At 35.3% G+C, this 1,153,433-nt stretch overlaps 1 protein-coding gene and 2 pseudogenes across 1 annotated transcript; 2 read left to right on the top strand and 1 right to left on the bottom strand.

Annotated features, from left to right (window-relative positions):
* Positions 1-232,313: 232,313 nt before the first annotated feature.
* Positions 232,314-1,136,226, bottom strand: LRRTM4 (leucine rich repeat transmembrane neuronal 4). Its single transcript, XM_057558684.1, has 3 exons — positions 1,136,152-1,136,226; positions 1,133,044-1,134,627; positions 232,314-232,535 (listed from the first exon to the last, which is right to left on the bottom strand). Exons 1-3 carry the CDS (start codon positions 1,136,224-1,136,226, stop codon positions 232,314-232,316), a joined length of 1,881 nt encoding a protein of 626 aa, XP_057414667.1.
* Positions 340,455-341,017, top strand: LOC103000431 (pleckstrin homology domain-containing family B member 2-like; annotated as a pseudogene).
* Positions 388,174-388,495, top strand: LOC102998507 (NADH dehydrogenase [ubiquinone] flavoprotein 3, mitochondrial-like; annotated as a pseudogene).
* Positions 1,136,227-1,153,433: the final 17,207 nt, after the last annotated feature.

Here is a 1,153,433-nt window from a genome sequence, read left to right as displayed (position 1 = left end):
AAGTGATTCCAGAATCCTCAGATTGATACCAAAAGAAGAAAGGAGCATAGAAAGATAGAATAACTTTCAGTATCCTTTTGTACTTTTCACTATTGCCTCTGGTTGATCTTGGCTTCATCAAATCTTATGTGGAAAATTAAATTATTGGTACTGATTCTTCACTTTCCTATTTGAAAGTGGGTATCCACATCCTTACCATGTCATCATGGTGAAATTCCACATACTTTTACTTTGGGCTTGGCTATGTGACTTTCTTTGGTCAATGGAATGTTTGTTAGTGGATGTGATGCTAACAGAGGCTTGAATTATGATTGCTTATTTTGACTTGCCTTTTATATTTGATAATTTGCCATGAGGAAAATATACACCAGATAGCAACAGACCAAAGGAGAACGAGAGGCATATAGACACAAGCTTCAGCTTTCAGTTAAGCCCAGCTAACCCACAGTCCGAAACAGTGCCATAAAGCTGCACAGCTGAACCCAGCCTGTGTTATTAGCAGGGCTGCAGTTGTCCTACAAACCCAGAGTAAGAAAATGCTTACTGTTATAAAACACCAAGTTTTAGGGTCTTTTTTTCACAAGATCAGTATATTGAACAATAATAGTAAACCATGCTTTAGTAATGCCTTCTCACTTTTTCAGAAAAATCTTTTCTTGTTTATTTCTTGAATATCAAAACAATACATAATCAATGCAAAAAATTTAGAAAGTAACTTTGTATATTTTACCAAATATATGAATATATTTAAGCTTATAGCAATTTTGACTTGTATACATATAAAAAGCAAATAAAATAACATTGTGTCTGTAAAAATAAGTCCATATTAAATAACCCTACTTTCACAAATAATTGCATCTGTATTGTAGATCTACAAAGAGATATCAGAGTTGAAGTTAGTCTTGAGCAGGAAGAAAAATTCCTTGAATGTGGACTAATTTCAAAAAGGTTATAAGCAGAACTTATTATAGTGTTTTTAATGGAAGTAAATAATCAGGTTACTTTAAAAAATTTGAACTAAATATTGACAGATTCTGTGTATATCTGAAAATATAAACTTGTGGAAAAATTCTGATAGTTGAAGAGATAGGTCTGTTACACACTCTCAAAAATGAGACCCAATAGTTATACATAATTTTCTTAGTAATTGTATTTAAAACTGTAATTTTAATTGATTATTTACTCCATTTTAATTTTACTCAGGTGTGCAAAAATACTTTATTTTAAATTTATAAATTTAATCTGAGCTGTTATTTGTAATATATTTGCACTGAGTTTTTTCTACTCTCTGAGTTTGCCAGGCCATATAAAATCAAACCATCTCATATCAGATGGTCAGTGAATAATGTGTGAAGAGTATGCGATGCTATATCTAGAAACAAAATTACATGTTTCAAAACTTGTATATTATACAATGATGGAAATAATATTAATTGTAAAATGCACCATTTTTTGAAGTGCTATTGTATGCCAAGCACTGTGATAAGCATTCTACATGGATTATTTTATTTGTTATAGCAGCACTTTGAGTAGGCCCCATTAATATTCTCATTTTAATAGCTGAGGAAGTTATGGCAAAATTCTCCATTTTTCTTAGATTTGCTTCCATATTGAAGCAAAAATGTTCTTGTGTCTGTTATCAATATAAGCAAAATATGATCTATTGAAAACAACTGATTTACATAAATAACTGCTCTTCATGTTAGACCACCATAGAATAGGGTAGGGATTGGTGTGACCCCCATCTTCCAACCCTGTTATCATTGACATTATGTCAAAGACTTTCCAAATATCTGCCAACCCTCTAATAAGTATAGACTCGGCCACATTTTTCCTTGTTTGTTAATGATCAATGGTGTTAATGGAACAGCATTGAAAATCTTGTTAACATCAAGATATATTTAATCTATTGCTTCTCCTTGATCTCCTAAGTCACTCTGACATATAAGGAAATTAGATTAATCTGACATGATTCATTCTTTATACAGCCTTTTTTATTACTCCCCAGTACGAGTTAGCTGCTGATGTTCATTTAACTGTTGTCAATTGATTTTTGATGATAAGTTCTATCTTCATTTTATGTGTTGGATTTTAGTTAAAATGTATCATTACTTTGTGACCCTTATTTTAGATTGGGAAAAGGGTATAAATATATTTAATTATATTGATCAGTTTTATTAAGAATTCTTAAAATTTAGTTTGTTGATTCTTTAATTTAAAAACTTTAAATATATATATCATGATTCAATTAATATCTTCATTATCAGAGGCTGTTGGTCACTAGAAACAAAAGGTTTGAACACATAAAATTCAGTCCTAATTTTTAACTCATTTAAATTTACTTCCTTCCACTCTGGATCAAGTGTAGCATTGTTGTTTTTTTTTTTTTTTCTTTTTTCTTTTTCTTCAGATTACTATAGTGGGGGTTTTAAAATAAAACTGAAGACAAAAATAACACTAAAAGTTTTGTGTTTTGAATGTTCTTTCTGTGTGTGGATACTTCAAGTTTGATAATTTAGCTAAACAACCATTTTAGAATTAATTTTGAGAATCCACCACATTATTCTTTACTCTAAAAGCATTGTGACCAAAGCAAGATGTATAATGCATTATATTTGTCTTCAAAGAACTTACGATGTTTTTTTAGTCAAAATAAACCAAGTAATTAAAGGATAGATTAATATCAGGTCATCAAGGTGCATAGGTCTGAAAACCTTGATGAAAAACTTAGTTCCTCTGATGCCCTACACTTATTTTACAGACAGGGAAAAGGACATCCACTATTCTTCGGAGAGGTAGAACAGGGGTTGAATTCTTGTGATCATTTTAAATCTTGCTCGTTCAAAAAAACCTATATAGAACAAAAAATATTTCTGCTTAGGGTGGGAACCAGATATTTATGGCCCACCTAGTCATTTCCTGGTCCTATTGTCCACTAGTTGTCCAGATCTTTGGCCAACAATGCACACTACACTTTCCATGCAGCCACTCTCTGGATATCACTTATATTTCATAGAAGTCTCCTAACCAGTCCTTCTGGATGCCAAAGCTTCAAAGGTCAAGCACTATTGGGAAGAAGAAAAATTATCTAAGATAATAATAAATAATATTTAAATCTTTAAAAACAAGAAAGCAGAACAGAGGAGAACAATTGTGTCTCAGAAAGAGTAGAGAGTAGGGGTGTAGGGACAATTTTATGAGCATGAACAGAGAGGTACCTAAAAGTTCTGCCATCACTCTCGCCCCCGTCCATAAATATGCACAAAGAATCTCATTTCCAAGTTGCCTCTAGATAATCCCTTGTTAATCTACTCTAAGGTGTTATATTTTTCAGTCAGTACTCTCAGTTAAACTTTTCCCAATTTGGCAGCACAAAAAAAAAGTATGAAATTAAATGAAATAATGTAGGTTGACAGTGTTTGGCACAGTTGTTGAATATAAATACAGTACTCTTCAATATATTTCTAAAAATTATCTTTTGGGCTTAGCTTTTCTGATTGTATCCTAATGTAGTATATTTTTTTCATTTTTCATGTTTTTAGGGAAAAAGCCCTGTAGTATATATTTAGCTTTATACTTCTTCCTACCCTTTCTTCATAGCTTGGTGTAGGGGCTGGAATGTTTTGTCATCTAGATATCAGTAATTTTTAATGATTTTCCTAGACTCTTCTGATGCTTATACTGCATTTCCATGGATCATCATCTCCTGTGATCTCCATTAAATCCTCTGAAATTCACTTTCTAGCACAGTATACTGAAAATTTCTAATGGTCTGAAAAGTGCACAGAATGACATCAGGTTGAAGAAGCAAAGAGAGGAGCTCAACAAAAAATCTCACTTCAAAAGTTCAAAGCCCTTTTATGCATTCAGCTGACTATTCACAGAGATTCTTTCTTCTACTCGGGTGTTGGAAGCAGCTTCTGAAGAATTTGCAGAGGTTGTCTCATTATATCTAGCTAGGCACATTGAAAACACATACAAAAAAGTGGTTCTATTATTATATGTTACATTTTGTGCCCAATAATGTTAACCATGGAAGAAAACATATATCAAACTCTGAGGTCAATTAAATCCTGGTAGTTAAGTAGGTGAGATTAAAAAAAAAAAACCAAAACAATGTATGTTTTTGAATATTATCTTTTTATTATCACAATGAAAGTAACTTAGAAACAATAGTTTTTTTCTAACACCAAAAAAAGAAAAAGAAAGAGGAAACTTCAAGAAATGCCTCTGGTATGTACACTTTTTGAAAAAGAAGAGAGAAAAATGGTAATTTTTATCAAATTAATTTTCTAGGTCTTACAATTTTAATATTTGTTCTTTAAACTTGTTTCCTATGCATGTGGTACTTTTCCCTAGTTTATTAATTTATATTTTATCTTTATTAGAATGATTATAACTGTAACCAATTTTGCCCGCCCCTTCCACCCAGATGCCTTTGTAATAAATGAGGAATTGAATTTGCTTAAAATTTTAGAGGTTTGAGCCCAGTGAGATCTAACTAAGCTAATATTAAATTTAATCACAACTCATTTAATCTTTTAATGTTTTTCAGTATGGTATTCAATATGATTAAAATGTAACAAATAATAATAATACAATTGATAGTCAAAAATGTGAAGAAGGGAAAATATGGATCATAAACAGGAACTATTAACATTTGTTCATCATCATTCCAGTTATTTCTATCAATGGACAGATAGGAAGATAGTAAACATATAGGTAGATACATAAAACATTTATTAGTATTTAATGATATTTTTAGTTAAATATATTAACTTTTGCATGAATATAAGAGGATATAATAAACCTGAAATGAAAAGGAAGACATTGCAGAACTTAAGGTCACAAGTTTTTCATGAGGTAATAGTTCCTTAAAAATAATCCCTCTGAAGCTAATGGGGGCAAAGAAGTCTTGAAATACGTCAAAGATTGGAGTTATTGTAGTTTGTCTTTTATCCAAGTGTTCTCCAAATGTCTAGCATTTCCAACATTTTAAAAATTTCCAGTATTAACTTCCTGCCATGAAAGAACAAAAACCAGTGTATTGATACTTTTACTTCCCTTTCTCCAACCCTATTATCTTATGTGTTTATTATTTTTTACACTATTACATTTTTTTATTAATTAATTAATTTATTTTTTGGCTGTGTTGGGTCTTCGTTTCTGTGCGAGGGATTTCTCCAGTTGCGGCAAGCGGGGGCCACTCTTCATCGCGGTGTGCGGGCCTCTCAGTATCGTGGCCTCTCCTGTTGCGGAGCACAGGCTCCAGATGCGCAGGCTCAGCAGTTGTGGCTCACGGGCCAGGTCGCTCCGTGGCATGTGGGATCCTCCCAGACCAGGGCTCGAATCCGTGTTCCCTGCATCAGCAGGCAGACTCTCAACCACTGCGCCACCAGGGAAGCCCACTATTACATTTCTTAAAGTATAACTTCCACAGTTACAGGACTTTTGTCATTTTTGTGATTCACTTTTATTTCTTCTTTCCTCCATTACAGCCTTTATAGTTTTGATATTTGTGAATCTGTCACACTAGTGCTCAATAAATACTATTTTTCTTTTTTCCTTCCCACCAGTAATACCAACTGATTTGCTCCATTACAGATCAGCTTTTTCTTTCTTTTTTTTTTAGCTAACTTTTACTCTTCCAATGATTTCTCTGAATTAGTGTTGTGGGCATTTGTATCTCTCTGAATATATTATGATGAATCGTTAGAATTCTTTTTTCTCTGTGTCACATGTAAGATTTGCATGCACAACAAAAGCACAAATCATTACTTTTTTTTTTTTGTTATTCACATAAAATGCATTCGGGGGGTGGGGAAATCTAAATTACAATGATTTAAAAGAATGTTCACTTCCCAGGAACATACCAGGAAGATTATTTCACTGTAGCATAAAAATGACTGATGACCTTGTAGGAATATATCATCTAAATAGTTTTGTCTTTGCAGTCTGTATTAATATGATTAGTAAACATTTGGGATTTATATTATGCTTGATAAACTAAAGCATCATAAAAATAAAACACATAGCTGATCTTCATTTTTGAAATGAATAGAAGTAATAAAATAATGAAATACAAGAGATTCTATATGACATATTTTTGCATAATTTAGAATAATTTTATTTTAGAGCAATAGTTTTGCAAGAAGAATTGCATCCACACAGAAGTGACATATCTTTTGTTAGTTATTGCTCCCCTCAATTCCAAGTTTAGTAACATTGATAGTAAGAAAGACTAGTAACATATATTTCTACTGCTTTATCTTCTAGAGGCACACAGACTTTCAATAATTGTGATTTTAGCAAGTATGATGTTCATCTTTGCAATAGCCACAGAAAGCAAATGGTAAGTGGTAAGAGAATCATAACAAGCAAGTAGTAAAAGAATCACAATGATCACTGTCTTAAAATGATTTTAAAGGCCAAATAAGATGTCCCAGAATAATTTATAACATAATCTAAGATTTTTAATTCCAGTTAAAGATGCTGAAGCAGAAGGAAGGGGCAAAGTAGAAACAAAATCCATAGAAAAGGGGAAGATAAAAAACACACACATGCATATACACAGGTGCAGGCATCCAAGGATATTTTAGGTTTTCAAATAAGACTAAAAAATATTATTTATATCTTCTCCTAATATCTCTTAATTAAACATGTCCAACATAATAATATCAGTAACAAATCAAGTAAATCACCATACATTTTACATATTTAAACTACCAAAGAGTCTTAGATGTATAAAGATACTTAACAATAATAGTATTACTCTGGTGTAAATTTTGCTAACTGCTCATTATTGGAAAATTTTAGTATTTTCAATGTCTTCAAAATGTTTGGAGTTCTGCATTTTTGCTATTAGTTCAAGGAATCCCCTTTTCTGAAACTTTCTGATGTGAAAAACCATGCTATTTTACCTAGTCTTACAATGGTAGGCCCCATTTGTTTTATTAAAAGCTTAACATTTATTGAGAATTCATGAAGTGAAAAAATTATAAACACATTAGAAATAATTTATAACTAAATATTAATCTATATCAGAGAAGTCTATGAAAAATATTTTTATTGTCCTGATTTTATCTAGCTTTGTTTGGGTTGAAAATCTAAAAGCCCCTATTCTGGATATTTTCTGAACACATATGACTTTTCTGACTCTTAAGACAGAATAAAATAATATAATGATATGTTTATAGTTCAGATGTTAAGCTAGTATAAGCAGTACTCTTTTTTTTAATTAATTATTTTTGGAGTATAGTTGCTTAACAATGTTGTGTTAGTTTCTACCGTACAGCAAAGTGAATCAGCTATACGTAGACATATATCCCCTCTTTTTTGGATTTGCTTCCCAGTTACATCACCACAGAGCACTAAGTAGAGTTCCATGAGCTATATAGCAGGTTCTCATTAGTTATCTATTTTATACATAGTATCAGTAGTGTATATACATCAATCCCAATCTCCCAATTCTCCCACCCCCTCCTTTCTGCCCTTGGTGTCCCATACGTTTGTTCTCTACATCTGTGTCTCTATTTCTGTATTGCCAATAAGATCATCTATACCATTTTTCTAGATTCCACATAGATGTGTTAATATACAATATTTGTTTTTCTCTTTCTGACTTAATTCACTCTATATGACAATCTCTAAGTCCATCCACACCTCTACAAATGACACAATTTCATTCCTTTTTATGGCTGAGTAATATTCCATTGTATATATGTACCACATCTTCTTTATCCATTCCTCTTTTGATAGACATTTAGGTTACTTCTATGTCCTGGCTATTGTAAATAGTGCTGCAATGAACATTGGGGTACATGTATCTTTCTGAATTATGGTTTTCTCTGGGATTACTGGGTCATATCATTGTTTTATTTTTAGGTTTTTAGTTCTATTTTTAGTTTTTTAAGGAACCTCCATACTGTTCTCCATAGTGGCTGTATCAATTTATATTCCTACCAACATTGGAAGAGGATCCCCTTTTCTCCAAACCCTCTTTCTTGTTTGTAGATTTTTTTATTGATAGTCATTCTGACCAGTGTGAGGTAATACCTCATTGTAGTTTTGATTTGCATTTCTCTAATAATTAATGATGTTGAGCATCTTTTCATTTGTTTGTTGGCCATTTGTATGTTTTCTTTGGAGAAATATCTATTTAGGTCTTCTGCCCATTTTTTCATTGGGTTGTTTGTTTTGGTTTTTTTTTTGATATTGAGCTGCATGAACTGTTTGTATATTTTGGAGATTAATCCTTTGTCAGTTGCTTCATTTGCAAATATTTTCTCCCATCCTGAGTGTTGTCTTTTCATCTTGTTTATGGTTTCCTTTGCTGTGCAAAAGCTTTTAACTTTCATTAGGTCCCATTCGTTTATTTTTGTCTTTATTCTCATTACTCTAGGAGGTGGGTCAAAAACGATCTTGCTGCAATTTATGCCAAAGAGTGGTCTGCGTATGTTTTCCTCAAAGAGTTTTATACTGTCTGGCCTTACATTCAGGTCTTTAATCCATTATGAGTTTATTTTTGTGTATGGTGTTAGGGAGTGTACTAATTTCATTCTTTTACATGTACCTGTCCAGTTTTCCCAGCACCACTTATTGAAAAGGCTATCTTTGCTCCGTTGTATATTCTGACCTCCTTTGTCATAGATTAGGTCACCATAGGTGTGTAGGTTTATCTCTGGGCTTCCTATACTGTTCCACTGATCTATATTTCTGTTTTTGTGCCAATACCATACTGTCTTGATTACTGTAGCTTTGTAGTATAGTCTGAAGTCAGGGAGCCTGATTCCTCCAGCTCCATTTTCTTTCTCAAGATTGCTTTGGCTATTTGGGGTCTTTTTTGTTTCCACACAAATTAAATTTTTTTGTTCTAGTTCTATGAAAAATGCCACTGTTAATTTGATAGAAATTGCTTTGAATCTGTAGATTGCTTAAACTCTACTCTTGTCTAAGATACTTTTGTGCTAGTTAGCTTGATCTCAATTTTAAAATCTTTGAACTTTTTGCATGGCCAAAGCTTTCCTCCCTATATTAAACCATGAGGTCAAGCCCCTCTCTGCTTCAACTGGTTATTAGAAGGAAATAAGCTATTAAAGAAAAAACCTCCACTTTTAATGTCATGGCACTAATTCAAAACCACATGGAGAGCTAGTTCTACTTTGAAAGACAGGGTGTTGGGACTTCTGAGAGAAGCTACTATCAATCAAGGGCTTGTGATGCTATAGAGCACATCTCCTTCTGTCAAAGATGGCTAAATAGCCATCAGGAATTCCTGGCATTTTCCCCATAAAAATGTGTCAAGTAACAAACAATGGAAGCACAACATAGAAAAGACCCATACAGGTGGGCCTTGACTATTTGTGACTGAGGAAAAACATCCAGTTTGTGAGACTATTTTACCTTAGGATTTTCTGTGGACATCACAGAAGTAGTAATTAGAGCCATTTCTATTATTTCATTTTTGCCTTACATTTCCTTTAAAGTGCCTGGCATTAAAATATAACTAGATTTAGCCATGGGGTGAGTGTTTTTAAATTAAACTCACCTAAAAACCATTCTGTAATTAAGATCACATTCAGAATTTATCAGTTATAAATATCAACATATATCATTTTGACTGGACAGCAGTACTTCCTGTGAAATACAAAATATGTGAAATACAAATGCACTCAATTCAAATTCACTTTTATTAACCAATGCAGTTGTGACAGCACAACATAATTAGCCTAGGTTCCAATTATAAGAAGTTTGATATTACTTGCCATAAGCATAAACTAATATTTTATCTTTGTCCATCAAACATAGACTTTATGGTGAATGCCCTCTAAGTGCTTACATGTTGAGAAAATACATTGAAGACAGTTTTTCTTATTCTGCTTTTCTTATCCAAACAAACACTCCTGATTTTGCTACATTTTTAAGCCACAGCAGGCTACTCTGAAGGGTAGAAAAAGCCTGGTTTGGCTCATGGGGTTTCAGTGTCTTTACCCTGTGTTTCCACAGTTCTTTCTAAAACACTTTGGCTTACATTTCTTGTATTCTAGCTCTTTGCTCTAATGCCTGATTTTACACCATTGTCCAGTTCCAGGAGACCTGGGTTTGTTTGTTTTTTTCTTATTCATTGTCAGATAAATCCTAGAAGCTGACTCAATACTTTGCTAATATTGGCTCTCATACATATTCAAGAATAGATAGATTAATTAGTCTAGCAAGATCCTGAAATGTCAAACTTAAACTTAAGGCACATTCAAGCCACCACTGACAAGCAAATAAATTTATTTAATTAATCACTGAAGTATGGAGCACAAGCCTAATTTATGTACCTCCAGTGATTTCCCTTCAGCAATAGTTATAAAAATAATTTTCTATGTCATTTTGCTGAGATTCCATCAAATATAAATCTCTAAAATAGAAGAATGGACATAAAGATGCAGCAAGAAGATGAACATTTGTTAGAGCTGCAGACCAGTAAATATGCCTGCTCATAAGTAATGAATCCATTTTATATTTTATCTCACTGGCCTCTCCAAAACTCATGCCTCAATTTTTTGTTTTGCCTCTTGTGAGTATCTTCTAAATATCTAAATATCTTTTTCTCTTAAATAATAAAGTTACATCTTATTGTTGGCACTTTATTTTCCCCAGGGTGAATAATTGAAAATACTAAAAACTGGTGAGACCAAGAAGCAGGTGTATTTCTTATAGCATTCTACAGTGTTCTTTCCATCTGTCCAAGTTTTTGATTCAACTTGACAGGAACTAAATATGCTTAATTCCTGTGAGGAATAAAGTTCTCCTGGCGATCACCTTCAACCAGAGTTGGGAACATGCTGTAAGATTGAAAGCCAGGATTTTATTTTTGCTTGCCCTGGTGATCTTGTTTCCCCAAAGGCAAAACATATATCTGAGGAAACATCGAGGAGAATACTGTTTTACTTGGTGCCATGGACTCAAAGTAGATGTATGTTGATCTTCAGTATTTGTTTATACATACTGTCTTTAAATATAATGAGAAATATAGACTGTCTCTATTCTAAACTATTTCACTGCCTGCCGAGATGAAATTTACTCAGATTTATTGTTGCAGGGAGAAAGTTGGGTATTTTCAAGAGGTTGTTTGATTTGGCACCTGACTTTTCCTGTTTGTGAAGTGGGTAAATAACACCTCCCTTATAAAATATTTGTGAAGACTACATGAGAATGTAAATACAAATTGAAAGTGATATGTAGATTAAAATGCCTAGAACAGTTCTTCAAAGAGTGAAATTGCCCCCCCAAATATTAATCTCATCATTCCATCCTTTTCATTTTTAATTTAATTCATTTTCATTTTTAATGTTTTCCTCTATTCCATTGGGAAACTGAAAAAATATTAGTACTCAACTGTAATCTGAAAGACAGAAAAGAAACACGTAGTACTGTTGAGCTGCCATGTGACTAGATGATCAGTTAGGACAATGAGCCAAACTGAAAGTAACAATCAAGCCTTTCTTCACTTTCTGTGATAGTGCAATCAGGAGGCAAAAATAAGCTCCAGCTTTCCAGTGTTTTATTTTCCTCAAGGAGCAGCACTGGTTGAGGAACGGATGACAAGGATTGTAGGTACAAGAAATCTTCCCACTGCCCAGATGCACTAAACAAAAGTCTTCTGTCTTATCATGGATCCAGGGTACCAGGGGTGGGGAAGAGAGGCAGGGTGTGGAGTAGGAGTGGAAAAAGACTGAGTCAGAGTGGACAAAATGCCTCAGCTAAGGGCCCCTGATACAAAGTTCTCTGTGATGCACCTGGAGTAGGAGTGCAGATCTGTACATGACCATGGCTGAGTGGGGGGAGGGGGTACTGAGTCCTTAACTGCAGTTCTCTCCAGAAAGCAATGCACTCTCTGTGCACCAAGTCTGGTGTGAGGAGGGTAGTCTTTCTCCTTGAGATCTGCCAGGCTAAACCTTATCTTTGCCAAAGGTCAGGCTTGAAAATTTACACATAAGATTTTTGCCTGGAGTTGGACTTCTCAGTTACTTTTGTGAATGCGAAATTGGAAAGCAGCTAATCCGTATTAGAAAAAAAATGTATATTCTAGAGAAAAGGTCCTTGTAATTCTAAATTACAAAGTAGACATAAATGACTTCAGGAAAAAATGAATGTGCCCAGTTTTGGGGCAATAGTTAAATAGATTGTGGTTCATCTACATAATGATATATTAAGTAGTAGCTATGAAAGGTGTTTTCAAGAATATTTAATGATGTGTGAAAATATTTGCAGTATAATGTGAAATAAAGACTAGAGTACTCTATGTGATATAAAGCAGGAGCAAGTACCCCAATTTATAGTTATATTGGTGTGCATGTGTGAAACCTTGTGAAAGCATATCTAATGTTAAAAGTAGCTATTTCTGGTTAATTGGATTATGAAAAAAAACTTTGTAACTTCATGAGACTTAACAAATTCTCAATAATGAGCATATATAACTCATAATTATTAAGTATATTATTATAAAGGCAAGTATAAAAACTTTAAATATATGGTGTCTGAGTAAAGGGAAAAGGAGCTGAGAGCTTACACAGATGCACTTGTTACTACTCTCAGCACAAACAGATGGAGCAGATGAAAAAAGGTCCCAGAGGTGTAAAGGAACATTCATTGGAAGCTGCCTCTCAATGAAACTTATGTCTGCTTCTTTTCTGGGCTTTTAGCTCACCCTTTTTTGTGTGTGAAAATATTGTACATACATATAGTAATTTAGTAAACTAAATGTGAATTGACTTATAACAAATGAGCAGTGATGTTTGGAAGGATATGGGGGAAGAAAGCACTTTTTGAAATAAAAAGTGGGATTATGACTGTTAATTATGAACGAACCACTTCTTTACTCCCTCCTTATTTTCTCCTAGATGCTATGCTGCCTTCCTTCTTCAGGAATGTGTGCCCAGCTGAGTAGAATCCTGATTCTCTGGGTGCACACCTGAGAGGCTTGCTCACACTGTCTCTCTGCAGATGTAACCTCTGCCATTTTAGTTGTGATACATGCTATTGACAAGCAAGGGTATTGGAGAACATCACTGCATTTTTTTCTATTTTGCATCATCTTGACAACTTAAAATGTCCCCTAACAGCACAATCCTTCCATTACTTTTTGACTTTAAAATTTAAAATTAGAGATTTGTTTCAGAGGATTAAGAACTCTTCACCTCGGACTCACCCTTTCCTAATCAGTGGTCTTGATCCTGACATTCAAATTTTATTTTCCTCAAGAAATTCGAAGGCTAAATTACTGCCATTTAACAAAGCAAGAGGAGCAGATCCTGAAATAACAGAGGAGGACTATGAAAATTTTTCCTGAAAAACTGATGTAGAACTGATGCCATTAATGCTTGTGTTTCTTTTCAAAATAATTCTTTGTGTACACAGCTGTTCCCTTCCTGTTCAAAATAATCCGAAACAGAAGCAAGTAAGTTTCAGAATTCCTGGAAGCTCAGCTTGTAATCATGGAGCAAGTTAATCAAGAGAACACATTTATATCAATATGAATATAAATTTTTAACAAATTCCATGTGTAATGAGTATAGACAATCATGTATTCATTGAGGAAGGCCAAAAGGTTGGATATTTCACTTTATTGTTTTTCAAAATTGCCTTTAACCTTAGTAGCCACTATTTTCTCATTTGGATAGATACACAATAATGGAAATTTTAATATTTTAATAGCTTTGATTATGTACTTCATTTCATTCAGACAAGAGGAGAAATTGGTGCATAGCTCCAAGGTATTTTAGAAGAGTAGGCCATCTCATAGATATAAGGATATAGTGGAGCCCCAGGCTATGAAGATAGGTGGAATGTAGTGTTTTCAGTGAAAGGAATAATGGATGTATACACAGACATGAAGTAAGCAGCTTGTATTCTTTTGCTTTTTTTTCTTTGATTTATCTTGAAACCCATTATCTCTTGTAGACTATGGTAGGCAGCCCTCTACTGTGTTTGAGGCAACCCTGCCTTTGGAAAGTCACACAGGAGCCAGGATGGAGACTGAGGGAGACAAGAATCTGTCCTGACTCCTCTCTAAACCAAGAGGGAAGAATATTTCTTAGACCCTCTGGTATGTGACCAAGCCAATTTACTTAGAAAGAAGATGAGGTAGAATTTAGAGGGTAAAAGCCTGTCAATTTAATTAATTTCTTATCATTCCAACTCATTTTAGCTGCAGGATGAGTGAGTTAAAATCCTGTCTCTACTATTCATAGTAGTGTGATATGGTTACGTGTTTAACTAATCTGGCCATCAGTTTCCTCATCTGTAAAATGAGGCTACTACTTTGTACTTCCCTCAGAGGGTTGCTGAGATGATTAAATGAGTCAGCACATGCAAAGCGGGGCCTGACACATGCTGAGAACTAGGTATGTATTTGTCTTTTACCATTCCCTTTCTCTCTTTAGCTGGTTGAATAATCTGCATTCTGGCCATTTCTTTACTTAGAGAAATGATGAATCATTTCAAAATGTCAAGTTAATTGTCTCATCTAAATCACTGCTACTTTACACTCAGCTTGGGTCTAGTCTTTGGCTAAAGAAATGGCATGGTACCATGGACATACTGTGGATTTATGAGAATGCAGAGCAGTTACTTCTCTGATCTCCCATGGATCAAATTTAAAACAGTTAAGTAAGCATTAGAGCAAATTGATTCATTTAAAATGTTTTCATTCCATTAATGTTATTTTTATTATTTTTAATAATGTTAATGTTTTGTTATAATTTATTTCAGATGCACAAAGTTGCTTAGTTCATGGTGCACTGGTAGCCTTGGTTTGCAAAATGCTTACCCCTCATTTTATTGTTATTATTATTATGTCATACTCCATCTCCTATCTACTTTGTTTCCCTCTCCTGTAAAGACCTTGGGCTAGTCATCACCTGTTAACTCTCAGATCCAACCAGTCTGCATTTCCCTCTGCCTTTCCCTTGGTCTGCTTTTTAACACAAGGAACTGACCACCCCCCTCCATAGAATACATGTCCAGGCTCCCTTACCCTCTGGCATCAAGTTAGGCTGGGTCAATGGAAGGCACAAGAAAGGAGGGAAGGGGAAAAGCCTGGTGATTCTCCTCCTGTCTCTCTCTCTATATTAAACTACCTGACATGGATTCCATTTTCCTGACTGGGCTCTGACTATATATACACAAAACTAGAGTATTAAAATATATTCTAAGTTATGCATGCATTTCTAAAAATTATATGCTGATATTTGTGTTTTTAAAATTAATATTAATAGTTTTGTGCTTACTTTAAACTTATTATTTTTTAAAATCTAATCACGGTGCTGTATAAATTTTACTTCTTTATTTTAGACCACTTTATAGTAGTTCATCCTTTACAAAGACAAAATTTCTAGTATTGTTTCCCATAGTAATAGATATCTCAATTGTCTTCAACACCCCACTACACATTCGGATAGCAGGAAATTGCCTATATCTCATCCTAAGGTAATGCATTAAAAGTTCTGCTATTATCAGTCAGGGTAGGCTATTGCTTTTTCAAAATACAAATATTCCCTTTTTCTCCTTATATTCTGGAGTTTTCTATCAGAGATTAGGATTGAACTTTATTAAATGCTTTTTCTGCATCAATGAAATGATCATTCTTCTCCTTTAGTCCACTAATAGGATAATTTACATAGATGATTTTCTGATGTTTTAACTAACTTTCCCAGAGATATAACCTACACAATGATGTATTATGTGCTTCATATATTATTATGTACTTCTAGTGTTGATTAACTAATAAAAGTACTTCTTACTAGGCAAATCTATTCTGCTCCTGAGTTTAGAGAGCAAAGATTCAGAAAAAATCTTAATTTTCTACTCTTACCCTCATTGTTTCTTATTATTTCTATCCTTCCTGTTTCTTTGCATTTACTTTTTTGCTCTTCTTCTATCTTCTGAAGTTTCACTAATATTTTTCTCAAAGGCTTAGCTGTATGCCATACTTTTTTATTTAGATTACTTCATTTTATTCAATACTTCATTGTCTTTCTTCTTCAATGAAGAATTATTTAATATAATATTTTCAATATATGGAATTGTTTAGCTATAATAAATTTGCTTTTATATTGATTTCTAATATTATTGCATTATGGTAAAAAATATATAAATATATATATAGAGAGAGAGAGAGAGACTATATGTGGCATATTTTGTGATCCTGAACAGATCCAGTTTTTGAAAATGTCATATCTTGCTTTTATATCTTATATAGTTTGCTTAATTTAAATCATTTTGACATATTAGTTTCTAAGTATTAGAATAGAATATTAAAATTTCTAAATTCTAACAGATATTGATTTATTTATGATTTTATTGATAGGTTACATACATTCAGATTTTTTGATAATCTATTTTTTATTATTCCTTTAGCCAATATAGTATTCCTCTCATTTTCTCTTTTGATGTTTATCACCTAAAATTACACTTTTTTCTAATATTAAGATTGTTATCATGGCTGACCTGTATTTGGTTTATACAATCAGAGAGGCTTTCTCTTTTAAATTTGCAGTCTAATCCTTTTATAGTTATTATAATTACAATTATATTAGGACTTACTTTTGCCTTTGTATGTCAGATTTTCTATATATCATATTTATTTCAGACTCTAGTTACTTCATGTTCTTTCTTCTTTCCTAACTGCATTAAATAATTTAAATTTTCTTCCTCTTCTGATTTAAAAGTTTGTTCATTTGATTTTTACTCTTGGTGACTCATACACATATATATTTTTATGTATACTTATGTATATTTTTTCCCATCTCTTTCTTAAGGTCAAAAATATTCATTTCTTTCTTCCTTCTGCTTAATAGATAACCTCTCCAAGTCTATTTTTCCTCTCTTTTCTTAATTTTAGGACATTATTTATTTAGACCACTGTAGAGCTTTGTTGACCCACTTATCCAATTTTATCTTCTAAATCTTGTTTCTTCCCGAATCCATTTCTATTTTGAGTACTTCCTCCAATATTGTTTTCAAAGAAAACTTTGCATAGTAAATTTTATGAAGTCTCATATGCCTGAGGATAATATTTTGACTTCACATTTAAATTATAGCTTTACTGGATAAAAATAAATGTTCAAATTTCTCTTCCATCAACACGTAAATATTATTCCATTACCTTCTGGCATGAAGTTTAGCTGTTGAGCTTTTCTCTCTGGAAGCCTTTAGAATGTTCTCTGTATTGGATGATCTCAAATATTATAATAATATACATATGTGTGGGCTTTTACCTTTATGTTTAATGCTATATATGCATTTTCATCTTCTTTTAAACTGAAGATGTTTTATTGTTGTTTCAAATGTTTCTTCATTTCTACCTTTTTTTCTCCTTCTGCTATATGTATGCTATGGATGATGAAACTTCTATTTTTATTCCATATCTCTAGACTTATTCTTTATTTTGCCATCCTTTTAATATTTTTGTGTGCTTTCTGTAAAATATTACTTGACCTCATCCTCCAGCTACTAATTTTTTTCTTTATTCTATTTTTAGTTATCTATTTCCTATTTTATATTATTCATACCATCATTTCCAATTGGTTCTTCTTTATACAGCTTACATGTCTGCTACTAATTTTATGGCTTATCTGAAAGAATATATATGCTGTGCTTTTTAAGTTCAAAATTTGTATGCTTTATTATTATTTTATTTTTCTGACAAGTTATTCATTCTCTTATTTCTTTCATAGACCTTGAGCTCTTAAATGTCTTTCATTTTTTCCTATGATTTCTTATTCCCTTGGGGTGTCAGCTATCTTGTCTTTATTGTTTAATTGTTGTTGTTTGTTTTGTTTTGTTTCATTTTTAACTTTTTATTTTATATTGAAGTATAGTAACACAATGTTGTGTTAGTTTCAGATGTACAGCAAAGTGATTCAGTTATACATATACATGTATCTATTCTTTTTCAAATTCTTTTTCCATTTAGGTTATTACAGAATATTGAGCAGAGTTCTCTGTGCTATACAGTAGGTCCTTGTTGGTTATCCATTTTAAATATAGCATTGTGTACATGTCAATTGCAAAATCCCTGTCTCCCCCCCTCCCCCCGGTAGTCATAAGTTCATTCTCTAAGTCTGAGTCTTATTTTGTAAATAAGTTCATTTGTATAATTTCTTTTAGGTTCTGCATATAAGTAATATCATAATATATTGATATTTCTCTTTCTCTGTCTGACTTCACTCAGTCTGACAATCTCTAGGTCTATCCATGTTGCTACAAATGACCTATCTTGTCTTTATTGTAAACCTGGAGAAAGGGTGGAAGCCACAGTCTTATGCTAGGCTTGTCAAGGTAAGTTTAAAAGTCTTTGGGATAAGACTTCAAGGCCAAGAACTTCTGGCATTCCGATCAGGTCTCAACTCCATTTCCATCAGGTGACCTTGCCCATCAGAGAGCAGCAATACTTGCACTCCTATTTTCCAAGTGTTCTTTCCTTAGGTTGACATTGTGTGACTCCTGGGGTTAAGATGTGGGGGAGGCAGGATCATTCCAAGCCATCAGTCTTGTCTCCTACCCCAGCTGGACTACATTAGTTTACGCTGTCACCTCCTCTTTGTGTTCAGTTGGCGTTGATGGAGGAAAGAACGGAGCACACCAGAAAGCTCTTCCGCAGCGTATTCTCTCATTTGGCTCTTGGCCCTGCTCCACCTTGGGTCCCCAATTTCTTCCCTCATAATGACCCTACCAACTTCCATTTCCCCAAAGGTCTTTCACAGTTTTGCCTTATGCTCCAGATTCCATCAACTTCTTTCTAACTTCTGTGGTATGTTTAAGGCTAGTTTCATCAGCAGCTTAAACAGAGCTCTGATTTTGTTTCTTATTTTATTTAAAGATGCAGAAATTGTGTTCCTGGCATATGTTGATAACACTTGGTAATGTGTCACTCCCTAGCAAACTGGACATATATTAAAGCAGACCAGAGCCCTGAAATGGAAGTGATTTGTTTTCATAAGAGGTCCAGATTTATATGTAAAGTTGAGTGATTATGCGGTAGCATTCAGTGTTTTCTTTTTCTCTCTTTTTTTATGTTCTGAATATTTTATAATTTGGAACTATTCAGATGAAACTTTAGAGCTGTGTTGAATTGTTGTTGGTAATTTATTGATAGTAACTAAGTGACTGTGCCTGGTAGCAGAGCCAAGATACTCTGACATTCTGAAAACAACTAATATTTGTTTAACATTTTGCAAAGTATTATCATAGTAGCTGATACCACAAAACTGTAAAACAAGCTTTATTATAATTCTCACTTTATCGATGAGGAAACCAGGGTTAAGAAGGGCTTTTTGACTTTTCAAAATCATTCAGCCAAGAATAAAAGACAGGTAAATAGCATAAAGAAAATAACAGAACCTGGGCTGCCTCAAATGCTGGATTAAGCAGGCACAAGTACTGAGTATGCTAGTACTAAACCAAGCCAGCAAATGCAGAAGGGAGCAAATGCAAGAAATAGATATCTACTTATGGCTGCAAAACCTGAAAGAACCAAGCTGGTCTGGCTGCCAGAATTTAGCCTCCTCTATATCTCTATTTAATATAAGAAAAATACCTAGAAAATGTAAGACAACACACACTTAGTTTAAAATTGTCTTAGCAGTGGGGAAGCAGTGGGTGGGAGGGACAGGACAGTGGGAGGGGGAACAACTCAGGTGCTTTCCCCACAGCTTTCCAAAGAGGAAAACATTTTGGTTACTACACTTATTTTTAAAATGTCAAAACAATGGCATTTTCCTTCTCTCCACACTACCCTGACTTCTGTTTCTATCTCACACTTTCCTTGACTGATTTTTGTGCTACATCCCTTCTACCTCCACACTTCTTTACCCCAGAAATTTCTATGCTATTAAGGTGCTTCTCCTATTTTCCTCTATTTTTTCTCTTATTATTCTCTTCTGTTTCTCTTTAATCCAGCATCTGGATCATAATTATTCTACAATGATACATTAGGATCACCAACTCTGCAACATTTATGCCTAAAAGAAAGCTTTACAGTATTCTGATATTTGAGTTAATTTCACATTTTTATGTGTTCTTTCCAGTATGTAGATATTTTATTATTCCTAAATATTATTCCATTATCTGGGAGATTCTGAATAAAAGTGATGAAAGTGAGAGTCTTTATCTTTTCCCTGAGTTTAACAAAAATGATATATACCAGTTGTTCTGGGTATCTTATAAATATCTAAGATTTAGGAATTGTCTTTCTATCTTTACCTTAGTAAGTCTTTTGAAATTTATTTTGCTTTTAAATCAAAACAGGCATTTAAAATAATTTTTTAAAAATATTTTTATTGTATATTAAGATAATCATCTTTTTAAAAAATTAATCATGAGCATAGTAACTCATGATAAATAATTGCTTCATTCTTAAGAAAAAGCTTACCAGGTACTATTTGTAAATATTATATTTAAAAGTTTAGCTTTTTGTTCATAATTTATATTGATCTATGAGTTTTCCTTTATGTGCACTACTTATTCAGATCTGATTTCAGATTTGCTTTAGCCTCCTTCAGGAATAAGTTGTTTTTTGTTTGTTTTTTTTACTTTCCGTTTTTCTTAAATTTGTTTCTAACACTGATGGTATCTCTTCTTGAAGTTTTGGTGAAACTCATCTGCAAACTGTCTAGAACTGACATCCATTTTAGAGGTAGTACTTTCCATTGAAATTTTTTTTTTCAAATTCTGTGATTATTAGTTTATTTAGTTATTTTAATTCTCCTTGAATTTTAGTATCTCTTTGTTAATGTATATTGTCTTAAAATATTAATTTAATTAAATTTAGTGACATAAATTTGCCTGCAGCAGTATCTTATTTTTTATAACTATTTTAATTTATGTAACTACTATGTTTTTAAGTCTTTTCTTCCAGTTTTGTTGTTGTTTGGTTGTTTTGGTCTTCTTCCATTTTTCTTGATCAGATTTCCCCAAGGCTTGCTAGGCTATTGATCTTAAATAAGTTGTTTAAAAAAATAAAATAAAATAAGCTTGTTTATAATAACCAATAACATTGTTTCTATTATATTCTTTCTTGTTTTTATAATTGTTATGCTCTCTCTATTTTTAATTTATTTTGCTTTTCTAACTTCTTAAATTGAAAATTGATTTGATAAATTTTCAAACTTTTTTGTTTTCTATTATATATATTTAAAAATGTAAATTTTCTCTGAGTGCCATTCTGGTCTCTGCCATGTTTAAATATACAAGTGATCTCATTGCCTACCATTTTAAAGTACTTGCTAATTTTTACCTCATTTCTTCTTTAACACAAGAAAAATTTAGTGGCATGTCACTTACTCTAGACATACACAACACTGGGAGAAAGGAGAGGAGGAAATGTTATTCTTTTGTTGAAAATGTCCAATTTTTCTCACAATGTTCATACAAGTAACATCTGCTTTGGGAAAGTTGTTGAGTTTCTTTAATGCCCAATATATGATCTGGTTTATTGACTGCTCTAGATTTATTTGAATATAAGTTTATTTCCAGTTTTTTGATACACAATTATATTTACCTGTCTATGACTATAAGCTGGTTGTTTTATTAACATCTCTCTATAATTTCTTTTAAAATGTGTTATCTCAGTTTCAGAGGGAGGAGAATTAATAAGATTTAATTATAATAGTGAATTTGTCAATTAATTTGTATAATTATCAAAAAAATGTTTTACTGTATTACAACAATTTTTTTAGGCCTAAATAGGCTTCTTATTACTATGGGTCTTCACAAATTAAATCTTTAATGAACATTAAATAATATTGAACATTTATTGAGCTTCCTACATAACAGGCTGTGTTTAAGTACTTTGCATTTCTACTAGGTTGATAGTATCATTATTGTTATTACTATTTCAATTTTACAGAAAAAAAACCTGATGTAAAGAATGAATACCCAAAGTTACTCTCAGCTAGCAAGCAAAGAGGCTTCCTGGACCCAATCCCACTGGCTCCAGAGTCATGTTCATTAATTATCACAATATGTGACTCATCATCAATATCATTCACAATTTTGTCTTTTTCTTGAATTCTATATTGTCTTTCCTTTATATGGTGGTTGTCTGGCCTACCTTTTCCCGTTCTTTTGTTTTCAACCATTTTGTATTAGGTCCAATGCTTGTTAACATCATATAACTGGATTTTTAAAAACCAGTTTGATAGTCCCTCCTTTAATAAACAACAGAACCCCCCACCACACACACACACATTTTAATTATGGGTATTTTGACTTAATGTTGTTTTATTTTCCTATTTACTATACATGTATTAATTTTTAAATTTATTTTTTCTTGTCAAATGTTCTTTACTAAATAATATTCATTTACCTCTCCTAATTTTCTTCATTACTCTATCTTCATGAATGTCATAATCCTCTCCAGTTGTCTAATGGTTAGTTCAACATTTTATCTTGTGTTTCTCTGAAAAGTCTAAAGAAAATCAGCTTTTATTTCTTCCTCTGAAACAGGACAAGAAATTTAAAATATCTAACTCTACCAACATATTCTGGGGGTAATTTTGTGCCAGAGTTATTTTTTTAAATATTGAATATTATCAATAATTTATAGTTAATTGAAAATATTACTTTCGTCTCATCAAGGTTTCTTGCATATAAAAATCTATTCTTTTGGCTGTGCTTTTGTAAGACCAGAATGTCCATCATAATAACCTCTTTCATTTGAATAAAATTTTCTGTTTTCATTCCCTTTTCTTCTGTCTGACCTGTTCTGGGATTTCTATTACATAAATACTAGATTTCTTCAATTACTCTTCCAACTGTCCCATGTTAAGTGCATAATTTTCTTATCGTTATTCAATTCATTTTAGTTCCAGGGAAAATACATTGAGCTGATCATAAAATATCTGCATTTCTAAATTGTTTCTCAGTATCTCCATGGCACTTGAAATTTCTGTCTTTAATCTCCAAGCAATCCACTTGTTCTTTCATGACTTCTGGCTCTAGGTCATAGGTGTATCTTTTTTTATGTTTTAAAGATTAAATTTTCATTTGTTTCTTTGAATAAGTCTTATTTGTAAGGAAGTTATTCTTCCAACTGACTCCCCCAATTTGATAAATCATTTTACATGTCCAATGGTTTTTTTTATTTGCTTTCACTTTCTATCTTCTTCTATACATTGATTATAAAGACTGTGCTGAGTCTCCTCCCAGATAGTGTGAGCCTTTGATTTTCTCATGTCCAGCCAGATGGCACACATATTTTGAAAAAGTAACACCCTTTTTTGATGACTAGAAGTGTGAAATGGAGATGGCAAGAGAGGGTTGAGAGAGAGGAAAGAGGTCAGAAGTACTCTTCATATAATGAGCAGGGGTTATTTTGCACACCAGAGGAACTGTGGTAATGCCTAGAGGCATTTTAGTTGTCACAACTTGTGGGGAGCTACTGGCATCTGGTGGATAAAGGCTAGGGGTGCTGCTAAACCACCTACAATACACAAAACAGCTCTCCAGATTAAAAAAAAAAAAAAAATCTAGTCAAAATGTCAATAATGTGGAATTTGGGAAACTCTGGTTTATAGAAATGAAAAGGAACTCACGGTTGAGGAAAAGCAGCAGCAAAATAGTCAAAGAAGGGTCAGTAAGAGAGAACAAAGATCATTGCCACAAGAAGAATAAATACTGAGAACAGAATGTACCGGCAATTTTACATTCTCCGATAGAAAATAAAATGTGATCCTTTTTTAATCTCCTCAAGAACATTTAATAAAAATCCATATTGTTGAACCTACTTTGAGTGTTGCATTTCTGATGTTTTCCTATTTGATTTTTCAAAATTATTCTAAGAATAATTCCCCAGCAGGTGAAGCAGAAACTGCCGAGCAGTCCTTGTAACAGTATCATTATGCTTAGAATTATTGTAACCATATCAGAAGTTTCCTAGCTTCTGAGAGATAGTTGGAGAGCAACAGCTAGAAAATATGGCAAATAAGCTGAATTTCCATGTCTTAACACAAAATAAGTGGATTTCTATTTAGGGCTAATACAAGTGGTACTGGTCAGCAAAAGTCTCCTTCCATGATAATTTAGGTTCTGTTTATTTTTGGTTGGGCCATCCCGGAGACTGCAGCATCAAGCCCGCAAATGGAAGATGAAAGAGTGAAGAAAGAACACACCCTTCTTAAATGCCTAAACCCAGAATTGATATACATTACACTTTTTCACTTTTCATTGGAGAGCACCAGTCACATAATGCCACCTAGATGCAATAAATGTAGGGAATGTAATTCTTGATTGGGAAGCCACTTACCAGCAATTACTCTAGATATTAAATGGAGAGCATGTATTTTGATGAACAGTTGATACACATCATGAGATTTTTCATGTCCTTGAATTTATTTATTATTTTTATATTACCTGTGATAGCTTGACTTAACTGGGGAAATTCAATTATTCTCTTATTGACATACTTTTGGCCTTATTAGGAGGAAATGCTTAAATGTTCTGTTCCTATCAATAAGAACATGGTCTAGGTGTTGAGAAGGAGTCTCTCTTTTATCAGTTCTGTGTTGCCAAGTTTTCCTCCAAGTGGAAGAAGTCTGAGAAGTTCTACTTCTGGAGAGGTGTTTTTTATTCATTGTACAAATATGCAATGCATTCATACGTGTATAAGTTGTGAGTTTTTTGACCCTAGCCTCAATCTTACCTTACTTACATTATAACCTACAGAAACTCAAACATACTTGGAATGTATAGATTGTACCTTTATCTAGTTTCTATGAAACAAAAACTTTAAAAATTAATATTCATTTTTAATAAGAATTAGAAGAAAATGGTATAAATGAATGTGCTCAAAGTGTGCACATTCCTTATGCTACTGAGAGCACTACTTCTTCCAACATCCTGCTCTTGTTAGCTCCAAATATGAAAACATTTGAAGTGTCAGCCATTATTGCATGCATGGGATTCCAAAGTAAAACCAAGGAAGTTCCTTATCATATTAAAATATGTGTTGATTTCCTCACAGTTCCTGCTGGAAATGAAGTGAATTTAGTTGTTTCATTTATGAAAGGACAGAGTTGTAGGCATCAGTTTTAAGTTGTGAGAAGACCACAACAGTGGTTTGCAACGAGCAAGATATTTAATGCGGTCTGATTTTTTTTGTTTGTTTGTAATCACTGCTGTATGCATTCCAATGAAAGTGTTTTGCATAAAAGGGCTTGAAAAAAAAAGTGTTTACATGGCACTATCACAAACAGAAATTATCGCAAGCAAATATGTATCTCATGCCTTTTCAGAAATGCAGAGCATCCCTTTGAATCAAAAGGACTTTATTTAAAGATCATTAGATCACATAGAAAACAGTGTAATAAAAGTGCTTCACATTTCTTTACTGAGGACACAGAGAGCATATGTATATCTACCAGGGTATCACACCAACTCAAGGGACACCAAGGGCATAGGGCTGGCCAGACCTAGATGTTCAACTCAGCACAGTTCTGGGATTTTACTGGTCTTCGTAAATATGTGTTAGGTTTAAGATAAATAACAGAAACAAAAGAATAGGCAGAAGAATAATTTCAGGGTGAAAGTTAGAAGACAGATTCTTAGAGATCACAAAATTAGAAAATGGCATTAACAAGCAGAATTGATCCATTTTAATACAGTACAGTTTTCTCTGGGTTATACTCTCTCTGTCTTGACTTATTTGTGCTCAAAGATGACAATTGCAGCCAAACAGAATTTAGGGTAACTCACTCATGATTGAGTAAAGGAAAGATATGCCCATTTGACTTAACATAAATGAATCTTAATAAGACCATAAGATTGAGTAACATTAAAGCCAGATTTTACTAATAGAAAATATTGTTTATTCAGCACCTACTCAAGACCATGAAGAGGAAACAACAATCTATAGGCATGTGCAAAATAAAAGCTTATAGACTACAGCAGAGTAGTTATGGCATCCACACCAATAACTGTATTCTAAGGTGCAAATTAATAACTGCCATAAGATTTTTGAAGATGAAATGATTTCAGAAATTCAGAAAACAGGGACACTGCTTGCATATTGTGGGAGATGTCAAAAATATCATGGAAAAAGACATCTGAAGAGAGCTTAAGATAACAGGAAAAATAAGTTTGGAGAACTATATTTAAGGTATGTTAGTAGAGATCCTCATACCCTGGACTAAAGAGTTGAAACTGTTTGGTGCCCAACTGACAACAAGTTCTGAAATTCTAGGAAGAGGGATAGGGAGTTCTACTTTAGGGAGATGCATTTTGCAGCACTGTAGTGTAATTAGAGGAAAGGAGACTATGAAACCAGCAAGGGCCATTAGTAGCTTATTGCAACAATTATGGTGGTGAAAGTCTGACTGCAGTAGCTGCTGTAGAATGGATACAAAAAGTGACTGGTAGTGGTGTTCCAGAACACTTGGCAGAATGTGATCACCATTGTGGGTGAGTACTGCAGAATGATAGCACTGATGTTTCAAATCTGGATATCTAAAAGGACAGGAATTCTCTTAGTTTGGGTAAGGGATATACAAAGAAAATATGGTTAGAAGTAAGTTTAAATACTAAATAAGTACTCAACATATTTAAAAGATATTTTAACACATAAAATAATTTTTAACACAACTTTTTAAGGATTAAAACAATATAGCATGAACAAATCATATTTCCAAAGGAAAGTGAACACTGATTAATATATCTACCAATTCCATCCATTATCTATTTTAACACCTGATAATATTTATATAAATCATCTCATTGCTATATTCTGTGCTTTACTTGATTGAGAAGATTTATCCTTAAGAAGGCCAAAGGACTCTAGTTATGTGAATATTAATGGCTAAGTTGGTTTGTTAAATTATTTTTGCAAAGTAACCTTTGGCTTTTAATAACAATTAACAGTAAAAACAATGGTCATGCCCTTTGCAGATATATAGAATTTTTGACCTCCTGGGGAATAAGAATAAAATGATATGAAAGAAAACTGTCATAGTGTGATTAGAAGAACTTCTAGAGCACAAAGAAGGCCATGTTGTCTACATCAATTTGAGAACAAAACCTTTCAGCTAAATAATCCTTAGTACCAAGATAGGAGTTAAACATAGACTGGAGGAATTGGGAAGTGGAACCCAAAAGAATTCTAAGATTTAACTGGCAATTTTTTTTCCTGTAAAAGTAATAAAGAGACCCTGAAGTAAATTTTCACAATGCACAAAACACACATGCACAAATAACCTCTCCAAAATTAACATTTCAGTACTTATCCTTCAAATCTTTTTTAGGTACATATATTCAGATGTTTAAGGCATGCATTCATTATTAAGATCTAACTCTGTTCAATATGCTGATCTAAATCAGTGGCTCTCAACTGAGGGCAATTTTGTTCCCCAGAGGACAATTGGAAATGTATGGAGATATATTTGGTTGTTATAATTTGGAGTAAAACATGCGACTGGCAACTAGTGGGTAGAGGCCAGAGATGTTGCTGAACATCCTACAATTCACAGAACAGCCCTCACATCAAAGAAGTATCCAGTCCCAAATGCCAGTGGTGCTTAGGTTGAGAAACCGTAATATAGTTGCTAGGGATTCAGTAGTTTATAAAACAAAGTCTCTGTTTTCATAGAGATTTTCTCTATTTGCTAGAGTAACACACACACACAAATACAAACAAATACATAAGATGGAGACAATATAACTAATAAAAGTTATTACAGAGTGATGATATGGGGTGCCACTTTTATAGGATGCCATGGAAGTTCCCTAAAATTCGTTATCATCCGAGCAGACATACGTAATGTAAAGGAGCTAATTATATGGGCATCTCAGCAAAGATACCACTGGGCAGAGGGTAAATAGGCACATATCCTGAGAAGGAAATGTGTCTAGTGTGTTCAAAGAAAAACAAGGTGGCCAATGTGCCTAGAATGTAGTAAGGAGGTAACTGGAAAGAAACAACGTCAGAAGATAAATGGCTGCCGGTAGCGTATTACCTTGTTAAGCATGACAAAGGTTTGGGGCTTTTACTCTGGATGAGAGGGAAAGTCATTGGAAAGTATAAACAGAAGAGAGATATGATCTAATTTACATTTTTTTGTAAAGGATTATTTTTATTAATTTTATTTTTTTATTTTTTTATAATCCATCATTTTTTTTATTGGAATAAAATTGCTTTACAATGTTGTGTTAGTTTCTGCTGTACGATGAAGTGAATCAGCTACATGTATACCTATATCCCCTCCTTCTTGGACCACCCTCTCTCCCTTCCCTCCCCCATCTAGGTCATCACAGAGCACTGAGCTGAACTCCCTGTGCTATACAACAGGTTCCCACTAGCTATCTATTTTACACATGGTAGTGTATTTATGTCAAACTTAATTTCCCAGTTCTTCCCACCATCCCCTTCCCCCCTGTGTCTGCATGACCGTTCTCTACGTCTACATCTCTATTCCTGCCCTACAAATAGGTTCATCTGTATCATTTTTCTAGATTCTACATATATGTGTTAATATACAATATTTGTTTTTCCCTGTCTGGCTTACTTCATTCTGTATGACAGACTCTAGGTCCATCCACATCTCTACAAATGACCCAATTTCATTCCTTTTTATGGCTGAGTAATATTCCATTGTATATATGTACCATCTCTTCTTTATCCATTTATCTATCATTGGACATTTAGTTTATTTCCATGTCCTGGTTATTGTAAATAGTGCTGCAGTGAATATCGGGGTACATGTGTCCTTTTGAATTATGGTTTTCTCAGTGTATGTGCCCAGTAGTGGGATTGGTGTGTCATATGGTAGTTCTATTTTTGTTTTTAAGGAACCTACATACTGTTCTCCATAGTGGCTGTATCAATTTACATTCCCACCAACAGTACGAAAGGGTTGCCTTTTCTCCACACTCTCTCCAGCATTTACTGTTTGTAGATTTTTTGATGATGGCCATTCTGAACAGTATTATGTATTACCTAATTGTAGTTTTGATTTTCATTTCCCTAATAATTAGTGACATTGAGCATTTTTCCATGTACCTCTTAGCCATCTGTATGTCTTCTTTGGTGAGATGTCTATTTAGGTCTTCCACCTATTTTTTAATCGGGTTTTTTGTTTTCCTGACATTGAGCTCCATGAGCTCTTTGTATATTTTGGAGATAAATCCTTTGTTGTTTCATTTGCAAATATTTTCTCTCATTCTGAGGGTTGTCTTTTCGTCTTATTTATGGTTTCCTTTGCTGTGCAAAAGCTTTTAAGTCTAATTAGGTCCCATTTGTTTATTTTTGTTTTTATTTTCATTACTCTAGGAGGTGGGTCGAAAAAGATCTTGCTGTGGTTTATGTCAAAAAGTGTTTTTCCTATGTTTTCCTCTAAGAGTTTTATAGTGTCTGGTCTTACATTTGGGTTTTTAATCCATTTGGAGTTTATTTTTGTGTATGGTGTTAGGGAGTGTTCTAATTTCATTCTTTAACATGTAGCTGTCCAGTTTTCCCAGTGCCACTTATTGAAGAGGTCGTCTTTTCTCAATTGTATGTTCTTGCCTCCTTTGTCATATATTAGGTGACCATACGTGTGATTTGCATTTTTAGAAATCACTGCCTGCCATGTGAGTAGACTAGAAGGGAGATTGGGCAGCCAAATTGGATACTGTCCAGCCAAAAAAAAATATTGTGATTTGGGCTAATGAATAGTAATAGAGATAGTAAGAAATTATTGGATTCAGTATATGTTTTGAAAATAGAGCTAAAGCATACCATCCTTGGGGACTAAGAAGTCCAAATAGTAGAACTCAAGGCTGTCAGGATGAGAGTGATGTTGAATCTGGCCTCTGTACCCTGACACTAAATTAAATCTCGGAGACAGAGTTTTGGGTGCAGTAGAAAAGAATAGCTTTATTGCTTTGCCAGGCAAAGGGGGCCACAGCAGGCTAATGCTCTCAAAACTGTGTGTCCTGACCTGGAGGGGGTAGTGAAGAGTTTTATAGTAATGGTTCAAAGAGGAGGGCATGATTGGGCCATGGACATTCTTCTGATTGGTTGGCAGTGAGGTAAGTGGGAATCAGCAACATCAACCTTCTGATTCCAACTGATGCTTGTGGGCAGCATAGTTAACTTCTTTCACCGGGAAGGGTTTCAGTATTTGCAAAACAGCTCAAAGATATTGCTATGTATATCTCTTGAGGGGGAACCAGGACCCTGCCCCAAGGCTGCACTATTGTTTCTTGACTGCTCCTCCCTTGTCTCCATGTCTCCTCCCTTTCTGGATTAGCAACTGTTTGAACCTGCCCACTGGAACTCAAGGAAGATCATGGAGGCTGAATGAAGCCTATTTCCTATAATCAAGAACTGGGAACACAAAAAGACTTTTGTGCCCAGAAGCCCCACAGGGTTCTGCTCGATTTCAGCAGCAAAGATTCTGTGAGTGGTTACTAAGTATTTTAGTGTAAAGAGACAGTTCTACTCTATTACCCACTGATTCCTGGGTTCATGTATTCTGGCTATGAAAGGGAAGTACCATTTAATGTATATGGTTCAAGAACATATATACTTCATTGGGTAAGCCCATTTTTTCAGGGAGTTGTTTCCCAAATGGATCTGTAAATGAGTCTTTTGTAAGCCATCTTACCTTTGATTAGCCTAGCTGCTTCTTGGTGGTGAGGAATGTGGTAATCCAGTTAATTTTATAAGTATGAACCCACTGCTGAACTTTCTTTGCTGTAAAATAAGTTCTTTGATTAGAAGCAATTTGATGGGGAATGTTCTATGAGCCCACAGGTGGTGGTGCTGGCAGAAACATTAGGGGCAGTGAAGGCAAATCCATTTCCAGAATGCATGTCTATTCCAGTGAGGTTTAATCTGTACTCCATTGTAATCAACCTGTACCAAATAGTTGGCTAGTTTGCACCAGGTAATGGTGGCATACCAAGAAGAGTGGATCTCTGCCTTTGACGGATTAGGCATTTAACAGTAATGTTAACGAGGTCATTTTTGGTGAGGAGCATGTTACCAAGTCCAAGTTCGCTCTGTTTGCTGCATGGCAGGCCAATAAATTAGGAGGGAACGTGTTGAGGCAAGGAACAGCAACTTTATTTGGAAAGCCAGCAGACCAAGAAGATGGTGGACTAGTGTTCCCAGAAGCCACCTTATCAGGGTCTGGATGCCAGTTTCTTTTATAGAACAGAGAGGGAGAGGAGGTGAGGAAGTAAAGTAAAAAGGCCATTAGTTTTGCAAAATATCTCCTGGCTCGGGGCCAGCATCAGGGAGGGGATGTGTTAATTTCTTCTTTTCTGCAGCCATTCACAGGTGGGCAGGGTCAAATTGTCTCCCTGTGAGCTGAACAAAGGCACTTTAGTTTAACATTCAGGCAGAGGGGCAGGGTTCCCTAAGGCAGGCCATTATGTATGATTATAATAGAAAAAGCAGTGGAAAGCAAAGGTTAAAGTAGAAGAAACAGATCCAACATGGAGTCAGATTTTGCTCTTCCCTGTTACAAGAAGATTGTGTTGTTGAGCCCAAAGTATAACTTCTAACCCAGTCACCACAGCTACTTTGTTCATGGGTCCATTAAGCAAACAGTGGGGTAGATAGAGAAAGAGGCTGATTAATGTGCACAAAGGGTATATGTCATTTTGTCTACCAGATTAGTAGGAGTCTCTCATGCAGTGGACACCTTTTGATGGGTATTCACAAGGGACACAAATATCTTCACAGTCTATGCCCATTCTGAGAGGTCCATCCACATACTTCTTTACCAGACTTCACTGGGACACAGTGGCATTTTGAGTCTATGCAAATGAGCATCAATTCAAAGCCAGTAATCTCTGAAAAGTCTGGATATTTATTTTTCTTCAATGTATAGTCATTTTGGTAAAGAGGCTTTTTGGAAAAGGGTTGGAGAAGATTTAGTATGGTGGGTGTTTTTGGCAATACTGCAAGTTCTTTCCTCAAAAGGACCCAGTCTTCAATTAAAGGATCTGTGAATTGACTTAGAACAGGAAACTGGATGAGAGGCTAAGACTCTCCACTGTGATTATTCAAGTCAGATTTTTGGCTGTCAGACTTAGTTTTTTCTTGTATATTGATCAAGCAATAATCCAGTGGGCTGTCCAACTATTTCATTTCTATAGATTTCATGATCAAATAGCCACTGTCAAATATCTCTGCACACCAAGGCATACTGATTACGGGTATGCCCTTGTAGCATTTTTCAGTAGTTATGCTCTTTCTGTCTTTGATAGTTAAGTGCCTCTAGGTGACCTCTGGAACTTCTAGATTTCATTATCACCTTTGAAATCAGGGAGATCATCCCAATGGTGGTACCTAGGATCACAACTCTTCTGATGGAAAACCACACTTTGAGGTGGCTGGGAAGCTGCTGCCCATTGGTCACTGCTGGCTGCAATGGATCGAAAGAGCCTGGCCAAATGATTAGACCAGAGACAGGAATAGAGTCTTCTTCCTCAAATGTCCCTCTAGTGTCCTCTACTGACCAAGTAAACACTCTGCTTAGTGACCAAAAAAAAAAAAAAAAAAAAAAATTTATAGGGTTCAAATTCTTTATCACAGAAGGGTGGATTTGAAACTAAGAAACAATGCATTGATAACTAGCATGCTCTCTACTGTAAACATCCAAGTATGAGAATTTGGGGGTTTATCTGGAAGCTCCATAGTTGGGCAATCAGAATTTGTATTTTCTTATGCCCTCCACTTGGTTGAAGATGTTTTAAGACCACAGCCAAATACCGGAAAACAACATGGAGGAGGAAAGAGAAGCATGCTTCCTTTTTTTAAAGCAGTGACTTGGAATTTGTACACATCACTTCCACATGCATACCAATGCCCAGAACATAGTCACCAGTACACAATTAGCTACGGAGACTGTATTATACAGTCCTTAGCTAGGCAGCCTGTGATCAGCTAAAATTCAGGAGCTTAATCCCTGTAGGAAGAAAGAATGGATATTAGGAGTCAACTTATTTTCTTCCTCTGTTATATTGTTTGAAATGCCTATTAGATATTCAAATGTCTGCCTCATATATGATTCCTAAACAGAAATCACACAGTACATGTTTTATAATTAATTTTTGTACTTAAAATGTATGATCATATTTCCATAACAATACCTCAATCTGAGATCTAATATTGCAACATGCTTTGTGTTGTTGCAGGAAGGGGGACCCCTTCCAGGGCCCGAGAATGGGCTCTTGTCTAACATTTGGAAATCAATTGTCCTAGGAGACACTTGCTGACAAAGCAAGAAACTTTATTGGGAAGGGGTGCCTGGGTGGAGAGCAGCAGGGTAAGGGAAACCAGGAGAACTGCTCTGCCACGTGGCTCGCAGTTTTGGGTTTTATGGTGATGGGGTTAATTTCTAGGTTGTCTCTGGCCAATCATTCTGACTCAGGGTCTTTCCTGGCGGTGCACGTATCACTCAGCCAAGATGGATTCCAGTGAGAGGGATTCTGGGAGGTTGATAGGACATATGGGCTGGTATCTCCCCTCTCCTTTTGACCTTTCCTGAATTCTTCCAGTTGGTGGTAGCTTGTTAGTTCCATGTTCCCTACCAGGACCTCTTGTTGCTAAGATAACTCATGAAAGTGGGTACTATCTTGCCTGGCCAGGGAGGGCAGTTTTAGTCAGTGGTTCCCCAACAGTGTTACTAACACCCTATAATGTGCTTAATCTGTCCCTTAATCCTAGACATTTTTACTGCTTCCAATTCTCAGTAGTAAATTAAAGCTTCATATAGACAAGACCCTGCACACGTGTTTAATTTTTGTTTAAAATGCATTCTGAAAAACTGTATTACCAGTCAATAAATGTGATTTTTAAAAAATTTTATGTGTTGACAAACTATACTCTTATAATATAAACAATCTAAAATGATCTGTGAGAATGCCCATTTCATCACACTTACACCACACTATTTTTATTTTGTTTTTATTATTTGTCCATTTGTTTAAGTCACTTGCAATTTTTCTTATCTATGTCTTCTTAAAGTACTTTATAAAATATATTGTCAAGTATCTTGATCAGAGATATGTCAGACATATAAGTATGGTACGTCTCCATCACATTTTTAAATGGAATATTTTTGGTATATAGAAATTACTGATTTTTACATACTCACTTTTTTTCCGTCGCAAAGTACTTGCTTCTTCCTGAATCTCTTTTGTTTTCCAGTTTAATCTCATATCAACTAAAAATAATAGTCAGATTGCCATCACTGTAATACTCCAAATTTCTTTTTTTTTGCTCTTTCCTCAGCTAAAACTTCTAAAACACTATTAAATAAAAGTGGGGGGCTTCCCTGGTGGCGCAGTGGTTGAGAATCTGCCTGCCAATGCAGGGGACACGGATTCGAACCCTGGTCTGGGAAGATCCCACATGCCGCGGAGCAGCTGGGCCCGTGAGCCACAATTACTGAGCTTGCGCGTCTGGAGCCTGTGCTCTGCAACAAGAGAGGCCGCGATAGTGAGAGGCCCGCGCACCGCGATGAAGAGTGGCCCCTGCTTGCCACAACTAGAGAAAGCCCTCGCACAGAAACGAAGACCCAACACAGCCATAAATAAATAAATAAATAAATAAATAAATAAATAAAAATTAAAAAAAAAAAAAGTGGGGACACTAGTTGACCTTGTCTAGTTTCCCAATATAATTAAAATGCCCATTTAATTTCACCACTAAACATGATAATGGTATTGGTTAAAACTGTTATTTTTCTTTATAACTGAGAAGGATCTTTCCATTAACAACCTGTCAAGACTTCATTGTCCAAACTCATGTACTTTTTCCTAGTCAAGGCAATTATGTCAGCAGTGATCCAGGTAAGATCAGGCTGCATACATAATAAAGTCTCTATAAAGTTGTAGAGATGGTGGGATGGGTTAACAAAAGTTACTGGTGAGTATTACAGGTAACTCATTACCTGGTTATTTGGGTTTTTAAATTTGGAGGCAGTGACCTGACACAGCCATACCTAAACTGATGGAGACAATGACAAGAATGACCTGGAATTACAAGTCAAAAGAAAGCCAATCTCAACCACATGAAAAATTCAAGAAACTTTACTTTGCATTGCCTTTATATATAACATACACGTCTATTTTAACTGTAATATCTAAGTGAGAACTTGGAACATAGTAGGCACTCAATACACATAGATGACTGAATTTGGAGATTATATTTTTGAGAATGTTCTACACACACAAAACTCATTTGTAATATTTATTAGAGAAAGAATTGAGGCAAAGGGTTGTTCTTAGATTAAGATGGTTTAGAAAAAAAGACCAGCTATTTCTGTCTTCAAAACTAACACATAATAGAAGAAAAGAGTGAAATACTCAAAGGAGACTCAAGGAGACACTTTAGAATCCATTTATTATTTTTTCTGCATCCAGAGCCAGACTGTGTTCCAAATATGACTTATGACTTAGTTCTTTGACCCTTTAATTAATTTTGGGCATGATAATTATATCTTTTCTGAATGTTCTTTTATGTAATAATTCCACTTTTTAAAAATGTATTAGAATGTTTTGTCTTCGGCAACTCTGGAGAAAGTAAAATACATAACTCTTAATAAATGTCTCTGAAACCTGAGCCTTGTTTTCTATTTCAAAGCCTTATGTGCTCACACATACAAGTAAGTGACCTGCCCCACTTCAGGGCAATAATTCAGATATAATGTCAAATAAATATATTGTCCACGTTGAAGCTTTCAGTAGTCACTCTGCCTGCCAAAGCAAGACTCCTTTGGGAGACAGCCTTTTTCAGCATTGAGTCAAAAATTTCTATGCATCACACACATTTCACTGTCCCCACCATCTGTCACCAGAGGGAAAGTCCATGCCCTTTCCCCTAATAATCTTCTTACATTGATAATCATAGATCAAGAGAAACAGACTTCACATGCAAGCCACATCTTAATAGAGCTTAAATTAGCTGAGCTAAGTTTAAACACTTTTAACATATACCTGATGGTCCCAGTAAGTGATCATAAGTGGTTTCTGTGGTGCTGGTGAGTAGAGAAATCTTGATGTCTGAACTGTACTTGTATAAGTTCCAGATATTATAAAAATGCAAATGATTTCAACTGTAATCATGGTCCACACCACCGCATGGGAGCAACCCAGAGGACATTAACACTGATATAAATATTCAGCAAGAGACTCATTTCTGGCACATTTATGAGTTATTACTTTTATAAAAATATGTATATAAAAACATACTTCTGTTATATTATTATTAGCCTCAAATTTAAATAGTGTATAACTATATTTTATTTAACTAGAACATGGATTTCAATAAAAGTATTAAGGAAAGAAACAATAAACTAGAAAATAAATGATTAATAATATTTGCGAATTAATATTCTTGCTATGCAGAATAAATTTTTAAATCAAAAGTTAAAAATTTAACAACAATATAGAAGTAATATTGGAATATTGACTCACAAAATAGGAAATACAAATGGTTAATAGGTATTTGGGGAAAAAAGAGGTTTTAACTTTAATATAAGAAATACTTTTTTTTTAAAGAAACCATTTTTCTTAACTTCTAAAATACCCAATGTTTTAAAAATAATCATCTTCATCTTCAATGAACTGAGAACTCTCATACAGTTCAGATAACTGGAATAACATTATGGAAGACAATTAAGATATATATTCATTGCAATATTGCATATATATATATACATGGGGGGGAGGAAGAAAATTTTCTGTACCTTTTAGGTTTTTCTGATGGTTTAAGAATTAAACTGACATGAGACAGATTAACAGGAGAAAATCAAACAAAGTTTAATAAGATGTATATGTGAGAGAGACCAAGAAATACTGAGTCACTGGCCTAAATGGCAGAAGCCCTCACCTTAAATACTATTTTCAGCTAAAGACAAAAGAGGGTGTTGGGGGTAGGGGTTTGGGACTTCAAAATGGAGGAAGGGAATTCACATTGATAAATGGAATATTTCATGCCACATCAGTAAACAAAGGATGTCACAGTCATCAGTGATTGCAGCCACCACCAGACAGTGAGCTGGTGAACCCTGAGGGAACTCAGGAAGGAAAAGAATACCTGCCATCTAACAGCCATCAGACTGCAGCCACTTCCTATGGTGAGCCCTGAGGAAATTCAGGATATGAAAACACATCCTGGCCCCAGATAGCTGAGGTACATATCGAAGGAATGATTTCAGTGAACCCAGACTCTTGTGTCTTACCATATAGAGAAAAGTGTTAAATTCTTTTACTTGAGATTTCTAGTTTTCTTTAACTAACAATAATCTTTTGATGTTCAGACTACCTGTCCTTTGTTGCAAAGCTCTTATATATCCTGGCTCCTCCCATTTCTCACCTCTTAGGAACAGTTCTCAGGTTTACTTGAGATGCTGTCTCCTGGGCTTGAAGTCCTAAAAATTCCCACCAAATAAGACATAATTCTCAAGTTTTAGGTTGTGAATAATTTTTTAGTTGACAGCATGAAGATGGAAAAGCAAATATTTGATAAACAAATGAGCCATGCAGAGACAATGGGGCACAGAGAGGCTCTGATCTCTATGCTCTTCTCCCTCCAACACACTTAATGTATACAGTTGTAGGAAGAGGAACTCCTTCCAGGGCCCAGGAGTGGGCTCTTGTCTAACACTCAGAAATGAATTGTCCAAAGAGACACTTGCTGACAAAGCAAGAAACTTTATTGGAAAGGGGCGCCCGGGCGGAGAGCAGCAGGGTAAGGGAACCCAGGAGAACTGCTCTGCCACATTGTTCACAGTCTTGGGTTTTATTGTAATGGGGTTAGTTTCCAGGTTGTCTCTGGACAGTCATTCTGACTCAGGGTCCTTCCTAGTGGCATGCTCACTGCTCAGCCAATATGGATTCCAATGAGAAGGATTCTGGGAGGTTGGAAGGACATATGGACTGGCGTCTCCTCTCTTTTGAACTTTCCTGAATTCTTCCAGTTGGTGGTAGCTTGTTAGTTCGGCATTCCTTACCAGGACCTCCTGCTGGCAAGTGGTTACTATCGGGCCTAGCCAGGGAGGGTGGTTTTGGTAGTGGTTCCCCTAACAAAATTATAGTTATGTATGTTGATAGCTCCCTTCCTGGAACAGGTTCTCTGGTTACACTCTTTAATCAGTTAGTGAGAAGGTCAAAGTTTCTTTCTGAGTCTTTTGAGCCTTGACTGTTTACAGCTGAAAATAATCTGCATGCCAAAGAGACATTTTGGAGTGGCAAGTTTTGCTCCCTTAATATGTATATGACATATATATATATATATATATATATATATATATATATATATATATATATATGAAACTATCTACAGAGATGATAATGGAAGCTTTGAATCATCATTAAATTGAAAATATCCTAAATACCCAATAATAGGGCAATAGGTTATTCATTTATTTAATAAATATTTAATTTGACAATATGTCCAGACATTGTGTTAAGGGTTCTATGAAAGATAATACTTTTTTTTTTAGTAATTACTCTATGTCAGATGTGTTAAATAAGTTGCATATATGTTTATATTTTTCTTATCTCCTTTAATTCTTGCAAATGATATGTGTTAGTTACTTTTGCTTCAATTTTAACTTATGAGAAAACTAGATATAAGAGTTTAAGTAACTTGTCCAAAAGTTTATAGATAGTACATGAAAGAATCTGGAAGTGAGTCTAAAAGCTTAAGTCCATGAATTTAAGCAATAAACTTTCATAATAATAACAAAGTTAGGATGCACTTTCTATATGCCAACACTGTTCTGAAGCCTTCAGGTATATCATTTCATTTACAATGATAGCTTAGTAAGATAGATACTATCATTATGCTAGTTTATCACATGAGAAAACCATGGTACAGAATGATAAAGTAATTTGTCCAAGTTCTTCATCTAGAAACTGAAAACCAGGATTAAAAATAGGCAGTCTGATTCTAAAGAATAAACTCTTTAATTTCAGGGGCAATGCTTAATTAAAACCCCATTATTGAAAAAGATTTAAAACTTTGATAAATTGTTTCTAACTGATGAATTGTATTGACCAAAACCTATAATTTGATAATATAATATAGACTTTTTTCATCAAAATAAATACTAAAAATAATTACACAAACTACTAAAAATACAGAAATTTATAAAACTGGAGCTCAGGAAATACAAAGAAGAAATAATAAAATAAATATAGTAGAAGAAAACTTCCTTGAAAAGGTCGGTGTCTTCAATTTAAAAGAGCCCCTTAAATACTTGTAAAACTAATTAAAAGACATACTGGCCTAAGTGAAATATAATTTCACTTTTCTAAATTTCAAAAATAAAGACTAAAATACTTAAATTTATTCAGATAGAAAAATATAGGTAAAATATAAATATAAAAAATATGCATATAATTATTACTTTTTCAAATACTAAATGTTGAAAGACAATGGAGCAATGTTTTCAAAATTTAGTATAAAATTGTACTCAGCCAGACTATATGTGAACTTTATAGAAAGATATGGGCTATTTGTTGAATCAAAAATTTTCACAAAATATATTACCTTTTCTGGAAAGTAAACTCTTGACCAAGTACTCCATATAATCAAGAAATTCAAACACACACACACACAAAAATCCACACACGAATCAAAAATAAGGAAGACATGATATAAAATTATAAGCTGAGACTAATAAAAATAACAAAATGAACATTAACTTCCAAAGAATTATTAATAACTTTTACTAAACAATGAAATATGCAAGGGCATTTTTGAAAGAGAAAATATTATGCTATATAAAGCAACTAATTAATAAGTTGGGTCTAATAATAACAGATTATTTCAATAGATCTGGAGCTCAGAATTGTTGGGAAAAGTTGAAGACTTGCTAAAGGTCTTAACCTATTAAGAGAGATCTTTTAGAATTTTTATGTCTTTCACACATTAATGGAAAATCATATTCATTTACAGTTCAATAGATAAAAAGTAAAAAATAAAAATTCATAAATAATTCATAAAGGTAGAGAGATATTTTAAAGAAAATAGCAAGAATTTGTGACATGTAGAAAGCATGACATAAAGCAAATGGATAGGGAGAAACATTACATACATAAACAATAAAAAAATATGGAGGGAGTAAAGATAATATTAGACAAAATGTACTTAAAAAGAAAGAATATGTAATTAAGGTTAAAAAGGTCTTTAGATTAAATACTTATGTATGTATATTTATAGTCAAATATTTATATGTTAAATAGTATAATATTTATAGACAGGTTTATTTATATCCATAAAATATAACATTCAAAATTAAGTTATAAAATTCCTGGATGTGGATATATATATATATATATATATATATATATATATATATATATATATCCTCAAACACACACACACAAATTGAAATAAAACAAAATGATTGCTCAATAATTATTTATGGAGCATATATTATCTTAAGAGTAATGTAATTACTCAAAAAATGATAGACTTTTTGAATAAACAATAACTAAAGTAATCTAACAACTTTGAAATAATGAAATTAAGTTTACTTTGGTTAAAGAATTAATCAAAATTGCAAATTGCATTTCAAAATAATCACAAATTATTATCAATGAGAATAACAAGATATTGGGAAAGCTGTACCAATTTATTTATTTTTAAGTTTTTAAGCAAGAAAAAATAAAAAGAAGAAAGTACAGTAAGATAAATGGAGTAAATGTAGAAGGAAGTAATTAATAATGATAGATATAATATCAGCATGTAATTTATTCAATAACAGAAGAAAAAAGAATTGACTAAATAACACTTAATTTGTTAAATAACATCAATAAAATAGACAAAGTCTGTTAAGATCACTCATGACACAGTATGAAGGCAAAATTACAGTATATTATGTATGAGAAAAGGAATATATTAACACTGATATGTTTATTATATTAAAAATATAACCCAAAAATGCTAATTTGAAAATTACAACGAAGTAGACTATTCTGAAGGAATTTATAATTTAAAATGTTATTCAAGAACAGGTAGAATAACTTAACAACTAATAATAATAGTTGAATGATAACGTAAGAAACTGTAAGAGTTGTCAAAGAACTAAGCAGAAAAGTGGTATCTCATACAAATAGTTTTAATACTAGGTTTTATGAAAATTCATTTCTATTATATTTTAGCTGCTCAGGGCATTTTTTAAAATCTTATTAAAAAAACACTCATTCACATACAAAAAATTATGGCTGTGCCATACATAGGGAGTCCAAAATTCTAAATATATTAGCAAACAAAGCCAACTATATAATTGAGATCTACTCTGAGACTGGAAAGATGGTTGACTATTAGGAGATACATTAATAGACTTTATTATATTAAGTACACTGTATAGGAGAAGAGAGAATCTTGTCTGTTTTTATATACCACTTTATCCCTAATGACTATAACAATGTCAATTTTATATTAATTGATAAATACTGTCTGAATGACTTTTCATCATCAATAAGCAAAGGAGAAAAAATAAATGTATAATAACACTAGCATTTTATTGATTGCTTACTTTTTAAGAGGTACACTTACCTGTGAAGTGGGTGCAAAAAATACTTGAGTAAAGGGAGGTATAGAACCAATAATTTACATAGTCAAGTGATGAGTAGTCAATGAAGGTAGTCTGGCTCTAAATTCCTAGAAACCAGACTGTATTGCTTATACAATTAACATGCCAGAAGGGCAACTGATGAATTCAATATTCTTTACTGTTTAAAAAATGTTTTTAAAATCTGTTTAAACAATACTACCAGATGGATTTTTCTTAAGACCAAAAAGAAAAAAAAAGATAGATAGATATTAGATAGATAGATAGATGATAGACAGATAGATAGACACACAGATAAGCCAACATTATAGTGAACTATCTTAATGACTATGAAACATCAGAAGCATTCTTTTCAAAATTAGGAAATGATATACAGAATTACTGCAACATTATTTAGGAGTATATTGTAGTTTTCAATGAATTCATAATTAAGAACTCACACATAGTAAAGCAGTCAATACCGTTGCTATTTGCAGATAATCTTATTTTGGTTTTTATATAAAATTTTTTTACAAAATATTCAAAGCACATAGATAATGACACCATTCTATCCTCTGCCAAAATGAAATAGATATGAAAAGTTTGCCCGGTGACTTCCCTGGTGGCACAATGGCTAAGAATCCACCTGCCAATGCAGGGGACATGGTTTTGATCCCTGGTCCAGGAAGATCCCACATGCCGTGGAGCAACTAAGCCCATGCGCCACAACTACTGAGGCCCACGCGCCTAGAGCCCATGCTCTGCAACAAGAGAAGCCACTGCAATGAGAAGCCCACACACCACAACGAAGAGTAACCCCTGCTCACCACAACTAGAGAAAGCCCGTGCACAGAAACGAAGACCCAACGCAGCCAAAAATAAATAAATAAAATAAATTAATTAAAAAAAAGAAAAGCTTGCCCGGTATTTATCTGATCTCTTTTCTATTAAAAACAAATTAAATGGAATATTACAGGTAAAGCTAAAGCTCCACCCCTGAAATACACTAGACACTGTCTCCTACACCATTTCTAAGTTCCTATTGCCATCTTGGTATTGCTATGAGCATTTCCCATACATGCTTATAGTATTTTCCTACATAAATGTGTATCTTACCAATGATAGGTAGTTTTATTTACAATTTTTATGATTTACATAAGTGGATTTGTTGTTTTCTTATATAAAGTCGCTTTCACAGCAATATATTTTTGAGTATTCAGGGACTTGATTTATTCATTTTAAGTGGTAAAACTATATTTTTCCATGTGAACACACTACAAATGGTTTACAATTCTTTTATAAAAGGACATGAACAATAAACATCATTGCACAGGTCTCCTGTGCACATACACAACAATTTCTGTAGAGTTGTCCCTTGGAAGTGAAATGTCAGAATTTGATAATGTAGGCAACTGCAATATAGTTAGACATTGCCAAAATTGTTATACAAACTTATCCTTCTACCAGAAAAGGGTTACAACTCTGTTATCCCCATCAGCTAATACTTAGTTTCCCACCCTGATTGGCATGGAATGTATCATTGACATTTACATTTGTATTTCTCTGTGTTGAAACGCGTCAAAATAAATGTCTAGGCCCAAGACGGGGCTGCTTTTGCCTTGTGCCATGTCAGCAAACCGAAACTTGGGTAATTTTCAAGCTACTATAAATTCTCTCCTGGACCAGAAACATATTATATGCAGTCAGCCAATCCCCAAACAGCCAAGCCAACTCTGGGCTCTATGCTTATTTCCTGTTCCTTATCATTTTCTATTTTTCTCTTCCCTGTTCCTTATTCTTTATCCTGCCTTCGACAGTATTTTGCAGCTCTCTGCACCCTTCTAAGCAGAGAATGTCTGCTTCACAGAGTGTTAAATAAAGTTTGTTTGTATCACCTGACAAATGACAAAACTAAAACAATTTTTAATAACGGGTTTAATGTTCTTTATTGAAGGGAGAACAATCCATAGACTGGGAGAGTTCAGTGCCTCACAAGAGCCAGGGCCAAGAGCCAGTTTTACAGAGGTTAGAAGAGGCAACATGGAAGCAGAGCATGATGGGTTAGGAGGTCTGGATTTCCTTAGAAGGTGAGCAGGTTCTTCTTTCTAGTATACAGAGAGCTAGAGAAAGAAGGGTTAGAAGATTGTGCTGGGTGTATGTTAGGTTTACTAGAGGTATGTTTCCTATAAATGCAACTGATTTAGGTTTGGATTTGTGATGTGGGCAGGACCACTGGGGCAACCTCCATTTTGTGGGTCTCCATATGAATTAACTTTATCACACCTAAATTGTCTTCTTTGATCATTTTTAACATGTATAATTTACAGACAACAAGATTCACTCATTTTGAACATACCATTTCATGATTCTTGACAATCCAGGTATACCAAATATCTATCATCCCACAATATTTCCTGTATCACTTCTCAGTGAGTATCTCCCTTCTCCCCAACTCCAGGCTTTCTGTCACTATTGACTAGATTAATATCCAACAACTTTTGGTCTTTGTAGGTAATTTTTTTTCTAGTTGCTTTTACAACTATGCTTCGTTCTGCAGGTTCACTCTTATGTATCTAAGTTGAGATATATTTTAAAATATTTTGCTTAAGAATTATTTTCCTTGAAACTTTCACCAATCTTGGAGAATTCTCAGCCATTATCTATTCTATTTGAGGAAATAAAAGTTCACATTTTAAGAAAAGAGAAATTTAAACATAAAACTTTTTTTCTGTCTTTGGCCTCCTCCCTCTCCTCAAATGTGTGTTATGCTTCTGTATTATGTGTTAACCAGACTTCCCCAATGGCAGAAATACCTGCTCAACAATAAAGATCAATTATTCTCCTTCTGACACCAACCATGTAGCTCCTTAGAAGATAACATTCCTTTTTGAATCCTGGAAGGGATCACGATGACCCACCACTCACCTCGTATGTGCAGATATCTTTGGTAAACTTTATGTACAATGCCAATATATCATTTCCTTTAGAGATAGCGATTGGTGCAGAACAGACTGGTCAGCAGATGTGGGGTGACAGTAGGCCACACCTAATGGATGTTCCTAGCTTAAATACTTACTTATGACCTTACTAATGTTATTAGCTATATTACTTGAATTCTGCCTATTTTACAAGGTTATAGTCTCTTGCATTACCAAATGTGTGACTGAGCCTCAGGTAAAATTAATGATGATTAGGCAACTTGAAACGATTGACCAAACATGGAGTCCTATAAGATCAATTTTTGTAATAGTGTAACTCTACATATGGGAAGAAGCAACAAGGGAGAACCATTTCCTGGACCATAATAGACTAATAAAACAGGTGGCACAGAGGCTTTTGGTTACTGTTAACAGAGCTTAGCCAGTAATAGCACATTGAGTGGCCTATGAGGAAAATCCTTGCCTAACCTGGGAATGAGCATTCCTAGTGCCATTGGACAAACTGGTCACAAATTGCCTCCCAAACCTAGGTTGAAATTAAGACTGAAAAGGAAGGGATTGTAAAATAAAGAATGTTTCCTACCATCCAGTTCTACATGAGTCAAGTCATTGGTCACTGCAATTGCTGAGCTTCAATACTGAAGATTGGGATGAAGCACTCTGTGCTCTGGAAAAACTGGCAGAATAGCCTTCAGATAGATACTTTCAGGAGAAATTTTTTATGAACTTGGATTCTTATATTTTCCCATACTCACAAAAACACCAAAATCATTAACTAAGAAGTCTGTTCCTCCTGGCTAGCTGCAACCTTCTATTGAGATGTGTGCTTGGTTGTGTGTATCCCCTTCACCAAAATCACATGTATACTGACCTTCCCCCTTACCTCTTCAGAAAAGTTCTCAGAGCTCTCTGAGAAGATGTCTCCCAGGTTATAATCCTCAGCTTGGCTCAAATAAAATTTTCCATTTCTTTTTTTTCCCAGATAAGGCTTTATTGGGACCCCTGCTGCAGCAGGGGGGAGCAAGAACAAACAACAGGTTCCCTTGCTTGCTCACTCCCCTCAGGGAGTCCTCAGAGGGGTGAACTTTTTCCTTATATGGGGTAAGGGTAGGGGTGTATCCAGGCGTTGGGCCAGAGGGGTGACCTAGGTGTTTTGCCCATCTCTTAGGTGTTGTTGTGTGCAGAGGCATGCGTAGTACCCTGCCTTTGCTCCTAACCCCCTGCTTTTGCTCCAGGCTCTTCAAAAGTGGCAGTTCGGTTTTTTGGTCTCTTTGAATCTTTTGTCCAGGATTTGCCCTAACTGTGCATGCATGCAGTTATTTTTAGTCCTATATAGTTTCCTTGTATTTTGTTGCTCAAGGAGAGGTGTGTCCGGGCACAAGCATTGCAGCACTGTAGCAAAGGATCCCAGGTCCCAGCCTGTCTCATTCCCCCCGAGAGACTCTACACCCTTATTCTTAAGGGGTAAGGGGCCAAAGTTCTCTTCTTCTGAAACTTCTTCCTGCTGGACAGGGGCTGCAGACCCTAGCCTACCCTAGAGATGTAAAAGCCCCTCAGTGACTGTTCCAAGAACCTGTAGGGACCTGGGACATCCTCCTCTGGAATGGGTTGAACTCCTTGAGCTATCATGAGCCTTACTTCAAACTGCTGGAGCCTAGAAGACACAAACTCAACCAAAAGGTTAAATAAATAAGGGCTAGAAAGGAGAAGAACAACAATAGCCATTAAAGGGCCCAGAAAAGGAAAGAACAAGGTTAACTTTGGGTTCCCTTAACAGTTGACTAGAAAAGGGAGACAATATTGCCCCTGCCAAAATTATGAAGCCACTCTGCCTGAGGGTATATTTCCTTAATGGTAACTTTTACCTGCCCTGTTAGGTTGATCCAAGCGTGGCAGGAAGTATTACTTATTGTTCCATTTCTTTCTTAGATTGACTATTGATTGATGTTTTTTCTTGACATATTCTTTCCCACAATTTTCTTTCACACAGTTTCTTTATCATCTTTATCTCTAAACCGTAATATTCACATGTAGTATTTTCTCACTTCATCCTTAAAACTCATATTTTATAACAGTTTCATTCCTCATAATTTCCTCAGGTCTAACTTGAAATTGATAAGTTCTATTCCTAGACTTGTCTAATTTATTATACAATTCACCTACAGGTTTTAAAATTCATTTATATATTTAAAAATTTTAAGACATTCTGTTTAGCTCCTTTTCAAATCTAACTTTCTTTTTTTTAAAGTTGTGATTAAATAATTTATGTGCTTAATCATTGTGAAAAAGTATTTCATATTCTCTTCCTGATGTATCTGAAATCCATGTTTTCTATTATTGCTGTTATTTCCTATTGCTGTTTACACCTTGTGTTTATTCTTGCTTTGTGTATTTGGTAATTTCTGATGGTTAGTTCATATTTGCCTTCTATTTTTTTCTTTTTTAATTCCTTGTGCCTAAGGTTGTCAAAGTATCTTTCCAGAGTGATTCTGATTGTCTTCTGCCAAGAACAAAATGCATATAATTGGTTCAATAGCACTCTTCATGTTAATTTCTCAGATTGTAAATTCCAGGGCCACAATTGAAACATCAAATTTAAGCAAATTGTATACTAGAGGTTTTAAATTCTTAGAGCAGAATTTTCTACACCAGACCTCAAGCAAAGATGCATATTTTTGTCATCTTAAATCAATTTTTAATATTTATATTTATTTATGAAAGTGAACAAAGTTTCTGGATCCAGGCAGGTTATCATTATTACAGAAATAACAACATCATTTTCCCTTTTCCCCAATTCTTCCCTCTTCTAAAGTTATGCACGACAGGAGAGGGACCTTGAACTAGGAATTTGGGAGTTTTTATAAGAGAGCTTGCACAGCAGCCCCTCCTCCCCTCCAAGAGAGGAGTGGAATAGTTTGTTTATCAGTATAAACAAATCCTTTGTAATGTAAATGATAGCTCCAGATATAATCTCTCTTTGAAATGTAAACATATACCTCCAGGGAAGTAAATCTCTGTTCCAGAGACATCTAAATCATCTTTTAACTTGCAAGACTCATCCTTTAATCCAAGTTTCAATTTTCTTTGTTTGGAAAACCCTAACCATGCAGAAACATCAAAATATTTTCTCAACAGTCTTATAGTTTCCCAGTGTAAGTCAATTTTTTGAATATTCCCTTTTCATGAAGGGTGTATGCAGACTTTCAAATAGTCCCAACCAAACATAGGGCCTTCATACCTACTCCACAACTCACTCAATATGAATGCATCATTTGTTTTACCTGCATGGGTATTGAAACTCCGGCCTTAAATTGCCAGAATGAATAATAGCCTCAAATTCCACTCTAAGGCAATTATGGTAATTCTCAGTTCTTTATTCCTGGCACCTGAGGATTTTCCTTTGCTTTTTACCAGTTCTTTTATGCATCATTTACTTATTTATGTTCAAAAATCTCATACAGTATTTCTAAATATATCTGAAAGATATTCAGGTTATGTTTATCACATTGTCAGAAACGAGCAACCAATGATTGCGTTTTGTAATTGTAATAATAGTAGGTCCATGAGGTGGCTGCATAAAACATAAATTCAACAGACGTTCTATATGCCAGCATTAAGCAGTGTGGACAAAGAATGACACCTACCCTTTTAATAAACAAAGGATGTTTTAGCTATAAAGCATCAGCTACTGCAGCTGCCCCCTGATGGTGCACCCTGAGGAGTATTCAGGATGGAGAAAAACAGGATACTGGCCCTAGATAGTTAAGGTGTATATCAAAGAAATAAATTAAATAAGCCCAGACTCTTGCATCTTTCCATTCATAGAAAAGCACTAAAATCATCAACTTAAGATGTCTGTTTTTTGTGATTAGCAGTAATCTTTTGATGTTCAACTACATGTTTTATTTCTCAGCAAATTCCTATATACCCTGGCTTCTCCCATACCTCTTTGGAACATTTCCTCAGATCTAAGAGGCTGTTTCTAGGCTATAGTCCTCAATAACTCCCCAAGTAAAACAAAATTCTCAACTTTAGGTTGTGCTTTTTTTTTTCAGTTGACAGCTGATAAACAATAGTGATGAAATCCCATTCAACATAGTAGCAAACATATGCTCAAGGTTATCCAGTGTTCTGCAGAAAGAACTGGGGAAAGAGGCACTCTTGATGGGAGAGATTTGGCACTTTCATGTAGCAATTTGCCATTTTCATGTAGCAATTTGTCAATGGTCATTAAATATCCTCACAATATTTATACTTTCTGCTGTATTAATTCATACTCTAGAAATTTATTCTAAGAAAATTATGATGGATATGTGCAAAAATGTCTGTAAAATATGTTTATAAAAGTATTTTTTATAGATAAGTAGATCTGATTGATAAAAATGAAAAAAAAAAACACCCCTAAATGCTCAACAATAGGGTATTAGGTAAATTATGGTATGCAGTAGTAAATAGCATGTAAAAGTTTTAAATTATATTATACAGAATATTAACATGAAGAAATATTCATAATATAACAATTCATTAAAAAAGCAAGAAACTGAAGTATATGTAGAGTTCTACATGATTTTTCATAAAATATATGAGAATGCTTAGAAAATTTACTTAAAATACATAAAAACTTTAAACAGTATTTATCTCTGAGCGCTGGATTCTACTGAATATTTTACATTTATAAATATTCTTGTTTCTTTTCTTGCATTCTGCAACAGAGATATGTAATTTTATAATTAAAATATAAATTTTAACGGCATAATAATTCCACTTTTAGGAATATGTTAAAGCAATATTTATAATAGTGAATCACTATTTATAATAGTGAATCACAATATTTATAATAGTGACTCCAACTCTATTATATCTCCATGTAAAGAAATAATATGCAACGATTAACAAAATGTTCTTAAGGAATATGTAAGATTGTGAGAAAAATGAAAACAGTATAAGGTTAGGTTAAAAAGTACATGATTGAAGATCATAGCATAATTTTCATTTATGTTCATTTCTTTTTTTATTTTATTTTATTTTTGAATTTTAGAATTTTACTTATTTTTTTATACAGCAGGTTCTTATTATCCATTTTATACATATTACATTATCCATTTTATACATATTAGTGTATATGTGTCAATATGTTCATTTCTTAGATAAAAGTTTATAAATGGTCTTCAAGATTTTAAATAATAGCTTAGGTTATCATAAAATATGTTCCTTTTTGTATAAAATACTTATTTATATTCTGTGAGATTTTACAGGACTGCAATACCCTAGAAGCAATCACTGTGATCTTATAGTTCATTAGAAGATATTTTGTCCCCTAGATAGGACATACTCCTGTAGGTCTTTGAAATTTAATCACTGAGTCAAATGCATAGCTTGTGCTGTACAATACTGTTGTCACTAGCTCCACCTGGCTATTTAGATTTAAATTAGTTAACATTGAATAAGATTAAAATTGTGTTCCTTATGTTACAGCAGGTAGGTAGCTAGGTAAGAGCAGAGAAATGGGGGCAGGGGCCAGGTGGCAGGAAATCATGCTTCTTGTAAACAGCGGGGGTCCATAGGCAGACAAAGGAAAGCAGGAACCTGCAGACTGACGAGAAACCACACATTTTGGGTGATAAGTGTCTGGGTAGCAGAAAAAGAAATGTGGGAAAAAGCGGGAACCTCCTGAGTCTGAATGTAACCTGTTGCTCATTATGTTCTTATTACTATAAAATTAGCCTTACAGATAAGAAGTACCCATCATGCACTGACGCCATGACACTTCTGATCTAAGCTAAATAAGTACAAAAATCCCTCCTCTGCTCTGGAAAATGAAGCTGGGATGAAAATCAGGGAATGCGACCCCCAAACTCCCCCTTCCCCAGGGAATATTCCACCCCTTCATTTGTAGGCCCCTCATAACCAGCTTGCCAAAAATACCCCAGGGCAACAGCTCCTCACCTGTCCGCCCGCTCTCCCTCTGAGAGTGTATCCTTGCTTAAATAAACTCTCACTTTACTTTCTTAACCTCTCTCCTTCGCCTCTGAATTCTTTCGTGACGAAGAAAGAACCTTAAATTCACCGGGAACACTTAGTCACATAGCCATGTTTCAAGTGGTCGATAGCCACTTGGGACTAGTGGTTGCCGTAACAGCAGTTAGCCTAAGAGCAGAAGTGCCATTATATAATATTTCTATCATTACAGAAATTTAATGGGAGAGTGCTACATAGACTTTTCAAAATAATTCCCAAATGTCTAAGGAAATATAAAATAAAATAAATGATTAAATCTTCATATTTAAGGGAACAAAATTATTATTATTTTTTTAACAATACTAGTTATATGCTGACTCAGAGAACAGTCAGAAAAATACAAGCCACCCTTGACATTTCAACAAGAAGAGATTTCATGCAGGGAATTGGCACATAGATATTTAAAGTTTGAATAAACAAAAGGGTACCAGATAATATAGTTACTGCAAGAAGCAGATATTATTCATACGACTATGGTAACTTAGGTAATAATAACTGAGGAATCTGAAAAATGGAAGAGGTAGTGGTATCTAAACCTAGGAACTCATAGGAGGGGCCCCAGATTGCTGCTTCTTGGACCTCTGCAGGATACGTTACATGGTTGGTACAAGGATTGCTGAGGGAAGCATGGCCAGCTGGGGCTGGTACTTCCGGGGCTGGAAGGACCAAAAGAAGGAGATGGAGGATGACCTTGTAACAGTCATCTGAAACTGAAGTGATAGTAACATGAACTGTAAACAGAAGGGAATGTCTATTCTCCCCTCATCCTGCTTTCCTATCTTCTTCTAATACAGCTTCTTATAGAGCTAGGCGGACATCAGTAGTAAAGAGATGTGAAAATTGTAGTTTGCAGATCTCTGTGAGCGTCCCAGAGCCAAATACGGAAGAGAGGATTTGAAGCTGAAATATAATAGGTAAGTCGCCTATATACACTTACACAAAATAAACCTGAAATCACCTCATTATGTATGGTCCTCTAAAGAGAATAACTGCGTTTAAATAAAACAAATATATATACTCATATATATAATATATTAAATGTACATACACATGTATATTATATATATATATACCCCCACTAGTTAAAACATACTTCATGGAATAGCTTTATTAATATTTCTAATGGCAATGTTTAGGATTTTGTATTCAATATTAATATTAAAACATTAATTATTTATTAATTAATTTTTAATTGCACTACTTACGTAGGTACTCTTTACATGTGTTATCTCATTTACTTGTAACAAAAATCCTATAGAGTATTATTTTACCATTTACTACATGTGAAACTTAAGTTTGGTAACATTCCCAAGAATTCACATTCAGGAAGAAGAAGACTGATATAAAAACTGAGCAATTAACCTCAATGGCCATCTGGCAATAAGGGATAGTCTGAGGTTATATGTTCCTATCACTCATTTAATATGTAGTATTTTGAATAATTATTGCTTAAGAAATGAAGGCAAACAAAACAATCTAATGATTAAAGTGTTAATACAGTAGTAGGCACTTAACAAAGATTCATGTAACTGCATGCTAATTTTGACTTCCCTTACATAAGGCCTTGGAACATTTAGGGTACTCTATTAGTCAATGTATGAACATTGCATTTAGAGCAGTTTCCCCTGTCATTTTTATTTCCCATAATGTATCCTTTTATCTATAATGTTAGAATAATTTTTCCATGGTCATCCGGGGAAATCATCATTTTGGAGATCATTACAACTGATTTTTATACTATTTTTATTTTGACTAGAGATTATGCATGTGTCAACAAGTACAAAAGAGCATTGTCTTTTGGTAAAAACAAACTTCCAAAAATCATACTATCATTGCATCTAGAAGCATACATATTTCTAGGACCATGAATTTTTGTACAGAACTGAAATTAAGAATCTGTAAGTGAGTAGAATAAGAAAATGAAAAGGAATTACATTTTATTGCATTCTTATTATCCAGCAAGTGTTCTGAATATGTGCTTTCCATTAATCATCAAAGTACGCTTTTGAGAAAAATATATTATTTTACCTTTGATACGTGATAAAACAATTTCAGAGGGTGGGATGAGTACTTCTGGCAAATCTAGAGCTGGGAATCCAGTCCAGTTGGACCCCACAGACAATATACTCTCCTCAACACTAGGTAGGATTCTAGCTATTCATTTGGTGCTGGCTTCACTCTCCATTCATTGATTGAACCCAATTGTAAGAACCTAATATATTAACTAAGCACTCTGCTAGTAACTAGAGATGCTGAATGCATTGAGACAGCATTCCCAACAAAAAGAGCTCTGAGCCAAAGGACATAGAGGAGACATGCAATCAGACAAGTGCATCCCAGTGAGATAATTACTAATAAGAGGGTAACCTGAGTCCTGTAGGGGAGATAGAGGAAGCCTACTTTTGCTTTTGAGTTTGGGAAGGCTTTCTTGAGGAAGTGGTAGACATTTACAGCACAGCAGAGTATTGTCTATTAGATGTGGAAAGCTTCATGCCTAGTAGGTTCCTAAAGGCAGCTGCAAGTTCTGACCACACTCCTCTGTACCATCCCCGTTTAAAGTTTGCTGTGATCTCCACATGGGAATAATGCAAATTTAAAGTAATATATTTAACTTTCAGAATCTCATACCCCACTTGGAGATTTCACAATTACCATTATCCTTGGTAATATCAAAGATTTGAAGAAATATAAAATAAATCTTATGTTTCTCTCTCACTATTGATTTGATACAAAACTCTATCTACAGAACTCTCTTTTCGCCCCGATTCAGTATTCAACACTCAAAAAATTAAACCTAGATAAGCACTGATATAAAAAATTATGTAATATATATTAGATACTGAATAAGAAAATAGAAAACTTTACAAATATCTTCTTAAATGTTTTAGGATATCCTAGGATAAGCTATTTTATAGCATAATCAGCTTATGTTACTTAACCTCAAATATGTCTCCAAGTAAGAGCTATCCTTCTACATCCAACCTCATATCTGAACAAAACCAAGTTCAACATCTTTTCTCCTTTTGTACTCCAGAACCTGTTTTTTTTTTTTTTTTTTTTTTTTTAATCAACATTTATTCAAGCCGTAAAAATGAAGAAATGCTAGACACCTTCTTCAACTGCACCCAATGGGTCACCTTTTCCAGTCAACTGTATTTCTTTCTCTATACTTGCATAACAATTACTATCATTTGAATCTTCATTATTTATCTTATGTTTACTCATAAATGGATCACTGATATTAATCTTACCTACAGGTACCTTAGTTCAAATACTCATCATTTCCCTTCTGAATTTTTATAATCACTCCCTAACTGGGCTCCATGTTTAACCTCACTTTGTTCCCAATGCAAATCTAATAACATGATTATCTACTAAAACAGTCCTATATATAGCCCTTATGTGTGAAATTAGTTCTATGTGACTTAGCACAACATGCAAAGTTCTGCATAATCTATCTCATGTCTAATCTTTCCCATTGCATTTTCCATCCATGAACATCATCCCATGCTTCCAAACTCCAACCCATATTAAGTTTCCCCATTTCTCAATGAGCTCTTCTCTTCTCTGACTTTACATCTTTTCCTTTTCACCTATTGTTCCTCTGCTTGGAATTCTCTTCTTATTTCTCAAACTCTTCAGCACTTCAAATGTTACCTCTAGTGCTTTCTTCTCCGGCCAAACCCTTCTACTTCACCAGGTAAAGTCATGTATTTCTTATTCTTTGTGTAAGTTTTCTGGAGTGTATTTGTTTGTGTGGGTTCTGCTTAAGTGTTCCCCAACAGCTCAGCATTTTAAATAGGGTGACATTAACAACAATGTCTCCTATTTTTTTTTTTTTTTATTTTTTATTCCCAAGTTCTACTTCAGAACTCCATATTACTGATGACCTCTTATTACTCTGGTTGTCCTTAGTTATATCACATCTGTCTTGACAAATAAGGCTGTTTAGCTAAAATATATTAAAAAATAACAAACTCTTATGACTTGTGTGATATTTTGAGGTTGAGAGCAGAGACAAAACTACTTTCAGCCCTCCTCCCCTTACACTGCTCGGTCCACTGATGTTTTCCATTCCTTAATACCACCTCAATTTCCAAGTAAATCTTAACTCAAGTAGTCAGCATAAAAATACATGCTGGAGAGCTTAAAAATAAGTTCTCCAACCAGATGGGGATTTAGGTTTCCTAGCGTGAATGTTAGGCTTGTTTATTTTTCTCAAGAGCTCTCTGAACCTTAGATATCATGTACCTAGGAAAACCTTCATGTCCATGCTCATTGAAAATCATTACTACACACCAACTGAGGGTCCACAAGTGCAGGTCTTGCTTTCCTGATTTAAGCTTTTGAGATATAAGAATAAGCCAGATAAATATTTGTTAAAAGATAAATTAAGGATATATCAATTTGTTTGGAGTAAGCAATGTTATCTAGATACGGTGAAATAATTAGCCTCACTTTTCTGATTTCTCATCTATGGCCACATTGGCTGATTCCCTAGGTTCTGATCCTCCCCTGTCTCCTATTCTCAGCTCTCTTCTATACTCAAACTCATGGCATCTCCCATTAACTTTGGAATATTCAGACTTTGGGGACCATTGAACCTCTACTTCCAGCATCACAAACTGAGCCCATCACCTTCTTGTTATTGGCTGATGCCTTTAACTACTTTCCTTCAATTTTTACTCTCAGCCTTCTCTGTTCCAAATTATCATAAACTTGTATACAGGAAAGTACTGCAAAGGAAGTCCTAAATAGATGATTTTATCTTAACTCATTACAACCCAACTTCATCAACCTTGTCTTTGAAAGCTGCCTAGATGTTATAAAAGTTAGTGGTAAAAGAAAAAACCAACGTATTATAAAAATTAACTTTTAGTTTATTTTTCTTAGTTTATTTTGTTTATTTCATACATAAAAGTACATATTCATTTCATTTAAAAAATCCTTTAGTGCCCCATGTAATTAAGAACACTGTAAGTCTAAATACAGTTTAGAAATTATTTCTCTACTACTTTCTAGTAGAGTCTAGTAGAGTTTTGGTTGTAATGAGTTAATATTAGGAAAGATGATCTGTAAGCTGCCTATTCTTTTACAATGGCAAACTATGTCTGCCACTAATAAAATAACAAACTTAGGACTTCCTTTTCAGTACTTTCCTGTCTCTAAGTTTATTGTAATTTAGAATATAGACAGAAGGCTAAGTGAAAATTGAAGGAAGTTTATGAATAGTCAGTATCAGTCATAACAAGAAAATGATGGGCCTCGGGTTTTTAATGCTGGAAATAGAGGGTGAATGGTCCCCAAAGTTTGAATATCCTAAAATAAATGGGAGATCCCATAAATTTGGCTATTGAAGTTCATATATTACCATATATTCATATTACTATATGTAATGTTTCATGTTTGCAGTTGATGACAATTAGCCCTAAATCCAAGATATATATGGTGATTGAACTCCATATATAAAGAAATTTCTTAAGTTTGATTGTCCATCATTATCAACAGATTACTTCCTTTACAAGCTATCAAGTTGACCTTCAGATCCTGGACTATCTCCAGTGGCTCAGAAGAGTTTGAAATACCACTGAACACACTAGTCTACCATTTAGAATAGCATGGTTTGAATGGTTTTGTTTCTTTTAGAAGACTTGTAGGTATAAATTGCCAGCAAAAGGCAAACCATTATCTTAATAATAAATATTCACTTTAGCACAAGTTTTTTTCTTTTGAACTACTCTCCAGAAAGAGATTTCTACTTTGATAGTGAACTACAGCATCTGAAGCAGAGCCAGAAATAATATCTCCCATAGTTGCTACCATTGCTATCTGGCTCTCTTGTCAGCTACTCAGTTTAAAGTATTTTATTAGCCAATTTCCCAGTTTTTCTCTATTTATCAAGCTGTGCTTGGTAAGACATGGGAGAAGTTGCCAGTTTCTAGGATTTCCATGACATAACCCATGCCCAACTGTTACATTAAATGAAAAATAACTATTGGATAGCTTACAAAACATTTGGTAAGGTACAAATAGGTTAATTTGATTTTACTAACACATAATAATCTTATAGCCAGTTTCCAAGTTTACTTGTGCACTAAACAAAAATTTTCAATTTACTAGAGCTCAGCAAAATTCATCTTAAATTTTGACTCTTGTGCATCAGACTAAAGCTATTTGGATTTTCAAAATTGTATTTTATGGCACACAGAAACATGGCCATATCAAAAGGTCACAATTTAGTTTTGTCCCAGACCCAACAAAAACTCAATAATTATCTTTCAAAGTATTATTTGAGCAGAGAATGCAGACATATCTTCATATGCTTATTTTTCCCTTTACATCCAAGGGGAAATGTCATATGCAAGCATGATAATTGATCAACTGATTGCTTATTTTGGACTTATTTAAAAATTATTGCTCAAAATTATTGGTGATAATAGAAAATGTAAAGCACAGCCCTTGTCCTCAGTGAGCTCAAAATCTGAACAGAGATGAAAACCAGTTCTTAAAAAATTAATAAATAGAAGAAGCTAAGGACTAAATTGGGTGGAAGGATGTTGGTAAGCAAAAATTCTAAAACAAGGAAGGTTTCTTGAAAAAGTTAGAAGTTAGGGAGGCTATGAAGACCAATTGAAAAGGAGAGCTCATGCAATGGCAACATAGTATGGGATTCTTGTTCTCAAAGTCAAGTCACACAGGCTCTCAGAACCTCTCAAGACCTTGCTATGTCATTATTAAGTCAGTTCAATGCACAGTGGTAGATATTCATCTGTGAGAGAAATAAACTCTCATTATTGCTTCCTATGTGAATATGTCTCTAATAGAGTTTTCATAATGTAAATAAAAGTATTTCTGTTTTTATGAGTTTCTTTCTATTACACAAATACACACACATCCAAATATTTAGTTTTCAAAAGTATATACTTCTCTTTTACCTTTGTTTTCTGTCGTTTGCTATTCAGATTTTTTGTTGTTGTTGTTATTGTCTGAAGTTATTTGATTAGGGAGGCCTCAGGAGTAATCTGGTTACAGATTTGTTTTCTTTGTCCATTGATGTTTTTAGAAATTGGATTTATTCCCGTTAGAGAACATCTATCCAGTTAGAGAAGTCCCCAATAGATCCTATTATTTTATTGCAGTCACTCTGTCTACTGAAGGAGCCTTTATTCTCCTCCTATATGTCTTTAAATTCTCACAAGAAATAATTTTAACAGTCTGAAAACATTATGGGTTTTATATTTTAGAGTTAAAGATAAATATCATTTAGCAAAATACTTTTCTGATATATGACTAAACAAAATTTCTTCATCTCATTACTGAAATGTCTACCTGTAGGCTTTTTTTTTTTTTTAATTAACCTGGGATCTTAGGCCTAATTTATTGTTAATTTTTACATAAAATATATTGTCACGCAAAAATTACTTATGCATTATTTTGTATCCATATTTAGAAGTGATTTAATTTATACTATGTTTAAGAGTTTAGTGTCTGAATTTTCCTATATCATTTATTTTTATTTATCTATTAGTTGATAGTTGTACTTACTTAAACATATATACACTTGTTTGCTTTTATTCCTGTTGACCTTGTCTCTTCTTAAGAATAACCATCATCCATATATTTGATATCCATTGTCTGTCCCCTTTGTCTATTGTATTTTGATGTTCCTTTCTTTTATTTTTTACTCCTTTTCTTCTATCTTCTGGTAGAAAGTATATACCCTGTTCCTGATTCAGTTCTTCTTTTTGTTAATTTCTATTTATATCTTCAAATAAAATATATTTGACTTTGTTAACTTTAGTTTACTTAAAACATTTCTTTAATCTATATAGTTCTTTTATATCTCTTCTGCATTCTTCTCATCATATTCTTTACATGTTTTATCTCACATTTTATCTGCTTTCATAGACTATACATTTCATTGGATTTTTTTGCAAGTAAAAAATATACTTTTTTTCCCTCCTTCTCAAGCATACTATTTATCTCTGTCATTTGCTTGCCAAAATATTTTGTAGGCTCACATTTTGATTTTGTTTTTAGGTGCCAAAGACTTTATTCTTTATTTGAGGTAGATCTATTATGGTTTGTTTTGTGCTACAAAAGAGTACAGAGCATTCTCCTTGATTTCTCCCAATCATAATAGAACTCTCCTTATACATACTAAATTAGAGAAGTGGTTAATAGACCAATTAAGAATAAGAAAAATAAAATATTTTATGTAATTTTCATTCATTACTTTTCTAATGCTCTCCCTTTCTTTTCATAGATCTTAATTTCTGACTGATACCATTTTCTTTCTTTTTGAAGAATTTATTTTAACATTTCTTGCAAAGCAGGTCTACTGGTAACAAATTTTATCAATTGTATTTTTTTTTTTTCTGGGAAGTTTTTATTCTTTTTTTTTTAAGGGTAATTTCACTGGATATAGAATTATAGGTTGTTTTTTTTTCTTGCTTGCCTATTTTCTGAAGAGAACTCTGATGTAATTTTTTTTTTTTTTTTTTTTTTTTTTGTAATTTTTATCTATACTGTTCTACAGGTAATGTTTTATTTGTTTCTTTGTTTCCCAGCTTCTTTCAAAATTTTCTTAGAAAATTTCTTTGTCTTTTATTTTCTGCAATTTAAGTATGATATGCTCAGTTATAGATTTTGTAGCATTTTGCATGTTTATTTGTCTCTGAGATTCCTGAATTTGTGGTTTGGTTTCTACATTAGTTTTGGGAAATTCAAACTCATCAATTGCTTCAACTATTTCTTCTGCTTCTTTCTCTTTCTTCTTCTTGTGGTATTCCCCTTAAGTATATGTTACATGTTTTGTAGTTTTCCCATAGTTCTTGAATATTCTGGATTTATTTTAATTCTTTTTTTCACTTTTTCAGTTTTTGAGGTTTCTATTGACATAGGTTTTTGTTTGTTTGTTTTAATTTATTTTTTTATACAGCAGGTTCTTATTAGTTATCTATTTTATGCATATTGGTGTATATATGTCAATCCCAATCTCCCAGTTCACCCCACCACCCCCCCACCCCACCCCCGCTTCCCCCCTTTGTGTCCATACATTAATTCTCTACATTTGTGTCTCTATTGTGCCTTGCAAACCAGTTCATCTGTACCATTTTTCTAGATTCCACATATATATGTTAATATATGATATTTATTTTTCTCTTTCTGACTTACTTCACTCTATATGACAGTCTCTATGTCCATCCACATCTCTACAAGTGACCCAATTTCGTTCCTTTTTATGGCTGAGTAATATTCCATTGTATATATGTACCACATCTTTATCCATTCATCTGTCAACGTGCATTTAGGTTGCTTCCGTGCCAGGCTATTGTAAATAGTGTCACAATGAATATTGGAGTGCATGTGTCTTTTTGAATTATGGTTTTCTCTGGGTATATGCCCAGGAGTGGGATTGCTGGGTCATATGGTAATTCTATTTTTAGTTTTTTAAGGAACCTCCATACTGTTTTCCATAGTGGCTATATCAATTTACATTCCCACCAGCAGTACAAGAGGGTTCCCTTTTCTCCACACCCTCTCCAACATTTGTTGTTTGTATATTTTCTGATGATGCCCATTCTAACTGGTGTGAGGTGATACCTCATTGTAGTTTTGATTTACGTTTCTCTAATAATTAGTGATGTTGAGCAGTTTTTCATGTGCCTCTTGGCCATCTGCATGTCTTCTTTGGAGAAATGTTTATTTAGGTCTTTTGCCCATTTTTTGATTAGGTTTTTTTTTTTTTTTTTTTTTTTAATATTGAGCTGCACGAGCTGTTTATATATTTTGGAGGTTAATCGTTTGTCCATTGATTCGTTTGCAAATATTTTCTCCCATTCTGAGGGTTGTCTTTTCATCTTGTTTAGAGTTTCCTTTCTGTGCAAAAGATTTTAAGTTTCATTAGGTCCCATTTGTTTATTTTTTTGTTTTTATTTCCATTACTCTAGGAGGTAGGTCAAAAAAGATCTTACTGTGATTTATGTCAAAGAGTGTTCTTCCTGTGTTTTCCCCTAAGAGTTTTATAGTGTCCAGTCTTACATTTAGGTCTTTAATCCATTTTGAGTTTATTTTTGTGTATGGTGTTAGGGTCTATTGACATAGCTTTAAGCTCACTGATTTTTTTCAGCTGTGTCCAGCCTATTAAAAAGCCTATCAAAGGTATTATTTGTTTCTGTTACAGTGTTTTTGATTTCTTGTATTTCTTTTTGATTCTGTTTTAGACTTTCCATCTGTCTGCTTACATTACCCATCTGTTCTTGCATGTTGTTCACTTTTTCTATTACAGCCCTTAGCACATTAATCACAACTGCTTTAAATTTCTTGTCTGATAATTGTAACATCTCTGCCATATCCCTGTCAGGTTCTCCTTCCCCTGTCTCTTCAAACTGAGTTTTTTGTCCTTCAGTGTGCCTTGATTTTTTTTTGTGAAACCTGGATATGATGTACTGGGTAAAAATATGGGAAGTAAATAGTATTTTAGTGTGAAGTTTGATGTTTACCTGGCTAGGAGTATGACTGTGTATATTATTGCTGTGGCTGCAGAACAGGAATTCCCAAATTGGCAGCATTTGGTAGAGGGCAGCCTGGTCCCATTGGGTCATACCTTAGGGAAAATCATAGAGTGATATACATTTTGAGACTTGTCACCTCTGCCAAGATATAGAACAAAAAGTACTGTCAAGCAGATTTATTAACTGGCTTAGGGTTAAAGTTAAGGCATCTAAGGGCACTCATCTGCAGCACAATATGGCATGTGTGGAGTTTGTCAGCTGAATTGTGTTTTTTTCATTAACAAGGACAAAGTATTGCACAGAGCCAAAAAGTTTTAAACAATAACTTTGCATACAAATGAATAAAATATAATATTTGATTGGAGTGTTATAGTAAGTAACCAGCAAGCTCAAACCCAGGAATAAAGGAAGAATCCTATAGACTCTAGATATAAGCCTGCAATCACTTTTATTACCATAATCTCCTAAGAAGCTCAGAACTAACATAACTGGCTGCAAACAGATTCTTGTGAACACAGGTCCATAATAATAAATGAAATGACATGTTTTCAAACAGGTTGGAGTAATGCTTAATATACATTTGTTAGAAGCTCAAGTGTCTAAACAATGAAAAAAGAGAATTATGAGTTAGACTGGCAGTTGAACACTTGAGTCCATGTTATGATATTTATTGGGCTGCTCCTGAAGGCTGTAATTGTGCACATTTGGTTGATTACATAAACAGCTGCTGATATTCTGACTAAAATCAGGTTTGATATTTATAAAGGTTTTATTGAATATTATAGTCATTGGATTTGGCTGAGCAATAGGTTCCAATGCTTACTGACCCATCAGAATGAAAGAACACATTGGTTAAGTTTTACAATGAGATACATACTTTTACTAATTATTTGAGTCAGTAATGCAGATAAAGAATTTGCTAAAAACAGAAAACACATTAGTTTGAGACGGAAGTTCTGTACTCTACTTCTACATCTATGACTCCTCTTAGTTTGGTCTCATGTTCCCATTTGCAAGTAAGAAGCTGCATTATATGACCTCTTAATGTTTTTTTTTCAATCTTGATAACTCATCAAACATATTTGGCAAGGTTTTGATAAAACTAGGAATACTTAGTTGTCATCTAGGCCAATGGGAACAGACTAACTATCAAGGAATTAATCCATTTATTTATATATTATTTTGTTTTCTCATTTTCTTTCTTTTCCTTTTTTTTTTTTTAATTCTACAAGTGACTCTGTTGCATAACCAACATTTAGAACCCCTCCTGTATGTATCCTCTAAGTTCAAAATGGATTAGTGTACAACTGGGCATTAGTATCCCTAATAAATTTCCTATCCATGTGGTACACCTCAAGAGAGTAAGGACTAAATCTAGGAACAACCTGAAGCAACTACCCAGGCAAAGATCGTGACAAAGAGTAACAATTAAATCATAAGTAGGAAAAAGTATATGGAAAATTTAAGGCAGCTTCAGACGCCTTAAGTGCCCAAGATTTGTTCTGATTTCAAACATTGGGAATCTAGGGTTGGGGTGCATTTCAGCGAATTGAAATTAAGAATCTTCAAGGTCTGATGCAATCCAGATAATTAATCAAGATCATCAATTTATGCAAGACAGGGAAGTCAATAGAAAGTGTACAACCCTGCGATAGAGCTGGTAAGTCTTAAAAAAATAGGACAGGTTCTCATTAGATGACTCCTTAACCAGGCTTAATATCCCTGGAGGGTAGACAGTAAGTCTCCATTAGTTTTCCCACATCAAAACCACTGTAGTTGGGAAACTATATATATGGGAGTGAGGAGGAGAAAATGTTAGATTTAAGTGTTAAATTAGTTCTAAAATGCCAGAAGGAGGACCTTAATTAGGATTTGGTGTTTTAGCCCTAGAGCAAGAAATTTTCTAAACTCTATTATTTAACACAACAACAATGTATTTCTTTCCAACCTGTCACATAAAATCTAGTTAAATATTTCTCAATTATCTTCCCTCATCTCAAGTCCTCACTTGTTTGTCCTAGTCCAAATCCTTCTTATCTCCATCCTAATTAGTGCTCCAGCTTCCTCACTGGGTTGCTCTGTCCACTCTCTCCATCTTGCAGCCCAGTTCATCTTCCATATTCACTGAAGTAAGTTTTTTTTTTTTTTTTTTTTTTTTAATGAAATTTGAGATATGGCTTGAAACTTTTAGTTGTTGTCTGTCACCGACAGGACAAATATTCTCTGCCATGTGAGGCTGGTCTTTTACCATCTGCTTGCTTCTCAAGACTCTTTTGATGTGTCCTCTATAAGTGCTCAGTTCCAATCAGGCACATCCACTTGACTATTTCCTCTTAATGATCCATGTTGACATGGCAAGTGGAGGCTGAAAATGATAATCCCCCAAATTGGAATGAGGAAACCAAGGCTTCTGGGGAATAAGAATAGGGATGCCAGATATAATTGTGTCAGCCTCTTCCCTGTGTCACAGAAGAAGACCCTCCCCAGTCATCTACAACCCCCTCAGGGCCAGGGAGGCCAGTTGCCCTTTGGGCCCCTGTTTGGTTGTGTTTTAATGACTAATTACCATATTTCTGGCTCAGATGATTCCTCCAAAGATATGAAGAGAGAGCATTGTTGAGTTCACCAAGTCCAGTAGAGATGAGCCTAGCTTCATGGCAGGACTGATCCCCAACTTCTTTCCTGAAGAGACAACTCTTTTTCCAAACTCCAACTTCATAAACATTGATTATTTGCATTGAATCAATAGGAAAGGCAGGATTCTCTGAGTTACTGAGGAAGAGGTGAATCTCTATTGATACTGACTTACAAAAATGACACAATAGAATTCTGATCTTTGCAGGAGGAGGCACTGGGTGTCAGCCATGCTGCCTCATTACAAAGTGATGATCTCCAGATGCAGAGACACAGAGTTGTAAAATGGATAAGTATGAGAAAATAGTCAATGATAAAAATTTATGTTAATGCCTACCTTATTTTATGTGTGCTAGTATTCTTTTTCCTAGTGGTCTTATTAGGCAAATAGAAAGTGACAACAATGTCAATTATCTTTTTATCTTCTCATTGTGCTGCTTTATTATGTTTGTCTGTCTGATACCATTGAATAATTCTAATTGAATCAAAACTCAGAAGTTGGGACAGAATTATAGTTTATTGGTCTCCCAAATTCAGTCATCTGAGGAAAATGTACAAAGTATATCAGAATTTGTACATTAACTTATTACACATTTTGTTTCTAAGTAGAAAAAGAAAACTGCCTTCTGATTATGTCACCTTTCTTTTCACCTTGTCTGTGGAAAAAAATACAGTGGTTAGACCCTAGTATGTATTTTTATTCAGTATTTTTATATGAAATTAAGAAATTGGCACTCTTGTTGCACGTAATATTTTCTAAATGTGTTAATCTGGTTACACCACAAACTTTATTGTAATCACCTTTCAGATTTCCCCTCAAATTCACCTATATTTTGAATAGTTTTAAGAGAATGTAATAGTTTAATAAAGATGAAAACTAAATAATATGCTTTCTTAACTCTAAGAGCTCAAAGTACAAGATCTGTTTTGCTTCCCAATGATAATTGTTTATATATGTGCAGCACTCCTGCATATATTCCCAATTTTTATCCTCAAAAGGATGTTTTGAAAGTAGCAGAGCAAATGTCAGTCCCTTTTTTACATTTTACAGAAGCACAAACTTGGAATTAGATGGGTTTGAAGATATGCCTAAAGTCACTTTAAAGAGTAAAAGCCATTGAAAACCAAGCCTTACAAGACCCAAGCGAGGCCATCAGAGTACCTGGGTGTATTAATTGACGCTTTTGGTGTGCAAGTGCTAAAGATGTTTGTTTAGGTAGTTGACATGACTTAGAGCTCTAAAATGAACACACTGGGGAAGTGTCACAGGGCCTTGATGAGAGAAATTGCAGGATTTTACATTTTTGAAGGATCATTCTGGCTGCTGTTATGAGAATAGACTGTAGAGGGTGAAAGATGGAAGTAAGGACACCTGTTGGGTGACCATTGCAGTTATCTACGTGAGGGATGATGGGAGCTTGGACCAGGGAAGTGAACAGTAAAGATTCTGAGAAGTGATCTGACTAAATATATTTTAAAGAAAGAGTCAATAGGATTTTCTGATAATCATGGGACATGAGATAAATGAGAGGAGTAAAAGATAACTCAGCTTTTCATGTGTGAGATGCACAAAGTATGCAATTAATTAAGTGAAATGGGGAATAATGCTGGCGGAGAAACTTTGGAAAGGAAGATTAGAATTTGAGGCTTAGACATGTTATGTTTGTTAGAAACATTTTTGGACATCTAAGTCAGGATGTTAAGTAGACAGTTGTCTATGTAAACCTGGAGTTCAGAGGAGAGGTCCAAGTGGAAATATAAATTTAGGAGTCCTATCTGCTTTGTCCTTCTCTCTCTGGAGAACTTTCTCTGCTCCTTAGTTCACAGAAGGTACTATGCACTTTTTTCTAATTAAGAAGCAGCATAAACAGAGTAAAATTATTTGGTCCCAATTCTAATTTATTGAAGAGAATACCTGATTGGCCCAATGTTACTGAGGGGGGTCTACACTTTGACCAACTAGTTGCAGCCAGGGAATGGAATGATGAGGCAGACACATGGTCTAGCCCTGTAGGAGTGGAAAGTAGGTCCTGAACAAAAGTTAAATAGGCCACCCTGTAGGTGACCACAATACACAACCAAGAGTTTTAATAGGTGAGAGAGCTTAGTATATTTATTAATGAGTTACAAGAAAAATGAATGTAACTAACTTTGACAGGGTAGAGAGAAATATATATTAAAGGACTGTAACAGAGTACAGACATGTATAATAATTCTTGATTTAAAATAAATCATAAAATGCAAGAAAAATTGCAGGGAAAATAATCCAATCAACTTTCACTAATGTCAGCCTAGACAAAACAGTATCTCAATAGCAGATGCTTTGTTACATTCTAATTTGATAGCCAAATTCATATTCAAATTTGATCTGGTGATAATGTTGAGACTCATTATTTGCTATCAAATTTGAATATAGCAGCCATTAATGAGTCTCAATATTATCTCCAGATCACTAAATTCTCATTAAATTTTACTTAAAATAAACTTTTGTTATAGTTGTTTAAAAAATTATAAAATGTCTTTCTCTTATATCCTACACCTTTTTTTCCTTGATTTTATGTGTGATTTATGGAAAAGATGCATTTAACATGTAGTAAAAATAAAATTATAAATTTCTATGTATGCAGAATTAATGATTAAAATTCCTTATTTCTTTCTGTTCAAAAGGCTGAATATCCATTCCATGTTAATGACGACCAAGGCTGATATTATCATTGACATGAACCCAACAACTATTTTGTAGGTCAAGCTATCAGAGAGGTGGCAACATAATTGATTAATAGAGCCAAATAATGGTTTTGGAAATCATCAAAGATCTCGTTATTTTAAAGACAAGATTCGTGTTAAAGTTGCTATAAAAAGTGATATTGTACTTCCTTAGAATAAAAATTACAATGTGTTGTTAATACCGTCTGTCCCTTTCCAAAAGTAAAAATAAAGATTTTTCTGTAACATCTCTTCTTAGAGTGTGGCCTCAACAATACATTTGTGCTAAAATTACATATTTCTTTGTCTCACCCAGATCTCTGAGGTAAGACATAGTGTGAAATTTGCATTTTTAACAAGCTCTCAAAGGTGACTCTTATGTGCAATAGTTTAAAAGCCATTTGCTGAGAGTCAATATAACTGAATTTATTTACAAATTCAGTATAAGCCAAAAAAAAAGCCAAATGGAGAATGAGATGACAGGTCGTGTTTCACAACCTTAAATGTTAGTGAGGAAAGAAGTACAAGTGTTATGATAAAAGTGGGCAAAAAGCCAAGATCATTAAAATTCTGATTGGGTTCCTGCCTGATTTCCCAATGACCTGGTCATATTTTAAGCAATTCATCAATCAAGAATAAATATTTAGTGAGATGTGTGGCATGTTCTAGGTGTGGTGTGATTTCTTCTGGTCCCTGGACATATGTTATATTTGCATGATTGATTATGCATGATATCTCAGTATTTATCCACCCCGTTGGCAGGATGAAACTGCTACTATACCCAAATTGCCTTTAACAGGCTAGTTATGAAGGGAAGGAAGAAAAAAAACATTAAGTAAATAAATGTGTAAGGTTTACATATTAGGTAAATCCAATAGGACCATGTTGAATGCTGCTAAGATTTTAAATCCGTTTGGGGATGAACACAGAGAGCCTGGACTTTGACAGCATTCTCTGACTTTTTTATCACATTGACTAAACCATCTATTGAAACTATATTGATTAAAAATATTTGTTATACAGACCAGCTGAAGTTTAAAAAGCAAACAATTTGGAATTCAATGATCTGGATTTAAGCTTGACTTTCTCCAATACGTTATCTTTAAAATGAGGAAAATTATGAGTTCCTTACGGAACTGCTGGGACAAAGAGAAAAAAAAAAATGTATCAAATGGTGAAGCATCATGTGAAGGGCTACAAAAATGTTATTTGAAAGAATCAACTGTTCATTTCAGGTAGACCCATGACAAGAACTGAAGTTTAAAGCTTGTCACTTGCACTAGGATTTGATAACATGCCCTGTGAAAACTATGATAAGTCAGAAATTGGCAGGATTTTTGGCTCAACGTGTAGGAATTTTCTGAGGAGATGCATAGGGCTAAGATCCAATTAGGGCAGAAAATATCCAGCAAACAACAGGCAAATGTGATGCTAGGAATATCTTGTGGAGTTTCACCACCCTTAGCTCCAATACGACCATTGTCGTTCATTATAGTGATTTTATCTGTCATTTGTCATTCTTGGTATATTCTCTTGGTTCCTTCATATTTATCTATTTATCTTCTATTTATCTATTATTCACTACCACGTACTGCACTGAGCAATTTACTTGCAATAGGTTATTTAATCTTTATAACACCAATCTGAAAAAGACACTAAATTGGCACCATTTTCATTTATAAAGAAAGTGAACTCCAGTAATGAGAAGTAGCTTGTCCACTGTTATACAGAAAGGAAAATGTGAAGCTGGAATTTAAAACAAAACCATCTTTACTCTAGAATGCACACTGTGAAATACCTCATTATACTTCCTCCTAGGGTTTTTAATTATTTTGAATAACATATTAAAAGATGTGTTAATTATGGTTTTTGTTTACATTTTCATAAATGTCATGTATCTCAAATTTTTTTCTATTGAAATATTTTTAACAATTTAAATTGGATTCCTTACATATTGAATTCTAAGCTCTAGAACTGGTTCTCAGAAATAATTCATTATACCTTTAATAATAAATAAATGGGTGATACACCTTACATTTTATAATATTGATTTTTTTAACATTAATTTTTTTTTTCAATAATATGTTTACATCTATTTCTAGGGTTAAAGACTCCAGAATGTAATCTTCCCTCTGAACTTTATTCCTGTCCCCAAAATAGACACGTAAAAAAGATAAAGTTGTGAGAAGTTTGTTCCTCAAGTCAAAGGAAATTAGTGATCCAAAGTGAGAAAAGATCCAGGCATGGAGAAATAGGGAAAGAATTGAATAAGGCCTGCCCATCACACCTGGATAGACTCCAAGGACTGGTAGGCCAGAGGGAGCACTATCCTCTTAGAAATGAGCCTGCAGAGTCTTAGCCAGCCCCTCACTGCCAGTAGGTAGGATGGCTAAATATGGTCCAGTGTGCTGGGAAAGAAATGATGTAATCATCTAACTAAATCACAGATTATATGCTAAATATTCTTTTTTATAATATGACTGTTGACTTGAGTCCTAGTCCTGTCGTTAGCTATTGAATGATCTTAAGAAAGATACTTAAATAATCTCTACCTAAGTCTCCTCAGGAGTAAAAGGGGCTCATAATAATGCCTACTTCATTAAGTTATTGAGAAGAGAAAATTAATTAATACATGCAAAAAATAAACAGAAAGTTGTCTGGTCCATAGTAAGTACTCAGTAATTGCTAGCTATTGCTTTTATTACCTATTTTTGTCTATCTAGTCCAGACTGCACTGCATGGAAAGATGAGCCTGGCACAATACTTGGCACAGAGATGGTGCTCAGTAAATGTCGTTGAATTAAATAATATATTTAAGCTTCCCCCAGTGAAATTACTTAACTATTCATAAAAGTATTAAATGATCTATATTATAAGAAATTCATTAGGTTAGAAAGAATTCATATATAATCTTATCTTTATTGGTTACTGCTAGAAATGTTTTTGTTTTAAATTTATTTAGTTTTATTTATTTATGGCTGTGTTGGGTATTCGCTTCTGCGCGAGGGCCCTCTCCAGTTGCGGCAAGCGGGGGCCACTCCTCACCGCGGTGCGCGGGGCGCTCACCATCGCGGCCTGACCTATTGCGGAGCACAGGCTCCAGACGCGCAGGCCCAGCAACTGTGGCTCACGGGCCCAGCTGCTCCGCCTCACGCGGGATCCTCCCAGACCAGGACTCGAACCCGTGTCCCCTGCACCAGCAGGCAGACTCCCAACCACTGCGCCACCAGGGAAGCCCTAGAAATGTTTTATTAAAGTCAAAGCTAAAGCTATTTTCATGAAAATTCCACAGCTGATGGTCTTCAAGGTATATAAATCTTTAGATTTCCAATAAAAGAGCTCTGATGAGAATGAAAGATTTGCCTCTGCCTGCTCTCTTCTAGAAGAATTCTGAGCTACTTGCCTGACAAATCATTATTAACAGAAATGCCTGGCTGAGACACGATTTGTTGTCAGTAATAGGACTGTCTTTCAAAGGAGGTCTTGTAGATTTTTAACCAACAAATTAAGCTCAAGAAAACGTGTTTAATTGTATTTTTTCTCTCTCTCTTTGTCTTTCATAAATTGTATCCTCCTACATTACTGTATTAGAGGGATATAAAATAAAATCTCTAAGCACTAAACATACAAGCAAGTTTGGTCTCATATCCACTCCAATTTTCCAGAAGTTTAGCCCAAAGAGATACATTTGGAGGGGTCTCTACCTCATACTACAAACCTAGAGAAACGCACTCAGCACTTCTCTTTGTTATATAAATATTCTCTCTCTCTACCTGAGACAGCTTGAGTTTACTTGAATCCACCAGTCCTCCTCTAAGTGATAAGAGAACAGTGCACAGCTTGTATATGCTTAGTATTATTCACTAGAACTGAGAACACTGACAGCCTCCCCAGCACCCACTTTCCCCTCAGCTGCCAGTAGAGTTGATGCTGCCAGTGTCTGTAGCTGTTTCACAAGTCTTCCTTACACTTGTTCTTCTTCCAGAAAGACATTATATTTCATGAAAGAAGCCTGATCAGGCAGTCAGGGACAAGAAAGTAGAAAGAGAAATAATAGTGTTCCAGGTTTATTAGAAGTAAACTAGTAAGAACAGAGGTGCAGCAGTGGTGGTAGAAAGCATTCTCTAGCCCAGGGCTGCTTCCTCTGCTATCAAATTTACAGTACTTTGGGCCAAGGCAAGACCTCGTTTATAAACTTAGTATGTTAAATTAGGTGACCCCTTAAGTCTTTTCTCATTCAAAAATTACACTAATTTAGAAATTCAACTAAACTTTGGAGTTTTCAGTGAGAAAAGGAGTTCAGTGTGCCCTGAGTCCTATATGGAATTTGTTATATAGGCCAACATGAAAAAATGTAGTCAAACAACTTCATTTTACGAAGAATAAAACTAAAATCCAACAAAGTTAAGTAGGATAGACTCAGGATTATAACTTAGTTGATCTAATTTTCAATCTAGTGTCCTTTCCATAAAACTTCATCAAAATTCCCACTGGACTGTTTCCAGGCATTATCTGGTAAGTTGTGGAAAGGGTAATTTAAGATTTAAAAAAAAAAAAAAAAAAAAGACCTTTCTGAAGTCACTTAATTCATTTTGTGGGATTTATCCTGTATTCAGTTCTTAAAACACTCAAACCAATTGGCGTTGGCTTTTGTAGGGCTGGTTTGTTCACTTTATATGGGAATGCCTATAGGACAGGTGACAAGGTAGAGATGTCCAATCCCATAGGTTACAAGTATAATACATGTCTCTGAAGGTAAAGTCTGGATAAATTTTACCTCTGGATAATATTTTAAGTAAACATAAGCAGCTGAGGATTATATTTTGAAAGATTTCCTGTCTTTTGCCTCCAGATTTCAAGAACATATTCAAGGTATTTATTCTACATGATTTTATCTCAAAATATATTCACTTTTACAATTTTAACTTTGAGAAATTTATTCTTTAGTGCCTCAAATTTAGAAAATCTAGAATAAAAATTTCCTTCTAAACACCTATACTGGGCATCTGGGCTGAACTGAAATCCCTGATATAAATGAAGTCCTTGGAGATGATCATTGTGGTCTCCCAGGGAAGTCAAGACATCTTTGTTCAAGTTTTCTCATGTATAGATCATGAAGTCCAGACAGGGAGCCAGTCTTTATGAATTGTAGCCAGTTTAGAGCTATACACCATTTATAAGCAGGGCATTGTATCCTTCACTGTGTGTATATAAAGAATGAAAATACATAATTAAAATAGATCTGGTGAAGAGTAATGAGGTATTAGGTGAGAAGGAGACAAGGCTAAGTAAGTGAATAAATTATCAAATAAAGAATAATATTCAAACTCTTTTTTATTCTCTTAGCCTGAAATAAACCATTCCCTGAGTAGATTGACTATATCAGTTTAGGCTAAATTATGAAATTATAACAAACAACCCAAAAATCTCAGTGACTCACAACGTGTTTCTCTCTGAAATTACGTGTCAATCATGAGTTGGCTATGATTCTTTTTCATGTTATTTTACTCCAGTATTCAGGCTTACAGTAGAGCCCTTATGTAAGACATTACCAATCTCATGTAGAAAATGTAAGTGGGAACTAATGCAGAAATAATTTGTGGGAAATAGCATTGGCATTTTCTCTTAAATCTCAGTGGTAATTGATTGGTCAAAGTAAGTTATGTGTTTGTGTTTGAGGCCAATAAAATAAGAATTATACTCCAAAGGTAGGGTCACCACAAAAAAGAATGCCCAAGAAGGGGCAACAAGTATGTTGAGCCATAATGCAACTTACCACATTGACCTATAAGTCAGAAGAGGAATGAATTACAGTTGAAATTGTCATGCAGTCTCACATCATCTCTCAACAAAAATAGCTTTGAAAGTACATATCCCTCCCTCAAAAAAAAAAAAAGAAAGAAAGAAAGAAAATCAAGACTTACTAGACTTACTACCAACCAAATGCCAGACTCTTGATTGATTGATTGATGGCACTAGACCAAGTAAACAGATAATCAACTAATAGTTTGTGCGTAGCATGACCATGTGTCCCAGTTTGCCAGGGATAATCTCCTTTTACTGTCAAAAGTGTCTTGCAGTTGTATGTTAAAATAAATTTATAATGAAATGTTAAGGAAAAAAATGTGTCTCAGACTGATGGTCAATTATATGGTCACCCCTAGGGATATCTAATGACTGTCTGGACATGCTTATGTGCCAGATATATAGGTCTTAAAGTCATGGAATTTGACAGCCTTCAGCTTGCCCTGGGATGATGTCTATGAGGGTCTGGAAGGGCTCTTTTGCCACATATCCATGTGCTAATATCTTTCTGCAGTTTGATAGCAATAACTGAACAAAACTGAACTATCACTATTAGACCAAGCAGAAGTAGTGAAGAAGTAGTCCAAAATGACACTGTAAGTGTGACTGAATACAGGAAGAATATTTGGAAATTGTTATCTTTATTTCCTCCCTCAAGTGCAAGTACAAGAAAGTCAGGCTGTTTAAGAGCAGAAAATGAAACTTTTTCACAAAAGATGAGTAAAGGGGAACAACACTTTACAAAGGACAATTTGTTGATATTAATTCTAATTCTAAGCAATGAACATGCCATTTATTTCAACAATTTTTCTTCCAGAAATTTATGCTAAGGAAACAATCACAGCTATAAGCAAAGAGTTGAAGCAATTACTTTCTATACCATTTAAAAAACACAATGGGCTAAGACAGTACTAAGCACTTTACACACATTTTTAATCTAATACTGACAACAATATTAAGTCCAAATGATCATCTCCTTCTTCCACTTTGGTCTAAAGACTTTTTTTTTTTTTTTTTTCAAAGAGGTGAGCAAGAGGGAAGCCAAAGTCTTTTTTTTTTTAATTATTAGCACCTTTAATTATTATTTATTTATTTATTTATTTATTTATTTATTTTGGCTGTGTTGGGTCCCCGTTTCTGTGTGAGGGCTCTCTCTAGTTGCGCCAAGCGGGGGCCACTCTTCATAGTGGTGCACGGGCCTCTCACTATCACGGCCTCTCTTGTTGTGGAGCACAGGCTCCAGACGCGCAGGCTCAGTAGTTGTGGCGCACAGGCCCAGTTGCTCTGTGGCATGTGGGATCTTCCCAGACCAGGGCTCAAACCCGTGTCTCCTGCATTGGCAGGCAGACTCTCAACCACTGCGCCACCAGGGAAGCCCTGGTCTAAAGACTTTTAATGTCACTTATCCCATAAGCAGAAGTGGGAGAGTAAACATTTCAATCCAGATATATCACAACAGCTTCCCTACACTATTCTCAGAAAACTAGATACTACCTAAAAGGGAAAAATAACCATCTATTACCCACATTATATTTCAAATATTTTACAAGCAGTAGATAATTACAGTTTTTACAAAGATATTTTAGAAGAGACCACTAGAACAAATGGCAGAGTAGGTAGCTCCAAGAATTCATCCACAGGAACATTGAAAAATGAAGCAAACACTGTTAGAATCAGTTTTGTCAGAATATTAGAAAATAGTCAAAGGATTACAACAACTAAATCAAAACTGAATGAAGAAAATGATAATTTAGAAAAGTAGAAAACTCCATGGTGTTTTTGCTTGCATTTGCCCAACCCCCTCCCTGGCTTAAGGATGATCTTGAAGATGGCAGCCTACTTCCCAGTATGGAACCCTGGTCACTGGTTCCATAAGGAGCATAATAGACCTTATTCTCAATCATGTTTATCTGTTCTAACATGTATGGGGCTACATGAAGACTGACATAATTTCTTAATTTCATTTTGCCTAAAATAGAACTCACACAGTATGGAAAGTTGTAGGCATTTCAAAAAAAAAATTTTTTTTAAGGCAATTGAACAACTTTAATTGAATTTAGCCTGTGGTTAAAGATTACAGTTATGGTAAACAGTAAAATATCTAAATTCTGGAATAAAAGTTGAGGAGAGAGGGTTTTTTTTTCCTTTTTTTTTTTTTTTTTTTTTGGTTTTTTTGTTGTTGTAGTTTTTGGAATCCAAAAAGGCTCATGTGTACTGGAGACTTTAGAAAGCCATGGGCACCCCAGGGCAGGACACATGCTCATAAAAGACCTGAGAGGACTCAGTGCTGAGGTGAGACTGTGTGAATACAGACCTTACAAAAATATTGTAGAAAAGTTGCCAAATAAACAGCTAAACAACACAGCAAACAAACAAAAAAAAAAAACAAAGACTGAAGATGGGGGAAATTTGACTCCAAGAGTTATCACATTATATAACTTAAATGTCCAATATTTTACAAAAAAATTAGAAAGAATGAAAAGAAACAAGAAAGCATTGCCCATTCCTAGAAGAAATTTCCAGAAACTGTAGGCAAAGACTTTAAGTCAACCATCTTAAATACGCTCAAAGTATTTAAACAACACAATCAACCTATTATTTTAAAAGAGATATACAGAACACTCTATCCCAAAACAATAGCATGCACATTCTCTTCAAATGCAGGGACATTTTCCAGGATAGACCATATGTTAGGCCATAAATTAAGTCTCCATAGATTTAAAAATATAGATACTCTACAAAGTGTCTTCTTTGACCATAACAGGTGAAAGTTAGAAATCAACAAGAGGGACTTCCCTGGTGGTCCAGTGGTAAAGAATCCCACCTTACAGTGCAGGGGACATGGATTTGATCCCTGCTCGGGGAACTAAGATTCCACATGCCAAAGGGCAACTAAGCCTGCGTGCTACAACTACTGAGCTCATGCACCTCAATGAGAGAGGCTGTGTGCCACAAACTACAGAGCCCATGTGCTCTGGAACTCGCATGCCACACTACAGAGTCCACGTACCCTAGAGCTTGTGTGTCACAACTAGAGACAGGAAACTTGCACACCATTGCTAGAGAGAAACCCACATGCTGCAACAAAGAACCTGTGCACCACAACAAGAGATCCCATGTGCCTCAACGAAGATCCCACATGCCAGAACTAAGACCTGACACAGCCAAAAATAAATAAAATAAATTTAGAAAAATAAAATAAATTAAAAAAAAAAAAAGAAATCAACAAGAACTGGAATATTCATAAAATTTTGGAGATTAAAAACACACTTTTAAACAACCAATAGATCAAAGAATAAATCACAAGGAAAATTAGAAAATACTTAGAAATGAATGAAAATGAAAATACAACATACCAAAACTGTGAAATACAGCAAATGCAGTGCCAAGGAGGAAATTTATGACTATAAATGCTTACATACTAAAATGAGAAAGATCTCAAATCAATAATCTAACTTTACAACTTAAAGAACCAGTAAAAAGAACAAACCAAAGCCAAATTGAGAAGAAGAAAGGACATATGATTACATCAGAGATGAATGAAATAAAGAATAGAAAAATAATAGAGAAAATAATAAAACCAAAGTTGGTTCTTTGAAAATATTAACAATATTGTTAAACCTTTAGTTAGATACTAAGAAAAAAGAGGGAAGACTCAAATTACTAAAATCAAAGAGGGGTCTGGGCAAGATGGCAGAAGAGTAAGAGGTGGAGATCACCTTCCTCCCCACAGATAAATCAGAAATGCATCTACACGTGGAACTGTTCCTATAGAACACCCACTGAATGCTGGCAGAAGACGTCAGACTTCCCAAAAGGCAAGAAACTCCCCACGTACTTGGGTAGGGCAAAAGAAAAAAGAAATAACAGAGACAAAAGAATAGGGATGGGACCTGCACCAGTGGGAGGGAGCTGTGAAGGAGGAAGGGATTACCACACAGTAGGAAGCCCCTTCACGGGCGGAGACTGTGGGTGGCAGAGGGGGGAAGCTTCGGAGCCACGGAGGAGAGCACAGCCACAGGGGTGCAGAGGGCAAAGCGGAGAGATTCCTGCAGAGAGGATCGGTGCCGAGCAGCACTCACCAGCACGAGAGGCTTGTCTGCTCACACTCCGGGGTGGGCAGGGGCAGGGAGCTGAGGCTCGGGCTTCAGTCGAATCCCAGGGAGAGGACTGGGGTTGGTGACATGAACACAGCCTGAAGGGGTTAGTGCACCACAGCTAGCCTGGAGGGAGTCCGGAAAAAGGTCTGGAGCTGCCGAACAGGCAAGAGACATTTTCTTGCCTCTTTGTTTCCTGGTGCGCGAGGAGAGGGGATTCAGAGCGCTGCCTAAAAGAGCTCCAGAGACGGGCGTGAGCCGCGGCTATTAGCGCGGACCCCAGAGACGGGCATGAGATGCTAAGGCTGCTGCTGCTGCCACCAAGAAGCCTGTGTGCGAGCACAGGTCACTATCCACACCGTCCCTCCTGGGAGCTGGCGCAGCCCGCTACTGCCAGGGTCCTGTGATCCACGGACAACTTCCCCAGAAGAATGCAAGGCGCACCTCAGGCTGCTGCAACGTCATGGCGGGCTCTTCCGCCGCAGGCTCTTCCTGCATCCGTACCCCTCCCTCCCCCCAGCCTGAGTGAGCCAGAGCCACCGAATCAGCTGCTCTTTAACCCCGTCCTGTGTGAGTGAAGAACAGACACCCTCAGGCGACCTACAAGCAGAGACGGGTCCAAATCCAAAGCTGAACCCCGGGAGCTGTATGAACAAAGAAGAGAAAAGGAAATTTCTCCTAGCAGCCTCAGAAGCAGCGGATTAAATCTCCACAAACAACTTGATGTACCTGCATCTGTTGAATACCTGAATACACAACGAATCATCCCAAATTGAGGAGTTGGACTATGGGAGCAGAATATATTATTTTTGCCCCTTTTCCTCTTTTCCTGAGGGTATATGTGTGTGCTTCTCTGTGAGATTCTGTCTGTATAGCTTTGCTTTCATTATTTGTCCTAGTGTTCGGTCCATCCGTTTCTGTTTTTTTTTTTTTTTTTTTTTTAACTTAAAAAATTTTTTTTCTTAATTATTTTTTTCTTATTTTTTATTTTAAAAAATTTAAAAAATTTTTTCTTAATAAATTTTCTTAATTTATTTATTTTTTATTTTAAAAAATTAAAAAAGTTACTTTAAAAAATTAAAATTCTTTTTCTTAATAATCTATTTATTATTTTTTATTATAATAGCTTTATTTTATTTTATCTTACTTTATTGTATTTTATTTTATTTTATCCTCTTTCATTCTTTCTTTCTATTTTTTCTCCATTTTATTCTGAGCGGTGTGGATGAAAGGCTCGTAGTGCTCCAGCCAGGCATCAGGGCTGTGCCTCTGAGGTGGGAGAGCCAACTTCAGGACACTGGTCCACAAGAGACCTCCCAGCTCCACGTAATACCAAATGGCGAAAATCTCTCAGATATCTCCATCTCAACACCAAGACACAGCTTCACTCAACGACCAGCAAGATACAGTGTGGGACACCCTATACCAAACAACTAGCAAGACAGGAACACAGCCCCATCCATTAGCAGAGAGTCTGCCTAAAATCATAATAAGGCCACAGACACTCCAAAACACACCACCAGACGTGGATGTGCCAACCAGAATGACAAGATCCAGCCTCAGCCACCAGAACATAGGCACTAGTCCCCTCCACCAGGAAGCCTACACAACCCACTGAACCAACCTTAGACACTGGGGACACATACAAAAAACAATGGGAACTACGAACCAGCAGCCTGTGAAAAGGAGACCCCAAACACAGTAAGATAAGCAAAATGAGAAGACAGAAAAACACACAGCAGTTGAAGGAGCAATGTAAAAACAAACCAGACCTAACAAATGAAGAGGAAATAGGCAGTCTACCTGAAAAAGAATTCAGAATAATGATAGTAAAGATGATCCAAAATCTTGGAAACAGAATAGACAAAATGCAAGAAACATCTAACAAGGACGTAGAAGAACTAAAGAGGAGCCAAGCAATGATGAAAAACACAATAAATGAAAATAAAAATACTTTAGAAGGGATCAATAGCAGAATAACTGAGGCAGAAGATCAGGTAATTGACCTGGAAGATAAAATAGTGGAAATAACTACTGCAGAGTAGAATAAAGAAAAAAGAATGAAAAGAACTGAGGGCAGACTCAGAGACCTCTGGGACAACATTAAACACACCAACATTCGAATTATAGGGGTCCCAGAAGAAGAAGAGAAAAAGAAAGGGACTGAGAAAATATTGGAAGAGATTAGAGTTGAAAACTTCCCTAATACAAGAAAGGAAACAATCAAATCCTGGAAGCAAAGAGAGTCCCATACAGGATAAATCCAAGGAGAAACATGCCAAGACACATATTAATCAAACTATCAAAAATTAAATATAAAGAAAACATATTAAAAGCAGCAAGGGAAAAACAACAAATAACACACAAGGGGAACCCCATAAGGTTAACAGCTGATCTTTCAGCAGAAACTCTGCAAGCCAGAAGGGAGTGGCAGGATATACTTAAAGTGATGAAGGAGAAAAACCTACAACCAAGATTACTCTACCCAGCAAGGATCTCATTCAGATTTGATGGAGAAATGAAAACCTTTACAGACAAGCAAAAGCTGAGAGAGTTCAGCACCACCAACCAGCTTTACAACAAATGCTAAAGGAAATTCTCTAGGCAAGAAACACAAGAGAAGGAAAACACCTACAATAACAAACCCAAAACATTTAAGAAAATGGGAATAGGAACATACATATCAATAATTACCTGAAATATAAATGAATTAAATGCTCCCACCAAAAGACACAGAGTGGCTGAATGGATACAAAAACAAAACCCATATATATGCTGTCTAAAAGAGACCCACTTCAGACCTAGGGACACATACAGACAGAAAGTGACGGGATGGAAAAAGATATTCCATGCAAATGGAAAACAAAAGAAAGCTGGAGTAGCAATACTCATATCAGATAAAATAGACCTCAAAATAAAGACTATTACAAGAGATAAAGAAGGACACTATATAATGATCAAAGGATCGATCTAAGAAGAAGGTGTAAGAATTGTAAATATCTATGCACCCAACATAGGAGAACCTCAATACATAAGGCAAATATTTACAGCCATAAAAGGGAAAATCGACAGTAACACAATCATAGTAGGGGATTTTAACTCCCCACTTTCACCAATGGACAGATCATCCAAAATGAAAATAAATAAGGAAACACAAACTTTAAATGATACATTAAACAAGATGGGCTTAATTGTTATTTATAGGGCATTCCACCCCAAAACAACAGAATACACATTTTTCTCAAGTGCTCATGGAACATTCTCCAGGATAGATCATATCTTGTGTGACAAATGAAGCCTTGGTAAATTTAAGAAAATTGAAATCGTATCAATTATCTTTTCTGACCACAATGCTATGAGACTACATATCAATTACAGGAAAAGATCTGTAAGAAATACAAACACATGGAGGCTAAACAATACACTACTTAATAATGAAGCGATCACTGAAGAAATCAAACAGAAAATCAAACAATACCTAGAATCAAATGACAATGGAGACACGATGACCCAAAACCTATGGGATGAAGCAAAAGCAGTTCTAAGAGGAAAGTTTATAGCAATACAAGCCTACCTCAAGAAACAGGAAGCATCTCGAATCAACAACCTAACCTTGCACCTAAAGCAATTAGAGAAAGAAGAACAAAGAAACACCAAAGTTAGCAGAAGGAAAGAAATCATAAAGATCAGGTCAGAAATAAATGAAAAAGAAATGAAGGAAACAATAGCAAAGATCAATAAAGCTAAAAGCTGGTTCTTTGAGAAGATAAACAAAATTGATTAACCATTAGCCAGACTCATCAAGAAAAATGGGAGAGCACTCAAATCAACAGAATTAGAAATGAAAACGGAGAAGTAACAACAGACACGGCAGAAATACAAACGATCATGAGAGATTACTACAAGCAACTCTATGCCAATAAAATGGACAACCTGGATCATGAGAGATTACTACAAGCAACTCTATGCCAATAAAATGGACAAATTCTTAGAAATGCACAACTTGCCGAGATTGAACCAGGAAGAAATAGAAAATATGAACAGACCAATCACAAGCACTGAAATTGAAACTGTGATTAAAAGTCTTCCAACAAACAAAAGCCCAGGACCAGATGGCTTCACAGGAGAATTCTATCAAACATTTAGGGAAGAGCTAACACCTATCCTTCTCAAACTCTTCCAAACTATTGCAGAGGGAGGAACACTCTCCAAATCATTCTACGAGGCCACCATCACCCTGATACCAAAACCAGACAAAGATGCCACAAAGAAAGAAAACTACAGGCCAATATCACTGATGAACATAGATGAAAAAATCCTCAACAAAATACTAGCTAACAGAATCCAACAGCAGATTAAAAGGATCATACACCATGATTAAGTGGAGTTTATTCCAGGAATGCAAGGATTCTTCAATATATGCAAATCAATCAACGTGATACACCATATTAACAAATTGAAGGAGAAAAACCATATGATCATCTCAATAGATGCAGAGAAAACTTTCGACAAAATTCCACACAGATTTATGATAAAGGCCCTGCAGAAAGTAGGCATAGAGGGAAATATCCTCAACATAATAAAGGCCATATATGACAAACCCACAGCCAACATTGTCCTCAATGGTGAAAAACTGAAACCATTTCCACTAAGATCAGGAACAAGACACGGTTGTCCGCTCTCACCACTATTATTCAACATAGTTTTGGAAGCGTTAGCCACAGCAATCAGAGAAGAAAAAGAAATAAAAGGAATCCAAATCAGAAAAGAAGAAGTAAAGCTGTCACTGTTTGCAGATGACATAATACTATACATAAAGAATGCTAAAGATGCAACCAGAAAACTACTAGAGCTAATCAATGAATTTGGTAAAGTAGCAGGGCACAAAATTCATGCACAGAAATCTCTTGCATTCCTAGACACTAATGATGAAAAATCTGAAAGTGAAATTAAGAAAACACTCCCATTTACCACTGTAACAAAAAGAATAAAATATCCAGGAATAAACCTACCTAAGGAGACAAAAGACCTGTATGCAGAAAATTATAAGACACTGATGAAAGAAATTAAAGATGATACAAATAGTTGGAGAGATATACCATGTTCTTGGATTGGAAGAATCAGCATTGTGAAAATGACTCTATTACCCAAAGCAACCTACAGATTCAATGCAATCTCTATTAAACTACCACTGGCATTTTTCACAGAACTAGAACAAAAAATTTCAGAATTTGTATGGAAACACAAAAAACCCCGAATAGCCAAAGCAATCTTGAGAACGGAAAATGGAGCTGGAGGAATCAGGCTCCCTGACTTCAGACTATACTACAAAGCTACAGTAATTAAGAGAGTATGGTACAGGCACAAAAACAGAAACATAGATCAATGGAACAGGATAGAAAGCCCAGAGATAAACACACGCACATATGGTCACCTTATCTTTGATAAAGTAGGCAAGCATATACAGTAGAGAAAAGAGAGTCTCTTCAATAAGTGATGCTGGGAAAACTGGACAGGTTCATGTAAAAGTATGAAATTAGAACACTCCCTAACACCATACACAAAAATAAACTCAAAATGGATTAAAGACCTAAGTCTAAGGCCAGACACTATAAAACTCTTAGAGGAAAACATAGGAAGAACACTCTATGACATAAATCACAGCAAGATCCTTTTTGACCCACCTGCTAGAAAAATGGAAATAAAAACAAAAATAAACAAATGGGACCTAATGAAACTTAAAAGCTTTTGCACAGCAAAGGAAACCATAAACAAGACCAAAAGACAACCATCAGAATGGGAGAAAATATTTACAAATGAAGCAACTGACAAAAGATTCATCTCCAAGATTTACAAGCATCTCATGTAGCTCAATAACAAAAAAACAAACAACCCAATCCAAAAATGGGCAGAAGATCTAAATAGACATTTCTCCAAAGAAGATATACAAATTGCCCACAAAAACATGAAAGAATGCTCAACATCATTAATCATTAGAGAAATGCAAATCAAAACTACAATGAGATATCATCTCACACCGGTCAGAATGGCCATCATCAAAAATCTAGAAAAAATAAATGCTGGAGAAGGTGTAGACAAAAGGGAACACTCTTACACTGTTGTGGGAATGTAAATTGATACAGCTACTATGGAGAACAGTATGGATGTTCCTTAAAAAACTACAAATAGAACTACCATATGACCCAGCAGCCCACTACTGGACATATACCCTGAGAAAACAATAATTCAAAAGGAGTCATGTACCAAAATGTTCATTGCAGCTCTATTTACAATAGCCAGGACATGGAAGCAACCTAAGTGTCCATCATTGGATGAATGGATAAAGAAGATGTGGCACATATATACAATGGAATATTACTCAGCCATAAAAAGAAATGAAATGGAGGTATTTGTAATGAGGTGGATGGAGTTAGAATCTGTCATACAGAGTGAAGTAAGTCAGAAAGAGAAAAACAAATACAGTATGCTACCACATATGTATAGAATCTAAGGGAAAAAAAAAAAAAAAGGTTATGAAGAACCTAGTGGCAAGATGGGAATAAAGACACAGACCTACTAAAGAATGGACTTGATGATATAGAGAGGGGGAAGAGTAAGATGTGACAAAGAGAGAGAGTGGCATGGACATATATACACTACCAAACGTAAAATAGGTAGCTCGTGGGAAGCAGCTGCATAGCACAGGGAGATCAGCTCTGTGCTTTGTGACCACCTAGAGGGGTGGGATATGGAGGGCGGGAGGCAGGGAGATGCAAGAGGGAAGAGATATGGGAACATATGTATATGTATAACTGATTCACTTTGTTATAAAGCAGAAACTAACACACCATTGTAAAGCAATTATACTCCAATAAAGATGTTTAAAAGAAAGTACGAAAAAAAATTGAAAAAAAAATAAAATTAAAAACAAAAGTTTGCACAGTACTACCAATTCTGCAAAAATAAAAAGGAGTATAAGACAATATTATGAATAATTATATAGCAAATACTTGTATAACCTAGATGACATGGACAGATTCCTAAAAGAGCAAAACCACCAAAGATAAACTCACAAAGAAATAGATGATCTGAAAAGTCCTATAACTAGTAATGAGATTGAATCTGTAATCAAAAATCTTCTAACAACAACAACAAAAAAAGCCCAAGACTTGATGGTTTCACTGAGAAATTCTACCAAACAGTTAAAAAATAACTACATCAACCCTTCTCAAACTTTCCCAAAGAGTTGAAGAGAAGACAATTCTTCTTAATTAATTCTATGAGGCCAGTGTTACCCTGATACCCAAGCAAGATGAAGACAGTACTAGGAAATAAAACCATAGACTAATATCTCTCATGAATATGGATGCAAAAATTCTCAACTAAATACTAGAAAACCAAATTCAGAACCATATTAAAAGGATTATACACCATAACCAAATGACATTTATTCCTGGAATGCAAGGATGGTTCAACATATAAAAATCAATCAGTATAATACATCACATTAACAGATGGAAGGGGAAAAAAACCCACAATTTCCTCAATTAATGCAGAAAAAGCATTTGACAAAATTCAAAACTATTTCATGATAAAAATACTCAACAAACTAGGAATAGAAGAAATTATCTCAACATAATAAAATCCATGTATAAAAAAACTCATGGTGAACATCAAACTCAATAGTGAAAGACTTTTCCTCTATCATGAAGAAGCAGGCAAGTATGCCCACTTTCACCACTCCTATTTAACATAGTACTGGAAGTTCTAGCCAGACCAGTTAGGCAACAAAAAGAAATAAAAAACATCCAAATTGGAAAAGAAATAATATTATCTCTATTCGCAGATTATATGATCTCATATGTAGAATACCCTAAAGATTCCACCAAAAAAAACCTGTTAGAAGTAATAAATAAATTCAACAAAGTAGCAGAGTACAAAGTCAATACATACACACACACTCACACACAAAATTCTAGCTATACACTAACAGTGAACAATATGAAAGGAAATTATGAAAATTATTAATTTATAATAGCATCAAAAATAATGAAACACTTAGGATTAACTTAACCAAGAAAGTGAAAAATGTATACAATGAATACTACAAAACATTGTTGAAAGAAATTGAAGAAGGTATAAATAAATAGAATACATCCCATATTCATGAATTGGAACACTTAATATTGTTAAGATGTTAATACTACCCAATAAAATTTACAGAATCTATGCAATCCTTATCAAAATTCCAAAGAATTTTTTTTTCTTTTTGCAGAAACATAAAAACCCATCCTAAAATCCATATTCAACCTCAAAAGAACCTGAGCAGCCAAAACAACTTTGAAAAGGAAGAACAAAGATGGAGAACTCATACTTCCTGATTTGAAAACTTAATATAAAGCTAAAACAATTAAAACAGTGTTGTAGTGGAATAAAGACAGACATACAGAAAAATTAAAAACAATAAAGAGCCTGAAATAAACCCATGCATATGTAGTCAAATGATATTTTACAAGGGCATCAAGACCATTCAATGGAGAAAGGATAGTATTCTCAAGAAGTGGCACAAGGAAAACTGGACACCCAAAAAAAAAAAAAAATATGAAGTTGGAACTTCACCTAACACCATATACAAGAATTTTTTTTAAATGTTTCAAAGACCTAAAAGTAAGAACTAAAACTATAAAAGTCCTAGAAGAAAACATAGGGCAAAATCTTCACAACTTTAGAGTTGACAATGATTTCTTGGACATGGCACCAAAGGGAGAGACAACAAAACACAAAATAGACAAATTGCACTTTATGAAAATTTAGAATTTTGTGCATCAAAAGACAATATCAACTGAGTAAAAAGGCAACCCACAGAATGGGAGAAAATATTTACAAATAATCTATCTGTAAAGGGATTAATATTCAGAATGTATAGAGAATTCCTAAAACTCAGCAACAGTAAAATGAACTGCTCAATCAAAAAATCAGCTAATGATTTGAATAGACTTTTCTCCAAAGACATATGCAAATGGCCAATAAGCACATAAAATGTTGCTCAACGTCACTAAGGAAATGCAAGTCAAAACTACAGTGTGGGGGAGACCTTCAAGATGGTGGAGGAGTGAGATGTGGAGACCGTCTTTCCCCACAAATACATCAGAAATACATCTACATGTGGAACAACTCCTACAGAACACCTACTGAACACTGGCAGAAGACCTCAGATTTCCCAAAAGGCAAGAAACTCCCCACGTACCTGGGTAAGGCAAAAGAAAAAAGAAAAAACAGAGACAATAGAATAGGAACAAGACCTGCACCACTGAAGGGAGCTGTGAAGGAGGAAAAGTTTCCACACACTAGGAAGCCCCTTCACTGATGGAGACGGGGGTGGTGGTGGGGGAAGCTTCAGAGCCACGGAGGAGACTGCAGCAACAGGGGTGCAGAGGGCAAAGCAGTGAGATTCCTGCACAGAGGATCAGTGACAACCAGCACTCACTAGCCTGAGAGGCTTGTCTGCTCACCCACCGGCCGGGATGGGTGGGGGCTGGGAGCTGAGGCTCGGGCTTCAGAGGTCAGATCCCAGGGAGAGGACTGGGGTTGGCTGTGTGAACACAGTCTGAGGGGGCTAGTGTGCCACAGCTACACAGGAGGGAGTCTGGGAAAAAGTGTGTACCTGCCTAAGAGGCAATAGACCATTGTTTCAGGGTGCGCAAGAAGAGGGGATTCAGAGCACTGCCTAAACAAGTTCCAGAGACGGGTGCGAGCCATGGCTATCAGTGCAGACACCAGAGACTGGCAAGAAACGCTAAGGTTGCTGCTGTAGCCACCAAGAAGCCTGTGTGCAAGCACAGGTCACTATCCACACCTCCCCTCCAGGGAGCCAGTGCAGCCTGCCACTGTCAGTCCCGTGATCCAGGGACAACGTCCCCAGGAGAACACAAGGCATGTCTCAGGCTGTTGCAATGTCACTGGGGCCTCTGCCCCTGCTGGCTTGCTCCACATTCCATACTCCTCACTCCCCCTACCCTGAGTGAGGGAGAACCCCCTAATCAGCTGCTACGTTAACCCCGTCCTGTCTGAGTGAAGAACAGACACCCTCAGGCAACCTACACGCAGAGGTGGGGGCAAATCCAAAGCTCAACCCCAGGAGATGGGCAAAAAATAAGAGAAAGGGAAATCTCTCTCAGCAGACTCAGGAGCAGCGAATTAAATCTCCACAATCAACTTGATGTACCTGCATATGTGGAATACCTGAATAGACAATGAATCATCCCAAAATTGAGGCAGTGGACTTTGGGAGCAATGATATATATATATATATATATATATATATATATATATATATATATATATATATATATATATATTTTTTTTTTTTTTCGTTTTTCTCTTTTTGTGAGTGTGTATGTGTATGCTTCTTTGTGTAATTTTGTATGTATAGCTTTGCTTTTACCATTTGTCCTAGGGTTCTGTCTGTCCGTTTTGGTTTGTTTTTAGCATAGTTTTTAGTGTTTGTTATTATTGGTGGATTTGTTTTCTGGTTTGGTGGCTCTCTTCTTTCTCTCTTTCTTTCTTGAATTTTTTATTTTTAATATTTATTTTTTATGTTTTACTTTAATAACTTTTCTTTCTTTCTTTCTTTCTTTCTTTCTTTTTTTCTCCCTTTTCTTCTGAGCCATGTGGCTGACAGGGTCTTGGTGTGCTGGCCGGGTGTCAGGCCTGTGCCCCTGGGATGGGAGAGCCAAGTTCAGGACACTGGTCCACCAGAGACCTCCCGGCTCCACATAATATTACATGGCAAAAGCTCTAGCAGAGATCTCTATCTCAACACTAAGACTCAGCTCTACTCAAAAACCAGCAAGCTAGAGCAATGGACATCCTATGCCAAACAACTAGCAAGACAGGAACACAACCCCACCCCTTAGCAGAGAGCCTGACTAAAATAAAAATAAGGTCACAGACACCCCAAAACACACCATCGAATGCGGTCCTGCCCACCAGAAAGACAAGATCATGCCTCATCCTCCAGAACACAGGCACCAGTCCCCTCCTAAAGGAAGCATGCACAACCCACTGAGTGAACCTTAGTCATTGGGGGCAGAAACCAAAAACAATGGGAACTACGAACCTGCAGCCTGCGAAAAGGAGACCCCAAACACAGTAAATTAAGCAAACGGAGAAGAGAGAGAAACACACAGCAGATGAAAGAGCAATGTAAAACCCACCAGACAAAACAAATGAAGAGGAAATAGGCAGTCTACCTGAAAAAGAATTCAGAGTAATGATAATAAAGATGTTATAAAATCTTGTTAATAGAATGGAGAAAATACAAGAAACGTTTATCAAGGACCTAGAAGAACTAAAGAGCAAACAAACAATGATGAACAACACAATAAATGAAATTTAAAATTCTCTAGAAGGAATCAGTAGCAGAATAATGGAGGCAGAAAAACAGATAAATGACCTGGAAGATAAAATAGTGGAAATAATTAACACAGAGCAGAATAAACAAAAAAGAATGAAAAGAATTGAGGATAGTCTCATATACCTCTGGGACAACATTAAATGCACCAACATTTGAATTATAGGGGTCCCAAAGGAAGAAGACAGAAAGGGAGTGAAAAAATATTTGAAGAGATAATAGTTGAAAACTTCCCTAATATGAGAAAGGAAATAATTAATCAAGTCCAGGAAGCACAGAGAGTCACATACAGGATAAATCCAAGGAGAAACATGGCAAGATGCATATTAATCAAAATTTTAAAAATTAAACACAAAGAAAAAATATTAAAAGCAGCAAGGCAAAAATGACAAATAACATACAAAGGAACCCCCATAAGGTTAACAGCTGATCTTTCAGCAGAAACTCTGCAAGCCAGAAGGGAGTGGCAGGACATGTTTAAAGTGATGAGGGGGAAAAACCTACAACCAAGATTACTCTACCCAGCAAGGATCTCATTCAGATTTGATTGAGAAATTAAAACCTTTACAGACAAGCAATAGTTAAGAAAATACAGCACCACCAAACCAACATTACAACAAATGCTAAAGGAACTTCTCTAGAAAGGAAATACAAGAGAAGGAAAAGTTCTACAATAACTAACCCAAAACAACTAAGAAAATGGTAATAAGAACGTACATATCGATAATTACCTTAAATGTAAATGGATTAAATGCTCCAACCAAAAGACATACAATGGCTGAATGGATAAAAAAATGACCCGTATATATGCTGTCCACAAGAGACCCACTTCAAACCTAGGGACACATACAGACTGAAAGTGAGGGGATGGAAAAAGATATTCCATGCAAATGGAAATCAAAAGAAAGCTGGAGTAGCAATTCTCATATCAGACAAAATGGACTTTAAAATAAAGACTGTTAAAAGATGCAAAGAAGGACACTACATAATGATCAAGAGATCAATCCAAGAAGAAGATATAACAATCGTAAATATTTATGCACCCAACATAGGAGCACCTCTCAATATATAAGGCAAATGCTAACAGCCATAAAAGGGGAGATTGACAGTAATACAATCCTAGTAGGGAAATTTAAAACCCTACTTGCACCAATGGAAAGATCATCCAACATGAAAATAAATAAGGAAACACAAACTTTAAATGACATATTAAACAAGATGGATTTAATTGATATTTATAGGACATTCCATCCGATAACAACAGAATAAAATTTCTTCTCAAGTACTCATGGAACATTCTCCAGGATATATCATATCTTGGGTCACCAATCAAGCCTTGGTAAATTTAAGAAAATTGAAATAGTATCAGGTATCTTTTCCAACCACAATGTTATGAGACTAGATATCAATTACAGGAAAAAAATCTGTAAAGAATACAAATACATGGATGCTAAACAATACACTACTTAATAACCAAGAGATCACTAAAGAAATCAAAGAGGAAATCCAAAACTACCTAGAAACAATTGACCATGAAACACGACTACCCAAAAACTATGGGTTGCAGCACAAGCAGTTCTAAGAGGGAATTTTATAGCAATACAATCCTACCTCAAGAAACAAGAAAAATATCAAATAAACAACCTAACCTTACACCTAAAGCAATTAGACAAAAAAAAAAAAAGAACCCCAAAGTTAGCAGAAGGAAAGAAATCATAAAGTTCAGATCAGAAAAAAATGAAAAAGAAATGAAGGAAATGATAGCAAAGATCAATAAAACTAAAAGCTGGTTCTTTTGGAAGATAAACCATTATCCAGACTCATCAAGAAAAAATGGGAGAAGACTCAAATCAGTAGAATTAGAAATGAAAAAGGAGAAGTAACAACTGACATGGCAGAAATACAAACGATCATGAGAGATTACTACAAGCAACTATATGCCAACTAAATGGACAACCTGGAAGAAATGGACAGATTCTTAGCAAACCACAACTTTCCGAGACTGAAACAGGAAGAAATAGAAAATATAAACAGACCAATCACAAGCACTGAAATTGAGACTGTGATTAAAAATTTTCCAACAAACAAAAACCCAGGAACAGATGGCTTCACAGGATAATTCTATCAAACATTTAGAGAAGAGCTAACACCTATCCTTCTCAAACTCGTACAAAATATAGCAGAGGGAGGAACACTCCCAAACTCATTCTACAAGGCCACCATCACCCTGATACCAAAACCAGATAAAGATGTCACAAAGAAAGAAAACTACAGGCCAATATCACTGATGAACATAGATGCAAAAATCCTCAACAAAATACTAGTGAACAGAATCCAACAGCACGTTGAAAGGATCATACACCATGATCAAGTGAGGTTTTTTCCAGGAATGCAAAGATTCTTCAGTACACGGAAATCAATCAATGTGATACACCATATTAAAAAACTGAAGGAGAAAAACCACATGATCATCTCAATAGATGCAGAAAAAACTTTTGACCAAATTCAACACCGATTTATGAAAATAACCCTCCAGAAAGTAGGCATAGAGGGAACTTTCCTTAAAATAACAAAGGCCATATATGACAAACTCACAGCCAACATCGTTCCCAATGGTGAAACACTGAAAACATTTCCTCTAAGATCATGAACAAGACAATGTTGCCCACTCTCACCACTATTATTCAACATAGCTTTGGAAGTTTTAGCCACAGCAATCAGAGAACAAAAAGAAATAAAAGGAATCCAAATTGGAAAAGAAGAAGTAGAGCTGTCACTGTTTGCAGATAGCATGATATCATACATAGAGAACCCTAAAGATGCCACCAGAAAATTATTGGAACTAATCAATGAAGTTGGTAAAGTTGCAGGCTACAAAATTAATGCACAGAAATCCCTTACATTCCTATATACTAACAACAAAAAATCAAAAAGAGAAATTAAGGAAACACTCCTATTTACCATTGCAACCAAAAGAATAAATTACTGAGGAATAAACTTACCTAAGGAGAGAAGAGACCTGTATGCAGAAAACTATAAGAAACTGATGAAAAAATTAAAGATGATAGAAACAAATAGCAAGATTTACCATATTCTTGGACTGGAAGAATCAACATTGTGAAAATGACTGTACTACCCAAAGCAATCTATCGATTCAATGAAACCTCTATCAAACTACCAATGGCATTTTTCACAGAGCTAGAATAAAAAATTTCACAATTTACGTGGAAACACACAAGGCCCCAAATAGCCAAAGCAATCTTGAGAAAGAAAAACGGAGCTGGAGGAACCAGGCTCCCTGACTTCAAACTATACTACAAATCTACAGTACTCACCACAGTATGGTACTGGCAGAGAAACAGAAATATGCATCAATGAAACAGGATAGAAAGCCCAAAGATAAACCCACACACATATGGTCATCTTATTTTTATAAAGGAGGCAAGAATATACAATGAAGAAAAGACAGCCTCTTCAATAAGTGGTGCTGGAAAAACAAGACAGCTACATGTAAAGAATGAAATTAGAACACTCCTTAACACCATACACAAATGTAAACTCAAAATGGATTAAAGACCTAAATGTAAGACCAGACACAATAAAATTCTTAGAGGAAAACATAGGCAGAACACTCTATGACATAAATTACAGCAAGATCCTGTTTGACCCACCACCTAGAGAAATGGAAATAAAAACAAAAATAAACAAATGAGACCTAATGAAACTTTAAAGCTTTTGCACAGCAAAGGAAACCATAAACAATACGAAAAGACAACACTCAGAATAGTAGAAAATATTTACAAATGAAGCAACTGACAAAGGACTAATCTCCAAAATTTACAAGCAGCTCATGCAGCTCAATATCAAAAAAACAAACAACCCAATCCAAAAATGGGCAGAAGACCTAAACTGACATTTCTCCAAAGAAGATATACCGACAGCCAACAAACACATGAAAGAATGCTCAACATCACTAATAATTAGAGAAATGCAAATCAAAACTACAATGAGGTATCAACTCACACCAGTCAGAATAGCCATCATCAAAAAATCTACAATCAATAAATGCTGGAGAGGTTGTGGAGAAAAGGGAACCCTTTTGCACTGTTGGTGGGAATGTAAATTGATACAACCACTATGGAGAACAGTATGGAGGTTCCTTAAAAATCTAAAAATAGAAGTACCAGATGACCCAGCAATGCCACTACTGGGCATATACCCTGAGAAAACCATAATTCAAAAAGAGTAATGTACCACAATATTCATTGCAGCACTATTTACAATAGCCAGGACATGGAAGCAACCTAAGTGTCCATCGACAGATGAATGGATAAAGAAGATGTGGTACATTTATGCAATGGAATATTACTCAGCCATAAAAAGAAACAAAATTAAGTTATATGTAGTGAGGTGGATGGACTTAGAGTCTGTCATACAGAGTGAAGTAAGTCAGAAAGAGAAAAACAGATACCATATGATAACACATATATATGGAATCTAAAAAAAAAAAAAAAAAGGTTATGAAGAACCTAAGGGCAAGACAGGAATAATGACACAGATGTTGATAATTGACTTGAGGGCACGGGGAGGGTGAAAGGTAAGCTGGGACAAAGTGAGAGAGTGGCATGGACTAATATATAATACCAAATGCAAAATAGATAGCTAGTGGGAAGCAGCCGCATAGCACAGGGAGATCAGCTCGGTGTTTTGTGAACACATATTTGGGTGGGAGAGAGAGAGTGGGAGGGAGACTCAAGAGGGAGGAGATATGGGGATATATGTATATGTATAGCTGATTCACTTTGTAATAAAGCAGAAACTACCACATCATTGTAAGGCAATTATACTCCAATAAAAATGTTAAAAAAAAAATCTACAATGTGATAGTACCTCATGCCCATTGGGATGGCTACTGTCAAACAAACAAAGACAAAGAAATTAAGTGTTGGAAAAGATACAGAGAAATTGGAATCCTTGGCACTGTTGGTAAGAATGTTAAATGTTACAACCACTGCAGCAAACAGCATGACAGCTTCCTAAAAATGGAAAATAGTTTTACCATATAATTTAGCAATTCCTTTTCTGGGCATATATTCAAAAGTATTAAAAGCAGTCTTGAAAAGATATGTGTACATATATGTTTGTAGCAGCATTATTCACAGTAGCCAAAATGTGGAAGCAACCCAAATTCCACTGATACATACAATGGAATATTATTCAGCCTTACAAAGAAAGGAAATTCTGGCATTTGCTACAACATGAATGAACCTTGATGACATTATGCTTAGTGAAATAAGCCAGTCATAAAGAGACAACTCTATGATTCCACTTATGTGAAGTACTTAGAGTAGTCAAAATCCTAGAGACAGAAGTACAATGGTGGTTGCTAGGTACTGGGAGAAGGAGGTCATAGGGAGCTATTTTTTAATGGGTATAGAATGTCAGCTTTATAAGATGAAAAGAGTTATAAAGATGGATGACGTTGACGATTGCACAACATTATGAATGAGTTTAATACCACTGAACTGTACACTTAAAAATGGTTAAGATAATAAATTTTATATTATATATAATTTATTATAATTATTTTTTAAAGAAGCCAAACAGAAATTCTCAAACTGGAAACTAAAATAACTAAAGTGAAAAACTCACTAGATCATTTTAATAGCAGATTTGAGCAGGCAGAAGAAAGAATCAGCAAGCTTGAAGATAGGCCAATTGAAATTATCCTGTCTAAGAGGCATGTGGGACATAATCAATCACATTAACATATACAAAATGCGAGTCTTAGAAATAAAGGGGGAGAGAGAAATGAACAGAAAGAATATTCAAAGAAATAATGGCTGAAAATTCCCCATATCTGATTAAAAAAACATGAATATACACATCAAAGAAACTAAACAAATTTTAGCAAAGTTAAACTAAAAATATTTATGCAGACACATTAAAATCAGATTGTCAAAAGTCAAATACAAAATGAGAATCTTAAAATCAGCAAGGGATATGTGATTGTCACATACAAGTGATTCTCAGTAAGATTAATAGTCAACTTTGCATCATAAACCATGAAGGACAGAAAAAAATGGGACAGCAGTTTTAAATTGCTGAAAGAATTATCTGTCAACCAAGATTTCCATATCCAGCAAAATTCTCCTCCCAAAGTGAAGGGGGTATAAAGACTTTCCAAGATAAACAAGAATGAAGTTAGGTTCCTACCTTGCATGATACACATAAAATTCTCTCAAAATGAATCAGATACCTAAATATAAAACTTAGAACTATAAAACTCTTAGAAAAGAATATAGGGTTAAATTTTTATGTCCTTGGATTTGGCAATGGAGTTTTATATATGATACCAAAATCATGAGCAACAAAAGAAAAACAGATAAATGGACTTAATCAAAATTTAAAACTTTTATGTATCAAAGGGCATTATCAAGAAAAGTAAAAAAAAAAAAAAAACAACCTAAATAATGGGAGGAAATATTTGCAAAATCATGTATATAATAAGTGTCTAGTATCTGGAATATATAAAGAATTCATGACTCAAGAACAAGAGACAAAAAGTTAAATTAAAAAATTGGCAAAGGACTAAAGTAGATATTTCTCCAAAGAAGATATACAAATAGGCAATAGCACAAGAAAAACTGTTCAATATTAGGAGTCAATAAGGGAATGCAAATATAAACCACAATGAGCTATCACTTCACACCCACTAGGATGACTATAAGTTTTAAAAATTGAAAATGTGTTCAAAAGGATATAAAGAGATTGAACGTTTTGTACATTGCTGATGGGTATGTAAAATAATGCAGCCACTAACAAAGCAGTTTGGTAGTTCCTCAAAAAGTTAAATACAGAATTATTATGTGACTCAGCAATTTTCTTCCTGTATATAAACCCTTAAAAATTTAAAATAGGAACTTAAACAATTACTTGCACATGAATGTTCATAGCAGCATTTCTCACAACAGCTGAAAGATGGAAACAACACAAAATCCATCATCTGTTGAACAGATAAAATATTATATATATATATATATGGAATATTTTCAGCCATAAAAGGAATGAAGTGATGATATGTGCTAGTACATGGATGTACCTCAAAAGCATTTTGCTAAGTAAAAAAAAAAGTCAGACACAAAACATCACATATTGCATAATTTCATTAATATAAAATATTAAGGATATTCAGAAATATTCAGAGATAAAAACCAAATTTGTATTTTCCAGAAGCAAAGGGGTGGGAGAAAAGAAAGTGACTGCTTACTTGATATGAGATTTTTCTTTTGAGGTCATGAAAATGTTTTGGACCTAGATAAAGGTGATGGTCACAAAGTGAATGTATCAAGTGCCACTGAAATGTACACTTTTAAATTGTTGATTTTACATTACTCCTTTATTTTACTTCAATTTTAAAAACACAATGTTTTAAATATTTTATGACACAAAAATTCTAACCATGCATGTTGTTAACAGAATATGGATTAGGACGTTATGTGTGTATTTATGTACCTGTGTCTCAGATTATATACCCTATAGGACAGAGGGTTTTTGTTTTTTTTAAAAATCTGTTTCGTTTACTACTATATTGCCAGGAACTGAACCTGACATTAGTATGCACACAAAAACATTTGTTGAATGAATGAATAAATCTGTGAATTGATGGAAGATAAAGAGACAGACAATTTAGGTAAACACCAAAATGCCTGTTGCTATCTCTCAGGGAACTGTGGATGGTTTTTATTTTCTTCTACTTGCTTTTTTGTACTTTTCTAAAATTTAGTTCCTTTACATAAATATGTATAATTTTTGTAGTGAAAACTGATTAACAACAAAAGTCTTTTAAAAGGAATCGAGGTTTTTAAATTAAGGATCCACAGAATTCAGCCCCTTCCTATTCCAGTTAAATAAAAAAACAACAGCTAAAGAGGCAGATTCCAGCTATATATTTTAGCAGCACATAATACAAAACAGCCAATAAATCCTTCATGAAAGACATTGAAAATAATTTTCTTTGGGCACTACTAATAATGTCTTAGTGCTCCAAATATGAAGCAGTTATTTCTTTCGAGAAGAAAAAAAACTAGTGATGAATAGTAAACATTTTCTAGTAGAGAGATCTCTGATATAAAAACAATAACAGAATTTGATGATCATGTCATCATTGTGCACACAAATTGCTGAAAATATAAAACAGCAAAAGCAAGGTCAATAGAAATTAACATACAGTTATTCAGAGCCCCAAGCAGGCAGATTAATGGGCTACTTAATAAAGTACAAGTCTGTCAAAGCTGGCTGTTTAATGAACAATTATAGCATCCCAGATATTAGAGAAAGGATGGAAGACAGCATAGTATTTTGGAACTCATAATGAGTCCGGATATAATGAAATCTACTTCAGTAATGAGATGACAATAGACCTGAAACATGGATCCCTGAAGCAGTGATGAGTTAACCTTTAAAAATCATTTGTGAGATCTAGTTAAGAGAAAGAGGTGAAAGCTCAGATTCTTTAATCTCATTAATTGGAAATTCCACTGCAACACTAAAAATCAGGTTCATTATAACTGGAAGTCTCAACTATATAGGAATAAAAATTGTCTTTACCAGGATATTATTTGAAACTAAACTCAGGAATTTAAATTAAGGAGGAAAGAGCCTTAAACATTCATGTTCACTGGGAAAAAATAGATTAAAGCAACATTCTGGACTGGTTTCATTTTATCAGAATTTACTTTTCTACTTCAGCTGGAGGCTGTCATATTTCTCTAGAGAAATCATTAATGATGTATTTGGAGTTCTAATAAAAATTTAAAGTGAGAATATAACAGGAGCTCCCTGTCCATGATGGCAATTAATGTCAACATGTTTAATATGACATTATCTTTCCACATCTGTACTGAAATGGCCAAATATAGTAGGAAAATCCAACGTATCATCTAGAGGTTTTAATTGCAATCAATAGAAAACCTGAAATTTATTGGAAGGATATTAAGTCACACACAGAACCACCAGGTATCCTTAAGGTCATACTTGGAAAACAATTGGAATTAAGAGCAACTATACACTATGAGATCTATCCAGTGCCACTCTCATTAAATGCTGGCTGTTCTAGCTTGCTCCACTGATGCTAATGTGCAGGATACAGGATGTCACCTTATGCACTGTTGCATCTGGAAAGCTGATATTGCTGCCATCACCACCATCACCAAAATTGAGTTTATGATATTTCCACATCTATGTATCACTAACTCCCATGTCAGGTTCAGAGTGTGTCTCTAAACGTTAAGGCTTAAATCCTTTGCCTGCCCTTTTGGTGCAAGAAAGGGTGTTTTCTCGGTTTCTATAGGGGACAGGTGATTCTGGTTCCCATGAAGACTTAAACACAGTTGCCAAACATAAAAGGATATTCCAGTGATGAATGGGTAAAAATTATTAATGTTACCTACAATCTAAAACTTTGGTTGTTCAACATCAATGTATGTTTTTTGCACTTCAAAACAATGATCTTGCTTATCACAATTCAACTATCTCATATTGCAAGCAAAATACCTCACCTTATCACCAAAAGGAGGCATCCAAATCATGGTATGTGTTGTGTCACCATTATCTGTGGGAGATTTGTGTTTCCTTACTTTGGCCTGAATACCACCTGTATATAGGCAAACTACTGACTAAGTCATACAGGTAGCCAAACCCATTTTATTCAACAATGGGTAAAATGAGAGAAATTAAAAAGAAAAAGTCTGTCTCCCAACACACATACACACATGTATGGGAAGGAAGAAAACATATTTATAGTATAATATAGTCCTTAATTCTGTGACTACTCATGAGAGAATTTATTATTTCCCTTATCTAATAACAACTAAAGATTACTTCTGTTTTCACCAAGCACCTAAACTGATCAGGGATCTGTTTACGGTGGGATAGACCAAGCCTTCAGTCCTAACAGATCTGAACCCTTAGTGGTTCCACCTGTGTAGCGTTGCAGCGGTCTTATATTACTGTTACTCTTGAACCTAGTAGTAAAAACATGTACCCTAGGGCATCCCATGGGTGCCATCTGTGCTCCCCTTTGACTCCACAACACAGATGCAACCCAATTGCCCCTTGATATTTAAAATATATCACCTGGACAACATAATAACACCTTTCTGGGGGCTTATGTATAAACTGACCTCAGAACAACAAAGTGGCCCTGTAACAGACTTACTCAGCTTCCAATTCAGGGGAAATATTGTTATGTCTTTAGTGGAAATATTCCCCATAAGCATTAAAACTTCTGAACAGAGTTCAGAACAGAAGCAAGAATTTTACAAATAAAACCTGAGGGCTAATCATGAAATGTTCTACCCTGTAGATATCAGCCTTCTCTAAATGTCCCTCCCAAATACAGTAGACTTCAGACTGGCAAAAATATTTTGCTTTTCATTTTATCTCAGGTAAAGAGCATATATACATGTACCAAAAGTACCCGCATACTTTCTGCTACCCAAAACACAAAGCCCTAGTTGATAATGCAGGTGTTTGAATCAGACAGCCCTGGGTTAATTTTAGTCAAGCCAGTTACTGGCAATGTGATCTTAGACAAGTCACAATATCCTTTGAGTTTTAGTTTTCCCATCTGTAAAATGGAGATAACACCAACTATTCATGGATGTTGATTTCTTTTTCTTGTAATAAGATTATATAGTTAAAGTTCTTAGTGCATTGCCTGCTAATGTGAGTGCTTGATTCATAGAAACAGAGGTAATATTTAAAATATTTTGCACATCATAGTCACAAATCAATTAAAGCAGATTCAGGTTGTGATGTTAGAATAAGGTCTTGGGGGTCTGGCATCATCCCTTTTGATAGCAGACATTAGGGAGGTTCAGGGAAGGGGCTGGGACATCAGGAGCCATGTGAGGAGCTCTAGGGCAGCCGTATTTTACTAACCATGTAGGAGTATTCAGTGCTATATTAACTGGTGCAGCTAGAGTATAATAACTGATAACCAGCCTCTCATTAGAGACACGTAGTAGTAACAGGGATGGTGAAGGTGGTAGTGGGAGCTGTAATAAAACATTCTCTTAGTAAGGATAAGCAGAAAGAGATGAATCATCTAACACATGAAAAGCTAAGAAAAAACACAATGGGAGTAGGATAAAAAACGAGGACAGTCATAACTTGAATGCAAATGATGTTCTTGAAATTTCAAAGCAGTACAGTTGTTCAGTAGTTTTTAACTGAATAAAAATGTGACTCATTATTCTTAGAAATAGGAACACTCCATAAAGTTTGGGGTTTTCTTTATGAAACAATTAATTTTTAAGGGAAATTTAATTTCGTTTGCCAGTGTTTTCTTCTAGCCAAATAGAAAATTCTTACCAAGAGTTAATTATATTTCACTTTCTAAAATGTGTGAGAAAAGAGGAAAACAGTTTCTGAGCCATGTGTTCTGCTGCACAGAAGAAAATAATACTTATAATCAACTTTCAATGTTAGTTTTTATATGTTTATATTTTAAAACAATAGCTATAATTAAAGATGTATTCTTCTCTTGAGAGACTATATTTCAAGTCACATTTATTGAGCATCTACTACCTATTAGGTAGACAATGGGGTACTGTGATTGATAGATCATGGTGTTTGTTAGGGAAACCACCATTTCAGCTCAATGACGTCCAACATGATAGACCAGACCCCTGGCTATCTCTCTGAACTCCTATCAATTCCTCCTTATTTACTATGTTCCAGAAAGATAGTTTTCCAGTCCCTGGAGGAGGCCTAGCTTATAGTTGCCTTAAGGTCTTTGCATTTACTCTGTCCTCCCTCTGGAATACTCTTGTCATGACTGTCTTCTTTTCAACATTTACCTGAAAAAAACCACCTTCTCAGAGAGGCCTCATATGACAATCATAGCTAAAGTAGCAACAATCCCCCAACTGTCACACTCTATCTCATAACCTTGTTTTGTAGACACTTTTAAGAGATACTTACCATTATCCAAAATATTTATGCTTATATATTTATGATTTACCCTTGAAATAAAAACTCTAGTAGGCCAAGATTTTGTTGTGATATCCTTAGTAATATGAATAGTTCTTGGCACATAGAAAGGTTCATAAATAATTATTTAATAAAAGTAGTGACACAAAGCAAAACTAAATCACTTCATTTTCAGCTATGTAAGTTTTGAGATTGTTTGAATTTTACACCACATTAGAAAAAGGTTAACTGCCATTGTATGCATGAAGTACTTGAAGAAACAAACATGAAGCTATCCTTGGGAATGGTATGTGTGGCTATTCCATGTGAGTTCTTTGACTATACTACTACATCTCAGTAGTAGATAGGGCTTGTATTAAAACAATTAAATATAAGCCTCAATTATGTTTCTTAGAATTTTCAACATTTTAGAGACCTGTTCCTGAGACCTTGAACTAATTTGCACTCATCTATTAATTATGGTGCCACTGTATGCAATCCCATGCTGTGAGGTTGTGATAATAATGGTTTATTTAATTTTTAAATCCAGTGTTCAAAGGGGAAACAAGCATTTTTCTCCTCTGGCTCCTTGTGGGGAGATAAAATGACTCAAGGGATGAAAGAACAGTAGATCAAATGTGAAACCACACATCTAAAGCTAGAGGAAAAAGTCAGAAAAAGAGATAGCCATATACCAAATTTTAAAAAGAGAGATATTTATATTAAAGAAAGATAAGAAAAACGGGGAACCAGTTCTGCTGTATAAACTTTTCCACAGCTCATAAAAATACAAAAAAATTATGCATTTTAATGTTTAACTAGCAAATCATTGTCATTTAATTGCTGACACAATTTTAAAAGATTGTGCACATAATAACAGTATTTAAATAACAGGTAACTGATAGAAAATAAATATCTCAAGTACAATAACAAGAAATGTAATATGCATAAAAATATCATAACAATAAATGAGAGACATATATAGAAAGAATAACAATACCCTATTGATGTCAATAAATTAAAAGGATTTGCTTGCTATTATTACTGAATAGTATGAAATATGTGAAATATATGAAAATGAAACCCACATTAGTTGAGTTTAGTTCAATTCAAGTTAAAATCCTAATTATGCATTTTTTATAAAGTTTTACAAAATTATTCTAAAATTCCTCCAAATTCAATATTAAAATGGGTGGTAATTCTCTCTAAAATAATTTTTATGTAATTTATTCCAGGGAAAATATTTATGATTGATTTTGGAAAAAAATGATTGAAAATTTAAAATTGGAAGAAAAATATAAAGACTACATGAAGGCTAGTCTTAAATAATATAAAAGTTATCTATGCAGTTAAGATAATCTAAATAATATGATTCTGGCAATTGGAAAACTAAATAAGGAAATTGAACAGAAAGCCTAGAAATAAACCAGAATATGTAACTATTTAGTATATGAATGAGATGGTATTAAATACCAAGTTAGCATTAAATAACCAAGTTACTCTATAAATGGTGTCAAACTAATTGACCAGTTCTCTGGGGAGAGGAAAGATGTTTACCTCACTTTGTGCATCAACATAAATTTCAAAATGATTAAAGAATTAATAGTAAAACACTAATCCAAAAATATTACTAGACTATAAATGTTAATATAGAATTTAATCCAGAGAAGGCCTTTCTATACGTGACACCAAAGGTAGAAATTATAAACAGTATTGATAAGTTAAAATCTTCCTCATCAAAAACATACAACTAAAAGACAATGAAAAAAAATTAGAAAAAAAAAATGTCATTCAAAATTAACTAACCTTTATTCTTTTGTAGAATTCATAAAGCTTGCTGTAAAATATTAAAACAATTTGTAAAAGTATAAAGAAATCAAGAAAAATTACTTTCAAACACACAGATTATTACATAGTTAGCATTTTGATAAATTTCCTTTCAAATATGATCTTCTCTGCATTGATATACATCAAATTGCAAGAATATAACTTTTCTTTTTAGATATGTTGTTCTGATAACCTACTTTTTCCAAAAAATATATTTTGGAACAATTATTTATATAGCATTTACATTGTATTAGGTATTATAAGCAATCTAGAGATGATTTAAAGTATATTGGAGGATGTGTGTAAGTTATATGCAAATACTATACCACTTTACCCTTTTTATAAGGGACTTGAGAATTCCTGGATTTTGGTATCTGCGGGGAGTCCTAGAACCAATCCCACACAAACACCAAGGGGTGACTTGTATATTATTCCATCATACAACTTGTACTAAAATTCAATTAATCAGTCCCTTTTCTTCTATTATAATATGTGTAATTATTTCTTAACATTTTCTTCCTTGCTACATAGTGAGTGTCCTGACAACAGAGATGGTCTCTGTAATTTTTTCTTGCTGTAATCCCAGCGCTCATTGTGGGACCCAGCTAATGCTGAGTTCTCTAAAAGTAGTTATTGGGTAAAAGGATAGAGGTAGATTAAATATGTAAGGCTACATAATTTTGAAAACAAAATGGAGACTCTATATAGTCCGTGGGGGCCAGTAACAGGATTTAAAACCCAGATTTTTTAAGAATGAGTGGTAAAGATAACAGGTGATAGAAAAATTATGGGAATTGTTCTCATCAAACCATGTGACCATGAACCTGACTTCATTATACCCTTGATGAAACTAAGGGACAAAGTAAGTTTTGTTAATTAATTTATATCTGTTACTAATAAGATAAATTACATATTGGTTTTTCAGCTGGGGTCAACCATGTAGCTAAGGGAATTAATACACAAGGACTCCACAATTTTGGCAAAATAATCTCTTTTTTTTGAGTTCCTCACAATGGAACTGGGTAAGGAGAAGGAGCTCACTTTGAAGTCACTAGCTGACCCATCACCATTTCCCTACAGAAACTTCAAGACAGTCAAACATTAATGTACAAAGATTGTAGAGCAGAGTTACTAATAATAGAAAAATGATGGACAAAGCCTACATAAACAGTGATGAAAGAATGGTTTAATCAAGTCTGTGATTAGCAATGTCTAATCATAAAATGAGGAAATGGTGACTAGTTTTCTGTCTCTAGAGCTCCTCAAACTATCGGGTGTAGATTTTTTTTTTTTCAATTTCTAATTTATTTCAGACTTATGTTTTATAAAATACAATTAAAAATTTTCAGCAATATCAAATTGCTGTAAATTTTCTTAGTGTTTCCCCTGATATTCTATACTTATCCGTTTGTGGACCAATTACAAACAGTTCAGAAACTGTCATCAGTCCATGGACCACACTTTGTGTAGCACAGTTTTATACAACTTTGGTAAACATGCTCATTGATTCAAAATGGAAATGTCTTAAAAACATTTTCAATCTCAAATATACCAAATATCACATGAACTTTCTTGGAGTATTTTCCATTATGGTATATTCATCTTAAAGTGGCAGTGTGTAACACTGACTACACTGGAGAATATGGAAGTTATTTGTCATCAACTGGTTTTGTGTCACAAATATCAAAACTGGGAACTTTGTTGTTACCCAGGTTTTGTATAGCAACCAGGAGTTGATATTTAGTATACTTTATGATATATATAACTATTCTTTTGCAGATAAAATATCTTGACTTTTACTTTGTCCATTTTCCCTCTATAAATAAAACTATCATTCAAGTCTATTCTTGAGAAAATGTTAGCTAGGGTTCATGTACAACAGGAAACAAATAACTACTATAATCCTGGCCAGGAATTGTTTCCAAAGAGCTAATTAACTCCGAGTATTTGAAGCCGACAGGATTGCCCACCTTCACCCTAGAGAGGGCAAATAGGCCTTATTTCCATGTAATACACTCATAGCCTCTCTTAAAGTCTGGCAGTAGAAATCCAGCGGTTGAGTTTTTAGTGCTGTTAGATTATCCCAGGGCAGCATCAATTTCTGGCAGTGATAATGCATGCAGTGGCTTTCCGGCAGGACACAGCCACAGGGTTCCTGGCAAAGCTACTGAGCAAGGTTTTTATAAGCAGATCCATATCAGTTTTGACAGGGCTAACATATGGCTTTGAATTTCTGGCCAAAGCCTGCTTCATGGTTGCTATCAGAAGAAACCCTACATGCTCTCTGGCAGCACTGCCATGCAATGTAAAGAATTTAATTCCTGGAAGTATATTGCCACTATGGTTTGCTACAGAACAAATTTCGAAGCTGGTTTCCTGCCAACATAAAATTCTATAGGTCATGTCAAGGCCAATACTGCAGTGAGTTTTCAGCAATAAGATATTGACCTGATCTTTTAATAGCCTTCATACTCACATTTTGCAATACTCTTTAAGTGTTTCCACGTATACTGAATGTAAATGAACTATTTTCTACATGAAAGGATATTGCAGTCAGTATGTGTTTTGTGCATTGGCTTATATGAGCATTTTCCAGCACCTCTCACTTGTCCATCTAATACAATGAATTGCAATTATTTCACACTTTCACTTTAAATTGTAAAAGAACCAACGCATGTTCATGTTAACAGTAAGTAAAGAAAGAACAACATCCCGCAGTTGAAATTGCAGCTTAATTCTTTCATCTTTTTATTCTGACCACAGGCTAACTCAGCAGCTTAACTGACTGCAAATATCTGAGGGGAAGAAGCCCTGGCTTTGAAAGGTGATTAGAGTTCAAGATATAGGACAGAAAGTAGCAGTATATCCTTCAGTGAGAGTGATGCATCATTGTTTTTTTCCTAAAACAGAACTATGCACAGTGAATATATTTAAAACACTGTTCTAGTACTGCTTTCATGATACTGAAATTGACAATGCCACATGACATTTTCCTGATAATTTCATCACAACTGAGATCATCCTGCTTAGGCTTAACTTAATAAATACTGATTCAGACAAGAGATTTATCAAAGATCACAGGATCATTACATTTCATTTGATTTATATAAAATACTAAACAAACTAATGAGAAAAGCAAGCTCAAAATAAAAGTGCTTTTAAAAATGGTTATTATGGGGCCTCCCTGGTGGCGCAGTGGTTGAGAATCTGCCTGACAATGCAGGGGACACGGGTTCGAGCCCTGGTCTGGGAAGATCCCACATGCCACGGAGCAACTGGGCCCGTGAGCCACAATTACTGAGCCTGCGCGTCTGGAGCCTGTGCTCCACAACAAGAGAGACCGCGATGGTGAGAGGCCTGCGCACCGTGATGAAGAGTGGTCCCCACTTGCCGCAACTAGAGAAAGCCCTCGCACAGAAACGAAGACTCAACACAGTCATAAATAAATAAATAAATAAATAAACAAATAAAAGAGTGTGAATTTCTTTAAAAAAAAAGAAAAAGCAAACTGGGCTATTCATTTCAGTAACAGTCAAGTGGTCTTAGTTTGCATTCAATTTCCAATCAGTTTCTCAATCTAAAAAAAAAAAAAATGGTTATTATGCAACTAAAGCAAACAAAAAATTATTCTAGGTTACTTCTTGTCTGTTTCATGGTGCCGCTGAAGTCTTATTATAACAATTAATTCAGGGTAGTTTTTTTAAATCTGTTTATTATCATTCTTATAAAAACACTGTCCCCAAACCAAAGGCTAGTCACATTTGAGTAACCCTTAAGATATATGTGGATTAACTCTAATGTGTAAAATGATTTGTGGGCAAAACGTCTCAATGAAATATAAAGCTATAAAACTTACAGGCAAATTAAGGTTATATGTGTGAGACTTGTTTCTTTGTTGTTCATTTTGATATGCCTAAGGAATATAAAGTTTAGAAACAATCAGCAAGAATATTTTCTGAGTGCCATAGACCAGAGCACTGTACTGATGGATGTACTATAGTTTTAATTCCAAATCAGCTCTTACCTCACTAGAGTCCCTTCAACAAAGCCTGAAAAATATCTTTGAAGCTGATGTCTCTACTTCTTTTTTGTCAACAGCTGCAAAGACATTCTGAATTAGGTGAAACTCTGGTTGTTCTTTCATAATCATTCTAATAATTTGGAATTGTCTTACTATATCTGATGCAAAATTTGACATGTGTCACAAACCCTCAATATTTCATTCATTTATTTGCTCAATCAATAAATAATAACTGAGTAGCAATTATGTGCCAGGTACTTAAGATTCAGTGATTGGTATGGAGTGTCCTCACAGGATTCAAAAATCCTGAACCTCATCTTTGGACCATTATAAGGGAAACCTTGGAAGTTATAATTAATTTTTGCCCTACCAAAAGAAATAGGTCAAAAAAGAAGAATGAAAGGGTAAGATTTACAGTCCAATGAAGTTGGAAGATCTCAAAATTTTCCAGTAAATCACGGTTTAATTTGAAAAACAGCATGTCATACTACTCTACTAAATACATGTACAATGTAATTTACTGCAAATAAGATATAAGAATTTGGCACCAGGAAAAAGCAATAACTTACCTATTACTAACCAACACTTTATTTTACAATTTTCTGTTAATGCAGGACCATCTCATACAACTTACTAAGTGCTAATGTTTCAGTCAAAGAGTTCAAGAATCACTTATCTGGCTGGTTCATTCAACAATGGCTCAAACTCAAAAGACAGCTAAAACACAGAGGAGCAATAAATCTGGCTTGGCAAAATCACTGAAAATGACAGTAGCTCTCAGGTGATAGGAAAAGACTCTTTGTCTTTGGCCTTTCTTTGACTTTGTATGTTATAACTTTGCATGCCTGGGTTTCTTGGTAGGTAATTATAGAGCAGTAGGTCAATAACGTGTAGGTTCATCCTTCTGAAGACTGAGATATCAAAAGGGAGTCAAACTCTCTCCCACCTTTGACAGGACAACAGGAAGGGACCACCCGGTAAATTGGTCAGAGTTAAGTGAACTACTACAAGTGTGATGAATATGTTTTTAAACAAGAACAATGGAAAAGACTTTGGGATATCAAATGGAAATATGCACCCTTTTCCCCTGAGAAAAGGCAATCACTATGATTTTCAAAGCACTTACTAGGCACTAAAGAAAATTTTCAGATATTATTATGCTAATTTAAGAATGAGAAAAGCATTCTTACAAGTTAAATAAATAACCCAAGAATGCAGAACCAGCACCTGGCAGAGGCAGTGTTGGCATGCAGCAGGTTGGTGTCACTTAGATACAGCTGCACCCCACCCCCCCAACCAGACCTTCCCTAAGCTTGTGGTTCTTTTTTACCACTGGGAGTGAATGACAAAGGCATCATTTTCTCACCTATTTTAGAGCACAGATTTGCTAACTATATTTCTCATTTCCATTCTCACAAAGCACCCAAAGTGCTTTTGTATGGGGTCAGGAATATCAGATTTCACCAGGAAACCCTGGATTCTTAAACACATGATGTTTCTTTTTTTTTTTTTTTTAATTTATTTATTTATGGCTGTGTTGGGTCTTCGTTTCTGCGCGAGGTCTTCCTCCAGCTGTGGCAAGAGGGGGCCACTCTTCATCACAGTGTGCAGGCCTCTCACTATCGTGGCCTTTCTTGTTTCGGAGCACAGGCTCCAGATGCGCAGGCTCAGCAATTGTGGCTCACGGGCCCAGTTGCTCCGCGGCACGTGGGATCCTCCCAGACCAGGGCTCGAACCCGTGTCCCCTGCATCGGCAGGCAGACTCTCAACCACTGCGCCACCAGGGAAGCCCACATGATGTTTCTTTTAACAATTTTTTCCATAATTAAAAAATAATGACCATAGGATAAACAATATTAGCAAATCCATTAATTAGGGCATTTCCTCCCCTAGGAAAATAATTTTAGATCAACTGTTCAGCCATTATTAAAGACTTTACATTCTATAGAATAGAAAATATGTTTGAGCTTCCCACTGCTGTGTTTTCAGTTGGATTGTCTCCTACTCCACATTTTATCAAACTATGGTATAATCAAGGTACAGGTTAAGGTAACACATTATTAGGCTTCCCAAGAGAAGTGTAAATGAACTCTGATCTGTAAATTGGCCAATTATTTTTGTGCTACACCATTAGCTGTAGAAAGTCTTTAGACTCAAATGTATTATTGACAGAAAAGTTCAAGCCTATCATTTATAAAAGGGACAACAGATATTCAAGGACATGTAATAGCTGAACCATGAAAGAATTTCTTTAATTCTTCTTAATTTAAATTATTTTCTTACTCTAAATGTAATAACTGTTCATTGTAAAAAATATAGGAAGATGCAGAAAACCACAAAGAAGAGAATAAAAATAGCTTGAACCCCACAACTCAGAGAAAACTACTATTACCATAACCAGTCTTAAAACATATATATATTATACATAACATATAAACATATATATGTTTAAACATATATATATGCAAATGTATTTATATGCTTACAAAATTGGGACAATAATAGACTACTGGTTTATAGCCTAATATTTTTTTTCATTTAACAATAAACCAGGAGGTCTGGGCAAGACGGCAGAAGAGTAAGACGCGGAGATCACCTTCCTTCCCACAGATACAGTGGAAATACATCTACACGTGGAACTGCTCCTACAGAACACCCACTGAACGCTGGCAGAAGATGTCAGACCTCCCAAAAGGCAAGAAACTCCCCATGTACTTGGGTAGGGCAAAAGAAAAAAGAAATAACAGAGACAAAAGAATAGAGATGGGACCTGCACCAGTGGGAGGGAGCTGTGAAGGAGGAAAGGTTTCCACGCACTAGGAAGCCCCTTCGTGGGCAGAGACTGCGGGTGGCAGAGGGGGGAAGCTTCAGAGCCACGGAGAAGAGCACAGCCACAGGGGTGCGGAGGGCAAAGCGGAGAGATTCCCACATGGAGGATCGGTGCTGAGTAGCATTCACCAGCCCGAGAGGCTTGTCTGCTCACCCGCCGGGGCGGGCGGGGCTGGGAGCTGAGGCTCGGGCTGCGGTCGGATCGCAGGGAGAGGACTGGGGTTGGCGGCGTGAACACAGCCTGAAGGGGTTGGCGCATCACAGCTAGCCAGGAGGGAGCCCGAGAAAAAGTCTGCAGCTGCTGAAGAGGCAAGAGACTTTTTCTTGCCTCTTTGTTTTGCGGCGCACAAGGAGAGGGGATTCAGAGCACCGCCTAAACAAACTCCAGAGACGGGCGCGAGCTGCGGCTATCAGCGCGGACTCCAGAGAGGGGCGTGAGTCGCGGCTATCAAAGCAGACCCCAGAGATTGGCGCGAGCTGCGGTTATCAGCGCGGACCACAGAGACGGGCGTGAGACGCTAAGGCTGCTGCTGCCACCACCAAGAAGCCTGTGTGCGAGCACAGTTCACTCTCCACACCACCCCTCCCGGAAGCCTGTGCAGCCCGCCACTGCCAGGCTCCAGTGATCCGGGGACAACTTCCCCGGGAGAACGCACGGCACGCCTCGGGCTGCTGCAACGTCACGCCGGCCTCTGCCGCCGCAGGCTCGCCCTGCATCTGTACCCCTCCCTCCCCCCTGCCTGAGTGAGCCAGAGCCCCCAAAGCAGCTACTCCTTTAACCTCGATCTGTCTGGGCGGGGAACAGACGCCCTCAGGTGACCTACATGCAGAGGCGGGTCCAAATCCAAAGCTGAACCCTGGGAGCTGTACGAACAAAGAAGAGAAAGGGAAATCTCTCCCAGCAGCCTCAGAAGCAGCAGATTAAAGCTCCACAAACAACTTGATGTGCCTGCACCTGCTGAACACCTGAATAGACAACGAATCATCCCAAATTCAGGAGGGGGACTCTGGGAGCAGGAGATATTAATTTTTCCCCTTTTCCTTTTTTTTGTGAGTGTATATGTATATGCTTCTGGGTGAGATTTTGTCTGTATAACTTTGCTTTACAATAGCTTTATTTTACTTCAATATATTATTGCCTCTTTCTTTCTTTTTTTCTATTTTTTCTCCCTTTTACTCTGAGCTGTGTGGACGAAAGGCTCTTGGTGCTCCAGCCAGGCATCAGGGCCGTGCCTCTGAGGTGGGAGAGCCAACTTCAGAACACTGGTCCACAAGACACCTCCCAGCTCCACGTAATACCAAACGGCAAAAATCTCCCAGAGATCTCCATCTCAACATCAAGACCCAGCTTCACTCAACGACCAGCAAGCTACAGTGCTGGGCACCCTATGCCAAACAACTAGCTAGACAGGAACACAACCCTATCCATTAGCAGAGAGGCTGCCTAAAATCAAAATAAGGCCACAGACACCCCAAAATACACCACCAGACGTGGACGTGCCCACCAGAAAGACAAGATCTAGCCTCATCCACCAGAACTCAGGCACTAGTTCCCTCCACCAGGAAGCCTACACAACCCACTGAACCAACCTTAGCCACTGGGGACAGATACCAAAAACAACGGGAACTACGAACCTGCAGCCTGTGAAAAGGAGACCCCAAACACAGTAAGATAGGCAAAATGAGATGACAGAAAAACACACAGCAGATGAAGGAGCAGGCTCAAAACACACTGGACTTAACAAATGAAGAGGAAATAGGTAGTCTACCTGAAAAAGAATTCAGAATAATGATAGTAAGGATGATCCAAAATCTTGGAAATAGAATAGACAAAATGCAAGAAACATTTAACAAGGATGTAGAAGAACTAAAGAGGAACCAAGCAATGATGAAGAACAGAATAAATGAAATTAAAAATACTCTAGATGGGATCAATAGTAGAATAACTGAGGCAGAAGAAAGGATAAGTGACCTGGAAGATAAAATGGTGGAAATAACTACTACAGAGCAGGATAAAGAAAAAAGAATGAAAAGAACTGAGGACAGTCTCAGGGACCTCTGGGACAACATTAAACGTGCCAACATTCGAATTATAGGGGTACCAGAAGAAGAAGAGAAAAAGAAAGGGACTGAGAAAATTTTTGAAGAGATTATACTTGAAAACTTCCCTAATATGGGAAAGGAAATAGTTAATCAAGTCCTGGAAGCACAGAGAGTCCCATACAGGATAAACCCAAGGAGGAACAGGCCAAGATACATATTAATCAAACTGTCAAAAATTAAATATAAGGAAAACATATTAAAGGCAGCAAGGGAAAAACAACAAACAACACACAAGGGAATCCCCATAAGGTTAACAGCTGATCTTTCAGCAGAAACTCTACAAGCCAGAAGGGAGTGGCAGGATATACTTAAAGTGATGAAGGAGAAAAACCTACAACCAAGGTTACTCTACCCAGCAAGGATCTCATTCAGATTTGATGGAGAAATGAAAACCTTTACAGACAAGCAAAAGCTGAGAGAGTTCAGCACCACCAAACCAGCTTTACAACACATGCTAAAGGAACTTCTCTAGGCAAGAAACACAAGAGAAGGAAAACACCTACAATAACAAACCCAAAACATTTAAGAAAATGGGAATAGGAACATACATATTGATAATTACCTTAAATGTAAATGGATTAAATACTCCCACCAAAAGACACAGAGTGGCTGAATGGATACAAAAACAAGACCCATATATATGCTGTCTAAAAGAGACCCACTTCAGACCTAGAGACACATACAGACTGAAAGTGAGGGGATGGAAAAAGATATTCCATGCAAATGGAAATCAAAGGAAAGCTGAAGTAGCAATTCTCATATCAGACAAAATAGACTTTAAAATAAAGACTATTAAAAGAGACAAAGAAGGACACTATATAATCATCAAGGGATCGATCCAAGAGGAAGGTATAACAATTGTAAATATTTATGCACCCAACATAGGAGCACATCAATACATAAGGCAAATACTAACAGCCATTAAAGGGTCAATCGACAGTAACACAATCATAGTAGGGGATTTTAACACCCTACTTTCACCAATGGACAGATCATCCAAAATGAAAATAAATAAGGAAACACAAGCTTTAAATGATACATTAAACAATATGGACTTACTTGATATTTAGAGGACATTCCACCCGAAAACAACAGAATACACATTTTTCTCAAGTGCTCATGGAACATTTTCCAGGATAGATCATACCTTGTGTCACAAATCAAGCCTTGGTAAATTTAAGAAAATTGAAATCATATCAAGTATCTTTTCCGACCACAACGCTATGAGACTAGATATCAATTAGAGGAAAAGATCTGTAAAAAATACAAACACATGGAGGCTACACAATACACTACTTAATAACGAAGCGATCACTGAAGAAATCAGAGGGGAAATCAAAAAATACATCGAAACAAATGATAATGGAGACACGACGACCCAAAACCTATTGGATGCAGAAAAAGCAGTTCTAAGAGGGAAGTTTATAGCAATACCAGCCTACCTCAAGAAACAGGAAGCATCTTGAAAAAACAACCTAACCTTGCACCTAAAGCAATTAGAGAAAGAAGAAGAAAAAAAACCCCAAAGCTAGCAGAAGGAAAGAAATCATAAAGATCAGATCAGAAATAAATGAAAAAGAAATGAAGGAAACTATAGCAAAAATCAATGAAACTAAAAGCTGGTTCTTCGAGAAGATAAACAAAATTGATAAACCATTAGCCAGACTCATCAAGAGAAAAAGGGAGACGACTCAAATCAATAGAATTAGAAATGAAAAAGGAGAAGTAACCACTGACACTGCAGAAATACAAAAGATCATGAGAGATTACTACAAGCAACTCTATGCCAATAAAATGTACAGATTCTTAGAAATGCACAACCGAGACTGAACCAGGAAGAAATAGAAAATATGAACAGACCAATCACACGCACTGAAATTGAGACTGTGATTAAAAATTTTCCAGCAAACAAAAGCTCAGGACCAGATGGCTTCACAGGTGAATTCTATCAAACATTTAGAGAAGAGCTAACACCTATCCTTCTCAAACTCTTCCAAAATATTGCAGAGGGAGGAACACTCCCCAACTCATTCTACGAGGCCACCATCACCCTGATACCAAAACCAGACAAAGATGTCACAAAGAAAGAAAACTACAGGCCAATATCACTGATGAACAAAGATGCAAAAATCCTCAACAAAATACTAGCAAACAGAATCCAACAGCACATTAAAAGGATTATACAACATGATCAAGTGGGGTTTATTCCAGGAATGCAAGGATTCTTCAATATACGCAAATCAATCAACGTGATACATCATATTAACAAATTGAAGGAGAAAAACCATATGATCATCTCAATAGATGCAGAGAAAGCTTTCGACAAAAATTCAACACCCATTTATGATAAAAGCCCTGCAGAAAGTAGGCATAGAGGGAACTTTCCTCAACATAATAAAGGCCATATATGACAAACCCACAGCCAACATTGTCCTCAATGGTGAGAAACTGAAACCATTTCCACTAAGATCAGGAACAAGACAAGGTTGCCCACTCTCACCACTATTATTCAGCATAGCTTTGGAAGTGTTAGCCACAGCAATCAGAGAAGACAAAGAAATAAAAGGAATCTAAATCGGAAAATAAGAAGTAAAGCTGTCACTCTTTGCAGATGACATGATGCTATACATAGAGAATCCTAAAACTGCTACCAGAAAACTATTAGAGCTAATCAATGAATTTGGTAAAGTAGCAGGATACAAAATTAATGCACAGAAATCTCTCGCATTCCTATATACTAATGATAAAAAATCTGAAAGTGAAATTAAGAAAACACTCCCGTTTACCATTGGAACAAAAAGAATAAAATATCTAGGAATAAACCTACCTAAGGAGACAAAAGACCTGTATGCAGAAAATCATAGGACACTGATGAAAGAAATTAAAGATGATACAAATAGATGGAGAGATATACCATGTTCTTGGATTGGAAGAATCAACATTGTGAAAATGACTCTACTACCCAAAGCAATCTACAGATTCAATGCAATCCCTATCAAACTACCACTGGCATTTTTCACAGAACTAGAACAAAAAATTTCACAATTTGTCACACAAAAGACCCCGAATAGCCAAAGCAATCTTGAGAACGAAACATGGAGCTGGAGGAATCAGGCTCCCTGACTTCAGACTTTATTACAAAGCTACAGTAATCAAGACAGTTTGGTACTGGCACAAAAACAGAAATATAGATCAGTGGAACAGGATAGAAAGCCCAGAGATTAACCCATGCACATATGGTCACCTTATCTTTGATAAAGTAGGCAAGCATATACAGTGGAGAAAAGACAGCCTCTTCAATAAGTGGTGCTGGGAAAATTGGACAGATACATGTAAAAGTATGAAATTAGAACACTCCCTGACACCTTACACAAACATAAACTCAAAATGGATTAAAGACCTAAGTGTAAGGCCAGACACTATCAAACTCTTAGAGGAAAACATAGGCAGAACACTCTATGACATAAATCACAGCAAGATCCTTTTTGACCCACCTCCTAGAGAAATGGAAAGAAAAACACAAATAAACAAATGGAACCTAATGAAACTTAAAAGCTTTTGCACAGCAAAGGAAACCATAAGCAAGACCAAAAGACAACCCTCAGAATGGGAGAAAATATTTGCAAATGAAGCAACTGACAAAGGATTGATCTCCAAGATTTACAAGCAGCTCATGCAGCTCAATAACAAAAAAAAACAAACAACCCAGTCCAAAAATGGGCAGAAGACCTAAATAGACATTTCTCCAAAGAAGATATACAGATGGCCAACAGACACCTGAAAGAATGCTCAACATCCTTAATCATTAGAGAAATGCAAATCAAAACTACAATGAGGTATCATCTCACACCGGTCAGAATGGCCATCATCAAAAAATTAAAAACAATAAATGCTGGAGAGGGTGTGGAGAAAAGGGAACACTCTTGCACTGTTGGTGGGAATGTAAATTGATACAGCCACTATGGAGAACAGTATGGAGGTTCCTTAAAAAACTAAAAATAGAACTACCATATGACCCAGCAATCCCACTACTGGACATATACCCTGAGAAAACAATAATTCAAAAAGAGTCATGTACCACAAACGGCATTGCAGCTCTATTTACAATAGCCAGGACATGGAAGCAACCTAAGTGTCCATCATCGGATGAATGGATAAAGAAGATGTGGCACATGTATACAATGGAATATTACTCAGCCATAAAAAGAAATGAAATGGAGGTATTTGTAATGAGGTGGATGGAGTTAGAGTCTGTCATACAGAGTGAAGTAAGTCAGAAAGAGAAAAACAAATACAGTATGCTAACACATATATATGGAATCTAAGGGAAAAAAAAAAAAAAGGTCATGAAGAACCTAGTGGCAAGACGGGAATAAAGACACAGATCTACTGGAGAATGGACTTGAGGATATGGAGAGGGGGAGGGGTGAGATGTGACAGGGTGAGAGAGTGTCATGGACATATATACATTACCAAACATAAAATCGATAGCTTGTGGGAAGCAGCCGCATAGCACAGGGAGATCAGCTCGGTGCTTTGTTACCACCTAGAGGGGTGGGATAGGGAGGGTGGGAGGGAGGGAGGTGCAAGAGGGAAGAGATATGGGGACATATGTATATGTATAACTGATTCACTTTGTTATAAAGCAGAAACTAACACACCATTGTAAAGCAATCATACTTCAATAAAGATGTTTAAAAAAAAACAATAAACCAGGTGCAGATCTCTATGTTATTAAAATATTTTGTATAAAGTTATATTTATGTCCATAAAATTCATAATGTACCAAAACGTTTAGTCAATATAATTATTTATTTATTCATTTTCAAGTTTTCAAACTAGTATAAACAATCCCAGGAGGAATAAACTTAAAGGAAACAAAATGACATCAACCTCTATGATGACTTCTTAAGAATAAATTAATGGAAAGAGTCAAAGAATATGTATTATTAATTTTTTTTTCCCCAAATGTCATACCAGTTTAATATCTACCGACAGGGAGGTAAGATTGTTGATTTCTCTATCATTGCCTAAAGTGGCTATTATCAAAACATTTAAACTCTTCCCAATTTAACAGATTAAAGGTTTTATCTTGTTTTTATTACCTGGAGGTCTCTGACTATTAAGTGGAAAAATTTTCAATATAGTCATTGGTTATCTGCAATGAATTATATTTTACTTTTTTGTTGTATTCATTTCATCATTCATTGTTCATCCATTTATTCATTTAGTAAGTACCTACTGTGCTTCAGTCAGAATTCTTTCAGTTGCTAGTGAAGAAAAACTTCTGTTCACACGCTTCTGAAGGGAGCCAAATAATAAGCAAAATATCAAAAAATAAGTTACTTTTGGATTACTTGTATTAGTTTCTTAGGGCTGCTGTAACAAATTACCACAAACTGGGTGGCTCAAACAACAGAAATTTATTCTGTAACAGTTCAGAAGGCTAGAAGTTTGAAATCAAGGTGTCAGCAGGACTGTGTTCTCTCTGTCTCTAGGAGAGAAAATTTCCTTGTCTATTCTAGCTTCTCCTGTCCCCCAGGCATTTACTTGACTTGTGGCCTCTTTGCTCCAATCTCTGTATCCATCTTCTCTCTGTGTGTATCCTCTATGTCTCTGTGTCCAAAGACATCCCTCCTTTCTCTTATAAAGATATCAGTCATTGGATTTAGAGACTACCCTAATCCACTATGACTTCATTTTAACTTGATTACATCTACAAAACCTTATTTCCAAATAAGGTTACATTTACAGGTATTGGCGGTTAGGACTTGAACATATCTTTTAGGGGAGCAAAATTCAATCCGCTAGACTGTGACAAACACTAGGAGGAAAACAAAGGTTTGAATTAAACTTCTATGATAGAGTGTGATCAAGCATGGGCTGGGAGACCTATTTCGATGTAGTGTTCAGGGGAGACATCTCTGGGAATGTTACCACTGAACTAAGACCTGAATGATGAGCAGAAGCCAGTCATGCAGAGATCTCCAAGCAGCAAAAAAACAGCTAGTGCAGTGTCCCCAAGGGGTGGAGTGTTATGGGATAGGTAGGGGCTGATCATATAGGACTTTATAGACCATGGTGAAGAGATTTTATTCAATCAGGGTAGAAAATAATCTTTTAAAATAACTATAATTGGATGGTTACTATATGTCAGGAAATATTGAAACAAGTTTTATATACCATACCTCATACATACAGAGAAAATAATTTATTACTCTCTTCAAGAATAATAAAGGCTCAGAAATTCTAAACCAGTATTTTTTAAGGTTAAAAGATAATTAGGGGTCTTCCCAGGTGGCACAGTGGTTGAAAGTCTGCCTGCCAATGCAGGGGACACGGGTTCGGGCCCTGGTCTGGGAGGATCCCACATGCCGCGGAGCGGCTGGGCCTGTGAGCCATGGTTGCTGAGCCTGCGCGTCTGGAGCCTGTGCTCCACATGCAACAAGAGTGGCCGCGATAGTGAGAGGCCCGCGCACCGCGATGAAGAGTGGTCCCCGCTTGCCACAACTAGAGAAAGCCCTCGCACGGAAACAAAGACCCAACACAGCCATAAATAAATAAATAATTAAATAATTTAAAAAAAAAAAAAGATAATTAGGAACATTTCTAATCGTTTCATCAGTACTTTTTCTATATTAAGTATGCTAATCTATGTTTCTTTTGATGTGTAATTTCCTTTAATTAGTCTTTGTGCTTTTCAACCAGTACATACTAATACAGTTCTACCTATAAATGTACTTAGCTATCTATTTATATACCTACTTATCTATTATTTTATGTTATGAGCTCTTCCTTGCCTTGTATGACTAGGGAAAAGAAAAACCCTGCAACATCAGGGATTAAAATAAATGATGGTCTACATTTTATCTTTTCTGTTTGTTTGTTTGCTTGCTTTTTGTTTGTTTTTCATTTATTTTATATGTACTTCTTTCATTCATCTGGAAAATATTTTTGAACTAGAATTCATTTTGATATCCTGACCATTATATCAGAAAAAAAGTGGTGTCATAACGAAGGCCTTCTCTCTGGTACAACATTTACCCAAAGCCCATGCACACAACTGCCCCAAACCTAAATCTGCAGTGGCAAAAAATCATTTTCTATACCAGGGCATGACATAACCCCATCTTGGTCACTTCAGGCTGCTATAACAGAAATACCATAGACAGGGTGACTTTAACAACAAACATTTATTTCTCACAGTTCTGGAGGCTGGGAACTCCAAGATCAAGGTGCTCACGCAGCCCATGTCCATTGACAGTCCTTTTCCTGGTTTGAAGATGGCTATCCTCACTTAGCATCCTCATCTGATGGAAAGAAGAAAGAGGAAGTTCTGATGTCTCTTCCTCTTCTTGTGAGAGCATTAATCCCATCATGAGGCCTCCACCCTCATGAGCTCCTCTAAAATGAATTACTTTCCAAAGGCGCCATCTCTAAATGCTTTCATATTGGGGATTCGGGTGTCAACATAGGAATTTGGAGGGACACAAACATTCAGTGCATAGTAAATATCTAGTTCTTGAATTTTCAAATCACAGAGCATTAATGTGGCTTTGTAATAATCTTCTCTACTGGCTTTCTGAAACACCACATTTCTTTCACAGAGGGAATGTTGTGAGTCAGCTTTTGGCATTTGCTTTTGTTTATATTTTGTCCCAAAGCAATCTTATCTATCAGATTTACTCTGAATGCAATTACTATTTACCTGGACTCCAAAAATGACTCAGGTTTTTCCCTTCTTTTCCTTTGGTCATTTCAATAAGGTTTGAGAAAAAGATGGCGGAAGTTGTGTTCTTGGGCTAATATTTTTATTTGATATTTAAAATTAAAAATATTTCAGTATTACAACATATAGAAAAACATAGCTTTCAATGAACTTCCAATTTTTCATCAAAATGATAGAAATAAGTAATTTTCATTTTATTTTCAGAGTTAAACTTCTACCATAGATACCACTGGCTTCAATATAGTGTCTTACTTGTTTTCCAAATCAATCATTCACCACATTTCCAAGTATCTCCTAGTTGTTAATTCTTGGTCACATTGTGAGGCTTTCTAACAGAATCAAACATCAGATAATATCAGAAAGAAGGCCAATGAAATTGTTGGTTGGGTGACTGATTTGGCAGAAAATTAGTATTAAAAATCTGGATGCTATAAATTATTTCAAAATATCTGACAATATATAAACTGTTTACTCAAAACAGTGAAACACATGATACTGGGTCAATAAGAACATCAAGAAGTACAGATCTATAAAACAGAAAATGGCATGTGCTGATTCTTAGTCACTTATGTGTGACAAAGTAGCTAAATCTTAGTTTGGCAGAATTCAAACACTACCAACTCCAGACCCAAAAGAGAAAAGAAAGATGTGACTATTGGTATAAAACTCAGTATGGAAATCAGACAGAGAAACAAGAAAATCCTACCAATTTTCTCATGTAGAAGAAACTGTTTAATCAGTTACAACAGATCCATTTATATAGTTGTAAAATATGGATGGTTCACTTTAAGTTACAGATTCTGAAAACTGTGCTCAGAATCTTATAGGAGTTAATATTTTTTTTTTATTTTATGCCATTGTGATTATATTTTTCCCTAAGTAGTAACTGTATATGCACAGTCCTCAAAACATGATAAATAAAATTTGAACTATCCTATTATATCCATCAATATAAACAAGGAAGTTAAATGATTTAGTTTTGTATGCATTACCTCTATTTTACTTGATTAGATCAGTTTAGAAGCTGAAACTATCTATCTATCTATCTACCTATGTATCTATCATCTATCTATTTTCCTTCTTCTTCTATGTCATCTGGGTAGGCAAACCCAATTAGCACATGTTGAAAGCTAGCAACACCTTTTTCAACATTTCAAAGTTCTGGCAAACTCTAAAAGTTACTGTGTCACATAAAAGCTCATTTGGCACAATGAAGGGTTTGCAGTATGAATTTATCACATGAAATGATCATTTTTTAAGTGCATTGAGAACACACAGATCAATTGGATTTGGAAAGATCAGTTGAAATAAACGTCATTATTGTGATCCTAGGATCAATCCATTCAATCTCTTTAATGGAGTTCTTCACCTTCTCTATTTATACAAAAGAGAAAAAAACATGATCCAGAAGAGCCCTGGCCTTGGTCTGAGATGGTCTCATTTCTGGCACTAAATCAACTCACTAAGAGAATCTGGGAAAGGATGGAGATGAAGGCTCCAAGTTTACACTACAGGTTTTATAAAATTCCCAAATTCCTAAGTCTTTCTCATTATGTTAATGGTTTCCAAATCTCCTCAGAGATCAGCAATCCGTTTTCCTCAGTAATTATATACCTGAAACTGGCTGCCCATTGGGCACTAGTTTTTCTCTTCTACTTCAGTAACATGCATTAGAGAAATTCTCTGGTGTATTAACATTTGTCTGTTTTGATATATATGCTATATTGCCTTGTTGGCCATTTGTTCCAAATTCCTTTAAGGGTGACTTCCTTTATTCAAGAGGCTGGACAGCAAAATATTACATTTCCCAGATTTCTTTTCACCTGGAGTTCCAGATGTAATCTAGGATCCTCCATTTAGATACACTTGCCTGAGCATTGGATCTATAATTAAGTTAAGTAGGGAGACAAGCAATAGCCCTTGAAACATGCATTTCGCTGTTGCATCTCAAGCAGCCATAACAGGGCTCTGGTGCCACCAGCTCTGACATCAACTCCCTATCCCATTTTCAAGATTCTGGATTGTGGCAGAATTGTCACTTCTTTTGGTACACCAGTTCTATGGTGTTCCTATGCAGGATCTTTCTGTGTATGAATCTCAGCCAACACCCTGCTCTGCCATCATTTCCAGTGATTTGTGTGAGCCCTTACTTCCGAGAATTAAATACCTTCATGTTTAAAAGAAGTAGTTTTCATCTGTACTGGATTCTGACTTATAAAGTCGTAGTCTACTACAGTGAGATTACTATGTCCTTGAAATCAAATTACCTTTATGAAGTGATTTAAGCTACATCACATATTCTCTTTTATCTCCTTCTTGCACACACAGATGAGAACATGAGGAATTATTTTGGAATTAACAATATCACAGTAATTCAAGAAGATGTCTTATTCTAAAACTAATACTTTTCCAGGTCCCTATCAGTATGAAGGATTATACTAAGAGCATACAACACATACCTTCATATATACATACCCATATTTTAACTACCCACTTCATACACCTGTTTGAAATCTCCATTGTAAACCAGCCCCCTCCTCATAATCTAAATCCAAATGTTCTCTAAAACCAAAAACACAACTGACACTGAAGCTAATGTTACCATTTCTCTACTTATGGTCATATTTTATTATTACTTTTAAATCATCCCTAATATCTAAACAGACTCTGTCTTATTTACTCTTTTATCACAACCATTCTTCATTAAGGGAAGCATGATAGAATGGAGCCAAACAGGCCCTACTCTGCCACATTCTAGCTCTTTGTCAGTGGCATCCTCTCACTCTCCTTAGTTTCCTCATCTGAAAAATGGGCACACTAATGTCTACTCTATAATGTTTGGAGGCAATTAAATGAGAACACTAATATATCAGTGGTAACTGGCTTGGTAGGTGCTTAATAAATTGTTGCTTCTTGCCTGCTGTCATCATTCTCATTCAAGCTATTATCATTTCATAACCATGTATTGTAATGACCTCTGAATGTTTCTGGCTGGGGCAAAAGATGTTTAGATAGACCATCATATAAGAGGACTTTAGGTGGGAAGAGCAAGGTGCCTTATAGGAACACATGTAATCTTAGGTTTTCTCCATAAACTCCTCCTATAATGCCATCAAACCAGCTGTAAGCTTTTACTGATAACACAAACCATTGGAAATCTCTTCCTCTTTCAAACATTTGTAATCTTTAACTCATGTAATTCCTACATTTTCACATATTTTTGTTTTCCTAATTATACTATAAGCTGGGCCCAGAGCTAATGCCACAGTGTTCATGCTCCATTACTTGCTGAATATCACACTATAGGTACCTCAAAAAGGTTTTGGTTGATCTAACCTGAAATCTGGAATTCTAGAATAAGCCTCATTCTTGAATCATTATAATAGTTTTAAGTTTCAAAATAATTCCTCATGCCCATATCTCTGTCTTTCATTTTACTTTTTGGTGCACTCTTAAAGTACAACTTCTCTTTTTCACAAATAGATAACCTGTTACTCAGACATTTTGCTACTAGAATTGAAATCTGTCCAGTCTTATAAAAATAGCTATTTCTGAAATTATACTCAGTCTCAAAAACTCTGCTTTACTAGTTCTAAAATGCCATAATTAGAATTATCACCTTGTTAGAGGTGACCAGAGCCATACTGAATGAAATCAGCTCATCATGAGCTTACATCAGATTGTCCCAATATGATCTTTTAAATGACTGATGCATCTCAACTGTGTTAAGTAGGATGTGTTAGTGCATTAAAAATAAATAAATAAATGTCAGGAAGATCCTTAAAAGCACAATGCTTGCAATAGATAAAAGTTTGTACTGTTTTTTTTAAAAAAAATAGATTAGAACCAATGATGGCTCAATATTTTAAAGCAAATATCATTTCTCATAATGTTTAGTGTATGGTTTTACGAGGTTATTAATAAACAACATTATTTACTGTTAGAGCTTAATAAAATATCACAGTGTCATATATCATCTACATTGTTCTGAAGAGACACAGTCATAGGCAACTCTGATGTGTAAAAGTTGCCTAAATGTTCATTTGGGATTAGTCAGTTTGGGGCTGAAATAACAATTTACCAATTCCACTAGTGGCTTAAGTAATTGAGCATGTTTATAGGGCTATGTCTTTAAAAGTGTCCTTGTTTTTCTTATACATCTTGCAAATACTTATGCAATGTGGGCACTGTTCAAAAGGCTAATTCCCACAGGGAAAAAGAAGAAAGCCAAAATTTGAGTTCCCAAACTGAATGAAAATGTGTTCATTCCTCCCACTTCAGGGAGGTGTCAAAAAAGACTGTCAGTTTCATAATTATGCCTCTTGAGCAGATGGGCAGTAAGACATTCTGTGACATTTGAGAAGAAAATAATTTTAAAACCCTAAAAATAATAACAAAGGAACTTCTAAATAAAGTGCATGCTCCAACACACAAGTAAAACATCTTAAAGTAGGAATGGAGTTTTAAAATGACTAGAGATCCATTTGTTAGCTAGACCTTTCTATGTTTACAGTACACACACCATCAGGTTTACAGCAGGTCATAACAAAAGACAACCCTGCAGAATGTTCTGGAATAGCTACATAAGTTTGGAACCAATGAATTTATGTAGTATGAATCCACAGTTTGCTCCCACTTTGAATCAACCACAAGAAATAGCTGCTGCAGTAAACAAGGTTAAAATTACAATATGAATCTGGGGTTTGAGGAGGGTTGGTAAAACTCACAGCTCAAATTCCTATCAAAACCTGAAGGATACCTGGTTTTCTGAACTGCCGGTCTATTGACAGACAATAAAGATGTCAAATCCCTAAATCATCACACCCTTTCAGAACATAGTATTTTCTTTACAGTGTTTTTTTTGGGTACACTGGATGGATAAACACCACAGCTTTAGGTGTGAACAGTCTATCTGGAGAAGCATGAAAAAGAATATTGACAAGTCATTTGTTGCTTCTGTCTTTTGTGTCAGATTCAGAAAACCAAGGAAGAGCAAAAAAGAAAGCAAAAACAAAACCCAAAACAAACAAACAAACAAAACCAAAAAGATTTCAAAGCCCACATCAAATTTTGGTTGTTGAGTCCTGCAACCACTGAACAGATGACCCTCAATTTTTCAATATAATACATTTTTAAATTATGAAAGTAATGTATGCTTATTATAGAACAGATAGAAAGTAAAGATAAGCAAAAAATAATAAAAAAAAATGTGTTCATAATTCCATTACCTAGTGGTCAGTCAGGACTATAAACACTTGGTGTCAGTTCTTTTGGTGTATTTTTCTATATACACATAACTATAATGAAAATATAAGATCATTTTTATTACTCTTCTATAGGCTGTGTGAAGGTTAAAAAGGAAAAATCTCGCTAAAATAGTCAGGAGACCAGAAGCGGGAGGTCTCACACACAGACCACTCCAGGTCAATACAGATCCCAATAGGAAGAGAGGTACCTTGCATCTCTGGCAAGGAAGTGACACTACTTTACTACCACCAAGAGGAGGAAGAAAGAGTTTTTCCCCTTTGCCTGGCAAGAGCTAAACCAATGAGAGACTGTCACAGCTCAGCCAATTAAAATCCACTATACTTTGAACTCCCAGTTTCTTCCAAAGGCTTTTTTTTTTATAAGAGCCTCTTCCAACTTTCCCTTCTTCTCTGTAAAAGAATTTCCTTTCCTTTGTTTTAATGGGCTTGCATGTGGTTCTCCTCCTGTCCTGAACTACAATTCTTTGCTGCTCCTGAATAAACCCATTTAGCTGTTTTTTTGTTGTTTTTTTTTAACCAACTGTTTTACTAGGTTAACAGGTGCTTTTTCCATGTACAGTTCTTGAAAACTGTAAGTGTCATTTGAGTTCTGTAATTTTAACAGCTATATATTGCTTATATGCATATATAATATACTAACATATTATATAGGTAGTTATAAATATAGATATAGACAATTCCTATTACATTACATATGCATTTAATGTTTTGATATATTCCTACTACATTCCAAACAACATTAGGTATTTCACTTGGATTATTTCTAATGATTTGATATAAATACTGCTGAAATGAATTTTCTGGTATATACAGCTTTTTAAATAAATTTTCTGAATAACTGAAATTGTTTCCTTAGAATTCTTAGGAGTAGAATTGCTTGGTCAAAGAGGATGTATACCCACATTTACAAAGATTTTGATATATATTACTAAATTTTCTTCCAGAAAAGCTGTGCCAATTTAAGCTACCACTAGCAATTATTAGAATGCTCACTCTACACCTTGTCAAACCTGAACTTTATCTTTTCTAATCATATAAGAAAAATGCCACTCATAATTTTTTCTCTATTTATATTATTTGGTTACCAGTGAAGCCAAACAATTATTAACAGTTTTGTTGGCAATCTATTTCTTATTTAATGAAGCCTTGCTCATGACTTTATTACTTAGAATTTAGTTGCATATAACAGAATAACTACAGCTCTTTCAAGCAATTGAAATATAATCAGGGTTTTACATGCTTATAAAATCATTAGAAGATCTGGGAACACAGACTGGAGGCTGAACATATACAGTAGAGTGGATGTTACTGATGACCCACATGATTCCTCTTACCAGTTAGGATACCATGCCACAGAAGTTGTGAGAGTTAGTTCACAGCTGCCTACTTCTTTTAAGAATTTTCTTTGGCTGAATGGGAGCCACCTCACCCTGGTGGTTAGGTTACCCTACACCCCCAAAGAAGCTGGCAGGCAATAACTGACTAACATTAGATATAAAAGGCCAATAACATTAGATATAAAAGGCCAATAACATTAGATATAAAAGACCATTAGATATAAAAGGCAAAGATCCCTTGCCTCAAGGTGGTGCAACTGATGACTCAGAGTTTCCCCCACAGCCAAAGCTCCCCTTAGGTACAGGCAACATCCTTGTTTAGCCTCTCCCCAACTCATCCTGCTATCATAACCCTCCCTTTCCTAGGAGCATTCAATCAGTAAATCACTCACACAAAAATCCCCATCTTGGCTCTGCTTCTGCAGATCTTGACTGAACACAATGACTGTGAGGACAATACTGCATAACTGGCCCTCCATGGAGGCTGGTGGACCAATTCAAAAGCTTGGGAGTCAGGAAGGCTGCTTCCCCAGTACTGCTCAAATTCCAATACATAACAGATACCCTGGATCCTGTGTCTTAATGTCTACAAGACCATGGAGTATCCACTGTGGCCATGACTACTGTTGCTACCATAAAACCAATGACTTCCACAAACAAACTTGCCCACAGAAGCAGCAAGAACAGCAAAAACATGGCTTCCACTTCATTTCTGTGCTACTTTTTTACTATCCACCTTCTTAACTGCAGCTTGGACCAAAAGCACTAAGAGAGTCTGATGAAGGTGGTCTCTGGCTTCCCGGTCTCTATCCAGCTTTAAGGCTGGCTGCAAGAGTTTGAAAGCATTCCTACAATTCTCAGCTTGCCACTTGTGGCCTAATATTGCTTATGATAATTTTTTACATTCAGACATTTTTTTTTTTCAAATTTGCTTTTTCCTTATAGCTTCTCTTTGATGTCACCCTTAGAATGTCTTTCCCCAGAAAGTTATAACAAAAATCTTTCCTATACTCAGTTCTAATCTTTTCATGGTTTTATCATGCATATTCAACTATTTGAAATTAGATGAACATATGCAGTAAGATAAAGATTCTACTAAACATTTTTTTTCAAATGTAGGCAGCTAAACATATGGGTCCAGATTATTGTACTCACTACTTTGATTTGGCTTGCTTATGCCTTTTGTATTTTTTGGAAGTGTTATTTTTCTTAAACCATTTTATTGAAGTATGATTTATAAACAAAAAGCTGTCTATACTCAATGTATACAACTTGATGAGTTTGCAGATAAGTATACTTTCATGAAATCCTCACCACAATCTATGCCATAAACATAGCCATCACCTCCAAAAATTTTGTATTTTTATATTGCCACTCATTCTTTGATTTTTAACCTTTCTCAGTTATTTCATTTAAAATGATGACATATAGTGGGGATTTTTTAACATAATCTAAGATGTGTAGAAAAAAGCAAGCACACTCACTTAACATGACAAACCAAAAAGGAGAGAGGAAAAAAGAGGTAACAGTTTGACAGCTGTGGGGGAACAAAATATTCATTTTGCACAGAAGGAAGTCCATAGATGGATTGTGAATAAAGTTAGAATGTCAAAAAATAACAGTGGAGAACCACATTACCTAAAATTTTGAAATAGTTTGTCAGAAAAATCAGGTAAAATATTTAAAAGTTTTTAAAGTGAGTACCTCTGAGGAAGAGAATAGCATACCACTGTTCTTTATTATACTCCTTGTAAATAATTTCACTTAAAGTATGTAAATGCTTTATTTTGATAAAAATAAATTAAAAAAACAAAACAAAATACATTGATTGATAGATTGATAATAAAAATATTGCATCATTTAAGATCAAAACGGTAACCCTTTGAAGACTGAGAGACAAAAACCATTAACAGCCTTTGAGGAAAGGAGAGGGGCTAGAAAAATTTGCATTTCACAACTTCCTCTACTCTTTGATTTTTTTACATCATGCACACACATCCATTCCATAATATGGGTGTTAGATATCTGCTTTTTTTAAGCTTTTAAAAAAAGAAAATGTAGGAAATTTTTAAAATAGAATAAAGGAATTTTGTTGAACTAGAGTAAATAAGCCTATTTAGAGAATTGTACTTTATTTTATGTTGTGGATGTATAGCTAAAATTTGTTCATAGTTTAAATTATTTTAAATAAATTAGGGATCTGGATACTTTAAAAAATTCTGTGTTACAGTGGCTTGGAAGAAACATGACCACAGAAGAATTTTCCTCTGACTAAAAGAAGTTTCAGAAGCGGGCGTGTGAAAGGGTGAGAAAAGCATGGGGAACTTTCATAGTTCCCCAAAGTAGCCCGCAGAGGATGGGGTAAGTTTCCTAAAAGGAACAGCTGCCTGGTGCATCCTGGAAGAGAGAAATTACAAACAGCTTACTCAGATGTGCCTCTGCCCCAGGCGGGCACAGGGCTGCAGAAGTCTGCTGGAGGATCAGGCAGAAATGAAGGTAACATCTCAGTGGGTTCCTGTGTAAAGCACTGAACAGTGCATAGCCCTGGATTGGTGGGGGGACCCCAGGAATGACTGAGGTTTCCTGCAAATATGAAAGAAGGTAGGCTCGCAACTGCAATTAAATTGATTTATAGAAAGTACAAAAAAAAAAAAAATCTGTGATAAACTCAAACAGGAGATACATATCTTCTTATTTGTATGAAATTGCAACTAAGACTTATGACTGAGAGCTGTATTAGTTATATAAACAGTTGACACTTGAACAATGCAGGGTTTAGGGGTGTAGTAAAAGATCCACTTATAAACTATAGTTGGCCCTCCGTTATACAAGATTCCTTTGTATCCGGGGATTCTGCCAACCTCTGATCATGTATTATTGTAGTATTTACTATCGAAAAAAATCTACGTATAAGTGGACCTGCTCAGTTCACACCCATGTTGTTCAAGGCTCAACAGTATGTATGTATTATTATACTTGTCTTCATATATATGTATATATGTATAATATTTATCTTAGTGAACAAATAGATCTAAATCTTCCCTTAATTCTAGTTAGAACATCATTTCTCTGTTCTTGGGATCTTGGGGTCTTCTTTTCCAGTGATTTTTCTTTTCAGCTATTATGCTTCTTCAAATAATGTAGTATGAAGGTTACATAATGGAAAATATCCTAATGGTGTGCATATTTGAGAAGGTTTTTTGCTACCTTTATACTTAAGTTAAAACTTGACCTTTAGAATCTGTCCTGTCAGCACTTCACTGAGAGAAAGGGAAATGAAGACAGGGCTGGTTTCTAGTTGTCAGATCTGTCAGCCTTTTGGGAATGGTGGGAAGGGATGAAGGTCATCTCAGCAGGACAGCTTCATTGCTGGGAGATTTAGTTTATGTATTTACAATACTTGTGACTGCTGTCATTTCTGTTGCTACAGCAGACCTACATACTCAAGAAGCACCACTGTTCTTTCCCCTTCCACCCATTTCTTTACTTATAGGCCTAGGGATTGTGAAGCTCCAACTGCTTCAACTTCCTCATGCTCAGTGGGCAAATATCCTCTAAATGGTATGTTGACCATGGGTCTTCCTTACCATGGGTCACCATTCTTGTCTCTAGTCTTTGATTCTCTAAGATAGGACCTTGGGGAAAAAATCAACCCCCGTATATTCTCTATTGAATTCTGCTGTGTTATGATGCATTTGGGGAATGATGAGTTTCATGTTCGCTCTGAGTTCTCTTTATATCCTGTACCATTTACACTGCATTTGGTAGAAATTTTTAGTGTTTGGCATACAGATAAAACTAATTCAAACATCAATGCAGGGTTTTCACTCTCTCTTTTTTTTTAAAGATTTGTGTTGGAAATAATATAATTGATTCTTTCCGGAAAACCCCTCCCCTCAAATATTTAAGAGCTACATTTAATTTATTTGCAATCTCAGAAGTTAGAAGAAAATTTATTAGATTTCACTAATTAGCTAGGTAAGCAATCTTTTTCATTTATTTACATTTAGATCAATTTATCACCCTATGGAGGTTTTACTTAATATAAGAGCAAAACTTTCATGTAGGAAGTATAAATGAGTTTATGAGGTGGATGGAAAAGGACTCTTAACTGACTTAATTGTGCATGTGAAGATATTTTGTGTAAATAAATGGCTAGAACACTGTATTTGTTTTCTAGTGCAGTTACAGCAAGTTGCCAAGGGCATAACAGTTTAAACAACACAAATTTATCATTGTATGATTCTCCAATGATTCTGCAGGTCAGAGGTCCAGCATGAGTCTCACTGGGTTAAAATCAAGATGTTGTCAAGGTTAGGCTCCTCTCTGGAGACTCAAGGCAAGGATCTGTTTTTCTGCCTTGTCCAGTTTCTAGAGGCTGCCTGCATTCCCTGGCTCATGGACCCTCTCTCCAGCTTCAAAGGCAGCAACGTAGCGTCTCTCTGATCCTGCTTTCATCATCATATCTTTTTCTCTGAGCACAGCCAGGAAGGATTCTTCGATTTTGAGGACTCATGTGCTTAGATTGGTCTCATCTGGCTAATCCAGGATAAGCTCCCCTACCCAATGTTCTTAAATTGATCACATCTGCAAGTCCCTTTTTCCACGACAGGTAACATAGTCACATGTTTCAGGCACTAGGATGTTGATAGGTATGAAGTTCTACAAATAAATGTCCAGAAAAATTTTAGAAAAGTGTCTTGATCAATCTGCCTTTCAGACCTTAGTATGAATAGTTTTCAGATCATTTTCTCAGACAAAGTTTTAACTTAGAGTTGATGGGATGTTGCATTCTCCCCAACAGGAGAAGGTGGGGCCTTTGGGCACAGATAACATATTGCTCAGTAAATCCATAGTAATATTTCAGAGTTATTTTATAAGTAATCCTGTCCCTTGACAGGACCTCCAAGATTTGTTGATATTTAAAATGGTGCATTGCTCAGTATGAGAAACACTGGTATTTAGAATTTCATATAAATGTTCGTTCCACCATGCAACATAAGACCTGTCATGTTGTGTGGACTCTGATGGAGTTGAGCATGTAATGGTTCTCCAGAAAGACTTACTCCCTAGGCAAAGCAGCTCCCCTGTTGGATGCAGTGGTTGCCACACATATGATATCAACTCCGGAGTCTGCTGTTATGTTTCAGCTGCTATGATTACATTTCCTACACAGGTATCTTTCCAGTTGGTAGCTAGATTGAGAGGAGTGTCTCTCTATCTTAAAGAACCCTCTGGATGATTAACCCTTCATCAACTCCTCCCTCCCAAGCTCTGGGGAAAGCTGAAGGACACACATGCCCTCAAAGCCCTTGCTTAGTATGCTATGTCTTTGCTGCTCTCTTCCTACAACCTCACCACACGTGCCAAACATCGGGCAGATGTGCTCATTCTGCTGCCTGTTTATTTTTCTTGAAGTGGTTTGCACAGCAGATTTTCCAGTAAGTGTTTTCTCCTTCAACTCTTTACAATTTTGCTACAAAATAGAAACTGTACACATGCTATTTCCCTTCATATTTTCAAAGAGAAAACTCTTCACACCCCCCTTTATACCTCAGTGGAAACTACCCTTTTTTTTTTTCCTGGGCACAGATGTAACTTATTTGGAGAGTGTGTCCCATCATGCTTATTTCATCAGCATCTTTCTTCACTTCCAGGTGCCTTTCTCTACAGCCTGATTACTGCATAGTTATTTAATTTCAGATTTCTCTGCTTTTTCTAACCCAGCAGCCTGGTTAGCAGAACAGTTTTGTCATATCTGTCCTTTTCATCCTAGCACTATTCTTAGTCCTGCATGCTAATCACCCAGCTTTTGAAAATGGTATCACAAGTTCAGATACCTTAGAAAAAAAAAGTTTATTACATTAAGTGAACATCTCTGTTTATTATAGTAATATCACAATAGTTGTGGTTTAAATGATCATATATGTGCATTTTATAAACTATTTTAATCAAAATATCAAATCCATTAAATAAGTTATTGAAATGCATTTACTCAATCATTCTACGAATATTTCATGAGAGGGTGAAGTTCTCAAGTTGAAGAGTCAAAGAGAGCTGAGGACAAAATGTTCATGCCAAGCACGGCTCATGTTAAAGTTAGGCAGAGATCTAAACAGTGAATAATGCTTTAGTATTCTCAAATTTACTTCAAATATTACACAGAACATACTTATACTTATTTGTGGTTTATGTGAAAATCAAATTTACCTGAGAGTACTATATTTTAATGGGCAATCCTACCCTCAGTTTATGAAAAGGTAAGAAAAATGGAAGAAGATGGTCTAGTGTGTTCAGCTGAGTAAGTGGGCTTCCATTAGCATTAGAGTCAAAGTCGTTGCTGATTTGGGGTATCGGATTTTTTGTTTTTGTTTTGCTTTTTGCTAAATCTGGCAACCTATGTGAGGAGGATTCCTCTTAGGTCATTGCTTCTTACCAGTATTAAAGGCATTAATAAAATCCCTTTGTAACCATGTTCATGAACAGAAAACAAGGACCTGGATCAGTGTGGCCTTAAAAACACCTCATGAAAACCATTTGGTTCATCTGCAAGTTCTAAAAAGAAAGTTCCTGAAGTGATTCCTATGCACACAAGTTTTGGAAAACTATCTAGCATGTGAATAAATAAGTTAATATTTTCAACTGTATTATCCCCATTAACCTTCACAAGAATCCCATGTGATAAATACAATTGTTATTACCACTTTACAGGTGAGAAAACTAAGGCAAAGGTATTTTAAATCCCTTGATTTGCCTAGAGCTGGGATTTGAGCCCAAGTTTTAACGTTTGGATTATGTACTTATAAACACTATGCTATTCTGTCTCCAATTAATGTAACTTAAGGAATAATATTCAAAATTTTATATAAAGACAAGAAATCATATCTCTTTCTACTATCTCAAAAATTGCTCGAGTATATTATCTAAGCTCATTCACCAACATGAGCCAGGTGACACAATATGCCAAATTATAATAAATACACTAGAAAATGCTTCAAATTGGTCTTTACTTTTATCAAGCAAATTTTTTGTTTCCACAGGTAAATTAAATTGTAAGTCCAAATTAACTCCCTACTCTCATTTCTTCTTATATTGCTAATTCCCATGCAGAGGGCCTATGCTCAGTCTTGTTTGGGCTGTAACAAATGTTGCTTCTTCAGCAATAAGTGATCACTCTAATGCCAAATCACTAATGTCTCCCACGTTTCTGAAGTTCCAGTGAATCAACAAAACACATATCATATACAAATATCAGAACATCAGCCCTGAGCTCACAGGAATTCTAAAATATGATCAAATCTCAAACTAGTTTCCTATCAGATCTCTTGGAGATATGCCATTCATTATTCATTTCATCTTTTATGTTTAAAAGCTTTTGTTTTCCCTTTGGCTTCTGCCTTTCTGGCATTTCAGTGCTGGATTGATATGAGCTCTGTATAGGGGAAACAGTCTTAATTCTTCTATTGTAAGAGATCCCCGTAATTTGAATAGGCAACCTCCCTGACTCAGTATTCTTGCTTTGAAAAGTCCCCAAGACTTTTGTACCCCAGGCTCTTTCTAAGGGTTACTCCTAAAGCTGTGACCTTTAGTCAAGTACTCTTCTAGAAACCATGCCTATCCTTGGTTTTGGAAATTTGTTACTCCAAAGACAGCACAAGTGTTTCATTCCAATCTCATTTTTCTACTGTAGCATACCCCTTTATTTTTTTTCCTGGGTTAACATTTCAGCCATTAGTCCCAAGAGGAAAGGAGAACTTTGAATTCTAAACACAATGTCACCCACTGTTGCCTGGACCCTCCAAGCCAGATCCCTCCAGTGAAGTTCCACAAGGCAATGCTTCTCTGTTTTAGGAAATAAAGCCCTAGCTCCATCAAGGCTTTCTCTCCATGGAGGACTCTGACTGAATAGCAGCTGCCTTGTAATTTGAGACCCTATTTAAGTCTGCCTCAAATCCTAAAATTAAATCTTCCTTCCCAGATCGGATTCCATCTTCTAATTTCTTCAACCCCACATGAGATCGTGTCTGCAAGAAATGCAGTTAGTTGCAATAGCAGCTTGAATTCTAGCAGAAACTTTCCCAGCCTCAAAACAAATATCCCATCCTCATAAAGGCAAGATCCTTTTAGGGACATGTAGGCTATTTCTCAAGGAAAATGCTCTGTCAGCAGATTGAGATGTTATTACCAGTTGTTCAGGTAGGGGTTAGCCTCCCAGTTCCCAGTCTATTCCATATATTCTTTTATTTTTAAAAAATCTTCCAAGAACATTTGTTTATTTAACCTCCTCCTCTTCCTCCCAATAGCACTTAGTATGAACACAGCATTGTTCTGAGGGCTTTAAGAATATTAACTTGTTTAATTCCCACCCATGAAGTAGATCCTAGTATTATCCTTATTTTACAGTGGAGGAGCTTGAGGTTCAGAGAGAGGTTAAGACACTTGCCCAGGGCCACACAGCTGGGATGTGGTGGGGCTGAGAACTGAACCCAGGCAGCCTAGCCCAGAACCTTGAACATACCACACTGAGCTCTGTCCACAGACAGATTCATGCTGATGTGAGCTCTGGGCAGCAGTGGGCCCTGGTGCTCCGTGTGGAGTCATCCTCACTGCCCCTCACACAGCCTGGTGGGGCTGGTACTGCCTTTCCAGCATGCCCCTGCCTCACTGACTGGGCCCCCAAGCCCCTTTGGTCCAACATAGGCCCCTCCAGACCGTTGGCCACCAACAGCTCCACCAGGGGGCGCTGTGGTCCCACGTGAGCCGCTGCGTGTTTCTTAGGCAGCTCCTACCTGCCCGCCATTTTCTCCCTCCCTTTGCCAGACAGACTGGCATTTTCCATCCCCTTCATGCACCCTGGGTACTCACCCCTTCCATGGAAGGGCAGTGAGCTGTGGGAAGCTACAGTCAGATGAGGAGGCTTAGGGCAAGGCTCCCTCCAGGAAAACGGGCTCTCCTTCCATCTCCTCTTTTTCCTTTTCTTTCTAAAGGATCCTAAGGGCAGAGGAGGGTGGGGTGGGATTTGAGGGGTGTTGGGAAAGCCCTGAGATTCCTCCCTTCACCAAAGTTTCACCTGAAATCCCATCTGCACCCCTTCATTTATGTCTTGCTGTCTGATCATTTTTTAAAATGATGTGCAGAAAAGGCCATGGACTGAGTTCCAATTCAAACTGCCACATGTGTGAGTCAGATGCGCTCTCTGGAGGATCAGTTTTCCTACCTGTAAAATGTTTTCTTATCTGTAAAATAGAGGCCAGAGTGGAGAGGTGTGTTACAGCCACTCGTCATCATTACAGCAGAAATAACAAGCGTTTTGTAAATAAGCTAATTTGTACCATTTTTTTAGATTCTACATATAAGCAAATGAAGTTATTTACAAAACAGAAATAGAGTCACAGATGTAGAAAATAAACCTATGGTTATGGGTGGTTGGGGGGAAGGAGGGATAAACTGGGAGATTGGGATTGACACATACACACTACTGTATATAAAATACATAACCAATAAGAACCTACCGCACAGCACAGGGAACTCTACTCAATACCCCGTAATGATATGTATGAGAAAAGAATTTAAAAAAGAGTGGATATATGTATATGTATAACTGACTCACCTTGCTGTACAGCAAAAACCAACACAACACCATAAATCAACCATAATCCAACAAAATTAATTAAAAAAAAAAAAAAAGAACAAGCTCTAACAGCACTGTCAGGTGGGCACTTAGTCAAGTGTGGGCATTGGCCTGGGCCAATATGGCCCAGGCATTGAGATTTTTTTTTAACACCTGTATTAGAGTATAATTGCTTTACAATGGTGGGCCAGCCTCCTCTTCACAACAAAGTGAATCAGCTATACATATACATACATCCCCATATCTCCTCCTTCTTGTGTCTCCCACACACCCTCCCTATCCCACCCCTCTAGGTGGTCACAAAGCACCGAGCTGACCTCCCTATGCTATGAGGCTGCTTCCCACTAGCTATATATTTCACATTTAGTAGTGTATATATGTCCATGACACTCTCTCACTTCGTCCCAGCTTACACTTCCCCCTCCCCAGGTCCTCAAGTCCATTCTCTACATCTGCATCTCCATTCCCATCCTGACCCTAGGTTCTTCAGAACCTTTTTGTTTGTTTGTTTTTAAGATTTCATATATACGTGTTAGCATACAGTATTTATTTTTCTCTTTCTGACTTACTTCACTCAGTATGGCAGTCTCTAGGTCCATCCACCTCACTACAAATAACTCAATTTCATTTCTTTTTATGGCTGAGTAATATCCCATTGTATATATATGTGACATCTTCTTTATCTATTCATCTGTCGATGGACACTTAGGTTGTTTCCATGTCCTGGCTATTATAAATAGAGCTGCAATGAACATTGTGGTACATGACTCTTTTTTGAATTATGGTTTTCTCAGAGTATATGCCCAGTAGTGGGATTGCTGGGTCGTATGGTAGTTCTATTTTTAGTTTTTATAGGAACCTCCATACTGTTCTCCATAGTGGCTCTATCAATTTACATTCCCACCAAAAGTACAAGAGGGTTCCCTTTTCTCCACACCCTCTCCGGCATTTATTGCTTGTAGATTTTTTGATGATGGCCATTCTGACTGGTGTGAGGTGATACCTCATTGTAGTTTTGATATGAATTTCTCTAATAATTAGTGATGTTGAGTATCCTTTCATGTGTTTGTTGGCAATCTGAATATCTTCTTTGAAGAAATGTCTATTTAGGTCTTCAGCCCACTTTTGGATTGGGTTGTTTGTATTTTTGATATTGAGCTGCATGAGCTGCTTGTATATTTTGGAGATTAATCCTTTGTCAGTTGCTTCATTTGCAAATATTTTCTCCCATTCTGAGGGTTGTCTTCTCATTTTGTATATGGTTTCCTGTGCTGTGCAAAAGCTTTTAAGTTTCATTGGGACCCATTTGTTTATTTTTGTTTTTATTTCCATTTATCTAGGGGGGTGGGTCAAAAAGGATCTTGCTGTGATTTATGTCATAGAGTGTTCTGCCTATGTTTTCCTCTAAGAGTTTGATAGTGTCTGGCCTTACATTTAGGTCTTTAACCCATTTTGAGTTTATTTTTGAGTATGCTGTTAGGGAGTGTTCTAATTTCATTCTTTTACATGTAGCTGTCCAGTTTTCCCAGCACCACTTATTGAAGAGGCTGTCTTTTCTCCACTGTATATTCTCGCCTCCTTTATCAAAGATAAGGTGACCATAAGTGTGTGGGTTTATATCTGGGCTTTCTATCCTGTTCCACTGATTTTTATTTCTGTTTTTGTATCAGTACCATACTGTCATGATTACTGTAGCTTTGTAGTATAGTCTGAAATCAGGGAGCCTGATTCCTTCAGCTCCGTTTTTCTTTCTCAAGATTGCTTTGGCTACTCAGGGTCTTTTGTGTTTCCATAAAAATTGTGAAGTTTTTTGTTCTAGTTCTGTGAAAAATGCCATTCGTAGTTTGAAAGGGATTGCACTGAATCTGTAGCTTTCTTTGGGTTGTATAGTCATTTTCACACTGTTGATTCTTCCAATCCAAGAACATGGTATATCTCTCCATCTATTTGTATCATCTTTCATTTCTTTCATCAGGGTCTTATAGTGTTCTGCATACAGGTCTATTGTCTCCTTAGGTTGGTTTTTTCCTACGTATTTTATTCTTTTGGTTGCAGTGGTAGATGGGAGTGTTTCCTTAATTTCTCTTTCAGATTTTTCAGCATTAGTGTACATGAATGAAGAAGTTTTCTGTGAATTAATTTTGTATCCTGCTGCTTTACCAAATTCATTGATTAGCTCTAGTAGTTTTCTGGTGGCATCTTTTGGATTTTCTATGTAGAGTATTATGTCATCTTCAAACAGTGGCAGTTTTACTTCTTCTTTTCCGATTTGGAGTCATTTTATTTCTTTATCTTCTCTGATTGCTGTGGCTAAAACTTCCAAACCTATGTTGAATAATAGTGGTGAGAGTGGGAAACCTTGTCTTGTTCCTGATCTTAGAGGAAATTGATTCAGTTTTTCACCATTGAGAACAATGTTGGTTGTGGGTTTGTCATATATGGCCTTTATTATGTTGAGGTAAGGTCCTGTTATGCCTACTTTCTGTAGTGTTTTAATCATAAATCGGTGTTGAATTTTGTCAAAACATTTTTCTGCATCTATTGAGATGATCACATGTTTTTTCTCCTTCAATTTGTTAATATGGTTTATCACATTGATTGATTTGTGTGTACTTAAGAATTCTTCTATTCCTGGGATAAACTACACTTGATCATGGTGCATGATCCTTTTAATGTGCTGTTGGTTTCTGCTTGCTAGTATTTTGTTGAGGATTTTTGCATCTATGTTAATCAGTGATATTGGCCTGTAGTTTTCTTTCTTTGTGACATCTTTGTCTGGTGTTGTTATCAGGGTGATGATGGCCTTGTAGAATGAGTTTGAGAGTATTCCTCCCTCTGTTATATTTTGGAAGAGTTTGAGAAGGATAGGTGTTAGCTCTTCTCTAAATGTTTGACAGAATTTGCCTGTGAAGCCATCTGGTTCTGGGCATTTGTTTGTTGGAAGAGTTTAAATCACAGTCTCAATTTCAGTGCTTGTGATTGGTCTGCTTTTATTTTGAATTTCTTCCTGGTTCAGTCTCAGAAGGCTGTGCTTTTCTAAGAATTTGTTCATTTCCTCCAGGTTGTCCATTTTATTGGCATATATTTGCTTGTAGTAATCTCTCATGATCCTTTGTATTTCTGCAGTGTCAGTTCTTTGTTCTCCTTTTTCATTTCAATTCATTGATTTGAGTCTTCTCCCTGTTTTTCTTGATGAGTCTGGCTAATGGTTTATCAATTCTGTTTATCTTCTCAAATAACCAGCTTTTAGTTTTATTGATCTTTGCTATCATTTCCTTCATTTCCTTTTCATTTATTTCTGATCTGACCTTTATGATTTCTTTCCTTCAGCTAACTTTGTGGTTTTTTTGGTCTTCTTTCTCTAATTGCTTTAGGTGTAAGGTTAGGTTGTTTATTTGAGATGTTTCTTGTTTCTTGAGGTAGGGTTTTATTGCTCTAAACTTCCCTCTTAGAACTGTGTTTGCTGTATCCCATAGGTTTTGGGTTGTTGTGTTTTCATGGTGATTTGTTTCTACATATTTTTTTGATTTCCTCTTTGATTTCCTTAGTGATTTCTTTGTTATTAAGTAGTGTATTGTTTAACCTCCATGTGTTTGTATTTTTTACAGATCTTTTCATGTAATGAATATCTAGTCTCATAGCATTGTGGTCAGAAAAGATACTTGATATGATTTCAATTTTCTTAAATTTACCAAGGCTTGATTTGTGACCCAATATATGATCTATCCTGGAGAATGTTCCATGAGCACTTGAGACGAAAGTGTATTCTGTTGTTCTTGGTTGGAATGTCCAATAAATATCAATTAAGTCCATCTTGTTTAATGTGTCATTTAAAGCTTGTGTTTCCTTATTTATTTTCATTTTGGATGATCTGTCCATTGGTGAAACTGGGGTGTTAAAGTCCCCTACTATGATTGTGTTACTGTTGATTTCCCCTTTTATGGCTGTTAGCATTTACCTTATGTATTGAGGTATTCCTATGTTGGGTGCCTAAATATTTACAATTGTTATATCTTCTTCTTGGATTGATCCCTTGATCATTATGTAGTGTCCTTCTTTTTCTCTTGTAATAATCTTTATTTTAAAGTCCATGTTTTCTGATATGAGAATTGCTACTCCAGCTTTCTTTTGATTTCCATTTGCATGGAATATCTTTTTCCATCCACTCACTTTCAGTCTGTATGTGTCCCTAGGTCTGAAGTGGGTCTCTTGTAGACAGCATATATACAGGTCTTGTTTTTGTATCCATTCAGCCAGTCTATGTGTTTTGGTTGGAGCATTTAATCCATTTACATTTAAGGTAATTATCAATATGTGTGTTCCTATTACCATTTTCTTAATTGTTTTGGGTTAGTTATTGTAGGTGTTTTCCTTCTCTTGTGTTTCCTGCCTGGAGAAGTCCTTTTAGCATTTGTTGTGAAGCTGGTTTGGTGGTGCTGAGTTCTCATAGCTTTTACTTGTCTGCAAAGGTTTTAATTTCTCCATTCAATCTGAATGAGATCTTTGATGGGTAGAGTAACCTTGGTTGTAGGTTTTTCCCTTCCATCACTTTAAATATGTCTTGCCACTCCCTTTTGGCTTACAGAGTTTCTGCTGAAAGAGCAGCTCTTCATCTTATGGGGATTCCTTTGTATGTATTTGTCATTTTTCCCTTGCTGCTTTTAATATTTTTTCTTTGTATTTAATTTTTGATAGTTTGATTAATATGTGTCTTGGCATGCTTCTCCTTGGATTTATCCTGTATGGGACTCTCTGTGATTTCTGTACTTGATTGAAAACTTTCCTTTCCCATATTAGGGAAATTTTCAACTATAATCTCCTCAAATATTTTCTCAGTCCCTTTCTTTTTCTCTTCTTCTTCTGGGACCCCTATATTTTGAATGTTGGTGCATTTAATGTTGTCCCAGAGGTCTCTAAGACTGTGCTCAATTCTTTTCATTCTTTTTTCTTTATTCTGCTCTGCAGTAGTTATTTCCACTATTTTATCTTCCAGGTTACTTATCCGTTCTTCTGCCTCAGTTTGTGTGCTATTGATTCCTTCTAGAGAATTTTAAATTTTGTTTATTGTGTTGTTCACCATTGTTTGTTTGCTCTTTAGTTCTTCTAGGTCCTTGTTAATCCTTTCTTTTATTTTCTCCATTCTATTTCCAAGATTTTGAATCATCTTTACTATCATTACTCTGAATTCTTTTTCAGGTAGACTCTTTCCTCTTCATTTGTTTGGTCTGGTGGGTTTTTACCTTGCTCCGTCATCTGCTGTGCATTTCTGTGTCTTCTCATTTTGCTTAACTTACTGTGTTTGGATTCTCCTTTTCACAGGCTGCTGGTGCCTAGTTCCCATTGTTTTTGGTGTCTGCCCCCAGTGGCTAATGTTGTTTCAGTGGGTTGTGTAGGCTTCTTCTTGGAGGGGACTAGTGCCTGTGTTCTGGTGGGTCGGGCTGGATCTTGTCTTCCTGGTGGGCAGGGCCGCATCCAGTGGTGTGTTTTGGGGTGTCTGTGATCTTATTATGATTTTAGGTAGCCTCTCTGCTAATGGGTGGGGTTGTGTACCTGTCTTGTTAGTTGTTTGGCATAGAGTGTCCAGCAATGTATCTTGCTGGTTGTTTAGTGGAGATGGGTCTTAGCGTTGAGATGGAGATCTCTGCTAGAGCTTTCACTGTTTGATATTATGTGGAGCCAGGAGGTCTCTGGTGGACCCATGTCTGAACTCTGCTCTCCCACCTCAGAGGCCCAGGCCTGATACCCGGCCAGAGCACCAAGACCCTGCCAGCCACACGGCCAGGTATGTGGCGAGTTTCTTGGCTGTTGGGAAGTGTGAGCTCTTCTGTCAGCATTCAGTAGGTGTTCTGTAGGAGTTGTTCCTCATATAGATGCACCTGTGGTGTATTTGTAGGGAGGAAGGTGATCTCCATGTCTTACTCCTCTGCCATCTTGAAGGTCTCCTGTTCCATATATTCTTAATCTGCTGAGCCATGCAAGACCATATTTGGCTGGGGAGATAATTATATTACATCTGAAACTGAAAATACAATTAATTACAATATCATGGCCTATTATATTTAATACTATTAATATTCCATTATGAAATCAGAGCTTTATAAAAACTATTGCAGAATTACAAAGAATTTTTTATACTTGGTAAAAATGACAGATGAAACACTCATATTAAATTTGAGTCCCTCCTGAATTCCTGTATAATATAAATAACAGAATTTTTTTGAAGGCATAATCTCATAAAGGAAAAGGAAAGAAATTAACAACATTCAGAAGCTGAAAGCAGAAGTGTGAGAGGTACCTGACTTAGTATATAGAGCCAAACTGGAAAAAGCTTGGAAATTACCAAGAAGCCCCAGAAGTTGTCAGCAACATGTCCTCTGGAAGTCAGAGTGAAGATGGGGCTAAAAACAGAAAGATCCAAATCTGGAAGAAAAACATTAGGAAAAGTTTTTAAGAACATTAGGAAAAGAAAAACGATATATTAGGGCAAGTAACGAATGTTGTCTTTTAGTATCAATACTGGGTACGCTGGCAATAAAAATTTCCCACCCCAACTCTGCAGCTGAGGGACTGCCCCTTCCTTATCCAGGCAGAAGAGGGTAAGCTAGAGTATGACTATAGAAACCACAGTTGACAGCAGGTATGTGTACTTAAAGAAAGGAATTAAATGAATATATATTAAATAGTGAGACAACCAGCCCTCTTCTCCCTCTCATGTCCACAGAACTACTGGCTAGATCAACACCCTCTTAGCAGGACATTGGATAGGTCCTCTCTGAGGAATCTGATTAGCGCCAGAGAAAGATTTAAGGAACCTGATATCAGAAAGGCCACAACAAAACAGCCCAGAGAGATGATCTTTCAGAGAAACTCATATCTCAATCCATATTTATAGCGCTGCTATGAGCTTTCTAGACAGACACAAAGCAACTGAGGATCAACAGGAGTACAAGGAAAACTTCTAAGATGAAATTTAGAGGCCAAAACAGAGAAAAAGGCAGTAGGAAATTGGAGAAAACCATGAAGGGAGAAAAAAATTCAAAATTTATTGTAATATAAATATAATATAAATTAAACAAATATATTTTAATCTATATACCTATATATAAACTGTATCTAATATAAATATGTAAAATTAAATGTATGAAATATTTTATAAAAGAAAAAAAGACTGACAAATGAAAAAATTACCATGAAGAGTGGGTTCATGGAACTCAATTTTAGAGCTTGAGAGTATTACAGAACTTTTGAATAAGCATGCAGTTCAAATGCCTCCTTCTTTAATCATTTTTTGAGATTGGGAGGGTTAATTTCCTCCTTTGTGTCCCTCATTTGTAATATAAGGATAATAGAATATATCTCTTCTCAGTGTTTTGTGGATTAAGTGAGAAATGAATGTAAAAGTCTGAGGATGGCTTTTGTTGAATAGGAGATAGTTTTGATAACTATTATTTATTATTACTGTTATTGTTACTATTATTAGTCTTAATAAAGCAAAATTAAAATTAATCAATTTATCATTGCCAGTATAAAAATCCACGTTATCTATAAATACCTGTATATTTCTGACCACAAACAAGAAATCATAAACTCTCCTAGAATAGAGGTAAGTGCATTTTGAGGCCAGGAGAGTTCCTACTCACTGCCATCTCTCCATTCCTCAATGAATGGTGTTAGACTGAATTCATTAATCTTCAGAGCAGGAAAGGCTGGAGAACACAAGGAATATATGTACAACATTTAAAGAACACAGAGAATGTAGGAGGGTTCCATCACACTTCAGAGAGCCCACACTTGCCCTCCCTGACTCTGCTTTCACTCTCCACCCATCTTCAGAGCACAGTGGGCTTTGAGAAGTGTACATTCATGGAGTGTTCAGCCCCTCACTGGAGTATTCTATTCTACCAGTCCTTCATCAGGTGTTTTGAGACACATTCACAGGTGTAAACTGAATGAGATTATATGGTTGAAACACAACAGATCTGATCAGTACTGAGAATAAAAGCAAAGCAAATAAAAAAGTAAAACTCAAAGGAAATGTCCTAATGTAGCAGAATCAGAGATTACTATCTAAAGCACAGCTACAGCTATAGCCAAATGAATTCTCCATGAGTTAAGGTGATTTTTTTTTTTTTTTTCCCTGCTGGCATTGTTGTCAGGTTTGGCTGACCCACAGCTTATCCCATGATGTTTTGCTACATTAGTCTGCTGCTACTGTCTCACACACCAGAGGTAGCAGCCTTTGAGAAGTAAAACTACTTGACACAATTTGATAAAACAAAACAAACTGTTCCTTTTCTCAGTGTTTCAGGACATGAACCCAGGCAGGTTTTTAGTCCTATCTGTTCTATTATTCGTTCTCTTTCCTACTCTTTTTGTCCATAGTGTAAAAGATGGATATATATCTATATGTCTATAGATATATGTCATAAACATTTATATAAGTATATTCATATCAATAAAAATATACATTTATATTCAAATACTGGAAAGCATCCCTATTACAGAATACGGTGCAAGTTCTGCTGCAAAGAAAGAAATAGAATTACTAGGTAGGTGTTTAACTTTTCAAATATAAGCAAAAGGGTTATCTTTTTTTTCCCAAATAGATATGTCCACACGAAGATTTTCTGTTTTGTTAAATAAGGTTTGCATCACTGCAGGTGACAACAGAGATATCATGGAGAAAAATGGTTCATTGGAAGAGAGTTTAGTGACTACATTCTCTTGCAATTTTGAGAGCTCCTTGTTGTGTAAATAAGCACCAATTTGAGAAATAAAAGATATATTGTAATTTCAGATGTGATTGATACTTAAGAACCCCATCGTCAGTACTTTTACAATTTGTTTTCAAGGCAAATTATATTTTAAGTTTACATAGGTCCATCTTCCACTGCCCTGGGTAGCAAATGTAATGCTACATCCCTTAATTCAAAAGAAGGAAAGGCAATGGGCTTTATTCACTATTGATTGCCAGCTCATTCTTCCCAAGGCACTGATCTGCTCTTGATACTTTCCAAAATTAAAGTACAGTTGACACTTGAACAACATGAGTTTAAATTTAGAGTGGTCCACATATACCAGATTTTTTTCAGTAGTAAATACTACAGTACTACACAATCCACAATTGGTTGAATCTTGAATTGGCAGATGTGGAACTGTTGATACAGAGGATCCACGGACACAGAGGGCCAACTCTAAGTTATAGGGTCAGTGTCCCTAAATTCCCCATGATATTCAAAGGCCAACCAGTAGTTCCAGACTTCTGAGCCTTCCACCGCCTGATCATGTCTTCTTATCCAGCCACACATACCCATTTGCTCCAATCTCCCTCCACTGTCTCTTCATCTTGTCTTGCCTTTGTATGTTTTAACCACTGAGCTAGATATTTTTTATAGATTATCATAACACAAAGTCTTACAAAATATACATTTTAATCTTAAATTTCAACTCAGATCTGTCCAAATTTTTCAATGTACTATAGTGTGTCTTACTTATAGTTCACAATTTGTAAGATATCTTGGCAATTTTAGATTTTTCCACTTTTATGTGGTTAGAACATACAATGAGGATATTAAAGGTAAAAGAAAAATTGTTATAGAAAGTCACAGTTATTGCTGTTATTGGCAAACACGTAAAATAATAGATGTTCATTCAGAACTAAAGAAGAAAAGCCACAGAATAATTTAAAGGCTATTAGTAATCTGGTCCCAAATGACATCACCACAGCCACATGACAGTCCCTAATGATAAACTTTTAAAAGCTCTCTACCAGGCATTTACAGGTCACACAACATCCCAGAACCAAGGCAGTCAGGTTTTATATTAAAGGACAAGTGCAATTTAGTGTTAAGACGCAATTCAAAACGATGAGGCTAATGGAGTATTTTCAGATATAAACCTGCAAAAGCCTTGGTCATGCATCTTTGCATTGCTGCAGGGTCTACACAGAGAAAGAGAGAAAAACAACCAGGCTGCAGGTTCAGACACATTCTACAGTTGTGCCCATTAACTCTTGGAGAGAATACAGACTCACCACCTAATGATAGCAATTTCCAGTCAATCTAGCAAAAGACATGACCTGTTCTGGGTTTCCTGGAGGTTATAAGAACATTGACTAATTTACTGAGCCACTATAATAAGATAACCAGATGGAGAAGCTAATGAGCTGAGACAACGACAGTTAAACATTATTTGCTAACATCAGTACAGTGGGAAGTGGAGTATATTATAGGCCAGTACTTACCTTTTAATTAAAATAATACTGTTTTCAGCATTATTTTAATACAGCAGTTAGGCAGCATGGACTCAGACTACCAGCCTTATTATTATCATTATTTTTTAAGCCTCTTTCGGGATGACTGAGCAAAGTCAGACAGCTTGAATGTCACAGTATTTTGATCCAGCTGTTTAAAGTCTAGTTTGTTGCTTGTTTAACCCTACCAAGTTAATAATTTAAAGAAAAAGAAGCAGTATAGCAATATTCACAAAGATCGAAAATCTGAGAATTGAAAATAAAACCTTTAAGGATCATTAGGTACAATCTCTACATGCCATCTTTGAATACCTTCTAAGAGTTATTCAACAAACCATTGAAATTTAAAATATCCCCTACAGGTTTCTGTTTTTAAGTACTTCTAAGTTGTTTACTAAGCAAGACATGAAGACATTGCCTTAAGCAAATCCATTTCAGTGGCCCAACACTCTTCTACACCCAATTCTGTGATGAATATTACAAAAAATCTTGAAAAAACATTCTCATCATCTTACACCCAGAGTCTGATCAAATCGTACTGACCACATGTGTCTTAGATATTTTCTTGTACCACAAAGCCTTGAAGGTATCTTTCTATCCCCTTCCCATTACATAGCTTTTTCTTTAATCTTTACCTATGATCTTGTTTCAAACTTTTAGTTTGAACAAATGAAACACATGCTATCCCAGCTTCCCCTTTGTTGACTTATTCTATCCTCCATCGTTTTTCCTGTGAGCTTCATTCACACTTATTTTTAACTCATTCTGTCTCTCTACCCTTACTTTTACTACTTTATCCCTTTCTCTGTCCCTCAATTATCCCTTCATTTCTCCCTTGAACTACTTTCTCTCTTTTCCTCTTTTTTTCCCCCTTCAGTCTTCTGAATTTACTGTCTCATCACTCTTATTTCAGTACTTGGTTTTACTTTTACTTTTCTGGCTTTAAACTTTGAAAGGCAAACACACACTAGCGAAACCAGTGATAATAAATACACACACACACGAATAAAAAATCTTTATTTCTCTTTCCTCTTTTCCTTCTTCCCAGAGGTAGACAGAATGTGGTAAGAGCCAGTCTGAATTAATCTAACTTTGGCCAACTGAATAGTATTTGTAAAATTATAATTAAAGAAAAGTAGTACTTTTAGAGACTTAGTTTAAGTCGACTATTTTTCTCTGTGCATTCATCCAGTATGGGAGATAATATTCCACTATAGGTACCTTAAATAACAAAACTATATAGACCTCTTGTGTGGTCTGTGCTGCCACTACTGTATTGATTTGTTCTCCACTATTTTTTGTAAGGAATCTGTAAAGTACTCACTCTCTAAGGCTCTGGACCATGAAGCATTAACTCACCTTAAGGAAACTGTCATCTACCAACCTCCGAGTCACTTTGCAACTACTGAAGATTCTTAAACATGACTGGAAGTATTTATCTCCACTCTTAGTTTTGCTGGTCATTTGTTAACTCTGTGGGTTTAGAGGAGAATGCTAGTTCTCGCTACAAATCAGTTTCTCCATCAGAAAATGGAGAAAAAAGAGTACTTATGTCACAGGATTATTGAATAAGACTTACTTAATGGCAGAATAAGTAATTTAGATGAAGATTTCTGATGAGGACAACTATAAAAGCTGTATAAAATATTTTAAAAATCCACATGAGGTCATCAGAAAACTAGCAAGTTAGTGAATTATTATTATTATTATTTTTTTAAAGAAGGCAGTTAATTTATAGCTACTTTATTTATTTATTATTTATTTTTGGCTGTGTTGGGTCTTCGGTTCGTGCGAGGGCTTTCTCTAGTTGCGGCAAGCGGGGGCCACTCTTCATCGCGGTGTGGGGACCGCTCTTCATCGCGGTGCGCGGGGGGGCCTTTCACTATCGCGGCCCCTCCCGTTGCGGGGCACAGGCTCCAGACGCGCAGGCTCAGTAGTTGTGGCTCACGGGCCCAGCTGCTCCGTGGCATGTGGGATCTTCCCAGACCAGGGCTCGAACCCGTGTCCCCTGCATTAGCAGGCAGATTCTCAACCACTGCGCCACCAGGGAAGCCCGTGAATTATTTTTGAGCCAAGATCCAGGAGTGGTGGACAGAGGTTTAGGGAATTGATCTCATTAGGCCCGCTCTTCCCTTTGGAGACATTTGCTGTTATCAGAGGAAATGGTTGAGAGAGTTAGAAGCTTATAAACATTTTTGAGAACCTCATGTGACAAGTGAGACAAGAATTGGAATTTAGAGTCCACCTAAACAGGGATGTGGTCCTGGAGACACCCCTTTGTTTAGGTTGGAATCTTCAGGGGCTCATACCAGAACTAAGAGTGAACTGGAAATTAACATTCTATTGCAGGGTACTCCAGTTCAAAATTCTCTCCATCTCTTCAATTGACGTGCAGGTCAATTGTCTAGGAAGGGACTCGCTGGTCATGGGGAAACTAGACCCACTACTGAAGATCTTGCTCTGTCTTTTCTCTATGTGAGTAGAGCATTGTTCTATCCAGTACTCAATTGCATTGTGTTTTCCTTGCTGATTCTGATACCAAGATACAGTAGGCAGAAGCACTCAGACTTTTATTCCTGGTGATAGGCAACAGATGTCCTTTGCCAACAATCCAGATTTCCTCAATTTTTACTTAATGTCCTTCTTCTACTCCAGGATTTTATACAGGATACCACATTATGTTTAGACATCATGTCTTTTTAGACTCCTCTTGGTGGTGACTATTTCTCAGATTTTCCATGATTTTAATGACCTTGATAGTTTTGAGGAGTACTGGTCAGATATTTTGTAAAATGCTCCTTTGCTGGGATTAGTCTAATTTTTTGTCTTGTGCTCATATTCAGTTGTAGTTTTTTTGGGGAAGAAGATCACAGAAGTAAAGTGTCATTTTCATCTCATCATATCAGTGATATGTGACTTATCTCTGTTAATGTTGACTTTGATCACCTGGCTGAGATAGTGTTTGTGAAGTTTTCTGTTATAAAGTTACCCTTTTATTCCCCTTTTTCATATCATATTCTATGGAAGGAAGTCTCTATGCTTAGCCCACACATAAAGAGTGGGGAGTTATGCTCTACCTCCTTGAGGAAGGCGTATCTACACAATTTATTTAGAACTCTTCATGGGAAATTTGTCTCTCCTCTCACATGTATTTTTGTTTAAAAATTTATTTCAGTATGAACTTATGGATATTTATTTTGTATTTTGGGTTAAATACAGTACTACTATATTTATTTGTTTCACAAAATTTTTCCATTTTGGCCATTGGGAGCTCTCTTAGCTGACTTCTGTAACCCTTGACCTATTCCCTCACTGTGTGTGTGTGTGAGTGTGTGTGTGCATGTGTGTGTGTGTGTGTGTTTGTGCATTTCCTTACTTTCTGGCACTGAAAGATGCCCAGGCTTATTTTGTACAGCTCTTGTCCCAGCCCTAGAATAATCCATTTCTTCAAAGAGCCCTGATTCTTTTAATTGGAAAATGGTATTAGAGATCAACATCTGGATGCTAACTGTGGTTATTGCAACTGAGATGTTGTTTCTAGGCCCTTCAGCTGATTGAACAAGGAATATGTGTATTATATATATGTATATTCATATATACACACCTAGAAATATTTATATATGTAACCATGCGTCTATATTAAGATAGGCATGAGTTCATACTGATGTCTCCCACTCTAAATCATTACTACATGAATCATTTTAGATTCTTCCCTTTGCTTATTTGTAAACTTCCAATCCAACAGTGAGAATCACCATCAATTTATTTCATTATTCAATTCACAATACATGTAGAGTAGTATTAGAATTGTTCCCTGTGGGAAACAACTTTGTTAACTAAATACAATGTTTATATTGTTTCTTTTGCCTTTAGTCTTGCTGATTCTATTCATTTCCAAAGTTATTTAGGTCGACATCTTTTTCATTTATAATACGGTAAAATTTTGCATTTTATTCAATAAAATGGCCAGCTAAATGATTTTTTTAATTTGCATACATTAAGATTTATTCCTTGACTGCGTGCATATCTTCTCAGACCTTGGCCTCAAGGCAGAGACCACCATCACTCCAGGGAGAAGTGGAGGTAGCTCAGATTTGTGGCTCCAGCCCCTTGGGCCATGGTCCCATTCCCAACCAAGGTGGAGACTGCCATTGCTTTGAGGAGAAACTGAGCTCCCTCAGGGTTCATGCCCCTGAAAGGGCAGCAACTGCTGTCAAGCCTGGAAGAAACCCTGGCTCACACCTTGCTCTGGCTCTAGTGCCTCCAATTCCAGCCCTTTGCCTCACCAAGGTGGCTGTAGCCAGTGCACCCTGGTAGAAATCATGGCCAGTGACTTCAATCCAGCTATCCCCCTGAAACCATTGAACATATGCAGACTGCACAGGGATGCTCCCACATAAGAATACACCTCCAAGACCAGGAGAGGTAACAGTTTAACTTAATTTTGAAGAGACAAACAGAGAAAGTCAAACAAAATGAGAAGTCAGAGGAATATGTTCCAAAGAAAAGAAGAAGATAAAACCACAAGAAAAAAAAAAAAAAACTAATAAAAGAGAGATAAATAATTTACCTGATAAAAAGTTTAAAGCAGGAGGGGGATCAAGATGACAGAATAGGAGGATGTGGAGTTCACCCCCCACCCACCAACAAACACATAAAAAAAAATATATCTTCATGTGGAACAATTCTTATGGAAAGTTAAGTGGAAACTGGCAGAAGAACTCCTATGCAAACAAACTAGAAAGAGTTCCATGTAATGGGTAGAACAACAACCAAAAAAGGCATCAGGTCAGGACCTGTGCCTCTGGGAGGGATTTGTAAGGTAGAGGAGGTCTACATGGGTGGACCCTCATTCTGGGGAGTGAGCAGGCTGAGCTAAAATCTGGCATTCCAGGCTTGGAGGCCTGCATTAAGGAAACAAGCCCCCTTGCCTGTTAGAAAATCCAATGAGACAGATAAAAGGGCTGGAGAAGCCCAGATTCTAATCGTGAGGAGTGCACACATGCTAGATTGCTAACAATCAGGGAGGGGAAAGCTTTGTACTATTGGCTGCCATCTCACTGCACTTCCCAGTCTGAAGAGGCAGACACCTCAGCCTCACTCACTCTGCACCAGAGCCTGGCATGAGATCTGGGCAAAGACTTGATCTATCTATGCAGAGACAGACTGGGGCAACATGGGTATGACTCACGCAAATCCATGGAGGCCAGTGCTACACCCTGGGCAACAGGTGTAGCCACAGGGACATTGTCAGAGAGCATACAGGGCAGTGCCACAAGGGCTTGCACAGCTAACTGTTGAATCTCCAGCAGACAGGTCCTGGGAGAAGACTCCATAGAGCTAAGCAGAGAGACAGCCTGGAGAGTCTGGGGAGTTGTCCAGCTGGAGCAGCATCAGCCATTGTCAGCATGCTCAGGAATATACAGTTGTTCCTCTCCCAGCCAGAGCACTCAGACGAAAGCACTCCACACTACAGCTTAGCACTAGATCTGGGGAAGATAGGTCCTGGGAGAAGTCTGCCACAGAGGCAGCCCAGATCTCAGGCGACAGCACAGCCACCTCAATGTCTACAGCCACAACACCCTAATCTCTGGCCCAGTCTATTCCATGTCACATATTTGCACTAGATCTGGGACAACACAACAGAGAAAGGGACATGGCCATGGGCTGCTTTTGAATGTAACTGCAGATGCCTGCACAGCCAGATTATAGGTCCTCTGTGACTTCATGGGCCTCACTTGCTTCAGCAATCATCTCCTTTTTGGCAGGGCATATGCTCAGGGCAAGGAAGCTTGATTTAACATGACTCTCAGAGCTTCTACCTCAACAACTGGAGAGCAGACACCACCCCTAACAGGTGGTAATAGCCACAGAAGAGAGAGGGAGCCTTACCTCACACCCAGCACAGGTTCTAGATCCTACAACACCAACAGCACCCCCTATTAAGGGGATAATGACCAGCACACCCTGAAGAAAGACTTGGCTGGTGTCTATACCAAAATCAGCCCTTGCACCAAAAATATTGAAGACACACAGGCTGCACAGGGACACTCTCACATAAAAACACCCCTTCAAGACCACAGTAAGTGGGACTTCCCTGGTGGCACAGTGGTTAAGACTCTGTGTCCCAATACAGGGGGCCCAGGTTTGATCCCTGGTCAGGGAACTAGATCCCACATTCATGCCACAACTAAGAGTTTGCATGCCACAACTAAGGAGCCCACATGCTGCAACTAAGGAGCCCACCTGCCACAACTAAGACCCAGCACAACCAAATAAATAAGTAAATAAATAAATATTTAAAAAAAGAACACAGTAGGTAACTGATTCTCCTTAATTCATAGAGACAGAGAAAGTTAAGTAAAATGAAAAGGCAGAGGAACTACTCCCAATTAAAAGAACAAGTGAAATCCCCTGAAAGAACAAATAATGAAACAGAGTTCATCAGTCTACTACACCCCAAGTTCAAAAAGGAAGTGATAAAAGTGCTAACTGAATTAAGAAAGATTATTGACAGAAATGCAGATCATTGTAACAAGAAACTAGAAGCTACAGTATAAATATGAAACAATGAAAAATAGAAATTCTAATTCTCAAGACAAAAACCAATCAAGATGCAATGAATATCAGACAAAATGACACAGAAGAACAAATAAGTGATCTGGGAAAATAATGGAAATCACCCAATCAGAACAGTAGACAGAAAGAAAAATTTAAAAAAATGAAAGCAACGTATAAGATCTATGGAAAATATAAAACATGCCAACCTATGCACAATAGGCATTCCAGAAAGAGGAGAGAGAGATGGGGAACAAAAATATATTTGAAGAAATTGTGGCTGAAAACTTTTTAAATCTAAGAAGGAAACAGACACCCAGGTACAGGAAGTACAGAGGGTTCCAAGCAAGATAAACCCAAACAGACCCAGACCAAGACAAATCATAATTAAAATGTTAAAAGTTAACAATAAAGACAGGATTCTAAAGGCCGTAGGAGAGAACACAGTCAGTTAAAAGGGAAGCCCCATATGGCCATCAACTGATTTTTCAGCAGAAACTTTGTAGGCCAGAAGGGAGTGTCATGATATATTCAAAGTCCTGAACAGGAAAACCCTGCAACCTAGAATATTCTACCCATCATGATTATCATTTAGAAGAGAAGGAGAGATAAAGAATTTCTCAGACAAACAAAAACTAAAAGAATTCAGCAATTCTAAACCTACTCTAAAAGAAATATTGTAGGCTCTCCTCTAAATAGAAGGGAAGCAAGAATACATAGGAAAGTGAAAATCACAATAGGAAAGGCCAATATATAAAAGGATTGAAGATCACATAAATAAGCCAGGTCACAGATTAAAAAATGATAAAAACTTGTAAAAGTGACTATAACTAAAATTAGCAATAGAAGTATAAGCATGAAGACGTAAAATAAGACATCAAAATCACAAAATGTGGTGGAAAGGAGTATAAAAATGTAGATCATTTTTAATGTGTTTGAACTTGAATGACTATCAATTTAAAGCAATTAGATATAGTTATAGGTCAACATACTTTAAAACCAAGGTAACCACAAATTGAAAGCACAAATAGATTCACAAAAACTGAGCAGAAAGGAACTCAAGCATACTACAAAAGAAAGGCATCAAACTACAAAAGGAAAAACAAAAAGAAGAAATGATCAAAGAAGAACTACCAAAACAGCTGAAAAGCAAGGATTAAAATGGCAATAAGTACATATATGTAAATAATTACTTTAAATGTCAATAGACTAAGTGCTCCTATCAAAAGACAAGTGGCATATTAAGTAAAAAAACAAAAATGTATAATATGCTACCTACAAGGGACACACTTCAGGCTGAAAAGTACACACAGACTGAAAGTGAGGGGATGAAAAAAGATATTTCATTCCAATGGAAATGACAAGAAAGAGGGGGTCACTATACTCATATCAGAAAAATAGACTTTAAAACAATGGCCATAAAGAAAAACAAAGAAGGGCATTATGTACTGACAGAAAGATCAGTATCAAGAAGAGATTATTACTCGTTAACATATGTGCACATAATATAGGAGCAGCTAAATATATAACACAAATATTAACAGATATAAAGTGAGAAACTGACAAGAATACAATAAGAGCAGGAGACTTTAACACCACACTGACATCAACGGACAGATCATCCAGACAGAAAATCAATAAGGTAACAGAAGTCCTAAATGACACTGTAGACCAGTTGGACTTAATTAGTATCAACAGGACACTACATCCAAAAACAGCAGAATACACATTCTTTTCAAGTGCTCATGGGACTTTCTCTAGGATAGAAGAAATATTAGTGCACAAAAAAGGTTCAAGAAATTCAAGATAATAGAAGTTATTTCAAGCATCTTTTCTGACCACAATGACATGAAACTAGAAATCAACCACAGAAAGGAAAATGGGAAAATACTAAACACACAGAGACCAAACAACATGCTATTAAAAGACCAATGGGTCAATGATGAAATCAAAGAAATCAAAAATTTAATACTTCAAGACAAACAAAAATGAAAACACAACCTGACAATTTCTATGCAATGCATCAAAGGCATTTCTAAGAGGGAAGTTCATAGTTATACAAGCCTTCCTCAAGAAATAAGAAAAAATCTCAAATAAGCAATCTAACTTACTGCATAAAAGAATTAGGAAAAGAAGAACAAACAGAACCTGAAGTAAGCAGAAGGAAGGTAATAATGAAGATCAGAGAGGAAATAAATAAAATAGAGATCAAAAAAAACGAAAGAAAAGGTCAATAAAACCAATATCTGGTTTTCTGAAAAGATACAATCTACAAACATCTAACCAGGCTCACCAAGAAAAAAAGAGGGAGGGCCCATCTGAACAAAATAATAAATGAAAGAGGAGAAATAATAACTGTTACCACAGAAATTAACAAATCATAAGAGAATACTATGAACAATTAAATACCAACAAATTGGACAACCAAGAAGAAAAACTGGACAAGTTTCTAAAAGCGTACAGCCTACCAAAACTGAGTCAAGAAGAAACAGATAATTTGAACAGACCAATCACTAGAAGTGAAATAGACTCTGTAATAATAATAACAATAAAACTCCCAACAAGCAAAATCAGGACCAAAAGACTTCACTGGGCAATTCTGCCGAACATACAAAGAAGAACTTATACCTATTCTTCCCAAACTATTCCAAAAATTGAAGAGTCTGAACACTCTCAAATTAATTCTATGAATCCACCATCACCCTGATATCAAAATCAGGCACAGACACTACAAAAAACAAAAATTGCAAACCAATATCTTTGATGAATACATATGCAAAAATCCCCCACAAAATATTAGCAAATCAAATCCAACAATACATAAAAAGGATCATACAATATGATCAAGTCAGGTTCATTCCAGAGTTGCTAGTATGGTTCAGCGTACACAAATCCATGAATGTGATACACTGCATTAACAAAAGGAAAGACAAATACTGAATGATTATGTCCATAGATGCAAAAAAAAGCATTTGACAAAGTTCAACATCAAATTATGATAAAAACTCTCATCAAAGTGAGTATAGAGGGAACATACCTCAACATAATAAAAGCCATTTATGACAAATCCATAGCCAACCTGCCACTCAATGGTGAAAAGCTGAAAGCCTTCCCCCTAAATTCAGGAACAAGACAAGGATGCCCACTCTCACCACTCCTATTCAACATAGTATTGAAAGTCCTAGCCACAGCAAGCAGACAAGAAAAAATAAATAAACAAATAAACGGTATTCAAATTGGAATGGAAGAAGTAAAAATATCATTATTTGCAGATGATATGATATTCTATATAGAAAACTCTAAAGTCTCCACCAAAAAATATTAGAACTAATAAATAAATTCGATAAACTTGCAGGATAAAAGATTAATATACAGAAGTCTGTTTATTTTCTATACCCTAATAATGAACTATCAGAAAGAGAAATGAAGAAAAAATACCATTTAAAATCACATAAAATAATAAAATATCTAGGAATACATTTAAGGAGGTGAAATACTTATACTCTGATAACTATAAAACATTGATGAAGGAATTTGGAAATGATAGAAAGAAAAGGAAAGATATTCTGTGTTCTTGGATTTGAAGAATAAATATTGTTAAAATGTCCATTTTACCCAAAGTAATGTACAAATTTAATAAAATTCTTATCAAAATATGCTTACCCTTTTCTCATAGAATTAAACAAATAATCCTAAATATATATGAAACCATGAAAAATCCAATTGCCAAAGCAAACTTGAGAAAAATGGACATAGCTGGACGGATCATGCTCCCTGGCTTCACGCTATAGTACTATGCTACAGTCATCAAAACTGTATGGTACTGCCACAAAAACAGACACACAGATCAATGGAACAGAATAGAAAGTTCAGAAATATACCCATGCATCTGCCATCAATTAATCTACAACAAACGAGGCAAGAATATACTATAGAGAAAAGACTGTCTCTTCAATAAGTGGTGTCGGGAAAGCTGGACAGCTACACATAAAAGAATGAAATTAGAATACTTTTTCATATTATAGACAAAATAAACTCAAAATGGATTAGATTTAAAACCTAAATGTAAAACTGAAAATCACAAAACTCCTAGAAGAAATAGGCAGAACAGTCTGACATAAATCATAGCAAAGTTTTATTTTTGGATTCATCTCCTAATGCAAAAGACACAAAAGCAAAAATAAACAAATGGTACCTAACTAAACCTAAAAACTTTTGCACAGCAAAGGAAACTGTGAACTAAGTGAAAACACAATCTACTGAATGGGAGAAAATATTTGCAAATGGTATGACCAATAAGTGATTAATATTCAAAACATGTAAACAGCTCAACTTGGTTAAAAGAAGTTTAGGGGAGTTGGATAGATATTTTTCCAAAGAAGACATACAGATGGCCAACAGGCACATGAAAAATGCTCAGCATCACTAATTATCAGAGAAATGCAAATCAAAACCACAATGAGATATCACTTCACACCTGTCAGAATGGCTTTCATCAATAAGTCTACAAATAACAAATATTTGGAAAGGACAAGAAGAAAAGGGAATCCTAGTACATTGTTGGTGGGAATGTAATTTGGTGCAGCCACTATGGAAAATAACATAGAGGTTCCTCAAAAAACTAAAATACAACTACCATATGATACAGCAATTCTACTCCTGGATATATATCCAAAGAAAATGAAAGCATTAATTCAAAAAGACACATGCACCCTAATTTTAATAGCAGCATTATTTACAATAGCCAAGATAGGGAAGCAACCTAAATGTCCATCAACATACAAATGGATAAAGAAGATATACATACAATGGAATACTACTTAGGAATAAAAATAATGAAAATTTGCCATTGTAACAATGGGAATGGACCTGGAGGGTATTATGCTTAGTGAAATAAGTCAGATAGAGAAAGACATATACTGTATGTTATCACTTATATGTGGAATCTAAAAAATAAAATTTATGAATGTATGAGAAAACAGAAACAGACTCACAGATACAGAGGACAAACTAGTGGTTAGCAGTGGAGAAAGTGAAGGATGGATGGGCAAGATAGGGGTAAAGGATCATGATATACAAACTACTAGGTATAAAACAAATAAACAACAATGATATATTGTACAGCACATGAAAATAAAGCCATTATTTTTAATAAATTTGAATGGAATATAAAAATATTGAATCATTATTTTATACACCTGAAACTAATACAATATTGTAAATCAACTATAGTTATAAAAAAAGAGTTTTTGTGCATCCTTGCCAAAATTGGTATATTTAGGTGTTTCAATTTTAACCATTATAGTGTGTGGTGGTAACTCACTGTTGTTTTAATTTTCAATTCTTTGATACATATGATATTAAGCACTTTTTCATATGCTAACCTGCCATCAGTATATGTTCTTTGATGGGGTGTCTGTGGAGATATTTTTGCCTATTTTTAGTTCAATTATTAGTTTTCTTATCATTGAGTTTTAAGAATTCTTTGCATATTTTTGGTATATATTGCTTATGAGATGTGTGTTTCTCAAATATTTTCTCCCAGTTTATCTCTTGTCCTTTTATCCTCTTAAACATGTCTTTTGCATATCAGAAGTTTTTTATTTTAATAAAATAAAATTTTCTTTTATTAATCATGTTTGGTGTTTCATCACCAAACAAAACTCATCACCAAACCCAAGTTCATTTTTTCTTCTATAATTTGATCTAGAAGAATTATAATTTTGCATGTTACTTTTAGGCCTATGATCTATATTTAGTTAATTTCTGTAAAAAAATGTAAGATCAGCTTCTACATTTGGTTTTGTTTTGGGTTTTTTTTTGCATATAAACACTGAATTTTTCCAGCACCATTTGTTTGTCAAAGATCAACTGATTATATTTGTGTGGGTCTATTTCTGGGTTATTTTGTTACATGATTCTGTTCTATGTGTCTATTATTTGTCAGTATGACCCTGTCTTAAAAATTATAGCTTTACAGTAAGCCTTGAAATTGGGTAGCACATATTCTACAACTTTATTCCTCTTCAGTATTATGTTGTATATTCTAGGTTTTCTGAATTTCTAAATAAACTTAGAATCTTTTTGCCAATATCTACAAAACAGTTTATTTAGATTTTGATGGAATTGCATTAAATCTATGTATCAGAGTGGGAAGAATTGAAATCTTAACAAAATATCTCCTTTTATTAGACACTCTTTGATTTCTTTCACTAGTGTTTAATAGTTTTCCATATGTATATCCTGTATAAATTATACTAAATTTATACCTAAATACATCATTTGTATGTGTTTGTGTATACTAATGTAAATGGCATTGTTTTTATTTTCATATTTTATTTGTTCATTGCTGGCATATAAGAAAGCAATTGAGTTTTGTACATTAACATTGTATCCTGCAAACTTGCTGTATTGGTTTATTAGCTCTGGAATATTTTGTCAATTCTTTGAGATCTTCTACATAGCAACCATATTATCTGAGAATAAAGAGAGTTATAGTTCTTCCTTCTAATCTGTACACTTTGAATTTCCTTTTTTTGTTTTGTTTTGTTTTGTTGTACTATCTAGGTCTTTCAGTACCATGTTGAATAGAAATGGTGAGAAAGTGCATCTTGGCTTGTTCTTGATCTTAAATGATAACATTTTTCACTTTAGTTAGTGGATTATAAAACTTATATGCTAAACAAACACTCAAATTGGGTCAGAAACAAAGCACAAATCTGTACTTTAAAAGAGGCAAAGTTAAAAATAAAATCTTAGAAAAATTAAATATAAAATAATGATTTTTAGAGAGCAATGTTAGGTAATTAGGAGATGCTCCTACCTTCTAATCAGAGAAAAAAATCAATGCTAATGTCACATCTTGCAGAGAGTAGCTGATCCCTCTACTGTCTCTTCTGGAATCCCATGTTTACTCTGAAAGGAGAAGAAAAAAAATCTAACTCCAAAATGATTGAAAACTTTCTCTAACTCTCAAAAACATCTGAGTTTTCTCTGTGACCTGGTTCTATGAGAAAAATTTTAGAAAATTTAATGAGAACTTCTATTGGAATAAGTGAGTCACAGTGAAATAATACATATGATTAAAATATTTAAAAAATAAAAGCAAGCCAAGTACACAATTCAAAAGTAAATTTCCAGTAGTTTTATTTCTGTCACTATTCATGAGGCCATCATTCATGCAACAGAAAAACTTAAAAAAAGAATAATTTTTTTATGTTTAGGCTAAAATACTTATACTGTAAAGTTACCCCTCTCTTCCCCAATTTTTCTTTTCTCACTGAAGATAAGAATGTACAAGATTTTTAGATCATCGGGGGCAAGATGGCAGAAGAGTAAGACGTGGAGATCACCTTCCTTCCCACAGATACAGTAGCAATACATCTACACGTGGAACTGCTCCTACAGAACACCCACTGAACGCTGGCAGAAAACGTCCGACCTCCCAAAAGGCAAGAAAATCCCCACGTACTTGAGTAGGGCAAAAGAAAAAAGAAATAACAGAGACAAAAGAATAGGGACAGGACCTGCACCAGTGGGAGGGAGCTGTGAAGGAGGAAAGGTTTCCACGCACTAGGAAGCCCCTTCGCGGGCAGAGACTGCAGGTGGCAGAGGGGGGAAGTTTCAGAGCCATGGAGGAGAGCGCAGCCACAGGGGTGCGGAGGGCAAAACGGAGAGATTCCCGCATGGAGGATCGGTGCTGAGTAACACTCACCAGCCCGAGAGGCTTGTCTGCTCACCCGCTGGGGCGGGCGGGGGCTGGGAGCTGAGGCTCAGGCTTTGGTGCTAGCCAGGAGGGAGTCCAGGAAAAAGTCTGCAGCCGCCGAAGAGGCAAGAGACTTTTTCTTGCATCTTTGTTTCGTGGCGCACAAGGAGAGGGGATTCAGAGCGCCGCCTAAATGAACTCCAGAGACGGGTGCAAGCCGTGGCCATCAGCGTGGACCGCAAAAGCGGGCGTGAGCCGTGGCTATCAGCACGGATCCCACAGCAACAGGGGCACAGAGGGAAAAACGGACAGATTCCTGCACAAAGGCTTGGCCCCGAGCAGCACTCACCAGCCCGATAGGCTTGTCTGCTCAGCCACCAGGGCGGGCGGGGGCTGGGAGCTGAGGCTCGGGCTTTGGTGCTAGCCGGGAGGGAGCCTGAGAAAAAGTCTGCAGCCGCTGAAGAGGCAAGAGACTTTTCCTTGCCTCTTTGTTTCGTGGCGCGCAAGGAGAGGGGATTCAGAGCGCCACCTAAACGAACTCCAGAGACGGGCGCGAGCCGCGGCTAACAGCGCGGACCCCAGAGACGGGCGCGAGCCACGGTTATCAGCGCAGACCCCAGAAATGGGCAGGAGACGCTAATGCTGATGCTGCCGTCACCAAGAAGCCTGTGTGCGAGCACAGGTCACTCTCCACACTGCCCCTCCCGGGAGCCGGTGCAGCCCGCCACTGCCAGGGTCCCGTGATCCAGGGACAACTTCTGTGGGAGAACGCACGGCGCGCCTCAGGCTGCTGCAATGTCACGCCAGCCTCTGCCGCCGCAGGATCGCCCCGCATCTGTACCCCTCCCTCCTCCCGGCCTGAGTGAGCCAGAGACCCCGAATCAGCTGCTCCTTTAACCCCGTTCTGTCTGGGCAGGGAAGAGACGCCCTCAGGGGACCTACACACAGAGGCGGGTCCAAATCCAAAGCTGAACACCGGGAGCTGTGCGAACAAAGAAGAGAAAGGGAAATCTCTCCCAGCAGCCTCAGAAGCAGCAGATTAAAGCTCCACAAACAACTCGATGTGCCTGTATCTGTTGAATACCTGAATAGACAACGAATCATCCCAAATTCAGGAGGTGGACTTTGGGAGCAGGATATATTAATTTTTTCCCTTTTCCTTTTTTTGTGAGTGTATATGTGTATGCTTCTGGGTGAGATTTTGTCTGTATAGCTTTGCTTTCACCATTAGACCTAGGGTTAGGTCCATCTGTTTTTTCTTTTTTTTTTTACTTAAAAAAATTTTTTTTTCTAATAAATGTTTTCTTAATAATTTTTTCCTTATTTTCTATTTTTAGAAATTAAAAAAAAAATTTAATAAGTTTTTTTCATTTTTTTATTTTAAAACATTAAACAAATTTTTTTCTTAATAAATTTTTTTCTTAATAATTTTTTTTATTTTTTATTATAAAAAATTAATAAATCTATTTTGAAAAATTAAAAAAAAATTCTGAATACATTTATTCTTAATAATTTGTTTCTTATTTTTTATTATAATAGCTTTATTTTATTTTATTTTATCCTCTTTCTTTCTTTCTTTCTAATTTTTTCTCCCTTTTATTCTGAGCCGTGTGGATGAAAGGCTCTTGGTGTTCCAGCCAGGCATCAGGGCTGTGCCTCTGAGGTGAGAGAGCCAACTTCAGGACACTGGTCCACAAGAGGCCTCCCAGCTCAACGTAACACCAAACAGCGAAAATCTCTCAGAGATCTCCATCTCAACATCAAGACCCAGCTTCACTCATCGACCAGCAAGCTACAGTTCTGGACACCCTATGGCAAACAACTAGCAAGACAGGAACACAGCCCCATCCATTAGCAGAGAGGCTGCCTAAAATCATAATAAGGCCGCAGACACCCCAAAACACACCACCAGACGTGGACATGCCCACCAAAAATACAAGATACAAACTCATCCACCAGAACACAGGCACTAGTCCCCTACACCAGGAAGCCTACACAACCCACTGAACCAACCTTAGCCACTGGGGACAGATACCAAAAACAACGGGAACTATGAACCTGCAGCCTGTGAAAAGGAGACCCCAAACACAGTAAGATAAGCAAAATGAGATGACAGAAAACCACACAGCAGGTGAAGGAGCAGGGTCAAAACACACCAGACCTAACAAATGAAGAGGAAATAGGCAGTCTACCTGAAAAAGAATTCAGAATAATGATAGTAAAGATGATCCAAAATCTTGGAAATAGAATAGACAAAATGCAAGAAACATTTAACAAGGATGTAGAAGAACTAAAGAGGAACCAAGCAATGATGAAAAACACAATAAATGAAATTTAAAATACTCTAGACGGGATCAATAGCAGAATAACTGAGGCAGAAGAACGGATAAGTGACCTGGAAGATAAAATAGTGGAAATAACTACTGCAGAGCAGAATAAAGAAAAAAGAATGAAAAGAACTGAGGACAGTCTCAGAGACCTCTGGGACAACATTAAACGCACCAACATTCGAATTATAGGGGTCCCAGAAGAAGAAGAGAAAAAGAAAGGGACTGAGAAAATATTTGAAGAGATTATAGTTGAAAACTTCCCTAATATGGGGAAGGAAATAGATAATCAAGTCCTGGAAGCGCAGAGAGTCCCATACAGGATAAACCCAAGGAGAAACACGGCAAGACACATATTAATCAAACTATCAAAAATTAAATATAAAGTAAACATATTAAAAGCAGCAAGGGAAAAACAACAAATAACACACAAGGGAATCCCCATAAGGTTAACAGCTGATCTTTCAGCAGAAACTCTGCAAGCCAGAAGAGAGTGGCAGGATATACTTAAAGTGATGAAGGAGAAAAACCTACAACCAAGATTACTCTACCCAGCAAGGATCTCATTCAGATTTGATGGAGAAATTAAAACCTTTACAGACAAGCAAAAGCTGAGAGAGTTCAGCACCACCAAACCAGCTTTACAAGAAATGCTAAAGGAACATCTCTAGGCAAGAAACACAAGAGAAGGAAAACACCTACAATAACAAACACAAAATATTTAAGAAAATGGGAATAGGAACATACATATCAATAATTACCTTAAATGTAAATGGATTAAATGCTCCCGCCAAAAGGCACAGACTGGCTGAATGGATACAAAAACAAGACCCATATATATGCTGTCTACAAGAGACCCACTTCAGACCTAGAGACACATACAGACTGAAAGTGAGGGGATGGAAAAAGATGTTCCATGCAAATGGAAATCAAAAGAAAGCTGGAGTAGCAATTCTCATATCAGACAAAATAGACTTTAAAATAAAGACTATTACAAGAGACAAGGAAGGACACTATATAATGATCAAGGGATCGATCCAAGAGGAAGGTATAACAATTGTAAATATTTATGCACCCAACATAGGTACACCTCAATACATAAGGCAAATACTAACAGCCATAAAAGGGGAAAGCGACAGTAACACAATCATAGTAGGGGACTATAACACCCCACTTTCACCAATGGACAGATCATCCAAAATGAAAATAAATAAGGAAACACAAGCTTTAAATGATACATTAAACAATATGGATTTAATTGATATTTATAGGACATTCCATCCAAAAACAACAGAATACACATTTTTCTCAAGTGCTCATGGAACATTCTCCAGGATAGATCATATCTTGGGTCACAAATCAAGCCTTGGTAAATTTAAGAAAATTGAAATCATATCAAGTATCTTTTCCGACCACAACGCTATGAGACTAGATATCAATTACAGGAAAACATCTGTAAAAAATACAAACACATGGAGGCTACACAATACACTACTTAATAACGAAGTGATCACTGAAGAAATCGAAGGAGAAATCAAAAAATACCTAGAAACAAATGACAATGGAGACACGACAACCCGAAACCTATAGGGACACAGCATAAGCAGTGCTAAGAGGGAAGTTTATAGCAATACAAGCATACCTCAAGAAACAGGAAACATCTCGAATAAACAACCTAACCTTGCACCTAAAGCAATTAGAGAAAGATGAGCAAAAAAACCCTAAAGCTAGCAGAAGGATAGAAATCATAAAGATCAGATCAGAAATAAATGAAAAAGAAATGAAGGAAACAATAGCAAAAATCAATGAAACTAAAAGCTGGTTCTTTGAGAAGATAAACAAAATTTATAAACCATTAGCCAGACTCATCAAGAGAAAAAGGGTGAAGACTCAAATCAATAGAAGTAGAAATGAAAAAGGAGAAGTAACCACTGACACTGCAGAAATACAAAAGATCATGAGAGATTACTACAAGCAACTCTATGCCAATAAAATGGACAACGTGGAAGAAATGGACAGATTCTGAGAAATGCACAACCTGCTGAGACTGAACCAGGAAGAAATAGAAAATATGAACAGACCAATCACAAGCACTGAAATTGAAACTGTGATTAAAAATCTTCCAACAAACAAAAGCCCAGGACCAGATGGCTTCACTGGCAAATTCTATGAAACATTTAGCGAAGAGCTAACACCTATCCTTCTCAAACTCTTCCAAAATATTGCAGAGTGAGGAACACTCCCCAACTCATTCTACGAGGCCACCATCACCCTGATACCAAAACCAGACAAAGATGTCACAAAGAAAGAAAACTACAGGCCAATATCACTGATGAACATAGATGCAAAAATCCTCAACAAAATACTAGCAAACAGAATCCAACAGCACATTAAAAGGATCATACACCATGATCAAGTGGGGTTTATTCCAGGAATGCAAGGATTCTTCAATATACGCAAATCAATCAACGTGATACATCATATTAACAAATTGAAGGAGAAAAACCATATGATCATCTCAATAGATGCCGAGAAAGCTTTCGACAAAATTCAACACCCATTTATGATAAAAGCCCTGCAGAAAGTAGGCATAGAGGGAACTTTCCTCAACATAATAAAGGCCATATATGACAAACCCACAGCCAACATTGTCCTCAATGATGAGAAACTGAAACCATTTCCACTAAGATCAGGAACAAGACAAGGTTGCCCACTCTCACCACTATTATTCAACATAGCTTTGGAAGTGTTAGCCACAGCAATCAGAGAAGACAAAGAAATGAAAGGAATCTAAATCGGAAAAGAAGAAGTAAAGCTGTCACTGTTTGCAGATGACATGATGCTATACATAGAGAATCCTAAAGATGTTACCAGAAAACTATTAGAGCTAATCAATGAATTTGGTAAAGTAGCAGGATACAAAATTAATGCACAGAAATCTCTTGCATTCCTATATACTAATGATAAAAAATCTGAAAGTGAAATTAAGAAAACACTCCCGTTTACCATTGCAACAAAAAGAATAAAATATCTAGGAATAAACCTACCTAAGGAGACAAAAGGCCTGTATTTAGAAAATTATAGGACACTGATGAAAGAAATTAAAGATGATACAAATAGATGGAGAGATATACCATGTTCTTGGATTGGAAGAATCAACATTGTGAAAATGACTCTACTACTCAAAGCAATCTACAGATTCAATGCAATCCCTATCAAACTACCACAGGCATTTTTCACAGAAGTAGAACAAAGAATTTCACAATTTCTATGGAAACACAAAAGACCCCGAATAGCCAAAGCAATCTTGAGAACAAAAAATGGAGCTGGAGGAATCAGGTTCCCTGACTTTAGACTATATTACAAAGCTACAGTAATCAAGACAGTTTGGTACTGGCACAAAAACAGAAATATACATCAATGGAATAGGATAGAAAGCCCAGAGATAAACCCACGCACATATGGTCACCTTATCTTTGATAAAGTAGGCAAGCATATACAGTGGAGAAAAGACAACCTCTTCAATAAGTGGTGCTGGGAACATTGGAAAGGTACATTTAAAAGTATGAAATTAGAACACTCCCTGACACCATACACAGAAAGAAACTCAAAATGGATTAAATACCTAAGTGTAAAGCCAGACACTATCAAACTCTTAGAGGAAAATATAGGCAGAACACTCTATGACATACATCACAGCAAGATTCTTTTTGACCCAGCTCCTAGAGAAATGGAAATAAAAACACAAATAAACAAATGGGACCTAATGAAACTTAAAAGCTTTTGCACAGCAAAGGAAACCATAAGCAAGACCAAAAGACAACCCTCAGAATGGGAGAAAATATTTGCAAATGAAGCAACTGACAAAGGATTAATCTCCAAGATTTACAAGCAGCTCATTCAGCTCAATAACAAAAAAAACAAACAACCCAATCCAAAATGGGCAGAAGACCTAAATAGACATTTCTCCAAAGAAGATATACAGATTGCCAACAGACATATGAAAGAATGCTCAACATCATTAATCATTAGAGAAATGCAAATCAAAACTACAATGAGGTATCATCCCACACCGGTCAGAATGGCCATCATCAAAAAATCTAGAAACAATAAATGCTGGAGAGGGTGTGGAGGAAAGGGAACACTCTTGCACTGTTGGTGGGAATGTAAATTGATACAGCCACTATGGAGAACAGTATGGAGGTTCCTTAAAAAACTACAAATAGAACTACCATACGACCCATCAATCCCACTACTGGGCATATACCCTGAGAAAACCATAATTCAAAAAGAGTCATGTACCAAAATGTTCATTGCAGCTCTGTTTACAATAGCCAGGACATGGAAGCAAGCTAAGTGTCCATCATCGGATGAATGGATATAGACGATGTGGCACATATATACAATGGAATATTACTCAGCCATAAAAAGAAATGAAATGGAGGTATTTGTAATGAGGTGGATGGAGTTAGAGTCTGTCATACAGAGTGAAGTAAGTCAGAAAGAGAAAAACAAATACAGTATGCTAACACATATATATGGAATCTAAGGGAAAAAAAAAAAAAAAAAAAAAGGCCATGAAGAACCTAGTGGAAAGACGGGAATAAAGACACAGACCTACTAGAGAATGGACTTGAGGATATGGGGAGGGGGTGGGGTGAGATGTGACAGGGTAAGAGAGTGTCATGGACATATATACACTACCAAATGTAAAATAGATAGCTAGTGGGAAGCAGCCGCATAGCACAGGGAGATCAGCTCGGTGCTTTGTGACCACCTAGAGGGGTGGGATGGGGAGGGTGGGAGGGAGGGAGATGCAATAGGGAAGAGATATGGGAACATATGTATATGTATAACTGATTCACTTTGTTATAAAGCAGATGCTAACACACTATTGTAAGGCAATTATACTTCAATAAAGATGTTTGAAAAAAAAAAAAAAAAAAAAACAAAGAAAAAAAAAAAAATAAAGGGACCAAAAAAGAATGGTGTTCTCCATGAGTCTCAAAGCACAGGATTGGTAAGAGCTAGGGAATTAGAAATGTGGTAAGGTGGGTAAGAGTAGTCAGAATTATATGTTAAAATTGAAGATTTTTAAAATGGAGAGAAAACCAAAAGATGGCAAAATTTATGCTGTTGCTACAGGTGTGGGTGCTATAGGGAGGAGAGGATAAAAGTTTCTGAGGGAAGGGTAAAGGATCTCTGAGGCCAGCATGTTGGATGGGCCACAAACACATAGGTTTAAGTCATAGATACGGTCTCAAAGGAGATCTTAAATGTGGAATTTTGCAGGTAACAGCTGCAGGGATAATAACTGAATAGTGTCAAGGGGGAGAAGTTATTTTCTCTCTTTCTTCTTTTTTTAATGAAAGATTATAAAACAATTGTAGGGAAGCTGCAGAGAGGGGCCAAGAGTGTGCTTTCTCCTTTCTCATGTCCCTGAGATAGAGGGGAAAGGAAGTTTTAGCTGGAGAAGTTAGTGAGACCATACCAACCAAACTCCATTGATAGAAATGTCAGGAAAGATCTGACGTGAAGGAAATGTCTGTGCTTCTGCTCATTATGGCCAAACCTTGGTTAATTTTAGAATGCACTCTCTGCCACAGGTGAATCAGTTTGTTTTCTCTAGCCCAGGATTTGGCTCAAAGCCAGATTTCAGTGAATGCTTTTTTTAACATAATGTTGATTTATAGATATTTCATTTGTGTAATGAGAAGCATATTCTCACACTGAAAGAGATATGACCTGTAAACACATCAGCACAGTGCTCAGTCCTTAGGGTATCTTTGGCATTTAGGCAGAATTTGAAGTTGAATGTCACAGTGCTTCCCATTTTGATTTTCTTATTGAATCCTGATACACTTGTTTTCAAAATTCAAAATCAAACTAACTTTATTATTTGACTATATCATCATCGTTATGCTTTATATGCAACTTATTAAAATATTTTCTACATTTGTCTTGTCTTTTAATTGGCCATAATACTTGAACTTAGGAAACATCAAGGTTAAGCCGCTTACCTTGATATAGAAAAAGAATGAAAAATTATGACAGCAGGAATTGTATACTATATGCCCTTCTATTCAATCATGTGCAACATGTCACTTCTCGTCCAATTTATCATGAGAGCCATTGAATGTATATGACAGGACATATATTTGACTGCGGGAATGATGGACGTCTTTGAATGTGTGGACCTGGCTTGATGAGAGAAGATTATGAATGTGTGGCATCGAAGGCAGGTTCCCAGCAGAGGAAACGGAATTTCTACCTGATGCTGCACCGAGGTTCGGGGACATTTGCCTTAATATGATAGCTGACAGTTTGCATGTGTTTTAACTCTGGCAGTCAGTCAACCTGCTCTTGATGGGTAATTGCCAGCAGGAACCTAAGTTTTTCACATCAGTTGTCACTCATGTCTCTAATATTCTTATTCACCATTAACTAGATTGACGACGTTGTTTCAGACAAGAAGGAAGGAAAGGTTTCACTTTCTTCCTAGAAAGACACATTAGTTCAGCTAAATTATATAAGTAAAAAGCTAACAAATCTTTGGAGTAGGCACTGAAGATTAAAATAAATGATAATGTCCAATGTCACATTCATGCATTGATCAGTATAAAATTGCTACATATTTTGTTGATGTACACGAAGTCAAGTTATTTTAGCTTGTGGAACAGAGATCCATGGATGCATTTTGAAAATAGGATCTTTTGAAAATACATCCACTTGATGTGGATATATTCTCTTTAAGTTTTAAATGCATTTGAAGCTAAAGCAGATTACTTATTTTTCTAATTAAATTATTAGTAAGATAATAAATACCTCTATTAAAAAGAATATATGCATGTAAGAAAGTCTGGAAACAAGATGAGAATTGATATAATGAAGAAAATACAAAATATTAATTATTTTATCACAGGATAACTTTTGATATATGAATTTTCAGATATAAATACACACATGCATATGTTATCATTACACATTATCAAGCTAATGCGTGTTTCGTTTCACCAATTTTCTTATTGCACATTTGAGTTTTTGTTAATTTTAAACTTTTATAAATTACGTTTTAACAGATAACCTTGAGATTACATGTATGAAGACACCTTTATTACTTATTTATGCTAAATGACAATAAAAGGAATTTCTGGGATTAAAGATATGCAATTTTAGACTTTTTATATCTGATGTTTAATTTCTCAGAATTTAAACTTCTAGTAGTAGAGTGTAAGAATTTCCACTTTCTCACATCAAAAGCTATTTTTTCTTTGACAACTTAATAAATTAAGAAAAAATAGGTTACCATTGCTGTTTCCATTAGGCTTGATTACTGATGGATAAAACGTGATTATTGGGCATTTTTATTTCTTGTGTGTGTATTTCCATACGAATGTGTGTATGAAATGGTTGTTTTCAAAATCTTGACCATTTTCTTCATATTTTTCTTTGTAATTTACTTTTTAAAGTTTTTGTTTTGAGATAATTATAGATTCCTGAGAAGCTGCAAAAATAATGGAGTTCTTATGTAAACTTTACCTTGTTTTCCCAATATTTACATCTTACATAACTATAACACAATATCAAAACCAGGAAATTGACATTAGCACAATATGTGTTTACAGTTATATACCATTTTTATCATTTTGGGTAAATATCATTACAATCAAGGTACAGAGCTATTTCATCAAAACAAAGATTTCTCTTTTGTTATCTCTTTATAGTCACACCCACCCCTCTCTCTCCTACATTCCTGAACCCTAGACACCACTAATCTGTTCTCCATCTCTATAGTTTTGCCATTTCAATAATGTTATATAAATAGAAACACTAACTTATCTTTTTTGGACTCTTTGTATATTAAAGATATTACATAATTGTAATGATTTCTTTATGTTGCAAATTCTTCTAAAGGACCATTTTACTTTGTGGGGTTTTTTTGAGACATTCCTTTTACAAAGTTTTATATTTTATTTATTAAAATATCATTTTTATGGTTCCTGCCTTTAGTGTTTTCCTAATATCATCCATTTACTCTATATTATTCTTGTGGACTTAATGCATATACATTTAATTTCTTAAATTATTTAAAATTTCATATTTAAATATTTCCACTTTGGTTTTATTTTGACGCATGTTGTAAAGTAGAAATTTTAACTTTATTTTGTTTCTGAAGCAATTTTCCCAATATAAGTAGTTGAAGTATGTATATATATATACTTATCTGAAATATGAAGGAAATATATATATATATATATATATATTCTCTAATTTGAAAAAGCCAAATTTATAGAATATTTAATTATATATGCACACACATACATATACATATACACTTCTTTTATTCTGCTGGGTCTGTCTCTAGGTTTCTAAGTTTTATGTGAACTATTTTTCTCTTCTAGCAACAGTGTAGCCTTCTCTTAATTACTGTGGTTTAATTATATTTTAACTTCTGAAGATGTAAATTTACCTTTATTATGCTTCTTTCTGAGATTGTTCTTCTCATGTATTTTTGAATCCTTGTTATGATATTGAAAAATAGAAAAGTCCCATTGGGATTGTAAATAACAATAATACAAATTAAGAACTTAGTTTGGAGAGGATTGACATCAACACAGTATTAAATTCTCTCACTTAGTAGTAACCTCCAAGTCTTCTGCTTTTTTTCAATCTGCTGTCCTACAATTTATGTGTGGACCAATGTTCATATGAGGCTTATATATTTATTGTTAGGTAAATTCCTAGGTATTTTATAAGTTGTACCCTCTCACCTCACCCTAATAGGCTCTTGCCAGGCAGTGCCACTCAAAGACCCCCAGTCACTTGCACCAAATGGAATCTGAAACGAAGGAGTGTTACCCTGCCATCTGGGTGGAAATTAGACAGCCTTCCCCAAGCAGGGTATTACAGGAACTCAGCAAGCTCATCTTGCTGACTTTGCAGAGTTCCTGCCTTTCAGGGGAACTTACGGGGACAAGCTGGCAAAACAAAGGCCCGGTGTGTGGGGGGGTGGGGCATGGGGGCTCTCACACAACATAGAAGTGCTGTCTCCTGCTTCTCCTAATTCTCCCAGCAGTTAGGTGGTGTTTCCATAGGGAGCCCTCCATCCAAACTTCACAGTAGCTATTTTTAACCTCTACCTCTATTCTCTTCCCCCTCATTCTCTGCAAATGACCTGTTAACCTACTTCACAAATAAAAGAGAAACTCTCTTAACACTCAACTCCTTTAACTTCCCTCCATGTACCTGCCACCTACCAATTTTCCTGAGTCTGCACCCACCTACTTTTTCTTTTTAACTGCTGTAATAAAAGAGTTGTCCTTCCTTTTTATAGCTTATTTCTCAACCTGGGCTATGGCTTTCTTGGAGACCTTGCTCTATTGATTTCCCTTCTTGTATTTCCTCAATACAGTTCTATCTACTGTCCTCTTTCCTTCAAATTTAGAAAATTTCAAGTGTCTTTCATCTTAAAAAATAATCCAATTTTCACATCATCTCAAAATACAGGTCTCTGTGGTTATATGACATTTGTAATTATTCATTCTATATAGTGTTTTCTAGCTAGCCTTGTCAGAAGACTGTCTACTATACTGATCTTTGCAAATAACCAGTGCCAATATTTCTTCATCAATTCTTAAGTGTTTGTATTTTCCAATTTGTTAATTTTGTTTTTACTCTTCCTCCTATTTTTAAAGCATTCTCCCTCCACCTATATTTTTAGTTATAGTCTTTAGAAATAGGGATATTGTTGTTGTTTTTCTTCTCACTTATTTAATTAAATGTGAAATTCATTAGTAATTGTTTCTTGTTTTATAATGAAAATATTTATTGCTCCTCTTTTTCATCTGATTTTACCTTGAGTTGCGTCTCATATGCTTTGAAATATAGTCTTGTTATTTTCATTGTCTTTCTTTAAAGCCTTTAATTGCAGCTTTGATCTCTCTTTGACCCAAAAGTTATTAAGGATAGTGCTTTTGGTTTCCAAGTAGTTTGATTATTTTGGTTTATTTCTTTATTACTTTCTAGAATCATCTAGTGGAAGTCAGATAATATGATCTCCATAAGATATTCATTGTTATCTCAATTTTTAAAAACATTTACAGACATTAAAAAACAGTATATATTCTCTGTAGGGTACAACATTTTATATAAAACTATTAAAGCAACATTATTATTAAAGATAATATTCCATCACTCATTTTTTACTTTTTCTTTTTTTAGTTTGTCAAGTCTAACAGAAGTAAGTCAAAGTTTTCCAGTAAAATTGGGGTTTGGGCAATATTTTCATGCATTTGGATGCTACATATTCAATTGTATAAACTTTTATGACAAAACAGTTTCACTCTGTAGAGAAGTTTTAATCAAAAGGATATAATCCTTTTTATCTAATTTGTCTACCTGGATTACTAACTTTCCCATTAATATTGATATTGCTAATATGGTTTGCCTGATATGGTTTTGCTAATCTGTTTATGGTTATTTTTGATAGATGGTCTCATAATTACCATACAGATACATTTTGTATTTTGACTCATTTTGAACTATATTTTAATAAAAATTTACTTACACATGTATTTATTAAATAGCCAACCTTTTGGAAAGTTGCAAAATTCAAAAGATATACATTGGTATAAGTGAAAAAAAATAATCTGTGTCCCTCCCCTGTACCCAAGTACCCTTTTACTGTTCTCAGAAGTCACACCATTAACTCATAACCATCTGTTGTATCTGAGATAATCCATGCATTTACATACATTTGTGCATGTGCTTCTTTTTTCAAACAAATTGTAGCATATTCTTCACACTGATCTTTTTTTTAACTGATATATTTTACCTAGCTATATGACTGTACACAATTCCTATCTGTTCATATATAACTACTCTATTCTTTTCAGTAACTACAAAATATGTCATTGGTTTCTTGTGTCATTTCTGCCAGTTTTCTTTCTTTCCCTTCACACATCTAGCTTCCATTAAGATTCTTTTTTTTTTTTTTTTTTAGTGTAGATGAATTTGGTATGATTAATAAATCTGAAAATAATAATTAAAATTAGTCTAAAATTAACACATGCACAGGAATAATCCAAATGTGTTTTAAACTTGGCACTCTGTCATTCTGAGCTACATAATTGTGTAATCAAATTACTCTTGTACCAGAAACATTGACTGTATTGACTAATTGATGAAGAGGCATAAAAATTTCTCACAGTAACACTTGTTTCTTCAGGCTATTTTGCCACACAGGTAGAATCCTAGCATTCCTCAGGTCAAGATTCAGCAGAGGTGAAATCTAACACCATTTGCATGAAACACATGTATCTTAACACTCAAACACACTCACTATTTGTGTTACTGCTACAGAATTTTGCTCTCTCTATAAAATAATTACAATTTATATTACTTTGGTTAATTTCACTATGAAAGAAATAAAAATATGTCTATAATTACAGATACTTCATTTTCAAGTATATTTTGATGGGAGCAAATTTCTATTTTAGTTAGACTCCAAGACACCTGAATCCTGGACATACAGTTTTATAAATCTCAGATTAGAAGAAGTTTTCACAGATTAGCATCTGCCTCCATACTTTTCAAAACTTATTTCTTCTCCACTATTCACAAGTTTCTAAGGACAGGTGCTATGAGGCATGTTCATCTTGTGATTTGACCACTTGCCCTACATCTTCAACTATGAATGAGTCAGCAGAACAGGTAGCTGGAGTATTCTTAGAAGCCATTCCTACTCTGGGGCAAGGTGCTATAACTTAATTGTACATAGAAGCTACTATGAAACACATAAATATATCCCTCTAAACCCAACCTACATGTATTCACTACAAAATTTCCTCTTTGCCTAAGTATTTTAAATCTTCTTGGTACCACTGACCTCTTTGGCAATCTGAAGCCTGTGGACTTTTCAGAATAATAAGTGCATAAAATAATATACTAATATTAAAAACTAAATCAATTATATTGAAATCCATATATAAATAATAAAGTTGTAATATATTAATATAGGTGTGTCTTTATTATTACATTACAATTAAAGGATTTTATCCCTATGATTTCAAATAGTGATAAGCAAAGGATATGCAGAGTTAGCTATTATGACTCTATGATGATACAATATATATGTAATGTCAATGAGAAAAAACTAGTCACAGATATTGTTAATTTACTGTGGTTTAATGCTTTTGTTCATAAGTAAAGGAAATACTAAGTCATTGTACATAAAGATGTACTTTTTTTCACGCAAATTCACACATAAATTCTGAGTTCTACTCATTCATTTATATGTTAAGACCAAACAGAACCAAATTGTCCATGGCCACTCTAACATGATTAGAAGGAGAAGAATGGAGAGAAAGTTAAAATGGAACAATGTAGCGATTTAACAAATTCCAGTTAAAGTTTATTTTTTTCAGAGTCTTTTCCATTATAGTTTATTATAAGATATTGAATGTAGTTCCCTGTGCTGTACAGTAGGACCTTGTTGTTTATCTATTTTATGTATAGTTGTTTGTATCTGCTAATCCCAAACTCCTAATTTGTCCCTCCTCACCTTTCCCCTTTGGTAAATGTAAGTTTGCTTTCTATATCTATGAGTCTGTTTTGTAAATAATCTCATTTGTTTGTTACCATTTTTTTGGATTCCACATATTAGTGATATTACATGATATTTATCTTTCTCTTTCTGACATACTTCACTTAATATGATAATCTCTAGGTCCATCCATGTTGTGGCAAATGGTGTTATTTCATTTTTTTTTTTTTTTTTTGTAAACATCTTTATTGGAGTATAATTGCTTTACACTGGTGTGTTAGTTTCTGCTTTATAACAAAGTGAATCAGTTATACATATACATATGTTCCCATATCTCTTCCCTCTTGCATCTCCCTCCCTCCCACCCTCCCTATCCCACCCCTCTAGGTGGTCACAAAGCACAGAGCTGATCTCCCTGTGCTATGTGGCTGCTTCCCACTAGCTATCTATTTTACGTTTGGTAGTATATATATATCCATGCCACTCTCTCAGTTTGTCACAGCTTACCCTTCCCCCTCCCCATATCCTCAAGTCCATTCTCTAGTAGGTCTGTGTCTTTATTCCCATCTTGGCACTAGGTTCTTCATGACTTTTTTTTTTTTTCCCCTTAGATTCCATATATATGTGTTAGCATACTGTATTTTTCTCTTTCTGACTTACTTCACTCTGTATGACAGACTGTAACTCCATCCACCTCACTACAAATAACTCCATTTCGTTTCTTTTTATGGCTGAGTAATATTCCATTGTATATATGTGCCACATCTTCTTTATCCATTCATCCAATGATGGACACTTAGATTGCTTCCATGTCCTGGCTATTGGAAACAGAGCTGCAATGAAAATTTTGGTACATGACTCTTTCTGAATTATGGTTTTCTCAGGGTATATGCCCAGTAGTGGGATTGCTGGGTCGTATGGTAGTTCTATTTTTAGTTTTTTAAGGAACCTCCATACTGCTCTCCATAGTGGTTGTATCAATTTACATTCCCACCAACAGTGCAAGAGGGTTCCATTTTCTCCACACCCTCTCCAGCATTTATTGTTTGTAGATTTTTTGATGATGGCCATTACGACCGGTGTGAGATGATATCTCATTGTAGTTTTGATTTGCCTTTCTCTAATGATTAAAGATGTTGAGCATTCTTTCACGTGTTTGTTGGCAATCTGCATATCTTCTTTAGAGAAATGTCTATTTAGGTCTTCTGCCCATTTTGGATTGGGTTGTTTGTTTTTTGTTATTGAGCTGCATGAGCTGCTTGTAAATTTTGGAGATTAATCCTTTGTCAGTTGCTTCATTTGCAAATATTTTCTCCCATTCTGAGGGTTGTCTTTTGGTCTTGCTTATGGTTTCCTTTGCTGTGCAAAAGCTTTTAAGTTTCATTAGGTTCCATTTGTTTATTTTTGTTTTTCTTTCCATTTCTCTAGGAGGTGGGTCAAAAAGGATCTTGCTGTGATTTATGTCATAGAGTTTTCTGCCTATGTTTTCCTCTAAGAGTTTGATAGTGTCTGGCTTTACACTTAGGTCTTTAATCCATTTTGAGTTTATTTTTGTGTATGGTGTTAGGGAGTGTTCTAATTTCATACTTTTACATGTACCTGTCCAATTTTCGCAGCACCACTTATTGAAGAGGCTGTCTTTTCTCCACTGTATATGCTTGCTTCCTTTATCAAAGATAAGGTGACCATATGTGCGTGGGTTTATCTCTGGGCTTTCTATCCTGTTCCATTGATCTATGTTTCTGTTTTTGTGCCAGTACCATACTGTCTTGATTACTGTAGCTTTGTAGTATAGTCTGAAGTCAGGGAACCTGATTCCTCCAGCTCCATTTTTCGTTCTCAAGATTGCTTTGGCTATTCGGGGTCTTTTCTGTCTCCATACAAACTGTGAAATTTTTTGTTCTAGTTCTGTGAAAAATGCCAGTGGTAGTTTGATAGGGATTGCATTGAATCTGTAGATTGCTTTGGGTAGTATAGTCATTTTCACAATGTTGATTCTTCCAATCCAAGAACATGGTATATCTCTCCATCTATTTGTATCATGTTCAATTTATTTCATTAGTGTCTTATAATTTTCTGCATACAGGTCTTTTGTCTCCTTAGGTAGGTTTATTCCTAGATATTTTATTCTTTTTGTTGCAATGGTACATGGGAGTGTTTTCTTAATTTCACTTTCAGATTTTTCATCATTAGTGTACAGAAATGCAAGAGATTTCTGTGCATTAATTTTGTATCCTGCTACTTTATCGAATTCATTGGTTAGCTCTAGTAGTTTTCTGGTAGCAGCTTTAGGATTCTCTATATATAGTATCATGTCATCTGCAAACAGTGACAGCTTTACTTCTTCTTTTCTGATTTGGATTCCTTTTATTTCTTTTTCTTCTCTGATTGCTGTGGCTAACACTTCCAAAACTATGTTGAATGATAGTGGTGAGAGTGGACAACCTTGTCTTGTTCCTGATCTTAGTGGAAATGGTTTCAGTGTTTCACCATTGAGGACAATGTTGGCTGTGGGTTTGTCATATATGGCCTTTATTATTTTGAGGAAAGTTCCCTCTATGCCTACCTTCTACAGGGCTTTTATCATAAATGGGTGTTGAATTTTGTCGAAAGCTTTCTCTGCATCTATTGAGATGATCATATGGTTTTTCTCCTTCAGTTTGTTAATATGGTGTATACAGACTTCATTGGGAGTTTCTCCCTGTCTTTTCAGCTTATTTCTTCCATCTTCATTTACAATCACATCCTGGTCTAAGAGAGACAGCTTTCTTTTCAGCAGAACACCTTTCTCTTGAGCAGAGAGTGAAGGTTCTGAGGACACTCTTTTTAAACAATCCTCTCTGGCAGGCATGTCTGTTGAATTTATAGCCTGTGCTGACCGAGCATGGTTTAGGTTTCCTTTGACAGTCTCTGAAGTGACCTTTGCTGTTTCTTCATTCTGCTCTGGGCTAAGCTCACTGGCACAATGAGACTCTTCTATTACTGAAGGAAAACCAAAAGGTTTGTTTTTAATACATGGTAATGAAATCCAGGAAGAGTCCTTCAGGCCTTCTTTTAAGCTTTCAGGTGATAATAAATCACATAAAATCTTGTCTACTTCTAGCTTTGCAGGTGCGAAATCTTCATCAAGCATTAAGCCCTGAAGAAACAGTTGTAAGGCATCACCTAAAAAACCAACATCATGGAGGACTTTTCCTTTCCTGAAGTAGACCTCAGGCCAATTTTGCAGTTGAAAGAGAACTGCATTTAAATCTTCTATGGCTGCTTTAAACTCTCACAGACCAGCATATGATTCAGCTCTGTAAATTTTCAGAGTCAAGTCACTGGGCTCTGTTCGCAGCTCCTCGCAGGTGGCGGCCAGGGCCTCCCTGTAGCGCCCCTGGTGCAGCAGCTCCCAGAGACGCCCGGCCACCCAGGCTCTCTCCTGCTCGCCCGGGTACCACTTTTTGTCCAGGTGTTTGAGAACGACGCTAGTCCTGAAGCCCGAGGTAACGATGGCGGTGGCCAGAGGCGGTGGCCGCGGGGAGGTCCCCTCAGCATCAGCGGCCATGGCGGGTGGCAACTGGTCTCACTCTTTTTTTTATAGCTGAGTAATATTCCATTGTATATATACACTGCATCTTCTTTATCCATTCATCTGTCGATGGACATTTTGGTTGTTTCCTTGCCTTAGATATTGTAAATAGTGCTGCTATAACCATTGGGGTGCATGTATTTTTTCCAATTAGAGTTTCTCCAGATATATATGCTTAGGAATGGGATTGCTGGATCATATGGTAGCTCTATTTTTAGTTTTTTAAGGAACCTCCATACAGTTCTCCATAGTGGCTGCACTAATTTACATTCCCACCAACACTGTACAGGGTTCCAACTTCTCCATACCTTCTCCAGAGTTTATTATTTGTAGACTTTATGATGATGGCTATTCTGACCAATGTGAGGTGATACTTCATTGTATTTTGCTCTGCATTTCTTTCATAATTAGCAGTGTTGAGCATCTTTTCATATGCCTATTGGCCATCTGCATGTCTTCTTTGCAGAAATTTCTATTTAGGTCTTCGGCCCATTTTTTGATTGAGCTATTTGTTTTTTGTTATTGAGCTGCATGAGCTGTTTATATATTTTGGAAATTAGGCCCTGTTGGTCATATCTTTGGCAACTATTTTCTCCCAGTCCACAGGTTGTCTTTTTGTTCTGTTTATGGTTTCCTTTGCTGTGCAAATGCTTATGTTTGATTAGGACATATTTGTTTATTTTTGCTTTTATTTCTACTGCCTTGGGAGACTGACCTAAGAAAACATTGCAATAACTTATGTCAGAGAATGTTTTGCTTATGTTCTCTTCCAGGAGTTTTATGGCATCATTTCATATTTAAATCTTTAAACTATTTTGTGTTTATTTTTATGTGAGCTGTGAGGGAGTGTTCTAACTTCATTGATTTACATGAGGCTGTCCAGCTTGCCCAACACCACTTGTTGAAGAGACTGTCTTTTCTCCATTGTATATTCTTGCCTCCTTTGTTGAAGATTAATTAGCTGTGGGTGTGTGGGTTTATTTCTGCTCTTTCTATTCTCTTCCGTTGATCCATATGTCTGTTTTTGTGCCTATATGATGCTATTTTGATTACTGTAGGTTTGTAGTATTATCTGAAGTATGGGAGGTTATGCCTACAGCTTTATTCTTTTTCCTCAGGATTGCTATTGCAATTCTGGGTCTTTTCTGCTCCCATATAAATTTTAGGATTATTTGCTCTAGTTCTGTGAAAAATGTCATGGATAATTTGGTAGGGATAGCATTGAATCTGTAGATTTCTTTGAGTAATATGGCCATTTTAACAATATTAGTTCTTCCAATCCAAGATGGGATATCTTTCCATTTCTTTGAATCATCTTCAGTTTCCTTTATCAATGCTTTATAGTTCTCAGCATATAACTCTTTCATCTCATTGGTTAGGTTTATTCCCAGGTACTTTTTTTGATGCAATTTTAAAGGGGATTTTTTTTCTTTTTACTTTCTCTTTCTGATATTTCATTGTTAATGTAGATATGCAACAGATTTCTGTACATTAATATTGTATGTTGCTACCTTGCTGAATTTGTTTATTAATTCTACTATTTATTGTGTGGAGTTTTGTGTTTTCTATGCAGAGTATTATGTCACCTGCATATAATGACAATTTTACCTTTTCCTTTCCAATTTGGATACCTTTTATTTAATTTTTTTCTTATCTGACTGCTGTGGTTAGGACTTACAATACTATGTTGAATAGAAGTGGTGAGAGTTGGCATCCTTGTCCTTTTCCAGATTTTAGTGGGAAGGCTTTCAGCTTTTCACCATTGAGTATTATGTTGGCTGTGGGTTTGTCATAAATAGCTTTTTTTATGTTGGGATATGTTCCCTCTATACCCATTTTGGTAGAGTTTTTTTTTTTTTTTTTTATCATGAATGGATGTTGAATTTTATCAAATGATTTTTCCACATCTATTGAGATGATCATGTGATTTTTGTCTTTTCTTTCCTTAATATGGTGTATCACATTGATTGTTTTGTATATGTTGCATCATTCTTGTGACTCTGGGATGACTCCAACTCGATCAGGGTGTATGATCCTTTTTATGTGCTGGATTTGGGTTGCTAATATTTCGTTGGGGATCTTTACAGTATATTGATCAAGGATATTGGCCTGTAATTTTCTTTTTTGGTAGTCCTGTGGTCTGGTTTTGGGATCAGTGTGATGGTGGCTTCAGAGAATGACTTTGGAAGTGTTCCCTTCTCTTCAATCTTTTGGAAGAGCTTGAGAAGGATTGGTATAAATTCTTCTTTGTATGTTTGTAGAATTCTCCCTTGAAACTATTTGGTCCTGGACTATTGTTTGCAGGCAGTTTTTTTTTTTTTTTTTTTTTTTTTTCTTTAATTACAGATTCTATTTCACTTCTAGTGATGGGTCATTCAAATTATCTATTTCTTCTTGACTCAGCTTTGTGGACTGTATGTTTCTAGAAACTTGTCCATTTATTCTAGGTTGTCCAATTTGTTGGCACATAATTGTTCATAGTATTCTCTTATGGTTGTTTGTATTTCTGCAGTATTGGTTTTTATTTCTCCTCTTTCATTTCTTATTTTGTTTATTTGGGTCCTCTCTCTTTTCTTCTTGGTGAGCCTGGCCAGAGATTTGTCAATTTTGTTTATCCTTTCAAAAAAACAGTTCTTGGTTTTATTGATTTTTTTCTACTGTCTTTTAATCTTTATTTTATTTATTTCCTCTTTGATCTTTATTATTTCCTTCCTTCTGCTGACTTTAGGTTTTGTTTGTTCTTCTTTTTCTGACTCTTTTAGGTGGTAAATTAGGTTGTTTATTTGAGACTTTTCTTATTTTTGGGGGAAGGTCTGTATTGCTATGAACTTCCCTCTTAGGACTGCTTTTGCTGTATTCCATATAATTTGTATGGTTGGGTTTTCATTATCATTTGTCTTAAGGTATTTTTAAATTTCCTCTTTGATTTCATTGTTTACCCACTTTTTTTTTTTTATAGCATGTTGTTTGTTCTTCATGTAATTGTTTTATTCTCATTTCTTTTCCTGTGGCTCATTTTTATTTTCATTTTATTGTGGTCAGAAGAGGTGCTCGAAACAATTTCTATTCTCTTAAATTTATTGAGGCTTGTTTTGTGAACTATTACGTGGTCTATCCTAAAGAATATTCCATATGAACTTGAAAAGAATGTGTATTCTGGGGGTTTTATTGGATTTAATGTCCTGAAAATATCAAATAAGCCTAACTGTTCTATTGCGTTAGTTAGGATCTCTATTGATTACCTTATTGATTTTCTATCTGAACGTTCTGTCCATTGATGTCAGTGGGGTGTTAAAGTCTCCTATTATTATTGTATTCTTGTCAGTTTTTCCCTCCATGTCTGTTACTATTTCTGTTATATATTTAGGTGCTTCTGTTTGGGACCATATATGTTAACAAGTGTAATATCCTCTTCTTGTATTGATTATTTTATCATGATATAGTGTCCCTCTTTATCTTTATTTATGACCCTTGTTCTAAAGCCTATTTTGTCTGATATGAGTATGCTACCCCTGCTTTCTTGTCATTTCCACTTGAATGAAATAGCTTTTTTCATAGTCTCATTTTCAATCTATGTGTGTCCTTCACCCTAAAGTGAGTTTTTGTAGGCAGCATATTGTAGGCTCTTCTTTTGTTATCCAGTCTGCCACTCTATGTCTTTTGGTCAGAGCATTTAGACCATTGACATTTAAGGTAATTATTGATAGATATGTGTTTATTGCCATTTTCAACTTTGTTTTCTAATTGATTTTGTATTTCTTCTTTGTTCCTTTTTGTTTTTCCTTTTGTGGTTTGACAGTTTTCTTTTTGTCATGCTTGAGTTCTCTCCTTTTTGTTTTTTTGTAAATCTATTGTATGTTTTTGATTTTTGGTTACCCTGTTTTTCAAGTATGTAAACCCATTACTATATCTACATGCTTTAGAGTGATAGTCATATAAGCTCAAACACATTATTAAAAAAAAAAAAATCTACATTTTCTTACTCCCCTTCCCCACATTTTATGATTTTGGTGTCCTTTTTTACATCTTCACATTTATCCTTTTTCCTGTTCATTGTAGTTATAATTGCTTTCCCAAAAGTATTTTGATTTTTGAAAAAAATCTGTGTACAGACTTATTTAAGTGATTTACTTTCCTATTGTAATTTTCTCTTTCCTGTAGATTCTTTTTTTCTTTTCTTTTCTTTTCTATTTAGAGAAGATCTTTCAGTAATTCTTTTAGAATAGGTTTAGTATTGCTCTATTCTTTTAATTTTTGCTTGTCTAAGAAATTATTTAATTCTCCTTCTTTTCTAAATGATAATCTTGCTAGGTAGAGTATCTTAGGTTGTAGGTTTTTCCCTTTCAGGACTTTGAATATATCTTGCTATTCCCTTCAGGCCTGCAATATTTCTGTAGAGAAATCAGCTAATAAACTTATGTGGATTCCCTTTTAAGTAACTCTTTGTTTTTCTTTTGCTGTCTTTAGAATCTTCTCTTTTTTGCCATTTTAAGTGTAATATGTCTTGGTGTAGGTCTGTTTGGGTTCATCTTGTTTGGGACCCTCTCTGCTTACTCTATCTGGATAGCTGTTTCCTTCTTTAGGTTTGGGAAGTTTTCAGCTACAATTTCTTCAAATACATTTTCTATCTCCCTTTCTCTTTCTTCTCCTTCTGGGATCCCTATCATGCATAGATTGTCTCACTATATATTATCCCATAGGTCTCATATATTGCTTTTTTTTTTTTTTTTTTTTTTTTTTTTTTTTAATTCACGGTCTTTTATTTATTTATTTATTTATTTATTTATGGCTGTGTTGAGTCCTCGTTTCTGTGCGAGGGCTTTCTCTAGTTGCGGCAAGTGGGGACCACTCTTCATCGCGGTGCGCGGGCCTCTCACCATCGCGGCCTCTCTTGTTGCGGAGCACAGGCTCCAGACGCGCAGGCTCAGTAATTGTGGCTCACGGGCCCAGTTGCTCCGTGGCATGTGGGATCTTCCCAGACCAGGGCTCGAACCCGTGTCCCCTGCATTGGCAGGCAGATTCTCAACCACTGCGCCACAAGGGAAGCCCTTTTTTTTTTTTAATTAGTCTTTCTGTCTGCTGTTCTGTTTGGGTGATTTCCATTATTCTATCTTCCAGATCACTTATTCCTTCTTCTGTATTATTTAATTTGCTAGTTATTGCCTTAAGCTAGATTTTCATCTTAGCCAATGAGTTTTAAATTTCAGCTGGCTCCTCTTTATAGTTTCTAGTTCCTTATTACAATGCTCTGCATTCCTGTCAATAACCTTTCTTAATTCCTTCACTATTTTTATTACCTCCTTTTTGAATTTGGGGTCTGGTAGTCTGGAGAAGTCTGTTTTATTGTTTATTCTTTCCGGGGAATTCTCTTATTTTTTAAATTAGGAGTGGTTCCTCTGCTTATTCATTTTACTTTTATTTATCTGACTCTATAAATTTAGGAGAAACAGTTGTCTACTGTGGTCTTTCAGGGCTGCTTTTATGTAGGAGGGTCCCTGTGCAGCCTTCATGAGTCTAATATGTTTGGTGCAAGAGCTGTTTTTAATATGGATATCTGCCACATCTTTCCTCAGTGTGTGCTGGCCATTATCCCTTTGATACCCCAATTGTGATTGGTGTTGTGGTGACAAGAGTCAGCATGGGATGTTGGGCAGGGCCTCCTCTTTACTCTGTGGTTGTCACAGAAGTTCCAGGGACAGGGTCTGCTCCCCAGCTGTTGGAGTAGAAGACCCCAGATCCAGTTCTAAGCTGCAGTGTGAGGTAGGCAGTAATGAAGTGCTCCTGCTTGGAGAGGAGCCACTGAGTACTCCTCCATAGGAGTTGTCCACCAGGAAGTGCACCTTGTGGCATTACCTGTCACCCATTGTGAGAACTCACAAATTACACTGTTTTTGGCATTCCCCTTGACTCTGCCTCAGCCTTGGGAATGCAGGAAATCTGCCCAGATCTCCCTCAGGCACTGTGCTCACAAAGCTGCTGGTGCAGATCCGTTTATGTCCGGCATTGGGACCTGCCGTAGTAATACACATGGACCTGCCCTGGGAGCTACAGAATCAGCCCAGACCCCAGCCCTGCCTCTTCATGTTCACACCCACAAATCCCATGGCTTCTAACATCAGACCCAACCCAGCCATGGGAGCAGCAGTAATTTTCTTGGATGTCCTGGAGGCACTGTGGTTACAAAGCTAACAGCAGAGTAAATCCGCTTAAGTCACAGAGCCACTGGACTCAGGTCAGATGTTAGCCCTGCTTCAGAACTCCTGATGCCACCAGGGATCATTTCAGATTTCAGCCCCACCTCTGTTTGTGGGCAACCCTCAGAAGCTGTCATGCTCTTGGAGCTTGTAGAGGCAAAGCCTGGCACCCTGTGAGCATGAGGCTATGGTGGGCCCTGCCTCTCTCTTCTCATGTGGTTTAACAATGGGTCTTCTGTGGTGTACCTGAGCTCCATCTTGTGAACACCCCCAGTTGCAGCCTGGACCACACTCCAGTCCTTTCAGGTTGTCTCTGTGCAGTCCTCTCCCCAGGTCTGTTCACTGAAGCCTGAGTCTCAGTGCCCAGCCACCGTGCACACGAGCAGATGCACGTCTCTGGTTGTGAAGTGCATGAAGTGGCCAGGACAGTCTGTGTTGGTTTCTGTCTGTTCTGCCTGCTGCAAGCCAACTGCTGCCTCTCCTCTGAATCTCTGAAGTTCCCTGTCTGTCCCCCTGGTCTCCTAGCTGGTGGAGGGGTTTCCCAGGGTAAGGGAGCCTTTCCTCTTTCACAGCTCCCTCCCAGAGACACAGATCCCAACCTGATTCCTTTTTTTTTCTTCGTCTTACCCAGTTATGCGGTGAACTTTCTTGCATCTTTGGTTGTATGAGCTCTTCTGCCAGCATACAGTAGGTATTCTGTGAAAATTCTTCCACATGTAGATGTATTTTTGATGTATTTGTGGCAGGAGGTGAGCTCTGCATCCTTCTATTAGCCATCTGATATCCCTACTTAAAATACCTCACTTTTGTAAATTTTATAGAATTCAATGACTATGTGGGCACATTGTTAGATTCTTTAGAAGAGGTCCATAAAAATGTGGAACACTGAAGCTTAAGGTCCATTTAGCTTCTTGGTAAATTCATCTTGATTTAGATTCAAGGCAAATCCACTTGTGCATAATATGTATATTTGATTTCTTTTTCTCTATAGGTCTTACCTTCTGACTCTGTATTTTCATATTTCATGCTGTGAAAATGGCTCTAATTAATCAAAATATTCCAGTTATTGAACATAATGCCATTTTCTGTTTGATCATTTTCACTGAGGTATGTATAAACCGATCCTATAGGAACCTGAAGTGAACCAAAGGAGGTGTGAGTTAAATTTTGGACCCTTTAGTGCAGAATATGAAATATGAGAATGGTGTAGAATCATTGCAATTTTATTTCCCCAATGAGAAAAATAGCAACCTGTATGATCTTTTCTTAATTGAAATATAGTTTATTTACAAAATTATATTAGTTTCAGATGTACAACATAGTGATACAATATTTTAATAGACTATACTCTTTTTAAAATTATTATAAAATACTGGCTATATACCCTGTGCTGTACAATATATCCTTGTATCTTATGTACATTATACATAATAATTTGTGCCTCTTAATCCTCTACACCTATCTTGCCCTTCCCCCTCTCTCTCCCCACTGGTAATCACTACTTTGTTCTCTATATCTGTGAGTCTCTTTCTGCTTTGTTGTATTCATTCATTTTATTTTTTAGATTCACTTAAAGGGAATAACATACAGTTTTTGTCTTTCTCTGTCTGACATTTCATTAAGCATAGTAACTTCTAGGTCCATTCACGGTGTTACAAATGACAGATTTCATTCTTCTTTAATGGCTGAGTAATATTTCACTGTATATATCTTCTCTACCCATTCATCTGTTTATGGATACTTACATTTTTTCCATATCTTGACTCTTGTAAATTACACTGCTGTGAACATTGTGGTACATGTATCTTTTCAATTTAGTGGTTTCCTTTTCTTTGGATATACACCCAGGGTGGTACTGTTCAACAAAAAGGTACTTATATTTTTAGTTTTTGAGAAACCTCCATAACGTTTTCTACAGTGGCTGCACCAATTTTCATTCCCACCAACAGTGTATTAAGATTCCCTTTTCTCTACTTCCTTGCCAGCAATTGTTATTAGTGGTCTTTTTGATGATAGCTATTATGACAAGTGTGAGGTGATATCTGCTGGGGTTTTGATTTGCATTTCTCTAATGATTAGCAACTTGAACATATTTTCATGTGCCTGTTAGCCATCTGCATATCTTCTTTGGAAAAAATGTCTATTCATGTCTTCTGCCCACTTTTTAATTTTTTTTTTTTTTTTTTTCTATTGAGTTGTATGAGCTGTTTATATATTTTGGGTATTAACAGTTTATTGCTCATATCACTGGGAAATATTTTCTCCCATTTTGTAGTTTGTCATTTTGTTTTGTTGATGATTTCCTTTGCTATGAAAAAGCTGTTAAATTTCATTAGGTCTCATTTGTTTATTTTTGTTTTTATTTCTTTTTCATTCAGAGACTGATCCAAAAAATAATGCTACAATTTATGTCAAAGAGTGTTCTGTCTATGTTTTTTTCTAGCAGTATTATGGTTTCCAGTCTTACACATAAGTCTTTATTTCATTTTGAGTTTATCTTTTTATATGGTGTAAGAAAATGTTCTAATTTCATTCTTTTACATGTAGCTGTCCAGTTTTCCCAGCCCCACATGTTGAAGAGACTGTCTTTTCTCCATTGTATATTCTTGCCACCTTTGTCATAGATTAATTTTATGGTACGTACATAGGTTTATTTCTGGGATCTCTTTCTATTGCATTGATCTATGTGTCTGTTTTTTTGCCAGTATCATACTGTATTGATTATTGTAGCTTTGTAGTATAGTGTGAAGCCAGAGAGCATGATACCTCCAGCTTTGTTCTTTTTTCTCAAGTTTGCTTTGGCTATTTCTGTTCTTTTTTGCTTTCATATACATTTTAGGATTATTTGTTCTAGTTCTGTGAAAAATGTTTCGGGTATTTGCATAGGAAATGCATTAAATGCATACATTGCTTTGGGTAGTACGGATATTTTAACAATATTAATTCTTCCAATCAATGAACATGACATATCTTTACATTTATTTGTATCATCTTCAATTTCCCTTATCAATGTCTTATAGTTTACACAGTAGAGTTCTTTCACCCACTAGCCGCCCTTCTGTGACTAGGTTTTCCAATACTATTTTAAATAGAAGTGGTGAAGATGGGCATCATTATCATGTTCCTGATTTTAGAGGAAAAACTTTCAGCTTTTCACCATTGAGTCTGATAGAAGCTGTGACTGTGTAATAAATGTTCTATATTATGTTGAGATATGTTCCCTCTTTGATGAGAGTTTTTATCATGAATGGATGTTAAAATTTGTTAATTGGTTTTTCTGTGCCTAATGAGATAATCATGTGATTTTTTCCCTTCTTTTTGCTAATGTGGTGTATCACATTGATGTATTTCTGAATATCAAACTATTCTTGCATTCCTAGGATAAATCCTACTTGATCATGGTGTATAATATTATATATATATATATATATATATATATATATATATATATATATATATATTTAATTTTGTTAACTATTTTATTGAGGAGTTTTACATCTGTATTCAAAAGAGATATTGACCTGTAATCTTTTTTTTTTTTTTTTTTTTTTTGTAGTACATTTGTCTGGTTTGGTATCATGGAAATGGTGTTAAAGTCTCCTACTATTATTGTATTGTCAATTTCTCCTTTATGTCTGTTAGTATTTGCTTTATATATTTAAATGCTCCAGTTTTGGCTGAATATATGTTAACAAGTGTAATATCCTCGTCTTGTATTGATCCCTTTATCATTATATAATGCCCTTCTTTGTCTTTTGTTAAAGACTTTGTTTTAAAGTCTAATTTCTTTGGTATGAGTGTTGCTACCCAGTTTTCTTGCTGTTTCCATTTGCATGAAATATCTTTTTTCCATCTCCTCACTTTGTCTTTGTTTGTCTTTACCTCTGAAGTGAGTCTCTTATAAACGGCATATAGAGTTTTTTTTTTTTTTTTGATTGTTTGTTTTGTTTTTTTATCCAATGAGCCATCTTATATCTTTTGATTGGAGCATTTAGTCTGTTGACATTTAAAGTGATTATTGATAGGTATGTACTTATTGCCATTTTGTTACTTGTATTCTGATTGTTTATGTAGTTCTTCTCTGTTCTTCTTTTAGGCTCTTCCTTTGTGGTTTGATGATTTTCTTTAGTGGTATGCTTGTGTTCACTTTCGTCTAGTTTTTGTGTACCTATTATAGGTTTTTGATTTATGGTTACGATTTGTTCATATATCTTGACCTGTAACGGTATCTACTTGTTTTAAACTGGTTTTCATTTAAGTTCAAACACATTCTAAAAGACCTCCATTTTTTTACTCTCCTCCCCAACGTTTTGTGTTTTTGATATTATATTTCACATCTTCATCTTTATCCCTTTATTTTTTATTGAACTTATAGTTGCTTTTAAAATTTTGTGTTTTTTAATCTTTGTGTTAGCTTAACTGGTTGATTCACAGCCTTTACTATATATTTGCCTCTTTAGTGGGATTCTTCCTTTTTAATAGATTCTTACTTTTTGATGTAGCATTTTATTTTCCACATAGAGAAACCTCTTAACATTTATTTTAGGATAGGTTCAGTATTGATGAACTCTTTTAGTTTTTGCTCCTCTGAGAAGTATTTTTGTTTTAAATCTCTTTGAATTTTAAATAATAATCTTCCTGTGTAGATTATTCTAGGTTGCTGATTTTTCCTTTTCAGCACTTTAAACATATTATGTCACTCACTTAGGCCTGCAAAATTTATGTAGAAAAATCAGCTTATAGCTTTATGGGTGTACCTGTATGTTATTCTCTGCTTTTCTTTTGCTGCCTTTAGAAAGCTGTATGATTAACTTTTGCCAAGAGGGTGTCTATGGGTGTGGGCTCTGTTCACAATTTTTCTGTTCCTCTGAAGTCTTCCCTAAGGTTATCCTAAGTCAAGTGAATCAGGAAAGTAAATGAGTTAGTGAGAATTAAGAAGCTTTTGTGGAAGAGAGCAGAGTGGAAGGATGTGAGTTCACCTTTTCTTACAGAAACACCAAAACCACAACTAACTACTGAACAACCATTAAAAAAAAAAAAAAAAAAAAACCCTGGAACCTACCAAAAAAGATACCCTACATCCAAAAACAAAGAAGAAGCTACAATGAGATGGTAGGAGGGGTGTAATCACAATAAAAATCAAACCCCATACACACCGGTGTGGGTAACCCACAAACTGAAAAATAACTATACCACAGAAGTTCTCCCACAGGAATGAAAGTTCTGACCCCCATGTCAGGCTCCACAGTCTGGCGGGTCTGGCAACTGGAGGAGAAACCCCCAGAGAATCTGGCTTTGAAGGCCAGAGGGCTTTGACTGCAGGAATTCCACAGGACTGGAGGAAACAGAAACTCTACTCTTGGAGGGCACACACAGGGCCTTGTGCACACCAAGAACCAGGGGAAAAAAATGGTGACCTCAAAAGAGCCAGACCTACCTGCTAGTATTGGAGGGTCTCGTGTTGAGGTGGGGGACATCAGTGGCTCACTCTGGGGACAAGGACACTGCCAGCAGTAGTTCTGGAGAATAATCATTGGTGTGAGCCATCTTGGAGGCCACCATTTTCTCACCAAGACCTAGCCCCCCCCCCCAACAGCCTGTAGGCTCCAGTGCTGGGACACCTCAGGCCAAACAACCAATAGGGTGGGAACACAGTCCCACCCATTAGCAGGCAAGCTGCTTAAAGTTTTCTGAGCATCATACTCAAAGGTGAAAAGCTGAAAGCATTTCCTGTAAAATCAGGAACAAAACAAGGATGTCCACTCTCACTGCTTTTATTCAACATAATTTTGGACGTCCTAGCCACAGCAATCAGAGCAGGAAAGAAATAGAGGAAATCCAAATTGAAAAGAAGTAAAACTGTCACTGTTTGCAGATGACATGATACTATACATAGAAAATCCTAAAGATGCCACCAGAAAACTACTAGAGCTCATCAATGAATTTGGTAAAATTGCAGGATACAAAATAAATACACAGAAATCTGTTGCATTTCTATACACTAACAACCAAAGATCAGAAAGAGAAATTAAAGAAACAATCTCATTTACCAATGCATAAAAAAGAATACAATACCTAGGAATAAACCTACCTAAGGAGGCCAAAGACCTGTACTACAAAAACTATAAGATGCTGATGGAAGAAATCAAAGATGACACAAACAGATGGAAAGATATACCTATCATGTTCTTGGATTGAAAGAATCAATATAGTCAAAATGACTGTAGCACCCAAGGCAATCTACAGATTCAATGCAATCCCTATCAAACTACCAATGGAATTTTTTTACAGAACTAGAACAAAAAGTCTTAAAATTTGTATGGAGACACAAAAGACCCTGAATAGGCAAAGCAAACTTGAGATAGAAAAAAAGGAGCTGGAGGAATCAGATTCCTTGACTTCAAACTATAATACAAAGCTACAGTAATCAAGACAGTATGGTACTGGCACAAAAACATAAATACAGATCAATGGAACAGGATAGAAAGTCCAGAGATAAACCCACACACCTATAGTCACCTGTTCTATGACAAAGTAGGCCAGAATATACAATGGAGAAAAGACATTCTCTTCAATAAGTGGTGCTGGGAAAACTGAACAGCTACATGTAAAAGAATGGCATTAGAACATTCTTGAACACCATACATAAAAATAAACTCAAAATGTATTAAAGACCTAAATGTAAGACAAATACTATAAAACTCTTAGAGGAAAACATAGTCAGAACACTCTTTCACATCACAGCAAAATATCTTTTATGATCCATCTCCTAGAGTAATGGAAAAAACACAAAAGTAAAGAAATGGGACCTAATTAAACTCAAAAGCTTTGGCACAGCAAAGGAAACCATAAACAAAATGAAAAGACAATTCACAGAATGGGAGAAAATACTTGCAAATGATGCTGACAAGGGATTAATCTCCAAAATTTACAAACAGCTAATGAAGCTCAATATCAAAAAAAAAAAAAACAAAAAAAAACACAACCCAGTCAAAAAATGGGCAGAAGACCTAAATAGACATTTCTCCAGAGAAGACATACGGATATCCAAGAGATACATGAAAAGATGCTCAACATCACTAATTATTAGAGAAATGCAAATGAAAACTGCAATGCATTATCACCTCACACCAGTCAGAATGGCCATCATTAAAATGTCTACAAACAATAAATGCTGGAGAAAGTGTGGAGAAAAGGGAACCTTCCTACACTGTTAGTGGGAATGTAAATTGGTACAGCCACTATGGAGAACAGTATGGAGGTTCCTTAAGAAACTAAAATTGAATTACCATGTGATTCAGCAATCCCACTCCTGGACATATATCTGGAGAAAAGCATGGTTCAAAAGGATGCATGCACCACAATGTTCATAGCAGTGCTGTTCACAATAACCAAGACACGATGCAACCTAAATGTTGACAGAAGAATGGATAAAAAAGATGTGGTACATGTATACAATGGAATATTACTCAGCCATAAAAAATGAACAAAATAATGCCTTTTGCAGCAACATGGATGGACCTGGAGATTATCATACTAGGTGAAGTAAGTAAGACAGAGAAAGACGAATATCATACAATATCACTTTTATGCTGAATCTAAAAAAATTATACAAATGAACTTATTTAGAAAACTGAAGCAGACTCACAGACTTAGAGAATAAACTTATAGTTACCGGGGGGAAGGGTTGTGGGGAGATAGATTGAGAGGTTGGGGTTGACATATACACAATGCTATATTTAAGACAGATAACCAACAAGGACCTTCTGTATAGCACAGGGAACTCTGCTCAATATTCTGTAATAACCCAAATGGGAAAATAATTTGAAAAAGAATAGATACATATATATGTATTACTGAATCACTTTGCTGTACACCTGAAACTATCACAACATTGTTAATCAACTGTATTCCAATATAAAATAAAAATTAAAAAAAAAATAAAAAAAAACTTTTGCTATTTTAATTATGATATGTTTTGGTGTGGACCTCTTTGGATTTATCTTGTTTGGGACCATCTGTGCTTCCTGTAATTAGATATCTGTTTCCTTTTTTTAGGTTTTGGAAGTTTTCAGCCATAATTTCTCAAAAATAATTTGACCCCTTTCCCTCTCTCTTCTCCTTCTGGGAGAATGCTGGTACTTTTGATGTTGTCCTAGAAGTCCCTTAAATTGTTCCCTCCACCTTTGCTTTAATTTGTTTTTCTTGTTTATTTTGTTTTGATTGCATGATTTACACTATTCTATCTTCCTGACCTCTTATGTGTTCTTCTGTATCACTTTGCTGTTCATTCCTTCTAGTGGGTACTTCATTTGAGTTATTGTATTCTTCAATACTGACTGGTTCTATTTTCTGTTTATTTGTTAAAATTCTCACTGTCTTCATCTATTCTTTTCCCTAATTCACTTAGCATTTTTATTAATAGTGCTTTGAACACTTTATCTGATAAATTACATTTTTTTCTGTTTCATTAGTTGTTTTTTAGTGGGGTTTTTGTTCTTTCATTTGAAATAAATTCCTCTGTTCTCTCATTTGGCTTAACTTTCTCTGTCTTCATGAAATTAGGTGAAACTGTTAACTGGTCTAGTCTTGAAGTCATCTCCTTATATGGGCACATCCCTGTATCTTCTGAGTGTGCTCAGTGGCTTAGGTGGGAGAGCTGGAGTCATGCTTTTCCCCAGGGTGCACTAGAAGCTCTCAACTTGGTAGGAGGTGCAGCTGGAGTTAGAGGGGCTTGAACCAGAGGCAGGTGTGAGCTGAGGCTTCTCCTCTCCTCAGTGGCCAATATCACCCTATTGGGGTGGGGTCAGGTCCCAAGCTGCTGGAGCAGAAGCCCTGTGTGTCAGGTTCATTCTGGCTGTTTGCTATAAGTGAGTGCTTTACCCCTCCCAACACTGGCACCATTGCACCAAGGGAAGCTATACTGGAGCAAGAGGGGCCAGAACACACTGGGCATGGGTCAGGGTATGGGCTGTTGTGGCCCCAGCACCAGAGTCTCAGACTACTCCTGACTCTCTGCCTCCATAGGCTCCAGCAAGACTGCCCATGCCCCCTTTGTATCCTGCTCTGGGACCAAGCTGGCTCTGTCCCTCAAAACTGTTCACTCCCCTCAGTGTGATACCCCTCACCCTACGGCGGAGCTGCATCCTGGAGCAAGAGGGGCTGGAACATGTGCTTGGCTCAGGCTGGGGTACACGCCATGACAGTCTCAGAAAACTGACCAGGGTCCTGGGAAGTTTAAATCTGCTACCTCCACCTTGTTTTGGGAATAAGCAAGTGTGTGTATGCTCTTCACAAGCAGAGTCTAAGTTTCTTTCAGCCCTGCTGTCAGTCCTACAAGTTTTCAAATCAGCTAAAGAAGACTCATCCTCCTGGTGTTGCACCCTAGAGCTGGGGCACCCAATACGTGGTTTGTACTACTTACTTCCCAAGGAGGATCTCAAAACCCATGTAATTCTCCTCCTCTTCTGTGTCCCCTCCCAGTGGGTGCTTGTTCTAACCTGATGGTTTATCTTCTCTTCCTACTCAATTCTGTGTGGATCTTTCTTACAGCTTTGGTTGTATGAGTCTTTCTGCCAGTCTCCAGTTTGTTTTCAGTGATAAGTGCTCCACATGCACTTATTTTTTGATGTGTTTTTTTGATGTGTTTGTGGGGGCTGGGAGCTCTGCATCCTCCTACTCTGGCATCTTGGTCTCCCCACAATGTGTGCAATCTTGATGGGAACTCCAGGTGGAAGTTGTTGAGGCAAGGCATGTATTCTTCCCACTAAGTAAAATATTTTCTATATTTGTTGGGTTAGCTAAAACTAGATAGGGCCAAGCATCCTCTACTAACTCATACAGTTGATAATGTAAGTGGTATCCTGTGGTAAATTGAATTAGTGTTTATCCATAATTAGTGCTTCTCAATTCAATTCCCTTCCCAAGGAGAAGATTATATATTCTCAAACTGCTGAAATTTGGTCTTGCCATGTGTCTTGCTTTAGGTCAGTGATTTTCAACCAGGAGCAATTTTGTCACCAAAGAGACCATATGTCAATATCTGAAGACATTTTTGGTTGTCACAATTAAGGGAGGGGTTATTACTGATTCTGAATAGATAGAAGCCAGGGATGTTGTTTAAAATTCTGAAATGTACAGGACAACTCTTTATAACAAATAATTATCCAGCTCAAAATATCAGTAGTGACAATGTTGAGAAACCCTGATTTAAACAATAAAATGTGAAAATAAATGATGTTTTTTCCTTCCAGGAAGAAGATTTGAGTGTAATTTCATTAGTTATTATATCCCCTGATAATATCTCAGAGACAAGCTGCTCCATCAGCCTGGCTTCTATAGTAAAAACAACATGGAACCGTAACCAATTATGAAGGGTCTGAGCTTTTACTCTACTTGCAAACATACAATTTCATCCTCCCACTGTTTTAGAATAGAAGGTATGAGACACTTGAGTCAGAGAAAAAAATTATTATTACTCACAGTACAGGTAAGCAGCATGAGCATCATGTTTCATGTCAGTTTAACTTGTCCCCAAGTTCCCCTTGGGGGTGACATGGAGGTGGTCAGGTTGAAGAGCACATGCATGGTAACCTCGAGTTAGGAAACCCAAATCTTTTATAATTGATTGAAACAAACATGCAGGGCATTTTTCCTGGAGGGATAAATTAACTTTATTATACTGGGCATTAAACAAGCACTTCTTTTGCTTCAGAGGGAGATACTTTCTCTATCTTCCAAGGCTGTTCAACATACAAACTACTCTGAAAAGATAGTCCAGAGTGATGTCCAACAATGTTTCTGCTCAAAGACAGCGGTGTGAGAGCACCATGGAGGACTGTCTTCCAAAAAGAGTAGAACCTCAGCAAAGCTGCACTGAACCTATAGCATGATCTAGAAATAAACTTGTAAGGTAAGCAGCTTTGATCTGGGCCACTCACTATGTTTGCTGGAAATCGTATGACTTCTTACTCTTGATCCATTTACCAAATTGTCACCAGCTAACTAATTCCAACAAATTACTGATCCTTCTACAGCCCAAACTTATAATAGTTGCAGTCAGTCTTCAACAGGAAAATGAAGGAAGAAGATCTACAGAGGATCCCCTAACACTCTCTTGATATATATTTGTGTCAAGCTGTAAAGTCTCAACTGCCTGGATGACAACTAACTTGTAAATCACTTACAAATTACTTGAATTAATGAGTATAAAATTAATATTTGAGAAATTGATACATTGTAAATATTTTACAAGGGATTTATTTGCTATTCATTATAATTGTATGTATTCTGTTACATGATAAATCATTTCAAAAGACTAGTGTGTCTTGTGAATGATTTATAAATATTTGCAAAAATTTGTCTCATACATTGACCCATAAATAATATGTCTTTTACATGTTACCACATACTTATGATCTTTTGTTTACCATAAATATTTGAATTCCTGAAAATGCATTTAATGCTACTGAGCTCCAAAATGATCTTTTGTAGCTTGCTGTGACTGAGAAGAATAGAAATAGCTTTGTGGGGGTTTGTTTGTTTGTTTTAATTTTAACAATTACATATATATTTATGCCTCTAAGTGTTTAAAGGATGTGACTATTAATGGTGAGATTGCTAATTTTTAACAATAACAAAGAGTTTATAAAATTAATAAACATCAATTTTCAAACTAACATTTTTTGAGACCTACATTCTTTATCAAGAAATGTTCCTGTTTCAAAATTCACTTCTGAAATCCTCTTTAGAGTGGTCTTCTTCATAAACTTGAACTTTTTCTGTGTTTAGTTAATAAACCTACCAAATTTATTTAAAAAGAAAATTCCCAAATTTCTCTACTTTCCTCTCCATGTGCTATTTCTGTCACTTACAAGTAACTTATTTCCTTATTACAACATTCACTCTTGAACACACTAAACCTGTGTTCCCCATCAGTCTTCCATCAGAAATAGTTTTTTTAAATGATAACAAAATTTCTCATATATATATATGTATATATATATATATATACATATATATGTATATGTATATATATATATATGAGTATTTTCTAACTGGAAAAGTAACATAGATTCACCATAGAATTTTAGACAGTACAGAAAAATAAAAATAAGCAAATCTTTGCCATTAGAAATATATTCCATTGTTACTTTGATGAATATCCTGCATTCTGTAGTCTTTCTGTTTTTTGTAATATAAATGTATATATTCTTACACAAATTTGCAGATGACACCAAATTTTATATTTATTTGCAGGCTATGAAGATGGTCTTTGAGGACATATACTGATTCAGAAACTGGGAATCTAGCAAATCTAGCTGAGGAAACTAGCAAATCTTAGACAGTGTATTTTGAGCATTTTTAGCTGTGATCTATATTAAGAAATATGTTTTTCATTGTGATCAATTATACACACATTTATACACACATTTTTAAAAAGTGTCATAAAACAATTCCCATTGTAACGACATCACTTTTAATATTTTCTACTCTATTTTCTATTTTAAAGTAACAAACGGTTTCATTAGTAGGTCGTGGACAGTGGGTCACAAATTAGTAGTTTAGAAAACAATAATCTATGAGATGATTTATTTCCGGATCTGATAATAGACTCCTAAGTACTAATTCTGTTATCTTTGGGAGCTCATGGCTTCATTCAGTTTATCTGTTATAGCAGTCTCCAGACCTCTGTGACCACCTGGAGTGAATTACCACTGATTCAATCTCTGTTCCAGAGCAGAGTTTCCCAGTATTTGTTTCAGTTTTAATCAGTTTATGTCCTGACCTTACTAATCCACAGGTGTTTTAACAAATCAAAACACTATATCTCAACAGTAGTACTACTGATGTTTTGGGTTGAATAATTTTGTTATGGAGGGCTGTCTTCTACATAGGATGTTTAGTAACATTCTTTTTTTAAAAAATTTTTATTGGAGTATAGTTGATTTAAAATGTTGTGTTCATTTCTGTGGTATAGCAATATGAATCTGTTATACATATACATATATCAACTTTTTTTTAGATTCTTTTCCCATATAGGTCATTTCAGAGTATTGAGTAGAGTTCCCTATGCTATACAGTAGGTCCTTATTAGTTATCTATTTTATATATAGTAGTGTATATATGTCAACCCTAACCTTTTAATTTATCCCTACTCCCCTGCTTTCCCCCTTGGTAACCATAAGTTTATTTTTTACATCTGTGACTCTATTTCTGTTTTGAAAATAAGTTCATTTGTACCATTATTTTTTTTAGATTCTACATATAAGCTATATCATATGATATATGTGTTTCTCTGTCTGACTTACTTCAGTCAGTATGACAATCTCTAGGTCCATCCATGTTGCTGCAAATGGCATTATTTCATTCTTTTTTATGGCTAAGTAATATTCCATTGTATATATGTACCACATCTTCTTTATCCATTCCTCTGTTGATGGACATTTAGGTTGTTTCCATGTCCTGGCTGCCCTAAATAGTGCTGCAATGAATATTCGGGTGCCTGTATCTTTTTGAATTGTGGTCTTCTCTGGATATATGCCCAGGAGTGGGATTGCTGCATCATATAGTAACTCTATTTTTAGTTTTTAAAGGAACCTCCATACTGTTTTCCATACTGGTTGTACCAGTTTACATTTCCACCAACAGTGTATGAGGGTTACCTTTTCTCCACACCATTTCCAGCATTTATGTTTGTAGATTTTTTGATGATGGTCATTCTGACCAGTGTGAGGTGATACAGGTTCTGCCTGTTTCCCTCTAAGAGTTTTAAAGTGCCTTACATTTAGGTCTTTAATTCATTATGAGTTTATTTTTGTATATGGCATAAGAAAATATTCTACTTTCATTCTTTTACATGTAGCTGTCCAGTTTTCCCAGCACTACTTATTGAAGAGACTGTCTTTTCTCCAATGTATATTCTTGCCTACGTTGTCATAGAATAGGTGACCATAGGTGCATGGGTTTATCTCTGGACCTTCTATCCTGTTCCATTGATCTATATTTCTGTTATTGTGCTACTACCATACTGTTTTGATGACTGCAGCTTCATAGTATAGTCTGAAGACAGGGAAACTGATTCCTCCAGCCTCATTTTGCTTTCTCAAGATTGGTTTGGCTATTCAGAGTCTTTTCTGTTTCCATACAAATTGTAAATTTTTTAGCTCTAATTCTATGAAAAATGCTATTGAGGGACTTCCCTGGTGGTGCAGTGGTTAAGAATCTGCATGCCAATGCAGGGGACACGGGTTCGAGCCCTGGTCTGGGAAGATCCCACATGCCACAGAGCAACTAAGCTTGTGCACCACAACTACTGAGCCCACACGCCTAAAGCAGGTGCTCCACAACAGAAGAAGCCACCAAAATGAGAAGCCCACGCACAGCAACGCAACTAGAGAAAGCCCGCACACAGCAACGAAGACCCAACACGGACAAAAATAAATAAATAAATAAATTTTAAAAAAATGCTATTTATAATTTGATAAGGATTGCATTGAATCTATAGATTGCTTTGGGTAGTATAGTCATTTTGACAATATTGATTCTTACAATCCAAGAATATGGTATATCTCTCCAACCGTTTGTGTCATATTTGATTTCTTTCATCAGTATCATATAGTTTTTGAGTATAGTTTTTTGTGTCCTTAGGTAGGTCTATTCCTAGGTATTTTATTCTTTTTGATGAGATGGTAAATGGGATTTTTTCCTTGATTACTCTTTCTGATCTTTCATTGTTAGTGTATAGGAATGCAAGTGATTTCTGTGTATTAATTTTGTATCTTGCAACTTTTCCAAATTAACTGATGAGCTCTAGTAGTTTTCTGGTAACATCTTTAGGGTCTTCTATGTAGAGTATCATGTCATCTGCAAACAGTGACAGGTTTACTTTTTCTTTTCCAATTTAGATTCCTTTTATTTCTTTTTCTTCTCTGATTGCCATACCTAGGACTTCCAAAACTATGTTGAATAAAACTGGGAGACTGGACATCCTTGTCTTGTTTCTGATCTTAGAGGAAATCCTTTCAGTGTTTCACCATTGAGAATGATGTTAGGTTTGTCGTATATGGCTTTTATTATGTTGAGGTAGGTTCCCTGTATCCCCACTTTCTGGAGAGTTTTGACCATAAATTGGTGTTGAATTTTGTCAAAAGCTTTTTCTGCACCTATTGAGATGATCGTATGGTTTTTATTCTTCAATTTGTTAATGTGGTGCATCACAGTGATTGATTTAAGTGTATTGAAGAATACTTACATCCCTGGGTTAAATCCCACTTGATCATGGTGTATGATCCTTTTAGTGTGTTGTTGGATTCTGTTTTCTAGTATTTTGTTGAGGATTTTTGTATCTATGTTATCAGTGATATTGGACTGTAATTTTCTTTCTTTTTTTTTTTTTTTTTTTTTTTTGTCGTATTTTTGGTATCAGGGTGATACAGTCAGGCTTCACCTCCCCAGGAGACACTTCAAGACCCCTAGGTAGGTTTAGCCCAGGTTCCTATGGAGGTACTGCCTTGTGGTTGTTCCCAGTGCATGTGAGACCTTGTGTACATCCTCAAAGAGTGGAGTCTCTGTTTCCCCAAGCCCTGTGGAACTCCTGCACTTAAGCCCCACTGACCTTCAAGGCTAAATGCTCTGGGGGTTCTTCTTCCTGATGCCAGACCCCCAGACTGTCTTGGAGGGCTATTTTTATTTGGGAATGTCCCTGTGTAGCCTGAGTGGGTTTAATGCTTTTTGGTGTGCGTGCTCTTTTTGTTATAGATATCTGCCACCTCTTTCCTCAGTGTATGCTGGCCACTATCCCCTTGCTAGGAGGTGTGACTGATGTTGTGGTGACTAGAACCTGCCCTGGATCTTGAGCAGGGTCTCCCCTTTGCTCTGTTGGTGTCACTGCCCTGTCAGGAGCAGGGTCTGCTCCCTAGTTGTTGGAGCAGAGGCCCCCAGATCCGTTTCTTAGCTGTGTTTCTGATCTGCAATGAGAGGTAGGTGGAATTGGAGCATTCCTGCTGGGAGAGAAGCCACTGAGTGTCCCTCCTTTGGAGCCATTTACCTGTGGGTGCACTCTGTTGTGTCACCTGTTACCCATTTTGTGAGTTCTCAGATTACACTGTTGTTGGCACTGCTCTCAGCCCCACCTTAATCATGGAGATGTTGGCAATTGGCCCTGGTGGCTCTCAGGCATTGTTTTCACCAGGCCACCAGCTCAGATTCACTGAAGTCAGGTCCTGGAATTGCAGTAATCATGGATCTTGGATCTGGACATGCTATGGGCTCTATGGGGGCAGCTCAGACTCTGGCCTGGCCCTACCCCTGTGTGTACGTGCCCACAAAGTCTACAGCTGCTTAAGTTAGACCCATCTTGGCTGCAGGAGCACCTGTTGTATTTTCAGATGTACTGTAGGTGCTGAGTTTACAAAACCAGTTGTGGGTGTGGCAGTCCACAGTTTGTGCAACTGTGAGGAGAGATTTCAGCTTTTCTTCTTTAGTTGTATGGCCCCTGGGGCTCGGCTGTGGTTTCAGCCCCACCTCTGCGTGTGGACCACCCACAGGTATCTGCTCCCAAGGCTGCCCCAGAGCACACAGCCCACCCTGGCGAGGAGGGGGGAACTGGCATCAAGGGCACGAGAGAACCTGCGCCAGTGGGGATGGGGCTCAGAAGAAGAGGCGGCTGCTGCCAGGGTTGCAAGAGCACCTGCCTTGATGGGAGCCTTTTCTAGTGCTCAGGAAGCAGGGGCTGGTGCATGGGAAAAGAAGCTGCAATGGCAGCCCCACCCTTCGTGCATCACTCAACAGCGGCACTTCACTTTTATGGCAGTCCCGGTTTCCTCCACACGCATTCCCGGTTGTGGATTTCCTCACTCCCATCTCCTCAGGCCATGCCCTCACAGCCAACAGCAGTCCTCTCCCTGGGTCTGCTCTCCAATCCCCATGTTCTAGCAACCAGCCTCTGTCCACACTTGTGGACACACCTCTCAGGATGGACTGTGCAGGGCTGTGGTAAGGACCATCTGTGTAAGTCTCACACTGTCCTGCCTGCCACAGATAAGTTGCTGTGCCCTCCTCCAATAGTCCCTGAAACTCCCCTTCTGTCCCAGCTGATCTTCCCACTGGTGAGGAAACTTCCCAGGATATAGGAACATTTCCTCTCCTTCAGCTCCCCCGCAGGGGTACAGGCCCTGTCCTGCTTCCTCTCCTCTTCCTTTTCCTTCTTCTTTCCTTCATGCTACCCTGTTATGTGGGGATCTTTCTTACCCTTTTAGGTGTGCGAGGTCCTCTGTTAGCGTTCAGCAGGTGCTCTGTGAGAATCGTTCCATTTGTATATATATTCTTGATGCATTTGTGAGGAGAGATGAACTCCATGTCCTCCTACTCCTCTGACATCTTGACTCTTCTCCTAGCAACATTCTTGTCCTCTACCTACTATATGCCTATAATAATCCTTGACATATGCCATTTATGATAATTAAAAATATTCACATACTTTATCAAATGTGCCCTGGGAGGGTGAGAGCAGAGCCATTCCAAGTTGAGAACCATAGCTCTATATGGTCAGGCATTTAATCAGGAAAAACTTATAGGGAGACAAAAAATGAAATTCAAAGTCAGCCCCACAGTAGGTCATTGTCATAGCCCCTACCATAACCCCAGCCCTTACCACCTTTTGTTTAGCTCACAAGTACCAGGAGACAATATGTTCACCATGGGCCTATATCATATAATTCTGGTGTGAAAGAGAATAATAATAGTAATAATATACATTTATTATGCACCAGACACTGCTCTACATGCTTTAGATAACAACCCCATCCATGACTTGGAAAAGAACAGGGCACTTAAATGTCTTGTTTATTATGACCACAGAGGTCTATTAAGGATGGAGCCAAGATTTGAACCCAGGCAGTATGGCTTCAGAGTTTACACATTTAGCTATCCTAACATAGTTGTCTCAAGAATTCTGCACCTATAACTTGATTTTTAACAGACTGGTTTCTAGACATCTGTGCTCTCAAATGATCAGATGTCTGCAGAAGAGGGTTCCTGCAAAAGGGAGACACAATTCTTCCACTATCATCTGGCTATAGATTGTCCCTTTAGCACAATTCTTAACTAAGGTCATAGGGAGTAATTAATTCAGTACACTCTACCCATATTTTACTTAAAACTTTGCCCTCAGTGGATCTCGTTCTCTAAAGAATGTGTGTAATATTAAATTAGCTCCTGGTATGGTAGAATCCACTTTGCTTTCCAGCCTCATTCAGCCAACCTTTCACCTCCACATGTATAATCTGACAGCTCACATACAAACCACAGACTGTCTGTGGTCTTAAGAGAAATGTCTGATGGATTCTTGGCTAATTAGTGGACTCGTGGATCTTGAGTGACAATATTTCATGTTTTATTAATTAAGCCTGCGGTGGAGGATGAGTTGGTGTAAGAGGGTTCAAGTGATACATCACTTCCAGTGTCTGAGCAAGGCAGTTATATTGAACTAACTGTATTTGATTGGAAAATTGATTGTCATGTGCAATTCAGACAGCCATCCCTTTTCCCCCAGTCTGTATTTCCCATGCTTCCTTCTGAATTACATTAAGATCCAATCTCTTAGATCTAAGTTAATCTTTCTAACCTTAGAGAAAAATACAGTCACAGTTTGGCTAGAAGGCAAGAAACATGTTTGAGTGTCTGTGCTATGATACATGTCATTTTCCTAGGCTGTTTTCAAACTGCCTTCACCTTCTCAGGTGTGTCTCTTTCTTTTTGGATGGAAGATTTTTTGTTTTTGTTTTTTTGGTTTTTTTTCTGACTGTGATAAGTATGTAACTCTATTTTAGAATCTTCTGTTTTATGAGTCTTCCAAAAGCAGGAACACTCTCAAGCATTGAAAATTTCATTTGTTTTAGACTCATATACATTGTTACAGTATATTTTTCAAAAAGATAAATTGTGATTCCAAGGTAAATATCAAATGAATACATGAAAATATTTTACTTAACTCATTAATTAATGAGGAAGCCAGTAAGATGTTATGGCCAGTTCAAAAAGCATTTAAGGAGAAACTTATTTATAGTCTATTTGACAAAGAAGTATCAAATTAACCTGCAAGTTAGATAACTTTGCTAAGTCTGGGACTTTTAATAAAAAAATAAACAATGAGATGAACTACATACATAACCCCAGTCACTTCTTGGGTGGCCTTATCTGCCATATGATATTGAAAGATTGTGTCACCTACCTTTTCTGCCTTATTTCCAATACATGTGTAATTTTTGTATAGTATTAAAGTCTTCTCTATCATGAAATTTTCTATGAATTCCAAACTTTTGGAAATAAAGTGCACACAACTCAAGATTCAATTCCAAGATATAGAATCAAAGATCTAATTACATTTCCTTTCATGCCTTCCTTCTAATTTGTCCTTTGTAACACTTATAAGTATGCTTCCATGAAGTATGTATTTTCCCTTAAGCATAGATCTTGCCTTTGAGTGTGGTTCCTGTCTCATCATTATTTGCCCTTCTCAACTCGGTCTCTAAAATGCCATTTTTGTTTAATATTTTATCCAAGCAAGAGACCCAAAAGATAAGTCGGTATGGTATTTGATGAACTTGGACCAGATTGCACAATAGAATATTTGGAGTGTTTATGAACATGTATGTGTGTATACGTATTTGTATTACTTAATAACTGGAAGGAAGTATCAGATAAATTGTTATATATAATACCGACTACATTGTTTTACCCTGAATCAGAAGTTTTACATCATACTAGAAGCTGATGCCAAATGGATCTGAGGCTGCTAAAGATTCAGTGGATGATCGAGTCTTGACCATTTAATCTATATTGGCAGAGATGATCTAAAGCCCCCTCATAACTTATTCTTCTGTAGTAGCATGTCTATAAATGTAAATGCTGCAAAATTGGAAATATTGTTAAATGTGTACTTCAGGGACAAAAGAAGTAAATCTGCCATAGCACTTTTTTTTGGGAGTCATTATGTCACACCAACGAATCTGTGATAAACAAGACTTGGAAGCATATTCTGTAGACACTCATGCATGTTGAACAGAAATTTGCTTTGAGCTGTACTCCAAGTAGAAGGACAAGCACATTATTTGTTCTGAGAGATCTACCCACGTGAAGAGCTGCTGCTTCATACTTGTGACTCTCTTGATCTCCTTCAATTCTAGGGAGTTACTGAAGTTTTTGGTTTTAGCTCTAAGACAACCAACAATACCAGAGATGGTGGCTGCTCCATCATTCTGTGTCTCTTAGTACCTAATGATTAGCAGAGCCCCCTGCCGGCATGCAACGGGCATACAAAATGAACAAGAAATAAACCTGTGCTGTTTTAAGCCACTGAGATTTGAAGATTTTGTTACTGCAGTATACCCTAGCCACTCCTGAGGTAATACAAAAATGGTTTTATCATTAACTTAAAAGTCAATGAATAAACAAGTAGAAATAGACAAAACAAGCAGAAAATAGTCTATAACAGTTATTCGTTTCCTTAATGTGTATCAGAATCACCTGGAAGGCTTGTCAAAGCCCAGATGGCTAGGTCTCACTTCCAGAATTTCTGATTCAGCAGGTTTGGGGGTGGAGTCCAGGAATTTGCCTTTTCAACACACTCTCAGGTGATGCTGATGCTTCTGATATGGAAATCACACTTTGAGGACCTCTAGCCAGAAATACTTTCAAAAGAATATTAATGATGGTGAGAATGCACATATATTATCATACAATAAAATTCCAATGATACAAGCAGGCTGGTTCTCTGATACCAAGGAATACATAAGTTAATGAATTGACTAAAAGGAGCAGAACCATATATAATAATATATGTATATGTTTTACTATTGTGATCTAAATACAAAATGATTTTAATTTCCTAAAACTAGTAATAATTGAAAGCATATTTCCTCTTGAGCAACTGACCTTTTTAATGATACCTTCATCCGATATATTTATTAAAAGAAAGTCAATTGAATTTAAAAAATAAGTGGTACATATAATTGAAAGTTTGCTCTCTTCTCCACAACTTTCTCATTCCCAGCTTCAGTCTGAACTTGCGGAGGGAAGGTCATCTCCCCATCAGCAGTCACAAACTTGCTTCCTAGTATCTGCTTCTCAAGTTAGAGTTAGATGGAGTACATTCACTGTGACTGTCTGGTGTGTCAGCTGACCTCTTTTTGTTTGTTTGTAATTGTTGTGATGTGAGCAATTGCATATCTGTGTGGTGGCAATGATCTTAAAATGGTTATCTGTAAGGCATTAGGCTTTGAGTGTTGGTGAAAACCCTATGAAGGATGATTATTAATATGATGGGAAATTTAAACCCAAGCTGCTCAGCTGGTATTTGTGGTTCTTGGTAGTACTCAGCTATCTTCAGGCTCACCCATTCATTTATTTGAAGCGAGTTTCTCTTCATGTGTGCCACTCTATCAGTCCAGCACACCTGCAGAGCCAGTTTCCACTGTTCCATGCTTTCTTATATGATACCAGGGTAACTTTTGGGGTCTGCTTTGATTTTTAAGTTCTAAGTGAAGAGATGATCCTTTTCTTCAAAAGTGTTACTTAAACTTTTCCAGAACTCTTAAAAAGTAATGTAGGAAAGCAGCAATTTTGTCCTGACGAGGGCTGCTACTCCAGGGAGACAGTCCACAGAGCTTCATGCCTTTAGAAACGTTCAGACCAGAGAAAAACACTCACTTCTATGTTTAAGAAGAGCCAACATTCAGTGGACACACATTCAGCATAAATGTTCATCACTGTGACCTGGAGAGGGAGTAGGGCTGCTGTAGAGTTTAAAAAAGCAACACTCAATATGAAACTTCTAGGCTCAAAGTATGTCCTTCCTGATTCTGACCTTCTCTCTCAATGTCTCCTTTTTGACTTTTCCTAAGGTCCCTTATATTGCTCTTGAGGTGTATTGGGAGTCATTTTGCCAAGAACCAGACATACATTGAACTTGGCCTTGGAAAATTTGGTAATTTTATTTTCAATAGGCCAATTTTCTCCAAGATGACTCCTATTATACTTTGTAAACTCCCAGAGCAAAAAGAATCTTAGTACTTCACACCATCATGTTATATAGTACAGTTATCGTGCATTACTTGATAAATGTGGTGTTTTTACTTAGTGAGGAAATAAATATTTCATATTGGGTCCTGAAATAATTGATTAACACTTTGAAGAAAAAAATATATATTGAGGGTAGCTTATATTTACTAAATGTTTACAAAGCTTTGTGCTAAAGCCAATACTTTTAATGTCTTATTTGTTCCTCACAGTAAAAACAAGAAGTGAGTCATATAATCAAGGCTACATTGCAAATGAGGAAACTGAGGTTTGTAGAGGCTAAGAAAAATCATTAAACTCTTGGTTTTGACTGTATGTCCAAAGTGCTTAACCAGGTGGTTATAAGTCAAAGTGAGTTCTAGATGAATTTTAGACATAAAAAATGAAGCCCTAATAAACACAGATGCACTTACATGTGAAGATGATCATACTGCTTAGATAGACAGTAAATCAGATCAAATTAACTACATAAAAATTTAATATTAACAAAAAAATACATCTGAATTTCTGTGTTGGCCTAGATCTGGATATATCTGAAATAGATTTCAAAAAAAGAAAAATAAATAAATAAACAAAACATTCTTATCCCAGATTTGTCATCATCATCTGTGGAACTCATGAAATGATCATTCTTGACATAAGGTCTTTGAAATAGTGATTAGAATGGTAAGATATGGAATCTCCCTGTGACGACCTGTGACTATAAAAGAATATTATGGATAACTATTTTTGACATAGAAAAATATTAGTAATATGCTAGAAACAAACAAAGTTGAGTATGAAAACCATTTTGAAAATTTTAAAAAATATTTGTACCAAAAGTAAAAGCAACAAAATCAAAAATTTAAGAAGGGACTACATCAAACTAAAAAGTTTCTGTACAGCAAAGGAAACCATCAATGAAATAAAAAGGCAAGCTACTGAATGGGAGAACATATTTGCAAATCAAAAATATTTGTTAATATCCAAAAAATATATAAAGGACTCATACAACTCAAAAGCAAAAAACCAAACAGTTAAAGTTAAAAATGGGCAGAAGATCTGAATAGACATTTTTTTTTCCCAAAAAAGACATACAGATGGCCAACAGGTACATGGATGGATGTTCAATACCATTAATCATCAGGAAAATGCAAATCAAAACCACAGTGAGATATAACCTTGAAGTTGTTAGAATGGCTATTATCAAAAAGAAAAGAAATAACACGTGTTGGTGAGGGTGTAGAGAAAAGGGAGCCCTTGTACACTGTGGGTGGAAATGTAAATTGGTGAAGCCACTATGGCAAACAGTATAGAGGTTCCTCAAAAAATTAAAATAGAAATATCATATGATCCAGCAATTTCACTTCTGGGTATTTAACCAAAAATTATGAAAACTCTAACTCAAAAAGGTATAAGCACCCCCATATTTACTGCAGCACTATTTACAATAGTCAAGATATGGAAACAACTTAAGTGTCCATCAACAAATAAATTGATACATTATATATATATATGTACACACACATTATTCAGCCATAAAAAACAATAAATTCTTGCCATTTGCAACAACATGGATGGACTTTGAGGGCGTTATGCTAACTAAAATAAGTCTGACAGAGAAAGGTAAACACCCTATGATCTAGCTTGCATGTGGAATCAAAAAACCAAAAACCAAAATAACAACAACAACAACAAATCAAACAAACAGAAAAGCTTACAGATGCGGAGAACATATTGGTGTTTGCCAGAGGCAGGGGTTGGGGGGGTGGGAGAAATGTGTGAATGGGGTCAAAGTTAAAATAAATAAATAAATACACACACACACACACACACACACACACACACACACACAAATCTTAGATGTATTTAGTAGTTTTTTTCTTTTCTGGACTATAGAGATTATAAGGAATTGTTTCTTCATATTTTCCTTTTTTACCCAAGAGTTCTACATTTCAGTAATAATACTCATAATTAGAAAAAATGATTTTAAAATTCTTACTATATTTGCTCTCCAATGTGTTATTTAACCTCTTTTAGAAATATTAAAAGATAATGTTGATGGAAATGGCAATTATGGTACATGTAGTGGAGGAAATGTGAGGAAGATAGGCCATGCACGTCTGACTTACTATACCTCTGCTTTTCCAACACCTGTTCTCAGACACCAATTGAGTGTCCTACCATTCAATTTAATTCAACTCTGGTGTTAACTGCCCAGAGTTAGCACAGACCCCACAGGTCAAGGATTCAGTCCTACAAGACTGCCTCCATTTTAGATGCTAGCCACAATTGGGGTTCCCAGGCTACCCACACTTCTGTCTGACTCATCTACAATTTTAGGGATGCCCATGAATCCCCTTCAAGTTCAATAATTTGTTAGAGTGACTCACAGAACTCAGGAAAGCACCATACTTACCATTACAGCTTTATTCTAAAGGATAAAACTCAGGAATAGCCAAAGGGAAGAGGTGCACAGGGCAAGGTAGGGAGGATGGTGCAGAGTCAGGTGCTCTATTCCCACAAAGAATCAATGTGTTCTCCAAACAAGAAACTTCCTGAAGCTCATTGTTAAGAGTTTTTACAGAGGCTTTATTACAGAGACATGATTGGTTAAATAATTGGCCATTGCTTACTAAACTCAATCTCCAGCTCCTCTCCCCTCCAAAGGAGTTATTAGGGGGCAGGACTGAAAGTTATTGGTTGTTATGGCAACCAGATCCTATTCTGAAGCTACCTAGCCTCCCCACTCCCCACTGCACAGGAGTTACTCAAGGATTTCAAGGATTTGTGCCAGCAACTGGGAGGCAAGGACCAAATATATATTTTTTGTTATACTACAGCCACAGTTAAAATCTATTAATTATTTGGTGAAAGATATATTTATAATGATTTCTAGAGATAAAACAAGAAAGATCTTAGTAAGCAAAAACAAACAAAATGGGACTTCCCTGGTGGCACAGTGGTTAACAATCCACCTACCAATGCACGGGACACAGGTTTGATCCCTGCTGGGAAGATCCCACATGCCACAGAGCAACTAAGCCCGTGCACCACAACTACTGAGCCTGTTAGCCACAACTACTGAAGCCTGCATGCCTAGAGACCATGCTTCACAACAAGAGAAGCCACTGAAATGAGAAGCTTGAGCACCACAACAAAGAGTAGCTCCCGTTCGCCACAACTAGAGAAAGCCCGTGTGCAGCAATGTAGACCCAACACAGCCAAAAATAAAAAAAATAAATAAATAAAGTAAGTAAGTAAATTTATTAACAAACAAACAAACAAACAAAAAAAACCCCCAGAAAACAGGATTTCAAGCCTTCTCTGTAACCTGGAAGAAAATCAGTAAAATTTATTTCAATCTCCAATGTAAAACTCAGTAAAGTTGTCCTTCCTAGTCAGCCAAATCATGATGAACTTTGTAGCACAGAAAACACAACTTTGATATGGGTACCATGGAAAATCATTTTTCTCTCATTAAGAGGTTTAACCACTTCACCTGCCATCTAACATCTGATGGACGATTGTGAGTTATTGAATCTCCTCTTTTTAGACTTTGTGAACCAAACAATGTAGGATAGATGGCCTGCTCCCCACTGTGGCCACATCCTCCTTGAACAATTCCTATCTCTTAGCCATTTTGGCCTGTCCTGTCTCCTTTATTTACAAAATTCTTAAAACCCATTCAATGAATTGATGATTAAAAATCGATACTTAGGTATTCTTTGCATCATTAAAGCAAGCAGCAGTTAAAATGTTACCATCATTGACTATGTTTGTCCAACAAGTTCTAAGATTGTAAATAATCTTGGCATCACAACTTAATTGTGATCAACCTGTACATGGGCACGTGGGCATATACCTTTGGGGTACTTCATCCATTCTGGGTACAAGCATCTACACAGATTTGTAGAACTATATAAAATTGGGAGGTTGTTATTAGCTATATGTTTTATGAGACTTTTTAAAATTACATTTTACTATGCAACAGGCTTTATGTGTTATAGAGATTCTGTTCTGTAAGAGTTTAAATGTTAGGTAGGGAGTCAAGAGTTACAAATAAATTATGTTAAATAACAATATAGAATTAATAAATGTCTAAGACAATAATAAAAGGGGCTTATAAATTGGTGTCTGATTAAGTACAAAATGAACAGTACAAAAAATAGCAGGAATTTAGGAGAAAAGAGCATTTAATGTGAATCTATTTTTGCACTCAGAATCTTAAAGTATAACCTTTATCAACAAAAGACTATCACTGATTTGTAATTCAATCTAAAAAAGAGTATAAGTCATATTTTTAAAAATTATTTCCAGTTTTGCAGCACCCAAATGTATCTGTCTCATCAACAAACACTACAATTTATAAACCAACCATAATTCTTGCTTCAGAAGGTAACTGTTTACTACCAAATTAAAGACAATTTAAGCAGGTGCCACATATAATTTAACAGTTCATTATATTTCATTATTTTCTTATCTACACCTTGAAGAAATCACATTAGTATTTGGGTTGATGTTTTAAATTTTTGATGTAGTTGTACTGTTCTCTGTTAAAAAAGAGATTGAGATTGAAAGGTTATAAAGTCTTGACAATATATTTTCATAAAGGACAATACTTGGAAAGGAAAATTACTTCATTCATGCAGCAGCAAGTCAATAATTCCCAAATTTCTACACTGAGAGTAGGATAGAGTTACACTTATCCAGTAACAGTACTTCAAATCCTGAAGGATCTAACAAAGCTGATTGTAAAGAAGTAATGATTTCAAATATAGCTAGTTCATTAGCATACATGCAGGCAATTTACTTTGCTCTTTGATATAAGTAAAGATCTTGAGAATAGACATACACATATTAAAGCCATATTCCAAGCAAAGTAATTTATCTTACTTTTGAGGATACATTATTTTAAGTTCTGTGATTGATCTGGAGATAATTTCTAATGTCATGGCAAGGGAACCTGTGTCTCATCCCTTTTGATAGACTCATATTAAGAAGGCAGATTCTAAAAGGTGAAGTATTCTTTGAAAAACATGGAAGGTAGATAAAAAAGACAAAGAGCTTAAAAATAAATGCAACATTGAGAAAAGTAAGTGTACCTTTGGGATGGGTGAGAGCAATCAAGGGATTTTGGGGGAAGAAAATCAGAAAGGATCATTATTAAAAAGAGCATTTAAAAATACTACATCAGTGGATGAAAGGGGACTTTCAAGATAGTGGAGAAGTAAGACATGGAGATCACCTTCCTCTTCACAAATGCATTAAGAATACATCTACATGTGACCACAATGTTCATTGAAGCTCTACTTACAATAGCCAGGACATGGAAGCAACCTAAGTGTCCATTAACAGATGAATGGATAAAGAACATGTGGTGGCACATATATACAATGGAATATTACTCAGCCATAAAAAGAAATGAAACTGAGTTATTTGTAGTGAGGTGGTTGGACCTAGAGACTGTCATACAGAGTGAAGTAAGTCAGAAAGAGAAAAACAAATACTGTATGCTAACACATATATATGGAATCTAAAAAAAAAAAAAAAAGTTCTGAAGGACCTAGGGGCAGGACAGGAATAAAGATGCAGATGTAGAGAATGGACTTGAGGACATGGGGAGGGGGAAGGGTAACCTGGGACGAAGTGAGAGAGTAACAATTGATATATATTCACTACCAAATGTAAAATAGATAGCTAGTGGGAAACAGTGGCATAGCACAGGGAGATCAGCTTGGAGTTTTGTGTCCACCTAGAGGGGTGGGATAGGGAGGGTGGGAGGGAGATGCAAGAGGGAGGAGATATGGGGATATATGTACATGTATAGCTGATTCACTTTATTATAAGCAGAAACTAACACACCATTGAAAAGCAATTATACTCCAATATAGATGTTAAAAAAAAATACATCTACATGTGGAACAACTCTTACAGAACACCTACTGAATGCTGGCAGAAGAACACAGACTTCCAAAAAAGCAAGACAATCTCCACATACATGAGTAGGGCATAATAAAAAAAGAAAAAAAAAAAGACAAAGGAATAAGGATGGGACCTGCACCTCTGTGAGGGAGCTGTGAAGGAGGAAAAGTTTCCACACACTAGGAAGCACCCTCACTGGCGGGGACAGTCAGGGGGAGCTTCAGAGCCTCAGAAGAGAGTGCAGCAATGTGGGCATGGAGGGCAAAGTGGAGATATTCTCACACAGAAGATCGGTGCCAAGCAGCACTCACCAGCCTGAGAAGCTTGTCTGCTCATCTGCTGAGGTGGGTGGGGGCTGGGAGCTGAAGCTCAGGCTTCATAGATCAGACCCCAGGGAGGGGACTGGGGCTGGCTGTGTGAAGACAGCCTGAAACTGGCTAGTGCACCACAGCTAGCTGGGACTGCTACCACTGCCACCATTGCCACCAAGGATCCTGTGTGCAAGCGCAGGTCACTACCCACACCCTCCTGGGAGCCTATGCAGCACGCCACTGCCAGAGTCCCGTGATCCAGGGCCAAATTCCCTGGGAGAACACACAGTGCGCCAGAGGCTGTTGCAACTTCATGCTGACCTCTGCCACAACAGGCATTCCCCACATCAAAATTGTGACTACCATACCTCTCCCTCTCCCCATCCTGAGCAAACAAGAGAACACTAATCAGCCGCTGCTTTAACGCCCTGATGTCTGTGTGGGGAACAGATGCCAGAGGGTGGCCTACATGCAGAGGTGGGGCCAAAACCAAAGCTGAACCCCAGGAGCTGTGCAAACAATGAAGAGAAAGGGAAATTTCTCTGTGCAGCCTCAGGAGCAGAGGACTAAATGCTCTCAATCAGCTTGGTAAACCGTGTATCTGTGGAATACCTGAATAGAAAACAGTTGTTCCTAAAATTGAGGCTGTAGACTTTGGAGGCAACTGTGGACTTGGGGTTTGCTTTCTGAATTTGATTTCTTTTTGGTTTTATGTTTATCTTAGTTTCGTTTTAGTGTTTGTTTTCATTTGTGTGTTTTCATTTGTGTCTATTGGTTTGGCTGAACTCTTGCTTTTTTATTTTTCCCTTTTTGGGAGTGTGCATGTGTATGTTCTTTCTGTGTTTTGTCTGTTTAGTTTTGCTTTTACCATTTGCCTTGGGGTTCTGTCTTTTCTTTTCTTTTTTTTTTTTTTAAACTTTATTTATTTATTTATGGCTGTGTTGGGTCTTCGTTTCTGTGCGAGGGCTTTCTCCAGTTGCGGGGAGCGGGGGCCACTCCTCATCGCGGTGCGCGGGCCTCTCACCATCGCGGTCTCTCTCGTTGCGGAGCACAGGCTCCAGATGCGCAGGCTCAGTAATTGTGGCTCACGGGCCCAGTTGCTCCGTGGCATGTGGGATCTTCCCAGACCAGGGCTCGAACCCATGTCCCCTGCATTGGCAGGCAGATTCTCAACCACTGTGCCACCAGGGAAGCCCCTGTCTTTTCATTTTTTTTCTGCCTTTTCTTCCATACCATGTGGCTGGTAAGGTCTTGGTGCTCCAGTTGGTTATCGGGCCTGAGCCTCCAAAGTGGGATAGCCAAGTCCAGAACACTGGACCACCAGACACTCCCCAGCCCCATGTAATATTAATCAGCAAGAGCTCGCCCAGATATCTCCATTTCAACACTAAGACCCAGCTCCACCAAATGGCCAGCAAGCTCCAGTGCTAGACACCCCATGCCAAACAACTAGCAAGACAGGAACACAACCCCACCCATCAGCAGACAGGCTGCCTAAGTCATAGTAAGTTCACAGACACCCAAAAACACACCACCAGACATGGCCCTGCCTACCAGAAGGACAAGATCCAGCCCTACCCACCAGATCACAGGCACCAGTCTCCTCCACCAGGAAGCCTACAGAAGCCAATGAAACAACGTCACCCACTGGGCACAGACACCAAAAATAATAGGAACTATGAACCTGCAGCCTGTGAAAAGGACACCCCAAACACAGTAAGTTAAACAAAATGAGAAGACAGAGAAATATGCAGCAGATGAAGGAGCAAGGTAAAAAACCACGGACCAAACAAATGAAGATGAAACAGGTAGTCTAACTGAAAAATAATTCAGAGTAATGATAGTAAAGATGATCCAAAATCTCGGACATAGAAAGGAGAAAATACAAGAAACTCTTAACAAGGACCTACAAGAACTAAAGCTCAAAAAAAAAAAAAATTGATGAACAGCACAATAAATGAAATTAAAAATACTCCAGAAGGAATCAATAGCAGAATAACTGAGGCAGAAGAACGGAGAAGTGACCTGGAAGATAGAATAGTGGAAATAACTGCCACAGAGCAGCATGAAGAAAAAAGAATGAAAAGAATCCAGGAGATTCTCAGAGACCACTAGGACAACATTAAATGCACCAACATTAAAATTACAGGGGTCCCAGAAGAGGAAGAGAAAGAAAGGGTTCAAGAAAATATTTGAAGAGATTATAGTTGAAAACTTCCCAAACATGGGAAAAGAAATAATCAATCAAGTCCATAAAGTGCAGAGAGTCCCATACAGGACAAATCCAAAGAGAAACATGCCAAAACACATGTTAATCAAACTAACAAAAATAAAATACAAAGAAAAAATATTAAAAGCAGCAAGGGAAAAGCAACAAATACCATACAAGGGAATCCCCATAAGTTAACAGTTGATCTTTCAGAGAAACTCTGCAAGCCAGAAGGGAGTGACAGGACATATTTAAAGTGATGAAAGGGAAAAACCTACAAACAAGATTACTCTACTCAGCAAGGATCTCACTCAGATTTGACGGAGAAATTAAAACCTTACGTACGAACAAAAGGTAAGAGAATTCAGCACCACCAAACCAGCTTTACAACAAATGATAAAGAAACTTCTTTAGGCAGGAATGACAAGAGAAAGAAAAGACCTATGAAAACAAACCGAAAACAATTAAGAAACTGGTAATAGGAAGATACATATCGATAATTACCTTAAATGTAAATGGATTAAATGCTCCAACTAGAAGAAATAAACTGGTTGAATAGATGCAAAAACAAGACCCATATACATGCTGTCTACAAGAGACCCACTGCAGACATAGGGACACATACAGACTGAAAGCGAGGGGATAGAAAAACATATTCCATGCAAATGGAAATCAAAAGAAAGTTGGAGTAGCAATACTCATATCAGACAAAATACACTTTAAAATAAAAACAGTAACAAGAGAAAAAGTAGGACACTACATAGTGATCAAGGTATCAATCCAAGAAGAAGATACAGCTGTAAATATTTATGCACACAGCATAGGAGCACCTCAATACATAAGGCAAATGCTAACATCTATAAAAGGGGAAATCAACAATAACACAATCATAGTAGGGGACTTAAACAACCCACTTTCACCAATGGACAGATCATCAAAAATGCATATAAATAAGGAAACACAAGCTTTAAATGACACATTAGACCAGATGGACTTAATTGATATTTATAGGACATTCCATTCCAAAAAAACAGAATGCACTTTCAAGTGCTCATGGAACATTCTCCATGATAGAACATATCTTAGGTCACAAATCAAGCCTCGGTAAATTTAAGAAAATTGAAATCATATCAAGTATCTTTTCCAAATACAATGCTATGAGACTAGGTATAAATTACAGGAAAAAAACTGTAAAAAATACAACAGATGGAGGCTAAACAATACACTACTAAATAGCCAAGAGATCACTGAAGAAATCAAAGAGGAAATCAAAAAATACCTTGAAACAACTGACAATGAAAACACGACTACCCAAACCTATGAGATGCAGCAAAAGAAGCCCTAAGAGGGAAGTTTATAGCAGTGCAATCCCAGGTCACGAAACAAGAAAAATATCAAATAAACAACCTAACCTTACACCTAAAGCAATTAGAGAAAGAAGAACAAATGGATAAATAAATAAATAAATAAAACAAAAACAAAAACAAAAGAGCAGAAGGAAAGAAATCATAAAGATCAGATCAGAAATAAATGAAACAGAAATGAAGGAAATGGTCACCTTATTTTTGATAAAGGAGGCAAGAATATACAATGGAGAAAAGACAGCCTCTTCAATAAGTGGTTCTGGGAAAACTGAACAGCTACATGGAAAAGAATGAAATTAGAACACTCCCTATCACCATACACAAAAATAAACTCAAAACGGATTAAAGACCTAAATTTAAGGCCAAACACTATAAATCTCTTAGAGAAAAACATAGGCAGAACACTTTATGAGATAAATCACAGCAAGATCCTTTTGACCCACATCCTAGAGAAATGGAAATAAAAACAAAAATAAACAAAAGGGACCTAATAAGACTTAAAAGCTTTTGCACAGCAAAGGAAAACAAGAACAAAACGAAAAGACAACCTTCAGAATGGGAGAAAATATTTGAAAATGAAGCAATGGACAAAGGATTAATCTCCCAAATTTACAAGCAGCTCATGCAGCTCAATATCAAAAAAAAAACAAACAACCCAATCCAAAAATGGGCAGAAGATCTAAATAGACATTTCTCCAAAGAAGACATACAGATTGCCAGCAAACACATGAAAGGATGCTCAACATCACTAATCATTAGAGAAATGCAACTCAAAAGTACAATGAGGTATCAACTCACACCAGTCAGAATGGCCATCATCAAAAAATGTACAAGCAATAAATGCTGGAGAGGGTATTGAGAAAAGAGAATGCTCTTGCACTGTTTGTGGGAAAGTAAATTGATACAGCCACAATAGAGATCAGTCTGGAAGTTCCTTACAAAACTAAACATATAACTACCATATGACCCAGCAATCCCACTGCAGGGCATATATCCTGAGAAAACCATAATTCAAAAGAATCATGTGCCACAATGTTCATTGCAGCTCTATTTACAGTAGCCAGGTCATGGAGGCAACCTAAATGTCAATCAACATATGAATGGATAAAGAAGATGTGGCACATATATACAATGGAATATTACTCAGCCATAAAAAGAAACGAAATTGAGTCATTTGTAGTGAAGTGGATGGACCTAGAGACTGTCATACAGAGTGAAGTAAGTCAGAAAGGGAAAAATGGATACTGTATGTTAACACATATCTATGGAATCCAAATATAATGGTTCTGAAGAACCTAGGGGCAGGAAAGGAATAAATACGCAGACATAGAGAATGGAATTGAGGACATGGGGAGTGGGAAGTGTAAGCTGGGATGAAGTGAGAGAGTAACAATTGACATATATACACTACCAAATGTAAAATAGATAGCTAGTAGGAAGCAGCCACATAGCACAGGGAGATGAGCTCAGTGTTTTGTGACCACCTAGAGTGGTGGGATAGGGAGGGTTGCAGGGAGATGCAAGAGGGAGGAGATATGGGGATATATGTATATGTATAGCTGATTCACTTTGTTATAAAGCAGAAACTAACATACCATTGTAAAGCAATTATACTCCAATAAAGATGTTTTAAAAATATAAAAAAGAAATGAAGGAAGCAATAGCAAATACCAATAAAACAAAAAGCTGGTTCTTTGAGAGATAAACAAAACTGATAAACAATTAGACTCATTAGGAAAAAAAAGGGAGAAGACTCAAATCAACAGAATTAGAAATGAAACAGGAGAAGTAACAAAAGACAATGCAGAAATGCAAAGGCTCATGAGAGGCTACTATAAGGAACTATATGCCAATAAAATGAACAACTTAGAAGAAATGGACAAATTCTTAGAAAAGTACAACCTTCCAAGACTGAACCAGGAAGAAATAGAAAATATGAACAGACCAATCACAAGCACTGAAATTGAAACTGTGATGAAAAACCTTGCAAGAAACAAAAGGCAGGATCAGATGGCTTCACAGGTGAATTCTGTCATACATTTAGAGAAGAGCTAACACTTGTCCTTCTCAAACTCTTCCACAATATAGCAGAGGGAGGAAGACTTCCAACCTCATTCTACAAGGTCACCATCACCCTGATATCAAAATCAAAGTTTTCACAAAGAAAGAAAACTACAGGCCAACATCACTGATGAACATAGATGAAAAATCCTCAACACAATACTAACAACCAGAATCCAACAGCACGTTAAAAGGATCATACACCATGATGAAGTGGGGTTTATCCCAGGAATGCAAGGATTTTTTGATATATGCAAACCAATCATTGTGATACACCATATTAACAAACTGAAGGATAAAATCCATGTGATAATCTCAATCGATGCAGAAAAAGCTGTCGACAAAATTCAACACCACTTATGATTAAAACCCCCCAGAAAGTGGGAATAGAGGGAATCTACTTCAATGTAATAAAGGCCATATATGACAACCCACAGCCACCATCATTGTCAATGGTGAAAAACTGAAAACCTTTTCTCTAAGATCAGGAACAAGACAAGGGTACCCACTCTTACCAGTATTATTCAACATACCTTTTGAAGTTTTAGCCATGGTAATCAGAGAGAAAAAGAAATAAAGGGAATCCAAATTGGAAAAGCAGAAGTAAAACTGTCACTGTTTGCAGATGACATGATACTATACATAGAGAATCCTAAAGATGCCACCAGGAAACTACTAGAGCTAATCAATGAATTTGGAAAAGTAGCAGGATACAAAATTAATGCACAGAAATCTCTTACATTCCTATACACTGACGATGAAAAATCTGAAAGAGAAATTAAGGAAACACTCCCATTTACCATTGTAACAAAAAGAATAAAACACCTAGGAATAAACTACATAAGGAGACAAAAGACCTGTATGCAGAAAACCATAAGACACTGATGAAAGAAATCAGAGATCATAAAAACAGATGGAAAGACATACCATGTTCTTGGATGGGAAGAATCAACATTGTGATAATAACTATACCATACAAAGCAATCTACAGATTCAATGCAATCCCTATCAAACGACCAATGACATTTTTCACAGTACTAGAACAAAAAATTTTACAATTTGTATGGAAACAGAAAAGACCGTGAATAGCAAAAGCAATCTTGAGAAAGAAAAATGGAGCTGGAGGAATCAGGCTCCCTGACTTCATACTATACTACAAAGCTACAGTAATAAAGACAGTATGACACTGGCACAAAAACAGAAATATAGATCAATGTAACAGGATAGAAAGCCCAGAGATAAACCCACGCATATATCATCACCTTATCTTCGATAAAGGAGGCAAGAATATGCAATGGAGAAAAGACAGCCTCTTCAATAAATAGTGCTGGGAATCTGGACAGCTACATAGAAAAGAATGAAATTAGAACAATTCTTAATACCATACAAAAAAATAAACTCAAAATAGATTAAAGTCCTAAATGTATAGGCCAGATAGTATAAAACTCTTAGAGGGCAAAATTGGCAGAACACTCTATGACATAAATCACAGCAAGATCGTTTTTGACCCACCTCCTATACTAATGGAAATAAAAACAAAAATAAACAAATGGGACCTAATGAAACTTAAAAGCTTTTGCACAGCACAGGAAACCATAAACAAGATGAAAAGACAACCCTCAGAATGGGAGAAAATATTTGCAAATGAAGCAACAGACAAAGGATTAATCCCCAAAATATACAAGCAGCTCATGCAGCTCAATATTCAAAAAACAAGCAACCCAATCCAAAAATGGGCAGAAGACCTAAATAGACATCTCTCCAGAGAAGTTATATAGATTGCCAACAAACACATGAAAAGATGCTCAAAGTCACTAATCATTAGAGAAATCCAAATCAATACCACAATGAGGTATCACCTCACACCAGTCAGAATGGCCATCATCAAAAAATCTACAAACAATAAATGCTGGAGAGGGTGTGGAGAAAAGGGAACTCTCTGGCACTGTTGGTGGGAATGTAAATTAATACAGCCACTATGGAGAACAATATGGAGGTTCCTTAAAAAACTAAAAAGAGAATTGCCGTATGACCCAGCAATCCCACTACTGGGCATATACCCTGGGAAAACCATAATTCAAAAAGAGTCATGTGCCACAATGTTCATTGCGGCACTATTTACAATAGCCAGGACATGGAAGCAACCAAAATGTCCATCTACAGATGAATGGATAAAGAAGATGCGGCACATATATGCAATGGAATATTACTCAACCATAAAAAGAAATGAAATTGAGTTATTTGTAGTGAGGTTGATGGACCTATATTCTGTCATACAGAGTGAAGTAAGTCAGAAAGAGAAAAACAAGTACAATATGCTAATACATATATAAAGAATCTAAAAAAAAAAAAAAAAGGTTCTGATGAACCTAGTGGCAGGACAGGAATAAAGATGCAGATGTAGAAAATGGACTTGAGGACACAGGGAGGGTCAGGGAAGGGTAAGCTGGGACGACGTGAGATTGTAGCGTTGACATGTATACACTACCTAGTGTAAAATAGATAGCTAGTGGGAGGCAGCTACCTAGCACAGGGAGATCAGCTGGGTGCTTTGTGACCACCTAGAGGGGTGGGATAGGGAGAGTGAGAGGGAGGCTCAAGAGGGAAGAGGTATGGTGATATATGTATACATATAGCTGATTCACTTTGCTATACAGCAGAAAGTAACACAACACTCTAAAGCAACTATACTCCGATAAAGATGTAAAAAAAAAAAAAAAAAATAGTGTAAAAATAAATAAATAAATAAATAAATAAATACAAATACTGCTTCAGTGGATGTTAATATTCAGAATTTGTCTAATTTAATACTAAAGTAACTGGCTAAAGGTCATAGAGACCTCCTTGTATGTAACTGAGAAAGTAAGTGTTGTTTGTGAATATTTTGGTATTAGTATTAGTCATAAGAAGTTAAGCTTTGCAGCAGTAACAAAGCCCATTCGTTCTCGGTGGCTTGGCACAAGATTCCAAATACCAGAGCTGTTGGTTGTGTTCAGGTGGCTGCATTTAGAACCTGCTCCTTCCTTAATGGTAATTCAGGAAGCCAGGATCTTTCCACAAGCCATGGATACAAAAGAGAGAGGATGAAGAATTCAATGAAGAATTCCAACCTGTTTTTAACTGTCTCAGGCCACAAATAACAGATGACTTTCACTCACTTTTATACTGGCAGAACCCAATCATATGGTCCAAATTTAACCATCAGGGCTACTGAGAATTGTAGTTTTTCAGCTTTCCATAGGAAAGGAAAATGATGTGGTAAACACATAACATAGTCCCTACCACAGTACTCTGGGGAATATAGGAAGAACTAGGTGAGTTACCAAAGGCTTTAAAAAATATAAACTTGAAAGGGAAAATTACTTCATCCATGAAGAAGCTAGTCAACATTTCACAAATTTCTACACAGAGAGTACAGTATTTTGTTTAATTAGTTGATACAGCATTACAAATTGCCAAAAGCAAGCTTCCTTGGGCCATATATATATTCATTAATTTGTTTTACCTACCAGGAGAAAGTGGACTTAAATATATAAATTTATACATACAAGTTTACCAGTGAGGAATAAAGGGGAAGGACAGATGAGAATCATTCTTCTAAAAGGAGAAAAATATTGATTATATAGTATACTATAAAAAAGAGCATTGCTAAGTGCTGTTGTCATAGAAATTTGTGTTAAGTATTAGTCATATAATTTATGGGGCCCAGTAGGGGCCCAGAAGTCTTAGTAACCACAGACAATGCTTATTCTGTTTGGGTTTTTGCTTTGGTTTGAATGTTGAGACTGATGACACCTCACACGCACCAAGAGGGTATGAAAAAGTTTATTACTCACATAATGAGACTTTCTGGAGAGAAAAGGGCAGGCTCCCAAGCTGGTTCAAAAATGGTCTTGAGAAAGCAGGGAAAGGAGAGTGGCATGGGATTTATGGTAGCTACAGGGTGGGGCTGGGCTTGGGTCCCTGCATACAGGATGGGGCTTGCATGGTTTTAATTTCCCACTTGCTCCAAGCATTCAGGTTTTCTTATTAGCTAACCCAGGTGTAGGAGAGAAGGGCAAAGGGGAATGGTAAGAATTCAAAACTATCATCTGTCAAACATAAAAATGGTGTCAGACTTTATGACAGTTTTTCTGGATCTCATCTAGTGTGTTTCAGTCATAAATAAACAGCATCTAATCCTACTCTTACTCAACATTTCAAATTGTGTGTGTTTTGGGGGAAGGATTATAAATATTAATAAGATATTGGAAAATTTATTTTTTATGACCTGAAAAGATTCCTTAAGCAAGCTATAGAAATTGTTACAAACATATATATTTAATATTAAAGGTAAAAATTATGAGACTACTCAAGTAATCATTCTGTTTCTGGCAGGCAGGGTCCTTGATATTCTTTGGGGTAAAAACCCACAATGGAATAAATACTGGAAAGTATTATGCAGCTAGAAAATTAAAAAGATCTGTATTCATAAATAGTATCTTCACACTGATTTCAAACATGAAAATTATACCATGGATTTGTTTTATTCTTTCATTTCTAACAAATGTTTATTGTATACCTACTATATGCCAGGCTCCAGAATGTTGGCAAATTTGAAAACACCTGAATAGTTCATATTCAGTTTGAAATAAGTACTGTAGAAATTCCCTAGTCATTCAATATTTAATTTTGAGACTGGAAAGTTTGACAAATAATACGTTTTATTATACTTATCCCACCTAGCATAACTGCATACCAAATTAAAAATTAGTAGAAATTGAAACTGACATAAATGAACTTCAGGATGTGTTTTCTCATCTCAAGTACTGAAAATAATCACACAGTTTGGGAATCTGGGGATATATATCATTTTGCCTTTAATGGAAAAATGTACAGCATCATTAGAATTTAGAAGGAACCAAGATGTCATTTAGTTCAAACTCCTAACTATTGCAAACCACTTTATACACTATTCTAGCAGTTGGACATCAGATACCCACGTTAATATTTGTACTAACAAGTTTTCACTACTTGCCAAGACAGGCCTTTATGTTGTTTGCCAAAGCTGGAAAATTCTCTCCTTCAATGAAATCTATAATTCTTGTTATCCTGATGTTTTTCCAGGTAATCCTTTTGATTCTCCTTTAATGGCACTTTTTCTGTTAACTAGGGTTTTGATATGGTCCCACTTTCCTTCTCGATATACACACAGTCCATGATCCATTTCTTCAATTCCCGTGGATTCAATATTAAATGCTAATATACACACCCCTACCATTCTTTTTTTTTTTTAAACATCTTTATTAGAGTATAATTGCTTTACAATGGTGTGTCAGTTTCTGCTTTATAACAAAGTGAATCAGTTATACATATTCATATGTCCCCATATCTCTTCCCTCTTGCATCTCCCTCCCTCCCACCCTCCCTATCCCACCCCTCTAGGTGGTCACAAAGCACCGAGCTGATCTCTCTGTGCTATGTGGCTGCTTCCCACTAGCTATCTATTTTACGTTTGGTAGTGTATATATCACCCTTACCATTCTTAATTTCAGATATATCTATCTCACTAGTCCCTGAATTGCACTAGTTGAAAATTCTCAAGTTTTTTTAAAGTCAACAAGTCCAAAAGAGAATTCATTATTTTCTACCACAAACCATGTCATTCCTTCTGTGGCTGCTATCTTAGATAATAATATCATAATATGTAATAATATGTTCTTAGTTGCTCAAATCAGGAATATGGGCACTATCCTCAGTACCTCCCATTTCCTCAATTTTTGCCTGCTCCCTATTGCATGGTCCTGCTGCTTCTACTTCCTAGAAAGCTCACATGTGAAGTCCTAAAATGTCATAGAGCATAGGTGCTAACAGAGCCTCTCTCTTGAGGAGACTTTCTGGATTAGAATAATGCTTCTGTGACTTACTACCTTAACTTCTCCATTTCTTGCATTCTTATCTGTAAAATGAAGCTAACAGTAGTGACTATATGTCAAAGAATTGTTGTGGGTCATTAAATACAATTATTGGAACAGTGCATGGGACACAGTAAGCACTTTATGAATCTTTACTATCCTCTCTATTGTTTTCTGCTCTTAACTCCCATTGGCATTTTCATAAGTCATTCATCATCTCTCAAGTGACATATTGAAGTAGACTCCTAACTGATCTCCAAGGTTCTCGTCTGTCTCACTTCACCCAGTCTTCATACCAAAGCCAAAATATGTTTACTATTCTTATTAAGATCCATTTATGACACCCTTGTTGCTGGAGTATAAATTCTAAACTTAAGTTAAAGCCCAAATGCAGCATAGCTGCCTTCACATTGCATGATCTGGCCTCTGATTACTTTTCTAACTTCACCTGATACCACCTCTTTCTTCACTTACTGCATTCTGTTTCCTTGAACCATTCATGTTCTTCTTACCTCTGAGTACTGTTGCCCTCTTTTGAAAACTCTTTCCATTTTGCCGACCCTCAATGTGGTATTTCCACTTTTGCCAATTGTGTCACTCTAGTATGTGTTCCAATTCTATCCCCTTCTTTATTATAGCACTTCTGACATGGAACTAAAAATTGCCATCTAGATTTTTTGCATCTGGGAAAAGGAGCAAGCACACTTCCCCTTTTTATATTACTATCATCTCAATCATTAAAGACAGGAATGTTTTACCCTACCTGAATCTCTTCTTTATTCTCAGTTCTCCAGTTTATTCCACAATACTGTTATGATTTCCAACATCCCAAGAGTCTACTCATCATACTCTATGTGAATTTCAAAGTGTAAGAAAACACAGTATATCAATTATTTTCAAACCATGATAAAATATTGAGAACTGAGATACTCTGCTTGTGTAGAAATTGGTACTCCATGCGTTGTTTGTATAATATACTCTGACAAAAAGCTCAAAATATTTACTTTGATGACAAATTAGATAGCTCATTTTTAGAGTAGAATATCTTCCAGAAAGTTACATTTTTAATGTGAGAATTTTATACCCACACTAAATTCTCCTATTTCTCTTCCCTTCATTGGATAGCTCTTCATTAGGCAAAAAATGTGTTCCTAAATGTACTCTGTGTAAAAGTAACTCTACAGGTCTCAATAACTGTTATTTCAATGAAGAATATTCCAAAATTCAATAACGTTTGGGAAATAATGGATTCAAGCACCCTCTTTACTATAGAAATTCTCAAAGATTTTAATATATAAATGAGCATTGAGAATGTCTGAGAGGGTGGATAAAACATATGGCTTTCCCTTAAGGTTACTTGACCTTGGAACACTTTTGTGCAAAGCACATCATGGGACTAATGTAAAACCAATTTGGGACTTTTGTTTTTCTAAGTGATAGATTTCTTTAAGAACTCTAAGATGATATATAAAACTTTCTTAATTACCTCCTCTGATGACCTTATTAAGATCTATATTAATACTTCATTTGGCCAAAACAAAGTAGACCTATATTATCTATAAATATATTTAGAGTTCATACTCACTCAGAACCCCAAATAAACTGCATTCCCCTCAAGAATTCTTCTTCTAGAGTAAACTGGCTCTTTCCCATATATAAATAAATAAAGTGATTCAGTTGAATCATTCTAGTAGGTATCCTGCAGCTGATGTTTTTCTTGGTTTGGTTTGGTTTGGTTTCCTGTCTGCTATCGACTGAACTGCATTCCCACCAAATTTATATGTTGAAGTCCTAATCCCCACAATGAGTCTGTATTGGGAGATGGGGTCTATAAGGAGGTAATTAGGTTTAAATGAGGTAATGAGGATGGAGCCCTGATCTGATAGGATTAGTGTATTTATAAGAGGAAACACTAAACAGTACATTCTCTCTGCTGTGTGTACAATATCAAGAAGGTGGCTGTCTGCAAGCCAGGAAGAGAGCTCTCACCCAAAAGCAAATCATGCTGGAGCCTTGAGGTTGGGCTCTTCAGCCTTCAGAACCATGAGAAAATAAATTTTTGTTTAAGCCAAACAGTTTATGGTATTTTGTTATGGCAGCCTGAGCAGAGTAATCCATTGCCTGATTAATCCACACATTAGTCATCCTCCATCAGATTTCCTCCATTATCTAAAATCAAGTGAGTGCCCTGCTAAAGGGGTACAGCAAAACTCAATAATTTTGATAATATGAATATTTTTGACTCCAGGGAATACTCATCATATAGTTCTTCCATCATTTCCATTAGGGTAGCTTTTATAACATGTGCAAAATCTGAACTCATGTCTGATCTCCTTTCAATGCATTTTTATTCTTATATTATTTTGAAAAGCAAACAATAATGAGCATAGGAAATGTAAAATGCTTTTTAACACTGCAATTAATTCCTTGGATCTGCTAAGGAAATGACTTAGATAAGATGAACCAAGGCCCATGTTTGGTCCTCTCACCTCCCCTTCTACCAGCAATCTTATTTCTTGTCTGAGGATAAACTCTAGCCCAGAAAACACAGATGAATAAATGACAGCACCTGAGGCTAGTGACTGATCAGGAACTTGTCAACTCAGATAATAAAGGCTTCCCACATTACTGTGTGCTTTTGTTGATTTATTATGATTTTCCAATGCCTTACACAGCAGAAACAATGGGCCTAATCTCCAACAAGGGAAGAGGAATGTAATATATGGAGAGATCTATTAAATATTTTCCATTCATGATACCAGGGTCTTATCATATTCATTCTCATTTAATCCAGATGAATTTGACATATGCTCTGTTACTAGAGAGATTAAAATATATTGTGTTCTTAATTTAAATAAAAGCCTCACTGAATCTCAGAAGTAAAGAGTACATTATGTTATTTGTAAATGTGGAAATAGTTATTTGCAAAGGTACATGCTTTCCTTGATGGGCAAAGTAAGAGCATTCTTTAAATCAACATTTACAAACTCAGTTCTATAGAATATTAGTTCTGGAGGATTTTGTTAGGTAGTAAATTAGAGAAGGATATTGTGTTGGGACACATCTATTGTAGAAAACCCAGGATTAAACCAAGAGAAATGGGTTTCTTGACCACAATATTTCTGATATCTTTAAATGTTATAGGGCCTTGTGAATTTCCAAAGGGAGCATGTCACATGCAACATTTTATGAATTTAATTTGAACATAGGAACCTCTTTTGTTGTTGTGGTTGTTGCTGATGTTTATTTTTTGTTTCTTTGCTTTTATAGAAACCATCTTCTGTTAGTATTACACAGCACATTATAGAACATGCTCTGTACAGAAAGGTATAGGCCTCTCATGTTACGTGATTACATAATGTTTCCACTTAAGTCAATTCTTATTTTAAAGATTCATTTAACATTAAATTCTAAGTAAATATGAAATATAAAGTTGAGTCCTCACACAGAGTCATCAGCCTACAAGAATATAAATATCTATGCTCTATAGCAAAGTGGTTCTCAAAATGTTGTCCTCATACCAGCAGCACTGACATCACCTACTAGGAATGAATATTATCAGACTTCACCCATGACTTAATGCATCAGACGTGCTGAGGGTGGGGCCCACCAATCTGTTTTAAAAAGCCTTTCAGGTAATTGTCATGCATGCAACATTTGAGAACCTGAAAACTACTGCATATTATAATCTAAACAGTGACTCAGACCTTAATCGAGTAGAATGGGCAGTTTTTTTGAAACTGGATTGTACCCCGCTGTAGTACAAGCTCAACAATAGTAGACAGGGAATTGAGTAGCTAGCTAGCAAGGTATCATATCAAGAGGATAGAGCACCTGCCCAAGAGGTACTACAAGCAGAAGCAAAGGCTGCAGCAGACCACATTGGATGTTTGAGAAACTGAGGTCATTTAGAGATCAGCAAAGCAGGTTTGGTAACAAATGACTGGGATTCATAGGCAGAAATCAGGTGCCTAGTAATATGGGCAAGAAAAAGACATTGTTCAGCCTTGGAGGAACCTGGATCCTAGAGATGTGCCAAGGCAGGAGGAACTCAGAACTCCAGGGAACAAAACAGAAGGCAGTTACAGAATTTTGTTATAGGAACAATGCCAAGGTCCTGACACTACATGCATGCACCTGGACTAAGTAAAATTAAAACTTAGTTTCAATGATAGATAACTTGAGTTTCTGAACTTAGACTGGTGATGCTGGTTATGCTCTTCTGATTTAAAGGCAATTCAAGGTTATACAACATGCAATATGGTAAATATGCCTTTATGAGATGCCATGAGGCTTTAGAAATTAGAGAGGTGTAGAGATGAGGAGCTTGACAAGGATCTAGGCTGGTTATTGCCATGAAAGTCTTGGAAGCATCAGCTAAATAATCAATTACTAACACTGTGTGGCTGTCATGGGCCTGTAGAGCAGAATGAATTTTCTTCTCTTTGCTTCTCTTCACTGTTTGATTATCTGTAATTCTTTAATAGCTTCATCCAATGAATGGTCCTGCTTTCAGTGCTTCAATAAGCAAGGATATATGCTATGGATTGCATAAATTTCAATATTCTGTTTATTATTCTTGTAGATGTCTCCTTGCTGATATAACACTGATACTGAATTCCAGGTGTGGTTTGACTAGTAAAGCTTAGATTCAAACAATAACATTCTCTATTTTGGACATCTCTATGACTTGTTTTCTTTGGTGGTCTTGTTGTAATTCACATGCATTGATTGCTCAAAAAACACAAGGGTTTACAGATTGGGATACTACATTTTCTTTCCTTTCTCAGTTTCATGACAGGGATCACTTTGTAGTGTAGATCTACCACAACTTCACTCAAGCTACTGGCAAAAGTGTGGCATGAAGGCCAATGGCAGATGCCAGGGGCATCCTCCTAGAGGTCTCCTTCCCCTCACACTGTCTTATTATTGAGTGAAATTATTTGATATATTATGACTTAGTCTACTTTTAATTTTCAAAGTATTTGGGTTTTTGGCATTCTGCAAATGATGACTCATCATTTACATCTTTAGTCTCAGAAGGTCATATATGAAATATTGTGAGAAGAGCTACAATAGAATGAAAATTTAAACAGATATATATATATATATATATATATATATATATATATATACACACACACAATATTTATAGTTTCTGATTTTAGATATTTCTTTATTGCATAATACAATAAGTAAAAGCAAACTCAGCATTACTAAGAATATTTATGAAAAATGTAATCAGAATGTTCAAATAATTGACCATTCCAGTCTGTATGTATCACATTCATAATTCCGTTTAGGCATGGTTTCCATGTCCTTGCTCTATAAATACTCCATGATATTCCTCAACCTGCATAGCTTTCAGAGGTTCAATAAATATTATAGTATAAAATCAAATTACTAATCAGGATGGTCTTGAAATAGAGCATAACTTGTTTTAGGGCTCTTTAACATTTTAACATGAAAAATAAGTAAAATCAAAATAATTCCTGGGCTTCCCTGGTGGCGCAGTGGTTGAGAATCTGCCTGCTAATGCAGGGGACACGGGTTCGAGCCCTGGTCTGGGAAGGTCCCACATGCCACGGAGCAGCTGGGCCCGTGAGCCACAACTACTGAGCCTGCGCGTCTGGAGCCTGTGCCCCGCAACGGGAGGGGCCGCGATAGTGAGAGGCCCGCGCACCGCGATGAAGAGCGGTCCCTGCACCGCGATGAAGAGTGGCCCCCACTTGCCGTAACTAGAGAAAGCCGTCGCAAGAACTGAAGACCCAACACAGCCAAAAATAAAAAAGAAATAAATAAATAAAGTAGCTATAAAATTAAAAAAAAAAAAAAAAAAAAAATAATTCCTGACTTTTAGAAGACAGTAAAAAAAAAAAAAAAACTATGTTAGCTATAAGTAGAGAAAAAAAATCAAAATGTCTCTAGAGGTATGATATATTTCTTCCACTGTACGCTAGGAAAATACTAAGTGTGTCGTTTGACTCATTGAATGCCACCTTTTAATGGGGCCACAATCCCAAATTTAAAACTCTCTTCCATGTTGAGGGAGAAGGGGGAATCTAGGGCAATCAGTTTGCATAGCACTTGAATGAACCAGACATGGTGATGAAAGTGACCTGAGGGGACAAGTTTGCTCCATATCATTGAGGAGTCCAGACAATAATTTAGTCTGAGTGGTGACTAACAGAAACCTTGCATCCTCCTTGTTTACACCAGGCTTTCAGCATAGATATGATTGACTTTTGTGTTTAAAGGATGAATAATCCAATATTTGGTTCTTAAGTCATCTGCTGAAATATCACTAATTTTTTCAAGAAGCTGTTTTCTCTAAAAATCTACTTGATCTCTCATACAATATCAAGCTTGAATTTTTCAGTTAAGAACTTTTCTAAGCCTACTTAAGCAAAGATTTTTTTTAGGTTTTTTGGTTTGTTGGGTTGGTTGGCTGGTTTGGTTTTTTGTTTAATCATCAATAGAGTTCCAAAGCTCAGTATAACTTGTTCTGGCATATGTAAATGATACTAAAAAAAAAAATTATTTGAAAGTTTTCCTATTCAGAGGGTATAGCCTTGTCATAATGTTGTCTGTTTTGTTAGCAGTTCAGTATTTCACATTAGACTTGAGGAAACAGTTGGCCAAATATGGCAGTTTTAAATAACATGAAGAATATTATCAATTTAGGACTCTCTTTTGTTTACAAGAAACAGAAATAAACAGAATAAATTGTTGATTTAAGCCAAATTTGGTCAAGATTTTTCAGGTATGACCTCTAGTAAATCACTTCAGGCAGGGGTGGGGTGGCAGATGGGATATATGGCTGATGTTGGATAAATGGAGAAGGTGGGAAGGGTTAAGAGAATCCTTGTAATTTGGGCAGGCACTCCAAAATGTTCTGCTACAAATCTGTTAAATAATTATTAAATTAAAAAATCAAAATGCCAAAGAACTATCTTTAATTTTTAAACTCATAGTCAATTCATTCTACTTGAATAGTTAGGAAACATGGCCAGATATAATATAATCCAAATTTATAAATGTTAGCAGGAAGGTTACAAGAATCTGAGAGCAACAGCCTGTGTTCCAATGTGAAAAACTTCCTTTGATTTAATTTTCTTTAATATGACATAATTGTTTAATCAATTAAGATAGAATTTAACTTCAAATCTAATTTAAAATCATAGTAAGACAGAATGACTTTGAGAAAAAAAAAATTCTTATACTTTATGCTTGTTTACTTTGATGTGAAAGTAATTGACAAAGCTCTTTTATTATTATTTTAGGAGAATTTGGAATTAAATGGATGCCAGCTATCTATTTAGTTCTTCAGAAAACCCACTAGTACCACCACATGCTAGCACCATTCAGAATGCAAAATCTCACTTAATAAAGGATGACATAGACTATATAATTTCAATTTGTTTTAAAATATCAAATCAGACCAGTGGTTAGATCAGGATAATGTCCATAGTGAATCAGAGAATTGATGAGATATAGCATCACAGAACCAAGGAAGTCAAGTGAAAATGGTTCAACTGATGTGTTCATAGGTATTTCCTTTGTTAAAAAAATGGGTGATCACTATGCTTTTTTCAGATTAGTAATCAATTTCCGCACAGTTCTCGCTCTCCTAGAAGATCATTCAACCTCTAACCCTTTCAAGGACACTTACTTTTTTCTCATATTGTTATTTAATTCTGTTTGAGTTACATCATGTCTCCAGAAGTAATTATGAATCCAGTTAGTTCATAAGGTATCTCATACTTCTTTTTTCAGGACTTCCTTACCTGAGGGTGGAACATACAGAAGGCACTTGATAGATACCAACATATTCTTCTTAAATTGCTCTGATATAGACTAGAAAGATTCTATAATATAGAGACAAAGCACTCAACATTAGGTGGGCTGTGGTGTACCAATTGCAAAATAATATGTTTATTTTTCTAACATTTTTTTCTTTTATTGATAAAAATTACACAAAAGTTAATTGATAATTAATTTAAAAACCAAGGTTACACATTATCTTGTGTTTAGAAATTTGTAGCTTGGCAGTTTCATTCATTGACCACATGACCTTTGTTCTTCATATACCCCTAGTCCAGGTGAGAATATTTCTGGTTGTCTTCTCATTTGGAGGTCTTCACGTCTTTTTATTCACCTCTCACACAGTGAAAACTCACAGTGAGGACTGCCAGTAGGAAAAAAAAAAAAAAAAAATCAAAACTCACATTGTATACAATGTGCCTTCAAGGATCATTTGCCCAGATTTTGTTGGATTTTCATTCCAGTAGCTTTGTCAAACTTTGTGGTCAACTTTATTTCTTTGTGGTCTGTGGTACACCAAATCTTCTTTTGGTACAACATAAGTTTGAACACACATGTTTAGAATTGGGAACAGCATTGCTTGACCAGGAAAAAAAAAATAAAACAAACCAAACATGAACAAATGACATTTTTAAAAGAAAAATGAAATGAAAGCAATTTTAATAATCTGTTACACACACCTAACAAAGAAAACTGTATTGTTTCCCCAACTTCCCACCCACACCTGGTTTGATGCTCCCCCCACCCCCCACCCCCTGTGGTTCTCCAGCCCAGGAACCATGCAGTGTAGAAAAAGCAAAATATACAAACAAACCTATAGGTAGCTAAGGTGAAATCTATTTTTATAAGAACTTGACACTTTTACTATTTACATCCAGGAACATTTCTGTTTGTATGTTTTAAAGCAAAGAGAATTCTGTAGTTCTCCTGGTTATGCTGCAGGTGCATCCACTGCCCTCTTTAAGCAGTTTTTTATTTGTTTGTTTCCTTTCGTCTATGTCATAAATGTCTTAGGAACGATGAGCAGGCTGGATTGCGTGATTTGGACACCCATTGTCCTTTAAAATGAAGGCCTTCCTTCCCCGCGTCGAGTTCCCCAATGAGGAGTTAGTTGCCTTTCACGTTAGTTTGTTATTCTCTCAAGGTAAATGGCTGGGGCTGCAGACCTGGCTATGGTGGCGATGAAGCTGTGGTCGGGCCCGAGCTCCAGGCTGGGAGTTTCGTCCTGCTCTGGAGACACTGCTTCGTAGCCCTTGTTGACATGGAGTGGCTGGTGAGCCTGGCAGTACCTGATCACCGGCTGGTCGTAGCTATAATATGGCAAGGGCTTCACGTGGTGTAGGATCTGGTTATGAGAAAGAAAGATACTGATTATAAAAATGCTTTGGATGAGAAGATGACACTCATAGGATTGTATTTTGTTCTCTTTCATGGTGTTTTAAGTCATCACTTTCTGATCCAACTATAAATAAACATTAAACAAAATAATGCTTGTTAGTATGTAACTCAGTATTGTTTTGTCCATTATATATCATTTTACGTACAAAGTGTATATATACCTTGTATATGAAATCATATATAAAGACTTTTCAGTGTGTGTCCTATCATCTGTCCATCCATCATTTATCATCTATCAACATAGCAGAAAGTTAGAAACAACCTAAATTCCCATCAAAATTTAACATAATTATGTTATGTTAAATAATTTTAACATATATTATGTACATGTACATTTGAATGCAGATAATACAAAGATTGGGGAATATCAACTTGTGTAATATGGTAAGATATGATATTAAGTGAAAAAATTAAGTTGTAAAGAATGTATAGTAGGATCCATTTTGTGTGAATAAAACTGAACATATAGATTTTTTTTTTACTTTCAAAAATATCTTTATAAATCATTGAAATCTTTATTATGGACATATATAACTTTTATTTAACTTTTTTTAAAATTACAGTTTCTCACATATTATTACTAACAATTCTATAATTTCTGAACAAAAGTACTCTAGAATCATGAAAGGCGGCACATCTTTGCATTCGTAATAATAATGTTGTTGATTTTAATCTAATAAGCTAAAATGTGTCTAATGTTAGAATAATAAACCTGAATAATGGTCTATAGAAATCTCTTTAATAAGAAATGCTGAAAATGTTAAAATTATAGTAATTTTGATTCTCTGTACAGCTTTTAATTATATCACAAATTTCCGATAAAGAAAAATGTCTCAAAACTAGAAAAAGGAAAATGATGATTGCTTAATTCTTGCTTTCATGCTACAGCATTTCTCATAACTCACTAGATCCAATATGACTCTTGATAACAGTCCACAAATGATAAAATTGCAAACCCTTCACTGTCCTGTAAGGTTAAAGGTAGTAGTGGCCTAAACCTTTGTCTCTTGGCTCCAGCCCCAGTTCTGCAGTTGGCTTTATGATGCTGGACAGGGGCTTTGCAAATCACATTTCTGTTTGACCTGCTGCTCCCTGTTAAACTTTGCCAGTGGGGACCACTGGAGGGAGATGGCAAGACTAGAGAAGATAGAAGGACTGCTCTCTGCTTTTTCCTGCTCCAGATATTTACCCCAATAACACTTCTTCATTCTGGCTGCAGCAGTGCCTTTCCATAACAGCAGGTGATTCTGGTTTGTAATCTTTTCAACATTTGCATTTCCAACATTTGATCTCATCATGTCCGCCACAGAGACTCTAGCACCAGGGAAATATGAGGTTCATCTCCACAAAGCTCCTCCTCCAAGTATTTGATTTTTAATGATTCCAACATGTTCCTTTAGTTCCTTAATTCTATAGGTGGTAGGAGTGGCAGTATTTCCTGAAGTTGCTGTCTATGTTATACTATGACACTGTCTTTTAGCCTTTGCATGAACTTAGCAAAAATTCTGTATTTACTTAGCACTACTTTATAAAATTCTTTGTAAAAATCTCTGATAGGTTGTCTGTCTCCTGACTGGGCTATATCTGGCTCTTTCTGTAGGTTAAACTGTGGAAAATGATAAGTTGTTATAATTTTATAATTTAGTAGAGAAGTTAACTGTGGCTTAATTGTTCTGTAGGAAGTTAACTAGTCTTATATCTCACTTAGCAACCTTATTTTCAGAATCCATTCCTCCAATTACTATATAAATACCTCAAATGCTCTTTAAACTAGGTCTTGTGTTTTCTTCCTGATATCCTTATTAATGTGTTGAATAAAATTTTGACACAAATTCACTGTCTTTTTGTATGAGAATTGTTTTTAACACTCTATACTTATTAAGATAAAAGTCACCTCCTCACATTTTTAAAGATATAGATCAAAACAATGTTTTCTATGGCAGATCACAACTCATTAATGAGTTATAAAATCAATTTAGTAAATCCAGATAAACATTTTAAAAATAGAATTAATTAGAATAGAAAGTATCAGAGTATATCATATGAGTAAAGGTAAGTTGTTTCATAAAACTTTTGTTTCACATTTGTGTGTACATATGAGTATGTGTCTACTGAATCATACTGTGATTTTTTAAAAAATTGGGAATCACCATAAAAGATGCTTTTTAAAAATAATCAGAAAACATATTCAGATTACATATTATTATAATGTGATTAGCAATAGCCTGAATAAATTTCCTTCCTGCTTTTAACTATTCTTTTTTTCCTAACTCATAATTCACTGTTTTTCTCAATGAATGAGAAAATTAAACTAATATATATTGCTTTGTTTCTATGATGAGGCATATTTACTTCTAATGAAAAGCAAACACTGTTTTCATCAAGTATTTTAAGAAATATTGAGGAAGAGGTAACTTCTTTATACTTTGATATAACCTGAATATACAATTCCATCCTCAAAAAAAAATCTGAAAAAAATACATACTAGGTCAAAATTGGGGTTTATACAGAGATTTTTTTAGATATTAGACATTAATTTCTCTGCCCATAATGAAAGCAAGGAACAAATTATAAGACAACATGGCCGAATTACCAAATACTAAATATAAAGTTAGGTCTACCCCAAATCAATAGTTTTTTTTATTTTTTTCTTTTTTTTCTTCTTACTCATATAGACCTGTGTTTGTCAGCAAGTTCTATTTTAGGAAACCTCATTGGATTTTGAAGTGTGTTGGATAGGTTGAGATATCTGTGATTGGTGTCATGGGTCACCAAAACTCTGAAAAAGTGTAGAAATCAGATCATATTATTCTGACATTTCAGCAGGAAGAATTTTATGAAGAAGACCTCCTTATGAGTTACATAGTCCACTCTTACTTTTGTTGTTGTTGTTGATAGGTGAAATAGTATTACTTGAAAATATAAAAATTCACCAAATCATTTCCAATGACAGCAACATTCACTGGGTATAGAACATTTTTTGCACACTTTCATTTAAAGGAATGACTCATTATCTCCAAATTAACCAAATACCAAAAGACATCAAAATAAACGTTAAGCATGGATTGTGATTTTGTTCACCATCTTGTATCCTCATGTATAGTCTTTCTCCAGTCATTGCAGTGAGAAGACACTTGAATCTACAAACATGTATGAGCAGAGAATGTGAGAATAAGACAGGGTCTTAAAGACCCTTCTGAAAACCAGGTTAATCTACAGATGAAAACCATTAGCTCATTTGTGAACATGGTTGAATTTCCAGTATAAAATAAAATCCCTAAAGTTGAACTATAATAGGAAAGAGCAATCCAATATCTAAGATACCGTGGTATTTATCTTCAAACTTGTCAAGGGACTTCCATTAATTTCAGAGGCTTAGGTTTACATATTGCATCACCTCTGAACTCAGAAAATTTGTTTTGCTGTAACAGTTGTACCAGTTTATTTTTATGTCAATGAACAAGGGTTTCTGCCATTTTCTCTATTGTTTTTTTTTTTTTTTTTTTTTTTTTTTTTTAAAGTTTTACTTGATTTTATTTATTTATTTATTTATTTTTGGCTGTGTTGGGTCTTCGGTTCGCGCGAGGGCTCTCTCCAGTTGCGGCAAGCGGGGGCCACTCTTCATTGCGGTGCGGGGACCGCTCTTCATCGCGGTGCGCGGGCCTTTCTCTATCGCGGCCCCTCCCGTCGCGGGGCACAGGCTCCAGACGCGCAGGCTCAGCAATTGTGGCTCACGGGCCCAGCTGCTCCGTGGCATGTGGGATCTTCCCAGACCAGGGCTCGAACCCGTGTCCCCTGCATTAGCAGGCAGATTCTCAACCACTGCGCCACCAGGGAAGCCCTCTCTATTGTTTTTGAGACAAGCTTAAAACCTCTAGCAGAGTGAAAATATTGTAAAGTTATCCTTCACAGCAGCCCGATAGCAAGACTTCAAAAGCCAAGTGAATTGGCAAGCTCTGAAAGAGTATCTGCGATGTTTGCTCCTTTACATTTAAAGTCTATTCTGTAGGGCATTGTGTAATCAACTCACTTTGTGGTTTCTGAGGAACTGAGAGACTGAGGTTTTGTACTTCATAATAATAATGTACAGTACATTAACCACCTGGGTCCCTGTGTGTATCGTTGTTTCCAGCAGTCAAAACAAAGTTTGCTTAAGTTCCTCTTAATGTGTATTTGGTATTTTTGTAAATGTGTTCTTAGAGCTTTTCCAATGGTCCCCATGTTCCATCAGCTCTCTGATGGACTTCACTCTGTAGCACAGCACAACAACATTGCTTAAATATGGCCTCATTCACATGCTTGATTGCTCATTGACTGCCTTGGAAGCTGCACTTTATTTACAGATACTGGGTGTGTTATGTGGAATGAAGGGAACTCATTGGGGGAAATATACTAAAATTCTGTTTGTTTCTCTCGAGAATATGAATATTTCAACTCAACTGCATTTAAACTTTTATAGAAACATATAAACTTCTATAGAGACATATTTCATAACTAAATTTGAGGTAGGTTACAAAGGGGAGGAAACATTATTATCACTAATTATGTCTCTTTAATTATCCCAAGTTTCCTGTGAATCCACTGAAAGAGGGAACAGTAATGACACCTCTTTTACCTCTATAAATTTCAGATAACTCTGAAAGTACTCCCTGGTTCTCAAGAAAGAAGAATATACTGAAAAGGCATATTCCTACACAAATTTTATTCAACTTTGATAGTGTCTTTCCTGGAAACTGTGCCCTGTCTTTTGTTTCTATTCAGAGAGATGCAAGGACATGAAGGGTCACAGAGTGGCTCATTAACAGGGGCTTTCATTCCTACTTTGTGCATTCAGAAGCTTAACATCCTTAGTCTGTGTGCCAGTTTTCTAAAAACATTATTTACCTTTTGCCTAGAATATGTTTTTCTTCCAACATACTGAAGGGAATATAAAAGGACACACTTGTCTCAATTACAGTGGCCCATAGTGTTAGAGATTCAAAGAGGGAAGAGAAAAAGGGGATATTTTTAAATCTTAGGAGAAAGAGCAAAATTATAGAGGGATATGTGGCATTTCAAAAGTCTGAAAATTACTTCAGATCCCAGAGTTTTATATCCATAATAATTATATTTAAAATGAGAAATGAATGTCTCTAGATAGTGAATGTGAGAGCAACGTGGACTCTTGATATATGTGATCATGAAAGGCTTCTGAAGTTCAGTTTTGTTTTGAGCATGAAATTCCAATATCATTACCCTCTTTTCTCAAAGGTATTAACATTAGTTATAAGTAGTTTAATAGCCTGATCATTCTAAAATTACTATGCACTATCATTAGTTTTATTTATTAACTTTTCATGAACATTGTTCACATTTCAGTATGAGTTCTTTCAATTGAAGTCATAAAAATTTGATTTTCAATTTCCTAAATGACATTCGGTCTCTAATTTTTAGAATTAAAGTGTAGTGTCTGACTACTTAGACCATCTAAAAAGTACCATCTTACAAATCTGGATGAGGAATTAAATATAGTTGAGTTGCTTAATGAAGATGGACACTTGGTTTATTGGAAATAAAATTGAAAAATGAAGGGCAATAGCTAAATGAATATATAACTTAGCCTTTATTCTACTTAATATATTAGTATTAGACAAGAATGGACAGGGAATAAGAAAATTTAAACAAGTTTGGGTACAGGTTTTTTGCAGGATTTTGATACAAGCTGATAGAACCTCAACTCATTTAAGTTAGTTAGGTAAAATGGAGACAATTGACTCATAGACACAAGAAAGGATTTAACAGCAACACTGAGGGAAGTTCAAGGTTACCACTAAGTCTCAGAAGCAACTGAAACTAGGAACACAAATGTTACCAGGGTCCTCTCAGTCAACCATGCCTTATAATCTCTGCAAGTTATCTTCATGCCCTATCAGTTTCTCCTACATGACTACGACAGCTCCAAAGCTGTACATGTTCCAGACATAGTAGATTCCATAAATGACCACAGTTCTTAGTAGCTCCTTTCATCCAGAAATTAGAGCCTATTTCTCTTTGCCTTTAATACTGGCTGTCCTTGTAACTTTCTTTGGGCAATAGAAAAGTGGCGGCAACACTGTTTGGGTTGCAAGGCACTTAGGATCCTGGCCAGGCTAGCCACCACCATGAGAACAAGCCCAGGTTAGACTATTGAAGGATGGAAGGCCTTGTGGATCAACTGAGGCATCTTAGACTAGCTAGCACCCACTACAGCCCAGAGAAGCTCATCACAGGCACATAAGCCAAAGAGCAAAAATCCCAGAGGAGGTTATGAGCATCTGACTGAGCTGTAAAATTAATAGTTCCTACAAACCTGATTCCATCCTTCACATCTCAATTGAGAGAATTAACAATTACCTTTTCATAAATTTTACCTCCTTGGGTTTTGAATATCTAAAGACATTTATAATATAAAAGAAAAGAGACACAATAAGTAAAGAACCAAAATAGTTTTATCAAATGACATTTTTAATCCCATTCTACAATGAAACATTCTTATTCATTTTTTTTAAATACAGGCTTGCTTCTTCATTAGAAAACACTGATTATCTAAGCATTTAGTTTCTGCTAATTAAAAAGTAAAACTTTTAATATCACATGACATTAAAAAAAATAGAGATGTTTGTGTTTTTCTATCACCATATCAAAGACTCTGAGAAATTCCTGCAAGACAGACAGGAGAATGGATCAAAAGAAAACTTTACTAGCATATAATTCAGTGCAACTGGAGGAAAGCTAGTTTGGGCTGGGGGAAGGTCCTTTGCAAACCTATGAGACACTCACCAGCTTTGAGTATCCAGGATGGTAAGGAAGGAAGAAAACTCAGGATTTAGAACAATTCCTTGGCCAGGAGTAAAACCAGAGAGAGATGCAAGAAGAGAATAAGCCATCACTCCCAGGATTCACAGCGTGGGACATGAAGTCAAGCAAGGGTGTGCCTGAACCAGAAAATTCACCTTCTATTTTAGAAAATGGTGAGTTTTTCAAGTGACAAAAGTGAAACAAAACTCTGCCTGCTGTTTTATTTCTTGTTGTTCAGCTGCCTTCATCAATAGCTTCTCTCTCTCTCTGCGACCTACAAACTTCAACTAATTCACTAATTAATCAAAATCTATACACACACACAAAGACCTTCCTCCCTAAGCAGTAACTATAACAGTGAAGAATCTCCAGAAACAAGAAAGATTCAAGAATTCAAGAGAAGATGATACATCAAGGGATTAAAGGGCAAGATTTGTTAAAAATGAATAAAAATAATTTTAAATGCATTCTTATTGAACTTCATCATCTAGACACTGATTAGGTACGTAGTAGGTATTCACATATTGATTGAATGAAAGAACAATAAAAATCTTATCTTTCCCCTACTTTGTTTTAAAGATTAAAATAAGTCATAAATGTGAAAAACGTAAAATAATCTATTAATATTTGTTAACTACACTCATTAAACGTATGACCTTTGTTTTAGAAAAACTTTAAAGGAAAACAAAATGATAATGGTGCAAATTAATAACTGCCCAACTTCCATTTTGTTTACAGGCTTTAGCCTGTACACAAAGGCTTGTACACAGAGTTGTACACAGAGTTGTGTGTACAGCAACTCTGGCACGTAAAATGCACAATGCTAGACACACTGCATGTTGACTTTTTATATTGACTGGACTCTTTGGACCATTTCAAACTTAAGTTCTGACAAAATTTACATGGTAGCATTTGTTTTTCTTTTTCTGGTCTTATTTAAAAGTGGGAATGTGTAGTATTTGTGCACTCATGGTTGTCCAAATTCTAACTTTTAAGTCAGTGATGGGAAAACAGAACAGAACATCCACTTACAGCTTTATTGCTCTCTTACCAGGATGCCATGTTTGTGAGGTGTCCAGAGAGTTGATTAAGTTAATGAATGAGTACTAGCCATTCTTTGAAGTTCACTTTGACTCCATCAACAGGGAAGATTATTACATTAGCAGCACTCTCAGCATTCACTGAGGTTTTGGACTAAAAAGCTGGGTTAAGTAGCTAATACTAACATCTAAAGGCTTTCCTCCTGTAGCTCTGGCCCCTGAATTTGAAGAAGTAAGGTGTCCCCAATAGTGCAATGAAAATGAACATACTATTTAAGTGAAATCTATATAAATTTGCTTCCAAAACACTTAAGTAAAAAATAGAGACAATAAAATATCAAAACCCACATTTTTCCCCTAAAAAAATATGGAAGTTTCAACGATATACAATGATGTGCAAAAGACAAGTCTTTTCTATAACAGAACTTGAGTATGAATCTACTTCCCAAAACTTGAAAACAAAACTATACAAAAGAAAACAAACAAAAAGAAAAACAAAACATCAGCTCATGAAACACATTCAATTTAAGATTTACTTTGTAATCCTTTCTCAGAAATTTGGAAAAGGAAATAAATAAAAGGCAGCAGGAATGCCAATACTAGGAAGGTGCAAGCAACAGGCATTAGAGCCATTTTCTTTCCAAGTTCACTTCCAGTTTCTCCACACTGTTCAGAGTAGCTTATTTCTAGTTTCCATATGAAATTTTGTAGTATGTATTTTGTATGTTTTTTTTGTTAAATCATTAATAGTGTCTTTAACTTGCTTTATACAAGAGTGTATCTCTTCCAAATGTGACCTGTTCTGTTTTTGAAGATATACTCACTTTGTGATCCTCCCAAATAACCAATTCAAATAGTGCAGTGAGTATTCAGTAAAAGCTAGAATATGTTTAAAAATGTAAAGATAAAATGAAATGAAATTCACAAATAAGGAAGGTGATTGAGTTTCTTGCAGTCATGTATCTTTTCAGAGCAGAATTGTGTATCACAGGGTAAAATGTTAGAACCAAATGACAAAAGCAGAAGGAAGAAAACCCCAGAAGGACATACACATACTTGATAGAATGAGATGAGCAACCTGAGATGAGTAACAGAGTTTAAATAGAACTTTTGGGGGAACTGGCCGATCCTCATGAAAAGGAAGCATAGTGATGTATGTTTACTTACAAAAATCAGAGAAGCCCATTTAGAAAACAAAAAGTTTTTATTCTGGTTGCATTTTAGACTAGCACAGCAGAGTGATGCACAAGTCATACTGGTCTCATATTTTTTAATAAAATGTGTTAAGACTGAAATTAATGCCTGGATCTCTGCCAGGGAGTACTTCTGAGGAGTAATTACATAAAAAGTAAATTTGCCATTATAGTTCATTTATTTATGTATTCATTCATTTACATGAAAGTTACTTGTCACAGAGGTTGGCAAACTTTTTCTGTGAAAGGCCAGTAGTAAGTAGTAAGTAAGGCTTGTAACCCATATAGTCTCTGCCATAAATAGTCAACTCTGCCATGATAGCATGAAAGTACATAGGCTTTGACAAAATGTAAATGAGTGAGCATGGCTCTATTTCAATAAAATTGATTTATGAACATTGAAATGTGAATTTGATATAGTTTTCAGGTGTCACAAAACATTTCTATTCTTCTGTTTTTTTCAACCATTAAAAAAGTAAAAATATTCAGGTAGTGATCAATTTACTGTATACTATGCATTGTAGTAAGTAAGTATCTGCGAGGTATCTGAAGAGGAATAAAATAAGGGTATTTTACTCAAGGAGCTTATTCAGAACTGATAGAATGAGGCAAACCCAATTCCACTTCCCTGTGTTTTATATTGCATAACCCAAATCAAGAAAGCAGAGTGAGAAAAGTGTCCAGCCAGCGGGAATAGCAGGTTTCCTTGTGAAGATCCAGGTCTTCCACTTAACAGCAAAGCTCTCAGCTGATCCAAAGAGCTGGACTTACACAACCTCGGTACTTAGAAGTCAGACTTAAACCTCCAGGTGGGAGTTCTGAAGTCACCATTCAAGTCATTTAGAGCAAACATGCTTGGGCAGAATAAATATCCAATGACCCTTTAGTGAAGACCTTAAGCAACACTCTTAAGCCAGTGAACATGCCCCTAGGTGTATGATGGTTTATAATGCAAAGCCCAAAAGAACTTTGGTGATTTTGTAAAAGAGGTTAGGTTCACAGGTCATCTAATTATAAACAGGTTTTTGTTTTGTTTTGTGAAAAAGTTAAAAAGCCTTCTTTTCATTTCTCAATCTCACCAAGCCTTTATCCATATCTGGGTCTTTGTACTCACCATACCCTTTGCCTGGGATATTCTTCTTCCAACTCTTTGCAGTGAAATTATGTTAATCTCTTGGGGCACAGTTTAAATGTCATGTTTCTAGAGGGGCCTTCTCCAATCACTTTGTCTAAAATGCCATCCCATCCTTATTCACATACGTAAGCCATACCTTGTTTCAATTCTCTGTTGTTGTTGTTTTCCCGTCACAGCATTTATCAAAATGTTAAATATCCATGATTATATTTTATTTCTGTGTTGGGAACCAGCTGCAAGCTGACACAGTTCTTGCAGCTTAAAGCATGGCAAAGTCCTGCTTAATTCTTGACAGGACCCGAAAGAGTTATTAGAGAAGATATGAGTCTTGGCCCGTGAGGTTGCTTGAGGTTTCTCTAACTATAGTTTGTCCTTGGCATGTTTCGGTAATCACAGTCTGTTCTCACGCATGTTTATATTCTGGTTCGCAGAATGTTTTGTACTATAACTTCAACATTAAGGAAATACTGTCTGATGATTCTGTCTTGTGATTTTAACAAAAACATGTGTTGCCTACTGCAATCTATAAAAAGGGTTTTGATGGGAAATAATGTGTGTGTGTGCTTGTACACAACCCTCCTGACCCCGTCTCTTCTTAATCCCCTCACCTGCTCTCAGGACTTGTTCCTCAGTCTTACAGCGACTGACAAGTGGCGCCCGAACAGGGACCTGAGTACGTGGGCTGTTGAGAGGGACCCCGGAGATACTTCGCGTGCACGCATGAGGTAAGTGAGATTGTGCCGGGGGATGTTTTAGATGTAGTTTTTCTTTCTGTTTTGTTCTCATCAGGAGTAAAAATGGGGCAAACTGGATCTAAGGAACGACAACTTTTCGTTCAGCTACTGTACTCTATGTTTTCCACTCGGGGCGTTAAGGTTACGCATAAACAGCTTGATCGTTTTCTTCATTTTGTGCAGGAAATTTGTCCATGGTTCCCAGAAGGAGGAACTGTTAATATTCAAACATGGGAAAAAATAGGTCAGCAATTGAAAACTTTCTATTCACTTCATGGACCTTCTAAAGTTCCTGTAGATACTTTTTCACTTTGGAATTTGATAAGGGACTGTCTTGACCCAACTCATGGGATTCACAAGTTATTTAAAGCAGCGTCTTTATGCCGCTCTCCTTCTGCTCCTCAGTTACAAAATTTGTCTGAGGAGCCTGAGCCTGTCTCTCCTACTGCGCCTCCCTTGTCGGCGAACGTGCCATCCTCAGAGTCCCTGGAGGACGATGATAAATTATCCTCAGAGGATGAGGCTGAATTGGAGGAAGAGGCTGCACGATATCACAATCCTGATTTTGATGATGGCATTTTTGCAGCTCTTAAGAATGCACCTGCGGGATCTGAAAACTTCCCTATATTAGATAAAACTTCATTTACTGCTCTAGCCCAAGCTTTAACTTGTGTAAAACATTTACATGATGTTACTCAAGATGCTTCCCTAGCCCCTGTTGGGCATTCTTCTGGTTTTTTCCTTGCCAGTGAAAGTTCCTGATGAGTCCCCCTCAGTAGATCAGGGGTCTGTTTCTGTTTCTTCTACTTCCTGTCTGCCTGTGAGTCTTTCTTCTCCACTCCAAACTGCTTTATTTCAAGCTTCTAAGCAGGGGGAAGATATATCTTCTTTGGGGTTTAAAATAAAGAAGGGGGAATATACCACAACCCCGCACAATTTATTGCAACGTTCTTTATATACTTTAAATTTTTTGAACGTAGATAAGCAAGGACAGACAGCTTCAGAAAGATTTTGGCATCCTGGTGCCTTGCCTTTTGCTGAAGTCCGTTGGCGGGATCCTCTTACTAATCAATGGAATGGTCCAGATCCTGTATTAATATGGGGACGAGGGCATGTTTGTGTGTTTCCTAGGGATGCTGAGGATCCTCGTTGGGTGCCTGAGTGCCTGGTGAGATTCTATGGATCCGGACCAAATGGAGAATTCCCTTCCCTGCATTATGGATCCAGACCTGATGGCGAATTCCCTCCCCCACCATATGAAGAGAATGCGACTCGACAGCATACTGTTAGGAATTTAACCGCTTTTGTTATGGCTTGTGTTCCATCACACTATGCTATTCTTACTGGTTCTGTGTACGTTTTCCAAAAAAAAAGGGTTTGATGACATACGTTGTGATAATTGTAATTTGACAAATTGTATAACCACGGGGGAGTCCAATCTGAGATTTCTTCTTGTTCATCAGCCTCCGTTTGTTATGCTCCCTGTAAATGTTGCAGGTCCTTAGTATTCTAATTCAGGTTTGCAGGTCATACATGAACTTTCCCTTCTTTTACAATGGCCAAGCGATTTTGGGGGCTACTTATAGCTGGAATTACAGCACTCATTGCAGTTATCGCTTCTGTAGTTGCTTCTGCTACTGCGCTGACTCAAAGTATCCATACTGCCACATTTGTGAATAACTTAGCCACTATTGTCTCTAATCCTTTGGGAACTCAAGAATCTATTGATAGAAAATTAGAAAGTCGTGTTAATGTGCTGGAAGAAGTTGTTCTTATTCTTGGAGACCAGTTAGCTGCTTTAAAACTGCCTTTTCTATGCGTTGTTATGCAGAATTTTCTGCAATCTGTGTAACCTCTAAGCCATATAATCATTCGCAATGGCCTTGGCCTCAGATTAAGAATCATTTATTGGGAATTTGGTCTCATTCCAATCTATCCCTTGATATTGTTCATTTACATGAGGATATCACAAATATCCAGCATGCAGCTCCCCTAGATGTAAATCCAGTGGAAATTGCTCAAGACATATTTACCCAGATTACACATACTTTTGCCCCGAGTTCGCTTATTAACCTCCTTTATCCTATAATTGTTATTGGTATTTTAATATTATTGTGTATTTGTTGTTTTCCAGTCCTCCTGCGAACTGGCTTATGAGCAATTGCAGAACTGCGAGTCGGAATCTACAACCTTACATTAAAAAATAAGGAAGGGGGACATGTCGGGAACCAGATGCAAGCTGACACAGTTCTTGCAGCTTAAAGCATGGCAAAGTCCTACTTAATTCTTGACAGGACCCGAAAGAGTTATTAGAGAAGATGAGTCTTGACCCATGAGGTTGATGGTGGTTTCTCTAACTATAGATTGTCCTTGGCATGTTTCAGTAATCACAGTCTGTTCTCATGCATGTTTATATTCTGGATCGCAGAATGTTTTGTACTATAACTTCAACATTAAGGAAATACTGTCTGATGATTCTGTCTTGTGATTTTAACAAAAACATGTATTGCCTACTGCAATATATAAAAAGAGTTTTGTTGGAAAATAAAGTGTCTGTGTGCTTGTACACCACCCTCCTGACCCCGTCTCTTCTTAATCCCCTCACCTGCTCTCAGGACTTGTTCCTCAGTCTTACAGCGACTGACATTTCTGTACTGTACTGTTTTCCCCCAATACTGTCAGAGAGCTTTTCTGATTGGTTTGCTGCTTTCTGGCTAGAATATTCCAATAAATACATGGTAAAAGAATGTATGAATTTATGAGAAGTATTAGAGAATTGGGTTTTATTTGGAAGAGGTTTGTCTCAGAAACTGTGAACTCCTCCCTTTCCTTTCTCTTTTTCCACTGTCTGTCATCCATTCTCAGCTTTGAATATAAAAGAGATGTACGATAACACACGAACATTTCTATCTACAAAAATTTGCATGCCTGTCATTGTGCTGAGACCTAAAGGTATGAGTATGACTACAGGTATCCATGACCTTAAGGAATCTATAGCCTAATATGGAAGACAAATGTGAGCAGATTTACAATGTAACATCACTTGTGGTAAAATGCAATACTGGAGGTGTATGAACAATGACAAGGAAGGAAAGAAGAGAGAATAAGATGCTTATCAAGTGGTTCCTGATTCAAAGAACAAATGTTTATGGAGTCACCAAGAGAAAGCCTGGTACCACATGTAGCTTCAATATAGAGTCAGTACATACATATTGCCATGGCACATGGCTTCCTAAGTGCCATTGAGAACCTACTTCCCAAGTGGTGTATAACAAAAAGCTACTTTTTAAAAAATCTTAGCAATCTACCCAACTTACCCACAACTTGCCCTTGTACAGAATGGATTCCTCACCCTCAGTCTCTTCAGCCATTGTCCACACCTCTCAGGTCAACATTGCAAATGAAGTGTTGCAAATGAAGCATCCCAAAGTTATATTAAGCAGTGAGAGTTACCATACCTCTGGAATATGGAGACAGCAGGGCATTGCTACAAGCTGCTTTCTCAGCTGTTGCTGAGAAACAAAACAATCATTAAGCCACCCTTAATGGAAGCCAAAAAGTACTGCACTTAAAGCAGTAGTTCTCAGGCCTGGCTGCAACTTTGACATCTGTGATGATTTTTAAATACTTATGTCTCATCCCTACCCCAGATTAACTAAATCTGAATTTCTAGGGTATGGCCTATTAAAAAACAAACAAACAAAACAACAACAAAAAACAACAAAACACCTCAGGTGATTCAAATGTGCAACTACGGTTGAGAACACTGCTTCTTTTTAAATTTAGAAGCCTTTCCTTTAAAGAAGTAGGCCCAACAGGGAGTATACAGTTTGATTTAACTAATTTCCCACACCTGCCTGGCTCAAAACAAAGCTGATTACTTCCCAATCAGAAGTTGACATACATGTGCACATAGGTGTGCCTTCTTTTTTTACCTTTCCAATTAAGTTTTTCTTAAGTTCAATTCATTACTGCTAATTATTCTGTCTCACCAATTTAAGCTTCTTCACTTGGCCCTATTCATATTCTTGTTGGTGATTATTCTGTCATCCTTTTAGTTATCATCAATTTGGCTATGTATATATTCTACTCTTTTGTCTAAAGTTAGGTGTAATTCAGTTAGGTAGGTTTAACAACTATTATTATACACATGTTTTTTAAATAGCTACTTGTAGGGTGAATTTACCTTGCCTTGATGGCGAAGTGCCCATAAATGTTCAGTCAGCTGGAGAACTCCTTTGGCTAAACATTTTCACAATCTATTTATTTTCTTTTTTTAAAGTAATTTAATTTACTGGGATGGTAGTAATAGCCCATTCCACTTTGCACTATGGGTAAGAAAGGATAATTTTATCTACTTAAAAGATAATAAAGGCTCCCACTGTTGAAAAATATCCACACCTCCCAATTGTTTCCATCAAGTGATAAATTTAAAAGAAAAGAAAAAGAATTAAAACTCAAAAGTGTTAGCAAGTAAGCAATAATGACTAAGAAAATTCTTTGGGAAGGATCATTAAATTCATCTTTGCTTTAAAGCAACCTGATACTCAATTACATAGGGGGCTGTAAAAGGGGGTCTTCTACTGCTGAAATTAGTAAGAGTTGACTTATAATTGATGAAATTCACTATCTGTGGTAGTAAATCAGAGGAGGAAATGATCTGCAGGTATGAGACTACAGACATCAGATTGAAGAAGCTGTTCTTCCACCCTCCACCCATCACACCCACTGTCAGCTGCCACCCACCCCAAAGATCACAGGACTTATTTACTTGCCTCTTACTACCATGTTCCACCATGGGCCACCAGGTACACATGCTTATAGTTTCCCAGCACTACGGAGTATTAACTTTTATAGACTACCTCCATAGGTCCCTATTTTATTTATTTATTTTTTAATTTAATTTTTTAAATTGAAGTATAGTTGATTTACAATGTTGCGCCAATCTCTGCTGTACAGCAAAGTGACTCAGTTATACATATACATTCTCCTTTTTATATTATTTTCCATTATGTTTTATCACAGGATTTGAATATAGTTCCCTGTGCTATACAGCAAGACCATGTTGTTTATCCATCTTATATACAGTAGTTTCCATCTGCTAATCCTATACTCCCAGTCTTTCCCTCCTCCATCCCCCTCCCCCTTGGCAACCACAAATCTGTTCTCTATGTCTGTGAGTGTGTTTCTGTTTTGTAGATAGGTTCATTTGTGCCATATTTTAGATTCCACATATAAGTGATATAATATGGTATGTCTTTCGCTTTCTGACTTACTTCACTTAGTATGATAATCACTAGTTGCATCCATGTTGCTGCAAATGGCATTATTTTGTTCTTTTTTATGGCTGAGTAGTATTCCATTGTATATATGTAACACATCTTCTTTATCCTTTCACCTGTTGATGGACATTTAGGTTGTTCCATGACTTGGCTATTGTGAATAGTGCTGCTCTGAACATAGGGGTGCATGTATCTTTTTGAATTATAGTTTTGTCCAGGTATATGCCCAGGAGTGGGATTGCTGGATCATATGATAATTCCATTTTTAGTTTTCTGAGGAACTTCCACAGCATTTTCCATAGTGGCTGCACCAACGTACATTCCCACCAACAGTGTGGGAGGGTTCCCTTTTCTCCACATCTTCTCCAGCATTTGTTATTTTTAGACTTTTTAATGATGGCCATTCTGACCATGGGAGGTGGTACCTCACTGTAGTTTTGATTTGCATTTCTCTAATAATTAGTGATGTTGAGCATCTTTTCATGTGCCTACTGGCCATCTGTATGTCTTCTTTGGAGAGATGTCTATTAAGGTCTTCTGCCCATTTTTTGATTGGATTGTTTGTTTTTTTGTTGTTGAGTTGTACGAGCTGTTTGTATACTTTGGAAATTAAATCCTTGTCTGTCCCATCATTTGCAAATATTTTCTCCCATTCCATATGTTGTCTTTGTTTTTTCTTTTTAATTTTTTAAAAATAACTATTTATTTTATTTTATTTATTTTTGTCTGTGCTGGGTCTTTGTTGCTGTGGGCAGGCTTTCTCTAGTTGCGGTGAGCAAGGACTACTCTTCGTTGCAGTGCACCAACTTCTCATTGTGGTGGTTTTTCTTGTTACAGAGCATGGGCTCTAGGCACGCGGGTTTCAGTAGTTGTGGCTCATAGGCTCTAGAGCGCAAGCTCAGTAACTGTGGAGCATGGGTTTAGTTGCTCCGCAGCATGTGGGATCTTCCTGGACCAGGGCTGGAACCTGTGTCCACTGCATTGGCAGGCGGATTCTTAAGCACTGTGCCACCAGGAAAGCCCTGTTTTTTTCTGGCTGCCTTGCTGTGCAAAAACTTGTAAGTTTGATTAGGACCCATTTGTTTACTTTTGTTTTTATTTCTGTTACCTTGGGAGACTGCATAGGTCCCTATTTTAGAATGAAGCTAAATTGAGTAGCTGAATTGACACAATCCAGAGGAGTTGGGTGAATCCATCATGCTGTGGTTCATTTTTTTTTTTTTTTGGCCAACACCCAAAATCTAAACTCTTCTGGGTGTCTAAACCCACTCTACACCATGACTATAAAAGTATTTTCCCCAACCCAAATTTCTTTTCTGTATTTCCTAAAAAATTCCACCCTGGCTTCTTGAATTCTGATTCGATCATTAACTACCCTTTATCTTAAACCACTTCAGTGAATTGCATGTAGCTTCCTCAGCTGTTTATTATAATTCACATACCTTTTACTTCTGACTGTCTCAGCAGATCACTTCTAATCTACTGTTGTGTTCTAGTTTTATCTGTTTCTTTTAGATCCTGATTTCTGGGTGCTTGAACCTAGTCAAGGTATTTAGCCTAGATTCCTAATTTCCCACTGCTCTTAATAGTTCGATTTGAAAGCTCTTATTTCTGAGCTGTATCTTAATACAGATAAATCATAACATTTAACAAGGAGGCTGAAACTTAGTGAATATGACTAAGAATGCTCAATAGAATGACTAATTTTTTAAGTGCCAACTTAATTGTGGTTTACTGGTTTACTGTTATCACTAATAATACTTATTATTTATAATAGTGTTATAAATAAGCTTATATATAACATATTAATATAAGTTGTATTATTATTTCATCATGAATTTAGACCCTCAGAGAAGCTCTAGATGCCTGGAATGGAGTCTAGCATTGAGAATTTGGTAAGAAAAGAAATCACAATATTCTTGGAAACATTTAAATATATATATATTTTTTTACATCTTTATTGGAGTATAACTGGTTTACAATGGTGTTTTAGTTTCTGCTTTATACCAAAGTGAATCAGCTATACATATACATATATCCCCATATCTCTTCCCTCTTGTGTCTCGCTCCCACCCTCCCTATCCCACCCATCCAAGTGGTCAAAAAGCACTGAGCTGATTTCCCTGTGCTATGTGTCTGCTTCCCACTAGCTATCTATTTTACATTTGGTAGTGTATATATGTCCATGTCACTCTATCACTTCGTCCCAGCTTACAGTTCCCCCTCCCCCCATCCTCAAGTCGATTCTCTACAACTGCATCTTTATTCCTGTCCTGCCACTAGATTCTTCAGAACCATTTTTCTTTTTTTTTTTAGATTCCATATATATATATGTTAGCATACGGTATTTGTTTTTCTCTTTCTGACTTACTTCACTCTGTATGACAGACTCTAGGTCCATCCACCTCACTAAAAATAACCCAATTTCGTTTCATTTTATGGCTGAGTAATATTCCATTGTATATATGTGCCACATCTTCTTTATCCATTCATCTGTTGATGGACATTTAGGTTGCTTCCATGTCCTGGCTATTGTAAACAGAGCTGCAACGAACATTGTGGGACATGACTCTTTTTGATTTATGGTTTTCTCAGGGTATATGCCCAATAGTGGGATTGCTGGGTCGTGTGGTAGTGCTACTTTTAGATTTTAAGGAGCCTCCATACTGTTCTCCATAGTGGTGTATCAATTTACATTCCCACCAACAGTGCAAGAGTGTTCCCTTTTCTCCACACCGTCTTCAGCATTTATTGTTTGCAGATTTTTTGATGATGGCCATTCTGACTTGTGTGAGGTGATACCTCATTGTAGTTTTGATTTGCATTTCTCTAATGATTAATGATGTTGAGCATCCTTTCATGTGTTTGTTGGCAATCTGTATATCTTCTATGGAGAAATGTCTATTTACTTCTTCTGCCCATTTTTGGATTGGGTTGTTGTTTTTTCATTATTGAGTTGCTTGTAAATTTTGGAGATTAATCCTTTGTCAGTTGCTTAATTTGCAAATATTTTCTACCATTCTGAGGTCTGTCTTTTTGTCTTGTTTATGTTTTCCTTTGCTGTGCAAAGCTTTTAGGTTCCATTGGGTCCCATTTGTTTATTTTTGTTTTTCTTTCCATTTCTCTAGGAGGTGGGTCAAAAAGGATCTTGCTGGGATTTATGCCATAGAGTGTTCTGCCTAAGTTTTCCTCTAAGAATTTTATAGTGTCTGGCCTTACATTTAGGTCTTTCATTCATTTTGAGTTTATTTTTGTGTATGGTGTTAGGGAGTGTTCTAATTTCATTATTTTCCATGTAGCTGTCCAGTTTTCCCAGCACCACTTATTGAAGAGGCTGTCTTTTCTCCATTGTAGGTACTTGCCTCCTTTATCAAAAATAAGGTAACCATATGTGTGTGGGTTTATCTCTGGGCTTTCTATCCTGTTCCCATGATCGATATCTCTTTTTGTGTGCCAGTACCATACTGTCTTGATTACTGTAGCTTTGTAGTATAGTCTGAAGTCAGGGAGCCTGATTCCTCCAGCTCCATTTTTCGTTCTCAAGATTGCTTTGGCTATTCGGGGTCTTTTGTCTTTCCATGCAAATTGGGGAATTCTTTCTTCTGGTTCTGTGAAAAATGCCATTGGTAGTTTGATAAGGATTGCATTGAATCTGTAGATTGTTTTGGTTAGTAGAGTCATTTTCACAATGTTGATTCTTCCAATCCAGGAACATGGTATATCTCTCCATCTGTTTGTATCATCTTTAATTTCTTTCATCAGTGTCTTATAGTTTTCTGCATACAGGTCTTTTGTCTCCTTAGGTAGATTTACTCCTATGTATTTTATTCTTTTTGTTGCAATGGTAAATGGAAGAGTTTCCTTAATTTCTATTTCAGATTTTCATCCTTAGTGTATAGGCATGCAATAGATTTCTGTGCATTAATTTTGTATCCTGCTATTTTACCAAATTCATTGATTAGCTCTAGTAGTTTTCTGGTAGCATGTTAAGGATTCTCTATGTATAGTATCAAGTCATCTGCAAACAGTGACAAATTTACTTCTTCTTTTCCAACTTGGATTCCTTTTATTTCTTTTTCTTCTCTGGTTGCTGTGGCTAAACCTTCCAAAACTCTGTTGAATAATAGTGGTGAGAGTAGACAACCTTGTCTTTTTCCTGATCTTAGAGGAAATGGTTTCAGTTTTTCACCATTAAGAACGATCTTGCCTGTGGGTGTGTTATATATGGCCTTTATTATGTTGAGATAAGTTCCCTCTATGCCTACTTTCTGGAGGGTTTTTTCATAACTGGGTGTTGAATTTTGTGAAAGATTTTTCTGCATCTATTGACATGATCATATTGTTTTTCTCCTTCAATTGGTTAATATGGTTTATCACATTGATTGATCTGTGTATATTGAAGAATCCTTACATTCCTGGGATAAACCCTATTTGATCATGGTGTATGATCCTGTTAATGTGCAGTTGGATTCTGTTTGCTAATACTGTGTTGAGGATTTTTGCATCTATGTTCATCAGTAATATTGGCCTATAGTTTTCTTTCCTTGTGATATCTTTGTCTGGTTTTGGTATCAGGGTGATTGTGGCCTCATAGAAGGAGTTTGGAAGTGTTCCTCCCTCTGCTATATTTGGAAGTTTGAGAAGGATAGGTGTTAGCTCTTCTCTAAATGTTTGATAGAATTCTCCTGTGAAGCCATCTGGTCCTGGGCTTTAGTTTGTTGGAAGATTTTTAATCACAGTCTCAATTTCAGTGCTTGTGATTGGTCTGTTTATATTTTCTATTTATTCCTGTTTCAGTCTCAGAACGTTGTGCTTTTTTAAGAATTTGTCCATTTCTTCCAGGTTGTCCAATTTATTGGCATATAGTTGCTTGTAGTAATCTCTCATGATCCTTTTTATTTCTGCAGTGTCAGTTGTTACTTGTTTTTCATTTCTAATTCTATTGATTTGAGTCTTCTCCCTTTTTTTCTTGATGGGTCTGGCTAATGCTTTATCAATTTTGTTTATCTTCTCCAAGAACCAGCTTTTAGTTTTATTGATCTTTGTTATCATTTCCTTCATATTTTTTTCATTTATTTCTGATCTGATCTTTATGATTTCTTTCCTTCTGCTAACTTTTTTTTTTTTTTTTTTTCTTCTTTCTCTAATTACTTAACGTGTAAGTTTAGGTTGTTTATTTGAGATGTTTCTTGTTTCTTGAGGTAGGAATGTATTGCTTTAAACTTCCCTTTTAGAACTGCTTTTGCTGCATCCCATAGGTTTGTGTCACCCTGTTTTCATTGTCATTTGTTTCTAGGTATTTTTTGATTTCTTCAGTGATGTCTTGGTTATTTAGTAGTGTATTATTCAACGTCCTTGTGTTTGGGTTTTTTTACAGATTTTTTCCTGTAATTAATATCTAGTCTCATAACGTTGTGTTAGGAAATATACTTGATATGATTTCAATTTTCTTAAATTTACCAAGGCTTGATTTATGACCCAAGATATGATTTATCCTGAAGAATGTTCCACCAGCACTTGAGAAGAAAGTGCATTCTGTTGTTTTGGGATGGAATGTTGCATAAATATCAATTAAATCAATCTTGTCTAATGTATCATTTAAAACTTGTGTTTCCTTATTTATTTTCATTTTGGGTGATCTGTGCGTTGGTGAAAGTGTGGTGTTAAATTCCTTACTATGATTGTGTTACTGTTGATTTCCCCTTTTATGGCTGTTAGCCTTTGCCTAATATATTGAGGTGTTCCTATGTTGGGTGCATAAATATTTACAATTGTTATATTTTTTTCTTGGATTGATTCCGTTATCATTATGTAGTGTCCTTTGCATCTTGTGTTTATTTTAAAGTCTATTTTGTCTGATATGTGAATTGCTACCCCAGCTTTTGATTTCCATTTGCACGGAATATGTTTTTCCATCCCCTCACTTTCAGTCTGTATGTGTCCCTAGATCTGAAGTGGGTCTCTTGTAGACAACATATATACGGGTCTTGTTTTTATATCCATTCAGGCAGGCTATGTCTTTTGTTTGGAGCATTTAATCCATTTACATTTAACATAGTTATCGATATGTGTGTTCTGATTACCATTTTCTTAATTGTTTTGGGTTTGTTATTGTAGGTCTTTTCCTTCTCTTGTGTTTCCTGCCTAGAGAAGTTCCTTTAGCATTTGTTGTGAAGCTGATTTGGTGGTTCTGAATTCTCTTAGCTTTGCTTGTCTGTAAAGGTTTTAATTTCTCCATTGAATCTGAATTAAATCCTTGTTGGGTAGAATAATCTTGGTTTTAGGTTTTTCCCTTTCATCATTTTAAATATGTCTTGCCACTCCCTTCTGGCATGCAGAGTTTCTGCTGAAAGTTCAGCTGTTAACCTTATTGGGATTCTCTTGTATATTATTTGTTGTTTTTCCCTTGTTGCTTTTAATATTTTTTCTTTGTATTTAATTTTTGATCGTTTGATTAATATGTGTCTTGACATGTTTTTCCTTGGATTTATCCTGTATGGGACACTCTGTGTTTCCTGGACCTGATTGACTATTTCCTTTCCCATATTAGGGAAGATTTCCACTATAATCTCTTCAAATATCTTCTGAGTCCCTTTCTTTTACTCTTCTTCTCTTGGGACAATTATAATTTGAATGTTGGTGCGTTTAATATTGTCCCAAAAGTCCCTGAGACTGTCCTCAATTCTTTTCATTCTTTTTTCTTTATTCTACTCTGCTATAGTTATTTCCACTGTTCTATCTTCCAGGTCACTCATCCATTCATCTTCCTCAGTTATTCTACTATGAATTCCTTGTAGATAATTTTTAATTCATTTATTGTGTTGTTCATCATTGTTTGTTTGCTCTTTTTCTTCTAGGTCCTTGTTAAACGTTTCTTGTATTTTCTCCATTCTATTTCGAAGATTTTTGATCATGTTTACTGTCATTACTCTGAATTATTTTCCAGGTAGACTGCCTATTTCCTCTCCATTTTTTTGTCTGGTGGGTTTTTCCTTGCTCCTTCATCTACTGTGTGTTTCTCTGTCTTCTCATTTTGCTTAACTTACTGTGTTTGGGGTCTCCTTTTCACAGGTTACAGGTTTGTAGTTCCCATTGTTTTTGGTGTCTGCCCCCAGTGGGTAAGGTTGGGTTGTGTAGGCTTCCTGGTGGTGGGAACTGGTGCCTGTCTTCTGGTGGATGTAGCTGGATCTTATCTTTCTGCTGGGCAGGACCATGTCTGGTGGTGTGTTTTAGGTTGTCTGTGACCATATTATGATTTTAGGCAGCCTCTCTGCTAATGGGTGGTGTTGTGTTTCTGTCTTGCTAGTTGTTTGGCATAGGGTGTTCAGCACTGTAGCTTGCTGGTCTTTGAGTGGAACTGGGTCTTAGCATTGAGATGGAGATCTCTGGGACAGCTTTCACCGTTTGATATTATGTGGAGCCAGGAATTCTCTGGTGGACCAATGTCCTGAAGTCAGCTCTCTCACCTCAGAGGCAAAGGCCTGACACCCAGCTGGAGCACCAAGACAGTCTCAGCCACATGGCTCAGAAGATAAGGTAGAAAAAAAGAAAGAATGAAAAACATAAAATAAAATAAAATAATTAGAATAAAAAATTACAAAAAATATTAAAAATAAAAAAATTAAAAAGTAATTAAAAAAAAAAAGAAAGAAGCGAGCAACCAAGTCCAAAAACAAATCCACAAATGAAAACAAGCACTGAAAACTATACTAAAAAACAAAACAAAACAAAAACGGATAGACAGATTCCTAGGAAAAGTGGTAAAAGCAAAGCTATACAGACTAAATCACACAAAGAAATATACACGTACACACTCTGAAAAAGAGGAAAACGAAAAAAATACATATCTTTATACTTAAAATAAAAAGGAAGAGAGCAACCAAATCAATAAACATATCTACCAATGAAAATAATCTCTAAATACTAAACTAAGAAACATAAAACCAGAAACAAATTAGATACAGAAAGTAAACTCCAAGTCTACAGTTGCTCTCGAAGTCCACCGCTTCAATTTTGGGATGATTCATTGTCTATTCAGTTATTCCAGAGATGCAGGGTACATCAAGTTGATTGTGAAGATTTAATCCACTGCTCCTGATGCTGCTGGGAGAAATTTCCCTTTCTCTTCTTTGTTCGCACAGCTCCTGGGGTTCAGCTTTGGATCTGGCTCCACATCTATGTGTAGGTCAACTGAGGGTGTCTGCTCTTCTCTCAGACAGGACGGGGTTCAGGCAGCAGCTGATTAGTGGGCTCTGGCTCACTCAGGCTGTGTGGAGGGAAGGGTACAGAATGTGGGGCGATCCTGTAGTGGCAGAGGCTGGTGTGACATTGCAACAGCCTGAGGTGTACTGTGTGTTCTCCCCGGGAAGTTGTACCTGGATCACAGGACCCTGGCAGTGGCAAGCTGCACAGGTTCCTGGGAGGGGAGGTGTCAATAGTGACCTGTGCTTGCACACATGATTCTTGGCGACTGCAGCAGCAGCCTTAGTGTTTCATGCCCGTCTCTGGTGTCTGCGCTGATAGCCATGGCTCACGCCCATCTCTGAAGCTCATTTAGGTTGTGCTCTGTATCCCCTCTCCTCACACACCCTGAAACAATGGTCTCTTGCCTCTTAGGCAGTTCCAGACATTTTCCTGGACTTCCTCCTGGCTAGCTGTGTTGCACTAACCCCCTTCAGGTTGTGTTCATGCAGCCAACCCCAGTCCTCTCCCTGGGATCTGACCTCCGAAGCTGGAGCCTCAGCTCCCAGCCCACACCCACTGGTGGGTGAGCAGACAAGCCTTTCAGGCTGGGGGGGATCCTCTATGTGGGGATCCTCTGTGCGGGGATCTCTGTGCTTTGTCCTCTGCATCCCTATTGCTGTGCTCTCCTCCATGGCTCTGAAGCTTCCCCCCACCACCTCCCATCTCTGCCAGTGAAGGGGTTTCCTAGTGTGTGGAAATTTTTCCTCCTTCACAGTTCCCTCCCAATGGTGCAGGTCCCATTCTTATTCTATTTTCTCTGTTTTTTTCTTTTTTCTTTTGCCCTACCCATTTACGTGAGGAGTTTCTTGCCTTATGGGAAGTCCTAGGTCTTCTGCCAGCGTTCAGTAGGTGTTCTGTAGGAGTTGTTCCACATGTAGATGTATTTCTGATATATTTGTGGGGAGGAAGGTGATCTCCATGTCTTACTCCTCTGCAATCTTGATGGTCTCTTGGAAACATTCAATTTTATATGGCCTCTTTAGGCAACCTAAGTACCATTTTCCAGGATGATAGGAAATTTGTGTTTAACTAACTAAAAACATGAAAAGGCCCATTATTTTTTTAGCTAAGCATGTAGTAAAACCTCATCGATTCAGATAAATAGATGATCACTTAATGAGAATTATAAATTATGTAGCATTTTTTAAAATGTAGTGAACTTAATTGAGTGAAATGGAAATTTGTTTCACTAACCTAAGGTCAACAAGCTACTAGTGTATGTAGACCATGCACTTTCTTACCTCCATCACCTTGATGGATAGTGAGTTTATGTTAAGGTTAATTAAGATTAAATGAGCTTATAATGGTTGGGGTCCTGAATTCATAAGATTAGTGTCTTTATAAGAAGAGATGCCAGAAAGCTTGCTCCCTTTTGCTCCATGTGCACATAAAGAAGAGGTCATGTGAGCACGCAGTGAGAAGGTGGTCACCTACAAGCCAAGAGAAGGAGCCTCAGAATGAAACCTACCTTGCCAGCATATTTGACTTACCAGCTTCCAGAACTGTTGTTTAAGTCAACCAGTCTGTGGTATTTTGTTATGGCAGCCTGAACTGACTAATATAGGCACGGTCACTACAGAATGGTGAGGTTTTGCATGAATATTGCTGGATGCTCTCACAGTGATGGAAGAAATGTGGCTGTAGTTGATGGATCATTTTGTGAGAAAGTGTTGTTAATTCTTCTACAGAGATCCAGAAAAAAATTCTTAAGAGAGATGAGTGAAATCCTGCTATTTAATAGCAGAGTACATGGGTTTTAGTTGTATTTATCTGATTTCTCAATGCTGGACTGCAAAGATCAATATATTGACTCTCACAAGATGCTGAGATCTCTCTCCTAGAAAAATATCTATGAGTTTAGGACAGAAATAACAGGAGCATGATGATTTGTATTCTTTTTTGAACATCTTCTCCCTTCCTCCATTATATAATGTTAATCTTTGTACTATTTAAGTGAAGCTAGAGGTGGGAGGGGGTTATATATGAGGGTTTTTTTTCCCTTCCTTCTGCCTTATTTTTAATGTTCGCTTGGAATCCAAGCTGAAGACATTTTTATACATCTAAGCTGTAGTTCTCATAGTGTCCAGCTGGGGACCTGACATCGATACAGTTTCCTAGGAACCTACAAGTCATGGTGCTCCTTGTCTTTTCATGTTACACCAAAGGCTTATGACTACTGCAAAAGGGACCAGGTAACTCTAATTTAATGCATGCCTTTGGACTGTAAATAGATTATTTTCCTTTTGTCCCCTCAGAATTCTTTCTGCTCTTCCATACTCTACTATACCCAAAGAATCTCAATTTATAACTAGACTGCTTCACCAAGCTCTCTTGCTTTCCAGCTTTGATTAGTTTCAGTAATGAGAGGTATCCAGTTGTGGTGGGAATGGTAGGTCAGAATATTTAGTACTTGACACACATTCTGGCCTTACCACAGTTCTGCAGTGTCTGGTTCTTCTACAGCAGTGGTTTTCAACCTGGAGGAATTTTATCCCCCACCCTCACCCCATGAATATTTAGTGGTTAATATCTGGAGGTATTTCTATTGTCGAGACTGATGCAAGACAAGAGATTGTCAGGCCTGAAATATTACTGGAATCTAGTGTAGAGGCCAGGGATGCTACTAAGCATCCTACAATGCACAAGACATCCAACAACAACAACAGAGGATCATCTGATTTAATGTTGAAGTACCACTGTCAAGGCGCCCCGTGCTGTAGTTACAGCTCCTTTTAAATGGACCCTTTTTCACAACTATAGTGCCTACTTAGATCTGATCACACTGTATCTTCCCTCTGCTCCTTCAGGCCTTGGGGGTAGGAGGTCAGGAGAAGCTTCCAGCTTTTTCTGTTTGAATTCTTCACCATGCTTTGCAGATCTCCCATTAATGCTGCTCTCATTTCTATACAATTCCCTTCACTAAACTCTCTTTGATTAAAACTTTTAAGTGTACAATGTTTCTTTGTGGGATTCTAAGTGACATGGAATTTTAGATTTACATGTAGCAATTGATATGAATATTTAACATCGTGTTCATTTTGCTTAAATTAGAAACTTCCACCAGTACTAATTGCTAACAGTTATTGAGTGGTGTCTTTGGGCCACCCATCTTTATAAGTGCTTGATGTGATCAACTCAATGTTCACAAGAGTTCTATGATTTGGGTGCTAATGTGACTTTCATTTAAAAGATGGTAAAACTGAGGCACATGGGTGAACTGACTTGAACAAGGTCACATACTGAAAATGGCTCTCAAGCCTGGGTGTTTACTACCTCAAGCAGTGCACTCTGTCTTCAGAAAAAAAAAAAAAAAAACTGTATAATATCTATAACACAAGAAGCTATAGTTGGTGCTAGTGAATCATTCAAATAATCACAAAGAAATTTTCAGAGAAGCATCCAGGGCAACTCTTGGTGGCATTCTATACTCCACTCTGCATGTCCTTTGTTCCTCTTTCCTTTACTTCTCTGTCTTTACCTTCTTCTTGCCTCCTATCTTTCCTCTCATTTCCTTTTTGTTTCTCTTTTCCCTTTATTCTTGCATGCCTCTCCATTTCCACTCAACCCTCCCATTGCCTTGCCTATTTTAACAAAACTTGGTCTTTCTCTGGCACCTAAATATTAAAATAAACTAGGTTCATTTCTTAGTCAGAATGGCATTCAAACCATCAGGAACAGAAACAATGTATGAAATATTAATTAAAGCTATTCGTGGGATTTAATGAAACGTTAAATATAAAATCAAACTTTATTTTTCCAAGTGCTAGTGTCTTGAAGCAACAATATAGCCAATTTCATAAAGAATTTTTGTTATGTAATCAATTGAATCTTAAAGCTTATACTTTAAAAACACAGAAAAAGCAGGTTTTAATTTATATTCATATTATATAGAGATATGAAGCTTTTTAAAAAGGAATAGTTTTTTTTTTATTATGAGGGCTTTGTTTTGAAAATATGAAATGCTGATATTTAAAAGTAATAGTTTCTTAGAAAATACTTTTTAAAAGTGGGCAAATTGATTCATTCTCTAAGGAATTATGACGGTAAGGGAAAAAAGTATACTCGTGTTTTACATGCAACAATCCTAAATATGTAACATATTCTATCCCTTTTTTATAACAAATATGTACAGTACTTAACACCAAAAGCTGAGTTGGCCTGACACTTTGATAAATGGATGCATTGGTGGATGAGTGAAATAGGATTTTGTCTTAGAGGAAATACTGGCTTTTTATTAGGTCAACTGAGAATTTATAGTATGCAAAGAATTGGTGTTATTCTAAAAGAGGTTTAAATACTCTTTCTAAAGATATACAAGTTATTTTTTCCTAGGGAAATTATTTCCAATTTCTATGACTAATTGAGAGCAATGCACAACATGCTTGCCCTAAGCTTACATATAGAAAGAGTTAAGACTGGAAGTTTATGCTTGTAAATTCAAAGTGCTCTTCTAACTCTGTCTTCTTTATGGACAAAAGTAAATCCTCAGAAATAAGAAAACAAAGCACTCTATTTCTCACGGCAATTTTCTCTGTAAATAACCCTCTCACAAGTCAAAAACAAAGCATTCTCTTGGCATTTCAGAAATTTAGCTGAAATCAGGATGTGATTCCTCCTGCCTAAAACTATCCAGGATAACTGAAGAATTGGGAGAGATTAATTGCCTTGTTCATTCTTTGCAGGGAATAGAATGTGCTGGGGACAGGCTATATTGAAATTCACGTGAAACTGACACAGAGAAATGTCTCCTTTTGATGTGTACAGCACTCTAACTAATGTTATAAAGAGGTCTGAACAAAGATATCAAATGAAGCATCCTGTGGTACTGCTTAAGAAATGACTCATGTTTCTTTGAGGGCTGCTCATAATCACCAACTAGTTTCAGGCACAGTGGGGCTATAAAGTATGTATTTCAATTAATTGCCATAAAAAGAGGCAGGTGAAGATCATTAACTTCTCCATAGGACTTGAAGGATCATTCTGCTACCTTGGTTTCATAAACTGTCATTGCTACCTAAGGAACTCCTCTTCATTAAAATGACTAAATGTACCCTGAAAAAAACAAAAAAAATATTTTTCTAAAATGATTCTACCATGTTCTTCTTATTCCCAATCTGATGTAGAACCAGAAAAAAAAATACTGATAAGTAAAATGAAGGGATTAATTTAGAAGATATTTAAGGTCCACTTTGACTTATTGTATGTTTTCTGTGAATACAAAGAATTTTTGTTTTTCTTTTGGGAGTAGTTGACAGTGATAATATAACTGAAGTAGTGAAATTAATTAGATGAATTTGGAATTTGAAATGTCCCTTAAAAGAAGTTCATTTGTTACTGAAAAAAACACTAATATTTATGCTAAGGTGATATATTCAATGTCCTTTAACACCTCGCTCCTAGTAGTCTAGTCCACACCACCTAGGAGCTTGTTGGAAATCCAAAATCTCAGGTCTCACCCCAGACTTAGTGAATCTGAGTCAGCATTTCAACAAGGTCTCTAGATGCTTCATATGAATGTTCAAGTTTGTGCCACACTGCTTTAGCAGATCGTTTCATAGCAATCATCTACCAGAATGGTGATGGTATTTATATTGGATGACCCCAATATCTCCATCATGCCTAGATCAAAAAAGAAAAAAGAAAGGAAAGAAAAAGAAATCATTTTTTTTTAGATTCCAGAGAAGTGGTCGTCTGGACCAGTAACAGCAGCATGACCTGTTAACTTGTTAGAAACACAAATAATTGTATCCCTCTCCAGACCTACTGAATCAAACCTATGGGGTCAGGGCCCAGGAACCTGTGTTTGAACAGGCCCTACAGGTGATTCTGATGAACAATGTGACTATGAGAATGGGAGCTGAAGACTCACCAGATGTAGGTAATCAGGATGAAAAGCGGTTAACTGGAGTTACCAAATAAGAAGAAAACAGAAGTTCCAAAAAGAGGCTGAGAGTAAAAGGAAATATTTCCAAAAACAGTGCCATGTTTTAAAGGATTAGTAACATAATATATGCGGAATGGACTATGATTGTTATATTTTCTTCAACTCCATAAATTTTCCTTCAAAACTCATAAAATACTAGCTCCTTTAGAGAACACATTTCTCCCAAACAGCATTTCTTTCTGTTCTGAACTTGCATCCCCATTATCTGTACAAGGAACCCTGTGGGATTGCTTCAAATATAAAAGTTCTAGAGGGTAGATATTCGGTCTTATACCTATGTAGCCCCCAGGCATCTAGCACTATACCTGGGATACAGTTGGTGTATAATATGTGTTTTCTATTTATTTGTTCATGTTTTGTTTTAGGATGAAAAGGCCTATTTATTTTCCTGGTTTAGAAGTCATCCTATTTTTTTTAAGACGAATAACTACCTGTAAAATACACTGAAGTCCTCTGATTAAAAATAAGCTATGTTAAGAATTTCTCCTTTTATATATTAAGCATTAAAAAAATCCACAAACAAAGTCATAGAAGGTCTTTTACCCCCCAATAGTACAATTGAAACATTTGACATAACATAAAATATGTCTCCATTTTCATCCATTTAAATTTCTAATTGTTTCTGGGTCCCTTGGAGAGCTTTTCTAGATCAACTAAGTACTCACACTGTGCTACATGTTCCAAGAGTCCAAGTTAGTCTCATCTCTGTAATCCTCAAAAAATAGGATGCGAACAAATGCTCCTCTTTTATACAACAGTTTGAAAAGATCTAAAGAAAAATTTGACTCTTCGTTAAATACAAGCCCTTGCAGGTATTAGGTTTCTTATTAACAATGTTATTCCTAGCTCTCTAATAATTTCCCTTTTCTCAGGTTCAATCCTGAAAAACAAAACAAAAATCATCAACAACAACAAAATGTGGCAAACAATTGTTAAAAATACAGTGATATGATCACAAATGCCTAACCCTCATCATGTCTCACTTTCAACTCAAAGAAATGATTAAAGGATGAAAAAGTGTGTGTGTGTGTGTGTGTGTGTGTGTGTGTGTGTACATGCAGGGGCTTGAATTGCTGTACCAGCTATTTGGAAACAGTGTAAAGTATTACCTTTTTGCCATGACCTTAGAGGACTTTGGGGCAATTTAATGCAACAAGAGACAGATAGAAGGAAAACAATGGCTGATTCAGAACTACTCAATCTGATTTAGATGAGATTGACATAAAATCTCACTAAAATGACCTTATTCATGAGAATGAGGAATGGAAGTGGGGTGGGGCAGAAGCAACAGCTCCATGTGGAATCCTTTTAACAGCCATGCTTCCACAGTATTCTTAAGTAGCTGCCTGGGAGGTCCGAGACCCATTGCTGTCACTTCAAACAACTTTGGCTAGAACGCTTCCCTGGAGCATCAAGAAGGCTGTGTGTTGCACCTTGAATCATTGCCAGATGAATTGAAAAACAGTTTGGTTTAAGACTGACCTGGAATACACCTCGTGACAAATACAGTACAGAAGTGAGTCCAAACCAACACAGAGAGGACCTTTCTCTTGACAGACCCCAGGGACTGATCTCTTTCTTTGCCTCTAATGCTATAGAATCCTGAATTTAGAGTCCCTTCCACCTAATGTCCAGAAGGACTCATGCTCTCCATGGGAGCAATGAGGGATCTGAGGAAAAACCCACCCAGGTGATTTTGATGGAAATTTCAGCCCAGAATTTTTCTCATGTCCTCAAAGAGAGAGGAAAAGAACAAAATAAACATGAAAACATAGATGCCAGGTGTGAGACAAATGCAAAAATTTACAGGAAATTACTTAAGAATAAGAAAGAAGTTGTTGTGGGCAAAAAGAACAAGAAATTTAGCAATGTCTAAATAAATGTTGATGGTGTACTAAGTACTAAAATAATGGAAAAGAATTATGAAAAAAGACAAATATGTAAAAGAAATAATAAACTGACCAAGAGAGCCTTTGCCTTCCCCTAAGCTGTACTAAACTTTTTTTTTTTTTTTTTTTTTTAATTTATTTATTTATTTATTTTTGGGGGGCTGTGTTGGGTCTTCGTTTCCGTGCGAGGGCTTTCTCCAGTTGCGGCGAGTGGGGGCCACTCTTCATCGCGGTGCGCGGGCCTCTCACTGTCGCGGCCTCTCCTGTTGCGGAGCACAGGCTCCAGACGCGCAGGCTCAGTAGTTGTGGCTCACGGGCTTAGTTGCTCCGCGGCATGTGGGATCTTCCCAGACCAGGGCTCGAACCCGTGTCCCCTGCATTGGCAGGCGGATTCTCAACCACTGCGCCACCAGGGAAGCCCTGTACTAAACTTTGATCCTTCCAGACTATAGGCCACGTCCTTACCTTTTTTTAGAGCATTTACTTTAGAAAACTTGAAATTATAAATTCTTTCTCTGTGCTTGTGAGATGTAAGTCTTCTCCCAGCCTCTTGGCAGTTTTACAACCCAGGAATATCTTTCTCAAGGACATGGAGCCACACCTTTGAAATATACTCATTAAAAAATGGCCTAATCATATTGATCAATCTCCCCCGAATGTCCTCCAGTGACTTTCCACTAGCTCACAGAGGGCTTACAAACTGTCTGGTCTTTGTTTCAGCAGAGTTCAGTTCTATCTCTTTTCCTTGTTGCTGCAGTCTTTGGTAAACTCTTTCTTACCTATTTAAGTCTGTTTAGTGGAATTTTTCTTTGACAAAACATATATAGTTTTAATAAAATCTATATATAGTATGGGCCACATACAGTATATGTGGGTGAGTAAAATGATAAATTTTTCATCACCATTTCATACAGGTATGTAGTTTCACTCTAAAAGTTGAACTGAAAGAAAAAAATGCTAATTCCAAAGTAGAGTCAAAGGAAAGAAACAACTAAAAATAAAGAATAAAAGGTAAAAATTTAAATTAAATTAAATTTAAATTCTCAAAGTTGTGATATTTACACAGAATAGTACATCAAAGAAAGATATAAAATCAAAATATTTTAGGGGAAAAATCCCTAGAAACTCAATGAAAAATTGAATAGTTCCTTTCAGTTTTCCATAGACCATGTGGACAAAATAATAAAGGCTATAAATGGTTTAATCTTGGAATCAATGTTTTGTTTACTAGGAATAATACAATTTTAGAATTCTTAAATTCTTTTGTTCTCAAATATATCTTAAATTTAAGATGAGGATAGTTGTCCAGAGGGAAAAATTAAAATATAATAAATACAACCATATTAACATTGATTTTAAATTAGTTAATGATTTCTGAAATTTTAAATTGTTGCTGGGGAACCAATTTAAATTGTGAGGGCAGCATATATTAGAAATGGGGATATACCAAACACATAGCAATTACTTAAGCCTTCATTAAAAATGGCTTTTAACCTTTATTCTTTTTTTATTCTCTAAATGATGTGTATATATATATATATATATATATATATATATATATATATATTTATATATATCTTAGAGATATTCATGCTTAGGTGCAGGGAGTTACATGTACAAGAACTGACAGAGAACATTATTTACAAATGGCCAATGTTAATTACTATTGGGAATAATTCATATCCCACCAACACAGAATCAATAAATAAACTGTATCATTTTCATTTAGAGGAAAATGTAGAACCTTAATTTTTTTGGTATTAAAAAAATGAAAGCAAGCAAACTTAACATTTGCTTCAAGAAACTAAAACAAATTTTAAAAGATAATGAAATAAATCTGTAAGAAAAAAAGATATCTCAAGAAGGGATTTAACAAATTATTGAATAACATAAAAGAAAACAATTAAATATTAATAATTTAATTTTTTCTCTGAAAACTGCTATAAAATAATGACAAATACATTTTCCTTCTGTTAAACCATATAGTCTCTTTTTTTTCCTGCAGTATTTAACAAATACCTTATTTAACAATTATTTAATTGCACTTTCCACTAAATCAGACCTTGGGAGATAGATATATGGTAAACAAAACAGGCAGGGTTTCTGTCTTATACAATGATGTTTTATGATCAAGTGAAAAGGTCGGGTTGGGAAGACGGCATTTCTGGCAGAAGAAAAACAGGTGCAAAGGCATGAGGCAAGAGAACACAATAGCATTTTTGAAAGAAATTCAAGGTGACAATACTTGTGTGTGTGCATGTGTGTATGTGTGTGTGGTGTACTTTAATTGCAATGTTCAATTAGTGTTTCAAAATGAGATGGAAGAAAGATGTGTATGAGCTTATAGTAAAAGGACTCATAACACAAGTGACTAGTAATATATAGATTATTCATTTATTCATTAGGAAAAATGTAGAACTGGCGGGTTAACAAAATGTTTGAATTTTCAAAAAATGTAAAATTGTCTTGCATTTTCTTTATTTTATTGTGAAAGTGAGAGAATGCAAAGAATTATTTTTGGAAACTAATTTCCAAATAAGCTTTTATATTTTGAATTAAAATATCCCTAATGTTAATGATATATTCACATTTATCTAATTTAATGTTCAGTCATAACTATAGATGTATCACAATAAAAGATGCATAGGTACCACTAGATTAATATTTCTGAAAAATAATCCCAGTTTCTTCAGTTTAGATGTTATTCAGATAAATAACATATACTACATTAATTTATGCATTGTAATCCTATGCAGATGGAAGATTATGATGGAAACATATTTAAGGTCAGGAAAAAGCTTTCATATACATGCCAAATGAAAAATGGAGATCAGAAATTACTATATTTCCATTAAAATAAATCCAGCACATATGCCTGTGCATAGATATGTGAGTATTGTGTTTTTCACTGGGTGATGAATTTGAGCTGATTTTTGTGCTCTTCTTTTATAATCACATAATATGAATAAATGCTATCTTTTTAAAATTATTTATTTTATGTAATTTCATTTATTTAAGTTGTACTTATTATTGGGTACCCCTGATTTTGAAATGATAAATGTAATGTTCTCCTCATTTCATGCATGAAGAGCTTCCCATAATCTTATTAATATCATAATTACACATATGAATAACTTCTTAAAATACCAGTAACTGTGTTGGCCAGTAATTTTGTGAAGACTGAATTTCTTTCCATGTCATTTTTTATTTACTCATTTTCACAAAAATAAAATACTAAGACAGTTAAGTAAATATGCCTTAAAGAAAACTGCTCAGCCCAGCATGTAGTGAAATGTTTTAATTGTGAAATCAATTATTTTGCACAAAATTCAATTCAAATAGAAGTTCACAATAACTTAGTGGCAGACTGCACTGTAGGATGCATTGTAGCAATTTGGGTCTTTGTATTCTATCCCATCCTAATCCCTTAGAGGCAGTGTTCTCTTGTTGTTTACAATATGACTATATCAACGTTCAATTATTTCTGCAGTTGAAAATAAACTATCTAGATGTTAGTCCTCCAAAGATTTCTTGCTACATGCATTCTTGAAGAAGAATGTAAGAAAGTATAAACAACTATTTGAAAATTCTGATCTTGTGTTTACATTGGTGTCTATATTTTGAATAGTCTGAATAAAATTTAAGAATAAGAACTTTTTAAATAGTTGAATAGCAGTATTGTAATGAGAAAAATCTTTTCTCAAATGTCTGGCTACAGTTTTCTTTCTGAAGTTAAGCATGTGGTAAAATTAATAATTTGAAGGATTAAGCAAAATAGAGAATTAATTTCTAATTATGTGCTTTATAATATCAATAGTATTTTTTAAGTGGCTCAAGAAAACTTCTAATAGAGCCAAATTTCATGAGAGTGAATTTTGGTTGGAAAACCAAATAGTCCATATCATATTTTAGAAGCAGATCATCACTAATCACCTTTTGTATGGTAATCCTGGAAGGATCCTTTTTTATTTAATTTAGAATGTGTTTCTATTTTCTACCAATAATTTAAATTATATCTATATAACATATTATTAATAATCTTTTTTCATAAAAACATATAAGTAGAGTAAATGGTTTATGGTATATATTAAAATATTAAAGTAAAAAATATTTTTTTACCCTCTCAGATTTATATAATTGAGTTGCTGCAAATACCTGGTGGAAAATAAAATTGATTTTGATGTACGAGAAATTTAACAATTCTATATTTAAACTGTTAGCACGGCTTGAATCAATCATGTTCATGAATTTATTTATAAAGAAGGGCATTAAAATGCAAAGACCAGACATATAGAAATCTATAAATTTGGATGAGGAAGAAAAAGTATTGCCTGTTGGTAAACCAGAAACAAAATGAACCATGAGTAGAAATATCTTCAACAAGAGTTAATCAGTGACAGTGCACTTGACTGATTTCTGAGCAATATGCACTTTAGCTGAATGATACCTAGCTGCTCCTATCTCTTTAATAGTTTGTGACTCCAGAAAACATAAGCTATATGAGTATCTTGGCAAGCTATATCTTCAACACTCACCTCAAATTCAACTTCATCTGGGAAACCTGCCATAATTGATTGGAAAAGAAGTACAAAGTTTTTCCTATTCATAGAGCAATAAAGAAAGCTTCTAGCTTATTTTCCAAAATGAAACATGAACCATTAATAAGCTACACTTAACCTTTTCCAACTGATCAATTTTCCTTAGATTATAAGTTTGAAAATGGCAGAGAGTATATTGATTGTGAATATTTATAACATGTGGGGAAAAAAATCAAGAAAACACAAATTATAAATGAGTAAATTGATTGTCTGGTTTCCCAACATCTCTAACACTTTCTTAGCAGTATTTGTATAATATTTTCAATTCTATCATAGGTTTCATTGTCATAATATTCTAAGAATAAAAATTAGTTGTAATTAAATTTAATGAAAACTTTGAAAATTTCTAATGTAACTCTTTTAATCCTTAAGGGAGTTGTCTGATTCAATTTTCCTTTACCTTTTCTCCACTCTGTCCTACAGAGGAGCAAAATAACAAAAGACCTCAGAGTAGAGAGGTAATTTAGTTTTAAAAATATCTACGGGAGGTGCAGATGAATTCAGACAGTTTCTATCACTTTGATTCCTGCTCTCTAAGTGGCCTCCTTTCAACTTTTTATCTTGTGTCAACAGGCTATATGATTTCTGCAAAGTAATACAACATTTTCTTCGTTGACAAAATAAAAATAGCTTGCTTAAAGAATGCAGAGGGAACAGGATTTTCATACTGTTTCCCTTGCTGTTTTTCTTTTTTTTCTTCATGCTAATAGCATCATAGTGAAGCCATTCTAGTCAGCAAGTTCCTGACACTTTGATTGGCTGAACACAGTGAAAACTTGCTGAGGAGCAAATTTGACTGTCACTTTTCTATTTCCTTCCTTGGCCAGGTGACTTGGAGACCCCCAAAGGCATATGGAAGGGAAATACATATGAGTGCTCTGGGGAAAATTCCCATCTTGCTATCCACAGCTGGAGAAAGACAACATGTGACCAGGGAAAGGAAAAACAGTATCCATGCTATAAAGGAAGCAGTGAGCTGTCAGGTGGCCAATGATATCTCTAATAGAAAAGAGAGAAGAGTGTGGAAAATAAAAATGATTTGGAAAACATGATGGTTGGATAGAGAAAAATCGCTCCAGAGGTAAAGAGTGAACAACTGGTATAAGGAGATTTGATTTGCGCTAATAATATATAACTTGCCATTACTGGCAATTTTCAGCCTATGCTGATCTTTATCTCTTTAGATTATTCCTGTGTTGACATATGCAACCTGCTCTGCATAATCTCACCAATGTCAACAATTCCAGAGTTCAAGATCAACAGGTAGGAGGCCCATTATCTATTGAGTTCAACACAGAATATTTAATGATTAGGTGTTGAGTTGAAAATAGAGAGTGGGGGTTAAAAACATGGAACAGGAAAAAAAAAAAAGGAATCTTTTATGGAGTGAATAGGAAAATTTAGTACTTTGGTTAAATTTAACAAAGATAGCCTATTTTGTGAAAATTAAAAGAGTTACAGGGAAAAGTCTGTGTTTCAGTGGAAAATTATGCATTTCCCAGAGTATACTTTTCCAGGTTATCTATTCCTGATCCCACAGGAGTTATTTTACAACTATGTAAAATGATTCTTATCTATAGACAACAAAGACAGTCTTTCAGATGGAGGTTCAGTTGACTTCTTTTCCTCTCCATGGAAAAAGCCGCTTTCTCTTTATAAAATCATTTCACCAGTCCTTTATATAAATTTTGTGCTTGTTTAACTTCTTTGAACAAGTTGTAACATCTGTCTAGAATCTTCATTATGAGTTAAGTAAAATCTTTAACACATGTTCATTTTGCCTGTATGAGGTTCATGATTTTACCATATAAAAATTATTTTTTAACAGAGTTAATATGTGTAAGAACAATCAGAACCTCGTCTGGTATAAGGAGAGGTGAATAAATGTTGCAGTTGTTACTATTATTTTTTATGAGCTAGCATTCGTGATTCTACGTGATGGGCCCAGTCATGATTAGAACTGAAGAAGGTCAGAGCGTAGTGAGGTAATCAATTAAATAAATAGTCCCAGTACAGTGTGTTAAGAAATGTAATTGAGGTAAATGTAAGTTCCTGTAGAAATGTGGATAGAACAGCAATTGACTCTGCCTTAAGTTCAAGAGAAAAACGGGTTTGGGCTAGCGCAACATTTGAGAGTTAGTTTAGAAACAGAGTTAGCCAATCACATTATTGTACCTAGCTACCCTTGATAAATAACTATAATCAGACACTGTAATATTAAACACAGAATCAGGACAAAGACAATGAGTGAAAAAACTCTCTTTCACTCAATCAGAACTAAAATGAATTTGAACACAAGGTCACATTTACTAGAACTAGGAAGCGAGCAAAAGTACTAAGTGTTCTCTATTTGTGTAGATTTAGGAGTAGCTGAGATTAATCACAGCAAAGAAACACAAAAGACATAATTTAAAAATAAGTGCAAGGAAGCTTACAAAGCGAGGTTAAATTTAGATAAAAATTTAAGGCCAACTTTTTTTAAGGGTAATTACATAAGAAGGAAATCACATAAGGAGGAAATCACATAAGAAAAAAGTAATAATGCAAATTTGAAGCACTGTGTCTCTGTTCAATGTCCTCTTATATAATTATATCATTGTAACCTTAGAAAGAAGATCCTGTGAATTCATGTGAAGAAGAGAATATTAAAAGTTTTATTATAGTTGAGGACTCGTAAACATAGGTTTTTATGCTAAGATCTGTGATAATAATGCTAAATGCTTTTATGTATATGGAACTTATGGTCTCAAAAATATTTTCTGTATACAATATTTCCTTTAAATCCCTAACCACTGTTAAAAAAGAAATTTTATTGAGAAAACTGAGTCAGACAAATAAATGCTCTTATACCAAGTTAAACAGCAAATACATCCTGCTTTTCTGGTTCTGCATTCTGTGCTTTTTCTACTACAAGCTACTTCTCAGTAAAAATGGAAACTTATGCTCTGGAGATGCTTTGGAGTCATAGAGTTCAGGGTTGAGGACCCATTAGGGATAAGGATAGGAGCTTTGTCCCTAATTCCTAACTTCTTTAAATTCCAGAAGAAGGGTGGGACAGAGATGGCAGAGGAGCCAATAAGTTACCCTTCTGTCTTGTCCCACCCTCAGACCATGATACCTAGAGGCAATAAAGAAGAATTGCATGTTATAATCTTTTATCCCAACACTATTATAGTTAGTTTACTTTTTGCCTTCTAAAAGAAATGCATTTTCTTTTTTAAAAAATGACACAGCATTTTGTTTTAGTTTACAGAAAACATGTAAAGATCAAGGCCAATCCTAACAACCCCTACATAACCATACTGGTTTCAATAAGGTTATTGTTTAACAAAGAAAACTGTGTAGTATAAGACTATAGCTTTCTTGTTTATCTTCCTTTTATAGGACCAAGAATGCTAACTTGTTCTCAAATTCAGTTTGGGACATTGTTAGATGATGCATGCCTGGGGTATTGACTAATTTATCAACTTGCAGAACCACCACCTAGGATTTGTCAGGCTGTGCCCTTCAGAAATTGCCTAGACAAACAAATGAGGGAACGCAATTCCAACCCACACTCCACCTACACTTTCTTCCCCATGGGGAGCACCTGCCTGGAGTTGGACTGCAATTATTTGGAGGAGATGCTCACTGTTATTTTATTCCCACTGAGATTCTGTACTTGCTAGCATATGTAGTGATGAAAGGGAATACAAATAGCAGGGAAGACACTGGAAAAGTGGTCAAGGAGGTGAGGTTTGTCTTTAGAAACCCCTGCTTCTCTTTCCCAAACCCCTTCTGTAGCTCAACAGTCTCTTCTCCTCCTCACTCACTTCCATTCTAGTGTTCTCTCCCTCTTCCAATAACACTCATCTTCAAAGAGTAACTCAAAAAACATGATTCGTCTAATAATCCTTCTTTGGAAGGGCTTCTCCATTGCTAAATAAATCACTAAAGAGGGAAATTCTAAAAGTTAATGGGATTTAGTTTTTAAGCTTCAGTGACATTCTAACTTTATACAATTTTTATTTATTTTTTATTTATTTTAGCTTAGTGAGAACTTAAATTTCAAGAGGAGTTTATGACATCTCCGTTATGGTTGCCATGCACCATTCATGCTTGAATATTAGTCACAGTCATGAAGAAAGAGTGTTGATCTGGAATAGCCAAATTCTAGGTTCCCAAGCCTATGGTTAAATGTTTCAATGTCATGGAGCTAAAGGGCATGATCTCTTTCCATTTTTTAATGTCCTTCTCTTCTTAGAAACCTGATTTGGGCAATAACACCTTCTGATTGGACCCCAGAGAGGATCATGGTAATCAATAAATACTGTGCTACTACAATGGCAGGGCATGTTTCTTTATCTCACTCTAAATATGGAAAAAAAGAAAAAAAAAAAAAAACACTCCAAAGTTCTTTTCTCAGCTACGTGGTAAGCCAGTTTGATGTTACAATGACAAAGAGATAATTTACCAGGTATATAATTTGTTGGCTATTACTCTGATGGCCTCAGAGGACACAGAATCAATATTCCCTTGCATCCAGTGAGTTCCCTGAAGTAATGCAGGGTTACCTCTTCTCAAGTCAAAATTGGAATCAGAGAATGATAGAACCAGCGTCCATTAAAGCTGCAAGTGATCAAGGGAAGGATCTTGCCAAAACCCTGTTACAGCTAAGATATGTGGAAAGGGCTTCACAGAACACCTTCTAAACCTCTATGGTAATAATTTCAACAATTCTAGAAGTCAGTGTTAGGAGGCATTATCTAATTGAGGAAACAAAGCTCCTTGCCCAAGTCTATCCATGCTCTTTAATAGGTTAGAAAATCAAGAGAAGGGCTTTTGATTACAAAATTGGAATATAAGACTGTTAGTTGATTATTAAATAATTTATCAGCAAATTTAGAAAAGAAGTAAATGAGAATATCATGTAAACACCAAGATACCATAAAGAAGACAAAGGGCTCAGGAACTTAGGGCCTCTACTTCAATATAAATATTCAATAGAGCAATAAATCCAATCCTACCAGACATGTAGGAAAATACAGTAGGACACAGTGGATACTTCTGAATTGTATACACAGTTTTCTTAAACTGTGAGGATCAGCTTAAGACACAATTTCAGTACCTTTTATGTTATCATATGGAGAAATGTCATAATGCAAATTGGTGAGAGAATCAGCTACGCAGAGTTACACATTCTATGGATACACAACAGAAAGGAACTTCTGGTTTCAGAGCTGTATTTATTTATTTTGCCAAAAAATTTTGTCATAGAGAATCAAGTCAAAACATTGTAACAAGTTAGTTTCCAATATGAAGCTTTAAAATCCCAGAGAATTCTTGGGGAAAAGCAAAAAATAAAAACCAAACAAAAACTTCTTAACTAGCTTAGCTTATCACCCACTCATGTTTCTGTATCAGATCTGGGTCATAAATTTTATTACATTCCAGTTTTCTCTATTATAGTGTTCTATTTCAGAAAGAAAGTCAGCTTTTGTTTATCTAAGCACATAAACCTAGAGGCAGGCAGAATACATAAAATACAAATGTCCATATTTAATAAAAGGGGGTTTTTCTGGTCATAAAACAAAGAACTTGCAGACTAAGAAAAGAAGATCAGATATGTGGTTTTTGATATTATGCTCCACCTATATGTAGCATTAGTTTGTCTCAGCATTTTAAAAATGTATATTAAATCATCTCAGAAAGAAAAAAAAATATCCATAATAACAACACCCTCTTTCTGGGCAAGAAGGAAGTCACTTTATACATTAAATTAAATACTAGCCCCCAGAGATCAGGAATATATAGAAATTCTACCAAGGGCCATAGAATGCTAGTGTTCAACTCCAGGAAACATTTATTTGGCATATAGTCTGTACAAAACACTTGTTAGGAACCATGGTTGATTTAAAAGTAGAAAGACATATATCCATACTTTAAGAACTTAGAGTATACTAAGAAAGACATGTGTGTGTGGACATGTGTGTGTGTGTGATGGCACAAGGTAAGCTTTTCTAAGTCTTCTAGCAGCTATCAGAGAACAGAGTATTTCAGGCAAGAAAAACTGCCTTATGAGTAGCAATGTTGATGCCGTGAATGGTCACTCTTCTGCTGAATTCTTGATGGAGACCCTCTACAGATCTCTGGAATTCTCTCTTCCCCCTTTTTAGTATTTTTTCCTGTAAGTGCTAGTAGTTACAGACACTCAGCTCTGTTCCTTCATTCAGGGAGTCACCTGGGGTCTCCCTGGGTACCCCCTCGCTGAACTGTGCCCTGGAAACTCATTCAAGGCAGTAAGCCAGAGCAATCACAGGGTTCACCTTGTTTGTCTCCATATCTCAGGGATCACTGTCTTTCATTGCTTGATGTCTAGTATCTCGAAAACCATTGTTTTATATATCTTGTCTGAGTTTTTATTTGTTCTGAGTGGGAGGGTGAAACCTATCTATGTCACTCCATCTTGATGGAAAGTAGAAGTCTTCATTGATTCTATACTCTCTTAGAAGAAATTACTTATTTGCCAGTGAAGAAACCAAAGCTTTATCAATATTAAATAACTTCCTGAATTTCACACAGAACATGGAAGTATGAGTTAGTATTCACACTCAAGTTTTTAAGAAAGTAGGGTGCAGGGTCCTATATAATGAAGTGAATGGCTTATGCCATTTGGTTTCAGGGAAATTGCTCTCCCCTTGTTATGCTTCATATTTGTTCAGCTTTCCTTGACTCTTCCCACTATCAGAGTACTTAGATACAAACAATATTCTTTATTCTCAAAGCCTGCTTTCTTTCTGGGAGTCTAAAATCTTGATCATGGTGATTTTTTTCTGTATGTCATAGGCTTGGTTTTCAAATTTTTTATAGTTTCTTACTTATTTGGGTATATTGTTCTAACTTTATTTTTCTTAATTATCTATAATGCACATTCACTGACTTTTCATAATATTTTCTGTCTACATAACTAGTATATATGTACATTGTTTTTGAAAGAAACAATTCATAAACTCATAAAGAAAAGAATCACCTAATATCCAATCAAGAGTTGTCCTTTTCTTTATCTCTTGATGCGTACACATACTTTATGCTTTTTTAAAATTTGCAAAATTGCTGTCGACATTATTTTGGCACACTTTTTTATTTTCCTGAAAAGTAAAAACCAGTATTTTGAAGGCCACTACCAAATTTCTAGAATTGGTACAGAATGATTTTGGAATCTACCATTATGTGCATCAGTGATGTGGAATGTTTCATGGCCAGTGACTTTTCTTGGAAAACATTTAGTCAGGAAACTCAAAAATGCTATGGATTACTGAGAATTTTCTGCTGGAATTTTTTTAATGTTCAACACAGAAAATAGATGGTAATCTTCTTATTTTAAAGAATGTTTTCTTCCATTTCTTTCCCATTTTAGCAGAGACAGTAAAGAATTCAGATTACATAATATCTCTGTCCTCTAGACCAGCTGTGTTTTGTTTGTTAAATGTTTCAAGTGATTTTCAAACAGCTGGGCTTTCTCAGCCATATTTTACCCCAATTATATTTCTCCATGATCTCAGAGCTATTTGAAATGATTTTCCCCTTCATTCAATACACATGTTTACAGTAAAAAAATTGGAAAATGGAGAACAAAGTGATGAAGAAAATCAGTCAACTATAATTGTAGTAACCAGTGATAAATAACGTAAACATCTTTTTATCACTAGTAATTTTTCTATACACATACACACAAGTGCAATCCTATTGTACACATTGTTTTATACAATTTATCCCACATACTATAGCTTTAACAGTTTCCAGTTTTGTTACATATTCTTCTAGAGTATGAACATTAATATTTGCAATTCATTGCTACTACTCTACAACCACCTTCCTTTCCAAGGTCTCCCCCTGTCAGTTATGCCAACTTCATACCTCAATTGCTCACGCCTAAACCATGGACTCTTCCATGACTCTTCCCTTTCACAACCCACATCCACTCATCTTTTTAACTTTACCTCAAAAAAATCCATAATCTACAGACTTCCTACCCTCCACTGCTAACTCCTTAGGCAGACAATTTTTCTTTTTCCTTTTCTAGTCGACAACAGAAGGCTCCCTTCTTCCGCTTTACCACTCCTACCATTGGTTAAATAGGTCAGACCATGTACTCGTCTGCTTAGAATCCACCAGTGCCCTTCATCACACTGACAGTAAAACCCCAAATACATGCCTTGGCCTACAAGAACCTGTATGACTGTCCTGTGGCTCCTCTTTGATCAATCTTTATCCTTCTCCCCCTCTCACTGGACTCCAGCCACAGCTGTTTTCTTAAGGACGCTTGAACATGCTATACTTCCTTCTGAGAGCCTTTGCACTTTCCATTTGCTCTGGCTTTAAGATCTTTTCCCAGACCCTCATGGCTCCTTTTCTCACCTCATGCAGTTCCTATTCAAATGTTATCACCTCAGATACCAACCTATAAAAAATATCACCTGTGACTTGCTGTTCTACATTTTGCTTTATATTTCTTCACAGCATTTATCACCAGCTGATATGGTATACATTTATGTACTTGTTTTACTTACTTTCTATATCCTTCATTAGAATGTAAGCTGAATGAAGATAGTGACATTGTCAGTTTTTGTTCATTGCTATATACCCACCACCTTCAAAGTGAGTGACACATAACAGTCACTCATAAATTGATTAAACCATTTTCTTTTAACTGCAGTTTTTATTTTCTCTTATAGACAATGATTTTCATTCTTAATTATAACTTAACAGTAAACCCTAAGAAGTAAATTACGCCATTTAAAAGATGTTAACATTTTGCAAAACATTTCTTAATAACAGGTTTTCCTAATTTATGATTCCACTAATAGGGTATGAGAATGCCTATATTCCCATAACCTATGAACGCTGAGCTTTATCATTTTTTTCTCTTATATTTTCCATTTACTTGTGAGATAAGATATTGTTTTTGCATTTTAGGTATTACTAATGAAACTGCTTTGAGATCATTTATCTAAATGGCCTGCTACATAGTGAGCTATCAGTACAGGTTAGTGATTCAAAAAAATATATATATATAAATGGTTGTTTTTCTAAAAAGTCTTAAAATCTAAAGAAATTGTATTCCAAATATAAAAGACAGGTTTTCAGCCTGTTGCAACAACTTGCTTACTGAGTTTCTCATTATTTTCACGAAAATACTTAAGTCCCTGCTTCAGTAGGATTATTGGCGTCTTGATAGAAACTGTGCCTTGAGATCAATGGATAAACCACATTACAAAAGCATGCTGATTAGGCATGAATGTGTTTTCTCAAGGAACTAAAATCCAGGAGGCTTATTTCTAGTTATTATTCAATATTACAAACTCCCTCTTAGCATTTATGAATACTTGGGGTTATTTTGAGAGATACTGCACTATTTCACTAGTGTGGTAATATTGTAAATTTTCATTAAAATATTATGAACTAGATCAACTGAAAATAAATCAGGAGATATTTGGACATGATTCATTTGAGAGAGATATGGAAATGAAAAGTCCTTCTTATTTGGACAAAGTCCTCCAACCATCCCACCCCCACCTTAGCCCCATCCTTTCTTTAGGGTGCCAGCCACAGACCTTGAAATTTCTGCATTTAGAAGCATTTCTTTCTGTTATGGCTTTGATCCAAAAGGCTATTATCAACATGCTTGAATAGAGTTCCTGACACCTTGTAAGCAACCCCAAATTTTCTTGAGTATTCATGAATCTATGTTATTAAAGAAAAACAAACATCAGCACTCCATAACCCCTTAGCCCACATATTTTATCTAATTTCATAGTTGTCACAAAGCAGCTTTCAGAAGCTTGAAGCCCTAAAGACAGATGAATAGACATTTTGAAGAGTGAAAGATAAATGAGGGCAAACCAAAATGGCTGGGGGCTCTTGGGCTTCCAAAAGGCAGCAAATGTACACTGACTACTTGAAAGGAGGGCCGCAGGCCACCTGAAAGCCCAAGGGAACAGCCACACCATCACATATCTCTACATTGTGAGTTTATTTACGTGTGAGTTTATTTATTTCCCTTCTACCTGAAGGGAAAATCCATTCTTTCGTGGCTATCATTTTAGCTAGGTTTGTCTGCCTTTGTTGCTGCAATGTCTATATCTGGTAGATGAATGCGTTCATGCAAGAAATCAGCATAAGAAAACTGAACACCAACAGAACTGACTTCATGTGTGTCTGACCTGTGTCCCCCCACACTTAGAAGGGCCTCATGCTTGCTCTTTTAATTATTTGTTGAACAAAGGCCTCACGTTTTCATTTTACTGATCCTAAACACGAAGGAGGCAGAGAATTAGAATCCAAATTCTCAGTGGTTGAAAGTAAGCCTTCATTTCATTTGGAAGGTAGGAAATCGCAGGGATACAGTTGGAAAAGAAAAATCACACACACACACACACACACACACACACACACACAGAGAAAAAACTGTATGTTTTTCTACCATGATCCTATTCATTGTTTTTATTGCATAGTAAGTTTACTCCTTTACTTTTCTTATGTTAATCTCCCATTTTCCTTACTCCCATTATACTAAATATGTTTCATAAGAATTAAATTTCAAACACTGACCTTTTTTTCCCTATAGCAATAAAACATTAAAATAACTTATACTCCTTTTGATAAATGGAGTTATTTGAACTTCATAAAGCACTAAGAAAAAATTTATAGTGTAACTGAATAATAAACACAGGTAGTAGAAGTCTTTGAGGTCTGGAAGGAGGAATGAAACAATGTATACTTCCTCCCATTTCATATATCTAATCCAATTTTCAGATCTAGGATCCATTCTAATCACTTAAACACCACATAAACTTCTTTGACATTTAATTATATTATGTGTATGCTTGGTACTATAGAAAGACTGACAGAATGAAAACTTCATTGAGTGTTTTCCTGGTTGCCAACCAATGAAATGCTCTGTAAGAACGGACAGTGGTTAACAAACGCCTGGCCTGGCAGTAAATTCTCCAGTCTTAAGAGAGTTTTGGAAAGGTCTGAGAGAGGCAGCTTGCTAAAATGTGGTTTAAATTGACTGGGGATACTTGTTAGGATTGAAATGAGATCTAATAGGCTCGCACAACCTTGATAAGAGTCTGTTTCACCAAGAGACACAATTCAGAGTAATTATTGGTTTTTAATTATACTTGGGTCGCCTCCAGCCCCAGTGCTTTCCTATGAAGGAGACATGAAGAAGCTGTTTTGCAATAAGGTAGACTTTTTGTGCCTAGGCTGAAGGTGGGATAAATATTTAATCTGAAATGGTGCATTTACTGCATTTCTGCATTAAAATAGGCTTTTTCCAAGGTCAGATTTAGAGAAAGTTTGCATATGTTTTTGCTAAAAAATACTCAGATCCATTAAAGGAGGAATATGTATACATATTTCATGTGGAAAGGTGTGCATCAGGAAATCACCTCACTGGGGAATTGTTTATAGGAACTATTTTTCTTTACTTAAATCATGAATGGTATAATCTTGCTTTTGTCAGACGAGGCCTATCTCTCATCAGCTGTTTCATCAGATGTCTTTCATCAACCCTGGGCTTGCCTGACTTTCTCTCATTTCAGGGGAATATAAAAGCCCTGGGTCTGTCTCAAGACATGAAATCCCCAAGACATAGAGTATGAAAATATCTATTAATATTTTGTTCTTTTTAATTTGTCATATTCTTTCCATTAAAAATATATAATTCATGTGTTTTAGATGTAAACTACTCATTTATGTGAGCAGTAGAATAAATAATCCCAGGCAGCAAAAAATAATTAAGTAGTCCAAGTTAGCTTTTTGCACATTTCTTTCCTTTTGAATTTCAGATTAGGTTTGGTTGACAGGCTTTAGCTTTTATTACCCCTGCAGTGGTAGCAGGGGGCAGATAAGGAGGAGAGAGGGGTGTTATTTTTTAAATAAACTTTTTTAAAGAATAATTTTGGATTTACAAAAAAATTTAGAAGAATTTTTACCAAAAAGATAGTATAGAGGGTTCTCATATTCTGCACAGTCTGTTTCCCCTATTCTTAACATCTTACATTAGTGAATCCTTGGTATTACACTGTCACAGTTAATTGGCATAATATTATTCACTAAAGTCCATTCAGATTTCCTTATTTTTTACCTGATGTCATTTTCCTGTTCCAGGATCCTGCATTACATTTAGTCTTTATGTCTCCTTAGCCTCCTCTGGGCTGTAGCAATGTCTCAAACTTTTCTTGTTTTTAACGACCTTGACAGTTTCAAGGCGTACTGGTAGGGTATTTTGTAGCATGCCCTAAACTGGGATTTGTCTGATGTTTTTCTCATGATTATACTGGAATTATGGGGTTTTCAAAGGAATATCACAGAGGGAAAGTGCCATTCTCATCAAATTTATCAAGGGTACATAGTATCAACATAACTTATCACTGGTGATGCTAATCTTGATCCCCTGTTTTAGGCAGTGTTTTTTGGATTTATACACAATAAAGTTACTCCTTACTCCCACCCCTTTTCCATACTGTATTTTGTGGAAGGAAATCACTATGCATGGCAACACTTAAGGAATAGGAAGTTATGATCTTTCTTCTTGAGAAGGAGTGTCTACATAAATTATTTGGAATTCTGCACTGGACATTTTTCTATTCCCTCTCATCTCTTAATCGATCACGCATTAATATTGGTATGACTCATGGATATTTATTTTACACTTTGGCTTACAATCTATGATGTTTATTTTGTTGTTTAAATTGTTCCATGTTTGGTCATTGGGAGCTCTCCAGTTGGCTATTTTTATCCCTCTGACATGGGTATATGTTTTTTTAATAATATAATAATGGGGCTTCCCTGGTGGCGCAGTGGTTGAGAATCTGCCTGCCAATGCAGGGGACACGGGTTCGAGCCCTGGTCTGGGAAGATTCCACATGCCGCAGAGCAACTAGGCCCGTGAGCCACAATTACTGAGCCTGCGCGTCTGGAGCCTGTGCTCCGCAACAAGAGAGGCCGCGATAGTGAGAGGCCTGCGCACCGTGATGAGGAGTGGTCCCCACTTGCCACAACTAGAGAAAGCCCTCGCACAGAAACGAAGACCCAACACAGCCATAAATAAATTAAAAAAATAAATAAAAATTAAAAAAAAAAAAATAATATAATAATGATAAAAATAGTGAAAAGGCTTAAAAATCTGAAGAAATGCAAATTTATCATTCCTCTGGTCAAAGCTAAAGCAGAGGTTTTGGTGAAAAGGCTGTTTTTCAACTTCTGCTCACTCTTTACATCAACTCTTACTATTTTATTTTATTTTATTTTATTTTTTAACTTCTTTATTGGAGTATAACTGCTTTACAATGGTGTATTAGTTTCTGCTTTATAACAAAGTGAATCAGTTATACATATACATATATCCCCATATCTCTTCCCTCTTGCATCTCCCTCCCTCCCACCCTCCCTATCCCACCCCTCTAGGTGGTCACAAAGCACTGAGCTGATCTCCCTGTGCTATGGGACTGCTTCCCACTAGCTATCTATTTTACATTTGGTAGCATATATATGTCCATGCCACTCTCTCACTTTGTCCCATCTTATCCTTCCCCTTCCCCGTATCCTCAAGTCCGTTCTCTAGTAGGTCTGTGTCTTTATTCTCATCTTGCCCCTAGGTTCTTCATGACCATTTTTTTTGTTTGTTTTTTAGATTCCATGTATATGTGTTAGCATACGGTATTTGTTTTTCTCTTTCTACTTACTTCACTCTGTATGACAGACTCTAGGTCCTTCCACCTCACTACAAATAACTCAATTTCATTTCTTTTTCTTACTGGTTTTAAAATCCCCAAGCAATGATAAAAGGAAGTAACACCTCCACTACCCAATTATTTCATATATATTTCTCCACAAATAATGAGAATATTGTGAGAGAACACTCTCTCACCAATTATAAGAATATTAACAAATTCCAGGACCTATCCATAGATCCTAGGTTGAAAAAAATAGTATATTTACCATGTAAATAAAACACAAATGAAGAATAAGCAATCCCTATAATGTACACTGTCTCTAAGTCAGATGTAGGAAACATCTGGTGTTGACATCACCAAGTGTTTATCTTTTTTAATTTTTATTTTATATTGGAGCATATTTGATTAATAATGTTGTGTTAGTTTCAAGTGTACAACAAAGTGATTCAGAAGACCTAAACAGACTTTTCTCCAAAGAACACATAAGATGGTTAAGAAGCACATGAAAATATGCTCAACACCAAGTGGTTTTAATGGTGTGAGTTACTGGCAGGTGGAAGTATAAAGAGGGTCAAATGTGTCCTTGAAAGCAACTCTTCCCTCTTCTTCTTTCCTGCTTCATTTTTTTTCCCATTTCAGCAGAAAATTCCTCACCCCAGGGCACTTAGTGATTTCTGGCTGCCAATTTGACCCTACCTGTCATAGAGAAAAGCATCTGGTAAACCAAATAACAGAGCACACAATAAATCACCTAATGCTTTGACTTATTACTTAATGCAATTTCACTTGGCAGACATTTATGGAGTAGCAATTTTATGCTAAACAGGGGAATCGTGGAAAACAGCACAGCCTAGCAAGTGAGGCAGATACATACATAATCATGATTCAGTGAGATTAGAGATATTTAGTACGTATGCCTCCCTAAGAGTTCATTTTTACCAATGGGATTTATGCGTGTTTTTTTTATTATTATTATTCTATAGAGAGGAAAATGCTTATTTCAGGTGAATCATTAATTGTAGAATTTTAGGCCTTAGAGGGTGTGATGATATGGAATTAAAAATGGGCATTCCCTTCATCTCACAAATGAAACCTAGAAAACTGACTATAGGTATTGTTTTAGTTACATGGGACTAATCTTTTAAACACCTCTTCATATTCTCACACACAAGTGCATATTTATCATTGTATCCCTAGTACTTAGCACAGAACCTGATAATACATTTTTATAATAGGTGTATATGCAATAAATATTTTTTGTTCATATACCTTTTTTGTTTCTTTTTATTTCACTTGGACATTAAAAATAGAGTGTATTTTTTAGAGATGTTATAAGTTCACAACAAAACAGAGCAGAAAGTGCAGTTCCCAGATACCCTTGCCCCTACAAATGTACAGCCTCCCCCACTATTAAAATTCATTTGAGAATGAGAGGGAGAAAGGAAGAGAATTCGAGACGGAGGGAACAGGCTGAAAGCAATGGTGAGTGCCAGGAGTAGGCATGGTTGTTTCTAGCATAAATGAGCAAGCAGTCTCAATAGCCTGTTAATTCTTTCTGATGTATAGTGGGCAATGATATTTCATGGGTAATATGGGATCAGATTGGAAGTTCAGGTTAGGTTGTTGCTGAGTTTGAGGTTATATAAATGTACCAAAGTCGACATGATTATTATAGAAGTAAAAGACATGAGGATTGAGGCCGTGTAAAATGGAGTTGGGGTCAGGATGTAGAAGAAGGAGCAATTAACTAACATTTATCAAATTACAATGCTGGGAATGGAATGAGTAATACCTTGTTTAATCCTCACAAGAATGGAAGAGGTTAAGTAACTTATCCAAGGTTGCACAGCTAGTAAGTTTATGAAATCACATTTTGTTATTCCATTCTTGACACTAGGAGTTCTGGGGAGCAGTTAGAATTGTAGCCAGAGAGTAAGGCTATGCCCATAACATATCTACTCAAGTCCTCAGCAACGTTCTTGGAAAACTTCCTTTAGTATCATTTTAAAATGCAAAGTGTTTTAAAATACTACTGTATGCTTAAATACTCTTTGAACAAGAGACATTTTTAATAATCCTATCAAATTTGCATTAATGAATCTGGGCTTCAGAGTAACATCATCTTGCTTCAGATATTCCAGTTTTATACCTTTCAGGTGAAAGGATTGGTTTTCCTCTGCAGGGAAAAAGAGATGTTGTATTTATAATAGAGCATATCATCATTCATAAAATATAATCATGTTGGACATAACACTACAGGGTTTTATGCTCTCTTAAACTCTGAATGAATGAGTATCCAGAGCAAGTTCTTTAAAACGTTAAGGATACAGATAGCAATAGAAGCATGGACATTGTGGTTTGTAGCCTTTGGTCAAGGAAAGGAAAAACTAAAAGCTACAGTGCATTATCCTTTGTAATATATACTTAAGCTGATGACATATTTCATGACCCTTAAAGATACTTTTCAATTTAAAAAATAATAAGACAAAAAGCAAATTAAAATTAAAAAGTAAAATTAACTTTTACTTTTAAAGTAAACTTTTAAAGTAAAATTAACTTTTTAATGGAAATATTTTCTTTAAACTTAAGTTAAAAACATAGTGTTTTATTGATTTGTTGTGTTCCTTTAGTCAGTGAAAAGTACAGTAGAATTTACTTACTAGGACATACCCTCATATAATATCAAACTTCTACTTTAAAAACTCAGAAAAAAATACATGAAAACTATGATCTCCTCAGAGCCACGACCCATCGTATTACTGAACATGAAGTCTGAACTAAAACAGTCTCTCAAATTCCTCAGCTAGAATGAGCAAATGCTAAGATGTAAAATGTATTGTAGAGTGAAAGGAAAGTGGTAACCAATCCTCCCTTTCTCAGTTCCTCACAAATAAAATATTGATACGTTCCAAATGTGCTCAATTCAATTAATATTTAAGGTCATTAAGGAGATAGCCTTGAACATGAAAGTTCACTCATGTATCACCACACCCACACCTGCAGACAGCCCTCTACCAGACAGGTTATTGTCCACATATGTTTCCTAAGAATATCATTTTTAAAAAACTGGTTAATCCTCCCCCAAAAAAATAAAGAGACAAAAATCATATACACTACATAAAATTAAAAGGTGAGAAGTCATATACATTAAATATTAGTGAAACAATTAAAAATAATGTCCTAAATAATTGTTGACATGGTTATGAAACAAAGCAAATAATAGAACAGTTTTTGAAATACAAAAAATGCAATAATATTGTGTTTAAAATTCCATATTATATTATCAAAAATTGATAAAATAAAATTATTAGTCTATTTTTATAGACTAAAATAAAGCTAAACATATTACTTTATAATTTGGGAATAAAGGTAATCAGTAATAATAATAGCCAGTATTTATTGCTGTCTCATACCATATGTGCATTACTTCATTTAATCTTCATTCAATAAAATCACCTGAGGTAGTTAGTAATATTTTCTTTATTATACAAATGAGAAAGCTGAATCATAAAAAAGTTACATTATTTGCTTGAGGTTATAAAAATAGTATGTATACATCCCAAATCAAAAGGCATAAATAGCAAATCAAATGTCATCCTCAATGTAGCAAAACAGAGCTAAGGAAACTAAGAAAGAACAACGAAGCATTTTGTAATTAAAGTAAAAACTGACCAATTGGGCCTGGAAAGCAAAGCAACAAGCAAACTGTATTTTAACATTCTGTTGATAAGTGAGGTACTTAAACATTGATAGATATCACTTCATAACATTAAAAATATTACTATTTCAAGAAAATAATGGGTAAAATTGAAAATCAAAGACTTTGCCACCCGACAGTGATACTTTCATAATTTTCCACTCCTAAAACTGTGATTCACTTTCTAGATTGCTATTCTCAGCCTACCACTGCCATTAAACCTTCAATTGAGAAAATTAATAATATCACGTAGAACTTGCTCAGATGCCAGCCATCCCAACTAAAATTTAATTTTCATGTGCAACCATCCTTTTTTCCTTCCTCCAATTTTAGTAACCTCCCTGTGAAAGGCCAATCTATCAACTTTCTGCTTTTTCAGGAATTCCAAACCATCAGTATACCCACTCTGTGATCTGAATCTTCAACTTCTTTATCTCCTTGGCACATTTTAATAGTGCCCATTTTAGCAACAATGGCAACTACAACAAGAAAAACTTCTGAATCCCACATGCCTTTCCAGGTACACATCTCACAGTTCTCTTGCCCTTTAGTAGAATGTCTTAAGCAAAAAAACAAAGGAAACTTAACATAATCTACTTCTCTTATTCTCATTCTATTTAAATCAGGCTTTTGCTCATGCTACAACAATGAAATTGCTTTTTAATTGTTACTAAGTTTATTTGGTGCTTTTAAAGTTCTCATCTTGCATGGCCTCTCTCTCAAACTCTGTTGGGTAGTCAGCCTTCCTACCTGGACTCTCAATATTGGCATTTCTGTGGTCTTCATCTTGGGACTCACTTTCTTCTCATTTAACATTCTTTCTCTAGGCTCTCTAACTTCCTGCTGCATCAAATTAGAAAAGACAGTACTGAAGGCCAGATCAGGGCCAGGGCTATAGTTAATTCAGTCGGATTGGAGGAGACTGGAGAAGTTAAAGATTGCTTCAGACCTCCATAGGAGTGGGAGTAAAAGCAAAACAGAAATCTAGGGTAAATCATGGTTTCCTATTTAGACTTAGTTACTGGGAGGCAGAATCACTGGAAGAAATTTGTCATAAAAACAATGGACTATGTTTTAGATATGTTAATCTTTAAGGAATTATGAGACTTCCTTGGTGGTCCAGTGGTTAAGAATCTGCCATCCAATGCAGGGCATGCGGGTTCGATATCTAGTTGGGGAACTAAGATCCCACATGCAGTGGGCAACTAAGCCCATGTGCTCTAAAACCTGCACACACAACTAGAGATAAGCCCGCACTCCACAACAAAAGATCCTGTGTGCCGCTGACACAGCTAAATAAATAAATATTTAAAATAAATCTTTAAGGAATTAGATAGATCTGCTTACCCAACTATATATGACTATCTTTAGTGTATTTTGCTTATAGAGAACTACTTATAATACATCGTCAATTATCAAAAATATTAATTGAGACTGAAACTCTTTGTTAAAAATAATAGAAAAAGTAAACTTAAGTATCAGGCTGGCAATACTGCTAATGTTCAGTTATAATCTAATACTATATAAAACCATGAATGCTATTATTGCACTAATAAAATAAAAAACCACTGAGGCAAAAAAGGAGCTGGAAGCCATTGCAGCATATTAATTCTCCATGATATCCATTCTTTGGAGACTGGAAATAAGGGCAAACCAGTAGGATATCACCTAATGCATCTGACATTCATTTTTTGAACTAAAAATGAGGTGATTAGATGTATGTTTTGATGTAAAATCATGGGTTATATCAGCATACTAAGCATGGTGCTATATCCCAGTGATGCTATGAATATAAAAACTAGATGATTTATGTCATAGAGTGTTCTGCCTATGTTTTCCTCTAAGAGTTTGATAGCATCTGGCCTTACATTTAGGTCTTTAATCCATTTTGAGTTTATTTTTATATATGTTGTTAAGGAGTGTTCTAATTTCATTCTTTTACATGTAGCTGTCCATTTTTCCCAGCACCACTTATTGAAGAGACTGTCTTTTCTCCATTGTATGTTCTTGCCTCCTTTATCAAAGATAAGGTGACCATATATGTGTGGGTTTATCTCTGGGCTTTCTATCCTGTTCCATTGATCTATATTTCTGTTTTTGTGCCAGTACCATACTGTCTTGATTACTGTAGCTTTGTAGTATAGTCTGAAGTCAGGGAGCCTGATTCCTCCAGTTCCCTTTTTCTTTCTCAAGATTGCCAAAAAACCAAAAAAAACAAAAAACTAGATGAGGTGTTGATGAATATAAGAAATAAATGGAAACTGATTTTGAGCAGCCTGTGACCAAGGTAAGAAAAAATGAGTTGCTGCTACAACATAATGTGTCATATAATTGTGTAGCAAAATAAGGCCAAGCTTTTATGGAAGCACACATTTAAGAAGGGATGTAATCATCCCTTCTGCTTTGTTTAAATGCATTTTGAAACCAAAGTTCAACAGCTTGAGAAAATCATAAAATGTGAGTAGGATAATTCAGATTTCTGGTCCTCTCTTCTCCAAGTGAAATTAAATTAAAATGGAAGAAAAATTGAGTGCATCCCTGGGTATTATGTACAATTGAGGATAGATGTCTGTCACCATGCTGCCCTGAGTTTTAATGTAATTACTGTGTTTTTTTTTGTTTTTTTTAGTTTTCATAATTTCTGAAACATGATGTATTCATCTAGGTATAAAGCTCATAGAACCAGAATGAAAGACCTCAGAGACCAAATGCATTTCAATGGAAATCAGGAATCCAGTGAAATAAAAATAAATAACAGATATTGACATAATTTTGCAGCAACCGGCATGGATCATTTCCTTTGACTCTTCAGTCCCCTTGGTTTTAACTACTTTGAAAAGAAGTACACTAAGGAAATAATGTGCTGGTACATCCAGCAAATGCTCATTACAGTAGGGGAAGTGAAAAGGTGGGCTTTCTCCCTGAAACAGCTTCATTCCTACCTTATTAAAGTGGAGTATAAAGAAAATACAAAAATTTTACCAAATATGAGGGCAAAAAAATGTACCAATAAATTTATTTATTGACCATCCTTATAGTGTACTGCCCGGTATGTATTGGAACAGAGTCTAATAACTTTTTTTGAGGAAATCCTAAACAAATTAATCTATTCTGATTTTGGAAAATAATAGAACTAAATAAATGCTTACAATTTAATGAGTGAAAAAAAAAAAAAGAATTTGGTCCATGAAAATATTCAGTAAAATTTTGATAGAGATGATAGTACAGATTCAAACAAAAATCATATATTCAGAAAAAAATGCTTTAGAAAAACAATAATGGGGAAATGAGAAAAGCAGAAATGGGACAAAATATAAATAGTTTTTATTATTTTACATTGAACAGAGTGAAAAGATCATATATTAGTCTTGATGCAATGATTACAAAATGAAATGATCAGGTAATAAAGTAAAAGTTACCATGGTAAAATTTAAAATAGGTTACACAACATACAAATCACAAGAGGAAATTAAAGAAGCATACCTTGTCCTTATAGCAAAAGACTGGAAAAATATATCCAGGTAGAAGAGAACAGAGAAACAAGTAAACTAGAAAGAATTAAGATGAGAAAGTATGACCAAATAAAACATCTTTAACTAAACTGACTAAAAACTTTAATTAAAATAAAAGGCTCTCACATTCAGTTAATGTGGTGATTTAAAAATATATTCACAGATTCTCTTATACTGCTCCCTTCAAGAGGTGAAGGCTAATATATTATAGTAATGCAAACATAATTATTATCCATAGACATGCAAATTCTGTCTTATCTGGTAGAGATTTAATTGACTCTTCCCAAACTCCCTTTCCAGTTTTTCCTCCATTTACATAATCATTCAATATTCTTGATCTATAAATGTATCTGTTTTTTGCATTCTCTTTTGACCAGTTATGATATCTACCTGGTTTCCTCATAAATTAATGAGTAGAATAAAAATTAGAATGTGTGTATTTTATTTTTGCATTATTGCCATAATTTTATTTTATTTTCGTGAAAAAAAATTGACATGATTGCTTCAGGGAAAAAGAAAAGCTATTTTCCTTCAACTGATACTCATAGACTCTTGTAAATATAATGTTTTCAGGTTCTCATTGGAGTGTCTTCATGTTCAACCAATTAATTATAAGCCATTTAATAAATTCTTATTTTGAGTGGTATCAATACACTCACTTCATTAAATTAACCATCGGGTTGCTTTATTTTGAGTATTGCTTCTGTTTGTAACATTAATGCAAAAGTAGACAGTCAGCAACAAGACATAATCCTTTCCTTAGGGAAATTTAGAATCTAAAGAGGCACCTAGTTATTAATTATTATCTGTACATATTAGATGGTTTGTCAATATTTGCTGAATGAATGATCAGTTAATGATGATTCCAGTTAATAACAAAAAAATACTAAAGGAGTGTTAGCACTGTTTCCTAGCATTTCAGAGGCAGATAAATGTGATTGGTCACAGAAGTTTCTAATGGAAGGATAGGTGTTTGGGATTGCATTTATTGGACCATCAAGAATGGGTAGGATCTGAATAGTTGCAGAGCGTGATGGGATGCTTTCCAAATAGGGAAACAGTGTGAAAAAAGGAATTAAGACAGATTTCACAGAATGTACCCAGTGAACATCAAATGACACTTTAAAAACACCCAATGCATCCGCTTTGGGGTACTGTTTATTCATTTATTTATTTACTTTATTTAGACATATTTGCTAAACATTTACAATGATTAGAGGAAATTTTCCAGGAATTAGGGATACAGTGACGTGAACTAGATAGGAAAGTCCCAGCTCTCTGGTAAGGCAGATAAAGAGTAAACTTTAAAAATAAACACATCCAATACTTTTAGAATGGTATGTGTTATATAGTAAAGAAAGTAGAGTAATAGTAGAGAATGACTAGAGGCAATGGCTCTTTTAGATTCCCAGGAAATTTTAGACAGTCAAAGAAGTTTTCCCAAAGAAGGAACATTTTACCTGAGACCTGAATGATGAGAAGTAACAAAGAAGAGGATTAACCAAGATGGCGGAGTAGAAGGACATGCTCTCACTCCCTCTTGTGAGAACACCAGAATCACAACTAGCTGCTGGACAATCATTGACAGGAAGACACTGGACTTCACCAAAAAAGATACCCCACATCCAAAGACAAAGGAGAAGCCACAATGAGACGGTAGGAGGGGCACAATCAGAGTAAAATCAAATCCCATAACTGCTGGGTGGGTGACTCATAGACTGGCAAACACTTATACCACAGAAGTCCACCCACTGGAGTGAAGGTTCTGAGCCCCACGTAAGGCTTCCCAACCTGGGGGTCTGGCAACGGGAGGAGGAATTCATAGAGAATCAGACTGTGAAGCCTAGTGGGAATTGATTGCAGGACATCGACAGGACTGGGGGAAACAGAGACCCCACTCTTGGAGGGTGCACACAAAATAGTGTGTGCATCAGGACACAGGGGAAGGAGCAGTGATGCCAGAGGAGACTGAATCAGACATACCTGCTAGTGTTGGAAGGTCTCTGGCACAGGTGGGGGCTGGCTCTGTTTCACCGTGGGGACAAGGACACTGGCAGCAGAAGTTCTGGGAAGTACTCCTTGGCGTAAGCCCTCCCAGAGTCTGCCATTAGCCTCACCAAAGAGCCCAGGTAGGCTCCAGTGTTGGGTTGCCTCAGGCAAAACAACCAACAGGGAGGGAACCCAGACCCACCCATCAACAGTCAAGTGGATTAAAGTTTTACAGATCTCTGACCACCACAGCAACAGTCAACTCTACCGACCACCAGATCCTCCCATCAAGCCTCTTAGATAGCCTCAACCACCAGAGGGCAGACAGCAGAAGCAAGAAAAAGTATAATCCTGCAGTTTGTGGAACAAAAACCACATTTACAGAAAGATAGACAAAATGAAATAGCAGAGGGCTATATACCAGATGAAAGAACAAGAAAAAAACCCAGAAAAACAACTAAATGAAGTGGAGATAGGCAACCTTCCAGAAAAAGAATTCAGAATAATGATAGTGAAGATGATCCAGGACCTCGGAATAAGAATGGAGGCAAAGATTGAGAAGATGTAGGAAATGATTAACAAAGACCTGGAAGAATTAAAGAACAAACAAACAGAGATGACCAATGCAATAACTGAAATGAAAACTACACTAGAAGGAATCAATAGCAGAAAAACTGAGGCAGAAGAATGGATAAGTGACCTGGAAGACAGAATGGTGGAATTCACTGCTGCAGAACAGACTAAAGAAAAAAGAATGAAAAGAAATGAAGACAGCCTAAGAGACCACTGGGACAACATTAAACGCAACAACATTCGCATTATAGAGGTCCCAGAAGGAGAAAAAAGAGAGAAAAAGGACCAGAGAAAATATTTGAAGAGATTATAGTCAAAAACTTCCCAAACATGGAAAAGGAAATAGCCACCCAAGTCCAGAAAGCACAGAGAGTCCTATACAGGATAAACCCAAGGAGAAACACGCCGAGACACATAGTAATCAAATTGACAAAAATTAAAGACAAAGAAAAATTATTGAAAGCAGCAAGGGAAAAATGACAAATAATATACAAGGGAACTCCCATAAGGTTAACAGCTGATTTCTCAGCTGAAACTCTACAAGCCAGAAGGGAGTGGTATGATATACTTAAAGTGATGAAAGGGAAGAACCTACAACCAAGATTACTTTACCTGGCAAGGATCTCATTTAGATTTGATGGAGAAATCAAAAGCTTTACAGACAAGCAAAAGCTAAGAGAATTCAGCACCACCAGACGAGCTCTACAACAAATGCTAAAGGAACTTCTCTAAGTGGGAAACACAAGAGAAGAAAAGGACCTACAAAAACAAACCCAAAACAATTAAGAAAATGGTCATAGGAACATACATATCAATAATTACCTTAAACGTGAATGAATTAAATGCTACAACCAAAAGACACAGGCTTGCTGAATGGATACAAAAACAAGACCCATATATATGCTGTCTACAAGAGACCCACTTTAGACCTAGGGACACATACAGACTGAAAATGAGGGGATGGAAAAATACATTCCATGCAAATGGAAATCAAAAGAAAGCTGGAGTAGCTATACTCATATCAGATAAAATAGACTTTAAAATAAAGAATGTTACAAGAGACAAAGAAGGACACTACATAATGATCAAGAGATCAATCCAAGAAGAAGATATAACAATTATAAATATATATGCACCCAATATAGGAGCACCTCAATACATAAGGCAACTGCTAACAGCTATAAAAGAGGAAATTGACAGTAACACAATAATAGTGGGGGACTTTAACACCTCACTTACACCAATGGACAGATCATCCAAAATGGAAATAAATAAGGAAACAGAAGCTTTAAATGACACAATAGACCAGATAGATTTAATTGATATTTATAGGACATTCTATCCAAAAACAGCAGATTACACGTTCTTCTCAAGTGCGCATGGAACATTCTCCAGGATAGATCACATCTTGGGTCACAAATCAAGCCTCAGTAAATTTAAGAAAATTGAAATCATATCAAGCATCTTTTCAGACCACAATGCTATGAGATCAGAAATGAATTACAGGGGAAAAAACGTAAAAAACCCAAACACATGGAGGCTAAACAATACGTTATTAAATAACCAAGAGATCACTGAATAAATCAAAGAGGAAATCAAAAAATACCTAGAGACAAATGACAATGAAAACACGATGACCCAAAACCTATGGGATGCAGCAAAAGCAGTTCTAAGAGGGAAATTTACAGCTATAGAAGCCTAGCTCAAGAAACAAGAAAAATCTCAAGTAAACGATCTAACCTTACGCCTAAAGAAACTAGAGAAGGAAGAACAAACAAAACCCAAAGTTAGCAGAAGGAAAGAAATCATAAGGATCAAAGCGGACATAAATGAAAGAGAAACAAAGGAAACAATAGCAAAGTTCAATAAAACTAAAAGCTGGTTCTTTGAGAAGATAAACAAAATTGATAAGCCATTAGCCAGACTCATCAAGAAAAAGAGGGAGAGGACGCAAATCAATAAAATCAGAAATGAAAAAGGAGAAGTTACAACAGACACCGCAGAAATACAAAGCATCCTAAGAGACTACTACAAGCAACTCTGCCAATAAAATGGACAACTTGGAAGAAATGGACAAATTCTTAGAAAGGTATAACCTTCCAAGACTGAACCAGGAAGAAACAGAAAATATAAACAGACCAATCACAAGTAATGAAATTGAAACTGTGATTAAAAATCTTCCAACAAACAAAAGTCCAGGACCAGATGGCTTCACAGGTGAATTCTATAAAACATTTAGAGAAGAGCTAACACCCATCCTTCTCAAACTCTTCCAAAAAATTGCAGAGGAAGGAACACTCCCAAACTCATTCTATGAGGCCACCTTCACCCTGATACCAAAACCAGACAAAGACACTACAAAAGAAGAAAATTACAGACCAATATCACTGATGAATATAGATGCAAAAATCCTCAACAAAATACTAGCAAACAGAATCCAACAACACATTAAAAGGATCATACACCACGATCAAGTGGGACTTATCCCAAGGATGCAAGGATTCTTCAATATATGCAAATCAATCAATTTGATACACCATATTAACAAATTGAAGAATAAAAACCATATGATTATCTCAATAGATGCAGAAAAAGCTGTTGACAAAATTCAACACTCATTTATGATAAAAACTCTCCAGAAAGTGGGCATGGAGGGAACCTACCTCAACATAATAAAGGCCATCTATGACAAACCCACAGCAAGCATCATTGTCAATGGTGAAAAACTGAAAGCATTTCCTCTAAGATCAGGAATGTGACAAGGATGTCCACTCTCACCACTATTATTCAACATAGTTTTGGAAGTCCTTGCCACGGCAATCAGAGAAGAAAAAGAAATAAAAGGAATACAAATTGGAAAAGAAGAAGTAAAACTGTGACTGTTTGCAGATGACATGATACTATACATAGAGAATCCTAAAACTGCCACCAGAAAACTGCTAGAGCTTATTGTAAAGTTGCAGGATACAAAATTAATGCACAGAAATCTCTTGCATTCCTATACACTAATGATGAAAAATCTGAAAGAGAAATTATGGAAACACTCCCATTTACCACTGCAACAAAAAGAATCAAATACCTAGGAATAAACCTGCCTAGGGAGACAAAAGACCTGTATGCAGAAAACTATAAGACACTGATGAAAGAAATTAAAGATGATACCAGCAGATGGAGAGATATACCATGTTCTTGGATTGGAAGAATCAACATTGTGAAAATGACTATACTACCCAATGCAATCTACAGATTCAATGCAATACCTATGAAATTACCAATGGCATTTTTTACGGAGCTAGAACAAATCATCTTAAAATTTGTATGGAGACACAAAAGACCCCGAATAACCAAAGCAGCCTTGAGGGAAAAAACGGAGCTGGAGGAATCAGACTCCCTGAGTTCAGACTATACTACAAAGCTATAGTAATCAAGACAATATGGTACTGGCACAAAAACAGAAACATAGATCAGTGGAACAAGATAAAAAGCCCAGAGATAAACCCACGCACCTATGGTCAACTAATCTATGACAAAGGAGGCAAAGATATACAATGGAGAAAAGACAGTCTCTTCAATAAGTGGTGCTGGGAAAACTGGACAGCTACGTGTAAACGAATGAAATTAGAATACTCCCTAACACCATACACAAAAATAAACTCAAAATGCATTCGAGACCTAAATGTAAGACTGGACACTATAAAACTCTTAGAGGAAAACATAGGAAGAACACTCTTTGACATAAATCACAGCAAATTCTTTTTTGATCCACCTCCTAGAATAATGGAAATCAAAACAAAAATAAACAAATGGGACCTAATGAAACTTCAAAGCTTTTGCACAGCAAAGGAAACCATAAACAAGATGAAAAGACAACCCTCAGAATGGGAGAAAATATTTGCAAACAAATCAACGGACAAAAGATTAATCTCCAAGATATATAAACAGCTCATTCAGCTCAATATTAAAGAAACAAACACCCCAATCCAAAAATGGGCAGAAGACCTATATAGACATTTCTCCAAAGAAGACATACAGACGGCCACGAAGCACATGAAAAGATGGTCAACATCACTAATTATTAGAGAAATGCAAATCAAAACTACAATGAGTTATCACCTCACACCAGTTAGAATGGGCATCATCAGAAAATCTACGAACAACAAATGCTGCAGAGGATGTGGAGAAAAGGGAACCCTCTTGCACTGTTGGTGGGAATGTAAATTGATACAGTCACTATGGAGAACTGTATGGAGGTTCCTTAAAAAACTAAAAATAGAATTACCATATGATCCAGCAATCCCACTACTGGGCGTTTGCCCAGAGAAAATCATAATTCATAAAGACACATGCACCCCAATGTTCATTGCGGCACTATTTACAATAGCCAGGTCATGGAAGCAACCTAAATGCCCATCGACAGATGAATGGTTAAAGAAGTTGTGGTACATATATACAATGGAATATTACTCAGCCATAAAAAGGAACGAAATTGAGTCATTTGCTGAGACGTGGATAGATCTAGAGACTGTCATACAGAGTGAAGTAAGTCAGACAGAGAAAAACAAATATCGTATATTAACGCATGTATGTGGAACGTAGAAAAATGGTACAGATGAGCCAGTTTGCAGGGCAGAAGTTGAGGAACAGATGTAGAGAACAGACATATGGACACCAAGGGGGGATAAATGCGGTGGGGTGGGGATTTTGGTATGCTGAATTGGGCGATTGGGATTGACATGTATACACTGATGTGTATAAAATTAATGACTAATAAGAACCTGCATTATAAAACAAACAAACAAACAAAACAATTAATACTAAACTTTCATTGGGTTATTTGTATGGAAATATGTTAATATAAATGTTTCAGACATTACATGAAATTTCTAAAAATCTTATATGTTCTGGTATAATGTTATAAGTCACAATTCTAGTTATTACCTTAATATGTATGTCTCAGAAATAACTAAATTTCCTTGTCAATTGCATTATTATGAACTTTCATCAAATCTTTAACCATGGTCATTTTTAAGTCTTTTGTCATTTACAGACAGTTCTGGGTGTACTGTGATGCTTTTGCAAATATGTTCCTATAAAAGGGTTTCATCTTCAAGGAATTCATGGAAAAGACTCTTGACAAGTCCAGGTTTCTGGTAACTGACTGTACTGCTGAACTGGATGAATAATCCTTTTCAGAACTCTAATGGAAATTGATGAACTCATAAAAGTGCTAACAAAAGATCAAGATAAAAAAAATAATTACATGGGACTGAGTAAACTCATGAGGATGATTATAATTTTTGTGACTTTCTGTTTGAATTAAAAAAAAAAATCCCACAAGGACTCAGAGGCAAAGAATATACAAATCAATTTTCACTGCAAAGTAAAGGAGCTGTTACAGTGGAGGATTACTGGACTGAATGTCAATATTATGACATAGCATGAGTGTGTTTCATGTTTGGTAATTGCAATCATTGTTGTTTTTGTTGTGGTCATCCATTTACAATGCTTGGTGTCAGTCTATTTATCTCTTGTAAAAATAAAATACAGTGTGTGTGTGTGAAGAAAAAAAAAAAAGAAGTAACAAAGAATAATTGAAAATTGAAAAGTACAAAGACACAGTGGGGAATGACTGTGACCAGAATATAAACAAAGGAGTGTGGTTAGTATGTGTTGAGCAACATGAAGAAGTGCAAAACTGAGTGGGGAAATCCCTCTCTCAGAGATGAAGGTAGTGATTTGTGGTAAGATGAATATGGCCCCTCAAAGATATTCATATTCTAGCCCCCAGAACCTGTGATGTGATTAAATGAGGAATCATGAGATGTCGAGATTATCCTTAATTATATGGGCAGGCCCAATGTAATCACAAGTGTTCTTATTAGAGGTGAGCAGGAGTCAGATAGAATTAGATATTTTAGAATCTTTTAGATAAGGATAAAACGTTTATATTTAATATTAAATGTGATAAAAGAGGAATGGAGGGAAGTAGAGAAGATTAAGGAGAAATTAAAAACGACCTGCTTTACATTTTTAAAAGTCATCCTAGATGCTGGGTGGAGAATTGGAGTGAAGGAGTTACGTGCTGAAGCAGAGAGGACACTTAAGAGGCTATTGCAACAATCTAAGCTAGAGATAATGGCTGATTGGGCCATTCTGGTGGTACTAGGTATGTAGAGAAGTGAGTGGGGAGTAGTGGAAATACAAGGAAATGTTCTGATTCAGAATATATTATGAACATGGAGTTAGTTGATATACTGCTGGATTGACTGTAATGGAGAGAGAATGGTATCATTGATGACTTCTAACTATGTGACTTGAGCAATTATATGAATGATGATGCCATGTAGTGAAATGAAAATGACTAAGGGAGATGCAAGAGTGAGGTTTTCAACATGATGGCTATGGAAGCAAGTTTAAAAGTCCATTTTGTATGTATCAAGTGTAAGATGCTGGATAGACATCTGGCTATTGAATACACTGGGGAGAAGGCAGAGCGAGAAAAACAAATGTGTGCATATAAATGATGTATAAATTCATGAGACTGAGTGAAGTCACCTAGAGAGAGAATGCAGGAGTTGAGATGAAGAAGACAGAGGACTGAGCCTGGAACATTAAAACATTAAGAGGATAAGTGAAGGGGAAACTACTGCAAGAGAAGAATGAGAAAGAGCTGGTGGTAAAATAGAAGAAACCAAGAGACTATGGAATTGTAGTCTCCCAAGAGCAGAAATTATTTAATAAAGGAAGTATTTAGGGAGATCTTCAAGATGGCGGAGGAGTAAGACGTGGAGATCACCTTCCTCCCCACAAATACATCAAAAATACATCTACATGTGGAACAACTCCTATAGAACACATACTGAATGCTGGCAGAAGACCTCAGACTTCCCAAAAGGCAAGAAAATCCCCACGTACCTGGGTAGGGGAAAAGAAAAAAGGAAAAACAGAGACAAAAGAATAGGGGCAAGACCTGCACCTCTGGGAGGGAGTTGAGAAGGAGGAAAAGTTTCCACACACTAGGAAGCCCCTTCACTGGTGGAGATGGGGAGTGAGGAAGGGGGAAGCTTCAGAGCCACAGAGGAGAGCACAGCTACAGGGATGCAGAGGGCAAGTCAGAGAGATTCCTGCACAGAGGATCGGTGCTGACCAGCACTCACTAATCTGAGACACTTGTCTGCTAACCCACTGGGGCGGGTGGGGGCTGGGAGCTGAGGCTCAGGCTTCAGAGGTCAGACCCCAGGGAGAGGACTGGAGTTGGCTGCATGAAGACAGCCTGAAGGGGGCTAGTGCACCACAACTAGCCTGGAGGGGGTCAGAGAAAAAGTCTGGACCTGCCTAAGAGGAAACAGACCATTGTTTCGGGGTGCACGAGGAGAGGGGATCCCTGCTCCATGTGCCCACAGATGGCAGAATGCCACCTAAGTAAGCTCCAGAGACGGGCACAAGCTGTGGCTATCAGCTTGGACCCCAGAGGTGGACATGAACAACTAACGCTGCCGCTGCTGCCACCAAGATTCCTATGTGTGAGTGCAGGTGCAGCACACCACTGCCAGGATCCTGATATCCAGGGACAACTTCCCCGGGAGAACACATGGAGCACCTCAGGCTGTTGTAATGTCACACCAGCCTCTGCCATCGCAGGCTCAACCCACATTCTAATTATGACTACCGTACCTCTCCCTCTCCCCAGCCTGAGTGAGCAAGAGAGCTCTAATCAGCCTCTACTTTAACCTCCTATTGTCTGGGCAGGGATCAGATGCTTGAGGGCACCCTACATGCAGAGGGGGGCCAAAACCAAAGCTGAACCCCAGGAGCTGGGCGAACAAAGAAGAGAAAGGGAAATTTATCCCAGCAGCTTAAGGAGCATCAGATTAAATCCCCACAATCAAATTGATGAACCCTGCATCTGTGGAATACCTGAATAGACAAGAAATATTCCTAAAATTGAGACAGTGGACTTTGGGAGCAACTGTAGACTTGGGGTTTGCTTCCTGCATCTGATTTGTTTCTGGTTTTTATGTTTATGTTAGTTTAGTTTTTAGTGCTTGTTATCATTGGTGGATTTGTTTATTGGTTTGGTTGCTTTCTTCCTTTTTTTATTTTAAAAATTTTATTTTTTTTTACTATTTTATCGTTTTTTTTTTAATCTTTTTGTGAGTGTGTATGTGTATGCTTCTTTGTGTGATTTTGTCTGTTTATGTTTGCTCTTACCATTTGTCCTAGGTTCTGACTGTACATTTTTTGTTTGTTTCTCTTTGTTTGTTTTCTTTGTATGAGTGGGTGTATGTATGTTTCTATGTGTGATTCTTTCTGTTTAGTTTTGTTTTTACCATTTGGTTTTGGATTCTATCTGTTCTTTTTCTGTTTGTTTGTTTTCTTGTTTTCTTTTTTTTCTTCCTTTATTTCTGAACCCTGTGGCTGGCAGGGTCTTGGTACTAGGGCCAGGGGTCAGGCCTGAGCCTCCGAGGTGGGAGTGTCAAATCCAGGATATTGGACAACCAGAGACCTCCCAGCCCAACATAATATCAACTGGGGAGACATCTCCCAGGGATCTCCATCTAGACACTAAGACACAGCTCCACCCAATGGCCAACAAGCTCCAGTGCCTGACGCCCCATGCCAAAAAACTAGCATGACAGGAACACAACCCCACCCATTAGCAGACAGCCTGTCTAAAAATCATACTAAGTTCACAGACACCCCAAAACAAACCACTGGACACGGTCCTACCAACCAGAAAGACAAGATCCAGCCCCATCAACAAGATCACAGGCACCAATCCCTCTACCAGGAAGCCTACACAAGCTAATGAAACAACCTCACCCACTGGAGGCAGACACCAAAAACAAAAGGAACTACAAACCTGCAGGCTACAAAAAGGAGATCTCAAACACAGTAGTTAAACAAAATGAGAAGACCAATAAATATGCAGCCAATGAAAGAACAAGGTAAAAGCTCACCAGAACAAACAAATGATGACCAAACAGGCAATCTACTGGAAAAAAGAATTCAGAATAATGATAGTAAAGATGATCCAAAATCTTGGAAATAGAATGGATAAAATACAAGAAACGTTTAACAAGGACCTGGAAGAACTAAAGAGCAAAAAAAAAAAAAAAAAAAAAGATGAACAACACAATAAATGAAATTAAAAATACTCTAGAAGGAATCAATAGCAGAATAACTGAGGCAGAAGAACGGATAAGTGACCTGGAAGATAGAATAGTGGAAATAAATACCAAAGAGCAGAATAAAGAAAAAAGAATGAAAAGAATCAAGGACAGTCTCAGAGACCACTGGGACAATATTAAATGCACCAACATTCAAATTACAGGGGTCCCAGAAGACGAAGAGAAAAAGAAAGGGACTGAGAAAATGTTTAAAGAGATTATAGTGGAAAACTTCCAAAACACGGGAAAGGAAATAGTCAATAAAGTCCAGGAAGCACAGAGTCCCATACAGGATAAATCCAAGGAGGAACATGTCATGACATATATTAATCAAACTATCAAAAATTAAATACAAAGAAAAAATATTAAAAGCAGCAAGGTAAAAGCAACAAATAACATACAAAGGAATCCCCATAAGGTTAACAGCCGATCTTTCAGCAGAAACTCTGCAAGCCAGACGAGAGTGACAGAACATATTTACAGTGATGAAAGGGAAAAACCTACAACCAAGACTACTCTACCCAGCATGGATCTCACTCAGATTCAATGGAGAAATTAAAATCTTTACAGACAAGCAAAAGTTAAGAGAATTGAGCACCATCAAACCAGCCTTACAACGAATGCTAAAGGAACTTCTCTAGTCAGGAAAAACAAGAGAAGGAAAAGACCTACAAAGACAAAACCCCAAAATTAAGAAATTGGTAATAGAAGCACACATATCGATAATTGCCTTATATGTAAATGGATTAAATGATCCAACCAAAAGACACAGATGGGCTGAATGTATACAAAAATAAGATATATATATATGCTGTCTACAGGAGACCAACTTCAGACCTAGGGACACATACAGACTGAAAGTGAGGGGATGGAAAAACATATTCCATGCAAATGGAAATCAAGAGAAAGCTGGACTACCAATACTCATATCAGACAAAATACACTTTAAAATAAAAATTATTACAAGAGAAAAAGAAGGACTCTACATAATGATCAAGGGATCAATCCAAGAAGAAGATAGAACAACTGTATATATTTATGCACCCAACATAGGTACACCTCAACACATAAGGCAAATGCTAACAGCCATAAAAGGGGAAATTGACAGTAACACAGTCTTAGTAGGGGACTTTAACACCCCATTTATTACCAATGGGCAATCATCCAAAATGAAAATAGATAGGGAAATACAAGCTTTAAATGACACATTAGACCAGATGGACTTAATTGATGTTTATACAACATTCCATCCAAAAGCAGTAGAATACATTTTCTTCTCACATGTTCATGGAACATTCTACAAGATAGATCATATCTTGGGCCACAAATCAAGCCTCCGTAAATTTAAGAAAATTGAAATCAGATCAAGTATCATTTCCAACCACAACACTTTGGGAAAAGATATCAATTACAGGAAAGAAACTGTAAAAAATACAAACACATGGAGGCTAAACAATACGTTACTAAATAACAAAGAGATCACTGAAGAAATCAATGAGGAAATCAGAAAACACCTAGAAACAAATGACCATGAAAACACGACGAGCCAAAACCTATGGGATGCAAAAAAGCAGTTCTAAGAGGGAAGTCTATAGCAATATAATCCTACCTCAAGAAACAAGAAACATCTTGCTTTAGAGAAAGCAATTAGAGAAAGAAGTACAAAAAAAACCCCCGAAGTCAGCAGAAGGAAAGAAATCATAAAGATCAGATCAGAAATAAATGAAAAAGAAATGAAGGAAACAATAGCAAAGATCAATAAAACCAAGAGCTGTTTCTTTGAGAAGATAAAAATTATTGATAAGCCATTAGCCAGACTCATCAAAAAAAAAAAAAAAAAAAGGAAGAGGATTCAAATCAACAGATTTAGAAATGAAAAAGTAGAAGTAACAACTGACAATGCAGAAATACAAAGGATCATGAGAGATTACTACAAGCAACTATATGCCATTAAAATGGAAAACCTGGAAGAAATGGACAAATTCTTAGAAAAGTACAACCTTCCAAGACAGAACCAGGAAGAAATAGAAAATATGAACAGACCAATCACAAGCACTGAAATTGAAACTGTGATTAAAAACTTTGCAACAAACAAAAGCCCAGGACCAGATGGCTTCACAGGTGAATTCTATCAAACATTTAGAGAAGAGTTAACACCTATCCTTCTCAAACTCTTCCAAAATATAGCAGATGGAGTAACACTCCCAAACTCATTCTACAAGGCCACCATCAGCCTGATCCCAAAACCAGACAAAGATGTCACAAAAAAAGAAAACTATAGGCCAATATCACTGATAAACATAGATGCAAAATCCTCAATGAAATACTAGCACACAGAATCCAACAGCACATTGAAAGGATCATACACCATAATCAAGTGAGGTTTATCCCAGGAAAGGAAGGATTCTTCAATATACGCAAATCAATCAATATGATACACAATATTAACAAATTGAAGGATAAAACTCTAATGATAATCTCAATAGATGCAGAAAAAGCTTTTGACAAAATTCAACAGCCATTTATGATAAAAACTCTCCAGTAAGTAGGCATAGAGGAAACCTACCTCAACCTAATAAAGGCCATATATGACACACCCTCAGCCAACATTGTTCTCAATGGTGAAAAACTGAAACCATTTCCTCTATGATCAGGAAAAAGACAAGGTTGCCCACTCTCACCACTGTTATTCAGCATAGTTTTGGAAGTTTTAGCCACAGAAATCAGAGAAGAACAAGAAATAATAGGAATCCAAATTAGAAATGAAGAGGTAAAACTGTCACTGTTTGTAGATGACATGATACTATACATAGAGAATCCTAAAGATGCTACCAGAAAACTACCATAGTTAATCAATGAATTTGGTAAAGTAGCAGGATACACAATTAATGCACAGAAATCTCTTGTATTCCTATACACTAACAATGAACAATCAGAAACAGAAATTAAGGAAACAAGCCCATTCACCATTGCAACAAAAAGAATAAAATACCTAGGAATAAACCTACCTAAGGAGGCAAAAGACCTGTATGCAGAAAACTATAAGACACTGATGAAAGAAATTAATGATGATACAAACATAGGGAGAGATACACCACATTCTTGGATTGGAAGAATCAACATTGTGAAAAATGATTATACTACCCAAAGCAATCTACAGATTCAGTGCAATCCCTATCAAACTACCAATGGCATTTTTCTCAGAACTAGAACTTAACATTTTACAATTTGTATGGAAACACAAAAGACCCCGAATAACCAAAGCAATCTTGAGAAAGAAAAACGGAGCTATAGGAATCAGGTTCCCTGACTTCAAAATATACTACAAAGCTACAATAAACAAGACAGTATGGTGCTGGCACATAAACAGAAATATAGATCAATGGAACAGGACAGAAAGCCCAGAGATAAACCCACAAACGTATGGTCACCTTATTTTTGTTAAAGGATGCAAGAATATACAATGGAGAAAAGACAGCCTCTTCAATAAGCGGTGCTGGGAAAAATGGACAGCTACATGTAAAAGAATGAAATTAGAACACTCCCTAACACCAGACAAAAAAACAAGCTTAAAATGGATTAAAGACCTAAATGTAAGGCCAGACACTAAAATACTCTTAGATGGAAACATAGGCAGAACACTCTATGACATAAATCACAGCAAGACCCTTTTTGACCTACCTCCTAAAGTGATGGAAATAAAAACAAAAATAAACAAATAAGATTAGTGAAACTTAAAAGCTTTTGCACAGCAAAGGAAACCATAAACAAGATGAAAAGACAACCCTCAGAATGGGAGAGAATATTTGCAAATGAAGCAACTGACAAAGCATTAATCTCCAAAATATACAAGCAGCTCATGCAGCTCAATATCAAAAAAAGAAACAACTCAATCCAAAAATGAGCAGAAGACCTAAATAGACATTTCTCCAAAAAAGATATACAGTTTGCCAACAACCACATGAAAGGATGCTCAACATCACTAATCATTAGTGAAATGAAGATTAAAACCACAATGAGGTATCACCTACACCAGTCAGAATGGGCATCATCCAAAAAATCTACAAACAATAAATGCTCCAGAGGGTGTAGAGAAAAGGGAACCCTCCTGTACTGTTGGTGGGAATGTAAATTGATACAGCCACTATGGAGAACAGTATGGAGATTCCTTAATAAACTACAAATAGAACTACCATGTGAACCAGAAATCCCACTACTGGGCATATACCCTGAGAAAACCATATTTCAGAAAGAAACATATACCACAATGTTCATTGCAGCTCTATTTACAATAGCCAGGACCTGGAATCACCTTAGTGTCCATTGACAGATGAATAGATCAAGGAGGTGTGGCACATATATACAATGGAATATTACTCAACCATAAAAAGATACGAAATTGAGGTTTTTTTAGTGAGGTGTCTGTCATACAGAGTGAAGTAAGTCAGAAAGAGAAAAACAAATACCATATGCTAACACATATATATGGAATCTAAAAGAAAAAATGGTTCTAATGAACCTAGGGACAGCACAGGAATAAAGAAGTAGATGTAGAGAATGGACTTGAGGACACTGGGGAGTGGGGGAAGGGGAAGCTGGGATGAAGTGAGAGAGAGCATTGACAGACATACACTACCTAATGTAAAATAGATAGCTAGTGGGAAGCAGCAGCATAGCACAGGGAGACCAGCTTGGTGCTTTGTGACCACCTAGAGGGGTATGAGAAGGAGGGTAGGAGGGAGGCACAAGAGGGAGTGCATATGGGGATGTTTGTATACATATAGTTGTTTCACTTTGTTATACAGCAGAAACTAACACAATATTTTAAAGCAATTATACTCTAATAAAGATGTTATAAAAGGAAGTATTTAATTTTTCTCAATATATTAAAACAAATCCAAGAAACGAACACTGAATTTGCTAACCTAGAGTAATTGATAACTTTGATAAAATAAGTTTCATTGTATTTTAATGGATGGAATTCCACTTAGACTGTTGAGGAGACAATGAGAAATAAGAAAGAGGTGGTTACATACCATCAAGTGTTATCTAAATGTTTTGCTATAAAGAAGACCAAAGAAATGCCATGGTAACTACACAGAACATTTTTCCTTAATATTGAAGATGAAGATCATTACCAAATGCAATTGTTAATGACACAAAAAATTAGCAAACCTAACAGAAGAAGATTACAGAAAAACCACCAAGTTGTTTAATATAGCAGCAAAGAATTTAGGCTTACGAGTAAGAAGCAGCTGGTTTTGAATCCAAGTATCCCTGCACACTGCACGCATCTTAAATAAGTTACATAAACCCTTTCAGCATTATCCAATCATTCATAAAGAGAAAACCTTAAGTTTGACAATATTAAGGACTACACCAATATACTCCTTAAGAATTTGGAAAGTTAGAATATGCATTGTCATTGAAACATAAACTGCTACATAGAAATAAATAAGTTTATTTATATATATGCAATTTATATATTATATAAAAAAGGATATATATAAAACATATAATGGATATATATACACACACATATACATACAATATGCATTTTGAAATTCATCTGTAGGAAATAGAATATCTACAAAGCCAATATTTAACAGTACTTAAATGAATTGCATTAAACTACCTAAATAATCTTGAAAATAATCAGCCATTGAAGCAGAAATAAAAGGAACATCACTGGGGTAGGTGCTGATCACAGTGATTCAAATACAATGCAAAAACAAGTGTACATTAGTCATCATCCCCAAACATCTCTGTTTCATATGGAAAGTCCATCTTTGGAGTAGAAATCACTATATTGTTCTATAGCCAAGGGGATGTCTGTTTCCATTTTTGAAAGGAAACTCATCACAATAGCAAGGGTGGCTTCTAGCTTTCTCAGACATGCACACTAAGCTTGATTGACTCCATTCCCTTGTTTTGTTTCCATGCTCACCAAGCCATTCTCATGCTCTTGTACACATCTAGCTCATGAAGAGGAAGTGCTGATGTGATGGACCTTCGAGTATTTCTCTGTCTTGAGACCATTAGTTCTTGTGGTAAATCAATAAAGTGGTTTCTAATTTCGATTTGGCTTCCCATAGCGTTGGTTGGCAGAAGAGAAAATGTGCTTATCACTCTGAGTTCAAGTATTTCCTCATCCTATGACGTTATTTTCCATTGTAAAATAATAAATCAGAAATTTGTGCATGTTTCAACTCTGTAGACATTTGAAATAGTCACTCAGGACCTAATTCTTCCCATGTACTTGAAGAGAAAGTTTTTGAGTCTTAAAAGAGCTGCCTCAAATTTCAGGGGTTTGTCCTTATGATTCACCTGCCCTACTGGTTACTGATTGTGAGTCTCCATTAAAACAAAAACACATACTGCTTCATTCTTTCCTTTGAATGTTGCTCAGATTTAGTCTAAGGATTATGATGATACTAGAAATTACACACTATGATGACTATGTCTTGATGGATTGACATGTATTTCATGGCATTGAGAAAATTTCTCATCTGATTTCTGAAAATGTGTTATTTAAATTGACCATATTTCAGATTCATGTACAAAAAGTTGTATATGAGGATAATGAATTGAGACAACTAATTTTATTTCTTCGATTGTATATTTAAGATCAACATATTGCGTACTGATAGAATTACAAATACATTGTTGTAGTTTTAGGCAATATTAGTATCTATCAAGATACCTTGTGCCAGATTTTAAAGTTATTTCTTCATGGGAACTAGATAGTTATAGTACTATTGTTATTGTTGCTTTCTCTCAGGAATCAGATTTTCCATTTTCCACAGTTAATTATTCTAAATATAACATCCTAGTTTGGGAACACAATAGAACAAATGAAATGTTATTTTCAAAATACCCAGGAAAATGTCATTTGCTTTGACTCTAATTTGCTGTCTATGTTAGAAAAGTCTTGCTTAGACTCAAGTGTTTACATTTTGGATTTAATGAAAAGAACAATCATTCCTTTCATCATTTCTTTATTACTACCATTTTTGGAATAGAATTATCTCCTGTGTGTTTCTCCTTAACATTGAATGATCTGATGTAAGTGGTTGCCTGATTGCCTAAGCATGCCATTTAGGACACTACAGAGCACTCTAAAGAGTTGCTTCTCCCTCCCAAATTGCAGTTAAGTAGGAAAGTTCTTAAAACTTCAAGAGGCAAAGGCCATCTCCATTTCAGCGCTTCCATAATTGCATTTTATTTGGGCCCAAATGCCTTATGTGTAGTGTATAAAAATGGAACAGTAATATGAAGTGGAAGGGTTATCATCGTAATGCACATTTTAAAGAAACAGTGCTACTTCTCTTGACTTCCTATGCTTTGAAGTGTTCAGAGAGTGAAATGATGACACTTATGAAGAATCTAAAAAATTCCTTCTTGGGGATACATTCAAGGTAGTGGAGGAGTAAGACGTGGAAATCACCTTCCTCCCTCAAAATACATCAGAAATACATGTACATGTGGAACAACTCCTACAGAAGAGCTACTGAACATTGGCAAAAAACCTCACAATTCTCCAAAGGCAAGAAACTCCCCACATACCTGGGTAGGACAAAAGAAAAAAAAAATCAGAGACAAAAGAATAGGGACGGAGCCTGTCCCTCTGGGAGGAAGCTGTGAAGGAGGAAATGTTTCCACACACTAGGAAGCCCCTTCACTGGCGGAGACAGGGTGTGGCAGTGGGAAAGCTTCAGACCCATGGAGGAGAGTGCAGCAACAGAGGTACAGAAGCCAAAGAGGAGAGATTCCCACACAGAGAATGAGTGCCAACCAGCACACACCAGCCCAAGAGGATTGTCTGCTCACCCGCTGGGACAGGTTGGGGCTGGGAGCTGAGGATCAGGCTTCGGAGGTCAGATCCCAGTGAGAGGACTGGGGTTAGCTGTGTGAACACAGGCTGAAGGGAGCTAGTGCACCACAGTTAGTCAGGAGGGAGTCTAGGAAAAAGTCTGGACCTGCCTAAGAGGCAAGAGACCATTGTTTTGGGGTGTGCTAGGAGAGGGGATTCAGAGCACTGCCTAAACAAGCTTGAGAGATGGGAGCGAGCTGTGGCTATCAGCATGGACACCAGAGATGGGCATGAAACACTAAGGCTGCTGCTGTAGACACCAAGAAGCCTGTGTGCAAGTACAGGTCACTATCCACACCTCCCCTCCCAGGAGTCTGTGAAGCCAGCCACTGCCAGGGTCCTGTGATCCAGGGACAACTTCCCCAGGAGAACACATGGCATGCCTCAGGCTATTGCAACATCATGCTAGCCTCTGCCACCATAGGCTCGCCCCACATTCCATACCCCTCCCTCCCCCTGGCCTGAGTGAGCAAGAGCCACCTAATAAGCTGCCACTTTAATCCCATCCTGTCTGGGGGGGAATAGATGCCCTCAGGTGACTTACACACAGAGGTGGGGCGAAATCCAAAGCTTAACACCAGGAGCATTGTGAAAAAAGAAGAGAAAGTGAAATTTATCCCCGCAGCCTAAGGAGCAATGGATTAAATCTCCACAATCAACTTGATGTACTCTGCATCTCTGGAACAACTGAATAGACAGTGAATCATCCCAAAATTGAGGCAGTGGACTTTGGGAGCAACTGTAGACTTGGAGTTTGCTTTCTGCATCTAATTTGTTTCTGGTTTTATGTTTACCTTTGTTTAGTATTTAGAGTTTACTATCATTGGTAGATTTCTTTATTAATTTTGTTGCTCTCTTCCTCCTTTTTAAAAAAAAAAAAAAATATATATATATATATATATATATATATATATATATATATCCTTTTTCTCCTTTTGTGAGTGTGTATGTGTATGCTTCTTTGTGTGATATTGTCTGTATACGTTTGCCTTTACCATTTCTCTTAGGGTTCTGTCTGTCTGTTTCTTTTGTTGTTGTTGTTGTTTTTTTGGTTGTTTGTTTCTGTTTATTTTACTATAGTTTTAAGTGCTTTTTATCATTGATGGTTTTGGTTTTTGGTTTGGTTGCTCTCTTCTTTCTTTTTCTTTTTTTTATTATTTTAATTTATTTATTTTTAATAAATATTTTTTATTTTAATAACTTTATTTTATGTTATTTTTTCCTTTCTCTCTTTCTTTTTTCTTCTCCCTTTTCTTCTGAGCCATGTGGCTGACAGGGTCTAGGTGCTCTGACTGGGTGTAAGGCCTGTGCCTGTTAGATGGGAGAACCAACTTCAGGACATTGGTCCACCAGAGACCTCCTGGCTCCGCATAATATTAAATGGTGAAAGCTCTCCCAGATACCTCCATATCAGTGCTAAGACCCAGCTCCACTCAATGACCAGCAAGCTACAATGCTGGACACCCTATCCCAAACAACTAGCAAGACAGGAACACAATCCCACCCATTAACAGAGAGGCTGCCTAAAATCATAATGTCACAGACACCATATAACACACCACTGGATGTGGTCCTGCCAACAGAAAGACAAGATCCAGCCTCATCCACCAGAACACAAGCACTAGTCACCTCCACCAGGAAGCCTACACAATCCACTTAACCAAGCTTAGCCAATAGGGGCAGACACCAAAAACAACAGGAACTACGAACCTGCAGCCTGTGAAAAGGAGACGCCAAACACAGTAAGTTAAGCAAAATGAGAAGACAGAGAAACGCACAGCAGGAGCAAGGTAAAAACCTACCAGACCAGACAAATGAAGAGGAAATAGACAATCTACCTGAAAAAGAATTCAGAGTAATGAGAGTAGAGATGATCCAAAATCTTGGAAATAGAATGGAGAAAATACAAAAAACGTTTAACAAGGACCTAAAAGAATTAAAGAGCAAAGAAACAATAAATGAATAATACAATAAATGAAATTAAAAATTCTCTAGAAGGAATCAGGAGCAGAATACCTGAGGCAGAAGAACGGATAAGTGACCTGGAAGATAAAATAGTAGAAATAACTACTGCACAGCAGACTAAAGAAAAAAGAATGAAATGATTGAGGACAGTCTTAGACAACATTAAATGCACCAACATTCAAAATATAGGGGTCCAGAAGAAGAAGAGAAAAGAAAGGGACTGAGAAAATATTTGAAGAGATTATACTTGAAAACTTCCCTAATATGGGTTAGGTAATAGTTAATCAAGTCCAAGAAGCACAGAGAGTTCCATACAGGATAATCCAAGGAGAAACATGCCAAGACACATATTAATCAAAATTTCAATAATTAAATACAAAGAAAAAATATTAAAAGCAGCAAAATAAAAACAACAAAAAACATACAAGGGAATCCCCATAAGGCTAACAGCTGATCTTTCAGCAAAAACTCTGCAAGCCAGAAGGGAATGGCAGGACATATTTAAAGTGATGAAAGGCAAAAATCTACAACCAAGATTACTCTACCCAGCAAGGATCTCATCAGATTCAATGGAGAAATGAAAACTTTATACCCAAACAAAAGCTAAGAGAATTCAGTGCCACCAAACCAGCTTTACAACAAATGCTAAAGGAACTTCTCTAGGCAGGAAACACAAGAGAAGGGAAAGGCCTACAATAACAAACCAGAAACAATTAAGAAAATGGTAATAGGAACATACATATTGATAATTACCTTAAAGGTATATGGATTAAATGCTCCAACCAAAAGACACAGACTGGCTGAATGGATACAAAAACAAGACTCATATATTTGCTGTCTACAAGAGACCCACTGCAGACCTAGGGACACATACAGACTGAAAGTGAGTGGATGGAAAAAGATATTCCATGCAAATGGAAATCACAAGAAAGCTGGAGTAGCAATTCTCATATCAGAAAACATGGATTTTAAAATAAAGATTATTACAAGAGGAAAAGAAGGACACTACATAATGATCAAGGGATCAATCCAAGAAGATATAACAATTGTAAATATTTATGCACCCAACATAGGAGAACCTCAATACATAAGGCAAATACTATCAGCCATAAAAGAGTAAGTCGACAGCAACACAATCATAGTAGGGGAATTTAACACCCCATTTTCACCAATGGACCAAGCATCCTAAATGAAAATTAATAAGGAAACACAAGCTTTAAATGATACATTAAACAAGATGGACTTAATTGATATTTATAGGACATTCCATCCAAAAACAACAGAATACACACTTTCTTATCAAGTGGTCATGGACATTCTCCAGGATAGATCATATCTTGGGTCACAAATCAAGCCTTGGTAAATTTAAGGAAATTGAAATCATATCAAGCAAGTATCTTTTACAACAACAATGCTATGAGACTAGATATCCATTACAGGAAAATATCTGTAAAAAGTACAAACACATGGAGGCTAAACAATACACTACTTAATAACCAAGAGATCACTGAAGAAATCAAAGTGGAAATCAACAAATACCTAGAAACAAATGATCATGAAAACATGACGACCCAAAACCTATGGGATGCAGAAAAAGCAGTTCTAAAAGGGAAGTTTAGAGCAGTACAGAACTACCTCAAGAAACAAGAAACATCTCACATAAACAACCTAACCTTACTCCTAAAGCAATTAGAGAAAGAAGAACAAAAAAACTCCAAAGTTAGCAGAAGGAAAGAAATCATAAAGATCAGATAAGAAATAAATGCATAAGAAATGAAGGAAATGATAGCAAAGATCAATAAAATTAAAGCTGTTTCTTTGAGAACATAAACAAAATTGATAAACCATTAACCAGATTAATGAAAAAAAGGGGAGAAGACTCAAATCAATAGAGTTAGAAATGAAAAAGGAAAAGTAACAACTGACACTGCAGAAATACAAAGGATCATGAGAAATTACTACAAGCAACTACATGCCAGTAAAATGGACAACCTGGAAGAAATGGACAAATTCTTAGAAAAGCACAACCTTCTGAGACTGAACCAGGAAGAAATAGAAAATATAAACAGACCAATCACAAGCACTGAAATTGAGACTGTGATTAAAAATCTTCCAACAAACAAAAGCCCAGGACCAGATGCCTTGGCAGGCAAATTTTATCAAACATTTAGAGAAGAGCTAACACCTATTTTTTTCAAATTATTCCAAAATATAGCAGAGGGAGGAACACTCCTAAACTCATTCTATGAGTCCACCATCACCCTGACACCAAAACTAGACAAAGACGTCACAAAGAAAGAAAACTACAGGCCAATATCACTGATGAACATAGATTCAAAAATCCTCAACAAAATACTGGCAAACATAATGCAACAGCACATTAAAAGGATCATACACTGTGATCAAGTTGGATTTATCCCAGGAATGCAAGGATTCTTCAATATACACAAATCAAACAATGTGATAAACCATATTAACAAACTGAAGGTGAAAAACCATATGATCATCTCAATAGATGCAGAAAAAGCTTTCAACATAGTTCAACACCCATTTATGATAAAAACCCTCCAGAAAGTAGGCATAGAGGGGACTTACCTCAACACAATAATGGCCATATATGAAAAAACCACAGCCAACATTATTCTCAATGGTGAAAAATTGAAACCATTTCCAATAAGATCAGGAACAACACAAGGTTGTCCACTCTCACCACTATTATTCAACATAGATTTGGGAGGTTTAGACACAGCAATCAGAGAAGAAAAAGAAATAAAAAGGATCCAAAATGGAAAGAAGAAGTAAATCTGTTTACCTTTTGCACATGAGCTGATACTGTACATAGAGAATCCTAAAGATGCTACCAGAAAACTACTAGAGCTAATCAATGAATTTGGTAAAGCACCAGGATACAAAATTAATGCACAGGGGGATTGGAGAAGATGGCGGAAGAGTAAGACGCGGAGATCACATTCCTTCCCACAGATACAGTAGAAATACATCTACACGTGGAACTGCTCCTACAGAACACCCACTGAACGCTGGCAGAAAACGTCCGACCTCCAAAAAGGCAAGAAACTCCCCCCGTACTTGGGTAGGGCAAAAGAAAAAAGAAATAACAGAGACAAAAGAATAGGGACGGCACCTGCACCAGTGGGAGGGAGCCGTGAAGGAGGAAAGGTTTCCACGCACTAGGAGCCCCTTCGCGGGCGGAGACTGCGGGGGGCGGAGGGGGGAAGCTTCAGAGCCACGGAGGAGAGCGCAGCCACAGAGGTGCGGAGGGCAAAGCGGAGAGGTTCCCGCACAGAGGCTCGGCGCCGAGCAGCACTCACCAGCCCGAGAGGCTTGTCTGCTTAGCCGCCGGGGCGGGCGGGGCTGGGAGCTGAGGCTCGGGCTTCGGTCGGATCGCAGGGAGAGGACTGGGGCTGGCGGCGTGAACACAGCCTGAAGGGTTTAGTGCACCACAGCTAGCCCGGAAGAAGTCCGGGAAAAAGTCTGCAGCTGCCGAAGAGGCAAGAGACTTTTTCTTGCCTCTTTGATTCGCGGCGGGCAAGGAGAGGGGATTCAGAGCGCCGCCTAAACGAACTCCAGAGAAGGGCGCGAGCCGCGGCTATCAGCGCGGATCCCACAGCAACAGGGGCGCAGAGGGAAAATCGGAGAGACTCCCGCACAGAGGCTCGGCGCTGAGCGGCGCTCACCAGCCCGAGAGGCTTGTCTGCTCCCCCGCCGGGGCGGGCGGGGCTGGGAGCTGAGGCTCGGGCTGCGGTCGGATCGCAGGGAGAGGACTGGGGCTGGCGGCGTGAACACAGCCTGAAGGGGTTGGCGCACCACAGCTAGCCGGGAGGGAGACCGGGAAAAGGTCTGCAGCTGCCGAAGAGGCAAGAGACTTTTTCTTGCCTCTTTGTTTCGCTGCGCGCAAGGAGAGGGGATTCAGAGCGCCGCCTAAATGAACTCCAGAGAAGGGCGCAAGCCACGGCGATCAGCGCGGACCCCAGAGACGGGCGTGAGACGCTGGGGCTGCTGCTGCCGCCTCCAAAAAGCCTGTGTGTGAGCACAGGTCACTCTCCACACCTCCCCTCCCGGGAGCCTGTGCAGCCCGCCACTGCCAGGGTCCCGGGATCCGGGGACAACATCCCCGGGAGAACGCACTGCGCGCCTCGAGCTGGTGCAACGTCACGCCGGCCTCGGCCGCCGCAGGCTCGCCCCGCCTCCTCCGTACCGCTCCCTCCCCGCGGCCTGGGTGAGCCAGAGCCCCCGAAGCAGCTGCTGCTTTAACCCCGTCCTGTCTGGGCGGGGAACAAACGCCCTCAGGCGACCTACACGCAGAGGCGGGTCCAAATCCAAAGTTGAACCCCAGGAGCTGTGCGAACAGGGAAGAGAAGGGGAAATCTCTCCCAGCGCCTCAGAAGCAGCGGATTAAAGCTCCACAAACAACTTGATGAGCCTGCATCTGCTGAACACCTGAATAGACAACGAATCAGCCCAAATTCAGGAGGGGCACTCTGGGAGCAGGAGATATTAATCTTTCCCCTTTTCCTTTTTTTTGTGAGTGTATATGTATATGCTTCTGGGTGAGATTTTGTCTGTATAGCTTTGCTTTACAATAGCTTTATTTTACTTCACTATATTATAGCCTCTTTCTTTCTTTCTTTCTATTTTTTCTCCCTTTTGCTCTGAGCCGTGTGGACGAAAGGCTCTTGGTGCTCCAGCCAGGCATCAGGGCCGTGCCTCTGAGGTGGGAGAGCCAACTTCAGAACACTGGTCCACAAGACACCTCCCAGCTCCACGTAATACCAAACGGCAAAAATCTCCCAGAGATCTCCATCTCAACATCAAGACCCAGCTTCACTCAACGACCAGCAAGCTACAGTGCTGGACATCCTATGCCAAACAACTAGCTAGACAGGAACACAACCCCATCCATTGGCAGAGAGGCTGCCTAAAATCATAATAAGGCCACAGACACCACAAAATACACCACCAGACGTGGACGTGCCCACCAGAAAGACAAGATCTAGCCTCATCCACCAGAACTCAGGCACTAGTTCCCTCCACCAGGAAGCCTACACAACCCACTGAACCAACCTTAGCCGCTGGGGACAGATACCAAAAACAACGGGAACTACGAACCTGCAGCCTGTGAAAAGGAGACCCCAAACACAGTAAGATAGGCAAAATGAGACGACAGAAAAACACACAGCAGATGAAGGAGCAGGCTCAAAACACACTGGACTTAACAAATGAAGAGCAAATAGGTAGTCTACCTGAAAAAGAATTCAGAATAATGATAGTAAGGATGATCCAAAATCTTGGAAATAGAATAGACAAAATGCAAGAAACATTTAACAAGGATGTAGAAGAACTAAAGAGGAACCAAGCAATGATGAAAAACACAATAAATGAAATTAAAAATACTCTAGATGGGATCAATAGTAGAATAACTGAGGCAGAAGAAAGGATAAGTGACCTGGAAGATAAAATGGTGGAAATAACTACTACAGAGCAGGATAAAGAAAAAAGAATGAAAAGAACTGAGGACAGTCTCAGGGACCTCTGGGACAACATTAAACGTGCCAACATTCGAATTATAGGGGTACCAGAAGAAGAAGAGAAAAAGAAAGGGACTGAGAAAATTTTTGAAGAGATTATAGTTGAAAACTTCCCTAATATGGGAAAGGAAATAGTTAATCAAGTCCTGGAAGCACAGAGAGTCCCATACAGGATAAACCCAAGGAGGAACACGCCAAGACACATATTAATCAAACTGTCAAAAATTAAATATAAGGAAAACATATTAAAGGCAGCAAGGGAAAAAAAACAAATAACACACAAGGGAGTCCCCATAAGGTTAACATCTGATCTCTCAGCAGAAACTCTGCAAGCCAGAAGGGAGTGGCAGGATATACTTAAAGTCATGAAGGAGAAAAACCTACAACCAAGATTACTCTACCCAGCAAGGATCTCATTCAGATTCGATGGAGAAATTAAAATCTTTACAGACAAGCAAAAGCTGAGAGAGTTCAGCACCACCAAACCAGCTTTACAACAAATGCTAAAGGAAATTCTCTAGGCAAGAAACACAAGAGAAGGAAAACACCTACAATAACAAACCCAATACATTTAAGAAAATGGGAATAGGAACATACATATCGATAATTACCTTGAATGTAAATGGATTAAATGCTCCCACCAAAAGACACAGGCTGGCTGAATGGATACAAAAACAAGACCCATACATATGCTGTCTACAAGAGACCCACTTCAGACCTAGGGACACATACAGACTGAAAGTGAGGGGATGGAAAAAGATATTCCATGCAAATGGAAATCAAAAGAAAGCTGGAGTAGCAATTCTCATATCAGACAAAATAGACTTTAAAATAAAGACTATTACAAGAGACAAAGAAGGACACTATATAATGATCAAGGGATCGATCCAAGAGGAAGGTATAACAATTGTAAATATTTATGCACCCAACATAGGAGCACCTCAATACATAAGGCAAATACTAACAGCCATAAAAGGGGAAATTGACAGCAACACAATCATAGTAGGGGACTTTAACACCCCACTTTCACCAATGGACAGATCATCCAAAATGAAGATAACTAAGGAAACACAAGCTTTAAATGATACATTAAACAATATGGACTTAATTGATATTTATAGGACATTCCACCCAAAAACAACAGAATACACATTTTTCTCAAGTGCTCATGGAACATTCTCCAGGATAGATCATATCTTGGGTCACAAATCAAGCCTAGGTCAATTTAAGAAAATTGAAATCGTATCAAGTATCTTTTCCGACCACAACGCTATGAGACTAGATATCAATTACAGGAAAAGATCTGTAAAAAATACAAACACATGGAGGCTACACAATACATTACTTAATAACGAAGTGATTACTGAAGAAATCAAAGGGGAAATCAAAAAATACCTAGAAACAAATGACAATGGAGACACGACGACCCAAAACCTATGGGGCACAGCAAAAGCAGTGCTAAGAGGGAAGTTTATAGCAATACAAGCCTACCTCAAGAATCAGGAAACATCTCGAATAAACAACCTAACCTTGCACCTAAAGCAATTAGAGAAAGAAGAACAAAAAAACCCCAAAGCCAGCAGAAGGAAAGAAATTATAAAGATCAGGTCAGAAATAAATGAAAAAGAAATGAAGGAAACAATAGCAAAAATCAATGAAACTAAAAGCTGGTTCTTTGAGAAGATAAACAAAATTGATAAACCATTAGCCAGACTCATCAAGAGAAAAAGGGAGAAGACTCAGATCAATAGAATTAGAAATGAAAAAGGAGAAGTAACCACTGACACTGCAGAAATACAAAAGATCATGAGAGATTACTACAAGCAACTATATGCCAATAAAATGGACAACCTGGAAGAAATGGACAGATTCTTAGAAATGCACAAACTGCCGAGACTGAACCAGGAAGAAATAGAAAATATGAACAGACCAATCACAAGCACTGAAATTGAAACTGTGATTAAAAACCTTCCAACAAACAAAAGCCCAGGACCAGATGGCTTCACAGGCGAATTCTATCAAACATTTAGAGAAGAGCTAACACCTATCCTTCTCAAACTCTTCCAAAATATTGCAGAGGGAGGAACACTCCCAAACTCATTCTACGAGGCCACCATCACCCTGATACCAAAACCAGACAAAGATGTCACAAAGAAGGAAAACTACAGGCCAATATCACTGATGAACATAGATGCAAAAATCCTCAACAAAATACTAGCAAACAGAATCCAACAGCACATTAAAAGGATCATACACCATGATCAAGTGGGGTTTATCCCAGGAATGCAAGGATTCTTCAATATACGCAAATCAATCAATGTGATACACCATATTAACAAATTGAAGGAGAAAAACCATATGATCATCTCAATAGATGCAGAGAAAGCTTTTGACAAAATTCAACACCCATTTACGATAAAAGCCCTGCAGAAAGTAGGCATAGAGGGAACTTTCCTCAACATAATAAAGGCCATATATGACAAACCCACAGCCAAGATTGTCCTCAATGGTGAAAAACTGAAACCATTTCCACTAAGATCAGGAACAAGACAAGGTTGCCCACTCTCACCACTATTATTCAACATAGTTCTGGAAGTCCTAGCCACAGCAATCAGAGAAGACAAAGAAATAAAAGAATCCAAATCGGAAAAGAAGAAGTAAAGCTGTCACTATTTGCAGACGACATGATACTATACATAGAGAATCCTAAAGAGGCTACCAGAAAACTCCTAGAGCTGATCAATGAATTTGGTAAAGTAGCAGGATACAAAATTAATGCACAGAAATCTCTTGCATTTCTATGCACTAATGACGAAAAATCTGAAAGTGAAATTAAGAAAACACTCCCATTTACCATTGCAACAAAAAGAATAAAATATCTAGGAATAAACCTACCTAAGGAGACAAAAGACCTGTATGCAGAAAATTATAAGACACTGATGAAAGAAATTAAAGATGATACAAATAGATGGAGCGATATACCATGTTCCTGGATTGGAAGAATCAACATTGTGAAAATGTCTCTACTACCCAAAGCAATCTACAGATTCAATGCAATCCCTATCAAACTACCACTGGCATTTTTCACAGAACTAGAACAAAAAATTTCACAATTTGTATGGAAACACAAAAGACCCCGAATAGCCAAAGCAATCTTGAGAACGAAAAATGGAGCTGGGGGAATCAGGCTCCCTGACTTCAGACTATATTACAAAGCTTCAGTAATCAAGACAGTTTGGTATTGGCAAAAAAACAGAAATATAGATCAATGGAACAGGATAGAAAGCCCAGAGATAAACCCACACACATATGGTCAACTTATCTTTGATAAAGGAGGCAAGCATATACAGTGGAGAAAAGACAGCCTCTTCAATAAGTGGTGCTGGGAAAATTGGACAGGAACATGTAAAAGTATGAAATTAGAACACTCCCTGACACCATGCAGAAAAATAAACTCAAAATGGATGAAAGACCTAAGTGTAAGGGCAGACACTATCAAACCCTTAGAGGAAAACATAGGCAGAACACTCTATGACATACATCACAGCAAGATTCTTTTTGACCCAGCTCCCAGAGAAATGGAAATAAGAACACAAATAAACAAATGGGACCTAATGAAACTGAAAAGCTTTTGCACAGCAAAGGAAACCATAAACAAGACCAAAAGACAACCCTCAGAATGGGAGAAAATATTTGCAAATGAAGCAACTGACAAAGGATTAATCTCCAAGATTTACAAGCAGCTCATGCAGCTCAATAACAAAAAAACGAACAACCCAATCCAAAAATGGGCAGAAGATCTAAATAGACATTTCTCCAAAGAAGATATACAGATGGCCTACAGACACATGAAAGAATGCTCAACATCATTAATCATTAGAGAAATGCAAATCAAAACTACAATGAGATATCATCTCACACCGGTCAGAATGGCCATCATCAAAAAATCTAGAAACAGTAAATGCTGGAGAGGGTGTGGAGGAAAGGGAACACTCTTGCACTGTTGGTGGGAATGTAAATTGATACAGCCACTATGGAGAACAGTATGGAGGTTCCTTAAAAAACTACAAATAGAACTACCATACGACCCGGCAATCCCACTACTGGGCATATACCCTGAGAAAACCATAGGTCAAAAAGAGTCATGTACCAAAATGTTCATTGCAGCTCTGTTTACAATAGCCAGGACATGGAAGCAAGCTAAGTGTCCATCATCGGATGAATGGATATAGACGATGTGGCACATATATACAATGGAATATTACTCAGCCATAAAAAGAAATGAAATGGAGGTATTTGTAATGAGGTGGATGGAGTTAGAGTCTGTCATACAGAGTGAAGTAAGTCAGAAAGAGAAAAACAAATACAGTATGCTAACACATATATATGGAATCTAAGGGAAAAAAAAAAAAAAAGGCCATGAAGAACCTAGTGGCAAGACAGGAATAAAGACACAGACCTACTAGAGAATGGACGTGAGGATATGGGGAGGGTGTGGGGTGAGATGTGACAGGGTAAGAGAGTGTCATGGACATATATACACTACCAAATGTAAAATAGATAGCTAGTGGGAAGCAGCCGCATAGCACAGGGAGATCAGCTCGGTGCTTTGTGACCACCTAGAGGGGTGGGATGGGGAGGGTGGGAGGGAGGGAGATGCAAGAGGGAAGAGAAATGGGAACATATTGTATATGTATAACTGATTCACTTTGTTATAAAGCAGATGCTAACACACTATTGTAAGGCAATTATACTTCAATAAAGATGTTTGAGAAAAAAAAAAAAAAAGGGGATCATCACTTAACTTAAGAATGTTGCAGTGTTATGAGACTGAAAAATAGGACTACACTTTATTTGATGGAATTACACTAATAATGAAAATGAGAAAATATTATTTTTGAATGAAATGCCACTAACCTAAATTAAAATACATTGCTTGATCTTTCCTCAGAAATAATTTACTCTTTTACATGTTAAGATTTATCCTAAGACTTTCAAACTTTTAAAATTATATAAAAAATAGTTGAAACGCATCTTATTTGTAAGAAAATCATTAATAAAATTCGATCATTTATTCCAAAAAAAAAATAATAATAATGCACAGAAATCTCTTTCATTCCTGTACATTAATGATGATAAATCTTAAAGAGAAATTAAGGAAACGCTCCCATTCACCACTGCAACAAAAAGAATAAAACATCTAGGAATAAACTTACCTAAGGAGACAAAAGACCTGTATGCAGAAAAATATAAGACACTGATGAAAGAAATTAAAGATGACACAAAAAGATGTGGAGCTATAGCATGTTTTTGGATTGGAAGAATCAACACTGTGAAAATGACTATACTACCCAAAGCAATCTACAGATTCAGTGCAATCCCTATCAAACTATGAATGGCATTTTTCACAGAACTAGAACAAAGAATTTCACAATTTTTATGGAAACACAAAAGACCCCAAACAACGAAAGCAGTCTGGAGAAAGAAAAACGGAGCTGGAGGAATCAGGCTCCCAGACTTCAGACTATACTACAAAGCTACTGCAATCAAGACAGTATGGTACTGGAATAAAAACAGAAATATAGATCAGTGGAACAGGATAGAAAGCCCAGAGATAAACCCACACACATATGGTCACCTTATTTTTGTTAAAGGATGCAAGAATATACTATGGAGAAAAGACAGCCTCTTCAATATGTGGTGCTGGGAAAACTGGACAGCTACATGGAAAAGAATGAAATTAGAACACTAGCTAACACCATACACAAAAATAAACTCAAAATGGATTAAGGACCTCAATGTAAGGCCAGACACTATAAAACTCTTAGAGGAAAACATAAGCAGAACACTCTATGACATAAATCACAGCAAGATCCTTTTTGACCCACCTCCTAGAGAAACAGAAATAAAACCAAAAATAAACAAATGGGAGCTAATGAAACTTAAAAACTTTTGCACAGCAAAGGAAACCATAAACAAGACCAAAAGACAACCCTCAGAATGGGAGAAAATATTTGCAATTGAAGAAACTGACAAAGGATTAATCTCCAAAATTTACAAGCAGCTCATGCAACTCAATGTCAAAAAGCAAACAAACCAATCCAAAAATGGGAAGAAGACCTAAACAGACATTTCTCCAAAGAAGATATACAATTTGCCAACAAACACATGAAAGAATGCTCAACATCACTAATCATTAGAGAAATGCAAATCAAAACTACAATGAGGTATCACCTCACACCAAGCAGAATGGCCATCATCAAAAAATCTACAAACAATAGATGCTGGAGAAGGTGTAGAGAAAAGTGAAACCTCTTGCACTGTTTGTGGGAATATAAATTTCTGCAGCCACTTTGGAGAACACTATGGAGGTTCCTTAAAAATCTAAAAATAGAACTACCATGTTACCCAGCAATCCCACTAGTGGACATATACCCTGAGAAAACCATAGTTCAAAAAATGTCATGTACCACAATGTTCATTGCAGCTCTATTTACAATAGCCAAGACATGGAATCAACCTAAGTGTCCAGCAACAGATGAACGGATAAAGAAGATGTGGCGCATATACACAATGGAATATTACTCAGCCATAAAAAGAAATGAAATTGCATTATTTTTGGTGAGGTGGATGGACCTAGAATGTGTCATACAGAGTGAAGTAAGTCAGAATGAGAAAAACAAATACCGTATGCGAACACATATATATGTAGTCTAAAAAAAATTAAAAAGTTCTGAAGAAACTAGGGGCAGGACATGAATAAAGATTCAGATGTAGAGAATGAACTTGAGGACCCAGAGAGGGAGAAGGGTTGTTGGGATGAAGGGAGAGAGTGGCATGGACTTGTATATACTACCAAATGTAAAATTGATAGCTACTGGGTAGCAGCCACATAGCACAGGTAGATCAGCTTGGTGCTTTGTGACCACCTAAAGAGGTGGGATAGGGAGGGTGAGAGAGACACGCAAGAGGGAGGGGATATGAGGATGTATGTATATGTATAGCTGATTCAGTTTGCTATCAAGCAGAAACTAACATACCATTGTAAAGCCATTATACTCCAATAAAGATGTTAAAAATTTTTTTTTTTACATAAAATAAAAAATTCCTTCTCAACTATTTAATGTAATGCTCCCTTTTGAGAGAGGACAAGGGAAAAATGTACAGATCCATTAGGGAGTTAACAATTTCTTACTACAACTATGACACTGTTGGTACCATGAATGTATGACTGAATATTCCTTTGTGTTTTCAAAAACAGACCTTACCTCTTTACTTGCAAAAGACACTTTAACTAATTTAAGCTCATGTGAACACAGTGTCTACTGCATCCTCATAGAAAGTGAAAGCAAATTCATCTTTGAGCTCCCAGATTCTTTTCATTTTGCAGCTGTAGAAGAATGGAATAAATTTACTATGCCTACTACAAAAATTCTCTGCTCAAATAACCCCAAAGCTAACTTCCACTGGAGATTGGGTACACAGGCTTAATATACAGCCAAGGAGCAACTGATGGCTGGGATTGAGACAGTTATAGGTTGAGGGTGTCCATACCCATGTGTATGATGCTTGTCGAATGCAGGAAAACCTGGAGGTAGGAAAAGAAGGGAAGCAAGATGCAAGCTAGGTGTGACCATTTGTACTCTTTCTCCAATCCCACAAATATTAGGGTCTTTCCTGCCTAAAGTATTCAGTTTAATTCTACAATTTCTTAACTGAATTGGTCATTTTATTTCATAGAGAAGCTGCTCACCTATGACATCCGAGTTCATAGAATCTGCACTACAATCTGGTCCTTGATCATAGACTGTCAAGTGATTGCTTTTTGATTGGTTACGGCCTCCCCTTACCCTCTGTAATTACATATAAATTACTTTTTTTTTTTACTGTTTAGTATACTGTTATGCATAAATCAATTACTAAGTTCATTTTGTTATATAACTGTACATGGAGAACCAGGCTTATGTTTAAATTAATCTGATTTTCTCTTCCATTTTTCTTTGGGTTGTTGATTTTATTAATGTGCCCAGGAAAAGTAAAAACAATGTGTCCTAGTGGTTTAGCAGCTTCTTGTTCTTGACTCCCCTAGAGTCCCCTGGACCTCTGCCTTACATTTTAATTAATCAGGATTGTAGACTTCATAGCTTTCATTTATACATTTTGAGGAAATTTATTTTTAGAATAGAATCATGGAGAATGAAGAAACATGAATGGCCATTTTGTTTACTCCCCCTTCTTTGGCAGGAATCCAGTGTCCTTGACAGATGTCCAAAGATTAATTGTCCATCCAATTAACCTTAGACTACCAGATGCATATATTGCAGGACTCTGAGCAGTTTTAACCGACCAATGTGTAATAAAATCCTCCCAGAATAGAAACAAATCTCAAAATTTTACATGTAAGAAGTAACAGTAATTTGATTATCAGGGCTAGTGTTCTTTCATGGGAGAGTCTTAGAGACCCCAGATTCATCTGTGCCCAGTGTCCACATGAAACATTGTTCTTACCATCATCAAAGTATTCACATTTCTATAAACTATATTATCTTATATTTAATTCTGCTATGTCCATTCTACTTTTATCCTTTAATTTTTACCTTCCAGGATTTTTATTTTCTTATTCCTGCAAAGTAATGGGAAAGGAATAATTAAGACTAGAAAGAAATTTCAGCCCTGCTTCCTTTTTTGTTGTTTATGTTTCTATGTTTAAAATTAGTTGTTTGCATGTGCTTTTGAGAGAGAGAGGGAGAGTTTGTGGGTACATGCGTGTGTGTATAAGTGCTCCAGGGAGCATAACTATGGAATGGAATGGAGAATATTTGTATTTTTTGAATTCTGAAATTGTGTGTTTTAAGATTTTGTGTTCATATTAATATTGGAATCCTTGTTACAAAATTAAAAATTAAGCTTTGCATTATCAAAAATTCTTAAAAACAATGTTGTTATGAACTAGCATTGAAAAACATAAGAAAAAGAGTGTGTTTATTTAAAAGTAGATACATTTTTATGTAAACTATTTCTATTTAAGGTAAAGCAAATGGAACAAATATGGTGAAATGTACCCAATGTTAATTCTAGTTTGTTTGATTTTTAGATCACAATTTTAGCTGTTATTATATATCTCTGATTCAATAAATAAAATATAAATATATAAACAAATGCTATAGTTCTAGTCATGGTTATCTTTAAAAACAGAGTTTTATGTGGTTACAATTTAGCACAATTGGTTTAAATTACTAGCCAATTACTTATTTTAAGGAGATTTTTATTTGTTTTTATAAATTTAGCAACGTTCCACCCCCTGCCTTGTTTAAAGGTGATGTTACTGGTGAAGATTCTTTATTTCTATTTTGTAATTGCAAAACAGTGTATCATCGTTAAAAATATAATAAATTGCATGTGCCTCTCTCTATATATGAATAAAATATACAATGAATATATCTACAATGAACACACATACACACAACTATACACACACACACATATATATATATATATGAATATATATTAAGAATTTCAGGTGGTTTGCAACTACTAAATATTATTTGCAACTTTAGTATTTCTGCCTATGTACTTTCATTTGTGTGTGTGCATGGTGCACAAGCATTCTTTAAAAATAGCCTCTCTACATGGTCTCTGCATCTCTACCTCTCTGTTCTACACACATTTAAGAATACTTTAACCATTCCTTTGCACCCACTTAAATGGCTCCCTAATGTGTTTTCTGTTTACAATAGCTTTGTTGTGGACCCTCATCTATTTAATTCCTTCTATAGCATATGTAATCCCAAACATAAAATTCATTAGCTAATAAAAAGGAGTATCCCTTGATATCTGATCATTCAGTTTTCAACCTTTGCTATAATGACTTGCAAAATGGAATTCATGATCCATATTGTAACACTGCTATAACGAATATGTTCATATATCGGTGGAAATGTTGACATCTGAAAGAAAGGTTGTTAGTATACTAACACCTTCGTTCAATCCCTCTTATGATATCCTATTGTTGTTACTAACAATTTCCCCATTTTTCGTGAGAATTTAGCCATTATTGGGCTTCAATATTGCATCTACCTAGCACCTGTGGGCACTGTCAACCTGGGCGCAATTCAGACATCATCTTTAGTATCTTTACCATTTCTCTTCTTTATTTTTAGAATTTATATGGTGGCACATGTTTGTTGCAGTGCAGAAAACAAATGCAATCTATAGCTGACACAGTATTGTATCTTTGTATTCTACATGTAAACATATCCTTTGGGGTTCATTAAATGTTAAATACTTTTAGAATTGGTATCTTAAGAACATTCTATTCTGCAGAAATCCTCAATGGATTTTTATATTGGTGGTTAAAAACAGTTTAAAGATTTGCAGGAAGATGTTTGGGGGTTTGGATAAATTTGGAACCCATTCTTTTCCCTCAGTTTAAAATAATGCAATGCAGTTTACCACTTTCTGAAAATTTGCTCTCCAACACACTGGCAGACACAGATTAGGTTTTTATACTTATAGATGTCTATGGTCTACTTTATCTTATTGCTTTTATTTAGCATGTCTGAGTTTCCTATCACCAATGTAATTGTAAATCATTTGGAAATTTATCTTAGGCTTCTTTGCATCCGTATTGAGTCTAAAATGTGTTGCATGTGAAACAGGCACTTTAGGCATATATTCAAGTTGATTAAAGCTTCACACACGCACACACACACACTCACACACATGGTTTCCCTGACCACCACGTGGATTGCTAATCTTATGTTTTCCTATAGTCTATTTTCAGATACATCATTTAGTTGCGTCCTTGAAGTGATTCTTTTCTCTATCTTGCTTAACAGGGTAGAGAAGACTAAGAAACTCTTAGATCCTGGATGAAAATTTGTTAAAAGGTGAATTAATATTTTTACTTTTTCTATAATGTTTGAATTTTCTCACTGTATATCCAATATATTATATGAAAGATGTTTTAGAATGAATGCATTTTGATATTTATAGACTGAATTTGAATAAAAACATTCTAATTCCCAAGTCTTGCCATTTTAAATTAACTATAACTCATGGATGAGACAGTGTGATTGATTCAAAGCCAGCTATAACACCTCTAGTGTACTTAAAGATGTCCAAGACAAAGATGACTGCAGGTCTCCAGGTATGATGTGATAAGGGCTTGATTAGAGTGCAAGGTATTGCAATAGAAAGCTAGGAAGGATTAGGAAAAGAGTCAATAGAACATGCTGATTGAGCTAACTCAGTAGGTAAAGAGCCCAGAGGAATTTAGACACCATCAAGTTGTTAATACTGAGAGAAAAGGGAGGGTGTGGTACACTAGACACATTTTGATGCTATTAACAACATCAGAAAGTTAGAAAATAGAACATGTTTATTGGGTTGGGAGAGTTATGGTGGGTTATTTTGAGTTTGTGGTGACTGTTAGATATCTAAGTGGAACTGTGTATGAAATATGGATCTGGAACTTGGGTGAGTAAGCATAGTTGGAAATACAGATTTGGGAGCTGTAAGGCATACAAATAATGGTTGAAACCATAAAAGTAAATGAACTCTTCAAGGGAGTGATCATAAAGCGTGAGAAGTTTTATTTTAAAGCTCTTATTTTCCTTTAAAAGAATCCTCTGTGACTTACCCATCCACATCCAAGCAGCAAACTCTGATTGTAAATATGCCATTTGTCTTGCAACTTTATATGGATGTTTTAAGTGGGTCAGAGTACTTGAATCCATAAATTTTTCTATACCCAATATATTTTATCTCAGAATTGGAGAAAAATTATAAAAAACTTAAAAATAACTTAGCTGTCCTTATATACGATGCACCTTTCAAGTATAAGATAGTCTGGTCACTATAAAAACTAGTAAAACTAGTAGAATAAGGTTGATGGTTAACTTTCTCAGTTTAACTATGTATTGGAATATCCACTTATAAATTTATATTAGTAGCTACATATTATCAATAAACATAATTTTATAATAAATTATAAAAATGATGTTACTAAATTCATAATCAAGTTTTAATTGTGTTAGTCTTTAAAGTTATTTAACTTCATCATAATGATGTTGTAAAACAATTTAAATTATAAAAATTAAAATATTTTCTTTTTAGAGAAAATTAAAAGATAATATTTTGATATGTCTATATTTTAAATATATTGCTCTATTTAATTATAAGTAACAAAGATAATTTTTGCACTTTTCTTTCTTTTTTCTCTTTTCCCTAATGGCATTAAATACCCTTCATATAAATAGTTTTTAAAGAATGTGTAATACTCCATTGAACAGATAACCATGACATCATTGAAAGAGCTCTTATTTTTGGACTTAAAGGCAATTTCCAAGTATCAGTTACTCTAATTCTTCAATGAGAATATTTGTGCTTAAAATCTGGTTAGTCTTCTCTTTGCATATATTCCTAGACTTAGAATAGTGAGTCAAGGCTTGTAGGTGTACTTAAGGCTCTTGGTCCATATTGTTGCAATCATGTAAGAATTTCAGGTTCTAGGAATGTATGTAACGTTGTTGTAAGTAATTGGATTTTTGCCCATGGCCTCAAAGAGCAGACTTCTTTGATAGCTGTACAAGGTAGATTTAAGATCAGAGTACAATTAAGAGTCTCCTCATGCATTTCTATTCTGCTTGCTTTTTTTTTTTTTTTCTGAGCAATATATCATTCCATCATAATCATATTCATCATCTCTTTTATATAATATGTCATTTGACATGGGTATGCTTTCTCCATGGTCAGTGGCTCAAACTCCTATTCAAAGATTGCTATTCAATTCTGAGTTAGGATTTGTGAGAATATCAAAATATTTAGTTTGTTAGCTTATACACTACTTGTATAGATGGTGCATATATAAAATGTATAGATCTCTTTAGAAAGATGATTCATATACCAAATTCATGAAGTAAGAATAGAAGAAACACTATGCATAATGTTACACAGCAATACTTGAATAAATGCCAAATGAGTGTAAACAAAGAAAGTTACCAGCTATTACATGGATCAAGTCATTAGCCACTGCAGCTGTTGACCTACAAGTATACCCTAAAAGGAATTTAGGATGAGGCATCCTGTGTTTTGGATACATGGGCCCCTAGATAGATAAAATGGAAGAATTTCAATGACCCTCAGATTCTTACATCTTTTCATATATAGATAAGCACTAAAATCATTAACTGAGATATCTGATCCACATGACTAGCAGTAACATTTTACCAAGATGTATGCTTGATAACATGTATTTCTTACCTGAAAAAAAAAAAAAAAAATCCAGGATGTTCCCCTACCTCTGTGGAGCAGTTTCTTAGCACTCCCGGAGAGGCTGTCTCCTGGGCTATAGTCCTCATTAAGTCTCCAAATAAAACTGAAATTCACAGCTCTCACATTGTGTGTTTTTATTTCAGTCAACATGAGTGATTTCAAAGAAGACCAAGGTCACCACTAGACCATGACCAATAAAAGGTTTTTCTTGGAAGACCATAAAGTTCTGATCTTCCCTTTATATGTGAAAAAGTTAATAATAGAAAGAAGACACATCAGTTCAATGACTAAATACTGTGATTTATAAAAAATATATATTTGGTCATTCAGATATGTTTGGTCTTTGTCCACAGTTCCTGGATCACAGGTCCCAAAACCCTTGAAATTTCCTGAGTGATAAAAATAATGGAAGCATCTTTTGTCATAATATTTGGTCTCTTGTTATCACTTCTTGAAATCGCTTCAGAGCCAAAAATATAAAATGGATGTCTTGTTATTCATAATGCACAACAACTGGGTTTATCTTAATAAGGGGACTTTTGGAAGGCATGTAATGATGGGAGACTGTTTGCCAAGGAAACCATGAATAGACAGCTGGAGCTTTCAGTCCCACCTCCTGACCTTCTGGGAGGGGAGAGAGGCTGGAGATCGAGTTCAGTCCCCAATTGCCATTAATTTAATCAACCAAGCTTGTAATGAAGCCTCCATAAAACCCCGAAAGAGAGAGCTCATGAGAGCTTCCAGGTTGATGAACAAGTGGAGATGTAGAGAGAATGGAGCATTCAGAGGGCGTGGAAGCTCTGTTCTCTCCATACTTTGCCCTATGCCTCTTTTCCATCTGGCCTTTCTGGAGTTATATCCTTCTATAATAAACCAATAATCTAAAAAGTAAAAAAAAAATTATCTGAGCTCTGTGAACTGCTCTAGAAAATTAATTAAACCCAAAGTGAGGGTCGTTGGGACATCCAATCTATAGCAGGCTAGTCAAGTGACAACCTGGAATTGTGACTGGTGTCTGAAGTGGAGAGGGGAGGTAGTCTTGTGGGACTGAGCCTTTACCTGTGGAATCTGTCATTATTTCTGGGTAGATAGTGTCAGAACTGAGTTGAATTATAAGACAACTAGCTGGTGTCTGAGCATTGCTTATTGATATGGGGGGAAACCCCTCACCTCCATGTTGGAATTGGGTGATCAGAACTTTTACTATTTCAATGTTTAGTAAACTAGATGGTTTTCGGGAACTAATAATATCAGGATCCTTATAGTCTAACTCTGGTCTTATGTACATATTTCATCAAGAGTATCATCCCCATGGTAACATCATAAGCAGGATGTAAGAGACCAGTAATGGTTTAACTTAGCTTAAAGGAATCAAAATATCTGAATATTAATTCTCCTTGTCAGTAATTTATTAGATATGTGACTTTGGTCCAACTACATAGCTTTTCTGAGCCTCAGTTTCAATGTTTCAAAGACTCTTGGCATACTGCAATTGCTCAATAAATATTAGCTTTCTTCTTTGTTGTTTTGTTAATGTCTTTGATTATGCCCATGCCAACATTTGCAAGCACCTACTCCAGGGCATTCTCCGTGCCTTCCTGTCTTCTTTCTCATTTTCATTTTCTTCCATACATCTTTCCAACAGGTCTCCCTTGTCTTGTCCTTTTGTTCCATCTTTAGTTGTAAAGACGTGATAATGATACTATTGATAAACAGTTATTGAACAGTTAATATACACTAGAGACTGTGCTAAATGCTTTACATTCATGTCAATTCTAATAACCCCATATGGTAAGATCTACTGTTACCCAAGCTTATTCTCTTATTCCATTAATCTCATAGATGGAATAAAGGTTCAGAAATAAGTACTGTCTTCAGTGTTACACAGCTGGTAAGTAGCACAGCTGGGATTCAAATCCATATGTGGTCAGAATCCAAAATCTTGCACAATTCAGCATAGAATGTGTTTCACAAAGTCTAAGGAGGTGGAGAGAAAGATGTAACTAAAGTTTATGTTTGGCCATTAGTTGTTAAGATTGGTCCCATAGAAGTTGTTTTAATTTGTCTTTCCCTTCTGTTCCAAGAACATTTTAATATTAAGTTATATATAGTAAATAAAAATAATATATAATGTCATGAAATTAGAGGATTTTCCCCGTGTTGTATACAAGCAGGTGAAATGTTAGGATGGGATCATTCTGTCACCCTAGAAGTTAAGAATGAAGACAGAAGCAAAAATTTGGGGATGTTTAATCATTTTAGTATTACTTAAATTTACATTCTCAAAAGTGTCTTAAACATCAACTATGTAATATACCAGAGATGCTTAATTGCATTTATCATTCAGTTTATATTACTGTAAGAAATTATTTTGGTTGAGTTATCCAGAAGCATATTTTCAAATTGTTTTCTCTGCACAATATTTATAGTAGTTGTTTTTCTACTTCTAAGATTGTAATTAGTTTATATAAGAAGGCTTTCTGCAGTGTTTAATGTATATCCCAAAATCAAGAAGAATAACTCACTGAGTAGGAACAAATAATGTAACAATTTCAGACTCTATCCTACTGTTCTTCATGACAGTGTAAAAAAATTCAGCTCGTGGAAACCACTTCTAATTTTGTAACCTCAAGTGCTTTTGCAAATTAGTTTCAGAATCCATTTCCCATTTCCCCACCCAACCTCCATTGAAGTAGAGAGTGGCATTTTGCTTCTCATTTTACTTGAAACTGCTATTAACACTTACAAAGTTCTGAAATGTTATAGTCAGTTTCTTCTCTGAATCACACCTCCAATAACATCCAGAAATGTATGAAAATACGTTTTAAGTAATAAACGTTATTTTAATTAAAAATGATATTCTTGAATTGATAATGACATGGGACGTGTTAACAAGAGCTCATTGATAGACTTAAAGGGCTAAGTAACCCAAATATCACTTTTGAATTTGATCTGGGAAAATTTCATCAATATATGCTGGATTTAATTATCAATTATTTCAGGATACCTACTTTTTGTTCTGCAAACAAACCCATCCATTCAATTTGTCTTAGTTTACATAATTATTTTGTTTTTACCCAGAACAATACTAGCAATGAAGTATATAACATCCATTACTCAATAAAAAAAGAAAGGGAATTTGGATACCCATTATGGGAACCAGATCACCTCAAGTCCTCTGTAATGTAAATATTCTGCACTAAAATATTTTTGTAGCATTTTTCCTAAGGACATTTACCATAATATAGAGTTAATTATGAAACTGTTAAAAGATAAAAATAAATTAAGAGGCAGTGTGAGGAAGATAAGAAGTACTCTCCCAAATAATTGTTGACAACAGATGGAGAGTCAATGAAGTAGAGAGATACAGATATTTCATCCTCAAATGACAATTTCTGAAAGGGAAGTTCTCTAAGTATAAACACAAGATTGCATTAACAGTTCTAACCAGATCTCAGAGAATGTAAGACTCACAGAAGACAGGAAAGAAATTCTTAATTAACCTTTTTATAACTAAAAACATTTTACTGTCCCTAAATTCTCAAATTGTAATCTTAAATTAATAAGAAAGCAGTGAACTATTTTTACTGTACAATTACTTGACAATTTACAAAGAGTATCAATTTTCCTTATAATAATTAATTATATTTTCTAATATATTGCACATCAATTGCACATCAAGCCTTCCTGATAGATCATTTTGATCCTGTCATTTTCAATTAATCATGCCTGTTTGCTGGTGATGTTTATCCTGGAAAACTGTCATAAAAATATTATTCTAGCACAGTATTTCCTACATCATAGAATAGATTATTTCCACTATTATTAATAGTAGAAAGTACATATTTGCATATATCATATAACTAATTCCTTTATCAAATAGTTTATTATGCTTATAAACATATTTGAATAAGTCAAGTAATTTCTAAATAAAATTTTATTTTTTAATTGCTGAATCTTGTAAAACTGCACAAAGGAGTATTTGTTCTATCGGTATGAGGAGTAATCTCAATGTCAGTGTCACACTATGAAATTCTTGTTTTATCAAATGGTTCTGGAATTCTGAATTTTTCTTTTATTCACTTAGTAAGAATTATTGAGTGTCTACTGTATGCCAGACACTGAGCCTGACTCTGAGGACACAATAATAAATAATGGAGACTCACCTGCTGTCCAAATATTGCTTCTATTCCTGAAGGACCCTCCTTTAACTTTGCTTTTTAGGTTCTGATAATAGTATTCTTTTGAATATCATCAATAGTTAAAAAGCATTGTTTTCCCTTTGAAAATGAATTTCTTAGTAAGGAGGGTTATGGAAGTGGGCTAACAGCCATTTGTTATTTTAAATTAAGTTTAGTGAAATGCAGAATGCTCACATTGTCATTGTTCCTTTTTTTCAAAATCATAGATTAAATAAAATACAGTGGGAGCAAAACAGGTTCTGAGGGAAATTGTAAAAATAATGCCAAAATTGTTTGAGCAAAGGCATCCTCTTAGAAGGCATATTCCACAAATGCAGCCTTTCACAGCTAGTAAAAGAGCTTTCCTTTCCTTTTCTTGCATCTCTCAGAACACAGTCTGGGCATCCAGCAAATGCTTTGGTGTACTTGTTGGAATGTTCACCAGCACCTGACAAGGTCATAGAGTGATAACTGTGAATATCAAAATTTTATCTGCTGGTTCTCACATACAGAAGACAGGATCATAAAACAAAACAAAAACAAAAGACAAAACAAAACAAAAACCAATTGGTTGGGTTTTTGCAGATGTCCTGCATACATGTAGTTTTCTATTTCCTATGGTAACAGGTAAGAAAACAAAAAAGAGAGGATGGAGTTGGTATTGATATCTGGATTCTTGTTTCTGGTCATAAATTTACCATCTCTCTGACCATACATCCAGGAAAATGTCACTTTCAATTTACTGCCTTTAAAAGGCCTTTGTAACACTGGGGTGTGATGGGAATTCATTACAATGAAGTACTTTGAAATCTTCAACTTTTAAATACCAAACAAGTCCAATGATTATTAGTATTCAAGGCACACAATGCCAGTCAAAATATAGAAAGTTCAGAGCAGTTTGGTAACCTGGAAAACAGGGAAATGAAAAGTGTACTGTGTACATATGATAAAAAAGCATTCAATATAAAAAAGACAAATGCTCCAATACAAAAATGTAAAAAGTGTGTAAACATTCATGAGACAAATGAAATAACCAATAAAATATCAAATACTCAACCATACTATTAACCAAAGACACACAACTTAAAGCAAGAGATATTATTTTCACATATCAAATGGGCAAAAATTTAAAAGCATGTCAGTGAGACTGTGAAAAAAATGGACTCACACATACACTGCTCATAGGAGGCAAAACTTGGACATTTGTTATTAAAAATTGAGCATTAATTATCATTAAAAATGTATTTGGAATTTAGCTTCAACTGTTTAACACTTATCTTTCCCATATTTCATTTGAAATAATATCAAAATAAGGAAAATTCTGGATTAGTGAAAAATTAAAATAGGGAGGAAATTAACCCTCTCTTTTCTTATGAGTGACATGTGATTAGGGTAAATCTTTATGAAATCTATCTATATTAAGGGAGACTAGCTACTTTTTATAAATATATAGTTGGAGTTAGCTGTCACTTCTATGGATTCAGATGCAGAGAGAAATTTCCTCTGCTTAGAAATGGCCCATAGGCTCAAAGTTGTGCTCTAAAATATGTGAGAAAATTTATACATTGCCACTCTTTTTCTTTTTTCCATCAATAACTTCAACACCATAGTGTGGTTTTGCTTGTTATCATTTCCGAGTGACAAACAGGTAATAGTCATCTTTTTGGGCAACACAAATAGGTAAATATGAGTGAGGAAGAAGTGAGAGCAATGGGTCTGGATAGAGGGAGAAGAGAGAACACAAAGGAGGAATCCAAAGATGGTCAGAGTGTGATTTACAGTTTTTCCAGTCTCAATTTTATTTTTGTATTTGCCCTTGATGACTTTTGATGACTTAGATTTAATGCATATTCCCAAAATCTAAAATTGTATTGTAAAATATCTTATTAAAATGAATATATATATATATATATCTTACCTCATTTAATCCTCAACCCCCCTTTCGGGTGAGGCTTTTAACCTCATTTTACAAATAAGAAGAATGAAGCCATACAGAAGTAAGAGGAAAAATAAGGCCTAAAATCAAGTTCTTATTAATGGATAATTGGAAATATCCATATTGACTGGATATTTGATGATAATAAATTGTTTTAAATTTTACATCTAATACTAATGTTTTGGTTAAGTTAATGAGTTCTCATTTTAAAAATTACATACTGAAATACTAACATATGAAATGATAAGATTTCTCAGATACATTCAAAAAAATTTGAAGGAGGAAGGTTGGAAGGGGGTGAGGCTAGGGTAGGACTGGCCAAGGTTGATGGTAGCTGAATTCAGGTGGTAGGTAGATGGCAATTTTTCATACAAAACTATTTATGCGTATGTTCAAAATTATCCATTATGAAAGTTAAAACAATATCAATACTAAATATTTCCATCTCCAAACCCCATGCTTTAAAACACACACAATAATTTCTTTATTAATATTTACTTGAAAAAGAATCACGATTTCTGTTTCTCTCCTTGTTTTTTGTTCCCATCTTTATGTCAGCAAAAGTTGAATTAAATTATTTCTTTATCTATTACTACATAATTTAGTTTTTAACTAAAGTTTCACAAATAAGCAAAGAAACAAACAAACCATGTATCATCTCCAATAATGTTGTTTAGAATTGGTGAGTCCCAGGCTAAATGTATTTTACCATTATTTCTATTCCCAAGGAGGGTTAAACTGTTTTAGAAAAAATATTATTTGATTATAATGTCTCTTAACCTCCACTTCCAAAGTCATTGAACATCTTACTTAGTGGTGGATCACTGTTGTGTAAAGGTTTTAATGAGAAAATCTGATATAATGCTACCAAACCCATACACATTGTGTAGTTGGATTTCAGCCTAGAGGTTGCTTAGTCATTTTTTAAAAAGGAATGTATTCCCTTCATTTGGAGAAATGACAATGGGATTCTTTTGTTACCAATTAAAAGGCAGTCGTAAAGAGTAGGGAAAGACATGCTGGCAGGGCTTGCTTTAAGCAGAGGTATGGTGAGTTTGCAAATGTGAATTCATTTTAGTGATGCAAGTGAGAATCCCGGCCCCCAAATCTATAACTTCGGTTCCTCTATTATAGTTTGTTTGATGTCAGAGAATTAAAGATTCATGATTTATAAAACAAAAGTCTGGAGGTGGAAAAACCTGACTGTAAAGAAATTAAAATGCAATCAAGGTGATAAAACAAATGCATATAAGACAATCGAAAAATCACAATAAATAAGAAATTAAAGTGTATGTAACAAACTAAAAAACACAGGGTCTACTGTGGACAGCAAGGTGAGTGGCAGCTCCCTGTAGACGTGTGAAGAAGAATCCTCCCCAGGAGGCAGGTCTCAACTGGAGGCTGTAGTTGGACTGTGGGATCAGGTCACACCAGCAGATGCACTGAGGTGGAAGTGAGCATTGAGGACACTAAAAAATGCATTCCTTAGTATGCAGGCATTTTTCTATAAAATTCAAGTACTATCTGGGGAAGTTAGATGAATTTTTTTCAGTCTTTTTATCTCAAAAATGAAACAGCTATTTATAAAGTTGTCTATGTGATAGCATTCTCCACATGAACAGTGCAGAAACAACTGGAGCTTTGATAAAGAAATAGGACAGAAAAACTCCTAAATATGATTGGGGTTCAGTGCTCTAGTACAGGAGGACATCTCAGAAGCTAGGCATCATGGAAGGCACTGGAAATTTGGAAGAAAGCTGATAAGGTAGTGAGGTAATTCCAAAACTGGGCAATTGCAGAGACCGAAGTGATATGAGTGAGGTACCTAGGGGGCAAATTCAAGGTTGCACTCATTTTCAGGGGCTGACCCCACACTTGTACCACCCTGATGAGGACTTCCTTAATATTTGTGCCCTAGGTGCCTTCCTCCCTTCTGTTTGTCCTGATCCACGTACCATTAAAAAACGTCAACTAGAGTAACATTCTACTCAAAACTAAGGCTATGTGTTCTGTATAAATGTATTTGTACAGATTTTATCAGATTTTCTCCCTCTCTCTCTCTCTGTCACTTATCTCTCTTTATGTATTATCTATCTATCTATCTATCTATCTATCATCTATCTATCTACCTACCTATCTATCTACCTATCTATCTATCATCTATATATCTGTTGACAGGAAAATCATTCAATAATGCTATACTAATTCAGCACAGAAAAAAAGAGAAACACTTTTAATTACAAATATTTCTGGATAATTAGAATATTTAGTTGGTTTACCTGCTCTGTACCATTAGATTCAAATACTAATAAATATTTTCACTTTTTCCTCAACTATATACTAAGAATAGCTTTGTATGTTGGAAACACAAAATTGGATCTACCTAGAGACCTTCCTGAATTTAACACACTGTTTAGTAGGTGAAAGATAAATATTTTGTAAAAAAGTAAAATTTGAGCTAGATTTTGAAGAACAAATGAACAACTACTTATTAGATCAGTGCTTTCCAGATAGACCAGATATCAAGAACCAACTAGGAACATTTTATTTTAAGTGGAGTCCTTAAAAAGATATAAAGAAATAATTTATTAATTCTTATTTTCATGACAGATGTATCCGGGAAAGATTGTAAGTTTTGTAAAATAATATGTTTTGAACTTCTATCCATCTATCACCTCACTCCCAACATACTTGTGCCTCCTTGCCAACACAAACAGTTTGTATTGAAAATTCTACTGGACTTAATATGTTTTCTTTGGAAAAAGCTGTCCAACAAAAAGATGCTTTCTGTAACAATGACCACAAATTTAATATTAGAGAGATTTTTATAATAGTACTTAAAATTCTAAAATAAATACTGCTTTCATTTTATAATTTCCACATGAAAGTAACTTTCCTGTTCTTCATCATCTCTTCTGCAGCACCCTGTCTCCATTTTTAATATAGATTTTCTCCCATTTCTCCCAAAGGTATTTATCAATGCCTTTCTATGTTTATGAAAGGTGTATGGCCAGCAGGATAGGTTGAGTTTCTATAAAAATTATTTTAATTTTATTATTTTCTGTTACTTTCATAAAATAAAATTCTGTTTGAAAAAGAAAAGAAAAAATGTCATTGGCTTAATTACAAAGGAGAATTAATATTCTCGTGTATTTTAATATTCTGTTTCATACATATTTTTAAATATTCTACATTTGCACAATTTTGTTTATCTTTATTAAGTACTTTATAAGAAAATGTATTGATTATGCATATTAACTTTTGTCAATTTCAGAATTAGATACTCATTAGACTTTTAATGGGATTTCATAAAAACTTTAAGTTAATTTATTTTAAAAATTGACATCTAGGGCTTGAGGCAGTCGGAGCCGAGGCGCTGGGCAGCGTCCTTGCGCTCCCGCCCTGCTTCGGTGTGCGGCTGCGGCCGGAGGCTTTGCAGGTGAAAATACAGCGTTTGTGAAGAGTGAATGGTTTCTGAGACAGAGTACTATTTTGAAGCGCTGGAAGAAGAATTGGTTTGACCTGTGGTCAGATGGTCACCTGATCTATTATGATTACCAAACTCGGCAGAGTGTAGAGGATAAGGTCCACATGCCAGTGGACTGCATCGACATCCACACGGGACATGAATGTCGGGATATTCCGCCTCCAGATGGGAAGCCAAAAGACTGTCTGCTGCAGATTGTTTGCCTAGGTGGGCAAACCATCAGTCTTTGTCCAGAAAGCACAGATGATTGTTTGGCCTGGTAATTTACACTTCAGGATTCCAGGACAAACACAGCTTATGTTGGCTCTGAAGTCATGTATGATGAGACTGCCGTGGCTTCCTCCCCACCTCCTTACACAGCCTATGCTGCACCAGCCCATGAGGCGTATGGCTATGGTCCATACAGTGGTGCATACCCGCCAGGAACTCAAGTTGTCTATGCTGCAAATGGGCAGGCTTATGCTGTACCCTACCAGTACCCGTATGCCGGACTTTACGGACAGCAGCCTGCCAACCAAATCATCATTCGTGAGAGGTATCGAGACAAGGACTGTGACCTGGCGCTGGGCATGCTGGCTGGAACAGCCACAGGCATGGCCTTAGGAGCTCTGTTCTGGGTCTTCTAGAGTCCTTGGAACCTGGATGTGCATAGCTTCTGATACCCTGGGTGCAATAATATAATTTGCAGGGCATTTCTGTTTGTTATAAATGTTTTTAATAACAGTTTTAGTAGTTCTTTTGTAAGAAGTGACATCATACTTATAACTAATCCATATAAGTACCACAGAGAAGGCTTTGGACTGCTGTTTAGCTAAAACGTAGACTATTTGGGGGCACTGGCTCATTCTAGGAGTTTTTTTATGGAACTCTCAGAATACCTTATTTGAACACACCTGTTTGTAAAGGCCATTTTCTTTTTAGAGTTAGGCCTTAGTGCTTAAGGGATAATTTATTTTAGTGTTATGCTAGTAACATGGTGATGTATGAGTGAGTGAGTGATTGTGGCAAGAAGAACTGCAGCTGTTTTGGTTTAATGTCAGACTTTGAAACCTCAGACCAGAACTGGTTGCACGTTACTTCAGGATTTGTAGGATGGAACCTTCCTGAGGCAGCCGTGTGATATCCCCACAGCCTCTAGGGCTCTGCAGACTTTCAGCAAAGCTGACTGCTCAGGATGATGGGCGGGATGGCAGATCCCCCCCTTTAAAATGATGCTTTTTCATTTTATTCTTACTAGTTTGTTTTTGGTAGTGATCCTTGGAAAACATCCCAAATTAGGAGTAGACTTGAGTCTCAGCGTTTTAGGGCTTTATCATTTAAAACTCGAACAAGGCAAAACAATTACAAACAAGTGTGTGGAGGTAGATTTGCTTTATTCAGAGACATCATGTTTTTAGTGTTTGCTTTGAGCGTTTTTATTGCCACTTCAGCCTACTTATAGCTTATTTTTCTACTTGTTGAGAAAGTAATATTAAGAGAATGGTGAGGAAAGTGGAATGAGAGCCATAGTTACAGTGTTACTGTTTCAGGGGATTGGGCTGCACTAAGGATTCTCTTTTCCACCCTTCTGAAGGCTGTTAAAGAGCCCATTTCCTGTCCTGTGCAGGACTGGGGCACTGTGGCTCTCCTGGAGCACTGGGGTGCCTGGAGCCCTGGTGATGGCATGGTGGGGTAGAGTCAGGTTACAGATGGGAATTGCAGCCTAAAGACATGAATGACCTGCGCAAGGTATTACCTCACCTGACCAGGACACTAGCCTTGTTTTTATTCTTCACTCAAATGTCACAGAGACGTTTAAACCATTTAATTTGAGCCCCAACTATGTGTGAAGCTCTGGAAAACTGAGAGTCATGCATTTTTGTTATTTCTTATTTCTTTATTTATGTAAATTTTAAAATTTCAATTATTCCAGTTTTCTGTCCTGCATGCTTTAAAAAATTTACTTTTTACAAAGGCAGTTTAGCACATTGAAGGTCTCTGCCTCTATACTCCATATGGCCCTATTTTCCATAAAATACACTTGTAGTAGCACAAATTCTGTTTTTAATCTATGTGGCCAGTTACATACATAGTCATTTGTTTCACTGATCAACCCACTCCATCTCTAAGGCAGACTTAAATAGATCTATCTCCGTATGAATCCAGATGCCAAATGAACTTTGTGGTGACCATAGGTCTCTTTTCCTAGCCAATTCTATTGCACTTGTTGACACTGGAGAGTTTGTTTCCAGCTGAAAAGAAGTATACTTGGCTGTCATCTCTTCGGATGTTTGACATGGTGGAAAGTTGCCATATGTGATGTGTGACAACACTGGTTTTGATGGTTAAAAGTGTTGCTTTAGTTATTTTACATCTATGTAATAAGAATGGTTTTGTTCAGATGGTAATCATTATTTGAGCTGTATGCTTTACTTACAAAATACTAAACTCAGTTTTTAATGTTACATCGGGGTATTAATTTTGAACTTGGTGTTACTGGAACCACAGATACCGAGTTATGTCTTGAGTTATGTCAGTGAAATGCCCTTGAAGCAGATGGTCTCCCTGTGTTCCCCTGGCTTCCCTCTGACAGAAGGGGGAGAGCTATGGACTGAAGCTTGGGCACACATGTGCCCCCCCATATCCAGTCCCTGTCCCCAGTGGGGCCAGCCCCACTGGGCAACTATAGTTGAGTCTTGAAGTTCACTGTCACTAGTGACTTGATCCTGAGAGGAAATACATACTCGGTATAAAGATGGGCTGAGATATTTCATTTCCCTGGCCCCAACTCTCGTAGATGCCAATGCTTAGGTAATCCTAAATCAAGAAGTTAGGTGAGTTGGAAAGAACTTGTTCAGGTTTAGTCAGTATTTTACTTCCATGTGTACTTTTAACAGTTGGCCATTGACATTGCACACATGCCAGTCTGCTTGTTTCTTAGCTCTGTTCTTTGAATTCCTTGAGTTAACTTCAGGGTCTTAGATGTAAAGAGAAGGGAGAGACCCGTGGTTGTGTTTCAGATCATCATTCATGAAACAGACCAGACTGGGATGCAAGATCTGTATCATGGGAGAAGTTCCTGCCATTGAGACAGAATGACCCACATTTATTTTCTACATTAATTGTGATACTATGTGATCTTTCTTTCTCCTTCCCAAGTTTATGTAGACACCAGCATGGGATGCAGTTCCATTTTTTTCCCCTAGGGTTGATCTTTTTTTCTGATTGCTTGCCTGTCTCTAGTATTCTGTTGTGTCCTCAGAACCTATTTTTCCCTGTATATGCAAATTGTGTATTTATAACTGATAATGTTAATACATTAAATGATTGTTAACATTAAAGCATAAAAAAAATTGACATCTAAAATTCTCATATCTCAGTACAAGTAAAAGTCCTTATAAGGACATTCACTCATCCAGTTGCCCATTCATCTGCAAACATACTCCCTCTGGAGCATTCAAACGAGGCCATGGGTTCCAAAGATTGATAAAGAATTGGTCACCAATCTCAAACAGCTCAAGAAGAGACAGACATTTAAATGAGTAAAATAATAAACAATGCCTGATCAGTAGAATATGGAGTGTAACAGGTATGTTACAGTGGTGGTCCTGGATCTGAAGAACAGTTGTTATTTGAGTGGGTTGTGAAAGATTTTATGTAGTGGAATATAACTGAGTTTGTGAGCTAGGTTAATTCATAGGGGTTGAGGTCAAGGGTGAACACAGTGGGTGATAAAATGTGTAAAGGGATCTCCATTGCTAAGTCAAAAAGACATGGAATAACATGTAGCATTAAGGGATTTGGTTAGAGATTAATGCTACAGGTATGCCATTCTAGATGATGAGGTTGGAAAGGGGAAAAAAAGGACCTATTCATGGGTGATATTTTATGAAATTTTTGAGAAATACAAAGATAGCTCTAGTCAGACATGGAGATGTACTGACCAATGAAGCAAGAATCAAAGCAGGGCTGAATCTTAGAAAAAATTCAATGGTGGCGGTTTTCCAGAGATCTCATTTTCTCCTACTATATTTTGATTTCTTATTGCTCTATACATATTGATGCTATATGTGAACAATATAACTTTTTTTTGAGGTTTTAATTTTTATTGGAGTATAGTTGCTTTACAGTGTTGTGTTAGTTTCTACCGTACAGCAAAGTGAATCTGCTATACATAGACATATATCCCCTCCTTTTTGTATTTCCTTCCCATTTAGGTCACCACAGAGCACTGAGTAGAGTTCCCTGTGCTATACAGTAGGTTCTCATTAGTTATCTATTTTATACACAGTATCAATAGTGTATATATGTCAATCCCAATCTCCCAATTCATCCCATCCCCCCTTTCCCCCACACTGTTCTCCATAGTGGCTGCACCAAATTAAATTCCCACAAACAGTGCAAGATGGTTCCCTTTTCTTCACATTCTCAACAACACTTTTTATTTGTTGCAAGTTTTAAATAATTGCTATTCTGACAGGCATAAGGTGATATCTCATTGTGGTTTTGATATGCATTTCCCTGGTGATTAGTGATGTTGAGTATCTTCTCAAGTGCATGTTGGCCATCTGTATGTCTTCTTTACACAAATATCCATTCAGATCTTCTGCCCATTTTTAAATCAGTTTGTTTGTTTGTTCTTTTTTTTGATGTTGAGTTGTATGAATTATTTATATATTTTGGATATTGACCCCTTATCAGACATATCATTTGTAAATATCTCCTCGTATTTAATATGTTGCCTTTTCATTTTGTTGTCGGGTTCCTTTGCTATGGAAAGCTTTTTAGTCTGTTGTAGTCCCATTTGTTTATTCTGCTTTTGTTGCCCTTGCCTGATGAGACAGATCCCCCAAAAATATTGCTATGCTATATGTCAAAGGGCTTACTGCTATGTCTTTTTCTAGGAGTCTTATGGTTTCATGTCTTAAACTTATGTCTTTAAACTGTCTTATTTTTGTATATGGTGTAAGAAAGTGGTCTACACTACTTTCATTCTGTTGCATGTAGCGGTCCAATTTTCCCAACACCATTTATTGAAGAGATTGTCTTTTCCCCATTGTATATTCTAGCCTCCTTTGTTCTAGATTAATTGACCTTATAAGGATGGGTCTATTTCTAGGGTCTCTATTCTTTTCCATTGATCTATGTGTCTGTTTTTGTGCCAGTACCATTTTGTTTTAATTACTATAGCTTTGTAGTATAGTTTGAAATTAGGCTGCATGATATCTCCAACATTGTCCTTCTTTCTCAAGATTGCTTTGGCTATTTGAAGTCTTCTGTGTTCCATAAAATTTTAGGATGATTTGTTCTAGTTCTGTGAAAAATTCCTTTGGTATTTTGGTAGGAATTACATTGAGTCAGTAGATACCTCTGAGTAGTATGGACATTTAAACAATACTAATTTTTCCAATCCATGAGCACAGTATATCTTTCCATTTATCTGTGTCATCTTCAATTTCTTTCAATGATGTCTTATAATTTTTAGTGAACAGGTCTTTTACCTCCTTTATTAAATTTATACCTAGGCATTTTATGCTTTTTTTATGCAATTGTAAATGGGATTGTTTTTCTTAATTTCTCTTTCACATGGTTAGTTGTTAGTGTAAAAAATGCAACAGATTTCTGTATATTAATTTTGTGTCTCATAAGTTTACAAAATTTATTATTATTTTTTGGTGGTGTCTTTGGATTTTCCATATACAGTGTCAGATTATAGGCCAATAGTGACAATTTTGTTTCTTCTCTTCCAATCAGGATGTATTTTATTTCTTTTTCTTGTCTGATTGCTGTGGCTAGGATTTCCAATACAATGTTGAATAAAATTGTCAAGAGTGGGCATCCTTGTGTTGTTCCTGATCTTAAAGGAAAAGCTTTCACTGCTGACTATGTTAGTTGTGGGTCTGTTACATATGACTTTTATTATGTTGAGGTATGTTTCCTCTATACCAACTTTGTTGAGAGTTTTAATCACAAATGGGCACTGAGTTTTGTCAAAAGGTTTTTCTGCATCTGCTAAGATGATCATATGATTTTTAATTACCTCCATTTTGTTAAAGTGGTTTATCATACAGATTGATTTGTAGATATTGAACCATCCTTGCATCCTTGCATTCCAGTTAACCATGGTGTATGATCCTTCTAATGTATTGTTAAATTTGTTTTACAAATATTTTGTTGTGGATTTTTGTATCTATGTTCATCAGGGATATTGTCCTGTAGTTTTCTGTTCTTGCACTGTTTTGTTTGGTTTTAGAATAAGGGTAATGCTGGCCTCATAGAACATGTTTGGAAGCATTCTTTTCTCTTCAATTTTTTGGAATTGTTAAGAATGATAGGTGTTAAATCTTCTTTAATTATTTTGTAGAAGCCATTTGGTCCTGGATTTTTGTTTGTTGGGTTTTTAATTACTCATTCAGTTTCAGTGTTAGTAATCGGTCTGTTCAAATTTTTGATTTTTTCCTGATTTACTCTTCTAAGATTGTATGTTTCTATGAATTTATCCATTTCCTTTAGTTTGTCCAATTTGTTGCCATATAATTATTTGTAGTAATCTCTTATGTTTGTTTGTAATTCTGTGGTATTGATTGTAATGTCTCTTTTTACATTTTGAATTTTATATATTTGGGCCCTCTCTTTTTTTCTTGTTTAGTTTTGCTAATAGTTTGTCAATTTTGTTTATCTTTTCAAAAAACCAGCTCTGAGTTTTATTAATCTTTTCTAAATTTTAAAAAAAAATTAGCCTCCCTTTCATTTATTTCCACTCTGATCATTATTATTTCCCTCCTTTTGCTGACTTTGGGCTTTATTTGCCCACCTCTTCATTGATAAACACCTTTATCATTATGTAATGCTCTTCTTTGTCTTTTGTTACAATCATTGTTTTAAAGTATATTTTGTCTAATATGAGTACTGCTACTCCAGCTTGTATTTTTTTTTCATTTTTATGTGTATGTAATATCTTTTTCCATACCTCCACTTTTAGTTAATGTGTGTCTCTAGTTCTGAAGTGAGTTTCTTGTAGGTCTTGTTATTTATCCACTAATCTACTCTATGTCTTTTGATTGAAGTATTTAGACAGTTTACATTTATAGTGATTATTGATAGGTATGCACTTATTGCCATTTTGTTAATTGTTTTCTGGTTGTTTTTGTAGCTCTTCTCTGTTCTTTTCTCCTCTTGTTCTCTTCCCTGGAAGTTTGATTTTCTTTAGTGTTTTGTTTGGTTTCCTTTGTTTACTGTGTATCTATTGCAGGTTTTTGGTTTGTAGTTACCATGTAGTTTATATATATATATATATGTATGTAAAATAGTTTATCTTAAGCTGATATTCACTTAATTTTGAGTGCAAATTAAGTTAATTTTAGTTGTGAATTTTCTTATTTAAATCTCCAGTTCATCATTATTTTAAAGCTGGTTTCCATTACTATTTTATTTTATTTGAAACCCATGAAATTATCTTTGTATAACGTATGCTGAGGATTTCTAAACTATTTTCATACATGTGAATATTAATAGCAATTTCAAAAAAAGGAAAAAAAAAAACTTTTCCTGATGGACAAATGTTTGGGGAACATGTGCTTATACTAAGCACAAATGTTTATTTACAGTAAAATATTTGAAATATTAGAAAATTTACATATTAATAGACTATTTTTATTGCAGGGCAGAAATGAGTATGCAAGATTTTGGAAAATTAATTCATGAAAGCACACTCCTTGATGGACATGCTTTATACCAAATATTTTGAGGAGTCCTAGTTACCAAATACCCACTGGTAAAAGTTCTGACAAGCAAAATCTGTACTCTCTACCATGCCAGACCTCATTTTCCCCCAGATACTGTTCTTATATTAAAATTTACCTTTATGAAACAGATTGTAAATAAAGAAACAGAGTGTAAACAGAATGTAAATAAAGGTTTATTTTTCAGGATTAAATAATAGTACAGAGTTTTAATCAAGGCTTAATAAGTGCTTTGAGAATGGTGTAGAGATGGTGGTGCAAAGGAGAGTGAGTAGGTTGAATTAAGGAAAGGCAATCATGTGGAGGGCTATTTCTCTTTTAATAAGGTTCTTGCCTTTGTGCTCAAGACATGCATTATCAATGTGATCCTCCTCTTCCATCCTTCTTTGAGACAGCATGACTTCTCCTCTTGGAAAAATTAAAATATCTCAGCTGTGATGTAATGTTTCTTCTGTGAATTAAGGAAGGCTGAAAACACAAAGTTGGAATATTTCCTGTTTTGTGAAAATATATAAATATATCCTACAGAAGAAATTGTCCAAAATAAATTCTATGCATTTGTAAGAATAATGAATGGAAATGGGAGGAAAAGTCTTCTTAAAATGAATGCATTGTTATACTTCTCTAAAAGGTGACTTAAAAAGTCTTTTGCACAAAATATATAATCATGATGATCAGTAATCTCTACCAAATTCTTCTTTAGAAAATAAGTTCCAAAAGTAAAATTTCCTAATTTTTTAATGAAATCAAAACAACTAATTTACAAATACCTGCAACTAGATTATAAGCTCCTTGTATTTAAGTCTGTATTATAATTTCAGTTATTTCACAGTATTTAAAATAATGTTCAGTAATCCCTTAGAGGGTCAAACAATTTTCTGAAAAGAAGAAAAAAAGAAGTGATAATGATATGTTCCTTTCATACAAAGAAGTGATTTACAATAATATTTTCCCTTCTTATTCACATGAAAAATATAGTGATTGTTGGAGGCTGGTAAAAGGAGTTGAATCTTAGAGCATAGGTATGAATGATGATGGAGCAAATATGTCCTCATGCACATAGTGACAATCATTTGGTACTAGTGGATAATTATTAGCCCTTGAATTTTGAAGTCTCCACTATTTTAGATCCTTCTCAATCTAATTTCAATTTTCCAACTTTCTATCTGAAAAGTCTTCAAGTTAAACATATTCTAGACGTTTCTGAGTTTTCCTGCTTTATCCAAACCCTTTGTGCCCATCTGTATTTCATGCCATATCTTTTTCTTTCTTTACAATCATTCACATCTTATCTATCTTTCAAGACCTACCAAAAGTTCAATATGTTCCATGAAGAGATGTATTTACCAGAAACTCAGTGAAAAGGAAGCAGTTGTGCTGTAGACAGATCAGAAAATGACAGTGTAGCAAGACCATGGATTAGGACTAAGAAAAGTAGATTCAAATATTCGTTGCATTAATAATTCAGTGATGTAAAGCAAACTAATGAATAGCTTTAATATTACGTTTTTCCATTTGGTAGTTGAGAATAAAAATAAGTAGGATCCAAAATTGCTAACTAGATTAAATACCATGTTTAAGTAAGAAATATGAGAGGGTAAGAAAGGGAAGGTATGCATATTTCTCCATTATATGTTAAGTATTCTGCATGTGGTAGGCCCTTGACACATCACTTTTCTCTCCCCACCTCTGCTCAACTGAAGAGCAAGAATGACATCACCATGTCATTGGATGTGTATGTGTGTGTGTGTGTGTTTGTACAGACGCTTTGTAGTGCTGGGTCCAGTATTATATACATAATTTTCTCAATAAATATTCTGTTAATGCTTGACTGATTCTAAGAATTAAATTTGTCAATTCTTAATAATAAAAGGGGAAATGGAAAAATGAGAGAAAGCTGAAAATGGATCATATATCACAAATAAGACTTATGGGAGAGACCTTCAAGATGGCAGAGGAGTAAGACGTGGAGATCACCTTTCTCCCCACAAATACATCAGAAATACATCTACATGTGGAACAACTCCTACAGAACACCTGCTGAAAGCTGGCAGAAGACCTCAAATTTCCAAAAAGGCAAGAAACTCCCCACGTACCTGGGTAGGGCAAAAGAAAAAAACAGAGACAAAAGAATAGGGACAAGACCTGTACCTCTGGGAGGGAGCTGTGAAGGAAGAAAAGTTTCCATACACTAGGAAGCCCCTTCACTGGTGGAGACAGCAGGGAGGGGAAGCTTCGGAGCCATGGAGAAGAACACAGCAATAGGGGTACAGAGGGCAAAGCGGAGAGATTCCCGCACAGAAGATCAGTGCCAACCAGCACTCACCAGGCTGAGACACTTGTCTGCTCACCTGCCGGGGCTGGTGGGGGTTGGAAGCAGAGGCTCCAGCATCAGAGGTCAGAGCCCAGGGAGAGAAGAGGGGGTGGCTGTGTGAACACAGCCTGAAGGGGGTTAATATGCCATAGCTAGCTGGGAGGGAGTCCAGGAAAAAGTCTGGAACTGCCTAAGAGGCAAGAGACCATTGTTTCGGGGTGCACGAGGAGAAGGGATTCAGAGCACTGTCTAAATGAGCTCCAAAGACAAGAGCAAGCCACAGCTATCAGCGCAGACACCAGAGATGGGCATGAAACACTAAGGCTGCTGCTGCAGCCACCAAGAAGCCTGTGTGCAAGCACAGGTCACTATCCACACCTCCCCTCCCGGGATCCTGTCCAGCCCTCCACTGCCAAGGTCCCGTGATCCAGAGACAACTTCCCCGGGAGAACACATGGCACACCTCAGGCTGTTGCAATGTCATGCTGGCCTCTGCCACCACCGCCTCATTCCACATACTGTACCCCTCACTCTCCCCAGCCTCAGCGAGCCAGAGATCCCTAAATAGCTGCTACTTTAACCCTGTCCAGTCAGAGCAAAGAACAGACACCCTCTGGTGACATACATGCAGAGGTGGGGCCAAATCCAAAGCTGAACCCCAGGAGCTGTGTGAACAAAGAAGAGAAAGGGAAATTTCTCCAAGCAGCCGTAGGAGCAGCAGATTAAATCTCCACAATCAACTCGATGTACCCTGCATCTCTGGAATACCTGAATAGACAACAAATCATACCAAAATTGAGGCAGTGGACTTTGGGAGCAACTGTAGACTTGGGGTTTGCTTTCTGCATCTTTTGTTTCTAGTTTTATGTTTATCTTAGTTTAGTATTTAGAGTTTACTATTGTTGGTAGATTTGTTTATTGATTTGGTTGCTGTCTTCCATTTAAAAAATATATATATATAAATATATATATACACTTTTTCCCTTTTCTTTTTTTTTGGTGAGTGTGTATGCTTCTTTGTGTGATTTTGTCTGTATAGCTTTGCTTTTGCCATTTGTCCTAGGGTTCTGTCTGTTGTATTTTTTTTTCTTTTTTTAAGTATAGTTTTTAGCACTTGTTACCATTGGTGGGTTTGTTTTTTTGGTTTGGGTGCTTCTTTCTTTCTTTCTTTCTTTCTTTCTTTCTTTCTTTCTTTTTTTCTTTTCTTTATTACCCAAAATTTTTTTTAAGAACGTTTTAATTTAATAACTTTATTTTATTTTATTTCATTTTTTCTTTCTTTTTTCCTTTTTTCTCCCTTTTCTTCAGAGCCATGTGGCTGACAGGGTCTTGGTGCTCCAGCCAGGTGTCAGGCCTGTGCCTCTGAGGTGGGAGAGCGGAGTTCAGGACATCGGTCCACCAGAAGCCTCTGGGCTCCATGAAGTATCAAAGAGCGAAAGCTCTCCCAGAGGATCTCCATCTCAATGCTAAGACCCAGCTCCACTCAATGACCAACAAGTTACAGTGCTGAACAATCTTTGCCAAACAACTAGCAAGACAGGAACACAACTCCACCCATTGGCAGAGAGGTTGCTTAAAATCATAATAAGGTAACAGACACCCAAAAACACACGACCAGATGTGGTCCAACCCACCAGAAAGACAAAAGCCAGCCTCGTCCACCAGAACATAGGCACCATTCCCTTCCACCAGGAGGCCTACACAACACACTGAACCAACTTTAGCCACTGGGGGCAGACACCAAAAACAACAGGAACTACGCACCTGCAGCCTTTGTAAATGAGATCCCAAACACAGTAAGTTAAGCAAAAAGAGAAGACAGAGAAACAAACAGCAGATGAAGGAGCAAGGTAAAAACCCACCAGACCAAACAAATGAAGGGGAAATAGTCCTTCTACCTGAAAAACAATTCAGAGTAACAATAGTAAACATGATCCAAAATCCTGGAAACAGAATGGAGAAAATACAAGAAACGTTTAACAAGGACCTAGAAGAACTAAAGAGCCAAAAAAATGATGAACAACACAATAAATGAAATTAAAATTACTCTAGAAAGAATCAATAACAGAATAACTGAAGCAGAAGAACGGATAAGAGACCTGGAAGATAAACTAGTGGAAATAACTACCACAGAGTAAAATAAAGGAAAAAGGATGAAAAGAATTGAGGACAGTCTCAGAGACCTCTGGGACAACATTAAATGCACCAGCATTCGAATTATAGGGGTCCCAGAAGAAGACAAGAAAAATAAAGGCTTTGAGAAAATATTTGAAGTAATTGTTAAAAATAATTTGAAGTAATAATTGAATAGTAATTTGAAGTAATAGTTGAACACATCACAAATATAGGAAAGAAAATAGTCAATCAAGTCCAGGAAGCACAGAGAGTCCATTACAGGATAAATCTAAGGACAAACATGCCAAGACATATATTAATCAAACTAAAAAAATTAAATGCAAAGAAAAATTATTAAAAGCAGCAAGGAAAAAACAACAAATAACATACAAAGGAATCTCCATAAGGTTAACAGCTGATCTTTCAGCAGAAACTCTGCAAGCCTAAAGGGAGTAGCAGGACATATTTAAAGTGATGAAAAGGAAAAATCTACAACCAAGATTACTCTAACCAGCTAGGATCTCATTCAGATTTGATGGAGAAATTAAAACCTTTAGAGCCAAGCAAAAGCTAAGAGAATTCAGCACCATCAAACCAGTTTTATAAGAAATGATAAAGGAACTTCCCTAGGCAGGAAACACAATGGAAGGAAAAGACCTAAAATAAAAAATCAAAAACAATTAAGAAAATGGTAATAGGAACATACATATCGATAACTACCTTAAATGTAAATGGATTAAATGCTCCAACCAAAAGACATAGACTGGTTGAATGGATACAAAAACAAGACCCATATATATGCTGTCTACAAGAGACCCACTTCAGACCTAGGGACACATGCAGACTGAAAGTGAGGGGATGGAAAAAGATATTCTATGAAAATGGAAATCAAAAGGAAGCTGGAGCAGCAATTCTCATTAGACAAAACCCACTTTAAAATAAAGACTATTACAAGAGGCAAAGAAGGACACTACATATTGACCAAAGGAGCAATCCAAGAAGATAAAATAATTGTAAATATTTATGTACCCAACAGAGGAACATCTCAATACATAAGGCAAATGTTAATAGCCATAAAAGAGTAAGTCAACAGTAACACAATCATAGTAGGGGATTTTAACAACACACTTTCACCAATGGACACATCTTCCAAAATGAAAACAAATAAGGAAACACAAGCTTTAAATGATTCATTAAACAAGATGGACTTAATTGATATTTATAGGACATTCCATCCAAAAAGAACAGAATACTCGTTCTTTTTAAGTGCTCATGGAACATTCTTCAGGGGAGATCATATGTGGGGTCAAAAATCAAGCCTTGATAATTTAAGAAAGTTGAAATCATATCAAGTATCTTTTCCAACTACAGCGCTATGAGACTAGATATCAATTACAGGAAAAAATTTGTAAAAAATACATACACATGGAGGCTAAACAATACACTACTAAATAACCAAGAGATCACTGAAGAAATCAAAGAGGAAATCTAAAAAAAAACCTAGAAACAAATGACAATGAAAATATGACGACGAAAAACCTATGGGATGCAGCAAAAGTAGCTCTAAGAGGGAAGTTTATTGCAATACAATCCTACCTTAAGAAACAAGAAACACCTCAAATAAACACCCTAACCTTACACCTAAAGCTATTAGAGAAAAAAGAGCAAAAAAAAACCAAAGCTGGTAGAAGGAAAGAAATCACAAAGAGCAAATAGAAATTAATGAAAAAGAAATGAAAAGAAATGGAATACAAAGGCTCCTGAGAGATTACTACAAGCAACTATATGCCAATAATATGGACAACCTGGAAGAAATGGACAAATTCTTAGAAAAGCACAACCTTCCGAGATTGAACCAGGAAGAAATAGAAAATATAAACAGAACGATCATAAGCACTGAAAATGAGACTCTGATTTAAAATCTTCCAAAAAACAAAAGCCCAGGACCAGATGGCTTAACAGGAGAATTCTATCAAACATTTAGAGAAGAGCTAACACCTATCCTTCTCAAACTGTTCCAAAATATAACAGAGGGAGGAACATTCCCAAACTCATTCTATGAGGCCACCATCACCCTGATACCAAAATCAGACAAAGATGTCACAAAGAACGAAAACTACAGGCCAATATCACTGATGAACATAGATGCAAAAATCCTCAACAAAATACTAGCAAACAGAATCCAACAGCATGTTAAAAGGATAATACACCATGATCAACAGGATTTTATCTGAGGAATGCAAGGATTCTTCAGTATACACAAATCAATCAATGTGATTATCCATATTAACAAAGTGAAAGAGAAAAACCATATGATCATGTCAATAGATGCAGAAAAAGCTTTCACAAAATAAAACACCCATTTATGAAAAAAACCCTCCAAAAAGTAGGCATAGAGGGAATTTAACCCATAATAATAAAGGCCATATATGATAAACCCACAGCCAACATCATTCTCAATGGTGAAAAACTGAAACCATTTCCTCTAAGATCAGGAACAAAACAAGGTGGTCCACTCTAACCACTATTATTCACATAGTTTTGGAAGTTTTAGCCACAGCAATCTAAGAAGAAAAAGAAATAAAAGGAATCCAAATCAGAAAAGAAGAAGTAAAGCTGTCACTCTTTGCAGATGACATGATACTGTACATTGAGAATCCTAACAATGCTACCAGAAAACTACTAGTGCTAATCAATGAATTTGGTAAAGTAGCAGGATAGAAAATTATTGCACATAAATCACTTGCATTCCTATACACTAATGATGAAAAATCTGAAAGAGAAATTAAGGAAACACTCCCATTTACCATTGCAACAAAAGGAATCAAATACGTAGGAATAAACCTACCTAAGAAGACAAAAGACCAGTATGCAGAAAATAATAAGACACTGATGAAAGAAAATAAAGATGATACAAACAGATGGAGAGATATACCATGTTCTTGGATTGGAAGAATCAACATTGTGAAAATGATTATATTACCCAAAGCAGTCTACAGATTTGACCCAATCCCTATCAAGCTACCAGTGGAATTTTTCACAGAACTAGAACAAAAAATTTCACAATTTGTATGGAAACACAAAAGACCCCGAATAGTCAAAGCAATCTTGACAAAGAAAAATGGAACTGGAGGAATCAGGCTCCCTGACTTCAGACTATACTACAAAGCTACAGTAATCAAGACAGTATGGTACTGGCACAGAAACAGAAATATAGATCAACGGAAGAGGATAGAAAGCCCAGAGATAAACCCATGCACATTTGGTCACCTTACTCTTAGTAAAGGAGGCAAGAATATACAATGGAGAAAAGACAGCCTCTTCATTAAGTGGTGCTGGGAAAACTGGACAGCTACAGGGAAAAGAATGAAATTAGAACCCTCCCTGACACCATACACAAAAATAAACTCAAAATGGATTAAGGACCCCAATGTAAGGCCAGACACTATAAAACTCTTAGAGGAAAACATAGGTAGAATACTATGACATAAATCACAGCAAGATCCTTTTTGACCCACCTCCTAGAGAAACGGAAATAAAAACAAAAATAAACAAATGGGACCTAATGAAACTTAAAAGCTTTTGCACAGCAAAGGAAACCATAAATAAGACGAAAAGACAACCGTCAGAATGGGAGAAAATATTTGCAAATGAAGCAACTGACAAAGGATTAATCTCCAAAATTTACAAGCAGCTCATGCAGCTCAATATCAAAACAAAACAAAACAAAACAACCTAATCCAAAAATGGACAGAAGACTTAAATAGACATTTCTCCAAAGAAGATATACAGATTGCCAACAAACACATGAAACAATGCTCAGCATCGTTAATCTTAAAGAAATGCAAATCAAAGCTACAATGAGATATCACCTCACACCAGTCAGAATGGCCATCATCAAAAAATGTACAAACAGTAAAACAGTAAATGCTGGAGAGGGTGTGGAGAAAAGGGAACACTCTTGCACTGTTGGTGGGAATGTAAATTGATACAGCCACTATGGAGAACAGTATGGAGGTTCCTTCAAAAACTACAAATAGAACTACCATGTTACCCAGCAATCCCACTAGTGGACATATACCCTGAGAAAACCATAGTTTAAAAAGAGTCATGTACCACAATGTTCATTGCAGCTCTATTTACAATAGCCAGGACATGGAAGCAACCTAAGGGTCCATCAACAGATGAATGGATAAAGAAGATGTGGCACACATATACAATGGAATATTACTCAGCCATAAAAAGAAACAAAATTGAGTTATTTGTAGTGAGATGGATGGACCTAGAATCTGTCATACAGAGTGAAGTGTAAGTCAGAAACAGAAAAAAAAATACCATATGCTAACACATATATATGATATCTAAAAAAACCAACATAGTCTGAAGTACCTAGGGGTAGGACAGGAATAAACTTGCAGATGTAGAGAATGGACTTGAGGACATGGGGAAGGGTAAGGGTAAGATGGGATGAAGTGAGAGAGTGGCATGTACATATATACACTACCAAATGTAAAGTAGATAGCTAGTGGGAAGCAGCGACATAGCACAGGGAGATTAGGTTGGTGCTTTGTGACCACCTAGAGGGCTGGGATATGGAGGATGGGAGGGAGACACAAGAGGGAGGAAATATGGTGATTTATGTATATGTATAGCTGATTCACTTTCTTATAAAGCAGAAACTAACACACCATTGTAAAGCAATTATACTCCAATAAAGCTGTTTAAAAAAAAAGACTTATGGAATATTCGTTTTCCCCTATAACTTAGTGTAGACTCTTTTAAGATACCTGAAAGATCGATACTATTTCTATATATATTTAATTCCCAAAGCTCCAATTGATTTTGGCTAAAGAGCAGCAGCCCGTTTGGGTAAATCTAGAGCCCTTCTTGGGCTGAGGGCCCAGTTTTGCTAACAGTGCACATTCTGGGAATACTGTGAGCAATTCTATTTATCTAAGAGTTCAGCCTCATGCTTGACTTTGCAAGTGCAGCTGTAAATTTCAGGTGATTTACAGAGTGGAAGCACACCAAATCTGAAATTATAATGGAGTTCAAGGCTCACAGCATCTTTTGTTAGATGCTCTGGTTTTATGATTTTGGGTTGATGCCACCACATTTTTCTTCCAAGTGCAATAAAAAATGATGCCATTCAAGCTGAAAAGCTTAACAACCACTTTACTTTTATTGAATCTGTAGCTAATGTACTGAAATAGCAGGGGTTTTGCTGCAAGTATAATTTTGGGTTTTGTCTGGGCATCTCTTTATGCCTTAAAAATGGGTTTGCATTGAGGACAAATGAGTTACCTAAAAGATCTAATGATAAAGACGCAGGACATGACCTTATTGTGCTGACAGATGCCCACCTAGAACCAGTGAGAAAGAAACACTGGTTTAGAGATCATGGGGATTGTGAAGCCATCTCCTAAAAACCATCATACAAGACTAACTATCTGTAGATTTAGGCAGTTGCTTAACCTCTGCAGGTTTCACTTTTCTTATCAATAATTTGATAGAGTTTGTGTTGATAACCTTCAGTTTCCTTCAAAGTCCAGCAGTGTACTCTTTTAAGGAAACTTTCATGCTTAATTTGTTTGTTTGTTTATTTGTTGATTTGACACTGAATGTTTTCCTAAAAACTTTTCCCAAAAGTGATGTTATCTTCCTGGGATATGGAAAATTAAGCACAGGTTTTTTATTCCTATTTATGTTACAATTCTGATTACAATAAAAAATTACAATTTTTGATCCCATTTGCTAATCACATAAGAAACAGTCTCTATATCTGTAGAAACAAAGGGAACAAGGGAAAGCACTACTTTCATGACTGTGGAGTCTTAACATAAGTCAGTATTACTTCAGGTTGAATCATACTGTATGTATGATAAAGTCCCAAGGAAACCTCATTTCTTCTAATCCTATTCACATTTAACTAATAATTTTGAACACTTACTATCGCTTACATATTATCCTAGGGAATTATACCTGCATTGTTGAATGTTATCATCAAAACAGCCTTACTGAAGGTCACAAGTGAGTAAGAAGATTCTAACTCTGATCTTCTAATTCCAAACTTAGCAGTCTTTCATAATACCTTTTCTATTAAATCCTGCTTCTTACTACCACTCAGCACAAACTGGAGGCAGCATTCAACCTAGATTCCTACCATAATCTTAGCTTCATTCCATCCTCAAAATCATCTATGCTTTTTGGAATTGTTTGTTGTCATTCTGTCCTAGGCTATGCAAACTTTACACTTACATTAACATTCAAATGATGTTCCAATCCTCATCAGGAACTCTTAATATTAATTACATCAGATTTCACCAATTCCCTTTTCTGAATATTTTTAGTGAATTTTGTCTGCATCACTTTTGGATGCAATTTTACGCTCTCATATTATTATTTATTAAATTAGTGTTTGCTTATAAGCTCCTTTTCAAAAAAAGCATATTTCTCTGGCCACACATAAGATTTATAATAACTATTGTTTAACCCATCCATTTGTTCAATAAAATTTTTAACATTCTTTGCTCTGAAACATGCAAATATAATAAAGTATTCTTAATACTTTGGAAATTCAAAGAGTAGGATAGGGTTACAGACACTCAAACAAATAAATTAAAATATTACAATAGGAAGAGCTTCAAGATGGCGGAAGAGTAAGACGTGTAGATCACCTTCCGCCCCACAAATATATCAGAAATACATGTGGAACAACTCCTACAGAACACCTACTGAAGGCTGGCAGAAGACCTCAGACCTCCCAAAAGGCAAGAAAATCCCCACATACCTGGGTAGGGCAAAAGAGAAAAGAAAAAACAGAGATGAAAGAATAGGAATGGGACCTGCACCAGTGGGAGGGAGCTGTGAAGGAGGAAAGTTTTCCACACACTAGGAAGCCCCTTCACGGGCGGAGACTGCAGGTGGCGGAGGGGGGAAGCTTTAGGAGCCACAGAGGAGAGCGCAGCAACAGGGGTGCAGAGGGCAAAGTGGAGAGATTGCAGCACAGAGGATCAGTGTTGTCCAGCACTCACCAGCCCGAGAGGCTTGTCTGCTCACCTGCCAGAACTGGTGAGGCCTGGGAGCTGAGGCTCAGGCTTCGGAGGTTAGACCCCAGGGAGAGGACTGGGGTGGCTGCGTGAACAAAGCCTGAAGGGGGCTAATGCGCCAAGGATAGCCGGGAGGGAGTCCAGGAAATGGTCTGGAACTGCCGAAGAGGCAAGAGACTTTTTCTTGCCTCTTTGTTTCCTGGTGCATGAGGAGAGGGAATTAAGAGCGCTGCTTAAAGGATCTCCAGAGAAGGGTGCAAGCCATGGCTATAAGTGCAGACCCCAGAGATGGGCATGAGGTGCTAAGGATGCTGCTGCAGCCACCAAGAATCCTGTGTGCAAGCACAGGTCACTATCCACTCCCCCCTTTTGGGGAACTGGTGCAGCCCGCCACTGCCAGTGTCCCGTGATACAGGGACAACTTTGCCTGGAGAACACATGGCGTGCCTCAGGCTGGTGCAATGTCACGCCAGCCTCTGCCTCCACAGGCTCGCCACACACAATGTACCCCTCCCTCTCCCTGGCCTGAGTGACCCAGATCCCCCAAAGCAGCTGGTCCTTTAACCCCGTCCTGTCTGAGCAAAGAAGAAATGCCCTCAGGCGACCTACACACAGAGGTGGGTCCAAATCCAAAGCTGAACCCCAGGAGCTGTGCAAACAAAGAAGAGAAAGGGAAATTTCTCCCAGCAGCCACAGGAGCAGCAGATTAAATCTCAACAATCAACTTGATGTACCCTGTATCTGTGGAATACCTGAATAGAAAATGAATCATACCAAATTGAGGAGATGGACTTTGAGAGCAACGATATATATATATATTTTCCCTTTTTCTCTTTTTCTCAGTGTGTATCTGTATGCTTCGGTGTGTGATTTTGTCTGTATAGTTTTGTTTTTACCATTTGTCCTAGGGTTCTGTCTTTCTGGTTTTTTTTTTTTTTTTTTTTTTTTTTCTGTATAGTTTTTAGCACTTGTTATCATTGGTGGATTTGTTTTTTGGTTTGGTTGCTCTCTTCTTTCTTTCTTTCTTTTTTTTTAATTACATGTTAAATTTTTTAATAATTATTTTTTATTTTAATAACTTTATTTTATTTTATTTTACTTCATTTTATCTTCTTTCTTTCTATTTTTTCTCCCTTTTATTCTGAGCTGTGTGGATGACAGGTTCTTGGTGCTCCAGCTAGGTGTCAGGGCTGTGCTTCTGAGGTGGGAGAGCCAAGTTCTGGACACTGGTCCACAAGACACCTCCCAAATCCATGTAATATCAAATGGTGAAAATCTCCCAGAGATCTCCATCTCAACGCGAAGACCCAGCTCAACTCAATGACCAGCAAGCTACAGTGCTGGACACCCTATGCCAAACAACTATCAAGACAAGAGCAAAACCACATCCATTAGCAGAGAGGCTGCCTAAAATCATAATAAGGCCACAGACATCCCCAAAACACACCACCAGACGTGGACGTACCCACCAGAAAGACAAGATCCAGCCTCATTCACCAGAACACAGGCACTAGTCCCTCCACCAGGAAGGCTACACAATTCACTGAACCAACATTAGCCACTGCGGACAGACACCAAAAACAATGGGAACTACGAACCTGCAGCCTGTGAAAAGGAGACCCCAAACACAGTAAGATAAGCAAAATGAGATGACAGAGAAACACACAGCAGATGAAGGAGAAAGGCAAAAACTCACCAGACCTAACAATTGAAGAGGAAATAGGCAGTCTACCTGAAAAACAATTTAGAATAATGAGAGTAAAGATGATCCAAAATCTTGGAAATAGAATGGAGAAAATACAAGAAACATTTAACAAGGACCTAGAAGAACTAAAGAGCAAATAAACAGTGTTAAACAACACAATAAATAAAATTAAAAATTCTCTGGAAGGGATCAATAGCAGAATAAATGAGGCAGAAGAATGGATAAGTGACATAGAAGATAAAATAGTGGCAATACTACTACAGAGCAGAATAAAGAAAAAAGAATGAAAAGAATTGAGGACAGTCTCAGAGACCTCTGGGACAACATTAAACGCCCAATATTCGAATTATAATGGTCCCAGAAGAAGAGAAAAAGAAAGGGACTGAGAAAATATTTGAAGAGGTTATAGTTGAAAACTTCCTTAATATGGGAAAGGAAATAGTTAATCAAGTCCAGGAAGCACAGAGAGTCCCAAACAGGATAAATCCAAGGAGAAACACACCAAGACACATATTAATCAAACTAACAAAAATTAAATGCAACAAAAAGATATTAAAAGCAGCAAGGGAAAAACAACAAATAACACACAAGGGAATCCCAATAAGGTTAACAGCTGATCTTTCAGCAGAAACTCTGCAAGCCAGAGGCAGGGCATATTTAAAGTGATGAGGAGAAAAACCTACAACAAAGATTATTCTACCCAACAAGGATCTCATTCAGATTAGATGGAGAAATTAAAAACTTTATACCCAAGCAAAAGTTAAGAGAATTCAGCACCACCAAACCAGCTTTACAACAAATGATAAAGGAACTTCTCTAGGCAGGAAACACAAGAGACGGAAAAGACTTACAATAAGAAACCCACAAAAATTAAGATAATGGTCATAGGAACATACATATCGATAGTTACCTTAAATGTAAATGGATTAAATGCTCCAACTGAAAGACATAGACTGGCTAAATGGATACAAAAACAAGACCCGCATATATACTGTCTACAAGAGACCCACTTCAGACCTAGGGACACATACAGACTGAAAGTGAGGGGATGGAAAAGATATTCCATGCAAATGGAAATCGAAAGAAAGCTGGAGCAGCAATTCTCATATCAGACAAAATAGACTTTAAAACAAAGACTATTACAAGAGACAAAGAAGGACACTACATAATGATTAAGGAATCAATCCAAGAAGAAGATATAACAATGTAAATATTTATGCACCACACATAGGAACACCTCAATACATAAGGCAAATACTAACAGCCATAAAAGGGGAAATCGACAGTAACACAATCATAGTAGGGGACTTTACCACCCCACTTTCACCAATGGACAGATCATCCAAAATGAAAATAAATAAGGAAACACAAGATTTAAATGATACATAAAACAAGATGGACTTAGTTGATATTTATACAACATTCCATCCAAAAACAACAGAATACTCATTCTTCTCAAGTGCTCATGGGACATTCTCCAGGATAGATCATATCTTGGGCCACAAATCAAGCCTTGGTAAATTTAAGAAAATTGAAATTGTATCAGGTATCTTTTCTGACCACAATGCTATGAGACTAGATATCAATTACAGGAAAAAATCTGTAAAAAATACAAACACATGGAGACTAAACCATACATTACTAAATAATCAAGATATCACTGACTAAATCAAAAATGAAATAAAAAATTACCTAGAAACAAATGGCAATTAAAATACGATGACCCGGAGGAGGGAGGGGCAAGATGGCGGAAGAGTAAGACGGGGAGATCACCTTCCTTCCCACAGATACAGTAGAAATACATCTACACGTGGAACTGCTCCTACAGAACACCAACTGAACGCTGGCAGAAGACGTCAGAACTCCCAAAAGGCAAGAAAATCCCCATGTACTTGGGTAGGGCAAAAGAAAAAAGAAACAACAGAGACAAAAGAATAGGGACGGGCCCTGCACCAGTGGGAGGGAGCTGTGAAGGAGGAAACGTTTCCACACACTAGGAAGCCCCTTCACGGGCGGAGACTGCGGGTGGCAGAGGGGGGAAGCTTCGGAGCCACGGAGGAGAGCGCAGCTACAGGGGTGCGGAGGGCAAAGCAGAGAGATTCCCGCACGGAGGCTCGGCGCCGAGAAGCACTCACCAGCCCGAGAGGCTTGTCTGCTCACCCGCTGGGGCGGGCGGGGGCTGGAAGCTGAGGCTCGGGCTTCGGTGCTAGCCGGGAGAGAGTCCGGGAAAGAGTCTGCAGCTGCCGAAGAGGCAAGAGACTTTTTCTTGCCACTTTGTTTCGTGGCGCACAGGGAGAGGGGATTCAGAGCACCGCCTGAACAAACTCCAGAGATGGGCGTGAGCCGCGGCTATCAGCATGGATCCCAGAGGCGGACACGAGCCACGGCTATCAGCGTGGATCCCACAGCAACAGGGGTGCAGAGGGAAAAACGGAGAGACTCCCGCACAGAGGCTCGGCACCGAGCAGCGCTCACCAGCCCAAGAGGCTTGTCTGCTCACCCGACGGGGCGGGCGCGGGCTGCGAGCTGAGGCTCGGGCTTCGGTTCTAGCTGGGAGGGAGTCCGGGAAAAAGTCTGCAGCTGCCGAAGAGGCAAGAGACTTTTTCTTGCCGCTTTGTTTTGCGTTGCGCAAGGAGAGGGGATTCAGAGCGCCGCCTAAACGAACTCCAGAAACGGGCGCGAGCCACGGCTATCAGCGCGGACCCCAGAGGCGGGCAGGAGACGCTAAGGTTGCTGCTGCCGCCACCAAGAGGCCTGTGTGCAAGCACAGGTCACTCTCTGCACCGCCCCTCCCAGGAGCCTGTGCAGCCCGCCACTGCCAGGGTCCCGTGATCCAGGGACAACTTCGCGGGGAGAACGCACGGCGCACCTCAGGCTGCTGCAACGTCACGCCGGCCTCTGCCGCCACAGGCTTGCTCCGCATCCACACCCCTCCCTCCCCCCGGCCTGGGTGAGCCAAAGCCCCCAAATCAGCTGCTCCTTTAACCCCATTCTCTCTGGGCGGTGAATAGACGCCCTCAGGCCACCTACATGCAGAGGTGGGTCCAAATCCAAAGCTGAGCCCCGGGAGCTGTACAAACAAAGAAGAGATAGGGAAATCTCTCCCAGCAGCCTCAGAAGCAGCGGATTAAAGCTCCACAAACAACTTGATGTGCCTGCATCTGTTGAATACCTGAATAGACAACAATCATCCTAAATTCAAGAGGTGGACTTTGGGAGCAGGATATATTAAATTTTCCCCTTTTCCATTTATTGTGAGTGCATAGGTGTATGCTTCTGTGTGAGATTTTGTCTGTATAGCTTTGCTTTCACCATTAGTCCTAGGGTTAGGTCCGTCCGTGTTTTATTTTTTTTTTTTTAACCTAAATTTTTTTTTTCCTAATAAATGTTTTCTTAATAATTTTTTCCTTATTTTCTATTTTTAGAAATTAAAAAAAAATAATAATAAGTTTTTTCATACTTCTTATTTTAAAAGAAATTTAAAAACTTTTTTCTTAATAAATTTTTTCTTAATAATTTTTTTCTTATTTTTTACTATAAAAACTTAACAAATCTATTTTTAAAAATTAAAAAAAAAAAGAGATTAACCAAGATGGCGGAGTAGAAGAACGTGCTCTCACTCCCTCTTGCAAGAGCACCAGAATCACAACTGGCTGCTGGACAATCATTGACAGGAAGACCCTGGACTTCACCAAGGAGGATACCCCACGTCCAAGGACAGAGGAGAAGCCACAGTGAGACGGTAGGAGGGGCGCAATCAGAGTAAAATCAAATCCCATAACTGCTGGGTGGGTGACTCACAGACTGGCGAACACTTATACCACAGAAGTCCACCCACTGGAGTGAAGTTTCTGAGCCCCACGTCAGGCTTCCCAACCTGGGGGTCCGGCAAAGGGAGGAGGAATTCCTAGAGAATCAGACTTTGAAGTCTAGTGGGAATTGATTGCAGGACTGTGACAGGACTGGGGGAAACAGAGACCCCACTCTTGGAGGGCACAAACAAAGTAATGTGTGCATCGGGACCCAGGGGAAGGAGCAGTGACCCTGGGGGAGACTGAACCAGACGTACTTGCTGGTGTTGGGGGGTCTCCTGCGGAGGCGAGTGGTGGCTCTGTTTCGCCGTGGGGATAGGGACACTGGCAGCAGAGGTCCTGGGGGGTTCTCCTTGGCGTGAGCCCTCCCGGAGTCTGCCATTAACCCCACCAAAGAGCACTGGTAGGCTCCAGTGTTGGGTTGCCTCAGGCAAAACAACCAACAGGGAGGGAACCCAGCCCCACCCATCAACAGTCAAGTGGATTAAGGTTTTACTGAGCTCTGATTGCCACAGCAACAGGGAGGGAACCCAGCCCCACCCATCAACAGTCAAGTGGATTAAGGTTTTACTGAGCTCTGACCGCCACAGCAACAGTCAGCTCTACCCACCACCAGAGCCTCCCATCAAGCCTCTTAGATAGCCTCAACCACCAGAGGGCAGACAACAGAAGCAAGAAAAACTACAATCCTGCAGCCTGTGGACCAAAAACCACAGTTACAGAAAGAAAGAGAAGATGAAAAGGCAGAGGGCTATGTACCAGATGAAGGAACAAGAAAAAACCCCAGAAAAACAACTAAATGAAGTGGAGATAGGCAACCTTCCAGAAAAAGAATTCAGAATAATGATAGTGAAGATGATCCAGGACCTCGGAATAAGAATGGAGGCAAAGATTGAGAAGATGCAAGAAATGATTAACAAAGACCTAGAAGAATTAAAGAACAAACAAACAGAGATGACCAATACAATAACTGAAATGAAAACTACACTAGAAGGAATCAATAGCAGAATAACTGAGGCAGAAGAACGGATAAGTGACCTGGAAGACAGAATGGTGGAATTCACTGCTGCGGAACAGACTAAAGAAAAAAGAATGAAAAGAAATGAAGACAGCATAAGAGACCTCTGGGACAACATTAAACGCAACAACATTCGCATTATAGGGGTCCCAGAAGGAGAAGAGAGAGAGAAAGGACCAGAGAAAATATTTGAAGAGATTATAGTCAAAAACTTCCCTAACATGGGAAAGGAAATAGCCACCCAAGTCCAGGAAGCGCAGAGAGTCCCATACAGAATAAACCCAAGGAGAAACACGCCGAGACACATAGTAATCAAAGTGGCAAAAATTAAAGACAAAGAAAAATTACTGAAAGCAGCAAGGGAAAAACGACAAATAACATACAAGGGAACTCCCATAAGGTTAACAGCTGATTTCTCAGCAGAAACTCTGCAAGCCAGAAGGGAGTGGCATGAAATACTTAAAGTGATGAAAGGGAAGAACCTACAACCAAGATTACTCTACCCGGCAAGGATCTCATTTAGATTTGATGGAGAAATCAAAAGCTTTACAGACAAGCAAAAGCTAAGAGAATTCAGCACCACCAAACCAGCTCTACAACAAACGCTAAAGGAACTTCTCTAAGTGGGAAACACAAGAGAAGAAAAGGACCTACAGAAACAAACCCAAGACAATTAAGAAAATGGTCATAGGAACATACATATCGATAATTACCTTAAACGTGAATGGATTAAATGCCCCCACCAAAAGACATAGACTGGCTGAATGGATACAAAAACAAGACCCATATATATGCTGTCTACAAGAGACCCACTTCAGACCTAGGGACACATACAGACTGAAAGTGAGGGGATGGAAAAAGATATTCCATGCAAATGGAAATCAAAAGAAAGCTGGAGTAGCTATACTCATATCAGATAAAATAGACTTTAAAATAAAGAATGTTACAAGAGACAAGGAAGGACACTACATAATGATCCAGGGATCAATCCAAGAAGAAGATATAACAATTATAAATATATATGCACCCAACATAGGAGCACCTCAATACATAAGGCAACTGCTAACAGCTATAAAAGAGGAAATTGACAGTAACACAATAATAGTGGGGGACTTTAACACCTCACTTACACCAATGGACAGATCATCCAAAATGAAAATAAATAAGGAAACAGAAGCTTTAAATGACACAATAGACCAGATAGATTTAATTGATATATATAGGACATTCCATCCAAAAACGGCAGATTACACGTTCTTCTCAAGTGCGCACGGAACATTCTCCAGGATAGATCACATCTTGGGTCACAAATCAAGCCTCAGTAAATTTAAGAAAATTGAAATCATATCAAGCATCTTTTCTGATCACAACGCTATGAGATTAGAAATGAATTACAGGGAAAAAAACGTAAAAAAGACAAACACATGGAGGCTAAACAATACGTTATTAAATAACCAAGAGATCACTGAAGAAATCAAACAGGAAATAAAAAAATACCTACAGACAAATGACAATGAAAACACGACGACCCAAAACCTATGGGATGCAGCAAAAGCGGTTCTAAGAGGGAAGTTTATAGCTATACAAGCCTACCTAAAGAAACAAGAAAAATCTCAAGTAAACAATCTAACCTTACACCTAAAGGAACTAGAGAAAGAAGAACAAACAAAACCCAAAGTTAGCAGAAGGAAAGAAATCATAAAGATCAGAGCAGACATAAATGAAATAGAAACAAAGAAAACAATAGCAAAGATCAATAAGACTAAAAGCTGGTTCTTTGAGAAGATAAACAAAATTGATAAGCCATTAGCCAGATTCATTAAGAAAAAGAGGGAGAGGACTCAAATCAATAAAATCAGAAATGAAAAAGGAGAAGTGACAACAGACACCACAGAAATACAAAGCATCCTAAAAGACTACTACAAGCAGATCTATGCCAATAAAATGGACAACCTGGAAGAAATGGACAAATTCTTAGAAATGTATAACCTTCCAAGACTGAACCAGGAAGAAACAGAAAATAAGAACAGACCAATCACAAGTAATGAAATTGAAACTGTGATTAAAAATCTTCCAACAAACAAAAGTCCAGGACCAGATGGCTTCACAGGCAAATTCTATCAAATATTTAGAGAAGTGCTAACACCTATCCTTCTCAAATTCTTCCAAAAAATTGCAGAGGAAGGAACACTCCCAAACTCATTCTATGAGGCCATCATCACCCTGATACCAAAACCAGACAAAGATACTACAAAAAAAGAAAATTACAGACCAATACCACTGATGAATATAGATGCAAAAATCCTCAACAAAATACTAGCAAACAGAATCCAACAACACAGTAAAAGGATCATACACCACGATCAAGTGGGATTTATCCCAAGGATGCAAGAATTCTTCAATATATGCATATCAATCAATGTGATACACCATATTAAAAAAATTGAAGAAGAAAAACCATATGATCATCTCAATAGACGCAGAAAAAGCTTTTGACAAAATTCAACACCCATTTATGATAAAATCTCTCCAGAAAGTGGGCATAGAGGGAACCTACCTCAACATAATAAAGGCCATATATGACAAACCCACAGCAAACATCATTCTCAACGGTGAAAAACTGAAAGCATTTCCTCTAAGATCAGGAATGAGACAAGGATGTCCACTCTCACCACTATTATTCAACATAGTTCTGAAAGTCCTAGCCATGGCAAAAAGAGAAGAAAAAGAAATAAAAGGAATACAAATTGGAAAAGAAGAAGTAAAACTGTCACTGTTTGCAGATGACATGATACTATACATAGAGAATCCTAAAACTGCCACCAGAAAACTGCTAGAGCTAATTAATGAATATGGTAAAGTTGCAGGATACAAAATTACTGCACAGAAATCTCTTGCATTCCTATACACTAATGATGAAAAATCTGAAAGATAAATTATGGAAACACTCCCATTTACCATTGCAACAAAAAGAATAAAATACCTAGGAATAAACCTGCCTATAGAGACAAAAGACCTGTATGCAGAAAACTATAAGACACTGATGAAAGAAATTAAAGATGATACCAGCAGATGGAGAGATATACCATGTTCTTGGATTGGAAGAATCAACATTGTGAAAATGAGTATACTACCCAAAGCAATCTACAGATTCAATGCAATCCCTATCAAATTACCAATGGCATTTTTTACGGAGCTAGAACAAATCATCTTAAAATTTGTATGGAGACACAAAAGACCCCGAATAACCAAAGCAGTCTTGAGGGAAAAAAATGGAGCTGGAGGAATCAGACTCCCTGACTTCAGACTATACTACAAAGCTACAGTAATCAAGACAATATGGTACTGGCACAAAAACAGAAACATAGATCAATGGAACAAGATAGAAAGCCCAGAGATTAACCCACGCACCTATGGTCAACTAATCTATGACAAAGGAGGCAAAGATATACAATGGAGAAAAGACAGTCTCTTCAATAAGTGGTGCTGGGAAAACTGGACAGCCACATGTAAAAGAATGAAATTAGAATACTCCCTAACACCATACACAAAAATAAACTCAAAATGGATTAGAGACCTAAATATAAGACTGGCCACTATAAAACTCTTAGAGGAAAACATAGGAAGAACACTCTTTGACATAAATCACAGCAAGATCTTTTTCGATCCACCTCCTAGAGTAATGGAAATAAAAACAAAAATAAACAAGTGGGACCTAATGAAACTTCAAAGCTTTTGCACAGCAAAGGAAACCATAAACAAGACGAAAAGACAACCCTCAGAATGGGAGAAAATATTTGCAAATGAATCAACGGACAAAGGATTAATCTCCAAAATATATAAACAGCTCATTCAGCTCAATATCAAAGAAACAAACACCCCAATCCAAAAATGGGCAGAAGACCTAAATAGACATTTCTCCAAAGAAGACATACAGACAGCCACGAAGCACATGAAAAGATGCTCAACATCACTAATTATTAGAGAAATGCAAATCAAAACTACAATGAGGTATCACCTCACTCCTGTTAGAATGGGCATCATCAGAAAATCTACAAACAACAAATGCTGGAGAGGGTGTGGAGAAAAGGGAACCCTCTTGCACTGTTGGTGGGAATGTAAATTGATACAGCCACTATGGAGAACAATATGGAGGTTCCTTAAAAAACTAAAAATAGAATTACCATATGACCCAGCAATCCCACTACTGGGCATATACCCAGAGAAAACCGTAATTCAAAAAGACACGTGCACCCGAATGTTCATTGCAGCACTATTTACAATAGCCAGGTCATGGAAGCAACCTAAATGCCCATCAACAGACGAATGGATAAAGAAATTGTGGTACATATATACAATGGAATATTACTCAGCCATAAAAAGGAACGAAATTGAGTCATTTGTTGAGAAGTGGATGGATCTAGAGACTGTCATACAGAGTGAAGTAAGTCAGAAAGAGAAAAACAAATATCGTATATTAATGCATGTATGTGGAACCTAGAAAAATGGTACAGATGAGCCAGTTTGCAGGGCAGAAGTTGAGACACAGATGTAGAGAATGGACATATGGACACCAAGGGGGGAAAACTGCGATGAGGTGGGGATGGTGGTGTGCTGATTTGGGCGATTGGGATTGACATGTATACACTGATGTGTATAAAACTGATGCCTAATAAGAACCTGCAGTATAAAAAAACAAACAAAACAACTAATACTAAACTTTCATTGGGTTATTTGTATGGAAATATATTAATATAAATGTTTCAGACATTACATGAAATTTCTAAAAATCTTATATTTGTAGTTGTATGGAAATATGTATGGAAATATGTTAATATAAATGTTTCAGACATTACATGAAATTTCTAAAAATCTTATATTTGTATTTGTATGGAAATATGAATGGAAATATGTTAATATAAATGTTTCAGACATTACATGAAATTTCTAAAAATCTTATATTTGTAGTTGTATGGAAATATGTATGGAAATATGTTAATATAAATGTTTCAGACATTACATGAAATTTCTAAAAATCTTATATTTGTATTTGTATGGAAATATGTATGGAAATATGTTAATATAAATGTTTCAGACATTACAGGAAACGTCTAAAAATCTTATATGTTCTGGTATAATGTTATAAGTAATAATCCTAGTTATTACTTTAAAATGTATATCTCAGAAATAACTAATTTTCTTGTCAACTGCGTTATTATGAACTTTCATCAAATCTTTAACCATGGTCATTTTTAAGTCTTTTGTCATTTACAGACAGTTCTGGGTGTACTCTGATGATTTTGCAAATATGTTCCTATAAAAGGGTTTCATCTTTAAGAAATTCATGGAAAAGACTCTGACAAGTACAGGTTTCTGGTAACTGACTGTACTGCTGAACTGAATGAATAAGCATTTTCAGAACTCTAATGAAAAACTGATGAACTCATAAAAGTGCTAACAAAAGATCAAGATGAAAAAAAAAGAAATTAATTACATGGGACTGAGTGAACTGATGAGGATGAGTATAATTTTTGTGACTTTCTGTCTGAATTAAAAAAAAAAAAATCCCACAAGGACTCAGAGGAAAAGAATATACAAATCAATTTTCACTGCAAAGTAAAGGAGCTGTTACAGTGGAGGATTACTGGACTGAATGTCAATATTATGACATAGTATAAGTGTGTTTCATGTTTGGTAATTGCAATCATTGTTGCTTTTGTTGTGGTCATCCATGTACAATGCTTGGTGTCAGTCTATTTATCTCTTGTAAAAATAAAATACACTGTGTGTGTGTGGAAAAAAAAAAAATTAAAAAAAAAATTTTTCTTCTGAATAAATTTATTCTTAATAATTTCTTTTTCTTAATTTTTATTATAATAGCTTTATTTTATTTTATTTTATTCTCTTTCTTTCTTTCTATTTTTTTCTCCCTTTTATTCTGAGCTGTGTGGATGAAAGGCTCTTGGTGCTCCAGCCAGGCATCAGGGCTGTGCCTCTGAGGTGGGAGAGCCAACTTCAGGACATTGGTCCACAAGAGACCTCCCAGCTCCACGTAATACCAAACGGCGAAAATCTCTCAGAGATCTCCATCTCAACATCAAGACCCAGCTTCACTCAACGACCAGCAAGCTACAGTGCTGGACACCCTATGCCAAACAACTTGCAAGACAGGAACACAGCCCCATCCATTAGCAGAGAGGCTGTCTAAAATCATAATAAGGCCACAGACACTCCAAAACACACCACCAGACGTGGACGTGCCCACCAGAAAGACAAGATCCAACCTCATCCACCAGAACAGAGGCACTAGTCCCCTCCACCAGGAAGCCTACACAACTGACTGAACCAATCTTAGCCACTGGGGACAGATACCATAAACAACGGGAACTACGAACCTGCAGCCTGTGAAAAGGAGACCCCAAACACAGTAAGATAAGCAAAATGAGAAGACAAAAAACCACACAGCAGGTGAAGGAGCAGGGTCAAAACACACCAGACCTAACAAATGAAGAGGAAATAGGCAGTCTACCTGAAAAATAATTCAGAATAATGATAGTAAAGATGATCCAAAATCTTGGAAATAGAATAGAAAAAATTCAAGAAACATTTAACAAGGATGTAGAAGAACTAAAGAGGAACCAAGCAATGATGAAAAACACAATAAATGAAATTAAAAATACTCTAGATGGGATCAATAGCAGAATAACAGAGGCAGAAGAATGGATAAGTGACCTGGAAGATAAAATAGTGGAAATAACTACTGCAGAGCAGAATAAAGAAAAAAGAATGAAAAGAACTGAGGACAGTCTCAGAGACCTCTGGGACAACATTAAATGCACCAACATTCGAATTATAGGGGTCCCAGAAGAAGAAGAGAAAAAGAAAGGGACTGAGAAAATATTTGAAGAGATTATAGTTGAAAACTTCCCTAATATGGGAAAGGAAAGAGTTAATCAAGTCCTGGAAGCGCAGAGAGTCCCATAGAGGTTAAATACAAGGGGAAACATGCCAAGACACATATTAATCAAACTATCAAAAATTAAATATAAAGAAAACATATTAAAAGCAGCAAGGGAAAAACAACAAATAACACACAAGGGAATCAGCATAAGGTTAACAGCTGATCTTTCAGCAGAAACTCTGCAAGCCAGAAGGGAGTGGCAGAACATACTTAAAGTCATGAAGGAGAAAAACCTACAACCAAGGTTACTCTACCCAGCAAGGATCTCATTCAGATTTGATGGAGAAATTTAAACCTTTACAGACAAGCAAAAGCTGAGAAATTTCAGCGCCACCAAACCAGCTTTACAACAAATGCTAAAGGAACTTCTCTAGGCAACAAACACAAGAGAAGGAAAACACCTACAATAACAAACACAAAATATCTAAGAAAATGGGAATAGGAACATACATATCGATAATTACCTTAAATGTAAATGGATTAAATGCTCCCACCAAAAGACACAGACTAGCTGAATGGATACAAAAGCAAGATCCATATATAGGCTGTTTACAAGAGACCCACTTCAGACCTAGAGACACATACAGACTGAAAGTGAGGGGATGGAAAAAGATATTCCATGCAAATGGAAATCAAAAGAAAGCTGGAGTAGCAATTCTCATATCAGACAAAATAGACTTTAAAATAAAGACTATTACAAGAGACAAAGAAGGACACTATATAATGATCAAGGGATCGATCCAAGAGGAAAGTACAACAATTGTAAATATTTATGCACCCAACATAGGAGCACCTCAATCCATAAGGCAAATACTAACAGCCATAAAAGGGGAAATCGACAGTAACACAATCATAGTAGTGGACTTTAACACCCCACTTTCACCAATGGACAGATCATCCAAAATGAAAATAAATAAGGAAACACAAGCTTTAAAAGATACATTAAACAAATGGAGTTAATTGACATTTATAGGACATTCCACCCAAAAACAACAGAATACACATTTTTCTCAAGTGCTCATGGAACATTCTCCAGGATAGATCATATCTTGGGTCACAAATCAAGCCTTGGTAAATTTAAGAAAATTGAAATCGTATCAAGTATCTTTTCCGACCACAACGCTATGAGACTAGATATCAATTACAGGAAAAGATCTGTAAAAAATACAAACACATGGAGGCTACACAATACACTACTTAATAACGAAGTGATCACTGAAGAAATCAAAGGGGAAATCAAAAAATACCTAGAAACAAATGACAATGGAGACACGATGACCCAAAACCTATGGGATGCAGCAAAAGCAGTGCTAAGAGGGAAGTTTATAGCAATACAAGCCTACATCAAGCAACAGGAAAAATCTCGAATAAACACCTTAACCTTGCACCTAAAGCAATTAGAGAAAGAAGAGCAAAAAAACCCCAAAGCTAGCAGAAGGAAAGAAATCATAAAAATCAGATCAGAAATAAATGAAAAAGAAATGAAGGAAACTATAGCAAAAATCAATGAAACTAAAAGCTGGTTCTTCGAAAAGATAAACAAAATTGATAAACCATTAGCCAGACTCATCAAGAGAAAAAGGGAGAAGACTCAGATCAATAGAATTAGAAATGAAAAAGGAGAAGTAACCACTGACACTGCAGAAATACAAACGATCATGAGAGATTACTACAAGCAACTCTATGCCAATAAAATGGACAACGTGGAAGAAATGGACAGATTCTTAGAAATGCACAACCTACCGAGACTGAACCAGGAAGAAATAGAAAATATGAACAGACCAATCACAAGCACTGAAATTGAAACTGTGATTAAATATCTTCCAACAAACAAAAGCCCAGGACCAGATGGCTTCACAGGTGAATTCTATCAAACATTTAGAGAAGAGCTAACACCTATCCTTCTCAAACTCTTCCAAAATATTGCAGAGGGAGGAACACTCCCCAACTCATTCTACGAGGCCACCATCACCCTGATACTAAAATCAGACAAAGTTGTCACAAAGAAAGAAAACAACAGGCCAATATCACGGATGAACATAGATGCAAAAATCCTCAACAAAATACTAGCAAACAGAATCCAACAGCACATTAAAAGGATTATACACCATGATCAAGTGGGGTTTATTCCAGGAATGCAAGGATTCTTCAATATACGCAAATCAATCAACGTGATACATCATATTAACAAATTAAAGGAGAAAAACCATATGACCATCTCAATAGATGCAGAGAAAGCTTTTGACAAAATTCAACACCCATTTATGATAAAAGCCCTGCAGAAAGTAGGCATAGAGGGAACTTTCCTCAACATAATAAAGGTCATATATGATAAACCCACAGCCAACATTGTCCTCAATGGTGAGAAACTGAAACCATTTCCACTAAGATCAGGAACAAGACAAGGTTGCCCACTCTCACCACTATTATTCAACATAATTTTGGAAGTGTTAGACACAGCAATCAGAGATGAAAAATAAATAAAAGGAATCCAAATCAGAAAAGAAGAAGTAAAGCTGGCACTGTTTGCTGATGACATGATACTATACATAGAGAATCCTAAAACTGCCACCAGAAAACTACTAGAGCTAATCAATGAATTTGGTAAAGTAGCAGGATACAAAATTAATGCACAGAAATCTCTTGCATTCCTATATACTAATGATGAAAAATCTGAAAGTGAAATTAAGAAAACACTCCCATTTACCATTGCAACAAAAAGAATAAAATATCTAGGAATAAACCTACCTAAGGAGACAAAAGACCTGTATGCAGAAAATTATAAGACATGATGAAAGAAATTAAAGATGATACAAATAGATGGAGAGATATACCATGTTCTTGGATTAGAAGAATCAACATTGTGAAAATGACTCTACTACCCAAAGCAATCTAGAGATTCAATGCAATCCCTATCAAACAACCACAGGCATTTTTCACAGAACTAGAACAAAAAATTTCACAATTTGTATGGAAACACAAAAGACCCCGAATAGCCAAAGCAATCTTGAGAACGAAAAATGGTGCTGGGGGAATCAGGCTCCCTGACTTCAGACTATATTACAAAGCTTCAGTAATCAAGACAGTTTGGTACTGGCACAAAAACAGAAATATAGATCAATGGAACAGGATGGAAAGCCCAGAGATAAACCCACGCACATATGGTCACCTTATCTTTGATAAAGGAGGCAAGCATATACAGTGGAGAAAAGACAGCCTCTTCAATAAGTGGTGCTGGGAAAATTGGACAGGTACATGTAAAAGTATGAAATTAGAGCACTCCCTGACACCATACACAAAAATAAACTCAAAATGGATTAAAGACCTAAGTGTAAACCCCGACACTATCAAACTCTTAGAGGGAAACATAGGCAGAACACTCTATGACATAAATCACAGCAAGATCCTTTTTGACCCAGCTCCTAGAGAAATGGAAATAAAAGCACAAATGAACACATGGGACCTAATGAAACTTAAAAGCTTTTGCACAGCAAAGGAAACCATAAACAAGACCAAAAGACAACCCTCAGAATGGGAGAAAATATTTGCAAATGAAGCAACTGACAAAGGATTAATCTCCAAGATTTACAAGCAGCTCATGCAGCTCAATAACAAAAAAACAAACAACCCAATCCAAAAATGGGCAGAAGACCTAAATAGACATTTCTCCAAAGAAGATATACAGATGACCAACAGACACATGAAAGAATGCTCAACATCATTAATCATTAGAGAAATGCAAATCAAAACTACAATGAGGTATCATCTCACACCAGTCAGAATGGCCATCATCAAAAAATCTACAAACAATAAATGCTGGAGAGGGTGTGGAGAAAAGGGAATCCTCTTGCACTGTTGGTGGGAATGTAAATTGATACAGCCACTATGGAGAACAGTATGGAGGTTCCTTCAAAAACTAAAAATAGAACTACCATACGACCCAGCAATCCCACTGCTGGGCATATACCCTGAGAAAACCATAATTCAAAAAGAGTCATGTACCAAAATGTTCATTGCAACTCTATTTACAATAGCCAGGATATGGAAGCAACCTAAGTGTCCATCGTCGGATGAATGGATAAAGAAGAAGTGGCACATATATACAATGGAATATTACTCAGCCATAAAAAGAAATGAAATGGAGGTATTTGTAATGAGGTGGATGGAGTTAGAGTCTGTCATACAGAGTGAAGTAAGTCAGAAAGAGAAAAACAAATACAGTATGCTAACACATATATATGGAATCTAAGGGAAAAAAAAAAAAAAGGTCATGAAGAACCTAGTGGCAAGATGGGAATAAAAACACAGACCAACTAAAGAATGGACTTGAGGATATGGGGAGGGTGAGTGGTGAGATGTGACATGGTGAGAGAGTGTCATGGACATAGATACACTACCAAATGTAACATAGATAGCTAGTGAGAAGCAGCCACATAGCATAGGGAGATCACCTCGGTGCTTTGTGACCGCCTGGGGGTGTGGGATGGGGAGGGTGGGAGGGAGGGAGATGTGGGAGGGAGGAGATATGGGAACGTGTGTATATGTGTAGCTGATTCACTTTGTTATAAAGCAGAAACTAACACACCATTGTGAAGCAATTATACTTCAATAAAGATGTTTAAAAAAAAAAAATACGATGACCGAAAACCTATGGGATGCAGCAAAAGCAGTTCTAAGAGGGAAGTTTATAGCAATACAACACTACCTTAAGAAACAAGAAACATCTCAAATAAACAACCCAGCATTACACCTAAAACAATTAGTGACAGAAGAACAAAAAACCCCAAAGTTAACAGAAGGAAAGAAATCATAAACATCAGATCAGAAATAAATGAAAAAGATATGAAGGAAACGATAGCAAAGATCAACACAACTAAAAGCTGGTTCTTTGAGAAGATAAGCAAAAGTGATAAACAATTAGCCAGACTCATCAAGAAAAAAAGGGAGAAGACTCAAATCAAAAGAATTAGAATTGAAAAAGGAGAAGTGACAACTGACACTGAAGAAATACAAAGGATCATGAGAGATTACTACAAGCAAAGCTATGCCAATAAAATGGACAACATGGAAAAAAACGGACAAATTCTTAAAAAGGTACAAAGACTTCCAAGACTGAACCAGGAAGAAATAGAAAATATGAACAGACCAATCACAAGCACTGAAATTGAAACTGTGATTAAACATCTTCCAACAAACAAAAGCCCAGGACCAGATGGTTTCACAGGTGAATATTATCAAATATTTAGAGAAGAGCTAACACCTATCCTTCTCAAACTCTTCCAAAATATAGCAGAGGGAGGAACACTTCCAAACTCATTCTACAAGGCCACCATCACCCTGATACCAAAACCAGCAATGATGTCACAAAGAAAGAAAACTACAGGCCAATATCACTGATGAACATAGATGCAAAAATCCTCAACAAAATACTAGCAAACAGAATCCAACAGCACATTAAAAGGATCATACACCATGATCAAGTGGGGTTTATCCCAGGAATGCAAGGATTCTTCAATATACGCAAATCAATCAATGTGATACACCATATTAACAAATTGAAGGAGAAAAACCATATGATCATCTCAATAGATGCAGAGAAAGCTTTTGACAAAATTTAACACCCATTTATGATTAAAACCTTCCAGAAAGTAGGCATAGAGGGAACTTTCCTCAACATAATAAAGGCCATATATGAGAAACCCACAGCCAACATCATCCTCAATGGTGAAAAAGTGAAACCATTTCCACTGAGATCCAGATCAAGACAAGGTTGCCCACTCTCACTACTATTTTTCAACATAGATTGAATGTTTTAGCCATTGAAACAGAGAAGAAAAAGAAATAAAAGGCATCCAGTTTGGAAAAAAGAAGTAAAGCTATCACTGTTTGCAGATGATATGATACTATACATAGAGAATACTGAAGATGCTACCAGAAAATTACTAGAGCTAATCAATGAATTTGGTAAAGTAGCTGGATACAAAATTAATGCACAGAAATCTTTTGCATTCTTATGCACTAATGATGAAAAATCTGAAAGTGAAATTAAGAAAACACTCCCATTTACCATTGCAACAAAAGAATAGAATATCTAGGAATAAATTTACCGAAGGAGACAAAATACCTGTATGCAGAAAATTATAAGACACTGATGAAAGAAATTAAAGATGATACAAATAAATGGAGAGATATACCATGTTCTTGGATTGGAAGAATCAACATTGTGAAAATGACTACTACCCAAAGCAATCTACAGATTCAATGCAATCCCTATCAAACTACCACTGGCATTTTTCACAGAACTAGAACAAAAAATTTCACAATTTGTATGGAAACACAAAAGATCCCGAATAGCCAAAGCAATCTTGAGAAAGAAAAAAGTACCTGGAGGAATCAGACACCCTGACCTCAGACTATACTACAAAGCAAGAGTAATCAATACAGTATGGTACTGACACAACAACAGAAATATAGATCAATGGAACAGAATAGAAAGCCCAGAGATAAACCCACGCACATATGGCTACCTTGTCTTTGATAAAGGAGGCAAGCATATACAGTGGAGAGAAGACAGCCTCTTCAATAAACGATGCTGGGAAAACTGGACAGGTACAGGGAAAAGAAAGAAATTAGAGCACTCCCTAACACCATACACAAAAATAAACTCAAATGGATTAAAGACCTAAATGTAAGGCCAGACACTATCAAACTCTTAGAGGAAAACATAGGCAGAACACTCTATGACATACATCACAGCAAGATTCTTTTTGACCCAGCTCCCAGAGAAATGGAAATAAGAACACAAATAAACAAATGGGACCTAATGAAACTGAAAAGCTTTTGCACAGCAAAGGAAACCATAAACAAGACCAAAAGGCAACCCTCAGAATGGGAGAAAATATTTGCAAATGAAGCAACTGACAAAGGATGAATCTCCAAAATTTACAAGTAGCTCATGCTGCTCAATATCAAAAATACAAACAACCCAACCCAAAAATGGGCTGAAGAACTAAATAGACATTTCTCCAAAGAAGATATGCAGATTGCCAACAAACACATGAAAGAATGCTCAACATCATTAATCATTAGAGAAATGCAAATGAAAACTACAATGAGATATCATCTCACACTTGTCAGAATGGCCATCATCAAAAAATATGCAAACAATAAATGCTGGAGAGTGTGTGGAGAAAAAGGAACCTTCTTGCACTGTTGGTGGGAATGTAAGTTGATACAGCCACTATGGAGAACAGTATGGAGGTTCCTCAAAAAGTTAAAAATAGAACTACTATACTACCCAGCAATCCCACTACAGGGCATATACCCTGAGAAAACCATAATTCAAAAAGAGTCATGTACCACAATGTTCATTGCAGCTCTATTTACAATAGCCAGGACATGGAAGCAACCTAAGGGTCCATCAACTGATGAATGGATAAAGAAGATGTGGCACATACATACAATGGAATATTACTCAGCCATAAAATGAAACAAAACTGAGTTATTTGTAGTGAGGTGGATGGACCTAGAGTGTGTCATACAGAGTGAAGTAAGTCAGAAAAAGAAAAACAAATACTGTATGCTAACACATATATATGGAATCTAAAAATAAAACAAAACATGGTCATGAAGAACCTAGGTGCAAGACGGAATAAAGACACAGGCCTACTAGGGAATGGACTTGAGGATAGAGGGAGGGGGAAGGGTAAGCTGGGACAAAGTGAGAGAGTGGCTTTGACATATATCCACTACCAAACGTAAAATAGCGAGTTACTGGGAAGCAGCCACATAGTACAGGGAGATCAGCTCGGTGTTTTGTGATCACCTAGAAGGGTGGGATAGGGAGGGTGGGAGGGAGGGAGACGCAAGAGGGAAGAGATATGGGGACATATGTATATGTATAACTGATTAGCTTTGTTATAAAACAGAAACTGTCATACTATTGTAAAGCAATTATACTCCAATAAACATGTTAAAAAAATGTTACAATACAATTCATGACTAAAATTGCCTTAAATGTTATTATAAGAATAGATATGGAAAGTAGCTTTGTTAAGGGTATCTTAGGTTTAAGAACACATCAATGAGGAGGCTGGAAATTATGAAATATTGAGCTTTCTTTTAGATAAGAGAGGATTTTGTTAGAAGAAAAAATGTATGCAAACACAAGTATGGTGTATATTCTCAGAAGAGGATGGGAATCTGTGTACTATAGCAAGTTGAATAGTAAGAGATGACACAGAACTCACAGTTTGGTACATGTCTCTTGAAAGCTTTATGCTATGCTGAAAAATCTAGGCTTTATCTTAGGAGATGCTGAAGATTTTTCAGTTTTGTTTTGAGTTAGGCAGAGCTTTGATGTGAAAATTTTGGTGTTGGAGAGATAAGGTGGGTACAGTGTGGAGGATGCATGGGGAGGAGCTGCTGTCCCTGATATAGTTGTGGTGAAGAAGGAGAGGTAAAAAATTGATTCAAGAGATGTTTAAGAAATATAATCAACAGAACTGACTGAATTGAGATAGGCTCTCTGTCCCCCTAGATTTTTTTAAAATATGTCTGCCTTTATTTCAACCTCCAAATTATTGAGAGCACCTATCACCTTCTAAATAGAACACAATTGCTTTCTTGCTGATTTTTTTCTGGGACAAACCAAACACTTGTTTTTGCCCTTTGGATATTAAAGCTGTCTTTGAATGGGAATACTGTTCAGTTGTGGTAATTTGTCTAAGAAATGTTACCCAGAACATATACTTTAAAATGACTTCTTTTAGTACTACTTAAAATAGTCTAAGTGGCAAATATAATACTTGTGCACAGCAAAAAATTGTTAATCCTAAAGAAGATCTTGAAAGTAGTACTTTAACTCTTTTCCACAGTGGATATCAGGCATATAACACATCAAAAAAAGAGTTAAGGTAAATCCCAGTTGAAGTCATTTTCCAGAAGGCAAAGAAAACAAAAAATATAGAATTGATTAGTGTTCTGTAAGGACAAATGCAATGACAGTATTACAGCTGATCCTACATGATGCTGACCTGCCATACGTGATATCTAAAGGAATGTGTTTTCTCAGTGACACAAAATTCAGTTGCCTTTCCCTCTCAGTTGTGGAAATTGTTGAAAATTAATATGCATCTGCCTCTCCACAAAATTGCAGGTGCTCATTTGTCTACCCATTAATGAGTTCAGTACTTAAGAAAATCTTTCATCATGGTCTGCCTTTAGTAGTAACCACTCTGAGTTGGCAATCTTACAGCCTTCATACTCCACTTCTTTCCTAGCAACTAATTCTTGATTTTGTTCAGGGATGCAATTACATTTCCAGTAGATGAGTTATGACTACTCTAAGGCAATAGTAGTGGAATATTTCCCATTGCTAGACATTCACTGTCACAGCCTCCTGTGCAACTAAAAGATGGTCCTGTGACAAATATGGGCCAATGAGAGGTTAGCACTAATCTTTTAAGGGATATCTGAGAGAGCCTTGGCTGTCTGATAAAAGAGCTAGTCATGCTGAGAGTTTGCTTTCACTTTCCTTCAATAAACACATAAATCTTAAAAAGAGTCATGATACAGATGAAGTGGCAGTCATCTTTGAATCATGAAGTAACAAGCACAATAATCCAAATCAATAAGCATAGTAGAAATAAAGGAATGAAAAACTTGGGTCCAGAGGGGTGTTGATAAACCACTTTTTGAGGGCAAAAAGTCATGATTTGTATTGTCTATCAATTTTAATGGTGTAAATATTCCTATTATCACTGAATTGAAATTACCAATCACTGAACATGTAGCACAGCACAGACTGGGTACCTGATGACAAAAATTGAACTACTGAGCCTGCTCTAGACTATCTACTTTAAGATATCTCTATTTATTTGAAAAATATTTATTGAACATCTACTACATGCCAAAAGTTATTCAAGGCATTTGGGATACATCAGTGTGCAAAACAGAGAAAAATATCTCTGCCCTCATGGAGGTGAGATTCTAGAAGAAAGGGAAAGATAATCAATGATAAGCATAATACACAACTGAATTATATAATACTTTAGAAGCTGATAAGTAGTACTTTGAAAAGAAACAGTAGATCACAGAAAGGAAGATAAAGAGAGTCTAGTGGCCAGAAGAGGTAAATTGCAGTAATAAATAAGATGACTCAGATAAGATGCATTGAGACAGTGACATTTGACCAAAGGATTGAAAGAGAAGAACGATTCAGGCAAGCAGATATCTGGGACAAGAGTATTCCAGGCAGAGAGAATTGTTAGAGCAAAGGTTTTTGGTCAGAAGCCTGGGAGGCCAGATTGAGGAGTCACCAGGAGAAAGATGAGGGAGAGGAGAGGGAGAGTAAACACTTTTCCCAACTGTTTACCCATTTAATGTATTTGTTCTTCTAAACACTGCGAGGCAGGATGGGAACTTTAAAGGTGGAGCATAGCGGACTTAGGCACAGATGGCACATCCCACAATCATATTGCTAGAATACTGTGAAGGAAGAGCTCTGAAATCACAGCCCCCACTGCCCTGATGAACAATTTACAGGACAGGGTGTGTCAGGAGGAGAAATGCCCATTGCGACCAAGGGGAAGCCTTTGTGAGAAGATTATTTCAGGATGTTCCCCGTTAGCCAAGCACACCCCTGATCCTGTGCTCGTAATCAATCCAGAGACTGTGAAATGGTCAAGTGGGGGTTTGTCTCTTCCACCTCTGTCAGCAGCATCTTAATTTCTGCATCATATGAAGATTTATTCAGGCCAAGCATCTGCAGGTCACATTCCAGACTGATCAGGGCTTCACACAGCACCACCGCCCCATCACGGTCCAAGCTAATCCATTCCAGGTTCATGCACCTCAGTGATTTGCAGACAGTGAAAGCCAAGGCCAGGTCCTCACAATAGGCAGAGGTGAGCTCACACATCTCCAACCCAAGATTCTCTAATTTACACTTAGGATGCTTCAAAGCTTCACGTAACTCTTTGACACCAGCATCATATATCTTATTGTTCCCTAGTTTCAGAGTTTTTAGTTTTTCACTGTGAATAAGTATAGTAGCAAGGTCCACACAGCAAACAGAAGTGAAGTAACCACCCATCAGCCACAACTCCTGTAGTTTGCAGTTTGGGTGCTTCAGTGATTCACATAGAGTTATCACTCCATCATCTTCCAGGAAATTTAAGGTAACAGGTCAGGGAGGACTTTTAGGTTATGAGTTGTTAGGTCATCGACCATCATTGCCGAAATAACTGAAGAAAATTACTGATCCATATCTAGGACATAGATTGATATTTATGAATGCCCAACCTCATACTCTTTGACAATCCTTAAATGCTAACTCATGCTCTGTGAGATCAATTTCACCTTAGGACTTAAAATATTCCACAAGAAAACCTTTTCTCCTTAAATGATGGTTAGAGCTAAAGCTATTAAAATCTTATATATTTTCCAATTTGTTATAAAAAGAAACATACACTCTAAAATTTTATCTTATTTGACAGATAGTAAAATCATATAATATACTTTATAAAGTTTCCTTTAAAACCAAACAGCAATGGCATGTTACTCAGCCATAAAAAGAAACAAAATTGAGTTATTTGTAGTGAGGTGGATGGACCTAGATTCTGTCATACAGAGTGAAGTAAGTCAGAAAAAGAAAAACAAATACCGTATGCTAACACATATACATGAAATCTAAAAAAAAAAAAAAAAAAAAAAAAGGTTCTGAAGGCCCTAGGGGCAGGACAGGAATAAAGACACAGACGTAGAGAATAGACTTGAGGACACGGAGAGAGCGGGAAGGGTAAGCTGAGACGAAGTGAGAGAGTGGCATTGACATATATCCACTACCAAATGTAAAATAGATAGCCAGTGGGAAGCAGCTGCATAGCACAGGGAGATCAGCTTGGTGCTTTGTGACCACCTAGAGGGGTGGGATAGGGAGGGTGGGAGGGAGATGCAAGAGGGAGGAGATATGGGGATATATGCATATGTATAGCTGATTCGCTTTGTTATACAGCAGAAACTAACACAACAATGTAAAACAATTATACCTCAATAAAGATGTTAAAAAATAAAATCACACATTCTGTGAATAGATTATTGGTAGAGAAAAAACAATTTCATTTATCCTAGTCTCTTCTTTTGCTCTCCACACTGTTTAATGAAACCACAAAAAAACATAAAAAATCAGATCATTTTAAATCAACATTAAAATTAAAACCAGCAAATAATAACATCAGTATGCCAAAATGTAAAAAAAAAACAGGTCTGAAAACATATAATGCGGATAAATCTAAAAAGTGAATCTGAGGGCATTAACTCGGAAGAAGAGATATCATCCTGCTGTTGGCGTATGTGGGTACTGTGTGAGGTTAAGGGACCTTGATAACAAGGCCCCCAACTGGGATGTGGAGATTCAAGAGAAAGCACAAATAATTAAAAAGAGAGAGAGAGAAAGAAAAAAAGCACAAATAATGCTGCTGTTGAAAGGTGAGAATAAATAGTAGATTTAGATAAAGACGTTTCTGGAATTTTTTAAAGTGGGAAATTGAAATAAACAATTCATAGAAGAACTACAGTTGGTTACTCTGGTAATCATTCAATTACTCTGATAATCAAAGAAACAAATTAAGAAAAAATGAGGTGTTATTTTTATTTTTATATATTTAAATTAATATTACATTGGGTATATACCCAATATAGTTGAAGTGCAGGTTAAGAGGTCTCTTATGTATATAAATATAAATATTGCAATATAACACTTATTAATGAGAAATATTAAGCCACATGTAGCAAAAGCATTATCAGTACACCTAGAATTTATCTCAGAAATTTGATTTCTAGGAATTTCCATTAAAAGGTTAATATTGCTTTATGTAATTTGTGTAAAAGTGTCCTTTTAATAGATAAAAATAGGAAATGACCTAAGTGTTTAATATAAGTTAATACTTAAATTACTACCTATTTATCAATAAAATATTTTATTTTCCATTTAGAGCATATGTATTAAATGATTTGTGAAAATGTCCTTGTATATCATTAAGCGGAATGTGTTTTAAACCTGCATAGTGTTTTTTTTTTTTTAAATATATGTCTATAATCAAAATATTAAATATATACATATGGCTGAAATAAAGTTTATACAATGATACAGCAAATTTAGAATTGGTCATTGCATTATTTTTGCTTCTTTGCTTTCTTGCTTTTCTCTTTCCCCTCCCAAGTTTTGAAAAATAAACATACATGTCTTCTGTTCTTAAAAAAAATCATTAAAACAAAATAAAAATTTACAGCAAAAAATCTTCAAAATTCTTGTTAACAAAGTATGTTTCTCTTACTGCTCCAATATGTAAATGTCTTCATTACCCTTTTTGTTTGAAACACATTTATTTACAAATTTATCAATATAATATACATAGAAATACATAATTTTTATTCATATATTCATATTAGTGTATTCATAATGCAATATTTGGACAACTCCAAATAGTGGACAACTTCTGGGAGTTCAGAAGTTCAAAAGTTTGCCTTTTGTAACCTCTAGGCAAAAGGCTACAATTACTGGTTTTCCAAGGCAGAAAACCTGGCATATACAATTGCCCATATTGTGTATTTACATGTGACTTTTTACTGTCTATTTATTTTGCACTTAATCCTACCCTGCAATATGTTAAGGAAATGCTAAGGTTACTGGCACAGGAGTTGAAAGAGAGTGACTTCAAAATCCTGCTTTGTCATTAATCATATCTCTTGGCTTTTTGTACATCATTTGAACTTTGTGTCTCATTATTCCATTAAAAAGCAATACTTGTTATTATAAATAACATTTAACATTTATTGAGTGTCTAATACATACTGGGCAGTATTTAGTGTGTTTAATGGGTGATACATACTGCTCAAAACAACCTTATGAAAAGGTTTCTATTTTATAACCAAAGAACTGGGGGAAGCCAGAATAAATAGCTTTAAGAAAGAAACAACAAATGACAAAGCTGGGATTCAGGCTCTTTCTGATTCCAATATCCTTGCACTCAACCCATATCCTTCACCTCCTCACTAAATTAAATACAATTCTTTTTAGCCCTTCCTGCTTTATAGTTTTTTTTTTTTTAATGAAGTACGATTAAATGATAATACAGAAAATTGTTTTGGAAAGTATAAATAGCTATGCTTTAAATACAAATTCAATAGCAGTTACTCTTCTGTATGTTGGGTTTAAAGAAGCCCCACAACACAGTCTTTTGCCAGAGAATAGTTATAAACTGGCTTCCAAGACACCTATGTGAAGACATTTTCTTGGGGACTGCACAAGAGTCCTGATGTTCCAGAAACTTGAACTATTCAGTATCCGAAGGATCTGGGGACTTAAAATGTCAGCTCATGTAAATTAAATTAGCAGGAAACGTTTGGTGCTGTGTAGTGCCTCTGCTTAAGTGGCTGGTCAGGTCTGGCAGTAGTGGGTATTTGTACTCTTGGAACACAATCCCTTTCAGGTTGAGAGTGTGTCCTTGGGATGTGAGGAAGCTTAGATTAAATGGTAATTCACAGCAGTGCTCAGAAAATGCTTTTTTGAATCTAGCAATCACTTATTTGTTGCTTCTACCTAAAATTGCTGTGAACTTTGTTCTTTATTCAGGGAAGTGCTTGGAAAGGGTGATAAAGCTGCCACTTCTCAGGTGAGAAACAAATGCTGAGAAATGCTATTGCCCTGAAAAGATCATGCTGAAGGTCATTGCTCTGGACCAGACACAACAACAGACAGTAGCAGCATGACCTTCCTGACTGAAAGAAAAGGAAGGTTGTACTCTGAGGAGAGGGAGGGAAATACTATATACACATGTATTTATTATATTTATTATATATAGTACATATATACTATGTATATCATAAAGCAATGATATTATATATATGATATATAGTACATATATACGATGTATACCATAAAGCAATACTCTGTAAATGCAATTACTCTGTTAAACTGAATTCTATTGATCCATGCTTGAACAAAGTAAGAACTGAAAATGAGGATCTTATTCACATATATTTGTTGACTTTGAAGGAGGACTGGCCCGCGCCATAGTCACGGCCATGGCGGCCTCGCTTTTGCTGGGGCAAGGTAGAGCCGGGGTGCTGAAGACCGTGTTTCTAGAAGCAGGAGTGTTTCAAGGAGTTGTTCCTATAGTTTCTCTCTCTGCAGAATCAGGAAAGAATGAAAAGAGATTGCTAACGAATCCCAAGAAGCAAAGTCCACCAAAAAGCCACTGCCCTTGCTGAGCCATTTGACAACACCACCTACAAGAATCTCAAGCATCATGACTACAGCACATACACCTTCTTAGACCTAAACCTGGACCTCTCGAAGTTCAGGATGCCTCAGCCCTCTTCAGGAAGAGGGTCACCTCGCCCCTGAGAGCTCAGTTTAAAGATTAAACTTCCTGTGTCTTTCTGCATTCTTGCCTGCAAAAATAAAATCTGCTCAGCAGTCAAAAAAAAAAAAAAAAAAAAAAAGAATTGGAATTAAAAGAGAGAAATGTGATTTTAACAAATGAAGACATCTAGCTGGCAAGATGGATTCTTATGGTTGCAGAAAACCACGTGGTTAAGGATGGGACCATCTGAATATTCTTTTGTGTAATCTAAAGCAGATTCTACTTCCAGACTATATTTCTGCCCTCCAATCATCTCCTTTGCCAGGGAAGAATTTAAGTCATACACCATCACAACAGTATTCAAAACTGGAAGCATTTTGTTGGTGACTTAAACATAACCCCTCTGGACATTTCTACCTCTCCCCTACTCACCACTTTCATTCAAATTATTTTATTATTTGTAAAATTGTCCATCTCCTCCAGGTTATTATAAACTTCTGGTAAGAGAGAAAATCTAACTGCCAAGAGCCTTGTATTTGTATGTAATCATTCAGTTCACACAATATTTTGGTATATAATTGAGAGTGTGTGTGTGTTTCCATGTCAGAAAATTAAGATGAAAAGGTTAGTGATGTACTCTAGATCACATAGCTAGTGTAGCAGATATAGTAAATGAATCCTGAACTGCCTGGCACTAAATTTACATTGCTTCCTCTATTCTTCACAGCTAAAAGTGTTTTATAGTTATATATCTTTGATTCCTCCCTTTCATTGGCTAAGGTCAAGTCCACAGATTTTCAAATAATAATTTTAAATAGATGCTAGTTATACACAAATAACTAAAACACTCCCCAGAAATTAATAGAAAATACAGAGGAAGAGAAAGTCATTTTCCTTACATGTTTATTACCAAGTTAATTTTTCACAATTTTCTGATGATGTAGAAAGTAAGACAACTATATTTCACAAGTCTAACACTCAGGCATCTGAAATACACTGGGTGACTGAATTAGACCCCAAAGTTCTTACCTATTTGGAATATCATGTGGCATCTAATTAAGATGAAATTTAATAAAAATTAATGTTAAATACTACACTCTGATTTTTTTAAAAAAATCTGCAAGACTTAAAAAGATTTAGGCACATCTAGCCTAAACTTGCTCACTACATTTTAGCATGGGAAACCAAACAAATTATATCCCATGTTTAGAATGATGGTCAGGGTTACTAAGTAAATTGGGAATATTCCATCAAAGGAATTTTGCTTAAGAGAATAAAAGTCTTGGGGAAAATACGATAGTCTTCTTGCAGTATTTTGATATGGTCATGTGGGATAAAAATTGAACTAATTCTCCTTGTTTTTATAGTGGTAGAATTCAGATCAAAAGGCAGAACATGGAGTCGAAAATTTCCTCTCACTACATAACCAAGTTGGCCAAAGACAGAATGAAATACCTGGAGAGTATAAATTTCTTCACTCCTTGAATTTTTTATGCAGAAATTTAAAAACCATTTGTTGGTGATTTTTAAAAAGGGATTTCAGTGTCAGACAGTGCTTATAATCCCATCAAAATCTTGATTATTACTTATGTTCTTCATATTCTTGTAGGAGAGAATTGTTACTGGGACTCTGACAACATTCTCTACCTTCATTCCTGGTTAGGTTATGTTGCCTCACCACACTCTCCCATAGCACAAACAATCATTGTGTAGCACTTTGCACACATGCTGTTTTCAGAAGTTATTTAGCATGTGTGTTCAAATCCTTTCACTTTAGACTATATGCGCCATGAGGGCAAGGATCATGTCCATCCTGATATTCATGGTTTACCCACCCTTTTGGAGGAAGAAGTGGGTCGCCTTTTCAGAAGCCACTTCTAGATATTCTCTGGTAGTGAAAAAGAGTCAAAGACCAATAGAGTATTGATGCCAACAACACCATGGGATCTAGGGGATGGGCATGGCCCACCTATCTCATGGGTTATTTTGAATGAAGTTTATAAAATTAAAGTCTTTTCCAAAATAGCATTTTACTTTTTTGTACCTAGTTTTCATTCACCTTTGTTACTTTATTAGAGAAGTTATTATCCATTAATAAAACTCATATTCCTAATTTGAAGAGGTCAGTTTTTCTAGGCTTTTTCCTAACTTCTCATTAAGCATCTGGGCTAACAGGATTTTGAGCTCCCTCCCATAATTGCTAAAAGTCAAGGTTTAAATATTTTAGAATCAAGGGGATCACTAAGATCCAACCTTACTTTAAAGGAATAAATTAGGCAGAAATACACACACTTAGGATATAGATATTGACTAAATAAAGGGCAAAGACTATACATTTAAACAAAGAGAGAGAGACCTGTTATTACCTGATGACCCTGTTTAGTATTATATAAAAGGAAGATGTATTAGCACTGTCACATTGCATATTACTAGACAGCAAGTAAGAAACTAAATCAAATTTATCTTTAGACCTCTGAAGATTAATGTTAGAGTCCAGAATACTACATCACATTATGACAAATGTTGTATATATCAAAACTCCCATATTCAAATCATTCAAATTACTTTGAAGAAGGCACATGTTACTCTTAGGGTGATCAATACAAATTTCACAGAAGACTTTACTTAGCAGCTGGAGTGAAATGAGCAGGCGGGGAGGAGTCTTGGTAGGTACTATACCACATCCCATCCCTGAATGCAAACAAAATAGAGGAACTTGGTACTATTCCTTCCAGAGCAGGATAATGCTCTTGCCAAAGAATAATCACAATTACCTACCTCCCTTCAAGATTTATCCAAAGTTAAGGAATTAAATTCCTTTGAGGATCACTGAACATTTCAGAAGTTAATTTAAACCTCTCTGCATGCACTTCAACTGCGGAACAATCTCAGTTCCCACCATCCTTCTCTTTGAAGCCTTGACAAACTCACCAACATGAAACGATTATGATGATCTCATTCTGAACATTTTCCTCAGGGTTTTCATCAGCTCTGCTGGTTACCTTTCTTTCCTTAGAGCAAATTCAATTTCCTATGACTCAGCAAGCAACATTGGATCGGCCCTTCATCTTTTTTTTCCTAAGACGAATTTAAAACCTTTCTCTTCCAAAAGACAAAACTTGGAAAACTCTGCACTGCATCCTTTTTCAAACAATCCTTGATTGATGTGTCATGTTGTGTCACATCACTTTAGGTAACGCCTGTCTCCTTGCATTGTACCCATCAATGAGCAAGTGAGAATGATGGACTGAACTGAACAAGAAACATTAGGATGCAATGTGATGCTTGTTGGACAGGTTTCTTTGAGGTTTTACAACAAATTCTGCCAATGAATACAAATATGAAAGACTTCAGATCATGTTTGCAAACCAAATTGGATACAAATAAGGCCAAGTATAAATGATTTAAAGATAAAATGCCTGGGACATGGCCCAAACTCTGGAAACACTTTTGCTGTTCATTTCTTCTGGGTATCTTTGGTGAGGATGATGTGTGTTTATTTTAAATTTTTGTTTGTTTCCTTTTATGAATGTTAGAAGTTAGATACTATAATAAATTCTTTAGAGATCTTTCAGTTGGGGAGATATTTGCCATTAGGTTAGTGAGCAACTGATGCTACAGTGGTCCTAAAACCACAAACAATATACTCCCATCACTGTTCATAGATTTTTCCCCTATTTGGTAACACCACTTTAGTATGTAATCACTGACTTAACCTTTTAAAATAGGGTGCTCTTGTCAATTTATAATTTTTGGCACTATGAGGCAGATGTTGTCTGGAATAGAATATATTTTCTATCAGACATATACCTTCCTATAACACACACAAGTACACATATACATGTATATTTCTTGTCATTCTAATTAGCAATGGAAATTCCACCAAAGTCCCAAGATACATAGGATTGAGGTGTTAATGGCTTACATAGCCCTAGGAATTTTCTAGAGATTAGCTTCATGAGAACTTCTTATTAATTCTTACTGCCAAGTTAACAAAAAAAAGCCCTACAGGGTCAGTTCATGTGTGGGAACATTTCCTGTTGATAGAGATGTTCTGTCCTACACTGGTCTAATATGAGTATCACAGGTTGAGTCAGGAAAAAAAAATATAAAGTCATCTGATCGAATTAAGTATTTTTTTTTCAACTGAACTCAGTCAATCTATAGAAAGATTTTAGACATAGACTCTCATGCAAAAATCTCAGAATAAAGGTAGATTTTTCTGATATTATTATTTTTTACTTGATTGATTAAATTAATAGCTCATGAAGGCATCAGATTTAAGATCTAGTCTGTACTCCTACATGAATCTGAATCACATTTATTAAAATTTCAGTATCTTCTATCTACAGACATGCCACGGTCAGTTTTCAACAATTTTTTTCTAGTGTGAACAGGATAAGAAAAAATATCTCTCATTTATACAGCACCTTTCAATCAGAATGTTCTTTATACACTGTACATGGTAAATTTTTCCTCTCAAAGACATGCATTAAACTCCCACAGATCTATCAGCAATTTCAAGGGCCTATTTTAGGATTATGTTCGAGAAGGCCTTTAGCAGAATAAGAAAGCCTGGTATAGCCCTCACTCAACTTAAGGAAGTTCAAGCTATTTTTATATTGTCAAGTTCTATGCAGAAATATTGTTAAGAGCATAATAAAAAATATCCAGTGGCTTTGCAATAGGCAATATGTAGGAGGGAGCCCTGTCACTTAAATAAAAAGAAGCCTAAAATTTTAACTGAGTCAGATCCAGATGAAAGAGGACAAAGTTGACCTCTGATCTTTTCTGGGCAGTCCTTCTTTTTGCCCCCATTTAATCATCCTTTGTCTCTTCCTATTCTCAAGTACCTGAATTCTCATTATATTTTCACTGGTCACCCTATTAAAATTGCTTTCAGGAAAGGACAGGGAATTTACTCAACCCTATATATGTGCAAGTGTTAACAGTTTTATTTGACCTCTCTGGGGTTTTATATTTTAAAAGCTAATAAAACTTGAAGTTGAGGAAGATAATTTCAGGTAGCAAGTTGAAGAGACTGAGCCTTCTCTTTGTCTTTCAGATTGTATAACAGGATAGTCACCAGTTTCATGTATTTTTTTATGTTAGGCTTGTCTTAACCTTATAAATGCAGACTGGCAAAGCTCTGAAATCTCACAGGATGGTTTGGCTTATTCTGAGGCTGATTTGAAAAATGAATTAGAGGTGAGAAAGGGTAGATGATTGATATTTTTTAAAAAGGTCAGATCTTTTTGGGGAACTTAAAAAATGTCTGCCAACTTCAGATATACTTAAGTACATGGTTGGCATTATGTGTGATATAAGTAAATGTATGCTATTAAAACCAAATACAATATAATCAAAGGCAAAATGAATTTACTAAACCTAGGAAGTAGAATTGAGAGTTTATATTGCATGATTATAAGATAATTTGAAAGAAAACTACAAACTAAAACAATACGCAAGGAAGGACAACAAAATATTCTAGCATGCAACAACGTATAAATTAATAATAATAATGATAAGGAACTAGTATTATGAATGTGCACATTATTTGGCATTTCACACATAAATTTACAATTACCTTCTTATAATATGCCCTTCTAGGTGAGTGATAGTGTAATCCATTTAGGACACAAAGTGAGACATTTTCAATATAAATGGAAAGGAAAAAGAGATTTAGGGAGACAGAAGACAATTACCCAAAATGGAATTTTGTCAGAACACATAGATTAACAGTCCTATCCTGGGAGAAGTATCCTGGGATCTTTAATGCTCACTAGTAGCCAGGATCATTCTTTTATTTTTCACTGGAAAGACATATGATATTTTATCCTACTGAAATCTTCCAGTGTTTACTGTTTGCTCAGCATTTTTGCAGACCAATGCCTTTTACTGCCTTCTCCAGGAAGAATATATAGTTTACATTTGGATCTGCAGAGTTGCTGAGTAGTCTGACAAAGTCTTTTTGAAAAGGTTGTGTGCTGGGTCATATAATAAGAGATATTATAACCCTCTCTGGCATCTCTCTTTGAGTACTGCAGGACAGTACATTGTTGAATAATGATTGCATGAGCATAGTCAGAACACCCCCAACTCCATCCTTAGTGTTTCCCAAAAGAAAAACTGAAATCTTTGGATAAAATATATTCTTTGGGAAAAAAAGAAGCTATAGAGAGAGGTTAGATAGCAAGTGCAGGTATACAGCAGGGCAGGTGAATGAAATTTGTCCAGTATATTGGATTCTACTGCTAAACAGAGTAGTGGCCGATTCCTTTCCTATCATTTTAGATCTTTTATTTTTCTCCATTTGTACACATGTCAAACTTCATGAAAATGTTGTAACTCAGCTGCTCCCCAATAATACACAATTTAATCATCCTACCTTTGTACTAATCTGTGTTCTCTGAATGAATCCAGGGACACTGCTTCTGATTATGTGTAAAGAGTTCTACATCTTACAGGCTACATAATTAGGTTGCAACACAGTACAATGTAGGTTATAAAATCGTTGAAAAAAATCAGCACAACCTCAGCTTGGTTACCCATACTTTAAAATGGCATATTCTATACTGTAGAGAACAAACATTGTCTCAACTTTCATTTCATATAGAGTTGCAAAGGTAGAAAAAAAATGAACTTCCACTTAAATATTTAAAACACCCTTTTGCCAAATTTGCCTTAAAAGTTCAGATTACTGTATCTGATGCACAGTAATAAGATATTAACATTAAAATGATTTCTAGTCCAATCTCTTGATATTATAGATAATGAAACTGGGCATAAGTGGAGTTGAGGATTTGACTAACATTGTATAGTAGTTAATAGAGCATCTAGAGTTTATACTATAGTCTACTTTTACCAGTAACCAGTTTAGCAATCTAAATAGTCTTACCACATCTTCTAGTCAAGGATATCTCAAGTAAATGCATATATTGAATTAAAAATTTTGTGTTTCTGCCATAATTTATGCATCCCACTTAAGCATATAAAACTTGTAAAACTGTGTGGTAGAGAGACTCTGAGATGGTTCCCCAATGATTTCTTCCTCTTTGTACTAATGTCCTTGTATAATCGAGTGGGCAGGAATTGTGACTTGCTTCTAACTAACAGAATACAGCAGTTGATGGGCTATTATGCATGATTGTAATTTTTGTCTTCCTAACTAAAAGCCTGCTGCTCATTTTATGAGCTGTCCTACGAAGAGACCTGGGTGGAAAGGAACTGAGCACTACCTCTGACATCCAGCAAGGAATTCAGTCTACCATTCACACAGTACAAGGAATTTAATCCTGTCAACAGCTGTGTAAGTAAGCTTTCAAGAAGATTCCTCCCCAGTCAAATGTCAGATAAGTCCTCAATATAGGCCATCACCTTGACTGAAGCCTTGTGAGAGACCCTGAAGCAGAGGACCCAGCTATGCCATGCCTGGACTCCTGACCCACAGAAATGGTGAGGCAATAAATATGTTTGTTTTAAGCTGTTAATTTTGAGATAATCTGTTATGCAACAATAGATAACTAATACAATTTGCTTTGGGTAAAATAGCAAGGTACAATGTTTAAAGGAGATAAATCTTGTCTACAATCAAGGGAATGTAACTGCAACATACAAACATTAAGTTTTTTCCATACTTCAGGGTAGGTTAAAATCAGAGTCATGAAACCCCTATTAAAATGATCATAAAACAATTGCATAACCATGAATCAGTAAAAGCAATAATAAAAATGGAATTAATAATAGAAGTAAATTATAATTACCTTCCAAAATGTCTTTACACACAAAAAATGGTTCTTTGAATGTCACTCTTTACTTGCCTATAGATCCCCTTACTGAAGTGCTCAGAGTGTCATCTCCAGGAAGCCACCTCTGACCTCCAGTGTCTGTGTATGGTCTTGGCTTCATTTGCCCTCCCTAAGAACTTACTGGTTGTATCAGTTATGCAACACCTAAAATATGTTACTGATAATACTGGTGGGTGCACAGACCCATATCCTGTCTCCCTAATATGCCCTTCTAAGTAAGTGAAACTTCCTGAGGTCATGTATAATATCTTTTACCTCTCTAATACCAGCATAATATATAGACATTTATGACAGACAAGATGCTCACATATCTGTCTTTGTAGGTTATGTTGCTGATGTTATCAATAGAAATAATGTCTCTTTTATTTAAGGGACAATTCAAATATCAAAAGTTTTCAAGACATGAGGAAGTCCATTTGCATTATAGTAGGAAATTAAGTAGTTTGCTTAGTATTTTCAGACCTAGACCCTCCTTGACACTGGTGTATTTACCATCACCTAGTCAGCCACCTATGCATTATACACAGCCTAGTTGTAAAACCAGCTCTGAAAAAAAATAGCTAGTTCCTCTGAGCAATTATTGATTTTTCTTCTGGCATTCAGGCAGCTAATTAGACTAACACTTTATCCCATCTTTAAATTTTGTGATAGCCTTGTGACCCTGGCATGAGTGAGACCAACATGTTACTAGGTAGCATTTTGCTATATGACCTTATGGTTAATCATCAAGGTATGCTGCTTGAAGTCACAAATTTTACTAGGAGAAACACATGAAATTGGTTGATAGACTGATACCCCAATCCTGATGCTAATGCATTTAAACACAAGAGGACTCATGAACAGTGCACACAATAAATTTAAGTATTGATTACTTCTTTTGAAGGTCAGTCTCCTCTAATCCTTTGAATCTGTTGAACATTTGTAAGGTTAATTACTCCTAATTTAATAGCAAATCATGTTTGTCATAAACAAGATTTAATAAAAATTTTTAAACCGAGAAAAAAGTTATAAATACCAACCAAAAATCTACCTCTCATAGAGAATCATTGTTAGTATGTTGGAGTACTTTATGGAAAATTCAAATCATACTGTATAGGAAATGTTTGTGTTTTTCTTTGGACATTGGCATATAATTTTTCTTCTGTCTGGAACATTCTTCCAAACATTCTTTGTCTGCTTAAATCCTATTCATCCTTCTTGTCTCATACTAGACAACCATTGAGGAAGTCTTGACAAATCACAGTTGATTTTGACCCAACAAGCTGTGCTCACCAAATTTTTATTGTGTTCTCTTAGTACCTTTCTCTTTTATCTCAACAAATACACACACAATATCACATTTAAAGTGCCTGATTCTTTGTTTAACTCTAGAGCTAGGCTACAATCCTCATGAGAGCAAAGACAATGTTTTGCAGAAAACTGTACTGCCAAAATAGGCCTGTATCAAAATAGTAATAAACATTTCATAAATGAATGTCTTGGCAAATGAATGGCCTGTTTTAATACATAAATTAAATTATGAGTATATTTGATGATGATCAAGTATTGAGAATAATATTTTGAATAGCTGTGTAATATTCCATCACATGAATGGATCATTGTTTATTGAGAAATTCTTTTTGGTTGGTCATTGATGTTATTTCTAATGCTTTGCTATTTTAGATAGCAATTCAGTGGTTCATTTTGTAATATAATACTAATCTCTTTTTCTGATGATTTCCATAGAATATATTCCTACAAATAGAATATTTTTAAGCCTCTTGATACTACTGCCAGATTAGTTTTTTTGGAAAGATTAATGATTAGTAATGTTAACAGTGGGTATAATTATTTCTTATCATTTTCTTATTTTATATGTGACAGCATCAGGTTTCATGTTATAGTTAAGTGATGAAGGTCAAATATTCTGCTCATGTATTTATTGCTTATCTGTTACAATAATTTACATGTCTTCATTTATTATAATTATTTCCATTTCTCATCTATAGTTTGTCTGCCAATATCCCTGGTTCATTTGTTTATTGTAGTGGCATTTGATTTGTGGAATTATTTTTATGCCTGTATATTCTGCTACACAATGCCAGAAACTAGAAGCTTCTCCATGAGCCAAGTAGCATACAGGTTAAAATAAACACATGTTCAGATCCACCAGAGGACAGACAGCAGAAGCAAGAAGAACTACAATTCTGCAGCCTGTGGAACAAAAACCACATTCACAGAAAGATAGACAAGATGAAAAGGCAGAGGAATATGTACCAGATGAAGGAACAAGATAAAACAGCAGAAAAACAACTAAATGAAGTGGAAATAGGCAACCGTCCAGAAAAAGAATTCAGAATAATGATAGTGAAGATGATCCAGTATCTCAGAAAAAGAATGGAGGCAAAGATCGAGAAGATACAAGAAATGTTTAACAAAGACCTAGAATTAAAGAACAAACACTTAAAAGAATTAAAGAAAAAACAAACAGAGATGAACAACACAATAAGTGAAATGAAAAATACGCTACAAGGAATCAGTAGCAGAATAACTGAGACAGAAGAATGGATAAGTGACCTGGAAGACAGAATGGTGAAATTCACTGCAGCAGAACAGAATAAAGAAGAAAGACTGAAAAGAAATGGAGACAGCCTAAGAGACTTCTGGGACAACAATAATTTCAACAACATTCGCATTATAGGGGTTGCAGAAGGAGAAGAGAAAGAAAAGGACCCGAGAAAATATTTGAAGAGATTATAGTCAAAAACGTCCCTAACATGGGAAAGGAAATAGCCACCCAATTCCAGGTAAAGCAGAGAGTCCCAGGTAGGATAAACCCAAGGAAAAACATGCTGAGACATATAGTAATCAAATTGGCAAACATTAAGGCAAAGAAAAATTATTGAAAGCAACAAGGGGAAAATTACAAATAACATACAAGGGAACTCCCATAAGGTTAACAGCTGATTTCTCAGCAGAAACTCTAAAAGCCAGAAGGTGGTGGCATGATATATTTAAAGTGATGAAAGGGAAAAAGCTACAACCAAGATTACTCTACCCAGCAAGGATCTCATTCAGATTTGATGGAGAAATCAAAAGCTTTACAGACGAGCAAAAGCCAAGAGAATTCAGCACCACCAATCCAGCTCTACAACAAATGCTAAAGGAACTTTTCTAAGTGGGAAACACAGGAAAAGAAAAGAACCTACAAAAAAAAAAAAATGACAATTAAGAAAATGGTAATAGGCACATACATATTGATAATTATGTTAAACGTGAATGGATTAAATGCTCCAACCAAAAGACACAGGCTCACTGAATGGATACAAAAACAAGACCCGTACACATGCCGTCCACAAGAGACCCACTTCAGACCTAGAGACACATACAGACTGAAAGTGTGGGGATGGAAAAAGATATTCCATGCAAATGAAAATATAAAGAAAGCTGGTGTAGCAATACTCATATCAGATAAAATAGACTTTAAAATAAAGAATATTACAAGAGACAAGGAAGGACACTACATAATGATCAAAGGATCAATCCAAGAAGATATAACAATTATAAATATATATGCATGAAACATAGGATCACCTCAATACATAAGGCAATGGCTAACACCTCTAAAAGAGGAAATCAACAGTAATACAATAATAGTGGGGGACTTTAACACCTCACTTACACCAATGGACAGATCATCCAAACAGAAAATTAATAAGGAAACACAAGTTTTAAATGATGCAATAGACCGGATAAATTTAATTGATATTTATAGGACAATCCATCCAAAAACAGCAGATTACACTTTCTTTTCAAGTGCGCACAGAACATTCTCCAGAATAGATCACATTCTGGGTAACAAATCAAGCCTCAGTAAATTTAAGAAAATTCAAATCATATCAAGCATCTTTTCTGACCACAATGCTATGAGATTAGAAATCAATTACAGAGAAAAAAAAACATAAAACACATGAACACATGGAGGCTAAACAATACGTTACTAAATAACCAAGAGATCACTGAAGAAATCAAAGAGGAAATCAAAAAATACCTACAGACAAATTACAATGAAAACAAGATGATCCAAAAAATATGGGATACAGCAAACACAGTTCTAAGAGGGAAGTTTATAGTTATACAAGCCTACCTCAAGAAACAAGAAAAATCTCAAATAAACAATCTAAACTTACAGCTAAAGGAACTAGAGAAAGAAGAACAAACAAAACCCAAAGATGGCAGAATGAAAGAAATCATAAAGGTCAGAGCAGAAATAAATGAAATAGAAACAAAGAAAACAATAGCAAAGATCAATAAAAATAAAAGATGTTTTTTTGAGAAGATAAAATTGATAAACCATTAGCCAGACTCATCAAGAAAAAGAGGGAGAGGATTTAAATCAATAAAATTAGAAATGAAAAAGGAGAAGTTACAACAGACACAGCAGAAATACAAAGCATCCTAAGAAACTATTACAAGCAACTCTGTGCCAATTAAAATGGACAACCTGCAAGTAATGGACACATTCTTAGAAAGGTATAACCTTCCAAGACTGAACCGGGAAGAAATAGAAAAAATGAACAAACCAATCACAAGCAATGAAATTGAAACTGTGATTAAAAATTTTCCAACAAACAAAAGTCCAGGACCAGATGGCTTCACAGGTGAATTCTATCAAACATTTAGAGAAGAGCTAACACCCATCCTTCTCAAACTGTTCCAAAAATTGCAGAGGAAGGAACACTCCCAAACTCATTCTATGAGGCCACCATCACCCTGATACCAAAACCAGACAAAGATACCACAAAAAAAGAAAATTAAAGAACAATATCACTGATGAATATAGATGCAAAAATCCTCAACAAAATACTAGCAAACAGATTCCAACAACACATTAAAAGGTTCATACACCATGATCAAGTGGGATTTATCCTAGTGATGCAAGGATTCTTCAATATATGCAAATAAATCAATGTGATACAGCATATAAACAAATTGAAGGATAAAAACCATATGATCATTTCAACAGAGATAGAAAAAGGTTTTGACAAAATTCTACACACATTTATGATAAAAACTCTCCAGAAATTAGGCATAGAGGGAACTTACCTCAACATAATAAAGGCCATATATGACAAACCCACAGCAAACATCATTCTCAATGGTGAAAAACTGAAAGCATTTCCTGTAAGATCAGATACAAGACAAAGATGTCCACTCTCACCACTATTATTCAACATAGTTTTGGAAGTCCTAGCCACGGTAATCAGAGAAGAAAAGAAAATAAAAGGAATACAAATTGGAAAACAAGAAGTAAAACTGTCACTGTGTGCAGATGACATGATACTATTCATAGAGTATCCTAAAGATGCTACCAGAAAACTACTACAGCTAATCAATGAATTCAGTAAAGTTTCAGAATACAAAATTAATGCACAGAAATCTCTTGCATTCCTATACACTAATGATGAAAAATCTGAAAGAGAAATTAAGGAAACACTCCCATTTACCATTGCAACTAAAAGAATCAAATACCTAGGAATAAACCTGCCTAGGGAGACAAAAGACCTGTATGCAGAAAACTATAAGACACTGATGAAAGAAATTCAAGATGATACCAACAGATGGAGAGATATACCATGTTATTGGATTGGAAGAATCAATATTGTGAAAATGACTATACTACCCAAAGCAATCTACAGATTCAATGCAATCCTTATCAAATTACTAATTGCATTTTTTACAGAACTAGAACAAAAAAACCATAAAATTTGTATGGAGACACAAAAGACCCGGAATAGCCAAAGCAGTTTCGAGGGAAAATAACGGAGTTGGAGGAATCAGACTCGCTGACTTCAGACTATACTACAAAGTTACAGTAATCAAGACAGTATGGTACTGGCGCAAAATAAGAAATATGGATCAATGGAACAGGATAGAAAGCCCAGAGATAAACGCATGCACCTATGGTCAACTAATCTATGACAAAGGAGGCAAGGATATACAATGGAAAAAAGACAGCCTCTTCAATATGTGGTGCAGGGAAAACCGGACAGATACATGTAAAAGAATGAAATTAGAACACTCCTTAACACAATACACACACAAAAAAAAAACTCAAAATGGATTAGTTACCTAAATGTAAGACTGGACAGTATAAAACGCTTAGAGGAAAACATAGGAAGAGCACACTTTGACATAAATCACAGCAAGATATTTTTTGATTCACCTCCTAGAGTAATGGAAATAAAAACAATAATAAACAAATGGGACCTAATGAAACTTAAAAGCTTTTGCATAGCAAAGGAAACCATAAACAACACAAAAAGAAAACCCTTAGAATGGGAGAAAATATTTGCAAATGAATCAATGGACAAAGGATTAATCTCCAAAATATATAAACAGTTCATGCAGCTCAATATTAAAAAAAATAAAACAACCCAATCCAAAAATTGGCAGAAGACCTAAATAGACATTTCTCCAAAGAAGACATACAGATGGCCAAGAAGCACATGAAAGCTGCTCAACATCAATAATTATTAGAGAAACGCAAATCAAAACTACAATGAGTTATCACCTCAAACCAGTTAGAATGGGTATCATCAGAAAATCTACAAACAACAAATGCTGGAGAGAGTGTGGAGAAAAGGGAACACTCTTGCACTGTTGGTGGGAATGTAAATTGATACAGCAACTATGGAGAACAGTATGGAGGTTCCTTAAAAACCTAAAAATAGAACTACCACATGACACAGCAATCCCACAACTGGGCATATACCCAGAGAAAATCATAATTCAAACAGACACATGAACACCAATGTTCATTGCAGCACTATTTACAATAACCAGGTCATGGAAGCAACCTAAATGCCCATCAACAGATGAATGGATAAAGAAGATGTGGTACATATATACAATGGAATATTACTCAGCCATAAAATGGAATGAAAGCAGGTCATTTGAGACATGGATGGATCTAGAGACTGTTATACAGAGTGAAGTATGTCAGAAAGAGAAAAACAAATATATTAATGCATATATGTGGAACCTAGAAAAATGGTACAGATGAACCAGTTTGCAGGGAAGAAATAGAGAAAAAGATGTAGAGAACAAACCTATGCACACAAAGGGGGGACAGTGGTGGTGGTGGGAGGGGAGGTGTTGTGTGATGAATTGTGAGAATGGAATTGACATATATACACTAATATGTATAAAATGGATAGCTAATAAGAACCTGCTGTATAAAAAAGTAAATAAAATTAAACAAAAAAACAAATAAACACATGTTCATTTATTTGTAATGATGCACACATGACAGGCATGTATTTTTCTGAAATAAAGTAGATAACTATTCCTATGGTAAAACTTATGAGACAATAAAAGATGTGTCTGCTGCAGATATCAGCTAATTCCTACCATGTTCTGATATATTCTAGGACCTTTAAGTGAAATAGCGCTCCCTCTTTAAAACTTCTCAATGATTTCTCCTTCCTTAATATTTTTTTATGATTTACACAAACTTTTCACATTCACTCATCATATTGCTTTTAGATTATGCACTGATTTAATTTTATTCCTCTGAATGACCAGGAAGCCACCTTTGTAATCTCACATCTAGCCCATATCTGACAAATTTTGTTAAGATATGTAGTTTAAAAATTACTGAATAATGAGTGAATGAATCAGTCAAGTAATTAAGATGCATTTCCATTTATATTGTCATTGCAGATAGTGGATGTATAAAGGAATAAGAAAACCAAATTTTGATGACTGGCATATGTTAAGAAATATATAGACTCTGGCCTTTGTCTGTTTCTCTATGGGTTTTTTTTTAGCATCTTTTTTTGAGTATAATTTCTTTACAATGTTGTGTTAGTTTCTGCTGTATAACAAAGCGAATCAGCTATACATATGCATATATCCCCATATCTCCTCCCTCTTGCATCTCCCTCCCACACTCCCTATCCCACCCCTCTAGGTGGACACAAAGCACCAAGCTGATCTCTCTGTGCTATGTGTCTGCTTCCCACTAGCTATCTATTTTACATTTGGTAGTGGGTATATGTCCATGCCATGCTCTCACTTCTTCCCAGCTTCCCCTCCCCCACTCTTGTCCTCAAGTCCATTTTCTAGGTCTGAGTCTTTATTCCTATCCTGCCCCTAGAGTCATCAGAACCAACTTTTTCTTTTTTTTTTAGATTCCATGTTTATGTGTTAGCATATGGTATTTGTTTTTCTCTTTCTGACTTACTTCACTCTGTATGACAGACTCTAGGTCCATCCACCTCACTACAAATAACTCAATTTCGTTTCTTTTTATGGCAGAGTAATATTCCATTGTATATATGTGCCGCATCTTCTTTATCCATTCATCTGTTGATGGAAACTTAGGTTGCTTCCATGTCTTGGCTATTGTAAATAGAGCTGCAATGAACATTGTGGTACATGACACTTTTTGAATTATGGTTTTCTCAGGGTATATATGCCCAGTAGTGGGATTGCTGTGTTGTATAGTATTTCTAATTTTAGTTTTTTGAGGAATCTCCATACTGTTCTCCATAGTGGCTGTATCAATTTACATCCCCACCAAGGGTGCAAGACGGTTCCTTTTTCTTCACACCCTCTACAGCATTTATTGTTTGTAGATGTCTTGATGATGGGCATTCTGACCAGTGTGAAGTCAGATTTGCATTCTCTAATAATTAGCACTGCTAAGCATCCTTTCATGTGTTTATTGGCAATCTGTATATCTACTTTGGAGAAAAGTCTATGTAGGTCTTTTGCCCATTTTAGGATTCGGTTGTTTGTTTTTTTGATATTGAGCTACATGAGCTGCTTGTATGTTTTTGAGATTAATCCTTTGTCAGTTGCTTCATTTGCAAATATTTTCTCCCACTCTGAGGGTTGTCTTTTCATCTTTTTAATGGTTTCCTTTGCTGTGCCAAAGGTTTTACGTTTCATTAAGTGCCATTTGTTTATTTTTGTTTTTATTTCCATTTCTCTAAGAGGTGGGTCAAAAAGGATCTTGCTGTGTTTTACGTCATAGTGTTCTGCCTATGTTTTCCTCTAATAGTTTGACAGTGTTTGGCCTTACCTTAGGTCTTTAATCCATTTTGAGTTTATTTTTGTGTATTGTGTTAGGAAGTGTTCTAATTTCATTCTTTTACATGTAGCTGTCCAGTTTTCCCAGCAAAATTTATTGAAGAAGCTGTCTTTTCTCCACTGTATATTCTTGCCTCCTTTATCAAAGTTAAGGTGACCATATGTGCATGGGTTTATCTCTGGGCTTTCTATCCTGTTCCATTGATCTATATTTCTTTTTGTGTGTGTGCCAGTACCATACTGTCTTGATTACTCTTGCTTTGTAGTATAGTCTGAAGTCAGGGAGTCTGATTCCTCCAGCTCTGTTTTTCTTTCTCAAGATTGCTTTGGCTATTCCAGGTCTTTTGTGTTTCCATACAAATTGTGAAATTTTTTGTTCTAGTTCTCTGAAAAATGCCAGTGGTCGTTTGATAGGGCTTGCATTGAATCTGTAGATTGCTTTGGGTAGTATAGTCATTTTCACAATATTGATTCTTCCTATCCAATAACATGGTATATCTCTCCATCTGTTCGTATCATCTTTAATTTCTTTCATCAGTGTCTTATAGCTTTCTGCATACAGGTCTTTTGTCTCCTTGAGTAGGTTTATTCCTAGGTATTTGATTCTTTGTGTTGCAAAGGTAAACGGGAGTGTTTCCTTAATTTCTCTTTCAGATTTTTCATCATTAGCTTATAGGAATGCAAGAGATTTTTGTGCATTAATTTTGTATCCTGATACTTTACCGAATTCATTGATTAGCTCTAGTAGTTTTCTGGTAGCATCTTTAGCATTCTCTATGTATAGTATCATGTCATCTACAAACAGTAGCAGTTTTACACTTCTTTCCCAATTTGGATTCCTATTATTTCTTTTTCTTCCCTGTTTTCCGTGGCTAAAACTTCCAAAACTACGTTGAATTATAGTGGTGAGAGTGAACAACCTTGTCTTGTTCCTGATTTTAGTGGAAATACTTTCAGTTTTTCAGCATTGAGAATGCTGCTGGCTGTGGGTTTGTCATATATGGCCTTTATTATGTTGAGGTAAGTTCCTTCTATGTCTACTTTCTGGAGGGTTTTTATCATAAATGGGTGTTGAATTTTGTTGAAAGTGTTTTCTGCATCTATTGAGGTAATCATATGGTTTTTATCCTTCAATTTGTTAATATGGGTTATCAAATTGATTGATTTGCATATATTGAAGAATTCTTGGACTCCTGGGATAATCCCCACTTGAGCATGGTGTATGAACCTTTTAATGTGCTGTTGGATTCTGTTTGCTAATGTTTCATTGAGGATTTTTGCATCTATGTTCAACAGTGATATTGGCCTGTAGTTTTCTTTCTTTGTGACATCTTTGTCTGGTTTTGGTATCAGGGTGATGGTGGCCTTGTAGAATGAGTTTGGGAGTGTTCCTTCCTCTGCTAAACTTTGGAAGAGTTTGAGAAGGATAGGTGTTAGCTCTTTTCTAAATGTTTGATAGAATTTGCCTGTGAAGCCATCTGGTCCTGGGTTTTTCTTTGTTGGAAGATTTTTAATCACTGTCTCATTTTCAGTGCTTGTGATTGATTATATTTTCTATTTCTTCCTGGTTCAGTCTCGGAACATTGTGCTTTTCTAACAATTTATCGATTTCTTCCAGGTTGTTCATATTATTGGCATATAGTTGCTTGTAGAAATCTCTCATGATCCTTTGTATTTCTTCAGTGTCAGTTGTTACTTCTCCCTTTTCATTTCTAATTCTATTGATTTGACTCTTCCTTTTTTTCTTGATGAGTCTGGTTAATGGTTTGTCAATTTTGTTTATCTTCTCAAAGAAACAGCTTTTAGTTCTATTGATCTTTGCTATTTCTTTCCTTCATTTCTTTTTCATTAATTTCTGATCTGATCTTTATGATTTCTTTCCTTCAGCTAACTTTGGTTTTTTTTTTTTTTTGTTCTTCTTTCTCTACTTGCTTTAGGTGTAAGGTTAGGTTGTTTATTTGAGATGTTTCTTGTTTCTTGAGGTAGGGTTGTATTCCTATATACTCCCCTCTTAGAACTGTTTTTGCTTCATCCCATAATTTTTTGGGTTGTCATGTTTTCATTGTCATTTGTTTCTAGGTATTTTTTGATTTCCTCTTTGATTTCTCCATGATTTCTTGGTTATTTATCTCTATGCTTTTTAGAAACATCATTTTCTTTATTAAGCACTTATGTCAAGTTACCATTAATAATATAGAAATCCTGATGTGTTTACATGGGTTAAGTATTTTTTTCCTCCCATGACCTTTCAGATGTTTCTGGTCACTTTATATCCTCAGCGGAAACTATTTTTCCAAAGGCAATAATGCTTTTTAAGACAGTGTATGCTGGGGCTATAGGCAATCCTTGCAGGCAAACTCTTATTTCCACTGAATTGTGTCATAGCGCATGGTTAAAAATGTGTGTTTCATTAGAGTGTTGCTGACCTGGGAGCACATTTTCAGTAAGAGTATTTACTAAGTTGGAATACCATTTAGAGTAAAAAAAAAAAAAAAAAAAAAAACCCATCTTTTAGCTTTTTTCCATATTTACAGTAATTCAATTTCATGAGCGTTTCTTTAGCAGTCCACAAGGAATCTACTCTCTAATCAAGTCTAATTGGTGTTTTCCCTGGAGTTAAGAATTATACACGCAGAGTAAAGAACAAAGTCGTCCTAAAGATTTTAGAGGAAAAGGGAGGAATTTTTTTGAGAAATGAGTAAGATTTGGATTGATTATTGTTAAATCCTGACATACTTACACCTAAGTTCAAAATATTGTTCATTTACAATATCTCTTAACTTAAAAGACACTTATAAAAAAACTAATGAAGTATTGGATGTTAGTTCTGGGTCCAGAGGCATAACACTACCTAAAAAGATTGCATTATTGCATTAAGATTAGAAATTGTTAGATATTTTTTGCTAGTTTAAAGTCCTGGGAAATGTACTGAAATGAATTTTTTTTTTTTTTTTTACTGAAGTATCTCTATTAGACATAACATTATAAGAAAAAAAATTAATTTCCATTATCCTTAGATAAAAATATTAAAAAACTCAAAGGATAATATAATGAGTATCTACATATCTGATGCTCAAAATTAACATATAATGTCTATGATTTTCATATTTGCCTCAGAACATTTTTGTTAATAAATTCTTATACACAAAGTTGAACATCATTCTTGATTCTCTTGCCCTTACTCCCCTCCTGTCATCCTACTTTCCTCCTTCATAAGAGGCAGCTACCATATCATGAAATTTTAATATGTCTCTCCATGTTTTTATATATTAAATGCTTATTGTGATTCTAAAAGTAGTATATTGTATTTTTATTTATGTACTTTAACCTTTAACTCTGGCTGAATTTTTTTCTTGGCTTATAAATTTAAAAAATTGCTCTGGAACTTGGTAAAAAATAACAGATTGTTGGTTTACAGAGATAGAGGTTGGGGACTGGGTGAAATGGTTGAAGGTAGTTCCAAGGTACAAACTTCCAGTTATAAAATACATGTCTTGGGAATGTAATGTGCAGCATGGTGACTATAGTTAAAAATACTGGATTGTATATTTGCAAGTTGCTAAGAGAATAGATCTTAAAATTTCCCTTCACAAGAAAAAAATTGTAAATATATGAGATTATGGAAGTTAACTAGACATATTGTTGGCCATCATTTCACAATATATACATAGATCAAATCATTGTGTTGTCCACCTGAAACTAGTATTAATATGAAATGTCAATAATATCTCAATAACAATTTTTAATCTAAAAATAAAACAATAATGGATATAAATTGATGACATGCAATAGAAAGGAGATGATGGTGCAGTGAAGACCACATTGATAAATTGGTTAAAATAAAGGTTTCCAGTCTTTAGTTTTTCAAATTTTAAAATTAATATTTTTTATAGTTTGTACACTAAAGAAGATACAGGCATACCTTATTTTATTGCACTTCACTTTATTACGTTTTGCAGATATTGTGTTTACTTTACAAATTAAAGATTTGTGACAATACTGTGTCAAGTTTATCAGCGACAATTTTCCAACAGCATTTGTTCACTTTGTGTCTCTATGTCACATTTTGGTAATTCTCAGAATATTTCAACTTTGTTCATGATGTTTTTATTTGTTATGGTGATCTGTGATCAGTGATCTTTGATAGTACTTTTGTAGTTGTTTGGGGGCACCCCAAACCACACCCATATAACACAGCAGACAATCATAAATGTGTGTTTTCTGACTGCTCCACTGACAGGAGTCGCTCTCTCCTTCTCCTTGGGCCTCTCTATTCCCTGAGATACAACAATATTGAAATTAGGCCAATTAATAATGCTACAATGGCTTCTAAGTGTTCAGGTGAAAGGAAGAATCTCATGTCTTTCTCTTTAAATCAAAAGCTAGAAATGGTTAAGCTTAGTGAGGAAGGAATGTTGAAAGCTGAGATAGGTCAAAAGCTAGGCTTTGGAGCCAGTCAGCCAAGCTGTGAATGTAAAGGAAAAGTTCTTTAAAAAAATGACAAGTGTGACTCCAGTGAACATATGAATGATAAGAAAGCAAAACAGTCATATTGCTGATTTGGAGAAAATTTTAGTGGTTGGGATAGGAGATTAAACCAGCCACAACATTCCATTAAGCCAAAGCCTAATCCAGAGCAAGTTTCAACTCTCTTCAATTCTGTGAATGCTGAGAGAGGCAAGGAAGCTACAGAAGAAAAGTTTGAAGCTAGCAGAGTTTGGTTCATGAGGTTTAAGGAAAGGACCTGTCTCCATAACATAAAATTATGAGGTGAAGCAGCAAGTGCTAATGTAGGAGTTGCAGCATGTTATCCAGAAGACCTAATTAATATAATTAATGAAGGTGGCTAAGCTAAACAATAGGTTTTCTATGTAGGCAAATCAGCCTTCTATTGGAAGAAGATGACATCTAAGACTTTTATAGCTAGAGAGGAGAAGTCAATGCCTGACTTCAAATCTTCAAAGGACAGGTTGACTCTCTTATTGAGGCTAAAGCAGCTAGTGGCTTTAAGTTGGAGCCAGTACTCATTTATCATTCTGAAAATCTTAGAGCCCCTCAGAATTGTGCTAAAGCTGGTCTTCCTGTGCTCTATCAGTGGAACAAAAAACCCTGGATGACAGCACAACTGTTTACAACATGGTTTACTGAATATTTTAAGCCCACTGTTGAGACCTACTGCTCAAAAAAAAAAATTCCTTTCAAGATATTATGCTTCATTTTTTCATGGACAATGCAACTGGTTACCCTAGAGCTCTGATGGAGATATACAATGAAATCAATGTTGTTTCCATGCCTGCTAACACAACATCCATTCTGTAGTTCATGGGTCAAGGAGTAATTTTGACTTTCAAGTCTTATTAAGAAATACATTTCATAAGGCTATAGCTGCCTTAGTGATTCCTCTCATGGTTCTGGGCAAAGTAAATTGAAAAGCTGCTGGAAAGGATTCAGCATTTTAGATACCATCAAGAATATTCATGATTCATGGGAAGAAGTAAAAATATCAACATTAACAGGAGATTAAAAGAAGCTGATTCCAATCCTCCTGACAAACATTGAGATATTCAAGATTTCAGTGGAGGAAGTAACTGCAGATATGGTGGAAATAGCAAGATAACCAGAATTAGAAGTGGAGCTTGAAGATGTGACTGAATTGCTGCAATCTCATGATAAAACTTTAATGGGTGAGGAGTTGCCTCTTATAGATGAGCAACAAAATGGTTTCTTGAGATAGAATCTACTCTTGGGGAAGATGCTCTGAAGATTGTTGAAATGACAACAAAACATTTAGAATATTATGTAAACTGAGTTGATAAAACAGCAGCTGGATTTGAGAGAATTGACTTTGAATTTGAGAGAAGTTCTACTGTGAGTAAAATGCTATCAAACTGTATTGCATGCTCCAGAAAAATCATTCATGTCGGGGCTTCCCTGGTGGTGCAGTGGTTGAGAGTCCGCCTGCCAATGCAGGGGACGCGGGTTTGAGCCCTGGTCTGGGAGGATCCCACATGCCGCGGAGCGACTGGGCCCATGAGCCACAATTACTGAGCCTGCGCGTCTGGAGCCTGTGCTCCGCAACGGGAGGGGCCGTGATGGTGAGAGGCCCGTGCACCGCGATGAAGAGTGGCCCCCACTTGCCACAACTAGAGAAAGCCCTCACACAGAAGCGAAGGCCCAACACAGCCAAAAATAAATAGAATAAATTAATTAATTAAAAAAAAATGTACTTAAAAAAAATCATTCATGAAAGGAAGAGTTAATGCATGCTGAAAACTTTGATATTGCCTTATTTTAATATATTGCCACAACCACCCCAATCTTTATTACCCATGACCCTGATTAGTCAGCTGCCATCAACATTGAGCAAGACCCTTCCCCAGTAAGAAAATTACACCTTGCTGAAGGCTCAGATGATGGTTAGCAATTTTTAGCAGTAAAGTATTTTTTAATTAAGATATTTACATTGTTTTTCTCAGGCATAATGGTATTGCACACTTAACAGACTACAGTATAGTGTAAACATAACTTTTATATGCATTGAGAAAGCAAAAAAATCCTGTGACTTGCTTTATTGCAGTTGCCTGGAATTTAACCTGCAATATCTCCAAGGTATGCTTGTATTTTAAACTTAAATTATTTTAAATTTTGGGAATTTTCATCTAGAATGTATCAGAGGTTTTGAAAAATATAGAAGGATCTTACAACTTTTAGCATTTAACACTTTTGTAAAGAGTTACAAGTAAATTTTATTTAATTAATTAATTAATGTATTTATTTTTAAATTTTTATTTATTTATTTATGTCTCTGTTGGGTCTTCGTTTCTGTGCGAGGGCTTTCTCTAGTTGAGGCAAGTGGGGGCCACTCTTCATCACGGTGCGTGGGCCTCTCACTATCGCGGCCTCTCTTGTTGTGGAGCACAGGCTCCAGGCGCGCAGGCTCAGCAATTGTGGCTCACGGACCTAGTCGCTCCGCAGCATGTGGGATCCTCCCAGACCAGGCTCAAACACGTGTACCCTGTATTGGTAGGCAGATTCTCAACCACTGCGCCACCAGGGAAGCCCAAATTTTATTTTATTTTGAGCGGATTCTGTCTACTCTGCTTCTTTGGTAAAGTTTTTTTATTAATTCATTTATTTTATTCAATTTTAAGTGAGTAGTCTGAAAAAGTTGGTTGAAAAATGACATTTTATTAGCTAAAATATCCATAATTTTGTGCAACTTTGAAAAGGAAAAGTTTATACATTTTTACAATTATTCCTTTAGATTTTTAAATTTTTTTGCTGCTTAAACTTCTAAATCTTTTTCAGAAATTAGTGACTATTCTACCTTTATGAACAATGGTTAATCAACTAAAGGATCAGCACTTTATAATTACATGTTATTTAGTGTAATTAGGGTGACATGTAAAATAATACCTATGTCTATTGGAATTTTAAATTGAAGGTAAATGGTCAAATTAAAAATGTCTTAGGTTGTGTTTTACATTCTAATATTAAATTAGTATTTAATATTACATGCTAATATTTCTATGTTTATTTCAGGAATATAAAAAAAATCCCCAATTATTTTATTCCTTATCAAAATTTTATTTTCTTCCTGATAAAAACTTTATCAAGGTCACTTAGATATAAATCAAATATAAGATCTAATTAATAAAAAGAAAACAACTGAGGTTTTAAATTTGAAGTCAGGGAAACATTCCATAATATATAGTTTACAGGGATGGAATAGTCAAGGGAAAAATTAAAAGACTTGGAGAATCAGTGAAGCAAATCCAATATCTGTGTAGAGGTATTCTAGAAAGAGAGCACTAAAAAAAAAAAAAAAAAAAAAAAAGGAAAAAGAAGGAAAGGAAATAGCCACAAAACTATTGGAAGAAAACTATTTGGAGCCATAAGAAGACAAGCAGCTTCAAACTGATCAGACTTCTGGACCCTGGAGCCTGGTGAATGGACACAAGCCCATGACTAGAGAGAAAATCAAATTAATTTTTCCCATGACCACAGCTACTACAACATCAATGTCACAGCCTGCTAATAAGTGAATTGAGAACCAATTTGGGATTTGACTTTTCATTAGTGACCATGAAGGAAGGCAGAAAGAACATTGTCATCATCCTTAAAATAATCAGTTTGAAACCAAAATTCAGTAGAGCCTAATTAACAATCAACTGTGAGGGCAAAAAGGAAACATTTTCAAACATTTAACATTTCAGATAGTTTACTATTCACACATGGTCTATGAAATTCTTTTTCTTTTGTTAGTAGGTCACTTTTTTCCATTACATTTATAATGATAATTTATATCTGGTATTATTGTTATTATCTAAGAATGTAACATTTTTGCAGTGAAGGTTTGCTTTGTTCTTTTAAATGTGTTCTTATTCTCTTTTACTTTATGTTTTTTAGCCATAGATATTGAATTTATATTAATGTTATTGTTTTAGTAAATTTTAGTAAAGAGTCTATTTTAAATTCTACTTGTGTTAACTTTTAGGGAAAAAAATTAATCCTATTTTTTCTCTAATAACCATCATCCAAAATGAATAGAACTTTGTTTAAAATTGAATTTCTAGTACAAAATTCTTTTTCAACCACACTTAGGGCTTGACGCTCTGCTTGTACTCTGTGCATAATTGCTTTCTACTATGCTGTTCAAACTAGATTATGAGTGTCCAAAGATGAGAGGCTGGGTCCTCTTTATGTTGCATCTCCACCATGTGGTAATGTCTAGAACATAGTTAAGTGCCCATAATTTTTTGTTGAACAAAGGATGCATTAATTGGTATCTGAGTGATACCCTTCATCTGCAGCACTTTTCCAGCCCTTAAGCTCTTCTTCAGACCCAGGAGGACTTTCTCCTGGAAGGTTTCTACCACACTGCTATACCCCAAAACACCAAGAATACCTAGCCCTGGAAGGTTATTTTAATAGCAACCCTACACATTTATTTAAAAGGGAGGAATGGTAGTACTAAACTTGCAAGAGGATTTTTGTAGCCAGACTAAGCTGCAGTTTGAGAGCCAGATTCCATGAGCTCAACCAAAAAGGTAATCACACAATCCCAACAGGATATGTATGGCTAGGGTAGTGGAAGGAGGACAAGAGAAGATCCTATTAGCAAATAAAAAAGTCAAAAGTGTCTTATTGTACTCCACTCTTCCCCTCATCCCACTTTTTCTTACAAATCCTTACCTCAGGAATTGAGAAGCTTGGAGCAGTCACTGTCCCTGAAAATTACTTTATCAGCCATCTCAGCTTCAGTAATCTGGGAGAACTAAAGTTGAGTACTTCAGAGAGGCTCTAAATCTCTAAATGAGTGTGAGTTGGTTGAAAGAAAAGTATTTTATACTGATCCTAATGTAGTCAAGATTTAGATGTTTTATTGGTACCTGATTTAGACTAAGCAAGCCAACTAAGGAGAATGTGACTTTTAAAAAATGCTTTTGCACCTTAATATTGTTGAGCACTTGATTTTATAACAGGCACCATGCTAGACTCATTGTTATATTATTTCATTGAATTCTCACAACAGCCCCATGAAGAGAAGAAGAAAGAAGCTTAAAGAAGTGAAGTAGGTTGCCCAAGTCATGCAGCTAGTTAAAAGTCAGGGAATCCTAAACCAACTGTCAAAAACCAAATCATAACTACTATGACAACTACTTTAAATTTTATATTATGTATAATGCTGAATATTGGAAAAAGACTAAATTCCAATGATGACAAATGTTTAAGCAAGCTATAATTCTACCCAAAGATTATTATGTGCCTATTAACAGATTTACACATAAAGATGTTTTTGTTAGGCCAAAGAAGTAGAATGTAAAATTGTATGTAAATTATGATTACAACTGCATATCTGATTAAAACAACAACACAACAAAATCCTCCTGCATGGGGGAAAAATGAAGCAAAATCCAAAACAATCTTTCTATTCTTTGGTAATATGTACTGAAAGCTTTTTAAGTGTTGAAACATTTAACCCAGTAATTCTATTTCTTATAATCTGTTTTAAAGAAGTCATATAAAAAGTGGATAAACACTTGTGAATAAAGGTGCTCATCAAAGTGAAAAAATGTAAACAACTTAAATATCCAACTGGGCACGTTCAAGAAAATTATTGTGCACATAGGATGTAATTTTACACAGTTATTATACCTTCAAAACCTTTTTAATGACAAGGAAAAATGCTTGAGATATAATGGTAAGCAGAACTGCAGTATGCAAAATTGTATGTATGGTATGATTATAAAATATAAGCACAGATAAAAGACTGGAAATACAATAAAAACACTAAAATGTTACTAGTGGTTTTCTCTGAATATTTGGATGATGATTGATTTCCATGTTTATAACTTTCTGTATTCCACAACTTTTCCACAATCCCCATATTTTATTTATATTTTTTAAAATGTCACTCCATGTTAAATAAATAAATAAATACATAAATAAATAAAAAGTCACTCCAAATTCCAAACTTTCTCTATTAAGTATGATGATTTTTATGAAGAACTAAGCAAATTTAAAAAGATATTGAATGGTGACTTGTAAAATAAAGTCCTTCCCTATTAGACTGTAGACACTAAAGTGCAGCCACAGCATGTTAATAATATGTGTATTCCCTTAACTTACCACTGTGTGCTCAATAAATGCTAATAGAATCAATCAATCAACAAAAGGCATGGAGGATTTGATCTGACTGATAAACAGAAAGGGAGCTTTGACTAAAAAAAAGTCTAGAAAATATCATGAGGCTTTGGGAGTTTTATGGAAAATACATATGAACTTTCAACTAATAAATAAGAATTTTGTATGTAAACTTTTCCAGCTCCTAAGACATAAATCTTTTCAATTCATTGCAAGAAGCTAGCAACACCTCAGATAAATAAATGTGACAAAAATAACACTTTCCAAAAAACTAAAAGTATAGTACATCATATCAAATAGAATCCATTTCTAAACTTAAAAAATGTTCAACATGACTTATTAAACCAAAGGTTAAAGCTAAAGGCATTGGAGAAAAGTCAATATCCTGAATATAAAATCAAAGAAAAGCAAAGCCAAGCTAAGAACATTAAGAAAAAAAAAAGAATATTAAGAAATAAAAAAAAATTTAATACATTTCCCTTACTGTGATATAGAATACTTATCTCAAATAAATGACAATATTTTATTTAATAACGAGCAATAGTCTTAACCATTTGAGTCCCAAACACTTTTGAGTCTTCATCATTAATGATAATTAAACACCCTTAAACTTGCACATACGCACATTTTTACGTGATATCTGGGGGTATGTGGATTAGCTTGAATGTTCATGGAACTCAGGTTAAACACCTCTGCTTTAGAGAAGTTCCCTTTATAGTTAAGTATAAGTAAGGATTCCCATGATCAGCACTGTTATGGTATTTTTCTCTATCTCATGCAATAAAACCAATAGTGAGATAATATGAATGAATATGAAGGGAAAAAAAGAGACATATCTTTAGGTCAAGATGATATAGTTTACTACCTGGAAAACCCATGGGAAAAACTGAAAAACCAATAGACTTAATAAGCGTGTTTTTAAAAATGTCTGGTTACAAAAATAAAAAAACAAACATAACTTTCCTAGATACTAAAAATTATCATTTAGAAAATGAAGTGTTTAAAAAAAAAGATTGGCAGAGAAAAATATTAAACACCTGGTAATGTTAATACTACATGTGTAGGATCTGTACAATCAAAACTGTCTCATTCCTGATAGATTTAATAAATAAAATAAATGAAAATCTTTTATTATACTATAAAACACTGAATGAAAGGTTCAACACAAGAAGGGTATTAATTCCTCCAAACTGATCCATAGGTTTCATAAATGTTTTAGCTTAATACCTTGATATTCACATTTGTCTGCAAATCTAAATGTGCATTTCAGAATTTTTCAAAGTTATAGTAAAAGAGGACTTGCATTGTACTATTATTGCATCACAATTATTTACTTTTAAAACTGGGTTGCTAATACCAGAATGTACAGAGAGATCTATAAAATGAAATATTAATCAAAAATACACAGACAAGCAAATACTTTTCAATAAAAAATAAATTATTCAAAACAAGTTTGAATTAACTGTTTAACTCATTAAACAGGAAAGAAAATAATTATCTAGTATCATATGCTAAAATAAATTTGAGCATTAAAGTATAATGTGAAAGTAAATGTGTAAAATATTTTAAAAACTTGTCATATTTAATTTAATTCAGTAAATCTTGTATGTATACAAGGGAATCTTTTTCTAAGGCTCACAGCAATGGCAATAATCAAAAGAAAAACATGATAGATGTAAATATATGACCAATAGTACCATCATGACAAAACAGTAACAGTGACAAAAAATTACAATTGATACTCTTAATTTATATATATACACATAAACATGTCATAAATATGTATATATTGTATATACCCATAATATGTTTATGTATGTATATATGTTACTATATATATGTATAAACACATTTCAAAATAAAATACAATAGAGGATAAAATTAGAAAATGCTTCACTATTGAAAGTTAAGAAATTCAAATGGCTGAGAAAAGCATGAAAAGATAAAATAACTTACCTAGTAGCCAATGGAATGTGACCTAAAATAATGATGTACTACTTTCACTTTTTGCCTGTCAAATTGTCACGACTAAGAAAAAAACAATGCCTAAGTTATCAAGTGGAAGCCCTAATATTCACCTTATGAATGGATAAAATAACAATCTACTTGGAGATGAACTTGTTGCTGTTTATCAAAAGCCTTTAAAAGTGTATACACTTTGAACCATATATTATATATATGGGTAAATATACATATATATATTCCTAATGTCTGTTATTGTGTGGGTGTATATATATATAACATTAAAGAAAAATATATAATTATATGTATGTACATATATATAATTTTAAAGAAGAAATAGTTTAGCTGCTAATGTATTTTTGGAATAATAATGAAATGCAAGAAATAACCCTGAAGCTCATTATCATATGCATATATGCATTACTGTATAATGTATAATATATAGAGATAACATATGTTTTGTTCCTGTACATACAACCCCCCGCCCCCCCACACACACACATTTGAAAGGTTATATTCTAAAGTTTTACAATTATCAACTATGGATGGCTAGATTTATTTTCTTAACGTGCATGCATATCTTTCACTGTCAATAAAAATATATTTAAGGCTAAAACTAGCTTACTTCAAGCAAGGAAATTAAGAAAGGCATTCTGATTTGTTGAGATGGCAGATGCTTGTAATTATTCTTATAAATCAAAATTATCACCTTAGTTTCAAATTCTATTCAAATTTCAAAGTTCATTTTAATTATCTAATGCTTTTTTTCCCCCTAAATTTTAGTTTAGATCACTGCTTTCCTTGCCTCTTGTGTTTTGTATTTAATAATATTTATTTTGTTGCACATTTTTCTTTTGCTATTCTGGAGAAATAATGTTCATTCTTTTTCATCTAACACCTGGTTGCCATGTCCAAAGAATGATTGTTCTTTTAATGATTTCTTGATTAAATCAAGTTAATGCTTTTAAAAAAATGATGCTTATTTTGACAATCCTGCTTTCTCCTTTTTAAGATAAAGACTGCAATTCTAAATTTTTCAATTAAGGCATGTCAGGAACCTAATTTCAACAATCTTTTTTTCTTAAGGAAGCGTATGTTTCGATATTTAAATATCCCATGGTAATACTTCATGTTAACTCTGAATTAGAACGACAATATCACACAGGTAAAAACAAACAAAAACGATCAAAAATTGAATTTGAAATAGACTATTTGTTTTTCTTTTCATGGAGGAGAATTAGGAACATTTGATCTTTGCTTTGGTTGGGTTAATCATGCAATTGATGTAAAATTAATAATGTTATCTTAATCACCATTTTACTCATCTGTTTATAAACTAAGGTTTTGATTTCAGTTTTGAACATGCTTCACCACAAACCTCTCTTAGCTAGATGAAGCTTAGATTGAGAAACCAGATATTGATTTTGAGGAATAAATATTTCTATATAGACTAAAAATACTGCTTTTTGTGTGTATAGTCTTAAAAAAAAGAAATGAGAACGTCTTACTGAAAAGAAGTGAGAAGAGCCTTTACTTGAAGTATGTCTTTCATTTTCATTAGGATTAAAGTGAAAAATCCACTATCACTTCTTTCTATATCTTCATTATTCTTAAAGATATTAGTGTTTAGTATATGATTTATGAATTTAAGAAATGAAGGTGGTAAAGATAGGCTAGAAACCTGGCAACAGATACATAAAAATAATTTGACTCCAAAGATCCAAGGATACAGATTGAAGCAAATGGAAGGTCAAGTTAACTGATGATCCAATTAGCAAGGTAGCAGGCAGGCAAAAGGACTGCACTTTAACATGAGCAGTAGCCCCCACCACACTCTCAGTGCCTGTTTAAATTACGTAGTAGAAAAATTATTCTTGCTTTTATCTTTCTTTGTCTTTCTTTCACATAGGAGAGGAAAAGAGACAAATAAAATGAGGAAGAAGGAGGAGAAAGAAACAGAAGGTAGAGAGTGAGATTGAGATAGAGAGAATGATTGCAAAAATGAACAATCAAGAACTTGCAAGTGATGGCCAATGGCCACAGGTACTGAAGCACTATTCACCTCAGGGCATTCTGTTCTGTGACCTATTCTTAGATGAATAACTGCAGGGATATTTGGGGAGATCAGTCATTCTATCAAGAGCAAAAAGATCTGAGGTCATTTGCTGGTGAATGTCCCAACCACAATCAATGAAAAGAAGTAATTATAGCACACACACCATCAGAAGCAATATAAAAACTTAGACTCTTAGAGTTGGATTTCATCATCCCACCACACCAACCAATAGCTTTATTCTGATAAAGCCAAGGTTCATGATTGTGAAGCCTACACAGCTAGCTGTCTAGCCCTGAGTGGTTATTAGAATCTAGGTCTCATGATCCAACAGTGTTTTTAGTTCATAGATTATTACTCCTGCAAATTAAAATTTCAAGTGGGGACGAGCCAAAACCTCACAAGTGAAGTGAGAACAAAAGATATTATGTCCTGACCATCTTAATATTCTACTCAACAAGTTCTAACATCATGGTTAAGTATGATTTATGTAATTATCAAAAGTTGCTTCAGAGGCCAAAGGTCTTGCCAATGTTAATTACATTTTCTTTAGACTGTTTCATGACCATATTTCCTCAGACTAAGTTAATATTTTTTGATATGTTAATGCACATTGAAAATTTATGACTTAACAAAACAAACATCTGAAAGAAATAGAGAAAAAAACTTTAAAATATATATATGAAAACTGTATATACAATAGTAAAGAATGTAATGTTTCCATAGGACAATAGGAGCTAACTCAGCTTTTCAAAAATCATACATATCAACAATAGCAAATACAACTGACCATAATCCATACCTAATACATAACTGATAGAAAGATAATGCTACAAAGTTGAATTTATATAGAACTATTGCAATAAATAACTTAAGCAGAGCCAGCTCTGACTCATATGCCGAAAAAGAGGGTTAGGAAGAGTCTGGGTAAAGAAAACGGCTCCAGAAGCCTAACATAGGCAGAAAACCGGTGAAATCACTCTTAGAAAGAGAGAAGCATACCCTGATGGGCAAGATTCAGAACAGATCTGAGACTGATGGGTCTGAGGAAAGATTACTGACAAGGCAACAGGAAGCTTTGAAATTTCAAGCACTGAAAATGTCAGTCTTAGGGCACCACTTTAAAGACAAAGGAAGGATGAAGTCAAAGGAGGAGGCATTTAAAGACTTAGTGAAGGAAAAGAAGGAAATTAAAGATTCTACAAAACAAAAAGGATCATATAGGCAGAAGACATTCCAAATAAAACAAAAACTACTTAAATATAACAACTGGAGAAGATCTCAAAGAAATGTAATAAAACAACTCAACCACTTTTGCCTAAAAAGAATAACCTATTATTGCTTGTCCAGAAAATTATAAGGAATTTCAAAATAAACAAAAGAGTAGATGACATCCTTACAAAACTACCTAAGGACAAAAAAAAAAAAAAAAGAAAAAGAATCAGTATTCAGCTGCTGGAATGGAGAAAATTCTTACAAAACTACTCCATGCAAACCATCTCCAGCCTTAGAATATTTTACAAGAAAACTCTATCAAGTTTTCAAAAAAACATAATCACAATATTATTTTACATTTTCCCAGAGTATATGAAAATAGAATAACATTCAGATTCTTTATATGAAGCAAAGTTAACATTAATGCCTAAACATATATATGCACACATACTCACATAAAATTACCAATCTCACTTAAGCATATTTATGCATAATAAATTATGTAAGATTAGTTTAATATTCATAAATCTTTTGACTATAATTTACTAGGTTAATAGACCCAAATAGAAAATTCATGATTATCCTTGTAGATGTTGAAAGGGTCTTTTATAAAATTCAATACATATCTCTGAAAAAAACAATAAAATAGGAGTTGATGGATACTTGCTTTACATAGTAACAAATGTATGTCTCAGTCCTAAAGCCAGCATTTTACTTATTGAGGAACACTAGAGGCATTCCCACTAAGGAGATACAAAAGGTAAGGATGCCCAATATCTCTTCTAATATTTAGCACTGATTGGAGGTGTTAATGCAGCAGTCCCCAAACTTTTTGGCACCAGGGACTGGTTTTGTGGAAGACAATTTTTCCATGGATGGGGGCAAGGGGGATGGTTCAGGTGGTAATGCAAGCAATGGTTCAGGTGGTAATGTGAGCAATGGGGAGTGATGGGGCATGGCAGATGAAGCTTCACTTCTTCACCCACCGCTCACCTCCTGCTGTGCAGTCTGGTTCCTAACAGGTGGCAGATGGGTACCAGTCCACAGCCCAGGGGTTGGGGACTCCTGTGTTAATGAACACACTCAGACAAAAGATTAAACAAAATGAACAGAACACAACCAACCAAAAACTAGCAGAGTTGTAGCAACTGGACAAAAAATAAAAAGACTTTTTTCCAGATGGCCACCTATTACTGATAACTGAGGACAGGGGGTCAGCAAACTATGGCTAGCAGCCTGGCCTTCTGTTTTGTAAAATCAAGTCTTTGTATATAAAGTTTTACTGGGACACAACCATGGTCATTGATTTACGTATTGTCTGTGCCTGCTTTTGTACTACAACAATAGAGTTAAATATTTGTGATAGGAAAGTCATTGCCAAGGAGGTCTAAAGTATTTATTATCTGGCTCTTTCAGAAAAAGTTTGCTAACCCTTTCCTTAGAGAATCAGTGATAAGATTAACACAAACAGTAACATTTATTAAGGTGGTAGAATATGAAATTGTTAGGTAGTTAGTCAGACATTAGCAGCAAGGAGGCAACAGTGGTGAAAAGACAAGAGGGGAGTAGTTGAATCATACCCCAACCATCTGGGGACCCATCTCTGACCCCACCCAGAATGGGTGAAACTATGGTCACGTGGTGGGCAACTTTTATCCTGATAAGAGGGAGCACAGTAACACGAGGGAACTTCCCCAGGCTGAGCACACCCAGACCAGACAGGCATATCACCTATAGTAAACCCAAACTCATTACACCATCACTATAATAAAATCTGCATGTGGTTTTGCTCTCCCATCTCCCTGCCCCCAGGTGTGCTTTTCTTAGCAAATCAAGGGTAAAGGCATGCACAATAATGAACTTGTTACACAACTCAGGACTGTCAATCAAATACTGATCCCCTGTCACTCACCCATGATCGCACCCTATCTCCTTGCAAATCACTCCTTATAAACACCCTTAAGCATGTTCAGGAGGGCTGGTTTCACTTCACAGAAACAGCCCGCTCTCCCTCTGAGAGTGTAACTATGCTTTAATAAACTTTGCTTTGCGCTTAAGCGCAAAGCGGTAGTCTGCAATTCTTTGCTTGCTATCACAAGGACTGAGATTGCTGGGCCGGGTCTTCCATTGACCTCCTTGGCTAAAGCTATTTGACACAACACGCACCAACCTGGTGACAAACTGACCAGGCAAAAGTTAGTAATGTTTATATATAAATAACATCTAGTTAGAATATTGTAAGTGTGAGCCCAATTTATACTAGCAATATGAAAAAAACACTTTTTTTTTTTTTTTTTAACCACCAAAGGGAACCCTTCTACACTGTTGGTGGGAATGTAAATTGGTACGGCCACTATGGAGAAAAGTATGGAAGTTCCTTAAAAAGCTAAAATAGAGCTACCATATGATCCAGCAATCCCACGCCTGGGCATATATTTGGAGAAAACCATAACTCAATACATACACCCCAATGTTCACTGCAGCACTGTTTACAATAGCCAGGACATGGAAGCAACCTAAATATCCATCAACAGAGGATAAAGAAGATGTGGTATATATATATATATATATATATATATATACAATGGAATATTACTCAGCCATAAAAAGAAATGAAATTTAGTTATTTGTAGTGAGGTGGATGGACCTAGAGTCTGTCATACAGAGTGAAGTAAGTCAGAAAGAGAAAAACAAATACCGTATGCTAACACATATATATGGAATCTAAAAAAAAAAAAAAATGGTTCTGAAGAACCTAGGGACAGGACAGGAATAAAGATGCAGACATAGAGAATGGACCTGAGGACAAGGGGAGGGGGAAGGGTAAGCTGGGACGAAGTGAGAGAGTGGCATAGACATATATACATTACCAAATGTAAAATAGATAGCTAGTGGGAAGCAGCTGCATAGCACAGGGAGATCAGCTCAGGTGATTTGTGTCCACCTAGAGGGGTGGGATAGGGAGGGTGGGAGGGAGACGCAAGAGGGAGGGGATGTGGGGATGTATGTATATGTATAGCTAATTCACTTTGTTATACAGCAGAAACTAAAACACCATTGTAAAGCAATTATACTCCAATAAAGATGTTAAAAAAAAAAAAAGAAGTAACTTAATAGGGCTGTTGTATTACTCAAGTTTCCATAAGATATTAATGTGTAAACTGGAAAAATTAAAAGAGATTTAAATTCTCAGTTATTATTTGAAGAATTCATGTAATAATCTCTTAAAATGTAAATGCTTTAAAGTAAATTGCAACTGGTATATATTTCTGGGCAGTTTCTAAGAGTAAAATCTGTGTCCAATAGAGTAGGAAAGTTTTTGGAAGATGGTTGTATATTTGGCAATCTGGGAAATAATTTACATATCTTTAAATTCTTATAATACTACTAATAATATAAACAACAAGAATAATTGTTATTATTTTAGAAAGCCTAATATGCCCCTGTTTTATGCGCTTTCATATATATCTCCTCTAAGGTAATAGGAACCTGAGAAGTTTATCATCTCCATTTATACATGAGGAAATGAAAGCAGTAGTTGAGTAACTCACCAACGTGCACAGCTGGCAGTGGGAGTTTTGGGTCTCATCCTGGCTACAGTATAGTACTTGATGTCCAGACCAACAGAAAAGCAGGCTTCCACCAGAATATTTGTGGCCTCTGTTGCATCTCTTAATATCCTCAACAGAGAAAGAGACCAGAGACTGTGGAGTAATCAGACAATAAACTCAGTCTTCTAACTGGAACCGACCAGAACCCCGGGTGTCCCCAAGTACAAAGGCCCCACCACGTCCCCTGCCTCTTATTTGTAGAAAAGATAAAGTCTCCCAAAAGAGCAGGCTCAAGCAGTTAATGATTAGGACAATAGAGTTACAGAATCTTTCAGTGTCTGATGCACATTCCTGAGTCATTTTACAGGTACTATAACTGCCACCAGAGGGAAAAGCTAACTGCATGATGACCAGACTGCAGCCATGAGATAAGCTGCTCCATCTTGAGCAGTACTGTGTCTATGGCTAGCACAATTCCAAGAACTGGCCTTAAGAGAATGGAATTAACACTATTGCTCATAATAATCTAAATCTTTGTGGGTATCAAAATAATTGTAGCTTGTCCTGCCAGTATATGTAAGCAGGCAACTAAAATAGTCAGCAAGGAGATGCTACAGACCCATGTTGACATCTTCCACTCTAAGAATACGGCACCCTCTTTCAGCATGAAGAAGTTACAGAAGATGGACCTTCACCCCTAAACCCATAGAAATGAAATGATGTTCTGACAAGTGGGGATTTGTAGGCAGCTTTTGGCAGAAAGAGCTCTTTGCAGGAAACAGCTCTCTGCAGGTGGCCCCTTTTGTCTTGTCTCTTTAGCAAAGCTATATTGTAACTAACTTTAAACCAGGCACCCCCATGCTCTACTCATCTCCAGCCTAAGCACCTTTCAAATCTTTTGATTACACAATACCTTGCATATTGGTCCTTTCCGTAGATCAAAGAAGTAGAAATGAAGAATAAATAATTAACAGATGACCAGATCTCTTCCTTAGCTTCCCCTTCAGCAATCTTGTGAACAAATTGTGTGAACAAGATAGCATTTAAAGAAAGATCACAAGGAGTTGACAAGTCTGCACGCAGTGGGAGATTCTGATCTCCTATCTCCATTATTAACTGAGATTACTTCCACTTTTCCCTTTAAAAACTTTTATGGCTGAGCAGAAATTTTGGAGTTGGTTTTGGGAACACGAGCCAGCCTTCTCCCCAGATTACCAGCTTTTCTGATTAAAGCAACTTTCCTTCCCACCAACACTTGCCTCCTGAATATTAATTTTCGAGCAATGAGCATCCAGACCTGAGTTTGGTAACATAACTGCTGAACCCAAACCATACTCCACTCTCTAGGTAACCTTTCCATCCTGGGACAGTGTTCACTTGGTTACCTTTCTGGTTCTATTTGTCCTTTCTGATACAAAATTATAAGCTGGATTTATCATTTATTTGTCAAATATATATTTTGATTATTTTCTCTTCCAGTTTTGGACCTTCAGCAATAGTCCCTAGTTTTCTAGTTACTTGATGGTAGCACAAATTTTCCATGCTGACAGCCCTAGCTGTTTCATTCTGCTTTCAGAGTTGCTGCCAGGTCCATGATGTAAATGTTATAATGTGGTATAATGCTCATACCATTTTTATTGCTTCTAGAGTAGATTTTTAGGAAGTTAGAAAGAGTTAATAGACCCCTAAGGCATAGTTTCTCCCACTTTAGGCATTTGAAAACTGATTTAAGTGTAAATTACTTTTTTTGGCAAACCTAAAAACAGTGATGAATATCAGGAATTCCCAAAACATGTTCCAAGGAACCACAAAAGTCAATAAGTTTAATTTTAAGGGGAAAAAAATCAGTGTGTGAAGTGGGGATTCAAAATGAAATATATTTAGGAAAAGCTGGGTGATTTTGCATTGTTTAAACTTGGAAAATCACAGCACTTTAAATATTCATTATTACCCTCCAAGAGGGAAATGAAGTATGTAGTATTTCCCAAATATATTTTCCTCACATCATTTTTCAAGGAAGATCTTAAAGGACTAGAGTTCCTCAAAAATATCTTTGGGAAATATTGACTTTGAAGGAAATATGATAAGAAATATTGAAATGACACTTCAGTGGTATACTTTGGGGATTATTAAAAATCTTTCCTACTGACATATTCAAAGTTGTCCCAAAAGCATGAAAAGATGTTGGAAATCATGATTAGAGGACTATTACTTAATTTGAACCTCAGAGAAACAGACATAACTGTTATCAGCAAAAAACAAGCAAAATAAAAATCAGTGCACAAAAAGTTAATGAAAAACTGACTATAGAGTTTGAATTTATAAATCAACCATTTAGTGAGATTAAAGTAGTAATATTATTCTATTATTTAGTGACAAAAATCAGTTAGTTTTGTTTTATATTAAAGGAAAAAACTTTTGCACTTGACTTTTAAAATAAATTCAGATACATATTGTTCAAAAGACATACAAGGAATTATATTTTTCTAAAACAAATTGATACATGTTGTTCAAAAGACATACCGGAATTATATTTTTCTAAAGTCACATTCAAATAAAAAGGAATACTTTTCCCAAAGAGGGTGGATTTTCAAAAAAGCTATTATTGACCTCAGTAGAGGTAGAAGAACTTTAATAACCTAATAATCTCTGATAAATTTGATAATGTTAATTTTAAAGTTTTAAAGAATTAAAAATCAAATGGCATTCAAAACAGATAATTCTTGGTGAGTTATTTCAAACCTTCAAAGAGCAGATAATTTATAGTTTATTTGGTCTATTTCAAGGCAAGAAAAAAATGTGTTAACAACCTCAAAATATTGTTCCCAGGTAGATGAACAAGCTAAGAAAAACAAAACAAACAGGTAAACTCCAGGCCAATTGATGGCATGGTTTAGTTGTGTATTTGTTGTTGTCATCAAAATGGTACTGATTAATGTATATATACCCATGCACAGAGGGAAATTTTACTGGAATTCCACAGGGATCTTGATTCATCCTCATCCTATTTTGATGTGTGTGTTTCTGTTTCTCTTTATGTGTGTATACTTATACAGAATATCAACTTTAGTGTAAGCTGATGTCCTCTGCTCCAATTAAGGCATGGGTCTTCCAGGAGTCTATTTGTTTGAAAGAGAACTCATCCTAAGGACACTGACATATTTCCTGACATGCATGGTCAGGATCAGAGATAGAGAAGATTCTAGTTGTGTCAATGCATTCTGTCCTTATTTTTTCCATTAAAAATGTCACACACTCATCTCTGAGTCCCAAGGATTAAAAACAAACAAACAAACAAAAAAAACAAACTCTAAATAAGATCTAAAACAGCTGTTTTACTCAAAATAACATATGTATTTAGTACACACTGTGTTTGTACATTTCATGTGTTTAACACTAGAGAGCAGAAAGACACTTTTTATTATTTAGTCATGAGTCAGTGTGCAGCCAACAACTTTTCCCTCTAAAATATGGATGATTTTTCATCTGAGAAGAACTTTGACAGATTTTAAATGGCCTGAACTCAAACAGCACATCTGGTTCAATCAACTACAAGTAACTCTCCCAATTAGATAAATTGAAATGTGCATATTATACTGAAAAATGGTTAGCTAATTTTATGTAAAAAGGGTCTATATTAATGTCTGTTGTTAAAGATATGCAAAGATGACCAGTGGATGGAATTTACAGAGAGATAAAGTTTGGCTACTTAAAACTTTTCTTAAAATTAAATGGTGTTTACAATGAAGTTGGTTTCCTTGAGAGGCAGTGGGCTTTCTTCCACATGCTAGAAAACCATATGATGATAATGCATTAGCAATAATTCAAGCACTGGTGGATAATTGGATTATATGGCATATCACATCCCATTGGGCCTGGGATTCTAGAATTCTATGATTCTTGTTTGTAGAAAGTACTTAGTCATTTGATCCCTTATATCTCGATAGAGGCCATGTCTACTTATGGTTTCTAAATTGACCACTTTTGAGGATAATATGTTTTTGTGTTTTTTTTAACATCTTTATTGGAGTATAATTGCTTTACAATGGTTTGTTAGTTTCTGCTGTATAACAAAGTGAATTGAATCAGCTATACATAAACATATATCCCCATATCTCCTCCCTCTTGCATCTCCCTCCCACCCTCCCTATCCCACCCCTCTAGGTGGTCACAAAGCACCAAGCTGATCTCTCTGTGCTATGTGGCTGCTTCCCACTAGCTATCTATCTTACATTTGGTAGCGTATACATGTCCATGCCACTCTCTCACTTCATGCCAGCTTACCCTTCCCCCTCCCCGTGTCCTCAGGTCCATTCTCTATGTCTGCATCTTTATTCCTGTCCTTCCCCTAGGTTATTCAGAACAATTATTATTATTTTTTTTAGATTCCATATATATGTGTTAGCATACGGTATTTGTTTTTCTCTTTCTGACTTACTTCACTCTGTATGACAGTCTCTTAAGTCCATGAGGATAATATGTTTAATTCATCTTATTAATTAGCTTGTTTGTAATCGATTGAAACTTTCAGACTGTTAGGTTGCTACAACAGCTTACAGTAGCAGATCAGTTGATTTTTAATATGGTGTTTGTAATTAAACGGTATTTTGCTGGAAAATTATGTTAATGTTCCTATTTTCAAAATGGGCCAAATGTTAACTCTTTTGTAAGACTGAATTCTATTTGGTGAAGGTTAAAAAAAGTACTTTAATAAATCTTTGCAATAGTTTGAATTACATTATTTTTTCTTTTAGTAAACTGGCAATTCAACTCAGCGAATAGTTTTGAACACTTGATTGTAAGCTTGCTTGACAGATATCTATATGTAAATATCTGTATATGCATGTGTGCGATATACACACACATATAGTATGTATGTGTGTATATGTTTATATATGTGTGCATGTGTATGTAGGTTTATATACATATATAGGTTTATATATATACACACACATTGTTTATTTACAATGTATGTGCACAAATACACATAGCTATACTAGATAGTTAAAAATAATGCAGTTCAATAACAACTTGATTTATGCATTATAATAATATTAATATTATATATAATTAATATATAATATATACTATATATTATACTATATAATACTATATATATTAACTAATATATATAATATATTAATATATGTCTCTTAAAATAAATTATAATCTTGCAACTGTCACCTCTTCAGAATATTCACTTACCAAATATTAAAGAATGACATTTCATTTTTACATGAAACAAGGAAAAATACTTTGGCAGACAATGCAATTTTTAAAAAGAGCCAGATTTAGTAAGACATTCCCAGGTAGATATTTTCCCACTATAAAATTTTAGCACTTCATTTGCATTTCTATTTGTAACGTATCTACTTTTTTATAACATTCTGTGTTATTTTCCAACTCTATTTATATAAAACTTGTGGAAGATGTTAGACTGATTTGCTATGGATAAAAATACCTCACATTCAAATAAGCTTTATAAAAGAGATTACCCATAAGTTCTTTACTAGTGAATCTATTCTCAAACTGCAGTACCATTTATCCATCAAAGAGAAGGAGTGGTCATAATAAAAACAGTGCTTTATGCAGTATTTATACTGCATAAAGCAGTATAATTTGTATTACACAATTTATAAATTTATAAATTTATACAATTTATAAATCAAGGTCACAAATATTATCTCATTTTGATATAGAGTCTCAGAACAAAGGCAGACATGGTGACAAATCAAGCTAAAATTACTCATCCTCTGAGTCAATGGGTATGGAATTGAAAAATAATACAGGCCTCGGAATTTTCTTCCCTCCCAGTCATGGTTTCTGATGAAGAGAAGCAAACAGATTGTTAGAGATTTAAATATTTCTCTACTTTTAGCTTGAACTCTATGTATGTCCATTATCTGTCCATAAATCCAGCACACTCTTCAGATTGTACAGTTAAGAAGAGAATAATCTGTGCCTTTATCACTCCATCTGAATGGAATGTGAAGAGCCACAGGGGCCAACACAATGCAAAAAATGTATTGGTGGTTTTAAGCCTAATTCTGTCTTTTTATAAATAATTAAGAAAATGACTAACTTCCATGCAGACTAGGAAGGGTGGCGACATAACCCCAATTACTTGCATTGACAACTGAATTAATCTTCTTCTTTTCTTTTTCTCTTTTCAATAACATATGGGCTCCACTCAGCTGTGGAATATGATGGAACCTCACTGGGCTCACATCTGTCAGGTTTACAGGGTAAATAAAAGCACTCAGCAGGTTTGTGTGCTACTGTGTGTGAATACAGAGGTGGATAAGTGCCAAGTCTATGTCCTTGGAAAAACACTTTAACTTGTCCCAAAGAAGTTAAAGATCATTATCTATTACATAGATTAACCCCACAAAATATCCTTTATGGGAAAATTCCAAGAAGAAAAATGTATCTAAAATGGCTTACACTAAGTTGGAATTTCTCTGCAGCTGACACATGCTTAGTTTAGACTCTGTTATGTTTTTCCTATGGTGTGGCAAAAAATCACTTGATCAATAACTTAGACAATAAACACCATACCTATGCAGTCACAGTTAATTAAAATGTAATAGAATAAAAAAGCATATTGCTTTGTATATAAAAGTAACAGTTTTCATCAGGTATAGACATATTCTAATTTCTACCTGATCCTGGCCAGGAAACTGAAAATTTTATTCTTTTGTATGAAAAAAATTATCAAGCTTGAACAATCCATGTGGCTTATCTCAGGTGTAATTTTTCATGATATGGCAAAATTTTTTTAAATTAAGTATGCTATATTTGGCGAAAGTTTATATGGCTCAAACTATACAACCTACATATCAGTTATTTAGAGTATTCCCAGAAGACAATCACTTTAGTTAAAACTGAATCTCTTTATATTTTTACTTAGTTTATGAAAGTGTCATCTCATCAAATCTTTGAGTCAGTCTGATTTTCAAATCCTTTCATTTCATAGCAAGTGCTTATTAAACACATTCTGACAGTACCCTTAGGGATTATGATTGCTGTACACGATATACATGATGTGTTCCTAGTACCAGAGGCTCATTATTTGGCAACACTAGTTATACATAAAGATAGAGTTAAATAATTATATAATGCAATTTCTAACAAACTAATGTTATTATACAAAAAACATGGGCTATACATGTGAGAAAGGAATTAGAAGAAATCTGGAGTCTGTACTTTTAATTTTCCTGAATTTGGGAGAGAGAATATTCTGACAAGACTGCACTTAACTAAGTGCACTTAACTAAGATAGACTTTCTTAGGTTAAGTTTCAAAAAGGAGGTGGTTGTTTACACAACTCTACAGTCATTGCTCTAATGAGTCTGAAAGAGCCCAAATTTTCTGAGAACTTTATATAAGAAGGCAAGCTTTGAGATGAATTTTACTTGTTTATCCAGTGCAGAGAATGGGATGGTGTGGGGTTGCCTGATAATGCAATCACCTTCCCTCCTGCATTTAGAGAAAATTTAGCTCTCTGAAATTTAAGTTCATGAGCAGACAGAGGAAAGAAATGTCAAACAACACCTGTGACATCTCAAATTTCATCTCCATATCTAAAATAAAGTAAGAGTTTGTATGATAACCAACACCTACTTTTATTACTAAGTCTATTGGGCATAAAGGCAACTAAAATGAATCAATTTGAGTTTTCTCATGGAATTTGTACATTGTGCTTATTCTCTATAGAGTATAAAACATTATAACAAAATCACCTTTTATTAATCTTTGGTAAATAAGCATAATATTAGATGTAAAGAATAAAAAGAGAAAAAGAGTAAGATGAAGTCTTGAATTCTTAGATCTTAGTCAATCAAAGATAGTCATCATAGCTGTTGCTCTATGTATATCCATTTTTAACCTCCAATTAGTACAACTAGGAGGTAATACACTTTAGGCAAAGACAAATGTTTTAATCACTGACTGGGCTATGGCCAACTGAATGCCATTTCCTTCAGTGACCGGGGCTTGGCCATATGTTAATGGGAACATTTCATAGGTTCAGGCTAGTCATTTGCTCTGTGGACCCTTGTCCTTGAATCCTACCTCTATTCCTGCCTGGCCAATTAATAAAAACAATGTCTTTCATTCCATGGAGGAAGGAAGAACAAAATAGGTTTTTCATATTAGTAGAATTAAGCCACCAAAAGGGAAGACAATCTAAATAGGGAAGACTTTATATAGAACAAATATTCTAATCTCTTTACTTTTTCAAATGTAAACTCCAACCCCTAACAAGATGGTCCAGATTTGTTCCTTTGCCCAGTCTTCCTTCAGAGTTTCTCTGTAGATATGGAATAAAAAAGGAGAGGGCACAAATGAATGGCTAAACACCCTCTAGTATCAGAAAATTTAGCTAAAAGAAATGTGACAAATTCATACAGGCTCTCTTCCCTTATAAATAAATTTGCCTATGCATTCTAAAGCAGTTGTCCCCAACCTTTTTGATATCAGGAACCAGTTTTGTGGAAGACAATTTTTCCATAGACGGGGTAGGGGGATGGTTTTGGGATGATTCAAGTGCATTACACTTATTGTGCACTTTATTTCTATTATTATTACAATGTAATATATAATGAAACAATTATACAACTCACACTAATGCAGCATCAGTGGGAGCCCTGATCTCATTTTCCTGCAACTAGATGGTCCCAGGGGTGATGGGAGACAGTGACACCCTAAGTGTGTTGCTTATGTCCAGCCTACTCCATAAGATGCAGCTTAATTGTCACTTGCCACTTACTGATAGGGCTTTGATATGAGTCTGCAAGCAATTGATTTATTATGGTCTCTGTGCAGTCAAACCTCTCTGCTAATGATCTGTATTTGTAGCCACTCCCCAGCACTAGCATCACCGCCTCAGCTCCACCTCAGATCATCAGGCATTAGATTCTCATAAGGAGTGCACAACTTAGATCCCTTGCATACACAGTTCACAGTAGGGTTCGTGCTCCTATGGGAATCGAATGCCACCACTGATCTGTTAGGAGGCAGGGCCCAGGCAGTAATGCGAGCGATGAGAAGCGGCTGTAAATACAGATGAGGCTTCGCCCACTCGCTTGCTGCTCAGCTCCTACTATATGGCCAGGTTCCTAACAGGCCACAGACCAGTACCTTCCGTGGACTGGGGGTTGGGGACTTCTGTTCTAAAGGATGAATATTGCTACTTATATACATTGTGTTGTACTCTTGGTTGTTTCTGCTTCTTAATTCTGTATAAATAAAAAATATGTACTCATTATATAGTGACTATGTTTTTGTTTTTACATACATAGGAATGTCTCTGCAAAGCTATTTTCTTCTGTTATATGGAATATTTGCTAACAAATTTTCAGGGATCAGCAAATTATATAGCTATACAGTATTTGAGACAATGTGACAAACAACCATTATAATAATTTCCTCTTGTATATTGCAAGTCAAAATTTTACTTCTGTAGAAAAGGGTAATTTCAAAACGTTCATAATGGTACATTCACAGTACGGTAATGGGTGGTGGTACCAGATAATTCAATTAATGTCCCCTGTTCAAATCTGTGTTAATATTTTTATTATTCACAATCATGTACAGTTTCCTGAGCAAATAGCTCTAGAGATACGGCATCTTATGGATGATGTCTACTAGTTCTAAAAAAGAATAATATAAGAGTATAAGATATATATAGCTTTCTTTGTAATTTTTGCACACATTGTGCACCAATTATTAATTTCTACTTTTGATTCCAATTTTTAGTTTAGCTTTTCTTTTCTTAAACATCTTTATTGAAGTATACTTGCTTTACAATGGTGTGTTAGTTTCTGCTTTATAACAAAGTGAATCAGTTATACATATACATATGTTCCCATATCTCTTCCCTATTGCATCTCCCTCCCTCCCAACCTCCCCATCCCACCCCTCTAGGTGGTCACAAAGCACCGAGCTGATCTCCCTGTGCTATGCGGCTGCTTCCCACTAGCTATCTATTTTACATTTGGTAGTGTATATATGTCCATGACACTCTCTCACCCTGTCATATCTACCCCTCCTCCACCCCATATCCTCAAGTCCATTCTCTAGTAGGTCTGTGTCTTTATTCCCGTCTTACCACTAGGTTCTTCATGGCTTTTTTTTTTTTTTCCTTAGATTCCATATATATGTGTTAGCATACTGTATTTGTTTTTCTCTTTCTGACTTACTTCACTCTGTATGACAGACTCTAACTCCATCCACCTCATTACAAATACCTCCATTTCATTTCTTTTTATGGCTGAGTAATATTCCACTATATATATGTGCCACATCTTCTTTATCCATTCATCCGATGATGAACAGTTAGGTTGCTTCCATGTCCTGGCTATTGTAAATGGAGCTGAAATGAACATTTTGGTACATGACTCTTTTTGAATTATGGTTTTCTCAGGGTATATGCCCAGTAGTGGGATTGCTGGGTCTCATGGTAGTTATATTTTTAGTTTTTTAAGGAACCTCCATACCGTTCTCCATAGTGGCTGTATCAATTTACATTCCCAGCAACAGTGCAAGAGTGTTCCCTTTCCTCCACACCCTCTCCAGCATTTATTGTTTCTAGATTTTTTGATGATGCCCATTCTGACTGGTGTGAGATGATATCTCATTGTAGTTTTGATTTGCATTTCTCTAATGATTAATGATGTTGAGCATTCTTTCATGTGTCTGTTGGCAATCTGTATATCTTCTTTGGATAAATGTCTATTTAGGTCTTCTGCCCATTTTTGGATTGGGTTGTTCGTTTTTTTGTTATTGAGCTGCATGAGCTGCTTGTAAATCTTGGAGATTAATCCTTTGTCAGTTGCTTCATTTGCAAGTATTTTATCTCATTCTAATGGTTGTCTTTTGGTCTTGTTTATGGTTTCCTTTGCTGTGCAAAAGCTTTTAAGTTTCATTAGGTCATATTTGTTTATTTGTGTTTTTATTTCCATTTCTCTAGGAGCTGGGTCAAAAAGAATCTTGCTGTGATTTATGTCATAGAGTGTTCTGCCTATGTTTTCCTCTAAGAGTTTGATAGTCTCTGGCCTTACACTTAGGTCTTTAATCCATTTTGAGTTTATTTTTGTGCATGGTGTCAGGGAGTGTTCTAATTTCATACGTTTACATGTATCTGTCCAATTTTCCCAGCACCACTTATTGAAGAGGCTGTCTTTTCTCCACTGTATATGCTTGCCTCCTTAATCAAAGATAAGGTGACCATATGTGCATGGGTTTATCTCTGGGCTTTCTATCCTGTTCCATTGATCTACATTTCTGTTTTTGTGCCACTACCATACTGTCTTGATTACTGTAGCTTTGTAATATAGTCTGAAGTCAGGGACCCTGATTCCCCCAGCTCCATTTTTCGTTCTCAAGATTGCTTTGGCTATTCAGGGTCTTTTGTGTTTCCATACAAATTGTGAAATTTTTTGTTCTAGTTCTGTGAAAAATGCCAGTGGTAGTTTGATAGGGATTGCATTGAATCTGTAGATTTCTTTGGGTAGTAGAGTCATTTTCACAATGTTGATTCTTCCAATCCAAGAAAATGGTATATCTCTCCATCTATTTGTATAATCTTTAATTTCTTTCATCAGTGTCTTATAGTTTTCTGCATACAGGTCTTTTGTCTCCTTAGGTAGGTTTATTCCTAGATATTTTATTCTTTTTCTTGCAATGGTAAATGGGAGTGTTTTCTTAATTTCACTTTCAGATTTTTCATCATTAGTGTATAGAAATGCAAGAGATTTCTGTGCATTAATTTTGTATCCTGCTACTTTACCAAATTCATTGATTAGCTCTAGGAGTTTTCTGGTAGCATCTTTAGGATTCTCTATGTATAGTATCATGTCATCTGCAAACAGTGACAGCTTTACTTCTTCTTTTCCGATTTGGATTCCTTTTATTTCTTTTTCGTCTCTGATTGCTGTGGCTAACACTTCCAAAACTATGTTGAATAATAGTGGTGAGAGTGGGCAACCTTGTCTTGTTCCTGATCTTAGGGGAAATGGTTTCAGTTTTTCATCATTGAGGACAATGTTGGCTGTGGGTTTGTCATATATGGTCTTTATGATGTTGAGGAAAGTTCCCTCTATGCCTACTTTCTGCAGGACTTTTATCATAAATGGGTGTTGAATTTTGTCAAAAGCTTTCTCTGCATCTACTGAGATGATCATATGGTTTTTCTCCTTCAATTTGTTAATATGGTGTATCATGTTGATTGATTTGTGTATATTGAAGAATCCTTGCATTCCTGGGATAAACCCCACTTGATCATGGTGTATGATCCTTTTAATGTGCTGTTGGATTCTGTTTGCTAGTATTTTGTTGAGGATTTTTGCATCTATTTTCATCAGTGATATTGGCCTGTAGTTTTCTTTCTTTGTGACATTTTTGTTGGGTTTTGGTATCAGGGTGATGGTGGCCTCATAGAATGAGTTTGGGAGTGTTCCTCCCTCTGCAATATTTTGGAAGAGTTTGAGAAGGATAGGTGTTAGCTCTTCTCTAAATGTTGGATATAATTCACCTGTGAAGCCATCTGGTCCTGGTCTTTTGTTTGTTGGTAGGTTTTTAATCACAGTTTCAATTTCAGTGCTTGTGATTGGTCTGTTCATATTTTCTATTTCTTCCTGGTTCAGTCTCAGCAGGTTGTGCATTTCTCAGAATCTGTCCATTTCTTCCACATTGTCCATTTTATTGGCATAGAGTTGCTTGTATTAATCTCTCATGATCTTTTGTATTTCTGCAGTGTCAGTGGTTACTTCTCCTTTTTCATTTCTAATTCTATTGATTTGATTCTTCTCCCTTTTTCTCTTGATGAGTCTGGCTAATGGTTTATCAATTTTGTTTATCTTCTCAAAGAACCAGCTTTTAGTTTCATTGATTTTTGCTATTGTTTCCTTCATTTCTTTTTCATTTATTTCTGATCTGATCTTTATGATTTCTATCCTTCTGCTAGCTTTGGGGTTTTTTTGTTCTTCTTTCTCTAATTGCTTCAGGTGCAAGGGTAGTTTGTTTATTCGAGATGTTTCCTGTTTCTTGATGTAGGCTTGTATTGCTATAAACTTCCCTTTTACCACTGCTTTTGCTGCGTCCCATAGGTTTCGGGTCGTCATGTCTCCATTGTCATTTGTTTCTAGGTATTTTTGGATTTCCCCTTTGAGTTCTTCAGTGATCACTTCGTTATTAAGTAGTGTATTGTGTAGCCTCCATGTGTTTGTATTTTTTACTGATCTTTTCCTGTAATTGATATCTAGTCTCATAGCATTCTGGTCAGAATAGATACTTGATACGATTTCAATTTTCTTAAATTTACCAAGGCTTGATTTGTCACCCTAGATATGATCTATCCTGGAGAATGTTCCATGAGCACTTGAGAAAAATGTGTATTCTGTTGTTTTTGGGTGGAATGTCCTATAAATGTCAATAAAGTCCATTTGTTTAATGTATCATTTAAAGCTTGTTTCCTTATTTATTTTCATTTTGGATGATCTGTCCATTGGTGAAAGTGGGGTGTTAAAGTCCCCTACTAGGACTGTGTTGCTGTCGATTTCCCCTTTTATGGCTGTTAGTATTTGCCTTATGGATTGAGGTGCTCCTATGTTGGGTGCATAAATATTTACAATTGTTATACCTTCCTCTTGGATCGATCCCTTGATCATTATATAGTGTCCTTCTTTGTCTCTTGTAATAGTCCTTATTTTAAAGTCAGTTGTGTCTGATATGAGAATTGCTACTCCAGCTTTCTTTTGATTTCCATTTGCATGGAATATCTTTTTCCACCCCCTCACTTTCAGTGTGTATGTGTCTCTAGGTCTGAAGTGGTCTCTTGTAGACAGCATATATATGGATCTTGTTTTTGTATCCATTCAGCCAATCTATGTCTTTTCGTGGGAGCATTTAATCCATTTACATTTAAGGTAATTATCAATATGTATGTTCCTATTCCCATTTTCTTAAATGTTTTGGGTTTGCTATTGTAGGTGTTTTCCTTCTCTTGTGTTTCTTGCCTAGAGAAGTTCCTTTAGCATTTGTTGTAAAGCTGGCTTGGTGGTGCTGAACTCTCTCAGCTTTTGCTTGTCTATAAGGTTTTTAATTTCTCCATCAAATCTGAATGAGATCCTTGCTGGGTAGAGTAATCTTGGTTGTAGGTTTTTCTCCTTCATCACTTTAAGTATATCCTGCCACTCCCTTCTGGCTTGCAGAGTTTTTGCTGAAAGATCAGCTGTTAACCTTATGGGGATTCCCTTATGTGTTATTTGTTGTTTTTCCCTTGCTGCTTTTAATATGTTTTCTTTATATTTAATTTTTGACAGTTTGATTAATATGTGTCTTGGCGTGTTTCTCCTTGGATTTATCCTGTTTGGGACTCTCTGTGCTTCCAGGACTTGATTAACTATTTCCTTTCCCATATTAGGGAAGTTTTCAACTAGAATCTCTTCAAATATTTTCTCAGTCCCTTTCTTTTTCTCTTCTTCTTCTGGGACCCCCATAATTCAAATGTTGGTGTGTTTAATGTTGTCCCAGAGGTCTCTGAGACTGTCCTCAGTTCTTTTCATTCTTTTTTCTTTATTCTGCTCTGCAGTAGTTATTTCCACCATTTTATCTTCCAGGTCACTTATCCGTTCTTCTGCCTCAGTTATTCTGCTATTGATCCCATCTAGAGTATTTTTAATTTCATTTATTGTGTTTTTCATCATTGCTTGGTTCCTCTTTAGTTCTTCTACGTCCTTGTTAAAAGTTTCTTGCATTTTGTCTATTCTATTTCCAAGGTTTTGGATCATCCTTACTATCATTATTCTGAATTCTTTTTCAGGTAGACTACCTATTTCCTCTTCATTTGTTAGGTCTGGTGTGTTTTGACCCTGCTCCTTCATCTGCTGTGTGGTTTTCTGTCATCTCATTTTGCTTATCTTACTGTGTTTGGGGTCTCCTTTTCATAGGCTGCAGGTTCGTAGTTCCTGTTGTTTTTGCTATCTGTCCCCAGTGGCTAAGGTTGCTTCCGTGGGTTGTGTAGGCTTCCTGGTGGAGGGGACTAGTGCCTGTGTTCTGGTGGATGAGGCTGGATCTTTTCTTTCTGGTGGGCACGTCCACGTCTGGTGGTGTATTTTGGGGTGTCTGTGGCCTTATTATGATTTTAGGCAGCCTCTGTGCTAATAGATGGGGCTGTGTTCCTGTCTTGCTAGTTGTTTGGCATAGGGTGTCCAGCACTGTAGCTTGCAGGTCGTTGAGTGAAGCTGGGTCTTGATGTTGAGATGGAGATCTCTGAGAGATTTTCGCCATTTGGTATTACGTGGAGCTGGGAGGCCTCTTGTGGACCAGTGTCCTGAAGTTGGCTCTCCCACCTCAGAGGCACAGCCCTGATGCCTGGCTGGAGCACCAAGAGCCTTTCATCCAGACGGCTTTTGGGAGGTCTGACGTTTTCTGCCAGCGTTCAGTGGGTGTTCTGTAGGAGCAGTTCCATGTGTAGATGTATTTCTAATGTATCTGTGGGAAGGAAGGTGATCTCTGCGTCTTACTCTTCCGCCATCTTCTCTCCCATAGTTTAGCTTTCGAAATGTTTTGAAAGACTTGTTTTCCTTGGAAACAGGACCTAGTTTATATAAGAATGTGCTCTTTGATTAAGTTATATTTACAAACCAGTAGAGGAAAAAAGGTTTATGATCAAATTGTGTTGAAAAATTGGTTAACTCCACATTTGAAGAATTAGAAGACTCTTAGCTAACTCCTTACACCAAAACAAATAATTGTTTAATTGAAATAGAACTAAAAATTTAAATGAAATATAGGTGAATATTTACAAACTCAAGGTAGGAAAGAACTTTAATAGTTTAGTCAACAAATATATAGAGAGACATCCTGGGGATACAGAGGTGAACAAAACTGCACAAATACCTGCCCTCTAGGCTTTACATTCTAGTGGAGGGGAGATAGGCAAATAAGCAACATATCTATATACACTTTACTTTAGAATAGTAGATGATAAACACTATTAAGAGAAAGGATAAAAAATGTTGATTGTGTACTGTTTAAGAGTTGTTACAAGACTGGTTATTGTTAGGCCTTATGAGGATGATATATGAACAAAGACTTGAAGGAGGTGAGGGATAAATCCTAAAAATTCCTGGAGGAAGACTCAACATGAAGGAAATAGCCAATGGAAAATGCCTAAGCTGAGTTCATCCTGGCATATTGAAGGAACAAGGAGGATAAGGGAAGGGAGATAAGGAAGGAAAGTAATAGAAAAATTATTGAAACTATAGATGGATTTACTGAAATGATTGATAGGTTTAATTACATATGCATTTACAACTTTCTGGACAATAAAGACATTGAATAAATTAACAGACAAAAGACAAACTGAGGTCAAATATAACAAAAGGTAATACACTAGATATCAACATCTATGAAAGCAAGAACATTTTTTGGTTCACTGCAGCAACTCCAGAACTTAGAACAGGACCTTTTGTATGATGTCCACACTAAATACTTCTTGTTGTTTAATAACTTTCTTGTGGCTGTAGAATATGGATTTCTTTGAGGTATTAGAGAGTTAGAAATGCCTATCACAAGTCTCAAAATTTCATGCTGTTTAATTCAATTATCATCTCCATTCCCTCATCTTGTATTATTTTCAAAGTAGTCAGTCTTAACATTATATTTTACATTTATTTTATTATAATGTATCTATTAGGGTAACAGTTTTGTTTGCTCTTTCCTATATGCCTAATTATAGAATAGCTCCTGGTACATCACAGCTTTCTATAAGTACTTTGTGAATAAATGAATAAACAATTGTACTTCTAGCAAATAATCCAATTGAAATAAGGAATACAAAGATCTATGTAAAAGGATGTTCATTTCAGCATAATTTACAATAATGAAACAATGGAAAACCTCACATTTACAAAATAAAGGTAATGATTAGAAATTATTGCATATCCATTTGATGGAATATCATATAGGAATAAATCTTCTTTACAAAGAACATTTAATATTACAAAATAATGCTCACAATATGTTAAATTAAAACAGTGCAATTCTAAATCTAATGACATTCAATTAACACTTGTTGAAATTGAATCATATATTAGCAGATGTTGACTAGAACTGAATTTCAGAATTGTAGAAGCCTAAAAATACAGTTAATCCAGGCATTATCTAACATTTCTCTCTCTCTCTCTCTCTCTCTCTCTCTCTTTGTATACCTATTCTCTTATTCAAGAGAATTTTTAATCAGGATCTTAATGAAAAAAATCACATTTTAAATGGAGTCACTGTCACTGTGATTCAGAGAAGGGAAAGAAGAGGATGGTGTGGGAAAGGCCCCGTGTCCTAATTCCTGAAATCCCATCCTCCTATTCCCATCTTGCTGTCCACAGAAAGCTCAGAGGCAACACTAAGATTCTGAGGCTGCCTCTGAAATTAGTGGAAAAAATTTTTCTGGTTTAATTGATATCCAAAAGAAGATACTGAGACTCAGAATGTCAAGTTATTGTCTGTGGATATGTGTCTTTTTTAAAAAAATAATTTTAATTTAATATATTTTATTTATGACAATACATAAATTTAATGTGTTACAAAGTACAATGTGTTACTTTGATACATTTATATATTGTAATATAATTGTTCTGGTAGTGATATTTATCACATTACATTATTGTAGTATAATATTATTATTTATATTCACTATACTGAACATTATTAGATCTCTATGGCTTATTTTCCACCCAGCAGGGCTGGGTTCCTTCCTGGAGATTCTAGATAAACTGTAAATTCTTGCCTTTTCCAGCTTCTAGAGGCTAGCTACATTCCTTGCATTCCTTGGCTCATGACCCCCTTCCTCAATATTCAAAGCCAGTAACATTATATCTCTCTCAACTATTCTTTCATAGTCACATCTCCCTCTCATTTTTTCTCCTCCTCTTCTTCCACTTAAAGGAGCCTTTTAGTTACATTGGGGCATCCACATAATCCAGAATAATCTCCCTATTTTAACCTGGATTCTATATATAACCTTAATTTCCCTTTGCCAGGTAGCCTAAATATTCACAGGTTCACAGAATTAGAACATGGGCCTCTTTGAGGGATCATTAGTCTACTACAAAGAACAGTTAAAGAAAAATTCCCCAATATATCTCACTTTTTTTTTAATACCCAACACATTCACATATGCATGCATGCACACACACATACACACACACATTTTCATCCACACACAGTCTCTTCTGTAATGAAAGGAATTTTCAGATTTCTTTTGGACCAAGACACATAGAAAAGCTGTAAAAATGTGAATTTTATTTAAAAGAAAGTTATAAGTGGAAACCTACTTAATTGATCTCTACTTAACATACTCACAAAATTGATGGTCAATCTCCAAGTCTTCTAAAAAACATAGTGTCTTATTTACAAAACAGAAGTAGAGACCCAGATGTAGAAAACAAATTTATAGTTACCAAGGGATAAGGGAGGAAGGATAAATTAGGAGATTGGGATTGACATATACACAGTCATATATATATAAAATAGATAACTAATAAGAACCTGTAAAGCACAGGGAACTCTACTCAATACTCTCAATACTCTGTAATGGCCTATATGAGAAAATAATCTAAAAAAAAAAAAAGAGTGGAGATATATATATATATATATATATATATATATATATATATATATACATACATATAATTGATTCACTTTGCTGTATACCTGAAACTAACACAACACTCTAAATCAACTATACTCCAATAAATTTTTTTAAAAAAATTTAAAAAAGGAATGTGAATCTTCTACAACATCCTGACCACTGTAGCTACACCTGGATATTCCTATTCCTACCTATCACACTATAAGCAGACCAGGAGTCATTTATGTTTCTCCCTTTTTAATCTACCTTTCTTAAAATTAAATAACCAGTGCTTTAAAAAAAAATATTAGTATTAACCAGTATCTATTCAATCAGATTTGAGAAATTGTCCACATTAATGTTTTAACAAAAATTTCTGTATGAAATCACTTCTCGTAAACCACGGGGCTGTTGGAGAAAAGAACACAAGGCACGTGGATTTTGATGACTGAGAGGAGTCTAGAAAGTTTAGAATTTAGGGGCAGAGATGGAAGATGATAGCCAAGAATGAGGGCCTCATAGGACCAGAAATTATAAGGGGAGCCCTAGGGAGACAGTTCCTGAATGAGATTTGTGCCAGTTAGTAAACTTTGCCTATTTTAAGTTTTACCTGGGCTTGCACTCTCTTTTAAGTTCTGTTCTGCACCACCATTTTATTTTTCATTGAACACTTATCTAAGATCAAACTGCCCTAGTTTTAAAATATTCTATTGTTATACTTTCACTGATCTCAAATTGATAGATTTCCCTGGTGCATTTGAAAGAAGTTTTTGAAAAAGTAACCATGCTCTTTGCATTCTTACCATTTCTTGGTGTCTCTGAATATAAAGTTCTATTTCCAGGGACTGACTTTTTCTATAATAAATTTAAGAATTGGGTGGGTCAAGATTAATGTAATTTTAAACTGTCAATAAAATTCCACAACTTCTCAGCTCATTAGTATATACTGAACTGTTTCAGTTATTTTTCAACCAGATTTAATTAAAACTACAAAAGCTTATTTTATCCAAGCTTGGTAATGCTTGTTGATGACATTGCTGTCTAGAGAAATTAGGAATCTGAGCAGCAGTCAAAACATGATATTCTTGCAACTGAGATACATTAAAAAGTGAAACATCCATAAAGCATTTTCATCATTTCATATTTCCTTGGGTTTCGAGTATCTATAGATCCAGTTACTAATAAAATGATCATAGAAAAGTTGCATTCTGGAAAGGTGATATGCTACTTTTCTCAACTATGTAATTTTTCTTTTCATTATAACAGAAGCCCTTAGTAAATAGATTATTATTCTATTCTATCCATTCACTTTATACTACCATGTGTAAAATAGATAGCTAGTGGGAACCTGCTGTATAGCACAGGGTGCTCAGCTTGGTGCTCTGTGATGACCTAGATGGGTGGAATTGGGGGGTTGGGAGGGAGGTCCACGAGGGAGGGGATATATGTATACATATAGCTGATTAACTTCCTTGTACAGCAGAAATTAATACAACATTGTAAAGCAATTATACTCCAATTAAAAAATATATTTAAAGGAAATCCCTTAAGTGTTTCAGAATTAAGTGGCCATTCTTCAAATGCAGGAATACAATGTAATGAAAATGTAATGAAAATGTGAAAGCCAGGTGCTCTTACGTTTAATCTTGGCAAGGATACTGGACGACAGGTCTTATTCCCACCTACTGCTAAGGAACTGAAATCGAATGGAATGAAGTCACTTCCCAGGTTTGCATAGCATGGGAAAATCAGGATTCAGTTAGAGTACTCCCAGTTCAGTGCCATCTATTACTATTACAATTGCCCTTGGGGCAGAGCAGCTTGTGATTCAACCTCATAGGATGTCTTTTGTTGTATAATTGGAGTATGCTTAGCAGATCTTCCTATCTTCCATTTAAGCTATTTCAGTGAATTGCCTAATAGAATTACACCAATTTATTGAAAACAAAAATGGCATTCTTGGAGAAACCATGGGGGAAGAATATAAGAGAGAGAAAGAAGCATTTGCTTATAGGGAAGATAGAATGAATTTTTAAAAATAATAAAAAAGAGCAAAGGGAAAAATGACAAAACTTGGGTTGATTTGGGATAATCTGGAATACTACATTTTTAAAAAAGAGAAAAGTAAAAGAGGAAATCAGTTTTTATTTTTTAATTTTATTTTTTATTAAAGTATAGTCGATTTACAATATTATATTAGTTTCAGGGGTACCACATAGTGATTCAATATTTTTACAGATTATGAACCATTAAAAGTTATTACAAGATAGTGGCTATAATTCATTGTACTATAAAATATATCCTTTTTGCTTATTATTTTATACATAGTAGTTTACATCCCAGTACCATGCCCCTCTCCCCTTTCCTATCCCCTTTGGTAACCACTAGTTTGTTTTCTATATATGTTTGTCTCTGTTTTGCATATACATTCATTTGTAGTATGTTTTAGATTCCGTATATAAGTGATGTCATATGGTATTTGTCTTTTTCTGACATTTCATTAAGCATAATATTCTCCAGGTCCCTCCACATTGCTGCAAAGGGCAGAATTTCATTCTTTTTATGGCTGAATAATATTTGATTGTATATATATATGCCCCATCTTCATCAATTCATCTGCTGATGGGTATTATTTTTGCCTCCATAATGTTATTGTAAACAGAGCTGTTATGAACATGGGGGTGCCTGTTTCTTTTCAAATTAGTGATTTCATTTTTTCCACATGTATGCCCAGGAGTGGAATTGCTGGGTCATATGGTAGTTATATTTTTAGTTTTTGGAGGAATCTCCATATAGTTTTCCATAATGGCTGCACAATTTATATTCCCTCCAACAGTGTACGAGGGTTCCCTTTTCTCCACATCCTCTCTAGCATTTGTTATTGGTAGACTTTTTGATGAAAGCAATTCTAACAGGTGTGAAGTGACACCTCATTGTGGTTTTGATTTGCATTCTTTAATAATTAATGATATGGAGCATCTTTCCATGTTTCTGTTAGCTATCTGTATGTCTTCTTTGGAAAACTGTCTATTCAGGTCTTCTGTCCATTATTTGATTGGGTTGGTTGTTTATTTGATATCGAGTTATATGAGCTTTTTGTGTATTTTGGATATGAACCCCTTGTCAGTCGCATCATGTGCAAATATTTTCTTCCATTCAGTAGGTTGTGTTTTCATTTTGTTAATGGTTTCTTTTGCTGTGAAAAAGCTTTTAAGTTTAATTAGGTCCATTTGTTTATTTTTCTTTTATTTCCTTTCTTTAGGAGACAGATCCAAAAAAATGTTGCTAAGATTTATGCCAATGGGTGTTCTGCCTATGTTTTCTACTGGGAGTTTTATGGTTTCCAGTCTCATTAGGTTTTAATTTATTTTGAGCTTATTTTTTATATGTTGTGAGGATATGTTCTAATCTCATCCTTCTTCATGCAGCTAACCAGTTTTCCTGGTGCCACTCCTTGAAGAGACAGTCTCTTCTCCATTGTATATTCTTGAATACTTTGTTTTAGATTAATTCACCATAGGTACATGAGTTTAATTCTGGGCTCTCTATTCTGTTCCATTGATCCTTGTGTCTGTTTTTGTGCCAGGACCATGCTGCTTTGATAACTGTAGCTTTATAGTATAATCTGAAGTCTGGAAGGGTGATACTTCCAGTTTTGTTCTTTTTTAATCAAGATTGCTTTGGCAATTTGGGGTCTTATGTGGTCCCATATAAATTTTAGAATTATTTGTTCTAGTTTTATGAAAAATGTCATGGGTATTTTGATAGAGATTTAATTAAATCTGTAGATTTCTTTGGGTAGCATTTCTATTTAACAATATTAAATCTTCTGATCCAAAAGCATATGCTATCTTTCCATTTCTTTGTATCATCTTCAGTTTGCTTCATCAAAGTTTTATAGTTTTCATAGTATTTGTCTTTCACCTCCTTGGTTCAGTTTCTTCCTGGGTATTTTATTCTTTTTGATTTTAAACAGGATTGTTTTCTTGCTTCCTTTTTCTGATAGTTAATTATTAGTGTATAGAAAAGTAACAGATTTCTGTATAATAATTTTGTATTCTGCAAGTTTGCTGAATTCATTTATTAGTTCTAATAGTTTTGGGGTGGAGACTTTAGTATTTTCTGTATAAATTATCATGTCATCTGCAAATAGTGTCAGTTTTACCTTTTCCTTCCCAATTTGGATAGCTTTTTGTTGGTCTGATTTTGGTGGCTAGGAATTCCAGTACTATATTGAATAGAAGTGGTGAGGGTGGGCATTTTTGTTTTGTTCCTGAATTTAAATAAAAGACTTTTAGCTTTTTATCATTGAGTATGATGTTGGCTGTGGGTTTGCCATATATGCTCTTTATTATGTTGAGATATGATCCCACTTTAGCCACTTTGATGAGAGTTTTTATAATTGATGGATGTTTAATTTTGTCAAATGCTTTTTACACATCTATTGAGACGATTATGTGATTTTTATCTTTCTTGTTGTTAATGTGGTGTATCACATTGATTTGTGAATACTCATCCATCCTTGCATCCTTGGACTAAATTCCATTTGATCATGGTGTATGATCCTTTTTATATACTGTTGGATTCAATTTCCTAATATTTTGCTGAGGATTTTGCATACATAGTAATCAAATATATTCATCTTTTGTTATAGCCTTTTTTTAAAGTCTATTTTGTCTAATATGACTATTGCTACCTCCGCTTTCTTGTTCCTGTTTACGTGAAATGCTTTTTTCCATCCCCTCAATTTCAGTCTGCCTTTAGCCCTGAAGTGAGTCTCTTGTAGGCAGTATATTGAAGGGTCTTGTTTTTTTTTTTATTCAATCACCAACCCTATGTCTTTATCGGAAAATTTAATTCATTGACATTTAAAGTAATTATTGATAGGTAGGTACTTATTGCCACTTTCTTACTTGTTTTCTGGTTGTTTTGCAGTTCTTCCCTATTCATTTGTTCTTTCTACCCTTATGCTTTGATGATTTTCTTTAGTAGTAAGCTTGTATTCATTTCTTTTTGGTTTTTGTGTATCTATTGTATATTTTTGACTTGTGGTTACTATGGAGTTCATATATGTTCACCCATAATTATATATACTTGCTTTAAACTGGTAGTTATTTAAGTTCAAAAACACATTCTAAGAGATCTACATTTTTTACTCTCTTCTAGGCACATTTTGTGTTTTTGATATCATATTTTACAACTTCATGTTTATTATATTTTACAATTTTTTGTCTTTCAATCTATGTACTTATTTATTTGAGTAATCTTCAAGTCTTGCTGTATATTTGCCGTTCCTTGTGGGATCTTCCGTTTCCTATAGATTTTTACCTTTCTTTTGCCTTTGGAGAAGACCCTTTAACCTTTCTTTTAGGGTACATTTAGTATTGATTAATTCTTTTAGTTTTTGCTTGTCTGAGAAGTTCTTTATCTCTCCTTCTATTCTAAATGATATTTTTGCTTAGTTGAGTGTCCTAGGTTGCAGGTTCTTCCCTTTCAGCACTTTGAAAATATCATGCCACTCTCTTCTAGCCTGCAAAGTTTCTACAGAGAAATCAGCTGATAGCCTTATGGGGATTCCCTGGTAATTACCTCTTTGTTTTTCTCTCACTGCCTTTAAAATCTTCTCTTTATCTTTAACTTTTGTCATTTTAATTATAATATGTTTTAGTGTGGGGCTGTTTGTTTTCATCTTATTTGGGACCATTTGTGCTTCCTGAATCTGGATATCTGTTTTCTTCTTCAGGTTTGGGAAGTTTTCAGCCATAATTTCTTCAAATACATTTTTGATCTTCTCCTCTTCTCCTTCTGGAACCCCTACAGTGTGAATGTTGGAATACTTAATGTTATACTAGAGATCTTTTACATTGCTTTTATTTTTTTCTTAATTTTTTCTGCTGTTCTGATTGAGTGATTTCCATCATTCTATCTTCCAGGTCACTTATGTGTTCTTCTGTATCACTTAGTCTGCTTCTAGTGTGCTTGTTATTTCAGATATTGAATTATTTATTATTGATTGGGTCTTTTTTATATTTTCTAGTTCTTTGTTAAAATGATAATTGTTTAACTAAATCCTTTTTCCTAATTTAGTTAACATTTTTGTTACCAAAGTTTTGAATTCTTTACCCAGTAAATTATTTATTTCTGTTTAATTATTTAAAATTTTAGGAGTTTTCTCTTGCTCTTTCAATTGAGAATAGTTCCTCTGCCTTTTCCTTTTACTTAACTTTATATGTCTCTGTAAATTTAGGTGAAACAGTTACCTATTGCTGTTTTGAAATGGTGCTTTTAAGTGGGACTGTTTCTATGCAGACTGTGTGTGCCTTTGGTAGGAGGGCTGGATTTGATGTGGAAACCAGTTGCATCTTTCCTCAAGGTTTTCTGACAACTATCACCTACGTAGGGGGTGGAGCTAAAGATGGAGGGCTAAAGTCTGTGCAGGATGTGAGGCAGGACTTCTCTGTCCAGTAGCCATCACTGCCCTGTCAGAGGCAGGGTCTGATTCCCAAGTTGCTGGAGCAGAAGAATTGGGGATCCAGCTTAGGCCTGCTCTGTTCTTTTTAAGTGTGTATTTTCCCCATCACCCTACACTGGGACCTTTGCCCCAGAGGAGGGCTGTGCTGAAGTAAGTGGGACCTCTGTGTATACAGAGATCCAATGTGCTACCTATGTAGTCATCTGTGGCTCCACTCAGATGCAGCCCATGGCAGAGTTTTATCCCTGGTCTGGCTGCCCCAGATCCAGTCTGGTCTGTGGCATGGACTGAGAGGGCCAGAGGGTTCACATGGTTTAGCCTGGGGTGCATGGTGAGGTGGTCATGAAAAACTTGGCAGCCTCAAGAGCAGACCTCTCTCTGACCTTTCTGGGGGAAAAAAACCCTTTGTTTCTCACAGTGTATCACTGGCCCCAGACTCTACAACCCCTATCCTTTTATGGAACTGCTCTGCAGTGGTGGCAGGGCTTGGATGATTTTTCTGTGTGTATTGGGTGGTGAGCTGTGGCAGAGAAAGCGTCAAGAATGGCCACTGCCACCCCACCCAGATCCTCTACCCTAGGATCTTGTCACCTCTGGGTCCCAAGTTTAAGCCATTTCCCCAGTCTTTGCCACCCCAGATCCAATGCCACACCATGGCATGGAGTGAGTCGGAATGGAGCGTTTGTTTGGCTCTGGCTGAGGTGCATGGTGAGGCAGTCATGGGAAACCCAGCAGCCATTAATGCAGACCTCTCTCTGCCCTTCCCAGGGGCAAGCCAGCATGGGTGTACTCCTCAGAAGCAAAGTCCAGGTTTCTCCAGCCTTTCTATCTGTCCCAGCAGTTCTCCAACTGGCCAAAGGGGCTTGTTTCCTCAGTGTAGGACACCAGCACTAGGATGCCCAGACTGTAGCTTAATCTGCTAACTCCCCAGGGTGGATGTCCACTCATGCAATCTCCCTTTTCGTCAGATTTCCACTCATCCCAAGGTCACATATCCTGATATGATCACTTTTTTTCCTTTCCTGCTAATTACATGTGCATTTTTCCTACAGCCTTGGTTGTACAGGAGTCCTTCTGCCAGTTTCCAGTTAGTTTTCATTGAGAATTGTTTCACATGTAGATGTATTTTTGGTGTATTCATGGAGAGAGGTGAGCTCTGCATCCTCTTAGTTTGCCATCTTGATCTCTGATAGTCTTAAATTTATACCAACAAATTCCAAGCATTTTCATGTATTTATTATCCTCATTATTATACTATACATTTGTTTTATAATCTTCATATTATATATGGAAACAACATAAGGTTCATGGTTTAAAATGCTAGGCTAAACTCATTAGATTAGAACAAAAAAAAATTGAGATGAACACACTTCTATATGTCTCTAAGTTCATACACTGTCAACTGCTTAACGTTTTACATTATGCGAAACAATAATCCAGTGTGAGTTATCAATTGAAAAGTTAAAAAAATACTATCGTTTTTCAGAATCATAGTGATGATGTTGATACTGTAGTGGAAACATTAATAAATGTGTTTACAACTTTATGGAATTATAAATGAAAACATACAATTAAGGCTCAGAGTTTTAATGATATTAATAATGTGGTTATTGAAAACATTTGATGATGGAATTAATTCATATATCTACTATAAATAAATCTTTTTTCAAGATTAATGAAAATATGCAGTGAAGAACTTATTAAAAATAACTACTTTAGAAAGAAAAAAAAAAGACTAAGACATTAGCAGATCTGACTCAAACAGTAACAATAAAATAAAGTCAGAGATTTAAAAGATACCCCAAAAATATCTTCAAAGATTTAAAGACCTACTGCATGAAATAAGCCTTAAGTTTCAGGTTTGAATTTTAAGAAGGTATTTTTTCAGCTTAGCAGTAGACAAGAACTACCAGGAATAAAGGCTATACAAGAAAAGAATGAGATACATAATGAAGTTAATGAGCTAATCATTGCTGGAAGTTTTAATGGTGGGGCTTGGTTGGCATTTGTTTGCGGTGTTGTATGCAAGATTCAAACAGGCAAAGAAAGAATTGACAGGATACTTCTATGTCTCTTCCAACTCTCATTGCTTATGATTTTAATTTCACTATAGGGAATATCAATGTGAAAATACTTATTTACTTAATATTTATATTATGTAGATCAGTGCTTCATTTGCCAAATATTTTTTTTACCCCTTTGTGTAGGCCAAGATGGAAAAAGTCTGTCATGAAGTTTCCATTACATAGCTAGCTAACTTCTGAGAAGAATATAACCTTATTCCTTGAGTAGCTGTACATTTTAAGGAGTAAAACATGTAACCCCACTGATCACAGCGGATTTGATTTAGAGATTGTTGCTCAAGGAAGAAAATACTCACAGATAGAGTAGACGTGGAATCCTCCCGATTTGATGGGATTTAGTCACACACTTGATGTCAGTCTTATGTTTCACAATTGCATATATCATTACAACATTTTCGTGATGGAAAATGAGCTGTGTTCCTTGCATACAAGCTTGAGAATATGACTGGCTGAAACAACGTGTATCTCTCAGCAGTGTTAATGTAAATCATTGTGAGAGTATAGAAGATTCTAAGTGTCTGTAAAGGACACATTTTCATATATCAGAGCAGTGAGGAATCTACATCAATATCTTAGAAGGCTGTTGGACCTGTAGAAAGAACATCTGCTTGGAAGTTAGAAAACTCCTACGGAAACTCCATCTACAATTAACAAGTTCTATGATCTGAGGCAATATCAAATGTCACACATGTAAGAAAACCGGATATAATGTATAAAACTATGCACCGTGAAATGTCATAGTGAAAATAACATGAGCCACTCACTTGTTGAAAGTGCTTTATTCTTAAATCTCTATTATTAAGCATAAATATTTTTCAGTTTCTCCTTATTCATAGATTAATGGAATACCTTATAAAAAGTGTGCAAGCCCAAGGATAAAGCTTGTGTCAAATTCTTTACTTACCACTCTAGATAATAACTTTGTAGTTATGAAAGAAGACTGCAATAAAATAGTCACAAAGATGCTGGAGGGCCACCCAGTTCACAGAAATACTTTGTTATATGAAAACAACTGTGGTGTGAAATGTTAACTGATCTCATATGATTTCTCTTTCCAGCTTATTTCCTTTTTCCCCCAACATATAGTAGAACTATATCTCAATTCTTCTACTAGACATTATCTGTCTTTTTTGACTATTTTCATGCATTCTCCACAGTGTCTTAGACTAAATAACAAGAAAAGACACTGACGACCTTGATGGTATTGAGTAATAAATTGATCTACAAAAAAATGCTTTCACTCAGTAAAACAATCTATAAGATTGCTAATCTTTGCAGAAAATATGGAATTCACATTTGATTCATAATATTTACACATTTTACTTAGGGAATAAGATGAAAAAGAAATGTCTAAAAAAGTGTTCTTTAGTTAACAATGAACCATTTAGGAAGAATCATTTTTCTTGAATGCAGAGAATAAAGGTCAATTAGGTATTGAATTTACAAAGGAAACCTTCAGTGAATAATATAATAGATGGATTTGTTGCAAAGCCAGAGTAGTAAAAACAACAAATATTTTATCATACTATTTGTTAATACAATAATAATTACTAGGATTTTCATAATTATTTGCTTTCAGTCCATAAAGGATTTATTGAAAATAAAAGTGAAAATCTTGTCCCTGACAACCAACAACAAATACTGTGACAGAACATAGTCTTTCTCAAGAAATGGTTACACACTCAACCATGGTGTAAATCTTTCCATCTGCAGTAATTCTATCAAGTGTTTCAAAAAAAAATTCTAGTGTTTGAGAGTTACAGCTTTTTCCTACAGTTCATAGTTAATGAGCTATGGCTTTTTCCTATGCTTCTTGGCAGTGAGAGGTGAGACACTGGGCCATTGAATGGATCATTATGGAGCTCTGTTATGCTCTCTGAAGACGAGAAATTGAGTATGGGAGAAGAAGAAAACAAAACAACAGAGAAAAGAGGAGTAATGGGGAAGGCAGAGAGGAATATATAGAAAAGGAAAGAAAGAAAGGGATACATAGAAATATCCCTTTATATTTAATTAATATTTTATTTATATTTATTTATATTTAATAGATATGTATAAAGACATGGAAATAAACTAGAGTGGGCTAATCATTTTTTTATGATAATATGTAATGTGCACACTCTAAGAAGAACAGAAAAAATGAAAACATTGATATACAAACTTGTGTAAGTTTAAGGTGTACAATATGTTAATTTGATGTATTTATATGTTACAATATGATGCTGGGGAAAAAAAAGAAAACTAATGGTACATCACTTTGATGGAATTATATGCAACAGTTAAAAGTCACATTTTCCAATTTAAAAAAAAATTAAAACTTTATGATTTGTATGTGTGTGTGTGTGTGTAGACGTGTATATGTGTAGTTTGAAATTGTCCATAACCCCACCACAATGAATTAGAAACAATGAGTTATGATGTGTCTTTTTCATTAGGTGTGTGTATAATAATAAGTAATGCATTACACACACTACTTTACAAATGTTTTTCATTTAAGTTATCAAAATTGTTATTCCATGTCAATAAGGATACTTCTGCAAAAATGATATAATATTGCATTTTAGGGATATATCTTAGTTCAGTACATTTTTCAATTGGATTGTTTCCAATTTTTTGGCAATTATGAATAGGCCTATGATGAATCTCTTGCTGTTTTAAACTTTAATCCACCCTTAATTATTTTCTAAGGATAAAATTTTAGAAGTAAAAAAACAGGCAATAAGTAATGCAAAAGACCTTTGGTAATTCCAAGACTGTTGTAACATTTAGAAATAATGCCATTCAGAATGCTCATGATGACTTAGGTTTTGCCAGAACAAAAAAGTTTTGATATCACAGGACCCAATTTCTTACCATCAGACAGCACTTATTATCATCATATAGTTTAATTTTTGCAAAGGAAAAATATTATTTATTTTGTAGCATCACTACTATTCATAGTGAACTTGTCTTTACATCTATGTTTCTTCTACTTAGGCTATATGCTACCTTGATTCATTTTTCTTAGATGCATATGTTGTATTTATTGATCTGTAAGAGATCTATATATTTTGGAAACATTAGAATTCAGCATTTGAAAAATTTTTGGTATGTTTCATGGTAAGCTTATTACTGGGTATATTTTTTCTAATGTAAATGGTATTTTTTACAATTATCTCAGATTATTGCTAATAAAGGAAAATTAATGTAAGTTCATTTACTTAAGTATATTACTGAGTTTATTATTAATTTGAAATCTTTAAGTTACAAATTTTTTTTCAAGTAGACAATTTTAACATCTGCAAATAAGGATAAATTATCTTGTTTACCTCCCAATATTCATAGTTCCTACTTCAATTATCTATCTAGATATTCACTAAAAGTATTAGAAAATATGTAAAATAATAGTGGTGATAGAAAACTTGTTTCTTTTTTAGTTTAGAGCATATTTTAGACTTTTGCCACTGTGTTTGAATATTGTTTAGAATCATTTAGAATTTTTTCTTTTTCCAGAAAAGGATTTCCTTTCTTTCTCTCTTTATTTCTTCTTTCCTTCCTTCTCTTCCTTCCTTCTTTCCTTCCTTCCCTCCTTCCTTTCCTTCCTCTCTCCCTCCCTTGCTTCCTTCCGTTCTTCCTTCCTTCTTTCCAGTTTTAAAGAGATATAATTGACAAGAGCACTATGTAAATTTGTCATACAGCATAATGATTTGACTTACATAAATCATGAAATTATTACCACAATAAATTTAATGAACATGCATAATTTCATATAGATACAAAATATATAAAAGAAAAAGAAAATTTTGTTTTCCTTCTTGTTAGAGCTCTTAGAATTTATTATTTTAACAATTTTCATATATAACATACAGTAGTGTTAATTATATTAATCATGTTGTATATTATATCCCTAGTACTTATTTATCTTATAACCAGAAGTTTGTAACTTTTCACCACCTTCCTCAGTTCCCCCTCCCTCCACCCCCTACATTTGTTTAACACAAATCTGATATCTTTTTCTATAAGTTTTTTTGGTTTTGTTTGTTGAAGTATAATTGACCTACAACACTATGTTAGTTCCTGGTGCACAACATAGTGATTCCATATTTCTATACATTACAAAATGATCACCACGACAAGTCTAGTTACCATCTGTCACCATACAAATTATTATTGACTATATTCCCCATCTATATTTTATCCCTGTGACTCATTTATGTTGCAACTGGAAGTTTGTACTTCAATCTCTGTCACCTATTTCTCTCCTTCCCTCACCCCCCTCTCCTCTGGCAACCACCTGTTTGTTCTCTGTATCTATGACTCTGTACCTGTTTTATTATGTCTGTTCATTTGTTTTGTTTTTTTAGATTTCACATATACATAAAATTATGTGGTATTTTATTTTCTCTGTCTGACTTATTTCTCTTAGTATAATGTCTTCTAGGTCCATCCATGTTGTTGCAAAAGGCAAGATTTCATTCTTTTTTATTGCTGAGTACTATTTGATTGTATATGTATATCACATCTTCTTTATCCAATCTTCTGTCAATTGACACTTTAATTTTCTTTATATCTGTGGCTATGCCATTTTAAAAATCATTTTATTTGTAAGAGGTTTGATTTCTTTTTGGTTTTTTAGACTATTATTCTTTTTATCTGAATTTTCATTGTAAATAAAGATAGTATACTGTACTCCCTCTACTTTTTCTTTATATTTGGACATATTTTCCATTTTGCTTCATCATCTGGAGTAATATTTTTTTAAAGCTTCATGTTCATTTGAACAAGTGAACATTTCCTGTTCATATGGTAAAATTAGACTGTCTATTAAATTATGATTATTAAATATATTATTAAAACTCATATCACATTTGTGTCAACTTGAAAAAGTGAGCAGTATGTTTGAGTGAAAGTTAGAGAATTGCATGTTTTAATATCATTTGTTATTTCTGCTCTGACTCAACAAACTTCTATTTATTCTTGAAAACCCTAAATTGAAATTTTAAAGTAGTATATGTCTCATTTTATATAATTCCATTTCTACGATTTTTAACTTAAACTTTTAATGTTTAATAACAAAGTTTAGATTAATTTCAAAGTTTAACTCAATTTGTTGTTCATCAACATAATTATAATTACTTCTTTATTATATTCTATCTATAGTTACATATTAATTAACAGCAAAGATTATAAATCATAAAATAACTACTGTTTACTAGGAGTAGTTAGGAAATTTCAGGTATCTTATGCTTATTAACTAAAAGTTAAACACTGCTCTTTTTCAGTGATGTTGAAAGACTCTGTGCACCTGGGCTTTGTAAAGAAACTGGAGAAATCCACTTTCTGAATACCCAATAAAATATAACAAGAAATAAGAACTGTTGCTGGATTTGGGAAAGTGCCATCAAAATGTCAAAACATTTTAGGAGTGTCTCAAAAAATTTAAAATGAGACCAAAAAAAAAAGAAGAAGAAACAACCAACTGCAGATTTACCATATGCAAAAATATATTTGCCTTGGGAATGAGGTGGATCCTGGGAGCAAACTGGGTGATGTCATCCTGATTGGAGTGGCCAAAGGCAAGAACAAGTGAGCTAATGGTTTATAGTGTAAGAGAGAGTATCTATTCTGAGTCCTCACAGAAAGTTCTGCAGGTAAGTGAAAGTGATATGAAAATGAAATCCAGTCCTAACAGTTACAACAGACCTATGCCTTGAGGGTTGGTCTGTTTAAAGTTTCGTCTTTTTTAATAAGAGAGACTGTCCCAGATAAATTTGCAAGATTTATTTTTAGTAAAGAGGCAAAGATCATCTTCTCCATCTACCAGAACTGTACAATTCTTTTGCCTCTAAAGCTCAGACTTCTGACATTTAACTAAAGATAATGATTAAAATGCAGGTAGTTGGATAAGTTTACCTCTTTCCCTCAACTGAATTTGCATTTTTTTATTCTTCCATATTCAGAACATAAAGGAGACACTCAGGTACCTCATGTCATACCTGAAGGAAACCATCTCAACCATCTCCACTTATCTGGAACATAGTAAAAAAAAAAAAAAAAAAAAAAAACTCTTTCAGGGACTAAGTGAAAGTAAAAAAATATTAAAATATGAAAAAAGAAGTTCAAATTAAAGGACACACTCTGGGGTAAATAAAAGTTATTATAAAATAAAATATAATATATATATTATAAAATATACAACATAAAAGTTATTATAAAAAACTGAAGAAAACTATAAAATATCTATTTAATATTTTCATAAAGATTCAAAACTGTAATTAGATCTCACCTCACATCTGTCAAAAAGGCTATCATCAAAGACGAGAAATAACAAATGTTAATAAATAAGGTTGTGGAAAAAAGGGAACCCAAGTACACAGTTGGTAAGAATGTAAATTAGTACAGTCATTATGGAAAACAGTATAGAAGTTCCTCAAAAAAATTAAAAATAAAACTACCATAAATCCAGCAATTCCACTCCCGGGTATTTATCTGAAGAAAATGAAAACACTAAGATATATGCACCCCAATGTTCATAGCAGCATTATTTACAATAGTCAGGATATGGAAACAACCTACGTGCCCATCCACAGATGAATGGATAAAGAAGATGTGGCACACACATATATATACACACATGGGAACGTTACTCAGCCATAAAAAGAATGAAATATTGCCATTTGTGACAGAATGAATGGGCCTAAATGGTATTATGCTTATTGAAAGGCAGACAGAGAAAGATAAATACTGTATGCTTTCACTTATATGTGGAATCTAAAAAAGCAAATGAAGAAATGTAACAAATATAGCATACTCACAAATACAGAGACAATCTGCAGTTGCCAGAGGGTAGAAAGATAGGGTGGGGGAGGGGTGGAATAGGTAAAGGGGATTAAGAGGTACAAACTACCAGTTATAAAATAAATAAGTCACAAGGAAGTCATAGATAGCACAGGGAATATAGTTAATATTTTTGAAAAATTTTGTATGGTGTGTAATCTATAAAAATATTGTATCATTATGTTATAAACCTGAAACTAATATAATATTGTAAGACTACCATACTTCAATAAAAAAGTTTTAATAGCACATTATTTCTATGAAACTAGAACAATAATTATATAATGAATGATACATTTTACTGAGAAAAGGATTATTGGAAAATAAAAAGTTAATCTTTGCATTTTTAATCTGGTAGTAAGCCTCAGATTAGTAACTGAAGAAAACAAACCAGTGCATTTGAAGATATAGACATTTTCTCAGCAATCAGAATTCAAAAATAAAGAGATGGTAGTGGTGAGAGGGAAAAGTGACATGTAGAACAGATTCTGGAGATAAAATATATTTAAAATATAAATTCCAGAGGAAAGAATAAAACACAGGGATTCTGATAATTTAACCAAAGAAGTGGTAGAGTTTTAAAGATACATACGATCAATCAAAATTAATAAAACTTTACTAGCATCTCACTGTAGCCAAGATTTTGAAACTACATGTAATTTCTTAAGTTGAAATCCAGGAAACACTTGGGAAGGTGTTTTTATTTTTCCTGGGGTGTGTCAATATTTTTCCTGGGGTGTGTCATACACAGGTCCCCTTTGTTAACAAATTCTTTTTGGTACAAACCAGGGGTTGGCCAACTTTTTCTGTACAAGGCCAGATAGTACATATTTTAGACTTTGTGGGCCATGGGGCCTTTGTTGCAACAACCCAACTCTGCCATTGTAGCATAAAAGTAGCCATAGACAATAATTAAATGAATAAATATGGTTATATTCCATTAAATTTTTATTTACAAAAGCAGGAGGCAGACTTGATTTGGCTCAAAGGCTATACTTTGCTGACCCTTGATATACTAAGTTCCCAGAACTCTTTCCAAAGACTTTTAATTTAATTATTTTTATATTGGATTTCATAGCACTGTCATCCTTGAAAACAATACCTGTGTTCCTAACCAGAGGTTCATGCATTATGTATCTCCATTGGATATCTTAACTTTTCCTAAGTTCTGTTTTTCCCTCATTTTCACCCAAAATTGTTGGATAATTTTCCAGGACATTTACCTACATAGAAAATTCAGGGAGATTATTGTGCATATATCACTATATGCCCATCTCTGTAGTGTTGCTAAATACCATGAATCAAGATAATAAAACCACACTCCAAATTTCCTCTCAAGTTCGTATCATAGTCATGTCCCTAAGAGTCTTCCCTGAGAGGGTAGAATTGATCCTCATTTCCTATTCTTCCTCTATTTTTTCTCTTCTCTACTCCCATTACTTTAACTAGTGCCCACGACCCCACCCCTAACATTACCCTCATTTTTGTATTGACAAGGCTTTATTTTGAGGGAAAATGTATTTCCAAATCCTTCTGCCTGATACTTAGCCAGGCAAAATGTACCATCTTTTTCTTATTGGGGCAGGGAAGATGGATGATCACACCGTTCGATACTTCAAGGTATTAGTTGATTTCCCGGGATTAATACTTAACATATCACCTTTATTGCAAAACAATAACAATGCTATGTTAATAAAACTATGAGGGGGTTTCCCTGGTGGTGCAGTGGTTAAGAATCCACCTGCCAATGCAGGGAACACGGGTTTGATCCCTGCTCTGGGAGGGTCTCACATGCTGTGGAGCAACTAAGCCCATGCGTCACAACTACTGAGCTGTGTGCCACAACTACTGAAGCCCGCGTGTTTTAGGACCCGTGTGATGCAACTACTGAGCCTACATGCTGCAACTACTGAAGCCCACATGCTTAGAGCCTGTGCTCTGCAACAAGAGAAGCCACCACAATGAGAAGCCTGTGCACCACAATGAAGAAGAGGTCTCGCTGGCCGCAACTACAGAAAGCCCATGGGCAGCAACGAAGACCCAACTCAGCCAAAAAATATTAAAAAATAAAGCAATGAATACTAAAAATTGTAACAACACACCAGTATATAAGAAATACACTTTCTTGAAGATTGCCTGCCCTTCTAAACCATTTATGAAAGTTCTACCAGTTGCTGAATTAAACATTAAAATCACAAAACAACAACAGGCTTGCAGCAAACAAATATTAAGTTTTAAAATAGTATTTAATGTTCAAGGTTTTTTTTTTTTTTTTTTTTTTTTTTAACTTGTGGTGCAATCAAATGACATTATGGCATTTTCTTTCTGTCTGTTCATATTTAGAACTGTCGTGTACCAATTTGGGGTAAATGTTTTCATACAATTCAGAATTTCACCTTTAGGTCCCATTTTTAAATTTTTTTGACTTTTATCGGGAACATATTTGGCTTATCACATAAGTCAGATGTGTGGGACATGAAGGCTTAGCCATATACAAAAATGTAAAAGGGAGGAGCTTCAAGATGGCAGAAGAGTAAGACGCGAAGATAACCTTCCTCCTCACAAATACATCAGAAATACATCTACAAGTGGAACAACTCTTACAGAACACGTACTGAACGCTGGTAGAAGACCTCAGACCTCCCAAAAGGCAAGAAACTCCCCACATACCTGGGTAGGGTAAAAGAAAAAAAAGAAAAAACAGAGACAAAGAATAGGGACAGGACGTGCACCAGTGGGAGGGAGCTGTGAAGGAGGAAAGGTTACCACACACTAGGAAGCCCCTTCACGGGAGGAGACTGCTTGGTTGTGAGGGGGGGCGGGGGGGTGGGGAAGGTGGAGCTTCAGAGCCACGGAGGAGAGCATGGCACCACGGGTGTGGAGGGCAAAGTAGAGAGATTCCTGCACAGAGGATCAGTGACAACCAGCACTCACCAGCCCAAGAGGCTTGTCAGCTCACCGGCCTGGGCGGTTGGGAGCTGGGAGCTGAGGCTCGGGCTTCCATGGGATCCCAGGGAGAGGAATGAGGCTGGCTGCGTGAACACAGCCTGAAGGGGTTAGTGCACCACAGCTAGCCAGGAGGGAGTCCAGGAAAAAGTCTGGAGCTACCCAAGAGACAAGAGACTATTTCTTGCCTCTTTGTTTACTGGTGCGCGAGGAGAGGGGATTACGAGTGCTGCTCAAAGGAGCTCCAGAGATGGACGCCAGCCGTGGCTATCAGCGCAGACCCCAGAGACGGGCCTGGGATGCTAAGGCTGCTGCTGTAGCCACCAAGAAGCCTGTGTGCAAGCACAGGTCACTATCCACACCTCCCCTCCCCGGATCCTGGATCCTGTGCAACCCACCACTGCCAGGATCCCGTGACAACTTCCTTGGGAGAACACACGGCACGCCTCAGGCTGGTGCAACATCACGCAGGACTCGGCCACCGCAGGCTCGCCCCGCATCCGTACCCCACCCTCCCTACAGCCTGAGTGAGCCAGAGCCCCTGAATCACCTGCTCCTTTAACCCCATCCTGTCTGAACGAAGAACAGACACCCTCAGGCAACCTACACGCAGAGACGGGTCCAAATCCAAAGCTGAACCCCGGGAGCTGTGAGAACAAAGAAGAGAAAGGGAAATTTCTCCCAGCAGCCTCAGGAGCAGTGGATTAAATCTCCACAATCAACTTGATGTACCCTGCATCTGTGGATTACCTGAAATGACAATGAATCATCCCAAATTGAGGAGGTGGATGTTGGGAGCAACAATATGTATATATTTTTCCATTTTTCTCTTTTTGTGAGTGTGTATGTGTATGCTTCTGTGTGTGATTTTGTCTGTATAGCTTTGCTTTTACCATTTGTTTAGATTCTGTCTGTCCAGTTTTTTTTTTATTACTTAAAAACATTTTTTTCTTAATAATTATTTTTTATTTTAATAACTTTATTTTATTTTATTTTATATTCTTCATTCTTTTTACTTCTTTTTCCTCCCTTTTATTCTGAGCCATGTGGAGGACAGTTTATTAGTGCTCCAGCTAGGCGTCAGGGCTGTGCCACTGAGATGGGACAGCCAAGTTCAGGACACTGGACCACAAGAGACCTCCCAGCTCCACGTAATATCAAATGACAAAAATCTCCCAGAGATCTCCATCTCAACACCAACTCCCAGCTCCACTCAACGACCAGCAAGCTACAGTGCAGGACACCCTATGCCAAACAACTAGCAAGACAGGACCACAACCCCATCCATTAGCACAGAGGTTGCCTAAAATCATAATAAGGCCACAGACACCACAAAACACACCACCAGATGCAGACCTGCCCACCAGAAAGACAAGATCCAGCCTCATCCACCAGAACACAGGAACTAATCCCCTTCACCAGGAAGCCTACACAACTCACTGAACCAACCTTAGCCACTGGGGACAGACACCAAAAACAATGGAAACTATGAATCTGCAGCCTGCAAGAAAAAGACCCCAAACACAGCAAGTTAAGCAAAATGAGAAGACAGAGAACACAAAGCAGATGAAGGAGCAAGTCAAAAACCCACCAGACCTAACAAATGAAGAGGAAATAGGCAGTCTACCTGAAAAAGAATTCAGAATAATGATAAGAGAGGTTATCCAATATCTTGGAAATACAATGGAGAAAACACAAGAAACGTTTAAAAAAATCTAGAAGAACTAAAGAGCAAACAAACAATGATGAACAACACAATAAATGAAATTAAAACTTCTCTACAAGGAATCAATAACTGAGAATTGATAATAACTGAGAATAACTCAGAATAACTGAGGCAGAAGAACGGATAAGTGACCTGGAAGATAAAATAGTGGAAATAACTACTGCAGAACAGAATAAAGAAAAAAGAATGAAAAGAATTGAGGACAGTTTCAGAGACCTCTGAGACAACATTAAATGCACCAACATTCGAATTATAGGGGTCCCAGAGGGAGAAGGGGTAAAGAAAGGGACTGAGAAAATAGTTGAAGCGATTATAGTTGAAAACTTCCCTAATGTGGGAAAGGAAATAGTTAATCAAGTCCAGGAAGCACAGAGAGTCACATACAGGATAAATCCAAGGGGAAACACGCCAAGACACATATTAATCAAACTATCAAAAATTAAATACAAAGAACAAATTTTAAAAGCAGCAAGGGAAAAACAACAAGTAACACATAAGGGAATCCCCATAAGGTTAACAGCTGATCTTTCAGCAGAAACTCTGTAAGCCAGAAGGGAGTGACAGGACATATTTAAACTGATGAAAGAGAAAAACCTACAACCAAGATTACTCTACCCAGCAAGGATCTCATTCAGATTTGACAGAAAAATTAAAAGCTGTACAGACAAGCAAAAACTAAGAGAATTCAGCACCACCAAACCAGCTTTACAAGAAATGCTAAAGGAACTTCTCTGGGCAGGAATCACAAGAGAAGGAAAAGACCTACAATAATAAACCCAAAACAATTTAAAAAATGGTAATAGGAACATACATATCGATAATTACCTTAACTGTAAATGGATTAAATGCTCCAGCCAAAAGACATAGACTGGCTGAATGGATACAAAAACAAGACCCGTATATATGCTGTCTAAAAGAGACCCACTCAGACCTAGGGACACATACAAATTGAAAGTGAGGGGATGGATAAAAGATATTCCATGCAAATGGAAATCAAAAGGAAGCTGGAGTAGCAATTCTCATATCAGACAAAATAGACTTTAAAACAAAGACTATTACAAGAGACAAAAAAGGACACTACATAATGATCAAGGGATCAATCAAAGAAGAAGATATAACAATTGTAAATCTTTATGCACCCAACATAGGAGCACCTCAATACATAAGGAAAATGCTAACAGCCATAAAAGGGGAAATCGATAGTAACACAATCATAGTAGGGGACTTTAACACCCCACTTTCACCAATGGACAGATCATCCAAAATGAAAATAAATAAGGAAACACAAGCTTTAAATGATACATTAAACAAGATGGACTTAATTGATATCTATAGGACATTCCATCCAAAAACAACAAAATACACATTCTTCACAAGTGCTCATGGAACATTCTCCAGGATAGATCATATCTTGGGTAACAAATCAAGCCTTGGGAAATATAAGAAAATTGAAATCGTATCAAGTATCTTTTCAACAAAAGCTTTCAACAAAATTCAAAACGTATTTATGATAAAAACCTTACAGAAAGTAGGCATAGAGGGAACTTTCCTCAACATAATAAAGGCCATATATGACAAACCCACAGCCAACATTGTCCTCAATGGTGAATAACTGAAACCATTTACACTAAGATAAGGAACAAAAGAAGGATGCCCACTCTCACCATTGTTATTCAACATAGTTTTGGAAGTTTTAGCTACAGCAATCAGAGAAGAAAAAGAAATAAAAGGAATCCAAATTGGAAAAGAAGAAGTAAAGCTGTCACTGTTGGCAGATGACATGATACTATACATAGAGAATCCTAACGATGCTACCAGAAAACTACTAGAGCTAATCAATGAATTTGGTAAAGTAGCAGGATACAAAATTAATACACAGAAATCTCTAACATTTCTGTACACTAATGACGAAAACTCTGAAAGAGAAATTAAGAAAACACTCCCATTTACCATTGCAACAAAAAGAATAAAATATCTAGGAATAAACCTACCTAAGGAGACAAAAGACCTGTATGCAGAAAATTATAAGACACTGATGAAAGAAATTAAAGATGATACAAATAGATGGAGAGATATACCATGTTATTGGATTGGAAGAATCAATATTGTGAAAATGACTCTACTACCCAAAGAAATCTACAGATTCAATGCAATCCCTATCAAACTACCACTGGCACTTTTCACAGAACTAGAACAAAAAATTTCACAATTTGTATAGAAACACAAAAGACCCCGAATAGCCAAAGCAATCTTGAGAGAGAAAAACGGAGCTAAAGGAATCAGACTCCCTGACTTTGGACTATACTACAAAGCTACAGTAATCAAGACAGTATGGTAGTGGCACAAAAACAGAAATATAGATCAATGGAACAGGATAGAAAGCCCAGAGATAAACTCATGCACATATGGTCACCTTAACTTTGATAAAGGAGGCAAGAATATACAGTGGAGAAAAGACAGCTTCTTCAATAAATTTTGCTGGGAAAACTGGACAGCTACATGTAAAAGAATAAAATTAGAACACTCCCTGACACCATACACAAAAATACACTCAAAATGGATTAAATACCTAAGTGTAAGGCCAGACACTATCAAACTCTTAGAGGAAAACATAGGCAGAACACTCTATGACACAGAGCAAGATCCTTTTTGACCCACCTCCTGGAGAAATGGAAATAAAAACACAAATAAACAAATGGGACCTAATGAAACTTAAAAGCTTTTGCACAGCAAAGGAACCCATAAACAAGACCAAAAGACAACCCTTAGAATGGGAGAAAATATTTTCAAATGAAGCAACTGACAAAGGATTAATCTCCAAAACATACAATCAACTCATGCAGCTCAATATCAAAAAAACAATCAACCCAATCCAAAAATGGGCAGAAGACCTAATTAGACATTTCTCCAAAGAAGATGTACAGATTGCCAACAAACACATGAAAGAATGCTCAACATCATTAATCATTAGAGAAATGCAAATCAAAACTATAATGAGATATTATCTCACACCGGTCAGAATGGCCATCATCAAAACATCTACAAACAACAAATACTGGAGAGGGTGTGGAGAAAAGGGAACACTCTTGCACTGTTGGTGGGAATGTAAATTGATACAGCCACTATGGAGAACAGTATGGAAGTTCCTTAAAAAATTAAAAATAGAACTACCATACAGCCCAGCAATCCCACTACTGGGCATTTACCCTGAGAAAACCATAATTCAAAAAGAGTCATGTGCCAAAATGTTCATTGCAGCTCTAGTTACAATAGCCAGGACATGGAAGCAACCTAAGTGCCCATCAACAGATGAACGGTTAAGAAGATGTGGCATACATATACAATGGAATATTACTCAGCCAGAAAAAGGAATGAAACTGAGTTATTTGTAGTGAGGTGGATGGACCTAGAGACTGTCATACAGAGTGAAGTAGGTCAGAGACAGAAAAACAAATACCACATGTTAACACATATATATGGAATCTAACAACAACAACAAAAAAACAGAAAAAAAAAAGAAAATGGTCAGAAGAACCTAGGGGCAAGACAGGAATAAAGATGCAGACCTACTGGAGAATGGACTTGAGGATACGGGAAGGGGTAGGGTAAGCTGGGACAAAGTGAGAGAGTGGCGTAGACATATATACACTACCAAACGTAAAATAGATAGCTAGTGGGAAATGACCACATAGCACAGGAAGATCAACTCAGTGCTTTGTGACCACCTAGAGGGGCGGGATAGGGAGGGTGGGAGGGAGGAAGATGCAAGAGGGAAGAGATATAGGGATATATGTATATGTATAACTGATTAACTTTGTTATAAAGTAGAAACTGACACACCATTGTAAAGCAGTTATACTCTAATTAAGATGTTAAAAAACAAACAAACAAAAAGATTCAAAAAAAAATGTAAAAGGAATAAATGAGACTGACCAAAAAATGGAGAAGGATGGTAATGTAAAAATATAGAGGAACCAGAAATCGTCTGCATCATTACTCTTGGTGGCCTAATTAACAGCTATTTCCTTGCCTTATTTTCCTTCATAAAAACTTACCTCACATGATAGAGGCTAAAACTGCATCATTCTCAGTTTAGCCTCAGTTAAGCTAGGAGTGGCCCTGTGACCTGCTTCTGACTAGTACAAATTAATTCTGGGAAAGATACCCCTCTGTGATGAGAAGAGACATAAATGAGAATATTGTCCTCATTGCTTCCCACTTCTGACACCAACTTTTCTGGGGTTCCCCAAGACCACACTCAGGATCAATCATTAGCTAGAAAGACTCACAGGACTCAGAAAAGGTGTTATACTCAAGGCTATGGTTTATTATAACAAAGTGAAAAGATGCAAAGAGTGGAATTCAGGAGAAACCATGTACAAGCTTCTAGGTGTCCTTTCTCAGTGGAAGCACATTAACATGCTCAATTCTCCCAACAATGTGTGACACTCATGGAAAATGTTGCCACCCAGGGAAGCTCACCCAAGCCTTAATGTCCAGGGTTTTTATTCTTTTTGGTGGTGGGGTGTTCAGTCACATAGGCATGCAGCACCTCTATGACTGACCTTAGCTATTCAGACTCCAAAACCCCAGAGCAAAAACAGGCATTCACCATAAACCACATTGTTAGCATAAACTGTCTAATCAAACTGGCACTTCATGGCACAAGGCCTCGGGCATACTAAACAGAACACAAAATATTTTTAAAACGCAGCTGGAATATTCCAAGAGGTCGAAATTTATCTCCCAGGAACTAGTCAAAGGCCAGTTCTGAAGGCAAAACTTTCTTGGGAATGTGCAGGATTTGAGTCTTCTGAACTAATCCTTTCCTGTACACTTTGAACTTGGCTTTGTGTGGACATGATGTTTAGAGCTGTAGTCTCCATCCTATGACTCTACGGGGAAAGTTGAGAGAATTGAAGCAGTTAAGAGCCATGACATTTTTGATATGATTTTCCACCTCCAAACCACCCTCCTGTGAATACCTTGAATGTGAAATATACTATTAGGCTCTATCTTATTTGGCTATTCTCTTTGGTTCAGCTAAATGGATCTTAACTGATTCAGTATCTAATGTATACCATGACATACACGTATATGTTTTTAAAACATATATATTCTGATAAAATTGGCTCTTAGATTGAATATCAATATGGCAGAAAGTCTGTCTTCTTGTCCTGTCTTAGTGCTAAATATATTCAATAACTACAATGTCTCTATTGCTACAATTCTGAGAAACTCACATTCTCTTTTACTCCTTTATATTTCCTTGAAATGTTATTTCCAATAACCTAGCCCAGTGTTTTTTATAATGAACTCTCAATAAATACATTGAATGTTGAATTTCAATTCCAATTATATGTTCTTCCAATGAGATTTTGCCACTTATCTCTCTCAAAAGAACAATTCAAAATCCTTTTCTGCCATTTACAGATAATAAAAATTAATTTGCAACAGATACTTAGGACGTAGTTTTGATAGAAATGGTCAATTTGTAGCCATTCCACATTTTTCTATTTTCTCTTCATTTTCAATAGAAATAAAAATATTTTTCCTCAAAAGGATAAACTTTGATGTAATTCTCTGTTAGTTTCAGATTAGCTGCATTAAATCCTAGCTAACCTGAAGTTTCTTTCACTATACTTTTAATCCTTCAGCACAGTTTTAGACTATAGACACTCCTTTAAAATCAGGCTTGAATGCCTGGTTTTGAAATAAAAGTTTAGTTTCCCATAAAATTCTGAAGGCTTTGCACTTGTGCAAAAGAAGGACATTGAGGTTTTAGAAATTGATTTCAGAACCTGGAGAAGACTTCATTTTCATACCTGTCACACTTGGTGTTGTTATGTAGGCCCTAATAACATTCAAAAGTTGTCAATTTGATATATTTTTAATTTGGGAGACTCAGCTGTTAGTTATTTAGAGCTGGTTTGTTGGTTTAGAGGTGTTTTATTTTTTGTCTAAATACAGAATGATGGAAAAGCAACAAATAAAATATGATATGTAAAATGAAGCACCTAGCTCAGCCCGTGGTAGATTCTCAACAAATGGTCTTTGCTTTTCACTTCATTTGTCAAAACACCATTATTCTAGGCCATATCTCTACCACATTTAAATTAATTCATATATTTGAAACATTTTTTTCCTAGTATCTTTCTTTGATTGTTTTCAATTTAAGTAAATTTTTTACTTTAAAAAACTTTAGATATGGAAAAGTTATATAGAGATAAGTATAGAGTTTCCATATACCACTCACCCTATTTCCCCCATTTTTACTATCTTACATTAGTATGGTGGATTTGTCAAAACTAAGCCAGTCTCAGTATAATATTATTAACTGAACTCTATACTTTATTCAGGTTTCACTAACTTTCACCTACTATCCTATTTTTTATGACAGCCTCCCACCCAGGATATCACATTAAATTTCGTCATCATATCTCTTTAGCTTTTTCTTGGCTAAGACAGTTTCTCACACTTGGTTTATTTTTGATGACAACCGCTTTGAGGAGACTTGGTCAGGTATTTGGTAGAATGTTGCTCAAATTGAATTCCTCCGATGTTTTTCCTATGGTTAGGCTGGTGTCATGGGTTTCTGGTAGGAAGACCACAGAGGTGAAGTGCTTTCTCATTATTTCATATTAAGTGTACACTCTATTAAGATGACTTATCACTGATGATGTCACTTGCGGTCACCTGGCAGAGGTAATGTTTGCCATATTTCTCCACTGTAGTTACTCCTCCAACCCCTGCTTTTTTCATGTCCTGTCCTTTGAGAGTAAGTCATTAAGCACAGCCCACATTCAAGTTAAACTCCATCTCCTGGAGCAGGTAATATCTATATAAATGAATTGGAATTCTTCTGTTTGGGGGATTTGTCTCTTTCTCCCATTGGTTTATCTATCTAACCTTTTATTTATGTCAGTATAGATTCATGGACATTTATTTTATACTATAGGTCATATTATTTGTTGGTTGCTCTAATTTTTCCAGGTTTGGCAATTGGGTTTCTTTCATGTTTCTGGGTCCCTTTGACATATCCCAATTGATTTTTATTTTTGAGCACTTCCTTACTTTCTGGCTTTACAAGATGATTCACGCTCACTTTGTATATTCCTGCTCCAGCCTTAGAATCAGCCACTTCCAAAAGGAGACCTGGGTCTTTTTATTGAAAAGAACATTGGAAGCTAAGATCTGGGTGCTGGATGTGCTCATTGATACCAGGCTCATTTTTATTTTTGTCACAGAAAATTTCAAGCATATACAAAAGTAGAAAAATTATTGAATCCCTCAGTCTTTTACTCACTCAATAAACAATACAGGAAGGAGGAGCTTCAAGATGGTGGAAGAGTAAGACGCGGAGATCACCTTCCTCCCCACAAATAGATCAGAAATACATCTACATGTGGAACAACTCCTACAGAACACCTGCTGAACACTGGCAGAAGACCTCAGACTTCCCAAAAGGCAAGAAACTCCCCACGTACCTGGGTAGGGCAAAAGAAAAAAAGAAAAAACAGAGACAAAAGAATAGAGATGGGACCTGCACCAGTGGGAGGGAGCTATGAAGGAGGAAAGGTTTCCACACCCTAGGACGCCCCTTCACGGGCGGAGACTGCAGGTGGCGGAGGTGGAAGCTTCGGAGCCATGGAGGAGAGTGCAGCAACATGGGTGTGGAGGGCAAAGTGGAGAGATTCCTGCACAGAGGACCAGTGCCGACCAACACTCACCAGCCCGAGAGGCTTGTCTGCTCACCCACCAGGGATGGGCAAGGGCTGGGAGCTGAGGCTCAGGCTTTGGTGGGATCCCAGGGAGAGGACTGGGGCTGGCTGTGTGAACACAGCCTGAAGGGGGCTAGGGCACCACAGCTAGCAGTGAGGGAGTCCAGGAAAAAGACTGGAGCTGACAAGAGACTTTTTCTTGCCTCTTTGTTTACTGGTACGCGAGGAGAGGGGATTAAGAGCACCACTTAAAAGAGTTCCAGAGATGGGCATGAGGCGCGGCTATCAGCACGGACCACAGAGACGGGTCTGGGATGCTAAGGCTGCTGCTGCTGCCACCAAGAAGCCTATGTGTGAGCACAGGTCACTATCCACACCTCCCCTCCTGGGAGCCTGTGCAGCCCGCCACTGCCAGGGTCCCGTGATCCAGGAACAACTTCCCCAGGAGAACACACAGCGCACCTCAGGCTGGTGCAACGTCATACTGGCCTCTGCCGCCGCAGGCTCGCCCCGCGCCCGTACCCCTCCTTCCCCCTGGCCTGAGTGAGCCAGAGCACCCGAAGCAGCTGCTTCTTTAACCCCGTCTTGTCAGAGTGCAGAGCAGACACCCTCAGGTGACCTACACGCAGAGGCAGGTCCAAATCCAAAGCTGAACCCCGGGGGCTGTGCGAACAAAGAAGAGAAAGGGAAATTTCTACCGCAGCTTCAGGAGCAGCAGATTAAATCTCCACAATCAACTTGATGCACCCTGCAACTGTGGATTACCTGAAAAGACAACGAATCATCCCAAATTGAGAAGGTGGACTTTGGGAGCAACGATATGTATATATTTTTCCCTTTTTCTCTTTTTGTGAGTGTGTATGTGTATGCTTCTGTGTGTGATTTTGTCTGTACAGCTTTACTTTTACTATTTGTCCTAGGATTCTGTCTGTCCGTTTTTGTGTTTTTAATACTTCAAAAAAAATTTTCTTAATAATTATTTTTTATTTTAATAACTATTTTATTTTACTTTATTTTATTTTATCTTCTACGTTCTTTCTTTCATTTTTTTCTCCCTTTTATTCTGAGGCGTGTGGAGCACAGGCTCTTGCTGCTCCAGCCAGGCGTCAGGGCTGTGCCACTGAGATGGGAGAGCCAAGTTCAGGACACTGGTCCACAAGAGACCTCCCAGCTCCATGTAATATCAAATGGCGAAAATCTCCCAGAGATCTCCATCTCAAGGCCAACTCCCAGCTCCACTCAATGACCAGCAAGCTACAGTGCAGGACACCCTATGCCAAACAACTAGCAAGACAGGACCACAACCCCATCCATTAGCACAGAGGCTGCCTAAAATCATAACAAGGCCACAGACACCCCAAAACACACCACCAGATGTGGACCTGCCCACCAGAGAGACAAGATCCAGCCTCATCCACCAGAACACAGGAACTAGTCCCCTTCACCAAGAAGCATACACAACTCACTGAACCAACCTTAGCCACTGGGGACAGACACCAAAAACAATGGGAACTAGGAACCTGCAGCCTGCGAAAAAGTGACCCCAAACACAGTAAGTTAAGCAAAATGAGAAGACAGGGAAACACACAGCAGATGAAGGAGCAAGTCAAAAACCCACCAGACCTAACAAATGAAGAGGAACTAGGCAATCTACCTGGAAAAGAATTCAGAATAATGATAGTAAAGATGACACACAATCTTGGAAATAGAATGGAGAAAATAAAAGAAACGTTTAACAAGGACCTAGAAGAACTAAAGAGCAAACAAACAGTGATGAATACACAATAAATGAAATTAAAAATTCTCTAGAAGGGTTCAATAGCAGAATAACTGAGGCAGAAGAACGGATAACTGACCTGGAAAATAAAATATTGGAAATAACTACTGCAGAGCAGAATAAAGAAAAAAGAAAGAAAAGAATTGAGGACAGTCTCAGAGACCTCTGAGACAACATTAAATGCAACAACATTCGAATAATAGGGGTCCCAGAAGAAGAAGGGGTAAAGAAAGGGACTGAGAAAATATTTGAAGAGATTATAGTTGAAAACTTCCCTAATATGGGAAAGGAAAGAGTTAATCAAGTCCAGGAAGCACAGAGACTCCCATACAGGATAAATCCAAGGGGAAACATGCCAAGACACATATTAATCAAACTATCAAAAATTAAATACACAGAACAAATAATAAAAGCAGCAAGGGAAAAACAACAAATAACACATAAGGGAATCCCCATAAGGTTAACAGCTGATCTTTCAGCAGAAACTCTGCAAGCCAGAAGGGAGTGGCAAGATATACTTAAAGTCATGAAGGAGAAAAACCTACAACCAAGATTACTCTACCCAGCAAGGATCTCATTCAGATATGATGGAGAAATTAACACCTTTACAGACAAGCAAAAGCTGAGAGAGTTCAGCACCACCAAACCAGCTTTACAACAAATGCTAAAGGAACTTCTCTAGGCAAAAAACACAAGAGAAGGAAAACACCTACAATAACAAACCCAAAACATTTAAGAAAATGGGAATAGGAACATACATATTGATAATTACCTTCAATGTAAATGGATTAAATGCTCCCACCAAAAGACTCAGAATGGCTGAATGGATACAAAAACAAGACCCATATATATGCGGTCTACAAGAGACCCACTTCAGACCTAGAGACACATACAGACTGAAAGTGAGGGGATGGAAAAAGATATTCCATGCAAATGGAAATGAAAAAAAAGCTGGAGTAGCAATTCTCATATCAGACAAAATAGACTTTAAAATAAAGACTATTACAAGAGACAAAGAAGGACACTATATAATGATCAAGGGATCGATCCAAGAGGAAGGTATAACAATTGCAAATATTTATGCACCCAACATAGGAGCACCTCAATACATAAGGCAAATACTAACAGCCATAAAAGGGGAAATCGACAGCAACACAATCATAGTAGGGGACTTTAACACCCCACTTTCACCAATGGACAGATCATCCAAAATGAAAATAAATAAGGAAACACAAGCTTTAAATGATACATTAAACAAGATGGACTTAATTGATATTTATAGGACATTCCATCCAAAAAAAACAGAATACACATTCTTCTCAAGTGCTCATGGAACATTCTCCATGAGATCTCCCAAGATGATATCTTGGGTCACAAATCAAGCCTTGGTAAATTTAAGAAAATTGAAATCATATCAAGTATCTTTTCTGACCACAACACTATGAGTCTAGATATCAATTAGAGGAAAAAATCTGTAAGAAATACAAACACATGGAGGGTAAACAACACACTGCTTAATAAACCGGAGATCAGGGAAGAAATCAATGAGGAAATCAAAAAATAACTAGAAACAAATGACAATGAAAAAACAATGACTTAAATCCTATGGGATGCAGCAAAAACAGTCCTAAGAGGGAAGTTTATAGCAATACAATCCTACCTTAAGAAACAAGAAACACCTGAAATAAACAACTTAACCTTACACCTAAAGCAATTAGATAAAGAAGAACCAAAAAACCCCAAAGTTAGCAGAAGGAAAGAAATCATAAAGATCAGATCAGAAATAAATGAAAAAGAAATGAAGGGAACGATAGCAAACATCAACAAAACTAAAAGCTGGTTCTTTTAGAAGATAAACAAAATTGATAAACCATTAGGCAGACTCATCAAGAAAACAAGGGAGAAGACTCAAATCAATAGAATTAGACATGAAAAAGGAGAAGTAACCACTGACACTGCAGAAATACAAAGGATCATGAGAGATTACTACAAGCAACGCTATGCCAATAAAATGGACAACTTGGAGGAAATTGACAAATTCTCAGAAATGCACAATCTTCTGAGACTGAACCAGGAGGAAATAGAAAATATGAACAGACCCATCACAAGCACTGAAATGGAAACTGTGATTAAAAATCTTCCAACAAACAAAAGGCCAGGACCAGATGACTTCACAGGCAAATTCTATCAAACATTTAGAGAAGAGTTAACACCTATCCTTCTCAAACTCATACAAAATATAGCAGAGGGAGGAACACACCCAAACTCACTCTATGAGGCCACCATCATTCTGATGCCAAAACCAGTCGATGATGTCACAAAGAAAGAAAACTACAGGCCAATATCACTGATGAACATAGATGCAAAAATACTCAACAAAATACTACCAAACAGAAGCCAACAGCACATTAAAAGGGTCTTACACTATGATCAAGTGGGGTTTATTCCAAGAATCCAAGGATTCTTCAATATACACAAATCAATCAATGTGATACACCATATTAACAAATTGAAGGAGAAAAACCATATGATCATCTCAATAGATGCAGAAAAAGCTTTCAACAAAATTCAAAACTCATTTATGATAAAAAACCTCCAGAAAGTAGGCATAGAGGGAACTTTCCTCAATATAATAAAGGCCATATATGACAAACCCACAGCCAACATCATCCTCAATGGTGAAAAACTGAAACTATTTCCACTAAGATCAGGAACAAGACAAGGTTGCCCACTCTCACCACTATTATTCAACATAGTTTTGGAATTTTAGCCCCAGCAATTAGAGAAGAAAAAGAAATAAAAGGAATCCACATTGGAAAAGAAGAAGTAAAGCTGTCACTATTTGCAGATGACATGATACTATACATAGAGAATCCTAAAGATTCTACCAGAAGATTACTATAGCTAATCAATGAATTTGGTAAAGTAGCAGGATAGAAAATTAATACACAGAAATCTCTCGCATTCCTATACACTAATGATGAATAATCTGAAAGTGAAATTAAGAAAACTCTCCCATTTACCATTGCAACAAAAGGAATAAATATCTAGGAATAAACCTACCTAAGGAGACAAAAGACCTGTATACAGAAAATTATAAGACACCGATGAAAGAAATTAAAGATGATACAGATAGATAGAGAGATATGCCATGTTCTTGGATTGGAAGAATCAACATTGTGAAAATGACTCTACTACACAAAGAAATCTACAGATTCAATGCAATCCCTATCAAACTACCACTGGTATTTTTCACAGAACTAGAACAAAAAATTTCACAATTTGTATGGAAACACAAAAGACCCCGAATAGCCAAAGCAATCTTGAGAAAGAAAAACGGACCTGGAGGAATCAGGCTTCCTGACTTCAGACAATACTACAAAGCTACAGTAATCAAGACACTATGGTAGTGGCACAAAAACAGAAATATAGATCAATGGAACAGGATAGAAAGCCCAGAGATAAACCCATGCACATATGGTCACCTTATCTTTGATAAAGGAGGCAAGAATATACAGTGGAGAAAAGACAGCCTCTTCAATAAGTGGTGCTGGGAAAACTGGACAGCTACATGTAAAAGAATGAAATTTGAACACTCCCTAACACCATACCCAAAAATAAACTCAAAATGGATTAAAGACCTAAATGTAAGGCCAGACACCATCAAACTCTTAGAGGAAAACATAGGCAGAACACTCTATGACATAAATCACAGCAAGATCCTTTTTGACCCACCTCCTAGAGAAAGGGGAATAAAAACAAAAATAAACAAATGGGACCTAATGAAACTTAAAAGCTTTTGCACAACAAAGGAACCCATAAACAAGACCAAAAGACAACCCTTAGAATGGGAGAACATATTTGCAAATGAAGCAACTGACAAATGATTAATCTCTAAAACATACAAGCAACACATGCAGCTCAATATCAAAAAAACAAACAATCCAATCCAAAAATGGGCAGAAGACCTAAATAGACATTTCTCCAAAGAAGATATACAGATTGCCAACAAACACATGAAAGAATGCTCAACATCATTAATCATTAGAGAAATGCAAATCAAAACTACAATGAGATATCATCTCACACCGGTCAGAATGGCCATCATCAAAACATCTACAAACAACAAATGCTGGAGAGGGTGTGGAGAAAAGGGAACGCTCTTGCACTTTTGGTGGGAATGTAAATTGATACAGCCACTATGGAGAACAGTAAGGAAAGTCCTTAAAAAACTATAAATAGAACTACCATATGACCCCGCAATCCCACTACTGGGCATATACCCTGAGAAAACCATAATTGAAAAAGAGTCATAAACCAAAATGTTCATTGCAGCTCCATTTACAATAGCCAGGACATGGAAGCCACCTAAGTGCCCATCAACAGATGAATGGTAAAGAAGATGTGGCACATATATACAATGGAATATTACTCAGCCATAAAAAGGAACGAAACTGAGTTATTTGTAGTGAGGTGGATGGACCTAGAGACTGTCATACACAGTGAAGTAATTCAGAAAGAGAAAGACAAATACCACATGCTAACACATATATATGGAATCTAAAAAAAAAAAAAAAGAAAGAAAAAAAAATGGTCAGAAAAACCTAGGGGCAAGACAGGAATAAAGATGCAGACCTACTGGAGAATGGACTTGAGGATACAGGGAGGAGGAAGCATAAGCTGGGACAAAGTGAGAGAGTGGCATGGACATATATACACTACCAAACGTAAAACAGATAGCTAGTGGGAAGCAGCCTCATAGCCCAGGGAGACCAGCTCGGTGCTTTGTGACCACCTAGAGGGGCGGGATAGGGAGGGTGGGAGGGAGGGAGATGCAAGAGGGAAGAGATATCCGGACATATGTATATGTATAACTGATTCATTTCACTATAAAGCAAAACCTAACACACCATTGTAAAGCAATTATACTCTAAAAAAGATGTTAAAAAAAATAATCAATACAGGCAAATCTTGTTTCATCTATTCCTTTACTAGCTTCTCTCACATACTCCTGATGTTCTACTGTCCTTTCTTCTACAGAGTGTCTAAAAGATAAATACAGGTTTTAATGTAGCCACAATGCTATTATTAAACTTAAAAAAAATCATTCTGTAATATTATCCAAACTCCAATTAGCATTCAAGTTTAATTGATTGCCTCATATTTTTAAAGTTTATTGTTTTCTTCCTAAGCTTATATAAAATGTTTAAAAATCCAGGAATTTTATGATAGCTTTATTCATAAATGGGTGGAAGATTATATTGCTAAACAGTTGCTTAGGCTATACAACCAGGAGTTAACTTTTTCAGTGACTGTCAAACAATACTTGTAATTTCTAGAACAACACATTTGCAGAGATTATGTGTATTCCTGATTATAGCTGCTTCTTGTGGAGAGCAGGGGGATGCTTATGGTGTAGCTCCATGACCACTATGACAGAAATGTTGGATGCCTACGATTATTTAGGAAAGGACAGAGGTGATAAAGCCTGGCCACCAGATTGCTAGATAAGAGATGGCTGAAGGTAAGGTAAGACCACAGAGTGTTTTGTCTGGACCCAATAGGTTAGATGTTCAACTCCTCTCTCCTATTGGCTATAGTAGGCACTATGTAACTATTTGTTGAAGGAAATATACATGCTTTTTACCAGAATTATGCTTTGTCTAACATTACTAGTATTTGTCACTGGCATTATTTTTTTCTGTTTGTATTACCTATATGGGCAGTTATTCATCCCTCTATTATTATTTTTAAATGACATTTTCTTTTAGATGCAAACAGCATTTAGTTGTTGTTTGTTTTTGAACTTTTTTGGGAGTCACTGACTCATTAAAAATTTTACAAAATTAACCTTTATTTCAATAATTTATAAACATATTATTATTTTCATGTTTATTCTTACATTTCTTAGCCACTACATATTTTTCCTTATACTTTTTCTATTGAGCAGTTTTTATTCTCAACCCCACACGTACCCCATATATTCTAGGAAAGCTTTTTCTTTGTTTATTAAATTATAGTTTGGCACTTAGTTTAGCCAAATCCCACCACACTAGTATAATGCACAAAATTCTCAAATGTGTGTTGTTTTGATGCTATTTCCTTACCGTATTTCACAAAGGCTAATTGAAATAATCTTATTTTAGTTATGTCAGTGGTAATTTGGTGCTAATTTGGATTAAATATATGGTCACTAGTCATCTTCAAAGAGGAATGTCTTCTTATTCTTTTTCACATTCCTGAAATAGTCACGTAGGATGATCCACACATGAGGCATTTTTAATATTGTTGTTGCAGAGATGTAAAATATTCTTGACTTAGCTTGTTTTGACACTTAACCTGTTTTTGCTTAGGTTCCTGATTGTCTTTCTGCAGAGGAAGTGCTGTTGGGAGAATACACTGAAATTTCTTAACTAGAGTGGAGCCTTGATAGCTGGGCAGCATTTATTTTTTTTTAATTTTTTATTTATTATTTATTTATTATTTTTATTTTTGGCTGTGTTGGGTCTTCGTTTCCGTGTGAGGGCTTTCTTTATCCAGTTGTGGCGAGTCGGGGCCACTCTTCATCGTGGTGCGCGGGCCTCTCACTATCACGGCCTCTCTTGTTGCGGAGCAGAGGCTCCAGACGCTCAGGCTCAGTAGTTGTGGCTCACGGGCCCAGTTGCTCCACGGCATGTGGGATCTTCCCAGACCAGGGCTCGAACCCGTGTCCCCTGCATTGGCAGGCAGATTCTCAACCACTGCGCCACCAGGGAAGCCCCTGGGCAGCATTTTATAAAAGATCAAGTGAGAAATAGAGACAAACCTATTTATGTGTTTCTGAAATTTTGTTACAGAAACTCATTTACTTTCAGAAACTCTCTTGTACCAATCACATTTTAAAACGAAAGCAAAATACACATAATAAATATCATAGTGGTTAGCTTTAAATTAGAACTCAGGTATCTAAACTGTACCACAGTGCCTTTACAATATATTTTCCTGAACTCTTCTCATTCGTTCTCTATGAGCTCTACATCATTATGTAGATAAACCACATATCCATCCCATTTCTCTTCTTCTTTGGCTCATTGGAGCCATGACCACAATTCAGCAAGGATTTGATGGATTGAAATAAAGACCATTTGTGTATCTATCCCAAATGCAAAGACTATTCCAATTCTATTCAATTTAAAAGGTACTACAAAATTTCCATTCTACGCCAACGTTCTTTTAGGTATTGAAGGCAATAGATAAATATGTATAGTTCATTCTGCTATAATGTTTGTTTTAAAAATGCACATTAGTCCCAACACGACTGATATATTAAGGAACAACCTGAGCATAATACGAATTTTGCATTTGCTTATGCATGATTTAATCTGTGAGAAACAATAGCTGAATGCAGAAAACTGCACAAAGCTGAACTGAGCTACTGGGTAGGAATTCACAAAACACACACATGCACCTCAAACATCTACCAGCTACCTCCATTCACTACATGTGTTATAATCCCCATTGATCCACATCTTGTGTTAAAACTTTTCATCCAATTTCATGTAGCTCTCCTATCACCACTTCACAATAACTCACAAGCTGCAACTGTTCTGTTTTAATAGAATTCAAAGATGGCCTCCAATGACTCATGTCTTTGTATTAATCCCTTCTCTTGAGTAGGAGGGACTTGTAACTTGCTTCTTATCAATAAAAATGTGAGAGGTGATGGGTTATCTCTCCCATGATCAGGATACATCATATGGTAAAGGTGAAGGAAATTTTCCAATATAATTAAGTTCGTTAATCAGTTAACTTGAACTGATTTAAAGTAGATTATTCTGGGTGAGACTTACCTAATCATGTGAGGCTTTAAAAAGAGGGTCTCAAGGTCAGGGATGAAGGAAGTTAGAGCTCCTCCTCTCCTGCTGCGTTGTGAGCTGCCTGTGGGGAAGTGTGGCCTCCAGGAGCTGAGACCTCAATCCTGCAACCCCAAAATCTGGCCTGCTTACGTACTGAGTGGAAGAGGACCAGAGCTTTAGTAGATATCACTACCTCAGCTGACACCTTGATTTCAGCCTGTGAGACTATGGGCAGAAAATTCAGCTAAGCTGTGCCTGGACCTCTGGTCTATAGAACCGCAAGATTAATAACAGGTGCTGTTTCAAGCCATGAAGTTTGTGGTGATTACCATGCACGCAATAGAAAACAAATGTAGTTTCTGATGCCCACATCCACAAACAAACTTCAGGCCATTTACAATGTAAAGTACCATTTTGGGAGCAATATTCATGTATTTCTTAATCATTTACCATGTGTGAAAGTATGCTGCTGTTTTTATTAGGTTCCTATCTTTTCTTAAATGTGTCGCTAATGAAGTTCTTAAGTGTTGTGACCCAACCCCATTTTTCCAATAGGCTTTGTATTTTCTAGTGTGCAATTTTACACAGCATACTGATTTTTAGGAATACATATGCCATCTTATATTAGAACTGGCTGTATTTGCAATATATTTGGGGACAAACCCTTTCACAAATATTTACAATGTAAACATCTTACAAAGAGTAAAAACTTTTTCTAATAGTATTCAATGTAGTTACCATATTTACCCTCAAACTACCTTTTTAAAGTAATGAACAGTTTGTGAGGCCTTCAGAAATAAAACCAAGTTATTACAAGGCTGCTCTTTCCAATCTCTACCCTCATAAACAAGATGTGAGTCTGAGACTTTATTTAGGAATTACTATAGTAAGTGAATTTTTTCTAAGTTCTACTTTTTATAAATTGAGGAATCTGATTTGTTTTCTCTTCTGAGGTTATAAGGTTCTCCATTCAGGGACTATTTAGAGGACTCAGTTAAATATGGAATGTATTTAAGAATACTTTCATGAAGGATTAACCAAGATCTTAAAAACATTCATTTTTCAAATATAGATAAAATAAAACTATTATAAATAGTCTTACAAAGAAAAACTCTTTAGGCAAGGCTATGCCATTGCCAGTCAACAATAGTACTGATTCACTCTATATTAGGTTCAATACATTTTATATATAACACATGAATTCTCTGGTTTACTCCCTCTAATGAAAGCCCATCATTGTCTACTACTGAAGAGTAAATTGATGGAGTAAGAGAAAACTGAATTACAGTTGACATTTTCATGAATTGTTAAAAGTATGATGATAATGGTGCTTTCATCAAGAAAAAAGAAATTTCCTCTCAATTGCATCCACATACTGTTCTGTATCTTAAAATTTCCTCAAACTACTTCAGAAAAGTTCATATAAATATGAAATGTCTTCCTAGTTTCAGTAGGAACAAAGCAAAGGCATATGAACATGTGTCAAGATGATGAATGGAGACATAATATATTACATCTGTTTAATTTATTTCTGCATTCAAATTGCAAATCAACAACTATTTATGGTGATTTTACTTATGATTTTTTCATTTATGTTTATTAATACTTAAGCTGTTTACAGTAGTTAGGTTTTGTATGCTTGTAGTTGATTTCTACAGAGGTCTTTATCAGTGGTCATCTTACATTTTTCCTGGGAGCCCTCCCTTTGTTATATTTACATGACCACATGATGTACCGCTGTATTTATATACATAGTTTATTTGTTTTGGAATGTGAATCTGTCCCAAATTGAACCAATCAAATTCCTTCTTTGGAATTTTAGAATGTGAGGGGATTAAGATATCTGTAAAGGCCTCTCCAATATGAAAAGTCCATGATATAAAACTTTGTTCTTCTTGATAGCTGTGATTAGCACAAGTCAAGTGTGAGGGATAATGGAGATAAGCCAGAGACAAACAGACAAAGATGAAATGGAAAAGACTTGATGGTAAATCTTGATTCCTGAAGCTACCCTCTTTCCCATGATCTGGTTTTCCAACAGTTACGTATTTCAAGAGTAAATTAGTTCTCCTCCACTAATTTACTTTGGTTTCTGCCATTTGCAATGGAATCCTAATTAATAAACTGTTACAGAGGTAACAAATGAACATATGTAATTTAGCTTCCCAGCTTGTGCCTTATGCTTTCTCAGTTTACAAGTTCAGTCTAATGTTTTGGTCTCTTTTTCTAGAGTTTTTCAGTTTTAAAGCACTGATATCTGTCTATAAGGTATTCAACAGTTGGGACAGGAGACAGTGAGGCTAAGCAGGTAAAACGAGGTAACCCTCCTCTAATCTAAGCAATAAGGTTTATTTTCTCATAAGATTTATTACTTTGAAGGTCTTGTTTTTGAAAATCAATTACACTAAAGTGATTCAAATAAACTGACTAATTTTATAAAACACATACTTTAATTACCTTCCTAAATTTCATGCTCCTGGAAGGCAGAGAATGTGTCTTTCCAATTTTTATATGGCTTTACATCAGATATATAGTAGTCACATAATAAACGTTTGTTGAACTGAATAGAAGGACAGGAGCCATGTGGATGTGGGAATTTGGGTTTGTGACAAAAGTCACACTTTAGAATCACACTTCATCTCTAATGCTTTAAATCCTTTAAAATATTGATAAAATAAAAATTCAGTGTTAATTGGAATTCTCTATTTTGACTGTCAGTTCTCTCATTTAAAACATTAAAAGCGGTATAATGTATAATTTACTGAGTAACAGCAAAAGCCATCCCAAAGTGTTATGAATTTGTTTAAACAAGTGCAGGACGAGAGGCTGAGACGTAAAGACTTCTAATTTTGTGGTTTCAAGATCAAATTCTGCAGTGTGCCTGTAGGTCTGACCACTACTCATGCAGAAGCTTTGAGGATTTTTGATGATGTAGAACAATCAGTGGTGAAAGATCAAAGACTGGAACATTGAGGGCAAACACGGGTTCATGCATTTTAAAGGCAGTCATGCCCGAAATAATTTCAATGCATAGAATGAAGCTTCTGGGACTGGTGAAATGAGCATTTAAGGAAGCCAATTTACCTTCTCTTTAGATAAACGGGAAAGAAAAACTACAGCCCAAAATATTGTTTCTCAATTTTTTCAAGCTAGTTGAAAGACCTTTAATCAGTTCAAGGAATAAAAATGCTTGTCAAGGTTTCTGCTTAATTACTGATAATTTTCCTGATAATCCCACCTTTGACTTAACACCATGAAAAAATAAATTAATTAAGGACTATCAAAAAGCAAGACTGTGGTATAATCATCTTTAATATAAAATCATATTAAATCTATTTTCTGTGATTGGTTCTATGTTACTGTATTTAATTTCTCATGGACTTTAGAAAGTTTTATGTAATGTAGTATGTTCTTACTTTTAGAGGGAGTTGAATATGGTTTTTGTGAGGATTACACTGCAAAAGTGGGCAGATGATCAAATTATAGGTTTAGGGTTCTACTGGAGAAAAAAACCTCCTTAGGATAGTACTGACTGCACATTTTAACCAAAAGCTGAAGCTCACCAGCTCAGCTTCTTCTACAAGCTCAAGCTCTGAATGCTTCAAAGAAATAAAAACAAATTAGGCAACCAAAGAGTTAAGGGTCAGAAATATTAGTAAGAAGAAGAAAGAGGTTGTGGGGTTTTTTTTGTTTTTTTTTGTTTTCCCTTTGTGGATTGTTCTCATTTGTTAAATCGTCTCTTCTTTTCCTCTCTTTCAATTCCATCATAGAGATGGCCTGGAGAACCCTCATACTAGGAGGATCAGTCTACATCTGCTAAAGACCTAAAATGATCAGCAAAATAGGACCCATAGGCCACATCCTTCCTGTTCCACATCAAACCTGACTATGCTCATTGCTGCCATGGCAAAGGTGAGTGGTTGCAACAATGGTCTTATAGCCCACAAATCTGTATTTGCATTTATTATCTGGACACTTACAGAAAATATTTGTTGACCCACCAGAGTTGGGTTCAGGTGGAAGAAGTATAAACTGAGAATTTTAAGCTGACTCTGCTCTAGTTCTTAGTTTTTTCTATCTTGGTTTTTCCTTTGAGACTTCCTTTGCCAATAGGGTGAGAAAATCTAAATATCCTAGTACAGACTTCAGGAAAAATGAGAAGAGCAGACATGCTTCTAGTCTTGACTTTAAGTTAAATGTGCCAAGTAAGGTCTTAAACTACACACATAGTCCAGCATAATTCAACAAGGCACAGACTGTGGGAGTTTAAAGCCAAGCTCATCTTACATAGCAATAAAGTGAACATTTGCCCGGCATTCCCTCCATGTAAATCCCTCATGGATCTAGTGTAGGACAGGTCTCAGAGTCCAGCCACATACCCTAGCATCAGTGATCTGACTGAAAAAGCATACTGCTTCAAGATGAATGTTAAAGGAACCTCACATATCCTATCTTTTGAGCTTGTTCATTCATAAAGAATAGAAAAAAAATAGGTGAATCTGTTTTGTAATAGAGGTCTAAAATTAAGTCAATTGCAATTGGAGTTGCTTTTATTTTTTTAAATTTGACTTATAGCATATTTTTTTAGGATGAAACCAGTTTAAGTGGGAGAACTACCTCTAACTGTAGAATTTTTTTGTTGGTGATGTTTTTCTTTTTTTTCATTTATTATCTCTCTGCAGAGAGATTGAAGATCAGTGCCATTTCGACTTCAGACTCTGCGTAATAATGGTGTAATTTCTAACAGCCAATCACAACAAACCCATAAAACTTGTCTTAATGGGATTTTGCTTTGAGCACCATCTGTAATTAGGTAGGGGGTTACCACTGCAACTCCATTACTGTGATTTTTAGGTGAGTCTCTTGGGGCTCCTTTGGCCTCTGGGTTTCCAAGCTTCACAGCATTCACTGAACATTAGGTAAGCTTCTTCTGATGCTGAGGTGCACGTGCACACACACACACACACACACACACACACACACACACACAAACCATAGTATGGTTAATATCCATCAACAGTTCTGTAATTAGTAAATGTGTCTGTGCTGAAAGTTTTGTTCTTATTTTACTAATATTTCTTCCTTTTTGCACATATTGGCTCTTTTGATGTAAGTATAATCCAATCTAGAGACAGAAGTAAACGCAGATGCTGCACCAGAAATATGCTGATGACACCATCTGCTTTCTGCAGTTCTCTCTTGGTCATTGATTTCTCTGAGAGATTTTCTTCAAAATAGTTGGACAATCTTATGGCATGTTGTGTGACATATGGAGTGCTTTTTCACTAGTGACTTCAGCGTGTTGGAGTTGAGAAAGCAAGGGATGTGGAATCAGATGGATAGATAGATTTAGAAGTCTGGGTTGGTTTCCTCACTGGATATAGTCATGTGTCCTTCCTGTCCTTAGTCTTCTAATCTCTAAAATAATGACCAATGTCATAGAGATGCCTAAAAGGTGCTATGATAAATAACTGATAAAACATTGAAAATTCTTGATAAATTATAAAGTGCTATTTAAAAATAAATTATAATTGTATTTTTCTTACAGTTTTCTTAATGGAAGTCAAATCATCTCTAACATGAAAAAGGAAAGTTCTCACTCCAGCCCTAGTGATATTTATACCACTTCTGTCAGCATTGCTTAAAACTCATAGACCCTGTTTGATTTTTGTGGTATTCAACTTTTGTTTGAAGAATTTGCACACATTTGTTTTATAGCAGTATCTTAACTATGTAAGAAAAAGCCTATAGGATTATGGTACAAAATCAATGAGGAAGAAAGAGAGAAAAAATTGAGAGAAAAAAGATCCTTTGGAAATAAAAATTAAGTAAAAAACATATCAAACTTCTTTATCAACTATGAAACCCATGTTATTGTGATATCTCCTATATCCATCAAATAAATAAGAAAGCTATTAAATAGAGGTGATTATTTGCATTCTGGGCATTTTTTGGAGAAATATAAGCATACATTAATAAATATTAGCAATACTACTCATAGCTCAACATTATGTTAAACTCATCTTCTGTAATGAAATGAAGAAATATAGCATAGTGGAAACCATTTCCTTATTTGCCCCATAATTCTGTGCTTTGGCCTTTTGTCGTACTGCTCTCCTTAATTTTTCCCTTGACAATTTTTTTTTTTTTTGATTCATGAGCAGTATGGTGAAAGCTTCCCTGATGTGCCCATAGCTTGCCTGTATGTATTCTCAATGTTCTTTCTCGGTCACACTCTTACTCTCTCCCTCTTGCTCTCTTTTCTTCCCCCATTTCCTGATGCCTCCCAGCTGTGTTATCATTCAGAACAGTCCCTCCTTACTCTCAGGGTTGAATGGACAAAATCAAATTGGCTGGCTAAGTACATATGTTCTCTATAGGGCTTGATTTAAAGGAGTAAAGTAAAAAACAAAAAACCTATTTACACTGTAGGTCCAACGCACTTTCTTCAGTCTAAATTTACTACACCTAAAGCTGATATTTTGATACATATCTTACTCTTATTTTAGTTTTCAAATGATCCAGAATCATTGAGTGGTGGACTTATAACTAATTAGTACCTTCAAAAATCCAACAAATATTTTCAATATCAAGGTAGTTTTCATCAGGTTGAAAGAAAGAAAGATAGCAGAGCAGAGAGGCTAGTAAGTGAAAGAATAGTCTTAAGATGTACAAGTATGTCTCCAAAAGATATTTGGCTCCAATTACTCTAACCTGGGAATTGATCACAACAGTCACAGTGACTACTGTGTTATCCCCCTTTTCCCCTTATTTAAAGTGAATTTTATTCTGTTTATCCTGCTCATCTTTCACTGTATATTGACTGAGACAGAAACACGTACCTTGAGCCATGGGCATTACATCCAAATGTGACCACATCCCAAGTGGTTGGACTTTGAGCTGAAAACATGAATTAACTGAAACCTTGATGATATTGCCTTTAGGGAGGGAGAAAATATGTTCATATATGAGAAGGGCTCTGAACATTATCTCGGTGATCAAAGTACAAACTGATGAGAGAGAATTGTTGTCCCCCACTGATAACTCTTTTCCACTCTTTCTCTTAGAAATAAAATCTCCAACTTATATCTGACACCAAGCTACCCATAATAAAGATATTCCCCTGTCTTCATCATAGCTAGGTGTGACCACTGTATTAAACTGTGACAAAGGAATGTGAGTGGAAGTAGTGGGTGCAAGGAATTATCCTTAAAGGAAGGAGGGGCACATCCTTCTTTTGTATTCAGTATGTACACTGGACCTCACTTGTCTCATTTGTAAATGCAAAGCCATTTTCCAGAATAATATCAAAGTTCACTACCAGGTCTGAAAAGCCTATCACTTTCTGATAACCCTTTAAAATCTGTCTCAGGCAGATATAGCCAGAATTTTCCATCAGTAAATTTTAAAGTAGATGAAGCTTTTTTCCAACAACTTCTTTTAGCTTTATTATTTTTGTAAAATGGTGTATTCACTATCAGAAAGGAAAACTGTAAGTTATTTCTGAGAGTAGTGATGGTGGAGGAAGTGAGCGAATTCATATTAATGTGTTGGTGACTCACTGTATTAACCCCCTGGAGGGTTTGCCTTTTGAGGAAAATAAATACATACACACACATTACACACATACATATACTATACAGGTATTGCCCTCTTTTAGAAAGTTTGCGTTATGCCATTTTGCTTTTACAAAAGACCTACATTAGTACCTGTTTTTGCTAACCAAAAGAACTCTGAAAAAAGATTTTCACCTCTACAAAAAAGAAAATTGCTTCTTCATTTTAAATCATTTTGGCTTAACAAAAGTTTTCATAGGAACCCTGTACTTCAGAATAGCAGGAGGATATACACACACCACATGTGCATTCTCTCTATATACACATACATATATGCATATGTGTATATACATATATAAGACAGGAAAATGCTTGCCTTAAAGAAATTAATTTCAAATGATAGAATTTTACACATTCAGTTGAAGTGCATATAGGAAAATAATTTGAAATACCTGCATTTTCTTCAATTGCTCAAATCCTAATTTTTTGGACACAGGCCTTAGCCAATAAGACAAATAACATTGAATGCAACAGTAAGTCAACTTATGATAAATGACAATAAATACATCTAAATAGCACATTTTGAAAATCTGTGAAATAACATCAATTCCTTTCATCTGAATTTCATATCAAGGTAATCACTGTAAGTAGTCACTTAGAAAGATATGCTTTCTTAAGCAATAGAATTGTACGTTATCCCATTCTACTATTGTAAACCTGCCAATTACTACATATTAAAAATGTTTTTCTGTTTCCAAAATTAGGCATTCTTTTTATGCTCACAGTATTCTATAAATAGCTGCTTTTCCAAAATTTGATCATATTTCTAGTACTAGAGTAAGAATCAAATTTTGCATATTTACCTAGAGTAATTAGAGGATGATAAATAGAATTGAGGTATGTAAAAGAAGTGCTTATTAATTGTTTAGAATTTGTTACTAAAATTAGCCTCTGGTATTAATGATTGCATAATTTTAGGATATCATGCTTTGAAATAAAAATATGCAGGGTTTGACCCATTGGTGTACTAGCAGTAGCTATTATACTGATTGAAAGCTGCCAGATAAGTCTCTCTTCATTTACAAGGTGTTGACTGGATCAGAGACTGATGATTTAAATAAATAAAGAGGGAGAAATTTCTGAACACAGCACTAGTGTCAGAATCAATGAATTGTTCCTGCTGGGTATTTGTTAATACACCTAGAAATACTAACTTTAGAGGCAGCCATGACATTCCTGGGAAAGTTGATGAAAAGTTTAACCCTTCACTCCAAATTTACATTTTTCCCTTTCCTACTCTACTTGGATATTAAAGGTAGAAATTTAAAATATACTGGTAATAGTCTGCCCTACACAGGTACTTCTATGCTGAGAAATAACATCTTCAGGTCAGTGGCCAAGATGCCGACAGCATTCATCAATTGATTTACCAGTGTTCACCTTGCATCAGGACTCCAGTTCTCAAAGCAAGATTCTACATTAAATGAAAATAGAGCACTATGCAGAAAAATCTTATGAGGATTTCAACAAACTTGGATTTTTGTCCTTGTCACTCAGAGTTCCTTCAAAAATATCACTAGCATTTAATTATGCTAACCATGATAATTAATCCATTAGAGCGTGTATATATATATATATATATATATATATGTGCGTATATATATATATGTGTGCACGCATATGCACCTGTATAACTTTATCACACAGATAAACAATATTGGAATACAATTATTTAGTGATACAGAATAACAACCCTGGAGAAGGGTGAAAAAATAATTGAGTTTAAGTCAAAAAACCTGCATTTCTATCCAATTACACACATGACAGTCATGTGATGAGGTGTAAGCCAGCTAACATATTGGAATCTTGGATGTCTTATCAGTAAAATTCAAATTAGTGTACATTTTTCAAACAGTTACAAGACATACATTTAGTGATACGCTGATAAACATTTAACAACCAGTTGTCCAGGCCAAGAAAGGCCTCAATCTGTAGCAGTTGCCATTTTTTTGAGAGTAAATATTCCCACCATAGCCAATTTCAAGGTATCAACATGATAGCACTGAGCATGGAGGTGGAAAGGGATGCACAGAATAGATTTTGTAAGCTGGTGAAAGCTAGTTCCAGTACACACTGCTTCCTTTGGAAAACAGGTGAGCTGTAGTGTGAATCACAAAAAGCAGATGCTCACTATATCTGTGTTGAGTGAACATGTGCATAAAAATATTCGTGAAGGTGATCAGCTGATGCAAATCAAAATCTCATTAATCTAGCTACAAGACAAGGGGGGAATGGAGTATCTAGGAAGTTCTAGTGAAAGACACTTAGCATAAAATTTTGATAACAGTTTTCCCTATATTGGTATGATAGAAAAAGTGGCAAAGAACCAGTGTGGTGGTCATTCTGATCTTTGGATGGAACTTTCATTTTTTTAACTTGATTTTGTTTAGGCATCAAATAATCCTTTTATTTTAATTAAGGCATTATGCAAGATGATAGGTAGATTTTATCAATCACTGCATATTGTAAAAAATGCATAAGCTCTAATGACACTTGAGTAAATCACTGAATCAAAGTATCGCTTATAAGCAATAAAGTAATGTTGATTTTGTTTAACATTTGGGAGCTTTGGCTCTGCTTCATTAAGATTCTCCTGAGTGTTTTCCCTCCCCAGAATTTTTAAAATATCCAATAATAAACTTTTCATCCCAATTTGTGTTGTTTAAAAATAATTTCTGGTAAAGAAAATTTCTGTTGGTTCATGACTGCATTTCATCAGTTCGTTTCAACAGCTTTGATTTTTTTCTCTGACATTCCTTAGTTCTAATTCCATCTAATTGGCAAGTCCAGAGAGAGTACAAAGATTAGTCCTGACACAGGTGTAGAGAACAAACGTATGGATACCAAGGGGAGAAAGTGACTGGGGGTAGGGGTGTGTGTGTGATGAATTGGGAGGTTGGGATTAACATATATACACTAATATGTATAAAATGGATAACTAATAAGAACCTGCTGTATAAAAAAATAAATTAAATTAAATTGAAAAATTCAAAACAAACAAAAAAAAGCTTCATTTGGCCCTAACTGCCTGGCAAACTTAAGTATTTGGCAAAGAATCATACAGATAATATTTTAGAAATTGGGACAAAACTATTGTGACATTTCTTAATTTCAGAGACAAAAGAATATAAATTATTGTAAAAAAGTATATCTCAAATTGTAATGACAGTTTTAGAACAATTTTCCTGATTATGGATCACATAATTTCATTAGAAAGAGCTTCTTCATAACTGCTTTTTATTGTTTGTAGTTATGTTTTGGGAGATGTGATTTGACACATGGTATGTTTGCATATGAGAATTAATGAACTAGATTTTAATGAGCCTCACTGAGTAAAATGAGATACTACATTTTGTGTGATGTAGAATTTGTATCTAACATTTTCCCTCATTTTTAAACAATTGTTCAAACAACTTTAGATTTAAAAGCTAAGTGGGTTTTGTTTTGTTTTGTTTTTTAGGAAGAGTACTTATAATGCTGTTCTGTTGATCGTAGTTATACGCAAGCAGGAAGGCTATTATGGAAAGTTATTTTTGAAAGACATTAGTGTTTTTATAATATTATATCTGAAAAAATTAATAGGGAAAGCAAATAAAATGTTTTAAATTATTCATATTTTATTTATCTATATCATAAAAGATCTTATTTTCATCCTGTGTTCTTTTTATTTTTTAAAGTGTGTATATACAGTCCTATCTTCTAATTTTATGTATCACAGAGGATTCCAGCAAAGAAATGCCTGGGGAAAGCAAAGGAGCAAAGCAGATTTAGCATTCAATTGTTTGTTATTCTTTGTAGTAAAATTATTCTCTATAGAAACATCTTTGTCTATGAAGAATATTTGGAGGATCTGTTGACATCAACTGTTAGTTAAGCACAGCTTTGGCATTCTTGCTCTGTAAAATTATTTGTGACACAGACCCTATGAGAATGACACATTTCTATTATGCTAATAGTAGAGAAAACAGATTATCATCTAAGAAATTCTATTCAAGAAAACTTGGAATCAACCTAAATATCCTTTAACAAGGGAGGTGATGAATAACATTTCTGTACTCTATTCTTTCCCATTGCCCTTTTTCCATCCTCACTCTTTGTAGGAATGCTGTCTTTGAGCAAAATAATGCATTAAAATTCAGTCACATGAACCATGTTAAGAGAGATATCATTTCATAGTAGATGTAGGGTTTGCAATTTGGATGAGCCAAGGGTTTGAGCCAGAACGAGATTGAAGGAGTGACAGTATGAAATAGAATGAAATTGATAGCGAGATGAAAAGATGAAGCCAGGTGTTGGAGTGAATAAGACATGCTGACTAAAGACAAGGGTGAGGGAAATTTTAGTGCCGATGTTAAACTAACTCAGCTAAGAATAAAAAGCAACCACAGAGGAAGAGTGTATAAATCTTTGTATTATTCCCTGGACTCCAAGTGTATTAATAGTCTAGTGGTATCATATGGTTATTTCTGATACAGACTGTCATTTGGTCTATTCAAGTATTTTAGAGATATTCGTATAATAGCTGCCTTCTATCAGTGATGACGTGAACATTCTGTGAAGAAATTCCAAGCATTTTGAAAGTTAAAAAACAGAAAAAAATACAAATTAAATTTACTTAAGTATAGTATTAATGAAGAAGTATTATTTGTTTTATAAAAACAAATATTCCTAAAACTATCCTCTTGGTATTATAAAAATCAAATTTAATTGCAATAGACCACTCAAGTAACGAAGGACTCACCTCCCACTTGTCTTCATTGAATTGTGGAGTTATGTAACATATCCATTTTTTATTTATGTGTGTGTGGTCAAAGGAATATTTGACAGGGAATATGGAAATCTGGTGCCTTTTCATATATTTGTGACATTGTGAAAACATTTAACTTCTTATCTTCAGTTTATCTAGAAATCATGAGCTATACAATATGTTGTCATTTCCAGATATGAATTTTATGCCTTTTTGGATTCCCCTAGAGGTTCACTTATGAATTTATTTCACTTTGCATTAACATTGAATTCAAGTAGATCATTATTCAGTCATAATTAATATTTCATATATTTTCTCTTGATTTCTATAGGATAAACTACTAAAATAAACTTGTTTAAATATTAAATATATATGTGAATGTGCTTATGCAAATTTATTCTTAAGTTTATATATGGAAAATTAAGTACTTATACAGTTAAGGTAATATTCTTACATATTTTATGTTGAGACTTCTGGCATCCTACCCATTTAGGCATGAATCCAGAAGAAATGTAAGATGTAATATACCTTCTAAATAATAGAGTTCATATATTTTAGGCATTGGGCATATAATACATCTGGCCTCAATTTGCACATGTGGTTCACTGGAAATAATTTATTTGTAACCTTAAGCATAGTGTCTAGTGCATAAAGAGAACACAAAAGGTATGTATAATGCTATTGATCATTATGATAATAATAATAATGACAATAATAATGATAATTATATTATTCTGTTATGATTATTACCTGATACCTGCTGACTTCTATGAAAAACTCAAGGCTCTTGAATCCTGGCCACTTCATTCCCTGATGCCTCTCCACTCAAAAGTAGGAATATTAATAACATAGAATCATTGTCAAGGATGTTGATTATATTCCAATTCTAGATGAAGAGCTTTTAAGATCTAGTACAGATCTAATGTATTCAAGCTCTTTGTTTCATTGTCATTATCTCTGTCCTAGCTGGAATATGGGATAATCAAAGGCCTTGAGTCTCCCTGCTTTCTGGGATATGCTTCTTTCTTAAGGCCTGCGACAGATAATTTAGATCAACCCTGCAGTAAACATTAGGGAAAATATGCACTTTCCTCTTCTTTTGCCTTAGACTTTTTCTTGCCATCAAAATAGTAAGATAGTTTTATAGATAAAATTTAGAGGAAAAAAGAACTAAGGAATCCATTAAATCTATTGGAGTTAAAATCTCAGGCCTACCTTCTCAACACAAGAGTTTTTGCTTATCTATAGAGTCCAACTCAGTTCACTCAGGTCTGAGATTTAGGCCGACATGGAAACAAAGAATAAAATGTTCCTTCCTTGCTGTCCTCTGAATCTACATCTCCACAAAGAGACTTGTGTTGTAATAGTTGTGTTGGGATAAATTTCAGGAATGATACATATGTGGTCTTCTCTGAAAAATTTTCCGTCAGGCCCATGTATTATAGAACCTCATAGATAACTTATATTTCTTTATTTATTTCAACCCACTAATGAGGAAGCTTTTTGATAGCTAATGAAAAGGAGACTCAGAACAAAACAACGAACAATAAAAACCCAGATATAAGACATGGTAAGTGACAACATAGGAGTGACATGCCACTAACAAAATAGCAGGAAAAGCTAAATCAGAGTAAGTGATTTTATTTATGATGAGTTTTTTCTGAGATTTGTGACAGAACAACATAAACATTCTGTAGAATCTAGAAACTCCCCACATATTCCACTTTCTAGATGAACATTCATACTTCAAAAACTTCTATATTTACTAGAACAGAGGATAATACCTTCTAGCAATTTTTTAACTGGTCACTTTTTATTGGAAAAAATCTGGTGATCTTAATTTTAGAGTGTATTAACAAACTTTAAATTTTAGATAACACAGTAGAAATCTCTAACTCAGACAACGTTTCAGTGAAGTTTTTCCTGGGTACTTTCCTCTGCATGAAGATTCATGAATTCAGATTGCTTTCATCAAATGCTCTATGGTCTTGTAATCCACATTCAACATCAAATGAGGGAAAAATAGTGAAGACATACCTGCACCTTAAAAATCAGAAAATTTCATGTTTCACTTCTGCTCATATTCCACTGATGAAAGATAGCTCTCTCCCAGTGGTATAGTCATGTTATGGAAGATAAAATACATTTTTGGTAAATATCTACTGGCCCTGTCTTAGTATTCAAAGAATAAAAATAATATTTGCCACTGTTCTGACAGATGCTGTGTTTCTCTTCTATATTAAATGACAAGTTTTCTTCTGACCATAAAACTGTGGAACAAATTTTATCCAAAGTAATTACAGGTATTTCAGATAGTTGCAGATGGTCTGATTTTTAAGTGATATCCTTTCAATGAATCTGTATTCAGTGGCTTCTAACTGGTCAGAAATCATCAATAATTCTTAGCATTTTGCAGCAGATTTAGGAAAAAAAGTATCATGGGTCATTTCCCCATATATAATTGATTGATACCATTGATTGTTATATTCAAATGAACACGTTACTGACAATTATTCATTATTTCAATGCCAAGATAGGGTTGGTTCTTCGACTACTCTGTTTCTTGTTTAGATGTACAGGTTCCAGATTATATTTGTTTTCTAGACCTCAGGAAGAGAGTTCCTGAAGAGGGTATGCAGCGTAAGTCTCCACTCACCCTCCTTACACTGTGCTGACCTGGATCCCCTTCTTTTTTATGCCCAGAATTTAAATCTAATACCCCAGCTCTAGCAAAAATCATCCTTTCAATTAGAGTCCTTTTTCTTTCTCTCTTCTTATACAAGTCTAGCAAGTCAAGCTTCATACAGCATTTCACTACCTACTGACTTCTTACCACTTAGTTTTCCCTAGAGCCGAGGTTGATTCTCATAGCTGTGTTTAGCAATTCATTTTTTTTTTTTTCTTAACTTTATGGCTGGAGTTTTATTTATTTTTTCATGGAATATAAGGAAGGAATGAAAAATAAGGTAAAGCACAATGCAGGAGAAGATAAATAAAAATGTATGCAAAATATTATTTCAGAAATAAGATCAAAAAAAGAAGGAAAAATTTAAAAAAGAAGAAAAAGTTGTTTCATGGGCTGCATTCACTAGCAGGATGCACATATACTATATGTTTCATACATTGAATCATATTTGATTAATTTTCAGGCAAAAATGGCTGTTTATAGTAAACATTCCAAATACATTCAACTAAGAGTCAGGTGAAAGAGTATTATGATTTAGAGATAATTGGTGTTTTGCCCCCAAGGAGAACAGACAAAAGAATACATATTTCTAATGCTTAAATCTCTGTGCTAACTCTTCTTTGTTATAAAAACACTCTCAAACAGAGTTTCAGCCAGAAAAAGAAGGAAATGTATAAATTTGCATTATAAAAATAATGTGCCCAATAGGGATTATGAACACTGGGTCTACCTGTTAATATATTTATAATGGGACCTTGGGCAAGTAAGCAACCCCTAGGATCAAGAGATTTTTATTTCAATAGTACAGGGTAGTTATAGGTTTTTAATTTTTTTACTGCATGACATAATTTATATAAAACTCTTAATAAGAGTGTGGGGAGTACTAGGTACTAAATATATATTAATTTCTGTCTCAGGGTTTTCTAGTTCCAAGATGAATGTATCCATGAAATAACATAGTATTTTGTAAATGTAGGTAATTAATATTGTCAATGATTAAAACTACATGTTGCAATAAGTAGTTCTAAATCACATATCATTTGTCATAAACTATGTGTCTACTGGTCCTTTCCCTTTGATAGGCAATAAAATTTTGAGAATTACAAATATACCATAAAGTTATAATCAGTAGATTTTAGTTCTGTCTTCATGTTAGAATTCCTGTAAAGCTGTTATAACACACCAATCTCTGGATTCTGAAACCCTCAAATCCCCAGATTCTGATTTGATTTTTCTGTGACCAGGACAAAATATCAATATTTTTCAAAGCTCCCTAGGAGATTAATATGCAGCTAGTTTTGTGTATCACATAAAAGATTCATTGGAAACAGTAATCATGACATGAAGAGGTGATTACATTTATTTATGGTCTATACTTCCTCATTACAATTTATTCTTCTATCCATAACAATTGGATTCTGCTCTACTGCTCTTGTGAGCTCCAGACTTCTATATCCCACTGCCTTCTGGTTGGCTTCAATTGTATACCCTGAAGGAATCTAATCTTCAAAACACCACAAAATGAACATATTACTTTTGTCTCAGATCTACTTCTTCTCCTCTATTATGTACTTCAATAAATGGCACTGACACACATTTGTTCTTTTAAGCCAAAAGCATAAGCATCAACTTTAATGTCTTGCTTGTCTTCTTCCTTCACACACAATCCCACACACCAAAAGTCTGATAGCTTCCCCTCTTATACATCTCCTGTATCTTTTCATACTCAGGTCCACTACCCTAGTACCACCATCTTATCTTTCCTGGACTATTCCTATAGCTTCATCATTGATCTCCCTGATTTCAGTCTTATTTGTCATCAGTCCAAGTTCTATACTGAATCATCAAAAGAACATATGATCTCATCACTCTTTAACCTAAATGCTAATGTGGTCTCTGATGCCCTTTAAGATTGGCTACTTGTCTCTTAGGTCCCATTTCTCTTCTCCCCTATAAGTTCCAGTCACACAAGCCTTCATTCTGTTTCATGTATGGTCTTACTCTTTGAACATGCTATCACCACTTTGTGAGTCAGAGTTCCTAATACCTCTCTTTCCTACTCCTGACTCATACTTTCATGCCACCTCCTCAAGGCAGCCTTCCCTGACACTTAAATCCAGATGAAATTTCTTCTTAGGGACTCTTATGGTACTATACCTCCCTTCTCACAGTACTCACACATTGTATTGAATTCTCTATCTACTTGTTTAATTGTTCAAAAACACTGAAAGCTCTCAGATGGGACATAACTGCTTTGTTCCCAGCTACATCTCCAGTGATTTTCCCAATGCCTGAGAAGTTGTAATCACCCAATAAATAATGAATGAAGGAAAAGAAGAGAATACGTTGTTTATGACAATGAAAGAACACGCCTTATTATGAATCATGTATGCATACATTCACCTACAGATAAGAATTAGTGGGAGACAAATGAAGATAAAATAGCTCAATGCTATTGTTTTCAATTTTGTTCTAAAACTATCGTCGTACTTATCTACTGAAAATTTAATTATGGTTATAGGACATTCAGTTAGTAAACTGAGAAGTGTTCTTCCAGGTGTTCTCAGAGTATATTTTAGAACACCAGACAGGAATTTCACCAAAGGCAAGTAAAAAGATATTCACAATGAATGAAGAGATAATTAAAGTTATGTATTTTTAAAGGTGTAAGTCTGTATTCACTGGGGACATTAATGAGTGTTCTTCAGCTCAGATATAAGAAAGGAGATGACAAGTTATGGGGTTTCTACAGAGCTTACCTGGAAGGTTGTTGCAGGAGTTCAGGACTCCTATAAAAGGGCACATAGTTTGTGGAATTTAGAAATCACCTGTGGAGTCAGGACCCAGATTTAAGGATTTGAAAATCCTAATTCAGGTTTAGGATAGTTGTGTTTTGTTTAAGGTCATGGGTAGAGTAAATAGCAAGACATTATGACATCTATAAAATGAAACGTAATTACCTAAAGGAGAATCTTAACCAAAATAACTACTTAATAGTTTCCCTTTTATCCTTGTAAAAAAAAAAAAAAATAGAATATGCAAGTAACTTCAACTCCAAGGAATTGTTCATAAGATAAAGCAACTAGGATATCTAAATGACACTTTTTATATTTTCCTGAGGAAAGTAGATTCACTTTAATGTATACTGATTGATCTCAGAGTAACAACTTCTTCAGTGCAGAAAAATTTGCTGTGAAAATGTCACAATAATAAAATGTATGATGTTTTATTTTAGCAGATTGAAAATGGCCCATTAAGGCATGGGGCAATATTGGTGAAAATGAAAAGTCAACTGCTGTGGCAAATGTACAGTGCAGTTGGTGGCAGAAAGAGGATCCAAGGTGTAATACAAATTGTTAAATAACTCTTCATAGAATTAGAAGCAGCATTTGATTACAAAGATTTTTAACCTATTGGGCACTGAAAAAAAGATCTGCATATCTTTAATGCAATCTTTTTTTAAAGTCTTATAATGAACTTCAAGAACAAAGAGAACAGAAAAACAGTAAAATTTTGATTAATATATGTGGGAAACATTTGGGGTTAAAAAGTGAAACATGTCGAGCAATCATATTTTGAGTGAAAAAATGTGTATTTTTTTTTCAAAGAAGCATTATGGAAGGTGTTTTTTTAAAAAATCACAACAACAAAACTGTTTTTTCTTTTACTTTTATTTCATTCAAATATGGAACCATAATTGTATCCACAATTGAGAAATCATGGTAAGAAATTCATATATCCTTTCTCATGCTTGTTTTCCACTCAATTTCTCTTAAAAAATTTAAGGTTTCTCTTAATAATAATAATAGTAATTAAACTTTTTAAACAACTTATACTTGAAATCTCAGTGCAGTGTCTTTAAAGTGCAGCATTTTGTCATGTTTTCTAAATGTAGGCCCATTGCATCTTGACTCCATGGGTAACAACTTAGAATCCAGTTATTTCCTTACACTTAAATACTTTCCTAAAAGATGGTTGAAAACCTTCTGGGGAGTAAATATTACAAGGAAATCACACTTTTAACTATGTTCAGTGGGATTGATATAAGCATATGTTCATAAATTTATACAATTTATTTTTTAGTTTGCATTATCTTTATAACTTGGTACAGACTAAATATTTGTGTCTCCCAAAATTGGTATGTTGAAACTTAACTCCCAATGTGATGGTATTTGGAGGTCATGAGGAGGGAGCCTTCACGAATGTGATTAGTTCCCTTATAAAAGAGTTGCCAGAGAGCTACTTCTGTTCTACCATGTGAGAGCACAGTGAGAAGAGTGTGGTCTATGAACCAGAAAGCAGGTTCTCACCAGACATCAAGTCTGGGTCTGGTGCCTTTATCTTGGACTTCCTATCTTGGACTTCTTCCAGAACTGTGAGAAATAAAGTTCTGTTGTTTCTAAGGCACCAATCTACAGTATTTATTACAGCAGCCCTAACAGACTAAGACATAACTATAAAGGCAAATTCAAATCACAGTAAATATATGAAAAATAGAAAAACTATTCTCAATTGCATGGAAAGAAGTTGTCCAGTGTTCTTATGTGTTTGGAAATAAGGCTGTATATAAAAGCACAGATAAGACTTCAGTATTTGAAAAAATCTTAGCAGTATAGTCCCAAAAACATACACTAAAAATATGCACATTGGATACCTTTATCAATTCCTAATACTTAGTGAACTTACAAGTTATTATTTCTGAACCACAATTTTTTTCTTTAAAATTGAGATAATAATGTATGCATTGCTGGCTTCATTGAAGAAATAAATAAAACAGAATACATAAAGCCTGGCCAGTTTCAGCAGCCCAGTAGGCATGTAACAAATGTTAAATGTTTTGCTAATGCATACTACAGTAAGAATTTTGTCTATAATCTTCAAAATTATACAATATAAAAAGGAGAAGTTAATTTTTCCTCTAAAGTTTCATTGAAATTTTTAAATATCACTTGAATCATCATTCAATATACATGGATTTATTTATGAGCCATTATTCAAAGTATGTCCTTTCTGCCAAAAAATTTATACCTGGCATATACAGGTGAGGAAGAGAACAAATGTTAAATTCCTTTCTTTTATTATAATCTTTTAAAAAGATTATAATATCACCAGGAAGTCCTGAAAGATGACATGTTTAGATAATGATAAAATGGTTGGAATGATAAATAAAACTTAATTCATAAGTGTGATGGAATCACCAGTTTTGTATTAAGGGACGGGGTTTTGAATTCTCAGTTCTTGATCTGGGAATTTCAAGGAAATATTGAGATTTGAGATGGAAAAAATGCAATTCTTAACATGTTAATGCACTTGTCAACTGAAAATCAATCAGGAGGAATAAGAGAGTAAGCTGATAATAATAAGTAGCAGCAGAAGTAGAACTAATAGTTATTGAATTCATTCAATGCTCCTGAGGCTACAATGAGGTACTTTATGCCTTATCTCTTTCAAGCCTCATAATAGTACTGTTACTAGTAGCCTCCCCATTGTAGAAATGAAAAAGACATTAACAAATTAGATAGGATACACAAATTGCCTAGAAGAACAGATCCAGTAAAGTGAACATGCCTGGATTTGAAGTCAGATTCTTCCAAGGAATGGTCATTATAAATTAAGTATAATAATGTAGGAATTATGACTTGTTTTATAAAGTCATATTCATGCCTAACTTAGTGCCTCACCCCATCTTATCTAATTCATGCTTGCATGTTCAAGCAATCAATTTACAGATAAAACAGAAATGAGACATCTTCACACAGACACATGGACAAATTGATAGACATTTGTACGCACTCATGCATGCAAGCATGCAGACACATACACACATACAAACAGCATTCTAATTTTGACAACTTACTTTAGAAGGCAGCTGCCCATTAGAGAGGAGTAGAAGTTGTAATGAATACAATACAACCACTAATCACAATGTCATTTATGCCTGTCATTTATGTCTTCCTTTTTATTCTTAGGTTTGAGAGAATAGGTATGCTTACGCTAGCTTCTTAGCAATGACCAAACAAAAGAAAGGAATTTCAATATGACTCAGATTAAAAAAAAGAAAAAAAAAAAAAAATGAGCTGCCCAGTCCTCCTTCATGCCTTGGACTGGAGAATGTTTTAAAATTATGTACTATCAGTTGATTTCTGTAGTTTTCTCTTTTTGCAGATCCTCAACCTATTTTATTCACAGGATAGAGAGGAAGGAAACTTTGACTTAAGATAGAGAACTCCAAATACTGTGAGAGCTGCAAGTTGCACAGCAACAGCAAGTAAACACCAGCACAAATTTATTCAATGGCAAAAGGGATAGGGCTGTCCTTTGTTTCTTCCTGCCCTCATTACTTCCTGTTATTGTGAGCAGAAAATTTTACAGACAGAGGAGATGACAAATATACCTTGAGGCTATGTTCCTATTGTACCCATAAATCTTTTTCACCATTTAATTAGACTAGAGATATGTATAATCTACATGACTGAACTCTCTTGGGTTTGTCATGTGACAAGCCCAATTCTTTGCATTTTAATCTTTTTTCATTAAAGTCTACTGGACATATTTGCAGAGGAAATTTAATAATCTTACACTATTTAGAAATATTTTATTTTTAGGATTTCTTATCTTTTTTTTCATTTATCTGACTTCCATTTCCAGTAGAACTGGTCATAGTAACTTCATTTGGAATAAATTCCTTGGTCTGATTATGATTCTGCAGGTGTTATGTAGTAACTTAATAATAGTTCTTAGGCAGTTATTTCACTAGAGATAATTTATAGTGGAAATGCATAAGGAATAATATGTTACTGCTCCACTGAATTTCAAAGGAATTCATTATGATTAATATTACAATAGCAATAGAAGGAAGTAATAATGATTTGCCACAAGTTGTAAGGAATCATTGAATAGTTTTAATCTGACTATACTTAAACATTGAACTGAAAGTAAATTCAGCAATACTCAGTAATGAGATTTGGGATTCATAAAAATGCCATTAATCATAACTAGGTTTTGTAGATTTTAAGGCAAGGACTACATGATATCTGGAGGATTTGATTTAAAATATTTTACTGATTTTAAATTAAGCTATCTGTGTGAGATTTGAAGCCTGTGGTGATTAAGTCTTTACAAAGGCCATATTTGTTTTAAGTGATTGATAGGTTTAATTCTCTCTAGTGAATATTCCATATTTATACTCAAATTCAACTATTTCACACAATTAAGAGAAATAGAGTGCTTTAGGAAAAAATGAGCAATCTTTTAGCTAATAAAAATACATTTACACCCACTTCCCTGTTTCTTAGGCATCCCTGGCCCTTGGAGTTAACCTTAAATCTAGATGCATTTTTTAAAATAAGTTCAAGTAATTCAATAATTATTAAGTTTCTAGCTCTGTGTTAAAGACTTGGGATATAAGTATAAAGAAGTCAGGCTGCTCACTCTCATAGAATTCCCAATAAAGTAGATGCAGAGCCATATACAACTAAATATAATACAATATAAAACCTTCTCTCCTAGAAGCTGGAAAATACCCCAAAGAAAGAACAATTCTTTCTGCTTGAATAGTTCACAGAACACTTCATAGATGAGATAACATTTTCAGCCAGACTTGATGGATGAAAGGAATTTCAGCTGTTGGGGGAGACATGGAAAAACGTGCCAAAAATATTAGTAGAGACGTGGTAATGCTCAGTGACCACAGGATTTGGAAAGATCTCAGATTCTTCTTGTATATTCAGTCTCTTTGTGTTTCAGTTGACTTATCCGTAAAATATGTTACTTCCCTGTTACTGTGATAATTTGCTCATATCTAACAGAATTATCATCAATGAACACATTGAGATAGTTGAAATCACCTTGTGATATTGTAAACACATTGTTTATTTTGATATAAAATACTCATGGTGATAATATTAGAAAAATATAGACAATGCAATAACTGTTTCAACAGAAAAGTGGTAAGCTGCATTATCATTGACTGGTCAAGATCATAGATGAAGTCCCATTATAACCAAAATTAAGAGCCATGAAGAAAGAAATAAGTAGGAAAAATAAGGGATACAATAGAAAATATGTAAAGTTAGTAGAGAGTAAGAAGTCAGCAGTAAGAGGTGTAAGTTTGACAGGAATGAATGAATAGAGGCCTTGGTGCAAACAAAGAAAAGTGGATTCTCAAGGGATAGAAAGTGTAGTAAGAGTGGCAATTCTTGGGAAAAGGATCAAGCAAGCCCTTCCAGATTTCTGAGCATTTTTATGAGAGCTCAGAAATTCTTAAAGAGCTTTCCCAAGAAAAAAGTAAGAGCAATCCATAGTTCTGAAGAATAGCCTAGAAGTATATCATAAAAGGTCACCTCAGAGGCCTCTATGGTACCATGGCATTTTAGCTCATTCACATCTGAAGGCATGCCCATCAAGGTACTTCAGGTATTGTTATGAAATTGGTCACAAATACAACATAACCTCATGCTTAAGCAGCTCAATTTAACCTAGCATATGGCAGAAAAATTATCCAAACTCCATCTAATGCAATGTAAATGGTGTTAGTTAAGAAAATTCTATTAACCTTCTAAACTGTGAATATGGATATTGTATTTGAATTAAAAAGGTTAGAAAAAAACTGAATCCTTTGCTGGATCTAGTCAATACTGATTAATTTGTTTGAAATAATATCCTTTGAGCCAAAAGATATTTCTATCCAAACCTTCAATAATTATTTTTACAAATAGTTAAAAAAGACTACATTCTGTACATAGTCAAATTTGTGTCCCTATAAGAGTATTTTTAATGTAGGAAAAAGGGAAATATTGAGACCTGACCCAATTCTTTTAAAAAATTAAATAATTTTTTTAAAGATCAGTTGTAGGTGAAAGTGTTTTCAAGAAGGAGTTTTGTCATAGTTAGATTTAAAGCACATGGAATTAGGAATTCTGTTTTGCTATTCTTTTCTTCATTGCCAATAAATGTGTGTTGGTTGAACAAATGGAAATGTAGATAAAACATTATAAGACTAATTATACAGGAAAAAGTACCCTTCAAGTAAGACTGCAACTATTTCAAATAAATAAATTCTGAACATTATTCTTCCTTTCAAAATGTTAAAAATACTTCCTGTTCCAGTATTTTTAAGTTAGATGACAATTGGTGCCTGAGAATCAGTTGTCCTTGTGTTGAAGCAAATATAAGACAAGCTGATAATTTTAAATGTGCCAATGCCAGTTCCTCATAAAATAGACCTTCACTGATAAAACAATATGACTTTTCCACACCACTGAAAGCTAAAGAACATTAATTTATTGCTTCCAGAGTTTATGTTTACATTTGAATGAAAAATGGCAAACATTCCCTAACTGGTTGAGTCATAAGTTTGTATCTTTACTAATGTATTCAGAATATAGTTTAGGTTTTCTATTTCTGGATAATTATAAAGCTTATCACAAGGACAAGCAATAAAAGTCTCCTGAAACTATAAGATTTGGATTATTTAATAATAATGTCCTCCACACTGTTAATGGTTTACTGATCGGGAATTAATGAAATGCTATCTGGAAGCACATTTGCCCATTTGAATGGAAGCAATTCTGACTCAAACAATTACTAGGGTTTGCCTGCTTAGTGGCATATTCTTTTGCCTTCCTGGAAAGAGCTTTGTTATCACCATTAATATGTAGCATAATTGAGTTATTCAGGAGCTGTTTTGCCCAATATCTAAACATGCATCATTAATGAAGCTAAAATGAACTCAAGTTTCCCAGATGTCAGGAAAACCTCACTGTTTTCCTGACAATGTGTCTCCAGATATACCATACAGATGCAGTCACGTACAGCCTGTTTTACTTCATTTCAACACTTTGGAAGAGGAATACATCAACGTGATTTAACAATAGGTCTACATATTAGCATTTTTCTATTTTAAGGAAGAAATAAAATATAATAAGTATACCACATGTTATTTATGATGATTTTAGTCTAGAGGATTTATACAAAAGTCAATTGATAGATCGGCTGTTTCTTAAATAATAGCTGGAAAAAATTAAGTGAAAATACACATAAATAAATTCTTTTCACTTGCTCCAAAATTTAAAAGTAATCTTACAAGCACTAAGTAATAATAAAACTGGAGTGGAATGATGGAAGTTAACTAGACTTATGTATTTGATCATTTTGTAATATATATAAATATTGAATCATTATGTAGTGCATCTGAAAGTAATATAAAGTTATATGTCAATTATACCTCAATTAAAAATATATAAATAAATAAAATAAATTTGAGTGATTAACAGACTAGAAGTGTCTGTTCTGTGATCCTGCTGATCAGTTTGTGGACAATATGAATGGCAAATGTGTAAGTATTATGATTAGGAGAGAAGTTGATTTGAGTTTTGCCTTCTTCTAGTCTTAAGGGTAGCTTCTTTACCACTTAGTTTTTAAGATGCCCACTTTATTCACAAACACATTTTTTTTCAACTGTACTCTTCAAGATGAGAAAATATGTCTTTGGTTAATTGTAAGAAAACAGGTCACTGGACCACACCTTCCTTCTACTCCAAATAATATTTTCTGGGCCTTTTTTTCTCACAGTAGGGGAAACATAATTTAAGAATTTCAAGGTAAGGAATACTGTTTTACTTTCCAAAATAACAAGAAAATGTATTAACTATTCAAAATTTAAATCTAACTTTCACAATTTCAAAAGGATTCTTTATTTTCATTTCCATAATTTACCATTTAATCTAGGTCAAACTTGGGTTACCATATGCCCTTCCTGATCGATTTAAATTGATTTGGCAGTATTTTAGTGTCCACTATTGGAAAGTGAACTCTTTGATACAATGACTAAATTCAACCTACTTTAACAGGATGAAAAGACTTGAATATGAGAAGTAATAATCCAAGTTTCTCACAATGGCACACAGTCATATAATTTTGGAATGACCACTTCTCAAAATATAGACCCTTATGATGTGGCTTTGTTAAATAGAGTAGATTTCCCTCAAGAGATATACACTTTTATTTTATTCAGGTTTAAGTCTTCTATTGTCATGGTTACAATTTCAGCTATTTTCAGCTGTAAACCTTGGGTACCTTTGTGACAGTACGATCAGGTTTAACTGTTGATATGACTCACATGGTGGCAAAAAGTTGTCTTATTAACTACAAAATTTCATGGGATCAAACATTTCTCTACTCTTTCCATTAATATGAAATTAAATATTTATAGAAAAGCTAACCATTTGCACCCAGTAGCTAAGCAGAGGGCCTGTGCTATAATCATAGTGTTAAATTTCTTGTGAAAATCTCTTCCCGGGAATCCAGAATGCAAATTAGGAATAATTTTGACAGAATCTCTTGATTGATGAAAATTTCGAGGCTGATTTTGTAGCTCTCTGGCATGATGTGTTGTTAAATTTTCCAACTCAAAGGTGAGCAACTGAGCCCCATGATCATTGGAATGAGCAAACCTTGTAACACACCCACCCCCACCCAAAGGAGGGAAACATACTGAAAAATTTGAATGTTCCAATTAGAACACTTTTAAACTCCTAGTTCATCTGCTTTCATAGTTGTTTAAATATTAAATACCATGACAAATTAAATTTAGCATCCATTTTCATGGAAGATCATTCTGGTTTACAATGAGACCCTGAAGTAACACTTGAATCTCACCTATGTTCTTTGTGTTATTTGAACCAAGCAAATAAATCTTGGATTGCTTTCACGTTTCAATGAATATAAGACAAAACTATTCCTCTAAACTGATACTACACCTAGAATAAAATTATCCTCAACCAGGAATTGGTAAGATTATTCTGTGAAGGGCCAGATAGTAAATATTTTAGACTTTACTGGCCAGATAGTCTCTACTGAAACTACTTATCTCTGCCATTGTAGCATGGAAGCAGCCATAAACAATAAGGAAATGAAAGGGCATTGTTTTATTCTAATAAACATATATGTATTTATAAAAACAGGCAGTAGGTTGGATTTGGCCTACATACCATAAAGTCTGACTCAGACCTAACTGAAACCTCAAAGGTCTGTTGTTACTTTCTTGATCAGCTAATGGAGTCTGAGGAAATCTTACCATTCATATCAGCTGTTACAGTCCCCTTCTGCTTTTTATCTCTGGGCTGTAGAACTCAAAACTTGAGTCTACAAGGGTCCCAGAATCTTCTCCCTACCAAGCTTCTATACCAGTCAGTTTTTCAACTTAACCAAAGCTTCTGGCTTAGACAGTTCATATCCGTGAAGTAGGAGGACATGGCAGTGTGAGAAGATTCCACTCAGGTGGAGAACCTCAGGCACATATGAGGATCCAGTTAAAAAATAAGCACTATTTTGTAATTTAAATCAGTGTTTCTAAAAACCTTAGCAAGTGCAAGAAGTACCTGAGATTCTCGCTTCTAAAACTGCAGTCACAATGTTCCCACTCCCCAGATATTGCAGTTCAATATGTAAAGAAATCTGAATTTTTATCAAGCCACCCAGGCAATTTCAATATAAATGATCCACTGATTACACTTTGGGAATTATCACCTAGTCACCAAAACTGACTGAATACATACAAACCCTGTCAGAAATTATGTCACATGCTTTGGAACCACATGAAGATTCTAGTTATTAAGGATGATCCTGTCATGAAAAACAAAGACAGGTATTTCCATCTGTAAGGACTAATGACAGGTTATCCGTGAAGGAGTTCATAGGCTCCCTCAGAGAGCCTAGAAAATAATGGTAACTGATTTGGAGGGTGCACCCTATACAATCTTTTCCTTTATTCTCCCTTTTATGAATCCTTGAGGCAACATATCAGTATGCCAGCTACTGGTGAGCCTAATGACAGCCTGATCCAGAGCTGAACACACAACCCATGGCTTCCAGTTGCTGAAGAGAATTTTTGAAGGAATGTTCTAAGGAACTGTAGTCCTATGGAATAGTAATAGGTGTTAAATAAAAGAAGAATTACATGCTTAGGTGGGAAGGTAGAATATGTAGTATTTCTCAAATTTTTAAATCTTGAAATCTCCTCATCTACACTCTGTTGCAGCAAGTATCTTGTTGGAATAGTTTTCCAGGCTTGTTGCCTAGAAAATGATCCTGTAGAAGGTGAAGAGCCCAAGGTGGGCTGTCCTCGGTGGTGAAAGGAGAACTCAGAGGTAATGGTCACATTATTAGTGTTTCCCTGAGTGCCTTTTCTAGAGAATATTGAACTGTTTGTTGACAATGTCCAGCACCATGAGTATCTGACCTCTAAATCTACAGTGTCCCCTTGGGTAATTATGATTTCTGTTACTTGATGCTGAAATTTGAAATTTCAAAATTTCCCCTAATCTTCACCCAAAGTAGTCTATTAAACTACTCTTCTTTTTTTTTTTTTTTTTTTTTTTTTACCAAATGTGGACATTTATTACTGCAGATTTAACAAATGGACTAGAAAATACATTTACAGACAATTTGCTTAGTTCTCAAACCTAAGACATTTTAGTCTCAAAATAAAAAAGCTAATGCTATTGTACACTTTAACGCAGAAAGTAAAGTTTATGGAGGGTGAAATAAGAGTTACTAAATGATGCAGCTCAACTACTTTTACTACCTAAATGAAATGCAAAAGAGATTGATGGGGAACTCAAGAGAAAAAAAAAAAAAAAAAGGTGCCTAGGCTGTAAGAGGTTTTTAGAAATTCAAGGCAATGATCTCAATAATGTTTATCCAAATAGGTCATGACATTCCATAAATCAAAATAAACTGATTCATTCCTTTTTCCATTTTAGTCAAGTGGAAATAATCATTAAAAAAGATCCTCAACTCCCTATATATGGAACTTGCAAAATCAGTATCAAATGATGCTTTATTGCTATTTTAACTATTTAAATTGAGTAAATACTTAATAAAAATACTCTTTAAGATACTCTTGATAAGTTCTCAAATTTTAAAATTGTATCCAATGTTGTTCATAGTATTAATTAAAAATAAATGTCATGATGGAGAGAAGTACAATTTGAATATAAGGATCTAGCAGCTCCTTCCTAGAAAAATACTAAAATAAAGAAAACATCCTAAATATAGGAAAAGAAAACCCCACATCAATGTTAGCGATGGGGCATAGGCTGCTATCTAATAGCTAATATCACAAACATCAAAGCGTTCCTGGAAAAAGAGAAGACAAGATAGAAGACATAAGAAAAATTATTCCCATCTTAAAAATGAGTCACATCAGAAGTGCACATGAGAGTGTTACAAAAAAACAAACACTCAGTTTGAATAGGGAAGGGATCGAGAGGAAGGTAGTATCTGGAATAGACAAGGCACACATGTACTAGGAAAAATTTCAGCAGCGTATGTAAACAGCATGCAAAATAAGCTGTTCTAAGTATTTGATGTTGGATACACAGAATTTAAATATAGTATGTGATACAACTACTGTTCATTTATCTTGGTAGGCGGGAGGGTACAATTATAATTGTAGGGATCAGTGGTATATTAAGGGTTATGTCTGTGGGAGTCCACATCCAGGTAAGGAAGAGTACTATATCACTTGAATTGTTTTAAATGCCAGTACATGGTGATTTTTTTTTTAAGGAGGCTAACTCATTTTGTTTTATTACTATGTTAAAAATCTCTACAAATATTGCATCCCATTATTACCTGTACTTGGGGAAGACCAATTCCATTGTTACTATCTTCATAACCACTGGTTTATTGTGCATTAGAAATGAAAATATGGCCAAGCAGAAAACTAGTTCTTAGAAATTGCCTGATGTGACAGTGACTTTCCAAGACTACAAGCAGAAAGAACACAAAAAGTGAGTTAAATCAGGAGGACCACACATACCACATCTTCTTCTCCATTCTCTTAGTTAGTAAACAGTAAAAAAAAAACTAATTAAATTCTTACATATTAAAAGAGAGAATAATATATCATTTTGAAAACTTTTTATAGGATATTATTTCATATTATGGATAAATGTTCCAAATATATTGGTTAGGTAAAACAATGTTACAATAGGGAATTCACAGTACGATCATCAATTTGTTAAAAAATACATATGCAGGTTCAGATCAAGATGGCAAAGCAGAAGGACATGGAGCTCCCCTCCCCCCATAAACACATAAAAAATACACCTACGTATGGAAAATTTCTCATGGAAAACTAACTGAAAACTGGCAGAAGAACTCCTATATAACCAAAGCTTCAAGAAAGATTTCCACATAACTGGGTAGAATGGAAAAAAGGCATAGGGTCAGGGCCTCCATCCCTGCAAAGGATCTGAAAGGAAGAGAAGATCCACATAAGCAGATACTTGCCCTGGGGCACGAGTGGGTTGAGCCAAAGTCTAGGTGTCCCAGTCCTAGGGTGCTATGTGAAAGAGACAAATGCCCTTGCCTGCTGGGAGAACTGTTTGGACAGATAGAAAAGATGGAGAAGTCTAACCTCCACTCGCAAAGTGTGTACAGGTGCTGGCTTGCCAACTAAAAGGTGTCAAGAGTTCTGCACTGGCAGTGGCTGCCTCGCCACCATCACCAATCCAAGCAGGTGAATACCCCAGCCCAGATTATTCCATACCATAGCTTGGAATGGGATCTGGGCCAGCCCTAAGAAAACACTTGGTCTAGCTACAGAGTGACAGCCTGGGAACCTGGGGTGTGGTCCAGGTGTGGAGGGGGGAGTAGCAGCTGTTTTCTGTGCTTACTCAAGCAGTGCCACAGGAACAGCTCCAACCCCACCCACTCCACAACACAGCCTTGGACTAGATCTAGGATGACCACAAAATGGTAAGGGACACAACTTGGGCTGCATCTGAGCCAAGCCCTGGAAACCTACACAGGCAATGAATCAGACTTCTATGGGCTCATAAGCTTCATTTACTTCAGCACTCCCCTGCTTTGGGGCAAATGCACACTCAAAGGGAACAGAGCCTGATTGAGCTCAAACTTCAGGGCTTTATTTCCAGTAACTGGGGAGCAGACCGCATCCCTGACAGGGCTGTGACAGCCACAGACCAGAAAGGAAGTCCTGCCTCACACCTTGTGCAGCCTTTAGATCCTCTAACAGCAACGACACCCCCTATCAAGGTGATAGTGACCAGCACACCCTGAGGAAAGATGTGCGTGGCATCCAAATCAAAACCAGCTCTCACCCCAAAGATATTGGACACACGCAGTCTACTTAGGGATGTTCTCACATGAAAACACCCCTTCAAGACCACAATACATAACTATTCATCTTAAATTCATAGACAGAGAAAGTTAAGTAAAATGAAAAGTCAGAGGAACTACTCCCAACAAAATGAGCAATAGAAAACCCCTGAAAGGAAAAACAATGAAAAAGAGATCATCAGTCAACCAGACACTGAGTTCAGAAAGATGGCAATAAAAATGCTAACTGAATGTAAAAAGATTATTGATATAAATGTGGGTCATTGTAACAAGGAACTAGAAACTTAAAAGATGATCCAATCAAAAATAGACAATTTAATTTCTGAGTTCAAAAGCAATCTAGAAGCAAAGAATAGCAAAAAAAGTGACAAAGAAGAATGAGTTAGTGATCTGGAAGATAAAACAATGGAAAACACCAAGCAGAACAGCAGACAGAAAAAGAAACTTAAAAAAAAAAGAAAAGAAAAGAAAGCAATATACAAGATCTATGGGTTAATATAAAACATGCCAACTTACACGTAAAAGAGGTTGCAGACGGAGAAGAGAGAGAGAAGGGGCTCAAAAATGTATTTAAAAAAATTATGCCTGAAAACTTCCCAAACCTAAAGAAGTAAACAGATATCCAGGTACAGGAAGCACAAAAGGTCCCAAGCAAAATGAACCCAAATAGACCCACACCAAGACATATCATAATTAAAATGGAAAAAGTTAAAGACAGAATTCTAAAGGCATCAAGAGAAAAACAGAGTCATTTAAAAGGGAACCCCTACAAGGCCATCAGCTGATTTCCCTGCAGAAACTTTGCAGGACAGAAGGGAGTGGCATGATATATTCAAAGTCCTGAAGGGGAAAAATCTGCAACCTAATATACTCTACCCAACAAGATTATCATCTCTAGTAGAAGGAGAGATAATAAATCTTAGACAAGCAAAAAATAAAAGAATTCAACAATACTAAACCTAGCATAAAAGAAATGTTGAAAGGTCTTCTCTAAATGGAAAAGTAGCAAGAATCTATAGGAAAAGAAAAACGCCAATAAGAAGGCAAGTATATAGTCAGGATTGAAGACCATTTAAATAAGACAGTACATAGAATAAAAACCAAAAAAATTACAAAAGCAACTATTACTACAATAAACAATAAAAGGATAAGCAAGAAGATGTAAAATAGGTCATCAAAAGTTCAAAATGTCAGGGAGGGGAGTAAAAATGTAGATATTTTAGATTGTGTTTGGACTTAAATGATTATCAGTTTAGAGCAAGTAGACATAGTTATGAGTCAACATACATGAACCCCATGGTAACCACAAATCAAAAACCTAAAATAGATTCACAGAAAAGCTAAAAGAAAGGAACATAAGCATACTACAGAAGTAAATCATCAGACCAAAACAGGAAAAACAAAAAGAAGAAATGAACAGAGAAGAACCACAAAAACAACTGGAAAACAAGGAATATAATGGCAATAAGTTATACCTATCAATAATTTCTTTAAATGCCAATGAACTAAATGCTCTGATCAAGACATAGAGTGGCTGACTGGATCAAAAAGAAACAAGAATCTTCAATATGCTGTCTACAAGAGACTAATTTCAGGGCAAAAGACACACACAGACTAAAGGTGAGGGTATAGAAAAGATATTTCATGCTAAAGGAAATGAGGGTAGCAGTCATATCACACAAAATAGACTTTAAAACAAAGGCTATAACAAAAGACAAAGCAGGACATTACATAGTGATAAAGGGATCAATACAGGAATGGACTTTTACACTCCTTAAAATATAGGCACCCAATACAGGAGCACCTAAGTATAAAAAGCAAATACTAACAGACATAAAGGAAGAAATTGACAATAATACAATAATAGTAAGAGCAGTTAACATCCCACTGACATCAACAGACAGATCATCCAGAAAGAAAATCAATAAGGCAACAAAGGTCCTAGATGACACAATAGACCAATTGCACTTAATTGATATATAAAAGACGCTACGTTCAAAAAAACAAGATACACATTCTTTTCAAATGCATATGGAACACTCTCCAGGACAGATCACATACTAAGTCATAAAACAAGCCTCAACAAATTTAAAAGGATAGAAATTTTATCAAGCATCTTTTCTGACCACAACAGTATGAAACTAGGATCAACTACAGAAAGAAAAATGGAAAAAGAACAAACACATAGAGAATAAACAACATGCTAATAAAAAAAACAATGGTTCAAGGATGAAATCAGATCAGAAATCAGAAAATACCTTGAGACAAAAAAATGAAAACACAACTTTACAAAAATATGGGATGGAGCAAAAGCAGGTCTAAGAGGGTAGTTCATACTGAAACAGGCCTTCCTCAAGAAAAAGGAAATACCCTAAATAAAAAAACCTAACTACTACTTAAAAATTATATAAAGAAAAACAAACAAAGCCCAAAGTCAGCAGAAGAAAGGAAATCAGAAAGATCAGAGAGGAAATAAAGTAGACTTCAAAAAAAAAAAAAGAAAAGAAAAGATCAATGAAACCAAGAACTCTTTTTTTTAAAGATAAACAAAATTGAGAAACATTTAGTGAGACTCACAAAGAAGAGCAAAATCCCAAATACACAAAATAAGAAATGAAAGAGGAGATATAACAACTAATACCACATAGATACAAAAAATCATGAGAATAATATGAACAGTTATATGCCAACAAATGGGACAACCTGGAAGAAATGAACAAATTTCTAGAAACACAGAGTCAGCCAAGACTGAGTCAGGAAGAAATAGATAATTTGAAAAGACTGACCACTAGAAGTGAAATGGAATCTCTCTCAAAAAAAAAAAAAAAAAAAAAAGTCCCTGCAAATAAAATCCAGGATTGGATGGCTTCACTGGGGAATTCTACCAAACATATAAAGAAGAACTTCTACCTATTTTTCTCAAGCTATTCCAAAAAATTGAAGAGGAAGGAACATTCCTAAATTCATTCTACAAGCCCACTGTTACCCAGATAGAAAAACCAGACAAGACACTCCAATTAAGAAAAAAAAAAAAAAAATACAGGCCAATATCTTTGATAAATATAGATACAAAAAGCCTCAACAAAATATTAGCAAACTGAATCCAACAATACATAAAAAGGATCATACATCATGATTAACTTGGATTTATTCCAGGGTCAAAAAAAATAGTTCAACATACTCAAATCAATCAATGTGATACACCACATTAACAATAGGAAAGACAAAAATCACATGATCATCTCAACAGACACAGTAAAAGCATCTGAAAAATTTCCATATCCATTCAAAATAAAGAAGAAAAACTCTTATCAAAGTGGGTATGGAGGGAACATATCTCAATACAACAAAGGCCATTTATGACACACCCACAACCAACATAATACTCAACAGTGAAATTCTGAAATCCTTTCTGCTAAATTCAGTAACAAGACAAGGATGCCCACTCATACCACGTCTATTTAACATAGTGTTGGAACACCTAGCCACAGCAATCAGACTAGAAAAAGAAATAAATTTATACAAATTAAAAACAAAGAGGTAAAACCATCACTACTTGCAAATGACATGATACTCTGTACAGAGAGTCCTAAAGTCTGCACCCAAAAACTGTTAGAACTATTAAATGAGTTCCAAAACATAGCAGGATGCAAGATTATTATATAGAAATTGGTTGCATTTCTATACAATAATAATGATGTATCAGAAAGAGAATTTTTTTTTTTAAATCCCATTTAAAATTGTATCAAAAAATACCTGGGAATAAACTTATCCAAAGAGGTGAAAAAGTTATATGCTGAAAACTATAAAACATCAATAAAGGAAACTGAAGATGATTCAAAGAAAAGGAAAGATAGCCATTCTCTTGAATTGGAAGAATCAGTATTATTAAAATGGCCATAATACTCAAAGGACTCTACAGATTTAATGCAATTCCCACCAAAATACCAAGGACATTTTTCACAGAAATAGAATAAATAATTATAAAATTTATATGGAACCACAAAACCCCCAAATTACCAATGCAATCCTGAGAAAAAAGAAAAAAGCTGGAAATATAACCCTTCCAGACTTCAGACTATACTACAAAGCTACTGTAATCAAAACAGCATGGTTTTGACACAAAAACAGACACATAGATCAAAGGAACAGAATAGAGATCCCAGAAATAAACCCACACACCAATGGTCAACTAATCTATGACAAAGGAGGCAAGAATATACAATAGAGAAAAGACAGTCTTCAATAAGTGGTGCTGAGAGAATTGGACAGCTACATGTAAAACAATTAAATTAGCATATTCTCTAAAACCATACACAAAAATAAACTCAAAATGGTTTAAAGACCTAAATGTAAGACGTGACATCATAAAACTCCTAGAAGAGAACATAGGCAGAACACTCTTTGACATAAATTGTAGCCATATTTTCTTAGATCAGTCTCCTAAGGCAAAAGAAATAAAAGAAAAAATAAACAAATTGGATCTAATCAAACTGAAAAGTTTTGCACGACAAAGGAAGCCATAAACAAAACAAAAACACAGAGATGGGAGAAAATATTTGAAAATAATGTGACCAACAAAGGGTTAATATCTGGAATATACAAGCAGATCACACAACTCAATGCTAAAATTATAAATAATCCAATGAAAAAATGATCAGAAGACTTGAATAGACAGTTTTCCAAAGAAGACATAAAGATGGCTAACAGGCATATGAAAAGCTGATCTGCACTGCTGATTATTAGAGAATGCAAATCAAAACCACAATGAGGGGCTTCCCTGGTGGTGCAGTGGTTAGGAATCTGCCTGTCAATGCAGGGGACACGGGTTCAAGCCCTGGTCTGGGAAGATCCCACATGCCACGGAACAACTAAGCCTGTGAGCCACAACTACTGAGCCTGCCTGCGCGTCTGGAGCCTGTGCTCCGCAACAAGAGAGGCCTGCACACCGCGATGAAGAGTGGCGCATGCTCGCCGCAACTGGAGAAAGCCCTCGCACAGAAACGAAGACCCAACACAGCCAAAAATAAATATAAATTAATTAATTAATTAAAGAAACGTTTTAAAAAAAACACACACACAATGAGGTATCACCTCACACCTGTCAGAATGACTATCATCAAAAAGTCTACTAAATATCAAATGCTGGAGAGGATGTGGAAAAAAGGAAACCCTCATTGACAGTTGGTGGGAATGTAAATTCATGCAGCCACTATGGAAAACACTATGGAAATTCCTTAAATAACTAAAAATAGAACTACCATATGATCCAGCAACTCCACTCCTGTGTATATAACCAGAAAAAATGAAAACAGTAATTTGAAAAGATACATGTACCCCATTGTTCACAGGAGACCTATTTACAATAGCCAAGATTTGGAAGCAATCCAATTGCCCATCAACAGACAACTGGATTAAGAAGGTGTGGTATAAACACACACACACACACACACACGCACATGCACACACACACACACACAGTGGAATATTACTCATCCATAAAAATGAATTAAGTTCTGCCATTTGCAGCAACGTGGATGGAACTAGAGATTATTATTCTTAGTGAAATAATTCAGACAGAAACATTACTGTGTAATATCACTCACTTGTGGAATCTAAAAAATAATACCAATAACTTTATATACAAAACTGAAACACACTCACAGACATAAAAATAGATGTACAGTTACCAAAGGGGAGAAAGAGGGAGGGAGGGACAAATTAGGGGTATGGGATTTATAGACACAAACCCCTATACATAAAATATCTATTTTATTATTGAGTTATATGAGCTGCATGTATGATTTCTATGAGCAACAAGGATTTACTGTATAGCACTGGGAATTATACACAATATCTTGTAACAAATTATAATCTGCAAAAAAAAAAAAGCCTGAATCACTATGCTGTACACCTGAAACTAACACAGGTATTACTATAAATCAACTACATTCAATAAAAAAATACAAATAGTTCATCACGCTGTAAATTCTCCATTATATACATACGTATAAATGTTTTGTACAATATATATAGTATATAGGTTCGTATAGAAAACCTGAGAGTTGGAATTACATGAGATTTTATTTTTCCATTTTATGATTTTCTATTTTTCAAATTTATAAAATAAACAGTATTATTATTGAAAAGACAAGAGAGTCAAAATAAAGTATAAACTGTTCCATCTAAAGGAACACTAAAGCAATACAGCCTTGCATGACCTCTTTACTCATTAGTCTCAAAAATTGCGTCATAAAATTGCTGCACAGTCAGCAATATGTGGTATCTTTATCACAAATGCTCATATTAGCGTGCACAGACACACACACACACAGGAATACCACATATCCTTTTCAGGACCACAGTACATTAAAAACAATTTTCTGAGGATCAAGATATTACACAGGTTAAGAGGACTCTAGAATCACATGATGTAAGTTTTAAATTTGACTGCATTTTCTATCGTATGACCTTTTGCAAGTTATTTTTCCTTTTAAAACAAAATCTCTGTATAGTTATAATCCAGTCTCTTAAAAATCGGAACTTATACCATTCTTATGAGGTTTAAATTGAGAAATATATTTAAAATGCTTAGTAGAATGTTCGTCATGTTATAAACAATAAATGCTCACCATTTATATTGAGTAATGACTATGCAAAATATACTGCGCTAGGACTGTGGGAGAAATGAAAATAATACCACAGGATGATTTATTCTACCAGTGTGATTTTGGAATCAACACTTGTGAATAATTAAGGAGAATGTAAAATCTTATTTTCATTGTGCCCATCATCATTGATTCATGATTTATTAGTTACTCTCTAGTGTGCTTCCTTGACTATATACAATATGAGATATTTGAAGGAAATACATTTATGATAAATTCCAGGTCTACCTTACAGTTTTTCTATAATATCCAAAGTCAGAATATCTGAAATTTCCCTCTGATCCTTCTTATCATCCTCAAACAAGAGTGTTGAATCTGAGGTATCACCTCACACCCGTCAGAATGGCCATCATCAAAAAATGTATAAATAATAAATGCTGGAGAGAGTGTGGAGAAAAGGGATCCCTCTTGCACTGTTGGCGGGAATGTAAATTGATGCAGCCACTTTGGAGAACAGTATGGAGGTTCCTTAAAAAACTAAAAATAGAACGGCCATATGGCCCAGCAATCCCACTACTGGGCATATACACCAAGAAAACCATAATTCAAAAAAGTCGTGTACCACAATGTTCATTGCATCTCTATTTATAATAGCCAAGACATGGAAGCAACCGAAGTGTCCTTCGACAGATGAATGGATAAAGAAGTTGTGGCACATATATACAATGGAATATTAGCCATAAAAAGAAATGAAATTGAGTTATTTGCAGTGAGGTGGATGGACCTAGAGACTGCCATACAGAGTGAAGTAAGTCAGAAAGAGAAAAATAAATACCATATGCTAACACATATATATGGAATCTAAAAAAAAAAAAAAAAAAAGGTTCTGAAGAACCTAGGGGCAGGACAAGAATAAAGACATAGACGTAGAGAATGGACTTGAGGACATGGGGAGGGGGAAGGGTAAGCTGGGATGAAGAGAGAGAGTGGCATGGACATATATACACTACCAAATGTAAAATAGATAGCTAGTGGGAAGCAGCCACATAGCACAGGGAGATCAGCTCGGTGCTTTGTGACCACCTGGAGGGGTGGGATAGGGAGGGTGGGAGGGAGGTGCAAGAGGGAGTAGATTTCGGGATATATGTATATGTATAGCTGATTCACTTTGTTATAAAGCAGAAACTAACACACCATTGTAAAGCAATTATATTCCAATAAAGGTGTTTAAAAAAAAAAAAAAAAAAGAGCGCTGAGTCTTAAGATTTTTCCCTCTGCCTGAATCAAACTAAATAATGCCATAGGTATCTGTAACACCTGTCATATATTTAAATTGTTTGATGTATTTCAGACTTGTTTGACTTATTTCAGACACCCTCCTTCCTCTCATGTTCCAAATTCAGGTAGTCAGAAAGTTTCCCATATTTTATCTCCTAAATATGTCTCTGATCTATTCTTCTCCAGTTGCAGGATCTCTATCAATTCAGATTCCAATAACATCATATAGAGTTCCACCTACCCATGTATTCTACAAAACTCAATTGGTTTCGTCTTTCAATGTGGCAATTTTCATCATGTCACTTACAACATAAGGTCATTCAGCTTCTCCACAACAAATTGTAATCTCTAATATTGTTGGAATATGGGCATGGGATCTTTTGGCACTCCTGCCTACCTCCTTTTTTAATCTTCTCAAATAACTTTTCCATCACTTAACCTATGTTCCATCATGCAAAATAATTTTTAATTCATCAAACTGGCCATAGTTATAAAACTTGCTCTTTTGCTCATGACAATTCTTAGGATAGCCTTTCTCCTCAGCCACATACGTAATTTTGTCAAATTCCTACTCTTTCTTTAAGTCTTACATTATATATCATTTCCTTTGAGAAGCAAGTTTCTCTTATTTTTTTAAATAACACTTTGCAAATACTGATGTTATAACACTTATTACATTCTCCCCCTGGATTTTGGACTCTATATGAATAGACCCTATGTCTTATTTGTACCTCTATTCCCATCAACTAGCTCAGTGCCTGATGCAGTATAGTGGTTTAACAATATGAAGACAAATGAAGGTTGACTGAGGACTGGCATGTCATTTTCAACTATTTATTGGATTAAAAAGGCAATAAGGGATGATTAAAAGATTAAAGATTTAAGTAAGCAAAGTAAAGAAACAATGTAAATTACACCATTCATCTATCTGTCATCAACATTTCGGCACATATTCAGGCATTTATTTATGGAAACCTTACATTAAAAATGTAGCTTACAAGGCATATGTAAAAACTGTTTAATTCACTAATGATAATTAAAAATATATAAACTAAAACAGCACTGGGAACTCTAAAAGTAAAATCAAATTTGGCAATGAATCTAAAATCTAATAACACAGAGTATTGGTCAAATGGAAATATAAAGATATGTAAAGTATACAAAAAGAAATTAATCTTTCCCTTTTGCATGCTCTCTCCTCTCCTCCCCTCTATATCGATCTATCATCTATCTATCTATCTACCTACCTATCTAGCTAGCTATCATTCTATCTTTCTATCTTCTCTTATTGAAAAGACAAGAGAGTCAAAATAAAGTATAAACTGTTCCATCTAAAGGAACACTAAAGCAATACAGCCTTGCTGTATGAGTGTATGTATGTGTGTGTATGCATATATATGTGCATATATACATACATATGTGTATATATATGTGTGTGTGTATACATATACACACACACACACACACACACACACACATATATATATATAAACTTTCAGAAGTAAATACTCTTGCGCAGCCAGCCTATTCTTCCTCAATAGCTTTCCTTTCATCTTTAGCTCATTTAGCCTTTAACTCTCTTGGGTTGGCCAGAGGAGGAGAGTAATAAGTATTTATGGAGGAGGGAAAAGGAACAGGTAAAGAGGAAAAGATAAATGATGTGCACAAAATTCTTGATAATCCACACAATCAGGTAAGAATCTTCACCCTGCAAAACTACTCCTCTCTCACTTTAGGCTCCTGCCCAGCATTCAGAGTTCAAAGGCTTCTGCTCAGTAAAGCACTTAAAGTAGATTCCCCTACTCATTGATTTGTGGCTTCTTTTTAAAGATCTCACAATCTCAGAGTTTTGTTTTCAATGTATTAAATCAAAACTGAGCTCCTCCTGTCAGTGCCTAGGGAGCTGTCAATTACCTTGCAGTCATTTAGCCTTTGCTAATTGCAAAATAAAGAGAACACTGCCCTTATCATCCTCCCAAAGGGCTTTCCTCTCATTTATATAGTACATCCAAGGATTTTCTAGTATCTATTTCAATTTTTAACGTGGAAGGAATCTGATTTTTTTAGATCTTAGAAACATGTTTAAGGAAGAGCTTTGGGTCCTCTTTAAAAATACCCTTCTTTATGTTAGCAGTCCATTAAACAGCTAATTAGCCTCTTGTGAGGATAGGTTGGGTGCTGAAGGAGTAGTACCATAGACCTTGCTTCTTACCTAGTCATTCCGCAAATTAAGTCTTATTCTATTTTGAAGAAGTTCTAGTATATTTTCTATCTTTTTTGTTTGTTTGTTTGTTTCTGCCCTCCCTGTTTCCAGCTGGTGCCAAATACAGAGATGCAAAAGTGCAAGAAAAATGATGTTTTTAGTATTCGCCTCAATCCAGAAGCAGATGTTCTAGAATTCCTCCAAGAAACACAACCCTAGAAAAGTCAGTGCAGGTCTGAATATAGAGAAAATTTAAGCCATTCAGGTAGACATACAGATAGCTAAATACTAATTACATGCTGAATAAAGCTTTGCATTTTCCATATAGTAACAAAATTTTCTAATTAGTAATAAAATGCCATAGCAATAGAATAATAAAAATAGCACCAATAATAATATAATTATAATGATGAAAATGATGATGCTATTGGTAATGGTTTTGAACACTTACTGCATTCTCAAACTATATTATGGACCACTTTTTTTTAGATACATTGTCTTCATTGCTCACAACAACCACAAGATTTGAAATTGCTATCTCTGTATTCTTTAAAAAGGTAAGAAATTGAGGTTTAGAAAAATTAATAGTTGACCCAAATTCTCAAATGCATCTCTCCTGGTCTGTGTCTTCTTCAAAATATCTCTATTCTGATAGAACTTCTGATAACTTTCATGTAACTTCAAATCAGAAACCATTTTAGAGATCACTCAGTCCCACTCACTCCTTTTAGGGAAAGGAAATTGAAACTCACAGAGTTAAGTGATGAACCCATGGTCAGTCAACCAAGGAGCTCAAAGCAGTACACAATACAGTCTTCCTTCCATGACATCTACAATGGCTCTAAAAATTAGGATTCATAATTTGATAATTGTGAATAAGTGTACAGGATAAAAGTGATAGAATATTTTAAATCTCTGAGAAGCCAATGAGTACATTCAAGATATACACCATGCTGCCTATTTAGTTCTTAGACAAAAGAAATGTATTTCACAGTATTCAATTCTGAAAGCTTTTTCTTCTCCTAGCACTCATGACACTAATAGTATTGTAAATAGTGAGGAAACAATTTTTATTCTGTTGTAAATCCCAAATATTCCTTGTCGGTTTCTTTCCTATTAAAATGATAAGCACATTGGTCTGGGTCCTTACTTTACAAGTACACTATTGATTTATGAGAAGTTGAATAAATTCAGCAATATTCATGGCATATTATACAAATGTTATAAATATTATAGAATAACTATTATCCTTAGCTCAATAACTTCTGAAAAATAATTGGTTTGCATTATGAAACCTGTAATTTCTCACAAAAGGAAAATACCCTGAAGTAATTTAACACCACCTTCACATATGTTCTGCCAACAGTTACATAAAGCCAAAACTCCTAGCCTAAAGCTGTAGCAATGTAATTAGATTTCATTTTATGACTGAATATGCTGATTTCATTGGAAGGTGTTTAATCACATATTTTGCTTATTATGCCAAAATGTCACATTCAGAGGTTGATAAGTTGAGTTACAATTACATGCACTATTTTGGGGAATAACTGAGACAAGAGCAGTATGAAGTTCCCATTGAGATGTAAATGAGGCCCACTTAAGTCTCAGGATCATTGATTTATTTGCTCTTTAGAACCAACCCCTTTTTTCAAAGTCTCTCCAAGGCTTGCAGAACAGAAAACCTGATGACAGTACAAAGCAGCATGTGAAGGCAGCTAGGTAATTTGATGATCCAAGGTTCTTGAGCTGGAAACAAGAGCAAACTCCCTGTGATGGGACTGATGCTAGAGGGAGGAGCAGCTGCATATGGAAGAGCAGTGTTCTGAGACAGATAAAACAGACTCCCACTAGCACTTTCTCAAAGTCTATAGTGAGTATCACCTATATCTGCATGCACCTGTGTGTTTGTTGAAAGCGCACATTGTCACCCAACCAACCCATTCAGAATGTTTTGAGTTGGAGTCCTGGAATATGCACCTCTGATAAGCTCCCCAGTCAATTCTGAACGCACACTGAAGTTTGACAACCACTGATCCCTAGAATTTGGTGGCAGGCAATTGATGAGAGAAAAGCAGATGATTAACAGGTGCTAAATCCCTGCTAAATACAGGGCATCAGTTGAATTTCATTGGGAAGGCCAGTCACTGCATTAGGAGGAATGGGGGAGATTCAGATAGGTGATTGGTATCAGAGGTGTCTGTCAGGTAGAATAGGAGCAGGCTCTAGTCTCAGGTTTGGGTAGAGTTCTGATCTCAAAGAAGAAATAGTTTTCAGTGTAACCCCTTGTTTGAGAAATATTGGTACAAACCTGGATAGTAAACAAGGAATAAGGAGTCAGCTTGGAATGGAGAGCATAGGGCCAGAGTTTAACTATATTAACTGTTTTTAAATGTATTTACAAATACATTCAATCATTCAATTGTGGATTTGTTTTACAAAGTTTTCAAATGGACATAGCAGAAAAGAACAGAAAATAACACACCCTCCTCCAGAAATACATGGATAAAACAGAGAGCAAAAAATCAATAAGATATAAATTGTAATGAAAAATTTTTATGGTTATTTACTTTTCTATAAAATGAAGACTGATGATTATAGTGATAGTGTTATATTTCATCCCACCTATCATGCTGTTTCATTGATCTGCAAGGGAACAGATGTCTTTATTTTGGGGGTCACCATCATTTTTCCTTTATGGCCTTCATTTAAAATGCAACACAGGACCTGGTTGTTATCCTAGCACTTTCCCAGAAGTCAGCCATTCCAGGAAAATCTCAACAATTCTCAATGGATTTTTCTCCAGAAGAATTTGTCAGTGAAAAGGAGGTACCCAATAGTATTTCCCGGAAAATCCTGGTCAAATCTGCTCATCCAATTAGATGAGAGGTCTGGGGAGGATGAGGATATGAGAGAAAGTAACAGGGAATGTAAGTGTGGCTAGCACCCACGGTGAGCCTCTCAGGAGAGAGAAAGTCTCTTCCTCCTACTGTAGTCAAGCTCCTAATTAATATAACTCTGAAGTCACAAATCACTCTCTGCCTTGTAAATATCGTGTGTAATTCATTCATTCATTCAAAACATTTTTAAGCTCCTTCTGTGTGCCATGTGGTAGTTTAGGCACACCCATAAATAAGACTGTTGATGTGTCTAACTTCATGGCATTTGGAACCCTGGATGGCAAGGTTTGTGTCTGAATTATCATGCCACCTCCAATGAAAAATATTTACCATATGAAATCATGAAATTAGTATGAAGAAAAGGTTTGCTAGAGTTAATTTTGTGGTTCTTCTTCCTGCTTTCTCTTTAAAAGGTAAGCAAGAATATTCGGTAAAGATTTTTTTCTACCAAAATTTGACAAGTATGTACCATTTGGACCAGATCAAAATGAGAATGCTTTCTGTGATACCCAAATAACAAAATCAGGTTTTGACTCTCTGAGGTGGTTGACAAACATTATCTGGTGATATATAAGCTAATTTTATTGCATAAAAAGTGGTGTAACTGAGGGCAGTTGGAAGGAAACTGACAGCTGACAAAGAAAGGGTTGGAAGATCAGTGGCATTGAATTAGCCTATGATTTCTATGAAATTATAATCATAGGATAAATGACTAAATGTCTTGAAGGTACTAATTACAGTGTCCCATGTCACACTACAATTTTCTTTGTTTTATTATGTTTATATAATAGGAGAGTACTATTTGTCCCTACTTCCAATTACATTAAATTGATGAGTTTTACTGATTTTTAAAATATTCTTAAGTGGAAGAAATATTTTCTCAGTAGTTTTAGTTCTCCAGTGCATATTACAGAAAATATATGTCATATTTGACATGCACACTCTCCTGAAGGTAGACATGCTGTTTACTTTTTCCATTGTCTAAAGTTTTCAGATGGAAAGAAGTCTTCACTGGTATTTGGAACACTCTGCCCAAGAAAATATTGCCTTTCCTGTGAGACAAGGGGAATTGTAGACCATATCGCTTCTGATGAGCTCTAATATATACTTTCAAAGGCAATGCTCATTTCTACTCTATCAGTGCTAATACAACCAGATAACCCATTTATGCAATTTTCTACCTTTCTACAAGATGGATGAGTAAGCTTAATGTACAAAAGATGACAAAATGAAATATAGAAGTCTGGACAAAACAGAATAACCAGGGTAGCACATACAATTACTAGCATCTGTCAGTCTTTCCCTATCATTTGTCATTCATTCTGCTAATAACTCTCACAGTTGAAATTATATGTCATGGAATAAATGTGATAGAAAGTTACTTTTCAGCTTTTCTTAAATAAAGGATCAATGAAACATGCATTGCGAATAACAATGCAACTGGTATTGCTTGTCATGTTCACATTTTCAGGGTGGAGGAAAATGTACTCTCAAAGTAGCACCTGTTAAGAACACAGTACATACGGAGAATAATTTCCAGTTCCTTAGAAAAATGTCTTGTCATCTGTTCAGATAAATGCACATTTTCTAATGCTGAATTATATGATTATTAATACATTTGCTCTAGTATATCTGTATTTTTTTTTATTCTGACATACCAGAGCATGAAAAATGATTTAACAGATTTTTAAACATATTTTGACATTATTATTCCTGAAAGTTAAATGTTTTTTAAGTTAGAAACATTTATTTTGAGAACACTAGACAGTTTGAAAATACCAAATGATTGTATTATTACTATGGTGTATTTTATAATATTAACCAAACCCTCACTATGCCTAAAAATTTTAATAAATAAGAGGGTGGGATTACCAATGTGATACACATACACACATAATGAAAATGACGAGAAAGCCCAGAGAATTATCCAGGTAATATATCTACACTTTAGTTTCTAATAAAAGTGGAATTTCAAATGAGTACAAATAATATTTTTCAGTAAATTGTGCTAGGATTTGGAAGGAAATTTGATTACATTTTAAAGTCAAATGAATACTCTGATATACTAAGATTAGAAATTTAATTTTCCAGGCTCCCCTGGTGGCACAGTGTTTGAGAATCCACCTGCCAATGCAGGGGACACGGGTTTGATCCCTGGTCCGGGAAGATCCCACATGCTGCAAAGCAACTGAGCGCGTGCGCCACAACTACTGAGCCTGCACTCTAGACCCTGTGAGCCACAACTACTGAGCCAGTGTGCCACAACTACTGAAGCCCGCCCACCCTAGAGCCCACGCTCCACAACAAGAGAAGCCACCACAATGAGAAGCCCACGCACCGCAACGAAGAGTAATCTCTGCTCTCCGCAGCTAGAGAAAGTCTGCGTTCATCAATGAAAACTCAATGCAGCCAAAAATAAATAAAGAAATGTATTTTAAAAAAAGAAATTTAATTTTCCAAAAATATTTCTGGAGTATATTCAACAATATATTTTAAAAGTTCTAAAAATGTACACACTTTTATCTTTTAAAACCGTTTATACTTTTTTTTTAATCTGAGGAAATCATGAGGGAAATGCAGAAATAATTATGCACAGCAATAATCATCTTGGCATGTGCTTTTAAAATATTTTCTTTTATATGTATTTTCTACATTTCCTAGCATTCAAAATTGATAAATTGTTAAATTGAGTGGCACTTTAAACAGTGGATCTTTATTTATAAATATCACATGAACTGTGTGCAGACGTATGCTGATAAATATTTAACAAAAGAAACAAACAAATGAACAAACAAAAAGCCCTGATTAGTAGCACTGGCTGATTTCTGTGACGTAAATTCTCCCACCATGGTGGGTTTCTAGCTACCAACCTGACATCATGATGCTGGAGAGGGAAAGGGATAAGTACAGTTGGTCTTATCTTTGAGCACACCACTGGACCCATTTAAGAAAAAATAACATATCATAGGCTCGGAGAACTCATCTTTTTTTTGTACAAACCAAGTCTCTTCTCCTCATAGTGATTTCTTAAGTAGGATCCCTCTTTGCCATGCATGTGGTGAGAAACAGGCCACTTTGCTCTTAATGCTTAGTTTAGGCAAGGAGCATGCATCCTCACTTGTTCACTAGGAATCTGAGGACAAAATCTAACAGGAATAAAATCAAAGGACATTTTCTGGCCAATCCTCTGTGATTTTCTAGGGAAAGTCTGGAAGTAGAGGGAGGTTGTTTTCAGAAAGGGCTAGCAGTAGTGTGGAAGAGACCAATACCTGCCATATTATTTCCTCCCCTACTATTCCGTATTTTAAGCATTTTATTTAATATCACTACATTTTAATTTTCATGTCTCAAAAATAAAAGAAGATAATTATACCCACACTAATAGTCAAAAGATGATTCTGAGGCGAATATTAGGAGTTACTTGTGGAAGTACTCTACTAAGCAGAAAATATTAAACAGATATGAGCAAGATATTTTATTGGACCATTTTTGGCAGAGTCCTTTGTAAAAGGCCCTAAAGTGTCTTTATGATGCCACAATAACTGATAAGTTTATAGGAAACAGTGAATCAAATCAGCATCTTTTTCTCTCTCATTTGTTTACTTTGTAGCTAATCAAATAGCTATTAAGTGATTTAGAAACAAACATAAATTCTAGAGATAAAATAAGTCATAGAACATTTTGAGAAGAGATAACTTCCTGTTTTGTTTTTGTTTTTGGTTTTTTTTTCCTAATGAAATAAATAGATTTGCATTCTTGGTCATTCATGCCATGTGTATGGATTTTCTTTTTTTATTGCCTCTGATTATTTGGGGAAATAATGTTTCTTTTATTGGATTTTAATTCTTCTTATAACAAATATGGTCCTTTTATTGAAAATTGGTTTGTGTGCATTTTATATTAAAGGGTTTCAAACTTTTATGCAATCTCCAATCCACTTACAGGCATAGTCTGCAATATTTTTGTCTTTAAATGCATAAAAGATGTTCTTCCAGATTTTTTTCCTTTGCTTGCTTATCACACAATTAACCATGCAAAGAGTCTTTTAATAATAGCAGACTATGTTTATATCAAAATACATTTTAAATAATAAAATCAAGAGAACAAACACAATAAAATTATGACCTAATTAAACCCAGTATCTGTGGAAAGAAAAACATATTGGGCTTGATTTAAAGAAATCCATGCTTAAATAATGACTTCTTTATTTAATGGAACCATTTAACTAAGAAAAAGAAACCAAAACAATCTAAAACATAAGAGTAATAAGGTTGGATAAGCTAATCATTCATTAAGAGACAAATCATTATTATATATCAGTAGTTAGCTACTGTCTCTGTTCTTATATCTCCTTTTAGGTCTTGTTGCCATCTCTGCCTTCTCCATAGTTCTCTGAATGTCAGTGTGGCCCAGGCTCAGACAAAATTTCTTCTTTACCCACACATACCATTATCTTTTCTCATACATCTCTATGGCATTAAATGTCATCAAGATGCTGATTGCATTGTATGTGTTTGTGTGTGTGTACATGTGTGAATGTGGGTACATGTGTAGATAGTCTTCTCAGTGGAAACCTTCCCTTTGAGCTAGCAATTTGGTCATTTCCTTTGGGAGTTCATTAATTCCACATAAATATTAATACGTTCAAAATGGCACTCTTGATCCCACATTCCTGGGTATTCTTAATGGCACCAGCAAATATCCTTTTTTTAAATAAAATATCTAGATGTCATACTGATTTTCTGTACCTATCCTCCAATTTTTGGCCATATTTGAAATCTTTTGCTCATCTTCTCTTGGGAGTAATGTGTGATCCTTAATTTTTGATCAAGTTAAGTACAAACACCCATGAACTTACCCGCCTGGTGGCAATCACAATTTCCTGCATAGAGTTCACACAGCGTGAACACATTGTATTGCAAACTAATTCTGAAAGATTGCAAGTATTGGCTTATTCTCAATAAAAACTAAAATTTCAGAAGGCAGGTAGAGCATTAACCCACTGCAATCATACACACTTGAATCAGCAGCCTGTTGATTTCCAAAATATCTAAGGCTGCCTTTCAATGCCCAAGGCATAAATGCAATAACCATCCCAAACTCTTATTGGATTCCTAGGTCCTCGCAGACATAACTCATGTAGAGGTTTATTTCTTTTGGAATATTGATAATGTTGAGACCAGAGAAATATGACATCTCATTCTTCTTGGTATAATGGTTGTCAATTGGTGATTCTTTATTATATTTCAGTCATGAAAGAGCAATCTAAAGCATAGGAAATGTGTTTTCTCTTTCAAAAATCTATTATATAAAAACAAATAAGGATTAGGGTATAAACTTTTTTTTCATCCAAATGTAGTGAAAACAGTGGGATGCCCTTTTATGCTAACTACGTCTAGGAAAAAATTGAAAAGCTTGCTGAGCCAGAAACATAAATGACTTTGATAGCACTGGAGTTGAAAACCTTTATTTACATTCACTCAGTGTGAATGTGAGCTTCCGTATGGTCAAACCCATGGCTTATGAGTCTGTGGGGAAGGTTAATACGTTATCTGGTTCTTCTCACACAAATTTTATTCTAATGGCAACCATTAGCCCTCTCATAGTTTTCTTTCTTTTATGAGCCTTCCCAAACTTTTCTCCCTCTTGGCCTACAAACAGATTACTTCCTCTGCTAGGCTGGTTCAGCATTATCGACTCTGAAGGCAAGGCCCATTCTTTTTTACTACAGAAAAGTAATTCTTTGCTAAGGCATTTCCTTCAGAAGCATTTCGCTGTGTGAAATTTAGATACTGGAAAAAAAGAATCAAGGCACATGTTTGGCTTAAGTTAGAGGATTTTACTGCTTAGTTATGTTGGTGATGATGAATGATAATAGCTGTAGTCATTTTTCTTATATAACATGAAAATATATTTTTTAGTGTTCTGCTTTCACATTTATTTTCTTCAGTCCAAATGCTCACTCACTCATATGGCCTCTAGCTTAGGACTCTTGCATTCTAAGCAATGGGTGAGAAAAAAATAAAACTGATGAGATACTACAGAGCACTTAATTATTCCATCATTAACTCTGTCATTTATTCAATCAACACACATACTACTTTCAGCAGAAAGGGAAGCTTAAATATGTTTGGCAGTGCCTGGTGAACTGGTAAACAGATCTTCGTGTAGTTGGTTTGCATGAAAACGTATTTGTTTTGAAGAAGGTGAAAGGGGAGATTTTTTTGGATGCTGGCACCTTGTGACTGAGCCTAGAAGGGGGTGGTGCAGAACAACGAAGCGTTCTCCCTTACCTTGCAGCATGAATTGGGTTTGAGGTCTGAGGAGACAGAGATGAAGAGGAAGTACATAACATATTTTCATGTAGCCTCATATTTGACACTGAGAGACAGCCTGAAGTCCTCATGTCTTCAGACAATATAAAATGACACAGAGTGGGAGAGAAGGATTTTGCTCTCTGTTCCACACACATAATACAGTATTAAGGTTATTGTACCATGTGTAATTTCACCGTGATTACCAGTGATCAGAAAAGAGTCACAGAAACCAGAATGTTCAATGGTCAGTGAGGATGCCTGACCCCCACTAAGTAGTCAGCAGTTGCTCACCTAAGTAATGGCAAATTCCACTATTATCAGACATACATGTGACCACATATCAGAAAACCCTTGGAGACTCCCAGAAAAGCCTGGAGGATACTTTCACATCATTGAGGTACTGCATGAGCAGAAGCAGGCAAGGACAAATGGAGTTTCTGTTACTACTGTTAATTTAACCTCATTAAGAAATAGTTACAACTTATTGGTAGATGCTGTAAAAATTCAGAGGGAGAGTGATGTGTGAGCAAAGGATGAATGTGTAATCCAGACTTGTGAGACTGAGTTTGGAAAGATATAGAGGAAAAAAATAGAGAAATCATAAAAAGCACTACAACAAAAGGATTAGCAAGACATTCTAAAGTATATTCATGGACTTGAAAAAGTTTGCTTGTGTTTGAAGCAAAGGTTTTAATTAGGGCATAAGCAATAGATAGATAAGTAGATAGGTAGATAGGTAGATAGATAGATAGATATAGATAGATAGATAGATAGGTAGATAGGACAGAGAGATAGTAAGGTAGAGAGATAGACAGATATGAGTTTAGAAGACAAATAAGGTTCATGTCATAAACTATCTTGTCTTCTTTCCTGGTGTCAGGTTCTACACGGCTAGAGACCACATTTGTCCTATTCACTACTATACTTCAAACAGCAGCACAGTAACTGGTAAGCAGCAGAAATTCAATAAATAGTTGTTGCCTGAATAGATAAATGCATAGTAAAGTGATCCAAGTTTATCTTATACCCCGTATAAATCATGGCACAATAGCACGCAGAGAAGAATATTGTGATGGGAAGAAAATATTGATACATAGAATAGCAGTTAAATCTTTCTTTTTTAGGTGATAGCGTTGAGCATATTTATATGCTGGAGAGAAAAAGCCAATAAGAAGAGAGAGGATGAATATTCAAGACAGGAGACAATTGTTGGAATAACTGCCTAAGAAGAGTGAAGAAATAGGTTCCAAATCATGGGTGGAGGAATTTTCTTTGGACAGACAAGAGGATACCTCCTCCACTTGAGAGGGAAAGGAAAAAGATGATGGTGAGCATGGAGGTTGATCATATGACTAGAGAGAAGAGCTTGGGGGAACACAGAAGGCTGAGAGTGAACCTTCCTTATGTCCTCTATTTTCTCTATGAAAAAGATGAAATAGTCTCAGAAGTTCAGGAAGAGGCAAAAAAAAAAAAAAAAAAATGTTGGAAGACTAACCCGATCAGAATCCGGTTGATGGATGTGGAGAAAGCACTGAATATCTTGGCTAAAGCTAGAAATAGGATCAGTGCTGGAAATTATCTGGGTGTATTATTTATCTTCCACCAGTTTTATTCATAAAGAAGTAAATGAAAAGGAAGTGGATCATTGTATAGGGAACACACATAAGAAGCAGAATAAGCATTTATTCAGAACTTATTTTGTGTAGGTTTGTATAAGACAATGGGAGTTCAAATAGTATAAAGAAATATCTCCCATGACATTGTACATGAGTGTGAATTTCACCTCCCCATGTTAACTTTAAGCTCTTTAAAAAAGGGGATTGTAACTTTACTTTAGCACCGTTGCATCTAGTCTGCTACTTCACTACTTTGGACATATACCCATCTTTGTTTCCAATTCCTTAATAAAGGAAGAACTGTGTTGTAGTAATGATGTTTAAGGTCTCTTTCAGGTCTAATAATATTCTCTGTCGGGGGCTTTTCTTCTCTTCTTATTCTTCTTTCTTTTTCTCTTTTTTCTTTTTCTAGTAGAGTAAATGTGTAAAATTAATGATAATGATGTTATAAGACATTGAGACATGTCTTATTGTACCTTTGTGTGAAAGGGTAAGTCAAGGTGGCCATGTTTTGTTCCACATGGTACCATCCCCAGCCAATTGAATGAGAAGCAGGCACTGAACTCAAGAGTAACCATCCAAAGTCCACTCAGCAACCCTTGACTTATTATCTGGCCCCAAATTATGAGCATATTCTAAATCTAAATATTCTAAATCTCATCACTTATAAGCCAGGACTATTGTTAGAAAAGGGCAAGTTAGGTTTGGGAACAGATGCTCAAAACATTTCTTAAGAAGAGTTGTTAAGTATCACCGGTTCTGTGATGGGCCAAGCACAAATTGAACATATAAGATTAAAAAATATATTTATGAGTAAAGAAAAATCCAGGCAGAAGATAAAACAGGATGAAATACTAGTGTGAACTAAAGAGAATGTGAGGAAGACCCTGTGCAGGCTATATGAAGCACATTTCTAGGCTATGTCCCTACTACATCTTATTTCCATTGTATTTGTGAATATCATGAAGTTTAAAGGCATAGTCTATGGAAACAAATTTCTTGGGTTTGAATAAAACTCTATTTTTCACTAAACATGTGCTCATTGGAAAGTTAAATTTTCTTGCATCAGTATCATTATCCATAAAATGGGAATTATAATACTTGTGAAGAATAAATTAATAGAAAACACTCTTGAAAAAATCCCTCAGTACAAAGCTCTTGATATTATTGTAATATTCCTTACAGTCAATTAGATCTGTCTAAAAGTTTCCATTTCCCGCCTCACCAGTTGTTCTATGGAATCATGTTACATTTTAAGACATTAAAAAAATTAAACTGTATTTGTATATTCAAAATGTATTTGAGACTTTTAGACATAGAAGAAGGGTGAAAAGTTCTTGAAGATGTTACTCTTTGAAGATACTTAAACTCACACCAACATGACAATATGTGAAAGTAGTGGACTGATTGGAGCAGACTTTAGATTTTTATCTGACTGTTTGCTCATTATTCCTCTTATTATGGTAACATTCTTCCTTATCACCCCTTCTTCTGGGAATAACTCCTCTGATCCCACTCAACACACACTGTATCCACGTGTTTACATTCAGAGGCTGGACACAAGCTCAGACAATCATTCCCTTCTCTGGATTTTAGATGATGGAGAATGAGATTAGCCTTTCTTTAGGTAGCTATAATAATAATATGTAAACTCAGATAGTATAGGTAACCATGTGCTGCTGTATAGACTGAGGAGCATAGAGAGCCAGTCTTCAGCAAGACAAAAGAATACCACAAACTCTCAGAGAGAAGCAACAATGAGAGAAATGAGAAAGTGTGCTGATGACAATTGAGTCCCTGGGTGGAGCTGTTGCTAATGTCTGGACACCTCTATCCTCAGTTTTCATGTGCATCCCTGGAATATTTTAAGTGCTATGGTCTGAATGCTTGTATCACTCTTCCACCCCATCACATGTTGTAATCTTAATGCCCAATGTAATGGTATTAGGAGGTGGGACTTTTGGGAGGTGATTGGGTCATGAAGATGGAACCCAAATGCATAGGATTAATGCTCTTATAAAAGAGAGCCCACAGGACACACTAGCCCTTTCTGCCATGAGAAGTCTGAAACCTGTGAAGAGAGCCTCACCAGAGCATGCTGGCACTCTGATCTCTATTTCCAGCCCTCCTAACCGTGAGGAATAAATTTCTGTTGTTTATAAGCTACACCTTCTGTAGTATTTTGTTATAGCAAACAAGTTATATATTTGTTCAAACTAGCTTGTGTTTAGCTTCATGTATTTGCCAGAAGGTTGGGGGGTGGGGCAGAAATGGCTCTGAATAATAAATCTAGGTTGTATAATTTTTTCAAGTATATGATTTAAAAAAAAAAAATAACGGTGGCAGGATAAACGGATGGGATGTCTCTACGACTCTATGTGTGTCTTGCAGAAAGATGCAAGAAAAGAGAAGACCGATAGCTATGGAGAGAAACCACTCTCCTAAAGGACAAGTTCTTGGCACCAGATTATTAAGACAGTAAACTCTAACTTGGTATGCTAGCAAGCTAGTGAAAACCTGGAGGCATTTTTGAAGCCAGTAACTGACTGAAGTGGGGTAAGGGCTTTGATCCCAGTGCTTCAAGTTTCAGAACAATGACTCCTGAAATGAGCACAGTCAACATTTGATGGCCGTGAGAAAGTATTCTAGTGCTTAAACTTAGATCTCAACAAATGCCAGAGGTAATGATTGGGTCAAAAATATTATTAAAGAATTAAGAGGAGGCAAGGAACAATTACGTTATATTTTTGTATTCCACTTTATTTCTTATAATTTTTTAAATTGTTCATGGAAATCGGAGAATTGTCTCCTATGGTTGCACACTGATATTTAAGTGCTCTTATCTACCCAGTTAACACAGTAGGCTTGTCCTTCACTGGCCTTCAATTTCTTTGGGGGACAATCATAATGAAATGATTAATGTAGTTATCAGACTCTGTTTCGCTCAATTACAAGTGCTTGCCACCATAGTGAGTGCTATAAAATATTCATATTCAATGAATAAATATAAGCATTATTTATCTTGTTACATTTGAAAAGTAATAGTGTTCATTAATTCCTTACTCAACATGCATTAACCTTGTTTTGGGCAAAACATACTGGTTATGTGTGGGAAACACAGAGATGTAACTATGAAAATCATAGTCTCCGCCCTAAAAGAGAAACTCAGATGGTAGTAAAACAGAAAAAAAATTCTCTCTCAGCTATGCCTCACTCAAAAATTCACAGCTGGGAACAACTACTAGGCACCATCAATAGAAATCTCCATTCACCTAAGGGCATTTACTCCTATTGCATAAATTATGTCAAGGTGGAGCCAGTTGGGCCTTGCAAATCAAAACCTGTTTTAAATATAGCAATTTAATATTAGCTTGATTTGGAAATATACAAGCAACATTTTAAAGAAATCAATTAAAAAGGAGTCCAGGCTTCTACATAGAGTAATGGAATGTATAATGTGAGTTTTGTCACAAACATTGGACAGAAGGTAATATTAAAAATTGGATACTTTAAGGAGTCTCAATTTCCTTAACCCCATAAATCTTTGGGAAACTGAAATTAAACTGCCTTGGAGGAGGCATATTGGCCTTTTGGTAGAAGATCGCTTCTTAAAAAAAACTTAGAAGTATATTTGCTAACAAAAGGATTGTGCTCAGTGAGTTTATATGTTCTTATGTCACCAATCCTAGGTCGTACTGCATTATACATTCATGAATATAGTTATGATCTGACATTTGCCATATTTCCTTTACCTATCTAGTTATTTGACCTTGAAAAGAAAGTCTGCTATCATTCTCTATTAATTCACTCAAAGTCTTGTTACATTTGAATACAAAATAGTAAGAAACCCTACTGAGTAGGAAAATCATCAAAATAATATGAATTCTTAGAATATTAATAACATTTATATAATTTCACTCTGAAAATTCCAATGATGCAAAATGGGAAATATTTTTAACCACATATTTTATTTTTAAGCCATCAGTCTCTTTTGAGGGGTTTAAATTAAATGGAAAGGAAAGAATAATTTGAAATCTATTACACTCATATCAAGGTTGATAATAAAAAGGTAAATTTGCATAATTCTTGACCCTTTATAGGAGAGTTGGAGTGGTAGAGGAGTTTGTGACCAGCTGGGGGAAACTTAATTGAGTGATGGAATGTGACCTATTTCAGTTGCTGCAGCATGTGTGGATCAAGAGCATATCCAGAAAGACAGAAGGAGCATAGATGAAATCCAGAGTTACACAAGGAGTGTTTGAAGGTTTGATATGAAATGATTCAGGTGTAAACCAAACAACAGGGTAAATTATGAAAGCCAGTGTTTAAATAGACTTGCAAAAGTAGGATACACTTGCAAAGAAAGTGAAATGAGGGGTGAAAAGTTGCAAGTTTCATTTATTTTTAAAACTTATACTTACAACTGTGGCCCTTCTACAACAAGTAGAAAAGCATTTTTTAGACAATTTTTCTTATGCTCCAAATGCAGATAAGTAAACTGAGGCTCTGGCAGTTAAATAACTTACTCAAGGTCACACATCAAATTAAATAAACTTACTCAAGGTCACACATCAAATTAAATTATTTAATGTAAGTCCTTTAACTATAAATATTGTGTTCTTTATAGGATAGTACCATTACACTCAAAAGATGTTAAGTAATCCTTTTAATTCCAGCATAACATTAAAATAATAAAAACCACTCATTTCTGCCAGCATAAGAAGGTTGCTGTACAATTCAGAAATGCTTTAATAAACCTAAATATGCAAGAAAATGGTATAGATAGAATGGAGCAGAGGAGTCCAAATTGGCCTTAAGTTCCCAGCCCTTTTTCTAGACTCTTAGAAGTACATCATTGAACAGTAATGTTTCTTAGTTTATATTTGCATTTTATTTATTTTGTATTTTTGTGTTTATATCATATTCTTAAAAATCATACATGAAATTAGAAAGGAAAAGACTCAGGGGTTGTTTCCAACCATCTTCATGTAATCCAACTCTGCAAATCATTTCTGTGAGATGAAACAAGATTAGGCCCTAAAAAATTTTTAAATTTGTCTGTCTTCATAATGTCCTAGTATATAGACAAAAATCCAATAAAAACAGTGATATTGGGTCCACAAGGAAGTTGTGCTCTTAAATAGCACACACCTATTTCTCTGTATATGTTTTAAGATGGGAAGTATCAAACGTTGTACAAACACACATTTGAAAAACAGCAGGATGATTCCCAGTGCAACTACCTGACACCTGCTGCTTGTGATCATTATCTGAATTAAGATTCACTCCACGGTTACCTAAACAATTATGAGTTATTTACAATTTTAATGAAATTTACCATGTTAAAATGTTACTAAGCTCATTTTAGGGAAGTAGAAACATACAATACAAAATGTTCCTCTGACTAAGAATTGAAACACTGTGGTTCCTTTGAGACATGTCTTCTCAGCTCCGAGATACATTATTAATTTAATAACAGCTGCTTTTGAGTGTAAAATATATTTAATATTAGCACACATTGACTGAAATTTGTTTCTCAGATTCAGAAATGTTTCAATATTTAAAAATATGTAGATTCTATTTTTTGTAGAATTAAGGCACAATTTAGTATCTGGTGGTTTTTACATGTTTATCTCTAAGAAAATAGGCAACAGAGATGCAACACTGTTGCATAGTTTTAGCTGTTCTACACCTCAATCCCATTTTTCCTAGATGACTTATATGTATGGTGGCCATGTGATAACATTTTGACCTATGAGACTTAAGGGGGAGTCTTCTGGATTTGACAGAGTCAACCAGAAGGCTCTCTGTACAACCTTCTTCTTCCTGCCCTAAACTGGGATGTGATGCTGGAGTTAGGGAAGGCTTCTTACGACTTGAGGCCAAGGACCAACACAGTCAGGTTGATAGATCAAAAACCAGCAGAAGTCTTACACATTAAGGATATTGTGGAGCCACTGAATCGGCACTAAACTGCTCTCAAAATTCTTATATAGGAAAGTAAACTCCTACTTGTTTGAGTTCATGTTAATTGGATTTGCTGTCACACGCAGGACAAAGCATTCCTAAGTATACTGCTCACTTTCAAGTTAATATGATTAAAAAACTGAAATAGTTATAATGTATTCAGATTTGCATAAGTAGATAGTAAAATGGAGGTTTGACAAAATAAGAATTATTAAGATTAAAAATAATATAAGGATATTTTTTCTGAATTTTGGGGAAACCAGAGGGTAAAGTTTCAGTGCTATAACATTATAGACGTTCAAAGTAAAGTATTTTAAATTTAGAATGAATTATGTGCATTTGGTTTTTCAAAATCTCATAACTTCAAGCAGATCCTCTCATACTTTTCCTCCAAAAATATTTTTTTGATCTTTTATCAAATTGTGGATACTCTTCATGAAAACATTTAAACTTTTGTTTAAAACTATTGCATTAAAAAAAAATGAATTCACAATTAGAAAACTTGGTGTAAGGGTTTGTATTAGAAATACATAAAAGTTGTGTATATCTAAAAAGTCCCCAGCTGTGAATTAATAGGGGAGATAATGTTTCCTTAAGAGTAAATTGAGAAATTGCCTCCTCTGTATTAGAAAGGATTCCCAGAGAGACTGGCTTTCAGCTTAGAGACACAATGGCATAACATTTCCTTGCTTTCTTCTGCCAATACCACAGAAAAGGAACAGAAGAATAAGAAGAAATAGGATGCCCCTTCCAGAGGCCTTAAGTGACAGTAAAGCAAATAAGAGTCATCACGCAGGGTGAGAGAGCCCATCCTGAGACAAAAGTTGTCAACTGCTAAAAGGATGTAAGCGAAAATTCTGTTATGTCAATAGTCTTGCCACATGATTGAAGTTTTTATTAAGGAGTTCAGGAAGTTAGAGACTTCTGAGTAATGTGTGAGAGGCAATCAAAAAGGAGACGGGGAGGATCTTCAAGATGGTGGAGGAGTAAGATGTAGAGATCACCTTCCTCCCCACAAATGAATCAAAAATACATCTACATGTGGAACAACTCCTACAGAACACCTACTGAATGCTGGCAGAAGACCTCAGACTTCCCAAAAGGCAAGAAAATCCCCACTTATGTGGGTAGGGCAAAAGAAAAAAGGAAAAAACAGAGACAAAATAATAGGGACAGGACCTGCACCTCTTGGAGGGAGCTGTGAAGGAAGAAAAGTTTCCACACATTAGGAAGCCCCTTCACTGGTGGAAACGGGGGGTGGGGGGGGGAGCTTTGGAGCCATGGAGGAGAGTGAAGCAACAGGGGTGCAGGGGGCAAAGCGGAGAGATTTCCACACAGAGGATTGGAGCTGACCAGCACTCACCAGCCTGAAAGGCTTGTCTGCTCACCTGCCAGGGGTGGTGCAGGCTGGGAGCTGAGGTTCCAGCTTCAGAGGTCAGATCTCAGGGAGAGGACTGGGGTTGGCTGCATGAACACAGCCTGAAGAGTGTTAGTGTGCCACAGCTAGCCAGGAGGGAGTCCAGGAAAATGTCTGAACCTGCCTAAGAGGCAAGAGACCATTGTTTCGGGGTGCATGAAGAGACAGTATTCCTTCTCTGTCTGCCCACAGAAGGCAGAGCACTGCCTAAACAACCTCCAGAGATGGGCACGAGCCATGGCTATCAGCTCAGACCCCAGAGATGAGTATGAAATGCTAACACTGCTGCTGCAGCCACCAAAAATCCTGTGTGCAAGCACAGGTCACCATCCATACCCCCCTCTGGGAGCCTGTGCAGCATGCCACTGCCAGGGTCCCATGACCAAGGGAGAATTTATCTGGGAGAACACACGGTGAGCCTCAGGTTGTTGCAGTGTCATGCTGGCCTCTACTGCCTCAGGCTAACCCCGCATTCCAATTATACCTACTGTATCCCTCCCCCCACCCCCGGCCTGAATGAGCAAGAGACCCCTAATCAGCCGCTGCTTTAACCCCGTCCTGTCTGGTTGGCAACAGATGCCTGAGGGCAACATACATGCAGAGATGGGACCAAAACCAAAGTTAAAACCAGGAGCTGTGTGAACAAAGAATAGAAAGGGAAATTACTCTGTGCAGCCTCAGGAGCAGCAGATTAAATCCCCAAAATATACTTCATGTACCCTGCTTCTGTGGAACACCTGAATAGACAACGAGTCATCCCAAAATTGAGGCAGTGGACTTGGGGAGCAACTGTAGACTTGTGGTTTGCTGTCTGTGACTGATTTGTTTCTGATTTTTATGTTTATTTAGTATAGTTTTTAGAGCTTGTTATCATGGGTGGATTTGCTTAATGGTTTGGTTGCTCTCTTCTTTTTTTATTGCTATAATATTTTTATTTTATTTATTTATTTATTTATTTATTTTTATTTTTATTTTTTTCTCTCTTTTTTCTCCCTTTTCCTCTGAGCTGTGTGGCTGGCAGTGTCTTGATGTTCCAGCCTGGTGTCAGGCCTGAGCCTCTGAGGTGGGAGAGCTCAGTTCAGGGCATTGGACCATCAGAGAACTCCCGGCCCTATGTAATATCAGGCAGTGAGAGCTCTCCCAGAGATCTCCATCTCAATGCTCAGACCCAAATCCACCCAGCGGCCAGCAAGCTCCAGTGCTGGATGCCCCATGCCAAACAACTAGCAAGACAGGAACACAACCCAACCCATTAGCAGAGAGGCTGCCTAAAATAATACTAAGTTCACAGACACCCCAAAACACACCACCGGACATGGCCCTGCCCACCACAAAGACAAGAACCATCCCCACCCACCAGAAAAATGGCACCAGTCCTCTCCACCATGAAGCTTACACAAGCCACTGAATCAACCTTACCCACTGGGAAACAACACCAAAAACAATGGGAACTACGAGCCTGCAGCCTGTGAAAAGGAGACCCTAAACACAGTAAGTTAAACAAAATGAGAAGACACAGAAATATGCAGCACATGAAGGGGCAAGGTAAAAACTCACCAGACCAAACAAATGAAGAGAAAACAGGCAGTCTATCTGGAAAAGAATTCAGAATAATGATAGTAAAGATGATCCAAAATCTTGTAAATAGAATGGAGAAAATATAAGAAACGTTTAACAAGGACTTAGAAGAACTAAAGAGCAAACAATGATGAACAACACAATAAATGAAATTTAAAATTCTCTAGAAGGAATCAGTAGCAGAATTACTGAGGCAGAAGAATGGATAAGTAACCTGGAAGATAAAATAGTGGAAATAACTACCACAGAGCAGAATAAAGAAAAAATAATGAAAAGAATTGAGGAAAGTCTCAGAGACCTCTGGGACAACATTAAACACACCAAAATTCGAATTATAGGGGTACCAGAAGAAGAAGAGAAAAAGAAAGGGACAGAGAAAATATTTGAACAGATTATAGTTGATAACTTCCCTAATATGGGAAAAGAAAGAGTAAATCAAGTCCAGGAGGTGCAGAGAGTCTCATAAAGGATAACAAAGGAGAAACACACCAAGACACATATTAATCAAACTAACAAAAATAAATACAAAGACAATATTAAAAACAGCAAGGGAAAAGCAACAAATAATATATAAGGGAATCCCCATAAGGTTAACAGCTGATCTTTCAGCAGAAACTCTGCAAGTTTGAAGGGAGAGGCAGGACATATTTAAAGTGATGAAAGGGAAAAATCTACAACCAAGATTACTCTACCCAGCAAGGATATCATTCAGATTCGATGGAGAAATTAAAACCTTTAGAGACAAGCAAAGGTTAAGAGAATTCAGCACCACCAAACTAGCTTTACAACAAATGCTAAAGGGACTTCTCTAGGCAGGAAACACAAGAAAAGGAAAAAGACCTACAAAAACAAACCCAAAACAATTAAGAAAATGGTAATAGGAACATGCGTATCAATAATTACCCTAAGTGTAAGTGGATTAAATGCTCCAACCAAAAGACATAGACTGGCTGAAAGGATACAAAAAGAAGACCACTATATATGCTGCCCACAAGACCCACTTTAGACCTAGGGACACATACAGACTGAAAGTGAGAGGATGGGAAAAAGATATACCATGCAAATGGAAATTAAATGAAAGCTGGAGTAGCAAGTCTCATGTCAAACAAAATAGACTGTAAAACGAAGACTATTACAAGAGACAGAGAAGGACACTACATAATGTTCAAGGGATCAATCCAAGAAGAAGATATAACAATTGTAAATATTTATGCACCCAACATAGGACCACCTCAATACATAAGGCAAATGCTATGAGCCATAAAAGGGGAAATTGACAGTAACACAATAATAGTAGGGGATTTTAACACCCAACTTTCACCAAAGGACACATCATCCAAAATGAAAATAAATAAGGAAACACAAGCTTTAAATGACATATTAGACCAGATGAACTTAACTGATATTTATAGGACATTCCATCCAAAAACAACAAATGCACTTTCTTCTCAAGTGCCCATGAAACATTCTCCAGGATAGACCATATCCTGGGTCATAAATCAAGCCTTGGTAAATTAAAAACTATGAAATTGTATCAAGTAGATTTTCTGACCACAACATTATGAGACTAGATATAAATTACAAGAAAAAATGTAAAAAAATACAAACACATGGAAGCTAAACAACATGCTAATAAATAGCCAAGAGATCACTGAAGGAATCAAAAAATACCTAGAAACAAATGACCATGAAAGCACGACACCCAAAACCTATGGGGTGCAGCAAAAGCAGTTCTAAGAGCCAAGTTTATAGCAATACAGTCTTAACTCAAAAAGCAAGAAACATCTCAAATAAACAACCTAACCTTAACCCTAAAGCAATTAGAGAAAGAAAACCAAAAAACCCAACGTTAGCAGAAGGAAAGAAATCATAAAGATCAGATCAGAAATAAATGAAAAATAAATGAAGGAAACGATAGCAAAGGTCAATAAAACTAAACTCTGCTTCTTTGAGAAGAAAAACAAAATTGATAAACCATTAGCCAGACTCATCAAGAAAAAAAGGGAGAAGACTCAAATCAATGGAATTAGAAATGAAAAGGAGAAGTAACAAATGACACTGCAGAAATACATAGGATCATGAGAGATTGCTACAAGCAACTATATGCTAATAAAATGGACAACTTGGAAGAAATGGACAAATTCTTAGAAAAGCACAACCTTCTGAGACTGAACCAGGAAGAAATACAAAATATAAACAGACCAATAACAAGTAATGAAATTGAAACTCTGATTAAAAATCTTCCAACAAACAAAAGCTTTGGACCAGATGGCTTCACAGGCGAATTCTATCAAACATTTAGAGAAGAGCTAACACCTATCCTTCTCAAACTCTTCCAAAACATTTCAGAGGGAGGAAAACTCCCAAACTCATTCTATGAGGCCACCATCACCCTGACACCAAACTCGAAACAAGAGGTCACAAAAAAAGAAAACTACAGGCCAATATGACTGATGAACATAGATGCATATATGCTCAACAAAATACTAGCAAACAGAATCCAACAGCACATTAAAAGGATCATACACCATGATCAAGTGGGGCTTATCCCAGGAATGCAAGGATTCTTCAATATACACAAATCCATCAATGTGATACACTATATTAACAAATTGAAGGAGAAAAACTATATGATCATCTCAATAGATGCAGAAAAAGCTTTTGACCAAATTCAATACCAACTTATGATAAAAACCCTCCAGAAAGTAGGCATAGAGGGAACTTTCCTCAACATAATAAAGGCTATATATGACAAACCAACAGCCAACATCGTTCTCAATGGTGAAAAACTGAAGGCATTTCCAGTAAGATCAGGAACAAGCCAAGGTTGCCCAAGCTCACCACTATTATTCAATATAGTTTTCAAAGTTTTAGCCACAGCAATCAGAGAAGAAAAATAAATAAAAGGAATCCAAATTAGAAAAGAAGAAGTAAAACTGTCACTGTTTACAGATGACTCATTACAGCACTATTTATAATAGCCAGGCATGGAAGGAGCCTAAATGCCCATCAACAGACAAATGGATAAAGAAGATGTGGTACATATACACAATGGAATATTAGTCAGCTATAAAAAGGAATGAAGTTAGGTCATTTGTAGAGACTTGGATGGATCTAGAGACTGTCATACAGAGTGAAGTAAGTCAGAAAGAGAAAAACTAATATCATATATTAACACATATATGTGGAACCTAGAAAAATGGTACAGACGAACCAGTTTGCAAGGCAGAAATTGTGACACAGATGTAGAGAACAAACCTATGTACACCAACGGGGGAATGTGGTGTGGGGTGGGGTGGTGGTGTGATGAATTGGGAGATTGGGATTGACATATATACACTAATATGTATAAAATGGATAACTAATAAGAATCTGCTGTATGAAAAACTAAATAAAACTTTTTAAAAAAGACATGATACTATATAGAGAGAATCCTAAAAATGTCACCAGAAAATTACTAGAGCTAATCAATGAATTTGGTAAAGTAGCAGGATACAAAATTAATGCACAGAAATCTCTTGCATTTCTATACACTAATGACGAAAAATCTGAAAGTGAAATTAAGAAAACACTCCAGTTTACCATTGCAACAAAAAGAATAAAATATCTAGGAATAAACCTACCTAAGGAGACAAAAGACTGTATGCAGAAAACTATAAGACACTGAGAATGGAAATTAAAGATGATACAAACAGATGGAGAGATATACCATGTTCTTGGATTGGAAGAATCAACATTGTGAAAATGACTATACTATGCAAAGCAATCTACAGATTCAATGCAATCCCTATCAAACTACCAATGATATTTTTCACAGAACTAGAACAAAAAATTTCACAAATGTATGGAAAAGACCCCGAATAGCTAAAGCAATCTTGAGAAAGAAAAACGGACCTGGAGGAATCAGGCTTCCTGACTTCAGACTATACTACAAAGCTACAGTAATCAAGACAGTATGGTACTGGCACAAAAACAGAAATATAGATCAATGGAACTGGAGAGAAACCCCAGAGATAAACTCATACACATATGGTCACCTTATCTTTGATAAAGGAGGCAATAATATATAACGGAGAGAAGACAACCTCTTCAATAATTGGTGCTGGGAAAACTGGACAGCTACATGTAAAAGAATGAAATTAGAACATTTCCTAGCACCATACACAAAAATAAACTCCACATGGATTAAATACCTAAATGTAAGGGCAGACACTATAAAATGCTTAGAGGCAAATAGGCAGAACACTCTATAACATAAATCACAGCAAGATCCTTTTTGACCCATCTTCCAGAGTAATGGAAATAAAAACAAAAATAAACAAATAGGATCTAATGAAACTTAAAAGCTTTTGCACAGCACAGGAACCCATAAACAATACAAAAAGACAACCCTCAGAATGGGAGAAAATATTTACCAATGAAGCAACAGACAAAGGATTAATCTCCAAAATATAAAAGCAGCTCATGCAGCTCAATATCAAAAAAAACAAACAACCGAATCCAAAAGTGGGCAGAAGATCTAAATAGACATTTCTCCAAAGAAGGTATACAGATTGCCAAGAAACACATGAAAGGATGCTCAACATCACTAATCATTAGAGAAATGCAAATCTAAACTACATTGAGGTATCACCTCACACCAGTCAAAATGGCCATCATCAAAAAATCTACAAACAATAAATGCTGGAGAGGGTGTGGAGAAAAGGGATCCCTCTTGCACTGTTGGTGGGAATGTGAATTGATACAGCCAGTCTGGAGAACAGTATGGAGGTTCCTTAAAAAACTAAAAATAGAACTACCATGTGACCCAGCAATCCCACTACTAGACATATGCCCTGAGAAAACCATAATTCAAATGAGCCATGTATCACAATGTTCATTGCAACACTATTTACAATAGCCAGGACATGGAAGCAACCTAAGTGTCCATTGACACATGAATGGATAAAGAAGGTGTGGCACATATATTCAATGGGATATTAGTCAGCCATAAAAGGAAATGAAATTGAGTTATTTGTACTGAGATGGATGACCTAGAGTTTGTCATACAGAATGAAGTAAGGCAGAAAGAGAAAAAACAAATACCGTGTGCTAACACATATATATGGAATCTTAAAAAAATAAAATAAAATAAAAGAGGTTCTGACAAACCTAGTGGCAGGGCAGGAATAAAGACGCAGCAGTAGAGAATGGATTTGAGGACATGGGGAGGGGGAAGGGTAAGCTGGGACGAAGTGAGAGAGTAGCATTGACATATATACACTACCAAATGTAGAATAGATAGCTAGTGGGAAGCAGCTGCAAAGCACAGGGAGATCAGCTCAGGGCTTTGTGACCACCTAGAAGGGTGGGATGGTGAGGGTGGGAGGGAGACACAAGAGGGAGGGGACATGAGGATATATGTATATATATAGCTGATTCACTCTGTTATACAGCAGAAACTAACACACATTTTAAAGCAGTTATACTCCAATAAAGGTGTTAAGAAAAAAAAAAAGACTTGCAAATCAATTTTATTAAATCTAATAACACTATTGCTAATGCCTTTTTATTATTTGCCCCGTACTCAATTTGGTGCTATCTGGGAATAATGTATAAAACAGCGTTTTGTCCCTGAGCAGCTGTCCTACTGGTAGAAAAAACTGAGAAAAGGGGCCATGCCATTAAATCAAAAACACTGATAATTTATAGTGACACCACTATCTCTGGACTTTGTAAATTTTCATTAAACTAGAAAATATATTATCCATCAAGGAATAAAAAGATTCAATGCTGTCTGAAAAAAATAGTAAATAAATAAAGGAGATGAAATCAAATGCCTTGTTTTTTTTTGTTTTCAGCTAAAAGCTGGCTTTTTTAAACGGCATAGTCTCCGTACATTATGGTGGCTTTATTAATATACCATATGCTCATCACTTTTAATGGTAAAAGAGATTATTGAAAGAGAATATGAATCATTAATGAATGTCTAGGAAAGAATTAATCTGTCCCACTTTACCCCACTCACACACTTTCTTAAAGGTTTCAAAGAGGGAAAACAAATAATTCACCTTCTGAACCTCTAAGGTCTCAAACCATAATCTTTCACTTGGCTGGATCTAATAGGGAGTGAAATCCTTTGACCCTCCATTCACATTGTAACTTTAAATTTTATCAACTGCTTTATCATCCAGAAATATGACTGATTCAGCTACTTATATTTTAAATGATGTTAACCTTAGATTTTCATTGGACTCTGGTCCTTTGCATTTTAGCAGTGCCACATGTTCTAAGATGTCTGTTCTGCATATTGATTTGAATTTTCATTGTTTTACTTGAACTCATAAAGAGTGTACATTTAAAAATCTGCTCTTTGGAAAGCTAAGCACAAGTATCCTCTCTTCTGGTATCAATTAATAAATGGATTGGGCTATGAGAGATTTAGTATTACAGGAGATTCTCATAGACTTTAACCAGAAATTTAGTAGATAGATTCCTTTTGAAGGTTTGATGAGCACATAGACTGCAAAACCTAGATCGAGGTCTTCCCTACATATGGAAGATTCTACCCATTCCTGGGTTACTCATGTGTTTTCCTTTTGGAAGTTTCCCCCTTTCTGCAAAACAAAAGCAAAACCACAATCATTCATTTGTGCTTCTAGTTCCTAGTTCCTGAGAGTAAGCATATAGTCCAGTGTGGTCAATCTGAATATTTTTGGTAGGTAGTAATATGTAAGTTATCTCTTGCTACTAACATCTCAGGAGTTGAAGACAATGGAAGCCCAGAATAACCTGACACAGTTATTCTAGCACATGTAATAAGTTTGTTTGAGAATGAAATCAACAAACAAAATATGAGCCAAAAAGTGGAGGGAATAAAAAACATATTTTTTGCTCTCCTGGATTGAGCCATGTCTGGTGCAAGTTTTAGTCCTTGGACTTTGCAGTTACATAGGCCAATGCATTTCTTCTTTTGCTTTAGCTAATTTGATTTTGGTTTTTATCATATGCTACCATAATAAACATGAAAAATACACTGCCTCATCCCCAATTTTTAAGGTAATCACAAGAGAAAATTTTAAAAACTAGATTGTATGAACTATCTTGATGTCATATTTATCTGAAAGTCAATATCCACTGGTGGAAAGAAACTACTCCAATAAAGTTTTCCTTTGTTGGTTCTGCACAAAGCAATAGAAAAATATCAAATCTATATTTGGGAAGAGTGATATGGGTTAGTAACAATGAATCTGATTTTATTTATGTGGTCATCCCTACATAATACTACATAATATTCTTACATCCCTATAAATTCTATGTAAGAATATTCTATGTAAGAATATTCTATGTAAGAATATTTAAATATATTATTCATTATTAATCATTACATTTTCCTGCTATTAAGAAGTGATGTTTATTTTTATTACCAAAGGATGAGTAACATTTGGTTGAAGTCAGAATGCTAGAGCTTATTACATGTGAAGCAGGTACCCACACTTCACCTGGTAACAGCATAGAAACTCTTCAGTACTAAGTAATGTGATATACATTTACTCTTTAACAGTTTGAACTCTAAAGAAGTTTCACTATTGACCTGCATGTCAGTTTAGTCTCTTGGTTTCATCAGGTGATTTCTAAAGCAATGGTTTTCAAAGGAGAGCCAATACATCTCAGAGAATGTTTAGAATTATGCAGTGGGGTCTTGAAAGAAAATATGAGTTTCTATAAATTATTTTTGTACTCATAGTTTTTAGGTTTTCTAAGTCACGATGTGGTAATAACTCCAAAATCTCAACAGCTTAACACCATAAAATATATTTTTCTCTCACGATGTTCAGAATAAGCTTGCTGAAGTCTTTGTTACACAGTTACTAAGAGACGCAGGATGACAGAGTCTCTATTTTTTTATGTGATCCCTTGCTTTTCCTTTTTTTAAATTAATTTTTATTGGAGTATAGGTGATGTACAATGTTGTGTTAGTGTTTGCTGTACAGCAAAGTGAATCAGTTATACATATACATATATCCACTCTTTTTTAGATTATTTTCCCATATAGGTCATTACAGAGTATTGAGTAGAGTTCCGTATGCTTTACAGTAGGTTCTTATTAGTTATCTATTTTATATATAGTAGTGTGTGTATGTCAATCCCAATGTCCCAATTTATCCCTCCCTCCTTCCCCCCCTTGGTATCCATAAGTTTGTTTTTTTACATCTGTGACTCTATTTTTGTTTTGTAAATAAGTTTATTTGTACCATTTTTTTAGATCCCACATATAAGTGGTATCATATGATATTTGTCTTTCTCTGCCTGACTTACTTCATTCAATACATGAACCCCAGTGTTCATTGCAGCGCTATTCATAATAGCCAGGACATGGAAGGAACCTAATGAACTATTACTCAGCCAGAGTCTCTCTTATCTTGTAGATGAACCAATGTGAACACATGGCTTCCTTTACTGTGGTGACCTGGGCTTGTTACTGCTTCACTAACTATAAGAGAGCCAAAACATACAATCACCACCTCCTCCAAAAAGAAAGGGAAGTTGAATATTGGTAAGCACTGGTAATGCTTGCTGCAAAGTATATTTATTATATACACAGTATATTGTAGAATAATACATGAATATAATTTTTGAAAGATAAATATATAAGGTAAATGCTCAAAACATTTTACTAGTATTGTGTGTGATAAAACGTATTTTGAGAACATTAAGCCACTCTTAGTTAGATTTTTGTCTTAGTACTCTATGTTTTGTTCCTTTTTTCTTTTGCCAACTTTCATTTGCCTCTGATTCTTATCATTAGTAGTTTTCTTATGTTTTCTAGTCTACAATCAAACTTTAAAACTTGTTTCTCCTAATACTTCCTCTTCTCAGCTTCTACCATTTTTATATAAATAACTTAAACACATGAATCCAATAATTATGTAGCAACTTTTATAAGTACAAGGCAAGAATGGAGTAAAGTGAATGTTTCACATGTCCAAGCTTTGTTGACAGTCTAACAAAACATGGTAAAGATATAACTAAAATCTAATTTTTTTACTAAAACATAGTAAAAATATCAGAGGGCATCAAGGTGGTTGATGAAAATAGTGTCCTTGACACAACTGTAAATTCAGAGAAGTTTATTCTCCATTAACTTATGCTTATGGAATGATCCAGTCCACATGAGAGTTTGATTTTTTTATTGTGCCACAGATATCAACTGACTCTATCCTGTGACAAATGAAATCATGTGTTTCAACAGCCATCTCTTCAAAGTCATCAAAAAATTTTTTTTTCTGCTAAGTGTTTTGAAGAAGACATAAATTTAATGATTACGTTGCTCATGCTGTAGTGATATAATATTAAAAATCCTCATTAGCTATTTCTATTCTCCAAGCTCTCTCCTTAGTTCCACAGCTGGTATTTTCTCCCAGTCTTCCCTTCACCATCCCCCACCCCCCAAAGTATCAAATCTTGCCAGCAACTATCATTTGCCTACCAAAATTACCACCATAAAACTTCAAATATCTTTCTGGAAAAAAAGCAAAATGAAAAACAATTCAGCTTGTCAAAAGAATGAGAAGGCCACAGAATATAACAAAATATTTGTAAAAAAAACACATCTGATAAAGAACTCTTATCCAAAACATACAAAGAACACTTAAAGCTCAGCAATAAGAAAACAAACCATCTAGTTTTAAAATGGGTCAAAGACCTCAACAAACATCTTACCAAAGAAGATATACAACTGGAAAATAAGCATATGAAAATATGCTCCACATCATATATTATCAGGGAAAGGTAAAATAAAACAACAATTAGACTACACTATAACCCTATTAGAATGGTCAAAATCCAGAACACTGACAAGACCAAATGCTGGTGAAGATGTTGAGCAACAGAACTCTCATATACTGCTGGTGCAGAAACAAATTTGCATAGCCACTTTGGAAGACACTTCGACAGTTCCTTAAAAAAACTAAACGTATTCTTACTGCATTATCTAGCAATCATGCTTTCTGGTATTTACCCAAAGGAGTTGAAAACTTACATCCACACCAAAACCTGCACACGAATGTTTATAGCAATTTAATTCAAAATTGCCAACACTTGGAAACAACCAAGATGTCCTTCAGTAAATGAATGTATAGAGTACATTCCATTGTCTGGGTGTACCATTTGGTGGTACACCCAGCCAATGGAATATTATTCAGTGCTAAAAAGAAATGAGCTATCAAACCATGAAAAGACATGGAGGAAATTTAAATGCATATTACTAAGTGAAAGAAGCCAACTTATGAGGTAATATTCTATATTATTCCAACAATAAGACATTCTAGTAAAGGCAAAACTGTGAAGATAGTAATAAGATCAGTGTTTGCCAGGGTTTGGGGTAGGGAGTGAGGAATAGGAAGAGCACAGAGAATTTTTAGGGCAGTGAAAATACTCTGTATACTGTAATGTTAGATACAAGTCATTATATATTTGTTCAAACCCATAGAATGTACAACAATGAGTGAACCCTAATGTAAGCTATGAACTTGAAGTGATTATGATATGTCAATATAGGTTCATCAGTTGTAAGAAATGAGACACTCTGGTTGGCAATGGTGGTAAATGGGATAAGCTATGTATGTGTGAGGGCATAGGTTATATGAAACATCTCTGTACCTCCTCTTAATTTTGCTGTGAATCTGAAACTGCCTTTAAAAAATTTTTAAAAATCAGCTACTCGTCTTAAATTGGTAAAATATATCCTAACATATTGTTCAGCAAAACAAATGATCTCTCAGGCATACCTAATTAGAAAGTAGTTTAGCCATTATCAATTGTTATGAAAGCAAATGGGTGGTGTCTTTTGTTCTTAACTCCCACTTTATGCATATTATCAAAACCTTTTTTTTCCCAACAATTTCAGTGCTTCCCTAATTAGTATTCAAGGAATAAACAAAGGTTGCATGGGTTCGGTGTAGTAAGAAAAAATGATACATTCATTAATAAGAAGCTATATTCATTTTGAGATACAAAATAATAAATGGATTAAGAATACACATTCTGGAGCTATCCTTCTTCTTGACCTTGCAATTGCTCTTTGTCAGGCCAACTTACTTAACTAAGTCTCAGAATCCTGAACTAGAAAGTGAGAATAATAAACCTCAGCTTGTTATTGTGGAGATTAGATTTTAAAAATATATATCAGGCATATAAAAATTATTGTTATCATTATTTATTATTAATATAGTTGTTTAATCATTACTTTGTAAAAATCATTCCTAAGATATCTCTAACCTTCCTTTTGTTTTCTGTATATACTGGCCTTTGGCAAGTAACTTAAAATATCTAAGACTTGGTTTTCTTATTTCAAACATGAAGTGATTAAAAGTACAAGAAGGGAAATGATACAAGCTAATTGAGATGATGCTAGCTAAAGAAGCTAGCACAATAGTTAGTAACTATTAGCTATTCTTTCTTATTGTTAGTAGTATTAGTCTTTAAATAATTAACAAGGGCTATACAATAACAGTTCCTTATTTGGTTTGGGGAGGGGCAATACTCTAGGAACCCTGAACTTCCCTGCACGTTCTTACTGGGTAGACCAAGAATGCTTTGCCCTAATCACTCCTTATCAGGGCCATTTCTCAGGGTTGTTTGCAAGGCAACCTCCATGGATTAGGTGACACCTCTTCCCCACTTTCTAATACTCTCCCTTCCCCTTTTGTCCCTGCCCAGACAAAGAACTGGCATGTTTCTGCTTTCTATAAAAATGGTGAATCCCCCAAATTCAGTGTTCCTATCTTGTAACATAACCAGTTTCATGTGAAAGCATCCATAATAGGCCCTTTGCATTTTCTCAACAGGATCTGGGGGGCATTGGGAACTGATGAAAACCTATATGAAGCTCTGGTTAATGCTGTTGCCATGAGTAATAAAGTCCTTTGTTTCTGACCAAGGAGCTTCATCATTTGTGTCAACATTCTTGAAATTGTGGAGGTTAACATATTTGTTCGTGAATAGGGTAAAATTTCAGATGCTGCACAATTCTTGACACAGGTTAACTCCAAAAGATATTATGAAACATCAATTTCCCAAGGAACATCAAAGTTTAAAAAATATTTAAATAATTTATAATTGATACACTAAAAATATAATTCATTATTATATGAGCACAACACTTAGAGTAAAGGGAAATTGACTAAAAACATTACATAATCTTCTACTAGTTGTTGAATATGTAAAATTGATTTACCCATATCATCAATAGCAATACACAAGAAATTCTATTCACAAAAAGTTCAGAAACTCTAATATATTGCATTCCACCCAAGTTAAATGATTACCCTACCTAACTAGGAAAATGAAATTTTTGCTCAAACCCTCTGTTGACATTTTGATCAAAATGAAGAGGAAAGTGCAAGGGTGGAGTTCAGAGTTGAATCTGATAACTGACAAGTCCCCTAGTCCGCTTATTATAAGACTTAGCATTGTAAGGAGAAATATGACCTGAAAAACTGAACTTATGGAAGTAAAGTTCAGAAAATGCATAAAAGAGACAGAAAAAAGGTAAAGAACAGTTTTGAATTGAAAGAGCTATCTAGTTAATTCCTTGTTTTAATGTTTCTTGTGAGTTTAGTTTACACAACTTTGAAAAACAGCATATTCAAAAGCAATATATTTAATTTATCTTTTTTTTTTTTTTTGGTCATTGAATTTATGTTCAAAAGTAATGTGAATATAGGACATTTATCTGTGAATTCTGGTTAAGATATTGCTGTGACTTGAACTGGAATCCTCCCCACTTTGATTCAAACAAGGATTGTTAAAGTATTTTTACATCACACAGACATATCTATGAAACAACCGAGTAACTAAAACCCACAACAATAAATGAAGCCCGGCCTGCAGTTCTATGAAGTTCCTAGATCAAAAGCTGTAGGAGCCAGTTGGGGGATTGACCCTATCAGAGTACTAGAGTTCCTCCCAACCTCCCTCCTGGGGTCACACCATTGTTGCCTAATCCATATATTATGGCTCCAAGGCTGTTACATGCCTACCGACCACAAGTATATGGTCATGATGACTTGCAGATGCTTCAGACAAGATTTCCATTGGATTACTACAGCATCCCATTTCCCACGCCCACCACTCTGCTGACTGGGAGGGATGGTAACCAGGCCAGCAACACTTATTCTGGTGACCTCACAAAGTTTGGACATGGGGATGCCTCCTACCCGGCCCCAGCCACAACCTTGGCCCAACTCCAACAGAACCAGACACAGACTCACCACACCACGCAGCAGACATTCCTGAACCTGGTGCTACCTCCTAGCTACATTTATGCCAGCCGGCCATACTACACAGGGATTCTGGGCCTCTGCAACACCTTCCAGTATTGACCTGCTGTGTTCCCTGTGGCTCCTACCTCTTCCAACCAGCGTAGTGTGAATGTCAGTGTGAATGCATCATCCACCCCTTTCCAACAGCCAAGTGAATATGGTCTTATGGATACAACACTGGAAGAAAATAGCCACCCCCTTAAGCATTTCTGGACAGCAGAGAGCTAATTTGACCCAAGGCTAGGGGCTATGTTTTGTGTGTGTGTATAAATTTGCACTGAAGTCTTGTTTCAGAAATCAGACCACTGAGGAGAGTCTGCTGAGCTGTGGCCATGGCTTGCGTGGCTTGGGGAAATGACTTGGTGGATACTTTCTGGGCTTTTGAACTTGCCCTTACCCCATTTCTATTTTGTATGTGGCAGTGGGCAAGAGCCATGTTGAAATCTTAAAACATTCACAAAAGTAAATATAGAAAGGCCACAATTTACTGCCTGGGGCTGTTCTAGGAAAGCTAAGCCATATAGATTCAGGAGTTAGAACTATGATAACCCTGCAGGATGAGAGCTCTGAAACTCCAATTTAAGAAGTGATTTTAAATGTAAGATCTCATTTTTCAGGGTGGAAACCACTAATCATAGATATATGAGCATAGGAATTAAAAAAAATAAATCTGTGCACACATTTATACAAATATTTATTCAAGATGAGTTGATATACCGAGGTCTAAAACACACAAAAAAACTAAAAACTTTAAAAATAGCCAGATAGCTCAACAAATGTGTGAATTAACTTGTGAGAGCATGCAGATAATGTAGCAATCTTTGGAAAAGGATTATAAAATGAATTTCCTTAATCTATTTGGAGGGATAAAGGAAGGAATAACATTCAGAAGTCATCATAGGAAATTATGAAAATAAATAGGTGGATATGAATCAGGAATGAATTGAGATTTAGAAATACCAAATAGAAATCGTGGAAATTAAAAATATTATCAATAAAGGAAATAGATGTAATACATTTTGAATGGGAAATAATTACAATTAGAGTAGGAATAATTATCAGACTGTAACACAATAGTGAGAAAATGGCCAAAGTGGAATGTAGAAAAAAATTAAGAAAAATGGAATGTAGTTTTAGATTTGTCAACATATAAGTAAGAGAAGTTTCAAAAGATGAAAAGAGAGAAAATGGTAAGGTAATGTTTAAAGAAATAATAACAGAGTCATTTTCTGAATCAATGAAAGAGAAGAATCATCAAATATAAAGCCAATGAATATTGATCAGAATGAATAAAAATAATCACACACTTAAACACATTGTAAAATTACCAAACAAAAAGGATTAAAAATAATTCTTAAAAGCTATTAGAAAAAAAAATCAGAATGTTTACACAGGAATCAAAATTACTGATACAATTCTTTCAATAGTAATCAAAACTGCCAAAAGACCACGGAGTATTATTTTCAAAGGTCTGAGAGAAAATCACACCCAATTTTGAATTCTACACTCAACTATCAACACTTAACTATCATTTAAAAGTGTGCTTTAAAACAAAACATCAGATTGCAAATACTAAAATTATTTTTCATAAACAAATGCTCATGTGAACCCAGAAGGAGGACTATGATATTAGAAACAAAAGAGACTTACAACATTAAAAAAATAACATATATATATATATATATATATATATATATATATATATATATATATATATATATTTAAATAACAGTAACAGAATATGGATGGGGAAACATAGAGAGTAAAGTGTAAAGAGGCCACAGTCTAGTTCAGGAGGAAGACAGATGTTGTAAGTAACCTTAGATTTTGATAGTTTAGTGTGTATAAAAAGACAGTGATAAAATGACTATACTACTCAAGGCAGTCTACAGATTCAATACAATCCGTGTCAAAGTACCAAGGGTATTTTCACAGAACTAAAGCAAATAATTTTAAAATTTGTACAGAAACACAAAAGACCCAGAATAGACAAAACAATCTTATGAAAGACAAACAGAGCTGGAGAAATCACCTTTCCTGACTTCAGACTATCCTACAAAGATACAGTAATCAAAGTAGTATGGTATTGGCATCAAGACAGACAGAACAATGGAACAGAATAGACAGCCCAGAAGTAAACCCAGGCACTTATGGTAAATTAATCTATGATAAAGGGGCAAGAATATACAATGGAGAAAAGACAGTTTCTTCAATAAGTGGTGCTGGGACAACTGGACAACTACATATAAAGGAATGAGATTAGAATATTCTCTAACACCATAAACAAAAATAAATGCAAAATGGATTAAAGACCTAAATGTAACACTGGAAACCATAAAACTCCTAGGAGAAAACATAGGCAGAACACTCTTTGACCTAAATCATAGCAATAATTGTTTGGATCTGATTCCTTAGGTAAATGAAATAAAAGCAAAAATAAACAAATGGGACCTAATTAAAAGCTTTTGCACAGTAAAGGAAACTTTTGACAAAACAAAAAGAGAGCTTACCAAATGGGAGAAAGTATTTGCAAATAATTTTACTGATAAGGGGTTAATATACAAAATATAAAAACAGCTCATACAACTCAACTTCAAAAAAAATAATAACCCAATTAAAAATAGACAGAAGACCTAAATAGACATTTTCCAAAGAAGACATACAGATGGCCAACAGACACATGGAAAGATGCTCACCATCATTAATCATCAGAGAAATGCCAATTAAAACCACAATGAACTATCACTTCACACCTGTCAGAATGGCTATCATCGAATGACCATAAACAACAAATGTTGGAGAGGATGTGGAGAACAGGGAGCCTTTGTTCACTGTTGGTGGGAATATAAATTGGTGATGCCACTATGGAAAACAGTAGGTTCCTTAAAAGAAATATAAATAGAACTCTTGTATGACCCAGCAATTCTACTCTTGGGTACATATACAGAAAAAGGAAAACAATAATTCAAACAGATACTTGCACCCCAATGTTCACAGCAGCATCATTTATAATTGCCAAGATATGGAAGCAATATAAATGTCCATCAAGAGATGAATAAAGAAGATGTGATATATATATATATACATATATCAACAGAATACTACTCAACCACAAAAAAGAAAAAAAAAATTGCCATTTGCAAGAATATGAATGTACTTGGAAGGTATTATACTTAGGGCAATAAGTCAGACAGAAAGATAAGTACTGTATGATATCACTTATATGTGGAATCTGAAAGATAAAACAAACTAGTGAATACAACAAAAAAGAAACAGACTCAACGATATAGAGAAAAAAACTAGTGGTTACCAGTTAGAGGAGGCACAAGAGAAAGATAAGAGATTAAGAGGTACAAACTACTATGTATTAAATAAATAAACTATAAAGATATACTGTACAACACAGGGAATATAGCCAAAATTTAATAAGTGGAATATAACCTTTAAAATTGTGAATCACTGTGTTAAACACCTGGAGCTTATAAAATGTTGTACATTAACTATACCTCAATAAAACAAAGACATTGAGTGGGATTCATTCACTTACTCAGTACATATCTATTTAGGGCTTAATATGTGCTGGCTAGGGTCTTAAGTGCAGAGGAACTTCAGCCTATACCCTTAGCTGAGGAAAAATCATGAAGTGTCAAATAAATATTCTTAGATAGTCACTAGCTGGAGAAGGACAGTACCAGTTGTCAAGGCTTAAACCTGTGAGGGTAACTGTGAGAGAATTCTGAGTCCTATAAAGGAAAAAAATAAGGAAATGCTTGCTATGTTCTAAGGTTTGGTCTGTATTTGAACATGGAGACTGGTAACTGGTGCTGGTGTAGAAATTTCTATAAAGATTTGGGGAATACTAAAAGAACTTGGAGGAACTGTGGTGCAGCATACCTAAGAAGAAGATGGGACATTTCTTGGCAGAACCCAGTGGTTTCCTAGCTCCATAAAGAGAAAAAAATGCTATGGGACTGAAAGGAAGGCACTAGAAACCATTAATCTTATTTATCTTCTAGGCTATAATTATGCTCATTTGTAAGATTATTGTGCTTTGTTTTCATTTCCAAGAAGAGCTCTGTTGGGCTGCACCCTCCAGGCGTAAAAACCTTGCACTTGCCCAGCTTCAAGACTGAAGAAAGAGCCCAGACTCAGCAACAGAGACATCAGTGGTTTAATGCATGGGGGAGTTTACACGTCTGAAGCAAGGTCCTGAAGAGACACCCCACTGTGTGCAGCGCATGGTGGCAGGACATGGTGTCAGTCTTCACTCCCAGGGGTGTGGGGGGGAGGGGAAATTACATAATTCCTATAACTGGAATTATTAACCAGTCAATTCCAGTTATAGGGGAATTGACATCAGGTGGGCTCATTAGTTACCAGGGAAACAAGAAGAGTGGCATGCCCCTCATTGCCCCTTTGATAAGAGCAATTACTTGCTGGAGCCTGGGGCAAGTACATAGGAAGGTCACCGTGTGTCACGTGCATAGGGTATAGGTGAAGCAGGCACTGGTCGAGAAGGGGATATACAGAGAGCAAGAGGACAGCCATCTTGACTGGCCTCACCATACAAAGCTCCATTAATAGTATATAGATTGTATTGTATACATGTAGTTTTGAACTATTCTCATATGAAATTGAATTGACTAATGAGTTGTATAACTAACAATATGCTGCCAAATTCAGATCATATTTAGTTCACTATAAATAGTCTTAGGGAAGTGTGAGGTAGAGGAAAAGCCATATGCTTGGGCATGGGAATTTCACAATTAGGTGAGAACACGTGAGAGAGATCATATGTGAACATTGCTACTTTACTGGAAGTTGACTCAATGTCTTCTGGTCAATTGCATATTATATGCCCTTCAATGCATTCCTCATTGTTCCCAACAGAATGCAGCTCAAGACCTGAGCTTTTCTCAGTATAAGAATTCTATCTTATCCCCCACACAATCAGACAAAAAATAAATAAATAAATAAATAAATAAATAAATAAATAAATATGTCAGATGACGGATGTATTAAGTAGATAGTGGGAATCCTTTTACAATGTATACATAAATGAAATCACCACTTTAAATATCTTACACTTTTATTTGTCAATTATATGTCAATAAAGATGAAATTTTTAAATTAATAAAATTAAAATTAAAAAAAGAAATAACAATAATCATGAGATTCCTAATGTCCTGCTAATGAAAGCTGTACCAACTTCTATAACTTTGCCTACTGTCCTGTAAAATGCCCTTTTTGCAGCTTACCAAAACAGAGGAAGAATATTTCAGAGTAAAAAAATATGAAGAAGAGTTACTTCTTTGAAGAATTGTGGGGAGAAGCCAACTCTTAATGATAATAAAATTTTGCTTAAGAACATATATCACTAAAAATTAATAGAGGAAAAACAAGGATGACTATAAAGCTGTATTAATTCCTAAGCACAATCCTAATACAAATGATCTCTTGCCTGAAACATGTGTAAAGCTCATAAGTACTAATAAGTGGGGTTGAGGTTTGAGGAGAATAAACCTCTGGTAATATTCTTTAGGAGAAAATATACAATGATGTTAATGATTGACAAACTTTCCTGAAAATCTGCTCAGCTGAAATGTAAAAATCAAACTAAGTGTATTTATAGAAAAAAAAAAAATATTTTTTTTTTGCATAAGTGAGTTATTGGCCTAAGAGTCACACCTAAAACAATCTTTTTTTTAGAGACTCACTCTTGTAGGTGCTTTGCAGGAACTTGTCAATATTTTAATATATCCAGAAAGCAATCAAGAGCACATATCAAGCCTGGTAAATGTACAGTCCAAAGGGGAAATGTTGGTCCTGGTCAAGGGAGAAGGAGCCAGAACCATAGGATAAGGCATTGTTGGGTTATTTTGTGTATTTATTCAGAACCAGACTTTTCTGATGGATTTCTCTTAATGTCTTATTCCAAAACCAGTAAAATTTTAATTAACCTAATTTCCCTCATTCTGATCCCATGCTCCCCAAGCAATCATCAACTTATGAAACTCAATCAAATGGACTTTAAATATTTATGATCTGTCTGACTGTGATTTCTAGAAGTGAATTAATACTCTCATTCTCAGTCCTGACTTTTTTTTTTTTTTTTTTGGTTCCCATGCAGTTTGAAAATAGTGACAGAGCTTGTTTTTGTAAATATGTAAATATGTTGGAGTACATGTCATTGCAAATGTTTTATTTTTCACTGTAAGTTTGGCGATTTAGCAGTCTCTTGTTTACTTTAGTGTTTTCAATATTTTACTTAGCATGACTCAGTCCTCTGGCTCAGCTCTCATCACGCATGAACACTGATAAAATAAGCTTTTGGGACCCTAGAACGATGTTACCAAATTGAGGTGCTATGTCATGTGATCCAGCAGAGCTCAAACCAGTCTTCCTCCAGATTACACTGCTCCCACTTCCTAACTCACTCTACTAATTTATACAATTCCTGTTTTATGAAGGAAAACCCATGAAGTTGCATTTAAGGATACGTGGTTGGTAACATAGCTAGAAGTGGAACTAACATTTTGTGAAGTATATACTACATTCCACACACTGTGCCCCCAACATCTTATGCAGATCCTTCTGTTTATTCCTTACTATTTCCTACGTAGGTTTAAAGGGTTATATCATCAGTCCCACTGGAGAATTGAGGGACCTGCATACATAAGCTGGCATACAGTGTCTTCCCAGGGCATCTATGAATGGGGTTAATATTCATGTGTGGTCCCTCTGCTAGCTGTATCAGAATCAACTTGAGTACTGATTAAACATACAGTTCCATGACTTCCCTTGCCACCACACACAAAACAACAACAAGAACAACAACAGCAATAAAAACAAAACCATGAAGTTTTAATTTCCAGGCTGAGAGTTGAATCCACATGACCAAAAAGTAACCCCAGGTGATTTTTGTACACATTGAAGTCTGGCATCCACTGCTCTAATCAGCCATCCCTTTGGAGAAAGAACCAATGTGAAACAAGAGTCATTGGTGCTATTCTCCATTACACTTTCCTTAGTTTTTTCTTCTTTTTCCCCTTTCTTCTTAACATTAGGCATAAGTTAAAATTTCTTTTAGTCAGTCCTGAAGTATAGTTCCTTTGTGGTTATGACTCATCCAAAATACTTTCAAACAGAACTGCAGCAGAATCAATAAATCAATGTAATTAAATCACAAACATAAAGAATATTACTTAACAGTATAAGAGCTGTAACACTTGCCCTAACATGTGTTTCTTTTCATTTCCTATCCTGCGAGTAGATACAATTCTCAAGTGAACAGTTTCAGAAAATATCTTGATAGAATCTCAAGATGTACTTGAGCAACTGGTACACAGTAATGATGACTATGACTTAAGGCGCTCTGGGGTTCAATCAGAGGACCATAAAAAGTGCTTAACTCCAAGAAAGAAAACACAAAAGGAAACAAAATAGCTGGTGAGGAGTTTGCAAATAATAATGTGAGATACATGAAGTTTCTCTCAATTTTATAAAATCAGTATGTTTTTAGCCTATTCGGGCTAAAACAGAACTACCCTGTTTTGGATCATGAGAGCAACATAACGGCATTTGAATTTTCTCTATTTTCCTCCACTTTAAAACTTGAATTACTTAGCTGTTAATATAGTACAAATAATCTGCATATATTTGGTACAGTGAATTTTCTCCACCAGCTTATAATGAATTTAATTTTGTCTTTCACAGCACACCATTTAGAGTTCCCGTAGCTGTATCCATTCTTCATTTGTCTCAGGATGTCAAATAGAAAGCATTTTGAACAATTATATAATATAGATTCCAAACTTTTATAAAACTGCTTCAAAATGCCATTTTCAGATGGTTTCTATTGTACCTTAAAACTAAGTTGTTACAGTTTAAAGGTGCACAAGAGCAGTGTGCCAGTTCTATATACTATGGAAAGAACTAAATGGAAGATGATAATAGCTCCTTTTGGCCAGAAAACTGTACAATAGATCGTTCTTCTTTACACATTGCTGAAGGTAGACTGAAAAATATAGGCTATGTGATTTTTTTTTTTTTTTGGATTCTGAGCCTCATTTAACTTGATGAATTGACAAAAGCCTCAGACAGTACCTGAGATGGAGACTGTCCATAGATGGAAAGCATGACCCTAAATCAAACTGTGAATGAGCCTGCGGGGCAGCTGAGGCACAAGAGAGTCCTTTGGACTGAGCATACAGTCTATCTTCTTAGCTTTAAAGGATTTCTGGGAGAAGTAAAGTGGTAGTAATTGTATGGTCTTTTCCATCACAGGGTGCTGACATTTCAAATTCCAAGAGCTATAATAACTGATAGCTTGGGAGAGAACATGGCTGGTTTGGTTTGCAGACCTGCTGGTAGGAGGGTCAAGCATGGCTATGCTCTCGATCTTGGTGGCAGTATCTATGACATGTGAGGGGTGAAGGGATCACTGAAGCAATATATAACTCAATATTGTTAATTGTCCTCAGGGACAGCAGACCGCAAAGGTGCAGTATTGGATTGCCCTAAATGAAAGGAGGTGGGAGGCATCACTTTACTGTCCCATAATTGTGTAGTTTGTGGGACACGGAGCAAAAGAGAGGTGCATATCTTGAGTTGTCCTGGAAACTTGCAGATTTTAAGAGTAATAGAATAACTGAGATTCCTATGGCCATTTTTTCATCTTCTTCTTGTTTTTTTTCCAAGCCATTATTTGGGCTCTGTTCTCTGTCTCAGGAAACTTCCATTTCTTTCATTCCTCAAGTTAACCTATGCCCCTCCATGGTGGCAGTGGAGGGAAGTTTTAAATGGGAACCCCCTGACTCTTATTCCCTGGAATCCCTTTGTCCTTGAGAATGCAAGGACATTGCTCTCAGAAGCTATAAGCCCAGACCAATCAAAGTACTGACTTGCTGGGCTGTGGCAGGTGTCACCTTAGCAGCAGCTTCAGAGAAGCCTATACCTACCCTCCTTGAAATTTACATTCAAAGACTTGAGGCCAGAGAAAAAAGACAGTTCTTCACCATCCTGTCTTCAGATTACCCTATGAATTTCAATTTTTTTCCATTTTTGGATCACACTTTTCCCTTGAATAATTGGCAGGGGATCCAAAATGATTATTGTAACTGGAGAGCCAGGGTCCTTACTCCCATGAATGTGTTGCCTCAATAAGACAACCTTATCAGAATGCAGTACAACATTCCTAAGCCAAGTGTGTGTAAGTATTGGGGGGGGGGGGTCAGTGGGTGGGGAGTATCACTGTGGATCAAACATTCCCTTTCTCTGCATGATAGAATTAATTATCGTTAATACTTCTTTGAGAACAAAAGGTAAGATTAGAATCAATGAATAGGCAGAAAACACAGCATCATCCCTGAACTCTCTCTTTCCTTCACACTCATAGCCACTTCTCTCCATCTCCACTATCTCAAAAATCAGCCCGTCCTGTAAAATAGATGCCATGAAAAATTAAGACTCAATTTGAGAGACACTGAAGAATTGAGAATTTTCCACAGTGCTTCATGTGCCTTTGTCCTGGCAACTGTTTCTCCCACCACCTCTTTTACAAGACCATAGCTCTTAACTGCTACCTCCTGCTACTCTTGACAAAATTCATACTGCGTAAACAATGGCTGGTGACCTACACAAATAATTCCTTCTCAAGAATCACCCTTGACCAACTATTCCTGAAACTAGCCAAACTGCCACTCACCCTGCCTGATAACCCTCCTGAAACCATTAAACCCTCCTGCCCCAAGTTAGAATGTTCCTTTGGAGCCTTCTCATGCTTGGTATTTTCAAATAAAGGTTTATGTTAATGATGATTGATTGATTTTCTTCCACCCAGTGTATAAAACACATGCTTAATATTTTACCCTCTTAGAATTAATCACTATGCTTTTGCAGATCTTCAATATCACTCTCTGTGTTATTTTGAGATAATATTGTGATTTTCCTTATTTTCAAATGTATATTTGACCTCTTTTCAAATACATATCCTAGTTTGCTTTTCAAATAAGCTTTTAAAGTCTATTTTCTGTTAACCCCAGAGCAACTCTGGGAAAGACTTAAAGTTGGGGTTCTGCCCATGTATGAAAGGAAGCTGTAAAAATGATGCATTATTGAGAGATGTGTGGTAGATGCCCAATTCCTGGCTGGCAAGACTCATTTTTTCCTGTGTTCAGATCCTCAGCAAATATTACAAGCCATATTTCAGAATTCCTAGTGTGTGGGCATTTTTTCCCCATAACCACCACAGTGGATTTTGTCCCATCTGAAACCATCACTCATCTGAACTATAACTATTGCCTTCTAAGTGGCATCCCTGCTTTCATACTAGGCCCCTGCAATCTATTCATTTCATAGCAATCAGATTATTCTTCTTAAAAACATACAACAGAATGTGTCACTCTTCTGCTTAAACCCCCAAGGTTTCACACCACAGTACCCTTTGTGTTTCCTGGAAACAAGGAGCTCATTTTTTCTCTGCCCTTGATGTATCCTTGTCATCCTTGTTCTCACATCCTCTTCAGACTGATTTCTTCCTACCATTCAGGTCTCTACTTAAGAGGCCCCTCATCACAGGTGGCCCCTAGAAGACTGAATCTAAACTCTTACCTCTCCCTTCAGCCACTGTAATTTATTTTTTTAAGTATGTAGCATTTTAATTTATTTTTTTTAACTTTTACTTGTTTAATCACTGTCTTATTAAGAATTTATGCTGTATAGAGCTAAAACTTGTCTTGTCTACAGTGGTAATGCAATGCCTAGAACAGAAGTGACGTATAGTTGGTAGTCAGTTGAGTTTTTATTTTAAGTCTTTTTTTTTTTTATGTTCAAGTCTTTACTTTTGCAAAGAGAACATATCCAATTTCTCTTAAAGTCCCTTAGGCTGAAACTTCAGCTTTTTATGTATTATTTCTGTCATTTTCTTCCTGTCAATGAAATGTTCTCCATGTATTTTTTTATAACTAAATTTTCTATTCATGATAATTGTAGATTCCAGTTTATTTTATTTGCTTGTTGGCATTATCATTATTATTAAACACGTACATAGAGCTTATACTATTTTAGGGATTATTCTAAGAAATTTACAAACATTAGCTCATTTACTAATATCCTTCTGTAATCACACAGATAATATTATTATCCTTATCACACACACAGAGAAAAGGAAGCACAAAGAAGATAAGTAATGCTCTTAATCACACAGGTAGTAAATAGAAGAACCAGAATTTAAACCCAGATTTAGGTAGTCTATCTCCAGAGTCCAACTTCTCAAATGAATAAATAGGTCAAAACCCCAAAATGACATGTATTTAAAATATTTTCTCATATATTCATTTCTTTTCAATCATGTGCTTCTGAGAATTTCTAACTCTTAAACAAAGGGCCTCCATTCCTTCAGGGGGAGAAAAATATGGCCTAGAATAAAATGGTTACTGATAATTTTTGAATCAAGAATCTAACATTTTTGGAATCCTAGTGATCACAATAATTTTAAATCTAAGCCAAGTTGAGAAAAAGATTTTTTTCTAAATTCTCAAAATCCTTTTTTGCTCAGATCAGATATCAAAGATATGTTCAGCAGACAATAGTAAAAAATATTTGAGGATTATTACAAATGTTGTCCCCTTCCAAAAGTAAAGCCTCCACAAAATTTAATTTTAGTGGATGGGAGTAGAGGAAAGAGATGAAAATCTTAACACTGGGATCGAGGTCTATTGCCCTTAGCAAAGTCTATATCTACATGGCATTCTGAGGTACAGAGAGGTTAAGGACTACAGGAGGTGTCTAGGTTGTTGGGCTGGAGAGCAACCCCTTATAGTTTGCAGGTACCAACATGCTGTAGAAAAATAAGCCGAGATATCCTGAATTTTGGAGCTGTGGAATACTTGAAGAGAACTGGTGGATTAGAAAGGTCTGGGACTGGAATATAGTGGTTGCAAACATGGACCACTTGACAGGGTTCTCTGGCATATGAAAACAAGCCACCCACAAAAAACAGGCAGGGTCAGGCAACCTTCAGTGGACACCAGACCCTGACACAAAGAGAAGAGAACAGAGCAAACCTAGACCTTGGGAAGATTGATAGAGGTCCCAAGGACAGCAGTTGGACCAAATATGTCTCTAGCCAAACACATTCATACAAATGTCCTCTTATGTCCAGATTCAAGGAGGGCAAAGTGTAAGCTTTATAGAGAGAAGAATAGCCCAAGATGATTGTTTTTATATTCCAATGACCTTTTATTAACAAGAGTCTGAGTTAATCTGAAAGACCCAGTTTTAACTTGTGAAACCTTGGGAGAAAAATAGAAACTCAAGAGAATTAGAGCTTTTTCTTATAAAAATAAAGAGAAGGGATTTTTTTTGCTCATACAGGATATAGTGTATGCACATTTACAGTTATTTTATCTAAGATAACTAAGAATTCACAGAGGAGATGTGAGTAAAAAGAGGAGGTAAACATCAAGACTCCCTTGTGTATTATATTAAAAGAAACATTGGGAGCCTTTAGACACAGTGCAAAATATTGAAGCAATTTGAAAAGATCAATATGAAGATGGCAGTCATGCATGTAAAATCTGTTGAGGTATATTTGTTATATGATCAAATTCTATTCCCATGTGAAAGAACATATTTGGAAAGCAATGAAAGTCTATAAATAGAAATAGGCATTTCCATCCATAGGAGGGCCAAGGAAAAAATGGTTCCAAGCTTTGAGAAAGCATTGGTCTGTCATAGTCCTTCCCCTGTCTAATAAAGTGGCAACATGAATGTGTTCATAACTTGTACCTCTGGCTGGCATATTAGTGAATATTTTTACAACTAAGTCTCACCATTCAGGTCTCTCTTAAGGGGACAGACTAAAGGAAGGTATTTACAGTGTTCTTGCAATGGGTCAGTGGAAAAGAAAGGTTGCACATCTTTTGTTATTCTTCAGAGAGAGTTCCATGAATAGAAAATTGGGTCTTTTCCTAATGACTCTTCTGGGAATCAGCTGTTGTGTGCAACTCCATGTGTGCCACTCCATAACCTACATATCCTACAAAAGACATGGCAGAGGTTAAGTGATTTTGTTCTACATCCAAGACAGCTCATATAATTTTACTGTTCCTTCGATGAATTGAGTCATTCACTGAAAATACATACTTTTATTGTGCCTTAGATATATTATCTAAGGTATTCATCTCCATTGCACCAAATTGAAATAGAGAAGAAAAATGTAAACCACAACAATAATTGTAGAATCTTGTTGTTTAACCAATCACCTATTGTTTGACCAGATACATTGATAGAGAAGACAATGAAAAAAGAAAATAAATGAAAACCTCAAATGTGGTTTGATGTTATAATGTAAATTAAAGTCATCCTGGATGGCATTCCTTACAAATGGCATTCTTTATAAAATGACCAAAAAACAGCTACTTGAATTGGTGGTACCCACATTTATGTTTATCCCAGCACCCTAAGTGAAAGTTGATACATAAAACCTCTAATCTTATTTTACCTTATAATCAAATGTAATCTGTATTACATTTTTTTCTTAAACTCAATCATTCCTGAAATCAGAATCACAGAAGTATCATAGAATATATGTGTCAGATTCTTCAATGTGTTCACAATAATGTAGCTTCACTCAGAAACTAATGTAACTGTGGGCAGTTTGACCTCACTACTGATGTGATATCAGTTCAACTTTTTAAGTAAGGTTGCCACTGTTGTCACCATAAGACAAACAAGATAGGGGCTGAGGTGATTAAATTCACTAACTGTTGGCAATATAGTGTCTAACAGCTATATATATGAATAACATCTGAGTACCAGACTAAACTCTTGTCTTTCTTGCAGAGGTGTGTTTGCCATATAGCTCAGACTTATATCAGTAGTCAAATCATGTACATCAACTCAGTCAATTTATTGCTTCTGCCTGGGACATAGGGATTTCCAAATGTACCATTTTTATAATTGTTTTCTAGGCCTGAAGGCATGGCAAGGTGTTGGCAATGCCTTTCTGGTAGCTTATTGCTTTCTCCTTGTAGAATTCACCGTTTCTGACTGGGTTAGCACTATATCTAACACTTTTCTGTGTTATACAGTATGCCAGCTCTCAAGCCACACTGGAGCCAAGAAGGAAAAAACATGATGAAATGCAGCTAAACAGTTTTGCTGACATCTTCTTGTCTCATTTCATTCACAGAGTGTGAACCCCTGGAGTTTTACAACCATTTGAAATTCAAAGGCAAATGCTGAGAGCATACCATCATGAGAACTGGCACCAATAAAAAAGTTTGTCAAAACTGCTTTGGCACTGAAACCACTGAATGTTTCCAGCACAAGTGGAAAGCTGACACCGTTCATACACAACTCATGGGCCAACCCAAAGAAAAGATGTCAGCTCCAGTGAATTTCTTTCCTTTCAATTACTGTATGACTTCAACATTGAAGTCTATAAGAAATACTGTTTTTCTCTGAAATGTGTTCTGTGGTATTATTTTCTTTATCATGAGAGGTTTGTCCTCTCATATTTCCTTTACAACTTGAATATGCATTTTGGAAGCCTGCTATTGATTTTGAATTTCAAAAGAGATAACAAACATGATTCATGTACTATGACTCATCCCTCTTAAATGTTCTAACTGTATAAACTACATCATTCAAAGCATCCTACAGACACATTAAATATTAAACACATTTAAAAGCACCAAGAGGTACTATTCCTTCATGATCACTGATAAAACTGTAACTGATCCTCTACTTTATGTCTACAATGAAAAATAAAACTAAAATGATGGTAAGCCTTACATTTTTAATATTAAACTTGAACACACTAGCTCTAATATCCCAGAAGCCCCATTTTACGAATCAATGAAAATCAACTCCACTTCCATATTCATGGCTTTCTATAATTTCCCACTTTGTTTGCTTTACAAAAATAAAATTGAAATTATTTCTTGTATGTTGTACACGTCTTTTATCAATAAGTTTATTTCCTTTAACACAATGTAAGCTTCCATCTCCTAATAATTTGAGAAAGAAATGATCATTGTTCAAACCATTTAAAGAAAACCACTTCCAGTTACTTTCTATCATATTATTCTTTTATTTTGCCCAAGATATGTCTCAAACTCTCTAATCACTCTTTTGCTTATCTTATCATCTGTCTCCCCTCATTAAACTCTATGTTCCCTCAGGACAAGGCCCTTTTTTTAACATGTTCAAAGTTGTATCCCCTCCCCCTAGGCCCTAGGAGAGTAGCTGATATTTAGGTGGTAACAGAGAACATCTGTTGAATGAATGAATACATAAATAAACAAATAAATGAATAAATCTATGTTCACAGTGAGGTTAGTCAACTAAAGTCCTATTCCACAGGTAATTTTCTAAGCTGAGATTGATTGTGTTTTGGGGTCCTGGAAGAGAATATTACTTTACAATTCTCACCACGTAAAAGCAACATTCAAAAAGAATTGATCAGCTGGACATCAAATAACATTTGAGGGCTTTTTTCTAATATTACTCATCCACATAGGGGACTGAAGATATTAAAATTACTGAATTAGTCAGTTTTCTGAGAACATCGTAAGTGTATGAGTAATCTAGAATAGTACTATCTAATACGAATACAATGTGAGCTGCCCATGTAATTCAAAATGTTTTCATAGCCACACTAAGAAATGAAAAGAAAGGTGTGGACTGAATGATTGTGCCCCCCACCCCCACAATTCTTATATTGAAACCCTAACCCCCAGTAGATGGTATTGGGAGGTGGGGCCTTTGGGAGATAATTAGGTTTCGAAGAGGTCATGAGGGTGAAACTCCCAGATGGTATTCCCATCCTTTTAAGAAGAGGCAGAGACTAGAGCTTTCTGTCTTCCATGTGAGGACACAGCAAGAAGGTGACGCATCTGCAAACCAGACAGAAGGCCCTTACCAGACAGCAAATCTGTAAACACCTTGATCTTGGATTTCTCAGCCTCCAGAACTGTGAGAAATAAATTATTGTTGTTTAAGCCATTTAGTCTATGGTGTTTTGCTATAGAAGCCAGAACTAAGACAGAAATGACGCAATTAATTTTAATATATTTTATCTAATACAAAATTTTCAAAATGTGATTACAACATACAATCACATAAAAAAATTATCGATGAATTTACTTCCATTTTTTTTACACTAAGCCTTCAAAATCCATTGTGTATTTAATACTCATAGCAGATCTCAATTTAGACTAGTTACATTTAAGTGCTCCATAGTCATATGTGCTAGTGGCTATCATATGGGACAGAACAGAGTTAGAATAGGGACTTATTATTGGGGTTAGACACGACATAATTATGAGAACTAATGGAGGAATCTATGCAAGGTTTAACCTCTGTGTTTAACATTAAGCCTGATGTTTCTAAAGATCAGCCTGATTGACAAGTGGAGAAGAAAGTTTTTTTGTGGCGAAGAAAGTTTTTTTGTGGACAAGAATGAAGAAAGAGTGGAACACAAGGGGAAAAAGTGCAACACACCTATGTTTCTTACCACCTCCAACCTAGATGCCACAGATGGACCTACATACTTATGTGGTCCAAAACTCATAGCTGCTGAAGGGAGCAAGCTGGTGGGAGGTGGGAAAGCTGCAGATGCTGCCTCACACCTACAAGGTGAGATAACAAATCAGCTACAGCACATGCCAGCTGCCACAGTGTTTGAAGCCCTGCATCAAACTTTAAAGCATATAAATACGGCTACAGCTTTACTTCTGCCTTCCAAATCTCATGTAAAATGTCTTTTGTGGCCAATGTAAACCCTATGACATACAGGGAATGAATTCTGGGAAATGAAGTTCCAGCTTAAATTCATAACAGTATAAATGCACCACAGGCAGGTAGGGAAGCCTACTCAAGTGTTTCCAAGTCCTATTAAAATTGAAATTATTCTTTGGAAATATCATCTCAATGACATTACAACAGAGGGGTTTGAAAGAGAGGTTCTAATGAAAACTCCTGTAGGGCAGAAACAGTTTTTACACTGAGAAATGAACACGTACAGAGTTTGTGTTGGTATATCTCTCCCATCCTCTGTTGCTTCTCTTTTCTTAATCCAAAACTATGGACACAGACACAAAATCATTTAACTGCAGAGATCCTGGAGAATATAAAGAATCACCTACAAAGCCCAGGCAGGATCTGATGAGTGCTAACTGCACTTGAAGTCAAAGTTCTAACGCAATTTTTAAAGTAAAAATATCACAGGCTTTCAGACTAGAAGTAGTTTTTCAAAATATCAGATTGAATTTCCAGATAAGGAACTGAGACCCAGAAACATGAAGTGAGTAACCTCAAATTTGATTATGCATCAATTCAGCAAAAACTAGGACTCTGTTTTCCAGAGATCTAATATACTATAACAGAAATAAAATGATAAAACAAAATAAGGTTATTCAATCAAACAAGGATTACTTTCCTGGTTAAGTCTAACTCACCACACATACATAATACCTATTTGTAAGTATTATCCACAACACTGTTAAAGACTTACCTATAAAATGAGTGCAGTACATTGTGACTAGTAACCTTAAGGTACATCCCCCCCAGGGAAAAGATAAATGTTCAAGAGGTATACTTTTAATCACAACAAATAGATTTAATAAAAATGATTAAGGTTAGATGACTTCCCCACTTTCCATCATTCTCATTTCCTTTTCTTTTTACCTTCTTTTTTCTCTCAGCTTTCCCACCGAGAGAGGTCATTACAGAATGGTCTTCACTTACCCAACTTTGGGTTGAATCTCAATGGAAGAGGTGGAACTATTCAGAGCACTTGAGATGGAAGCAGGGAGCAGGAGAAGGTGTGCAACTTGATTCTAATTTGTTTTTTGTGCTCCTATGAGTTGGCTGCATAGAGCGGATGTGCTCTTGTGACATGTTTCAGCAAAGATAGAGTCTGAGGAAAGTGACTGCCATTCTCCTTCAGCTCCCAGAAAGTAGAGAGAGGGTCTTCCTGTTTGAGCAAGCTTGCCTGTGAGGTCACCACTGTGAGGGAAAAGTGGCCTTGTAAGGAACATTGCAGGCAAACTAAAAGTCAAATGGAAATCAAAGCCAAGCCTAAGATGATCTGCACTATTAGAAATTGAGGTGAGTAGGAATATCAACACCAGTGATGACATAGACCAGCCCTTCCAAAACAATTGTCTCAACAACCAGTGCTGAGAGGACTGAATATGAGTTACTATAGCCTCTGGCTTCTAGTCAGTGGTGACAACAAGGGCAGAGGTCAACGCCACCCAAAGCCAGTGGTGATAACAATCTTCCCAACACATTCACAGACTCTCTTGGACCAAGGAAGAGGTAGTAAAACTCTGTGGGATGGGAGGAGTAACTCAAGTAAGGAATTTGAATTTTGAAATAGTTACATATTTACCCCAACGAGATCATGATAACTATAAAGAGACTGTTATAAGCTGGAAGTGTCTGTTGCCTTCAACTGGGTGGGTTACTTCTTAGTGCTTCAGTATTCTATGGGTAAAATGGGGATTGCTGTACCCATTTTGAAGGGATTTTGAAGGTAAGATTAAGTTTAGTTAGGTTACTTAGGTTAGTAAACTTACATTTTTTTTTTCATCCTGCCATGTAGGAATCAAAGTGAGTACATTCTCAACACTGTGCCATGAGTATGATGAGGAAGTATGATGAATATGATCAAGTTTGCATGGTGAGTATGAACTTGATCATTTTGTTTGTTTGTTCCTCCTATATGCAATGGATTTGGAGAACTTGATGGAGAGAATGAATAGAGAGAAGTGTATGAAGGCAAATAACATGGAGAAGGCCAAATTTGGAAGAAACAAAAAAAACTAGACAAAAGTCAAGGTATAGGCAAACTGTAAGTACAAGTATGCTTAGAATGCAGGACTATGTGAGTATATATATTCTACTTGTAAATTAAATATTAATTTATTATAAAAAGAATACCTTCCAACTGAAACATTTCAAATTTGTAGAACACAAACAAGGCAATCCCATCCTATAATATGAAGCATTTTCTGCCCTTTTTCCATGTAAGAATTTTTACGTAGCTAATAAACACTGTTTATATGATTGACTATCCTTTTTCTCAATAGCATTACAGAACAAGCATTTATGCCATCTAATAAAACTTTTTATAAACATTACTTTTAATGACTATACAATATCCAAAAAGATAGTTATACTATGATTGACTTTTCTTTCTTCCAAAGAACTTCATTATATAGGGACTGGGATGGTTTTGTGATTTGTCAACTGGATAGGCTACTATCTCCAGTTATTCACTACAGGTTAACCTAGATGCTGTTGTGAAGATATTTTGTAGATGTGACTAAAGTCCATAATCAGTTGACAGTCAAGGAGAATATCCTGGATAAACAGGATGGAGCTGATTTAATCAGTTAAAAGGTCTTAAAAATAAAGCTGAGGCATCACCCTGTGGACAGTAGTTTTGCCTCTACCCAGAACTCCACTCTGCCCTTCCTGACAGTCTGCCCTACAATACAAATTTCAGACTTGCCTAATCAGCCCCTGCTATTGCAATTGTGTAAGCCAATTCCTTGCAATATCTCTTAATATATATCTCCTACTGGTTCTACTTTTCTTTTTGGATTGCACTGGTACAGGGAGGAAATTTTGCTTTTCATAAATAATATCACCATGGAATATAATTTGAAGTAGGAAATAAATGACCAAGAAAAGCTCATCAGCCTAGTGAATGCATGAAGTACATAAGGAAAAAAAAAAAAAAAAAAAAAAACCTGGAAATTTGAAATCTCTCAAGACTAAGTACTAGATCTGAAATGTCAAAGAAAAGGAAATGCCAAGGTGATTGCTAACGTGCTAACCAAGCCTTGTTTTGTGGACGAGGAGGGAACAGTGAGAAAGAAGAGAAAAAGGGAACAACTCCTAATTGATGAACATAAATAAGTTTTTTTAAACTTAGAGTTTCGGGATAACCAGGATTTTCCTCTTGGCACCATGAAGCCTGTAAGTATTGTAGTCATGTGCTAACTCAAATGGAAATGTTTCCACATTATTTGCAACTGGACCACGTGGATTGCCTCTCCTCTTATGCTGCGTTCCTATTTCTGATGAAAGAACATAAAATATCTTGCCCCTGAAAATGCAAATAAACTTACCCTTACAGAGGTGCCCACAAATGATAAACGGAGGCCTTGAAACATTTCCTCTAGTGAATTACATATTAGAATTACACTTTCTATTTCTGGGAACTTCACATTCTCACCTATTGCCTTGTTCAACATTTGCTGCCTCTGGCTGCAGAAACTGATTAGGAAGTAAGGCCATTTGGAGATTTGAAATGATACTGTATTGAGTTTTTTTTTTTTTTTTTTTTTTTTTTTTTAATACGGAAGACATAGCCAGCAGAGAAATGTGTAGTAGCATTCTTTATTTAATTGTAGTTAGGGTCATATCTTGTTTCCTCTAATTCATAGTAGCAAATCATGAATACTCCATTCTCAATTACACTCAGCTAAAAATATTGGGTGTTAACTTATTTTAAAGGCATAAGGGAAGAGAACAACACTAGGCAGTAGGTACTTTGTCCTTTGTTAGATATCCCTTAAATGACATCAAAAAGAATTCTCCAAGACAGGTGTCATAGATGAGGGCACTGGGGCTGCAGAAATTATATGTCATATCCAAGGCAGAAACAGGATTTTAACTAAGGCCTGCTCTCTTTTTGCTTTGCCATGCTGCCATTGAAAGTTACACATGTACTCTATAAAAGTCACATTTGAAATAAATCCCGTTTTAGTAAACACATTTGTGAACTATCTACTAAAAATAATCATTTGCTATAAACTCCTTTTGTAGAACAAATGCCATCCTTATTGGCCTTACACCCTTTTCCATTTATTTTCTCTTCTAATTTTGAGAAAGATATAAAAGAATCTTTTTTTCCTAACAACATACCTACTCCATTAACTGTACATTCTAGGATTTGATAAATACAGGTAAAGAGATCATTTACTGAAGCTAAATGAAAGTAGTGCTCACAGCTCTCATGTGCTTTTGTAGCATCTACAGAGAAGCAATTTCCTATGAGTAAGGATGTTTGATTAGACGTATGTCATGGTCCTGGACTACTTATACCAAATACATTATCTATGTAAATAAGCCCTCTCTTCCTGCCCCTCTTCCCATGACCCAGATTAATCATCAAAATATCTGAAAAGAAAAATAAATAGTGGGTATAAAAGTAGATTTGGGGTATGATTGTGTGAAATCTTCTAATCTCATTAATTTGGCTTTTTATAGGTTTACAGAATAGGAGAATCCCATCCACTTGTATTTAGCAAGTTGGAAAATAATCAAAAGATTATATATTAAGAAATATCTTTATTTAAAATAGGAAGTGTTGGCTCAACAAAGATATGAACAAATAATCATAATGAAATGTTATGTAAATATGTTTTGTATATAATTAATGTAAATCTAAATATCTGGCTCATCTGCATGTATGTTAAATCAATATGTACTTGACTTATTTATAGATGTGATATACAGATTGCTTAGTGTAATAATTGAAAGAACTATTTTGCATTTTGATGTTTTTGAAATCTAGTTTCCACTTAAAACATTTCATTTCTGTTATGTGATGAAAAATAGCTCCCCTAAAGAAAAATGCTTTTGTTTTCTTTGTTCAAAAATGCATTTCACTTAGCCATAGTGTTCTGAGTTCTCAATTGTTTTTGTTTTTTGTTTTTGCTCTTTTTCTGACTGTGAGCAGATGAAAAAAGAACAGGAGGGGTGTAAAACCCTCTTTGATACCTGAAGGATTCCTAAGGGTTCTTTTATTTGTTGATGGCTGGAATTTTCTCATTTACATCCTTTCTGAGAACAAATAATGTAGCTGCCATATCGTATCTGTGTCTGGATAACCTTTTGCGCTAGACTGCTGTGTATGGATTAACTCAGGATGATTATTGATTCAGATATCCTACAGCACTTTTTCTGAGCAGAAGGCAGAAACCAGCCTCTTCCATTCCTTATCATAACAACAGCACCCAGGTCAATTTCTAGAATCTTAGATTTTGATTATAATAAGAAATACGTACATTTTTCTTTCTTGAAGTTAAATTCTAAATTGCTACTAGTTCAGAAGTTAGGCTGAAGGCTTACATTAACTCAGAAAGCTTTTTAAGCAAATAGGAAAAATTTTTTTTTTTTTTTTTTTTAGGACAAAGCTTAAAGCCTTTTAAAAGGTTTAAGTCTTCTGATGCAGTGTGAAAAGTATAATTTGCATATAAACAATTGGTATGATAATTATAATTATTTTTCCTTCCAAAAAAACAAATTAAGGATTTCTAAGGGGTAGCAATGTTTCAGTCTAATTTTAACACTGGTTTTTGTTTGAATGTGGTAAAACATGCTTTCTTTAAATATTTTTTATTCTGAAATTTAATTCTCTTTCATGTAGTGCTCTGCTCCTCCCCACCCCCAATCTCAGTCTCTAAAGTAAAAAGTAGGAATACCTTGTCACAGAAATGTAGTGAATTTGCAGCTCCAATCTTGAATCTCACGACTTGGAAGGCCCCAATCTGCTGTTCATTTCAGAGTGCTATGTGAACAACTTCTTGAATGAAATATGGAAGCTCAATTTTTAGACTTGTTACAGAGAGTCAGAATATAACTTCACTAACAAATAATGGTATTGAGTTTTACTAAATAAGATTTATTCAAGAACATACAACTGGATGCTAAGCTTGTCCCTGTTTTGCAAATAAAGACAACATAGTGCATTGACCCTGATTATTGATATCCCTTGTCATTATTAAGGCCCCAAAGACCTTAATGTAAAATATGCAACATTATGGGCAATATTATATAGTGTTTAAGGGTATCATTTCTGCAGTCAGAATATTAAGGTTTAAATCCAAAATTTATTACTTTCTATGTGACCTTGAGAAGGTTACAAACCTTTTCTAAGCCTCAGTTACCCATATCAGTGAAATGTTACTATGAATCTCATTTGAAGGAACTGTTGTGAAGATATAAGGAGAAAATGAATTTAAATCCTTTGCACAATGATTGGCAGACAGTAACTGCTTAAAAGGCTTAGCATTTATTTGTATTCATACTGCTAACTCAGTGATAACAATTAAATCATTTGCAGATAAAGCCAATTCTTATTTCTAAAACATGCAAACCAATTTTAAGAGAGACAAACTTGCTTACATTTATAGATTATTACTTTAATGGTACTCATTATGCAGTAATAGATAACTGAAAAGAAAATTTTTTTTAAAAAGCTGAACTGAAAGAGAAATTTTCAGTTCACAAGTGATGTTAATAGTAAATATAGAGGGCACAAGACTTGCTTAGTTTGAAAATTGTATTTTCTCCAGTCCTTCCCGTTAGTAAACTATTCTCAAAATAAGAAATAGCCTCGCAGTAAGGAGTAAGTTTAATATAATTTTAAGATCCTCTGTTAATAATTTAGAAACATGGAGTTACCAAATAGACCCCATCAGCTTCATAAAATGTTTTCTAAGAATCTTAAAGGCTCTGCCCCAACACTCTATGCAAAATAGAGAGGTCTGTTTCAGAAATAATTGTAGATATGGCTTGTGAAACATGATGTGAACAGTTACATGCATATGAAGCTCACATTTTTAAGGGAGTAGTATCAGATTGAACTAAAAGGGTCAGAAGTAGTTCAAAATGAAAAGATATCTCTATGCCCACATAGATATTTCTGTGATCTAAAAGCAACCTGAGAAGATACTCAGCCTCAAACACTGGTCGTTTCTTACAGAAGAGTATCTCACAGGGTGGAGCCAAGAGTCACCAAGGACAAAGAATTTGAGAATCAGACTCCCAGTGATCAGAAACAGACTCTAATCAAAGAGCATTCCCTGTCTTTGGAGTGGGGAATCCTGAGAACAGACACACCCAGCTATTTTCAGAATTGTTGTGGACTAGGGACTGCCTCTCATTTCTTAACTTTTTGAACAAGAGTGTTTATCGCAGTTATCCTGTACTTGTCTCATCACTGTATGTTGGCAGTATAAAGGTATGTAATTTATCTTTTTAGTTTATGGATTCCTGGAATAACAGGAACACATAAAGGTACTGAAAATAAAAAAAATATTATCAATATCCAGGACTGATACAGATAAGGAACATGGACTTTAAGACTAATACTTTGATTGAATAAGACATTGGAGTTTTGGCAAAGTGTGAGTATATTTTACAGATGGACTGGGGCATTAATCATTGGACTCAGAGAGCAGAACAGGATAAATTGTTTTATATTACTCAGGGCTTCCCCTTCTGAAATATCATGGCCAAAGGGATATCAACACACATGACACAAGAAAAGATATGATAAATGATTACATTGCTGAGCTTGCCAGCTGTCACTATGTGAAAAAATGATCACACTTTTTACACTAAAGATCACATGGAGAGAAATCCCCAATTATCCCAACCATCCCAACTAAGCCCAGCCTTTTACCAAACTTCCAGCTGAATGTAGCTGCATGAGTAAACCCAAGTGAAATCAGCAAAAGAAACTTTCCTCCAACCCACAAAGTCAATAAAAAATATATCTTTCTTGTTTAATCCTCTGAATTTGAGAGTGGTTATACAGCATAGATAACCAATGCAATTACTAATGCCATAAATCCTAATACAAGCGGCCTATCTCACAAATGCACATCATTGGTTGAAAAGAGTCTAGAATAAAAATAATAAAACAATTCAAGGCCTTAAAAGACGACAGAAAAAGAAAAAATCAAAAAGAAAGAAAAAGGGGAAAAACATTTCTTTGCTACTCATTAGTTGTGTGACAGTGAGGCAGCCATGTAGCCTCTTCTTATTTTGGTTTTAGGTAATTTTTCTCATCTATGGAGTAATACAACACAGTTTACTCATTTAAGATTTTTCCCATTTGAGGGTTAACTGAGATAATATATGTGAACCATTCTGAAAAATATAAAACAGCCACAATAAAGATGTTTGTAAAGGTAGATAGTAGGAATTCCATTATTGGAAACACATTTTAAGCACTGAGTCTAGCACATCATTCCCAATGGATGTTTGGAAAGCTAGTTAGGATATATCTTGTTTGAAATGTGATGAGCTCTTTAACTGATAATGCAAACAGATAATATTTTTTGAATTTGTGCCAATAATAATTAATTTGAGAAATTATACCATTTTGTTTCGGTTGGAATGAGAAAGACTCTTGATCCATTTTTTTGAAATTTTAAGGCTTTCAACAACTCAAGGCATGCATATTTTCACATTTTATGTTGCGATAAGTTAATCAGTCCCTCCATAATTAGTGGAAATTTATGTCACATTCTAAGATTTAAAAATTCCAACTAACAAAGAGGTCTGTAATGCTTTCTTTCCCTTGCAAAATCCATGCCCCCTTAATAAGTCACAACTATTTCCCTGGAAAGATACTATGAGTTCTTTCAAATGTATGTTATTAATAATCCTTTCAAATAATCTCTTGAAGTAGGTTGATTTATAATTACAATATCCAATTCCTCTCTCCTGCTGTTTTTCACAATATCTAATATTTCCTACTTGAATATGGCTAGTTCCCTCTACATCCAATGAGCACAGGCCAAATCTTGGAGGAGGTCTTGTATATGTTTGGATGTAAGAGAAACTTAGTCCCCATTTCCAGATTGGTGAGCGTTAATCTCTTTCTTCTTTTCTGCAAAACAGTTCTTAGAAATGGCAATAATTTTTCCCCTTCCCTCTCTCTTTCCCTCTTCCCCTCTGTTTCCCCCTTGTCCTCCTTCTCCTCCTCTTCTTTTTCCTCCTCTTTTTCATTCCTTCTCATCCTTTTTCTTTTTAATATTCTGAATCTATCTTCCTTTTTTTCCTCAATAATCAGAATGTAAATAAAGTCCATCAATATTTCAACAGATCATTTCTTTCAGAACTTAAGCAGTATTGGGTACCAAAAAGATGCCAATCTTTTCCCTATTCTCCATTGTACAATAACTTAGTGAATGGCTAAAGGGAAAGGGCCAGGGTGGAGGGGATTGTGTTAAAAAGTAGGTAGCATAAATATAGAGCTACCAAAGTATGTTTGTTTAGGGAGTAACATAATATTACAAAAACTTAACCACCTCCACCATGAAATGGACAGGACCCTATGGTCTTTGCCCCCATGTCCTAAGTCTGCCTTTTGTCTGTGGAAAATCTTTAGCCAAATAATAATTTTAATTAGAGAAGTAAGGAAATACAGAAACAAAGAAAAACTGTCCGACAAGACTAAATAATAACAGTTTAGTCATTAAGCATATTCAATGACTTTTAGTTCCTCTTCAAGGGCTACAGATAATATTCTGAGCCATATCCTGTAGCTGTCGTATAGATACTGAAACCCCCACCAGGTGGAAGAAGTTAACTACATGGTGACCAGATGGTAGCCATGATATAAGCTGCCACGATTTCGAGAACTGGCCTCAAAGAAATGCGAATAAACCAACCCTGGAACTAAAGACTAACTGTACTTAAAACAATAAGATGACAGTGATCAGACCACTGCATGACCAATTTCAAGATGACTGTCAGAGCTGACTGTGCTGTTTCTACATGTAGCCCATTCCCTCCACCTGTAAAAGCTCTTGCCCACTGGTTGTCAGTGGGAGGAGTCTGCCCTCCCCCTCCCAGATTGCTGGCATCTTAAGTAAAACAAATTTTCCTTTCCACCAACCTTGCCTCTTTATTGGCTTTAGAGCAGTGAGCAGCGAGACACCCACTTTCGGTAGCAACCAGGCTCTGCCTGCATATACATGGGAGATGATTCTTCCTTTCTTTATTCCTTATTTTAGATGTCATTTCATCAACGACCATTTCTACACATACTTGAAAGAAGACCCTAGTTAGATCAGTATTCCAGAGATTAAAGTCAGTTACCACTTCTTACAAATTATCTTGCTAAATAAACAAGCTATGACAACACGTGCCTCCTACTTAAGTCAAAATAAAGCATATAGAATGGGGGAACAACACATGCACAGCTCCGAAATTAAGTCATACATTATAAACATTGACTAAGACAAAATTTTATTTTCTTTGCCTTGGTTAAGTAATTTTACTGGGGATTAAATGACATTAAAGAACATTAAAGCGTAGTCTGTGGAACTCTTTTTGGTAATTAGGACTGCAAGAGAAATAATCTTTTGATTTATTACAGTGATGATAATAGTAGGTAACATTTATGTTTCAGGGGCAGTTTGAAGCACTTTACGTGCATCATCCTATTCAATCATCACTGAAACCCTAGGACGGAGATATTATATTTTCTTGATTTTACAGATAAGGGAAATGAGGCTCAGAGAAATTAAAAAGTTTGTGTAACTTGGAAGGTGGAGCTGAGAGTCAACTACTTATATGCCAGATTCTAAGTGTTTGGTTTTTAAACAAATCAATAATTATAGGAATTGTTACTGTCCAACATATGCATTTGCAAAAATCTAAATTATTACAATAATTTATAGTGAGCTTTACCATCTTTTAAATTATATTGCAAAATTACAACCAAAGTAATTCTAAGTGACTAATCTAGTTTTTATTAAAATTTGATATCTGACTCAATTTTAATTATTATACCATATATATGTAGATCCTTCTACAAAACCTGAAAAGCAGTTTATTGTCATATAAAAATTAAAATCCTGAATGAAAAAAGTTTTATTTGCATTTTTGCTTGCATATTACACACACACACACACACACGTTAACCCAAGTATTGTTTCAAAATTTTTGTCTGAATTAAAATTAGGGATAGGGAGGGTGGGAGGGAGATGCAAGAGGGAAGGGATATGGGGATATATGTATACGTATAGCCGATTCACTTTGTTATACAGCAGAAACTAACACAACGTTGTAAAGCAATTATACTCCAATAAAGATGTTAAAAAAATGAAAAAAAAATATTTTGGGAGGAAATTCACAGTATAATACTGAGCTATAGTGGTATACAAGTATTTAAAAGAAGATTTCAATATTTGTAAATGCAAGGCAAATAAATATTAGATACGTCTGTTAATATTTAGTAAAATGTTACAGGAAATGTTCATTTGAAGGAAAATATATAGTACAACATAATGAAAGATCAGCAAAGAAAAAAATCTCTCCCCTTAGTTACAACTCTGCAACAAAATTTACATTTTCCTATCTACCACCTTGATCTTTTTGTATCTGCCATATCACCAGGAAGTATTGCAATTACAGTAATCCCTATAGTGCCCATATCTCACACCTCCCCCCGTGCCACTTCTTTCCTTTCCTTCTCTCCTGAATTATTTATAGACTGTTTGCACTAAGGCCATCTCTTTTTATTTGCAAGCTTCTTCATACCAAAGAAAGTGCCATGTAAGAGCAAGGTTCAGTGTTTAATGAGGGAATAGATGCTTTAACCTGAGGATTTTTTTTAAGGTTACAAAATTGGCGAAGTTGAACTGACTATTAAAGGGAAATAATAAATGTTTTTAAAAATAGCTTATGTAATAGACTGAATTGTCACAGAACGCCAAAATTAATTTTTAGTACATATAAGCACCAGTGATTCAGAGGTTTTAAGAGCATTGATGTGCTTCTAATCTCAAAAGCCAGGTGGCAGGGTCAGAATGGGTAGGTAGGTAGATCATGGTAAAAGCTATTTACCAGCCAGTGTAGAAGCAATTTAATATTTCAACAAATGGCATGACAGTACCAATTCTACCAGTGTAATATCAGCTCTGAGTGTATAATGTGCTTCCTGAATCACTAGGAGCCTTCTAAATGATTATAGCTAAAAAGCGAATTTTCTAGAGGATCATCCCATCTAGTTTAATCATTTATTGACTGTTTGTCTTTTAAAATAACATGTAAGGGAAATATTACAAATATCAAGATATTTGAATTACAATGTACACTGCATTAATTTTAGCATGTTTGCCCAATTCTTACCATGTGGATTTTAACATATTGTATTTGCAATATCCAAAGTATATGTTCACTAAAGTTCTATTTGAGAAGCAGCAATACTGCTTAAGAGCAGAATAAAAAGAATTAACGATTCTTTTTTAAACTACTTCCTATATCTTTTCCTCTTTTTTAGTAACTGTCTCTAGATTTTAAAGAACATAGAGTTCTTTCAACATAGAGTTGAAATAATGCACACATATATAAAATGAACTCATGATTTTTCACTTTACACCCATATAAGCTTTGATAAGGTTTTACACCAATTAAAATAAGCATTTTTTTTATGGTACTACCTCTATTAAGCTTTCCATGGATAAAAGGAGGATTAACTTAAAGAGTTTAGCATTCAGCTAGGAAAAGAAAAGGTAAATGTACTTAAATCTAAAGTCCAAAATAAATTTGAAGAAGGAAGAGATATCAGAAAGCAACATATGACTCACTAAGCAATAAAAGATACATAGATCAAGAAAGTTAGTGAGTGTTCAATGATATAGAAGTGGAACCTCAGAAGCCAAAAGCATGAATGAAAATCAAGTTTCAGAAAACACTTACAAATGTTAATCGGAGGACTTCCAGGAAAAAATGTTGAATTTAGATCAACTTTCTAACCTTCCATTCCTCCATTAGAAGCCTTCTGGAGAAGCCCAAGGAAATATAAGATAAAAAGGAATCATCCAATGGCTAAATATTCAAAAAAATTGCTTGGATATTAGATTCTATGAGAGGAGATTGAAAGAAAAAACAAAGAACCACTCTCGAGTCATCCTCTCTGTAATTTCAATGAGAATGAGGAAAATGGAAATTCTGAAAACAAGGAAACAACATCAACCATGGGACAAAAATTACTATGATGTTGATAAAAAGAAAGCACACTGAAAATAAACACAATATAAAATAGGTGGTGATATAAAGATCAAAAGATAAGAAGAAAACAACAGAGAATTAAACTATTCATAAGCAATAAAGTCAGAGCTATCCATGCCCACAGTAGATTCTATTATGTAGTGTACAGGTTTGATAAGTCCAGTATTAAGAGGTTAATGTCAGAGATGAAAACTCTAAAAGAGATTATTTGATAAGGAAGTCAGAAAATAGAAATCTAATATATGGCAATTAGAGCTCCTGAAGAATAGAACAAATAAATTGTAAACAAGAAATAACCAAAGATAAAATAACATGAAACATTCTTGAGCAGAGGTAAGATTTGTTTCTAAATAAAACGAATCATCATCTACCTTGAAACATTAGAAAAGGAGGCCAAGGGTAATAAAGCAGAGTCCCATGAGGTAGGACAGGTTTCAGTGGTGACCAAGAAACCTTAGAGACTTGGCGGGGGCGGTGGGGAGGGTGGTGCATCAAACAAAATCAGAGGATTAAAATGAACAACTCAAGAGTTGTAACATTACAGTATAAAATGTCTAATAGTGAGTGCTGCAATAATTGGTACATAGAATTTAGCATGAGGAATTTGTATGTCCATAAAACAATACTAAATTTAAATTTCATTTTTATTAAAAAAATCATTTTATTTTCATTAAAAAAATTTACTGTGAACTAATGAACACTCACACATAATATCAAATATCACAGATTTAACAAAGCAATAAAAATGCAAATATTTGCTTAAAGGAAGGAGTTTTTTAATAATGTTTAGAATTTAATCTTAAATGTATAAAAATCTTAGGATGATGAATACAAGTATATAAAACAGGATGTATACTTTCCAATTGATAGAGGATGAGGAAAAAAAAAACATCTGAGTTCATACATCGAACGTTTTTTAAAAGGAAACAAACAAAAGCAATCAAAAAGGATAAATTCTCAAAAATGAACAATTTGATATGTTATGAAAATAAAATTAGGTGAGTCAAATGCTACCATTAAAAAAAATGACTCATTATTTCCTTGCAGTAAAGTCCCAAAAGATGTTTTCTAGGACAAAGACTGTTGTCAGTCTTCACAGCTTTTATCAGTAATGCCAAATTATCTATTAGAAATCTTGTACCATGCCATCAACAATGTTATAAAGAGACTCTTCTCACTCCATCAAAGCTCAGACACTATCCAGGGTCTAATCTTGTCATTTTCTTAGGCAAGCATCTCTCTTAATTTGCAATTTGTTGATAACTATTGATGTAAATATTTTAAGAAATTTATTGGTCTGTGGTATTTATTTCCTCCTCCGTGAATAAACTATTCATGTTCTTCACCCATATTTCTATTGTGATTTTTTTTTCCAGATTTGTAAGTGCAATTTATAATACACTATGTAGAACATGCATGCATAAGATATTATTCTTTTTGTTATTTATATTGCAAATATATAGTTCTAAATTTGCCATTTACATTTAATTTTATGATGTTTGTTGGCATGTCATTTTTTTTTCAATTTCTATGCAAGCTAAATCTACTATTCCATTAATTTACTATTTGTTCCATTAAGGAGAGACTCATGCTTTCACCACTCTGAGATCAAGTAAATATTTTCTTATAGCTGTCCTATGGTTTTATATCTTCATTTAATTATTCAGTCTACACAAAATTTGTTTAGCTATAATATCTGAGGTAGGGATTTAACTTCCTTTTTCAAGTAGATCACAGTTATCTAGAGTCATTTACCCTAGTTTGCCCATGGTTACAACTAGACATTGTTCTAGCAACAGAAATTACAGATTATTATAGATCATAGATTATCCTAAGGAAGCAGGATACATTTGAGAGCCTAAGGTTTATTTCTCAGTTCTCTTTGTATTGCATGTTTGTGTTAGTGATCATACACAGTCTCATGGTTTTAAGTATCATGTATGTCTGATGAGCCCCAAATGAATGACAACAGGGACTCAGTTTTGCTCTTATTGCCATATGCTAGAGCAGAGATTGTCACAAAGTAGAACTTCAATATATTTGTTGCATGAATAAATAAACAATTGAATAAATGAAAGCAAGCCTGACTCACTGAGATCTGTTTGATCCTATTTTCTTCCATTTCTTTTCTATGAGGTGTTCAGTTTCAGAGAAATTTTGTTATTAATATATGATTTATAGTCATATACACAAGTGTTATTCCTTACAAGGTGCTAAAGGGCTACATCAGAACCTTCTTAAGGCTTACCTGTTTAATTATTTTTAAATTTCTCTGATTTATAAATAATATTTTTATAATAATTATATTTCAATAATGATATGTTTGGAAATCTTTTTACTACCAATTTTGTCATATTGATTTACTAGGAATTTATAACATACAAGTTTTCTTTCTTTCTGGATTTTAATTGTCCTTTATACCGTAGAATATGTTTCTACTAATTGTACTATGTAAAAGTGATCCACCTGCAACACATTTTATATTTAATAACATGTTCAAACTCCTAATAAAAGAGCACACAGATGAAGAGGAAAAAAGGACTTTTGAGACAATCACAATCTATGGTTACCTGGTGTTTTTAAGTTAAAGTAACTGAAAAGTTGCAACAGAAATGATGTCTTGGGAAGAAGGGCTTTAAATTTTAGCCACAATGGAAGAAGAGTAATTCCAAGGAACCAACATAGGTTGTAATCTATTCAGTATTTAAAACTCACATTTTCTAAACAAGATCATTATCACATACATTTATTATTTTAAATGTGCTCTCAAGAAAGCATTGAATTTATATTTATGAAGACATTTATTGCACACTAAATGCCAAGTAAAGATTATAAAAAATATCTTTATTGAACTCTAACAACAATGAAAGACATTTTCCATTAGTGGCATAATTAGCTCATAATTATGTAAGTAATAAATGCATAATTAGTTTTTTTTTATTCTCAATGTATTAATATTGTATACAATATTGGCCATGCAGCTGTAAATAATATTGACAAATTAAATCACCATTTCCTTGTGTACTGAATATCAATTTAATTGAAGGAACAGATATTTCTAAAACACAGAAAAGTTTAAGAATTCTTCCACCACAAATCTACATAGAGCTCTTCTCCTTGGAAATCTGAGCATAGATTATACTTTTCCATATTTGAGGAGGTGAGGGATATAATAATCTAAGCTCTGTAAGAATCAACATTAGAGATAGGACGACTTATCCTCCCATTTGATATCCGTAGAGTCAAGATACAGAACATTTCCTTCACCACAAAGGTCCTTCTTATTTCACTTTTAAAGCTACAGCCACCTCTCTCACACTCCCATCCTCTCTGTGTGATCAATTAGTCTCTTCACTATTTCTATAATTTTGCATTTCCAGAATTTCATTAAAATGGAATTATATAATAAGTAATCTTTTGGAATGGACTTTTTACATTCAGCATAATCCTCTGGACATCTAGGTCAGGGGTCAGCAAACATCCTCCCCCAACCCACCCCCCAGCGCGAGCCCCGGTCTGCACAGCAGGAGGTGAGCAGCTAACCTTGGAAGCTTCATCTGCCACTCCCTATGGCTCGCATTACCCCCTGAACCATCCCCACAACCCCCGCCACCTGTCCGTAGAAAAATTGTCTTTCACGAAACCGGTCCCTGGTGCCAAAAATGTTGGGGACTGCTGATCTAGGTTGTTGCGTTTATCAATAGTCCTTTCCCTTTTATTTCTGAGTGCATTCCATGTTATGGATGTAATACATTTCAACAATTCACTTATTGAAGAACACCTAAGTTGGTTTTAGTTTTTTTAATATTACAAGTGCAGCTGTTATAAAAAATGCTCCCCCTCTACTACATATGTATGTTAGTTTTGTACCATCAAAGTGCATTTTTATTAATTTCTATAGCATTTCAGGATGTTAACAAATATTAGTTATTGAAAATCATACGCTGTCTGTGAAAAAGAACAATATATGAATTTTTTAAATTAAACTTTTTATGATGAGATAATTGTAGATTCACATGCAGCTGAAACAAATAATAGAGATCTGTTTTACTACTTGCCCAGCTCACTTCTAATATTAACAATTTTTAGTTTTATATCATAAAGATGGCTTGTCTCTCAAAATGTAATAACATCTTATTAAGTGGCTTAATACCAAAAAACTCCTATAAAGCATGAGATGAATTACTTAAATGTTAAATAAAGACAAACACTGCAGAAGTTTGTCATCAAAGTTTTTTATTTCCCTTATTTTAAGAGCAGTTAGCAAAACACCAGCATGTCTGAGGCTGAAACTATAACACAATCAATATTTCAAAATCATCTTTTAAATAGAAAGCATGTTTACTGTGTTGGTGTTAATTAAAAACTAGGAAAAGCTACAATTGTCCTATTATGGCAAATCGTTATGTAAATATTGTAGTTCCTATAAAGGTATAATATACTAGTTTAAAACAAGTGTTTCAAAGTATTTTTAAAATGTGGAGAAATGTTCACTATAAAATACTTTCTTAAAAATTTAATTAAAAATAAAACAAAGTATACACAGAGCTTAATTATATATTATAAAATGAACATCCTTGTCACCAAAATCCAAATCAAGAAACAGAACTTTGCCAGTCCCCTAGAGATCCTGTACAAGTCCACCAATTTAATCAAATTAATTGCTCTCTTGACATTCATAGCAACTGCTTTCTTGTGAGTTTTTCTAGTTTTAATATCAATGTGTACTTCCTTAGACACTATAGTTTAATCTTGTTCAAATTTTAAAAACATGATATGCATTTTAAGTCATTGTTCAATCTGCAGATACTCACTTCATCTTTTATTTTTCTCTTCCCAATTTTGTTTAGTTGATTAGGGAGCATTTGGGTCTCCCACAGTATGGATTTTGCTGATTTCACAATCATGGTGCAGTTCAACATTCCTCTGCCTCCCGTATTTCTTGAAAATAGGCAGCTGAATCCAGAGACTTGATTAGACTTAGTTTTAATCACTTTGTCAAGGATACAGGTGATGTTTTCTTTCTTCAGAAAGCATATTATGTCTATTTACTTGATGCTGTTAACAACCATTGGTATTCAATGCCTGGAATCACTAATTTTTTGAGGGTTGCAAACTGGTGATAGTATAATTCTTTCTTTTTTATTTATCAGTTGGAGTAATTCTATAAAGAGAAATTTCACTCATCTACTATTAGTGTTATAGTTCATACAGGAAAGGCAGGATAAAGGTGACTTTTTTTTTGTATTATTTCTTTTAAAGAAAATAAATTGGTTCCCTGTTGTCCTCCAAAGGTGACTAACTAGGATTTTCCTTTTATTTTAAATAAACATTTTATTTTGAGACAATTGTAGATTCACATGCAATTGTAAGAAATAATATAGACAAATCCTGTGTACACTTTACTCAGTTTCCCCCAATATGAACATCCTACAAAACTATAGTGTGATACTACAACCAGGCTATTGATATCCATAGAGTCAAGATAGAGAACATTTCCTTCACCACAAAGGTTCTTCTTATTTCACTTTTAAAGCTACAGCTACCTCTCTCAAACTCCTAGCCTCTCTGTGAGATCAATTAGTCTCTTCACTATTTCTATAATTTTGTATTTCTAGAATTTTCATTAAAATGGAATTATATAGGAGGGTCAAGATCAAGATGGTGGAGGAGTAGGAAGCAGAGTTCACCCCCCTCCACAGAAACATTGAAAATACATCTACGTGTGGAACGATTCACACAGAACAGCTACTGAATGCTGACAGAAGACCTCAGAAGTCAAAAAAGACAAGAAAACCTCCATGTAACCAGCTAGGACAAAAGGAAAAAGAAAAAGAAGGAATCAGGACAGGGCCTGAGCTTTGGGGAGGGAGCTGTGAAGGAGGAATGCTTCCTGCACCTTGGGAAGGCTCCTCACCATCAGAGAAATTAGACTGGATGGAGAGGGAAGTTAGGAGCCTAAAAAGGGGGAGAGCAGCAACCTGTTTGCGGAAGGCAAAATGGAGAGTAACATGCCCAAAGGGTCGGCTCTGCCGCACTGCACTCCCCAACCTAAGATACTCCTCTGTCGGTGAGGGTGGGGGTCAGGTGCTGAAGCTCAGACCCGGAAGCTCAGGCCCAGGGAGAGGACAAGAATTAGGTGTGGAAACAGTCTGAAGAGTTCAAGCCGTGGCAACTGTGTGTGCTAGGTAGAAACCTGGGCTGGCCAGAGAGGCAAGGCACCATTATTGGTAGGTGCATGAGGAGAGGGGCAGAACCACCACAAAACCTTCTTTCCCTGTGAGTGCTCCCAAGAGACAGGGTACCACGTATGAGAGCTCCGGGGGTGGGAGTGAGTTGCCGCTGCCATCTTGACTGCAGAGGTGGGCACTGGCTGCCCCTTCCAGACCCATGGGAAGATGCCAGCCCCCAACCATGCTGACCTGGAAAGGCATGGACAGCTCCCGAAACTAGAAATTCCACCAGCCAGTCACAGTACCCGCCCTCCCAACCTGGAAGGGTGAAGACAGGTTCCCCCACTGGTAATTCTGCTGGTGGGCACTGGGACCCACCCTCAATGATCTGGAGAGGCGTGCACCAATCCAGCCACCGGGAATTCCACCAGCAGACCCCAAGACCTGCCCATGCTGTCCTGCTAGGGTGCAAATAGCTTCTGCAATTAGGAGGTCCATTGGTGGATGCCTGAACCAGCCCTGATGCCCCAGGAGCATGTGGGTAGCTTTGTCTACTGGGAAGCCCACCAGTGGGTTCTGGGACCCACCCTGCTGTCCTGGGAAGGCATGGAAATCTTCCATGACTAAGAAACCCATCAGTGGATACCAGAACCTACCCTGCTGTCCAGGGAGCACGCAGATAACTTCACCCACCAGGAAACCCATCAGTGGGTGCCAGAACCTGCCCCACTGCCCTGGGAGGGTGCAGATAAATCCCCCCCACTGGAAATCCATCAGAAGTTGCCTGGAGCTGCCCCACCATCCTGTGAGTGTGGAGAAACCTTTCACAACTAGGAAACCTGACAGTGGGTGCTGGGACCCACCCTGCTGTCCTGGGAGTTCACAGATAGCTCCCCCACTAGGAAATTCACTGAGAGGAGGGGCTGAAACCACAGCTGAGCCCCAGTGGCTATGTGACTAAAGAAGAAGAGCTGAAATCTCTCCTCACAGCGGCATGAACTGCAGAGTTACACCTCAGCTGATAGCTTCCTAAATTCAGCACCTGCAAGACATCCAAAAGGACAGCAAGTGCTCTTGCATCTGGGTCAGGTCTGGCTTTAGCAGCTGTGGACTCTGTGGGCATGTACACATGCAGGTTGGGCCAGACCAGAGTTCAAGCTCCCCCAGCTTGTCCAGGTGGATGACTACTGCAGTACTGGGTCCTAACCTCTGTGGACCTATGCTGGTGGCTGGATGAAAACAATGCCTGAGAGGCACTAGGGCCAATTGCCAGCATACCCACAGTTAAAGCAGGATGGAGAGAAGTGTCAAAAACAGTATACTTTGTGAGCCCACACAACAGGTGAAAGTGGACACAACAGAGCACATTCACAGGTAAATACCTCCAAAGAGAAAAATACAGTGGCTTCTCTCCCAGTAGCAGTGTTCCAATCCCACCTACTTCATACTACAGATCAGATTACAGCTAAGAAACAGATCTGGAGGCCTCTACTCCAATAAGTAGGGAGCAGACCATGCCCCTGACAGGGCAGATACAACCGTAGAGTAAAGGGGAGGCCCCACTCAATATCTAGAGCAGGCTCTGATCACCACAACAGCAAATCCATCAAAACCATTATCAAGGGGATAATGGCACAAGCTGTTAGACCAACCTCCACACACCAGGGGCAGATACCAGAAGCAAAAGGAACTGTGATTCTGCAGCCTGTGGAAAGGAGACTACAAACACAGTAATTCTGACAAAATTAGATGACAAATCAATCTGAAAAATAATTCAGAATAATGATAGTAAAGATTACCCAAGATCTTGGAAAAAGAATGGAGGCATGGATAGAGAAGATACAAGAATATTTTAACAAAGACCTAGAAGAACTAAAGGACAGGACAAACAGAGATGAAAAAGACAATAACCAAAATGAACAATATACTAGAAGGAATCAGTAGCAGAATAACTGAGGCAGAAGAACGGATAAGTGACCTGGACAACAGAATGGTGGAAATCTCAGCCATAGAACAGAATAATGAAAAAAGAATGAAACGAAATGAAGACAGTTTCAGAGCCCTCTGAGGCAAACTTAAACACACTAACATTTGAATTATAGGGGTCCCAGAAGAAGAAGAAAAAGAGAAAGGGCCTGAGAAAATATTTCAAGAGATCATAGTCGAAAACTTCCTTAATGTGGGAAAGGAAATAGTCAACCAAGTTCAGGAAGTGCAGAGAATCCCATACAGGATAAACCCAAAGAGGAACACACAGAGACAAATATTAATCAAACTAATAAAAATTAAACACGAAGACAAAATATTAAAAGCAACAAGGTAAAAGCAACAAATACCATACAAGGGAAGCCCCATAAGGTTATCAGCTGATTTTTCAGCAGAATCTTTTCAGGCCAGAAGGAAGTGGCAAGATATATTTAACTGATGAAAGGAAAAAACCTACAACCAAGAATACTCTACCCAGCAAGGCTCTCATTCAGATTCAATGGAGAAATCAAAAGATTTACAGGCAAGCAAAAGCTAAGAGAATTAAGCACAACCAAAACAGCTTTATAACAATTGCCAAACTAACTTCACTAGGCAAGAAACACAGGAGAAGAGAACAAAAGAGGAAGGGAAGAAAAAAAGACCTAGAAAAACAAACCCAAAACAAGAAAATGGTAATAGAAACATACATATCAACAATTACCTTAAATGTAAATGGATTAAATGCTCCAAGCAAAAGACATAGACTGGCAAAATGGACACAAAAATAGGAGCCAAATAATTGCTGTCTACAAGAGACCCACTTCAGACCTAGGGACACATACAGACTGAAAGTGAGGGGATGGAAAAAGACACTCCATGCAAATGGAAATTAAATGAAAGCTGGAGTAGCAATTCTCATATCAGACGAAATAGACTTTAAAATAAAAACTGTTACAAGAGACAAGGAAGGACACTACATAATGATCAAGGGATCAATCCAAGAAGAAGATATGACAACTGTGATATTTATGCACCCAACATAGGAGCACCTCAATACATAAGGCAAATGATAACAACTGTAAAATGGGAAATCAACAGTAACACAATAATAGTGGGGAATTTTAACACCCACTTACACTGATGGACAGATCATCCAGACAGAAAATTAATCAGGAACCACAAGCCTTAAATGACACATTAGACCGGATAGAATTAATTGATATTTATAGGTCATTCCATCCAAAAGCAGCAGAATACAATTTCTCAAGTGCACACAGAACATTCTCCGGGATAGACCACATCTTGGGTCTCAAATCAAGCATCAGTAAATTTAAGAAAATTGAAATCATATAAAGCATCTTATCTGACCACAATGCTATGAGATTAGAAATTAAGTACAGGAAAAATAAAACTGTAAAAAACACAAATACATGGAGGATAAACAATATGCTACTAAATAACCAATGCATCACTGAAGAAATCAAAGAGGAAATCAAACAATACGTAGAAACAAATGACAATGAAAACACAACAATCCAAAACCTATGGGATGCAGCAAAAGCAGTTCTAAGAGGGAAGTTTTTAGCAGTACAATCTTACCTCAAGAGTCAAGAAAAATCTCAAATATACAACCTAACCTTACACCTAAAGCAATTAGAGAAAGAACAAACAAAACCCAAAGTCAGTACAAGGAAAGAAACCATAAAGATCAGTGCAGAAATAAATGAAATAGAAATGAAGAAAACAATAGCAAAGATCAATGAAAACAAAAGCTAGTTTTTGTAGAAGATAAACAAAATTGATAAACCTTTATCCAGATTCATCAAGAAAAAAAGGGAGAGGACTCAAATCAATAAAGTTAGAAATGAAAAAGAAGTTACAACTGACACCAAAGAAATACAAATGATCATAAAAGAATACTACAAGCAGCTATATGTCAATAAAATGGACAACCTGGAAGAATTGGATAAATTCTTAGAAACGTACAACCTTCCAAGACTGAACCAGGAAGAAATAGAAAATATGAACAGACTAATCACAATTAAAGAAATTGAAACTGTGAATAGAAATCTTCCAAGAAGTAAAAGTCCCAGACCAGATGGCTTCACAGGTGAATTCTATCAAACATTTAGAGAAGGGCTAACACCTATCCTTCTCAAACTCTTCCAAAATATCTCAGAGGAAGGAACACTCCCAAACTCATTCTATGAGGCCACCATCACCCTGATACCAAAACCAGGGAAAGATATCACAAAAAAGAAAATTACAGACAAATATCACTGATGAACATAGACTCAAAAATCCTCAACAAAATACTTGCAAACAGAATCCAACAACACATTGAAAGGATCATACACCAGAGCAAGTGGGATTTATCCTAGGGATACCAGGATTCTTCAATACATGCAAACCAATCAATGTGAGACACCATATTAACAAATAGAAGAATAAAAAACATATGATCATCTCAATAGATGCAGAAAAAAGCTTTTGACAAAATTCAAAACCTATTTATGATAAAAAACTCTCCAGAAAGTGGGCCAGGGCATAGAGGGAACCTACCTCAACATAATAAACGCCATATGCCACAAACCCACAGAAAACATTACTCGCAATGGTGAAAAACTGAAAGCATTTCCTCTAAGATCAGGAACAAGACAAGGATGCCCACTCTTGCCACTATTATTCAACATAGATTTGGAAGTCCTTGCAAGGCAGTCAGAGAAGAAAAAGAAATAGGACTCCAAATTGGAAAAGAAGGAGTAAAAATGTCACTGTTTGCAGGGGACTTGATACCATACATAGAAAATGCTAAAGATGCTACCAGAAAACTACTAGAGCTCATCAATGAATTTGGTAAAGTTGCAGGATACAAAATTAATACACAGAAATCTCTTGCATTCCTACACACTAATAATGAAAGATCAGAAAGAGAAATTAAGGAAACAATCCCATGTACCATTGCAACAAAAAGAATAAAGTACCTAGGAATAAACCTATCCAAGGAGGCAAAAGACCTGTATGCAGAAGACTATAAGACACTGATGAAAGAAATCAAAGATGACACAAACAGATGGAGATATATACCTGGAATGGAAGAATCAATGTTGTGAAAATGACTATACTACCCAAAGCAATCTACAGATTCAATGCAACCCCTATAAAATTACCAATGACATTTTCCACAGAACTAGAACAGAAAATTTTACAATTTGTATGGAAACACAAAAGACCCTGAATAGCCAAAGCAATCTTGAGAAAGAAAAACAGAGCTGGAGGAATCATGTTCCCTGACTTCAGACTATACTACAAATCTATAGTGATCAAGACTGTATGGTACTGGCACAAAAACAGCAATATAGATCAATGGAATAGGATAGAAAGCCTAGAGCTAAACCCATACCTATGGTCACCTAATCTATGACAAGGGAGGCAAGAATATACAGTGGAGAAAAGACAGTCTCTTCAATAAGTGGTGCTAGGAAAGCTGGACAGCTACATGTACATGTAAATGAATGAAATTAGAACATTCCCTAACAGCATACACAAAAATAAACTTAAAATGGATTAAAGACTTAAATGTAAGGCTGGACACTATAAAAACACTTAGGAAAACATAGGCAGAACACTCTCTGACATAAATCGCAGCAAGATCTTTTTTGATCCACCTCCTAAAGTAATGAAAGTAAAAATAAAAATAAATAAATGGGGTCTAATTAAACTTAAAAGGGTTTGCACAGCCAAGGAAACCATAAACAAAACAAAAAGACAACCTTCACAATGGGAGAAAATATTTGCAAATGAAGCAACTGACCAGAGATTAATCTCCAAAATATACAAACAGCTCATGCAGCTCAACATAAAAACAAACAAACAACCCAATCTAAAAATGGGCAGAAGACCTAAATAGACATTCCTCCAAAGAAGATATACAGATTGTCAACAAACACATGTAAGGATGCTCAACATCATAATCATTAGAGAAATGCAAATCAAAACTACAATGAGGTATCACCTCACACTGGTCAGAATGGCCATCTTTAAAAAATCTCCAAATAATAAATGCTTGAGAGGGTATGGAGAAAAGGGAACCCTCCTACATTGTTGGTGGGAATGTAAATTGGTACAGCTGCTATGGAGAGCAATATGGAGTTTCCTTAAAAAAACTAAAAATAGAGCTACCTTATGACCCAGCAATCCCACTCCTAGGCATATATCCAGGAAAAACCATAATTTGAAAGGATGCATGCACCCCTATGTTCATTGCAGCACTATTTACAATAGCCAGGATATGGAAGCAACCTAAATGTCCATTGACAGAGGAATGGATAAAGTAGATGTGGTACCAATATACAATGGAATATTTCTCAGACCAAACTATGTTGACAATGGATTTAGGTAGAGTTAGAATTAGCTGAGGAATTGTATCAAAACTACAATGATTAATGGTAGTTGATTTATATTTGCCCTCTTCATCTTACATTCTCAGGGGAAAGTTTCATGGCAGGAATGCCTAAGACTATTGACTTTGCTTTCTGCAGGACCAAACTCTAATAAAAATTATAATTATGCATATAAAAGATGTTATCAACTGTCAGAGTGAAATTAATGTTAGCTACTAAATTTTAAATAGACAGTTTTTAGAGAAGGCAGTTTATCTCAATAAAATGAAGAACTTAAAAACTGGAATATTAATGCTATTTAACCCTTACATAGAAATTACTATTTGCAAGAACTGTTACAAGTGCTTAAGAGATAAACTTTCTAACACCATTGGAGTTAGGGGGCTTGCTCATGGTCACTTGGAGTGAGTGGTGGGACTGAGATGTAAACCCAGGTTGACTGGCTTAGGAAATTATGTTCTTAACTGCTGCACTGTACTGCCTCTCAAACTGGAACTATTCAAAAATAAAATGGGTTAGTCCCAGAGCTTATCATTGTCAATAAGTCCTGTCATAGCAGGACTTTATTCAGAGTTATTGTAGGTAAGATCTCTTCATTGAGTTGGTAGTTTGATTTTATGAGCAATGTTGATCAACTCTAAGATAGTGTGATTCTAAGAGAAGTGGTCCTTTTCTATGTCACAAATCATATGCTATGACTAATACATATATATCCACCTATTTGTTCAGCTGCATTTTTATTCCTTCTCTGATGTGCTTTAGTATCTTCTTTTTCATATCATCTTAAATTGACCAGTTCTATTTTTAAAGCAAACTGATTCTGTATAGTGCTTAGAAAAATGATTGATCATTCCAAATTTTCATGCCATGTTCTATATATTATCATAAAAAGGGGCGAGATATTTTATGGTTTTGTTAACTGTCACTTTTATTTTTAATTGTTTGCTTGGCATTTAAGTAGTTCTGCCAAAATTTAAAATCACCTCAAGGTTCCTGGATAATTATGCTTGGGGGTTTAAGAGTACCCAGGTGTTCTGATTTGGTAAAAAGGAAACATGAGATATGCCCAGCATATTAACAATTTACCTTTCCTAAGCAATATGATATTAAGTACTAGATAACAAGAAACGAAGGGCATATACATATCTAAGGAAGTTCTACAAAGATTTCTACATACGTGTATACTCGCATATATATAAATGTGTGTGTGTGTGTATTCCCATTGAGGAGGAGCTGAGAAGGAAGTGAAGTTCTGCTCACTTTATCAATGCTGCAAATTCCAGGGATGGCAGTATTTCTCACACCCAAACCTAAGTACGAGGGCATTTCTCAAAATTAGCTTTGGAATTATTTATCTTTAAAAATTTTATATGTCACTACTCCCTTTCATTATTATGGATAATCGAGAGTTGACAGTATTAGGAAAAGGCAATGTTTCAGTTAGTACTTTAAGTTCTTTTTTCTATTAAGATTGAAGCACTGTTCTCTCAATATTCTGGACAAATTTGAAAGGAAATCATCACTACAGGTGTTAATATTGAGCTGCTATATCATTGTGTTCATACACAATTTTTAAGGCTGTCATATCTTGCAATATTTACTTACTATGCTAATCTATTTTCAAGTTTTAAGCACAATCTTGACCCTTCTGTAATTTCCTAAAACTATATTCTGTTTTCCTACAGTCAGCTCAACTTCCCTTTATGTATTATACTTTAGGAAAACACTCCATTGTAAAATAATCATGAGAATTTCCTTTTGTACTAACAAAAAGAAAAAACAAAATGAAACAAGAATACATATTTACATGCATAAACATGTAAACTAACCCACATCTCATTCCCTGCCCCTTCCATGAGCCCCAGAATCATACTGAAATGTCAAAAATATTAGACTAATAAAATGCACCACGGATCTAACTATACTATCTATCACTCAAAAAATAGGAATATCGGGCTTCCCTGGTGGCACAGTGGTTGAGAATCTGCCTGCCAATGCAGGGGACACGGGTTCGAGCCCTGGTCTGGGAAGATCCCACATGCCGCGGAGCAACTGGGCCCGTGAGCCACAATTACTGAGCCTGCGCGTCTGGAGCCTGTGCTCCGCAAGAAGAGAGGCCTTGATAGTGAGAGGCCCGCGCACCGCGATGAAGAGTGGCCCCTGCTTGCCACAACTAGAGAAAGCCCTCGCACAGAAACGAAGACCCAACACAGCCATAAATAAATAAAAATTTAAAAAATATATATATATATATAGGAATATTTAAAAGTGCTCTATAATACTGATGAAGGTAATACATAGATACAAACTCGTTCATTAAGTTATTAATGTGAGAAATGTCTTTCATTTTTAATTTTATAAATTAACAATTATATGCTACTAAAATTAACACCAGGATTATATATTCTAAATTACAAAAAAAAAAAAAAAAGGAAAGAAAAATAGTGCCCATAAAAAGTTATAGGACATATAAATAGTATATTCTCAAGATGAAATACAGGCTATCAATTAAAAATCATTTTGACAAACGATCTACTGACCTGAGGAAATGTTCTTGGTTCAATTTTAGGTAATAAAAGCATATTAGTAAGCAGTACATTTAGAATGAAGCCTGAATATTTAAGAACAAAAAATAATATGAATATATAGAAATATTCAGATTACATATATAAAGCTTTTCAGGAAATTCTCTAAAGTTTTAATTTATCCTTTGTGCTTTTGGGCCTGTCTGCATTTTGTGTGTGTGTATACACACATTCGTATGTATATATGATGAATGAATGAGTATATGTATAAATTCTGTGTAAGCTATAATCACATTTTGGGAAAGCATGAATAGTGTTATTAGCATTTTATCCCAGTAGCTTTTCTTTAAATGTAAATGTTAAGTTTGAACTATTTTTGAAATAGTTATTTTGAACAAAGACCAACTCTATTTGAAGGAAAATAAATAATGTCAAAAGAGCAGTTAATCACAAGTTTTGATTATAATATACAAAACGTTCTTGAAAGTTTTTCTAGAACATTAGACTAATTTGTTACCTAGTCCAGCATTTGATTTGATGACAAACACTAATCAGATTTGTTGTTGCACTGCATCAGTCAGTGGAGATTCACTCCCTCAAGAAGAATACCCTTTGAATATATTTAAATTGTATGTTACATTCAGGACAAAATCTCATCTCTCCATTCACTATTTCTTTTGCAAAATCCTGTCCTATGTCTGGCATGCAGTAGGATTTTAATTAATATGAATTTAATTAAATAAGTTAATAAGAGAGTCTAGTCATGAAGAGATTACACTTATAATCTGAACTGTTAATAAATTATTTGATATTCCAAAATTAGATTGAATAAGAAATTATAGGTAAGAAAGAGAAAAGCAGGACCAAATCTTGAGAACGCCTCTCTCCTCCCACAAAATTGGAGGTAGAGTAAGAGTAAAAGTGACAGCAAAGGAAACTGAAAATTGATTTGCAGGGCACACAAAAGGACAGTAGACTGTGGTGTTCTGGATTCAACAAAAGAAGAATATTTCAAGAAGAAGGGTGATGTCAGCTCTGTTGAAGGCTACTGATAAGTAGAGTAAAATCAGGACAGAAAAATGTCAATTGAATTTAGCCGCATGGAGATTATTAATGACCCTGGAAAAAGCAAATTCTGTGAGGCAAGAGGGGATTATTTTAAATGTATTTTATTAGTGGTAAAAGTCATTTTAGTCTTTGGATATGGTTGCCTCATACTTTTGAAAGCCAAATTTAGAATAGGTTAAAAAGTGATTGAGAGATTATAAATGTTTTTTAATTAAATAACTTAGAAGGAGATTTCTAATTTTATACTTTTCAAATTACCTCACATATTTACACTCATCTAATCCTCAAGAGACACTTTTGAACTGAATGCCCAGAAATATCTTTTTCTCTCATAAGAAGGAAACTATTATAGAGCACAAAAGAGACTAAATTCTAGTTTTTCTGATTCATGGCCCCCTGTTCTTTTGACAACAAATTACAATATAAAACTCTGAAATACACCTTAACTGTAACATGACACAAGCTTTTAATACTTTACAAGAATTTGGATGACTGTTAGCAGTTAAGGCTTGTTTGAAAAAACTTGATTTGATTAAGCTCTAAGGAAAACAGCCTAATGGTTTTGAGATTCCAGACTTCAACTGAATCTCCCTAGGGTGTTAGAGTGCCTTACTCTCAAAGAGTTAGATTGGACCTTTAATTAATTAAGACATATTATTCCCATGGCAATGTAGATGTTGCCACATAAAAACTAAGGAATACAAATTGATAACTTATTCACATGCATCCACTTAAAACATAATGAAGAACCTATCACAGAACCATCAAAAGAAAGCATTATGTTGAAATGAAAAACCAAAGTCAGAGAAAATATTGAAGAAAAAATTATGGGTATGGGAGAAGAGAGAAAAATAAAATAATTGCAAAATAAAGTTCATATAGGTGGAGGTACATTTCTGGTTTTATCCACAGTTCCGTATAGAAATTACATAATTTCATGGGCTAAAGTATTATCCTGTATATTCCTTTGTTCAGGCTGATTTTTAACTCCTGGAACAATATTAATTTTTCTAAGAAACAAAAATCTATTTTTTAAAAAATTCTACTATAAGGATCCTGCTCAGATATCACATTCTCAACAGAGTCATTCCTGATTAGCTCAGCAGAGTGGGTCTCTACCAATGCTTGGGCTCCTGCAACCGTACCACCCATTGACTCTGGGCACTCTAAATGTTCATTTTTCTTTTCACATGAATTTATCTTATCTCTTAAAAATATCATGTCTGGGCTTCCCTGGTGGTGCAGTGGTTGAGAATCTGCCTGCCAATGCAGGGGACACGGGTTCGAGCCCTGGTCTGGGAAGTTCCCACATGCCGTGGAGCAACTAGGCCCGTGAGCCACAACTACTGAGCCTGCGCGTCTGGAGCCTGTGCTCCGCAACAAGAGAGGCCGCGATAGTGAGAGGCCCGCGCACCGCGATGCAGAGTGGCCCCCGCTTGCCACAACTGGAGAAAGCCCTTGCACAGAAACGAAGACCCAACACGCCAACAATAAATAAATAAATAAATAAAAATTTAAAAAAAATCAAATAGCATATTAAAAATATATATATATCATGTCTACTGTGTAACACTGATGCTATTTCTATATAAATCCTTTTATGTACTCAGTACAGAGATTTTCATATATTAGATATACTGGACTTGATAAGTTTGGCTTTTGTTTAATAACCGTAGATATTGTTGAATCCTGGAAGAAAGAGGAGTCTCTTCCAGTTGACCTAATAATAGTGACTGAAGAAGGAAGATGGTGAGAGATGTTTTATTCATGCCCCTCCCACCTCAACTGGGGATTTCTTAAATAAATTTTCAGTTGATCAATGCAAAGCATAGAAACTCTTTACTAGTCTGAGTTTGGGGAGAATGATCTAAAAGTTTCTAGAAGTGATTGAGCCCTATTTAATCCTGCAGGGTGGTTACTCAGATGTTTAGAATTCTAGAATCTCCCCTACCCCTACCAATTGCTTGGCATTTCCCTAGGTGGTCCCTCAATAGGATGGTACTGTGAGACTGAATTTCACCATTTCCCTCTCCCGTAAATCTGGTCACCAAGACAACGGGATGGGATTCCACTGCTAGGCTGTAATCATCTAGGAGGCCAAGCGTATAAATCCACTTATATTTTCTTCAGTACAGTAGTCCACACTTACCTGCATTTCCCTTTCCTCGGTTTTAGCTCCCTGCAATTTTAGTTACCCGTGGTCAACCTCAATCAGAGAATATTAAATGGAAAATTCCAGACATAAGCAATTCATAAATTTTAAATTGCACACACTCTGAGGAGTGTGATGAAATCTCCCATCAGGAATGTGAATCATCCCTTTGTCCAACATATTCTACCTGTTAGTCACTTAGTAGCCATCTCAGTTACCAGATAAACTGTCGAAGCTACTACAGTGCTTATGTTCAAGTCACCTCTATTTTATTTAATGATGGCCCCAAAGCACAAGAGCAGTAACGCTGGCAATTCGAATCTTCTCTTACTGTGCCTGATTTATAAATTAAGCTTTATCATAGGTGTGTATGAATAGGAAAAATCATAGTATATATAGGGTTCGGTACTATCTGAAGTTTCAGGCATCACCTGAAGGTCTTGGAACATAGCTTCCTTGGTTAAAGGGGGAACTTAATATAGAAAGAGAGGATGTGGGCTTCAGAGATCCTGCATTCCCAACAAAGATCTTCATCCAATTCAATAAGGGTTAAAATATCTTATAGAAACTGTGTTAGAGATCAAGTACATGTTCGTCATCAAACAATATGGTCTCCTGTTGTATTTTTATGAGTCTTGACTTTATAGGAACTCAGTCACTTAAATCACTTGTAGGCCATAATATTTCCCTCTATACTCATTGTTTAATCCTGCCTTGCAGGCAGTTTCAAGTGTTACACACCTCCTAAATATTCTGTTTGTCTCTCATTGCTTGAAATATTACTTGCAAATATAACCATGTCGGGCTTCCCTGGTGGCGCAGTGGTTGAGAATCCGCCTGCCAATGCAGGGGACACGGGTTCGAGCCCTGGTCTGGGAAGATCCCACATGCCGTGGAGCAACTAGGCCCGTGAGCCACAATTACTGAGCCTGCGCGTCTGGAGCCTGTGCTCCGCAACAAGAGAGGCCGCGATAGTGAGAGGCCCGCGCACCGCGATGAAGAGTGGCCCCCACTCGCTGCAACTGGAGAAAGCCCTCGCACAGAAACGAAGACCCAACACAGCCAAAAATAATAAATAAATGTGAAAAAAAAAAAAAAATATAACCATGTCAATGATTTCTCTCATAGCTGTTTTCTTTATTCTTAGTCTAACCAAAGAGAATCCTCACATTTACTTAATACATTGTGTCTCCTTCAAACAGAAACCACAAATCTCCACTTTAAAAGATGTAAAAACTCAAACCATGGGAAGGGGTGCTTTAATTGTGTCTTAAGGATACAATTTCAGATCTCTGTATAGTCCCCAATGGACAAATTTTATGTTTGTTTTCAATTTCCAGCATTTCTGACTAGAGTTGAGTTTTGCCTACAATTAAATGGTTATAGATTCTAAATGCTCTCTCAATTTTAATTTCACATTTTAAATTGGTTTCATATTAATGCATTTGGTGGGAAGTATACGTTTATCTGGCTGACTCTCTCAAGGACTTTAGTAATGAGGTATGCCTGGAGGCCAGTGACTAATGAAACTGTCAGAATCCTCAGGATCATATTCTTTGCTAAAGTCCAAGTGAGCTTAGTGGTCTTCAAAGTATCCATATAATTACAGTAAGCAGATTTTCTCCCCAGTAAAGTATCCATATGTTTCTTTTTTAGACCACTTATATTTTCTTCCTGAATATTTATTAATGAATACACACTATTTCCAAGGAAAATCTATGGAATTTTTAGTAGAAAAGTTGCAAGAACTAATTCAAAATTGTTACTATGGTTTTTATTTATTCTTTACAAATCTTTTAAAAAGAAGCAAATGACAACCATGATTTTAATGCATTCAAAAATTCAACCTTTGAAATTTGCCTAATAGATTGATATCTGCCATGCACAGTCAGGAGCAGATTTGCTAGTAGAATTCACCTGACCTTAAGCATGTTAACTCCAATCCTAAAATAGCATCTGTTTTGTTTTGTTTCAGTTTGTTTTTCACAAGTTACCATTTACACTCTGGCTAATTTTTTTTTTAATAGAAATTATACTGTTCAGATTCTATGAAGCCATGTTTCAGCATTATCCATTTCACGTGCTAAAGGGTGGAGTGATGCAAAATTCTGACCTCTCTTCAGTTTCATTTCTACCATTATCCCCAACAGTATTTGTATGGTGTTTATAAGATTCTGATACTGATAGAACTGAGTCATTAGCAAATCCCTTTCCTGCCCCCACCCCCATTTTACTGTCCTTCCACCTTTTATAAAGCCAGTTCTCAAGGAATGATTCTGAAAATAAAATAATTTAAAGGTTTTCTTGGTGACTCAAGTTTTTAAGCAACACAATGTAAATAGGGGAGTTATTTGGGGAGTTTCCTTCTCCCTTACCTTACTGTTCATAGCACTAACCATTTCATATTGCATTTTTATTTCTTTGCACGTCTGATTCCCATATCAGACTAAAAATAGTTGAGTTTAGGGACTATATTTAGGCATTGCTCCTAATATATAGTCTGCTTTAAGAATCTGTAAAATTAGCAATATAGCATTTGCAATTCTATAGGTCCAGTGAAGGTCAATAGATTTCTAAGTTCATAACAAATTTGAATTAGATTATACATCTGCAGTATAGTGATGAATACAATTAATGAAAAAAAAAAACAATCAAAATCTTGTTTTGCTTAAATAGGACAAGAGAAGTAATTAATCTCTAAAATAGTAAGAAAAATAAAGACATGACCCATTTAACATTTAACAGATCTGTCATCTCAGAACGAGGATGTCACAAAACAGCTCCTAAGGATAAAGAGGCTAATGGTGGTTAAATTTTGTTTTGTTTGTTCTTTTTTTTTGACAGATGCTTTAAGTCCAAGCCAGGGTATATCCTGAGATAAGTCCCAAACCTCTTTCAACTGACTTTTTTTTATTGAGCTGTAGTTGATGTACAATATTACGTTTCAGGTGTAAAAGTCCAAGTGAGCCTAGTGGTCTTCAAAGTATCTATATAATTACAGTAAGCAGATTTTCTAAGCAGTGATTCACTGCAGTGAGCACTGATTCACATTTTTTAGAAGCTATAGTCTATTTAGAGTTATAAAATATTTGCTATATTCCCTGTGCTGTGCAATATATCCTTGTAGCTTATTTATTTTATACATAGCAGTTTGTGCCTCTTAATTCCCTACCCCTTAATTTCCCCTTCCCCTTCCCTCTTCCCACTGGTAAGCACTAGTTTGTTTCCTTTTCTCCACATCTTTACCAACATTTGCTATTTGTGGTCTTTTTGATGACAGCTATTCTGACAGGTGTGAAGTAATATCCCATTGTGTTTTTAGTTGACATTTCTCTGATAATTAATGATGTTGAGCGTCTTTTCACGTGCTTGTTGGCCATGCGTATGTCTTCTTTGGAAAAATGTTTATTCAGGTCTTCTGCCCATTTTTTAATTAGGTTGTTTTTTTTTTTTTTGATGTTGAGGCATATAAGTTGTTTATATATTTTGGATATTAACCTCTTATCAGTCATATTACTCACAAATATTTTCTCTCATTCAGTAGGTTGTCTTTCTGTTTTGCTTATGGTTTCCTTTGCTGTGCAAAAGCTTTTAAGTTTCATCAGGTCCCATTTGTTTATTTTTGCTTTTATTTCCTTTGCTTTAGGAGGCAGATCCTCAAAAAAATATTGCTAAGATTTAGGTCAAAGAGTGTTCTGCCTATGTTTTCTTCTAAGAGTTTTATTGTTTCTGGTCTTACTTTTAGATCTATAATTTATTTTGAGTTTATTTTTGTATATGGAGTTAAAGAATGTTCTAATTTCATTCTTTTACATGTAGTTGCCCAGTTTTCCCAGCACCACTTATAGAAGAGAATGTTTTTTCTCCATTGTATATTCTTGCCTCTTTTGTCATAGATTAATTGACCATAAGTGCCCGAGTTTATTTCTGGGCTCTCTATTCTGTTCCATTGATCTATGCATCTGTTTTGGTGCCAGTACCATGCTGTTTTGACTACTGTAGTATAGCCTGAAGTCAAGGAGAGTGATTCCTCCAGTTCTACTCTTCTTTCTCAAGATTATTTTGGCTATTCAGGGTCTTTTGTGTTTCCATACAAATTTTTAAATTATTTGTTCTAGTTCCAAAATGCCCTTGGTATTTTGATAGGGATTACATTGAATTTGTAGATTACCTAATTCTTTCAATTAATGAACACAATATATCGTTCAATCTGTTTGTGTTGTCTTTAGTTTCTTTCATCAGTGTCTTATAGTTATATGAGTACAGGTTCTTTAGCTCCTTAGGAAGATTTATTCCTAGGTATTTTATTGTTTTTGATGTGATTGCAAATGGATTATTTGCTTAATTTCTCTTTCTGCTTATTCATTGTTAGTGTATAGAAATGAAACAAATTTCTCAATATTAATTTTTAATCCTGCAACTTTATCAAATTCATTTATGAGCTCTACAGTCTGTAAACAGTGGCAGCTTTAATTCCTCCTTTCCTATTTGGATGCCTTTTATTTATTTTTCTTGTATGATTACTGTGACTAGGACTTCCAATACTATGTTGAATAAAAGTGGTGAGAGTACGCATCCTTTTCTTGTTTCTGATCTTAGAGAAAATGCTTTCAGCTTTTCACTCTTGAGTATAATGTTAGCTGTCATATATGGCCTTTATTATGTTGAGTTACATCCCATATATTCCTACTTTCTGGAGAGTTTTTATCATAAATCGATGCTGAATTTTCTCAAAAGCTTTTCCTGCATCTATTAAGATGATCATATGGTTTTATTTTTCAGTTTGTTAATGTGGTGTATCACATTGATCGACTGCAGGTATTGAAAAATCTTTGCATTCCTGGGATGAATCCCACTTGATCATGGTGTATGATCTTTTTAATGTATTGCTGAATTCAGTTTGCTAATATTTTATTGAGGATTTTTGCACCTATGCTCATGAGTGATATTTGGCAGGTAACCTTTCTTGAAAAGCTGTTTTATTAGTGCTGAACTCTTTTAGCTCTTGCTTGTCTGTGAAGATTTTGATCTCTCCATCGAATCTGAACAAGAGCCTTGCTGGGTAGAGTATTCTTTGTTGTACATTTTTTTCCCTTTGTCACTTTAAATATATTGTGCTATTCCCTTCTGGCCTGCAGAATTTCTGCTGTAAAGTTAGCTGATATCTTTATGGGTGTTCCCTTGTACATAACGTGTTACTTTTCCCTTGCTGACTTTAATATTCTCTCTTTATCTTTATTTTTTGCCACTTTAATTACAATGTGTCTCGGTGTGTTCCTCTTTGGGTTAATCCTATATGGGACTTTCTGCACTTCCTGGACTTGGATGCCTGTTTCCTTTCTCAGGTTAGGGAAGTTTTCAGCTATTATTTTTTCAATTATGTTCTCAGCTCCCTTTTCTCTCTCTTCTCCTTCTGGAACCCCTTAAATGCAAATATTAGTGCACTTGATGTTGCCCCAGAGTTCTCTTAAACTGTCCTCATTTCTTTTCATACATTTTTCTGTTCATCATTAGTGATTTCCTCTGCTCTGTCTTCCAGTTCGCTGATCCATTCCTCTGTATCATTTAGTCTACTGTTGATTCTTTCTAGGGTATTTTTTGTTATTGTATCCTTCATCTGGTTGGTTGGTTCTTTATAATTTCTAACTTTGTTAAAAATGTCTAACTTCTCACTCTGTGCATCTATCTTTCTACCATGTGCTTTGATTATCTCTAGAGTCACTACCTTGCAGTCTTTCTTGGATAGATTACCTATCTCCACTTCACTTAATTCTTCTTCTGGGACTGTATCTTCTTCTTTCATTTGAAACATGTTCCTCTGCCACCTCATTTTGTCTAATTGCTGTTTTTAGTTTTATTCATCTGGTGGTTGGTTATGTTTCCTGAACTTGAAGAAGTAGTCTTTTGTAGAAGAAGTCCTATGCACCTCAGCAGCACATTCCCCTCTCATCACCAGAACTATATGCTCTAGAGGTTCCCCCTATGATGGCTGTATGTGTCTTCCTGTTGTGGCAGGCTGACTATCTGGGCAGTCTGGTACATTTGTTGGACCTCAGTATATTTGGTTTCCAGGTTGTCTTATGTGGAAGCTGCCTGCCACTGGTTGGCTGACTGGGGAACCCCAAGTGGCCCTAGGACAAGTGCTAGGTTACTGATGGGTGGAGTCAGTGTCCAGGAGACCCCAGCGCCTGCCCACTGGTGGGTGAATCCAGGTTCCTGGGGCTAGTGCCAGCCTACTGGCAGGCAGAGATGGGTCCTGGGGTCTGGTTAAATGTCATAGAGGTCCCAGAACAAGTGTTGGATTGCTGGTGGGTGGGGCCAGTTCTGGACACATTTGGCTGCTGAGTCAAGCATGTCTTGAAAGTTTTGTTGGCCTGTTAGTGGGCAGGCCCTAGGCCCATCCCATCCCAGAGCAGGATCTGGTCTGCTAGTGAATAGGGTAGAATCCTAGCCTGTGGGACTGTGGTTTACTTGTGGCTGGTATCTGCCTACTGGTGGTGGATCTTGTCCCAGGTTCTCTGGCTGGAGGGCTCATGGGGTCTCAGATCTAGTGCCTGAGTACTGGTGTGTGGGGCTGGGTCGTGGGCCTTCTAGTGAGCAGAGCCATGTCCAGAGGTGGTCTTGGGCTCAGCCTGCCTACTGGTGGGTGGAGCTGTGTTCATGCCCAGTTAGCTGCTTGGCTGAGTTGTCCCAGAACTGGTGTCTGCAGATGGTTGGGCCAGGGCAGGGCTGGGTTCTGGGGCTTATAAGCTAGAGGGAAGACTCCAGAATGGTCCTTGCCATCACCAGTGTACATTTGGTAGAAGGAGCTCCCAAAAATTGCTGCCGCCAGTGTCTATGTCTACAGGGTAAGCTGCAGTTGCCTCCTGCTCTTCAGATCAGCAGGTATGTCTGACCCAGACTCCTTTCAAATAACTGCTTCTGTCCTGTGTCCCACAGTGTGTGAGATTTTGTGCGTGCCCTTTAAGAGCAGAGTCTCTATTTCCCCCAGCCCTCTGGAACTCCCTCAACTAAGCCCGGCTGGCCTTTAAAACCACAGGCTTTCGGGGCTTATCTTCCTGGTGCAGGACCCCTATGTTGGAGAGCCTGATGTGGGGCACCAACCTCTCACTCCTTTGGGAGAGCTTCTGCAGTTGTAATTATTCTCTGTTTGTGAATCACCTACCTGGGAGTATGGGAGTTGACTATATCATGACTAGAGCCCTCTTACTTCTCTCATTGTGGTTTCTTCTTTATATTTTTAATAATAGGAGATATTTTCTGGTAAATTCTGGTCTTTTTTATTGATAGATGTCCTGCAATTAGTTGTGATTTTGCTGTATCTTTGAGAGGAGGTGAACTCAGGGTCTTTCTACTCTGACATCTTGCACAGTCTCCAAAATGTCATTCTTTTTTTATGGCTGAGTAATATTTCATTGTATTTATATACCACATCTTCTTTATCCATTCATCTATTGATGAACATTTAGGTGGCTTCCATATCTTGGCTATTATAAATAATGTTGCTATGAACATTGAGATATAGGTATCTTTTTGAATAACTGACTTTTAAAAATTATAATAATTATTATATTTTTATAAAGCATAGCTATAGATTAATATGAATTCAGGTCTAGATGTATTTATTTTACTCAAGCTCTGTTTTTTTTTTTTTTCATTATTACTGTCAGTTCCTTCAGTGTCAGTAATAGACATATCTCCTTATATTCTGTTGTCATTAATACTTTCATTCAATTTGAGATGATGCATTTAGGAATAGCAGTCAGAGACAATTTTGAGGTTAAAATATGTTTGGATTTCTATAAAACAACTCCCCTTCCCCCACCCCTCCACAGTCAATTCTGTCTTTTTTTGGAAATTATACTATTTTAAAATAATAAAAAGCCTGCGTTTTATACCATATCAAATAGTATTAAAGAAATGTCATCTTGTGTTTACATATGCATACAGATTGCATCCTTGTATTAGAATATTTCCTCTTTTTCATGTAGTTAATTTCTGAGAAACATTATTTTATTGCTTGTATATTTATCTTAGTCTTTACATAAAGTTAAAAATTATTATACCAGAGACCTTCAAGATGGCAGAAGTGTAAGATATGGAGACCACCTTCCTCCCCACAAATACATCTACATGTGGAACAACTCCTACAGAACACATACTGAACGCTGGCAGAAGACCTCAAACTTCCCAAAAGGCAAGAAACTCCCCACATACCTGGGTAGGGTAAAATAAAAAATAAAAAACAGAGACAAAAGAATGGGAACCGGACCTGCACCACCAGGAGGGAGCTGTGAAGGAGGAAAAGTTTCCACACACTAGGAAGATACTTCACTGATGGAGATGGGGGGTGGGCGGGGGGGAAGCTTCAGAGCCATGGAGGAGAGCGCAGCAACAAGGGTGCAGAGGACAAAGCAAAGAGAATCCCACACAGAGGATAGGTGCTGACCAGCACTCACCAGCCTGAGAGGCTTGTCTGCTCACCCTTCAGGGCAGGTGGGGACTGGGAGCTGAGGCTCCAGCTTCAGAGGCCAGATCTCAGGGAGAGGATTGCGGTTAGCTGCGTGAACACAGGCTGAAGGAGGCTAGTGCACCATAACTAGCTGGGAGGGAGTCCAGGAAAAAGTCTGGACCTGCCTAAGAGGCAAGAGACCATTGTTTCGGGGTGACGAGGAGAGGGGATTCAGAGCACTGCCTAAATGAGCTCCAGAGATGGGCACGAGCTGTGGCTATCAGAGTTGACACCAGAGATGAGCATAAAATGCTAAGGCTGCTGTTACAGCCACCAAGAAGCCTGTGTGCAAGCACAGGTCTCTATCCACACCTCCCCTCCCTGGAGCCTGTGCAGCCCGGCACTGCCAGGGTTCTGTGATCCAGGGACAACTTCCCCAGGAGAACACATGGCATGATTCAGTCTGTTGCAAGGTCACACTGGCCTCTGCTGCCACAGTCTCACCCTGCATTCTGTACCCCTCCCTCCCCCCAGCCTCAGTGAGTCAGAAACCCCTAATCAGCTGCTACCTTAACCCCGTCCTGTCTGGATGGAGAACAGACACCTTCAGGTGACCTACACACAGAGTGGGGCCAAATCCAATGTTGAACCCCAGGAGCTGTGTGAACAAAGAAGAGAAAGGGAAATTTCTCCCAGCAGTCTCAGGAGCAGCGGATTAAACCTACACAATCAACTTGACATACCCTGCATCTGTAGAATAACTGAATAGACAACAAATCATCCCAAAATTAAGGCGGTGGACTTTAGGAACAACTGTAGACTTGGGGTTTGCTTTCTGCATGTAATTTGTTTCTGGTTTTATGTTTATCTTAGTTTAGTATTTAGAGCTTATTACCACTGGTAGATTTGTTTATTGATTTAGTTGCTCTCTTCCTTTTTTTTTCTTAAATATATATGTATATTTTTTCTTTCCTTTTCCTCTTTTTGTGAGTGTGTATGTGTATGCATCTTTGTGTGATTTTATCTGTATAGCTTTCCTTGTACCATTTGTCCTAGGGGTCTGTCTGTCTGATTTTTTGTTTGTTTTTGTTTTTAGGATAGTTTTTAGCACTTGTTATCATTGGTGGATTTCTTTTTTTGGTTTGGTTGCTCTCTTCTTTCTTTCTTTCTTTTTTTTAAATACTTTTTTTTATGTTTAGTAATAGTTTTTTTTTTTTTAATAACTTTATTTTATTTTAGTATTTTTCTTTTTTAGGGTTTTTTTTTTTTTTTTTTCTTCTCCCTTTTCTTCTGAGCCTTGTGGCTGACAGGATCTTGGTGTTTCAACTGGGTGTTAGGCCTAAGCCTCTGAGGTGGGAGAGCTGAGTTCAGGACATTGGTTCACTAGAGACCTCTGGGCTCAATGAAATATCAAAGAGCAAAAGCTCTCCCAGACATCTCCATCACAATGCTAAGACCAGACTCCACTCAATGAAGAGCAAGCTACAGTGCTGAACACCCTATGCCAAACTACTAGCAGGACAGGAATATAATGCCACTAATTAGCAGAGAGGCTGCCTAAAATCATAATAAGGACACAGACACCCCAAAACACACCACAGGACCTGGTCCTGCCCACCAAAAAGACAAGATCCAGCCTCATCCACCAGAACACAGGCACCAGTCCCTCCACCAGGAAGCCAACACAACCTTAGCACTGGGGCCAGACATCAAAAACAACAGGAACTATGAACCTGCAGACTGCAAAAAGGAGACCCCAAACACAGTAAGGTAAGCAAACTGAGAAGACAGAGAAACACACAGCAGATGAAGGAGCAAGGTAAAAACCCAACACACCAAACAAATTAAGAGAAAATAGGCCATCTACCTGAAAAAGAATTCAGAGTAATGATAGTTAAAAATGATCCAAAATCTTGTAAATAGAATGGAGAAAATACAAGAAACGTTTAAAAAGAACCTAGAAGAACTAAAGAGCAAACAAACAATGACGAACAACACAATAAATGAAATGAAAAATCCTCAAGAAGGAATCAATAGCAGAAAAACTGAGGCAGAAGAACGAATAAGTGACCTGGAAGATAAAATAGTGGAAATAACTATCACAGAGCAGAATAAAGAAAAAAAGATGAAAAGAATTGAGCACAGTCTCAGAGACATCTGGGACAACATTAAATGCACCAACATTCGAATTACAGGGGTCCCAGAAGAAGAAGAGAAAGACAAATGGACTGAGAAAATATTTGAAAAGATTATAGTTGAAAACTTCCCTAATATGGGAAAGGAAATACTCAATCAAGCCCAGGAAGTGCAGAGTCCCATACAGGATAACTCCAAGGAGAAACATGCCAAATCACGTATTAATCAAACTATCAGAAATTAAATACAATGAAGAAATACTAAAAGCAGCACAGAAAAAACAACAAATAACATACAAGGGAATGCCCATAAGTTTAACAGCTGATGTTTCAGCAGAAACTCTGCAAGCCAGAAGGGAGTGGCAGGACATATTTAAAGTGATGAAAGGGAAAAATCTACAACCAAAATTACTCTACCCAGCAAGGATCACATTCAGATTCAACGGAGAAATTAAAAACTTTATAGACAAGCAAAAGCTGAGAGAATTCAGCACCACCAAACCAGCTTTACAAGAAATGCTAAAGGAACTTCTCTGGGCAGGAATCACAAGAGAAGGAAAAGACCTAAAATAACAAACCCAGAACAATTAAGAAAATGGTAATAGGAACATACATATCAATAACTACCTTAAAAGTAAATGGATTAAATGTTCAAATCAAAAGGCACAGACTGGCTGAATGTATACAAAAGCAAGACCTGTATATGTGCTGTCTATAAGAGACACCCTTCAGACCTAAGGACACATACAGACTGAAAGTGAGGGGATGGAAAAAGATATTCCATGCAAATGGAAATCAAAAGAAAGCCAGAGAAGCAATTCTCATATCAGACAAAATAGACTTTAAAATAAAGACTATTACAAGAGACAAAGAAAGACACTACATAATGATCAAGGGATCAATCCAAGAACAAGATATAACAATTGTAAATATTTATGGCCCCAACATAGGAGCACCTCAACACATAAGGCAAATCCTAACAGCCATAAAAGGGGTAATCGACAGTAACACAAACATAGTACGGGACTTTAACACCCTACCTTCACCAATGGACATATCACCCAAAATGAAAATAAATAAGGAAACAGAAGCTTTAAATTATACATTAAACAAGATGGACTTAATTGATATTTATAGGACACTCCATCCAAAAACAAAGGTACACTTTCTTCTCAAGTGCTCACGGACCATGCTCTATGATAGATTATTTCTTGGGTCACAAATCATGCCTTGGTAAATTTAAGAAAATTGAAATGGTATCAAGTATCTTGTCTGACCACAATGCTATGGGACTAGAATATCAATTACAGGAAAAAATCTCTAAAAAAATACAAACACATGGAAGTTAAACAATGCACTACTAAATAACCAAAAGATCACTGAAGAAATCAAAGAGGAAATCAAAAAAGACCTAGAAAGAAATGACAATGAAAGCACAACGACCCAAAACCTATAGGATGCAGCAAAAGAAGTTCTAACACGGAAGTTTATAGCAATAAAATCCTACCTCAAGAAAGAAGAAACATCTCAAATAAACAACTTTACACCTAACTTTACACCTGAAGCAATTAGAGAAAGAAGAAGAACAACAAAAAAAAAGCCCAAAGTTAGCAGAAGGAAATAAATCATTTAGATCAGATCAGAAATAAATGAAAAAGAAATGAAAAAAACGATAGCAAAGATCAATACAAGTAAAAGCTGGCTCTTTGAGAAGATAAACAAAATAGATAAACCATTAGCTAGACTCATCAAGAAAAAAAGGTAGAAGAGTCAAATCAATAGAATTAGAAATGAAATAGGAGTAGTAACAACTGACACTGCAGAAATGCAAAGAATCATGAGAGATTACCACAAGCAACTAAATGTCAGTAATATGGACAACGTGGTAGAAATGGACAAATTCTTTAAAAAGCCTAACCTTCCAAGGCTGAACCAGGAAGAAATTGAACATATAAACAGACCAATCACAAGCACTGAAATGGAAACTGTGATTAAAAATCTTCCAGCAAACAAAGACCAGGGCCAGATAGCTTCACAGGAGAATTCTATCAAACTTTTAGAGAAGAGCTAACATCTATCCTTCTCAAACTCTTCCGAAATATAGCAGAAGGAGGAACACTACCAAACTCATTCTATGAGGCCAACATCACCCTGAAACCAAAACCAGATAAAGATGTCACAAAAAAAGAAAACTACAGGCTAATATCACTGATGAACATAGATGCAAAAAACCCCTATAAAATACTAGCAGACAGAATCCAACAGCACAAAGAATCATACACCATGAGTGAGTGGGGTTTATCCCAGGAATGCAAGGATTCTTCAAAATAGGCAAATCAATCAATGTGATAAACCATATTCACAAATTGAAGGAGAAAAGCCATATGATCATCTCAAAAGATGCAGAAAAAGTTTTTGACATAATTCAACACCCATTTATGATAAAAACCCTCCAGAAAGTAAGCATGGAGATAACTTACCTCAACATAATAAAGGCCATATATGACAAACCCACAGCTAACATTGTTCTCAATGGTGAAAAAATGAAACCATTTCCATTAAGATCAGGAACAACACAAGGTTGCCCAATATCACGACTATTATTCAACATAGTTTTGGAAGTGTTAGCCACAGCAATCAGAGAAGAAAAGGAAATAAAAGGAATCCTAATTGGAAAAGAAGAAGTAAAACTGTCACTGTTTGCAGATGACATGATACTATACATAGAGGATCCTAAAGATGCTACCAGAAAACTACTAGAGCTAATCAATGAATTTGGTAAAGTAGCAGGATACAAAATTAATGCACAGAAATCTCTTGCATTCCTATGCACTAATGATGAAAAATCTGAAAGAGAAATTAAGGAAACACTCCCATTTACCATTGCAAGAAAATGAATAAATACCTAGTAATAAATCTACCTAAGGAGATAAAAAACCTGTATGCAGAAAACTATAAGAAACTGATGAAAGAAATTAAAGATGATGCAAACAGATGGAGAGATATACAATGTTCTTGGATTGGAAGAATCAACCTTGTGAAAATGACTATACTACCCAAAGCAATCTAAAGATTCAATGCAATCCCTATCAAACGACCAATGGCATTTTTCACACAACTAGAACAAAAAATTTCACAATTTGCATGGAAACATGAAAGACCCTGAATAGCCAAAGCAATCTTGAGAAAGAAAAACAGATCTGGAGGAATCATTCTCCCCGATTTCAGACTATACTACAAAGCTACAGTAATCAAGACAGTATGATACTGGCATACAAACAGAAATACAGATCAATGGAACAGCACAGAAAACCCAGAGATACAACCACACACATATGGTCACCTTATCTTTGATAAAGGAGGCAAGAATATACAATGGAGGAAAGACAGTCTCTTCAATAAGTGGTGCTGGGAAAACTGGACAGCTACATGTAAAAGAATGAAATTAGAACACTCCCTAACACCATACACAAAAATAAACTCAAAATGGGTTAAAGACCTAAATGTAAGGCCTGAAACTTCAAACTCTTAGAGGAAAGCATAGGCAGAACACTCTATGACGTACATCACAGCAAGATCCTGTTTGAGCCATCTCCTAGAGAAATGGAAATAAAAACAAAAATAAACAAATGGGACCCAGTGAAACTTAAAAACTTTTGCACAGCAAAGGAAACCATGAACAAGACAAAAAGACAACCCTCAGAATGGGAGAAAATATTTGCAAATGAAGCAACTGACAAAGGATTAATCCCCAAAATATACAAGCAGCTCATGCAGCTCAATATCATAAAAACAAACAGACCAATCCAAACATGGGCAGAAGACCTAAATAGACATTTCTCCAAAGAAGATATACAGATTGCCAACAAACACATGAAAGGATGCTCAACATCACTAATCATTAGAGAAATGCAAATCAAAACTACAATGAAGTACACCTCACATCAGTCAGAATGGCCATCATCAAAAAATCTACAAATAATAACTGCCGGAGAGGGTGTGGAGAAAAGGGTACCCTATTGCACTCTTGGTGGGAATGTAAATTGATACAGCCACTATGGAGAACAGTATGGAGTTTCCTTAAAAGCTAAAAATAGTACTACCATACGACCTAGCAATCCCATTGCTGGGCATATATCCTGAGAAAACCATAATTCAAAACGAGTCATGTACCACAAAGTTTATTGCAGCTCTATTTACAATAGCCAAGACATGGAAGCAACCTAAGTGTCCATCAACAGATGAATGGATAAAGAAGATGTGGCACATATATACAATGGAATATTACTCAGCCATAAAAAGAAACAAAATTGAGTTATTTGTAGTGAGGTGGATGGACCTAGAGTCTGTCATACAGAGTGAAGTAAGTCAGAAAGAGAAAAACAAATACTGTATGCTAACACATATATATGGAATCTGAGAAAAAAAAAAAAAAAAGTTCTGAAGAACCTAGGGGCAGGACAGGAATAAAGACACAGATGTATAGAGTGGACTTGAGGACACGGGGAGTGGGAAGTGTAAGCTGGGATGAAGTAAGAGAGTGGCATGGACATATATACACTACCAAATGTAAAATAGATAACTAGTGAGAAGCAGTCTCATAGCACAGGGAGATCAGCTCGGTGCTTTGTGATCACCTAGAAGGGTGGAATAGGGAGGGTGGAAGGGAGGCACAAGAGGGATGGGATATGGGGCATATGTATACATATAAGTGATTCACTTTGTGATACAACAGCAACTAACACAACCTTGTAAAGCAATAATACTCCAATAAAGGTGTTAAAAATAAAAAGTTAAAGGAAAGGAAAAAAAAAAAAAAAACTATTGTACCACTCATTAGAATAGAATTGAGCTCACTAAAGGGAAGGTTGTTTTTAAATTATTTTAATAGAATGATTTTGCAGAGGGAACAAAACTCAACCTAGTAATTTTGTCATTGGACAATATTAATGAATGTTTTTAAATAATTATTTTCTTACCTCTTAAATAGTTGAAATTAAAATAAACTCTTTTTATAAGCAAGAGTATGTGGATTTTTGTTGTATCTTGTTGGCTAAATCAAGTTACCTTTATGCTTATCTTGGCATTAGTAGACTGGTTGGCAGGACAGCAGAAAACATAAAAGCAGAGTGGTCTAATTGATGCCATCATAGACTTCATTGTGGTCCAAGTCCATAAAATTTTTAAAAGTATAGGTATTTTTCTGTGTTTTTTTTTCTTTTGTATAATACTAATTAAAATTTTGTTCTTCCATTAAACAAGACATATATCTTGAATCTTCTTTCTGTTCTCTACATTATATATATATATATATATATATATATATATATATATATATAATCATTGTGTATCCAAATTATAGCTCTTCATTTGCTAAATGCTTGCAGATATTTTGACAAATGCTACACATGTAATAACTAAAAGTAAACAAGTCTTGTTTAATCTACCGAAACTCTAAATGAAGCTTGAATAAGGTCATATCAAATGAAGCTGAAAGAGATTGTCAAATTAATAAATTTTAACTACGCCTCAGTAAGTTCAGTGAAACATAAAAAAAAAAAAAAAAGAAAAGAAACGAAAGTCATCAAGCTTATGTTTTGGTAGCCCTACTTAGAAGCACTAATAAATAGGCTTCTCAGTAGTTGAAATGCTCTGGAATCTTGGCATTTGACAATTGTAGAGGTTAAACACTCAAATACAAACTACATACATTTCCCAATATACAAAGCAGGAGAGCTGGTGTGATATACTGGACTTAGGAATGAGATTGAGAAATCAAAGGAATAAGTATTTGGACACCAAATCAGTCACTCACTACTTTTGCAGCTCTACAGAAGACAAATTGTGCGAGTTCACTTTCTGTATGTGTATAAGGAGAGAAGAAATATAACAAATTAAAAAGAGGCCAAAGAGATATAACAGTGAATGCAATGTGTGACCCAAGTTTATGTTTGTTTTTTCTGTCTATAAGGACATTATTGGAACAAATGGAAAATTCTGAATAAGGCCTGTAGTTCAGATAATAATATCATATCACTCTTAATTTCCTGATTTTGATAGTTATACTATGCATGTATAAGAGAATGTCCTTGTGTTATAGGAAATACATGCAGAAGTGTTTAGGGGTAAGTATTCAAAAAAGTAGAAAGAAGGAAAATGATAAAGCAATATGAAAAAATGTTAACATTTGGGAAGTAAGGTTAAAGGATACGTGGGAATTCTTAGTACATTGTACTTTATATAAAACTCAAATTACATCAAAATAAGTTAAAATTTATTTAAAAATGTATGAATAAGAATATCTCTGCCTATTATAAATTTTAATTTGATGTATGAAACATGGCAGTTACTTAACATCTGTTATTACGGGTACTCAACCAAATCAGAATTATAACAAGACTGTAATCTATGTGTATAATAGTGTAGAATATAATATGGGGTCTTTTTATTATACAGAAAATTTTTTTAAATAAAATGTAATTTTATATAATCCTTATGATCATGGGTAAATGCTTTATGTGAACATCATATAATGTAATGTTACTAGTGGAGTGTTTATAAACTTACATTGATCAAGAGCATTTCCCTTGATGGAATTTAACTATAAAGGCACCTGTAGTCAGAACATTAGACTCCTTCCCTTTCTCCTCCTCTTCCTTAGACCCCTTCCACTGTCCTTGGGCAAAGTCTGGAATAGACCACAGAGCTGAAAGATAGGGCTTTCTCTGCTCCAAACAAAGGGATAAAAGCTAGATCTGGTGCTGTGGGTTACAGTGGGGGGGGGGGTCTTCTTTGGGCTCTATCTTTCTTCTATCAAGATGCCCTGGTTCTCTTGGGAGCTACTCAGGCCTAGGAAAGCTTGTGCATGGTTTTGTTAGGCCAGCTCTGTCCTTGGGTTTAGGAAGTAAACCTTGTTTTCCCATTCTTTGCTGCTTTGCTTCTTGTACTCACCTTTCACTGATGTGTGAGTGGGTGTGGTTCTGGGAAGATAAGAAGATAATTTGGTTCTAGGTCAGCGGCTGCCTCTAGTGTAGGCATTCAGATTTGAAGTTAATGTTCCAACTGACAACTGACTTTTTTTGTATGTTTAAATTTTCTCATTATCTATCAGAAGTGTTGTCTATAGGAGGATAGAAAATGAGGATTCAAACATCCCGGCTTCTCAGCAAGTGTTATCTTCCAATTCTAACACAAAATACAACATTGCAACACGAAATATTTCTGAGAAATTTCTAATTCTCTGAAGGGTCTTCCTGTAATGCTTGCAGAAGTGTTTTTAAGAGGCTTAAATGAACGTTGCTGTGTTTAATTTATGCAGCCTACTGAAATCAAATTCAAGCCATAGTCAACACTGACATTGTGTGAGAGAAGAGAGAGAAAGAGTTAAGCAAGTACTATCTGATTAAAAAGGTACAATATGGGAACATTTAATTATAACTGGACTATTATCTTATAAATGTGCAGATTACCGCCAAACTTTATGAAGGATGATGAACCAGGACCAGTCTAATGATCTTATAATCTGGCAGAATTCCTCTTGCAAACATTCTTATTTTAAAGTGATGAAGCATTTCTGCCAGAATAATAACTAATGGATGTTAAGTTCTATATGTCAGGTAAAAAAAGAAATCATTTATAATTTATTTGCAATTAAAGTAGCAAAATGGTCAATTCTGCAGCCCTCAAATAGGCAAAAACAATTTTTAGCCCACATCCTGGATAGATTAGTGAGCCTCCCAACTAAGGAGACACCTGAACACTTATTCCAGGATATGCGGTACCTCAGTTGGGAGAACTTCCTCATTTTCTCCTTCATTTCTGTTTGTTTTCTTCCACATCTTCTTACCAGATAATAACAAAAAATGAAGACAGAAATCATGAATGCATTAAACATTCTAGGGAAGTTCCTGTAGGTATTTTATTGACTGCTGTAGGGATTACAGTATCCTTGCCTAGCCCTCACAGTATGGGAATACACACCAAACGGACATATTGTCCGTTACACTTGAGTACCTTGAACTCATTTGAATATAAAGTGCATTAAATTTGTAAAAGCAATATTATTTTAATGTAATTAAAGATGCAGTGCTTAAATAAAATAGTTCAACTAAAGATTATCTGTAAAATACGGTGCTTAGAATATTTATTTGAAACTCTGCAAGTTACATCAAACTGTCCAAATATTACTTTGTATAAAAAGCTCAAAAGTACTAGTCTTGATCCTGTTCTCTTTGTAAACAGAAATATTTTAAAAGAGGAAATTCATACAGATCTTACAGTCGACCTTAAAAATATTTCTTATGATAATGTATTTTTCTAAACAAATGCATGTATTAGTTAAGACTGTGTGTGTGTGTGTGTGTGTGTGTGTGAGAGAGAGAGAGAAAATGAGAGAGGGAGAGAGAGAGAAGGAGAGAAGGAGGGAGAGATGGATATGGGGGTGAAAATCGTTTATTTGATGTCTTTTCCATGACTAATACATTTTTGGCATTATACACACACAGATATTATGGACAGCCTGGCATAGATGAGGCATATATCTGCAAGAATATTTTGGTAGTGAAAATTGTGTGAATATGAATATGATAATCATTTACCAAGCATTAAATGTTATGTACCTACATTTTAAATATGTTAACATAAATTGTCTTTACATGAAAAGATCATGTCATTTTTTTAAACAGAATATAAGAATGAGATTAGAAAGTTAATGTTAACCCAGAATGAAGCTAGTAAATTTGGAAAGAAAGGTAAAATTTGAACCCAGAAATGTGGGAATCTGAACTTGGTATCCTTACTTTTTGTATGTTTGCTACAAAAAAATTCATGCTTCATAAAAAAGTAGAGAAAATTTTGCAAATGAACTCCCATATGCCCATCACTCAGTTTCAAGAAGTGTCAAGATTTTTGCCCCATTTGTTTTATCTGTCACTTATTTTTATTATTTTTTTTCTTTTTTTGCTGAAGTATTATAAAGCTAAATCCTGGCATCATGTCATTTTACCTCCAAATTACATCTGTATTCATCTTTTTCAAAAATACAGGATATGTTTTAACCTAAGAATAAGTCCATTTTTATACTTAAATCAAAATTGGCAATTTTTGTATCATTATATATTCAGTCCCTAATTAAATTTCCCTGATAGCTTCAGAATTTTTTTTTTTAGTTAGTTGGAATCAAGATCCAATCCACACGTTGCATTTGTTTGCTATGTCTCTTGTTTCTTTAATGCAGAACAGACCCTCCCTTTTTCTTTCACACCATTGACTTGTTAGAGAAATCAGATTAGTTGTTCCATAATATGCCCAACATTCTGAATTTGTATGTTTGATTCCTCTTAGTGTCATTTAAGTTGTTCCTCTATTCTCTCATATTACCTGTAAATCTAGCTAAATCTTGATATGATGGCAGTTGAACTATTTAGGAAAAAATACTTCCTAGGTGGTCCCATGTGCTGTATATTGCATTAGAACCAGCCCCACAAGCCTAGAAGAAAAGGAATCTGATTCTAAAATGCTGCTCTTTGCAACACCTTCCTTTACACTAGTCTATAAACTTTATATCTGGGGACAATTGTTAGCACAAAAGGCCAACCAATGTCCAAGATATGCAATGGACAGATTTGTTTTCTCTGGGAAAATAGTTATAAATCTGTAGTAAATGGAAGCTTAGTGCCAACCTATATATTCTATCACTCCACCAAATAGTACCCTCAAATATAATCTGATATTCAATTGCCACCGAGCCCTGGCAGACAGTCTCAATGATGAAGTCCATGGAGGAGCCTTTGGCAGAATGACTAGAGTAGATACTGCTCAGCAGGAAGACAAGTTGAGTCTGACACATGTACCCTGGGGGTTGCAGTGTGGAATTAGCCACTTTCTTCCCAGGAAACAGTTGCTTCTTTCACACTGCAAAAAATAGTAGAAGACATAAATTTTTTTTTAAATGAAGTATAAGGAATAGGCAGAAGGATATCTGCTCCACAGTATAGACACACATGCATGTGTATCTATGCACACACATGGGCACACACAGTTTTTGTCATACAGGAAAAGATAGTTTGACTTTGGACAGAGTTTGAAGTGTTTACATTGGACTTATCAAACCAAATGAGGTGACTCTGGTGGGATGAATAAAATGGAAGCAGAAGTGTGATATTTCAAAATGCATTCGTAAGACTGAAAGAGATATGTAGAAAGAAGAAAGAGCTTGAAGTCCATCCTTTAGTTCTTTATTTTGATTGCTAACTTATTCCACATGAAGGTGTTCTGCTGCTAACTCAGAACAAGTGTCCAAGAATCAAGGTACATTTTGTCACAATTCAGGAGTTAAAATGTGTTTAGTGGTTCAGAAATATGTTACACTGAAGCTTGTGAGAAACCTTGACGGGAAGAAATCCTTGTTCTTGGGACTTCCCCGGTGGCCCAGTGATAAAGAATCTGCCTTCCAGTGCAGGAGACACGGGTTCAATCCCTGGTTGGGGAACTAAGATCCCACATGCCGCGGGGCAACTAAGCCTGTGCGCCTCAACTACTGAGCTCGTGCACCTCAATAGGGGTAGCCTGCATGACACAGCTACAGAACCCATGTGCCCTGGAGCCTGTGCGCCACAACCAGAGAGAGAAAACCCACACACCACAACTAGAGAGAAACCTGAGCAGACCACGCACCGTATGCAACGGAAAAGATCCTGTGTGCCATAACTAAGACACGAGGCAGCCAAAATAATAATAATAATAAGGAAAATAAGTAACTAAAATAAATAAATATTTACAAAAAAGAAATCCTTGTTCTTGGCACCTCTACGGCATTTTGGCACACCTTTATCAAAATATTTGTGATCTTTCTTTTGGTTTCATATATGACATTGATTTAAGCCAGGTAAGAGCATTGCTAAATGAACTGAGCTTTAGCCAGTCACTGCAGGCAGATTGCTGTTGTTATTTACAATACTTTTCAGAGTTGTTCCTGAGCAGAAACTTTAAGTAAACGGAGTAGTAACAGAGAAGTTAAAAGCACTATGTATTAGTTTGCTTGAGCTGCCATAACAAAGTACCACAAACTGAATGGCTTCAAGAACAAATGCTTAGGGCTTCCCTGGTGGCGCAGTGGTTGAGAATCTGCCTGCCAATGCAGGGGACACGGGTTCGAGCCCTGGTCTGGGAGGATCCCACATGCCGCGGAGCAACTGGGCCCGTGAGCCACAACTACTGAGCCTGAGCCTCTGGAGCCTCTGCTCCACAACAAGAGAGGCCGCGATAGTGAGAGGCCCGTGCACCGCGATGAAGAGTGGCCCCCACTCGCCGCAACTGGAGAAAGCCCTCACACAGAAACGAAGACCTGACACAGCCAAAAATAAACATAATAAATAATAAATAAAAATTAAAAAAAAAAAAAAGAACAAATGCTTACAGAGGCTAGATGTCTGAGGCCAAGGTGTTAGCAGGGTTGGTTCCTTCTGAGGGCTGTGGGGAAGAATCTGTTGCATGATTGTCCACTAGCTTATGGTGCTTTGCTGGCTATCTTTGGTAGTCCTTGAGCTGTCGAAGCATCACCCTAATATCTGCCTTCATCTTCACATGATATTCTCCTGTGTGTGTATGGGTCCAAATCTCTCCTTTCTTAAGGACAGGAGTCAAATTAGATTAGGGGCCCACCCTACACCAGTGTCATTACATCTTAACTAAGTACATCTGCAACTAATTACAACTAATTGCAACAATGACCCTATTTCCAAATAAGGTCATGTTCTGAGGTACTGGGGATTAGGACTTCAACTATAAATTTTGGTTGGACACATTTCAACCCATAACATCCAATATATCATTTAGACTGAGATGATGAAATATTTGGGATTCTCAACCTCAGCATTATTGATGTTTTGGACTTGCTGATTCTTTGTGGGGCGGGGATATTGGCTGTCCTGTGCACTATAGAATGTCCTTAGCAGAATCACAGACCTCTACCTACTAGATGCCCAGTAACACCTCAACCCCCAGTTATGGCAATCATAAATGTCTTCAGATAGTACCAAGAGTCCCCTGAGATAGGGGGATAGCCCCAGTTGAGAATTCACTGAACAATTAGATAACCTTTAAGTTATTTCTGTATGTCTACAGAAAACTGAAAATTATCATAACTCAGAGACAAGTTAACGTTGTTATTCCCCTCAGAAATAGTAATGAAAGAAGAGTTAACTTATTTTTTCAAAGTGGTAAATTTGTATTTTTAATAAAGTAGTTATTTTTATAACTAGATACAAAAATATTTTGCTGTAAAATGCATTTCTCTAATTTCTCATCTGTATCTCTCTGTATTTTTATTTTGATCTCATAAAAATGAATTGAAAATGAAATGAGGTATGGGCAATGGAAGGACCTGTGTTAACAGGGGAAAATAAAGCAGCATATACTTCTGATATGCATAAAACAATCATGATTTAAAATAGATAAATTGTGTGTGTGTATACTTTTATGTGGTGTGTGTGTGTGTGTGTGTGTGTGTGTGTGTAGGTGTATACTTAGGTGGGCCAGACAAAGCATTGGCATGAAAATTTGGTTTTATCATCAAGTGAGTCAAGAGAGGTGGAATCATACATGTATTTGGGTATTGCAACCCTGTTTTGGCATGGATTATTTTATTAAAAAAATATGGATAGCCATCATAGATCAATTTTCAGAAATAGGCAGTACAGTTGGTTTGTGTTAAAGCTTCTTAATATAACCCTCTAAAAACTGGAAATTCAAATAGAGAATGTCTGTATGCATATAATTAAAATGATGCTTCAAAGACAGGTCTAAATAAATTCTGTTGATTTGAAAGAAAAAAATCCCTATTCTTTGTACATTTGCTGTTGAAGCTTTTTTAGGGTATCTTTCAGTAAATTTTGATAAAATGAGTATAATATTCCTTCCTTGCCTTGAAAAGGTACAAAGAAAGGAGGAATGTACACATCATTTTGCCAAACAATCTCAATATCTCTTACCCAAATGACTCGTTGACAAGGAATATAAAAAATTTAGATGAGTTGAGCAAATTTTTTGACTCTTTAGGTTTCTATTCTGTAAAATAAAAACAGTGAAATGACCAAAAGTTTAATAACAGGTGATAGAGCAATATTTTTTTTTTTTTTTTTTTTTAAGAATGTACCCCATGACTTATTTGGAGCAGAGGTCAAAAAGAGTGTCCGATGGACTGTACCTGTCTGCAGTAAAATCATTTTTCAAGTGGTTTTATTCCTTATAATGAATTTAAACTAAAGAAAAGAAAAAGGAAAGTGTTCGATCCAGCAAAACATAGGTGGGCAGAAGTCCTAAAATGGCCAACAGGCATATGAAAAGATGCTCAATATCACTAATTATTAGAGAAATGCAAATCAAAGCTATAATGAGGTATCAACTCACATGGGTCAGAATGGTCATCATTTAAAAATATACAAGTAACAAATGCTGGAGGGTGTGGAGAAAAGGGAACACTCCAACACTGTTGGTGAGAATGAAAGTTGGTGCAGCCACTATGGAAAACAGTGCAGAGGTTCCTCAATAAACTAAAAATAGGTTGCCATATGATCCAGCAATCCCACTCCTGGGCATATATACAGACAAAACTCTAATTAAAAAAGATACATGCACCCCAATGTTCACTGCAGCACAGTAGTCAAGACATGGAAAAAACCTGTGTCCATTGATAGATTAATGGATAAAGATGTGAGATATATATATATATATATATATATATATATATATATATCTCAAAATGGAATATTACTCAGTCATAAAAAACCAATGAAATAATGTCATCTGCAGCAACATAGATGGATCTAGAGATTATCATACTAAATGAAGTCAGTTGGAAAGAGAAAGACAAATACCATATGATATCACTTATATGTGGAATCTAAAATATGAAACAAATGAACTTATCTACGAAACAGAAACAGACTCACAGACAGAGAACAGACTTATGGTTGCTAAGGGGGAGAGGGGATGGGGGTGGGAAGGATTAGGAGTTTGGGATTAGCAGATGCAAACTATTATATATAGGATGGATACACAACAAGGTCCTACTGCATAGTACAGGCAACGATATTCATTATCCTGTGATAAACCATAATGGAAAAGAATATGAAAAAGAATGTATATGTGTGTGTATATATATATATATATATATATATATATATATATATATATATAGAAAAAAATCACAACATTTCCTTTAAAAATCTGAGATTTCTGCTTTTCTTGAGACATCAGCGTCTCTGGAATTCCTGACTGCATTCTTACATGGCAACAATCAGAGTTCAGAAGCTGTAGCCCCTTTGTCTGGGTATATTCTTCAGGAGGCCACTGGCCCCACCATTGTCACTTTTCCCCAATGATGCCTAATGCTAGATGTTATTTATGTTTGTGTTTGTTCTAATCTAGGTCAATCCTATTAATTTTATAACCCTATAGAATAACGGTTTGCCATTTCAACTTAAAACTTGAATCTATGAAAATCAATTATGTTTCAAGAAACAGGTATCAGAACACTTCTGTACAAAAATAGGTCAAAAATATAAGGCATCATTATGAAGACAAACAACCTGAACCCACAAGAGTTTGTGTATTCATACATACAACAAAAGTTTTTGCCACTAACTGCTTGGCGCTGTTAGAAACGCACTATGTCTTGGATCTAAACTGATGTCTTGAATACTGCAAAATGGATCTCTTACCTACTTCTTTTGCTAGCTATGTAATCATGGCATTATTTAACCTGCCCAAAACTCACTTTCCACTTCTATAAAATAGGAAAAGTAATTGTGTTTATTACATAAGCTTAAGTAAGTATTTTAAAAAGATAATCTACTTTGCTTAAAATTATGTTTGGCAGAGTAAGCATTCATTAAATGTTACCAATTATTATTCTAGCTACAATTATTCTGACAACTCACTAACTCATTCTGTAAATAATCATCATGTCATATTCTCAACTGACTTAAATGAGTAATTAACTTTACTTGTATCTATCTAGATCAACCAGACTCCAAAAAAATACTATAGACAACATTAAATATTAGAGCCACTGTTCTCAACCCTGGGTGACTTTGACCCCATAGGACAGTTAGTAATTTCTGCAGATATTTTTGATTGTCAAGACTGGGGGTGTGTGCTATTGTTATCTACTGGGTAGAAGCCAAAGATGTTCCTAAATAAACTTCAGTGTACAGGACAGAGCCCTTAACAAAGAAATATCTGATCCAAAATATTAATAGTGTGAGATTTGAGAAACCTGCACTAGAGATATTTACTGACATGAATTAAAGAATTACTGTTATGAAAGAGGGTAAAAAATAATCAGAAAAGGGAGATATATCTAGAAAAAGGCCAAGTGACAGTCACAAACTGTTTTTATTTGCACCATATATTCCTCAAAGAAGTTTGCATTGTCAAATGAATTAAGTGCTTTTCTTTGGACTACAGAAGTTTGAGTTTCAAAAGAAAGCTTTTAGAATCAGGATAAATCTATCATCTTAATGTCTGACTAAACTGTTGAAACCAAAATAAATGAAATCCCCCAGCGGATCACTAGCCATTTGTTCCAGTCTGCACCTCAAATTAATACATGCAATGTCATAGCTTGAAACTACTTTCCATACTTTTTTTCTGCGATAGATAAGACACCAGATTTTAAAGGTCCCTAGACATCTACAAAACCAGTTTTTGTGTAAGGCTCTCATCTGTTAACATTAACTATTTACATAAAGACTAATTTGATTATCAAATTTGAAATCTGAGCATCTGGATAAAGACTTCATTTTTTTTTTTTCACTCTTTGTCTCACCTTGTCAAATAGGAAATGAAAGCAGTGGCTGGTTTTCATGACAGTGGCATAATCTGTGAAAACCAACCATTTCCCTCTAGTATACTAATGTTTTTAGAAGATGTAATTGTTTCTGAGGTCTGAAGTACTTTCATTTCTATTCTTCCTCAAGGACCTGCAGTAATCTAAATGTAATTTAAAAAACAAACGTATTTTATTTGTAGATGGAAGTTAGGTTATGTTTGGACACATTCTTAACCTTTGACAAGAGCAATCAATGAAAGAAATGCAACAGCACACACAACCTGGGAAAAAGAATACAAAAGGAAATAAAGTTACATCTCCTTTCTCACAAAAGAGAATCATGAGGCTCTTAAAAGTGATCATTTTGGGCCATATTCCTCATTTAATAAGTTACAAAGTTTCCTCTTGTCTTTTACTTCATGTATTTTTTACTGAACTGGAGGAAGAAGCCATATGCTACCATGTTTTATAATGATATTATGTTCAGAATCTAAACAATAGGTTTTATTCTAATTTTTATAATCATTGCATTTACTTCTCTATAATACTGAAGTGTGTGTGTGTGTTTGTGCTTGTGTGTGTATATAAAATCCTTGTGAAAGTTTCTATTAATTTTCTATTTTAATTATTTTCTTACAATACCAAGGATGCTGACACAGAAATTCAAAACAAAAGTGAAAAATGTGCTTGGTGTAAAGCTTGGCCCCACTGATTTTCTTCAGGGCATATACAATAGAATAGCTTTCCATCTGAGTTCATGAAAATAATTAGGTTTTAGGTCCCACTTAGTAATTTTTGAAAAGGAGCTAGGAATCCCAGGATAGAAGGTAAAAAAGAAGTGACAAAGTCAAATGTTGATAAAAGGATATTTTACTAACATAGTTTAGGAGAAACAGAAAGCTGTGTGAAATTTAAGAGAGATAAAGAGAGTACTTGATGATGACTACAACGTCATTGGTTCAAAGAAACTATAAGATGAAATGCAAGGTTTATCACTAAGACAGAATTCAGACACTGCACAAATGTTTATAGGACACTTTACTTCTATTTGTAGATACATGACAACTCTTTCTCCTGTAGTTCCATAACTGATCACTGTAAATGCAGTGTAAAAATAAGTCCAAATAAAATATTCATATTTAAAAATATAAAGGAAATGAACAAAATTTATTAATTAAATAAGACCACAAAACTGGGATAGTGAATGAGGAAAAAAGCAGACAGAGCAATTAAGGTTTAATATGAAGCTAAGTGGGCCAAAGTATTTAAAATTCAATATATATATCATCAGGAACCAATGATAATGGATCTGTGGAAATGAAAAACAGAAAGACAACCGTAAGCATATGACTCTCAATTTTAAAATAATACAGTTATGCTTGCTTTGTGTTTTCTGCAGATTTATCCCAAGCCTAAAATGATTGCTTACAGCTGACAGCTTGCTGGTCTCCTAGTGATTTCAATAATTATCTCTATTGAGTTAGTGTATTGATCTGTAGCTGCTAGCCATTTCAAAATTCCTCTTTTATCCTGATAGAGGTAATAGAATAAATGAGTCTCTTTGCCAAACATAGCAGGAACATTGGGTACACAATTAGGTCACAATATGAAACTGAAAAAAACATAAAGGAAAATTAAACAGAAATTTTGAGCTAAAATAAATTTATATAAGACAATTTTTTCTGTTTAATTTGTTAAATATAGGCGTGATACTAAAACAATAACCAAAGAAAATCAGATTGATTGACTAGCACAACTTCAAATTATCCTTTGTTAATATGAGTAGTAAAACAGTTCAAATACAAGTGGTTTTGAGTTATAAATGTACTTAGTAACTTTAAAAAAAATTCTTCCATGGCAGCTATTTATGATAAGGTTCTGAGTTCCTATTCCACATCAGCATGCCTGAAATAGAATTTGGCTTTGCTTACTTTCTAGCTGTGAGACTTTGCCTCAGTGTCCTTGTCTGTAGAATGGGGATGGTACAGTACCTTCTTCAGGGGATTCGTCTGAGGAGTCCATAAGAAAGCAAGTCATGGGGAAGTTGGACCTTGGGAGACAATGCCTACATAGATTCTACAAATTTCCATCCCAGTGGACAAGTGGATAGAAGCCTCAAGGAATGGTTTGAAGTGAACTCTTAAAAAAATAATTTTGGTTGAAAAAATATATTGCACATTGTTCAAAATCACAAATGAATACAATGTGAATTTGTCCAATCACTGATTTTAAAACATTTTTCTAGAGGTATCCACTTTACTTTGCAAATAATTAGGCAAACCTGGGGATACAGACTACCTGGTATGATGATGAATGACAGGAACGCTAAACAAATACTTTTTCAGTCACATACAAAAAAAAAATTGTATTTATTTGTTTCGCTGGGCACTTCAGATTGTTTACAAAAGGATGTTCAAAGCTATTTAATAATAAAAGAACTAAAACTATGTAGGATAAATGGAGTAAACATGGCTAAACATTTAAAGTAGGTACTATTCAGGAAAAAAATATCCCAAAGTAGATATTTCTCATGAATTTGGCATTCTTAATAAGCATAGATATTCTTACAACCTTTGCCTTAATTGTACCCATTTACAGATAGAGAGCACTATATCCTTAGTTTGAAGAATCATGGTTTTTATAAGTAGAGAGGTTAACACTGTTAACACTGTTTTGAAAAGTAGAAACAATCAGATTGCTATTTCTTTAGTTTGAGTAGTTGCTGTTTTTAAAAGTAAAGCAGGCATCAGTGACTGGAAAAATTGCAGAATCAGTGACTGGAAAATATTCACTTTTGATCAATTTATCATTTCAACAACTTTGTTTTTGACTTATTCATTTTTGACCCCCCTCCCCCAAAAAAACCCTCAATTTATTTGCAGTCAGATTGTCTGCTTTCCACATAGTAGGAATTGAGCAGCTGCATTTATTCTTGTTCCAAGAGCAAGGTTGGGCCAAGAGCTGGGGGCCTGTGATGGCTGGTTACCAGCAGTAAAACAGTGCTGGCAGAGAAGAAGAACACTGTCTCCCACAGCTGAGAGTTTCCACAGCAAACACAGGAAAGGAACTGTCCATCACAGAGATGATTTCCCTGATCTATTTCTGCCAACTGACTCTATCAACTGCTACGTGAAGAAGCAAAACAAAATGACAGGGCCTCTAAATTGCTCCTTTTCTCTGGGACAGGGCCTGAGATACTCAAGGAAGAACATGCCCAACTGCTGACACAAATCAGTTGTGCTCTTTTTTCTGGGCACACATCTTATTTATAAAACCAACTGAGAATAATAATGTGGTGTAAGATATAGCAGTTCAAGAGCAGGAAAAGCAGCCAAACCAGCCAAAGTGTCTGATATATCCTGCTCTAAAGTCAGCTTGCTTTAAGAAGGAAGTTGTTTTTTTTTTTTTTTTTTAATTCTTAAATATATATTTAACATTTATACTAGATTAAAAACTATAAGACCTTTAACATGAAATTAAAATACAAATGAGGCAATACAGAGAATATTGGCCATAACAGAAAACAGAATATATGACTTAAACAAAGGTTCAAGATCAATGGAAAAAAATAAAGACTGAAGAACAGATAAAAATATGAAAAGACTGTCATTGGTAACTACATAAAAATAAGAATACAATAAAAGACTTAAAAAGTCATTAACTCAGCAGAAACTCTGCAGGCCAGAAGGGGGTGGCAGAATATATTCAAAGTGATGAAAGGGAAAACCTACAACCAAGATTATTCTACCCAGCAAGGATCTCATTCAAATTCAACAGAGATATCAAAAGCTTTACAGACAAGCAAAAGTTATGAGAATTCAGCACCACCAAACCAGCTTTACAACAAATGCTAAAGGAGCTTCTCTAGGTAGGAAACACAAGAGAAGGAAAAGACCTACAAAAACAAACACAAAACAATTAAGAAAATGGTAATAGGAACAAACATATCAATAATTACCTTAAGTGTAAATGGATAAAATGCTCCAACCAAAAGACACAGACTGGTTGAATGGATACAAAAAGAAGACCAGTATATATGCTGTCTACAAGAGACCCACTTCAGATCTAGAGACACATACAGATGTAAGTGAGGGGATAGCAAAAGATATTCCATGCAAATGGATATCAAAAGAAAGCTGGAGTAGCAATAATCATATCAGACAAAAGAGACTTTAAAATAAAGACTATTACAAGAGACAAGGAAGGACATTACATAATGATCAATGGATGAATCCAAGAAGAACATATAACAATTGTAAATATATATACATCCAAAATAGGAGCACCTCAATACATAAGGCAAATGCTAACAGCCATAAAAGGAGAAATCAAGAGTAACACAATAATAGTGGGGACTTTAACACCACAATACACCAATGGACAGATCACACAAACAGAAAATAAATAAGGAAACACAAGATTTAAATGAGACATTTGACCACACGAACTTAATCAATATTTATAGGACAATCCATTGAAAAACAACAGAATAAACTTTCACCTCAGTTGCACATGGAACATTCTCCAGGATAGATCATATCTTGGGTCACAAATCAAGCCTCAGTAAATTTAAGAAAATTGAAATTGTATCAATCTTTTCTGACCACAACACTCTGAGACTAGATATCAATTACAGGAAAAAAAAACTGTAAAAAATACACACACATGGAGGCTAAACAATATGCTACTAAACAATCAAGAGACCGCTGAAGAAATCAAATAGGAAATCAAAAAAATACCTAGAAACAAATAACAATGAGAACACAACAACCCAAAACCTATGGGATGCAGCAAATCTGTTCTAAGAGGGAAGTTTAGAGCAATACAATCCTACCTCAGGAAATAAGAAACATCTCAAATAAACAACCTAACCTTACACCTAAAGCAATTAGAGAAAGAATAAAAAAAAAGTTAGCAGAAAGAAAGAAATCATAGAGATCAGATCAGAAATAAATGACAAAGAAATGAAGAAAACAATAGCAAAGATCAATAAAACCAAAAGCTGGTTCTCTGAGAAGATAAACACAATTGATAAACCATTAACCAGACTCATCAGGAAAAAGAGGGAGAAGACTTCAATCAACAGAATTAGAAATGAAAAAAGAGAAGTAACAACTGACTCCAAAGAACTACAAAGGATCAAGAGAGACTAGTACACGCAACTATATGCCAATAAAATGGACAACCTGGAAGAAACGGACAAATTCTTAGAAAGGTACAAAGACTTCCAAGACTGAACCAGGAAGAAATAGAAAATATGAACAGACCAATCACAAGCACTGAAATTGAAACTGTGATTAAAAATCTTCCAACAAACAAAAGACCAGGGCCAGATGGCTTCACAGGCCAACTCTATCGAACATTTAGAGAAGTGCTAACACCTATTGTTCTCAAACTCTTCCAAAATATAACAGAGGGAGGAACACTCCCAACCTCATTCTATTAGGCCACCATCACCCTGATACCAAAACCAGACCAAGATATCACAAAAAAAGAAAATTACAGGCCAATATCACTGATGAACATAGATGCAAACATCCTCAAAAAATACAAGCAAACAGAATCCAACAGCATATTAAAAGGATCATACACAATGATCAAGTGGGATTTATCCCAGGAATGCAAGGATTCTTCAATATACACAAATCAATCAATGTGATATACCATTTTTAAAAACTGAAGAATAAAAACCATATGATCATCTCAATAAATGAAGAAAAAGCTTTTAACAAAATTCAACACACATTTATGATAAAAACTCTCCAGAATGTGGGCATAGAGGGAACCTACTTCAACATAATAAAAGCCATATATGAGTAACCCACAGCCAACATTATATCAGTGGTGAAAAGCTGAAAGCATTTCCTCTAAGGTCAGGAACAAGACAAGGGTGCCCACTGCTACCACTATTATTCCACATAGTTTTGGAAGTTTTATCCACGGCAATCAGAGAAGAAAAAGAAGTAAAACGAATACAAATTGGAAAAGAAGAAGTAAAACTGTCACTGTTTACAGATGACATGATACTATACATAGAAAATCCTAAAGATGCCACGAGAAAACTACTACAGCTAATCAATGAATTTGGTTAAGTCGCAGGATACAAAATTCATGCACAGAAATCTCTTGCATTCCTCTACACTAACAATGAAAAATCAGAAAGAGAAATTATGGAAACATTCCCATTTACCATTGCAACAAAAAGCATAAAATAACTAGGAATAAACTTACCTAAGAAGGCAAAAGACCTGTATGCAGAAAAGAATAAGACACTGAAGAAAGAAATAAAAAATGATATAAACAGATGGAGAGATATACCATGCTCTTAGATTGGAAGAATCAACATTGTGAAAATGACTATAATACCCAAAGCAATCTACAGATTCAATGCAATCCCTATCAAACTACCACTGGCATTTTCCACAGAACTAGAACAAGAAAGTTTACATTTAGTATGGAAATGCAAAAGACCTGGAATAGCCAAAGCAATCTTGAGAAAGAAAAACAGAGCTGGAGGAATCAGGCTCCCTGACTTCAGACTATACTACAAAGCTACAGTAATCAAGACAGTATGGTACTGTCATGAAAACAGCAATATAGATCAATGGAACAGGATAGAAAGCCCAGAGATTAACCCATGCACATACTGTCACCTTATCTTTGACAAAGGAGGCAAGAATATACAATGAAGAAAAGACAACCTCTTCAATAACTGGTGCAGGGAAAACTGGACAGCTACATGTAGAAGAATGAAATTAGAACACTCCCTAACACCATACACAACAATAAACTCAAAATGGATTAAAGAACTAAATGTAAGGCCAAACACTATAAAACTCTTAGAGGAAAACATAGGCAGAACACTCTATGACATAAATCACAGCAAGATCCTTTTTGACCCACCTTCTAGAGTAATGGAAATAAAAACAAAAATAAACAAATAGGATCCAATGAAACTTAAAAGCTTTTGCACAGGAAAGGGAACCATAAACAAGATGAAAAAACAACCCTCAGAATGGGAGAAAATATTTGCAAATGAAGCAACTGACAAAGGATTATCTCAAAAGTATACAAGCAGCTCATGCAGCTCATTATCAAAAAAACCAAACAACCCAATCTAAACATGGGCAGAAGACCTAAATAGACATTTCTCCAAAGGAGACATACAGATTGCCAACAAACACATGAAAAGATGCTCAACATCACTAATCATTAGAGAAATGCAAATGAAAACCACAATGAGGTATTACCTCACGCAGGTCAGAATGGTCATTATCAAAAAATCTAGAAACAGTAAATGCTGGAGTGGGTGTGGAGAAAAGGGAACCCTCTTGCACTGTTGGTGGGAATGTAAATTGATACAGCCACTATGGAGAACAGTATGGAGGTTCCTTAAAAATCTAAAAACAGAACTGCCGTATGACTCAGGAATCCCACTACTGGGCATATACCCTGAGAAAACCATAATTCAAAAACAGACATGTACCACAATGTTTATTGCAGCACTATTTACGATAGCCAGGACATGCAAGCAACCTAAACGCCCATCGACAGATGAATGGAGAAAGAAGATGTGGCACATATATACAATGGAATATTACTCAGGCATAAAAATAAAGAAAGTGAGTTATTTGTACTGAGGTGGATGGACCTAGAGTCTGTCATACAGAGTGAAGTAAGTCAGAAAGAGTAAAACAAATACTGTATGCTAACGTATATATATGGAATCTAAAAAACTGTTACTGGTGAGCCTAGGGGTAGGGCAGGAATAAAGACGCAGACATAGAGAACAGACTTGAGAGCACAGTGGGTGATGGGGAAGCTGGGACTAAGTGAGAGAGTAGCACTGACATATATACACTACCAAATGTAAAAGGGATGGCTAATGGGAAGCTGCTGCATAGCACAGGGAGATCAACTTGATGCTTTCTGATGACCTAGAGGGGTGGGATAGGGAGGGTGGGAGGGAGTCTCAAGAGGGAGGGGATATGGATATATATGTATACATATAGATGATTCACTTTGTTGTACAGAATAAACTAACACACATTGTAAAGCATTTATACTCCAATAAAGATGTTTTAAAATGTCATTCACTGTAGAAATAAAGATTTCACAGTAATGTGAACTAGGCAAAAGTTTATATACTTAGGTATATTAGTGGCTAAGTTTTAAAAGCATAATGATATAAGAAAAAAATCAGTTCCCACCCCCACCCCCTATGGTTGCCTATTTCCAAGAAAAAATCTGTTATCTAATTTCCCTTCATACTCTAAATATCTAAAGACAAGATCCAACATGTACAAAGTTTTGAAAGATAATAATCGTAGAGCAAGAACTATAGCCAAACTTTAGTTTGTACCATATGAGATTTGGCAGACTACAGCTTATGTGCCAAACCTGGCCCACCACCTGTGTAAATAAAGTTTTACTGTAACATAGCCACGTCCATTCATTTACATGTTGCATATGGATGTTTTCAGACTACGACAGAATAATTACAATAGAGACTGTATAGCCTGCAAAGTCTTAAATATTTACCATCTGGCTTTTTACACAAAAACTATGCCAATCCCTGATACAAAATTTGTAAAACCCCTGATCAAAAGGGTATATAATGATTCAGAAAGATTGCCACACATTTATTTTTCCTATGAAGATATTATATAAAATAAGTTTGGGGAAAATCCTGTAAAACATGGGATAAAGTGTAAATAACTGTGACATTATTATGAAACCTGTGTATATATAAAATTTTTCTGGAACAGAATAGGCTAACAGTATAATATATACTTACTGTTGAAAGCAATTGTGATAATGTGTGTGAAAATGCTTTGAACCCTGGAGCAAGGTAAACAAATTAATTGGATTATCATTAGGCACAAGAAGACCATTAATTAGAGTAATAACTAGTTCACAGTATACTAACATACAGTTTAGTTTTTAAATCATAGAGCAAGCATGGTTAATTTTACTTTTTCTTACTATTAATAACATGAATTTTAGTCTGGCTGTTTTGATTTCAAGGAACTGAGAACCAACCAAGTTAGTCCAGTGGTTCTTATCCTGGCTGCACATTAGAGTCACCTGGAGAGCCTTCAAACAAAATACCAAGTGCCCTTTCCATATCCCAGACCCATTAAATTAGACCTCTTGTTAATTTTCAAAAACTCACCACAAGCTTCTAATGTGCAGCCAGGTTCAAGAAACATGAGCTATTGAAATAAACATATAAATAAAAGGAACCTGTATTTTGGGTGGATATGGACTGGAGAGTTAAATTTCATGGGAAGTTAAGACTAAGGTTCATACTAGCCCAGGGATTCATGGTTTTTTGAACTGAGAATGTTCCCACAAGAGTATAAACACACATAAACGTGACTCACTCCCACTTCTCGCATCAGCTTTTCCATAGTCTGTTACCAATTGCCTTCTTCAGTTTCTATGTCCCCATAAATTTTTGGTCAATAGTTTGGAGTTTTCATGGATCTCTGGCATCAATTCCAAATTATGGCAAATTTTACAGTAATCTTTTTATTTTCCTATACCTAATTACTCCAGTATTTATTTTTAACTCAATCTAACCAACTAAAAATCTCAAGGTAGGGTAGTCTTTTTCACTGTTTATACTTCATAGCTGATTGTTTCATAGAACAGAGGTTGTTAGTTACTGGGCATTCTTTTCAATTGTCTGTCTTTGCTCCTGTAACAAGTGTTTCTGGATGAAGGGGAATAAATTAAAAAGGGCCAGCCAATAGGAATATGAAAGGTGTGCAACATCATTAATCTCAGGGAAATGCAAATCAAAAGCACATTGAAATATCACATTACTTCTGTTAGAATGGCTATTGTTAAACAGACCAAAAAAACAAGTGCTGGTGAGGATGTGGAGAAAAGGAAACTCTTGTGCACTCAAAAAACTAAAAATAGAGCTACCATGTGGAAGCAATTCTACTTCTGGGTCTTTATTCAAAGGAAATGAAAAATGCACCCCTCAGAAAGAAATATTCACCCCTATGTTCACTGCAGCATTATTTAAGCAACCTAAGTGTCCATCAGTCGATGAATAGAGGAATAGATAAAGAAATTGAGGTATATGTATGCAATGGGATATTATTCAGCCATAAAAAGAAGAAAATTTGCCATTTACAAAAACATGGATGGACCTTGAGGACATTAAGCTAAGTGAAATAATTCAGAGAAAGACAAATATTGTATGATCTCACATATATGTAGAATCTAAAAAACAAAACAAAAAATCAAACTCCTAGAAAAGAAAAACACATTGGTTGTGACCGAGACAGCTGTTGAAGGTGGGCAAAATGGGCAAAGATGGTCAAAAGGTACAAACTTCTATATATAAATAAGTCCTGTGGGTATAACCTACTACATGGTAACAATAGGTAATAACACTGTATTGTATGTATGAAAGTTGCTGAGAGAGTAGATCTTAAAATTTCTCATCACAAGAAAAAAAATGTAACTCTGTGTGGTGATGGACTTACTGTGGTGATCACTTTGAAAAATGTATAAATTTCAAGTCATTATGTTCCACACTTGAAACTAATAAAATATTATATGTCAATTATATCTCAATTAAAAAAAACTGCTAGGGCCAGAGTGAAACCAGTTAATGTTAGCTATAGCTAGTGCCCAAAAAGGCCTTCTTCACTCAGTATTGTCTTTTCCCTACCTTTTACTTTTTCTTTGATTTATTCTTCTGTTCTCTCTAAACAAAGTAAAATACCCTGTAACCAACTTTATATTTCTAATATATTACAAGTGGCATTAGAATATTTAGTTTTCTTTTTTTAATTAATTTTTATTGGAGTATAGTTACTTTACAATGTTGTGAGAATATTAATTTTCTTGATTAAAATATGTACTATTATAAGAAATTTTAAATAGTTATAATATACTAGCCACTAATGAAAATTAGAGTAAAATGTCTAACAAAGCAAGAATTTTTTTTTATTTTTTATTTTTTTTGGTTCTCCACATTAGACATATGACCCAAAAAATCGGATTTAGATAATTATTTTAAAGAGGATTGTTGTCTTTTTATCAATTCAATATAGGTAATACTGAACAGTTAGTTCCTTTGAATCTCAAGTCCTGGATTTTATAACTTAATATTTTTCATTCAATGCTTATAAATATATTTAGGAATGAGAATTTTCTGATTTAGTAAGCCTTGAAATAACTATTTTCTAAGTAACTTTTATAAATTTCTTCATTACTTAGGTCAGTCAAAAGTTGTCATTTTTGAAAACAAAGTCTTTTTCTTCTCCCACTAAACTTGTCAGTCTTCTTTTTATTTCCTAAGCTTGGCAATGGCTTTCTGAATCTGCAGCTAAATTTATTCTTTTATACAGGGTTATTTAGCATACTTGAATCAAGAGAACTAGATGATCACCATAAAACAATGTACTTCAAAACAAATATATTGTGTTTGTCTCAATTTTTTAATTTCCTGACAAATGTCCTGGGATTTGGAAGGCCATTTTTCTTCCAGTAATAAACTATCATCATGTCTCAGTGGATAATAATTCCTTTAGTAGAGTTGTCTAAATATTCCCAAGCCTTTTTCTTTTTCTTTTTTTTTTTTTCACTTGGGTAGCTTCAGCACTTAGATATTATAATAAAATAGCAAGAAACTAAATATAATGGCTTATGTTTTGGCATAGAATCAAAACAAGCTCTGTAAGTGAGGTGCCGGTTCCTCCTCAGTCATAATTTGAAACACATTTCATATGCCTGAGCAGCATGATTTGTTTAGAATCAAGTCAGTGGTAAGAGACTCAATAATTTTGTTTCCTTTTCAAATGAGTTATAGGGAATCTCTTAAATCTGAATAACACTTCTTTTATGGGCATGTTCTATACCAAGTGATTGATTCTTACACAGTGGCAGGCAATCATAAAAGGCAATACATTTTTCATTAATGATCTGTACCTGTCCTCTTTTGGGAGGAGTTGAAAAGGAAAGCAAAAAACATTTTGCTCACATCTTAAAGTCACTTTTTATATTAAATGTATCTTTTTTCTGCCTCATGCTATTCTATTATACCCTGAATCATTTTGCTAGTTCTTCTCAAGAACCCCAGATTTGCTATCTCCAATTGGTTGTGGAACAGGCATCTCGAGGAATAACACAGTCAAAGTAAAGGTCTTTGCTCTGTTTCTTTTGTTTTCTTTGTGAGAGGCAAGGTAGAGTAAAGGTGAAGAGCAGAGGCTGGCAAACTATGGCCCACGGGCCCAATATGGCTCTCTGTGTATGGCCCTTGAACTAAGAGTGTATTCTACAGGTAGACATTTGCAATCTATGATATGATAGGGAACACTGGAGTCATTTTGTCTGGAAGGCATCTTGGTTTAGCTAAATTACCTTGGGCCAGTTATGCAATCTCCCTATGCCTTAACTACCTCACAGCATATATGCTTAGAAAAAAAGCCTATGAAAGCATATGCCTAGATGTTAATTGTGGTTTTCAGTGGAAAAATTACTAATGACTTTTTCTTTTACCCATGTGATTTTTTTGAGACGGGACATTTGCAAAAGTTTCTGTGGTAAATACGTAATTATTTTATAATATAAATATACTATGGAATATATTAAGCAGTAAATGGGAAGAGTTCAGATCAAATGTCCTTGGAGAAAATGGATTAGCATCTTTGGGAAAAAAGATTTAGGTAAATATGTATTTGGAATTTTAAAAGTATTAAAGCAACTTAGCTGTATATATTCTTATTTGTATCAAAAAAACCATACATAAAAATGTAGAATTATACTAGATAATTTAACAATTATTTTAAGTTCATGGTAAAGTATGCAAAGTCCAATATTAAGGAAAGGAAATATCTATATATGTTAAACACCCTATTATAAATGCTATACAGCTCTAGATCTAGAGTTTGTTTATGATTCAAATTTGGCTTATGCAATTTAACAGCGCTTACCTTGGGTAATTGTAATTTATCTAAAATGCAGTTTATTTCTTTTTATCAAAAATCAGGGAAAATACAGTATTTTCTTAACAGGGATGTTTTGAGTGCTAAGTCGGATAAATCATGGAAAGATTTTAGCACAATGACTGCCTGGAACATAAATGCTTAATTATCATTCAACACAATTTATATAAATTTATTATTTCTATGTGTGTGTCTGTTTTTCAAGTGTGAAATAGAAACAATAGCAAATCAGAAAGTTAAATCGTTAAGAAGTAAACAATAGTTTACTAGAAAATTATAAGAGCATATCACATAGAATCAAAAATATCATCTCAAGTCCTAGTCTTGCCACTTCCTTGATTTATAACTTTGGAGATGACATTAGATTTCTTTTAAGTTTAGTTTCTTTAAATCTATACAATCAGTACATATCAGTTGTCCTTCTTATATCACAATGTCAGTGAAAAGCAAATTAGATAAGGCAATATCCTTTAGATTACAGACAGTAGTAGCAATTTTAATTATCATGATTATACTTGGCAAATCTTAAAAGTAAGTTCATATTGCTAATAGCAGTAAATGAAATGTTAAGTCCAGGGTTTTAAGGCTGCTCTCATCTGTTCCCTAATTTAGTCTACCAGTATCTGAAAAAAAGTTGTCTTCAAAATCAAAAGAATAAATCTGCTGAGATTCTGAGAGCCAGAATGTCAATTACTTCTTCACTTAATGTTATGCAGAAGCTTTCAAAGTGAAATCAGTTCTGCTTTAGGCTGGTTTACTGCATTAGTCTGAAGGTTTATGACAAACATTCTAGTCTCCCTCCAGGAAGAGAGCTCAGTATGGAAGCCAGATGAACATGATTAACCCGGCTTTGTTTGCAGCATGGCCACTTCCCAGATTAGTATAAAATATCATGTTCTTATATATAGCAAACCAACTCCCAAATGTGACTTTCCATTATCCTCTACTCTGAATGATCTACCTCACAACTTTGAACCATTAAATTCTATGAATTTATGATTCATTAGTGTGAACAATCATGAGTTAATTGTTAATTGAACTAGCCTTCTCTCTCTCTCTCTCTTTCTCTGTTTAATTGAACCCCAGTTGAATACTTTCAAAGTCATCTACACAGTACTTAATAGTTGATAGCTGTTAAAGAACCAATTAAACAAAATATTTTATGCAGGCTCCTTGATAATGTGTAAAGCACAAGTGACCTTATAAAGCATGGTACAGTGAAAATAGCTAATGTTCTGGGATATGCTTGTGAAAGATGTGTGAGAGGAATAGAAAGGTGAGAGGTGAGGCATTTGTCTCATTGATTAACTCTGGCTTGAGTTAACCCTTGAAAAACCCTCATTTTCTTTTCCTGCATACGTTCTGCATATTTACATTGTTGGACAAACCTCCAGTCTGGTAAATTTCTGCTCGCATTAGGCAGTAACTCCAAGATCTAAAAAAAATGGCAACATCAGTGTTTGCAATTTATTTTAGCTTCTAAACCAGATTAATCAAAGAGCACCTGGTAGGAAGAAAAACAGATAAGAATTTCTCCATTTAAAATGCTAGAACCCTACATAACAGTAGAATTTCAGTCTCTGCAGAAAAATGATAAAACTCAAGATTTGAAAATAACTTATACTTGCAACTTAGTGTAATCAATTTAAAGCTAATAATAATTTTAATCAGTGTTTAAATGATGAGTAACCTGATCTGGTGATTATTTCAAGTTTTCGAACTTGACAAAGCTCTCTCTGGGAAATCACCAGGTTCTTCTGTCTACTCAATATGCATAGAGATTATGCTGATACTTTAAAAACCGGGGGTTGAAAAGCATGAGAGCACTTGAGCTGGACGCAGAAGCAGAGAGGTAGAGCCCCAAGTATAACTTACCCTATAGCACTCCTTGGTGAGATGCAAAAGGACAGGATGAGGCAGGCTCTTCCGGAAATTTTGGAGAACTATTTTGGGAGTGAGGGGAGGTTTCTTTGTGTTCTAGCAGTCAAATAGCATTTTACCCAAGGGACTCGGGTGCGACTCAGGTTGGGGGAGGACTCAACTTTTAAAGGTTACTTAAATTTCAATTTTTTAATTAATTAAGTTTGAAGTTTCATTATTTTTCAAAATTAACTTAGAGATTTTAATATTTTAAGTTTTGAAAATGTAATTTAACTTTGCAAATATAAGTTTTGGAAATTTAGTTGAGATTTAATTTTTGAAAATTTCATCTGTGACCTTTTCATTTAGTTAAAAAAAATTTTTGTTTAAAATATTAATTTAAGATTTGATTTTGTGAATAAGATGTCTAAAAAAATGTAATGTTTGACAATTATTTCTTTTAAAAACTATTTGGCAGCTATTTTACATTTGTGTTGATGCATGATTCGTATTTATACTTATGTTACAAATACCTATTGTCAAATGTATGCGTGGCCATGATTTAGGCGACTGCCTGTACCTTGAGCTTTATTCTCTCCAGGACTTGTTTTCACAGTGTTGGGGTCCAGGGTAGGCCACCCAAAGCTCTGCCCCAATGGCATACTGATTATTTTGAATTAAAGGTACAGAAGAAATGGTCACCACAAGAGGGACACTCTGACTCACCTTTCTGTCTCCTTGAAAGCAGGAAATAAATCTCTCCTGTGGAAGGTGCACTCCCTGCATTTGGTGGTAGAAGAACATCATTATCAAAGACAGGGAATTCTGGGCTGAGAAGGTTTTATAAACAAACCTTACTTCTTTAATTTACTATCCCAGCCCAAACTCTATTTAGATTCTTCACTAATTGGGGACCCAAAAACCTAAGTTTCTTTGTTTAAAAAGCATAAAAGCTGCCTGCTTTGGCCACTTCTTAGGTCGCATTTCTATGGAACCTCCATGTTCATGAATTAATTTTTTTTTCCTTTTTCTCCTGTTAAAAAATAAAATAAAATAAAAATAAATAAATAAAAACCAGGGGTTGAGGTAAGGCTCAGATGGTAATTCAGGTATTCATTCTCTCTTTCTCTCTCTCTCTCTCCCTTTCTCAGCAACACAACATAGTCTTGGATCTTTCATGATGTCTTATTCTTGCCTCCAATAAAGTGCAGCTGGGGCAGGTGGCTTATAGTTCTCCAAAGTTTAAACATTCTTCAGCATTCTGTAATATCGGCACAAGATACAATGTTCTGCAGCACAGATACAGGAAGGTAGAGGTGGGCCTTAATTGTTGTCAGTGCAAATTTTAGGTCTTGAACATTCTTCTGATAACTTTTTCTTCAGTGTTTTGTTCCCCTTGTTCTTTTTACGGTAGCTTAACTTTCTGGTCATTGCTGTATTCACATTTTAAATCACAGTAAAGTCTCCAAAGACTTGTTTTACATCTGTTGAGTTCATTCTGTTTAGAATAATGTAATGCTGCCTCCTTAGCCTGTGTATTTGCTAACCATGGGGCCATTATATAATCTGCCTCTATGTTTCCACAAAATTATATGTACAACTACTATCCAGAAAGAAAAAATATAGAACAGGAAAATAGTGCTTTTTTTTTTGGTGATAATTGTGCTGTCAACAGAAGATCTATGTGTAGTCTTTTCCAAATTATGCTTTTTTCCAAAAGTCTTTAAAAAATGCAATTGAACATAAAGGGCAAATGCCATTCAAGTTCAAAATCAAAGGAACCCACTTTATAACATCTGAAATTTCAATAACATTAAAAGTCGTCCATTATTTTTGGTCAAAATTAAATTGAGCAGGTTTTGGAAGGAAACATTCCATTTCAAATACTGCACACAATGTCAGAGGCTTATTATAATAAACTACAATTCTGAATCTATAACAAGTTTAATCCTTCCGCATTGTGTTCTACCCAATTAAATCAACTCTATTCTATAGTTACTGGAAGTCTACCGCATGTTACTAAAATAAAGATTATTGATGGTCTGGATTATTATTTTTCTGAAGGAGACAAAGCCTATTTGGGAAGTAGATTCAAAAGTAAAAGTATGAGTAGGAGGAAAGATTAAGTTGTGTGTGCATGTATGTGTATGTATACTTACAGCATGACTTTCAAGGAAGATTATAATTTCTTACTTTCCTTAATGTACTCATGAAATGTGGAAACATAATTCAAAAGAATCCATTGGGAAAAAAAGTTAATATTTTCATCTCAAAACCAATTTAGCTTTGGTTTAAAAAAAAGGTTTGGGGAACTCTAATTTTATTCAGTAGGTACTCCCACCCGAGGTACTATTGTATAAGCTTAAGAAAGTGATAATTGTAAAATGAGGTCTTGCAACAGTATGACTATGTATTATTTAAAATAGGCCTTCTGGCCTATTTTAAATATCAGGTGGGCAACCTGATAATTGCCCGCATTTACTGCAATATATATAGTGTAGATAAAGCATTGAGGGCTACAGAGGAAGCTAAGGAAGGGTATCTTAAGAACTTAATTTAAAAGTAGATTTCAGAGTTGACATTTTTTCCCTCACTGAGAGTTTCAGGCAAGTTGTGACAGAAGACACAGATATAGATCCTTTAAAGACACCTGCCAAAAAATAATTTCAAAGAACAACTATCAGCTACATTCTTCAGGCCAGGGAAGTATGTGCATACCTTAGCGGAGATGGTCTTATCTCCAAGCAAGTTTGCCCTTTGTCACTCAGGCCAGAAATTAATCATTCTGCACATTTCTCTCATAAGATGAAACGACATCTTATATTTGCTTGATACAGTTTCTTCATATTCTCTAAGGACTATATGCCCATAAAATTATTCAGCATTTGGGAAAAATCTTTTAACATAGAGAGAACTTTTGAATATTCTATCTGAGCAATGGTGTTTTTTCGTACCTCCTTCCCCTTAGTCACCCTTTCTGATTGGCAGATTTAACCTATTCTTGGGGAACCTAAATAAGATATCACTTACATTCTGAAGCCTACCCATACAAGCACAACTAGTCCCTAGATATTCTATGATCTGATAAATCTTTATAATTAATGTTGATTAATGTTATTTAACAGCTATTGCATTCAACTGTGGTTCATTCACATATTGATTTAATACCTATAATAATAATTAATAATATTAATATTTTATTGAAAAAGTATTATGAGTCAAGTATTACAGTGAACGATTTGTAACTATTATTTCTTTTAATTTTCATCAAAGTCATTTCAAGTATTACTACTCCCATTCAACAAGGAACTTAGCTATTATTTTCCTACTGCTAATTGGGTGGGAGAACTGCTTTTGTACACAGATCTGCTGGACTTAGAGGCGTAATTCTTTCCATCTTTTTATTAATTTGCAGTAATGGACCCAGAAGTTACAGAGATAATAGTCACAGACCTTGCCCTCAGAGAACTCACACATAATTATGGAAATTAATTTTGAAAAATATATTTTAAATACAATGTAAAATTAAGTCATGTCCCACTCTTTTTTGACCATTTTTGGGGATCTTAATATCTTCAACATCTCAACTTTCCCATAAAGGATGCTAAATGCATGTTTGTTGAATGGATGAGTAAATGCTACTAAATCACATTCTGTAACAACTGAGTTTGACAGAATAACATTCTGGATTACATAACCTGAAGCTGCATGGAATGCTGGAAAAGCCTGGGGCTGTGATTCAGGTGAAGCATACTCAATATCAAGAAGGGAGGTGTAACGTGGGAACAAAACATTTGGCAGAGTAAATTCCTGGTCCAAAGCTAGGAGTCTCTGTTAATCTTGTCATTTGATGCTTCTCCCATATAATAACAGAATGGAGTGTATTCCCAATTTACCCATTTCAACCATTTGCATGGTTGTCATTAGCTCTGAGCCTCCATTTTTACATCTGTAAAAAAGAAAAAATGATGCTAGCCTTATTCATTTCATATAAATTAAATCATATGTGTGAGATACCAACTACAGCTCCAGGTACATAGTTTTTGCTTAATAAATGTTTGTTTATGTGAAATGGGATCTAATAGATCCTTCCTATACACTCTGGCAATGTCTCAAATAAATCCAGGATGGTGTAAAGAAGCTGCACAGTTTTACAGTGAAGAAAAATGATATACTCTACCTTTCTCTCTTGGATTCCTCAAATGCTAATAGTAACAACTTTCATTAGTGAAAGACACAGAACAGCATACTGGTTAAGAGCTCTGATGCTGAGCTAGATTGCCTTTTCCCAATCCTGCCTTTATTAATTGCTATTTTGTGACTTTCAATATGTTCTTTAAGTTTTTATATGCCTCAGTTCCACCATCTATAAAAGGAGGTCACTAGTAGTACTGGACCTGCCCAGTCTGTTGAATTAAATGAATAGAACAAGGATGGGGCTTAGAACAGTACAGTAAACACCTTTAAAAAAGGAGACTAAAGGGCATCATCTCTGTGGGGACAGCCAATTGTAGTCATAGATTCATGCTCAGAAGTTCAAATTCTCTTACTCAATTCATTTTAAAGCTCAAGCTTTAAAGCAAAAGACTGAAAGCATAAGGGTCACTACAGCTTAAAAGAAGTAAAGTAATAGCTAGAAATCAGGAGCTTAATGTGAAAGCTCAGCAGTTTCCCTTTTTTGGAGCATCTTCTGTGGTTAATGCAACACACACACAAAAATGGAAGACTCTTCTTGTCATAGAGGAGCTTGATATGTAGACAGCTACATAAGTAAATATATACAAAAGGAACATATAAAATATTTAAACATTATGAGCCCACTGAAGATTAGCATTTTATGAAAGATGAATTAAAGAAGATGTGACATTTAGGTTGAATCTTGAAGAATTACTAGGAGTTCCCTAAAACAAGGATGACTAATAATGAATGCTGTGCATGGTATGTCCAGCACAAATGTATGGCTGACAGATGAGTTGGCTGCTGAATTCCAGCCCATGATCTAATCTAATCACAAACCTATGAACATTGCCCAGTTCTTCTGGGGAGACTGCCAAATTCCAAGTTTACTCAAAGACAATATATTGGGAGGTAGGGGACAATTGCTCCAACTGCTGTGTCATCTGTTAACTTTGTTTAATTTTTTAAGGACCTGTCATACTTTCCTGCAGTGGCTGCACCATTTTGCATTCCTACCAGCAGCATATGTGAGTTTCAGTTTCTTCATATCCTAGTCAACACTTATTTGTTTACATTATTTTATTATTGCCATCACAGTAGATGTGAAGTAGTGTTTGAGGTTTTGATTTGGATTTCTCTTATAACTAAAGATGTTAGCATCTTTTCATGTATTTCTTGGCCATGTATTTATCTTCTTTTTTGTTTGTTTGTTTGCTTTTATTGAGGTGTAGTTGTTTTACAATGTTGTGTTAGTTTCTACTGCACAGCGAACTGAAGTAGATTTCCCTGTGCTGTACAGCAGGTTCTCATTAGTTATCTATTTTATACATATTAGTGTATATATGTCAGTCTCAATCTCCTAATTCATCCACCCCACCCTTCTCCTCTTGGTGTCCATACATTTTTTTTTCGATATCTGTGTCTCTGTTTCTGCCTTGCAAAACGGTTCATCTGTACCATTTTTCTAGATTCCACATACATGTGTTAATATACGAATTTGTTTTTCTCTTTCTTACTTGCTTCACTCTGTATGACAGACTCTAGGTTCTTTTGATACTTGTTGATTCAAATCCTTTGCCTGTTTTTCAATTGGGCTGTTTGTCTTTTTTATTATTGTATTAATAAGAGTTCTTACGCTCCTATGTTCATTGCAGCATTTTTTTATAATAGCCAAGATACAGAGACAACCTAAATGTCCATTGATGGATGAATGGATAAAGAAATTGTGGTATATATATTCAAAATAGTACATTGTTTAGCCATAAAAAAGAATGAAATCTTGCCATTTGCAAAAACATGGATGGATCTTGAGGACATTGTGCTAAATGAAATAAGTTAAATGGAGAAAGACAATAATGCAGAGAACAGATTGATTGTTGCTAGAGCTGGATTGGGTGGGACTAGGGCAAAATAGGTAAGGGGATCTAAGATACAAATTTCCAGTTATAAAATGAGTAAGTCAATGGATGTAATGTACAGCATGGTCAGTAAAGTTAATAATACAGTATTGAATATTTGCAAGTTTCTAAGAGAGTAGATCTTAAAAGTTCCCATCACAAGAAAAAGAAATGGTAATTATGTGTGGTGACAGTTGTTAACTAGACTTATAGTAGTGATCATTTCACAATATATACATATAGTGAATCATTATTTTGTGCACCTAAAACTAATACAATGTTATATATCAGTTATAACTCAACATTAATTAATTATTAAAAGGCCTTTCTGGTCAAAAATAAGAGTTCTTAATTCTGGATATTAGACACATCAGATGTGTGATTCCATTATAATTATAATTTGGCATTAATGGAATTGAAAATATATCCTAATGATGCTCTTCACTGCCTTTTGCAACATAATAATGGGAAGTAAGCAAAGTGAATATCTGTCAGGAGACAGTCTGAATTTGACACCGTATTTTCTTAATTCCTATTAAAATGATGGAAGGAAGAAAACAAAAGAGAACGTTTAAATCATTTACAAAACTTAAGAAAGAATCCTGATAGCTAGAGGAATTTCTAAAAGGTAAAAGACAGGTGAGACAGGACAGTGGGAATGGCTGATGACCTCATCGTATATTTCAAATTAGAGAAAAGTACCCTTAGGTATTAAAACCTGGCACTAAAATAAGTCAATGACAATTTCTGATTAGGATCATTGGCCTAACAATAAGAAGGGCCTGGGCTTCCCTGGTGGCGCAGTGGTTGAGAATCTGCCTGCCAATGCAGGGGACACGGGTTCGAGCCCTGGTCTGGGAAGATCCCACATGCCACGGAGCAACTGGGCCCGTGAGCCACAATTACTGAGCCTGCGCGTCTGGAGCCTGTGCTCCGCAACAAGAGAGGCCGGGATGGTGAGAGGCCCACGCACCGCGATGAAGAGTGGTCCCCACTTGCCGCAACTAGAGAAAGCCCTTGCACAGAAACGAAGACTCAACACAGTCATAAATAAATAAATAAATAAATAAATAAATAAAAGAACGTGAATTTCTTAAAAAAATAATAATAATAAGAAGAAGAAGGGCCTCAAAGTAGGCAATGGAGAAGTGGGGGTAATGGGTTATATTTTGATACAACTAACTAAAGTTTTAAAGCATCTTTTAAAGATAAAATGTAATACTGTAGAAAAAAGATCAATGAATTCGAAGATAAGAATACAAATTTCGCCAGAACTTGGGGAGAGATTAGGAGATAAATATTATGAGAAAGCCATAAAGAGAACTAGGATGGTCGACTTTCAAAGGCACGTATATACAAAATCAGAATTTCAGAAAGAATAAGGAAAACAGAAATTGAGGGAGCCATAAACCAGTACACCATAAGATATATTATATCTGAGCCCAAAGTTAGCCTAATTTTAGAGAGAAATCTCTTACTGAGTACAGTCAAAATTAATGAAAAGAAATATATAAGTAGAAATATAAATATATACTAATCTTGATGCGTGTCAAAAAGAAAAAGAAATATACTGATAGGTTTTTATTGTATTTGTTTAAAGTATCATAAAATAAATTGAAATAAAATGACAAATTTGGATACAGTGTCAACATATAGGGAAGAAATATGAATATGTATACGAAGTGTTCTTACAAATTAATATACTTTTATTAATAAAAAATATATTCACACTAGAGATGAATGCAGACAAGAAAAATATGGAGGCTTTTGTTTCATTTTTGTTTCTTGGGGTTTTTTTTGTTTTTTGTTTAGGAGTATAGACTCTAGGTTGTGTATAATCTGTTGTGGAAATAAGAGCACAAATTTCATATTTTTTCATATATAACTTCTTGTTTCTTGAAGAATTCTGTCTCTAAAATGAAAAAAAGGAACATCTGCTAGCCAGAAACTGGGTGATTATTTCACTTTGATTCTCAATGCTTCAGTTTTTTGCTTGTTTGTTTTTTAAAATTGAGATATAATTCACATACCATAAAAGTCAGCCTTTTAAAGTGTACAATTCAGTGGGTTTTAGTATAATCACAGTCATGTAATCATCACTATCTAATTTCAGAACATTTTCATCACGCCAAAGAGAAACCTCAAACCTATTAGCATTCATTCCTCATTCCCCTCCTCTCCCAGGCCTTGGAAACTACTAATCTACTTTCTATCTCCATAAATCTGCCTATTCTGGATATTTATATAGGTGAAATCAAACAGTATGTGAAATTTTGTATCTGGCTTCTTTTACTAGTAGAAAGTTTTCATGGGTCATGCATTTTATAGCATGCACCTGTACTTCATTTCTTTTTATGCTGAATAATAATCCAATGTATGGCCGTAGTACATTTTGTTTTCCATCATTCAATTGATGGACTTTTGAGCTGTTTCCATTTTTGGCTATTATGAATAATACTGTTATTAACATACACGTATATGTTTTGTGTGGATATATTTTTAAATGTTCTGAAGTGTATAGCTAGGAGTGGACTTGATGAGTCATATGGTAACTATGTTTAACTTTTTGAGGACCAGGCAACTGTTTTCCACAATGGCTGCACCATTTTGCATTCCCACCGACAATGTACCAGGGGTCCAATTTCTCCACATCCTAGCTAAGGCTTGTTATTTTCAATTTTTAAAATTATAGCCATCATAGTGGGTATGAAGTGGTATTTCTTTGTGTTTTTGATTTGCTTTTCTCTAATAACTAATGGTGTTGAGTATCTTTTAATGTGTTTATTGGCCATATTTATATCTTCTTTGGATAAATGCCAATTCAAAATTGTTGCCCATTTTTCAATTAAGTTGTTTGTCTTTTTTTTATTATTGTATTATAAGAGTACTTGATATATTCTGGATATTAGACACTTATCAGATATATAATTTGCAAATATTTCCCTTTCTTGATTATTGTAGCTTTGGAGTAGCATGAGCCCTCCAAATCTGAAATTGTTCTTAGTTTTTTCAAGATTGTTTTGATTATTCTATGTCCCTTGCATTTCCATGTGACATAAGATCAGCCTGTCCAGTTATGCAAAACAGAGTTGAAATTTTGACATTGTATTGAATGTGTATATAAATTTAGGGAATATTGAATCTTAACAATATCAAGTCTTCTTCTCCATGATCATGGGATGTTTTTACATTTATTTAAATTTTCCTTAATTTATTTCAACATAGTTTGTACTTTTCAATGAACAAGACTTTCACTTGTTTGATTAAATTTATTCCCAAGTATTTTATATATTTTAATGCTGTTATAAACGGAATTGATTCCCTTAATTCATTTTCAGATTGTTCATTGCTGATGTATAGAATAACAATTGATTTTTGTATCTCCATCTTGTATTCTTCAAGCTTGCTAAATTCTTTTTTTTTTTTTTAATATTTATTTATTTATTTATTTATGGCTGTGTTGGGTCTTCGCTTCTGTGCGAGGGCTTTCTCTAGTTGCGGCGAGCAGGGGCCACTCTTCATCGCGGTGCGCAGGCCTCTCACTGTCACGGCCTTTCTTGTTGCGGAGCACAGGCTCCAGACACGCAGGCTCAGTAGTTGTGGCTCACGGGCCCAGTCGCTCCGCGGCATGTGGGATCCTCCCAGACCAGGGCTCGAACCCGTGTCCCCTGCATTGGCAGGCAGATTCTCAACCACTGCGCCACCAGGGGAACCCCCTAAATTCATTTTTTTGATCAAATAAAGTTTTTGTGGATTCTTTAAGGGTTTTCTATATATAAGATCATGTCATCTGCAAATAGAGGTGGTTTTACCTCTTCCATTCCAAACTAGATCCCTTTTATTTTGTTATTTTGCCTAACTTCCTTGGCTAAAACCTTTAGTACAAATTAGAAAACAGGCACCTTGTTTTGTTCCTGATTTTAGGGGAAAAAGCATCCAGTCTTTCATCATTAGGTATGATATTAACTGTGTGTTTTTTGTAGATGTGTTTTATCAGGTTGTTGAGTGTTATGAAAAAATGTGAATAGACATGGTGTTGGATTATGTCAAATAATTCTTCTGCATCTACTGTGATGATCATGTGGCTTTGTCCTGTATTCTATTAAAATGGTACATTACATTAATTAAATTTTTATTTATTTGACAAACCTTGAATTCTTGGGATAAATCATACTTGATCATGCTATATAATCCTTTTTACACACTGATGGATTTGGTTTGCTAGTATTGGGTTGGTGACTTTTGCATCTAAGGGATATTGGTGTGTATTATTATTGTACTATTTTTGAAGGGTTTATTTTTGAAGAGTTTGAGAAGGATTGATGTTAGTTCTTTAAACATTTGGTAGAATTCCCCAGTGAAACCATCTGGATCTGGGTTTTTTACTGTGGGAAGTCTTCTGATTACAAACTCAGTTTCTTTACTTGTTATAGGTATATTTAGATTGTCTATTACTTCATGGGGTAGTTTTGGTAGTTTGCATCTTTCAAGAGATTTCTCCATATCACTAGATTGCCTAATTTGTTCTTATGCAAGTATTCATAGTATTCTTTATAATCTTTTAGAAAAAATTCTCTAAAGTTGGTGGTTATGTCTTCTATTTCATGTCTGATTTTTGTAATTTGATTCTAGTCTCTCTTTTTTTTTTTCTTGGTCAGTCTAACTAAAGGTTTATCAATTTTGTGGATCTCTTCAAAGAACCAGCTTATGGTTTTATTGATTTCACTATTGTTTTTATATTATCACTTTTTGCTCTAATTTTTATTGTTTCTTTCCTACTATTTACTTTGAGTGCTGTTTGCTACACTTTTTTTCTTTCTTAAGGTAGAAGATTAGGTTATTGACTGGAGATCATTTTATTTTTATTAAAATTATTATTTATTTTATTTTATTTTATTTTTTCATTGAAGTATAGCTGATTTACAATGTTGTGTTAGCTTCAGGTTTACAGCAAAGTGATTCAGTTATATGAGTTTTATATAAATGTATATATATTCTTTGTCATTATAGGTTATTACAAGATAGTGAATATAGTTTCCTGTGCTATATAGTAGATCCTTGTTATTTATCAATTTTATATATAGGTGGGTGTATCTATTAATCCCAAGCTCCTAATTTACCTGTCTCCCTCCTTTCCCCTTTGGTAACCATAAGGTTGTTTTTTATGGCCATAAGTGTATTTCTGCTTTGTAAATAAGTTCATTTACATTCTTTTTTAATTCCACATATAAATTATATGATACTTGTCTTTCTCTGTCTGACTTACTTCACTTAGTATGATAATTTCTAGGTCCATCCAGATTGCTAAAAACGGCATTATTTCACTTTTTATGACTAATATTATATATATCATAGTATTATATATATATATATATCATAGTATTATATATATATATATATATATATATATATATATATATATATATATATATATATGTATATATATATACACACACACACACCACATCTTCTTTATCCACTCCTCTGTCAATAGACGCTTAGGTTAATTCCATGTCTTGGCCTTTGCAAATAGTGCTGCTATGAACATTGGGGTGCATATATCTTTTTCTATTAGAGTCTTTGTCTTTTCTGGATATATGCCCAGGAGTTGGATTGCTGGATCATATTGTAACTCTATTTTCAGTTCTTTAAGGAACCTCCATATTGTTCTCCATAGTAGCTGCACCAATTTGCATTTCCACCAACAGTGTAGGAGGATTTCCTTTTCTCCACATTTCTCCAGCACTTATTTGTACACATTTTGATGATGACCATTCTGACCAGTGTGAGGTGATACCTCATTGTAGTTTTGATTTGCATTTCTCTGATAATTACTTATGTTGAACATCTTTTCATGTGCCCGTTGGCCATCTGTAGGTTTTCTTTGGAGGAATGTCTGTCTAGGTCTTCTGCCCATTTTTTTGCTTGTTGTTTGTTTGTTTGATATTGGGCTGTTTGCATATTTTGGAAATTAATCCCTTGTCAGTTGCATCACTTGCAAATATTTTCTCCCATTCCATAAGTTATCTTTTTGTTTTGTTTAAGTTTAATTAGGTCCATTAATTTATTTTTGCTTTTATTTCCATTACTGTAAGAGACAAATCCAAAAAAAAGATTGCTGCAATTTATGTCAAAGAGTGTTCTGCCTACATTTTCCTCTAGGAGTTTGATAGTATCCAGAGTCACATTTAGGTATTTAATCCATTTTCAGTTTATTTTCATATTTGGTGTTAGAGGATGTTCTAATTTTATTATTTTACATGAAGCTGTTCAGTTTTCCCAGCACACCTTATTGAAGATACTGTCTTTTCCTCATTGTATATTCTTGCCCCCTTTTGTCATAGATTAATTGACCATAAATGTGTGGTTTGTTTCTGAGTTTTCTATCCTGTTCCATTGATCTGTCTCTTTTTGTTTCAGTACCATACTGTTTTGATTACTGTAGCTTTGTATTATATTCTGAAGTTTGGGAGGGTTATATTTCCAGCTTTGTTCTTTTTTCTCAGGACTGCTTTGGCAATTTGGAGTTTTTGCAGTTTCATATACATTTTAGGATTATTTGTTCTATTTCTGTGAAAAATGTCCTTGGTACTTTAATAGGAATTGTATATTAAATCTGTAGAGTGCTTTGGGTAGTATGACCATTTTAAGACTATTGATTCTTCCAGTCCAAGAAAACGTCTATCTTTTCATTCCTTTCAGCCATCTTCAATTTTCTTTATCAATGTTTGATAAATATTAGTGTATAAGTTTTTCACATCCTTGGATAAGTTTATTCCCAGATGTTTTTTGATACAATTTTAAATGGGATTTTTTATTTTAATCTCTTTCTGATATTTCATTACTAGTGTATACAAATGCAACAATTTTATGTATTAATTTTGTATCCTGCTACATTTCTGAACTCATTTATTAGTTCTAATAGTTTTTGGGTGGAGACTTTAGGGTTCTCTACACAGAATATCATGTCATTTACAAATAATAAAAGTTTTACCTCTTTGCTTTTCATTTGTATACTTTTTATTTCTTTTTCTTGTCTGATTGCTATGGTTAGGACTTCCAATACTATGTTAAAGAGAAATGATATGAGTGGGCATCCTTGTCTTATCACTGAATTTAACAGAAAGGCTTTCAGCATTTCACTGTTGAGTATCATGTTGGCTGTGGGTCTGTCATAAATGGCTTTTGTTATGTTGAGATATGTTCTCTCCATACCTACTTTGATGAGAGTTTTTTATCTTGAATAAATATTGATTTTTTCTCAAATGCTTTTTCTATGCTTATTAAGATTATCATGTGGTTTTTGTCTTTCCTTTTGTTAATGTGGTGTATCACATTGATTGATTTGCATATGGTGAACCATCCTTGTGACCCTGGAATAAATCCAAGTTAATTGTGGTGTATGATTTTTTTATGTGTTGTTGAATTCAGTTTAGTAATATTTTGTTGAGGATTTGTGTGTCTATATTTATCAAATATATTGGCCTATATTTTTTTTTATTGGAGTGTCTTGTCTGGCTTTTGTATCTGGGTAATGATGGCTTGTAGAATGAATTTGGGAGTGTTCCCTCCTCTCCAGTTTTTTGGAATAGCATGAGAAGAATAGATAGAAGTTCTTTTTTATATGTTTGGTGAAATTCCCCAGTGAAGCCATTCAGTCCTGGACTTTTGTTTGCAGGGAGTTTTTTATTAGAGTTTTCTATTTCATTTCCAGTGATCAGTCTGTTCAAATTGTCTGTTTCTTCTTGACTCAGTCTTGGCAGGCTGTATGTTTCTAGAAATTTGTCCATTTCTTCTAGGTTATCCAATGTGTTGGCCTATAACTGTTCATATTGTTCTCTTGTGATGTTTTGTATCTCTGTGGTATTAGTTGTTAGTTCTGTTCTTTCATTTCTTATTTTGTGTATTTGGTATCTGTCTCTTTTTGGTGAGTCTCACAAAAGGTTTCTCAATTTTGTTTATCTTTAAAAAAAAACAGCTCTTGGTTTCATTGATCTTTTCTATTTTTTTTTTTTGAAGTTTACTTTATTTTCTCTCTAATCTTTATTATTTCCTTTATTTTGCTAACTTTGGGCTTTGTTTGTTCTTCTTTATATAATTATTTTAGGTAGTAGTTTAGGTTTTTTCATTTAAGGTATTTCCTGTTTCTTGAGGAAAGCCTGTATCATTGTGAATTTCTATCTTAGAACTGCTTTTGCTGCATCCCATAGGTTTTGTAATGTTGTGCTTTCATTTTTGTTTGTCTCGAGGTATTTTCTGATTTCTTATTTGATTTCATCCTTGAACCATTGCTTTTTTATTAACATGTTGTTTATTCTACACGTATTTGTTCTTTTCCCATTTTCGTTTCTGTAGTAGATTCCTAATTTCATACCATTGTAGTCAGAAAAGATAGGTGGAGTGTCTGTTAAGTCTAGTTGGGTTTTAGTGTTTGTCAAGTTTTCTGTTTTCTTGTTGATCTTCTGTCTAGATGTTCTCTTCATTGTTGAAGATCTGTTAATAAAGTGTCTCTTATTACTTTTTTATTTGTTACATCAATCTGTTAGTTTTTGTTTCGGGCATTTTGAAGACTCTGTGGCAAGCTGAATATGTGTTTATAATTGCTATATCTTTTTGATATAACAGGGTTTGTTGTTGCTGCTTGTTGCAGTTGTTTATTTAGTGACTTTTCTGTACTAATTCTGTAAAGTCTATTTTCTGTCATATATATGGCCACTATTATTTCTACTCGGTGTATTGGTTATCTAATGAATGGAGAGAGATTTTCTTAAAAGCCCCAACCAGTAAAATTCCCAGTCTTTGCCTTTGCTCTCTGTGTGCTTGTTGGAGTTTGCCTTCAACTCTCAGCCAGCCTAGTTCAGAGCCTCATAGTCAACCAGCAGTGAGAACCTAGAGTCTCTTTAAGTCTTTCTGGAGCATGTTCACAATTCTATACAAATGGGTGCTTTCTAGGTTTACAAGAAAATGGAGTAGTTTTTCAAAGTTCCTATGAACATTACATTCCTTGGCTTTTTCTTTTGTGCTTTTACAAATTTTATGTTTATTTTCCCCCAATTTTCCTTTTTCTTTTGGCATAAATTTGACATGTAGCATTGTGTAAGTTTATGGTGTACAGCATGTTACTTTGATACACTTATATCTTGTAATATGTTTGCCAATGTAGTGATATTTAACTATTTTCACATTATATAATTATAGTACAATATTATTGTCTATATTCATTATGTTGTCATTCAATCCCTATGGCTTATTTATTACTTGTTACAAATGTAAACACTTAAACACCATCACTCTTATCCTTCCCACCCCTATCCACTGGTAACCACCAGTTTACTTTCTGTTTTTTTACAGGTTTAACTTTTTTTAGATTCCTCATATAAGTAATATCATGTAGTACTTGTTTTTCTCTGTCTGATTTATCTTGCTTAACATAGAGTGCTCAAGGTCTATCCCTGTTGTCACAAGTGGAAAGATATTCTCCTTTCTCATGGCTCAATAATTATTCCATTGTATATATGTACCACATCTTTTTTATCCATTCATTTGTTGATGGACATTTGGGTTGTTTCCATATCTATTGTGAGTAATGCTACAATAAACATGGGAGTGCACATATATATAGTTGAAATTCTGTTTTCATTTCCTTTGGGTGCATACCCTGAGTGGTACTGCTGGATCATATGGTAGGTCTATTTTTAATTTATTGAGGAACCTCCATATTGTCTCCCATAGTGGTTAGAGCAAATTACATTCCCATCAACAATGCATAGGGTTTACATTTCACCACATTCTCCCCAGCACCTGTCCTGTCTTTTCTTCTTGATACCCATTCTAACAGGTGTGAGGTGATCTCTCATTGTGGTTTTGATTTGCATTTCCCTGATGATTAGTGTTGTTGAGCATCTTTTCACATGTCTATTGGCCATTTTGATGTCCTCTTTGCAAAAATATCTATTTAGTTCTTTCACCCATTTTTTTTTATAAATTTAATTTTTATAAATTTATTTTATTTATTTCTTTTGGCTGTGATGGGTCTTTGTTGCTGCCCTCAGGCTTTCTCTAGTTGTGGTAAGCAGGAGCTAGTCTTCGTTGTGGTGCCCAGGCTTCTCATTGCAGTGGCTTCTCTTGTTGCGGAGCATGGGCTCTAGGCACACGGGTTTCAGTATTTGTAGCACGTGGGCTCAGTAGCTGTGGCACACGGGCCCTAGAGCACAGGCTCAGTGGTTGTGGTGTATGGGCTCAGCTGCTCCACAGCATGTGGGATCCTCCCAGACCAGGGTTCAAACCTTTGTCCCCTGCATTGGCAGGCGGATTCTTAACCACTGCACCACCAGGGAAGCCCTTTTCACCCATTTTTAATGGGATTTTTTTTGTTAAGTTGACTGAGTCATTTATATATTTTTGATATTAACCCTTTTTATCTGATAAATCATTTGTAAAAATGTTCTCCCATCCTGTAGGGTTTTTACTTTTGTTAATTCTTTCTTTTGCTGTGCAGAATCTTTTGAGTTTGGCATAGTCCCATTTGTTGATTTTTGCTTTTGTTGTCTGCACTCTTGGCATCATGTTCAACAAATCATTGCCAAGACTTCTTCCCTATGTTTTCTTCTAAGAGTTTTATGGTTTCAGGCCTTATGTTTAAATGAGTGGTGTGAGATAGTGGTCCAATTTTACTGTTCTGCATGTGTTTCTCCAATTTTCCCAGCACATTTGTTGAAGATACTACCCTCTCCCCATTGGGTATTCTTGATTCCCAAGTCAAATATTAGTTGATTGTGTATACTGGGGTTTAATTCTGAGCTTTCTATTCTGTTCCATTGGTCAATGTGTCTATTTTTGTGCCAGTACCACACTGTTCTTATTACTATGGCTTTATAATATAGTTTGAAATCTGTAAGTGTGATGAAACTAGCTTTGTTCTTTTTTTTTTTTTTTTTTTCCTCTGATTTACTTTGGCTATTCAGGAACTTTTGTGATTCCACACAGATTTTAGGATTGTTTCTTCTATTTCTGTGAGGAATGCTTTTTTTGGTTAATCTAGTCTTTGCCCCAACAAAATACCATTGTCCCAGGCAGTTGCAAAGTTCAAAACAATTGCCTGCAAATGTTTTTTGATACACCCTGTGGGAGAAGTTTTAGCCTTCACAAACTGGAGTCAGGTCAATTAAATACAAACTTTTTGAATAGAAACTTCTAGGTAACTACCAGACTTTTCAGATAATAACAATTATTTGGGAATGAGGCTTGGAAAAAGCTCCTGCTTTTTTCTTCTCCTTCCAGTTCCTGATATACAGACCATTTTTTTTATCAAGACTCCTGTCAAATTTAAGAACAGGGGATGGGACTAGGACAAGATAAAATGCCACAAAACACACTGTTATTACTGAGAGTCAGCCATTTTTTGAAAATAAATGCTCTATGGGTTGCTGCATGTCTTTGGTTAATTTCAAGAGTTATGGTTTTGAACAATTGTTTGCAGGTTTTGTGTTGATTTTATGGAGGAAAAATTTTATGGAGACCTTTACTCTGCCATTTTCACTGATGTCACTCTATATAGAATAATTAAATGATAAAATGTAAATGACCAAACTATATTTCAAAAATATTCACCCTTTCTACTATGCAGAAAAGCAAACTAAAGTAATAATATTGTTTAATTTATCACCAGAATTTTGGCAAGTGTTTTTTATTTACTCATTTTTCTGGTTTTACTTTCTAAAATTTCTACAAAATTATACAATAGCATCTTTTTAAATTAGTAAATAATACACTTTTTAAAGAACAGTTTTAAAATCAAATGACTATATTCCTTCAGAATCTTGTAGTTTCAATCCTATCCAGAGCCTAGGTATTACTTTCTGTGCACGTCTCATATTTTATTCTTTTTAACTCTAGAGGTCACATATACTTTGAGAATGGTGTACATAGGTAAATACAGGAACATAAAGAACATTTCACAAAAAGTTCTCAAGATCCATATCTTCAGTGCCAAAAACAAACCACCAAAATCTTCACAAAGGAGGTAAAGATGACATATAAAATTCTAGTGTGAACTTTAGAATCTACATAATACTTACATAACTTGAACTTTAATATTTTTTGGTGGATCAGAATGCCCCAACAACAAAAATTTCCTTAACATAAACTGTTACTGGTATATTTGTACACTGCAGTGATTTTCTAGAGACTTACAAATGCCTATTACATTTCTGACCTATATTATTTTAATAAAATTCAATGAAAATGGAGAATTCATGCATACCAAGACAGCTGTCTAGTATTTCAAATAATCATTTAACCATTGTGACTCAATCTTAAATATTTTAAGTGTAACGGGGTTTTCTGTATTAGAATTTTTCTCCTGAATTCTCTTCAAGGCAAGGAATATGAGAAATATGAAGTCAGTTATAAATATGGGTCATAGTGGAAGAAAAGAGAAGCAGAGTTTTATTCCTACAACATGAGTTAAACCTGAAAAAAATTTTGTTAAAAATCTCAAATTGTAACCATTATAAAAATTATGAACAGGTAAAACAAATCCAAAATTAATTGTTTTTATTTTGTTTAAAACTATGTACCATAGAATGCATTCCCGTTCATGGCTAAGCATGCTATATAGACTCTTACAAATAGTAAAATTTAAGAATACAGTATTTGTTGTTGATAAAGAAAAATCTTCAAACAGACTCCACAGTCTAGCATTTGGAGAGGAAAGTTGAGGGGACTAGTGTATAAAGTTTATGTATATACTCCTATACTACAGCCCAGGCAGCATTAAGTTGGTTGGTGGTACAGAACATGAAAGCTGACAGATGTTCAAAATTCTGACTTGGTAGGATTTTCTCATTTTAGTTCATGTCACTGAAATCTCCAACAGTTTTTCTACTTTCTCTAATCTGTCAAAATTTTTCACTTGATTTTGTCTAATAGAAAATATACATTATTTTTATTTATATATATACACATATATAATCATATTTATTATTACTATATATTGCTATATATACATATATGATTTTCTATCTCAAAAACTCAGAATTGTAGGAATGTTATTAAAGATTCAAACCTTTACATTCCATGCTGTCAATTTAAAAACATAAGAATGAGAACTAATGGTGCCTGTCAACAGCATAACAATAGAAGAAAATTAAATCAGCTGTTTACAATGCTGACTGTATTTAAAATTTATAGGTTAGTCTCTTCTAAATCGATGGTCTTTAGCTGAGCACCCAGCTGATTCATTTTGCCATAGTTGTAAACTATTCAACAAGTTTTTCATTATATTTGAGGCATTATTTTGCTGAATAAAATTAATAGCCCAAACACATAAATATATTTGATTTCAAAATTCAGTGGACCCTTGAACAAACATGGGTTTCAACTGTGCAGGTCCACTTATATGCACATTTTTTTCACTAAATATGTACTATAGTACTACCTGATCTGTGATTGGTTGAATCCACACATGAAGAATGATGGATTAGGAGGGCCAACTGTAAAATTGTGAGTGGATTTTCTACTGCATAGAGAAATACCAGCACCTCTAACCCCCACATTGTTCAAGAATTAATTGTAGATGAAGCCAAAGATTTGGGACATACGATTTTTAAGATTCAAGCATCCCACATGGCTCACCCAAGAATGCCTTATCAAACCTTTCCACAATCCCCAAAGTATATATGATTTTCGCAGTTCTCCAGCTACTTTTTCCAAAGCCTTCTATTGTATCTGTCAGATCACAATAGAAGGCTTTGGAAGATCACGGTTTATCAGGACAGAAAGAGTTTTTCTAGTTTGCACTAAAGATTTTAGAGGAGGGACAAGAAAATGGATTGCAAATATTCTGGTTTAAATTTTATCATGTAATCATTTTTGAAAACATAATAAATTCATCATAAATATAGAACTTATATATAAATTTAATATATAAAATACAAGTATAAATTATTTGTTACTGACATTTTTGATAATGCAGAAAAGCATAAAGAAACAGAAATATTATCCTCTAGCAGACTCTATAGACCCTTGCTTCCCAAAGTGTGGGGCTCAGATCAGCTGCATCCCCATTACCTGAGAGATTTTTAGATATGCAGAAAACCAGTCTACATCCCAGACAGCAAAATCAGAATTTGTTTTTAAACAAAATCCCCAGGTGATTTATGTACATGTTATGGCTTGAGAAACTCTAATATAGAGGCAGCCACTATTGAAATTTTTGTGGGTACACAGGTGGTTTTTCTCCTCCAATATGTTATAGTTTATATATTCATACAATTTTATAATACTATATTATAAATATTTCTTATATCATTAGAAGTTATCGATATTGTTTTCTAATTTTATTATTAAATATGACATGCCTTTTTCAAAAATGTAGCAAAATAGAGCAGAAATTGAAAACAACCTGATTCTTATCATTAGTATAAAATTTTGATGCACATTGCTTCAACCATTATTAATATATTCTTGCATATTATACATAGAATATGGAATTATATAGTATGTAAAGTCTTGCAACAGGCTTATTTCAGTGACACTTTTCTTGTCATAATGTTTCATCTCTATGTTATAGTACCTCCTGTAAACATGTTCTCAATACTATGTTCCATAAATCATTAGCATTGTAAAATGGTCTTCTTAAGATTGAATCTTAAGAATCAGTCTATTTATCTCTTGTAAAAATAAAATACAGTGTGTGTGTGTGTGAAAAAAAAAAAAAAGAAAAAGATAAATCGCAACTATAAGAGACATGAGCAGGGGCCCCATCTGTCCTTTGGAGATGCTCCAAGTCTGCTCTCTCCACTTGAACTTTGTGACATGGCAGTGTACATAGGTCAGATGATGACGCTCAAGAAAACCCACAAAAACTTTTTATCTTAGACAAGCTGAATTTCATGAGAAATCAAATCTGGCAATTATAAAATCATGCCATGAATGTGGTAATACAGTTTTATTTTCTATGCAAAATAAATATAAAATGACCCCTTTAAAAAAAAAAAAAAAGATTGAATCTTAGGAAATGAGTTTTTTTAACCACAAAATTATCCATTTTTAATTATTTAATTTACATTTTTTTTGTTGTTGATCTTCAAATACACCCTAAAAGAAGGGTATAAAGGAGCAAACGTGTATTATTATGGAAAATAGAATACCAATTCTAATTTCGTGTTACAAGGGAAAATCTGATCTTTCCTTCTTTATAGATAATTTGTCTTTCTCTGCCTGGGTATTTGTATATATTTTTGATTTTTATAATAATTTAAAGATAGCTATGGTTAAATATGTAAATTTCAGCAATGATTTTTTTTCTAGGAATGTGGTAAACTTTTCATTTGCATATTCCTGGTTTTCTTTTCAGCTGAGGGCATTTTATAAAATCTATATGATTTTACCATTTGTATTTATGAAAAATATATTCTTAATTAGCTCTATATATTTTTCATATGAATATTTCATCCTTGTGTACATTTGTACTTTTCTTCTGCATTCTGAAAACCTTTGCAAGTTTGACCTTCGTATCAATGACTCGATATTGCAATGTCTAGTTTATGTTTCATTATCTTCAATGCAATTTAAATTTTTAATGGATATTTTAATTGCCCCAAATTCACCTTTATCTATTTCTCCTTTAATTTTATCCTATTATCTCAACCTTTGTATCTCTATATTATTCTCAAACATAAGTGATCTATTTCTAATCAGTCTTTGCTAATAGTGTGGGTGTGTGAATTGCCTTTTTTCATACAACCTGTGTCCTTGGACCTAGTTGATCAGCATCTTCAAATTTGCAACATAAAGTACATTTTTGTCCACAGTCTCATAAATACTTTTCACTGTTGAAGTTGACTTTATCACGTGGGAAATAGCAGTAATAAAATGGCATGTTCTGTTTTCTTTTCACTCCTGTTTGGAATTATAGAAACTCAAGGTTAAACATTCAGCATTCCTGGATTCTTTATTTCTGTTATTAAGCCTACAACACTCTATTTTTAGTGACTGAATTACCAAGATTGCACTCTCCTGAATTTTTCCTATTCAGTTGATAACTATCATCTATCTAATCAATCTATATCTATCTCTATCATCTATCTAGCCTTCTATATCTGGATGGATGGACTTTTTGGCTGTGAATTACAGTCACCAATAGGAAGTTGAAAGAAAAGTCCTGATTTGGAACAGAGGAAAGAAGGACTATTTTAGAAATTAGCCCTAAACATTAGTATGACATCAGGTCAATGGTAACAGATCTGGACTTTCTAAACTAAGAGGTGGCAAAACTGAGAATAGGTTTTCCTATAGTTCCTAGTTGGCATTGCAGAGGGGTGCCAGCATTTGAGTTAATCAAATAAGTTCCCTCAACTTATGTTTAAAGGAAAACCAGGTACACCAGCAGAAGTTTGACTTAAGATTGACTTTTTTCAGAACATAATGGTATTTTGCTGTTTGCTATATTTTAGTAAATATTTCAGTGGGAATGTGGGTGACAGCATATACAGACTGCTAACTAGCTATCAATTCAAGCCAGAAACTATCTCTGGGTCATGTGAACCACACCAACATTCTTTTTTTTTTTTTTTTTTTTTTTAATTTTTTTTTTTTTTAATTGTATAGCTACTTTATTTATTTATTTATTTATTTTTGGCTGTGTTGGGTCTTCGGTTCGTGCGAGGGCTTTCTCTAGTTGCGGCAAGTGGGGGCCACTCTTCATCGCGGTGCGGGGACCGCTCTTCATCGCGGTGCGCGGGCCTTTCACTATCGCGGCCCCTCCCGTTGCGGGGCACAGGCTACAGACGCGCAGACTCAGTAGTTGTGGCTCACGGGCCCAGCTGCTCCGTGGCATGTGGGATCTTCCCAGACCAGGGCTCGAACCCGTGTCCCCTGCATTAGCAGGCAGATTCTCAACCACTGCGCCACCAGGGAAGCCCCACACCAACATTCTTGTATCAACATTAAGATTTATTTTATTTTATGGTATGATCTTCAGTGAGTTTTTCCCACAGAGTAAATAGTAGGTGAGATGCTCCCTCCAATATATGCTAAATCTGAAGTTGAAAAAGACTAACAAGAAATATAGATAGTGTATCCTTCCAAAACTTATCCAGAGATTGAGTTTTGAAGGAATAGTGTCTTAAGAAGTGAATTATTTGATTATTATTTTTTCTACTTGTAAAAGTTAGATTTAATAAAAAATAACCTGGACTCTCTGTTAGTTTATTAATCTTAGTAAAGAAATCAGCAGTTAAATTGCTTTAAATTTCTTCAGACTAAGTTGAGTTTGGGATTATATTTTTATTTCACAAAATTTGTGACATGCTTCACAGCGATTAAGACGATATAGCTATGGTGGCAATAACACTAAACACTACTTAAGATCTCTTTATAAACTTGTCATAAAATAAGTTGTATATTGTTCTCTCATACATGCAAGTAGGATTCAAATTTGATAATAAGAATCCAAATTTAAAACTAATTTTTGACTTTGTTTTAAATGGAGTGGGATGAGCAGTTAAGCTGGTTTCTTATAGGGTCATTCTAAAGTCTGATGTAGATTCCTTTCCAAGAACTGTTTCCATTTATTTCAGATTTTTTTTTTCCTAGCACTATGTTGATCAGTGAGGCTTCTACAGTTACATAAAGTAAAAGGCATTTTCATTCTCTCAGAGCCATTCTTCAAAGAGAAAGATGCTGCAGCTAGGGAAAACATTAATTAGATTTACTTCTAATGTAAATGGCTTGTCACTGAGTTACAATACTTAGCAGAACTCACACTGTCCTTGGAAGTTAGAAAAATTCCTTCAATGCTTGAGTTTAACTTGAGAAGTTAACTACTTTAATTTGTAGCAATACATATTATACACAGGCTGCAATGTATTTGCATATTTTAAATACTTTAAAGAATATTCCACCAAATGATTCCTTAATGGAATGTAATTTAATTCACAAGTTGAAAAATGGGATAATGGTTTCAGTCCCCATCACTCTCCTAATGCTTGAAGTACAGCTGGAAAATAAAACAAGCAGTGCATAAAAAACAGATATTGTAGAACAACTGTCATGATAAAGAGAAGGATACACTGTAGTGTTTTTGTTTATTTATAATAAATGAGCATGAATATCTTCCTGTGTTTTTTTGGGGAATAGTGTTCATTCTTTTTGCTATATTTACATGAAGTATGGGTAATGTCATTGAATGTGTGTCTAAATTACCCTAAAATGTTATATTATAGAAAAAATAGGATAAACGTCATACAAATGAACATAATGTTTATGTTATCCATTTTTGCTAGTTTTAAGTTGTGTGATTTTGAGATAACTCTTTCATTGTTAAAATTATTCATGAATGGCTAATTTATTTGCAAAAGTAGCCTTTGAGAAAACAGACTGTGAGTGCTTTCTTACTACTAGATCTATGCCAGACTTGTGAGCACCAAAATTTGCATCAATTTATCCCTTTGTCAAGAAACATTTTTTCTTTCCTCTCTATTTACCCTAATAGCAATTAGGTTTAACAACAACAAGAAAAACAAAATGTAACAACTCTAAGATAGGTACTGCAACTGTTGCAATCAATTCTTATCCAGTACCTAGAAGGTCTGAAAAGCAAAATGCATTTCCTATGCATTAGTATGTACACAGTATGAAAAATTACATAGAAATAGAAAAAAGGATAGCTCCATATTGATTTACATGCATAATAAAGACTTCTCTTCAAACACGTAATAAGTCACCTTCTCACTTATAACAGAAGCATCAATAAATTATGCCACAGATTTCACTGTCTTAAATCCATACACTTCTTGAATATCTATGATCAACCTAAAAATGTGAGATTAGGAACCTTGACCAATAGTAGCTTATTTCCAGTCTATGAACATAATGTGTTACTACATCCTAAAAGATACCACAGATGAGACATATCAGAGATATTTTCCAGTTCTTTCAGGAACCATTTGGAATTAGGTCAGAAACTTTGAAAAATTCGAATATGACATTAGACATTTTCAACTCTTCATAACAGCCTGTGGACCAGAGTGGAAACCCAGTTGGCTGGAGCTATAGATGATGTCTCTCACCTCTATTTCCTAATCACAGCCCATGCTCTTGGAACTTGCTGAGACCACTCCAGTGTGCAAGATCCAGAAGGACTACCAGTAGCATAAACACGGTTCCTGTGAGTTTATAAGGACTGGGAGTGACTAGCCTAATAAAAATCCAAAGTATGTTTTACGGGAATAAGAAACAATCTTTTGGTCTGTTTTTATATGTGTAGAATATACTCAGTAGCATCTGAAAACAGCATGTTGACCAAGATTGAAGGAGCTTGCATTTTGGTTAATGAGTTATAAGGAGAAAATTCACAATACTTAGTACATGTCAAATAATTAATCTTCATAGCCCTCTGTAATAAAAGTAGCCTTGCATTTTTAAATGAAGACAGAGAGAAGTAAAATTGTGTGCTTCCTTCCATTTTCCTCTGGAGCTTTCTAATCCCATTTCCCCAATATTTTTAGTGAACCAGATTTCACTCCCTTTCTGAAGTAGTTGAGCTACTCTTTCAACTGCCTGAAAGCAAGATTTCCTTGTGGTTTTATGGTTTTACCTTTTGCTATAAAGCGATAAGCAACATGGAGATTAACTTCTTGTTGTTGTTGTTATGTATCCCCAAGAGCCATCTGAGATTTCTTTAATAATTCTGTCATCTTATATCTCTATCTGCCACAAACTAATCCAATAGGGATTGGCAGTGTTGAATTGTATCTAAGTGTAAACTTATTTTATTAGTATTTTCTTTTCATATCCAGTTTCTTCTAAAACAAAAAGAACAAGGAAATAAACTTTTCTTATTGAAGAATATATGTATAGCAACAAAGCAGAATAATATAACAACCTTGTCTGAGAGGGCCTTGTTCTTTATTATGTTTATAATATTTTTTCTAATCAGTATTTTATCAACTTAGCAAGTCAGAAAGTCTTTTGTATAGAAGAGCTGTCATGATATATGACAGAATAATTGCCATTATTTTGAAGAGCTATTTATCTTTAGGGCCTTTGGCAAAAATTTGATTATCTGATACCTGTATACTACAGTGGCAAACCTTGTACAACAAGCAAAAGGCTATGGAAAACACATACAGACTTCTGTTAACATTGTCTGTAGTTAGAGAAATAAAATTTAACTGCTCTATTTAGATCTGATTGACATACAAAAAGCTGTAGATATTTAATGTATACAATATGATGTATTTAGACATAAGTATATGTTGTGAAACCATTATCTCAATCAATGCCATAAACTTACCTATTACATTCAAAAGTCTCCTTCAACCTACAGCCCTCCTGGGTTTTTTTTTTGGTTGTTTTTTTCTTTTGTGGTAAGATCGCTTAATATAAAATGTATACTCAAGAAAATTTTAAGTATGCAATAGAGTATTATTAACCATAGGCCTTATGTTGTATAGGAGATATCCAGAACTTATTTAGTTTGCATAATGAAACTTTATACCCTTTGACTACCACCTCCCCATTTCCACTTCACCCAAGTCCCTGGCCACCACCATTCTCCACTTCTATGTGTTTGACTATTTTAGATTCCACATATAAGTGAGATAACACAGTATCTTTCTTCGTCTGGCCTATTTCACTTAGCATAATGTCCTCTGGGCTCACCTATGTTGCCACAGATGGCAGAATTTCCTTCTTTTTTAAAGCTGAATGACATTCTAATGTACAGATATAATACATTTTCTTTATTCATTCATCTTTCAATGTATAGTTAGGTTATTTCTATATCTTGGCTACTGTCAATAATGCTGCAGGTGCACATATCTTTCAAGATCCAGATTTTAATTCCTTTGGATATATACCCAGATGTGGGATAGCTGGATCATATAGTAGTTCTATTTTTAATTTTTTGAAGAACCTCCATATTGTTCTCCATAGTGGCTGCAACAATTTATATTTCCACCATCAGTGCATAAGAATTCCCTTTTCTCCACATTGTCGTCAACACTTGTCCATGGAAATGCTTTAAAATACATTATAAATAAAGAGAAACACATTGACAAAAGGAAAACTGTCTTTTCTGTGGATAATGGATTTGGACTTTACAAATCAAACATTTCACCTCTTTTTTTTATGGAGTTAAATCTAGGGTCTGGAATCTTAAATGACATGATAGTTTTGCATAGTGACTGGCTAACTATGGCCTGCAGGCCAAAGAGAGCTCAATGTTTGTGTTTATAAATATGATTTTATGGGAACACAGCTCTGCTTATTGATTTACATATTGTCTGTGGCTGCTTTCACCATGCAACTGCAGAATTGAGTAATCAAAGCCAAGACTGTATGACCTACAAACTTAAACTACTGTGGTCTCTGTTAAAGACAAAATTTTCTGACTCCTTGTCTTACTGTGCCATGAATTTTAATAATTATTAATTAAAAGTTAGGTAAGTACTATTTATTTACTGATTAATAGAATAATGGTGGTTTTTATTTCCATTCTTTTACTTTCTTCTTTCTAGTTATCTCTATGTTCCAAATTTCTTGGAATGTTACATCTAATTCCTATAATGAAAACACATTTTTACACTTAATTTTATTTTAAATATGCATTTTACATAAGAATATATTTTCAAATGCACTTTTAACAACTATAATATTTCTTTGCTCTCTTTTCAGCAAAATTCCTCAAAAGAGTTATTTATATTCGTCTCCCATTTTTAAAATTCCCAGTCTTTCTAAACTCATTCCCGTCATGATCTCACCCCCATGATTACTTTAAAATTGCCCTCAGTTTCTTCAATGACCCTACATTACTGAATTCAATATTCACTTCTTGTTTTACTGACCTATTAGCAGTATTTAAAAGGGTTAATCACTCTTTCCCCCCGAAATGCTTTCTGCAGGTGACTTTCAGAATTCTATCTTCTCCTGTTTACCCCTACATAACTGGTTGCTTGTTTTCAATCTCTTTTGCCAAACTTCCTCTTTTTTCCAATCTCCTCTTAACTGTGGATTGTTGCCCTAGGCTTCAGTCCTTGATCACCTTTCCCAGTCTACACTCACTGTCTTGTGCATATCCCATCTCTGGCTGTTAGCCCCATCTATATGTAAACAACTCTAAAATGTATATTCTTGGATTGTTCTGGAACACCAGAAGCATGTATCTTGCCTTCTTGACATCTCTACTTGGAAGTCTAACAGACATCTCAAGTTTGACCTGCACAAAATTGAACTCACGATCAATGTTCTAACCCAAATTGACTTGACCAGCATCCGTTTCATCTCAGTTAATGGAAACGCCATGTTTCCAGTGGTTCAAGCCTAAAACTTTGAAGTCATCCTTGACTTCTCTCTTTCTCTCACAGCCCATTTTAACAAATCATGGTAATTCCACCTTCAATTTATGTCCAGAACTTAAGCCTTACAGATTTTACCACCAATACAGCTAAGACCCTGGTCTGAATCATCATCTCTTTTCTGCAAGGTACTTACAATGCTTATACAGGCCTCCTTTATGATTACTTTGCCCCCATTTCACTCCTCTCTACCAAACTGTCTCCTTCAAGTTCTACAGTTAAATGGAGCACTCCCCAGCTTCAGGGCTTTTGTGTTTGCCCTTCTCTCTGTCCACATCCCCAGCTATAAGGTAGGCAACTTCCTTAATTCCTTCAAGCCTTGCTTTACTAGAAATGTCTCAAGGACTCCCACCCTGCTCATATAGCAGATCCTTACCATCTTACTCTACTTTTTCTTTTATTAATTACATTTGTTATCTTCTGTCATAATCTATAATTTACTTCATAATTATGTTTCTTTTTTAAAATTATCTCTCCCTTTCATGGAAAATAAGCCACATGAGAAAAGTGATCTTGTTTGTGCCCTGATGCATTTCTACTGCCTAAAATAGTAGCTGAAAATCTGACAAATATATATATATATATACGTATATATATGTATATATATATATATATATATACATATATATATGTATATATATATACATATATATATATATAAGAAATTAACACACATGTGTGTGCACATATAGACAAAATCTCTACCTGCTACTCACACAAGAAGCATTCAGGCTTTCATCACTTTCAAACATTTTACTCTAGAGAAGTGACTTTTTTCCTAATAAATTCCAGGTACATTTTGAAGTTAGGGATTCTATATATTTTTCTCAAATCTTACATTTCAATAGCAGTTTATCAGTTTGGAAATGTACTCTGGATAGGTTTTTAAAAATGTTTTAGACTTAATATTCTGACAATGCTGCACCCTGAAAAACTGTTCAACTTTCTTGCCATGGGCGATTGCTGAGTCAACTAAATATCTTCCTAGACCAATTGGATATACTCAACTTCTGGAAGCAATACTCCAATAGTGACAGCTACAAATCAATTAGAAAATTTACAAAGACACATTTAGTCAGCTTTTTGGGTTTTATTTTCAAATAAATAAATGAAAACTGTTATCTAAATCTCATCCTAATGCTGTCACTATTTTGCAATGCACACATATTCTTAGAAAGATTTGAAGTTGTTAACTTTAGTTACACTTATACATACCTCTCTTTGTATTTTTATTTTGTTGTTTATCTACTCCTTGCTATATTTCAGGAAGATAAGTAGATCCCAGAAGAAAACCTCTTCTCTTGCATGCCTTTTCTCATCGACTTTTCTGTCCTAATTTCTACTTATTTTTATGCTTCATGTTAAATTCCAGGAATATTAATGTATCATTTTGAGTTTGAGCCTGAGGTACAGCTCATTCTTGTTTTTCCCAATTGCTTGGTTGATTCAATTTTTTACTACAATTTTATTCATCAAACACCTATGATGTGACTAATATTGGCCCACATGCTTAGAGGGACCCAGATGCCCAAACTCAAAGACTTTACTATCTTGCTTGATTTCCTTCTTTTCATGAGTCTTGGCATAGAAATAGTTATTAAATTCAAATATATTTTTTAAAATTAATGTTTATAGTGAGTTTTCACAGCTTCCTCAGTTGAAGACAATGTTACAACTTTATTTAAAGACAGCTTAATTTTAAAATGGCCTATTCAAAAGGGCATGATTCATACATAGTACATAGGTCAGTGCAGAAAATTGATGTTGGCTTAATAAGTTGAGAAATGGTAAAGATAAACCAGATGTGAACACATATATATGCACTATTTGTATTTCTCCTCTGATTTAAAAAAAAAAAAAATCAATATGAGGTAGAGAAAAATAAAATGAAAAACCTCCCTCTTTAGTTCTGACATTAATACCAGAGAAAAAAAATCTATTTTGAACGTTTATCTTTTTCTTATAAGAACTACACATTCTTATACTATGTTGCACATTTGCTCTTAAAGAAGAAACACAAATGCCCTGTCACAAATACTATATACACAATACAAGCAATATTTTGTCATTTTAATTAATTTTTTTCTGTTCTATTGTTTTAGGAGATCAGCTTGTTATGACTCATATATTTGGAATAACTCCAAGCCTTTATACATCCTCAAGAAGGAAAAAACATCAGCAGATATACTGAGGATTATTGTTTATTAATTTATAACTTTTTAAAGTATACCAATATACCTATCTGATTGACATAAAAATGCTATATTTGTACATCTGTGATTTTGGTAAGTATGTACAGATTTGTTCCTTATTTTATTTATGAGCTGATTGGAAAATCCCGAGCCCTTTAATTTTCCATAAAATGAAAGGCAGCATGGTGGGAATTGCATGGTGCATGAAAAAACACATGTTAAGGTAAAGATGTGGCCCAGTTCCCCAGGTACCCAGTTAGCCACCCTGTGGGGCAAAGGATGTCATGCTAGGGGTTTGGAGGAGTGTTTACACTTCCTTAAAATACCAAATCCTAAGAGACTCCGAAGAGTTTGCCCACATAGACAAAAGTTGTAGCAAGTAGAAAATCTACCACACATTTCACCAACCATTTATTTCAACAGTGAAAGCCAGAAAGACAGTCAAAACTAATGAAACAGACACATAACATAGGAAGCTAATCCTGGCAAATATTAGATAGTCTATAAGTTCCTATTCTCTTTTCTACTTCTTAATGAATATTTAGTAAAGAACAATAACTATAATATTCCTCTTACTCACTCTGTTATTGAGTGTTGACTGAATCCCAGTAGCAATTCTCCCTTCTTTCTTTCATAGTACTAGAACTTCCCAATTTTTAACTGGAAACAATGTTTTTTTATAAAAATGTGATTAATTTCTCATGAATGATATAAAAACAAAAGAGTACATGAGAAAAGTTCCAATGAGCAGTAGTTAAAAGAAAAGTAACTTTGTCTTTTGCCCATCTTCAACTAGTTTTACATTCTGATGTCTGTGATATGAGATGTAATGACTGAACTACTAGCAACCATCTTAACCCCGAAGATAAAGACCACCAAGCTTGATAGGTGGCAAGCTGAAATATGCCCACATAGCCAGGACTTTGTGAAAATAATTTCCATAGCAGCATTCAGAATTTTATATAAGAAACAAGTGCCTCTCGTTTAATTATGTTTAATTTGGTTATTTCAGTTGACCTAATTCTAATTATTACACTTAATATTTCCAAATTTACTTTGATATTGTTTTTGGTGAACTACTTCATTTATTTTTCTGCTTCGTGGGTGTTTTACCAATTACCTACATCATTTATTGTATACCTAGAAGTAATGGTTATGAGCATGGGCTCTGGGGCTTGAGTGACTTTGATTTTGCCATTTACAAGACATATTTTCAAGTTATATACACAAGCCTCAGCTAGTTTAATCATAGATAGTAATAATAATAGTACTTACTACTTATTATTGTCATGAGAAATAATTTTGATATTATATACAGGAGCTTATCTTAGTTGAGAACACATATTAAGTATTATAGATATATGTATGTATAAATTTACAGTTGTATGTTTTTTTTTTTTAATTATGAGCTGTAGAACAAGTACTGGAACATTAATATAGGCTAGAGTTTAATACTTAATAGTGGTTATGATAATTCTATACACACACATATGCCCACACATACACAATAAAATTTAATTCCAAAATATCTATTGTAAAAGTCAAAGCTATCTTTTCTATAAGTAAAATTTTAGAATGCCTGTAGAGTAACAATGAATACCTGTATATCAACTAAAGCTAATCTGATTTAACAGTATAATTTTAAAAGCAAACCTTTCTATTGTTGGAAAAAAAATTTTTATAAGTTAAAAGAGCTAATTTTAAGAATTTTAGATGTACTTAAGCTTATGAAGAAATAGTTTATGGGACTATCTTTTCTTTAATATCACATTTATTATTTTTAATATACATATATACATAGTTAATAAATCACATAAAATTTTTCAGTGATACATGATAATATTTTCATAGTCAGTTTTTTATTTTTGGACATTTCTTTACCTAAAAGTATTATATACTAACAATAGCTCAAGAACCATTGAAGAGTTGAAAGAAAAAGCACCCCTCTCCTCACACACACTCACATAAATACATATATATATATATATATATATATATATATATATATATATATACACACACACACATGCAAACATATTTTCTCTTTTAAGGATATTACTTGTAAATTTTGGGGGAGATTTGAGTCTTACCTAATTCTCTCAGTAAAAGATAGATTAACTTTAACTAGAAATTATTAAAGATTTATATAATTTCCTATTCTCTTTTTAACACAGAATTATGTATTAAGAAAGAATTGTAGTCTGCCTTTGCATTCTATGGAAAACTAATTGCCAATGTGCTATTTATTCATTTTCAGCAAATACTATATGAAACACAATTTTCTGCCTGACAAAATTCCTTTAGTTTTTACCAAGAAAAATGTGTTCAACTAAAGAGAACAATCAAATGATTTTTATTTCAAATTGATACCATATTTTCTTTATCTATTTTCAGTACTTTGTAAATCACATAATGATTTTCTGCTTGTTTAAAGATAGCTTCTTACCACGAACTGATTAACCAATGTAAAGTATATGAGATTAAAGTGGTTTCTAAATGTTCTCGGTTCCTAAATTTTTAAAATATTTCTTGTTTGCATGAATGTTCTTATCCTCACAAAATGTATGCAGATAATGAAGAGCCAAAAGGAACAAGTTCTTTTATGCTATTGTCATTACCCTATAATGTAAGCCAATTTTTGAAAAGGGGGGAAAACATGTGAATTAAATTCAGGTCAAAAAAATCCTGTGACAGATCATATAGATTAAGTAATTTGGAATTACACCGCAGGTGGGCAGGAAAAAGCAGTAATAATAATAGAAAGTCTTCATAGAACATTTTAATATTCCAGTAGCTGTTCATCACCCTTTTTCTATATGCATTCATTTAATCATCACAGCCATCCAAAGAAATAGATACTGTATTTGTGTGCCCATTTTTTAGATGAGAAAAGTGACTCAAGGAGAATGGCAGCTGGACTAAGTTCTAACATTATAGAGGTGTGGGAGCCGGAAGTCAAGCTCAAGTAGTCTGTCTCTAATGTTTATGTTTTCCACTAACATATTTTGTTGCCTCTTAAATGTTGCATTTTTTCTAATTTTTAAATCATTTATTGATGTTTGTTTTTAAGAAGTTGATATTAGAGGCCATACATCATAATAATATTTAAAAAAAACAAAAACCGTGGTGCAAGCCTGGTAAGCCCTAGTACAGTGAATTTACTCCACAATTAAATGTCAGAGAACTAACTTCTGTCTCTAGCAGCAATGTTATCTAAATAACCTGAAGAAACAACTGACAAAGCACACCTAGACATTCTAGGTAAAATGTAAAACTACAATCTTTTATTAATATTGTAGCTGAAGTCACAATATAATATTATAGATTACCAGAGGCTAAAAAGAAAAGGGAGTTAGAAATAAGAATGGCAAGTTAATACTAAAACTAAAGCAACCAGTGCATTGCTGCTGAGCTTATTAAGCAAAAGGCTTGTTTGCTGGCAACTTGGGTTTTAATAGTGGCTCTGGAGACCAGAAACAAGACCTTAGGCTAAATAGCATCAAGGAGGTGGGCACACACACACAGAGGAAATTGAACTTTCAGAAGTTTTCATCCTAAGTGAACTAGTGGACTAGAAAAACAGTTCCTGCTGGCAATGGCAAAACCCACAAGCTAATTAGCTTATCTTGGCCTAAGGTCTGGTAGGAAAAAATCTCTCCCATAAAAATTCACAGTGACAGCCTTCTCTCAGCAGTTAGGAATCTGATTTTACAATTGGTCCAGAAAAATGACAGTCAACAAGTTCACTTAAAATTTCCCAGGTTAAAAAAAAAAAAAAAAAAAAAAAAAATTCCCAGGTTGACAGTAATCTAGAATGCCTGGCTGAATTAAGCCTCAGTACTCTTCTGATGTGCAGATCCTCAACCAGTCTTCATAGAAGTCTCACAAACTAAATCTTGGGAAACCTGAGCTCACCATTTAAAATTACTAAATACATGAAGACACAAGCCACACTGAGTAAGAACTATCAGGAACATTTAGAAAAGAACTCAAACACCAATAGCATAGGGTAAAGATAATAAAATAATTGGATGAAGAATGTAAAAATGACTATGTTTAAAGATAGAACTGAGAACAACAGAAAGGCATATAGTATTATTAAAAGAGAATGAGCAGCTGTGAAAAAATATATACAAAAGAAATATATAATCATTTAATTTAAAAATCAATAGTTGTGCTAAGTTAAATAACAAAGGAAAGAGAATTAATGAACTGTTAGAAAATATGTGCAGAAAATAAAGTAATAGAAATATGACAGCATGTCAATATATTTCTTTGCCCAGTTCCTTCTTCCTGAGGCAAAATATCATATGCAAACACTTCATTGGGAAGTGTAATACCAGGGAAGCATAAGAGAGTGAAAATGGGAAGTGAAGCAGGGAAGCAGAGATAAGAGATAGAGTGGGTTGCTGAGCAAGCTACAACTTCATGACAAGGTGAATGATTAATCTTGCCTGAAACAGGAAGAGAAAGAGATGAGAATTGATTTTGCCCACTGGATTTCTTCTATTTGTCAAAGTTTATGACCTAAGGAGTTAAGTCCATTTACTTTCCAGTTGCAGATGTACAGATATCAAATAGGTCCTACAGAGTCTCATACCTCAGAAGCCACTGGAAGCCCTGAGGTGAAGACAAGAGGGAGAAGTGACAGGCATGATATTAGTACCACTTGATATTATGGGTTGAATCATTTAGTGGCAGAAGGGCTTAGGAGCAGAAGCTTCAGAAGATCCTTCAGGCTGTAAGGATGTTAGTCATAGTGACTTGGCTCCAGGACAGAGAAAGAAGCAGCACAAACCATCTACAGAGCCTTTGGACCAGATAGTGAGGGAAAGCACATACTGAATCTAGCTGCCTATGAACTGTCTCTTGCAAATTAATATCCAGAAATACGCCCTGTGTTAGAGGAAAAATGAAGTCTAACGTTAATCTAATTGATGTCACAGGTGAATATAACATAGAGAATGGAAGAGAGGTAATGGTAAAAAAGATAATGACTAAATAACTTTAGAATTAAGGAATGATGTAAAATTAGAGAATCAGAAGATTTCTCAATGGCAATAGCAGAATGGGGAAGTTAAGGAATATTGCCTTCAAAATGTTGAATGAGAACCTCTCAACTTAGAGTTGAAATACATTCATATCTCATAAAGTTATGAGAAAAAAATGACATATTCAAAAAAAGAAAGTTTACCAATAAGAGATTTGCAGGAACTATAAAAGGGTGTTCTCCACGAATAAGAAAAAAAAAAATATAAGAAAATATTGTGATGTAAGAATAGTGAGCAAAAATATGGATTAACAGATGAGTAAATATAAATAAAAATAGAGTGTACCGAACAATAATAAAAATAGCTGTAATAAGAATATGAGGCAAAAGACAAAATTGAAGTTAAATGCCTAATTACAACATCAAATACAATGGAAGGGATTGATAAAAGCTAAAATACTGTATATTTTCTGAATTAGACTGGGGTAGAGATAATAGATATAAGTATTGTCAAATCAAATACAAATGTTTGCATGTTTGAGAGTAAGTACAAACACTAAAAATATAGACTATAGAATTACTATTACTGGGAAAAATTAGATAAATTATTATCCAAAAGAGGAAGAATTTTTAAATGTAAAATAAAGCTCAGAAAATCAGAGTAAAAAGAAAGCTTATATTAAGTGACAGAAATAATTCCAAATAGATATTATCAATTTAAGATAATTGGACTAAACTCTTCAGTTAATAGTAGTGATTTTAAGGCCTCATTCAAAATATAAAATTTATATGCCAACTTATTTCCATATATATTATTATAGAATTTATAAAGAACACAGTTAAGGGCTTCCCTGGTGGTGCAGTGGTTGAGAATCTGCCTGCCAAAGCAGGGGACACGGGTTCGAGCCCTGGTCTGGGAAGATCCCACATGCTGCGGAGCAACTGGGCCCGTGAGCCACAACTACTGAGCCTGCGCGTCTGGAGCCTGTGCTCCGCAACAAGAGAGGCCGCGATAGTGAGAGGCCCGCGCACCGCAATGAAGAGTGGCCCCCGCTTGCCACAACTAGAGAAGAGCCCTCGCACAGAAACGAAGACCCAACACAGCCATAAATAAATAAATAAATTAATTAATTAATTATTTAAAACAAACAAAAAAAAGAACACAGTTAAAATATAGGATTATAGAATATTTGAAAGCAGAGGTGAAAATATATGGCAGGGGAACACTAATCAATAGCAAGCTAGTAGAGCTTCTGTAATATTAAGAAAAAATAAGGTTAAAAACATACTACACATAAGGAGAATTATTACATAAAATATATGTGACCACTCAGCTAAAAGATAGTAAAATTCTCATATTTTATGTACTTATTGACATTGACAAATCATTCATAAGGCAAAACTATCTGAATTATAATGAGGTATTGACCAATCCATTATTTGAGAATTTCAATGTAAAAATAGGAGGTTTAAGTAATTGTAAGAATAAAAAATTTGAAGAATCTGATTATCATAACTTATTTGTAGTTATTTATAGAACTTTGCATCCCTTAATTAAAAAATACACATTCTTCTTCAGTTGGAATAAAGCTTATGGAAAACTATAAAGGAGTGTTGAACACATTTTAAAATGTCATGTCATACAGATAATATTCAATGACCATGATATAATGAATAGACATAAATAAGAAAAAGATAACTAAACATATTAAGAAAGTTAAAAATATGTTTTTAAATTAATATTAAAACCACAATGACAATAGACCCACAGATATAGAAAACAAACTTATGGTTACCAAAGGGAAAGCGGGCACAGGAATAAATTAGGAGTTTGGGATTTACATATACGTGAATCTAAATGCATATCTATACATAAAGTAGATAACCAACAAGGACCTACTGTATAGCACAGGGGACGATATTCAATATTTTGTAATAACCTCTAAGGGAAAAGAATCTTAAAAAGAATATATCTATATCTATATAAGTATAACTGAACCACTTTGCTGTACACCTAAAGCTAACACAACATTGTAAATCAACTATACTTCAATAAAAAACAAAACAAAACAAAACCATAATGACATACCATTTCACACCTACTAGGTTGACAATAATATGAAAATCTGATAATGTCAAAAGATGTCTAGTAGGTAGACAATGGAAGCTCATACATTCTGGTGGTAATTTAAATTGATTAAGACCATTTTAGGGAAAAATTTGGAATATCTAATAAATATGTAAACTCCTAGGTATAATCTAGGAAAACTTTTGCACAGGGGACACAGACAAGAATATTCACAGTAGAAGTATTATTTCTCATAGCAGAATATAGGTAAAATACTGTCCCTCTATACATAAGGAAAAATAAATTGTGATGTTTTCATGATTATCTATTGTATAGCAGTGAAAATGAATGAATTAGACCTATATATGTCAAAATGAATGAATTGCACAAATATATTGTTATACATAAAAGTTGGAGAATAATGCATATATTCTGATTTTATTTACATATATATTAAAATGTGTGTATTAATATTGCACATGGTTTAGGGAGATACATATATATTCTATGGATATATATACTTACATATACTTTAAATGAATACCCTCAGAGGAAAGAGAACTGGATGCAATTGGGAGTGTTAGCCAGGAGACTCCAATAGAACTTAAAATGTTTTATAGGTGTATATTGGTCACATGAATGTTGTTCTTTATGCTTTTTATATATCAGAAATAATTTAAAATGAATGTTAACCAATAGGGAGAACAATCAGATCAACATGTATAAATATCTGCTTAAGTCAAGAAATTAAAGAAACAGTTGTTTGGATTGAATATTACAATTAAGTGAAAACTAAGGAATCTGGATAATATTCAAAGTATTTTAGTATAATAAAATTTATTTAAATTTAACATTCATCTGAACATAATTTTTAAAATAAATATTAATATATTATTCACTGTCACTTATGTTTTCATGAATGTACAGTACATAAATGCAGCTGTACAACTTCCTGAAGACCATAACTTATGGGTATTTTATAAGTAACATAATTGTTCTATAAACAGTTGAATCATCCTTTACCAAAAATTATTCTTCTCTTTCCTTTAGCTACTCATTGTTTTTGTTTTGTTTTGTATCCTTTGGTGTCCTCTTGTTCCTTTGACTAACATGCAATGAATTTTCTGTCATTTCTGTAACATTTACACATTAACCTCCTTCTCAGCCTCATTGCACTCTTTTGACACATTACATTAATAATGTTGACTGTGATAAAAGAGGAAGTATCCATCACTCTTTCAGGAATTTATGCTAACTTGGGTTAAGAATTTATTTTATATCATTAAGCACTTCATCAGATCATACTCACAATAGCCCGACATGCTTTTCTAAGAACTAAACTTCACACTGGACATCTTAAATGACCAGTCACTAATATTGTACAATTTAATGTAATGCAGCAGAAAATGCACAGCATCACACATGAAGTGTTCTTGCTGCAAAAGCAATGTTGCTGAGTTGAATTATACCTTTAGCTTTAACACTAGTTTATAAGAAAAAGCAAGGATAGAAGGTCAAGTCAAACCTCACCACAGGGAAGCAATTAACCAAATCCAGCATGTGCAACATTCTACAGGACACATAGCCTGGCTTCTCCAGTGATAAGTATCATAAAAAATAAAAGGCAGAGTTTCTTAAAACCTCTTAAGAGATGTAATATTCAAATGCAATGGGCAGCCGTGTTTGGTTTAATTTAAAATAAATAAAATGTTGGGAAAAAACCATTGAGGTAATCAAGAAAAGGAGACTATGGACAGGGTATTAGATACTATGGAGATATTTTTGTTTATCTTATTAAATGAACAAACAAAAATAAACTCAAAATGGATTAAAGACCTAAGTGTAAGGTCAGACACTATAAAACTCTTACAGGAAAACATAGGCAGACCAGTCTATGACATAAATCACAGCAAGATCCTTTTTGACCCACCTCCTAGAGTAATGGAAATAAAAACAAAAATAAACAAATGGGACTTAATGAAACAGCTTTTGCACAGCAAAGGAAACCATAAACAAGACGAAAAGACAACCCTTAGAATGGGAGAAAATATTTGCAAACGAAGCAACTGACAAAGGATTAATCTCCAAAATATACAAGCAGCTCATGCAGCTCAATATCAAAAAAACAAACAACTCAATCCAAAAATGGGTGGAAGACCTAAATAGACATTTCTCCAAAGAAGATATACAGATTGTCAACAAACAGATGAAAGAATGCTAATCATTACTAATCATTAGAGAAATGCAAACCAAAACCACAATGATGTATCACCTCACACAGTCAGAATGGCCATCATCAAAAAATCTAGAAACAATAAATGTTGGAAAAGGTGTGGAGAAAAGGGAACCCTCCTGCACTGCTGGTGGGAATGTAAATTGATACAGCCACTATGGAAAACAGTATGGCGGTTCCTTAAAAAACAAAAATTAGAGCTACCATATGACCCAGCAATCCCACTACTGGGCATACACCCTGAGAAAACCATAATTCAAAAAGAGACATGTACCACAGTGTCCATTGCAGCTATTTACAATAGCCAGGACATGGAAGCAACCTAAGTGTCCACTGACAGATGAATGGATAAAGAAGATGTGGCATGTATATACAATGCAATATTACTCAGCCATAAGAAGAAACAAAATTGCGTTATTTGTTGTGAGGTGAATGGACCTAGAGTCTGTCATACAGAGTGAAGTAAGTCAGAAAGAGAAAAACAAATACCATATGCTAACACATATATATGGAATCTAAAAAAAAAAAAGGTTCTGATGAACCTAGGGACAGGACAGGAATAAAGATGCAGATGTAGAGAATGGACTTGAGGACATGGGGAGGAGGAAGGGTAAGCTGGGACAAAGTCAGAGAGTAACACTGACATATATACACTACCAAGTGTAAAAAAGATAGCTAGTGGGAAGCAGCTACATAGTACAGAGAGATCAGTTAGGTGCTTTGTGACCACCTAGAGTGGTGGGTTAAGGAGGGTGGAAGGGAGGCTCAAGAGGGAGGGGTTATGGGGATATATGTATACATATAGTTGATTCACATTGTTATACAGCAGAAACTAACACAATATTGTAAAACAATTATATTCCAATAAGGGTGTTAAAAAAAAAAAAAACCCAAAAACGAAGCAAAGTTGTTAGACTAATAGTAAAGGTTTTGATTTTTGTGTAAATTCTGATAAGCAATATTTGTAAATGTGACATGTGTACTATGCCCCTACCCTACACCCAAGCATCATAGTTAGCCTACTAAAACCTTGAGTCAAATATATCTAAAACTAGTTTGTGCTAGATTGTCTTATAGCCAAAAGCCTCCTTTAGAACCTCCTTTTTATGTGATTCTGCAAACTACATTTCCCACATTTCCTTAGTCTGTTGGCATTCTAGTAGATGATGCTAATGGCAGGAATGAAGTAGAGATTTTAGCGCATGTAAAGGGACTTCCTTCCTGCTTTCTAGTAATTACTATCTATATTGTTCCAGCAGCAGATGACAACTGACTCGAGCTTGCAGCTTCTTTCAACCCTCAAACCCCAGGTTTGCCATGTCCTCTTGGCAATTAGTACACCAGACACACTGCAGGCTCCCATGCACTGGCCATGTGGCCCAATTACCAGTCAGGCCTTGCTCTTTCCTCAGAAGCCCAAGCACCTCGTAAGTGTTGCTTCCCATGCACACCCCTCTACCAGCAATCAAAGCACTGCACTAGTGGATATGTATTTTGCTGCTCCTAGGTTTGGTTAATTCCATATATTTCCACTTTTTTTCACCCGTTCTAGAAGTGACGGCTGCTTTGGGCAGTTATAAATTTCTAGGTTACTTCAGAGTTCTTTTCTGATCTTTCAAACTTCTAACATCAAGGTAAACAGACCTCCTTTGTTTGAAGTATGTAATATGTTTTTCGGGCTAGACCCAAGTGAAACACATTTTAAGATAGGGATCTCAGTACATAGTTAAATCTTCTATAATATCAAATTATTTTTCAAATGATCAAAGGAATGTAATACTTGGAAAGGGTGGTTGGCAAATACTGTTAGCTCTAAATCAAGATTTTTTGGGTAATATTTTGGGTGCAGGAAAAGGCGTGGAGGAAGGGCTAAAAATAATTTGAAATTCTGGAGTTCTTGGGCTTACTCAGGAAACTCTGAATGCAGAGGGAATGCTTTCCAGTGGAATCCCTGTAATATTACATAGTAGAGGTCAGCAAACTATGGCTGGTGTGACAAAGCAATCTGTTGTCTGTTTTTATAAATAAAGTTGTACAGTCACATTTATTCATTCATGTATTGTCTATAAAGATAGAGGTGAATAATTGTGACAGAGATCATATGACCTAAAAAGCCTAAAATATTTACCATTTAGCCCTTTATTGAAAAAGTTTGCCAGTAGGGTAGACAGTAGATCCAAGAGTAAAATACAGTGTTATTTGTATTGAACAAAGTTTAACACCAACATTAATTCCAAATATTATACTTGGTGCAATAATTCACACAGATAAGACATTGAATCATTTCATTCACTACAGGTTTCATTTGAGGTCAAGGGCAGTAGGCTGACCATCAGAGGTGAAGGCCACTGTCATAAGTAGCTGCTAAGGAGAGAAGTCATGACATCTGGAAAGGGAAGATATCACAAAAATAAAAATAAAAATAAATTGTGTTAAACCACAGAAAATAAAAGGAGCATTTTGTCCTTCAGGGTTATCACAGATACAAGAAAGCACAGACAATTGAAGATTTAAATTAGCAAATGGAATCTAAACTTTTTCTACCTCTCATGTCATTAAAGATTCAGACAACTCAATGCAATCTGCAAGAGAATTCTCAAGTGTAAAAAATAACCATCCATCTGTAAGAATAAGAAACCATTTGTTCACTGGGCATATGAATTAGATTTATCAGTTGAAAAAGAGGGGAACCAATATTTGAACTCTGTATTAACATTTAGAAATAGATCTACAATGTGAGACACTAAAACGCTGTGGTGTCTGTAATTGACACTCAACATAATTCAGGAGGGCATAATATATATTACAACAGAATAGGCAGTCATGACAAGGCAATACTCTGAGTGAGGGAAAACTGATCCAGAGGGAAAGGTTGTCCTATTTTAAAAATACAGTGGAGGCAGTCAAAGCAAATCACAAATTGCAGGAAATGCAACTATTAATTAATTAAAGAAATTCCCCTAGAATTTAGATAAAAATAAGATTCAAATAAGAGAAAGAGTGAAGATAATTAGATAGCTCTCTGTCCATTAACTGTCCCTGGAATTCCAGACTCGAAGATTCACTGCTCATTTGACAATTTCACTTGAATATCTAATAGGGATATCAAATTTAACAAGATCAAAACAAAATCCTTTATTTCTATCACTCAAACCTTCTCTTACAGTAGCGTTCATCTTAGTTAACATCACCTTTCTACAGTTGCTCAAGGCCAAAATCTACAAGTTGTTGATTCCTTTCTTTCTTTCACCCCATGAGAAATCCACCAGCGCATTCTGCCACACTTATCTCTAAATCAATATCATCTTCTGAGTGTTCCTTCCACCTCTACCTCCCTGGTCCAGGTCAACATTTTCACTCACCTGTACTGATATGAAAGCCTCCTTACAGGCTTCCCTGCTTCCACTTCTGTCCCTCATGAATCCATTCTCCACGTGGCAAGCAGAGTGAGCTTTTAAAAATGTAAATCAGTTCATACCACTTTCCTACCAGAATCCTTAAATTACTTCCCTCTATAAAAATAAACTGTAGGAATTTGAAGGCAGTGGTGGGGTAGTTTTTTTATGAGTACTGCCTTAAAAACATATGGGACAAGGATAGCAAAACCACAAACTCACACACAATATCTACAACAAAACTAAATGTTAACATATTCCTACAAACCTCAAAATATAATCAGGTGGTGAAAAACTGCTAAGAGCTAAAGATACAGATTTATCATCATTTGTGCAGAAGAAAGCACAGGATCAAAGAAAACTGAAAAGAAAATAATCCCCAAATAGTCAAGGAGTCCTCACTGGAAAGCTTGGTGAGGCAGCTGAGAAAGAGTTGAGTTTAACCCAGTCCAACTCAGAGCTGAGTGAAGGACTCAACTAGCCACTGTTCCCTTCACATAAGCAGAATAGCAGATAAAGGATATAAACAAACATGCATAAAACTGTTAAAGACAGCAAAGAAGGTTCAAAACAGGAGAACGAAAAAGAAGCCAGGGAAATCTGAGAAATAAAATAATAGAAATTTTTGAGTTGAAAAAATAACTAAAATAAAAAGCAAAATATATGTTCTAAAGAACTGAAGACAGAATCAGTAAATGGCAAGATAGATGTGAAGAAATTATCCACAGTACAGCACAAGACACTAAAGAGATTTAAATACATACATTACAGCACAAGCCACTAAAGAGATTTAAATACATATATATATATAAATAATTAAAAATAATATCTAGTTGCAGTGTAAGAAATAGAGAACAGGGAAAATGAGGGAGAGATACATGCAAAGTGATATGACTTCACATTTTTCATAATTGAATAAAGATATGAATAATTAGATGCAGACATCACACCCACACACAAAAGAAATAGCGTAAAGAAGGCAAACTCCACATCTAGTCACACCAGAGTCAATCTCCCGAGCACTAAATTGATGGGTACGATTGATCAGTGGGAAACAGCTAAGCACTTACAAAGAAAAGACAACTGTACTGACTCCTTAAAATACTGGGAGAAAATATCTGGCAACTTAGAATTTATACTCGGCTAAACTATCATGTAAAAACCAATAAAATAACCAAATCAAATAAAAATAACATCTTCAGACAAATCAAAATCAAAATCTACCAGCAGAGTTTTGCTGAATTAGGTCCTGTAAGATATTACTTATGGCAAATAACATAGAATCCAATAAGGATGGAAGTTTAAGCTGACGCAAACATAAATTGCTATTATACATTAAAAAAAACTTTAAGATTTACATCCTTTGCACCAGAAATTCCTTATTTATAAGTTTTGTCCTAATAATTCTGTCATGGATATGTGCAAATATTTGCCTACAAGAAAGTTTTTGAAATCAGATCCCCAGTAAGATGGAACTTGTAAAATATTGAAATATTATACCATCACTAATCATGTGTTTGTAGAGAGACATCTGTCTAAAAGCATGGATGTGTATCAAAGGTATATTATTTTCAAAAGTGGTCTACACTATTATATAGAGTTTGAATACAATTTTTTGAAATATTACTGGAGACATATCATCCAAAATATTAAAATTAGTTATCTCTGGCAATGGAATTGTGAGTACTTTCAAATTGCTTTTTTGTGCCTGACTATATTTTAAAATTATTTCTACAGTAAACATTTGCTTTTGTACTCAGAAGAAATATTATCAAAAATAAATGCTATCTTTGGGTATAAATATGGCCTCAGTTTCTGAAATTGTGAACACATAGAATTCGAACAAGGCATGTAGGAGCATGAAACAGCTGCTTTTATGAGCTCATGAGTGACGGAACTATTGAGAGAGTTTTTCTACATTGGACCATGACCTTTAGTCTCACATGTTTAAGTTAGAAAATGTGAGGCAGGAGGAGGAAAACAAGAGGTGAAAAGGATATCCAGGGGAATCCAAGGCTGTTTCTAAGGCAACAGTGTATATTCTAACTAATCTCAAGATCTGATCACTTATTTAGATGTCTGCAATGTAAGAATATGAATACTGATTTTTAGTAAATGTTATATTTGGTGATTACTACTGTATAATTCTATTTATTTAAGTTCTCCTTGCAAATAGAGCTTGTAACGGACTATTTTCTTGAATGACCAAGAAAGAAATTAAGCTACCAGTTTCCACGGAGATTATAAATAGATTAGGAAGTAGCCAAAATATGTGGTGTTTTATTACCATTTTTACTTAAAATGACTTCATATATGAATACAATTCTAGGCATAGATATCATACTGAAAAGTCATTCTTGAAGTTAAAATAGTATTTTCCCTTTTATATGGCTTTTGCAATTGATAAATCTGTAGTTTTTCAATGTTACACAAAACATTATATTGATTTTAAAGTACAATGCTCAAGAATCACTGATGAAAGGTTTAAACAGATAGGGTGTATAATATGCTTTTTCTGAGGTAATGTCTACTGGCTAGAAATGAAGGGGCATAGATATGTGGACTCTGAGATTCCAAAGTATAACACAGTGAGGATTCAGTGACAATATGAGTTATTAGACAGATTGGAAGATGTCACTTAAAAATTTTTTTTAAGGTAGTATAACCTGATCAATCTAGAACACTGACTTTATCCTCTAATATTTCTAAAAGCAGAAGTATAAGAATCAACTCCAATTTAACACTAAAGTAGTCCATGTAGAGAAACATAAAAAAAGAACCTAAATATTTATTGAATGTATAATTATTGCATATATATATATTTTTTACAGTTCAGGGAGAGCTAATCATAAAAGCTTGAAGGTTATTTTTACTAAATTAATACTTCAAACTGAGCATTATTGTCCACTTACTTTCTAACCATGAGGAAAACAGTCAACCATCCTTCATCTCCTTTAACCTATATGTAGCAAAGCATAATGCACTAACTTTTGTTCAGAGTATCAGGAGAATTGCAATGGCTGATAATACAGTCCTCCAAAGTCTAACGAGATTTTGTACTCTATTTCTTATACAGTGAACACTTTTCCTTTTAAAATTTTTTTTATACAAAATGTAAATGCTGTTTTCTGCTCCCCTATGTACTCAACATCTTTTTCTGTTTTCAAAATAAATGAAGGTTTTTATATATCATATAATTGACTAATTTAAAGTGAAAAAATCAATGATATTTTAGTAAATTTATCAAGTTGTGCAACCATCACTATAAATCACTTTTAGCATATTTTCATCACCCCAGTAAAATCCCTCATGCATTTATACTGTTAACACACACACACACAACTATACCAGACAACCACTTTCTTCATAGATTTGCCCTTTCTGGACATATCATATAAATATAATCAATAATATATGGTCTGTTATTTTTTTCAAGAGTATGATGTTTCGAAGTCCATCCATGCTGTAGCACATATCCAACTGCTCCTACAGAACACCCACTGAACGCTGGCAGAAAACGTCCGACCTCCAAAAAGGCAAGAAACTCCCCCCGTACTTGGGTAGGGCAAAAGAAAAAAGAAATAACAGAGACAAAAGAATAGGGACGGCACCTGCACCAGTGGGAGGGAGCTGTGAAGGAGGAAAGGTTTCCACGCACTAGGAAGCCCCTTCGCGGGCGGAGACTGCGGGTGGCAGAGGGGGGAAGCTTCGGAGCCACGGAGGAGAGCGCAGCCACAGGGGTGCGGAGGGCAAAGCGGAGAGGTTCCCGCACGGAGGATCAGTGCCGAGCAGCACTCACCAGCCCGAGAGGCTTGTCTGCTCCCCCGCCGGGGCGGGCGGGGCTGGGAGCTGAGGCTTGGGCTTCGGTCGGATCACAGGGAGAGGACTGGGGCTGGCGGCGTGAACACAGCCTGAAGGGGTTAGCGCACCACAGCTAGCCAAGAGGGAGTCCGGGAAAAAGTCTGCAGCTGCCGAAGAGGCAAGAGACTTTTTCTTGCCTCTTTGTTTCGTGGCGGGCAAGGAGAGGGGATTCAGAGCGCCACCTAAACGAACTCCAGAGAAGGGCGCGAGCCACGGCTATCAGCGCGGATCCCACAACAACAGGGGCGCAGAGGGAAAAACGGAGAGACTCCCGCAGAGGCTCGGCGCCGAGCAGCACTCACCAGCCCGAGAGGCTTGTCTGCTCCCCCGCCGGGGCGGGCGGGGCTGGGAGCTGAGGCTTGGGCTTTGGTCGGGAGGGAGACTGGGAAAAGGTCTGCAGCTGCCGAAGAGGCAAGAGACTTTTTCTTGCCTCTTTGTTTCGCTGCGCGCAAGGAGAGGGGATTCAGAGAGCCGCCTAAACGAACTCCAGAGAAGGGCGCGAGCCGCGGCGATCAGTGCGGACCCCAGAGACGGGCGTGAGACGCTGGGGCTGCTGCTGCCGCCTCCAAAAAGCCTGTGTGTGAGCACAGGTCACTCTCCACACCGCCCCTCCCGGTAGCCTGTGCAGCCCGCCACTGCCAGGGTCCCGGGATCCGGGGACAACATCCCCGGGAGAACGCACTGCGCGCCTCAGGCTGGTGCGACGTCACGCCAGCCTCGGCCGCTGCAGGCTCGCCCCGCCTCCTCTGTACCCCTCCCTCCCCGCGGCCTGGGTGAGCCAGAGCCCCCGAAGCAGCTGCTCCTTTAACCCCGTCCTGTCTGGGCGGGGAACAGATGCCCTCAGGCGACCTACACGCAGAGGCGGGTCCAAATCCAAAGCTGAACCCCAGGAGCTGTGCGAACAGGGAAGAGAAGGGGAAATCTCTCCCAGCAGCCTCAGGAGCAGCGGATTAAAACTCCACAAACAACCTGATGTACCTGCATCTGTTGAACACCTGAATAGACAACGAATCATCCCAAATTCAGGAGGTGGACTTTGAGAGCAGGAGATATTAATTTTTCCCCTTTTCCTTTTTTTTGTGAATGTATATGTATATGCTTCTGGGTGAGATTTTGTCTGTATAGCTTTGCTTTACAATAGCTTTATTTTACTTCACTATATTATAGCCTCTTTCTTTCTTTCTTTCTAGTTTTTCTCCCTTTTACTCTGAGCTGTGTGGATGAAAGGCTCTTGGTGCTCCAGCCAGGCATCAGGGCCGTGCCTCTGAGGTGGGAGAGCCAACTTCAGAACACTGGTCCACAAGAGACCTCCCAGCTCCACGTAATACCAAATGGCAAAAATCTCCCAGAGATCTCCATCTCAACATCAAGACCCAGCTTCACTCAACGACCAGCAAGCTACAGTGCTGGACACCCTATGCCAAACAACTAGCTAGACAGGAACACAACCCCATCCATTAGAAGAGAGGCTGCCTAAAATCATAATAAGGCCACAGACACCCCAAAATACACCACCAGACGTGGACATGCCCACCAGAAAGACAAGATCCAGCCTCATCCACCAGAATTCAGGCACTAGTTCCCTCCACCAGGAAGCCTACACAACCCACTGAACCAACCTTAGCCACTGGGGACAGATACCAAAAACAACGGGAACTACGAACCTGCAGCCTGTGAAAAGGAGACCCCAAACACAGTAAGATAAGCAAAATGAGACGACAGAAAAACACACAGCAGATGAAGGAGCAGGGTCAAAACATACCGGACTTAACAAATGAAGAGGAAATAGGTAGTCTACCTGAAAAAGAATTCAGAGTAATGATAGTAAGGATGATCCAAAATCTTGGTAATAGAATAGACAAAATGCAAGAAACATTTAACAAGGATGTAGAAGAACTAAAGAGGAACCAAGCAATGATGAAAAACACAATAAATGAAATTAAAAATACTCTAGATGGGATCAATAGTAGAATAACTGAGGCAGAAGAAAGGATAAGTGACCTGGAAGATGAAATGGTGGAAATAACTACTACAGAGAAGGATAAAGAAAAAAGAATGAAAAGAACTGAGGACAGTCTCAGGGACCTCTGGGACAACATTAAATGCACCAACATTCGAATTATAGGGGTCCCAGAAGAAGAAGAGAAAAAGAAAGGGACTGAGAAAATATTTGAAGAGATTATAGTTGAAAACTTCCCTAATATGGGAAAGGAAATAGTTAATCAAGTCCTGGAAGCACAGAGAGTCCCATACAGGACAAACCCAAGGAGAAACACGCCAAGACACATATTAATCAAACTGTCAAAAATTAAATATAAGGAAAACATATTAAAGGCAGCAAGGGAAAAAAAACAAACAAACAAACAAATAACACACAGGGGAATCCCCATTAGGTTAACGTCTGATCTATCAGCAGAAACTCTGCAAGCCAGAAGGGAGTGGCAGGATATACTTAAAGTGATGAAGGAGAAAAACCTACAACCAAGATTACTCTATCCAGCAAGGATCTCATTCAGATTCAAAGGAGAAATTAAAACCTTTACAGACAAGCAAAAGCTGAGAGAGTTCAGCACCACAAACCAGCTTTACAACAAATGCTAAAGGAACTTCTCTAGGCAAGAAACACAAGAGAAGGAAAACACCTACAATAACAAACCCAATACATTTAAGAAAATGAGAATAGGAACATACATATCGATAATTACCTTGAATGTAAATGGATTAAATGCTCCCACCAAAAGACACAGGCTGGCTTAATGGATACAAAAACAAGACCCATATATATGCTGTCTACAAGAGACCCACTTCAGACCTAGAGACACATACAGACTGAAAGTGAGGGGATGGAAAAAGATGTCCCATGCAAATGGAAATCAAAAGAAAGCTGGAGTAGCAATTCTCATATCAGACAAAATAGACTTTAAAATAAAGACTATTACAAGAGACAAAGAAGGACACTATATAATGATCAAGGGATCGATCCAAGAGGAAGGTATAACAATTGTAAATATTTATGCACCCAACATAGGAGCACCTCAATCCATAAGGCAAATACTAACAGCCATAAAAGGGGAAATCGACAGCAACACAGTCCTAGTAGGGGACTTTAACACCCCACTTTCACCAATGGACAGATCATCCAAAATGAAAATAAATAAGGAAACACAAGCTTTAAATGATACATTAAACAATATGGACTTAATTGACATTTATAGGACATTCCACCCAAAAACAACAGAATACACATTTTTCTCAAGTGCTCATGGAACATTCTCCAGGATAGATCATATCTTGGGTCACAAATCAAGCCTTGGTAAATTTAAGAAAATTGAAATCGTATCAAGTATCTTTTCCGACCACAACGCTATGAGACTAGATATCAATTACAGGAAAAGATCTGTAAAAAATACAAACACATGGAGGCTACACAATACATTACTTAATAATGAAGTGATTACTGAAGAAATCAAAGGGGAAATCAAAAAATACCTAGAAACAAATGACAATGGAGATACGACGACCCAAAACCTATGGGACGCAGCAAAAGCAGTGCTAAGAGGGAAGTTTATAGCAATACAAGCCTACCTCAAGAAACAGGAAACATCTCGAATAAACAACCTAACCTTGCACCTAAAGCAATTAGAGAAAGAAGAACAAAAAAACCCCAAAGCCAGCAGAAGGAAAGAAATTACAAAGATCAGGTCAGAAATAAATGAAAAAGAAATGAAGGAAAGAATAGCAAAAATCAATGAAACTAAAAGCTGGTTCTTTGAGAAGATAAACAAAATTGATAAACCATTAGCCAGACTCATCAAGAGAAAAAGGGAGAAGACTCAGATCAATAGAATTAGAAATGAAAAAGGAGAAGTAACCACTGACACTGCAGAAATACAAAAGATCATGAGAGATTACTACAAGCAACTCTATGCCAATAAAATGGACAACCTGGAAGAAATGGACAGATTCTTAGAAATGCACAAACTGCCGAGACTGAACCAGGAAGAAATAGAAAATATGAACAGACCAATCACAAGCACTGAAATTGAAACTGTGATTAAAAACCTTCCAACAAACAAAAGCCCAGGACCAGATGGCTTCACAGGTGAATTCTATCAAACATTTAGAGAAGAGCTAACACCTATCCTTCTCAAACTCTTCCAAAATATTGCAGAGGGAGGAACACTCCCAAACTCATTCTACGAGGCCACCATCACCCTGATACCAAAACCAGACAAAGATGTCACAAAGAAAGAAAACTACAGGCCAACATCACTGATGAACATAGATGAAAAAATCCTCAACAAAATACTAGCAAACAGAATCCAACAGCACATTAAAAGGATCATACACCATGATCAAGTGGGGTTTATCCCAGGAATGCAAGGATTCTTCAATATACGCAAATCAATCAATGTGATACACCATATTAACAAATTGAAGGAGAAAAACCATATGATCATCTCAACAGATGCAGAGAAAGCTTTCGACAAAATTCAACACCCATTTATGATAAAAGCCCTGCAGAAAGTAGGCCTAGAGGGAACTTTCCTCAACATAATAAAGGCCATATATGACAAACCCACAGCCAACATTGTCCTCAACGGTGAAAAACTGAAACCATTTCCACTAAGATCAGGAACAAGACAAGGTTGCCCACTCTCACCACTATTATTCAACATAGTTTTGGAAGTGTTAGCCACAGCAATCAGAGAAGACAAAGAAATAAAAGGAATCCAAATCGGAAAAGAAGAAGTAAAGCTGTCACTATTTGCAGATGACATGATACTATACATAGAGAATCCTAAAGATGCTACCAGAAAACTCCTAGAGCTAATCAATGAATTTGGTAAAGTAGCAGGATACAAAATTAATGCACAGAAATCTCTTGCATTTCTATACACTAATGGCGAAAAATCTGAAAGTGAAATTAAGAAAACACTCCCATTTACCACTGCAACAAAAAGAATAAAATATCTAGGAATAAACCTACCTAAGGAGACAAAAGACCTGTATGCAGAAAATTATAAGACACTGATGAAAGAAATTAAAGATGATACAAATAGATGGAGAGATATACCATGTTCCTGGATTGGAAGAATCAACATTGTGAAAATGACTCTACTACCTAAAGCAATCTACAGATTCAATGCAATCCCTATCAAACTACCACTGGCATTTTTCACAGAACTAGAACAAAAAAATTCACAATTTGTATGGAAACACAAAAGACCCCGAATAGCCAAAGCAATCTTGAGAACGAAAAATGGTGCTGGGGGAATCAGGCTCCCTGACTTCAGACTATATTACAAAGCTTCAGTAATCAAGACAGTTTGGTACTGGCACAAAAACAGAAATATAGATCAATGGAACAGGATGGAAAGCCCAGAGATAAACCCACACACATATGGTCAACTTATCTTTGATAAAGGAGGCAAGCATATACAGTGGAGAAAAGACAGCCTCTTCAATAAGTGGTGCTGGGAAAATTGGACAGGAACATGTAAAAGTATGAAATTAAAACACTCCCTGACCCCATGCACAAAAATAAACTCAAAATGGATTAAAGACCTAAGTGTAAGGGCAGACACTATCAAACTCTCAGAGGAAAACATAGGCAGAACACTCTATGACATACATCACAGCAAGATTCTTTTTGACCCAGATCCCAGAGAAATGGAAATAAGAACACAAATAAACAAATGGGACCTAATGAAACTTAAAAGCTTTTGCACAGCAAAGGAAACCATAAACAAGACCAAAAGACAACCATCAGAATGGGAGAAAATATTTGCAAATGAAGCAACTGACAAAGGATTAATCTCTAAGATTTACAAGTAGCTCATGCAGCTCAATAACAAAAAAACGAACAACCCAATCCAAAAATGGGCAGAAGATCTAAATAGACATTTCTCCAAAGAAGATATACAGATGGCCTACAGACACATGAAGGAATGCTCAACATCATTAATCATTAGAGAAATGCAAATCAAAACTACAATGAGATATCATCTCACACCGGTCAGAATGGCCATCATCAAAAAATCTAGAAACAATAAATGCTGGAGAGGGTGTGGAGGAAAGGGAACACTCTTGCACTGTTGGTGGGAATGTAAATTGATACAGCCACTATGGAGAACAGTATGGAGGTTCCGTAAAATACTACAAATAGAACTACCATACGACGCAGCAATCCCACTACTGGACATATACCCTGAGAAAACCATAGGTCAAAAAGAGTCATGTACCAAAATGTTCATTGCAGCTCTGTTTACAATAGCCAGGACATGAAAGCAACCTAAATGTCCATCGACAGATGAATGGATAAAGAAGATGTGGCACATATATACAATGGAATATTACTCAGCCATAAAAAGAAATGAAATGGAGGTATTTGTAATGAGGTGGATGGAGTTAGATTCTGTCATACAGAGTGAAGTAAGTCAGAAAGAGAAAAACAAATACAGTATGCTAACACATATATATGGAATCTAAGGGAAAAAAAAAAAAAAAAAAAAAAAGGCCATGAAGAACCTAGTGGCAAGACGGGAATAAAGACACAGACCTACTAGAGAATGGACTTGAGGATATGGGGAGGGGGAGGGGTGAGATGTGACAGGGTAAGAGAGTGTCATGGACATATATACACTACCAAATGTAAAATAGATAGCTAGTGGGAAGCAGCCGCATAGCACAGGGAGATCAGCTCGGTGCTTTGTGACCACCTAGAGGGGTGGGATGGGGAGGGTGGGAGGGAGGGAGATGCAAGAGGGAAGAGAATTGGGAACATATTGTATATGTATAACTGATTCACTTTGTTATAAAGCAGAAGCTAACACACCATTGTAAGGCAATTGTACTTCAATAAAGATGTTTAAAAAAAAAAAAAAAAGAAAAATGGGTAAGTTAGAATCAGGGTCTTTTATGTGAGGGAACTGGGGGTGGAAGATAAAGAGAACCAAAACATGAAGACAAGGAAGAATAAAGGGGCAAAGTTACAGAATGTGGAAAGGGCCTGGGGCTTGTACAGAGCAACAAGACTAACAGCCAAGTTAAAGACGTTCAGGACAGTGTCAAAGTAGAATCAGAATGACATGATTCTCTCTGTGCTGTGACATTAAAGACAAAGAAAGTAATGTTTTAAATTCTCCTACTTTGAGACAAAATTGGTCATAAATTTGGGCACAGAGTAGGACTAGTTCAGAACTTTAAAACAAAAATTGAGTGTTAATTCACCAATTTTTGTTCTAGAAGAAAGCTTTCAATAAGGTAAGATGGAGATCTCTTTCCTGTCCAAGTTACAGACCTCACCAGATAATCCATGCTACCTCTGTAACTCCTTGTCAACCTTTGATTAAATTGGCAACATTGGAGTCACTCTCTATTTCCGGCTTCCTGGAGGGAATGTTAATATTTTTGATTGAGTTTTATACTCCTCTGGCCATCAGCACAGATGTACGTACCATGTTTTCCAGACAATGGAACATGGCAGTAAGATATTCTGCTGACTGTACTGTCTTTTGACCATGATGTAGCTCATGACATCTATCTTCTTCAGGTCAATACATAACATTGTGCTGATTCTTTAAAAACATTTCTGTTGTATAGCATGTCTTGCAGATGTGTCTGAAGGGAATAGGAATCAGCAAGCAGAAACATGTAGCTTGCATATAATTCTGGGCCTGGTTGAGCAGGACATGTTTTGAATAAGCAACAAGGGTGTGTCATCTGCTCCTTTCTTATCTTCCAATTTAAAGCTCCCAAAATCCATAAAAATAAATGACTCTTCAGATTGAGATGGGAATCTGATTGATAAGGATCCAAAATTATTGTTGATGCCATCATGAAAAGACCTTAGTAGGATTTCCTGTTAAAATTTTTGGCCACAGGTACACAAAATTTGCTGGAGCTCTGACTGAGTGTATTATAAGTTTTGACCCTCAGAATAGAAAGCCATATTTTGGATATCATCTGTGGAACAGTATCCATTGGTCTTAAGATGACATTTAAAGTTTCTATAAACACTATTTCTATAATTTTATATGATATGATATGATATGGAGATGAAAAAGATAGTCCACAAAAGTTTCCATTGGAGAGAGAGGAGCATGTGAATACAGTCCCTCCCAGAGCTGACTTTCAATCCCCTCTCACAGGGGACTGGCACACATTTAGTAGACCAGGCTTTGCTTTTCATCTTGTATTATTTTCCATCCTAAAAGCCCCACTCACATTGAACCTTCTTTATCATTTGGGTTGAGGTTATTGATAATTACATGTAAACCAGGATTGTCCTGCACTAATGAGTTTACCATAGTTAGGATAATTCCCTGAATCCTCCTTTTTTGACATTTAATGGTTTTTTATTGTCTACATAACCAATAAAATGGAACTGTATGCATTCTTGTGTGTCCTTAATGTGTGTGTGCATGATTTAAGAAAGATATGAAGATATGGACATTTTAAACCTTTACACCGAAAACTATGAGATCATCATTTCTAGTTTATATGCTTTAAAAAATTATTATGCATAATAGAAATTTCACTTGAAGCTAGTAACAGAGCTTTGAATCAAGTGACTTAAACAAGTAGTGATTGCACACACATACACACATGTATGTGTATACATACATATACATGTGTGTATATAAATGTGTATTTGTATATATATATATATACACTGGATCATATATAAACATATAAATTCTGGGTTATATATTTACATATATACATATGTGTGTACATGCTGAGTAAAAATAAACTACTCATCTGCAATAGGGAAGTAAAATAACTGTTATAGTCTCTATATAAGCAAATAAACTATATTTATGGAATTCTTAGTAGTTTACATCATTCAGTTGCTTTTATTTTGAACACCTTTATGTTGTAAAGCTAACTTGCCTGGATTGTTGTTTATTTCAAAGTGGCATAATCCAATAAAGGAATACATTAATAAATAGTACTCTGGGAGATAAACTAAAAATTGGAGAGACAAAAGATTACATTTAAGAATCATTAACAATGACAAGTTAATGAGGGAATAATTATAGATATTTCATATTGGGACCCTAGGTATATGATGAAGAGAAGCAGGGAAAAGGTTTGAGAGATAGAAGTGGGCAGATTATTGTTCTAGGTTTCTGTATTGTTTATTATACCTTCTCCTTGCTTCTAGTATGGCATATTTCTCCTTGTGCAATGAAAGGAAAAGGTTCTGCATCTCGTACCCCAAAGGTAAGTAAAATGGTGATTCCATTATAAAAGAGGCTATTTAAGTAAGAAAGATAGATTCCCTTCATGGGAAATCAATTCTCTAAGCTCACTTTATAAGGATTTCTCTCATCTTACAAGTAAAATGTAGGATGTAGACAGAAATTGTGAAATGACATAGGGGTCTTGTCAGGTCATTCCTAGAAAGATTTGGAGCTATTAAGGGGGTCCTCCTGGAGTTGATTTAGTTACGTCTAAAATGGAAGAACAAAGTAGATGAAGGATACCAAGATGATAAAAGGAAAATCAGGCATTTAATCCTTGGAAGATGTTTGCGTCACTGGCTGGTAATTATAACATGCAAAGCCAAGGATTAGTGAGAGGTCCTGGAATTTATTTTTGATTCTGCTACTGGTATTCTGAAGGTTTCTATACTTCCTTTATGTACAAATCCATCTTTTCCCCATTTTCCCCCTTAATCTTTTATTATCCTCTAAATATACTGAAAACTTACATGATATGCCATGATTTCTTTCCTCTCCAATATTTTTATTTGACTTCTCTCCTCCACAGTTTAGATGCCAATTACTCAGATGTCTGCCTTCCCTGGCCACCCAAGCTCTAGTAATCTCAAAGAATCCTGAACCCAACCCAGCTTTTTTCACTTCTTTTTTAATCTTCTGCTACATGCTGTCCTTATGAGTTCTTTATAGCTCATCATATGCACTTAACAAATATTCAGTGAGTAAACTAATAAAAATTACTTAATTTAAATTGCATTAATCATATAAATCAATAAACTAATACATTATATTGCAGCTAATCTCCAGGATAGCCCAAAGTGTACTCAGCTTTTGATACTCACCTAATGTGTAGCTCCCTTCCACATTATACGAGAATTGGTTTGTGAGACCAATAGAACATAAAAATGGTTGTAGGTCATATTTGAGATAAGGTTATAAATGACTGAAGCTTCCATTTTGATCATTCTTTCTCTCTCTAATTATTTGCTCTGTGGGAAGTAATGTTATAAGCAACCATATAGAAAAGCCCAGGTAGCAAGAACAGAAGTCTCCTACAAAAAAGCACATGAATGATCTTGGAGCCAATCTTCCAACCCCAGTTTAGTCATAAGAGATGATAGTAGCCTTGATGGAAAGTTTGACTACAATCTCAGAAGAGACCCTGAGCCAGAACCACACAGCTAAGTTACCTCCAGATTTCTAAGCCTCAGAAACTATGTGAGACAATAAGTGTTTGTTGTTTTAAACTGCCAACTTTTGGGCTAATACAAATGAATTATTTCAGGGGGAAAATCCCCAAAACCAAAAACACATGTACATAATAAATACCCATTGTAATCAATTAATAAGTTTTGGATGTTTTCTTCACCAAAAGTTTGACATCTCGGTTTAGAAGTATAAGATAACCATGAAAGCACACCAAATATGAAATGCTGTAAGTTACAAACACATGCTAAGCAGTGCGTCCTCAAATTTAAGACTAAATCTCACAACAAGCATGGTACCTTAGTAGATAAATCACTCCATGAAGTCCCATTTTGTAGCACTATATAAAACCTATCCAACCTTTTGCTTCTTTCTTATAGTCAAAAGGACAATTCCATCGTGTATTATAAGGAGAAAGGAGAATCATGCCTAAATTTTTATACTTGAAAATTGTACTGAAAAAGATATTTTTCATATTTTTTGTGCCATGTTTGATTTTCCACTTTGTCCTTGCAGACAGATGCTCCCAATCAAAGAAAACATATTTCTGTCTTTGTATCTCCTTTGTTTTCCTGGGCTTCTTATTCCCAAGGCGTGTTTTCAGGGATCTAGCCGCATAGCCATGGCCTAAGAACATTGATTTAACCTAGGGGATAAAGCAAGTAGTGAAAAAAAACAGCAGTTCACTCCCCTCCATAACCTATAAGACTGACTGATCTCTTCATCATCCAGTGGTCTCACATAATGAGTAAACAAGATTTTCACTAAATGCTGATACTAAGCACTCTTATGGGTAAGTGTGAGGAAAGCAAAACCCTTTTATATCCTCTGTACAAACAAATGCTAATAATGCAGAGGTAGGTGTCTTAAATGACTAGGCAACTCCTGTAAGGAAGAAGAAACTGATTAGGTCTGGGACAGTGCAGAACTATGTGAAGTATATGCACAAAGGGCCCCTTTGGGTGAGTGGACATGAGCCCTCTTGCTTTATTTAGCCTAAGTTTTCTTCATATTTCAAGCTGGTTCTCCAAACTTTTACTATTTTTGATAGACGTTGTCTGACCCAAAGCCTGCTTGGCCTAACTTGGGTTTCTGGCTTCACTGACATGCCTCAATAAAGTGCTGCAGTTATTCCTTTGTGGCAAGAATCAAACCTTGCCAAACATCATCTTAAATAAAATGAAGAATAAAGTGTTCTCCACAGATATCATAAACCTAGTTACACAAAGTTTCCAGGAAATCTCTGTATAAACCTGATTGGCAGCACCATGGAGCCTTGTATATTTTAAGTAAATGACTGCCTGTATGGCATGACCATAAGGCCTTTCACAGAATTGTCACTCTCTACTGCTAAGTGAAACGCAATTGTTTCTCCTTTGGGATAAGGCCTTGGTTAAGGAAAGCAACTATTAGCAACCCAGAATGGTGGGTCATCAATGATTTCAAACATCCTGAAATGTTAAGGTTACACTTCAAATTGCAATAACATAAGTAGTAGCAGAGATGTCCTATCACATAGTCTTCCTCCAAAAAAGTTCTAATATCACATATTGGAGGTTCTTATTTATTAGGATATATCTATCTTTGTATTCTTTCTCTATAAGTTCCTTGAATCTACTAATCACCTTCCTTCAGAAAAGGTAGTTACCAGAATCTCAATAATATGCCTTATTCTATCCCCGTCAGTTTTTTTAAGTGTCATATATTGGATATGTGAGAAAATGCACACTATTTTCTAATTTAATTAAGATAATTGCCTCTACTTAACAAATGAGAATGAAAAAAATGAGAAACAAGGCTCAGATGCTTTGATCCAGAAGTCTTCAATTTGCATTTGTTCTGGAAATAAGTGGAGAAGCCTTTCCATTCACCTTATGTTTCAGACCCACATGGTGTGTTCACAATTAAATTCTCCTTAAATCACTCTCTGGCTTCCTCATATATGCCTACCTCATTGTTCTTTAATCTGAATCTCTACCATGAAAGGTATAAATTTAGGAACATCACAAATAACTGGATTGTTACAAAGGTAAGAAAAAGAGACCTTTGTTTCTTCATATTCAGTAGTGTGTATGTGTGTGTGTGATGGGTAAGAGAGAGAAAGAGATGCATAAAATTACCAATGAAAATAAATTTATTTTTTTTTTCTTGAGTAACTTGTATTCTATGCCTCAAAATATTGCTCAATGCAACTTTCAGTTCATGATATATTAGAGTTAATCCATGTTTATTATCCAAAGACTGTGGAAAAGAACACAGAAGTTTGAAGTGTGGCTTAAGGCCAAGAACGTGAGTTATTTGTCAGAGCTGTTTTTAATGAGTATCAGTGCTTTGTAATGGATTTATTACTAGGGAGATTAGTTAGAGGGAAAGACTTATTGAATTTCACAAAAACATGAGTATAATTGAATGTATTATTCACTTGGTATAAATCCAACTTTATTAGCAAGTGGGCATCATTCAATTTTTCAGGTTTTCCAGAGGTCAATATCCTTTCCTCAAGGCTGGTGAAAAGTTATTAGTCTTCCAGTCATTATTTGGATTACTTAAGGCTGTGACAGAAGGAGAGTTATTTATTTATTTATTTATTTTATTTTTGATCATCATCTGTAAAATGTGGAAAGTGTTGAGGAGATTTCCAGAGTAAAATAATAACAGTTATTATTTTGGGTGCCAGGCACTATACTATAACATATAATATTTGTGTTTAATTTACCTTTTTTTATTTTATTTCCCTATGTATCACACAAAGGGGCAAAGTGTAATACATAAATGTGTGCTAAACAAAGCTGCAAGTAAATATTTTATAGGTATTTAATCATCACAGCAACCTATGGGGTAGTTATTAGTGTTATTCCCATTTTACTGACAAAGTAATTAAGATTCAGAGAAAAACTAAACAAGATCACTTCCCTTGTGGGTATCAAAACTGGAATGAAACATCAACTCTTTGGAAATCCCAACTCTTTTAACACCAGTATTTCCATCGCTAATTGGCCGTGACAATCTGGTAGGTTAAATACATAAAACTAAACTGATGGAGTTAGCTTGTCTTTTGCTCAGTAATACAAATACCTAGGTTTGGGATCTTAACTGAACCAAAATCATGGTTCATACTATGTTGTGCACTGTCAGAACATAATTTATTTTAAAAGAGTGGTATATTGCATGGGAAGCTAGAGAAAGGCCAAATGTAAATTTCTCAGCCTAATCTGGACTGCACACTCTCAACAGGATGTCAGTGGTGAGAGCATGGGGGAGGAATTGATAGAGTCATGTTTCCAAAGGTAGGATCTAAAAGCCTCCCACTTCTCAATAAATTTTCTGTGAATATAACTGACTAGTAAATACTTAGGAGGAAACATCCCTGAAGGACCCAGAAGAAGAATTTTAAGAAAAAGAGAAGGAAAGGTAAAGAGAAATTAGAAGAAGAAAGAGGATGTGGAGGAAGTGGAGTAGGAGGTGGAGGAGGAGGAAGAGGGATAAAATGCAGATGAGTATCAACATTAAGCCACTATTACCTGATGTTCCTTTGCCTGGAGTGAATCCTGCAGCTTCACAGAGAATGTACTTCAAGTTATTGAGCAGAGCCAATGGTAAAATAAGCATTTTGAGTATAAATTATGTCTGTGTTGGGTTTTATTTGTTTAGAAATGGAGCTAAGCTAGTGTTGGCAGCTTGGCAAATATCTAAGACAGAGACCAGCCAGCTCAGTAGTAACCGAGATAAACATCAAGTACACTTAGTGTGAAATTAACTTTTACTAAGGGAAAATTGGGGATGATGACATTACACTTCATCGATGAGTAGGCTAATGAACCAATGATTTTTTGGTTTTAGTGTCACAAACCTCAGTTCTGTCGTGTAGTTAAGACATACTAATTTAGATTTAGATGTCAAGTGAAACAAACTATTTCTCTGCACGGATATGCATGCACCCTGGTACTGGGTATATACCATGAAAAAAACTGGCACAGTGATAATTACCTCCTCACAATATTACCACTCTGTCATTAAATGTCATCCTGTTACTTGAGGTTTGGGTTACCACAGTTAGATGGGATTAAAAGTATGTGGTTACACTTTGTTTTGTTTTGCTTTCCTCATGTATATTTGAGGAATTATAAACCACTTATTATTTGAAACAATAAGAAGAGATTTAAAAAATGAGCTATATCTGCCAAGTCCAAAAATCAATGTTATATACTCTGTCTTGGTAGCTAACATTGAAAACAGCAAAGATTTAATAGCACTAGACAAAATTCTATTAAATATAAATATAAAATATACCATACCTATCTATTTTGAGTAAAAATCCATAAATGTCTAGGATCAAGAGAGAGTAAAGATAAAAATTAACACCTTTTTTTAAAGCTAGCACTTCAAAGTTGACCAAATAAAATTTATAAGGAATTTAGATCTTATATTGTCATGGCTTGTTTATGATAAAGACATGCAAAAGGTGTGCTAGCAGGTGGCTTACAGCTTGAAGTGCCCAGCTTAAAACAATTGTTTTTAGACTGATGACTTTGTCCAATATTTTCATGCACATTTTTTCCATTAGAAAAATACTTTTCATTAGCTTTACGTTGACCACAAGAAGTTCAAGGTTCAGGAGACATTTGTTATTTTAAAATATGTTAAATATATTTGTGCTAAATATGGAATTTGTTCTCCTACTAAGGGACACCAAAAACTTGGACTTAATGCTTCAATTTACACATGACTAAATATGTCAAATTTCTTGTAACTCACAAGTATAGTGATTTTTTCCTTTTATTTTCAGTTATTTTCCTTTTACAATTTTAGTTCTTATATTCTTATTTGTCCACTTGTCTTTGTACATTTGAAAATATCATTTCTAAAGGAAAAGTGTACTGAAGTCTTACTATAACAGAGCCCTAATAACATGTCAAATACTAAATGTCTTTTGGGTGAAGAAAACTCATGAGAATATCTTTCTCATCATATAAATAATCAATCACAAAGTGAATTAAATGAGCATATGTTCTTTATTTACTGCATCTATGCTCAGGTTACAATGTAAACCTGAGTATAGATGCACTAAATGTATTGTAATGTATTCCCATTTAAAGATGAAATCAATAACAGTAAAAGTTTAGTTCTACAGAAAGGGAGTGAGACCCTCAACATTCAAAACTTTCAGAAGCATCAATAACATTTATTTGAAAGGTACTACAGATAGAAATCCTGAAATTATGCTGACTGAAAATTATAAGTGAAACAAAAATCTGAATAAAAATGGACTGGTAAAAACATTCCATCCATATTTTGAAAACCCTGGATCTGTAACAGTCCCACATCTCCTATAGAACCAGTGTCCTGGCAAACACTGGACAATGTGCAGGGCTTACATCACTAGTCAAAGTCTTAATTAGTGCTAAAGGACGTCAGAGCTTTCTTTGCATGAGGCCGGCCCATGTGTCCCTTTTCAGACAGATAGAGCATTCTTCCTATGAGGGGCATTCATTATGTCCAATGGCACATGCTTACTTCTGTCTTCATCATAGCCAGGGTACACAGTCATCAGTGAGGAGTTCTCCATCCTAGTCAGAAGGGTCTTCTGGGATTACAAAATCCCTGCAATGTATGGATTAGATATCAATGTGGTCAGTGACAGTACCACATATATACAAATAAAATGGGTTATGGCAGAACTTGATCTAGAAAATAAATGCTATATTTCCTCATTACAAAAACATATTCTGATTAATCTTCACTTCTGAAAATTCTCAGTAAACAGTTGATTATGGTGAAGTCTACTGTTGTGAATATTCTTTTATTTTTTTTTCAGTATTACTTTTGAAGGCCTTTACATATATATATGTATAAAATTTAGAAGTTAGTGCCTTGAAAGTAACCACAACAAATATGAGAACTACAAGGATATAAGTAGCAATTCAATGTAAAAAGAATTAATATAGCAAAATGAATGAATAAATAAAATTTTATTTTCTGAAGTGGGTTGCCAAACTCATTTGACATTTGTTAGAGGCTCCTAATGTTATTATCATTATACATCTTTTTTTTTTGACTATTATATACCTCATCTAATGGTTAATATTATGTTTATATGAGGACACAATGGCTCTGAGGTTGTATGTATTGGCACTCAACAGCTGTGTAAACAGAAACAAGTTGCATTTCATGTAGGTAACGGGGAGGATACAAACCCAGGCCTTCAACTCCAAAGTCTCTTATCTAAATCACAGTTCTACTCTTTGCTAATTACATTCATCTCTAGAGTTCATATTTACTATCTATGCTAGAGCCAGAGCTGAAATAGACTGAAAAATCTGCAGTTGACAACACATTGAAGTATATACAAAATCACAAGTAAGAAATGTACTCCACACTAAAGACAGTAGGTTTTATAGTTTAGCCACAGGCTTGATAGTTCTAGAAAATGATTGCTAGAAGTCTTCCTCAGTGATCTGAACTTTTAGAATTAATACCCCTGAAATGTATGAGAACATTTACAGCATCAAATTGTTTTGCACTTTTTCACCACAAATTTTTGACAAGACTTTTTAGATTAAAATCCTCTATGTTGTACCCTGTGTCTGAGTTCTTGTTCCTGTTTCCATGGTTTCCTGGGATGTTTAGTCCAAGGACTAGACTAGATCAAAAACCCTAATGAGCCAGTTTGCTTTTTGTTGCTTCTTGTCACCATCTTCACACACACACAGACAGGCTCTGCGTGCCTCTCAAAACTTCACTAATTAAAGAAGAAGTTGATAGTTCTATTGATAAGTATAAAAGGTAATATCCACTTTTTATTTTAATGTCCTAAGTAAATTAATAATTAATTTTTGAATTCAAAGGTTATTATATCACATTCTAGATGTTTGTCCTTAATAAATCAGTCAAGTAAAAGCAGTTTTAGTATAATAACAAAGATGGTCCTTGACCGCTGAACCCCATGGTGAGAACCTTTCATAAACTTTGGGAAAGGATATTGATAAAGATGGATTGAAGAAGGGAATGCTGTTTCATGTTTACAATATTAACATGTTTGTAAGACAGTTTTATATATATACTCTAATCTGATTCTTATAACACATAGTCTCTAACCATTGTAATATACCATTTTTTTATTTGTACTTATAAATAAGAAAACTGAGTGAAAGGGCTATTAAAAATATTTCTCAAGGTCCCACTCCTCTTGTGACAAAGCCATAGTATGAATCTAAGCTTTTAGTTCAGGAAATCATATTGCATCAAATAATTACATTTTCCTTATATTTGAGTTCTCTGTCCCTACACTCAAACAATATTAGCACCGACACCAACACCACTAATAATGAGGCAAATATAGGAATGATGGGGATTCAAATCCAGACTGGATGATTTTTAAATCTATGCTTCTTCTAATTCCAATTGTAACTATTCTGAGTAAAGCAACCTTAATTAGAACATTTTTGTCAGTTCTCTTATTTGAACTAGTATATCTTTACAACCAAAATGATTTTAATATAATAATTATATCTTAATTTAACCTTCAAATAGCATTAGCGTGTATAGGAAAAACACTGTGATATTTATTCATTTTTGTTTCAGGAAATTCCAGTGCTCTCTGTGGTGGCAAAAGACATATAAATTTTTATACCAAGAATATGTCGGTGGCATTTGCTTAGAGATGGGTGATCTGAGCTCATGCTTATAGCTTTCCCCTTCTCTCAAAAACTTCAATGAAAATAATCAGTGGTAAAGAAAAACAGAGAAAGCAAACTATAAAACTATAAGATTCTAGGACAATTTTATCATCCACAAGCCAGAAGCTTTTCAGAATTTCTGCAAGATATAAAGAAGGAGAAGCTGGATTTAGGGAAGGGCCAAACAATTCATTGTTCACAATGTGTAAAATAAGAGCCCAGAGGGAAAACAAAGGGACAAAACTGTTAAAGGCTTTTCATTGCCAACTGCTAGCTTTAGAAGCAAAGGGTGAAATTGTAAGGAAGATTTTGGACAATCAGCTGTGGCTAGATCATAAATTCACTAGGTTTGTGCATTCACACATAGTTAAAATACCTGTGGTCATTTCACATAACTAACTGTTGCAGGGTGGGTTCCTCTGGAAGCAGATTCAGGAACAGAGCTTAATATTTAGGATCTTTATTATGAAATGCCCTTGGAAAGGAGGAAAGGAACAACAGTGTATCATTGGGAGAAGTTAAGTTGTTATGAAGGTCCAGTTATAGGTTTGGCCAACTCAGTGGGAAGGCCTGGATATAAATTGTCCTTCTGAGTTGTCCTGAAGTGAGCCGAAATGTCCAGGCCTTTATGACCTTACATCAATTGGTCACTGCATGTGGATCATCCTGGGAAGGGTTGTGACTTTGGACAATGTGGCTTTCTACAATTAAGTCACTTCCTGAATGAGCTGATACATGAAGGCTGCTTTCTGACAATACCCCCAACAAGCAGGCTACAGGTCCTTCCTTGAAGTGAGACTTGGGAGCACATCAAAGTGTTCACCACACTTACCCAAGAACAAAAATAACACCAGTTTCTGATGAGAATAGTTATGCTGGGTAGAGAAGGAAACATAGAGCCAGACATGAATTACAAAGAAGAGAAACTGGTCCACAGATAAGACTGTCTGCCGCAGTTGCCTTCATCTACAGTTCTACTGAACTCTGCTGATAGAAGCAATAGGACTTCAGTGCTAGAAAAATAACACTTCAGAAGAGCTAAGCTTTTCCCTTCTTTTTTACATGACTGTGAAATTAGAATAGAGAGTTACACATATGTGGAATTCCCCTTAGCTTCCAAACTATGATAGTCTATAGACTATCATATTGAGAGACAATCAAAGAGAAAAAATAGCACAAGTCATATAAAGAGATTTAGTAATTCTAAAGAGAAAATATCTGGGGAAGAAAAGCAAATATATTTCAAAGCAATAGATTTGCTGGAAGGACCACTAGAAAACTGTCATCAGGGAGATTTGAGAAGACTTTGGATTTATTAACTTCAGAAAGAGTAAGATTGGAAATATGTGCTCTGATATGAAAATATGATTGGAAGAATTTTAAACATGAAATAATGCAAATAATGTGCAGCAAATAAAATGTGTAGAAAACCAATTTATGGCCTTGAAAAGAATGTCTAAACATATTAATTCCAGCAAGAAAGACTGGCAACATTAATAGGAAATGATAAAGATAACAGGCAGAGAGTAAAAAGCTAGGAAAGATGCCATATTCATGGAATAGAAAGTCCAAAAGTAAAGAGCAGAGAAATTGACAAAGAGTAGTAAAAACAAACAAAAACAGTCTTTGAACATGAGAAAGCCTTGTGGTTTTTATTTTTCCCCTCATCTATATTTTATAATGTGATATAGTACATTTGTATTAATTTCATGACAAAAGCAGTGAATGATATAGAGAAGAATATTTCAAAGAATTGAAACCTTAGTTATCATCAGAGTTTTTCTCATAAAATGTGCATGTGTCCTTGGGTAAGAGAAGATAATATCCTGAGAGCATTGCTTATGCATTCTTGCAGTCTTATTACTGTGTTTCAAAGACTATCCTTCTGCCAAGAAAATTTAAAAGACCAAAGATTTTCAAATCCCATCATCTTTAATCTACAGTCCTCCATCTGCTTGAAGTTTGTAAACAATATTAAAAATGTGGCCTTGGGGCTTCCCTGGTGGTGCAGTGGTTGAGAATCTGCCTGCCAAAGCAGGGGACACGGGTTTGAGCCCTGGTCTGGGAAGATCCCACATGCCACGGAGCAACTGGGCCCGTGAGCCACAATTACTGAGCCTGCACGTCTGGAGCCTGTGCTCCACAACAGGAGAGGCTGCGACAGTGAGAGGCCCACGCACCACAATGAAGAGTGGCCCCCACTCGCCACAACTAGAGAAAGCCCTCGCACAGAAACGAAGACCCAACACAGCCAAAAATAATAAGTAAATAAATAAGTAGAAATTAGAGAGAGGAAAAAAAAAAAAAGTGGCCTTTTAAAATCTATATTCAGACCTTCTTAGTTGATGGTATATATTTAACCTCCTGTTTCAGTGTATATTTACTTATTTATTTTTGGACCCTACTTTTAACCTTTAAGCACTACATAATTGGGCACCTTTATCCCTACAAATATAAGATCCTGTTCTCCATATTATTCTGCAACAATTAAGAATCTAAGGACTGGCAACAGAATTACAATAGTAAAGGGTTTCATGTCTAATTTTAATGAGGATATAAACACAAACTCTTATAATACTTTGTATTTTCAACAAACAATTTCAACTCCAGCTTAAAAAGTGTTTCAGGATCAAGAGTGCTCTGCTTACATCTGCTTGTGGGCAGAGCACAGCATAGATGCTAGAGACGTGCTGCCATGTTCATCCTCTTTTAACCTTAGAACTGAAAAGTCAAACTAAGCTGAGATGCTGAACTATAAGGACTTCTATGAAACAAAGGGCCTTGTTCCAACTCAGGGTCATTGAGAATTAGGAATGGAAGACCCTCAAGTTTTAGACTAGGTTAACAACAATTAAAACTTTCTTTTACCATTGCTGTCATGTTTTCCTTTAGTTCCTTTAAAAGCCAGAGATTTCTATGAGGTAGAACACAGAGATTCTAGAAAATAAAATACGTTTCACTAATATTTTGTAATTTCACCTTAAAGGACACTTTCTATTTTAGAGTGGAACCAATTCAAATTTCCAAGCATTAAATCAGTCCTAAATAACTTCCTTTATTCAGTTAAGCCACTTATTCAGACAGTATAAAAAATTAAGAATCTTTCCTCTTTCACACATTCTTCTCCTTTCTTGACAAAGATTACTTGAGCAATACCTTATTCCATACAGAAAAAAATAGAAGGAGGCAGTTTATCTGACAAACTAATTGAAATTAATTTAATAATAAAAGTAGTCATTAGATGACAGTATCTGATTTCATAATAATTAATAAAATTTTCAATTTAAAAACCTATACAACTTTTCCAGAGAATAAAAAGACTACTGCATTAATGTAAGGATGGGTGAACTTAAACGTATTATTTTCTACACATATATTTCTTTTCCACCATATCTTTAAGCATACAAAGTTCAAAGGAATGGTTTCAATGTTGTTGGTTTCTATATTTACACCTGCTGTTTATTGCCAATAAAATATGATACTTCTCTATCCTATACTCAGGGAAGACTCCTGCAAGAAGAATTTCCCATCCCAGATGACAAGAGTCACAAGTACTGTATATCAAATCTAATGGCCCAGCTCAGACAATAAAACATATGTTCTGGGAGCACATTTAATTAAGACAGGAACTGTTAGTGTGCAAGAGAGCAGAGCAAAATTAATGGCACAGTGTTTCTCTGTGGGCTCTGAGTGGATTGTTTTCATGTGATTAGGAAAATCTGTCACATACATTATATCATCACCTCTTTATCCTGTTACCAGGACTCTCTTAATTTGGGTTTGCTTTCTCACTCAGACAACTTTTTCTTCCCTGGCTTCAGTACTTTCCCACCTACCATTAAAGTTCTTTTCATTTTTCCCAAATTTCATCTAGTCATTCTGTCGTACTGTTGCAAACATTACTTAAAAGTTATTTGCAAACACTGATGTCTTCAGTTAAAGCTCTCCCTTAAACTCAACTGAGAATATTCAAAAGAATAAATAGAAATTTAAAACAAGAACATTGATATGAATTGGATAATTTGTAAGGAGGCATACACAAGAATGTGCCAACTGTGTAAATAAAATGGAAATACTAATCTAATTATGGATAGAATAGTTTTTTTTTTTTTTTTATCTTTAAAATTTTGTTTAAACTTTGAGGGCTTCTAAATGGAAGATTTCCCCTAATTTATATAGTCCTTTGCACTCAATATAAATGATTTTTATTAGCCATTTTTAGAAAATGGTTAACACGCTTTGGCACCAACTCTATGGCTCCACCTCTTGGCATGCAGCCAGTTACTTTATAGAATCTACCTTCCTTTCTAACTTGAACCTCATGAACATGTGCAATTAGCTGTTCCTTGGGTTGCTATTGATTTCAGCCTGGCAAATGCATCCTGAGAATGGCTTGGCCTTGGCGGTCTTGCAAAATGAAAATTATTTGGCATACCTTGAAATGATGGTGGAAAATGAATAGGGAAATAAATATGTGTGACTTTGATTTAAATTGCTACACTAAGAATGTGAGGAATTTAACCTCTCCACATCTTATTTTTCTTCTTTTAAAAAAAAAAAAAAAACAACATATACATCTAGTTGTCAATGTCCAAAACACACATTAGTCAACTTACTTTTGTAAATGGTAATTCTGTTGCATTTGAATAATGGAAATGAAGTGAAAGGTCAACTAGTTGCAGTGCTGTAACATAGGAATCAGGCACCTAGAAAGACAAACAGGTGACAGGAGAGGAGAGAAGGGTTGGTTTGGAACTAGAAAAAAGGTAAAGAAAAATCACCTGCAATTGATGGTTCAAAACTCAGTTTTGAGTACACAGTTGCAGCAATTCACAAGCTGTTAGTGAACTCGCATCAAGGATTTTCTACGGTCAAAATCCAATGAGGAAACAAAGGGTAGGAAGTAAAGTGTAGCAGTCTTACAGCAGATATTCCTAATACAATCATCTCTCAGTATCCCCAGGGAACTGGCTCCGGGACAAACACCCCCTTACAAAAATACAGAGGATGTTGAAATCCCTCCCCTCAGTCCTCGGGTTCCCCGGGTTTCAGCTTCTGGGGATTCAACCAACTGCAGATCATGAACATAGTACAGGCTAAATTAATGTACTTAGTTAATTAATGTACAAATTAACTGGTAATAAATACAAATTTTCAACCTCATTTAGAGAAAAAAAATAGTCCCAAAGGACCGCATTGTTTGTCTTCATCACGTCAATAATGTATGTAAGTGAGGCTATATGGCCTCCCTGGCAAATCCAAGGAGAGAGAGCTCTATCAAGCAGGAGGGGGAGTGAGGCAGAAAATGATTGGTGTGACTGCCTGGGAGTCCAAGTTCAGTGAGGTGTGAGACTCTGGCAGGTAGGTTCTCAGGGCTCACCAATGAGGCAGGCAGCCCCTAATGAGTGCCTGTCCACAGAGTCACATTCAGAAGTTCTCACATTCTTTCTCCTTTAAAGTCTCCTAGAAGCATGGTACATTAGAAATCAATCTCCTTAATGAAAATTCAAACAGGTTTTTATGCCTCTGGACAACATGGTTTTCACATTTTTCACAGATCAGATACATTCTGTAAGTATGTATCTGCAAGAATCCACAATAGAACACACACTCTTTCTTTACATGAAGAGACCCTGTGAGCCTCTGGCTCTTCTTTAATAGACCAGGGAATCTGTGAAGTTAATGAAAGATCTAGATGAATGCTATTCAATAAAAATACAATGGGAGAGATACATGTGAGCCACATATGGAATTTTAAATTTTCCAGTAGCCACATTGAACAAATTTTTTAAAAATTAAAACCATATTTTACTAAAGTAAAAATAATTGAGATATTTTACATTTTTTTCATATTAAATTTGTGAACTCCAGTGTGTATTTTTTCCCTTACAGCACAACTCAATTCATACTGGCTGTATTTCAAATGTTCACTACCTTTGTGTCTAGGGGCTACAGTACTTACTAATACAACTCTTGATTCTAGACTCAGAAAAACATGGTGTGAAAAACATGCCAGTTTACCCTTGACAACATCAGGGAGCGAGGCCATTAGGGGCACTGACCCCCTGCACAGTCAAAAATCATGTATAATTTATAGTTGGCCCTCTGTTTAGGAGGTTCCTCAGTATCTGCAGATTCAAGCAACCATGGATCATGTAGTATTGCAGTACGTATTTAGTGAAAAAAATCTACCTGTAAGTGGACCCATGCAGTGCAGTTCAAACTAGTGTTACTCTAGGTTCAACTAGACACCTATATACATACATCTTTTTATATATAATGTTTTCCTATGTGACTGAAGAAGAATATGTAAGAAAATAATATAAGAGTTGCCTGTTAAAAGAACAGCTTGACTGGCTCAGGAACAGAGGTGGCTGGATGCCATTTTCATCTTTTAAATTGTATACCATATCTTTATATTATTCAAAAATAAATTAAAATCATATTTTTAAGTCAAATCAGTGTGTCATATTTTTCCTCCCACCACCACCCCTCAACTGCTACATCCTCTTCTATTGCTCTAATCTTTCTTTTTGGAGTTTTTCTCCATCATTTTCTTAAAGTTAGTTTTCTCTTTGTCTCACCTCCCATTTATTCAACAAGTTGAACACACTTACACACTTTAAAAAAATATCATATAATGGAAAGCAGATTGTAATTCCCTTAGGTATTGTAAGTACATTTAGAAACAGAAAGGTTTTGTTTTCTTATTTGACTCTAACCCAGATCAAATCAATTTGTATAAAGGCTTTGTATCCTACTCAGTATTTTCTTATATTAAGGTTGATTAGTTTAATATTTTGAAACAGGAAGACATTTATCTCAGTAATGCTTTTCATGGAATCTTACCCAAATGGGTATCTTAAAGGGATAAGCAGGTAGACAAAATGGATCTAAAATTTAACCAACATCTGGAAAATGCAAAGAAAAAATAAGAAATTTGATGTAACTCAGGTTTCTCTGCTTAAATTTCTTAATTGATGTCCTGGCTTCATACCACCTTGTTCACCTCTATTCCTTTTGTGAATTGTCAAAATTCCTAAAGGGTGTCTAATTTGGGCCTACAGAGACGCTTAACTGGTATCCTTAAGGACGTCATGTGGGGCTGCCATTTGATCCCAGCAGAGGCCAGAGAGCACGGTGTTAAGAGCACTTTCTTGCTTACTCCAGAGCCTCATTGCCCAGGTACACCACATACGTGACCTGGAACCTTGGACATAGCTCCTCACTTTTTATATCTTAGTTTATTCATTCACAGAATAGAGATAGCAATTACACATCAAGGGCTTGCTGTGTGATTTAAATGAGCCAATTCATGAGAGACACATATAATAATGAGAATAATGAGTAACTACTCAATAAGTGCCAATTTTTCATTATTTTTCTCCTATTCAAACTCCATCCTTCTTTTTTGATATTTACTCTAAGATTCCCCTGTCTTCAAATTTGCACGGAGGTGGCTTCTTAATACCGTTAATGCTCACAGAGGACCTCCTCCCCATTAGAAGCAATACTGAGCCTTCTGGGGAAAGAGGTACTGAAGATTAGTGCTGTACTCTGCAGTCGTCAATATGCTATGACTGTGTTGTCTGAAGATGAGGGGAGAATGCCTCCCTGCCCACATTTTCTGTAACAGTTTTTCACATACTTAAAAGGATGGTCACCTTGCTTCGTAAGTATATAGTCTTCAGTGAAGTTAATTCTCTGAGTATTTCGTACAGCTTCTAAGTTTAAAAATCTGAGAAATACTAACTCATGTAAATTTAATACAAAAAAAATTGAGCCATTTTCTCTCTCTTTAAAGGCCAAGAAAAATATAGTTTTTAACCATGAATAGGGATGCAGAAATCGCTATTTTACTATGTCTCAAATTAAAGACCCACGTGCCTTATTTAAAAGCTGAATTTTCATTTCATGATGAGATATTTTTATATTGGTTTTCCAGGTGGAATATTTCTTTGAGCAAAAAGAACATTTTTAGGGTTAATGGGCTCTGTTCTCATTAAAACTAAAACTTACAAACACTTTTAGATATCACCTAGGGGAAAACACAGCAAATGCAAACTGTCAATTCATACATATGCATTATAAAATCTCAATCAAGCACAGTGAAGTCTTGTCAGGAAAAATAATTATTCTCTTGATTTAAAGAGTGCACTTTTTCTGTCCCTAGTGACAAAGGAAACATTTAATTATTAAAAGCTTATGGTTCACAGTTGACATCCAGTTTAATTCATCACTCCAAATATACTGTAAGATACTCTGCTTAAGAAAACAATCTTAGAACTTTCAGAATTATTTCACAGAAGGTTAAAATAAATTGCTATATTTCTCAATATTTTTCAATTATAAACTTTCTAATTACTAAAATCTGATCAACAACAATTCACATGAAATTCAAAGGAGCTGTAAGATAGTGGAAAGTGTTCTGAATTGGCTTTATGAGGACTTATTTCCATTCCTGGCACTCCTGTGAAAGTTGTGATATTAGCAGAGCTATGTAACTTTCTTCTCTTTTTAGTTTCCATGTTGAACAATTGCAGACTTAACCTAAATATGCTTTATGATCCATCCTAGAGACAAACTATTTAGAGTGTAATTTCTTTTCTTAATCAACCTTCTGTGCACTTGATCCCTCAATAACAAGAAGAATTTTACAAATTGCAATTGAACAATTAATAAATGGCCAACCTAAACAATAATGAAATAATTTTATTTTAAAAGTGCATTTCATAAACTCTGGGTTTTGACAGTGCAATTGGTGATTGGCAAAGAAAAAAGGCTGATTAGAATTCACATTGGCATGAACATAGGAAAACAGGCACTTTCTTAAACTGCTGAAGCAAGTGTGTATATTAGTAAAAACTTTATGGATAGTAACTTGCCAAGATGCATTAAAAGCAATAAAATTAGCCATTTAATTCAACACTCTGTCTTCTAAGAATTTATACTAAGACAATAGACATATTTACAAAGGTGGTTTACATTTATACTTAAGAATGTTTAGCATAGCTGTTCATAAGAGAAAAAATATGAAGTATATAAACAAATATTAAAAAATAGAAGATTAGTTATATGAATGTTGATGGGACTCTGCACAGCATAATAAGAGTTAGGGACATGGGATTTGAAATCAGAGAACTGTTTCAGTTCAGGACTCTGAAATTTCATAGCAAAATTTTCTTATGAAAAAATTTTAACCACTATAAAACTCAGTTTCTGACCCTTTAAAATGGGTATAATCATGGTATCAGATTGTTATCAGAAATTTTTTGTGAGAAGTAAGTAAGATACGATTTGTATTGCGCCTTGAACTCTTAACTCTCAGTTTTAATGTAAATCTACATGATGGGCACTCCTAGGCATCCATTAACAATGATGGTGCAAAGCTAGGTCAACTAACATGGGAGGTAATTCTTAATTAATTGCTGAATTTAAAAATAGCTAAAAGTTACATAGCAGCAGAGCAACATTAACGTAAAATTTTATTTTAGCTATAAATAGGGAAGGAGAATGAAACATCTGCATATAAATTCTTTATATATTCTAGATTTCTATGATTTCACAAATTATTGTTTAACTTTTAGAAAAAAATTTACTCTTTGCTAAGTCGTATGCAAGCCTAAAGTTGAGTAAAAATCTGATATTCATGGGATTTAAAAAAAATAGAATTTTAAATTATACTTAATTACAATGAAGTGTCTAAAAGATAAGGTATATATTTTCTAATACAAATTGTATTTATGTGGTTTGAGAAATAACCAGGGATAGAATCAAACAAATAATATATTTTTTTAGATTTTTGGACAACATGGGGATTATGATAAATCAAAATGATTCCAAATTTGGCTATAAACACATGAAAATTTTAAATACTGTTAAATATGTCTTTTAATACATAACTGATCTGGTGAAGGGGGGCAGGTGCCATAAATGCAGTAAGAATGGAAAGCAAGTACAGAAGTGGGATCTGAAACCAAGATGTAGTATTTGCACATAGGCCCTGTGGGCTGTGTTCAATGATGTCCACATTGAAGGTATCTCCATGTACCAGATGATGGGGCTGAAATTGAGCCCCTGTGTAGAGAAGAAAGTTTTGAAAAGCTGATTCATCTTTGAAGAGACGACTAGAAAAAAATTCCTTTCTTTACCCATAGGAAGCTTAGCTTCTAAAGAAATAGAACCCCAGTGTCCCTCTGAGTACACAGAGGACTCCCTGAAGAGTGTGGGGGAGTTTAAAAGAGGAGAGCTGTAAATAGTACTTCAATGAACATTAGGATGCATATACCTTTTTGAATTATGGTTTTCTCCAGATATATGCCCAGGAGTAGGATTGCAGGATCATATGGTGGCTCTATTTTTAGCTTTTTAAGGAACCTCCATACTGTTCTCCATAGGGGTTGTACCAATTGGAAGCAACCTAAATGTCCATCGACAGATGAATGGTTAAAGAAAATATAGTACATATATGCAAAGGAATATTACTCAGCCATAACAAAGAATGAAATAATGTCATTTGCAGCAACATGGATGGACATAGAGATTATCATACTAAGTGGAGTAAGTCAGACAGAGAAAGACAAACATCATATGACATCACTTATATGTGGAATCTACAAAAAAAAAAAAAAAGATACAAGTGAACTTATATACAAAATAGAAATAGATCCACAGACATAGAAACTTCTGGTTACCAAAGGGGAAGGGGGGGATTAGGAGTTTAGGATTAACATATACACAGTAAATATATACTATCTATATAAAATAGATAACCAACAAAAACCTACTGTATAGCACAGGGAACTACATCAATATTTTGTAATAAGGGGAAATAACCTGAAAAAAATAGATATATATGTATGTATAACTGAAACACTTTGCTGTTCACCTGAAACTAACACAACATTATAAATCAAATATACTCAAATTTAGAAAATAAAAGTGGTTAAAAAGGTAAATTTAATTTTATGTATATGTTATAATATAACAATAAACATTTTTTAAAGGTAAAAACATAAAAATAAAATAAAGGAGGGCCTGAACCAAGATGGTGGAGTAGAAGGACATGCTCTCACTCCCTCTTGCGAGAACACCAGAATCACAAATAGCTGCTGGACAATCATTGACAGGGAGACACTGGAACTCACCAAAATGATACTCCACATCCAAACACAAAGGAGAAGCCACAATGAGACAGTAGGAGGGGTGCAATCACAGTAAAATCAAATCCCATAACTGCTGGGTGGGTGACTCAGACTGGAGAACACTTATACCAAAGAAGTCCACCCACTGGAGTGAAGGTTCTGAGCCCCACGTCAGGCTTCCCAACGTAGGGGTCCAACAATGGGAGTACGAATTCCTAGAGAATCAGACTTTGAAGTCTAGTGGGATTTGACTGCAGGACTTCAACAGGGCTGGGGGAAACAGGGACTCCACACTTGGAGGGCAAACACAAAGTAGTATGCGCATCGGGACCCAGGGGAAGGAGCAGTGGTGCCAGAGGAGACTGAACCAGACCTACCTGCTAGTGTTGGAGGGTCTCCTGCAGAGGCGGCAGAGGCTGTGGCTCACCGTGAGTACAAGGACACTGGCAGAAGAAGTTCTGGGAAGTACTCCTTGGTGTGAGCCCTCCCAGAGTCTGCCATTAGCCTCACCAAAGAGCCCAGGTAGGCTCCAGTGTTGGGTTGCCTCAGGCCAAACAACCAACAGGGAGGGAACCCAGCCCCACCCATCAGCAGTCAAATGGATAAAAGTTTTACTGAGCTCTGCCCACCAGAGCAACAGACAGCTCTACCCACAACCAGTGCCTCCCATCAGGAAACTTGCACAAGCCTCTTAGATAACCTCATCCACTAGAAGGAAGACAGCAGAAGGAAGACCAACTACAATCCTGTAGCCTGTGGAACAAAAAAAAAAACACATTCATGGAAAGATAGACAAGATGAAAAGGCAGAGGGCTATGTACCAGATGAAGGAACAAGATAAAACCCCAGAAAAACAACTAAATGAAGTGGAGATAGGCAACATTCCAGAAAAAGAATTAAGAATAATGATAGTGAAGATGATCCAGGACCTCGGAAAGAGAATGGAAGCAAAGATTGAGAAGATGCAATAAATGTTTAACAAAGACCTAGAAGAATTAAAGAACAAACAAACAGAGATGAAAAATACAATAACTGAAATGAAAATTACACTAGAAGGAATCAATAGCAGAATAAATGGGGCAGAAGAATGGAAAAGTGACCTGGAAGACAGAATGGTGGAATTCACAGCTGCAGACCAGAATAAAGAAAAAAGAATGAAAAGAAATTAAGACAGCCTAAGAGACCTCTGGGACAGTATTAAATGCAACAACATTCACATTATAGGGGTGCCAGAGGAAGAAGAGAGAGAGAAAGGACCAGAGAAAATATTTGAAGAGCTTATAGTCGAAAAGTTCCCTAACATGGGAAAGGAATAGCCACCCAACTCCACGAAGCGCAGAGATCCCACACAGGATAAACCCAAGGAGAAACACGCTGAGACACATAGAAATCAAATTGGAAAAAATCAAAGACAAAGACAAATTATTGAAAGCAGCAAGGGAAAAATGACAAATAATATACAAGGGAACTCCCATAAGGTTAAGAGCTGATGTCTCAGCAGAAACTCTACAAGCCAGAAGGGAGTGGCATGATATACTCAAAGTGATGAAAGGGAAGAACCTACAACCAAGATTACTCTACCTGGCAAGGATCTCATTCAGATTCGATGGAGAAATCAAAAGTTTTACAGACAAGCAAAAGCTAAGAGAATTCAGCACCACCAAACCATGTCTACAACAAATGCTAAAGGAACTTCTGTAAGTGGGAAAAACAAGAGAAGAAAAGGACCTACAAAAACAAACCCAAAACAATTAAGAAAATGGTCATAGGAACATACATATTTATAATTACCTTAAATGTGAATGGATTAAATGCTCCAACTAAAAGACACAGGCTTGCTGAATGGATACAAAAACAAGACTCATGTATATGCTGTCTAGAAGAGACCCACTTCAGACCTAGGGACACATACAGACTGAAAGTGAGGGGATGGAAAAGATATTCCATGCAAATGGAAATCAAAAGAAAGCTGGAGTAGCAGTACTCACATCAGATAAAATAGATTTTAAAATAAAGAATGTTACAAGAGACAAGAAAGGACACTACATAATGATCAAGGGATCAATCCAAGACGATATAACAATTATAAATATATATGCATGCAACATAGGAGCACCTCAATACATAAGGCAATGGCTAACAGCTCTAAAAGAGGAAATCGACAGTAACACAATGATAGTAGGGGACTTTAACAGCTCACTTACACCAATGGACAGATCATCCAAAATGAAAATAAATATGGAAACAGAAGCTTTAAATGACACGATAGACCAGATGGATTTTATTGATATTTATAGGACATTCCATCCAAAAACAGCAGATTACACTTTCTTCTCAAGAGCGCAAGAAACATTCTCCAGAATAGATCACGTCTTGGGTCACAAATCAAGCCTCAGTAAATTTAAGAAAATCGAAATCTTATCAAGAAATTTTTCTGACCACAATGTTATGAGATTAGAAATGAATTATGGGAGAAAAATGTAAAAAACACAAACACATGGAGGCTAAACAATACGTACTAAATAACCAAGAGATCATTGAAGAAATCGAAGAGGAAATCAAAAAATACCTAGAGACAAATGACAATGAAAACAGGACAATACAAAACCTATGGGATGCAGCAAAAGCAGTTGTAAGAGGGAAGTTTATAGCCATAAAAGCCTACCTCAAGAAACAAGAAAAATCTCAAATACACAATCAAACTGTACACCTAAAGGAACTACAGAAAGAAGAACAAACGAAACCCAAAGTTATCAGAAGGAAAGAAATCATAAAGATCAGAGCAGAAATAAATGAAATAGAAACAAACAAAACAAGAGCAAAGATCAATAAAACTAAAAGCTGGTTCTTTGGGAAGATAAACAAAATTGATAAACCACTAGCCAGACTCACCAAGAAAAAGAGGGAGAGGACTCAAATCAATAAAATTAGAAACGAAAAAGGAGAAGGTACAACAGACACCACAGAAATACAAAGCATCCTAAGAGACTACTACAAGCAACTCTATGCCAATAAAATGGGCAACCTGGAAGAAATGGACAAATTCTTAGAAAGGTATAACCTTCCAAGACTGAACCAGGAAGAAACAGAAAATACGAACAGACCAATCACAAGTAATGAAACTGAAACTCTGATTAAAAATCTTCCAACAAACAAAAGTGCAGGACCAGTTGGCTTCACAGGTGAATTCTATCAAACATTTAGAGAACAGCTAACACCCATCCTTCTCAAACTCTTCCAAAAAATTGCAGAGGAAGGAACACTCCCAAACTCATTCTATGAGGCCACCATCACCCTGATACCAAAACCAGACAAAGATACTACAAAAAAAGAAAATTACAGATCAATATCACTAATGAATATAGATGCAAAAATCTTCAACAAAATACTAGCAAACAGAATCCAAAAACACATTAAAAGGATCATACACCACGATCAAGTGGGATTTATCCCAGGGATACAAGGATTCTTCAATATACGCAAATCAATCAATGTGATACACCATATTAACAAATTGAAGAAGAAAAACCATATGATCATCTTAATATATGCACAAAAAGCTTTTGACAAAATTCAACAACCATTTATGATAAAAACTCTCCAGAAAGTGGGCACAGAGGGAACCTACCTCAACATAATTAAGGTCATATACAACAAACCCACAGCAAACATCACTCTCAATGGTAAAAACTTAAAGCATTTCCTCTAAGATAAGGAATGAGGCAAGGATGTCCATTGTCACCACTATTATTCAACATAGTTTTTGAAGTCCTAGCCACGACAATCAGAGAAGAAAAAGAAATAAAAGGAAAACAAATTGGAAGGAAGAAGTAAAACTGTCACTGTTTGCAGATGACATGACACTATACATAGAGAATCTTAAAAATGCCATCAGAAAACTTCTAGAGCTAATCAATCAATTTGGTAAAGTAGCAGGATACAAAATTAATGCACAGAAATCTCTTGCATTCCTATACACTAATGATGAAAACTCCGAAAGAGAAATTATGGAAACACTCCCATTTACCATCGCAACAAAAAGAATAAAATACCTAGGAATAAACTTACCTAGGGAGACAAAAGACCTCTATGCAGAAAACTATAAGACACTGATGAAAGAAATTCAAGATGATACCAACAGATGGAGAGATATACCATGTTATTGGATTGGAAGAATCAATATCGTGAAAATGACTATACTACCCAAAGCAATCTACAGATTCAATGCAATCCCTATCAAATTACCAATGGCATTTTTTATGGAACTAGAACAAATCATCTTCAAATTTGTATGGAGACAAAAAAGACCCTGAATAGCCAAAGCACTCTTGAGGGAAAGAAACGGAGCTGGAGGAATCAGACTCCCTGACTTCAGACTATACTACAAAGCTACAGTAATGAATACAATATGGTACTGGCACACAAAGGGAAATAGATCAATGAAACAAGATAGACAGCCCAGAGATAAACCCACACACCTATGGTCAACTAATCTATGACAAAGGACACAAAGATATACAACGGAGAAAAGACAGTCTCTTAAATAAGTGGTGCTGGGAAAACTGGGAAGCTACATGTAAAAGAATGAAATTAGAACACTCCCTAACACCATACACAAAAATAAACTAAACGTGGATTCGAGACCTAAATATAAGACCGGACACTATAAAACTCTTACAGGAAAGCATAGGAAGAACACTCTTTGACATAAATCACAGCAAGTTCTTTTTTGATCCACCTCCTAGAGTATTGGAAATAAAAACAAAAAAAACCAACTGCGACCTAATGATACTTCAAAGCTTTTGCACAGCAAAGGAAACCATAAACAAGAAGAAAAGACAACCCTCAGAATGGGAGAAAATATTTGCAAACGAATCAATGGACAAAGGATTAATCTGCCAAATATAAAAACAGCTCTTGCAGCTCAATATTAAAGAAACAAACAACCCAATCCAAAAATGGGCAGAAGACCTAAATAGATATTTCTCCAAGGAAGACATACAGGTGGCCAAGAAGCACATGAAAAGCTGCTCAACATCACTAATTATTAGAGAAATGCAAATCAAAACTACAATGAGGTATCACCTCACACCAGTTAGAATGGGCATCATCAGAAAATCTACAAACAACAAATTCTGCAGAGGGTGTGGAGAAAAGGGAACCCTCTTGCACTGTTGGTGGGAATGAAAATTGATATGGCCACTATGGAGAACAGCATGGACGTTCCTTAAAAATTAAAAATAGAATTACCAGATGATCCAGCAATCCCACTACTTGGCATATACACAGAGAAAACCATAATTCAAAAAGACACATGCACCCCAATGTTAATTGAAACACTATTTACAATAGCCTGGTCATGGAAGCAACCTAAATGCCCATCGACAGATGAATGGATAAAGAAGTTGTGGTACATGTATACAATGTAATATTACTCAGCCATAAAAAGGAACGAAATTGGGTCATTTGTTTATACGTGGATGGATCTAGAGACTGTCATACAGAGTGAAGTAAGTCAGACAGAGAAAAACAAACATCGTATACTAATGCATGTATGTGGAACCTAGAAAAATGGTACAGATGAACTGGTTTGCAGGGCAGAAGTGGAGACACAGATGTAGAAAACAAATGTATGGACATCAAGGGGGGAAAGCCGCGGGGGTTGGGGATGGTGGTGTGATGAATTGGGGGATTGTGATTGACATGTATACACTGATATGTATAAAATTGATGACTAATAAGAACCTGCTGTATAAAAAAATAAATAAAATTAAATTAAAAAATTTAAAAAAAAAGAAAAAATGAATTAAATCCCCTGATCCCCAGGTGGGGAAAGATGATAGAAATCTTGATTTGGATAAAAAAGCATAATATTCCATTGGTTAGTTCTATTTTTGTTTCTGAAACAATGTCTATTGTTTTTTGGTTGTATGCTGGAGACCTAAGAGATTTTAAACTTCTGATGGAAAAGAAATTCTTAAAAGAAAAAAAAGAAATTTTATGGAGGTTGGCAGTGTAGTAGCAGCGAATAAGGGTCCTTATGTTCCACAAAAATATTTCAGTCTATTTGGGGACTTTCTTAAACTGGGCTGGAGAACCCTTCTCTGTAACATAAATACTTTAATCCTGATTGAAAATTACTTCCCTTAAGAGTGTGGGGAATGCTTAGGAATCTCCTGTGGCTCACAGCAGAGCCCCCATGTGGCAAAATTGTGATTCAGGAAGAAACTGACTGAGTTCTTGGAAGTAAATGCCATGCATCTCTCATAAAAATAAAATTTATTTATCTGGTAAAAAAAAATAAATAAATAAATAAATAAAGGAGGAAAGTTGTATTAAAAATGAGCAGTCAAATAAAAAGAATTATAATTTATAAGCAACATGAAAAAACTATAGTTCCATAACAGGAGCAGGTTTAGCAAATAGGAAACACAATTAGGACACAGTAGAGCAAAAGACTATAAGATTAGAATTTTAAAATAATTTAGGAAATACAGGTTGGGAAAACTATTATGAAGAAAGAAAAGGGCACCAAAAAATGAAAAAGAAAGTATTTGAAATTAATGTCTAGTCACAGGAGAATGGTTAAGTAAATTAGAGTATATTCAAACAATGGAAATTTGGACAGAAGTAAAAATGAATCAATCCAAGCTTTATGAATTAAAAGGGACATTGGGTAAAAGTGATAGATATTTCAGTATAGTTTCATTAATACAAAATTAAAATCATTGAAAACAATGACATATATTACTTAGAAATACATGTGTAGAATCAGTGTCAACAAATGCATTTAAACATGAAATTCAGGATGACAGAAGAAGATGGGAACTGGAAAGGGACACATTAAGGCCTTTAACTGCTTACTAATGCTTTTTTTCTCTCCAGGTTATTTAGTAGGTGTATTACTCTTTATACATTTTGTGTTTTTGAAATATTTTGCAAGAATCAAATAATAATAATTGAACACTTTTAAAAGATAATGTATGAACTAAAAGGTATATCCAAGAAGAGGGTTACTTAACATTAGAAAATCTAAATTGTATTTTTCACAACTGCATAATAAAGTCTAAGCTATAGTATGGAGTTTATACATATATAACAAAGGGAGAAAAAAAAGGAAGAAGGTAATGATGTTGGGTGGGGTCTGTCAATAAGATGTTAAGAATATATGAAGGGTCATATTACTTAATATAAATTTCAATAGAATATGAATATCACCAAAAGGCCAAGAAGAGAATTTTTTAGAACTAAAAACATGAACACATGTAAATATGGTGTTAAGAAATCATAATAATGGCCTTGTTTGTCTTATTCTTGACTTCAAAATTAATGTTTCTGTTTGATCATTATATGTGATATTTGATGCATTTTATAAAAATAACCTTTTCCCAAATGTATAGGTACTGTTACCTTGTTGATACTGATGTTTAACTTGATATCTTTGTGATCAGAGTGGAACAGCATTCTACATCTGATTAGGGATAAGCCTGTGATGTAAAATTCCTGCCACCTTACTGAATTTTTATCTACCTCCTCTATCTATACTAAGAGATTGATGTTTGAATCTCCCATTAAGACAGTGGATTTTTTTTTTTAATTTTATTCATTTATTTATTTATTTTTGGCTGTGTTGGGTCTTCGTTTCTGTGCAAGGGCTTTCTCTAGTTGCGGCAAGAGGGGGCCACTCTTCATCGCGGTGCACGGGCCTCTCACTACCGTGGCCTCTTTTGTTGTGGAGCACAGGCTCCAGACGCGCAGGCTCAGCAGTTGTGGCTCACGGGCCCAGCTGCTCCACGGCATGTGGGATCTTCCCAGACCAGGGCTCGAACCCATGTCCCCTGCATTAGCAGGCAGATTCTCAACCACTGCACCACCAGGGAAGCCCAAGACAATGGATTTTTAAATTTCTCTTTGCAGATACATCACATTTTAAATCATGTATTTTAAAACTGTTATTAGGTGTATCGTAGTTTGAAAGATTCTATGAAGGCACAGCCACAAATGGGTGATTCATAGGTACTTATGCAGTAACCACAGTGAAACTTGAGAATCACAGGCAGTGCCACTGCTACCAACCTCAGCTGGCAATTTTCAGAAACTTGTTGTCTTCCTGCATATTTGTCAGGGAGTGTTACTAGGAAATAACTTCTTTTCCTTCTCTCACACTTTCAAAATTTTACAGGGATGGGCTTCACCGATAATCTCTCATCTGGACCCATAAATATAAGGGGATACTAGATAATGTAGTTCCAGGCTTCCAGAAAATATTGCACATTAGAGTTGAGTTGATGTAATATTTACAGTTGATAACTCAGTACAGCGCACTACCTTGTTTACTCAACATCCATAGACATCCTTCTACCCTCATTTAAATATCTAAATGCTATATACAAACAACAGTATTCTTTCACCAAACTTAATATAACTACCCATCACAGAACAAAAATTTGCATACCCTTTCCCCGAAATATGTGATCTCTATGTGATAAATATCTGTTTGATATTTATTCCTATTCCAGTTCGGTCATGATCTCCCTATGATGTATCAGTGAGGATAGAGAGGGTTATGGTTTGGTAACAAATAAACCCCGAATATTAGTAGCTTAAAAAAACAAAAAGTTTACTTCTAAGGCATGGTACATTTCCATGTATATTAATGAGGTTTTCTGCCCCATGTCTTCCTCACGTTGTGTCTCAGGCTAACAGAGGCTACCTCAACCAGAATGCTGATAGTCAAGACAACAAGAGGAAGAGAAAGTGGAGAATTGAGCACCAGTTAAATGCTTAATTCAACAGATCACCTCTATCCATATTTCATTGATCAGTTCTCATGTCCTTGCCTAACTCTAAGAGAGGGGGAGTCTGGTCTTCCTGTATTCCTGAGTGTAGAAGGAAACTACATATCAATAAAGAGCAATAATATTTAGCACAGTAATCTGTGATAGAAAATAAGATTTTTCAAGTGATAATAACCAAGGAAGTAAAACAAACAAACAAACATCTTAGATACTCCCCCCCAAACACTTCATTACCACAGGTTGTTTCAAAATTTTTAGCATCATAAAGTATACTTTATTTTCAACAATTATTTTATTTCTTATTCAGTTAGGATGTGACATTTCACTGTGAAAGAATGTTACAAAATGGTTGGCTTTTCCTCCTCCCCTTACTCTTACTCAACATTTGATTTTCTTTTCTGTTTTTTCATTTCTGTCTCCCCAACTTTATGGAGTAGAACTAGAAACATTACAAGTCCAGCTATGTCACCAAGCTATGGTGGAAGTAAAGTTATGTCTTAAGATATTTTCCACTTTTCAAAAAAAAAATACCCAAGAAATAAGACCAATTGAGCACTGATTTAATTTCATATTGGTTTCTTCTAACATTTTTAGCTGAGATCAGTGATTCAACAAATGTTCAATTTTATGAAAGAACTTTGTAAGGACATTACAAAACTTGAAGGATACATTTGAACGTTTAAATAAAGCTTAACTATTTAATCCAAAAAGCAACTTAAAAAGTAGAAAAATAATAAAAGAGGTTTAGACACTTGTCTAGAGGCAAGAAGAGGTATAGTTATATTCAGTGCATGGCCAGAAATGTATTCCACAAACTTTTTTTGTCACTTAACATATAAGGATTTGAGGAGACATGAGAATATTCTTGAAGAAAAACAAGGCTATCATAGTGCTTGTTTTTAAGCAACACAGCAATATTATTTGGAAAATGAAGGTGTCTTCAAAGCCCTGCCTTCAGTCATGGTTCATGTTCTCTAGACCTCCTCCCCCCTTCATCTTCCTCTTTTTCCATCATACAACACATATCTCCAACTATCTAAGGAAAGAAAGGAGACTACCTTTCAGATATTTGTACAATAAACTTGAATACAATTTATCTATGAATGTATCAGGTATCTTGCTTACAAAGAGAACTCTAGGGACAGAGATTGAAGGCCTTTGAGAGGAAAGAGGAAACAGAAGATACAGTAATCTTATCTTTTTTTTTTTTTTTAATCGTAATGGAGACCTAGATTGTGAACTAATTGGATTATAATACTTTTTTTTTTTAAGTACTTGTTTATTTATTTATTTATGGCTGTGTTGGGTCTTCGTTTCTGTGCAAGGGCTTTCTCTAGTTGTGGCAAGCGGGGGCCACTCTTCATCACGGTGCACGGGCCTCTCACCATCGCGGCCTCTCTTGTTGGGGAGCACAGGCCCCAGACGCGCAGGCTCAGTAATTGTGGCTCACGGGTCGAGCTGCTCAGCGGCACGTGGGATCTTCCCAGACCAGGGCTCAAACCCGTGTGCCCTGCATTGGCAGGCAGATTCTCAACCACTGCACCACCAGGGAAGCCCATCTTTTTTGACTTTTTATTTCTTAAAGAGTAAACTGTTCATTCATACACTTTTTAGTAAAAGGAATAGAAAGAAATATCGTAGGAGGACAGGGCAGTAACATCAAATAGAACCATTTTTATTCTAGATGAAGAGAGCTGAACACATTGAAGGCAAAGAGAAGTGTTCTAAAGGCAGAGATACTTCAAATAGAAGAGAATTAGTACAAATTTTGTTCAGTTTTCTTAAGTCCTGGAAAGGGGTTATAAAGAGAGGTTATAAGGGTTGAAAGAGGGTAATAACTTTCTCATCTAAAATGGGAAGAGGGATTTTCCCAGCGGCACAGAGGTTAAGAATCTGCCTGCCAATGCAGGGGACACGGGTTCAATCCCTGCTCTTGGAAGATCACACATGCCACGGAGCAACTAAGCCCGTGCACCACAACTACTGAGCCTGTGCTCTAGAGCCCGCGAGCCACAACTACTAAGCCCATGTGCTGCCACTACTGAAGCCCACGTGCCTAGAGCCCGTACTCCACAACAGAGACACCACCACAATGAGAAGCCTGCAAACCATAAAGAAGAGTAGCCCCCTGCTTGTGCAACTAGAGAAAGCCCGCACGCAGCAACAAAAAAAAAATGGCCTCTTCACATTTGTCACGTATCACTCTGGTTATAATTCTGTACCTGTGTTGAGGTATTTATGCAGATCATACAATTAGGAAGACCAAAAATCCCACTTTGCCTGAAACTAAGAGGGCTCCCACGATACCTGACTTTCACTGCTAAAACTAGGCAAGACCTATGCAAACTGAGATGATTTGATTACCCCTCATCATATAAATTGCTCTGTTCATTATCAACCACCACAGGAAAACATTTACTTCTAGATCTGGTTTCAATCTCTTTCTCTTTTTTTCTGGTAATTCCTCTGGAAAAGATGCTAATGACTGAATCAATAGGGAGCAAGAGGGTGATGGAATGGGGAACAATCAATTTAAATCACTTACACTTGGATTGTCAGCACCAAGGTCATAAAAAAATTAATAGATTCCTCTTAAACTACACTATGAATTGAGATGATTAGGAAATTTATTTAATATGGTGGTTTTATGTTATTTCAGGCATCCCACTGTTTCAACTCCACAAACCAAGTTAACTGAATTAGATTCTTGATGCACAAATAGACAATAGCAAATTATTTAATATGTTTCTTGGAACTGTATCTTAGAACCTTATTTAGAAAGCAAAATACCCTCTTCATTCAAATTGTGCAGAAGGAATCCATGGAAGTGCTTCACAAATTGCTTTCCCATTTCCCACTATGTCCCTAAGTGTCTTCTACCTTCCAAGTACTTCAAAGATTTCTCCATTCTCTTAAAATTATCAAGGTGAAGAAATCTATCCCTTTTAACAAAAGCATTCTTATTCAGAAGTCTACCCAGCCCCATCAAGTGGGGCTTCTTAAAGATAAACCTGCCAAACCATAATGGTTTCTTATGACTTCCATTGTCTAAAAACTTTCACATTGAAGTCCTAGTTTTCAAATAAGCATAAGAAGCCCCAGGCCCCAGGGGACCCTGGAACTGGATATTTTTTAAGTACTTAATTCTTTCCAGTTAAAACATTAGGCATGAATTTATCCTCTCTCCATACGTGAAGTAAGTTGACTCCACTGACACTCCTTTGTTCCCTTCCAGTCAGATGTCTTCAAAACCCTGGAGAAGAATTAGAGTCAGTTATCACTAACAAAATTCCTTTGGGAGACTTTTACTACAGTGAGAGACCCAAAAGAGAAAGATTATTCCATATGCATAGCAATATCAACAAGCTTATTCATACTGAATAAGTTAATACATGTAAAGCACATAGGAGAGTGCCTGGCACATAGCAAGTGCTCAACAAATGTCAGCTATTACCTGCTATATCTTAATACTATATTACAATGAATTAATGTTTTCTTAATATATAAATAGTTCAAGAACATTAAAAACATAGAAATTGAATGTAGAAAAATATAAAAGTTATCTGGAATCATTCTGCTCAGAGAATTATTCTTCTCAGATAATATTTGTACATTTGAAATTATTCTCTGTAGAGAATTTAAAGCTCTTTGTTTTTACTGTTTCACTATTTTATATATTCACTTAATGACTGTGTAGTCTTCCATCAGGTAGCTGTAAAATGGTATAATTAATGAATTCCTTAATAATGAACATCAGCTTTTCCTAAAGTTTTATTATTTTGAACAAATTTTGGTGTTGATATCTTTGACCAAAACTTTTCAGCAAAGTATTATTACTTTAAGATCAAATTCTGAAGGTGCATTTTTGGGCCAAAGGATACAATTTTTAAAATGTGATTCATATTGTAACACTAATCTAAAAAAATCTGGCCAATTTCCTTTCACCTGTAGAGTGCCAAATTTCCTACATTCTCCCAAATCCTTATAAATGGTTGAAGATATCCATATATATGTAAATATATAACTATTAATTTAATCTTTGTCTATAATTGTATTTTAGCTTTTTAACTGTTTTTTTTTAACATTCTTTTTAAGGAATTTTTGCATAATTCAAAATATTTTTATATTTCTGTGGTGAAGATAGGATATGGATAATTAAGGGACAGAAGTCCTATGACAATCTTAGGATAGACGACCCATTCAGCAAGAAGTAACAAAGCAAAACCTAGGTCTTTGAATGCCATGCCTGGAATTCTTTCCATTTTAGCAAGCAAAATTAACATGTCAATAAGCAAATTTCCTGAAATATAGTGGCAGTAGCTAGGATCATTTACTCTATTTTAGGAAATCTAATTTGGCTTTGAACGTAAAGTAAGTCAAAGAAGTCAATGAACAAAGTCAGAATAAAGGTACTTACAGATGTACTGAGTCAGTGGTCCTTGAAATATTTAACTTTTTCCCCTGTGGGTTGCTTGAGACTTTTGCTGAATAATATGATGCGAGATTTAGTAATTGTTTGTTCAGTTGATTGACAAGCATTACGGTGAGTAATTACTTGTCATTCATCGGTATTTCAAAACGACTGAGGTTAAATCTAGAGTAAATCACATAATGTTTAGGGGTTTAATGTTCGATTTTCCATTGACATGTCAGGTTTTACTCTATTAAAAATTAGACCATAAAACTTTTCTAATAAGGACGATTCGGGCTTCAGCTGGAGGATAGAAAAAATGAGACTAAGAACCAACTCATTTTATTACTAAGACAAGTCTGATTTCTTATCAGCATAATCACCTTACTTCCAGGTTGCAGGTCTCAATGTAGTTGAAATTGAAAAGTGTTGTAGCCATAGACATAGAAAACCAGTTCTTTTAAATAACAAGTTTCTCCGATCTTTAGGAAACAAAAATTGACCAACAAACAAAGTTGTTGATCAGAAATATCTAAACATATTACATAAAGTTACAACAAAATTAAATGTTTTGTTCAAGAACTGAATAGTTCTTATATTGAACTATTGAACTTCTTATACTGAAGAGCTGAATAGAATTATTATAAGAAAGTGGTTAGCTAAAAAAAATAAGACAAATTATTATAATTGCTTATCAGATTAGCTCTTGTCTTAGATGCCAAAGTATAAGAAATTAGCATCTGAAACCCTGTCAGAAATGCTGTAAGAATACAGGAGAGTTTTCTGAGAATCTTGTAGGACTGTTATAGTCTCTTGCATAGAACAGAAACTACAACTTTAACAGCACCAGACGGAAATGTCAGTACACTGATACACTGATTCTGCCTGATTCTGAGCCCCTGTACATTCATCTACTAAGATATTCTATCTCTTAAAAATGGAGAATATTAGTTCATGGCCAAATGAGACACTGGTTGGCCTGCCTAATTATCGCGTTATTAATATGTTACAAATTATAGCTTTAAATCCTGGCTCTTCCAGTAGTTAGTTGTGTGACTTGTATTAGTAGTTTAACCTCTCTTTGTTTCAATTTCCCCCAAAATAAAATGGAGATTTAATTCTTCCTACTTCATGGACTTGTAAAGAAATTCATGTAAAACACTCATTCTGATGCAGGGGATAGATGGGCCCCCCGGGCACAATGTTTGCATTCGTTTCTTGTGGACAGATATTCCAAGATGGGAATAACAGGACAATTGAGAGAGGAGGCTGGGCCCTGCCCAGATAGAAGATAAAAGACCACATACTCATTCTCTAAGTCAGGAGACCCCCCCAACTACACATGCGCAGAAAGTCTCCTTGGAAGTCAAAAGGGGAGTGATGCCAAGTGGCCGAACCAACCTATAGGCTTCTGCGGTAGAATCCATCTCGGCTAAAAAATACACGTGCACACGTGGGAAAATCCTGAGATACACCAAATATGGACTCTGAACAAGGCAAATCAAAATGCCCCATATTTAAACTGTCACAAGTGCGCGACTCTCTCTGAACCTGCCCGTGTGTCTATCCACATGTACTGTACTCTTTTATTCTCTTAATAAATACTTTATTTGTTTCACTACTTTCCATCTTTGTGGGAATTATTTTTATGCAAAGCCATAGGGCCAGTGCCTTGTCACTGACCACTGGTCTAGTGGCTAAGATTTGATCACAACTCAACCTCAATCACTGGCCAGGAACCGAAGGGCTGCTTCAAGCTGCTGCAGGCTGAGGTCCCCTGGGATCAATTCCAATAAAACATAATTTTAATTATTTTTTTCTCCAGAAAGTTTGTGAAAAATCATGAAAATATTTTTTTAGTGTCATGATGTTGAATGTTAGTTTCACTTCAATTTGTATTTGGAAGAAAATTTTGATTGGCTTATTATGCCACTGTACTGTAAATTGATGATATCCATTTGTCATAAAAGCTATGCCAAAAGGATATCATGCAAACTGTTTAAAAAAATAGTGAATCTGAGGATTATGGAACACTCTGTTTCAATCTCTGAAGATGTAATGTACATATTCTCAGAATCAGGCATGGATAATAAACACTGAATTAATGTGAAGTTTCAGTGCACTTTCATTTCCTATATAAATTCTACCCTCTATAGTTTATGTTTAATCCTTTTATGTTAAAGCTCTCTAATCTTTTATCTTTAAAAGAATTAAAAACTAAACAGGCATGAGGAGTGGAAACCATGTTTTGAACCCGTGGATTAATCTGTTCATTCCTAATCCCAAATGATTTTACAAAAGAAATATAGTAATGAGTAGAAATTGTTTCTAGCAGGATAGAATAAGGCAGACAGATGTTTTAAAAGATATCTGTTGGGGCTTCCCTGGTGGCGCAGTGGTTGAGAATCTGGCTGCCAATGCAGGAGACATGGGTTCGAGCCCTGATCTGGGAAGATCCCACATGCCACGGAGCAACTGGGCCCGTGAGCCACAATTACTGAGCCTGCGCGTCTGGAGCCTGTGCTTTGCAACAAGAGAGGCCGTGATAGTGAGAGGCCCGCGCACCGCGATGAAGAGTGGCCCCCTCTTGCCGCAACTAGAGAAAGCCCTCGCACAGAAACCAAGACCCAAAACAGCCATAAATAAAAATAAATAAATAAATTTTAAAAAATCTGTAGATTACACTGCAGGTTAGACTGAGTTGAGGGCAGAACCTGTGATTTACTGCTTGAAAGAAAAATCTCACACGGGTATATTGGGAAGGGTGTCCAAAAGACCCATGGACAAACTTAACTTAGACTAGCAATTTGTGGCTGGTGGTGAAACAGATGCAGAAAGGGAAATGGAATAGTTAAACAAATTACTAAAGACTTAAAGAAGTGGCCAGACACCCGAGACAACACAGATCATTATCATCCCAGTGCCAAAGATTTGCATTTGACTGACTGGCTTTTGGTAAAAAAAAAAGAACAATGGCTTAAAACAGATTCAAGAGAAAGGCAATGGTGCCAGTCAGGACAGAATTAACTACCATTTTGCTGACACCCAAAAAAGGAATACAAAATTTTAGATACAAAAGTAAAACTTCTCATAAAAATAGCAAACAACAACAACAGAAATAACTTACCCAGGCATACATTTTTCAAAAATGAGCCATAGTAGGAATGCTATTTAAATATTCCCAAATAAAACAGAATAAGAACAGATGAACAGTCAGTTAATACTGTTAAATAAGATGTTAATTCTTTCTATGTTAACTAATAAATTTAATGTGATACAAACAAAAAAAAGCAACAGGGTTTTTTTTGGGGGGGAGGGAGTGGCAATTTAATAAGATTATTTCAAAGTACACATGGAAAAATTAATCAAAGGATATCTAGCAAAGATTAGAAAAATAATAATATGGGGTACCAGCCTTACTACAAAATACAATGATAAATCTCAACAATTAAATTGTAGTACCAATACAGAAATACACAGAAACACCTATTAATAAACATCAACAAACGAGAAAAATCACAAAGTTTATAAAAGAAAATTTGATATCAAATTATAACAAAATGTGATATAAAGAAATGATTTTTCATAATAAAACCAGTCATATTCATATTTAATATTTAAATACTTACTGGTAGCATGGCTATAAAACACAATCAATGGAAGCACACTGAAGTGAAAGAAATGTTTTGTTTCAAGAGCCATTATCATATAGAGCTAAAATCTATGGTTTCTCACCATCATTATGTGATGTTTAAATGGTTGGAGAAGTGTAAAAATATGCCAGAAGTTTTCATTTTACATCAGAAAAGTAAACAATTCAATTACTTATGATTTCAGCTGAAATAATTAGGTTCAGCATTTTGATTTTATTATAACATAACAAATATTCTAATGATCTTAGGATATATATCTTCCAAATCACCAGAGGGGACAAAAAAAGAGAGAAAACAAAAATCTTTAACTCCAAAATTCTGATAGTGGTCCAGTATTAGAAATGTGATAATAAAAATGCATCACTTTAAGAGATTTATAGTGAAAAAATATATAATCTGGAATGATGTCCCTAAAAAGCATCTGATAGATTTCAACGTATGTTGATGGTTTTTAACTAAATACAACACTTTTACTAAATAGAAATTGAAGGATAAGTTAATACCATGGTAAAGATTGATTATCTATCACAAAGAAAAGCTAAAATCCTACATAATGGAGGCCTTCTCATTAAAATCAATGAAAGAAAAAGATATCTGACTTATCCCCTGTTATGAAAGTACTAGCCAAGGTAAATGAATAAAAAGTGCTTTTAAAAAGAACTAATAAAATTGGAATAAAAAGTTAAAGCAATGACAAGCTATCTTGAAACCACAGAAGGAACAATTGCAAAAAGATTTGAATTGTCCCAAATGTAGTATGAGCAACCAAAATTACATATGGCTACATAAAGATTGTAGAATTAATGTTATTTTCCTTTTCTCCATTTGTGCATTAAATTTTTCTTCCATCAAAAAGTATTTTGTTCAAAATTTTAATGAAAGTTATGAAAATATATTAAAATAAACTAAAAATCTAAATAAAAATTTAAAGTCACTTTCATAGCACACAGACTAATAAAGCACTACAATTTTATTAATGCCTAAAGCTTTTAGTATTCTCCTTGAATGTTTACAAGTATTATTAATACATTGTACCTCATTCCCCTTAATTCACTCATGAAAAACGTAGTCTGCTTTTCCTTGGGGCTAGAAAATCATGATCCATAATTCTTCAATGTGAGTGAGTTTATTAGAAATTTACCTTATTCAAATTTATCTTATTCATATCCTCTTTCTCTTTCACACACACACACAACTAAGCAAACTTTACATGCATTACTTTAAAAAAACATTTACATCTTTCCAAAATATGAATTATTATCTCCTCTTTTAAGATGGGAAAACACAGCCACGAAAAGAATAACGCTGACTTGCCCTAGGATTCATAGGGAAGGAAGTGGCAGCACTGAGACTCATGCACATTATTTACCTCTCACAAAGTCTCCACAGAGAGAATTGAAAACTGATGTGGGATTTCACATAAAAATTATATTCTGATGAAAATGTCTTTGAACAATTGATTTATAATCAGTTGATGTCTAGCTATATTTAAAACAATAAACACTACAAGGAAAGCTGAATTATTGTTCCTGTCCTGCCTCCCAAATATTACTGGTATAGCTAGGCAATACCAACAGTAATGCTCAGACTATTAGAATTACATATAAAACTTTTCCCAGTAAAGTTTCCTTTAAAAGTTTGTCCTTGGAATGGTTCCAGGTGGAGTTCCACTTCCTTCTAGTTCCCTCTTATTCCAGCCATAAATAAAACAAGCAGAAGAGGGAGATATTGATTTCTGTGTAAATGTTAAATTTGTATCTCCCTATATAAAAGTGGTAATCATTATTTCCATCAAGAGATGTATTCTAATATTTGCTTCCTTGTTAATAAAATTGAAAACCGGAAAGGTATTATGTGATTTTACATCTTATATCAATGTATTTGGGAAATAAAATAACATTGATATGGGGGGATATTCACTTCTTGTGTCCTTTATTTTTCATATGGAGGAATTACTAGGGCCTGAGCCTCACATCAGATTGATTAAAAAAAAATAATCTCTTTGGTGGTGGTTTCTATATACTGCACAGGGATGAAATCCATGGACCTAAACTAACACTTCTGTCCTTTACCTTCCCACTCCCCACTCGTCAATCATTCTCGCCCATGGGAAGAAGAATAAACTTTATATTTAGTAATCTTTGGAGAAGGAATTGAGCATGCCTGACTTAGTGACAGCTTTCTTAGAAGCCAGCATATCCTCAGATTCACATGTTCTGGTCTGTTCTCTGTCTTGTGATAAGGGGGCCACTCCTGATGGGAAAATCTACCCTTTTCCAGTGTTGATGAGATGAATTATTAGCATGCTCATTTGTCCACAGATCTAAAGTAATTTTCACAACAGCTGTATCAGTGATAAAGGTCATATCTTGATCCATCAGGTTCATGCCTTTATTACTCTATTGGATCTGGAAATGGATGAGCAGAGGGGCTGTTATTTATACACTACCCCTTTCCTGCACAACTTTGAGAGTATAATTTCCATTTTACTTTACTTTCACAACTGAGAGCTAAGTGACCAAAGTCCCACAACAAGTGTGTGAATGCATGTTTGGGGTGATCATGGGTGTTAGGGTTGCTGGTAGAGGTGGAGAAATCAAGCTAAGGTACAAACAAGAAACAGACTTTAAATTACACACTGAGGTTCTTTCTCATTCAAGATTAAGTAGGTGACCAAAAGTCACATACATCTTTTAAAACTAACCTTCACCCAAAGAGTTAGGTGCAGCAGGTGTTTGTCAGTTAGGACCATGGAAATTGAAGTCAAACACGCCTAGTTTTAATTCCTACTCAGCCATTTACAAGTGGTGTGAGTTTGAGCAAGTTACTGAACCTCTTCAAGCTTTAGCTGGCTAAAATGAGAAATCACCTTATGAGCTTTGCATGAGGATTATGTGAGACAATGCTTGTAAAACCTTCAACACAGTGTTTGGCATATAGTAATCAACAGATATTAGCTATTATTATCATTACTTTGTAATGAAGACCTGACACCTAGAGAAAAAATAGGTAATGTGCTTACTATCACAAGGCTGCAAGGTAACAGAAAGGAAGAAATATCAATTGGTTTTAATATTCTTCAACATCACACCCACCTTCATTCCCATGAACTTCAGTCCGATTAGTTCCCGGGAATTCAGATTGAGATTTGGTGCCTTGCATCCTTCACATATTCTTTTCTGATATTTATCAGTTCTAATGTTATAAGATTTTATCTCTTACATGAAGCTCTCCAAGGTCATCAGAAGGTGCTTACTCTTTCATAACAAATATAGCTTGCACTTCTCATGTGGTACTAATCAGAGATTTCCTTGGGTTGAAATAAATTGTGAATATCTTTTAGTTACCTTGCTGGATTTTATGTCCCTGGGTAGCAGTCTTATTTCTTTGTTTAGTGTATTACTTTATATAGAATAAGCACTTAATAAGTGTGGCCAAATAAAAAATAAATCAGAGAACCTAATATTCACTTAGAAAGCACTGTATTTCTCAAAAACTTGAAATAATGAGATTGTAGAAACAATGACAAAGTTAAATTCAAATAAAATGCTATCAGTCTCATATAAAAAGGGAATAATTCTCTAGGATGAAAATTAATTGGCATGAAATAACTTTAAACCCAATAGGTACTTCTGTTATAGCCAGGTATCAATTATGCAGTCTCTTCAATAAGTGGTGCTGGGAAAACTGGACAGCTACATGTAAAAGAATGAAATTAGAATACTCCCTAACACCATACACAAAAATAAACTCAAAATGCATTCGAGACCTAAATGTAAGACCGGACACTATAAAACTCTTACAGGAAAACACAGGAAGACATAACACATAAATGTTATGTGTTTGACATAAATCACAGCAAGATCTTTTTTGATCCACCTCCTAGAGTAATGGAAATAAAAACAAAAATAAACAAATGGGACCTAATGAAACTTCAAAGCTTTTGCACAGCAAAGGAGACCATAAACAAGACGAAAAGACAACCCTCAGAATGGGAGAAAATATTTGCAAACGAATCAATGGACAAAGGATTAATCTCCAAAATATATAAACAGCTCATTCAGCTCAATATTAAAGAAACAAACAACCCAATCCAAAAATGGGCACAAGACCTAAACAGACATTTCTCCAAAGAAGACATACAGATGGTCAAGAAGCACATGAAAAGATGCTCAACATCATTAATTATTAGAGAAATGCAAATCAAAACTACAATGAGGTATCACCTCACACCAGTTAGAATGGGCATCATCCGAAAATCTACAAACAACAAATGCTGCAGAGGGTGTGGAGAAAAGGGAATCCTCTTGCACTGTTGGTGGGAATGTAAATTGATATGGCCACTATGGAGAACAATATGGAGGTTCCTTAAAAAACTAAAAATAGAATTACCATATGACCCAGCAATCCCACTACTGGGCATATACCCAGAGAAAACCATAATTCAAAAAGACATATGCACCCCAATGTTCATTGCAGCACTATTTACAATAGTCAGGTCATGGAAGCAACCTAAATGCCCATCGACAGACAAATGGATAAAGAAGTTATGGTACATATATACAATGGAATATTACTCAGCCATAAAAAGGAACGAAATTGAGTCATTTGTTGAGACGTGGATGAATCTAGAGACTGTCATACAGAGTGAAGTAAGTCAGAAAGAGAAAAACAAATATCGTATATTAACGCATGTATGTGGAACCTAGAAAAATGGTACAGATGAACCGGTTTGCAGGGCAGAAGTTGAGACACAGATGTAGAGAACAAATGTATGGACACCAAGGGGGGAAAACCACGGTGGGGTGGGGATGGTGGTGTGCTGAATTGGGTGATTGGGATTGACATGTATACACTGATGTGTATAAAACTGATGACTGATTAAAAAAAAAAAATACTAACAAACAGAATCCAACAGCACATTAAAAGGATCATACATCATGATCAAGTGGGGTTTATCCCAGGAATGGAAGTATTCTTCAATATATGCGAATCAATCAATGTGATACACCATATTAACAAACTGAAGGATAAAAGCCATATGATTATCTCAATAGACACAGAAAAAGCTCGACAAAATTCAACACCCATTTAGATAAAAACTCTCCAGAAAGTAGGCATAGAGAGAACTTACCTCAACATAATAAAGGCCATATATGACAAACCCACAGCCAACATCATCTCAATGGTGAAAAACTGAAACCATTTCATCTAAAATCAGGGAAAAGACAAGGGTGCCCACTCTCACCACTATTATTCAACATAGTTTTGGAAGTTTTAGCCACAGCAATCAGAGAAGAAAAAGAAAAAGAAAAAGAAAAAGAATACATATTAGAATAAACCATAATGGTATGACACTGACAAGATTTTAAGACTTGCTGAAGGAATGTTGGAGTTGGAAAAATCCTTAGAAGGTCATCTTGTATTACTCTGCATGCCCTTTACAAATTAGTGCTTGCTTTCTAGATTAAAAAAAGGAAGAGAAAATAAAAACATACCAAACTAGGACTGGGAGTACAGATGGAAATTAAAGAAAAAAAATATTCATAGTATCATAATAGCAAACTATTAGGGGCTGACAGGAAGGCAGTGAATATAAACATAGGTAACTCACTATTATTTTGGCTAAGGAGAGCTCTAATAAACCCAAACAATTGGTAAACGTGATAGTATACAAATGGTCTATGAGGCAGTGTTTACCTGAAAAAAAAATGGGAGAAATAAGAAGTACTTAACATTTCTTTTAAAGTTCCCAAATTCTTCCATTCGTTTAAAGTATTGCACAACTATTTCCCAAAGTATTAAATGGAAAGTTCTTAACATTAATAAAGATCAATTTTTTTAAGAAAAGAATGTAGTCTTGAAGATTTAATACCCTAGATAGTGAGTGTGAATTTCCTCTGTTGTTCTGTGAGACCGTGTGGATTTTTTTTTTAACTACATAAAAAAATAATGTTTTGTAAATTATCTGTAAAATATTTTAAAGTGTTCTGAGATTTTTTAAACGAAGGAATGGAAATTTATATATAAATTATTAATATTCCTTGTAGGCATTTTAGTCTTTTAAAATATATTTTCAAATATGCAGTTGAAAGTAACCATGTAAGTATAAAGTATGCATAATTTGATAATGCAGATCACCCAGTGTGGCCGTGAACACAGTTTAGTCAAGTAAATCAGAGACATGACACAACATTCTATTTTCTCCATTTAGAAGAGACTATTACTGACAAAAGGCCAGCCCCCAATTTTTAAGCCAACATGGCAAAAATTTAATTGTCTTGGAGAAAAGTCCATTTCTCATTTTAGAAGTCATTTTGGAAGATAGTCAGAAGTTTTCTGCAAATAGGAAGAAATTATTCATTTGTTAATTTTGTTTTATACACCTAAAGTAGGGATTGGCAAACTCAAGTACCTATTGGAGTAGGGAGTTAAATGCGTAAATGAATGTAGGATATAATGTAAGAGGATTGGTGGCACCTGTGACAAACTGGAGGATACAAGCCCACCTAAAGCCATTCAAAATTGAAAAATTTGTGAACATTTTGTTGGGGGAAAAAGCCGTATCTTCAGGCTGCCAGTTTTTACCCCTGACTTAAGGCATGTTGTAAATAAATAAATAAATAAATAAATATTTTGTTTTACCTTTGTTAAAAAAAAAAAAAATTATACAATCCCTCCGACTGTTTTATAGAGAGATGTATATGGGGCAATTAATGCTCAATATCCAGCTATGAGTCAAGGAAAATTTTTTCCCACGCTGTTGCTAACTCCCACGACAAAACCCCAAGGGCTACTGATAAGTTTTGGAGCCATAATAAAAGCTATTTTTAAAACGTATTACATTATGAAGATTGAAAATAGAATAATATATAGACCTATTGTCAAGGGCTGATAGATTTGCCTTTAAAAAGCTATTATATTCCTTCCTCCCTATGCAGCTTCCTAAATAATATCAAACCAGTACCAACACATGTTTAATATAACCTTTAGTCTAGCCTTTTTTGATCCAAACTTATGGTTAGATTGATAATATATAAATTTAATTCACATTGATAATGACATAATTATAAATAATAAGATAGTTTCATGAATTAAATGCACAAATTAATGCATGAAACATTTAATGCTAGAGTTAGCATTACATTAAATTTTAGGTTTAGAGAAGATACTTGATTCATACTTCTTGCAAGGAAGACATTAATCTCAGGCTTTAGATGATATTTTTATCTTTATCTTTTTTCTATTTTCTAAACTAAGATCTACATTTGATACTATCACTCTGCATAGAGGAAGGCTGATTATTAGCAGTTTATTTTCATAGACTACATCCTGTTCTCCTGAATAGAGATAGGACTAGTGTAAGGTAACTGAAGTATTCATCCCCCATACAAAATTTCAGGAAAAGCAATAAACACAGTGATCAAGATAAATACTATGTTTATACAAGATTAAAAAAATCAGATCAGCAAACCATGGCCCATAAAATGGCTGCCTATTTTGCTAGTGAAGTTTTATTAGAAGTATCAACAATAGGTAAGTATATATTCAGTGTCACGGGGATTTAGGCAAAGAAACTTGCTGATACTGATTAAATTACATCATAATAGAAGTCAACACTCAATACAATAGGTTGATCTGCTGAGTGGTATTTGAGGAATATAGAGTGAAGCAGGTTTTTTTTTTTTTTTTTTTTTTTTTGAAAATAGTAGAAAAAGAATAGTGAGTATTACAGAGATTATAGACTTTGAATACCTTTCTCTTCACCCAAAGAACAAAATGTGGCAATTACTGGACTCCCACTTGGACAAATTCTTTTAATTTCTTTTAGAATACTTTAATTGTACTGAATTCTGTGGATTTCTTTAGATCCATATTCAAGGACTGAGCCCAAGAAGAAGGCAAGAGATGTATAAACCCTTCTAATTTGTTGAAAAACTAAAAATGGTCTTAGAAACACACATATACTCAAAGCATACCAGTAGCTTTAAATGGTGGGATTTTTATCTGAACCACAGAACCAAAGTTATATAAGGAGGTAACATGTGAATTATTTATCTCAACAAATAATCACTTATTAATGATGACTACACCAAGGGGTTTATTAGATAAATCCAGATAATTTGGTTTAGGAATTACCATTCATATTTTATATTATTAAAAAAATTGAAACCAGAATTAAGCTAATTACTGGTGGACAACAATTTGAACAGACTTTTCACTAAAAAGTACATGGTCTTTCTACCAAAACACATTGCTGAAAATAACTTTAGAAGTTATTTAACCCAACTGTTTTTTTCACTATGAAGAAAGGGATTCTTGTCCTGATTAAAAGCAGAATGAGGACTCTGACGTCCCAGGACAAGTCTTTTTTCATTGTCCATGGTAGTAGAAATGCAGTTGCCTCATCCAGCTCCTATTTACTGCAGATGTACCTCTCCATGGCTGCTAAATTGATCAGAGATGTACCTTTTCTATATCAGGGGTCATCATACTCAGAAATGCCCAGGGTAAGAATTGAGACCCGTAGCCAATGACTGACCGAGGTTAGTATGTTAAGAACCCATGCCCCTTGCCTAGAGATGGGATAGCTGAGGTGCCATTTAAGAGTCAGATTTCCCTGTGAGATCATTGAACCTAGATATTTATTTTTATTTTATTTTATTTTTTAATTCCCCATCCCTTAACAAGCAAAAGCTGTGACTATTTTTAGCATCACCACTGAAATGAGTAAAAACAAATATGTTCTCCATACAAGCATGCAAATTAAAAGCTTTTGGAGAAAAGTCACAGGGAGAAGAGTAAGTCAGTTTAAAATATTTTCTTTTAATTAAGTAGTATTCCATACCTCTAATGAAAATATATAAATACACAAGATAATTTTCTAAAATATGAGTTGCAAATACTGTGTTTTTCTAAATATTGTATTTTCTTTGTCTTTTTAATAGTTTTTATTAGATTTAAATTGTACTACATATTTCTGGCTCCTCCTGGAAGGCCCCTCCCACCTGCCTCTCCTGATCTCCCTGGTCTCAGGGGTGCCAATCATGTCTGGCCTCCACTTCTCCTCCCCTCTCAGTCCCCCCATGTCCTACTGGTTCACCTGGGGGTTCCTCCAATCTCCTTGGGCATCAGGGACCCCCACCAGTGGCTGGCAGGTGTCCTAGTTGTGGGGAGATGCTAACTCGGCATCTTCCCACACCAGGGCATAGGAGGGAGGCAGGGAACATCAGGAGTGGCAGGTGGGAGGGGCCTTCTGAGAGGAACGGGAGAGGAGTGGAGGGTGTTTGCCCCACGCACTCAGGCCCAGAGAGCTTGCTGAGCTCCCAGGCCTGTCCCCTGCCCTCCAAGGCCCCCATCCCGCCTGGCCACATTGGTCTTGGGGGGCATAGGAAGGAGGCCAAGGGGAGAACAAGAGAGGCAAGCATGAGGGGACCTCCGGGACTGGAGGAGCAGGAGAGGAGAGGAGAGATTTCTCCTGCCCACTTGAGCCCAGGAAGCCTGTTGGACTCCCTGATGAGGTTCCCCATCCTCTGAGACCAGGGGTTGGGGGAACGCTTGGGCCCCTTCTGTTCCATTGAGACTAAACCCCACCCCTTTTCCAGCCCTGTGGGTCCTAAGCATAGGCCCCACTCACCACACAAACCTCGCCCTTGCTTAGGCCCTGCCCTCCACAGCTAAGGCCTTTCCCTCCCCTTTTTTTCCCTTCCTCGTCTTTTTTATTATTGTGGTACTGTAGTACCTTCTGGTTGTTTATTCATCTATATTTTTATTTTTATACTCTTTCTAACATATCTGTTAGTTTCCTAGTCTAATTTTATTTTTTACTTTATTATTGTTCTTTTTTTTTTTTTTTTCCCACCCACGCAACTTGCTGGATCTTGGTTCACGAGCCAGGGGTCAGGCTGAAGCTCCTGTGGTGGGAGCACCTAGTCTGAACCACTGGACTAACACAGAACCTTAGACCCCAGGGAATATTCATCAGAGAGAGGTCTCATTGAGGTCCTCACCTCAGCAACAAGACCCAGCTCTACCAAAGAGCCTACAAACTCCAGTGTTGGAAGCCTCAGGCCAAACAACCAGTAAGACAAGAACACAATCCCACTCATAAAAAAAAAAAAAAAAAAAAAAAGAGACAGCAAAACATTATGTCACAGATGAAGGAGAAATATAAAAATCTACAAGACCAAATAAATGAAGAAGAAATAGGCAATCTTCCTAAAAAAGAATTCAGAGTAATGATAGTAAAGATGATCCAGAATCTCAGAAATAAAATAGAGGCATGGATTGAGAAAATACAAGAAAAGATTAAAAAAGACCTAGAAGAACTAAAGAACAAACAGAGATGCACAACAAAATAACTGACATGAAAAATACACTAGAAGGAATCAATAACAGAATAACTGAAGCAGAAGACGAATAAGTGATCTAGAAGACAAAATGGTAGAAATACCTGCTGAGGAACAGAATAAAGGAAAAAGAATGAAAAGAATTGAAGACAATTTCAGAGACCTCTGGGACAACACTAAATGCACCAACATTCAAATTACAAGGATCCCAGAAGAAGAGAAGAAGAAAGGGTCTGAGAAAATATTTGAAGAGATTAGTCGAAAATTTCCCTAACATTGGAAAGGAAACAGTCATCCAAGTTCAGGAAGCACAGAGAGTCCCATACGTGATAAACCCTAGGAAAAACACACCAAGGCACATATTAATCAAACTAACAAAAATCAAGTTCAAAGAAAAAATATTAAAAGGAGCAAGGGAAAAACAAAAAAATAACATACAAAGAATCCCCATAACATTATCAGCTGATTTTTCAGTAGAAATTCTGCAGGCCAGAATGGAGTGGCAGAATATACTTAAAGTGATGAAAGAGAAAAACCTACAACCAAGATTACTCTATCCAAGGCTTCCCTGGTGGTGCAGTGGTTGAGAATCTGCCTCCCAATGCAGGGACACAGGTTTGAGCCCTGGTTTGGGCAGATCCCACATGCCACGGAGCAACTAGACCCATGAGTCACAACTACTGAGCCTGCGTGTCTGAAGCCTGTGCTCCGCAACAAGAGAGGCCGTGACAATGAGAGGCCTGCGCACCACAATGAAGAGTGGCCCCCGCTTGCCGCAACTAGAGAAAGCCCTCGCACAGAAACAAAGACCCAACACAGCCAAAAATAATAAATACATAAATAAAAATTAAAAATAAAAGCCCCAGATTCCGTCACAAGTCCCTCCCTCTTCCCCAGCCCATCTTTCCTCCTCTTCCCAGACTCACTTCCTGGAGAACCTGTCCAAGATCATGCTTTAAAAAAAAAAAAAAAAAAAAAAAAAAAGATTACTCTATCCAGCAAGGATCTCATTCGGATTCAACAGAGAAATTAAAAGCTTTTTAGACAACCAAAAGCTAAGAGAATTCAGCACCACCAAACCAACTTTACAACAAATGCTAAAGAAACTTCTCTAAGAGGGAAACACAAGAGAAGAAAAAGACCCACAAAAACAAACCCAAAAAAATTAAGAAAATGGTAATACGAACATACATATCGATAATAACCTTGAATGTAAATGGATTAAATGCCCCAACCAAAAGACACAGACTGGCTGAATGGATACAAAAACATGACCTATATATATATTGTCTACAAGAGACTCATTTCAGACCTAGGGACACATACAGACTGAAAGTGAAGGGAAGGAAAAAGACAGTCCATGTAAATGGAAATCAAAAGAAAGCTGGAGTAGCAATACTCGTATTAGATAAAATAGACTTTAAAAAAAAGACTGTTAAAAGAGATGAGGAACACAACATAATGATCAAAGGATCAATCCAAGAAGAAGATGTAAAAATTATAAATGTTTATGCACCCAACGTAGGAGCACCTCAATACATAAGGCACATGCTAACAACCATGAAAGGAGAAATTGACAGTAACACAATAATAGTAGGGGACATTAACACCCCACTTACACCAATGGACAGAGCATCCAAACAGAATATAAATAAGAAAATACAAGCTTTAAATAACATGATAGACCAGGTAGATTTAATTGATATTTTAGAACATTCCACCCCAAAGAGGCAGAATACACTTTCCGCTTAAGTGCACACAGAACATTCTCCAGGATAGACCACATCTTGGGTCACAAATCAAGGTTTGGAAAATTTAAGAAAATTGAAATTGTATCTAGCATCTTTTCTGACCACAATGCTATGAGATTGGGAATCAGTTACAGAGAAAAAAACTGTAAAAAACACAAATAAATGGAGGCTAAACAGTGCACTACTAAATAACCAAGAGATCACTAAAGAAATCAAAGAAGAAATTTAAAAATACATAGAAACAAATGACAATGAAAACATGATGACCCAAAACCTATGGGGCACAAAAAGCAGTCGTAAGAGGGAAGTTTATAGCAATTCATTTTCACCTCAAGAAACAAGAAAAATCTCAGATGAACAATCTACCTTATACTTTAAAAAAAACTAGAGAAAGAAGAACAAAGAAAACCCGAAGTCAGTATAATGAAAGAAATCATACAGATCAGAGCAGAAATAAATGAAATAGAAATGAAGAAAACAATAGCGAAGATCAACAAAACTAAAAGCTAGTTCACTGAGAAGATAAACAAAATTGACAAACCTTTAGCCAGACTCATCAAGAGAAAAAGAGAGTGGATGCAAATCAAAAAAATTAGAAATGAAAAAGGAGAAATCACAACTGACACTGCAGAAATACAAAGGTTTATAAGACACTACTACTAAATAACTATATGCCAATAAAATGGACAACCATGAAGAAATGGACAAATTTTTGGAAAGGTACAATTTTCCAAGACTGAACAAGGAAGAATTACAAAATATAAAAAGACTTATCACAAGTAATGAAATTGAAACTGTAATTAAAAATCTTCCAGCAAACGAAAGTCCAGGGAGACATGGCTTCATAGGCATAGAGTAATCCTGGTTGTAGGTTGATCTCTTTTATCACTCTTTGTATGTCCTGGCACTCCCTTCTGACCTGCAGAGTTTCTGGTGAAAAATCAGCCGATAACCTTATGGGAATTCCTTTGTAAGCTATTTTTTGTTTTTCCCTTGCTACTTTTAATATTTTTTCTTTGAATTTCATTTTTGCTATATGATTAATATGTATCTTGGTGTGTTTTTCCTAGGGTTTATCCTGTATGGGACTCTCTGTGCTTCCTGGACTGGGGTGAAGATTTCCTTTCCCATGTTAGGGAAGTTTTCAACTATAATCTCTTCAAGTATTTTTTTTTTTTTTTTTTTTTAGAGAAGAGCTAACACTTATCTTTCTCAAACTCTTCAAAAAATTTCAGGAGAAACACTCCCAAATTCATTCTATGAAGCCCCCATCACCCTGATACCAAAACCAGAATAAGATACTACATATAAAGGTAATTATAGACCAATATCACTGATGAACATAGATGCAAAAATCTCCTACAAAATACTAGCAAATAGAATCTAACAGCACATTAAAAGGATCATACACCATGATCAAGTAGGGTTTATCCCAGGGATGCAAGGATTCTTCAATATACACAGATCAATCAATGTGATACACCACATTAACAAATTAAGGAATAAAAACCGTATGATCATCTCAATAGATGCAGAAAAACTTTTGACAGAATTCAACACCAGTTTATGATAAAAACTCTCCAGAAAATGGGCATAGAGGGAACCTACCTCCACATAAAAAAGGCCATATATGATAAACTCACAGCAAGCATCATACTCAATGGTTAAAAACGGAAAGTATTTTCACTAAGATAAGGAACAAGACAAGGATGTCCACTCTCACCACTCTTATTCAACATAGTATTGGAAGACCTAGACACAGCATTCAGAGAAGAAAAAGAAATAAAAGGAATACAAATTGGCACAGAAGTAAAAACTGTCACTGTTTGCAGATGACATGATACTATACATAGAAAATCCTAAAGATGACACTAGAAAACTACTAAAACTAATCAGTGAATTTGGTAAAGTTGAAGGATACAAAATTAATTCACAGATATCTCTGGCATTCATATACACCAACAAAGAAAAATCAGAAAGAGAAATTAAGGAACACTCCCTTTACTATTGCAACAAAAAGAATAAAATTTCTAGGAATAAACCTATGTAAGGAAATAAAAGACCTGTATGCAGCAAAGTATAAGACACTGATGAAAGAAATCAAAGATGACATAAACAGATGGAGAAGTGTACCATGTTCTTGGATTGGAAAAATCAATATTGTGAAAATGACTGTATGACCGAAAGCAATCTACAGATTCAATGCAATCCTTATCAAACTACCAATGGCATTCTTCACAGAATTTGAATTAAAAATTTTACAATTAGAATGGAAACACAGAAGTTCCCAAATAGCCAAAGCAATCTTGAGAAAGAAAAATGGAGTTGGAGGAATCAGGCTCCCCAACCTCAAATTGTACCACAAAGCTACAGTAATCAAGAGAGTATGTACTGGCACAAAAACAGAAATATAGGTCAATGGTACAGGATAGAATGCCCAGAAACAAACCCACGGACACATGGTCACCTAATTTATGACAAAGGAGGCAAGAACATACAATGGAGAAAAGACAGCCTCTTCAATAAGTGGGTCTGGTAAAACTGAACAGCTACATGTAAAAGAATGAAATTTGAACACTACCTAACACCATACAAAAAAGTAAACTACAGGGGGGATTGGTTCAAGATGGTGGAGTAGAAGGACGTGCTCTCACTCCCTCTTGTGAGAGCACCAGAATCACAACTAACTGCTGAAACAGAAAATATGAACAGACCAATCACAAGTAATGAAATTGAAACTGTGATTAAAAATCTTCCAACAAACAAAAGTCCAGGACCAGATGGCACCACAGGTGAATTCTATGAAACATTTAGAGAAGAGCTAACACCCATCTTTCTCAAACTTTTCCAAAAAATTGCAGAGGAAGGAACACTCCCAAACTCATTCTATGAGGTCACCATCACCCTGACACCAAAACCAGAGGAAAGATACTACAAAAAAAGAACATTACAGACCAATATCACTGCTGAGCATAGACGCAAAAATCCTCAACAAAATACTAGCAAGCAGAATCCAACAATACATTAAAAGGCTCATACACCATGATCAAGTGGGATTTATCCCATGGATACAAGGATTCTTCTTATTCAACATAGTTTTGGAAGTCCTAGTCACGGCAATCAGAGAAGAAAAAGAAATAAAATGAATACAAATTGGAAAAGAAGAAGTAAAACTGGCACTGTTTGCAGATGACATGATACTATACATAGAGAATCCTAAAGATGCCACCAGAAAACTACTAGAGCTAAGCAATGAATTTGGTAAAGTTGCCAGATACAAAATTAATGCATGGAAATCTCTTGCATTCCTCTACACTAATGATGAAAAATCTTAAACAGAAATTAAGGAAACACTCCCATTTACCACTGAAACAAAAATAATAAAATACCAGGAATAAACCTACCTAGGGAGACAAAAGACTTGCAGGCAGAAAAGTGTAAAACATTGCTGAATGAAATTAAAGATGATACAAACAGATGGAGAGATATACCATGTTCTTGGATTGGAAGAATCAATATTGTGAAAATGACTATACTACCCAAAGCAATCTACAGATTCAATGCAATCCCTATCAAATTACCAATGCCACTTTTTACAGAACTAGAACAAAATATCTTAAAATTTGTATGGAGACACAAACGACCTCGAATAGCCAAAGTGGTCTTGAGGGAATAAATGGAGCTGGAGGAATCAGACTCCCTGACTTCAGGCTATACTCCAAAGCTACAGTAATCAAGACAATATGGTACTGGCATAAAAACAGAAATATAAATCAAAGAAACAGGATAGAAAGCCCAGAGATAAATCCACGTACCTATGGTCAACTAATCTATGACAAAGGGGGCAAGGATATACAATGGAGAAAAGACAGTCTCTTCAATAAGTGGTGCTGGGAAAACTGGACAGCCCCATGTAAAAGAATCAAATTAGAACACTCCCTGTCACCATACACAAAAATAAACTCACAATGGATTAGAGACCTAAATGTAAGACCGCACACTATAAATCTCTTAGAGGAAAACATAGGAAGAACACTCTTTGACATAAATCACAGCAAGATCTTTTTTGATCCACCTCCTAGAGTATTGGAAATAAAAACAAAAGGGGCCTACTGAAACTTAAAAGCTTTTGCAAAGCAAAGGAAACTACAAACAAGATAAAAAGACAACCCTCAGAATGGGAGAAAATATTTGCAAATGAATCAATGGACAGACGATTAATCTCCAAAATATATAAACAACTCATGCAGCTCAATTTAAAAAAAAACAAACACCCCAATCCAAAAATGGGCAGAAGACCTAAATAGACATTTCTCCAAAGAAGACATACAGGTGGTCAAGAAGCACAGGAAAAGCTGCTCAACATCACTAATTATTAGAGAAATGCAAATCAAAACTATAATGAGATATCACCTCACACCAGTTAGAATGGGCATCATCTGAAAATCTACAAACAACAAATGTTAGAGAGGGTGTGGAGAAAAGGGGACCTTCTTGCACTGTTGGTGGGAAAGTAAATTCATACAGCCACTATGGAGAACAGTATGGAGGTTCCTTAAAAAACTAAGAATAGAATTACCCTATGAACCAGCAATCCTACTACTGGGCATATACCCAAAGAAAACCATAATTCAAAAAGACACATGCACCCCAATGTTCATTACAGCACTATTTACATTAGCCAGGACACAGAAGCAACCTATATGCCCATCGACAGACAAATGGATAAAGAAGTTGTGGTACATATATACAATGGAATATTACTCAGCCATAAAAAGGAACGAAATTGAGTCATTTGTTGAGACACGGATGGATCTAGAGACTGTCATACAGAGTGAAGTAAGCCAGAAAGAGAAAAACAAATATTGTATATTAATGCATGTATGTGGAACCTAGAAAAATGGTACAGATGAACCGGTTTGCAGGGCAGAAGTTGAGACACAGATGTACAGAACAAACCTATGGACACCAAGGGGGGAAAGTGGCATGGGGGGTGGTGGTGTGATGAATTGGGAGATTGGGATTGACATGTATACATTAATATGTATAAAATGGATAACTAATAAGAACTTGCTGTAAAAAATAAAATAAAATTCAAAAAAAAGGTAAAAAAAAAAAAAAAACTCCAAATGATTAAAGACCTAAATGTAAGACCAGACTCTACAAAATTCTTAGAGGGAAACGTAGGAAAAACACTTTTTGACATAAACCACAGTAAGATCTTTTTTGACCCACCTCCTAGAGTAACAGAAATAAAAACAAAAATAAAGAGATGGGACTTAAAAGCTTTCACACAGCAAAGGAAACCATGAACAAGACAAAAAGACAACACTCAGAATGGAAGAAAATATTTGCAAATGAAAGAACAGACAAAGTATTAATCTCCAAAATATACAAACAGCTCATGGAGCTCAATATCAAAAAAACAAACAATCCAATTAAAAATGTGTGGAAGACCTAAATAGACATTTTACCCAGGGAGACATACAGATGGCCTAGAGACACATGAAAAGATGGTCAACATCACTAATTATTAGAGAAATGCAAATCAAAACTACAATGATGTATCACCTCACGCTGGTCAGAATGGCCATTATCAAAAAATCTAGAAAGTGTAAATGTTGTAAAGGGTGTGGTGAAAAGGGAACCCTCTTGCACTGTTGGTGAGAATGTAAATTGACACACCCACTATGGAGAACAGCATGGAGATTCCTTAAAAAACTAAAAAATAGAACTACCATATTACCCAGCATTCCCACTACTGGGCATATGCCCTGAGAAAACTATAATTCAAAAAGAGTCATGCACCACAATGTTCATTGCAGCACTGTTTACGGTAGCCAGGATATGGAAGCAACCTAAGTGTGCATCGACAGATGAATGGATAAAGGAGATGTGGCACATATATACAATGGAATATTACTCAGCCATAAAAGGAAACAAAATTGAGTTATTTGTAGTGAGGTGGATGGATCTAGAGTCTGTCATACAGAGTAAAGTAAGTCAGAAAGAGATAAACAAATACCATATGTTAACACATATATATGGAATCTAAAAAAAAAATGGTACTGTAGAACCTAGTTGCATGGCAGGAATAAAGATTTAGACATAAAGAATGTACTTGAGGACACTGGGAGGGGGAAAGATAATCTGGGGCGAAGGGAGAGTAGCATCGACATGTATCCACTACCGAATGTAAAATAATTAGCTAGTGGGAAGCAGCAGCATAGCACAGGGAGATCAGCTCGGTGCTTTGCGATGACCTAGAAGGGTGAGATAGGGAGGTGGGAGGGAGGCTCAAGAGGGAGGGGATATGGGGACATATGTATGCATATGGCTGATTCACTTTGGTGTACAACAGAAACTTACACAGTATTGTAAAACAATTATACTCCAATAAAGACCTATTAAAATAATAATAATGAAATAAAATATACTGGAATATGATCGATTATTCATGTTAAATGACTCAAGTGATTGCCTATGAATGCTCAGAGTATCATAATAGTTTGCTTATGTTTGAATAATCGCTCTCTGTATGTACTCAGTTTTCTCATATATAAAATGGGGATAATAATGGTACCTGCCTTATAAAGTTGTGATGAAAATTAGAAGAGTTAAAATATGTAAAATTCTTGATACACTGCCTAGCCCATGATGTTAAAAACCATCAAAATGTTAGCTATTGTTTTTACTACAGGTATGTGGTAATAGAAAAGAGACTGTGCTTTAGGAAATGTATTAAATAATTGGATATGATATAAAAAAAATGTACTGGAAAAATAATTTTAAAAAATTGTACTACATATCACATTTTATATTCAGCTTTTATTTCTTAAAAATGTTGGCCTGATGGCTTTGAATATATTGATAGTTTACTCCCTGAAATGTTCAACCTGCTTGTATCAGCACTTTCTACATTTCCTCTCTGTAACCAAGGAAGAAGTGTGCTTCTCCTACCAAACGTCAGTGTCTCTACATGTACTCTGAGGTCCATTTTTTCTTACCTTTTCAGGGACTACACTCTTTTATTTTTTCTGCTGCATATTCAATCTCAAATGATTATTACCATGGTTTTTCCCATTTATGAAAAATATGATACCAGAAGACCCTCACTGGTCCAAAGTTTCATCCAGTTACTTCTCTGTCTCTCTGCACATCTCATTAGATCCAGTCAGTTCCTTCTTCAAATTCTTGCTCTCTGATCTTAGCCTCTTGGACATAACATGTTCCTGATTTTTCCATACATACTTCTTCACTTTTTAAAAGAATAATTATGGTTTTTCCTCCTGTTTCCACTTTTTAAATGTACATTTCTAGCACCATTTTCTTTTCTTATCACTAGACTCAAATATTCAGATCTTATTGGCATCTCCCTTTAGATGCTTCACCCTTATTTCAAATATGATCTATCTACACTGAAATCTACTCTGCCTAACACCACACCTCACAGACATATGCTAGACACTATACTAAGTAGTACATATACATGCCATACATGTAGACACAATACATAATCAACATACAAAACTAATGAATACATGCAAGATAAATAAGGTCTCTGGCCTCATTGAGATTTAGAGTTTAATATGGGAAAACAATATTATATATAGTCACCATTAGTTTAAAAAGTGCTAAGTAGAGGAACTAAAGGATACTTGAGAAAGAGAAACAGAGCTAGAGGAATCTGGCTCCCTGACTTCAGACTCTACTAGAAATCTACAGTAATCAAAACAGTATGGTACTGGCACAGAAACAGAAATATAGATCAATGGAACAGGATAGAAAGTTCAGAAATAAACCCACACACCTATGGTCAATTAATCTCTGACAAAGGGGGCAAGACTATACAATGAAGAAAAGACATTCTCTTCAATAAATGGGAAAACTGGACATCTACATGTAAAAGAATAAAAGTAGAATATTCTCTAACTCCATACAAAAAAATAAACTCAAAGTGGATTAAAGACCAAAATGTAAGACTGGATACTCTAAAACTCTTAGAGGAACATAGGCAGAACACTCTTTAACATAAATTGCAGCAATATCTTTTTCAACCCATCTCCTAGAGTAATGGAAATAAAAACAAAAATATATAAATGGGACCTAATTAAACTGAAAAGCTTTTGCACAGCAAAGGAAATCATAAACAAAACAAAAAGACAACCCACAGAATGTAAACAATGCTACCGACAAGGGATTCATCACCAAAATATATAAACAGCTCATGCAGCTCAATATCAAAAAAATAAACAACCCAATCAAAAATGGGCAAAAGACCTAAATAGACATTTCTCCAAAGAAGACATACAGATGGCCAAGAGGTACTTGAAAAGATGTTCAGTGTCACGAATTATTAGAGAAATGCAAATCAAAACTACAATAAGCTATCACCTCACACCAGTCAGAATGGCCACCATCAAAATATCTACAAACAATGCTGAAGAGGGTGTGGAGAAAAGGGAACCCTCCTACACTGTTGGTGGGAATATAAATTGGTACAGCCACTATAGAGAACAGTATGGAGATTCCTTAAAAAACTAAAAATAAAGCTATCATAAGATTCATCAATCCCACTCCTGGGCATATATCTGGAGAAAAACATGGTTCAAAAGTGCCTAATGTTCATTGCAGTACTGCTTGCAATAGCCAAGACATGGAAACAACCTAAATGTCCATTGACAGATGAATGGATAAAGAAGATGTGGTACATATATACAATGAAATATTACTCAGCCATTAAAAAAAGTGAATTAATGCCATTTGCAGTATCATGGATGGACCTGGAGATTATCATACTAAGTGAAATCAGACAGAGAAAGACAAATATACGATGTCGCTTATATGAGGAATCTATATTTAAAATAGATAACCAACATGGACCTACTGTATAGCACAGGGAACTCTGCTCAGTATTCTGTAATAACCTAAATGGGAAAAGAATTTGAAAAAGAATAGATATATGTATATGTATAACTGATTCACTTTGCCGTACACCTGAAACTAACACAACATTGTAAATCAACTATAGTCCAATATAAAATAAAAAGTAAAAAGTAAATAATTTAAGATACTATGGCATTATTATCTAGTATGGGGTCAGGCACTGTTCATGGAATGCTTTCCAGAGGAAGTTCTATTTAAACTTATTTGTGCTATATTGAAATTAATTAATAAGGTTAACTTAATAAAAGTAAATCAAACTTTGTACTTAAAAAGTAGAAACTACAGCATTTATAGCCTTGTGAATTTTTAAACTTGATTATTGTTTTAAGAAGCAACAAATAAAATCTCAGTAGGTTTCCAAATATACACATAGGATATATTCTTACCAGAAAAGCAAAAATATGATTAAAAATAATCTCAGTAGACCACTGAAATGTAGACATTTTTAAAATTTTACTAGGTTAAAAATCACTAATACCAATGGAAATTTAAAATTAAAACTCTAATAATAAGTACTAAGAAGATTAAAATGATAGGAAACATTACATATATGCTAGAAGTTTTTTAAGAAATGTTTATAAAATAGGCAGTGTTTCTTGATAAAAAGCAATTTGACTTATTTATCTCAAGAAGTAGAAAATTTGGATAAATAAATTGCCGTGTGAAACATTTGTTGAAAAAATTCTGAGAAAGATTAAATTTTTTTACAGTAGTTAAAAGTACTTTTTCTACATCTCTATCACCTGGAACTATAATCATGATTTGGGGAATATGAGGGACAGGCCCATTCCTAACTTTAACAGGACAGAAACAATAGTACAAATCAAGTCCTCTCTGCTAACTATATGTTTAAATATGTAAAAGATAAAAATAAAGATAGCCAACTAGAAAATAAGATATGGTATACCTCTACCCAGAACAGATAAACTTTGTAATATAGGTACATGAAACTAGAATGTTCTATAACTGAAAATTGGCAAAATATCCAAGACAATTGAAATTGATACTCTACATGCTGGGTGTTGATGGGTGCAGTGTTTTTAAGAAAAATAAAATAATAAAGGCCAAATTTTACGTTTTTTAAAAAAACCTATATGATTTTTACTCCATATATTTATGACTGTTGCTTCCATTTCAGCAAATTCACTAGTTAGATTGTATAAGTCAAGATTTTCACATAAATGTACTGACCTTGATATTAAACAAGACAACATTTCTTGAGGTATTGTAGTTCTTGGTTATTTTTTAAAATTTTTTATTATAAATTGCTATTATATTCCTCAAATTTTTACTTTTTAATGAAATTATAACTATGGTACTTAATTTTCTTTTTTTTTCCAAGTTTTTCAGTGTGACATAATACCCCAAAAAAAAAAGGAAACAAAACCTAAAAATAGCAACATGTTTTTCAGTTGACTAATATCACTCTTCTTTTGAAATTTAGAAAAATTATTTTTTCTAAAAAATTTTATCTTCTCCAAAGTGAAATAGCTAGACTTAAATTAGTTTGCTTTCATTTTTTTGTAAGCCATGCCAGAAAATTGTAGATAACACAAGTTCAAAATTAATTTGATTTTCTGCCAAAGATCACAATTGACTTCTAGTATATCTTGCAACATATACATTATATTAAATCAATTTTTTCTACAGAATTTACATACCATTACCATTGTGTGTCCAAGAGCAGTTTAAAGGTAAAATTTTGTATGTGCTTCACAAGATATTTCATCTTTGGGCAGATTCCAAAAGCATCATGTATAATATTTGAATTTTTCAAAGAATATCATTGCTATTAGCTCAGTAGCACAAACAATAGATTGTACATGAAAAAATAAAGCATTTGATTTTCAGTCAAAAGTCTAGCTTGTACATTTTTTCTTTGTTCTTGACAATACTTAAACTGTTCAAATAAAGCTAAAGTTTTTATTTTTTGAAAAATTTTTGGAAAAATCTTAAATGTTAAATATTTTTTTTAAAGTGATGATCCATTTATTTATTTATTTATTTATTTATTTATTTATGGCTGTGTTGGGTCTTCGTTTCTGTGCAAGGGCTTTCTCTAGTTATGGCAAGTGGGGACCACTCTTCATCGCAATGCGCCGGCCTCTCACTATCGCGGCCTCTCTTGTTGCGGAGCACAGGCTCCAGACGCGCAGCCTCAGTAGTTGTGGCTCACAGGCCCAGTTGCTCCGTGGCATGTGGGATCTTCCCAGACCAGGGCTCGAACCCGTGTCCCCTGCATTGGCAGGCAGACTCTCAACCACTGCGCCACCAGGGAAGCCCTATTTTTTATAAAATAAAATAATTCACAGTTCTTGTATTTAAGAATCTATCTAGTTGCAATATAAAAATTGGTATCATGCCTTACTCCTGTTACTTGTAGAATACATATATACAAATTTGAGAAAAATATGAGTTTTTAATATCACAGAATATCTTTCAGTCACCATGTACACTGTTGAACACTATTAGGACAAACTGACCTGTATATGAGGAACACATAGAGAAGCAAGAAGATGGAAACTTGCCCCTCTGGGAAGTGATTATGCCAGAATCTATGGTACTCATGCTCTCTAAGAGAAAGGATATAGCAAGTTAATTCATCTAAGCCCTTCTGTTGCTTAAAATTTTATTGTTCTGTAGTGGGCAGTGGTGAAATTCACACACCTTAGGGGCATTCGTCTATAGTCACCTTTTGTTTTGAGCATTAGAGTGAGAGGTGTAGAGAAATGTCTCATTGATACTGAGTGATGTTTGTGTCATGGGGACCCTCTTGCCCAGGTCTTGGAGTAGTAATAAGGAATCTAAGAGAAAATGCCATTATCTTGAAGATGAAACATTAAAAGAAATAGAGAGAATTGGGTCTTTGATGATGTCATCGAGCCCCTGAAATAATCACCTCCAGAACATACCTACCTCCAGAATTCTTATGTGAGAAACTAAAAGTCCATTGATTTAGGCCACCTTTAGTTAGCATATCAGTCAGGATTTGAAGAGCAAGTCAGAAACTGCTTTCTGTATTTCAGGAATAAAGAATTTAATGTAGAAATTACAAAAGCATTTAAATACGTGGGAAATGGAAGTCTAGGAAGTCACAGTTTAACATATCAATCTGAAAAGCTGAAATGTGAGGTTCTTAGCATTCACAGGGCAGTTGTCACAATTCTCAAGAATCTGTAGAAGTTTCCACCGAGTGCCTAGATAGCATCAACAAATCAGATGTCCTCAAGAGCTTAGTGGTAAATGACTGGAAATATCCTGCCTATCCATTCATCTGGCTATACTGCCTTCAGAGAACAAAAGCCTTTGTTCCTTTTCAGCTTCTAAACCTCGCACAGCAGCCTCTCATTAGAAGAATCTGACCTGTAACCTGTGCGGAAGGCGACCCTGGGTAACATGTCTTGGATGCTGCTCTTTGGGACCCACAAGAGAGAGTGTACATGGAGGCTGCCATATTGCAAGTTGACTGCAGACAATTCAACATGTTTGGGTTTTCTTTCATTTGCAGGAAAAAGTGCCCCATCAGAGCACTAGAAGTATTCAAATTAAGTGAAGGAAAAATAAGTGACAATTTATTTTTTAAGAATGTCTAACATAGTTATAAAATTAAAATATTTAAATGTCACAGTGTTTTCTTTACATACAATATGCTGAAGCTATAAATATTTGACAATCCATGATGGAAAAGATCCCTTGATACAACATTAATTAAATTTAATAATATTAAATTTGTTTTTATATGTTTATTATGTATTCACCTGTATATTCTAAATTATTCAAAATAAACATGTGTTATATTTTAAGAAGTTTATTGGGTGGGAGGAATTAATTTTTTATCCTACTTGCTTTTGTTACAATGACATGCTTCTGAAATTATATTAGGAATAATTTGCATCTTGAAAATGCTTAATAAATTATTAACACTATTAATCTTTATAAATATTTTCTTAGGCATTGTTCCATACAAATCCACAACAGGTAAATACTGGAAAATGAAAAATTTTAAAAGCTAGACATTTATAACTTAAATAAACAAGACTATTTTACACATATTTTAAAACCTTTAATAACAACAAATAGGAAAACTTAGCACCTACTCTAAAGAACTGTATTTAAAGCTAAGATCATTTATTCAAAATTTATCAAATAAGTGCTGGCTGCATTTCAATGCACTTTATGCAAATAAAGTTGTAAATGTAGATAATGTCAAATTTCTGCATTTAACCTAATGTGGTGAAGACTATATATATATAATATATATAGTAGGTTATATATAGTATATATGTATGCATAATGAAACTGTAACAGTCCAAATTCCAAATTTAATAAATTCCAAAATATAAACATTAATAATATAATACAAAAATAAAGAGTAAAAATTAACCAGTTCTAGTTTTTTAATTTCTAAGGTAGTTGGGTGACCATATAATTTACCACCCAAATAGGTCATGAAAATTCTGTTAAAAGAGCATAGTGGGTGCTCTTAATTATGATGAGTTCTCAGTTTGAACCTGAGTTGCCAGGTTCAAACAAGAATATATGGCCACTATATGGATAGGAAATGACTTCATAGAAGAGGCGCTATTTAAAATGGATCTTGAAGATTGAATGTTGTAGGAAAACTTCCACGTGTGTAGAAAAGTCATTAACTTTCCAGGACAAGAAGAAATCAGTCCCTTTCATGATGGCTCTTGAACACATATTAAAACCCAAATACATTACTTTGGAGGATGAAGACATTTAACAGTCATTAATACATTAGAAATAATGATGTATTTTTTCAGTTATTGTCATTTCCAAAATTTTGTAGCAGTGAAGAGAAGTTTATATTTTTAATAAGGAGATACCATCGGCCAGAATTAAGCAGAGATCTTAGTTAGAGGACAACATGAGAACCCTGGATATACACAGGACATCAAAATAGGACAGGGGAAGAGAGGAAAGACAAACTGTTACTTAACAACTTTAAGTAAAGTTGAACCTAAGATTTATGAAAATGAATTTAAGAGTAAGAAAATAAGTATGAATACTTAATACAAGAACAACAAAAATATGAGAGAGAAACCATTTTAAAAGAATTGGCTGAAATTTTAGAATAATTTAATAAAGAACTCTAGCATCGCAGATTTCTTTATTCCGGTTTTAAGTGCATACCAGGTTTTTTCTTTTTTTTCATCCAAAATTTTCTTGGTCTCCTCCCATTGACTTCATGAATCCCAATTACTAAATCTATTGGTAAAATTTGGCAGTTTTTTTCTCTCTTGACATTAATAGGCCTACCTTAATTAAACTAAGTCATCCTAAATTTGTACCTCGACTACAATGTTGAATAGAAGGGGAAACGGTGGCCATCCTTGCCTGTTCCTAATCTTAGTGGAAATCTCTCTATAGTTTTCCCATTATGGAATGGAAATAAATTAAAACATCTTAAAATAAATGTGTTCTGAGGAAATTACTTTTGAGAATATTGAGGTCATGCAAGAAAACAGGAAAATGAACCCGACATACTGTTTACTCTTTATAGTCTACACACACCACAAAATAAAAGAGAATAGTAAAATTGGCATTAGATTTTCCATATATCTGTATTATGCAAAATGAGGAAGAGCATCAATGCCATTATTCGAGATTGTTGATTTTGGAGATTATTAGACTTAAAGAAGATATACTCCTCCTGCAACTTCTTATTCAAACACTTTAATATAATGCTATTATTTGAAATAACAGATGCCAATCTATTATACCTCTAAAGTTTTGTTCTGTTAATATTTAAACAATAGATCACATGAAAAATGTAAATGAACTGGGAGGCAGCACACTGGGATAAGGCCTCAGTGAGGCATACTTTGTGATTTTGCAACTATTTTTTAATGAGAACTCGCTTGGGAAATTAATTCATTACAGCTGAACTCCAGTTATTCCATCTGTTCAGTAAGTATCTCTTGTGCCATGTTCATTTTCCCCATCCATTTGCCTAGTATATCATTATGATAGGGAATGATAATAAGTTAACTATTTTTCTTTCATTTATTGAAAACTTATGTCTTCCAAAAACATAGACAAAGTTCTAGTTCTATTGCTTTGCATGCATTACATCAACCAGGAGAGATATTATGTTAAATTCTATTTTCATTTAAGTTTTATTTTTCAATCGTAAGAGAGAAAGAAATACACACACATAAACATGATTTTATGTTGACAGCTATGAGTTTTAGTTAGGTTAGACTAGATTATATTGTAGTACACAAAACTCTCAAAACCTTAACAGTTGACACAACAAACATTTGTTTCTTCCTCATGTAACTTGCACACTGAGGATTGCTTTGTTCATTGCACATTCTCTAGGACCAAGGGCAACTGAGACTTCATCTCGACAGCCTCTCAGCTCACTGCCTTAGTGGGAAAGGGCCTCTGAGGGGTCTGGCACAAACTGAGGCTCTGGCCAAGTAGTGACACATGCCATTCCCTACACCGCTCACTGACTAGTATAGCACCCCATCTTACCACACAGGGCTCAGAAGTTTCAGCTTTCCTATGTCAGGTTGTAGTCAGAAGAAGAAGACCTGGATACCAGACAGCACCTCTAAAAGTTCACATTAGGCAATCTGTTTGCTCAGAAATTATAAATATGTTTGCTTCCATTAGTTTCAGATGCAACATTGTCAAGCTTGTTGAGTGATTCTAGCCGTTTGGTTATCATGAGAGAGATTGTTAAAATTAAAACTAGTTGTAATTCAATCAAACTAAACTGAAAATATATTATTTGGAAGTAAGCAGGGGTGAGAGTTCAGAGAAAATTAAAAAAAAAAAAACCTAGATATATCTGGCACAGAAATTATAAATCAAATTTTTTAAAATAATCATTTAGCTATAAAGCCAGTGAACTTAGTCATTTGATTCCAATCATTGACATTTCCTAAGCTACTGAATAATCTTCATTTTTACACTACAGCACAAATCTACCATCTTTGCAGAGCCTTCTCTACTAGAACTAATCTAATTCACTTTGGTTATTCAGTCGAACATAGACACAGAATGATCTCTCTAAGCATCCTGTTTACTATCTTCTGAGTGTTCATTATGTGTCCTACATACAATTTTTTTTCTTCTTACTTTTGATTGCTACTCTCCTCAGACTGTAAATACTACATGGTCAGGGACACCATCTGCCATGTTAGTCTTTGGAGCCTACCACACAATGATTGCCTTTTCCAATTCCTCTGTGTCTTTGGTGTCTGTAGCTCTGCTTTGGAACTTTGGACCCTTGATCACAAACCTTCCAGTATTGTCTTGAGAGTACTTATTGGATGATAAATCATTAAATATTATTAAATATTCCACATAAGAGCATTAAATAAATTCTCTTCTGAAGACACAGCTAGAAATCAGAGGCTTGAATCCTAATGGTAATAATAATAGCAAATACTTATCTAGCACTTGCTACACACCAGATAATGAAGTTTTATGTATTTTATTTCATTTGGCCCCAGACAATAACCTTTTGAGGCAGATGCTATTGTTATGCTCATTTTACACATGAAGGAATTAAAAACACAAAGAGTGAACAATTGGCCCAAGATCAAATGGCTAATAAGTGGTAGAGCCAAATTCAACCTCAGATAGTCTGACTCGAGAGCCTGTGATTTTACTCATTAAGCTACGTTGGAGTAATCATTTTCCCAGTTTTTGTTTTTGTTTTTCCCCTTTTGTAAAAAATAAAAAAAAAAAAAAATTGAGAACAAATGATCCTCAGATCCCACTTTCCATTTCATGTATCTATGAGTAAGGTAATGGCAATGGTTTTAAATTGCAAACTTTTGGATACAAGAATCTTCACAATTTCTACTCAGATATAACTGACAGAGGTGACACAAATTTCATTTGTAATGCCCTGTGCTGTCTTATGCTGTCATGTTATTATACCTCAAAGACAAGGAAAAATTATAGCTGTTTAATAAAGGAGGTTTACTCATTGTAATTAATGAATAGCAAACATAAGTTAGTTTCAAGAATGTCATGCCCAAGATAAGTGGAAGTGTCACATGTTACAACCAAGAGAAAGTTGGAGTCAAAGGCATTTGAGGCAACCACTTATAAATATATCACAAATTTCTCTAAAAGTTCAAAACTTCTAAGTGCTTCTTTTTTAAGCACTTCAATGTCTTCAAGAAGCTGTTAGATATGGAATCAATTTCATAGTCAAATACATGTAAGAAATTTAGATTAGACAAATTTCTTAGAATCTTTACTATGATGATAGAATCATATACTTCTCTTAGAAGGAACAGACTTTCCAACTTGCTATGGAAACCCTACTTCTCTCTTGAAGTATCTTGTGTGAAACAAGCTTTAGGAAACACTGATTTTTGGAGTTAAGGGAATATGACATAAAAAACAGTGGGTTCATTTTCAATGTCCCAAGAACTTTAAAGAAACAATAATATTTTAGCTCTCTTAATAATGTAACTTTCTGATCAAAAGTTTAATTTCTCTGGGCCCTGATATATGCTGCCAAAAATTATTAAATCTGTATGTGTACATACATCTTTCTCCTATATATATATATATATATATATATATATATATATATATATATATATATATATATATAATTATTGTTATATTTTATATATATAACAAAATGCAAACTCAATTGACAAAGTAATTACCTTTCTAAAATGTTTATGAACTACATGAATATCCATACTGGAAAACTCTCTTTAATGAATATATCCATGTTCTCAGAAGAATGTTTGATAAGGGTAGGGGTTGGAAAGACTCACACTAGGTAGGGTAAAAATGTTCAGTGAAATGTTATCTTCACTTATTTTTCTCCCCAGGCTACAACTGTCTGCTATAAAGGTCAACAGTTACAGTCCTCAGTGGATTCTTAGAATGTAGAATGGGGAAGTTTGAAACGATTTGTTCTGTCACCTGTTCCCAGAAAAACTGACATAATTTAATATGATGACTGTTCTTCTTTATCTCATTAAACTGGTAAAGGAGAGCTGGATAAAATCCTAAGTTATTTATGACCAACTACTTATAAATATGAGTTTGGGATTTTAAACTCTACTTTCCACAACTGCCTTCCTATTCCCACCCACTAGACAAAATCATCTATAGGCACATATAGAAAACCTGAAGCAAAATCCTTTCTAAATCAGCCAAGGCAGATGTAAATAAGCACATCACAGTTTAATATGTAACACCACCTTTAACTTTTAGCAAAACAATGATTTGAGGAGAGTTATTCTTTATATTGTCAAGGCTCAGAATCAATGGGTTTCAAAAGAAGAAAAGAAAAAGTAAACATTCAAAGTATGAACAAAAAAAAAAAAAAAAAAGAGATAAAAATTCTTCAAATAGGACTCCAAGGTAGTGGCTGAGAACTTGGATTCTTAGAGGTTGACTACACAGATAGTAAGAGGGGTCTGCAAAGTATATTTTAGAGATTCAGAAACCAAAATGGGAGTCATCTCTAAGAGTGCCCAAAAAAACTAAACTGCTACATTTTCTTGGTTTTGCCTAAAATTAGTTTAAGCCCATGTTATGTAATGCTGATCCCTGGACGTTGGAAGTTGTATATGTGTTTAATTGACTGAATTTTTGGAAAAAGAAATAATTTCCACTTAAAAGAACAGTTTATCTGACAAATATTTTTAAGAAGCTGTGTGTGTATGTATATATATATATATATACATGGCATATATATATATATATATATGTCAGTATAATTCAAACCCAGAAACAGAATGCAAAGAAAGAAGAGACAAGTTTTTAAGCAGATAGGACTATACTGAAAAGAAAAGGCTTATGTTTTACCAAGCTCCCTAGTGGAATAAATAAAATGGGCATACTAGCAAAAATCTAATATATGCCAAGAAGTAGTAACATTCCATAGAATTTCTGATAAATCACCTTGTAATATTAAAAATCACAGATTTCTAGGGTTTTATTACAGATAAATGGAGTGGATTATAAATAGCCATAAACATAATCTCCTTCATTTTGTAAAGTACTTACCAAATTTCTAAATATGGTTTTTCATTATACTTCTTTTCAGGGGTACTACTAGGGAAGGATGTCATGGATGCTTATTTCAGATCTATCATATATAATCTTCTAATCTGCCAAATTTTTGAGACTAAAAGATGATCTCATGTACAAGCTGACAAGAAGCGGTGATGAGTCTAGGCTTTCTTGAAGGTTGTTAAAAGTTTAAGTCCCCCCATTGTGCAGATGCTCTCTGAATTGGCTTAGCAATTTTTATAATGACAGCCACTGTCAGGTGAGAGGGTAAATTATTCAGTTCAACTGGTAATGTTGTCAGTAACAGTAAAAGGGTGCTAGAAATAGAAGTGGCCCCAGATAGTGTAGAAAGTGACTTCTGTAAACTTATCAAATCTCTTTGGAAATCCTGAGTTGTTTCGTTTTCCCCCAGGTATGCTTTAAAATCATCACTTCTACTGATGATTACACTTTCATTACATAGAAAGTGAAGTGAAAAACTTATTCAGATTAGCTGAAATAGGAAAAAACCCAAACATGTCAATCTGGAGATTTTGGCCCTGACATCTCCATGTCTGACAACTCCTTATAAATGATGTTACTACTAATTACTATTATTAGTAGCAGTAGTACCAATACTACTATAAGTGTACTACATAGTTTAATGTGTATATCCATAAATGTCTACAACTTAATTGTCTCTGGAAGTGGCCAAGCAAAATAGGTTGCCAATTTATATCAGAATTTGGAAAATTATTTTCTCTAGGCAAGGAAAGGTCTAAGATGTAAGAGAAGTTGCTCAAAATTTTATAGCTGACTGCAGTATTCCAAATGAATAGAACTGGAATTATGTTAGCCTTTGGTGTAAGCTGAGAGGCTTAGGGCAGTTTCAGAGAGTTGTTACGGTCATTGTTTTATTTTATTTTTCTGTTTAATTTTAGTTTTTGTCTTCTCAGCGTTTCCTTTTAAAATTTCCAATTTTAGAAATTTTGCCTAGAGACAAAAATTTAGACAAAGTTTTGTCTAAAGACAAAAGCAGATTTCCATTGTCAGGAGAGAAATAGACAGATTACTCAACAGCAACAAGGACAAGGGCCCAGGTAAATGCTAAGTTATACAACTTGAAGCTCCTGGAGATGGACAAGGAATGATAAACAATGAAAGAAAAGGATTTCAAGAACTATATCACACTGTCATTATTGAAGAACAGCACATATAGTTTAAAATCAAATTCCAGTAGACTTCTTTGCTATTCACTGCCTTAGGTCAAGACTTGTGTTGGAATCTGGCAGTGGGGTCTAGCTTACAGGCCGGGTTTCAAGGACACATTCCTGCTGTGACAATGAGAATGGATGCAGAGACTTTGAGTCTGGTCTCCAATAATTGTGTATTCTGGGATGGAGCTCCATAGTGTTGACTTAGAAAACAACACTAATTACTTTATTCTGATGATAAAGCTTTTTAAGCTGTGGGAATACAGAACAGATTCAAGTACAGAAGGTTCATTCAAAGGCAGTGGGTAGTCTTAATAAGAGATATATATTTCTGGTACAGCCAGTGCATGGTAACTCCCTCTGTTCAGAGATGTTATGCTCAAAATGTTCTATTGTAAGGTTAAGTTAAAGAAACATGCTGTTCCACCAAGATATGTTGAAAAAACATAAAACTCCAGGTAGCACTGACTTTTAGTCTACAATCTGAGGTAGAAGACTTTTTGCCTCTTTCTAGGTCACAGAGAAAGTCACTATAGCAACCAGAGACCTGAACTACAGCTACTTGATGTGTCAGGTGCCATTATCTGAAATGTCCTGGAGTTTACAAGGTCACTGTCAGATATGGAGACCTGGGCATTAAGCCATGCCCTTTGTCTATACTGACATGGGAACAAAGAGGGCATCAACGAAAGAGGGCATCTGCCTAGCAAACTGAGTCCAAGGCAGACATCACAGGGAGAAGCACTTTTTGTGATTCATTGTGTGGAACTTTTTAGTTGCCTGCTCTCTGTCTCAGTAAACTGTAAACTCCATGAAAGTTGGGGCCATTCCAATTTATGCCCTATACAAAGCACAGCACTGAGCAGATTAAGAAGTGCTCAATAAATACTTCCTAAATAAATAAATTAATCTATCAATTGCCACAGTATACCTACCCACACATCCCTCAACTTGGGTAAGAGTGTCATAAAAAAAAAAAAAAATCAGATATAAAACCAGGAGCATCAGAGACCCTCAAGATGGCAGAGGAGTAAGACATGGAGATCACCTTCCTCCCCACAAATACATCAGAAATACAACTACATGTGGAACAACTCCCACAGAACACCTACTTAATGCTGGCAGAAGACCTCAGACTTCTGAAAAGGCAAGAAACTCTCCACATATCTTGGTAGGGTAAAAGAAAAAAGAAAAAAACAAAGACAGAAGAATAGGGACAGGACCTGCCCCTCTGGGAGTGAGCTGTGAAGGAGGAAAAGTTGCCACACACTAGGAAACCCCTTCACTGGTGGACAGTGGTTGGCGGGGGTCAAGCTTCGGAGCCATGGAGGAGAGTGCAGCAAGAGAGGTGCAGAGGGCAAAGTGGAGAGATTCCCCACAGAGGACCAGTGCCGACCAGCAATCACCAGCCTGAGAGGCTTGTCTGCTCACCCACCGGGTCAGGTGGCGGCTGGGAGCTGAGGCTCGGGCTTCGGAGGTCATATCCCAGGGAGAGGACTGGGGTTGGCTGCGTGAACACAGCCTGAAGGGGGCTAGTGGGCCACAGATAGCAGGGATGGAGTCCAGGAAAAAGTCTGGAACTCCCTAAGAGGCAAGAGACCATTGTTTCAGGGTGCATGAGGAGTGGGGATTCAGAGCACTGCCTAAACGAGCTCCAGAGATGGGCACGAGCCATGGCTATCAACACGGACACCAGAGACTGGCATGAAACACTGAGGCTGCTGCAGCAGCCACCAAGAAGCCTGTGTGCAAGCACAGGTCACTATCCACACCACCCCTCCCAGGAGCCTGTGCAGCCCGCCACTGCCAAGGTCCCATGATCCCAGGACAACTTCCCTGTGAGAACACATGGCACACCTCAGGCTGTTGCAATGTCACACCAGTCTCTGCTGCCGTAGGCTTGCTCTGCATTCTGTACCTCTCCCTACCCCCGGCCTGAGTGAGCCAGAGCTCCCTAATCAGCTGCTATTTTAACCCCATCATGTCTGAGAGAAGAACAGATGCCCTCAGGCGACCTACACACAGGGGCAGAGCCAAATCCAAAGCTGAACCCCAGGAGCTGTGCGAACAAAGAAGACAAAGGGAAATTTCTCCCAGCAGCCTCAGGAGCAGTGGATTAAATCTCCACAGTCAACTTGATGTACCCGGCATCTGTGGAATACCTGAAGAGAAAACAACTCATCCCAAATTTGTGGTGGTGGACATTGGAAACAACTGTAGACTTGGGGTTTGCTTTCTGCAACTAATTTGTTTCTGGTTTTATGTTTATCTTACTTTAAAATTTAGAGTTTATTATCATTGGTAGATTTGTTTATTAATTTGGTTGCTCTCTTCCATTTTTTTTATATAAAGATATATATTTTTCCTTTTTCTATTTCTGTGAGTGTGCCTGTGTATGCTTCTTTGTTTGATATTTGTCTGTATAGCTTTGCCTCTACCGTTTGTCCTAGGGTTCTGTGTGTCAGTTTTTGTTTGTTTGTTTGTTATTTTTGTTGTATAGTTTTTAGTGCTTGTTATCATTGGTGGATTTGTTTTGTGGTTTGGTTGTTCTCTTCTCTCTTTCTTTCCTTTTTTTCTCCCTTTTCTTCTGAGCTGTGTGGCTGACAGGGTCTTGGTGCTACAGCCGGGTGTCATGACTGTGCCTCTGAGGTGGGAGAGCCGAGTTCAGGACATCAGTCCACCAGAGACCTCCCAGCTCCATGTAATATCAAATGGCAAAAGCTCCCCCAGAGATCTCCATATCAACACTAAGACCCAGCTCCACACAACGGCCAGCAAACTACAGTGCTGGACACCCTATGCCAAACCACTAGCAAGATGGGAACACAACCCCATCCATTAGCAGAGAGGCTGCCTAAAATCATAATAAGGTCCCAGACACCTGAAAACACAACACCAGACCTGGTCCTGCCCACCAGAAAGACAAGATCCAGCCTCATCCACCAGAACACAGGCACCAGTCCCTCCACCAGGAAGCCTACACAAACCACTGAACCAACCTTAGCCACTGGGGGCAACACCAAAAACAACAGGAACTACGAATCTGCAGCCTGCAAAAAGGAGACCCCAAACACAGTAAGTTAAGCAAAATGAGAAGACAGAGAAACACACAGCAGATGAAGGAGCAAGGTAAAAACCCACCAGACCTAATAAATGAAGAGGAAATAGGCAGTCTACATGAAAAAGAATTCAGAGTAATCATAGTAAAGATGATCTAAAATCTTGGAAATAGAATGGACAAAATACAAGAAACATTAACAAGGACCTAGAAGAGCTAATGAGCAAACAAACAATGATGAACAACACAATAAATGAAATGAAAAGTTCTCTAGAAGGAATCAATAGCAGAATAACTGAGGCAGAAGAACGAATAAGTGACCTGGAAGATAAAATAGTGGAAATAACTACCACAAAGCAGAATAAAGAAAAAAGAATAAAAAGAATTGAGGACAGTCTCAGACACCTCTGCAATAACATTAAATGCACCAACATTCAATTATAGGGGTCCCAGAAGAGGAAGAGAAAAAGAAAGGGACTGAGAAAATATTTGAAGAGATTAGAGTTGAAAACTTCCCTAATATGGGAAAGGAAATAGTCAATTAAGTCCAGGAAGCACAGAGAGTCCCATACAGGATAAATCCAAGGAGAAACACACCAAGACACATATTATTCAAACTATCAAAAAATTAAATACAAAGAAAAAAATATTAAAAGCAGCAAGGGAAAAGCAACAAATGACATACAATGGAATCTCCATAAGGTTAAGAGCTGATCTTTCAGCAGAAACTCTACAAGCCAGAAGGGAGTGGCAGGACATATTTAAAGTGATGAAAGGGAAAAACCTACAACCAAGATTACTCTACGCAGCAAGGATGTCATTCAGACTCGATGTAGAAATTAAAACCTCTACAGAGAAGTAAAAGCTAAGAGAATTCAGCACCACCAAACCAGCTTTACAAAAAATGCTAAAGGAACTTTTCTAGGCAGGAAACACAAGAAAGGAAAAGACCCACAATAACAAACACAAAACAATTAAGAAAATGGTAGTAATAAGAACATACCTATCGATAACTACCTTAAATATAAATGGATTAAATGCTCCAACCAAAAGACATAGACAAGACAGCACTATTTACGATAGCCAGGACATGCAAGCAACCTAAACGCCAATCGACAGATGAATGGAGAAAGAAGATGTGGCACATATATACAATGGAATATTAGTCAGGCATAAAAATAAATGAAAGTGAGTTATTTGTAGTGAGGTGGATGGACCTAGCGTCTGTCATACAGAGTGAAGTAAGTCAGAAAGATACAAACAAATACCATATGCTAACACATATATATGGAATCTAAAAAAAGAGAAAAAAAGGTTCTGAAGAACCTAGGAACAGGACATGAAAAAGACGCAGACGTAGAAAATGGACTTGAGGAAACAGGGTGGGGGAAGGGTAAGCTGGGGCAAAATAAGAGAGTGGCATGGACATATATACACTAACAAATGTAAAATAGATAGGTAGAGGGAAGCAGCTGCCTAGCACAAGGAGATTAGCTAGTGCTTTGTGACCACCTAGAAGGGTGGGATAGGGAGGATGGGAGGGAAATGCAAGAGGGAGGAGATATAGTGATATTTGTTTATGTATAGCTGATTCACTTTGTTATAAAGCAGAAACTAACACACCATTGTAAAGCAATTATACTCCAATAAATATGTAAAAAATAAAAATAAAAGAAAACCAAGAGCATCTAGAACTGTGATAATTTCCAACTTTTGTCTGATGTGAAATTATTATGACATCAAAGTATAAGGCTGTTGGCATTATAAAGTCCAGAGCTAACTTGAGAGATTTATAATTCCCCAGCAGAAGTGTGACTATTTAAGCCATTGGAATGCTATGAATAATTTCCAGTCCTGGAATAAGGCAATGTATAAATGCAATACATTACAGCACTCAAATATTCATTTAAATAGCTGCTATTTGAATAGCTCTTATCCTAGGTTTGGGGAATGCAATAGTGAACGTGATAAAGATGGTCCTTTGTTTTCATGGAGATTATATTCAAGAGAGGAATAGAGAAAACAAAGAAACAAGAAACCAAGCAAATGAGATAATATCAGATATTGAAAGGCACCATGGGGAAAAAATATATTGGGTAATGAATTCAGAGGAAGGGGAAGTACTAAATGGTCTATTTTAGATTAGATAGTGGTGGATGGCTTCTTGAAGGAAGTGACTTCTTCAGATATGAACAAGAATTTACTCGTGCTGAAAAGATATGGGGGACACTATTCCAGGTAAAAGAAACAACATGGGTAAAGGCTCTCAGAAGGGAGTGTGTGTGATGTGAGCAAAGGACCAGGAGAGAAAAGGAGTCTAGAGCATAAAGAGCAAGAGGGAGAGTGGAGTTAGACAAGGTCAGAAGAGGAGGAGACCTTAGATCCTAAAGGATTTGCACACCATGACAATTTGGATGTTATTCTGACTCCAGTGGAAATCCATGAGGTGTTTTCAGCATCAGTAAGGTTATAATAAACCATCATGGCTATTATAAGAAGAAGGTATCTATTCTGTCATGAATGCTGAATGAACACATTGTGTATAAACTTCAGACATCATTAATAATGATGTTGCTAGAGCTTTTGCCTCTTTTCAGTGCTACATAAAGATTTCAAAATCCTTCTGGCTGAACACTACAGTCTAACTGTTCTCTATTCTCCAACATCCCCAAAATGATTTTGTTGACACATCAATATAAACAGCCTTAATTAATGCAGTGCGGGTCACATTTAACATCAAAGACAGCTAATTTAAATTGGGACCAAAAATTACCAAACTTTGGAAAAGTCTCCTATGCTAACTGCAGTTTACTGTAGTTCCATTGCTCAAATCATCCCACAGAGGTGGCAAGGACAATTCCCCATTTCATTTCATGAAAAATGTGACTTGCCAGTTTTTCTTTTGTTTCTGACCAGATTGAAAAAAACTTAAAAATTATGTTTTTCCTAATTTCATTTTGTTTTCTCATCAGAAAACTTTTAAGATGCACTTAGATGTTCCCTTCTCTTCTCCTTGTAGCATGTCATCAGGTAGAGGTTATAATTGATGCTGACACTCAAGCAGACTGTGACTTATTGTCCACTGCAGAGTTGAGCTCACAGCATTTGGCCACTTGTTATAAATTCATACAAAGTTTTGCAAGTTGGTGTCCTTGATGTCTCATCACGCTATTACCTTTAAATGCCTGTAGTAATCATTGACAATTCTGTGTGATGTGGAGATTTTAGCAGGCCTCTAGGTTCTCCTTAATATTTTCAGCTTGTATATAAACTATGTATTATATGTTCCATAAATTGTTTAAAAATAAATCATGTTCAATTTTTTCCTCTCTATATGGAAGTGTTTCTGTATTCTCTGTTCTGTGCTAGATACTTGTTAGTGAATATTGACTAAGACATAGTTGCTTCTTTTAAGGGGTATAGAGCATAGTAGGGAAGACTACAATTTAATCAACAATTACATGTTACATGTAAGAATTAGATGCTCTAAGGGATGGAGCCTCCCCCCATGAGGTGAAACTTCAACAAGACTTTGAAGGATAAACAGAAAAATTATGTGAAGAAGGAATTCCTTCCATACATGGGGAGACAAGCAGGATTGGGGATCTAGAGCAAATGTGAGACTGCAGGAGGAAGACTACTTCCACTCACTGAATCAGAAGGGGGAAGGAAAGGTTATAGGTAGAGGTACTGGTCAACTGTTGGAGAAGTTGGAAGTTATCTCAGGAAGTATGAGATTAGGTTATTTTACTGCAGGGGAGAAGGATGACTGCTTGTTCGGTCAATGTGGGAAGTAGAAGACCAGAGGTTTAGCCTGGAAAATTAAGTCATATGCACGTTAATAGTTTATTAGAAAATGCCAAGGTCAAGGGCCTGAAAGTTTTGGTGGAAAAGTAGTTATATACTAAAACAATTATATCTGGGGATGATTTAACATAGTTGGCTATTTTCATCACACGAGTAAAATAGTATTTTTAGAAAGTCTCCCGTGTTTTAGAGATGTCAGTGATTCTATGGTTCAGTGCTAAAAATTCACAAAAATGAAATTTCTCCACCTGAAATTTCACTCCATATCTAACTTCCACCCTAATTCTTCCCTCTACTCAGCCTTCCTATGGAGGCTTTTCCTCCCATGTCTAAAATATGCAATCTGCCTCGTCACCAGATCTTTGTTCTCACAGGGCTCCCTCCATCTCAATTTTCAATAGGACTTTAAGTCTTTGAATGGTTATCAAATTATCAAGATTATAAACTCATTATAGAAGGGAAATCTTGCTGTACATTTTTTTTTCCTTTTTCTTTCCTCTACAGAAGAATTCTCAACCAAGCTGTAGTTTAAAACATACTTTTGCCTTGTCTCCACAATGAAACACTAAACCAGAATTCCCTGGAAGTGGGAACTGGTCATTGGTGTTTTGGGAAATTCTCCAGGTGATTTTAATGTGCAGCTGTAACAACCAAATGTTAGTACCTAGATGATACTAAGAGAATAGTGTGCTTGCAAAGCTTTTGTACTTAAGAAGAAAATTGGACAATTTGATACCAAACTGCAAAAGCACAAACATAACAATAGTTCTTCCTCTTGCAATGGCAAGGTCAATTTCCTTAAAGCACAGATGATGTTTCAGAACTAAGCATTATCAACAATGTTGCAATTTAAATAAAGTTCATTTGTTGAAACACTTAAACATGTTTTCAATCTGATCATTTACATGCATTTATTTAGCAAAAAAAAAAAAAAAAAAGCGATATTTCTACTGAACTCTAATCTTCTTATGCCATTTTCTAAAAGGAATAAAAGGCAACAAAACAATTACATTGAAACAATGCTCTGACCTCAATAATCACATATTAAGAATACTTTTATTTGGAAAAAGCCGTTAGGAGAAACTGAGCAAGGTGAAAATAGCTTTTGTGTGTTTTGGATAATAGTAACTCAGCAGGACTACAGAAGTAAGCCCTATTAAATCTACCTCACATTCTACAATTCTTGTTCTTCACAGAGTAACTCTTTGACTCCTGGTTTCAAAACTTTCTGTTCTCAACCCAGAATACAATAATATAGCCATCTACCTGGCTTTGGTGGGCATTACACTTGTCATTAGGATGTGTTAGACACTATATGAATCCACCACAAATATACCAAGTTATATTTTATTTACAGAAATAGTAACTAATTTTGTTGCTGATGATTTCTAACATGCCAAGGGATTGACTAGGCATTTAAAGGAAAGATCAGGAGCAAAATAGGTTTAGCTTCTCCCTATCACCTCTGGGCCTTATGCTGCCTTTTTTATTCTCAACCCCGTTAGTAATAGCATCTTTGCTTCTTATTTTATAGTAACACAAAACTCATCCAGTCCCACCTTTTCTGGAAATCTGTAGTTCTGGAAGTTCTCTCTTTTCCTGAATTTTCTTCCCCCTCCCCTCATAAAGCTTTCTTTTAACTAGCTAACATGTGGAAAGAAGAGAATCCTTTAAAAATAAATTAAAATTCTTAGAAAAAGTCACTAAAGACATTTAAAAATTTAGGAAACAAAGAGGAAAATTTACCTCACTGATAAAACATGTATTATTTTGCTTTGTTTTTGTCTTTGTGTCATATTCATAAATAATTTTATATATCTTGTCAATTGAATCTCCTTTCTCCAAAATTTTTACCTCTCTCCCAATAACCTTAGGTCACACCACTGGTTAATGGTGGAAATAAAACTCTAATCAAGTTCAGTTTGACTCCTAGTTTGCCATTCCTCATACCCTGCCCCGCTCCCTGCATTTTCAGTGTCTGATGATGTCTTTGAAATTGCAACAGAAATAGAGAGCTTGTTTAGAGGTTTGACCTGAAGACATTCAGCTAATCATTTCCCTGTACTGAAAAATTATATCTTCTATCAGGCAAGTTTATCCTAGTCCCCAAATATGTAGGTGCATGAAGGACACAGAGCACATGGAGAGAGACTGACAGCACTGTCTCTACTGCCCAATAAGTACAGGAAACTGTGCTGAGCTACAGAGTAACAGATGTGTTAGCCCACCCATTGCCTGAAAGGTGTAATGGATGTAAAAGAATAGTCACCCTGCCCTAAGGAATCCATCAGATAAAAAGTCTCTCTGAAGCCCTCTTGTGCTCAAGGTCCATCCATTAAAAGAGAGCCCAGGTAATTCTATAGAATAATTCAATCTGGGGAACTAGACACAGATGTATTGCAAAACCTGAACACTAATGAAGGTGTGACAACCCGAAGTGAAATACATATAGAAAGTACCCTCAGCTCTAGAGCTAGAAAGACAATAATAGAAACCAGAAACTAAGTGTTAGGGCCAACATGCAAGAGTGGAATGATAGAGAGGGGATACCCAATAAGTACTAGAATCATGAAAGAGAAGGCAGATACTGCCTGAATCAGCACAAAAGCAGGGGGAGAGAATGAGAAATATGCAGGCTTCTCCCATTCTTTTATCCTCAGTCTCCTGACTGCCTACACTGAAAGTAATAGGAAACTATGGAGCAAGGGAACAGAAAGGGAAATGTGTTTGAGAGAAAATGGGAAAGTGATTGACCCAACTGCAAACTATTCACAATTTGATTCTGAAGATAAACTATTTAAAGGAAATCAAATACTTATTATCATTGTTCAATAATATCCAAAGGTATATTTCCACCTGGTTCTAATAATTATTATAGATCATTCTAACTCTACCACAAGCCTTTTCAGCTAAATTAAGTGGGTAAATGAATTCACTTTAACTAACCATGGGATCAATTTTATGCCAGTGAGGCTGTCAGAAAGACTCCATTCACATAGCTATGTCTCTCAACACTTTAAAACCTTCTGAAGAAGATATTTATGTTAAATTTCCTTTAGGTGTTCTCTAGATAATTCAGATCTTTCACCAATCTTTATATTAAGTGTAATATGAGTAAAATTTAATTTTTACATTATTACATGCAGTTGTATTCCCCAATTTTCCTATGCAATTAAAAGTTTATTATGTAGTATCATGTTCATTAATTCTTCATGAAACTTTTCTTTCCAACCTAGTAATAAACTCTTTGTGGATAGAAACAATGAGTAATATGTCAGTGCCAATGGCACCTGATCCAATACTGTGCATATAGTGATGAATTTCAGGGTTAATGAAATATACCTCCTTTTTTGCTTACCATACATATACATCAAAATGCACAGTGTGTGGGATGACCTAAATGTATAGGAACAAAGACACCATAAAGCATTACTGAAATGACAAAATGATATCATTAGGTTCAGAATGTTTAGGAAAAAAACTCATTATTCTAGGTTGATTACTTAACAAAATACTAATAGTTATTATAATGTTAATAATGATATATTACACAGAAGAGTTTCTATGAAAATGTAAATTTACTTTGGAATTTGTGGAGCTATTATTAAACGAATATTAATTGGTTTATATTTTCTTAATGTAATTCTGATAACTGACTCATGTGATAACTATGTGTATTCCTATTTTAGAGCTGAGAAAAATAGAGGTACAAAAATTTAAGCAAACTTCCTTATATAAAATAACTTCTAAATTATAGCATTAGTTTGAGGACTCTAATTTATTACTTTATTTGAATGTATCTGCTCCTCACTGCTGTGTCTTATACAAAAACTCTAAGGTGGTAATATATACACTATACCAGTATAATTTATTTTTAGTAAATCTGTTTATACAATCTTTTTCTTGGTTAAAAAAAAAAGGTGTAGTATTTATTTCGTGTACTTAGTCTTTGAAAATAGAGATGAAACATTTTAGGAATGAGCTATAGAGTCCACACAAGAAATCTTATTTTTTGTACCCACTGTTCACATAATGAACTTCACAAAAATACAAAATATATACTATTTGAAGATTTTTTTCTGTCAAAACTTTATTTCAAGTTTGCAAATCGATCTACTAATCAAAGTTAATTGTTCTGAATTAGTAGCATAGCAACTCTCATTAACACCAGTTAACACCTGCAAATGAGATAGAGAAACAAAAGACACTGGTAGGTCATTCTGTCAAGAATGCTATTCTTAAATATAATTTTCAATTTGTTTTAAATACTGTTAACATCAACTTTAGCTTGTAAAGTAGGGACATGCTGTCTTGCCAAACACCTGAGGCCACTCTTCTGTCGAGGAACTGGGGAATGCAGACTAGTGGTCCAAATCAGGAACTTCTGAGCTAGATGGACTGGATTTGAATCTCAACCAGCTTCTCAACTCATTGTGTTACCTGGTCATGTCCCTTGACTGTTCTTGGCCTCAGTTTCCTCATCTACAAAATGGTCATCGTGATAATAACACCTATCCCATAGGGTTGTCATTAAGAAAAAATGAATTAATATATGTTAAGCACATAGAGGAGTACCTGGCACACAGCACACTTTCAACAAAGTTATCTGCTATCATTATACCATACAAGAATTTGAAACCAGGCCTTACATTATCTTCCAACAGCAAAAGACAAGATAGACTTCTTCACAAGCTTTCCTTTCCTGGTGGATGCTGAGGTCTATAAAACCCAACCTCAGACTCTCACAACCCATGTGGGACTAAAGGAATAGGTTGAGCTGGCATCTTCTCTTATCTGCCAGCTAGCTTCAGTTCAGATGTACTAGGGAGTCTTACAGGTTGCTGGGAGGGTATAAATGATTTTTTGTTTGATGGAACTCCAGCGGAGAGAAAAGTGTTTTACTTCACCTATCCTAGTAGTAGGGCAGATATGGAAAAGATATGAAATGAATGTGAAAGCAAAATGTCATCAGCCATTCAGCTCCTGTAATAAAAGGCTATATACTGCCTATTCCTTACTGTCTTTGACTGTCATTTAGACTCTATTTTTACAGCAGTAATGATAATATTTCTTTGTATAAATATTAATAATTATTAAATTATATACTGTAGAGATTGCTCAGTTTTATGCCAGATGCACAGCAGGTTCACAAATGAGGCTGTTACTTTATTAGTTTGTCTTCAGTGCAATGACAATTATTCTGTACAATGGCAAAACTTAATTCATGCTTACATAATTTGACTCCAAAATGGTACTTTGCCATTTTCAATACAAAAGATAGCTATGTGAAGATTTAGCTTATTGAATTCATCATTATTCATGGTACATGCCATGCTTGTATTAGTAAACCTTCTCTTAAGTATAATATGAAAAGGAAGTAAAACTACTAACTTTTTATAGAACTTTTTTTTTTTTTTACCATTGCTAATTCACTGATATGGACCATCATCTCCAGCCATCGGTTAACTCTTTTCTCTGTAAAAATATTTATTTTTAATTCTATCAGAATACAGTCCCTCTTTGAATTGAACAGATATAGTGGTGTTTAGCATCCTAAAGAAGCATTCTCATCTTTATTCCAGGGTGACTTGGTTTTCTGTGAGATCGCTTCTAATCTTTTCTTTCACTAAATAGTCTAGAGTCTGCTTTCTTCAGATTAAATAAAATCAAAGTTCTTATATAATTTAATTGGCTTATATTATACTTAGTAACTTTCCAAATATCTGTTTTTAGTAAACTGATAAGGACTATATATATATTCCAGATGTGGCTTAATGTAGTCAATTTTGGCTGGCTACTCTTTTATCCGTGAACATATGCAAACCTTTGTTTTAACAATAAGATTCCTTCATTTAACAATAAGAGCCTTAGAATTTCAATTACAATTAGTTATGTACCAGAAGACATATTTTAAGGGGGGAAAAATGCTAGGGAACAGGAAAAAAGAACAAGAAAAGATTGTGGAAGATGGTTTTGAAGGGAAAAAGTTCAGGGAGAAAAGGAACCACTCTTAAAACCTGTGGCCTTCATGAATTGAAAGGTGTTTTAGATGCTTCATTAATGAGAAGAGTAACTTAGCCAAAATATGCTTCAAAGTTACATGGTACGATTGGACACTTCTATGCCCAGATGCATCACTTGCCTATAAGAAACTGTCACAGGCTAATTAAGAGGTAGTCTAACACTATATTTAACAGGGTGGAATTATGCCCAATTTTTTTTCTTCAACTATTCTTGGTATCTCCTCATTAAACACAAATTGGCTTATTCTATCATACTTAGAGCACAGATGAATCGAAGCCTTACTTTTGGAGTGAGAGGTTGACGCTTAGCTCCTATCATTTTCATTTGAAATGGCTATGAGGCACTTTTTTTATTCAGAGAACTGTTTCAGACTTTCCTTTCTTTTACAGTTTAGTTGAACTTTGGTCAGTCTAGTTTCTTCAGAATGACTGATTTTAATTGCCACAACTGAACAATGTCAGTTATCCTAGAACCTTGTAGATTTTCGATGCTCATGCAGTTTTTATTAGTGAAAAGTTTGAAATTATTTATATATATTTATAAATATCATTTTTCTTTAGAATTATTATTGCTAACGACAACATCAGCAAATTATTTGTCAACTATAGGATCCCCTCCCCCCATAAATCATTTGATCCATGTTCCTATTGCTTGCTATGTCACAGGTAGGCTGGTAGAGCTGGTATAGGAATAAAGAGGGGAAGCTTCTATCCCTTGTAGAAAAGCTGAAGACTATGATGCTTTGAAAAGCCCTCCCACAGTAATACAACTAGGATTTGAATAAACTCGAAAGCATGATGTATAAAGCATTTCTGAGATTTCAGAAAGATAATAGAAATTTTCCAATTTTAGTGCATATAGTAACTCAAATGCAATGCTCATAAAGTGTTTTTTAGAAGAAATAAAAATGAGCTTACTTTAGGAAATATATGATGTATTTGTAAATAGCAGTATTTACTTAAAATTTCTCCCTTGAAGATAGCTTGTTCACCTAAGCAGGTATAACGGAGTCCCCTAAATCTGTGGTTTCTATTTGAAAGGGTAACATGTGACATAAGCACAGAAATAAACCTCATTAATGCAGATATGTTTCAGAGTTTTGCAAACTTATGTGTGCATCAGGATCACATGAGGAGACTTTTGATCACATAGGAGGGTGCATCCTAGGTCAATGAATCAGGATTTCCAGGGATAGTTCTGGACTGGTATCCAGGCATTGATTGCTTTTGTGAAAGAAGAAAAATTTAAGATGGCTAAGCCAAAGAGCATTGTTCACCACCAAGTTCTACAAGGGTTAAGTTGTAACCCATACAGTCACTGACTGACAGTGCACTCTGAAAGTAATTCATGATGAAAAACAGAATGAGACATTCTGTGCTTTGCACTAGCAGGTATTTAGAGTTACATGCATACCTCAGAAAGAATTTCAGTGACCCCAGACTCCCATCTTCCATACATAGAAAAGCACTAAAATCTTTAAGATATATCTTCTTTGTGACTAACAGTAATCTTTTACCAAGATATATGCTTCACTGCATCATATATTAACGGGCTCCTCCCCTACCTCTTCGGAGCAGTTTCCTCAGGGCTTACTGGGTGGCTGTCTCCTGTACTATAGTCCTCAGCAAGACCCTGAGTAAAAATTAAACTCACAGTTCTTATGCTGGATTTTTCTTTAAGTTGACACTCTCTTTTTTAAAAAATTCTTCATACAACTTTGATGTACAACTATCGTTGTCACATATTTTATCCTTCTATTGAGAGTTTTGTTTATTTAGTCTGCTTACTCTAGGTAACAGAATTTTGAGGTCAGCCTATTAGAGATATTAATATTTAATAATACCTAACTGATTTATATATAGTCACTAAGTTTATGTTAATTGAGAATGACTTGGGCTGCATAACAGAATGAACTACCTATTTTTTTTAAGCCTTTAATTTGAAGATAATATACAAATAATAGAAATTGTGTTTCTAGAATTGAGTTCAAATTACTCCTCATCTAAGCTAGAGCTAGAAGTATCAAGGCAAACATAACTGTTTTTTGGGTCATGTTGGTCCTGCTCCATTTATTGTTCTGATGTAGTGTTCCATGTCCCACATCTATTTTGAGATGTTTTCTTTCCTTTCTAAATGTTTTTATACCAATTACAGATAAATTATAAGGCTTAATTAGTACTTGTAACATAGTCTTCACCAGTCCCACTTTCATATGGTAATCTTCTTTAGCCTTGATTCCTAATGACAGCATGGAACATTAATATGTTAAAGACCTTGATTCCCAAATAAATACAGTAGAAGTGTCATTATATTACAAGCTGTGTCTCCTTTGTTGGGTACTATACCCACTATCAGCACCTAACACATGATAGAGGTTCAATAAATGTTAATTAAACAAAATTGAGCTTTACTTTTCCTAAAACTATTGCTCAAATTTGAGTTATTTTTGATATGCATTCAGATATTTTATCTTCAATGTGATCTTTCTGCAAGGAAAAAACAAAAAGAGTGGGGAAAAAAATGGCTGTCTCTTACCCCAGAAATTACATCTCTTTTAATTCTCTGAAGTTCTGCTCTGTATTCTTCTGTTTTGTGGTTTTTTTTTTTTATTATTAATGCTATGATATTAGAAATGTTTTTAAGAACCGTCAGATATTTAATGAAGAGTAAACAGTTTCCAAGTTGAAAAAGACTTTGGGGATATTTCAGATATATCCCCAATATCTGAAACCCTTGGGTCCATGACCCTTCCCTGGTGGAATTATCAAACATGTCTCTTAGCTATAGCCACTGAAGCATTTAATGCTACATATCCAGCTTCACATGAGAAACAATTTCAGTAAGCTTGGATAATGTGGCTTTTTGCAACACTATTTGTGTAAAATTTGTGATTCCTTTATTGAATAAAAAGTGTCAGATATGAGGCAAAGCATTAATTAAAAAAAAATTTATTGAAGTATAGTTGAATTACAATGTTGTGTTAATTTCTACTGTATAGCAAAGTGATTCAGTTATACATATACAGACATTCTTTTTTCATATTTTTTCCATTATGGTTTATCACAGGATATTGAATATAGTTTCCTGTGCTATACAGTAGGACCTTGTTGTTTATCCATTTTGTATGTAATAGTTTGCATCTGCTAACCCCAAACTCCTAATCCACCCCTCCCCCACCCCCTTGGCAACGACATGTCTTTTCTTTATTTCTGTGAGTCTATTTCTGTTTTGTAGATAGGTTCATTTGTATCAAATTTTAGATTCCACATGTAAGTTATGTCATATGGTATTTGTCTTTTTCATCTGGCTTACTTCACTTACTATGATAATCTCTAGGTCCATCTATGTTGCTGGAAAAGACATTATTTCATTCTTTTTTATGGTTGAGCAGTATTCCATTGTATGTATGTACCACATCTTCTTTATCCACTCTTCTGTCGATGGACATTTATGTTGCTTCCATGTCTTGGCTATTGTGAGTAGTGCTGCTATGAACATAGCAGTGCATGTATCCAGATATATGTCCAGGAATGGGACTGCTGGATCATATGGAAACTCTAGTTTGTTGAGGACCCTCCATACTGTTTTCCATAGTGACTACACCAATTTGCATTCCCACCAACAGTGTAGGAAGATTCCCTTTTCTCCACACCCTCTCCAGCGTTTGTTATTTGTAGACTTTTTAGTGATGGCCATCTGACCAGAGTGAGGTAGTACCTAGTTGTATTGATAGTTTTGATTTGCATTTTTCTAATAGTTAGTGATGTTGAACATCTTTTCATATGCCTATTGGTTATCTGTATGTCTTCTTTGGAGAAATGTCTATGTAGGCCTTCTGCTAGGCAAAGCATTATTGATACTGAGATAAAAAAAAAAAAAAAAAAACACTAAACCCCTGCCACAAAGGGCTCAAAATAAAGTGGAGAAGAAAATGTAAACAAATAAAACAATGCTTCTGATAACTGCTGGGCATTGTTAGAGTACCACAGAATGTTAGAGTGTTGAAATTCCTCTGAATAATGTTAAAATCAGATTTTTTAACCACAGATTATTTCTTAATAAATAACTAGGCATGGTGAAAATTGCTTCCTCCCTCCTGAAAATATTATAAAAGAGGCAGGAGGAATCCTATAACTTTCAGCCTGACACTTCCTTGAATTCTTTAGATGGGGAGGAGCTTCAGCTGTATTTCTTTCAATGTATATGGGTTTGGGAAAGCTGATTCTGTGATAAGAACAATAGGAGAACCATAAAAAAGCAGGGTTTACATCATCAGATCCTCTTTGTATTTACTTTGCATACATAATGAGTTTGTTCTGGTCACCATCTGGAATTATTGGTCAAATAGCATAACCTGTCAAGTCACTGGAATGAAAGATATCAGAAGGCCTCAATACCCCTCCCCTAGGATCCTGAATTCATAGTGCACTCCCTCACAGTCAGGAAGTCCTAGGATTAAAAAACAGGACCATGATTTAACACGTGCATATATATGGTAAACAAATACTCAGTACCCTTGTTCACAGTACTGAAAATTTCTGAAAAGAACTTGAGAATTTGAGATACATCTTCGCCACTCAGCAGCTGTGTGACTTCAAGGAAGTCACTTTAATGACAATAACAATAGCTAATGTTTCTAAATTGCCTATGGTGTGTGCTGCACTCCTCTAAGTACTTTCACTTCTTCTCTCCCACGACAAATATTTATTGAGTACTTGCTAGGTAAATAGAGAACTTACTATCTATGGGGCCTTGTTAGTCTCACAATTCTCCACAAATGTTTACTGAGTTAATTAATTAATAATGCTTATATACATTTTAATTATACACTGTACATAAATAAATAATTACTATTTGGCCTAGACCTATATATGCTATGGTGAAAACAGATGAAATAGATAACATGGCCATGCCCTTGAATAGCTTTATCTAAGGAGAAAAATTAAAATGTACCTGAAAACTGATTTGAGTTGCCTACATCATTTTGTCTTTGCTTTTAGTAGAAATTAGTTCATTACAATACAATATTTTACAGAGAAAACAGAGATAGACATTTCCATCTACAGAGATGACATCTAAAAGTTTATCTTTGGAAATGAACAGTAAGTAACTATTATGTCTTATAAGCAATTCATTCTTACTGCATGACACTACAAATAAGCAATGTAAAAAATATGTACATGTTTAATATTTTAAAATTTTATTTTTTAAAATGTGTGAAGTTATGAATTTTAAAATTTTTATTTTATTTTAAAATATATTTGTTTTTAACATTTATTTAAAATTTATAAATGTTTAAACATTTATTTTCAGATAATTTAGATCACTCTCAAATTATAAAGACTAAAATTTAAAGATCAACTGAAATTTTCCTATCCAATATTTTATTTAAAATGATTTGAACAAGGCAATACCTTAACCTACATCTGTCAGAGAATTCTTTCGCTCGCTCCTTTTCCTACCCTGGATAAAATAAGCTCAGGTAGGATTAGAGATCACAAAGCAAAAATAAAAATTACAAACAATCAGATATGATTTCTATCCCTTTTTAATTTTTATAATAATAGTTCAATGTCTTTGTAATTAGAGAATAGAAATATATAAAGGTTCCTTTACGCTTCATTTCCCCAATTAAAATGAATAAGCTCCCAGTTCTTGCTGTTGTTAGCATCTGTTTTCTATCATTTAATATTTCTACTGATAGTTTATTACTGATAGGATGGCATATATCATGCAAATGCTCAAAACAATTTCTGTGACTTAATAGTTCTTTAAGAAAAGCTTGCTAAATGATGTAAAATTTTCTCAAAAATTAACTTAAAAAACTCATTTGTTGAGCTTAAAAAATAAAACATTTGTTCTCAGGTATAGGTTTTCCTCTCAAGGCAAATATACATTCTATAAATCTTTCTTTTGGCATGTTTTGAATCCTTAAGTAGGAACACAATTGGGGTAGACTAATATTCTGAAAATAGAATTATTTGCACAGGCACAAGGGGGAATGTACTAATAATGAGTAATTTTAGGAAGGTGATGGATTTTAGACAGAGTGCATATGCTATGCCTCTAAGATCTGAACTAAATCCTCCCATTCAACATCCAATACCTCTTTCTCTTTGCTCCACATTGTATTTTCAATGTTCTGCCTTATACTCTACTGGATGGAAAGTTAATGAATGTGTTTTCCATTGACAGTTATTCCCAGCCATATCTAGGGACAAGCTGAAATTGGGTCAATAGCACTGCAACCTGGTCTTCTAGTTCTCAGTGTTAGTTGTTGCTAATATCTGCCATACTAGAGTAATGCCAACATCACTTTTTCTGCCCCCCAACCCAGTTTTATGAGTGTTAGCAGCAATCTGCTTTAAGAATTTAATGTGTAGCCTCTGAGATACAAAAGGAGAGGAAATTGTACTTTTATGAATTTCCAAATTGTCATAGCTCACATTCAATGTTTATTTTATTTTAATATCACTGCCAATGGGTTTGCAGAGTGCAATAAATTTAGCACTAATGAGCATATTTTGAAAGTTTAAAAACATAATTTAATAAATGATTCAATGTAATCTCTACAAAAATGACTCTAAGAGGCTGAGGAGTCATTGAGCAGGAGGGAAACCATGAGGAAACAATGAGACAAAAAATAAATAGGTGAAAGTAATTATGATTTTTATATTAGCAATTAATCAAGGAGTTGTTTCTTTTCAACATCACAAAGACAGTGTTGTACAATGACAAAGTTAAGTCAATTTAATTATAAACATGCATAGAATAGTTATTTGATTAAATTAATTAAACTAACAGGGCCTGGGACATAGTAGGGTTTACATATGTTGGTACCTTTCTAATCTATATTTCTCTCCTGTTTTACCTTACAGTGTTTAAATAAAGATCATATAGTGTGGTCTGGCAACTAATGTTTACAGTTAAATTAATGAATTAGTTAACCATAGTTGTATTTTAAATTAAAATTATTATTTTACAATAAGAAATGTTAAAAGGAGCATATTTTCTAGGCTTTACAATACGATTGTACTTTCCAATTTTTATCTTATGCATATGCTTACATTATTATTGCTTCTTTCAAATTGAGCTATCATAGGACTATTTCATTTCTTCCTATTATCACTATTTAAATAGTAATTAATTTATCAGTATTATGTAGAGCTTATGAGGCAAAATAAAATATTGGTGTCACAAAGATATTATTATTAAGTCTAATATTACCTTGGTTTTGAAATAGCACACAATTATAAAGTCTTATAGTGCAATGTAAACCTGAGCAGAGAAATCTGAGGAAACTGAGAATCAAAAAGATTCAATTTTTGCTCATGATCCATAACAGTTCTAAGATTTTAATAATAGTGGATGCTGTCCAAATACATGATCTTTCCACTAAAGTTTATTTTTTTTCACATAATAATTTAATATTTACATTGTTAATTTCTATCTGTACTCTTTAACTCTATTTCCTGTCTTCTTCTTCTCTCTTGAACCCATTACAATGTTTTGCCCCATCTTATCCTAGATTGATCTTCTGCAGACTGGTCACTCAGAAAAAAAGATAGACTTTCTGGAAAGCTCTATAGAAACTGGATAGAGTTCAGTGAATAAGGCTGAGACTCAGCTCACCTGTTCATGCCAGAAGAGGGTCTGATGAGTTTCCAACCAAACATTCTTATGTGGGAAATCTTGCTGCCAGCGTTTTGCCTTACACAGCTACAAACTCAAAGCTTGGACACTAGCCCACTGATCACCCCAGGGAAAGAGCTGGTACTGCTCGCAGCTATTCAGTCTAAGTTAGTAAGTTTGGGCTGCAAAGGTTCTGCCAAAATGTATTCTGTTGTGTCCTGACCTTTTTCATACCAGGAGAAGAGCTAGTGATTACTTAAATCAGCTTAAGGTTCCCAAAGCCAGACTTCCTCGTAATCACATTTCTATCCTTACACTATTCACCCTAGCAGCAGAAATTGACAGCATTGATCATGACCATTTGAAACACTTTCTTAACTAGTTTCTGGAATACCATATTCTTGGTTCTTTCCCTGTCTTACTAGTGACTCCGCCTCATTCTCCTTTGTTGGATTATATTTGAATTCACAAATTGTAAAATTAGAGTGTCCTAGTGTTTTGTCCTTCTCTATATTTCTCTATACTCATTGCCCAGATGATCTCATACTTCTCCTTGACTTTGAACATCACCTATAATCAATGAGTGACTTTATTTTCTAGCTTCAAACTCTTCTCTAAGCCACAAATTGCTTTATCCAACTTACCTCTCAACTTTGTAAGACGGTCATAAGCAAGTGAGTTCTAAATTTCTTTGGTCTTTAAGGAAATCTTTACCTAGATTACTAATTAGTACTTCAAGTTTAATGAGTCTAAATTTGCCAGCCCTTAAACTTGCTTCTTCCTCAGTCTTCCCATTATCATTGAATGGTAACCACATTTTTCCAGATAGTAAGACAAATTCACTTACATCCCTTCTGATATCCCTCCTTCTCTAGTACTCCACATCTAAGCCATCAGCAAATTATGTGGACAGTTCTTCTGAAATACATCCAGAACACAATTTCTGCTCCCCACATCTGCTCTGCATCCACAGTCCAAGGCACCATCATCTCATGCCTGAACTTAACAATAGCTTCCTATCAATTCTCTATGCTTTTGCTCTGGCCCTTCTAGTGAATATTCTCCAGACAGCAGCAGCAGAATGAGAGTTTTGAGAACAATATGGATGTCACTTTGCTGCATATGTGTCATTAGTCTCATGAGCCTTCCTTGAGTATCTCAAGTACACATCTGCTCAAGGTTTTTGCAATAGATGTTTCTGCTGCCTAGAATGCTATTGTCTTAAACAGTTGAATGGCTGCTTTCTTATTGTCTTCAAATCTCTGCTCACATATCACCTTATCAGTGTTGTCTTTTTAAAAAATTCTCCTGTAAAATATCACATCCCTCACAATAACTTTTTATCCACTCAACTTGCTTTATATTTCTTCAATTAGTTTACTACCACAGGAAATATTCTGTCTGTCTGTTTTCCCCAGAAAAATATACACTACAAGAGAGCAGGACTATTTCACTATTTCTAATTTTTCAGTGCTTAGGTCTGTTTGACTGCTCATAAAAGTGAGTTCCTTTAGAGTTTTTAGTATCGTGCTGTAAATTTAGTTTCAAAATAAAGGATTTTAATGTAAAAGAGTCACACTCTTTGCATTCATTCAACTTGTACACTAAGCAATCACATAAATATTAATTTATACTATTAATTATTCAATGCTGATAAATTATTCACCAAGTATACTTTTAAACCCATATACACATAAAACACTGTGCTAAATAGTACTGGGAATACATATATAAATAAGATCCATTGTTTCCCTTAAAAACTATAGAAAAACTATAAGCATCATCAGAGAGAAAAAGATATAAAGATTGCAATCGAAGAATGTTCCAAAGAGAAATTATTCCTAGAAAGACAAAGAACAGTAGTAGAAAGCTTTGTTTCATAGCTGGCCATTGAACTGGGTCTTTATGTAATTTAAATATAAAAAGATTGAGAAGAAATAGCAATTCCATTACTTACTAATTATAGTAAAAGATATTTGAAATTTTTTCCTTAAATTTTTATTGATATTTTGTTTTTAATTCTCTGATATTTAGTTTCTTCATCTATATAACAGGGAATTTTATGCATATTAAATGAAAAAAAGTTCATAAAACATATAACCTAGTGCCTGCACATAATAAGTTTTCAATTATTATTATAATAGTAAGGACAATACAGGCTAAATAAACAGCATGAATGATGTAGCTGTACAATGGTAGGCTTAACTTTTATATGTATTTTTAAAAGAAATAGCTGTAACTTTAAGAATAAGAAAAAAGACCCCAAAACTATTATGAAAAAAACACAAAATATTTCCTATTATGTAATGGTCATTTTTGTATATTAACAACATACTTAGTAGTTTTCTACTGTTTGTCACAAAATTTCTAATTAATGCAGGTAGAGTTGCCAGATTTAGCAAATAAAAACACAAGGTTCCCTGTTAAGTTTGAATTTCAGATAAATAAAACTAAATGTCTATATAAGTATGTCTCAAATATTACATGGGACATGTTTATACTTAAAAAAATAAATTTAAGCTGAATTTCATCTTTAACTGGCATGCCTGAATTTAATCTGTCAACTCTAAATACAATATCTTCTTTTATTTTTTAATTTAAAAAGCAGCATGCTGATAAACAGGCTCATCAAACACACACATACATACACACACACATGCATGCACACACACATACATATGCAAGCAGAGGTCTTATTGCCATGTTTGCCAATTTCATCTATTGAGCTGGTAAGGGCAAGCTCTGATATACCATTGAAAGGGAACTCAGAAAACTAGGAGGAGTCTTAGAAATCAAATTAACATCCATTTAATGTATAGAGAAGTGATCTGCAGTCTAAGGTCTGTGAGCAAAATCTCACCTATGGCTTCTTTGTCATAGCCCTCAAGCTAATAATTTTTTTTACATTTCTGTATTTTGTATTTTAATTTCTAAAATTAAATTTCTAATCCATATCCATAGAGTAAACGGTTATATAAAACCAAATATATAAGATCCTATTGTGGCTGTACAATTTGGCATAGGTGCCTGGGGAAGGAGACTTTTAGACTTTGTTCTAAAGATGTAAGAGAAAACCATGAGGCTCATAAGAAGCCAGTTCTGCCAAACAGGGCAATATTTGTAATCAATCTTTGAAGAGTCTCTCAGAAGTTGCTCTGTGTGATAATCACAAATAATCACAAATAAATGTGTGATTATAATAGATTTAAGAATATTATGGATCATATGCAATGAATAATGTGCAAAGAGAACTTATATGGTCCACAAATCTTAAAAGATTTATTATCTGGCCCTTTATAGAGAAAGTATGCCAACTCATGAATAGAGGAAGGAACGCATTTGTCATTCATTCATTCAGTAAATAATTTTTGAGAGAAATGCATTAAATTAAATAAGCACTGAAATAAATCATTGAGCATTGAAATAAATTTATGTGAAAGTATAGAGCATTATGCACACAAATGATTCTAAAGTTAGGTATTCTGACTTTTTATAAAACAAGTAAGTAATTTATAACACTAGTAATTCAGCCCTGCCAAGAATGAAAACCTATTTTCTGATTTCTTTTTTATGTTTAGTACCTGGCATTTTAAATACTTAATTCAAAATTTACTTTTCATATAACTTTTGTTTTTCTTCAGATTATTCCTTCGTTCAGAGTTTTCAAAGAAATTCTAGCAAGGCAATATGTTACATGTATATTAAGCATAGAAGAGTCGCATTATCTTCCAAATCAACTTACTTTATCTAAAATGCAAGTTCCAGCAGGGCATATGTTGAGTGGTGAAAGATGAATGGGGAAAAACACTCAAGTGGCCAGACCCGCCAAATCTACTCTGCTTGTGAGTGTGATGGTAGCTATTATTGCCCAATACTCTTCAGATCTGACCTTTGTCTTTATTTATAGCCAACATATTTTCCCAAGTCATCTGCTCTTATATTTCTTTAAAAGTTAATATTAAAGTAGAAGAATTTGTTACTTATACAACATTAACATTTCTGCCTAGGAACAGAATTTGAGTCCTTGAACTCTACTTACTACACACCTTTTCATGTCATTCATGAAAGACATGTTCTCCACAGAGCAACTCTTTTGTTGTTGTTTTGGCTGCACCCTGTGACTTACAAGATCTTAGTTCCCCAACCAGGGATCGAACCCAGGCCCCTGCAGTGAAAGTGCTGAGTTCTAACCACTGGACCACCTGGGAATTCTCCACAGAGCAACTTCTGAGAGACTCTTCAAAGACTGATCCAAATATTGCCATGTTTGGCAGAACTGGCTTCTTATGAGCCTCATGGTTTCCTTTTGCATCTTTAGAATGAAGTCTAAGTCTAAATCTCCTTCCCCAGGCACCTATGCCAAATTGTATAGCTGCAATAGGATCTTATATATTTGGTTTTATCTAACCTTTTACTCTATAGATACGGATTGAACATAGAGAGGAAATCTCTGAACTCTCCCTATTATTTTGCCAATGGCAGAAATGTGAAATAATCATAAAGCTTTGTAAAAGCAACATGAATATATGGTCCCAAACAATCACTAATTACATGATAGGGTCTTTCCCACTGCTAAGTCAAACATTTAATAGAAAAAAATTAAAATATGCCTAAGGTAAATGGTTCTTCAAGGTGTAGAATACTTGTAGAATATTTTAAAATCATATTTTTTCTCATAGTATGTTTGCAGTTGAGTGAAAATGTTTAAGTTCTGAGTTTAACTGTCAGATGAATTGATGAACTCAATTATTTGTCTTTAGAAAATATGACAAAACTATAACAAGAAAAAAAATCTTTAAAATAAAATTAAACATACACAATATAGATTGATAGATAGGTGATACATAAAGAGATTGCATTACTTGAGACTTTTTAGTTTTCTAGGATGAATCACAGCTAGGAAATCTACCTTTTGGGGGGTCACAAATCTTACGACAAATTAATATCTTAAAAAATTTAGTTTTTTTGTAGAAATGAAGTAGTGTTTATGAAGTACTTGGAGGCTTGGACCTTGTTAAAAAGATTTAAAAAGGTTAAAACCTATCAATTTGCTCTCCTTTCTAACCATTCTTTAATCTTCCTTGGCAAGTTCCTAACTGGGAGACTGGTTTTACAGCTGCTTTATGAAACAACTTATATCTGGGCTTCTGAGAGACTCCTCACCCCCAGCTCGGTTAAAACAGAAATGTTAAAATATTAAAGATATCTCTATAAAATTGAGACGACATTTCTTATTTTTTTTTCTTTAATATTATGAATTCTGGAATATCTTTGAATCATGTTTATACCTATACTTATTTTTTTTTGATGTTTCTGTTTATATTTATGATGTAATATTTTGGTTTTTTCATTTTCTGCATCACAAATTTTATATTTCAATTTCTCTATATCTCAAATTCTCTCTGTTGACAAAATTTCAATGTTTTTGCTCACTAATAAATTCATAAATAATTTGATGTTTTAACAATTAAGAACTTTTATTTAAAACTTTTTTTGTAAATCAAAAACTCAGAGGATATTTTCTGTTCATGAAAATTTTCTTCTAACTATCTGACATTTGTCTAAGTAGCATGTTTTCTGAGTAGCATGTATGTGCCAGTTATACAGTACATGATATATCTGACAATATAACAGTCACATCTATTGAACTGGATCATGAAAAACAAATCATCCAAAAGACATATATGTTCTTGTTGTTTCTATACCCCCTTCATATTTTCTAATATTCTGTGCAGCCTCAAAAGAACCTCAGCTAATAGCCTACCCAACCATGATAACAGAAGAGCCCAATGGGACTGATTTAACCCCTTGGAAAAGACACCTCTCTCCTTAGCTCACAAAAACAAATCACTGTAATGATTTCAAATAATCTGTGACTACAGCTTGGATGTGGCCTCAGGTAGAATATGTATCTACAAGTGTAAAAAAAATGACCTTGGTTGGTTTCACTGAAGGAGGTAAGATTAAAAAATGAAAACCTTCAAATAAATGTGTGATTATAATAGATTTAAGAATATTATGGATCATATGAAAAGATTTGTTACTTCACACACTTATAGGACCATTTAGAATGATCAGAGCAGTGATCTTAACCTTGGCTACACATTAGAATCACCTAGGTAGATTTCAATAAATACCCATGCCTGGGGCTCTGCTCATACCAATTAATTAAGAATCTCTGAAGCTTGGGACTTGGGCATCAATATTTATTAAAAATGTCCCCATTGATTCTTATCAGGAACCAGGGTTGAAAGCCATGGCATTAGAAGTTATGCATGGTGCTTAAGTTTCTGGGGTTCTCAACTGTAGTTGTGTATTAGATATACCTGGGAAGTTTTATTGTCATTATTGTTATATGTTTAGTACTGATGCAGGAGTTCTGTTTTCCCCAAAGACACAAAAATCTGTTAAAAGCCTAACTCCCAACAAGAAAAATCAGACAGGCTACAAAAATTATAACTTTCTTAAACCCAGATTGCTGAACTCACATGGCTACAACATAGCTTAAAATTTAAGAACTTTTTGCAAGCACTGTTAACTTACTGCAGAGCATGAGGTGAAGAGACAGAAAATGTCCTACTGGCAAGAAAGAAGACTTCACCCTAAAATTTTAAGGAACTTCTGAAGTTTGAGAGTGGATCACAATGAGAGTACAGAATCACTGGGAGCTACAGACACAGGGGAATTTACACTTACTCTGGGGCTCTTCTTCATGAACCTCCATCAAGTTCTCATTTATTAGGTTGGGAACAGAATGGGAGACTGCAGAGAGCCTCATTTGGTGGGGTAAATCTGGAGGAGGAGACTGCCACTACAAGAGGAAAGACACAGAGCTCCATCCAGACCCTTCTTGTCTACTATTCAAAAGCTCTAGGCTGCCTGGAAGGAGCAGCAAACACTTGCCCCAGGGCACAGGTAAGAACCATTGTGACTGAGTGAAGAGCAAAAGAAAAATAATAATAAAAACCCTAACACTATGGGTGGAGAAAGTTTTGGGTGCAAAAACTAAAGCAACACATTTGGAAGTCTCTTAAATTTGGAGGAGAGCAGGACATTCTCTCTCAAGAATACCAAAGAAAGAAGACATTGTCTGCTACACATAGGAGATACTGCAAAGAAAAGTACCACTGCAAAGACTCAGGCATACAGTGCTTGCCTAATGCTGAAAGTCCATCATGAAAACAGAGATCTGTCCCTCTTCCTCTATGTTCCCTCATCTCAAAACCATGCTAGCAAGAACCAAGTAACAAGCAATAGCAATCTATTGTTGGGAGAAGGAAAATCATATGCAGAAATCCAAGCAGAACGAATATTAAAATCAAAACAAAAATAAAACACTATTAGATACATTATATTTAAACTGCTTAAAATCAAAGATACAGAGTCAATTTTGTCGGCAGCCATTAAAAAAAGAAATATAATATGCTGATAGAGGATCAAAGGCAAGAATTAGAGCAGATTTCCTGTCAGAAACTATGCAACTAGAATACAAAAAAAAAAAAAAAAAAAAAAAAAAAAAAAAAACTGACATCATTAAAGTACTGAAACAAACAAAAACAAAAAGTCAAACCAGGATATTATATCCAGCAAAAATAAGTTTTTTTCATTAAAATAAATAGTTTTCAGAGGAACCAGTGCTAAGAAAATTCATTACCAGCATACTTGCACTATAAAAATGTTAAAGAAAATTCTTCAGAGAGAAGGAATATATCAGAAATAAATGTGAAATAAGAAAGAGTTTCTGAAACGGTCTCAATGGTCTAAATAAAGATAGAGAAAATATTTTTATTCCTATTTTTAATCACTCTAAATATAATTGACTGTCCAAACAAAAATAGTAGCAATGCATTGTAGATGTATTGCATATGTAAAAATAAAATATATGACAATAATAATACAAAAAAGGAGAGGGAGGAAATGTAAGTATACTGCTGTGTATACTTGTGTATACTTGTGTATACTGCACGAAATTGTATAGCACTATCCAGATGTAGATTGTGATAAGAAAATAAATAAGAAGTCAATATTGTAGTTAAAATGGAACAATAAAAAATATACCCAATTATTCTAAAAGCAGGCAGTAAAAGAGGAAAACTAGAACAAAGAAGATATGGGACAAATAGAAAAATGCTAGCAACTTGCTAGATTTTAAACCAACCATATCAATAGTATAAAATGCAAATTGTCTAAACACAGCAATTAAGAAAGAGATTATCAGATTGGATATAAAAACTAGACCCAACTATATGCTGTCAACACAAAAGTCACTTTAAATATAAAGTTATCAGTGGATTGAAAGCAAAAGGATGGGGGAAAATACACCTCACAAACATTAATCTAAAGGAGAGCTTGATTAACTATATTAAAGATTTAGGAAAATCATCAGGGATAATGGAGGTCATTCCAGAATGATAAAGAGTTCAATCCATTCAGAAGATATAATAATTGTAAACATTTTTTCACCTACTAACAGGACTTCAGAATTCATAGAGCAAAAGCTAATAGAACTGAAAGCAGATTAAAAAATTAAGAAATTTGGTTGAAGATTTTAATGCTTCTCTCTCAGTAATGTTAGAATAAGGTAGGTAATACAAACAGAAAAGACCTAGAGAATACTATTTGTTCTTCAATCTATTAAGGCAAGTCAACCTATTTCACCTAATTGTCATTTAAGGCAGGGTCCCCAACCTTTTTGGCACCAGGGACAGGTTTCATGGAAGACAATTTTTCCACAGACGGGGTGGTGGGGTGGGGGTTTGGGATGGTTCAAGTGGTAATATGAGCACTGGGGAGTGATGGGGAGCAGCAAATAAAGCTTCACTCGCTCACCCACTGCTCACCTCCTGCTGTGAGGCCCAGTACCTAACAGGGACAGGTCCCAGACCGGTACCCGTCCACGGTCCAGGGGCTGGGGACCCCTGATTTAAGGAAAACTCCACTGAATAACAGCAGAATACATGTTCTTTTCCAGTGCACATGGACTGTTACCATATAGAGGTGAGGCGTAAGGTATAAGTTGTGGAAGATGCCATTTCGTTTTTCAATATGCATGACTAAAAGACACAGATGGAAGAACTAGTGATATAAATATGTATTATATATTTATACATATTTGTATGTATGTTAATTTTATGTGTCAGCTTGACTGGGCTAAGGGATGCCAAGATAGCTGTTATTTTAAGGCAATTGGCCTATATGTATACCTTTACACCAGTACCACACTGTTTTGATTACTGTTACTTTATAAATTTGGAAATTTGAAGTGTGTGGTTTTCAAATTTGTTCTTTCTCAAAATTATTTTGGCTAGTCCAGGTTGCTTAAGAGTCCATATTAATTTTAGGATGAATTATTCTGTGTCTGAAAAAAAACCATGAATTTTGATAGAGAGTGCACTGAAACTTAGACTGCTTTGGATAGTACTGACATATTAACAATATTAAGTGGCAATGAATTTTTAGATATGACACCACAGGCAATAAAGGCAAATATAGGTAAACTGGGCTACATGAAAATTAAATACTTCTCTGTGTCGAAGGACACAATCAACTGAGTGAAAAGGCAACCTATGGAATGGAAGAGCATATTTGTGAATCATATATCTGATAAAGGGTTAAAATGCAGAATATACAGAGAACTACAAGTCAACAACAAAAAAGCAAACAACCTGATTAAAAATGGGAAAATTACTTGAATAGACATTTCTTCAAAGAAAAATGCAAATGGGCAATAAGCACATGAAAAGATGCTCAATATCAGTAAGCATTAGGGAAATGTAAATCAAAACCACAATGAGACACCACCTCACATCCATTATGGTGGCTACTATCCAAAACAAAAATAAACAGAGAACATAATGTGTTGGTGAGGATATGCAGAAATTGGAACCCCTATACACTGTTCATTGGAAAGTAAAATAATTTCACTGTTATGGAAAACAGTATGGTGGTTCTTCAAAAAAATTAAAAATTGAATTACCACTTCTGACTATAAACCCAAAATATTTTTAGGAAGGGTCTTAAAGATATATTTGTACACCCATGTTTATAGCAGCATTATTCATAATAGCCAAAAGGCGGAATCAATCCAAGTGTCTATCAATGAATGAAATGATTAAAAAATGTGGTCTATACTTTGGAATAATACTCAGCCTTAAAAAGGAAGGAAATTCTGACACATTCTACAACAAGGATGAATCTTGAGAACATTTTGCTAAGTGAAATAAGCCAGTCACAAAAAGTCAAATACTGCACTATACCACTTATGTGAATTAGCTAGAGTACTAAAATTCATAAGACAGAACGGAGAACTGTGGTTGCCAGGGTTTGTTAGGAAGTGGGGAATAGGAGTTGTTGATTACTGGGTATAAAGTTAGTTTTGCAAGATGAATAGAGTTCTAGAAATTGGTTGCACAACAATGCAAATATACTTAACTTTACTGAACTATATACTTAAAAATGGATAAATGGTAAATTTTATGTTATGTGTTTTTTACTACAACTAAAATTTTATTTTTAAAATGACAATTGATATATTATCCCTTAAAGTAAAGTACATCTGTTTTCAGTTTTTTTAACAATATTTTAATATCATCATGAATAACAGACATTTATATCTACATGTTTTAAAGGAAATTTGCAGCACTAGAATGGGAGCAAATATATGGGAGATTGGTAGATACCTAAAAATAGAGGTTATGACAGGCAGTTTCTGAAATGACTTTAATTATGCCCTCCATCTTGATGTTCATGCCTTCATATCATCTCCTCTTCTTGAGTGTAGGCTGGACCTAGAGGCTCATAATTAATGGAATATAGCAAAAGTGATATTATGGAATTTTTAAGATTAAGTCATACTGTAACTCCCCTCTTGTTCTCATTCTCTCTCAAGGCCTCTCTCTCTGCCTCTTCATACTTGATCACTATGATGAAGCATGTCGCTATGTTCTCAGTTGCTCCATGAAGAGGGCCACAGGCAAAATCTGAAGGAATCCAGCAAAGAATGAAGACCCTCAACCCAAAGCCCGCAAAGAATCACATCCTGCCAATGCCCACATGAGTAACCTTGGAAGGGGATCCTTTCTCAGTAGAGCCTTGATATGACTCATGCCTTGGCCAACACTCTGAGCTCTTATGAGAGATCCTGAGACCTAGAAGACCCAATCAGGCCAAGCCCAGCTTCCTGACCCACTTAAATTCTGAGATTATGGTTTTTCATGCCACTAAATTTTGGGATGTTTTGTTAGACGAAAATAGGTAATGACTATGACAAATGACATTGAGTGAGACAGAAAAAAAAAATATGTAAAAGAATTAGAAGAAAGTTCAAAGAAGACAATAATCTCCAAGAAGACTGGCAGAAATAATTCCCTAAAGGTTGGAACTCAGCATGTTCCTAAAGTTTTCTACACATATAACACGTGTGTTGGGGGTTTTGAAGCAATGGAATGAGAAGGAATGGAAAGGAATGAAGCAGCTTTCTCAATCATTAGTAGAGATATCCACTTCCAGTTTCTGAATGAACACTGGGAGTGTGAAGCAACATTTGAACTGCATGAATTTTATACCTGGAATCTCACAAGAGAAAATTTGGTCCTTGCTAATCACCAGAAATCTACATTGATCAACCATATAACATAATCAGTCAGTTCCATTAATCTTAAATGCCAGTAAATTATCTGTAAATCCTTAGCTGAATTACTTATCTTCTCTGGTTTTTCCAATGCCTGTTTGACTAGCAGACTCTAGTGATAAGTAGGCAAAGCTACTTTTCATTTGAAATGTGTGTGATACTAGATATAAATATTTGCAAGTGACAAAATAAGTTATTTCACTAGATTTAGTGACTGATCAAGAGTTTATATTCTACAACCTAATTTCTTAGCAAGTAAAAAACACCTACATCTGAATGTGTCTTCTAATCTGTGCTTCCTCACAAGTTGTGAATTAAGCAAGGTATTTCACTGGCTCTACAATGTGGTCAGCATGATGGAAGGCACAAGTCCAAATCTGTGTACTCACTGCAAAGGTAAATAAGTGAATCAGTATATAAATAAACTACACTGTATACCCGTGCTATTAAACATTGTCATGAGTGACTATTGAAATTAAACTAAATTAAATATTTCACTCCTCAGTCACACTAAACATATTTTAAGTTCTCAATAGCAATATGAGTTTAGTGGTTACTGAACTGTACAGCACAGGTATAGAACGTTATCATTATCACAGAAATTTCTATTATACAAACTTCTTTCAACATCATCCTCTTTGATTTTCCCATCTTTAAAATGAAGATGAAAATCCCTGTCTACTTCACAGTATAAGTAGGATGATCAAATGTGAAAATGAGTGTAAAAGCTCTTTGTATTTATAACAGCATATTATTATCATTGTTGTTGTTTTCATTGTTTTGATTCATTTTTACCAATGAAAATATGAAACCTCTGGATGAATTTATAGGACTCTTCTCAGAGGTAAACATTCCAGCTTACTTAAATGTATTTGAAAAATGAGATGTTTTATAATTACATTCATATATTACTATGTTTAATATTTTTAAAATCATATTTTTACCATTGTAATCCATGTAATTTTACTTCATTTTCTAAATAAATATCCTTCTTCTAATAGGATAAGATTTTTAAATTATATTGATTGGTATTTACAAAACATTTTGATTAACAAAAGTGCACGTGTGTCATACATTGTCTTTATTAATATGATAATCACTTGAAAACGTATTTTAAATTAATAAATAATTTTAAATTAATGAATATTAATGGCAACTACAATAAAAACAAAATATAACTTCACAAGGGGTGGAAAATATGTCATGTACAAAACTGAGGACCTGCAATTTCTATTCACTTAAAACTTGATGTAGGTGAATTGAATGATTATAAAATCACACCAGTATATGACTTATTGAAATATTCATTTTTCTTTTTATTTAGAGACCTGAAAAATCTTCCATCTGTTTTCTAGTTTCTAGCAATGGTATCTTTCAGATAGGTATTTAGGAAAAATAGGTCTATTTGTTCTTCTTATATAGCACTCAGAACAGAAAGTACTTTGCAGAATCCATAGCTGTTTTGAAGATACTGTTCCTGAAAATTACAAGCTCCTTTATAACTCTATGTGGGCTCTGATTTTTTATAACTTAGGTGCTCACCACATCTCTCAGTGCTCTTATTACTCTGTCAAAATTTTGTGATCCCTAAGAAGTTGGAGAGAAAATTTAAGCAACACAGAACTGTCAGGATGAGATATTCCTCCAATAAAATGTGCATGGGTAACACTAAAAAAAAAAAAATTGTTTACATCTGTAATTAAGAATGGTGCCCACAGAAGGTAAGATTAATTAATATTTTGAAATTGTGCTGTTATGTTCAGTACTTCCTGTAAGAGCAATTGGTTATTTTTATATGAGTATTTATATTATTATGTTACCATAATTTTTAATAAGTATAAACTAATGTACTAATAAAATGTATATATTAGTATAATGCAAATTATACTAATATGATTTAACCCATTGATTAATATAAGATAATATAATGTTATGATATAATATTAATTGTATTATTCAATATGTTATTGGCATATAATTTTAATGTCGGAGACTGAATTTTGGTTACTCTGGGGCACAAGAAACAATTATCATTAGACATCTAAATATAAATTTTAAAAATTGCTGACACATTTTATATACACATTATATAAATATAATATCTATACATGAATTTCTATATACATAAATCTTAAGTGTTTTATAAATATATAAATATATACATGTATGCATTGCTTTACAAAATAAAACATAGGCACCAAATAAGTATGTTTAAGTGTATATGTGTATTTATATATATTCATTTGCTAATTAAAAATATGGGCACAAATCAATATATATTTATATTGCTTCAAAGTAAAGCATAGACATAAAATATTGATACCAAATAAATATAATTATTATAGAACCTATCAAATTTGAATAAAAATGATTAATTTCTATGTTACCAAAATCATACTTCATAGAAAAATCAATTTTAAGTGCGATTTGAGCCTGAAAGCCATGAGGTAAGCTGGAGTGCAAACTTTATATAACTCTAACTATATAAGTACTATTAACAGAAAATCACAAGTAATATGCAATTAAAGATACATTTAACAGTGAAAGGGTAAATCCAAGGTGAAAGCTTGATTTTTTTTGATTTTGTTTTATGTGAGTAGGTTGTATACTCTATCTCCACATACATGGCTACCAAGGGAGTATGCCCTTTTTCAATCTGTATTGCTGTAATTTTATTAATATTATCTTAATGTATGCATAGCAAAAACAATTTCTCTATAATTTTGAATAGATCATAAATTCTATAGGATTTCAGTTAGGAAAAATAGGTAAAAAAAAATTATGAAAGCTTTTCAGAAAAATAAATGCTTCAGCAAATGCATTTAAATTCTAGTTCTCTCCAACATTCCCACTGAAGTGATTAAAGGCCACAGAGCATGGGTGCCTGAATATTTGTATGTTGTCCTTGTGTGTAACTTCTCCTGTTTCTAGAAAGTAGCTGGGCTCTGTTCTTTGTTTTTTGTTTTTGTTTTTAATTTGCCACAGATTTTGAATGACAAGAAAATAATTAAAAGCACTTCCTCTCTTTTGGTGCAATTTTAAGCTCAGCAAAGAGGATTCCTAGGATTTCCAAGGAAATGGAGGAAGAAGAGAATTAAGAAGTAGTTAGATGCGAAGGACTGAGATTGAGAAGGGGGCTTACTAATCTGTGTCCTTGGGAACCCACAGCACCCCAGGGAGAAGGCAGGATCTCAGAGAAGCATAATTCAAACACATGTGTAGAGCTTGCTGTGTGCAAAGCACCCTTTTGAGAACTTCACCTGCATTTATTCATTTAATCCTCACAAAAATCTTTGAGACCAAGTGTTATAATTTACATTTTACAGCTGAAAAGGCTGAGGCAAAGGGAAGTTATTTAGTATGCAATGCCACACAACAAAAGTAGAGACAGTACTCTACTCAGAGCTTCTTTGCTCCACTGCCTTTGCACTCACCCACTGTACGCTTTCACTGCTTATAGTTATAAGCTTCACTTACATGATGTCTGGTTGACAAAGTTCTCACTGTTGTGGCACTAAATAAAGCCCCATGAGAATTTGTCTCTTTAAAGGTGATGATATTTGAGTACGTGGTGGTTGTTAGAGTATGTGAATTTCTGAAACTGAATTTTCTACCGGTCTGGTGGCACGGATGCTCAGAGGCATAATTAAGTTAATTTAAAACAAAAATTTAAAAAATATCAATATTCTCACACATTTTCAAACAGAAAATAGTGTGCAAGAAACTTTGAGGATTAAGTAAGATAGAATACAGAAAGGACTAGATCTGATGAAAGGCCAAGAAACCCACCATTCACCAAATTCAAGCAACCATAGACCTCAAATATGTGAAGCATATTCCCCAAAATCAGCATTCTTGTTTCAGAATGTCTGGCTTCAGAGATAGGGAAGCTGCTGGAGCAGAGGGAGGTATGTCTTGATCCAACTATGGTCCCGAGGAAGGTCACAGATGCCTGAGATGACACAGTAGGGATCCAGTGTTGGCACATAGTGTTCCCTGCTTATACCTGGAGGAGCTGGACTTGCTAGACAAAGAGATTTAGTATTTTGTTTGTTTGTCTTTCTAGTAAATAAGGTAAAGTGAGCTGAGAATGAGACCAGTTCCCTAATCAACTTCTAGTGACACAACTAAAATGGAGACAGACCACATTTTGCTTCCTACTTCATTTGAGATTAAATGATTCAAACTAAAACAAATCTAGTCTCTGAGATGACCATGATGAAATTTCAATGAAGCACAAGCACACCAGTTTAGCAAGGAAAAAGCCATCACAGAAACTAAAAGTAGATAGTCAACCATAAAGAGGGGAAATAATTGAGAACAAGAAAAAAAAAAAAATGTTACCTGCATCTTAGCTAGGAACATCTCTGACTTTGGTTTGTTTGTTTGGAGGGGTGGGTGTAGGGAAGTGGCTTAAAGAGAAATTTGTTTTCTCGCAATTCTGGATACTAGAAGTCAAAGATCAAGGTTCTGGCAGTGTTGTTTCTTCTGCAGCCTTTCTCCTTGGCTTGTAAGTGGTCATCTTATCCTTATGTCTTCACATGATCTTCCCTCTGTGTGTTCTGTGTCTGGCTTTTGAAACTTTGTAAAATTGTCTTGAATTCCTTTCTGTGCCTGATTGCATTATCCTCTCCACAAATTTCATAGCTCTTGGAAGTCCAAGGGTTTCTCAAGTATCTATGCTAATGCTAAGGAGATTACATTCTCCTTGCTTTCTGTCTCTTACATTATTTACTGGCCCTAACACATTGCCCCTAACATAAAACATGACACTTAGTCCGTCCATTTCACACACAAAAAAATTAATCAAATTCATTAACCAAACATTTGTATGTTGAAAATATGTTGGAGCCCCACCACAGGGGTCATGGTGAGCGTATCAGAACTTTCATAACCTCCCTGACTCTCTCTACCTCTTTCCTCACACGTGATTCAGCAATCATTCTTGGTTCTTGAGCATTCCCTTAGCTTCTTATCCACAAGCAAAATATGTTTCCAATATAATCTTCTCTCTAACAGGAATTCTTGTACCAGCTGTTCAGAGAAATAAATGTTTCACCTCAGATGAAAAACATGATATAACTGATATAAAAACTGTAACACAGGGAGCGTACAGAATGTTGGATATTGTAGAAACCCACATGAGTACTAGATGTCAATTTTCAGAAATATTTCACACAATACCTAAGAAAAAGGAAAAGAGAACAAAAATTATGACAGTAAGGAAGGTACAGGAAATTGTACCCTGAAATATGATCAGTTGTCCAGATTGCAGTTAAGAACAAGATGAAAATCAATGATCAAGAATTAATAAAATTACTCTTTCTGGGATGAAGGAATATTTGAGATCAAGATGGCTTAAAAACTACCATGCAAATAAATATATAGAGGGCCACAACTTGGTACTTAGCCCTGTAGGAAATCTTAATTGTCAAAGTTAAAGAAAATAAATAAAATTTTCTAAGTATTTTCAGAGAAACAAGCACAATCCAATCCATGCTAAAAACTGTTTTATGTTGGTGGCACACTTTTCTTCTGCATCAGTAATGCCAGAGAGCTATAAGATAATGTAGAGGGACATGTACATATATGTATATATACATATATATATTTATATAGCTATGTATATATATGTATGCATGTATGTGCTTATTTATTTATTTATTTAAAATCCTTCAATCTATAATACATAAATCATGGCACCAAATGGATATTGCCAGAAATATAAAATTTTCAAAATGCAATATAAAATTTTTAAAACCTCTTAAAGATGTACTCCAGATGACTAAGAAATTAATCACATTAAAGCATCAGTAATAAAGTTAAAATAGACAAAAAAAAACCTCTGTTTCCTAAAAGATGGAGTAGAAGACATTCTCTACTCTTCCTGCTAACTACATTGAAAAACACCAGAAAGAAGAAAGCAGACTGGCAAGGGACCTTGGCATCCAATGGTGAATTCTATGGGTTTTCTCTTTTCTTCATATATTGTAGACTTGGTGCTGCAAAAGTCAATAACTTGTAAACATCAAATGGACACAGACTAAAAAGAAGCCCAAAAAAGCCTGCTCCTCTCTAGTAAAAGGACCAAAAAAAAAGACATTCTAGCAAGATAAAATACTTTCAGAAAACAGCCACTTTGCTCCATCCAAATCACACACAAAATTGTGACCCCATTTCCACCCACATCAGCAAACACCTAGAGTAGAGCTCTGACTTCCACCATCTACTGGTTTTAAAAAGTTGCCCAAACCTGCTCTCAATGAGAGTGGATCAAAGAAATCTAAGTGGTGAGCCAGAACTTTCAGCCTTGCAGAACAAGTGGGAATCCATTCCCACCTAAGAGTAACAAGGTAACCCTTCTTACTCTTGACTGAGGTGGTATCAGAGTGGGCCTAGTAGAGAGTCAGGACTTCATCACTATTCAATGGTAAAAAGAAGTCCCTCCTCCTCTCCAGTGTCAAAGGAGACTGAGTGGGGGAAAATGAACTTCCACTCTCTCCTAACATTCCCCCTTCTCCTGCCAGAGCAGAGTCAAAGAAGGCCAACTAAAACAAGATTTAAATGAGAGGAGGAGTCCCATACATAGTCTCCAAAATATCCAGGGTTAAAAAAAAAAAAACCTCTTTTAAAATCTCTTGACATAAAAAGAAACAGAAATATATCAACTAGAATGAGAAAAAGTAACCAACAGGTGCCAACAGCTAGATCATACGGATGTTAAAAATATCTGAGAAGACTTTTAAATCATCCATAATAAAAATAAACAATTATAAAGACACTTGATACAATTTTTTTAAAAAAGAAAATCTCTGCAAAGAAACGGAAGATATAAAGAAGAACTGTGAGAGAGAACAAAAGAAATCATGCAATTTGGACAGGAAAAAAAAAATCTGCAAAAGTAACACAAAAACAGAGCCTCAGGGATTATTGAAACTGTTACAAAAGATCTAACATTCATGTTATCAGAGTCTCAGGAGAAAAAAGAAAAGGGTAGAGAGGAAAAACGTATTCAAATAAGTCAATGTTGAAAAATTCCTCAAATTGGCAAAAGACATTAACTTATGGATTCAAGAAACTTAGCAAATCACAAACAGGATAGGCCCAATGAAATTCATGCCAAGACATATAAGTGGATTTTAAAAACTAAAGAAAAACAATTTTTGAACGCAGACAGAGAGAAACAACACCTTGCCTATAGGAGAAAAAAAATTGAGTGGCAATAAATTTTTCCTCAGAATCCATGGAAGCTAAAATTAAGTGGCACATTTTTTAAGTACTAAAATAAAAGAGCTGTCATTTCAGAATCTGTATCCAACAAAGATATCCTTCAGAAATAAAGAGGAAATCAAGACAGTCTCAGATGATGGAAAACAAAACAAAAGAAACAAAAGAGAAACAACAGCAACCAAAGAGAATTGTTACCAGACAACATACCATGAAAGAATGGCTTAAGGAAGTTATGTAAACAGAAAAGAAATGATAAAAGAACACATTTTGGAACATCAGGAATAAAGGAAAAGAACAAAAAGCAAAACTATTGCTAAGTACAATAGTCTTTCCTTTGCCTATTGAGTTTCTAAATTATATCTGATGATTAAAGCAAAAATTATAACACCATCTATTATAGCTCTCAATGAATACAGATAAAATATTTAAGACAAACATATTATAATTGAAGGAAGATAGAGATATGTAAAGGGAGAGAATTTTTCTACACTTTACTCAACTGGTAAAATGTTGACACCAGTAGAATGTTATAAGTAATGTATATATAATTCAATGCCTAGAGCAAATATGTTTAAATTCTATACAAAGAGATACATTTAAAGACATCATAGATAAATTAAAATGAAATTCTAAATGATGCTCAAGTAACCCACAGGAAGAGAAAAAAATAAAACAGAAAAGTAAAAAAACATAGGAAACAAGAGTAAACAAAAAACAAAATTACAATAATAAGCCCTAACATACCAATAATTACATTATAGGTAAACTAGCTGAATTCAACAATTAAAATACAGACTAAAAGAGTGGATTGAGAACAAAGATGGCGGAGTAGAAGGACGTGCTCTCACTCCCTCTTGCGAGAAGACCAGAATCACAACTAGCTGCTGAACAATCATCGACAGGAAGACACTGGAACTCACCAAAAAAGATACCCCACATCCAAAGACAAAGGAGAAGCCACAAGGAGATGGTAAGAGGGGTGCAATCACAGTAAAATCAAATCCCATAACTGCTGGGTGGGTGAATCACAGACTGGCGAACACTTATACCACAGAAGTCTACCCACTGGAGTGAAGGTTCTGAGCCCCACATCAGGCTTCCCAACCTGGGGGTCTGGCAACGGGAGGAGGAATTCATAGAGAATCAGACTTTGAAGCCTAGTGGGAATTGATTGCAGGACTTCGACAGGACTAGGGGAAACAGATACCTCACTCTTGGAGGGCACACACAAAATAGTGTGTGCATTGGGACCCAGGGTAAGGAGCAGTGACCCCGAGGGAGACTGAACCAGACCTACCTGCTAGTGTTGGAAGGTCTCCTGCAGAGGCAGGGGTGGCTCTGTTTCACTGTGGGGACAAGGACACTAGCAGCAGAAGTTCTGGGAAGTACTCCTTGGCGTGAGCCCTCCCAGAGTCTGTCATTAGCCCCACCAAAGAGCCCAGGTAGGCTCCAGTGTTGGGCTGCCTCAGGTAAAGCAACCAACAGGGAGGGAACCCAGCCAAACCCATCAACAGTCAAGTGGATTAAAGTTTTACAGAGCTCTGACCACCACAGCAACAGTCAGCTCTACCCACCACCAGTCCCCCCCATCAAGCCCCTTAGATAGCCTCATCCACCAGAGGGCAGACAGCAGAAGCAAGAAAAACTACAATCCTTCAGCCTATGGAACAAAAACCACATTCACAGAAAGATAGGCAAGATGAAAAGGCAGAGGGCTATATACTAGATGAAGGAACAAGATAAAACCCCAGAAAAACAATTAAATGAAGTGGAGATAGGCAACCTCCCAGAAAAAGAATTCAGGATAATGATAGTGAAGATGATCCAAGACCTCGAAATAAGAATGGAGGCAAAGATCGACAAGATGCAAGAAATGCTTAACAAAGACCTAGAAGAATTAAAGAACAGACAAACAGAGATGAACAATACAATAACTGAAATGAAAACTACACTAGAAGGAATCAATAACAGAATAACTGAGGCAGAAGAGTGGATAAGTGACCTGGAAGACAGAATGGTGGAGTTCATTGCTGCGGAACAGACTAAAGAAAAAAGAATGAAAAGAAATGAAGACAGCCTAAGAGACCTCCGGGACAACATTAAACACAACAACATTCGCATTATAGGATTCCCAGAAGGAGAAGAGAGAGAGAAAGGACCAGAGAAAATATTTGAAGAGATTATAGTCAAAAACTTCCCTAACATGGGAAACGAAATAGCCACCCAAGTCCAGGAAGTGCAGAGAGTCCCATACAGGATAAACCCAAGGAGAAACACGCTGAGACACATAGTAATCAAAGTGGCAAAAATTAAAGACAAAGAAAAATTATTGAAAGCAGCAAGAGAAAAACGACAAATAACAAACAAGGGAACTCCCATAAGGTTAAGAGCTGATTTCTCAGCAGAAACTCTACAAGCCAGAAGGGAGTGGCGTGATATAATTAAAGTTATGAAAGGGAAGAACCTACAACCAAGATTACTCTACCCAGCAAAGATCTCATTTAGATTTGATGGAGAAATCAAAAGCTTTACAGACAAGCAAAAGCTAAGAGAATTCAGCACCACCAAACCAGCTCTACAACAAATGCTAAAGGAACTTCTCTAAGTGGGAAATACAAGAGAAGAAAAGGACCTACAAAAACAAACCAAAACAATTAAGAAAATGGTCATAGGAACATACATATCGATAATTACCTTAAACGTGAATGGATTAAATGCCCCAACCAAAAGACACAGGCTTGCTGAATGGATACAAAAACAAGACCCATATATATGCTGCCTACAAGAGACCCACTTCAGACCTAGGGACACTTACAGACTGAAAGTGAGGGGATAGAAAAAGATATTCCATGCAAATGGAAATCAAAAGAAAGCTGTAGTAGCTATACTAATATCAGATAAAAAAGACTTTAAAATAAAGTTACAAGAGACAAGGAAGGACACTACACAATGATCAAGGGATCAACCCAAGAAGAAGATATAACAATTATAAATATATATGCACCCAACATAGGAGCACCTCAATACATAAGGCAACTGCTAACAACTATAAAAGAGGAAATTGACAGTAACATGATAATAGTGGGGGACTTTAACACCTCATTTACACCAATGGACAGATCATCCAAAATGAAAATAAATAAGGAAACAGAAGCTTTAAATGACAAAATAGACCAGATAGATTTAATTGATATGTATAAGACATTCCATCCAAAAAGAGCAGATTACACTTTCGTCTCAAGTGCACACGGAATATTCTCCAGGATAGATCACATTGTGGGTCACAAATCAAGCCTCAGCAAATTTAAGAAAACTGAAATCATATCAAGCATCTTTTCTGACCACAATGCTAAGAGATTAGAAATGAATTACAGGGAAAAAAACGTGAAAGGCACAAACACATGGAGGCTAAACAATACGTTACTAAATAACCAAGAGATCACTGAAGAAATTAAAGAGGAAATCAAAAAATACCTAGAGAAAAATGACAATGAAAATACGATGATACAAAACCTATGGGATGCAGCAAAAGCAGTTCTAAGAGGGAAGTTTATAGCTATAGAAGTCTACCTAAAGAAACAAGAAAAATCTCAAGTAAACAATCTAACATTACACCTAAAGGAACTAGAGAAAGAAAAACAAGCAAAACCCAAAGTTAGCAGAAGGAAAGAAATCATAAACATCAGAGCGGAAAAAATGAAATAGAAACAAAGAAAACAATAGCAAAGATCAATAAAACTAAAAGCTGGTTCTTTGAGAAGATAAACAAAATTGATAAGCCATTAGCCAGACTCATCAAGAAAAAGAGGGAGAGGACGCAAATCAATAAAATTAGAAATGAAAAAGGAGAAGTTACAACAGACACCGCAGAAATACAAAGCATCCTAAGAGACTACTACAAGCAACTCTATGCCAATAAAATGGACAACCTGGAAGAAATGGACAAATTCTTAGAAAGGTATAACCTTCCAAGACTGAACCAGAAAGAAACAGAAAATATGAAAAGACTAATCACAAGTAATGAAATTGAAACTGTGATTAAAAATCTTCCAACAAACAGAAGTCCAGGACCAGATGGCTTCACAGGTGAATTCTATCAAACATTTAGAGAAGAGATAACACCCATCCTTCTCAAAACCCTTCCAAAAAATTGCAGAGGAAGGAACACTCCCAAACTATTTCTATGAGGCCACCATCACCCTGATACCAAAACCAGACAAAGATACTACAAAAAAAGAATATTACAGACCAATATCACTAATGAATATAGATGGGACAATCCTCAACAAAATACTAGCAAACAGAATCCAACAACACATTAAAAGGCTCATACACCATGATGAAGTGGGATTTATCCCAGGGATGCAAGGATTCTTCAATATATGCAAATCAATCAATGTGATACACCATATTAACAAACTGAAGAATAAAAACCATATGATTATCTCAATAGATGCAGAAAAAGCTTTTGACAAAATTCAACACCCATTTATGATAAAAACTCTCCAGAAAGTGGGCACAGAGGGAACCTACCTCAACATAATAAAAGCCATATACGACAAACCCACAGCAAACATCAATCTCAATGGTGAAAAACTGAAAGCATTTCCTCTAAGATCAGGAACAAGACAAGGATGTCCACTCTCACCACTATTATTCAACATAGTTTTGGAAGTCCTAGCCATGGCAATCAGAGAAGAAAAAGAAATAAAAGGAATACAAATTGGAAAAGAAGAAGTAAAACTGTCACTGTTTGCAGATGACATGATACTATACATAGAGAATCCTAAAAATGCCACCAGAAATCTACTAGACCTAATCAATGAATTTGGCAAAGTTGCAGGATGCAAAATGAATGCACAGAAATCTCTTGCATTCCTATACACTAATGATGAAAAATCTGAAAGAGAAATTATGGAAACACTCCCATTTACCATTGCAACAAAAAGAATAAAATACCTAGGAATAAACCTACCTAGGGAGACAAAAGACCTGTATGCAGATAACTATAAGACACTGATGAAAGAAATTAAAGATGATACCAACAGATGGAGAGATATACCATATTCTTGGATTGGAAGAATCAATATTGTGAAAATGACTCTAGTACCCAAAGCAATCTACAGATTCAGTGCAATCCCTATTAAATTACCAATGGCATTTTTTACAGAACTAGAATAAATCATCGTAAAATTTGTAGGGAGACACAAAAGAACCCGAATAGTCAAAGCAGTCTTGAGGGAAACAAACGGAGCTGGAGGAATCGGACTCCCTGACTTCAGACTATACTACAAAGCTACAGTAATCAAGACAATATGGTACTGGCACAAAAACAGAAACATAGATCAATGGAACAAGATAGAAAACACAGAGATAAACCCACGCACCTGTGGTCAACTAATCTATGACAAAGGAGGCAAAGGTATACAATGGAGAAAAGACAGTCTCTTCAATAAGTGGTGCTGGGAAAACTGGACAGCCACATGTAAAAGAATGAAATTAGAATACTCCCTAACACCATACACAAAAATAAACTCAAAATGCATTCGAGACCTAAATGTAAAACCGGACACTATAAAACTCTTACAGGAAAACATAGGAAGAACACTCTTTGACATAAATCACAGCAAGATCTTTTTTGATCCACCTCCTAGAGTAATGGAAATAAAAACAAAAATAAACAAGTGGGACCTAATGAAACTTAAAATCTTTTCCACAGCAAAAGAAACCATAAACAAGACAAAAAGGCGACCCTCAGAATGGGAGAGAATATTTGCAAACGAATCAATGGACAAAGGATTAATTTCCAAAATATATAAACAGCTCATGCAGCTCAATATTAAAGAAACAAACAACTCAATCCAAAAATGGGCACAAGACCTAAATAGACATTTCTCCAAAGAAGATATGCAGATGGCCAAGAAGCACATGAAAAGATCCTCAACATCACTAATTATTAGACAAATGCAAGTCAAAACTACAATGAGGTATCACTTCATACCAGTTAGAATGGGCATCATCAGAAAATCTACAAACAACAAATGCTGGAGAGGGTGTGGAGAAAAGGGAACCCTCTTGCACTGTTGGTGGGAATGTAAATTGATACAGCCACTATGGAGAACAATATGGAGGTTCCTTAAAAAACTAAAAATAGAATTACCATATGACCCAGCAATCCCACTACTGGGCATATACCCACAGAAAACCATAATTCAAAAAGACACATGCACCCCAGTGTTCATTGCAGCACTATTTACAATAGCCAGGTCATGGAAGCAACCTAACTGCCCATCAACAGACGAATGGATAAAGAAGTTGTGGTACATATATACAATGGAATATTACTCAGCCATAAAAAGGAACGAAATTGAGTCATTTGTTGAGATGTGGATGGATCTAGAGACTGTCATACAGAGTGAAGTACGTCAGAAAGAGAAAAACAAATATCGTATATTAACACATGTATGTGGAACCTAGAAAAATGGTACAGATGAACCGGTTTGCAGGGCAGAAGTTGAGACACAGATGTAGAGAACAAATGTATGGGCACCAAGGGGGGAACACCGTGGTGGGGTGGGGATGGTGGTGTGCTGAATTGGGCGATTGGGATTGACATATATACACTGATGTGTATAAAATTGATGACGGATTAATAAGAAAAAAATTGCAATAAAATAGAAAAAAAAAAGAGTGGATTGAAAAAGAGTGGATTGCAAATAGCAAGAAACTGACTTAAAATATAATGATACATGTAGGTGAAGTTAAAGTATTTATAAAGAATATTCAAATAAGCAAAAGAAGGCAGGAGAGGCTATATTAATATACCAGACAAAGTAGATTTCACAGCAAAGAAAATTACCAGTAAAAGAGTGGTTCATTGTACAATGATAAAAGGATCAGTCTGCCAATAAGACAGTAATACTAAATGTGTATGCATCAAACAACGGAACTGCAAAATATGTGAAGCAAAACTGATACACTGAAAGAAGAAATAGATCAATCCACAATTATAGTTAACTTTTCCACACTAACCTCTCAAAAAGTGATAGAAAACTGGACAGAAAATTGGCAAGATTGTAAAAGAAGTCTGCATCATTATAAACCAAAAGGATCTATAGACCTTTATAGGATACTTCACCTACCAACAGCAGATTACACATTATTTCTATAAAACATATATCAAGGGCTTCCCTGGTGGCATAGTGGTTAAGAATCCACCTACCAATGCAGGGGACACTGGTTCAATCCCTGGTCCAGGATGATCCCACATGCCACAGAGCAACTAAGCCCGGGAGCCACAACTACTGAGCCTGTGCCCTAGAGCCCACGAGTCACAACTACTGAGCCCATACACCACAACTACTGAAGCCCTCATACCTAGAGCCTCTGCTCCACAACAAGAGAAGCCACCACAATAAGGAGTATGCTCACTGCAGTGAAGAGCAGCCCCCACTCACTGCAACAACAGAAAGCCCACACACAGAAATGAAGACCAAACACAGCCAAAAACAAACAAATAAAAAGTTAAAAAAAAATCAAAATAGACCATATTTAAACCATGAAACAAATTCAGAATCTTCAAAAGAATTTAAATCATACAGAGTGTAGTCTCTGACCACAGTGACATCAGAGTAGAAATCAGTAATATAATAATAACAGGATAATCTTCAAACACTTGAAAACTAAACACTAGCTTCTAAATAATTCATGGGTCAGAGAGAAAGTCTGAAGGGAAATAGAAAAATAAATTTCTCTGAATGAAAATAAAATTACCATCTCTCAATATATGTGGGGTGCAGCTAAAGTAGTGAAGAAAGGAAATGTATCTCACTAAAATGCCTACATTAGCAAAAAAGAAAAGCCTCAACCTAATAATCTAACCTCCCATATTAAGGAACTAGAAAAAAGTGAGTAAAAATAAACCCAATATTTGCAGAAGTAAAGAAATAACAAAAACACAAACAGAAATTAATGAAGTGAGAAACAGAAACAATGGAGAAAATCCGTGTAACAAAATCTAGTTCTCTGATAAGATCAATTAATGACAAGCCTCTAGCATAACAGACAAGAAAATAAAGGAAAACATCAATGTCATGATGAAATAGGGGATACCTCTAAGCCTCCACAGACCTCAAAGGGATAATAAAGGAATAATACAATAATTCTACAAAAATTAATTTGACAACATATATGAAATGGACCAGTTCTTAGAAGCACAAATTATCATTACTCAATCATCATTAAATAGATAATGTAAATAGCCCTATAACTCTTCAATTAAACTTAGTTTAAAAATCCTGAAAAATAAATCTTCAGGCTCAGAGTTTCATTGGAAAATTACACCAAACATTTGAAGAAGAATTAACAATTTTAAACAAGCTTATCTAAAATATAGAAGAGGAGTGAAGACTCCCCAAGATAGCTAAAAGAAAAAAAAGGAGAAAAAGAAAGAAAAGAAACAAAAGAAAACTAGAGATCAAAATCTCTCAAATAGACCCAAAATTACTTAACAAAATATTAGCAAATAGAATTCAGGGATATAAAAAGATACACTATGACTAACTGGGATTTACTCTAGGGATGAAAGGCTGGATCAATATTCTAGAATCAAAAAATATAATGAGCTCAGATAAACTGGGAGTATGGGATTAAGAGATGCACATTACCATATATAGAACAGATAAAAAAAAGTTTTACTGTATAGGAGACATTCAAGATGGTGGAGGAGTAAGACGTGGAGATCACCTCCTTCCCCACAAATACATCAGAAATACATCTACATGTGGAACAACTCCTACAGAACACCTACTGAACGCTGGCAGAAGACATCAGACTTCCTCAAAGGCAAGAAACTCCCCACGTACCTGGGTAAGGCAAAAGAAAAAAAAAAGAAGCAGAGACAAAAGACTAGGGATGGCACCTGCACCTCTGGGAGGGAGCTGTGAAGGAGGAAAAGTTTCCACACACTAGTAATCCCTTTCACTGGCAGAGACAGAGGGTGGTGGGGGTGCAGCTTTGGAGCCACAGAGAAGAGCACAGGAACAGGGCTACAAAGGGCAAAGCAGAGAGACTCTGGCAGAGAGGATTGGTGCCAACCAGCCCTCACCAGCCCAAGAGGCTTGTCTACTCACCCAGCTGAACGGGTTAGGGCTGGGAACTGAGGCTCTGGCTTTGGAGGTCAGATCCCAGGGAGAGGACTGGGGTTGGCTGGGTGAACACAGCCTGAAGGGGGCTAGTGAGTCACAGCTAGCCGGGAAGGAGTCTGGGAAAAGTCTGGACCTGCCTAAGAGGCAAAAGAGCATTGTTTCGGCGTGTGTGAGGAGAGGGGATTCAGAGCACCGCCTAAACAAGCTCGAGAAATAGGCGCAAGACATGGTTGTCAGCACAGACACCAGAGACGGTAATGAAACACTAAAGTTGCTGCTGCAGCCACCAAGAAGCCTGTGTGCAAGCACAGGTCACTATCCACACCTCCCCTCCCAGGAGCCTATGCAGCCCACCACTGCCAGGGTCCCAAGATCCAGGGACAACTTCCCCGGGAGAACACACAGCATGCCTCAGGATGTTGCAACGTTGTGCCCGTCTCTGCTGCCACATGGTCACCCCCCATTGTCTACCCCTCCCTCCTCAAGGCCTGAGTGAGCCCAAATCCCCTAATCAGCTGCAATTTTAACCCTATTCTGTCCGAGCAAAGAACAGACACCCTCAGGTGACCTACACACAGAGGCAGGGCCAAAACCAAACTTGAAACACAGGAGCTGTGCAAACAAAGACGAGAAAGGGAAATTTCTCCCAGCAGCCTCAGCAGCAGCGGATTATATCTCCACAATCAACTTGATGTACCCTGCATCCGTGGAATACCTGAATAGATAATGAATCACCCCAAAATTGAGGCAGTAGACTTTGGGAGCAAACTGTAGACTTGGGGTTTGCTTTCCGCATCTAATTTGTTCCTAGCTTTATGTTTATCTTAGTTTAGTATTTAGACTTTATTATCTTTGGTGGATTTGTTAATTGATATGGTTGCTGTCTTCCTCCTTTTTTTTTTTTTAATATGTATATATGTATTTTTTTCCTTTTTCTTGTCTTGTGAGTGTGTATATGTATGCTTCTTTGTGTGCTTATGCCTGTATAGCTTTGCTTTTACCATTTGTCCTAAGGTTCTGTCTGTCCGTTTTTTCTGTTTGTTTGTTTGTTTCAGTAGAGTTTTTAGCGCTTGTTATCATTGGTGGATTTGTTTTTTGCTTTGGTTGCTCTCTTCTTTATTTCTTTCTTTTTTTATTACTTTTTAATTTTTAAAAATTTTTAATAATTATTTTTTATTTTAATAACTCATTTTCTTCTCTTTCTTTCTTTCTTTCTTTCTTTCTTTCTTTCTTTTTATTCTCCCTTTTCTTCTGAGCTCTGTGACTGACTGGGGCTTGGTGCTCCGGCCGGGTGTCAGGCCTGTGCCTCTGATGTGGGAGAGCTGAGTTCAGGGTATTGATCCACCAGAGACCTCCTGGCTCCACGTAATATCAAATGGCAAAAGCTCTCCCAGAGATCTGCATCTCAATGTTAGCACCCAGCTCCAATCAGTGACCAACAAGATACAGTGCTGGACATCCTGTGCCAAACAACTAGCACAAAAGGAACACAACCCCACCCGTTGGGAGAGAAGATGGCCAAAATCATAATAAGGTCACACACACCCCAAAACACACCAGCAGATGTAGTCCTGCTCACCAGAAAGAGAAGATCCAGCCTCATCTACATCTTCCTGGTGTCCCCTCCACCAAGAAGCCTACACAACCCACTGAACCAACCTTAGCCACTGGGGCCAGACACCAAAAACAACCAGAATTACAAACCTGCAGCCTGTGAAAAGGAGACCCCAAATACAGTTAGTTAAGCAAAAGGAGAAGACAGAGAAACACATAGCAGATGAAGGAGCAAGGTAAGCACCCACCAGACCAAACAAATGAAGAGGAAATAGGGAGTCTACCTGAAAAATAATTCAGACTAATGATAGGAAATGTGATCCAATATCTTGGAAATAGAATGGAGAAAACAAAATAAACGTTTAAAAAAACCTAGAAGAACTAAAGAGCAAACAAACAATGATGAACAACACAATAAATAAAATTAAAAATTCTCTAGAAGGAATCAATAGCAGAATAACTGAGGCAGAAGAATGGATAAGTGACCTGGAAGATAAAATAATGGAAATAACTACTGTAGAGCAGAATAAAGTAAAAAGAATGAAAGAACTGAGGACAGTCTCAGAGACTTCTGGGAAAACATTAAATGCACCAACATTCAAACTATAGAGTTCCCAGAAGAAGAAGAGAAAAAGAGAGGGACTGGGAAAGTATTTGAAGAGATTATGGTTGAAAACATCCCTAATATGGGAAAGGAAATAGTCAATCAAATCCAGGAAGTGCAGAGAGTCCCACAGAGGATAAATCCAAGGAGAAACATGCCGACACATATATTAATCAAACTATCAAATATTAAATACAAAGGAAAAATATTAAAAGCAGCAAGGGAAAACAACAAATAACATACAAGGGAATCCCCATAAGGTTAACAGCTGATCTTTCAGCAGAAACTTTGCAAGACAGAAGGGAGTGGCAGGACATATTTAAAGTGATGAAAGTGAAAAAACTATAACCAAGATTACTCTACGCAGCAAGTATCTCACTCAGTTTGATGGAGAAATTAAAACCTTTACGGACAAGCAAAAGCTAAGAGAATTCAGCACCATCAAAAAAGCTTTACAAGAAATGCTAAAGGAACTTCTCTAGACATGAAACAGAAGAGAAGGAGAAGACCAACAATAACAACCCCAAAACAATTAAGAAAATGGTAATAGGAGCATACATATAGATAATTACCTTAAATGTAAATGGATTAAATGCTCCAACGAAAAGATATAGACTGGCTGAATGGATACAAAAACAAGACCTGGGGGGCTTCCCTGGTGGCACAGTGGTTGAGAATCTGCCTGCCATTGCAGGGGACACGGGTTCGAGCCCTTGTCTGGGAAGATCCCACATGCCGTGGAGCAACTAGGCCCGTAAGCCACAACTACTGAGCCTGCGCATCTGGAGGCTGTGCTCCGTAACAAGAGAGGCCACGATAGTGAGAGGCCCGTGCACCACGATGAAGAGTGACCCCCGCTTGCTGCAACTAGAGAAAGCCCTCGCACAGAAACAAAGACCCAACATAGCCAAAAATAAATAAATAAATAAATAAAAGAAACCATGTTCTCATGTGAAAAATTAAAACAAAACAAAACAAAACAAAAAAAACAAGACGTGTATATATGCTGTCTACAAGAAATTCACTTCAGACCTAGGGACACATACAGACTGAGTGTGAGGGGAGGGAAAAAGATATTATTTGCAAGGGGAAATCAAAAGAAAGCTGGAGTAGGAATTATCATATCAGACAAAATAGATTTTAAAATAAAGACTATTACAAGAGACAAAGAAGGACACTACATAATGATCAAGGGATGAACCCAAGAAGAAGATATAACAATTGTAAATATTTATGCACCCAATATTGGAGCACCTCAATACATAAGGCAAATGCTAACAGCCATAAATGGGGAAATCAACAGTAACACAATCATAGCAGGGGACTTGAACACCCCACTTTCACCAATGGACAGATCAACCAAAATGAAAATAAATAAGGAAACACAAGCATTACACGATACATTAAACAAGATGGACTTAATTGATATTTCTAGGACATGCCATCCCAAAACAACAGAATACACTTTCTACTCAAGTGCTCATGGAACATTCTCCAGGATAGATCATTTCCTGGAAAACAAATCAAGCCTTGGTAAATTTAAGAAAATTGAAATAGTATCAAGTATCTTATCCAACCCCAACGCTATGAGACCACAAATCAGTTACAGGAAAAAATCTGTAAAAAATACAAACACATTGAGGCTAAACAATACACTACTTAAAAACCAAGAGATTACTGAAGAAATCAAGATGAAATCAAAAAATACCTAGAATCAAATGACAATGGAAACATGATGACCCAAAACCTATGGGATGCAGCAAAAGCAGTTCTAAGAGGGAATTTTTTGGCAATACACTACTACCACAAGAAACAAGAAACTTCTCGAATAAACAATCTAACCTTACACCTAAAGCAATTAGAGAAAGAAGAAAAAAAAAAAAAACCCAAGTTAGTAGAAGGAAAGAAATCATAAAGATCAGATCAGATATAAATGAAAAAGAAATGGAGGAAACAATAACAAAGATCAATAAAACTAAAAGCTGGTTCTTTGGGAATATAAACAAAATAGATAAACCATTAGCCAGTCTCATTAAGAAGAAAAGGGAGAAGACTCAAATCAATAGAATTAGGAATGAAAAAGGAGAAGTAACAACTGACACTGCAGAAATACAAAGGATCATGAGAGATTACTACAAGCAACTAAATGCCAATAAAATGGACAACCTGGAAGAATTGGACAAATTCTTAGAAAAGCACAACCTTCTGAGACTGAACCAGGAAGTAATAGAAAATAAAAACAGACAAATCACAAGCACTGAAATTAAGACTGTGATTAAAAATCTTCCAACAAACAAAAGCCCAGGACCAGATGGCTTCACAGGTGAACTGTATCAAACATTTAAAGAAGAGCTATCACCGATCCTTCTCAAACTCTTCCAAAATATAGCAGAGGGAGGAACACTTCCAAACTCATTCTACGAGGCCACCATCACCCTGACACCAAAACCAGACAAAGATGTCACAAAGAAAGAAACCTACAGGCCAATATCACTGATGAACATAGTTGCAAAAATCCTCAACAAAATTCTAGCAAACAGAATGCAACAGTGCATTAAAAGCATCATACACATGATCAAGTGGGGTTTAACCCCTGGAATGCAAGTATTCTTCAATACACGCAAGTCAATCAATGTGATAAACTATATTAACAAAAGAAGGAGAAAAACCATATGATCATCTCAATAGATGCAGAAAAAGCTTTCGACAAAATTCAATACCCATTTATGATAAAAAACCTCCAGAAAGTAGACATAGAGGGAAATTACCTCAATAAAATAAAGTCCACATATGAAAAACCAACAGCCAACATTGTCCTCAATGGTGAAATGTTGAAACCATTTTCGCTAAGATTAGGAACAAGACAAGGTTGTCCACTCTCAACACTATTATTCGACATAGTTTTGGAAGTTTTAGCCACAGTAATCAGAGAAGAAAAAGAAATAAAAAGAATCCAAATCAGAAATGAAGAAATAAAGTTGTCACTGTTTGCAGATGACATGATACTATACATAGAGTGTCCTTAAGATGCTACCAGAAAACTACTAGAGCTAATCAATGAATTTGGTAAAGTTGAAGGATACAAAATTAATGCAAAGAAATCTCTTGCATCCCTATACACTAATGATGAAAAATCTGAAAGAGAAATCAAAGAAACACTCCCATTTACCATTGCAACAAAAATAATAAAATACCTAGGAATAAACCTACCTAAGGAGACAAAAGACCTCTATGCAGAAAACTATAAGACACTGATGAAAGAAATTAAAGATGATACAAACAGATGGAGAGATATACCATGTTCTTGGATTGGAAGAATCAACATTGTGAAAATGACTATACTACCCATAGCAATCTACAGATTCAGTGCAATCCCTATCAAACGACCAATGGCATTTTTCACAAAACTAGGACAAAAAATTTCACAATTTATATGGAAATGCAAAAGACCCCGAATAGTCAATGGAATCGTGAGAAAGAAAAACGGAGCTGGAGGAATCAGGCCCCTGGACTTCAGACTATACTACAAAGCTACAGTAATCAAGACAGTATGGTACTGGCAAAAGACAGAAATATAGATCAATGAAACAGGATAGAAAGCCCAGAGATAAACCCATGCACATACGGTCACCTTTTTTTGATAAAGGAGGCAAGAATATACAATGGAGAAAAGACAGCCTCTTCAATAAGTGGTGCAGGGAAAACTGGACAACTATATGTAAAGAATGAAATTAGAACACTCCCTAACACCATACACAAAAATAAACTCAAAATGGATTAAAGACCTGAATTTAAGGCCAGACACTATAAAACTCTTAGAGGAAAACATAGGCACAACAATCTATGACATAAATCACAGCAAGATTCTTTTGACCCACCTCCTAGAGAAATGGAAATACAAACAAAAATAAACAAATGGGCCCTAATTAAACTTAAAAGATTTTGCAGAACAAAGCAAACCATAAACAGGATGAAAAGACAACCCTCAGAATGGGAGAAAATATTTGCAAATGAAGCAAATGACAAATGATTAATCTCCAAAATTTACAAGCAACTCATGCAGCTCAATAACAAAAAAACAAACAACCCAGTCCAAAAATGGACAAAAGACCTAAGTAGACATTTTTACAAAGAAGATATACAGATTGTCAACAAACAGATGAAAGAATGCTAATCATTACTAATCATTAGAGAAATGCAAATCAAAACTACAATAAGGTACCACCTCACACCAGTCAGAATGTCCATCATCAAAAAGTCTACAAACAATAAATCCTGGAGAGGGTGTGGAGAAAAGGGAACCCTCTTGCACTGTTGGTGGGAATGTAAATTGATACAGCCTCTATGGAGAACAGTATGGAGGTTCCTTAAAAAATTAAAAATAGAAGTACCATACGAGCCAGCAATCCCACCACTGGGCATATACCCTGAGAAAACCATAATTCAAAAAGAGTCATGTACCACAACGTTCATTGCAGCTCTATTTACAATTGCCAGGATATGGAAGCAACTTAAATGTCCATCAACAGATGAATGGATAAAGAAGATGTAGCACATATATACAATGGAATGTTACTCAGCCATGAAAAGAAAGGAAATTGAGTTATTTTTAGTGAAGTGGGTGGACCTAGAGTCTGTCATACAGAGTGAAATAAGTCAGAAAGAGAAATACAAATATCGTGTGCTAACACATACATATGGAATCCAAAAAAAAAAAAAAAGGTTCTGAAGAGCCTAGCAGCAGGACAGGAATAAAGATGCAGACGTAGAGAATGGACTTGAGGACATGGGGAGGGGGAAGGGTAAGCTGGGAAGAAGTGAGAGAATGGCATGGACTTATAAATACTACCAAATATAAAATAGCTAGTGGGAAGCCGTTGCATAGCACAGGGAGATCAGCTCAGTGTTTTGTGACCACCTAGAGTGGTGGGATAGGGAGTGTGGGAGGGAGACACAAGAGGGAGGAGATATGGGCATATATGTATATGTATAGCTGATTCACTTTGTTATAAAGCAGAAACTAACACACCATTGTAAAGCTATTATACTCCAATAAAGATGTTAAAAAAGAAAAAACTAAAAGTCTTCTGCACAAATAATAAAAGACTTTAGCCATCTTAAAAAAAAAAAGTTTTACTGTATAACACAGGGAACTATATTCAATAACTTGTAATAAACTATAAAGGAAGAGAGTGAGAAAAAATAATATAGGGTATACATAATATATACACATATGTTTGTGTGTGTGTGTGTATATATATATATATATATACACATCTCTGAATCACTTTGCTGTACACCTGAAACTAACACAATATTATGTCAACTACACTTCAACTAAAAAAAAAAAAGAAATATAACCAGCTATATTAATAGGCTAAAAAAAATTATGTATAATCTTAACAATCGATGCAGAAAAATCATTTGACAAATTTCAACACCAATTCATTATAATAATTCTCAGAGAATTAGGAGTAAAGGACTTCTCCATTTTGATTTAAAAAATCTACAATATAATCTATAGCTAACATCATATTTAATGATGAAAGACAGAATGTATTTTCCTCAAAGATTAGGAACACGGCAAAGCAATGCAGTTTCTCCACTGCAGTTTAACATAGAAATGGAAGTTCTAGCAAACAAGATATGGTAAGAAAAGGAAAAAAAGGCATATATACTAGAAAGGAAGAAATAATTTCTATATGCAGAAGATTTGATTGTCTACTTAGAAAACCTCCTCAAAATTATGCAAAATCCTCTTTAGAATTTATAGGTGAGTTCAGAAATGTCTCAGAGTGTATGATAAACATAAAAAAATCAGTTACATTTCTACGTGCTAGCAATGAATACATGAAAGTTAAAAATGAAAAGACTATACCAGTTGCAAACCCTCAAAAAAGAGAAATACTTATATCACATCTAAAAAATATGTACAACCTTTATATGTTGTAAATTATAAAATTCTGATAAAATGGAAGATCATCTAAGTAAATGGAAAGCATAACATGGTCATGAATTGGAAGACAACATATGAAAGACAAATTTTCTGTAAATTGAAATAGACAGTTAACAGAACTTCTATCCAAATCCTAGCAAGCTATTTTGTAGACATATACAAGATTATTCTAAAATTTATATGGAATGGCAAAAGAAATAAAATAGATAACATTTCTTAAAAAATTAAAAACAATGTAAAAATTATCAGTCTATCTGATTTTAAGACTAATTTTAAAGCTGCAGTAAGAAGGACTATTTGATATTAGCGAAGGGTTAGACACAAAGATCAACAGAATAAGATAATACAGAAACAGACCTACAGAAGTACAGCCAACACAATTTTGACAAAGGGACAAAAACTATTCAAAGGAAGAAGAATAGTTTTTTCAATAAATTGTACTGGAGTAATATGATACCTATAGGTAAAAAAATAAATAAATAACCTAAATCTCAAAACTTACACAATTTAAATCAAAATGGACTGTCGACTTAAATAAAAAACAAAAAAAAAATTACAAAACTTTTTGTAAACGTAAGAGAAAATCTTTGAGACTTCAGCCTTGGTGAAGAATTCTTAAACATGACAACAGAAAGATATCCATATAAGAAAAGAAAAAAAGATAAACTGGATTTTGTCAAAATTAAAAACTTTTGTTTTGAGTAGGACCCTGTAAAGAGAATGAAAAAATAAGCTATAGACTGGGAGAAAATATTTGCAAACCATATATCTGACAAAGGACTTCGATCAAGAATTCATAATGAACTCACACAACTCAACAAGAAAAAAATCTAATTAAAAAATAGGCACAATAGTGGGAGAATTCATGAATGGTATGTGAGAAGATGTTTAATATCAATAGCCACTATGAAAATACAGATTAAGACCACAATGAGATGCCATTACACGTCTATTAGAAAATTAAACATAGTGACAATACCAAATGCTGGAGAGAATGTGAAGAAATTCAATCTCTCACACATTGCTGATGGGAAGGTACAATGGTAGAGTCACTATAATAAAACAGCTGGGCAATTTCTTTGAAAACTAAACTATACATTACCATACAACAGATCAATTGTACTTCTGGGAAGATATCCCAGAGAAATAAAAACTTCTATCCACACAAAAACCTATACCTGATTTTTCACAGCAATTTTATTTATAACAGCCAGAAACTGAAAGCAACAAAAGTGTTACTTTTAAGCATGAAATGTTAAACAAAGTGTGGTGTCTCCATATCAAGGAGTACTATTAATCAATAAAAAGGAAAAAAAAATCTATTTACACAGCAACATGGATAGTTCTCAACAGCATGGTGCTGAGTGAAAAAAGCTAATCTCTAAGGGTCACATGCTGTCTGTTTCCATTTTGTAACATTTTTAAAATGACAAACTTCTAGAGATGGAAAACTGATTAATGCTTGCCAGAGTTTAGGTATAGGAAGGGGTTTGGGCATGACCATAAAGAGGTAGCACAATGGAGATCTTTATGGTAATGAAGTAGTTCTGTATCTTGATTGTGTATTGCAGTGGTGGTTTCATGAAGATTCATATGTGATAAAATGACAGAACTATATTCACATTTTACGGTGCTATCATTTTCCTGATTTTGCTATTGTGCAGTAGCTGTATAATATATAATCTATGGGGGAAATTGGATGAATGGTATCTGAAAAATCTCTGTGCTATCTTTGCAACTTTCTCTTACTCTATAATTATTTGAAAATAAGAGATTAGCAATAACAAAAAAAATTGACCAAAAATAATTAAATAAAATAAATACAGGGCATTGAGTTAGTAAACTAGTAAACTTTTGTGTTACTATTAAATCATTGTTTATACAGTATTAAGGAAAATGATTAAAACACTTGAATATAGAGCAAATTGATGGTTGCATGTCCCCACTATCCTCATTTTTAATATATAAGTTCCACAACTCAAATAAAAATCTCAGTGGGTTTTTGTTAGAATAAGACCAAATTCTCTTAAGGTTTGCCTAGAAGAATAATATGAGCAACATGCTCAAGACGATTTGGGGCAGGAAAAAAAAACAAAACTAACGTGTGGCAGCAGGGATTTGGAGGAGGCCTGGAGGAGCAGGGAAGATCAACTTGTACTAGAGAGACATCAAAATATATAATAAAATTACTATAACTAAATTTGTACATTATTGACCAGAAATTAACACAGAGATATTTGGCACTAATTAGAAAGTCCAAAAACAAACAAAATTTTTAAAAAGAAGGTAATGTCCTTTAAAGTGTTAGTCCTCAAAATGTTAGTGACAGAATATGCCAGGAGCCAAGAATATGGGTTTAGGAATCAAGTAAGCTTAGATGCAAATCCTGGCTCTCACATTATCTAGCTGTGTGACACTGAGTGAATTATTTAACCTCTCAAAACCGTATCTAAGATACTTGTAAAGTAGTCAGGATTAATATTGCTTTTAAAAAGAGATATGAGTATTGAGACAATGCATATGATATGCTGAGTGCCCAACATGTAGCAAGTTTTAATACATGTTTCACATCATTTGCAAGACTGAGAGGAAATAATTTCTTTGAAGTTAATGTAATCAGTTGACTTTTCATCCCTTCCATGTATAACACCTACAGGTTTGATGAACAAAGAAGTTCAATAGAACAGCCCAGGTCAAGAGCCTTTGTAGGTCAAAATAGAGTCATAACTCTTCAGTTAATTATTGTGAATCGAAGGAGAAACACAGAAAGGAAAGGAGAGGGCATTCTATTTGGAGAGTGGTGAAGCAAGCAAAAGCTGAGTGTCAGGAGGTTTAAGATGTGAATTAAAAGAAGATCAGCCTAATAGATCATAGGGTTTCTTTTGGTACTAGCAGGAGAAAATTCTGTATGAAGAGATTTGGGAAACAGTCTGTGTGATTTTTAACAGAGAAGTAAATTTCTATTCAGCTTTACAAAGTTATGGGTCACAGCACAGGTTATGGAGGTAAAGAATATGCTCATCTGAAATTGCACAGAAGAGGTTGAAGAGATCAAAAACATGAAGAGAGCACAAGTGAATATGAAAGTTCCCTCCAGGTTTCCTACATTAGATTTTCCCTAACTCTTGACCTATCATTAAAAGAGATTAGAACTGCCAAGAAATTGTGTGTGTGTGTGTGTGTGTGTGTGTGTGTTTGGTTAGTTGAAGTGTTGTTTTCAGTGTAGAGTGAAGTGTTATCTGTATATTAGGGGTTAGAATAATATTCTAGAGAAGTGAATTTCTACAGGATAGTTGTGATTCATAACACAACACTACACAAATAGATAGCAGCATTTAGATATCAAACCATTTCTTGCCAAAATCTGCCAAAATATTATTCTATTAATCATTAACTACCACATTATAAAATAGATTCTAATTTGTTATCATTCAGTTCTTGATGCTATTAAGAAAGGAAAATACAAACTGAGCTTGTACCAAGATGCAAAATTAATTCAACTAAACTCGTAAGCACAGATGCAATAAATGCAAGTCAAAACATAACATTTTCATAGGTGATTGGGCATTTACATTTCTGAGTGGATTTTTAGAATTATAATTATCCAATTTAGAAGGCAAGAAGACAATTTCCTTATGAAAATAAAGCCTCACCAAGCCTGATCAAAATGCACTTGGGGACCTTATACTAATTTATGATACTGGAGTTGGAGACAATCTTAGAGTAATGATTTCAGGAGATGAACCATAGAGTAATTTGTACTTTTCCCTATCACTAGGCAATAACTTTAAAATAATCATCTCCTATATTCACACATATACTAATTCCATGTTTCTTCTTATTTCCATTTGTAAGTATTAAACAAGCACAAATTGGAGGAAGCATAAGTTTTGTGTTTAGTCTATAGGAGATGGTGGAAAACTGGGATCTAATTGGGGTTCCCAGTTCCTCTAGAGAATGAACTGAGAGTACTGTGAGTATTGAAGATTAAGCAGTTTCATAAAAAGAGTTCCCAAATATTTTGGAAGTACTAATTAAAAAAAGAAAAGAAATTGGATAAAAGTAAGCAAGGAGTGGTAAAGAATGAGGAAATAAGAATGAGTGGTAAATTTACTGATGACCAAATATTCCACTTGTTCCATGCATTTCCCAATCTCCTTGCAGCTGGCAACTGCCATATGAAAAATTCTAATCAATGGACTGTGAGGAAAAGTAACAGGCATCATTTCTGGACTAAGGCAGTAAAAAGTAGATATACAGGATACCCTTCCTTGTTCTGGTGAACCTGGAAATCTTGTTTGAGTTGGTGCTGTTATACAAAGTTCCCTTTAGCCTTGGTCTCTGAGTAAGCAGATCCCCTTGGTGTCCCAAACTGGAATTGAAACACGAGAAAGAAATAAAGCTGGATTACTTTAATCCACTTTTTAAAAATATCCAAGCCCAGTCTCTCCTGATTAATACACATGGTGCCTGGTACAGGATCCTATGAGGCAAACTGGATAAATGAGTCTGTGAAGGATTCCAAACAGTATTAGGATTACTGATCCTTGGAGAGGGAAGGCTCTCTATCCTGGTTTTTGGGTCTTACTGACTTTGGGTAAAAACAAGTTAAAAAAATAGCATCCCTTTCATACACTTACAGTTTTAAAATAAACTTTTTTTCCAAGGGCTTTCAGATGTGCTAAAAAGCTTCAATATTGTTCAGAGTTCCCATATACCCCTTACCCAATTTCCCTGATTGTTAACATCTTACATTAGTATGGTACATTTGTCATAACTAATAAACAATCATTAATACATTATTATTAATTAAAGTTCATACTTTATTTGCATTTCTTTAGGTTTTACCTAATATCCTTTTTCCTGTTCCATAATCCCATCTAGAATACAATGTCATTTATTTTTCATGTCTCCTTAGACTCTGCTAGACTGTGACAGTTTCTCAGACTTTCCTTGCTTTTGATGACCTTTGCAATTTTGAGGAGTACTCATTAGGTATTCTGTAGACTATCTTTCAATTTGAATTTGTCTGATATTTTTCTCACAGACTGTAGTTATGGATTTTGGGCAGGAATATCACATCACACCAAGAGTACCTACTATTAAAATGACTTATCACTGATGATTTCATCCTTAATTACCTGACTGAAGTAGTGTTTGTTAGGTTTTCCCCACTATAAACTTATTCCTTACCCTACCATTTTATACTGTACCCTAAAGAAGGAAGTCCCTTGCATACACATTTTTAGACTTAGATAATTCTTCCTGGAATCTCATGCTCCACTTATAGAATGTTCCAATATTTCTTGGTACCTTGTCTTAATGGTATCTATGCAAAGGAAGACCTTCGGGTAATGAAGGTTTTAACTTGTAGAAAGATATGTTAAGCTCATGCTTCTTTAACATTTTGCTATGAAATTTCATCATAATACTTACATACCTACTCTGATAGCAACTCAGAATATTAACATTTTAGAATTACATAAAGAGAGGTATATTAATCTGCTCAGGCTGCCATAAAAATACCAGACTAGGTAGGTTACACAACAAAAATTAATTTTCTCATAGTTCTGAAAGTTGGAAGTCTGAGATCAGGATGCCTATATGGTTGATGAGGACTCTCTTCCTGGCTTGTAGATCACAGCCTTTCCCTCCCACAGCCTTACTTCAGTCCATTCATGTGAAGAAAGAGAGAATGAACGAGCTCTCTGGTGTCTCTTCTAATAAGGACCCTAACTATATCAGATCAGTCCACCCTTATGACTTCATTTAACCTTAATTATATCCTATAGGCCCATTGCAAAATTCAGCCACACTGGGGATTCAGGTTTCAACATATGAATTTTTAGGAGACACATTTGGAAGACACATAACTTAAGGTAAAGAAATAAAATGAAAGCCAAGGGTTTAATAAAAGACAATATATAAAATCTAATTTCTCTATTACCCAATACAAATAAAATAACAGCAAATTACTGGGAAAAATGTTTTGTTTTTATTGAGACTATTTGACTACTGTCTTTGGGAAAGCAATAATATTTATCTTTCAAATGTGCACTAGGCATCCAGACATGAGTAGATATAAATCTATTCAAACCAACCCTAAAATAAGCCCCCTTATATAAACACACAGCACAATTAGAATGAAACGGTCATCTTAATACTGCTCTGCTAATGAGAACTGCCTCTATGAAATGACTATATTCATTTAATTAAAAAACCCATTATGGGTCTCATTCAAAATGCTGTTCAGTGAACTCTTCAGAATAAATCTAATTTGTTTTAGTGGAGTGTTTAGAAGTGTCATTTTTATTTGTTTTCAAAGATGGTAAAACAACAGGAAAATATGATGAGCCATTCACCAAGAGAAGTCACAGTGAATGGCTTTTATAAGTTGAGAAAGCCTTAAAATCAAAAGGGAAGTCATGTCATCATAATATGTTAAGAAAAGGACAAAAGAGAGGTTCTGCTTAATACAACAGAGAACAAATGAAACAATGATATAAGATGTAAAGCTTTCCTCTACTTGCTACTCACTCAGCATATTTATAAATTTGTATTTTAACTACTCTAATTACCATATTTGAGAAGGAAACAGTACAGTAATATCTTCTGCATTAGTAACATGCTCAAATCAATGTGTTACATAGTTTTATATATAATTACATTTCATTTAATGCATGTGGAAACTTGAGAAAAGGCTTTTCAAACCCAAAGAAGTGAAGATAAATCTTTAGTCTATAAAAATTTAGTATCACAAAGTGATAAGAAAATAATGAGTAATTAAATATATTATATTATAACAAATGATTATTTTTGCAGAAAGAAAATGAGGAATCTTACTTAATGTTGTATTCCAAATTTAATTTCAAGTGGAATAAGATTTAAATGTAAACAGACATTAGGACCAAAATAATATTCCAACAGATTTTTGGACAATAAAGATGATAAAGGAGTTGTAAATGATTTAGTAGAGTGGAGGAAATGACACTCCAAAGGTCTACAGAGGGCATTCTGATAAGAAAAGTGTTGATTTGTCCCACCCATCTCCTGAGAGGGTCCAGCGGAATTATAGTGGATAGTGGGAGACTAAAATTATGTTTGAAAGGCCTAGTTCTTCTGACAGCAGGAAGCAAAGGGACAATTTTACAGATCAGTAGAGCTACAGAGTCTCTGAATGTGGAGGACACCAGACCCAGTCAAGTACAGGGACAAGGCATCAGGCTGAAACATGGGGTAAGTTGACATGTTGAACTCAGAGACTTCTCCCTCCTCTCTCAACCTACTCCCTGAAAATAGGTTGGAAACTTGAAGATTGTTCAGGAAAGCACTATCCAGAGAAAACAAACAAGCAAAACCATTGAAGGAATGGTATTTGGTGAAAGGAGAGTTCCCTACACCAAATGTCATGCCCTGTTTTCCTCGAGATCTCTGTACAGTAAAGCCACCAGGAAACAATTGTCCCCATATAAATCTTCCAATAAGCTCTTTAGTGCTTAATTTAATTACTCTCAAAGAAATTCCCCAGAAATGATTGAAAATAAAAGGGCAGAAAACTTAAAATATTAATCCAGAAGATCTAACATATCACTAATGTAGAGAGACAATATATTCCAGTTTGCCCTGGTCAGTCCCGGTAAAGTCCATATGAAAATAATTAGGCATCTGAAACAGCAATTTTATTTTTTTTCCTCCTACAACCTCTTACCTTTCTTTATCAGCTTTTTTTTCTCTTTTTTTCTGTCAAGTTTTATTTCCTTAAACTCAGTTCTAGGTCTTTTCATGTTCTCACTGTATACTTTAATCTTAGGTGATTTGATCCACACACAAAACTTCAAATCCATCAATAGGTCAATGACTTTCAAATTTGTATTTTGGGCACATACTTTTCATCTGAGCTCCAGGTCAAAAGATATCCAAATGTCCATTTGACATTTCTACTAAAACAAACAAACAAACAAAAAAACCCTCAATATCCTAATTCTACTATTCCTTTCATCACTTCCACCTCCAACCTGGCGCTCTTCCAGAAATATTTTTCCCTGGATGGTACCATAAAGGACCATCCAGGTATTAGAAGGCAGAATTCTTGGAGTCATCTTGACTCATCCCTCTCCAATACTCTTATATTGATTTTCTTATTTCTTATTTTCTTATTTCTTATTTCCATGTCTTATTGATTTTCCCTCTTATTTATCCCTTGTATGTCTCTCAGTCTCTGCATTGTCACTCCTGTCACCCTGACATTGCTCTCCTCTGAACTCCCAGAATAAGCTCCTAACTTCTCTTCTACCATGTATTCTTCTCACTTCCTTTCCAATTCTTTCTGCACAGTATAAACCCAGTGATCTTTTTAACAGACAAATGTGATCAAATCAGTTACTCACTTAAAATCCACTAAGGTATACCAATTGTTCTTAAAACTATGAAAAAAATCTTATAAAGCCTTAAATAATCTGTCTTCTCTCTACATTTCTGTCTCCTCAATCCCGTGTTCCATAGTCACAGTGGACTAACCATAATGATCTTCCTTCAATTTCTCTAATCCAGTGGTTCTCAAAGCACATTCTCCAGACCAGCAACAGCAGCAGCATCTGAGGACTTGTTAGGAATGCACTTGGTGTAAATTCTTGGACACTGCCCCAGGCCTACTGAATCATAAGCTCTAGGATGGGGCTCAGAACTGTGTGGGTTTTTTTTTTGTTTTTTTGTTTTTTTTTTATTTTATTTGGCTGTGTTGGGTCTTCGTCTCTGTGCGAGGGCTTCCTCTAGTTGCGGCAAGCGGAGGCCACTCTTCATTGCGGTGCACGGGCCTCTCACTATCGTGGCCTCTCTTGTTGCGGAGCACAGGCTCCAGACGCGCAGGCTCAGTAGTTATGGCTCACGGGCCCAGCCGCTCCGCGGCATGTGGGATCCTCCCAGACCAGGGCTCGAACCCGCGTCCCCCGCATTAGCAGGCAGACCCTCAACCACTGTGCCACCAGGGAAGCCCAGAACTGTGTGTTTTAACAAGCCCTCCAGGTAATTCTGATGCACTCTAAAGCTTGAGATCCACTAAACTTTTCCACATGCTGATTTCTTCATTTGTAATTATTTCCCTCCTCCCGTTTCCTTACTTTTTATTTGTTTTCTATATTTCAACTCAAGTTTTATTTCTTCTGGAGCATTTTTCCTGATGCTTCATCTTCCCCTACGTCTAGATTAGATTTTCTTGTAATAAGCTCTCACAGCTTCCTGCATTTATCATTCAAACCAGCTATTAAAATGTGTTATTATATATTTGTGTGATTAGTTGATTAAATGTTTATCTAGACTTTGCAAAACAGGAGGCCCTGGATCTGATTGATTGACTCATAATTTATCAAGAATGGTGGCACATAAAAGAAGCTCAGTAAGTATTACCAGCTTACTGTGAATATGGTAAACATAGAGATGAAATGGTGGTGAAACAATAAGGTAAATGAAGCCAATTAGCACACTGCATTGTTAATGACAAGCATTCACTGATCTAAGTAAGACAATAGATTATATGTCATTATATAAAACTTACTGAATCAAAGTGTCTGTTAGACATTCTAAGTCAGTACCATTTACAAATATAAATGAAATTCAAATATACCAATTGCTGATAATCACTTAATGAGAGAAAAAAGTGCTTGGTTATACAGCGTATGATTATACAGAGCTCACTTGTAAACAAGGACCTTTGTTAAGATTTTTTTTCCCCTTAATTTCTTTTTCTTTCAAAGCACAAGACATTTTATTCAATCTGCACTTGTTTTGCACCTCTTTTATATAAAATTTTGTATAACATTCAACAAAAATCAAACAATAAAAGAATGAATAGTTAAGTGTTTTATCTTTGGGAACAGCGATATATTGGAAAAAGCTTGAACTAAATTCCTGAAGCCCTGGTTCCTTAAATTCTGAATTTTTTGCTTGGTTACTAAGTAACATGGGGCTTCAAGAAAGACCATGCTTTCAACACCCATTTAGCTGTGTCTTTCCTACCTGTGATTGTTGAAAGACATAGAAGTTATGGTCATCTGGCCACAGGCATGCACTAAAGTGGAAGATGATTTAAGACCTGAACTGGGGCAAATGTCTGGATTGACTGATCAGGCAGCAGTTGTTCATCTGCATCCCTCTGCAGAGGCTTGGGCAAAAGTAAAATCCTCTATCTTAATAAGTTATGTATTTGGGTCACTGATTTTAAGAAAGAAAGGGACAGCTTAGAAAAATGACCTAGAAAATTGAAAAGTTAGGGCTTAATTGGAAGAAAAAGATAGAAAAGGTAGTAGGTCTTGCTCTCAGTTTGCCAAGGAAGGTTGTGAAATTGCATCCTTTTCCATTTTCTTCAAGCCCAAAAGGGATATTATTTAGACCGAGGTCTACCCATGATGACTGGTGTGAAAATAAGGTCACCCTTGCTTTGTTGTCCTCCAAATGTCTTTTTCAATGAAAAAGATAATTCTAATTTGGTGTAATAATAAACGTACGATAAAAGACTCTGTGGAATTAAAATTTACTAGGACATTTTCTGGAAGAAATGTCTGCTTCTTTTCAGGAGCCTATCAAGGATCCGCATTTCATAACCCATGTTATTCTTCTTCCTCATTGGTAGTTGACCATTTACATTTCTGATACCATTCCCACCCTCCTTTTCTAAGTTCCTACCCTGCGTGGGGAAGACCCTCAGCAAGTATATTGTAAGTGAATAATTTAAAATTCATTACAATATAATAATTTACATTTATAGTCCCTTATACATTAGACTGAACTGGGACTCTCTTATATTTATATTTGCAGTGCCTACACAAGGCCAGTGTGATTATAAGCATACAATAAATCAGTTTGAACAGATGAATCAGTGGATGAAAAAAGATTATCAGTTAAATTTCTAAACTAGACATAACATAGTAAAGAAGGAATAATTTGTCCCCACTCACCTTCCCTTTCACCCTATTAAACCCCTTTCTCCACCCCACGTCATATATTGAGCCTGTTCTCATTGGTCTTTGATTTTTCTTCCCCCCACCCCATTCCTTGCCCCCCCCACCCAGTTGCATAATCCTTACTGCCTGGGACTTTTATTGACTTGTTTGTTCCATGATGACTCAGGTATATTGACACTTTAATAGGATCAAAAACTGAAAGATTTTAAGGTCCAAAAGAATGAATCATTAAAAGGGATTTCAAGCAATCTAATGAATATAATAATAGATATTTGTGAACTGTGGGATGCAGAAAGAGGAGAAAGGGGGAAGGGAAAGAAGCAGCAATTCACCCTGCCTGCCCTGAGAAGGTACAGAGTTTCTTTGAAACGAGGTCATTAAACAAGCATGTTGATCACTACTTCCAACTCCTTGACCATCAAAACAAAGTGAATCTCATAAATACCAAATATTTTTTTTTGCAAGATATACATTTATTTAGAACAGTAGAAAGCCATATTTTTACATAAGATTCTATGATTTGACAGCTTTTAAAGTACAAAGAGCTTTCTATGGCACTATTTTTTTTTAGTGAATTCTGTCTTAATATTTTCATTCTATGTGGCATAACAAATTATAATGGGACCACTTTTAATCAACTTGTTTTTTCATCCTGTTAATTTCCATGTCTATTTGGGACATCCATTAAAGTCAATATCTTTAATTTAATGGAAGATTTCCTTTTGAAGCTGTTACATTTTTTTTTCTGTCTAAATTAACGCTGAGAATGTGTAATGGATGTGTTAAATAGATAATGCTATTAATGGGAAAACTGCATAAATTAAATACAAGCCTGATAATTTTCAGAGCAACTGTTTTATTTTCAACAGTTTAGATTCTCGTATGCAGTGAACAAGCAGTCTGAAGAAAACAGACCTCTACCCTCTGTTGTCTATTACACTAGAATTATAATCACTATGGCAAAAATGTTAGTCACTAAACCCTATTTTTACTTGGATAAGGATTTAGCAGAAGGAAGCATATGGGTCTCATGTGGACAACACCTTCACTCACACACCTAGCCAGGGATTTGTGTAGACTTTAGGTGGGAGTCATTATTTAAGAAAACTGTGAGATGAATAGTGAATTAAGACATTCCAGGGAATTAGATGTAAGGTTTTTAAAATGTTTAAAAGGGATAAAAAGCAAAATGTTCTGTTCTAATTTTATGCATTTTCTTTAGAAACAAAATAACAAGACCAATATATAAAATAAGCAGTAGGAATTTTTAAAGATTTTTTATGGTTTTCTGCTTTGCTTTTGATATCTGATGGCATTTAGAAATAGACACAACTTTTGAGATTCTTAAACTGCTGATTATATATATATATATACATATATATATATGTATATATATATATAATCATGCATTGATTTTACAAAATATATGGGCATATATCTGAATATATGTCCATATATATTCAGAATATATATGGATATATATATATATATATATATATATATGCTCTGAAACCAGCACTTTTTTTTTTTTTTTCTAGTGGGGTAAATGCAAGATGCCTATTTCTTACTTATTTCAGTAATAAGAAAATTCTTAGGAAGTGACCCTCACAAAATATGTTTTTTGAGTCTCTCCTAAAAATAGAGGCTAACAATGCTTGAGACTCATTAATTTCAGTACTCTGGCAGCATGTATGTTCACTCTGGTGAAATAATGCTAATTTTTTATTTCCAAAGCCCTCATACTCTTGTTCTTTTTTGCTTTATTTCTTTCTTTCATATGTGAATGCACACACACAGACACACACACACACACACACACAACACAACATTGAAGCTTGCTGGCAATCAAGCAGGTAACTTTTCTGTTGCCCATTCTATATATTAGAAGACCAAATAATCTATCACAAAAAGGTTAATGAGCATCTAGATGAGATGCAACCCAAGGGTTTTAATGTTCATTTGGTGATTTTAAATGCCGTCTTGGCTTCCTTCTGTATCTGTTCCTGTGGAAAAATATCTCAGACTTCAGAGGAGCATGGAGAAACTACAGGTACAATAAATGTCATGGTGTCTGGATAATAAATGTGCTCATTTAACTATCCATTTTTTTTTTATGCATAGAACTTTTTTTAAGAATCAACATAAAGGGGGAGGTTAAGGAAGATGGCGGAAGAGTAAGACGCGGAGATCACATTCCTTCCCACAGATACAGTAGAAATACATCTACACGTGGAACTGCTCCTACAGAACACCCACTGAACGCTGGCAGAAAACGTCCGACCTCCAAAAAGGCAAGAAACTCCCCCCGTACTTGGGTAGGGCAAAAGAAAAAAGAAATAACAGAGACAAAAGAATAGGGACGGCACCTGCACCAGTGGGAGGGAGCTGTGAAGGAGGAAAGGTTTCCACGCACTAGGAGCCCCTTCGCGGGCGGAGACTGCGGGGGGCGGAGGGGGGAAGCTTCGGAGCCACGGAGGAGAGCACAGCCACAGAGGTGCGGAGGGCAAAGCGGAGAGGTTCCCGCACAGAGGCTCGGCGCCGAGCAGCACTCACCAGCCCGAGAGGCTTGTCTGCTCCCCCGCCGGGGCGGGCGGGGCTGGGAGCTGAGGCTCGGGCTTCGGTCGGATCGCAGGGAGAGGACTGGGGCTGGCGGCGTGAACACAGCCTGAAGGGGTTAGCGCACCACAGCTAGCCCGGAGGGAGTCCGGGAAAAAGTCTGCAGCTGCCGAAGAGGCAAGAGACTTTTTCTTGCCTCTTTGTTTCGCGGCGGGCAAGGAGAGGGGATTCAGAGCGCCGCCTAAACGAACTCCAGAGAAGGGCGCGAGCTGCAGCTATCAGTGCGGATCCCACAGCAACAGGGGCGCAGAGGGAAAATCGGAGAGACTCCCGCACAGAGGCTCGGCGCCGAGCGGCGCTCACCAGCCCGAGAGGCTTGTCTGCTCCCCCGCCGGGGCGGGCAGGGCTGGGAGATGAGGCTCGGGCTGCGGTCGGATCGCAGGGAGAGGACTGGGGATGGCGGCGTGAACACAGCCTGAAGGGGTTGGCGCACCACAGCTAGCCGGAAGGGAGACCAGGAAAAGGTCTGCAGCGGCCGAAGAGGCAAGAGACTTTTTCTTGCCTCTTTGTTTCGCTGCGCGCAAGGAGAGGGGATTCAGAGCGCCGCCTAAACGATCTCCAGAGAAGGGCGCAAGCCACGGCGATCAGCGCGGACCCCAGAGACGGGCGTGAGACGCTGGGGCTGCTGCTGCCGCCTCCAAAAAGCCTGTGTGTGAGCACAGGTCACTCTCCACACCTCCCCTCCCAGGAGCCTGTGCAGCCCGCCACTGCCAGGGTCCCGGGATCCGGGGACAACATCCCCGGGAGAACGCACTGCGCGCCTCGAGCTGGTGCAACGTCACGCCGGCCTCGGCCGCCGCAGGCTCGCCCCGCCTCCTCTGTACCCCTCCCTCCCCGCGGCCTGGGTGAGCCAGAGCCCCCGAAGCAGCTGCTCCTTTAACCCCGTCCTGTCTGGGCGGGGAACAGACGCCCTTAGGCGACCTACACGCAGAGGAGGGTCCAAATCCAAAGCTGAACCCCGGGAGCTGTGCGAACAGGGAAGAGAAGGGGAAATCTCTCCCAGCAGCCTCAGAAGCAGCGGATTAAAACTCCACAAACAACTTGATGTACCTGCATCTGTTGAATACCTGAATAGACAACGAATCCTCCCAAATTCAGGAGGTGGACTCTGGGAGCAGGAGATACTAATTTTTCCCCTTTTCCTTTTTTTTGAGTGTATAGGTGTATGCTTCTGGGTGAGATTTTGTCTGTATAGCTTTGCTTCCACCATTAGTCTTAGGGTTAGGTCCGTCCGTGTTTTTGTTTGTTTTTTTTTTTTTTTTTTTAACTTACAAAATTTTTTTTTCCTAATAAATGTTTTCTTAATAATTTTTTCCTTATTTTCTATTTTTAGAAATTAAAAAATTTTTTAATAAGTTTTTTCATATTTTTTATTTTAAAAAATTAAAAAAATTTTTTTTTCTTAATAATTTTTTTCTTATTTTTTACTATAAAAAATTAATAAATCTATTTTTAAAAATTAAAAACAATTTTTTTTCTGAATACATTTATTCTTAATAATTTTTTTTCTTATTTTTTATTATAATAGCTTTATTTTATTTTATTTTATCCTCTTTCTTTCTATTTTTTTCTCCCTTTTATTCTGAGCTGTGTGGATGAAAGGCTCTTGGTGCTCCAGCCAGGCATCAGGGCCGTGCCTCTGAGGTGGGAGAGCCAACTTCAGGACACTGGTCCACAAGAGACCTCCCAGCTCCACGTAATACCAAACGGCAAAAATCTCCCAGAGATCTCCATCTCAACATCAAGACCCAGCTTCACTCAACGACCAGCAAGCTACAGTGCTGGACACCCTATGCCAAACAACTAGCTAGACAGGAACACAACCCCATCCATTAGCAGAGAGGCTCCCTAAAATCAAAATAAGGCCACAGGCACCCCAAAATACACCACCAGACGTGGAAGTGCCCACCAGAAAGACAAGATCTAGCCTCATCCACCAGAACTCAGGCACTAGTTCCCTCCACCAGGAAGCCTACACAACCCACTGAACCAACCTTAGCCACTGGGGACAGATACCAAAAACAACGGGAACTACAAACCTGCAGCCTGTGAAAAGGAGACCCCAAACACAGTAAGATAGGCAAAATGAGACGACAGAAAAACACACAGCAGATGAAGGAGCAGGCTCAAAACACACTGGACTTAACAAATGAAGAGGAAATAGGTAGTCTACCTGAAAAAGAATTCAGAATAATGATAGTAAGGATGATCCAAAATCTTGGAAATAGAATAGACAAAATGCAAGAAACATTTAACAAGGATGTAGAAGAACTAAAGAGGAACCAAGCAATGATGAAAAACACAATAAATGAAATTAAAAATACTCTAGATGGGATCAATAGTAGAATAACTGAGGCAGAAGAAAGGATAAGTGACCTGGAAGATAAAATGGTGGAAATAACTACTACAGAGCAGGATAAAGAAAAAAGAATGAAAAGAACTGAGGACAGTCTCAGGGACCTCTGGGACAACATTAAACGTGCCAACATTCGAATTATAGGGGTACCAGAAGAAGAAGAGAAAAAGAAAGGGACTGAGAAAATTTTTGAAGAGATTATAGTTGAAAACTTCCCTAATATGGGAAAGGAAATAGTTAATCAAGTCCTGGAAGCACAGAGAGTCCCATACAGGATAAACCCAAGGAGGAACACGCCAAGACACATATTAATCAAACTGTCAAAAATTAAATATAAGGAAAACATATTAAAGGCAGCAAGGGAAAAAAAACAAATAACACACAAGGGAATCCCCATAAGGTTAACATCTGATCTCTCAGCAGAAACTCTGCAAGCCAGAAGGGAGTGGCAGGATATACTTAAAGTCATGAAGGAGAAAAACCTACAACCAAGATTACTCTACCCAGCAAGGATCTCATTCAGATTCGATGGAGAAATTAAAACCTTTACAGACAAGCAAAAGCTGAGAGAGTTCAGCACCACCAAACCAGCTTTACAACAAATGCTAAAGGAAATTCTCTAGGCAAGAAACACAAGAGAAGGAAAACACCTACAATAACAAACCCAATACATTTAAGAAAATGGGAATAGGAACATACATATCGATAATTACCTTGAATGTAAATGGATTAAATGCTCCCACCAAAAGACACAGGCTGGCTGAATGGATACAAAAACAAGACCCATACATATGCTGTCTACAAGAGACCCACTTCAGACCTAGGGACACATACAGACTGAAAGTGAGGGGATGGAAAAAGATATTCCATGCAAATGGAAATCAAAAGAAAGCTGGAGTAGCAATTCTCATATCAGACAAAATAGACTTTAAAATAAAGACTATTACAAGAGACAAAGAAGGACACTATATAATGATCAAGGGATCGATCCAAGAGGAAGGTATAACAATTGTAAATATTTATGCACCCAACATAGGAGCACCTCAATACATAAGGCAAATACTAACAGCCATGAAAGGGGAAATTGACAGCAACACAATCATAGTAGGGGACTTTAACACCCCACTTTCACCAATGGACAGATCATCCAAAATGAAAATAAATAAGGAAACACAAGCTTTAAATGATACATTAAACAATATGGACTTAATTGATATTTATAGGACATTCCACCCAAAAACAACAGAATACACATTTTTCTCAAGTGCTCATGGAACATTCTCCAGGATAGATCATATCTTGGGTCACAAATCAAGCCTTGGTAAATTTAAGAAAATTGAAATCGTATCAAGTATCTTTTCCGACCACAACGCTATGAGACTAGATATCAATTACAGGAAAAGATCTGTAAAAAATACAAACACATGGAGGCTACACAATACATTACTTAATAACGAAGTGATTACTGAAGAAATCAAAGGGGAAATCAAAAAATACCTAGAAACAAATGACAATGGAGACACGACGACCCAAAACCTATGGGACACAGCAAAAGCAGTGCTAAGAGGGAAGTTTATAGCAATACAAGCCTACCTCAAGAAACAGGAAACATCTCGAATAAACAACCTAACCTTGCACCTAAAGCAATTAGAGAAAGAAGAACAAAAAAACCCCAAAGCCAGCAGAAGGAAAGAAATTATAAAGATCAGGTCAGAAATAAATGAAAAAGAAATGAAGGAAACAATAGCAAAAATCAATGAAACTAAAAGCTGGTTCTTTGAGAAGATAAACAAAATTGATAAACCATTAGCCAGACTCATCAAGAGAAAAAGGGAGAAGACTCAGATCAATAGAATTAGAAATGAAAAAGGGGAAGTAACCACTGACACTGCAGAAATACAAAAGATCATGAGAGGTTACTACAAGCAACTCTATGCCAATAAAATGGACAACCTGGAAGAAATGGACAGATTCTTAGAAATGCACAAACTGCCGAGACTGAACCAGGAAGAAATAGAAAATATGAACAGACCAATCACAAGCACTGAAATTGAAACTGTGATTAAAAACCTTCCAACAAACAAAAGCCCAGGACCAGATGGCTTCACAGGCGAATTCTATCAAACATTTAGAGAAGAGCTAACACCTATCCTTCTCAAACTCTTCCAAAATATTGCAGAGGGAGGAACACTCCCAAACTCATTCTACGAGGCCACCATCACCCTGATACCAAAACCAGACAAAGATGTCACAAAGAAAGAAAACTACAGGCCAATATCACTGATGAACATAGATGCAAAAATCCTCAACAAAATACTAGCAAACAGAATCCAACAGCACATTAAAAGGATCATACACCATGATCAAGTGGGGTTTATCCCAGGAATGCAAGGATTCTTCAATATACGCAAATCAATCAATGTGATACACCATATTAACAAATTGAAGGAGAAAAACCATATGATCATCTCAATAGATGCAGAGAAAGCTTTCGACAAAATTCAACACCCATTTATGATAAAAGCCCTGCAGAAAGTAGGCATAGAGGGAACTTTCCTCAACATAATAAAGGCCATATATGACAAACCCACAGCCAACATTGTCCTCAATGGTGAAAAACTGAAACCATTTCCACTAAGATCAGGAACAAGACAAGGTTGCCCACTCTCACCACTATTATTCAACATAGTTTTGGAAGTGTTAGCCACAGCAATCAGAGAAGACAAAGAAATAAAAGGAATCCAAATCGGAAAAGAAGAAGTAAAGCTGTCACTATTTGCAGATGACATGATACTATACATAGAGAATCCTAAAGATGCTACCAGAAAACTCCTAGAGCTAATCAATGAATTTGGTAAAGTAGCAGGATACAAAATTAATGCACAGAAATCTCTTGCATTTCTATACACTAATGACGAAAAATCTGAAAGTGAAATTAAGAAAACACTCCCATTTACCATTGCAACAAAAAGAATAAAATATCTAGGAATAAACCTACCTAAGGAGACAAAAGACCTGTATGCAGAAAATTATAAGACACTGATGAAAGAAATTAAAGATGATACAAATAGATGGAGAGATATACCATGTTCCTGGATTGGAAGAATCAACATTGTGAAAATGTCTCTACTACCCAAAGCAATCTACAGATTCAATGCAATACCTATCAAACTACCACTGGCATTTTTCACAGAACTAGAACAAAAAATTTCACAATTTGTATGGAAACACAAAAGACCCCGAATAGCCAAAGCAATCTTGAGAACGAAAAATGGAGCTGGGGGAATCAGGCTCCCTGACTTCAGACTATATTACAAAGCTTCAGTAATCAAGACAGTTTGGTATTGGCACAAAAACAGAAATATAGATCAATGGAACAGGATAGAAAGCCCAGAGATAAACCCACACACATATGGTCAACTTATCTTTGATAAAGGAGGCAAGCATATACAGTGGAGAAAAGACAGCCTCTTCATTAAGTGGTGCTGGGAAAATTGGACAGGAACATGTAAAAGTATGAAATTAGAACACTCCCTGACACCATGCACAAAAATAAACTCAAAATGGATTAAAGACCTAAGTGTAAGGGCAGACACTATCAATCTCTTAGAGGAAAACATAGGCAGAACACTCTATGACATACATCACAGCAAGATTCTTTTTGACCCAGCTCCCAGAGAAATGGAAATAAGAACACAAATAAACAAATGGGACCTAATGAAACTGAAAAGCTTTTGCACAGCAAAGGAAACCATAAACAAGACCAAAAGACAACCCTCAGAATGGGAGAAAATATTTGCAAATGAAGCAACTGACAAAGGATTAATCTCCAAGATTTACAAGCAGCTCATGCAGCTCAATAACAAAAAAACGAACAACCCAATCCAAAAATGGGCAGAAGATCTAAATAGACATTTCTCCAAAGAAGATATACAGATGGCCTACAGACACATGAAAGAATGCTCAACATCATTAATCATTAGAGAAATGCAAATCAAAACTACAATGAGATATCATCTCACACCGGTCAGAATGGCCATCATCAAAAAATCTAGAAACAATAAATGCTGGAGAGGGTGTGGAGGAAAGGGAACACTCTTGCACTGTTGGTGGGAATGTAAATTGATACAGCCACTATGGAGAACAGTATGGAGGTTCCTTAAAAAACTACAAATAGAACTACCATACGACCCAGCAATCCCACTACTGGGCATATACCCTGAGAAAACCATAGGTCAAAAAGAGTCATGTACCAAAATGTTCATTGCAGCTCTATTTACAATAGCCAGGACATGGAAGCAACCTAAATGTCCATCGACAGATGAATGGATAAAGAAGATGTGGCACATATATACAATGGAATATTACGCAGCCATAAAAAGAAATGAAATGGAGGTATTTGTAATGAGGTGGATGGAGTTAGAGTCTGTCATACAGAGTGAAGTAAGTCAGAAAGAGAAAAACAAATACAGTATGCTAACACATATATATGGAATCTAAGGGAAAAAAAAAGAAAAAAAAAGGCCATGAAGAACCTAGTGGCAAGACGGGAATAAAGACACAGACCTACTAGAGAATGGACTTGAGGATATGGGGAGGGGGTGGGGTGAGATGTGACAGGGTAAGAGAGTGTCATGGACATATATACACTACCAAATGTAAAATAGATAGCTAGTGGGAAGCAGCCGCATAGCACAGGGAGATCAGCTCGGTGCTTTGTGACCACCTAGAGGGGTGGGATGGGGAGGGTGGGAGGGAGGGAGATGCAAGAGGGAAGAGAAATGGGAACATATTGTATATGTATAACTGATTCACTTTGTTATAAAGCAGATGCTAACACACTATTGTAAGGCGATTATACTTCAATAAAGATGTTTGAAAAAAAAAAAAAAAAGAATCAACATAAACACTTCCAAGTTGGTCTTGGGAAATACTTTATGTCTCTGTGATTTTTTTTTCTAGTGTATCTAAAAACAAAATTTAGATACTCAATCAATAATTTCCAAGTGACATTAGTGAACCCAAATAACAATGTGTCAGAAGATTTTGGCAAAGAATACCTAATATAGCTATTATATTAAATGCATGATCTTAGAGTATTTTAGCTATGTTACTTTCATAAAATTAGCTTTTGGAGTTTTAATGGAGCAATAATGACCCATTTATAATATCCACCAAAGCCCTAGGTATCTAATTGTTAAAACATATGTAAAGGGGGCCATAGATGAGTTAACAAGAACAACTGTCATTAGGTCCTTCTTTCTTCCCTAAAATTCCAAAATCTAGGTAGTTTGACAGTGTGTGTAGTTGGAAAGGAAAAAAGAGTAACAAGCTTTTGGTGGCTTTCACTGTGTATGACTTCCATTCACCTAACCATGGGTATCACTGCATGTGTCAGGCTCTGTGAGGGCCACTGAGGAAACAGAGATTATCAAGAATGTGCAAAAACAATAGAATCCTTACCATGACAGAAATCACAACCTATCCAAAAGACAAAGTTTAAGTCTTAAAAGTAAAAGAGGGGAGGGGAAAGGAAGGGAAGGGGAAAGAAAATGGTTGCTATGGACCATCTAAACCCATCCTGACATATGCAAAAGCAGCTCTGGCTGCCTATAAATAATCTCTTCCCTTAAAACTTCCATAGCACTTCTCTGTGCCACACATTTAGTACCCACCTACACTGATTTGCATTGTTCCTGCAGAAATTTCTTTACAACTTTTAAGTTAGGTTATAAAATCCTGCAAAATGAGAGTAATACTTTATAATGTTTTGATTCTCCTCTCCCTCCAAGGCATTGATCAGTCTCCTCCATAATTGCCACTAAGGTAATATTTGGTGAATTTATTATGGAAGCAAATATAGCCTGATGCAATCAATAGAAGCTCAGTAAATGTTCTTGAATATACTTTAAAAATATAATTGATAATCAGGCAAAATTATTCTGTAGGCTATGTTACCATGCAAAAAATGCTCCAGAAAGTAAAATCAGGAGCATATAAATTGATTTAAGGGGCTTACTACTATATAAATAGTAGTAGACCTTTAAAAACTATTGTATCTCTTGCGGGGCTTCAGCAGTTCTATAAAAAGACATAGGCCTCTAGGCATCTACAAATGTGTTTCTCTCTATGCTGGACCTCAACAGTGCTCACATTTACTCGACCTGAGTGATAGTGCATAGCTTGAAGATTGTTATTATATGCAGACATTAGAAAGTTCCAGGACTCTCAAAGTTAACATGACACCAAATCAAAGAGACAGATAAAGAGATAAATAAGATAATGGGAGATTTTCTTGGAGGTTCTGCCTTGGAAAAAAATGATTACATGTATTCAACTTTTGGGATGAGCTTTCTTTGGAGTCCCCACACTTAAGATAACAATCCTCTTCCTTTTAAGGCTTCAGGAAAGAACTGATTTTCAAAAATTGAGCGTTAAATGGGAAGTACATACGTCATTAAGTAGAGAAGAGTTAACCGACTTAAATATATGGGGTACAGGCAAAACAACCAAACAAAGTACAAAAAAAGTATTAAATGTATCTTCAACTACTGCTCCATAGTATCCGCTAGGCTTATCATTAAATTATAATTCTAATCATTAAAAACAAGCCAGTGTTTTTAAATAATGTTTTTATTTGCTGAAAATCTCCCAAATTGACTACTTCAGAGTCTCAAAGAAACGTTACACCATAAAAATATATAACATGCTAAAACCTAGAAGAAAGATAGAAAGGAAGGAAGGAAGGGAGGGAGGGAGGGAGGGAGGGAAGAAAGGAAGATGGAATCTTGTCATAGGAAGTATATATAGACATATAACTACAGGCTGCCCTCCATATCTGCAGGCTCCACATCTTCGGATTCAACCAACCACGGATCAAAAATATTTGAAAAAAAATTCCAGAAAGTTGCAAAAAGCAAAACTTGAATTTGCCACATAGCAACTATTTATGTAGCATTTACATTGTATTCTCTATTATAAGTAATCTAGAGATGATTTAAAGTATGCAGGAGGATGTGCGTAGGTTATATGCAAACACTATGCCATTTTATATAAGGGACTTGAGCATCTGTGGAGTTTGGTAGTCGCAGGGGATTCTGGAACCAATCTTCCAGGACTGTACTGTAAAATTAAAAAAAAAAAAAATATATATATATATATATATATATATATATATATATATATATATATAATATATATACACACACATACATATAGATTTGTATGTGTGTTTGTGTGTGTATATATATATATATATATATATATATATTTTTTTTTTTTTTTTTTTGTGAGGGGGTCCTAAACACTGGCTGCTGGAGTAACTCATGAAAGGAAAAAAGAAGCAAGAAGGAACATGGGGGATTGAAATAACCCTTGTCTTCCAGCATTGAGGAGATAGGAGAGCTCTCTCTGTAAAGGATGAAGGGGATCAACAAGACCAAACAAAAATCATGAGGAGAAGAGGCCAAATTTAGAGTTTAGGGGTAGAGGGTGAGGTGTGGGTAGTCACCTCAGTCACCTTATTGAACTTTGTTCTTGAGATAATGGCTTCACACCCTCTATCAGTATTCTGTGCTCTAGGATGTTTATTCTTTAAAATGTAGTAGACAAGGCCAGCAACTTACAACTACAAAGCATGTGGCAGGGCAGAAGGAACAATTCAAAATGTACATTTTGAAGTAATTTTCTAAAAGGTGGCATGTACCTCATTGTTCCATAGTTTCACTTTTTGGAAAAATTATACTCAAAGCCAATTACAGACAGCAACAGTAGCACAGAGAGCATATTTTCTGAGAAAATAAATTTTACTATTTTCAGCTTTTAGTACATCTGTATAGCAATGGAAAATACTTTGTTTTAGTTCATTATAAGTTTAACCTATCTTTCTCTGATCTGGCCAATTATATCATAAAGAAAATCATTGTTTTGGTAATTGGATATTATCCCACAGAAAATTAGAAATTGTATATTATGAAAATGTACAGTATAGAGACATAAAATAATGAAGAGGTTAAACATAAGAGACATGCATCTGTCTTTTATTCAGGTCCCCTTTCAAACACACAAAAAATTAAAAGTTATATACATATTCTTCAGATTTTCCATTCCTTTTCTCTACCAGCCTTTGCCAGGAAAGGAGTTAATGGGGAATATACTCATCGTTAGATTATTTGAACCCAAACCATTGGAGAATGTTAATTTGGATATTTTCTGTCTTAGACTGGGTTTAATACACTGTTAAATTTCTTCCTTCATATGTAAAAGCAGATGATCTCATTTTCTTAAGTGACAAATGGATTCTGTGCAATATAGCTCATTCCTAGTGAACTTTACAAATGACTCACACCATATATGACTTGTGTAATTACATTTACATTTGCTTGACATATTTACTCTAAAATGTCACTGAGTACTTTTTAAAGTAGCTCTATATGGCAAACTAAAGATGAGAAAACTGTAGCTATTCGTTTCAGATTAATTCCAACTCTGATTAGACCCATAAGAAAAATAAATCAAATTCATTTACTAAGATTAACGAAAGTTTTTCACTTGGGATTTCTCTCTCTCTCTCTCTCTCTCTCTCTCCCCCCCCCCCTAGAAGTAGCAATGAAAGCCTCAAAGCCACACTGAAAGCTAATTACCATGTTGGAAAGCTGAGGCATTTTACTTGGAAAGGTCATATAGCATAGTGAAAAGAGCACTGAACTTATAATTAGAAGTCTAAGGATCAAAGCCTGGTTTTCCTCCTGTCTAGAGGGATGAGTATGTTATAGTAATTGCACCTCTAAAGCCCTTCTGACCTTTAACCAGCAATGTGACCTTGAGCAAAGACACTTAGATCTCAGTTTCCTCATGACACCTTTCTTTTTTAACAGTACTTATAGGGATCAAAAGAGATTATACCTGACAAACATTTAGAAAAATATTACATTTATATACAAATGAGGAATTTAAACATTATTAAATGAAAAATATCTTCTTTGCATGTAATACTGTCTTATGACAGCTGGAAGGAACTTAAAAATTCACCATATGTATGTTTGTGCATGCTTGACTGGCATTCCTGAAATATGTTTTTCATTCATTAAGCATCTCCTAGCAATAGACTGAAATTGCTTTGAAAAATCACAGTGGTAGAGCACTAAATGTCACTTAAAAAAAGATTTTCCCTAAATTGCATAAAGGTATATGAGAAGAGTTGGCAAGAAAATTAAAAAGCCAAAACTATGAGTCTCAGGGTATGTCTAGTGGGAGCCAAGGGGACACTTATACCAATATAGCTGAGGAGGAAAGACTCAGGTACATGGGGAGGATATAGATTCCCCACCCACAGTATCTTACTTCACCAGTTTGTAGAGGTCAGGTTAGGAGGTAGTGTATTCCATATGGACTCCACCAATTTCTGGCCTAATATCATTTGGCAAGTATAGGATTTTTCCTCCCATAAGCACCCTCATGGGCTTGGTATTTTAGTACTTACAGCTGTATAAATCCCTCTGCCCTCAATCAAGTAAGATGCATACTGTGCCCTTTGTAAGTTGGCTCAAAGCAATGAGATTTCACTTGTCTTTTCCAAACACTTCAGTGTGATTATAATAGACAACTGTTACTCTGTAAAACTGAGAAATCAAGTAGAATGTGTTGTATGGTTTTAGAGATTATTACAAACTAAAAGGGTCAAAGTTTCATCCATTACCAAATTTTAAGTCTAGGTTAGAAGAAACTACAAACCTTTTGAAGTCCAACAAACTACTGTTTGGATCCTCTTCATGAGGTCATCTAACTCACTGTCATTCAAAACAGCTCTTTCGCCTTTGGATAACTCAAATTATATAGATAACCAAGATTATTTCCATAATTCTTCCCATGGATCTACTAAATATTGTTGGTTTTTTTTTTGTTTTCTTGGGTTTTTTTGCCCGTGCTGCCTGGCATGTGGAATCTTAGTTCCCCGACCAGGGATCAAACCCACACCCCCTTCAGTGGAAGCACAGAGTCTTAACCACTAGACTGCCAGGGAAGTCGCTAAATATTCATCTTATCAGGGGCCAGGGAAAATAAACTTACTTCTGTTTTATCGTAATGATCTTTAAATACTTGATAATATTATGCCAGCATTTTTTTTTTTTTTTGACCAAGGTAAAGTATTTCTTCAACCAAATTTATGTAGATTGCTATCCATGTATCATTTTAGCCACTCTCCTATGAATATGATCCAGTTTGTCTACATTTCTTTCTATTGTAGTAATCAAAAGTGGATATCATAAATCAATGGTTGTTTATCCATTATATACTGTGGAATACTTGCTCTCTTGTTCTATATATTAAAATTCTACTATTTTAGTACGTATTGCATCAGCTTTTAGATTGTTCTCATTATATGACTGATTATTATAGAGTTTAATAAAATCCCTGAGTTTATTTTTAAATTTTTATTATTAAAAATTTAAATATATACAAAAGTAGACTAATATAGTAAAAACCCCATATATTCATCACCCAGCTTCAATAATTCTCAACTTCCAGAATATTATCGATTTTATAAGCCATGAAGTTGGTTGAAGGTTATCTATAAAGTAATGAAGAGATAATAAAAGGTTTTAAGCAGGATATTTTAAACTAGAAATTGCACTAAGAAGCTCATGCGAGTGGCTGTGGGAAGAAAAAACAATGCTCACCAAATGACAAAACCATGTATATGCCTTAGAGATTTCACTCTTTCTATAGAGAATGAATTAGAAAAACTGTTAGAACAATGGTCAACCCAAAGATGTCTACATCCTCCTAATCCCCAGAACGTATGACTCTGCTAGGTTACATGGTAAAGGGAATTAAGTCTGCAGATGGAATTAAGGTTGTTAATCAGCTGACCTTAAAATAGGGGGAATATTCTAGATTATTTGGGTGAATCCAATGTAATAATCACAAATGTGGATTAGGGGGACAGAGGGAGAGAGTCAGGAATATGTAACTATGGAAGATAGGCACAGAGAAATGCAATATTGCTAGCTTTGGAGATGTAATGGGGCCATAAGCCAAAGAATGCAGGCAGTCTATAGAAGCTGGAAAAGGCAAGAAAACAGATTTTCCCCTAGAGCCTCCAGAAAGAAAGTAGCTTTGCTGACACCTTAACTTTAGCCCAGTGAGACCCATGTTGGACTTCAAGCCTACAGAACTATAAGATAATAAATTAAAATTGTTTTAAGCCATTAAGTTTATGGGAATTTGTTACCATGGCCATGGAAAGCTCTAATTCAAAGAGGCAAACTCTAATGTTAATTATTACATCATCCAAAATATTTCAGATACAGGTTATGCCAAAACTGATGAATATGTCATCTATAGCTTCATTGCTGTAATTAATTAAATTGTGTAAAAGTACAGAAAAGTCAAGTGGTTATCACATAGTGGTTAAGGGTATGATTTTGAAGTCACACTTACTGGGTTTATATTATGGCTTTGCCAGTTATAAACCACATGACCTAAATATAATACAAAGTACTAAACTTCCCTTTGCTTCATTTTTCTAACTTGAAGGATGTGTATATTTCATAGATTATGAGGGTTAAGAATATTAGAGCATGTATGTAAAGCACACAGTAGTGGCTTCTACATAAAGAGTTATAAATAAATAATTGTCATTAGTTTAATGTTTTAAAATTATTTACACATTATCATAACTTTTCTTCAAGCAGAAATTGCTCTTAAATCCAGTTCATTTTATCTTGTCAGCAAGCAAGACATCAGAAGACTTATCAAATACCTGGCTGAAATCCAGACCCTGTCTACAGTGTCTCTAATATTACCCGATCAATTAAGCTACTAACCTTATTAAAAGAAGAAATTGAATTAGTCTGAGATGACTATCTGTGTGAACCCATACTGTAGCTGAGTGGTATGTATTCTTTCTTTCAGGTATTCACTAATAATTTCTTTTTAAAATTAGTTCAAGAATTTCATCTGAAATCAATGTCAACCTCATTTGGCTAATGTTTGTCCAATACCCTACTCTCTTCTAAGTTGTTTCGTTCCAGAAACCTATGCTTAGTATTTCTTGTGATATAAAATACTGTGAAAGTTTATAAACAGCTTACAGTCTGGGAAAGGTCATTCTCAGGGTTCCAGAACCTCATATTATCTATAATTTCTGGAGATTATAACAATGTTTCCAGAGTTTATAATTTCTAGATTTTTTAAAGGTTTTAATATATTAATAGGAAAGATTTTCAGTGAGAAAGTTAGCAACCAGCCAAGCTTCTGTATCTAGGGTCTCCCATTTTTACAGCCCTCCCTTCACCTTCCCAAAGTTACAAGGCTCTGAATCAGAAATGGGACCAGCTTCTGAAACACATAAGTCACTTCCATTTATTTCTCAAGGCTTTACAAAAATTGTTATTAACACGTATCATGAAACATGAAATTGACCTTTTTAAATTCTTACCAGAGTACAGTATTGTTAACTATGTGCACATGTTGCAAGCAGATCACTAGAACTGTTTCATCTTTTGTGTCTGAACCTCTAAGCCCATTGAACTGCAATTCTCCAACCTTCCTTCCCCTTGTCCCTGGCAACCACGCACAGTTCTACTCTCTGCTTCCAGAGTTTGACTACTTTAGATACTTCAAATAAGTGGAATCATGCAGTATTTGCCCTTCTGTGACTGGCTTATGTACTCAAGGTTCATTTATGTAGCATATGAGCAAACTTTTCTTTTTTAAGGTGATTAATATTCCATGGTATGCATATACCATATTTCCTTATCTGTAATTTAGTTTTACTTTTTTTTTCTCCAGCTTTATTGATATACAATTGAAATATAACTATGTAAATTTTAAGGTGTACAATGTGATGATTTGATACATGTACACAGTTGACCCTTGAACAACATGTGTTTGAACTGCACAGGTCCACTTATATACAGATCTTTTTTGAAAAAAATGCAATACTTTAAGATCTGCAGTTGGTTGAATTCATGGTTGTGGAACCATGGATTCAGAGGGCCAACTATGGGACTTGAGCTTCCGTGGATCATGGAGTGTCCTGGAACCAATTCCCTGTGGTTACCAAGAGACGAACCTACCTGGATTTTTGAATGCTCAAGTGTGTGTGCCCCAACCTCCAGTTGTTTAAAGGTCAATTGTATATTGCTAGATGGTTACCACAAAAAGGTTAGTAAATACATCTTTCATCTCACATAATTACTATTTTAATTTTTTTTACTGTTGTTATGGTGAGAATATTTTAAATCTACTCTCTTAGCAACTTTCAGATACATAAACAGTATTTTTGACTGTAGTTACCACGCTGTATATTACATTCCCAGAACTTACTCCTCTTATATCTGGAAGTTTGTACCCTTTGACCAAATCTCCTCATTTCCCTAAATTCCCAGCTCTGTTAATCGTTAATCTACTCTCTGTGTGTATGAGTATAGCCTTTTTAGATTCTACATATAAGTGAACATTAGGTAGTACTTGTTTTCTTCTGTCTGACTTATTTCACTTGGCATAGTACCCACTTTGCATAAGTTTCACCTATGTTGTTGTAAATGGCAGGATTTCTTTCCTTTTCATGGCTGAATAACATTCTGTTGCATACATATATCACATTTCCTTTATCATTCATCCATCAAGGGACACTTAAGCTGTTTTCAGATCTTGGCTATTGTGAATAAGCCTTCAACAAACATGGGAGTGCAGAAATCTATTCAAGATTCTACTTTAAATTATTTTAGATAAATATCCAGATGTAGAATTGCTGGATCACATGGTACATCTATTTTTAATTTTTTGAGGGATCTCCATACTGTTTTCCATTACAGCTGCACCATATTACATTCTAGATTTGTTTCTTAACTGGAGCTTCAATATATCATCATTTGAGTGACACTAGTGCCTATTCTTATGCTATCTCCAAACATCTACTGAAGAACTGTGAGTCACCATGACTGAAATATCAATTTATTTCTTAAACAAATGATAAAAGTAAATTTAAAATTAGTAGAGGTGAAATAGGACATTTTTCACAGATCAACTTCTTGCAGTTCAGCTTTGATAATAAAAGAAAGGACTGATCTGATTTGTGATTTAGGTAATAGGGCTATCAATTTGCAACTGTTCCTAATGTGCCTCATTCTTAGGAGGAAAAAAGTTAGCATGACAGAAATGATATGTATTATACATACCCAAACAGTTTCAGCCTTTCAGTGGTGGACAGGTATATGCTGATGGGTTACATAGAAGCCTTGACTTAAGTAAATGTGTTAAGGAAAACATGCAAACGAATCACAAAAACAGCCAAGTATAGAAAGAGTTCACAAAGAGGAAGCTTGACCTCTTAGACTGAGTCAGTTCTCTGACTTCCATCACGTGTCATAAAATAATTAAAAATAAAATGCAGGTGACATATCCAACAGCTTCTGGTTAAACTACTTTTCTTTCCTTTTTTGTTTCTCTGTTTTTAATAAAGCACTTTTTCCCTGTACTGTTTCCTGAATATCTAAAAATACTGCCTTGAGATTACTTAGGTGGATTTTAAAATTGTGCTGCTGTATTCCTTTCTTTGTGCAACAAGTGAAGCTCATTCCTCATTTGGGAGTTAAAAAATAAGGACTACTTATTGCCCAAGTCTTTCTTCGGGCTGAGTTTCACAGGGGAAGTATCTACACTTACAGTAGTGGATGTATCAAATATGCACACATGGTCTGTTAGTGATAATTCTTATAGTGTACTCATTGTCTCAGAAAATAATATTCTATTAATATTAAAGTCAGATGACAACACATACTAAAAAATTCAAATTGATCTAAACAGGTTGAAATTACATTTTATTTTCTCTTTCTATCTAATGCATTTTTCTTAAATATAGAAAGTAATTTAAAAAGAAAAAAATAACTGTACTTAAAATTCTCAAATATGGAAAGTAATTTAAAAAGAAAAGAAAAAAAAAACTATATCTAAAATTCCACATGGACAGGTGACATATTTACTCTTAAGTGTCAGTAAATCACTGAAAAGATAATTAGATACATAAGAGACATTAAACACATTCTAGAATAATCCCAATATTCCAACTCAGATGGTCTCTGGGGCTATCCCCCCATTCTGCAGTAATTTTTCTCAAGATCTTACTCAAAGTTAATGATGGAGTTAAAAATGGGATTTGTTTCCTAAGTCATTCTGTCTTCCACCTTATCCTGGTATTTGCTTGTATGATTTCACAGTAGTGAGGAAGAGATGAATTTTAAATAAATTAGAAAATGAAGGAATCGGAGGAAACTGAATGTCGATAATCTCAATAGTTCTTGAAGTCTGCTTATCTACTATTAAATAGGCAATTCACTCAGAAGCTGGGGAAACCTTAATACTCTCATCAAAGTCCTCTTTACAATTACAGAGGTATTAAAGCATGTGTCCAACAGTGAGAGGTGAATCTTAAGTAGTTTAAAGATTGTATTTAGATGATGAAGATAAGAGCAATAATGCTTAATGCTACTGTAGAGCCTTTATTCCTGGAGGCTCAGAGTATTAAACTAAAGGTCAAATGATATAAACCTCTGATAGGTGCAAAACTGGGCTAAAAAACTTTAGTCTAATAATATTTTCTGTTTTTTTCCTGCCCTTTTATTTCCGGCAGTAGGAAAAAAAAAAAAAAAAAAAAAAAACACACACACACACACACACACACCAAAAACACAAAAACCCCAGGACCTCATTTTAGCACAAATTCTCTTTAAAAAACAATGAGGGTATTTTCAACTTGCAGTAAGAGGAACTAATTCAGTACCCCAACACAAAATTTTTATAAATTTTATTTGACCAATAGAAATACAAAAATTCAATAGCATGATTAACTGCAAGAAAGCATTACAGAAATTCCTTAAGAAAGAAATATTAATAATAGATCCTGATAGTCTAAAACAGAAGAGGACAAGTAACACAAAGTTTTAGATATTTCATGCCTTCCAAATTTTGCCAGTTAGAGATATTTCTGACTTCAAGATGTAGGATAAGATAAGCCATATTAAGTGGTAACACTGTAAAATGAATGTAAATCTAAGCTTAAAGAAATAATGTAAAATGCACTACCAGACAAAAATGATAAAACAAAATACTTTCCTTAAATATTAAGAACTTTTTCTTATACGTAATTATAGATGTCTAACCTTATATTTCATGGCCTGTTAAACTGTATTGGGTGTGGCTGATGGAAAGATGATGTGAATGTGAGATAAAAAATGAAGTCACTTTTGTTAAGGGGTTTTAACATGAAGCTGAGAGGCCATTATGGAGTGGACCTTGTACACATCCTCACCAGGTGGAACCATGAACTTTGGAACTTCTCAAACGACAAATATTCCAAAGACTCCGCAAGAACAGCTGTAACTTGTCACAGCAACCGATTCTTTCCTTCCCTCTAGTGATAGCCTTAGCACTCAATCTTATTTAGCCAAGACTAACTTCTGCCTCCAACTCCAATTAAAATTCTTTACAATGCAAATCTCCCTTCTTTGCCTTTAAAAACCCCTGACTTTTACTCCCCTAGCAGGACTATATTTGGGCTTCTACCCTAATCTGTGTGCCAGGGATTGCAATTATTTGATCCCAAATAAATGTTTCCTGCTTTATTATTGCCTCCTAGGTTTATTTCAATTAACAAGCACAATCTAATAAACATTGGGAACCTTATAATCTTATATATGGTAAACTTGTATGTTTCCTGCTATTTACAGAGCTGAAAGAATGCTCTGGATGGATTGTTTTGAGGACCTGCTTAAATCTTATAAATTCAGCTTTGGTATGCAGATTGAAATCTAGAATTTGAAGATGTTAAGATTATTCTTCATACTTATCTTGGTGAATAATTCAGTAAACTGAAAGTGTGTTTTTAAATACATAAAATACAAGGTAGTCAAAGTTTACATTAATAAATCATTCTAAGCCATTTAAATGATATTGATTGTGGAAATACATGTTAGAAAAGAATTTTTAATTATTAATTATCATACTTTTAATCTAATTCCAAAAATGATTTAAAATCATAATTGATTAAAAACATACTAAATGTTAACTAACATTCTGGTCTTTAAGCATCTGCTATTTTAACATTATAAAATGCAAATGACTTTTTCCCTCGATTGGCAGTTTTCCTTCCACTATAAATCACCACCAACAGATATATATATATATATATATAGGAAAAATCCTCTAGCAAGAAAGAAAATCACGTTGTAGAAACCACACAGTGATATTTAAGACAAACAGAAGAAGTTAAGAAGAAGGCTTCTATTTTAAACTGGTATCTCAGTAGGAGTTCCTAATTTAGCCTAGACCAGATTTTATAAAAATGCTCATTAAGTAAATGGAAAAAAAATATAACCAAAGAAATATTTAAGAATTGTCATATTTAAAGGGGAAAATGATAGTAATTGATGCTTGTATACTACCTGAAGGAAAAACCTATTCAAAATTAATCTTATTAATTTTTCTTGCCCAATCCTATATCAGACTCTCCATGTTTGAACGAGTGGAGAAATTTGATAGGGAAAATCAAGGATAGTGTTGTGTTCATGGCTGCCATCCCAAAACAAGGCACCACTGGACCATTGAGTGAATTGGTGCTGGTTATATAATGCAGCATCCCTGCATGGGTTAGGCTATGTAGGTTACCCAGGAGACTAGAAGAAAGGGGAAGGTATTATAGAAATTCAAGAAGGGAACTGTAGTTTGTTTTTGACTTGTTTGTTTTACACCCTGAGAAATGCCCCAAAAAACAAAAGAATTATAGTGAATATCTAGTACAGACAGGGTGCTCTTCATACCTACTCATCCTTTACCTTATCCAAAGCACAAGTGCACAAAAAAGGGCAATCCATTCATACTAAAGCATTGGACAAATTTGTTGTCTGGACATTCTTTAAGGATGAGGAAAAACAAACAAGAGAGCAAGCTACAACATTGGTTCTGTGGTTACAAAAAGAGGAAAATAAAAATGTCTTCATGATTTGGGGGGTGATCTTATCTCTGAATATGACCCATTAGAAACTTCAGAAGGAAAACACAGAAAACTGATATACCAAATAGATGATAATACAGCCTTGTCCCCCTGAATCAGAAGCAGAGCATAAAATAGAGCAAATAGACTAATTAAGACAATTAGATTAAGTCATAAATTTAAAAGGGAAACTAAAAAGGAAGAATAGTGAAGAAAGTAAACAACAGTAACAAAAATGGAATTACAATACAATTTGGAGACAAATAACAAACATAATATTGCAGAAAAATGATATGGATAAGCAAACTTGTTTTTAAAAAAGTAAAAATAAATTAGGTTAATGAGATGGAGTAAGTTAGACATGCTAAAGAGAACAATATACCAAAAGCTAATGTTTCCAAAGGAAAAGATGAAAAATAAAAGGAACAGAAGTAAAAAAGCAATGCTGTATTAGAAAATAATATTTATAAATTATGAAAAAGATTATACATATACTAGTTTTAAAAACCCATTATTCTCCAGGATAGTTTGTCTAATATATCAACATACCATTGAAACTGAGCAGAACACTGCAGGGGACCCCCCTAAGTGCGAAGGCCCCTCCACATCTCCTGCCTTTTGTCTGTAGAAAAGCTGAAGTTTCCCAAGCCTCTCTGAGTCACAAAAGAGCAGGCTTAGGCAGTTAATGTTTAGGACAATAGAGTCAAAGAATCTTTCAGTGTCTGATGCACATTTCTGAGTTGTTTTACAGATACTGTAACTGCCACCAGAGGGAAAAAGCTAACTGCATGATGACCAGACTCCAGCCATGACATAAGCTGCTCCACCTTGAGCAGTACTGAGTCTATGGCTAGCACAGTTCCTAGAACTGGACTCAAGAGAATGGGATTAACACTATTTTTCATAATAATCTGTATATTTGTGGGCATCAAATTAATTGTAGCTTGCTCTGCCCATGTACGTAAGCGGGCAACTAAAATTGTCAGCAAAGATATGCTACAGACCCATGCTGGCATCTTCCACTCTGAAAATATAGAACCCTATGTCAGCATGAAGTTACAGAAGACGGACCTTTGCCCCAATCCCATAGAAACAGAATGATATTGGACAAGTGGGGATTTGTAATCAGCTCTTTTGTCCCATTCCTGTTTGCTTACTTCTGTCTCCCTTAAACCTTAATTATACAAATGAAATCAGTAGGTAACCTTTAACCTAACTCCTGATTTATGCTGTACTAAATGCACACAATGCCTTGCCCTACCTTTTGATTCTCTTCCTAGATTGAAAGAAGTATGAATGAAGAATTAAGTAGCTAAAGACTAACTAGCTCTCTACTACCAGGAGCCCCCTTAGCAATCCTGCAGGCAGACCATGAGACAAGATAATATCTGAAGGAAGATAACGAGGAGTCAGCCAGCCTGCATGCAATGGAAAATGGCACAGATCTTGACCTCCTGCCTTGATTATTCACTAAGATTCTTTCCCATTTTTTTCCTATAAAAACTGTCAAGGCTCAGCAGAATCTTTGGGGTTGGTTTTGGGACATGAGTCCACCTTCTCCCCATATTGACAGCTTTTGATTAAAGCAACTTTCTACCAACACTTGCCTCTTGAGTATTGGCTTTTGAGTGGCAAGCAGCTGAACCTGAGTTCGGTAACACCATTGCAATGTCTTTGAGTTATAAAGCACATAGGCAGGGAAAAAATAAATACAAAAGAATAAAAATTTTTCTATCTCAAAGTTGTACACTGCAAACATTAATGTTTAGAAAAAAATGAAATAGTATCTATATAGATTTTAGATTTTTGTACTATAATTGTTTCAAATTCATCTTGACTATCATGTTTCCCACTTTCCTACACATTCTTCCAGCTAGGTGTACTTGTGTCATATTTCTGCCCAGTGATAGCTCAAAAGAAGCCAGATGGGATGGAGCCACGAAAATAATGTTGCAAGGCATTACTAGCATATCACTTATCACTAAACATTCAGAAATAAAAACAGTAAGGAGACAATTGATTAGTTTAGTGTTCACCCATATAATGGAAAATTGTTTGCCATTTAAAGTATTTTGAAAATGAATAGTTGTTTTCTGATAGTCAAATACTTTTTATAATATAGTGTTAGAGGATTTTTTTTTTGTTTTTAATATACAATTTTGTATGTATAGTTGTATTCTTTTATTAAAACCAATACTCTATGCATGAACTAGACATTGCCTGGAATCACCAACATGTTGTGGAAGGGGTGCACAGAGAGTGATAGCATTATGCATATATTTTTTTTTTTTTTACTTTCTTTCTTAATTCAGTTCTTATTTTTCCCCTTGTCACTATAACATGTCTTAATTTAGGCTTCAATATAAAATGGGTGTTTCTATTTTCAAAAGGAAAATTTGAAAGTTAATGGTTTTATAGCCCCAAAATTTCAAAACTGTGAGTATGAAAATGGTTTCTTAAGTGATTGTATCCTTCATTAACTACATATTTACACATGAATTGAGACAACATGCTTGCATTATATGCTACACAATTACCATCATCCCTGGAGTTACTATCATAACCCTGATTAACATTTATATTAACCATGGGCTTCCTAATGCACAGTTGACAAAGACACTATTATTTTATCTCATGCCAATAATGACACATACAAAATCATGAAGATATGTTTGTATTTTTAGGAATTGCTCTTTGGAGGCCAACCTGGGTTAATACTGAAAACTTAGACTCTGGGGCTTGTACTCAGGCCTATTTCTGTCTCTAAAGTAGGCATGTTAATTGAATTTCATAATCAATGAGTATGTGATAAGATTTTTGTCTATTCATTTCTGTTTGAAATAGTAACATCTCAATGTTTAAAATCTCTGAGGTGAATCTTTCTTTAATAAGAAAAACCACACATTATTCATCTCTTCTGCCATTTTTCATATTTCTCAAAATAGTGTTCCTTCATTCTTTCTCTTGGCCACTTGCTCCCAGTTAATTTGGCTCTTAATCCATCAGGGAAAACTCATGAAAGATATCCAGGAGGAACTATTATCTCATTGTAATATTAAGAAGGGTTTTGCTTCTTCATCAGTTGACTTTGCTCTGTTAATTTTTTTTTTTTAATTATTTACGTATTTATTTATTTATCTATTTTTGGCTGTGTTGGGTCTTCATTTCTGTGCGAGGGCTTTCTCTAGTTGCGGCGAGCGGGGGCCACTCTTCATCGCGGTGCGCGGGCCTCTCACTGTCGCGGCCTCTCTTGTTGCGGAGCACAGGCTCCAGATGTGCAGGCTCAGTAGTTGTGGCTCACGGGCCTAGTTGCTCCGTGGCATGTGGGATCTTCCCAGACCAGGGCTCGAACCCGTGTCCCCTGCATTGGCAGGCAGATTCTCAACCACTGCGCCACCAGGGAAGCCTGTTTTGTTAATTTTTTAATGCCTTGTAAGCATCCTTAAATGTTTTGTGAACTAAAACAGGGTGAAAATTAATGAAAACATATAAAAGATTGGAAGGAGAGTCTGTGTGATTCATTAGACATGGTGGAACATAAAAATCCTAGTCTACACCAATGTGGATGCTAATATCATCAGTAGCAGTAACTACTAGGCGATATCTTTCCCAGTTGTCATATAGTATTTATTCAAGAGAGGTTAACATGTACTTGACAATTTTCCTCGCATGTTTGAATTCATCTCCAATGCTGTCCTGTAACTTTCAAAGTCCAAATTCTAGTATTACCATCTAAGTCCCTTCACAATATGGCCCTACCTATAATTCTAGCTTCCTTTTCTTCTTGCCTTCCCTACAGCTTCAGGATTTTTTAAATGCTCCAGCCACACTCAGTTACTTAAAGTTCTTGGAATTTGTGTTCTTCCATGCTGCATCTGCTTCCTGAAACATCTATGAGCCCTGAGTTCCTAGTGAACAGTCAGCTCGGGAATCTTTCTATCTCAGTTTAAGACACACTTCATGTGGAAGTGCATTATTGCTGGGCTATATGCCCCTTTTCTGTTCTCATAGCCCATAGGGAGCTTCACATTCTATTCTAGTGAATAAGGTAGGGACAGTGCCATACTCAATAGTGTGGAATCTAAAAATAACAAATGAACAAGCATAACAAGATGAAACAGATTCATATATAAGAACAAACAAGTGGTTGCTGGGGCAGGGGGTGAGGAGTATAGTTAATTATATTGTAATATCTTTGTATGGTTAAAAATAAGGTTAAGAATGTTCTATTTGTAATCAGTGTATTAAAGTTTTACTATGTATTTAGGTTAAGTTTTTCCTTCTCTCACCTAGCAGGGACTCTATGAACCATTTAGTCTAAGGTCTATCAAATTTATTTGAATCTGGGAAATTTTTGCTCCATTATTACTGCACTAGTTCCTCCTTTCTACTTTTTCTCTTTAAGATATCCATATAATTTGGATATTTATGCTTTTTCTCTATGTTCCTTAAATTTGCTTTTGTTTTCTATATCACTTTACTCTCAACATCTGTACAATTTACCCCAATTCAACTCACAAATTCATTTTTAACTGTTTCCATCCCACATTTTATCTCTCCCATTGTGTTCTTCATTTCATTCACATCTAACATGGTAATACTTTCCTTCTTCTTGTTAAATATACTTAATTATGCTTATTTTAAATTATTCATTCACTGCTTCAATAATTATTCTTAGTTGATATGTATTGTTCAGTTTCTGTTTTTCTTTTGAAGTACTTCTCTTCTTCCATTATCTTGTATTTTGGCCTGTGAGCTACTATTCTCCTGGAGATAGCAGCTTTTCTCTTTCTGTGAAATATAGGTGGAAATGGCTGATGACCCACTTTTTTCATTATGTGCAAAAATATTTAATGTAAATATGTGTTATTAAGGAAAACTAAATTTTAATATATTCTGGGTGTTTATATTTTGTTTGGTAGCTTTAATTTTCTGAACTGGTAGATGTCTTCATAACAGTATCTAATAAAAATATCAGAGTACCTGTACCAGGCATTATGCTCAAGATTTAATCTAGAATGTCAACTAGGATTTTAGTTAATGGCAACAGTCACATAATTAACTAGTGCTGGCATAAATGAGAAGATTATTTTTTTAACACAAAAATTCTGGAGTTAGGCTGTTTGGGGCTTGTACAAGCTGCAAAAATTTCAAAAAGGGTCATTGTTCCTTCTGTCTTCTTATCCCAATTTAGCTTTGGACTTTCATCCACAAGATACTAAGATAGCTTCTGTCCTTCTATTAATCAAAATGAGTTTTGATATTCCACATAAAAATCATGGGGTAGGGCAAATGACAAAGGGCAAAGTGAGGTGCCAAGAGGGTTTGTGTATTATATAAACTTTCCTGGAAGCCTTACCTAATATTTTTCTCTTACATTGCTTTGGTTAAACTTGAGTCACCAAAGAAACTTGGAGTACCAAAACAGCAAGGGAGCATGTCTGCTTCTATCAAAAAAATAATAAATAAATAAATAAATAATTGGGGCTTCTGCAGACTCTGTACACATTACCTCATTGGATTGTTATATAAACTTGGTAAAATATGTATGTAGAACCTACATTAGTGCTCTGGATTTTTGAGTGTTAGAATATTATTCTTATAATGTTCTAATCTTACAAAGAACAGCATCAAGAAGTATGCCTTAAAAATTAAACTTTCTGTTGTGCATGGATCCAGGAAGCAAAGATTGGAAGCAGAAGAAACTAATTTACCAGGAGCCATGGAGGAGCTTTGATTTTGTTTTGTAAAGCAGATATGAGAGGAGCTGAATAAGACATGATGACTAAATGTAATGTGTTACCTTGGATGGGATCCTGGAACAGAAAAAGGACATTAAGTGAAAACTAAGGAAATCTAAATAAAGTATGAATTTAGTTAATACTAATGTATCAATATTGATCTATTAATTGTAACCAACGTACCATACTAATATAAGAAGTCAACAATAGAGGAAACTGGGTGCAGGGTATATGGGAACTCTCAGTACTATCTTCTTAACTTTTCTGTAAACATTTCTGTAAATCTAAAACTGTTCTAAAAATAAAGTTTATTTAAAAGAAAAAATAGACTTCAAAATGTAAGAAGTGATAAAATTAAAATTTCCTTTGTATTTACATAACTGTGTCTTATTTACTTCCAATGATATCAACTTAAGTGATTGCCAGTAAAGATCAAAAACTTAAAAGCTGTATAACACTATTCACATATAAATATTTAGCAGAGTTTCTGTGTGCTTCAGAATTTCAGATAAGAGAAAGTTTTGGGAAAAGAAGAAAATAAACGAACAAACCTGTATTGAGGGGCCATTATATTTTAGCATGTGGTCTATATTTTTCTATTTAATAAGTCTTAGCCATTTTTGTTACTCACCCATTTATTTTAATGGTTAAATAAAAATTCAACTCTAATAGATTATTTCTTTAAAACATATCCCTAGTTATTAGCAGAATTGGAAACTAAATCCAGATCACATGCCTTTTAAGTCCAGTATGCTTTTAAAATATACCACATCTTGTCAAGAGGAAAATTTTTATTTTTGTATCAAGACACTATGAACTTGTGTACTTAATGCCTTTCCTTTTCAAATTATCATGGAAATCTATAGGAAAATATGACACTTTGGGGAAGTACAACTAACATGTAAAATCAGGAGGAAAAATGTCAAATAAGAAATTGAGGAATTTTCACAATATATACTAAAAATGGAATTCAAATGAGAAAAAGTGGTGATTATCACCAAAAGTAATAAGAGCTAACATTTCTTGAGAACTTAGGGTGTGCCATATGAAAAATATTCAAGACTGGAAGGAGAATTTTAAACCATATGATTCATTAGACACATTATGTGCCAAGCACTGTGACCCATAGTTAACTGATTAAAAGAAAAAACAGAGGGCTTCCCTGGTGGCGCAGTGGTTGAGAATCTGCCTGCTAATGCAGGGGACACGGGTTCGAGCCCTGGTCTGGGAAGATCCCACATGCCACGGAGCAGCTGGGCCCGTGAGCCACAACTACTGAGCCTGCGCGTCTGGAGCCTGTGCCCCGCAACGGGAGGGGCCGCGATAGTGAGAGGCCCGCGCACCGCGATGAAGAGCGGTCCCTGCACCGCGATGAAGAGTGGCCCCCACTTGCCGTAACTAGAGAAAGCCCTCGCACGAACTGAAGACCCAACACAGCCAAAAATATATAAATAAATAAATAAAGTAGCTATAAAATTAAAAAAAAAAAAAAAAAGAAAAAACAGGGAAGGGGGTGAGTGGATAAAATGGAACATTTTTTCATAAATCCATATAATGGAAAATCAGGGAACCACTAAAATGATGATATAGGTATTTATTTATTAACATAAAAATGGTAACATTATTATTGACATTCTCTATTGACTAGGATATATATAAAGCATAAAAAAAGAAAGAATAAGAAGGAAGAAGAGAATGAATAGTTGTGCAGAACATTGTGGTTAATCTTTCCAATGCTTATCAATAGATATTTCCCTCTATTTGGACATATGGGAGGAATATACTTCTCCATCATCTGCAATTAATCAAGGTCATGTGACTAACTGTGGGTAATGTACTATTGCCAAAGCATTTAATTGCTGGTGTGGGAGCCTGCAGCACTAGCCCTCTCCTCCCCTGCCATGGTAAACCCTGAAACCTCATGATGAGATAGAGATGTCATAAGATGGTGGAACTTCTGCCATCTTAGGGTCCCTGAGTGACTAAGGAAAGCAAACCCTTCCATTGAATAGTGTTGAGCGTAAGTGTGAGGAAGAAACAAACCTTTGTTTTTTCAACCCATAGAAATTTGGTTTTGTTACTGCATCATAATCTAGACTAGCCAAGTAATACATGTGTATTTACCACCGACATGTATATCAGACCTGTGTATTTATGTGTGTGTGTATCAGAAATATTCAATTTTTCCTTATTCCTGGATGGTAGATATTTATGTTATTTTATCCTCATTCTCTGTTTTCTGGGTTTTGTTTTTTTGGTACATTTTTTAATTTCAGGTAGCATGCACTGTATGTGGAATAACTTAAACAATTATCCAATTAGTAAATAATGGCTGATCTGAAGAGAAGGAAATGACTTTTGAATATTGATTTTCATCTCATATCAAGAGCCATAATTAAAATCAGTTTATCAAATATAGATAACTTTGATTCCTTGTCACAGTAAAAATTAGAATTTACCTAATTTTCAGAAATATTAAGAAGACATGCATTTGGCAAAACATGTTCATATAAACTAAATATTTTAATTTAGTATTTAGAAGAATGATGAGAGTAAGCAATGTTAGAAAAGAGAGGGGTTAATAAATGCAACCTTTTTCTGTTCCACAAGATATTAGAGTAATATAAGCAAATATAAAGCTTAAAGACAGTCTTGTATATGTCTTCGGAACCTAACTACATGGAATTTATCTTTTGAGTGGGCAGGAGAGTAAACATTAATGGATACCAGTGAGACACTTTTCTTGCCCTACTTGTAACAAGACTCAAGTGTGACCTGAATGGCTCCCTAGTGCTTAAATTTATATTCTTCTCAGAGGCATTGGATATGGTATTTCACTACAAAGAGCTAAAAACATTGCAATCATTATTTATAAATCTTTTAGAAAAATGCATTTTCTTAGCAGCAACTATGGCAACAGGGAACTCGAAATGACACTAGAAAAGAATTGAGCTCAGTTGCAGTGGATTATAAATGGATCATATAAATGCACACAGGATTTATATTTTAACATCGTCTATATTTTAAAACTGGAAAAATCAAAACAGACATTCACTATATACAATTATTTTGTATATTTAATCCGTGTGTTCCATTTAAGTAACATTTCAATGTAATTAAAGTACACTTATTTAATCATCATGAAAAATTTATAAACTTAAAATGATTCCAGGTGATCAAAATCATCTTATTTCTAGGGTACTGTCAACTTTATATATTTGTAATAATACTAGAATTTCTAGCCATAGTGCTGTACTTACATTGCCGTCACTTGTTACAAATTTAATCAAGTATTTCTAGCATTGAAGATATCATCATCCTTTTTTAAGTGTTTAATTTAAAGCAAGTGTGATTTATTTTACATATTATTTTAAGAACATAGCTGCAGTATCCTCTTATATTACATTAGATACAGAAGTAGCTTATTTCTTAGCAATTGTTTTTCCCTTAAAAAAAAAAAAATCCCTAAAAAAAAGAGCTTATCTTTTTTAATCAGAAAACTTTCTGCTACTTATAATTTTTCTTACTAAGGTATATATTTTACTTAAACTTTAAAGTCTACATTTTAAAAAAGGAGTTAGTTAGGAGATTGTATTTTGATCAGTACTTTCCAGTCCATGTTAGCAGGTTCAGGCAAATTACACTTCCAATAATATTGATATTTTAATGTATTCAATGATTTGACCTGACCATATTGGATTAATTTGCTAGGGCTGCCATAGCTAGTACCACAGATTAGGTGACTTAAACCACAGAAATTTATTTTCTAAGAGTTCTGGATGCTAGAAGTCCAAGATCAAGGTGTTGGCAGAGTTGGATCCTTCTGAGTGCTGTGAGGGAAGAGTCTGTTCCAGGTCTCTTCCTGTTTCATTAGGTGAGACCTGGAATCAACACAGAAGAGAGAGTTCTCTGCCCCCAAGTCCTCATCACAGCTCCATCAGGTAATGAATATAGATTTCGCTAGTATTTTGGCATTCCGTAATTAGTAAATCTTGGTTTTTTGTTTTTGTTTTTTTTCCACATATTTCTTTTGCATCTATCTGGAGATTTTCTTCAAACATTTTAGCTGCCTTAAGGGGGCTGCAGAAACTCTTTTCTATCTTTCACTATTTTAAAAATGTCTCTCTTATATGAGTTTTACATCATCGTAAATAAAAAGAATAGATTGTCTGACCTATTTATGTCTTCCCTGGTGGCGCATTGGTTGAGAGTCTGCCTGCCAATGCAGGGGACGCGGGTTCGCGCCCTGGTCTGGGAAGATCCTATATGCCACGGAGCAACTGGGCCCGTGAGACACAACTACTGAGCCTGCACATTTGGAGCCTGTGCCCCGCAACAAGAGAGGCCGCGATGGTGAAAGGCCCGTGCACCACGATGAAGAGTGGCCCCACTTGCCGCAACTAGAGAAAGCCTTCGCACAGAAACAAAGACCCAACACAGCCAAAAATAAATAAGTAAATAAAATGCTGGCTTAAAAAAAAAAAAAAAGTTGGCTAAGATGTAATGAGAATGATTATTTGACTCACTGAGAGCATTCTAGTTATTCTATAGTCACCCCATTTTACTGTATACCTTATGAGGTTATTGCCTTCTCTCTAGGGGCACTATCTATACAGTGAGAGATAGGGGAAAGGGAAAACTACAAACATACTTCAGCAGGTTGATCTTAGGGACTCTCCTCAGGCATGAAATAATTAGTGTTTACTTCTCTTTGTTTACACTTTGGGACCCAGAGATTAAGTAAGCCTGGTTTGTTCTTTGGTCTAGTTATACCTAGGGGTACTTCTCCTACCAAGCTTGGTTATAGTCTTTTTCAGAAACCCCTAGGTGCTGTCCCTGAAGGCAGCCATACCAGAATTCTCAGATTTTTTTGCCTTAATAACAGAGTCAAGAAAATAGACCTTAAAAAAAAAAAATAATAATGTAATGAGAGAAGTTTTCCCCCGTGGTGATCCCCCTGCTCTTAGTTCATCAATTTTAAGTTATCTAAATTAACAATACCTTCTGATTACAATGCTACTTTAGGACTGACACAACATCATGTGGTCAAAGGCTTACCCACTTAGAAAGAAAATGAGCTGCTTCCTCCTCTTCTTCTTCTTCTTTGAAAAAAATCTTTCATCATTCTCCAAAGCAAGTGATATGATTTATATTTCTAATTCTACACAGAACCCTTGGACATTAAGTATGATGAATGAGCATGTGATCTGTAAGAAACTCATAAGAAGAGAGTAAATGCTGCCTTTCAATAATCCAAAATCAATAAACAAGTGGATTAATCAGTTACCAGGAGTAGTATCACCTTGTGTCCTCTGTGGATCTATTCTCAAATAAAGACAATCTAATTAAGATAGACAAGTGATTATAAAAATTATTTCATATGAGAACCAGTAGAGGAAATTTTAAAATCAATTCCCAGATCTCACTCCAGACTTAATATCTCAAATGTTGTAATCCAAGAACAGGTATTTTCTGAAAATTCTAGAGGTGCTTTTTATGCAAAGCCAGAGTTGAAAACCACTATGATAGTTGATGAACCAAAATAATGCACTAAGTATGTGTTAACCAATCCTGTCTACAATTTAATGTCATGAAGTTTACAATTGATTAATTAATCTTGCATTCAACAGAAAGTGTCCTGCTGCTATCATTCCAGAGGAAAAATACCTTGAATAAAAACAATGCCATTATTGTATTCATTTTCCAACCAAAAAATGGAATTTTGTTGGCACATTAAATTATCTTGCCTTACTACTAATCATAACTCTAACTTAATAGTGATAAATACTTGTTAATGATTAAAGTCTATGAGAAGCACCTAACATGGTTTCTAAAATGTATAGAAGATGATGAATAAAAAGGTTTATATAAAACATTATACATAACTGTTCATACAATGTATAAAAATATTATCCTTTTAATGAAATAGAAATTTACAATCTGGCTGAAGTGCAAATTAAGAAAACAAAGATAGTAATAACCATTAAATTTTTAATGTGACACTCTACATGGTTGTTTGCAATAATGCAGATAGGCTTTCTTGAGAAGGAAGAGAAATGCACAATAGTTCTTCCGACTTGTCACAATATACATATCTCACAGGATATATAACTGATACATATATATCTCACAATTACGTTTTCTTCATTACCACATTATGAGTGGTGAAATATAATGAATTTCAACTTTAGAGGAATTCAAGAAGATTCCTGAACTAAGAAATAGACTCTTCAAAATTCAGTCTCATGACTAGAGGAACTGGAACATTGTTTCCTTTTCATGTGGTAGCAGAATATTTGCTACTTTTAGCCATCTATTTCTAAAATCGAGTGCAAGAAAAATAAAAGCCTAAGTAAAAGTGCTACATTATCCATTGTGAGATACACTGAGTCTCTAAAAGGTAGATAAGAAATGTAGAGAAGTTAATCCATTATACCTTATTGAAAAGGAGAAGTTAATCCATTATACCTTATTGAAAAGAAACACTTTAAGCTTTCAAAGAAAACATGTTGACAGACATATGGAGACATAACAACACATTGTCACCAAGTGTGAGGATATGAAGTGATAATGAGTTTTTTTTAAGTTTGTTTGAGGCCCGTGAATTCTAATAGAGTACATAAAAGTGATGTCTTCTAGAAAATGTGGGGATATTTTATATCTAATTTGTAGAAATGATTATTCACAAGTCATCTTATTTAATCAGAACTGTCATCATAGCTGGAAGACTTGTGCTAATCTTTTGGTGATACCGTTTAAGTGAAAAATAGAGATATTTTAAACTTTCGTGAGATTCTTAAAGTATATTTACATAAAAGTCAGAGGACAAAATAGTTAAGTGTTAAGACAATTCAGCATTACAACCTATGATTATGGATGAGTTCTAACAAAGATTAGATGGGCAACTGTGGGCTAATTTACCTAATATGTGACTCAATTCTTCAACTGTAATATAGATTTTATAATAAACAGCGCATAAAGTTGGAGTGAAGAATAAACTATAATAACTATGCATACCATTTAATACAGTGTCTAGCACAAAGGAAGTGTGAAACCGAGGAGGACATTGTGGGGCTACTGGGCACGGAAGCATTTTATGTCCCCTGTTTCTGTAGGCAAGACTCCAGCCTCCATGACCTTCCCTGAGTTCCAAAGGGCAGATTCAAACAATTGCTAATCATGGGAGGAGCAGCCAAGAAACCATCTGAGGCAAGATTAAAGGGACCAGAGAAGCTCACCAAGATTAGGAGACCAACCACCTGAGACCCTGCACATACCCTAATCTTGTCAGCAACTTCCACCCTTGAACTGTTGCTATAAAACTCCTCATCAAATCCTCCCTGGTTGGGACATGTAGCTTTTCAGTGCAGGAGCCCATTCTGTCCCCCTTTGCCTGGCAAAGCAATAAAGCTATCCTTTTCTACGTCACCCAAAACTCTGTCTCCAAGATTCAATTTGGCACTGGTGGTACAGAGAGGCTGAGCTTCTGACATCAAGTGCTCAATAATTGGTAGCTACTGTTGCTATCTGTAAATCAAATACAACATGCATGTGTGTCATTTATCAATTAACTACTACTTCTGATATGAGGATTTGAGAGATATATTTAATGTGCACATTTGTATGTTCATTTTGTGTTTATCAATTATCCTTATCTATCTGATTAGGATAACAACTGGCATTCTGTGATATCCTGGGTTTTCTATGCCTTCATATTTAAAAATAGTAATACATACTAAATTAAAAGAAAGGTGTAAATCATACTAAAAATCCAGTTGCAGTAAATTGAAAAACACTTTAAACGTCTCTAAATAGATAGACTTTTCTTTTCTTTTTTTTTTTAACAGGATACAGGGCCATACATACAAGGCCATGTCTCTTTTAAAGTTAATTGAACTCTGTGGTTTGTCTAGGATTAACAGAAAAGATATAAATCTTTATAAAAAATCACACTACACATTTTTAACATACTCTGAAATAAACACTTCATGAAATTTTTATGATTGCTTTTCTGTTTAACTTTATGTATTTAAACAGGTTTGTAAGAAAATGGATAATTTTTATGCTCTGAAATCATATAACCATTGAATGCTGATAATTTCTAATTTTAAGTTTATACAATAAAGTAATTACATTTGAAAAATATAATACCATAGCTAAAGAAATAAATTATTGCTAAAAATTTAAGTAGATACTACCAGATAAAATATTATCAGAAAATATTCAATAAATAAGAATGATATTTCATGAGGTTTTACCCTGAAATAGTATATGTCTCAGGAAGTTTTTTTATGTCATTATGTCACATAGATTATATTAAGTAGTAATTACTGCTAACAAAATGTAATATTGCACTAATTACCACAGTTATTAACACAACTTTATAAAAAATAAGATTACTGAGCCTGCACATCTGGAGCCTGTGCTCCACAACAAGAGAGGCAGCAATAGTGAGAGGCCCGCGTACCGCGATAAAGAGTGGGCCCGCGCACCACAATGAAGAGCGGCCCCCACTTGCCGCAACTGGAGGAAGCCCTCGCACAGAAATGAAGACCCAACACAGCCATAAATAAATAAACAAATAAAAATAAATAAATAAGAAAGCTATTGCTAAAACTATTACATTAATGTCTCTCTGAGATTTGAACTATAATTGCTGTCATTTTTATTTTGCCCCATGAGACACATAGGAATGCAGGAGGCTGCTGACAATATACTCATGTAATTATATTTCTCCCTATGTTTGAACTGTTAGGCAGAATTTTTGCTAATAAAACTTAAAATAAATAGTATCCTATATTCCCTTCATATTAAGCTTGGTTATTCTTGGGCCAAGAGAGATTCAAACACAGGGTAGAAATGGCATATTGTGTGTCTGTGACCTCTACTCAAAACTTATTCTGTAACATAGAGAAGCTAAGGAATCACAAGAAATAAAGGATAGTTTAGACATTGCCTAGCAACACCTCAAAAAATGAAAGCTATGGAAGACTCACCAGAAATGAGAACAGGTGAAATCATTTAAAAACTATTTTAGACACAGTTTCTAAGTCATCTAGGTGGAAAAAGAGAGCTAAGCAGAAATGGGCTCATTTTCCATGCATCAGAGGAGCAATAGAGGAGTAGGGAGAAATAAAGACATACTCTTCTAGTCATCACTGCAAACTCACATCAGGGCAGTAAAATTTTCAACAGAAATAATAAAAAATGAGTTCCAAATTTAAAGTAGTAAAATATAAATCTAATATAAAAATAAAGAATTGTGTCACAATACTATTCAGTCTTGCTTCAACGTGGCATTCATGAGATCATTTCTGGCTCTTCTTGTTTTAAGAAATAGTAGATAAATCTGCCCTTCATTTTAAAATTTAAAGTTTTGTTATATTAAATATATGTTTATTTTTAATCACTGAACATGTTGACTTTTTTGCAAATGGCTCTCAATAGCATTAATAGTGGGATTCAAGATTTCCTCTAAGGCAGCTGTGATAGAATGCAAAAAGAAATCATGGAGTTTGAAGTCAGAATATGCCTATCAGTGTTGTTGTGAGGATTAAATAAAACAAGTAAATAATGTTATTTAACACAGTCCCTATTTTATGGGAGAAGGGAGGTGTTTTCAATAAATATTTGCTCACTCTTACTCTAATTTGTAATATCCCATGGAAATTCCTACAGTAGTAGAGGGGACTTATGTTGGCAATAGTAGATGGAGGTGCTATAAACTACTACAACACCTTCAGTGAGATTTCTGCAGCAGTTTTGAGTGAAATGTTTATACACACACCCTTTCCTGGGTCTGAGGAATGAATTTGAGGAAATTACTACCAGACGGTATTAGGGGAGGGAGGAGACAGAGCCACTTTGTGTGGAGATAATGTTAGATAATGTAAGACAATCTGTCTTAATATAATCTAGCTTTTGATTGAAACCACTATGCATGGAAGGGGTGGGATGATAAAATGGGGAAACAACTCAGATCAGCAGGCTGAAGTGTCTAGGTTCTGAGTAGGTTAGGGTATATATGCTAGACTCTGTCACTGTTCAGGCCGTGGCCAAAAAAAAAAAATGTTGCCTGCCATTTTGGTAAACAAAGAATGTTTCCTGCCTTTTTGATAAAAAACAAATACTGTCTACTTTCAACCCCTCAGACACTGCAGCCACCCTGAGGTGTGCCCTGAGGGGAATTCAGGATGGAGAAAAACAGGATATCAACCCTAGATAGTTAAAATGCATATCAAAGGAATAATTTCAATGAGTCCACATTCTTGCAACTTCCCATACAAAGAAAAGCACTAAGATCATTAACTTGAGACGTGGTTTTTTTTATTCAAACAGAAAGTCACAAAAATTGTAATCATCCTCATCAGTTCACTCAGTCCCATGTAATTAATTTTTTTTCACCTTGATCTTTCGTTAGCACTTTTATGAATTCATCAGTTTTCCATTAGAGTTCTGAAAATGCTTATTCATTCAGTTCAGCAGTATAGTCAGTTACCAGAAACCTGTACTTGTCAGAGTCTTTTCCATGAATTCCTTGAAGATGAGAGATGTGTTGTTTGTTTGTTTGTTTGTTTGTTGTTATTTTATGTGTATGTGATTAGCAGTAATCTTCTGATGTTCAACCACCATTTTTCCTTTTTTTTTTTTTTTTTTCAACAAAACTCCTACATATCCTGTCTCCTTCCTTACCTTTTCAGAACAGTTCCTCAGAGCTATCTGAGAGGCTGTTGCCCGGGCTGTAGTCTTCAGTAAGTTCCCCAAATGATACATAACTCCCATCTTTTAGGTTGTAATGTTTTTTTTTCAGTTGGCAAAGCCCTAAGAGTTTTTTTTTTGTTTTCCTGGATGATTGCAATTCTATATATCTATCCTGCCCCTTCTTTAATTTACCTGCCCCAGGTAAATTTTTCTAAAATATAAAGCTGAAAGTTTTAATCACCTGCTCAAAACTACCATGTCTTTCATTCTTCATCAGGAAAAAGTGTAATTGTAACAAGTTTATTGGTAGGTATTTGAAAGTAGATTTAACTGCAACCAGCAAATTTTAGTAGAGAGGGGAGTTGTAGTTAATATTTCCAAGAAGACAAAGGCTTCTATATACTTATTTTGATAGGGAAAGTGATTAATTAGAACAAGCATGTCCACTGTCACAGTGGGACCCTAGCAGGGTCTGACTGTGGCACAGATTTTATCACACACGTTAGTGTCCTGAATTCCACACCACTCTAACTTCAACACCTCTTTCCACAGTGCTGATCACGTGATAAAAACTCAACAAAAATTTCTTGAATGAGTGAAAGGAGTTCTCCTGAGGAGAAGTGAATGCCAAGTTCCTGAACTCAGAAGAAGAAGTGTAGAATTAAGTGGCAAGTGGTCATCATCTAAACTACTTTTGTGGAACTAATTTTATCCAAGAAATGATCTGAAATGAATGAAAAAAAAAATAGTCAAATGATGCACCTGAAAAAAAATACTTGAGGGTTAGTGTGAATTAGAAGTCAGACAGAAAAATTAGAAGGGGATAGCTCTTGCCTCTCGGTTTATTACAATGGTTACCAGACTAAGTGTACTAGTACCAGAACAACCAATAATTGTGTTAATGTAGTAACGACCATGTATTGGGCAACTAGTATGTGATCAGGCATTATGATCAGTGCTTACCTGACATTATCTCGTTTACTCTTTAAAAGAACCTTCAAGGAAATGGTATTGTAACAGGGAAGAACAAAATCTGACTCCATGTTGGATCTGTTTCTTTTACCTTGATCTTTGCTTTCTGTTGCTTTTGTTCTGTCTATAGTTATAACCATTTATGGCCTGCCTCGGGGAACCATGCCTCTCTGCCTGAATGTTAAACTAAAGTGACTTTGTTCAGCTCACAGGGAAACACCCTGACCTTGCACACCCATGGATGGCTACAGAAAAGAAGAAATTAACACATCCCATCCCCAAAGCTGTCCAAAACCAGGAGTTATTTTGCAAGACTTATGGCCTTTTTACTTTACTTCCTCATCTCCTCCCCCTCTCTGTTCTATAAAAGAAACTAGTATCCAAACCCTGATAAGATGATACTCTAGGACATTAGTCCACCATCTTCTCTGATGCCCGGCTTTCTGAATAAAGTCACTGTTCCTTGCCTCAACACCTCGTCTCCTGATTTATTGGCCTGTTGTGTGGTGAGCAGACTGAGCTTGGATTGGTAACAGTAGTATTGTGTCCATTTCACATATATGTAAACTAGGCTCAGAGTGATTAATTACTATCCTAGGTCACACAGTACATAGTGTGACCAGAATGCAAATGAACACCTTTCTGACTCCATATCTTCTTAGGATGGCATACCAAATTTTGTTAAAACAATATATTTTAAGATCCCTATGTAATATACCAATAATTATGCTGTGTAAATTAACCAATCATTTTATTCATTCATTGTGGATTAATTCTTCATATTAGAAACATCATGTCATGCATATATATGAAATGAAGGAACATTGTTAATGCACATCAGTCTCTGAGAACATTGGACCAATATAAACTAAGGTTGAAAAGATACACATAAAACTCAGTTACTTGAGATTATTATTTAATTATTGTTTTGAAACTCAGAACTAGTTAATTCAACACCAATACAACATAGATTGTCTAGTTTTCTTCACTGACTTACATACGAATCAGGTTATTTTGTTTACCTCTTGTCAAATTTCTTATTTTTTTAATGTTATAAATGCCAATCCTGTATACATACTACAAAAAAATTGAATTGTAAACAATATTGTTACTCTTGGGAACATGTTTAAAAGCATGCTTGAACTTAAATTCTCAAAATGTTCAAATATTAACCCCATTTTAAACCTTTTCTCTAACTTCACATGTCTTACAAAGATTCAATATGAGTAATACCTAAAATAAATGATTGTAAAACAAAATTATTTTTTTTAAACATCTTTATTGGAGTATAATTGCTATACATTGTTGTGTTAGTGTTTGCTGTATAACAAAGTGAATCAGCTATATGTATACATATATCCCCATATCCCCTCCCTCTTGCGTCTCTCTCTCAACCTTCCTATCCCACCGCTCTAGGTGGTCACAAAGCACTGAACTGATCCCCCTGTGCTGTGCGGCTGCTTCCCAATAGCTATCTATTTTATATTTGGTAGTGTATATATGTCCATGCCACTCTCTCACTTCGTCCCAGCTTACCCTTCCCCCTCTCTGTTTCCTCAAGTCCATTCTCTATGTCTGCGTCTTTATTCATGTCCTGCCCCTAGGTTCTTCAGAACCTTTTTTTTTTTTTTTTTTAGATTCCATATATATGTGTTAGTATACGGTATTTGTTTTTCTCTTTCTGACTTACTTCACTCTGTATGACAGATTCTAGGTCCACCCACCTCACTACAAATAACTCAATTTCATTTCCTTTTATGTCTGAGTAATATTCCATTGTAAACAAAATATTTTGTAGTAAACTTTCTTCTCAACCATGCACTTCATTTATTAAAAGCTGGTGCCTGAAAATAGTTCCAAAGTTGATATACATTATGCTAAATGAAGTATTTTAGGCACTAGCAATTTCAGGTGTTTAATATTCAACAGACATAGTTTTAACAGTCTGTGCATGTTTTAAATTTTTCATTTCATAGCCATGCGTTATTGCTGAACTCTTAAAATCATTGCTTTGTTATGCTACTAAAAGTTGGCAAGATGGCGTTTTCATATGATACCCTAAAATTATAAAGTAAAAAAAGGTTGATGTTATGTTTTCTGAAAGTTGTGCAAAGTGATATGCTGAAATAGTATAACCAGAATTATCTCTTTTATGTTCTCATAATAAAATAGCAACCCTGAACATTTCAAGCTTCTAAAAAAAATCTATAAAATCATTACTACTGATTCAATATATTTTATTCTGAAAATTTAGATAGGACAAAATAAAAGTATGTGCATGTTTTTGTGTACAAAATGGATCACATCATTCAAAATCTGTATTTTCCTTACACTTAGGCGTTATGACCATGTGTCTACATCTATAACTTCTCCTTAAAGGCTGCATATTATACATTGTCTGGATGCATAATAATTTGTTTATTCAATCCCATATATTTGGATATATATGCAATTAGTTTCAGGGTTTTTTTTTCCATTTTGTCATCAATTCTGTAATTTTCTAACTATATACATAAGATAAATTATTTTAAGTGAAATTGCCACATTAAAGTTATAATTTTTTAAAAAGAATTTTAATACATATTGCCTTTGTAGTTTAATAACAGAAATCAAATTCTGTGCCCTTTTGCATCCTGTAGCATCTGACATGTCACTCAACAATGACAAGTTGCAGAGACAATAGCTCACATCAGGATGGTGTGTAACCTCCTTGCAATTGCTCTACTGCAATTTACCATAGCTGTCAGATATTTCTGATGGGCCTCCTGTTGCAAAACCCTAAACCTGATAGTTTCCATTAAGTCACACCTGAGGCATTGGGAGCAGACATATCCCAAAATGGTATGCAAATGTGTCAATACTAGTATTCAAATAACTATTCAACTTTTGCAGCTGATAAATCTTTAAAATCTCTTTTCTCCTCTCCTCCCCAAATCAGTTAACCTAAGGCTGACTAGGGATCATTTTAATGCAATTTTCTGTGGTGCAGTTACCTATCCCAGGTTGAGGGTATGAGAAACAACTATATTTGGAGAATAGTTCAATACATGTGACCCATTTTTCAAAGAATTATTTTTTCAGGTTATAAAATAATGAAATAGAAAAAAAAGTCAGATGTCAAGCAGTGAACTGCAACTGATGAGATGAAAGCTCTAATGTTCTTAATCATTTAAATAGTAAAATTAAAAACTGTCATTTCATATAGTTTCTAAAATAGTAGCTATATTCATATTCTGCTTTTATATATTTTTGAGGTCTAGTTTGAGTACAAAAATCCTACAGAATAAAATATAAAAGGGTTAGAGATCAACCTGAAATTTTCTCTGATACATGAATTACTAGTTACTTTTTGTTTCTTAGCTGTGCTTCTTATTATTATATCTATGCACCCAGTATCTTAATTTCAGATTTCATTTATTAAAAAATGAGAGATAGACTTTTTTCTGTATATGATATAATGTTTATAATTTGTATTTATTTTAAAATTTAATAATTCAATTATATATGTACACACATATGCCACTTCTATTACACATACACAAATGTATACAATTTTGTCATGTTATTTGCTTCTGTATTGGGAAAAGGTTAAAAAGCATGAAAGCCTATAATGAAATATTTGACTTTAAAGGGGATGTTTCTTTTATTATTAATAATATGCAGTATAAATTCAAAATGGAGCAGGACCCTGTGGGCCCTCCCGGGTACAAATCCTTTCTGTGTCCGTCCCCACCACTCCGCCCCTGTTTCTTGTTTTTAGAAAATATGCTTCATTCAGCCTCCTTGACCCTCCCTGAATTCCAAAGGGCAGATTCAAACATTTGCTTGTCAGCAAAGAGAGGGAATGCAGAAACTAAGGAGGAGTAGTCAAGAACAATAGTTCAGTGATAAAGCACCCCTCCTCAAGGAATATACATTACAATACCTTTGAGTTCTGTAGGAAAGGTGGAGGATGGTGCATATCAAAGGAATGATTAAAAAAAAAAAAAAAAAAAAAAAGAAAGGAATGATTTCAATGAGCCCAGACTTTTGCATCTTCCCATGCATAAAAAGTGTTAAATTCATTAACTTGAGATGTCTGGTTTTCTTTAATTAACAGTAGACTTTTGATGTTCTGACTACCTGGTTTTTGTTGCAAAAACTTGTATATATCCTGGCTCCTCCCTTACATCTTCAGAGCAGTCCATCAGAGTTATCTGAGAGGCTATCTTCTGGGCTTAAGTCCTCAGAAAGTCTGCCAAAAAAATATAACTCTCAACTTTTAGGTTGTGCAATTTTTTTCAGTTGGCAAGTCCAAACTATTATCTTCTGCAGCAGTGTCTATCAAATTATGCTGTATTCTGGCATTTGAGATATGGGTTAAGCTCATCCTAAAGCTCAGTAGAATGCACAAATTCAAAAAAATAAGATAAAAACAAAACCTAACAATAAGTGTAAAATCACAAAAAGAACCTAATTTTAAATTCTGAGCCTTCTGGCATTGATAACACAAATTGCAAAAACAAACAAAAATATACATAAAAAGAAAGAAAACAAAGCCCTAAATTTCTGTAAGAATGAAAGAGAAGTTGTTATCTCAAGTTCATGTGCCCGAAGCACAGTGAGGCCAAACAAACTGAAATGTTGGGAGTTTGGAGTAGAGAAAGGTTTACTGCAAGGCCATGCAAGGAGACGAGGTGGCTCATGCCCTAAAAAGCCCCCAGCTCCCTGAAGGGTTTTGGCAAAGCACTTTTAAAAGCCAGGTGAGGAGGAGGGTCGTAGGGTATGTGATCTGCTTGTGCACAGTTCTCTGATTGGCTGATGGTGGGGGAGCAGGGTAGTGTCACAGGGGTTAACATTATTAGTCCTCAGGCTCCAGGAGGCCTGGGGCTATGTGCTCATGGTTGTGAAGTAGTTAACATCTTCCATTTGTTGGGGGGAGAGTCACATCTGCAAACCAACTCAGGAAATGTGCATCAAATACCATTATCTAGGTACTTCAGAGAGGAGATAAGCAGAATATATGGGGGAAGACCTGTCCTGGGAAGGCCCCAAAGGGTCCTGCTTGCTTACAAGGTCAAGCTGGGAGGAGGAAGAACTGGTACTAAAGCACCCCAATGCTTTATAATGGCCCCCTCCAAGCCAGAACTCCAGTTACCTATTTGTGCTCAAACTATAACTCGCTACACAATGGAAGAAGGATCCACACTGAAGAAGCAGATATCAGGATGGACGTGGATGTAGTGTGTTGGGTTTGTAGCTGGAGAACATTTCCATAACAATAGAATTGGATGGCTAGGCTTTAAAATCTTGGGTGAGTTATTCTATTGTGCCTCACCAGGATACGTTTCATATGCCAAGTAGATAAAAAACCACGGGCCACTAATTGCCTATGCAATAACTCCACGCCTATACAGTGTATGCTGGGAACCTTGATTACCTCTTTCTCAATCCACTCCTTAAATGAATCCAAGCACTGGACTAGTTCATTAAAACTATTTACTCGATTAACTCGATATTTACATGGTGGCATCTCAGATGGAGACGCCTATTTCTTTCGGTACACTTTGTTACTATGGTGGGGAGTAACCACCCACCAACATGTCCATCAAAACTTATCTCATACTCTTACTGCCATAGCTAACAGTACCACTAACTCTCTCACTAATTTACAGAAGTCTCTAGATTCACTGACCAAGGTGGTCCTTGACAACCAACTGGCCCTAGATTATCTGTTGACAGTACAAGGAGGGGTATGTGCAGTTGCCAATACTTCTTGTTGCACATACATTAACACTTCTTCCCAGGTAGAGACCAACATTGAGAAAATTAGATAACAAGCCACCTGGCTTCAGCAGACAATTAACCACCAATCCTCACTATTCAATATGGGCGGAGAAATTGAAAACTTGTTCTTCAGCTTGTTCTCCTGGATCCCATAAGGTATTAAAAACTTTCTGATGGGATGTTTCCATTTTTTCATAAACTTCCTCTTTTCAGCCATAATGATTTATATTTTATTTTGCCTAGTGTTCCTTACTGTTGTGCTTCTGCAACTAAGATCTTTTTGTCCAAGAAGGAGGCCTGGGGCTAACAGGTTCAGACCTTCCATTTTAGAAATACAGCAATATACTAAATGTTAAGCCTGAGATTAACAAAATTATGCTGACCTTGTATAACCAGATTCTTACCCTTGCTTGAGTGTCTGATTATAATAGTCATTTTCTAGTCTTTAGCTCCAGCTTCTCTAATCTAATTACTTAGTTTGCTTTCTCTACAGCATCAGAGGACAATGGTGATGCAGGGAATCAAGCTACTCCCCAAAGCAGATCCTGCCGAAATAACAATGGAAGTCACCCTGGGGCCCCATAATGAGACAGGGCAAGAGCTCTGTGACCCCAACTAGGTAGGGTCTACAAGCCCCTTGCCAGCCTGGAGAAGCTACAGAAGACAGACCTTCACCCTTCATCTTCCCAATAAAGATTTCTTGGGGTCTACGTCTCTCAGGGGAGATTTATGGCAGTAGACAGATGGGCCCCAGGATGAGCAGCTGGAGTTTGTACTCAAAAATGAAGATAGGTGAGGCTGAGCCCTACCCAGGTAAAAGATAGAGACCACATATTTCTCATTCTGGAAGTCAAGGAGACCTTCCCGACTATAAAGCTCCGTGAAGGTCAAAAAGGGAGGGGGTGCCACCCCGTCGTAGGTGATGTCAACCTACCCATAGGCCTCTTCACTGGAATCCATCTTGGCTAAAAGATGTGCACACACATGGGAGGATCCTGAGATGTACCAAATATGGACTCAGAACAAGGCAAAGAAAAATGATTGGCTAAAGGAAACCCAGAAGAAATGCCCCATAAAAGTGATTCAAACTACCACAAGGGCATGACTCTCTCTCTCTGAGTCCACCCATGTGTCTATCCACACATCCTCTTTTTCCTCCTAATAAACACTTTACTTGTTTCTCTACTTTCTGTCTTCGTGGGAATTCTTTTCCACAAAGCCAAAGGGCCAGGGCCTTGTCACTCACCACTGGTCCCTGGTGGTCTAGTGGCTAGGATTCAGTGCCCTCACTGCTGCAGCTCAACCTCAATCTCTGGCCGGGAACTAAAACCCTGCTTCAAGCTGCTGCAGGCCAAGGCCAGCCAAGATCAAAAGGGCAGAAATAAACCCACTTAATGTTGATTCTTTGTTTGTCATTTCCAATTCAGAGAGGCAGAAACTGGAGTACAGTTCAAATAACACACTTTTAAATGACATTAAAATAGCAACATGTCCTGAAAAATCAAATGGACAGGTCACTCTGGAAGGTCATAATGACAAAAGTCTGACTGTCTCCTTCCTTGTTTTTGGACTTAGGAAATGTGAAAACTTCGCTGATCTTCCAAGCTATGTTAAAAAACCATCCAAATGCTGAAAATGTTGTGGGATGTATTGACGTGCAGGCATGACTATAGTAAAACAGCATGTCCATCAAATGTTGTCTTGTAATTAACCTTGCTGATAAAATAGGACACACCTGAGACAACATAGTGGAGGAATTCCCAAGTTCACTGAGGCCATCTGGCTGGGAAGGAGAAGCCCTGGAAGTACAGTCAGGCTGGGGGAGTTATTAACTGATAGGAAAGCTAGCTCCCAGGTATGTTAATCACAGAACTGAGAGGCATGCCTGCAGTGGAATACTTGCCAGTGCAAGAGCTTTTATAATAACAGAAGGCTGAAAGCGCATACCCCATGGGAGCAAAAGGCTTAAATAAACCATACCATACCCATATCATGGAAGCTTCTGCCAATATTAAAATAATATTTTAATATGTAGTGTAGGTCACAGATGGGCAATTATGATCCACGGGTCAATTCTGGCACATTTCCTTCTTTTGTAAATAAAGTTTTATTGTAACAAAGACACACATTTATGTAGCTATTGTTTATGGCTGCTTTTAAGCTACAATGGCAGAGTTGAATAGTTGCAACAGAGATCATTTGGCCAGCAAAGTTTAAATTATTTGTTATCTTGCTGTTTACAGAAAGTTTTCTTCCTCTTGGTAAGAAAGAAGTATATTTATGAACATGGAAACATTTTTGTGAGATAATATTAAGTGGAAAAGGAAATTATAAAACTATGTATGCTAAGCTCATATTTTTGTGTACCTAAAAATGTGTATGTGTGTTAATGTGTATGTGTTCATTTGTGAGTGTATAGGAAGGAAAAACATCATGTTAGTGATGGTTATGGTTATGAGAAAAGATTATTAGGGACTTCCATTTTGTCATTATTATGCATTTTAAAATTTTTTCCATAAAGAAATTACACACATAACTCACAAAAAGATATTTTTTAAAAGAAAATGAGCAAAATCTTTGGGGCAGTCTTTATCATTGGCTGTGCAATCGTTTCTAACAGCTGAATTTTCAGAAGAGGAAAACGGACCCTACTTGTGTTTCAATAGTGTGGAGCCTGCCAGCCTCAAGTACTATGTAGGCCTCATTCTAGAGCGGGGCAGCTGCAAATTATGTCAAGGTTCTATGAGTTTGATAACAGTTGTCTGGAAGGGGGACAACTGCTCATTTTCAACTGTGGTCTCACAAGCATGGAGAGACTGTAATTTTCCTCTGTGCTCCTTCAGCTGAACACAGAACATCTGTCACAAGACTGTTGTCTGATGTGGCAGCAAAGGCGTCTCTTGATCTAAGAGCCCAGCAGCTGCTACAGAAAAGGAGATCAGACAAGTACAACCAATATGTCGATACTGTACCAGACTTCCATGATTAATCAATTTTTTTAATGACAATAAACATTGCAGCATTGGGAATAATAATCATGGCAGTGTGTATATTATATATACATATTTTATTTATATATATATATAAATGTACATATTTATTTATTTAAATCATGTTGAGCCTGCCATTTGACAAAAAGAGACTCATTCTTAAAGGAAGAATATAATAATATATTTGAAATATCTATAATAATTCATGGTTTTAATTTTCAGTATGAATTTAAACCTTGGATGGCAAAGTTGGCTTTTCATTGTCCAGTACAAGTTTGCAAATATTGTCACAGAATAACCCGAAATTATTTGACAGTACTAAGGTTTTTTTGCAAAAATTGAGTTGAATTCAAATGTAACTGTAAAACAAGATGAACAAATCTTGCCCAAGATTTGTGCCCAAGATTAACAAATTAAGGTGCAATGTAGAAATCTGATGAACTTTAAAAGACCTGGCCTTTTAAATACTGTTCTCTGTATATCATATTTGATTTATTAAAACTCTCCCATTTTCTGCTGGCTACAAAGAAGAATGTAGATGAAATCTGAGGGTCAGAAAGAATTACTTAATTTACAGAACCTAAGAGGTGAGTGTTTATGTGGGAGAAAACAGAGTACCCAGGTTAACAGCATAACCGCTGGAGACGGGATAATTGGGATTGAATTCTGCTTACTGGCTGTGTAAAATTGGGCAAGTTTAAAGCCCTCAGTTTGCTTATCCTTAGAGTGTAGGCAATTATACTACTGCCTGTCTCTCTCATAAAGTTATTTTCACAAGCAAATGGTCTAATTGTTGTAAAGTGTTTAGCACAGTAGATGGCATATATCAAGGACTGTGTGTATTATGTGCTGGTTAAGTAAATGATGACGAGTGTGAAGTTTATTTGGTAGGTCATAATGAGCTGCCAATGTAAAGTCACTAGAAAGAGTGAGCATGAATGAAGAAACGCTTAGGAAGGGAAGATGAGTTTGGTTGCAGGCTCAGGGCTTAGTCAGACACAGATTTTTAAAAATTCCAGAAGGGAAAAGACTATGGAGAATTCTGGCTTTGGTAGAAAATATGATGACTAAAACTTAAGAGAGTCTAACAAAATATTGAGTTGTCAGGAGAAATGTAAGCAAATTTTGTTTTACTCTTACTCTGGCCATTCCAAATGAATATGAGGCAATCCAAGCAGGGGACAGTGGACTCTGATTTTTTTTTTTTTTCTCTGTATATTCCACAAATGATCAGCAAGCACAGTACATTTTGCTTTTTTATCATTCCTCACTCTTAGAGTGTTGGTGAGTTCCTATAACTCCACCCATAACCCAAACCCCCACCTTGGACACCCAAGCTATTGAAACATGTGATCCATGTTTTAAAGGTTGTTTGACTTTAATCCATTTCACTGCCCACATATTTCTGTCATTAATATGAATTTCTCCCATTATTTCTCAGTAGTGTGTTCCATTCTACAAATGTATATTATTCCTCAGAGTTAATTAGATATCACTTAAATCTTCTTAATGATGTGAAACTGACCTGCTTACTCATGTTGTATTTCAACCTCTTCTGGACTGTGATTGTTTCAGTTAGTGAAAAATGCTGTTATTAAATCCCATCAACAAGTTATCAACACAATTATATAGATGTGATTTTATTTTGTGGGCACTACCAGATAATTTTAGATAATTGAGGCTCAATTATCCACTTTGAACCTCAAATTAAAAATCTAAAGTTTGAAGACAGAACTATTTCTCACTTTAAATATTTTTTTTAGATAATATATAAGTATTCTTGTTTATTTCACTATTATTTACAAAACCCATACTTCAATTGTTTCAGCTCTGCATAATTACCTATGTGGTTCTTAAAGCACACACACAGACATACACACATAGACACAGGCATATACACACATACACATTTTCATAATGTGGCTTAAATCTTAAGTTCTTTCTAAAATCTTATCTAAATAAATGGAAATCCATCAACTAATAAGCCTAACTTACTCTGAAAAAGGAAAAACAAAATTAAACAGACACTAGCTCAAATAACTCAAAAACTGGAATAGAGGTTTGATGTGGCCCTTTTAGAATCATCAAATGTTAAGGGAGAATTTTGAGTAGATGTTGAAATCACATGAATAAGGTCAAATGAGTCAGTACCAAAGACTCTGCATTGATTAGAGTTCTGGAAATGAAGGGAAAAGCTCTTGAGAAAGACAAGGGTGCCTGCATAAAATTAGAATAAGTAAATTTATAGAAAAAGTAGGCATCATCTCTGTAGGTTGTTTCATTTCCTTCCATTGTTAGGAAGATCTAATCCATATCACAGAGGTGGATTTTCTGACTTTTCAAGTCAAAATCCACCTTCAGTGACTAAAGAGCCTCCTGGAAACTGTTGCTGTGTTATCCCTCTCTAACTTTTCTCTTCATCCTGACATCCATGAGCATCCTTCCTGATGTTCTTTTGTTCCATATTCTTTTTCATCTTCTTAAAAGGCTTAGCACAGGATATCCCTCTTGTTTCTTTATTACTATCCTAATCATCTGTGTGGTATTCTTATCCCCAGTCTCTCCTTCATTTTGGTTTATCCCACATACTGCTGACAGTGTTCTTCCTAAAACAAGTAATGCCAACAGATTTCTCTTTGAATACAAAAAATACCCTTAAACTTCAATAATTCCCCAAAGGCTACCTAGTAACATCCAAATTACTTAGGAAGCTATGCTCCACTCAAAATCAAAATATTTTAATGACTTATTGCCCTCCTCTTAGAACAAAGTTTGTTATTCATTTTTTATTACAAAAGTCTACAGTAAAATGAAAAAAAAAATTTCAGTGGAAATTGCTATTCTCAATTTTGAACCAAAGTTCCTCTGTTACCTCTAAATGTTGATAATGTAACTTATCCTCTGTGACCAAATAGGTAATTTTTGGAAGATGTGGACATTTCAGATGATCGTAGGAAATAAATTTTCACATGTATCAGTTCAAGCTTATTTATAGTCAGACATAATTTTTATTCACTTGGTTTTCTTGGATGATCAAATTGTAATAGAGTTTCTACAATTATAGTTCTTCTCATATTCTAGGTATATTCTGTTTGTTTTATATTTTACTGTGCTTTAATGTTCAATGAACAAAGATTCATCAATCATAACTTTTGAAAATAAATATTTATTATGTAATATTATCAATGCAATCCATGCTTAAATATTAACTAACAAAAATAAGAAAATAAAATTAATCCTATCAAAGAGAGGTAAGCACTGTTCAGATCTTGTTTTATAGCCTTTTGTAAATTTTATACATATATCTATACCAGTTTTCTGAGAATAGGATCATAACATATTTACTTCTTTTCAATCAACATTTTTTTCACTCAGTGTTATATGCATATGCTCTATGTTTGGGAGGTTTACTAACTAAAAGTTATTCTGCAAGATTATTTACTAGCTGTGTGACCCTAGGGGAGTAACTTAGCATCTCTTCGATTAAATATTCTTGTCTGAAATACAGAAATGAAAACGGTACCTTCCTCTTAGGGCTCTTGAGAAGATTAAATGCAAAGTCCTTAGAAAATATCGTATGTACTATAAAATAATAATAACACCATGTTATTACATATCTTCCTCAACTTGCCCATTGGGTTATGTCTCAATAATCCCATCCTAAGTTGAAAATAGCATACGCTGAAAATGCACTTAATACATAAAGCTATGGACAGCATACCATAGTCTAGCCCACCTTAAACGTGCTCAGAACACTTACATTAACCTACAGTTGGGCAAAATCTTCTAACACAAAACCGATTTTACAATAATGTGTTGAATGTCTCATATAGTTTATTGATATACTGTATTGAAAGTGAAAAACAGAATGATTGTCTGGGTCCAGAGTGGCTGTACGTGTATCAGTTGTTCAGTTTCATGACCCTGTGGCTGCCTGCAGGTCACTGCTGCTGCCCAACATCCTGAGAGAGTGTTATCCTCCATATCACTAGCCTGGGAAAAGATCAAACTTCAAAATTCAAAGTCCAGTTTCTACTGAATGTATAACACTTGCACACCATCATAAAGTCAAAATATTGTAAGTCGGGGACCATCTGTATTATTAGGCACAGATAATTTTTTTTTTTTCTGTAGTAGTGTATGGCATGTACACATTTTTTTTCTTTTTTTTTTTATAGCTACTTTATTTATTTATTTATTTATTTTTGGCTGTGTTGGGTCTTCGGTTCGTGCGAGGGCTTTCTCTAGTTGCGGCAAGTGGGGGCCACTCTTCATCGCGGCGCGGGGACCACTCTTCATCGCGGTGCGTGGGCCTTTCACTATCGCGGCCCCTCCCGTTGCGGGGCACAGGCTCCAGACGCGCAGGCTCAGTAGTTGTGGCTCACGGGCCCAGCTGCTCCGTGGCATGTGGGATCTTCCCAGACCAGGGCCCGAACCCGTGTCCCCCGCATTAGCAGGCAGATTCTCAACCACTGCGCCACCAGGGAAGCCCGCATGTACACATTTTTATTATTAGGTTGCAAACAATCTATATGAAATAGCAGGGGTTTGCTTAAACAGTAAAATGTCAAATAGAAATTTAGAATGCTATTCTAGAGCGTTGTTATTTACAAAGAACAACTTGTAAAATACATTGTTAATTAGAAAAAGTAGGTAACTCATTTGCATAACATATTTAAATAAATAGTCTAAATATAGGTTCCTGCCACTCAGTTGTTTCTCATTTTTCTATAACAAATATAGATTGCTATTGGTATAACTTTTACTAAATTATAAAGTGAAATACAGTTGTTGAAAATTATTTGCAATAAGTATGACTAATGGAGAGTTAATTTCTTTGAATATCAAAGATTATTTGAATGACCAAGACAGTCTAAAATTCACCTCAGCTTGGCTAAACTTTAGACACGCTTCTTCCTGACTCTAGGCCTCTAAATTCCCATTTCTGAGAGTAATTTAATTGTGAGGGCAAAGCAATTGTAAATCCTTTTTCTACCCAAAGCCTCCTGCCAGTTTCACAAGCCAGAATTGTCTTTCTCAAGGATCTGAGAAACTTCTCTTTGACACGAAAACATCAAGAAATAGAGCTGGATTTTTATTTCTTGTTCTATAATTTGGGGCAAGTTTAATGGTTAAACTTCAACTTTTGAATTGTAAATAGGAGTTTACAGCACCTCCCAAGCAAGATGGTTGTTAGGGTCAAAGGAGATAACGTAGTAGGTAAAGTGTTTTACAGAATGATGCATAAGAAGTGCTCAGTAAAAGTTAGAAATGATACTCTTAGGGTTTAAATAAGCAATTACAAAAATAATCTGCTAATTAACACCTAAAAAATTTTTCATGTCAGTTTTTTTTTTTACTGGAAGTTGAAACAGTAAAATGTTAGTTTCTAGCAATCAAAGTGACATAAATTAAAAAAAAAAAATGTCTCTGCAGAGTTGGCAAATATTTGGCAAAGCAAATATTCTCATATGCCAGGGGTGAAAATATAAATTGCTATTATATTTCTGGAGGGCAATATGACATTAAATATTAAAAAAAATATATATTGTGCCTACTTTTAAGGCTAAGAAATTGTTCAACATCAGCAAATATTAATCAGCACTGATGTTTAACCCAACTCTATTTTTAATATTATTATATCATTATTTTTATTATTGGAATCAACCCTGAGAAACCAAATTATAGGAGGTAACTTAAATGAAGCATTATACAACTATACAAGGGAATGTACTATATAAACGTTTAGAATCACATTTAAGAACCTTTTATAGTTTGAGAAAATTTTCATGATAAATGTGAAGTGAAAAAAAAGTACAACAATTTATACATCGTAATCCATAACTTCTCTATCAAGGGGGCTAGTTAGCAGTCTAAAATGCATAATAAAAAACATTAACTGTGATAGATCATCTTTGCAGTTTTCTGCCATTTCATAACTAATCACAAAATATATAAAAATGATCAAAGTAATCAACTTTGGTATTCATCTGCTAGTTAAAAAGCAAGAGTTTCTTCTAGGTCATTATTTTTCTAGAAGAAATTAAAATAAATATTTCTATGTTGTTTGATGTCTTCTTTTTAGACACCCTTGACTGCTTTTTTTAGCTTTTTTGACTTTTTTCCTATGAACTCTCATTAACTCCTATCTATATGTCTATAGTAAATTTTGTTATCTCCAAATTAATATAATAGTTTCCTCTATATTTTTATATTTGTAAGACTATCCCATGTCCCAAATAGACATTTTTTTTCTTACATATTTTCCTCTTTTAGTTGTCAAGTGGTATTCTTAAAATTAGATAATGCTATGTATCACTCCCAGAGAGTTAGTAAACCACCAGTCAGTTCAGACAGTCCACTGATGTAGTGGGAACTAGTAGGAGGCTGGAAGGCCATCTTTTTCTGTTTGACTCTTTTAATAAATACATGGGACTTTATTTCTGTTCTCCACATAGATAAAACTTAAAACCACTGCCTGCATGTTGTTTATTGAAAAAGAAAAAAAACTCTCCTCTAAGAACTCCAAAATAATGTGGACTCACCATGGGTTGGTAATGATGTTAATAAAGACTCATATGGAGAATTCTATTTGTTCAGAATACATAAAACTAGTGTATTATAGTTATAATATAACTATAGTTATAACTGTATTATTGTTTTCCTCTCCAAATCAACATTTTCATTTAAATTTCTAACACTCAATTTTATTTAAAGCATGTTTATATGGTAAGTCTCTTGACATGAATGACATATTGCTAAATTGTTACATGTGACTCATGTGGAGACACACAGGAAACTCAAACTACATATTTATGAACTTAAAAGCACCATGGGAAAGCAAACTCAGACCAATACTTCCATAGAACTGCTGCAGATCACGTTACCTTTAGCTGAAAATTAAAATGACACCTGGAAAATATAACTACTCTTTTCAAGGGCCAGATCTGAAATCTAATAAACTCCTTACTTAATATCTTTTTGGCTTGAAATAGGATAGTTAATCGAATTTGGGTAAAGGAACAGGTGGTATCAATTTATTTATGTGGCATCACCAACTCTCATTTGAAGCTAGACTAATATAAAGATTTGTAAGAAAGAAGACTTGAAAGCTAAGGTAAACCTGTTAGACTTCTGTAAAATTCTGAGCATTATGGATTATTTATATACCCATCTGCTCAGTCTTTATTATTTATTTTGAAATAATGTCAGACTTACAGAAAAGTTGCAAAAATAGCACAGAGTGTCTTTATACTTTCACCCAGATTCCTCTATCATTATCAGTTTATATGACTACAGAACAATGAAAGAAGCTAGGAAATTACATTAATACAATATTTTAAAATGACTTACTGATATTCTTTGAAATTTGCCAGTTTTCCCACCTATATTAGTTTTTAGGTACAGAATCCAATCCAGCCTCCTACATTGCCCGTAGTGCTCAATTCTCCTTAGGTTCCTCCAATCTGTGACAATTCCTCAAACTTCCTTCTGCTTTATGATTCTGATGATTTTGATGAATACTGGTCAATTATTTTGTAGAATGTCCCTCAATTTGGGTTTATCTGACATTTTCTCATGACTAGATTGAAATTATGGTAAGAATAGTACAGAGCCTTTCCCAGTGCTTCCTATCATGAGGTATATGATATTATTCTGACTTATTTTATCCTTGCTTCTCAGAGTAGGTTACATCCTTGAAAATATCATAGAAGTAACACTTGGTCACTATCCCAAAATGTTCAGACCGAATAATTCATATTTATGCCTATGATGCTTGTTCAAATGAAATATAAAAATCAGGTATTAGGGTAAATGGAAATGTTTTTAATATTTTAAATTTTACTATTACTCTTACTATTGGAAGTCACCCCCACCCAATTTAAGAAGCAGATTCCCTTGGTAAACTTGAGATGACATTTATTTCTTTAAAATGTGGTAGCCAAGACTGGAAGAGCATAATACAATTAGGTTGATATAAGATAAATGAAGGCCACAACCAAAGAAAGAGGTCAAATAAAACATGCCAAGAGCAAATGCGAATATAGTTTAAGAGGTCAAAAAGCTTAAATTCACGGCAATTTTTCCTATACGAGCCATGTAAAGTTTTAATTTTTAATATTGAAAAATATTATACACACATACAAAAATGTTACCAAGTCAGCATGAGTCAAAACAATACATGTGAGTTTATCTGTAATTGGAGTTAACGCTGGCTGTTAGATTACTCCAATTCCATAAGCATTCAGCATTTAAATAAATTATTGTGTTATAAGACTTATATTAACTTTAGCTTATTTGATATTTCACCTCTCATTATTTGACAGAGACCTGATAGGAATATTGGAAAAACCATGCTGAGCTTTGTAAGGTAATATGTTAATAACAAAAAAAAAGTATATAGACTGTTTCATGTCATGGCAAAATATTACCTTCTCTCATTTCTGGTTAGTTTCATTAAAAAAAAAATCTACAGAAAGGATATTCAAGTAACCTCATAAATTTATTACTAAAAGCACCATCTACTGGTTACTAGAAACTGATGTATTTCAATCTGTCTGTCTTCAGATCCTCTGATAAAAGAATAGAAACACATTTCTCTCTTGCAGGCCTGCACACTTTCTCCTCTGCATATTGAAGCCTAGAGAAACAGGAGGTAGATTTTACTGGTAAAATGTTTTAGTCTATGTGTGTTTGTGTGTGTGCAATGGAAATCAATTTTTTAGCTTGCCTTTTATTGGAAACCTTAGGTATATAAGTGAGAGTATTTTCTCTTCTAAATAAGTCTTACATAACCAAAAGGCAATTGTTAGTTCAGTAAGTGCAAAGGCCTCCCCCACAGGAGACGGTACAACATCTGAATTGAAGTGTTTTAACTTGCCCAACCTGTAGCCTGATTCTAGCCCACAGTAGGTTCTAAATAAGTATTGGATGAATGAAGAAAGGAAAAACACATTCTTACTCTGAAAAGAACGTGAGATAAGATTAAAGGGGGGAACCCTCATATTTTATATTCATTAGACAGTTAATTTTAACCACGACAAAATTTGATGTGTGAATTTAACAAGGGAAGAGTGAAGCATTTTATTTTTAAAGCAAGATCGTCATGAAAAGAATAAACTTAGAATTTTCTGATATTTCAAAAATGTAGCAAGGTATTATTTCTGGGATGTTGAAAAGACTTTTAGTATGAGCATAATGGATTTAGTATGGATCTAATGGATTATAAACACAAAACAAAAAATTCTTCTGTTGCTACATAGCTTTGCTGTAAATTCAATAGAACTCATTTTCTACATTTTCTTGAGAGGATTAAATGGATTATTTCAAATTGAAATTTAAGATATGAAATTTTGAGTTGCAGGAGGGAAAAGTTTGTTTTATTTTTAAATTAATTTCTCCCCATTACAGATGGAAAAATTGAGTTTCAATGGTAATCAAGGGAAAGTCACATCACAAAAGTAGAGTTGATAGAATTGACATTTGAATTCAGGCCCTTTGTTTACAAAATAATTTTTTTTTTCAAATTTGTGAAGAAGGCGCTTAATTATACCAGTACAGTTTCCTGGGAGGTGGGAGTGGCTGGGTAGCTGAGAGTGAATATGCTTACCGTATAAATGGGTAATCTCCTCTAAGCTTCACTAGGATGCTACTTTACCATCTTCTTATGTGATCCAAATATATCTCTTTAAGTAAAACAAATTGACATTAAGAACATTTCCTATGCATCTGGCTCATCTAAACACTTTGAGAATAAACTCTGTGTTTCAAGATGTGATCCCGTCTTAGTACAGTTAAACTGAAAATGATTCTGCTTTCACTAAATGATAGGGCAAATTTAACAATTCATTCAACAGATACTCTCCCAAATGTTGAAACATTTCTGAATTCAATGAGGAGAAAAAATGCATTCATACAAACTCTGTAGGTTGACTATTAAAAAAAAAAAAAAAAAGAGTGCTTGGTATGGCTTTAGGGAGAAAAAACTGCTTCTGTTAGGAACACTTACGTAGATCTAGGGTAAAAATAACCTTCACAGATCCAAATATAAATAAGAGATCTTCATCAAACAGGTGTCAAAATTAGTTTAAAAAAGTGAAACAACTAGAATCCACACAAATTTTACAAAATCCCTCTGATTTTGGTATACATATGCCAGAGAAGGTCCAAGACAGAGTTGGGACTTTGGAACTGCATGAGCTCCCTCTCTCTCTCTCTTTCTCTCTCTCTCTAATGGTTTGTTCCATATAAACAGTTGTATAAAACAGAAACATCAACAATAAATATCTGTTACATAGATATTTATATTAAAAACAAAAACACTATAAAGGTAATAATTTTTAGTGAAAATTCATTGCTTGTCTATTCAACATCATTGTCTCCCATAGCATCCAGAAGTTCCTTGGGAGAACGACCCTTTTTCTATTGTTCAAAGACAAAAGGTTGGGGTGGCATTGGCTTCTGGGGAGAGCTCTGATTATCAAACACCAGCATCTGCTCTACTTATCTTTCCCCAATGAGCAGTCGCCCAGATATTTGCAACTGTCTCATGTCAATCTCCTGTTCACTTTGATTCCTGACCGAAGTTATTCTGAACAGAGTAAATCCCAGAACTTCCTTTCCCAGAATTTGTTTGGTAGTTGGAGGAAAAACGCTCTTACTCTAAACCAGAAAGAAGCCAGTACTTACATTGTCTACCACCATTCTGAGAACATGAAGGAATCTAGCCTTTAAATAAAGCTGCTACACCAGAAGAACAGAGAGTTGGAAAAAGCCTGAGTCCTCGGTCACATTGCTCTAACCTTGCCTGGAGTCCACCTTACACTGGACTTTTCAGCTGTATGAGCCAACCATTTTCCTTTATTGTTTATGCCAGTTTAATGCAGGCTTTCTGCTACTTGCAAACAAACACATAATCACAATATAGTGGCAATGGTGGTAGTTATTATTATTTGAGTGTTTCCTAATTGAAAGGCTTTGTGTTAAATGCTGCCTGGGAGGTAAAGGCTTTTATTGCCTCCATTTCATAAATAAGGAAACAAATTTGAAGAAGTTAAATGACTAGCTAAAGATCACACATCTGCTAAATTGTCAGAGCTACAATTCAAATGGCTTTCCCAAAGTCTACACTATGGGAACCCTGATTGAGAGCATGGCTGTTAAGAAAAGTAATTTTGGACTTTATTACTGGCTTCACCATTGTTAGTTGCGTGACCTTGGGCAAGTTATTTAACCTCGTTGGATCTCAATTTCTTCAAACATAATTTTGGGAAAATAATAGTTCCTAACTTATATGAATATTAAAGGAGTTAAAACATATGATGTGCTTAGAAATGTACCTATGTAACAGTAATCACTCAAAAAATACTAGCTTTTATTATAATTACTAGTGATAAAGTTAATTTGTGTATTAGGACCCACAAAATGGAGGCTGCCCCTGTGTCCTGGTGCACATCACAAATCTAAACCTAAGTCAGCCTACACTTAAATCTAAACACCTGTCAAGGAAATCTAATATGCACCAATCACAATCCTCCAACTAATCTTTCTCAAGCTCTCCGTACCCTAGAAAGCAGGACCTGCTCACCTTCTAAGGAAATCCCCGACCTGCTAGCCCATCATGCTCTGCTTCCATGTTACCTCTTCTAACCTCTGTAAAGCTGGCTCTTGCCCCAGATCCCTCAGGAATAGTGCTCCACTGCTTGTGAGGTACTGTATTCCCCCAACCCATTGTACTCAAGGGAGACATCAAACTCGTTACTAAATTGTTTTAGCCACTTGGCACTAGGCTTGCATTTATTAGTTTCCATGGAAACATTTTCAGATTAGGTTTCCTAAACAGAATACAGATTCTTTAGGCACATCATCCCTGCCTAAAAACAGACCTAAATAAATCTCAGCTGGAAATGTAGGGTTATCATAGAGCTCAGATAAGAATGACTGTAGTATTTTTGGTTTTGTCTTCTTATTCCACATGTATTTGACCTTATTGATGTTTTTCCCCAACATATATTTATTAGCATTTAGCTTGTGTTTCAGAGTTTTGGAGAAAGGGAACAGAGTAGCAAACATAAAGCAGATAAGATTTTTACTTTCATGTAGCTTAACAGTCTTGTGGACTGTGTAGGAGATAGACACTTAAATAGGTAAACCCACACACAAAAATACATTTCTGACAAAAGTGCTACAAAAGTAAAGTGTAGTGTACTGTGAGAGCAGTTAAATGGAGACTCAAATCTATTCCAGGAAGCAAGAGGATGGTCCTCTGTGAATAAGATTTTTGTCTAGAACTAGCTTCACCTGGAGAAAAGTGTTTAGAAGAGAGGACAGCATGAACAACAGCCATGAAGCAGGAAGCAACTTCATGTTTTTAGGAAATTTAACATCCTCTAGTAGCTAAATTAGAGTCAGGGGACATACAGTTAGGGAAGTGGCTGGAGAGGTTGACACAAAACAGATCATACTGCATTTTGTAGACCATTTTATAAACTTGTGAATTCATCCTATGAGTCTTAAGTAAGGTAGTGGAGTGGTTTCATTTTGTTTTTTAAAGAAGTCATTGACTGTTTTGTGGAGGATAGATGAGAGAGGCATACAAATGGATTTGTGAAGAATAATTAGGAGAATATATTAGTGGTTTTGAAAAGCAAAGCTATTACCTTGAACAGGGTAATGGTAGAATGATAGAGGAAAATAGCTGAATCAATAATTATTTAAAAATTAATGAGACTTGGTGATACACTAGATATAGTCGCTGGAGTAGATGCTGTGGTGACCTACTCAAATCCCCTCTACTGGACCAGCTTCTGTTTAAGTAGGTTGCTAGGCTTACACCTAATCCCTTTAACAGAGAAATTCAAAACCTGCTCAGAAGTTAGATACCAATCTTCATCCCTCATACTCACACCCCAAGCCAATGACTGTCAATCTCCAAAGGACTGTATCTCTTGATACAGAATATCTTGTGTATCCAAATTCCAGTCTCAGTCTCTTCTAGGGAACTGGAAATAAGATAGCCAGAGAGTTAGCAAAGGATAAAATATTCCTAGGATGATTCTCATCCTTCTGGCCAAAGAAACTTTGAAATGCACTGGAGATAGAGCTGAGTATGGAGGTTATATGCAAGTTCATTTGGAGACATTAAGGGCTTGAGACCCATATGAGCCAACCGTGTAGAGATGTCAAGTTGTTTTTTAGCTAAAGGAGGGAACTGGTGCTTTCTGGACCTCAGAAAGGAAGGGAAATAAAATTCGATTGTATAGATGTCATAAAAAATAAATGCAGCTTGGGAATGAGAGAGAGAATAGCATGAGAAAAAGGTCAAGCCTCCCCTCAAAGATTTGGAATTACAGTGAGCCATTTGCTAACAGAATTTTCTCCACTTCTTCTCTGAGGGCCCCTTTCATGTTGAGGCTTGGGAAATTTACCCTTTTGGTTTGTTTTGGTGAGGGCACTATTTCTGAAGTGATACCAACTATTTTTGCAGCTTTCAGCTCTTTGTACTTTGTATTGGTAAAAATTGTTGTGAAAGCTTTTTTCCTTAGGCAGTGAATCAGCTTTATCTGGAGTTGATTCTGGCAGTAGAAATATTATATGTCATGTTCAAACCTCTCATAGTTTAACTTTTTATTGTCCAAATAGATCACCACTCTGTCCATCTCTACTTTAAATAGAATCTATAGGCTCTAACCTTATTTCCAGCCAATGGAATGAAAGATACTGCATTTCATCCTACTGGACTAGTTTCCCTTTCTCTGTTACCATCTTGTCACAAAAGTGTCATGCTTACTTCGTGCAAATTTGAAACTATCATTTGACAAAATTGTTTTCCCTGATTTTGCATATGAGCTTCCATTTCCCTCTCCTGCCTGTATTAATTCCAGAATGCAAAACGTTCCCTAAACCTGGACCTGAGCTGTCTCTGCTGCAAGACATGTCTTAGGTAAAAGGAAGATTTGTTCCATTTTGGTTTTTTTTTTTTCATCTGTGGTTCTCTTCTCTAAAGTGGATACAGCAAAGGAGTAGGGGAAAGAATTTCTTCCTAAGTTAAATGTAGGGGACATCTCATCACATGGATGCAAGGATGGAGATCAGCTAATTCATTATATTAAACTATTTATATACACTCTGGAACTAAAGGGTAACACTATGTGAATCAAGTAATGTGTTGGTCTAAGCACATTGTACAAAATATTAAAAAGTTATAACAGATTGAAAACTGGGGTAACCTGAGAATGTGATACAAATAGTTTTTTATATAATTTCAAGACTCTCACCTCCTACAGCTCCCTAATATTATACGCTACTTCAGTGGATGTAGAGTTCTTTTTTCCATTGTAATTAGTAAAATATCAGTAACAATAAAGAGCTATTTGGCTATATATAATAAAGACTTATGTAAAACTTCTCCTAAATCATGGTACACTTTGTATTTGAAAAAGTAATTTAACTTCTCTATAGGTAACAGAAGGAATGAAGAACACTAGATTATAAGTTGGGCAGGTAGGGACAAAGGAGAGAGGAGTTGAGGGATCCTTTTTTTTAAAAAAATATCTTTACTGTAGTATAATTGCTTTAGAATGGTGTGTTAGTTTCTGCTTTATAAAAAAGTGAATCAGCTATACATATACATATATCCCCATATCTCCTCCCTCTTGCATCTCCCTCCCATCCTCTCTATACCAGTGATCCTTTATTCTTCTATGTAATTTCAGCATTTTGGACTGATGTAATCTATCATTTGCTTTATATTTTTCCTTAGTTTAATTTTAAGCAAGCCTATCTTCTCTAGGTAGTATGTTTTGGGGGGGATAGGGAGCCCAGTAATATTCACATAGTTATCTCCTTCAAAAATAATCTCAGGGCTTCCCTGGTGGTGCAGTGGTTGACAGTCTGCCTGTCAATGCAGGGGACACGGGTTCGAGCCCTGGTCTGGGAGGATCCCACATGCCGTGGAGCGACTAGGCCCGTGAGCCACAGTTGCTGAGCCTGCGCATCTGGAGCCTGTGCTCTGCAACAAGAGAGGCCACGATAGTGAGAGGCCCGTGCACCGCGATGAAGAGTGACCCCCACTTGCCGCAACTAGAGAAAGCCCTCGCACAGAAACGAAGACCCAACACAGCCATAAATAAATAAATAAATAAAATTAAAAAAAAATAATAATCTCAATAACTAGAATGTAGACGGAAAAAGGTAAAGAGAAATAGAATGGAATATTAATAAAATGGGAAAAACAGAAAGAAGGAAAATAAGAATTCAACAAGAATGGAAAGAGTAAATGAAAGGAAGAAGTAAGGAGGAGGGAAAAGAAGAGAGAAATTTAAAAGGGAGTGGGGATAGGAGAGTCAGAGGAAAGAGACAGGGAAGGAGAACAAAGAAGAGAGGTGAAAACATACAGGGGAGGAAAGGCTACTTGACGGATTTTTTATTTCACAGATTTATATCCAGAATCTGCCTTTTATCAAAATACATGTGTTAAGACACATGGCATTGCATTTCTTGCTACATACTGTGCTAAGCCCTTGGTGACCTCTTAATTTTGGTAATAAAAGTTATAATTTCAGCAAATAGGTTTTATCCATTAACTCCATAACCTGCTTGATATAACTTGAGATTAAGTTAAATTTAAAGTCCAAATGAGCTCAAAGGTGTAGGTGAAGGTTGCTGCTATTAGGTCTAACTGAATAATAGCTCTCTGCAAAACCCCAGCTTCGTAAAACCCCTGCTCTGGCAGTCATAGTAACCTCATCCCTTCAGATGTGATTGCTGTCAGAGAGCTGGCTGATTTTTCCATGGAGAATCCTGAAGCTTGCTGTGTGGGTTGACATTTTTACAACTACGTGGTTGAAGAGGGAAATTTCCAGTAATGGGAATTGGTGTCATTTTTCTTCACCCTCACTCTCTTTCTTCTTTCCTTCCTTCTCCCTCATTCTCTCATCCTCTTTTTTTCCTTGATCACAACTATTCCCTTAGAACATATTCAGGCCACAGTTTGAGGGTATAAGGATTGGAACTGTACAATGACAGTTTCTAAAACTATAACTTTCTAGAAATATTATACATTCATAGCAAAATGTGAAGCCCTGGGGGACAGTGCAGTGAGCTATGATATATGGTTTACAAGTGCTGTCATTGGGAGAAGTTACACAGGAGTCTTCATGTAACTCGGCAAGTGATTTATTTCTATTTAGGGATTTCAGGCTGCACCATAGGCACATAAAATGAAATAAGCTGATGAACAGCTTCTATACTTCAGCACTGATGCTCACAAAAGGCATTGTGAATGCTCTATGTATAGAATCCCTTCAGCAGAGATCTCTTAAGAGCTAAGTGAGACAGCAACAGGTCAAATGGTCCATCAGCTACCTGGGAACCTTGACCAGGTATCTTTGATGTTTCTGAATTGAGTTTTCTCACTTGTAATGTTTAGAGAATAGCCAGGATTTTGTGAATCCCAGATGAGATGACCATTAAATGTTAACATCAACAGAGTGTCTTCTTTTGATGTTAAAGAATTTAGGTAGCTTGTCCTAAGTGCTCTAACATCACAGAAGTGGCTGTGGTACTCCATTGACTGGTTAAAATACATTTAGCTATGAGTAACTTTACAGAACTCAGTCCAACTTACCAGAAAATTGCTCATGTAAAGTTGTATCTTTACCTCTGTGTCCTTTTACTTTTTAATCAAATATAGGTTTTCATTCAATAGATATTTAAGTGAGCATCTAATATGTGTGCTGGTCTGGGAATTCTTCTAGGTGGGAAATACTGGCATGAACATATGGAAACAGAATCTTATACTCAGGAGTTTAAATTCTACAGGTGACTGGCAATTGGAAAGACAAAAAAGAGATGTACCAGTAAAAACTATAGTTTCTTTAACAGTGCTAAATGTTAAAGAAAAAATAAAACCAAGGAAGGTTCCCTGGACTGCATTTGACTGAAACTCTAAAGCTGCCTATACCATGGTCCCTGGCCTGAAGGTGGTCAGGTTAATGAGGGTGTCAGGGAAATCAACAAATATGATGCATGGGCCTTAGAGCTCCTCACAACAGGATGCACAGGAGCATGTGGGAGTGGGGAGGATATTTACTTCTGACTGTAATGTGTGTGAGGCAGACAAAAAAATTAGGAAAAATTTCATAGAAGGAGTTGGCATTTGTTTGGGGTCTTGAGAGTGTATAGAATTTTTCCAGATGACCTGATTAACCAGGATGAAGGTGTTATGGGAGTAGATAATAATTCCATTATTATTAGAATAAACCAAATATCCCTATTCAGCTAGGCAAGGAGGAGTCAGGAAACTGAAAGGATGGACACTGACTCGGGCTTGACTAGAGGATGAGAGAGGAGGCAGGAAGAGCAAGGAAGGCGGGATCAGATCACTCAGCTTTCTCCCCTCTAAACATCAGACTGGACTGGTTTGGAACCTTGGATGGCAGAGGGACTGACTCAGATTTGTATTTTAGAAATGCCACTTGGTAAATGTCACTTGGAGGGGGATGATCCAGAGGGGCAGGGCTGTAGGTGGGGAGACCACTTGCTCATTATAGATTAGGCATGCATTAAAGTTTGGGAGTTGTTTTGTTATTTAATTGTTTGCTTTCCTAGACTTGGTTACTTATAATGTGCCCACATGGTTCAAATCACTTGCTAACTTTCCACAAAATGAACTCACATGCATCCAATTAATAATGTTTTATTCAGAGGTGCTGATTACAATCTAAATAGTGATATTTAAAATACTATTAATTGTTTATGCTTTGCTGAGTGGGGAGAAAATTGGTCCTTCAAAGGCTGTCATCCTACACTAAGTGAAGAATAATAAGTTGATAAGCTGCCATCCCAAACTATGTTTACAAAGAATTTTAATGATGTAAGGAAATTCCTACAACATGTGAAAGAAAATGAAAAAAAAATCAGGTTTCTATTTTATATGTATGTATATGTGTGTGTGTGTGTATCATATATATATATATGCAAATAAAATATGACATTTAATAGTTGCTGTCTTTAAATAATTGGATATTGGGGTTCTTTTTTTCTTTTATACTCATCTATGTTATAAAACAAACAAACAAACAAACTTGTTCTAAACTTTCTTTTAGTCAAACTACTTATTTGAAAAAATAAAATTTAGGAAGTTTCATGTATTTAATTCTGCTCAATGGTGGAATCAAACTCAAAGCCCAGTACTTCACAGTGCTTTTTATATTATGGGAAAAGGAAATGATTAAGTTGTCAAAATATCAAAATGGTGCTTTATCCATTATCAAAATAAAGCAGTGTGACTCAATTAAAGATTTATTTATTTATTTTTGTTCATTAAGGCTCTTTGGAAGCCAGCAATAATCTATTTGTTAAACACTGGTTTATGTAATTTGAAAGACAAAACATGCAACTGGTTGGATGGATCTAAAGATTCAAAGAAAACAAGACCTTAGGGATCTAACTCAGTACTCAAACAATATTTTTATCTTGATTTCTCTCATTCTCTTTCTCTACAGTTCTCTTTCCAAATTTGCTTTCTTCTTCTTGCTGAGATTATTCTCTTACTTCAGACATGTATTCTTTCTATGGTACACATTTATCCATTCCAGTAGGGAAAAAAAAAATCAATCTCCTAAGATTAATATAGCAATTCCAAGGAAGATTCACTGACCCTGTTTGATTCGCATACCCTTCATTGTACTAGTCATTATAACTAGGACAATGGGATGAGGGACGATGATTGCCCAGGCCTACTTTTAAAGTTTGGAGAGGGAAAAAATACCATAATTGAAAGTGTATAGTAAATAATTAAGTAGCGAGTATTTCAATCTGTTCTCTCCTTTTATTGGGTGTTGTCCTTAGGAGAGAAAGGGCACGAAGGTTATGAACTCATATAAGTGAAAACGGAGAGGTTACATGATCAAATTGACTTGTAATCTGTAAGTTATGTGATTGTACAGAATGAGTAAGAACCTCTTATGCTAATCTGGGCCTGAATGTGGCAAGAAAAGATCTGAGAAATGGCCTTTGAGGTTTCAGAGTTTTCCCTACTGTGATTCTACCCTGTGGCTACTTGTACTCCTAGAAATTTTAATACAGTTGATACTGAGAAAGATCTTTAATTTTTGCACATACAATTGACAACCAGTCCTTTGTGTTAAGCTCTGCCAAAACGATATGGAAAGGAACTGGGATAGTTCCCTAAAGAAATAAATAGGCATACACAAGTAAATTATTTGTATGAAACCTCTCTGAAACCAGATATGTATTGAAAATCTTATGTAGAAGGACAGAAAGTGTATTTTCACTAAATAAGACCAATTTTATTACCAGGGCAAAGCAACAGATATTGTCATAAATAATAAAAATGCCAATTTGTTTCCTAGGAAAACTTTGCATTCCTAGTTTTCTAGGAAAAACTATTACATATTGTAAACTGGCTAAATTCTAGAATTGAACTTCTTCAAAATGCAAGGGCTATCATAAATATTGCAATCTGATAAAAACAAAACAAAACAAAACAAAAAGTACACAAACAAATCTTTTTAGATTTACTTGAACTCATCCCTCCAATAAGACTTGGACAATTGGAATTTTGACTTATAAATAAGCCAAACAATAAATACGGCAGGCCACAAAGGACAATAGTTGGGTGTTTGGGAACTTCTGGTGAGAGTCAAAAAAATAGAAGAATCAGGAGCTGCATAATAAGTAAATAATAACCCCAATTTTTAGTAAACATTTTAGAATAGTCCTCCACAATTATGAACTTGGTTTTTCTCTAATACAAAAAAAATTATTAATGGTCTAACAAAGGGGTGCATATGTGTATAGTGATGGTATAATAATTGATTGTAAGGATTTCTTCCCTTGGCCAAACCATATATCAAATTCTACCTGACTTCTGTTTTTAAATAGGCTTTAAGAAAACGTTGTTAATCATATTCATTTTTAGAAAGCAATGACAGAAGGGTCAGATTATAGTTCCAAGTATTTTCCTCAGTAATAATATAAAAATGCCCCAACATCCCTAAATTTATTATAACTGTTTTTTTTGCATTTACTTGGATTTATAATCATTTACATATTAATGTATTTAATTATATATTTTTTCAGTACAATGTATAAAAATATTTTTCATTGTAGACAATATTGTTTAATACTAGTACTAAAAAGAACATGGACTTTAAGGTCTGGCAAGCTTGGGTATTTACACAAATTCTGACATTCACTAGTTATTTGGTCTTAAATGCTCTGACTCCAGTTTTCTCATCTTTAAATAGGAATAGCACAGTACTTTGCTCATGTGAATTGTGAGGTTGAGTGAGGTACTGCAATAAAACACTTAATGTGATGCCCCCTACACAGTAATCCTCAGTACATGTCCTTGGCATAAAGAGGCATTTGCTGACCTAGCACTACAGAATGTAGTGAATGGGTCCATATTTCCTTGGTACACCCTTCAGAACTGAGTCATCTCTACTTCAGTCAGGAGTTTTCAAATAGAAGTAATTTTGGAGCTTCTTGCAGAGTATCCCTTGTTATTTGTCATGTCTAACAGTCTTTGCACTCAAGAAGTTAGGGTTTAGTGCAGGGGTGAGCAAACTTGTTCCGTAAAGAAGCAGACAATAAATATTTTAGGCTTCCTGAACTATACAGTCTCTGTCACAGTAACTCAGTGCTGCTGGTGTAGCTGTAAACAATACATAAATGAATGGGTGTGTCTTACTTCCAATAAAATTTCACTTATAAAAAACAGGCAGTGGGCTGGATTTGGTCTGCAGGCCATAATTTGCTGCTCCTTACTCTAGTGATTGCACGGTTCTTTTGTGAAGTTATTTCTAAAAAATAAACAAAAGAGAGAGAGAGAGAAAAAAAAAAAAAAAAAAAGAGACACTACCTCACAATGCCTTATGAAAGCCTTGGATTTTCAACAGTTAGCTCATAAATGAGTTTTTGACCAAAACTATAAACTGTTTCCTACAACTCCTTTTAAGATATACCAAAATAATCTCAAGCGTTTCTTCAAATTACTTTTCACAATATATTTTAAATATTTTTAACTAATTTTCTTCTCTAAAATTAATAGTGTTAGGATAAACAGTTTTTTTCTCTCTCTGACATCAGTATATTGGAGGTTATCGAAGGTCACTGATCTTTGTACAGTGGTTCACACAAGGATCTCTCATGATCAGTCCCTGCTTGCAGCTGTAGCCAGGTCTAGTACATCTGTTTCTTTGCTTTAAAACTTAAAATTGTTTTTAAGCTTTAAATAGTTTAAAATAGTTTTAAAGTTTTTTGACTAAACTAAATAAATCTTCTCTTACAAAAACTACTTTAGGGCTTCCCTGGTGGCGCAGTGGTTGAGAATCTGCCTGCCAATGCAGGGGACACGGGTTCGAGCCCTGGTCTGGGAGGATCCCACATGCCGTGGAGCAACTGGGCCCGTGAGCCACAACTACTGAGCCTGAGCGTCTGGAGCCTGTGCTCCGCAACAAGAGAGGCCGTGACAGTGAGAGGCCCGCGCACCGTGATGAAGAGTGGCCCCCGCTTGCCACAACTAGAGAAAGCCCTAGCACAGAAACGAAGACCCAACATAGCAATCAATCAATCAATTAATCAATAAAAAAATAAATCTTTAAAAAAAAAAAAAAACTACTTTAACAACTAGGTCAAAAAATAATGTCATATCAATGTGGTCATAATCGAAGTTCATACTGTTTAAACATGGTCTAAATTTGTAGTCACCCATCTTTTTAAGGGAAAGACTTAGAATGCTTCTGTGACTGCAAGGACATTTTACCAATCTATTTCATATTCCTTTTAACTAGTAGCCCATTTAAGAAATAGCTGACATAAAACTAATAAGACACTGCCTTGAAATGGCTCTGTGAAATGATTTGTCATGCCAAAATTTAATTGTGCCATCAACTTACAAGTGCCCAATGATTCATATAACTAAATAGATATTATAAAAGCACCACAGGTACTTATAGGCATCAGAGGGCCTTGTGCCTATGCCTGGATGAACTGGAGGTCTCTGATAACCATTGTTCATCCTAATGTTTTCTGCCTTACCTATCTCATTATTCCAGGAAATTGGCCTGTTTCCTTCCTCTGAGACCCACACTCTGAATAAATATGAAGAGACTTAACAAAATAAAATATTAACATAACACTTCACATTCAGAAAGCTATGCCTTGCTCTATCATTTCATTTATGGCTCATTCAAAGCCCAACTTCTCAGGAAAATCTTCCCTGTCAGTCCTACCTAAAGTATCCTCTCCTGTTTCCCCATCACTCTCCATTCCCCCCCTTTTTTTTTTCTTGCTTTATTTTATCAAAACCAGTTATCACTATTTGATAGTATGTTTACATATTTATTTACTTGTTTATTATTTGTCTTCCTCATTTAATTCCATTAGGGCAGCATTGCCATATAGCAGGTGCTTAATAAATATTTGTTAAATGAATAATTAGATAAACCTTGTCTATTGAAGATGTGTGTATTAGTGCCCTAAATTAGAAATGAGAAAAATGAGACTCTTTTTGCATAAATGAGTGTTTGAGACCATATAGCTCATTATTAAGGTTTCAGACTCTTATTCCTTAAAAACTCTCACTTTACTATCCTGCCTTATCCTCCCCAACCTGAGGTGGGTCAGAGGCAGATATATGGAGACTGGATAGAAAGCAAGAAAAGGTTAGAGCTGTATCTCCTCTCCCAGAGGCTGGGAATAGTGTGACAAGTGGAGAAGAATAGACTCATCTCTTAAGCAGAGGAAAGATTTCTGCCAGGGAAACTTATGCACTCTTAACGCTCACACTTGTTTTTATTCTCTGCAATGAATGTTGCACTATTTCTTAACTAGAATGATACACATTGATGATTGTGACCAAAGAAATGGGCAAACACTTAGAGGCTATAAATCTATAGTCTGAATATGAGTTTACATGGATTTAAAGGAATGCTAGTTTAAAACAAATTTCATAAGAAATGTGATGCACCATATTCTGATAGATTTTTAAGAAATTGATTAACATTATTAGTGCATCCTGAAGAGGATAGGTGTCATAGAGTATACTTTATTCTTACCAGATAACTTAGTATGCATCTGTTTGGTTTCACTAAAATATAAATGTTAAAGATATACCCTCAGCCATGCATTCTTAGAGGTGGTAGCATAGAGCAGTGGTGAAGAATGTGGCTTTGGAATCAGAAGGGTATAAATCCATAATTTATGAAGTCACAGATATTAGGCAAAACAACCATTTTAAATTGGTATCTTCAATTAGATTACACAGCTCAATACATGCAATGAGTTTAGTACACTACGTGACACATTGTAAATCCTTACTAAAGGTTAGGTATTCCTGTTCAAATAATCAAATGCCTACATAAATGCTGAAATAACACTAAATTAACCACAGTAAAGCTCTACACAGATTGTTGACTTTTTAAACACTTTCATTGTCACATGTAGAAAGTGAGGAGTGCTTATATTTGGAGAAGAATTGGTAGGGGTGGAATTATGAGTCAATAATTCTAATTAATGTAAAAATAAAAGAAATTATGGTGTCACTGTGTGTGTAGTGCCTTGATTTATCATTTTTGAGACCAGAAATTATTTTAATTTGGCCTTCATGATTCATGATTTCAGTATTTGGCCTTCATGATTCATGATTTCAATATTCTTTTCAAGCATTTGACTCTACAAGTTGCTTAATAGAATAAATATATGCAACTTGTTCAGGGAGCATGATCTACATTTCAAAGTAAAAGAAGTCTAAAAAAAGTTACATGGTGAGAGTGTAGAGAGGAAATTTAACAGTGCATATCACACAACCTCATAAAATACCTCTGAGTAAGAGAACATTCAAGCAGCATAAATCCTGACATAAAGCATTTTGAAATTCCAATTTCAGGTGTTCTGCCAGAGAAATGAAATCCTTCATAGGCACAATGACATACATACATATCTCCTACCATACCATGGGTTATCAAGACTATAATGGTCCATTTACTCAAAAATATTTTGTGAATAACTAACACTCTGCTAGCCACATGGGCAGATGTGAAGACTAGGACACAGTCCTTAATAGCTGGCTGAACAAAACCAGGTGGAGAAGTACATCCACATCTGTACTAAATTACCCTTCCCATGCTCAAAATCTAAGATAAATTCCTCCTAGGATTTTTGTTGTTGTTCCAGTTCTATGAATGAAACATGTTCTCTTTTGCCTCTGAGCCTTTGTTCATGTTTTCCTTCTGCCTGTGATGCTCCTCTCCACTGCTACTCTTTTTGTTGTCCTGGTAGACCCTGCTTAGCTTTGAGGTTTCAGACGAGATATCACTCCTTCTTGGAAACCTGGAGGTTATTTCAGCTGCTATGGTTATATAGAACAATCCATACTTCCTAGAACAGCAGTCCCCAAACTTTTTGGAACCAGGGACCGGCTGCATGGAAGACACTTTTTCTACAGATTGGTGGTGGTGGTGGTGGGGGGGGTGAATGGTTCAGGCTGTAATGCGAGCCATGGGGAGCGGCAGATGAAGCTTTGCTCACTTGCTGCTCTCCTCCTGCTGTCTGCGGCCCAGCGGACCCTGTCCTAGAATAATGTTTATCACAGTTTTATTGATAATAGCATGTTAACTTTCTCTCCCCTACTAGCTTCTATGCTCTATGAGGAGAAGAAGTACATAGGCTTTCATTCATCACAAGAGACTCTACTCAATAAATATATGTTGAATGAATGAAAAAACAAATGTGTCCTGACAATTTGGGTTAAATGCTGAGAGGCTACTAAGATAAAATAATTTATTTTCTGGGAAGACTAGAGAGTTTATATTGAATAGTGACTCTTTCATGAGGCTCTTAAGGCTCTAATAGGAGTTTATCAGGCAGGATTAAGGAGAAGGGCATTTATAGACAGAGAGAAAGCATTTTTAAAGTCCAAAGGATCTTTTCCAAGTTTGAATTGGAAAACTTCCTTTTAGAGAATAATAGTTTGTGAAAGACAGATTGTAAAGGGCTTAGTATAATATGTAAAGGCATTGGGATCAAGATGGATGAAGCATCACAGTATCACAGAAGTTCTGTGTCAACTATTGGGTGATTCAGAAAGAAAAGAACAGTTAAGTTAAATAAAATTTGTACAGGTTTCATTATTGTAGGATTTCTCAGATCTATTTGCTATACCAATGTACTACATAATGGACTTTACCATGAAGTTTATAGTTTATATAGAGTGTCCTTAACATATTTATCTAAGGAGAACTTCTCTTTTCCACAGAGCATCATGAAGAATGTACATACACAAAACACATTCTGGGAATCAGTAGTGTAGTTCAAGGTTCTCAACTGGGGTAGGTTTATTTTTTTACCCCAGAGTACATTTGGCATTGTCTGGAGATATTTTGGGTTGTCACAACTGTTCAGGTTAGGAGTTGCTACTGATTTCTACTGAGTCAAAGCCAAAGATGCTGCTAAATATCCTGCAATGCTCAAGACAGCCCCCATAACAAAGAATTATTCAGCCCATAATATCAATAGTGTCAAAGTTGAGAAAATCTAGTGGAGTAGAAAAAGCAACCATTGTGGATTCAGAGAGGACTTGAAGTCTCCATTTTGTTGCTTAACTGTTGAATTTTAAATTATTTAATCTGACTAGGCCTCAGATTCTTCACTGGAAAAATAGAAATGAAATTAATTTTGAGGGTAAATGTTTGAAGAAAAATAGTGTGTATGAAATTGTACAGTGGGATAATCTGCCATTAGAACAGTCGTTTAATAGATGAAAACTGTGATAGCTAGATGGTGTTGTTTATTTGCTTGGCTGTTTAGTGCACACTTGGGAATCCTACTTTTTCTGCAAACTCTACTCCAGGGACATACCAGTATGTTGTGCCTCAAGCTGGTTCAAACTTAGGACGCTGTGCCAGTAGCCACAATTAGAATCCTGAGAATGAGCAGATGATCCAAACCAGGACATTAATGCCTTTCTCAAGGATTCCAAACTTGATAAAAAATAACAATCTTGTTCCCCTGTCAAGAGATTGAGCTACAGTTATATTGGATATGACTAAAACTCTTTTACAGTAAAAGAATTTAAAGCTGGTATTGAGCAGAAAGCAAATATAAGAGGTGTAGATGGAAAGACTGAATTTAAGCTCTGTATCCAATCATCTCTGAAGCCTCTACCATCATTTGAGGTAACAAAAGCTTCTATTTTTATTTAGTTAGCTCACTGGGTGTCTGTCACTTGCAACCAAAAGAGTCCTGAAATACACAGATACAATTATTATTCATTCTGTAGGAAATGGAGAGTTCTCCTGTTTTCTAACATATATTATAATAGGGTTATCCTATGTAACTGTCTTGACTTCATCATAAAATAGATTGCCTTAGGAGAAAAATATGAAATGTTTCATAGAAATTAATGCAAATAAGATTATTGAATTAAAATATTAAGGATTCCTTAACCATAAGTTAGTTATGGGATTTCATCCAATGTATATTAACTTTTCAAGACCAGTAGATCTCAAACCTGTGGTAATAATAATCTTTCACTCTATTTTAAAAATTTAGTTTCTAATTTTAGTCATATAAGGCTAGTAGTACTTGCATAACTTGTACTGACTTTCCCAAAAAAAGTCTGGTAAAGCAAAAAAAAAAAAAAAAAAAAAAATTAAAGTTGAAAATATTATGACTGTAACTATTATATACTCTAAATGTAGAATAATAAAACAATTTTTAGCTATATATAGCAGATTTGTTTATTAGGTATGTGACTACTATGTTCCAGTTACTATGTTGAAAAACTGATAAGTTTACCTTAATGATGAAGACAAATAATGAGGTAAAACCCTTGTATTTTTGTACCATGAGGTAATAAGAAATTGTGATATAAATATAAGTACAGGCATACCTCGGGGAGATTGTGGGTTCAGTTCCAGACCACCATAATAAAGCAAACATTGCAATAAAGTGAGTCACTTGAATGTTTTTGTTTCCCAGTGCATATAAAAGTTATGTTTACACTATATTTGTAATCTGTTAAGTGTGGAATAGCATTATGTCTAAAAAAAAAGTACATACCTTAATTTAAAAAATACTTAATTGCTAAAAAAATGCTAACCATCATGTGAGTCTTCAGTGAGTTATAATCTTTTTGCAATAATAACATCAAAGATTACTGCTCACAGATCACTATAAAAATATGATAATATTGAAAAAGTTAGAAATACTGGGAGAGTTACCAAAATGTGACACAGAGTCACAAAATGAGCAAATGCTTTTGGAAAAATGTCTCTGATAGACTTGCTTGATGCAGGGTTGCCACAAACCTTCAATTGTAAAAAAACGTGATATCTGTGAAGCACAATAAAATGAGGTACACCTGTATGCAAGTAGTCAGGGAAGGCTTTTCTGAAGAAAGAAGATTAAAGCTGCTATCTGAAAGTGGGGAAGTTAGGCAGGTAGAATTGCAGGAAGAGTACATCAAGAAATTCAAATACTTGATACAAAAGTCCTTAGGGAATTAGATTGTTGCACTGGTGAAATAGAAGAAAGGATGGGGCGGCTAGAAAAAAGAATGGGAAAACTGGATACAAAATAAATAATAAATTTTAAAATTTGTGTCATTCTGACCATTAAGTGGTATTCACACGAGCCTTCTAAAACAAACAAACGAGCAAGTGAGAAAGCAAAAAAAAATCAGCATTCTCTATATGACATAAGCAGGACTTAGTGTTCCATAACATAATAAACTATTCAGAATACAAACCAAAATTACTCTACATACAAAAGACATATATCATAATAAATCATATTAAATATATATCATAAGATATCATATTGGCATGTCATAATAAAAAGATGATTAACAGATACTAATTAATTCTGAGCTACATAGATGTTGAAATTATCTGACAAAGACTATAAAGAACCAATATAAGGCTTCCCTGGTGGCGCAGTGGTTGAGAATCTGCCTGCCAATGCAGGGGACACGGGTTCGAGCCCTGGTCTGGGAAGATCCCACATGCCGCAGAGCAGCTAGGCCCGTGAGCCACAATTACTGAGCCTGCGCATCTGGAGCCTGTCCTCTGCAACAAGAGAAGCCATGATAGTGAGAGGCCCGCACATCGCGATGAAGAGTGGCCCCCACTTGCTGCAACTGGAGAAAGTCCTCGCACAGAAACGAAGACCCAGCACAGCCATATATAAATAAATAAATAAAAATAAATAATTAAATATATATATATATATATATATATATATATATATATATATATATATAAGAGCGAACATGTCAAATTAATTAAGACACACCAAGTCCTGGCAGAGAAATATAGGAGAAGTAAAGGTAAGTTTTAGAATGAAAAATAACGGATTAGGCTTCATAGAAGAATGGGACTTTTACATCCAAAAAATGAACACAAAAAAATGAACACAAAGCATTAGGGACTTATGGGCAATACCAAAATTCAATATTTGTATTATTATACTACCAGAAGAAAAGAAGAGTGTGGTGAAGAAAACTTCCAAACTTTGTGAAAGTGATGAATTCACAAATTTAAGAAGCTCAGAGAACCTCAAACAGTATTAAATCAAAGAAATCTGTGTTAGGGTATATTGCAATCAAACTGCTGAAAACTAAAGGCAGAACACTTTAGAGCAACTACTAAACACATCATACAAATAATAAAACACTCAATAAAAAGCTAAATGAAATAATAAAAATATGCAGGCAATTCAAAGAAAGAAAGAACCAGAAAACAATTGTAAAATAAAGAGAAAAATAGAAAACAAAAAGTAAAATCCAAACATTCTAATAGCCATATTAAATATAAATTGTGTAATCATATTAATTAAAATGAAAAACAGACTGTGAGAATATATTTTTAAAATGATAAGTTAGCCTTTATTGAAGTTAATTGTTTTTTCTCTGAGAAATGCAATGATAAGAGTAGGAAAAGACAATCCACAGGGTAATGCAAATTAAAATATCAAAATATCATGAGATATCACCAAATACCAACTTGAATGAAACAATAATGACAACAACGCTCTGACAATACCATTTGCTGGTGAGGATGAGCAGCAATTGGAAAGCCAAACATTATTGGTGAGAATGCCATGTGATAGAGTTACCATGGAAAACAGTTTGGCATTTTCTTTTAAAGTTAGATATGCATTTACCGTAAGAATTTGTGATATCATTCCTAGATATTTACCATAGAGATGAAAGCTTACATTCACACAATATTTGTACATTATGTTTATAGAAGTTACATTGATAACAATAAAATCCAAATATCCTTTACTGAATGAATGGATAAACAAACTGGTGCTTTTGTAAAATGAACTACTCCTCACCAATAAAAAGGAATGAACTATAGTTACACACAACAACCTGTGCAAATCTCAAGGATATTATGCTGAGTAAAAGAAGAGATTCTCAAAAGGTTATTTAATGTATGATTCCTTTACATTACATTCTGAAAATGGCAAACTGTAGGAACAGAGAACAGATCAGTGGTTGCTAGGGGTTAGGCACAGAGGAGTTTGAGTACAAAGGAGTAGTACTAGGTAAGGTGATAGAACTGTTTTATATCCCAATTATGATAGTAGTTACATGGATCTAACCATGTGTTAAAATTCACAGAGTGGTAAACAACAACAACAAAAAAATTCAGTTTTACTGAAAATAAAAAAAAAAAAAAATGAAGAATATGAGAAAGTTTGTTTGGCTGTACTTTTTCAAGTTTATACACAGGCATAAATTGTGCTAGAAAAATATGGATTTGAAAGAAAATTAAAGTGTTTAGTGATAAATAAATGCAAAAAAGTGCAAGCAGGTTATACCTGACGGGAAATTTTGCAAAGAACGTGAATATAACAGTTTTAATTAACCCTAAGTTATGAAGAGCTCTTGCCAATTCATTTTTTAAAAAATTGATACCCAAATTAAAAAATGGTTAAAACCATATTAAGGCCATTCACAGGAAATAGAAATACAAATGGTTAATATGATATGAAAAATGTTTTAATTTGCGATCAAATAAGCATACATTTAAGAAGTGTGAGAAGTATGGCTAACAAAATGACAGACAGATATAGATGTGTACAAGTGCATATATGCGTGTTTCTGTGTGGAGGAATCTATGTACTTATCTGTGGACATAGGCAATCGAAATGTGGAAAAATAGACACATATATGTTGTCAGTAGGAATTTTAAATTGGTACAATAGTCCTTGGAATATTTATGATAAGCTTTAAATATTTTCAAAAAAGTAAAGGAACTCTACTTCTGGAAATCAAATTTTGTCTAATCATCAACATAGACAAAAATGTAGCTTTGGGATTTTCAACTGTGGAGTTACTTATAATATTGAATAATTTAATAACATTTAAATAACCATTAATAGAGGTTTGATTAAATAGTAATAATAATACAAGCAGCTATTGAAATGATGTTGAGAAATATATTTACTTAAAAGGAAATAATCACCATAACAGATTTTCTAAAAATTAGTTACAGAATATAAAGACACTTTGATAATATTTTCTAAATATTATTTATATATTTCTTAATTTGTACACTACCCCAAATAGTACAAATTATGTGCATTAGGTGTTATATCTTTCACTCTTCTCTACAGATCCACTCTCCACCCTCTCCTCCCTGCCGTGGGACTACATCAATGGGCTCCCTTACACCCTGGCTTCCAGCTGGTTGGGCCGATCTAAGACACTGACTAAATTGGAAAGGAGGCGGAAGATTGAAAGTGTTTATTCCTCAGCTCTCTCCTTGAAGACTATGATTGGATAGTAGTTACATGACTTGACCAAAGGCCATAACTCCTGTCAAGTTGTTAAACCCTATACCCAGAGTTTACACAGACTACCAGTAACCACTGCCTCCTATTCAGACTCAGGAGATATGATGGTTTCACACTGGTCTCAACCCTGGAGTTTTTCAGCTTCCCTTTGTCATTAACCTGAAGCCTTTGTAAGTAGTTTATTTGTTAAATTCTGTCAATAATCAGCTCACTTTATACTAGGTATTTCCTGCCAGGATCCTGAACATTACCTTCACTAAAACATTAGCAGAAGTTATCCCTTGCTATGGAAAAGTATTTATTTATTTATATTACTTTTATGTGGATTTACTTCTATGCATGTGTTTTGTGTGTGATTTACTGTTATGTGTATTGTGTGGATTTTTGTAACTACAAAAGGAAAAAAATGTAATTTCCTACAATAATGTTTGTCAAACTACTTATTGTGAGAGATTACTTGTTTTTTAATCTGTCATGAATATAAAGTTTTATAAAATATAATGAAGGTAATTATAAAAAATTAAATTAAAAATACATATACAAGCCACATCTTTTATATTTAAATTCAGGAGACATAAAATTGTTCTGTTAAATTGCTATAAACATTTCTAAATATTTTAATTTATGTTTGTGTACCTACATCTGTTTGCAGACCACAATTTTGGTAGCGTTGGTCTAAAATATGATCAAGAAGATACCTGTATCTCTATCTGTATCTATAGCCATATATTTTATCTATTTATATCTATATCTATCTAGCTATACATAGGTATAGTTAATGATACCAAAACAGTGCCTTGTCACCTATCAGGTACTTAATAAATATTTGATAAATATATGAATGAACATTAAAAAAATCAGTAACAAAATGCAGAATATACACAAACATATACACAGTCTCTTACTGCTAAAGTTTCAGAGAATATGGCTCTCTCATATACTGCTTGGGGCAGTATCTATACTGTACAGTACAAATAGGCAGAAACTATCTACATGTTTAAATGAGCATACTTTTTGACCTGACAATTAATCTTAACAGTATTATTCACAAGAAAAACTGGAAAAATCAAATAAAGATCCAATCAAAAGGAAGAGTTTAAAATGCTTTCATAAAATCAAAATAGAACACAAAGCCAACCCTAAAATAAAATTGTAGAAGCATATATAATGTCATGGAAAGATAGAAATATTTAGCTAAGTGAAATATAACTTACAAGTATGCAAAACAGAATGTCAAAATTTAAAGAATATTTTTCTGGAAAAATATAAAAAGTATTATGTTAAAGTTGTTATTTCTGTTGCTGAGATTATCATTTTATTTTATCCTTTTGCTAATAAACAATCTTCAAATATTGTCAATGAACCCATAGTTTGAAATTTAAAAGATAAACACATACAGATAAAACTTTATGAACATAGTTACAAAAAGTATACAAAAATAATAGCAAATAGAAGACATTAATATAAAAAGATTATGTTTAAGTAGAATGTAGTACATGAATGCAGAGGTGGTTAGATAAAAAAAAAATCTATCAACATAATCTCACATCCACAAATTAATTAAAAAAATGAAAAGGCATTTGATAAAGTACAGCAGCCGCTTAAAATAAAAACTCCAAAGAAAACAAAAATAGAAGACCATTAAAACTGACAGCAAACATGATTATAAATGTCAAACCACTAAAAGCATTTCAGTAATATGAGGAGATGGACAGGGCTACTGGCTAGCTCCATTTTTAAAATCAATAATCTTTTGGATGATCTAGTGAATGCAATAAGAAAATGAAATAACATCAGAAAAATAGAGATAATACCCTATTTATGCTTAGAATATTAAAGACTAGTGAAAAGCCATTAAAGTTAATGATCGACTTTCGTATGTTGGCTGCATACAAGGTAAATACATTAAAAAATAAAACCCTAGCTCTTTTCTATTCCAGCAGTAGTTACTGGAAAAGCTGATAGAAATTTAAAATTTTTTTTCCATTCATAACCTCAAAATCACCCAGAAAGTGCTCATGAGTGAATTTTGTAAGAATGGTCCAGAAAAATTGATAAAGAAAACTCTAATAATCGTTTTGAAGGACATAAGATTTCAACAAATGGAAAGTGATACTATGCTCTTAACCAGAGGCTTATTTTCTCAAAATTTACTGTACATTTAAAATATTATGAAAGCAGATGACTTGTGACATTTTTGTTGTTGATGTGTTTTTTGTTGTTGTTGGGGTGGAAGGTGGGGTGGAGATAAGATGACCTTAAAGATTATAAGAAAGAATAAATGAATAAAAACCAAAGATATTTTTTGCAAAAGAACAATGGAAAAAAGGGACATGCTTTGCCAGATATTAGAAAATCTATAAATTCATGCAATAAAACTTATATGGAAACTGTAAAAAAAAAAATCCATGGAGCAAAATAGGAAATTCATAAAAATAAAGTTCCAATGTTTATGATAACGTAAGTTAAGAAAGTTGTGTTATTGCAACGCAGTAGGTAAAAAAGGACTATAAATTATTGTCATCAGGAATGCTACATGGCTAACTAGAAGAATATAAAATTATTCTCCTGTTTTACACCACATACAAAAATAAATTCCTAATTATTCCCCTAGAACTAGGTTCAGACTCTTCAAGAACGGGAACCTTAACTTCAGAAACTTCAATTTTTCCCCTCATAAATTTTTCTCACAGAGAAGTTGATAATGCTGAGATTTCAAAGAATGAATTTAGAATAATTTGAGAAAATATAATAATTTGGAGTAAATAAATATTTAAGTGTTAAAAAATTATTTAAGATTTCTCTGAACTTATATGCATAATGCATATTAAAGGATAACCAAGACTTGAAACCTAAAACTATGAAACAAATGGAGATATATTTAATTATAAAAATAATTTAAAATAGTTTGTAGAAATACCATAGACAAATTAAAGGTACATACAATAGAGTTGCAAAGACTTATTTCCACCAGCAAGCAGAATATTAATAACTACAAGATAATCCAAAAACATATATGAAGCTGTTCAGACTCATCAGTACTCAAGAATACGCAGTGTATAAAATTATTTCATTTAGTAAAATTTCATTTTGAGCTTACTGCTAAAAAAATGTAAAGCTTAACAGCCAAACAAAACCTTTACTGGTGAAAATATAAATTGTTACAGTGCATTTTGATATCAAGTGGTCAAAATCTATAAAGTACTGAAATGCATATTTTCTTTGACAAGATGTCCCCAATTCAAGTATTCTTTTTCTTGTAAATAACAATTATATTGAATGATGCAAGTGGAATGATGTTTATTGAAGTATTTATTACCGTATAATTGTAAAAGACTTGAAACAAATTGAATTCTCATCAGTAGTTGGATGGCTAATGACCTTGAGGTACTTCTGTACCATGGAATATTAAAGGATAAGCAGAACTAAGCCAAATGATTTGTAAACATTTCTATGCAACATATTTGAATGATAAAAGCAAGATGCAAAAAATAATATACTTTCATGAATGAATGGCAAACCCTTATATATGTGAATTTACGTTATAAGTTTGCACCCACACACATACACACACACATGAATATAGAGAAAAATATGGAAGGATTCATATTGAGTCATTAACTCAGACTACTTGATGTTTAATGTGTGCAATGAAGAGGCAGAAACCAAACAAATTAGGAACAAAAAGAGGATCATACTACCACAAAATAGCAACAAGAAGAAGAAATGTGAAAAAAAGAATATATAAGACAATAGAATTCCTTCATGAGTGTGTGTGTGTGTGGATGTGTGTCTGTACTTTGTGTTTGTAAAAACAATTTTAAAACAAAATAAGGACTACTATAAAATACATTTAGGAACAGCTGCTATTTCTTGTCTACATTCCTCTGAGTATCCTCTTTGTTTCTTTTGTATAATTTTATTAACAAAGTCACCTTTATTACATGTTTGAAATATGTGACAGTGTAAATTAAAATGGGAAATGAAAGATCAAGTTTCATGTCATAATTCCTAGTCAATCACATAATTCCTAGTCAATCAATTGGGAATGAGGGAAGATTCAGGACAACTTTTCTTTTCCTCTGCTTAGCATTAATGAGAAGCAATTCACTCTCCTCTTGATGCTGAGCCTGACCTTCCTTTATGGAATAGAAGTATAAAGCTATTTGTTTAGTTCTCTTTACCAATGTTTGAATAATAATTAGATTTTAGGAGTGAAGTCATATTACTGATTTGATGTACAATTCACCAGATGGCCAACAGAAAATGTGTTAGTTTCCTACATTTGACTGCAATGAAGAGTAAATTCAACCTCTCCCTCAGTGACCTAACAGTGAAGACAGATTACTCTGGCAATTATTAAGTGATCTGCAGCACCCTTGGATCTTTATGGAAACTCCAGGAATTGCAATTAATGTTATGCATGACCCATCTTATTTAAATTGCTTCAAACTAGATGTAATCAAAAGTTCTCATTGTTCTAGGTGTTTTACATTTGAGGAGAGACCAGATTTGTCCCTGCTTAATAGAGCTATATTTAACATGAGTTATTGATCTAAATGTGACAGTACAGAGATCCCTTAAGCCTTGCAACAATTCCATCTTCCAAACCAGGCTAAGATTTTATTGCAACCTGGCGTGGAAACTTAGAGGAGTTAAGGAAAATAAAAACAAACAAACAAGAAAACAGTTTGTTGTTGTTGTTGTTGTTTTGTTCCTTGGTGCAAGCTATTACAAGTGCCTTTTCAGTGTAAGTTGACTGATGGAGAAACAAGAACATACAGAGTAGGAAGTCAATTGCACAATTTTTAGCAAAGAGCCTAATTGGTAATATTAAACACATCAAAACAAGTAACTATAACTAATTTTTATATTCTTATTAATAGGTTTAAGTAATTAAACTTTATGACTAATTTTATTCTGTGAATTTGAATTCTGCAACATTTAAGGTAAGCAGTATAAAACACTTTAAAATTTTTAAGTACTGGTTTTACACATGTTAAAAAAGGAATTAAAATATTTTCTTTAAAAATGATTTTATTTATATTACAATATATATGTTAGATGTAGCAACATTAGAAAATGCAAAAAATTAAAATTAAAGGACTTAAAGATGCAAGTAAGAATCACTATAATTTTATCATCTTCAGTTAATAGATATTAACTTTTAATGTATATTTTCAAGGATTTATTTTCTTTTTTCTCTGAAAAATAAAAATGCATATATACTTTGTTGCTCACTGTATTTTTTAAACATTTTTTAATGTTTATAATTTTTAGAGTGCTATGTTTGAAGACTAAGTAGTTTTCTTCTGTATGGCTAAATCATAATATATAAAGTGTATTTCCTGTTTTTAAAATATTCAGGTTGTTTCAACTTTTTCCTTCATATAAACTGTAATAAACAACAATATACATGTATCTTTTCTGAACTGTGTATGTAGAGATAATGACACCATGTTGAAGTAATAAAAATATTTATATTTTCATCTAATTATTCTATAATTCTATTAATTATTTTTACCTTTTGAAGTTTATTTTGGTATAAAAATGTATCAATTTTTAAACCAAATTGATTTTTAAATATACTGATATTACTTATTGAACAATTCTCACACACTGATATTAAGTATCCTTCAGAGGCAAGATTGAGATAGTGGAATAGGAAAACCCTGAGCTCATCTCCTCTGACAGACACACCAAAACTACAACCACATATAAAACCACTCTCTCTGAAAATATCCTGAAGGCTAGCAGAATGGCTCTTCCACAGCCAAGGATATAAAGAACAAAACCACACTGAGAGGAGTAGGAGAGGAAGAGAGGCTATCTAGTCAAGACCACAACCCAGTGAGTGACCCAAAAGAGGAAGGGGATATAACAAACTCAGAGGTTCTCCCTGAGGAGTACGGGGTTCAAGCCCCACATTGGGTACACCAGTTTTGGGGACTGGGAACAAGAAGACAAACCCCTTAAATGGTTTTGGAAACCAGTGGGGCTTACAAGCAGGAGAGTTGGAGGGCTGTAGGAACCCAAGATTACACATTTAAAGGGTGCATGCACAAACTCACTCGCTCCAAGTCCCAGCACAGAGACAGCAGATTGAAAAGCACATGGTGCTTTAGCCAGCCTGCAAAGGTAGTCTCAATATGCACTCAAGCATGTACATGATTCAGCTCCAAACCCCCATGCCAAGGCCACAACCCCAAGTGCATCCTTGTAGAAGCCATAGCCTGTGCTCTAGTCCCTTCGACTCTAGATGCCCCTGCCAAGGTGGTGACCCCAGCATGCCAGCAAAAAAGTATTGGCTTGTGCTCTCTTTAACCCTAGACCTCCTGTCAAAGCCATTGGGTACCTGCAGTCTGCTTAGGGATGCCCTATACAAGGATGCATCTTCAAGCCTGGGAAATGTAACTGTTCTGCCTAATTCATAGAGCCAAACACAGAAAATCAAAAAAAAATGAGAAGACGGGAATATGTTCCAAATGAAAGAACATGATAAAACCCCAGGAAAAATTCCTAATGAAATGGAGATAAGTAATTTAACTGATTAAGAGTTTAAAGCAACAGCCATAAAATGCTCACCAAACTCAAGAGAATACTAGAGGAACACAGTGAGAACTTCAACAAAGAATTAGGAAATATAAAAAAGAACTGAAAAAAAGAGCTGAAGAATACAATAAATTTAAAAAAAAAAATTCATAACAGGGAATTAATAGTAGATTAGGTGAAACCAAAGGACACATGAGTTACCTGGAAGACAAAATAGTGGAAATCACACAAACAGCACAGAAAAAGGAAAACAAATAGGAAAAAAAAAAAAAAAAAACAAATCAGGATAGTTTAAGGTACCTCTGGAATAACATCAGGCATACTAACGTTTATATTTGAAGGGTCCCAAAATAAGAAGAGAGATAAAAAGTGGTAGAAATGTATTTGATGAAATAATGGCTTAAAACTTCCCCAACCTGGGGAAGGTAACAGATATTCAGGTCAGGGAATCACAGAGAATCCCAAACAAGATGAACTCAGAGAGATCCAGGCCAGGACATATAATAATAAAATAGCAAAATTTAAGGATAATAAGATAATTTTAAAGGTAGTAAGTGAAAAACAAAGAGTCCCTTACAAGGAAATACCAATAAGACTATCAACTGATTTTTCAGCAGCAACTTTGCAAGCCAGAAGGGATTGGTATGATATATTTAAAGTTCTGAAAGGAGAAAACAACCAAGGATATCTATTCCAGCAAGTATCATTCAGAATTGAAGGAGTGATAGAGGTTCTTAGATAAGCAAAATCTAAAAGAGTTCATCACCACTTAACCAGCCTTACAAGACATTTTAAAGGGTCTTTTTTAAGCAAAAAGAAAAAAAAAATCCATAATAAGAAATTTAAAAGATAAATGAAGGAAACAATCTCACTGGTAAAAGCAAATATATAGTGAAGGCAGTGGATCAACCACTTAAAAAGATATCCACAGAACATTCCATCCCAAAATAGCAGAATACACATTGTTTTCAAGTGCACATGGAACTTTCTTCAGGATAGATAACATACTAAGGCATAAAACAAGTCTCAATGAATTTAAGAAAATTGTAATCATATCAAGCATTTTTTTGTGATCACAAGGATATGAAGCTATAAATTAATTAAACAAATAAAATGAAAAAAAAAACACAAATAAGTGGACTAACCAAGATACTTCTAAAAAAACAATGGGTCAATGAAGAAACCAAAGAGAAAATAAAAAAATAGCTTGAGATGAATGAAAATGGAAACTCACTTTCCACATCTATGGGATGCAGCAAAAGCAGTTCTAAGAGAGTTTATAGCAATACAGGCCTACCTTAAGGGACAAGAAAACATCTAACTTTACACATAAAGGAACTAGCAAAAAAGAATAAACAAAACCCAAGTTAGTAGAAGAAAGGAAATAACAAATATCAGAGCTAAAAACAATAAAGACCAAAAGCAGATAAACAAAATTGATAAATTGTTAAAATTTTACCTTAGATGCAAAAATTCTCTACAAAATATTAGCAAACTGAATTCAACAGTACATTACAAGGATCATACATTATGATCAAGTGAGGTTTATTTCAAGGATGCAAGAATGGTTCAATACCCACAAATCAATCAACATGTTACACCACATTAACAATATGAAGGATAAAAGTCACATTATGACTTCAATAAATGTAGAAAAACCATTTAACAAAATTCAACATCCATTCACATAAACTCTCAGCAAAATTCATATAAACAGCACAAAATAAAAGTCACTTATGACAAACCCACAGGTAACATCATACTCAAAGGTGAAAACTGAAAGCCTTTCCTCTAAAATCAGGAACAAGACCAAGATGCCCACTATTGCCACTTTTACTTAACATAGTATTAGAAGTCCTATCCACAATAATCAGACCAAAAAAAAAAAAAAAAAAGTAAAAGGCATCCACATTGGAACAGAATATGTAAAACCGTCAATGTTCACATGATACGATACTATATATAGAAAGACCTAAAGACTCCACCAAAAACCAGTAGAACTAACAAATGAATTCAGCAAAGTTGTAGGATATACAATTAATATACAGAAAGCCTGTTGCATTTTTATACACTAATAACAAATTATCAAGAAGAGAAATTAAGAAAATAATCACATTTACAATTGCATTAAAAAGAATAAAATTCCAGGAATAAATTTAACCAAGGAGTTGAAAGACCTGTCCTGCAAAAACTGTAAAACATTAAAGAAAGAAATTTAATGGATTGGAAGAATTAATATTGTTGAATTGTCCATACTCCCCACAGCAATCCACAGATTCAATGCAATCTCTATTAAAATACCAATTGCATTTTTACAGAACAGAACAAAAAATAAATTCCAGAATTTGTGTGGACCCACAAATGATACCAAATAGCCAAAGTAATCTAGAGACAAATGAACAAAGATGGGGCCTTCCCTGGTGGTGCAGTGGTTGAGAATCTGCCTGTCAATGCAGGGGACACGGGTTCGAGCCCTGGTCTGGGAAGATTCCACATGCCATGGAGCAACTGGGCCCGTGAGCCACAATTACTGAGCCTGCACGTCTGGAGCCTGTGCTCTGCAACAAGAGAGGCTGTGATAATGAGAGGCCCGTGCACCACGATGAAGAGTGGCCCCCGCTTGCCGCAGCTAGAGAAAGCCCTCACACAGAAACGAAGACCCAACACAGCCATAAAAAAAAAAAAAAAAAAAAAAAAAAAAAGCCTTAAAAGAACAAAGATGGAGTTATCATGCTCCCTGATTTCAAACTATACTACAAAGCTCTGGTAATAAAAACTGTACAGTCCTGGCACAGAAAAAACAGACACATATGTCAGTGGAAGTGAATAGAGGGCCCAGAGAAAAACCACACATATATGTACAATTAATTTATGACAAAGGAGCAAAGCCATAGAATGGAGAAAGAATAGTCTCTTCAATAAATAGTGTTAAAAAATTGCACAGCCACAAGCAAAAGTAACTGGACTGCTTTCTTACACAATATATTAAAAAAACACAAAGAAACCTCAAAATAGATTAAAGCCTTAAATGTAAGACCTGAAACCATAAAACTCTTAGAAGAAAACATAGGCAGTATGCTCTTTGCAGCAGATCTTAGCAACATTTTTTAGATTTTTTGGCTAGGGCACCAAAAGCAAAACTCAGCAAATGGGACCACATTAAACTAAAAAGATTTTGCACAGCAAAAGAAACTGCCAACAAAAGGAAAAGTCAATGTTGAATGGGAGAAGATGTTTGCAAATGATTGTTTGATAAAGAGTATCTAAAATATATAAAGAACTCATCCAACTCAATATCAATAAAACAAACTTTGATTTAAGAATTGGGCAGAGGACCTGAGTAACCTTTTTCCCACAGAAAAAATACACATGAAAAGATGGTCAACATCACTAATCATCTGGGAAATGCAAATCAAAACTACAGTGAGGTATTACCTCACACCTGTCAGAATGGTTATCATCAAAAAGACAAGACATAACAAGTGTTGGTGAAGATGTGCAGAAAAGGGAATCCTTGTGCACTATTCATGGGAATGTAAATTGGTGCAGTCACTATGGAACACATTATGGAGGTTCTTCAAAAAACTAAAAATATAAGTACCATATAATCCAGGAATTCTACTCTTGAGTGGTGGAATTATTTACACTAGCCAAGATAGAGAAGCAATTTAGGTGATGTTCATCAACAGATGAATCGATAAAGAAGATATATATATATATATACTGAAATATTACTCAGCCATAAAAAAGACTGAAATCTTGCCATTTGTGACAACATGTATGGACCTGGACAATATTATGCAAAGTGAAATTAGTCAGACAGAGAAAGGTAAATATCAAATGGTTTCAATTATATGTGGAACATAAGAAACAAAACAAACAAATGTATATAACAAGACAGAAACAAAGAATAAACTAGTGGTTGCCAAATGGAGGGAGGTGGGAGGAAGGGCAAAATAGATGAAAGAGATGAAAGTGATTAAGAGGTACAAACTCCCAGTTATAAAATAAATAAGTCACAGGGACATAATGTACCGCACAGGTCATATAGTCAATAATAGTAGAATAACTTTGTATGTAGTATAATCTATAAAAGTATTGAATCACTATGTTGTATACTTGAAACTAATATAATATTGTAAGCAACAATACTTCAATGTAAAAAAGTATTGCATACCTTTCTGTGTGTATACTTTTGTATCTATATTGGTGCATGTATATTTGTAACACATATATGTAAATGTGTATTGTGTGTATATGCATAGATATATGCACATGTATGTGGATATACATGCCATTGACCAATTCACCCACTGTTGTATTCTGGTTCCATTTTGATTTTTAAACTTATTACAGACTTAGAATATATCAGGTATCTGACAGAGCAAGTCACTCCTCATATTTATTGTTTAAAAAATCTATGATATTCTTGCCTATTTATCCTGCCAACTGTTATTTAAACTCACTTTTCCCAGTTTTTAAAATCTCTTTGGAGTTTTAATTGTAAGTTCTTTAAACTTATAAACAAATTTTTAAAGAATACACAAGTTGGCCATGTCTGAAATCTTCTTAGAGTCTGCAGGCCAGAAGAAATTTGCATAAAAGTAAACAATCTGAGAAACTTTCTTAATCCCTCTCAACTTGAGTATCCTCTTTTGTAAATGAGTATGGTAATAATGCATATGCATAAGGTTGCTGCAAGGATTAATTGAGATAATTTGTGTGATATAAAACAGTACCTAGCACAAAGCAAGTTCTCAAGATATTACATTTATCAAAAATGTATGCCAAATAAGTAAATATGAACAATCTAATACCAATTAGCAGTCAGCTAAATCATTCAACACTTGGTGAAATAATATTTTTCACGAAAATTGTTATATCAAAATAAATTTAGAAGAAGATTACATTTCTTACTATATCTAATTTGAATTGTTTTTTATTCTTAAAGGAAAAAAAAAAAAAACAGAAGTCAAATAACTAGTACGCAACAGTTACTTATGATTTAAACTGCTCATCATTTGTTTAGGAGTACAGGGGTGAAAAATCTGATCATTCTTCTTTCCCTGCAGGAGGGTAAGGAAATTCTTTGAGGTTATTGGAAAGTCTATAATATGGGTAGAGGAAAAGGCAAATAAATAAAAATAGCTTTATTTATTTATTTGTCTTGTTAACAAGATGATGATAAATGATCGATAACAGGCAGATAAATAGATAACAGGAAGGAAGGAAGGGACAGAGAGAGATGGAAGGAAGGAAAGAAGGAAGGAAGGGAGGGAGGACAGGAGGAAGGAAGGAAAGATAGGTAAAAAAATGAGAGGAGAATGATAGAGGAACAGACAGATAAATAGATAACAGGAAGGAAGGAAGGGACAGAGAGAGATGGAAGGAAGGAAGGAAAGAAGGAAGGAAGGAAGGAAGGGAGGGAGGACAGGAGGAAGGAAGGAAAGATAGGTAAAAAAAAATGAGAGGAAAATGATAGAGGAACAGACAGGGGTAGAGGAGAGAAACAAAGATGTTAAAAAGCTGTGGGCTATGAGTTAGGAGATACATTTCCAGACAAGTGGTTCTTAAACTTTAGCAAGCATAAAAACCATCTGGGGAACTTCTTAAAACACAAATTTCTCTGACATACCTCCTAGAAATATTATTCACTGCCTCTGGGGTGAGGCCACAGAATTTGCATTTCTAATTACTTCCCGGATGCTGCTACTGTTGTTGGTTTGAGGACTACACTTTGGGTAGCATGTTCCGTACTTTGTTTTCACTAATCAACCATATAACTCAGTGAGTTTCCCAGAAACAAATTTGAAACCAGGAATCTTGGGCAAGTATTTTATTAAAGGAAGTTCTTCCAAGAGACACTGGAAAGAGAATGAGGGAAACAGGACAGGAAAGAAGAGAAAGACCAGCAGTGATGTGATTTCAGGCAGAGTCTAAAGTTTAGCCAGATACCACAAGGGGTCTCCAAGGTACAAGTGATTTCTGAGAGAGCTCCGAGCTTCTTCTCAGCTCTAGGCAAGGGAATTGCTCTTTCATGCTTCCACTAGTCAGCCACCGGCTAAGGACCTCTTAGAAATGGGCTCAATATACTCCCAGCCTTTCCACCTCTTTTCACCTACAGGAAAAGTGACAGCGCTCAGAACAGAATCACAGATCCACAGGGCACTGGGTGGTACACAGACAAAGCCCACTTCTCTGTCTCTCTTGTTATCCAGAAGCTGCCAACTATTTCCTCAATTGGCTTTAAATATACTTGACAATAAAAATGGAATGAATAGAAACCGTGTAAACAATTGTATAATCTCTCCTAACTCTGTATAATGCCCTATTTTATTGAAATGTATTATTGAATATGAGAAAGAATGTGGTCATCTAATACACGGATTCTTTATTACAAACACTTAAACACCTAATGACTTTCTTCTACTGTTTACTATGCTATGGTCTAATGAATGTAAGTGCCATTTATTATACCATAAGTATTTATAGGTAAAAAGTGTTGGATAACATTTTTGGGAATTTTAGCTAATTCCATTTCGTATGAAAATAACAATTGGGACGGTGGTTTTAAAATTAAGGATGGATATTATACTGTCAACCCCTCCCTCCTATGTAATTTACACTGGACAACAAAGAGTAAATCTGAATATCTTGCTTTCTGTTTCCAAAATCCTTTGGAGGGTCTCTCTAAGAATTTCTTACCACTCAGAGTAAAGTATCAATGTTGAAAGAGTCACCTGCTATGCCAGAATGATGCATCTGTACTAATCATTAGTTTTCCTGATCACTTGCATGGTCATAAATTGCTGTAACAATAAGGTTATCATTGGAGAACATGCATATTCAGACAAAGGACAAATAAAACACAGATTCTGTTTGTTTTTCTCAGTATCAAAGCACTCAAAGATAAGACATAAACAAATACATCAAACCCCTGCGAAGAGGAAAGATAGTCTGAAAGAGCAGAGATAAAGGGCCTATAAAATGATACCTGCTGAGGAATGACAATTTGTTTGACTGCTTCTGGTTCAATGCATGGCACTAGTGTAACCCCTGTTGAAGTTTATGTTGGAATTAAATTATAGGTGGGCTTTGAATGCCAGGATATTTTTTTTTTTTAATGCAGATCATAGAGTAATTGAAAAATTAAAGATTTCCCTCAAAGGAGTAATGTAACATGACCATGGCAACATTTTAAGAGTATTTAATAGATGCTGACTTTTCTGGTGGTCTGAAAAATCTTCTAAAGGACATTAGACCAGTTTTAGAGGTTCCTGAAGTATTTTAGTTTTGAGGTTGCAAAAATCTCTACTAGTGTGATGGCAGTGGGATTTCTTCAAAAGACATTGATAATTCAAAGGAAAATAATAACAGAAAACATACAAAGATGGAAGAACTTAAGTGGAGGGAGCTTCAAAGATCACTCTAATGTGCTGAAGCTCAGAAACTGGAAGAAATGTATTTCTGTAACACAGAGCAGCAAAAAAAGAAATCACATCAAAAGCAAAAAGTGTCTTCAGCTTAGTTGGTTAGAATGAGAATTAGGAACAATTTGTTTTGAGAAATACCTATTAAAAGGAATCAGTAAGACAAGACATCTGTTTTCTGTGCCTTGGCACTATGCTATCATTTCAGAATAGTCACATAAATATGTACAATGACTACAGGGGCTAGTAGGCAAGGCTAAGTGCAGATGTCCACTTAAAATAATTATAAAACCAAAAACTTGAAATCCAGTCTTAACACTAGGACTATTCATTGTGGGATTTTAGATTTTCATTCCACCTTTTGTTGTATCAGTTTTTCTATCTGTAAAATGAGGGTATGTGCTATATTCTAGGCATTATAATTGCTATTAAGGGTGAAATGTAACACATTTAAAACATTTGAATTTTTTTGGAAGAGTATTATGTGCCATTTGACTATCATGATTATGAAACACCTATACCTAGTAATTCACCATGTCTTCTTCCTCTCATTTTGAGGAAGTTTACAGTGACACCCTTAGTTTTTAGTGACTTAAAGTATTATTTGGATACTGTACATTATCATCTCTTGTGTTTCATGGTTATGAACTAATATCAGGTTAAATTGTGTTTTGCCTGACATATTTTATTATATGGTGGCATTATATTCACATTCCTTTTTCTTACCATCAAAATGTTTAAGTTGATTTTATTATTTGTTTAGATAGTGGAAGGGAAAACTAATTTCAAAAGTCTTTGAAGAAGAAAAACAAAGAAATGAAAACTAAAATAAGAACATTTTACAACAAAAAAGTGTTATTATAGTGTTGCAAAATGAGCAAAGATGATACTGACATTTTCCTATTTCCCCTAACACATTACAAATTAGCACAGCTGGAATATTCTATAGAAAATCAAGAACCATGGCCACATATTGCATTCAACATTGGTATTTTAATCATTGCTTGGAAAATTCTCCCCCAATATTCCTTATCCTCCTAAATACTAATTAAATGGAAAATATCTAGTTAGCTTAAACGTCTGCTTCAAATCTTCCAAAGAGTTATGCATATAAATACAAACTTCATTCATTTGCTAAACCAACTTTGATTGTTCTCTCTATTCTTGGAAATGCTTTGGGTGTTAAGAAGACAAAGACAATTAAAAGAGTGTGTCACCACAGCAAATTTGGAAACGACTAAAATTTACATAAATTTAAGATAAGATAATGTACAATTTATTGCATTAAACAGCATTATATCTATTAAAAAACACTTCTAAGTTTTAATGAGTATAAGATTAGTTCACATACACATAACATTTTTAAAACAAATGTTTATTTTAGGGACTTAAAAAAACACAGTTAGGGATGAAAATGAAAAGAAAAAATAACTCACCAGCCAGAGGGAATGTTATTATTTTAGTGTATTCCCTTCATATATTTTTTTTTGATGTTTATGAGTAGTATGATGAAATAGATAATATTTTAGAGAAAGTTAGGGTCATACTTTATATACTGCTTTGAATTCAGTTTTTTTCTCCCACTTAATATATGCTGAAATCATGTCCTTAACCTTTCTTCTAAAACATAATGTTTTTGTTTGTTTGTTTTATTTATTTATTTATGTTTGACTGCATTGGGTCTTCGCTGCTGTGTGCAAGCTTTCTCTAGTTGCAGCGAGTGGGGGCTACTCTTTTGTTGCAATACATGGGCTTCTCATTACAGTGGCTTCTCTTGTTGCAGAGCACAGGCTCTAGGCATGTGGGCTTCCGTAATTGAAGCATGCAGGCTCAGTAGTTGTGCCTCGTGGGCTCTAGAGGACAGGCTCAGTAGTTGTGGCACAAGGGCTGAGTTTCTCCATGGTATGTGGGATCTTCCTGGACCAGGGATTGAACCCATGTCCTCTGCATTGGCAGGTAGATCCTTAACCACTGTGCCATCAGGGAAGCCCAAACATAATGTTTTATGTCAGGAAAAAATTATATTTTGTGGTTATTTTCAGTTTTTAACAGTATTCATTTTCTTACATAAATTTTTCCACATTTTGGAATTTTTAATGAGATAGTTACTAGATGTTGAATTACTCTGTTAAAAAATATGAGGTTTTAATGTACATTGACAAATTTTATTCTTGAGAGATTTTTCTAATATGTATACCCAATATCAGTAAATGAGATTGCCCACTACCTTATGATTTTGGGAACATTTGTTAACAATTTTACAATTTTTCCAAACATAAAAATGGAAAATTTAATTTAATTTAAAAATGTTGCTCATTATTAATAGGGTTGGGTACAAATATTTAATATTAAATATATAATATATACTTTAGCTAATGAATTATCTTTTATTTGTGTGTGAATTTCCTCTCTTGATATTTTGTCCCTTTCCCCATTAGATGATTCAGCTTTTTCTTATTGATCAATGAAAGCATTTCATCAATTGTATTAATTATCATTTATTTTTCATTTAATTACAATATTTTACTAGTTTCTTACCTTTTTAATGCTTTTAATTACTAAATTTTAAAAATCTTATGAAATAAATGTATCAAATTTTAATTTTTTTTGCATTTGGACTTGGTCATAAACCTTTCTCAGCCTAAAATCAGATGACTGTTTACTTTAGTTTGTAATTATATTGTATTGTTGGTTTTCAACTTTAATCTTTTAATCTAAATCAAATTGATTTTTCTTATTGTTAGGCAGGGATCTTCTAATTTTTTTTTCCCCAAATCCAATCAAATTATTTAAATGAGATTTTTGATATAATCAATCATCTCTCATATAAAATACTTGCAAGTTTTGGGGTCTCTTTGAGTTTTCCATTCTATTTTTCACTAATAATAAATTATGTTAACTCCTGTAGTTAAAAAAAGTTTCCCATCTCATATTTCCCTAATTCCATTCTTTCATTGCCTTATTATTCTGATAATTTTTCTAATTAGAGAAATATGACGGTATTTATGACATAGTATACGTAGGTCTTATGAAATATATTGCTATAAACTGTATTACCATTAGGAAGACTTTTCAATCTCTCTGTAAACTAAGAGAAATATAAAAGCCTGGAAGGCTAAGATTTTGTCAGGTATCTTTCATAGACCTAGGTTTGAATCCTGGATCTGCCACTATATATGATTCCATTAAGCCTAATTATTTTCAAGTATAAAATGTGAGCAGTGATACTTCCCTCAAATGATGGTTGTGCAAGTTGAGAGAAATGAGATATGAAAGTTATCTGGTACATAATATTTGCTTTGTACCTTCCCCTACACTTCTACTCAACAGGGTAAATTAACTTGAAATACATTATGGCCAATTTAAGTTAGTTAAAGGAGACATTACAGATAGGGACTTTTTAATAAGCTCTGACTTAGTCACTAAAATAGAACCTGAATTTACCTGCTCTATAGTCTTTAAAAAAAATAGGATATATGTTTACATATCTGGGAAATGAAAATGTAGTGTTCTATAAACATGTTATAATAACTTACATAAACTTTATCTTTAAATCCCAACTATTCTATTTACTAATTTATTCACCTGATATGAATCAATGTTTACCAAAAATACATAGTGCTATAATTTGTAGATAAATAAATTAGCCCAGTGGATTTAAGTGACTTCTCTAATGACCCCTTGCTAGAGAAGAACAGAGCAGAACTGGGATTTGGGGTTCTAGAATCTTTCGAATAGTCCAAAGTACTGTAATATAATTGAATAGACAACTGAAATTCAACAAATATATTAAGAATGTTAACTTTTATTAGTTAGTAGCCATTGATCCCTCCAGGATACTCTTATTTCATTATGAATTTTTTAAAGGTATATTGCAGCTTCCTACATTAATCTTCTCCCAAGTTCATTAATTATTTTCCCTCAGTAGTTCACTCAGAGTCTGTCATATCTGCCACCATTTCTATCGGTATCTTACCATTGGACTTAACTTTCTTAGTTAGTTACCCACATTTTGTCCCAGGCTGTGATGAATCCAACAATTTAGCTTTCTGTTTCTGGTCTTGGACAGCTGACTGAATGCATAAGAAAATCTCACAATCTTGTTACAGCTTCATAAAACATTCAGATTCTAAACTCTGACAGGTCCTCCTCAATATGTTCCTATTAAGTGTAACTCCTTCAGGAATTCTTCTTCATATTGATTTATTTCCTGTAATCCCATATGCCTCACCTCCTTTCTCCTCTCAGCAAATGATCCTTCCTCCTTCACTGAAAAAAAAAAAAAGGCAATCAGGCAAGAACTGTCTAAACTTCCTCCTTTTACCACTTGCAGATGAATCAAACTCTGCATTCTTCCATCCATTCGTCCCATTTTAGTTGAGGAGGTTTCTTCTCTAAATGAAAATTTAAGCCTTTTTCTCTGACATTTTGAGATATCGTGTTATTTCAAACACCTTCATTCTCTCCATCCTCACTCTTTTACATTTTTTGACTATTACCTTAGCTAAATTATAATGCTCAATTTTATCTCATCTTAAAAGAAAATGTTCCCTGAAATCCACATCTTCTGCTAACTATGGTTCTATATATTCTCTTCAGAGCTAAACTGCTTGAAAATATAGTCTAGAAGACATACCATTTATCTTTTCAGTGAACTAATCATGGCTGATATACCTTTAAACAGTCCATTAAACAAACTATAAAAGACAAACACAAACAAACAAAACTGGCAAAAATTTTGTAAACTTAAGATCGGTGACATAAGTTGAAATCTGGTGTCATCTTAGGATCATTCCACATCAACATCAAATATTTTACTTCTTGTATTTCTTAAACCCATCCCTCTTTCTCCATTTCTATCACTATAGCCATTGATATTTCATGATTAAGAAAACTGAGGCCCAGAAAGTTTAGTTAAATTGCTGAAAGTGGCATATTCCTAGATTTCATTCCAGGCAGTCTGTCTTCAGAGTTCATACTCTTAACCATCAAACATATCTGTCTCATACCTATGCTCAGCATTTCCTGGTCAGAAGAAGATTCTAGTATATAAGACTGGTCTCCCTAAGTAAGGTAAGCATAAACAGAACTTCAATTCACACCACTCTGGGAAAACCTAAAGCAATCAGAGATCAAACCAACACTTCTAATGTAGAACAACTTTGGGGGAGAAACTAGGTGGTTTGAAAGATGAGAAACAGGGACAGATGCTACCCTAAAACTGACCCCATGAGAGGTAACATGGGGACTGGCCTAATTTAGCTATCATTCTAGAGTAGCCCATTTTATGGCAAGTATTGAATAAAATCTTACCTGTGATGAGATGATGAAAATCTGACTGATTCTGCCTTGGCATCAGGGCCATAAGATAGAAGATATCATAACTATTCCTTCCATTTTTTTAAAAAAAATTTTTTCTCCATAACAACCATATAAATGATTCCTACTTTTAAGTGCCTAATTTATAAATTTCTTGAGACTAAACAAGTCAGTAGGAAAACTAGAATAGTCAGTCTGTAAACAAAAGCTGGTCCAACATTAGCACATTTCTTAATTTATAAAGCAAGAAAATTTAACTTAATTTAATTTTAATGTACAATATTATGTGTTTAACAAAGGATCTTCATAAGAATCCATATGGGTACTATTACTGCCCACAGATGGGAAGTCTGAGGCAACAAGAGGTTAAGTAACTTGCCCAAGATCAATAAGTGTGAAGAGGGCACTTGAAACTAGGCAATATGTCCCCCAAATCTGTGTTCTTAACAGCAATGCTATTCTGTCCCTTTATAATTTATACTATATCCATAATTAAAATCCACAATAAACATTATCAGGGTTGATAATAAAAACATTATGCTATGCCTTCAAATTTCATGTTATGTAGTTCTCATGGGCTATCCACATATCTTTAGTACTTGGCACTGAATATTGAAAAGAAAAAAAGTAGGAGGCAAAGAAGAAAAATAATGAAACTGAAAAGTGTAGGAAATCAGAAGAAAAAGAAAAATGTGCTCCTAAGAATATAGCATATAGTCCTGAACTGACACGGACTCCAGCCTTGTCCCTAATGACAGTAGTGAGATGGAAAATAACAAAGCCAGGTATTATTACCAGTCATCTCACTGAATAGAAGTAGTGGTGGTAATTTCCCTTATGTCCTTTAAGGAATCAGGGCCATGCACCATTTCATGAATTCTGTGTCCTGTCATCCTGAAATGGTTTACTGAGCTTTGCGTCCAACCCAAAATTCCATTCTGACTCAGAATCGTGACATAAATAGTAAATGACTAATAAAAGTGCTCTTCAAAATTCTGTCTCATTAACATTAGGTCCTCAATAAAAGGGGGAGAATTTACCACAAATAATTGCATTCTCTATACATAGACTACAGCTCTAACTGAACACAGAGTTTATATATAAGATTTATCTCCTCTTTTGCAATAAGGCATTAAGAGGAATGCTTTGCAATTTTAACTAAACCTATTATATAACTCTTTGAATTCTCAAATGAAAAGAAACCATTTAAAATAGTTGAACTCGAGTACTTCTTAGTATAATGGAAAGTTTCAATTACAAGTGATATATAATTCCACATATGATTGACACATTTACCACAGTTACAAAATTACTAAAGATAATGGGCTACATGTATTCCATCTAAACATACCTCAATTTGAATCTCAAAAGGCAAATTTAGTTGGTAAAGTCTTTCTCATAAACCATGCATTTAGAAGCAGAGAATGCCATGGACAACAAGCAAAAAAAAAAAAAAAAACCTCTTGTTTACTTCCCTCTGCATGCATGAACTTTTATTTGCATTCAGTATCAGCATACCTGCCACAGTGTAGCAGGATGAGTGGTTTCCGAGCACAAGAATGTTTACCTTCTGCTCCTCAGCACACGTTTGTTTAAAATTCCACTAAAAATTGAATCTTCAAACTAACTGCTATTATAAGGGATGCATTTGGAGAAAGCTACAAAATTGATTCTATTTTAAAGAACTTAGAGAATTAAAGGAAATTGTGGATTCAACTCCTAACAATAAAGAAGGAGTTAACCAGGAGAGGGCCAAATGTTAACTTACAGACAAAACCTCTACCAGGATATATTTTAAAGGGACAGCCCTAAGAGTCTAGCAGCCATAATGAAAATTGGAGACACTGCTCTTTGAATTTATAGAGCCATCTGAATTCCTATTGTGCCCTCTGCAATTCCCATAATGTCCTTTCACTCCCTCCTTTTGCTACATCCTCCATCTCCTGGAAGTTTGCCTCACCCTCAGTGAGTCAACAGCCTTTAATGCAGCCTCTACCCCCGAAGGAAGAAGACAGCAGTCTAACTAAATCCACTCCAATAAGTAGCTGTCTTCACAGTAAGGCAGTCATGTAAAATGAGCCTAGAGATCTTAGATTCATCATAATAGAGATCTTCTGATTCATAATAACCAGAATCACCTGTATTATTTTTGCTATTTTCATTGTTGTAGTAATTTCTGTGTGGGAAAATCACTGCTTTTAGATTCACGAGAGTAGAACAAATCCCCAATAATCACATAATCCTACCTCTTAGCAGATAAACAAACAGCATTTATTTAAATCAAACTTTTAAACCAACATTGATCCTTCCAGTGAGAAGGATTTCACTTCTATGGATTCTATCAAGTCTTTCAGGGCCCAAACCTCTACCTCTATTTTCAGGGTAGAAATTGAACACTAATGAGATGTAAGAACTAATCATCTTTAAAAGAAAGAAAAAAAAAAAGAGAAAGTTTTCTTTATGCAGGTAGAGTCTAGGTCTACATTTTGACTCTTACACATAAAATATAGCCTTAAGTAGAATAAAATTTACCAAGAACATGTTTACTGAATGTTGATTTTCTCAAGAAATACTACAGAGTCAATAATAAAAGTCTTGTTATCATCTAGTTAATTGCCAAATACCACAAAGTTCAGGGCAGTCCCCAGAACATAATACTTAATTAAATCCTATCAGCCTGTGTTCCAGCTCTGTGAAAACACTCAGCTTTTTTTTAATTACGTGAAAAAATTATGAATAAACTAAGCAGTCATTCAGTGATCAAGCAACCAGAAAAGCTCTCATGATTTTTCTCTTGACACAGTTTTTTTTTCATAGAGGTTAATAAGTTTAGATTTGGCATATCTCTAAAATAAACTGTAAGACCTCCTCCTAAACAACGGGAAGGTAAATAATAATATTTGTTTGTTACTTATTAATTTACTTGAGTGACTTTATTAATACTTATTAATATAAATATTACCTATTAATATATGCAAATAAACCATGTAAGAGTGTTGGGATTGTGGATGTTTTTATTTGCATCTTTATTTTCTCTATGTAATAATTTTTTTAAAAATCTAAGCAATAAATCCCTTCTTGTTGATGGAACAGTTTGATTATACACCCACACATTCACACACACACACACACATATGTGTGTGTGTATATATATATATACATACATATATATATATGAAATGAAATGTGCCAGATTGGTTGATGTACCACTTTGAAAGTTAAGTCAAAAATAAATATAATGAACCTTCTCTTCACAGACAACTTTGTTAAAAGCATTGTTCATTATTTCTACATCCATTGTTTTACCTCCTTCTCACACATTCAGTCCAGTCTGGCTTCTTACACTGCCCTCCTCCACAGCATCTCTCACCAAGGTCTCCAGATCTAATAGTCATTTACTCAGTGACACTCAACTTAATTTCCTAGTTGATTCACTTCAGTTGACTATTCTCTTTCCCTTGAAACATGCTTTTCCTTGGCTTCCAAGACATACCCTTGCCTATTTTTCTAGTTACTTCTTCTCCACATTTTAAGCTTCATTACTTTCCACCTAGTCTTTAACTATTCAAAATCTTCTAGGCTTATTCCTAGATGGCTTCCTTCTCTTACTTTATGTTCTCACCCAAATTGTCTCATTTCCACCCCAAGCCAAATTTATGTCTCTAGCCCTGACCACTCCTGAAAGCTCCAAGCAATTTATTAACTTTTAATCTGACATCTCCATTGGGTATCTCAAAAGCCAATATCATAAAAAAATTAATCTATAATTCCTCTCACCCCTCTCAAACGCTTCCAACTTCCAGTCTCTTATCTCAATGAAAAGTACCACCATCCATGCAGCAGTATAAGTGAAACACAGAGTCATCAGTGTTGTTTATTTCATACTCATATACACTATCCAATACCCTCTTCAGTCTCAAACACTGTACTTACTATTATCATTTTTATGTCTATCTCGAACAACATCCTTGGTCAAGTTATTATCATCTCTGCCCCAGACACTGCATTATCCACTTAACTTCTCCCTCTCCCGTCTGTCTTTCCCAGCTAAAACCAAAGCAACATTTAAAAAATTACAAGTCTAGTCACATCACTATCTCTCCCTCTTCCTCCTCCTCATTATTAATGAATTCCAACTGCTCTTATATGAAGACAAAATCCTTTTGCAGCTCTCATTTAAAGGGGTACTTCCACAGAGAAGCCTTCCTTTCCTCCCAACCTAGGTCAATGCCCCTCCACACTCCCACATAGGATTCCATGGCACTTGCACTTGGTGTCATTCTTTCATTTTCTAGAGTCACTTACTAGATAATAAGCTACACAAAAGCAGGAGCCTGTCTATATTGTTTTTGATTGCAACTCCAGCTACTGCCATGAAAATGTGTACATGAGACAATGATTAATTGTGAGCACATATCTCATTCTCTACTTGAGGTAGTAACTTGTTTAGGATTGAATAACTTGTTTAAAGGACTTTTGAACAGAGCATATCTTATGTGAAATTGTGGAGTAGGCAAAGACTATTAATACCTCTGCTCTCTTCTTCCATTTTTGCTACCCCCTTCCAATTTCTGGCAATTCCTCATCTTTAGAAACTCAGTGACCCCCACAGCAGGCTGAAGCTAACTCTACTCTTACTAAACAATTGTAACACACCTCTCCCCGGATACTTCTGTTTCCAAGTACCTAAAGAATAGGGGAAATTACAGAAAGTATAAAAAGAGCTGCAGGATTGAGTAATAAGAGATGACCAGTAACTGTTCTCTGTCTAGGGAAGACGTTCACTTACACATTCATTAAACAAGGATAGATTACCTCATAGGAACAGCTTCCATTTGTTGACAGTGAAATTTTGTAGCTGCATTGTCCAATATACTAGTCAGTAACCACATATGGTTATTTAAATTTAAATTAATTAAAATCAAATATTATTTCCTGGTTTGCAAGGAAATACTTTAGGTGCTTTTGTCCATCATCATATAAAGCTCAATTAGACAATATTATTTGATAATCTGTGTTTTAAATAAAAAACTCTGTAGTAGGAAAATATTTCTTCCTCTGTCATAACCTAGACTTCTCTTCTGATCCAAGCCACCAGGAGTGTTACCTGAACTACCCAGAGGTGGCTTAGAAGATCCAGCTTTCTACTATATGACCTTGCCAATACTCACTATCCTCTTCACCCAGGGACAGGTGTAGTCAGGTTCCCAAGGTAGGGCAACCTCTCTTTTCTCAAATAATTTGGAATTTGGGCTGAAGAAGAGAAAGATCATTTTATCTGCAGGTAACTCACCTGTTTCTACCATGTGTTTTGGAGAGGAAGAGAAATTGGATTCAAGAAATAAAGAAGGTAGCAGATTACCATCAACCAAGTATGAGAAGGAAAATGGAAGTCATGGTTGTATTCACATACAGTCTTGTTCTGAGTCCTTTCTTTATCCTTGCCCTTGGGGTACTATGAGATACCCTTGAATCCTTAAACATAAGCTACTTTTTAAAAAATATAAGCTAGCTTGAATAACATTTATTTAATCCTCATAATAAATCATGAGGTATATTTTAATATTTCTATTTACAGATGAGGATACTTTGGCTTAATGTGTTCAAAAAAAAGTAATAGAGCTCAAATTCAAATCTATATGGTTTGTGTGAATTGAAAACATGTCACATTTCTACATGTCACATTTCTGCTACAATATATGCAAGGTACAAGTCTCTGTTTTAGAAGCTGGGAATAAAAGAATAAATAAGGCATTGCCCTTGGTTTATATATATTTTTATACATTTTTAATCCATTGTGGGTCAAGGTATAGGAAAGAAAGAGAGACTAATGATATTGAGGCAGGGTTTTGTGTATAATATAGGAAAATCCCAAGAAAAGACTGATACTGAGGTCATCCTCAAACTTTCTGATCAACATAAAACAGTTACCAGAAACACTTGAATAGATTGGAGTTGAAGAATCCACAAAGACTATGGTCAGGGCAATGTACATGGCATTTCTAGAGAGATACACTCTTCACTAAAGCTAATCTATACTCAGGCTGGAAAGAAGCAAGGGAAGATGTTGAGCTTGGCTTGAGAAAGCAAGGGGCGGGGGTTCAGAAAATGGGGACAAATCTGATGTAGGACTGTAGATATATAGCCCATCAAGTTTCTAAGTATAATAACTACAGCCCCTAGCAATGATACTTTATGAAACATTAACATAAGGTTGATTTGACACTAATCTTTACTTTTCTAATTTTGGAGAAATAGCATCATTTCATTTCACAGGAAATTCATTCATTTTCAAACTGTAAATGAGAGAATGCTTCTATGGCTGCTAAATGAAAATGAAAAATAAAAAGAGGTTTTCTTTGTTTTTGAAGTTTAGAAATATGTCTATGGATGACTAACCAAAGATGACAGAATTTAGATATGATGAGATGGATTGATGTAGCTATCTGCCAAACAGCACGATTAAAACCATTCAGACCCAGAAAATGGAGCAGAGAACATAGGCTTTATTTCTGTAAACTAAATTGTCACCATCAGACTTAAGTGCTCTTGTCTTGTCAGAGGATTTATTATTATTAAGAGTTTCTCTGACATGCATTTGCCAAGTGCTTCATTGAAGCTCCCCATCACTCACAGCTCCTTGGTGACATGGTCTGGCTAGACTTTACTAATAAAAAGAACAGAGGCATCCAGGCAAATTAACTCTAGTTTCATGCCCAAGAACCCTCATTAATACATGATTTCAAGACAAGGTGGATTTAATCTGTAATATGATTAGTTGGATGGGAGAGGACTGTATCATATAGTAAAATGGTTAACACCTTTTAACACCTTTTAACACCTTTTAACATGAACATGTATGTAAGTTTCAACTTTTACTGGAGAATCAAACAATGAGTTTTCTGTTAAAAGGATGTTACTCAAATAGATAGCTAGTGGGAAGCAGCTGCATAGCAAAGGGAGATCAGCTCTGGGCTTTATGACCACCTAGAGGGGTGGGATAGGGAGGGTGGGAGGGAGATGCAAGAAGGAGGGGATATGGGGATATATGTATACATATAGCTGATTTGCTTTGTTATATAGCAGCAACTAACACAACATTGTAAAGCAATTATACTCCAATAAAGATGTTAAAAAAAAGGATGTTACTCAACTATCATCTCAATGGTCATCTGCATCTGTGGATGTACAATTAGCTAGGACCTGGGATGGGCATGAAACTTTAAGGTTCATCCCAAAATAACAGGCAATGGATATTACTCTTTGTCTTTACCAGGAAAATTAAACTTCTAAAATGGGCCTTCTCTACTATTTCACAGCAACTTGCTTCTGCTAGAGACCATTATGTGACAGTATTTTAAGAACTCTACAGATGAGTATTTTCTGAACTCAGCTGGGCCCTCAAAACTACCTATCAATCCCATTACCTGTCTTTAGTCAGCTACTTCTCCCATCCTCTTACTGACAATTTCAGAACTATTCCTTTTCCTCAGACTTTCTCTGTACTCAATTCTCACCCCCTCCCTCAGCAGATTGCCTGACAACCTAGAAAATTATGGCCAACAGGCTTGATTTTCCTCAATTTTCCACCTCTTTATTTATTAATCTTTCCACTGCCACAACGTTCTTTCTTTCTTTTCTCCATTCACACAAGATGAAGTGGCCTTCCTCTTGCTCAAAGCCATGCTTTACTCTCGTGCCTTGAGATTCTCCTATCAATTCTGTTCTAGGAACTGACTACATCAGTCATATCTCCTTTACATATGTTCAACCTGTCCTTTGTGCTCCTCCCTCTGAGCTTAATCTTCCAACTCCAATATACCTCCCTTTGGCTTCAAGTTCACCTTAGCTACTCACTAAGTTGTAATGTGCTCCAAGCTAAATCGTTATTTCAAGAAACTTGAAGGGAATGAGATTTTACTCCACTTGAAGGCTAGCAACTCAGTCTGCCACAGTTTTATGCATAGTGGCAGGAGGCACAAAACTCATATATAAGAGATAAAGGTCTTTATTACTCATGGTACAGCAAGAAGCATGGGCTTTATGTTTACTTTGGTTGCCTGGACCCCTAGGGCCCACAGCAGTGATGCATATGGCCAAGGGGGTGTACCATGTACACAGTGGGTTTATCTCACAGCTAAGGAACCAACCACACTTAGATAAACCCCAGTATTATAGCAGGCTGCTGGCAGATTCATCCAACTTTGTGCAGGAAGAAGACATTATCTTTGTTATTCTGGTCAGGAACAAACCTGCCCTCTGCTGAGGAAGAAAGTATCTCTATCTTCCAAGGCCTTCTGTTATAAAAACCTCCTTGGAAATATAATCTGGGACAAAAGCTGTCCCAACTCATTTAGAAATGCCATGGAGAATTGATCTTCAAAAAGTTGTCTTTATTTATATTCTTATTAATTTGAAAAAAATCTACTGAATGTTGCCTATATTATAGCCATTTTGCTATGTGGGGAGTTACAGAGTTGCAGAACACAGTGCAGTACCAGATATGAAGAATTGAATTCTTAATAAACACAATGAACCTCACAGCACATTTCAGGAATAATGGTGATTTTTAAAAGCCCTTAATTATAAATCATAAATCACAGGTAGGCATTTCATTATAAACTGCAGAAATGTTACTAGTCATTGATATCTGGTAAAAAAAAATCTCCACACATATTAGTACTGATCCAATAAAAATGAATAAATTGCAAATAATATTTCAGCATTAACAGTGCTTTCTTCACTCTGGAAGGCACACATGACACTTCATGGAAAAATACACTGTTGTAGTTGCTGTAAGCCTCCATGTTGTTTTAAGACCACATTCAAAATTGCATGATATTAAATAACTGCATGTGCTTGGTCTTTTGAGGTAGGGATGAGAAAACACATTGTGCCAAGTTTAGCCACTGTGAGTTCAGAGTTCAGAAGCAAATTCAATTCCTTCTGGAAATGAGTGCAGTAGAACAGCTGGTCAAACACAATTTACTTGCTCACAGAAATAAACCTAATGATTTCTGGGGAAAAAGAAAAAAGGCTTACTAAAAAGGGTCATAAGAAATATCAACCAGATTGGGGATACTTTTGGCTTAAAATGGCATTTGACCTTTATGCAACTTTTCCCAGTCCTCAAAAACAAAACAAAAAATAATAAAAGAAAATAAACTAAAATTTAAAAATAAAAACCAACAAAAACTAGGATGGTATGTGAATAAAAAATAGTCACTTAAAATTTCTAAAACTTACACTTATGGATAACTTATAATGAGGGTCTTTGAATATATTTCACTAACTGTAAGAGTAGAAAAGAGATTACAGAAGAAGTAAACAATTAATATAATGAATGTTTGCATTATAGTCAACCAGGAAATAAAACTCACTTGTGAAAAAAATATGTTAGAAACTGATTTATCTTCAATTTCTGTCTGTCTCTAGACTCATAAATCCAAGGTTTATACAAAATATAAAATGGAAGCACTGTCCTTCAACAACATTGGTACTGTGTTTTGAGGTATATGAAACATTCACTGCTTCATGTCTCCCTCCTTCTTCCTTTTTTCAACTTTTTAGTTTGAAACATATTAGGTTCATAAGAAGTTGTAACAGTACAGAGTTCCCAGGTACCCTGCACCTAGCCTCCTTCAATGAAAACATCTTATATAAGCATATAACATCAAACCAGGAATTAGACTTGTTACCATACTATTAACTAAGCTAACCACATTATTTGGATTTCCTCACTCTCTTTCCCTCCCCTTCATTTTTAAAGCTATATTCAGATATACGATTCATAGAAAACAATTGGTCAGGAAGTATATGGTAGGAATGGAGTGGGAGTGGAAGTGGAGGTGTCCCTTGCAGGACTGTTAACATTGCTGTTAACACAAAGTCAGAAAAGTCTAGGCAGGAATGGAAACAGCCTGGATCACTGTACAATGAAAAGTCCACTCTGTAGTAGAAAATGGAGATGAAACTGCTTAGATACAGAGTCAAAAAGGCAAAGTCTCACTGGAAGTGAGAAACTGGACAGGGACCTTTCCACATGCCCTCTTTTATTCACTCACTTCTGAAGATAGAGGGCAAGCACATGTCCTCATCCTGCCTAGCCACAGTTTCCACTGCTGAATAAAAATATATAACGTTCGAAAGTTTGGCACACTCAAAAGATTGCATGAAGATGTGAGGCTCCAGGAAATAGCTGTAAGAAAAAAAAGACTGAAATTTAAAGTAAATGAGCTGTGATAAAAATGTGAGATTGAGGAGCTAAGAAGGAATTTCAAAGCAAATGGGAATAAATATATTGAAGACAGAAGAGGGAACTGACTTGCAGGGAATTAATCAGTGAACTTCCTCTTTCCATAATTTACAAAGGTGTTTAAAAAGAATAATCCAGGAACTAAAACTTAGTACCCATTTCCCTATGGTTTCTATATTAGACAGACATGATTTTCTCAAATATACAAACAAAAAACCCCACTATTTCTCTTCTTAAAATTATTTGTTTAAATGTGAGTGAAGCTAATAACTTTGCACAGATTTTGCCAACTTTTCTAATATGGAAGTGAAATTCACTAGATGGTAACTCTAGGGTTTATAGTGGGACCTTTCTTTTGGATGTCAGTAAATTTTGATTCTAACAGAGTGACTACTCTCAATGACTATTTATTTTTACTATGAAACTTCAGTGCCAGTCTTAATTGCTTTCAAAAATCTTGACTAGAGACCATCTGGTCTCAAAGATTTATCTATATCTAGTTTATAAATGCAATATCAAACATTCTGTGGTTGTAGCAATTCTTGATCTAGTTGCTATAAATTTTAAGTTCCAAAGTCATTTTGTAGATAAGGACATTCTAGTTTTCGTTAGTAAAAGGAAAGAAAAGTATTAATTGTTTTTCTAGTATAAACTTTAATTTCTGGAACTTCAACCAGAGATTATTGGATGATCCTACTAATATCTCAGTTTCCTCAGTGTCTTACAATTTTATCAGCTTCCCAGTTTCCATTTTTCCTAAACTTCTTCTGAATATTAGTTCAAACCTTTTTTTTTAAACAAAGTTTACATGTCATACATCCATTCACTCTTTTCTTGTTTCCATTACTCAATGAGAACTCAAATTTTACAAATTTCAAATCACAACTTTTTCACACTCAAGAGAACTCTTTAATTTGATTAAAAAATAAATGTAGATGTTAGTAGGAAACAGAAATTGTTTGTAATTTGCTACAGTTACCTTCAGCTTTCTCTGGAAGAAAGGACACAGCAAAATTAGGAAAAAAATCTAAACAAGAAAAGAAACAAAACTCCCATTGTATTTATTGCTAGATCTCTAGCCTCCAAGGCGTTTTTTTCTTTCTCCAGCCTCAGGAAGTTGGCATTATCATTCCAATCAATGCTTAGAAAGACTAGAGGGAAACAGCTTGAGTTTGAATCTGTGCTCCACTGTTTCCTAGCTCTGTGATGTTGGGCAAGTAACTATCTGACTGTGTGTCTTGATTTTTTTTTCTGTAAAATGGGAAAACATGGCTATTGCTTCATGGAGTGTTTGTGAGAGGAAAAAAAAATTGAAACAAATAAAGACCTTAGAAAATTGCCTGACAATTAGTACTGCAACAACAACAAACTACTAACCTCTTAGCTCATGGGGCAGTACAAAAACAAACCATGAGCTGGATTTGGCCGACAAGTCATAGCTTTCTGACCCTTCATATAGATTACTTGGGGTTAGTTGACATTTTACAATATTGATTCATCTTTATTTTTAGTCTTACTGTTTTGGATACATCTCCAGAACAATGTAAAATTGTATGTTCTACTACTTTTTGTAAAGTGCAATGTTTTCTGCAAGTTTTTGATAATACTACTTATCAGGTTAAAGAAGTAATCTTCTCTCTACAAACTGCTAAAAAAAAATAAATACATCTTATAGGGGTGCTCAATATTATCACATGCTTTTCTGAATCACTGGAAAATATCACATTCTTTTTTTCTCTTTTAAATCAGTTTATGTGATGAATTACACGAATAGATTTTCTAATAAGACTTCCTTCCCTGTCTGAAATTAAACTCTTTTTAGTCAGGATATATTATATTTATCTTTTCATTGCTTTGTAAAACATGCTAAGACTTTATTTGATAATTTTGCATCTATTTTCTTAAAGTAAAATCAGTCTATTAACCTTTTAAAAATTAATTTGATCTCTTTAATGTCTGTATTCCTATCAAAATTTTACATCTTTTAAAAATAGTTTATTAATTTAGGTTGTTCTATAAAAGTCCATTTTGCCCAAGTTTTCATATTTACTGCTTCACAATTATTCATGATATTCATTTATAATTTAAAAACTATATCTGTAGTTTAAATGTTATTTTATTTAACTTTTAATCTTTTTTTTCCTCTTTTTGTAATCTTGTCATATGTCTATTTTGCTTTATTTTTCAAATGACAGTATTTAAAGGTATTAATTATTCTCTATACAGTATTTCAATTTATTTTCCACTTTATTAAATCTGCTTTTATCATTTTCTCCTACTTTTGGGGAGTATTTGCCCTTCTCTCCTTGTGATAAATAAATTTAATTGATTTTGTTGTAATACATTTAAGATTATAATTTTTTTTTATTTCAAAGGCTGCCTTAAATTCATTCCCCATGTTTAGATATCTGGTATTTTTGTTGTTTAAATATATATTACTTTTATTATTATTTCTTCTTAGAGCAATTCTTTATCTCGTGTGTGCATGTGTGTGTGTGTTTTTTTTTTTTTTTTTAATCTTTCTATATTACTTTTTTGGAGCTATCATATCCTTTCCTGGATAATTAACTGAGCGCTTTGAGAACATGCTCTGTATTTTCAACTATTAGGCATTTTTGAAACTTTCTTTGTAACCTGATCAGGTGTTGTTAAAAGTCCCACACGTGCCTGGATTCAATCTGCATTATTTCAGATGTGAGGTAAACGTCTCTTTCTCTCATTGTGGCAGCTTCGTATGTCCTGCACCATCCTAGGCTTTGCAGCCAGGCTTACTGCATACATCTGACGTTACCCACAGCTAGACGTGTGAGTTCAGAATGGGTACTTAAACTTTCAACTGCTGTGACCTCATGTGTACAATGGACCCTCCTGTTTGGTTGTGATACATCGTGAGCAAATTAATGTGTGTGAAGCACCTAGAGGCTGGGCTGGAATGTATTAGGTGACATAGTATTTGCCATTTAACATTTCAAAAGCTCAGAAGTTTATCTTCCTGGTAAACTCTTCCTTTTGTCATTATGCATAATGGTGCTCTTTGTGACTAAAAAACTCATTTTTTTTCCTGATTTTGTCTAATGTTGTTCTTATTTGTAAGTGACTCTAGTATACTCTCTCATTTTTTGCTCTTAATCTTATATTTTAATCTTATAGTTTTCAGAGGTGTCTGTTTTAAAGATGTATATATTTCCATTGAATATGTATTTCTGTCCTTTAAGAGTAGATTTTATTTTCACCATTTTGATTATTACTATTTTGGATTTTTTTGTTGTTGTTGTTATATTTTGTGCTTTTATTTTCAGCGTTTATTCTTTCTCCCTCATCTCCTTTCTGGACATCTATTCATTGATAGAATTTTCTGTATTAACTTTTATTTCCTTTCTTTATCTTCACTGGTTTGGAAGTAATACCTTATATTTATGTAGTTTTAATATTTGTGTGTATATCTGTAATATGAATATTTGGCATGGCAACATCTAAAGAATTATACACTCCATTCTCTTTCCAATAACATCTGACACTTAGATTAGTTAACTCCAGTGGCTAGTCTCACACACAGTATATTATTGTTGTCCTTTATTTTACCTCTATCTTAAATTTAATCTCTTTCACTAGTTCCTGCTATTAATATTGATATTTACAGTAAATTATATATAGATTTCACTACATGACTACCAGTTTCTTTGCTCATAATTGTTATTTCTCTGTGTTTTCTACCATGTTAACTTGAATTATACCTTTGTGATAGTTCTTTAGAAAAGGCTTATAAATAAACTCTATCTAGTTTTACCTTTTATTTTTCTGCCTTTCATCCATGGTAGTGAATCGGGCTATCTGAATGGCAGTTATTTTTCACAACAAGTTAAGCATATGATGTCATTGTTTTCTGACCTTTATGTTAAAGTTGGGAAGTCTGCTCTCAATCTCATTATTGATTTGTAGTTAATCTATTTTTATTTCTGGTTGTTTTTAAAATTTTCATTTAGTGTTTGATAATCTACCGTTTCATAATACTGTGTTTATATGAAGATAGCAAGCAACAAAAAGGCATATGTGGATCTTATTTCTTTAGGTAATTTTTTTTTTAGACTATGAAGTTGTAATTCTTAGCAATCATCTCAAATAGTATAGACCTTTATACTTATAGCTCATTAGGTAATATGCTTAAGACAAAACAAGGGCAAATATTCCATTGAAACATAAAATTAGTTTAAAAATCCTTTGTATATTAAATTTTCAAAGATTTTTATTGTTATAGATTGACTTTAAGAAACATTATCAAATATTGGCAAGGTTTCAGTTAAAGGAAAAACGTCATGCACAACTCAGGGGGTAATAGTCAGTAAAACATCCCTTTCGGGTAATATGTCAACATATGAAAAAAGCCGAAAATATATTCATATAGATTTACCCAGGAACTTAACTTCTAAGAATTGTTCATAATGATAATTTTATTCAGAAGACTATGAAAAAGATACTTAACACAATTTTAAATAAAATAGCAAACAAGCTGGAATTAGCCTGCTTAAAACTTATGGCATGTCTATATAATGAAACACTTACCTGGCTATTAAAGTAAGGTTTACAAGGAACTTCAGGGGAAAAGACGTGTCATGTTAAAAATTAGTTAATAAAAATATATACAATGAGATAAAAATATGGTCAAATTAATTGATTAACACATTGATAGATAGATAAAACATAAGAAAATAAGTGAATAATATATATCAACTAGTGGCAGTTTCAGTATTTGTGTAATATCATGATGAATACTTTTAATTTTCTTTTAGTTTTCTAAACTTTCTAAGCTATTTACGTGAATCACCCTTGTGATCAGGTGAATCAATTATTTTGAATGGGAGGAACACAAGAAACCTAGTAAAAGTAGATATAAATGTTTATAACATAGTGTATAATTAGCTATTATTAATTTATGAGAGCACTGAAAAATGGAGATTAATAAGTTAGAGATTTCAGACTTAGAAATGTATAGAAAAATTTTCTTAGTGTGATACATAAAAGAAAGGCAGAAAAGGAAATATTAATGAATTTGATTACATAAAATTTTAAAGTTCTTGTATAGATGATGTAATAAAACAAACTGTAGGATATATAACCAGAAAAAACCTGGCAACTATATGACAGCAAGAGGGTGAAGTGCTTTACATAAAACATCTCTTAGAAATCAATTAAAAAAAGACCAGTAGCAGAATTGATCAATAAATAGATAAATAGCCAATAAGCATACAAATGTACAATCTCAGTTGATTTAAATAACTGCATTGCATTATAATAAAAACCTACCATTTTCTATTCATATGTCAGGTAAAGATGAAGAAGTTTATTAATAGCCAAGGTGAATAGGAATTTGGGAAAGGAGTTGGTCATTTTAGTGTTTTGATGAGTGTGCAAATTGTCACAACCTTTTTAGTTAGGTGATTTAGTGGTATTTTGAAAAAGAATATCCAGTGAATTCACTTCTAGATATTTACTATATAATCACACATACACATTTTTGCACAGAAAAAGAATGTTTGAGACCACTCATTTTCTTGTGACAGGGTGATGGACTTTAGCAAAAGAAGACAAATTTATATAATTTATATTATAATATGTAAATATAATAAATATATAAGGCATTTCAGTTTCTCACTGGAATACTAATAAACAAGCTATAGAATAGTTTTTGTATTGTTATCATGCAATATGAATACCTCTTTAGGTATTTTCAGGTCAAGAATATTTGTATACAGAGAATAATTTTGTAGAACTTTTCTACTGTCTTTCAAGTCATGGTTAGGACTGAAGTATTCAGATTTATTATATACTCCTTGAAGATTTTTCTGTAATCTGGCATACATGAGAATGACAGCATTTTTCAAACTAAATATAAAATAAAATATTTACTAATACATGCTTTGTTCTCTCTACAGGTATTTTACCCCTGATTGGCATGCTTAATTTATTTGCACACTTCCTTACCTACAGGAAGAAAATGTAATTTATTTTTAACCACCTAATTTCTCCCAGGAAACCTGCACTTGTCAACATCAGATAGTTACAAGTTCAGGAGAAAGTGCCTGTGGTATATCTAAAATAATTGATTCATGAGGAAACTCCCAGAGGTTATAAGTCAGTGGTCCTGGGAGATGCCCAGAGACCTAAATTTTTCACCAACGTCCCCTGTGATTCTGGGGCAGGTACCCACAGACCACACTCTGAGAAACACTAACAAAAGTCTTTGTCCTTTATGTAAATCCTAGCAATGTTAATCTGATTTTATTACCCTGCCATCTGCCTCATGAGGTATGCAAAAATATTCAGGAGCATATTCTCACAACAGTGGCCACAGAATGACCTTTTATGTAAAACTGTTTACACTGGATATCATGCCTCTGCTGTATTTTTTCCTCACATCATTTTAGATTAGAATAAAGTGGTCCTGTTAAAAACAGAAAGGAATATTATTTTTAAAATTGAAATCTAACTATACAGGAGATCTAAGCTGAAAAATGGGGCAATCGGTAGAGTACTAGCCATACTTAAACCACTTACTTTATATCTTTAGATATTATCCTGTTATGTGGTTACTTTTGCTGTTTAAAAACCTCATTTGAATGGAACCCTGGTACAGCACATCCTGTTGCTAAAAATAATACATATTCTCCATTTAGAGCCATAAATTCCAAAATTCCTTCAGTTTCAATTTTATTGCTAGCATGTTCACAAGGAACAAGGAAAATACTTGATATGTTTCTGTACCTCAAATTAAATTTTGGAAATTATATAAATTTCCTGTTTCATAAACTAAAGTAAAATGATTGAGAAAACTATGGATCATGTTAACTACCCATAAAGTAGTGATGATAATTTTATTCTTAAAAACATTCATCTTGAATTTTGTACACTTCAGATAATTAAAAATTACCTGAATTTCTTTTTTTTTTAATTAATTAATTAATTAATTTTATTGGAGTATAGTTGCTTTACACTCCTGTGTCAGTTTGTGCTGTAAAGCAAAGTGACTCAGCCATATGTACACATATGTCCCTTCTTTTTTGGATTTCCTTCCCATTTAGGTCACCACAGAGCACCGAGTAGATTTCCCTGTGCTATTCAGTAGGTTCTCTTTAATTATCTATTTTATACATAGTAGTGTATATGTGTCAATCCCAATCTCCCAATTCATCCCCCCCCAACCTTTTCTCCTTATTATCCATACGTTTGTTCTCTACATCTGCATCTCTATTTCTGCTTTGCAAATAAGATCTCTCTCTCTTACTTGACTTTCTGACCTCTACTCTGCTTCTTTTTAAATCATCCTGCTTTCTTCCACTTCTCACATACCTTTTTTTTTCCCATGAGTCCCTCTGTGTTCGTTGTACAATTGTTTCGATCTTATACTAAGGCTTTTCTCATGTTTTTCTTATACCTCAAGCTCTTCTTCTCTGCTATTCTGAGAATTACAGCTGAGTCTATTTCTCAATGCTTTGCCTTTTTCAGCACAACACACACAAAAAAAAAACAGTTTAGGAAACAGTTGGTTATATCAATGTTTGCAACTTAATATTTATAGCTAATATAAAAATTAATATGGTTAATAATTACTGAGAACTTATGTATGTGCTAGGCACTATTGTAAGCAATTTACACATGCTATCTCATTTAATCCACACAAAAATTCTAAAGTGCCCTTTCAATAGATGAAGAAACTGAAGCCCAGAGATATTAATCATTTGCTCAAGTTCACACAGCTTAAAAGTGAAAGAGTTGGGGTTCTAGCTCCACACTTCTAGAATCACTAACCAGTGGTTCTCAAAGATTCGTTCCTGGAATAGCAGCATTAACATCACCTGGGAACTTGTTAGAAATGCAAAATATTGCAACTACCCCAGATCTACTGAATCAGAACCTCTGAGGGTCCAACAATCTGTGCTGTGATAATCCCTCCAGGGAATTCTAATGCAAGTTTAAATATGAGAACCACTACACTAAGCTGCACTGTTGTAGTGTTTAATTTTACAAGAGCTGAGTTTGCAGATAGAAATGTGCTGGAATAAATGAGGTTATTGTTGGTTACTTTATTATTACTCTTAATATTTATATTTTGTTAAACTGCATATTTTATAATTCACTGTATCAGTTGTTCAATTAGTGACTTAATATTCATTAAGAACTTTTGGTGTACATGAAATTAGGTTCTACAAGGGAGCAAGAATTGTATAAGACATTGTCATTTCCCTCAAAGAGCTTTTAATATAATTAGGAAGATAAGAATATTAAAAAAACATAGATCATTAAAAATGCTCTATAGAGCATATATAGTTATATATTGTTTGTGCAGCTTTATCCATTATTTGTTCAAATACTTGATTTCTAAATTTTTCTTAAAAGAACTCAACATATTAGGTTTTTATGAGAATTAAGTGAGAAGGTGTGTATTTTGGACAATGTCTAACATATATTAAGCTTCCAATAAATGTTAATTACTTATCACTATGTCTCTTCCTACTATTACTATTACTAGTAGTAGTACTACTAGCAGTATACAATCTATGTAAAAATACTAATGAACAGCAATAATAAAAGAGGTTAATTATAATTTGATGAAATTGAAAGATCACTGAGGGCTTGGGTGTTCAAGGAAAAGCTTAAAGAATAGATGAGGCCTAAATTGAGCAAGGTCTGTCTTTACCTTTCCCTAGTGAAAAGGAAAAGGAGTTGCTAAAAAAAGAAATTTGAAAAAATATTTCTGGGAAAGTAATACACCAGTTTTGATACAACAGGCTTGTGAAGGACAGTAGGTGAAGATGGATCAAGTTTAGATTTAAAGTTAATATATGTGGGTACTATCTTCCTATAAACTAAAATTCATCTCTATTAAAGAAATTTCACTTTATATAAATAATATATGCTACAGCAAAGCTATGCAAATTATAGTACTCAAGTAGTACCATTTACAGAAATCTAATCATCTCCCAGCTATACTGTCTTCTTTTAATCCTCTAAATGCAATTCCGGTGAAAAATGCATAGGAAGGAAACTTGAAGTAAAAAAATAACACTTTTAGAAATCGGAAAAATAACATTGTTGGGTAATGCATTTTAAGAGGTAACAATCACAGTAGGATCTCTGCAGGCTGAGAAACAGATTAGGAGATAATGGAAAATGGAATTCTTCAAAAGGGATCAGAGTAGATTGCACTCTAATGACCCATTCGATTTTATAAATTCCATCCATAATTCTAACTGTACACTTCTAAACCTTTTATCCTTAGGGCTTAGCCAAAATTAAGTCAACTAACACTAGCATTAACAATAGACAAGAGAACAGATTTGTATTTACCGTGGTTGCAAAGAGATTTCTGAAGCAGATTCACTAGTAAAGAACAAATCCTCTTTAGTTATTGTTGGCTTTGAAAATGTTTGTGTAGCAGAATTCTTTGCTCCTCAGTTAACCCACTCACTGACTACTTAGGCAGTTGTCTTAAGGCAATCATAAGCTTTAAAATGGGAGTAGTTTTCTAGCAAAAACTCATATCAAATAAGCATGACTTATTATAGTCTTAAGATGATCAAGTTTACTTTAAAACATACTTTTGAAATGTATGAACCTCAGAATTTCTCACTCCATCAATAATACCAGATGTCCTAAGCTAATAAATAGACTTTCTTATTTTTTTTCTTTTTGAATAAAAATCTAGATTATACTTAAAACATGTTACATGGTGCAATTTTAGAAGTTCTGATGTAGAAAATAGATTATTTCTAAAAGAAAATATTTTTAAGATATGTTATTGAGCCTAACTCCTCATCAAATTGTTCTAAAATAACTGCACTTGAAAGCTTAAAAGACCAAAAAGAGAGGAAAGAGTAGTGTTGGCTATATTAGATCAATAAGCTTTCTAACATGAGCAAAAGGGACAGATTTCATAAACCTATAAATCTACTTAATCCTCTATTAGCACATTTATATAAGGATGCTACTACCTCCTAACAAGGTTAAATAAATTCAGTGCATCTACTAAGTCAACAAAACAAAGAGAAAATTTTTAATCAAAAGATGATTATTACCTTCATTTCACATAAGGCCCTCATACATATTATTTCTCAGTGTGTTATACCAGTTTTAGATCCCACTGCTTCTATGGAATGGTTTTATGACCAAGAGGCAGGTAATATTCCTTGTGAGACCATAAATTTCCTTGTAATTGAGAAGGAAATAATATTCCTTCTCAATTGAGAATTATATAATATTCTTATATAATTGAGAATGTAATTGAGAATTATATAATATTCTTCATAGAGAATATGTAATTGAGAATTATATAATATGCTTCATAGAGATGATTTAGAAATTAGAGTAAAAGTATATATGAAAATGCCTGTAATATGACAGGCATTTAATAGATGTTAGATATGACTAGATTTGGTTGATTAGAATGTCTTCTTTCCTAATGTCCTTAGGAAAGAAGACATTCTAATTTTTATAAGCATGCAGATTTCTATATAAAGGTGAATTTTCTACATTTTTTGTTTTTGATTTTTCTTTGTTTATGAGGACTGTTGAGAGACAATTTTTCATGGATCCTGCATGTTTCTGCATGTCTTCTAAGCAAGGGGCATGTTTCTTTGCTGTCCAGGATATCTCCATCTGGAACAAAGTTGAGCAGGTTTGGTCCTCTAAAAGACTGGAGTTTCCTGAACTCAAAGTTGCTCACCATCAAGCTGGACAACTCCATATCACCCTGTAGGGCTGGGGAGGCAAGAGAAGCCATGTGAACAGGAAGCTCATGCTGTCTGCTGTGCCTTGAGTTCTCATGCACCTTCTCCCAGCTTCTGTGAAAGTGTGGCAGGCTAACTTGTTAGCTTGCAAGCAGGGTACCATCTTGGGCCCTTCACAGTTCTTGACAAGGACTAGCTTACCTAAAGGGAAGTCATTCCATCTGGTGAGAAAAATTGTGTATAAACTAGGGACATAGTAATGAGTTGGAAAGCATAAGCCTAATAGTTAATAAAATTACTTCACCATTACTTCACATTACCTCTATTTTTTGAATAGAGATTATATTAAAATGTCCTCAAGCTTTTATCATATACCACTTCACTGATAGTGAAACAAAAATATGATCGAGGATATTTAAATGGATTCTCTACTTCATGTTTTCACAGGACCTAGGATAAGATCAGTTCCTTGTTCTTTTTCTGCTCACATCACTCTTTTGATGTAGATTTTTGTCCCTGACTGGATGAAGGCCTCTGATGTATGGTGTGGTAAATTGATTTACCTGACAGTGTAACGGAGGACTAAGAGACATGATCATCTTCAAGGAAGGAAAAGTCAGATTAGAAACTTCAGTCTTCAAAAATAGAAAAAGTAAGCGTTTCTGAAAGTGAACAGTCATTCAGGCCCCATGTGTAGAGAAGTGAATGAACTGAATCGTCACAGTAAAGATTAGATTAGATATAGAATGTTAAAGCTGGATCAGACCATAAATATCATCTAGCCTAAGTCTAGAGAGATTCGGTCACTTGTCCAAGGTCATACCATGTAGTTGGTGGAGCACAGATCTCATAACTGCAAGGCCAGCATATTACTTCTGCACATCAGACATTCAAAACTGTGACAGCAATACAAAAGGAGTCTGCAGGCCCTGATTTGGAGGAAATAAATCAGAGAGAGTTTCTCTTTTTTATTCATTGTTTCTTTTCTTCACTTTAGTGGGAACATTATTTTTCTTTCATGCAATTTTGTTACAGTTACAAGTAAATTTTGAGATTTATAAATATTGTTTATCACCTAGGTTAATTTATAAAGTCTCCCTTTCTATTACAATCACTTTATATCAAATAATTTATAGCATACATGAAAGAGTACTATTTATGAATAGTAATGAATTAGTATAGTGTCAATTGTATTTTAAATTTTGTACTTAGCTGGATGTTTTCTCTAAGTCTTTTCGTCAGCATTTCCGAAGGCAGGTGTGTTAGTGAATGTGTTTTATGTCATTAATTCATTATGTCACTAATTCATTTCAGTGAAGTAATAAAATAAATAAATACATAAATGAGTAAATGAATATGTAAAATAGCATATAGATACTCTTTTATATAAATACATGTACTTTATAATATATATTTTTAGTTTAAAGTCCCATATATAATTGGAAAGGTTTTGTAAATAGTAATTTGGGTGATACAGTACTAAATAATCAAATATAACCATTAACAAGAAATTCCAAGGATATACCAGATTTTATAGAGTTAGATATTGAATGAAGGAGTCTTTTTCTATAATCTGTACTAAAATATGTATTCACATGTATTTTAAAGTTTATTAAAAAAAAGTGTAATTGAGCATGAAAAAAGTTCCAGGTGAAAATTTTACAATCTCACTTTAAAACTATCAGGTTTTAAATAGCTGCCAATCATATTGCCATTTCAAATCAAGTTAACTGTATTTTTTATTATAACTATATTTTAATATATCTATAGAAGAACAGTTAAGAATTAAAAGGGCTGAAAAATGCTTGGTTTTGTTTCAAAAAGAAATTTGGAAAATCTGAGGGACTGAATAAGATATCAATTCTACACGCAGAAAAAGTAATGAAGCCTTTCTTAGAGCCAGGGCCAAAGATAAAGCCAAACCAGGGTTGTGATGAATTAGAACCACTCAACTGTGTTAAAAATGCAAAAGTAACTAGTAGGTGGACAATTTCAAACAGGTGATTATCAGATGATTATTTATACACTGGCTCTTTGTTTGGATATAAAGCCAAAAGAGACTTTAAGAGGTCTTGATATTTGTAAATCCCTAAATATTATCCAGTTACCAAAGTGAATTTGTAATTTAAATCTATTTCCTGACTGATCATCTTAAGAAACTTGATATCTCCTTATACTTAAACTACCTCCCATTAAAGGAACTTCTGTTTCAAGATGGTACTGCCAATTGAGCTAACAAATCTCTACTTATCCCACCACATTGCAAGCAGGAATAATTCTTATCTGCCCGAACAAAACTATAAACCTTCCTTCCTTCCTTCACTCTCTCCCTCCCTCCTTTCCTTCCTTCCATCCTTCCGTCCTTCCTTCTTCCTTTATTACTCCTTCCCTCCCTCCCTCTCATTTCTTCAGGTCCTAATATGTGTGAGACACTGTGCTGGGCTTTGTGAATACAGTGGGGAGGCTTTATGGAAACACTTATTATGGAAGGCAGCCAATATTGACTTTATTGGAGCTACTACACCTGAATGAGACGGTCCCCTGTCCTGAGTCCTGGGTTTTAGAGGCTTAGTGTATCACACAGGCACAACATGTACTAAAGAACAGGACCATCTTGTCACTCAGAATCTAGCAATCAGGCCAGCACATGGTAACTCTTAATCTTAAATATTCACTTTCACAATAACATTGTTTAAACCCCAGGGAAACACCTCTTTATATTTTTGCCCTATTCCTTTTAAACCAAAGCCAACTGTGTCTGAGTGCTGTAAAAATTTGTGTGCTGTACAGCTTTGAAAAATGGACAATGCTTTGGCTACCATGGAGAGAACTGAGCAGTAGATGAGCTTAGGAAAGAGAAAATACACATGTATATACTTTTAAAGTTGGCATGAAGGCGATAGCTCCTCACATAGTGAAATAGCATTTCCCAGAACTGTGGAGCATTAATTTTTTTCCCATAGTATTCCATTTTATGCTTCTAGAGGTACTCACACATTAGTGCAATTTTCATGTAGGTTACACACAGCAGTCAAGAATCATTTTGCAATATGAAATAATTCATATCACCATAAATAAATATATATAAAGGTTTAGACATAATTCATCTGAAGCATGATCCCTGTTCATAACATTGGCAAACCAGAATGTTCTTTATGTTCTCTAAAACTATAATTGCAAATTGTGTTATTACTATAAAAATACACTATAGGGGGAGACCTTCAAGATGGCAGAGGAGTAAGATGTGTAGATCACCTTCCTCCCCACAAATACATCAGAAATACATCTACATGTGGAACAACTCCTACAGAACAACCTACTAAACGCTGGCAGAAGACCTCAGACTTCCCAAAAGGAAAGAAACTCCCCACATACCTGGGTAGGACAAAAGAAAAAAGAAAAAACAAAGACAAAAGAATAGGGACAGGACCTGCACCTCTGGGAGGGAGCTGTGAAGGAGAAAAGTTTCCACACACCAGGAAACCCCTTCACTGGTGGAGACGCAGGGTGGCGGAGGGGAAGCTTCAGAGCCATGGAGGAGAGCACAGCAGTACAGTTGCAGAGGGCAAAGCAGAGAGATTCCCACACAGAGGATCGGTGCTGACCAGCACTAACCAGCCTGAGAGCCTGGTCTGCTCATCAGCTGGGGCGGATGGGGGCTGGGAGCTGAGGCTCTGGCTTCAGAGGTCAGACCCCAGGAAGAGGACAGGGGGTGGCTGCATGAACACAGTCTGAAGGGGGCTAGTGCACCACAGCTAGCCAGGAGAAAGTCTGGGAAAAAGTCTGGAATTGCCTAAGAGGCAAGAGACCACTGTTTCGTGGTGCGCGAGGAGAGGGGATTCAGAGCACCATGTAACGAGCTCCAGAGATGGGCGCAAGCCATGGCTATCACCGCAGACAACAGAGATGGGCATGAAACACTAAGAATGCTGCTGCAGCCACCAAGAAGCCTGTGTGCAAGCACAGGTCACTATCCACACCTCCCCTCCTGGGAGCCTGTGCAGCCCACCGCTGCCAGGGTCACATGATCCAGGGACAACTTCCCTGGGAAAACACACGGCCAGCCTCAGGCTGTTGCAACGTCATGCTGGTCTCTGCCACCGCAGGCTTGCCCCGCATGCTGTACCACTCCCTCCCTCCGGCCTGAGAGCCAGAGCCCCCTAATCATCTGCTCCTTTAACCCCATCCTCTCTGAGCAAAGAACACATGCCCTCAGGCGACCTACATGCAGAGGTGGGGCCAAATCCAAAGTTGAACCCCAGGAACTGTGTGAACAAAGAAGAGAAATGGAAATCTCTCCCAGCAGCCTCAGGTGCAGTGGATTAAATCTCCAAAACCAACTTGATGTACCCTGCATCCCTGGAATACCTGAATTATCCCAAAATTGAGGCAGTGGACTTTGGTAGCAACTATAGACTAAGGTTTGTTTTCTGCATCTAATTTGTTTCTGATTTTATGTTTATCTTAGTTTAGTATTTAGAGTTTATTATCATTGGTAGATTTGTTTATTGATTTGGTTGCACTCTTCCTCCTTATTTTTTTTTTTTATATATGGATATATATATATATATATATATATATATATATATATATATATATAAATATTTCCTTTTTCTCTTTTTGTGAGTGTGTATGTGTATGCTTCTTTGTGTGCTTCTGTCTGTATAGCTTTGCTTTTACCATTTGTCCCAGGGTTCTGTCTGTCCTTTTTTTCCTTTTTCTTCCTTTTTATTACATTTTAATTTTTTTAATTTTTAATAATTTTTTATTTTTATAACTTTATTTCATTTCATTTCATTTTATATTTTCTTTCTTTTTTTCCTCCCTTTTCTTCTGAGCTGTGTGGCTGACAGGGTCTTGGTGCTCCAGCTGGGTGTCAGGCATGTGCCTCTGAGGTGGGAGAGCCAAGTTCAGGAAACTGGTCCACCAGAGAATGCCCTAGCTCCACGTAATAACAAACAGCGAAAGCTCTCCTAGAGCTCACCATCGTAACGCTAAGACCCCGCTCAACTCAACGACCAGCAAGATACAGTGATGGACACCTTATGCCAAACAACTAGCAAGACAGGAACACAATCCCACCCGTTAGCAGACAGGCTGCCTAAAATCATAATAAGGTCACAGCCACCCAAAAACACACCACCGGATGCGGTCCTGCCCACCAGAAAGACAAGATCCAGCCTCATACACCAGAACACAGGCACCAGTCGCCTCCAACAGGAAACCTGAACAACCCACTGAACCAACCTTAGCCACTGGGGGCAGACACCAAAAACAATGGGAACAATGAACATGCAACCTGCGAAAATGAGACCCCAAACACAGCAAGTTAAGCAAAAGGAAAAGACAGAGAAATATATAACAGGTGAAGGAGCAAGGTAAAAACCAACCAGACCAAACAAATGAAGAAGAAATAGGCAGTCTATCTGAAAAAGAATTCAGAGTAATAATATAGTAAAGATGATCCAAAATCTTGGAAATAGAATGGAGAAAATACAAGAAACGTTTAACAAGGACCTAGAAGAACTAAGGAGCAAACAAACAATGATGCACAACACAATAAATGAAATTAACAATTCTCTAGAAGGAATCAATAGCAGAATAACTGAGGCAGAAGAACGGATAAGTGACCTGGAAGATAAAATACTAGAAATAACTACTGCAGAGCAGAATAAAGAAAAAAGAATGAAAAGAATTGAGGACAGCCTCCAAGACTTCTGGGACAACATTAAATGCACCAACATTCAAATTATAGGGGTCCCAGAGGAAGAAGAGAAAAAGAAAGGGACTGAGAAAATATTTGAAGAGATTAGTGTTGAAAACTTCCCTAATATGGGAAAGGAAATAGTCAATCATGTCCAGGAAGTGCAGAGAGTCCCATTCAGGATAAATCCAAGGAGAAACACAGCAAGACACATATTAATCAAACTATCAAAAGTTGAATACAAAGAAAAAAAATATTAAAAGTAGAAAGGGAAAAACAACAAATAACATAAGAGGGAATCCCTATAAGGTTAACAGCTGATCTTTCAGCAGAAACTCTGTAAGCCAGAAGGGAGTGGCAGGACATATTTAAAGTGATGAAAGGGAAAAACCTACCATCTAGATTACTGTACCCAGCAAGGATCTCATTCAGATTCGACAGAGAAATTAAAACCTTTACAAACAGGCAAAAGCTAAGAAATTCAGCACCACCAAACCAGCTTTACTACAAATGCTAAAGGAACTTCTCTAGGCAAGAAACATAAGAGACAGCAAAGACCTAAAATAACAAACCCAAAACAATCAAAAAAATGGTAATAGGAACATACATATCAATAATTACCTTAAATGTAAATGGATTAAAACCTCCAAACAAAATACATAGACTGGCTGAATGCATACAAAAATAAGACCTGTATATATGCTGTCTACAAGAGACCCCCTTCAGACCTAGGGACACATACAGACAGAAAGTGAGGGGATGGAAAAAAGATATTCCATGCAAGTGGAAATCAAAAGAAAGCTGGAGTTGCAATTCTCATATCAGGCAAAATAGACTTTAAAATAAACTATTGCAAGAGACAAAGAAGGACACTAAATAATGATCAAGGGATCAACCTAAGAAAAAGATAAAACAATTGTAAATATTTATGCACCCTACATAGGAGCACCTCAATACATAAGGCAAATGCTAACAGCCATAAAAGGGGAAATCGACAGTATCACAATCATAGTAGTGGACTTTATAACACCCTATTTTCACCAATGGACAGATTATCCAAAATGAAAATAAATAAGGAAACACAAGCCTTAAATGATACATTTAACAAGATGGACTTCATTGATATTTATAGGACATTCCATCCAAAAACAACAGAATACACATTCTTCTCAAGTGCTCATGGAACATTCTCCAGGATAGATCATATCTTGGGTCATAAATCAAGCCTTGGTAAATTTAAGAAAATTGAAATTGTATCAAGTATATTTCCTACCACAATGCTATGAGACTAGATATCACTTACAGGAAAAAATCTGTAAAAAATACAAACACATGGAGGCTAAATAATACACTACTAAATAACCAAGAGATCACTGAAGAAATCAACGGGGAAATTAAAAAAAAAAATACCTAGAAACAAACAACACTGAAAACACGGTGACCCAAAACCTATGGGATGCAGCAAAAGCAGTTCTAAGAGGGAAGTTTAGAGCAATACAGTCCTACCTCAAGAACAAGAAACATCTCAAATAAACAACCTAAATTTATACCTAAAGTAAATAGAGAAAGAAGAATAAAAAACTCCCAAAGTTAGCAGAAGGAAAGAAATCATAAGGATCAGATCAGAAATAAATGAAACAGAAATGAAGGAAACGATAGCAAAGATCAATAACACTAAAAGCTGGTTCTATGAGAAGATAAACAAAATCGGTAAACCATTAGGCAGACCCATCAAGAAAAAAAGGGAGAAGACTCAAATCAATAGAATTAGAAATGAGAAAGAAGTAACAACTGACACAGCAGAAATACAAAGGATCATGAGAGATTACTACAAGCAAACCTTATGCCGATATAATGGACAACCGGGAAGAAATGGACAAATTCTTAGAAAAGCACAACCTCTGAGACTGAACCAAGAAGAAATAGAAAATATAAACAGACCAATCACAAACACTGAAATTGAGACTGTGATTAAAAATCTTCCAACAAACAAAAGCCCAGGACCAGAAGTCTTCACAGGTGAATTCTATCAAACATTTAGAGACGAGCTAACACCTATCCTTTTCAAATTTTTCCAAAATATAGCAGAGGGAGGAACACTCCCAAACTCATTCTATGAGGCCACCATCACCCTGATACCAAAACCAGACAAAGATGTCACAAAGAAAGAAAACTACAGGCCAATATCACTGATGAGCATAGATGCAAAAATCCTCAACAAAATACTAGCAAACAGACTCCAACAGCACATTAAAAGGATTATACACCATGATCAAGTGGGGTTTATTCCAGGAATGCAAGGATTCTTCAATATACACAAATCAATCAACGTGATACATCATATTAACAAATTGAAGGAGAAAAACCATATGATCCTCTCAATAGATGCAGAGAAAGCTTTCGACAAAATTCAACACCCATTTATGATAAAAGCCCTGCGGAAAGTAGGCATAGAGGGAACTTTCCTCAACATAATAAAGGCCATATATGACAAACCCACAGCCAACATTGTCCTCAATGGTGAAAAACTGAAACCATTTCCACTAAGATCAGGAACAAGACAAGGTTGCCCACTCTCACCACTATTATTCAACATAGTTTTGGAAGTGTTAGCCACAGCAATCAGAGAAGAAAAAGAAATAAAAGGAATCCAAATCGGAAAAGAAGAAGTAAAGCTGTCACTGTTTGCAGATGACATGATACTATACATAGAGAATCCTAAAACCGCCACCAGAAAACTACTAGAGCTAATCAATGAATTTGGTAAAGTAGCAGGGTACAAAATTAATGCACAGAAATCTCTTGCATTCCTATATACTAATGACAAAAAATCTGAAAGTGAAATTAAGAAAACACTCCCGTTTACCATTGCAACAAAAAGAATAAAATATCTAGGAATAAACCTACCTAAGGAGACAAAAGACCTGTATGCAGAAAATTATAGGACACTGATGAAAGAAATTAAAGATGATACAAATAGATGGAGAGATACACCATGTTCTTGGATTGGAAGAATCAACATTGTGAAAATGTCTCTACTACCCAAAGCAATCTACAGATTCAATGCAATCCCTATCAAACAACCACAGGCATTTTTCACAGAACTAGAACAAAAAATTTCACAATTTCTATGGAGACACAAAAGACCCCGAATAGCCAAAGCAATCTTGAGAACGAAAATTGGAGCTGGAGGAATCAGGCTCCCTGACTTCAGACTATATTACAAAGCTACAGTAATCAAGACAGTATGGTACTGGCACAAAAACAGAAACATAGATCAATGGAACAGGATAGAAAGCCCAGAGATAAACCCATTCACATATGGTCACTTTATATTTGATAAAGGAGGCAAGAATATACAATGGAGAAAAGACTGCCTCTTCAATAAGTGGTGCTGAGAATACTCAACAGCTACATGTAAAAGAATGAAATTGGAACACTCCCTAACACCATACACAAAAATAAACTCAAAATGGATTAAAGACCTAAATGTAAGGCCAGATACTATAAAACTCTTAGAGGAAAACATAGGCAGAACACTCCATGACATAAGTCACAGCCAGATCCTTTTTGACCCACCTCCTTGAGACAGGGAAATTAAACAACAATAAACAAATGGGACCTAGTGAAACTTAGAAGCTTTTGCACAGCAAAGGAAAACATAAACAAGACGAAAAGACCACCTTCAGAATTGGAGAAAATATTTGCAAATGAAGCAACGGACAAAGGATTAATCTCCAATATATATATGTAGCTCAGGTAGCTCAATATCCAAAAAACAAACAACCCAATCCAGGAATGGGCAGAAGATCTAAATAGACATTTCTCCAAAGGAGATATACAGATTGCCAACAAACACGTGAAAGAATGCTCAACATCACTAATCATTAGAGAAATGCAAATCAAAACTACAATGAGATATCACCTCACATCAGTCAGAATGGCCATCATCAAAAAATCTACAAACCATAAATGGTAGAGAGGGTATGGAGAAAAGGAACCCTCCTGCACTGTTGGTGGGAATATAAATTGATAGAGCCACTTTGGAGAACACTATGGAGGTTCATTAAAAAACAAAAAAATAGAGCTTCCATACGACCCAACCATCCCACTTCTGGGCATATACCCTGAGAAAACCATAATTCAAAAAGAGTCATGTACCACAATATTCACTGCAGCACCATTTACAATAGCCAGGACATGGAAGCAACCTAAATGTCCATTGACAGATGAATGGATAAAGAAAATGTGGCACATGTGTACAATGGACTATTACTCAGCCATAAAAAGAAATGAAACTGAGTTATTTGTAGTGAGGTGGATGGACCTAAAGTCTGTCATACAGAGTGAAGTAAGTCAGAAAGAGAAAAACAAGTACCATATGCTAACACATATATATGGAATCTAAAAAAAAAAAAAAAAAGGTTCTGAAGAACCGAGGGGCAGGACAGGAATAAAGAAGCAGATGTATAGAATGGACCTGCAGACATGGGAATGGGGAATGCTAGGATGGGATGAATTGAGAGAGTGGCATGAACATGTGTATAGTACCAAGTGTGAAGAGGATAGCTAGTGGGAAGCATCTGCATGGCACAGGGAGATTGGTTAGCTGCTTTGTGACCACCTAGAGAGGTGGGATGGGGAGGGTGGAGGGGAGACACAGGAGAGAGGGGCTATGCGGATATATGTATGGCTGATTTATTTCATTGTATGGCAGAAGCTGGCACAATATTGTAGAGTAATTATACTCCAATAAAGATGTTAAAATATATATATATGCTATAAATTCAATTTTTTTCAGAAAGCTAAATAAAAACTGAAAGCATTTCCTCTAAGATCAGGAACAAGACAAGGATGTCCACTCTCACCACTATTATTCAACATAGTTTTGGAAGTCCTAGCCATGGCAATCAGAGAAGAAAAAAATAAAAGGAATACAAATTGGAAAAGAAGTAAAACTGTCATTGTCGGCAGATGACATGATACTATACATAGAGAATCCTAAAAATGCCATTAGAAATCTACTAGACCTAATCAATGAATTTGGCAAAGTTGCAGGATGCAAAATGAATGAACAGAAATCTCTTGCATTCCTATACAATGATGATGAAAAATCTGAAATATAAATTAAGGAAACACTCCCATTTACCATTGCAACCAAAAGAATAAAATACCTAGGAATAAAACTTCCTAGGAAAACAAAAGACCTGTATGCAGAAAACTATAAGATACTGATGAAAGAAATTAAAGATGATACCAACAGATGGTGAGATATACCATGTTCTTGGATTGGAAGAATCAATATTGTGAAAATGACTATACTACCCAAAGCAATCTACAGATTCAATGAAATCCTTATCAAATTACCAATGGCATATTTTATGGAACTACAACAAATAATCTTAAAATTTGTATAGAGACACAAAAGACCCCGAATACCCAAAGCAGTCTTGAAGGAAAAAAACGGAGCTGGAGGAATCAGACTCCCTGACTTCAGACTATACTACAAAGCTACAGTAATCAAGACAATATGGTACTGGCACAAAAAGAGAAACATAGATCAATGGAACAAGATAGAAAGCCCAGAGATAAACCCACGCACCTATGGTCAACTAATCTATGAAAAAGGAGGCAAGGATATACAATGGAGAAAAGACAGTCTCTTCAATAAGTGGTGCTCGGAAAATTGGACAGCTACATGTGAAAGAATGAAATTAGAAAACTCCTTAACACCATACACAAAAATAAACTCAAAATAGATTAGAGACCCAAACGTAAGACCGGACACTATAAAACTCTTAGAGGAAAACATAGGAAGAACACTCTTTGACATAAATCACAGCAAGTTCTTTTTTGATCCACCTCCTAGAGTAATGGAAATAAAAACAAAAATCAACAAATGGGACCTAATGAAATTTAAAAGCTTTTGCACAACAAAGGGGACCGTAAGCAAGATGAAAACACAACCCTCAGAATGGGAGAAAATATTTGCAAATGAATTAATGACAAAGGATTAATCTTCAAAATATAAAAACAGCCCATGCAGCTCAATATATATATATATATATTTTTTGCAACCAGGAAGAGAAGGTGATTCTTCTTTTTTTTTTTTTAAAGGGGAAGAGGAGGAAATGAGGAGCTTTTTTTTTTTTTTTTTTGATTGATTGATTGATTGCTATGTTGGGTCTTCGTTTCTGTGTGAGGGCTTTCTCTAGTTGTGGCAAACGGGGGCCACTCTTCATCGCGGTGCGCGGGCCTCTCACTATCGTGGCTTCTCTTGTTGCGGAGCACAGGCTCCAGATGCGCAGGCTCAGTAGTTGTGGCTCATGGGCCTACTTGCTCCGTGGCATGTGGGATCTTCCCAGACCAGGGCTCGAACCCGTGTCCCCTGCATTAGCAGGCAGATTCTCAACCACTGTGCCACCAGGGAAGCCCACAGCTCAATATTAATGAAACAAACAACCCAAACCAAAAATGTGCAGAAGACCTAAATAGACATTTCTCCAAAGGAGTCATACAGATGGCCAAGAAGCACATGAAAAGCTGCTCAACATCACTAATTATTACAGAAATGCAAATCAAAACTGCAATGAGGTATCACCTCACATCAGTTAGAATGGGCATCATCAGAAAATCTACAAACAACTAATGCTGGAGAGGGTGTGGAGAAAAGGGAACCCTCTTGCACTGTTGGTGGGAATGTAAATTGATACAACCACTATGGAGAACAGTATGGATGTTCCTTAAAAAACTAAAAATAGAATTACCATATGACCCAGCAATCCCACTACTAGGCATATACCCAGAGAAAACCATAATTCGAAAAGACACATGCACACCAATGTTCATTGCAGCACTATTTACAATAGCCAGGTCATGGAAGCAACCTAACTGCCCATCAACAGACGAATGGATAAAGAAGATGTGGTACATATATATAATGGAATATTACTCAACCATAAAAAGGAATGAAATTGGGTCATTTGTTGAGACGTGGATGGATCTAGACACTGTCATACAGAGTGAAGTAAGTCAGACAGAGGAAAACAAATATCATATATTAACGCATGTATGTGGAACCTAGAAAAATGGTACAGATGAACTGGTTTGCAGGGCAGAAGTTGAGACACAGATGTAGAGAACAAAGTTATGGACACCAAGGGGGGAAAGCCGTGGTGGGGTGGGGATGGTGGTGTGATGAATTGGGGGATTTGGACTGATATGTATACACTGATGTGTATAAAATTGATGATTAATAAGAACCTGCTGTATAAAAAAATAAATTAAATAAAATTCAAAAAGTAAAAAAAAAAAAAAAAGCTAAGTAAAACGATTTCCATATAAACATAATTTAAAATTTGGTTTACATTTAGACAGAGTCAAAACAAATTATACTACATAAATTTTAATAATTTAGAGGAAATTTTTTTTGTATCAAGAAGTTAATATCTTGATTTATTTAGTTTATATTTTTATTAAATATATCCAATTCTATATACTTTGAATAAATCATGTTTTAATTTTTAATCCTTCTGAGTATTGAGAATGAGTATAATGATTGTTAGCAAAATGGGAAATTTAAAAATGTTACAGAAGAAAAAATGAAAACAAAAGGAAATATATAATCTTTAGAGAGGCTGTCTGCTTAAATTTTTAAAAGCTTGAGACTGTGAAATGAAGCATATATTTGTAGGGCATGACCCACTTAAAATTTGCAATCAGGACATTATAAATTCTTTATTAATGAATATTTAATTACTTAATTGCCAATTGAAACAGTGAAACTAAGAAAAAAAATATTTTCATGAAATCCACAGCTTGAATATGTCAGATGAAAGTTTTATAACTTTATATTGTTTTCTCTATTTATTGAACATTGTGTATGTTACTTCTTAAAAATAGCTTTTAATTCAATCATTTTTAAAGAGAGTTTGGTTAAGGGTAGGGAAATTCTTTCACAGCTCACATTAGTCAGTTCCATTCTGTCTTCAATACATATGAAAAGAAGATATTATAGCCTATACTTCTATACAGTATTTAAACAAATAATTGGATGTCATTTACCTAGCATGGGACAACATAAAGGAAAAAGCATAAAGCAGACTGGCAAGTAGGGGTTAGCTAAGGGAGGAAGAGGGAATGTATGAGAAGTTCTTTTAAGGCAGAGGAATCAAGATGAAATGAGGCTCACTGTAGGTGAAGTTTAATTTACAGTGGATAAACTGGAGAGGAACACAAGTCCTAGATCACTTAGGGCTTTGCCTTACCTTATTTAGTAAGGAGTTTAAATTTTATCCAGAGAGCTCTGGGGAACCATTGACAAATGTTTAGCAGGAAAACCACTGTAATCAGATATGTGTTTTAGAACAATCACTTTGCTACAGGGTGGAGAATAGATTGGAAGAGTGAGAGAATAAAGCCAGAGACAGGAGGCTGTTGGAATGATTAGAATCAGAATGATTATGGTCTAAAGGAAAGAGGTGGCGGCAGGGACTGAGATGAATATACAGAATTACTTGTTGTTGTTTTTTTTAAATGTATTTATTTATGGCTGTGTTGTGTCTTTGTTTCTGTGCGAGGGCTTTCTCTAGTTGTGGCAAGCGGGGGCCACTCTTCATCGCGGTGCGCGGGCCTCGCACTATCGCGGCCTCTCTTGTTGCAGAGCACAGGCTCCAGACGCGCAGGCTCAGTGATTGTGGCTCACGGGCCCAGCTGCTCCGCGGCATGTGGGATCTTCCCAGACCAGGGCTCGAACCCGTGTCCCCTGATTGGCAGGTGGATTCTTAACCACTGCGCCACCAGGGAAGCCCCAGAATTACTTGTTGATTAATTTGTTTTGATGTTGACACATTGGGAGTTAATGAGCTTCCTACCGTCCAGTGTTGCCAGAAATCATCAAATAAAAATACAGAATGATCAGCTAAATGTGAATTTTAGATAAACATACAATAATTTATTAATAAAATATGCCCCATGTAAATTCAGGACATTTCTCTAAAAAAATTATTCATCATTTATTTGAAATTCAAATTTAAACAGATGTCCTGTATTTAATCTGACAATCATACTGTGGTACAGTATTAGATATAGTACCTGCATTTTTGCAATATTCAGGAATTTATCTAATTTCTAACACAAGTACAGGTTTATGTCTCATGTAATACAACTCATAATTTTAAATCAAGGATACCAGAAAAAGCAAATCTAAGACCAGAAAAGACTGGAGCAAAGGAAAGCTAATAGTGTAAAAATAAAATAGATTTAAATAAACAATTCAAGGAACTTAATTTTATTCTGTTATAATGCCCCTGGTTTCCTTCCAGATTTTCATTCAGGAAAGTAAAGAATCATCAGGATATTTGTGACAAACATTTTCCCTATATCAGTGTTTTCTCCCTCTCTTCCTTGCTGATTTTTTTTTTTGCTTTGTGGGGAAGAGTTTATTACTCAGTGTTATTTAACATCTGAGAAAATACTAGTCTAAAACTTCACATGTGTAAGCTCATATAACAATTAATGAGGTAGATATTAATGTTACCTAGCTTTATCTACTTTGTAAAGAAGTCTCAAAAAAGTTAAAAATTTACCTGAAATCACATAACTAGACCCAAAAGTATCAGTGCTTGAATTTAGATAGTTTTGACTATGCCACAATACTAATTCCCTTAAAGAGACCCTCAACTACAGCTTCCCTCATGTCCCTTTGTGTGTGTAACATACAGGATTTTATAAGTTGACAAGTCTTACTAAGTTGTTCTGATGCTTCTATCATAGTTAGGTTGCTGTTTCAAAAATTTTAAAAATCTAACAGAAACTTTGTCTTTGGAAAACTAAAATGCAGGGACTTCCCTGGTGGTGCAGTGGTTAAGAATCCACCTGCCAATTCAGAGGACATGGGTTTGATCCCTGGTCCGGGAAGATCCCACATTCAGCAGAGCAGCTAAGCCCACAACTACTGAGCCCATGTGCCACAACTACTGAAGACCACACTCCTAGAGCCTGCGCTCCACAATGAGGGGAGCCACCTCAATGAGAAGCTCGCTCACTGCAACGAAGAGTAGCCCCCTCTCGCAGCAACTAGAGAAAGCCTGCGCACAGCAATGAAGACCCAACACAGCCAAAAATAAATAAATAAATAAATAAGAAATGGTAATTTAAAAAAAAAACTAAAATGTGTTTATTCTTTGTCTCCGCGCAGACACAAATGAGACTAGCTGACCAGGGATATGTTCAAAACTTCATTTATATTCTTTAAGCCCATTGGGCAAGGATTTACTTCAAATTATTTAAACACTCAGAAAGTGTTTTGATGCTTTAGTATTCACTTAATATCCATTTCAGTACTACCTCAGTTTTTCTCCTTAGACATTTTTTCTTAAATGACCCAATTTTCGGGCTTCCCTGGTGGCGCAGTGGTTGAGAATCTGCCCGCCAATGCAGGGGACATGGGTTCGGGCCCTGGTTTGGGAAGATCCCACATGCCGCGGAACAACTAGGCCCGTGAGCCACAACTACTGAGCCTGCGTGTCTGGAGCCTGTGCTCCGCAACAAGAGAGGTCGCGACAGTGAGAGGCCCGCGCACCGCGATGAAGAGTGGCCTCCCGCTCGCTGCAACTAGAGAAAGCCCTCACACAGAAACGAAGACCCAACACAGTCAAAAAATAAAAATAAATTAATTTTAAAAAAAATGACCCAATTTTCTTCCTAATTTTTGCTACATTTAAAATAATTAGATACAAATGGATGTGTTTCTATGACATTAGTCAAGAGACAAGGAGTTAATTTTGCTCATTATTATCTCATATCTTTCATATCTTGCATTGATATTTTTACTGAAACATTTTTTCGAACGTTATTAAAATCAGAATTATGTTTGGAATCATTTAGATTCTATTATCAAGGCATGTTTAATTTTGTTGATTTATTTATTAAAACCACCAAAATGATTTATCCACTTCAGAGACTGGTTAACATTTTTTTTTTTTTTTAATAATTTTATTTATTATTTTTGGCTGCATTGGGTCTTTGTTGCTGCGTGTGGGCTTTCTCTAGTTGTGGCAAGTGGGGGCTGCTGTTCGTTGCGATGTGCGGGCTTCTCATTGCAGTGGCTTCTCTTGTTGAGGAGCATGGGCTCTCGGCTCGCGGGCTCAGTAGTTGTGGCTCGTGGACTCTAGAGCGCAGGCTCAGTAGTTATAGCACATGGGCTTAGTTGCTCCGCGGCATGTGGGATCTTCCCGGACCAGGGCTCGAACCTGTGTCTCCTGCACTGGCAGGCAGATTCTTAACCACTGCGCCACCAGGGAAGTCCCTGGTTAACATTTTAAAGGCTAATTAACACATAAAAAGCCTCTAAACCATGTATACATATGTGTGTACCTGTGCACATATGTACATGCATCTATGTATATGCATTCCACATTTACCTTCAGCAGGAAAGTAATCTCTGCAGCTGCTGGACTCAGTAGACTTTGTTTATGCTCCTCTTATGGATTTCATCATTTTTGGAGCTTGTATTCAAGCTATTTATGCATATTTCTTGTCTCCCCTAAGATTTTCACAGGTAGGAACTGTGTTTAATTCATCTTTATAGCTCCCACAGTGCCTACATACAGCTTTGCATACTGTTGAGTACTTGTTAAATGTTTGTTAAATGAATGACAGAAAACAGTAAATTTAGTTTATTTGACCCTTCAGGCTAGAAATGTTTTATTAAAATGCAGTAAATCTAGTCCCTATAAGCTTTTCCTCAGACCTTTCTTTTATTTCTCGCTGATGTATTTTATTTCTCAAACCTTAAATTATTTTTTATCAGTAAGTACCATCTTCTACTGCAGATGTGAGGTTAAAAAAGGGATTTAAGGTGAAAATAGAAAATACTTGAGATTTATTATCCTGCCTTCTGTTATACAATCCTTCTGTATTGTGCAGTGAAGCAAAACAATATAGTTTCTGATATAGCAACTTACCTGAATAATCTACAAATGCCAAAGGCCAAAAGCTTATTCCATAGAGGGTCTTCAGAGAATAGTGATGGCTTCAGAATTGGCAACCAAAATTCCCCCCCTTGATATTAGAAGTTGACTGAACAAAGGTATATAAAAGTAGAGAAAATTTGCATCAGCACTGTTAATAGGGAAGGAAGACATCCACATTCTGAAATCCTCAAGAGATCTCTGCTTAATTCAATTGAAATGGAACCTTATTGAAGGAGCAAACATTTACTTCCTGAAATAGCAATACAGATGCTGCTAAGTAAGTGGGAAAAAAAGAAAAAAACAAAACAAAACAGAATCTCACAAACAAGTCTTAATTTAGAAAGGTGAGGACTGGAGGGAAAGAATGGAACTATTCTGCTAGGAATCCCTTTGGCCACTGTGGATAAAAAAAAATTTCAGGTCAGCTGATTTGTAGCAAAGTTCAGGAGCAAGAGTATGGACACACTAAACTGAAATCAGCTAAGTTTCTATTTGGTAAGGGTTTCCCATGATGCTGTAGACCCCTTCCTTATGACGAGCAGTGACAACGAGGGCAGGGCACACCCCTCTGTTTGCAGAGTACAGATAAGTAGAACAGAAAAGCTGGTCTCTATAGTGATAGATACAACACAGAGAAGAAAGTCACGTTTCAATGTACCCATACTGGGATTGCCCATGGCAATCCTTGCTCTAGATCACTAATCCAAAAATTACACTTGTTTCAGTCACATTTCCACACCTGAATCTCCAAAAGGAACATTCTAGCAATAGAGGCTATGGGTAAAGAGATCTAAAATAGTTCATTTACATTATTTTGAGGTGAAAATAAAATCATAAAGACCATTTTCCTTCAAGAATAAATGAAAACAAATGAAACCATGCATTTCCTTCAACAAAAAAGAAAATCAAGACAACACTCATGAGATAAAAGAATAGTATGCAATATAAAGATATACTACAGAAACATAATTGTTTGTAAAAACTTGACTTTCCTTAAAAGTATTGAAATGTGTGGTCTGTTTGCTTAGAAGGAATGAAGAGTTTTACAAAGACTGTGGCATACAAAAGTGCAAACATAGTTGCTTCTCCTTGAACTGAAGCTAGAAGAAAAAAGCAATAGTATTTTCAAATTGATTTTCTTATCTTTTATTAACAATCTTGGTTAGATTATACTTGTGTTAGGATTGTCATTAAAACAAGGAAACCTCACAATTGAACTTTCTCCTTACCAGATAGAATATAGCACGATTCCTGTCAAAAGTCATAGGAATGACAGTCATCAGACTAGAAGGTTGGGAAACAACTTTGACCAAAATGACCTTTTAATACCTGGATGTTCAAAATTCTAGTCAGTTTGTCCTGACTGTAAGTGAGAGAGACACTTTGGTGTCCTGGGCAAAAATGTCCTTGGACAGCAATTTAAAACATTGTACCTTAAAGGGAAAGCATGACACTGAGAAAAGCCCATTTCTTGCCAGTGAGAATGTAAAAGTCCTATCTTTTGATGCCCTTTGAATATCACTAAATTATTAACAGACAAGGAATAATCCCTACTGGATAATCTGTGTGGTAAGCTCAAACTTTTGAAACATTCAAAAGCAACTGAATGATTTATTTAAATTAATATTTGTTATTTTTCCTATTTCTCAAAAAGATTTGATAAGTAGCAAATGACTACCAAAACAGATGTTGCTTTCACAAGTAACTACTCTAATTTCCAGAAAACAAGGCATTTCAAGCCAAATTTTAGCACTTAGGTACATGGAAAAATTTAAAAGTTTGGAAGCTTCTAAATTCAGAGGAACTTCCCATCCATAGAGCTACCCTGGCATATAGTTTCTCTATTCTTTTCAGCCACTTAATCAGATTAAAATATGATAATATGAACTCAATCCTTTATAGGTAATGTAACTTCTTACTTTTCTTAAAACACAACTGTTCCTTTGCAAGGGCAAGATGACGTTGGAGAGTACAGATAAAATTGATCACTACTGTTAAAAAAAATCTGAACCTACTAATGACAGCTTATTCACAGTACTTGTTTTTTCAAAAGCAAGAAAATTACTTTGGAGTTGCACATGCATAAATTTCTGGGCTCCTTAACAGCTTGACCTTTCTTCTGGGATCTCAGTCAGCTGACAAAAGTTTGTGTCCTGACTCTTTCGCTGACTGGCTGTGAGATCTTGAGCAAGTTACTGAAAGTGTGTCTCAGTTTTCACTTCTGTAAAATGGGCTTATTTATATAATGGACACATTAAGGAAAATATCCACAATCATTTTTTTTCTTAAATAAAATTTACCTATTGATGGAAATGTTATAATAGAAATATTTTGTAAGTCAACATAAATAAGAAATAACATAGCATTTATTGAGTAACTGTTATGTACTAAGGTCTTTACATGTATCATCTGATTTTAATTGGAAGTTTTATATTTGGTCTTTTAAAATATTAATTTCCTCTTTCCATTAACACTGTGTTTTCTCAGTGTTCATTTGCATAATGAGAACCTAATGCTTCAGAGATCCTCACTTATTCAGTATTCATTCAACTGAATAGATCCAAGGATTTTTATAAAGTATCTACTGTGAGTGATCTCTTGGAATATTCTAGATGAGGAGGTATTCACCCCTGTTTCTTCACTTCAGTTGACAGATCTCTATGGTCATTCATAGGATGCAGTTAGCTGCAGTTGTTGCCATGTCAATGAAACAATGTTGCCTTCCATATCAGTAACCAAAGGATATTGCGGCCATCAAGCCATCCCATTACAGCCACCCCTACAGTGAGCCATGAAGGAACACAGCATGGAACGTGATGATTGCTATCTAGCAGTCATCAGACTGCAACTAGTCCCAACAGGTGCACCCTGAGGACACTCAGGATAAGAAAGAACAGGATACTGGCCCCAGATAGCTGAGGTGCAGATCAAAGGAATGATTTCAGTGAGCCGAGACTCTTGCATCTTCCCATACATAGAAAAGTGCTAAATTCTTAACTTGAGATATCTGGTTTTCTTTAATTAACAGTAATCTTTTGATGTTCCAACTACCTGGTCTTTGTTGCAAAAACTCCTCTATATCCTGGCTCCTCCCTTTCCTCTTCAGAGCAGTCCCTCAGAGCTGTCTGAGAGGCTGCCTTCCGGGCTTAAGCCATCAGTTTTGTCCACCATATAAAACATAATTCTCAAATTTTAGGTTGTGCATTTGACTGATGGTGTCAGTCGACACCATCTACCCTTATTATCAGTTGATAGTGGAAGAAGTATTCAGTAGAGAACACAAAGGCATTATTCTTTATTTAGAAAGTGATTATCAATATTTCTCAAAAATCCACACTCTTTCTCCCCTTTGCCTAATGTAGCATGTTTGAAATTCTGAGTCTTAATTTTCCAGGCCCTACAAAACACAATTTATTGAAAATAAAATGATATAAAGAAAAATAGATGGAGAAGGGAGGAAAGATAAAGAGAAATGGAGAGGGATTGGAATAGAGGGAGGAAAGGAAGAAGAGAATGAGAGAGACTGAGAGAGAGAGAGATGGAAAGAGAGAACAACAAAACTGAATTGTTGGTTATCTCTAGGATCTACATTTTGTGAAAGTTCTTCTGAATAAATCACACATACACATGATATGGTCTTTCTCTGGGTAATAAAGAACAACCTCAAATCCTCTTAAAATCCAAGAAAATTTACTACAAATTTATTTTTCATGATAGGCCAAAACAATGCATACTAGATTATGAGAGTTTAAGAAAAACTGTCAGAAGTTTATGTTTCAGCACCATAATTAACAACAAGTTATTTACTGGTGAGACCAAACAACCTGTATACTTTTCTGAACAACACATAGAACAGAAAAGTGATTAAGTGGAATTGTTGCTGCTGGAAGGATGAACAGCAAGGTCAATAGAGATCAATGTCTGAATATACATTTCATAAGAGAAGGCTAGTTATGCACAGAAGACAGTACATTGCTACTGTCTTTTCTTATTGCTCTTCTTCACTTTACCCATGGGAAAGTTGTACATAACAGGAACCTCTGACCGGTGGCTTCCAGAACAGCAAGACACAAAGATTGACTGAGTCTTTGATTTGCTTATACAGTCAACAAACGTTTACTAAGTGTAGAGAGTGTGTAATATATGATGAACACTAGTTGGTTATCAAAATAAGTATGTGAGGCTATACTAAAATATTTCCATTTGCATAGTTAATGTGTAACAGGTGTAATAAGAACGCCCATCTTAGAATAAGTTATCAAATCAAGACTGGAACTCAGGTCCTCTGATCCCATATTTCATGGCCACTGCTTGTAATTTTAGTCATTCCTTATTGCGATGTGCTAACTCTCAGTATCTTCCCTTATGGTGGGAAGACCTCTAAGACTGATTTCTGCTAATTAAATGCAGACATCAGCAGACAGTGAATCAGAGAGAAGATAAGAAAAGGCATTTTAAAAAGACTTGATGGTTCACAGGCCATTAGGATGTGATTATAACCTGATCAAATTATTTATCATCTCTACAAAATAATGCATCTCTCTAAAGAGGTGTAGCTTTTCAGGGCATAGAATACAGAGGAGAGTCATAAAGAAGAACCTCTGCAATGTTCATTCCATAGCTATGCTGAGCCTTGAGGTACCCTGGTCCAAGAATTTGATTTGCCTTCTCTGTCTCTACTATTCTTTATATGAAACTATCCTTAGTTTATCTCATGCATATGCCACTAACCATTTAAACTCATACTATTATCCCCTTTTAAAAATCATGATTCTATGCTAAGTAAACAGAATGATGCATGTCATTGTCTTTCCATGTGCTGGACCTTATGTTCTATCCTCTTATCAGTAAATTTTTAAACTAATACCTTGAGTATAATTTGGCTTTCTACATTACACCCCTTGCCTATAGGGTCACTTTGCATTATGTCGGTGGTTCCTTACTGTCTACAGATAAATAAGGAGGAATCAATCACTTGAAAACATTTCAGTGATTTGCTCAAAGCCACACAGTAAGTTGCTGAAGACATAATAAAAATCAGTGTCCTTGCCCTTAAATATGACACTAAACTTACTCCAAAAAGGGAATTTGGAAAACATGTGCAAGTTAAATCTTATAAATCCCTCCTCATTTTGTCTCCTTAAAAGTTGCCATGGGGGCTTCCCTGGTGGTGCAGTGGTTGAGAATCTGCCTGTCAACGCAGGGGACACGGGTTCGAGCCCTGGTCTGGGAAGATCCCACTTGCCGCGGAGCAACTAGGTCCATGAGCCACAACTACTGAGTCTGCGCGTCTGGAGCCTGTGCTCCGCAACAAGAAAAAGGCGGCGATAGTGAGAGGCCCGCACACCGCGATGAAGAGTGGCCCCCACTTGCTGCAACTAGAGAAAGCCCTCGCACAGAAACGAAGATTGAACACAGCCAAAAATAAATTAAAAAAAAAAAAAAAAAAAGTTGCCAAAAGTATAGACCATAAAGTCAGAAAACTTGGATTGAAAACTGTCTCAGAAAACTTGGGTAAAGGCACTTCAGATTCTCTCATGCTAATTTATGAAATGGCCAACTAATGGTCCCTATAGCATGGGGTTGTTAAGATGACTGAATGAGATAACGTCATGTGACCTGGCACAGTGTGTTCACAAGTGACCATCAGCTGCTCAGCACTGCCCTTGTAGTATTAAAGAAGCCCACAAGGCTCAGACTGCTCCTCATCCTCACTCCAGGCCTCATCACTGACCCCAAAAGACTATGTAGAGCCATGAAAGTCTTCTTTCTCCTGGTCAGACCACCACTCTTCCTCAATATGCCCATATGATCAACTATGACACTACCCAGTCTCAAGAAAATGCAATAATTTGAAGTTGAACACATACCCCCATTATGTGCTATACACAGCCTAATTTGAGTCTCACTCCTTCCTCTGGCCTCTAAAGTATGTCCTCATCAACAGAATCCCTCAATTTCTTCTCTGCATATCTCCTTCATGAAATCAGGCTGCAGTTGGATAAAAGAGATTCCTCGGAAATCTTTTCAAGAAGTAGATGTTTTTCTTTTATCTATTTTCTCTCATGCCAATTCACAGAAGTCCTGGAGGTAAGCATAGTTTTCCTTGTTATTCCCAGACTACAAAAAATAGAAGTAATCAGATAAGAGCAGGTATATCCTCTCCCCACATGTCCTATATCTGCACTTTTATATATTACTCTTACCTCTCTCTTGTTTCTATAATGACAGTCCTCCAACCATGAACAAGATGCCATCTTTTCTAATAAACTTAAATCCTAAACCGGAAAGTTTTCTCAGTCTCTTCCCCTTCATCAAGATTTTCCTCTTAGCTGGATAATTCATATGTGTATGCTGTAATATTTCCAGTCTTTACTGGAAAAGGGGAGGGGTGCTGCTTATTTCTACAGCTTTCCAGCCACTTCCCCATTCTCTGTTCCCTGTATCAGTAAAGCTTTTCTAGAACAATCTGTAAACACCATCTCTACTACTTTTCTCCCAATTCTTTGGCCAATTCTTCATCTTCATCTTTACTTTACCTCCCAGTATCTGATCATGCTGAGCCCATTCTTCTTAAAACACTTTCTTTGCTTGGTGGCATAATGCTCTCTATATTCTTTATTTTTTCCTCCATCATGTCTAATGTCTATTCTGCCTTTTTATATTTTTTATTATTTATTTTGCTCTATTGCCTACAGTTGAATAATTGACCCTTCAATTTGGTCTAAAGCCTACAGCTCAGGAATTGGCCCTACAGTTCACCTGGCTTCCAAGACTGAAATGCTTTAAACTGTCATTGATTTCTTTCTCTTTCATCTCACAGCTCATCCATCAGTACATGTAGTTGGTTTATATCTCCAAACCTCACTTTCCTCCACTTGTATACCATTGCCTGAGTTCAAGGCCAAGTTTTAACCTGGATAATTGAGAGAAGTTTCTGACAAGTCTCCCTTTTCTTTTCTTGCTTCACTTTCCCACAGTTTTGTCTCATGTTTATATAGAGCAGACAGAGAAGGACTTTGAAAATGTATCAGATCATACCATTTCTCTGCTGAAAATCCTCACAAATGATTTATTCATTAGAATATACTCTGGGAAGGGCCTATATGACATTTCATGGATCCCTACACATATTTATTGAATATCTACCAGTTTCAGGGCTCTGTATTATGGTGGTAGATGAGAGAAAAAATTAGTCCTTTTGCCCATAAAAAATGTACACATTTTTCTACTTTCTGGTGGTCACTATCCTAATATAGGTCAACATTATTATTTCTTAGATTCCTATGTGAACATTTTCATGTTTCACTCTTTTTAAGCCACTCCCCACACTAAGCCATAAAAATGATTCTCAAGTACAAATCTGGTCATACGATTTTTGTGCTGAAAACCTAACAGTGACTCCTTGCTAACCTGAGGTAAGTTTTAAAGTCCCTCACCTGATCAGGACAAACTCAATCATCGGTTTGCCTTTCTATCCTGCCCTTTTAATAGTATTCATCCACACCCACCCTGCAAATGAACAACACCAAAAAAAAACCAAACAAACAAACCTTCCACTGCCATCTTGGTTTCAGGGTTCTAATTCTCCTGAACTAATTTAAGTCCTTTGATTATTATCTCTGGCTCTATAGGTATATATTGATAATTGTGGTCCTGTCTATCCAAAATTCTTCCTACCCCCTTTTCTGCTTTTTTTATCCTGATAGCTCCTGTTTTAAGATCTCTTCTCAGAATTCCATAGCAACAGAAAGGCTGTTGCAGTCCCCCTAAGTTGATTGGTTTACTCTCCTGTGTGTATTCACAGTGCCCTGATCATTATCCCAGAAATCACTTACTGCTAGTATTGTCTTGTGGTTGCCATAGGATTGCAAATCCCTTGAGGTTGGAAGGTATGTATTGCTTCAGGTGGATTTCTAGTACTTAGTACAGTACTTGGAGTAGAGTGAGTATTTATTATTTGTACAAAGAGGGGGTGAATAAATGAATGAGTGATGAATGAGAAATAATGGAAATTGGGAAGATTTTATGTACATAATAGAAATATATTTATCTATCTATATATAATTTTAAAAAACAAATTCACCATCAAATATATTGAACTTTTATTTCTTCTTTATCTTTTTGCTCTACTTAATAAGTATTTAATTAATGACTTCTAATCCTTCAGTAATGGGGTTGGGATTTGATAGGTCCTAGATAATTCTAAGACAGTTGGCAGGACTTAGATAATTGAGGTGGGTCTTAGATAATTTCTCCCTTTAAATCTCTGTCCACTCTGAGATGTATGTGTCATATTTTGCCATTATCATCTTGAAACTTAATCCTACACTGACTCTGACTATATCATGCAATAGCCAACACTAAATATAACTAATTTTTGTTTCTGCTGTTGTTTTAATAGGTAAGTAACATCTTTTTGCCTATTTATATGAGAAACAGACATATATTTTAGGAAAGGAAATTTGGTTGAGGGCTTTTCTTTTTTACAAAGAAGAAGAAAGATGTTTATACACTTTTAAAATCATTTTATAAAATGTCTTATAGATAAATATAATGCAATGTAATTTATTGTTATAGTTTTAAAGGATCCATCTTAGCATTCAACATGAGTAAGTTGGAATCATAAGTTGTCTTGCCTGGATAAATAACAGAATACTACTTCTATTCTAATTTATTGTTTCATATAGGAGAATGGTCCTTAGATCAGTTCTCCTTATGGGAATGTTGCATGACGATGATCTGGTTTCTGATTTAGCTATTCACTCTACTTTAAAATATTGTCACATAACTAATTTATAGAAATGAAAAGCGAATACAAAATTAGTGTAATTGTGTGCTGGTGAAAAAGCATGCTTTTCAGTTGTCACTATTTTTAATTTCCCCATCATCTTTTTCCAAATGACTGCTACTTAACACTGGCAAAGAGTTTTATTCAATTTGATGGGTCAGCTTTTTACAATACAGTCACACCTCCTTTTATTTGTGCTTCCGTTTATTGCATTTTGCAGACATTGCATTTTTTATAAATTGAAGGTTTGTGGTAACCTTGCCTCAAGCAAGTCAATTGGTGCAATTTTTCCAGCAGCATTCGCTCACTTCCTGTCTCTGTGTCACATTTTGGTAATTCTCACAATATTTCAAACTTTCTCATTGTTATGGTGATCTCTTATCAATGATTTTTGATGTTACAATTGCAAAAAGATTACTCGCTGAAGGCTCAGATGATGGTTAGCATTTTTTTAGCAATAAAACATTTTTTAAAGTAAGGTATATACATTATTTTTTAGACATAATATTAATGCACCCTTAATAGACTACAGTACAGTGTAAACACAACTTTTATATGCATTGGAAAAACAAAATATTGTGTGTGACTCGCTTTATTGTGATATTTACTTTGTTCCAGTGGTCTGGAACTGAGTCTACAATATCTCTGAGGTATGCCTGTAATGATACTGTAATTAACAAAAATGTTTGCTAATATTAGGACTTTCTCTATCGGGCACTACATTTCAGAAAACAGCAGAGTTATCTAATAAGAGTAAGAAAAACATCTTCCCTTAAGCAACTTTAAAGAGACAAAAGAGGCCCTTAGAAGGAGAGGAAATGCTGGGAATACATATATAGTAGCTAAACATACTGTTTAACATATATATCCCAATAATAGTTTGACCTCTGATTGTTTAATCCTAGTGAATTTTCAAATGGACTAAAGAGATTTGGGGTTTTCTTTCAACACCATCAAAACCTCCAAATTTCTATAAAACATAGTTAAGCCACACAGCCAGATTCATCAAACTCAACCCATTATGTTATCTGCCTATCTCACAGGAAAAAATCTGTAAAAAATACAAACACATGGAGGCTAAATAATACACTACTAAATAACCAAGAGATCATTGAAGAAATCAAAGGGAAAATCAAAAAACAGGAATTATTGGGTACCTTGAATTTAATGTTTCTAATATTTTTCATAAACCTCTCTCCTTTCTCCTTTTAAAATCATTGAACTTTCATATTATTGGTAAAGGTGATGCACTGTTTAAGATAAAGTTATAAACTTATTAAACACTCTGCAATCAGCATTACTAAATAGCAGGTGTAAGCCATGGTTTAAATTACTCTTATAATGTAATTTTAAAAGTCTAACATAGAAACTCAGCTTCCACAGAGGTTTGAGTTGAAAACTTCCGCTTATCAGTCTCACTCTAATTGCAACCAAATTAATATAATTTACTTTGATTTATGAGAACAATGCTCATTTTGATTTGGCTGCCCATTCTGGGATTTATGAAAAACCCACTTTTTATAAAATACTAGTAGTAAAAATACTACTTCACCTCAAAACTGGAGTGGGGGTGGAGGAAGCTCCTGGTCATGGTAGAGAGGTGATATCCATGAAGTGGGCATCTGTTCACCACCCTAACCCTTTAATACTTTGTTTCTATTCTACTGAACAACATGTATGTACCTGAATGTGATATATCTCTTGGTCTTTGAACATAGTTTCATGTCAGCACTGAACCTTACACCATTGCATCATTATACTATTCTTCTTAGCCAGTGTCTCTCCCTTCACTCCTTTTTCAAACTTCACCTATATAATACTGATTTTTGTTCAATATTTCATTCAAAGATATACCCTTCCAGGAATTCTCTTTTAATCCTCTGAAATTAATTTAGCAACAGAGCTACTCATGAAACAAAGGAGGTGTTGGCAATTATAATTGGTAAGTGGCCTTGAAAGTGAAGCAGGAATTTGAAAGCCTAGAATCAGGATTCCAAGTCCAACCATCCCGCATCTACCCAGAGTCTTCTTGCATTGCATCTCTTGGATTGTCTCTGTTTTACCGTACTGAGGAAGGAGGCAGTTTCCTCATACTCTCCTCAGTCTAGTATGTCTCCTCCACTGGTTTCCATAGCTTTTATTTCTCTCTACCCTTTCTGTGTGTACACATGTCTGACTCTCACACTAGACAATGAGCTTCTTAAGAGCAGGACTGGCATCCGTTTTCTTTATCCCTGTAACAAAGCATAACACTCTGTACAAAACCAGTAGATATTGGATAAATAAATGAAAAAAAATAAATGAATAAAAATGTTGACAAACGAATATTAAATCACTCACATTTTAATAGAATGATATTTGCCCTACTAACCTTTCTTTCTTCAATAGTTGGGAAGTGAAAACAAAAGCAGGGAAGTAAGAAAGAAAAGCTTATACCTGGAAACTGCTCACTAGAATTTGGACCAAAAACTCAAATTGAGACTATTTATTAATCAACTGCTAACGTAAGCAACCAATTAATATGTACTAGGTTTCATAATAGAGACTTTTACACACATCATCTATTTTGCTAATATTAGTTTAGGTTACTAGTAAGAAAATTATTTTTTTTTTAGAAAAGATAATATAGTCGTTACTATGAAAATCGATGGTCATCAGACCACTTTGCATGGATTGAGCTTAAATTTCTTCCTTCAGTGTGATAAGAGATTATTTTCATCTCATACAAAGAAATACAGTAGAAAAGAAAACTTGTTTTGCTCTAAATCAACAAATAACAAGGAAAGACTGGGACAGAGTAATCTTGTATCTTAAAAAAATATGACCACCAAAAAAACAGGTCTTTCCATTCTAATGGGAAATAACTGATGAAATATACTGCCCAATGTCCTGGGAGAAATAAATTGTCCTTCAGCAGGTTGCTGATGTACATCCTACAAAATTAACTACTGTAGGTAGATCAATAAAGCCAATCTTTTTCATAGATAATTTCTAATTGTAGAGGAAGTATTTATTCCTTAAACCTGGATTATTGAGTGCACTTGTAATTAAAAGTAAATCTTACCAAGAAAATCTCAAAAAGAATTGGCATGCTTGTTTGCTTTGTGGTATTTATCAGGGCAGAGGAATTTATACATATACACCAATCTTCCATGTCCCCCTTTGAGAACAATTTGAGACAGGGACAGGAAAATATTTGGTTAGAAGAAAACAGAATTTATATGAAGCAAAAAAAAAATACCTTCTTATTATGTTTAGAAAGTGCCTTGAAGTATTTTTTTTATATGTATGAGTTGTAATCACTGCATGAAATTTTTGAGAGCTGTAATCTTGATGTGTCGATTTCAGACTAACAAATACTCTGGAGAGTGAAGCTATAGCTTTGGACAAAAACTACGTTTGTACTACTTTTAAGTACATGATTTGTTTTAAGTTTGAGTTTATTGTTAGTTTATGTTTTTATTTATTTGTTTTGGCAGTTAAAGTTCATTAATTTGACAACAGGAGCCTTGGGAGAAATCATATGTATACATTTAAAAGACTGCAAGTAGGGACTTCCCTGGTGGTCCAGTGATTAAGAATCTGCCTTCTAATGCAGGGGAGGCGGGTTTGATCCCTGGTAGGGGAACTAAGATTCCACATGCCGTGGGGCAACTAAGCCCACGCGCCCCAGCTAAAGATGCTACGTGCGCAGCTAAGAACTGACGCAGCCAAAAATAAATAAATATTAAAAATAAAAAAAAGACTGCAAGTAGCTTCACCTATTACTCTCAGGGGTCTTTCAATGCCTCCAAAATTGTCTTTAAATAGTAACTCTTTGAACGTCTTTGATCTGGGCATAGATTTTAAAGACATAGTGATCATGTCAAATAACCTAGCAACAGGAAAAAAATCACAAATACCTGGCTAATTTTTTCTTTGGTCAAACTTAGAGACTATCCTTTCACCCTTGGTAAGTTTCAGAAGGGAATTTGTAAATCAGATTCTGTAGGCTTACATATACAAGAGTGTCTATTTCTCCAACATTCAAAAAATTATCAACCCCTGTTAGAATAGAAATTTTCACCTAAATATTTCCATTTAAAAAATCAGTTTTCAGTATTGATGCTTTCTATTCTTATCCTTTAATCTTACCTCCTAGTGGAAATGATTTTTTCCTGTCTGTATTTGTTTATTAAGATTATAGCTTCTGCCATGCACATGATATGCCTTCATGATGGGTTCTAATCCCATAGAAGTAGAATATTTGCTCTTGTATCTGCTACTGAAATTTATCTTCCAATTTAGTGTTTCTTTGTTAATAGCTCAATATCTATCATGGTTTGTGATATTTTCCAGACATAATTTTCCATAGACCAAATTATATCAGGTCATAAATCCCAATTTGAAATATGTTATTAAATGATGCTGCTACTAATTAGGACTTTCATCTGTTAAGTTTAGAATTTAAATCCCTAAGAGATATAATATAAAATCAATATTTAATTTGCTGAAGTTATGTTCACAAATAATTTTCATTGTGTGTTTTCTCATAAAAATAAGTAATTGCAGCAACTGGGGCATTGACTGCTTTGTTCATCAAATTACCTGTGAGCCCTGTGTGTCTCCAGAAGCCTCCAATCCTCTTGTCAGGGTTAGATGCTCCTCTGCTGTCAAACTCTTATTCCCATTGTTGCCCTTGTCACTTTGAATTATAATTGGTTTTCTACTTCTCTGTAACCCCCATTAGCCTGAAGCTCTTCAAAAAAAGAAATTATGCCTGTTAAATCCCTAGTGTCTGATACAGGTGTTACAGTTTCTGTTTAATAAATGTTTGCATGAAAAAAATTAATATCAAACAGTCAATTTGGAAAATATGTAATGAATCACATGTGCATGTTCTGCTGTCTTTTGGTACTAATGATTTGCACTTTTTGAGAAAATATTATAATTGAGCCAACTTTTATTGGGAAAACTATAGCTGTTTTCATCTAATCATACAAATAACATTCTTCCACTGAAAGTGTTTTTTTTTTTTTTTTTTTTTTTTTTTTTAATGAACATTGAATCCTGCATTGTGGAATTTTCATCAAGATAGGTAATGGCAGAAAAAAATAAAGAAAATAATATCTTATCCTCATAGGATTAGTTTGCAAATTAAAAATAATAAATATGTAAGAGTATCTGATACATAGTATCATTTAACCAATAGGAGGCCTTTTTGTTTGTCTTTTAGGTTGGATATGTGTATATTTGTGTGTGTATGTGTGAGCATGTGCATGTGTGTTTTTAATTCTTTTAGAAGAATTTTAAAACAAAAAAAGCAAATAACTGACAAAGTTTCTTTAATAAGAAATGTCATTTCTCAGCCTTTGTTCTTTTAAAAAATAAAAACAAAACTGTTTTTTTAAGTAAGAGTCCTATCTTTAGTTTTAACTTATCTGCCCTAAATTGATATTAAAGTTGACTGAAAAAGTTTAAGGAACAATGCCACTCAAACCCAGAGTAGAAAGAGAGGCACTTGCAACATCCTGGTGTAGCACTTCTCCTCTGGTGGCAATCTTGCCTCACTTGTTCCACTTAACCTCACAACAAGGAAAGTAGGAAATGCCCATCAACAAAGAAATCTTGAGTAAGCTTTGAAAGAAAATAGCTTGGATTTATCCACCTTTCACTGCTAATCTCGTTCCACAAATCATTATACATATATATATATATATATATACATATATATATATACACACATATATGTATATATATATATATATATATATATATATACATATATATATATCAGAAATAAAAACAAAGAAGTCTCATAGGTTTTAAAAGATACTATAGAAAAGAACAATCTACAGATAAATGTTTTCTAACATTCAGGACTTTACATTCAACAGAGAGAAATCACCAGAAACTTTTTCATGTCACTTTATAACTGGGGTCTGATATTTGAATAAATGGGGCCAGCCACATAAGTGGGGAGCCAGTTTTGTTGTGATTTTAAAGGTCTGTTTTAAAGAACTCCCTGTCCTAAAATAATTCCCACACTGGTACTTGAAACCCCTATTAAATATCTTAAACCCTTAAGATTTTGTTCCTCACATTTTCCTATTAAATTGAAATTGCTTTACAGAATGTAGCACCATAGGAAGCATCAGCTAACACCTAATCAGGGATTGCTTTCCAATCTGGCAGACAGCTAATTAAGTGAGATAGTTCCTATGGGAAAGTATATTGAGGATAGGGTGCCCACAAGGAGGAGAGGAATACTGAATGAGAATAAGGATGTTACAGAAAATTTGGGCAAATTGAAATTTATCCTAAGGATACACGTATTGGAAATCAACAGCATTTTCTTTTTCACTCACGAAAGTACAGGTATTTAGTCAGGGATATATATCAGAATCATCTGGGAGTATTAAACAATGTCCTAACCCCCCATTTGATTGAATGCATCAGAATGTCTGGTGGATAGGCCACATCTGCATGTTTAAAATCTCTCCAGATCATTCTGTTACATACACCATTGCCATAAAAAGCTAGCAAGGTAACTATTTTGGGCTCATTTTCTTTCAAGAAACATTCATTGGAAAAACTTACTACCTAGAAGAAACAATGTTGAGGTAATATAACTGTAATGAGACATGAATCTTATTTTCAAGGAGATTATAATCTACCAGGAATAATAAATCATGAACATTAGAAATACAAGGCATAATCTGTTAAATATTATAAAAATGTTGCAAATAAAATATAGAGGAATACATTACTTTTGAAGGGAACATTCAGGAAAAGCTTCCTGGAGCAAATGTTCAGGCCCCTTCCCTATTTCCCTTACCTCTCCCTGGTCTCTCACAAAGGACTCTAGCAGCAATCTAAACCACAGCCTTAGTCTCCTTTGTGTCCCTAAACTATGTTAGGCTTAAGACCACAAGTATCCCCAGCAAAATATGGGGGATGAGATCCTAGATTCCAGTCACTTTACCTTATACCTTGTCCCAGGTTAGGGTACCAAAGCATTAGACCCCAGGGTCTTGGGTTTCTACTGCAGCACTTAACCCACCACCACACCAATGTATTTATTTAGCCAATTTACAGAGGCTATCATGTAAAACAGTATGCTTGGCTCTGAAAAACAGGAATATATAAAACCCCATCCTTATCCTTGAGGAACACATGACCTACTGGTAATGTGATGTAGGTTTTAGGCTCTGAGATCATACTGTCCTCTTGCTTGTCTCACTTTATTTTAAGAATGAATGTCTGCAGTATCAGCCCAGTCATCTGCCTCAATCTTAGTCTTCCCACAGACATGATTGTGGTCCTTAGAATGGATTCTCTAAGGACTAATCGCTTGTTCCTAAATTACACTGGCTACAGTCTCACTTTGGCATTATTCATAGAGACCTCCAAGTACTCCCCACATAAATATCTCCTCAGTGTGAAGAATGGCAGGTAGATCAGTGGAGCAGACAAGGACCACAGACACAAGTAGAATATCTGAAGGCAACATTTTAGTTTGCAGTACAGCCAAGATTCTAGCAGGATGCCATTTGGAAGAAATAAATTTATCTCTGAACAAAGACTAGCAGACAGTGGAAGAAAAGTATCACTCTTAATATGTTCCATTCCTAAGTTTTCCCCAAATCTCTACAGCATACTACAATTGCATCTATTCAGCCACCTGCAAATACAGAGTATTTGCAAGCATTTTGCAAGCAACTATGAGTGTTTAATTTTAGGATAATGTCTTCTCGATGTGCTAACCCCAAGAGTATTTTGAACAGCCTAAATGTGAATTACTGGTTGTAAAAAGGAAATCTGGCTGCTTCAAATCATGTCTGTCTGTAACTGAAGACATGACAACATTGAAACACAAGGTCATGTCTGTGCAATCAGAGCCCATAAGGGTATTTTTGGCAGCAGGACTATCAAGGGAGATGTGTGTAATAATTAATCAGAAACTGCCACCATTAATGAGATACAATTTTGCAAATTATTCTACATTTTACCAGCAGCACAGAATAGCAGAGATATAGTTGGATAAAAAGTTGAAATATCTTGATTTAACTTTCTACCATCTAGTTTCTATACATCAGTTTCATTGTCAGTAAGAAGAAAAAAAGTAATGTTCATTTTTGAGGCATTAATGATAGTCTCATATTTATTTGTTTATTAATGTACTACTTAAAAAGTATTTTAACACACATTGTCTCTATTGAGACTCACAGGAAAGATTTTTCTTTTTTCTTTCTTTTTTTTTTTTTTTTTTTGGTAATCAGTTTCTCAACTGCAGAGGTGACCAACCAACCAAGTGCAGTTGGTTAGTGCCAAGATTATTGACTCAAATACTGGTTTTATAATTCTTAGTTCATTACTTGCATCATTAAGGATTGTTTTGCTTGTAATTAGAGGAAATCTTGACCCAAATTGTAATAAAATAAAAAGAAATTGATTGGTTCATAGACCTGAAAAAAGTATGGTTAAGTCTGGTTTTACCTGCAGTTAAAGCTCCAACCACGTCATGGGGATCCCTATCTTAAGACCCTTTCCTCTGTTTCATCATCAAGCTGCTTCCCTTCAGGATAACCAACTGACTTCAGCAGTCCCAGTCTCCCAAACTGGCACTACTCATTCCAAAAACAGTGAAAGTTTTTCCTTTTCAGAAGTCCCAGAAAATGCTTTCTTTGATCAACTCTGTTCTGTGCTACTGAACCAATTATTGTGGAGTGTGAGATGGATAGTCCAATTGGTTTAAGCCAATACACCTGGTGTTGGAGAAAATTCTACTCACAGATGAGACTTAGAGGCATGATTTGTCACAGGAAGTTTGTGAAACTCTTTCCAGTGGGAGAGAGAATTGATATTGAGAAGCAAAATGCTTCTATAGGGCTCTCCTTCATCTAAACCCCCACCCACAAAGTGTCCACTATTACCTCCTGGAATGAAATCGTTCATTTATATATGGATCCATACTTTAAACACCAGGCAAACATCAATAATATCTCTTGTCCAGTTATGCAGTTAGTTCCTTCAGAGACATCCCCAGCTATGTGGTTGCCTGGGGTCCTTTACCCTAACTCAGCAGGAAACTTGTTCACCAAAAGTCAATGAAACTTTCCTCCAAACAGAGTTTACCACAAATCTATTTAACTATAAAAGAAAAATGAGGAAATATTTGCAATACTTCTGACTGACAAGATGCTTGAAGGTTGGAAGACTAGACTGTTATCTGAAAATAAATAAAATAAATAAATAAAAAGCTTCTAATTCCACCTGATTATGTCATGTTTCTTTCACTTTCTTTCCTTTCTTCTTACATTCTTCTCCCCTTTTTAGTGTTTTCCTATCTTCTTTCCATCAAACAAACAGATATCAAAGGTTTTCAAGTGCTAGGCACTGTACCATAGCACAGCTGAGAAAACAAAGGTAAATCCAGATCCTCACTTTTAAGGGCAGACAGACAGTACACAGATAATTATAATTTAGTCAAATACTATGAAAAGAGAGATGTTGAGTATTATATGAACAATCTCTCTGCTATCTTCAGTTGGCCTGCCCAAGGAAGCCTTCCCTTGCTCATTTTCCAAACCTTGTCTGATCAGTGATCTCTTTCTGTGTTCTCAAAGAGCCCTGTTCATACTTCAGTTTATCTCAGTGTGTTTTAATTGTCTCCATTTCTTTGCCAACCATAGTCCTATCAGCACTAAAACCAGTTAGAGACCATGAACTCCATGAGGACAGGTTCCCAAGTATAATTTGGCATTAGTAAAGGATGTACATTTTTCTAAAATTTCTCATAGTAATTACTATGAGAAATGCAACCATGCTTTTTCAGGAAGACAGATTATTATTAGGGAAGGAGCAAGAGTAAAGTCAGCAGTCTAGTGTTCATGCCAAGAAATTTATGCTTATTGATCTATGATTTGTGAACAAAACTCTAGCCCTCCCTGCAACACTTTATATACTTTTCCCCCTTCCACATACACAGCACCAGTAATTCATTTCCAATACATGAGCTACCTGGCTAGAAAATCAAACATCAAAACATCAAACCTAAAATCAAAATGAGCAAATTGCTAAGATTTCAAGTGTTATCACCACAAAACAAAACAAGAGGTAACTGTGTGAAATGATGGATACGTTAATTACATGATTGTGGTAATCATTTCACAATGTATACATATATTAAAACATCAAATTATGCACTTTAAATATATTCAATTTTTGTCAATTTTACCTCAAGAAATCTGAGGGAAACCAAAAAAATGGAGTTTGACTATTTCCAATGACTTTTCTTTTTTAACATACAATATGAAGTTAGACAAGATAATCTCTAAAGTCCTATTGAAATCCAATCATTCTATAACAGGTTTAGAAAGATTTAATGGTAATGATTTAAGAAGGAGTGAATATTGATCATGGTTCTAAATTGTACTGACATGTTTGCATTCCAGTGTACTGCAAATCAAATTCACTGTAAAATCACTAAAAAAGACATAAATAAGTTTGCCCACTTCACTCAATGTTTGATACATGTTTTCTTTCTGAGGGAATACTTTTTTTCCTAAAAAAGTATTTCCTAATCATACTCCTGTACACAATACTTATAATGGAATAATTGTTATACCTTAACTATAGTTAACAGGGTTTACTTAGAGAAATACATTTCTTCATGTGAATAAGTATTCACTTTTCCTGTATTAGAGATTACCCTCTTTAAGGTATCTGCCAGTTGAAAATTGTTTTCCTTTTTATGAGGTGCAAGAACATATTAATTCCTCACATTCACTCTTTCTCAGTTGTGCAGCCATCAAGATTTCTTGGTGAATTTGAGATTTACCCATAAGGCCTTCTTAGGCTCCAGGTGTCAGCCATTTTGACCCACGTTTACTTCTTGCAAAACGCGGCGTCTCCTTGTCTCCCTAGGAGAACTTTTGTGGATACTCCTTTGTCTGCATAAAACATCTTATCTCCCCACCCATTTGCTTGTTTAATTCCTTTTCAACATTTAGAGTCATCTTAAGTACTACTACTAAAAAGTACTACTTCTTCTAGGATTCTCCTATAGAATCCCTTATACGGATATGTCTTAAGAAATTTATATAGCACCTTGCTTTTATCTCAACGTTTTGTATTGTGATTGCCTATTTATTTACGTGTACCTTCCTGGCCTAATTCTATGAGATCAAACACGGTTTCTCTCTCATGGACTTTAGCACAGTGCTTGGTACATCATAAGTACTCCTTGGATATTTGTCACATGTATAAATAAATACATGAATGTCATTGATTAAATGCTAGTTAACTCAGCATATCCAAACATGATAGATTTATTCTTGTTTACTAGGTTATGACTGAAATCCTCTATAGGAAATCTATGTAATTGGCTAACATTTCTCTTAATTTATACTTTAGAATCAAGGTATATTATGAGAATATGCAAATATTTTCTCTCCATAGTCCACATCACATCTCTTTTTCTTTAAAATAAAATATGATTTGTACTTTTCCCTTTGTGCATTGATTACAGTTTTCCAACATGCTTTATTATAGAAGAGAATAATATTCCTTCATTTTGTCCTCTAAATCCTGTGGACTTTCAAATCATGACTGTAAAACTAATGATGAATAGTTAACAACTGATAAATATTCACCTCCATTAGGTAAATTTGTAGGCCCATGATGGACCTACAAATGAGCAAGTCTGACGTTATCACACTTTTTGGATTTTAGCAACAAATATTTTTCTGTGGTCACTTACAGATTCTTCAGTCCAACTATTAGATTTTTTTTCCTGAAATAAATATATAACTCATGGTATGTACACAAACATTTATTTGTACGGGTTGCTACTGAATGTCTTCAGTGTGTTCATAAATATGCCCCACCTTTTACAAAAGCTTATAACTGTAAAACATTAAAATGGCTACAAATTCATTCTCAAAAAAAAAAAAAAAATCAGACTTTTCTGTTCCTCCCTTAAAATGAACACGAAAAATTACTATCGTCAAAAGATTTTTCTTACTATGGACATTTATTAATGGAATCTTAGTAAAAGCATACTACTTCAGACAACACTACAGCTTAGAACTAGACTTCCCAAGTTTAGTAAAAAGAGCCCCTTTCTGACAGAAAAACTAAAGAAACTGAGTCAAAGAAAAAGTAAGGAAAAAAGAAGTTAGTATGGTAACTGAATAATTGAATGTCTAAAATAAAGACTATAATATTTCATCTTTCATTAGATCTACTTATTTAAAAACATCAAAAACATTAAAAATATGAGTTCATTAGCTATTAGACCTCCTTGTTTAATAATTTAATAATGAACACAGATGATCACAGTATTCCCAATCACATGTTCATTCAACAAATAATTTTTGAGTACCTTCTCTGACACTTTAGATGCTAGAGGTAGATCAGTGAACAAAAATCACAAGCCTGTCATATCTAATTTTTCCCTTAAGTAGTGACTTTATCAATCAGACGTTTATTTTGTGTATAGATTTTCTTACAATTTTTACATTAAAAATAGCTTTTCAAACGTGAGAAACCTCTCGTATTTATTTTACGCATAGTCGATACAATATAAATGCAATGAAAGTGTATTCTTGATTACTTTAATGCTATGATAATGTTTTCTGAAGGCAAGTGTGGCACCACACTCTAAATTATTATATTTTTATTATTTTCACAGTAGGACTCAGAGCTTTCAAGGCAACATGATAGTAGCTACCATCAGGTATGTCTTCTCTTGCCCTGATAAATTATATTAAATGTGTGAAAAAAAAAAAAAAAACCTTCCCTCTCAACCTAAATGTTTTGCATTTCTTGAAAGGCAGAATTAAACATATTTCTGAAATGAATGCAAATTAATTTTTTTAAATTTTCAGTATTTCATAAAAATTTGCTTTTCCTGCAAAAAGTATATTAAATTTCCTTTTGCAAATAACATGCTAATATGTTTTCACTCTCTAAAACGTCTTTATAAACAGATGTCTCTAAAGCAGTGGGCAAGGAAATTGAAAACATGGTAAGAAGTTAACCATTTTGAAAAACCACATAGCAGTAACTTCATCTTGCAATACATTTTTTTGGAATTTACTTTACATTTTTAATTGAAGTATATTTGATTTACAATATTATATTAATTTCAGGTGTACAATGTAGTGATTCAATACTTTTTTTTTTTTTTAATTTGATTTATTTATGGCTGTGTTGGGTCTTCGTTTCTGTGCGAGGGCTTTCTCTAGTTGTGGCAAGCGGGGGCCACTCTTCATCGCGGTGCGCAGGCCTCTCACTATCGCGGCCTCTCTTGTTGCAGAGCACAGGCTCCAGATGCGCAGGCTCAGTAATTGTGGCTCACGGGCCCAGTTGCTCCGTGGCATGTGGGATATTCCCAGACAAGGGCTCGAACCTGTGTCCCCTGCATTGGCAGGCAGATTCTCAACCACTGCGCCACCAGGGAAGCCCGTGATTCAATACTTTTATGGATTATACTTCATTTAAAGTTGTTATAAAATATTGGCTATATTCCCTGTACTGTACAATATATTCTTGTATCTTATTTATTCCATACATAGGAGTTTTTCCTTTTAATCCCCTACCTCTACCTTGCCCCTTCCCCTTCCTTCTCCCCACTGGTAACTACATTTTTTCTCTAAATCTGTAAGTCTGTTTCTGTTTTGTTATATACATTTTTTTTTGATTCCACATATAAGTGATAATATACAGTATTTGTCTTTCTCTGACATATCCTAATTTAATAAAATTTTTCACTTTAAACATTTGAGTGCTGAAACTATTATCCTGTTGTTTGTTTAACCAAAAAATAAGTATTTTAAAATATTTTCTTAAGTTGTCACTTTAGAATGAAACACTCAAATAATCTGACTCTTTGAAATAATATGATTGAAGGTTTGGATGTTCCTATTCAGAGTCCTTTATGTGTATTTCACAGGCACACTGTATGGCTCATATCTTATTAAAGGTGAGTGAGATCATCAAGTAAGTAATCTATACCCTAAATAGAGCTACTTTCAAACCTTCTGTATGCAGAAACTGCATTTCTATGACTTACCCATTTTTTAATGATTTCACCATTTGTTGGGGACTAGAAATACTAAGAACACACAGAGTTTCTGAGTCAGTAACAAAGAGGATCGTGAAAAACCATCATTCTTATCATTTGGTTCTTCCCTGGTCATGATTTACTGGAGAAAGGCATCAACAGCCCACATGTATTAGACCAAACTAATTTCCATCAGACATCCACTAAAACTCTTGACTGCCACTCTTTCAAAAGAGTCTTTTGCATAAGTTCTGTGTTTTAGAATATTTCCTGTGACGATTCTATGGTATATTGCTAGGAAATCCTTCCTCCCCAAGACTCATTCATATTTTATCTGAGGTCAGGTCAGAGGAAGAGGTATGAATTTCTTATTTTTGTACATTTCTCTTCTGACAACTTGTGAAATCAGAGAAAAAGACACATGGATACACCATTTTCCTATAATACTAATCATATTATAGAAACCTGATGATTATCACTGAAACTAGATTATTTAGCACTTATGAAGTAAGCTTGAAATGTATTGAGTTAAATGAAAATTGTGTTTACTAAATGAAAAATATATATATGCTAAAGCAAATTTAACATTTTTTTCAAGCATCCAAACCAAGCTATATGTGAACATGGCTCTTGAAAATCTTCTAATCATCCTTGCCTTTTCATTTATTCTCACATTTGCTTATTCTTGACCTAGGCTACGTAGAAATTTCCACCCACTCACACTCCTGACTTCCTTTAAAACTGCTTCAAGACATCTTCTCCAATAAATCTCCTGGTGAGCTCTAAATTCATTCTGACCAACGCTATTTTGTATTTCTACAGGACTTTATATCAAAGTCAGCAAGAGGTTATCCCAGGCTTATTTTAATTATCTCTGTTTATTTAATCATGTCTGAACTTCTAACTATATAATAGACTCATGAAGGTCAGGAAGTCTCTTTCAATTCCATTATTTGCCCAATTATACTTTGAACAGAATTATATAAACACCAACAAGACAGTAAATGACTTCTAAATTAACATATGTTAAATTGCTAAACTCTCTCTTTTTAAGAGAATAAAACAAGAACACAAGATGTATGAAACACATTTTTAAAAATTGAGATCAACTCTGACCCTCAGAACAGAATCAGAGAAGTAAAGATAAAGTCAAAGAGGTGGTGGCGGCTCTGAGTTCTGCAGAGGAAAACAGGCCTAGGAGGACATTGTCTCTACTCTGCTATATCTTGCTAGGCTGACTTTACTAATAAAAATAACAGACACTGGTAGGAAGGATCAGAGAGGTGGGGGAATGGGATCTGATGGATTACTATATACATACATACTATACACACAAGGCACTGAGGTATCCTTATGTGTGTGAGCCAGCGTATTGTATCTGCTAGACACCAACTGGCCCAGGGTGTCCCTCAACATTAGGGGATGAATTGTCTCTGTCTACATGTTATGCTAACATATGGGAACTATTGCTGATCTTGCAGTCCTGGCTGCCCTCTAGGGGCTCTACACAAAAAGTAGAATTATTTCTCTATCATGCAACTGAAAAAGGACTACTCTTTCTGGTCAAAGACTGAGAACCAGGAGCTTTCCCTTAATTCTTAGGAAAAGACTTAGTTCTGAAGCCCATTTACTTTCAGCCCACAGTAAAAGAATTGTTTCTGTGTACTCCCTCACGAATGACAACTTCTTAGTCCCTGCACTAAGAAGTTAATAATAAACTCATGGTGAGAGATGGTCTAATATGAATGGAATAATATAAATAGACAAAGGGCATTTACTCTTTGTTTAAGGGACTCAGTGATTTGAAGAATAGAGATCAATCTGACAAATTGCCTTAGGTTATTTTCTCTGAAGAAGGTTTAATAAGAGAACATTTTAGGGCCAAAGGGAAAAAAAAGTCTATATTTAAAATTTTTAGAGAATGCAAGAAGCTATTACAAAAGAATGATCTGGGAAATATATATATATATATATATATATGTATATGTAGTACACAATGCATATATGTGTGTTGTAGAAATGTATATGTATATATATATTGTACATACATGTATATATGTGTATATATTGTATATGTGTGTATATGTATGTGTATACATATAGACATATATACCGCTAATACACACATGTATATATATGCAATATGTACTTTGAAACACCAAAAGAGAATGATAACAGAATAGATAATTTTGAAATAAACTTAATGGTCTAGAATACCAATAAGGATAATTATTTAACGAAACTGCTATGTACTGAATTGTTTTCGCCCCCAAATTTGTATGTTTATGCTTTAACCCTCAATGTGACTGAATTTGGAGACAGAAATTTTTAAGGAGGTCATGAGGGTTAAATGAGGTCATAAGAGTGGGTTCCTAATCTGATAGAATTGGCAGCTGTATTACAAGAAGAATAAAAGAGCTCTCTCTTCACCATGATTGCCATCTGCAAGACAAGAAGAGAGCCCTCACCAGAAATTGAACCCTGATGGAATTGAATCATGCTGGTACCCTGATCTTGGATGTCTATCCTCCAGAACTGTGAGGATATTCATTTCTGTTTTTTTAAGCCACCTAGTATATAGTATTTTGTTATGGGGGCCTAAGCTAAGACAAACACTGAGCAATTTTTTTTTTAAATACTGGAAAGTAAAAATGAAAACTTAAGAAACAAGGAAAATATATCACTTTATCCACTTTTTGGATTATAAAACTTCAAGAAGGAGAGAAAAGACCAAATGAAGAACACAGTCTCATTAATTAGATAGCTAGCCCCTACAAATCAGTTTAATGGCATAGGATGATATCTGAAGGAAGCAAATATGGACTTGCAGCAGGGGAGCCCTTAAACATTAAAAAGAGGTACATAGCACCCCATTCCAGCTATTCCTGTGTCAGAGGGCTCTTAGTTTAGGCTCTAACTAAATTTTTGCTGTTTATTAAAATGTAAACAATGTGGGCTGTGGAGTTCTCCAAACTGATTTTGTGAGGTTAGGACAATAGCTGTTGGACATAGTATTCTTAATGATTTTTGTTTTCAACAATATGTGACTTGATCTGGTTGACTGACATATTTTTGTTTAATCTTTTGATGATTTTGTACATTAAACTGAGAAAAATATGTTTAAATATTAAAACACACAGAAATTTGTGATCAGATTAGAAAATTATTAGATGGTGCTTCATCTCCTGAAAACTTTCTATTTGATCACCGTAGCATATGCTTTTGGTTTATCTTGAAAAACAGAAGTTGAAGTAAGACATTTGTCATCCTAACATTACTAAGAATTCTCTGCTCAAAAATGTCTACTGATTCTCAATTGTGTGCAGAGAAAGATACAAAGTCCTCCTATGCTTATTTGGCCCTGCAAAAGCCAGTGCCCCCCTCAATGTCTCTTTATGTTTTCCTTTCCTCTGTCTCAACCACGTGACTCCTACACCATGGCAGGTATTTGCCTGCCTCAGGCCTTTGAACTTTGTGTTCCACAGTGCAGATGCTCTTCTCTAAGTCATAGACTTTGCACACAATCAGATTGTTAGATAGGTCTTCACTATCCATCCTATTTCAGTTTAAACACATCCCCATACATGTACTCTTTGTCTCCTGCCCTGCTTTATTTATACCAGTTTCCATGATAGCATGTCATTTATTTACTGTGGCCAATAGACTCTTAAGTTGGCCCCTAGGACACATGGCATTCTGACATTCACTTATTTTTCATATTTATTGTTTATCTCTTCCTGCTACATTGTAAGTACCATGAGGGCATGACATATTTTCTGCTTTGTTTACGGATGTATACTGAGTGCTTAGCATACTTAGTATATAGGATACACAATGTTTGTTGCATGAGTGAATATATTCTTTTTGACTGCCCTGTCTGTGAACCTGTCTACTTGTTTTTGTTCCATATTACCGTCTATGCTGTGATTACAAACATCTGGGCCCAAAATTAATAATGCCCAGTCAAGAGAAAGTCCCATATTTTGACATGTGTTATACCTTGTTTGGAGTCTATTACTAATTTATGAATATCCAATTTTTCCCCAATGTCCATTATGAACTTTACAGAACAAATTTTGGCAGGCTTAAAAATAAAAAAAAAAACATGTAAGATTAAAAAATGAAATTTCAAAAAAAAGGAAAACAAGGATGAATCACAGCTGTCCAGGCTTATTTATCCCATACATTTCCAGGAAAATAAAGGAAAGGTATGATCAATCACAGAAGGAATATGGTTAGTAAATGCATTATGCAGTAGTTTGTATTGTTGCTCCACCTCCTCTAAGAGAGCATTTGGTAATATCTGGAAACATTTTGAGTTGTCACAAATGAAGGAAGGTGTTACTGGCATCTAGTGGGTAGATACTAGAGATGCTGCTAAACATCATTCAATGCACAAAACACACAACAAAGAATTATGTGGACCAAAATATCTATAGTACTTGGATTGAGAAGCCTTGGTATAATGGAATGAAGGTAGTGCCATAGTTATAAGACTGCAGCACACAGGAATTTTACAATAGAGCCCAAATCAGCAATTTTTGAGCCAGCATCAAGCATTTACAAAGACACCTTCGAATGAACTGGGCCATTGAGGGAGGATGCATGGTGACATCAGAGGTGTTCGGTGCTCCATGTGCACTTCACCCTCACCTGTGGTTTCCCCTTTCTCAAGTTTGGGTTTCTGGCATTTGTTATTCCACTTCTCTTGGTTTCCAAAATGTTAGCTCACAGTGGGTTTGCTTCACATGTTGATTAATCTTTAAAATAATTATTTCAAATTGTTACTTTCCACATGTATGTGCCTGAGTGTAAAGATATGAGGGGAAGGGGCAGGACACAACCTTTAAAAGAATGACATAGCCATAGGACATGACAAAAACTGGTTAGAACCAACTAGGTCAAAGATGGCAGAAGATTCAACTTCCAGTAGGCCTTGAGCCTCATTATACACTCATTGTAATAAATTAGCATGCTGAATGACACACCCACCAGTGCCATGACAGTTCTGAGGCTAATCATAGAAGGCCAAAATATTGGGCAGTGGCCCAATTCCTGGAAATCTCCTCCCCTTCCCCAAAATAATTGGAATAATTCTCCCACACATTAGCCTAAGAAATTACCCAGCCCATAAAAACTAACCACGTCATATTTCGAGGCTCTCTCGCCTTCTGAGATGGCCCACATTCTGTCTGTGGAGTAGGTTTCTCTCTAAATAAATCCACTTCTTACCTATAACTTTTGTCTCTCACTGAATTCTTTCTGCAATGAGACATCAAGAACCTCAAATTCACTGACAAAAGAATAAGAGCTTATTAATTTTGGTTGTAAGCAACACATGTGACAAAGGCTTATCCTGTTTCCTATGAAAAATTTGCTCTTAATACAGCCAAAATTTGAAGCTCCCGTGACTTGCATCCCAGGTCCAATGATTCTGCTGCTCTCCTCTCTTATAGAATCACTATGAATATAATTCTTCAGTATTTTACATGCTCAGTGAACCTGTAAATATATTGCAGTGGCAAAATAAAATATAATAAAGCAGTGTAACTAATAAATAAAATTGTTTTCTGGAAATACTAAAAATAGACAAGCCACTAATGGGGCTAATAAAGAAAGAAAGGTGTGCTATGCTTTGGGTGAAGAAGGCTTAAACAGAGAATTTTTTTTTAATTGACAATGGTAAAATAACCATTAAAACAGAAAAAAAAAATAATTACTTTGGAAACCTAGATGAAATGCATAAATTTTTAGAAAAATAAGAACTAGACAAAAGTATCCTTAATAAAGACAGAAGTCTAAAAGGCTAGTTACCAAAGAAAGTTGTTAAAGAACGCAACACCAAACCCAACAAAAACCTAGCTTCAATTGGTTCTATAGAAAATGTTTCTTCATAACATAAGAACTGATGAATACCTCATCTCCAAGACTACCTCTTCCTCAATGGAGAATAATAGAGATTTTTCTTGATAACAACACACACACACACACACACACAAATACAAGGGTACTCACTATCTACACTACAACCTAGATTTTATTAACTGTATTATCTAATACAATTAGAAAAGAAAAAGCACCATAACAACTGGAAAGACAGATATAAATAAGCCTTTTTTTTTTTTCAGATGATACTATTATAGATCAAGAAAACTCAAGACTCAATGGAAAATGTACTATCAACAAGATAATTGAGCAAAGTAGAAATGTATAAATTCAACACAAAAATATCTTTCATAATAAAACAACTTGTTACAAGATGTAATGGAAGAGAAAACTACATTTAGAATAATTCCAAAAACAGAAGAAATTCAGGCAAAGATTTTTTTAAAAGTCTAAAGCCTATACTTCTGAGAAACAAGAAGCTAGACTTGGGACAAGTCTAGGTCCAAGACTTGGTGCAAATGGAAAAGTGTACCTTACTCTTTAATATAAAACATTAACGTAACAATGAATGACCATCCTACTTCATAAATTTTTTCTCTTTTTTTTTTTTGGCTGCGTTGGGTCTTCGTTGCTGCAAGAGGGCTTTTCTCTAGTTGCGGCGAGAAGGGCTACTCTTTGTTGTGGTGCGTGGGCTTCTCATTGCAGTGGCTTCCCTTGTTGTGGAGCACGGGCTGCAGGTGCATGGGTTTCAGTAGCTGTGGCTTGCGGGCTTCGTTTCTCTGTGGCATGTGGGATCTTCTAGAACTAGGGCTCGAACGCATGTCCCCTGCATTGGCAGGTGGATTCTTAACCACTGTGCCACCAGGGAAGTCCCCCACTTCATAAATTTAATGTAATCTTAATTAAATTACCATTTTTCAAAACTGAAATTAAGTAAAACAAATGAAGTTAGAATAGCAGGAAATACCTTATTGAAGGGGAGGGGTCTAGCCTTTCAGATATTAAAAGATATATTTTCTAAATTATATTAGTGTGGCTTGGACACATAGGCCAAAGTTAAAGAATAGGAAATATGGGAAAACAGTTTGGCAGTATCTTAAAAAGTTAAATACAAATTTACCATATGATACAGCAATTCTACTACTAAATATGCACTCAAGAGAAATAAAATATATATTGTCCCCATCAATACACATGTGTGAATATTCATAGCGGCATTATTTGCAGTTGACAAAAAGTGAATATAATTCAAATGTCCATAATCTAATAATAAGATTAAAAATGTAGTGTATCCATACAATGGAATATCATTTGACAATACAAAGGAATGAAGTAGTGATACATGCTACAAAATGGATAAAACTGAAAAACATTATGCTTAGTGAAAGAAGCCAGACAGAAAGTGGTTTCCTGGGGCTGGAGATGGGAATGGAGAGTGATGGCAAATAGGAACAAGAGATCTTTTGGGAGTGATAGAAATGTTTTAAACTTAGATTTTGGTGACGGTTGTGCAACTCTATAAATTTACTAAAACTCATTTAATTTTACCCTTAGAATAAGAAAATTTCAAGGCATTAAATTACACCTCAATAAAGGTGTTAAAAAACAAATAAAAATCCAGATAGACACAGTACGTTTGGAATTGGACTGTAATGTAAAAGTATCTTCTAAAATCAATAATGTAAAGACAAACTTTTAAAATTAGCAGTGTTAGGATAACTGGGTAGCCATATTGAAAAAGATAAAGTTGATATTGCTCTTCTTACTATATACATTAGAATAAATAAAAATTGATTCAGAATTTTCCTACAATTGCTAAGGAAAAGCAGGGATGAGTTCCCCTCTATTTTGGGCATTGGGAAAATTTCTAACCATTACTCAAAATCCAGATGTAGAAAAGAAAAATACTGATTTTTTAAAAAAAGAATCTAGTTTTTTTTTTTTTTTTTTCATGGTAAACAAGTTAAAAGGCAAATGCATAACTGAGAAAATATTTTCTACTAACATTACAAACAGTTGATACACCTAATATGTAAAGACCTCTGAAAAGAAAAAAAGAAAAAAAAGAACTGATAGTAAATGGGCAAAAAATTTAAAATGAATATAAATATATGAAAAGTTGCTGAGTCTTGTTCTTAAGAGAAATGCATATGAAAATGGTTGAGATACTTTTCCTACCTATCAGATTGACAATAATTCTAAACTTTGACAACAAACTGTGGGTGTGGCCATAGGAAAACATTCTCATATATTGCTGGGAGAAAGTAAAATAGTTCAAATCCTGTGGGGTAAGAAGAGAATTAGCTAATATCTTACAAATATACAGGTGCATTTATGCTTTGATGTAGCAATCCTACAATTAGGAATCTATTCCAATGATACACTGGAATAGATTCCTAATTGGCAAAAATATAAAAAGATAAAAGCACAAGACTATTCACTCCAGTGCTGTATTTAACAGCAAAAATCTGGGAAAGACCAAAATGTCTACCGAGAAGGCATTGGTGAAAAAAGCTATGGTCTAGGCACACAAATATGTCATGCATCTGTGAAAAAAGGAAAGTAATATATTTTGTATCTAAGATAGTGATGCTCAAAAGAGATTGATATTGTTCTCCAGGGGAGTTTTGGTAATGTTTGGAAACATGTTTCTTTGTCAAAACTGGGTGGGGAGGTGCTACTGATATCTCTTGGGTAGAGGGGAGGGAGAGTGCTAAACATTCACCCAGACTGTACTCTCTAAATTCTATTTTCTTCAGAAAGAAATAGGATTCCTTGGAGAAATAGTGGATTTCAGGCCTGAGCAGGAAATGTACAAAATTAACTTGGATTAACTTGTTAGAGTAGAAAGCAAGGCATCTAGATGTATCAAATGAATTTAAGAAACAACTGTGAAGAGGCTCCAACAGACCAAAAATAGGAAAACATGAGCATAAGTTGGAAAAGTACATTATATTCAAGATATAAAATACATTTTAAATCATGAGTTCATAATCATATTAGAAAGAAATCTCCTCTATCTCCTCAAGGAACGCTTGAGAACTAACTCATCATTTTGAAAACTGAGAAGTAAAGGAAAAGTATACATTCTGCTTTTCATGTCTAAACTATAGAATAACCCAGTGGTTCTCAACTGGGGACAATTTTGCCCCTATGGATAATTTGGCAATGAGGGGGACATTTTTTTGTTCTCATGACTGGGGGAAGCGTGTTACTAGCATCTAGTAGGAAAAGGCCAGGAATGTTACTAAACATGCTGCAATGCACAGAACAACCTTTTAAACGGAGAATTATCCAGTCTAAACATAACACCTGGATTGAGAGAACTTCATTTAAACCAAATAGTTGAAGAGCTGAAAATTTTCTTTATAGAAGTATTTCAGTTAACAAAGTAATAATGTTTACAGTAAAATACCAACTTTCTGCAAACTCTAATAAAAGGTGGATTTGAGCATTGATCATCAATAACACCTAATATCACATAAACATGAAAGAACACAACCATGCCCATAGTTTTATTGACAATAAACTGAATCCATGTCTGACAGAGGAACGTTATAAATGGCACCACCTAGATGTAATTTGCTAAATCCATACTTTGAGAAATGCTACTGGACTGATGTCTCAATTTCTTCAAAAACTAAATTGCAAAGAAACAACAACACGCAGAGTAGACACATCAACCAATTCCAGGAAATGGAAGATATTTGGATTCCAATCAATACAAATAAGCAGAAAAAATTTATAAGAGCATCACGGAGATTTGAAAAGAAATTAGATAGATGATTATAATGTTAAGAAATTATTTAAATCTTTATAGGTGTGACAATGATATGGTGATCGTATGTTTAAAAAGCATTCTTTTCAAGATATTGGTTGGAATTGTTACAGAAAAATTATATGATATTTGTTGGTAGTTACCTCAAGATAATCTCGGATGGAAAAAGAGAATTTGTATAGGAATACAAATGAAACAGTTTGAAGTTATGAGTTCATGATACCATTTTCCCTACTTTTACATTTTTCTGAAATTTTGCATAAAAGTTTTAAAAGTTGCATGAAAGTTTTGTATTACTGTAGTCATAATTAAGGGGGAAAATCAGATGATAATATTGCAATAAAATATTCCATAATGCATATCAACTTGAAACAAAACAGCATTATATATGCTTTAATATAGTACTTTAATCATGCTGTATTAATTTTAACTTTCTATTTATATTAAAACATGTTTTCTCTTAGCATTATTCACTATCAAGGCTCATTTTGTTGTTAGATAACAGTCCATTAAATAAACATCACTTGTTTAATTTACCTTTCAACCCCTACTTACCATTTAATTTTTTCTACGTTTCAGTATTATAAATAGTGCTGAAATAAACAGTTTTGCATATAATATAATTTCTTATTCAAACTCATTCATTTTAGGGCATACAGGTCTTGTATAAATTGATCTCTTTGGAATAATTCCCAGAATTTAAATAACTTAATATAAGTTCTCATCATTCTAAAGATTATTGAGACATAGAGACAAATCACTCTCGGCAGAGATTGAAAGCATTTGGCTGCCAATAACTGAACATCCTATAATAATTACCTAAATAAGAAGTGTTTTGTTTGTCTCACGCAATATAAAGTTCAGGGCTAGTACAGTAGCACAATGATGTCATCAGTAACACAAGTTCTTTCTGTTCTTTTGTTGTGCCATCTTTAGTGCTACCTCATGGTCATGATTCCTTTGCTGTTGCAAAGTATCTAGGCACCAGATTGGATTGAGTTGAAAGTGCAAAGCCTCCTTTCAAGTCTTTGTCTCTGTATGTAGATAAGCAAGTAATTCCTCGTAGACTCCTTCTGACTTCTCATTGGTGAGAAATGTGTTGAAAGTTCATGCCTGACTAGAAGTTGTGTAGGAATATAAAGTGTTTAGTTTTCTAGTTTCTATAAAAGTTTTCTTTTTTTTTTCTCCTTTTTTACTTACATTAAATACATTGGTAAATCAGCAGTAGCATTCTGTTACCACGATTGTTACGTTGGGAGAGGAAGAAAGGCTAAAAAAAGGCAAATGCTTTCTTAGAAGCAAAAAAAAAAAAAAAAAAAAAGATCAGAAGAAAAAAATGAAGAACTGGGAAATAAAAACTAAGATTCCCTAAGCCCAACAGAGCTCAAAGGAAAGCAGCTTTCCCTGTCTCTTCTCTATAAAAGAGACAAGGTAGCTAGGAATGTCTGCTGAGTGAGTCAATTCATCATACATGAGCCCCACATTGTTCAAGAATACCAAAGTGCTAAATGATATCCGATTTGTGGTACAATCATTTGCATTTCATTTCTTAATGAATTTACATAAAAGATGTTATTTTGTTTTTAAGTTGCACTTATTGGGCTGTTAATGAGATCAAATTTGTTTTGTATCTTTATTAATTTTATTATACTTTTCCTAAGCTACCTATTCATGTGTTTTGCCGCTATCTAAATAAGTATCTGTATGTTTATTAAAAAAATTATATCAACAATTTTGGGATAAGCAGATGTTATAGTGATTGAGGGGGTTGAAAACTCAGAATCCATAGTTAAATAACCTAGTTAGTGTAATGCTCCAGCCCTTAGTAATCACGCAAACTTGGCATACTGCTGGGCACATAGCAAGCATTCTATATGTTTTAGTTTGTTGTTGTTGTTGTTAATAAAATAAGAGATCACTGGAAAGTTGAATTCAAGAAAAACATCTTTTAAATAATGTTTTTTCATTCACCCTCTATGGATAGTGCTTTAGCTCTGGAAATTTTGTTCTGCTCTTCTGCCTTCAAAAGTTCTTCATAATATGTCTCATTGTACAATAAGCTGATATCACCTCACTGATAAGATCAGATAAACTCTTTAGTACTAAAGTGTTAATAATAGACATGAGGTAACTCATCTTTCTTCTATGGAATATTTTCATTTCAACCAAAACCAGTCTTTATCCCAATAGAATGTGTATTTCACAATGTGTGATGTCTCTGTTAGCAACTTTCTGATGAGCAAAATATTATAGCAAAAGGAAATTTTCTAGAACCCATCAAATAACACCTTCAAGATGATTGTATAAGTTGCTATCACTGTTGAAATGGATTTCTTGAGACTATTCAACAAAAAATGCAGCAGAACAAAAGATTTGGGGAGCATTTGCTATAAACTTGAGGAATTCCAGTTTTAATCACATACTCTCATGGTGAAAGTTATACTGTATTTGGCTATAGACCCAGGAGTGCCTATAGATGACAGAGGCAAGTGTTAATGAGTCCATTATTAGTGTTGTTTGTATTAAAATATCACAAAGCTCCAGGAGGTGGACTAATATATTCTTTTTTATTTTAGATGCTTGATATTTTAAATGGAATATGAAACATCTTTGAATCACAGTGGCAGATTCTTGAAGATGATTAAGCATGGTGTCTATTAAAAAACCATGTGAATTGCAAAAAGATCCATGCTAAATAAAACTGCACTCATGCAGTGAGAAATTTAGCATTTAATAATCTTCAAATATTTTTATTTCTTAAATTTTTCTTCCTGTTTTTAGTTGTTCAAAGTAACAGTGTCTGAAAATTAGGGACCAAGTTAAAGATCTTCCAGTTTCATAGACAAACTTATTATAAGAGCTGTCCATATTGACTCTTTTCATTTCCTGCCCTTTTAAACAGTTCTCAGCTTAGTCATTAATTTAGTCCATCACTCTAAATTGCTCATGACAGTCACCAATCAAACTCATTTTTCTAAATCTATTGGCTATTTACCAACCATCATATTACTTGTCTTCTAAGCATCATTCATTCTTGTTGACGTATTTTCCTTTGGCTTCCTGGTCGTTTCTCATTTGTTTTTCTTCTCTCATGTTAGGCTACCCATTCTGTGCCTCCTTTTGGAGACTTACGTCTCTACTGATTGGAATTCTTCAAGACTCTGTCTAAAGTCTCTCTTCTTTGCACTCTATACTATTTCCCTAAGTGATCACAGTAATCACATACATATCAATTGACACCTATGAACAGAGAAACAGATTTATATGTTTAGGCCAGATCTCACTCTTAACTCCAGACATCTATATCCATTGTCTCCTTGACAACTTCTCCTTGGTTTCAAAGGCATTGTGATCTTTAGGTGGTCTATATCTACATGTCCTTTCAAAACCTGTCATCTCATATAACAGAACCCCTTTGCATCTAGTGACTCAAGTCAGTAATTGAGTCGACTATGACATCCATTGACTGATTTTCTCTATCTAATTCATCAAAAATCTTCTCAAATATACCTGTTAAATATTATCCAAGCTCATGTAGTTCTGAACATGAATATATCTCTTGCTAATACCATTCTTTTAGTCCAAGCTACTATTATGTCTATTTCATATCTACAGTAGAGACCTAAATCATCTACCCACATGCACCACCCCCTGGCTGCCTTACAGTTCATTCTCTGCATTCTGCCAGAGAAATACTTTCATCACAGTAACCTGATAATGGTTTTCAAGTAAAACAATGATCAGCTTCCCTTTTCTCCTAGAAAGGTTGGTTGAGTTACCCCTACCAACATTTTACTGAGGTTATCTACTAGACCTTCACAGTAATATGTTTCCCTGCAGTCTCAGGGCCTGAACTTTAAATTATCTTTTTTAATAATTTCTATTTATTCTTCAGATCTGATTAATATATCTTCTCTGTTTTCAAAGTTATAATTCTGTATTCCCTCATAAGACTATTGAATGCCTGGGTTCCCATTATTCTTTTAGCTCCATAAGAGCAGGAACCATGTCTAGTTTAATTTACTCCTAACACCTAATGAAGTGCTTGGAAACTTCTTAATATGTAAGAGGGATTTGTTGAAAAAATAATACATAAATACTTTCAAATCATATACCCCTACCTAATTCTACCTTCATGTATATTTTCCTTTTTCTTAAACTAAGAGATTTAACAAGTTAAATATTTTCCCTTGGGAATACTCTTGCTAAACTGAAAAGAACCTGTACATATTTTCATGCATACATTAATTCATGCAACAATGCTCTATCACCTTAGAATACAGAGAAAATTCTCCTTTATTTGTAGTTTGAAGTTAAAATTCTTACAGCATTACAAGATAAATACAGTTTTGAAGATGAATGATCCATATAAAACAGTTATGTAGTTGACCTGTTGACTTAACATATATTTCACCTTAAATTATATGATATGGCTGTCAGTCTGCTACGGAGAGAGAACAGAGGGGAGAATATTCTGTATTTTTGGGTATGTAATTTTTACTTAGATTCCAAAACCAAAGCTCAGCTGAATGGATTAAATTCTTTGCCTATTGGCATATGAATCAATCTTACTAATATTTAACATCTTACATACCATATAATACTCAAAAAAAGTGTTTCAGACTGGCATAAATTTGCCAAATTTTTCACTTGCCAACTATGGATATTAACAATGCCCACATTACTTGTTCAATCACCATGTCATCAGCAGAAGAAGGATATATATTAACACCAAAGAAAAAGAAACAAAGGACAGACTTTTCAATTAAATAAAAATAATTTTTTGTTAAACTGTGGTGTGTTCTTATTTTTATCATTTCATCTTGGCCTGTTAAAATTGCCATCAGGAGACTGGCCCCAGTTCATAATTTGACATATGGGAATCACTCACATAATGTAAGTGAGTAAAATATTTCTTTTCCTCATTCCTATGAAAAATTCTAAGAAATTTTCTTCATTTTTGACAAATAGCTTCAAAATAACTTTAGTTATCTATTGGATAAGTGATAAAGCTGAGAAAAAATGTTGAAGTTGGCTTGTGTATCGTCAAAAGGAAAAACAGGTAAGGTCTTTTATTATTAATGGAAGAATAAGAACAGTAAACAGTGGACAAAACTAATGCATGGTCTTAAGCAAAATTTCATCATTGAGACTGTTAAAAAAGCAAATAAAGTTTAAATGTCTTGTGATTAATAGAATCCCTTGAATGTCTTCAAACTCATCAGTGTGCCCCAAGACTCTGGTGTACTTTTAAGCACATAGTGTGATGCTTAACAAATAAATATTGATTGCTATGTATAAGGAGTAGACACAATTAGGAGAAAAAGAACAGAGCTAAATTAATGCTCTGCTGAGTGGGAAAAGTTAACAATGTCATTCCCCAGGTTTGACAGTAATTTTATTTAAAAATTTTTATATGTAACCTAAAAGTGGGAGTACACAGTAAATTATCCAAGCTCTCCTCAGCAAAGGAATGCTGAGCCAGTGGGAGTAAAATGCTCACGAATCTGTGTGGGGTAAGGCAAATGGCAATTGAGCTCCAATGTGGGCAAGTGTGAAGTAAAGCATTTAAAGAACGGTTCTAGATATGGAATAATAGATTATGAGATACCATTTATGATCCAGAAAATTGATCTAAGCATTACAATATGCTTTTTCATTCAAAAAAGTTTTGCAAAAAATCACTCACCATGGATTCCTTAAATGCTGGCAATTCCTTAGAAGACCATAAGACTACATCTTTTCCTTCCTATACACTATCCAAGGTAATCTGCTTCCAAAACTGTGGTTTTAATTGCCATACTTAATGGATATTCCTCAATTTTTTTTTTTTTTTCTTTAATGTTCTTTTTCTTTGCCTGGCCAGCTTACTATTCCCTTTCTTGGTAACATGTTCTAACTTTCCTTAGGGGGAATCTTTTCTGTTGTTCACTCAGGTGTTTCCAGATGATGTGAAGGTACGTATGGCTCCAAAGAGGCAAGATCAGCTTATGACAATCAGCACATCCTGTACCTTGCCCATGGTTATCGGTTCAGGAAAGAGTAAGTAACCCCATCAGAGTAGAGGAGATATGAGATGTTTGGTGGAGCTTTGAGGGAAGAAAAACATCCTATATTTTCTAGGGTTTTGGTGACATGAAAATATGGATTCTAGACAGTAATTGTTGAGAGAAGCCTGAGGCTGATGGCAGCCTTCAAATGTACCCTCAAAATGGGGCCAGCCCAAAGGAAATACAGAAACTTGACATCTCTTTGGACCCCAAATAAATTTGTACCTGAAAAATAACTCTATGTATCATATAAGTGAAAAATTATTTTTTCTACTTTTGAATTGGTTTTCTGTCACTTTCAGTGGAAATAAATGCTGATCAGTATAGTACATATACTTACAGTACATATACTGGTGTACACTGGTGACTTATTTGAAGTGCAAACCTCACCTTTTGAAATCCAGCCATATTTCCAATTGAATGTCTATGTTTATTTGGGTATTTCTTAGCAATGTTATAAATTGTATATTCAAAACGGATCTCCCTACTTTGTCCCACAAAGTGTGTCATTTTCTTACATTCTATATTTTAGGAAGTAACATGAAGGTAATCATATACATAATTGCCAAAACTTTTGGAGTCATTTTAGCTTTCTACTTAATCTGACATCTACTGAATTATTAAATTGGAAGACTTTATTTTAATAATTACAACTTGTATACTTTTCATCTCTTCCTATTGTCACTACTTCAATTCAGCTATTAGTATTCCTTACCTCTCCCAATTGACCTTCCTTTCCATAATGCAGACCCATCTCTCTCAATATTAATTATTATTGTGATTTTGACAATAAAATACTCTATTACCATTTCCTTATTTGAAATATTTCAATGGCTTTCCAGGATTTTCAAAATTAATTTTAATAGTTTTGCCAGACACCTCAGGAACTTTATCTTGAAGCCCTCCCTATTCTGTTCAAGTCTTGTGCCCCATTCCTATGCACCACACTCCCTGGGCACACTGAACTGCTTGGAGTTTCTCAAACAAATCAAGCTTTCCTTTACAGTGTACTTTTGCATTTAAAACTTTTGTTTTGTCCCCCAACATTCCCACTGCTGGTGAGCACTTCTTCATCAAGCAGAACTCAGTTTTACTGAAGTTTTATATGGACTCTTTCTCTGGATTTCTGATGCTGTTAGATAGATTCTTCACTTCAGGAGCTCCATAAGATTTTGTAAAACCACTCTAGTTTTAGGATACGGTAGTGCAATGATTGAGTTTTTGTATAATTTCAGCAATACATGAACTGTATCTCATTTTTACAGTACACTACCATAGAGTGTTTACACATTGGCACAAGATTAATACATGGATGAATAAATGAATGGGCCTTGCCTTTTTCCAGCTAATCTTATCACTGTTATACTAAATATTTCAACTAAAATTTTTATTTTAACTCAAAGTACAGGACCTCATGATAAAACAAATGTCCAAATTTTGGGTCCAGAATCCTTGCTTTTTCGGCTATACAATACCTGTCTGCCTCTGAAAATAGTGGCAATGAAAAATGAAGCCATGTACAAAATACTAAGTATCCTAGAATCCAAAAGGAAATATTATAAAATATTCATTAAATTTATATTTGGTGCAGATAAGGAAACATTCATTTTGCTTTAAAAAGTGTACTTAGTAATTTATATTTAGAATTCAAAGCAGTTCTGATGTTTTGAAATACTTGGTTAATGTTCTGTTTTTAACTAGTTCATATTCTCCATTTATCTATCTAACTATCTATCCATCCATTTATCTATTTATTTATTTATGTTTGCAATTTCAAACCAAATATTATGTTGGGAGTTATATTAAATAAAATGTTTAGTAATAAGTAATACAACATACTCATTTCTATCAAAAAACATTCTGCCACATTTTGTATGCATTTCTCCAAACTATCACTGCAAGATTCCAGTGGCAGATGAACTTTGCAATTTGCCTGTGAAAATTCCAAATACATTCAATGATGACAAATTAATTCAAGGGAAGACTTTTTGTTTAATTGTTGTTACAAGGTAAGGTCAACTTGCAATTTGTCACTTACAGAAAGAATGGCTTACAAAAAGCTACTGTAACAATTTAATAATTCCAGTTTATTCCAGTGATATTTTAGAGCTCTGCAAAGCATTGGACTTCAAAAATTGCAGCCATATGCTCCATATAAGGCTTTGAAAACCAGGTATCTTCTTGTACATTTTAAGTTTACATCCAAGATTTTTTTTTCTTAAAATCATTGTGAAAGATGTATTTTTTGGCAAATTGTAAATGGTGTATCCTTTAAAATATATTTTTGGTTAAACTTTCAAGGGGCAGATTTATCTCATTCAGTTTAGGGAAAATGTCTGCATTAGTAAAATCCAGTCTTTTTTGTCAAATCATTCATCCAAATTAGACAAATTTCTCTCAGAAAAAGTAAGACATTTTTAAAAAATAAAAATAAAAATATGGCTTATGTCCTTGTGGTAACCTTCTCACTATGAATTCTAATTCTTACATAGGTAGAGAGATAGAGATAGAGCGATTAAGAGATAAATACACATTTGGCATATCTTTGGGTTTATGAGTATTTACACACATACACATACCAAAACAATATTGAAATTATTGGTAAGAAGTATTGAAAGAAGCAGATACTAACTTCATTCTAGAGATAAGCAAGAAGTATGTAACTAGGATGAAATCAGACTCTGTCCCTTTCAATACTTATTAATACTTTCTTTGCTTTTCTCCTGGGATTACCCTTCAGAAAAAAAGCATTTTCCAATTGCTTCTGTGCTTCATGCCCAGGAGATTTTTAATAGCTATTTTCAGTGGAGAGATGGTAGCTGAGTGAAAGTTGTATCTTTCTTCTGTAAAATGGGTAAGCAGTAACTGAGAAAGAGGAGGTGGGAAAAGAAAATCTGCAGTCAATAGACAGTTCTCAGGTGGTTCAGTTTTAGGAAATATTATATGTGGATCAGGAAATTAAATTCCTTAAGTCTATTAATTCCTTTGCAACCCCTGAGCCTTCTTCCTGCACCTTGAGAAAAGGTATTCAATCATTTGAAGACTGCTGCCCTGTAGAAGGACTCAGGCAGCCCTACCCTTTTATTTCCTTTAGAAAGAAAGTTATGAGGGCAGTATGAGAAAAATAGAATGTGTTGAAAGCTATGATGTTATATTCTGAGATAATAAGAACTGGGAGAGATCAAACAGAATCAACAATGACATCATAAAATCAAAACAGCTTGGGGATCCAAGAGGAAAATTACCTTCATTTCAACCTTGCACCAGTATTAACAAATCTAAGAATGCCTAAATTTCTAAAAGTCAAACACTATACCTATAAAGTATTCTCACTATGAAATAGAGTGTCTATGTAGTAATGGGAAATTAAATAATGATTATGTATGATTTTGATAACTTTATCCATTTAAAAAAATTTTTATTTAAATATAGTTGATTTACAATGTCATGTTAGTTTCAGGAGTACAGCACAGTGATTCATACAAATGTATGTATTCTTTTTCAGATTCTTTCCTCTTATAGGGTATTAAAAAATATTGAGTATAGTTCCCTGTGTTATACAGTAGGTCCTTTTTGGTTATCTATTTTATTTTATTATATTTTATTTATTTATTTTTCAACACGTTTATTGGAGTATAATTGCTCTACAATGGTGCATTAGCTCCTGCTGTATAACAAAGTGAATCAGCCATACGTATACAGGAATCCCCATATCCCCTCCCACCCAACCTCTCTATCTCACCTCTCTAGGTGGTCACAAAGCACCGAGCTGATCTCCCTGTGCTATGCAGCTGCTTCCCACCAGCTATCCATTCTACATTTGGTAGTGTTTATATGTCCATGCCACTCTCTCACTGTGTCCCAGGTTACCCTTTTCCCTCCCCGTGTCCTCAACTCCATTTTCTACAGTGGCATCTTTATTCTACATCTGCATCTTTATTCCTACCCTGCCCCTATGTTCTTCAGAACCTTTTCTTTTTTTTTTTTTTTTTTTAGATCCCATATATATGTGTTAGCATACGGTATTTGTTTTTCTCTTCCTGACTTACTTCATTCTGTATGACAGACTCTAGGTCCATCCACCTCACTACAAATAACTCAGTTTCATTTCTTTTTATGGCTGAGTAATATTCCATTTTATATATGTGTCACATCTTCTTTATCCATTCATCTGTCGATGGACACTTAGGTTGCTTCCATGTCCTGGCTATTGTAAATAGTGCTGCAATGAACATACATGACTCTTTTTGAATTATGGTTTTCTCAGGGTATATGCCCAATAGTGGGATTGCTGGGGCGTATGGTAGTTCTATTTTTAGGTTTAAAGGAACCTCCATACTGTTCTCCATAGTGGCTGTATCAATTTACATTCCCACCAACAGTGCAAGAGGGTTCCCTTTTCTCTGCACCCTCTCCAGCATTTATTGTTTGTAGCTTTTTTGATGATGGCCATTCTGGCTGGTGTGAGGTGATACCTCATAGAAGTTTTGATTTGCAGTTCTCTAATGATTAGTGACATTGAGCATCCCTTCATGTATTTGTTGGCAATCTATATCTTCTTTGGAGAAATGTCTGTTTAGGTCTTCTGCCCAATTTTGGATTGGGTTCTTTGTTTTTTGATATTAAGCTGCATGAGCTGCTTGTATATTTTGGAGATTAATCCTTTGTCAGTTGCTTTGTTTGCAAATATTTTCTCCCATTCTGAGGGTTGTCTTTCCGTCTTGTTTATGGTTTCCTTTACTGTACAAAAGCTTTTAAGTTTCATTAGGTCCCATTTGTTTATTTTTGTTTTTCTTTCCGTTTCTCTAGGAAGTGGATCAAAAAGGATCTTGCCGTGATTTATGTCATAGAGTGTTCTGCCTATGTTTTCCTCTAAGAGTTTTATAGTGTCTGACCTTACGTTTAGGTCTTTAATCCATTTTGAATTTATTTTTGTGTATGGTGTTAGGAAGTGTTCTAATTTCATTCTTTTACATGTAGCTGTCCAGTTTTCCCAGCACCACTTATTGAAGAGGCAGTCTTTTCCCCATTGTATACTCTTGCCACCTTTATCAAAAATAAGGTGACCATATGTGCATAGGTTTATCTCTGGGCTTTCTATCCTTTTCCATTGATCCATATTTCTGTTTTTGTGCCAGTACCATATTTTCTTGATTACTATAGCTTTGTATTATAGTCTAAAGTCAAAGAGCCTGATTCTTGCAGCTCCATTTTTCTTTCTCAAGACTGCTTTGGCTATTCAGGGTCTTTTGTGTTTCCATACAAATTGTGAAATTTTTTGTTCTAGTTCTGTGAAAAATGACATTGGTAATTTGATAGCAATTGCACTGAATCTGTAGATTGTTTTGGGTAGTATAGTCATTTTCACAATGTTGATTCTTCTAATCCAAGACCATGGTATATATCTCCATCTGTTTGTATCATCTCCAAATTCTTTCATCAGTGTCTTATAGCTTTTTGCATACAGGTCTTTTGTATCCTTAGGTAGGTTTATTCCTAGATATTTTCTTCTTTTGTTGCAATGGTAAATGGGAGTGTTTCCTTGATTTCTCTTTCAGATTTTTCATCATTAGTGTATAGGATTGCAAGAGTTTTCTGTGCATTAATTTTGTATCCTGCTACCTTTCCAAATTTATTGATTAGCTCTAGCAGTTTTCTGGTAGCATCTTTAATATTCTCTATGTATAGTATCATGTCATCTGCAAACGGTGACAGTTTTACTTCTTCTTTTCTGATTTGGATTCCTTTTATTTCTTTTTCTTTTCTGATTGCTGTGGCTAAAACTTCCAAAACTATGTTGAATAATAGTGGTGAGAGTGGACAACCTTGTCTTGTTCCTGATCTTAGAAGAAATGGTTTCAGTTTTTCACCATTGAGAGCGACCTTGGCTGTGGGTTTGTCATATATGGCCTTAATTATTTTGAGGTAAGTTCCCTCTATGTCTACTGTCCAGAGGGTTTTTAGTATAAATAGGTGTTGAATTTTGTCAAAAGCTTTTTCTGTGTCTATTGAGATGATTGTATGGTTTTTCTCCTTCAATTTGTTAATATGGTTTATTACATTGATTGATTTGCATATATTGAAGAATCCTTGCATTCTTGGGTTAAACCCCACTTGATCATGGTGTATGATCCTTTTAATGTGCTGTTGCATTCTGTTTGTTAGTATTTTGTTGAGGACTTTTGCATGTATTTTCATCAGTGATATTGGCCTATAGTTTTCTTTCTTTGTGACATGTTTGTTTGGTTTTGGTATCAGGGTGATGATGGCCTCGTAGAATGAGTTTCGGAGTGTTCCTCCCTCTGCTGTGTTTTGGAAGTGTTTGAGAAGGACAGGTGTTAGCTCTTCTCTAAATGTTTGACAGAATTAGCCTGTGAAGGCTTCTGGTTCTGGGTTTTTGTTTGTTGGAAGATTTTTTTTTTTTTTTTTTTTTTTTTTTTTTTTGCAGGCAGATTCTCAACCACTGCGCCACCAGGGAAGCCCCAGCTTTGCAATTCTTTTTTTTTTTTTTTTTTTTTTTTAATATTTTTGCCTTGTTTTGTGTCCTCAATTGGTTTTTCACTTCAGTTACTTTTTTTTTTTTTTTAATTAATTAATTAATTAATTTATTTATTTTTGGCTGTGTTGGGTCTTCGTTTCTGTGCGAGGGCTTTCTCTAGTTGTGGCAAGTGGGGGCCACTCTTCATCGCGCTGCGCAGGCCTCTCACCATCGCGGCCTCTCCCGCTGCGGAGCACAGGCTCCAGACGCGCAGGCTCAGCAACTGTGGCTCAAGGGCCCAGCCGCTCCGCGGCACGTGGGATCTTCCCAGGCCAGGGCCCGAACCTGCGTCTCCTGCACTAGCAGGCAGGTTCTCAACCACTGCGCCACCAGGGAAGCCCCTGTTGGAAGATTTTTAATCACAGTTTCCATATCAGTGCTTGAGATTGGTCTGTTTATATTTTCTATTTCTTCATGGATCAATTTCAGAAGGCTGTGCTTTTCTAAGAATTTGTCCATTTCTTCCTGGTTGTCCATTTTATTGGCATATAGTTGCTTGTAGTAATCTCTCATGATCCTTTGCATTTCTGAAGTGTCAGTTGTTACTTCTCCTTTTTCATTTTTAATTCTATTGATTTGAGTCTTCTCCCTTTTTTTCTTGATGAGTCTGGCTAATGGTTTATCAATTTTGTTTATCTTCTGAGAGAACCAGCTTTTAGTTTTATTGATCTTTGCTATTGTTTCCTTCATTTCTTTTTCATTTACTTCTGATCTGATCTTTATGGTTTCTTTCCTTCTGCTAACTTTGGAATTATTTTTATTCTTCTGTCTCTAATTGCTTTAGCTGTAAGGTTATGTTGTTTGTTTGAGATTTTTCTTGTTTCTTGAGTTAAGATTGTATTGTTATAAACTTCCTTCTTAGAACTGCTTTTGCTGCGTCTCATAGGTTTTGGATCATGATGTTTTCATTGTCATTTGTTTCTAGGTATTTTTTGGTTTCCCCTTTGATTTATTCAGTGATCTCTTGGTTATTGAGTAGTGCATTGTTTAGCCTCCATGTGTTTGTGCTTTTTAAACTTTGTTTCATGTAATTGATATTGAGTCTTATAGCATTGTGGTTGGAAAATACTTGATACAGTTTCAATTTTCTTAAATTTACCAAGGTTTGATTTGTGACCCAAGATATGATCTATCCTGCAGAATGTTCCATGAACACTTGAGAAGAAAATATATTCTATTATGTTGGATGGAATGTCCAAAAAATATCAATAAGTCCATCTTGTTTAATGTGTCATTTAAAGCTTGTGTTTCCTTGTTTATTTTCATTTTGGATGATCTGTCCATTGTTGAAAGTGGGCTGTTAAAGTCCCCTACTAGTATTGTGTTACTGTCGATTTCCACTCTTATGGCTATTAGCATTTGCCTTATGTATTGAGGTGCTCCTATGTTGGGTGCATAAATATTTACAATTGTTATATATATTCTTTGATCGATCCTTTGATCATTACGTAGTGTCCTTCTTTGTCTCTTGCAATAGTCTTTATTTTAAAGTCTATTTTGTCTGATATGAGAATTGCTACTCCAGCTTTCTTTTGATTTCTGTTTGCATGGAATATCTTTTTCCATTCCCGCACTTTCAGTCTGTATGTGCCCCTAAGTCTGAAGTGGATCTCTTGTAGACAGCATATATACAGGTCTTGTTTTTATATCTATTCAGCCAGTCTATGTCTTTTTTTGGAGCATTTAACCCATTTACATTTAAGGTAATTATCAATATGTATGTTCCTATTACCATTTTCTTAATTGTTTTGGGTTTGTTATTGTAAGTGTTTTCCTTCTTTTGTGTTTCCTGCCTAGAGAGGTTCCTTTAGCATTTTTTGTAAAGCTGGTTTGGTGGTGCTGAATTCTCTTAGCTTTTGCTTGTCTGTAAAGGTTTTAATTTCTCCATCAAATCTGAATGAGATCCTTGCTGGATAGAGTAATCTTGGTTGTAGCTTTTTCCCTTTCATCACTTTAAATATGTCCTGCCACTCCCTTCTGTCTTGCAGAGTTTCTGCTGAAAGATCAGCTGTTAACCTTATGGGGATTCCCTTGTAAGTTATTTGTTGCTTTTCCCTTGCTGCTTTTAATATTTTTTTTCTTTGTATTTAATTTTGATAGTTTGATTAATATGTGTCTTGGAGTGTTTCTCTTTGGATTTATCCTGTATGGGACTTCATGTGTTTCCTGGACTTAATTGACTATTTCCTTTCCCATATTAGGGAAGTTTTCAGCTATAATCTCTTAAAATATTTTCTCAGTCCCTTTCTGTTTCTCTTCTTCTTCTGGGACTCCTATAATTCGAATGTTTGTGCATTTAATGTTGTCCCAGAAGTCTCTGAGACTGTCCTCAATTATTTTCATTTTTTTTTTCTTTTTTCTGTTCTGTGGTCGTTATTTCCACTATTTTATCTTCCAGGTCACTTATCCCTTCTTCTGCCTCAGTTATTCTGCTATTGATTCCTTCTAGAGAATTTTTAATTTCATTTATTGTGTTGTTCATCATTGTTTGTTTGTTCTTTAGTTCTTCTAAGTCCCTGTGAAACGTTTCTTGTATTTTCTACATTCTATTTTCAAAATTTGGATCATCTTTACTATCATTACTCTGAATTCTTTTCAGATAGACCACCTATTTCCTCTTCATTTGTTAGGTCTGGTGGGTTTTTAGCTTGCTCCTTCATCTGCTGTGTATTTCTCTGTCTTCTCATTTTGCTTAACTTACTGTGTTTGGGGTCTCCTTTTTGCAGGCTGCAAGTTAGTAGTTCCCATTGTTTTTGGTGTCTGCCCCCATTGGGTAAGGTTGGTTCAGTGGGTTGTTTAGTCTTCCTGGTGGAGGGGACTGGTGCCTGTGTTCTGGTGGATGAGGTTGGATCTTGTCTTTCAGGTGGGCCAGATGCATCTGGTGGTTTGTTTTGGGGTATCTGTGAACTTAGAATGCTTTTAGACAGCCTCTCTGCTAATGGGCGAGGTTGTGTTCCTGTCTTTCTAGTTTTTTGGCATGGGGTGTCTGGCACTGGAGCTCGCTTGTGGTTGAGTGGAGCTTGGTCTTAGCGTTGAGATGGAGATCTCTGGGAGAGCTCCCATCAATTGATATTACATGGCACTGGGATGTCTCTGTTGGACAAATGTCCTGAATTCAGCTCTCCCACCTCAGAGGCTTAGGCCTGACAGCTGGCCGAGAATCAAGATCCTGTCAGCCACATGGCTGGAGAAGATGGGCTATGAGTTGGGTGTCAACCACTGTCCTGTTGTAGCTCTGTCTCAGCTGTCTCCAAAGGTCACCCAGACACACTGGGCTATTCAACCATTCCTCAGAACTTGTGCATGCCATTCTGGGATTTGTTGATGTCCTCCTGATACCCTTCATTGAAATACCTTGTGTTCATGGTGGTGAGAGATATGCTAACAGTGTTTGTTCTCTTCAGTTCAGAGACTGGGACAGTCTGAGCCTTCATGTGGCCAAGTTAGGAGCAGCTGGCCAACGGTCCCAAAGTGATAACATTTCAGATTCCAAGAAGGATTTCTGCAGTGCCCAAGCAGTAGTCCCAAGCAGCCGCTCCGCTCAACTGAAGCATTCTGACTGGGGAGCTCGGTGAGACCCTCAAACGAGGATTTCTACTGGCCCTAGAGCTTGACTTGCCCACCCAGGCAAGGAGCTGAGGAGAGTGTCTCCCTGCCCCGTCTCACCAGAAGAGTGGACACCTGGAAGCTGCGCGGCCAACAGTGCAGGAGCTGAGAGGTGGGTCTGGTTATCTATTTTACATATAGTAAGTTTACTTACCCATTCTTTTTTAAACTTATTTATTTATTTTCAGCTGCATTGGGTCTTCATCGCTGCGTGCAGGCTTTCTCTAGTTGCAGTGAGCTGGGGCTACTCTTCATTGTGGTGCACGGGCTTCTCATTGCGGTGACTTCTCTTGTTATGGAGCTCAGGCTCCAGGACGTGTGGGCTTCAGTACTTGCAGCACATGGTCTCCATAGTTGTGATCCATAGGCTTAGTTTCTCCATGGCATGTGGGATCTTCCCGGACCAGTGCTCGAACCTGTGTCTCCTGCATTGGCAGGCAGATTCTTAACCACTGTGCCACCAGGGAAGCCCTACTTACCCATTTTTAATTCCTCATTGCCGTAAGATCTTCATTGCCATCAAATAAGGGAAGATATAGCAGACATTTTCTTTTTTAATTAATTAATTATTTATTTATTTTAACATCTTTATTGGAGTCTAATTGCCTTACAATGGTGTGTTAGTTTCTGCTGTATAACAAAGTGAATCAGCTATACATATACATACATCCCCGTATCTCCTCCTTCTTGCGTCATTAAAAAAAAAAGAAGATGGAGAAGAAGAATCCTTGGCTTCTAGATTTTCAAAAGCTGAAGTCCTAACACAAACAACAGGAATGGAAAGAACATTTTCAAGCCACTGTGATGCTACAGAATAAGCAGATATACTTCTCTCTACCCACATTTGAACTGAGACATGGGCGCATCAGAGAGAAGAACAAAATAATTAAGTCAACTTTGCAAAGCTTCCTGAGAAATGGCCTTCTACCTTGTGTTTTCACCCTTGTCTGAGCTTTATGAGAAAGAGAATAGTTGAATCCCTAGACAAGTTTTGGGATTCTAGAGCAGAGAATACCTTAGTCTGGTTTCATAGGCCTGCATGAGCATCAGGTTCTAGAGTTCCCTCTACATGAATATTTTGCTGTAGCAATAAATTTACACATAATCATCTACTGTGTCTGGATGTGAGATTGCCCTACAGAGCTTCCCACGGAGCCAAAATGGTATAGGATAACATCCAAAAGTTCCCTATGGAGAACGCAGAGCTGCAGAGAATAACATGCTGGTCACGGTGTTGAACAAGCAGAGTGAGGTGTGTAGATACGTTATCAGAGCCCAGATTTTTTAAAATGCCTTCCAAATGCCAGAGGAGTATATCGCTTGCTGAATGGGGATAGGGAAAATAAAGAGCTGCCAAAGATACCAAAATGGGTCAGCAGTCACCAAGAACTCAGCCACCTTTCATGGGCTTTGATGAAAAGTCAGAATGAGTCAGAAACACATGCAACTTTAGAAACAAAGGGAGAACACAATAACTCTTAATGTATTAAGAAACTAATGAATTATTTGAGTTTATCAACAATTGACTAATTTTGTTTCACCATCAGGCTAAAAAGACCTGGTGGCAGAAATTAATTGGAGTCATGAAAAAAAGAAGTTAAATTTTTTGCACACCACAATTGATATAGCTTCACAAACATCCTTACACAAAATTAACATAATTGTTGTCATTTATTGAGTGCTTATTTTTTGCTTGCATTATTTTACCTTCACAACAACCCCACAACTTAGAAATCATTACTACAGCATTACTATTTTAAAGGTAAATAAGGTTTAATGAGTTGCCCATGGTTAGTAAGCAAAGAGGTAGTAGAACCAGGGATTAAACCCAAGTATACTCATAACAATTCTACTTCTAAAAACCATACCATATATTTATAAGCAGAATTAAGTAGAGGGATACTGGTGAGTGAGTATATACACTGAAACTGAATTGAAGGTTTTGTTTACCTCTTATCTCAAGGGAACTGGTTCTCTAGTTTTAAGGATTCTCAGCCTTGGTGCTAATTGAACTTTTGAGCCAAATAACTATTTATTGTGATAGGCTGTCCTGTGCCTGGTTGGGTGTTCAGCAGTATCCCTGAACTAGATGCTAGTAGAGCTTTCACCTACGGTTGGGACAACCAAAAATGTCTCCAGACATTGTTAAGTGTCCCCTAGGAGGCAAAATGGCTGCTAGTTGAGAACAACTGCTTTATATTTAAAGTGACTGAGGGGCCACTCAAATGACCTTTCCTTTACTAGCTGCCCTGATTCTAGTTTTGAGATTTCTTGTGACCTCACAACTTGAATACTAATAATTAGAATAGTTGGAGACATTTCTACAATTCACGGAAAGAAATTGCATCATAGGACATATTTTCAAGTTTTATTATTCAACCATTCTTTAATTGAATTGCTTTATTGCTCAGCTGAAAATTCTTAGGCAGGTCAATTACTTTATCTATGTATAGCCTCTCATTTCTAAAATAAAGATCATAATATCAACTTTGTATAATAGCTTAGGAGGATAAAATGAAACAATAAACACAAAACTCATTTAACTATAACGCCAGGAGATTAAAACCATATTTACCTTGACCATAAGCACAGGGGAAAATAAATCAAGGACCAATGGAACTCTCAGAGAGATGTTTGACTCATGCCTTTACTCAGTTTTAATTCCTTTATTTCCACCACATGAAATTTTTCCTTAGATAGTTTTGACTTTCCATGTGTGAGGAAATATATGTGATTAGGAGAGACACTGATCATTTCAAACAAGACAAAATGTTGTAGGAAAGTTATTAAAAGGAATATTAAAATTATTGATTGTTCTTCACAGTGAAGAAACCATGCTGTGTATTTTTATGGGCTACCAGAAGAAAGAATGACCAGAGCAGGAATAAAATCTTTAATTGGCTCTACAACATTTAATAAAGTCAAATAAGTGGCAAAGTGCTAAAGTTACAATACTGATCATGACACATACCCTGTCTTCCAGGTGATGCCACTGATTCTAGTGTAATGATAACTAGACTACTAAAAATAGGAAAAGTATCTGTCTTTGAGGATCGATGCTAAGGTTGTTAGATAATTATATAAAATCAATTATATTAATTATATATGTATATAACATCACATATGTATAAATATAACTGATTTTACATAATTATATAATGCCCTAAAAAGTAAAGTTAAAATTAGGAGTCACATCTTGACATTAGGAAGAAGTAAGTTTAGGACCAATGGAAGAGAGATTCGTTTACTGTAGAAATCATTACCTCCAGAACTGATATGCACATAACAAACAAAAGATTCTAGAAAGCTTTAGATGGATTAAATGGGTAAGTCACAATATATAATCTTTAGATGATGAAATACAGTAGAAGAGAAAAGAAATAAAAATGTTATGCCTTCGATCTTACAAAGATTTTATTTTCTGCTGCTAGTCCTATAATGATAATAATCAAGTATTTTCTGTATGTAACATACTAGTTATGAAGGTAATACTTTATTTGTATAGACAAATAATTCTGTCAATTCTTTCTCTAAACTCCTAAAATAGCAAACAAACTAAGTTTAAGGACTTGGAATTACTTAATGTAATTTGCAATCAGTTCTTGGTACAACTACAACAAAGAGTATATTTTTATCAGCTGAGAATCCACACAAAGTATAGCAACTTAAATATTAATATAAATAATTGATCTATAACAATAACTCTTATGTATCTGTGTGTATGATTGGCAAGACAATTCTAATTAACTGTTTCAGCAGTGATCTGATTAGAAACAACCCAGAGTATAATAACTTTGCTAAGAGTATAACTTTTATTAAGATGACCTTTCAACATTACTGGCCTGTTACATATCCAGTTGGTTAAATATGATGATTTTTATTAATTTTTGATCAAGCAAGATGTTTAGGATAGTTAAAGAAGTCAGATATATCAATGATATTTTTAAACAGGAAAAGTCAAGCTTATTAAATACGCCCTTCTGAGCAAGCAAGCATGAGAAATTTAAAATATGCTTTGCCTTTCAAAACAACTTCATATTATTCAGAAATTCAACCCTCTAATGAACTCCATTTGTTGACTCATGCAAGAAAACAAGGCAATTGTGTTATCTCAACCCCACTGACTTTTTAAGCCATGGTGTTAGAGCTATTACACTCAATAATTGCAAAGAAATATATTAAAAAATAACCAAGTTGTTTTGAGGAAATTGGGGCACAACCTTTTCATATAAAAAGTGAAAACTCATTGAATTGGAAAAATAATATTTTTATTAGGGACATTTAACTCACTAGATACATGTAAAACATTATCATTGCTCTTGTAAAGTTATCAAAGTGATTAAAAATAACATAACAAGTACATTCCAAAAATTGACTGAGTCATGTTTGATAGAAAACATAAGGCCAGAATATTTAATGAATCTCTATTTTAGACTTTGTTTTTTGCTTCTATAGACCATTTAATATCATCTCATTCCCTTTTTGAATATTTTTCTCTTTTGAATATAATAATGAAATGAATAAGCTCATATTTACTGAGTATTTATAATATACCAATTTCCTTTTAATTTCCTCCAAATAAGAACAGAATAGAAACTATGTTGGGATTATTAATCAGTTATAAAGAATTAACAGTGTACTGTAACTATAGCTACACTATATGCATAGCAACATTATTATCAAGTTGTTATGGAGACAAACTCTCGTTACTGATGTCACAGTTATTGTATAAATGGCATCTTTCACTAAATTTCTTAAAATTCAGGAAAGCTAGCTAGATCACAAAAATGAAATGAATATATTTTCATTTCAGAAACAGGTTGTTTACAAAGTGTATCTAAAATATATAGAAACTATACTGCCCAACTATGAAATGAACAAAACTTATGTATTTCAGTAGAGTGGTAAATATTGTTATAGCATTCAATAAAATATCAAAAATAATTTTGACATAGTTGATATAATAAAGAAATTAATAGAGTAGCAGTGTGAGTTTGAAATCACATTACAGGGACTTCCCTGGTGGTCCAGTGGTAAAGAATCCGCCTTCCAATGCAGGGGATGCGGGTTTGATCCCTGGTCAGGGAACTAAGACCCCACATACTGCGGGGCAACTAAGCCCGGACGCCACAACTACTGAGCTTCTGCGCCTCAACTAGAGAGCCCACATGTGCCACAAACTACAGAGCCCATGTGCTCTGGAGCCCATGCCCCACGACTACAGAGCCCACGCCCCCTGGAGCCTGTGCGCCATAACTAGAGAAAACACGCATGCCACAACTAGAGAGAAGCCCACACACCACAACGAAAGATCCCACATGCTTCAGTGAAGATCCCGAGTGCCACAACTAACACCAGATGCAGCCAAAAATAAATAAATAAATAATAAATAAATCTTTTTTTTTAAAAAAAGAAACCACATTACAAAAATGCTTATTTTGTGGGAAAGGTAGAATAAAGTATTTGTTAGAATCTAAAAGCTACTTTTTCTAAATGATAATGATAATTAGAAAAATATAAATTAATCTTTTCAAAAAATAAGGGTTGTTATTAGCATAGGTATAAGCAAAGACATATCAAACTGTGGACCCTTTAAATACAAAACATTTCTTCATTCCAGGAAGCATGGAACATTTTACAAAAGTGGGTATCATTTATAAATGATACAATCTCATAAATTTCTGGAAAAAAAAAACCCGAAAATTATAGACCCTGTTATGTGAGCATAATGCAATAGAACTAGAAATTAATTAAACACACACACACACACACATAAACAAGTTACTCTGCCAATTAGAAGTTAACGAATAGTCCTGAATGTCACTTGCAGTAGAATAACTCAAACTGCACTTACAGGCTCTTTAGAAAGTAAGGGGATAAGACAGAGCAGTGTTAAGTTCATGATCTTCAGACTCAGGCTGAAGTGACATGAAGCTGAAGAAGTTACTTGACCTTTTTAAGCCTAAAATTCTTTTCTTATAAAAGGGTAATAAAACCAGGACTAAACTCAGGATGCTGAAAAAATTAGAGATAGTTCATCACTTAGAACCCCTAACAGTCTTATGTCAAAGGATTTACAATGCTAAAATCGTATTTTTCTCCTTCCTCTCTTTCCTCTTCCTTTCCCCCTCTTCTTACTCCTCTTTTTTTTTAAACTATAATTGCCTCTTATGGAATAAAGCCAGATATGGTCAAATAAGGCCAAATATGGAATTAATCATAGATTAATTTATTTATTTTTGTTATCAAACAATAAAAACTCAAAGTCCTCATTCAATTTAGGAATTTTGGAAAATATTAACCATCACTGAGGAAGAAATTTGTAATAAAATCTATTGAAGGAGAAGACATATTATTCTAAGGATTATTATTTTCCCAAAATTAATCTCTAAATTCAATGCAATAATAATCAGAATAGTAATTCCAAACAATTATATTTAGAAATTAACAGTATAGGTTGTTAAGAAAGATAAGGACTTTCTTAAAATAGCACAAGTAATAATGATAACAACATAGTGATACTATGTACCATACTGTGCACTCTCAAAAAGCCAGTGCAGTGCTATTTTACATGTATTATCTCATTTTATACTTCGAAAACAAAACTACATGGAAAGTGATATCATTATTTGCAACTTACAGATGAAGCAGTTGAAATAGGAAAAATTGGAGTACTATTTTGAATTTTACACTTAGCACAAAATGAACCAAGCTGGAGGATTTCAGAAATAGTGTTCTTAAAAAGTATACTGTACATCTAAATACAAAATATGATATCTACACTATCAAATAATAAGTTATTCTGCAATATAGTAATTAAATAAATGTGGCACTGGCAAAGGAGAGAGGGATGAAAATGAATATTCTACAAACAAGCCTGAGAATGTATTAAAAATCTTGTGGGAGAGAGATAACACCGCTTGGGAGTACAGTGTCTACTGGGGACAAATATCAGGATTCTCTTCTAGTGTTTACTAAGGAATTAAATATTTGCTGTAAAAATAATTTTATTTTGGACATTGATTGCTTAGAATGTTAATGCCAAATAAAGTAAAACTCAGAAGCTCCTGTCTTTAAGTTTGCAAATCAGTATCAATTCAACAATTATTAATTAATTAAACTAAATTAATTCTTACAAAGGCAGTGCAAATACAATATATTTCTAATGCATGTGATGTCTTGTATTACATATTATTTTTAAAACACTAAACTATGCTCAGGAAAAATATTTCCTTTTGTTACGTATAGATTGAATGCCCTAGGAAAATTTAGATACCTTTGCCTTCCTTATTCACATAGATTTAGTTTTGTAGATATGAAAGTAATATTTAAATGGAACAGTCCTGATTGGTCATTCCATATGTAAATTAAGAAGCACTCTTTCCAATTCAATGAAGAAGTCACGTTATTGTGTATTTGTGCATGCTGGAAATCCCCAAATTATTTACTCTTAAAAAAAAATTCTCACAGTGAACTAAATATGTTGACATAGTCTGAACTTGACTTTGTTAATAAATCTGTATACTTTAAAAAGTTTGCGGAAAGTCTGTTTAATGTCTAAACACCTCTATCTCACCTTGAACTGAAGATGATCTGGTATAATTTATTTAAACCAAGTCCCTAGATTTGAAAAATTATATATTTATTAACAATCCACTAGAATAACTGCTCAGGAGAGCAAGGACTGAGATTTTTAAATAATATTTTTTTTTAAATTATACCCAATGCCTAGATCAGTAACTTGCCCCTTGTAGATGGTCAAAAAATACTTGTTTAACAAATGAATGATATAAATAGTTAATATGTTTGGGTACTTATTATTTTCCAGGTATTGTGCTAAGAACTTAAAGTGGATTGCCTTGATTAGTGCTCACAATCACCTAATTAGTATTTTTCTATTCCACATTTATAAATGAGGGTTTACATGTCAGCTTTTTTATTAGGTTTTTTTTTTTTTTTTTTTTTGGTGGGGGGGAGTACAAGTCAATGAATCTGTGTCTCTCTCTGAGTCTCTCCTCATCTGTAAAATGGAGATAAGAAGCTTATCTGGCCTAGGTCCTTAGAAATAATGACTAAAATAATAAATGTTTATCACAGTGTTAGACACATAGTTGATAGAATAAAACCACTAAAAGTATTTCAATGGGCCTTCAAATCACACTTTTTTCACATCCTATAATGACAGTTAACTAAATAGAAGTTGGACATAGTTTTCCTTGCTTGAATCTGTATAAACTTGTTATTTCTGGACGCTTACTTAGATACTGTGACTGCTCATTGTTTTTAGTCAATAAACCCTTTAAGGACCATTTGAGGTAAGGATAGGAGTTCTGAGTATTGTCTAGATATTTTATTTCAGTTAAAATCAACATAAAATAAATTTTTTTAAAAAAAAATTAAAAAAAATATATATCAAGAAGACTTCAGAATAGAAGCCATCATCTTGGATAAGCAAAACAAAATAAGAAAAAAAGTGAATGATGCAGAGACAGTAGTGGATATTATTTTCAGAAATTCTGCACTGCCAATGTTCTCAATGTTCCAGAGAGGAATGTAATATGGAAAAACATGGGCACAGAGGACTCTGGTTATGGTATTTCTAAAACCTCTTTGCGTTTAACACCCTGCTTTTCTGTATCAGATTTTAACCCAGTTTATTTCACATATATTTTCCTTTTATCCATGTACATATCATTGTCTAAATAGTCTAAAAGCATTATTTCAGTAAGTAAAATATACAATATTCTGACAGAAAAGCATCGTCATTTCTTATTTTCTTTCTAAGAAGTCTATAATATCATGATGAGTCTTACAATTGATGGCGTTTCAGATTTCCTAAAACTCAGTAGTTCATGCATTCAGACGGAAGCAAGAAGAAATTTTATGTACAGCAACTCAAAACTGTTCTTCCTTCCAGAAACAAAAATTTGACTGATACTACCCACAATGTAGCATGGCGATTACATTAGTGCCTTCAGCATAACTTCCCTCAAAGCTAAATGTGTGTCAAGCTCTTTTGTTATCAATAATGCCTGAAGACATAAAAACATTTTAGCATGCAATAAAGTTCTTTAAACCTCAAATATCAAATATATAGTATTGATAGAACAGATGTTTGTTGATATTATAAATGTTCTAGGCCCTGTGAGAAACTATGAGAACTCAGTGGTGCGCAACAAAAGACATTTCGCTCCCTCATTGCACTTGGTACTCAATGCTACGTGGTGAACAGAGTATGTTGAGGTGTATGTTAAGTGGATTTAACTAAATCAAAGAGGTAAAAGAAGATATTCCTGAAGAAGTGACCCTTGGGTAAAGGTCTGATTGAACCAAAACCTTTTAAATTCATGGAGATGGTATGGGGGATTATTCTAGGTATTCACATTGATAAAGTCTTACTTTTATGGACATTGTGAGGATTGATATATATATATATTGCTTTGATCAGCTCCTGGAACAGAGTAAGAGCTCACTTAGTATGTTAGCTACTTGCATTCTCCTTCTTTCTCTCCTTCTGTTCCTGCCCCCCTCCTCCTTCTTCTAATTATCATTATTAACATAAATAATGACATGTTCAAAAGCCCTATGTCATGAGATAGTGTGGCTAATAAAAAGTGTCTCAAAAAAGACAGGGTGCCTCCAATGGAAAGAGAGAAAAGAAAGTTGTGTAAGATGGGCTGGAGAGGGAGGTGAGAGTCAATCCAGCCAGAGCTTTGTATGCTGAGCTGTTTTTCTTAAATTCTAAGAAAGATTTCAAAAGGAAAAGGGGAAGAGTGAATACGAACTAATTATATTTGAGCTTATACAAGATGATTCTTCCTCCGTTGAGTCACAGAGATTGGAAAGGTGTCACACTGGATGTAGATCCATCAATTAGATATCCTGGTAGTTGTCCAGAATAAAAAGTGGTGCCATGGAGGATATAACTTCTATTTTGTGCTCAATAAATATTTTATTATTTGCATACTTTGAAAATACAGATGGGTAGGTAGGCAGTGCATATAACTATTTTATTAAAGTGGGTACTATAAATGAAGTTCTTGTAATTCCAGAAGCAACATATACTTGAGCTAAATATTTAATGTTTTACTGACTTTATCAACATTTGACACTCACTAAATGCTAGCTATTTATTATTATTGTAATAACTACTATCATTATTGAAATTAGATCCTCAGATAAGAAAATAAATAACATGTGAAGCATTCTGAGTTCTATGGAGGAAAAAATAAGTAATATAAATATGAGCATTTTTCATAACCACAGCAGTGTCTCATAATACTTTACATAAAATATAATTGGATTCCTAACATAGACATTCAATATGAAATGGTTGATTGATTCATTTCTAAATTTAATATCTTCACTAATAACAACAGCAGTATCAGACAACCAACATCAACAACAATAAGACCCTTACTTGGGCCGAATCCTATGAAAAACATTTTTAAAAAGTAATAAGTAGGTAGAAAGAAGAAGACTTGAACAAAGACACATGGACAAGAACAGGATGTTCAGATCTCAGTCATAAGTGTTTAGTTTAAACAAATTAAATTAACTTGGGGGATATTATTTAAAGAGGTAAATAAGAGCTAATCTAAAAAATAACTGGCATAACAAAATTCAGGGACCCTTTGTAAGATGGTAATTAAGAAATCAAAGTTATTTCTTATTCAGGAACAAGACAAGGATGCCCACTTACACCACTTTTAGTCAACATAGTTTTGAATTCATGGGTACAGCTTTGTGGTCTCATGTCAGGCTTGAGAATAGAGACATCCCTTCAAATAATGACAACTAACCTGGGAAAAATATTTTGAATGATTCATGATCCAGTACAATACAAGCCACCAAAAAGTGGCAGGCCACCTAAGTGGGTTAGAGATAAAAAAGTATAATGAAAATATCTGATATATTAGCATTGGGTTGTAAAAACAACTCAAGCTAACTGCTCAAGATATCACCTGTTGCTAACTGAAGTGCTTGGTTACCCAGTAGCCAAAAAACCCTGACTTAGTATCTCAAATACTACCTACTGCCTGCCTATGAATGACACTACTTATTTCTTAACCTATGTGTGTCTAGACAATTTTCAGTTACACTCAAACCAATCAAATAAATGCATCCCAATTGTACTTCAGTATGCTACAAAGCTACAGTCATTGAAACAGTATAGTATTGCCAAAAAAAGACACATAGATTAATGGAACAGAATAGAGAGCCCAGAAATAAACCCACACATATATGGTCAATTAATTTATATCAACAGAACCAAGAATGTACAGTGAAAAAAGAACAGTCTCTTTGATAAATGGTGCTGGGAAAACTGGACAGCTACATGTAAAAGAATAAACCTGGACCACATTCTTACAGCATATGCAAAAATAAACTCAAAATGGATTGAAAACTTAAATGAAAACTTAAGACCTGAAACCATAAAATTCCTAGAAGAAAACATAGGCAGTGCATTCTGACTTAGCAATATTTTTTTGCATCTGTCTTCTCAGGCAAGGGCAACAAAAGCAAAAATAAACAAAAGGGACAACAATCAAACTGAAGAGCTTTTGCACAGTGAAGGAAACTATTGACAAAACAAAAATGCAACCTACTGAATGGAGAAGACATTTGCAAATGATACACTGATAAGTGTTTAATGTCTAAATATATGAAGACCACATACAATTCAATATCAGTTAAAACAATCTGATTAAAAAATGGGCAGAGGATCTGAACAGACATTTTTCCAATGAAAATTGCCAACAGGCACATGAAAAGTACAAATCAAAACCACAATAAGACATCACCTCACACCTGTCAGAATGGCTATTATCAAAAGAAAACACATAACAAGTGTTGGTGAGGATGTGGAGAAAAGGGATCCCTCTTGCATTATTGGTGGGAAGGTAAATTTGTACAGCCACCATGGAGAAGAGTATGGAAGTTCCTCAAAAAAGTGAGAACAACCATACCATCCAGCAATTCCACTTCTGGGTATTTATCAGAAGAAAACAAAAATATTAATTTGAAAAGGTGTACACACCTCTATGTTCATTGCAGCATTATTTACAATAGCCAAGATATGGAAACATCTTAAGTGTCTATTGGTAGATGAATGGATAAAGAAAATGTGATTTATATCAAGGGAATATTTCTCAGCCATAAAAAAAATGAACTCCTGACAATTGCTATAATATGGATGGATCTAGAGGGTATTATGCTAAGTGAAATAAGTCAGACAGAAAAAGACAAATACCATATGATTTCACTTACATGTAGAATCTAAAAATCAAATGAACAAACAAACAAACAGAAACAGAATAACATATACAGAGAACAAATTGTGGCAACCAAAGGGGTGGTGTAGGAGAGGGCAAAATAAGTAAAGGGGATTAAGAGGTATAAACTTCCAGTTATAAAATAAATAGGTCATGGGGATGTAATGTACAGCATAGGGAATATAGTCAATAATATTTTAATAACATTGTAGGGTGACAGATGGTTTCTAGACTTATTGCAGTGATCAATTTGTAATATATAAAAATGTTGAACCATTATGTTACACAATACACCTGAAACTAATATAATATTGTATGTCAAATATACATCAATAAAAATAAAAAGGAAAAAAATACCAACACTGAAAGAAATAGCTTTTTTGTTATTATAACACTCAATATTTATATTGAACAACATTTATGCCCTGGCTAGGTACCTATGAATAGATGCTTAATATGTTGTTCATATATAAGATATATGGATCCTGTGGATACACATGGAGCAAACACATAGTCACAAAGTTTCCAGGGTAATATTTACTCATCAAAAGTAACCTTTATATTTCCAGTAAAACTTCATATTTTCTGAGGTTAAATCTTTCATTGCAGTGATATAATTGCTTACTTGTAAAACTGTAGGTGTTTTATATGTTATTTTTAATAAAGAACTATGTGGAAGGATGGATTCCAGGCTGATAAAATTTATTATTTTAGGGATGCCAGCAATATGAGGAGACATAATGAAGGCACATGATATTCATTGCATGATTATCTCTTTATATTTACTATTTCACTTATTAAAATGATCATATATTGCTGATTTAACTTGCAAAACATCAAGTTAAAAAGTAAAGTTTAAAAATGTGAAAATCTTTTAACATTGATTTCAGCCAACATGATAATCACTAGATTCAAAATAGGAGTTTCTATTAAATTCACAGATTATTGAACAATTTTCTTCAATAAGTTACTTCAACCTCCAGCATTTTATCTGTTGAAAAGTATCAGGAAAAAATCAGTCTCACACACTTTCCTGTCATTTTCCTTTAAAACCTATTTTATGTGGGTTTTAAATACATTAAAATGCAGAGTTGTATGCATCTGCCTTCTCTCTCTCTCTCTCTTTCTCTGTGTGTGTGTGTCTTCATCTCTCTGTCTCTGTCTTTTTGTCACACAAACACACACACAAAACACTGATGATCAGCAAAAAGAGATCAATTCCTAACTGATTTATGCTTAGAAATATTGTCAAGCTATTTCAGGGACTGATTTTCCTTGTTTTAAGTCTCAAGTATCTTTTTTAAGGCAATTGAGTATGGTTAACACCATGGGTTTTAGAGCCTTAGTGTCCATATTCAAATGCAGATTCTTGTTTGTTTGCCATTCATATGGCCTGGACAAACTATTCAATCCTATATGCCTCAGTTTTCTCATCTGTAAAATGAATGTAGTAGGCATGCAGTAAGTCCCCTACATACAAATGAGTTCCATTCTGAGAGCACGTTCGTAAGTCTAATTTGTTTGTAAGTCCAATGAAGTTAGCCTTGGTACCCAACTAACACAATCTGCTATATATATTACTGTACTGTAATAGGTTCATAATGCTTTTCACACAAATAATACATAACAAACAAACAGAAAAAATAAAGAAAACATTTTTAATCTTACAGTACAGTACCTTGAAAAGTACAGTAGTACAGTACAACAGCTGGCATACAGGGGCTGGCATGAAGTGAACAGGCAAGAAGAGTTACTGACCGGAAAAGGGGGAAGAGGTGAGAGATGGTAGAGCTGAAGGATCTTCAGCAATAGGAGATGGAGGGCAAGCTGCAATTTCACTCATACCTGACTTTGGACAGCCTAGGTTCTGGTTCCTTGCTGGATTCAATTCCATCTACCCTCTTGAAAAAAACAATCCAGTGATGTCTGGGTAGTAGCTCTTTTTTTCCCTCATCCTAGATGACATGGTAGCACTGGATTGCATCCCGAACGGCTGCTGCAACCTTCATGTATCATTCTACATTTGGGTCCTCTGCCTCAAAAACTAACACTGCTACTTTTACACTTGCTTCCGACATCCTGGGATTGAAATAAAGATACTGTGCTACTGTACTCTATACAGTACTGTACAGTAAAGTACACAAAAGCACAACCACTTGTAGAGGATGCATGCATGTGACAATGTACACCAGACACATGAACTAACATGATTGGACATGTGGATGCACGTTCGCATCTTTGAAAGTTCGCAACTTGAAAGATCATACGTAGGGGACTCACAGAGTTATTGTGAGAATTACATGAGTCAATACACATAATACTCTTAGAAGAGTGTTGGATGTCTAGAAGGTATCAACTTTTATCATTTCCTGTGTCTGTCTATGGAAAATTTCCTTCTCATATCCTTGAAGCTGACATGACTCTACTACTTATACAACAAATTTCTAGCATACATTTTGTCCCTCTTTCTTTTGTCCCTTTTTTTTCCCTTTCCCCCTTTTTTCATTTTTTTAGCTATGTCTTCTGTTGGTCTTCAAATGATTTCTGAGTCTCTATGTATCACGGGGGTGAAAGTATAGTAGAGCAGAGTTTACTGCTTTTCTAAGCATCAATAAAACACATTTAGAAGTAACCTTAAAATGCTCGGCATATCAGTATACAATTGAACACCCCCAAACAACATACTATTTGGCATAGCTACAATATATTTGGGGTCCCTTAATATCAAGATTTATAAAAATGTTTTCATGAGTAATCCATTTTAATTCCCCACTTCCTGGTTCCACTACTGCAAGCTGTGTGACTTGGGTATTTATCCTCTCAGTTTCCTCATCTGTAAACCAATGAAAAAAAAATAACTTACCCTATGGACTGTTGTGAGAATTGAATGAAATAGAATATGCAAGGTATTCAAAACAATGTCTGGAACATGGTAAGCACTCAGCAAAGGTAAATTATTCATATTACCAGTATTATTATTAATTTTATTTGTCCCAATGACATGAGATGTTTTTATCATCAAGCAAAAAATATGTACCATGTTCTAAGTTCCTTTGGGATAGGGTTAGGGACTGATATACAACATAATGAAGTACTTTCAAAACAGCAGCATCATCACACAATTTTTATAGACAGAATAGATCAGTGCTTTAGTAAATGTAATACTCGGCACATAATAATTCATCTATTCATCTATTTAAATTAATAAAATGTTATAATTCCTCTACAAAATGTTTTCTCAATCTTGGTATTACTGAGATAGATAGATGATAGATAGATAGATAGATAGATAGATCTTTATATGTATTCTTAGTGCCCAGATTCAAATGCTGTCTTGGTTGGGTCATATAATTCTTTTCTGTGGGAGGTTGTCCTGTGTATTATAAGCTGTTTAGCAGCATTCTTAGTATCTTAGTATCTTCCCCCTAGAAACCAGTTACATGCCTTAGTTGTAACAATATCTCCAGACATTGCCAAATAGCTCCTGGCAAACAAAATTATCACTGTTTGAGAATTACTACACTACATTGATCTCCAGAGATGACAGTATTAGTTGTTCATCCTCAATAACAAAATATGACTTATGTTGGAAAGTAAGAGAATAAAACAATAGTTAGGTTATTCTTATAACTAACTTAGTACCATTAGCAATCTGCAATAATTAGCTCTTTGTGGGGCTTAATTTGGTCTAGTTCCAATGTAAACTCACACCTTTTTGGCTTCACTAAGTTTTAACATCAATTACACTGTTCTCTTCTTTCATTTTATTGATTAAACAAGAATCAGCATTTGGACTTTAGCTACAACAAGATAGCAATTTAAATATGGACAATGTAAACCGGATGCACTTGTTTTGTGAACTTCCCTGAACAAATGCAGTTTTTCTCTGTAAAAAATACTCTGGCAATCTCTGTAACCCGGATTTGGTGAAATCCTCCTCTTTACCAGTACAGAAAACAATGGAAATAATAACTCAGGCTTTGGGGACTGACAAAGGTACACAAAATTATGAAAACATATTTGGAAATGAACTCAAAACTTCCTTATTGAATCAAGTAAGTATTTGTAATTTGAGAGTTTAGAGTTTCCAGAGTATGAAGCGAAACTAGTCCAAAGTCAAGATGAAGAGGGTACATAATCTTGTGATGCAAAGGAAAATTTTAAACATGGCACCAGCAATATAAATCATAAGGAATGGTGGTCCTATTCTATATGCATTGCTCATGAATGTATGCATGTATATGTGGATATTTATGAGAGAAGATTTACAGTTTTTATCAGATTCTCCAATACTTTACTCCAAATACTACTATACTATATTGTGTCACTTATTTTTGCTATAGGTAGTTCTAGTAAAACACTTGTTTTGAAAACAGATTTATTTCAAGGCAGTTGATATGTGCATAGAAGTAATATGTCATATATAGTTATATGATATTATATATAGTTATATATATGGTATATATGCTGTAAGCAAATATATCTATAAAGCATAGGTATATTTGCCTCTATATAGATATAAATATGTTTTCTTATTTGAAATTGCATCTGCAAGAACACTAGGTGGATGCAGAAAACTACACCCAGCTGAATGCAGCCAGGTAGCAAACATACTTCAAAGTCTACCAGTGACCTCAATTCACTGTGTTATTAACTATGACCACCTACATCTGGTGTCCAATTTCTAGAACTCTCCTTCTATCACTGTGTAATAAAGCAGGAGCTCCAATTACTCTAAAGTCCTCTTCCACCCTCAAAGTTTAGGTATTTTTCAAGGTTATGTGCCAATTTATTGTGTTATTTCTATATGTCTTAATGATTCAGTGTGTATAAAACTGTGCTACAATTTTTATTAGGGTCTTATAATTTTTAAAAACTATGTCATATTTAAATATGAAGTTTTTGAGTGTTGCACCCCTAACTCCATTTTCCCACAAGCACTGTAGCTTTCATTGCACAATTTTGTGTATCACAGTGGTTTTCAGGAACACGCATGTCAAGTTACAGCAGACCCAGCTGTAGTTTAATGATATTGGTGAATACTCCTAGAGTTGTTGGCATTAGCTGTTTCACAAGCTGTTTCACTAAGGATTTTGTAACTAATGTTGAATGTGGGAATGTTAGCATTGAATTAGTACAATTTATTTCTTAAACATTTTCCTTTTTACATAAGAAGCAGAGAAGGCATTGTTTTTTTAAAGAGCAGATTAGATGAATGAACCCTTGGGAAACAGGAGAAAGGTGAAAAAGAGAAAACAAATTATGAGAATGTTCCATTCCTTAATCATCCTATAATTAATTTCTTATTCCCTCTCAAGGGGATAGAAAGCAGAACATGTGCCATAGCACACAGAAGGTGGCATTAGCTCCTTTGTTACTGTCAGTAGATTTTGCGTAAGAATCAGCTGTTGTGGTGTGGGTGGCTCAGCATGTTCTGACCTCCCGTCCTGCACTATGGTTTAACTACAGACACCCTCAGATGACTGGCAAGGCCTGAGCATACCTGGCTTCTGGTAGAGATCAGCCCTTTACTTTAATGACAAAATTATTACTTATACTCCACATAGTACCTTCTGTAGCCTCATCTTTAAATTGTTCTTTAGCCTACAACAATAATAACTAGACCCCTAGGGGAAAACAGTTTACAATTTGCATCTGTATCATTCTAATTGTGTTAACAAAAAAATCAAAAAAAAAATTTTCCAAGTAACTTTGTTCACTTCTGCAGCTTGGATTTTAAAGTTACCATTATCTGATGTGCTCTAATAGGAAAAGCACTGGAGAAGGAGTTTATAAATATGATTCTTACTCTTCTGAAACTGGGAATAAAATATTTTCTTACACACACACATACACACTCACATATTACAAATTAAATGTGATCAATCGGGTATGTTGTTACTAATTGCACTGCCTCTGCATTAACAATAGAAAATCATGGAGTTCAAAATCAATGATATCACAGGTGTGAAGAGAGAGCTTCCACTCTCTTCCAACGCTGAGCTCATGTCCTTCTTTGTCCTCCTTTTGTACCTCAAAGAGAAGAAAATGTGCAGTATCTGTTAACCTGATTTTTTTTATAGCTAAGAGTTATACTAGCAAACATTTAGAATATGCTAATCACTGTTCTAAGCACCTCACATGTATTAGGACATTATATCCTCACTGCAGTGTTAGTCTTGTCTTACAGGTGGGAGAACATTAGCACAGAGTGGTTGAGAGACTTTTTAAAGAGACCCTTACAATTTGCTATGCTGCCATTCTGAGTCATGTAAAAATGGAGTAATGCTGAGTTTCTTATAAGCACAATTGGGCACTTTCATTTTGGCCCCTCACTATGTAAGAGAGAGGAAAAGGAAAGTTCTTGTCTGAATTCAGGGTTACTGAATTGTGCAGTACTCCATAGTGCTCAACTGTAATGCATGCTTCATTTTTATTTGAATAATGGTCCCATGTAGGGCTCATTGTATAATTTTTAGAGAGTCAGATTAGACAGTTGTGACTGTGCATGAGTTGAGATGGGAAATACAATCAAGGTGAATTTTTTGACCTGGAGGATTTGGGGGTAGAGATCTGGCTTTCTCAGAAGACTATAAAGAAACTGTATTAAGTATTTGAATAATAGTTCCATATAGAAGAAAGCCAGATCCCTCCTATAACTTTTATTCCCTTCCTTAGTAGAGGAGAGCACCATTTCTCTTGCCTGTAGCCTTGAACACTGAATCCAAAGAGTAAAGAGGGAAAGATAATTGGAGAAGGAAAAGGAAACAGGGTATGCAGGTTTAGGGTAAGTTATGAGTGCCTTTTTCTATTCTATGGGTACTTCAACCTTTCTATATTCTTCCTCAAGGTAGGAGAACATGCTAAAATATAGTTAAAAGTATTAGGCATTGATTGAGCTATGATTACTACTGAGCTCCTTAAAATACTAGAAGCCATACCTGCCCTCTATTTCCACTCATCCTGCCTCCTCCCATTCCCATCCTCCTACATGGGACTCACTAACCTTTCTCTCTGTCTATCCTTGTGGATTTACATGGCTGAGCACATATAGATGATAACTTGAATCAGCCTCCCCAACACCACCAACCCACACCCTCAAGAAACAGTCATTTCCCTCTATTTCTAGTTCCCTTTTGCTAAAAGAGTAATTTGGGACATGGCCATATCTAAACCATCACAGATACAACTGACTACATATATTCTAAAATTAGAAAAGAATGACTAAGGATACCTACAGAAGACTTGAGGCTTCAAATCCAAATGTCCTGCTCCAACTCAGCCTTTTCTAGAGCTCAGCAACTTAGCCAAGCCTTGTTAAGGGCATCTCTGACTTAACAAGCATGAAAATAAAGCATGGGGTGCTTTAGGAGCCCCATGGGAAGGAGGCATGAGGACAGGAGATTATTGATTTCTATAAACCTGGTCATCATCTACTGTAACAGGATTAAAAACACACCTTTAAGGATTAGCAAAAGTTTTAATCTTGATCACGTCGACCTTTCTATTTTTAACCATATGAAATATCTTGAGCTTTTGTCATAAAATTATGAAAATGCTTTGATACTTTGATACTTTTGGGAGGATGATAGTATAGGGAGGAATGAGTAGAAGAAGCTGAAATGTGTAGTTCACTTTTCAGTCGACACTCACAAGTAGTTTCCTTTCACTTTCTGTTTTTCTTAAGGAGTCTGAGTAAATAAATGTAATATAATGGCACTAAGAAGGAACTGACACAGGTCCCATGCCACGTAACTAAAGTGCTTACAATTAACTCAAAGGTTATTTAAATAAGGTCCTGCACAAAACTAACCACACATGTGATACTTTCTTGGCATTTAATAACTTAAAATAAATTCAAGAAGCCTTAGTCAAGAAAGCCCTTTAGGTGGTTAGATTTTATTTTTCAGTGCTTTCCATGAAATCTGTTCTTTAAGAAGCTGCCAACTTTACCTTTGCAATTATAACCTTACTACCCAGGTGGAGCTCCCTCTAACTTCCACTTTGAGTTCTGAGCCTATTGATATATATCTAATATTTAGGTTGACAGAAATGTTATTTTCAAGAAAATAGATGTGGAGTTCAGCAGGTGGAAAATCTATGATTAGACTAAGTTGAACCAGAATTAAATAAGTTGAAGTGTACATCTAAATATGCTGGAATAGGCACATTCATTCAACAAATATTCATGTATGACAATGATTTTTCAATCTCAATGGGTATAATAATTACCTGAGATATTTTTTTTTTTAATATGAAAAATTCAGGGCCCCACCTCTGGAGATTTTTGTTAAGTAGGTTTGGTATGGGGCCAAATCCCTAGGGTTTTTGATGCAGTGAACCTACTGACTCCTTTGGAAAGAAATAAAAGTGATTTAAGAGAGAGTTGTCTCTAAATTTACTAAAGACTGAAAAGATGGCAAGAAAATAGTCTTTGCAATTGAGTATTTCATGAATGGAAAAAAGATGTTGAGGTAATTAGACTAATAAAAAAATACCACAACGATCCATGTGATTAAAGAAACATGCACACAGGACTGAAGGACTAGAGGGGAAGGGACCAAACTGCAGCACAGGCTTCAAGCTGGAGACACAGGAACGGAGTACTGGAACTCTTTAGGAATTAACTGGCAAAAGACAGAAGTAAGGCTGGTACAGATAGAGGAAATAAGCAGCATATCCAAGGACACCCAAAGCAAGATATTCTCTCAAGATCAGGAATTACAAATTGCTGAGCCCAAGAATGAGGTTGCATGAGGGAAAATGAGGTAGCAGAAGAAGTTCTGGAATCAGGTAGTGCTCACAATGAGTGTCACTGCCCCTCTGTGCCATGATCTAGGATTTGTTCTAAATCTAATAAAAAACATTTTTTAAAGTGTTGTGTGAAGGAATACAATCATTTTATTTTAATGATGAGAGACTGAGGCCAAAAAATAATAATAATAATAGGGATCTATTGCTATAATGTAGTCAAGTGATAATGAAGGCAAGGGCAGTGAGAACGCTTTGGGGTTGGCGGGGGATTGACCAGAAAGGTACTCAGAAGATAAAGTTGACAGTATTTGGTGAATGGCTGGATTTGGAGGTTGTGTGAGAGGAGGGGTCTGTGACTTCAGGCTTGTGAAGGAATATACACATCGAGTTGAAAGGATCCACAGAGATTCACAGGACATTGTATAACCTGATATGTGAGTGAAGAACTCCAATTTTTAAATGTTGACAACTAATTCAAAGCATTTAAAAACGGTATAACTGGCCAAATAAAAGATATCTGTTGGGCATATATGGCCCATACTCTGCTTCACCTTCTGATTTAGTTGGAGGGAAAACAGGCCCCAGGTGATAAATAAACTGTTCAAAATTATGCAGATTATTAGTGGCAGAGTAGGACAAGAATGCCAATTTTGTTTTCTACTAATGATAGAAACACTTTGAAAAACTTTAATCTGAAAATATCACATATGTACAAATTGTGTGCTGCTATATGTTCACTCTTGGGTTGTTGATTAAGGAAGAAGGAAAGAGTAGTTTTTGTGGAGAGGCAAAGAGCACCATCTCTGTGGGTATGGCCAGTGATGATTCAATGGTATAAAGTGAGAAGTTTTGCAGGATAAGGGGACTACAACTAATTTATTGTGTATTTGGAAGTTTAATATTTTTGTTTGTTTGTTTGGTTTGTTTTGTTTTTGTCAGCCACTATCATGCTTTGGAATCCTAGTTAACGTATTAATGTAAAAGTAGAGTTAATTATCTTATGTCCAAATTCCTTTGGTTGGTTGTGCTGTTTCATCTTTTTTTTTTTTTTTTCCAATGATCATCTAAAGAGTCAATATTAAATCAGTTGTAACTATCACTCTAAGTCTTTTCTGAATGAAGTGAGCTGAATCATGCCTAAGTGGAACTATATGATAAATATGAAGGATATTATCAGGATTGGTAGTTATGGGATGTTAATGAAACATTCCTGAGGCCAAATTAAAATCATTTAATCCCAATTTGTCAAAAACTGTCTAATGTATTTTGTTCCCAGAAATAATTCTGCCACTAACATAAACTGTTTTCCTCATTGTAAAAAATGCCTATAAATAACAATCCAATTACTAATGTAATAATTATGATTTTAATTAATTATAATGTTGCTAATATGGACAGATGTGTGTTCTACCTGAATTAACCTACTTATAACCTAAAAGATAGCAAGATATAAATGCAAGATTGTATGGGAGATGGAAAAAGAAAGAAAGATAAAAAAAAATAAGCAATGGTTTGATATCAGCATACTGGAAACAAATGTATACCTCTGTAGACTGGAAGTGAGGTAAAACCCTTTGGATACTGCAGTTCCTTTAGGGACAGAAAAAGATGGTGGAAAGGTTGGATGTGGAAAGGGGAGATTTGTGCAGAGTTAAAGGTCCTTCTCAACTGCTCAGCATGGAATTAGCCCTATTTGCATTTGTGTTCTGAAAGGACTTCAACAAATGTAGTCACTTCAAATCACAGGTTTTAAGATTGTAGATTTTGGCACAGAGTAAGGACTCATATATATGTTACATTTCTCTGTCTTTATTCCTTAAAATGTGATTATATTATGTAATCAATATTGTATAAAACTTACACACACTGTAAAAACTAATAATAAAACAAACAAAAAAAAACTTACTCAGATTAAAAAATTGAACATTTTCATCACCTTAGAGACCCCTCCTGTACCAATTTCTGATCGCATCTTTTTACTTCCAAAGGCAGTGATGCACTCAATCTTGTGTATACCTTTCCCTTGTTTTACTTTTTTTTTTTTTTTTTTTTTTTTATTATCAGGGGTCCCAAGTGAACAACACTTGAAGTCTTTTTTTTTTTTTTAATTTTTATTTATTTATTTATGGCTGTGTTGGGTCTTCGTTTCTGTGCGAGGGCTTCCTCTAGTTGCGGCAAGTGGGGGCCACTCTTCATCGCGATGCGCAGGCCCCTCGTTACCGCGGCCTCTCGTTGCGGAGCACAGGCTCCAGACGCGCAGGCTCAGTAATTGTGGCTCATGGGCCCAGTTGCTCCGCGGCATGTGGGATCCTCCCAGACCAGGGCTCGAACCCGTGTCCCCTGCATTAGCAGGCAGACTCTCAACCACTGCGCCACCAGGGAAGCCCCCTTGTTTTACTTTTAATGCCACCATTATAACTACATTACAGCACAAGATTATTTTATTACATTATTTTATTTTAATATTAATGTATTATTTATAACCAGGTTTTTCCTGGTTTTATACTTTATGCAAATCAAATAATATTGTATATATATCCTTGTGACTTACTCCTTTCATTTAATATTATGCTTGAGATTCATTTTGATGTGTATAGCTATAATTAATCTATTTTCACTTCTGTAGAGCCTTCTCTTATATAAAGCAAATTTTTATTTTCAGTTCTCCTGTTAATGCGATGTTTGTGTCATTTCTAGTTTGGGCTGTTATGAATAATGCTACCATAAATATTTGCTTGAGCATGAACAAGAGTCTCTGTGAGTAGTTCTAGGAGCAGAAACACCAGGTTGTATAGTGATCCCTTCTGTAAGATCTTTTATTACAAGTGGATGTTATTTGTCAAGACTCAAAACTGTATTATTTCTGAATGTACCTAGCAAATTTAAGAATGTACTTTTTATATTTTAGTAATTTTTAAAAAATATGACCATATCCATAGATAATGATCCTCACATATTTCTGGAAAGTGGCAGGTTTAAGTCATTTTAATATATTTACAACTGACATTGGAATATTTGAAATTCCATGATCATAAACATAGATAAATTAGTAGCATTTTGACAATATCTTCCATATCTCTGTGAGTCTTAATATAAGAAAGAACAGTAAACTGAGTCTAAAATCAAACATTATTCTTTAAGTTTATGCATTCCTTTTCTGTCATTGGCTATACATTTTAGATTATTAAGGGATATAAAATCTAATGGAAACTGACTATTTCAAGGACATGAATATATGATTAAGACAATTATATTTCATTTGTATATTGAGATATCCCAAAATGTTTTGGAGCATGGAGTCATTGGCTTGGGTTTTAGAATCTGACAGGACTTGGTTAAGATGTTGGCTGGTCAATGGATTAATTAGAATCTCTGCATGTCAGTTATTTCATGTTCTAAATAATTATAATAATATCAGAGTTGTAGTAAGTTTTTTTTTTTTTTTTATAGCAAGTCTTAAATTAGATAATGTATAGGGAGTGAATACTTGTCATTTTTGTTTCTTGTTTGTTTGCCTTTTCAAAATTTTGAACCAGCTTCCTCTCTTTAGGGAATATTACATTTCATTAGGCAAAGCATTCTTGTGTCTATAGAAGCTAAAAGTGCCAGTCTCATTCCCTAGCCTTCCTTATTACTAGGGTGCAATCAGGTGACCTGGACTGTGCCAATTAAACATACCCTCCACAGACTTTGAATCAGAAACTAGTGATAGAAGGAAGTAGGGTCTACACAGAACCCAGTGTGGAAAGAGGTAGCCACTGGCAGCAGCTACATCTACTTTCCAGAATCAGTAGTTCTGTGGTCCAGTGTGCTGTGATGGTGGGGTCAGTGTTGTCAACTGCAGCTTCTGGTGCCTGGTGTAACCAGAGTCTAACTTCACTGGATCATTTCCTTTGGCATATTTTGGGCACTGTTAAGGGCTATGTTACCTCAAATCCTGTTCTCCAGCTCCACTGTTAATGAATTCTGCTCATGCTTGAATCAGCCAGTTTCTCTTGCTTTTGGCTTAAAACCGTGACTGATACAGTATGTTAAACACTTAACCAGTACCAGATTTATAGTAATAATGAATATAAGCTCCAAGAGTAATTATGTTTGATTTGTTAAGTGTCATATTTCCAGCACCCAGCTCAGGTTAGCAGATAGTGGACACTAAATAAATATTTATTGGATAAATGCTTGCTATTATTATCTCAGAAATAAATGTCAGATAAAAATGTAGTCATGAAAAAATGTCATTGAAGTATTAAAATGATTATTTAAAACAATTTTAATATATTTTAATAACACAACACTACTTTATATTTGGTTTAGAGAGACATTATTCAGCAGCTTAGGAGTTACATAATATTAACTCCTCCCTCCCCCACTCAGGTTGCGTGCGCGCACACACACACACACACACACACATCTCATCAGGTACAGAGTTACAGGGCACATAATAAAAATTATCTTGTACCACCGCATTATCCAAAAAATACATGTCCCAGTGGAAATCTATCAGACTAGAACTTAAATCTCAATTTTAACTTAAATGAATATCATAGAAAGAAAGGACTTTATAATGTCTTTTTTTTCTGTTTTAACTAAATAATTTTTGATGGTAAAGCTAAATAAAGAAGATAGACAAGTGTATTTATTCTTCACCTCAGTGCCAATAATCAGCACTGTGACTGTACTGGACTTTTAGAAACTGGAAAAAAGGAACATATCTATCTATAAACAGAAATCATGTTTTCATAGGAGTTTCCATCTACTATCCTTGCCTCTCTTTATCTCTATATTGTAGAGAGTTGAAACAATACCCAAGAATTTGATTCCCTTTCTTCCCAAAGCAACTACAAATGGTCATGTGTAAAAGACTTGCTATTTTTATCTCCCCTGTTCAATTTTCACTATAGACATTCTAGCTGAAGCACTTACCACCTTATATCTAGACAATTCTAATATTCCAACTTTTATTCCCAGCTCCAAGTTTCTGGTAGTCCAATCTCTTCTATAATTTTTTATAGATTAAATCCTATCTTACTACTTTCCCAACAGTACTCCCCTGTATTTTAACTTTTAAATGCATTTAGCATTCAAAGATATCACAATCCAACTAAACATAAATTTCTAATTTATTTTCCATAAATTCTACATGTAAACATTTGTAATAACCTAAATAGTTCACTTTATTGTCCCATAAAATTTCTTTAAAAAGAATCATATTTACATTTGCAAGTCTTGTTCTCCAGTCCAGCCCAGTCCATCTTTTAAAGCCTATCTGATGATTAGCGCTTCCCGAAGTCATCACTGGTCACCCCAGTCCCAATCTGTTATGAATTTCTTTAGCTTTTTGAAAGTATCCCATGTGTTGCACCGTTAGATAGCATCCAGGCCCCTCTAACAGGTGACACAAGCATTGCTTGCTATATATTTTTAAAAATTTTTATTGGAGTATAGTTGCTTTACAATGTTGTGTTAGTTTCTACTGTACAGCAAAGTGAATCAGCTATACGTATACATAGATCTCCTCTTTTTTGGGATTTCCTTCCCATTTAGGTAACCACAGAGCACTGAGTAGAGTTCCCTGTGCTATACAGTAGATGCTCATTAGTTATCTGTTTTATACATAATATCAATGGTGTATATATGTCAATCCCAGTCTCCCAATTCATCCCACCCCCCTTTCCCCCTTGGTATCCATATGTTTATTCTCTACATCTATGTCGTTATTTCTGCTTTGTAAATAAAATCGTCTATACGAATTTTGTTCAGATTCCACACATATGCATTAATATATGATATTTGTTTTCTCTTTCTGACTTACTTCACTCTGTATGACAGCCTCTAGGTCCATCCACATACATCACCTAATCTTGCTCAATGCCTGTAAGAGACAGTCAATAAATATCTGTTTATTGATTTTTATATGCAATCTCAGCATCATTGTTACTTTTCCTGATGAGCTGGCAAATGAAATTTAGAGGTTCAGTGAACTTGATTAGAGATGAGACTCAGAATACAAAATCAGACCTGGTGCACTCTTTTCTTATTTTGGCTGCGGGGAAAGACCTTCTATATGCCTGCTCATTCTTTTATTGTTAATTCTAATTTTTTTTTTACAGAAAGAGGTCTGTACATTTTCTTTTTGTAATTGTTCATTGAAAACTTGGAACTTCTTCTAAATTCTAGGTACTATTCCAATCACTGATAATACAGCAAAGAACAAGATACTCTTTACATAGCTCTTGTTTTGCAGTAGGTGGAAACAAAACTAAGGAAATAAATAATTAAGGAAACGTTAGATGGTGATAATTACTTTGAATACAATCCACAGGGTAGTGGACAAGAAGGGAGAGGCCTCTTCAGGTTAGAAGTTCTGTGCATGAGATAGATGAACTGAGAGAGGAATGATAAGGAAGAGCTGGCCGTGAGCTGTGAAAAGCTCTCCACACAAAGGGATGTGTAAATGTTCAGAGGCCTTTACTCACCAATGAGTTTGGTTGTTTAAAGGTAAAACTTCTGACGTTTCTAGTTATCTTCTACTTACAGAATACAAGAGAATAGGGAATGAGGGAGTAGACAAGTAGGCATTTGAAGAACTAGACAGGGCCAAGATGTATGTGTTTTCCTTGTAGAGCATTGACAGGAGTACAGATTTCACTTTATATGCAGTTGAAAATCACCAGAAGGATTTAATCAGAGAAGTCTCATGCACTGATTTATGGTTTTAAAAGTTACTTTTACATTTAGAAGGAGAATGCCTTACTAAAGATAAAAAAAAAAAAAAAAAAAAAAAAAAAACAATAAACGGAGACTACCTAGAATGTTATTATAGTTATCCATGTAGCGGGGGTAGGATGACACCAATGGAGTTGTGGGGAAATTGCCAAATTCAAGATACATGTGGGTGGTAGAACCAACAGGACTTGCTGATGGATTGGATGTGGAGAGGAAAGGAAAAAAATAAAATCAAGAAAATAGAGGTCCTCTTACTTAGTAAGAACTTTGGATATTATTCTAAGAGATATAAGAACATTTTGAGGGTTTTAAGATAAATGTGTCATTAACTCATTTTAATGACTTTTCTAACAAATGCAGAGTATAAGATAGCATGGGCTAAACTGCAGCACTGGACATAGAGTAAAAGCATTTTAATGGATTTTTTTTAGGAGGCAGGGGAATGTATTATTGAGGGACATCAGATGTGCAACCTGGGCAGTGACATAGGCCCCCAAGCTCAGAGGGTCCTGCACTTGGCTTATTAAGGTTCTGGTGTCCTTGTCTTGAAATTCTTAATTTTTTAACAAGAAGCCCTGCATTTTCATTTTGTACTGAGTTCTGAAAATTATGGGTGTAGTTGGTCCAGCTAAAAAGTCATACTCAAAAATAGAAAGTGACATTGGGGATGAGTTAATAGTAGCTAAAATGATGACTTTTTCAGCCAAGATTTTTGATTAGATTCAGCATACCATGGGCCACTGGAAGAACTAAGATTTATATTTCCAACTTCCAAGTCTTTATTCAATGCACTTTTGCACAAAACTGTTTCCTACAGCCTCAACCATACTTGTTGAGTTACTGATAATGTAAATGATCTTTTACACAAATATTTTATGCGTATTTAGAAATAATTTCTGATAATATGGGAGAAATTTTGGTATAAAACTACTTTCTTCTCTGCCTGTAATGTCATCCTTCATTTTCTCTCATCTTCCCCTAACCCCCCTAGTATTTGCAGACTATTTATTCTTTATAAACTCTAATATTTTCCAATGGAGTATTTTGTCAAGACTTCTTTGTTTCTCTTCCCTTGATGATTTATTCTTAGTTAGTGGTTTTTACATGTTATCTATATGCTAGTTAACTTTAAACTCTATCTCCTACTCTGAAGATTCCCCAGAGTTGGATATTTCAATATTTACCTGTCTAGTGATATCTCACACTTAACAAAGCCATATAAGTATACTTTATTTCCCCCTCTCTCACCACAAAATCTTTTTCTCTCTCAGATTTTCATATGTCAGTGAGTGGGATATGGTTAAGTAAAACTAATTCTTGATTTCTTCCTTTCCCTCATCACCCCAATCCTCTTTACACACAAATCTAAAAACTCTTCAAGTTCTGTTATATCTCAGCACATAACCCATCTCTTTTTCGACACCTCTAATCCAATCAACTTCATTTCTCAACTTGACTATAGCAAGAGCTTCCACACCAACCTCCCTGCCTTGGTTCATTTTCTATAAAGAAGCCAAAATGATATTTTAAAATAGAAATCATACACATGTCTATCCTACTTAAAGTCACTTAAACAGCTCTCAATTTCCCTCTAAAAATTTCCTAAAGCTGCATCATGTACTACAAGACCTGTGATCTTTCTACTGTTCATTTCCTTATGCTCTGATGATGTCTCTTTCATCTTTCTTGTCTTCCATCAGTGCATGGAAGCCAGTGCACTGGACCTGTTTTTGTCCCTCCATAAAACCCATTTTATTCCTGAATTAATTCCTTGAAATTTTTTGTTCCATGGTCTAAAACGTCTCCCTAGATATCATCACCTGGCACCTTCTCTTCATTATGCCTCAGCCCAAAGGTCAATTTCTAAGACATGCCTTCCTGGATCACCCTGCACTCCTGACACAGTTTTATTTTAGAGTTCAGTACAGACATGGATTTGGAGAAAGGAAGTCAGGCTGGAAGCAGTGAGCCCAACTTGATGAAAGTTAAAATTACCCAGGTAAGAGAAATGTCCGACCTGTCTCATAGGCAGCATTGGTTTAAATCCTTAGATTAGCTCTCTGTTTAAAACCTAGTCCTTGTGTATGTCCAATATATTTTTTCCACCTCTACAGAGTTCATACAGTCAATAATTCTTTTCCAGATTTGGGATTTAAGATGGGATCTATCAGAGATTATGTTGATTTCTGTTCAAATATTTCCAGACCAGACAAAGGAATAAAAGGGAAGGTTTAGAATTGCTCTATTTTCAGCTGCCAGGATGGAGTAGCAAGGGAGCTATAGCCAGAAAGAGCAGAGACATAGTGCTTCATCTTTCTGCCAAATAGTTTCTTTTTGTATTTCTCAGAGCAGCAGGCATTAGCTGGGTCAGTGGCACTCTTTAGAGCTGGCACCACTCCCTTCATTTGGAACCAGCTATAGTACTGCCTTGCTTTACTGAAAAAGCCATGCATGCCAAATGTAACCTGGGAGACAGCACCACTGCAGGCTTGTCCTGTGGACTTGATTCCAGCATTTGATAGAAATCTGGAGGAATAATGTGATCAATTTGTACATCCCGTCGAAGGCCCAGAGGCTGCCTTTAGCTCCATCTTCTGCTGGTGCAAATGAAAGAATGTTAGTGGGATTCCACAGTGCAGCTACTACCCCTCATATCCAAATGGGCTTTTCCAGCTCTGCAGAGACTCACTGGATGGTTGACTGTCCTATTAAGATGTTCATTCCTACAATTTATTTTACAGAAATTCTTCAATATTTTTCACATTTGAGTGGCTTCCTGGATTTAAATATAGATAGGAATTTTAACCTTAAGTGCATTAATTATTTTTTATTTCACTGGAAATTCAAAAATTAGGCAGGAAGTTTAAATGTGTGAGCTCTGATTGATATCTTAAATATGCATTGAAATGACAAGTGAAATAACAGTACTATATCCATGAGTTCATGACACCATGGCCTTTGGTTCTTTCCCTGTTCTGATATTACATGATCCATGTGAATTTTTAAAAGTTCATAATGTTAACTACATGGAAATTCTGATTTTTTAAAATCTGGACTGTATCACAACTTGATTTGTTCAAAAAGTTCAGATATTTGTTTCTTATCCAAAATAATAATAAATAACTAGAATAATGAACTCTTCGTTCTATAAAATGCTGGAAGGAACTATTATTTATCTCCTCAAAATATCAACTTCATCTTCACCCCATTCTTGGGAGAGGTATGCCATGTTATTATTTAACCTGTGTTATAGTACTGTTAAGTCATGGATCATTTCAACGGAGTAAAAGTGAAACATATTTTGATCATTTTGGATGACACAAATAAGGTGATTATTTCAGATGTACCTAAAACTCATCATATTAAAATTAGGATTTTTTTTCATGTTTAAATAAACAGATACACATGTAACAATTGAGATTGGGGAACTTCTCCTGAGACACATTTTAAAATCCTCTCTCAACAAAAGACAGATTCTTTTTTTTTTTCAACTAAAATATTCCAATGATCCACTGTCTTTTTTAAAAACCAAGAAATTCTTAAGTGACTCATTTTATTGTGATATTTGAATTATTGCATGGTCTGGAACCAAACCAGCAATATCTCCCAGGTATGCCTGTATATTATTTGCAAATATCTTGCCTCATTCAATAGGTTGCCTGCTTGTTTTGACGGTTTTCTTGGCTGTGCAGAAGCTTTCTAGTTTGATGTAGCCCCGTTTATTTATTTTTGCTTTTGATTCCCTTGCCTTTGGAGTCATATCCCACAAAAACATCTCTAAAACCAATGTCAATAAAGTTACCATCTATGTTTTCTTCTAGGAATTTTATAGTTTCAGATCTTACATTCAAGTCTTTAATGAATTTTTAGTTAATTTTTGTGTTTGGTGTAAGATAGTTTCACTATCTTACTTGCTTCATTATTTTGCATGTGGCTGTCCAATTATCCCAACACCATTTATTGAAGACCCTATCCTTTCTCAATTGTATGTTCTTTGCTCCTTTGTTGTAAATTAACTGTCCACATATGTTTGTGTTTATTTCTGGCCTTCAATTCTATTACATTGATCTGTGTGTCTGTTTTCGTGCCAGTACCATACTGTTTTGATTACTACAGCTTTATAGTACAGTTTCAAGTCTGGGAGCATACCTCCAGCTTTGTTCTTCTTTCTCAAGATTGCTTTGGCTATTTGGGGTCTCTTGTGGTTCCATACAAATATTAGAGTTGTTTTTTCTAGGTCTGTGAAATGCCATTGGAATTGTTTTTTTCATTTTATTGCTTTACAAATTATTTTATTCTTTTTTTTCTTTAAACTTTGGGTTTATTTATTTATTTATTTATCTATTTATGGCTGTGTTGGGTCTTCGTTGCTGTGCGAGGGCTTTCTCTAGTTGCGGCGAGTGGGGGTCACTCTTCATCGCAGTGCACGGGCCTCTCATTATCGTGGCCTCTCTTGTTGTGGAGCACAGGCTCCAGACGCGCAGGCTCAGTAGTTGTGGCTCACGGGCCTAGTTGCTCCGCGGCATGTGGGATCTTCCCGGACCATGGCTCGAACCCATGTCCCCTGCATTGGCAGGCAGTTTCTCAACCACTGCGCCACCAAGGAAGCCCTTTTATTCTTTTTGAAATTTTTATGTTATTTTGGAGCATAGTTTTTTAACAATTTTGTGTTAGTTTCACACATGCAGCAAAGTGATTCAGTTATACATATACATGTATCTGTTCTTTTTCAAATTCTTTTACCATTTAGGTTATTACAGAATATTGAGCAGAGTACCCTGTGCTATACAGTAAGTCTATGTTGGTTTTCTAGTATAAATATAGCAGTGTGTACATGTCAATCCCAGACTCCCAATCTATCCCTCCCCCCACCTCCCAGAAACCATAAATTTGTTCTCTAACTCTGTGTGTCTGTTTCTGTTCTATAAGTTCGTTTGCATAATTTTTTTTAGATTTTGCATATAAGTGATATCATATGATATTTGTCTTGTCTGACTTACTTCAGTTAGTATAATCTCCACATCCATCCATGTTGCTTCAAATGGCATTTCGTTCTTTTCAATGGCTGAGTAATATTCCATTTTATATATATACCACATCTTCTTTATCTGTTCATCTGTCAATGGACATTTAGGTAGTTTCCATGTCTTGGCTATTGTAAACAGTGCTGCAATGAACATTGGGATGCATGTATACTTTTGAACTAAGTTTTTCTCCAGATATAGGCCCAGGAGTGGGATTGCTGGATCATATGGTAGCTCTATTTTTAGTTTTTAAAGGAAACTCCATATTTTTCTCCATAGTGGCTATACCAATTTATATTCCCACCAACAGTGTAGAAGAGTTCCCTTTTCTACACACCCTCTCCAGCATTTATTGTTTGTAGATTTTTTGATGATGGCCATTCTGACTGGTGTGAGGTGATATTGTAGTTTTGATTTGGATTTCTCTAATAATTAGCAGTGTTGAACATCTTTTTATGTGCCTCTTGACCACCTGTATGTCTTCTTTGGAGAAATGTCTATTTATGTCTTCTGCCCATTTTTTGATTGGGTTGTTTGTTTTTATGGCATGAGCTGTTTGTAAGTTTTGGAGACTAACCCCTTGTTGGTTGCTTCATTTGCAAATATTTTCTCCCAATCTGTGGGCTGCCTTTTCATTTTGTTTATGGTTTCCTTTGTTGTGCAAAAGTTTTGAGTTTAATTAGTTCCCATTTGTTTATTTTTGTTTTTATTTCCATTACCCTGGGGGATGGATCAAAAAAGATATTGCTGTAATTTATTCAGAGAGTGTTCTGCCTATGTTTTCTTCTAAGAGTTTTACAGTATCTGGTCTTACATTTAGGTCTTTAATAAAAGCAACAAGGGGAAAGCAACAAATAACATAAAAGGGAAATTCCATAAGGTTATCAGCTGAGATTTCTCTGCAGAAACTCTGTAAGCCAGAAAGGAGTGGCATGATATATTTAAAGTGATGAAAAGGAACAACCTACAACCAAGGATACTCCACCCAGCAAGCTTCTCATTCAGGTTCAACAGAGAAATCAAATGCTTTACAGACAAGCAAAAGCTAAGAGAATTCAGCGCCAACAGACCAGGTTTGTAACAAATGCTAAAGGAACTTCTCTAAGCAGAAAAGAAAAGGCCACAACTAAAAACAAGAAAATTACAAATGAAAAAGCTCACCAGTAAGGCAAACACACAGGAAAGGTAGGAAATCATCCATACACAAATATGATATCAGAATTAACAACTGTGAGAAGGGGAGAACACAAAAGCAGGATATTGGAAATGCATTAGAAATTAAAAGACCAGCGACTTAAAACAATCTTGTTTATATATAGACTGCTGTATCAAAACCTCATGGTAACCACAAACTAAAAATCTACTACAGATACACACACAAAAAAGAAAAAGGAATTGAAACACAACACTAAAATTAGTCATCAAATCACAAGAGAACAAAAGAGGAAGTGAAAAAAAAAGACCTACAGAAACAAATCCAAAACAATTAGCAAAATGGCAATAAAACATACAAATCAAAATTTAACTTAAATATAAATGGATTAAATGCTCCAACCAAAGACGTAGACTGGCTAAATGGATAAAAAACAGGACCCGTATATATGCTGTCTACAAGAGACCCACTTCAGACCCAGGGACACATACTGACTGAAAGTGAGGGGATGAAAAAAGTATTCTATGCAAATGGAAATCAAAAGAAAGTTGGAGTAGCAATATCGTGTCAGGCAAAATAGACTTTAAAATAGAGACTGTTACAAGAGACAAAGAAGGACACTACATAATGATCAAGGGATCAATCCAAGAAGAAGATATAACAACTGTAAATATATATGCACCCAACATAGGAGCACCTGAATACATAAAGCAAATGCTAACAGCCATAAAAGGAGAAATTGACAGTAACACAATAATAGTGGGGGACTTCAAAATCCCACTTTCAACAATGGCCATTGGAATTTTGATAGTGATTGCACTGAATTTGTAGATTGCTTTGGGTAGTATGGACATTTCAACAACATTAATTCTTTCAATCCATGAATATGGAATAACTTTCCATTTATTTGTGTCCTCTTCAATTTCTTTCATCACTGCCATCATTTTCAGTGTACAGGTTTTTCACCTCCTTCCTAGATATTTCTCTTTTTTTTGATACAATTGTGAATGGGATTGTTTTCTTAATTTCTCTTTCTGATAGTTTATTATCACTATATAGAAAGAGACACCACAGATTTCTGTATACTGATTTTGTATTCTGTGAATTTACCAAATTCGTTTGTTAGTTCTAACAGCTTTTTGGTGGCACTTTAGGGTTTTCTGCAAATGGTATCGTGTCATCTGTAAACAGTGACAGTTTTACTTCTTCCTTTTCCATTTTGGATGATTTTATTTATTTTTCTTGCCTAGTTGCCGTGGCTAGGGCATCCAGTACTATGTTGAATAAGAACGGCAAGAGTGTTGTCTTGTTTTTCACAACAGAGGAAAAGCTTTCAGCTTTTCACCATTGAGTATGTTAGCCGTGAGCTTGTCATATATGACCTTTAATATGTTAAATTATGTTCCCTGTATACCTACTTTATTGAGAGTTATTATCATAAATGGATGTTGATTTTTGTCAAATGCTTTCTCCACATCTATTTGAGATGATCGTATAATTTTTATCCTTCCTGTGCTAATGTGACATATTACACTGATTGATTACCAGACATTGAACCATCCTTGTATCCATGGAATAAATGCTACTTGCTTGTGGCGTATGATCCTTTTAATGTATTGTTAGATTTTGTTTGCTAATATTTTGTTTGATAATTTTTGCATCTATGTTCACCAAAATATTGGCCTGTGAGTTTCTTTTTTTGTGGTGTCCTTTCCTGGTTTTGGTATCAGTGTAATTCTGGCTTTGTAAAATGTGTTTGAAAGGTTTCCTTCCTCTTTGATTTTTTTGGAAGAGTTTGAGAAGAATATGTATAAAATCTTCTTTGAATGTTTTGTAGAGTTCTCCAGTGAAGCAATGTGGTCCTAAGGTTTTCTTTGTTGGGAGATTTTTTATTACTCTTTTAATCTTCTTATTAGTGATTGATATATTCAGATGTTTTATTTCTTCAGGATTTGTTCTCGGAAAATTCTATGTTTCTAGGAATTTATCCATTTTTTCTAGGTTATCCAACATGTTGGCCTATTTTTGTTTGCAGTATTCTCTTATGATCCTTTTTATTTCTGTGATATCAGTTATAGTTTCTCATCTTTCATCTCTGATTTTATTGAGTCCTTTCTCTCTTTTTCTTGCTTAAAATAGTTAAAGGTTTGTTGATTTTATCTTTTCAAAGAAACAGCTCTTAGTTTCATTGATCTTTTCTATTTTTTTAATCTCTACTTTATTTATTTCTGCTCTGAAATTTATTATTCCCTTCCTTCTACTAATTTTGGGTTTTGTTTGTCCTTCAGATTTTTTAAAAATTAGGAGTCAGCCCTTAATTATCCCACTATAATAGTCTCCACTCTAGAATCATTGTATAAAATAGTGGTCCTTTGCAAAATATCAAATTCTGGCATCTGTGACATTAATATTAATAGCTCATATTAAACATATTTAATGTCAAGCCTAGCTAACACTCCAGTGAAATACTTTTCAATGAAATATAATTTAGTAAAACAAGGGACATAGAAGTAAATTATTTCCCCATGACACACTTAAAGCTTTATACTCTTTGTATACATTGGTTTTGGTTTAAAAAAAAAAAGTTTGCCACAAAACTGTATGGCTCTTGAATAATCATTTATGCTAATGGAATCTCAAATGCTTGTGAGTTAATCTTGTCTTTTCGCAATGGGCTTCTGCCTTGTGTTAAGTTTAGTTCATAATTCTTCTTATTACAATGAGCAGCTCATCAAGTCCCAATCTATCCTATGATCATGAAGAAAAATGATGGTCTCTAAATTGCTACATTTCTCTTTCCACTTGAGCAAACTAATTGAAATAATTCCACATCTGCATCCTCCATGGATACAGAGAGGAGTACAAGAAAACATAAGGAGAACAGACTGAATACCTAAATATCTGCATAGCTGCTGAACTACATACATTTTCTATACATTAAATATACTGATTCCCTGAATACTTCCCCACCGTAATCAAGCTAACCTAGGCTTCTGCACATAATCAGAGACAAGTTTCCTTTTCTTTCTTTCTTTTTAAACATATATTATTTCCCATATTTAATTCTGTTTATTGGAAGCAGCATGAGTGCTGGACTAAGACAAAGCTGAATGTGCACTTTTGTTAACCATACAAATTTTGGTTAAGTTACTTAATAACTTTGATCTTTCTTTTATCCGTAAGAGAGAAACCATTAGAGTCACTAGTCTGAAGACGATGATGACAAATCTCTTTTGCATGTCTGTTTATCTTAGGCAAGAAAAAAAAAATCCCCAGGTAGTTTATTTCTTGAGGTCATTTTAGTAAGTCTTGACAACCATAAAAATCAATTTAAAATGATGATTTATATAGTTCATTAACCAAAAAAAATATTTACATGTAATAGAATAATTGATAATGAAAGAAATTTCTTTTTGGAATGATGTATGATAGTCAGAAAGATAAAAATAGTTAAAATATTTGATTTGGTTGTTAGAGAATGCATTTTGCATTTCGTAGAGTTACTGGATCTCTGTACCTAAATTCTGAGCACCAGGAAAGGAGCAGTATAAAAGCCCCCAGGAAAGTAATTCCTTTGACCTCACCCTAGTTGGGGTACTAACTTTCAATAAAGTAGCTGTATTCTGATAATCTGTTGTGACACTGGGAATTCCAACCCATTTCCCCTACCCTCTACCAAGCCTGATATTTTTTAAAGTAATGGTTTCCCCATTGAATATTGAAAGTGGAATACAGACTAAATTTTAAAGAATTTGAAAATTACAAAGAAGTAATTGGAAGAAAAAAAAATTCTTCAACCCAGAATCAATTATTTTTAATTCACTATTTAGTGTACTTTAATTTTCTTATGTTTAAAACATCAATGTATTTTCACATACATACATACATACACAAACATATAATTTATTTATATATATATGTATATGTATACATATATACACACACAAACCAGAGTTGTATATGCTGATTTTGAACACTCTTTTTCTCTGACTTAAAATGTATACTTATTTTACAAAACATGGAAACACATGAGAATACATTACAAATAATCCAGAGGTATCCACTTTTACCATGGATCTTATTTTTTTGGTTATTGTATGCATCTTCAAATGCAAAGCAATTTATTCAGATTCAGTACTTGCCAGCAGCCCTGGTATTTGGACTTCCTTGGCTCTGCTCATTTGAGTGCTGGTCAAATATCTTTGTAGATTTGTAACTGAATGCACATATCTCCCTGCCATGGCAGGGATTAAGAATTTCAGAGGCCATATCAACTGAAAATGTCAAAATATCCCATTCCCTACTTCTAACTACCTCTATGCAATGAAAATTAAAGATAGTACAAAATTTTAAAGCAAACATAAAGGACACTGTTTTACTATTGAGGACTGCTTTTATGATTATTTTGAAATAACAAATATAAAATTATTTTGCTAAAAAATTACATACATATTACTGTTTGTTGGGGAGCTAAGCAACTTCTTTACAGTAAATCCAATTCATTCTGAATTTTATGAACATTACTGCCTTTTCACTCACCATCCCCTGCTCTGTGGCTGATTTTCGTCTCTCATCCTGGAATTATTGAATTGTACTGAGCAAGCAATAACATGACTTTTCAGTCAATTGCCTCAAATGGCTGTCTGAACTGCTATTCCTTTCTCTGATTATTTGTTTTGTTTATCTGCTTGCCTTTAGCAAAAACTTACTGCTTTTGTCTTTCTGTACATATTAATTAACATCATTCAGGCCATAATCCTTGAAAAATAAAATATATCTTGAATTGACTTTTCTCTGAGAACAAACTGAGAACATTCTGTCTCTTTTCCCCCTTGTTATCTACTTACTTAACCCAGCAGCTCAATTGACACTTTCTTTGGGAAGTCTGACTTGAACACCCCACATGCTCTGCCCTCACAACATCCCATGTATAACTCTACCAAGGCACTTATGCCCATTGTAAAGGTCAGTTTGCTTGCTTTCTTTCTTACAGTATTGTGAAAGTCATGATGTAAGCTCTGGAGTATTCACCATTGCATCCCCAGTACATAGCAAAATATTGACAGAGAGAGGTCATTATCAAAATAAAACCAGATCTCTCAAGGGAATGATTATTGTTGCAAAGAGGAAGTGATCAAGAAGTGATCAGCCCAGACATTTGGAAAGTCTCCTTTCATATAGGAATCACTGTGGTGTAGCATTCTTCCCTGGCAGAGATTTGAGTGAGAACAGGAGCAAGGGTTATTAGAGCCCAGCCTCCTTCACTCTTCCTGACCCAGCCCTACCCTCACTTCTGACCACTACCAATCAGTAAATAAACTGCCTGTCTTGACATAAGGAACCTTACAAGGAAATGGTCTAGCATATGGAAATGCACGACTGGCTCACCAGGAGAAAAATAAAAAAAAAATAAAAACAGGTGGCAGGAAGATCTAACCAACAGCTCTCTCTTTGATATTCATGCTATTGCTGGATTAACAGATGATGAAATACTCACAAGCAAAGGCTTTTAAATGGAAACAAAGCAGGTCTTGCATCTGCCTTAATTAGCAATCAGCATAAGAAAAAATAAAACCACAAATAGCCTACCTGTGTAGAAATCAATGTACATACAATTTTTAAAATTTTAGTCTAGGGAAATCCTTCTTGTTTTAACAGCCTTCTAGAAGGGTCCATTTGTGTGTGTGTTTGTGAATTGAGCAGTGAATTAGAGAAGGATCTTGGCAAAGATTAGGAAAGTCTCAAAGAAGAAATGACTAGGAAGACACAGGGGAGAATTATTTTGATTTTTATGCTGAATTTAATTATTATTTGATTATATCATCTTGGTAAATAAATAAGAAACCTGCTCTCTTTTATGTTAAGGTACGTTCATGAATATTGCAAATCTCAAATATTATACATGAATACAAATACTCTAACCAATAAACCAAAATCTTTCACATGTTCATAATTATGAAATTCAAAATAGCTTATAGATACCTATATTGCAACACAACACTGGAAAATGTTTATGGGCTTTAAGTGCATTTTGTGATAGTAATTGTCCTCCAAGAAAATCCACCAGAGAATCATGATTATATTTTGTATGAATGGAAGGTCATTATATATTTTACAGCTCTGACAATGGCTCTAAGATATTCTCATTCACAGACCTTGTTACCTTCCTCCTACTTCAATCCCTTTTAACACCTGGAATAATGAATAATGAAGTAAATATACATATTTTATCATAGTTGCACTGCAGTGCCATCTCTAGCAATGTATTTTATAATATTAGTGTAGTAAGTGATTGCACGTCCTCCCTTTACACCATATCACTGGTTGCTCTAAAGTACACAATAATAAGAAACATTACTATTGCAACATTTTAATAACTTTTGGGGTGAATCAATGAATTGATGAATACAGAGTTACAGAATAAATGTTATAGATACATGTTTCTTAAAGATGGGATTTGAACTGATTTTGATGGAATAATAGGAATGTATAATGTAGCAATGTATAGTCTTGTTTGGAAGGACAGACAAGGCAAATGACCTGGATGCAGGCTGGTTCAGAACATAACAAGGAAAGAGAACACATGGGTCCGGTGTGGCTCATGCATGGGTTAAGACTAGGGAAATATCAGAAAAACCCATATATACCACAATAACATGACCCTGGAAGCAAGTTCAGGATAACAGTGCAATTATTTTTCATAGATTTTTAAATAAACAAAGGCCCATAATTGGTCTAAGACAGTACTCCAATAGAACTATAATATGAGCTTCATATATAATTTAAAATTTTCTAGTCACCACATTAAAAATATCTAAGACTGAACTGCCCTGGAGCCCGAGGAGAGGGCGGCCTCACTGAGGCTGCCAGCTCTGGAGGGACCCCACCAGCCAAAGCTGTGACAATCCTTGGGACCTCGGGACAGAGTGAGTACAATTTGGAGGAGCTTCAAGATGGCAGAAGAGTAAGATGTGGAGATCACCTTCCTCCCTACAAATACATCAGAAATACATCTACATGTGGAACACCTCCTACAGAACACCTACTGAACGCTGGCAGAAGAACTCAGACCTCCCAAAAGGCAAGAAACTCCCCACATACCTGGGTAGGGTAAAAGAAAAAAGAAAAAACAGAGACAAAGAATAGGGACGGGACCTGCACCAGTGGGAGGGAGCTGTGAAGGAGGAAAGGTTTCCACACACAAGGAAGACCCTTTGCGGGCAGAGACTACTGGTGGTGGAGGGTGGGAGCTTCAGAGCCACGGAGGAGAGATCAGCAACAGGGGTGCAGAGGGCAAAGCGGAGAGATTCCCACACAGAGGATTGGTGCTGACCAGCACTCACCAGCCCGAGAGACTTGTCTGCTCACCCGCTGGGACGGGTGGAGGCTGGAAGCTGAGGCTCGGGCTTCAGAGTTCAGATCCCAGGGAGAGGACTGGCATTGGCTGCGTGAACACAGCCTGAAGGGGGCTAGTGCGCCACAGCTAGCTGTAAGGGAGTCCGGGAAAAAGTCTGGAGCTGCCAAAGAAACAAGAAACTTTTTCTTGTCTCTTTGTTTCCTGGGCCCGAGGAGAGGGGATTAAGAGTGCCGCTTAAAGGAGCTCCAGAGACGGGCATGAGCCGCGGCTATCCGCACGGACCACAGAGACTGGCATGGGACGCTAAGGCTGCTGCTGCAGCTGCCAAGAAGCCTGTGTGCAAGCACAGTTCACTATCCACACCCCGCTCCCGGGAGCCTGTGCAGCCCGCCACTGCCAGGGCCAGTGATCCAGGGACAACTTCCCCAGGAGACCGCGCAGCGCGCCTCAGGCTGATGCAACGTCACGCTGGCCTCTGTCGCCGCAGGCTCACCCCGCACTCCGTACCCATCCCTCCCCCAAGCCTGAGTGAGCCAGAGCCCCCGAAGCAGCTGCTTCTTTAATCCCGTCCTGTCTGGGAGAAGAACAGACGCCCTCAGGCGACCTACATGCAGAGGTGGGGCCAAATCCAAAGCTAAACCCCGGGAGCTGTGTGAACAAAGAAGAGAAAGGGAAATTTCTCCCAGCAGCCTCAGGAGCAGTGGATTAAATCTCCACAATCAACTTGATGTACCCTGCATCTGTGGAATATTTGAATAGACAGCGAATCATCCCAAATTGAAGAGGTGGACTTTGAGAGCAATGATATATATACATTTTCCCCTTTTTCGCTTTTGGTGAGTGTGTACGTGTATGCTTCTGTGTGTGATTTTGTCTGTGTAGCTTTGCTTTTACCGTGTCCTAGGGATCTGTCTGTCCAGTTTTTTTTTTTTTTATTACTTAAAAATGTTTTTTTCTTAATAACTATTTTTTTTTATTTTAACAACTTTATTTTATTTTACTTTATTTTATTTTATCTTCTTCCTTCTTTCTTTCTTTTTTTTTTTCTCCCTTTTATTCTGAGCCGTGTGGAGGACAGGCTCTTGGTGCTACAGCCAGGCATCAGGGCTGGGCCACTGAGGTGGGAGAGCCAAATTCAAGACACTGGTCAACAAGAGACCTCCCAGCTGCACATAATATCAAACGGTGAAAATCTCCCAGAGATCTCCATCTCAACATCAAGACCCAGCTCCACTCAACGACCAGCAACCTACAGTGCAGGACACCCTATGCCAAACAACTAACAATACAGGAACACAACCCCATCCATTAGCACAGAGGCTGCCTAAAATCATAATCAGGACACAGACACCCCAAAACACACCACCAGATGTGGACCTGCCCACCAGAAAGACAAGATACAACCTCACCCACCAGAACACAGGCAATAGTCCCCTCCAACAGAAAGCCTACACAACCCACTGAATCAACCTTAGCCACTGGGGACAGACACCAAAAATAATGGAAACTACAAACCTGCAGCCTACGAAAAGGAGAGCCCAAACACAGTAAGTTAGCAAAATGAGAAGACAGAGAAACACACAGCAGATGAAGGAGCAAGGCAAAAACCCACCAGACCAAACAAATGAAGAGGAAATAGGCAGTCTACCTGAAAAAGAATTCAGAATAATGATAGTAAAGATGATCCAAAATCTTGGAAATAGAATGGAGAAAATACAAGAAACCTATAACAAGGACCTAGAAGAACTAAAGAGCAAACAAACAATGATGAACAACACAATAAATGAAATTAAAAATTCGCTAGAAGGGGTGAATAGCAGAAGAATGGAGGCAGAAGAACGGATAAGTGACCTGGAAGATAAAAGAGTGGAAATAATTACTGCAGAGCAGAATAAAGAAAAAAGAATGAAAAGAATTGAGGACAGTCTCAGAGACCTCTGGGACAACATTAAACACACCAACATTCGAATTATAGGGGTCCCAGAGGGAGAAGAGAAAAAGAAAGGGACTGAGAAAATAGTTGAAGAGATTATAGTTGAAAACTTCCCTAATATGGGAAAGGAAAGAGTTAATCAAGACCAGGAAGTGCAGAGATTTATCCCATACAGGATAAATCCAAGGAGAAACACAGTAAGATGCATATTAATCAAACTATCAAAAATTAAATACAAAGAACAAATATTAAAAGCAGCAAGGGAAAAACTACAAGTAACACATAAGGGAATCTCCATAAGGTTAATATCTGATCTTTCAGCAGAAACTCTGCTAGCCAGAAGGGAGTGGCAGGACATATTTAAAGTGATCAAAGAGACAAACCTACAACCAAGATTACTCTACCCAGCAAGGATCTCATTCAGATTTGACGGAGAAATTAAAATCTTTACAGACAAGCTAAAGCTAAGAGAATTCAGCACCACCAAACCAGCATTACAACAAATGCTAAAGGAACTTCTCTAGGCAGGAAACACAAGGGAAAGAAAAGACCTATAAAAATAAACTCAAAACAATTAAGAAAATGGTAAGAGGAACACGTATATTGATAATTACCTTAAATGTAAATGGGATAAATGCTCCAACCAAAAGACATAGACTGGCTGAATGGACACAAAAACAAGACCCGTATATATGCTGTCTACAAGAGACCCACTTCAGACCTAGGGACACATACAGACTGAAAGTGAGGGGATGGAAAAAGATACTCCATGGAAATGGAAACCAAAAGAAAGCTGGAGTAACAATTCTCATATCAGAGAAAATAGACTTTAAAACTAAGACTATTACAAGAGACAAGGAGACTACATAATGATCAAGGGATCAATCCAAGAAGAATATATAAAAAAATGTATATATTTATGCAACCAATATAGGAGCACCTCAATACATAAGGCAAATACTAACAGCCATAAAAGGGGAAATTGACAGTAACACAATCATAGTAGGGAATTTTAACACCCTACTTTCACCAATGGACAGATCATCCAAGATGAAAGTAAATAAGGAAACACAAACTTTAAATGATACATTAAACAAGATGGACTTCATTGATATTTATAGGACATTCCATCCCAAAACAACAGAATACACATTCTTCTCAAGTGCTCATGGAACATTCTCCAGGATACATCATATCCTGTGTCATAAATGAAGCCTTGGTAAATTTAAGAAAATTGAAATTGTATCAAGTATATTTTCCAACCACAACACTATGAGACTAGATAACAATTACAGGAAAAAATCTGTAAGAAATACAAACACATGGAGGCTAAACAACACACTACTTAATGACCAAGAGATCACTGAAGGAATCAAAGAGGAAATCAAAAAATACCTAGAAACTAATGATAATGAAAACATGATGACCCAAAACCTATGGGATGCAGCAAAAGCAGTTCTAAGAAGGAAGTTTATAGCTATACAAGCCTACCTTAAGAAACAAGAAACATCTGAAATAAACAACCTAACCCTACACTTAAGCAATTACAGAAAGAACAAAACAACCCCAAATTTAGCAGAAGGAAAGAAATCATAAGGATAAGATCAGAAATAAAGGAAAAAGAAATGAAGTAAACAATAGCAAAGATCAATAAAACTAAAAGCTGGTTCTTTGAGAAGATAAACAAAATTGATAAACCATTAGCCAGACTTATCAAGAAAAAACGGGAGAAGACTCAAATCAATAGAATTAGAAATGAAAAAGGAGAAGTAGCAACTCACACTGCAGAAATACAAAGGATCATGAGAGATTACTACAAGCAAATATATGCCAATAAAATGGACAACCTGGAAGAAATGGACAAATTCTTAGAAATGCAGAACCTCCCGAGACTGAACCAGGAAGAAATAGAAATATGAACAGACCAATTACAAGCACTGAAATTGAAACTGTGATTAAAATCTTCCAACAAACAAAAGCCCAGGAGCAGACAGCTTCACAGGCAAATTCTATCAAACATTTAGAGAAGAGCTAACACCTATCCTTCTCAAACTCTTCCACAATATAGCAGAGGGAGGAACACTCCCAAACTCAAACTACGAGGCCACCATCATCCTGATACCAAAACCAGACAAAGATGTCACAAAGAAAGAAAACTACAGGCCAATATCACTGATGAACATAGATGCAAAAATCCTCAACAAAATACTAGCAAACAGAATCCAACAGCACATTAAAAGGATCATACACCATGATCAAGTGGGGTTTATCCCAGGAATGCAAGGATTCTTCAATATACGCAAATCAATCAACGTGACACCATATTAACAAACTGAAGGAGAAAAACTATATGATCATCTCAATAGATGCAGAGAAAGCTTTTGACAAAATTCAACAGCCATTTATGATAAAAACCCTCCAGAAAGTAGGCATAGAGGGAACTTACCTCTACATAATAAAGGCCATATATGACAAACCCACAGCCAACATCGTCCTCAATGGTGAAAAACTGAAACCATTTCCAGTAAGATCAGGAACACAACAAGGTTGCCCATTCTCACCACTATTATTCAACATAGTTTTGGAAGTTTTAGCCACAGCAATCAGAGAAGAAAAAGAAATAAAAGAATACAATTTAGAAAAGAAGAAGTAAAACTGTCACTGTTTGCAGATGACATAATACTCTACATAGAGAATCCTAAAGATGCTACCAGAAAACTACTGGAGCTAATCAATGAATTTGGTAAAGTAGCAGGATACAAAATTAATGCACAGAAAACTCTTGCATTCCTATACACTAATGATGAAAAATCTGAAAGTGAAATTAAGAAAACACTCCCATTTACCATTGCAACAAAAGGAATAAAGTACCTAGGAATAAACCTACCTAAGGAGACAAAAGACCTGTATGCAGAAAATTATAAGACACTGATGAAAGAAATTAAAGATGATACACATAGATGGAGAGATATACCATGTTCTTGGATTGGAAGAATCAACATTGTGAAAGTGACTCTACTACCCAAAGCAATCTACAGATTCTATGCAATCCCTATCAAACTACCAATGACATTTTTTACAGAACTAGAACAAATCATCTTCAAATTTGTATGGAGACAAAAAAGACCCTGAATAGCCAAAGCAGTCTTGAGGGAAAAAAACGGAGCTGGAGGAATCATGCTCCCTGACTTCAGACTATACTACAAAGCTACAGTAATCAAGACAGTATGGTACTGGCACAAATTCAGAAATATAGATCAATGGAACAGGATAGAAAGCCCAGAGATAAACCCACGCACATATGGTCACCTTATGTTTGATAAAGGAGGCAAGCATATACAGTGGAGAAAAGACAGCCTCTTCAATAAGTGGTGCTGGGATAACTGGACAGGTATATATAAAAGTATGAAATTAGTACACTCCCTTATACCATACACAAAAATAAACTCAAAATGGATTAAAGATCTAAATTTAAGGCCAGACACTATCAAACCCTTAGAGGAAAACATAGGCAGAACAGTCTATGACATAAATCACAGCAAGATCCTTTTTGACCCACCTCCTAGAGAAATGGAAATAAAACCAAAAATAAACAAATGGGACCTAATGAAACTTAAAAGCTTTTGCACAGCAAAGGAACCCGTAAACAAGACGAAAAGACAACCCTCAGAATGGGAGAAAATATTTGCAAATGAAGCAACTGGCAAAGTATTAATCTCTAAAACATACAAGCAACTCATGCAGCTCAATATCAAAAAGACAAACAACCCAATCCAAAAATGGGCAGAAGACTTAAATAGACATTTCTCCAAAGAAGATATACAGATTGCCAACAAACACATGAAAGAATGCTCAACATCATTAATCATTAGAGAAATGCAAATCAAAACTACAATGAGATATCATCTCACACCGGTCAGAATGGCCATCATCAAAAAATCTACAAACAATATATGCTAGAGAGAGTGTGGAGAAAAGGGAACCCTCTTGCAATGTTGGTGGGAATGTAAGTTTATACAGCCACTATGGAGAACAGTATGGAAGTTCCTTAAAAAACTATATATAGAACTACCATACCACCCAGCCATCACACTACTGGGCATATACCCTGAGAAAACCATAATTCAAAAAGAGTCATGTACCACAATATTCACTGCAGCTCTATTTACAATAGCCAGGACATGGAAGCAACCTAAGTGTCCATCAACAGATGAATTGATAAATAAGATGTGGCACATATATACAATGGAATATTACTCAGCCATAAAAAGGAACAAAATTGAGTTATTTGTAGTGAGGTGGATGGACTTAGAGACTGTCACACAGAGTGAAGTAAGTCAGAAAGAGAAGAATATATACCGTGTGCTAGCACACATATATGGAATCTAAAAAAAAAAAGAAAGAAACTGGTCAGAAGAACCTAGGGGCAAGATGGCAATAAAGATGCAGACCTACTAGAGAATGGAATTGAGGATACGGGGAGGAGGAAGGGTAAGCTTGGACAAGGTGAGAGCGTGTTATGGACATATATACAGTACCAAATGTAAAATAGATAGCTAGTGGGAAGCAGCCGCATAGCACAGGGAGATCAGCTCGGTGCTTTGTGACCACCTAGAGGGGTGGGATAAGGAGGGTGTGAGGGAGGGAGATGCAAGAGAGAAGAGATATGTGGATATATGTATATGTATAACTGATTCACTTTGTTATAAAGCAGAAACTGACACAGCATTGTTAAGCAATTATACTCTAATAAAGATGTTAAAAAATAAAAAAAAAATAAAAAGAAAGAGTAAGTACAATTTAATAAAAAAATATTTAAAATGGTAAAATTAATATAACAATATATATATATTATTTATCCCAGTATATCCAACAGAATATCATTTAAGCATGTAACCAATATAAAAATTGTTAATGAACTACATTATATTCTCTTTTTAACTGTCTTCAAAATCCAGTGTGTATTTTGTATTTTCAGCACACCTCAATTTGGGCCATGCATATTTCAAGGGCTTAAGAGCCACATGTATTGAACGTGGCAGCTCTCAGACAGTAATTGGCACGTCTGTTCTTCTGAAGCCCCACTGTAGGGCCTGATATTACAGTGGATAACCAAAGTTAACTATCCATTCTTTCAGGTAATTTTGTCTCAAAAGGTGACCAGTTAAGCACCTGCATTAGAATCACCTCATATGCTTATTAAAATAATCCACTCCAAAGTTTATTAAATTAGAACCTCTGCGTTGGACAATAAGATTTAGCATTTTTAACACACCTAACCAAGGATTTCTTGTGTAGATATATGCCTGAAAATGCAGATTTAAAAAAAAATACTTTCCCAATAAGCGACATAAGGAGCGATGCTACATGAAACCATTAACATTTTAGAGCCAAATCAATTCTAATCACCTTTTACCTTGAGAGGCAGCATGGTAGAGAATAAAAAAATTATGAAATACATAATCACCATATTCTCAGAAGCTCAAACAATTAATTTTTCATCATAGCATTTATCACTGCCCCACACTATAATATAGCTTGTTGATTGTCTTTCTGTCACCAACAGCATATAATCTTCATGAGGTTTGGGACTGATATATGGTATCCACATAATATATAGTATATATCTATCAAAACAGTTCCTGGCAAAATAGTAGGTGTTCAACAAATAGTTGATTGATGAATGAATGAAATCTTTACTTCCTTTAGCCAGTTATTTAACCATGTGAACTAAAAATTTGTCCACCCACAAACTGAAGATTATATGTATCTTTAAGTATTGTATGAAATGAAAAATTGATTATATGTACAGGGTTTTCATTTAACACAACTTTTCCCCAACAGATTGTCTATTTTTTCTGTGCAGGAGAAGAGTGAATTCATAAACTCACAGTTGTTAATAACTTGTTGTATTCCATCTCCCAATAACTTCTGCATTTTAAAAGCACATATCTGAAGAGATTCACTTCAATCCATAAGGAGTTGCTTTAATAGTTGTTATTCTGTCCTGTGATCATAGTAGGGGGACAAAGAAAATCCCTTATAATTTTATTATATAGAGAGACACCTAAGATTTGCCGACCATTTAAATCCTGGTTCAACTCAACGACTATAGGAGGGGAAAATATCTGTTTCTGCCAAAGATTTTACCTACTTGTTGTTCTGGAAAGCATTTTCTTTCAGAATACAACCGTTACAATATTATGATTTCTGTTTGGATTTATTATTTTAGCCATATTTCTCTAGTTTTCACAGGTATCATGCTCCCGGTCTCTGCACTGATTAGACTGGCATTACAGAACAATGCATACAGGCAGCTGGCACCAAAGGTAATGATAAAAACAACAGGCTTCTCAAATGCAATATGGACTATTTTCCCTTGTACCATTATTTTGCTTAGTGATTATAATCCACTCACAGGACATAAAACGTGTCTGATGCAAGCCCTAAACAACCATGACTCTTTTTTATGTAAGGAGGAGATCTTTGTTTTAGGGAAAAACAACAGGATTTAACTATGGGATACATTTCTTAGAAACCATAGAATTAAATTCAGATGAGTTCTCCACAGAGTTTCAATTCTGAACAAAGCTTATCAGAAGGGGGCATATGGGGACAGGAAAGTCTTGTGAATTTAATTGTATGGAAGTGAAAAGAACCCTGCTTCTGCAAAATTCTGATTTTTAAAACACCCCAAATTAATTACTTCAGAGAAGTTGGAATTAAATTGGTCTTGGTTACCACTGAGCAAGAAAAGAAAAGTAATGTGAATATCTGGTAGCTAAGTGTAAGTATTCAGAGTTTTATAACCGCAAAGGTGAAGTTAACGGTCTGGGAGAGATGCCTTAATGCAAGGAACTGAGGTTGCTGATGTGATGCACTAGAGTCACTAATTAACAATCCAATCCCTCAACTATTTCATGGTTTAAAACATCTCTTCCTTTTATATTAACAGTTAAATGATAATATCATGTTTCTTAGTCACTGTTTTTCTTTGTGAATAATTAATCAATTCGGATCTGTAAGATACCAACACAAGAAAGTTCCTTTTCCAATCCTTTGTTTCTGGAATAATCTGTTGCCAATAAAATAGTTGGTGCTGTGATAAGAGCTCCCAAACTATGTATAGCAACTTTCACTTTCTGTTCACTACTGAAACTAAATATCACATTTTACATGCTAACATTTTTATATAAAACAAGTTTATTTTTTTTGCTGTTGGTCTGTTTTTGGTGGTGGGAAGGGGGAATGGAGTTTGTGGGGTTGAAATATGTATCTAACGGAAGCTCTGATTTCTGAGTTTTTCACCAGGTCTAGTGGTCAAAACATTGTTTGTCTTCTTACTTATTTATATATTCCCAGTTTGGAATACACATCCTGACATGTAGCAGAAAGACTCAGCCCCCTCCATGGACAGTTACAGCATGACATTTCCATCTCGTGGGCTGCTCTGGATTCTTATCTGCCAGGGATTACACAACAGCCATCAGTCATTTTACACTTCCCTTTAAGGAGTCTGGGTGCTTGGATAAAATTCCACTTCAGATAGCCCAAGAATGTATACACATTCATACACACATTTATGATTGAACGTGTGTACGTGTAGGCTTGTACATTTGCATTCTTAACCACCAGGAGAGTGAAGGGAATCTTACGAACATATTCTAAGAATAATTCATGTCAAAAAAATTAGGCCAAAGCACAGTAATTTGGTTTTGAGTTAGGCTGATATTGAGTATATAAATAATGTAACACTGGTTTTAAACACAATGTAAATTGACATTTTAAAACCATACAGTTTTTAGAAAAAAAAAAGGAGCAAAGTGTTCTTAAGTTTGGATGGTAGGGAAAATGACAAGACCTTTAGAAAAGAAACACATTCTGTGTGCTATCAAATCAATGGCTGTCAACCCTGAAAAAATATTTTGAATAAATGTCAGAGGTCATTTGTTGATTTGTCTTTTTTTCCCTGCTACTGTTTACAATTGAGTAGCAATCAGAGGCACTTATATACTTCTCTATGTCAGCCAAGAGGTGAAAAAATTCATGTCATATGGGTGTCTATTTGTTTTTGTGTTTTGCTTTTATTTCATTGGCTTTCCCCTTTTCTTTCCAAAATGTCTGTGATATTATAAATATCCATCACGGTATTTCCTGCCAGTGCCTGTGGTATTTTTTTATAACCCTCCTCTGCTTCTTCTCCAGAGAATAAAGACCAAAGGGTCAGAGAGTAGCAAGGAAAAAAAAAAATTATTAAAACCACATTAATTAACTATACATTTGGCTATCACTGTTTTTTTTCATTCTTCTACTTTTTACGTCATTTGACAAATATTTAACTCTTGCTATAAGTATGGCACTATGTTATATTCTTGGGAAGCATATGAACAAAGAATCGTTATTTATTGAGAATTCAAAATGCTTATTACACACTCTGTGTCCGCAGGAAGCCACAGTCAGACAAATTGATCATTCTGTTAGAGCGTGCTATAAAATTGAGGTATGCTTAAAGTATTTTTGGAGCAGTCTGTATTTATTCTTCAAATATGGAAAAGCTGTTTTATTCTGGATCACTAAGTCCTTACTGGGCTTAGATTCTATAAAGAAGACAGACACATCAAAGGGCAATTGCCATGCAGGGGTGAGAGCAGCACAGTGCTCTGAGGCCATCTTTACCCAGACTTGGGAACACTGATTCTCACTGGGGCAGTCTGGAAGTCTTCACACACTCTCCTAGCTCTCTTCCTGCTCTCATGGTTCTGTGTCCTGTGTTCTCAGGGATGTCTGCATGCCCAGCCTCCCATGTGATGTTTACCACACAAAGGGATACCCCTAAAGGTCCAAACTGATCCTCTTCCCTTCTCTCACTGGAGCAGCACAAGAGATCTTCTCTCAGTCACTGCAGACATGACAAAAAATGTCTGCAAAATGGACCCGTCCTGAAATTTTAACCCCTTAGAGTACCTAGTACAGTACGTTACCTGTTTTTGCCGTATTTGTGCTGAAACTGAAAACTAATCAAGCTCTTTACTTAGTAGGGCAGGACTGTGCCCCATTAGTGCATAAGGTGCTTTGTTTAGGGAACACAGAAACTGCCCTTTCACACCCAACTTTAGTTGCTTTCTTAAAAGGAAGGACAGAGAAAGGGAGTGCGGAGGGAAACACAAGAAGGGAAGACGTTAATTTGCCTAAATATTTACATTTGGGGAAAGTAGTGAGACTGCAAGGGTGATCTCTAAAAACTACAGAATCAGCCTGGGCAAAAGAAGCAGCAAGGGTTTGCCTCTGAAAGCAGGGGCAGCACGGAAATCACAGCCCCACACAGAAGCGTCTTTATTTCACAGAAGGTCACTAATAAACTACTCAAACAGAAGCCTATTTGATGGAGAAAGAGAGAATGTGTCAGGGGGCAGAGAAAAAAAATCCTACAAGGAATTCAAACTGAAATTTAGTAATAGAGAGCTAATGTACTGCAAAAATAAGCTTGCTGCTAACAGTAAAGACACTGCCAAGAAATAGTGCCAGGTTAACACATAAATCAAAATTTTGCAATTATGCAAATGAGAAAGCCAGAGACTTTATTTCATTTCCATATGATTCCAGAATAAAGGCCCTAATTTTGATAAATATATAAAAAAGATTTTAAGAAAGTGAGATGATGAATTACAGCAAACTGAAGATATCAATCTCACTCTGGCAAAGGAAGATGATTAAAAATTTTTATACATGTATATCACATATATATTTTAAACATGCATATGAATGCATATATTGCTATAAATCTATTCAGTATTATAATTTTTACATATTCAAAGGCAACTTTCTTTTTCTATATCACTTTATGCTCTTTCTGACATTTTTGCACAATTCTTGATAAGGCTGATATAATTATCTCCATTTTTAAGTGATAATTAGTTTAATATCACAATAGAGTAAAACAAAGTTTTGTTATTTATAAAAGTGCAGTTAATTACCATAAACTTATATTCCTGGAAATGTAGGATTACACACTGCTGTGAAAGACATGGGTGGGTAAGATAAGGTAAGAAGTGAGTCACTGAGGATCAATTTGCTTTAGCTCTAATAGGCATAGTTTCTTAGGACTGACTAGAACTGCTACAGAAAAGCAAGGGCATGTGTTCAGGGTGTAGGCAAATACATTTTAAAAGTACGTAACATTATGCAAGCAATTGTATCATTCACAATTACATATCACACAGCAAGGTAGAATAATTCATGCTGTCCAACTATTTCCTTCAGAACTAAGGATTAAGAGCCATTTACCTTGGTGTTTGGCATGTGAATAAGCAGATGGGTGGACGTAAGAATTTTGAAACGCACATCAAGTTGATGCTGAATGTGCTGAATATTACATAAAACAGAGACCAAATGACACAAAGCAAGTATTTGAAAGCATGAAATATTTTTGAAAGGGAAGATACAAAAATGTGTTTTTAGAAAAACTAAATACTAACCCACAAAAAGACATTTGGCTTGCTATCCAATGAAACTGTATAGAGCAGAAAGGTGAGTCAGTTGAACAAGCATCAGATAGATACAAAGACTGCTGCCTCAAGTAAGGTAACGATATTTATGGCAGAATCACAACTTTTGGTTGTTGACAGCCCATAAAAATGCACCTCAGCATTATAGGGTGATTTAACAATTAATTTACAATTCATCTGGTGTTTTATGATACATTTGTCTTAAGACTTTGCATTTGAAAATATAGAACACAAAATTGCACTCTGGTGTCTTTAAGGTATAACTCAGTATTTTTGAAATGTACAACTTTTATTTTTCATTTATGTTATATAAATAAGGATACAATAAGATCATGCCAACTGTTTATGAAATCACGGGAAGCTTCATGGACTCAATTAATACCAATAAAACAGATATAAACACTTATTAAGGCCAAAAATCATCTAGTAATTTAATGTACAGGACTCAGTCTTAGCACCTTGTATCCTCCTTGCTCAGTGATCCCCTCCAGTCTCTTGGTTTTAAATATTATCATATGTGTCTGATTCCCAATGTACAACTCTAGTCTAAACTCACACAACAGCCAAGGACTTGATGTTTCCACTTGTGTTTCAAATCTGCATCTGAAACTTGGCATACACAAAACCAGGTTCCTGATTGTCCCTTTCCCCCAAGCCACCCTTCATATAGTTTTCCCCTCTCATTGAAAGCAATTCCATTCTCCCAGTTGCTCGGAGAGCCATCATGGAGATACCATAGACTTTTCTTTTCCTATACCTTATACACAGTCAGAAAATCCTATCAACTCTATTTTCCAAATAGGTCCAAAGTTTGACCACCTCTGACTGTCCCAGGACAAAGTATCATCATCGCTCAGCCAAACTATTGTAATAAGCTCTGGAACTGTAGTAATCTCCTAAATAAATTCCTTCTTCCCTCCCATCCATTCTCAAAAAAATTCAGAATGATCCACTTTAAATATGTCAGATGACGCCTCTCATCTTCTCAAATACCCCTTGACTTCCCATAGCTCTCTCTAATGCCTCATGTGACCTATCCCTTTGCAATCTCTCTGAACTCATCTCCTCCACGATTCTTGCCTCTCTCCACTTCTGTTCCCAGGCCTTCTTGCTGATTCTCAAACAAAAGGATGGTGATACTGCCTCAAGTCATTTTCACTTGCTATTCTTTGCCGGGAAGACATTTCTGATACATATACACATGGCATCCTCCTTAACTTTCTTAAGATTTTTATTCAAATGCCAGCTTGTCACAGAGGTCTTTACTGACAACTTTAGACACATACACACAACTCACCACTACCAGCAGCAGCACTTTCTGTCCACTTTACCCTGATTTATTTTTCTCCATCACACTTTTTACCATCTGGTATGTTTTAGACACATACATACATGTAATCTGTCTTCATTTTTCACAAATTCTATATTTGCAAAATTGCCCACTCACTAAAGTTTACTTGTTACCTCAAATCTAATACTTGCAGTGGTGTTTTCAAAGTCATTCACAGGCATGTGCAGAGCTGTGAAAAATTTGTCACTCAGGGACACATTCTCATCTGAGGCAGACCTCTCTACCTTCTTGTTTCATCTCTCATACTATAGACAAGTGTCCTTTTTGCAGTATATTTTGTGCCATGTTTTTCCCATTTTTCATGTTTTTGTTAGTGATTTACCTGTTTAAAATAACCCCAAGTGTAGTGCTGAAGTGCTGTCTAGTGTTCCTAAATTCAAGAAAACTATGCTGTGCCTTGCAGAGAAAATGTGTGTCCTAGATGAGCCTTGTTCAGTCATGAGTTACTGTGCTGTTGGCTGTAAGCTCAACGTCAGTGAATCAACAGCATCTATTAAACAAGGTGTCTTTAAGCAGAAACACACATAAAACAAGGTTATGTATTCCTCAGTCTACAAAAAATCTGTGACCAGAGGCTCACAGGAACCTAGCCGGTATTTCCCCTAGGAGCAATGGTTTAGTATGTGTTAATACAGTGTTCGTGGCAACACTATAAAGCATAACTACTGTGAATAATGAGGTTTGACTATATTTGTTCCTTTTTATTGTAATACTTTTTCCTTTAATGTAGGGGATTCTGAAAAAGCAGGGCCTTGTTTATTTTCCTAACTAATATATCTCCAGAGATTAAATCCATGCCTGGAATGTAGCTGGTTCTCAGTAGTAATAATATATTATTACAGCATATAATCCTCCCAACAGTTCAATGTTGTAGGGACTATCACACTCATATGACATATTAAAAAAGCTTATAACAAGGAGGTCAATCACTTACTTAAGGTTACTCAGTGCAAAGATGTGAAACCAGGAAGTGTATTTGGATTCCTAACCACCTCAGTATTGCTCAAGGTGACATTGGTAGAAAACTATTTGGTTGATGAATGAAATGAAGGAAGGTTAAATGAATGAATTAAACAACACATGCATTTCAGGTATATCTAATTCTAAACTGAATTTATCATTTTTTGATCACAAGCAAGCCCATATCCCTAGTTATTAAACTAATTGTGATATAAAAATTTATTATTATCCTTAAATTAAAATGCTAAATAGATAATGGCAGTGATTAATCTGAACTAGAAATCAGCCTAGAGTAGATAACAGATTGAGGATATAGAGTTAGAAAATGTGGACTCTACTCCCGTATCATTCTACCTTTTATCCTTTAGACAACATGCACGCACACACACACACACACACACACACACACACACTTACATACACATACCATCTATCCTCACTATCAAGTCACAAAGACTTTGAAACTCAGATTTTGCACTGTTATTTACATATAAACTTATCTTCCTTACCTACTTTTCTGAATTGTTGAAGGAATCAAGAAGGGCCATGAATGTAAACACAATTTGAAAAAGGCTCAATGTTATGAAATATTATTAAAATAATGAATAAACATTTTACAATATGAATCATTCTTCTAAGATTTGAAACAAATATTTATCAAGGGATTCATAAAGAAGTAGTTTAGGATAAATATGGTTATTATTATTATAAGAAAATGCATAAAATCAAAGACATATACACAAATTAACATCATTCAGACACAAGAGTTTTGCTTTCCCTTCAGGCTAATGGGATTGATTTTATGCACAGTGCTCACCTGATAGCTCTATTAGTCTTTTTTTTTTTTTTTTTTTTTTTCTTTCTAGAAATGAGTGGGACTGATGTACAAGTAAAATCAAATAAAGAAAGGACCATTGACCCGATTGCAGCTTGACAACTGTGACACAGAACACCTTCCCCTCACAGACTTTGAGCTTTGGTTTTCCCCTTTGAGGTCTTCTGAGCTGTCATTTTGACTTAATTATTTCTTTGGGGAGTAAAAACTGATAGTTGACCATGATTTGTGTTGATTTTCAATAAAGTCACTGCCAGGGATATTTAAGTCAAAACATCTGTCTGACAGCTTTATTGACACCAGTGTATGTGACACTAATAAAGAAATGAAAGAGAGATTTCCTTCTATTGTTCATTTTCTTCTCTTTCTTTGGCAGGTAGAATTCTAAGAACTGCAGCAGTCAAGCCAAGCCTGCTTGTATGTCATTCTTACAAATAACCACTTACTCAGTTAGTCCTGGCAATTTAGAGTGTTCATTGTCACTTCCCTCACTTAGAATGTGAGCCAGGTGAATTTGTCTGCTTTGTCCTTGTTTTGTTATCATCCCTCATTGGTATTACACTGAAACACAAATGTGTTTTTTTGTTATCTCTGGATCAGTAATGCAGAAAAAAATCAGCCATGGAATTCACACTTAAACAAAGTGTGTGTGTGTGTGTGTGTGTGTGTGTGTATGTGTTTTTAATTTGCAGAGAAAACACATTTTGTTAAATTGCTTCAAAAAATTAACACGTGTGGAAGGATAGGCTGACAGAGGAAGGGATAGAGGCAGAGAAGAAGAGAGACCAGAAGAGTGAGAGAGCACCTGAGAAATGGAGAAGTAAAAGATATTGAGTAGACTTTGAGTCATTTGTCTGGGGCTGCAGCTATTTGTTTACATAGATAAGATTTTTTATAAATTGTCAGTCCCATCTCTTGCTTTGTTGACTTAATCATATTTATGTCTTTCTGACAGAACCCAACTGCCGAGTCTTATATGATTCATGGTATATATAGTAGTCACAGAAGCCTATTTCAGTGGAAACTTCTCAATAGGGGTGAACTTCTACAACAATGTCAAAACTAAGATTGAAACAGAATCAATATGATAGACTTCGTTTAAACAAACAAAAAAAAAGTCAAAATTAAATCAAGACAATAATTATTCAAAGCCAAATAAATGATATAGGAAATAGGTACCAAATTTGTAAAAATATAAAGGTTATAAACCCCTAGTTTTCTTATTTTTACTTTATATTTGACCCATATTGACTTATTTAAATCCAATATGTCTATTATTAAGGGTCAAAATGAGCTGTTTTTTGCAGTTGTAGGGATGATCACATTTTATTCAATTATGTTGTTTGTAACAATCAGCAATTCTTTTATATTGCATTCTGTAAAATAATAAAGGTATAGCCATCTCTCCACATGTCTCTTTACCGTGTCACACAAAAATGAATCATCTAACAGTCATCTCTTAGGTGTCAATATCTAGCTACAGACTGGAATTTAATTCCCTTTCCTTCATATGATATTGTTTCTAGAGGCCTCTTATCAGAGCAAATTCTCTTATTTTCACTTTAAAGATTGTTACTGTCAGAGAAAAAATAGCTAGTAAAAAAAGCAAAAAAATAAAATAAAATAAAGGTATAATATGATAAAATTTTCAAATAATCAACATATATCTTTGTAATATGAATGTAGTTAAGGCTTTCACAACATTGTTGTTGACTGCCAGGCAGCATCACAGCATGATAACCTAAAACTTTGCTCATCCACTGGTATCCAAAAGTCCAAATTCCATTTTGTGAATCAAGTAAGTTGAGTAAAGGAAGGGGTCACTATACTGCAAACAACTGATTGTGTGAAAGACATATGAACATTAAGAAAAATTTGTGACCAAGATAGAAGATGTATTTATGGGAAAACATTTTCTTCTAAAATATGTAAAAGAAGAAAAAATTATTCTTTCCCTAAAACACCAACTGTGTGTTGCAGAGGAAGCAACTCCAATCCACACATATAAAGAAGCACAGGTGGTATTGGTTTTATAACTCAGTTCATTCATAAGTAATTAATTTAGCTTAATTTGGGGGGGGCATTAATCTTATTAAAAATTCAAACTTTCAAACTTGAACAGATAGCCTTAATCATTTTTATAGTCCACTATATATTGCTAGAGCTCACAGGTTACTATCATAGTGAACAATGCCTAAATTACTTTTCACAAATATTTCATCTATTTTGAACCAACACTTAGTATTTATTTAAGTAATATACAGTGACCTCACATAGAATTTTTTTTTTCAGACAAGAAAAAGATGAATGTCTATTTCTTCAGAGAAGTTTCTCAAATATATGCTTTATAGGTTAACTAACATGCATGTTTTAAAGTCCTTTGATACAGATTCTAAATTGTGTTCTAGAAAGGTTTACCCATTCTCCACCAACACTAGCATTTAATAATTTTAAAAATATTCTGACAAGGAAAAGAAGATAATTAATTTTAGTGTAATTTGCATATATTTTATTTGTGTGTAAATTTGGGCATTTCTTCATATATTGGCACTTCATATTTCTTCTTTCTTAGGTTGCCTCTTCATATTCTTTGTCTTTTTTAATTTAAGGTTTATGACATTTTATTTTTGATTGATTTATTTGTAGGCCCACTTTCCCTATTTAATAAAATAACCATTTTTCCATCATAGCAATCTCTATATTATCTTTTTCTTTACAATTTTAACGTTTTATTACACACAAAAAATAAACTTTTGTGTTTCCCTGTTGATCAATATTGACCGTTTCAAACACAGACACATTAAAAAATTTAATGAAAGCAATGGAGGATTTTCTCAAGGTAAAGAGTTCAATTTAATCTTTTCTCATGAGAAAAAGTACTGAGAAAACTTTGCTTAAGCATGTAAAAAGAATCATGAACTACTTGAGCCCATTAGTGTACTGTGTATTCGGAAGAAACCTCTTCCTTGTTGCCCTTTTTGTGCCATGCTTGCAATGCCCTTCTCCCAGTCATCTTGCCTAGACATACACCTTTGCATCATTGGTTCTTTAGTGTTCTCATTTATTTCCGTATGTCAATTTATTCAGAATGCTGTTTCTATTGTTATAGGATATGAATCATTTACCTCTTTTTTTTTCTAAAATAGTTAATCAGTTATCCCAGCTCCATCTAATTAAGATTCCTTTTTCTCCCTGAAAAGAAATACTTGATAGATGTATGTGAGAATCATAAATTTATGACTTTTCATACAAGTTTTTAACTTTCCCATTTTAGAGGGGAAATTTTTTATACATTTTACTCATTCCTTGACATATCAAATTGTAGGAACATAAATAAGATGTTCAAGAAATGGGATAATGTAATTGATAGGATTTATTTTAGAGCTATGTATTGAACTATCAAAAAGAATATTCGATTCTTATGTGCTTGTAGAACATTTACAAAATTTAATCATATTCTAAATGAAAATTAAATACAAAAAATTCAAAACCAGTAAATATATAGATCTGATTATTTGATTATAATGAAGCAAAAGCCACAAATTAATTTTAGTAGTAAAATACCTTGAAAATTAAGTAAACACAAAGTATTCATTTTAATAACTCTTAAATCAATAAGAAAACTAAAGCGTCATTTAGAAAAAGTTTACAATGTAATGAAAAGTGTAGAAACCATGAATTGTAGTTAAGACTATAAATTAAATCCAAATTTATTTTGGAAAATCTTTATAATGGTAAATAATGCAATTTAAAAATAATGTTACAGTAGAATAAACACATGGAACGATTGTCATACTAAAGCCAGTTACAAACATTATTTAAATAGTTTGAAAAACACATGAAAGGATGCTCAAAATCATTAATCATTAGAGAAATGCAAATCAAAACTACAATGAGATATCACCTCACACTGGTCACAATGACCATCATCAAAAAATCTACAAACAATAAATGCTGGAGAGGGTGTGGAGAAAAGGGAACCCTCTTGCACTGTTTGTGGGAATGTAAATTGATACAGCCACTATGGAGAACAGTAGGGAGATTCCGTAAAAAACTAAAAATAGAACTACCATATGACCCAGCAATCCCCCTACTGGGCATATACCCTGAGAAAACCACAATTCAAAAAGAGTCATGCACCAAAATGTTCATTGCAGCACTATTTACAATAACCAGGACATGGAAGCAACCTAAATGCCCATCTACAGATGAATGGATAAAGAAGATGTGGCACATGTATACAATGGAATATTACTCCGCCATAAAAAGTAACAAAATTGAGTTATTTGTAGTGAGGTGGATGGACCTAGAGTCTGTCATACAGAGTGAAGTAAGTCAGAAAGAGAAAAACAAATACGGTATGCTAACACATATATATGGAATCTAACAACAACAACAACAAATTGTTCTGAAGAACCTAGGGGCAGGACAGGAATAAAGACACAGACATAGAGAATGGACTTGAGGACACGGGGAGGGGGAAGGGTAAGCTGGGATGAAGTGAGAGAGTAGCACTGACATATATACACTAACAAATATAAAATAGATAGCTAATGGGAAGGAGCTGCATTGCACGGGGAGATCAGCTCTGTGCTTTGTGACCACCTAGAGAAGTGGGATAGGGAGGGTGGGAGGGAGATGCAAAAGGGAGGGGATATGAGGATATATGTATACGTATAGCTGATTCACTTTGCTATACAGCAGAAACCAACACAACATTGTAAAACCATTATACTCCAATAAAGATGTTTAAAAAAATTAATAGTCTAAGTAAACAATTTACTGCAGTATATTTTACCAGAAATATAAGTGAATAATTGTTTTCTCTAAGGGGTAAGATTGCAGATTATTTTCTTTCCAAAATAATCCAAATTACGTACAATTCCAGAAGACTACTGAGGATTCAGGGAAACTGTTTTTAAGAAATCGCTAGGCACCAAAGAAAATAAAAGTATTTAGTGAGGTACATCTGAAATATTCTTGGTGACATAATGGATGGCACTTCTGTAGCAAAAACAATTTCCAAAAAACAAAACAAAATGAAAACTTTCATTTTGACTAAAGGAAGCCCTGAATGGGGATTTAGCAAGGTAATGGCCCTATTTTGTAGAGTTAAAACTTTATTTCAAACTCATGCATAACTACAAATGGAAATATTATGTTCCCATTATCTTCTTTTTTAAAAATGATTTATTTTGAGATGCATATCAGTACCATATAGTATTCAAAATGCATTAATGTTTTTGTACTCATTCAACAACCACGTGAGGCAAGTACTGTTACTTTAATCCTAAGAATAAGGGAATCAGGCTCATGGATTTTCATTATCTTCTTCAAGCAAACATAGATTCTAATCTTCAAGATGAATTGCATTAACATCTATTTTGGACAGTGTTGTAAACCACTGGTCTCCCTGCTAGTATTGATACTTGCTTCTCCCTAAAAATTTATCTTCGCCTCTATTTTCTTTTCAATCTCACATATTATCAAAATTGATCAGGACTTGTGTGGAGGTAATGGAAACACACAACTTCAAACTTTACTCATGGAAAGTAATCTCCTTTATTTCATGATTAGTTCAAAGTGGAATTTAAGATAAAAATGTTATTTTTAAGTGCAACTTTATCTTTACATCTATGCAAATATTACTTACCATTCAATACAGCTCAGCTTTCAAAATTATCAAGATAAAGTGCTATAACCATTATCCATGCCTTGCTCTTCAATCTCTTTTTTAAGTTATTAGGTTTCTCATAGGTTACTTAGAAAACCTTATGCATCTAAACATATAGTGTCCCATATCAGCAGTTAGTATTTTAAATATTTTATTTTATTTTTTTCTGGATTCCTTAATGAGAGAAATTTTGCTTCTGTGAAAAGTTCACACTTTCCACAAAGCCCATTGATTGAGAGGTATTTGTCTCTACACATACACTGGCATATATACACTAATTCTTTTCCTGGCAAACAATCTGAGTTTCTAAGATATTCAATTAGAGAAAATGCCCTTCTTTTTGCTCATGTCATTTCAGAAGCACTTACTTCTAAAGACCTGTAAGTAGTCTCTGATGTGAAGATGCTGTCTGCTATAATTGCCACATATGAGTTTATAATTTTTATATTTTCTAAAAAGAAAGCAAGGGCTAGTGTTGATCGATCCTCTATAGTGAAAGATTTTTATGTAATTCAGTATTTATTTTTCTATAAGGAGTTTTCTGTCTCATAAGCAATTTCATTTCCTTGTTGACCTTTTCATTAATGTCAATGTCTGATTTTTTAAAATATGAAAATGAATGTGAGAATCTTTTAATGGGCTCTTTAACACCCATCATAAGAGTGTATAGGAAGTGAGATACTCCAGAAATCAATATTTTTCTGTTAACAAAATATATCTGACAAAAAAAAAAAAAATCAAATAGGCAGTGCACTTTGTAAAAGCTATGGAGATTTCAAAAAACAAGTCCTCAGAGTTTACTGGAGAGTGTCCCCTTAGCAGGATACTAATCCCTGCAGACTTATAAACAAAGATAAGTAACAGGAGGTGACTTTGATTGTGAAAGTGATGTGAGCTGCAGGAAGTACACAGTACAGTTCTGCCCTGTAAGTCATCCGGAGCCACAGTGGGTCTCAGGGTTACAGGAGGTATCCAGTCATCACTTCATGCCATTTTCTGACCCCTCTCTCTCAAACCCATAGATCCTCAGACACTTCAGAGTGATTGTAAACTTCATCTTTTCACAAAGGCTGTAAGCTACCTGTTATTCAAATAATACAGAAATAGGAAAAGGCTAAATGTCTAGGAAACAAAACAAACATATTTCAAATAATATTTTACTATGACACAAGGTTTTCCCATCTAGGATCTCATTTTACCCTTATCCCCAACTTAATTTGGCCTATAATGGTGATGCCACCACCATCCAGATGAAGAGAGTGAACTTTCCAGAATTAGAGCCCGTGCAGACAATGTTGGAATTTGGTATAAAGGAGAGATGACGTCTGCCTCAGCCCATGCTCTTCCATTTAAACAGCATTGCCTCTGATTATAAACCTCAGCAAATCCTGCCTAATTAATGAAGTTGATGTTAGTGGATTTCTACTTTAAAGGGGAAATTATCAAGTGAAAAAAACTACAGAAGAGAAGAGAGGCAGAGCCTTTGCAAAAGATCTCCAGCACTATTGCTTGGCAGCAGATTATTTTCAGGTAATTCATAAGGTGTTCACTCTTCCTTAGAGATGCTTTGTGCTAATTCTTGTCCTATTTTTCCAACAGATAGTACATTCTTTATATTTTATTATGCTAGCAACTGCGAATGAGAAGAAAAGAGAGCACAGCCCATGGTAAAATGAACAGTCACCTTGCCCAGGGTTAATGTCTGGCTGCTCAATGGACACTTGTTCAGTTCACCATCATGAAGGCAAACAGGTCCAAGCAAATCAACTAATGCATCATTCCAATTCCTAGATAGATCTTTTTCTGCCTACTCCATACTGCAACTATTAATAAAGAAGGCAAATTAAGCACTGCCAGCCGCAGGGGGTAAAAAGAAAGTGCAAGCATAAAAGCTCACAATTTACAAAAAGAATAACCCATATGAGTCATTCAACATCACTCTCCAACACTCTGAAATTCAAAACTTGCTGTTTTAGAATGTGTGTGTGGGAGCAGGGAGTCAGAGCCAGAGACAGAGAGACAGAGAGAAAGACAGAGACAGAGGAAAAGAGACAGAGAGAGAGAGAGCCAGAGACAGATAGAGAGACAGACAGACAGCAAGAGTTCTTTGTGCAGGTTTTTCTCTCATTTTTTTCTTTGCAGATCAAGTCTACATCCAAATGCAATGCAGGGTCACTGAATCACCAAACACATCCCAAATTGCAACATCTGACAGGGCCTTGAACTGATGTCAGATATTTCAGAGATGACCTATATGGAAATACAGCATTAGTCATCCTCTCTCTGCTCTCTGCCCAGAGAATTTCAACTCTTCCACTAAGAGTATTAATTCACTGCCTACTTACTGGCACCTTTCAGGAAAAAAACAATATGAATATTAATTCACATTATTGAGCACATTCTCTGTGACAAGTTCTGTTCTAAACTGATATGTATGTGAGCTCACTTAATTTTCTTTACAACTCTGTGATACATGGGTCTAGTACTATCTTCATTTTGCAGAAGAGAAAATTGAGGCTCAGAGAAATAAAGTAACCTGCCTAGTATAAGGCAGAGCTGAGATTTAAATGCAGCAACCTGGTTCCTGTACCTGCCTTCTTAACAGTGACCAATACCTGGCTTTAGCAAGGCAATCCATTAGTTCCCCTCCCCTTTACACATTACAGAACTAAGCAGATGAGAGTAGGTGGACTCTGCCTTTACCTAGATAGCCAAATATAGAAGTTTGATAAAATTAAAATAGTGCAACATGGAATATTCTCCAGGATAGATCACATCTTGGGTAACAAATAAAGCCCAGTAAATTTAAGAAAATTGAAATCACATCAAGCATCTTTTCCAAGCACAATGCTATGAGATTAGAAATAAATTACAGGGAATTTATTTTAAAAATGTACAAAACACAAACAAATGGAGGCTAAACAGTACTAATATTTGGTTACTAAATAAATCACTGAAGAAATCAAAGAGGAAATCAAAAAATACCTAGAGAATAATGACAATGAAAACACGACAATCCAAAACCTATGGGATGCAGCAAAAGCAGTTCTAAGAAGGAACTTAAGAGCAATACAATCCTACCTCAAGAAACAAGAAAAATCTCAAATAAACAAACTCACCTCACACCTAAAGGAACTAGAGAAAGCAGAACAAAAAAAACAAAAAACAAAAAAAAAACAAAACAAAGTTAGCAGAAGGAAAGAAATCATAAAGATCAGAGTGGAAATAAATGAAATAGAAACAAAGAAAACAATAGCAAAGATCAATAAAACTAAAAGCTGGTTCTTTGAGAAGATAAACAAAATTGATAAACCATTAGCCAGACTTATCAAGAAAAAACGGGAGAAGACTCAAATCAATAGAATTAGAAATGAAAAAGGAGAAGTAGCAACTGACACTGCAGAAATACAAAGGATCATGAGAGATTACTACAAGCAACTCTATGCCAATAAAATGGACAACCTGGAAGAAATGAACAAATTCTTAGAAAGGTATAACCGTCCAAGACTGAATCAGGAAGAAATAGAAAATATGAACAGACCAATCACAAGGAATGAAATTGAAACCGTGATTTAAAATCTTCCAAAAAACAAAACTCCAGGACAAAATGGCTTCACAGGTGAATTCTATCAAACATTTAGAGAAGAGCTAACACCCATCCTTCTCAAACTCCTCAAAAATATTGCAGAGGAAGGAACTCTCCCAAGCTCATTCTACGAGGTTACCATCACCTTGATACCAAAACAAGACAAGGATACTCCAAAAAAAGGAAATTACAGACCAATATCACTGATGAATATAGATGCAAAAAATCCTCAACAAAATACTAGCAAACAGAATCCAACAACACATTAAAAGGATCATAAACCATGATCAAGTGGGATTTATACCAGGGATGCAAGGATTTTTCAATATACACAAATCAATCAATGTGATACACCATATTAAAAAATTGAAAAATAAAAACCATATGATCATCTTAATAGATGCAGAAAAAGCTTCTGACAAAATTCAACACCAATTTATGATAAAAACTCTCCAGAAAGTGGGCACAGAGGGAACATACCTCAACATAATAAAGGCCATATATGACAAACCCACAGCAAACATCATTCTCAATGGTGAAAAGATGAAAGCATTTCCTCTAAGATCAGGAACGTGACAAGGATGTCCACTCTCATCACTATTATTCAACAGAGATTTGGAAGTCCTAGCCATGGCAATCAGAGAAGAAAAATAAATAAAAGGAATATAAATTGGAAAAGAAGAAGTAAAACTGTCACTGTTTGCAGATGACATGATACTATACATAGATAATCCTAAAGATGCCACCAGAAAACTACTAGACCTAATCAATGAATTTGGTATAGTTGCAGGATACAAAATTAATACACAGAAATCTCTTGCATTTCTCTACCCTAACAACAAAATATCAGAAAGTGAAATTAGGGAAACAATCTCATTCACCTTTGCAACAAAAAGAGTAAAATACCTATGAATAAACCTACCTAAGGAGGTTGAAGACCTGTACTCAGAAAATTATAAGATACTGATGAAAGAAATCAAAGATGACACAAACAGATGGAGAGATATACCATGTTCTTGGATTGGAAGAATCAATATTGTGAAAATGACTATACTACTGAAAGCAATCTACAGATTCAGTGCAATCCCTATCAAATTACCAATGGCATTTTTTACAGAACTAGAACAAAGAATCTTAAAATTTGTATGGAGACACAAAACACCCTTAATAACCAAAGCAATCTTGAGGGAAAAAACGGAGCTGGAGGAATCAGACTCCCTGACTTCAGACTATACTACAAAGTTACAGTAACAAGACAATATGGTACTGGTACAAAAACAGAAATACAGATCAATGGAACAGGATAGAAAGCCCAGAGGTATACCCAGGCACCTATGGTCAACTAATCTATGACAAAGGAGGCAAGGATATACAATGGAGAAAAGCCTGTCTCTTCAATAAGTGATGCTGGGAAAACTGGACAGCTGCATTTAAAAGAATGAAATTAGAACACTCCGTAGCACCATACACAAAAATAAACTCAAAATGGATTAAACACCTAAATGTAAGGCCAGGCACCATCAATCTCTTAGAGGAAAACATAGGAAGAACACTGTTTGACATAAATCACTGAAGATCTTTTTTGATCCACGTCCTAGAGTAATGGAAGTAAAAACAAAAATAAACAAATGGGACCTAATGAAACTTAAAAGTTTTTGCACAGCAAAGGAAACTATAAACAATTTGAAAAGACAATCCTCAGAATGGAAGAAAATATTTGCAAACAAATCAATGGACAATGGATTAATCTCCAAAATATATAAATTAATGAGCTGCTCATGCAGCCCAATATTAAAGAAACAAACAACCCAATCCAAAATTGAGCAGAAGACCTAAATAGATATTTCTCCAAAGAAGACATACAGATGGCCAATAGGTACATGAAAACCTGCTCAACATCACTAATTATTAGAGAAATGCAAATCAAAACTACCATGAGGTATCACCTCACACTGGTTATAATGGGCATCATCAGAAAATCTACAAACAACAAATGCTTGAGGGGGTGTGGAGAAAAGGGAACCCTCTTGCACTGTTGGGGGAATGTAAATTGATACAGGCACTATGGAGAAAAGTATGGAGGTTCCTTACAAAACCAAAAATAAAGTTATCAAATGACCTAGCAATCCCACTACTAGGCATATACCCAGAGAAAACCATAATTCAAAAAGAGACATGCACCCCAATGTTCATTGCAGCACTATTTACAATAGCCAGGTCATGGAAGCAACCTATATGCCCATTGACAGACAAGTGGATAAAGAAGATGTGGTACATATATACAATGGAACGTTACTCAGCCATAAAAAGGAACAAAACTGGGTCATTTGTTGAGACATGGATGGATCTAGAGACTGTCATACAGAGTGAAGTAAGTCAGAAAGAGAAAAACAAATATTGTATATTAATGCATATATGTAGTATCTAGAAAAATGGTACAGATGAACCGGTTTGCAAGGCAGAAATAGAGACACAGATGTAGAGAACAAACGTATGGCAACAAGAGGGGAAAGTGGGCCAGCGGTGGTGGTGGTAGGATGAATTGGGAGATGGAGATTGGCATATATACACTAACATGTATAAAATAGATAACTAATAAGAACCTGCTATATGAAAAAATAAAATAAAATTCAAATAAAAAATTAAAATAATGGAAGTGCCATGGTTCTCTAGCTAATGGAGCCTCTTCATCCTCCAGGTTTGAGATGAAGGGAGAGACAAAAGTCAAGGGCAGAGATCCCACCACCCACCTTCTCGTGCACTAGGAGCCACCCTTAATTTCTCCTTCTACATTATTTGCTTCTTAATTGAAGATTGTGAGATGTTTTGTTTGTTTGTTTTGTTTTGTTTTGTTTTTGGAAGTGTGTGGTATTTGTCTCAGGCATCCCTTGTCAGTTCTTTTCATGGATACATAAACTTGAAAGCCCCTTTTCCAAAAAAGTGTGATTATCCAAGGATGAGGGCAACTGCTCCAGGTTAACCTATTTCACATAACAAGACTACAGTATAACATAACAAGAGGGTGGAGGTTGATTTTTTTTTTTTTCTTTCTTGTAGTTATTTTGGGACCTAAGCATGAAACACAGTATTTCTCTCAAAATTCCTGGGTTGAAAGTTCTGTTGCAAATTTTAGGACATAAAACTAGTGTATAACTCTAATTTCTAACCAGCTGTATGAAGATAATGAAAAAATGCTATAAAATTTCAAATGAAATGTTACATGTTTCAAGTCAATGGGTAGCTAAACTTTTCCTGAGTTTGAATTAGTGACTTCAATAAAAAGAAGATGATGGATGGGGGAAGCATGTAATGAATGACCATCATTGATTCTCACTAATTTGAAATTGCTGATGCTTTTTTCCCATATGATTTGGCCAGTCTTTATTCCAACTGTGAGGGAATAGCATGAGCTTTTATTTCTTGTTTGATTTCCTACAAGGCACTGGATTTTAAATCGAATACCCTACATGAGGTTTCTGAGACTTCATGAAGTAAATGAAAAGGCAAAGAAAGAAAAAATGAAATATAAATTACTATAAAACAATGTATTTTTGAATACAAAAATTTCATAGACATGTTTTTAAAAGACTAACTAGGACATGTAATTAACTTTCTATTCCATTTGAAAATATTAGAAAATAAAACTTGACACAGATTCCAGAGAGGTGTCGATCCATAGAAGAAAAAATAATTACATGACAAATTTAAAAATTCAAAATCTTTACATAATATGTTGACTAATACATTTTTAGATATAAAATGACATGGCAAAATATCTTTCATCCTTCTGTAATTTACTGCAAATAACTCTAACATGTATCACTTTCAAAATCAGGTTTTAAAAATTTATAATCTCATTTATTTATTAAGAATATATTTCATTTAATAGAATGAATTCGTATTAACTGATGAATAATGAAACCCATTTGTCCCCTCCCTCAAAATATTTTTTATCTAATATAAAATTTCAAGTTATTGGGTTAAATGCCATGAGATTCTAAGTTACAATGCATATCTGCATATCTATCTATCTATCTATGAATATATCATCTAAAAACTTATGTATGATAAGTGAGTTTTTTATCTTGGGTGAAAATCTGGAAGACTGCATAGGGTATTTTTCAATTAATATGAGTGATAGGTGGGTAAATAAGAGAGGATGTCAAAGTCCTAGCAAGAAGACTTGAGTGAAGTTTCCTCTTTGGTGAGAAGCTCTAGGTAGCTAGAGAACAAAAATGACCTTGAATGTGAATTGAAATCTAAATGAGTGAACTGAAAAAACCTTGGGGTAGCTATCTGTGACAGTTCTTCTCAGGAAAGTTAGTGGTGTGAAAAAAAACCAAGTTTATCTACCTAATAAATTTTAGTAACATTATTTTTGGTTAATGAAGCAAGCTGAGCATTTAAGTATAGCTGGAATGGATGGTAAGTATCTTTAATAATAGCTTGAATTTACTGATTGTCTATTATAAGTCAGAGATTCTATCCGTTTTATATAGACTTCTTTTTAATACTTCAAAGTACGTTTTTTTTGTTTGTTTGTTTTTACCTCATTGCTAACTCAGTCTTAGAAGTTTGTCTAATACAGATAGTATGTGTTGTTGTGTTACCATTAGACCATAGCATAGTGAAGTATAGTTTGGCTGCATTTATTTGACTGGTCTGAGTGTAACTGAAGAGTGTCTAGGCATATATAGGTTAAGAAGCAAGTGGTGTCATTAACAGGCAGGCAGTAGGTAGTGTTTGAGATACCAAGTCAGGGTTTTTGGCTACTGGGTAACCAAGCACTTCAGTTAGCAACAGAAGATTTCTTGCACAGTTAGATTGAGTTGTTTTTACAGCCCAATGCCAATTTTTCTGATATTTTCAATTTTTTTTTTTCCTCTAACACACTTAAGCTACCTACCCCTTTGTATAAATCATGAATCATTCATATATTTTGGCCAGGTTAGTTGTCTGTGTCTGAAGAGATGCCTGTATTCTTGAGCCTGACATGAGACAGCAAAGGGGTACCCATGGATTCAAGATTGGTCTAGAATATGAAGGCTTTTTCTGAAATTTATAGTTTGCCTTTTAATAATCTCTTTCTCAAGGTCAAGAACACTGCACAGAGCCATTAATAATTATAATAAAGTTTTCTTAAATTTATAATTTTTAGTATGCTAACTAGAAACACATTTCAGACATCCACAACATAACTTTGATGCTGGAAAGTATAACTCTAATTTTTAAATTATTTTATTTAATTAAATGCAAATGCTAAAAATTTAAAAAACAAATTCTCAGGGTTTTTTCTTTGTATTGATAAACTCACTTTCCCTTTATTGTTTTAACAGTTAACTAAGAACTATCTTGCAACCACTGGTTTTAATTATTATAATTTAAATTTACCCAAGAATAAATAGAAATTAATGACATATTTATCAATAGAGAACACTGAGGAATATATACACATAGAATCTTTACAGAAAAACAGGTCAGGAAAACTCAGGTTAAAAACAAAAATTCAATGTATGTGTATAGTTGATTCACTTTGTTATAAAGCAGAAACTAACACACCATTGTAAAGCAATTATACTCCAATAAAGATGTTAAAAAAAAAATTCTCAATGAATCAGGATCTCAAGTAGAATTATAATAGGTTCCAAAATTGGTTTCTGCTCATTCAGTTATTTGCAGTATTTAATATGTTCTTTAGACCATGTGTACTTTTAAAATTTATTTTTGAGAACATTTTATGTTAGACAATTTATGAAACTCCTAGATATTAAAGATAAATACAATATAGGTTTTTAATCCAAGGAGCTCAAATTCAAGTGTGGGGAATAGTATGTAAACAAAGAGTTTTTTTCCTTTTTTAAAGTGGGTCATCTAATGTAAATTTGGAGAGACAGAAAGCATGCAAAACTTGAGAATACATAAGAGTATACACTAAGTCACTTGGAGAGTTGAAGATAAAATTTGAACTGGATCTTAAATGAGGGTGATTTTCCAGGTAGATACAATAGGTTAAATTGTAATCTACATTGAGAGAAAAACTATGAACAAAGACCCAGTAAGTGAAGAAAAATGTGATGTTCCTTTATAGTTGTGAATCAAAGGGCTCCTGCTTGGAAAAAAAAAAAAAAAAAGTATAATAGGGATTAACAGGATTTTAATTCGGATAGAAGGTTTGAAATCAGGTTATAAAGATTATAAAGAAGTTAAGAGTTTGGATATTATCAGGAAGAGAAAGGAAGTCAAGGAGATTTTCAAATCAGGAATGTGACATAAGATTTGTTCTTTGAGAAGATAGCCTTGGAGGCACTCAACAAAAATGAAGATTGTCAGCTTCATCCATATACTTCCTCAAAGGAAGGGCTGCATTTTTAAAATAAATTTGAAACTTCTAACACGCCATATAGGAACACAATAAATATTCAGAGATTGTTACATAGCTACCACTTCTTAAGCCATGAAGACTATTTTAATTGGCTATTGTTTCACACTGATTGGAATATACATTTCCTTCCAACTCAATAGAGCAGTTTCATCAGAAATAAATAGTAATGGCAGTTATTCTCATAGAAGTTAAAAATATCTGAACTAATGGATTTTGGAAACAAATGAAAAACTGAGTATTGTGTCCTTTCTCTTCCTACTCAGACAAAGAGAGAGTGAGAGAGAGAGAAGAGGGAGGGATTATTCCCTGTCTTAGAAAAATAAAATAAAATATTTTCCTCAATCACTGTGGCAAAGAGATATTTGTGTGAAAAACTATATTTATTTTGTGACAAACTTTAAAAAAGGATATGGTATAATATTATGGATTATAGATTACAAGGATGGAGCCACTATAATTACATATAACTGCATACTTCTTATGAAAAAAGTGATATTATTAAGCAAGTTAAAAAAACTATTTTTAAAGTTTACATATATGGCATGATTGATCACTGACCTATGTACACTTTTAAATAAGTTCACTGAGATGAAGAAATAAATAATGTCAAAGAGATGATAATGTCCATTTCCAACTCTTGTGACAAACATCTAAAAATGACAGATCTATATTAGGAATGCTCTGCTCTCATTTGAATGGAAAGAGACTATCAGAGATAACAGCATGCAGTAAGAGTTAAATAGGTAAATATTTCTATTCTCACAAATAATTTATAGCACACCGAAGGACTGTGTAAATACCAGTTAAATAATGAAAATTTTAAAATTAAGTAGAAAGAGCAGCACGTTGAAAATTTAATAGATTCTTAAAGTGACATATTTTCAGATCTATCAAGCAAAACAACAAGCTGTTCTTTACTACAAACAAATATGAATTAATTTCCAATACTATGCTCTAATCAATTTCAGGAATTAATAAACTGGTTTACAACCTCTCTTCTTATCCAACACTTATAGTCTTTGCCATGTTTGAACCAGGTACTAGAATGAGTCTTACACAATGCACTTATCTGTTTGGTACAGGCGCAAAGGGCTTTAATAATCCATATCTATTTGTGACTTCATAAAATGTTATAAAACATTACCCAAAGTCTACTAGTCTATCTAACAGGTATATGTATTAGTAATACAAACGACAATGACCAAATTGTCTCTATATTTCTTGATTTTTCAATACTACTATATGATGTTTACTTCTGATTTCTTCAAACTGCCTCTAGTCCAGAAGACTATAATCTGTCTAAACCTGTGCAACTATTACCCTTTGCAGATAACACATGAGTTATATCCACAGGTGGCCCTTCATGTTTTCATTTACACAGAACTGCATTTTATCTACAACTTATCAGTCTTTCTTAGAAGTTTGCTTTTACTGTGATTTGGAGAACTATGGACTGATATTCAAAATAGTTAAACAACTACTTGTAATATAAACTCTGATTTATGATTGCACAAAGCAACAAGTCCTATAACCAAGAATGGCTTGTTCACAAAAATACCTTATTTTAAACAATCCTGCTATAGGAAACATTAAACATTTAGATCAACATGCATCTTTAAGAGTTTTCTTTATTTCAAAATCATGGTCTACAGAGCTTGAGGAATAATTATCGTAGGTACCCTTGGAGCTTGCCTAAAGTATTTAGTATTAAAAAATAATAATAATTACCTCTTACAGCATGCAAGAGTTGTAGCTGAATGGACCAAGGTGGCAAAACCTATACTAGATTTCTAACTTCTAATGACTCTCGTGTACTCTTCCCATCCTTGATCTTCCTTAGTATTATCTGTATGATATTCAAAGAAGATTTAAAGTGTGATAGGAGATATGTTTGTATAATGGAGGTAACAAACCCCTTGCTAAAGAACATGCTATCTTGAGTTTAGATGTATTCATATTTTGTGAAATGTGATTGAAATTATTCAACTGCTATATAAAGATAAAGACATTATATTATAAAAGTTGTTGTATCTTTTATAGTGCATCTATTTAATCAATTTATTATAAAATTGGGTAAACCAAGCCTACCCAATTTAAGAGAATTAATAGTAGTTGACTATTATATTTGCAGATATAAAAATCACATTCATGTTTTTTTCATAAAGATAAAATGCCATATAGGTAGCAGACTCTCATACATAGCAGACTCTCCCACCTCATCACTATGGGCCCAGCACACTTCCACTGTGCTACTCTGCTTCCCAACTTATCGCTCCATCATATACAGATAATAAATAATGACTATTAAAATAGGATTGAAAACTAAGACAGAAAGCTAATCTTTTCACAGATATTGAATGACCCTTTCAAACAATTAGATAAATAGATCCTGACTGAGACACTGCTACATGGAATAAAAACACGTAGTATCATGAAATAATGGTTCCTGAAAACAGTCAGGCAAAAGTATAATCCCTTCCTTATTGTCCACCATTGTTTCCAAAGATGCAAGAACTGCGCCAAAAAGAAAACTAGCCACCCAACCTTCATTTATAGTTCTTAAACATATTACTTATCTTCAACACTAAATATCAGAAGTGTAGCAGTATGTGCCCAAAAATAACTTTAGGCTCAGCCTTGCTAGATTATAAGTACGGAGAAAACAGAGAGACACATTCATATACAGAAAGATCCATAACATATACCACTTATATCTGTTTGTCCTGTAAGCAATTATTTGAAGACTGAGTCTATTTTACAAGACATAAAGCATAATAAAGAACTGAAAAAGGAAAAATTATCTTATAAAGATGTCAGGGAACACTGACAATACCTTACATACTTTTACTAAAGTATATTTTTTCATAAATTTAGAATAAAATTAAACCTAAATGTAAAAAAATAACAATAATATGGGAAAAATACAATATTTCTACAGAGATTCATATTCCTCTAATATAAGGGTATATCTAGTAGTAAGAAGAGCAGAAGTATATTCTGGGAGGTGCAGTCCACAGAAGAAAAGTCCTTACAAGAAGAAGATATTTTTGCTATCACAAGAACTTGAATGGCAGTTCACAATATAACTTTTTATTTTACTATCCTATCTTGCTGCAAAGTACAAGCATACTTCGGTGATATTGGGGGTTCAGTTCCAGACCACTATAATAAAGTGAATATGACAATAAAGTGAGTCAGACAACTTCTTTGGTTTCCCAGTGCATATAAAGGATATGTTCACACTATACTGTAACCTATTAAATGTGCAATAATATTATGTCTAAAGAAAAAAAATGCACAACCATAATTTTAAAAAATACTTTCTTGCTAAAAAAAGCTAATCATCATCTGAGCCTTCAGCAAGTCTTAATCCTTTTGCTGGTGGAGAATCTTCCCCTGATGCTGACAGCTGCTGACTGATCAGAGTGTTGGTTGCTGAAGACTGGGTGGCTGTGGCAATTTCTTAAAATAAGACAATGAAGTTTGTTTCATGATTGATCGTTCCTTCCACTAATGATTTCTCTGGAGCATGTAATGCTGTTTGATAGCATTTTTACCCACAGTAGAACATTTTTTTCAAAATCAAAGTCAATCCTGTCAAACCCTACTGCTGCTTAATCAACTATGTTTATCTCATATTCTGAGTCCTTTCTTGTCATTTAACCAATCCTCAAAGCATTTTCTCCAGGAGTAGATTCCAACTCAAGAAACCAATTTCTTTGCTCATGCGTAAGAAACAACTCCTCATCCATTCATGTTTTATCACAAGATTGTGTCAATACAGTCACATTTTTAGGTTCCACTTCTAATTCTAATTCTCTTGTTATTTCCATCACATCTGCAGTTACTTTCTCTACTGAAGTTTTGAACACCTCAAAGTCATTCATGAGGGTTGGAATCAACTACCTTCAAACTCTTATTAACGTTGATATTTTGACCTCTACCCATGAATCACAAATGGTCTTCATGACATCTAGAAAGGTGAATCCTTTCCAAAAGCTTTTAAATTGAATTTGCACAGATTCATTAGAGGAATCACTATCTATGGCAGCTAAGAAATGTATTATTATTTAATAAAAAGACTTGAAAGTCAAAATTACTCCTTGATCCATGGTCTTCAGAAGGGATGTTCTGTTAGCAGGCATAAAAACAACATTATTCTCTTTGTACATCTCCATCAGAGGTCTTGAGTGACCAGGTGTGTTGTCAATAAGCAGTCATATTTTGACAGAAATCTTTTTTTCTGAGCAGTAGGTCTCAACAGTACACTTAAAATATCCATAAACTATGTTGTAAATAGATGTGCTGTCATCCAGGGTTTGTTGTTCCATTTATAGAGCACAGGCTGAGTCAATTTAGTATGTTTCTTAAGGGCTCTAGAATTTTTGGAATGGTAAGTGAATATTGGGTTTAACTTAAAGTCACCAGCTGCATTAGTCCCTAACAAGGGAATCAACCTGTCCTTTGAAGCTTTGAAGTCAAGCAATAACTTCTACTCTCTAGCTATGAAAGACCTAGATGGCATCTTCTTCCAATATAAGTCTGTCTCATCTACACTGAAAAATGTGTTGTTTAGAGTAGCCACTTTTATTATTTATTTTAGCTAGATCTTCTTGATAACTTGCTGCAACTTCTGCATCAGTACTTGCTGCTTCCCCTTGCACTTTCATGTTATAGAGATGGCTTTGCTCCTTAAACCTCATGAATCAACCTCTGCTAGCTTCAGACATTTTTTCTGCAGCTTACTTAACTCTCTCAGCTTCCACAGAATTGAGGAGAGTTATGGCCTTGCTCTGGAATAGGCTTTAGCTTAAAGACTGTTGTGGCTGATTTGATCTCTCCAGACTACTTTCTCCATATAAGCAATAAGGCTGTTTCACTTTCTTATCATTTGTGTGTTTAGTGGAGTAGCACTTTTAATTTCTGCCGAGAACTTTTTTTTTTATATTCAAAACTTGTCTAACTCTTTGGTGCAAGAGGCCTATATTTTGTCCCAACCTGGCCTTCAACATGCTTCCCTCCCTAACCTTAATCATTTCTACCTTTGATTTAAAGGTAGAGACATGCAACTCTTTTACTTGGACACTTATAAGCCCTTGAGAGGTTATTAACTGGCCTAATTTCAACATTGTTTTGTGTCAGAGCATGGGAAGAGAGCATGGGAGCAGTCAGAACACACAGCATTTATTTATTTATTTATTTATTTTTTATTTTATTTTATTTTTTTTTTAATGAGGATCTTGAATCAGATGCGTATGTTTGATTGATTGATTGATTGATTGATTTTTGGCTGTGTTGGGTCTTCGTTTCTGTGCGAGGGCTTTCTCCAGTTGTGGCAAGCGGGGGCCACTCTTCATCGCGATGCGCGGGCCTCTCTCGTTGCGGAGCACAGGCTCCAGACGCGCAGGCTCAGCAGTTGTGGCTCACGGGCCCAGCCGCTCTGCGGCATGTGGGATCTTCCCAGGCCAGGGCTCGAACCCGTGTCCCCTGCATTAGCAGGCAGATTCTCAACCACTGCGCCACCAGGGAAGCCCCCACAGCATTTATTAAGTATGCCTTTTTATATGGGCACAGTTCCATACAAGTAGAAGATATAACACTTATTAAAATGCATGTACCTAATATAGGAGCAACTAAATATATAAAGCAAATATGAACATACATAAAGGGAAAAATGGACAATAACACAATAATAGTAGGGGACTATAACAACACACTTACATCAATGGAAAAATCATCCAGACAGAAAATCAATAAGAAAACTGTATTCTTAAAAAAAAGATTAGATCAGTTGGATTTACAAGTTGGATATCTGCAAGACATTTCATCCAAAACCAGCCAAATGCACATTTTTTTCAAGTGCACATGAAACATTCTCCATAATAGATCACATGCTAGGCCACAAAACAGGTTTCAAAAATTTATGAAGATAGAAATTATATCAAGCATCTTTTGCAATCATAACCGTATGAAACTTGAATTCAAGTATAGCAAGAAAAATGGAACAAATTAAAACACTTGTAAACCAAACAACATGCCACTAAAACCCACTGGGTCATGAAGAAATCAAAGAGGAAATCATAAAATACCTTGAGACAAATGAAAATAAAACACAAGTTTCCAAAATCTGTGGGATGCAGCAAAAGCAGTTCAAAGAGAGAAGATTATAGAGATACAGGTCTACCCCAGGAAGCAAGAAAAATCTCAAGTAAACAACCTAAACTACCATCTAAGAAATTTGAAAAAAAAGAACAAAGCCCAAAGTTAGCAGAAGAAAGGAAATAATAAGTATCAGAGAGGAAATAAATAAAATAAAGACAAATAAAAAAACCACTATAGAAGAGATCAATAAAACCAAGAGCTGGTTTTTTGAAAAGATACACAAAATTCATAAGACTTTAGCCAGGGTCATCACGAAAAGAAGAGAGAGAAGACACAAATAAACAAAATAAAAAAAAAACTAAAGAGGAGAAATAACATCTTATATCACAGAGATACAAAAAATCATAAGAGAATACTATGAACAGTTATATGCCAACAAATTAGACAACCTACAGGAAATGGACAGATTTCTAGAAACATCCAACCTTCCAAGCCTGAATCAGAAAGAACTAGAAAATATGAACAGATTGATCACTAGTAGTGAAATAGTCCATGATCAACTAGGATTTATTCCAGGGATGCAAGAATGGTTCAATATCCACAAATCAATCAATGTGATGCACCACTTCAACAAAAGGAAGGATAAAGATCACATGATCATCTCAATAGATGCAGAAAAGGAATTTGACAAAATTTAACATCCATTGATGATAAAAACCCTCATTGAAGGAGGGAATGTATCTCAATATAATAAAGACCATTTATGACAAAACCATACACCATACTCAACGTGAAAAAATGAAAGCTTTTCCTCTGAAATCTGGGTCAAGACAAGGATGCCTACTCTTGCCAATTCTATAACACAGTATTGGAAGTACTAGCCACAGGACTCAGACCTGAAAAAATAAAAGGCCTCCAGATTGGAAGGGAAGAATTAAAACTGTCACTATTTGCAGATGACATGATACTATATTAAGGAAACCCTAAATTTGCCACCAAAAATCTACGAGAACTAATAAATGAATTCAGTAAAGTAGCAAGATATAAGATAATATACAGAAATCTGTTGCTTTTATATGCACTAATAATGAACTATCAGAAAGAGAAAAAAATCATGTTTAAGATCACATCAAAAAACCCCCAAAATATCTAGGAATAAACAACCAAGGAGGTGAATGGCCTATACTCTGAAAACTATAAAACAGTGATGAAAAAAATTGAAGATTATACAAAATAATTAAAATATATCTAGTGTTCATTGATTGGAAGAATTAATATTGTTAAAATATCCACACTACACAAAGCAATATACAGATTTAATGCAATTCTTATCAAAATACCCATTTTTCACAGAACTAGAACAAATAATCCTCAAATATATATTGAAACACAAAAGACCTCAAATATCTAAAACAATCTTGAGAAAAAAGAAAAAAGCTGTAAATATCACACTTTCTGACTTCAAACTATACTATGAAGCTACAATCATCAAAACAGTATTATACTGACACAAAAACAGACACATAGATCAATGGAACAGAATAGAGAGCCAAGAAATAAGCTCATACAATTATGGTCAATTAATGTATGATAAAGGAAGTAAGAATATACAACAGAGAAAATACAGTTTCTTCACGAAGTGGTGCTGGGAAAACTGGACAACTACATGTAAAAGAATAAAATTAGAACATCTTCCCATATCATATAGGAAAATAAACTCAAAATGGGTTAAAGACCTATATGTAAGACCATAAGCCATAAGACTCCTAGAAGAAAGCATAGAGGCAACAGTCTCTGACATAAATTGCAGCAATATTTTTTTTTTTTGGATCTGTCTTTTAAGGCAAAGGAAACAAAAGCAAGAATAAAAGAATGGCTTTCTAACCTCACCTCTCTTTCGGCCTGTTCGGCGGTGGAGGTTCGGATGGTCCCAGGCCTGTGGCCGCCTGGCCTCTGACGGCTGGGGCGCCGCAGCCAGGCCGGGTCTGGGGCTCCCAGTCCCTGAACACGTGGAGGGCAGTGGCCTGGCATGCCCTTTGCCACGTTGTTGGTTTTAATTTTCGTTCAGGTGAAAGATGGATGCTTGAAGCATAAACTGCTGCTAGCTGACTACTTACTATCTGGGAGCACAAAGATGACCTAAGGATGTCCTCAGTGAGGAACTTGACAACTTGATCTTCGGGAGTTGCTTAGAGTATTTAAAATTTCCAGGATTGCTAAAAAAATACTGCTTTTGGATAGTCCATAAATGTACATCTAAAACAGTGGGGCTATAAATAAAATAATTTAATGTGAAAAAAAAGAGTAAAAGAATGTGACCTAATTAAACTTATACACTTTTATACAGCAAAGAAAACCACCATGAAAATAAAAAGACAACCCACTGAATGGGAGAAAATATCTGCAAATAATATGACATATAACAGGTTAAGATCCAAAGTATATAAACAGCACATACAACTCAATATCAAAAAACAAACAACTTGATTAAAAGAAATACACAGAAGACCTGAATAAACATTTTTGCAAAGAAGATATACAGATGGACAACAGGAACATGAACAGATGCCGAACATTGTTAATCATCAGATAACTGCAAATCAAATGCACAATGAGGTATCACCTCACACCTGTTGGAATTGCAATCATCAAAAAGACCACAAATAATAAATGTTGGTGAGGATGTGGAGAAAAGGGAACATTTTTGGTAGGAATGCACACTGGTGCAGCCACTATGGAAAACAGTAAGGAAGTTCCTCAAAAACCAAACACTAGAACTACAATGTGATTCAGCAATTCCACCCCTGGGTATATATCCAAAGAAAATGAAAACACTAATTTGAAAAGATACACTCACCCCGATTTCATAGCAACATTATTTACCATAGTCAATATGTGGAAGCAACTTAAGTGTTCATCAACAGACTAATGGATTAAGAAGAAGCTATACACACACACACACACACACACACACACACACACACACAATGGAATATGACTCAGCCATAAAAGAATGAAATGTTGCCATTTGCAACCACATGGATGAACCTAGAGTGTATTATGCTTAGTGAAATAAGTCAGACAGAAAAGACAAATACTGTATGTTATCACTTATATGTGGAATCTAAACATTAAGACAAACGAATATAACAAAAACAATAGACTCACAGATATAGAGAACAACTAGTGGTTACTAGGGGTGAGAATGTGGGAAAGGGGCAAGATATGAGTGGGTGATTAAGACGTATAGACTACTCTGTATAAAATAAATATGCTGCAAGGATATACTGTACAACACAAGAAATATACCAATATTTTATAATACCTTTAAATGGAGTATAATTTATAAAAATATTGAAGTACTATGTTCTACACCCAAAACTAATATGATACTATAAATCAACTATACTTCAATTAAAAAAAAAGAAACACATATACAATATCTGTAAAGTTCAATAAAACAAAGTATGCCTGCATATGAAAACTAGGCAGCCTAGATAGAGAATGTTAGTACCTCATTAGAGTATAATGGACACCATAGTCAGCCTTGCTTCCCTGTGTCTTTACAATACTGTATCTGAATTAATTTTTCTTTCTTTCATGAAGAACAAAATATGGGACTGGTAATAATATATGACAGAACAAAGGAAAGGAAAGAAAAATCAATCTCATTAAAAACTTTGAAAAGGATCAGAGAGACAGTTCACAAAAAGGTTCCTTTAATATAAATTATAGTGATATCTGACATTTATCAAAGAGTACAGAATATCAAAACTGGAAAGAAACTTGGTATAAAAAATCAACAGTATGAGAATATAGGAGAGAGAATGAGAGAGAGGGAGAGAAAAGAAAAAACAGACTTAAGAAACTTCTAAAAAGAGCAAATTTCAGAGAAAAAATCTACATTAAAAGATATAAAATCAAAATAGTTTGTTGAAAATTAAAGTAACAGAAGAAATATTTGAAAATAATACTTTGAATGTAAAAGGAAATTAAAAAGCTGGGAAATATTGAGAGATTACAAAATAGATAAGGAGGAAAGTGAATGATGCCAAATATGGATAAACACAGAAGTGAAAAAGAGATAAAGGAAGTAAAGCAGAAAAATAATTGGATGGCAATTAGCAATGCACCTGAGGTGAAAAATACCCATATACAGATTTAAATGGCTTATCACATCTCAAACAGTAGCTTAGCACATCCTAGATAAATATAAGAATAATGAACAACAGGGACTTCCCTGGTGGTCCAGTGGTTAAGAATCCACCATCTAATGCAGGGGATGCAGGTTTGATCCCTGGTTGGGGAACTAAGATCCCACATGTTTCAGGGAGACTAAGCCTGCTCGCTCTAGAGTCCACATGCCACAACTGGAGAGCCCACATGCTGCAACTACTGAGCCTGTGTGCTCTAGAGCCTGCATGTCACAACTAGAGAGAAGCCCACGTGCCACAACGAAGAGCCCGCTCATTGCAACAAAAGATCCCACATGCTGCAACGAAGATCCCAAGCACTGCAGCTAAGACCCGATACAGCCAAAAAAAACAAAGAATAATGTATGACAAAGTTCCACATTGTCCAGCAGAATGAACAACTTTAATTGCTGTGATGTAATGACACGATGGAATAAAAGAGAGAGAAGTCGAAAAAATCTGAAATGCCATTGTTCAATCCATAAAAAATAAATAAAATTTAAAATATGAAAGATTTAAAGTAATATGTAAATTATATGATAATGTAATAACAAAATTAGATCTAAAATAACAATAAAAATATATTGTTGAAGAAGAGGGAAAGAGTAAAAGAATGCTAAATCCCTTGTCTCAGGTAGTGGGCATAACATTTTATATATTTCTTCATTTCTCAGATAATTAGTGGAATCAGAAATTGAAAAAATGAAAAAAATAAAGACAATTGTTGGAATTACAAAACAAGGTATGTACATTTTGAGTATAATAAAGATGAGAAAGTCTAAAATTAAAAAACATGCAATCATAAAATATAAAGAATGTATCAATTACATATATGAATAATTTCAAGTGGACCTAAGGAAAAATCTAGTTAAATTATATACAAAACTATTTTACAAGAGTCATCCCTTAAATTGAAACAAAGAAAACTCACATTTAAAATAACATATGAGGGCTTCCCTGGTGGCGCAGTGGTTGAGAGTCTGCCTGCCAATGCAGGGGACACGGGTTCGAGCCCTGGTCTGGGAAGATCCCACATGCCGCGGAGCGGCTGTGCCCGTGAGCCACAACTGCTGAGCCTGCACGTCTGGAGCCTGTGCTCCGCAACAAGAGAGGCCGCGATAGTGAGAGGCCCACGCACCGCGATGAGGAGTGGCCTCCACTTGCCACAACTAGAGAAGGCCCTCACACAGAAACGAAGACCCAACACAGCCATAAATAAACATAAAAAAATAAAATAAAATAAAATAACATATGAAGTATTAGAAATTATGTTAATATGTTAGAAAAGTATATTAGGAAATTTTTTAAAATTCAAGATCACAAAATTAAAACAAAATTTTATAGAACATAGGAGAAAATAATTTTTCTGGACAAAAAACATTGATATATATTTCTAATTGTACCATTCCCAAGGGACATAAAAATTCCTGAAAATCTATGTATGGAAATAATACAGAATAAAAATGTATAAATACAAAACTATTCATACTAAAAAATAAAATAATTAAGATTTAAGGATCCATTATGAAATTAAATGTGGAAAACTTCATGAAATTTATATATGGCCCTTAGTTTTGAGAGATCAATAAATAAGCAAGAAATTATACAACTTAAGTAATATCATTAAGATAGTTTATATATTTACAGTTGTACCATAGAAAGAAATGACATTTTCATACCCAGAGCCTATAATACTTAAAAAAATTGTGTGCACTGATCAACACAGAAAAATCTCAATTTGTTTTACAAAGTAAAAGTAATGTAATAAAATTAGAAAACAAAATTATTTCTGAAAGTCTTAAAAAGCAAAAATACAAAAACCAAAGTATACCATTCTCTTTAATAAAACTAGGCCTAAAATAGATAATAAAACAGCAATTAAAATCTGTTTGAAAATTATCAACAATCAGAACCATACCCATCAGGGCTCAAGCCAAAACTCTACTCTGAACAAATGTCATGGGTTAACGTCTTTCATTATGAAACAAAAGAGGAAATCCTAAAAACTAAACCACACTTAGTAATACAAAAGATAAAAAAAATATATATTTAAGGGAAGGTATAAATTGGTAGCAAACAAAAATAATCAATGTATCAGTAATAAAAATTAGAAGACTATGTGGCATATTTAATAAATACTTCTTAAAGCAACTTTTTAAGAATGATAAATATATGCAAATTTCTTGAAAGCAAAATCAAGATATGAGATATATACATTAAATATGTGTATTTAAGAAAGGGGTTAAGACTAAGAAAATGAATCATTTATAAAACTGTAAATTGAGAGACTTTTTTATTTACTTTATTATTTAAAATATCTATTTCTACCACTCTGCAAATAAACTTAAGAATATCTTAAAAATTAATTTCTAAAAAGTAGAAATTTTCAAAACCATTTTATCAGGACTATTTAAATAAATCCTTGAACATAAAGTTGTATAAAAATGAGTCAGGAAATATATGTTTCCCAAAAGACCCAGGACCCCAAGAATTTTAAGGATAACATAAACAAAATACATATCGATTTTTATGTACTTTAAACTATTGAAGGAGGAAAAAATTATGCAAAGCTTCATAATTCATTTAACAAACCCAGTTTAATTCTGGTAATAAAAATGGCAAATTGAAAAAAAAAAGTACTAATTATTTTTTTACAGATATACATACCTAATACTTAATATTTTATAGCCAGTTTATTTCAGCCATATATTACCATGATATTCTGTGATAGAGTTTCAAGTAGTAAAGTGATGATGGTTGAAAATTAGGAATTCTCATAAAATAAGTAAACTTTAGTAATAAGTTAATAGAAATTATCTCCATAGATATGGCTTACCTCTATGTTAAATTTCAATATGAATTTCTTATAAACTGAAAATACAGTATTTCCTTAACATGTTAAAGAATGTCTACTTAAAACTAATTGTCAATAATTTTGGACTACAAAAGACCTGTCAAGCTTTTGTCTATGAGCTGAGAGAATGTAAAAGAGGAAAAATAAACTAAGCTTAAAAAAATTAGGGACAGAAGTGGCTTCACCTCCCATTTGTTTGGTTTGGTTTGGTTTGGTTTTGATTTTATACCACCAGGCAATCCCTCCCTAGATATCTATTATCAAATCTTTCTTGATCTTTCTCATGGCTGTCAGGGGTTCTTCTACACAGTGGTAGGTGATGGAAAATGACTTGTGCTAGTGGTCCCTAGATCCACAGTTTCACAACATTTAGATAATTCTAGTTATTCTCTTGGCCAAGACCTGTGGACTATCAAGGAAGCTCTCAGGCAGGATATCAGCAGATAATTAAAAGTGAGGTTTCCTTTCCCATTACTGCTCCTCTACTCTAAGAATTTGTCACAGAACAATACCTGAATCTGTGCACTGCCTTTCCCCACTGCTTTTTATTTAGCATGGTCCAGGCCAGAGATTCTCCTTCAAGACAGTGGTTGCATTTTTTAACAGCTTTACACAGTATAATTAACATGCAGTGTGCTGCACATATATAAAATACACAATTTGGTGAGATTTGGCATGTGTATACATTAGTGAGACCATCAGCACAATCAAGACTATGAGCATATTCACCACACCCAGAAATTTCTTTGTGCCCCTTTTTAGACTTCCTACCAATAATCCCCTCCATCTCCAGGAAACTGCTAATCTTTTCTTTATCACTATACATTAGTTTGTACTCTCTAGAGATCTACAAAAATGGAATCAGGCATAACATTCTCTCTTTTGCTTGGCTACTAGCACTCAGCATTAACATTATGAGATTCTACTATGGTGTAGTATCCTTGATGTGTTCATTTTTATTTCTGGGTAGTGTCCCACTGTATGGATAAAACACAATCCATTTACCTGTTAATCTGTTGATGGGCATTTGGATGGTTTCCAGTTATTACATATTACAAATACAACTGTTATGTTCACTCATGTACCAGTCTTTGTATAAGCATGTGCTTTCATATTTTCTGATTAAATACCTTGCAGTAGAAGCGTTCGGTCACATGGTTAGGTCCATGTTTAACTTTTTAAGAACCTGCCAAATAGTTTTCCAAAATGATTTTACCATTTTACATTCTCACGAGAATTGTATGACAGTTCTAGTTTTTCCACATCTTTATCAACACTTGGTATTAACATGCATCAGTTGCATTTTAGCCATTTCTCTCAGTCTGTGGCTTATATTTTTATTCCTTTAACAGTGTCTTTCCAAGGGCAAAATTTTTTAATTTTGATTGTCTAATTTATCATTTTGTTCTTTTATGGATCATGCTTTTGTTATCATATCTAAAAAAAAAAAAAAAAACTACAAAAATTTTCTCTTATATTTTACTCTAGAAATTTTATAGTTTTAGGTTTCATATGTAGGTCTATGATCCATATTATTAAATTGATATGAGGTATGTAGTGTTTTGTTATTTTATTTTCTTCATATGGAAATCAAACCTCATTTGTTGAAAAGACTATGCTTTCTCCCTTGTAGTGCATTTGCATCTTTATCAAAGATCAGTTGTCCATATATGTATGGGTTTACTTATGGACTCATTGCCTATTTGTCTATCTTCATGTCAATTCCATACTGTATTGAATACTAATGCTTTATAAGTCTTGAAATAAGGTAATTTGCCCTCCAACTTGCTCTTCCTTCACAAATTTAATTCGAGTATTCTAGGTCTTTTGCATTTCAGTATGAAATTTAGTATTTCAATGTCAATGTGGCATTTTCCACAAAAATAAGCCTGTTGGGATGTTGTTTGGAATTTTATTGACTCTATAGATCAATCTGGGGAGAACTGACATTGTAATAATACTCAGTCTTCTGATTCATAAGGAAGGTCTGTGTCACTGATTATTTATGTATTCTTTAATTTCTCTTAGTAATATTTTGTAGTTTTCAGAGTACAGATCAGGTCTTGGGCATTTTTTGTCAGATTTATTTCTAAGTAATTCATATTTTGATATTATCATAAATAGCATTGTTTTTATTTAAATGTTTGTTTATTATTAATATAGAAATACAATCGATTTCTTATATAATAATATGGCACATTGTAACCTTGCTAAATTCACTTATTCTGGGAGTTTTGTTTTGTTGTTTCATAGATTCCATTAGATTTTCTACTTAGATGGTCTGTTACCTGGATATAGCTTTATATCCTTCTCTCCCATCTGGATGCCTTTAATTTCTAATTCTTGCCTGTTGCACTGGCTAAAATTTTCACATTATGTTACATAGAAGCAGAGAGCAGACACTTTTGTCTTGTTCCTGATATTATGGTGAAAGAAATCATCACTATTATTTATGATGTTGGCAATCAATATTTTATAAATGACCCTTATCTGTTGAGGAAGTTTCCTTTTATTTCTAGTTTTCTGAGTTTTTAATAGAAATGTATGTTAGATATTGTCAAATGCTTTATCCATATGTACTAAGACAATTATTTGTTAATTATATCATCTAATAAATTATACTGATTGATATTAGGTACTATACCAAAGAGTGTTCCTGGTTTCTTCAGATAAGCCCCCCTTGGTCATGATTACAAACTTTGGAGTATGTATAGAACTTTTGCACATATATTTATTAGGTGTATTTGCCTGTAGTTTTTGTTTCTTGTGATTTGACTGCTTCTTGTATCAGTGCAGTGATGGCCTTACTGAACGAGTTGGAATGTATTTCCTCCTCTTTAATTTTCTCTTCAATCCTCTTCAGTTTGTATTATTTCTTCTTTCAATGTGCGGTAGACTTTATCAGTGATGCCATCTACACATGGAGTTTCATTTATGGTACTTATTTAATTTATTTAATAGACATAAAGATATTTAGGTTACCTTCTTGAGTAAACTTTTGTAGCTTGTGTCTTTCAAGGAATTTGTTAATTATATCTAAGTTATCAAATTAATTTTCAAAAAGAAGTTTATAATATTCCCTTACTTTGCTTTTAATATCTTTAGAAACTGGTGTGATTCCACCTCTCTCATTCATGATACTGATATTCGTGTTTTGCTCTCTATTGTTTTTTGTTTTTTTGTTTTGTTTTTTGCAGATCAATATGATTAGTGTTTAATCAACTGTATTGCTTTGCTCAAAGAATAATTTCCTTTATTATTTTTATACCTTTTTATTTGATTGATTTCAACTTCTACCTTTATTAATTATGTATTTCTGTTTACTTTGGATTTGATCTGCTCTTTTATTTTTTCTAGTTTATTAAGGTATAAGCTGAGGTCATTTTTATGAGACATTTCTTCTTTTACAATATAGGCATTTATCACTGCAATTTCCCATAAGTACTTGCTGTAATTTTGAATTTTTTTCCAGAGCTTATAGTCAGGATCTCCTACCAGATATCCCCTATGCTGCACTTTTCTATAGCTTCAAGAAGTCAAGAAGACAAAATATTTCAAGTCCAGATCTATATCCATATTCATGCACACACACACCCACAAACACATGGTCTCTCTCTCTCTCTCTCTCTCTCTCTCTGTGTCTGAATATACGTATATGTGTCTGAATACGTATATGTGTCTGAATATGGATTTATAAAGAATTTTATATATGAATATAGAGAAATAAAATATATAATCTTTTTTATCTTATATAATGTCTTATTCCAAAATGGCACCACATATTCTGTAATATGCTTAAATAGTTGGTAACAGTAATAGACTTAATCAAAAATTAGTGACATGAGTAAAGAGGGAGGATATTACATGCATAATAACACTATCACAACAATAGCTACCATTTGTTAAGAACACTCACTGTGTGCCAGAGACTATGTTATGTCCTTTACTATAGGACATCTTCATATAAACTTATCAGGTACAAATGGTATCATTATTTTATAGTTAAGAAAACAGGTTGGCATAGCTTCAAAGTCTGCCCATGATTCCGGAGCTAAACATGGCAGGGCTAGTGTTAGAGCCTAGGTCTTTTTGACTACAAAATATTCCTAAAGAAAAAAAATATCATTTTCTTTTTAATTTCAGCCTCTCCATGGTACCAGTCAGTCTGTGGCATTTGTTCAGATTTCATTACTTGTGAGCCTCAAACTCAACTGGAAGAAATCTTTCATCAAGAGTTTAACCATATCTCTCTCATTTAATAGGGGGAAATTCTACCATGCATGAAAATTGTTTCCTCTAATAGAGCAAGTCTTGTGAAAAACTATATTCTTAGAGATTGTAGAAAATTACAGAAATGCCTCTGCCAGTCCCCAAGTTTTTCCTGAGGTTAGTTTCTCCTACACATTTTCACTTGGTGTGTTCAAAACCTTTTATTTGCTTTTCAGTTTCCCCCTTGATTCTTGCTTTTCAGGTCTTCCAACTTTGAACTGAGAGTAGAAAATCTTTTATTATGGTGTTTCCCCTTTCCATGTATATAATGGTCAAACAAAGTCATAGTCTTAAATTCACTGATGCCTAACTAATATTTATGCATTAAATATTGTTAGACCTGATTGGTGCTATTTGTGTTTCCCAAACCCAATTACTCAGGAGCCTTATGGCTGACAAGGCTGACAAGTTCTGACAAGAACTATCATGTACTTATTTCTCCCAACATTGCCTCTCCTCATGCAAAATTCTCTAGGTCTACATTACTACTATGGTGGCAGCAAAACCATTCATTTCTTCTCATTCTTTCCTGGAAGAGGATTGTTACCATTTTAACTGTAGACACCTATTAGTCCTTTCACCTTGGATAAGAGTCACAGTAAAACAAAGCATATCATTCCCGTCATCAACAAAATCCTGATATCACTTTGTTAAAAGCTTGACATAGAAATTCTCTCAATTTTGATGTGAGCCTGAGTTTACTTTAGAGTTACCTACCCATCTCTGCTTAGATTACCCCTTGTTCCATGTAGATGACATCAAGATTTTGAAGTCTAAGGATCACTAGTGAACTTTTCTTGGCTACAGAAATGTATTCTTATCTCTCCAAGACCAAATCCTATGTGCTACATCAGTGGTTCTCAACCATAGTTGATGTTACTTCCCTTTTCCCAGGGGGTCATCTAGCAATATCTGTAGACACGGTTAGTTGTCACAACTGGAGGGTGGGTGTTGCTGCTGGTTTCTTATGGATCAGGCCAGACATGTTTCCTATGATGCTCCGGTCAGATCTACCCCCTGCCAACACCAAATATCTGACCCCAAATATCAATAGTGCTGAGGTTGAATAACACTCTAGTAGATCATTTCCTACTTTAGGAGTTTTTTTGGGGGGTGGAGAGGGGTATGAAAATATCCATACTTCAGCATTTACAAGTCCCTGAGGAAAGTTTTCCTAGTTCTAGTTCTCTACACACTTACCTGAGCCTGCCCAATGTTAATTGTGCCTCATTATTTTATAGATAAGAAAACAGTTGACATAGGCTACATAGTCTGCTCATGTCACTGTAGGTTTCCATAGTCCCACTAATTCCTAATCCTTATTTATTCATACATATTGCTTCATATAATCTCTCTTGCCCTTGAAGACATCTGAGTTTGCCTAGGTTTCATTAAATGCAACCCATGGGCAAATTTAAACAGAAGATTCCTAATATTTTGACACAAACTTATATGCTTATTTTGGTTCCCTTGGTAGCTCCACCCAAAAGATTACAAGTGTTAGAAGAAGCCTAATAGAAGATACTAAAGAAGAAAGTGATATTACTCAGAGCAACTTGTCTAAGTCTACTCCCTCAGAGTAGAAACACTCTCATTTGAGAATTGCTGCCAGGCCACCTTATTGCAGCCCCTTCCTGCAGAAGAGTTTTATTATCCACTATAACACTACTCTATCACTTTGAACATTCTAGATTTTGGTCCAAATCATCCACAGTAATGATTTTCCTCCTCAGACTATTGTGAAGATGAGAGGGAGGGAAACTGTTGAGCTTCCTCACTGGTCAACATCATTTCAGAAGTTTGACTAAAATAAATGATGCAAATTTTAACAGTTGGGAGAGTTAAGAGATAATGGATAAATGAAGAATGTCCTATTTATTAAACCAAAGAAAATATACTGAAACACAATTGGAATTAACATTTGGAATAGTATTGTTTTTGGTTGTAATAGGCACATAAAAAAATACAACCCCCACTTCTACATACACACACAAACATGGATTAGGTGGATGATAGCAAAAAACAGGTAGAAAATATCAAAAAAGGAAAATTCATCATGTACATATTAGGAACAAAAATAAAATACAGTTGACTTTGAACAATGCAGGGGTTAATCTGCCTATAATTTATAGTTGGCTCTTGGTATTTGAAGTTCCTCAGCATCATCAGATGCAATCAACCATGGACTGTGTAGTATTGTATTATTTATTATTGAAAAATATCCACGGATAAGTGGACCCAAGCAGTTCAAACTGGCCTTCAAAGGTTAACTGTAATTGTAACATATATAAAATAAATTTTCTCCCATATGCAAAATAGTTTAGTGTTTCACTGTTTACTTAACTCAGATATAAGTTAACAAAAGTAGAGTTTTATCATATCTCAAGATGAAGATTTAGAAATTAAAAGGTATTAATTCACTCCGAATTATTCTTTAAAAATAACACAATTCCAATAAAAGTATCAAATAAATTTTATTATGGTACTAACATAATAATTCTAAAGTTCATCTCCATGTTTTCAAACATCTCACTTGTCTGCCACTAGAGAATCATTTTAGTTAACTAAAAACAAAGAGGTAGATCTTTATTTGTCATCATGGAGAAATGTCCAAGATATATTACATGAAACAAAGCCAAAAGCATACAAACAGAATTTAGATCATTACAGGTAGTATAATATTATACAAGAAGAAAAACATATTCATTTATATATGCACAGAAAATATCCAAAAGAGTACAGAGTAAAGAGTTAACAGTGATTTTTATTTCTAGAATACCATTTTGGAGAGGTTAAAAAGCAATAGAAAGCAAGGTAGCTGAAAAAACCACATATATATAATATAATGTATACTATATATAATAATATAATGTATACATATATAATACTATATATGTATAGGTATACATATACTATATTATATATAATGACTTTTATAATTAAGTATAGAAACTCAAAATTATAGCCAGAATATTTTTAAAATATGAACAATAAGATGTAATTCAACTGATTATATTAAATAAAGACTGGATAAAATTATTAGGAAAATTAAAAGTTTAATAGAAGAGCATGTGTATTCATATATATTTGTATATATATGGAAACATATATGTGAAAACATAATCCATTCATATATCACATAAATATATATGCATACAGTTTTAATATATGTATCTATAAGTATTTAATGCTTTGCAGGTTAAGAAATAGAACATTTCATAACTGTGAGTAAATAACAAATGAGTTTGTGGAACTAGGTAAAATTTTGACAACAAAAAGTTGAATTAATGATTTGCATGCAAAAAATAAAACCATGAAGCTATTAGAGGATAACAAAATGAATATTTATTTAATATTTCTGGAGATAACTTTTGTACTATACAAAAAAAGGCAGAAACCATAAAATAAAACATACAATAATTTAATTATGTGAAATTAATTTTCTAATTATATAATCAAAATCCCACCTGAAATCATTAAAAGATGAATAACAGGTGCTGAGAAAAACATCTGTGACATTTATAAAAGCTAAAAGATTAATAAATTAATTTAAAACCTATAGAAGTAGAAAAAAAAAAAAACCTACAGAAGTCAATAAGAATTATGAATTGGCAAAGCAAATGAACATAATATACAGAAAGTAAAATATACAAATGTCAAAAAAATGTAAGATATTATGGGTATCATTTGTAATCAAAGTGGTGAATCTTAAAAAAACAACAAAATACCTTTTGATCTAAATTGTAACAGATCACTACCAGTTTTTTTTAAATGTTGGATAAGATGGTTTGAAATTTTAATATAAAACTGTAATCATTAAGTATATTTAGAAAGACATAAGTGCAAGGGTGGTCATCTTAAGTTTGTTTATTCCAAAAATTTTGAAACAACCACCAAAACAAAACTGTAACCCGTGTACAGTAAAATAATATACAGTATTATGCAGTAACTAAATTATGCTGTAGGTGGATGCTTAATATGCTCACAATAAAGTAAATAAAAATGACAGGTTATAAACAATTTGCTTCTATTAATTTGATTTGTGTAACAAAAATATACAAAAATGCTAGGAAAATGATAAACAAAGTTATATATATAAACAAAGTTATATATATTTTTCTTGCTTTTGCCCTTATGTATTTTGTCATCTTGAACATAGACATAATAAGATGAGAAAAATTATTATTAATAATGGGCTACACCAAATCTATATCTTAATCTACAGTTTTGAACTTTAAATAATGAAATAAACTTACTAATTTTTCAAGAGAAGAATTTATAAAGTGACTTTTCAAAGAAGGGAGTCTATTTTTAAAAGGCAGAAAATAAAGAGAAGTAAAATTTGGGAATGCACTTATTTATTCTTTCAGTAAACATTTATGATATTCCTCTTCTATACAATGTATGGAGTAAAGCATTGGAGATAAAAGTCAAACAAAAATAGTCATATATTACCTTTCCTTGGATACAGTAGATTCAAATAGAATTGGAAGATGTTAATCAAATCATTATTAAAAAGAAGTGATAGTGAGGAAGAATTAAATCTTGTGGTTTGACAATAAGGATTTCAGCAATGGCTTCCTGAGGAGGTGATGGTTAGGAATTAACTAAGTAGAGTGAGTAGCATCTAGGGCTGGGCTTATAGAATGACGTTGTCAAAGGATAAGTAAAAGGAAGCTTCTTTGGATGGAGATTTGAGAGCAAAGAGGAGTGTGATGTGAGAAGGATCTGTGAAAGAAGGGCCAGATCATTCAGGGTTTTTAAGGTCATGTTAAGGGTTTTAATTTTCATCCAAAGAACAACAGGACTCCACCAAATTGCTCGAAATAAAGGAAGATGGTGACATGATCAGCTTTTGTTTTGAACGATGCTTCTTGTTTTCAGTGTAGAGAATAAATCCAATGGAACAAGAGCTGAGCTAGGGAGACTAAATAGGACAAAAAGGTGGCAATAGTAAAGATAGAGAGGAATGGATGGATTTGAGAGATACTCAAGAGGTAAAACCAGCAGGACTTCATGGTGATTTGTTTGGAATGTGAGAGTGAGGACGGAGTCAAGGATGGTTCCTATGATTCTGACTTACAGAAGTGGATAGCTTCATTCACAAGACAAGAACCGGCAAAAGGAAAACAGGCTCAGAAAGAAAGATCATGATTTTGTTTGGAAATGGGATTAAGGTACTCTTCTATAATTGAATTTAGATGTCAAATAGGAAATTGGTATACATGTGGGGAATGCAGGGAAGAGGTCAAGCAATAGAGAAATAACTTATTTATTGTTAGTAATAAATGGTAATGTATGCTGTATATGTAAATGTGATTATTGAGACAGAGAGAGAGATAATATAGTGGTATAAGAGGAGATGCAAGGAAAGAGCCTTAGCGAAACATAATATTCAGGTTGAGCTTACAAAGGAAATGGAAAAGGATATGTTGGAATGAAGAGGAAATGGTCTGATTACAGTATTCTGGAAAGGAAAACATTTAAAGAAGGAAGAAAAGACCCAGTGTTGAATGTTACTGAGATATCATAGTGAAGCAAAGAATTTTAATAAGGACATAGAATTTAGTGATAATGAAGTCAGTGGCAAATTTAGCAAGAGCTCTTTCGATGGCTTGACAGACTCTGATGACAGATTGTAGTGGGTTGAAGAATTGAGAGACTGATGAGGAAATACAGACTGGGATAGAATCTTATGACAAGATTTTCTGTGAAGGGGAGGACTAAGATAGGGCAGTAGTAGAAGAAGGTATCAAGTTAGGAGAAAATTCTATGCTGTTTATTTTTGAGTGTTAAGACTCAGGAATGTTTAAACTGATCTAGATTAGGAGTCAGCAAATTATAAGACATGAGCCAAATCCAGCTGCTGCCTGTTTCTGGCAAATAAGGTTTTGTTGGGACACAGATGTGTTCTTCTTTTATATATTTTCTATGGTTGTTTTCATGCTACGATGGCAGGTAAAGTAGTTGTGACAGAGACCATATAGCCCACAAAGTCTAAAATATTTACTATCTGGTCCTTTCCAGAAATATTTTGCCAACCCCTTATAGATCAAAGAAATAATTTGACTATATAAGGCAGTGAAATGTAAGATAAGAATGATAAGGTAAAATAACTTAGAATGTCAGAGAGTATTGGTGGAGGGATTCATTCATACATAGATGATATTATACCATGGGAAGTAGAACATTGATACAATTTCCTGTAGTTTGAGATAATGCGTCTCAAGTTCTTTTAAGAAAACAATAAATCTGAAAACCTTCAGCAATTATGAACAAGAATAAATTAATGAAACTAAAATACAAAAAAGTACAACTAGAGAAGTTATACATCATTAAGGAATTTAAAATCTTAAGAAAAAAGTACATCTAATACTTTAATGACTTTATTCTGGATTATTAGAATATGGATTGAAGAAACTCGCCTGCCTCATTTACAGTTTCTAGTATAGTGGTCCACAGAGACTGAATGAACAAATACATGACTAGAGAAGATGTTTAAGAAAATGTAATTATTATATAAATCATTATATATGTTACATTTTCAATGAAATGGGTATTTTTCTAAGAAATCTAATTCAACATTCTGATTCAAGGACACAAAAAGGCAAAAAAAAAAAACTAGATAAAAATTTGTGCCATTTTCTCCCAAAAGAGAACCATGAAGGCAGTTTTTGGGGAATATTTTATAAATTTCAAGGAAAAGATCATGTCCATATTATTTTAACCATTTCAGAACTAGAAAAATGATAATAAATGTGACAACTGATAAAGAGAGCATAATTTTGAGTTCCCTTATTAGTGAAGAGAGATTTAAAAATTGCAAACAAAAGTAGACACAATGATAGCTGATCTAGGAAAAATATTATGAAAGAAACAACCATAATGTATTCCAGAATTGCAAATAACTTTTAACATTAGGAAATAAAAATATGTAATTCATAAAATGAATAACTAAAAGGTGGGGAAAAATACAGGACGCATAAAAAGAGAAAAACAAAGTGCCAAAAAGTCATTAAGTAATACTTAATATCCATCCTGATAAATGTGTATTTTATGAGACTATAGGTATGAAAAATGTGACAAATAAATTTTTACCTAAAACAAAGTATTTTATCCACTACTGTAAACACAGCACTGAGCCCAGTGTTAACAGATACTAATGTAGGTATACAATACATTTTTGTTGAATAAATAAGTGAATGAATAAATAGAATGATAAAATGTACAAAAACACAGGAGACAGTCTGTGTTAAAATTAGAAAAAAAAAATTTTTGCTCCAGATCACCAAAATCGTGTAACATTATTCTAGAAGATTTAGACAATACAATATAGAAAAATAAGTAAATAAGAAATGTAGCTATTAGAAAGCTAACACATTTTTTCTTTATAAAATTATTTTTGAACCAGAAATTTCAAAAAAAAAAAAACAATCTACTGAAATTAAGGATTTGGTCAAAATATTGATAATAATTATACATGCATATATATATGTTTTTATATACATATTAGAATCATAATAAAAAGCAAATCAGCTCATGTTTATTGAGGACGTAAGAAATGGATAATATAAATGGAGCTCTATGCCATTTTTATGCCATAACATTTATAACATTTCTTTTTGATGACTGTAGATATTTCAATTATTTCCAAATGAATTAATCGATCCACACAATCCCAGTCAAAATACTGTGTGTGTGTGTATGTTGTATGTGTGTGCTCCAGAAAAAAAGAGACAGAGAGAGAAAGATGCGAAATTTTATTTCAAATAAAAACAGTGATGAATAAACAAGACAATTAAAAATATATATGTGGAATTTAGCAGCAGGAGTAAAGACACATTTATAAAAATTTTAAAAAATACTTAAAAACTGTAATAGTGTAAACATATGATTCTGATATAAGAATAGAGAATGAACCCATGGGAAGAAGATAGAAAACTCAAAACTGATGCAGATATATGAAAATTCTACATTAAAATGGTAAAACACATTTTTCATAATTCTTTAGTGATAAAAAACAAATTAGCTCCATGTTTCACATGGTATACTAAAGGATATTGTAGGTAGATTAAAGAAATAAATATAAAAATAAAATTATTGAGGGAGTGATCAAAACATAGTAAATGTTTCCTTGCAGGATGGAAAAGGCCTTTCTAAAAATAAAAGCAATGTAAAAACACATAATGAAAACTAGTATTATTGTTGACACCACGGACTATTTATATATCATATTTCAAAATAAGAAATCCAATAACACAAAATACACAGAAAAAAAATTCTACAGCCTAAAGCCAAAGACATAAATATTAAACACTAAAAAAATTGTCAACTTCTTAAAAAAAAAAGATAAATAATGTTGGTGTATATGTGGGAAAATAACTCTTGTACAGTTCATGTGGTAATACAAATAGGTATATATTTTTAAGAGAGTAATTTGGCGACATGAGTTAAATTTAACGTTTTCATTCTTTTGGCTATGAATTTTATCTTCTAGGAATCTATCTAGATGAGGAAGCCATTGAAGAAATATTTATAACAGTGAAACAAAGCATCATAAAGGTTCAAGAAAAAGGGAAGTGCAAGTAAAATATGACACTTTAGGGATGTAATTTCAAAAACAGTATTTTTAAAAGTGACTCTATTCATCACAAAATGTTAACTTTAAAGTAACAGTATACTTTATGTAATCTATGCTACAGTTTTCAATGCTAAATTAATTGTATAAACACTCACATACACATATCTGTGCATATTATTAGATGTAAATGTAGCAGAATATTTAAAGTATTATCTCTGCATAGTGGGATTTTTTGATAATTTTTTGCTTATTTTTATAAATAATCTCATATTTTCAATATTTCCTAAACAAAGCATTCATTTAAAATTAAAATAAATAAATAAATAAATAAGAACATGTCAGGTTAATCCACAAAATTATACTTGTTCATATTTTAGAATAAGATTATCTCTTTGTTTACTATCAATAGAATAGGAATAGTTTGACAACATTAATAAAATTGTATATTTGCTTATGCAATTGATGACCATGTTGCAATAAATTCTAAGAAACACAATGAGAAAGAGAATGGATGCTATCTTCTTTCTAGGCCAATGATCCTTGCCAATCTTCATGTTTTGGAGGAAAACTGTATGCACATTCTCAAGGAAGGTGTTATGCCAAAATTAAAGGGGAAATAGTTGGAATATTGGTTTAAAATCATCTCTTATCCTCTATAATCATTTGAGAAAAGATAGATAGACCATGAGTGGATAGAGAGCTCAAAGAATTATGAATTGCAGAAAGTCAGAATTTTATATTTACATTTTATATTCTCTTTTCTTTTAAGTTTCTAGATTGGAGTCTAAGCAGTAATTCTCAAAAACTAAAGAAAATCTGGTTAGAATACTGTGGACCATATTCCAAGATGATAAAATTGATTGACAGCCTGGCAACTGAAGAGGGGAAAGAGATTGAAAAAAGTAAGTTCAGGATTTATGTCTCTCTTGTCACTCTTCACTGCAGGACAGAAATTACAGTGGGAACAGCTACCACTGAACTGGCGTCCCTAAATGCAATGTGAAAAATGAGGTTCTTGGGTGGCACAGGTCTAGTGCCAAGACAAGATGGGCATGGTTACCATATGGGACAGTAGAGTTAAAGCAGTAATCAAGGTAGTCTGATTCAAAACAGACCTATGATGTTGTCTATTTAACTATGGTGTCCTTAGAAAAAAATACAGGAGCAGTCTACTAAATTCTTACTCAGTCTGTATAAGTGGAAGACTGCTAGGTCAAGTGGACAGAAGTCTAACTTAAATCACAATACATTTACATACAGTTATTTACCAAGGTGACTGTGCACTGGGGAAAGTGAAGTAATCAGACTTTTGTGGATTATTGGGGACATCAACTCTGAAGGGACACTAATCCTGGAGATCCAAAACATCATTGTGGTCCCCTGGTCAGAGTAGAGGCTCATGAAATCAATGGAGTTTTGGTTCAGATCTATTTCACAGTGGGTCCAGTGCGTCTGTGACCCCATTATGTGGTTATTTCCCTCATTCTAGAATACATAATTGGAAGAGACATTCATCAACTGGCAGAATTTCCAATTTGGAATAATTCTCTTTCCAATCACAAAGAAAACAACTTACTGTCTTCTCTAGCAATGCTAGCATTTTTCTTTGTCTGCAGCCTGCTTGTTTTTCTAAAGGACTTATACCAGTGGTGCCCTCTATTTTACAGCACACAATAATAGTCCATGTGAAAATTTAAATGTATTTCATTTTTAAGTATATCATAAATAATAGGAATTATATAACCATATATTTATGCAAAAATAAGAGCTCATTTTATATTCAACCAAAATACTATTCACATCAAAGCATTAAACATATGTGTGTCTGTATGTACACTAGAGAAATATCTGGTTCTTAAAATCACATATTAACTTATTCAAAAGGAATACCCTACATATTATTTGAAAATTCCCACTTGTCACGCATAAACACTTTGGGGAAATTAAAACTGCCTCCATTTGTTAAGAAAATGAGCTGAAGGGCAATACTTGATCAGATTGGAAACTTATAAGTTGTTTCTATAACCCATTTCTTCTTTAGAGTTAATACCAATAAAAGAATTGTAAATGCTGCTTTCTTTGAAACATGAAAAAGTATTCAGCCAAGGAAGTATTTTACAAACCCTGAGGTATTATTTAAATATCAGTGCGTCTGGTACCCAAACTAAATTACAGCTCAGACAAGGGACTGAAAGTTCAGGTTTATTATTCACTTTACTAAAAATGTAACCACAACACTTGTTTCTACATCAGGGAGTATTATAACCATCATTATAACTAATAATAACAATGAAAATAATACAGCCACATTGTATGTTGCATTTTTCCGTAGACAGTAGGGCTTATGGCTAGTAATAATTTATATTTACACTGAAGCTTTTTTATGGAGGAGTTCAGAGTGGTTTCTGAATAGTAGCTCATTAATCATTTCAACAAGTTAGTTGGAAAGTTATTATCCCAGTTCAATAGATGGAAAAATTATATCACAGAGAGGTCAGATATATTTACTTGTCCAGTATTACAGAAGTAAAACAAATCTCTGAGACCTCTTTTTCACCCCTTGATCTAACCACTGGATCAATGCAATTTTGGTCCATGTTGTGGTTTGACTATCAACCTAAAGTACTTTAAGGCTGACCTCTCTGCTATTACTTTTTCAGACCTATAAACACAGAAGAAATTAACAATATTTCATCTATGGAGACCATACCAAAAAAGATTCGGACATAATTAACTTATATTTCTATTATTTTCTTTTTTTTTAGTCTTACTAGGAATATTTAACAATAGCTGGTCTCAATTTAAAATAATAAATATCAAATAGTGAAATGCATCATGATCAACTTTATGCTGAAACAAACAAGCAATATTTTCAAGACTTCATTTGCACATAAATGTATTTAATAGGAATCGGTTAAAGGAAACAAGAAATCAACTTTTTATAATTCCTAGCACAGTAAATAATTAGATCTCCAGCAGAAAATGAAAAAAAAAAAAACATTTCAGTAAATGTGACTTGAGGGAAGAAGGAGGAATTGAAAAAGCAAGCATAGAATTTATACCCAAAGATTGTTTCTTGTTTGTTTGTTTTAATAAAATCAGTATAATTTCAATGATTTATCTGATGATATTTAATTTTAAAAGAAGGCAGCAAAACAGCAATCGTTATCTTTTAAAATGAAAACATACAGTGAAGATGAATTAAGTAGTATTGACTTTCCAAAATAAAACGATTTCAAGCATTTTCCCTCTTTGTATCATTTGGTATTCCAAAATTAGTGTCTATATGGTTTTGCTCTAACATTAAAAATAACCTCAAAATGGAATCAATTCATAACATTATATATTTCTGTTCTGGAATACATTTGCTTACTGAGATCCTAAAAAACCGTGAGTTTTCTTAAACAAATCCATCTATACTCATTTTAGCTTGTCTGTTTCAAATATTCAAATATATTGTAAAACCTAATACAATTTTTAGTTTTTATAATTCAATGAGATTTGAAGATCCTAACAACTGAAATAGTAGATAAAAATGATAACTATAAATTTGTTTAGGAAATTTTGTTTTGATATTACAGTTACTCTTTCTTTACTTTAAAATTCTCTTTTAAAAATCAAAGTGACAAACATGTTTACTGTACCTTACTTTTTTCTACTAGAAGACTTTACATTTTTTTAAAAAAATAAAAGAAAAATCAAAAGAGATGACCCTTCTTGCTAGATTTAGTTATTACATCTTTACCCCTAACTCTAAAGTCTGAGAATTCAGTGAATATATGAAAGACTGAAATAAAGGAGAGAGAAGCTGTATGGATGTCCAAAAATTCAGGAAACCATCATGATACATTGCGGCAATGAGAAAAGAAACATAAAGTTATTTTGATGCCATTAAATTTTTTTAATGTTTCCTCCAAATGTTTATATTTGAGGCAATTTATGGGGACTGGTCAAGTTAGTAAAGAATAGGGTTTATTCAAAACTATAATATATATTAATCTACTACCTGTTTATAACATATATTTCAGTATTTCAGAAATATTTATGTGGGATATATGGGTGTTTAATTGTACATGGTTGTTGAAATGCAATTATATTTCAAAGTTATTTTTAAGTATGTTTAAGAATACCATTTATATAGTATTAAAAGATATCTCATTTCCATGTACAGACAATAATGTTAAATATCATAATCTTATTTAGTTATGCACGTGTTTACTGTTTATCTGATATCGAGACATCAATTTTATTCAGCTTTTTTTTTTTTTTTTTAGTCAAGCTTGTTCATAATTTTTGGACATAATTTTTTCTGAAAATTTTATATTCTCACCCTTACTTTAACCTTTTTATTAATGTGTATTCGCTTTGCTGTCATTTAATTACCAAACTTTACAAGTATTATAATGTGTAAGATTTGACTTAAAGTCAAATGTCTTACTTTTAAAGGACACTAATTTCTCTTGATGGTGGAAGCATTATTTTTAAACCAGTTAGCAGGAGTATAAATCATATCCTTTGCCCCTATAGAGCAGTTTCAAGCATATTAAAGCAGTTATTAAAAAGCCAGTGATTCTCATATCATAGGAAATACTGTGCTTTTTCTCAACCTTCCTTAACTAACAGTTAAAATTTTAATGGCTTATGGAGTGCATGAGAAAAATACCCTCACAATTTCTCTTTCATTTTAAGAATATTGAGGTATTATCAAACTGACTCAATGAATGGTAGTTCTTTGGGTAATATAAAAAGAAGTTTTAATTTTTAAAACATATTCAGCATCTCTTTTATGCTTTTCACTGATCAAAAGACAGAGTAATTTTTCAAAACTTCCAGTGTCTGGTGATATACAGGTTGCTAGTGTTTCACTTTGATTTAGTGATTCATGAAACTCTAGAGACATGAAAATTCTGATGAGTCACCAAGTACCCAATGCTAATATTCCCGAGCAAATTCCAAAGCATAGAGCTATCTATAAATGTAATTCTTGAGAACTAGGATGACTAGATTTTACTGAATATAGAAAAGTCACAGGATGAAAAATTCTGGAATATCTAAAGATTACTGGGGTGTGTCAAAAGCTATCCATTCCTAAGACCAGAGTCAGACTTCTCAACTTGGGGACTTAGAGAGCAACCAATTATTAAAAACTTGTTCATGAGATGCTAATACTAGCTAATTCTAGAAAAAGGAATTGAACCGTTTATTGTCAGTTTAAAACCTGTCCTAAATTAGCCATGTTGGGCCTTCTTGGCAGCTGTCACTCTTCACCAGTACTATTTGCAGACTAATAAAAATTGTATTCATGAATGAAATTTAGTTGCATCAGATTTAGACGGTAGATTTTTAAAAGTCATATTTTAAATGCTTTCAAAATAACTAGTTACTTGGAAGAATTTAGAAGACATATAAGTGTGTGTGTGCGTTCATGTGTGTGCGTGTGTGTTATATATTTTGCCTTCAAGCATAAAGACATTGTATGGCTTTTCACCTGAGCATGCCGCCTTTTAGTAACTCAAGAAGTTCTCTCTTTCCTCATTGACAATGAATATAAATAGCTCAGTTTTTCCTCCACATGCCATCTTGCTCTTGTAGTCCTGGGAATGACCACAAAGATTTTACAAAGTTGACTATTCTGAGGAATGATTTGAGTTGGGATATATTGCACTAGTTGAATTACACTCATTCAGTGATGGTTCACAGAGAAATGAAATGACTCACCCAAACTCACAGCAAAAATGGTAATGTGTAGTATAAATTCTGTTTTTTCAAAAAAGAACGCTAGACTATCTAGACATAAGATACATATAATTTTAGTGATGATTAAACATTTATTCTTAAGAAGTATTTTCCTAAGTAACAAATTCCAGTAATCATGGCCCAAGTTTTTATTATTAGTATTTCAAGTGTTCAAAATGGACAAAATATACTTATATTTTCCCTCTATTTCTGTATATGAGCACATACACTTACTTACATAATACAAACACACACATGTACATACACACACACACACAAGCATAAATAGACTTCCTTTAAATACACAAAGTATAGTTTCAATTTTGTAACATTTTAATATGACACAGTAGTAGTCAGCCACCAAAATTAACTTTGTTTTCTACAGCTTTATATTAGTAAAGTGTATTAAACTCAGTGATACTGGGCCTGTTTCACTTAGAATCCTCTCTGAATATATTATGATTTTTAGTTATTGGAAATTCATTCAGTATACTTCAAAATGTCAATTTCTACAGTGTAGAAAGAAGTTAATATTCCCCTTTAAATCAGTAGTTTGGACATGACCTAATACCGTCAATAAATATAAATTGTTAGAAATGGTCTATACCACCCACTGCACAGCAGTGAAAGAAATAATATAAGCCCCAAATGACAACCAATTTATTTTTATTTTACTTGATTTTGAAGAGTGTAACCAAAATACTAAATATTTGAAAAATATGTACTTAAGGTCACCTATATTCCCATTTCCCTAATGACAGCACTGTTAGCATTATGGGATCATGAAACTTTATATTTTAATTACTTCTCCTTTAAAACACTCTGAACGCAGGATCTCTTTAGAGACCACTTTCATTCATGTTAAGGTTTTACCAATTTCAATTTTTTTTCATTCAAAAGGCAAACTCTCTTGGCTTATATTCACAATTACTAATTTTATAAAAGTCCTTGCTATTTTCAGTTGATAAAACATATCCTAGAAGAACCAGGTATTCAAAATTTTGTTTTGTAGAATCTTTAAGTAAAAATTTGGTATGCAAAATGAAGTAACTTTATAATTCTTATAATTTTTTTATGAAATAAAGCTATCCAAAGTTTCACAAGCTATTTTCAAAAGTAAGTATTTGCAATTTTCTCTGTCAGTGGCACTAAGTTTTAGACAAAGCTGTATCCTTTTGGTTTTATGTCCTCTTCTCTGAGCGCATATTGAGAACAAATTAAATGATTCAGTTCAACAAAGCACACTGATCCACTCAAAGTATGACTGAAATGTATCTATTGGAGTTGTGCCATAAGTCATATTAATTATTCATAGCTATCTACTCTATCCCTTTTTTATAGCTATAAGAAAGTTTTACTGCCTATATTATTACGATATTCTCCTTCAGATTATTATCATATAATGTGCACTTGGAACTTTAAATAAATTTTAAATTTATAAAGATCAGAGCCAAAATTATTTACTTTATAAATTGCATGCTAGATGTGTGTGGTGGCTCACAGACATTATTCTAAGGAAGACTGTTAATATGTTTATTTTCTTCTTAAAGGAAACAGACAAAATGGATATTTTAACTATATTTAGATTATGATCATTGAAGGTAACATCAACTATATAAGTGAAATTTTCAATTTAATGCAATTTTTTCAAGGCACTCTCTTAGAAAATTAGCATTTGGTGCTAAGTTTTCTAGTTAAGTATTTATGGCTTTATTGGGTAGAGTTTGATGTTTTGAATTAAAAACCTACCTCACAAAAACGTATTATAAATATAATAATGGTTCACTATTTTTCTAAACTATTGATACATGAGGTTTCTCAAAACACCACCAGACCTAAACTCAGCGTACCTCCACTATCCTAAGAAGTCATAAACTTGGGCAAATCGATTCTCTCTTTTGGCTTCATTTTGTAGAGAAGTTTTCTCAACAAGAGAAATTTTACTCTGGGGTGACAAAGAAGTAAGGGAAAATTATTGTTTTCATAACAATTTCTAAGAATCTACTTTTCCTCATTTCTTACTTCCATCTGTAACTGTAATACACTGAACACTGATTACACTGACAAAAAGGAGGAGTGGCAGCTACACTTTGTTTCTGTGTATTTGTGTTTCAAAACAAGTTAATACTCATTTAAATGTAGCTTTATTGGACCCCGAGCACTCAGAAGTGGAGTTAATGATCTCAGATGTATAGCCAACCATTTCCTACTTTTTAGGGCATGGAGAGTTTGACTACTTCAGTAGGGCTACCATTTCAACTCAACAGCTTCATTATAACATTTAATTACATTTTTCATTACTTAATGCTGTAGCACCACACCCAACCCCAACAATGTCACTGCAATTTCAGGACCATAAACATCACTCTACAGAACACATATAATATCAAAATGTATTTTTAAACACTTTTTTACAGAATGAAATATGTTTTTATTTTGTTTCTATCATGGTAATGCCTATGGTCTTTAAAGGATAATCTCTGGAATTTAAGATCTCTGGAGAAGTTTTAGAACCACTTGTTCTGAAGTGCTAGCTCTTTAAGAATCTTGGTGATTCTTACAAATAAAAATCACGGTTCTAATATAAACGTTAAGAGAAAATGAATGAATGGAAGTGGATTTTCCTTTTCTTTTTATATTACTAGTTTTTAAGAAGATCTCAAAATAGAAGACAAATCTAGAATAAAGCAAGATGAACTTGTTTTACTAATATTCACAGATATCATATAAATGTCAGCCTGCAATAGAAACATCAAGCCTTGTTAGACTTTTATATAAAATTTTTTATTCTCTTTAATTTTTAAGGGCAATTGCTTATACAGGTTTCTTTCAGGAATTTATTATCTGGGATTACTTTTCTTATTTTCAATCATACACAAAGAGGAGAAAATGAACTCTGTGAAGAATAGCTCCATATTCCAAATTACACTGAGTTGCAGATTACTTCAGACTCAGTGCTTTGTCTGAAAACATTTTCATTAGCATCTGCATTTAGGATTATGGAAAGATTTGGGAATATATTATCAAAGAGCAATTTATATTTTTCAACTCTTATAACTAGTATTAAAAAGGGCAAAGTCTTTAAATTGCCATTAAAACTTTCTTTTGAAAAAGTAATCATGTAAAATTGGATACTAAGATGACACAGAGCCAGAACTTTACCTCTCTTTACTAATTTATTCTTGTAACAAGGCCTAGGCAGTCACAGTCTTTGCACTTTTTGATCAACTTTACCAAGTAAAGAATAATTTGCATCCAGTATTACTTATTAACAAGTTGGAAATCTGTGACCAGTTTCCTACTCATAAACACATTCCTATATGTGACCTTTAAAATTAAATAATCAGACACTGATCCAAACTTATCCTCATGAAAATGAAAATAGTATAACATGAAATGCCTTCATTTGAGGTGATTGTTACAGAAAGGGAAAATACTCAGAACCCAAATTTCTCTCTTTTTATTTATAAATATTTGCATCACTTAGTTTTGGATTAGTTTAACAAGAATACACATTACGTCTTTGGGGATGACAGCAACACTGACAAACAGTCCCTGTTATGTTTGTCATTATGTTATTGCTAAATCATCCACAACATCATGACCTGATTTTAGTTACCAGGGACAAAGCCAAAATGTAGAATTTAAGTTTCATTCTGATTACATACGGAAAGCCAGCACTTAAGAAAACTTTTGAAAAGTGATCTATGTCCAGTAATAAAAAAACAAAAACAAAAAATAAAAAGGGAAGGAAAGGAGGAAGGAAGAAAAGAAAGGAAGGAAGGGAGAAATAAGGGAAGGAAGGCAGGCAGGTAGGAAGGAAGGAAAGGAGGAAAAAACACATCTTTAAATGCCTTAATACAATTACACAATAGGCCTGACATTCTCTATGCTGGTATAATAACTAAATGGCAAGTAACACAGAAACAGTTATCCCTATGAGATCCCTGTTGCATGCTTTAATTAAAACTATAAAATGTACAACAAAATCAACCCTTGGGTAAATTGCTCTTTGGTTTAAATCTTCATTACCTCCTGGAATTTTGGTAAAGTCACTGTTTTTAAATTAAGCTGGCCCCTCCTTCTTTACTTGATTACAAAAGTCAAACAACAAGAACCAGACATAAATTTTAGGATGAAAAGAGTTTTGTGTGTATGTGTGTTTGTAAATCCAACCCCTGTATACAAACTGTTAAAAAACAGATGTTTTAACATAGTGCTTTATTCCAACTTAATATCATCCTTGAATGAACTTCCTTCAAGTTTCAACCATTTAAGGAAAAAAAAAGCAGTCAATTTCCTGGTGGTTGTAATTTAATTAAGTAACCTTTCACACTGAGCAAAACCCAAAAGCAAAAGGGTCATTACTCTTTCTAGTGATTAGAGACACCTCTAGAGCTTCAAACATTTACCTCTCCTTTCCCACAGTAGAAACGCTTTTAGGAGGATCATGGTTCATACCTCACATTCCCTGGAGCCAGAGATGGTATATGTGCAGGGCCCAGATCCATTAACCGATATATCCATGGTCTCAGAGTTTGTAGGCTTGTAGTCCACATAATACTCCTGTAAAGGGGAATTCATTTGTCTTTCAGACTCTCTGGTCTTTTTCCGCCGCCTCTTCATAAGAGAATGTTGCTGAAGTTGTTTCATGCTGGCTGGGTAGCGTTTCCAAGACACATATATTACCAAGAGGATCATGGCCACCGAAAGAAAGAGAGCCACACTCCCTGCAATAATTTTGTGAAATGAAACATGCTCATACTCTTGCTCTGTGCCAGGAATCTGAAACCCTGGGGAAGGGCTTGGTGTTTCAAGGGTGGACTGGCTGGGGTCAGATTTTGAGGTTGTCGGTTTAGGGATAATTAAAGGCTTCTGGGGAGTTTGGGGAACAAGCTGTGATTTTTCTGTGTTGACCACCTGGACTTCAGAACAGATATTATATGTTTCCACTGCATCACTAACTTTTTCACCTTGGATATGCTTAGGTCCTGCACATATCATGGTGCTTTCCTTATTTCCTTTGAAATTCTTAAGCCAATAAAATAGAGGACAAATGCTCCGACTGCATTCCCACATATTCCCAGACAAAGTAATGGATATTAATGATATCCACGCATTGACAGTTTCCTGTGAGATGTTGGTAAGCTTGTTGGAATCCAAATTCAATTTTTGCAAATTGGGCAAACATTTAAATGTGCCTGGCTCAATTCCTTGGATATCATTCCCTGATAAATCCAAGTTGTGCAAGGAACTCCAAGTCCATGTCAAGCCTTGGCTAATGGAGCGAATCCTGTTCCATTGTAAGTAAATTGAGCGGAGGTTGAAGAGACGTGGAAAATGAGCAAAGTTGATCTTGGAAAACTGATTGTGCTCCAAGTGGAGCTCTTTTAACTTCAACAGGCCAGCAAAAGCATTTCGGGACAAGCTTCGAAGACGATTATAACCCAAATCCAGAAAGTCAAGATTTCGACAGTCTTGAAAAACTCTGATGGGCACTGTCTTTAATGAGTTAGATCTCAAGTGCAAAATGATGAGTTTCCGAAGGCCTTTAAATTGTTCGGATTGCAATGTCTGAAGCTTATTGTAGGAGAGGTCCAGACTGCGGAGATTGGGAACCGGGTGAAATGTTTTATTGTGCAGATAGGTAATTTTGTTGGAGCTTAGAATTAATTCTTTCAGTCTACGGATCCCTTGAAATGCATCTTCATCCACTGAGCTAATGTAATTATGGTCAAGATAAAGCCATATAAGCTGGTTAAGGCTGGCAAACTGATTGGATTTGAGTTTCTGAATGCTGTTGAACCTTAATGATAAGCCTTGTGATCCTCCAGAAATGTTCTCAGGGATATCTGTGAAAGCATGAGACTCACAGTACACAATTTTCCCATCACATCTGCAGTTCTTTGGGCAAGCTTTCTGAGCCCCCGTGAGCATAACAAGCAGCAGTGTAGGAAGTAGCACTAGCACTACACGCATGCCTCTCAGCTGCGTAATTAAATGGAAACCTACAATATTAAAAGAAGACAAATGCACATTGTAAAGCTATTAATGTAAATCACCACCAGCTTACCAATATCAGGGGCATTTCATCTAGTGTAGTAATGGCACAGTTGATTTAAGAACAATGTATTTGACACTTAAAGCTTTATTTTCTTCAGTGTTGCACGTTTGCTATTTAGGTTTCACGCTTTCTTCCTTGATTTCCAAATCGCCACAGCGTCATAGAACTAAGCACAGCTTCCTGAGTTTCAGGAGTTCGTATGTGCATCAACACTGAAAAACACTGAGCCTATCTTATCACATAATGGCGACATTTAATGACATCAGTGCTTGGCTAGTCACTCTATTGAACACCAGGACCAAAAGGAAGAGTACTAAGTCTTCCGGTAATGGGAAAAATGTATCTTAGTAAACCCTGTACTTGTACATCTTTCTTAATTGAGTAAAGAGGCTGTGATTTGGCAAAGGAGCTTCAATAAACTGTCAAGGTAACCCAAGTTCGCCTTGCTTGAAATGGCATCCTTATTGCATAATGAGATAACCATATAGGAGCTCTGAAAACATGTCCCTGGGACCAGTATAAACAGCCAGTGAAGCATGGTTTGAAGACTAGTAACAGCAGGAGGTACTCTCAGTGTGTTAATAAGCATATATGCTCTCAACATTCAGGAAGAGATTCCTACTGAGGCTCTCCTGCTCAGTGATCACCGGCTCAGTGTCCTAACTACTAATAACACAGAACACTCCAAAGTTATGATTATCAAATTCTTATTAAATATTTGCATAAAATACAAAATAATCTTGTGTAGCACTAGTTTTTTTTCTGATATATTTAACACAGTTGGTTTTGCAAATTTGGGGGATAAACAAGCAGAGAAACAGCAGACTATTATTTCTCCCCTATCCCAACCTGTTCAAATTTCTCACTGACTTTTTTTTTCTCCCCAACCTCCATTAACTTCAGAAAACCTGCAAAGTTGCAATCTATTGGCACTTATGCTGCATTTCCAAGTCATAGCATGTTAAAGGACTTCTTTCCTCTGTCAACAGTAGATTTATTATTTCTTAGTGGTGAGGGGAAAAAAAAGTACCTTGTGCTGCAGTTTCTTTATTAATCTTAAATATTCATGTTTTTAACCAAGAGGCAATCAGCCAAATCCCTAATTTAAAAAACAAAACAACAACAAAAAAAACTTCTCCTTTTACTCAGTTAAGATTTTTTTTTTTTTTTTTTTTAATTTGAACCCGATCTTGCTCTCTGTCCTCTTGCCAGCTACAGACTCATTGAAATACATTCCAGCTCTCCCAGACAGGAAAAAGCGGTGGGGGGGTGGGGAGCCAGTCACACTTGAAAAAATAAGACTGGCAAATGACTGCTGGAAATTTGGAAGCTGTGTTCAGGGTGCATCTTCAAAGATAAAACAAGCCCTTGTGCGACCTCTGATAAAGTAATGACCCCACCCCTACACACACGCAGTAAAGTGTTAACAATCTTCCTGACAGCAACCAGAAATACAAGCATGGTTAATATTATCAAGAAATAGAAGGAAACAACATTTATCTCACGCTCAATTCCCAAGCCAGGATACGCATTCGGAAGAGACAGTCTGAAAGATATTTCTCCAGTCTGTTTAAGTCCATGTTATGCATTTACAGTTTAAAAGAACGAGAAAAAGGAAAATGATCTAAAAATATAATAGCAACTATAGTGAGTCAACTGGCAAACTCCGAGGCTGCCGCTTTTTGCCTGTTTTCCCGTCTTTTATCAGCTAATGCCACGACTGAGAATACGAAGCCAAGAGGATCAGCTTTACTAAGAAGGAAACAACAAAAGTTCACTTACCCATCCTTTGTCATCCAAAACGGTTCCCCCCTCTCTCAGCTCTCTTCTTGTTTGGTCTCACGTGTTGAAACCACCACCACCTTCATGATACAGTGCGGCTGTCATTCACACCATTCTGATCCCACATGTGAGCTAGTAGCCCCATACAAACTTCCCCAGAGGGGACAGACAAAAAATATATATATACATATAGGAAAAAAAAAAATCAGCACGTATTGGGATGGGGGGCAGGGAGAAGGAAGCAGTTGGGGGGTGGGGGAGGGCCTCTAGGCTCTGAGCATCATTGTGTAATTCACCAGAGACCCATCAGCAGTAATTGGCAATCTGTGCAAAAGAGCTACAGCCCATCTCGAAGGTAACCAACTTCTCTGTAAAAAGAGAGGAAAAAAAAAAAGAAAAAGAAAAAGAGAATCTTCAGAATACCTGGCATTCCTTATTGTGCTGGCTTTTGCCATTCCCAGATAAAGCAAATCATCCTCTGGATTTTCAGTTCTTCAAGCAAGTAGGCCTCCTGTGCTGTATGAGACCCCAGTTTAAAAGCTATGCAGGGTAGGTTTATCCATTTAGCTGGTCAGGTTTAAAGTGTTTTGTAGCTGTGCTGAGAGGCAGGCCTTGTCTAATTCTGAAGGCTTTCCAGAGACTGATGTTCCTCAGAGCTTGTTGGTGCTAATGCTTGAGTTTGTGATACACTGAGTGCCCTCCGCTGGAGAAAACAGATTGCACATTAAAGACGGGAACAAGTGAGTCTGTCAGTGGTGTGCAGCCTTCCCTCTCTCAGAAAGGGAAATTAAAGGCACAGGATCACTTTTTTTTCTCCGATAATACATGTTATGAAAGGTTTATGCCAAAGAGTTCCATTCAGTGATTTCAAATATTAAGTAAAATACTGCATCTCTAAATATTATTCAATTAGTAGTTTTTAAAGTTTCCTTGACCTGATTTTTTTTCTACATATATCACAGGGGATATGTGTTTTTTAACAACAGAAATAATTTCAGTTTTATTTTTGTTGATGTTGGTTTGTTTTATTTACAGATTTTTAAGCAAACCACAAAGAGAAGCAGTCTTTTTTTTAGTAGAATTATGTTTATTTTCATTCAATAACTTCGTTCAGCCTGTTCAGTGTCCATATTTCCATTACTCTCTTGATGGGTCATATGAATAGAGTGCTCAACAGGAATAAACAGCCCAAACTGAACCTCATTAGCCATATATGCAGAATTCTAATGCATAAGGCCAGGAATTAATAGAGGCCTTTCCCTTGAGAATAAAGTCATACTCAAGGAAAAATATCACTTTTAAAGATAGTTACATTAAAAAAATTTAGGTCTAACTTTTAAATTCCCAACTTTTGATAATAAAATATATTCTGCAATTTTGCACATTTATTGAGGAGTCTAGATCATTACTTTCAAAAGTGCACATTTGTGGCCTAAAACAGTCATCTTTAAATACTATATTACCAAATGTGCAGGTAACTAGGAGAGACAATGTTAGATAAGAGAATTCCTGCTTGACATCCTTATTGCTGGATGCACTGTCTTTAAAACTCATTTACATTTTAATGCAAGGTTTTTCCTATGCAAGTCAGTTATCATAATGGGCAATTCCAGAAAAACAGAAGCATGTGAGTTCTACATCATTGTTGTATTTCTCTAATTTTTGCAGAATATCCTCAGAATTAGAAGGGATAAAATGATATAATACCCAAAATATGTATTTTTTTTTTTTTTAAATAACACACTTTCCTTAACTTGTACTAAGCTTTGAAAAAAATAGTATAACTCATTACCTCCATTTTGTTTCTCTTCTTATTTATTCCATAATCTTCTGGGAGATAAAATTTTTTTGGAACAATCTAGAATAATGACCCAATACAATACAGAGAGAGACTGCTAGATAAGTGTGCTAACCTAATTTAGCAGGTGTGGGAAGTATAACTGGATTTTACATAATCATCTAGGATTGCTGTGGATCATTGGAAATGGATATTTTTAGAAATAGTCATTGATTTTAGATTGTCTTCCAAAATATTAATAAGTAAGGGGGGTTTATCATATGAATAATATATATTGTTTAACTCAGATTTATGAGTAAGCAATATCAGGCAATTGCTTAATTACAAGGATTTCTCAAGGAACAAATAAATCCTTTTCTCATTAACTGATACCTAAATTTCTACTTTAGAAAGTATACCTTTGGTTTAAGGCTTAATACTTATTAAATGAAAATGAACACCAAAAGAGATTAATGAAAAGTATATACCTTTCTAAGGAAATTAACATAAATGATACACATATAATTTGTTTATAGTATTGTGGTTTACATAGAAATAAAAACCCCACCTAAATATTCAGTGATAGAGCATTAGTTCAGGAAAGTTAATATATTCATGAACTAGAACACATACTGCCATTGAATTTAAAATGGTTTGTATTTGCTCAGAGGGAATGAGGAGCACAATGTATAAAGCAAGAATAGGAGGGGCAGAGAACACAGGTACTAGAGAATAATGATAGGGAGTCTATTTCTGTACATATTTTTATTTGCATGGGCACAAAATAAAGCAGATTTTCCTGGGAAATTAATTTTGGGTGTACTTCATTTCATTGTTTATGATTTTTTCATTTATTTGTATTTTCTATTTTTTTAAATATAATGAATATGTGGTACCTGAGATGTGTATATATGTACGTGTATGTTTGAATGAAAGACATGAGAACAGTTTTGATAGTAGATTGGAAAAATCTCATGATGTTACCCACATTTATGGTGTAATAACCAGCTAAAATTCAAATTTTGTTTGAAGTACTAAGATCTAATATATGTGTATTCCAAAGGAAATACTAGACCATACACAGAATTTATAAAGAATCTTTTGTCAAAAATCAGTTACAGTTCTCCTGAACACACTGTGAGGACATTAAAGGGTAGAGAGAGCTGAGAGTAACAAAGGATATTGTGTGGAAGATTTCTTTGGAAAGAGCTGTCCCTGTATTACCACATGTGCATGTGCATAAGACACACAGTCATAAACACACACACACACACATACACACACACATATCCCCTCACCCAAAAGAAGGTGGAGGGGATCTCAGCTCCTCAGCTTAGTTGTAGTGCAAGGGGCTTCTTCAGGCAACTTGAAGAGCTTGATATGTCTTTCCCACAGTGAGCCCAGAACTATAGAATGGAATCTGGCTCCTGTCTGAGAAATCCAGAAGATAAAAAATGGGTTTGCCAGAGCAAAGAAGAGTTAAGTTAGTGTTGGGATTGGCTTTCACTTTCAGAGTTTGTCTAGATAAAAATATGTATAGGTGTTTTCCATGAAAGAGAGGTGAGTTATGAGACAGAGAGAGAGAGGGAGAAATTTCAAGCCATTTTAAATCCTGGTGATACCCCCCAAAAGAATGAATCTGTGTAAGTGCATTATCCAAACAACACAAAGATAAACAAAAAAACAAATAGAAACCAATCAAGTTTGGAAAGGTACCAGACATATGTAGAAAAAAATTTGTCATCCTTGTCATGGGAATAATAGCCTCTTAATGAGGCTATTAAGGATCTATCAATGTGTCCGTGAGAAAGTTAAATATTTTTGACTTCTGCTAGGCCCAGAGATCAAAAAACCTTTTTACAATTGTACCAGTCAACCAAAAAGTTTCCTGGGAAGGTCAGAAACAGCAATAAGTAAGTGTGGGAGAAGGTGAGCAAGAATGAGAGAAGCTGACTTCACTTCCTCGTTTTTCCTAGGTAGCAGATGGCCCATCTGCAACTCGTCCTCCAGGGGAATGGGGGGGAGAATGCTTAAGATTTATATGAAATAAGAGGTATTAATTAATATGATAGACAATATTTTCATTTACTAAATTGATACATTAAGACTAAGGATATAATAGGAATTTTTGTTACCTCAAAGAGAATTCAGTAACCTCACTTTGATAATTTTAAATTGACCATGGTAGGAGTATTTACACAAAGGAAATCAGCAAAAGCTAAAATTTAAGGCATGATCTATTGTTTTGTTGAGTGTCTGGTCTTAAGAAATTGATGGAGGAAATATTAGTATTAAAGATTAATCTTAAAAGTGCACTGTATCTGTAGCCATTTAATAACAAATAGCACAAAAATTGAGACATATCCTTCCAATATTTGAAAACTATTAGCTGATTGAGCAAAGAAATCACTCATGCCATTGCCAAGTGAAATGCCAACATATGTCTATATTATTTCACTTTTGTCTTACTCATTAATGTATCAGAAGTATTCATGTTGGACACATGTCCCCCCCGACACACACACACACACACACACACACACACACACACACACACACATTGAAAATGTTTAGAAATAATTTACTCATCAAGACACATTTTAATTATGTACATAATTCAATTTCAACCTGAAGAGGAACCTTGAATCACCTTTTTCAAAATGAATGAACTCTTCTCCTTTTTCAGTTTACTCATTGTAATTTAATAGTACCTCATTTCTGACAGTAGTGATAATTACTTACTTGCTAAAAATTTAAAGAAAAATAACATCTTATTATATGTGTTCAGCTGAATTTAGGAATCTTAAGGTCCATACTTAAAGCCTTTAATCTCAGTGTGTAAATTATGATAATATTCACATTATTAATATAGACACAGTAAAAATTGTACTAAAATACAGATACATAAAAATGGACTATTTCTGTCTTATTTTATTAACCAGTGAACTAATATATCAAAAGAGAAAAATATATTGATAATCTACTGTAGGATATTAATGAGTAAATAATGATAATGTAAAACATGATAAAATGGGGGTTGAGGTGTGTGGAAATTGGACATTAAGCCAATAAAAACTAAAATGAGAATATAATTTATAATTATGATAAATGTTAGTAAATGATAAAGTATGTTATGAAGCAGAATAATGGGTGATAATTTGCATTGGAGAATTGGGAAAGGAATCTTTAAAAATAATCTTTTAACGGGCTTTCAAGTAAAATACTCTCATACATTTGTGGAATAAATAAATTATCATAGTTTAGACTAAATGAATGAGAGGTGTGAACTAGGCAAAAATTAAGGACAACAGAGAAGAACACAACAGAGAAAACAATAAGAAAATGGTTTGGGAAGAGGTAAATGCTTGTCTTTGTTTGACTAAATAATAGGAAAAAACAAGCAGACAATAGAAACAGACTCACAGATAATTCAACAGTAGAGTTACCAGACACAGACTTAAAAATAATTATCATTACTATCTTAAAAAAATAGATCACAAGATGGGGGATTTCAGCAGCTCAATGAAATTTGTAAACAAGAATCAAATCAAAATTAGAAAACTAAAAACAGAATGAAAGTTATTGAAATTAATAACTCTATAGATATATTTAAATGGAAATTGGGCAGAACAGAATGGAAGATTACATAGAGAACTAGATAAAACAATAGAATGGGAAATTTAGTTTAGGGACTTTCAAATATATATATATATATATTTTTTTTCACCATCACCCATAGAAAATAATATATTTTACTGAATTAAAAATGCCTTTCATAAAGCAATATTTCTCTGATATATTTTATTTTTTTAATTTTTACTATATAATATACTGATAGTGTACTTAATTGACTTCTCTGTATATGGTTTAAACAACATTGACATGAACATACAAACATATAAACTAAAGTTAAGGTAAGTTTAGTAGCCTTTTCAAAATTTCATAAATAGTTAACATTAGAGCTTTGAACAGAACTCAGTGCAGGTGCTATGACATTGTGTTTTTTACATAACATGAACATTTTGTCTGTTATAGGAGTAGTGGCAACATTCATTGGAAGTTCCATTACCAAGGCGTAACTTTGGCTCAATTAATTATTATTGTTTGTTTGTCTCCAAAGTCCGTTGTTTTTATACAATTTGAGGTGATATAAGAAACCACACCAGAAGAGCTGACAAATTCTTGTACGAAAATGCACAACTTAGCTTCAATGAAAATTTTAAGAAAATGAAAACAATACATCAAGACTTTGTTTCCATAGGATATTTAAACTGCTTACACTATAGATGGGGTAACAAGATATCAGAAATTCAGAAAGTCAGATGGGAAAAAATATAAAATATATATCCCTACTAGGAAAAGAAATAAAAGTTAAGTCACATACAGACTATCAGATATTATATTTTAAATTATATTTGTACATGTTTTTATGTATGTTGTAAAACCTGTATCTATAGTATAAATTGGAATAATTATTTTTTCATATACTTAGCTGTATCAAGATCCATAGAAACAAAAGTTACTAGCCTTTAACCTAATGTTTCCATTCTAAGATGTCTTAAAATAATAGAGGGCTTCCCTGGTGGCGCAGTGGTTGGGAGTCTGCCTGCCAATGCAGGGGACACGGGTTCGAGCCCTGGTCTGGGAGGATCCCACATGCCGCGGAGCAGCTGGGCCCGTGAGCCGCAATTGCTGAGCCTGTGCGTCTGGAGCCTGTGCTCCGCAACGGGAGAGGCCGCGATGGTGAGAGGCCCGCGCATCGCGATGAGGAGTGGCCCCCGCTTGCCGCAGCTGGAGGGAGCCCTCGCACAGAGACGAGGACCCAACGCAGCCATAAATAATTAAATAAATAAATTTAAAATAAATGTGATTTGAATAAAATATAAAATCTGGTTTAAAAAAAAAAAAGGATTCCTTCTTAAAAAAAAAAATAATAATAATAGAATACAATATTCAAACATATGCATTGTAATATTATTAGAAAGAAAAGAAAAAAAAGTCACAAAATAAACTTTAAAAAAAGAGAATATTTTATTGAACATGACACATTAATCAATAAAATATTTGTACTCAATAAATATGAAAGTAATTTTTATGATTAAAGTGAAATGGTATTCATCTTACTGATTACAACCATGCAAAAAAATCTACACTAAGACCCAAAAATGAGTGAAGGTAACACAGGAAAAAAAAAAGAATTGATGAATTTATAACTTTTTGATAATTTCTCTATGGCTATAATTCTCTTCCTGCAATACATATGAATCAGAAGGATAGAAGATGGCTCCAGATGGGTGTTGATTTCACCCTAAATTATGACAAGTTAATTTCAGGTATCAGTCAAGTTTCTGACTTTATTATTGAAAGATCTGGGATACTTTATAAATGATTTTAAGCTGTCTTTCCTGACTACAAAATCACATCCAATCAGACGTCCATTGCAGGATACTGACTGGTTAGAGTAGGTATTTTACACTCTAACAACCTTTTGTATCTGAACCATGCTGATAAATCTCTTTACCCTTTGCATCTCATGTTTATCTTCTATAAGGAAGGGGATTATAACATAAATTTGGAAAGCAGAGATATTTTTAAAGTTAAGTAAATAATGATAACAAAACATTTAAAGACCTATAAAATGTTTAGCTCTGCTATGATATTTCCAGTAGAATTCATATCTATATAGCTGATAAAAATTATATTAAGTACTAGTGTTTATTATTTTCTGCACATTGTCCTGACATACTTAGCAATTAAATTTTGGTAATTTTCATCATATTGCTGTTGTTGATTTGGTTTTGGCCTTCTACAAAGTGTGTTTTATCATATCTTCCATAAACAAATTTTTATAATCATGCATGAGACAGTTATATTCATTGTCATCAAGACAGTGTGCTTATATTTGTGTATGGTCCTCTGTGAAGTACTACACAGACACTTTTGAATGAAATAGCTCATCCAGATATTTTATATCATTTACTTTATGAAGCTTTAAAAGACACCACCAATCAATATTATTTTTCTTTCTGCCACACTGGTACATTTTTTCAAATGAAAGCAAAACAGTATATTAGCAAGAACATGATTATTGAAGTAAAAAAAAAATTGCATTCCAATGCAGCACTATTAGCTGTTTCTCTATGTATTGAGTACTTTTTGAGTATGTACTGTATCAGTGAGCAAAAAAAGAACTCTGTGTAGCTGGATTAAAAAAAATAATAATAAGTTAAGTTATCAGTAAGTGAAGCAGTCCTACTCTAGTCCCTTATCTGTAAAATGGAAATAATAGGATAATAGTATATAATTGCTAAGGATGTTTTGAGTATTAAGTGTATATATCTCCATATCATTATCCATATATTGATAGGTATAGCAATATATTTGTATTTAATTAATGCATGTTAAGTGTTTTCCCTGATAGATTTAATGATATTCAACTGAGCCTGTGTGTATATATTTTGTATTTTTCACTATCAATTATTTTCTTGAAAGAGAAAATAGGCTTTGTACTTCTTTTTTTTATTGACTGTCATTGCCAGTACATTAATAGACCTGCTCAAGTCTTCATTCAAACATATCTTATTGCACTGGCAATAACACCATGGGGGCCTGTGTTATGGTCCAGATTCAACTATAAGCCAGCAAAGTAACCTTAGTAGTAGTATAATTTTGCTAAATAATTTTTTTCCCATCAACTCTAAGAAAGGCATCAGATTTCTTTAGGTGCTAACAGTCTCTGATTAATTGCATAATAACTATATTAAAGCAAACAAATAATAGGTTATAAATATTAGGAAAATACAAGGGAATATTTGGTCATCTTGCTTCCTTGCAAACTCTGACAACATTAGATCTATCCTGGACTATTCTACAGCCCTTAAAATGTCCTCCATCCATATCATGTATTACATAAAATAAAAAGAAAATGTCTGAGAATAACTTTTTAGTTAATTAGGTAAGATATTAAACTGCCACCTGCCCAGATAAAAGTCTTCTATAAATCAATTTATGACTTCACAAGTTAACCCTTTATTTCTAAACAAAGAAAATCTTGAAACTGGAAAAAATGTTTTAAGTGTATCCCAAATGTAACTTCTCCTTATTTGTAGCTGTATAGAGCCCAATTGGGAGAAAAAATGTAAAAGTTGAGTTTATATGTAACAGTTTGCAGCAAGTTCAGAGTTAGTATTGCATTTATTCAGGGAAGTAAGATATATGTTTATGCTGCAAAGTCCCCAAATGACCCCGAGGCACTCTCATCTAAAGCAGGAGTCATGAAGTTAATAGTGACAATAGCAATAGAACAGAATGAACATGCTTCAGCAGCTTAGAATAGATTTCTCTCCATTATGTAGGTGTATAAGTAAGGAGGCATCAGGAACTAAGATGTTTATCAGTGCAATTCCTATACCCTCTGGGTTTAATGATTGACACATAATTAGAATGTAAAGAAAAAGTATCTAAATAGTACTCTGAAACACGTCCCTCAGAAAATACTCTGTACTAGGAACACTGATTTCTCATGTATATGTGAGTATGCACACACACACACAGACACACTGTTTTTTGCATGTTTTTACTTCCAAATTACTGCCCATGAAAATATAGTTGTATTTAAAACAATTTTCCAATAGAAAATTCTCACATCGTATTTATAATTGGCCATTACAGTAATGAAAAAACTCCAAAGGAAACTGAATGCCACTAGAAATTAACAGAGGAAAATGCAAGGGTCTGCCACATTTTGGCAGGAGTCTAGGTTTCTGGTGTTATCCAGATACCAGTTATGAAAATATGACTTTGGACTAGTTATTTAAAAACTCAAGACCTTGGTTTTCACATCTGTATATAGTCTTATAAATTTTAATATATTTAATACAGGTAATGGCAAAAATGAATAGGTATTAATAGGTTAAAACATGTGGACCTGGAAACTTCTACAGGCTAGCTAAAGCATATTTCCAGGGGATCATGAAATGAATTTAAATTTAAAAGAGAGTTTTTATTTCAGGAGGTGGTGCTTCTCAATTATAGTAGGAGCAAACAGACTCCCCCCTCTGAGGAGGTAAGTACCTAACTTCAGCATGAGACAAAAAGAGACATGAGACATGAAAGATGTAAGAGCTTGTTTCAGAGGACAAATGGGCTGGGGAGACATAGTATGCTCTATACCTCAACACAGAGGCTGGAACCCCAAAGATGCCTTCTTCCATCCATTCAGATGTGTGACCCTAGGGTTCAACTGAAGTACAGCTGGCAGAGGAGGGGTACAGAAAGTCAGCCTTCATCACCCTGTGATAAACTCCATAGTCATACATCAGAGTTGATAGCAATCACCGTAATGAAAACAACAATTAACATCTATGTAACCCTTAGAGTTGTACCCACACCCTCAGCCTCTGGGCTGGCTCATTGCAAGCTGTTCTAGACCAGTTGCTCCTGAGAATGTCAGGAACTGTAAATCCCCACAGTCTTGGAAGTAGTCTTAGTCCTAACCAGGTTTGACTTTTACTCTAAACTAAAGTTGTACGGACAGTGACTAATCTGCAGAGCTAAATTAGGCAACAAACTCACTCTGAGCCAAGAAAAGTGTGGGAGCTGTAATCTCTGGACATCTCCATTCTGATAACACGTTTGTGTGGGCTGAAATATCCTGCAAGGGAATGATGGAGAATACCAAACTACTTTGAAGAATGGCTGACTACATTTCTAGGTCCTTCAAAGAATAGTATCATTCAAATAAAAACTGAACTGACTGATGGAGATCATACTGATGGAAGGCTGGTGGGCTAAGGGCAACTGCAATTTTCATCATACATTTGTTTTTAACCAACGAATTGACCTAAAGGAAATATTAGAACACCTAGAAGAAATTTCTCTTTTTGCTCTCAAGTTCTATAATTCTCTCTCCAGCCACATATTTTACAAATGCAATTCACTGACTACAAGATGGACTAGGAAAGGTAAGAATATGTTATTCCATGATGAATCATTTATTATGACTTGCTTAGCCTTGTGGCATTAGAAATGGGAGTACAAATAAATATGATATATATCCAATTTCTAGGAATTTCTGGCTTTCTGAGGGAAATAATGTCCATATTTTAAGAGATAGACTAAAATAATACTTAAATAATGCTTAAAAACTTACAGGTATTAAAGTAATTAAACAAGGAGGTGGCTCTGATGCCTTAACAGCCTGTGTAAGCAAACTGAAACTAAGCCAGAATCAATGCAGTCAAATTTGAGAATATGAAACTTAGAAAGAATCAGTCACAAACAGCCAGCCAGCTTTCCCAAATAATGCAGCCTTAAACTTGTAGCCAATCAATTTCCTCGTTGTGCTTCCATGTCTTCCTTGTAAAAATATCTCCCCTATCTCCTGCCAGTGGGGTACTCCTAACAACTCCTGGTTTGGTGTTGCCTGATTTGAATTGATGTATGTGCAAATAAGCTCTTGAAAATTTTAATGTGCCTCAGTTTATTTTTTAACACAATGCATGACAAAGAAGTATGATGAAACTAAGTACTGAAAGTGTAGAATATGAATGTGGAGAATTACTCCTGTGACCCATGCAGCTTTTGACAGAGAACAAATTTGTAAGACTGGAAGCCATTTGTCTGTTAATAGAAGTGTCAGCAAAATTCTTGTAATTTGAGTCTTCTTAGGCTGTATAACAATTCAATCCTTACTTACACTATACTTTTAGGTCAAACTGTGAGTTAATCATGGCACTGAGAACATCTATGAGCTTTAATTTGTCAAATTCTTATCCAATATTAACTTGTAATTTGAGTAATGAGGTTTTTGCATCATACTGCTTTTCATATCTGTATAGACATAATAATGTGACTATATATTGCATGATGTATAAAGACATGTATATTATTATAACTCTACAAAAACATAGATATTATTTAAATAACTCAGATCGTGCACTGACTGTAATTTTCAAAGCCTGACAAATATGAGAAGATTGCTGAATTAAGCAATATTTGGTGTCTTAATGTCATAGCTGTTTTTCGTAGACATAACCAATATGTAAAATCCATGCATAAATCTTAGAGTAAAGGAGTCTTGCATAATAAAGAGATACTATGTTCGATATGTCCATTGCAACACAAAATTGTATATTATCAGGATTCAGTTTTTACTTTTTAATACCTGCACACTCATGGCATTATTTCTACTTGCATGATTTAGCAAACTGTTCCTTGGAGAAAATGTTGGAGCTAATGAAGCTTATTTTATTATTGATTTGTGACTTGTGGTTGATTGACTTCTTAACTTAATAAGTGACTTGACTAAAGGTGACACTTAAACACTCTTTCTTGAAATAGCCTTCACCAGTGATGTCAAAAGTGCTGGAGCTACTTTCTAAGGAAATGCTAGGTTCCGTGTTCAGGGGTAGGTTTTTTCTGCATGGCGACTAATATGTTTGTACAAGGCTTCTCAAGGACAGCACTGTCAGCACTTTGGACCAGATAATTCTTCTTCTGGGGGCTGTTCTGTGCATTGTAGGATAGTTAGCAGCATCTCTGGTCTCTACTCATTAGATTTTGATAACAAATTCCCACCCTAATTGTTATAATCTCAAATGTCATCAGATATTACTAAATATCCCCTAGGACCAAAATACACTCTCTCCCCGATTGAGAACTGCTTCTCAAGTAGAAGAGGAAGGTGAAGGAAATTCAGAGATCACAAATCAAGGGTAGCGTCTAAGCAGAGGAATTTTTCTAGAAAGGTCTTTGAAGCACAGAAAACACCATTTAATATAGATTAAATTGAAGAATTAAAGTCAATATATTTCATTATGTTAAAATTATTAAAGACAAATTGATTATTAATGTACATATTTTTAAAAGTCAATCAGCTTCAAGACCAAAATAATTTACATATCCATATAATTTAAGATCATCTGAATTCCCAAATTAAGAAAATGAAATATTTGAAGGCACTGCTGTCTTTGACAGATTCTTTTGTTCTGAAAATATTAGGCCCTGAAATTCTATCTTCTAGAATTTTCAAAATGGAACATAGTAATATTTTTGTTTTTGAAAAAGACTGACATTTTTAGAATGAGGTATTTCTTACATCACCTTATCAATGATAACATTCTCCAATTATTAATCATTTTAAACTCAAGGCTAATTGAGAAAAAAAAAATATCTTAAATAAGAGAGACATTATTTGGCTATCTCAAACACATGTAAATATAATATAAAAGATGGGTGGACACTAAGTTAGCTTTTAGAATATTCTACTCTGTTTTTTGAAACTCGGAAAACACAATTATGACAAATAAATTAGAATTATAGTAGTTTTATTAATATAACTTTTAATTAACATTATCCTCAGATAATAATGATATTAAGAAGACTTGAATTTACTAGCACCAGCTCCAATTCTTTCCTTAGACAGTAAAAATTATCATTATATTAAAGATCAGCCTAGAGTTAGTTAATTGTGGCTAGAGTGCCATAAAAATAATTCAAACGGCGATTCTTAATAAATTTAGACTCTATAATTTGTGTCAGCCTCAGAACAATTCAACAGACTAAGAAGTCACTTGTCCTTATTCTTAATGCTATTAAGAAAGAAACTTATGAGATATGCAATATTCAATTACTACATTAACATGTGCTCATTTATACTTTGGAGTAGACAATTAAACTTCTGGCATTCCCGCAAGCCAAGATGTGTCAATTCTTAAATCAAGACCAGATTTACTAAATGTGTCTGTAATGTATCACAGACCCTCTTGCAAGCTTCACACTGTTTTCCTGTGGTGGTGATGCCTTAATTTCTATAAATAAAACTGTTTTGAAAAACAACAGATATTACAACCACATCAAGCAATTCAAGGGATTTCACAGACAAACTATTCACACACAGCCTATGAATTTTCTGGCTTGAGGCACTGACAAATAGTCACATTCACCCTGTGTGAAGCTAACCCTAAGGCTGCATGTACAGACATACTCAAGTTGAAATTGGCAGGTGGAAAATAATATATTATGTCAGCTAGCTCTCTACAGGAAAATGTTGCCTGCTAAAACTTTTTATTCTCAGTGGCTTTTATGTTCTTGAAAGCTTAGTTTTAGGCTTTTATGTAAAAGTAAAAGTGAGTTAAAAACAAGTCGTCTCTAGAAAAATGGGAAACTCCAGTCTGCCTAACAGGTACTACTGTTAAGGCTGTATCAGGCACTTCTTTGTGAATGTTATGGCTGCAGTTATGGCTAAAATATACACATATAATGTTTCTTTCACCATTTGTTATTTGTTTTGGTAAGAGCTGTCTCCAGGTGGTTAACCAGAGGGAATCTGATCCAGAGTCTAGAAGCTCAAGGAAGAATATCTTAATTTCACACAGACAGAGAAACCCTAAAGGGGAAAAGGCTGAGAAAGGCAAAGACCAACCTGGATCATTTTGAGGATGCCTCCCATGAAGCATTTCAGACTGAGCAACTGAGTGTTTGGACCTGGACTGGTAAGGATTTTTGTTTTCCGACAGACTGTCCTGAAGGTCTCAAGCTTGAGGCCATCAGCATCCTAATGGAATCAACATCTGGTGTAGATATTGCAATATAAAGGAAAGAACTCTAGGGAGTAAGTGGCTGGACTCAGAGAGAAGACAACTAGAGGATGGAAGTTACTCTCAGCTGATGACCTGAGTTGGTCTCTGCATGGTGATGGTTATTTTATGTTTAAAAGCTCATTTACCAAGTTTTGTCAACATCATATATTAAATCAGACACCTTTCACTACATTGATTATCAATTCTACTGGTATCCTATAATAGCATTGCCTCTTTTATTTTTATAGCATTGAACTTTTAATATCAAGTAATAGATACTCAATAAATATGATTTTAAAAATTTAAAAATATATATTTTGTCAAGTATTTTCTCCTAGAGATAACCACTATTAAGGTCTTTAGTAGAAATTCGAATCACATTATGATTAAACATAAGTAGACAAATATGCCTATATAATTTTCAAAACTGCTAAATTGTAAGGCTTCCTCAATGGCATATTTTTACTGTGAAACATATAAATACATATACATATCCACAGATATTTTTCTGAAGGGTTTCTTTAACAGAAAATACCAAAACCTATATAAACGAATTAAATGATCTGGTTTTAAATTTTAAAGTGAATTTGTGTTTTTAAATACCTCTATTCTACTTCTGATTTTTTTTTTCATTTTAGTAATCAAAAATTACAGAACGATGATGAATAATTATGAGTAAGCATGCAAAAATTGCGTCTATATCTCTTCATTAAGTTTGATATTAGTTAGTAAAATTAAATAGCTTAAATTTATAATGTTTAGTGATTATACTGTTTATAGATTGCTAAGGAATTTCCAAAGCTTTTAAGTTTCATTAGGTCCCATTTGTTTATTTGTTTATTTTTGTTTTTATTTCCATTTCTCTAGGAGCTGGGTCAAAAAGGATCTTGCTGCGATTTATGTCATAGAGTATTCTGCCTATGTTTTCCTCTAAGAGTTTGATAGTGTCTGGCTTTACACTTAGGTCTTTAATCCATTTTGAGTTTATTTTTGTGCATGGTGTCAGGGAATGTTCTAATTTCATACTTTTACATGCACCTGTCCAATTTTCCCAGCACCACTTATTGAAGAGGCTGTCTTTTCTCCACTGTATATGCTTGCCTCCTTTATCAAAGATAAGGTGACCATATGTGCGTGGGTTTATCTCTGGGCTTTCTATCCTGTTCCATTAATCTATATTTCTGTTTTTATGCCAGTACCAAACTGTCTTGATTACTGTAGCTTTGTAATATAGTCTGAAGTCAGGGAGCCTGATTCCTCCAGCTCCATTTTTCGTTCTTAAGATTGCTTTGGCTATTTGGGGTCTTTTGTGTCTCCATAAAAATTGTGAAATTTTTTGTTCTAGTTCTGTGAAAAATGCCAGTGGTAGTTTGATAGGGATTGCATTGAATCTGTAGATTGCTTTGGGTAGTAGAGTCATTTCCACAATGTTGATTCTTCCAATCCAAGAACATGGTCTATCTCTCCATCTATTTGTATCATCTTTAATTTCTTTCATCAGTGTCCTATAATTTTCTGCATACAGGTCTTTTGTCTCCTTAGGTAGGTTTATTCCTAGACATTTTATTCATTTTGTTGCAATGGTAAACGGGGGTGTTTTCTAAATTTCACTTTCAGATTTTTCATCATTAGTATATAGGAATGCAAGAGATTTCTGTGCATTAATTTTGTATCCTGCTACTTTACCAAATTTATTGATTAGCTCTAGTAGATTTCTGGTGGCAGTTTTAGGATTCTCTATGTATAGTATCATGTCATCTGCAAACAGTGACAGCTTTACTTCTTCTTTTCCGATTTGGAGTCCTTTTATTTCTTTGTCTTCTCTGATTGCTGTGGCTAACACTTCCAAAACTATGTTGAATAATAGTGGTGAGAGTGGGCAACCTTGTCTTGTTCCTGATCTTAGTGGAAATGGTTTCAGTTTTTCACCATTGAGGACAATGTTGGCTGTGGGTTTGTCATATATGGCCTTTATTATGTTGAGGAAAGTTCCCTCTAGGCCTACTTTCTGCAGGGCTTTTATCATAAATGGGTGTTGAATTTTGTCAAAAGCTTTCTCTGCATCTATTGAGATGATCATATGGTTTTTCTCCTTCAATTTGTTAATATGGTGTATCACATTGATTGATTTGCGTATATTGAAGAATCCTTGCATTCCTGGAATGAACCCCACTTGATCATGGTGTATAATCCTTTTAATGTGCTGTTGGATTGTGGTTGCTAGTATTTTGTTGAGGATTTTTGCATCTATGTTCATCAGTGATATTGGCCTGTAGTTTTCTTTCTTTGTGACATCTTTGTCTGGTTTTGGTATTAGGGTGATGGTGGCCTCGTAGAATGAGTTGGGGAGTGTTCCTCCCTCTGCAATATTGTGGAAGAGTTTGAGAAGGATAGGTGTTAGCTCTTCTCTAAATGTTTGATAGAATTCGCCTGTGAAGCCATCTGGTCCTGGGCTTTTGTTTGTTGGAAGATTTTTAATCACAGTTTCAATTTCAGTGCTTGTGATTGGTCTGTTCATATTTTCTATTTCTTCCTGGTTCAGTCTCAGTAGGTTGTGCATTTCTAAGAATCTGTCCATTTCTTCCAAGTTGTCCATTTTATTGGCATAGAGTTGCTTGTAGTAATCTCTTATGATCGTTTGTATTTC

The sequence above is a fragment of the Balaenoptera acutorostrata genome, chromosome 12 (genome assembly GCF_949987535.1).
Source record: "Balaenoptera acutorostrata chromosome 12, mBalAcu1.1, whole genome shotgun sequence".
Classification (NCBI taxonomy): Eukaryota; Metazoa; Chordata; class Mammalia; order Artiodactyla; family Balaenopteridae; genus Balaenoptera; species Balaenoptera acutorostrata.
Note: the sequence above shows the minus strand (reverse complement) of the source record. Positions and strands in the feature narration are given on the sequence as shown.

What these genes read in the sequence shown, in the direction of transcription:
- LRRTM4 (XM_057558684.1), bottom strand. Translation starts at nt 1,136,226, where the DNA reads ATGGACTTAAACAGACTGGAGAAATATCTTTCAGACTGTCTCTTCCGA. An exon ending in TCCTGGCTTGGGAATTGAGC is followed by an intron (nt 1,134,628 to 1,136,151) that starts GTGAGATAAATG and finishes TTACATTAATAG; the next exon opens with CTTTACAATGTGCATTTGTC. An exon ending in CTGGCTCCAGGGAATGTGAG is followed by an intron (nt 232,536 to 1,133,043) that starts GTATGAACCATG and finishes TCTCATAACCAG; the next exon opens with ATCCTACACCACGTGAAGCC.